This window comes from Kogia breviceps, chromosome X, assembly GCF_026419965.1.
Source record: "Kogia breviceps isolate mKogBre1 chromosome X, mKogBre1 haplotype 1, whole genome shotgun sequence".
Lineage (NCBI taxonomy): Eukaryota > Metazoa > Chordata > Mammalia > Artiodactyla > Physeteridae > Kogia > Kogia breviceps.
In genome coordinates this window covers 55,092,875-56,246,307 of record NC_081330.1, presented here as the reverse complement: position 1 = coordinate 56,246,307, position 1,153,433 = coordinate 55,092,875, and the positions used below count along the sequence as shown (strand labels likewise).

The following is a 1,153,433-nucleotide window of genomic DNA, read 5'->3' as shown; positions in this document are numbered from 1 at the left end:
CCTCAGATCACGTTTTTCCTTATTACTTTATCTGTTTAAGAGTTTATATATTAATCATTTATTCAACAAATATTTATTGAGAATCTATTATGTACCAGATTATTTGCCAGAATTTTGTACTTATTTGTCTTTGGCAAATAAGATGAAGACAGATTAGACAGGGTCTTTGCTCTCAGACAGTTTGTACTCTAAGCTAGCCTCTGCCTTTAACATCTCTATCAGACTCCTATCATATACTTTAAATTGTCCATTGGATATTTCTCTTTGAGTCTATATTATTAAATTCAATTTGACAAAATGACAAAAAGTGAAGTAGTTATCTTTCATTCAAAAACTAGTTCCCTCCTGTCTCACCTAACTTAATCAATGTTAATATAATTTTCTGAAGTTCAAGGCTCATAAATTACAGGTGTATCTGACTTTTCTTCTTCTTTCCCCCTATCTTCCACACATATATAATAAATCATCAAAGTCTGCTCTTAATACTTCAAAAAGTTTATTTTTAATCTCTCCCATTGAAGTTCTATTGCTACAACTGCAGTTCATACATAATGTCTACATATCTACAATGGTGTCCAACATGATACATTTCTCTCCTTGTTAAACTTTTTGTTTGAGATGATATCTGTAGGCGATAAGTTTGTCAGTGAGAAGGGGAATGATTTTATATTGAATAGTTTCTATTCTATTTGGATATTTTTAAAACTTCTCTGTTGTGCTCTCTGTGTCTGCCTTCTAAAATACTGGTTTTATTTAACAGACTCATAAAACCTTATAGCTATAAGGGACCTTAGAATGTACGTAGTCTAACATCCTGTGTTTTACAGATAAGAGGTCTAGAAAGATTAATTGACCGTTGTGAAATCTTTCAGCTTGGGCATAATTGTCTAAATTATGTCTAATTGCTTTTCCTTTCCATAGAGTTCTTGCAGTTTGGCCTCATTTGAAATCTATTTGGAATGTGTGTGTATTTATGTGCATGCGTGTGTGTATATGTCTTCATATTCTGGTTTTTCATACACCTCAAAACTACTAATTATGACATCATAAAATCATTGGTTCTGAATCAAATTTATGCCTTATATTACAATTGTCATTTTGTTCATTCTTTGTGCTTGTCTCTGAATTAACCTTCCTAGATAAGATAGATTTTTATAACTTCTCCTTAATATCCCAAGCTTAACTCAAACATAATTTGTGAATATATGAAACTTTGCTAGAAAACTCATGATTTTCTAATGTTTTGAAAAATTAATTATCATGCTTTCCTAAAAGAATTAAACTTAGAAATTTGTAATTTCTAGACTTTGAACTTATCCAATTTTCCTTTTCTGATATTCATGTATCTCTCCAACTCATCCACAGGTTGTTAGAACCAGTAAATAGTTACCCTACAATGACCTCACTCACTTTCAGCACCCTAGGTAGCAAGTTATTAGATCTTATAGATTTGAATACATCAAGAATATTCAAATTATCTTTTACTAGGTCTTCTCATAGACTGCTGTACCAGTACATTTTATAAATCAGATTAAATAACTGGCCACAGTAGCTAAAAATTGTAGGAGAAGAAATACAATAATTCTTTATTAATTTTTTCTTCATCTCTTAACTTACTGTCTTGGCATTATTATTTTTAATTTTTTCTGCATATAGTCTTCCCTTTTTCATGAAAGACTATATATTAATAGTGGAAAATCTGTATTCCTTTAATTAAAGAAACCATTCTCTCTTTTTACATCTACCTTTATTAAATGCTATTCAGGAGTATTTTACTAGCCTCTTCTTAAAATTTTTCCTGGACTTCCCTGGTGGCGCAGTGCTTGAGAGCCTGCCTGCCGATGCAGGGGACACTGGTTCATACCCCGATTCAGGAGGATCCCATGTGCCACTGAGTGGCTGGGTCCTTGAGCCATGGCCGCTGGGCCTGCGCATCCAGAGCCTGTGCTCCTCAATGGGAGAGGCCACAGCAGTGAGAGCACCGTGTACCACACAGAAAAATAAAATAAAATAAAAATAATAATTTTCCTTAAAAAGGCATAAAAGATCATCAAGAAAGATTAAGAGTAAGAAAAAAAATACAGTTTCCCTGTAATGTTTATTGAAAGATGTGAGTGGGTTTTCATGGTTTGAATTTTTATTAGTGAAGGGTAAAAAGGGAGTAGCATAATAAATGTATCACTATTGGTCATTGATATTTCGTAGGCCATCATTTGATAATCAAAAACTACTTTATCTTTTACTTTTTGGGTACCTGATTCTCCCATTTCCATTAAATAGCTTAAGTTTTTTGTTTTTTTTAAATAGCACCTTCAACTAGAAAAAAATAACTATTTTTTGCTTCAAAGTGGTACATTAAAAATTAATAATATCAATTTCAATATTACTTCACCATATTTTAATATTTGTGGTGTGTATTTATATATACTTTATATAGTTTATTAATCTTTACTTCTCAATGGTTCACAATTATTTTTCATTTTATCAAAGATTTTAGTAAGCACAGAAGTTTACTTTATCCAGTTGTCACTTATGAACTATGATTCCATATTGATATGTTACATACTGAATTTGGCATAGAATGTAACTTTATTTGTTGTGATTTATTTATTTGGTCACTTGGTACATTGAGAGGTTGATTCTGTCCTTTCTGATATTTACTGAAGTCCACATTTCCAAATTCCTGATAGCAAATATACTAAATTGATTTTACTGAAAGCATTCTTGGACCCAATGTTATTGCAGAATGCACAGGAAATTTGGTATTTTCTGCTTACATTACTCTTCAATCTCCCACTTTTTTATATAGGAAAATGCATGACATTTTATCTTTTAATAAAACAAAAGGAACTAAAGCCAAACTAGAGAAGAAGTTTTTAATATGTCCGATTAAGACCACAGATAGGGAATGGCCTAAATTGATTGCTGCTATCACTTTTATTTTAGTAAGCAATGAGTTTCTCCTAAAACTAATAGAAGGATTGACATATTAAAAATAAGAAGATAGTTGTAAATATTTATTGAATTACAACCCAAGTAAGGAGAAAACCAGCTCTTCCAGAAAGCAAGAAAATATGTAATAGAATAAGTTTATGGAAATTGATGTTAACTAAAACAAGAAAGGATGCATTGTTGAGAGAATGTGCTGCATTTATATTCTTAGGGAAAAATAATAACATACAACTGAAAAAGGAAAAGCTAAATCAGTATGCAAAAGCTAGGTGTGTAATTGCATTTTACATTTTACTTAGTATTAAAAGTTATGTTTCACATAATCTTTAAAAGCAAGAAACTGACATATAGAGACTTATCCTGCAGAGACTAAATTCTTTTGCATTACAAGGTTTTTATAGCAGTGTCACAACCTTGCCTTGAACATCTGAAGAATGCATTATAATATACAATATCCAATCATATAGGAGAATGTGAGTAATAAAACCTGGGGCTCATAAACTCTCTCAAACTATGTACCTGTACTACATTTTAGTATGATCTCTCTCCACTTTCTGTATCATTAAGTCTGACACACCAAATTTTATTCTCTTTAGCCATCTTGTTAGGATGACTGCCCTCTAAATATGAACTTTAAGTGAAGATGACTTCACCTTGGTACTCTACTTTCTTTGCTTCAATTAACTTTAGTGATTACCTTGTTTCAATTAATTGTGTAACATCAGTTAGTTAAGTCCTATTATTAATGTAGGACAATTTTCTAAGGTAGGAAAACATATTTTTGAAATATGTAGTGTAAAGAATATATATTGCCATACTCTGATATTACAGGTAGATGGGGAGAGCAAAAATTGGAGGGTATAATAAACTATTCTAATGGTAGAAATCACTGTTAGTTGTCTTCCCAATATTCACCACCACTGTTTCCCTACTTCCTTACTATCTGAAACCAGATTTTTCATGTAACAACATTTTAGCAGTCTTCAGTAATGGATCATAACGTATTTAACCCAATCAGCATAATATGTTACCCAATTTCATAGCCTACATTACAAATATTATGGGCCATTTGACCCAGTTCTGGATAATAAGGCACAAGAGGAAGTCTGCCAGAATCACCCTTGGAAAAACTTTTAATTTTTCAATTAAAAAGAAAAAAATATGTTATCCATTTGTTTTCTCATATTCTTCTGTATTGAAGGCTGATGTCATATCTGAAATTATAGCAGCCATCTTCAGACCAATGACAGGAACCACAGAGACACCAAGAAATATTTTAAGCCACAGTAATAATGTAAAAATATAATGAATATTAGCAGGAACCTTTTACTGTCTTGGCTCTCCTTGTCTGTGACAAAAGTAAAATTACATTGACTGTTGAAACAATAATAAATGTTTACATTATTATGATTAATATTTATAACATAAAGGTATTCCAAATTGACACATCAAATATATGTTTTCTAAGCATTACAGATTAGCCAGATTTTGTCAAAGTAATGAGTAACCTATGAAACTAAAGACTACAAAATTATTTCTCATTTCTGAGTCTTCAGTTTAGCTAAGATTCACTTAGCTCCTCTCATCTTCACTTGTCATGGACTCAGGCTAAATATAGATCTAAGGCTTGAATGATGTGATTTCCCACTTGGGGACTCAGAATGAATTACTATCCATCATATAGGACATTTTACTCTTGAGGCAGCTGTCAGAAGCTGATGAAAAATGGCAGTAATTAGCATTTATTGGACATTTGTACATCACATCTGTTCACATGCCATTGATCAAATAAGTCACACACCCTAGATCAATATCAATGGAGCAGGGAAATATATTCTTCTCACAGTAAGGGAGAAGAAGGGAGAGTGAACATATTCTGAACAATTACACAGTTTACAACAAATACTTTGGGCTATGGAATTATTATATTATGTAATTATTTATTTATCTTTATTTTTATAACTACCATATCTAATATTCCTAAATAGCATCATATATTTTACAGAAAATCTTAGTGAATTTAATGCTATAACAAGAAATAATTTTAATCAACACATAAATAATTGATGTCTAAATTTGAGGATTAGACAGTTAATCAACAAGTATCACTATGCATATGTTTAGGTGTGTATAGGTGTGGTTGTGTATTTCCAAAGAGGTGGAAGAGATTTAAGTTTCCAGTTTAAATATTCAATTTGGAAACAAAACCAAAATGTCCCTATTTCTTATTTTCAAAATTATAGATAGCTTACATCAGGAAAATTTGGCCCATCTGTAGAATTTTGAGACACACAGAGCTATTTTATATCACTGATGCAGCTGTTTATTATCAAATAAGTAGGGTTACTATAAATCCCTAGACAAGTGGAAGTTTATTATAAATAATTAAAATCTTGCCAAATAGTGCTTACTCACTCTCTGTTTATTTCTCTCTTTCTCCAGATAGATAGATAAGGAGGTATAAATATAGATATACACTTATATAAACAACAAAAATAATTCAAATATGCTAATATTTGATCACTAGTTTTACTTATACTTATTAACATGTGCAAAAACTGTGGAGACAGTTGATTATTTCCCAAAATGTTTTAGAAAACAGAGAGCATTAAGATATTCAAATATTCAATAATCAGTAATGTGTGGACACTGACCAATCCAAAAACACCTAAACCAGTAAGGGGATAATTAATAGTATAATTTACCATTGAATACTAGATGAATGTCAGCCCTTATTATTATTATAGCACATATTTTCTCATAATTCATTATCATATACTAAGTGACACAGATACATCAGAAATGTGAATAGTTTGAAATATGTTCTAATTTTATATTTATATCAAAGATTTTAAGAATAATAATTAGGGTAGGTAGTAAAAATGAGTTATAGAGAGTACTTTGTTTTTATTTAATTGTTGAAATTATTCCATAATCAAATATTAAAAATAAAGCTTTAGTGATAAAATTTTGTTAGTTTTTGAATCATTCATTTCAGTATTTTGTAATGTTGGAATTAAGGTGAGTTGGTGAGTAGTAGAAAAGTATTTTATCTTCAAATAAGTAAAGATGAAGATCAAATCATATAGGTAGTGCAAGAACATAATAATTAAGAATATCATAAATTTAGCTGACAAAAATATTTCCCACACACTGTAAAAAGTGGAATTAAGGCTCATATACAATCCTAATGTAGTCTCAGTTTATTTGACTTAAAACATGAGAATCTAGAATATTATCCTGACAGGTCACCTTAAGCCATGCTGAGGCCACAGAGAAGCAGCAGTAAGGAAAAATAAACAAAGAACAAATAGAGCTGAGGGTGGTCATGTGGGACAGATCTTGTTATGGGGAGGCTAGCCTTCACTATGACAGATAGTAAGGAAAATCACAGTAGCCAGGAATTATGGTAATCTGAGTATATAATTGTGAGGTGGATGGTGTCCTTAGAGTTTTAGGAGATAACAATCTAAATTAAAGCATATCTTTTTCCAATAGCTCTAGCACACTGATTTGAGGATGCAACATCCAGAGAGAAGATTATGGTGAGGAAGTGGTAAATAGATAAAGGCCTTCAGATCTAAGGCACATCTCTAGCTCCAGCAGAGAATACTGAATACCATACAGAAAAACACAGTAGGAATGGACACATCTAGGGAAAGTTTGTAGGGGAAGAATATAGTTTGTTGGGCATGCATGGACAAAAATCACACTAGGCAGCAAACTTAGAGTAGTGCAATAATAATAAATTATCACACTCAATAATAGGGATTGACTACTTAATATATGGCTAGTTTTGGTCAAGCTTTTATTTTGCTGAGATTAGCAGACAAGTAGAAGTTGTCTAGTATCTGTGGCTGAGCAAAATTAAGGTAGACAGGAACTTACTGTGAGAGGGTTCAGAGTTCATATGTTGAAAATTATTCCATATTTAAGAGAAGGGGTAATGCAAGTTAAAAATTATTTTTCTAATAAAAGATTTATAATAAGATAATCATGTGTCAGGTCACAATCTAGGTGTTTATTAGTTCCTACTAACAAGAAGCTCATAAGTATAAATGGATAGATAAGAAATGGAGTGTAAAAGTGATATGAAATAAATAAGCAGAAAAAAAGAGTCACATAACTAACCTATCAAAAATTTTTTTAAAAACGTATAGGAGGTTACTACATCAAAATAGAAGAATAGAAAGAAGAAGCAGAAGAGAAATGCGTTAGGAGGAAAGTCAGAGAGATTGTAAATGTGACAAATGTTTGATGTTCTGCTGCTGACTATGAGACATAGGGACCCTGAGTGAGGCCTCTAGGAGCTAAGGGCAGTAGCCAGCTTTCAGCCAGCCAGGAAACCCAACCTCAGTCCTTCCACTCCAAAGAACTTTATTCCGCCAACAACCTGAATGAACTTGGAAGCAGATTCTTCCCAGAGCCTCCCAATTATAGTCCAAGCCAGCTGAAACTTTGGTTCTGGCCTAGTACCTACAGGAGAGAAACCAGTCAAGCTAATCTGAACTCTTCACCTACAGAACGTCTAAGGGAATTGACCAAGATGTCAGAGTAGAAAAACCCTGAGCTCACCTCCTCTCACAAGCACACCAAAATCACAACTATTTGCAGAACAATCATCAATGAAAAAGACTGGAGCATGCCAGAAGAGGTCTTCTACAGCTAAAGACATAAAGAAGGAACCACAATGAGACAAGTAGGAGGTTCAGACTTGCTATTTAATCAAGTTCCATACCCCTGGGTGGACAATCAAGAAACTATAGAATAATTATATTATAGAGGTTCTCCCACAGGAGTGAGAGTTCTGAACCCCATGTCAGGCTACCCAACCTGTGGGTCATGTACCAGAAAGCATTTGACTTTTAAGGTCAGTAGGGCTTATTCTTATGAGTTCCAAAGGATTGGTGGAAATAGAGACTTCACTCTTAAAGGGAGCACACAAAACCTCATGTGCACTGGGGCCCAAGGCAAAAGCAGTAATTTTATAGGAGCCTGGGACAGACCTACCTGCTGGTCTTGAGGAATCTCCCAGAGAGGCAGGTGGTGGCCATGGTTCAACCCCTAGGGCTGACATAGCATTGGCAACAGTCATTCTTGGGAGCTCCTTCTACCACCAAAAAAGAAAATTATAGGCCTATATCACTGATGAATATAGATGCAAAAATTCTCAACAATATACTATCATACCAAATCCAACAACACATTAAAAGGATCATACACCATAATCAAGTGGAATTTATTCCACAGATGCAAGGACTTTTAAATATCATAAATAAATCAATGTGAAACACCACATTAGCAAAGTGAAGAATAAAAACCATATGATCATTTCAATAGATGCAGAAAAACTTTTGACAAAACTCAACATTCATTTATGTTAAAAATTTGTTGCCCTGGGTGATAAAAAGTCTCCAGAAAGTGAGCATAGAAGCAACATACTTCAACATAATAAAGGTCATATATAACAAACCTACAACTTACATCATACTCAGTGGTGAAAATTTGATAGCATTTCCTCTAAAATCAGGAGCTATACAAGGATGCCCACTCATACCACTTTTATTCAACATAGTATTGGAAGTCCTAGCCACAGAAATCAGACAAGAAAAAGAAATAAAGAGAATCCAAATTGTAAAGGAAGAATTAAAACTTTCACTGTTTGCACATGACATGATACTATACATAGAAAATCCTAAAGACAACTCCAGAAGACTACTAGAGCTCATCAATGAATTCAGTAAAGTTGCAATATACAAAATTAATATGCAGAAATCTGTTGCATTACTATACACTAACAATGAAAGATCAGAAAGAGAAATCAAGAAAACAATCCCATTTGCCATTTCATCAAAAAGAATAAAATACCTAGGAATAAGCCTATATAAGGAGGTAAAAGACCTGTACTCAGAAAACTATAAGACACTGATGAAAGAAATTGAAGTTGATACAAACAGATGGAAAGATATACTATGTTTTTGCATTGGAAGAATTAATATGGTAGAAATGACCGTACTACCCAAGGCAATCTATAGATTCAATGCAATCCCTATCAAAATAGAAATGGCATATTTCACAGAACTAGAACAGATAATTTTAATATTTGTAAGAGACACAAAACACCCCAAATAACCAAAACAATCTTGAGAAAGAAGAACAGAGCTGGAGAAATCACATTCTCTGACTTCAGACTACACTAAAAAGTTACAGTAATCAAAACAGTATAGTACTGACACAAAAACATACACATAGACCAGTGGAACAGAAGAGAGAGCCCAAAGATAAACTCACTTAATTATGGTCAATTAATCTAGGACAAAGGAGGCAAGGATATACAATGGAGAAAAGGCAGTCTTTTCAATATCTGGTGCTGGGGAAAGTGGAGAGCTACATGTAAAAGAAAGAAAATAGAACATTCTTCAACACCATGTACAAAAATAAACTCAAAATGGATTAAGGACCTAAATGTAAGAATGGATTCTATAAAACTCTTAGAGGAAACCATGCGCAGAACACTATCTGACATAAATCGTAACAATATTATTTCGGATCTGTCTCCTAAAGCAAAGGAAATAAAAGCAGAAATAAACAAATGTGACCTAATTAAACTTAAAAGCTTTTGCACAGCTAAGGAAACCATAAACAAAAAAGACATCCTAATAAATAGGAGAAGATATTTGCAAATTATATGACCAATAAGGTGTCTGTATCCAAAATATATAAAATGTTCAAACAACTCCACATAAAAAAAAAAAAAACCTGTTTACAAAATGGACAGAAGACCTGAATAGACATTTTTCCAAAGAGGATATGCAGATGGCCAACAGGCACATGAAAAGATGCTCAACATCACTAATTATCAGGGAAATGTAAATCAAAACCACAATAAGAAACCGTCTCATCCCTGTCAGAATGGGTATCATCAAAAACAAAACAAACAAACAAACAAAACCCACAAATACAAACATTGGGGAGGTTGTGGATAAACGGGAATTCTCATTCACTGTTTTTGGGAATGTAAACTGGTGCAGCTACTGTGGAAAACAGCTGGAAGTTTTATCAAAATAACTAAAGGTAGAACTACCATATCATCCAGCAATTCCACTCCTTGGTATATATCAGAAAAAAAAATTCTAAAAGATATGTGCACCTCACAGTTCATAGCAACATCTTTTACAATTACCAAGCTATAGAAGAAATGTAGTGTCCATTAATGGATGAATGGATAAAGAAGACATTATATATATAATATATGTATATACACATACATATACATATTTATACAACAGAATACATCTCAGCCATAAAAAGAATGAAATTTTGCCATTCGCAACAACAGGGATGAACTTCCACTCCTAATGAATTAGGCTTTTGGAGGTTGAAGACCAAACAATCTGAATTTTAAACAACACTCTCTAAGAAATTCTTATGTACATTAAGTTGAGAACAATGGGTGTGAGCAATAGCAACCTACTTAGTTTTATGTAAGATATTTAAATTATCATATTTCTGCTTTAGAAAAATCACTCAAATATTGGTGTAGGGAAAAAATTGGAGATGAGCAAGACTGGGCACTGGGAGATCAGTTAGGAGAACTTAGCAATATTTTAAGCATGAGATAATGATGAATTGAATTTAATAAAGAAGACATAAAGCAGTGAAAGATTTAGAAAATGTCCTAGAACTAGCCTGTAGAGAATTAGATGCTTAGTTAAATATTGGAGGCAAGAGAAATGGAGAAGCCCAATTTCCAGTTTGGGTTACTACATGGATAATTGTAACATTTACCAAAATACTGAATATAAGAGGAAGAACATATGTGGTTGAAAGATGACTAATTTAACCTAGTATTTGTTAAATCTGAAGTCTCTATAGAATACTCAGCTTGAACTATCTAAGAAGGTGGTGAATTATGGGTTAGAAAAGAGATCACAGCTGGAGATAGAGATTTGGGGATTACCAGCATTTGAAGCAATGGTGGCCCATAGGACTATTTAGAGAATGTGTATAGAATAAGAACACATCGTATATCAAAACATACCTTAAAAGATTACCAATATTGAATGTGGAGGTAGAGAAAATGGAGTAAATGAAGAAAGAAAAACAGGAATGTTCATAGATGTAGAAGAGAATCATGAAAGAATGATGCCCCTGAACCCAAGTTTGGAAAGAATTTCAAAAAGGAGTATCAACAATATTAAATGCCATAAAAAGGTAAGGTAAGGAAAGGAACAGGATGTTGCTATTAGAAAATCGTTTATAATTGGAGATAAAAAGAGAATAAGATATATTTGAGATACATTCTGCCATTTCACCACCAAAATCAGGACACTATTCAGTAAATAGTGGGGTTGTGTAAAATAATTTGTCTTAAACGAAATTCCAAGGGCTCCTTTAGTTTGACCAAAATTCCCTGATAGTAATTATGGTCTTGACTGACAATGCTAGAGTACTATCTGGTTATGGATACCTGATTTAACTCTGCATTTGTCTAAAAGGACAGAAAGATGATTCACATTGTACATGGTTAAGATTTATGTAGAATACTACAAATGTTAACATTATTCAAACTCTGGCTTCTCACTCTACATCTTAGCTTACTTTCCAACCTTAAATGTAATAGCTTGTACTATGGTGGGATTTTGATTTATTTCTTCTTGGAAGTCTCAGAATAAATGTTCTCAATTTAAATGTAACCCATTTCATGTAAGATATAATTTTCTGCCTTGGATTGACATTATATGAGATAGAAATGTGAAAGAAAGGCACTGGGTTTCAAATACTTAATTAAGTGTCTTTATATTGTACAGAAATATTTTTATATTTCTGGACCCTTGATATCAAAATATTACATATTTCTGGATGTCCTACATAATTTTTATATATTTTAATTAGTTAAGACTACTTAGGAAAACATGAATAGAAAGTAAACATAGTCATTAAAATCACCATCTTGGGAACCTGAAGATTTTTTTCTACTTGACAGTTTTCCCACTTTACTTAATATTTCACTATTAGTGAAGATGTATTAAATGTATATTGCATGAAATCTGGGAAGAATATTAATAAGATGAAATTGAATAACAATGTAAAACAATGTGTGTAGTTTAAAATAATCTAAGTAAGGATGTTGGCGATATATTGTTCATTACAGCACATATAAATATATCTATGATTTCATTGAACATTATACTTAATAGGAATAAAAATTGATAACATATTTTTGAAAATTGTGATCTTGAGCTTCATATCATCCAAGAGTATGTAAACTGAGGTGTCACTGCACTTTATTCAGTTTTGTGAAAACTACAACTAAAGTATATTTATTTGTTCATACTATGAGTTTAGAGCAAACGTTAGAACATTTTCACATGACACACATATATCAGAAAAATCTGAAATGTCATAGAATGTGTGCCATGACTTTATTTCATAGAGATATAATAGTAAATTTAGCATGGAAGGCTTTTAAAGTAGCCAGTAGAGTCAGATAATGTTGGGAGCTATTACTCTGTGTAACTTTGTGCAACCACCTCAAACTCAGGGGTTACAATACCTCAGCCCCAAATTATTTCTCCTAATAAAGCTAATCTCCCTGGTTACTCTTTCCTAAGGTCTCCTATAATTTGATTTCACACTGACATCTCTAAGATCTTATCATATTTCTCATTATCAAATTCTGCTATAGCTATGGAGGAAAAGGATAAGAAAAATCTTCCAAGAGGACATAACCAGTGGCTATGGAAGGCAATAGAAGAAAGAATCTTTTAGAAAATACAGGAAAAGACTCCACTCTTCAAGAAGCTATTCATCATTATTCTTGTCCAGTAAAATATGTGCCATGGACCAGTGATTACCTTGTGTTTCCCTTCCTCCACTTTCCAGAATGACAGCTTCATTAGTAGTTAAACTGTAGCATATTGACAATTGTATGTACTAGATTATTAGGAGAAGATAATTTGTATTTTGGCTACAGTACCGCAGGTCAAAAATATCAATACCTGGATCTTTGTGAAGGACCTTTATATTACACAGAAATCCTGAATATTGAGCTGAATGCATCAATCCACTCTGACCTTGGGTTAGGAAAGTGGATGAGAGTGTATATATATATATATATATATATATATATATATATATATATACACTGGCATATACATATATACCAATTGGAGAAGTGTATGTATAGTAAAAGTAATGTGTTTAAATATTGAGTATCAAAATGGTAGAATGTGGCAGATACTGTTACCAACACACTTTTCATTTGCTTCTTCTTTGTAAAACCGTATTCCAATTTATTTTTCAATTGGCATTGGTCCATCTCAAAATTCGAAGTGTGATTGCTCTAAAAAAAAATTATATAAGAATTTAATAAACAATGAATGTGGCTTTCCAATAAAAGGAATTAGTCAATATATTCTGCTAGGGCGATTGAAAGATGAGATTATGTCTGGTTCATCAAATAATAATGAAAATACGAAATAATGAAATAAAATATGTAGTTTAAGAAAGGTGCATTTAAATTGCAGTTCTCCTACCTACAATTTTGTTTTCTTGTGACTTTTTGGGACCTTAGTTTATTCATGTATAAAAGTTGGATAATAGTATCACCTACAACATGAGTTGACATGTGAATTAAATAGAAAAGATAAAAATTCAACACATTACCTGGCATATAGACTATGCTCAATATATATTGGATACAGAATTGAGGTGTCCATGCAGCGCTTCTGCATGCAGTTCACTAAGCTCAAATGTTGGGAGCAATGATTTTACACTGAGAACGCTAATCTGATGTGGTCGATGCCAGGCCTCCATACACAGCACCATACAGGCATTAGAAGTAGAGAAGAGTGATAGCTTCAAGAGTGCAGAGGATTAAGACATGGAGATCACCACAAATACATCAAAAGTACATCTACATGAGGAACAGCACCTACAGAACACCTACTGAATGCTGGCAGAAGACCTCAGACTTCCAAAAAGGAAAGAAACACCCCCACGTACCTGGGTAGGGCAAAAGAAAAAAGAAAAAAAACAGAGACAAAAGAATAGAGATTGGACTTGCACCTCTGGGAGGGAGCTGTGAAGAAGGAAAAGTTTCCACACACTAAGAAGCCACTTCACTGGTGGTGATGAGGGATGGGCGAGGGAGAAGCTTCAGAGCCACAGAGGAGAGCACAGCAACAGGAGTGCAGAGGGCAAAACAGAGATTCCCACACAGAGTATTGCTGCTGATCAGCACTCACCAGCCTGAGAGGCTTGTCTACTCACCAAATGGGGTGGGTGGGGATTGGGAGATAAGACTCTGGCTTCAGAGTTCAGATCCCAGGGAGAGGACTGGGCTTGGCTTCCTGAACACAGACTGAAGGGAGCTAGTGCACAACAGCTAGCCAGAAGGGAGTCCAGGAAAAAGTCTGGACCTGCCTAACAGGCAAGAGACCATTGTTTGGGGGTGTGCGAGGAGAGGGGATCCAGAGAACTGCCTAAATGAGTTCCTGAGATGGGCACAAGCTGTGGCTATCAGCACGGACACCAGAGAGGGGCATGAAATGCTAAAGCTGCTGCAGCCATCAAGAAATCTGTGTGCAAGCACAGTTCACTATCCATAGCTCCCCTTCTGGGAGGCTGTGCAGCCAGCCACTGCCAGGGTCCCGTGATCCAGGGACAACTTCCCTGGGAGAACATCGTGCCTCAGGCTGGTGCAATGTCACACCAGCCTCTGTCACCACAGGCTTGCCATGAATTCTGTACCCCTCCCTCCTCACTGCCTGAGTGAGCCAGAGCCCCCTAATCAGCTGCTACTTTAACCCCATCCTGTCTGTGCCGGGAACAGACACTCTCAGGCGACTTGCATGCAGAGGCGAAGCCAAATCCAAAACTGAACACCAGGAGCTGTGTGAACAAAGAAGAGAATGGGAAATCTTTCATGCAGCCTCAGGTGCAGTGAGTTAAATGTTTGCAATCAACTAGATGTACCATGCATCTCAGGAATACTTGAATAGACAACGAACATCCCAATTTGAGGCACTGGACTTTGGGAGAAAGTGTAGACATGGAGTTTGCTTTCTACATCTAATTTGTTTCTGGTTTTATGTTTTTCTTAGTTTAGTATTTATAATAATTATTTTATTTTTTATTTTAATAACTTTATTTTACTTTATCTTTCTTTATTTCTTATTTTTTCTCACTTTTCTTCTGAGCTGTGTGACTGCCAAGGTCTTTGTGCTCCAGCAGGTGTCAAGACTGAGCCTCTGAGATGGGAGAGCCGAGTGCAGGACATTGGTCCACCAGAGAACTCCCAGCCCCACAGAATATCAAACCGAGAAAGTTCTCTCAGTGATCTCCATTTCAACGTGAAGACTAAGCTCCACTTAATGGCCAGCAAGCTACAGTGCTGAACACCCTATGCCAAACAACTAGCAAGACAGGAACAACCCCCCCCCCCCATTAGCAGAGAAGCTGCTGAATATCATAATAATTTCACAGACACTCAAAATAGCACCACTGGGCATGGTCCTGTCCACCAGAAAGAGCATCCAGCCTCAAAGAGCAGAACACAAGAACCAGCCCGCTCCACCAGGAAGCCTACACAACCCACTGAACTAAACTTACCCACTGGGAGCCGATTCCAGAAACAATGGAAACTACAAACCTGTAGCTTCCCAAAAGGAGACCCCAAAACACAGTAAATTAAGCAAAATGAGAACACAGAGAAATACACAGCAGATGAAGGAGCAAGGTAAAAACAAACCAGACCAAACAAATTAAGAGAAAAAGGCAGTCTGCCTGAAAAACAATTCAGAGTAATGATAGCAAAGATGATCCAAAATCTTGGAAATAGAAAGGAGAAAATAACTGAAAACTTTAACAAAGACTTAGAAGAACTAAAAAGCAAACAAACAATGATGAACAACACAATAAATGAAATTTAAAATTCTCTAGAAGGAATCAATAACAGAATAACTGAGGCAAAGGACAGATAAGTGACCAGGAAGATAAAATATGGAAAAAACTACCACAGAGAAGAATAAAGAAAAAAGAATTGGAAGAATTGAGGACAGTCTCAGAGACCACTGGGAAAACATTAAACACACCAACATTTGAATTATAGGATTCTCGGAAGAAGAAGAGAAAAAGAAAGGGACTGAGAAAATATTTGAAGTGATTATAGTTGAAAACTTCCCTAATATGGGAAAGGATAGTCAATCAAGTCCAGGAAGCACAGAGAGTGTCATACAAGATAAATCCAAGGAAAAACATGTCAAGACACATATTAATTAAACTATCAAAAATTAAATACAAAGAAAACATATTAAAAGCAGCAAGGGAAAAGCAACAAATAATATACAAGGGACTCCCCATAAGGTTAAGAGCTGAACTTTCAGCAGAAACTCAGCAAGCCAGAAGAGAGTGGCAGGTATAGTTAAAGTGCTGAAAGTAAAAAACCTACAACCATGATTACTCTACCCAGCAAGGGTCTAAGTCTCATTTGACAGAGAAATTAAAACCTTTACAGACAAGCAAAAGCTAACAGAATTCAACACCAGCACACTGGCTTTACAACTACTGCTAAAGCAACTTCTCTAGGCAGGAAACACTAAAGAAAGAAAAGACTTGCAGTAACAACCCCAAAACAATTAAGATAATGGTAATAGGAACACACATATCTATAACTACCTTAAATGTAAACAGATTAAATGCTCCAACCAAAAACATACACTGGATCAATGGATACAACAACAAGATCTGGGGCTTCCTTGGTGGTGCAGTGGTTGAGAGTCCACCTGCCGATGCAGGGCACACAGGTTCGTGCCCCAGTCCAGGAAGATCCCACATGCCACAGAGCAACTGGGCCCGTGAGCCATGGCCACTGAGCCTGTGCGTCCGGAGCCTGTGCTCCACAATGGGAGAGTCCACAACAGTGAGAGGCCCGCATACTGCAAAAAAGAAACAACAAAAAAAACGCAAGATCTGTATATATGCTGTCTACAAGAGACCAACTTCAGACCAGGGGACACATACAGACTGAAAGTGGGGAGATAGAAAAAGATATTCCATGCAAATGGAAAGCAAAAGAAAGCTGGAGAAGAAATTCACATATCAGACAAAATAGGATTTAAAGTAAAGACTATCAGAAGACAAAAGAAGGACACTACATAATGATCAAGGGATCAATCCAGGAAGAAGATATAACAATTGTAAATATTTATGCACCCAACATAGGAGAACCTCAATACATAAGGCAAATGCTAACAGCCATGAAAGGGGAAATTGACAGGAACACAATCATACTACGGGAGTTTAACATACCCTTTCACCAATGAACAGATCATCCAAAATAAAAATAAATAAGGAAACACAAGCTTTAAATGATACATTAAAAAAGATTGACTTACTTGATGTCTATAGGACATTCCATCCCCAAACAGTGGAATACACTTTCTTCTCAAGTGTCATGGAACATTCTCCAGGATAGATCATAATTTGGGTCACAAATTTAGCCTTGGTAAATTTAAGAATATTGAAATTGTATCAGGTATCTTTTCTGACCACAATGTTATGAGACTAGATATCAATTACAGGAAAATATCTGTACAAAATACAAACACATGGAGGCTAAACAATATACTACTAAATAACCAAGAGATCACTGAAGAAATCAAAGAGGAAATTTTTAAAAACCTAGAAAAAAATGACAATGAAAACACATTGACCCAAAACCTATGGGATGAAGCAGAGGCAGTTCTAAGAGGGAAGTTTATAGCAAAACAATCCTACCTGAAGAAACAAGAAACATCTCAAATAAACAACCTAACCTCACACCTAAAGCAAATAGAGAAAGAAGAACCAAAAAACCCCAAAGTTAGCAAAGGAAAGAAGTCATAAGGTTAAGATCAGAAATTAATTTTTAAAAATGAAGGAAACAATAGCTAAGATAAATAAAACTAAAAGCTGTTTCTTTCAGAATATAAAGCAAATTGATCAACCTTTACACAGACAATCAAGAAAAAAAGGGAGAAGACACAAATCGATATAACTAGAAATGAAAAAGGAGAAGTAACAAATGACACTGTAGAAAAACAAAAGATCATGAAAGATTACTGCAAGCAACTATACGCCAATAAAATGGACAACCTGGAAGAAATGGACAAATTCTTAGAAAAACACAACCTCCCGAGATTGAACCAGGACGAAATAGAAAATATAAATAGACCAATCACAAACACTGAAATTGAAACCGTGATTAAAAACTTCCAACAAACAAAAGCCCAGGACCTGATGGCTTCACAGGCAAATTCTGTCAAACATTTAGAGAAGAGCTAACACCTATCCTTCTCAAACTCTTTCAAAATATAGCAGATAGATGAACATTCCCAAACTCATTCTATGAGGCCACCATCACCCTGAAACCAAAACCAGACAAAGATGTCTGAAAAAGAGAATACTACAGACTAATATCACTGACCAACATCAATGTAAAAATCCTCAACAAAGTACTACAAAACAGAATCCAACAGCACATTAAAAGGATCATACAACAGGATCAAGAGAGGTTTATCTCGGGAATGCAAGGATTCTTCAATACACATAAATCAATCAATGTGATAAACCACATTAACAAATTGAAGGAGGAAAAACCATATGATCCTCCCAATAGATGCAGAAAAAGCTTTTGAAAAAAATTCAACACCCATTTATGATAAAAACCTTGCAGAAAGTAGGCATAGAGGGAACTTACCTCAACATAATAATGGCCATGTATGACAAACCCACAGCTAACATTGTTCTCAAGTGTGAAACACTGAAAACTTTTCCACTAAGATCAAGAACAAAACAAGGTTGCCCACTCTCATCACTATTATTCAGTATATCTTTGCAAGTTTTAGCCACAGCAATCAGAGGAGAAAAAGAAATAAAAGGAATCCAAATCTGAAAAGAAGAAATAAAACTGTCACTCTCTGCAGATGACATGATACTATACATAGAGAATCCCAAAGATGCTACCAGAATATTACTAGAGCTAATCAATGAATTTGGTAAAGTAGCAGGATATAAAATTAATGCTCAGAAATCTCTTGCATTCTTATACACTAATAGTGAAAAATCTGAAAGAGAAATTAAGGAAACACTCCCATTTACCATTGCAACAAAAAGTACCAAGAATAAACCTACCTAAGCAGACAAAATACCTGTACACAGAAAAGTATAAGACACTGATGACCGATGAAATATATTAAAGATCATACAAACAGATGGAAAGATATACCATGTTCTTGGATTAGAAGAGTCAACATTGTAAAAATGACTATACTACACAAAGCTATCTACAGATTCAATGCAATCTCTATCAAACTACCAATGTCATTTTTCACAGAATTAGAACAAAAAGTTCAAAAATTTGTATAGAAAAACATGAGACCCCTAATCACCAAAGCAATCTTAAGAAAGAAAAACGGAGCTGGAGGAGTCAGGCTCCCAGACTTCAGATTATATTACAAACTGCAGTAATCAAGACAGTATGGTACTGGCACAATAACAGAAATATAGATCACTGGAAAAGGAGAGAAAATGCAGAGATAAATCCAGACACATATGGTCACCTTATCTTTGATAAAGGAGGCAAGAATATAAAATGGAGGAAAGACCTCTTCAATAAACGGTGCTGGGAAAAATGGACAGCTACATGTAAAACAATGAAATTAGAACATTGCCTAACATCATGCACAAGAATAAACTCAAAATGGATTAAAGACCTAAATGTAGGCCCAGACACTATAAAACTCTTAGAGGAAAGCATAGGAAGAACACTCTGTGACATATGTCACAGCAAGATCCTTTCTGACCCACCTCTTAGAGAAATGGAAATTAAGAAAAAATAAACAAATGGGACCTAATGAAACTTAAAAGCTTTTGCACAGCAAAGGCAACCATAAACAAGATGAAAAGGCAACCCCTCAGAATGGGGGGAAATATTTGCAAATAAAGCAACTGAGAAAGTTTTAATCTCCAACATATACAAGCAGCACATGAAGCTGAATATCATAAAACATTCCAATCCAAAAATCGGCAGAATACCTAAATAGACATTTATCCAAAGAAGATATACTGATTGCCAACACACACATGAAAGGATGCTCAACATCACTAATCATTAGAGAAATGCAAATCAAAACTACAGTGAGGTATCACCTCACACCAGTCAGAATGGCCATCATCAAATAATCTACAAACAATAAATGCTGGAGATCATGTGGAGGAAAGGGAACCCTCTTGCAATGCTTTTGGGAAGGTAAATTGATAAAGCAAATATGGAGAACAGTATGGAGCTGCCTTAAAATCTAAAAATAGAGCTACCATATGACCCAGCAACCCCACTACCTGGCATATACCCTTAGAAAACCATAATTCAAATAGAGTCATGTACCACAATATTCAGTGCAACTCTATTTACAATAGCCAGTACATGGAAGCAACCTAAGTGTCCATCGACAGATGATTGGATAATGAAGAAATGACACATATATACAATGGAATATTACTCAGCCTTAAAAAGAAATGAAATTAATTTATTTGTAGTGAGGTGGATTGACCTAAAGACTGTCATACAGAGTGAAGTAATTCTGAAAGAGAAAAACGAATACCATATGCTAACACACATATATATGGAATCTAAGAAAAAAGGTTCTGGAGAACCTAGGGGAAGCACAGGAATAAAGTTTCAGACGTAGAGAATGGACTTGAGGACTCAGGGAAAGTAAAGGGGAAGCTGGGACGAAGTGAGAGAGTGGTATGTACGTATATACACTGCGCAGTGTAAAATACATTGCTAGTGGGAAGCAGCCACATAGCACAGGGAGATCAGCTCGATTCTTTGTGTCCACCTAGAGGGATGGATTAGGGATAGTGGGAGGGAGATGAAAGAGGGATCAGATATGGGGATATATGTTTATGTATAGCTGATTCAGTTTGTTATACAGCAGAAATTTACACACCATTGTAAAGCAATTATACTCTAATTAAGATGTTTTATATATATATGTATATATATATATATATATATATATATATATATATATATATATATATCTATTAGATCCTTCCCCCTTTAATCAGTAGTTTTGAATACAGAAGTGACTTGATGTAAGTCACTTGATCTAAAAAAAATTTCTCCTTTTTCTCTAATGAGAAATGACTGAAGTGGGACAAGGGTAGAAATAAGGGATGAAAACTGATACCAATGTATTCTCTTATCCTTGTGCTTAAAAATCCGGAGAGGAAGTTTATATTGATTTTTCTTGTTAAACAATACAGAATTGCGCTAAATGTGTTAGCTACTTTCTCCAGGAAATACTTACTACTTGGAGATCAATCTGTGGTCTAAGAAAGCAGCTTATGTAACAGCATACTCAGTAATATTCACTGCAAGTTCCTCTCTTTGCTGGCCCCACTAATAAAATGCTTATAAGTCATAAACTTTGGCCAATACCAATCAATTCTCCACCTAGGAAGGCCTACCTTAATGTCACTAAGCCTAGGCTCTGAAACTGAATTAGTATCATCCCAGACTTCCCTATTCTGAGACACATTCTCAAAACTGTCAATGTGGTGTTCTCTCATTGTGATAAATCTAATAAACATATTGTGTTTGATAAATAGGTTTTTCTGTAGTCTTTTTGGGGAATTAACAGCTGATAGGAAACTAGTTAAGAGGTTATTGCATTAATAAAAGTAAGAGATAAAACATTGATTTTTGTGATAATGTTAGATGTGAAGGCTCTGCAAAGTGTTTAGATTCTAAAACTATTTTTTTTAATAATAGCTAAGAGGATTTGCAGACAGATTGGATGAGGAATGGGAGGACAAGATAGGAGCCAAGGATAGTTTCAAAGTTTCTGGACTAAGTAGCAGGAAATAATAGTTCCATTTATTACATTTAAAGCCATGGAACTCAATGAGATATCCAAGGGAGTGAGTGTGGACAGAACAGAGAGCTGTACAAGAATAAATTCCAGGTTACACCATTACTTTCCCTCCTTGTCTACATACTACTTACTTATTTTACCTAACTTCTAGTATCTTTCCAGACTCAGCTAAGACATCACTTCCTCTGAAGAGCTGTCTTTGATGTTTGGTCTTCTTATGCACAGAACCATGAATATACTTCTGTTATTGTATTTATAGCATGCAATTTTAATAACACAAATAGATAGACATAAATACTTCTTTCTTCTTCCATCAGATAATGAATTCCTTCAAGTCAGAGATCATATATTTATCTTTACATCAACAAGCACCTACCATAAAACCTAAGACATGGTGTTCAGTAAATTAGTGATGGTTGCTATAGGAAGTGAATGCATCTGAATTTTATAATCCCAAGAGTTGTGGGACTTAGAACAAGAAAGAACACTTGGCCTCTCACCACTTCTAAACATTTTTATATAGGTGATATATGATTGAAAGAAATTTATAAAAGAGTAAATTGAAGTTTATAGTGTGTACAGAAATACAGGCATGCTTTGGCAGTGAGTAATTAAATAGCTTAAAGGTATGGACATGAGTTTTGAACCTTTCTGAACTTCTACTAGTGAGATAATCTACCCTTACATACATTGGTCATTTCACAGTTCAATTACCTGTATTGAATGGCAGCAAAATTTGTGAGAACCTTGAGGATAGCTGCCAGAATACACTACCCTTCAACATATTCTAAAACTTGTTATTTTTTCTCATTATATCTATCACCTATGCATTTTTAATGTGTGAGAAAACAAGTACTTGTTCTGATTATGAAGTCCTAAAATCTCTAATAGGAACAAGTTTTAGATCACACAGTTTCAAGTCAAACAAAAGGGTTTGCATATGAGAAGACTGATTAGTAAAGGAAAGGAAAGGAAAAGGTAGCAAAGATTGTTTGATTATTTCAGTGTGTTCATTTTTCTATGGTGAAATATTCCAGGTGGCTCCCTTCCTTAATCTACTTCCTTAATCCTTACAGAAGACTAGAATCCTCTGTCAGAAACCAGAAAGAAATGTTGGTTACGAGGCAGAGAAGCAGACTTTTGCTAACAAGTCATGAGGATACACAATAATAAGATTGAATTGCTAAATAAGTGTTTCAGAAGTGTTTTAGGTTTGATACAAAGGAACAAATACTTTTATACTTTATTATATAGTCTCCTGATATTTCTTTCCCAGAATGATCATGTACATGAACAGGCTTAAACTGTTTAGTGTCTTAAATGTAGTGATATTTGTGCATTACCTTGAACTAAATACACGTGTTTCATGAACATAGTGAAAACTATACTGAATATTTATATATTATATTATATTATATTATATTATATTATATTATATTATATTATATTATATTATATTATATTATATTATATTTGGTTAGGTTAAGTCTTCAGTAGTAATCTTAGCAACATATTAGTTTTCCTCATCGTAACTGATAATAGTTTTGATTTGTGTGTCTCAGGCTCTGTGAAAGTAAGTTAAAGTTCCCATCTCCCAAGAAGTCTTACACAGTGAAAATTTATCAAGTGGGAATTTAGTGGGTTTACTTGCAAAATATAGACCCTATAGTAGTGCATATGTATTAAACTCTTACTTTGTACTAGAATCCCTTTTAATCTACTTGTACATTTTATTTCAATTAATTTTTACAAAAACACTATTTTTATACACATTTGTTAAATGAGGAGCTTAAAAATCATCTTTGTTATTAACCTAAAAACTGTTCACCTGCGATTTTTAGTTTAATTTTGAAAAGTTTTGGCAGCTCGGTTAAGATTTAACTCACATACCATATAGCCATTCACTCATATAAACTGTGAAATTAAGTGGTTTTTAGCAAATTTGGAGAGTTGTGCACAATCAATTTTAGAATATTTTCATCACTACAAAAGAAACCCATACCCATTAACAATCACTCTCCATCCTCTCTCCCTCCTTCATAGCCCCAGAATATCACTAATCTACTTTCTGTTCCATGGATTTGTCTGTATTGACATTTCACATAAATGTCATTGTTATAAAGATGAAGAATGCAATTTTGCCCTGTCTCTGTTCCTTTTAGTTCAAGTTGGTAGTGTTTCTGCTTATATAGTATTCTCACAATCATTCATAGTTCTTCCAGGTGATGACATGGTGTTCTTGCCATAAGAGGAGAAGGTCTTTCAGAGAACTTTCCAGGTTAATTCCATATCTATTCCTGACTTCTGCCAAGATGGTTGATTGGATCCATGTTTAACACACTTAATCTATTCAGCAAAAGGTTTCTTGTAACACCCTTGGCCTTCTCTCCTAAACATGATTTTACAACAGTGAGTTTCCTAATTTTGCCATCTTTTTCAATCTGGATAGACTAAAAGTCTTCCATTTCATTAATTTTGGTTCCTTGTAACTTAACAGTTCTTTCCTCAATTTATCTCTTTCTCCCACATTTTACTAGAAGCATCAAGAAGAAACCAGGCTGCACCTTCAAATCTAAGCTTGGAAAATCTCTTCAGCTGAATATTCATATTTATTGTTTACAAGTTCTATCTTCCACTGAAGAGCAGAAAACAGTTCAAATAATTTTCTACCACTTTATAACAAGAATTGCCTTCCTGCACTTTCCAGTAACATTTACGTCCTTCCCAGCTCTCATCAGAAATACTTTTAATGTTCATATTTCTGTTAGATTTTGTGATATGACTTTCTCTACTAGGCTCCTGTTTTCTTATGAGCCCTCACCAGCAGTGCTTTTAATATCCGTATTTTTACCAACAGTTTCCTCAAGGCAATATATTCTTCTTCTACCATACTTCTGAAAACTCTTCCAGATCTACCCATTATCCAATTCCCAAGACACTTCAATGTTTTTAGGTATTTGTTACAGCAGCAACTCTTTTCCAAGTATCAAAATCTCTGTTAATTTCCTAGGTCTACTGTAATAAATTACCACAAACTGGGTGGCTTAAAATAACAGAGATATTTTCTCCAAAATTTATGGAAGACATAAGTCTGAAATCAAGGTATTGGCAGGGTATGTCCCTCCAAAGTCCTTAGAGAATATTTCATTGCCTCTTCCAGCTTCTGATGGCTCCAGGCATTCCTCAGCTTGTGGCTGTGTAACTCCAATTTCTATTTCCATCCTCACATGGCTTTCTCATATTTTTCTGGTGTGTCTCTCTGTGTGTCACTTTTTTTTTCTTTCTCTGGGTGTCTCTTATAATGATTCTTGTCATAGATTTTATGACCTACCCTTAAAATCCAAGTTGATCTCATCTCATGGTCCTTAATTTAATCAGATTTGCAAAGACCCTTTTCCTAAATAATGTAACATTCATATATTCCAATGGCTAGCAAGTAGAGATATCTTTGGGGGAGCATCATACATGGTACTACACCAGCTATTCTACCTGAAGTCTTCTTACAAGTGTCCTACTCTATCTACGCAAGGGGCACATATGTTTGCCTCTTCACTTTTCCAGCAGGTAGTATCTTTTATTAGATGTAAGCCCAATTGTCTAATCTGTAACCGCAAATAGATAGTGTGTTTTTCAAAAAGCTTGAATTTGAAGCTATTCTGACTAGTTTTTATTATAAAGGATGAAGCCATACCTTCTCTGGATCTCTATATTCCATCCCAGAAGCCAAAAGCTTGATAAGTAATTTTAATAATAATGTGTAGCTTCATGGAATTTTATTTAATGATGAGTTACCACAGTTACTTAATTTCTGTAGAATGGAATTGCCTTATGTATAGAAAAATATGAGATACTTAGGTAGGAGTTGCATAAGAATTTGGAAGTAGCTTTGATCATACTGACGTCCTATAGAACACATTTGCACAACTTAACGTATTGTTAATGATCCCAGTGTAATTCAATTTGGAATTTACCAGATTAACAAAATGACCTTTGACTCAAGTCATGGAGCAAAACATTGTCTTAATCTTCTCTCTTGCTACTCATTTTGATTTGCATTTATATCAGTTTAAAATTTGAGTTATTTTTGTACAGCAGTTATCATAACTGGGGATGATTATCACTCATGGTAATTCATAAATAAATACATGATTTTATTTGATGATTAGAATGTGGTATTGTGGGTAAATAAATGAATATATGTGGTCAGAATATAGCTTAATCATGATTTAAGCTTATGTACATTACATGGAAAAAATAATCTCAATCTCAATATGATTACTATTAATAGAATTTTGGGGACTCAAATTATCTTTTGATCTTCTTGGTAATGGCCACATACCAGTTGTAGAGGCAATTCTTATATATAAGTGCATGAAACAAAATAATGCACAACTTAAACTGCAATCTATTTATTCCCAGTAGAGCTTGTAGTCAAAGATAAGTCACTTAACCAGCTTATGTTTTAGTTATAGTAATTTTTATTACATTTCAGTGAGTTTTATTAAATTAATTTATTAATTCTTGAGAGCTGGGCTCTTGGATTTTGTTTTTCTGAATTTAGTGTTTTCATTAAAAAGCAAAACAAAATTTACTCCTCACATACAAGGCTTATATAAAGCATTTTTGTATTGCAAATATATTAAAATTTTGTTATGGCATGTAAACAACAATTGCTGGAACAATCTTGTATTTTTCTCTATTGACAACACCCAAAGAAATGGAATGGATCACAGATACACACTATTAATTATCCTGCTTCTAAAAGGAAAGACTCTAAACTGGTTCTTATGATTAGACACTAAAATTGTAATCTTTCAGTCCATGGATTTCTCTTAAAATATGCAGTTAGTGAGGTTACCAATGACCCAGATATTTTTTCCTGGTAAAATCTTTGCTCTTCCTTTTTTAAAATCTAACAAATTTTCTCTTGGGAATTATATTCCATCATATGTACATTAAAAGAAGTTATCTTTCCTTTTTTTTTTTAACATCTTTATTGAGGTGTAACTGTTTTACAATGGTGTGTTAGTTTCTGCTTTACAACAAAGTGAATCAGTTATACCTATACATATGTTCCCATATCTCTTCCCTCTTGCATCTCCCTCCCTCCCACCCTCCCTATCCCGCCGCTCTACGTGGTCACAAAGCACAGAGGTGATCTCCCTGTGCTATGCGGCTGCTTCCCACTAGCTATCTATTTTACATTTGGTAGTGTATATATGTTCCTGCCACTCTCTCACTTCGTCACATCTTACCCTTCCCCTCCCCATATCCTCAATTCCATGCTCTAGTAGGTCTGTGTTTTATTCCTGTCCTATCACTAATCTCTTCATGACATTTTTTTTCTTTGATTCCATATATATGTGTTAGCATACAGTATTTGTTTTTCTCCTTCTGACTTACTTCACTCTGTATGACAGACTCCAGTTCTATACACCTCATTACAAATAACTGTTTCATTTCTTTTTATGGCTGAGTAATATTCCATTGTATATATGTGCCACATCTTCTTTATCCATTCATCTGTTGATGGACACTTAGGTTGCTCCCATGTCCTGGCTATCGTAAATAGAGCTGCAATGAATATTTTGGTACAGGACTCTTTTTTTTTTTTTTGGTACGTGGGCTTCTCAACTGTTGTGGCCTCTCCCGTTGCAGAGCACAGGCTCCGGACGTGCAGGCTCAGCGGCCATGGCTCACGGGCCCAGCCACTCCGCGGCATGTGGGATCCTTCCAGACCGGGGCATGAACCCGTGTCCCCTGCATCGGCATGCGGACTCTCAACCACTGCGCCACCAGGGAAGCCCCCAGGACTCTTTTTGAATTACGGTTTTCTCAGGGTATATGCCCAGTAGTGGGATTGCAGGGTCATATGCTAGTTCTATTTGTAGTTTTTTAAGGAACCTCCATATTGTTCTCCATAGTGGCTGTATCAATTTACATTCCCACCAGCACTGCAAGAGTGTTCCCTTTTCTCCACAGCCTCTCCAGCATTTATTGTTTCTAGTGTTTTTGATGATGGCCATTCTGACCAGTGCGACATGATATCTCATTGTAGTTTTGATTTGCATTTCACTAATGATTAATGATATTGAACATTCTTTCATGTGTTTGTTGGCAGTCTGTATATCTGCTTTGGAGAAATGTCTATTTAGTTCTTCTGCCCATTTTTGGATTGGGTTGTTTGTTGTTTTGTTATTGAGCTGCATGAGTTGCTTATAAATTTTGGATATTAATCCTTTGTCATTTGCTTCATTTGCAAATATTTTCTCCCATCCTGAGGGTTGTCTTTTGGTCTTGTTTATGGTATCCTTTACTGTGCAAAAGCTCTTAAGTTTCATTAGGTCCCATTATCTTTCAAACATGACATGCTTCCTTTGCATCTAAAATGAAACATCTCCTTCTGTGTTAACTGTATTCTTTCAGTAAGTGGGTGGACAGCTCATGAGCTATGTAGCAAAGGGACATCATAATGGACAAATCATACATATTTCCTTTCAGTACTCAAATAGATCAGAAATACAGTTAATGAGCTCTACATCTAAATAGCTCCCTACTCATCTCAGGAAAGTTGTTCCATAATATAGGCATCATTGGCTTTAGTTTTAATAAGTTTTGATCAAAAATTTTCAAAACTATCCAATGGCCCAGCCAATAAACTTAGGATGAACAATTACTTTTTTTCTTTTTCTTTTCTTTTTTTTTTTTTTTTTTTCGGTACACGGGCCTCTCACTGTTGTGCCTTCTCCCATTGTGGAGCACAGGCTCAGCAGCCATGGCTCATGGGCCTAACCGCTTCACGGCATGTGGGATCTTCCCAGATGGGGACACAAACCCGTGTCCCCTGAATTGCTTTGGCAAGTGGACTCTCAACCACTGCGCCACCAAGGAAACCCTGATTTCTTTTTTAATGCCTTATTTCATATAGAATGAAACCTTGCACAGCATACACCTCCACTTACTGTAAACACTTGACAGACAAAAATTATTTTATTATTCAGCGAAGTCTTTACCCACCCCACCCTCATGCTAATAATTAATAATTGTGTAAATTTTTTCTCAAATACAGAGCAATTTCAAGTCCCCCATAAAGTCAAAGCTGAGTTAGAGTTGTTTTGCTAATTTACAATTTCCACTGGATTGATATAAGTGAGGAAATATCAAGTAAGAAAATTCAACCAATTGTTTAAAATATTTTTAAAAATATCATCACTTACATATTTCATAACTCATAGCCATTCAAAATCATGACAACATGTCCTGGTAACTGTGCACATCACCAAATTTATATAAACTTTAGACTTAAAAAAAGTAATATGTAATTTCATTTAATGTTGTGAAAATGCTAAAATGGGGGCCATTATTATCTTCATTTTACGGTTGAACAAATTGAGTCTTAGATTGGTGGGAAAACCTGCCACATTCACATGGTGCTACATGTTTTTTAGAATTGTGATTGGACTCCTAAGATTCCTGATAATACGTATTCTGCATTCTCTGAACTTAGGATTCATCAAATTCTTACTTCAGTCTTGTGCGGGAAGCATTTTTCTTCTCTTTGCTCTTGATGCCTTACAGAAAAACTGAGGTTCAAAGAGCTTTCATTGTGTGCCTAAGTGTCATGGCTCCAATAACTGGAAAAACTGAGACTAGAATGCAGGTTGGTCTGACCCCAAGGTCTTTGTTGAGTAAATGAATGAATGAATGATTGCTTTACTCATTAAGAATGACAATAGTTGTTTAGAAACAAACATGATTCTAACTGATACTCTAAGGAATATCTTCACAAAATCAATGCAATCGATTAAAAAATGTAAAACATTTATGTCCATCTAGTTCTTGTTCAACTTTACATTACCAACTAATAATATATTTGACAAACCTTTTCTCCAATAATAGACTACCTAAATTAAGTGCATTTTATATCATTTCAACATAGCCTAAATGTAGTTTTTTTTTAAATTAGCCAATCTATACATTTTACATATTGTGTGTAAGCTGGTATCTTCAATCATCATTCATTATGTACAGATGATAATTTTCTTATTTTGAAAATTTAGGTTCCACTTTAGGAGAATATTCATTCAAAAGACTAACTCCATTTTTATATCTCTAAGGTTTTTAAGAAGATAATTTCATTCACACAGGTAGATCAATGTATTATTGTAAAATGCTAAGCCATATTTTTTTTTGGTATACGGGCCTCTCACTGTTTTGGCCTCTCTCATTGCAGAGTACAGGCTCCAGACGCACAGGCTCAGTGGTCATGGCTCATGGACCCAGCCGCTCCACGGCATGTGGGATCTTCCTGGACCGGGGCACGAACCCGTGTTCCCTGCATCGGCAGGCAGATTCTCAACCACTGCACCACTAGGGAAGCCCAAGCCATCATTTTTAATCGTGTAATCTGATCTTTTATAGTTACATAGAATTTTCAGTTTACCAAAGAGTTTTTAAAGTATATGTAAACACTTATAGAAGGAGAGGAGTTTGTGGCCTACTTAACACAGAATTATGTTAAACTCTCCTTATCCTTTAAGGTTATATGCACATATATCTAGTTCAAATACTATGATGACCAGGTGGAAAATCAGTCAAAATAAATTTGTATTTGAATATTTTTCCAATATAAATTCTGGAACAGTTAAATATTTTAAAGGTAATTTTAAAAATGTATCATTATTCTGTAAATATGTGTTTGTGAATTCCTAGTTTCATGTTCCCATATCTCAATCCTGTATTTATACACTAAGGTTATATCCCCTTATGGTACAGTTTATATCTGTAACATCAACATTAAGCACTGAATGATACCTTCAGGGTATGATCCCACTCTCTTTTCATTTGTTACATGATCAGATATTTAAATAGTGCTTTCTCTACTCTCCTACATGCCCGTAACAATCTCCCTCCATCTTCTTCTGCTGTAGACACTAAGCCTCTTCATCAAACTCCATTCCTGATAAACTATCACCATCTATTTTTGCTCAATGATGCGTAACTCTGCTACAGAAAACCTTATACCTGAGCAGATTTGTAACACTAAATTTCATGTTCTAACTTAGAATCCCAACTATGTTTTCTCCATTGACTTAATTTGTTAGCTTTCCCAAACCATTTCTCATCCCCTAATCAATTAGTTCTCCACTAAGAAGAATGTTTCTTTAGTTACACACACCATATATACAAAAATAAACTCACTCACAATATGTGATATCAAAACTTTATAAAGCTCAGAATTATTCAGCAAGAGTTCTTCTCTTCAGAATATACCTATCTCCATATCTATTGTTCTATCATTCTAGATTTAGGGGAAGGTGTGTCCTTTCTAAAGTAGTTCTTCCCAACACATCTATGTAAATCTCCCTTGAGACAACCGTATAATCCTCCTGCCTTTTTTTATGCACTGAACCTTGAAAAACTCTTAAGGATGGGGGTAAACAAAATAATATTCCCCCAAAGATGTCCATATCTTAACCCCCAAACCTGTGCATGTAGTTCTTTAAATGGCAAAGGGTCTTTGCAGATGCAATTAAGTTAAGGATCTTGAAATGGGAATATTATTCTAGAGTACCTGAATGAGCCCAACATAATCACAGCATCCTTATAAATGAAATATGAAGATAAAATGAGCTATTAATAAATAGACAGAGGAAGTGTAATTGTTTCCTAATAAAACAAGTTTGAATGGTCATTCTAGCCTAAGGATAAGGAAATGGAGTGCCCTTAGATAGGAGCAAAACTATATATTTCATTTTAACAAGAGGGAAGGTTTAGTAAAGTTGACACTTGAACGATGCAGGGATTAGGTATGCCGACCCCCATACAGTCAAAAATCTGTGTATAGCTTGAAAGTCGGACCTACATATCCAGAGTTCTGCATCCAAAGATTCAATCAACCATGGAGTATGTAATATTATAGTATGTATTCATTGTTAAAAATATGTGTATAAGTGGACCCACTCAGTTCAAACTCATGTTGTTTACGGGTCAGTTGTAATTGTAAAGAAATATAGTACATTGGTGGATACAATGGTGAGATATATCAGTGCACATCTGATTACTTCAATTTTTTCTCAATGAATAATGAGGTGAAATCATAAACTAAAGTTTGAGTAGAAAAGAGAAAATAAGGAGTCATCATCTTTCAGACTAAGAATAAACACATTTGATAATTTTATTAATGAATGTGAAGTGAAACTTGTCAGCATCAGAGTGATTTTTCTTCAGCAAAAATCAGCTGGTCAGAATTTAGTAATAAGGAGTAAATTGACCCTACCTTCAGGCCCTAAACAAAGTAGAGAGAGAAAGGAGAAAAAGCCCCCACTTGAGAAGTCTGCTGAGGGAGAGAGGAGTTTCTTCAAGTAAGAGTACTCAACTAGATCGGAAAAGGAAGAAGAACATTTAAAGATGAGATTTTAGGTTAATAAGGGAGATGTTGATCAAAAAGTGTTTCAGAGGGCATAGTATAAAAGCCCAGAAGGATGTGAGTTTGAGTCAATTTAGGGGATACACAGAGAGAGCATTATGGGCATAGTTTGGGAGCAGTACAGCAAGTATGTGGTTCTGATTGTGACTGAGACAAAAAGGATATGTGACATGATAGGATCAGTCCTTGTATGTCTTAAGGAAGATGAGTAAACAGTTCAATTATGACCCACACTTTTTTCACTGGAAGAAATGGGACCACTGGAAAACTATTCATTTTATAGTTGCAGGTGCCATGGTAGCCTAGGATATATGAAATGCTTCATTGAGTGATGAGTATCTTTAGAAACTGGCCAATCAATGACAATCAAGAGAAAGGATTATCAAAGAGCAAGCAGAAAGTGCGAAGACTTTTTGGGCTTCAACCTACTCTAGCATGAGTTATTTGTGAAATCTTCAAGGTCAGTTGGTTTCTTCTATGGGAGAAGCACTATCTCACTTAAATATTGTCTTTATGAATGTATTCTTTTGTGTGAGGGACTTATTTTTTAAATTAAGATGAAATTTGAGAGATCGAAAAGTATACCAAATAATTATCCATAGCTAAATATAGATTTAGTTATGAGAAACAAAAGGTTCTAGAAGAATTTTTTCCTGGTACAATGAGAATGAAAGTCACTACATAGTGGGATACTTTTTATTATTTTATTTTTTAAATTATTATATAGTAAATTTTTTTCTGATGGTGTACAGTCCTATGAATTTTAACAAATACATAGATTTGTATACCACCACCATAATCAGTGTAGACAGTTCCATCACCCAAAAAACTATCTCATCCTATCCTTTTATAATGACACCATCCTTTGTATTACTAATCCCTGGTAACCACTAATCTGCTCTCCATCACCATAATTTTGTTGTTTTGAGAATGTCATTTAATAGAATCATACAATATGCAACCTTTTGGGACTGGCTTCTTTCACTCAGCGTATGGCCTTTGAGATTTATCCACTTTGTTTCATGTATCTGTTGTTCATTACTTCATATTGCTATATAGTATTTTATTGTATGGATGTACCAGTTTACCCATTCACCCACTGAATGACATTTTGGTTGTTTACAGTTTTTGGCAACCATAAAAGAGCTGCTGTAGGCATTCATATGTGGGTTTTTGCGTGAACATAAGTTTTCATTTCAGTAGAGTATATAGAAAGGATGGGGTTACTGGATAACATGGCAAGTATACACTTAATTAAATAAGAAACTGCCAAATTTTCTCCTGCACGGCTGTACCATTTGGTATTACTACTAGCGATTAATGAGTTTTCCTGTTGTTCAGCATCCTCAACAGTTTATGGTTTTATCAGTTTTGTTTTTGACATTCTAATAGGTATAGAGTGGTGTCTCATTAAAGTTTTGTGTTTCCTCAATGACTAATAATGTTTAACATATTTTCATGTACTTCAGAGTGGGGATTTGATGAGATAATTTTCAAATATAAAATGGAAGTTATGGGTGATGTACAACAATGAGTATTTCTGTATGGCAAGTATAACATTAGCCAGTGACCAGGGTTTAAATGAGTGTGGTTCTAGGAACTTGATGACAGATCAGAGTGAAGACAGTGAAGGAAATTATTTAGAGTAGTTATATGTGGATTAGTCTATAACTCTCACTTATTGCCAAGGGATAAAATTTAGTAAATTTATGACTGTCCTTTTACATTTTCTTTTCTTTCTTCTGAATTTACTATTTCTATTATTTCCAAGTCTTATACTGCTGGTTGGTAGAAATAATATCATGATTTACATAATGTTTTACTACCATTAATAGAAAGAGTGTGTTATCTTTTAAATCTATGACTTCTAGGACAAAAAAAGAGAAGTTCCAACAGAAATTGAGACCAACTTAAAAATGAAGAGTTATTCATACAATGAGTACAACTTTTAGCTAGAAACATTGTCAAATGTTTCTCTGACAGTATATGTAATCCTCTCTTTATTAAAAATATATTTTTGACATTGTAGAAAAATGAACTTTAGTACTAGAAATCAGATACAAAGAATGAATCTAATGTTTTCCAGGGTTTTAGAATTATCATAGAATTTCAATAACCAAGATTTTACTGAAGTATTGTCCTTTGAATACAAAGACAATGAGGACACATTATCAGGACAGAATGTTTTTAATAACAGAATTGGAGTTTTGTTGATTTATCCATGATCTTTATTGCTGGTATCTAGAGTGTCACATAATTAGCAGTATCCATCTGTAATGCAACTTTACTGAAGCTTGCAGAGTGTTATGTAGCTAGGGGATCATGCACACCTAACTGAATCATACAGAAATTAAACTAAACCAAAACATTATAAGGGCTAATTTTAATTAAGCAAGCACTATGTGTTAGAGAAAGTTCTAAGTGGAATCAGACAACTCATTTAATTTTTGCAAAAACCCTATATTTCTATTATTTTCGTCACCCCATTTTACAAATAAAAAAGAAAGAAAGATAAGGCTAACAAGTAACCCGAGTTGACTCATTTGGTAAATGGTATCGTCAGATTTTAAATCCAGATGAGCTTCTACCAGTTTGAGCTCTTAAAACACTATGCTATTCGGCTTTCTGCATAATTCATTATGTAATGACAGAAAACTCAAAAATATTGTCAAGTTGCAAAACCAAGTGTTTGCAAGTCTTCCTGTTTGCTTCAATCTACTAATTAACATTTCTTTCCATTTATTTTTCTCCTAGATTAGAGAAAATGAATAAAGTATGTAAAGTATTAAAGCAGTCAATATATGTTAGCTATTATTATATTTTATTAAGGAATATGTAGACTTAATAAGAAAATATGATTAAGCAGCAAGAAAAAAGCATAAGAACACAGATAAAATTAAAGTAGAAAAATGTGTAAAAGCATTCTTTTCCTGAATTTGTAGTAATAATAAACCTCCAAACTTCTTGATTTCTTTTTTTTTTTTTTTCTGTCTACATCAAAGTAAATAAGTGCTTTGGGAAACATTGGACTAAAACTTTAGGGAAATGATTTACAAATGGGATTCCACTTCAAAGTATACTCCTGATCATCTCTGCTTGGGTTTTTCTCATTGCAGGGGTAAGAAAACTGCTGTGGTAACTGGGAACACAGCTCAGATCCACTTGGGTAAATTCTTATTTGTTTCCAATTCTCTGAGCCAATATTACTCCTCATTTATACATTGACTCAAGAGATGACCAGATGTCAGTTTTACATTTTGTCTTCTGAGATTTGGACATGGAAATTGTCACTGAAGACTGCAAACAGGTGTAAACTATGTTCAAATAGTGGTTACAGAGACATGACAATAGAAATTATAGGAAAAAGCTCCAGTTTATTTGTTTTTCCTGTTGGTGAGTTTACTGCTTAATTTCCTGTCTAGGTCTGATGGCTATAAACATCCTGTAGAACAAATATACATTTTCTTCTAACACCTTCAATTATATATCAAAGTCAGGTTCAAAGTGGAGAGCTTCTTAAGGGACTCTTCTACCGTTTCTTAAAAATAGGTCAATAAAAATTAATTGAGGGAAGTTTACTGAAAAATATCCAATTACATGTGTCTTAACATTAGGTGCAATCATTAAAAACGATTTTATTTAAGACATTATGGTTATTAAGATATGTTGTTTAAAAATATCTGACCTTTTTTTCCCCAAAATAATAGTGTGAATATGGGGGTCTGTCCAAGTTTGTCTTCAAATGGGGTCATACAATTTTATTTTTATTTTTATTTTATTTTTTTGTTTTTTGGCGGTACACGGGCCTCTCACTGTTGTGGCCTCTCTCGTTGCGGAGCACAGGCTGTGGACGCGCAGGCTCAGCGGCCATGGCTCACGGGCCCAGCCGCTCCGCAGCACGTGGGATCTTCCCGGACTGGGGCACGAACCCATGTTTCCTGCGTCGGCAGGCGGACTCTCAACCACTGCGCCACCAGGGAAGCCCAGGGTCATATAATTTTAAAGAGGTAGTTTTAATTTAGAAACAGAGTTCCAGTGTTCTGAATGAAGTAATTATTTTGACTATACTAATATAGAGGTACTTTCCCATCTATAGACTTTCTCAATAAAGGGTGTTTAATAAAAACTTGTTTTCAGGCATAGCAGAAATTCTAGGATAAGATTTAATGGTGAAGAATTTAGAAGGAATATAAAATAGAGCTATATGTTCTCATGGAACCATAGAAAATATGACATGTTTCAATCAAAGTAAAGAAAAAATACCCTCTTGTAGCACAACACAGAATTCACAACCAACAAAAAATAATGTGATTTTCATGTACATTAGGAGAAGAGTAACTCTTCCCATATTTCAATCTAGCAAAGGCCAAAAGCTTTGGCAGAAGCTTTGAGACATGCTATCCTTTCTTCTACTTCCTTTTAGAGGGCTCTTGTAATTTCTCAAAACTTTCAAATCATGGCATGCTATAACCTTTTGCTGGTCACCTAAGAGACTAATAGGACACTATTTAATGTACTATACTTCTAATAAATATTAAAACAAGCTGTTTTTTCTGATATATGGCAGAAAAATATTTTCTGCTAGAAAACATTACTAGCTAATATAGCTTGTTTCGCTGAGGAGTCTCCACTCAACAGGATACAAAAGAAGAACTTTTAAAATTCCTAAATCACTACTTTTAATCAAGAACTGATAAAACTCCATTTACCACTCTTAATGATGCTTGGGCAAATTTCATAATTTCACCAAGGAATCATTGGTTGTTTCTGTGGAAATAAATGAGGAATAAATAATAAATAAATAAATTAATAAATAATAAATAATAATAATACATGTGGAAATAAATGAGGACCACCCAATTGATATGCTTCATATCAAAATCTTGCTATAGTAAGGGAGTTAGATACCATAACTTACATTTAGCATAGACACAAAAGCAGGCAGAAGAATGTGAAAGCACTATAGTACTATAGTGGTAAAAAAAGAAAAAAAAAAAGAAAGCTCCAGTTATGCCCTAATTGGATTCTGTTGGCATGAGAACATTTTAGGTGGGGCTAAGAGAAAGCAGGGCATTCTATGTGACTGTTTAGAGGAGTTTTTTGATTGGAAATGAGGACAAATATTAGGAAAGCTGTTAGTTATTAATCAAGTAAGTCCTGGAGATTTTGGTCTGATTGCAACAGAGGTTTTTGTTTGACTTCCTGGAATGGTTGCTAAAGATAGTGTCTTGAATTCCTAGAGTGGTTGATAAAAATAGGGTGGGTTGTTCTTATCGAATTATCCTTGCAGATTCTGGGTAAGAGCTCTATTTTCAATATGATCTGGCACTTGTCCATTTGTATACTAAATCACTTATTTTTAATTTTTATTTTATATTGGAGTATAGTTGATTTACAATATTGTGTTAGTTTCAGGTGTATGGCAAAGTGATTTATATATATGCATATATGTATACATATATATACATATGTATGTGTATATATACATATATATGTGTATATATATGTATATATACATATATATGTGTATATATATGTATATATATACATACATATGTATATTATGTTCTTTTTCAGATTATTTTTCCATATAGGTTATTATAGAGTATTGAGTAGAGTTCACATGCTATACCTATACACCTATATAGTAGGTCTTTGTTGATTACCTATTTTATATATAGTACTGTGTATATGTTAAACCCAAACTCCTAATTTATCCCTCCTGCCCAAATTTCCCCTTGGGAAACTGTAAGTTTGTTTTCTAAGTCTGTGAATCTGCTTCTGTTTTGTAAATAAATTTATTTGTATCATTTTTTTATATTTCAAAAATAAGTAATATCATATGATATTTGTCTTTCTCTGTCTGAGCTACTTCACTTAGTATGATAATCTCTTGATTCATCCATGGTGCTGCAAATGTCATTATTTCATTTTGTTTTATGGCTGAGTAGTATTCCATTGTATATATGTACCACATTTCTTTGTCCATTAATCTGTTGATAGACATTTAGATTGCTTCAAAGTCTTTTCTATTGCAAATAGTTTTGCAATGAATATTGGGGAGAATGTATCATTTAGAAATATCGTTTTCTCCAAATATATACCCAAGAGTGGGATTGCAGGATCATATGGTAGCTGTATTTTTAGTTTTTTTAAGGAACCTCCATACTGTGCTCCATAGTGGCTGAACCAATTTACATATGCACCAACAGTGTAGGAGGATTCCTTTTTCTCCACACCCTCTCCAGCATTTATTGTTTGTAGGTTTTTAATGATGGCCAGCTGGACAGGTGTGAGGTGAGGTGATACCTCATTGTAGTTTTGATTTGCATTTCTCTAATATTTAGTGATATTGACATTTTTCATGTGCTTTTGGGTCATCTGTGTGTCTTCTTTGGAGAAAAGTCTATTTAGATCTTCTGACAATTTGTTGATTGGGTTGTTTGCTTTTATGATATTCAGCTGCATGAGCTGTTTGTATATTTTGGAAATTAATCCCTTATCAGTTACCACTTGTGTAAATATTCTCTCTCATTCTGTGGGTTGTCTTTTCAGTTTTATTAAGGTCTTGTTTGCTGCACAAAAGCTTTTACATTTAATTAAAACCTTTTTGATTATTTTTGGTTTTATTTTCATTATTCTAGAATGTGGATTCAAAGAGATATTGCTGCGATTTATGTCAAAGTGTGTTCTGTCTACGTTTTCCTCTAAGAGTATTAGAGTATCTGGTCTTACATTTAGGTCTTTAATACATTTTGAGTTTATTTTTTGTAAGTTATTAGAGAATGTTCTAATTGCATTCCTTTACACATAGCTGTCCACTTTCCCCAGCACCACTTATTGAAGAGACTATCTTTTCTCCAAGGAGGTATATTTTTGCCTCCTTTGTCATAGATTATTTAACCATAGGTGCACGGGTTTGTTTCTGGGCTTCTATCCTTTCCCTTTGATCTGTATGTCTGTTTTTTTGCCAGTACTATACTGCCTTGATTACTGTAGCTTTGTAGTACAATCTGAAGTCAGGAAGCCTGATTCCTCCAGCTCCCTTTTGCATTCTCAGGAAGTTTTGGCTATTCCAGGTTTTAGTGTTTCCTAAAAATTTTAAGATTTTTTTTGTTCCATATCTGCAAAAGATGCCATTGGTAATTTGATAGGAATTTTGTTGAATCTGTAGATTACCTTGGGTAGTGTAATCACTTGGACAAGATTGATTCTTCCAATCCAAGAACATGGTATATCTTTTGAACTATTTGTGTGATCCTCTTTCTGATTTCTTATATCAATGTCATATTTTTCTTAATATAGGTATTTTGCCCCCTTAAATAGGTTTATTCACAGGTATTTTAGTCTTTTTCATGCAATAGTAAATGGATTGTTTCCTTAATTTCTCTTTCTGATCTTTTGTTGTTAGTGTATAGAAATGCAACAGATTTCTGTGTGTTAATTTTGTATCCTGCAACTTTACCAAATTTGTTGATGAGCTCTAGTAATTTTCTGGTAGCATCTTCAGGATTTTCTACATAGAGTATCATGTTGTCTGCAAACAGTGACAATTTTTCCAATTTGGATTCTTTTTATTCCTTTTCTTCTCTGATGGTCATGGCTTTTATTCAATTTTATTGAATAAAAGTTTTGATAGTGGACATCCTTGTCTTGTTCCTGATCTTAGAGGAAATGCTTTCAGCTTTTCACAGTTGAGTATGATATTAGTTGTGCATCTTTCATGTATGGCCTTTATTATGTTGTGGTATTTTTCTTCTATGCCCACATTCTGGAGAGTTTTTATCATAAATCAGTGATGAATTTCATCAAAAAATTTGTCTGCATCTATTGAGATGATCATATGTTTTTTTATTCTTAAATTGGTTAATATGGTGTATCACACTGATTGATTTCTGGATACTGAAATATCCTTGCATCCTTGTAATAAATCCCACTTGATCTTGGTGTATGATCCTTTTAATATATTGCTGGATTCAGTTTGCTAGTATTTTCTTGAAGATTTTTGTGTCTATGTTCATCAGGGATATTGACCTATAATTTTCAATTTTGTGATAATTTGTCTGGTTTTTGTATCAGGGTGAGATGGCCAAATAGAATGAGTTTGGGAGTGTTCCTTCCTCTGCAATTTTTTGAAATAATTTTAGGTTAGGTGCTAACTCTCCTCCAAATTTTTGAAAGAATTCACCTGTGAAGCCATCTGGTCCTGACTTTTGTTTGTTGGGAGGTTCTAAATCACAATTTCAACTTAACTACCTGTGATTGGTCTGTTCATATTTTCTATTTCTTCCTGGTTCAGTCTTGGGAGATTGTACCTTTCTAACAATTTGTCCATTTCTTCTAGATTCTCCATTTCATTGGCATATATATATAGCTTCTTGTAGATGTCTCTTATGATCTTTTGTATTTCTCTGTTGATCATTGTAACTTCTTCTTTTACATTTCTAATTTTATTGGTTTGAGTCCTTTGCCTTCTTTTCTTTATGAGTCACGCTAAATGTTTATCAGTTTTGTTTATCTTTTTAAAGAACTAGGTTTTAGTTCTCTTGATTTTTTTCTATTATTTTCTTCATATCTACTTCATTTATTTCTGCTCTGATTTTTATGATTTCTTCTTTACATTTAGGTTTTTAATCCATTTTGAATTTATTTTTGTGTATGGTGTTGGGGTGTGTTCTAATTTCTTTCTTTTACATGTAGGTGTCCAGTTTTCCCAGTACCACTTATTAAGAGACTGTCTTTTCTCCATTGTATATTCTTGCCTCCTTTGTCATATATTAGGTGATCATAGGTGCATGGGTTTATCTCTGAGCTTTCTATCCTGTTCCACTGATCAATATTTCTGTTTCTGTGCCAGTACCATACTGTCTTCATTACTGTAGCATTGTAGTATAGTCTGAAGTCAAGGAACCTGATTCCTCTATCTCCCTTTTTTCTTTCTCAATATTGCTTTGGATACAAAAGTCATATATATATATATATATATATATATATATATATATATATATATATATACACACACACATAACACAACATTGCTGCTTTTCTTAGGTCCATTGCTTTGTATAAAACTCATGCATTTATTTTATATTAATCTATGACAAAGGAGCTAAGACAGTACAATGGAAAAATGAAATTCTCTTCAACAAATGGTGAGGGGAAAACTGGACAGCTGCTTGTAAAAAAAAAAAAGAAGTTAGAACATTCTTTAACACCATACTCAAAATAGATTAAAGATCTAAATGTAAGACCAGATACTATAAAACTCTTAGAGGAAAACATAGACAGAACACTTTTTGACATAAATCCCAGCAATATCTTTTATGATCTGTCTCCTAGACTAATTGAAATAAAAAACAAAAATAAACAAATGGGACCTAATTAAACTCAAAAGCTTTTGCACAGCAAAGGAAACCATAAACAAAATGAAAACACAACCCACAGAATGGGAGAAAATACTTGCAAACAATGAGACCAACAAGGGATTAATCTCCAAAATATACAAACAGCTCATGCAGCTTAATATCCAAAAAACAAAGAACCCAATCAAAAAGTGGGCAGAACACCTAAATAGACATTTCTCCAAAAAAGATATACAGATGGCCAAGAGGCATATGAAAAGCTGCTCAACATGACTAATATTTAGAAAAATTCAGATCAAGACTACAATGAGATATCATTTCATACTAGTTAAAATTGTCATCATCAAGAAATGCCATAGGTTTTGGGTCTTTGTGCTTTCATTTTCATTTGTCTCTAAGTATTTTTTTAAATTTCCTCTTTGATTTCTTCAGTTATCCATTGGTTGTTTAGTAACATATTGTTTAGCCTCCATGTGTTTGTGTTTTTCTCATTTTTTTCCTGTAATTGATTTCTAATCTCATAGTGTTGTCATCAGAAAAGATGCTTGATATGATTTCAATTTTCTTAAGATTACCAAGGCTTGATTGGTGACCCAACATATGGTCTATCCTGGAGAAAGTTCCATGTGTGATTGAGAAGAAAGTCTATTCTGCGGCTTTTGGATGAAATGTGCTGTAGATATCATTTAAGTCAACCTGGGAAAGTGTCATTTAAGAATTTGGTTTCCTCATTAATTTTCTTTTCGGATGATCTTTCCATTGTTGTAATTAGGGAGTTAATGTCCCCTACTATTATTGAGTTAATGTCAATTTCCCCTTTTATGGTACTTAGCATTTGCCTTATATATTCAGGCGATCCTATGTTGGGCATATATATTTTTACAGTTGTTATATATTCTACTTGGATAAACCCTTGATCATTATGTAGTGTCTTTCCTTCTCTCTCGTAACAGTCTTTATTTTAAAGTATTTTTTGTCTGATATGAGTATTACTATTCCAGCTTTCTTTTGACTTCTGTTTGCATAGAGTATCTCTTTCCATCCCCTCACTTTTTGGATGTATGTGTCCCTAGGTCTGAAGTGGTTCTCTAGTAGATAGCGTATATAAGGTTGTTGCTTTTTTATCCATTCAGCCAGTCTATGTATTTTGGTTAGAGCATTTAATCCATGTACATTTAAGGTTATTATCAATATGTATGTGTGTATTGCCATTTTCTTAGATGTTTTGGGTTTGTTTCTATAGGTCCTTTTTCCTCACTTCCTCTTTTGCTCTCTTCTCTTTTTTTTAACATCTTTATTGGAGTATAATTGCTTTACAATGGTGTGTTAGTTTTTGCTTTATAAAAAAGTGAAGCAGGAAGAGGCAAGAAGATGGTAGAAGAGTAAGACGTGGAGATCTCCTTCCTCCTCACAGATACATCAGAAATACATCTACACGTGGAACTTCTCCTATACAACACCCACCGAATGCAGGCAGAACACCTCACACCTCCCCAAAGCCAAGAAACTCCCCCACGTACCTGGGTAAGGCAAAAGAAATAAGAATAAACAGAGACAAAGAATAAGGACGGGACCTACACCAGTGGAAGGGAGCCATGAAGGAAGAAAGATTCCCACACATTAGAAGCCCCTTCGCGAGTGGAGACCAACAGGTGGCGGAGTGGGAAGCTCCGGAGCCATGGAGGAGAGCTCAGCAACAGGGTGTGGAGGGCAAAGTGGAGAGATTCCCGCACAGAGGATCAGTGCCGAATGGCACTCACCAGCCCGAGAGACTTGTCGGCTCACCCGCCGGGGCGGGGGGGGTCTGGGAGCTGAGCCTCGGGCTTCAGTCGGATCCCAGGAAAAGGTCTGGAGTTGGCAGAGTGAAAACAGCCTGAAGGGCTTAGTGCACCACAGCTAGCCGGGAGGGAGTCCTGTTGAAGTCTGGAGCTGCCGAAGAGGCAAGAGACCTTTTCTTCCCTTCTTGCTTCCTGGTGCGTGAGGAGAGGGGTTTAAGCGCACCACTTAAAGGAGCTCCAGAAACGGGTGTGGAGCTACCAAAGAGACAAGAGACTTTTTCTTGTCTCTTTGTCTCCTGGTGGGAGAGGAGAGGGGATTAAGCGCACTGCATAAAGGAGCTCCAGAAACGGGTGTGGAGCTGCCGAAGAGACAGAAGACTTTTTCTTGCCTCTTTGCTTGCTGGGGTGTGAGGAGATGGGATTAAGGGCACCTCATAATGGAGCTTCAGAAACGGGTGCAAGACCCGGCTGTCCGCACAGACACCAGAGACGGGTGTGGGATGCTATGGTTGCTGCTGCCTCAACCAAGAGGCCTGTGTGCGAGCACAGGTCACTCTCCACACCGCCCCTGCCAGGAGCCCGTGTAGCCCATCACTTCCGGGGTCCTGGGATCCAGGGACAGCTTAACTGGGAGAACGTGCGGCGTACCATGGACCACTGCAGTGTCACTCTGGCCTCTGCCGCCATGGGTTTGCCCCGTCTCCATACCCCTCCCAACCCTAGCCTGTGCCAGAGCCCCCGAATCAACTGCTCCTTTAACCCCGTCCTGTCTGAGCGAAGGGCAGACGCCCTCGGATGACCTACATGCAGAGGCGGGGCAAAGTCCAAAGCTGAACCCTAGGAGCTGTGCAAACAAAGAGGAGAGGGGGAGATCTCTCCCAGCAGCCTCAGAAGCAGCAGATTAAAGCTCCACAATCAACTTGAAGTGCCCTGCATCTGTGGAAAACCTGAATAGACAGCAAAATATCCCAAGTTGAAGAGGTGGACTTTGGGAGAAAGATATACTATTATTTTCCCCTTTTTCCTTTTTGTGAGTGTGTATGTATGTGCTGCTTTGTGAGATTTTGTCTGTATAGCTTTGCTTGCACAATTTGTGCTAGGGTTAGACTGACCTTATTTTTTTTAATAGAAATTTTTCTTCTTAATAATTATTTTTTATTTTAATAACTATATTTTATTCTACTTTATTTTGTCTTCCCCCTTTCTTTCTTCATTTCTTCCTTCTTTTCTTCCCTCCTTCTTTCCTTTCCTCCTTCCTTCCATCCTCCCTTCTTTCCTTCCTTCATTTCTTCTTCCCTTCCTTCCTCCCTTTCATCCTCCCCTCCTACCTCTCTTCCTTCCTCCCTTTCTTCCTCTCCTCCTTCCATCCTTCCTTTCTTGCTTTCCTCATTTCTTCCTTCCTTTCTTCCTTCCTTCCTACCTTCCTTTCTTCCTTCCTCCCTTTCTTTCTTTCTTCCTTCCTTCCATCCCTCCCTCCTTCCTTCCTTCCTTTCTTTCCTTTCTATTTTTTCTCCCTTTTATTTTGAGCCGTGTGGATTAAAGGCTTTTGGCACTCAAGCCGGGCTTCAGGGCTGTGTCACTGAGGTGAGTGAACCAACCTCAGGACACTGGTCCACAAGAGACCTCCCAGCTACACGCAATATCAAATGGCAAAAATCTCCCAGAGATCTCGATATCAACATCAAAACCCAGCTTCACTTCAGGACCAGCAATGAACAGTTCTGGACACCCTATGCCCAACAACGAGCAAGACAGGTCTACAGCCCCATCCATTAGCAGAGAGGCTTCCTAAAATCATAATAAGGTTACCAACCTCCCCAAACACACCAACAGACGTGGACCTGCCCATCAGAAAGAAAAGATCGAGCCTCATTCACCAGAAAAGAGGCACTAGTTCCCCCAACCAGGAAACCTACCCAACCCACTGAACCAAACTTAGCCGCTGGGGACAGACACCAAACACAACAAGAACTACGAACCTGCAGCCTGAAAAAGGAGACCCAAACACAGTAAGATAAGCAAAATGGGAAGACAGAAGAACACACAGCATATGAAGGAGCAAGATAAAAACACATCAGACCTAACAAATGAAGAGGAAATAAGCAGTCTACCTGAAAAAGAATTCAGAATAATGAAAGTAATGATGATTCAACATCTTGGAAATACAATAGACAAATTGCAAGAAACAGTTCACAAGGACCTAGAAGAAATAAAGAGGAAGCAAGCAACGATGAGCAACACAATAAATGAAATGAAAAATACTCTAGATGGGATCAATAGCAGAATAACTGAGGTAGAAGGACGGATAAGTGACCTGGAAGATAAGAGTGGAAATAGCTACTGCAGAGCAAAATAAAGAAAAAAGAATGAAAAGAACTAAGGACAGTCTCAGAGACCTCTGGGACAACATTAAATGCACCAGTATTCAAATTATAGGGGTCCCAGAAGAAGAAGAGAAAAAGAAGGGGACTGAGAAAATATTTGAAGACATTATAGTTGAAAACTTCACTAACATAGGAAAGGAAATAGTCAATCAAGTCCAGGAAGCACAGAGAGTCCCATACAGAATAAACCCAAGGATAAACACGCCATGACACATAGTAATCAAACTGTCAAAAATTAAATACAAAGAAAACGTATTTAAAGCAGCAAGGGAAAAACAACAAATAACACACAAGGGAATCCCCATAAGGTTAACATCTGAAATTTCAGCAGAAACTCTGCAAGCCAGAAGGGAGTGGCAGGACATATTTAAAGTGATGAAGGAAAAAAACCTACAACCAAGATTATTCTACCCAGCAGGTATCTCAATCAAATTTGATGGAGAAATTAAAACCTTTACAGATAAGCAAAAGCTGAGAGAGTTCAGCACCACCAAGCCAGCTTTACAACATATGCTAAAGGAACTTCTCTAGGCAGGAAACCTAAGAGAAGGAAAAGACCTACAAGAACAACCCAAAACAATTAAGTAAATGATAATAGGAACATACATATCAATAATTACCTTAAATATAAATGGATTAAATGCTCCCAGCAGAAAACACAGACTGGCTGAATGGATACAAAAACAAGATCCATATATATACTGTCTACAAGAGACTCACTTAAGACCTAGGGACACATACAGACTGAAAGTGAGGGGATGGAAAAAGATATTCCATGCAAATGGAAATCAGAAGAAAGCTGGAGTAGGAATTCTCATATAAGACAAAATAGGCTTTAAAATAAAATCCATTACAAGAGACAAGGACGGACACTACATAATGATCAAGGGATCGATCCATGAAGAAGATATAACAATTGTAAATATTTATGCACCCAGCATAGCAGCACCTCAATACACAAGGCAAATACTAACAGCCATAAAAGGGGAATCGACAGTAACACAATCATAGTAGGGGATTTGAACACCTCAATTTCACCAATGGACAGATCATCCAAACTGAAAATAAATAAGGAAACACAAGCTTTAAATGGTATATTACACAAGATGGATTTAATTGAAATTTATAGGACATTCCATCCAAAAAAAAGAGAATATACATTTTGCTCAAGTTCTCATGGAATATTCTCCAGGATAGATCATATATTGGGTCACAAATCTAGCCTTGGCAAATTTAAGAAAATTGAAATCGTATCAAGTATCTTTTCCAACCACAACGCTATGAGACTAGATATCAATTACAGGAAAAAGACCTGTAAAAAATAAAAACACATGGAGGCTAAAAAATACACTACTTAATAACGAAGTGATCACTGAAGAAATCAAAGAGGAAATCAAAAAATACTTAGAAACAAATGACAATGGAGATACAACGACCCAAACCCTATGGGATACGGCAAAAGCAGTTCTAAGAGGGAAGTTTGTAGCAACACAATCATACGTTAAGAAACAGGAAACAACTTGAATAAACAACCTAACTTTGCACCTAAAGAAATTAGGGAAAGAAGAACAAAAACCCTCCAAATTTAGTAGAAAGAAAGAAATCATAAAGATAAGATCAGAAATAAATGAAAAAGAAATGAAGGAAAAAATAGCAAAGATCAATATAACTAAAAGTTGGTTCTTTGAGAAGATAAATAAAATTGATAAACCATTAGTCAGACTCATTAAGAAAAAAAGGGAGAAGACTCAAATCAATAGAATTAGAAATGAAAAAGGAGAGTGAACAACTGACACTGCAGAAATTCAAAAGATTATTAGAGATTACTACAAGCAACTCTATGCCAATAAATTGGACAACCTGGAAGAAATGGACAAATGCTTAGAAATGCACAAGCTGCTGAGTCTGAACCAGGAAGAAATAGAAAATATGAACAGACCAATCATAAGCACTGAAATTGAAACTGTGATAAAAAAATCTTCCAACAAACAAAAGCCCAAGACCAGATGGCTTCATAGGTGAATTCTATCAAATATTTAGAGAAGAGCTAACACCCAACCTTCTCAAACTCTTCCAAAATATAGCAGAGGGAGGAACACTCCCAAACTCATTCTATGAGGCTACCATCACCCCGATACCAAAACCAGACAAATATGTCACAAAGATAAAAAACTACAGGCTAATATCACTGATGAATATAGATGCAAAAATCCTCAACAAAATACTAGCAAACAGAATCCAACAGCACATTAAAAGGATCATACACCATGATCAAGTGGGGTTTTTTCCAGGAATGCAAGGATTCTTCAATATATGCAAATCAATCAACGTGATGCACCATATCAACAAACTGAAGGAGAAAAACCATATGATCATCTCAATAGATGCAAAGAAAGCATCTGACAAAATTCAACATCCTTTTATGATAAAACCCCTGCAGAAAGTAGGCATAGAGGGAACTTTCCTCAACATAATAAAGGCCATATATGACAAAACCACAGCCAGCATTGTTCTCATTGGTGAAAAACTGAAACCATTTCCACTAAGATCAGGAAAAAGACAAGGTTGCACATTCTCACTGCTCTTATTCAACATAGTTTTGGAAGTTCTAGCCATAGCAATCAGAGAAAAAAAAAAGAAATAAAAGGAATCCAAATAGGAAAAGAAGAAATAAAGCTGTCACTGTTGGTAGATGACATGGTACTATACATAGAGAATCCTAAGGATGTTACCAAAAAACTACTAGAGCTAATCAATGAATTTGGTAAAGTAGCAGGATACAAAATTAATGCACAGAAATCTCTGACATTCTTATACACTAATGATGAAAAAGCTGAGAGTGAAATTAAGAAAACACTCCCATTTACCATTGCAACAAAAAGAATAAAATATCTAGGCATAAACCTACCTAAGGAGACAAATGACTTGCATGCAGAAAACTATAAGACACTGATGAAAGAAATTAAAGATGATACAAATAGGTGGAGAAATATACCATGTTCTTGGATTGGAAGAATCAACATTGTGAAAATGACTATACTACCCAAAGCAATCTACAGATTCAATGCAATCCCTATCAAATTACCACTGTCAGTTTTTACAGAACTAGAACAAAAAATTTCACAATTTGTATGGAAACACAAAAGAACCCGAATAGCCAAAGCAATCTTGAGAAAGAAAAATGGAGCTGGAAGAATCAGGCGCCCTGACTTCAGACGGTACTACAAGGTTACAGTAATCCAGACAGTATGGTACTGACACAAAAACAGAAATATAGATCATTGGAGCAGCATAGAAAGCCCAGAGATAAACCCACACACATATGGTCACCTTATCTTTGATAAAGGAGGGAAGGATATACAGTGGAGAAAAGACAGCCTCTTCAGTAAGTGATGCTGGGAAAACTGGACAGCTACATAAAAAAGTATGAAATTAGAACACTCCCTAACACCACACACAGAGATAAACTCAAAATGGGTTAAAGACCTAAATGTAAGGCCAGACACTATCAAACTCTTAGAGGAAAACATAGGCAGAACACTCTATGACATAAATCACAGCAAGATCCTTTTTGACCCACCTCCTAGAGAAATGGAAATAAAACCAAGAATAAACAAATGTGACCTAATGAAACTTCAAAGCTTTTGCACAGCAAAGGATACCATAAACAAGACCAAAACACAACCCTCAGAATGGGAGAAAATATTTCCAAGTGAAGCAACTGACAAAGGATTAATATCCAAAATTTATAAGCTACACATGCAGCTCAATAACAAAACAAACAACCCAATGCAAAAATGGGCAGAAGACCTATATAGACATTTCTGCAAAGAAGATATACAGATTGCCAACAAACACATGAAAGAATGCTCAACATCATTAATCATTAGAGAAATGCAAATCAAAACTACAATGAGATATCATGTTGCACTGGTCAGATTGGCCATCATCAAAAACTCTAGAAACAATAAATGTTGGAGAAGGTGTGGTGAAAAGGGAACACTCTTTCACTGCTGGTGGGAATGTAAATTGATACAGTCACTTTGGAGAACAGTATGGATATTCCTTAAAAAACTACAAATAGAACTACCATACGACCCTGCAATCCCACTACTAGGCATATACTCTGAGAAAACCATAATTCAAAAAGAGTCATGTACCAAAATGTTCATTGCAGCTCTATTTACAATAGCCAGGACATGGGAGCAACCTAAGTGTCCATCAACAGATGAATGGATAAAGAAGATGTGGCACATATATACAATGGAATATTACTCAGCCATAAAAAGAAATGAAACAGTTATTTGTAATGAGGTGTATAGAACTGGAGTCTGTCATACAGAGTGAAGTAAGTCAGAAGGAGAAAAACAAATACTGTACGCTAACACATATATATGGAATCAAAGAAAAAAATGTCATGAAGAGACTAGTGATAGGACAGGAATAAAACACAGACCTACTAGAGCATGGAGTTGAGGATATGGGGAGGGGAAGTGTAAGATGTGACGAAGTGAGAGAGTGGCAGGAACATATATACACGACCAAATGTAAATTAGATAGCTAGTGGGAAGCTGTCGCATAGCACAGGGAGATCACCTCTGTGCTTTGTGACCACCTAGAGCGGATGGATAGGGTGGGTGAGAGGGAGGGTCATGCAAGAGGGAAGAGATATGGGAACATATGTATATGTATAACTGATTCACTTTGTTGTAATGGAGAAACTAACACACTATTGTAAAACAGTTATACTCTAATAAAGATGTTAAAAAAAAACTGAATCAGTTATACATATACATATGTTCCCATATCTCTTCCCACTTGTGTCTCCCTCTGTCCCACCCTCCTTATCCCACGCCTCTAGGTGGTCACAAAGCACTGAGATGATCTCCCTGTGCTATGTGGCTACTTCCCACTAAGTATCTATTTTACATTTGGTAGTATATATATGTCCATGGCTCTCTCTCACTTTGTCACAGCTTACCCTTCACCCTCCCCATATCCTCAAGTGCATTCTATAGTAGGTCTGTGTCTTTATTCTCATCTTGCCCCTAGGTTATTCATGACCTTTTTTTTTTTTTAAGCTTCCATATATTTGTGTTAGCATATGTTATTTCTTTTTCTCTTTCTGACTTACTTTACTCTGCATGACAGACTCTAGGTCCATCCACCTCATTACAAATAACTCAATTTCGTTTATTTTTATAGTTGAGTAATATTCCATTGTATATATGTGCCACATCTTCTTTACCCATTCATCCAATGATGGACACTTAGGTTGCTTCTGTCCCCTGGCTATTGTAAATAGAGCTGCAATGAACATTTTGGTAAATGACTCTTTTTGAATTATGGTTTTCTCAGGGTATATGCCCAGTAGTGGGATTGCTGGGTGGTATGGTAGTTCTATTTGTAGGTTTTAAGGAACCTCCCTACTGTTCTCCATAGTGGCTGTACCTATTCACATTCCCACCAGCAGTGCAAGAGTGCTCCCCTTTCTCCACACCCTCTCCAGCATTTATTGTTTCTAGATTTTTTGATGATGGCCATTCTGACTGGTATGAAATGATATCTCATTATAGTTTTGATTTGCATTTCTCTAATGATTAATGATGTTGAGCATTCTTTCATGTGTCTGTTGGCAATCTGTATATCTTCTTTGCAGAAATGTCTATTTAGGTCTTCTGCCCATTTTTGCATTGGGTTGTTTGGTTTTTTTGTTATTGAGCTGTATGAGCTGCTTGTAAATTTTGGAGATTAATCCTTTGTCAGTTGCTTCATTTGCAAATGTTTTCTCCCATTCTGAGGTTTGTCTTTTGGTATTGTTTATTGCATCCTTTGCTGTGCAAAAGCTTTTAAGTTTCATTAGGTCCCATTTGTTTAGTTTTGTTTTTATTTCCATTTCTCTAGGAGGTGGGTCAAAAAGGATCTTGCTGTGATATATGCCGTAGAGTGTTCTGCCTATGGTTTCCTCTAAGAGTTTGTTAGTTTCTTGCCTTACATTTAGGTCTTTAATCTATGTTGAGCTTATTTTTGTGTATGGTGTTAGGGAGTGTTCTAATCTCATACTTTTACATGTACCTGTCCAATTTTCCCAGCACCACTTATTGAAGAGGCTGTCCTTTCTCCACTGTACATTCCTGCCTTGTTTATCAAAGATAAGGTGACCATATGTGCGTGGATTTATCTCTGGGCTTTCTATGCTGTTCCATTGATTTATATTTCTGTTTTTGTGCCAGTACCATACTGTCTTGATTACTGTAGCTTTGTTCTCTTCTCTTGAGTTATGATGACAACGTTTTTTGTTGTGTTTGGGTTTCTTTTCATTTTTTTGTGTGTATCCATTGTGGTTTTCGGGTTTGCTGTTATCATGAGGTTCTGATATAGCACTCTCTATATATATAAGATTGTTTTATGCTACTCATCTCATTCTTGGGATGAGAAAGTTCCTTTAGTGTTTGTTATAAAGCTGGTTTGGTGGTATTGCATTCTCTCAACTTCTGTTTATCTGTAAAGCTTTTGATTTCTCTGTTGAATCTCTTTGAGAGCCTTACTGGTCAGAGTATACTTCATTGTAGGTTTGTCCCTTACATCACTTGAAATATATCATGGCAGAGCCATTCTGGCCAGAAGATTTTCTGCTGAAAAATCAGCTGATAACTGTATGAGGATTCCCTTGTGTGTTATTTGTTGCTTTTCCCCTGCTCTTTTTAATTTTAATTTTTATTTTATCATCTATATGGGAGTTTGTTTACAATGGTGTGTTTGTTTCTGCCTTATAACAAAGTGAATCAGCTATATATGTGTATATATATATATATATATATATATATATATATATATATATATCCTTATATCTCCTCCATCTTGTGTCTCCATCCCACCCTCTCTATCTCACCCCTCTAGGTGGTCAAAAAGCACTGAGATGATCTTCCTGTGCTATGTGGCTACTTCCCGCTAGTTATTTTACATTTGGTAGCATATATGTGTACATGCCACTCTCTCACGTCATCCCAGCTTACACTTGCTCCTCCCCGTGTCCTCAAGTCCATTCTATACATCTGCACCTTTATTCCTGTCCTGCCCCTAGGTATGTCAAAACCATTAAAAAAAAACACTACATACATATGTGTTAGCATACAGTATTTTTTTTTTGCTTTCTGACTTACTTCACTCTGTATGGCAAACTCTAGGCCCCTCCACCTCACTACAAATAACTCAGTTTCGTTTTCTGTATGGCTGAGTATTATTCCATTGTGTATATGTTCCACAACTTCTTTGTACATTCATCTGTCAATGGACACTTAAGTTGCCTCAATATCCTGGCTATTGTAAATAGAGCTGCAATGAACATTGTGGTACATGACTGTTTTTGAGTTGTAGTTTCTAAGGGTATATGCCCAGTAGTGGGATTGCTGGGTCGTATGTAGTGCTATTTTTCAGTGTATTAAGGAATCTCCATACTATTCTCCATAGTGGCTGTATCAATTTACATTCTCACCAACAGTACAAGAGGGTCCCCTTTTCTCCAAACACTCTCCAGCATTTATGGTTTGTAGATTTTTTGATAATGGCCATTCTAAAAGCTGCGAGGTGATAACTAATTGTAGTTTTGATTTGCATTTCTCTAATGATTAGTGTTGTTGAACATCCTTTCATGTGTTTGTTGGCAATCAGTATATCTTCTTTGGATAAATGTCTATTTTGGTCTTTGCCCATTTTTGTATTGGGTTGTTTGTTTAATTGTACTGAGCTGCATAAGCTGCTTGTGTATCTTGGAGATTAATCTTTTTTCACTTGCTTCATTTGCAAATATTCCTTCACATTCTGAGGGTTGTCTTCTGGTCTTGTTTATGGTTTCATTTGTTGTGCAAAAGCTTTTAAGTTTCATTAGGTCCCATTTGTTTAGTTTTGTTTTTATTTCTATTACTCTCAGAGGTGGGTCAAAAAGGATCTTGTTGTGATTTATGTCATAGAGTGTTCTGCCTATGTTTTCCTCTAAGAGATTTATAGTGTCTGGACTTTAATTTAGGTCTTTAATCCATTTTGAGTTTATTTTTGTGTATGGTGTTAGGGAGTTTTCTAAATTCTTTCTTTTACATGTAGCTGTCCAGTTTTCCCATCACCAATTATTGAAGAGGCTGTCTTTTATTCATTGTATGTTCTTGCCTCCTTTATCAAAAATAAGGTGACCATATGTTCCTGGGTTTATCTCTGGGCTTTCTATCCTGTTTCCTTGAACTCTGTTTCTGTATTTGTGCCAGTACCATACAGCATCAATTACTGTAGGTTTGTAGTATAGTCTGAATTCCAGGAGCCTGATTCCTCCAGCACTGTGTTTCTTTCTCAAGATTGGTTTGGCTATTCTGGTTCTTTTCTGTTTCCATACAAATTGTAAAGTCTTTGCTCTACTTCTGTGAAAAATGTCATTGGTATTTTGATAAGGATTGCACTGAATCTGTACATTGCTTTGGGTAGTATAGTCATTTTCACAATGCTGATTCTTCCCATCCAAGAACATGGTAGATCTCTCCAACTGTTTGCATCATCTTTAATTGCTTTCATCAATGTCTTATAGTTTTCTGTGTACAGGTCATTTGTCTCCTTAAGTAGGTTTATTCATAGGTGTTTTATTCTTTTTGTTGCAATGATAAATGGGAGTCTTTCCTTAATTTCTCTTTCAGATTTTTCACTATTAGTGTATAGGAATGCAAGAGATTTCTGTGCTTTAATTTTGTATCCTTCTACTTTACGAAACTCATTGATTAGCTCTAGTAGTTTTCTGGTAGCATCTTTAGGATTCTCTATTTATAGTATCATGTCATCTACAAATAGTGAGAGCTTTATTTCTTCTTTTCCAATTTGGATCCATTTAATATCTATTTCTTCTCTGATTGCTGTGGCTAATACTTCCAAAACTTTGTTGAATAATAGTGGTGAGAGTGGACAACCTTGTCTTTTTCCTGATCTTAGAGGAAATAGTTTCAGTTTTTCACTCTTCAGAATGATGTTGGCTGTGCATTTGTTAAATAAGACCTTTATTATGTTGAGGTAAGTTCTCTCTATGCTTCATTTCTGTAGGGTTTTTATCATAAATAGGTGTTGGATTTTGTTGAAAGCTTTTTCTACATCTATTGAAATTATCATATGGTTTTTATGCTTCAGTGTTGTAATATGGTGTATAACATTGATTGATTTGTTATATTGAAGAATTGCAATCCTGGGATAAACCCAACTTGATCATGGTGTATGATTTTTTAAACATCTTTATTGCAGTATAATTGCTTTACACTATTGTGTTAGTTTGTGCTGTACACAATCAGCTATACTTATACATATCCCCATATCCACTCCCTCTTGCATCTCCCCACCCTCCATACCCCACCCCTCTAGGTGGTCAGAATGCACAGAGCATTCCTAGGATAAGCCCCACTAGATCATGTTGTATGATTCTTTTAATGTGCAGTTGGATTCTGTTTGTTAGTATTTTGTTTAGGATTTTTGTATCTAAGTTCATCAGTGATATTGGCCTGTAGTTTTCTTTTTTTGTGACATCATTTCCTGATTTTGTTACTAGGGTGATGGTGGCCTCATATAGAGTTTGGTAGTGTTCCTCCCTCTACTATATTTTGGAAGAGTTGGAGAAGGATAGCTGTTAGCTCTTCTCTAAATGTTTGGTAGAATTCACCTGTGAAGCCATCTGGTCCTGGGCTTTTGTTTGTTGGAAGATTTTTAATCACAGTCTCAATTTCAGTGCTGGTAATTGCTCTGTTTATATTTTCTATTTCTTCTGGTTCAGTCTTGAAAGGTTGTACTTTTCTAAGAATTTGTCCATTTCATCCAGGTTGTCCACTTTCTTGGCATAGATTTGCTTGTATTAATCTCTCATGATCCTTTGTATTTCTGCAGTGTCAGTTGTTACTTCTTCTTTTTCATTTCAAACTCTATTGATTTGAGTTTTCTCCCCCTTTTTTTGATGAGTCTGCTTAATGGTTCATCAATTTTGTTTATGTTCTCAAAGAACCAGCTTTTAGTTTATTGATCTTTGCTATTGTTTTCTTCATTTCTTTTTCATTTATTTCTGATGTGATCTTTATGATATCTTTCTTTCTTCTCACTGTGGAGTTCTTCTATTCTTCTTTCTCTAATTTCTTTACATTTAAGGTGATGTTGTTTATATGAGATGTTACATGTTTCTTGAGGTAGGTTTGTATTGCTATAAACTTCACTCTTCGAACAGTTTTACTGCATCCTATAGGGTTTGGGTTGTCGTGTTTTCAGTGTCTTTTGTTTCTTGTTATTTTTTTAAAATCCCTCTTTCATTTCTTCAGTGATCTCTTCCTTACTTATTAGTGAATTGTTTAGCGTCCATGTGTTTGTATTTTTTACATATTATTTTCCTGTAATTGATATCTATTCTCATAGCACTGTGGTCAGAAAAGATGCTTGATACTATTTCACTTTTCTTAAATTTACCAATGCTTGATTTGTGATTCAAGGTATGATTTATCCTGTAGAATGTTCCATAAGCACTTGAGAAGAAATTTTATTCTGCTGTTTTTGGTTGGAATGTCCTTTAAATATCAATTATTCCATATAGTTTAATGTATCTTTTAAAGTTTGTGTTTCCTTATTCATTTTCATTTTGCATGATCTGTCCATTGGTGTATGTGGGGTTTTAAAGTCCCCTACATTGATTGTGTTACTGTGGATTTCCCCTTTTATGACTGTTAGCATTTGCCTTATGTATTGAGGTTCTCCTATGTTGGGTGCATAAACATTTACAATTATTATATCTTATTCTTGAATCGATCCTTTGATCATTGTGTAATGTCCTTCTTTGTCTCTTCTAATAGCCTTTACTTTAAATCCTATTTTGTCTGATCTGGTAATTGCTACTCCAGCTATCTTTTGATTTCCATTTGCATGGAATACTTTTTTCCATCCCCTCACTTTCAGTCTGTATGTGTTCCTAGTTATGAAATGGGTCTCTTGTAGGCAGCATATATATAGGTCTTTTTTTGTATACATTCAGCCAGTCTATGTTTTTGGTTAGAGGTTTAACCCACTTACATTTAATGTATTTATTGATATGTATGTTCCTTTTACCATTTTATTACCTGCTTTTGGTTTTTTATTTTAGAACTTTTCCTTCTCTTGTGTACCCTGCCTAGAGAAATTCCTTTAACATGTGTTGTAAAGCTGGTTTGGTGATGCTGAATTTTCTTAGCTTTTGCTTGTTTTTAAAATTTTAATTTCTCCATCAAATCTGAATGAGATCCTTGCTGGGTAGTGTAATCTTGGTGGTAACATTTTGCCTTTTATCACATTAAATATGTCCTGCCATACCCTTCTGGCAGGCAGAGTTTCTACTGAAAGATCAACTCTTAACCATATGGGGATTCCCTTGTATGATATTTGTTGTTTTTCCCTTGCTGCTTTTAATAATTTTTTGTATTTAATTTTTGATAGTTTGATTAATATTTTTCCTGACATGTTTCTTCTTTGGATTTATCCTGTATGGGACTCTCTGTGCTTCCTGTACTTGATTGACTGTTTCCATTCCCATATTAGGGAAGTTTTCAAATATAATCACTTCATATATTTTCTCAATCCCTTTCTTTTTCTCTTCTTCTTCTGGAGCCTGATAATTCGCATGTTGGTGGATTTAATGTTGTCCCAGATGTCACTGAGACTGTCTGCATTCTTTTCATTCCTTTTACTTTATTCTGCTCTGTGGTAGTCATTTCCACCCTTTTAACATCCAAGTCACATATCTATTCTTCTGCCTCAGTTATTCAGCTTTAATTCCTTCTAGAGAATTTTTAACTTCATTTATTGTGTTGTTCATCATTGTTTGTTTGCTCTTTAGTTCTTCTAAAGAGAGAGAGAAAGAAAGAGAGAAAGGAAGAATGAAAGAAAGAAAGAGAGAAAGGAAGAAATAAATAAAAGTAATAAAGTAAAATAAAATAATTTAAATAAAAAACAAAGAAATTATTAAAATTAAAAAAAATTTTAAGTAATAAAAGAAGAAAAAAAAAAAGAAAGAAGAGAGCAACCAAACCAAAAATATCCAACAGTGATAACAAGTGCTAAAGCTATACAAACAAACAAACAGAAAAAAAACAAAGAAAAATCCAGACAGACCGAACCCTAGGACAAATGGTAAAAAACAAAGCTTTTCGGACAAAATCACAGAAAGAAGCATACACATACACACTCACAAAAAGAGAAAAAGGAAAATATATATATATATATATATATATATATATATAAATCTATCTATCTATCTATAATAAAGGAATAGAACAACCAAATCAATAAAGAAATCTACCAATGATAATAAACTCTAAATACTGAACTAAGATAAGCATAAAACCCAAAACATATTAGTTGCAGAAAGCAAACCCCAAGTCTACAGTTTCTCCCAAAGTCCACTGCCTCAATTTTGGGATGATACATTGTCTATTCAAGTATTACTAGGATGAAGGATACATCAAGTGGATTGTGGAGATTTAATCCACTGCTCCTGAGGCTGCTGGGAGAAATTTCCCTTTCTCTTCTTTTTCCCACAAATGCTGGGGTTCAGCTTTGGATTTGGCCTCATCTCTGCCTGTAGTTTGCCTGAGCATGTCTGTTCTTCGCTCAGACAGGATGGGGTTAAATATCAGCTGATTAGGGGGCTCTGGCTCACTCAGGCCGGGGGGAAGGAGGGATATGGAATGCAGGGTGAGCCTGCAGGGGCAGAGGCTGGCATGACATTGCAACAGCCTGAGGCATGCCTTGTGTTCTCTCGTGGAAGCTGTCCCTGTATCACAGGACCCTAGCAGTGATGGGCTGAACAGTTTCCTGGGAGGAGAAGTGTGGATAGTGACCTGTGCTTGCACACAGGCTTCTTGGTGCCTGCAACAGCAGCCTTAGTCTTTCATGCCCATCTTTGTTGTCCATGCTTATAGCCGAGGCTCATGCCTGTCTCTGGAGCTTGTTTAGGCAGTGCTCTGAATCCCCTCTCCTCATGCACCAGAAACCAATGGTCTCTTGCCTCTTGGGCAGTTCAATAATTTTTCCAGGACTCCTTCCCAGCTATCTGTGGTGCACTAGAACCCTTCAGGCTGTGTTCCTGCAGCCAACCCTAGTCCTCTCCTTGGGATCTGAACTCCAAAGCTGGAGCATCATTTCCCAGCCCCCACTCACCCCGGCAGGTGAGCAGATAGGCCTCTCAGGCTGGTGAGTGCTGGTTGGCACCTATCTCTGTGCAGGAATCTCTCCACTTTGCCCTCTGCACCCTTATTGCTGTGCTCTCCTCCGTGTCTCCGAAGCTTCCCCCTACCACGCACTGTCTCCGTGCGAAAGGGCTTCCTAATTTATGGAAAATTTTCATCCTTCACAGCTCCCTCCAGAGGTGCAGGTCCTGTCCCTATTCTTTTGTCTCTGATGTTTCTTTGGCCCTACCCAAGTACATGAGGAGTTTCTTGCCTTTTGGGAAGTCTGAGGTCTTCTGCCAGTGTTTAGTAGGTGTTCTGTAGGAGGTGTTCCACATGTAGAAGTATTTCTTATGTATTTGTGGGGAGGAAGGTGATCTTCACCTCTTACTCCTCCTTCATCTTGAAAGTCTCTCTCCCTTTTGTTTTTAATATTTTTTCTTTGTTTTTAATTCTTATCAGTTTGATTAATATGTTTCTTGGCATGCTCCTCCTTGGATTCATCCTGTATGGAAGTCTCTGTGCTTCCTGAACTTGATTGAGTTTTCCTTTGTCATATTAGGGAGGTTTCCAGCTATTATCTCTTCAAATATTTTCTCAGGCCCTTTCTCTTTCTCTTCTCCTTCTGGGACCCCATAATGTGAATATTGGTGCATTTAATATTTTCCCAGAAATCTGAGACTGTCTCCATTTCTTTGCATTCTTGTTACTTTATTCTGTGGCAGTGATTTCCACCATTCTGTCTTCAAGCTCACTTATTCATTCTTCTGCCTCAGTTATTCTGCTATTGATTCCTTCTACTATATTTTTAAATTTCAGTTATTGTATTGTTCATCACTGTTGGTTTGTTCTTCAGTTTTTCTAGGTCCGTGTTAAATATATCTTGTGTCTTCTCAATCTGTGACTCCATTCCTTTTCTGAGATTTTGAAAAATCTTTCCTATATTTACTCTGAATTCTTTTTCAGGTAGATTGACTGTCTCCTCTTCTTTTAGTTGTACTTGTGGGTTTTTATCTTGCTCCTTCATCTGCAACATTTTTCTCTGTCATTTCATTTTGTCGAACTTATTGTGTGGTCTCTTTTCAACAGCCTGCAGTATCATAGTTCCTCTTGCTCCTAGTGTCTGCCCCCTGGTGCATGAGGTTTTTCAGGATCTTGTACAGGCTTCCTGCTGAGAGGGACTGGTGCCTGCCCTCTCATGGTTGGAGCTGGTTCCTTTCCCTCTGAAGGTCAGGGCCGTGTCAAGTGGTGGGTTTTGATGTGTCTGTGACCTTAGTGTGACTTTAGGCAGTCTGTCTTCTGATGAATGGGACTGTGTTCCTATCTTGGTGGTTGTCTGGTCTGAGGCTTTTCACCACTGGAGCCTACAGGTTGTTGGGTGGGACCTGGTTTTGGTGCTGAAATGTGGACCTCTGTGAGAGAAAACTCTGATATTCCCTGGATCTTCCACTACCTGTGTCCTCACCTTCACAGTGAGCTATAGTCAACACTTGCCTCCCCAGGAGATGCTCCAAGACCCCTAGGTAGTAGTAGTCCAGGTTCCTAGAGGTACTGCTTTGTGCTGGGTCCAAGTGTGTGTGAGACCTTGTGTGTGCCCTCCAAGAGTATAGTGTCTGTTTCCCTCAAGCCTGTGGAGCTCCCGCACTCAAGCCCTGCTGGCCTTCAAGGCTAAATGCCTTGGGGGTTCTTCTGTCTGATGCCAGACCCTCAGATTTTCTTGGAGGGCAATTTTATGCAGGAGCTTCCCTATGTAGCCTGTGGGGTTTTAATACTTTTTGGTGTGAGGATTGTTTTTGGTATTGATGTCTACCACCTCTTTTCTCAGTGATGCTGACTATTATCCCCTTTATAGGAGGTGTGACTGATGTTGTGGTGAACATAGCCTGCACTGGATATTGAGCAGGGCCTCCCCTTTACTCTGTGGTTGTCACTGCCCTGTCAGAGTTGTGGTCTTCTCCCTAGATGTTGCAGTAGAGGCTCCCAGATCTGTTTCTTAGCTGTGTTTCTGATCTGTGTTGCAAGGTGGGTGTGATTGGAGCATTCCCACTTGGAGTGAAGCCACTGAGTATTCTTGCTCTGGAGCTGTTCACCTCTAGGTGTGCTCTGTTGTGTCACCTTTCTCCCGTTGTGCATGCTCTCAGATTACACTGTTGTTGGCACTGCTCTCGGCCCCACCTTAACCATGTGTATGCTTATAATTGGCCCTGGTGTCTCTCAGATGTTGTTTTCACCAGATCACCAGTGTAGATCCACAGATATCAGGTCCCAGGATTGTGTAATCATGGATCTGAACTTGCTGTGTTCCCTATGGGGACATCTCAGACTCTGGACTGGCCAACCCCCATGTGTATATGCCCACAGAATCTACAACTGCTAAACCTAGACCTGTTTGGCTGTGGGAACACTCGTTGTCTGTTCAGATGTTCTGTAGGTGCTGAGTTTACAAAGCCAGTTCCGAGGCTGTCAATTTGCAGTTTATGCAGCTGTGAGGAGAGAGTTCAGCTTTTCTTCCTTAGTTCCATGACCTGGGCCACTTCTGTGTGTGAGCCACCCACAGCGTTCTGATCCTGAGGTAGCCCTGGAACACACAAGTCCACACTGGTGAGGAGGTGGCATGGAAGAGTTGGTGGCTGTGGTCGCAGGAATCCTGGTGGGGATGGGTGCACAGGAGAGCTGTCAGCTGCCAATGAGAGGGAGCTGCCCCTTTCTGCAATGGGGCATGTGGAGTTGCCAGTTGCCATGGGTGCAATAGAACCTGCATTGGCAGGGGCCCTTCCTAGCACCCAACTGCAGTCACCAGAAAGCTGATCCTGATGGAGTCTCTTCCTATTGTCCAGGGAGGCAGGAGCCATTGCACGTGGAGAGAGGCTGCATTGGTGCCCCGCTCCTTGCACATCACTCAACAGTGGCATTTCATTTCTATGGCAGTTTGGGTTTCCTCCACAAGCATTCCCTGTTGTGGATTTTCTCTCTCCCATCCCCTCAGGCTGTCTCCTTGCAGCTAACAGCAGTCCTCTCCGTGTTTGCTCTCCAAACCACTCATTCCAGCACTCATCCCATTCACACTGGCGGACACATATCTCAGGCTGGGGCACTCAGGGCTGTGGCACAGACCATCTGTGTAGGTTTCACTCTCTCCTGCCTGCCACAGACAGGTTGCTGCACTATCTTCCAATAGTCCTAAAAACTCCCTCTCTGTCCCAACTGCCCTCCCTCTTTGTGAGGTGGCTTCCCTGGATGCAGGAACCTCTACTCTCCTTCAGCTACCCCTCAGGTATGCAGGTCCCATACAGCTTCCTCTGCTCTTCCTTTTCCCTTCTTCTTTCTTTCATCTTACCCAGTTATGAAGGGATGTTTCTTATCATTTTAGGTGTCTGAGGTCCTCTGCTACTGTTCAGCCAGGGCTCTGTGAGAACTGCTCTATTTGTAGATATATTCTTGATGCATTTATGGTGAGAGATGAACTCATGTCCCCTTACTCCTCCACCATCTTGACTCCCCTCTGCCATCTCATTGTGTCTAACTTTCTGTGTTTCAGGCCCCACAGGATGCAGGATTGCAGTTCCTCTTGCTTCTGGTGTCTGCTCCCTGGTGGGTAAGGCTGGTCTAAGAGGCTTGTGTAAGTTTCCTGGTGAGAGGGACTGGTACCTGTCAACTGGTGGGTGGAGCTGCATCTTATCCCTTTGGTGGTCAGGCCCATGTCCAAGGGCATGTTTAGAGGTGGCTGTGGGCTGAGGAAATCTTTAGGCAGCCTGTCTGCTGATGGAGGGGAATGTGTTCCTGCCCTGTTTGTCATTTGGCCTGAGGCCTCCCAGCACTGGTGCCTTCAGGCTATTGCATGAGGCCAGGACTTAGGGTCAAAATTGCAGCCTCTGGGACAGCTCATGCCAATGAGTACTCTCCAGTACTTCTGCTACCATTGTCCTTTTCCCTGCAGTGAGCCACAGCTGCCCTCCACCTTGCCAGGAGATCCTCCAATACAAGCAGGTCGGTCTGACACAGACTCCTATGAAGCCACTGCCTTTCCCCTGGGTCCTGGTGTGCACAAAGACTTGTGTGCACCCTCCAAGAGTGTTTTTCTTATTTTCCTTCCAGTCCTGTTGAGTTCCTGAGATCAAGCCCCACTGGCCTTCAAAGCCAAATACTCTGGGGGCTCCTCCTCTCAATGACAGATCTCCAGAATGGGGAGCCTGACATGGGGCTAAGAACTCTCACTCCTGTGGGGGAACCTCTGCAATATACTTATTTTCCAGTTTTTCATAGGTTATGGGACTTGATTGTATCACATATATGCCCACCCCCCGCACCATCTCATTGTGGTTTCTTCTTTGTCTTTGGAAGTAGAATATCTTTTTGGTAGGTTTCAGTCTTTTTTGACGATGGTTGTTTAACAGTGATTTTGGTGTTTTCATGTGAGGAGAGCAGGTTTTTCTACTCTGCCATCTTGTTAGGAAACCCATAAAAAAACTCTCCAGAAAATTTTTGTGAGGGGGCTTTGATGTAGGCCCTGGACATCTTGCAGTTCTTGGTCTCACTAGGTTAAAATCAAGGTGTTGGCAAAGCTTCATACCTTCTGTAGGCTCTGGGGAAAAATCCATTTCCTTGTATTTCCTAGCTTCTAAAAGCAGCTCTTATTCCTTTTCTTGTTCTTAATCACTTTTTATGTGCAAGCCTTATGATAGGGGCTGGGGGAAAATATAAATGATAATCCTGAACTCAAGAAATTTTAAACTGAGCTTGATGTAGTTTCAAGTATGTCATTGAGGTAACAAAGAGAAGTAGATGAGTAATTAAAACTTGGAGAGTGAGGAAGACTTCATGGGAAAAGTGACATTTGAATTTGAATCTTGAAAGTTGAGAGAGGTAACAATATGAGAAAAAATAGCACAGACAAAAAATACTGTGTTTGTATCAGAGGGAACAGTGATAGAGATGAAACTCTGAGTGTGTAGATGGGGTCCAGAGCAGAGAACAGATCAAACAATAAAATAGTAGATAATGAGATGGGGGGAGACAGCAACATGGCCAAATAAAATATCCCTCGCTCATATCCCACTCAGCAACAACAATTTGCCATCCATCCATCCACAGACAGAAATATTATTGTGGGAGTTGTCAGATACAACACCATATACCAAAAGACCCAGAAGGAATCTCACTAACCCATGCAACAGTAATAAACATACAGGCACTGGATCTCATTATGAACTCTGCAGTGGCCTTTGACCCAGCTCTAGCATTACTTGACCATGGTTCAAGAGACCCTGGAGAACACTGTACTAGATAATCACACATGGATGAGAAAATCTTTGTGGAAATCCAGGTTTCCAGTGAAGAAGTTCCAGCATATCATGGAACAAATATATATATATATATATATATATATATATATATGTGTGTGTGTGTGTGTGTGTGTGTGTGTGTGTGTGTGTGTGTGTGTATGCATTGGAGTGAGTAAAAAGAATAATTTAACTACCAATGTCACCCCTTTCTCAACACAGCAGAGTTCAGTGCCGAGACTTTCTTGGTCCATGATTTCTCCCACTGGGGAAAGTGAGAATATGTGAGTAAGTGCCTGGCTTCCAGAGCTGTGCAGGACACTGACAAAGAGGTCTATTTCTTTCTTGCCCCATTCACAGTACTAAGTTGTGACCTTCACAACTGGGAAGCAGTGAGCAGCTGAGAGAAAATAAGCCAGGTTTGGGGATGGAACATATCAATGGGAAATAGATTCTAACTGTTTTGTAGGCTCCATCAAGAAGCCTGCTCATAATTCACTAGAAACACCTCATCTGCAGATCCCCCCAATAGACCCATGGGCAGCCCCAGTACTCTGAATTCCTTATCCACACATCAACCCCACCCTGTGGCTGGCTCCCTGTGTTCACTCCCAATGACAGTGAGAGTGAGCTTGGAAGATAGCTAGTGAGCATGCACAGAAAATTGACCAGAATCTGAGGAGCAGGATGAAACCACAATCTTGAGTTTTAGCTCCACCTTTGGGAGAGTAAAAGGGAAGCTGTGAGCACCTGGCCTATTTCATTGCAAGATAAAGAGAAGACATAGAAACTTAAGAATTCTATAGCACGAGGGAGCAAAAGTATTGAACAGGTATATCCATGGAAGGTCTGAGAAAGCCACAGAATACGACAGGGCTGACAGAAGGTATTTCTCTCCCAAAGACAGTACAAAAAGACTAGAGGAAGTGACTTCTAATTCAAAGGTAAAGACAGCAATACAAGATTTCAAGGAACATGAAAAATCAAGGAAGCATGACCTCCTCCCAAATGATCACAACAATCTTCCAGTAAGCAAGAAATGGAGATTTGTAATGTATTCAATAAAGATTTTGAAATAGCTGCTTAAAGAAAGATCAGTGAGCTACAAGAAAACACAGAAAGACAATTCAACCAAATTGGAAAAATGGTAAACAAAGTGAGAAATTTAACAAAGGGAAAAAATCATTTAAAAAAATTCTAGAGCTTAAGAACACAGTAAATTAAATGAAAAAAGTGCAATAGAGAGCAACAAAAATAGAAAGGATCAAGCAAAATAAGGGGTCTTTGAATCAGAATACAGAAGCTTGGAAACTGTAGAGTCACAGAAGAACAAGATAAAAGTATTTTAAAAAATGAAGAAAGCCTATATTAAGTATGGAATACCACCAAAAGAAATAATCTATGAACTATTGAAGCCCCAGAAGGAGGAGAGAGAGTGAAGCAATCAGAAAGCTTATTTAAAGAAATGATGGCTGAAAACTTCCCAAACCTGAGGAGAGATTTGGATATTCCATCACATGAAATTCACAGACCACAAAATAAACTCAAAAAGATATTCTCCAAGACACATTATATTAAGACTACCAAAAATCAAAACAGAGAAATTGTAAAAGGAACAAGAGAAAAGATGCTGCTAACTCACAAAGGAATCCCCATAAGGTTATCAGCAGATTTCTCAGAGAAACCTTACAAGCCATGAGAGAGTGGGATGGCATGTTCAATGTTATAAAATTAAGAAGAAAAACAAACAAACAAAAAAATCTGACAACAAACAATACTCTATCCAGCCTCAAAGTTGTCCTTCAGAAATAAAAGAGAGATAAAGACTTTCTTAAACAAGCAGAAACTGAGGGAATTCATCACCACTAGACCTGCCTTACAAGAAGATGCTAAAGAAGAGTTATCCAAGCTTAAATGAAAGGATGCTAACTGTTGACATGAAAACATATAAAAATATATACACATTGGTAAAAGCTATTATGTAGAAAAAATTCAGAATACACTAACAGTGTAAAATGGTAGTGTTTTAAATACTCAACCCTAATACATGTATTAAATTTTAAAAGTATTAAAATTACTCTAGCTACAATAACTTGTTAATGGGTAAACAATACAAGGCATGGTAATTGTGACATGGAAAACACAAAAGGGGGGAGTTAAAGGATAGGGTTATTGCATGTGATTGAAGTTAATTTGTTATCAGTGTAATATATATATATAAACATACATATATATATATATATATATACACACAAAATGTTTTATGTAAGCTGCATGACAAATACAAAGAAAAAACCAGCAGTTCATACACAAAAAAGAGAAAGGAATTAAACATACAGCTCCCCCAAAATATAATCAATTCACAAGGAAGTCAGCTAGACAGGAAGAAAGGAACAACAAAACTAAAAAAGAGCTCCAATATAAATGAAAATATGATATTAGTAAGTACCTGTGAATAATAACTATCAATGTAAATTGATTAAATTCTCCAGTCAAAAGGTTAGGGTGGCTGGATAGACAAAAAAGCAAGAACCAACTGTATGCTGCCTACAAGAGATTCGCTTTAGTTTTAAGAATGCACAGAACCTCAAAATAAAAGGATTCAAAAATATTCCATGAAGATGGAAACCAGCAGAGAACAGGGGTGGTTATACTTACATCAGACAAAATAGAATTTAAGCCAAAATATGTCATAACAATAAAGGAAACTCTTTATATAATGATAAAGGTAAACTCATCAAAAGGATATACTAATCAAAAATATATATACAACCAACATCAGAGCAAGTAAATATATTAAACAGATACTAAGAGTACTAACAGGAGAAATACACAATAATACAATAATAGTAGGAAACTTCAATACTCCACTTTCAACAAGGGATAGACCATCCAGCTAGAAAATCAATAAAGAGGTGTTAGACGTGACTATAATTTACACCAAATTGACCTAACAAACATATACAGAATATTCCATGCAATAGCACCAGTGTGTATATGTGTGTGTGTGTGTGTGTGTGTGTGCATGTGTATATATGTGTATATATATATGTATATATATATATACATATATATATGTGTATATATACACATGTATATATATATATATATATATATACATATATATATATATATATACACATTCTTCTCAAATTCACAAAGAACATTCTCCAGAATAGATCATATTGTAGGTCACAAAATAAGTCTTAGTAAACTTAAGAAGACTGAAATCATAAGAAGTATATTTCAGACCACAATGGTAAAAAAATAAATAAACTAGAAATCAACAACAGGAAAACAAACTAGAAATCTTACAAATATGTGTAAATTAAACAACATACTCTTGAATAACCAAAGAGTCAAAGAATAAATCAAAAGGGAAATTTTAAAAGTATCTTAAGAAAAACTGAAATAAAAGCAAAAATTTCAAAATTATGGTATTGTAAGAAGTAATTTAAGCAAGAATTGTATAGCAATAAGCATCTACAGTAAGAAAATTAAATTCTCAAATAACTTAACTTTATACCTCAAGGAACTAGAAAGAAAGAACCCTAAGCCCAAAGTTAGAAGGAAATAAATAACAAAGATCAGTACAGAAATAAACAGCATAGAGACAAGAGAAACAATAGAACAGATTATCAAAACTACCAACTATCATTTTAAAAGATAAACAAAACTGACAATATGTTTAGCTAGACTAAGAACAAAAGAAAGAAGACAAAAATAAAATAATAAATGAGAGATGAGGCATTAAAACTGATACAGCAAAAATACAAGATCATTAGAGAGCTACAAACAATTACACACAAACAAATTAGACAACTCAGAAGATGTGTATAAATTCCTGGAAACATACTACCTACTGAGAGTGAATCATAAGGTAATAGGAAATCTGAATAGACCAATTACAAGTAAGAAGATTGAATCAGTAATCAAAAACTTCCCAACACAGAAAAACTCAGGACCAAATGCTTTTACTGCTGAATTCAACTAAATATTTAAAGAAGAATTAACTCAAATACTTTTATAACTCTTTCAAAAACATGAAAAGGAAAGAAAGCTTTCAAACGCATTTTATGAGGCCAGCAATACCCTGATAACAAAACCAGATAGGGCACTAAAGGAGGAAAAAAAAAAAAAAAAAAAAAACAAGAAAAACTACCTCCCAATATCTCTAATTAATATAGATGCAAACATTTACAGTAAAATATTAGCAAACTGAATTCAACAGCACAGTAAAAGGAACATACAGTATGGTAAAGTGAGGTTTATCTCTGGGAAGAAAGTGTGGTTCCACATACACAAATTAAATTATGGTACATCACATTAAAACAATGAAATATAAAAATCATATAATTATCTCAATAGATCCAGAAAAAAAGCATTAATAAAATTCAACATGATTTCGTGATAAAAAGTTCAAATTTTTTTAGAACAAATGTGATTCAACATAATAAATGCAAACATGACAAGCTCACAGCTAACATCATACTAAATGGTGAAAATTTGTAAAGTAAAAATTTTTTTTTCCCTTCTATCCTTCCTTGCCACTATTATCCTCTCCATATTCTTACTTAATTACCCCGAGTAATTTCCATAACAACAACCACACCAACAAACAATGACCAACCCGTAATAATCACCAACCAAACTCCATAACTATACAACGTGGCAACCCCCATGGTCTCCCCACTAGAAACCCCAGAATCCCCTATATCATAACCCACCCAATCCCCCAACCCATCAAACCCGAACACGACCTCCACCTCTTCACTCTCCAATACATAAAACATTACCAAAAATTCTACTACTAGCCCTAAAAAAAACGCCCCTAGCACAACCTTACTAGAAACCCAAACTTCGGGATACTGATCAGCAGCCATAGCTTTAGTGTAGCTGAACACAACCAATATTCCCCCCAAATAAATCAAGAATACCATCAAACCTAAAAATTAACCACCAAAACTTAAAACAATCCCACATCCCATGCCACCCCCCACAATTAACCCAAAACCCCCATAAATAGGCAAAGGCTTTGAAGAAACCCCTACAAAGCTAATTACACATATAATGCTCAAAACAAAAACAATGTACGCTATCATCATTCTCACATGGACTCAAACCATGACCAATGACATGAAAAATCATCGTTGTTATTCAACTACAAGAACACTAATGACCAACATTCGAAAAACTCACCCATTAATAAAAATCATCAACAACGCATTTATCGACCTCCCCACTCCATCAAACATCTCCTCATGATGAAACTTTGGCTCTCTCCTCGGCTTGTGTCTAATCACACAAATTCTAACAAGCCTATTCCTAGCAATACACTACACGCCAGACACATCAACTGCTTTCTCATCAATCACACACATCTGCCGAGATGTTAACTACAGCTGAGTGATCCGATATCTACACTCAAATGGAGCCTCCATATTCTTCATCTTCCTTTATGCCTACGTGGTACGTGGCCTGTACTATGGCTCTTACGCCTTCCAAGAGACATGAAACATTGGAGTAATCCTACTATTTACAGTAATAGCCACCGCATTTGTAGGCTATGTCCTACCCTGAGAACAAATATCGTTCTGAGGAGCAACCGTCATCACCAACCTTACATCTGCAATCCCCTACATCGGCACCACCCTAGTAGAATGGGTCTGAGGTGGATTTTCTGTAGATAAAGCAACACTAACACGCTTTGTTGCTTTCCACTTTATTCTCCCTTTCATCATCCTGGCACTGGCAATAGTCCATCTTCTATTTCTTCAAGAAACAGGATCCAACAACCCCATAGGAATCCCCTCTGTCATAGACAAAATCCCATTCCACTCCTACTACACAATCAAAGATATCCTAGGTGTTCTATTGCTAATCCTGGTCTTACTCACATTAACCCTGTTTGCACCAGACCTACTAGGAGACCCCAACAACTACACCCCAGAAAATCCACTAAGCACCCCAGTGCACATCAAACCAGAATGATACTTCCTATTCACATATGCTATCCTACGATCCATCCCTAACAAACTAGGAGGCGTCCTAGCCCTACTCCTCTCCATCCTAATCCTAATACTTATCCCAATACTCCACAAATCTAAACAACGAAGCATGATATTTCGACCATTCAGCCAATTCCTGTTCTGAACACTAATCGCAGATCTACTAACCCTAACATGAATTGGAGGCCAACCCGTAGAACACCCATATGTAACCCTGGGCCAACTAGCATCCATTCTATATTTTCTCTTAATCCTAGTCCTAATACCACTGACTAGTCTTATTGAGAACAAGCTTTTAAAATGAAGAGCCTTTGTAGTATAATAAATACCCCGGCCTTGTAAGCCAGAAAAGGAGAAAATCACACCTCCCCAAGACTCAAGGAAGAGACATTTACACCTCACCATCAGCACCCAAAGCTGAAATTCTACATAAACTATTCTTTGAAAAAGGCTTTATTGTAGATAACCATGAACCCACAGTACTATGTCAGTATTAAAAACAACTTATTTAATTACATTTTCATGCTGTAAACCATGCAAGTATATGCCTCATGCTAATAAATAGCATTCTCCTCATAGATGTATACATGTACATACTATGTATAATAGTGCATTTAATTATTTGCCACATGGGAAGTTAAAGCTTGTATTAAATTTCATTAATTTTACATATTACATAAATGTTATTGGTCATACATAAGACATGGTTTTAAATCAATTCTAGTCAGTTAACATTATGGTCGCTCCATTAGATCATGAGCTTAATCACCATGCCGCGTGAAACCAGCAACCCGCTTGGCAGGGATCCCTCTTCTCACACCGGGCCCATTAATTGTGGGGGTAGCTATTTAATGATCTTTATAAGACATCTGGTTCTTACTTCAGGGCCATGGGCACTTAAAATCGCCCACTCGTTCCTCTTAAATAAGACATCTCTATGGATTAGTTACTAGTGGTCTCTTAATCTGGTCACGGGTGGTTTTTCATGCCTTTGGTATCTTTTTTTTGGGGGGACGATTTGCATCGACTCCCCTATGGCCGACGGGGCGGCCCTACCGCAGTCAGGGTTGGTCGTAGCTGGACTTGTGTGTATTTTTGATTGGGCAACTCTCCTAGTCCCTACTTAAATTAATGACTGTAAGACATAATTAATTAATGGTCACAGGACATAGTACTCCGCTATACCCCCCCAGAGTAGAAAAACTGTATCCCGTAAGAGTCCTTTTTTCCCCCTACCCAATACTAATCGCCTTCTTAGATAGTTACCACCCCCCTAGACAGGTTGCCCCCTAGATTTACAAGACATTTTTTTCATAAATCAATACTAAATCCGACACAAGCCCCATAACATAATCATACGAACGTCCTTTGTGTATCAACAGTTGGCGTAGCTTAAACTTTTCATAAAGCAAGACACTGAAAATGTCTAGATGGACTTGCTAGTCCCGCTAACATAAAGGTTTGGTCCCAGCCTTCTCATTAGCTCTTAACAGATTTACACATGCAAGTATCTACACCCCAGTGAAAATGCCCTCCAAATCCTAAAGATCAAAAGGAGCAGGTATCAAGCACGCTATGCCAGCAGCTCATAACACCTTGCTTAGCCACACCCACACGGGACACAGCAGTGATAAAAATTAAGCCATGAACGAAAGTTCAACTAAGCTATGCTAATTAGGGTTGGTAAATTTCGTGCCAGCCACTGCGGTCATACGATTGACCCAAGCTAATAAGCATATGGTGTAAAGAGTTTCTAGGAATCACACAAAATAAAGTCAAGCCTTGACTAAGCTGTAAAAAGCCATAGTTAAAACCAAGCTAAACCACGAAAGTGACTTTAATACAATCTAACCACACGACAGCTAAGGCCCAAACTGGGATTAGATACCCCACTATGCTTAGCAGTAAACCTAAATAGACATAAAACAAGACTATTCGCCAGAGTACTACTAGCAACAGCCTGAAACTCAAAGGACTTGGCGGTGCTTCATACCCCTCTAGAGTAGCCTGTTCTGTAACCAATAAACCCCGATCAACCTCACCAACCCTTGCTACTCCAGTCTATATACCACCATCTTCAGCAAACCCTAAAAAGGAATGAAAGTAAGCATAATTACCCTATGTAAAAATGTTAGGTCAAGGTGTAACTCATGGGGTGGGAAGAAATGGGCTACATTTTCTATATCAAAAACACCCTTTATATTCACATGAAAGTTTTTATGAAATCTAAAAACTAAAGGAGGATTTAGTAGTAAATTAAGAGTAGAGTGCTTAATTGAATAAGGCCATGAAGCATGCACACACCGCCCGTCACCCTCCTCAAGTACCACAGCAAAGCCTCAATTAATCAACCCAGGCTAAGCAATCACACAAGAGGAGACAAGTCGTAACAAGGTAAGCATACTGGAAAGTGTGCTTGGATAAAACAAGATATAGCTTAAATAAAGCATCTAGTTTACACCTAGAAGATTCCACAACTTGTGTGTATCATCTTGAACTAAATCTAGCTCATGCCTCTCAACCTTTACCATCACAAACCAACCAAGTAAAACATTCACCACACGTTCAAAGTATAGGAGATAGAAATCTAAATATCAGTGACGCTATAGAGAAAGTATCGTAAGGGAAAGATGAAAGATACATTAAAGGTAAAAAAAAGCAAAGTTTACCCCTTGTACCTTTTGCATAATGACTTAACTAGCAACAACTTAACAAAGAGACCTTAAGCTAAGCCACCCGAAACCAGACGAGCTACTTACGAGCAGTACCTAGAATGAACTCATCTATGTGTCAAAATAGTGAGAAGACTTATAAGTAGAGGTGAAAAGCCTAAAGAGCCTGGTGATAGCTGGTTGTCCAAGAAAAGAATTTCAGTTCAACATTAAACAATACCAAAAACCACACCAAGTTCCAATGTATGTTTAATTGTTAGTCTAAAAAGGTACAGCTTTTTAGAAATGGATACAACCTTAACTAGAGAGTAAAATAAGCACACACATACCATAGTTGGCCTAAAAGCAGCCATCAGTTAAGAAAGCGTTCAAGCTCAACAACAAAACCGTGCTATAATCCCAACAATAAATAAATCAACTCCTAGCCTGATTATTGGACCAATCTATACAACCATAGAAGCAATACTGTTAATATGAGTAAAAAGAAATTTTTCTCCTTGCATGAGCTTACATCAGTAACTGATAATACACTGATAATTAACAGCCAATAAATAGAACCCACCACTAAATTATTTATTAAATACACTGTTAACCCAACACAGGGGTGCATTAAAGAAAGATTAAAAAAAGAAATAGGAACTCGGCAAACACAAACCTCACCTGTTTACCAAAAACATCACCTCTAGCATAACCAGTATTAGAGGCACTGCCTGCCCAGTGACTAACTGTTAAACAGCTGTGGTATCCTGACCGTGCAAAGGTAACATAATCACGTGTTCTCTAAATAAGGACTTGTATGAATGGCCACACGAGGATTTTACTGTCTCTTACTTTTAATCAGTGAAATTGACCTTCCCGTGAAGAGGCGGGAATAACAAAACAAGACGAGAAGACCCTATGGAGCTTCAATTAATCAGCCCAAAAATCACAATTTCAAACCTTCCTTTCTATCCTTTTTTTTTTTTTTTTTTTTTTTTTTGCCACTCTCACCTATCCTATTCAACATAGTACTGGAAAAGCAGAGCAATGAGGCAAGAAAGATTTTAAAAAAGCATCCAATTAGGAAAATAAGATATAAAATTGTCTCTGCAGATGATATATACAGAAAATCCTAGACACTCCACCAAGAACTTGTAAGAACAAATCAATGAATACAGTAAAGTTGCAGGTTACAAAACCAACACACAGAAATTAATTGTTTCAATACACTAACAATCTCTCTGAAAAAAATCTCATTTACATTAACATCAAAAACAATAAAATATTTAGGAATATATTTAACCAAGAAGGTGAATGATATATTCACTAAAACTATAACACTTTGATGAAAAATTGTAGAGAACAGAAATAAATGGAAAGATATCCCATGTTCAGAAACTGGAAGACTTAACATTGTTAATGTGCTTGTAGTACCCAAAACCAACTATAGATTTAATAAAATCCCTATAAAAATTCCAATGTAATTTTTCAAAGAAATGGGAAAAAATAATCCTAAAATTCATATGGACAACAAAAGACCCAAATAGCCAAAGAAATCATGAGATGGAAGAACAAAACTATAAGCATAACTCTTCTTGATTTCAAACTGTGTTACAAAGCTATAGATATTAAAATAGAATAGTTCTGCATAAGAAAATAGACACAAAAACAAATATAACAGAATCAAAATGCCAGAAATAAACCCAGGTATATAAGGCCAATTAATATTAGACAAAGTGGCCAAGAATATTCAATGGAAAGGTATATTTTCTTTAACAATGGTGCTGGGGAAAAAAACCACATGCAGAAGAATGAACTTGAACCCCTATCAATCACAAAAATTAACCTGAAATGGATTACAGATTTAAGTGTAAGATCTAAAAACAGAAAAACTTATAGAAGGAAACATAATTGAAAAACCTTCTTGACATTGGTCTGGTAATGATTTTCTTTGTTTTTTTATACTCAAAGCATAAGTAACAAATGCAAAAATAAACAAGCAACACTATACAAACTAAAAAGCTTCTGCACAGCAAAAGAAACTGTCAACAAAATGAAAAGACAATCTACCAAATGAAAGAAAATATTTGCATATATCTGTAAAGATGTTAATACCAAAAAATATATAGGGACTTCCCTGGTGGTGCAGTGGTTGAGAATACCCCTGTCAATGAAGGGGACACAGGTTCGATCCCTGGTCCAGGAAGATCTCACATGCCACAGAACAAATAAGCCCATGTGCCACAACTACGGAGCCTGCACTCTAGACCTCACAAGCCACAACTATGGAGCCCTCATGCCATGACTACTGAAGGCTGTGCACCTAGAGCTCACACTCTGCAACAAGAGAATCCACTGCAATGAAAATCCCACACACTGCAAAAAAGAGCAGCCCTCACTTCCCACAACTAGAGAAAGCCCATGTACAGTGATGAAGACTCAACACAGCCAAAAATGAATAAATTAAGTAAATAAATTTATTTAAAAAAATATAAATCTCATACAACTCAGTAGCAAAAAACTATGTGATTACAAAATGAGCAAAAAGGAACTGAATAGATAGACATTAAAAAAAGAAAAAAGACATAGGAATTGCCAACAGGTACATGAATAGGTGTTTGTCATCACTAGTAATCAGGACAATGCAAATCAAAACCACAATGAGATATCACCTCACACATGTGAGAATGGCTGTTATCAAAAAGACAAGAGATAAATGGCAAGTGTTGGTGAGGATGTGGGGTAAAGGAAACATTCTACACTGTTAGTGAGAACATAATTTGGCACAACCATTATGGAAAACACTATGGATGTTTCTCAAAAATTAAAAATAGAACTACTATATGATCCAGGAATCCCTCGCACTTTTGGACATATATCCAAAAATTTAAGTCAAGATCTCAAAGAGATATCTATACTCCCATGTTGATTGCACTATTATTCACAATAGAGAAGATATGGAAACAACCTCAGTATGGATAAAGTTGATGTAGTATATATATATTCATATTCAATGGAATATTAGTCATGAGAAAGAAGGAAATCCTGTCACATGGATAAACCTTGATAGCATTATGTTAAATAAAATAAATCAGACAGAGGGAGACAAATACTGCATAATATATCATAGGTGGAATCTTACAAGGCCTAACTCCTAGAAACAGAAAGTAGAACGGTAATTGCCAGGGGCTGCAGGGGTGGTGGTTGGGGAAATGGGGATGTGTAGGTCAAGGTGTAAAAAATTCCAGTTATAAGATTAATGAGCATGGGGATCTAGAACAAAACATGGTGACTATATTTAAAGTTGCTAAAAAGATTGATCTTAAATGTTCTCACCACACACACACACACACAAAGCTAATTATGTGAGTTGATGGAGGTGATAACTAGCTTTACTGTGGTAAACATTTTGCCATATAAAAGTGTTACAGTAGATACCACTTTGTACCCCTTAAACTTATACATTGTTATATGTCAATTATATCTCAATAAAGCTGTAATAAATACTTATAATTTTAAAAAGTGGAGATTAAAATATGGCTTTACCTGAGTTGCCCCACAAATCACAGAGTAAGAAAAAGTCTTTCACACAGGTATTTATCCTGAGAAGTAAATCCCAGGAATGAGGAGAATCAGACTAGTTAGAGAATAACAGTGAAGGGGAGAAAGCCAATTTAAGGATCATTTCAAAATGGTCTTTCCTGTCCTGGACTGAGGCTCCAGTCTATCAGAATCTTCTATGGAGACATGCACAATTGTTCTCCCAAAGTACATGTCATGCACAAATGTCCTTCCAAAGGACAGGGAATGAGAACATTTTTCTACCAATTTCTGGTCATCAGAGGATGTCCCTTGCACTTCTAAGTTTCTTGCATGTCCATGTGTGTTGATGGTTAGGTTTTATAGTTCTGCTTCTTAGAGGTATCAGTAAAGTGTGTAGACAGAGAGCAAGAGATACTTTATTTAGCTGAAGCAATGTGGTGTCAGATTACACCTACAGTAAGCTAAGGGCCAAAGCAATAGCTGTAGCAAAAGGTAAACTGAGAAGATGGGAAGGAGCACAAAAGATATACAGTGAAGAGGTTAGGGAAGAGACACTGAAGAAGCCTTAGAAGGAACAATTTAAGAAGTAAATAAACCAAGATATTGCAGTGTCGTCAACCAAGGATAGTGTTCCAATAGAAGAGATAATAGTTAAATAAAATGCTGTAGAGAGATTAAGGTAAGGCATGAGAAAATACTATGGAAATAATAATTTAAAAGTCAATTGTTATCTTGAAAGGACAGGTTTTAAAAACATGAATAAAGGTAGAGTGCAGGAAATTGAGGAGTGAGTTAATAGTAAGGAAGCAGAAGCAGTGAGAATAGAATGCTCTTGCACAAAGTTTGGCATTAGGAGAAGAACATAGGTGAAGGAGCATGAGAAGGAGGTGGGGTTGGAGGAAGTAAGATTTGGAAATAAAGTGATATGTGGGTATATATTTTTAGTACAAGGAAAAGAAGCAGATGATTATTGACAGAATGAAAATAGAAAAAAAAGGAGAAAGAATAATTAAAAGGTAGAATAAGAGCACAAATGATGTTATATTTGGAAAAGTGTTAGGATATTTTTTCTTCTGAAACAGGAAATTAAAAGATTGATAAATGTAGATATGGAGAAAACATAAAAGAAAGTGTAGGGAAGTTGAAGACATTTTTATCTGAATTTATTCATTCATACTAGGGTGTAGGTAAAGCTTAGCACTTGTCCAGGCCATTTGGTTTGTAATAAAAAAGCTTTTTTAGCATAGATAAATTATAATTGGTATAATATATGATGGAACTAGAGTAAAGTGATTTATCAGTTGGATTAAATTCAGGTACATATAACAGAAAATCTAGAATAAGATGGAAGAGTAAGAGGATGTGGAGTTCACATCTCCTCACAAGTAGGGCACCTACTAGGCACTGGTGGGGGAACTCAGACTCTTAAGGGTATGGGAGGAATCCCCACACAATCAGGTAGAATGTGAAAGGGAAGGAGGGAGGAAGAAAAGTGGTAGCAATATGGGACTGGTACCTGTGAGGCAGGGCTGGAGGAGAGGATGGGTTCCCATGCTAGGAGGGGCCCACTCATAGCAAGGGAATCAGCAGGGATGGATTGGGAATTTGGGGAGATCAGATGGGAACAGGGCCAGTGTCTCCCCTGCTCACTTGAGTCCTGGCAAACCTTTTGGGATCTCAGGCCTGAAAAGACATGAGGGCCTCTTCCAGATGAGCAGGTCCTACGCCTAAGCTCCCTTCTACCCACCCCAACCACCACTAAGACCTCTTCTAGCCATGCAGGTCACAGGCCTGAGCCCCACCCCAGCCAAGGTCTCCTCTGGCAGCGGGATTCCTGACTGAACAGAGTACCATCCCCCACAAAGCCTCTGCAGGCTGCATGGGTCACATGCTACCCCAACAAAACCTCTTCGGGCCGAGAGAGACCTGGACCTGAGGCCTGTCCCACCAAAGTCTCCTCTGGCTGCACAGGTCCTGGGCCTGAACCTCACCACACCAAAGTCTCTGAGGGTCCTGCAGGTCCAGGTGGGCTGAATGCTGCCCTCCCCAAGGCCTTCTCCAGATGCACCTGCCCCTGTGTACATGCCTATGGATACCTGCACTCCAGCTGGCCTGTGTGGGCATGTGTGTTCTGGGCCAGCTTCAGGAATAGATGCTGTTGAGAAGAACACACACAGAGGTGGGACTGACACAGCCGGTCCAGAGGCCTACCTGGAGGACTTGCAGACCTACTGGGGAGATAGAGGTTGGCTGTAGCTCACCGTGAAGGCAAGGACACTGATAAAGGAAGCACCAGGAAATTTTTTTCATTTACTTATTCCTTTTACTCTTAATCTTTTATTTTTATTTTTGTCTTATTTTAATTTTTCTTTTTCTTTTATTATTTTTATACTAATCATTTCATTTTATTTTTTATTTAACTTTATTTTTAAATTTCTATATATTGTTATTATCTTGCTATTGTTGTACTGTTTTGTTTTGTTGTATAATTTTTATTGTTTTTTTTCTAATATTATTGATATTTCTAATTTTATTTTATTTTTATTATTTGTCACTGTTCTACTCTTTTCTGTTTGTTGCTTTTTTTTTCTTTTTGCCACACCACATGGTTTGTGGGGTCTTGGTTACCAGCATAGGGGTCAGCCTGAGCTCCTGTGGAGGGAGAGCCAAGTCCAAGCTTCTGTACTAAAAGAGAGCTTCAGGTACTACAGAATATTAATCAGTGTGAGGTCTCCCAGAGGTCCTCAGAACCAAGACTTGGCTCAACACAAATGCCCACAAACTCCATGGCTGGACATTTCAGGCCAAACAACGAACAAGACAAGAACACAGCCCAATCCATTATATAAATGAAACAACAAAGAAATATCTTACAGATGAAAGAGCAATGTAGAAACCTACAAATCAAATAAATGAAGAGGAAATAGGCGACCTACTTGAAAAAGAATTCAGAGTAATGAGAGTAAAGATGATGCAAAATCACAGAAATAGAATGGAAGCACTGATTAAGAAAATACAAGAAATGTTTAACAAGGACCTAGAAGAATTAACGAATAAACAGTGATGAACAACACAATAAATGAAATGAAAAATACACTAGAAGGAATCAATAGCAGAATAACTGAGACAGAAAAATGAATAAGTGAGCTGGAAGATAGAATGGTAGAAATAATTCCTGAGCAGCAGAATAAAGAAAAAAGGAATTAAAAAATTTAGGGCAGTCTCAGAGAACTCTGGGACAACATTAAATGCAGCAACATTTGAATTACATGGGTCCCAGAAGAAGAAGAGAAATAGAAAGGGACTGAGAAAATATTTAAAGAGATTAGAGTTGAAAACCTCCTAATATGGGAAAGGAAATAGAATCAAGTCCAGGAAGTGCAGAAAGTCCCATAAATGATAAACTCAAGGAGAAACATAACAAGACACAGATTAATCAAACTAACAAAAATTAAATTCAAAGAAAAATATTAAAAGAAGAAAGGGAAAAGCAAAAAATAACATAAAAGGGAATCCCCATAAGGTAATCAGCTAATTTTTTCTGCAGAAACTTGGCAGGTCACAGGGGAATGGCAGGATATATTTAAAGTGATGAAGAGGAAAAATCTACAATGAAGATTACACTACCCAGCAAAAATTTCATTCAGATTCGATGAAAAAATCAAAAGCTTTACATACAAGGAAAAACTAAGAGAATTCAGTATCACCAACACAGCTTTACAACAAATGCTAAATGAACTTCTCCAGGAAAGAAACACAAAAGAGGAAAAAGACCCAGAAAAACAAACCCAAGACAATTAAGAAAATGTCAAGAGGAGCATACATATCAATAATTACGTTAAATGAAAATGGATTAAAAGCTCCATCCAAAAGACACAGACTGGCTGAATGGATACAAAAACAAGACCCATATATATGCTGTCTACAAGAGACCCACTTCAGACCTAGGGACACACAGAGACTGAAAGTCAGGGGATGGAAAAAAAAATCTGATGCAAAAGGAAATCAAAAGAAAGCTGGAAGAGGAACACTTGTATCAGACAAAATAGGCTTTAAAATAAAGATTTTTATAAGAGACAAGGAAGCACACTACATAATGATCAAGGGATCAATCCATGAAGAAGATATAACAATTGTAAATATTTCTGTAATAAACAAAGGAACATCTCAATACACAACACAAATTCTAACCACCATGAAAGGAGAAATTGACAGTAACACAATAATAGTGGGGGAATTCAACAGCCCACTTACACCAATGGACAGATCATGCAGACAAAAAGTAAATAAGGAAACACAAGCCTTAAATGACACATCAGACAAGATGGACTTAATTGATATATATAGGGTATTCCATAGGACAGCATTAGAATACACTTTCTTTACAAATGCACATGGAATATTCTCCAGGACTGATCACATCTTGGATCAAAAAAATCAAGCCTTGGTAAATATAAGAAAATACAAATCATATCAAACATCTTTTCTGACCACAATGCTATGAGATTCAAAATCAATTACAGGGAAAAAAGACTGTAATATGAATGCTAAACCATACTCTACTAAATAACCAAGAGATCACTGAAGAAATCAAAGATGAAATCAAAAAAATACCTAGAAAATATGAGGACTCAAAACCTATGGGATGTAAGAAAAGCAGTTCTAAGAGTGAAGTTTATAGCAATACAATCCTATCTCAAGAATCAAACAAAAAAATCTCAAATGAAAAAAATTAACCTTACACATAAAGCAACTAGAGAAAGAACAAACAAATCCCAAAGTAAATAGAAGTAAATAAATAATAAATATCAAAGCAGAAATAAATGAAATAGAAATAAAGAAAGCAATAGCAAAAATCAATGAAACTAAAAGCAGGGTCTTTAAGAAGATAAACAAAATAGATAATCCTTTAGCCAGACACATCAAAAAATAATGGAGAGGAGTCAAATCAATAAAATTAGAAATGATAAAGGAGAAATTACAAATGACACTGCAGAAACACAAAGGATCATAAGAGACTACTACAAGCAAATATATGCCACTAAAATGGAAAACCTGGAAGAAATGGACAAATTATTAGAAAGGTACAACTTCCCAAGACAGAACAAGATGAAATAGAAAATATAAACAAACCAGTCACTAGTAAGGAAATTGAAACTATAATTAAAAATCTTTCAAGATACAGAAGTCCAGAACCAGATGGCTTCACAGGTGAATTCTTTCAAACATTTAGAGAAGAGCTAACACCCATTCTTCTCAAACTCTTCCAAAAAATTGGAGGGGAAGGAAGACCTCCAACTTCATTCTACTAGACCACCATTACCCTGATACCAAAACCAAAGATATTACAAAAAAAAAGTTGTATATATATACACCAATATCACTGATGAAAAGAGACACAAAAATCCTCAATAAAATAATAGCAAGCAGAATCCAACAACACTATAAAAGGGTCATACAGCATGATCACATGGGATTTATCCCAGGGATGTACAGATTCTTCAACTTATGCAAATCAAACCATGTCATACACCATATTAACAAATTAAAGAATAACATATGCATCTCAATAGATGCAGAAAAAGCTTTTGACAAAATTCAACACCGATTTGTGATTAAAAAGTCTCCAGAAAGTGGGCACAGAGGGAACCTATCTCAATAAAATAAAGGCCATATATATGACAAACCCACAGCAAACGTAATTCTCAATGTTGAAAAACTGAAAGCATTTCCTCTAATATCAGCAACAAGACAAGAAAGCCCACTCTAACCACTATTATTCAACATAGTTTTGGAAGTCCTAGCCAAGGTAATGAGAGAAGGAAAATAAATGAAAGGAATCCAAATTGGAAAAGAAGTAAAAATGTCACTGCTTACAGATGACATGATACTATACATAGAAAATCCTAAAGATGCCACCAGAAAACTACTAGAGCTAATCCATGAATTTGGTAAAGTTGCAGGGTACAAAATTAATGCACATAAATCTCTTGCATTCCTATACATTAACAATGACATTTCAGAAATGGAAATTAAGGAAAAAATCCCATTTACTATTGCAGCAAAAATAATAAAATACCTAGGAATAAACTTACCTAAAGAGGCAAAGGACCTATATTCAGCAAACTATAAGGTACTGATGAAACAAATAAAAGACAACACAACTGGAGTGATATACCATGTTCTTGGATCAGAATAATCAATATTGTGAAAATGACTATACTACACAAAGCCATCTACAGATTCAATGCAATTGCTATCAAATTACCAATGACTTTTTTATAGAATTAGATCAAAATATTTTACAATTTGTATGGAAACAAAAAGACCCTGAATAGCCAAAACAATCTTGAGAAAGAAAAAAGGAGCTGGAGGAATCTGGCTACATGACTTCAGAATATATTATAAAGCTACAGTAATCAAGACAGTATGGTGCTAGCACAAAAACAAAAATATAGATCAATGGAACAGAATAGAAAGCCCAGATAAACCCACACACCTACAGTCACTTAATCTATGACAAAGGAGGCAAGAATATACAATGGAGAAAAGAGAGTCTCTTCAATAAGTGGTGTTGAGAAAACTGGACAGCTGCATTTAAAAGAATGAAATTAGAACACTCCTTAACACCATGTACAAAAATAAACTCAAAATGGATTAAAGACCTAAATGTAAAGCTGGACACTATAAAACTCTTAGAAGAAAACCTAGGAGTAACACTCTTTGACTTAAATCATAGCATGATCTTTTTTGGCCCACCTCCTGGACTAATGAAAATAAAAACAAAAATAATCAAATGGGACCTAATTAAACTTAAAAGCTTTTGCACAGCAAAGAAAACCATAAACAAGGCAAGAAGATAACTCTCTGAATCAGAGAAAATGTTTGCAAATGAAGCAACTGACAAGGGAGTAATTTCCAAAATACAGAAACAGAACAAGCAGTTCAATATCAAAAAAGCATGCAACCGAATCAAAAAATGGGTGGAAGACCTAAGTATACTTTTCTCCAAAGAAGACATACAGCTGACCAAGAGGCACATGAAAAGATGTTCAACATCACTAATGTTTAGAAAAAATGCAAGTCAAAACGTCAATGAGGTATCACCTCACACTGGTCAGAATGGCCATCACCAAAAAATCTACAAAGAATAAATGCTGGGTGGGTGTGGCGTAAAGGGAACCCTCCTACACTTTTGGTAGGAATATAAATTGATATAGCCATAATGGAGAACAATATGGAGGTTCCTTAAAAAAATAAAAATAGAACTACCATATGACCAAAAATCCCACTACCATATAACCAGAGAAAACCATAATTCTGAAAGATACATGCACCCTAATATTCATTGCAGCACTATTTACAATAGCTAGGAGATGGAAGCAACCTAAATGTCCATTGACAGATGAATTGATATATAAGATGTGGTACATATATGCAATGGAATATTACTCAGTCATAAAAAGGAAGAAAATTGGGTCATCTGTAGAGACATGAATGGACCTAGAGTCTGTCATACAGAGTGACGTGAGTTAGAATATGAAAAACAGATATCATATGTTAAGGCATATATGTGGAATAGAAAAATATGGTTTAGATGAACCTATTTGCAGGGCAGGAATAGAGATGCAGACGTAGAGAATGGATGTGTGGACACAGCAGGGGAAGAAGGGGTGGGATGAATTGGGAGTTTGGGATTGACATATATACAATGCCATGTGTAAAATATATAGCTAGTGGGAACATGCTGTATAGTACAGGGAGCTCATCTTGGTACTCTGCGGTGACCTTGATGGGTGGGATGGGGGGCAGTGAGTGGGAGGTCCAAGAATGAGGGGTTATATGTATACATATAGCTGATTCACTTTGATGTACAGCAGAAACTAACACAACTTTGTAAAGCAACTATACCTCAATTTTTAAAAATCTAGCATAAAACTTCAAGTGTTATTCTCCCACATAAAATAAGTATGAATGCAAATAGTCTACATAAAATAAGTCTAAATGAGGACAATTGAGTTGTGCAAATCCTCAGCGAGCCAAACTCCTTTCGTCTTTCTTCTCCACTATTCTCATGGAGTGGCTGCCATCACTGAATCCATGTATGGTCCAAGGTGGCTTCTCAAGTTTCAGTCTTACAGAAAATAATAACTAAAAACTGGAAAGCACAAAAGAGTCCTCCTCTTGCCTGAGTCAGCTTCATTTAATTAGCCTTCCCAGTAGTCAAACAAAATGGACTGCATGACCAGGTGTGTGTAAAGCAGACAAGAAATATGTTCTATTTGGGCACATTACCTCCCTGTATAGTACTTGGTTTTTGTCTCTAAGGAAGAAGGGGAAAATAGATATCAATTGGAAAATAGCAATCACCACACAAACCACAACTTACCATCCACATGATCCCTGAAAACTAGGAAAGTAATATGAGTGCTTCTTGAGGTGAGGAGGCGATCAGTTGTTAAAAGTAATTAAGATGTGGAGACAGTGATCATGATGGTGGAGGAGTAGGAAGCAGAGCTCACCTCTCTCCACAGAAACATTGAAAATGCATCTATAATTGGAACGATTCACACAGAACAGCTACTGATCACCAACAGAAGACCTCAGCCTTCTAAAAAGGCAAGAAAACCTCCATGTAACCCAGTAGGACAAAAGGAAAAATAAAAAGAAGGAATCAGGACAGGACCTGTGCCACAGGGTGTGAAATGTGAAGGAGGAAATGCTCCCACACCTTGGGAAGGTTCCTCACCAGCAGGGGAATTTGACTGGATGGAGAGGAGAGAAGCCACCACTTTGTGGAAGGCAAAACTGAGAGTAACTTGCACAGACGGTCAGCACCACAACCTTGCACTCCCCAAACTGAGATAATCCTTTGTCAGTGAGGGTGGAGCTGGGTGCTGAAGCTGAGACTCTGAAGCTCAGTTCCAGGGAAAGGACCAGGATTAGGTAGGAAAACAGCCTGAAGAGTTCCAGCCATGGCAACTGAGGGTGTACTAGGAAAAAGACTGGGCCCTCCAGAGAGGCAAGACACAATTATTGGCAGGTGCACAAGGAGATGGGCAGGACCACTGTAGAAGCTACTTTCCCTCTGAGTGCTCTCAGGCAACAGGACACCACATACAGGAGCTCCGGGGGTGGGTGTGAGTCACTGCTGCCATCGTGGGCTCCAGAGGCAGACACTGACCGACTCTTTCAGGCCAGTGGGCAGACAACAGGCCCCACCTCTGCTGATGCAGAAGGGTGCAGATAGCTCCCCAAACTAGAAATTTCACCAGTGGGCCCCAGGACCTGCCCATGCTGTCCTGGGAGTGCACATATGACTTCCATGACTGGGAAATCTGTCAGTGGGTGCAGGAACCTGCCCTGCTGTTCTGAAAGGGTACACATAACTTCCCCCACTAGGAAATGCATCAGCAGATGTCAGGAGCTGCTCCACCAGTCACACAGAAAACCAGCACACAGAAAACTCTCTCTACTAGGAAGGCTGCCAAGGGGTACCAGGATCCACCCCACTGGCTCAGGAGGGCACAGATAACTCCTCCCACTAGGAAATTTGCTCAAAGGAAGGGCTGAAACCACAGATGAGGCCCAGGGGCTATGTGACTAAGGAAGAAGAGATGAAATCTCTCCTTGCATCTGCATGAACTGCAGTAACACCTCTGCTGATGGCTTCCTAAATTCAGCACCTGGGAAACATCTGAGAGGAAAACAAGTGCTCTTGAAGCTAGGATGGGTCTGGCTTTAGCAGCTGTGGGCTCTGTGGGCATGTACACATGGTGACGGCCCAGACAGGAGTTCAAGCTGCCTCTATAGCTCCAATAGTGGGTCCAGGTGCACAACTCCTGGACCTAACTCTAGTGAACTTGCACTACTGGGCAGCTGAAGACAATTCCTGAGAGTTGCCATGGCAAATTACCAGCATACACACAGTTAAGGTGGGACTGAGAGCAGTGCCAACAACAGTATACATTGTGTTCCCACACAACAGGCAAAAGGGGACACAACAGAGCACATTTACAAGTGAACACCTCTAAAGGAGGAAAACTCAGTGGCTTCTCTCCCAATGGAAGTGCTCCAGTCCCACTTACCTGGCACTGAAGGTCAGAATCACAGCTAAGAAACAGATATAGGGGCCTGTACTCCAGCAACTAGGGAGCAGACCCAACCCCTGACAGGGCAGTGACAACCACAGAGTAAATGGGAGGCCCCTCTCAATATCCAGAGCAGACTCTGATCACCATAACACCAACCAAACACCCTATCAAGGGGACAACTGCACAAGCTTCTGGACCAAACTCACCCACCAGAGGGTAGACACCAGAAGTAACAGAAACTGTGGTCTGGCAACCTATGGAAAGGAGACCACAAACACAGTAAGTCTGACAAAATGATATTACAAAGAAATATTTTACAGACGAAGGAGCAAGAAAAACACTTATAAGAACAACTAAATGAAGAGGAGATAGGTAATCTATCTGAAAAAGAATTCAGAATGATAATAGTAAAGATGATCCAAGATCTAGGAAACAGAATGGAAGCACAGATCAAGAGATACAAGAAAAGATTTTTAAAGACCTAGAAGAACTAAAGACAAACAGAGATAAACATGATAATAACTGAAATGAAAAATAGACTAGAAGGAATCAATAGCAGAATAACTGAGGCAGAAGAATGGATAGGTGAGCTGGAAGAGAAATGGTGTAAATCTCAGTCACAGAAGAGAACAAAGAAAAAAGAATGAAAAGAAATGAAGACAGTCTCAGAGTCCTCTGAGACAATATTAAATGCACCAATATTTGAATTATAGGACTCCCAGAACAAGAAGAAAAAGGCAAAGCGTCTAAGAAAATATTTGAAGAGATCATAGTCAAAAACTTCCCTAACATGGGAAAATAATTAGTCACCTAAGTCCAGGTAGTGCAGAGAGTCCCATACAGGATAAAGTGAAGAAGGAACATCCCAAGACACATATTAATTGAATTAAAAAAGATTAAATACAAAGAAAAAATATTAAAAGTAACAAGAGAAAGGCAACAAATAATATTAAAGGGAATCCACATAAGGTTATCTGCTGATTTTTCAGCAGAAATTCTGCAGGCCAAAAGTGAATGGCAAGATATATTTAAAGTGATGAAGGGGAAAAATCTACAACCAAGACTACACTACCTAGCAAGGATCTCATTGAGATTCCATGGAGAAATCAAAAGCTTTACAGACAAGCAAAAGCTAAGAGAATTCAGCACCACCATACCAGCTTTACAACAAAGACTAAAAGAATTTCTCTAGGCAAAAAATATAAGAGAACAAAAGAGGAAGGGACAAAAATAACTTACAAAAACAAATGCAAAACAATTAAGAAAATGGAAATAGGAACATACATATCAATAATTACCTTAAATGAAAATAGATTAAATGCTCGAACCAAAAGACATAGACTGGCAGAATGGGTACAAACAAAAGAGCTGTAAATATGCTGTTTATGAGAGACCCAAGTCAGAGCTAGGGACACATACAGCCTAAAAGTGAGGGGATGGAAAAAGATATTCCATGCAAATGGAAATAAAAAGAAAGCTGGAATAGCAATACTAATATCAGAAAAAATAGATTTAAAAATAGACTGTTAAAAGATACAAGGAAGCCCACTACATAATGATCAAGGGATCAATCCAAAAGAAGATATAAAAAATGACAATATTTATGCACCCAAAATATGAGCACCTCAATACATAAGGTAAATGCTTACAGCCATAAAAGGGGAAATTGACAGTAACACAATAATAGTGTGGGACATTAACACCTCACTTACACCAATGGACAGGACTTCCAGAAAGAAAATAAATAAGGAAACACAAGCCTTAAATGTTACTTAAGACCAGATAGACTTAATTGATATTTATAGGACATTCCATCAAAGAGCAGAAATACACTTTCTCCTCAAGTGCACAAGGAACATTCTCTAGGATAGACCTCATCTTATGTCACAAATCAAGCATCGCTAAATTTAAGAAAATTGAAATTATATCAAGCATCTTTTCCAAATACAATGCTATGAGATTAGAAATCAATTACAGGAAAAAAATGTAAAACACACAAACAAGGGCTTCCCTGGTGGCGCAGTGGTTGAGAGTCCACCTGCTGATGCAGGGGACACAGGTTCATGCCCTGGTCCAGGAAGATCCCAACATGCTGCGGAGCAGCTGGGCCCATGAGCCATGGCCGTTGAGCCTGCACATCCGGAGCCTGTGGTCCACACGGGAGAGGCCACAACAGTGAGAGACCCACATACTGCAAAAAAAAGAAAAAAAAAAAAAAAAGTGGAGGCTAAACTCTGCACTACTAAATAAGCAACAGATCACTGAAGAAATCAAAGTGGAAATCAAAAAAAAAAAAAAAAAGAAACAAATGAAAATAAAAACACGATGACCCAAAACCTATGGCATGCAGCAAAAGCAGTTCTCAGTGGGAAGTTTATAGTAATACAATCTTACCTCAAGAAACAAGAATAATCTCAAATAAACAACCTAAATGTACACCTAAAGCAACTGGAGAAAGAAGAACAAACAAAATCTTGATTTTAGTAAACAAAAACATGATCCTAGTAAATCATTAAGATCAGTGCAGAAATAAATTAAATAGAAACAAAGAAAACAATAGAAAAGATCAATGAAACTAAAAGCTGGATATTAAAGAAGATAAACAAAATTGATAAAACTTTAGCCAGACTCATCAATAAAAAAGGGAGAGGACTGAAATCAATAAAATTAGAAATGAAAAATAAGTTACAACTGACAGTGCAGAAATACAAATGGTCAAAGAGATTACTACAAGCAACTATATGCCATTAAAATGGACACACTGGAGGAAATGGAAAAATTCTTAGCAAGGTACAACCTTCCAAGACTGAACCAGGAAGAAATAAAAAATATAAACAGACCAAAGAAAAGTTATGAAACTGTGATTAAAAATCTTCCAACAAACTAAAGTCCAGGACCAGATGGCTTCAGAGGTGAATTCTATCAAACATTTAGAGAAGAGCTAACACCTATCCTCCTCAAACTCTTCCAAAAATAACAGAATAAGGAACACTCCCAAGCTTATGCTATGAGGCTAACATCACCTTGAAACCAAAACCAGACAAAAATATCATAAACAAAGAAAATTAAACACCACTATCACTGATAAATATATACACAAAAATCCTCAACAAAACACTATCAAACTGTATCCAACAACATGTTAAAAGGATCCTAAACCATGATCAAGTGGGATTTATCCCAGGGATGCAAGGATTCTTCAATATATACAAATCAATCAATGTGATACTCCATATTAACAAATTGAAGTATAAAAACCATATAAAGTATAAAAAACGTTTAATCATCTCAATAGATGCAGAAAAAGCCTTGGAAAAATTCATCATCTATTTATGAAAAAACTCTCCAGAAATTGGACATAGAGGGAATCTACTGCAACATAATAAAGGCCATGTATGATAAACCCACATCAAACATCATTATCATTGGTGAAAAGGTGAAAGCCTTTCCTCTAAGAACAGGAAGAAGGCAAGGATGTCCAATCTCATGACTATTATTCAACATACTTTTGATCAGGAAAAAGACAAGGTTGCCCACTCTCACCACTCTTATTCAACATAGTTTTGGAATTTCTAGCCACAGTAATCAGAGAAGAAAAATAAATGAAAAGAATCCAAATTGGAAAAGAAGAAGCAAAAATGTCACTGTTTTCAGGTGACATGATACTATTCATAGAAAATCCTAAACATGCTATCAGAGAACTACTAGAGCTCATCAATGGATTTGGTAAAGTTGCAGGATACAAAATTAATACCCGGAAATCTCTTGCATTCCTATACACTAAAAATGAAAGATCAGAAAGAAAAATTAAGGAAACAATCCCATTTACCATTGCAAGAAAAAAGTATAAAATACCTAGGAATAAACCTACCTAAGGAGGCAAAAGACCTGTACTAAGAAAACTATCAGGTACCGATAAAAGAAATCAAAGATGAAACAAATAGATGAAGAGATATATCATGTTCTTCAATTGGAAGTATCAATATTGTCAAAGTGATTATATTACCCAAGGTAATACACAGATTCAACAGAATCCCTATCATATTCCCAGTTGTGGGCTTCTCTGGTGGCACAGTGGTTGGGAATCTGACTACGAAGGCAGGGGACGTGGGTTAGAGCCCTGGTCTGGGAAGATCCTACATGCCATGGAACAACTAAGCCCATGCACCACAACTGCTGAGCCTGCGCTCCAGAGCCCGCAAGCCACAAATGCTGGGCCCATGTGCCACAACTACTGAAACCCAAGTGCCACAATAAAGAGTGGCCCCCGCTTGCCACAACTAAAGAAAGCCTGTACACAGCAATGAAGACCCAACACAGCCAAAAGTAAATAAATAAATTTATTAAAAAAAAAATTCCCAGTGGCATTTTTTGCAGATCTGGAAAAAAGTCTTAAAATTGTTATGGAAATACAAAAGACATGGGATAGTGAAAGTATTCTTGAGAAAGAAAAAAAAAAAAAAAAAAGAGCTGGAGGAATCAGGCTCCCTGGCTTCAGACTATACTACAAAGCCACAGTAATCCAACAGTATCATACTGGCACAAAAATAGAAATATAGTTCAGTAGAAGAGGATAGGAAGCCTAGAGATAACCTCATGCACCTATGGTCAATTAATCTATGACAAAGGAGGCAAGAATATACAATGGAGAAAAGACAGTTTCTTCAATAAGAGATGATGGGGAAACTGGGCAGCTGCATATAAAAGAATGAAATTAGACCACCCCTTAACACCACACACAAAAATAAACTCAAAATGTATTAAAAACCTACATGTAATGCTGGAAACTATAAAACTCTTAGAGGAAAACATAGGCAGAACACACTTTGACATAAATCACAGCATGATCTTTTTTGATCCACCTCCAAGAGAAATGGACATAAAAACAAAAATAAACAAATGAGATCTAATTAAACTTAAAAGCTTTTGCGCAACAAAGGAAACCATAAAAAAACCAACAACCCTCTGCATGGGAGGAAATATTTGCAAATGAAGGAAATGACAGGGGAATAATCTCCAAAATATACAAACAGCTCGTGCAGCTTAATATCAAAGAAACCCCAAATAACCCAATCAAAACTTGGGCAGAAGACCTAAATAGACATTTCTCCAAAGAAGTCAAACAGATGGCCAAAAGGAACATGAAAAGATGCTCAACATGACTAATTATTAGAGAATTGCAAATCAAAACTACAATGAGGTATAACCTCACACCGGTCAGAATGGCCATCATTAAAAATTCTACAAGCAATAAATGCTGGGTATGGTGTGGAGAAAAGGGGACCTTCCTACACTGTTGTTGGGAATGTAAATTAGTATACACAACCACTATGGAGAACAGTATGGAGCTTCCTTAAAAACTTAAAATAGAGCTACTATATTACCCAGCAATCCTACTCCTAGGCATATATCTGGAGAAAACCATAATTTGTAAGGATGCTTGCTCCCCAATGTTCATTGCAGCACTGTTTACAGTTGCAAAGACATGGAAACAACCTAAATGTCCATTAACAAGGAATGGCTAAATGAGATGTGGTACATATATACAATGGAATATTATTCATCTATAAAAAGGATCAAAATAATACCATTTGCAGAGATGTGGACAGACATAGAGATTGTCCTGCAGTTTGATGTAAGTCAGAAAGAGAAAAACTAATATGGTATAATATTGTGTATACGTGGAATCTAGAAAAATGGTACAGATGAACTTATTTGCAAAGAAGAAATAGTCACAGATGTAGAGAACAAAGTTATGATTACCAAGGTGGGGGGTTGGGACAAATGAGGAGATTGGGATTGACATATATGCACTACTATGTATAAAAGAGATAACTAATGAGAACTTACAGTTTAGCACAGGGAACTCTCCTCAATGATCTATGTGACCTAAATGGGAAGGAAATCTAAAAAAGGGTGGATATATGCATATGTATAACTGATCCAGTTTATTGTACAGCAGAAACTAACACAACATTGTAGTGCAAGTCTACTCCAATAAATATTAATAAAAAACTGTCCCCCCTCAAAGAGTAATGAAGTTGTCCAAGTTCTCAGTAAATATAGAGTAATTATCTAGAGACAGGGCAATTTCTCCCTGTTTTTGTTTTCAAGAATATATTTAATTTAATTTTCCAAGGAGAGATTTTTAGCATCCTTCTTTGTCAACCTCTGCTTATTCTTAATCAGTACTATAGACATATCACTGAAGTGAAGTTCTCTTAATTATGGTTTACCTCACATCCCGTGATGCATTTTTTTTTTTTGGTCGGGCACTGGGGTATATTTGGTTGTAAAGAAAAGTGCCAATACATAGGTTTCATTATACATGCATTTTTTAATGGAACTTCTGCTATCAACTTTAAGTATCAACTCTGCTGCAAATGAAACAAAAATTAAACTTTACATTACATATTTCAAATGGTAAATCAATAATATCAATAATATATAATTGTAACATTTTAACATGTGGAAGATAACAAAACATACATACTGGTTATATTTTACTGAATCAAATTGAGATTTAAATTGATATTTGTTCATAACATAGTAAGTAAATAAATACTGATTCCCTAGCTTAAATGACTTATTTAATACACCTTTTCATATTTCATATTTTTGATGCAAAATGTGGAAGACTGGAACAAATAATATTTTGATGATTCATCAGAATTTGAATAAAGCATGACATTTATTTTGTAAGGCAGTGTTTCTGAATTTATGATGTCCAGAATCCCACTGTTCTATGAGTATGCCTCATGGCCTGCTGGTTTGAGATTGAGAGGACAAAGCTCCAGGATACATTGCCTGTTGCCAAACAGATAAGCCACTTTTTCCAGATATGTTTGAATATATGCAACAAACTGCCACAAAATGTGAATATGTTTGTCAAATTTGAACACCTGTACTGAAGAGAGTAAATGAAACAGGTAACATAAGATAGCTTATTGTCAATAGATTAGCAATATAGTCTTACCCAGGAAACAGAATATTTCTCCCCCAAGCATGTAGTATAGTGGTTCCAGACTTGAACTTATACATCAGAAGAATCACACATGCGTTGTACAAGTGGTTGGTTTTAGTGATAATATTTTTGGTTATAGAGTAAAAGAAAGATAAGCAAAGAGAGGATACAAATCACAATTTTCAAACTGTTAGTATTCTGCACTAACCTGTTCTATTCCAAACTTGCCAGCTCATAAGAACCACTTGGTAAGCTTATTAAACATGTGGATGTCCAGGCAGCTCCCCTAGAGATTCTGATTTAGTAGGTTTGTGGTGGTTTCCAGATTCTTATCATCAGAGTAGTTTAGGAAATCCAGCTGTAACCATTACTGCTATCAGTGGTTTTCAAATCAGACTGTGTCCTTAAGCTCTGAGCTATGGGAAATTTGAACAGGTTAGGAAACTAAGTGGCAAGTCTTCATATTACTTTGGTTTCTGACATAACCTTTTGTTTTCTTCCACTGGTGACCTGAAGAGTTGTAGGAAGATGGCATTGACATGGTTATTTTGATAGATCATTGGCACTTCTTCAGACTGAAGCATCAAAACATATTTAGAGCAAATTTGACTTCAAAAAACATTAAAAATAAAAGAAAAGTAAGAAAACAATGTAAATCAGGCAGGGAATATGCTCTGAGAATATACAGAATATTTTTTATATACTTTGGACAACAGATAGTCTTACAAGTATCTAAAACAAAACAACAAGCTACTCTAAGAGCACTTCTTTTCTTGATGGTTTTAATCAACAAAACAATAATAAAACAAAAACAAAATAAAACATAACACAAAAGCAAAACATCATTTTTTTAAATTTTCAGACAAAATATTCATTACTTTGGATGTAATAAATTTTAATTTTTTGTTTTTTAATACAACGTTAAATTGGCAGTAGAAAATACACTTTAATAAAACACATATTTTTGTTACACATATTTTGGCATCAGCCCAAGTACCACCTGAGATATACTACTGGTCTATGTACTACAAGATGAGAAGCCCTGCTTTCTAACACTAAGAATATAGTGGCACCCACTGCTTCTGCCTGCTGTTGGTCTTGTAGCCAATCCATCCACAAACACATGTTTTAATTCCCATGAGGGGCTTAGCACTTATGTTATTGATTCATGGGATATTAAAAGAAGTAAGAGTTACATAACTTGAATAACATCTTTTTCATTACTTATAAAAATATGTTTCTTTTGAAAATTAAAAATATGATTGTGCTGTTTCTTCTAATTAGAAGATTTAAAGTTTTTCTTTCTATTTATTTTACTGTATATCAACCATTTCTGTGCTCTTATCTAGGTATTTGAAATAGAATATCTAGATTTTAATATTTGATGGAATGTATATTATTCTTCCATCATTATTATGAATATAGTAATTGTGTACATACTTTATCATGCGTTCATTGTTATATTGGGGTTTTTACAGATTAGTAAGAATAAGAAACATTTTTATTGCATTTGATGACATGTAACCTATGAATACAAAGCTTTTTTTCCCTGCAGAATGATTTTTAAACCCTTTATCAGTTCTAAGACTTTGGCATCAATACCTCAGATCACATATTATGGAAACAATTGAATGAGGTAAAAAATAAGACATAGTGATTAGTTAGAACTTTATAGAAGTGGTAGCATCAAAGAGAGTATTGATGGAATCATTGAATAGTAACCTCATTGTCTTTTCAACTACAATAACATTTATTAAGGAAAAACAAAACATTTATACCTCCTTGAACATATGCTTTGACTTTTTGAGTGTGACAGAAGTCCTGTTCTTTTAAGATGATATTGAAGTCTTGGTACTTTCCTGGTTCCAGTGGTTAAAACTCTGTGTTTCCACTGCAGGGAGCACGGGTTCAATCCCTGGTCGGAGAACAAAGTATCCCCCATGATGTGTGGCAGTGGGAAAAAAAAAAAAAAGATGATTTTGAAGTCTTCATATATGCTAGAATCCCAGTTTATCTGATGGCACTGGTATAGAATTTTTCCCCATAATGATTGATAGTTTGGACACTGCCTAAAGCAAATTTAGTTTATGTTACAGTTTTGCCACTTACTTGCTATGCGATGCTGACCAAAAATTTTAACCTATGTAATCTTTGTTGTCCTTATTATTTATCTGCATCCATAGTATCCTGTGCATATTTCAATTCCAGCTCTTATTATACAGTATTTAAGTCATTGATTTCCTTACCTCTTTCAAAATACTGTGAGCTTATTGATAGCAGGAAACTATTTTCTTTTTCCATTTTAAGTCCTTAGCAGTTTATCCAATGTTTGAAAAATAGTAGGCATTTAATGTATATTTTTTGATTAAATAAATGAATGTATAAAGTGAGACAGTGATGAACCTATTTCATATGAATTTATCTATGGAAATGTCATAAGGACCTGCTTATGACACAATTTCACCTCCTTAATTCAACTCCTTGTCTTTGGGAATACAAAGATTTAAAGATATGACTCTTGATCTCTAAGAACACATGACTTATAGGGGAAACAAGCCTATAAGTAAATCAGTCTAAACAGTAAAGTAAATCCAATAATGAATGTGTTGTCAACTACAATGGTAGTAAAAAGAGAGTACAATCAGGGCAGTCTTCACAAGCATCCTTAACTTGGCTTTGAGGGAGAATCATAAAGAGTGCTTGGTAGATGTGGAGGAAGACACTTCAGGCAGAAGAAACAAAGCATGAGGAGATCCAGTGGTGAGGAAGAGCATAAGAACATTACCATTAACTTGACACCTTGGACAGCATTTAGAATTCTGCTGTAGTTCAGTTGAGAAATGATGAGGGACTACAATGGAGAAGTGTCAGTGAAGATAGGTGTATTAGTTTTCTAGGACTGACATAACAAAATAGCAGAGACTGGGTGGCTTAAACAAGGAGTAATTATTTTCTCACAGTTGTAGAGGCTGGGAAGTCTGAGATCACAGTGTAATTAGGGTTGGATCCTTCTGTTCCTTCTGTTTCAAGCCTTCCTGCTTGGCCTGTAGATGTCCATCTTCTCCCTGTGTCTTCACAGCATCTTCTCTCTGTACATGTCCATGTCCAATTTTTTTCCTCTTATACGGACACTAATCATGTTGGATTATAGGCCACTCTACTGACCTTACTTTAACTTAATTACCTCTTTAAAAGTCCTATCTGCAAATATAGTCACATTCTGAGGTACTGAGGAATAAGACTTCATAACCTAAAACTGGGGAGACACAACTCATCCAGTAACACTCCACTTTCTGGTCCCCCAAATTCATGACCTTGTTACATGAAAAATGTATTCACACTAGCCCAACTGACCCATGAGTCTTAACCCATTCCAGCATCAATGTTTAGTCTAAAATATTATCTAAATCCATATGTGTATGATGTGAGGTATGATTCAGCCTGAGGCAAATTTCTCTCCAGCTGTGAACAGATTCACTTTGCTGTACAACAGAAATAAATATATCATTGTAAAGCAACTATACTCCAATCACTTTTTAAAAAATATTTATTCAGCCTATTAAGTAATTTTAACAAGTTCAAAGGCAACAATGTCAATATACATAATTCAATAATATTTTTACATATTATCAAGAACAATTGAACATTTGAATAAAATACCATGTATACTTTGTTTAAGAACATGAAATACCTGGGAGTAAAAATAGAAAATTTATGCAAATATGTATTCATAAAAATGAAAAATAAACATACAAAAAGGGTTTCCCTGGTGGCGCAGTGATCAAGAGTCCACCTGCTGATGCAGGGGACATGGGTTCGTGCCCTGGTCCAGGAAGATCCCACATGCTGCAGAGCAGCTAGGCCCATGAGCCATGGCCACTGAGCCTGCGTGTCCAGAGCCTGTGCTTCACGATGGGAGAGGCCACAACAGTGAGAGGCCTGCATACTGCAAAAAAAACCCAAACAAACAAAAACATACAAAAAGATGCTGCACATCATATGTCATCCAGGAAATGCAAATTAAAAACAACAGTAATATATCACTACACACATATTAGAATGGCCAAAATTCAAAACTTCGACAACACCAAATGGTGGTGAGAATGTGGAACAACAGGAATACTTATTCACTGCTGGTGGGAATGCAGAATGGTACTGCTACATTGATTGAAAGACAGTTTGGCAGTTTCATACAAAGCTAAAAATGCTTTTAACATATGATCTAGCAATCATGCTCTTTAATATTTATAGAAGCTAGAAATTTATGGTCACACAAGAACCTTCACACAAATATTTATAGCAGCTTTATTCAAAATTGTCAAAACTTCGAAGCAACCATGATGTTCTGCAGTAGGTAGGTAAATAATTGACCTCTGTTCCACCCAAACAATGGAATATAATTAAGCATTAAAAATAAATGAGCTATCAAGCCATTAAAAGACATGGAGTAATCTTAAATGCATATTGCTAAGTGAAAGAAACCAATCTGAGAAGGCTAAATATTGTGTGAGTCCAACTTCTTGAAAAGGCAAAATTATGGAGACAATAAAAAGATTGATGACTTTCTGGAGTGGGCAGTGGGGGAGACATGAATAGTCAGATCATATAGGGGTTTTAGGGCAGTGAAAATACACTGTATGACATTAAAATGGTGGGTATATGTAATTATACATTTGTCCAAACAAATGTACAACATCAAGAGTGAACCCTAATTTAAACTATGGATTTTGTGTTATTATGATATGTCAATGTGGGTTTATCCTTGGTAAAAAAATTTACCAGTTTGGTGAGTGATTTTTTTCTACTTTAGTGAGATAAAAATGTCAGTGTGCAAATTTAAGGTGTATGAGCTTTTGATTTGATACATGTATATATTGCAAAATGATTATCACCATAGTGTTAACTAACACCTCCATCACTTCACATTATTACTATTTCTTTTTGTGTTGAAAACATTTAAGAACTACTCTCTTCATAACTTTCAAGTATATAATACAATATAATTAACTATAATTACGAAGTTTTATATTAGATTACCGAGAACTTATTCATCTTATAAATGGAAGTTTGTACCCTTTAACCAACATCTCTGCATTTCCCCCACCATCCAGCCCTTAATAATCACCACTCTATTCTGTTTTTATCTGTTTAGCTTTTTTAGATTCCACATATAAGCAATATTACATAATATCTACCATTGTCTTTCTGACATTTCACTTAGCATAATGCCCTCAAGTCCGATCCATGGTGTATAAAAGGCAGAACTACATTCTTTCATACTTTCTCACAGCTGAATAATACACTATTTTATACGTATGTGTGTGTGTGTGTGTGTGTGTGTGTGTGTGTATATATATATATATATATATATATATATATATATATATATAAACATACCACATCTTCTTTATCCATTCATGTGCTGATGAACACTTAGGTTGTTTTCATGTCCTGAATATTTTGAATAATGCTGCAATTAACATGGGAATGCATATATATCTTAAATATCTTGTTTTCAGTTTTTTGGATATTACCTAGAAGTGGGATTGCTGGATAATGTGATAATTCTATTTTTGATTATTTGAGAAAAATTCACTGTGTTTTTCATAATGGTTGAACCAATATACATTCCTATCAACACTGCACAAGGATTATCTTTTCTCCACATCCTCACCAACATTTATTTTCTCTTGTCTTTTTGATAATAGCCATTCTAACATGTGTGAGGTCATAGCCCATTGTGGTTTTGATTTACCTTGCCCTCATGATGAGTGATGTTGAGCAGCTTTCATTTACGTTTTGGTTATTTCTCTGCCTTTTTTTGGGAAAATGTCTATTCATTTCCACTGCCCATTTTTAAATCAGATGCTTTGGGTTTTTGTTATTGAGTTTCATGTGTTTATATATTTTGCATATTAACCCCTTATCAGATATATAATTTGCAAATATTTTCTCCCATTCTGTAAGTTGCCTTCTCATTTTTTTGATTATGTCTTTTGCTCTGAAGAAGATTTTTAATTTTACGTAGTCCCATTTATTTTTTGCCTTTGTTGCTTGTGCTTTTTATGTCATCCTAAAATTGATGCCATGATCAGTTTTAAAGAGTATTCTTCCTTGTGTTTTCTTCTACAGCTTTTATGGTTTCTATTCTTATGTTTAGTCTTTAGCCCATTTTGAGTTAATTTTGTGAGTGGTGTAAGAGAATGGTCCAATTTATTCTTCTGCATATGGTTATCCAGTTTTCCAAATACCATTTTTTTTTTTTTTTTTTTTTTTTGTGGTATGCGGGCCTCTCACTGCTGTGGCCTCTCCCGTTGCGGGGCACAGGCTCCGGATGCGCAGGTTCAGCGGCCATGGCTCACGGGCCCAGCCGCTCCGCGGCATGTGGGATCTTCCCGGACCGGGGCACGAACCCGTATCCCCTACATCGGCAGGCGGATTCTCAACCACTGCGCCACCAGGGAAGCCCCCAAATACCATTTTTGAAGAGACTATCCTTTCCACATTGAAAGATTTTGGATACCTTGGGAAATATTAGTTGACCTTATGCATATGCATTTATTTCTGGACTCCTTATTCTGTTTCATTGGTCTACAGGTCTATATTTATGTTACTACTATACTGTCTTGATTACTATAAGCTTTTAGTATAGTTTGAAATCATGATGTTTCATGACTCCAGGTTTGTTCTTCTTTCTCAGGATTCCTTTGATTGCTCTGTGTCTTTGGTCGTTCCATACAAATGTTAAGATTTTTTTTTCTGTGAAAATTGCCATTGGAATTTTGATATGGATTGCATTGAATCTATAGTTGTCTTTGAGTAGCATGGGTATTTTAAAACTAATAATTTTCCTAATCCATGAGCATGAGATATGTTCCCATTTGTTTGTGTCTTCTTCATTTTTTATAAGTGTGTTTTAATTTTCAGTGTTCAAATCTTCATTTTCTTGGTTAAATTTATTCCTAAGTATTTTATTGTTTTTGATGCTATCTTGCATGAGATTGTTTTCTTTATTTCTTTTTCAGATTTTTTTTGTTAGTGTATAGAAATAAAACTGATTTATGTATGTTAACTTTGTATAGTGCAAATTTACTGAATTCATTGGTTAGTTCTAATTTTTTGGTTGGTATTTTGGGATTTTCTATATATAAGATTATATCCTTTGCAAACAAAGACAATTTTACCTTTTCATTTCATGTTTAGACTTTTCAATTGCTCAGGCTAGAAATATCAGTATTATGAGAATAAGAGTGTTAAGAGTGGGCACTCTTGTCTTGTTCCTGATTTTAGAGAATGACATTTCTATCATTCACTATTGAGTATGTTGTTAGCTCTGGCCTTTTCATATATGGCCTTTATTATGTTGAGATATATTCCTTCTATACCAAACTTATGGTGAGTTATAGTAATGAAATTATGTTGAATGCTGTCAAATATTTTTCTTCATCTATTGAGATTACCATATGATTTTATACTTCATGTCATTAATTTGGTGAATCACATGTTTATTACTTTGCATATGATGAACCATTCTCACATTGCATGGATAAATGCCACTTGATCATGGGCTATGATTATTTAATAAGCTGTTGAATTCAATTTACTAACATTTTGTTGAGGATTTTGGTATCAGGAATACTGGTCTGTAGTTTTCTTTTCTTTTAGTCCCTTACCTGGCTTTGTTATCAGAGTAATGCTAACCTCATAAAATGAGTTTTGAGTTTTCACACACCTTCTTTTTTTTTGGTAGAGTTTAAGAAGGTTTGGCATTAGTTCTTTAATGTTTTACAGAATTCATCAGTGAAGCCCTCTGGTCCTTAACTTTTCTTTATCTTTCCTCTGCTAACTTTGTTCTCAGTTTTTTCTTTTTATTTAGTTCCTTGAAGTGTAAAGTTAGCTTCTTTATCTGAAATACTTCATGTTTCTGAATATAGGTGTTTATCTCTATATGCTTCCTTCATGGGATTGCTTTTGCAGTGTCCCATACATTTTGATACGCAGTGATTGCAGTTTTGTTTTCTTTAAAATATTTCTTGATTTTCTTTTTGATATCTTCTTTTACTCATTGGTTGTCAGGGGTGTGCTCTTTAATATCAACATATTGGTGATTTTTCCAGTTCTCTTATACCACTTTGATTAGAAAAGATACTTAGTATGCTTTCAGTCTTCTTAAATTTGCCAGTACTTGTTTGGTGACCTACAGATAATCTATCCTAGAGGATGTTTCATGTGCTCTTGAGATGAATGTGTGCTATGCTGTTGTTTGAGGAACTGTCCACATATTTCTCTTAGGTACATTTCAACTAAAGCATCATTGAAATCTAAATTCTACCTGTTGATTTTCTATCTAGATGATTTTTCCATTGTTAAAAGTGGCCTGTGAAGTCACTGCTAACATTGTATTGTTATTCACTTCAATCTTCAGATCTGTTTGTATCTGCTTACTATATTTAGTTGCTCTAAACTTGAGTCCATATATATTTACAATTGTTATATCTTCCTGATAAATTGACATTGTTGTGATTATATTATGAACTTCTTTATCTCTCTTTTTTTGTTTTTAGCTTAAAGTCTATTTTGTTTAATATAAGTATAGCTATCCCTGCTCTATTTTAGTTTCCACGTACATCGAATATCTTTTTTCTTTCTTTCAATTTGAACTTACATGTGTCCTTAAGACTAAAGTGTGTCTGTGGTAGGCAATATATAGTTGGGTATTGTTTTTTTAATACATCTATCCACTCTATGTCTTCTCTTTCCTTTTTTTTTTTTATTGAATAGTTTCCATATAATGTTATACTAGTTCCAAATGTATAAAATAGTTTTTGACATTTATATACATTTTGAATTGACCATTATGATGTCTACTAAACATCTCTCACAATACAAAGTTTTTAAAAAATTATTACCTATATTCTCCATATTATACATTACACGATGGTGACTTGTTTATTTTATAACTGGAAGTTTAACTTATTTTGCCCAACCATACACAACCCATCCGCTCTGGTGACCACCAGTTTGTTTTCTATATCTATGAGTCTGTTTCTGTTTTGTTTATTTTGTATTTCAGATTCCACCTATTAGTGAGATCATATGGTATTTGTCTTTCTCTGTCTGACCTATTTCACTTAGCATAGCACACTCTACATCCATCTATGTTGTTGCAAATGGTATTATTGTATTCTTTCTTATGACTAATATTTCATTGTATAGATATACACCCCTTCTTCATATTCATTCATATATTAATGGACACTTAGGTTGCTTCCATATCTTGGCTATTGTAAATAATGCTACAATGAACATAGAGGTGCATATATTTTTTGTATTAGTGTTTTTGTTTTCTTTGAATAAATATCAAGAAGTGGAATTGCAGGATCACATGGTAGTTCTATTTTTAATTTTTTGAGGAACCCTATACTGTTTCCATAATGGCTGCACCAATTTACATTCCTATCAACAATGCACAAGGATTAGCTTTTCTGCACATCACCCCAACATTTCTTTTCTCTTGTCTTTTTTATAGTAGCCATCCTAAAAGGTGTGAGGTGATAGCTCACTGTGGTTTGATTTGCATATTCCTGACAATTAGTGATGTTGATTGACTTTTCATGTGTCTGTTACCCATCTGTTTCTTCCTTAGAAATAAAATGTCTATTCAGGGTCTGTGCCTATTTTTTAATTGGATTATTGATTGATTGATTGATTTTTATGTTGAGTGTGTGTTATTTATACATTTTGGATATCAACTCCTTATCAGATATACTGTTTGCAAATATCTCCTCTTATTCAGTATGTTTCCTTTTCATTTTGTTGATGGTTTCCTTCACTATGCAAACGTTTTTTTTTAGCTTTATGTAGTGCTATTTGTTCATTTTTGCTTTTGTTGCCATTGTCTGAGGAGACTGATCAAAACAGTTTTTAATAAGACCAATGTCTAAGAGCATACTGCCTAAATTTTCTTCTAGGAATTTCATGGTTTCTGAACTTGCATTTAGATCTTTATTCCCTTTTGAGTTTGTGTATATGGTGTGAGAAACTAGTCCAGTCTTGTTCTTTTGGATGTAGCTGTCCAGTTTGTCCAACACTATTTATTGCCTTCCCTATTGTATATTCTTAGCTCCTTTGTCATAAATTAATGACCATGTAAGCATGGGTTTCTTTCTCGGCTTTCAATTCATTTCCATTGATCTATGTGTCTGTTTGTATGCCAGTAACATATAGTTTTGATGACTATAGCTTTGTAGTGTGGATTAAAATCAGGAATCATAACACCTCTAGGTTTGTTCTTCTTATGAGGGCTTTGCCTATTCAGGGTATTTTGTACTTTTATACAAATGTTAGTATTACTTGTTTTAGCTCAGTAAAAAATGCTATTGGGACTTTGATAGGGATTGCATTGAATCTGCAGATTCCTTTGCTAGTATGAACATTGTAACAATATTAATTCTTTCACTCATTCAGTATGAAATATCTTCTTGTGTCATCTTTAATTTCTTTCATCATTGTCTTATAATTTTTGGAGTACAGATATTTCACCTTCTTGGTTAAATTTATTCCTAGGTAATTTATCCTTTTTGATGAAATTGTAAAAGGGATTATTTTCTTAATTTAACTTTCTGATAGTTACTTATTAGTGACTAGAAATGTAGCATATTACTGAATATTGATTTGTATACTGCAGCACTGAATCCATGTTTTAGTTCTAATAATTTTTGGTGCAGTCTTTAGGGATTTCTATTCATATCATCATGTCATCTGCAAATAGTGACAACTTTAATTCTTCCTTTTCAATTTTTTTGCCTTTTATCTTTTTTTCTTGTCTGATTACTGTGTCTAGGACTTCCAATTCTACATTGAATAAAATTGGCAAGAGTAGATATCCTTGTCTTGTTTCTCATCTTAGATGGAAAGTTTTCAGCTTTTTGCCATTGAGTATGATGTTAGCTGTGGGTTTGTCATATATGACTTTTATTATTTTGAGATATATTCCCTCTATACACACTTTGTTGAAAGTCCTTATCATAAATGGATGTTGAATATTGTCAAAAGCTTTTTCTGCATCTATTGAGATGATCACATAAATTTTTTTCTTTGTTTTGTTAATGTGGCAAATCATGTTGATTGATTTGTGGATATTGAGTCATCCTTGCATCCCTAGAATGAATTCTATTTGATCATGGTGTATGATCCTTTTAATATATTTTAAAATTCAGTTTTCTAATTTTTTTTGAGAATTTTTACATTTATTTTCTCAGGAATATTGGCCTATACTTTTCTCTTTTTGTGATGTCCTTGTCTGGTTTTGTTATGAGGTCGATGCTGGCTTCATAGATGAGTTGGGAAATTTTCCTTGCTCTTCAATTTTTTTTTTGAATAGTTTGAGAAAGGTAGTCATTAACCCCTTTTAAATGTTTGATAGAATTAACCTGTGAAGATGTTTGAACCTTGACCTTGTTTGTTGAGAGTGTTTTTGATTTCTGATTTGATTTCAGTATTAGTGATTCATCCATTTGGATTTTCTATTACTTTCTTATTCAGTCTTGGGTGATTGTAGGAATTTATTTCTTCTAGGTTGTATAATTTATTTTTGTGAAGTCAGGTGTAACTTTTAATATTTTATTACTGATTTTATTTTGAGGGTGTTGTCTATTTTTTCTTGATTAGTCTGGCTAAAGGTTTATCATTTTTTTCCTATATTTTCAAGGAACCAGCTCTTAGTTTCACTGATCTTTCCTATTGTTTTTTAGTCTCTATTTAATTTATTTCCAGTCTGATTTTTATTATTTTCTTCCTTCTACTAACTTTGGGGTTTATTTTTTTCTTATTTTTCTACTTCCTTTATTAGATTAGTAAAATTAGATTGTTTATCTGAGATTTTCCTTGCCTCAGTTAGGTCTGTATTACTCTAAACTTCCCTTTTCAAATTGCTTTGCTGTATCCCATAGATTTTGAAATGTTGTGTTTCCATTCTCATTTTTCTTGAGGTATATTTTTATCTCCTCTTTGATTTCTTCATTGGCCCATTAGTAGTTTAGAAGCATGTTGTTTATCTCCACGTTTGTGTTTTTACAGTTTTCCTCTTATAAATGATTTCCAGTTTCATACAGTTGTTGTCAAAAGAGATGTTTGATATGATATCAACCTTCTTAAATTTATTGAGACTGGTTTTGAGGCTGAACATGTGATCTCTCCTATAGAATGTTCCATGTGCACTTGAAAAGAAGGTGTATTCTCTTGTTTTTTAAGACATTTTTTGTATATATTGAGGGCATCTGATCTCACATATCATTTAAGAACATTTTTTCCTTAATGATTTGTGTCTGGATGACCTATGCTTTGATATAAATGGGGTATTCAAGTTCCTTCTACTATTTTTACATTGTTGTCTACTTGTCCCTTTATTTCTGTTAATATTTGCTTTATATATTTTAGTTCTTCTATGTTCAGTGCATAATTGTTAACAAATATATCCTCTTGTTGGACTGACCCCTTTAACTTTATGTAATACCCTTCTCTATCTCTCATTATAATATTTATTTTAAAGTCAGTTTTGTGTGATATAAATACTGCTAACCCAGCTTTTTAAAATTCCATTTGCATAGAATATATTTGTCAACCTTTCCACTTTCAGGCTGTGAGTTACCTTAGATCTGAAGTGAGTCTCTTATAGGCAGTATATATATGGGTCTTGTTTTCTTATCTATTCAACAGTCCTATGTCTTGGAGGACTTAGACCATTTACATTTACAAAAATTATTGAAACCAGGTACTTATTGTCATTTTTTAATTGATTTCCAGTTCTTTCTGTTGCTTTATTCTTCTGTTCTCTTCTCTTGTGATTTGATGACTTTCTTTAGTGTTATATTTCTATTTATTTCTCTTTTTTGTGTGTATCTGTTATAAGTGTTTGGGTCTGTTTAGCATAAGGTTCATATATAACAACATATGTACATAGCAGTCTATTTTAAATAGATTCACATTTTAAGTTTGAGCACTATTTTAAGTTTGAGCACATTCTATAAACACTACATTTTTATCCTCCCTTAAGTTTTATGTTTTTGACATCATATTTTACATCTCTTTATTTTGTGTATAGTTAACTATTTTAGATATGGATACTTTTATAACTTTTATATAATCTTTATGCCAGCTTTATAGGTGGCTGACCCAGTACCTTTACTATATGTTTGCCTTTACCAGTGAGAATTTTTTCTTCCATAATTTTCTTGTTTCAAGTTATAGTATTTTCTTTGCCATTCAAAGAAGTCCTTTTAACATTTCTTGTGAGGCCAGTGTAGTGGTGATGAATTCCTTTAGTTTTTGCTTGTCTGGGAAAATATATCTGCTTCAATCCTGAAAAACAACCTTGCCAAGTAGAGTTATTGATTGTGATTTTTTTTTTCTCCTTTAAGCACTTTGAATGTATCATGCTAGCCCCTTCTGAACTGTAAGACTTTTGCTAAACAATCAACGGATAATCTTATGGGGGTTCCCTTGTATGTAACTAGCTCTCTTTCTCTTGCTGCTTTAAGATTATTTCTTTACCTTTAACTTTTTTACATTTTAATTATAATGTGTCTTAGTGTGGATGTCTTTAGATTCATCTTCTTTGGGACTTTCTGTGTTTCCTGGGCTAGGATATCTGTTTCTTTGCCATGTTAGGGAAGTTTTTAGCCATTATGGGTTTTCTGTCCCTTTCCTTCTCTCTTTACATTTTGGGACCCCTGCAATGCAAATATTAGGATGCTTGATGTTTTCCCACAGGTCCTTTAAACTATCCTCATATTTTAGATTATATTTTTCTTTTTGCTCATTTTATTGGGTGATTTCCACCACCTTGTATTCCAGATCACTGATCTGTTCTGTATCTTCTCATCTGCCATTTATTCTGTCTTGTGTGTTTTTCCTCTCAGTTATTTAATTATTCAGTTCTGATGGTCCTTTTTAAAATTTTCTGTATCTTTTTTTAATTAAAATAAATTTGGTTTACAATATTATATTAGTTTCAGGTGTACAGCATAGTGACTCAGAATTTTTATAGATTATACTCTATTTAAAGTTACTACAAAGTAATGGCTAAAATTCCCTGTGCCTTACAATATAAACAAGTTGCTTATCTATTTTATACAGAGTAGGTTTTATCTCTTAATCCCATACCTCTATCTTGCCCCTCCCTTCTTCCTTTTTGCCACTGGTTTCCACCAGTTTGTTTTCTATATCCATGAGTCTGTTCCTGTTTAGCTATATATATTCATTTGTTTTATTTTTAAGATTCCACATATAAGTGATAACGTACAGTATTTGTCTTTCTCTGTCTGACTTATTTCACTAAGCATAATACTCTCTAGGTCCATCATTTTCTTGGAAATGGCAGAATTTCATTCTTTTTTATAGCAAAGTAATGTTCCATTGTATATAGGTGCCACTAGAGCAGTCTTCAATCCTCCTACTCTGCCCTGCCTCAGGGGCAAGCCAGTGCACCTTTGCTCCTCGTGAGCAGAGTCCAAGCTTCACATAGCCTTCCTCTTGATCTCAGTGGCCCTCCACACAGCCAAGGGAGCTCATCTTCCTTATGTAGGACCCTAGGGTTCAGGTGCCCAGTATGTGGTTTGATCCACTCACTCCTCAGGGAAGATTTCCACCCATGTATTATCCATTTATCTGAGTCCCCTTCAAGGGACACATGTTCAAATCTGATTGCTTCTCATCCTTTCCTACCAAATTCCATGTGTATCTTTTTTACAACCTTGGTTGTACAGGAGTCTTTCTGACAGTTTCCAGTTAGTTTTCAGTGAGGATTGTTCCACTTGTAGATGTATTTTTGATGTGTTCCTGGGGGATGTGAGTTCCCTGTCCTCCTACTCTGCCATCTTGATCAATCTCTTATTTTCTATCTCTTTTCTGAAGTTATCACTGAGTTCTTTTATTCTCATTCCAAATTCAGAGAACACTTTTTATGACTATTACTTTGAATTATTTTTCTGTTAAACTGATTATCACTATTTTGTTTAGTTCTTTTTCTGGGGTTTATGTCTTATCCTTTGTTTAGGAGGTTTTCTTTGTCTTCTTTATTTTGCCTAACACTCTGTGTTTGTTTCTATGTATTAGGCATATACAAGATCTCACAGTCTTGAAAGAATGGCTTTATGTAGAAATTGTATTCTGGAGCCCTGTGGTGAAATACTCCCTGGTCACCAGAGCCAGGTGCTCTAAGAGTATACCCAGTGTAAGCTGCATGCACCTTCCTGTTATGGTTGGGCCATGATTGCTACAGGTGCACTAATGAGCACTGTTGACCTCCAGTTCAGCTGGCTGTGAGGTCTGGCCACTACAGCTCTGGGCATACTGGTGGGCAGGGCTGGTCCCTAGCTCAGCTGACTGTGACTGCTGCAGGTACACTGATGTGTGCTGCTGCCTCTCAATGTGACTGGCTACGAGGCCTGGATGCAACTGTTATGGGAACACTGGTGTGTGTGGCTGGCCCTCCAGAACAGGAGCCAATTTGAAGGGGCATAAGTGTACCAGCCGAAGCCAACCACTGGCTGGGGTAGGGCTGAACCTTAGATTGGAAGTTGCTTTGGTAGGATACTGGTGTTGGCTGGGGCAGCTTGCTAACTGGGGTAGGGGAGAGGCCAATTTGGATGAGCACTGCTGCTTGGTGGGACTCCTTACTGTGTGGAATAGGGTGAGAGCCACTTTGGAGGAGATAGATGAGGCAAGTGGGTTGGATGGGACAGGTCATCAAGGGAACAACAGGGTGGGAAAAACATCATTATGTTGGTTTGTGGGGAGTGACAGAAATGGTACCCACTAGGACTGGGTCAGCTAGATAGAAAGATAGTTTAAAAAAAATGGTTCCCACCAGGCTTCTGTATTTTGAAAGTTTCCCACCACATTCCTGCCCCTTCAACATATCACTTAAAATTAGTTAATAAACCTACTTGTTGTATGAGCCAGGTGCTTTTCAAGCTGCTACCTCTGTTCTGGCACTTGGAGCAAGTGAGTTTGTGTGTGAATCTTTCAAGATTATAGTCTCAGTTTCCCACAGCATTTTGGCTCTCCTGAACATAGGGCCCACTGGTCTACAAAGGCATAAATTATGGGAACAAGTGACTCTATTGCATGTCTCCCAGGCTGTGGATCCTGATGTGGGGCTTGGATTCCTCACTTCTCAGTAGGGATCTGCTCAGATCTTTCTGCTCTGTCTTTTTTTTAATTGGAGTATAATTGCTTTACAATGTTGTGTTAGTTTCTGCTGTACAATGAAGTGAATCAGCTATACGTATACTTATATCCCCTCCCTCTTGCATGTCTGTCCCCAAACCCTATCCATCTGTGTCATCACAGAGCACTGAGCTGAGCTTCCTGTGCTTTAGAGTGTCTTCCTGCTAGATATCTATTTTATTCATGGTAGTGTATATATGTCAATCCTAATCTCCCAATTTGTGCCACCCTCCCCTTCCCTGCCTGTGTCCACATATCCATTCTCTAAGTCTACATCTCTATTCCTGCCCTGAAAATAGGTTCATCTGTACCATTTCTCTAGATACCAAATATATGTGTTAATATACGATATTTGTTTTTCTCTTTCTGGCTTACTTCACTGAGTATGACACACTCTAGGTTCATCCACATCTCTACAAATGACCCCATTTCATTCATTTTTATGACTGAGTAATATTCCATTGTATATATGTACCACATTTTCTTTATCCATTCATCTGTCATTGGATATTTAGGTTGTTTCCATGTCCTGGCTGTTGTAAATAGTGCTGCAATGAACATTGGGGTACATGTGTCCTTTTGAATTATGGATTTCTCAGGACATATGCCCAGTAATGAGATTGCTGGGTCATATGGTAGTTCTATTTTTAGATTTTAAAAACCTCCATACTGTTCTCCACAGAAGCTGTATCAATTTATATCCCCACCAATGGGGCAAAAATGTTCCATTTTCTCCATACCCTCTCAAGCGTTTATTGTTTGTACATTTTTTGATGATGGCCATTCTGAACAGTGTGAGGTGATATCTGATTTTAGTTTTGATTTCCAGTGCTCTAAAAATTAGTTATGTTGAGCATCTTTTCATGTACCTTTTGGCCATCTGTATGTCTTTTTGGTAAAATATTTATTTAGGTCTTCCAACCATTTTTAATTGGGCTTTTTTTTTGGGATATAGAGTTCCATTAACTCTTTGTATATTTTGGAGATTAATCCTTTGTCTGCTGCTTCACTTGCAAATATTTTCTCCCACCCTGAGGGTTGTCTTTTTGTCTTGTTTATAGCTTCATTTGTTGTGCAAAAGCTTTTCAGTTTCATTAGGTTCCACTTGTTTATTTTTCTCTTTATTTCCATTTCTCTAGGAGGTGGGTCTAAAAGGATCTTTCTGGGCTTCCCTGGTGGTGCAGTGATTGAGAGTCTGCCTGCGGATACAGGGTACATGGGTTTGTGCCAGTCCAGGAAGATTCCACATGCTGCGGAGCAGCTAGGCCTGTGAGCCATGGTCGATGAGCCTGCGTGTCCGGAGTCTGTGCTCTGCAATGGGAGAGGCCACAACAGTGAGAGGCCCGTGTACCTCAAAAAAAAAAACAAAACAAAAAAATCTTTCTGTGATTTATGTCATAGAGTGTTCTGACTATGTTTTCCTCTAAGAGTTTGATAGCGTCTGACCTTACATTAAGGTCGTTAATCCATTTTGAGTTTATTTTTGTATACAGCATTTGGGAGTGTTTTAATTTAATCCTTTTACATGTAGCTGTCCACTTTTCCCAGCACCACTTATTGAAGAGGCTGTCTTTTCTCCATTATGTATTCTTGCCTCCTTTATCAAAGATAAGGTGGCCATATGTGTGTGGGTTTATTTCTGGGCTTTCTATCCTGTTCCATTGATCTATATTTCTATTTTTGTGCCAGGACCATACTGTCTCGATTACTGTAGTTTTGTAGTACAGTCTGAAGTCAGGAAGTGTGATTCCTCCAGCTCTGTTTTTTTTCTCAAGATTGCTTTGACTATTTGGAGTCTTTTGTGTTTCCATACAAATTGTGAAATTTTTTTGTTCTATTTCTGTGAAAAATGCCATTGGTTGTTTTATAGTGATTGTATTCAATTTGTAGATTGTTTTGGGTAGTAGAATCATTTTTACAATGTTGATTCTTCTAATCCAGGAATATGGTATATCTCTCCATCTGTTTGTATTGTGTTCAATTTCTTTCATCTGTGTCTTATAGTTTTCTGCATACAGGTCTTTTGTCTCCTTAGGTAGGTCTATTCCTAGGTATGTTTTTCTTTTTGTTGCAATGGTGAATGGGAGAGTTTCCTTAATTTCCCTTTCAGATTTTCATCACTGTTGTATATGAATGCAAGAGATTTCTGTGTATTGATTTTGTATCCTGCCACCTTACCAAATTCATTGATTAGTTCTAGTAGTTTTCTTGTGGCATCTCCAGAGTTTTCTATGTATAATATCATTTCATCTGTGAACAGTGACAGTTTTACTCCTTTTCTAATTTGTATTCAGTTTATTTCTTTTTCTTCTCTGATTGCCCTGGCTAGGAATTCCAAAGTTATGTTGAATAAGGGTTGCGAGAGTGGACATCCTTGTCTTCTTCCTGATCTTAGTGGAGACGTTTTCAGTTTTCACAATTGAGAATGATGTTTGTTGTGGTTTTGTCATATATGTCCTTTATTATGTCAGGGTAGGTTCCCTCCATGCCCATTTTCTGGAGAGTTTTTATCATACATCGGTGTTGAATTTTATCAAAAGCTTTTTTGGCATCTATTGAGATGATCATATGGTTTTTATTCCTTAATTTGTTAATATGGTGTGTCACACTGGTTGATTTGCATATATTGAAGAATCCTTGCATTCCTTGAGTAAATCCCAGTTGATCATGGGTGTATGATCCTTTCAATGTGTTGTTGGATTATGTTTGCTAGTATTTTGTTGAGGACTTTTGCATGTATGTTCATCAGTAATATTGGTCTGCAATTTTCTTTTTTTGTGATATGTTTGTCTGGATTTGGTATCAGGGTGATGGTGGCCTTGTAGAACAAATTTGGGTGTGTTCCTCCCTCTGCAATTTTTTGGAAGAGTTTGAGAATGGTAGATGTCAGCTCTTCTCTAAATGTTTGGTAGAATTCACCTGTGAAGCCATGTGGTCCTGTAATTTTCTTTGTTGAAATATTTTTATTTACAGTTACAATTTCATTACTTGTGACAGGTCTGTTTATATTTCCTAATTCTTCCTGGTTTAGTCTTGGAAAATTGTAGTTTTCCAAAAATTTGTCAATTTATTCAAGTTTTTCCATTTTATTGACATATAGTTGTTTGTAGTAGTCTCTTATAATCCTTTTACTTCTATGGTGTCAGATGTGATTTCTCCTTTTTCATTTATTTTTTTATTTTTTTTTTTTTTTGCGGTACACAAGCCTCTCACTGTTGTGGCCTCTCCTGTTGTGGAGCACAGGCTTCAGACGCACAGGCTCAGCAGCTGTGGCTCTTGGTCATAGCTTTTCTGTGGCATGTGTGATCTACCCAGACTGGGGCATGAACCCATGTCCCCTGCATTGGCAGGAGGACTCTCAACCACAGTGCCACCAGGGAAGCCCTTCATTTCTAATTTTATTGATTTGTATCCACTCTTTTTTTCTTGATGAGTCTAGCTAAAATTTTATCAGTTTTGTTTATCTTCTCAAATAACCAAGTTATAGTTTTATTGATCTTTGCTATTTTTTCTTCTTTTTTTATTTCATTTATTTCTACTCTGATCTTTGTGATTTCTTTCCTTCTACTGACTTTTGGTTTTCTCTGTTCTTCTTTCTCTTATTGATTTAGGTGTAAGGTTAGATTGTTTATTTGAAAGTTTTCCTCTTTCTTGAGTTGAGGTTGAATTGAAATAAACTTCCCTCTTAGAACTGCTTTTGCTGCATCCCATAGGTTTGGGTTGTCTTTTTTTCATTGTCAATTGTTTCTAGGTATTTTTTAAAATTTTCTCTTTGATTTCTTCAGTAATCACTTGGTTTTTTTTCACTGCAGTGTTTAGACCCCATGTATCTGTGTAATCTCATAGTGTTGTGGTCAGAAAAGATGCTTGATATTATTTCAGTGTTCTTTAATTTTCTGAGGCTTGATTTGTGACCCAAGATGTGACCTATCCTGGAGAATGTTCTGTGTGCACTAGAGAAGAAAGTGTACTCTGCCACTTTTAAGTGGAATTTTCTATAAATATCAATTAAATCTATCTGGTCTATTGTGTCATTTAAAGCTTGTGTTTCCTTATTTATCTTCTGTTTGCATGATCTGTCCATTAGTGCAAGTTGGGTATTAAAGTCCCATACTATTATTCTGTACTGTTAATTTCCCCTTTTATGGTTGTTAACATTTTTCTTATATATTGAGGTGCTCTACGTTGGGTGCATGAATATTTTAATTGTTATATGTTCTTCTTGGATTGATCTCTTGATCATTATGTAGTTTCCTTCCTTATTTCTTTTAAGAGTATTTATTTTAAAGTCTATTTTATCTGACATGAGTACTGCTACTGCAGCTTTCTTTAGATTTCCATTTGCATGGAATATCTTTTTCCATCCCTTCACTTGCCATCTGTATGTGTCCCTAGTCTGAAGCAGGTCTCTTATAGACATCATATATATAGGTCTTGTTTTTTTATCCATTCAGCTAGTCTGTGTCTTTTGGTTGGAGCATTTAATCCATTTATACTCAAGGTTACTATTGATATGTATATTCCTAGTTCCATTTTCTTAACTGATTTGGGTTTGTTTTTGTGTGTCTTTTTCTTCTCTTGTGTTTCCTGCCTAGAGAAGTTCCTTTACCATTTGTTGTAAAGCTGGTTTAGTGGTGCTCAATTCTCTGAGCTTTTGCTTGTCCATAAAATTTTTGATTTCTCTGTCAAATCTCAGTGAAATCCTTGCTGGGTAGAGTAATTTTTGTTGTAGGTTTTTCTCTTTCATCACTTTAAATATATACTGCCACTCCCTTCTGGCCTTGAGAGTTTCTGCTGTAAAATCAGCTGATAACATTAAGGGGTTCCCATTGGTTATTCATTTGGTTATCTATTTGGTATGTTATTTTTTGCTTTTCCCTTGCTGCTTTTAATATTTTTTCCTTGAAATTAATTTTTGTTAGTTTGATTAATATGTGTCTTATTGTGTTTCTCCAAGGGTTTACCCTGTTTGGGACTCTCTGTGTTTCCTGTATTTTGGTGACTATTTATTTTCCCATGTTAGGGAATTTTTCAACTATAATCTCTTCTAATATTTTCTCAGATCCTTTGTTTTTCTCTTTTTCTTCTGTGACCCATATAATTCAAATATTAGTGTGTTTTGTGTTGTCCCAGAGGTCTCTGAGATTGTCTTCAATTCTTTTCATTGTTTTTTCTCTATTCTGCTCCTTGGCAGTTATTTCCACCATTTTGTCTTCTAGCTCACTTATTCATTCTTCTGCCTCTTTTATTCTGTTATTGATTCTTTCTAGTGTATTTTTCATTTCAGTTCTTGTGTTGTTCATCTCTGTTTTTTTGTTTATAATTCTTCTAGATATTTATTAAAACTTTCTTGTATTTTCTTTATCCATGCCTCCACTCTATTTCTGAGGTTCTGGATCATCTTTACTATCATTACTCTGTATTCTTTTTTGGGTAGGTTGCCTACTTCCTCTTCATTTATTTGATCTTGTAGTTTTTACCATGCTCTTTCATCTCTGACATATTTTTTGTCATCTAATTTATTTTTCATTGGTGCGTTTGTGTTCCTGTCTTACTGGTTGTCCTGAGGCTCCAGCACTGGAGTTTGTAGGCTGTTGTGTAGTTCTGGGTCTTGGTGTCCAGATGAGGACCTCCAGGAGACCTCACTCCACCAAATATTACATGGGTATGATGTTCTCTGTTAGTCCAGTGGGTCAGACTCTGAGCTCCCACCACTGGGGATCAGGCCCGATCCCTGGCTTCTGAATTGAGATCCCACAAGCCATGTGGGGTGGCAACAAATAAAAAATAGAAAAACAGGGGTAAAACAATAACAAAGAGTAAAATATAAAATAAGATTAGAAATCTAACAGATATGTTAGAAAAACTAAAAAAAAAAATATGTATAGATGAAGCAACAACTGGAAGGTAAAACAGAACCACAGAAGCCAAAAAGAGGAGGGAAAATAAAGGGCAGAAAATGCTTTGGTTGTGGGGGTTGGGGCTTTGGAAGAGGTGGGGTTTAGGCAGGGGGCGGGACCTATGCTTAGGCCCCACAGGGCTGGAAAATGTCCTGTGGGTTGGGGGGTGGGGGGTTGCACTTAGGCTCAGCAGAACAGGAGGGGCCCAGGTGTGGAGGCCTTGGAGGTGGAGGATCTGGTCCAGGACCCCAAGTTCCCTGGGCCTGAGTGGGTAGCAGAAACACTAGGTGCCTTTCCCCTGATCTTCTGATCCTGGAGGGTCCCTCCCTTTTGGGCTCTCTTCTTCTTCCCCACCTCCCTCCCTCCTATACCTCTAGGCTGAACATGGCTGCTAGGGGGCTCTGGAAGGCAGGGGACCAGTCCCAAAAGCCCAAAAGTCTTCCAAGTGCCCGAGTGGGTGGTGCAAATGCCTGCAGCTCCTTCCCCAATCTTCTACTCCTGGAGGGTCCCCTGTCCTCCTCTCCTCTTCTCCCCCCACTCAGTACCAACACAGCCAGAGGGGGCCCCAGAAGGTGGAACAACAGGCCCAGGAGCCCGACAGACTTCCCAGGGCCCGATTGGGTGGGAGAAATGCCCGCTGCACCTCCCCTCATCCTCTGATCCCAGAAGGACCCCCTTCTGCCACTCCTCCTCTTCCCCTTCCTCTGTCTCTCCTACACCCCCAAGACCCGGACGGCCGAAGTGGGTCTCCTAGGGCGGAGGTCAAGGCCCAGGAGCCCAACAGGCTTCCCAGGGCCTGATTGGGCAGGGGAAACACTAGACACTCTCCCCCCTGATAATCTGAGCCACAGAGGGCCCCTCCAGGCATGGGAACCCCTCCTCTCTCCCACCACATTGCCAGGGCTCCAGTTCTGTCCAGCCTCAACTTCTACTTCCCACTCACTCTCCCCCATGTCCTACCCAGTGGCTCAGGTGTTCCCCCCTTCTCCTTGGGCATTGAGGTCCCTAACCATCATCCAGCAGTGGCTTAGTTGTGGGGAAATGCAAACTCTGTGTCCTCCCACGCTGCCATCTTGACCTCTGCTCTGTCATCTTGATCAGGACCTCACTCTATCTCTTTTGATTGGAGAAGTTAATACGTAACCTTTAGAGCAATTATTATATAGGTAAGGACTAACTATGTCATCTTACTATTTGTTCTCTATTTTGTAGTGCTCTTGTTTCTTCTTTTCTCTCCACCTTCTTTTTGAAATGATAATTTTCCATAGTTTTAATAATTATCTTCTCTTTACCTTTTGGATTTACTGTAGATTTTTGCTTTGTGGTTATTGCTGGGCTTACATAAAACATCTTACAGATATAGCAGTCTATTTTACACTGACAACAATTCAAATTCAATTACATAAAATATTCTATTATTTTACTCCCCTCCCTTTTATGTGTTAGATAACAAAATTTATATAATTTTATATTGTCTATCCAGTAACAAATAACTATAGATATAGCTAATTTTAATACTTTGCCTTTTAATGTTTATACTAGAGGTAAGAGGTCATCACACCACCATATTATAGTATTACAGTGCTCTAAATCTGTCTTTATTTACCAGTCTGCTTACCTTTACCAGTGGGTTTTATACTTTCATATCTTTTTATGTTTTTAATTTTTCTCCTTTTTTTTTATCTTAGAGAACTCCTTTCAGCAATTCTTATAAGACAAAGCCAATTGGTGATTAACTCCCTCAGGATTTTTTTGTTGGTAAAACTCTTTATCTTACCTTTATTTATGAAAAACAACTTTGCTTAGTAATAAGTTATTGTTTGGTTGTTTCTTTCTTTAAGGGTTTTGAATATATCATCTTATTCTCTCCTGGCCTTCAAGCTCTCTGTTGATTAATCTGCTGGTAGCCTTATGGGGATTCACTTGTATGAGAGATTGCTTTTTCTCTTACTGCTTCTAAAACTCTTTCTTTGGTTTTTGACAGTTATATTGTAATATATCCTGGTGAAGAAAATTTTGGATTGATATTTTGGGTGGCCTATTATCTTCATGAATTTGAATGTCTAAATCTCTTCCCAGGTTTGGAAAGTTATGATCCATTATTTATTTACATAAGCTTTCTATGCTTTTCTCCCTCTCCTCTACTTCTGGAAATTCAGTGATACACACATTATTTTTCTTAATGGTGCCCTTTAAGTCCCATACGATTTCTTTATTCCTTTTGCTTCCTTTTTATTTTTGTTCCACTGATTGTATAATTTCAATTGATCTTTCTTCTAATACACTGATTCTTTTGCTTGGTAAAGTTTGCTGTTGTAGCTCTTTAACAAATTATTCAGTACTATCATATTCTTTAGCTCCAAAATTTCTGCTTTGTTCTTTTTGTTTTCTTTCTTTTGGGTGAACTTTTCATTTTATTCTTGTATCACTTTCCTGCTATTGTTACAATGTTTTTCTGTGTTCTTTTGTAGCTCTCTGAGCATCTTTAAAACAATTATTTTGAATTCTTTGTCACACAGTTTTTGGATCTCCATTTCTTTCGGGACAGTTACTGGATATTTACTGCATTCCTTGACTGAAGTGATGTTTTCCTGTTCTTCATGACCCTATAGCCTTGTGTAGGTGACTGTGCATTTGAAGAACCAGTCACCTGTTTCAGACTTTATGATTTTGGTAAGGAAAGACTTTCATCTGTATGTGGAGGCATGCTGAAAGCATGCTGTTACCATGGGTCTAGTGGAGCAGGCCATCAAGTGTGGGGGGTTGTGGCTGCACAGCTGCAAGGCCTTTGCTTGTTGCTGTTGTAGTTCCTTGTTCCAGTAGGGCTTGGAAGGAGGGATGAGGGAGGGACTCAGGTATCTGCAAATGCAAATACTTGTGGGGCAAAAGCTGGTGAAATACGCAAGGTGTCCATGGTGGCTAAGCCAGCTGTTAGTTTCTTTAGATGTGAAGTCTGCTCTGTCTGTATGCAAAAAAGTTCATTTTGAATGATGATCACTCCCACTGCATGACTGTTATTGATAGTTCTTTATTTTCTTCTTTGTTGCTAGTTGTCTCTATATGTCTCAGCTTTGTCAGTCTGGGTGGGGTGAAACCAAAGTGAGACCTTCTTACAGTGCCCAGAAAGACTATTGAAACTGATTACTCAGCATGCTTTTATTTTTCCTGGCAAGAAATATCTTTCTAGCTGGAAAGTTCCTCTTTCTGCTGTGCAATGATGGTCTGGGGAATGAGATAAAGTAGCAAAACAAAGTTGCCTTCCTTCTTCCCTTGTGCTGCTATTGTCAATTTTTTTTTTTTTTAAGTTTGCACCACTTTGTTGTTAAAGTTTCTTAAGTGAACCCCAGAGCTTTCCCAGAGTTATTTTAGTTTGTGGACAGCTGTCTAGTTGTTTATCTTTGTGGGGTAACAGAAGTTGAGTTCACATATGTCAACATCTTGGAGATGTCACTCTGAAGGGTATTGTTGATAATGGGGGAAGTTATAAATGTGTGCATGCAGGGATTATATGGGAAATCTCTGTGCATCCTTCTCAGTTTTTTAATAAAGTTAAAACTGTTATACAAATATAGAGTAATAAAAAGTACTGAAAAATATTGATGAGAAAAATTAAAGAAGATCTAATTAAGATATATTACTTATTCATGCATTAGAAAACTCACTATTGTTAAGATATAAAATATATTTAAACTGATTTTTTTTTTTTTTTTTTTTTTTTTTTTTTTTTTTTTTTTTTGCGGTATGCGGGCCTCTCACTGTTGTGGCCTCTCCCGTTGCGGAGCACAGGCTCCGGACACGCAGGCCTAGCGGCCATGGCTCACGGGCTTAGTTGCTCCACGGCATGTGGGATCTTCCCGGACCAGGGCACGAACCCGTGTCTCCTGCATCGGCAGGCGGATTCTCAACCACTGCGCCACCAGGGAAGCCCTAAACTGATTTTTATACTCAATAAAATCATACTCAAAATTTCATTTAGTATTTTTATAAATATTAGCAAGTTTATTTTTAAATGTGTATTAAAAATAAAGGAGTAGATTTCTGAGGCAATATAAATAAAAGCAAAAACAAATAGTCCTAATCAAACTGATAAGCTTTTGCACAGTAAAGAAAACCATAAACAAAATGGAAAACAACCTACAGAATGGGAGAAAATATTTTCAAATAATGCGGTCAACAAGGGCTTAATTTCCAAAATATACAAACAGCTCATGCAATTCAATAAAAAAAAAAAAAAGAAACCAATCAAAAAATGGGCAGACACATAACTAGACATTTTTCCAAAGAAGACATATAGATGGCCAAGAGGCACATGAAATGATGCTCAATGTCACCAATTATCAGAGAAATGCAAATCAGAACTACAATGATAAACCACCTCACACTGGTCAGAATGGCCATCATTTAAAAGTCTACAAATAACAAAAGTTGGAGAATATGAAGAATAGGGAACCATCCTACATTTCTGGTGGGAATATAAATTGGTGCAGCCACTATGGAAAACCGTATGGAGGGGTCTTAAAAAATCTAAAAATAGAGTTACTATATGGTCCAGCAATCTCATTCCTAGGCATATATCCAGTGAAAACTCTAATTCCAAAAGATACTTCAACCTCAATATTCACAGCAGCACTATTTATAATAGTCAAAACATGGGAGGAATTTAAATGCCTATCAAGTGATGAGTGGATAAAGAAGATGTGAGATATATATATATATATATATATATATATATATATACACCTCTCAGCCATAAAAAGAATAAAATAATGCCATTTGCAGCAACATGGATGTACCTAGAGATCATCATACTAAGTGAAGTAAGTCAAACAGAGAAAGACAAATATCATATGATAGCACTTACATGTGGAACCTAATATATGATACAAATGAACTTAGTCACAAAACAGAAACAAACTCACAGATATAAAAAATAAACTTATGTTTACCAAAAGGAAAAGAGGAGAGGAGGGATACATTAGGAGTTTGAGATTAGCATATAAAAACTACTACATATAAAATGGATAAACAACAAGGTTCTACTTTATAGCACAAGGAACCATGTTTAATATCTTGTAATAACCTATAATGGAAAAGAATATGAACAAGAATGTATATACATATTATATAATTGAATCACTGCTGTACACCAGAAACTAACACAATATTTTAAACCAACTATATTTATTTCAATTTTTAAAAAGGACTAGAATAAATCACCTTTAAATATATCTCTTTCTACTAATGAAAAAAAAATAATTAGGAAGGGAGGAAGAAATGGATAGAGGGAGGAAAGGAGGGAGGGAGGGAGGGAAAGAAACAGCTCACAGTTGTAGATTATTTCAGTGAAAGTATGCTACTGAGGTTATTGATCTTTTTCATAATTCTTAGAAAGTGGATAAGAAGAGATAAATTTAATTATAGGCTGCACTGTCAGGTGTGGACTAAGAACAAGTCACATAACTGTGTGTTCACAATGCCAAGCTAAATGCTACAAATCATGGTCAGTGAAATTGTAGCAGAAAAAAAAAATGTTTATTATATGTTTGTAAAAGACATTAAGGATCCTAGTGCTCTCTAATTTAGTTTCCTCCAATAAGCTATCATCAATAAGTCTGTTTGGAAAGAAACAAACTGTAAACATTTTCTCTAGGAATTATAACAGATATTAATGATACTGTCTCCAGAGACAGTCACAGTCAAGTATATAACCCTGGTTAAATTATTAGAATCAAGCTTGAGAAAAGACTGAAAGAAAACAAAATGAGAAGATGAGAAAATAACCAGGGTCTCCTATGAGACATATAATTTTTTTTGAGATATAGAATTTTGATTAAAGATAAGCCAAACTAAAATATGGTTTAAAAGATACTTAAAGACCACTTGTGAGGACAAAGGATAATTTTTTTTTTTTTTTCTGCATGCTATCTTCCAATTCTGTGATCTTTGCACAATGATTTTTGCCACATCGTGAGAAGAATAATTCTAAAATATATACTGGATCCAATATATGGCTTAAGATAGCAGAAGAATTGAAATAAAATATGAAATGTATTGTTGTTGCAATTAATAAAAAAATATTGCAAATAGGGACACCCTACCTGGAGACCATTTGAAACAGTTAGTCTATATATTTAGTATACACAAAATTCTTGCCTTTGAAATGTAATACTTGAAAAATTGACTGTGAATGATTACTTGATCTGCTATGAACAAGATTTTCCCACTGAAAACAAAGAAATTACATAGTTCCACAGGTGTGATGGAAGTAATACTTCTCAGTATGTGGATTTCTTAGTATAAGTCACTTACATCTAGGTAAGTGCTCTGAGACTGTCAACTGCATGGAATATTCAAGTTATGTGGAATAAAAATGTTCCTTTTGCCATCTCCAGGGAATTTACTGAGAAGTTTCAACTGCTACATGCTGATCGCACTGAGGATCACGCTGATCGCAATGAGGAATTCTCTCTCTTTTTTTTTTTTTTGTTTGAGTGGGAACACTGACTTTACATTGATAACTTCTCTGAGGTTACTAAGGGAACTGAATATCTGCATATTTCTTCTCAATAAGTAGACAAAATAAAATACACTAAATGAAGAAAAACTGGTTTTCTAACCCTAAAGCTTGCATTTACTCTGATAGGAATAAGTTTTAATTTTAATAAGTTTTAATTTTATAGTTAAATGTGATGTCAGGAGTTGTAAAAGACTAAGTCTTAATGTGGAATTTGAAATAGTCTGTTAAGTGAAAAAAGCAGCTAACTGGTTGAAAATAATTCCTCATCTAATAATATAAAAGGTGAGAATAATGTTTTCATTTAAAATGCAAGATAAAAAAGAATAGCAGGCTCACCAGTACAATTTGTTGCTAACAGGAGAGCCCATTGAAAAAGTTGTCTTCACACCCTTAAGCCTAGAGAGGCACCCTGTGTGAAATGATTGTTAGTGTAGGGAAATCACACTTTCAAAAAACCAAAAATGTTCTATAGAGGGAAATGTAATGGACTTCTCTGAGACTGGACCCTCAGGAGTTTAAGAAATAAATGGCTAGAAAATGGAACAAATTTCTGCTTTAAAGCTGCCAGCAATTTTTTAAAAATTTATCTTTGGAGAGATACTATTCTTTGTCCTGAGGAAAAGGGTTTAAATGATCTACTGCTAATTTAAATATAAGATAAAATATTCTATTTTAGAAATGAAAGAATGAGTTCCACATTTCTGTCAAAACCAGGGCAGAGAATTTGCTATGTCCCCACAATATTCAATGGGGATTATCATTCTGAGGCAATCAGAGCTAGAGTGAATCTGAGAGTGTCAGACTAGTAGGAATTTACAGAAACTCCAAGTAGAGCACTGGGATTTCCACTGAGATTATAATAATATTTGAGTAATTACATCTAGAACTTCAGAGAAATGGTGAACTAAAGTGAAACAGCCTATACAAACAAACAAATAAACAAAAACTAACTGTGTGTGTGTGTATTTATCTATCTTCTTGAGTGTTATAAGAACATAAGTTAAGAAAAAATAATTCTTATTGTAATGGAGATATTGTGTTGTTTGTTAGCTTTAATTACTGTCTCAGTTCTGAATGCAAATCTCCCCTTTCAGTTCATTAAATTAGTGTCCCAATACCAGGACAAATTAATGTTATCATGGAGTTTTTAGAGTTGAATGTCAGCAGATGAAACTGCAATGCTATATCTGTTACTTTGAAATGTCCACTCTAATAATTACATGAGTATGCAGCTGAAATTGTACATTTCATTACAAAATCCATTTGAATTCACATGATCTGTAATTTATATAAGTAGATTTTCCTTAAAATATGGTGTTTCGATTTGTTTAAAGGAGAAAGACCAGAAATAAATCTATGCACCTATGGTCAATTTCTATCTTGTTCCATCGTTCTAAATTTATGTTTCTGTGTCAGTACCATTCTGTTTTTTAACCGTAGCTTTGCACTATAGTCTGAAGCCAGGGAACCTGATTCCTCTAGCTCCGTTTTTATTTCTCAAGATTGCTTTGGATACAAAAGTCTTATATATATATATATATATATATATATATATATATATATATATATATATATACACACATGTACATAACACAATATCACATCTTCTCCTGGGTCCATTACTTTTTTTAAAACTCATGCACTTATGGTAATTTATGACAAAGGATCCATGATACATAATGAAGAAAAGACAGACCCTTCAAGAAATGCTGTGGGGAAAACTGAACAGCTACATGTAAAAAATGTGAAATTAGAACATTCTTTAACATCATATACAAAAATAAACTCAAAATGGATTAAAGACCTAAATGTAAGACCAGACATTATAAAACTCTTCAAGGAAACCATAGGAAGAACACTCTTTGAAATAAACTGCAGCAATATATTTTATGATCTGCCTCCTAGACTAATGGAAATTTTAATAAATAAATAAATAAATAAATGGGACCTAATTAAACTCAAAATCTTTTGCACCACAAAGGAAACCATAAACAAAATGAAAAGACAACCCATAGAATGAGAGAAAATATTTGCAAACAATGAGACTGACAAAGGATTAAACTACAAAATATACCAACAACTTGTGTGTCTCAATATCAAAAATAGAAAGAATCCAATCAAAAAATGGGCAGATCTAAATAGACATTTTTCCAAAGAAGACATACAGATGGAAAAAAGCACATGAAAAGATGCTCAACCTCACTAATTATTAGAGAAATGCAAATCAAGACTACAATGAGATATCACCTTATACTAGTCAGACTGGCCATCATCAAAATGTCTACAAACAATAAATGCTGGAGAGGGAGTGGAGAAAAGGGAACCCCACTACACTGGTGTTGGGTATGTAAACTGCTACAGCCACTATGGAGAACAGTATGTCAGTTCCTTAAAAAACTAAAAGTAGAACTACCGTATGACAGAGCAATCCCATTCCTGGGCATACATCCAGAGAAAACCATGGTTTGAAAGGAAACATGTGAGGCAGGAGGTACATAGTTCCCCCGTCCCACCCCCCAGTGTAAGAAACTGGAGATTCATTCCCTGTGGACTGATACTCCAAGATGAGAATAGCAGGACAATTGAGAGAGGATGCTGGGCCCTGCCCAGATAGAAGATAAGAGACCACATATTTCTCATTCTCAAAGTCAAGGAGACCTTCCCAACTAGAAATCTCCTTACAGGTCAAAAGGGCAGTGATGTCAATTCTACCCATAGGTCTCTTTGGTAGAATCCATCTTGTCTGTGAGATGTGCCTGCACATATGAGAGGATCCTGAGATATACCAAATATGAACTCTGAACCAGGCAAATCAAAATGATTGGCCAAAGGAAACCTGGAAGAAATTCCCCATATAAGTGATTTAAACTACTATGAGGGCATGCCTCTCTCTCTGAGTCCGCACGTTTGTCTATCCACAGATACTGTACTCTTTTTTCTCCTAATTAACACTTTACTTGTTGCACTACTTTCCATCTTTGTGGGAATTCTTTTCTGGAAAGCCATATGGGCCAGGGCCTTGTCATTGACCACTGGTCTAGTGGCTAGGATTCGATGCTCTAACTTCCTCGACCCAACCTCAATCTCTGGCTGGGAACTGAAGCACTGCTTCAAGCTGCTGCAGGCTTAGGTCACCCAAGATCACATGCACCCCAATATTCATTGCAGTGCTGTTTACAATAGCCAAGACTTGGAAGCAACCTAAATGTCCATTAAGACATGAATGGATAAAGAAGATGTGGTACATATGGGATATTACTCAGCCATAAAAAAGAATGAAATAATGCCATTTGCTGCAACATGGATGCACCTAGAGTTTATCATACTAAGTGAAGTAAGTCAGAGAAAGACAAATATCATATGATATCACTTATGTGGAATCTAAAAAGATGATAGAAATGAACTTATTTACAGAACAGAAACAGACTTAGAAAACAAACTTGTGCTTACAAAAGGGGAAAGGTAGAAGGGAGGGATAAATTAGGAGTTTGAGATTAACACATACACACTACTGTATATAAAAATGATAATTATCAAGAACCTATTGTATGGCACAGGGAGCCCTACTACCCATGTAATCATCTACATGGGAAAATAATCTGAAAAATAATGCATTTGTGTATATGTATAACTGAATCACTTTGTTGTGCACCTGAAACTAACACAACATTGTAAATCAACTATGTTCCAAAAAATTAAATTAAAAAAGAAAATGTGGTACATATATACAATGGAATATTAAACAACCCTATAAAGGTAGAAAATCCTGCCATTTGCAACAAACTATGTGGACCTGAAAGACATATTAAATGAAATAAGTCAGAGTCAGAAACACAAATACTGTATATATTCACTTATAAGTGAAAGCTAAAATAGTCGAACTCATAGAAGCAGAGAGTAGAATGCTTGTTACCGGAGACTAGGGGGAGGAATATATGGGGAGATTTTGGTCAAGGGTTTTCAGTTATGGAAGAGGAATAAGTTCTGGTGACTTGCTGTATAGTATGGTGACTGTAGATAATACTATGCTATATACGTGAAATTTGTTAAATGGTTATATCCTAAGTGTTTTTACCACGCACACACACACACACACACACACACACAGACAAACACATACACACACACAAAGATAACTTTGTGAGGTAATGAATATGTTAATTAATGGTTATCTTACAATATTTCTATATAAAATCATCAATTTGTACATCTTAAAATCTGTACAGTAAAAAAGTTTCCTTGAAATATTTATTGCTGAAATCACCTTAGCAAAATTAATAATGGAATTTATAGCAAAAATTACATGGGATGACATAATTTTATGAAGTTCTATTAAATTAGTGAACCTGAAATATAAAGCAAAATATGTCTGCATTAAAATAAATTCCTTTCTGAAATATATATAAAGCCTGTGGAAATCAGTAGAAAAGATGTATAGTGTTATTATTCAGTCTTCTGATCAACATTTTATATATCACCTAGGAAATGAGAAAATAGAAGAACAAAGACAAATGAAGGCTGTTAAGGTAGGCACAGGGAATATACCTAAATATTATGATAATCATTTATTCCCTCATTTTAGAGTAAATTTAACAGGAGAGGACAGTTATATAAGTAAAAGTAATATGTGTATTTTATTTTCACCATAAAATACATTGTACACTGCATGAACAAAATAATTTGTTAAATCTATAAATGTCACATTTGCTTTTGCACACATAAGCAAAATGAAATGAAAGGCTGAACAACCCAAAGTTCATTCAGGCTCTGTAGATGAACAATGTTGAATAATCAGTCAACCAAATGTTAATTTCTTCCATAAGAGAGGTTTTTTTTTAATTTTTTTAATACAAATTACCTATATTGTTACTTCAACCCTCTGCTTTTCTTTACCTGTGAAGGCATAGCCTTAATATATTTTATATCAAATCACATCTATGACTTGTAAAGACTCACTGTCAAGTTTAATATGCTCAGTTTACTATGCTTAGATTCTGAAAATTGTATCTGCCATAAATAGCAGCTTTTACATCCTTTACATCTCATCTATATCAGCCATGTGTCAGGATAAACGACATGCCATAAAAGAGCAGAAGGCACAGTTAAGATAGAATCATTATGCAAGTAGGTTATGGCATGCTTTATATGAGAACAGCTTCCCTAAAAAGACCAAATGGGATGACTGACCTATAAAGCATTTAATTTGTTGTTAGCATTTCATTTAATTGTCTAGTAGTTCCTCCAGGAATAAAACTTTTAATTATAAAAACTTCTAAATGACTCTATGGTTAATTATTTTCCTGTAACTAACAGATTCCCTCAGTGTAGAACACAAAATTGTATACTATCATTTCATAGCTGTTTCTCTGGTATGGTTCCTAAACTCTGAGATAATGAGAGAATCAAGAGTAGTTAAATAGATTATTTCTTAACTTGTAAGAGCTTGTATTAGGAAACAATTGCCTTACTGATATGTACACAATTCTGTAATTACAAAAGAAAGAAAAATAAGAATGTAGAGAGGGCATGATTTTTCATTAAAAATAAAATAACATTTTCACTTTAGTACAGAAAGCCTTCTGTAGTATGGAATATATATTCTAACATTTGACAATAAATAACATAGTAAATATATTAGAGGTTAATAATGTTAAGATATTTCTGGCTGTTAATATAATTTTTAGAAGAGTGTTAACCTTTTCCACACACCTTTTTATATATATTTGGAAATATTTACTTATACACACTACTATATATAAAATAGATAACTAATAAGAACGTACTGTATAGCACAGGGAACTCTACTCAAGAGACTGTGATGACCTATATGGGAAAAAAATTGAAAAAGAGTGGATATATGTATATGCGTAACTGTCCACTTTGCTGTACAGCAAAAACTAACACAACATTGTAAATCAACTATACTTCAATAAAAATTAATTTATAAATAAATAAATAATTGTCCTAAAAATTTAAAAAGTATTTTAGGATGTAACTTGGTGGTTTTCAAATTTATTTGCACACTGGAGTCATCTGGGGACCTTCAAAAAATATTGATCATTATGTCACACCCCAAGAGAATGAAAAATAATTCATCTGTGATTTTTCCTGCTGTTAGAAATTTTTGAAAGATACCCATGTGATTCAATTGTGTAGACAAGATTGGGTAAAACTGATGTAAGTTAGAAGTAATTATGGAAGCCTGGGTTCACTGTTACAGTTTCAAAATTAGGAAACAAAGCAGTAACTAAATACTTGCTGATTAAGTTCACCTACTAGGCATAGCTACTATTTTTTTTTTTTTTTTTGTGGTACGCGGGCTTCTCACTGTTGTGGCCTCTCCCGTTGCGGAGCACAGGCTCCGGGCGCACAGGCTCAGCGGCCGTGGCTCACGGGCCCAGCCGCTCCATGGCATGTGGGATCCTCCCGGACCGGGGCACGAACCCACGTCCCCTGCATCGGCAGGCGGACTCCCAACCACTGCGCCACCAAGGAAGCCCTACTATTTTTTTAATACTAATGAAATACACGCACACACATTCTGAAAAATATTTTGACAACAGAGAAAACCTCCTCATTTTGCTAAACCACATGAATATAGTGGCATAGCTAATGTAATAGCTAATAAAGCCTCAAGAATCATTTGCTGCTTTAAGAGCTATATGAGACTTCACTCTTTTAATAAAATATTAAATAAATAATCACATTAAGAAATGCTGGGTTATAAGCAAGAATAGTTTAAAGCTATAAAATACAAACTCAAGGAGTTCACCTATTGGCAACAGACGTAGACATACTGCCAACAGTACATGTGCTTTGACAGTCCCTGAACAAACAACCAACCTTGAACAGATTCAGAAGACAGTAGTAGCCGACAATAGGTTTTTTAGTATGGTATCAGAGATACACCTCTAACTCTTTTCTCTGTAAATATACTTAAAACTTTTGCTTGGATTAAGTGAGTTGAAATAAGCAGATATGGTGACAGAGTTGTCATCATGGCCCATGGGGTAATAATATAAAAATGTTTCACGATTAGCCAAAGTCTAGCAACCATCAATGTGTCAAGACACGCAAGAGCTAAGATCATATGAAAATCATGAATATATTCAGGCTTAGGATTAAAAACTCACAGAGTTACCTCAAATATGATTTATTTAGTCACATTTAAGTTGAACAATTAAAATGGTTTGCTTGAGACTTAAGACTTCACCAAGAGGAATAATTTTCAGTATTAAAACTGGAATATTCTTGGGGAAAGAAAGAAGATTAGTCAATCTAACACATTTCATTTTCTGGAATTTCCTAAGAGCTGCCTTAATGTTTCAAAGTACATACTTTAAATAAAATTTTTTAAATGGTTTCGGTGCACAGAAATGTTGCAAGGACAGTACAGAGAGTTCCTTTATACCCTACACCCACTTTCCCCTATTGCTAACACCTTACATTCGTATAATACCTTTGTCACAACTAATTAACCAATACTGATGCATGATTATTAACTAAAGTCTAGACGTCATTAGATTTCCTTAGCGTTTACCTCGTTTTTTTTTTTTTTTTTTTTTCCTGTTCTAGGATACCAACTTGCATAATCATCCATGTGTAATCTTTTGTGTGGACATAAGTTTTCAGATCTTTTGGGTAAATACAAAGGAGCATAAATACTGGATCATATGGTAAGAGTATGTTTAACTTTGTAATAAAGCACCAAACTATCTTCTAAAGTGGCTGTACCATTTTGCATTCCCACCAGTCATGAATGAGAGTTCCTGTTGCCACATATTCTTGGCAGCATTAAGGGTTCTCAGTGTTCTGAATTTTGGCCATTTTAATAGTTATGTAGTAGTATCTAATTAGTATTTTAATTTGAATTCCCCTGATGACATAGATATAGAGCTTATTTTCATATCCTTATTTTCTATCCGTATATCTTTGGGATGGGAAACAAAGTTATAATTCATGAAAGAAATAATTGGAAAGATGGATTCATTAAAATTAAAAACTTCTGCTCTATGAAAGGCAATCTCAAGAGAATGTGAAGACAGGTTATATAGACTTGGAGAAAATATTTACAAAAGGCACATCTGTTAAAGTACTCATTCAAAATACAAAGAACTCTTAAGATAAGCAATAAGAAAGCAAACAACTCATTTTAAAATGGGCCAAATACCTTAACAAAATCTCACCAATTTGTCCTCCATCTTCAAGCTTTTGGGACAGAGCTTAAGGAGATATGATGACTAAACGTAATGTCACTCATGGTGCTCTACATTCTATGATATGTTGTATAATATTTTGTATATTATATTGAAAAAATATAACATGTATGCCTCATTATGGTATCATACAGAGTATTTTCACTGCCCTAAAAATCCTCTGTTCTCTGCCTGTTTGTCTCTTATCCCCAGCCCCACCAAGCCCTGGCAACCACTGAAGTATTTATCTTTTAATCTCTATCACCAATTTTACTTATTCTCCCATCCCTCCCCACTCTAGAAACCACCTGTATGTTCACTGTATCTATGAGTCTGTTTCTGTTTTGTTATTGTTGTCAATTTGTTTTGTTTTTTAGATCCCACATATAAATGATATAGTATTTCTCTTTCTCTGAGCATAATGTCCTCTAGGCCTTACCATGTTGTTGCAAATAGCAAGATGTCATTATTTTTATGACTAATATGTATATATGTATGTATGTATATATACATACCACATCTTCTTTATCCATTCATGTATCAATTGACACTTGTTTCCATATCTTGGCTAGTGTGAATAATGCTGCAGTGAACACAGGAGTGTATATATCTTTCCAATTAGTATTTTCATTTTTTTCAGATAGATACTCAGGAGTGGAATTGCTGGATCTTATGTAGTTCTATTTTTAATTTTGAAGACCTCCATACTGTATTCCATAGTAGCTGAACAAATTTACATTCCAATCAACAGTACATGAAGGTTGCTTTTATCCACATCTAGTCCAATACTTGTTATTTTCTGGGTTTTGGATGAAAGCTATTCTGACAGGTATGAGGTGATATCTCATTGGTTTTGATGTGCATTTCCCTCATGATTAGTGATGATGAGCATATTTTCACATGCCTGTTGACCACATCTGTATGTCTTCTTTGAAAAAATTTATTCAGTTTCTGTGTCCAATTTTTTTGTGTGTGTGGTATGCGTGCCTCTCACTGCTGCGGCCTCTCCCGCTGCGGAGCACAGGCTCTGGATGTGCAGGCCCAGCGGCCATGGCCTACGGGCCCAGCCACCCCACGGCACGTGGGATCCTCCCAGACCGGGGCATGAACCCACGTCCCCTGCATCGGCAGGCGGACCCTCAACCACTGTGCCACCAGGGAAGCCCTGTGTCCATTTTTTAATTTTTTTTTTTTTTCTGATGTTGAGTTGCATGAGTATTTGTATATTTTGCATATTAACCCCTTATGACATATACTGTTTGCAGACATCTTCTCCCATTCAGTAGGAAGTCTTTCTGATTGTTAGTAGTTTCCATTACTCTGCAAAATCGTTTCAATTTGATGTAGTCCTATCTGTTTACTCTTCCTTTTGTTTTCCTTTCCTGAGGCGACACATACCAAAAAGTATTGCTAAGACCAATGTCAAAGAGCACACTGCCTTGTAGGAGTTTTAAGGTTTTAGGTATTACATTTAAGTCTTTAATCTTAATATTTTTAAATTTATTTTTGTGTATGGTATGAGAAAGTAGTCCAGTTTTATTCTTTTGCACATAGCTGTCCAGTTTTCACAACAACATTTATTGAAGAGGCTGTCTTTTCCCACATTGTATATACTTGCTTCTTTGTTGTGGATTAATTTACCATATTAGTGTGGGTTTATTTAGGGGTTTTCTATGCTGTTCCATTGAACTATGTGTTTGTTTCTGTGCCAGTATCACACTGTTTTAATTACTGTAATTTTGTAGCATAATCTGAAACCAAGAAGTGTGATACCTCCAATGTTTTTCTTCTTCCTCAAAATTGTTTTGGATATTTGAGGTCTTTTTTATTTCCATACAAATTTAAAGTTACTTTTTCAGTTTGGTAAAATAGGCCATTGATATATTGGTAGGGATAGCATTAAATCTGTAGATTTAATACCTTGGGTAGTGTGCTCATTTAAAAAATATTAATTCTTCCAATCCATGAGCATGGTATATCTCTCAGTTAGTTTGTGTCACATTCAATTGCTTTCATTAGCATTTCATACTTTCTGAGGACAGGTTCTCTTTCTCATTAGTTAGATGTATTCCTAGGTATTTCATTATTTTTAAAATTATTTATTTATTTTTAGTATTTTAAAATTATTTTCTGCTTTAGGTTATTACAGAATACTGAGCAGAGTTCCCTGTGCTATACAGTAGGCCCTTGTTGGTTACCTATTTTAAATATAGCAGTATGTGCATGTCTATCCCAAATTCCCAAATTATTCCTCCCCTACACCCTTCACCCTAGTAACCACCAGTTCATTCTCCAAATCTGTGAGTCTGTTTCTGTTTGTAAATAAGTTTACTTGCATTATTTTTTTTTAGATTCTGCATATAAATGATATCATATGATATTTGTCTTTGTCTGGCTTACTTCACTTAGTATGATAATCTCCAGGTACATCCATGTTTCTGGAAATGGCTTTATTTTACTCTTTCTATGCTCTGAGTAATGTTCCATTGTATATATGTACAACACTTTATTTATCCATTTGTCTCTTGTTGGACATTTAGGTTGCTTCCATGTCTTGACTATTGTAAACAGCACTGCAATGAATATTAGGGTGCATGTATCTTTTCAAACCATGGTTTTCTCCAGATATATGTCCAGGAGTGGGATTGCTGGGTCATATGGTAGCTCTATTTTTAGTTTTTTAAAGAACCTGTATACTGTGCTCCATAGAAGCTGTACCAGTTTATATTTCCACCAAGAGTGTTGATTCCCTTTTCTCCACACACTCTCCAGCATTTATTGTTTGTAGATTTTTTGATGATGGCCATTCTGACTGGTGTAAGGGGATACTTCATTGTAGCTTTGATTTGCATTTCTCTAATAATTAGTGATGTTGAGCATCTTTTCATGTGCCTCTTGGCCATCTATATGTCTTTTTGGTAAAATGTCTATTTAGGTCTTCCAACCATTTTTTAACTGTTTTTTTTTTTTTTTTTTTTTTTTTTTTTTTTTTGATATTGAGACCCATGACCTGTTTGTAAATTTGGAGATTAATCCCTTGTCATTTGCAAATATTTTCTCCCATTCTGTGGGTTATCTTTTCATTTTTTTTTATGGCTTCCTTTGCTGTGAAAAAGCTTTTGAGTTTAATTAGGTCCCTTTTGTTTATTTTTGTTCTTATTTCCTTCGGTCTTGGAGATGGATTGAAAAAGATCTTGCTGCAATTTATATGAAAGAGTGTTCTGCCTATGCTTTCCTCTAAGAGTTTTGTAGTAACTGGTCTTACATTTAGGTCATTAATACATTTTGAATTTATTTTTGTGTATGGTGTTAAAGAATATTCTAATTTCATTTTTTACATGTAGCTGTCCAGTTTTCCAGAACCATTTCTCAGCATCATTGAAGAGACCGTGTTTTCTGCATTGTATAGTCTTGCCTTCTTTGTCATAGATTAATTGACCATAGGTGGCTGGGTTTATTTCTGGGCTATCTATCCTGTTCCATTGATCTATACGTCTGTTTTTGTGCCAGTGCATACTGTTTTGATGACTGTAGATTTGTAGTATAAAGTCAGGAAGTCTGATTCCTCCAGCTCTGTTTTCTTTCTCAAGATTGCTTTGGCTATTCATGGTCTTTTGCGTCTCCATACAAATTTTAAGATTTTTTTAAATCTAGTTCTGTGAAAAATGTCATTGGCAATTTGATAGGGATTGCATTCAATCTGCAGAGTGCCTTGGGTACTATAGTCACTTTAACAATATTGATTCTTCCAATCCAAGAACATGGTATATCTTTCAATCTCTTTTTGTCATCTTCAGTTTCTTTCATCAGTGTCTTTTACTTATACAGGTTTTTGCCTCCTTAGATTTATTCCTAGGTATTTTATTCTTTTTGATATGATAGTAAATGTGATTGTTCCTTTAATTCCTCTTACAGATCTTTTGTTGTTAGTGTATAGAAATGCAACAGATTTCTGTGTATTTATTTTATATCCTGCAAGTTTACTGAATTCACTGATGAGTTCTAGTAGTGATAGTATCCTGTCAGCTGAAAAGAATGACAGATTTATTTCTTCTTTTCCAATTTGGATTCCTTTTATTTCTTTTTCTTCTATGATTGCTGTGGACAGAACTTCCAAAACTGTGTTGAATAAAAGTGGCAAATGTGTACATCCTCGTCTTTTCCTTGTCTTAGAGGAAATGCTTTCATCTGTTCACCACTGACTATGATGTTAGCCATAGGTTTGTAATATATGGCCTTTACTATGTTGAGGTATGTTCCCTCTATGTCCACTTTCTGGAGAGTTTTTATCATAAATGAGAGTTGAATTTTGTCAAACGCTTTTTTTATATCTATTGAGATGATCATATTGATTTGTAAAGACTGAAAAATCCTTGCATCCCTGGGATAAATCTCAATGATGATGGTGAATAACCCTTTTAACGTTTTGTTGGATTTGGTTTGCTAGTATTTTGTTGAGGATTTTTGTGCCTATGTTCATCAGTGGTATTGGTCTGTAATTTTATTTTTTTTGTAGTACCTTTGTCTGGTTTTGATATCAGCATGATGGTGGCCTCATTGAATGGCTTTGGGAGTGTTTCTTCCTCTATAATTTTTTTTTGAATTGTCTCAGAAGGATAGTTCTTAACTATTCTGCAAATGTTTGGTTGAATACAGCTAAGAAGCCATTTAAGCTTGGACTTTAGTTTGTTGGGAGTTTTTAATTTCAGTACTTGTAATTGGTCTGTTTTTATTCCTTCCTGATCCAGTCTTGGGATATTGTACCTTTATAAGAATTTGTCCATTTATTCTATGTTGCTCATTTTATTGGCATATAGTTGCTTGTAGTAGTCTCTTATGATCCTTTATATTTCTGTGGTGTCCACTGTAACTTCTTTTTTATCATTTCTAATTTTACGGATTTGTGTGCTTTCTCTTTTTTATTGATGAGTCTGGCTAAAGGTTTATCAATTTTGTTTAGCTTTTCAAGGAACCAGCTTTTACTTTCATTGATCTTTTATATTGTTTTCTTCATATCTACTTTATTTCTGCTCTGGTCTTTATTATTTCTTTCCTTTTGCTAACATTAGGTTTTGTTTATTCTTCTTTCTCTAGTTGCTTTTTAGGTGTAAGGTTAGGTTGTTTATTTGAGATTTTTCTTGATACTTGAAGTAAGATTGTATTGCTGTAAACTTCTCTCTTAAAACTGCTTTTGCTGCATCCCATAGCTTTTGGAGTTACTCTTTCCTGCAGTCCTGTGGAATCCTGTGATCAAACACTGCTGGCTTTCAATGTCAGATTATCTGGGGACTCTTCCTCCCATTGTCAGATCCCCAGGCTGGGGAGCCTGACTTTAGGTTCAGAACTTTCACTTCTCTGGGAGAACTTCTGTGGTATTTTGATATTCCAGTTTGTGCGTCACCCATCTGACATGTATGGGATTTATTTTATCATGATTTCACTCCTCTTACCATCTAATTGTGGCTTCTTTGTCTTTGGATGTCAGGTATCTTTTTTTGGTAGGTTCCAGCATTTGTCAATCGTTCAACAGTTAGTTGGGATTTGGTTGTTTCCATAAGAAAAGGTGAGTTTACATCCTTCTACTCCACATCTTATCTCTGGACCAGTATTTCATTACTTTGGATGCAATATTAATTGTGGTTGCTTTCTCAACTTTTCTTTCTGATTAAATTATCTCTTTCATTGTTGGTATATAAAAACACAATAGATTTCCATATATTAATTTTGTATCTTACATCATTTTTGAATTCCTTTATTAGTTCTAATAGTTTTCGGTGCAGACTCTAGGGTTTCCTATATGTAGTGTCATGTCATCTACAAAGAGTGAGAGCTTTACTTCAGTTTTTTTTTTATGTTGAATTCCTTTTATTTATTTTTCTTGTCTGATTTTTGTGGCTAAGACTTCTAATACTATGATGAAAAAGAGTGATTGAATGAGCATCCTTGTCTTATTTCTGATACTTGGAGAAAATATTTTCATCTTTTCACCACTGAGTATGATGTTAGCTGTGGGGTTGTCCTATATAGCCTTTGTTAGGTTGAGGTATATTCCTTCTATACACACTTTATTGAGAATTTTTATCATAAATGAATGCTGAATTTTGTGAAATCTTTTTCTGCATCTATTGAGATACCATATGATATTCTTCAAATTGTTAATGTACTTTATCACAATGATTTTCAGATATTGAAAATTCTTGCATCCCTGAAACAAATTCCACTTGATTGTACTGTTTGATTATTTTAAGGTATTGTTGAATTCAATTTGCTAATATTTTGTAGAGGATTTTTGCATAAAAGTTCATCAGTGATATTTATTGGTAATACTTTTGTGTTGTCTTTGGTTTTGATATGAGGGTAAAGTTGACATCATAGAATAAAGTTGGAAGCATTTTTACTCTTAAAATTTTTGGAACAGATTGAAAAGGATAAATGTTAAGTCTTCTTTAAATGTTTGGTAGGATTCTCCTATAAAGCTGGTTGGTCCTGGACTTTTGTTTGTTGGGAGTTCTTATACTACAAATTACTGGTAATTGGTCTGCTCATATTTTCTACTTCTTCCTGATTCTGTCTTGGGAGATTATACTTTTTTGGAATTTCTCCATTTCTTTTAGGTTATCTATATTATTGTTGTATAATTGTTCATATTAATCTCTTATGATCCTGTGTGTTTCTGTTGTTTTTTTTGTATTTTCTCCTTTTTAAATTTTTGATTTTATGTGGGCCTTCTTCTTTTCCATGGTGAATCTGTCTAAAGGTTTAGCAATTTTGTTTTTTTTTTCAAAAAACAGCTTTTATCTTCATTGATTTTTTTCTAATATTTGTCTAGTCTCTATCTGATTTATTTCTACTCTGATCTTTATTATTTGTTTCCTTTTATTAACTTTGGGTTTTGTTTCTTCTTTTTTATACTTCTTTCAGGTGTAAGGTAGGTTGTTTATTAGATAATTTTTTCTTCTTTCTTGAGGTAGCCTTATATTGCTGTAAACCCCTCTCTTAGTACTGCTTTTGTTTTATCCCATAGATTTGGGATCATTGTGTTTTTAATTTCACTTGTCTCCCTAGAATTATTTTACTTCCTCTTTAATTTCTCAGTAACCCATTTGGTATTTAGTTCCATATCATTTAGACTCCACTTGTTTCTGTTTTTGTAGTTTTTTTTTTCTTGTAGCTGATCTCTAGTCTCATTGTGTAGTAGTCAAAAATGATTCTTAATATGATTTTAAAGAATTTTAAATATATCTTTACCAAACAGAATGCTAATATTGCCTTGCTGGTTTTCATACAAAATATAAATTAAGTAAGGAACAGTTTTCTTTTTAAAAAGAGTCATTAAAATGTAAACTTGGACAGAGTATTTCAACTTTAAATGTATGTGATTTTTGTATCGTGAGAAATTTACTACAATATCCCAGAACACATTGATCATAATATTTATGTATACTTTTTCACTGTGTTTCTTGCAAAAACAGCTCTAGAAACTCTGGGAAACCTAATGTGTTGAATTCAATGAGTAAAATTAAAATTCTGGTATAAAATTCCATTATCAAGATTTGGATATCCAAATTTCTAGAGTAAATCTGATTAGCTCAGGATGAACACTGTTTAATTCAGGCATTCAACAGATATTCATTAAAATTCATTAAAAGTACCAGCTACTATAGTAGTTAATTAATACAGAGAAAAAAAGAACAGACAAAACTTATATCCTTGAGGATGTTAATTTCTGCTATACACATATAACATTTACTATATGCTATTCACTCTTTCACCTGCTTTATCAAAATTATATCATTCTTATATAACAAAATATATATATAACAAAATCCCATGAGGTAAGGATTATTAATATTACCCTTTTGGGGTTATAAAATTAAACAAATTGTATTAAGTAATTTTTTTCAAGGTCGCATAGCTAGTAAGTAGTGAACCCAAAATTTGAACCCAAGCATTCTGAGTCCAGAATCTATGATCTTAACCTCTATAATATATGGACACAAAATACCAAGTTAAAACAGTCAGTAGATTTTTTTCCTCTTTTAGTAAAACTAATATATAGTTGTAGAAAATTTAGAAAGAAATAGAATAAATTTTGTACATATTTAGTAATTCTATTACTTGTAATGGTAACATATGTTTACAATGGTAGCATATGTTTACAATCTTTCTAACCTGTTTCCTGTTTAAAAAAGTATACCTAATGTTTTAACAGAATGGAATTTAAAAGACAAAGACCAAGGCTGGGTCAACATTTAAGAGGCTTTCAAAGTATCCTAATTGATGAATGATGTTTGGACCATTGTAATAGCAGTAGAGGTGGTAAAATGTGCTTATTTCAGGAAATAGCTTGAAAGTTTGGTCAATATGATAGGCTGATTGATTAAATGTGGGTTTTGATAGAAAGCAGTTAAGATAATTTCAAGCTGTTTGCACACCAGAAGATATAGATGGGGAATTGACATATGAATTGTTCAATTTTGTACATGCTAACCTTGATAGCTATCTAATAGATGTCCAAGTAGAGATATTAAGCTGACAGCAGGATCTATATGTCTAGAGATTAAGAGAGAGGTCTGTGCAATATATATACACTTTTGAATCATCAATGTATGTACTAAAAGTCATGAAATAAGATGATATAACTTAGGAAGTTATGATAATTGGAAAGATCAGCCATAATTTTCCACTCTTTATACCCACAACTTTTTAAATTTTTTTTTTTTTTTTTTTGCAGTATGCAGGCCTCTCACTGTTGTGGCGTCTCCCATTGTGGAGCATAGGCTCTGGGTGTGCAGGCTCAGTGGCCATGGCTCACAGGCCCAGACACTCCATGGCATGTGGAATCTTCTCAGACTGGGGCATGAACCCGTGTCCCCTGCATCGGCAGGTGGACTCTCAACCACTGAGCCACCAGGGAAGCCCTTAAATGTAATCTTATAGCTTCTCCTGGCAAAAAGTTCATGTAAAGTTGAATTTATATAAGGTTGTGAATTAACCAAATATGACAAAGTATCAGAAGGACAAGGAAGTTTAAGATATAAGGAAGGAAATGATTATGGTTCATCACTGAATTTAAGAAGAATAAGTAAGGAAGTGAAAATATGAAATTAGATTTGAGTTTTAAAAATTGGTAGATTCAGTTTTAGAGTAGTACCATGCCTGTGAGTGGCTGACAATTTTCCTATCTTTCATCTCCCAACCAGTACTATGCAAACATGCTGTTCTGAATTTGATGCTAATGCATGATAATTATCTTCAGTATTATAAACATCAAAATAAAATCTAACTCTATGCATTAATTTGTCTCCTTTCCATGAGTACATTAACAAGTTTTCTTTCCCTTAGTTTTGTTACTAGAATATACTATAATAAAATTAATAATTTACTTAGTTTCACACACACACACACACACACACACACACACACACACACATGCACATGGAAATACACACACATACAACACAGCGAATTTACCCCAGAAATGTTTGCTGTTGGAAACCATTGCAATGCTTGTTTTAGAATTAAAAAAATCTAAATGTTATCAATTTGTGGGAAGAATAGCAATAATTTTAAGCTCATCACAGAGATTTGGGCTTTGATTTCAGTTTCATTTTTACCCACATTACTTTTATTATTTTATATGTTATAATATGAAGGAGGTCAGGAAGCAATTATACAAAAGTTTTTTCATGGAATATATTTTTTCTTCTAGTTGTCATTGGCTACAAAGCAGCAAATTGCCTGAAGTTCCACAGCTATTCGTTGAAAATATTAACTCTATATTACTTATTAGTTTCTTTTTCTTTGTCCCAGGTTTTTTCCTGAAAACTGATTTTGAACAGAATTAAGCATAAATTTATTAATCAAAGAATGACATAGAGAAATAATAAGACCCTCCCGATGTGATTAGAAGCTTTGAGATAACAGTGGTCTAGTAACTACAATACACAATTCTTTAAGGACTTCAGTCCCTATATATTACCACCATGTAAAAGGCCTACAGAATAAATCGTTAGGAAGTCTGTATGAAATAAAATTGAAAGTGTGTCCCCAAATATACACAGATCCTGCTCATTCTAAATTTAAACAGTATACAAAACTATTACTTCTGATATTTGAGAAAGTTAATTGGGAAAGAGGACATTTGAAATTATGAAGAGAATTGAAGGACTATATTAGATGATGCTAAAAATGAATAGGACTATTTCCTAATATTATAATGGCTGAAAAACCTATGACCAAGCAGCATAAACTGAGAAAAATATGTATTCATATACTGTAGCAATGAATTTCAAAATACTAAGACAAGGAAGTAATTCTTTAGAAATGAAGAATTACATTCAAATAAGATAGAGTAGAATTACTTCATACTGACCTTTCTAGTCTTGAATAATGTTACCTCAAAAAGCATAAAGTATAAATACATGTAAAGATGTTACTGAAAAATAACAAATATGAAGTTACTTGAGAAACTAGTTATAAGCACACTTTTATGAAATTTTAAGGTTGTTGCCCAAACCATCATTTGCTATAAATGACAGAAAGAATAATATCTTTCCTGAAATAAATAAAGAACCAAGAGTCTGTGAGAATGTTATTTTTTTATTTTTTTTGGAAAAGATGGTGGAGTTGAATGATACATCTGAGTTCAGCTACAGATCAGAGAAAAAAATTCCAGTTATTTTAAGCAGATTTAACATATGGATTGTGGAAGCAGGTTCTAGGCTAGATCTCCATAAGTGATTTCCAGAATACCACCATAGGCTAACTCAGCAGGAGTGCTGCACACTTCTGCCCCATTCAAGAGCTAAGAATTTATAAGGCAGCCAGTGCAAACATTGGCTACCTGGGCTTTGATTCCATTACCTGAATGTTGTTACCAGAACTGCTGGCTTAAAAGTTAGAGCAGTAAAGGTACTAGGTTTGCAGCAGCAAAAATAAGTATGTGTTCCTTGCTCTATACACCTTCACGAAATTTGTGACATGATGCTGATCTCTGCTGATGTTTCTGAAGAAAAATCCAATACCTGCATGATGTTAACTGTCAAAAGTAACAGAAGCAGCAACAGATGCATAGCTTCAACAAAATTTTCACCTTTCAGTTCTTATGTGATAACCGCTGGTGGAGCCTGAAACACCTACAGAACATTAGTTCCAGGCAAGTTTGAGAAATGTAGTTTTTTAACTTGTGCAGTAAAAGAAGGCATAATAGTGGGGTGGCAAGGGGGATGTTAGGAATCAGCTAATTTACCCAAGTTACCAGTTCATTGTGGACTACAGAGTCAAAACTGACAATTTTTACCCCACCTTTTGTCTTCTCACCCTTGATTATGACAAACCTGCATGAGCCTCTTTAACTTCAACAGTTTCTTCCTCTCTCAATGAGAGGGGTTGTCCAATTCCTCACTGTAATTAAATAATACAAACAGCTTTTATTCCTAGGAGCTATTATAAAATAAAAAGCATATCTATATCTCTATGTATCTATCTATGTGTGTATATATATATATATATATATATATATATATATATATATATATATATATATTCCTGTATATGTTGGGGGAAAAATATTTTGGACCTTTTTATTAAATTATTAGCAGACTATCCTGAGTTAATATAGTAAATCAAAATATTACATATCTTGAATTATTTTCAAAATTCTACATAGGTTTATTCATTTTTATTTTTTATGAATTCAAAGCACAGTGACCCTTCTGCTCATGCACTAGCCCCTGCCTCCACAGGCACAAGGGTTGCCTGCTGGAACCAGCTTGTGGGCACCTACCATCACCTCCTCTGCCCCCTCCCCCCAGCCTGGGTGACTTGCTTGCCTCTATCGTTTGCCTGATGGGCTTGTGCATTCAATTGCTACCCTGGCACTCTCCCACCTGGATGGACTGCTCACCCCAATCATGATCTCAGCTCCTTCCTACCTGATGGGCTTGTGTAATCTAGCAACCTCTGGAGCAGACTCCAGTGGGAGGAACACATGCAGAGGTGGGGCTGAAACCACACCTGAGCATCAAGGGTCGTGTGACTAAGGAAGAAGAGTTGAAATCTCACCTCGTGTTTGTGCAAACCACTAAGTTACACTATCTCTGACAGCTTCTTAAATTCAGATCTTGCAAAACATCTGAAAGGACAAGTGAACTTGTAGCTGAGATTGGTCTGGCTTTAGTAGCTGTGGGCTTAGTGGGAATACACACCCAGAGTGTGGGCCAGGCCAGTGTCTCAGCAGCCACCATAGCTCCCACAGTGGGTGCAGGTGCATGACTACTACAGGCCTTGGACCTGAACTCAGTGCATCTATGCCAGTGGCCTGGTGAAAACAATGCCTCAGAGTCACCAGGTCCAATTGCCATCATACCCACAATCAAGGTGGGACCAAAACTGGTGTCAACAGAAGTGTATGTTGTGAACTTGCACAATGAGCTCCAGAAGAGTAGTACTCAGTGGCTTCTCTCCCAGTGGGAGTGCTCCAATACTGCCTACCTCACACCACAGATCAGAAACACAGCTAAGAAACAGATCTGGAGACCTCTACTCCAACAACTAGGGAGTAGACCTCACCCCCGAAAATGCAGTGACAATCACAGAGCAAGGGGAGACCCCACTCAATATTGAGGGCAGGTTCTGTTCACCAAAACACCAAACCCCCTATCAAGTGGATAACAGCACAAGCCTCTGGACCAATCCCACCCACCAGGGTGTGGACACCAGAAGCAAGAGGAATTATGATTATCCTGAAGCCTGCAGAAAGGAAACCACAAACACAGCAAGTTAGAAAAATGAGACAACAAAGAAATATGTTGCAGACGAAGGAGCAAGATAAAAACCTACAAGAACAAATAAATGAAAGGAGACAGGCAATCTACCTGAAAAGAATTCAGAGTAATGATGGTAAAGATGATCCAAGATCCTTGAAAAAGAATGGAGGCACAGATTAAGATATAAGAAATGTTTAACAAAGAAATAGAAAAATTAAGAACAAACAACACAGCTGAACAATAAAATAACTGAAGTGAAAAACACACTAGAAGGAATCGATAGCAGAATAACTGAGGCAGAAGAATGGATAAGTGAACTGGAAGATAGAATGTTGGAAATCTGTAATGGAACAATATAAAGAAAAAAAAAAATGAAATGAAATGAGCACAGTCTCAGAAACGTCTGGGACAGTATTAAACACACCAGCATTCAAAATATAGGGGTCCCAGAAGAAAAGAAAAAGAGAAACTACCTGAGAAAATATTTGAAGTTATTATAGGTTAAAACTTCCCTAACATAGGAAAGGAAACAGTCACAGAATGTTAGGAAGCACAGAGAGACCCATACAGGATAAACCCAAGGAGGAACATTCTGAGACATATTAATCAAACTAACAAAAATTAAATACAAAGAAAAAATATTAAAAGCAACAAGAGAAAAGCAACAAATAACATACAAGTGAATCCCCATAAGGTTTTCAGCTGATTTTTCAGCAGAGACTCTACCAGCCAGAAGGAAGTGCACGACACTTTTAAAGTAATACAAGGGAAACACCTACAACCAAGAGAAGTCTACCCAGCAGGTGCCTCATTCACTTATTTCCTTTTTTTTTTTTTTTTTTTTTTTTTTTTTGTGGTACACGGGACTCTCACCGCTGTGGCCTCTCCCATTGCAGAGCACAGGCTATGGACGCGCAGGCTCAGCAGCCATGGCTCACAGGACAAGCCTCTCCGCAGCATGTGGCATCTTCCAAGACCAGGATATGAACCCGTGTCCCCTGCATCACCAGGCAGACTCCCAATAACTGTGCCACCAGGGAAGCCCCTCATTCACTTTTTTTTTTTTAACATTTTTATTGGAGTATAACTGTTTTACAATAGTGTGCTAGTTTTTCCTTTACAACAAAGTGAATCAGTTATACATATACATATGTTCCCATATCTCTTCCCTCTTGAGTCACCCTGTCTCCCACCCTCCCTATCCCACACCTCTAGGTGGTCACAAAGCACAGAGGTGATCTCCCTGTGCTATGCAGCAGCTTCCCACTAGCTATATAATTTACATTTGGTAGTGTATATATGTCCCTGCCACTCTCTCATTTCGTCACAGCTAACCTTCCCCCCTCCCCATATCCTTAAGTCCATGCTCTAGTAGGTCTGCATTTTATTCCCATCCTACCACTGATCTCTTCATGAAATTCTTTTTTTTCTTAGAGTCCATATATATGTGCTAGCATATGGTATTTGTTTTTCTCCTTCTAACTTACTTCACTCTGTATGACAAACTCCAGGTCTATCCACCTCATTATAAATAACTCAGTTTCATTTCTTTTTATGGCTGAGTAATATTCCATTGTATATATGTGCCATATCTTCTTTATCTATTCATCTGTTGATGGACACTTAGGTTGCTTCCATGTCCTGGCTATCATAAATAGAGCTGCAATGAAAATTTTGGTACATGACTCTTTTTGAATTATGGTTTTCTCACGGTATATGCCCACTAGTGGGATTGCTGGGTTATATGGTAGTTCTATTTTTACTTTTTTAAGGAAAACCATACTGTTCTCCATAGTAGCTGTATCAATTTACATTCCCACCAGCAGTGCAAGAGTGTTTCCTTTTCTGTACACCCTCTCCAGCATTTATTGTTTCTAGAGTTTTTGATGATGGCCAATCTGACCGGTGTGAGATGATATCACATTGTAGTTTTGATTTGCATTTCTCTAATGATTAATGATGTTGAGCATTCTTTCATGTGTTTGTTGGCAATCTGTATATCTTCTTTGGAGAAATGTCTATTTAGTTCTGTCCATTTTTGGATTGAGTTGTTTGTATTTTTGTTATTGAGCTGCATGAGTAATTTATAAATTTTGGATATTAATCTTTTGTCAGTTGCTTCATTTGCAAATATTTTCTCCCATTCTGAGGGTTGTCTTTTGGTCTTGTTTATGGTATCCTTTGCTGTGCAAAAGCTTTGAAGTTTCATTAGGTCCCATTTGTTTATTTTTGTTTTTATTTCCATTTCTCTAGGAGATGGGTCAAAAAGGATCTTGCTGTGATTGATGTCATACAGTGTTCTGCCTATGTTTTCCTCTAAGAGTTTGATAGTGTCTGGCCTTACATTTAGGTCTTTAACCCATTTTGAGTTTATTTTTGTGTGTGGTGTTAGGGAGTGTTCTAATTTCATACTTTTACATGTAACTGTCCAGCTTTCCCAGCACCACTTATTGAAGAGGCTGTCTTTTCTCCACTGTATATCCTTCCCTCCTATATCAAAGATAAGGTGACCATATGTGTGTGGGTTTCTCTCTGGGCTTTCTATCCTGTTCCATTGATCTATATTTCTGTTTTTGTGTCAGTACCATACTTTCTTGATTACTGTAGCCTTGTAGTAGAGTCTGAAGTCAGGGAGCCTGATTCCTCCAGCTCCATTTTTCATTCTCAAGATTGCTTTGGCTATTCGGGGTCTTTTGTGTTTCCATACAAACTGTGAAATTTTTTTGTTCTAGTTCTGTAAAAAATGACAGTGGTAATTTGATAGGGATTGCATTGAATCTGTAGATTGCTTTGGGTAATAGAGTCATTTTCACAATGTTGATTCTTCCAATCCAAGAACATGGTATATTTCTCCACCTATTTGTATCATCTTTAATTTCTTTCATCAGTGTCTTCTAGTTTTCTGCATGCAAGTCATTTGTCTCCTTAGGTAGGTTTATTCCTAGATATTTTATTCTTTTTGTTGCAGTGGTAAATGGGAGTGTTTTCTTAATTTCACTCTCAGACTTTTCATCATTACTGTATAAGAATTCCAGAGATTTCTGTGCATTAATTTTGTATCCTGCTACTTTACCAAATTCATTGATTAGCTCTACTAGTTTTCTGGTAGAATCCTTAGTATTCTCTATGTATAGTATCATGTCATCTGCAAACAGTGACAGCTTTACTTCTCCTTTTCCTATTTGGATTCCTTTTATTTCTCTGATTGCTGTGGCTATAACTTCCAAAACTATGTTGAATAGGAGTGGTGAGAGTGGGCAACCTTGTCTTGTTCCTGATCTTGGTGGAAATGGTTTCAGTTTTTCACCGTTGAGAATGATGCTGGCTGTAGTTTTGTCATATATGGCCTTTATTATGTTGAGGAAAGTTCCCTGTATGCCTACTTTCTACAGTGTTTTTATCATAAATGGGTGTTGAATCTTGTCAAAAGCTTTCTCTGCATCTATTGAGACAATCATATGGTTTTTCTCCTTCAGTTTGTTTATATGGTGTATCACGTTGATTGATTTGCATACACTGAAGAATCTTTGCATTCCTGGAATAAACTCCATTTGATCATGTTGTATGATTCTTTTAATGTGCTGCTGGATTCTGTTTGCTAGTATTTTGTTGAGGATTTTTGCATCTATGTTCATCAGTGATATTAGCCTGTAGTTTTCTTTCTTTGTGACGTCTTTGCCTAGTTTTGGCATCAGGGTGATGGTGGCCTCATAGAATGAGTTTGGGAGTGTTCCTCACTCTGCTATCTTTTGGAAGAGTTTGAGAAGGATAGGTGTTAGCTCTTCTCTAAATGTTTGATAGAATTCACCTGTGAAGCCATCTGGTCCTGGGCTTTTGTTTGTTGGAAGATTTTTAATCACAGTTTCAATTTCAGTGCTTGTGATTGGTCTGCTCATATTTTCTATTTCTTCCTGGTTCAGTCTTGGCAGCTTGTGCATTTCTAATAATTTGTCCACTTCTTCCAGGTTGTCCATTTTATTGGCATACAGTTGCTTGTAGTAATCTCTAATAATCTTTTGTATTTCGGCAGTGTCAGTTGTTACATCTCCTTTTTCATTTCTAATTCTATTGATTTGAGCCTTCTCCCTTTTATTCTTGATGAGTCTGGCTGATGGTTTTTCAATTTTATTTATCTTCTCAAAGAACCAGCTTTTAGTTTTATTGATCTTTGCTATTGTTTCCTTCAATTCTTTTTCACTTATTTCTGATCTGATCTTTATGATTTCTTTCCTTCTGCTAAATTTGGGGATTTTTGTTGTTGATATCTAGATATCAATTACAGGAAAAGATCAGTAAAAAATAGAAACACATGGAAGCTAAACAATACACTACTTAATAACGAAGTGATCACTGAAGAAATCAAAGAGGAAACGAAAAAATACCTAGAAACAAATGACAATGGAGACACGACAACCCCAAACCTATGGCAAACAACAAAAGCAGTTTTAAGAGGGAAGTTTATAGCAATACAATCATACCTTAAGAAACAGGAAACATCTCAAATAAACAACCTAACTTTGCACCTAAAGCAATTAGAGAAGGAAGAACAAAAAAAACCTAAATTTAGCAGAATGAAATAAATCATAAAGATAAGATCAGAAATAAATGAAAAAGAAATGAAGGAAACAATAGCAAAGATCAATAAAAGTAAAAGCTGGTTCTTTGAGAAGATAAATAAAATTGATAAACCATTAGCCAGACTCATCAAGAATAAAAGGGAGAAGGCTCAAATCAATAGAATTAGAAATGAAAAAGGAGATGTAACAACTGACACTGCCGAAATACAAAGATTATTAGAGATTACTACAAGCAACTGTATGCCAATAAAATGGACAACCTGGAAGAAGTGGACAAATTATTAGAAATGCACAAGCTGCCGAGACGGAGCCAGGAAGAAATAGAAAATATGAGCAGACCAATCACAAACACTGAAATTGAAACTGTGATTAAAAATCTTCCAACAAACAAAAGCCCAGAACCAGATGGCTTCACAGGCGAATTCTATCAAACATTTAGAGAAGAGCTAACACCTATCCTTCTCAAACTCTTCCAAAAGATAGCAGAGTGAGGAACACTCCCAAACTCATTCTATGAGGCCACCATCACCCTGATACCAAAACCAGACAAAGACGTCACAAAGAAAGAAAACTACAGGCCAATATCACTGATGAACATAGATGCAAAAATCCTCAACAAAATATTAGCAAACAGAATCCAACAGCACATTAAAAGGATCATACACCATGATCAAGTGGGGTTTATTCCAGGAATGCAAGGATTCTTCAATATACACAAATCAATCAACGTGATACACCGTATCAACAAACTGAAGGAGAAAAACCATATGATCATCTCAATAGATGCAGAGAAAGCTTTTGACAAAATTCCACACTGATTTATGATAAAAACCCTGTAGAAAGTAGGCATACAGGGAACTTTCCTCAACATAATAAAGGCCATAAATGACAAACCCACAGCCAGCATTGTTCTCATTGGTGAAAAACTGAAACCATTTCCACTAAGATCAGGAACAAGACAAGGAACAAGAATGTTCCAGTGGCTAAGGTTGGTTCAGTGGGTTGGGTAGGTTTCCTCGTTGGGGGAACTAGTGCCTCTTTTCTGGTGAATGAGGCTGGATCTTGTCTTTCTTGTGGGCAGGTCCACGTCTGTTGGTGTGTTTGGGGATGTTGTTAGACTTATTATGATTTTAGGCAGCCTCTCTGCTAATGGATGGGGCTGTAGACCTGTCTTGCTCTTTGTTGGGGATAGGGTGTCCAGCACTGTTCGTTGCTGGTCCTTGAGTGAATCTGGGTCTTGGTGTTGAGATGGAGATCTCTGCGAGATTTTCGCCGTTTGATATTACGTGGTGCTGAGAGGTCTCTTGTGGACCAGCGTCCTGAGGTTAGTTCTCCCACCTCAGAGACACAGCCGTGGTGCCTGGCTGAAGCGCCAAGAGCCTTTAATCCACACGGTTCAAAATAAAAGGGAGAAAAAATAGAAAGGAAAGGAAAGGAAGGTAGGAAGGAAGGAAGGAAGGAGGGGGAGAGGGAAGGAAGGAAGGGAGGAAGGAATAAAGGAAGGGAGGAAGGAAGGAAGAAAGGAAGGAAGGAAGGAGGAGAGGAAGGAAGGGAGGAAAGAAGGGAGGAAGGAAGGAAGAAAGCAGGGAAGCAGGGAAGAAAGGAAGGAAGAAAGGAAGAAAGAAAGGGAGAAGACAAAATAAAATAGAATAAAGTATAGTTGAAAATAAAAAATAATTATTAAGAAGAAAAATTTCTATTTAAAAAAAAAACAAAGAAAAATGGGTCGGTCTAACCCTAGGACAAATGGTGAAAGCAAAGCTATACAGACAAAATCTCACACAGCAGCACACACATACACACTCACAACAAGAAAAAAGGGGAAAATAATAGTATATCTTGCTCCCAAAGTCCACCTCCTCCACTTGGGATGATTCGTTGTCTATTCAGGTTTTCCACAGGTGCAGGGCACTTCAAATTGATTGTGGAGCTTTAATCCGCTGCTTTTGAGGCTGCTGGGGATTCTGGCACTGGCCGGGGGGGAGGGAGGGGCACGGATGCGGGACGAGCCTGCGGCGGCAGAGGCCCGCATGACGCTGCACCCGCCCGAGGCGCGCCACGCGTTCTCCCGGGGAAGTTGTCCCTGGATCCCGGGACCCAGGCAGTGATGGGCTGCACGGGCTCCCGGAAGCGGCAGTGTGGAGAGTGACCTGTGCTCGCACACAGGCCTCTTGGTGGCAGCAGCAGCAACCGTAGCGTCCCACACCCGTCTCTACTGTCCGTGCTGACAGCCACGGCTCGCGCCCGTTTCTGGAGCTCCTTTAAGCGGTGCGCTTAATCCCCTCTCCTCACTCCCCAGGAAGCAAAGAGGGAAGAAAAGGTCTCTTGCCTCTTCGGGAGCTCCAGACTTCAACCGGACTCCCTCCTGGCTAGCTGTGGCGCACTAGCCCCCTTCAGGCTGTGTTCATGCCTCCAACCCCAGTCCTCTCTCTGGGATCCGACCGAAGCCTGAGCCCTAGCTTCCGGCCCCTGCCCACCCCGGCGGGTGAGCAGACAAGCCTCTCAGGCTGGTGAGTGCTGGTCGGCACCGATCCTTTGTGCGGGAATCTCTCCTCTTTGCCCTCCGCACCCTGTGGGTGTGCTCTCCTCCGCGGCCCCGAAGCTTCCACCCAGCCACCCACAGTCTCCGTCCGCGAAGGGGCTTCTAGTGTGTGGGAACCTTTCCTCCTTCACGGCTCCCTCCCACTGGTACAGGTCCCATCCCTATTCTTTGTCTCTGTTTTTTCTTTTTTCTTTTGCCCTACCCAGGTACGTGGGGGAGTTTCTTGCCTTTTGAGAGGTCTGAGGTCTTCTGCCAGCGTTCAGTCGGTGTTCTATAGGAGAAGTTCCACGTGTAGATGTATTTCTGATGTCTCTTTGAGGAGGAAGGAGATCTCCGCGTCTTACTCTTCCGCCATCTTGAAGCTCCTCTCCTCTTTCTGTGGACTTGCAAAGCCACTAATCTTGATGAAATCCAACTCTGTCTACTCCATGTTTACCCTGGGGCAGCTCGCTCTTTTCTCCATCCCTATGGTAGGCTCCAGTTCCCTGAAGTTCTGCCTGGCATTGGGACGCCAAAACCCCCAAGCTTTTTATTGGAAGCTGGTCCTGGAAGTATCTTCTCCCTAACACATATAAAAATTCCAGTCTCTCAGAAGAAAAACAAGTGTTCACTGTAAACCACATTGTTTATACAACAATTAGGCACAATGAGCCTCTCTTATCAGTTCTGGTAATGATGAAAACCTTCTCAAATCCAAGTTCCCACATGCCTATGAAAGGCCAAACTTGCAAGAAGGTCTTTCTAAAGATAATAGTCTGGGGCTTGCTATGTTAATTATTTTCTATACAATAGTCTAACTGGAAAACCCCAAAGAATCAATGATAAGACTAAATTAAGAAACAAACAGCAACAAAAAAGAATCCAGTGAGTAGCAGGATACTAAATTAATGTACAATAATCAATAGACTTCATATACATAAATAATAAAGAGTTAGAGTACATAATGGTAAAAAGAAACATTCAAATTACAATAACAATAAAGAAGTTTAAGTATTTAGGAAGAAGTTTAACAAGGAATGTGCAAAACCTATATTCTAAAAATTTTAAAACCTTCCTGAGCAACACTTAAGAAGACTTGAAACAGAAAATATCCCTTAATCTTAGATGGCACAAATCAAGTATTAGCAGGAGGTCAATTATCCTTAAGTTAATTTATAAATTCAATGCAATTCCAATAAAAATATTTTAAAGAACAATTTTATGCAGTCAGATGCATTAATACTGAAGTTCCCCTAATCAAAAAAAAAATATGAAAGAATAGTTAGGAAAATACTGAAAAAGATAAACTATAAGGGATAACTAGCTTTACCAGTCATTGAAACATACTTTAGAGTCTCTGTAATTAGAACAGTATAGTACAGTACATGAGTAGAAAAAATAGACCAGTGGAATAGAATTTAATGTCTGGAATTACATACAAAAACATATGGACATTTAGTGTATGACAAAGTTGGTATCTCAACTCACAGTGTAAAAATGGACTTTTTAATAAATTTTTTTTTTTTTTTTTTTTTTGTGGTACGCGGGCCTCTCACTGTTGTGGCCTCTCCCGTTGCGGAGCGCAGGCTCCGGACACGCAGGCTCAGTGGCCATGGCTCACGGGCCCAGCCGCTCTGCGGCATGTGCCATCTTCCCGGACCGGGGCACGAACCCATGTCCCCTGCATCGGCAGGCGGATTCTCAACCACTGCGCCACCAGGGAAGCCCTTTAATAAATTTTAATTGGACAATTGTTTAACCATTTGGAGAAAAGATAAATCTCATGTCTCACACTGTACCAAACTATAAACTTCAAATGAATTAGGGATCTAAATGTACAATATGAACCTTTAAAGTACCAGAATAAAAATTAATAAAAATCTAATTTTATGGCTCTTTAAATTGAGATATAATTGACATATAACATTATATTAGTGTTAGCTCTACAACATAATGATTTCATATTTGTATACATTGTAAAATAGTCATCATAAGAAGTCTAGTTATCATTTGTCACTCTACAGTTACAGAATTTTTTCTTTTTTTTTCATATGGTAAAGACTTTGAAGACTTACCTTCTTAGCAACCTTCAAATATTCAATACAATATTATTAAGTGTAGTCACTATTCTGTATATTATAGGTAAATTTGTCTTTAATCTTAGTACAGTGAAAGATTTTCTCTGACTTAAAATCCAGAGACAATAAAAATGATTGATAAATTTAACTTTTTAAAAAAAAGTTTGTATGACAAAAGTTACCATAAGGAAAGCCAAAAGGCCATTGACAGAGAAAATATTTGCAGTATATACTATAGACAAAGAGTTGTTTTCTCTAATATATAGGTAACTATTAAATATTTAGGGACAAAAGGCCAAAAACTCAGTGGAAAAAATGAGAATGATACACAAAAAGATAATTAACCAAAAATGTAAAAATGACGTTCAAAAATATTTAAAAAATTCTCAATCATAGAGAAATGTAAATTTTAAAAAAAAGCCACCATTCCTTACCTATCAGACTGACAAAAAATGAAAACAACAACAGATTCTGTTGGGAAGGCTGTGGGAAAACAGGTACTCTCAACTCAATTTCAGTTGTTCAGGCAGGACATCTTGCCAACATGATTTTAAATTAAATTTATTTTTGAGGTAGTTGTAGACATATATGTAGTTATAAGAAATAACACAGAGATTCCAAGTACCCTTTACCCAGTTCCCTCCAATAGCAATATCTTAAAACTACAGTACAATATCACAATCAGAATGGTGACACTGTTCAACTCAACCATGTTAATCAGATTTCCCCAGTTTTATTTATATTAATGTGTATGTATGTGTGTGTATTTGTGTGTGTGTGAATGTGCCAGTATTTAGTTCTATAAAATATAACATGTGTAAGTTCATGTAAGCAACCACCATCTGAGTCAAGAAACAGTGCCCTTATCACAAGAGTCCCCGATTTTTGGCAACATACTTGAAATCTCAATTTTTCTCACATCCCATGACCTATTCACTAGAAAATCCAAAGTGGTCCATTTAAAACATAAGTGAAATCATGACATTCTTCAGGGACTCACAGACGTTTATAATTGCCTACTGTCATAGGTGATTTGGCCTCTGTGTACCTCTCTGGCCTTATATTTTACCACCCTCCCTGGGACTCACTCTGCCTAGGGCACACTGGCCTCCTTGCAGTTTCACAGTCACACTCAGTATGCTTCTGTTTCTGAGTCTTTCAATTCATTGTTCTTTCTGCCTTGAATGCTTTTACCTCAGAAATGTACATGTCTTCCTCACTTTAAAAATCTCTGTTCTAATGTCATTGATTTAGAGGAAACTTTCCTAACTACCTCATATAAATAGCACCCTCTAGCCTGACACTACTTATTCTTCACATCTTGCTTTATTTTTCTCCAGAGCACCTATTAATATCTGACATCTTGTATATATATATATATATATATACTCATACGTGTTTACATTGTCTATATCCTTTTACTACAAAGCAAGTTTCATGAAATTTACGTGCCAGTCCTATATTCCTATATTGGGTAGTGCTGGAGCATGTAGTAAGATAATAATATTTGCTAAATAAATGAATGAAAAGAAATAGAACACAAATAAGCCATGTCTGGTAGTGGCAGTGATGGGAGATACTATCTGTTAAGCAAATGCATCTAGATAAGAGATTAATAAAAATAAAGAACTGAACATTTATAAATATGTGAAATTTGACCTATTATTAGTTGTTCTGTCAGTCTGCTGACCTACCTCTCTATTTATAAAAAGACACACATACTCAGGTTTGTGTAAGCACAGAAAACATGTCTGTAAGGATACGCCCCGAAGTGCTAACTGTATGTACCTAATACTGTTGGTGCCACATCTAAATCCATGTGTCACCTCAGCTTCTGCAAATTTTGTGCTAAAGATTTCGACCAACAAACTTGAGAGCTTGACCTTAGCTACTGGATCTACTTCCCTCTACAGGGATATCTGGAGGTTTACTCCCCTGCCCCTTAACCACTGGTAGCCAAATACTGAGAAAAGTAGGAATACAAGGACTTCAGCATCTTTTTCCAGGTACAGGAAAAAAAAATTCTGAGGCTGGGCTGACTACATAATTTATAGGGCCCAGTGCAAAATAAAAATGGGAGGATCCTTGTTCAAAAATTAAGAGGAGCCCTTCCAAGTGGGAGGGGACACTGTGCAGTTAGGCCTCATGTCCAAGAAGCTGACCCTGTTTTGAAGTATATTTTATGCTTCAGAGGTATAGAATCTCTGATTTCACCTGAAATTGCATCCTTTTTGGATCCTTCTTTTTCCTGCCACTTGCCTTTTATAATTTTCCTAGGAGTACTCCCTTAATAAATCACTTGCTCCTGAATCCTTATTTAAACATCATCATTATGAGTAGTAAAAGTCTTCACAATGTAACTGTGAAGTCAATAAAATGCTATATAATATATAGTATGCTGCATTTTATATCCAATTAGGGAGAGTATACCAAATAATCAGCAAAAGTTTACCCACCCATAAATACTATATCCTGTCACCTTTCTAACACTTATAATTTTGGTAATATTGTAACAAAAATATGATTTAAATAAACAAATAAACATACAAAAATCCTAACCACAATATGTTCTCTTCATCCATAGTAAAATGAGAAACAGGCAGGCAAACTTTGCTCAAAGTGTTTGCTTTTTCTGAGTACTTCAAAGTTAAAAAAAAAAAAAGTAGTCATGAAAGTTTCCATATCCTCATAAATGCTCTAAAGCAGTTTGAGAGATGTTTGTAGAGAATGTTTTCACTCTCAAAATAACCATGGAGAGCTTTAAAGGAACTGTGAAGTGGCATGAGCTGTGAAGTGGTATGATAAGAGTGGTGAGGCATATTTAGCACATATAAAATGTGAGCCTCTTTTGAGCTATTGAATTGGATTGTCACTCTTTTTACTGCAATGAATTCAATCTCCTTATTCTCTCCACTTCAAACGATTCATTTCAATAAGTATAGGGAGCATATCTGGAAACTCCAACGACTGGACTCTTTCTGTGAACAGACAAATAACAGACCCAACTAGGGGAAGGGTTTAGTCATCAAAGGAAAATTCAGTCAATTCTCCAATCCCAAACTGCCTTTCAATACTTATTAATATGGAGCTGATGTGTCCGGGTTATACTAGGCTAGTGAACAAAAATATATATTGCAGGCTTAAATATTTCTGTAACACATGAGTTTCCTATGAGGTTTCTGCTGGAGTTATGGACCAGACATATTTACCACCCTATCATTTAAGAATTATTGGACAATAAAATACTTTGTGCATGTGAGAACTTTCTAATTTTCCCTGATAACAGTGAATGTCTACTGACTTTAGTAGTTCTCTTATATGCACCCCTCAGTATAATAATAGTGAATTTTCTTGGTAGTGGCTGCTTAATAGCTTAAAATATTAGAATTCAAAGTAACAGAATAACAACAAAACAAAATGAACTGAAAATTGGTAATGGATCAGAGACAGAAGACAGGAGAGACTCTATGTGTGTGAAGTTTTACCAATGATTGACTAAAGTATGGTAACTTGTCAGAATCAAGTGTGGGACACAATGTGGAACAGACATCTACAGTGGGGAACAAGCAAATTATTTGTATCATAGTAAGTTTTATATGGTGTAGGACATATTTTTAATATTTATCTTAATTTTAGTTTCACTAGTAAGCACATAAAATTACTCTAATGGCTCGTAAAGTATAAACTTGAACATAAAATGAGGGGTTAATGACAGAGAGTTAGCAGGAATGACTAGATTTCTCTTGTACCCATTCTTGTATGTACATGGAGAGGTAGATAAATCATGTCATTTTACATATCCTGGAGGTATTCAGATAAAAGATAAGAAAAATTTGTTTCTCAGAAAGCCTAATTGTCATTATTTTTAAATGTAAAATGGGAATTGAAAAAAATGTACTTACTGAGGTGGCATAGACAAATGTTCATTGATTCTCAGAACCTTCAGTTAAACTGATTTTTATCTCAGGTTCCAACTTCCTTATAAACTCTCATTTACTGATCCTCTTCAAAGGAACAATTGATTAGGTTTTTCAAACATCTTTAAGTGTGCTTCTGCAGCCCTCTCTATCTCCAGAATATCCTAATTAGTTTCAACCCATTTTTTAGCTATCCCAACAGTAATACAGAAAAACTTCATGTTCTAGCCACCCAGGAAGAATGGGGTCACTATACAAAGTTATTTTGGACTAGATTAACAATTCAGAATTTATCCTTCTAATCACTTGGAAAGTTTTTCTCAGATGTTGGTCAGTAATACATTGTGGAGATCAAACAAATTATCCCATGGTGGTTAATTTCTGAATGAAACTCCACATGTACCACATGTCAGAATGTAGGAGAAAGTAGGCAGCAGACACTTAACAGGAATATGTATATTTAGTGCATATTGTATGATACCTGTAAAGCACTCATTAACTGTATGATTCAAGGTAATAAGTGTGTTATCAAGCATTACCTTGGCTCAGCCATATGCAATTGAGAATTTATTTCTTTATAGACTTAATACCATTTAAAAGAATCATTTTGTTAATTTTTTTCTCATACATTATATAGTTGGAGGCATTCTTTGTCATCTGTTTAAAACACTCTTTGCCTTATACGGTGCCAAAAGCCTTAAGCATAATGGACCCAAGCAGCCTCCATGGAGAGATTATTTGACTTTTGTACATCAATAAGAATCAGTCACATGCCCCTTGCTTAGCCTCCTGTTAAATACTCATATCTAACTTCAAATGGGTCTCCAGAAAGCTATTTTGATTATAAATTCATTGAAAAATCCATAAACATTTTTCTTCCTAACTTGACCCTTGAGAGGAAAAAGTACCTCATACAGAACATTTATTGTTATCACTGAAAGCACTTCCACATACTAGCCCCTCCCTTCCTGGGACCTCTCAACCTTATATGAGACAAAATATGTTTTAAGATTATAAATTTGCTTTTCCTTTAGATATACTTCCTTAAGGGTGCCTTCTGATTTCTCCTTATGTTGGCACTTAATTTCCTTTTTTTTTCGCAGCAATAGGGGCATGATATTTTTTAACCATGAAGTAATTTTAAAAGTCATAGAATATATTTACCACCTTTCTTTAGAATAAATGCATGTATACCACTGAATGCCTTTTCTGTACTGAATGCAAAAACATTAGTGTGTTTGTCTTTGCTATAAATAATTGACCTGGGTAACACAGGAGCTCAATGGCTCCCTTGATCCTGAAGAGAATACACACAGAGGAGGCTAGAGTGAGAAATATTATCTTTATAATTTCTCACTCTATTTTATAGAAAGAAACAAATACATTTTGAATGAAGCAATTTGTAAATGGAATTTAATATTTAGTAATATGTTTCTATGAAATCTGATTCTATACCATATACAGAGGATTTTCAGTTTTGAAAATGCAATCTGTGCAAATTATTTTAGTTGCTTTTAACAAAGGCAGGAAATTTTATTTTGCTTCTTTTAAGTTGTGAATTTCATTTAATATATAAAGTCAGTTCCGTATACTGATATAATTCTACTCAGGGACTAAATTAATGCAAATCTAAGATGTACTGGATGTTCCAAAATAAATAAATAAATAAAGCTCTTCTACTGACCTGTATCTTTTTGCTGTACCTTCCCATATTTTTTTCCTCTCTCTGTCTCTGAGCTCTGAATTTGACCAGCCAGATTCCTTAGGTGATTAAAAAGCAGTGAAAGTAGATATTATAATTTGGCTAAGATAACTTTTTTTTTTTCTCTTACAAAATAAACTTTTATTTGGAAGGACAGAATAATTTAGGGTGCAGGCTCTGGTATAATTTTGGTACTTGCAAACATATCTGTATAAGACGACATGACTCTTTTTCTTTTTTTTTTGGCTGTGACACGCAGCTTGCAGAATCATAGTTCCCCAACCAGGGATTGAACCATCATTGTCAGGGAATTTCCCTCATTCCAGTCTTAAACAGCCCCTGTTTCCATACCTTAGCACAGTCTTATTTTCCAGGCACATGCTAATTGCATGAAGGCATAGAAATTGACCAGCTGATTAGTGAATTTAAAAGTTTAAAAAATTAGGGGACTCTTTTTGATAGTCTCGTTTTTTTCATATTTCTTTGCTTCATTTTATTTTTAAATTTTAATTGGAATATAGTTGATTTACAATGTTGTGTTAGTATCTGCTGAACAGCAAAGTTAATCAGTTATACATACACTTATATCCACTCCTTTTTAAATTCTTTTCCCATATAGGTCATTACAGAATATTTAGTAGAGTTCCCTGTGCTATACAGTAAGTCCTTATTATTTATCTATTTTATATATAGTAGTGTGTATATGTCAATTCCAGAACTATCCCTCTATCCCCCTTTCCCCCTAGTAACCATAAGTTTCTTTTTTTACATTTGTGACTCTATTTCTGTTTTGTAGAGAAATACAATCTAAACTATGGTACTTTCTATCCTGTTCCATTGATCTATATTTCTGCTTTGGTGCCAGTACCATACTGTCTTCATTACTGTAGTTTGTCATATAGTCTGAAGTCAGGGAGTGTGATTCCTCAAGCTCATTTTTTCTGTCTCAAGATTGCTTTGGCTATTCAGGGTATTTTTTGTTTCCATACAAATTGTGAAATTTTTTGTTCTAGTTCTGTGAAAAATGCCATTAGTTGTTTAATAGGGATTGCATTGAATCTGTAGATTGCTTTGTGTAGGATAACAATTTTCACAATGTTGATTCTTCCAATCAAAGAATATGGTATATCTCTCCAACTGTTTGTATCATCTTTAATTTCTTTCATCAGTGTCTTATAATTTTCTGCATACAGGTTTTTTTTTTTCCTTAGGTAGGTTTGTTCCTAGGTATTTTATTCTTTTTTTGCAATGGTAAATGAGAATGTTTCCTTAATTTCTCTTTCAGATTTTTCATCATTAGTGTATAAGTGTGACAGAGATTTCTGTGCATTAATTTTGTATCCTGCAACTTTACCAAATTCATTGATTTGTTCTAGTAGTTTTCTGGTAACATCTTTAGGATTCTCTATGTATATTATCATGTCATCTGCAAACAGTGACTGTTTTATTTCTTCTTTTCCCATTAGTGTTCCTTTTATTTCTTTTTCTTCTGTGATTGCTATGGCTAAAACTTCCAAAACTATATTGAATAATAGTGGTGAGAGTGGGCAACCTTGTCTTGTTCCTGAACTTAGTGGAAATGGTTTCAGTTTTCACCATTGAGAACAATGTTGGCTGTGGGTTTGTCACATATGGCCTTTATTATGTTGAGGTAAGTTCCCTCTATGCCTCCTTTCTGGAGGGTTTTTATCATAAATGGGTGTTGAATTTTGTCAAAACTTTTCTCTGCATCTATTGAGATGATCATATGGTTTTCCTCCTTCAGTTTGTTAATATGGTGTATCACATTGACATATTTGTGTATACTGAAGAATCCTTGCATTCCTGGGATAAACCCCACTTGATCATGGTGTATGCTCCTTTTAATGTGCTGTTGAATTCTGTTTGCTAGTATTTTGTTGAGAATTTTTGCATCAGTGTTCATCAGTGATATTGGCGTGTAGTTTTCTTTTTCTTGTGACATCTTTCTCTGGTTTTGGTATCAGGGTAATGGTGATGCCATATAATGTTTGGGAGTGTTCCTTCCTCTGCTATCTTTTGGAAGAGTTTGAGAAGTATAGGTGTTAGCTCTTCTCTGTTTGATAGAATTTGCCTGTGAAGCCATCTGATCCTGGGCTTTTGTTTGTTGTAAGATTTTAAATCACAATTTCACTTTCAGTGCTTATGACTGGTCTCTATATTTTCTATTACTTCCTGGTTCAGTCTTGGAAGGTTGTGCTTTTCTAAGAATTTTTCCATTTCTTCCATTTTATTGGCATATAGTTTCTTGAAGTAAAATCTCATGATCCTTTGTATTTCTGCAGTGTCAGTTGTTACTTCTCCTTTTTCATTCTAATTCTATTGATTTGACTCTTCTACATTTTTTCCTTGATGAGTCTGGCTAATGCTTTATCTGTTGTGTTTATCTTCTCAAGCAACCAGCTTTAATTTTATTGATCTATGTTATTGTTTCCATCTTTTCTTTTCAATTTATTTCTGATCTGATATTTATGAATTATTTCCTTCTGCTAACTTTGGTGTTGCTTTGTTCTTCTTTCTCTAATTGCTTTAGGTGTAAGTTTAGGTTGTTTATTTGAGATGTTTCTTGTTTCTTGAGGTAGGATTGTATTGCTATAAACTTCCCTCTTAGAACTGCTTTTGCTGCATCCCATAGGTTTTGGGTCATCATGTTTTAATTGTCATTTGCTTCTAGATATTTTTTTGATTTCCACTTTGATTTCTTCAGTGACCTTTGGTTATTTAGTAGTGTATTATTTAGGCTCCATGTGTTTTTATTTTTTACAGATTATTTTCCTGTAATTGATAGCTAGTCTCTTAGCATTGTGGTCAGAAAAAATACATGATACAATTTCAATTTTCTTAAATTTACCAAGGCTTGATTTGTGACCCAGGATATGATCTCTCCTTGAGAATGTTCCATGAGCACTTGAGAAAAAAGTGTATTCTGTTGTGTTTGGATGAAATGTCCTATAAATATCAATTAAGTCCATCTTGTTTAATGTATCATTTAATGCTTGTGTTTCCTTATTTATTTTCATTTTGGATGATCTGTCCATTGGTGAAAATGATATGTTAAAGTACCCTACTATGCTTGTGTTACTGTTGATTTCCCCTTTTATGGCTGTTAGCATTTGCCTTTGTATTGAAGTTCTCCTATATTGGGTGTATAAATATTTTCAATTGTTATATCTTCTTCTTTGATTGATCCCTTGATCATTATGTAGAGTCCTTCTTTGTCTCTTGTAACAGTCTTTATTTTAATTCTATTTTGTCTGATATAAGAATTGCTACTCCAACTTTCTTTTGATTTCCGTTTGCATGGAATATCTTTTTCCATCCCCTCACTTTCTGTGTGTATGTGTCTCTGGGTCTGAAGTCAGTCTCTTGTAGACAGCATATATATGGGTCTTGTTTTTGTATTCATTCAGCCAGTCTATGTTTTTTGATTGGAGCATTTAATCCATTTATATTTAAAGTAATTTTCAATATGTATATTCCTATTACCATTTTCTCAATTGTTTTGGGTTAATTGTTGTATGTCTTTTCCTTTTCTATTTTTCCTGCCTAGAGAAGCTCCTTTAATATTTGTTGTAAAGCTGGTTTGGTGGTGCTGAATTCTCTTAACTTTTGCTTGTCTGTAAAGGTTTTAATTTCTCCTTCAAATCTGAATGAGATTCTTGCTGGCTAGAGTAATTTAGTTGTAGGTTTTTCCCATTCATCATTTTAAGTGTATCCTTTCACTTCCTTATGGCTTGCACATTTTCTGCTGAGAAATCAGCTGTTAACCTCATGGGGATTACCTTGTATGTTACTTTTTGCTTTTCCCTTGCTGCTTTTAATATTTTTTTCCTTTGCCTAATCCCAAATGTTTGGTATTTGGATTTGGGGTCTTTCAGACATGATTAGGTCATGAAGTTGGAGACCTCATGAGTGAAATTGGTGCCCTGTTGAAGGAGACCCCAGAGAGATTTATCTCCCCTTATGCTTTGTGAGAACATACAGAAAAGTCAGCTGCCTATGAACTGGGAAATAAACTCAACATATACTGCATCTGACTGGAAATTGGACTTCTCAGCATCCAGAACTTGAGAAATAATTTTTTATTGTTTATAAGATTATCATATTTTTGTTATAGCATCCAAACTGACTAAGACATCAAGGTATATGTGAATGTGTCCTTATTTGAAAATAAGGTCTTCTTTTCAGATGTCACCAACTGAAGATGAAATTATGTTGTATTACAGTGAGCCCTAAAGCTGATATGATTTATGTCTCTATAAGAAGAAGAGAGGACATAGAGAGAGAGAAATGCACAGGTAAGAAGGCCATATGATGATGAAGGCAGATTTAGAGTGATGCAGCTGCAAGCCAAGGACACCAAGAATTTCCAGCAACCACCAGAAGCTAGGAAAAAAGCATAGAACAGCCTCCCTCAGAACCTCTGGAAAGAACCAACACCACTGACATTTTAATTTCAAACTTTTGACCTCTAGAACTGTGAGAAAATTAGTTCTTTTGTTTTAAGCCACCAAATGTGTGGTGACTTGTTATTGTAGGCTTAGGAAACTAACACAGATTTTGATATTGAAATTGGAGTACTGTTGTAACAAATACCTGAAATTATAGAAGTTACTTTGGAATTGGATAATAGGAAGAGGCTGAAAAATTTTGATGTGCATAATAGAAAATAAAACCTAGATTGACTTGAAGAGGCTGTTTGTAGAAATATGGACATTAAGCAAAATTATGTACAGGGCTCAGAAAGAAGACAGGAGAGCTTTAAAATTCTACTGTTTTAGAGGTTGCATATGTCATGTACAGAATGTTGTTACAAATATAAATGTTAAAGGTGCTTCTAGTAAGGTATCAGACCAAAATTAATAACATGATATTGGACACTAGAGAAAAGGGTGATCCATTTTAAAAAGTAGGAGAAAATCTGGCTGAATTATATTCTACTGTGTAACAGAAAGTAGAATTTATAAGCTAAGGAGATTTCCAAGCAAAGTATTAAAGATGCAGCCTGATATCTCCTTGTTGCTTATAGTAAACTGTGAGAGGGTACAGATGAATTGAGGAAGGAACTGTTAAACAAACAGGAACCAGAACTTGATGATTTGGAAAATTCTCAGTCTATTCATATTGCAAAAAATAAGAAAGTGTGCTTTAGAGAGAACACAGTGTGGCCAGACGAGCTTGCTGGAGAGGTGAGCTGATTGACTTATAGATCCAATCAAACATTTCAGGAGAAATACTGCCAGCTTGGATTGAAGGAGGGAAAGAAGGACACCTGTCAGACTTCTGGGATTCTACAAGCAGGAAACAGGCTGCCCAGTGGGCAGGACTACTGCTAAGAGCTAAATGGTGCGGCTTTTGGACCCTTTAGTGCCACAGAGACCAGGTCCAACAGGTCCTCTGAAGGTCTAGTGGTTGGGGTTTCTTGAGCCTCCATGGGTCCAGAGGGTGGATCAAACCACAGAGAATCACTCATTTCATTAAAACCTAATGGAATTTTCCCTGTTGGTCTTCATACTTGCTTAGAACATATGACCCCTTTTTTCCTTTTTACCTTTTCTCTTTTAGAATGGAATATCTATCTACACCTGTCCCACCATTGTATTTGGAGGCAAGTAACTTGTTCCCTTGCTTCACATGTCCACAGATGAAGGGATATTTTTCTTCACAGTGAATCTTTCCTGGAATCTCACTCATAACTGACTTAGATAATTTTGAAGATGAGGTATGAAATCTTATATTTGTATAAGATTTTTGTCTTGATGTTAATGCTGGCATGATTTAAGACTTTGGGGAATTTAGGAAAGGTGAATGTATTTTGCAAATGGGAAGAACATAAATTTGAATGAGGAAGAGGACAGTGTTGTGGGTTGAATTGTGCTCCCCCAAAAGCAATGTCAAAGTCTTAACCCCAGGTACCTGTGAACATTACCTCATTTGAAAATAGGGTCTCTGCAGATATAATCAAATTAAGATGAGGTCATATTGGATTGTGGATTCCCATAGTTTGATGCCTTCTATTCATAAAACTGAGGGAAATTTGGATACAGAGACACACAGAGCAAACTCCATGTGATGACAGAAGCAGAGATTGAAGTAATGCTTCTACATGCTAAGGAATGCCAAGGATTGTTGATAACCACCAGAAAGTATGAGAAAGGCATGGACAGATTCTTCCTCAGAGCTTCTGGAAGTAACCAATCTTGCCAATGTGTCAATTTTAGACTGCCTCCAGAACTGTAAGATAATAAATTTCTGTTGTTTTAAGCAAACTAGTTTGTGGTAATTTGTTACAGCAGCATTATAAAAATAGGACTATCAGGAAACGCTAGATTAGAAGTGAAAATGGCAAGAAAGTTACATTAAAATCAGAAAAACAAAGTCCTACATGGAAGAGAGTTGTTATAGCAGTATCTATAAGGATTCTTTTTTAAAAAAAAATTATCTGCCATGGTCCACTTCTATTCAAGGATATTAAAAATCCATTTTTCTTGCAACTAAAATATAGATACAGAGAGAGAAAAAATCAGATTTTTATAATATTGAGCAAATAATTTATATCATAATGATCCATTTAGGAAACAGAAGCCACACTCCAATTTGAGTAAGGAACTTTTAACATAAAAATAAACATTAACTAGTAACAAGGAAGTAAATACTAAAGGATAAAAAGAATTCAAAATTATGTAAGTACAGCAGATATAGGTAGGAGCCATTACTTCGAGGGTGAGGAAGAGCATCCAAAGAAGGAAATAGTTTGGAAGATTTGCACCACCACCACCATCACCCGCCTAAAACAGAGTCAGACATCTTTGGGATGCGTTTGGCTGTGGATTCCTGGGTGGTAGGGAAGCTCACTGATGTGCTTTAGGTTGAGGCTGGGAATCATGAAACCACCCACTGAGATAACAACAAAACTAGACTGCTTGCAAGACTCTCTGGGAAGCTACTCTTGGGAATGCTACTGAAAATAGCTTGGAAGGTGAGTGTCACTAAAGATCCAAAAGCTGCAAACTACATACCCCAGAAATAAACAGTGAAGGGACAATTAGAACCAGAAAAAGAAAACTCTTCTTTCTTTATTGAAAAAGTTTAACATCATGGCAAGTGGAAAAGTAGAAATATTTATAGAGTATACTTCCAATATCACAAAGCAGGGCAAAGAAAGATAGATTTGCAACTGGGAGGCAGTAAATTGACAACTGGCATGGGTGAAATTCCTTTTAAACTTGAGATGCGATATTTCTCATTTCCAGAAACAATGAGTTTGCAGTCTGTAAGCGCTGCACACTTAAGAAAATACCAATAAAGACTCAGATTTTCCCTTGACAAATCTATGATTCAAAAAGTGTATTAAGTTATAAACAAGAATTAGTATTAAAAAAAAAATAGAGATAACGAATCATCCCTGTGGCATGCATGAGGCAGTGGCTGGGCACCGCCATTTTGGCTGGTGGCCGTAAGAACACGTTGTGTGGCTGAGAAGTGAAAGCAAGAACTGATTTGGCCTCTGCATTCCCCTCCGCAAGGGGAATCTGTTTCTCCAGAGGAACTAGATATTCTTACTTCCTTAGAATTATGGCAGATAAGTTAACAAGAATTGCTATTGTCAACCATGACAAATGTAAACCTAAGAAGTGTCGGCAGGAATGCAAAAAGTTGCCCTGTGGTTCAAATGGGAAAATTATGCATAGAGGTTGTCTCCCAGAGCAAAATAGCATGGATTTCTGAAACTCTTTGTATTGGTTGTGGTATTTGTATTAAAATAATATATTTTAGAGAGGAGATTTCCCAAAATATGGATACCACCTGTTATTTTTTCTAATAAGTATTGCCCCTTTGGTGCCTTATCAATTGTCAATTTACCAAGCAACTTGGAAAAAGAAACAACACATCGATATTGTGCCAACACCTTCAAGCTTCACAGGTTGCCTATTCCTCGTCTGGGTGAAGTTTTGGGATTAATTGGAACTAATGGTATTGGAAAGTCAACTGCTTTAAAAATTTTAGCAGGAAAGCAAAAGCCAAACCTTGGAAAATATGTTGACCCACCTGATTGGCAAGAAATTTTGACTTACTCCCATGGATCTGAATTGCAAAATTATTTTACCAAGATTCTTGAAGATGACCTAAAAGCCATTATCAAACATTAGTATGTAGACCAGATTCCCAAGGCTGCAAAGGGGACAGTGGGGTCTATTTTCGACTGAAAAGATGAAACAAAGACACAAGCAATTGTATATCAGCAGCTCGATTTAACCCATCTAAAAGAACGCAATGTTGAAGATCTTTCAAGAGGAGAGTTGCAGAGATTTGCCTGTGCTGTCGTTTGTATAAAGCTGATATTTTCATGTTTGATGAACCTTCTAGTTACCTAGATGTCAAGCAGTGTTTAAAGGCTGCTATTACTATATGATCTCTAATAAATCCAGAAAGATATATCTTTGTGGTGGAGCATGATCTAAGTGTATTAGACTACCTCTCTGACTTCATCTGCTGTTTATATGGCGTACCAAGTGCTTATGGTGTTGTCATTATGTCTTTTAGTGTAAGAGAAGGCATAAACATGTTTTTGGATGACTACGTTCCAACAGAAAACTTAAGATTCAGAGATGCATCACTTCTTTTTAAAGTAGCTGAGACAGCAAATGAAGAAGAAGTTAAAAAGATGTGTATGTATAAATCTCCTGGAATGAAGAAAAAGATGGGAGAGTTTGAGCTAGCAATTGTAGCTGGTGAGTTTACAGATTCTGAAATAATGGTGATGTTGGGGGAAAATGGTACTGGTAAAAAGATATTTATCAGAATGCTTGCTGGGAGACTTAAACCTGATGAAGGAAGGGAAGTACTAGTTTTAAATGTCAGTTATAAGCCACAGAAAATCAGTCCCAAATCAACCGGAAGTGTTCGCCAGCTACCACATGAAAAGATCAGAGATGCTTACACTCATCCACAATTTGTGACTGATGTAATGAAGCCTCTGCAAATTGAAAACATCATTGATCAAGAGGTGCAGACATTATCTGATGGTGAACTGCCCCGAGTAACTTTAGCTCTTTGTTTGGGCAAATCCTGCTGATGTCTATTTAATTGATGAACCATCTGCATATTTGGATTCTGAGCAAAACTTGACGGCTGCTCGAGTTGTCAAACGTTTCATACTCCATGCTAAGAAGACAGCCTTTGTTGCGGAATATGACTTCATCCTGGCCACCTATTTAGCAGATCGAGTCATTGTTTTTGATGGTGTTCCATCTAAGAACACAGTTGCAAACAGTCCTCAAACCCTTTTGGCTGGCATGAATAAATTTTTGTCTCAGCTTGAAATTACATTCAGAAGAGATCCAAACAACTATAGGCCAAGAATAAACAAACTCAATTCAATTAAGAATGTAGAACAAAAGAAGAGTGGAAAATACTTTTTCTTGGATGATTAGAGTGAATCTGAGAATATCGATAAGCCATTTATTAAAAGAAACATTTACTGGGATTTTTGTCATATAAAACTTAGATCAGGTTTGTTTTTTGTTTTTTGGTTTTTTTTTTTTTGGCAGTACACGGGCCTCTCACTATTGTGGCCTCTCCCGTTGCGGAGCGCAGGCTCCCGACGTGCAGGCTCAGCGGCCACGGCTCACGGGCACAGCCGCTCCGCGGCATGTGGGATCTTCCCGGACTGAGGCATGAACCCGTGTCCCCTGCATCGGCAGGCGGATTCTCAACCACTGCGCCACCAGGGAAGCCCTAGATCAGGTTTTATGCCCCACATGCTCTGGAGATTGAAGTATAATTTACTTACTGTAACATAAAGCCAATTGTGTTTTAAATTGTAGTCTGAATACAGCAAATACCACTTTTCTGTTCTTGATGATAAGGCCCTTTTTGTGCATAACATTCTAAAATGAAGACATTTCAGGCTATACAAATTACCTCCAAGTTTTCATGATGTATGGGAAGATATTCAGTAGGTGTATTATATATCTAGGTACCAAATGCTGAGCAGTGTTGCCCCCTTTTAAAAATCTTGAAAAAGTTTTCTGTACTTATATGGTTTGCCAAGTATGCCACTATAATGAAACTGTCCTTATTTTAAAAGCCGGTCGATGATGCCATGATGAAATTTGATAAACATCAGGATTATATATATTTGTTTTCAGTCTTTGCATTAAATTGTCAATGTGTTTAGACTTTCAAAGGAAGATTATCTACTACAGAACACCACTACTGGGAAAAGACTATTACAAACTTAATATTATTGACAATGTTTTTGGTGCTTTTGAATATCTTTAGCAAAAAAATCATTTCAACACCCCCTCCCAAAAAAATCCTAACTTTACTCTGAATTAGATGTAGCATTTCATAAGATTCTATATTCTGTAATTATTCTCAAGGTAATGTCATTCTATGAACATACCTTTATGTAGGGCCTCCCTGGTGGCGCAGTGGTTGAGAGTCCGCCTGCCGATGCAGGGGACACAGGTTCGTGCCCTGGTGCGGGAAGATCCCACATGCCGCGGAGCGGCTGGGCCCGTGAACCATGGCTGCTGAACCTGCACGTCTGGAGCCTGTGCTCCGCAACAGGAGAGGCCACAACTGTGAGAGGCCCGCGTACTGCAAAAAACAAACAAATAAACAAAAAAACCAAACACCTTTATGTAATCACTGATCAAGATTTTGGAAAAAGCATTTTAAAGAATATTTGTTTCCCTTAAAAATACAGTACAGGTTCAAAATCTTTAGGGTTGGTCCTTAAGCATCTGTGTATTTTTAAACTTCCACAGATTTCTGATGGGCAGCCAAGGACTGTGAGCCACTTACCTAAAGGCAACATTAACGCAAAGCAGTCCCCAGATAGCAATACAGAGTATCCCTTTGTACCAAATATATTCATTTCCAGGTTTGGATATAAAGGATATTATCTATTTGACTTTTTTTCTCAGTTTTGGATAGTGTGTAGCAGCAGTTCTAAAGACTTACCCAAATTTCTTGAACAGTGGGATACCTGTAGTGTGAAACCACTTTCGATTATACTTCTGCCTAATGTGCTGAGCTGGAACTAACTTAAACTACAAGTGAGGAAAAGAGTTTAGGAAAATTAGAAATTATTGAACAAACTTTTAGAGCTTCTCAAAACAATAAAAGTTTTAATTAATATGCAAACAGTGGATAGAAAGTATAGTTTAACTAAGCCCCATTAGGCCTTTAAAAGTTATTGCTTTATCTGAGTAATCCATAAATACATGTTTATTGTGAAATTTTCAAATATTACAGAAATATATGGAAGAGTTATGATTTCTCTTTATTTTATCCTCCCAAATGTTACCAGTGTTTATGTTTAATAATATATATCCTTTCATGCTTTTTTTCTGTGCATTTAACTGTGAATATGTAAAGGGTTTGTTTTGTACTTAAATGGGGTTATACTAAAATAATTATTGCTATTTTTAAAGATAGGTTAAATTTGTGAACCATTATTTCAAATGAATTGAATAAAGTAAGACAAAAGCTGTTTAAAAAAAAATAGAGTAACAAATCAAGTAGATCTCCATTCACTGTTAACTATAGATTCTGCATATTTATGTAATGCTCAACTGTCAGAGGAAATGATAAAAAATTACTTCTGAGCTATATACTCCTCACTAGAGTTAAGAAAATATAGTATTCTCAAAGTAAACAATTAGAATATCCTCTTTAATAACTGAGTATTTTTATTTCATTGTTTAGAATTTTGGCCACACTGGGTTTTTTTTTTCCTGTAAATGTCTTCAAAGATGATGGCACAGGTTTAGTAAACAACGAATTCTTCATTAAGTTTATCATTTTCCTTAATTAAATATGACATTGCAAAGACTGAGATTCTGCTTAGAGTATTCAGGGTGGTTCACTTAAAAAAATATATAGAAATTTGATTACAGTATAGTTAAGGGAATATTTATGAAGCATTATTTTCCTTGTTATAAAAGCTTATTTGATGTTAGATACAGCATTTAAAAAATCACTGTAATCAATAAATCATTCAAGCAACATTTATACATTTTAAGAGTACTCAGTTTTCTTGAGAAAAAATTAACTAAGAATGCAGATATTATCACCAAATCCCCAAACATTAAAATGAGAATTTGTGTTTTGAAGAAAAGGAATACTAGATTTTGCACAGTTTAACATTGTACAACAATACTAAATATACAGAACTCATTACATGAAATATTTAAAGGCTGAAAATATAAAGTTCAATAAGAAAATAAGTATATATCTGGAATGTGAATTCTAAACAAAAGATAATGTTAAGTAGACATATTTTGAGATGTGTTTGGATCTTTTGAAAATGACCCCTATAAAAATTGACTTGGTAACATTGTCAATATACATTTCTGAGCTCTTTTAAATGTCTGATTCATGTAATATAAAGCATGAAAGAAAAACTTAATTATGAGTATAACACTTTGAAGCCAAATATTAACTCTTACTGGTTACAGGAATGTATTAATTTTGTGTATTATAATGAAAATAAAACAAAATATATACAGCAAACTGTTAATGTTACTTATTCAAATAATAATGAAAGAAATAGCTCAAAATTCCATTGCTGCCTGTCATAGTTTGTCTAGAATATATAGTTATATAGAATATATAGTTTTCTCAAAACTTTTTTTTCTGATACAGAGAGCATCATGGTTCTCTGAAAAGAAATAGGGCCATAAACAAAAATGTCAAAGAGGAATCTGACAGATGCCTATTTGAAATGTATTCTACTTATGTAGTTAGCTGCTTCACTTCTCATTTATCAGAAACTTCATCAAAGCTTCTTTAGGTTTCAGTGATTCCTCAAATCAAAAACTATGTTTTTTTACTCAAGACACAGATGAAAACATATCTTTGTTCTAAGACCACAGGACTCAAAATGCAGTCTCAATAAACTGACAACATATTCAAATATTTATTCTAGTTCCATATCATCCTCAGTATTCTTGATGTCCAATATTCCATATTAAATAAACACTTATATACAAATAATGTGTTCATACTAATATAAAAAATGTCTTTTTTCCTGGAATCTTTTACCCAGCACAGAATAGGCGTACATCTGTGCAACTGTGACAGGTAGCTGGTGAGCCTGAGACCTTAAAAGACATTTAAATGCCTTCTGAATCATCAAAAATTAAATTACTTTCAGTATAATTTAGTTTTATGTGAGTTTTGTCTTTTAAGTCTCTGGAAATTGATATTTCTTGTGTAGACTATATGGTAAATCTCTGCTAACTCAATATATGATTTGCTAGAAAGCAATGTTTGTGACCATACTTGCTAAAAGAGAACTTATTGTGACTTTGATCCATATTAGCACTTACAATTACTGGTTAAACTTGGAGATAACTTCATAATTTCCTAATTATCTCATCTTGAAGCAGGTATCAGGCAACTATGTTATACACTGTTCATGGCCATTCTAAAAGAGACACAAATCATCAGATACATTAAAACTACTGTGTCTCTTCCTGATTAAAGAGAGATATGGACACATTTTGCCTGTCTTAATTTCTTTGTATTGCCAATATTTAATAGGCTTAATACTTTGTGTTGCTTTACATAATAACAGTTGGATTTTTAGAAGTCTTTTTCTTAAATTCATGCATTGCTTTCCCATTTAGATTGAGCTTGGATATCTCTGGTGTGTAAATATAGGCATCTCAATGGACATGTCTTTATCACATAGAAGTATTATTTATGAAGATATCTCTTTTTATCAATTGCTTAATCAACTCAAAATATAAAATATGAATTTAAATATGTCCTATAATATTGTTTTTTGGGTTATTGTGTCTTTTTAATATATATTTAAACTACTCACTTCATGCAATGTCTTATACATATCAGACACTAAATAAATATTTTGTAAAGTATTGCAATGCAATCTCTATCATATTACCAATGGCATTTTTCACAGAACTAGAGCAAGAAATTTTACAATTTGTATGGAAACACAAAAGACCCAGAATAACCAAAGCAATCTTGAGAAAGAAAACTGGAGAAAGAGGAATCAGACTCCATGACATCAGACTATACTACAAAGCTACAGTAATCAAGACAGTATGGTACTGGAACAAAACAGAAATATAGATCAATGGAACAGGACAGAAAACCAAGAGATAAACCCCCACACACATGGTCACCTTATTTTTGATAAAGGAGGCAAAAATATAAAATAGAGAAAAGACAGCCTCTTCAATAAGTGGTGCTGGGAAAACTGGACAGCTACATGTAAAAAATGAAATTAGAACACTTCCTAACACCATATACAAAGATAAACTCAAAGTAGATTAAAGACCTAAATGTACGCTGAACACTATAAAAGTCTTAGAGGAAAACATAGGCAGAACAGCCTTAGATATTAATTGCAGCAAGATCTTTTTGATCCACCTCCTAGAGTAATGAAAATTAAAACAGAAACAAACAAATGAGACCTAATGAAACTTAAAAGCTTTTGAACAGCAAAGGAAACCATAAACAAAATAAAAAGACAACCCTCAGAATTGGAGACAATATTTTCAAATGAAGTAGCTGATAGGGATTAATCTCAAAAATATACAAACAGCTTGTGTAGCTCAATATCAAAACAAACAAACAAATGACACAATCAGAAAATGGGCAGAAGACTTAAATAGACATTTTTCCAAAAAAGACATACAGATGGCCAAGAGGCACATGAAAAGATGCTCAACATCACTAATTATTAGAGAAATGCAAATCAAAACCACAATGAAGTATCACCTCACACTGGTCAGAATGGCCATCATCAAAAAATCTACAAACCATAAATGCTGGAGAGGGTGTGGATAAAAGGAGACCCTCTTACACTGTTGGTGGGAATGTAAACTGATTCAGCCATTATGGAGAACAGTATGCAGGTTCCTCTAAAACTAAATATAGAACGACCCTATGACCCAGCAGTCCCACTCCTGGGCATATACCTGGAGAAAAGATAATTTTAAAAAAAATACATGTACCTCAATGTTCATTTCAGCACTGTTTACAATAGCCAGGACATGGAAGAAACCTAAACATCCATCAAGAGAGGAATAGATAGGGGCTTCCCTGGTGGCGCAGTGGTTGAGAGTCCGCCTGCCAATGCAGGGGACATGGGTTCATGTCCTGGTCTGGGAAGATCCCACATGCTGTGGAGTGGCTGGGCCCGTGAGCCATGGCCGCTGAGCCTGCATGTCTGGCGCCTGTGCTCCACAATGGGAGAGGCCACAACAGTGAGAGGCCCGCGTACTGCAAAAAAAAAGAAAAAGAAAAAAGAGAGGAATGGATAAAGAAGATATAGTACATAAATACAATGGAATATTACTCAGCCATAAAAAGGAATGAAATTGTGCCTTTTGCAGAGATGTGGATAGTCTTAGAAACTGTCATACAGAGTGAATTAAGTCAGAAAGAGAAAAACAAATATTGCATAATATCGCTTCTATGTGGAATCTAGAAAAAATATATGGCTGAACTTATTTGCGAAGGCTAAATAGAGACACAGATGTAGAGAACAAACTTATGGATGCCAAGGGGGGAAAAGGGGTGGGATGAACTGGGCTATTGGTATTGACAGATATATGCTACTATGTATAAAATAGGTAACTATTAAGGACCTACTGTATAGCACAGGAAACTCTACTCAGTGCTCTCTGGTGACCTAAATGGGAAGGAAATCTGAAAAAGAGGGGATATATGTGTATGTAGAACGGATCCACTTTGTTGTACAGCAGAAACTAACATGACATTGTAAAGCAAGTATATTCCAATAAAAATAATACATCATCCAAAATGCACACATGCACATACACACACACACAGAGACACACTAACACAGGTAAAGTCTAATGAAATGAACCCTGCAAGACTCTTCAGGGGGAGATACTTTTGTAGCTGAAATTGTATATAAGTTTTAAGTCTGTAAGTCTTAAATGCATGACAGATCCAAGTGACAACTGACCAAAGGCTTGGATGAAAGAAAACTGTTTTTGCTTTCTGGATTGACTCAAAGCAGCTGAGTTTGTTTAATTCCCCATCATGCAGTCATTATTTAGTTAGTGAAATTATTAATCTTATTGATATTTGCTTTTTTCTTTTGTTATTATCCTTCTGTAAGCATTATGGATTCAATTTTGAATGTGTTGTTTATTGCTTTACCTAACTAGCATATACCATATTCAAAAGATTACATATGTTATATATGGTATATCTATATATTATATACACACATATATTTCTAATGGATAATATTTTTGAAATTAATACTGATTTACTTTTTATTAAATATATATATATATATATATATATATATATATATATATTTGTCCGCTAATACCCCATCATTTGAATCAACATTGTTCATTAAAAAATAGAAAAAAAAGCCATGGAATTTTTCATCTTGGAATTCAAACTAGATTTTTAAAATTCATAATAGACAATAACCTCAGAGACCATGCTTTTTTAAGGAGCATTTATCTAAGTTCTGAGATCATTCTTTGCTTATCAGGAATCAAAACTGACCTAATCAGATCATATAAATTTATAAACCAGTATATACCTTTAAGGAAAAGAATATGGGAAATTATAATAAAAAGAAAATATCAATTAAAAATGGGCAAATATTTGAGTAGATATTCTCCAATGTGTATGTGTGTATAATATAAAATTTTAAAAAGAACACTAAAATATGTGTCTTGCCTTAGGGAATGCAAATCAAAACCACAGAGAGATACCACTTTACATCTATGATCAAAAATACAAACAATAAATAGTATTGGTGAAGATAGGCTAAATTGAAATCCTCATACATTATACATTACTGGTGGCAGTACAAAATGGTGCATCCAATTTGGAAAGCAGTTGGGCAGTTCCTCACATACTTAAAAATAAAGTTATCACATGACACAGTTCCTAGATATATATCCAAATAAAAAAGAAAACATTTGTTCACTAAAATACTTATAGATGAATGTTCATAGCAGCATCATTCATGGCAGCAAAAAAAAAAAAAAAAAAAAAAAGAAAAGAAAAAGCCTAAATATCCATCAACTAATGGGTGAATTACTTCTTCGTAATATATTCATACAATGGAATATAGTTCAAAATTAAAAATGAGTACAGTACTGTTAATGTCTTAAGGTGGATGAACATTTAAAATGTTATGCTAAGTAAAAAAAGCGAAACACAAAAGACCTCATACTTTTTGATTCCATTGATATGAAGTGTCCAGAATATGTAAATACATAGGTATAAAAAGTAGATTAGTGCTTGTCAAGGACTGTGGGGAGAAAAAAATGGAGAGTGACTGCTAATGGATAGGGAAGGGTGTGTGCTATTTTGAGATTAATGAAAAATCCTAATATTAAATTGGTTTTGTCATTGTACAATTTTATACATACAAAAAATCACTGAATTATACAATTTAAAATGATTATCTTATGGCACATATATTTCAATGAAACTGTTATTTTAAAAATAAATATATGATATTGATATAAGCAAAGATACCACTAGACATAAAATGGGAGGAAAAGCCTGGATACCGTGATGAGGTGAAAGGATATAAGGACATCATCATCATCATCTTCATCATTAATTTTATATATATATATATATATATATATATATATATATATATATATATATATATATATATCAGATATCAGTGAAAGAGCACTTTTTATGTGCAAGGTACATTCTGAGGGCTTTTTATGTATTACCTTCTTTAATACAATAATCCCAAGAGGAATGTACTATCATTGTTCTCATTTTAATAATGAAGAAACTGAAGCAAAGAAAGGTTAGGCAGCACACCAGATATCATATAGCTGATACAAGACAAATGTCACAGAGTTAAAAAACCAGGCTTTGGATCCAGACAATCCAGCTTCAGAGTCTATGCTATTAAAACTACTAAACTGACTCAAATAGTCAAAATATACAATTAAATTGCTATGGCATCCCTTTTGAACTCAAAACTCAGGAGTAAGAGATAGACAAAAGTATTGGAGAAAGAGTCACAATGTTTAGAAGATCCCCATTAGGGATGAGAGGAAGGGACTCCTTGTTTCTCAAGGCACAGTCTGTAAAAATTGTAAGCACCATAATAATAATAACATAGCCAATATGTCATTAGAGAAGAAGAATGGCAATGGTTGAAGGCATTAATTAAAAGTAGCTTCACAGTGTCCTGAATATTGTGGTATAAGGGGTATAACACAGCTGAATTTTCCCTGAACATTTGGCATAGTTGAGAAGCATAGACATGCTGAAAAGAGTGTTAGAAGAAACCTGAGCTTGTGACAAGGAGACCCCACATTTCAGATTACTTACAATCAGAGGCTTATAAATACTATAGATTTCTGAAATGGGTATCAATAAATGGTCTCAGATGGAACCAGACATATTTTGGTAGACACCACTACAGAATGTCCTATAATTGTATCAGACTAGTTTTACAGTATCAGAGACCATTAAAGTTTCTTTATCTATAACCTCTTGTATGCCATTCCAAATATCTAGGTTCCACCTTTTACTTCAGCCACTACCTGGTGATATGTTTTGTTCAGGTTTCCACCGGTTTTACACAGGTGCAACTTAACAGTACATTTTCTAGGGCCCACACTGTTGACTTCTCATTTCTTGCTTTGTATTTTCTATGACACTCATGGGAAACCTCTCTGAATTCACCTTATGCAACCTCAAAATGTGTGTATATTAATCCTTAGCCAATTATAACAATCTAATTTGTATTGGCTTTTCCTCCATCCTTGTTTTATTCCTCCGATCTTGTGTTCTTGTATCCTGGAATCACATTATCAAATACACTATTTACACATAAACTTTGTTTCTCAGATTAGGCTTTTACCAGGAGTCCAAGTTAAAACAGACCAGAGGAGAACCTACAGATTCAATTATCCACGCTAAATGACACAGACAGATGATATCCAGAGAAGGAAGGGATGGGGGTGAATATTGAGGGTAAATACAGCCCTATTAGATTTAGAAGACTATGCATTTTAAAGATGGATACAAAAATATCTCCATCTTACATGTTTTTCCATAATTTGTAATTGACGCTCTCCAATTGAAAAATGGTATTTACGTCCCTTCTGTTTGAACCTGAGTAGGAATTTGGCTTCATTGTAACTAATAGAAAGAAATAGAAATGATACTGTGCAACTCCTGTAGCTAGGTTATAAAAGGTCATGTAGTTGAAAGACATTGTCCACTCGGTTTTGGAGCCCTGAGTGGACATGTAAGAAACCTGACTACCCTGAGACAACTATGCTTTGATAAAGTTTGGGTTACATGGGGAAGACGCATCTAAGTGCTGCCTTTGAGAGGCCCAGCTTTGGCACCAGAAATGTGAGTCAATAAGTCTTCAAATGATTCTAGCCCATAGCTGTCAAACCACTTGGAGCCTCTAAGTCTTACCAGCTGAGGTCCTAGTTATTGTAGAGATGCCCATACTATGACTTTTTTCAAATTTTTGACCCACAGAATCTGTGAGCTTAATAAAATGGTTGTTTTAGCCACTAATTTTGTGGTGGATTGTTATACAGCCATAGCAAGTAGAACAAGAAGAAATTTAAAATTTGCACTGACTTATTTTCTGAAGGAGATAATTTTAAACTCTGTAACAATGCTACCTTTAGCAATGTTGTCACTTTTCCATTACTATTATGATGAATGGCAATTTGAAAGTAAGATAAGATTATTTGAAATGTACAAATCTTGAATTTGCTACATTTCTGTATATTATATATTCAAATAGAGAAAATGTATATTAAAAAAATTTAACCACAATACACTTTTGTGGTCTATAGTAGTGCATACCCCTCAAGCTACATGTTTGAGAACAAATCCTCAGAGAATGTAAATAACTTCTGATTATATCAACACTTAAAAGAAAAACTAACAATAAAATTCATGTGTTTATGTATTTATTTATTTATTAGTTTTAGTGTCTCTTCCATTATAACTCATATTTTAGTGAATTTTCTATGTAAGCAAATTTTTGTTAGAAAAATAAAATAAAATTTAAAAATTGTTTAAAATTAAAAAAAAAAACACAAGAACAACAACAAAAACATCTACTATTAATTCCATTTAAATTATTAATTGTGGGAGTGTTCAGAGGTTATTTTCCATATTCTCATGAGCTGATGGCCACACTTCCACTTCTATTATTCACTGCTGGACATTGCCAGCTAAGATATGATACAACTGCCATATTCGCTGGAACAATGGAAGTATTAGGTAGACTTTTTCTTAAGCCTAGTGCTGCATTTATAGTGGTATATTATTTCTTCCAACAACAATACCATCTCTTTAGGGACACTACAATAAGTTGTGTTGCCCACAAAGTAGACACTGAGATAATGTTAAGAGTGAAAAATATTCTTGGGGCATAAAATTTTTGAAAGTAAAGTGAGGAAGCAGGATTATGTAGGTAAAGCCACAAAAAGGCAATCCAGTCCTGACAAAAATATCTACCAGTCCAACGTGGAGCTCCACAGCAAAGATTCTCAATACATACAGTCTTTACCATTTAGACAGCAATGGCTAAGCCTTTGTACCAGTCATTGCTTGGCAGAGCCTGAAGGAGTTAACAGCTAGAAGTTGTGAGCTAATCACACTCCGCATAACTGGGCAATAAGTTGTGACTTGAATGGAGAACTGTGCAGCACACCTCCAAGTTACCAGAGTTACTTCAGTCTCCCATCAAGCACCACAGTCTCACTCCAGTCTTTATTTCTTTCCCTTTCCCGTTCCCTTTCCCTTTCTCTCTCTCACTCTCTCTCTCTCTCTCTCTCTCTCTCTCTCTCTCTCTCTCTCTCTCTCTCTCTCTCTCTCTTCTCTCTCCTTCTCCTTTAGCCATGAAGCTTATATCTCACTCAGAGACACTTTTACTCTTTAAACTTACTTGCCAGACAGACTTTCCTCCATCTCATGAACAAAGATGTGCCAAGTTGACTACACCACTCATATGTCATTTGTCATATGGTGCACAAATTTCTTTGTATCCCAGATTGTGTATATACTAATATTCTTGATACACTTAGATACTGTTAGCAATGTAGTCATCTTTCATGAAGCTTGATCTATAAAGAATTATCTGAGCAACCATATAGATATTAAATGTGCATGAGTCTTTTCAAAATGCATATACACATCAATGATAGAAAGAACACAATGTATACCATATCTAGTATATAATTTTTATATTCTAAAACCTATTTTGTTATTATGTCTCTTTAGGGATTATGTAAAAAATTATGAATTTTCTTATCAATAACCTTGACACGTGTAATAAGTTTCCATGAAAAACATCTGCAATTAAAAGTCATATTATTGGTTCCTTATTTTTTAATAACATCATTGATAGCTATATCTCTAGTTTTATAGATTCTGTATCTTTAAATGTTTGATTTTACTTACTGTATTTAACTTCAGGTAGAATCTCCTAAATAAATCATCATTGTGTTTTATGGTGTACTGATAACTTTAGCACTTAATGCAGCAAGAAAGTTCTGACAGCATATAACATTATTATTCTCTAGTTGATGTGCTGCTTTAAATGATACAACAATCCTGGATGCTGCTACCTTATCTTTGGGCATTCATTGAGACTAGAGTGGGAAGAAACATTCTTGAGGTCTAGTAAATAACTAAATGCCACTATCAAAAATGACCTTATATAAGTACCTCTGTAGCCTTGAGGCCTGAAAAATTGTTAGACAAACACACTAACAAGCTATAACAGTTAAAACATAGTTACAATTGACAAGTCATTGCGGATTTTAAAAAAGAAAATTATTCACTGTACTTCTCCATCATATAAATTTATGTTAAAATGTTAGCAATTATAGACAATACAAATGACATTATTTAGAAGTGCGGGAGAAACAGAGCAGACACCTAGCTATATGAAAGGCCACAATATATATTCATGTAAATTAAACATGAAGTTTAATTAAGAAAGGATAAATCACAGATTTTAACACTGTACTAGCCTCTTGATATCGTAAAAGGAAAAACACTCACAGCTCTGTGAGATGTAAGTTTCTTTTATTGAAACAATGTCGCTCTACCTTCATGAAAAATGTTTTGAAATCCATTTGAAATTACAGAGGGTTTGCTTACTTATAAACCTTTATTAGCTACAACTATCTTTCAAGATTTCAGAATATAGAATCAAACTCAAGGTGAAACATTGTTACCTTTAGCAGAGTAACATATTTGTTTAAAATCCGTCAACTTTTAAAAGTCACTGTGGAACAAACAGATAAATGTGAAATGCTTGACCTCACTTTGTTCAATCAATTATTACTGATACTCCTGTACTGCTCATAATGCAACTTAAGAAAATCCAACCTCACACAGATTCTTCCATAAGGCACATAATAACATTAAAGAAAGAGAAAACTTTGTGTTATGTATTCAAATATAATTTAGTATGCTGGGCAAGTGAATGTCACACAGTGAAAATACAATGCAGTAAAAGCTCTCAAAGGAGATAAATTTTGCTTTCAGAATGTTCCTATTACAGGAGCTGTTCATATTGATTTGGTCAGATCATTGCAATGGTATTTTTCATATGCTCCCCACTATTTCAATTTCTTAATTGAAAATATGAACACATACCCCATTCAAAATATTAAAAAACAAAAATATACAAAAACATCTAGTGATAGATAGGAATTTGGTTATAGAATTATGAAAAGGTTTGTTAATTCTCTCCCAAGAAAACAAATGTAAGATGGGAAAAATTAAAAATCAGTTCATAAGTGTGCTAAAAGTAAATAATAAATTGAGAAATATTTATTCATGGAAACTTCCTGGACATTCAAGTAAGAAAAGTGGGAGTGGGAAAGACCTATAATCTTACCAGAGCAGAGCTGGCTGCGAAAAAGAGTAGCTTTGATACTGGAGAGAACAAACTTGATTTCAGGTACAAAGCAAAAACTTATGTAAGTGTGTTTGTCAGTAAAATACTAAACCTGGTAGGAAACAATTGGAGAAAACCAGCAGTTTGTCTACTCTGATGTTTCATTCACAACTGAGGGAAGATCCTAGCCAGAAATTTAACTGGAAGTGAGAGAGCCATGGAAATAGCTAAAAAATTTACCACATAGCCCTACTTTACTGGGAAACTATGCTGATGCACAGGGGAAACCGGAGAAAGTCCATCATAAAATGAAAGCTATGGTAGATTTGAGTACAGTCTGAACTTTGAAAGTTTTCCCAACTAACAAAATAACTATAGGCAGAGGGTAGAAGTTTATGAGCTTGAATAATTAACATCACCCTTTAAAAATCACTGTCTGAATGTTAACTAATACAGACTCTGGAACAACTCTCAAGAAGCCAGGATTTAAATATGTGTGTGTGTGTGTGTGTGTGTGTGTGTGTGTGTGTGTGTGTGTGTGTGTGTGTGTTACTAAACACATTATTGAATCGATTCATTTTTCAGTAACAACAGCAATACTTACATGAACATGCAAAGGAAGAAGCAAGTGGGACATATACAAGGAGAAGAAAAATTAATAGAGATTGACACTGAATGGCCAGATATTGGGATTAGCAGAGAAATATACTTCAAAGCAGCTACCAAGGGACCTGAAAGACTAGAAAACAAAGCAGAAGTTCTTAACAGGCTCCCAAGTATGCATTCTGGCTATCTCCTAAATTTCAGCCCAGAGGGAGCAGTCAGAAATGCCCATCTCCCAGTCTTTCCCTGAAAGATGGCTATTTACATAATTCAAAAACTGTTGCCTGAGGGTCAGATATATTTAGCATACATCTTGGGGCTGGCTGTGATACTTCCAGAAGACCAGGGAAGCAAGGGAGCATCAACTCCACATTCTCCCTCTGGTCCACTCCAGCTTTCTAGGGTCTCCCTGGAAGGACATTGTGCTTATGTCTGGTGCCCTGGCTTTTGCAACTGCCACCCAGGAAATTTAACTCTTAATCTCTTGGCTCTGGTGATCCATGGGGCTTCAATTTCCTAGTCCCATGGGATGGTAGGAAACAAAGAAACAGTTCTTAATTGGCTATGCCCCTGGAGCTAAGCACAGAGAGAGTAGACAGAAACACCTATCTTCCAGTCTTTCCCTGAAAGAGGTCTAGTTTTAAACTTTAAAAGCTGCCCAAGGGTCCAGCCTCCAATTAGCCTGCATCTAGATGCTGAGTAAGATTATTCCCTTTGTGACACTGACAGGCCCTCGCACACCCTCAAGGACTGGAAGACACAAAAATGAAGACAACTTGGATAATCATATAGGTTTGAGAGACATCCAGAGATTCAGCTACACTGAAAGATGAGGTTCATCTCCTATACAAGACCACTCCATAAAGACTGGAAGAAGTTCCTGTTTTATCAAAGGTGCAGAGAAAAACACAGAGGGTCAAGAAAAATGAAGAAACAGAGGGATATATTCTAAACAAAAGAACAAGATAAAACTCCAGAAACAGATATTAATTAAGTGGAAATAGTGATTTACCTCTTAAAGAGCTCAAAATAATGGTTATGAAGATGTTCCCCAATGTCAGGAGAACAATACTTGAACAAAATGAGAATTTCAATAAAGAGACAAAAATATAAGAAAGTACTAAACAGAAATCACAGAGCTGAAGAATACAATAACTGAACTAAAAAAATTCAATAAAAGGATTCAACAGAAGACTAGATGGTGCAGAAGAAAGTGTCAGTGGACTCAAACACAGGGCAATAGAATGTATCCAATGAGAAGAGCAAAAAGACTGAAAGAGTGAAGATAGCTCAAGTGGCTTATGGGACACCATCAAGCCAACGAATAATTACCTTATAAGGTTCTCAGAAGGGGAATATAGAGTGAAAGAGGCAGAAAGTTTATTCAAAGAAATGATGGCTGAAATTTTCCCTAACTTGGAGAAAGAAACAGACAACCATATGCATGAAGTCCAGAGAATTCCAAAAGACATGAACACAGAGACCCACACTAAGACACAATGAAATTGAAAAAGTTAAAGATAAGTAAAGAATTTTAAAGCAGCAAGAGAAAAACAACATTTCATGTACAAGGGAACCCACCCCCAAGACTTTATATACATTTTTCAGGAGAAACTAGGCAGGCAAGAAGGGAATGACATAATATATTCAAAATGCTGAAAGAAAAAAAAAAAGCCAAACAATAATACACTACCCAGCAAAACTGTCCTGCAGAATTGAAGGAGAGATAGAGTTTTCCAGACAACCAAAAGCTGAAGAATTGCATTACCAATAGAACAACTTATGAGAAATGTTAAAGGGAATTTTTCAAGCCAAAACAAAAATAAATTATTTAATAACAAGTAATAACATGAAAGTGTGGATCTCAATGATAGAGGTAAATAGGTAGTTAAATTCAGAATATTGTAGTGGTGTAATGTTGGTGGGTAGAACACTTATAAATCTAGTATGGAGGTTAAAAGACAAGTATTAAAAATAACTATAAATACAGTAATTTGTTAATGGATATTCAAGGTAAAAAGATGTAAATTGTGATTTCAAAAACAAATCTAGGGGGAGTAAAAAGGTAGAGCTTTACTATGCATTTGAAGTTAAGATATTATCAGCTTAAAATAGACTGTTATAAGTATATTTTATATAAGTTTCATCAAAACCACAAAGCAAAAACCTATAATACAGTCTCAAGAGATAAAGAGAAAGGAATCTAAGAATACCATTTCATAAAATTATATTAAAAGGAAGAGAGCAGAAAAAGCAGAAAGGAAAAAGGAGATTAAAAAACAGGGAGAAAACTCTTTAAAAAATGGCAACAGTAAATGCCTAACTTTCAATAATTACTTTGAATGTAAATAGACTAAATTCTCCAATCAAAAGACATAGAATGATTGAATGGATAAAAGTGTAAGACTAGACCATATGCCGCAAGAGACTTAATTCAGTTTTAAGGACACACACAGACTGAAAGTGAAGGGATAAAAAGATATTCCATGCAAATGAAAACCAAAATAATGCAGCAGTAACTATACTTATATCAGACAAAATAGACTTTCAAATATTGTAGTAAGAGACAAAAGATCATTATATGATGATAAAAGGGTCAATCCAACAAGAGGATATAACATTTGTAAATATATTTTATTTCTGAATTTCTGAATTTTATTTTATTTTTTCTTTGTAGTTATCTATTTTATACATATTAAGGTATATATGTCAATACCAATCTCCCAATTCATCTGACCACCACCCACCCCCACCCCTTTCTGCCCTTGGTGTCCATAGGTTTACATTTATGCACTAAACTTGGGAGCACATAAATATATATTTTTTAAAACAGCAGAATGAAGAGGTACCCTACAGAATGGCAGAAAGTATTTGAAAATTGTATATATATATATGACATATATAAAATAATATAGAATATGAAAAATAATATATAGAATATGAAAGGGAGTATATATATGTATAACTGAATCACTTTGCTGTACACCAGAAACTAATGCAAAATATATAAAGATCTCACACAACTCAATATTTAAAAAAATCGAATTGAAAATGGTGCAGAGAAGCTGAATAGCCATGTTTCCAAAGAAGATATACAAATGTTAAACAGGTACATGAAAGGATGTTTGACATCTTTAATCATCAGTGTAATGCAAATCAAAACCAAAATGAGATATAATTTTACATCTGTTAGAATGAGTATCATCCAAAAGACAAGAAATGAATGCCAGTAAGGATGTGGAGAAAAGGGAACCCTTGTGAAATATTTATGGAAATGTAAGGGGTGCAGCCATTATAGAAACAGTATGATGTTTCCTCAAAAATTATAAAGTATAACTGCCATATGATCCAGGAACTCCAATTTCTGGATATACAGTTGACCCTTGCACAACATGGGGATAAACTGCCCAGATCTACTTATATGTGGATATTTTTCACTAGTAAATACTACAGTACCACAGGGCCCATGGTTGTTTAAACCCACAAAAGGAGAGGACACAGAGGGCTGAGTATAAGTTATATTCAGATTAACTTCTGTGCTGTTTAAGGGTCAACTGTATATCTGAAGGAAATAAAATAACCATCTCAAACAGATATATGCACCCCAAATTTATTGAAGCATTACTTACAACAGCCGAGACATGAGAAAATAAATTGTGTCCATCAATCAATGAAAGGGTAAATAAATTGTGAGATACACAGCACACAAACACACACAAAACAGAATATTATTCACCACAAAAGGAAGGAAATTCTGCCATTTGCAACAACATGGATCTTGAGGACTTTATGCTAAGTGAAATAAGTCAGACAGAGAAAACAATACTGTACGATCTTGGTTATATGTGAGATCTATAAAAAGTTTGAACTCATAAAAACAGAGAACAGATTTGTGGCTGACAGAGGCAAGGGATGAGGGTTAACAGAAATGGTTGAAGGTGATCAAAAGGTACAAACTTCCTGTTAAATTGTAAGTCCTGGGGATGTAATATACAGCATGGTAACTATAATTAATAATACTGTATTTTATATTTGAAAGGTGCTAAGAGAGTAAATCTAAAAAGTTCTCATTAAAAGACGAAACTTGTAACTATTTGTGGTGATGGCTGTTAACTATTGTGATAATCATTTCTCAATATATGCATACATCAATTCATTTAGTTATACACCTTAGATTCATATAACATTTTATTTCAATTATATCTCAATAAAACTGGGGAAAAGCTAATAGAGTATTTAAAAAAAGAATGCTATACTCAGCAAAATTATTCTTCATAAAAAAGGTGAAATAATGAATTTCAGGATAAACAAAAAGTTAAATATTTCATTAGTTAAATAACTGCCTTCAAGAAATATGAAAATAAGGTATTTAGGTGAGAGTAAATGACACTAATGGTAACTTGAATCAACAGGAAGAGTTTAAAAGCAAATGGATTTGTGTGAACATATTTTTCTCTTAATTTCCTTATAAACATAAAATTTTATAAAGCAATATCTGTAATACTGTATTGTCAGATTTGTAACATAAGATGTAATATATATGGTAAAAATAGCTAAAAGGAGAGGTAAAGTAGAACCATGTAGCAACAAAATTCAGTATATTTACCTTTACTAGATTGGAATAAATTTAGATGCATATTTTAATATTTACAGGAAGCATTAAAAAAGTGAAAACACAGTTAAAAAATCAATAGAATGAGGAAAAAATCTGTAAAAAACACAAACACATGGAGGCTAAACAATACACTACTAAATAACCAAGAGATCACTGAAAAAATCAAGGAGGAAAGCAAAAAATACCTAGAAACAAATGACAATGAAAACAGGATGACCCAAAACCTATGGGATTCAACAAAAGCAGTTCTAAGATGGAAGATTATAGCAATACAAACCTACCACAGAAGCAAGAAACATCTCAAATAAACAACCTAACATTACAATTAAAGCAATTAGAGAAAGAAAAGGAATAAACCCCAAATTTAGCAGAAGGAAAGAAATCATAAAGATCAGATCAGAAATAAATGAAAAAGAAATGAAGAAAAGAATAGAAAAGATCAATAAAACTAAAAGCTGGTTCATTGAGACGATAAAATTGATAAACCATTAGCTAGACCCATCAAAAAAAAAAAGGGAGAATACTCAAATCAATAGAATTAGATATGAAAAAGGAGAAGTAACTGACATTGCAGAAATACAAAGGATCGTGAGAGATTGCTACAAGCAACAATATGCCAATAAATGGGACAACCTGGAAGAAATGGAAAAATTCTTAGAAAAGCACAACCTATTTAGACTGAACCAGGAAGAAATAGAAAATATAAACAGACAAATCACAAGCACTGAAACTGAGACTGTGATTAAGAATCTTCCAACAAACAAAAGCCCAGGACCAGATGACTTCATAGGCAAATTCTATCAAACATTTACAGAAGAGCTAACACCTATCCTTCTCAAACTCTTCCAAAATATAACAGAGGGAGGAACACTCCCAAACTCATTCTATGAGGCTACCATCACCCTGATACCAAAACCAGACAAAGATATCACAAAGAGAGAAAACTACAGGCCAATATCACTGATAAACACAAACCCCAAATCCTCGACAAAATACTAGCAAACACAATCCAACAGCACATGAACAGGATCATACACCATGAACAATTGGGGTTTATCCCAGAAATGCAAGGATTCTTCCATATATGCAAATCAATCAATGTTATAAACCATATTAACAAATTGAAGGATAAAAGCAATATGATCATCTCGACAGATTCAGTAAAAGCTTTCAAAAAAATTCAACACTGATTTATGATAAAAAAAACCCTCCAGAAAGTAGGCATAGAAGGAACTTACCTCAAAATAATAAAGGCCATATATGACAAAGACACAGCCAACATCATTCTCAATGTGAAACACTAAAACCATTTCCTCTAAGATCAGGAACAAGACAAGGTTGTGCACATTCACCAATATTATTCAACATAGTTTTGGACGTTTTAGCCACAGCAATTAGAAGAAAATGAAATAAAAGGAATCTAAATCAGAAGAGAAAAATAAGCTGTCACTGTTTGCAGATTACATGATATTATAAATAGAGAATCCTAAAGATGCTACCAGAAAACTACTAGAGCTAATCAATGAATTTGGTAAAGTAGCAGTATACAAAATTAATGCACAAAAATCCCTTGCATTCCTATACACTAATGATGAAAAATATGAAAGAGAAATTAAGGAAACACTCCCATTTACCATTGCAACCAAAAGAATAAAATATCTAGGAATAAACCTACCTAGGGAGACAAAAGGCCTGTATGCAAAAAATATAAGACACTGATGAAAGAAATTAAAGATAACACAATGAGAGAGATATACCATGTTATTCGATTGGAAGAATCAACCTTGTGAAAATGACTCTACTACCCAAAGCAATCTACAGATTCAGTGCAATCCCTATCAAAATAAGATTGGCATTTTTCACAGAACTAGAACAAAAAATTTCACAATTCGTATGGAAACACAAAAGAACAAAATCACCAAAGCAATCTTGAGAAAGAGAAACAGAGCTGGAGGAATCAGGCTCCCTGACTTCAGACTATATTACAAAGTGACACTTATCAAGACACTATGGTACTGGCAAAAGACAGAAATATTGATCAATGGAACAGGATAGAAAGCCCAGAGATAAACCCACGCACATATGGTCACCTTATTCTTGATAAAGGAGGCAAGAATATACAATGGAGAAAAGACAGCCTCTTCAATAAGTGGTGCTGGGAAAACTGGACATCTATGTGGAAAAGAATGAAATTAGAACACTCCTTAACACCATACACAAAAATAAACTCAAAATGGATTAAAGACCTAAATGTAAGCCTGGACAATATAAAACTCTTAGAGGAAAACATAGGCAGAAAACTCTATGACATAAATCACAGCAAGATCCTTTTTGACCCACCTCCTAGAGAAATGGAAATAAAAATAACCAAATGGGACCTAATGAAACATAAAAGATTTTACACAGCAAAGGAAACCATGAACAAGACAAAAAGACATTGAAAACCCTCAGAATGGGAGAAAGTATTTGCAAATGAAGCACCTGACAAAAGATTAATCTCCAAAATTCACAAACAGCTCATGCAGCTCAATATCAACAAAACAAACCACCCAATCCAAAAATGGGCAGAAGACCTAAATAAACATTTCTCCAAAGAAGATATACAGACTGCCAACAAACACATGAAAGGATGCTCAACATCGCCAATCATTAAAGAAATGCAAATCCAAACTGCATTGAGGTATCACCTCAAATCAGTCAGAATGGCCATCATCAAAAATCTACCAACAATAAATGCTGGAAAGAGTGTGGAGAAGAGGGAACCCTCTTGCACTTTGGTGTGAATGTAAATTGATGCAGCCACTATGGAGAACAGTATGGAGGTTTCTTAAAAACTAAAAATAGAGCTAACATTTACCCAGCAATCCCAATCCTGGGCATACAAAACCATAATTCAAAAAGAAATATGTACCACAGTGTTCATTTTAAACACAGTGTTCATTTAAATAGTGTTCATTTAAATAGTGTTCACTATTTACAATAGCCAGGACATGGAAGCAACCTAAATATCCATCAACAGATGAATGGATAAAGAAGATGTGGCACATATATGCAATGGAATGTTACTCAGCCATAGAAAAGAATTAAATTGAGTTATTTGTCATGAGGTGGATGGACATACAATCTGTCACACAGAGTGAAATAAGTCAGAAAGAGAAAAACAAAAACTGTATGCTAATGCATATATATGAAAACTATAAAAGCAGTATTGATGAACCTAAGTGCATGATAGGAATAAAACTGCAGACTTAGAGAACAGACTTGAGGACACTGTGGGGAAAGGGGAAGCTGGGATGAAGTGAGAGATTAACATTGACATATATACAGTACCAAATGTAAAATGGATGGCTAGTGGGAAGCTACTGCATAGAACAGGGAGATCAACTTGATGCTTTGTGACTACCTAGAACGATGAGCTAGGGATAGTGGGAGGGAGGCTTAAGGGGGAGGGGATTGGGGGATATATGTATACATATTGCTGATTCACTGTATTGTACAGCAGAAAAAGACACAACATTGTGAAGCAGTTATATTCCAATTAATATGTAAAAAAGAAAGAAAGAAAGAAAGAAAGAAAGCTTAGCTTGCTACAGCCCATAAGTCATTTAAATTATTTTGGGCAGTTTTCAAATTTAAGGAACTAGGCTTTTGATCTTTTGATTCATTATCATAGCCTTTTATAAGTGACGAATCCCTAAGAGATACGTTATGAAACTTGCAAGAAAACACAAGGTTTTAAATTGCTTCAGTCTTTGTGTCATTTTAAATGAATTTGTACAATTTTTAGACTATATTGCATGTTGTATTGAAATGGTACCTGGGATGTTTTTCTAAGAAGAAAAAGTGAAATCTAGAAAATTAAATCAAATGATAAAATTTAGAATAGCTCAATGTCATTGGATAACATGCTTCAAGTTTTAAGGTCAGAAAGAAAATTTAAAAGTCCCCTGTCTCTCCTCATAAATCTTTCAAAATTACTGATCTTATGTAACTAGTCATAGAAGATTAAATAAATTAACCTTTGGCTATGATTCTTTAAAAAATAAAGAATAATATAATGAGAAAACCTGAAGAAAAAATAAAAATAAATAAATATTTAAAGTCAAGCAATTGAATTACAAATAAATCTCAATGGATATGTTAAATAATAAACTAGAAACACATGAAGACATAAATAGTGAAATAAAAACTATATTCATAAAATCTTACAGAATGAAGTTCAGAGGTTTAAATAGAATAATGTGTAAATTAAGGTTGAAACAGAAAAAGAGAATGGTAACATCTATCATTCTTCTAATAGAAATTTTTATAAAGTTATACAAGAGAAAAAATACTGGAGTGTTCAAATTAAAAATTAGAATTACTGGGCTTCCCTGGTGGCGCAGTGGTTGAGAATCCACCTGCCGATGCAGGGGACACGGGTTCGTGCCCTGGTCTGGGAAGATCCCACATGCCGCGGAGCGACTGGGCCTGTGAGCCATGGCCACTGAGCCTGTGTGTCCGGACCTTGTGCTCCACAATGGGAGTGGCCACAACAGTGAGAGGCCCACGTGACACACACACACACACAAAAAAAAATTAGAATTACTGATAATTTGTCATAAATAAACATTTTATTATTTGTCATGTAAATTGAAAAAACCTCCACTGAAAAGGTATAAAACAAACAAACAAGAAACCTAAACAACCAAAACAAATTGCAGAGCATCATAGATTATAGTATATCCTGAAAGTTATAAGAACAAAAAGTAAATTTATTTACAAAGGAATTACTACAAATAAATCCAATCATGTGTCTTCATCAGGAATAACACATATGCTAGGGCCTAGGGTGTGTAGATGGTTGTGAATAGTTATCAATTTTTGCTTTTCCTGGAAGATCTTTAAAAGCCAAAAGGAAAATGAAAAAAAGAAACAGGAAAAACATCTTGGGTAAAATTAAGACAAGTACATTTCCCAGAGTTAAAGTTGTACTTAAGTACCTCAGATGTGCCTCAGATGACCTAGAAAGTCCAAAGAGTAAGTGTAGATTAAAAGTCACAGAGACATAATGCAAATGTGAGAGAAGCTCGTGACTATTTATAAGAAGGTTACGATAAAACTATACTTTCTAATGGTGAGAGACACATACAGATTGCTAAAGCAGTATTCCTGGTTTGCTACAATAGGTACAGAAATGAAGATGTAATGTCTCAATTGTAGGTGACAGAGTAATCTCTGAATCTAGATTACTACAGAGAAGCTGCAGTTGGCATGGCTACATATATATTCACATAATAGCTACAATTGTGAAAAACAGGGTTATCTTTGTGGCAGAAAACATTAATAAAGTTTCTGTGCTGTGTAAACTAACATAGAACACTAGTTCAACAGCTTCTTCATTATTTACAAGAGTTTCTTGGAAGAACCTCTTTCAAATAGCTGGTTCAGAAAAACCTAATTCATTCAAAAACTATTAATGAAAAAGTAAAGACTAGAGCATTAAAATATTATAAGAAAAAATAGAGAAAATGAACAGGATCAGAAAAAGGTTGTTATTAGGCCAATAAAAAAATCTGAGTATAAATTCTATCATAAATAAATGTAAAGTAAGCTATAGCTCCTAGAAAGGAAGAGCACAAAAATAAATGCAGCAACTCAGGGAACAGACAATTAGACACCAAAATGAGATTAAACCTTAGCTGACAATCAAAATAAAAGTAGAAGAGAAAACAAAACAAACAAACCAAGACAGAATTCACACATGAATATGAATAAAATTGAAAATACAGTTTAGAAGTGGTACTCCAGAAAAGAAACTTAGAAGACAGAACTGTGAAAAGTGAGCAAAATTAAATTAAAAATAAAGAAAAAAACATTTAAGATTGGTGAGAAAATGAAAGAGAAGAAAGGCAAGATTCTTTTACTTGCATAATAATAATCCCTGCTGTGAGATAATAGAAAATATACATTGCTCTCTGCCCCCAGTTCCTGTCAGAGAGCTCCTAAAACCCTTGTAATTTCCTAAGTGATAAGAACACTAGGAGCACATCGTGTTTTAATATTTGATCTTTGACCCTATCCCTGACACAGGGCTCCTAATATTTTGTAAATTCCTAAGTAATAAGAGCACTAAAAGCAACTTCTGTTCTAATGAGGTGACTCTGAGTGGGCTCCTAGATGGCTCCTGGATGGAAGCTGGTCACCAGAAAGACCATGTCATTAATTAGGAGCTTGGAATTTTCAGTCCCATCCCTTACCCTCCAGAGAGGAGGGAGGAGCTTGAAATGAAGTTAATAATTGATCATATCTATGTGAAGATTACATACAAATCCCAATAGCACAGAGGCTTGGAAAATTTCCAGACTGGTGAACATATATATACTAGAGGTTGATGCACCCCTAACTCCACAGGGACAGAACCTTCTGCACTCCGGACACTTCCAGACCTAGTCTTTTTTTTTTTTTTTTTTTGAATGCCATCACTTAGTTTTTTTTTTTTTTTTTTTTTTTTTTTTTTTAATCTTTATTTGAGTATAACTGTTTTACAATAGTGTGTTAGTTTCTCCTTTACAACAAAGTGAATCAGTTATACATATACATATGTTCCCATAACTCTTTCCTCTTTAGTCACCCTCCCTCACACCCTCCCTATCCCACCCCTCCAGGTGGTCACAAAGCACAGAGGTGAACTCCCTGTGCTATGCGGCAGCTTCCCACTAGCTATCTAATTTACATTTGGTAGTGTGTATATGTCCCTGCCACTCTCTCACATCATCACAGCTTACCCTTCCCCCTCCCCATATCCTCAAGTCCATGCTCTAGTAGGTCTGTGTTTTATTCCCATCCTACCACTAATCTCTTCATGACATTTTTTTTTTTTTTTAGATTCCATATATATGTGTTAGCATACGGTATTTGTTTTTATCCTTCTGACTTACTTCACTCTGTATGACAGACTCCAGGTCTATCCACCTCATTACAAATAACTCAGTTTCATTTCTTTTTACGGCGGAGCAATATTCCATTGTATATATGTGCCACATCTTCCTTATCCATTCATCTGTTGATGGACACTTAGGTTGCTTCCATGTCCTGGCTATTGTAAATAGAGCTGCAATGAACATTTTGGTACATGACTCTTTTTGAATTATGGTTTTCTCAGGGTATATGCCCAGTAGTGGGATTGCTGGGTAATATGGTAGTTCTATTTGTAGTTTTTTAAGGAACCTCCATACTGTTATCCATAGTGGCTGTATCATTTTACATTCCCACCAACAATGCAAGAGTGTTCCCTTTTCTCCAGACCCTCTCCAGCATTTATTGTTTCTAGAGTTTTTGATGATGGCCAATATGACCGGTGTGAGATGATATCTCATTGTAGTTTTGATTTGCATTTCTCTAATGATTAATGATGTTGAGCATTCTTTCATGTGTTTGTTGGCAATCTGTATATCTTCTTTGGAGAAATGTCTATTTAGTTCTTCTGCCCATTTTTGCATTGGGTTGTTTGTTTTTTTGTTATTGAGCTGCCTGAGTTGCTTATAAATTTTGGATATTAATTCTTTGTCAGTTGCTTCATTTGCAAATATTTTCTCCCATTCTGAGGGTTGTCTTTTGGTCTTGTTTATGGTATCCTTTGCTGTGCAAAAGCTTTTAAGTTTAATTAGGTCCCATTTGTTTATTTTTCTTTTTATTTCCATTTCTTTAGGAGATGGGTCAAAAAGGATCTTGCTGTGATTGATATCATAGAGTGTTCTGCCTATGTTTTCCTCTAAGAGTTTGATAGTGTCTGGCCTTACATTTAGGTCTTTAACCCATTTTGAGTTTATTTTTGTGTATGGTGTTAGGGAGTGTTCTAATTTCATACTTCTACAGGTAGCTGTCCAGTTTTCCCAGCACCACTTACTGAAGAGGCTGTCTTTTCTCCACTGTGTTTCCTTCCCTCCTTTATCAAAGATAAGGTGACCATATGTGTGTGGGTTTATCTTTGGGCTTTCTATCCTCTTCCATTGATCTATATTTCTGTTTTTGTGCCAGTACCATACTGTCTTGATTACTGTGGCCTTGTAGTATAGTCTGAAGTCAGAGAGCCTGATTCCTCCAGCTCCATATTTCGTTCTCAAGATTGCTTTGGGTATTCGGGGTCTTTTGTGTTTCCATACAAATTGTGAAATTCTTTGTTCTAGTTCTGTAAAAATTGCCACTGGTAATTTAATAGGGATTGCATTGAATCTGTAGATTGCTTTGGGTAATAGAGTCATTTTCACTATGTTGATTCTTCCAATCCATGAACATGGTATATTTCTCCACCTATTTGTATCATCTTTAATTTCTTTCATCAATGTCTTATAATTTTCTGCATACAAGTCTTTTGTCTCCTTAGGTAGGTTTATTCCTAGATAATTTATTCTTTTTGTTTCAGTAGTAAATGGGAGTGTTTTCTTAATTTCATTCTCAGATTTCTCATCATTAGTGTATAAGAATGCCAGAGATTTCTGTGCATTAATTTTGTATCCTGGGGCTTCCCTGGTGGCGCAGTGGTTGAGAATCCGCCTGCTGATGCAGGGGACACGGGTTCCTGCCCCGCTCCGGGAAGATCCCACATGCCGCGGAGCGGCTGGGCCCGTGAGCCATGGCCGCTGATCCTGCACGTCCGGAGACTGTGCTCTGCAGCGGGAGAGGCCACAACAGTGAGAGGCCCGCGTATAACAAAAAATAAATAAATAAATAAATTTTGTATCCTGCTACTTTACCAAATTCATTGATTAGTTCTAGTAGTTTTCTGGTAGCATCCTTAGTATTCTCTATGTATAGTATCATGTCATCTGCAAACAGTGACAGCTTTACTTCTTCTTTTCCTATTTGGATTCCTTTTATTTCTTTACTTTCTTTAATTGCTGTGGTTAGAACTTCCAAAACTAGGTTGAATACGAGTGGTGAGAGTGGGCAACCTTGTCTTGTTCCTGATCTTAGTGGAAATGGTTTCAGTTTTTCACCATGGAGAACAATGCAGGCTGTGGGTTTGTCATATATTGCCTTTATTATATTGAGGAAAGTTCCCTCTATGCCTACTTTCTGCAGGGTTTTTATCATTAATGGGTGTTGAATTTTGTCAAAAGTTTTCTCTGCATCTATTGAGATGATCATATGGTTTTTCTCCTTCAGTTTGTTGATACGGTGTATCACGTTGATTGATTTGTGTATATTGAAGAATCCTTGCATTCCTGGAATAAACCCCACTTGATCATGGTGTACGATCCTTTTAATGTGCTGTTGGATTCTGTTTGCTAGTATTTTGTTGAGGATTTTTGCATCTATGTTCATCAGTGATATTGGCCTATAGTTTTCTTTCTTTGTGACGTCTTTGTCTGGTTTTGGTATCAGGGTGTTGGTGGCCTCATAGAATGAGTTTGGGAGTGTTCCTCCCTCTGCTATCTTTTGGAAGACTTTGAGATGGATAGGTGTTAGCTCTTGTCTAAAGGTTTGATAGAATTCGCCTGTGAGGCCATCTGGCTTTTGTTTGTTGGAAGATTTTTAATCACAGTTTCAATTTCAGTGCTTGTAATTGGTCTGTTCATATTTTCTATTTCTTCCTGGTTCAGTCTTGGCAGGTTGTGCATTTCTAAGAATTTGTCCATTTCCTCCAGGTTGTCCATTTTATTGGCATAGAGTTGCTTGTAGTAATCTCTAATAATCTTTTGTATTTCTGCAGGGTCAGTCATTACATCTCCTTTTTCATTTCTAATTCTATTGATTTGAGTCTTCTCCCTTTTTTTCTTGATGAGTCTGGCTAATGGTTTATCAATTTTATTTATCTTCTCAAAGAACCAGCTTTTACTTTTATTGATCTTTCCTATTGTTTCCTTCGTTTCTTTTTCATTTATTTCTGATCTGATCTTTATGATTTCTTTCCTTCTGCTAAATTTGGGGGTTTTTTGTTCTTCCTTCTCTAATTGCTTTAGGTGCAAAGTTAAGTTGTTTATTCGAGATGCTTCCTGTTTCTTAAGGTATGATTGTATTGCTATAAACTTCCCTCTTAGAACTGCTTTTGCTGTATCCCATAGGTTTTGGGTCGTCGTGTCTCCATTGTCATTTGTTTCTAAGTACTTTTTGTTTTCCTCTTTGATTTCTTCAGTGATCACTTCGTTATTAAGTAGTGTGTTGTTTAGCCTCCATGTGTTTGTATTTTTTACAGATCTTTTCCTGTAGTTGATATCTAGTCTCATAGCATTGTGGTCAGAAAAGATACTTGATACGATTTCAATTTTGTTAAATTTGCCAAGGCTAGATTTGTGACCCAAGATATGATCTATCCTGAAGAATGTTCCATGGGCACTTGAGAAAAATGTGTATTCTGTTGTTTTTGGATGGAATGTCCTATAAATATCAAGTAAATCCATCTTGTATAATGTATCATTTAAAGCTTGTGTTTCCTTATTTATTTTCATTTTGGATGATCTGTCCATTGGTGAGAGTGGGGTGTTAAAGTCCCCTACTATGATTGTGTTACTGTCGATTTCACCTTTTATGGCTGTTAGTATTTGCCTTATGTATTGAGGTGCGCCTATGTTGGGTGCATAAATATTTACAATTGTTATATTTTCTTCATGGATCGATCCCTTGATCATTATGCAGTGCCCTTCTTTGTCTCTTGTAATAGTTTTTATTTTAAAGTCTATTTTGTCTGATATGAGAATTGCTACTCCAGCTTTCTTCTGATTTCCATTTGCATGGAATATCTTTTTCCATCCCCTCACTTTCAGCCTGTAAGTGTCCCTTGGTCTGAAGTGGATCTCTTGTAGACAGCATATATATGGGTCCTGTTTTTGTATCCATTCAGCCAGTCTGTGTCTTTTGGTGGGAGCATTTAATCCATTAACATTTAAGGTAATTATTGATATGTGCATTCCTATTACCATTTAGTTCATTGTTTCGGGTTGTTCTTGTAGGTCTTTTCCTTCTCTCGTGTTTCTTGCTTAGAGAAGTTCCTTTAGCATTTGTTGTAAAGCTGGTTTGGTGGTGCTGAACTCTCTCAGCTTTTGCTTGTCTGTAAAGGTATTAATTTCTCCATCAAATCTGAATGAGATCCTTGCTGGGTAGAGTAATCTTGGTTGTAGGTTTTTTTCCTTCATCACTTTAAATATGTCCTGCCACTCCCTTCTGGCTTGTAGAATTTCTGCTGAAAGATCAGATGTTAGCCTTATGGGGATTCCCTTTTGTGTTTTTTTTTTTGTATTTCCCTTGCTGCTTTTAATATGTTTTCTTTGTATTTAATTTTTGACAGTTTGATTATTATGTGTCTCGGTGTGTTTATCCTTGGGTTTATCCTGTATGGGACTCTCTGTGCTTCCTGGACTTGGTTGACTATTTCCTTTCCTATATTAGGGAAGTTTTCAACTATAATCTCTTCAAATATTTTCTCAGTCCCTTTCTTTTTCTCTTCTTCTTCTGGGACCCCTATGATTCGAATGTTGGTGCGTTTAATGTTGTCCCAGAGATCTCTGAGACTGTCCTCAGTTCTTTTCATTTTTTTTTCTTTCTTCTGCTCTGCAGTAGTTATTTCCACTATTTTATCTTCCAGGTCACTTATCTGTCCTTCTGCCTCAGTTATTCTGCTACTGATCCCGTCTAGAGTATTTTTCATTTCATTTATTGTGTTGCTCATCGTTACTTGCTTCCTCTTTATTTCGTCTAGGTCCTTGTTAACTGTTTCTTGCAATTTGTCTATTCTTTTTCCAAGATTTTGCATCATCTTCACCATCATTATTCTAAATTCTCTTTCAGGTAGATTGGCTATTACCTCTTCATTTGTTAGGTCTGGTGTGTTTTTATCTTGTTCCTTCATCTGCTGTGTGTTTTTCTGTCTTCTCATTTTGCTTATCTTACTGTGTTTGGGGTCTCCCTTTTGCAGGCTGCAGGTTCATAGTTCTATCTATTTTTAGTGGCTGTCCCCAGTGGCTGAGGTTGGTTCAGTGGGTTGAGCAGGTTTCCTGGTTGGGGGGACCAGTGCCCCTGTTCTGGTGGATGAGGCTGGATCCCGTCTCCCTTGCAGGCAGGTCCACGTCTGGTTGCGTGTATGGGGATGTCGGTAGCCTTACTGTGATTCTAGGCAGCCTCTCTGCTAATGGATGTGGCTGTAGACCTGTCTCGCTCTTTGTTGGGTATAGGGTGTCCAGCACTGTTCGTTGCTGGTCCTTGAGTGAATCTGGGTCTTGGTGTTGAGATGGAGATCTCTGGCCGTTTGATATTACATGGAGCTGAGAGGTCTCTTGTGGACCAGTGTCCTGAGGTTAGTTCTCCCACCTCAGAGACACAGCCTTGACACCTGGCTGGAGTGCCAAGAGCCTTTAATCCACACGGCTCAAAACAAAAGGGAGAAAAAAATAGAAAGTCAAGAAAGGAAGGAAGAAAGGATGAAGGGAGGGAAGGATGGATGAAAGGAAGGGAGGGAGGAAGAAAGGAAGGGAGAGAGGAAGAAAGGAAGGGAGGAACGAAGGAGGGAATAAAGAAAGGAAGGGAGGGAGGAAGAAAGGAAGGGAGGAAGGAAGGGGGGAATAAAGAAAGGAAGGGTGGGAGGAAGGAAGGAAGGGAGGAAGGAAGGAGGGAATAAAGAAAGGAAGGGAGGGAGGAAGAAAGGAAGGGAGGAAGGAAGGAGGGAATAAAGAAAGGAAGGGAGGGAGGAAGAAAGGAAGGGAGGAAGGAAGGAGGGAATAAAGGAAAGAAGGGAGGAAGGAAGGAAGGAGGGAAATAGGAAAGAAAGTAGGGAAGAAAGGAAGAAAGAAAGGGGAGAAGACAAAATAAAGTAGGGTAAAATACAGTTATTAAAATAACAAAATAATTATTAAGAAGAAAAATTTCTATTAAAGGAAAAAAAAAAAAAAAAGGTCGGTCAAACTCCAGGACAAATGGTGAAAACAAAGCTACACAGACAAAATCTCACACAGCAGCACCCACATACACACTCACAAAAAGAAAAAAGGGGAAAATAATAGTATATCTTGCTCCCAAAGTCCACTTCCTCAACCTGGGATATTTCGCTGTCTATTCAGGTTTTCCGTAGATGCAGGGCACTTCAAGCTGACTGTGGAGCTTTAAACCCGCTGTTTCTGAGGCTGCTGGGAGGGACCTCTCCCTCACTTTGTTCGCACAGCTCCTGGAGCTCAGCCCTGGACCTGGCCCCGCCTCTGCGCACACGTCTTCAGAGGGTGTCTGCCCTTTGCTCAGAGAGGGCGGGGTCAAAGGAGCAGCGTTAAAGGAGCAGCTGATTTGTGGTCTCTGGCTCACTCAGGCGGGGGCTGGGGGGCACGGATGTGGGGCGAGTCCGCGACGGCAGAGGCCAGCGTGACGCTGAACCGGCCCGAGGCGCGCCGCGCGTTTTCCCGGGGAAGCAGTCCCAGGATCCCGGGACCCCGGCACTGGCAGGCTGCACAGGCTCCCGGGAAGGGCGGTGTGGAGAGTGACCTGTGCTCTCACACAGGCCTCTTGGTGGCGGCAGTAGCAACCCTAGCGTCCCACACCCGTCTCTGCTGTCTGTGCCGATAGCCGCAGCTCGCGCCCATTTCTGGAGCTCCTTTATGTGGTGCCCTTAATTCCCTTTCCTCGCGCCCCAGGAAGTGAAGAGGCAAGAAAAAGTCTCTTGTCTCTTCGGCAGCTCCGTGCCCATTTCTGGAGCTCCTTTATGTGGCGCGCTTAAACCCCTCTCCTCGCGCAGCAGGAGGTAAAGAGGGAAGAAAAGGTCTCTTGCCTCTTCCAGAGCTCCAGACTTCTCCCGAACTCCCTCCCAGCCAGCCGTGGTGCGCTAACCCCTTCAGGCTGTTTTCACTCTGCCCACTCCAGACCTTTCCCTGGGATCCGCCGGAGGCTCAGTTCCCAGCCCCGCCCGCCGCGGCGGGTGAGCAGACAAGCCTCTTGGGCTGGTGAGTGCTGATCCGCACCGATCCTCTGTGCGGGAATCTCTCCGCTTTGCCCTCCGCACCCTGTGGCTGCTCTCTCCTCTGCGGCTCTGAAGCTTCCCCCTCCGCCACCCGCAGTCTCCGCCCGCGAAGGGGCTTCTAGTGTGTGGGAACCTTTCCTCCTTTACGGCTCCCTCCCACTGGTGCAGGTCCCGTCCCTATCCTTTTGTCTCTGTTTATTCTTTTTTTTCTTTTGCCCTACCCTGGTACGTGGGGAGTTTCTTGCCTTTTTGGAGGTCTGAGGGCTTCTGCCAGCGTTTGGTGGGTGTTCTATAGGAGAAGTTCCACGTGTAGATGTATTTCTGATGTCTCTGTGAGGAGGAAGGTGATCCCTGCGTCTTACTCTTCCGCCATCTTCTTGCTCCCTCCAGACCTAGTCTTATATAACATTTTATTGTACTGTTCATCTGTATTTTTTATTATATACTTTAATAAACTGGTAAATGTAAATAAGTGTTTCCATGAGTTCTGTGAGCCATTCTAGCAAATTAATCAAACCCAAGGAGGGGGCTGTTGAAACCTCCAATGTATAGAGAGTTGGTTAGAAGTACAGCTAATAACTTGAATTTGAGACTGGTATTTGAAGTGAGGCAGGGATAGGGAGTCTTATAAGACTGAGTCTTATAAGTCTTATAAAGCTGAGTCTTATAATACTGAGCCTTTAATCTGTGGAATCTGCTGCTATTTAGTAGATAGCATCAGGATTTAGAAGGATTGTAGGACACCCAGCTGGAGTCACAGAAAATTGCTTGGTGGAGAAAAACCTCCATACATCTGGTGACCAGAAGTAAAGTATTGTGAGTGTGGTAATAGTGTGAAAGTAAAGGAGACACAGAAGAGGGAAGAAGAAGAGTTTTTCCTGTATTCACCCCCCAAAAAGAATATAGAGGTAATTGGATAGGAAAAATGTTTAAATATAATTCCAGATATCTATCCAGACAAAAAGAAGCATTGAATCCACATAAGACATTGCACACAATGTGTCAGAACAAAATAACCCTGAACAGCCAATAATGGCATATGTCCTTTAAAAAAAGGAATGAAAAATGAAAAACATAAATCTTTGGGAAGCTATGAAAATTATCATGTCACTTATAAAAGAGGAAAAATCTGGACAGCTTCAAACTGATCCATAGAACCTTTTTTTTTTTTTTTTTTTTTTTTTGTGGTACATGGGCCTCTCATTGTCGTGCCCTCTCCCATTGCGGAGCACAGCCTCTGGACATGCAGGCGCAGTGGCCATGGCTCACAGGCCCAGCTGCTCTGTGGCATGTGGGATCCTCCTGGACCAGGGCACGAACCCTTATTCCCTGAATCAGCAGGCGGACTCTCAACCACTGCACCACCAGGGAAGCCCAAATTAGATAGATATTTTTATTTTTTTTGCCACACCGAGTGGCATGTGGCATCTTAGTTCCCTGACCAGGGATTGAACCTGTGCTCCCTGGAGTGGAAGCACAGAGTCCTAACCACTGGACCACCAGGGAATTCCCCATAGAAGCATTTAAACACCAAATAATAGAGCAACAAACTCTTAAAAATCCTCAAGGAGGAAAGTTTCCATAGTGTTGCTTAAAATTTAAACCTGAATCTCTGCATACATCCTCCAAAAGACGCATACAGTTCAAGAGAGGGAGCAAATAAAACCACATATTACCAAGTCCTTAAGAATAACTGGGATATCAAACTACCTTCTAGCCATTTTAGTTATAGAGCTCTTACCTGTGCAGATAAATAGGAACACAGAGAGCTTTAGAATGATGGAAAAGAGACACAATTACCCCAGCAAGAGCAGGCTCTGGGTTGAGTGCAAAGATACTGAAAATATATATATATGAGAACATATAGATCAGAATATGGGCTACAAAAAAAATCTAAAGGAAGTTATTTACAGTATGCAGAAAGCAAGAAGACAGTTACAGGAAAACACCACTTCTGTTAGACAAAAAGGTAATTCCTGTTTGAAATTTGGCAATGAAGGGAAATAACAATATTGTAAGTGTTCTACAAAATGAAAGGACATCAGAAAATCAGAAAAGACACTAAACTCTCCCTACCAAAAAAAAAAAAGGACCAATTTTGACTAAATTAACTGTACATTGTTATACTAACATAAAAGATCATTAAAATGAAGAAACATACTTAGCCACTCCAAACCCTCATTCCTATTGTCATACAAATGTTAGTGCTAATACAGCTTTTAAAAAAGTTTATAATCTAAGAAAGCTCCTGTAAGAAGAAAAGAGAATATCAAAATTAAATGTTTCAGCTGATAAAAACCTACCTCCAAATAAACAGAAAGTAAAGTATAATGTAATAATTCAACACAAATTAAACACCCATAAACAAATATATGCAGATATAAATATTTTTGAATCAGAAATTCAAAATACTTTAAGGAAAAATGAATGTAACCCAAGGATTTTATAACATCAAAAGGACCCATAAAAGCACCAAAGCTACAAACAGCTTTGAACATGTAAAAATTAAAGGAATATTCTTCTGAGTCTTCTTAAGGAAAGTTCAAAAGTTTGAATTTCAGCCAATGACCAGGGAATTCCATCAAAAAAAGACTGTTGGTATTCAATGAATGTATTTATTTAACTATAGAATAAAAATTTAAGTGAGGTTAGTTGTTAGGGTGACAGAACATAATGAAATGCAGTTGCATTAACAATGTAAAATATTATAACTTGTAAAATGTGGACGCTGACTAGGAAAGAAGGTAAGAAGTAGATTATTTACACTGACTGGTGTGTATTAGCTGAAAGTAATAGACTACTATTTAAAGGTGACAAAACAAAATATAGATGTATAAACATATTGACAGTGCTGGTGTAAACAGAAAGAAAATATTCTTTAATAAATCTTCGTTATGGAAGAGATAAAAATGAGAGAGAAGGAAAAGTATATATGCTATGATTTTTATCACTTATCAATAGGACAATAGTTCCCAAATTTTGAGTTTCAGTACACTTTCACACTATTAAAATTATGAAAAAGCACACATAACTTTTATGCATATAGATTCTATCAATACCTATTATATTAAAATTTAAAACTGATAAATTACTGTTATTAATTTGCTTAAAATAACCATGAAATATCCATTGCATATTAACATAAATAATGTAAACTTCGGAAAAATACAATGTCTAAAAAAGCAAAGCAATCAGTGAGGAGTGGTATTGTTCTACATTTTGCAAATCCCTAAATAACTGACTTAAAAAGAAGAGAGTTGGATGCTCATATCTCCTTCTGCATCTACATTGTTTCTTCATCACTCAGTTTGTAGACTTTGGAAAACTACACACAACATGCGTGATAGAATGAGAGTAAAAAAGTAAACAACATATTAGAGTTTTTATAAATATAGTTTTAAAAAAATTTTATTGGAGTATAGTTGCTTTACAATGTTGTGTTAGTTTCTACTGTACAGCAAAGTGAATCAGCTATATGTATACATATATATCCCCTCTGTTTTAGGATTTCCATCACATTTAGGTCACCACAGAGCATTGAGTACAGTTCCCTGTGCTATACAGTAGGTTCTCATTAGTTATCTATATTATACATAGTACCAACAGTGCATATATGTCAATCACTATCTCCCAAATCATCCCACCACCCTCTCCTCTTGGTATCCATATGTTTGTTCTCTACATCTGTTCCTCTATTTCTGCTTTGCAAATAATATCATTAATATCATTTTTTTAGATTCTACATATATGTGTTAATATATGATATTTGCTTTTCTCTTCCTGATTTCACTCTGTAAGACAGTCTCTAGGTCCATCCATGTCTCTACAAATGACCCAATTTCAATCCTTTCTATGGCTGAGTAATATTCCATTGTATATATGTACCACATCTTCTTTATCCATTCCTCTGCTGATTGGACATTTAGGTTGCTTCCATGTCCTGGCTACTATAAATAGTGCTGCATTGAACACTGGGGTGCATGTGTCTTTTTGAATTATGGTTTTCTCTGAGTATATGCCCAAGAGTGGGATTGCTAAGTCATATGGTAGTTCTATTTTCAGTTTTATAAGAAATCTCCATACTGTTCTCCATAGAGGCTGTATGAATTTACATTCACCAACAGTGCAAGAGGGTTCCCTTTTCTCCACACACTCTGCAGCATTTACCATTTGTAAACTTTTTTGATAATGGGCATTCTGACCAGTGTGAAGTGATACCTCATTGAAGTTTTGCTTTGCATTTCTCAAATATTTGGTGATGCTGAGCATCTTTACATGTGTCTCTTGGCCATCTGCATGTCTTCTTTGGAGAAATGTCTATTTAGACCCCCCCCCCCCATTTTTTATTGTATTATTTGGTTTTGGATATTGAGCTGCATGAGCTGTTTGTATATGTTGGAGTAATCCCTTGTCAGTTGCTTCATTTGCAAACTTTTTCTCCCATTCTAAATGTTGTCTTTTTGTTTTGTGTATGGTATCTTTGATGTGCAAAAGCTTTTAAGTTTAATTAGGTCCCATTTGTTTATTTTTATTTCATTACTCTAGGAGGTGGATCAAAAAAGTTCTTGCTGCAATTTATGTCAAAGAGTGTTCTGCCTATGTTTTCCTCTAAGAGTTTTATAGTTTTGGGCTTTACATTTAGGTCTTTGATCCATTTTTAGTTTATTTTTGTGTATGGTGTTAGGGAGTGTTCTAATTTCATTCCTTTACATGTAACCATCCATTTATCCCAGCACCACTTATTGAAGACACTGTCTTTGCTCCACTGTATATTCTTGCCTCTGTCATAGATTAGATGAACATAGGGGTATGGATTAATCTCTGGGCTTTCTATCCCATTCCATTGATCTATATTTCTGTTTTTTGTGCCAGTATCATACTGTTTTGATTACTGTAACTTTGTAGTATAGTCTGAAGTCAGGGATCCTGATTCCTCCAGCTCCGTTTTTATTTCTCAAGATTGCTTTAGCTATTTGGGATCTTTTGTGTTTCCATACTAATTGGAAAATGTTTCCTTCTAGTTCTGTGAAAAATGTTGTTCGTGATTTTAATGGGATTTCATTGAATCTCTAGATTGCTTGGGTAGTATAGTCTTTTTCACAATATTGATTCTTCCAATCCAAGAACATGGTATATCTCTCCATCTCGTTGTGTCATCTTTGATTTCTTTCATCAGTGTCTTATAGTTTTCTGCATACAGGGCTTTTGCCTCCTTACGTAGATTATTTCCTAGGTATTTTATTCTTTTTGTTGCAGTGGTGAATGGGATTGTTTCCTTAATTTCTCTTTCTGATCTTTTGTTATAAGTGTATAGGAATGCAAAATATTTCTCTGTATCCTGAAACTTTACTAAATTTATTGATTAGCTCTAGTAGTTTTTTTGTGGCATCTTTAGGATTTTCTATGTATAGTTCCTGTCATTTGCAAACAATGACAGTTTTACTTCTTCTTTTCCATTTTGGATTCCTTTTATTTCTTTTTCCTCTCTGACAGCCCTGACTAGGGATTTCAAATAGTTTTAACAAAACAAACCCTTCAAGAGTTTCTTGGGATTCTAAAGAGTGTCAGGAACATGTTTTTAAAATTGAATATATTTGATTTACAATATTACATTTATTTTCAGTTGTACAGTATAGAGATTCAGTATATTTAGATATTATACTTCATTAAAAGTTACTACAAAATAAAGGCTGTAATTCCCTGTGCTATACAATATATCCCTGTTGCTTATCTATTTTACCCATAGTAGTCTGTATCTTTTAATCTCATGAACCTAACATGACCCTCCCCTCTCTGCTACCCCTTCTGGTATCCACTGGTGTGTTTTCTATATCTATGAGTCTGCTTCTGTTTTACTGTAAGATTATTTTGTACTTTTTTTACATTCCACATATAAATGATATCATACAGTGTTTGTCTTTCTCTGTCTGACTTCTTCACTAAGCATAGTATTCTCTAGGTTGAGCCATGTTCCTGCAAATGGCAGAATTTCATCACCATTGGGACTTCATCAGTAGTCCCAAGAACATAGTTTGAGAATGCAAATATAGGAAATAAGCAGCATTTGTCAAAAATAAAGAGGCTAAATAATATTATATAGAGTTATCATTATTAAGATAATTACAAAAATTATACAAAAATCTTTCTGAGTATAAGTAAAAATAAAGAAACAAAAGACAAACAGATCAGAGAGTGTAAAACTTTGAAAAATATGTCAGTTATAAACTGAAACAAAATTAAGATAATATCTAACATTTTATCATATCTGTTGTTAAATTAATTAAACTAGGCAATTATTAGACTGAGGTGGATCTAATGCCATGGCGAGCTATATAAGCAAACCAAAATCTAAGGCTGTAAATGACTCAAGTTTATCAAGTCAAAACCTGAAGACAACAAATCACAAACAACTAGGCTTTAAACTACAGCCAATCAATAATTTCTTTACTTTGCTTTCACTTTTTCTATATAAAGTCTGTCCCCAGCTCCTGTTGGTGGAGTCCTCCAAACTACTCGTTTGGTGCTGCTTGAGTACAATTGATTTTTGCTTAAAAAACACTAATTTTTAAAAATATATCTGTTTATTTTTAACAATGTGAAAATAAATGAGACTCATTCATCAATTGTAAGACAAAAATAAAATTGGAGCACAATTCAAAGCTCAACTTTATAATATACACAGGGCACTTCTGAAGCAACTTAATGTAAAAAGATTAAAAATAGAAGTGTGAGAAAAGTTGTACTAGTCAAATGCAAACATAAACAAATGTGGGGTCACAAACTAAGGGAAGATAAGATATCCCTAAATCATTAAACAATTTGAAGTACAACTATGAATGCTTAAAAATATAATTCAAAATGAAGATAAAACATTATGAATACACGTGAAACCTACATGATATTGTAAATCAACTATATTTCAATAATTTTTTAAAAGAAAAAAAAAAAACACATGAATAGCTATCCATAAAAGAACATAGTGTCAACAGTCATAAAGCAAATCCTACAGGATATGCAAGGAGAAATAGAGATAAACACACAAATATTAGTATACTTCCATTCCAATTTTCTGAGTCTCACAGATCAAATATGAAAAATGAAGTATAGTTACAGGAAATTGAAAAATATATAATTGCAAAGTTTATGCTGTTATATATTTCTATCTCTGTATTTTGAAAATAGACAATACGCATTCTTATCACATGTCCATGGAACTTTCATACTGACCAAATTTTTGAAAAAATATTTTAAAATAACCCTTTCTGAAATTAAATAATAATTCTCTCTTAATGACCTTTTACATCAAAGTGGAAATAAGGCAGAAACTGAATATATCTCACAAATAATGAGAATGAGAAACTATAAAAGAGCTAGACAGTGTTAAGAAGAAAGTACTTAACATCAAATAAATATATTCATTCACAATAAAATCAAAATCATAATGTATGCAATATTATAAATTTGAAATGGAATAAAACATATTGAAGGGAAAAAAATTATGAAATTATTACATATAAATTACATAAATAAATTGGGAAGAAAATTGTATATCTAGTAAGTAAATACAAAACACATTCTGTGAAAAATCCAATAATTTATATAACATTAAAAAAGAAAGCATGAATATATCAAATATGAAGTAAGAGGGAAATAACCACAGCAATACAGAAACCAAATACACACAAAAATAACTTACATAAATCTACTTTCTTTAGGAGAACATATTTACTCAATCTTTCTCCAGAAGTGATGAAACTCCTAAAGAAATTAATTTCTGTAGAATAAGAATATTGAAAATTTTATCCTTTGCCAAAACAATCCAACAGGCTCAAATTATATCATAGAGAATTTAAACCAAAGCTTTAAGCAGCTGTTTATCTCAGTGATATTTAAGATGTTTCAGAGTTAAATAAAGAAAGATTGTTTTTAATTCTTTCTTTGAAGCAAGCTTCTCATTATTAGTGAAAGACCGCAAAGACTAAAGAAAAATTGAAAATTATAGACCAACATTCATTATGAATATTAACACAAAACTCTTAGTAAAACACTGGAAATATAACAATATATTAAAGAATTACACAACATTGCCAATAAAGCTTACTCCAGAAACCCAATAATGAACATTAGAAAATATATTAATATTATTTATTATGTGTGTAATAAAATTTTATTATTTCTGTAGTGAAGCCTTTGCAAACCATTCTTTTTTTTTTTTTTTTTTTTTTGCGGTACACGGGACTCTCACCACTGTGGCCTCTCCTGTTGTGGAGCACAGGCTCCAGACACGCAGGCTCAGCGGCCATGGCTCAGGGGCCCAGCCACTCCATGGCATGTGGGATCTTCCCGGACTGGGGCACAAACATGTGTACCCTGCATCAGCAGGTGGACTCTCAACCACTGCACCACCAGGGAAGCCCCAAACCATTCTTATTTTAATCATAACTTAAATAAAATAAGATAAATGAATACTTTATTAACACAAAAATATTCAAATTTAAGTTAGATACAAGTGTGTCCATCATTACCTGAATTATTTATCACTGTGTTTAATTATTAGTCAGCATGTTAAACAAGAGAAATCCATTATATATTAAATTAACAGAATTGCAAAGAAGAACAGATCCATTGCTATTTTCAGATAATATTATTTTATAACTGGTACATGTAGAAGAAATTAACAAGTAGACTACAAGAATAAATGTAAGAGTTCAGCAGGGTAACGGAGTATAAATTTAACATGTAGAAGTCAATAACACTTATATATAACACTAGCATTCATTTAGAAAATATAACATAAGAAAATACTTTATTTACAAGAGCAATAAATATAAAATACCTAGTAATAGAATAAGAATAAATGTTCAAATCTTTATGAAAAATATTTTAAAATAATTAGATTTTAAAGATTCATCATCAGAGGAGGAGTCAAGATGGCAGAATAAGAGGACACAGAATTTGTCGCTCCACACAAGTTCATCAAAAACACATTTACAAATGGAACAGTTCCCATAGAGCATTTGCTAAACATTAACGGTAGACTTCAGACACATAAAAGAACTAAAGAAAGAAGATAAAAGAAAAGAGGAATAGAAAAGAAACCAGGAACCCCTGAGGGAAGCTGAAGATAAGGAGAGATCCCCACATTAATAAAGACTCCGTCACAGAGGGGAAATCAGCTGGGACAGAAAAAGAACTTCAGGGGATCAAAGGAGAATGTAGCATACGGTCTGTGGAAGGCAAGAAAAGTAAGAACTGCATGCATTATCCACGCTACAGCTCTGCACATTCCAGCATGAATCATGAGTCTCCTGTTGCGAAGGGGAGCTGGGTGTTGGAAGGAGGGGTTTGGAGTACAGACCCAGGGAGAGAAGAGCTCTTGTCTGTGAAAAGACAGCCTGAAGGGACAGGAACAAGGGGCGTCACAAATGGGAAAGTCTATGGAAAAAGCCTGAGACACGATAGCAAGGCATCATAGTCCGGCATCATAGTCCAGCATCTTGCAAGGGATATAGCTACCATTATAAACCCCTTCCTCATCTGCCAGCTTCTTCAGCTTCTGTGGGCATTGGGAGGGGCTCCCATCTGAGTGGGCCCACCAGCCCCTTGGGACGGGGTCATCTCCACCAGTGTAGGCTCCAGGGGCCTGATCACCACCCAACCCAAAACCTCCTTGGGAATCAGCCCTGGGTGCCCCTGCCTGAGATGAGAGTCCACCAAAGATGGCAGGGTTGGAAGGGTAAAGTGTGATGTTGGAAGAACACACCTGCGGAGAGAAACAATTGGCTGTGTGGATCCAAAGAAGGGACAAGGGGAGTGAAGGGACACATGGCAGGGAATGCCCTTAGAGGAACCACGGTCTTCCTAGAAAGCAAGGTGCCATTGTTGAGAGGCAAGTGTGAGGCGGGACCGATAATGCTACCATAGGCCAGATCCTGCCACTGCAGGTACTGGGTGTACCCAGGTGTATTCCAAGCAGCCACTGATTTTGCTCCCTGTCATGTAGGCAAGGATCAGATGCCTGAGGGTGGCACACACTCTGAGGTGGTATTAAAAGCAAAACTGAGCCCAAGGGGCATTGAAACTAGGGAAGAGAAATGCAAATCTTTCCATGCAGCAGCACATGAATTAAATACCAAATATTGGCCTGGTAAATCCTGTGTTTGTGGAATACCTGAATAAACAACGAGTGCTTCAACATCTGAGACCAGTCTAGCCTTTGCAGCACTGGACTTTGTGAGCAAATACACATGGGAATTGTGTCAGATCAGAGTCTGAGCTGACCACACACTGTCCATAGCAGGTCCAGAGACCTACCTAGATGTACTGAAAAGCCTCTTGAGGAGGCAGCCCCAGGAAAATATTCTTATTACAATTATACTTTGTTGGTTTGTTTCATTTTGTTCAGTTGGTGCTGTTGCTTTTATTATTTTTATCTTTTATTTTTTTTATTTTCTAGTTTTTTATTGTTATTTTCTTAATATATATAAAGTTTTTATATTTATATTTTTCCTTTACTTTTTTGTGGCTTTGTGGCTTTTGTCTTGTTTTTGTTCTTCATTTTATATTTCACTTTCTTTTTTCTTTTTTTTAGATTATTTTTAGGTGTATATTCTATGTTCTGTTAGCATTTATGTTATTGCTGTTGATGTTCTTTCTTGCCACTTTTTCTGCTTAATATGTCATTCTTTGTTTTCATTATTATAATCCCTATCAACTGTTCTCATATAAAATTCTCTTGTTTGGTTGTCTATTCCCTTGTTTTCTTTTTCCTTTCTCTGTGTGTTTGTGTGTGTGTGTGTGTGTGTGTGTGTGTGTGTGTGTGTGTAACAGTGTGCTGTGTTGCTGCTATTTGTTTACTGCTGTTCTTGCTATTTGCTCTGAATTTGTTTGGCTGTTTTTTTGTTTGTTTTGTTTTCCTTTGTTTTGCTTTCTTTTATGCTTCTTCCTTTTCTTCTCTCCATTTTTTATTGGGTTACACTGTGCAGCTTGCAGGCTCTTGGTTCCCTGACCAAGGGGCAGGCCTGGGTCTCCGGGATGGGAACATAGTCCAGGATGCTGGAACCCCAGAGATTTCCCAGGCCCAGGGCATACTAATCAGGATGTGCATCCCGAAGGTATCCATATCAACACCAAGACCCAGCCTCACACAACTGCCTGTTGGTTCCAGTGCTAAACACCTCACACCAAATAACCAGCAAAACAGGACCACAGCCTCACCCATCTGTATACAGGCTGCCTAAAGTCATACTAATCTCACAGATACCCCAAAACTCACCACCTTATTAAGCCCTGCCCATCAGAGGGAAAATATTCAAATCCACCAAACAGAATGCAGGCACCACGTCCTCTCACCAGGAAGCCTGCACAAGGCCCTGGACCAAACTCACTCAGCAGGGGGCAGTCAACAAAAACAACAGTAACTACGAGCCTGGAAAAACCATAAACACAGTAGGTTCGAAAAATTAAATGACAGAGAAATATGTTGTAGGCAAGGGAGCAAGGTAAAATCCCACAAGACAAAATAAAAGAAGAAGAAATAGGTAAGCTATCTGAAACAGAATTCAGAGTAATGATAATGAAGATGATCCAAGATCTAGGAAATAGAATGGAGAAAATACAAGAAACATTTTAAAAAAACCTAGAAGAATTAAAGAACAAACAATCAGTAATGAACAACACAATAACTGAAATGAAAAATACATAAGAAGGAATCAACAGCAGAATAACTGAAGCAGAAGAATGAATAAGTGAGCTAGAGGGTAGAATGGTGGAAATAACTGCTGAGGAACAGAATAAAGAAAAAAGAATGAAGAGAATTGAAGACAATATCAGAGATAACTGGGACAACATCAAATGCACTGACATTCGATTTATAGGGGTCCCAGAAGAAGAGAAAGGGAAAGGGCCTGAGAAAATATTTGAAGAGATTATAGTCAAAAACTTCCCTAACATGGGAAAAGAAATAGTCAATCAAGACAAAGAAATGCAGAGAGTTCAATACAGGATACAGCCAAGGAGAAACACAGCAAGACACAAATTAATCAAACTAACAAAAATTAAATGCAAAGAAAAAAATATTAAAAGCAGCAAGGGAAAAGCAAAAAAAATAAAATAAAATAACATACAAGGGAATCCCCATAAGGTTATCAGCTGATTTTTCAGCAGAAACTTTGCAGACGAGAAGGTAATGACAGGATATATTTAAAGTGATGAAAGGGAAAAGCTACTACCAAGGTTACTCTACCCAGAGAGAATCTCATTCAGAACCTAAGGAGAAATAAAAAGCTTTACAGATAAGCAAAAGCTAAGACAATTCAGCATGACCAAACCAGCATTACAACAAATACTAAAGAAATTTCTGAGGGTGGGAAGCACAAGAAAAGAAAAAGACTTACAAGAGCAAACCCGCACAAAATAAGAAAATGGTAATAGGAACATATATGTCTATAATTACCTTAAATGTAAATGGATTAAATGCCCCAATGAAAAGACACAGACTAGCTAAATGAATACAAAAACAAGGTCTGTATATATCCTATCTACAAGAGTCCCACTTCAGACTTAGGGACATATGCAGACTGAAATTGAGAGGATGGAAAAAGATATTCCATGCAAATGGGAAACAAAGGAAGCTAGAATAGTGATATTTATATCAGACACGATAGAATTTAAAATAAAGACTATTACAAGAGACCAGGAAGGACACTACATAATGATCAAAGGGACAATCTAAGAAGAAGATTTAAGAATTGTAAGTATTTATGCACTCAACAAAGGAACACCTCAATATATAAGGCAAATGCTAATAGCCATAAAAGGAGAAAATGACAGTAACACAATAATAGTGGGGAACTTTAACTCCCCACTCACACCAATGGACAGATCATCCAAACAGAAAATAAAAAAGGAAACACAAGCTTTAAATGACACAATAGACCAAAACACTTAAATGATGCTTATAGGGCATTCCACCAAAAAGTGGCAGAACAGACATTCTTCTCAAGAGCACACAGAACATTTTCCAGGATAAATCACATCTTGGATCATAAATCAAGCCTCAGTAAATTAAAGAAGAATGAAATTATAACAAGCATCTTTTCTGACCAAAATGCTATGAGATTAGAAATAAATTACAGGAAAAAAAAAACTTTAAAAAACACAAATACATGCTACTAAATGACAAAGAGATCACAGAAGAAATCAAAGAGGAAATCAAAAAATAACTAGAAACAAATGACAATAAAAACTCAATGATCCAAAATCTATGGGATGCAGCAAAATCAGTTCTAAGAGCGAAGTTTATAGCAATACAATCCTACCTCAAGAAACATGAAAAATCTGAAATAAACAACCTAACCTTACACCTAAAGCAATTAGAGAAAAGAATAAACAAAACCTAAAGTTAGTAGACGGAAAGGAATCATAAAGATCAGAGCAGAAATAAATGAAACAGAAAAAAAAAGAAAACAATAGCAAAGATCAATAAAACTAAAAGCTGGTTCTTTGAGAAGATAAACAATATTGATAAACCGTTAACCAGACTCATCAAGAAAAAAATGGAGAGGACTGAAATCAGTAAAATTAGAAATGGAAAAGAAGTTACAACTGACACAATAGAAAGACAGAGGACCATAAGAGAGTACCAAAAGCAACTATATGCCAATAAAATAGACAACTTGGATGAAATAGACAAATTATTAGAAAAGTACAAACTTCTAAGACTGAACCAGGAAGAAATAGAAAATATGAACTGACCAATAACAAGTAATGAAATTGAAACTGTGATTAAAAATTTCCAACAAATAAAAGTGCAGGACCAGAAGTCTTCACAGGTGAATTCTATCAAACATTTAGAGAAGAGGTTAACACCTATGCTTCTCAAACTCTTCCAAAAAATTGCAGATGGTGGAATACACCAAAACACATTCTATGAGGCTACCATCACCCTGATACCAAAACCAGACAAAGATGTTACAAAAAAAGAAAATTACAGGCCAATATGACTGATGAACATAGACACAAAAATCTTAAACAAAATAGTAGCAACAGAATCCAACAATACATTAAAAGGATCATACACCATGCTCAAGTGGGATTTATTCCAGGGATGTAAGGATTCTTCAATATACACAAATCAATCCATGTGATATACCATATTAATAAATTAAAGAATAAAAACCACATGATTATCTCAATAGATGCAGAGAAAGCTTTTGACAAAATTCAACACACATTTGTGATAAAAAGTCTGCAGAAAGTGGGCCTAGGGGGAACATATCTCAACATAATAAAGGCCATATATGACAAACCCACAGCAAACATCATTCTCAATGGTGAAAAACTGAAAGCATTTCCTTTAAGATCAGGAACAAGGCAAGGGTGTCCACTGTCACCACTATTATTCAACACAGTTTTTGGAAGTTCTAGCCATGGCATTCAGAGAAGAAAAATAAATAAAATGAATCCAACTTGGCAAAGAAGAAGGAAAACTGTCACTATTTGCAGATTACATGATATTATACCTAGAAAATCCTAAAGATGCCACCAGAAAATTAGTAGAGCTAATCAAGGATTTTGGTAATGTTGCAGGATACAAAATTAATACACAGAAATCCCTTGCATTTGTATGCACTAACAAAAAGGCAGAAAGAGAAATTAAAGGAACAATCCTATTTACAAATGCAACAAAAAGAATAAAATACCTAGGAATAAACCTACCTAAGGAGGCAAAAGACCTGTATTCAGAAAACTGTAAGACACTCTTGAAAAGAATCAAAGATGACACAAACAGATGGAGAGATATACCATGTTCATGGATTGGAATAATCAATATGGTGAAAATGTCTATACTGCCCAAAGCAATCTACAGATTCAATGCAATCCCTATCAAATTACCACTGACAGTATTCACAGAACCAGAACAAAAAACATTGCAATTTGTATAGAAACACAAAACACCTCGAATATCTAAAGAAATCTTGAGAAAGAAAAACAGAGCTGAAGGAATCAGGCTCTCTGCCTTCAGACTATACTACAAAGCTATAGTAATGAAGAAAGTATAGTACTGGCAGCAAAACAGATGTATAGATCAATGGAACAGGATAGAAAGCCCAGAGATAAACCAATGCACCTATAGTCACCTAATCTCTGCCAAAGGGGGGAAAAATATACAATGGCAAATAAGCAGACTCTTCAATAAGTGGTGCTGGGAAAACTGGACAGCTACATATAAAAGTATGAAAGTGGAACACTCTCTAACATCATACATAAAAATAAACTCAAAATGGAATAAAGACCTAAATGTAAGGCCAGACACTATAAAACTCTCAGAGGAAAACATAGGCAGAACACTCTTTGACATAAATTGCAACAAGATGCTTTTTATCCACCTCCTAGAGTAATGAAAATTAAACAAAAATAAACAAATGAGATCTAATTAAACTTAAAAGCTTTTGCACAGCAAAGGATAAACAAGGCAAAAAGAAAACCCTCAGAATGGGTGAAAATATTTGCAAATGAAGCAACTGACAAAGGATTAATCTCCAAAATATAGAAGCAGCTAATGGAGCTCAATATCAAACAAACAAACAAACAAACAAACCAATCCAAAAATGAGCAGAAAACCAAACTAGACATTTCTCCAAAGAAGATATACATATTGCCAATAAACACATGAAAGGATGCTCAACATCACTAATCACTAGAGCAATGCAAATCAAAACTGCAGCGAGGTATCACTTCACACAAGTCAGAATGGCTATCATCAAATAATCTACAAAAAATTATGCTGGGGAGGGTGTGCAGAAAAGGGAACCCTCCTACATTGTTGGTGGGAATGTAAATTGAATTAGCCACTATGGAAAACCATATGGAGGTTCTTTCAAAAACTAAAAATAGAACTATCATATGACTCAACAATCCCACTACTGGGCATATAACCAGAGAAAACCATAATTCAAGAAACGCATGCACCTCAGTGTTCATAGCAGCACTATTTACAATAGCCAGAACATGGAAGCAACTTAATGTCCATCAACACAGGAAGGGGTGAAAAAGATATAGTATATATATATACAATGGAATATTACTCAGCCATAAAAAGGAATGAAATTGGGTCATTTGTAGAGATGTGGATGGACCTGGAAATTGTCATACAGAGTGAAGTAAGTCAGAAAGAGAAAAGCAAAAATAGTATAATAACTCATATATGTGCAATCTAGAAAAATGCTATAGATTATCTTATTTGCAAAGCAGAAATAGCAACACATAGAGATCAAATGTATGGATACCAAGGGGGAAAGGGGTTGGGTGGGAGGAATTGGGAGACTGAGTTTGACACATAGACACAATACACATTTATACTGTGTATAAAAGAGACAACCAGTGGGAACATACTGTATAGCATGGGGAACTCCACCTAATGTATTATCATAACCTAAATTGGAGGGAAGTCCAAAAGGGAAGGGATACCTGTATGTGTATGGCTGATTCATTTGTTGTGTAGTGGAAGCTAACATAACATTGTAAATCAGCCATACTCCAATAAAGTTTAATTAATAAAAATCAAGATTCAAAATCAAAAAGATATAAAATGTGTATAACTTAATAAATTTTGTACAATATAAATAAATGCAACAATATGGTTTTGATGTTATATTTGGAGATCTAGACATAGAAATATTAAAATTATGTGGAAAAATAAATAAGAATCACCAAGAAGTCTCATAATAATAACAGATGGGACTAACTCTAAACAAAATTAAAGTTTTAATGATTAAGACATGCAGTAGTGGGCTTCCCTGATAGCACAGTGTCTAAGAATCCGCCTGCCAATGTAGGGGACATGGGTCCAATACCTGGCCTGGAAGATCCCATATGCTGCAGAGCAACTAAGCCCATGTGCCACAACTACTGAGCCTGCATGCCTAGAGCCTGTGCTCCATGACAAGAGAAGCCACCACAATGAGAAGCCCATGCACCACAATGAAGAGTAGCCCCTAAGTAGAGAAAGCTCACCCTAACTAGAGAAAGCCCATACACAGCAATGAAGACCCAACACAGCCAAAAATAAAAATCAATCAATCAATCAATCACATACAGTAGTGGGAGATAAATAGAAAAAACAACAGAATGAAATAAAATATTCATAAATTGGCCCAAATATATATGGAAAGTGAGTATGACTCAATTTCTTCATGACTGCTATGATAGAATTCATTAATTCTCTCAGTCCTTCAGATAGCCAGACTAAAGTCATTGATGCTTCTATGACAATATGTTTAGGTAGTGCACAACCTCTTCCTGAAATCCTTACAAGTATACTTAATTGGACTGGGTCTTAATTTCATGTTTCACAATTTGTTTTCTTTTAGAAAGTTAAAAAAGAAAAATAACATATAGGTCTAACTTTTTTATCATGATAGGCTTAGCACAATAAAAACGTGCTCCACTGCCACATTGACATTGGTTTTATAAAACAGCTTTTAAAGTGCAGCACTTTCAAAAAAAGGTCTGTGCAGCTATTTGAAGATTCTGCATTCTAAGTGAAAAAGTAGTTTGGCAATGGACATATGTGTTTAGGAAAGAATTGAACAATTATTTAAAAAGGATTGTGATGAAAAGTCAGTCAGGAACTCATTAAGTGATGATTGAAGAAATGCTCAAAATATTTGTCTGACATTCACTGAATCCTTGTATGGACATAAAACCTAGCTATAGAATATTTGCTAAAAATTAAATATAGTAACAACAACAACAAAAAGCTGAGTAAACTAAATATCAATCACTCTTCTTAGATGCACTAAAGAATTGCAGTCATAGGGCAAATTGATGCCACAAATATTAGAGAGACAGAAAGGCAGATATAGAGAATCACATCTTACCAGAACAGAAGACTCAAAAGCAGAAATCACCATTGTAGTGCTGGAATAACAATGCTTCAATAATCAGCAAACTGCTGGAGACTCAGTGTGGACAAGCTTGAGAATTAAAAACTCCAGGAGGAACAATTACCTCAGTTATTTTATTCAGTACATCATGTCTAGCATCCAACAAAAACTTTATAAGGCACACTAAATGGAAGAAATACAGTTTGTTTTCTTATTTTAAGAAATTCCCATTAAAAACTCCAAAATTCAGCAACCACCATCCTGATCAGTCAGCAGCCACCAACATCAAGGCAAGACCTTCCATGAATAAAAATATTATGACTTGCTGAAGGCTCAGATGTTAGTTAGCATTTTTCAGCAATAAAGTATTTTTTAAATTAAGGTATATACATCTTTAGACATAATGCCATTGCACACTCAATAGAATACAGTATAGTATAAACACAACCTTCATATGCACTGGGAAACCAGGAATTTGTGTGACACACTTTATTGCAACATTCATTTATTGAGGTGGTTTGAAACCAAACCCACAATATCTCTGAGGCATGCCTATACCTTGTGAAATAGTTACCACAATTAGGTTTTTAACACATCCATCACCTCACATAGTTTTCATTTTGTGTGTGTGATATGAACATTTTAGAGCTACTCTCTTAGCAAATTTCAAGTGTACAATACATTAACTAGAGGCACAATGCTATGCAATAGATTCCCAGAATTTATTCATCTTTTGACTGAAATTTTTTACTCTTTAACCAACACCTCCCCTTTTCATCCACCCCCAATACCCTAACAATCACCATTCTAGTCTGATTTTCTGAGTTCAAACGTTTAGATTTAACATATAATTGAGGTCCTGTGGTACTAGTCTTTCTGTGTCTGGCTCATATCACTTAGCATAATGCCTTTCATGTTCAACCATGTTGCCACAAATATCAGAATGTTCTTCTTTTTATAGTCTAATAATATTCTATAGTACATGTACATAATAAATCACATATATCACATTTTGATTATTAATTCATCCATTGATGGGCACCTAGGTTGTTTCCATATCTTAGCTTTTGTATATAATGCTACTATGAACATCAAAGTGCAGATATCTCATGGAGATCCTGATTTTATTTCCTTTGCATATATATCCAGAAGAGTGATTGTTGGATATTATGGCTATTATGTTTTTAATTTGGGGGGGAATCTCCATATTGTTTTCTTAATGACTATAAGAATTCACATTCCCACCAATGGCCTACAAGAGTGTTCTTGTCTCCACATCTTCATCAACACTTATTATCTCTTGTCTTTTTTCATATCTTAACAGGTATGAGGTGCTATCCCATTGTGGTTTTTATTTTCATTTCCCTTATGATTTGAGCACCTTTTTATACATCTATTGGTCATTTGTACATGTTCATTGGAAAAAATATCTATTCAGGTCTTGCCCATTTAAAAATAATTTTCCATTGAGTTCTATGATTTTTTTAAAAACATATTTTGGATATTAACTCAGAATGGATATATGGTTTGCAAGTATTTTCTCCCATTTTGTAAGTTGACTTTTCATTTTGTTGTTTGTTTCTGTGGCTGGGCAAAAGCTCTTTATTTTGATGTACTACTACTTCATTTTTTCTTTTGTTGCTTGTGATTTTGGTGTCATATCCAGAAAAATCATTGCCAATACCAATGCCAAAAATATTTTTCCCAATATGCTTTTCTACAAACTTTACAGGTTCAAGTTTTAACTTAATCCTTTAATCAATTTCAAGGTAATTTTTGTGTATGGTGTAAGATATGTGTCCAATTTATTTCTTTTGCATATGGATACACATTTTATCCAACACCATTTATTAAAGAGACCATCCTTTCCCCTTTGTGTATTCTTATTGCCCTTATCAAAGATTCGAGGACTGTAAATATGTAGATTTAACATTGGACTTTCTTTTCTGTTATCTGTGTTTGTTTTTAGGACACTACCATGGTGTTTTGATTACCATAGCTCTATAAAATAGGTTGAAATCAGTCGATGTGATGCCTCCATCTTTGTTCTGCTTATTTAAGATTGCTTTGGGGGGGGAGCAAGAAGATGGCAGAAGAGTAAGACATGGGGATCACCTTCCTCCTCACAGATACATCAGAAATACATCTACAAGTGGAACTTCTCCTATAGAACACCCACCGAACGCTGGCAGAAGACCTCAGACCTCCCAAAAGGCAAGAAACTCCCCACGTACGTGGGTAGGGCAAAAGAAAAATGAATAAACAGAGACAAAAGAATAGGGATGGGACCTGCACCAGTGGGAGGGAGCTGTGAAGGAGGAAAGGTTTCCACACACTAGAAGCCCCTTCACGGGTGGAGACTGCTGGTGGCGGAGGGGGAACCTTTGGAGCCGCGGAGGAGAACACAGCAACAGGGTGTGGAGGGCAAAGTGGAGAGATTCCGCAGAGGATCAGTGCCGACCAGCACTCACCAGCCCAAGAGGCTCATCTGCTCACCCACTGGGGCAGGGGGGCTGGGAGCTGAGCCTCGGGCTTCAGTCGGATCCCAGGGAAAGGTCTGGAGTTGGCAGAGGGAAAACAACCTGAAGGGGTTAGTGCACCACGGGTAGCCTGGAGGGAGTCCAGTTGAAGTCTGGAGCTGCTGAAGAGGCAAGAGACCTTTTCTTCCCTCTTTGCCTCCTGGTGCGTGAGGAGAGGGGTTTAAGCGTGCTGCTTAAAGGAGCTCCAGAAATGGGCACGGAGCTACCAAAGAGACAAGAGACATTTTCTTGGCTCTTTGCTTCCTAGGGCGTGAGGAGAGGGGATTAAGGGCACTGTATAAAGGAGCTCCAGAAACGAGGTTGAGACAACCACGGACAACAGAGACGGGTGTGGGATGCTAGGGTTGCTACTGCCGCCACCAAGAGGCCTGTGTGAGAGCACAGGTCACTCTCCACACCTTACCTCCCAGGAGCCTGTGCAGCCTGCCACTGCCATTGCCCCGTGACCCAGGGACAGCTTCCCCGGGAAAACGCACGGTGTGCCTCAGGACAGTGCAGAGTCACACCGGCCTCTGACATCACAGGCTCGACCCGTATCTGTACCCCTCCCTAACCCAGGCCTGTGCCAGAACCCCCAAATCAGCTGCTCCTTTAACCCTGTCGTGTCTGAGCGAAGGGCAGATGCCCTCGGATGACCTACACACAGAGGCGGGGCCAAGTCCAAAGCTGAACCCCAGGGGCTGTGCGAACAAAGAGGAGAGGGGGACGTCTATCCCAGCAGCTTCAAAAGCAGCGGATTAAAGCTCCACAGTCAACTTGAAGTGCCCTGCATCTGTGGAAAACCTGAATAGACAGCAAAATATCCCAAGTTGAGGAGGTGGAATTTGGGAGCAAGATATCCTATTATTTCCCCCTTTTTTCTTTTTGTGAGTGTATATCTGTGTGCTGCTGTGTGAGATTTTGTCTGTATAGCTTTGTTTTCACCATATGTCCTAGGGTTAGACCGACCCATTTTTTTGTTTGTTTTTTGTTTAATAGAAATTTTCTTCTTAATAATTACTTTTTTATTTTAATAACTATATTTTATCCTACTTTATTTTGTCTTCTCCCTTTCTTTCTTCCCTCCTTTCTTTCCTGCTTCCCTCCTTCCTTCCTTCCTCTCTTCCTTCCTCCCTTCCTTCCTTCCTTTCTTCCTTCCATCCTTTCTTACTTCCTCCCTTCCTATCTTCCTCCCTCCCTTCCTTTCTTCCTTCCTTCCCTCCCTCCCTCCTTGCCTCCTTCCTTTCTTTCCTTTCTATTGTTTTCTCCCTTTTATTTTGAGCCGTGTGGATTAAAGGCTCTTGGCACTCCAGCCAGGTGTCAAGGCTGTGTTTCTGAGGTGGGAGAACCAAACTCAGGACACTGGTCCACAAGAGACCTCCCAGCTCCATGTAATATCAAACGGCAAAAATCTCCCAAAGATCTCCATCTCAACACAAAGACCCAGCTTCACTCAAGGACCATCAACGAACAGTTCTAGACACCAACAAAGAGCAAGACAGGTCTACAGCCCCATCCATTAGCAGAGAGGCAGCCTAAAATCATAAGGCTACCAACATCCCCAAACACACCACCAGACGTGGACCTGCCCACCAGAAAGACAAGATCCAGCCACATCCACCAGAAGAGAGGCACTAGGCCCCCAACCAGGAAACCTACTCAACCCACTGAACCAACCTCAGCCACTGGGGACAGACACCAAAAACAGAGGGAACTACAAACCTGCAGCCTGCAAAAAGGAGATCCCAAACACAGTAAGATAAGCAAAATGAGAAGACAGAAAAACACACAGCAGATGAAGGAACAAGATAAAAACACACCAGACCTAACAAATGAAGAGATAATAGCCAGTCTACCTGAAAAAGAATTCAGAATAATGATAGTAAACATGATTCAAAATCTTGGAAATACAATAGACAAATTGCAAGAAACAGTTCACAAGGACCTAGAAGAAATATAGAGGAAGAAAGCAACGATGAGTAATACAATAAATGAAATGAAAAATACTCTAGATGGGATCAATAGCAGAATAACTGAGGCAGAAGGACGGATAAGTGACCTGGAAGATAAAATAGTGGAAATAACTACTGCAGAGCAGAAGAAAGAAAAAAGAATGAAAAGAACTGAGGACAGTCTCAGAGACCTCTGGGACAACATTAAACGCACCAACATTCGAATTATAGGGGTCCCAGAAGAAGAAGAGAAAAAGAAAGGGACTGAGAAAATATTTGAAGAGATTATAGTTGAAAACTTCCCTAATATAGGAAAGGAAATAATCAATCAAGTGCAGGAAGCACAGAGAGTTCCATACAGGATAAACCCAAAGAGAAACACGTCAAGACACATAATAATCAAACTGTCAAAAATTAAGTACAAAGAAAACATATTAAAAGCAACAAGGGAAAAACAACAAATAACACAAAAGGAAATCCCCATAAGGTTAACATCTGATCTTTCAGCAGAAACTCTACAAGCCAGAAGGGAGTGGCAGGACATATTTAAAGTGATGAAGGAAAAAAACCTACAACCAAGATGACTCTACCCAGCAAGGATCTCATTCAGATTTCATGGAGAAATTAAAACCTTTACAGACAAGCAAAAGCTGAGAGAGAGAGCTCAGCACCACCAAACCAGCTTTACAACAAATGCTAAAGGAACTTCTCTAAGCAAGAAACACAAGAGAAGGAAAAGACCTACAAGAACAACCTGAAACAATTAAGTAAATGGTAATAGGAACACACATATAAATAATTACCTTAAATGTAAATGGATTAAATGCTCCCACCAAAAGACACAGATTGGCTGAATGGATACAAAAACAAGACCCATATATATGCTGTCTACAAGAGACCCACATCAGACCTAGGGACACATACAGACTGAAAGTGAGGGAATGGAAAAAGATATTCCATGCAAATGGAAGTCAGAAGAAAGCTGGAGTAGGAATTCTCATATCAGACAAAATAGACCTTAACATAAAATCTATTACAAGGGACAAAGAAGGACACTACATAATGATCAAGGGATCGATCCATGAAGAAGATATAACAATTGTAAATATTTATGCACCCAACATAGGAGCACCTCAATACATAAGGCAAATACTAACAGCCATAAAAGGGGAAATCAACAGTAACACAATCATAGTAGGGGACTTTAACACCCCACTGTCACCAATGGACAGATCATCCAAAATGAAAATAAAAAAGGAAACACAAGCTTTAAATGATACATTACAAAAGATGGATTTACTTGATATTTATAGGACATTCCAACCAAAAAAAGAAAGAATATACATTTTTCTCAAGTGCCCATGGAACATTCTCCAGGATAGATCATATCTTGGGTCACAAATCTAGCCTTGGCAAATTTAAGAAAATTGAAATCGTATCAAGTATCTTTTCTGACCACACTGCTATGAGACTAGATATCAACTACAGGAAAAGATCTGTAAAAAATACAAACACATGGAGGCTAAACAATACACTACTTAATAACGAAGTGATAACTGAAGAAATCAACGAGGAAATCAAAACTACTTAGAAACAAATGACAATGGAGACACGACGACCCAAAACCTATGGGATACAGCAAAAGCAGTTCTAAGAGGGAAGTTTATAGCAATACAATCATACCTTAAGAAACAGGAAGCATCTCGAATACACAACCTAATTTTGCACCTAAAGCAATTAGAGAAAGAAGAACAAAAAACCCCCAAATTTACCAGAAGGAAAGAAATCATAAAGATCAGATCAGAAATAAATGAAAAAGAAATGAAGGAAACAATAGCAAAGATCAATAAAAGTAAAAGCTGGTTCTTTGAGAAGATAAATAAAATGGATAAACCATTAGCCAGATTCATCAAGAATAAAAGAGAGAAGACTCAAATCAATAGAATTAGAAATGAAAAAGGAGATGTAACAACTGACACTGCAGAAATACAAAAGATTATTAGAGATTACTACAAGCAACTCTATGCCAAAAAATTGGGCAACCTCGAAGAAATAGACAAATTCTTAGAAATGCACAAGCTGCAAAGACTGAACCAGGAAGAAATAGAAAATATGAACAGACCAATCACAAGCACTGAAATTGAAACTGTGATTAAAAATCTTCCAACAAACAAAAGCCCAGGACTGGAAGGCTTCACAGGCAAATTCTATCAAACATTTAAAGAAGAGCTAACACCTATACTTCTCAAACTTTTCCAAAATATAGCAGAGGGAAGAACACTCCCAAACTCGTTCTCTGAGGCCACCATCACCCTGGTACCAAAACCAGACAATATGTCACAAAGGAAGAAATCTATAGGCCAATCTCACTTATGAACATAGATGCAAAAATCCTCAAGAAATTACTAGCAAACAGAATCCAACAGCACATTAAAAGGATCATACACCATGATCAAGTGGGGTTTATCCCAGGAATGCAAGGATTCCTCAATATATGCAAATCAATCAACGTGATACACCATATCAACAAACTAAAGGAGAAAAACCATATGATCATCTCAATAGATGCAGAGAAAGCTTTTGACAAAATTCAACACCCATTTATGATAAAAACCCTGCAGAACGTAGGCATAGAGGGAACTTTCCTCAACCTAATAAAGGCCATATATGACAACCCCACAGCCAGCATTGTTCCTAATGGGGAAAAGCTGAAACCATTTCCACCAAGATCAGGAACAAGATAAGGTTGCCCACTCTCACCACTCTTATTCAACCTAGTTTTGGAAGTTATAGCAACAGCAATCAGAGAAAAATAAGAAATAAAAGGAATCCAAATAGGAAAAGAAGAAGTAAAGCTGTTACTGTTTGCAGATGACATGATACTATACATAGAGAATCCTAAGGATGCTACCAGAAAACTACTCGAGGTAATCAATGAATTTGGTAAAGTAGCAGGATACAAAATTAATGCACAGAAATCTCCTGCATTCTTATACACTAATGATGAAAAATCTGAGAATGAAATTAAGAAAACACTCCCATTTACCATTGCAACAAAAAGAATAAAATATCTAGGAATAAACCTACCTAAGGAGACAAAAGACTTGTATGCAGAAAACTATAAGATACTGATGAAAGAAATTAAAGATGATACAAATAGGTAGAGAAATATACCATGTTCTTGGATTGGAAGAATCAACATTGTGAAAATGACTGTATTACCCAAAGCAATATACAGATTCAATGCAATCCCTATCAAATTACCACTGGCATTTTTTATAGAACTAGAACAAAAAATGTCATACTTTGTATTGAAACACAAAAGACTCCAAATAGCCAAAGCAATCTTGAGAATGAAAAATGGATCTAGAGGAATCAGGCTCCCTGACTTCAGACTATACTACAAGGCTACAGTAATCTAGACATTACACTATGGTACTGACACAAAAACAGAAATATAGATCAATGGAACAGGACAGAAAGCCCAGAGATAAACCCACACACATATGGTCACCTTATCTTCGATATAGGAGGGAAGGATATACAGTGGAGAAAACAGAGCATCTTCAATAAGTCGTGCTGGGGAAACTGGACAGCTACATGTAAAAGTATGAAATTAGAACACTCCCTAACACCACAAAGAGAAATAAACTCAAAATGGGTTAAAGACCTAAATGTACGTCCAGACACTATCAAACTCTTAGAGAAAAACATAGGCAGAACACTGTATGACTTAAATCACAGCAAGATCCTTTTTGACCCATCTCCTAGAGAAATGGAAATAAAAACAAAAATAAACAAATGGGACCTAATGAAACTTAAAAGGTTTTGCACAGCAAAGGATACCATAAACAAGACCAAAAGACAACCCTCAGAATGGGAGAAAATATTTGCAAATGAAGCAACTGACAAAGGATTAATATCCAAAATTTATAAGCAACTCATGCAGCTCAATAACAAAAAACCAAACAACCCAATCCAAAAATGGGCAGAAAAATTAAATAGACATTTCTCCAAAGAAGATATACAGATTGCCAACAAACACATGAAAGAATGTTCAACATCATTAATCATTAGAGAAATGCAAATCAAAACTACATTGAGATATCATCTCACACCAGTCAGATTGGCCATCATCAAAAACTCTAGAAACAATAAATGCTGGAGAGGGTGTGGAGAAAAGGGAACCCTCTTGCACTGCTGGTGGGAATGTAAATTGATACAGCCACTATGGAGAACAGTATGGAGCTTCCTTAAAAAACTACAAATAGAACTACCATACGACCCTGCAATCTCACTACCAGGCATATACCCTGAGAAAACCATAATTCAAAAAGAGTCATGTACCAAAATGCTTATTGCAGCTCTATTTACGATAGCCAGGACATGGAACCAACCTAAGTGTCCATCAACACATGAATGGATAAAGAAGATGTGGCACATATATACAATGGAATATTACTCAGCCATAAAACGAAATGAACCTGAGTTATTTGTAATGAGGTGGATAGACCTGGAGTCTGTCATACAGAGTGAAGTAATTCAGAAGGATAAAAACAAATACTGTATGCTAACACATATATATGGAATCTAAGAAAAAAAAATGTCATGAAGAGATTAGTGGTAGGACGGGAATAAAACTCAGACCTACTGGAGCATGGACTTGAGGATATGGGGAGGGGGAAGGGTAAGCTGTAACGAAGTGAAAGAGTGGCAGGGACATATACACACTACCAAATGTAAATTAGATAACTAGTGGGAAGCTGCCGCATAGCAAAGGGAATTCACCTCTGTGCTTTGTGACCACCTAGAGCAGCGGGATAGGGAGGGTGGGAGGGAGGGTGATGTAAGAGGGAAGAGATAGGGGAACATATGTATATGTATAACTGATTCACTTTGCTGTAAAGGAGAAACTAACACACCATTGTAAAAGAGTTATACTTAAATAAAAATGTTAAAAAAAACATAAAAAAAGATTGCTTTGCCTATTTGGAAGCTTTATTGACTATAACTACATTTTAGAAATGTGTTTTTATTTCTGAAAAATGCCATTGGAATTTTGATATAGATTACATTAAATCTGTACATAGCTTTGAGTAATAGAGACTTTGTAGCAGTATTATTTTATTCAACCCATGAACAATAGTTATTGTTCCATTTATTTGTGTCTGATTCTATTTCTTTCATCAATATCTGATAGTTTTCATTGTATAGATCTATCATTTCCTTGGTATAATTTATACCAAAAATTTTTGGCTGCTATTGTAAATGAGATTGTTTCCTTAGTTCTTTTTCAGATAATTCATTATTAATGTATAGAAATGAAACTGATTTTTGTATGCTGACTTTATGTGCTGAAATATGCTGAATTTGTTTATTAGTTCTACCAGTTTTTTGGTGTAGTTTAGGGTTTTCTATATATAAGATCATATCATCTGCCAACAGAGATAATTTTACTTTAGGCTTTCTCATTTGGATCACTTTAGTTTATTTTCCTTGTCCAATTGCTCTGTCTACAACTATAGGTACTTTGTGGAATACAAGTAGTCTCGAGAATGGGCACCCTGGTCTTCTTCCTGATGAGAGAAAAATGTTTCAGATTTTTACTGTTGAGTATGTTGTTAGCTGTGGACTTGTCATACATGACCTTTATTATATTGAGGCACATTCTATGTATACCTGGTTTTTTGAGCACTTTATCATGAAAGGATGTTGAACTTTGCCAAGTGCTTTTCCTACATCTACTAAGATGATCATATGATTTTTATCCTTCATTTTTAACATGGTGTATCACATTTATTGATTTGTATATGTTTATTCATTCTTACACCCAATGATAAATCCTGCTAGATTATAGTGTATGATTCTCTTAATGTGTTATTGAATTTGGTTTGCTAGTATTTTTTCATCTATGTTCATTTTGTTTTCTTTTCTTATTATTTGGCTTTGGTATGAGGGTAATGTAATGCTGGTCTCATAAAATGAGTATGGAAGTGTTTCCTCCTAATCAATTTCTGGAAGAGTTTAAGAAGGATTGACATTCATCTTTAAATGTTTGGTAGATTTCACCAGTGAAGCCATGTAACCCTTAGAATTTTATTGTTGGAAGGTTTTTAAATTACTATTTCAATCTCCTTACTCATTATTTGTCACTTTAAAAAATATTCTTCTTGATTCAGACTTGGTAAGTTTTACATCTCTAAGAATTTATCCATTTCTTTTGGGTTATCCAATGTGCTGACACATGATTGTTCATAGTAGTCTCTAATGATCCTTGGTATTTCATGGGTTCAATTATATCTCCTCTTTCATTTATAATTGTGTTTATTGGGTTTCTCTTTTATGTTTGTCTGATTCTTCGTCATCTGTATCTGTGTGCTTGAAGGAGAAAACACTTCTAATTTAACAGATACTTTTTGACATCTAGAGTACTTCTCCTGTCAGGTAACTGGACTAATAGTATTGCATCCAAGATCATAGTCAAGTGGAGTTGATGCTGGATCATGTGGCTGCTGTTGAGTCCTCGGTTGAGTCCACTGTTGGCTTGCCTATTACCAGAGGCTCTGATGAATATGGATTTTACCTGGTCCTTGGGTGCATAAGACTGCCTCCAGGACCTTGTTTTAGTAGGGCTGGTGCTGGAACAAGTGTCTACTTCAGTGCCTACATTTGGGTTTTCATATGGCAGGCCTGTTACCAGGTGTATGTAAAGGAGTGGCTCCTTTTGATCCCCTGGAAAGGCTCCCACCAGGTCATTGGCTGCATCTCTGGGCTTGCAGGACTAGTCTCAGAACATGCCTGAGAAGGGATGCAACCAAATTACAGGAGCAATTCAGGATTTGTAGTTGGGCTAAGGTTGCTAGGCCTGCCTCTGTGGCCTCAGATGGATATGTTTTCCTCTGGGTCTCTTCACAGGAGGTACAGCTCTCAGACTATGGCTGAGAGGGCCTGAAACTGGGTTACAGTTATATTTGATGATCTGCAGTCAGACTGAGTTAAGTGGGCCTGCCTCTAATTAGCACTGGGTCCCTGGGTAGGCAGAACTCTCCTGGACTGCATCTTTGAGGAACCAGAGTTAGGCTAAAACACTTGTTTTTAGGTCTTCTATAGTCCTGCCTCCAGAAACACAGGTAGGAATGTCTCCAACCAAATCTTTGGGTGGACAGGACTCCTCCTGGATTACAAATTGGAGCAGCTAAAGCCAAGTTCAGGGCCACTTCAATATCTGCAATCAGACTAGGTCCCACAGGTATGTCTCTGGAGACAAGGATGAATATGGCATAAAATTAGTCCCTGGGCAGGAAGGACTGCTTTCAGACTGTGGCTGAGGGGTTGGAGCTGAGTTACAGGGTTGTTTGAGGAATTGTCTGAACCACTTTTTACTGTTCTATCTTCTGGGTCACTGGAAGATATGTCTCTTGGTGAGTCTCTTAGCAGACAGGACTTGCTTCCAAACCATGCATGGCTGAGAAGTTTTGGAGTCAAATCATGGGCTATTTTAGGGTCCACAGCTAGAATATAGTTTTGAAAACCAGTTACTTTGGGCACAGGCAAGCATGACTCTTCTTAGGTCCTTTGGTGGATGGTGCTGGTGGCAAACCTAGGTCAAACAGGGCTGTAACCCAGTCCACATGGGGATGGGGCTATTTCCAGGCCTGTACCTGGGATCAAGCTGGCAAACCTGATACCTTCTCAAAAGAGTCCTTCTCAGTCTTGGGCTTCACTGGGATTTTACAACCTTCTACCTTGATTCCAAAGCCCCCACAACTGCACTTTTGTCCTTTGATAGCTGTAAAATTATTGTTGCCATGGTAAGATATGAGCAGGGGACCTCTTACTCCACCATCTTGCTGACATCAGATTTTCTAATTATTACCGTATTTCATATTTTTTCATGTCTACCACAGCTAGAATGTAAGCTCAGCATGGACACAGACTTCATTTTATTCATTTATGTATCTCAAATACATAGAAGAGCATTTGATGAGTTTTAGGTTCTTCATAATTCTTTATTTGAAAAAAAAAGTAGAAAAATAGTCTAAGGGTAGGAGAAGGAATCAAATTTCCTCTGAACAAATTACCTGGTTAATTTGACAGTTTGTATTATGGAAAATCCCACACAATAATCAGAAAATATATTTAATATCAGACATTGTTACAAAAACTCTTTTAATGGTAAAGTTAATAGATTAAATGCTCAAGAGAAGAGATAGTAGCAATGTAATCTAGTCATAAAATTAGCACGTTCATTCCCAATAGGTTTCACTACATGTTGTGCTTTAGTCTGAAAGAACCAGGTAGGTAGTTCAAATTTTGTGGCAGTCAATTTGTAGTTAGCTTTTGCATGCCTCTTACAGGTACTGTGGATATAAGGTTAATGGAATTTTAATACAGTAAAATGAACTTCCAAATACTTTTCTTCAATCAACATCAAAATATTCCAAAATTAAGAATTAAGGCAGCTGATAGAGGCTGAACAAGAAATAAAGACGACAGACCATGATGGCGGAGTAGGAAGACCCTGAGCTCACATAATCTCATAGGCGCACCAAAATTACAATTATTTACAGAGAAACTATTGATAAGAAAGACTGGAATCTAACAGAAAAGATCTACAACTAAAGATAAAAAGAAAGAACCACAATGAAGTGGGTAGGAGGGGCAGTCGTGGTATAGTCAAGACCCCAAACCTGAGTGGATAACCCACAAATGGGAGAATAATTACAATTGCAGAGGTTCTCTCCAAGGAGCGAGGCTTCTGAGCCTCACATTGTTTCCCCCTCCCACCACCCAGGGGTCCTGGACTGGGAAGAAAAGCTCCCAGAACATTTGGCTTTGAAGGCCAGTGGAGCTTATTTTTGGGGAGACCCAGAGGACTGAGGGAAATGGAGACTCCGCTCTTAAAGGGCACACACAAAATATCAGATTCTCTAGGATCTAGGGTAGAGCAGTGATTTGAAGGGAGCCTGTGTCAGACTCACCTGCTGATCTTGGAGAATCCTTGAAGAGGCAGGAGGCAACTGAAGCTCATCTTAAGGACATAGACACTGGCAGCAGCCATCCTACTCATCCTACCAGATTAACACTGTTGCTGGCAAGCACTATTTTGGAATCTTCCCTCTAGCTTATTAACCTTGTGACCCAGCCCTGCCCCCACTGACCAGCCTGTGGGCACTGGTACTGGGACACTTCAAACCAAGTAACCAGCTGGGTGGGGACACAGACGCACCAACCAACAGGAAGGCTACCTAAGATCCTCTGAACCTACAGCCACTCCAGACCCAGCCCTGTCCCCCAGAGGACCCAGCAACACACCTTGCATCCCAGTGTACTGGTACTAGGACCCGGACCACAAAGGACCTTCAGCCAGAGACCCTGGGACCCACCTCTGCACACAACTTGATAGGCACCAGCTCCAGGACACCCTGGTCCTTGGCATCACCCAAGCATGAGCAGTCACTAAACTTGGGACCACTCTCACACACTAGTGGGCAGGCACCAGTCCCAGAAACACCTGAGCCTTGGCCCTGCTCACTAGGAGGAAAACACTATGATATAAAATAGAGCAATATATATATTTTTTGATCTGTCTCCTAAGATAAAAGAAATAAAAGCAAAAATAAACAAATGTGAAATAATTAAACTTAAAAGCTTTTGTACACCAAAGGAAATCATCTACAATATGAAAAGATAACCTACTGAGTGGGAAAAATATTGCAAATGATATTACTGATAAAGAGTTAATATCCAAAATATATAAACAGCTCATACAACTCAATAGTAAAGAACAAAACAAAACAAAAAACAACTCGATTAAGTGAGAAGACTTGAATAGATATCCAAATTAGATATACAGAGGAGATGACTACTTCATTATTTATATTTTTTGATACTTTGAGATATAAGTATAATACAAGTTACCATTTTAAATAATAATCCAAATTTTTTTAGGAAATTTATGTAATTATGCAACCATCACCATAATACAGATTTAGAGTACATTCTTCACCCTCCCAAAAATTTATCATGCTTGTTTACAGTCAATCCTCAATTCCATCCCATCCACAGGCTGGGATATCTAGATTTTTCATCAGGAATAGATGTTTGATTATGTTAAATGCTTTTTCTGAGTCTGAGACTACTCGGTAGTTTTTATTCTTTATTGTATTAATATTATGTACTACAGTGTTTTCTGTTATTAAACAATACTTGCATTCCTGAGATAAATCCCACTTGGTCATGGTATAGAATCCTTTTTATATGATGCTGAATTTAGTTTGCTAGTATTTTGTTGAGAATTATTTTTCCATCTATATTTCTAAAGGCTATTATTTTGGTCTGCAGCTTTCTTTTCTTTTGATGTCTTTGCTTTGACATCAAGGTAACCCTGGTCTCATAGAAAGGGTCAGGAAGTGTCCCTTTGCTTGGATTTTTTGTAAGTGTTTATATAGGATTGGTGTTAATTATTCTGTTAACTTTTGGTAGAATTCACAAATGAAGCCATAAGGGTCTGGACTTTTTTGTGTAGAAAATTTAATTATATGACTTTTCTTCTTATAAGCCTACTCAAGCTTTCTATTCCTTCTTGAGTTGGGTTCAGTAGTTTGTCTCTTAGAAGTCTGTAAATTTTATCTAGGTTATCTAATTTGTTAGCATACAATTGTTCATAATATGTCTTTATAATTATTTTTATTCTTGAAATATCAATAGTAACATCTTCTATTTCGTAGTTTGTCTTCTTTATTTCCAGGTGAGTCTACTTAAAACATTGACAATTAGAACTGTTGATATTTTCAAAGAACAGAGCATACATTTTTGGTTTCTTTTGTTGTTGTTGCTTTCTATCTTATTATTTCTGCTCTAATCTTCATTTTCTTGTTAACACTTTGGTTTCCTTTTGTTCTATTTTCTTAAAATGAAATCTGAGGCTATTGCATTGCGACTTTTACAATTTTCTCATATGTGCATTAACAACTCTATATTTCCCTCTAACCACTGCTTTAGTTGCATCTCATAAATTTAACATGTTTTTGGGAGGGGGACTTTTTAAAAAATATTTTCATATTTTTAAACATGGATTTCTGAGTATGTTTTCCTGAAAATTGGGATGTGGGAGAAAATTCAAGCCTAGATACTAAATTATGAATGATTAGATATTGAGATACCATCCAAAGATTTTATTCCCCTTGAGGTATGTGCATACATCTTGAAGGGTGATGAGACCTAGGACCATGAAGACATTCCCTGGGTTTAAAAACTGGAGACATTAAGGGCTTCCCTGGTGGCGCAGTGGCTGAGAATCCGCCTGCCGATGCAGGGGACACGGGTTCGTGTCCCGGTCCGGGAAGATCCCACATGCCGCGGAGCGGCTGGGCCCGTGAGCCATGGCCACTGAGCCTGCGCGTCCGGAGCCTGTGCTCCGCAACGGGAGAGGCCACAACAGTGAGAGGCCCGCATATCACAAAAAAAAAAAAAAAAAAAAAAACTGGAGACATTAGTCTCATGACCCCTGCTGGAAAGATTTCTTTACATTCCAAATAATGAGAGTAAGGTTCCAGGATCTGTCCTAAGGAGCAAGAGGTTTCTCCCCCTCTTTTGGGGAGTGACAAGGAGACAGCTGTTCTTTTCCTATTTAAACACTCAGATGCATTATTTTCAGGTTTTCTCACTTATAATACATCTAGTACCTACAGAATAACATCTGGTTTTCATTGTGTCACCCAGGGGTAAGAATTAGAATAAAAGTAGACTGGCCTGGTTTTTATTATGTAAGTATTAATAATCTGCTCTGACCCAGAATCCTTATGCTTGTGTTCAGGGAAACATTAATAAATGTAGATATTAAAAATTAACACTTGTGTTATTTGAAGTTAAAAAATTTCTAATTTCTCATGATTATTCTTGACTCCTGGGTTATTTAGATGGCTTTTGTTTAATTTCCAAATATATGGGGTATTTCCAGATTTTAAGTCTCTTCTTGATTTCTAATTTAATTCCTTTAGAGTTACAGAACATACATACACAGTATGATTTCAATTATTTTATGTGTTGAGACTTATTTTATGACCTAACACATGATCTATCTTGGATAATCTTCCATAATCACTTGAAAATAATGTGTATTCTGCACTCATCAGTAGACTGGTTTATGTATGTCTGTTAGGTTGAGTCTGTTGATGCTTGTTCAAATGTTATATATATTTTCTGATATTCTGTATAGTTCTTCCATCAGTCATTACTGTTTAATAGTGTATTTACCTTTGCAATTCTGTCAGTTTATGCTTCAGGTAGTTTGTACTCCACTGTTAGTTTATGTGTATAGTTGTTATATCTCCCTGATAAACTTGACCTTTTATCATTAAGAAGTGGAGATTTTTTTTTTCTTTTTTGGCCTTTAATAACTTGTTTTGTTTTAAAATCTATTTTGCATGATATTAATATATGTACTCTGGTCTACTTCTGCTAACAATTTTCATGGTGTATCTTTTTCGTTTTTAATTTCAACCCATTTTTGGCTTTGATACTAAACTATGTCTCTTATGGACTGCATAGATTTAGATCTTTTATATATTTATTTATTTTTTTAAAATTTATTTTGCAGTACACGGGCCTCTCACTGTTGTGGCTTCTCCCATTGCGGAGCACAGGCTCCGGACACACATGCTTAGTGGCCATGGCTCACGGGCCTAACTGCTCCATGACATGTGGGATCTTCCTGGATCGGGGCACAAACCCATGTCCCCTGCATAGGCAGGCGGACTCTCAACCACTGCACCACCAGGGAAGCCCTAGATCTTTTATTTTTAAAATCCAATCTTCCAATCTCTTCCTTTTGTTTGAAGTGTTTAATCCATTTCGTTCTAGTGTAGTTATTGTTACTTTTTTAAATTCATAAGTTAAACTAAGCCACTGAAGCAGTGTAAGCAATAGATGAAGAGTAATCCCTAATATGACTTATGAATCCATGAATGCTTTAACTCCTTACTAGCTTATTCTTGCATTTTTTTTAAAAAAATTATTTATTTTATGTATTTATTTTTGGCTGCATTGGGTCTATGTTGCTGTGCATGGGCTTTCTCTAGTTGTGGCAAGCAGGGGTTACTCTTCATTGCAGTGCACAGGCTCCTCATTGCAGTGTCTTCTCTTGTTACTGAGCATGGGCTCTAGGCACGTGGGCTTCAGTAGTTGTGGCTCGTGGGCTCTAGAGCACAGGCTCAATAGCTGTGGCGCATGGGCATAGTTGCTCTGCGGAATGTGGGATCTTCCCGGACCAGGGATTGAACCCGTGTCCCCTGCATTAGCAGGTGGATTCTTAACCAATTTGTCATCAGGGGAGTCCCTCTTGCATTTTTTAAACGCATCAAGTTATTTCCCACTTGGGGACATTGATAACTGTTGTTTTCTCTGGAGTGTTCTTTCTCCATCCTACACCTGACTATTTTCTACTTTTCCTTCATCTCTCAGTGAAACAGTCACTTCTTCCGGAAACCCTTTTATGACTCCTTCAACAAAGTTATACTTAATGATTTTTTCAAATATTTTATTATAAGAAAAAAATACAAAATAATCAAATACAAAATATCTACCACATAGATTCTAGCATTGAAATTTTACTTTTCATTCTTTAGTGTATATTTAAACATTTATTCATTCATATGCCCATTCATAATTTTATCTTATTTTTTGTTATTTTTCAAATAAGTTGGAGTCTATTATTAGTATACTTTACCTTTAAGCACTTCAGTAGACTTAACATTATCAATTCAAGTTCTATGTTATTTTAGTTATATGTTTTGTCAAAGGTAAAATTTACATACGAATCTTTGGTTTATCCTTTAAAACTTTTTGATAAGTGCATACACTTGGATAACCCAAAACCCTGTTGAAATATTGAATATTATATCATCTCAAAAACTTCTGTTTCCTCCCAGTCAATACCCTCCCCACAAACAAGGATAATCTTATTTTCTCCACCATTGATTAGTTTATCCTGTTGTTCAACTTTATGTAAATATACCTACTTGTCAATATAATTACATTACCCTAAGCATTTTCCATTTGTCATTAATCATGTGTTCCAAATTATAAAACATACCACAGTTGATATTTTTAAATGAATTATAAATAATAACCATACTTTTCAAAATTACTTTTTTTTTTTTTTTTTTTTTTTGCGGTATGCGGGCCTCTCACTGTTGTGGCCTCTCCCGTTGCGGAGCACAGGCTCCGGACGCGCAGGCCTAGCGGCCATGGCTCACGGGCTTAGTTGCTCCGCGGCATGTGGGATCTTCCCGGACCAGGGCACGAACCCGTGTCTCCTGCATCGGCAGGCGGATTCTCAACCACTGCGCCACCAGGGAAGCCCTCAAAATTACTTTTTAAGAAATATGATTAAGTATATATAATTGAACAATTGGATAGTTGAGTGATTTCACAGTCTAAATCTGACACATACTTCATTTCTAAAAATTTACCAATGATATCCAACAGTAATCAAAATCAACAACTTTTCAATATTTTTAAATGGAATCTGTAAAATTATGATGTTATTTTGCCAATGTAAAAATATTTCTCCCTTTGACCAACTCATATAAGCATTCAGAAAGTAGTTTGCAGAATTATACCATTTTATTTTATTCAACATTTCTGCCCAGATTTTATGTTAATAATTATATAAAAAAGATAACGTATTTTGATTAGTATTAAAATAAAAATTTTTCATTAAAATTATATAAAGAAAAAGGTAAGAAAATATTTTTTACATCTTTAAAACAGCTTAATATCAATACAGGCTAGTCATAAATACATCTAAATTTTCTGGAAGAAAATACAATTAAAGATACATATTTATAGGTAAAATATTAACATTGTTAAATGAATGGCATCATTCAAATAAATTAAATTCATATAAGCTCTTGTTGCACGAATTCTGAGACAACATTGAATTAGAGTACATTTTTTAAAAGTAAATAAAGGGAGATTTTCTTGCCATCAATATTTTTTTTCTTCCCAGCAATATATTGACAAGGAAATTAAGCAACAAAAGTTAGTTTTAAGTTTGAGTTAATAGCTGCAGGTTACTACTCAGTGTTTCCTATCTTCATATACATAAAAGCACAAAAACAATAATCTTGTTGATTTCCTATTTTCTCACATTTCTTAAATGAAAGTAGTTTAGTAGTATTTTCTTACATTTATAGGTGACATATGAAAGTCCAGGAAAAATTGTGGACTTTAATAACAGTCTTATGTCTAAACACATTGGGCTATTACTCATAAAGTACACTTCAGCCTCTTTCAAATTTTTATTGGTTACCAATGGCATTTGAATTTAAATCAATATATTGACCTTGGACAAAGAAGTACTTTTTTGTTTTGTTTCTGATTTGATGAACTTATGTGGACACTTTCTTAATACTGAGCATTTAGTACAAATTTCTGACCTGATAGGTTTGGTTCTCTATGCACCTCACAGCAGTTATAAACAACTTTGAGTTTCTAGTGAAAAATTGCCAATTTATTTTCACATAACTTGAAATAGGCTACTTTAATTTTTTAAATGGTATTAAGATTTTATTTTCCAGAATATTTACTATATTCTATTTGCTTAATCTTTCCCTGAGAATTTTTTTCTAATATTAGTTCATTTAGGAAAGAGGTTAGTGAAGATAGATATTTTCAGAATTGGGATATCATAATTAAGAATTCTTGTAGGATTTTTTCATTTTAATTATTAAAAATAGTACAAATAGCAGACCATCTTACACTCACAAGAAATATACAAAATTACATAATATATATATGATTATTCAAAATTCATTTTGAATACAAGGCTCAGTTCATTGCCAAATTTATTTTTTTTGTAGTTTATACTCTATCTTTTATTGACTTAATTTAGGTAATTATGTTAGTTTATTCTCTGCCATATTTTATTCAAATATAAGGTTAACTATTGAATGAAAAAAATCAGGATAAAAATAAAATATTTATTTCTTGGTTCACTGGGACTGTAATAATAACTTATTGAACCATATGACAATGTACATTTGTTATATTCCAATCTGTAATCCCCATATTTTTGTTGTTAACTGACAACCCAATGTTCTAAAAATGGAATCTGTGTTCCTCCACGAAATTTATTTTTTTTGAGTTAATTTTGACTTAATTTTCAAAATCGGATGAAGAATTTCTGTGTGATTTAAAAATGATAAATATCAATTTACCACAAATTATTTTATTTTTATTTCAAAAAGAGAGAAAGTTAGTGAAATATTACATTGGTGTTTTTATCTGATTTAATTTTTTTCAACAAACTTTTACTAAAAACTCTGCTCAGAATATGGATTTTTAAATTTGTATATTGAATACTTTGTTTATGCAATACACATATCAATTCATAGAATGAATGAGATTAATGAGAGTGCGTATTAGTCTTTGGCTATTCATACCCAAACATTCTTAAGAGGTTCATAACGATTGCATCAGGGAATGTTTTAAGCTTAGCTGGAGATGGCTGCAGTATAACTCAAAGGGTCCTAATAAGATCAACTGCCTATAAGGTTTTTCTTTCAATTATTGCTAATATTTTCTATTACCATTGTAACTATAGACTTTATTCTTTGGGATAAAGGGTCCATTGGAAAAGTTTTCCCCAGCCAGCGGGATAGCAGCTTAGGTCAGGCATTAGCTATAATTTCTATATATCAATAATCTGACAGATAAGATCTGCCCAACAACTTCTCATATCTTTATTCAGTATGGATTTGACAGAGGCAAGAGAAAGGTGAGAAGTAAGTGTCACAATTTTGTGTAGGTGATATGATTGCAGGTAACTTAAGATAGTACTCTGTATCTCAAATCTATGTCAATCAATTCACAGATGTTTGAAATTTCATGAGGCATATGTTATTGGATGCCTAGTGAAAAGCTTTATACTACCTAGGAGATATATATTATAAACATATAATATAATATATATATATATATAATATATCTGTTATATATCTGTTACAGCAAACACACTGTCAATACCTACTAGAGGTAATGTTTGTAGACTGGGTCTTCTGTCATAGTTGCAATCATCATGAAGTGTGCGTACACCAGTAAATTATAGCCAAGAAACTGCGATCAGAGGCTGATGCTATGCTAGGGAGGTGTTACTGTGGAGAGAAGCTATAGAACTCATATCAATATTGATTTATAAAACATATTTTATAATCTGGGCATTTGAGATTCAGCAAGAGTCCTTAAATTTTATATTTTTTAGCCTAATTAAGAAAAAATAGACAGCTCTTTAAACTGGGTGCTAGTGTGAGAATGTGAGCTCTTTCAGTTTACATACTTTCAGTGAGGACTTTTACACTTAGTAGTAAACATAGGAAAGGGATCATCTTAGGTATTTTATCTCCTAGCTCTTAAGTCCATTTTTTTTGGTAGTTTACTTTTATTTCAGCTATAGTTATCTGTGATTGTGCATTTTTTAAAGATTATATATTAAGATGGTATTTAGGAATGCCTAAATCTTGTTCTTTAATAGTGTATTCAACACTAGCCACAACATAAATGAAAGGAATATGTGAATGGAGATCAATGACTAGCAAAAATACAAATTCTATTATTTGTAAACACTGACCTCAATCCCCAGTGTTGAGCCCTAATGACCTAGGGTAGAACTCAATGAATACTTTTTTTTTCATAGGTTAGATGCATCACAGTGTCTACTACCAAATATGAATTATATAATTGTGACTAAATCTTGAACCAAATTTACAGTTTACAATTCCATTAACAAGGAAAAACTTATCCAGGATAATACATAAGTGAGCAAGGAAAAAGGAATAAGAATACCAAAGTCAGAAAATTCTTTGCATAATTCTGATTTTATTACATTGTACAAAGCTATTAAATATTAGAACATAAATATAATAATAAATTGTAAGACAATAAATAATGTAATACTACAGAAATATATTCATCTCTCTTGCCAAGAATGGAATATCCAGCCAACAGCAAATTCTAGTCTATTTCTGCTGCCTTTATAATGGTCTCTCTCTCTCAAAGAATTAATAATTTTATGACTTTTATAGTCAAGATGTGTTTGGCTGAGGAACTAGTTTACAACCTGTAGTGAAAGTTGCAAATACTTCTCTTTTTGATGTAAAGACTGGTCTAAATAGTATAATTTCTTTACTTGATGACATATCTATATCACTCATTGATTCAAGTATTTATTATTTTCAACGTTCTTGATAATCAAGTATAAGATAAAGGATTTAATAGCAAACTTTTAATGGACTTCAGTTACTAAGTGCTCACACTGAACATTTGTAGAAATCCAGTATATAATCCAGTGCCTGACCTGCAGCTAGTGATTAGTGAAAAAGAGATAATGATCAGTGGCATATATTTGGAATATGGTTCTTGTCCATTTTATACAGCATCTTATTGCCCATCTATAAATAGCCACATGTATACTTTCTTGACTTTGTAGGGTACACAGACATTTCTGAGACACTTTTATTTTTCATAGAGTCTAGGTTATGCATATAATAGCATGAGAAACATAACACGACCTGTCCTGGAGCTATTCTTATGTGCATCTAAATAGGACCTTTTAATGATATTACCTTTATTCTGCAAGCTTTATACCATATCATGTGATACATATTAAACACATTTGTATCCTCCATTATGTATAATTCAACTCTACAAGTGAGCTGAGATGCAGGCTAAAGCATTACATTTCTTTTTTTGACTCATTTCTGTCAGTACATCTTTTTAAAACATCTTTATTAGAGTATAATTGCATTACAATGCTGTGTTACTTTCTTCTTTATAACAAAGTGAATCAGTTATATATATACATATGTCCCCATATCTCTTTGACCTTGAAACTCCCTCGCTCCCACCCTCCCCATACCACCCTGCTAGGTGGTCACAAAGCACCGAGCTGATCTCCTTGTGCTATGAAGCTGCTTTCCACTAGCTATCTATTTTATGTTTGGTAGGGTATATATGTCCATGCCACTCTCTCACTTTGCCTCAGCTTACCCCTCCCCATCCCCATATCCTCAAGTCCATTCTCTAGTAGGTCTGTGTCTTTACTCCCATTGCCCCTAGGTTCTTTAAGACTTTTTTTTTTTTAGATTCCATATATATGTGTTAGCATACGGTATTAGTTTTTTCTCTTTCTAACTTACTTCACTCTGTATGACAGAATCTAGGTCTATCCACCTAACTACAAATAACTCAATTTCATTTGTTTTTATGGCTGAGTAATTTTCCATTGTATGTATGTACCACATCTTCCTTATCCATTCATCTGTCATTGGACACATAGGTTACTTCCATGTCCTGGCTATTGTAAATAGAGCTGCAATGAACATTTTGGTACCTGATTCTTTTGGAATTATGGTTTTCTCAGGGTATATGCTCAGGAGTAGGATTGCTGTGTCACTTGGCAGTTCTATTTTTAGTTTTATAAGGAACCTCCATATTGTTCTTCATAGTGGCTGTATCAATTTACATTCCCACCAACAGTGCAAGAGGGTTCTCTTTTCTCCACACCCTCTTCAGCATTTATTATTTGTAGATATTCTGATGGTGGCCATTCTGACCACTGTAAGGTGATATCTCATTGTAGTTTTGATTTGCATTTCTCCAATGATTAATGATGTTGAGCATTCTTTCATGTGTTTGTTGGCAAACTGTATATCTTCTTTGAAGAAATGTCTATGTAGGTTTTCTGCCCATTTTTGGATTGGGTTGTTTGTTTTTTTGATATTGAGCTGCACGAGCTGCTTGTAAATTTTGGAGATTAATCCATTGTCAGTTTCTTCACTTGCAAATATTTTCTCCCATTCTGAGGGTTGCCTTTTCATTTTGTTTATGGTTTTCTTTGCTATGCAAAAGCTTTTAAGTTTCATTAGGTCCCAGTTGTTTATTTTTGTTTTTATTTCCATTTCTCTAGGAGGTGGGTCAAAAAGGATCTTGCTGTGATTTATGTCATAGAGTGTTCTGCCTATGTTTTCCTCTAAGAGTTTGATAGTGTCTGGCCTTACATTTAGGTCTTTAACCAATTTTGAGTTTATTTTTGTGTATGGTGTTAGGGAGTGTTCTAATTTCATTCTTGACATGTAGCTGTCCAGTTTTCTCATCACCACTTATTGAAGAGGCTGTCTTTTCTCAACTGTATATTCTGTCCTCCTTTATCAAAGGTAAGGTGACCATATGTGTGTGTGTTTAACTCGGCTTTCTATCCTCTTCCATTGATCTATATTTCTGTTTCTGTGCCAGTACCATACTGTCCTGATTACTGTAGCTTTGTCCTATAGTCTGAACTCAGGGAGCATGAATCCTCCAGCTCCATTTTTCTTTCTCAGGATTTCTTTGGCTATTCGGGGTCTTTTGTGTTTCTATACAAATTTTGAATGTTTTTTTTTCTAGTTCTGTGAAAAATGCCATTGGTAGTTTGATAGGGATTGCACTGAATCTGTACATTGCTTTGGGTAGTAGAGTTATTTTCAAAATGTTGATTCTTCCAATCCAAGAACATGGTATATCTCTCCACCTATTTGTATCATCTTTAATTTCTTCCATCAGTGTCTTATAATTTTCTGCATACAGGTCTTTTGTCTCCTTAGGTAGGTTTTTTGTTGGTATTTTATTATTTTTTGTTGCAGTGGTAAATGGGAGTGTTTTCTCAATTTCACTTTCAGAGTTTTCAACATTAGTGTGTAGGAATGCAAGAGATTTCTCTGCATTAATTTTGTATCCTGCTACTTTACCAAACTCATTGATTAGCTCTAGTAGCTTTCTGGTAGCCTCTTTAGGATTCTCTATGTATAGTATCATGTCATCTACAAACTGTGACAGATTTACTTCTTTTCCAATTTAGATTCCTTTTATTTCTTTTTCTTCTCTGATTAGTACAGCTAAAGCTTCCAAAACTATGTTGAATAACAGTGGTGAGAGTGGGCAGCATTGTCTTATTCCTGATCTTAGTGGAAATGCTTTCAATTTTTAACCATTGTGATTGAAGTTGGCTGTGGGTTTGTCATATATGGCCTTTATTATGTTGAGGAAAGTTCCCTCTATGCATACTTTCTGCAGGGTTTTTATCATAAATGGGTGTTGAATTTTGTCAAAAACTTTCTCTGCATCTATTTAGATGTTCATATCTTTTTTCTCCTTCAATTTGTTATTATGGTGTATCGCGTTGATTGATCTACGTATATTGAAGAATCCTTGCATTCCTGGGATAAACCCCAGTTGATCATGGTCTATGATCCTTTTCATGTGCTGTTGCATTCTGTTTGCGAGTATTTCATTGAGGATTTTGCATCTATGTTCATCAGTGATATTGGCATGTAGTTTTCTTTCTTTGTGACATCTTTGTCTGCTTTTGGTATCAGGGTGATGGTGGCCTCATAGAGTGAGTTTGGGAGTGTTCCTCCCTCTGCTATATTTTGGAAGAGTTTGAGAAGGATAGGTGTCATCTCTTCTCTAAATGTTTGATAGAATTCAAAAAGGACACTACATAATGATCAAGGGATCAATCCAAAAGAAGATATAACAATTGTAAGTATTTATGCACCCAATATAGGAGCACCTCAATGCATAAGGAAAATACTAGCACCCATAAAACGGGAAATCGACATTAACACAATCATTGTTGAGGACTTTAACACCACACTTTCACTAATGGACAGATCATCCATAATGAAAATAAATAAGGAAACACGAGCTTTCAATTATACATTAAAAAAGATGGACTTAATTGATATTTATAGGACATTCCATCAAAAATAACAGAGTACACATTCTTCTCAAGTTCGCATGGAACATTCTCCAGGATAGATCATATCTTGGTCTCAAATCAAGCATTGGTAAATTTAAGAAAATTGAAATTGTACCAAGTATCTTTTCTGACCACAATGCTGTAAGCCTAGATATCAATTACAGGAAAATATCTGTAAAAAATACAAACACATGGAGGCTAAACAATATACTTCTAATAACCAAGAAATCACTGAATAAATTAAAAAGGAAATCATAAAATACCTAGAAACAAATGACCAGGAACACACGACAACCCAAATCCTCTGGGATGCAGCCAAAGCAGTTCTAAGAGGGAAGTTTATAGCAATAAAATCCTATCTTAAAAAACAAGAAACATCTCAAATAAATGACATAATCCTACAACTAAAGCAATTAGAGAAAGAAAAACAAAAGCCCACAAAGTTAGCAGAAGGAAAGAAATCATAAAGATCCGATCAGAAATAAATGAAAAAAAAAAGAAGGAAATGATAACAAAGATCAATAAAACTAAAAGCTGGTTCTTTGAGAAGATAAACAAAATTGATAAACCATTACCCAGACTCATTAAGAAAAAAAGGGAGAGGATTCAAATCAATAGAAATAAAAATGAAAAAGGAGAAGGAACAACTGACACTGCAGAAATACAGAGGATCATGAGACATTACTACAAGCAACTCTATGCCAATAAAATGAACAACCTGGAAGAAATGGACAAATTCTTAGAAATGCACAGCCTGCCAAGCCTGAACCAGGAAGAAATAAAAAATATGAACAGAGGAATCACAAGCACTGAAATTGAAACTGTGATTAAAAATCTTCCAACAAACTAAAGCATTCCATTTTATAGACTTCTATTTAAATAGAGCTTTAATATTTTAAATTTTACATTATTGTATTTTATAGCTAAAAATTAATTTTGAGTCTTAACATTTTTACTTCTTAACATTTTATAGAGAACCATGCACAGTGTCTAAATTCCTGATAGGTAAAAAGGGTCTTGAACATTTTAAAGGTAATTTTCATAAATATTGTGGAAATGTATGTCTCCATGTATATGAAAATATTAGTTCAAGTAGTACATCAGTGATGGATTCATGGGGCAACTGTGTATTTTTGAAATTACATTCATCTAGTCAATTTTAAGTCTCAAACTACCAGAGAACTGAAACCATTAAACACAGTAATCTAAACAAAATGGAATAAAAATATAATCGTATAATAATGATTTCATCATCTATGTCTTGATTAAATACACTTTCTAATAAGGAAGCAATGGCAATCGTATCAAAATAAGTACAATATTTTAGAGAAAACTTTCAAAGTCAGATGGTATTTCAGGTAATTTAAATATATAGTATATTGTGATGTTTAAACTCAATTTAAGGTTTTTCAATTCAATATTTACTTTTTTTTTGGTGATTAAGTAAATTTCATGGATTACTTTAATCAGCACTAAATAACTCCTGAAGCAGAGAAATACTCTAATATTGCAGTACTCTTTCTAGTGCTCCAATTTTGTGATGCATTATTTTTTTTAAATGTTCAGACCTGGAAATAATTTGGGGTTTCAAAATGGAATAATGTATTACATAAGTATAATATATACCTTATCTTCACAGTCTGAAACTCTTAACTGATTGGTGATGTTTAATGCTAATGTGCTAATGTAGTCTTTTAAAAATAAAAGTACAAATTCTAATTTACCCTGTGTAAAGAAAAATAAATTATGTTAAGATATGAAATAGGCAGTGTTTCACAACAAAATAGAAAATAAATATATGTTTTGTATGACAGATTATATTTTCAGTCAAGCAATAAAAACCTACATTAACACAGGTGACATAATAACCTATAAGAAAATAACATTACTTGTTGAAATTAGAATGCTAGATTCAATATATTGCCAACTGTCAGAGTACTATGTTGTTATAAATACAACATAGAATTGACTCTTTAGGGACACGATGTTTAATCTTGTAAATTTCATTACACTAAAGTTATATATTTTATAAAAATGTTAGTCTTATGAAGGAGTCATCATCTTGAAAATATTGAGATATAGCCAGAATATGGAAGAAGAAAAAAAACTCCAAAAATTTGGGGGTTGGTAGTAAATTATGTGGCATTTCAGTTGGTGGGTAAAATTGTGTTAAATGAAATAAATAAGTATCATATTAATTTATTTGGGAAAATGTTCAGACTATCATTCAAAGCTTAATGATAGACAATGATTGGAATATCAAAAAGAATAACATTAGTGGAAAACCAATGTATACTAAATAGGTCTAAGGCAGTGACATTAATAATATCATCAGTAGTTCAATTATTAACTTTTAAGAAGAAATGTTGATTTAGCAAAATATCTTGTAGCTTCTTTGCAATATATTTTACACTCTGAATGCAAATTCAATAGAATTCATATTTCATTTCATGCTTCACTATAGTATAATAATTTTATTTATCATGCTTTCTGTGATTAACTGATTAATTGATTAATTCATTGTCTTATTTTAAAAGTTGAGCCAAAAGTTATACCAAATTTATTGGATATAATGTATAGTTAACAAAAGATAATAGGAAATTAATGACATAAGCAAAAGAAAAGATATTTAAAAAGGCTTCCAGTTTCCAGTACTGCATGAAAAGAGCTTTGTAGTCACCACCTCAACCTAACAAGTAAAAGACTGAGCAACCTGAAAAATCATCAATTTTCTTGGATGCATAAGTTAAGTGAGGACATGACTAATACAGAAAATTATAATAGATTACTTTAAAAGTAAATAACTTTCAGGGCTTCCCTGGTGGCGCAGTGGTTGAGAGTCCGCCTGCCAATGCAGGTGACACGGGTTCATGCCCCGGTCCAGGGAGATCCCACATGCCGCGGAGCGGCTAGGCCCGTGAGCCATGGCCGCTGAGCCTGCGGGTCCGGAGCCTGTGCTCCGCAGCGGGAGAGGCCACAACAGTGAGAGGCCCGTGCGTACCGGAAAAAAAAAAAAAAAAAAAGTAAATAACTTTCAATCTGTTATCAAAAGCAGGTCAATATTCCAAGAAAAGTTTCTTCTGTTAACACAGTGAGAATTCTAGCTTTCTACCAGCTTACTTTTAATATTAAAAATTATTTACCCAATTAAAAGTTAATTTTAGCTAGTCCTGACCATGCATAAATCTCTTTCTCAGCGTTCCTTTCCCACAAACTTTCTTTAATATTATTTTTTACTTTTAGTTTTTTTCCTATATTTTTATTTTTTCTTTCTCTCCAGGAAAAAAATATTTTTTTCCCTTTAACAAAATGTATTTCCATTCCTTATACATTTTTCCTCTATACAAAGATATTTCCTTATTAATTTTAGTTGTTTTAATTATGTATATTAATTAGAATTCTTATCTTTTAAAAAACTTAATTTCCAGTGAAAACTAAGAAGTTGTTAGACCTGAACTGTCTCTGAGGGATCCCAGCTCGCCCAAGAACCGCCAAGAGTCGAGAGTCGCTGCAACACGCAAGAGGTTTATTAGGAGCCGGTGCACCGGGGTTCCTTGGTCCTCACGCAGGAGGCCGAAGAGGAACCCCCCCAAGCGGAATCACATACATTTTATAGCTTTCATTTTTCATTATGCAAAGTGTGGATATATCAAGGGTTTTTTTCTCATTGGTTTGTTTGTTCCTGGACCGGAGTGGGGACTTGGCTCTACTTCCTTGATTGGTTGGCTGTCGGATGCCTACTTTACATTTACCGGAGTGGGGTCTTGGCTCTAGTTCCTTGATTGGTTAGCTGTCGGATGCCTACTTTACATTTTCGTGTTTTTGTGGTGGGGGGTTGAGTCACATGAGTTATGGTTGGCTAGGGCGACCTTTAAACTCTGGCTTAATCATTCTTATCACCCGCCATACTGGTTTGCTCGAGGTTTCATCCCCCGCCATACCTGTTTGCTCGGAACGGTTTCTGCCCGGGGGGGGGGGGGGGGGACATTCCAGTATCTTATTGCCAGCCGAAAAAGCTTAAAGCTCAAAAGTATCGATAGGGAAGTGGGGGTGTAAGTATAGTTAAGGCCCTACAAAGTAAGCAATTATAAACTATCTTTTATATTAGCATTCTGTAGATTGGCAAAATTATAAATGCTGTTTATAACTTCTAAAAAACGTTATTTTTTTATAGAAAGTTTTCCATTGTGACTCCAAACACTTTTATTAATAGACCTAAATATCTAGTTTTCTCTGCAAAAGGAAGCCTATGTTTATTAATTAATGTTTCAGTACCTTATCTTACTTGGGAATGAGCTAGATATTTAATATTCCATCATTTAACTTAGTAAAACACCAAAGTTTCAAGTTACCAAAAATCTGGAGAAAGTAATTTAAGTAGACATACCATAAGACATAATTATTTTTTAAAGAGTTCACCTGAAAACTTTTACCGCATTTATATATATTGAATTACAGTTATGTTTAGATTGCCCATGAGACGTTAGACCAAGTCAGCCATAATCCCAGGCTATTTTTCTTGTTGATAAATTTTATAACAGAGATAATATGACGTAATTTGACTTTTAGTAAACCTAGGTGCAATAAAAGTAAGACATATCTGTATTAATTAAACCAACAAACTTAAATTTTAATGCTGAATATTAATTAAATATTGAATGTTTTCCAGATCACACAAACTTGAAATTTATTTGGGTTAGTTTCTATTTAAAAATATTTAATACATCAGCACTTACTTTTAAGTTAATTTAATTTTGATAATACTATCTGGAGGGAATACATATCATATATACATACAGACATGAAAACAGACATAACTAGAGATTTCATAGCTTCATTTCAAAACTTAGGCATTAACCAGTTTACACTATAAACTTACTAGTTTATTGAGGGAGAGTTTCCAGCATTTTGACTTTAAAGAAGGTCTTTTTTTGGTTTCTGGTTCTACCAGATTGAGCTAACTAGGCTCAGTTTCAGGTCATTGTGGGCTGTATTTACATTTCTGATTTGTAGAGATTTGCAAGACAAAGACAGTTGCTCTTAATTCACCAAAGAACTGGTCTGCAGACTAAAGATATTGAAAAATTGATTTGTCCAAATACATTTTCTTTATTTTATTTTATTTATTTTTAAAATATCAGTGAGATGATTTCCAACTAAACTGGAAATCAAGAGCTCTGTGTTCTAAAACTCTAGGGTTCAATTTATCATGCCTGTAAAAGTTTATACAAGGCATTCAACAAAGACCCTCTCTCTGAGTGCACAAGTTGAACGGCAGAACAATTTACCCTAGGGGCAAAACAAAATCTCCATTGTTCTTTAAAATTAGCTGTTGAATATCAGATCCCAGTTTTTATTTCTTATTGTGTGGTCTCAGTTAACCCTATTGGTTTCTCTTTAAATGTTTAATTAATATTGCCTGAAGGACAGAGCTATATACCATGTCTTATACCAGGCAGTGGAAACATTTTCCAGTGAGACATAATGTGTGTCCTATATTATAATTAGACAAAAGAGATGTAACTGTCTTATATATTGATAAAACCCATTCAAATACACCAATTTTTATAAACTTTCATCTTTATTCTATCAACTCTTTTACCTTTAACTTTATCTTCTATTAGGACACATCAACAAGCTTTGGTCTTCTAAGGAGTCCCAGAAAGTTTTCTTTTTATCTCCCATCCACTTTATTTATTTTTGTATAAAACACTTTGGGTTCCCAGTGAGGGGTTGAGCTAAGGGACTCAGGCCCTTTTGTCAATCTTTAACTTGATTAATTGATCTAAAAGTTGTCCCAAGCAATTTTTGGTCAAACACCTCTGTAATTTTCTTCCAGCCCTTTAAATGCATATATTTAAAAGGCTGTAAGGATATGTAAGAATCAGATTTATTTAGAGAGAAACACACTCCACAGACAGAGTTTGGGCCATCTTGGAAGACAAGAAGCAATAGGCCTCGAAATATGGCATGTTTAGTTTTATGGGTTGGGTAATTTCATAGGCTATTGAGTGGGAGGATTATTCCAATTATTTTGGAGGAGTGGGGATTTCCAGGAATTGGGCCACCACAAACTTTTTGACCTTTTATGGTCAAAAAGAACTCTCATGGCTCTGGTAGGTGTGTCATTTAGCATGCTGATGTATTACAATGAGCATATAATAAAGCTTAAGGTCTACTGGAAGTCGAATATTCCGCCATCTTGGACCTAGTTGGTTTTCACCAGTTTTCGTCATGTCTTATGGCTATGTCATTCATTTAAAGGTTGTGCCCTGCCCCCTTCCCTCCTGTTTCAGATAGACAGATCAATCTCTCTCTCTCTCTCTCTCTCTCTCTCTCTCTCTCTCTCTCTCTCTCTCTATATATATATATATATATATATATATATATATATACACACATACATACACTTATACACATATATATGTCTGTGTGTGTGTGTATATATATATATATATATATTTAAACTAGGGTATATAGAGCAGACTTGTTTGGGGCCCCTTGATGTTGGGGGAACAGTAGGAGGTCCCTTTGCCCATCCAACCATATTTAGCATTTGTTAAAATCTTTGTTTTAATCCCATTCATGTCCTTTTTATTTATCCCATTTCTTAATAACCATCTAAAAATTTCCATCCTGTTGGGATGAGTTCTTTTAAAATTTTCACCTTATGGGGAAAAAGTCTCTTGACTTCTCCCTCATGGTCTTCTTATTCCACTGTTAATAAACCTAATTAATGTTAATAAATCTAATGTTTCTATTAGCATCTATAAGCCCCATTGAGGGGAAACAGAGACCCCAAATAAGGCTTCCCAAACTGTTTTGTTGATGTTGTTGTTTGTTTTAAGCTAAGGGAGTTCTTAAGGTTAGTTTTTATATTTTTTCCATCCACCTTCTAATTTGGGCTTTCCATAGATACCAATAAAATAACTGTTTATAATGAGAGCACTCTAAAAATTTACCAATTTAGAAATTTCTCAAGTTTAAATGATCCACATCTGGCCATCAATGAGTAGTATCTTAATAATGACTCAAACCAATAGGGTGTCAGAGACATCCCCCACAAGAGTGAAGTGATGTAGATCTTGTATTAACAAGATCTAGAAAGTTTACTACCAAAAAATTGTCTAAGAAAGTAAAGGCTTTCATTGTACTGGCAGACACAATAAAGGTTTAGATGACAAAGACTCTTATGGACTTGGACCACTTATGATAAATTTATCTGAGAGTCAGCACAGCCAGACAGAAAGACTGTTCAGAATCCCAGTCTATTTGACTGGCTCACAAATGTTAACTGTACAAGTCCCTTCCAGATGGCAGATACCAAACTCTCAAAACACAGAAACAAAAAAAACAAACAAAACACCTAAGAAGATCAGGTAGAACATTTACATCTCAAAGATACAGGGAAAGAAATGTAAGTTCCTCTTAGAAGGGCTTTTATTTCTTTAAGGACAGAATTTCTGAAAATATGTTTTATCAAGCTGGCTTTTCCTAGCTGCACAAGTAAAGAAAATAAATATTTTTGGAATGTCAAAAGAAGCCCAGTTTGGTCATTTTAGGGCTAGATTTCCTTTAATTCCCAATTTTTGGCAAAAATTTATCAATTTATCCTGACTGGGCAGACATTGAATTTACTGATCCTCTCTATTATATGTTTCCTATTTAATTAAGTTTGCTAATAATTTTCATGTTTTCCTAAATGATTTTTAAAATTTATTCTGTTTTTGACCTCATTGATTTCAGTCTGCCTTCTAATATAAACACCTAAGTAGTTTTAGGTACCATTAGAATTGCATCAGACATATTTTTAAATGTAGCATTTCTGTTTTCTTCCAGCTTTAAATATTTTATTATTTACATTATTATTTCTTCTACCACAATAAATTACTTATAAGTATGTCTCTTAGCTTCATATACATGGGAATAGTTAACGTTATCTCAATTTTTGGTTTTCTAACTTAATTACATTATGATCAGAGTACGTGGGCTTTTTGATTCTATTCCTTTGATATTTATTGGAACTCAGTCCCTGGTTTGGTATGTGGTTACTTTTCATAAATGTATACATGTGCCTTAAAATTTCTTGTATTTTACAATTATTTGTTACAGTGTTTTGATTATATCTATTAGATTAAGCTTGTTGTGTTATTCAGGTCTTCTATATCCTTATTGATGTTCCATATCTTTGAACCATTAATTATAGGAAGTGTTAGAATCTCCTACTATGATAGCATATTTGTGCACTTTTTTTCCTCACAGTTGTGTGTTTCTGCTTTATGTAGTTTTAGATACATACAAATCAGTGGTGTGCTGGTAAATGTTAGCAAACCAGCTTTCTGCAAAGAAAATGATGCCTTCACTTGTAGTATTTTCCAATTTCTATAGCTCAAATGATTCCATCAAGCTATCAAGCTAAGGTCACTAAGTGCTGAGCTGAGAAAAGATTAGCTCTTGATTAAATGAATGCATGTTTGCATGTGTGTGCACACGTGTGTGTGTTGGCATGTTATTTACTAGCTCTAACCCAGCTTTCTTTTGTTAGTATTTACCTGGTATGCCTTTTTCTATTATCTCATGTTCTACTTTTATATTTAAATATGTTTCCTGTAAATAGCATATGGTTGGATTTTATTTTGTATCTATGTTTACAGTCTTTACATTTAAATGATTTAAATTACTTCAACATTTTAATTGATTTTAATTACTTAATTTTGTGTTTTAATTCCTTGCCTTTTATATCTTTTTTTTCTCTCTTCTCCTTATTTTTTTTTCTCATATCATTTATTTGCTCTCTGCTAGTTTGGAAGTTATAATTCTTTTTATTCCTTTAATGGTTACTCTTGATATTTTAACTGCATATGTAATCAAAATTAGAAACTTCCTTACAAAAAAATTACAAGTTTCTAAGAACATTTTAACTTTGATAACTACCCTCTTGACAAAGTAATTTTTGTCTCCATGTGCTAAATGTTTTCTACTTTTATCTTAGTAGGGTTATTAGTGTTTCAAATGGTGAGTATTTGTTTACACATAATTATATATTTACCATTTTCTTACATTCATTATTCCTTCTTGTATCTCAGAATAAAATTACTGACATTGAATATCAGTTGTATCCAAATTAATTTTACTACTTCAACATCAGGAAACATGTCAGCTTCTCATAAGTTTGATCCAACATATTATTTCAATTGTACTTTTTTCTGGAAAGTACAAATATGCTCTCTGTTTTAGGCTACTGATTTTTCTTCATAGTGAAATTGTGGTAAAACCACAACTAAGCATTTAAGAAGATATTGTTAAAATCATTCAAATCACATTGATTTTTGTAGCCAATGTTTTATTCTTTTCACTTTTATTGGTAGGTCCTTAGGAACACAATCAAATAAAGGTTTTTACTATATATACTCATATGATATATTTTTTAAAAATTTGCAACAAATGAATATAAGAGAAAATTTAAATAATAAATAAGCATGTCTGCTGATTCTCCTTTTCACATGATCTCATTACAAAAGCTATATAATATTCATAATACATTAAAAATTCTAATCTGGATGCTTAGTAGAATATAAGTCTGGTTCTAAATTATATCATCATCACATGATTATTGTGATGCTCTCTATCCTAAAACAAAATACTCTGCATTTTGAAAAATATATGTTTAATCTCCCCACAAAACCCAAACAAAAATAAAAGCTGACTTTAAAAAGGATTTCTAACATATAAAATGACTAATATGGTTTGCAGTAGGTTTTTATTTTTAACAATTGAGGTTTAAAGAGGTAAACATTTCTTGCTATATTGATGTACAAAGAATCAACTTAGAAATTATTTCCTTGGTCACTATCATTGGGTTAGGTTAATAAAGTTACTTCTTACATGATCTGTTAACAAAACAATCTTCTGAATTTATATCAAGCTGGGGGATCTTGGCATCAAAGATGTATATGATCTAATATCTTCTATTTCTAGTTCAGTTACCTTTTAAAGCCTGTGGAAAATATCTATTTTATCTTCAGCATCAGCAAATTTGTAAAGATTGGTGGAGAAAAAGAAAAAAAAAGGATCGATATTTCCATATAAGCCTCAATTTGAAAGTTCTACAACATTGCCTGATAGCTTCAATCAGATAATCTTATCTGTCTTTGTTATATGTCAAACAATTCACCACTGTAAACATAAGGAACTGATAATAAATAGCACCAATTTGAAGTAGTTATTATGACTTTAAGAGTCATATATCCTTTTATATCCTTAAAGAGTGTGAGCCTGCATAATTTTTAACCAGAAGCAATTTTAAGTGGGAGATATAACATCAGCTTTTAAAACTAGCAGGTGAATTAGAACCAATATAAGCTTTAATCTATTTTCGATGCCAGTTCCATGCTTATAAATTTTGTTGGCAGCTTGTGAAATTAAAAGAACTACAATGGTATACATTCTCATCAAACATATATCACAGTAACAGATGAATTGGTCTATGTATGAAATTGAATGAATTATATTTTATATGGCAAAATATTGAGCATATGGAAAATAAATATTTGGTTGTGATTGTGAAACAACACATTTACTTTCTACAGCATAATTTAGTCAGCTCACAAAGATTTAGTGTTGTTAACTAGACATATCCTTTTCTCTGATTAGCCTTTGTAAAAGTGATCTTTATTTTTCTTTCTTTCTTTCTTTCTTTCCTTCTTTCTTTTTTCTTTTCTTCCTTCCTTTCTTCCTTCCTTTCTTTCTTTCTTTCTTTCTTTCTTTCTTTCTTTCTTTCTTTCTTTCTTTCTTTCTTTCTTTCTTTCTTTCTTTCTTTCTTTTCTTTTCTTTTCTTTTCTTTTCTTTTCTTTTTCCTTCTTTCTTTTCTTTCCAGGGAGTTGCTGTGGCAAAATGAATTAGGATGAAAAATTACCAGTGGAGAATTCATAACCTATAATTCTGCAGTGACATTTTATTCTTCTGGTTCTTACAGAAAGAAACTAGACATAAAACTTATGGCTCAGCCCTTAATTCTTTGTCCCTTAATTGTTCCCTTTATCCCTGGAAGGTTCTCTTTATTCTTTTCCATCCATCTTAGATCTACTCCTCTACAAATATTAATGTTACATATTAATATTTATATATTAGTGTTAAATACTATTACTAACACTAATGTTAATATTTCTCTAAATAATCCAGTTCATTCCAATCTAATATCTTTAGAAGAGTTTAATTTTTTCTTAGATATCAATTTGATTTTTTTTTCTAAGTGTTCTGAATGTAGGGAATTTCTCATAACAATATTGTAAGCTTCTGAAGGGCAAAATACAAGAGTAAGTTTTAATTTTTTATCTTATCTAACCTCTAAGCACTTGACATATTTGATCTGTCACTACGTTTTAACATTTTTCTTCCCTTGCCTTCTAAAGCATCATCCTCTTATTTCCCTCTTACATCATTAACTATTCCATCTTAACCCTTTTGTTAATTAATGTTCATCTTCCCAAACAAAAAACCCTCTTTTCTTCTCTGTGCATACTTTCACCATAGGTAGTTTCATCATTTGAATGGTTTCAAATGCCATGTGTATTTTGATGACTTCCAAATGTGTATCTACAGCCTCTTTCTCTCTCTTAAACTCTAGAATTCTCTACTTGAATATTTAATGGAAATTTCAGACTTATCAGGTCCAAAAAGGAAATCTTGCTTTGTCCATCAAAATTTGTACATATTCCAGTGTTTCACGTCTAGTATAAATGCTATCATTACACAGAAAGTTGCTCAGGCTACAAACTTAGGAGTCCTTGCCTCCTCTCTCTGTCTCACACCTTATATCCAATTCATTAGTAAGAATTGGAATTAATTCTTAAAAAAATACAGTAATACTATCCTTGCCCAAGCCATCATCACATCTAACTTGTACTATTGCAATAGCTTTATATTAAATCACACACTTTTTTTCTGGCCTCATTACCTATACAGAAATTCATTTGATTCTCCACAGAGGAGTCATAATGATCTTTAAAAAAAAAAATTAGTTCCATGAAATTCAGAAAAACATCCTCCAAACATACTTTGTCTTATAAGGTTCTACTTAAAATTGATCCAGGCTACTTTCTGACCATACTCCCTACCACTCCCATTAATTCCTACCTTTCAGCCACACTATCTTTCTGTTTTCCTTGAAGCATTATCAAGTATGCTCTCACCTCAGTAACTCTGCATGTGTTGTTTCTTCTGCTACAAACCCCCTTTCCTAGAGGTTCACATGGTTCCTTTCATCATTTTATAATCAGATATCTACTCAACATTTACCTAACCAGTGACCTCCATTACCACCCTGAATAAAATATCCACTATCTAGCAACATTCTTGAGCTTCATACCCTGTAATTTTGTTTTCTTTGTGCTTATTATCTAAAACTGTATTATATATATATATATATTGGCATGGTTATTCTTTCTGTTTTCCCCACTAGAACACAAATTCCCAATGTAACTGAGTTTGTAGAATGAGCCTATAGGAAGGTAATTAAGATCAAATGAGTTCAGAAGTGTGTGTGAAGTCCTGATCCCATAGGATTAGTGGGTTTATAAGAAGAGACAAAAAAGAGCTTGCTCTTTCTCCATGAGTTCACAAAAGAAGAGGTGGTGGGAGCATATAGTGAGAAGACAGCCATCTATAAGCCAGGAAGAAAGCTTCACCAGAAAGCTGACACCTTGATCTTGGACTTCCCAGCCTCTGGAACTATGAGTAAATAAACTTATTTTGATTAAGCCATTTATTCTATGGTGTTTTATAAAGGAAATCTTATCTGACTAAGATAACTCATCCATGAGCTTCTGACCCAAATGAACAACTGCATGGATATCCCACAGACATTCAAATTGAACATGTGAGACTGGACAAAAATTACCCTCCCACCTCAATCAATTTGTTTCCAAGTATACCTTATTGTATAGCCACACTTTACATCAAGTGATGTAGAACAGAAATCTGAGAATTATCCTTGATTTCACCCTCTCCCTCACATCTGATTAATGACAAAATCCAAAGTTCCTATTTTATCATTACTTATGAGTATTTTACTTTCTCCATGTTTCTACAATGATAACCCAGGTCCAAGGGCCACACTCATCTATTTATTAATTTATTTTAATCTCTCTTCTGCCTGATTTTCCCTTTCAAAGTTACTTTTCACAGTGGAGCTAGAGTGAATTTTTAAATATACATTATATTCTTTAGGGAGTTTTAGATTCACTGCAAAATTGAGCAGAAAGTACTGAGATTTTTCATATATTCTCTCCACACACACATGCTCATCCTCCCCTACCATCAACATCTTGAACATAAGGGGTATGTTTTTTAAAATCCATGCACTGACATGGACACATCATTATCACCAAAATATGTAGTTTATTTTAGAGGTAACTCTTGGTGTACATTTCATGGATTTTGACAAATATATAATTAAATATATTCAATATTGTAGTTTCATACAGATTAGTTTCACTGCTCTAAAAATCATTTTCAGAATGTTGTATGTTTGAAATCATACAGTATGTAACCTTTTCAGATTGGCTTTACTTACTTAGTAATAAACACTTAAGGTTTCTCCATGTCTTCCTGTGGCTTGATAGCTTATGTATTTTTAGCACTGAAAAATATTCTATTGTATGGATGTACACTATTTATCCATTCACCTATTGTAGATAATGTTGGTTGTTTCAAGTTTTGGCAATAATGGATAAAACTGCTATAAACATACACATGCAAATTTGTGTGTGTGTGTGGACATGAGTTTTCAACTCATTATGGTAAATAAAAAGGAGTGCAAATGGTGGATTTTATAGTAAGAATATGTTTACGTTTATAAGAAACTGCCTTTCACACTTTTCACAGATTTCTTATCTTTGCTCCTCTAGAGATAATTTTTTCGCCCCTTGGTCCCTTCAGGATTCTTTATTTACCTTTGCTTTTCCATAATTTGAAGACGATATGCCTAGTTGTAGTGTTTTGGTCATTTATCCTGCTTGGTATCCTCTAAGCTATCTGAATCTGTGGTTTGGTGCCTGACATTAATTTGGGAGATATTCTCAGTCATTATTGCTTCAAATATTTCTTCTGCCCCTTTCTTCTCTTTCTTCATTACATGTACCTTACAAGTTTTTTTTTAATGAGATATAATTGACATATATTATATTTGTTTCAAGTGTACAACATGATTTGATATTTTATATATTGCAAATGATCACCAAACATCAATCACCACACATAGTTAAAGGTTTTTATTCTAATGATGAAAACTTTTAAGATTAGCTCTATTAGCTACTTTCAAATATATAATACAGTATTAACTATAGTCACCATGCTGTACATTACATTCCCATGACTTATTTATTTTATTTAGGTATGTTACATCTTTGAAGTTGTCCCACATGCCTTGGATGTTCTGTCTTTTTGCTTTTCAGTTTTAGAGGTTTTTATTGAAATATCCTCAGGTTCCAAGATTTTTTCTTCAGCCATGTCCAGTTTACTAATAAGCCCATCAAAGATATTCATTTCTGTTCCAGTGTTTTTGATCTCTAGCATTTCTTTTTTGTTCTTTATTAGGATTTCCATCTCTGCTTACACTGCCCATCTGTTCTTGCATGCTATCTGCTTTACCCATTAAAGACTTTATCATATTAATTATACTTGTTTTAAATTCCCAGTGTAATAACTCCAACTTCTCTCCCAGGTCTGTTTCTGATGTTTGCTCTGTCTTTTCAATTTTTTTTTTTTTAAGTTTATGTTATGCCTTGCAAATTTTTTTTTTTTTTTTTGATATTAGAACATGATGTATTGGATAAAAGGAACTTCTGTAAATAGACCTTTAGTAATGTGGTGGTGAGCTATGAGGGAGAGGATGAATTATACAGTCCTGTGATTAGGTGCATGTCTTTTAGGGAGTCTATGCTTCTTGACTGTGAACTTCACAAGTATTTCGTAGGTTTTTTTTTTCTTCATCCTTTAGATGGGACAATTTCTAGAGTGAGCTGGATTTGGGCATTTCAGTTCCCCCAGGTCAGTTAGCTTATCTCAATAGATTAGGTGGTAACTAGTTTCTCCTGAGGGCAGGCCTTGTTAAGAAGAATAGAGTGCTCTGGTGTATTTCAAAATAGTTTATTTCCCCTCCCCTGACCAGAAGCTCAATAGAATCTTTCTCTAAGGGGCTTCCCTGATGGTGCAGAGGTTGAGAATCTGCTTGCCAATGCAGGGGACACGGGTTCAAGCCCTGGTCTGGGAAGATCCCACATGCCGCAGAGCAACTAAGCCCATGTGCCACAATTACTGAGCCTACACTCTAGAGCATGCGAGCCACAACTACTGAAGCCCACACACCTAGAGCCCATGCTCAACAACAAGAGAAGCCACCGCAATGAGAAGGCCATGCACCACAATAAAGAGTAGCCCCAGATCCCCACAACTAGAGAAAAGCCCACACGCAGCAACAAAGACCCAATGCAGCCAAATAATAATAATAATAATCCTGCTAGAATTTTTCTCTGATTTTTACTGCAACAACTAAGTCAAATGCTTGGAGGTAAAACTCACAAAAGTGTGCCAGCCCATGACTGGGTCCCCGTACATTTTTAGTTATGAGAATTCTCCTCTCTGAGCCTCCAGCAATTCATCCCTTGCAGTTCAAGTTTTCCTACCCAGGAGTGATTCCTGTGGCATTTTCTGCTCATGTGTCTGCTCAGGTAAGCTATCATTCCTGATATTTGTCTATCTCTCAGATCCTGGGGGAAGCAGTTACTCTGTGTCCTCATCTCTCCTATAAGTCCAAGAGAGTTTATTTTTTAGTCTGTTCAGCTTTATACCTGTTGTTAGAGTGGAGTGGTGTCTTCCAAGCTCCTTACTTGTGGAACTGGAAACAGGAAGTTGCCATTCTGTTTTTAATATCAAATTGCAATCTTCGTTGCTTGTATATAGGAAAGCAACTGACTTCTCTATATTAACCTTGTATCCTACAACCATGATCTTGTCATTTATTAGTTCTGAAAGGTTTTGTTTTGTCTAGTGTTTTACATTTTCTACATAGACAATTATGTTATCTGTGCATAAAGACAGCTTTGTTTCTTCCTTTTCAATATTTATTTATTTTTTTTTTTGTCTTATTGCATTAGATAGATCTTCCAGTATGATGTTGAAAAGAGATTGTGAGAAGGGACTTCCTTGCCTTCTTCCTGATTTTAGTGAAAAGCTTCTAGTTTTTCATCATTAAGTAAAATTTTAGTAATAGATATTTGTGTAGATAATCTTTATGAGGTTGAGGAAGTTCCCTCTATTTCTAATTTGCTGATATCAAATTATGGAAAATGATAGTAATATTTTAAGTGTCTTTGTGGTTTTAATGTGAAAGAGATTTATTTTTGGAAATGAAATATTCATGGTTTAACCATGAATGGATGTTGCATTTTGTCAAATGACTTTTCTGCTTTCACACTGATGTGATCATCTGAATTTTCTCCTTTTGACTGTTGATGTGATAGATTAAATTAACTGATTTTCAGATGTTGAACCAGCCTTATATATTTGAGAAAAAATTCATTGCTCCTGATATATATATATATATATATATATATATATATATATATATATATATATATATATATATGTTTCACTTACTTCTAAAATTATTTATAATACTAAAGTTATTATTCTAACATACAGAAACAATACTTCAGGAGAAGGGCCTTGCTGGATTCTATTCCTACTCTTTCGAATATAATATGCCTTATGTGTTTATGTGTGTGTTTTGGGGAAGTAAGGAGGCATGAAAAGCTGAAAACAATAATGTTATACCCTTGTCTGGTATTTCAGTTATGCTACACCCGTGGCTAGAGAAACCCAAATCATTTTGAAGAGTTTTTCTGATGATGCCCATTCTAACTGGTGTGAGGTGATAACTCACTTTAGTTTTGATTTGTATTTCTCTAATAATTAGTGATGTTGAGCAGCTTTTCATGTGCTTTTTGGGGTCATCTGTATGTCTTTTTTGGAGAAATGTCTACTTAGGTCTTCTGCCCATTTTTTGATTGGAATCATTCCATTTCACCTCTATACTTGAATGGCATACTTTTTGCAAAGTATTATCTAATAGCAGCTCTCCCACCTCTATCCCCTAATCAGTGAGTAGAAATCATTTGTCACATTGTATCAAAGCCATCTCTATATAACTTGGGTTGAGAAAGGTATATCAAAGGTAGAAATTTTGATAGGAAAAATATATTGTGAAATAGGTTTTAGGTTTCAAATTAATTGTTTCCTTATAGCTACTTTCTTTGGAATCATTTTTGCAAAAAACTTTAAGTCCTACATAGGGAACTTGAACAGCTGATTGTAGTAATTGGCATTTGTGAAGTCAAATTATGGAAAATGGTAGTAATATTTTAAGTGTTTTTGTGGTTTTAATGTGAAACAGATTTATTTTTGGAAATGAAATATTCTCCCTTGAGCTTCTATGAGTCCCAATCATCAAAAGCAAGTCCACACTTTTTAACATGGTTTAAAAATCCTTGCAAGATCTAATTCCTTCTTACATTTCTAGCATACTCTCTTTCTTTCTCTCCTCTTATTCCAACTTTTATATACCCTAAACTCAATCCATTTTGAATTTATGTCTATTCCCTGATCTTGCCACAATCTCTTCTGTATATGATCTTTCTGTAAATGGCACTTCACCTCCTTACACCTGGATTAAAGGCTACTCAGCTTAAGTATCATTTTCCCTAAGAAGCCTTACCTGATTTCTTTTTATCTGCTGGTTAGTATTTATTTAATTACCTGCTACTTATCTCTATCTCTAATGTTTAAGCTCTATGAGAGAAAGGATACTATAAGTTGTTCACTATTCTATCTTTAGGCTTTTGAATAAGGATTGGCATGGGATAAGTATCTCAATGAATATTGGATAATTTAATATACATGAATGTACAGGTCATTAAAATCTAGTTAAAGAAGTGAGTGAATAAGATACTCATCTTGATTTTCACTTTTAAGTTGTTGTTAAAGAATATATATTCCTTGAATTCTGAGAAAGAAATATCTTTCTTTAACTTTCTCATATTGCTTTCCATTGGGCTTCTATTGGAATACATAACTAAGACTGCTTTTCATAAACTCTACATATAGACAGTTAATCCTCTGAAAAATGGGAATGGACTGCATTTTTAAACCAAACTGTTCTTTAGATGTGTGCATGCTATTAAGGGTAGGAAATGTTATAAGAATATTCGCATTGCTTTTATTTAGCAAGAAAGCTTACATTCTAACCCCAAAAGATTTTTCGATTAGATGTCCCAATATATCTTATCTTTCTAGTCTTTTCTTTAAGATGATTACATTTTACTTCCACAGGTTTGTTTGTGGCATTCCTCCTATTCATCACTGTTATTGAACTTCTACCAGTATTTCATCATTCTGTTTGAATGTCCATGTTTTATTCTTGATCATCTCAGGAAAAATATATTAGTATGTAAAAAACACAATATAGTACTTGTTCACAATAAGTGGTCAAGATATATTAATTCCTTCTTTCTGTAGTGCTGTAATGAAAAGCATTATACTCTGCCTTGAAATGTAGATATTATTTAACTCCCTCACTAAGTTTTACATTCTCTGAGGACAAGACTTGCTTGAATCTCCTATTTCTTTCCATAGTGTTGAACATTATTTTTACATTGGCATATGCATTTATCAAAATTAATTGAACAGTATCCTTAAAATCCATGCTTTTCACTGCATGTAAATTTTACCATAATAAATGTTTGTAATATTCTGCAAAATTCCCAACAAAATCACATGCATATTTTGCCTATGTGTTATTTTATGTATTAATGTATATTTCCTAGAATGTTCCTTATAATTTTAATCTGGAGAGGTATTGAACAAAACACTAGATATTAAACATTTTCCCAGTTAGCAAATAAGAAGAAATTTTTAGAGAATAATTTTCTCAGCAAACATTCTTTACCAAAGAAGTTCTTGAATGAATGTAAATATATCCATGTGAATATAATTTCAGAATTTTTTATAAAATTACTATTATTAAGAAAGCTTATTCTGCCACATTGTGTTCAAACTCTTATCTGACCTTTAAGGTCTTCTACCTTACTTTACCCATCTTGCTTTTCATGATAAACAGTACCTTGCAGTCAGGATTTTAATTTTCCCACATGTTCTTTTTCACTTGTTCCACAACTAGGCCTTCCCATTATTCAATTAATTCTCCTCATTTCTTTGCTTCTCTAAATTCTTTCCAAACTTCAAGGTCAAGTTATCTACTCCCTTCCAGAAAATCTTATTTGAGTGCTTACATCCTTATCAGGCCTTTTCTTTTCTGGCTTCATATTGTATGAATTTGTATTTTCATCACTACAAAACTCTTATTCTTCAAGAATACATATTTTAAAGTTGTGTTATTCAAGATTTGTCACAAATATCTTCTCAGAGATGATGTCATTATCAACACAAACCAGAGTTGTCCCCAGTGTCAATCAACCTAGCCTTTTATTGTCTTGTATTTTCCTTATACTATTTATCACTCTATAAAATTATTTTTATTTACACATGTATTGTTTCAAGCCCTCTATTGTTTGCAAGTCTCCTGAAGGCAAAATTTCTGTCTGCTATTTACAGCTGTTTACTCAGCACCAAAAACATTGCTGAGAATATACTATATGCTTAGACAATATACATTTTTATAATTGAATATATGTCTCTACTATAATTAATATAATTCAATCAACCTAGTAATTCTTCAATATTAAGTTGCTTGTGATTTTCCACTTTATAAATATCCATTCCTTTAGAGAAACCTAGCTCACACTTCCCATTACATACTTCAGATAAAGTCTAAGAATTCAAATTATGGAGTCAAATATTAAGAAATTTTGTTTTATAATTTTTTATTGTACTATAATTGACATGCAGTGAAATGCATGGATTTTAAGTGTATTGGTCAATTAATTTTGACAAATGCATACACCTATGTAACACGCACATGCTTATTAACATTTGCATCATCCTAAAGTTTCCTTATATCAACAACGTATCAAAATAAAATGATCTCATTTCTATCTCTGTCTCATTTCTGTCTGTACTCAGCATAATATACCTGATATTAATCCATGTTGTTTCATGTATCATTGGTTTTAATTATTTAACATTCAACTGTATTAATATTCTACAGTATTTTTTCAAATTAATTTCCCATTCATAGACACTGAGATTATTTCCACTTTTTGGTTATTAGGAATAAGGTGCTCTGAACATTTACAAAAAGTCTTTTTCTAAACATATGATTTTTTTCCTCTTGGGTGAACACGTAGAAGTGGAATGATTGGCTCATAAAGCTTATGCATGTTTAATTTTCAAAAAATGTCAAATTATTTTCTAAGATGTTAGTTCCATTTCACATTCCCACCAGCACTATACAATAGTTCCATTTTTTTCATAGTCTCATCATTTAATGTTGTCAAAATTTTTCATTTTAATGATTCTATGTACGTAATATTTTTAGTATGCATTTCCTAGTGACTAATGATTCTAAAACTTTTTATGTTTTATTGATTATATGAAATTGTGCAAGTTTTTTTCAAGTTTTATCTCACAGTTTTAAACTGATTTATCAGACTTCATATTGAATTGTAAGACTTATTTATATATCTGTATCCAAGTACTTTGTCAGATATGTGTTGCAAAACATGTTTCTAGTCTATGTTTTGCATATTTATGTCCTTAGTACAGTCTTTTGATGAGCGTTTTGAAAGTTAATGAAATTGACTTGGGGTGAGCGAGAAGATGGCAGAAGAGTAAGACGCAGGGATCACATTCCTCCTCACAGATACATCAGAAATACATCTACATGTGGAACTTCTCCTATAGAACACCCACCGAACGCTGGCAGAAGACCTCAGACCTCCCAAAAGGCAAGAAACTCCCCACGTACGTAGGTAGGGCAAAAGAAAAAAGAATAAACAGAGACAAAAGAATAGGGACGGGACCTGCACCAGTGGGAGGGAGCCGTGAAGGAGGAAAGGTTCCCACACACTAGAAGCTCCTTCGTGGGCGGAGACTGCGGGTGGCGGAGGGGGAAGCTTCAGAGCCGCGGAGGAGAACGCAGCAACAGGGTGCGGAGGGCAAAGCGGAGAGATTCCACAGAGGATCGGTGCCGGTCAGCACTCACCAGCCCGAGAGGCTTGTCTGCTCACCCGCCGCGGCGGGCGGGGCTGGGAACTGAGCCTCCGGTGGATCCCAGGGAAAGGTCTGGAGTTGGCAGAGTGAAAACAGCCTGAAGGGGTTAGCGCACCACGGCTGGCCGGGAGGGAGTTCGGGAGAAGTCTGGAGCTCTGGAAGAGGCAAGAGACCTTTTCTTCCCTCTTTACCTCCTGCTGCGCGAGGAGAGGGGTTTAAGCACGCCACTTAAAGGAGCTCCAGAAACGGGGCGAGGAGCTGCCGAAGAGACAAGAGACTTTTTCTTGCCTCTTCTCTTCCTGGGGCGCGAGGAAAGGGAATTAAGGGCACCACATAAAGGAGCTCCAGAAACGGGCGCGAGCTGCGGCTGTCCGCACGGACAACAGAGACGGGTGTGGGACGCTAGGGTTGCTACTGCCGCCACCAAGAGGCCTGTGTGAGAGCACAGGTCACTCTCCACACCGGCCCTCCCGGGAGCCTGTGCAGCTCGCCACCGCAAGGGTCCCGGGATCCAGGGACTGCTTCCACGGGAAAATGCGTGGTGCGCCTCGGGCGGGTGCAGCGTCACGCCGGCCTCTGCCGCCGCAGACTCGCCCCACATCTGTGCCCCCCCCCACCTCACCTGAGTAAGCCAGAGACCACGAATCAGCTGCTCCGTTAACGCTGCTCCTTTGACCCCGCCCTCTGAGTGAAGGGCAGACGCCCTCGGACGACCTGCGGGAAGAGGCAGGGCCAGGACCAGGGCTAAGCCCCAGGAGCTGTGCAAACAAAGAGAGGGGGAGGTCCCTCCCAGCAGCCTCAGAAACAGCGGGTTAAAGCTCCACAGTCAGTTTGAAGTGCCCTGCATCTGTGGAAAACCTGAATAGACAGCAAAATATCCCAGGTTGAGGAGGTGGACTTTGGGAGCAAGATATATTATTATTTTCCCCTTTTTTCTTTTTGTGAGTGTGCATGTGGGTGCTGCTGTGTGAGATTTTGGCTGTGTAGCTTTGTTTTCACCATTTGTCCTGGGGTTAGACCGACTCCCCCTTTTTTTTTCTTTAATAGAAATTTTTCTTCTTAATAATTATTTTTTAATTTTAATAACTGTATTTTACCCTACTTTATTTTGTCTTCTCCTCTTTCTTTCTTCCTTTCTTCCCTCCTTTCTTTCCTATCTCCCTCCTTTCTTCCTCCCTCCCTTCCTTTCTTTATTCCCTCCTTCCTTCCTCCCTTCCTTTTTTCCTCCCTCCTTTCCTTTCTTCCTTCCTTCCCTCCCTTCCTCCTTCCTTCCTTCCTTTCTTGCCTTTCTTGCCTTTTTTTCTCCCTTTTGTTTTGAGCCGTATGGATTAAAGGCTCTTGGCACTCCAGCCAGGTGTCAAGGCTGTGTCTCTGAGGTGGGAGAACTAACCTCAGGACACTGGTCCACAAGATACCTCCCAGCTCCACGTAATATCAAATGGCGAAAATCTTCCAGAGATCTCCATCTCAACACCAAGACCCAGCTTCACTCAAGGACCAGCAACAAAAAGGGCTGGACACCCTATACCCAACAAAGAGCGAGACAGGTCTAGAGCCCCATCCATTAGCAGAGAGGCTGCCTAGAATCATAGTACGGCTACAAACATCCCCATACACGCCACCAGACGTGGACCTGCCCACCAGGGAGACGGGATACAGCCTCATCCACCAGAACAGTGGTACTGGTCCCCCTAACCAGGAAACCTGCTCAACCCACTGAACCAACCTCAGCCACTGGGGACAGCCACCAAAAATAGATAGAACTACGAACCTGCAGCCTGCAAAAGGGAGACCCCAAACACAGTAAGATAAGCAAAATGAGAAGACAGAAAAACACACAGCAGATGAAGGAGCAAGATAAAAACACACCAGACCTAACAAATGAAGACATAATAGCCAGTCTACCTGAAAGAGAATACAGAATAATGATGATGAAGATGATTCAAAATCTTGGAAAAAGAATAGACAAATTGCAAGAAACAGTTAACAAGGACCTAGAAGAAATAAAGAGGAAGCAAGTAATGATGAGCAACACAATAAATGAAATGAAAAATACTCTAGATGGGATCAATAGCAGAATAACTGAGGCAGAAGGACGGATAAGTGACCTGGAAGATAAAATAGTGGAAATAACTACTGCAGAGGAGAAGAAAGAACAAAGAATGAAAAGAACTGAGGACAGTCTCAGAGATCTCTGGGACAACATTAAACGCACCAACATTCGAATCATAGGGGTCCCAGAAGAAGAAGAGAAAAAGAAAGGGACTGAGAAAATCTTTGAAGAGATTATAGTTGAAAACTTCCGTAATATAGGAAAGGAAATAGTCAACCAAGTCCAGGAAGCACAGAGTCCCATACAGGATAAACCCAAGGATAAACACGCCGAGACACATAATAATCAAACTGTCAAAAATTAAATACAAAGAAAACATATTAAAAGCAGCAAGGGAAAAACAACAAATAACACACAAGGGAATCCCCATAAGGCTAACATCTGATCTTTCAGCAGAAACTCTACAAGCCAGAAGGGAGTGGCAGGACATATTTAAAGTGATGAAGGAAAATAACCTACAACCAAGATGACTCTACCCAGCAAGGATCTCATTCACATTTGATGCAGAAATTAAAACCTTTACAGACAAGTGAAAGCTGAGAGAGTTCAGCACCACCAAACCAGCTTTACAGCAAATGCTAAAGGAACTTCTCTAAGCAAGAAACATAAGAGAAGGAAAAGACCTACAAGAACAACCCGAAACAATGAACTAAATGGTAATAGGAATGCACATATCAATAATTACCTTAAATGTTAATGGATTAAATGCTCCCACCAAAACACACAGACTGGCTGAATGGAAACAAAAACAGGACCCACATATATGCTGTCTACAAGAGACCCACTCCAGACCTAGGGACACTTACAGGCTGAAAGTGAGGGGATGGAAAAAGATATTCCATGCAAATGGAAATCAGAAGAAAGCTGGAGTAGCAATTCTCATATCAGACAAAATAGGCTTTAAAATAAAAACTATTACAAGAGACAAAGAAGGACACTACATAATGATCAAGGGATTGATCCATGAAGAAAATATAACAATTGTAAATATTTATGCACCCAACATAGGCGCACCTCAATACATAAGGCAAATACTAACAGCCATAAAAGGTGAAATCGACAGTAACACAATCATAGTAGGGGACTTTAACACCCCACTCTCACCAATGGACAGATCATCCAAAATGAAAATAAATAAGGAAACACAAGCTTTAAATGATACATTATACAAGATGGATTTACTTGATATTTATAGGACATTCCATCCAAAAACAACAGAATACACATTTTTCTCAAGTGCCCATGGAACATTCTCCAGGATAGATCATATCTTGGGTCACAAATCTAGCCTCGGCAAATTTAAGAAAATTGAAATCGTATCAAGTATCTTTTCTGACCACACTGCTATGAGACTAGATATCAACTACAGGAAAAGATCTGCAAAAAATACAAACACATGGAGGCTAAACAATACACTACTTAATAACGAAGTGATCACTGAAGAAATCAAAGAGGAAATCAAAAAGTACTTAGAAAAAAATGACAATGGAGACACGACGACCCAAACCCTATGGGATACAGCAAAAGCAGTTCTAGGAGGGAAGTTTATAGCAATACAATCATACCTTAAGAAACAGGAAGCATCTCGAATAAACAACCTAACTTTGCACCTAAAGCAATTAGAGAAGGAAGAACAAAAAAAACCCAAATTTAGCAGAAGGAAAGAAATAATAAAGATCAGATCAGAAATAAATGAAAAAGAAATGAAGGAAACAATAGCAAAGATCAATAAAAATAAAAGCTGGTTCTTTGAGAAGATAAATAAAATTGATAAACCATTAGCCAGACTCATCAAGAAAAAAAGGGAGAAGACTCAAATCAATAGAATTAGAAATGAAAAAGGAGATTTAACAAATGACTGCAGAAATACAAAAGATTATTAGAGATTACTACAAGCAACTGTATGCCAATAAAATGGACAACTTGGAAGAAATGGACAAATTCTTAGAGATGCACAACCTGCCAAGACTGAACCAGGAAGAAATAGAAAATATGAACAGACCAATCACAAGCACTGAAATTGAAACTGTGATTAAAAATCTTCCAACAAACAAAAGCCCAGGACCAGATGGCTTCACAGGTGAATTCTATCAAACATTTAGAGAAGAGCTAACACCTGTCCTTCTCAAACTCTTCCAAAAGATAGCAGAGGGAGGAACACTCCCAGACTCATTCTATGAGGCCACCATCACCCTGGTACCAAAACCAGACAATATGTCACAAAGGAAGAAAACTATAGGCCAATATCACTGATGAACATAGATGAAAAACTCCTCAACAAAATACTAGCAAACAGAATCCAACAACACATTAAAAGGATCATACACCATGATCAAGTGAGGTTTATTCCAGGAGTGCAAGGATTCTTCAATATATGCAAATCAATCAACATGATACACCATATCAACAAACTGAAGGAGAAAAAGCATATGATCATCTCAATAGATGCAGAGAAAGCTTTTGACAAAATTCCACACTGATTTATGATAAAAACCCTGTAGAAAGTAGGCATACAGGAAACTTTCCTCAATATAATAAAGGCCATATATGACAAACCCACAGCCAGCATTGTTCTCAAAGGTGAAAAACTGAAACCATTTCCACTAAGATCAGGAAAAAGACAAGATTGCCCACTCTCATCAGTCTTATTCAACATAGTTTTGGAAGATATAGCCATAGCAATCAGAGAAAATAAAGAAATAAAGGAATCCAAATAGTGAAAGAAGAAGTAAAGCTGTCACTGTTTGCAGGTGACATAATATAAATAGAGAATATTAAGGATGCTACCAGAAAACTACTAGAACTAATCAATGAATTTGGTAAAGTAGCAGGATATAAAATTAATGCACAGAAATCTCTGGCATTCTTATACACTAATGATGAAAAATCTGAGAGGGAAATTAAGAAAACACTCCCATTTACTATTGCAACAAAAAGAATAAAATATCTAGGAATAAACCTACCTAAGGAGAAAAAAGACTTGTATGCAGAAAACTATAAGACACTGATGAAAGAAATTAAAGATGATACAAATAAGTGGAGAAATATACCATGTTCTTGGATTGGAAGAATCAACATTGTGAAAATGACTGTATTACCCAAAGCAATCTACAGATTCAATGCAATCCCTATCAAAATACCGCTGGCATATTTTACAGAACTAGAACAAAAAACTTCACAGTTTGTATGGAAACATAAAAGACCCCGAATAGCCAAAGCAATCTTGAGAACGAAAAATGGAGCTGGAGGAATCAGGCTCCCTGACTTCAGACTATGCTACAAGGCCACAGTAATCAAGACAGTATGGTACTGGCACAAAAACAGAAATATAGATCAATGGAAGAGGATAGAAAGCCCAGAGATAAACCCACACACATATGGTCACCTTATCTTTGATAAAGGAGGGAAGGATATACAGTGGAGAAAAGACAGCCTCTTCAATAAGTGGTGCTGGGAAAACTGGACAGCTACCTGTAGAAGTATGAAATTAGAACACTCCCTAACACCATACACAAAAATAAAGTCAAAATGGGTTAAAGACCTAAATGTAAGGCCAGACACTATCAAACTCTTAGAGGAAAACATAGGCAGAACACTCTATGACATCAATCACAGGAAGATCCTTTTTGACCCATCTCCTAGAGAAATGGAAATAAAAAGAAAAATAAACAAATGGGACCTCATTAAACTTAAAAGCTTTTGCACAGCAAAGGATACCTTAAACAAGACCAAAATACAACGGAGAAAATATTTGCAAATGAAGCAACTGACAAAGGATTAATATCCAAAATTTATAAGCAACTCAGGCAGCTCAATAACAAAAAACCAAAAAACCCAATGCAAAAATGGGCAGAAGAACTAAATAGACATTTCTCCAAAGAAGATATACAGATAGCCAACAAACACATGAAAGAATGCTCAACATCATTAATCATTAGAGAAATGCAAATCAAAATTACAATGAGATATCATCTCACACCGGTCAGATTGGCCATCATCAAAAACTCTAGAAACAATAAATGCTGGAGAGGGTGTGGAGAAAAGGGAACACTCTTTAACTGTTGGTGGGAATGTAAAATGATACAGCCACTATGGAGAACAGTATGGAGGTTCCTTAAAAAACTACAAATAGAAGTACCATATGACCCAGCAATCCCACTACTGGGCATATACCCTGAGAAAACCATACTTCAAAAAGAGTCATGTACCAAAATGTTTATTGCAGCTCTATTTACGATAGCCAGGACATGGAAGCAACCTAAGTGTCCATCAACAGATGAATGGATAAGGACGATGTGGCCCATATATACAATGGAATATTACTCAGCCATTAAAAAGAAATGAACCTGAGTTATTTGTAATGAGGTGGATAGACCTGGAGTCTGTCATACAGAGTGAAGTAAGTCAGAAGGATAAAAACAAATACCGTATGCTAACACATATATGTGGAATCTAAAAAAAAAAAAATGTCATGAAGAGATTAGTGGTAGGATGGGAATAAAACACAGACCTACTAGAGCATGGACTTGAGGATATGGGGAGCGGGAAGTGTAAGCTGTGATGATGTGAGAGAGTGTCAGGGACATATACACACTACCAAATGTAAATTAGATAGCTAGTGGGAAGCTGCAGCATAGCACAGGGAGTTCACCTCTGTGCTTTGTGACCACCTAGAGGGGTGGGATAGGGAGCGTGGGAGGGAGGGTGACACAAGAGGGAAGAGTTATGGGAACATATGTATATGTATAACTGATTCACTTTGTTGTAAAGGAGAAACTAACACACTATTGTAAAACAGTTATACTCAAATAAAGATGTTAAAAAATAAATAAATAAATTGACTTATCTTTTTTCTTATGTGGTCAATGCTTTATTTGTTTGCACTAAGAAATCTTTCTTAACCCAAGGTTTAAAAATATTCTTTACTTTCTCCTAGTTTTAACATTTATGTTTGGATCTATGATTCTTCTTTGATAAATTTTAAGGGTGTGATCAGTGTTTGAATTTTCTTTTTTTCTTTATAGATATTCAGTTATTTCAGCACAATTTCTTAGGAAATAATTTCCATTTTCCACTGAGTTCTGTTCACACCTATGTTAAACATCTCTTAAATCTATAAATGGGGGTCTATTTCTATATTTCCTAAATTTTTCCATTGATGTATTTGTCCATCAATGATTTTTTCTAAGTTTCGATGTCAGATAGACTGAGTCCTCAAACTTTGTTTTACTTTGTAAAGATTCTTGTGGTTGCTATTTGTCCTTTGAATTTTCATGTAAAATTTCTAAAATTGATAATATGTAAATTTCCTTTAAAACATGCTGAAACTTTAATTAGGTATTTAATTATAGATCATTTTAGGGAAATAAACATCTTAACAATATTGAGTCTTTCAATCAATAAACATAGCATACCTTTTCATTTATTGAAGACTTCTGTTATATTTCTCAGTGATCTTCCAGAGTTTTTGGTTTAGAAGTTGGTGTAGCTAATTGGGGTTGGAATTTCTTACATGGTATTTTTCAATATTTATTGGTAATGTATAGACATGTAATTGATTTTTATTAACTTGTATTATGTGACATTCCTAAATTCATGTGTTATGTCTGGTATATTTTTGTAGATTCTTGAAGATTTTCTTGGTACACAATCTAGTCATCTATGAATAAGTACAACTTTTATTTTTAGCTAACCTGTATGATTTGTCATTTTTCCCCTCTTGCTTAACTGCTATAACTAGAACCATCAACACAATATGAAACAGTTGTTGATGTCATTGTCTTGTTCTTGATCTAAATGGTATACATTCAGTATTTTACTGATACTTATGATGGTAATGGTAGGATTTTTGTGGATACATTTTACTAGGTTAAATGAAATACCTGTGATTCCCATCTAATTGAAAGTTTTTAACATAAGTGGATGTTGAATTTTTTAAATGCTTTCACTTCATCTATTGAGATAATCACGTTTTCCTCCTTTTTTTCCTGTTATATGTTGAATTACATTGACATTGTATAATAGCAATATTATATCTTTTCTGAATATTTGATAGAACTCAACAGTGAATCCATCTGGGTCTGAATTTACCCTTGAATTTTTAAAATTTAAAATCATGTTATTTAATATGCAAAAAGCTATTTTAATTTTATCTTTCTTGTGTTAGCATTGATAAGCTTATCAAGGGATTTTTTTCATGTCACCTAAGTTTTTGAATTTACTGATAAAAGTTATTCATAAACGTCTTCTCAGAGCTTGGGGGCGGGGCAGGTGGGAGAAGACGGAGCCTCCAGAGCTGCAGCCTTCGCGGAGTTGGTTTTTCGGTTGCTGGTCGTTGTGACCGAGAGGTCTGAGGTCGGGCTGAGACGTGGGGAGCAATGGCGACCTTTGTGAGCGAGCTGGAGGCGGCCAAAAAGAACTTGAGTGAGGCCCTGGGGATAACGTGAAACAATACTGGGCTAACTTAAAGTTGTGGTTCAAGCAGAAGATCAGCAAAGAAGAGTTTGACCTTGAAGTTCATAGACTTCTCACACAGGATAATGTCCATTCTCACAACGATTTCCTCCTGGCTATTCTCACGCGTTGTCAGATTTTGGTGTCTACACCAGAGGGTGCTGGATCTTTACCCTGGACAGGGAGTTCTGCAGCCAAACCTGGAAAACCAAAGGGAAAGAAAAAGCTTTCTTCTGTTCGTCAGAAATTTGATCATAGATTCCAGCGTCAAAATCCTCTCTCTGGAGCCCAGCAGTTTGTGGCCAAGGATCCCCAAGATGATGATGACTTGAAACTTTGTTCCCACACAACGATGCTTCCCACTCGGGGTCAGCTTGAAGGGAGAATGATAGTGACTGCTTACAACCATGGGCTGGACAACGTCACCAAGCAGGCTCTCTCAGCTGTGGTCTATGCGGTGGAGAATCACCTTAAAGATATATTGACATCAGTTGTGTCAAGAAGGAAAGCTTATCGATTACGTGATGGTCATTTTAAATATGCCTTTGGTAGTAATGTGACCCCACAGCCATACCTGAAGAATAGTGTAGTAGCTTACAACAACTTAATAGAAAGCCCTCCAGCCTTTTATGCTCCTTGTTCTGGCCAGAACCCAGCGTCTCACCTGCCCCCTGACGAAGCTGAGCAGCAAGCTGCGCTACTGCTGGCGTGCTCGGGGGGCACGCTACCCACATCTTTGCCCCCAGTGAGCATGTACGACCGTTTTGAAGCTTTGCAAGTACACAGGGAAGTCATTCCTACACACACTGTGTATGCTCTCAACATTGAAAGGATCATTATGAAACTCTGGCATCCAAATCATGAAGAGCTGCAGCAAGACAAAGTCCACTGCTAGCGCTTGGCAGACAAGGAGGGGCTTTTGCTCTGCTGAATTAGGATTTGAGGGGGTGTGGGACCCTCAGCAAATTCATTGATTATTGGGAATTGAATGTTTTTGGGGTCTACATTTCAAGACTGAAGTGTGTAGAGTAAATATAACATTTCCTATGGAAATGTGATAGTACATTTTGTGTTGCTACTGTGAAGCCATTAATAAATCTGATTTTAATAATGACCCATATCTCTGTATGTATGTGTGTGTGTGTGTGTTCCCAGTTATGGGAATAGGCACTGAGAAAGTTTTGTGCCTGGAATGGTGCTGTTTAGGCATCTGAGGCCTAGTATCCTGTGGTCTGCATGTGAGGTAGGTGACATTCTAAAACAAAGAACCTGTTATAACTTAGTCCCCACCATCAGCAGGACATCTGTGTGTTTAGAGACGTCACGTATTCTGTATCTGGCAAATCTAAAATTTCTGCTTTCCTCCTGAAGTAAGAACTGTGCTTTTAACACAGTGTAAAAAATTGGTTATCATTTTTAGTGACCAGTTTTATATATATATATATATATATATATATATATATATATATATATATATATATATATATAGTGACCAGTTTAATTTTTAACAGGTATAGGTAGTTGCCTAAAGATTCATTACAACTCCATAGAAAAATAAGACTTAGAAATGCTGTGCTATTAGACAAAATAAAGTCCTTTCTTTAAATTAAAAACCAAATCAAAACAATCTCTTAGAATGTAATTAACCTTAAAAAATATCTTCTTATAACTCAAGTTTCTTTTATAGAGTTGTTATGCCCAAAGACTTTGATTGGCAGGTTCATCTATTAATTATTCATATAGACTGTTTTAAGAAGTCCATGTAAACATATTGGATTTATACTTGGTAATTCTCCTATTCCTATGAAATATCTTTTTCTATACTTTCAAATGGCAGTGTTACTAATAACTGTTTGTTTCTTTAGAGGTATGTTGCTTTTTATTCAAGAGATGTTATTGGTGGATACATTAGAATGTACAGATGGGTTTAAGTAGTTCTGAATAATATACGTATAGATATGTATATATGGTTCAATATCTGGATCTGTGTATTTGGTTTTGTACTTTAAATGCAACAAATAAACCTTTTGGGAGAAAAAAAAGTTATTCATAATATTCTATCATCATTCTTTTTAAAGACTCTTTGAGGTACAACTTGCATATGGTGAAATTCATGGATTTTATGTGTATATACAGTTCAATCAGTTTTGGTAAATGCATACACCTGTGAAATCCACACACCTATCAAGAAAAAAAAAAAAATTTTTTTCACCATGCCAGAAAGTTCACAAGTGCTTCTCTCCAGTCAATCAATTCCCAGTCCCTTCAAAGCAACCGTTGAACTAACTTTTTTAAACATACATGAATCTTGCCTGTTCTTAAACTTTATGTAAAAGGAATCATAAAATTTACTTTTTGGTATCTGTCTTATTTCACTCAGCATAATATTTTGAAATGTATCTGATTTTTTTTTCAGATCTATAGTTGTACATTTTTTAAATTAATGAGTAGTATCCCACTGTATAAATACAGCAAAGTATATTCATCATTAACCTGTTGATGAACACCTATTTGTTTCCAAGTCTTGGAAAATAAAAATAAATATGTTATGAATTTTCTATTAAAACTTTTGTGGATACAATTTGCTATTTCTTTGACATTTAATAAAGAATAGCTTGCTAGATCACAGAACATATTTATGTTTTAACATTTTAAGCAATAGCCAAATGGTTTTCCAAAGTAGTTATACCCATTTCTACTCCCAACAGCAATTTATGTGTTCTACTTTCACCAGATTCTCAGAAAAATTTGTTCTTGTCAATCCTGTTTTCATTTTGGCCATTCCAATGGGTTTATTATAGAATCTTATGTGGTTTTAATTTGCATTGATGACTAATAAAAGTGGGTACTTTTATGCAGTGATAATTTTTACTGTTAGTAATTTTTTTTTTCTGAAGTATATGTTCAAGTTTTTTTTTCTTTTTGGTTATTATGTTTGTTTGTTTGGGTCCATATCATTTTGCTGCTTTGATGGTCTTTTTATTATTGAGATTCAATAGGTTTCTTTTTGTTTGTTTGTTTTTTTAATGTATTATAGGTAAAAGTCTGTTGCCAGATATATGCGTTGCTAAAAGTTTCCAGTTTCTAGCTTGATTATTTTCAGAATGTTGTCTTTGTATCTACAGAAATATTTAATTTGATGAAATCCAGTTCAGCCACCTTTCCTCATTGTTATTTCTGTGCCCTTTCTAAGAAATCTTTGTTTATTGCAAAGTCTAAAGACATTCTATGTTTTATCAGGTAAATTTTCTAATTTTATCAACTACATTTGTATCTATGACCCATATTGAGCTATTTTTAATGTTGAGATGTTAAGAGTCAAGGTTCATTTACTGCATATGACTATAAAATTTTTCTAACACTTTTTGTTAAAAAGACTAAATTTTCCCTATTGGATGGCCTTGATACCTTCCTTTGTTGATGATCTATTATCTCTATCTCTCTATCTATCTATCTACCTATCTATCTATCTATCTACCTATATCTATCTGTCTACCTACCTACCTATCTAAATATGTTCTTTATAAAATCTCATTCATGTCCATTGATCTATATGTCCATCTTTATGCCTATTTTAAAATATAGGTTTTGTTATTATTTATTATTCAGATATGGCAAGTTCAACATATTAGGAGATGGCCGCCATTGAAAAGATAGTTTTTACAATTACAGGTCCCAAGAGATAGGGTCACACCAGGCAGGTGGTGGAGCTACATAAGGAAGCACAGAGATATTTCAGAAGGCAGGGAGAATAGGAGCAAATGTGGACAAAATACTTTATTGTGGTTTCTTCAGGAACAAAAAGGCAAGAAAAGGTAAATAAGCTTAGGTTTGGCTAGTTTGAATAGTTTCAGTATTTGCTGAAATACCAGCTATTTGCCTGGTACCTTTTTGCTTTAGGCTTTTAGCCTCCTGAAGCCACAGTTTTTAGGGGATTTTTTGTTTGTTTTTTTGTTTTTTTTTTTCTGGGTGGTAACTAACTCACAGTGTGGGTGTTTTAGGCATTTACAGAAAAATTGGAGAGAGACAGGGGGCCAATGACCTGTCTCTTCAGAGATAATTTTTGATTCAAAGCTTCCCAATCCATCTTCCAGAGGTTGATGTTTACACTTAGCTATAATTTCCTTGGGATAGCACAGATAACCCACTTGTCTGAAGTATCAGTCCCTTTAGATTGTCTTTTTTTTTTTCAAAAATTTTATCCTGTTTTTCCTTGGCTGTTTTTATCCTTTAGGAATTTACTGAATGAACTCCTGGTGGTCCCAAGTGGCCCTATCCATGGGCAGTGACCTCCCTCTTCAAAGTGTCCTTACTGATGTTTTAGGGCCTTGTGAAGTGAGGTTATTACTTCTAAGAAAACAACACATACCTTATCAGTATTTTTGAGACTCAGTACTTCTGAGCATAAGTACTTGATATTTTGGTAAGCAGTAGTGCTTAATAAGGCCTATGTACATTGTGTTGGCATTTTACATTTTTGAATCAATTGTGTAACCTCAGAAATCTTAAGCAGGAAGGGAAAAAGTGTTCTCTCCACTGTTAACTTTCTTTATGTGTTGTGACACTGGTCTCCAATAATCCACTGGGTTGAGGGATGAATTGCAAGAGCAGCAGTGTAAAAACATAAGAATTTACACCTGGAAAAGCACCTTTTGTGGGGTGCCATACTGTGTCCCTGTGGTGGATGTGCTCACAGGGACTCCATGTGTGTGTGCCTCACAATTCAAGAACATCTCCAAAGAGCACTCTCCTTTTATTCAACTCTGCAGGTTGAAATGTATGAGAAAAACAACCCAGTTTTCTCTACTACATATCAGTGTACCTGATTGATCAGCAGGTTTCACAGCACTTGAGGGAAGCCACATTTCCTTCCTTTTGGAGGAGACTTTCATAACCTTAGCTAGTGAATTAAAAAAAAAAAAAAAGAAGGATTACCCCCAGGAGTTCATCTCAAATCTATTCAAGTAACTCAGCTCAGACCAGAACTCTGGAAGAACTGAGCTTTTGAATTCTGAATTAAGGGAAGGTATGCACAGTAACACCCAGCAAATGCAACAAACAGAAGTTGTGGCCCCAGTGCAGGAGCAGACCAGCAGGTATAGGTATTTTCCCAGGCTGCTGCTGCCATTTGTAGAATCAGTTAGTAAGCAAGAGCAGTCTAATGACATATCATTCCAGTTGAATGCCAAACCACTCTGCTCATTGCACCAATTATTCTGTTATTATTCAGGTATGATGAAGCACACCAAGCAGGATATAACTTCTATTGAAAAGATCCCAAGAGAAGGAGGGATGCTGTGCCAAGTGGGGCCACATGAGTAAGCACTGGGGTCAATTGGGAGGCAGAGAGAGTAGGAGACAATGTGAACTAGAATCTTTATTATGATTTACACAGTAAGGAAATGGCAAGAAACCTTAGTTTTGGCTGGTTTGAATTATTTGGTATTTCAGGGCACAGAGGCTTCCCCTAGTTGTCTGGTAGCTGACCTGGTGTGATTAGGGTAAGTGAATAGTGGCCCTGAGTGTGAGAGCCCCAAAGAGAAAGTGTTTGAGGGTGTGTGGTGTAGATTGTTTGATTTACATTTGAAAGTCATGCTCCTGAGTGAGTTGTTTAGTCTCTCATAATTGGCTAGCACTGAATGGGGAAGTTCCTCAAAAGTCAAAAAGGCCCCAGATGTCAAAGCACCAAAATAAATAAAAATCCATCATTAATAGAATGCAAACAACACATTCTCTTGATTACTTTAGTTTTATATTAAATCTTGAAATCAGTTAGTGTAAATCCTTCTACTTTGTTCTACATTTTGGAAGTCGTATTGACTCTTCTACATTCTTTGAATTTTCAAATAAATTTAGAATCAGCTTGACAATATCTAAAAAACACCCATTGATATTTATTGTAACATTCGTAAAATATGTAGTGATGCCTCTTGTTTCCTTTATGGTCGATATTGGTAGTTTGCATCTTCTCTCATTTTTTTGAATTGATCAGTCTTACTGAAGATATATCAATTATATTATGATTTTAAAGAACCAATCTCGGAATTGTTGATTTTTCTATTCTTTAAATGTTTATATTTTATTCATTTGTACTTGGGTTTTTATTATTTTCTTTCTTCCACTTACTTTGCTTTGAATTGGCTTTTTAAATTCCATTTTTAGAAATGTAAATATAGATCAATATTTCTCCATCTCATTTTCTAAAATGGGCCTTGACATTTATAAGCATCCCTTTAGAGACTACCTTAGTTGCATTCAACAAATTTTTATTTATTTTCATTATCTTCTGTTTTAAAAAATATATAAATATGTTTATATGTATATTTATATATGTAAGTTCTCTTTTATTCTTTGATGCATGGGCTGTTGAGAAGAATTTTTTTTTTATTCTACAAATATTTTGAGGGTTTTTAGATAGTCTATTTTAAAATTCTACTTCAATAACATTTTATCAGAAAAATACTCTGAAGGACTGGAAATCTTTTAAATTTACTGATACTGATATTGATATTGATGTTTGTGGCCTAGAATAGGGTCTCTCTTGTGTACTCATCCAGATAAACTTGAGAAGAATGTGCATTCTGTAGCCGTTGAGTGTAATGGTTTCTGTTATCTCAAAATGGTTGATAGAGTCTTTCAAATCTTTTATGTACTTACTATATTTTGTCTATTTCTATTAAATACTGAGTGTAAGATATTTAAATCTCCAAATATAATTTTTAATCATGTATTTCTCTCTTTAGTTCTGAAAATTTGTGCTACATATATTAGAAAGTTCTGATATTAAGCAGGTATATATTTAAATGGTTTTGTCTTCCTGATGTATTAACATTTTTATCATTATGAAATATCTCTCTGGTAATAATTTGTAACTCTACATTTTATAACGATATAGCCACTTCAGATTTCTTATGATTAGTGCATCTGTGGTGTATCATTTTGCTATTCTTAAACTTTTAGACTGTCTGCTTTTCGATCTTTAAAATGTGCTCTTTTTTTCTTTTTTTCAAATACCCGTACCGCCCATGTATCCATCACCCAGCTTCAATACCTGTAACCATTAGGCCAACTCTGTTTGTTACCTGCCTTTCCCATCATTTTATTTTATTTATTTTTCTGTTTTTGTTTTGTTTTTAGCATCTTCAATTGAGTATAATTGTTTTAAAATTTTGTGTTAGTACCTGCTGTATAACAAAGTGAATCAGCTGTATATATACATATATTCCCATATCTCCTCCCTCTTACGTCTCCCTCCCACACTCCCTATCCCACCCCTCTAGGTGGACACAAAAAAAGAGCTGATCTCCCTGTGTGATGTGGCTGCTTTGCACTAGCTATCTATTTTACATTTGGTAGTGTATATATGTCCATGTCACTGTCACTTCATCCAGCTTACCCTTCCCCCTCCCCATGACCTCAAGTCCATTTGATACGTCTGTGCCTAATTCCTGTCCCGCCTTTACATTCTGCAGAACTTTTTTTTTTTTTTAGATTCCATATATATGTGTTAACATATGGTATATGTTTTTCCCTTTCTGACTTACTTCTCTCTGTATGACAGTCTCTAGGTCCATCCACCTCATTAAAAAAAAAGTCAATTTCGTTTCTTTTTATGGTTGAATAATGTTCCATTGTATATATGTGCCATATCTTCTTTATAGATTCATCTGTCAATGGACACTTAGGTTGCTTCCATGTCCTGTTTATTGTAAATAGAGCTGCAATGAACATGGGGGTACATGACTCTTTTTGAATTATGGTTTCCTCAGGGCATAGGCCCAATAGTGGGATTGCTGGTCATATGGTAGTTCTATATTTAGTTTTTTAAGGAACCTCCATACTGTTCTCCATAGTGTCTATATCAATTTACATTCCCACCAGTAGTGCAAGAGGGTTCCTTTTTCTCCAGATCCTCTTCAGAATTTATTATTTGTAGATTTTTTGATGATGGCCATTCAAAAAGGTGTGAGGTGATACATCATTGTTGCTTTGATTTGCATTTCTCTAACGATTAGTGATGTTGAGCATCCTTTCTAGTGTTTGTTGGCAATTTGTATATCTTCTTTGGGAAAATGTCTATTTAGGTCTTCTGCCCATTTATGGATTGGGTTGTGTGCTTTCTGATATTGAGGTGCATGAGCTGCTTGTATATTTTGGAGATTAATCCATTGTCAGTTGCTTCATTTGCAAATATTTTCTCCCATTCTGAGGGCTGTCTTTTCGTTTTGTTTATGGTTTCCTTTGCTGTGCAAAAGTTTTAAGTTTCACTAGGTCCCATTTGTTTATTTTTGTTTTTATTTCCATTTCTCTAGGAGGTTGATCAAAAAGGATCTTGCTGTGATTTATGTCACAGAGTCCTCTGCCTATGTTTTCCTCTAAGAGTTTTATAGTATCTGGGCTTACATTTGAGTCTTTAATGCATTATGAGTTTATTTTTCTGTATCATGTTAGGGAGTGTTCTAATTTCATTCTTTGACATATAGCTGTCCACTTTTCCCAGCACCACTTATTGAAGAGGCTATCTTTTCTCCATTGTATATTCTTGCCTCCTTTATCAAAGATTAGGTGACCATATGTGTGTGGTTTTATCTCTGGGCTTTCTATCCTGTTCCATTGGTCCCTATTACTGTTTTTGTGCCAGTACCATACTGTCTTGATTACTGGAGCTTTGTAGTATAGACTGAAGTCAGGGAGCCAGATTCTTCCAGCTCCATTTTTCTTCCTCAATATTTCTTTGGCTATTCAGAGTCTTTTGTGTTTCCATACAAATTGTGTAATTTTTTGTTCTAGTTCTGTGAAAAATGCCATTGGTAGTTTGACAGTGATTTCACTGAATCTGTAGATTGCTTTGGGTAGTACAGTCTTTTTCACAATGTTGATTCTTCCAATCAAAGAAGATGATATATCTTTCCATATGTTTGTATCATCTTTAATTTCTTTCATCAGTGTCTTACAGTTTTCTTCATACAGGTTTTTGTCTCCTTAGGTAGGTTTATTCCTAGGTATTTTCTTCTTTTTGTTGCAATAGAAAATGGGAGTGTTTCCTTAATTTCACTTTCATAATTATCATCATTAGTGTATAGGATTGCAAGAGATTTCTGTGCATTAACTTTGTATCCTGATACTATGCCCAATTCATTGATTAGCTCTATTAGTTTTCTGATACCAACTTTAGGATTCTCTATGTATCATATCATGTCATCTGCAACAGTGACAGCTTTATTTCTTCTTTTCTATTTTGGATTACTTTTATTTATTTTTCTTCTCTGATTGCTGTGCTTAAAAATTCCAAAACTATGTTGAATAACAGTTGTGAGAGTGGGCAACCTTGCTTTGTTCCTGATCTGAGTGGAAATTGTTTCAGTTTGTCACCATTGAGAACAATGTTGGCTGTGGGTTTGTCATATGTGGCATTTATTATGTTGAGGTAAGTTCCCTCTATGCCTACTTTCTGGAGGATTTTTATGATAAATAGATGTTGAATTTTATCAAAAAAATTTTCTGCATCTAGTGAGATGATCATATGGTTTTTCTCATTCAATTGGTTAATATGGTTTATCACATTGATTGATTTGCATATATTGAAGAATCCTTCCATTCCTGGGATAAACCCCACTTGATCATGGTGTATGGTCCTTTTCATGTACTGTTGGATTCTGTTTTCTAGTATTTTATTGATGAATTTTGCATCTACGTTCATCAGTGATATTGGCCCATAATTTTATTTTCTTGTGACATCTTTGTCTGTCTTTGATATCAGGGTGATGTTGACCTTGTAGAATGAGTTTGGGTGTGTTCTGCCCTCTGCTATATTTTGGAATACTTTGAGAAGGATAGGGGTGAGCTCTTGTGTAAATATTTGATAGAATTCGCCTGTGAAGCCATCTGGTCCTGGGCTTTTGTTTCTTTGAAGATTTTTAATCACAGTTTCAATTTCAGTGCTTGTGAGTGGTCTGTTTAAATTTTCTATTTCTTCCTGAATCAGTCTTGGAAGTGTGTGGTTTTCTAAGAATTTTTCCATTTCTTCCAGGTGTCTACCGTATTGGCATATAGTTGCTTGTAGTATTCTCTCATGATCCTTTGTATTACTGCATAGTCAGTTGTTCCTTCTCCTTTTTCATTTCTAATTCTATTGATCTGAATCTTCTCCCTTTTTTTCTTGATGAGTCTAGTTAATGGTTTATCAATTTTCTTTATCTTCTTAAAGAAACAGGTTTCGTTTTGTTGATCTTTGTTATTGTTTCTTTCATTTCTTTTTCATTTATTTCTGATCTGATTTTTACGATTTTTTACCTTCTGCTAAATTTAGATTTCTTTTGTACTTGTTTCTCTAATTGTTTTAGGTGTAAGGTTAGGTTGTTTATTTGAGTTGTTTCTTGATGTAGGATTGTATTGCTATAAATCTCCCTCTTAAAACTGCTTTTACTGTATCCAATAGGTTTTAGTTTGTCATGTTTTCATTGTAATTTGTTTCTAGGTATTTTGTGATTTCCTCTTTGATTTCTTCAGTGATCTCTTGGTTATTTAGTAATGTATTGTTCAGCCTCCATGTGCTTGTAATTGTTACAGATTGTTTCCTGTAATTGATATCTAGTCTCACAGCATTGTGGTCAGAAAAGATACTTGATATGATTTCAATTTTCTTATATTTACCAAGGCTTGATTTGTGGCCCAAGATATGATCTATCAAGGAATATATCATGAGCACTTGAGAAGAACGTTTATTCTGTTGTTTTTGGATGGAATATCCTATAAATATTAAGTCCATCTTGTTTTTTGTATCATGTAAAGGTTGTGCATCCTTATTTATTTTCATTTTGGATGATCTGTCCATTGGTAAAAGTGAGGTGTTAAAGTCCCCTAGTATTATTGTGTTACTGTTGAACACAATGATCATTATATAGTGTTCTTCTTTGTCCCTTGTAATAGTCTTTATTTTAAAGTCTCTTTTGTCTGATATGAGAATTCCTATTCCAGCTTTGTTTTGATTTCCATTGACATGGAATATCATTTTCCAACCCCTCACTTTCAGTGTGTTTGTGTCCCTAGGTCTGAAGTGGGTGTCCTGTAGACAGCACATATTCGGGTTTTGTTTTTGTATCCATTCAACCAGTCTATATCTTTTGGTTGGAGCATTTAATCCATTCACATTTAAGGTAATTATCAATATGTATGTTCCTATTACAATTTTATTGTTTGGGGTTTGTTATTGTAGGTCTTTTCCTTCTCTTGTGTTTCCTGCCTAGGGAAGCTCCTTTAGCATTTTGTTGTAAAGCTGGTTTTGTGGTGCTGAATTCTCTTAGTTTTTGCTTGACTGTAAAATCTTTAATTTCTCCATCGAATCTGAATGAGATCCTTGTTGGGTAGAGTAATGTTGGTTGTAGGTTTTTCCCTTTCATCACTTTAAATATGTCCATCCACTCCCTTCATGCTTGCAGAGTTTTTGCAGAAAGATCATCTGTTAACGTTATGGGGATTCCCTTGTATGTTATTTGCTGCTTTTCCCTTACTGCCTTTAATATTTTTTCTTTTTATTTAATTTTTGCTAGTTTGATTAATAAGTGTTTTAGTGTGTTTCTCCTTTGATTTATCTTGTATGGGACACTGTGCTTCCTGGACTTGACTGACTATATCCTTTCCCATATTAAGGAAGTTTTCAACTATGATCTCCTCAAATATTTTCTCAGTCACTTTTTTTTTTTTCATTTCTTCTGGGACCCCTATATTTTGAATGTTGGTGTTTTTTATGTTGTCCCAGAGGTCTCTGAGTCTGTCCTCCATTCTTTCATTCTTTTCCTTTAGTCTGCTCTATGGTAGTTATGTCTACTCTTTTATCTTCCTGGTCACTTATCCATTCTTCTGCCTCAATTATTCTGCTATTGATTCCTTCTAGAGAATTTTTAAATTTAATTTATTGTGTTGTTCATAATTTTTCATTTGCTCTTTTGTTCTTCTAGGTCCTTGTTAAACTTTTCTTGTATGTTTTCCATTCCATTTCCAAAATTTTGGATCATGTTTACTATCACTACTATGAATTCTTTTTCAGGGAGTCTGCCTATTTCTTCTTCACTTGTTTGGTCTGTTGAGTTTTTACCTTGCTGCTTCATAAGCTGAGTTTTTCTCTGTCTTCTCAGTTTGCTTAACTTTCTGTGGTTTGGTTCTGCTTTTCACAGGCTGCAGATTCACAGCTCCCATTGTTTTTGGTGTCTGCCTCCAGTGGATAAGTTTGCTTCAGTTGGTTGTGTAGGCTTCCTGGTTGAGGTGACTGTTGCCTGTGTTCTGGTGGGTAGGGCCAGATCTTGTCTTTTTGGTGGTCAGGACCATGTCAGGTGGTGTGTTTTTCTGGTGTGTCTGTGAAGTAATTATGATTTCAAGCAGCCTCTGTTCTAATAGGTGGGGTTGTGTTCCTGTCTTGCTAGTTGTTTGGCACAGAGTTTCCAACACTTTAGCTTGTTGGTCGTTGAGTGGAGCTCGTTCTTAGCCTTGAGGTGGAGATCTCTGGCAGAGCTTTCGCTGTTTGATGTTACTTGGTTCTGGGAGGTCTGTGGTGGATCAATACTTTGAACTCGGCTCTCCTATCTCAGAAGCTCAAGCCTGACACCCAGCTGGAGCACCAAGACCCTGTCAGCCACACGTTTCAGAAGAAAGGGAGAAAAAAAAGAAAGAAAGAAATTAAGTTTTTAAAATAAAAAATTAAAAAGTCATTAAAGAAGAAAAAAGTAATTTAAAAAAAAAAAATAGAAAGAGAGCAACCAAACCAGAAAACAAATCCATCAATGATAACAATCACTAAAAACTATATTTTTTTAAAAATGACAGGCAGAACCCTAGGAAAAATGGCAAAAGCAAAGCCATCCAGACAAATTCACCAAAATAGGCAAACACATACATACTCACAAAAAGTGAAAAGGAAAAAAAAAAGAATATATATATATATATGTATATGGAAGAAAGCAACCAAATCAATAAACAGATCTACCAATGATAATAAGCTCTATATACTAAACTAAAATAAACATAAAACTAGAAACAAATTAGATGCAGAAAGCAAACCTCAAGTCTACAGTTGCTTCCAAAGTCCTTTGCCTCAATTTTGGGATGATTCATTGTCTATTCAGGTATTCCACAGATGCAGGGTACATCAAGTTGATTGTGGATATTTTATCTGCTGTTCCTGAGGCAGCTGGGAGAATTTTCCCTTTCTCTTCCTTGTTTGCACAGCTCCTCTGCTTCAGCTTTTGATTTGGCTCTGGCTCTGTGTGTAGGTCACCTGAGGGCATCTGTTCCCACCCACACAGGACAGCATTAAACCAGTCGCTGATTTGTAGGTTCTGGTTACTCAGACCTGGTGGAGGGAGGGGTACGGAATGTGGGGCAAGCCTGTGGAGACAGAGGCCGGCATGACCTTGCAACAGCCTGAGGCACACCGTATCTTCTCCTGGGGAAGTTGTCCCTGGATCATGGGACCCTGGCAGTGGCATGCTGCACAGTCTCCCAGGAGGGGAGGTGTGGATAGTGACCTGTGCTTGCACACAAGCTTCTTTGTGGATGCAGCAGCAGCCTTAGCATTTCATGCCCATCTCTGGGGTCCATGCTGATAGCCGTGGCTCACACCTATCTCTGGAGCTCGTTTAGATGGTGCTCTGAATTGCTTCTCCTCGTGCACCCCAAAATAGTCATCTATTGCCTCTTAGGCACTTCCAAACTTTTTTCCTGGACTCCCTCCCAGCTAGCTGTGCTGCACTAGCCCCCTTCAGGCTGTGTTCACACAGCCATCCCCATCCTCTCCTTGGGATCTGACTTCCAAAGCCCAAGCCTCTGCCCCTAGCCCCCATCCACCCCTGTGGGTGAACAGACAATCCTCTCAAGCTGGTGAGTGATGCTTGGCACTGATCCTCTGTGTGGGAATCTCTCTGCTTTGTCCTCTACACCCCTGTTGCTGTGCTCTCCTCCATGGCTCAGAAGCTTCCCAACTGCCCAACCTCAACTCCACCAGTGAAGGGGCTTCCTAATGTGTGGAAACTTTTCCTTCTTTACAGCTCCCTCCCAGAGGTGCAGGTCCCATCCCTATTTTTTTGTCTCTCTTTTTCCATTTTCCTTTTGCCCTACCCAGGTACGTGGGGAGTTTCTTGGCTTTGGGGAAGTCTGAGGTCTTCTGCCGGTGTTCAGTAGGTGTTCTGTAGGAGTTGTTCCACATGTAGATGTATTTTTTATGTATTTTTGGGGAGGAAGGTGATCTCCACGTCTTACTCCTCCACCATCTTGAAGGTTCCCCCCAAATGTGCTCCTTATAATCATATAATCCAAAAATTGAACCTTGCTTTCTTTTTATTTAGCCTGACAATTTCTGATATTTAATTGTGGGCATTTACCTAACATATATTAAATATAATTGTTGATATATTTAAGTTTAAATCTAAAATATTGGTGTTTGATTTGTCTCATTTAACACTTGTACCTCTTTCTACCCTTTGTAGCTCTTGCTTGGTAAATTTGGATTTTTTTAGTGTTTCATCGTACCTCTTCCATTGGGTTTTTAGTTATGTTTTTGTTATTTTTAAGTGGTCACTCTAGATTTGCATTATATATCTATCTTATTACAGTCTACTTTTAGAAAAATCTTTTACTATTTCATAATCAATATAGAATCTTACAAATATATATTTCTAATTACCTTTTTTCTTCTCTTTTTGTTCTTTAGTCATGTATTTTACTTTAAATATCCTATAAATTTCGTATTACATAGATATTACTTTTATATCCACCAATAGTTTTTAAAGACATTTAATTATATATGTATGCATATAGATATCTATGTGGATCTTTTTAAAAGTTTCTTTATGTTTACTGATGTATTTATCCTTCTGATACTCTTAACTTTTTCCTGGAGCCCTGAAATTCTATCTAGTATTGTTTACCTTCATTCTAAATAGCTTACTTTATCAATTCTTTCAGCACAGGTCTGCTGAAGAGAAATTCTTTCCTCTTTTTCTCTCTGCAAATAACTTCTTCATCTTTATTTTTTGAAGTCCATTTTCGAATTCTAGGTTGACAGATTTTTCTGGTCAGCATTTTAAAGTTGTTTTATTTTACCCCTTAAAAATTGCTTATTTTCTTTTTCTTCCATAGTTTCTATTGAGAAACATGCCATTATTCGTAGCAGTGTTCCCCTTACATAATGTATTTGATTTTTTTCCTCTGGCTCACTTTATGATTTTATTTTTATCTTTTGTTTCCAGAAATTTGAGTATGATTTCTCTAGTTGTAGTTTCCTTTTTATTTACCTTGCTTAGTTTTTTTGTTGTTTGTTTTGTTTTTGTTTTGTTTTTTTGAGCTTCACAGTTCTATGTACTGCTATCTTTGATTTTGGAAAATTATCATCCATTATCTCTTCAAATATTTATTTTGCTCCATTCTCTCACTTTTCCTTCTTAGACTCCAATTACTCAGATGTTAGAATTTTTAGTGTTATCCAACAGATCTCAAATGCTTTATTTTATTTTTTACCTCTTTTTATTTTATTTAGTGTTTCATTTTGGAAACCCCTATTGATCTCTTCACTGCTTCTTTTGTCTGCTCTGTCCACTGCTTATTATCTTGTTGAAAGACTTTTAAACAGACATGGTATCCAAAAGAACAATAGAGTTTAAATAATGTTTATGCCCAGGAGAAGGTATACCTCTTCTTCTTTCAAGGCATTAGTGTGGGAGATTGAGACACTCAGCTGTGTAGTTGATCTGAGACTACTGCTTGTTCTTTATTTAGATTCACTTTACCACAGGCTTCAACTGATTTGAGGGTATTAAAAGAACTTTCCCTCCACCAGTACTAGGATTTGAGTGCTATGAAGTTTTCTCTCAGTTTTGCCACACTGTCCTTTTACAGAACTCATGGACATGTGCTTCACTGGTGGGATTCCCATAGCATCCTTTCTACAGGTTGGACAATACCACTATCTTGTACTTAGTTAAGGCTCAGAATGTACATGGTGTTACAGTTCTTCTTCCCTGTCTTTACATTTCAGCAGGGCCTATGCATCTGTGATATGGTGTAATGGATTTATCTCAGCACTCCTGATATTCCCCAGTAGTCATTGGACTCTTCCTAGTACTCAGTGGAAATCCCAGAATGACTGCATGGTTTATCTGAATTCTCCTGCTTTGACCTCTGACTTCAGATAACTCTAAGCACCTGCATGTTCTCTCTCAGATCTCTTGCCTTCCCTACAATCTTTCTTATGAGCACTTGGTGAAAGCCTTTAGAAAAAAGTTGATGGTAGTTGAAGACTCCCTATCCTTAATTCTGGTGCTTGCAGAGATAATGACCGTCATGTTAGTTAATAACCAACCTTTTAAAATCTGTTGAAACTTTATCTATTATAATATTGAATTATGCATGCTGAAATGTTTGGAGAGAAGGGTACCTATGCCTACAACTTACTCTGAAATACATTTAAAAATCTGTTTGATGGATGGATAGAGGGATTCACATATGGCTAGATATATAATAATGCAAATATAATGGGGTGCTAATGATAGAATCTATGTTACCTATGTGGGTTTTAACTGTAAAATTCTTTTAATTTGGCTGTATATTTGAAACTTTTCATAATGAAGTGCTGGATAAAGTTTTACTCTATCAATGATGGTATATTTCTTCTCCCACTCTTATGCTAAAATTGAAAGCTACTATGGAGTCCCCTCTCTCCCAGAGGAGCTGATCAACATTTGTGATTTTAATTCATTGGGTATCTTTGCAACAGCAGGTCTCTGAGAGGGTTAAATGTATGCTGCTGAAGGTGGTATGACTTCTTCTTAATGAGGTATGAACAACAAACCTTCTCTTGTTGCTTTCTAAATTGAGGCATGTCTTCATATGTCTTACTATGAACCTTTTAGCTTTCTCAATATACATTTCCAAACATCTTTATGGAAATACTATACCAAATAATAGTTCCACCATATTTTTAAAGGAGTTACACTTTAATACACCTCTATTATTTTGTTCTTCCTATTGTTTCAGTAAAAATTATTTTGGTTTATTTGCATTTCTTCCACTATTGGGAAGAACTGAACTTGTATTTACATGTTCATGCAGCAACATATTTTGGTTCTGATATCAATGGACATGTTAAGGAAAACTATTGTTAATTATGTTTATATCAATCTTGAATGGTAAAGACATCACCACCAAAACATTCCACTTAATGCTATTACTATTAATAATAATGTGATAGTTATCATTTATTGAAAATTGAACTAAGAGTTTATATGCAGTACAATAGCACCAAGAGCTAAATATAAATATTTCCATTTCATAGATAAGCAAAATGAGAATTAGGTTTGGTAGTTTGCTCAAGGTCTCATAGATAAGAAGAAGTAATAGGTCACTTATTGAGACTTAGTTATCTCTTATGACAAAGTCATATGGAACACTACATTCATATTTAATTCTCATAGAGTCAATTTACAAATCAAAGCAATACACTGTGAACATGCATTGTCTATTTTTGAAATATTTTGTGCTTCTATCTTGTGTATCTACTCTGTTGAAAAGTTCCACTTGTTTACTATGATGTACAGTATAATACTTGTGCTTACCTCAACTGTACTATTTAATCTTTTAAGGAAGATGAAATATTTATATGAATGTTCCAGGATTGAGGAAACAAATCTTTTACCACTTCTATATTATTCCTGATTTTCTAAGCACCAATTCATAGAATAATTATAGACTCCAAACGTCTTTAGGGAATTACAAATGTTTGAAGAAGCAATAATTACTGATAGTCTTTTATCGTAATACCTCTGATATTTTATAATAACCTCTAATTAATGTCAAATTTTAGGAGTTATTATCTTACATTAATGTGGTCATTTTTGGTAAAATTCCAATATATTTTACTCATCTTATATAGAAAGCTTTTAAAAATTCAGAACATATTCTGATTACTAGGGTTAAGATCCAAAGAATATTTTTATGGGCCCTTAGGGCAGAAAGGAACTAGGTTACTGAGAATTAATAGCCTATTCACAACCGTACCTAATACATACTTGATTTAGAACTTATTTGAAGACAATGTAATATGTGCTTTTTTTCTTTAGTCATTTTGTTATATATTATAAATATATTTCATAGAAGATTTCAGAAAGTTGAAGGCTTTTAGCTATACAAATCTGTATTTAGAAACAATGAATTGTTCATGGATCACAAACTTTGTTATAAATTCCTTAAAGTGTTTCATCTTTTTAATACAAATATTGAACAATATCCATTCACTCTGTTTTATTATACAATTCAGACAAATGGGTATATATTCTGGTTATATTCTTAAATAAGATTTCATGATCTCTTGGTCAAAACAAAAAATATCTGAATTGACTTTTAATGCTGCCTAAGTAGTCCAGAAAGCTATTATTTAGGGAGAATTCTCAAAACCTTTTGCCACTATAAATCTTTCCAATAGCACCAAGTTACTGTGATACTTTTAGAATTTGTGTCATTTATTTATTTTTTCATGAGCTGTCTGTATGTTGTTTTTTCACTAGCTGTTTTAAGACAAATAAATATAACTCACTAGATTTTCTCTTCCCCCAGGTAAATCTGTGTCATTGGTATTCAGTGCAATGAATTTAACAGAGGTCAAATATGAATAAATTGAATTTTTAGAACAAGGAGTTTGGTAATATTTACACCTAGGAAGATAATTCTTAGAAGTTGTCAAAAGCAATGACATGGAAAAATATTCAATAGAATAATCTGTAAGGTATTGCCCACCAAAGTAAATAAGCAAATTTTATTCTTCTGCATTGGCAGGGGCAGGGGTAAAAAACTATACATGTGTTTTGACATAAAATTGATTTTGCTTTGTTGGTAAGCAAAATCAGTGTTGACAATGGACCCATAATTTCTTTGTTGGAGATACAAAGATAGAATCAGACAATGGTTATGTGGAATAATGGATAAGAAAGAATACTTTCCATGAACCTTTACCAAACAGGGAAAATTATGGGCAATGTGAATATTTTTCTTCTTCATTATTACTAATGAGAAAATGTCTTCTACTGTTTCTATTTTAAATCATGTTAAATAAAGTATTTTGTCAAACCTAAATATTGATGGAAGATAATATAATTTTAAAAATTAAAAATAAATGCCTCCAGAGGAAAATTGTACAGTTTTAGTAATATTTTTAAAACAATGTTATTTTAAAAAGCCATGGATATCTACTGCTTATATTTACATTTTTAAGTTTTTCTACAATAAGTTGTTTGTGATATGAATCATAAGAATTTTGGGACCAGAAAATTGGGTTTTTCACTAAGTTAAGAAGAAATGTTGGGTAAATAATACAAGTAATTTTACCTAATCAGACAATATAAATATCTGAAAATGATGACTTAGATGGAGTTAGCATTTAGCACTTGTCCATATAACAAACCAAAGACAATATTCCAATAATAGTTTTCCTTCATAATAACGTGTGTATCCATTAAACAAAAATACATTCTTATTAATGACCATTTATGACCAAATTTAGCACCATTTAATTCCAGGTAATTAGGCTAAGATTACTAGACATGAAAAAATTGGTGATTGCTACACACAAAAGTTCAGGAGAAAACAAAGAAACTAATATGCTTGGAATTAAGTTTTAGCCATAAATTGTATTTCTATAGCACTTTATATTTGTTATGCTAGGTGTTTTATGAACCACAGTGCTCTAAATAAAAATATCTTAGATTTGTCTACAGAAGAACATTTGTTTACTTCTCCAAAAACACTTCACAATATTATTATGCCTAGAGAAATTGCCAATTTTCATCATAGTGATGTTTATGAGTTAAATCAATATTCTCATATCATTCAGCTCTGAGGTTACAAATGGATCATAATCTAACTTTTAGTCATATGATGTACATGACTTTATAATGACCTACCTATAGGCAACTGCCTGGTTGTAAACTAAACTGACACATTTTATCTTCTGGGTATTGTGAATGATTTGCTAAAGAAAGTTCCATTCTGGTTCTATGGGCTGTATCAAGTTTTCTTTTTGGATTTTTTTTTTTAAGGAAACATGCAAAATACTTATATCAGTTTCTACTCAAGATCCAAATGTGTATATGCTATAAAATTAAAGTGAATCTTAAAATATTTGGTTCACTATGGTACTTTCTTCATATAAGTGAGTTTTCTTTTTGATTATTTACCAACAAAACTTCAGGGTACCACCAAATTAGCAAGTGTTACTTGAAAAATGTTGAGTATACAGTAGGCATTATAGAGATGGGATCAAGCATACTTGTCTTTGAGAAATCTGTCATTTACTTGGGGGAAATAAGACTAGGACATACAAAGCAAGTTAATAAAAAATCCTGTGGAATTTAGAAAACAAGTGACTTTATTTTAAACTAGACAACTAAGGGGAGTTTCCAGGAGGAACATAAAGTACATAGATTTCCCATAAACTCCCTCTCAACTTCCAAGCCAGTTTTCCCTATTATTAACATTTTGCACTGGTGTTGTATATTGGTTATTAAATCCATAGTTTACATTAGGTATCACTCTTTATGTTGTACAGGTCTATGGATTTTGCATAACATTATATATCCACAAATATAATATACAAAATAATTTTACTGCTCTAAAAAGCCCTCTACTCTACATATTCATTCCTCCCCTGCCCCAAACCCATAGTCTTTCTACTGTGTCCATGAATTTGCTTTCTTCCAGAATGCCATATCCTTGTGATTATGACATATGTAGATTTTTCAGTTAGCTTCTTTGATTCAACAATACATATTTAAGTTTCCTCCATATCATTTTATAGTTTGATAATACCTTAATTTTTATCACTGAATAGTATTTTATCAGATGGATATACTGCACTTATTTACTCCTATTACTTATCATGTGCTTCCAAGTTTTAGAAGTTATTAATAAAACTGCTATGTACATTTTGTGCAGGTTTCTTATGCACACAAGATTTTTATTTATTTGAATAAACACCCAGGAACTCAACTGTTAGGTGGTATACTAAGAGTATGTTTAGCTTTGTAAGAAACTGCCAAAATGTCTTCCAATGTGCATAGAGTTAACGAAGGAAACTTCAACTAAAATTAGAGTCAAGAATGGCCTGTGGAGTGAGCTTTCATGCATTTTCACTCACCATAATTTGCATGCATTGACCATCATTTGCATGTGCTACAGGAAGAAGTATACTTTGCACTCTCAAACAGGAAGTGCAACTACTTTACTATTCGGAAGGAAGAATTTCTCCTTACCCAGCAACAGCTCAGCTAATGAAATTTATGACAGCTCAGTCAGTAAGAAACCATCACCACCCTGAACTTCTAATTTCCTTCAGTGAACTTTCATTTACAACAGCCCCTTGCAACCCCCTCCTTTCCCTATAAAACAGGCTCCCTTCCTTTATTCTCTGGAGTTGCCTATGATTTACAATAGATTGCAATTCTTTGCTGTACCCTAATTAACCCATTTTTCTAGGAAAATATCTGGTTGTTTTATTGTTTTAGGTCAACATGGCTCTATCATTTTACATTATCATTAGCAATAAATGAGAGTTTCTATTGCTTCACTTCCTGGCTTTTGGTTCTTTCAAAGTTTTGAATTTTAGCCATTCTAGTAGGTATATAGTAGTATCTTGTTTTGATATTCCATTCCCTAATGAAATATTCTATTGAGCATCGTTTCATATGTTTATTTCCTATCTCTTTATCTTCTTTAGTGGGATGTCTCTTAAGATCTTTTGCCAATTTTTTAATTGAGTTCTATATTTTCTTATTATTGAATTTTAAGTGTTCTTTATATAATTTGGAATACATATATTTTATAAGGTATTTGGTTTAAAAATATTTCTCCCAGTCTGTCGCTTTTTATCTTACTTTTTTTTTTTTTTTTTTTTTGCGTTACGTGGGCCTCTCACTGCTGTGGCCCCTCCCGCAGCGGAGCACAGGCTCCGGACGCGCAGGCTCAACGGCCATGGCTCACGGGCCCAGCCGCTCCGCGACACGTGGGATCCCCCCGGACCGGGGCACGAACCCGCGTCCCCCGCTCCGGCAGGCGGACCCTCAACCACTGCGCCACCAGGGAAGCCCCTTATCTTACTTTTAAATTGTGTTTTGTGGGTTTTTTTTTTTTTTTTGGTGTGTTAGTTTCTGCTTTATAGCAAAGTTAATCAGTTATACATATACATATATCCCCATATCTTTTACTTCTTCGGTCTCCCTCCCTCCCACTCTCCCTATCCCACCACTCTAGGTGGTCAAATCCACCAAGCTGATTTCCCTGTGCTATGTGGCTACTTCCCACTAGCTATCTATATTATATTTGGCAGTATATATATGTCCATACCACTCTCTCACTTTGTCCTATTTACCCTTCCCCCTCACCCTATCCTCAAGTCCATTCTCTAGTAGGTCTAGGTCTTTATTCCCGTCTTGCCCCTAGGTTCTTCATGACCATTTTTCTTTGTTTGTTTTTGAGATTCCATATATACGTGTTAGCATATGGTATTTGTTTTTTTCTTTCTGACTTACTTCACTCTCTTTGACAGACTCTAGGTCCATCCACCTCACTACAAAAAACTCAATTTCATTTTATGGCTGAGTAATATTCCATTGTATATAAGTGCCATATCTTCTTATCCATTCATCTGTTAATGGACACTTAGGTTGCTTCCGTGTCCTGGCTGTTGTAAATAGAGCTGCACTGAACACTGTAGTACATGACTCTTTTTGAATTATGGTTTTCTCAGGGTATATGCCCAGTAGTGGGATTGCAGGGTTGTATGGTATTTCCATTTTTAGTTTTTTAAGGAACCTCCATACAGTTCTCCATAGTGTCTGTATCAATTTACATACCCAGCAAAAGTGCACGAGGGTTCCCTTTTCTCCACACCCTCTTCAGGATTTATTGTTTGTAGATTTTTTGATGATGACAATTCTGAAATGTGTGAGGTGATACATCATTGTCACTTTGATTTGCATTTCTCTAATGATTAATGATGTTGAGCATTCCTTCATGTGTTTGTTGGCAATCTGTATATCTTATCTGGAGAAATATCTATTTAGGTCTTCTGCCCATTTTTGGATTGGGTTGTTTGATTTTTTGATATTGAGCTGCATGAGACGTTTGTAAATTTTGGAGATTAATCCTTTGTCAGTTGCTTCATGTGCAAATATTTTCTCCCATTCCGAGGGTTGTCTTTTTGTTTTGGTTATGGTTTCCTTTGCTGTGCAAAAGCTTTTAAGTTTCATTAGGTTCCATCTGTTTATTTTTGTTTTTAATTTCCATTTTTCTAGGAGTTTGATCAAAAAGGACCTTCCTGTGATTTATGACATAGTGTTATGCCTATGTTTTCCTCTAACAGTTTGATAGTGTCTGGCCTTATATTTATGTCTTTAATACTTTTGACTTTATTTTTGGGTATGGTGTTAGGGAGTGTTCTAATTTCATTCTTTGACAGGTAGCTGTCCAGTTTTCCCAGCACCACTTATTGAAGAGGCTATCTTTTCTTCATTGTATATTCTCGCTTCCTTTATAAAAAATAAGGTTACCTATGTTCATGGGTTTATCTCTGGGCTTTCTATCCTGTTCCATAGATTTATATTTCTTTTTTTCTGCCAGTACCATACTGTCTTGATTAATGTAGCTTTGTAATATAGTCTGAAGTCCTGGAGCCTGATTTTTCCAACATCCTTTTTCTTTCTCAAGATTACTTCAGCTATTTGGGGTCTTTTGTGTTTCCATACAAATTGTGAAACTTTTTGTTCTATTTATGTTAAAAATGCCATTGGTAGTTTCATAGGGATTACATTGAATACATAGATTGCTTTGGGTAGAATAGTCGTTTTCACAATGTTGATTCTTCCAATCCAAGAACATGGTATATCTCTCCATTTGCTTGTGTCATGTTTAATTTCTTTCATCATTGTCTTATAATTTTTTGTATACAGGTCTTTTTTTCTCCTTAGGTGAGTTTATTCCTAGGTATTTTATTCTTTTTGTTGCAATGGTAAATGGGAGTGTTTCTTGATTTCTCTTTCAGTTTTTTCAGCATTAGTGTATAGGAATGCCAGAGATTTCTGTTCATTAATTTTGTATCCTGCTACATTACCAAATTCATTGATTAGCTCTAGTAGTTTTCTGGTAGCATCTTTAGGATTCTCTATTTATACTATCATGTCATCTGCAAACAGTGACAGTTTTACTTCTTCTTTTCCGATTTGGATTCCTTTTATTTCCTTTTCTTCTTTGATTGCTGTGTCTAGAACTTCCAAAACTGTTGAATAAGAGTGGTGAGAGTGGGCAAGCTTGTCTTGTTCCTGATCTTAGTGGAAAATATTTCAGTTTTTAACCATTGAGGACAATGTTGGCTGTGGGTTTGTCATATATGTCCTTTATTATGTTGAGGTAAGTTCTCTCTATGCTTACTTTCTGGAGGACTTTTATCCTAAATTGGTGTTGAGGCATGTCAAAAGCTTTTTCTGCATCTATTGAGGTGATCATAAGTTTTTTCTCCTTCAATTATTTAATATGGTTTATCAGATTTATTGATTTGTGTATATTGAAGAATCCTTTCCTTCCTTGGATAACCCCCACTTGATCATGGTGTATGATCCTTTTAATGTGCTGTTGGATTATGTTTGCTGCTATTTTGTTAAGGATTTTTGCATCTCTGTTCATCAGTCATATTGGCCTGTAGTTTTCTTTTTCTGTGACATCTTTGTCTGATTTTGGTATCAGAGAGATGGTGGAATTGTAGAATGAATTTGGGAGTGTTCCTCCCTCTGCTATATTTTGGAAGACTTTGAGAAGGATAGTTGTTAGCTGTTCTCTAAATGTTTGGCAGAATTCACCTCTGAAGCCCTCTGGTCCTGGACTTTTGTGTGTTGGAAGATTCTTAATCACAGTCTCAATTTCAGTGCCTGTGATTTGTCTGTTTATATTTTATAATTCTTCCTGGTTCAGACTCAGAAAACTGTGCTTTTCTAAGAATTTGTCAATTTCTTCCAAGTTGTCCATTTTATTGGCATATAGTTGCTTGTAGTAATCTCTCATGATCCTTTGTATTTCTGCAGTATTAGTTGTTACTTCTTCTTTTACATTTCTAATTATATTGCTTTGAGTCTTCTCCCTTTTTTTCCTGATGAGTCTGGCTAATGGTTTAATCACTATTGTTTATCTCTTCCAAGAAACAGCTTTTAGTTTTTTGGTCTTTGATCTTGTTTCCTTCATTTCCTTTTTATTTATTTCTTATGTGATCTTTGTGATTTCTTTCATTCTGCTAACTTCGGAGTTTTTTTTGTTCTTCTTTCTCTAATTGCTTTAGGTGTAAGTTTAGGTTGTTTCTTTGAGATATTTCTTCTTTCTTTCTTTTTTTTTTTTTTTCAATATTTTCTTTATAAATTTTGTCTCTTGCAGGTGACATATGGTATTTCTTCTTTCTTGAGATAGGATTGTATTACTATACAATTCCATCTTAGAAATGCTTTTGCTGCATCCCATAAGCTTTGGGTCGTCATGTTTTCATTGTCATTTTTTCTAGGTATTCATTGATTTCCTCTTTGATTTCTTCAGTGATCTCTTGGTTATTTAGTAGTATATATACATTGTTTAGTCTCCATGTGTTTGTAGTTTTTACTAATTTTTTCCTGTAATTGACATCTAGTCTCATAGCAGTGTGGTCAGAAAAGATACTTGATATGATTTCAATTTTCTTAAATTTACACAGGCTTGATTTGTGACCCAAAATATGATCTCTCCTTGAGAATGTTCCACGAACACTTGAGAAGAAAGTGTATTCTGTTTTTTTTAGATGGAATGTCCTATAAATATAAATTAAGTCATCTTATTTAACGTATCATTTAAAGCTTGTCCTTCCTTATTTATTTTCCATTTTGATGATCTGTCCATTGGTGAAGATGTGGTGTTTTTTTTTTTTTTTTTTTTTTTTTTTTTTTTTTTTTTTTGCGGTATGCGGGCCTCTCACTGTTGTGGCCTCTCCCATTGCAGAGCACAGGCTCCAGACGTACAGGCTCAGCGGCCATGGCTCACGGGCTTAGTTGCTCTGCGGCATGTGGGATCTTCCCGGACCAGGGCACGAACCCGTGTTTCCTGCATCGGCAGGCGGATTCTCAACCACTGCACCACCAGGGAAGCCCAAAGATGTGGTGTTAAACTCCCCTACTATGATTGTGTTACTGTTGATTTCCCCTTTTATGGCTGTTAGCATTTGCCTTATGTATTGAGGTGCTCCTATTTTGGTTGCATAAATATTTACAATTGTTATATCTTCTTCTTGGATTGGTGCCTTAATCATTATGTAGTATCCTTCTTTGTCTCTTGTAACAGTCTTTATTTTAAAGTCTATTTTGTCTGGTGCAAAAATTGCTATTCCAGCTTTCTTTTGATTTCCATTTGCATGGAATATCTTTTTCCTTCCCCTCACTTTCCCTCTGTGTGTGTCCCTAGGTCTGTAGACAGCATATATATGGGTCTTGTTTTTGTATCCATTTAGCCAGTCTATGTCTTTTGGCTGGAGTATTTAATCCATTTACATTTAAGGTAATTATTGAGATGTATGTTCCTATTACCATTTTCTTAATTGTTTTGGGTTTGTTATTGTAAGTCTTTTCCTTCTCTTATGTTTCCTGCTTAGAGAAGTTCCTTTAGCATATGTTGTAAAGCTGGTTTGGTGGTGCTTTATCCTCTTTGCTTTTGCTTGTCTGTTAAGGTTTTAATTTCTCCATCGAAACTGAATGAGATCCTTGCTGTTAAAGTAATCTTGCTTGTAGTGTTTTTTTTTTCCATTTCACCAGTTTAAATATGTTCTTCTGCTCCCTTCTGGCTTGTGGAATTTCTGCTGAAGGATCAACTGTTAACGTTATGGGGATTCACTTGTATGTTATTTTTTGTTTTTCCCTTGATGCTTTTAATATATTTTCTTTTTATTTATTTTTTGATAGTTTGATTAATATGTGTCTTGGCACATTTCCTCTTGGATTTATCCTGTATGGGACTCTCTGCACTTCCTGGGCTTGATTAACTATTTCTGTTCCCATATTAAGGAAATTTTCATCTATAATATCTTGAAATATTTTCAAAGTTCCGTTATTTTTCTCTTCTTCTGCTGAGACCGCTATAATTAACATGTTGGTGTGTTTAATGTTGTCCCAGAGGTCTCTAAGTCTGTCCTCAATTCTTTTCAGTCTTTTTTCTTCATTCTGCTCTGTGGTAGTTATTTGCATTATTTTATCTTCCAGGTCACTTATCTGTTCTTCTGCCTCAGTTATTCTGCTATTGATTCCTTCTAGAGAATTTTAAATTTCATTTATTGTGTTGTTCATTATTGTTTGTTTGCCCTTAAGTTCTTCTAGGCCCTTGTTAAACGTTTTGTATATTTTCTCCATTTCCTTTTGGATGATCTGTCCATTGGTGAAAGTCAGGTGTTTGTTAAAGTTCAAGATTTTGGATCACTTTTACTATAATTACTCTGAATTATTTCTCAGGTAGACTACTTATTTCCTCCTCATTTGTTTGGTCTGGTCGGTTTTTCCCTTGCTGCTTCATGTGCTGTGTGTTTCTTTGTCTTCTCATGTTGCTTAACTTACTGTGTTTGGGGTCTCCTTTTTGCAGGGTACAGGTTTATAGTTCCCATTGTTTTTGGTGTCTTCCCCCAGTGGCTAAGATTGGATCAGTGGGTTTTGTAGGCTTCCTGGTGGAAGGGACTGGTGCCTGTGTTCAGATGGATGAGGCTGGATCTTGTCTTTCTGGTGGGTGGGTCTGTGTCCGGTTGTGTGTTTTGGTGTGTTTGTGACCATATGATTTTAGTCAGTCTCACTGCTAATGGGTGACATTGTGCTTCTGTCTTGCTAGTTGTTTCGCATAGGGTGTCCATCACTGTAGGTTGCTGGTCATTGAGTGGAGCTGGGCCTTAACCTTGAGATGGAGATCTGGGAGAGCTTTTGCCATTTGATATTACATGAATCTGGGAGGTCTCTGGTGGACCAATGTCCTGAGCTCAGGTCTCCCACCACAGAGGCACATGCCTGACACACAACTGGAGCACCATGACCCTGTCAGCCACACGGCTCATAAGAAAAGAGAGAAAAGAAAATAGGACAAAAGGAAAATAAAATAAATAAATTTATTAAAATAAAAAAGTTATTAAAATTAAATAATTTAAAAGTAATAAATAAAGAAAAAAAGAGAGCAACCAAACCAAAAAGACAAATCCCCCAATGAAAACTAGTACTAAATACTATACAAAAAAATAAAACAAGCAAGCAAAAAAAAATGGACAGGATTTTTTCCATATGTAGATGTATTCCTGAGGTATTTGTGGGGAGGAAGGTGATCTCCAGGTCTTACTCCTCCACAATCTTGAAGGTCTCTCTTTAATTATATTTTGAAAATATTAAATATAATGACATCTAAATTTTTTATTTGTTTGTGCACATTCAATCTAAATGTCCATAAGTGAAACTTTTCTTAAACACTATAAAATCCAATGAAACACAAATTATTAATTTCTTGTAAAAGTTGCTATACTTCTCAAAAATTAAGGACATATTTCCAATAGGGTAAGTCTGTTTTCTCTTTTTCTTTCTCACTCATATTGTTACAAGATCTGGAGAAAGATTAAATAAACACAGAAAGTTAGTGGTTAGGACAAAATTTCCTAAATCTCTGTGATTTTCCTAAAGTCTTAGCTTTAAAAGAAAGACAAATCTTGAAACAGTGTATTATTTCAATTTTTAATACATTTTTTTTGATTTCCAATTTCACCACTTGATTTCAAATTTTCAGTCATATTTATTCAAAACCTCAGCAAATAACCATTATTTTAAAGTATGTGGGGCTTCCCTGGTGGTGCAGTGGTTGAGAGTCCGCCTGCCAATGCAGAGGACACGGGTTCGTGCCCCGGTCTGGGAAGATCCCACATGTTGCGGAGTGGCTGGACCCACGTCCGGAGCTTGTGCTCCACAACAGGAGAGGCCACAGCAGTGAGAGGCCCGTGTACAGCAAAAAAAAATTTAAAAAAAATAAAAAAATAAAAAAATAGAGTATGTGTACAGTTTACTTGTTGTATCATGTAATTCAGTCATTTCTAAAAATACTACTTCTTTAACATGTTATTCCTATATGTTGTCTTCTGACATCTTGTTTCCACTTGTTGCTTAACTTCTTCGACTATGAAGGGTGGTTTCTTTGATTATATTTTGATGGGAGTGGGTAACAATTTGTTTTTATCCACTCTTTTAGACCTGTACAAGCATATGTGTTTAAAATTAGTCAAGAGGTCCCTCATGTACTTCACATCTCTGACTCACTAATTAGTTCTTTCAAACACCCTTGTACTCTTCACATTTCCCTCTTCCCAAGATTTCTTCTTGTTCCTGTGTGTAAAATCTGAAATCAAAGCAGCAGAGTAACCAAGAAAAACAAAGTGATTGACATAGTACAGCAATGGAGTTGGAGACTCAATCATGGCAATGCAGACAAGCAAAAAGCCACCAAGTGTCTTAGGTGTGGGAAAGGATTCAACTAATTCCTTGGCAAAGGAATCCATTTATGACATGGTAGCCCAACTGTATAATAAAATTTTAAATTATATATAGGTTCAATTCTCTAGAAAAAAAATAGCATGTTCTTCTATGTGATTCCCTGGGAAATTAAGATTTTCTGTTTTAAGATATTGTGTTTGAAAGAACATTTCAGGTGCAGCAAACAAAGTCCTGGGTGGGGTAACTATATTTATTCATTATAACTTTCTAAGATCTAAGGATTTAGTAATTTTTCTTTATGCTATCACAGGTAAATGATTAGCATCTCCACTTCTCAAACACGGCCAACAATACCATCTTTCTAATATCAAAATCTGATCAGGTGACACCAATTCATTATGGCCTCACTCAATCCCTTTTGACCACAAAATAAACTCAAATATTCTTAGTATGGAGCATAACTCCATCACAATCTAATTCCAATTGCCTTATCAACTAGCCTTCTATGACTATCCCCATAATACTACCATAAGACACTTTTGGTTTAGAAGACATACATGTCCTTTCACTTTCATGAATTGTTTTGCTTTTTTCATAACAACTTTTTTATGTCACATATTCAACTCTGCCTGATGATACTTCTCTCACTTTACCCCTTCTGAGAATAAACACTTAACTATCTTTCAAAACTGGTTTAGATGTTGCTTCATTTGAGAAGACTTTATCACCATTAATGATTGCCCCAAGCAGAGTTAGTTGATATCTCACCTGTTTTTTAACATCACCATTCTTATGCTTCTTTTAGCACTTGCTGCATTTTGTTAAAATATTTTGTACACCATATCCTTGCTAAAACATGTGTTTAGTGAAGACCAGGATTGCGCTTTATTAATCACTGTATTCAGATACAGGCATAGTGTGTAAGACAAATTGCAAGCTCCATTAATGATTGTTGAGTGTAGGAATCATTTATGGCATGCATGTTAGCATTGCAAAGGCTGTACTTGCACAAGGCCCATGTTGAATTAATCAATTATGGAATGTTCATTATCATTATGCTGGTTGTCCTCTCACAAAATAGCTGTAGTTTGAATTACAGTAAAAAAAAATCCATTAGAAGCTCTTTTCTCTCTTTCTGTTATCTATTCCTTTATCTGATATGACATTCAATGCCTTATTTCTGTCTTTAGCTATGGCTCAAGAAGTTTGCTGTAATATACAATTTTTGGAGTCTTATCTGTCTGTGTTTAAGTTTTTTCTCCACTATTTAGGCAATAAATGATTTCGGAAAATGCAATTAATCTCTCTGGGACTCAGTTTCCTCCACTAACTTAGAGGTAGCTGTAAAAATCAAATAGTGTTAGTGAAAGATAAATATTGGCAAGAAGAAGAGGTTTTTTAAATGTCAGATCCCTTTCTAGCCTCCCAAGAATCTCATTGACTTATGAGTACCCACAAAGTGCTCTCTACGTTACAGTTTTTTCTATTTACCCATCTATAATGCTTACCCATATAATATTCCATTCTTGTAATAAATATGTTTTTTAAGATATCAATGGGTGGTGGTGGCTTCAATTAGCTAATATTTCCTAATGGTTTAACTAAATAACTGGTTTATCCTACCACATAATATAATGCCTGAGCCATGTCTAATGGCGAATGTATGGTGGGAGACAAGATTCCCTCTAAAAAATTCTTACTGTTAAAATTTAATAAAGTAAATTTGGGGCAATAGAATTCTTGTTTTACCTTAAATTATAATTAATACTTAATTGTTTAGTATATCCTTTCTTAATAAGACCATATATGAAAATCCCTATCACCCTTTTACTCTACACAATTTATTCTCAGTTTTCAACTATCCCTCAAATCATCCATTCCTAATCCTAACAAATTTGCTTCTGAGAAAGCATTATTTTGGTAGATTATGTGGTAGAAAATGTTACTTACTTGTTCAATGTCCATTGTCCTTTTTTTTTTTTTTTTTCCTTAGTAAAAGAATCCAGGATCTCTTGTACCAAAATGTAGATATACAACTAAGTTGTAACCAATGTGATGTAAGGAAAATTATTTATGGGACTTTGAGAATTCCAAAGGGAGTTGACTCTGCTAAAAGGTACATCCATCTTGACATTCATCTTTTTCTTCTTGCCCGTGAATCATCTGTCTTAGATGTGGTAGCCTTGAGGACAGAAGGCAATGCCAGCAGGCAGAAGGAAAAATATATATATATATATAAATATGCAAGTTTTGTGATAATTGTGGAAATCCCATACTAGCCCTATACTGGCAAGAGTTCTATTATATGAAAGAGAAATAAACTTATGTTTACAGCTACTGTTATTTTGAATTTTCTGTTAAATACTGCTGAAAGTAGTCCTACTGGATTTCAAATAAGGCACACAATGCAGTTCATGTAGAAGATGTAAGCATTTCTATTGTTTTTTGTCCTGTTATTCACTACATCTCTCGCACTAGAGAAAACTTCTTCAAGTAGTTTCAAAATGTTTATTTTTCTGTGCAAACATTCAAGTGACATGATTCCTTCAAAGCCAATCCTAGAAAACGAGATTTGATTTTAAAAATGAGACAAAATAAGCAAAAGTCAATCAAAAACCTGTCATCCATAAGCCCAAATTAAGGAGAGAGCTACAGACATTCAAACACAGGAAAAGTGCTTACTAGTTGTTGTTGTTGTTGTTTTTACATAAGTGGAAATAATCTATCCATTATCCATTCTTCCTTCAATTTTCTTCTTCCTTTCCCACTATTAAAATCTATGGCTCTGGCTTTTCTGCTGTCCTGCTTAGTTTTAGAATTCTATGTCATAAATCTTCTTTTGTTGATACTTTATGTACAATTGTGTTCCAATTTTCAAACTGCCTGCTGTAGTGTGAACAGAAAACTTTTACTGCTTCATTTACCTGTCCCAAAGAAAATTTATCTCCTACTTCAATAAATGACTTTCCATTTCTATTGTGAATTGTAAAATAAGTATGCGTTTCTTTTAGGCTCTTCAGAGCAGCTTTTGTTTTGGCCTCTTTCTGTTCAACGTTTATAGTGATTTATTTGGGGGCCATTCCTTTCTCTCTTTGTTGAATACCATACTTATTTTTCTTTTCCAAAGTAATCTTCTGAAATTTTAAACCATGTTTCTATATTTTTTCTATAATCATCTTACCATAGGATATTTACTTGAATAGTTTATCTTCAAAAATAATATATTTTTGAGTAGCAGCATTTGAAAATATCATGTATGTTTAATTTTTGTCATCTATTTCATTTCAGCTCATTTCAACTTGCACTACATTTCCAAAAATGTATGTGATCAGGCTTGTCAATGTACTGAGAGTAACACAAGAGTATTAGAGCTATGGTTACAGCCCTCTAGGAACCTAGAATTTGGCTAAAGGCATAGACATAAGCATGTGAAGTAAACGAATAATATATGGCTTATGGGTAAATGTCAAAATGAATAGCATAAGCACTAAGGGTTAATGGGATTTTAGGATTTTAACAACATCTTATAGTTGCTCATATCCAAATGTGTTAAGATGACAGGAATCTGTATAATTATTGCCCTATTGTGACCTATTCTGTCTACAAACATTTCCAGTGAGAGTGTACCAATGCTTCTCTGTGCAATCTATTTCATCTTTGCACAATGTCAAGTGTTTGAAAGTACCATGCTAAGCCAAAATTCATTGTCTTCAAGCTTCTGCCTATTAATTTAAGGCCAGACTCTTTTCCTAACATTTATGATATCTGGAACAAGAATATAAAATGGAAGTTTATTTATCATATGTTTATATATTCTAAAAGTATAAATCAAGCTAACCAAACTTTGAATAGAAATATTCTTTTATATTAATAAAGATATGGGGTAGAAAGAAATAGAGAAAAGACAATTTCTTGAGAAACTTAAGAAATCATTTTTAAGATTTATTGACTACTACAATTCTAATGAAAATATTATTCTAAATAGATTTTTAAATGGAACCTAAATTATCTAACAGCAGTTAGATTGTTTATTTTTATCCCCAATATTTTCTCTGTTGAGTTTGTAACAGTAATTTACTTTTGTGGCTATTTTCTGGTAATGGATTGGGACCTAATTAACAAAGAATATTAATATGATTCATTTTATTCCATCTAGCAAAAACATATAAATTATAAATAAAATATTTTATTAGTATAAAATGCTTTTGAATTTTTTTATTTAATTGAGTACTGAATAACTTTTATTTTTTGAATATTTTATTATTTTTCACTTTCACTGAAATATTCACTAACAGTCCTGAGTAGTTTTAAATTTTTATATTTTTAATTAACTTGGTCTGAACATTTTAAAGACACTGCATATTTTTTCATTTATGTAATAGATAACAAAATAATCCAATTTCCTGGTCTCCTACAAATTATCCCTTCAAAGAATGTATGCTTGCTGCCCACGTTTTAAATAAGCATTATCCTTAGCCTAGATAGCATTGTCAATTATTAATCTTTATTATTGCCTCTGGGGAAAGATTAAAGGAAAAGCAGAAACATAGCTGACAGTTTGGTTTTCACATCTGGAATAAATGAAAAGTATGGCCTGAATCCATCAGGAAAGATTAGGTAAATGCGAGAAAATTACTGATGTCCTTTCACACATATAAATTCAACCTAGTTCTAAACTAAGGTATCAAACTTTGGTCAGAGAACACATATTGCTTGGTTAATACTTAACTATACAAAATAAGAACTGGGAGAAGTAATATTATGTCAGCCATGAAGCTACTCTACAAGTGATTAGAAAAGTAAGAAAATATCAATGTACAGACTGTGTTAATTGGTGTCAAATATTTTACATCAAACTACGTTCTGGGTATTGGGGTCAGTGTGATACAAGGGCAGTCATTGTTGTGAAATAAAACCCCAGTAATTTCAACCAAGTATATTATTCCACAGAAACAAAATTAGTGTTCACTTCATTCCAGGCATTGGTTAGTCAATTTCATAGGCTTTGATCGAACTATTAGTCTGTAGGAACCACGATGAGCTGGATATTTTGTTCATTTTACATATTATTTAACTAAGATTCAGAGTTGTTTATGGATACAGAATTTGAACACAAGTCTTTTGATTGTTCCATATGATACAGAATTAATAATGTGAAGTTCAACTTCTATAAGTTATTTTATATATTTATCTATGTACATATATGTATATATTGTCATAATTTTACACACATATATAAAATTTGGATAAACTAAGTAGTTTTGTATGACACAATGAAGATAAACTAAGTTTATACTTAGCTTCTTGTTTATTTTTTTATTAAAAATTTTTTTGAATTTTATTTTATTTATTTTTTATACAGCAGGTTCTTATTATCTATTTTTTTACATTTTAGTGCTTAGTCTCTTGCTATTATTAGATTGATTAGAAATAAAACGTTATGTTTTCTTTTATTACTAAAGGAAATACAGTTATAATATATAGTCTACCTCTACTTACTCACTGCAGGTATACTAATGGAGGTTTACCTATTTCTGATGTATGGAAAGCACAGGCATTCAAGGTGTTTACAAATGGTTTCTCCACAAGCTTTTCTATTTAAATAGAATCTGCTACAGGTGTGAAAGGAGTGCTTTCAATTTGCACCCTTCAGTTCCTAGAAATAGGTGTTTTGGTTATGGTAAAAACAGAACCTTGCATTTAGCTCTAGTCAGTCATATACAAAATCCTAAAGAACAGGACCCCATTTTTCCAAGCTGCCTACAACAATCATTTTCTATATATTACTAGATATCTAGTATCTAGATATTGCTTGTCTTCTCCCTCCAACAGCTCTCTGAGTTAGCAGAATGTATGGGCAAAGGTGTGTATGCTTACAAAAATGATATTACCAGTTTGTACTTTTTAGTCAAGTTATGGACTTTTTTCAGATTTAATTCATTTTGCCCTGATAATGTACTTAAAAAAATAATTCTACTATCCCATCCAAGTTACAACTTTGCAATTAATAAGAGTGTCTTTTGGACTCCTCCAATCTGTCACATGTCACAGTTTCTCATTCTTTGCTTGTGATACATGATCTTGATACTTTTAAAAGGAGTATTGGTTAGGTATTTTGTGGAATGAACTTCAATTTCAGTTTGTCTGATGATATCCCATGATTAGAATGAAGCCATAGATTTTGAGAAAGAATACCACTTGTGGTGGTATATCATTATCCATCCATTATATCAAGGAGTATGTGATGTCTATATATCTTATTACTAGGTATGTTAACACTCATCACTTGGTAAGGTGATGTCTATTCCGTTTCTTCACTGCAAGGTTACTATTTTTTCCTTTGTAATTAAGAAGTATTTAGGGGGATATTTTGAGGTTATGCAAATATTCTGTTTCTCCTTAAATACCTGGTTACTAATTTTAGCATTCATTAATGGATCTTGCCTGTAGCAATTACTACTGTATTGTTCTAATTATAATTTTCTATTTCTTTTGTCACGTCTACATTTATTGATTGAAATTATTCTATAAGGACAACTTGGCTTTCCATCACATTTATTCATTTAAAAAATATTGTGTGTCCAATGGCTATTTACATTATTCTCAAAGTTATAATCCCAAACTTTCTATATTTATTTCATTTCTCAAATTGTTACAGTTTAGGTCATCAGGAGCTCTTTTAGGTTGTCTCCTCTGTTCTTTTCACATGCTCCAAGCATTTTTATTATTTTTAATTATTTTCTTACTGTATTGTACCACAATATACTTTAGCCTCATATTGTATTTTCTTACCTCATCTTTGAAATAAACCACTTCTTCAAAGATTAATGGTTCTTTTCATTAGAGAATGTTACTTAAACACCATAATCTGGGAGCTAAGTTGGCTGATTGGTAATGGGATGTCACTGCTTCTGGGCCTTCTCAGTGAACAGAAACAGAAAACACCTAACAGTTTTTGACTTCAAAAATTCTCTTATGCTGTCTCCTTGTACTCAACTCCTTCCCTAATTGAAAACTTTAGAAATAACTTATCTGTTTTCCATCCCTGTGTCTTTTCCACAATGCCCCATGTGTGTATGTAGATTTTTGGTTCTAGCTCAGAAAAATGTGCTTAAAATTCACCCATGTTATTGTTTGAATCTATAGTGTCTTCTTTCTCTATTGCTGAGTAGTAACCTACTGTGTGGATACATCATAGTTTGGTTATTCATTCTCTTGTCTAAGAACATCTGAATTGTTTTCAGTATTTAGTAATCATAAATAAAGTTGCTGTAAAAATCCACACACAGGTTTTGGGGAAAACATACATTTTCATTTCACTTAGAAAAAAACCTAGGAGTGGGCATATAACAAGTGTATGTTTAATTTATGAGAAACAGCTCTTTTTCTCCATATTAACTGTAAATTTTCCTCCCCAAAAGCAATATATGAGAGTGCCAGTTACTTTACATCCTCATTAATGTATGGTATTATTAGGTTTTTTTGTTCTGTTTTGGTTTGATTTTTATTTTGTCATTCTAATGAGTTTTAATGAACTAACATGATTTTAATTTTCATTTCTAGAGTGACTAATGGTGTCAACCACTTTTTCATATGCTTATTTTCCAACCATGTATCTTCTTTGCCTGTTCCAATATTTTGTCTGCAGGAGGGGAATGGTGAGGGTCAGAGGATGAGCTTCTTACACTCAATTTTTAAGTTATTTATAAATCCTGGATAGAATTCCTATATAGTATGTATTTAGACCATTTACATTTAATATGATTTTTAATATGGTTGAATTTAAATCCACCAAACTGCTAGTTGTTTTCTATTTGTCCCACATGGCCTCCCTTAACTTTGACACCCTGTATAGCTATAGTACAATTTAAAACCCATGAAAATGATTATATTGCTACATCATTACCCATAAGACTACAGACCTTATTTGCAGATAGACTGTTATAAGTCTCTCTCTCTCTCTCTCTCTCTCTCTCCTGCTCTCCCTCTCTCATTCCATATATCTGAGATCAACTACTAAAAACTTAAAAGTATAACCAATAAATATCCAATAATTAAGATAAAATTGAATCACAAAAAATTAAATTAATCCAAGGAAAGAAGAAAATGGAAAAAAGAACCAAAACATGTGAACAAAGAGTTATTTCAGCACCAATTTTTAAAATGTATTTTCTGTCCCCATTTGATGGTTTTGTTGCCTTTGTTGAAAATCAAATTACTCTACAAGTGTTGGTTTATTTCTGGACTATATTTTTTTCTACTGATTTATTTTTATAATCCCATGAGAGGTTAATTCTTTCTTGATTAGTCTTGCTTCCTAATATATATATATATATATATATATATATATATATATATATATATATATATTTTTTTTTTTTTTTTTTTTTTTTGTATGTGTGTGTGTGGTACACGGGCCTCTCACTGTTGTGGCCTCTCCTGTTGTGGAGCACAGGCTCCAGACATGCAGGCTCAGTGGCCATGGCTCATGGGCCCAGTTGCTCCACAGCATGTGGGATCTTCCCGGACTGGGGCACGAACCCGTGTCCCCTGAATCAACAGGCGGATTCTCAAACACTGTGCCACCAGGGAAGCCCCCTAATATATTTTAAAGTCAGGTAGTATAAGGCCCTGTTTTGCTGTTTTCAAGATCACTTTGCATATACAATGACCTTTGCATTAATATATTAATTACAGAATCAGCTTGTTAATATTTGCCCTCCAAATGGTGGCTTTATAATTGGAATTCTGTTGAATTTATAGGTTAAATATTGTAAAACGGATTTATCAAAAATAAGGAGTCTTTCAAAATAGACTTTATAACAAAGACTGTAACAAAATACAAGGAATGGCATTACATAATGATAAAGAGGTCAATCCAACAAGAGGATAAGGATATAGCATTTGTAAATATTTTTGCATCCAATGTAGGAATAGCTAAATATATATAGCAAATATTAATAGAAATATGGGGAGAAATATATAGCAATATAATAATAGTAGTGGACTTAATACACCAAATGTATCAATGAATAGATCATCCTGACAGAAAATCAATAAGGAAATACTGAATATAAATTATATAAATGACATATTAGACCAGGTGGACCCTCTCTCTCTTTCTCTCTCTCTCTCTCTCTCTCTCTCTATATATATATATATATATATGTATATATATATATATACATATATATATATATATATATACACCTATGTATGGAGATATATATATATAAAGTTGCAACTAAAAACATTGGAATACACATTCTTTCCAAGTGCACATGGAACATTCTCCAGGATAAACCACATTTTAGGTCACAAAATATGTCTCAATAAATTTAAGAACATTCAAATCATACCAAACATTTTAAATGAGCACAATAGTATAAAACTAAAAATCAATTGTAAGAAGAAACCTGGAAAAATGTAGCACATGGAAACTAAACAACATGCTACTAAATCAATCAATGGGCCAATGAAAGACATCAGAGAGAAAATTTTAAAAACCTTGAGACAAATGAAAATCAAAACACAGCTTTCCAAAGTCTACAGGACTCAGCAAAAGCAGTTCTGAGAGGGAAGTTAATAGCAATAAAGGTCTACATCAAGAAACAAGAAAAATCTCAAACAATCTAAATGTATATGTAAAAAAACCAGAAAAAGAAGAGCAAAGCCCAAAATTAGTAAAGGAATGAAATAATAAAGAACAGAGCAGAAAAAAATGAAATAGAGACTAAAAGAAAACAGAAAAGATGAATGAAATCATTAGTTTTTTAAAAAGATAAACCAAGTTGAAAAAGTTAGCCAGATTCACCAAGAAAAAAAGAGAGAAAGCTAAAATAAATAAAATCAGAAATGAGAAAGAAGACATTACACCAAGAACCACAGAAATACCAAAGATTATTAGAGATTACTATGAACAATTATATGCCAAAAAATTAGATAATTTAGAAGACATGGATAAATCCATAGAAACATAGAATCTTCCAAGACTGAATCATGGAGAAATAGAAAACTGAATATAGACCAATTGCTCATAATGAAATTGAATCAGTAATCAAAAAACTTCCAAAAGGGAAGGAGATAAAGATGGCAGAGGAGGAGGACATGGAGCTCACCTGCCCCCATAGATACATCAAAAATATATCTACGTGTGGAAAATTCTCACAGAAAACCAACTAGAAACTGGCAGAAGATCACTTATACAACAAAAGCTGCAAGAAAGATACTCACAAACTGGGCAGGGTGGGGAAAAAAAAATCAGGATGGGACTGGCTTTCATGTGAGGGATCTGTAAAGGAGGAAGCATCCACAAGGACAGTCCCTTGCCCAGGGAGAGCACCCTGCCTACAGGGAGGTCTGCCAGGACAGATGGGTTGGAGGACCCTGGACTCTGCTCATGAGGAGTGTGCACATGCTGGCTTGCTAGCAATCAGGGTGGAAAGAGACCAGTGCTGATAGTTGTCACCTCACCACTCTTCCAAGCTCAAAATGTATGCTGGGTGAAGCTGTTAGTACATGCAGAAGCTAAGCACTGAAAGTTGGATGGACAGACCCTGGGAGAAGACTTGGTCTAGCTGTGGGAGGACAGCCCAGAGGGCCTGCGATATGGTCCAAGCTGAACCTGGTAGCCTATTGTCAGCATGTCCGTGGTGGAGTATGGGGTCAGGGTCAGGTCTGGCAGTGGTGGACATTGTTGGCATGAGCACTGGGTGGTGTGTGGCATTGCAGAATCACACATCTCTCTTGGACAGCCTGTGGGGAGGAGTACACAGTTGTTCTTTCTTGATGGGAATGCTCTGGTTCTGCCACCTTACACCACAGCTTGGAGACAGAACTGGGGTGGACAGGTCCTTGGAGTGCCCAGCCACAAAGGCATCAAAGTCTCAGATGGTGGAACACCTCTCTCAATTCCTGCAGCCATAATGCCCTGACTCCCAGCACCAGCTTAACACTAGGTCTAGGACAAACACAACAGAGAAAGTGACACAACATTCTGCTGTTTCTGAGCAGAACTGTGGATGTCTGCATGGGTGGTTCATAAGTATGTTGTGATGACCACACGAGCCTCACTTACCTCAGTGCTCACCTCCTTTGGGACAGAACATGCACTTAAAGGCAGTGGAGCCTTATCAAACCTGACCCTCAAGGTTTCTACTCCAATGACTGCAGAACAGACCCTGCCCCCAACAGGGCTGTGACAGCCATTGAGCAAAGAGGTGGCCCCACCTGACATCCAGTGCAGGTTCTGGACACTAAAACACCAATAACACCCCCTATCAAGGGGATATGGGCAGTGCACTCTGAGGAAAGATGTGGCTGGCGACCATATCAAAAACAGAACTTACACCAAAAATATTAGGCTCACACAGTCTACATAGGGATGGTCCCACAAAATAAACAGCACTTCAAGACCACAAAAGATAGCTGTTTCTCCTTAATTCATAGAGAAAGAAAAGGTTAAGTAAAATGAAAAAGCAGAGGAACTACTCCCAATAAAAGAACAAAAGAAATACCATGAAAGAACAAATAATGAAACAAATGTCACCAGTCTACTAAACCCCAAGTTCAAAAAGGAGGTAATGAAAATGCTAAAAGAATTAAGAAAGATGATCAATAGAAATGCAGGTCACTGTAACAAGGAACTAGAAACTATAAAGTGGAACCAATCAAAATTAGATAACTCAATTGCTGAGATAAAAACCATCAATAAGCACTGAATAACAGACTAAACAACACAGAAGAATGAATAGGTGATCTAGAAGATAGAATAATGGAAATCACCCAATCAGAACATCAGACAGAATGAAAAATGAAAAAAAAAAATGAAAGCAACATACTGAATCTATGGGATAATACAAAGTGTGCCAATCTATATATTATAGGGTTTCCAGAAGTAGAAGAGAGAGAAGGGGATTGAAAATATATTTGAAGAAATTATGGCTGAAAACTTCCCAAACATAAAGAAGGAAACAGATATCCACGCATAGGCAGCAGAGCTGTCCAAACAAGATGAACTCAAACAGACCCACACCAAGACACATCATAATTAAAATGGCAAATGTTAGAGGATTATGAAGGCAGCAAGAAAAAATAAGTCAGTTACAAGGTTAACCCTATAAGACTATCAGCTAATTACAAAGTCAGCATGTAATTAGATTCACCATCTTATGTATTTTAGTGCCTGAGGCTATATGCAAATTTGGTTTGTTGGTCAATTGTATGTTCATCCTTGTTTGAATTGGCATGCATTGGTAATTGAGTTTTTTGCTAATTGCCAGTAATAAATACTATTGATATGTTTCCATAGGTGTGGGATAAGTTTTACAGGTCCCTTTGGTGGTTTGATAAAAAGTTTAGTTTAGTCATTCACCAAATTAAATAATAAACAGGGGACATTCCCATATGGAATCCTCAAAGGTGGGCCAAGTTATTGGAAAAATATACATTAATTGTGTAGTACATTTAACTGATTTTTGTAGCTATGTTTTGCAATATGGCTTTATTTCAGTGTGGGACCACCTACTGTATCATCTCCATTCTAGGTGATATATTTCTACAGCAGTCACTTGTAAAACTTTAATAGTCTCAGATTAACTTTGGGGATTTTGTGTGTTTTTTCTTCTATCTCTACTAATGTAAGATGAGACTTGTTTTTGAGGATTTAGCAAAGGAGTCCCCAAAAATGTACATTGAAGGAAAATCTCCCACAAATATTTCCCAAACCCTTACTAATGGTGGTTTTAGTAAGACTAGCAAATTTTATAATAGTTTATAAGAAAGTAGTTGTCAATTTAGGTAGAGAAACTCTCGAAATACAGAAAGGCCATATTTCTCTGTGGGAACAAGCATGTTTTTGGTAAGAATTGTCTTTGTTGTAATACCCAAAGCTATGATTATTTACTGTGGACAGCCAGCAGTGTAATTGCTATAGAGCCTGCTTACATTTGGTATTATGTAAAATTTGCAGTTTATATTGTAAGAAGGTTAGATTGGGGAAGAATTCCCAAGTGGTGTGCTCCCTGATTTTTTAGATGTGTCTTGGCCCAGGTAATATTATGTTGTATACATGGGCCTTCTTGTATATGTTTATTAACCACCAGGGAGGAGGTTCATGCTAATGTGCCCTTGGCTACTTGGTTAGTGCAATTTATTTCAACCTCAGTAAATGTACTGGGTATGTGGAGAGATCATCATAATTAACAAGAAAAGCAGCTAACAGTTGTAAGAGTGAATATTGTTGGCAGAGATCACATTTATTCTTTTCCCATGGGTTAGTAAGTATCAATATTTTAGTCCTGTATTCATGTAGATTCTCTTGGTATTGGATTTGGATTATAGTGTCTTTAATTTAATTGCACCATTCATGAGCATCCTGGTTGTAATATTGCGTGCATACTATTTTAGGTCAGTTTTTAAATGAGACAATGAGTAGTGACATCCCATTGATTTGTTTTAGGGCATTAGTTAATAGTAGTAGATTTAATCTGATTTGAAGTAAAAGTCAGCCCAAGGACTTAGAAGGCATCTATGAGTCAGAGTGGTCTCATAGAAACTAGCTTAGCTAGAAGAGGTGTTGCTAGCAGTAGTAGAGATAGGTGGAGAAGTACGAGTCTCAGTATTGATATCTGTGGTCATGTTAGTAGGATTGGCCAATGCAAGTATCCAACAGCATGATTCCCATTGTCCCCACTCTGACTCATATTATATGCCACTCTGTTGTATGCATGTGGCATATTACTTCCAGACACACACCTTATAAGCAGTAAGGTGTAGACAACCAGGGCTTAGGTAATCTATCAATGGACGTGTGGTTGAAACTGTTTAGAGTAGGGACTTCTCAGGTAGGAAAAGACACAGCAATAGAGTAGGGTTTAAAGTCAGATGTCATCTGATTGTCCCCTGGATATTGCCCAAACAGTGTTACCATATCTGGGGATGATTAGATCCACCTCCTGGCTGTCAAGAGCAAGTCTGAGTTTATTCTACAGTTCTTTTAGTAGAGCAAAGTATGTTGGGCAACAGTTGAGGATGTATTTCTCGCTAAATAGTGCTGGATGGTTTACTTGGCTTAAACTAGCTGATGAACTAACACAGGCTAAAGATGGTCTCAGAGTCAGTGGTCCATGTCAAGGTCCTCATCAAGATCAAGAGGGAAGTAGCTAGGCCCTGGAAATATGAAAGTCTCAGATGAGGGTTTCTTTGCTAAAGGCAGCAAAGTAATAACATCCATGTCTATGGAACCTTAAAACTGTGTTGTTGTGTCTGGTGTAGGTGTACACATAAGCAGATATCACAGCATCTCTATTGATGGTTTCCTCATTTGTTTTGAATTAAAATATGGTGCATTTATGCCAATAGGGCATACATTTAGTGCAATAAATATCGATTAGAATTGGGGACCATTATCCTCCAAGTTCTCTCAACAGTCCTTGTTTTATTTTGTTTTGTTTTTCTTTTAACATCTTTATTGGAGTATAACTACTCCACAATGGTGTGTCAGCTTCCACTCTACAACAAAGTGAATCAGCTCTACATACACGTATGTTTCCATATCTCTTCCCTTTTGCATCTCCCTCCCTCTCTCCCACCCTCCCCATTCCAGCCCTCTAGGCAGTTCCAAACCACTGAGCTAATCTCCCTGTGCTATGTGGCTGCTTTCCACTAGCTATCCATTTTACATTTGGTAGTGTATATTGTCCATGCCACTCTCTCACTTTGTCAAAGTTTACCCTTCCCCCTCCCCATATCCTCAAGTCCATGCTCTAGTAGGTCTCTGTCTTTATTCCAGTCTTACCCCTAGGTTCTTCATGACCCATTTTTTCCCCTTAGATTCCATATATATGTGTTAGCATACAGTATTTGTTTTTCACTATCTGACTTACTGCACTCTGTATGACAGACTCTAGGTCCATCCACCTCACTACAAATAACTCAATTGTTTCTTTTTATGACTGATTAACATTCTATTGTATATATGTCCCACATCTTCTTTATCCATTCATCCAGTGATGGACACTTAGGTTGCTTCCATGTCCTGGCGATTGTAAATAGAGCTGCAATGAACAATTTGGTACATGACTCTTTTTGAATTATGGTTTTCTCAGGGTATATGCCCAGTAGTGGGATTGCTGGGTCGTATGGTAGTTCTATTTCCAGTTTTTTAAGGAACTTCCATACTGTTCTCCATAGTGGCTGTATCAATTTACATTCCCACCAGCAGTGCAAGAGGGTTCCCTTTTCTCCACACCCTCTCCAGCATTTATTGTTTCTAGAGTTTTTGATGATGGCCATTCTGACCAGTGTGAGATGATATCTCATTGTAGTTTGATTTGCATTTCTCTAATGATTAATGATGTTGAGCATTCTTTCATGTGTTTGTTGGCAATCTGTATATCTTCTTTGGAGAAATGTCTATTTAGGTCTTCTTCCCGTTTTTGGATTGGGTTGTTTGTTCTTTTGTTTTTGAGCTACATGAGCTGCTTGTAAATTTTGGAGATCAATCCTTTGTCAGTTGCTTCATTTACAAATATTTTCTCCCATTCTGAGGGTTGTCTTTTTGTCTTGTTTATGGTTTCCTTTGCTGTGCAAAAGCTTTTAAGTTTAAATCAAAGCTACAATGAGGTGTCACCTTACACCATTCATCATGGCCATCATCAAGAAATCTATAAACAATAAATGCTGGAGAGGGTGTTCAGAAAAGGGAACACTCTTGCACTGTTGGTGGGAATGAAAATTGATACAGCCACTATGGACATTCCTTAAAAAAACTTAAAATAGAGCTACCATATGACAAAGCAATCCCACTATTGGGCATATACCCAGAGAAAACCATAATTTAAAAAGACACATACATCCCAATGTTCATTGCAGCACTATTTACAATAGCCAGGACATGGAAGTAACCTAAATGTCCATCAACAGAGGAATGGATAAAGAAGATGTGGTACATGTATACAATGGAATATTACTCAGCCATAAAAAGGAAAGAAATTGGTTCATTTGTAGAGACATGGATGGACCTAGAGACTGTCATACAGAGTGAATACGTCAGATAAAGAAAAAACTAATATTGTATATTAATGTATATGTGTGAAATCTGAAAAAAAAATGGTATAGCTGATCTTATTTACAAAGCAGAAATAGAGACACAGACATAGAGTACAAACATATGGATACCAAGGGGGAAAGGGAGGTAGGATGAATTGGGAGACTGCGATTGACATATATACACTATTGATCCTATGTATAAAATAGATAACTAATGAGAACCTACTGTATAGCACAGGGAACTCTACTCAATATTCTGTGGTGACCTAAATGAGAAGGAAATCCAAAAAAGAGAGGATATATGAATACGTATAGCTGATTCACTTTGCTGTACAGTATAAACTAACATAATATTGTAAAGCAGCTATACTCCAATTAAAAGACAAAAACAACAACAACTAAAAGAATTATGCAAGTAAAAATAAAAAGTCATCAAGTGTGTGGTATTTTGCTAAGGGAGCCCAAATGGACTAAGACTCCACTTTCCTTTATTAAATATTTCTGTATCAAATATTTCTTATCTTCCTTATTTTCTCATGTCTCCTGTTGCTATGCCTTTTATTTGTAAGTGAGATAGAAGCATAATCTCTAAGGATTCATATTTTTCATGTTATTCCCAAAGATATTCCTAGAAATCTGGTGAGGAATTTCTTCAAGTGGTTTCTTTTGTGAAGCACTAAAGAGATCCATGAGAAACAACTTACCTCAAAGACAGAGTCAAAGCACCTAGGCCTAGAAAAACAGCTAATAGTTAAGCAATTATTTTGAATATACTATAATATACATGTATATTTTTATATCTATCTGTTTATCCATCTAAGTATCTTTGTTTTGACATAGACCTCCTAGGGACATGTGTTGGAAACTTAAGAAACAAAAAATAAATAAAAGGTGATCTACGCCAATATGTTACAAATAAGAGCATTCATAGAGGACATAGCTATTGGATAGAGAAGAAATTCTCCAGAAAAATGGTAAGGGACTTGAACCAATTCTAGGTGTGTTATACCTTTGTGTCTAACCAAAACTGGATTCAGGGTGGCACAGCCAGGATCATGATCAACTCTTAGAAATAATCCTCTCTAGAAGTGCTAAGGTTGTTTTGAAAGCAATTGAAAGATTAATTTCAAAGTGACTCGTAGCTTGCTAGTGCAACCAAGCCTTTTTCTCAGATGATTTCAGTGATTTCTTTGCATCCTTCTGCTTTTCTTTTCATCCAGTTCCACAGCAGTTACTTGGAACAAATACATTGTTTATAAAGATAGAGACATCAGCTTGAGGGTAAAACCATCAATTATGCAAATAACGTTAGAAAGATGCAAAGCTGTTGTCCTTATCTAAAGTGGTTATACCCATCTATGGTAGAACATAATCTTTGATGGATACAAGTTTCACTTGGCCACATAGTACACAAGAAACAAATGAGTTTGCATACAGGTCCATAGATCAAATAGAATCTTCTAGTAAGTCAAAATATATTAATGATAGATATATGATAACTCTAAAATCAAATTATTCATACTTTTGTGTTTCTGTTTGTTACAATAAATCGCTCATACTGTATTTTGTTGTTGCTGTTGTTGGTTCTTGTTGTTGTTGTTATATGCGGGCCTCTCACTGTTGTGGCCTCTCCCATTTTGGAGCACAGGCTCCAGACACACAGGCTCAGTGGCCATGGCTCATGCGCCCAGCTGCTCTGCGGCATGTGGGATCTTCCTGGACTGGGGCATGAACCAGTGTCCCCTGTATTGGCAGGCAGACTCTCAACCACTGCACCACCAGGGAAGCCCTGTATTTTTTTAAAATGTTACTTTTTAAGGTTGGTACAATTTAGTTTCAAAACTACTATATGAGTAAGATTATAATCATGCTGAAGTCCAACTACATTACATTCAAAACAAAAGTTGTGTACATAATAAACTCAATCAGATCTGCTGAATGGGTCAAAAGAGAATTTGGACATTCATGAGTATAAATTATGTATGTGTATTTGTAGATAAAAGCTAGTAATCTACTCTGTGATACATAAAATATTTATCCATTTAAAAAATATAATAGATGGGCCTAGACAGAAGAAACTAGAATTAGTTTCTATGCAGTAAAAGGGAATGAGAGGAAGTCAGCACTGCATTTTGTGGCTGGTTTATTAGCCAAATGTTGAAGTGGATATATTGTTGTTATGAAATAAACTCTTAAGAAATCCTGAAGTAGTTGTTGAGTAGAACCTGTAGGTATTTGGGTAATGGCATTCCAAACACAGCATTTTTCCCCATAATTTTGTAGAGTATGTAAAGTATGCTGACTTTCTCTTCATTGGACACACTTGCTTGTCATGTTGTAAATAACTCCTGTTATGTCAGTATATAAGTAGCAAAAAACATAAAATAAAAAAGGATGATAGAATCTGCAGTGTAGAGGAAATTGCAAACAAGGTTAGAGGATTTGCTCAAGCTCTGAGTCCTCCTTTGGAAATCATTGATAACTTTGTTCTGTTTTTTCCACAGCCCAAAGAAAGACACCTGACTGAAATATCACCTCCCACCTTGTTTTCTATTGCAAACGTACATTTTGACATTCTTTATTTTTTTGATGTTTTATCAGTGATTTTCATGCTGATTTATACAAAGATAACAGGTATTTTCCTGGGAAATTAGAGTAGGACCAGGGTAAATAAATTCAATCTAAGTATCATCTACATAGAGTTAAATCCAAAAACTGCTCTGAATTATAGAATATTTTTAAAATTCATGTACCCTCTAAATTTTAAAAATATATTTATATATATAAAGAATATATATATATTCATATATTCTCTACTGGAACTGCTTAATAGTTTCCTTATGTAATCACTAATGTCTCCACAAATTTACTACTATATATATTTTTTTCAACAAGAAATCTGACATGACATTGTGAAATGTACAATAAGTTTAGAAATCTAACATTTCTATTACTACTTTAATATTGATGGCTGTCCTCACAGTGTGTTTATGACGTATTTAGGTAAAATATTTCCCCAAGAAGTCAGAATAAACTAGATCAATAAGATTGGCACAAGTTTAAGATGACAGCATGGGAAGATCCTGAACTCAACTCTTCCCATGAACACAAAATATCTACAGCTACATACATAATAATTCCTTCAGAAAGGGACCTGAAAAATGGATTGAGTCTCCACAACAAAGGGTAAAAGGACAACAATGAGCTGAATAGGAGAAAGAATGATATAGTCACACCAAATAAAACCCCCACACTCCAGCTATGACAATCCACAATTCAGAAGGATCACAGAGATACAGTTGGTCTCCCTGAGGAGTGAGGGGTTTGATCTCCACATCAGGCACCCCAACCCTTAGATCCTGCTCAGGAGAGATTTGCACCCAAAGCACTTAATTTTGAAAACCAACAGGGAATACGTCTAGGAAAACTATAGAACTGCAGGGAAAGTAAATCCCACTCATAAAGGGCTCACACCCAGACTCACTCAACCCAAAAACTAGAGCAAAATACCAGATTAAAAAGAGTATGAATCATAGGTAAAAGTGACCCACTTACTAATTTTGAACCATATTCTGGAGAAAAGAACTGGGGTAAACATGGTTCTTGGGAGGGTGTACCCACTTACACTAACAGGTTATAGGAAGATTTCCAAATGGCACCCAACAGTGTCAGTATTAGCAAGACAGCATGAGATTGAAAAAATTGCTCCTGTCAGCATCTCAGTCCCCAGAGAGCAACTTATATCTGCACCTTGGTCTGGTCTCATAACAAGTCAGGCAATAAGATTGACCAGCAGCACCTGGCAGCCACCACAGCTGGGCTCCACAGTTGTTTCATGGGCCAGCCCCAACCTCTAGCGCCTGGCAGTCATTGCAGATGGGTCCCATACCTGTTTCAGGAACCAGCCATGTCCTTCAGCACCTGGCAATCACTGAGGCTGGATCCTGCAATCATTCTGTTTGCTAACTCCACCCACCAGGGCACTGCAGCAGAAGCTACAACCCTACTACAACAGGGAGATGAATGTAGCCCTCATGGGAACACCACTTAAGGGCCTGGCTCTAGTGGCCAGGTAGGATTGTTCTGGGCCATACAAGGCAGCTCCTACATAAGGCCACTGTTCAATACTGGGAGAGGTAGCTGATTTACCTAATACATAGAAACAAAAACAGAAAATTAAGCAAAATGAGAAGATAAATGAATATATTCCAATTAATATTACAATCCAAGCAAGACAAAAACCTCAGTAAAATGATTTAATAAAATGGAGATAAGCAATCTACCTGATATGATAAAGAGTTACATGTAATGATCATAAAGATGATTACCAAACTTTGGATAAGAATGGATGAACAGAGTGAGTACATCAACAGAGATAGAAAATTTAAGTACCAAGCAGAAGTTATAGCTGAACTGAAAAATGAACTAGAGAGGTTCAACTGCAGACTGGAAGAGGTAGAAGAATGAATCAGTGAGTTGAAAGACAAAACAATGGAATTCGTCCAAGAAGCAAAATGAAAAAAAGAATTTAAAAAATTGAAGATATCTTAAGGGACTTTTGGGATCATCTAAAGTGAAAAAAATTTGCAACTTAGGGGTCCCAGAAGAGAAGAGAGAAAGGGAAAGAAATAAAAAATACAGCCTGAAAAATTTTCTAATCTGGGGAAGGAAAGACAATTAAGTTTAGGAAGCCCAGAGAGTTCCCAATAAAATGGACCCAAAGATACACACACCAAGACTCATTATAATTAAAATGGTAAAAATTAAGGATAAAGAGAAAATCATCAGCAGATTATTCAGCAGAATTCTTACAGGCCAGGCAGAAGTGGCATGACATACTCAAAATGCTGAAAGGAAAAAAAAAATTCCACCCAAGAAATTTCTACCCAGCAAGTTTATCATTCAGAATTAAAGGAGAGTTCAAGAGTTTACCAGATAAGCAAAAGCTAAAGAGTTTATCATGACTAAACTGACACTACAAGAAATATTAAAGGGACTTCTTTAAACTGAAAGGAAATGGTACAAAAAATAAGAAAATATACAGGAACTTAACCAATATGGCGGAGTAGAAAGACGTGCTCTCACTCCCACTAGTGAGAACACCAGAATCAGAATTAGATGCTGGACAATCATTGACAGGAAGACACTGGAACTCACCATAAAAGATACCCCACATACAAAGATAAAGGAGAAACCACAATGAGATGATAGGAGGAGTGCAATCACAGTAAAATAAAATCCCATAACTGCTGGGTGGGTGACTCAAAGACTGAAGAACACTTATAACACAGAAGTCTACACACTGGAGTGAAGGTTCTGAGCTCCACTTCAGACTTCCCAACCTGGGGGTCTGGGAGCGGGAGGAGGAATTCCTAGAGAATCAGACTTTGAAGTCTAGTGGGATTTGATTGCAGGGCTTTGACAGGACTGGGCGAACCAGAAACTCCACTCTTGGAGGGCACACACAATATAGTGTGAGCATTGGGACACAGGGGAAGGAGCAGTGACCCAAGGGGAGACTGAACCAGACCTACCTTCTAGTGTTGGAGGGTATCCTGCAGAGGTTGGGGGTGGCTGTGGCAAGGACACTGGCAACCAAAGTTCTGGGAAGTACTCCTTGGTGTGAGCCCTCCCAGAGCCTGCCATTAGCCCCACCAAAGAGCACAGGTAGGCTCCAGTGTTGGGTTGCCTCAGGCCAAACAAACAAAAGGAAGGGAACAGAGCCCCACCCATCAGCAGTCAAGCAGATTAATGTTTTACTGAGCTCTGCCCACCAGAGAAACAGTCAGCTCTACCCAACACCAGTCCCTCCCATCAGGAAACTAGCACAAGCCTCTTAGATAGCCTCATCCACCAGAGGAAAAAGATCAGAAGCAAGAAGAACTACAATCCTGCAGCCTGTCGAACAAAAAACACATTCACAGAAAGATAGACAAGATGAAAAGGCAGAGGGCTATGTATCAGATGAAGGAACAAAATAAAACCACAGAAAAACAGCTAAATGAAGTGGAGATAGGAAAACTTCCAGAAAAACAATTCAGAATTACGATAGCAAAGATGATCAAGGACCTTGGAAAAAGAATGGAGGCAAAGATCGAGAAGATGCAAGAAATGTTTAACAAAGACTTAGAAGAATTAAAAAACAAACAAACAGAGATGAACAATACAATAACTGAAATGAAACCTACACTAGAAGGAGTCAATAGCAAACTAACTGAGGCAGAAGAACAGATAAGTGACCTGGACGACAGAATGGTGGAATTCACTGCTATGGAACAGAATAAAGAAAAAAAGAATGAAAAGAAATGAAGAAAGCCACAGAGACCTCTGGGACAACATTAAACACAACAACATTCACACTATAAGGGTCCAATACAGGATAAACACAAGGAGAAACACACCAAGACACATAGTAATCAAATTGGCAAAAATTACAGACAAAGAAAAATTATTGAAGGTAGCAAGGGAAAAATAAAATTAAAAAAATAATAATAACAAACAAGGGAACTCCCATAAGGTTAACAGTTGATTTCTCAGCAGAAACTCTACAAGCCAGAAGGGAGTGCCATGATATACTTAAAGTGATGAAAGGGAAGAACCTACAACCAAGATTACTCTACCCAGCAAGGATCTCATTCAGATTCAATGGAGAAATTAAAACCTTTACAGACAAGTAAAAGCTGAGAGTATTCAGCATCACCAAACCAGCTCTACAACAAATGCTAAAGGAACTTCTCTAAATGGGAAACACAAGAGAAGAAAAGAACCTACTAAAACAAACCCAAAACAATTAAGAAAATGGGAATAGGAACATACATAATTACCTTAAATGTGAATAGATTAAATGCTCCAATCAAAAGACACAAGATTGCTGAATGGATACAAAAACAAGACCCATGTATATGCTGTCTATAAGAGTCCCACTTCAGACTTAGGGACACATACAGACTGAAAGTGAGGGGATGGAAAAAGATATTCCATGCAAATGGAAATCAAAAGAAAGCGGGTGCTAGCAACACACATATCAGATAAAAGACTTTAAAATAAATAATGTTAGAAGAGACAAGGAAGGAGACTACATAATGATGAAGGGATCAAGCCAAGAAGAAGATATAACAATTATAAATATATATGCACCTAACATAGGAGCACCACAATACATAAGGCAACTGCTAACAGCTATAAAAGAGGAAATCTACAGTAACACAATAATACTGGGCACTTTAACATCTCACTTACACTAATGGACAGATCATCTGAAATGAAAATAAATAAGGAAATAGAAGCTTTAAATAACACAATAGACCAGTTAGATTTAATTGATATTTATAGGACATTCCATCGAAAACCAGCAGATTACACTTTCTTCTCAAGTGCACACAGAAAATTCTCCAGGATAGATCACATCTTGGGTCACAAATCAAGCCTCAGTAAATTTAAGAATATTGAAATCATATCAGACATCTTTTCTGACCACAACACTTTAAGATTAGAAATGAATTACAGGGGAAAAAAGGTAAAAAACACAAACACATGAAGGCCAAACAGTACATTACTAAATAACCAAGAGTTCACTGAAGAAATCAAAGAGGAAATCAAAAAATACCTAGAGACAAATGACAATGAAAACTCGACAATCCAAAACCTATGGGATGCAGCAAACGCAGTTCTAAGAGGGAAATTTAGAGGTATAAAAACTTACCTCAAGAAATAAGAAAAATCTCAAAAAAGCAATTTAACCTTACACCTAGAGGAACCAAAGAAAGAAGAACAAACAAAACCCAAAGTTAGCAGAAGGAAAGAAATCATAAAGATCAGAGCAGAAAAAGAAATCAAATAGAAACAAAGAAAACAATAGCAAAGATCAGTAAAACTAAAAGTTGGTTCTTTGAGAAGATAAACAAAATTGATAAACTATTAGCCATCAAGAAAGAGAGAGAGAGAGGACTAAAATCAATAAAATTAGAAATGAAAAAGGATAAGTTACAAAAGACATGGCAGAAATACAAAGCATCCTATGAGACTTCTACAAGCAACTCTATATGAATAAAATGGACAACCTGAAGAAACGGACAAATTCTTAGAAAGTTATAACCTTCCAAGACTGAACCAGGAAGAAATAGAAAATATGAACAGACCAATCACAAGTAAGGAAATTGAAACTGTGATTAAAAATCTTCCAGCAAACAAAAGTCCAGGACCAGATGGTTTCACAGATGAATTCTATGAAACATTTAGGAAAGAAATAACACCCATCCTTCTCAAACTCTTCAAAAAAATTACAAAGGAAGGAACACTCCCAAACTCATTCTATGAGGCCAACATCACCCTTATACCAAAACCAGACAAAGATAATACAAAAAAGAAAATTACAGACAAATATCACTGGGGAATATAGATGCAAAAGTCCCTCAACAAATTACTAGCAAACAGAATCCAACAACACATTAAAAGGATCATACACCATGATCAAGTTTGATTTAACACAGGGATGCAAGGATTCTTCAATATATGCAAATCAATCAATGTGATACACCATATTAACAAAATGAAGAATAAAATCATATGATCATCTCAATAGATGCAGAAAAAGCTTTTGACAAATTTCAACACCCATTTATTATAGAAACTCTCCAGAAAGTGGGCACAGACAGAACCTACCTCAACATAATAAAGGCCATATATGACAAACCCACAGCAAACATCATTCTCAATGATGAAAAACTGAAAGCATTTCCTCTGAGATCAGGAACAAGACAAGGATGTCCACTCTCACCACTATTATTCAACATAGTTTTGGAAATCCTAGCCATGGCAATCAGAGAAGAAAAGGTAATACAAATTGGAAAAGAAAAAGTAAAACTTTCACTGTTTGCAGATGACATACTATATATAGAGAATCCTAAATATGCCACCAGAAAACTACTAGAGTTAATGAATGAATTTGGTAAAGTTGCAGATTACAAAATTAAGGCACAGAAATCTCTTGCATTCCTATGCAATAATGATGAAAAATCTGAAAGAGAAATTAAGGACACACTCCCATTTACCATTGTAACAAAAATAATAAAATACCTAGGAATAAACCTATCTATGGAGACAAAAGACCTGTATGAGAAAACTATAAGACACTGATGAAAGAAATTAAAGATGATACCAACAGATGGAGAGATATACCATGTTCTTGGATTGGAAGAATCAATATTGTGGAAATGTGTATACTACCCAAAGCAATCTACAGTTTCAATGCAATACCTATCAAATTACCAATGGCATTTTTTATGGAACTGGAACAAAAAATCTTAAAATTTGTATGGAGACAAAAAAGACCCTGAATAGTCAAAGTAGCCTTGAGGGAAAAAAAAAAACGGAGCTGGAAGAATCAGACTACCTGTCTTCAGACTACACTACAAAGCTACAGTAATCAAGACTATATGGTACTGGCACAAAAACAGAAACATAGATCAATGGAGCAAGATAGAAAGCCCAGAGATATACCCATGCACCTATGGTCAACTAATCTATGACAAAGGAGGCAAGGATATACAATGGAGAAAAGACAGTCTCTTCAATAAGTTGTGCTGGGAAAACTGAACAGGTACAAGTAGAAGAATGAAAGTAGAACACTCCCTAACACCATGCACAAAAATAAACTCAAAATCGATTAGAGATCTAAATGTAAGACAAGACACTATAAAACTGTTAGAAGAAAACATAGGAAGAACACTCTTTGACATAAATCACAGAAAGATCTTTTTTGATCCACCTCCTAGAATAATGGAAATAAAACCAAAAATAAACAAATGGGACCTAATGAAACTTCAAAACTTTTGCATAGCAAAGGAAACCATAAACAAGATGAAAAGACAACTCTCAGAATTGGAGAAAATATTTGCAAATGAATCCCCAGATAAATGATTAATCTCCAAAATATATAAAGAGCTCATGCAACTCAATATTAAAAAAACAAACATCCCAATCCAAAAATGGGCAGAGGACCTAAATAGACATTTCTCCAAAGAAGACATATAGATGGCCAGGCAGCACATGAAAAGCTGCCTAAAATCACTAATTATTAGAGAAATGCAAATCAAAACTACAATGAGGTATCACCTCACACCAGTTAGAATGGGCATCATCTTAAAATCCACAAACAACAAATGCTGGAGGGGATGTGTAGAGAAGGGAACCCTCTTGTACTATTGGTGGGAATATAAATTGATATAGCCACTATGGAGAACAGTATGGAGGTTCCTTAAAAAACTGAAAATAGAATTACCATATGATCCAGCAATCCCACTACTGGGGATATACCCAGAGAAAACCATAATTCAAAAAGACACATGCACCCCAATGTTCATTGCAACACTATTTACAATAGCCAGGTCATGGAATCCACCTAAATGCCCATCTGCAGATGAATGGATAAAGTTTTGGTACATATATACAATGGAGTATTACTCAGCCATAAAAGGAATGAAGTTGGGTCATTTGTTGAAATGTGGATTGATCTAGAGTGTCATACAGAGTGAAGTAAGTAAGAAAGAGAAAAATAAATATCATATTAACATATATATGTGGAACCTAGAAAAATGGTACAGATGAACTGGTTTGCAGGACAGAAATTGAGATACAGATGTAGAGAACAAACATATGGACACCAAAGTGGTAAAGCCGCAGGGGGGTGAGTGTGGTGGTGTGACGAATTGGGCAATTGGGATTGACATGTATACACTGATGTGTGTAAAATTGATGACTAATAAGAACCTGCTGTACAAAAAAAAAAAAAAAGAAAATATACAAAAGTAAAAATCTCACTGGAAAGGGTAAATATCCAGTAAATTTGGTGAATCAGTCACTTTCAGAGCATTCATGAAGGTTAAAAGACAGAAGAAATCCAATTAATCTTTCAAATCCATTAATTCTTTCAGGACCAGAAACTTGTGGTATCAAAATTATATAAGCAATAAATCTTAATTTATTCTAGTTTTTCTACAGAAATTGATGTCCAGATCTTAATCTACCTAGTTGATTTTCATTGCTTTATGTAATTCATGAGTTTGGGATTTTACAGTCATTTAGATATGTAGATTACTATTTATTTTGGTAATTAGTTCTTATACCACTAGAGAAAGAACAATGTTTAATATCCATTCACAGGTGAACATTCCCTATTCCCTTCCTCTAAAGAAAGCAATGACATGATATCCTTTGTTCAAGATAATAAAACCTATTTTCTCTTATGGGTATTTAGCTTTGGTGGGAGATCAGAAAGATTTAGAACAAACAGTAACAGGGATCAATCTAGGGAAGACAAAGTATTATTGGATGTTGTTTGAATGGAAGTTTATGAACAATGATTTGTTCCATCTTTTCAGAAAAGGTATACAAATATATTACTTATAAATATAGATTAATACAGGGCACTGCTTTACCATCCTGGCCTTCTTTACATTTCTTTTCTTTTCCCCAGAAAGAACAAAAATAATCAGTGCTATTTATACTTTTAAAAAATTGTTTATTGAAGTACAATTGATTTACAATATTATATTAGTTTCAGGCATACAACATCGTGATTCAGTATTTTACAGATTTTACTCCAAAAAAGTTATTACCAGATAATACTAATTTTAAATACAAAAATTATATAATAATACAAGAAAACACTAATTTTCAAATTTTCATTTTTTTCCAGGTATAACCCAGGAGTAGAATTGCTGGATCATATGATATTTCTATTTTCTGGTTTTTGACACACCTCCATACAGTTTTTCATAGTGGCTGCACCAATTTAGATAACCACCAACAGTGTACAAGTATTCCCTTTTCTCCACATCCTCTCCAACATTTGTTATTTGTAGTCTTTTTGATGATAGCCATTCTGACATGTGATATCTCATTGTTATTTTGTTTTGCATTTCTCTAATAATTAGCGATTGTGAGCATCTTTTCATGTGCCTGATAGCCATCTGTATGTAGTCTTTGCAAAAGTGTCTGTTTACATCTCCTGCCCATTTTTTGATTGAGTTGTTTGTTTTTTTGATATTGAGTTGTATAAGCTGCTTATATATTTTGAATATTAACCCCTTGTAAGCCATATCATTTGCAAATATTTTCTCTCAATCTGTAGGTTGTCTTTTCATTTTGTCAATGGTTTCCTTTGCTGTGTAAAAGCTTTTAAGTTTAATTTGGTTCCATTTGTTTATTTCTGCTTTTATTTCTTTTGCCTTAGGAGAGAGATCCAAAAGAATATTGCTAGGATTTATGTCAAAGAGTGTTCTATTTTCTCTTACAGAAGGTTTATGGTTTCAGGTCTTATATTTAGTCTTTATTCCATTTTGAGTTTATTGTTGTATACTTCGTGAGGAAATGTTCTAAGCTCATTGTTTTACATGTAGCTGTCCAGTTTTCCCAGAACCACTTGTTGAAGAGACTGTCTTTTCTCCATTGTATATCCTTGCCTCCTTTATCATAGATACATTGACCATACATGTGTGACTTATTTCTGCACTCTGAATTCTGTTCCATTGATCTAGGTGTCTGATTTTGTGTCACTACCATGCTGTTTTGATTACTGCAGCTTTGTAATATAGTCTAAAGTATGAGAGGGTAATATCTCCACTTCATTCTTTTTTTATCAAGATTGCTTTTGCAATTTGGGTTCTTTTGTGGTTCCATATGAATTTTATGATGATTTTTTCTAGTTTTGTGAAAAAATGTCATGGGTATTTTGATAGTGATTGTATTAAATCTGAAGATTGTTTTGGGTAGTATGACTATTTTAACACTAGTAATTCTTCCAATCCAAGATCATGGAATATCTTCCCATTTATTTGTATCATCTTCAAATTTCTTCATTAATGTTTTATATTTTTCAGAGTATAGGTCTTTCACTTTCTTGTTTAAATTTATTCCTAGGTATTTTATTCTTTTTAATGTGATTTTCAAAAGGATATATATATATATATATATATATATATATATATATATATATATATATATATTTACTGTTTTTTCTGATACTTCATTTTTAGTGTATAGAAACATAACAGATTTTGGTATATTAATTTTGTATCCTGCAACTTTGTTGAATTCATTCATTAGTTCTCATAGTTTTGAAGTGGACCCTTTAGGGTTTTCTAAATATATTATTATGTCATCTACAAATAGTGAAAGTTTTACCTCTTCACTTCCAATTTGGATACCTTTGATTTCTTTTATCTTGTCTGTTTGCTGTAGTGTTTAATTTTATTGTCAACCTGACTGTGCTAAGGGATGTGCAGATCACTGTTAAAACATTATTCTTGGGTGTGTCTGTGAGGGTTTCTCTAAAATAGATCAACAGTTGAATCAGTAGACTAGCAATGAAAATGCTTCTCACCAATGTGCCTGGCATAATTCAATCCCTTCATTGTCTGGGGAGAACAAAAAACAGGAAGGGCAAATTTGTTTTATGCTTGAGTTGGAACATACATCTTCTCCTGCCCTCAGAATTGGTGCTCCTGGTTCTCAGGAATTCAGGTTTGGTTTGGAATTATACCACTAGTTGTTCTGAGCCTCCAGCTTGCAGACAACATATCATGGGCCTCCTACACCTTCATAATTATGTGAACCAATTTTTCATAATAAATCTATTTCTATGTATTTATATATCTATCTATATCTATATCTATCCTATATTTTCCGTTTCCCTGTAAAACTCTAGTAGACTGTGGTACCAATAATGTTCTAGAGAAACAGAATTTTAAGGATGAGTATTCTGAATTGTTTCTGAGGATTTTGGAATTGGCTTTCTATTCAGGTTAGATTTAAAATGCTAATGACTCTATTTCTGGTAGAGAAGAGAGCACTGATAGTCCATGGCATACACTTTTTATAAGGGTAAGCAGAATATTTGCATTGGATACTCCTAATCAACCACTTATAAGAAGGAAGGAACTAAGTGACTGTACATACTTTGAAACATTTTGGGAAAACGAATGAATATAATGATGTTGGTTGGTTGCTCCTGGTGTCCATGGACCAAGCAGTAAATTATTAACACAAGGGTTCAAATTCACAGTTAAAGTGTCATGTAAATGACCCAAGAGCTTTTTTTGTGTGCTCTGAAAGAGTCCTGTATCTCCTGTAGCTGCAGAGCTAAAATGTATAAAAATCAAGTGCAGAACTTTATTCTGTGACAGTCTAAATCACAACACAAACTGAACTGACCTCACACGGTATCTACTGTTAAAGTGAGGGCATTGATTTGGAAAAAATGAGATATTATGAGTGGAGATGGGGACATGTGAGTAGACCCTGGTGAAGCTGGGGACATGAACCCAGCAGAATTAAATTCCCCACCCCTAGCAGAAGTGGCTTTCTCAACCAGTGGAACTGACCCCCACTCCAACCCCTATGATATTGGCCTATCCACCCACAGTATTTTTGGCCTTTCCACCTCCCTCTGAGGGGATTCATTGTCTGAAAAAAATGACAATGGCCTCACCTGAGGCAGTAGATATGCAAGATGATGCTGATTCTCCTTAGGACCAACCCCCACCACTTTCTTTGTTTCTACATCTATAACTAAACTCAAGTCTCAGCAGGGCCTTAAAGATGAGGTGCAAAGTATGACTCATGGGAAGGTGTGCTACACTCCAAAAGAACTGGTTAAGTGTTCTAGTTTATACAGACAGAAATCCAGGGAACATGTGTGAATATGGTTGCTAAGGATGTGGGATAATGATGGAAGGAACATAAAGTTGGAGCAGTTTGTAATTATTGATATAGGCCCACATAAGCAGAGATGTTGCAGTTCACAGAAGTTAGAAAGGGTTCTAACAGTTTGGTTAGTTCATTGGCTGAAACATGAAACTTGGCCCAGTACACGTGAACCGGAAATGTTAGACATGTCTTGGTTTAATGTAGAGGAAGGAATTCAGAGGCTTAGGGAGATTGGAATGTTAGAATGGATGTTAGGATATATTTGTCATTTAAAGCCTACTCACTGAGAGGGTCCAGAAGAACTATCTTTCATGAATATTGTGGGAAATAAATTTGTGTGGGGAACTTTAGAATCCTTGAAGAGCTCTTTGATTGCTCTTCTCTGGAGGTCAGGGCTCACGGTTAGAACTGCAGTCACTGAACTGAGAAAACTAAATGCAATGAGAGTAATTGGATCTTGAGGTGGCACAGGCCAAATGGTGACATGCAACTACCAAAGACAATGTAGTCATAATTATCATAATGGACATCAGAGTCAAATTATAAATCAGAATAATCTGACTTATGCAGATGTATCGTGTTGGGTAGTTAATAATGGTCTTCCTAGAAGTGAAATAGAAAGGAAGTCTACTAAATTCTTACTTGATCTATTTAACCAGAAATGTTTTAGGTCAAGTGGATAAAAGTCTAACTCAAATCGTAAGAACAGAGTCATGGTGCCTCAATCAATTCTCAGACTTGAGTTAATTTACAGACCCAGAACCTTCTGAATGGGTCCCCTTGAAGAGAGATCCTGGCAACAATTGAAATTTTATACTTTTATTCTTTTACCCAATCTTCCACAAATGAACCTATGGTTTTTTACTAGGGTAATTGGACATTGGGAAAATAAAATAATTAAAAGTTTTGGGGATTACTGGACACTGACTCTGAACTGATACTAATTTCAAGATACTTAAAATGTTACCAAGGTAGACCAGTCAATGTAGGACATCATGGAGGTAAGGTCAATGAAGTGTTAGCTCCACAGTAATGGCTCCCATAATTTTGCAGTCTGAGCAGTCCTATGGCCTGCCATCTGCCATCTTGAGGTTCATGAAAGCCAATGAGGTAGATACAGTACAAACAAGAAGGCTTGAGAACCAAGGCAGCTATTGGTGTCAGTTTTGGTTAATAAAGCCCCTGGCAACTTAGGATTCCTCATGTCTCAGAATCAACAAAGAGGAGAGTTACTGTGTTGGGGTTACTGACCCTGACTACTACTTGAGGAAGTAGGAAAATTGGACTACTACACAAAGGAAAATTGGACCACTAATACACAATGAAGATATGGAAGGGTATGTCTAGAATAGAGGAGATCTCTTAGGGCCTGTCTTAGTTTTACAATACCATGTGATTAAGATCAATGGAAAACTATAGCAATCCAATCCAAGCAGGACTACAAATGATCTAGACCTTTCTGGAATGAAAGTTTGGGTCACTCCACCAGGTAAAGAAACAGAAGCAGCTGAGGATCTTGCTGAAGGCAAGGGAATACAGATTGGATAGTAAAAGAAGGTAGGTGTAAATACCAGTTACAAACGTGTCACAAGATACAGAAACAAATACTGTAATTGTCATGAATGTATTCTACTTATTTTATTATGAATATATTTGTGTGTACATATACATATATTACATATTTTTTGTTTTCTTTCTTCTGTTATTTCCTTATCAGATAACATAAGATATATTGACTTCATATTTGTGTTGGAGTATTGTTAATATTACATCATAGTACTTAAGTTATAGAATATCTGCAGAAGACTGAACATCATTCAAGGTCTTTGCCTCCTCTTTGGGGAAAGACTAGTGCATTTTTAGTTGTATGCAGGATAGTTGGATGATGTTAGGCAGAATTACAACTTTGTTATTGTCATTATTTGGAGATTAAGTAGAGTTTAGAGAGATGAATATGTGTGTCATTGTGACAAGGGGTGAATTTAGGATGGTTAATTTTATGTGTCACCTTGACTGGACTAAGGTATGCCCAGATAGATGATAAAGCATTATTTCTGTGGGTGTATATGAGGGTTTTGTTTGTTTTTTTTATTTGTTTTTTTTGCAGTATGCAGGACTCTCACTGTTGTGACCTCTCCCATTGTGGAGCACAGGCTCCGATGCACAGGCTCAGTGGCCATGGCTCATGGGCCTAGTTGTTCCGCTGCATGTGGGATCTTCCCAGACTGGGGCATGAACCCGTGTACCCTGCATTGGCAGGTGGACACTCAACCACTGCACCACCAGGGAAGGCCTATGTGAGGGTTTTTCGGTTTTGTTTTGTTTTGTTTATCTGGAAGAGATTAGCATTTGAATTTGTAGACTGAGTAAAGAAGATTGCCTTCACCAATGCAGGTGAGTATCATCCAAACCCTTGCCTGGATAGTACAAAAAGGCAGAAGAAGGACAAATTTGCTCTCTCTTTGAGCTGAGACATCCATCTTCTCCTGCCCTTATTCATCTGAGCTTCTGATTCTTGGACCTTCAGACTTGACTGGGACTTATACCATTGACTCCTCTAATTCTCAGACTTTTGGGATTGGACTGGAACTATATCACAGGCTTTCCTGGGCCTTTACCTCTCAAATGGCAGAGTGGAAATTCTTAGTCTTCATAATCACATATCCAACCTCTTATAATATATATATAATAATATTTATAATAATATAAATAATAAATATCCACAGTTGACCCTTGAAGACCATGTTGCTTAAGGGCACCAACTCCCTTCACAGCTGGAAATCACATATAACTTTTGACTTCCCAGAACTTAAATAGTAGTAGCCTACTGTTCACTGGAAGCTTTATCAATAACATAAATAGAAAATTAACACAGATTTTATGAGTTATATACATATCTACATATACTTTATACATTTATAACATACCTAACTTTTTCTTAATTTTTAAAAATATTTCTAGGCTACAAGGTTCATCCATGATTTTTTTCAAATTGTAACAAATCTCCAAAAAAAATTTAATATATTTGTTGAAAAGCATCCACTTGTAAGTGGACTGTGCAGTTCAACCTGTGTTGTTCAAGTGAAGACTGTATAAATATATTCTATTGGTTCTGTTCTTCTAGAGAACCCTAATACACTTGCTTTTCATTTGTTGCTGTACGAGTCCTTTTTTTCTGGACTAGTGGTTCACTTTTGATGTCACAATTTAACTTCTAGTCTCTACTCAGGAGCTATAGTAATGCTTTGGTTTTAAGATTTCTCGTCATTCATGTTCTCTGCTGCTTTTAGGATAGACTTTACCTTAGATGAGAGACACTCAACTCTCATATTCCCTCTGAGCCTCATGAGGTCACATGTACCAGGAAATTTCTCATCTTGACCAAAAGCAACAGTAGATAAAAATTAGAAGTCTTCTGGAGATCCAATAAAAATAAAAGTACATTGATAAGAGTCAAAAATATGTTCAAAGAATATAGGTCTCCCTATTGTTTGATTGTTGAAAGCTAACAAAGTTAAGAGAAATCAGGTAGTGAAAATAAAGTTGAGCCTTGAACAAAATGAGTTTGAACTGCATGGGCCCACTTATAAGTGGATTATTTTCAATAGTAAAAACTACAGTACTACATGATACATGGTTGGTTGAATCCACAGATGGGGAACTGTGGATATGGAGGGTCAACTGTAAGTTATACATGGATTTTCAACTGTCCTAACCCCTGCATTGTTCAAGGGTCACCCGTAAAATATTCACCTAAAGTAGCAAAAAGGAAGATGAGGCAAATCATGTAAAGACAATTAAAAGTTTGTAAACCAACATAATAAAATGTAACAGTCATATTATCTCCATGTAAGATTGCCATACTTAGTAAGCAGAATGACCAGTAAAATTTGAATTTCTGATAAACAATAATATTTTTGGTACAAATATGTCCCGAAACATATTTGACTGCATTTGAAACATACTTATACTAAAGAAGTATTCATTGGTTATTAGAAATTCAAATTTTACTGAATGTCCTTTATGTTATCTAACAATTCTATTGTCATGATGTTCTGATTTGGGGAAAAGCATATAGTTAGGATTTTATCTGTGATAAGGCAAATATACGTTTATAGATCTTTCCAACATTTACTCTCTCCCTGCTATGTAAAACCAGTCCAAGGTTTGACATTTCACTTATTCTCTCCTCCTGCCCTCTGCAGAGGTTTCTCTTCAGTTTCTAGGTTGCCAAGTCTTGTGGATATTGTGATGCAGAGTCAAAAGAAATGTGAAAAAGTTATAAATGGAGAGGTATAGGACAGGAGAGGGGGAACACAGGCTGCGCCTAGTAAAGCACATCTTTTGGAGGGATTTGTACTACTGAGAATGGAGGTAAAGTGTAAGTTGAAAGTGAGAAGGAAAATATGAGATCTTAATAAATGTTTGTATCCTTTTTTAGTGTTTTAAAATTATTCTGAAATTAGCTGTTTTTCCTTGATTTATTATTCTATGATAGATATTCTACTCTGAGACTTGCTTCTTTAGGTGAGGGCTTCAATACGTTTAAATATGATTCCGTGAATATACCTCAAATGGAGAAAAGTACTTCATTTTATTTGTCGCTAAAATGTTGGAGTGACAAAAACATTTTAAAAGTAAAATTAACAAATTTAGAAGGTACAAGAGATATTAAGTTCCTTCAAATAAAAGAGTTGGTGCATAATGAGGAGTTTCCTGCCACTCATAGGTACTTGGGGCTCAGAGGCATATGCTAATTGAGGAACTTTCATCTGAGATAATGTGAAGTGCACCTTGGAGAGTTTGTCAGAAGGAAAACGTGAGACATTTAATTCATGTAAAGATGTTTTTACTTAGCTGATGAATCATTAAGGCAATTTGGTTTACATTTAAAAAAATTTTAGTAGAAGGAACAAATGTTATTCTCAGAGTATATGGGCATTAGAGGACACAGGTTGACAAGAATAAAAACTTCCATTAATTTAGGGCTAATTGTATCTGATTTTAAAAGGCTCAGAATAGCCAGATTTATTTCAAACTCTATATATGTATATTTTAAACTTCAATAGGCCTTGTATATAAAAATCTGAATCAGAAGAGAATATTTAAAAACACCAATCCTGGTATTTAGTTATAGCTTTTGAATTAGCCATTATAAAAATATAACTATAATATTGTACTTCCTCAAGAACCCAATGACAAACTCAAAATGTGTTTTTTAAGAATGTTAAACATTATAATTTTAAAAGCTATTAGGCACATTTATCTGTGGACTGTAACAATTTTGCTTTTCTGTCTTATATAAAATGTTGCTCTCAGTAAATATACATATATATGTTTATATATAATTAAAGAAATACTCTAGTTGAAGGAACGTCAAATATAAAGAAAGGAGAACAGGAAGAGATTAGAAGAATGTATTGCTTAAATAAACACATACATATTTGACTGAGTTATTAGAAATTTAGGAAGAAAACATGTGACTCTTAGCTATTTCCAAACATAAATCCAGGCATTAAAAGATAAAGAATAGTATGTAGAATAGAATACCCTATGTGATTCTTGTTCAATTTCAATGAATACTTATATTTTAAATAAATAATAATGGTCCTAAGTACATAGATTTCTAATGTGACTTCTATACAGGAAAAAAAAAAAAAAGCCTTCAGATATAACTTATACTCTACTGGCACATCCATCTTAATATATTCTAATAGCATACATATCTGTGATCAATATGAGTATATGCATTGGATATATCATATAAAAAAGCCAATGCTGAATGTAGAAGGGAAAAATAAATCTCATAGCTACCCTGAGATGTGGAAGTGGAAGAACCTACTAATAGGCAAAACAGAATAGGTACTTTACTTGGAGGTAGAAGGTCCAAGAGCTGATTAGTCTCCATTTGTTTTATGAAAATATCTTGATTTATTTTCAGGGTACATCTGACAAGATATAAATTACCACCAGGAACTTCAGTTCCCACCAAATTTCTTGATCTCAACATTACTGAGAGGCAGCCAATCTTTTATTCTCAAACTTAGTGAGTTCAATTTGTTTTTGTTTTTGTTTTTTAGGCATCCTCTAAAACATGGACTCTGTTTATTGTTTTACCTTGATTATCTCTGTGCTGATTGCTGATATATCTTGGTAAAGAGTTGCTTTAATTGACAATCTTGAACAGATCAAACTCGTTAAACTAAGCAAGGACTCACTCCTTGAAATTTGGGGAGTGTATAAATAAACTGAAGAAGGGAGTAAAAAAAAAAAAAACACTAGAGAATCAAGAAATAAATCTTGAGGAATGCTTACACTTAAATGTTAGAAAAAAAAGTAAAATTTACCTGTTGCCCTCCCACATAATTCATAATTGTTGCTCTTTGCATACATATTGCTTTAAAAGAACAGATAAAATAAAAAAACATTTTTTTTTAATTCCAAGGGAAAAATAGCTAGTTCTCCATACAAATTCAATCATTTCATTTTCACATAGGTCTTGATTCTCTCTTAAACATATATACTCATTTAAAAAAGACAAAACAAAACAAAAACTGTCTTCTACTTTATCCTCATTTAAAAATCCCAGGTCAGTAATTTGGATATATTTTATTAAATAAAAATTTTATTGAATTTACCATCCAAAAGGGAATAATTAAACTTCCTACTGGAAACTATATGCACTGTGGTGCAGAGAGTACATTCCTATATTAACTAGATGAAAGTTTATGTTATTCTAAATTTATACAAGTTCCAAGACTAAGTAATGAGACCACCTATTTAATAGGAGTTATATTTGCCCTCAGGTTTCATTTTTCCTTATTTTATTTTGTGAGTCTGTGACTCTGATGTTAAAAATGTGAGAAATAAATATATATTTAAAGGTGTGTGAAAGCTCAGGAATAACACATCCACATATTTTTGCCAGGATTAAACTGGTTTCTTATGAAGTAGAGCATTCCTCAATTTAACATATCTTTGTCTTCTTTTTTCATAAATAGAACTCGGGATGAATTTTCCTACTAAAGAAGGAAGTAATCCAGCTGACAATGCTCTGAAAAATTTAGAAAATGAGGCTCCAAATGACTGTAGTGCAGATATAGTGCCTTCATTTGCTGATTCTAATATGATTTCTCATGTGGAAAGCAACCCAGTGAACAGGGCGCTAGATGCATCAGCTTCCCAGGATCACGCTTTTCCTCAAGCAGCAGAAAATACTGAGCTTGAATTAGAAGAAACCCAAAAAGATTCTCAAAAAGAAGATTTTAAAGAAGATGAGTCCTTTCTAATTCAGGTTCCCATTCCTAGAAAACGGGTTTTGCTCATGTCAGGATTAGGGAGAATTACCTGAGTATCCCACTAGTAAAAATTGATAAAAACAGTCCCTTAGGGCTTCCCTGGTGGCACAGTGGTTGAGAGTCCACCTGCTGATGCAGGGGACGCAGGTGCATGCTCCGGTCCCAGAAGATCCCACATGCCCCAGGATGGCTGGGCCCATGAGCCATGGCCGCTAAGCCTGCACGTCCGGAGTCTGTGCTCCGCGATGGGAGAGGCCACAATGGTGAGAAGCCCGTGTACCACAAAAAAAAAAAAAAAAAAAAAAGCAAAAACAAAAAAACAGTCCCTTAACTGACAAAGCAAGATTCTACTCAGGAAAAGTGGAGATGAAAACAAGTGATTTCTGTCATAACACCATAAATTACAAAATTTCTCTCCAACTCTCAATTTCATGGAGAAGATTCCCATTTATTAACAATCATGAGAAGAATGATTCTCCATCTGCTCTGTGGTAGACATTTCTCTCAGGCTACAGGTCGTCAAAATACCATGTGCGTGAAGCAAAAGTATATATCATGTCTTCCTCGTCCAAATGTCCTCACTCACGGTGAGAGAACCATAATATTTGGAAGACCTTTGAGGGTGTACTATTACCATCCCCTCATTGAGAGAATGACAGAATGAAAATTTTACAAATCAACTGATACTAAAGGAAAGGATGGATTCCACATTTTTGTGAGGCCTGTGCTCTATATCTCACAAGCCCAAATTCAAAACACATTTAATTGAAAAGCTTTGGAGGATCATTTGAGATCTCACCACAACATGAGAGTTGTGATTATAAGAACCAATAATGGTTGGAAATAACTATGCCCTGTCTGTGGAAGTAGTTTCAACAATTTGGTTTAATTTAGACAACATTCCTGCAGCTGTCTTGAGAATTAACTTCAATTGAGACAAATTAATTTAAAAATTTAACTTCTAAAAAGTTTATAATTTGACTACCAAATTGAGGCAAAATTGTATGAACAAAAATTTTAATAGTGTTAGATGGAACTGTAGAAAGGAACACAAAATAAGATATATCAAAAAGAATCACCATTGAGAGGAGAGGAACAACTCATAAGGAAACCTCTGTTTAAACTCTGCTATTACAAACAGATCATCAAAATATCAGTCCTTGGATCTGTATATAGTCAGCAATTGAACTAGGAAAATATATGCACTTTCTTAACATCCACTTTTGCTGAAAGACAGTATTGTTAATATTATCAGATTCCAAGTTCACAGAATTCTGACAACAATAGCAAACATATATTGGAGGGCTAGACAAAGTCCTACCAGGTGTTTCTAGAGACTCTCCTAAATTGGATACCTGAAACATTCTTCACAAATTCAATAAAAATAATTTTAAAGGCATAGAAAGTTGCATTGTATGCTTACAACTAGATAAAAATTTCTGTGGCTAGAAAAATGTTTCAAGCATTAAAAATGTGCTGTGTGGGCTTCCCTGGTGGCGCAGTGGTTTAGAATCCGCCTGCTGATGCAGGGGACACGGGTTTGTGCCCCGGTCTGGGAAGATCCCACGTGCCGTGGAGCAGCTGGGCCCATGAGCCATGGCCACTGAGCCTGCGTGTCCGGAGCCTATGCTCCTCAATGGGAGAGGCCACAACAGTGAGAGGCCCGTGTACCACAAAAAAAAAAAAAAAAAAAAAAAAAGTGCTGTGTTTAGATAATAATGTTGATGATTCAAAATAAAAATTAAACTCATTAAAAGAAAATAATGTGGTAGAAGTGAAATTATTTGAGACAGAAGTGAACAAATATTAAACTGGTAGCATAAGATAGTAATCATTTTTCCATGGATAGCTTCAACATTGCCTATGATCACCACTCACATTTTATGTTCCACCCATACATATACAGGTATACCTTGGAGAAATTGCAGGTTCAGTTTCAGACCACTGCAAAAAGTGAATATCACAGTAAAGTGAGTCACACAATTTTTTTGGTTTTCCAGTGCATATAAAAGTTATGTCTGCACTATACCATAGTCTATTAAGTATGCAATAACATATCTAAAAAATCAATTTACATACTTAATTTGAAAAATACTTTATTGCTGAAAAATGCTAGCCTTTATCTGAACCTTTAGCATGTCAATCCTTTTGATGGTGGAGAGTCTTGCCTTGATGTTGACGGCTGCTGACTGATCAAGACAGTAGTTACTAAGGGTTGGGGTGGCTATAGCAATTTCTTAAAATAAGACAACAATGAAATTTGCCACATTGACAGACTCTCTTCCATCAATGATTTCTCTGTAACATGTAATGCCATTTGATAACTTTTTACCCACAGTAGAGCTTCATTCAAAATTGAAGTCAATCCTCTCAAAGTCTGCCACTGCTTTATCAACTAAGTTTATGTAATATTCTAAACCCCTTAGTTGTGTTTTCAACAATCTTCACGGCATCTTCCCCAGGAGTAGATTCCATCTCAAGAAACCTTTTTTTTTTTTTTTTTTATCATCCATAAGAAGCAATTCCTCATTCATTGAATTTTATCATGATATTGTAACAATTCATTCACATCTTCAGGTTCCACTTCTAATTATAATTCTCTTGCTTATTCCACCTCATCCGTAGTGACTTTATCCACTGAAGTCTTGAACCCTTCAATGTTACCTATGAAGTTTGGAATCAACTTCTTCCAAACTCCTGTTAATATTGATATATTGACCTCATCCCATGAATCACAAATGTTCTTTTTGTTTTGTTTTGTTTTGTTTTGTTTTGTTTTTGTGGTACGCGGGCCTCTCACTGCCGTGGCCTCTCCCGCTGCAGAGCACAGGCTCCGGACGCGCAGGCTCAGCGGCCATGGCCCACAGGCCCAGCCGCTCCACGGCACGTGGGATCCTCCCGGACCAGGGCATGAACCCGTGTCCCCCGCATCGGCAGGCGGACTCCCAACCACTGCTTCACCAGGGAAGCCCCACAAATCTTCTTAACATCATCTAAAATGGTGAATCCTTTCCAGAAAGTTTTCAGTTTACTTTGCCAAAATCCATCAGAGAAATTACTATTTATGGCAGCTATAGCTTTACAAATGTACTTATTAAATAACAAGACTTGAAAGTTGAAATTACATCTTGATCCAAGGGTGCAGAATGGGTATTATGTTAGCAGGCATGAAAACAAAAATAATCTCATTTTCCATCTCCATCAGAGCTCAAAGGTGACCAAGTGCATTGTCAATGAGGACTAATATTTTGAAACATTTTCATTGAACAGCTGGTCTCAACATGGGCTTAAAATATCAGTATGCCATGTTGCAAAGAGATGTGCTGTCCTGTAGGCTTTATTATTCCACTTATATAGCACAGGTATAGTAGATGTAGCATAGTTCTTAAGGGCCCTAGGATTTTCAGAATGGTAAATGAGCATTGGCTTCAACTTAGTCACCAGTTGCATTATCCCCAGACAAGAGAAGCATCCTGTCCTTTGAAACTTTGAAACCATGCATTGACTTATCCTCTCTAGCTATGAAAGTTCTAGATGGTATTTTCTTTCAGTATAAGGCTGTTTTGTCTACAATGAAAAACTGTTGTTTAATGTAGCCATCTTCATTAACTATCTTCACTAAGTCTTCTGGATACCTTGCTGCAGCTTCTACATTACCACTTGTTGCTTCTCCTTGTACTTTGATATGGAGACAGCTTCTTTCTTTAAACCTCATGAGCCAATCCTTGTTAGTTTCAAACATTTTTTCTGCAGCTTCCTCACTTCTCTCAGCCTTCATAGACTTGTAGAGAGATAAGGCCTTGCTCTGGATTAGATTTTGGCTTCAGGGAATATTATAGTTGGCTTTATCTATTCAGACCATTAAAACTTTCTCCATATTAGCAATAGCCTCTCACTGTGTGGCCTCTCCTGTTGCAGAGCACAGGCTCTGGACGCACAGGTCCAGCGGCCATAGCTCATGGGCCCAGCCACTCTGTGGCATGTGGGATCCTCCTGCACCAGGGCACGAACCCATGTCCCCTGCATTGGCAGGCGCACTCTCAACCACTGAGCCACCAGGGAAGCCCTGCTTTCTTTTTATTCATGTGTTAACTGGAGTAGTGCTTTTAATTTCCTTCAAGAACTTTTTCTTTGCCTTCACAATTGGCTAACTGTTCAGCACAAGAAACCTGGCTTTCAGCCTTTTTTGACTTTTGATATACCTCCTCAATAAGCTTAATAATTTCTAGCTTTTTTTTCAGTACTTTCAAATTTATTGAGGCTTGTTTTATGGGCTAACATCTAATCTACCCTGGAGAATGTTGTATGTGCATTTGAGAAGAATGTGTATTTTGCTCTTGTTGAGGTTGGAATATTCTATTAGATGTCTGTTAGTTCTAGTTAGTCTATGGTGTTGTTCAAGACTATTTCCTGCTTGGCCTTTTGTCTAGTTGTTTTATCCATTATTGAAAGTGGGATATTGGAGACTCCAATTATTGTTTTTGTTTATTTCTCCCTTCAATTCTCAGTTTTTTCTTTATGTGTTTTGGCGCACTGTTGTTAGGCTTCTCTGTTAATGATTTTTATATATTCTTGTTAGAATGAGCCTTTTATCATTAGAAAATGTCCTTTTTTGTCTCTAGTAACAATTTTTGTTTTAAAATCTATTTTGCCCAATATTACTGTCTACTGAAAAAAATGCACAACTAAAAGTTGAGAGTTATGTTTTATTTGCCCCAGGACAAAACTGAAGACTTAATCCCAGGACACATCATCTCAGATAACTCTGAGAGACTAACTCCAAAGAGGCAAGGGGGGAGCCAGGATATACAGGAGTTTTTTTCAACAAAGACCAGGTAGTCTGAACATCAAAAGATTACTTTTAATTAGAAAACCAGGTATCTCAAGTTAAGGAATTTAGCACTTTTCTATATATGGGAAAATGCAAGAGTCTGGGCAAACTGAAATCATCCCTTTGATATTCACCTCAGCTATCTGGGACCAGTATCCCGTGTTTTCTCATCCTGAGTTTCCTCAGAGTGCACTCTTGAGGGTGGCTGCAGTGTCTTGATGATTTGATGGCAGGCATTATGTCTCCATCCTGAGTCCCCTCAGGACTAAGTTGTAGTGGCTGATGGCTATAATATACTTATATGGCAGGTGGCATTTTTAGTTCACATTACTATGAGTTCTCCAGCTCACATTTGGTTACTCTGAACAGGCTATATATTTTTCCAACTTTTTGCCTTCAATCTGTTTGTGTCTTTGAGTCTAAAGTGTGCCATTTATAGACTGCATATAGTAAGATCATGTTTTTTTTTTACTCTTTCTGCCTATACATACATTTTAATTGGAATATTTAACTCATTTATATTCAACATAATTACTGTTAAGGTAGGATTTATGCCTGTCTTTATGCCTTTGTTTTCTACATGTCTTTTTTGTTCCTCTACTCCTACATTATTTTCTTTTTATATGTTATTAGATATTTTCTGGTGTACAATTTTAATTCCCTTCCATTTATCATATATATATATATATATATATATATATATATATATATTTTTTTTTTTTTTTTTTTTTTTTTTTTTTTTTTCTTTTCTGTATGCGGGCCTCTCACTGTTGTGGCCTCTCCCGTTGCGGAGCACAGGCTCCGGACGCGCAGGCCTAGCAGCCATGGCTCACGGGCTTAGTTGCTCCGCGGCATGTGGGATCTTCCCGGACCAGGGCACGAACCCGTGTCCCCTGCATCGGCAGGCGGATTCTCAACCACTGCGCCACCAGGGAAGCCCTATCATATATTTTTAAAAGTTATTTTCTTAGTGGTTGCCCTGAACATTACAGAACATCTCAGCCTATAGCAGTCTAGTTTGAATTAATACTACCTTAATTTCAATAGTATATAAAAATTTTGTTTCTATCTATTTCCATTGTGTCCCCCTACTTTTTGCTGTTATTGCTATATAAATTACATCTTTATACATTGTATTTCCACCACCATGGGTTTATAATTATCACTTTATGAGGTAGTCTTTTATATCAAATAAGAGAAAAAGGAGTTATAAACAATGCTATTGACAGAATGTATGTGTTCCGTCAAAATACATATATTGAAACCCACATGTGGTGGTATTTGGAGGTGGAGACTTTAGAGACATGTGACTTTTCCTTTCACTTGAACAATTAGAGGCCATTGTAAGGTAATTAATTTGCCTAGTTTCAATATTGTTGTGTCTCAGGGAATATGGAGGCCCAAGGAGAGGGAGCAAGATGGGGAATGGCCACTCAGGGCAGCAATCAGAAAATACAAATTTATTGATTAAGTTTGCCATCTTATATGGGTAGAGTTGGTGGCACCACAATACAATTACAATAGTAACATCAAAGATCACTGATCACAGATCACCATAACAAATATAATAATAAAAGTATTTGAAATATTGCAAGGAGTACCAAATGTGTCACAGAAACTTGAAGTGAGCAAATGCTGTTGGAAAAATTGCACTGATAGATAGACGTGCTTGAGGCAGGGTTGCCACAAACCTTCAATTTGTAAAAAATGCAATATCTGAGAAGTGCAATAAAATGAAGCACAATAAAATGAGATATGCCTATATGTACAAATGTCCACACATATTTAAGGAACTCCCTATCTTGGTACTTGCAGCTCAAATTTCTGTACCTTTTTATTGCCTTTGATCTGCATATTTATAATGAGTAAAGATAAACTCCATAACTACACCTTCAAGTAAACTCATATTTATTAGTCACTCCTTATGTGTAAAGCACTATGCTAGGATCATTCCATGTGTTAGTCTTAACAATAATCTTACCTGTATATATTTTTATGGTAAGTTTAAATGCATAGAAATAGTTTCCATTAAACTAAGTGACTCTCCACATCACACATTTAGTAGGTGCATGCTGTTGTTATCATATAATAACATAATATAGCTGGGATTTACTTTAATGGGAGGCTTGTTGCATATTATGTCTTATTAAATAAATATGTATGTATAATATAATATAATGAATTTATTTAATACACAGATATACTCTATTACAGAAATTCTAAACTGTCATGAAGTAGAGGATACTTAGGCTATATTTAAAACAGGTCAAATTTGTTTATCTGTAGGTAGGTTTGCTACTTCCAGATACAATTATTTAGTGTCAGCAATAAAACAGAGTAAAAAACTAAACTGATATGACAATTCAGACAACTAGATCAAATGTTTCTTAATTTAAAAAATATGCTATTTGAATTTTCATCTCATTAATTCAAATGAGATATAAATTACAGTTTACATAAATATAAGCCATCAGGTAGATATCAATAAAAATAAAATAGAAAAAATATTTTGTTTTTGTTCTTCATTTTTCCTAACTGAAGATATAATAAAAATAGCAATTAGATTTAAAAAGTAGGTTTTATCACTGTCATATTACCATCCATAGAATCCATACTTTAGCTGGCAAACCTCCACAAAATTTGAAAACATGATGTAAACACAGGACAAAGCAGCTAAACTAGATATTATTTATATTTTTCTCATGAATACAAAGATATCTACTGAACTAAAATTTAAAAAATGAGAAATCAAAATCAGAAGAGTGAAATCAGAAAATTCTAAAATAAAGAATTATAGGGGCTTCCCTGGTGGCGCAGTGGTTGAGAATCCGCCTGCTGATGCAGGGGACACGGGTTCGTGCCCCGGTCCGGGAAGATCCCACATGCCGCAGAGCGGCTGGGCCCGTGATCCATGGCCGCTGAGCCTGTGCGTCCGGAGCCTGCGCTCCGCAATGGGAGAGGCCACAACAGTGAGAGGCCCGCGTACCACAAAAAAAAAAAAAAAAAAAAAAAAAAAAAAAAAGAATTATATATACATCCTCTCCAGCAGTGCACTTGAAAGATTCTCAGCTTCTGTAGAGAAGGAAGGCAAACTTTCACCCAGAAAAAAGGCAGATGAGTGATGTAGTTCTACGTTTAAAAAATGAGTTTTTAAATCTTTAAAAGTTTGCTAGCTTACTCAACACCTCACAGGTGTACTTTTTTTTCCCCAAAGATATAGGAACAAGCATGTATTGTATTTCTTCGTGATTGCGTTAGTAATTTTCAGATTTCCCTCACAGAACATTATGTTTTGTAATACAGGTAAATGATAATACCATTACTCCACATATATACAATATTTAGCATCTATAATAGATTACATTAACATCACAAAGATCAGAAAATTATATACTGAACACAGTGAACAATACATTTTGAGAATATTTAACCTTTGAGTTTAGAGAACCCTGAAGATGGCAGCCTTTTCCCATTTTAATGTTCTCAAATTTTGACTAGTTAGAATTTAAGAATGCATTCTTATATTTTGTTTCAAAAGTGTATCATGACAAAGTTTTCTATTTTCCTCATGTTATTTATCTGTCATCAGTGCATTAGATATTTGTTTGTAAGTTATATTTTAGACATATTTAATCAGAACAATTTCAGATTTTTGAAAGAATCAAACTACATCACATGTGTGGTAATAATTTTATTCTAATTTATGCGAGACACTTTAAAAGTTAAATTGGAAGCATGAAAAATATTTCAGGGAATCTTCTAAAATTACAACAAAAGTGAATTCTCAAATAATATTCAATTCTATTCATACTTTCAAAGGGAATATTTAGTGTGTAATACCATTTGTTATACATAGAAACAATCTGAAATGACTCGTTTTAATCAATAGAAATAAAAGGGCTGATAGTATAGGTGTTTCTACCATCTGATTTTGAATTTGTCCTTGCATCAGTTCTTGGAGATGAAAGCCCTAAGAAATGTGCATTTATACTCACAGTGGAGTCCCTCCTTAGTAATTACAAGAGCGCTGCCTCTCCCAAGGTTACAACCCCTCCACGGTGCCAGCTCACATATAATTACTGGCCAATGAAAGAAACAAAAGTTTGGCTCACTTGCCTCATTTCAGGACATCTCTGAAGTGCTAGCTCAGCCCAAGAGCTCACTTGAAATTGTCTAAATTCTTTCTTATAACTACTTCACATTTGAACTCTGCCTCCAGTCCTGTTTTCCTCATTTTCTTACAGGTTGCCAGTGGTATCCCATCCTGCCTCTGCTGTAAGAAACAACAAAACAAAACACTCTCCTAAACATATATCTCCATCTCAGAGTCTTTTTTCTAGTGAACCTGCTTTAAGATAGTTTGAAACAAAGAAAGATTGCAAGAACAATCAAAAGAAACAGAAAGATAATATGACCTAGTGTCAAAATCATTAACTTGAATTTGATTTGATTCAAAGGCATAGACAGGTATTTTAATACAAGTAAACCATCTGAGAAATCTGTGAAGCATGAAGCAGGAGAGGAAATTAATAATCACTAGCTTTAAAAGTCATAGCTACAAGGCAAAAATAAAAATTATGATTATAAGAGACTGTTTTAGATATCATTAAAGGTTATGGCAAACAGAGCATTTGTTCTTATTTGTATGTTTGAGATTACTTTCTGTACAGTTAGAGCACATTTAAAAATTATAGATTACATATTGAAATAAATATAAGCAACAGCACAGCTTTTCCATGTGTACTACATTAGAACAAATTGAATATTAAAGAATATATATCGGATTCATTTTTCTTCACTTGAAAGATAAAACCACAAAAAAATTTCCCTCACATAATCCCCTTTCCACAAATTTCCATTCTTTACACTTCTCACCCATATCATTTTTTAAATTTCCAGTAAAAATTCATCTAGCAATTCAAAATTCACAAGTAATACTTCTCATTTGTTCTCTTCACATTTATATTCCTTTCTTAATGTTGTATCTCTTCTTTCCTGAAAAGGGATACAATAAAAAAGCACCCTGACAATTCTTCAACTTTGTTGGAAAGAGGACTATAAATTGAGGATTCAATATCCTAATTATTTCCACATCATCTTAATGTGTTTAATTATCAAACAAAGGAATTCCCTAGTGGTCCAGTGGTTAGAACTCTGTGCTTCAACTGCAGGGGACATGGTTTTGATCCCTGGATGGGGAATCAAGATCCTGCAAGCCACATGGTCAAAAAAAAAAAAAATTCTCTTAATTATTAAACAAAATCTAGAAGAAAAACTGATTGACTTTACTGAGCCACTGTTATGTACATAACACTGTGTTAGGCACATTAAGAACAATGCTTTGCCAAATTTCAGTTCATTTTATTAACCCCCTAAAGTGTTCATCATATTCAAATAACACTTTATTTAAATTGACTCATTGTTTTGCTTAAATTAATTGACAATGGAGTCATAAAGCGTGAAGTAAGTCAGAAAAACAAATCATATATTAATGCATATATGTGGAATCTAGAGAAATGGTACAGATGAACATATTTGCAAAGCAGAAATAGAGACATGGATGTAGAGAACAAACTTATGGTTACCGAGGGGGGAAAGGGAGGTGGGATGAATTGGGAGATCAGGATTGATATGCTATGTATGGAATAGATAACTAGTGAGAGCCTGCTGTATAGCCTGTGGAACTCTACTCGATGCTCTGTAGTGACCTAGATGGGAGGGAAATCCAGAAAGGATGGGATATGTGTATGCATATGGCTGATTCACCTTGCTGTACAGCAGAAACTAGCACAGCATTATGAAGCAACTATACTCTAATAAAGAAAAAAAATCAACCCCCCCGCCCAAAAAAGCTGCACACAAGGTTGTAGATCAGTAACTAGCAACTTCAGAGTTGGCAAGAAAATTAGGTTTTGACTTGCTGATCTAAGTTTGCAGGGACTAAGACCAACAGTGGAAAGAAAAAAGATTAAAATGTTGAAGCTTAGCTAGACTTATAATATCATGCACACTCTAGGGGGTAAAAAGGGACTCAAGACTGAAGATAAATTTTGACCAAGGAAATATTCAGAAATAAACAGAAAGTAGGGGACTGAGTATCAGCAACTAATAGATTCATATGTGTATTACAGAGAGAGGTTGCAATTAAGATCAGGCTAAATCTAAATAAATGTTAGGAGCTCTGTAAAATGGGAGATGCTAAGGAAGAGATGTATGAGTTGGGATTGAAAGATGGAGAGCCTGTGAAAAGTATAGGTCTGTAGATTAAGATAAAAGCCACTTTACAAAGAAGTTTGGGTTGAGGGAGGAATGCAGTATGAGAATTGAGGCCTAGAATGAAGTATGGAGAGGGTTACAAGAAAGGAAGTTTAAAAGGCTATAACAATATGAGAATTGAGGGATATATTGGAGTTTTTAAAATGGCATGCAAGAAATGATAGGAGTTGAAAAAGGGAAATTGAAAATAGAGGTTCTTAAACTTGGAAGATGAGGAAGATAGGAACTAGGAGGGGCTACTGAGAATTGAGATGGGTGATGCCAAAATGGGTGACAGACAGAAAAGTGGAGAAACAATCTTAGGAGAAGCAGACAGTGGGATAGAAACAATCTCAGGTCAATCGTCTCCTTATCAGGCTTCATAGATGGTCTTACTGAAAATAAACAGTGAATACAGCAGTGCTGGTCAGCCTTCAGTAAGTAGGTAGACTTTATGTGTCTGTGCACAACCTCAGTATTCTGGTGTTCTAACAGAGGTCTTGGTACCACTTGCAGGGCAACAACATCTGTGGACTGAGACTGGTAGTCGATGGGCACAATGAGTTTACAAGGTAGTTGGGAAGATAAAACTTGCATATATGAAATAGAGAACACTTAAGTGCTAAAATATGTTTCAAGATTAATTCAGAAAAATGAGAAATAAAAATGAACAAAGTAAGTAAATATAAGTTTATAAACACAATAGGAATAAACATTAAAATATAAACAGGTTAGAGATATGAGGAGACTGGCAGAATGTTTAGGTAACATGAGGAGTGAAGTAAGTATAAAACATTAAGAGCAAAACTGACATACCCCATATGTCCACCTTTTTGAGAAAACTAGCTCACATTAGATGGCAGGTAGGCAGTAAATATCTTTATGGTAGACAATATCTATGAATCCTTCTTGTAGTACTAATATTCAATAAAAATAACTTTAGCTAGATGATATAAAACAAATTATGGAAAGTCCTAGAAGCCACACCTAAGTTGTAGGACTTCATATGGTAGACAAAAATAGCGCTTGTTGAGTGCTACTGTGATATGGCAGAAGCACTGTCAGTAGATGCTAGTGTCTACAGTATAAACTGTGGAATGGAAGAGAATAGAGGATATATGAGGATAATATATGAGGATAATGACTTACTAACAGGCTGTTGCAGTTATATAGATATGGGATAGAATGGTAGAATCAACAATAGAAAAGTACAGATAATCCAGTAAACATAGGTAAAAAAGAAAAGCAGGCATTGGTGAGTGGTATTGGAAAATTCTGGCATAAAAAGTAGTTATAGTCAAATATTATACCTATGTATCTTCCTTTGGGAACCATAATAAAAGTGTCTCAGCAGAATAAAATAAAGTTAATGGAAATGGGTGTCAGGTTGTTAGATGATTCTGGACATATTGGCTGAGATCACAATTGATTATTAAACTGAAGATGATATGGCCATAGTTAAAAATAAGTGTAATATGTCAAGTAAATATGTAATTATACATAGTTCTGAAGATTCAGTTTTGGAATACATGTGCTCTTAAAGAGTGTGAAGAAAAATAAAAACCAGAGAAAAAGAGAAGAGCAACTGGAATGGTAAAAGTGGAACCAAGGAAATCCAGTGTCCTATAACCTAATACAAGAAAGTATTTAATTATTGAGATATCAAATGGGACAAAAATTAATGCAGCTAAAGGGACTACTTTCAGAATGTTGGCAAAAAGAGCTTTGTTGGTCCTATCTCCAGGATAACGATCATAACTAGTGAAATTATTAAAAAATAAACACAATTTAAGATATCTTAAAATTATCTTAAGGTTACATAGGAAATGAAAAAAAAAAACATTTATTCAGTAAAATCTACTAAATATCAGTAAGAACAGGAAGAATCTGTAACACTTGAGCCATGATCCACTCTCTCACTACCCTTTCTCAAATTCATCAGAAACCCCACTCCAGATAGGTGTGGTTAAAATTTGGAGGTCTCTCTATCCCTACTCCTAGTTTTAACCTACTATTTCTGCCATGAGAGGGCAGGACATTAATCTTTCTCATATTTCCCACTTCCATGTTGCCAAGTCTAAATTCCTTGCAAGTTCAGTTTAATTATAGTGGGCTCCCTTCTTTCACCCATCTCCTGCTCTAAAGACAGATGATCTACAACAGGTGCAACAGGTCAAGAATACTGAAGCCTTTATGCCCCTTGCCCTAGCTTATTCATAAGGAAAGTGTTCAAGGATTAGAGAAAAAAAATAAGAAGATGAGAGGCTGCTTCCCAATCCCAGCACCTTGCTTGTAAAGCAGGAGGATCAACAGGAGATGAGTTGTTCATGGTACTCACCTCCAGTTCTGGAGCAGTAGCATAGAAGTGTTCCCCAGGGGAAAGAGAGAGTGGTCATAAGAAAAATGAGGTCAGAAAACTTCTCAAAGGGAACTGACTTTACTTGGAACAAACTATGGAGAATTTCAAAACTAAAAGTGCTCTAGAAAATAATGGAGTTTTTGACGGTAAGTGATTAAGAAGAGACCAGTAGCTCTATGAGAAAAACAAGCTGAAACAGCCTGCCTAGTATATCGGCAATTACCGGAGAAAGAGATAGTTAAGAAGAACACACCTGAAGTTAGGACAAACTTTAAAGACTGACCTAAAAATCTGCCATAGAAAGTGGCATGGACTTAATATGATGAGCCTTTAGTGCAACTTGTGCCCCAGGGCACTGATAAAAACAATAGAGTGATTAGCCTGAAATTAGCAGAGCTTATTAGCTAGGTGTGAAATATCAATAAAATGAGACAGATGGTTTAACACAGAGATCAGGAAAAGAGGCAATCCAAAAAAGCCCTACTGAAACCACTGTCATCCTAGGATGAATGTGCACATGTCCAAGTTTGAGTCCATGGAGAAAAGATATCAAAGTCTGTAAGATGAAGGGGAAGCAGACTTCACTAAAGTTTTCCAAGACACTAAAAGTGTCCAAGTCACTAAACAAATAAATAACAATAAAAAGAGCAGAAGGGAAGATCACTATACAGACCTGCTTTAATACATTAATTAATGTCCAATTTTCATTTAAAAAATCAAAAGACTTTCACATAAAGGCAAAAAAATAAAAAATAAAACACCCATGAGAAATATTAAAGGCCTATATTAAAAAGTTTCCAAAGTAGCCATCAAAAATATGTTTAAAGAACTACAGGAAAGCATGCTTAAAGAAGAAATATAGGAGGTTGGGCAGGAAGATGGCAGAAGAGTAAGATACGGAGATCCCCTTCCTCCACACAGATACATCAGAAATACATCTACACGTGGAACTGCTCCTATAGAATACCCACTGAACGCTGGCAGAATACCTCAGACGTCCCAAAAGGCAAGAAACTCCCCACATACCTGGGTAGGGCAAAAGAAAAAAGAAAAAAACAGAGACAAAAGAATAGGGACAGGACCTGCACCAGTGGGAGGGAGCTGTGAAGGAGGAAAGGTTTCCACACACTAGGAAGCCCGTTCATGGGTGAAGACTGTGGGTGCCAGAGGGGGGAAGCTTCAGAGCCAAGGAGGAGAGTGCAGCAACAGGGGTGTGGAGGGCAAAGTGGAGATATTCCAGGACAGAGGATCTGTGCCGACCAGCAATCACCAGCCCGATAGGTTTGTCTGCTCACCCGCTGGGGTGGGTGGGGGCTGGGAGCTGAGGCTTGGGCTTCAGTCAGATCGCAGGAAGATGAGTGGTGTGGGCAGCGTGAACAGCCCCTGAAGGGGTTAGTGCACCACAGCTAGCTGGGAAGGAGTCAGGGAAAAAGTCTGGACCTGCCAACGAGGCAAGCGACTTTTTCTTCCCTCTTTGTTTTCTGGTGGGCAAAGAGAGTGGATTAAGAGGGACACTTAAAGGAGCTCCAGAGATGGGCGTGAGCCCCAGTAAGAGCACGGGCCACAGAGACGGCCACATTTCCCCTCCTAGGAGCCAGTTCAGCCCATCACTGCCAGGGTCCCGTGATCCAGGAACAACTTGCCCAGGAGAATGAGTGGCACACCACAGGCTGGTGCAATGTCACACTTGCCTCTGCCACTGCAGGCTTGCCCCACATCCTTACTCCTCCCTTCCCCCTACCTGAGTGAGCCAGAGCCCCCAAATCAGCTGCTCCTTTAACCCCATCCTGTCTGAGCATAGAACAGACGCCATCAGGAGACATAAAGTCAGAGGCAGGGCCAAATCCAAAGCTGAACTGCAGGAGCTGTGCAAACAAAGAAGAGAAAGGGAAAACCCTCCCAGGAGACTCAGGAGCAGCATATTAAATCTCCACAACAACTTGATATATGCTGCATCTGTGGAATACCTGAATAGACAATGAATCATTCCAAATTGAGAAGGTGGACTTGAGAGCAAGATATATTATTTTCTCCCCCTTTGCTCTTTTTGTGAGTCTGTATGTGTAGGCTTCTGTGTGAGATTTTGTCTGTATAGCTCTGCTTTCACCATTTGTCCTAGGGTTATGTCCGTCCATTTTTTTTGTTTGTTTGTTTCTTTTTTATTTTTTTTTTACTTTTTAAAAAACTTTTTTCTTAATAATTATTTTCTATTTTTATAAATTTATTTTATTTTATCTTACTTTATTTTATTTTGTCCTCATTCATTCTTTCTTTCTTTGTTTCTACTTTTTCTCCCTTTTATTCTTAGTCATGTGGAGAAAAGGCTCTTGGAACTCCAACCAGGAGTCAGTGCTGTGCCTCTGAGGTGGGAGAGTCAACTTCAGGACACTGGTCCACAAGAGACCTCCCAGCTCCACTTAATATCAAATGATGAAAATCTCCCAGAGATCTCCATCTCAACACCAAGACCCAGTTCCACTCAACAACCAGCAAGCTACAGTGTTTCACACCCTATGCCAAATAACGAGCAAGACAGGAAGACAACACCACCCATTAGCAGAGAGGCTGCCTAAAATCATAATAAGGCCACAAACACCCTAAAACTCACCACCAGACATGGGCCTGCCCACCAGAAAGACAAGATCCAGCCTCATCCACCAGAACACAGGCACTAGTCCCCTCCACCAGGAAGCTTACACAACACACTGAACCAACTTTAGACACTGGGGACAGACACCAAAAACAACAGGAACTACGAACCAGCAGCCTGCAAAAAGGAGACCCCAAACACAGTAAGATAAGCAAAATGAAAAGACAGAACAACACACAGAAGATGAAGGAGAAAGGTAATAAACCACCAGACGTAACAAATGAAGAGGAAATAGGCAGTCTACCTGGAAAAGAATTCATAATAATGATAGTAAATATGATGCAAAATCTTGGAAATAGAATAGAGAAAATGCAAGAAACATTTAACAAGGATCTAGAAGAACTAAAGAAGAAACAAGCAATGAAGAACAACACAATAAATGAAATTTAAAATACTCTAAAGGGGATCAATAGCAGAATAACTGAGGCAGAAGAACGGATAAGTGACCAAGAAGATAAAACAGTAGAATAAATACTGCAGAGAATAATAAAGAAAATAAGGAATGAAAAAAACTGAGGACAGTCTCAGAGATGTCTGGGACAACATTAAATGCACCAACATTAGAATTATAGGTGTCACAGAAGAAGAAGAGAAAAAGAAAGGGACTGAGAAAATATTTGAAGAGATTATAGTTGAAAATTTCCATAATATGGGAAAGGAAATAGTTAATCAAGTCAATGAAGCACAGAGAGTCCCAAACAGGACAAATCCAAGGAAAAACACACCAAGACACATAGTAATCAAACTATCAAAAATTAAATACAAAGAAAATGTATTAAAAGCAGCAAGGGAAAACAACTAGCAACACACAAGGGAATCCCCATAAGTTTAACAGCTGATCTTTCAGCAGAAACTCTACAAGCCAGAAGGGAGTGGCAGGACATATTTAAAGTGATGAAGGAGAAAAACCTACAAACAAGATTCTCTACCCAGAAAGAATCTCACTCAGATTTGATGGATAAATTAAAACCTTTACAGACAAGCAAAAGCTGACAGAGTTCAGCACCACAAAACCAGCATTAACACAAATGTTAAAGGAACTTCTCTAGACAAGAATCACAAGAGAAGGAAAAGACCCACAATAGCAAACCCAAAACAATTAAGAAAATGGGAATAGGAACATACATATCGATGATTACCTTAAACGAAAATGGATTAAATGCTCCCACCAAAAGACACAGACTGGCTGAATGGATACAAAAACAGGACCCATATATATGCTGTCTACAAGAGACCCACTTCAGACCTAGGGACACTTACAGGCTGAAAGTGAGGGGATGGAAAAAGATATTCCATGCAAATGGAAATCAGAAGAAAGCGGGAGTAGCAATTCTCATATCAGACAAGATAGACTTTAAAATAAAAACCATTACAAGAGACAAAGAAGGACACTACATAATGATCAAGGGATCGATCCATGAAGAAGATATAACAATTGTAAATATTTATGCACCCAACATAGGAGCACCTCAATATATAAGGCAAATACTAACAGCCATAAAGGGGGAAATCAACAGTAACACAATCATAGTAGGGGACTTTAACACCCCACTTTCACCAAATGACACATCATACAAAATGAAAATAAAGAAACACAAGCTTTAAATGATACATTACACAAGATGGACTTAATTGATATTTATAGGACATTACATCCTAAAACAACAGAATTCCCACTTTTCTCAAGTGTTCATGGAACATTCTCCAGTATAGATCATATATTGGGTCACAAGTCAAGTCTTGGCAAATTTAAGAAAATTGAAATCATATCAAGTATCTTTTCTGACCACAACTCTATGATATGATATCAATTACAGGAAAAGATCTGTAAAAAATACAAACACATGGAGGCTAAACAATACACTACTTAATAATGAAGTGATCACTGAAGAAATCAAAGAGGAAATCAAGACAAATGACAATGGAGACAAGATGACCCAAAACCTATGGGATGAAGCAAAAGTAGTTCTAAGAGGGAAGCTTATAGCAATAAAATCCTAACTTAAGAAACAGAAAATATCTCAAATAAACAACCTAACCTTGCACCTAAAGCAATCAGAGAAAGAAGAACAAAAGTTACCCAAAGTTAGCAGAAGAAAAGAAATCATAATGATCAGATGAGTAATAAAAGAAAAAGAAATGAAGGAAATGATAGCAAAGATCAAAAAAATTAAAAGCTACTTCTTTGAGAAGATAAACAAAATTGAAAAACCATTAGCCACACTCATCAAGAAAAAAAAGAAGACTCAAGTCAATAGAATTAGAAATGAAAAAGGAGAAATAACAACTGACACTGCAGAAATACAAAGGATCATGAAAGATTACTACAAAGAACTCTATTCCAATAAAATGGACAACCTGGAAGAAAAGGACAAATTCTTAGCAATGCACAACCTGCTGAGACTGAACCAGGAAGAAATAGAAAATATGAACAAACCAATCACAAGCACTGAAATTGAAACGGTGATTAAATATCTTCCAACAGGGCTTCCCTGGTGGCGCAGTGGTTGAGAATCCGCCTGCCGATGCAGGAGACACGGGTTCGTGCCCGGTCCAGGAAGATCCCACATGCCGCGGAGCAACTAAGCCCGTGAGCCATGGCCGCTGAGCCTGTGCGTCCGGAGCCTGTGCTCCGCAACGGGAGAGGCCACAACAGTGAGAGGCCCGCATACCACAAAAAAAAAAAAAAAAAAAAAAAAAAAAAAAAAAATCTTCCAACAAACAAAAGCCCAGGACCAGATGGATTCACAGGCGAATTCTATCAGTTAGAGAAGAGCAAACACCTATCCTTCTCAAACTCTTCCAAAATATAGCAGAGGGAGGAACACTCTGAAACTCATTCTTTGAGGCCACCATCACCCTGATACCAGAACCAGTCAAAGATGTCTCAAAGAATAAAAAATACAAGGCAATATGACTGATGAACATAGATTCAAAATTCTTCAACAAAATACTAGCAAACAGGGGGCTTCCCTGGTGGTGCAGTGGTTGAGAATCCGCCTGCCAATGCAGGGGACACAGGTTCGTGCCCCAGTCTGGGAAGATCCCACATGCCACGGAGCAGCTGGGCCTGTGAGCCATGGCCGCTGAGCCTGTGTTTCCGGAGCCTGTGCTCTGCAATGGGAGAGGCCACAACAGTGTGAGGCCCGCATACCGAAAAAAAAAAAAAAAAATACTAGCAAACAGGATCCAACAGCACATTAAAAGGATCATACATCATGATCAAGGGCGTTTATTCTAGGAATGCAATGATTCTTCAATATATGCAAATCAATCAATGTGATACACCATATTAACAAATTGAAGGAGAAAAACCATATGATCATCTGAAAAAATGCAGAGAAAGATTTCACAAAAATCAACAACCATTTATTATAAAAAAATACCCTGCAGAAAGTAGGCATAGAGGGAACTTTCCTCAACATAATAAAGGCCATATATGACAAACCCATAGCCAAGATCACCCTCAATGGTGAAAAACTTAATCCATTTCCACGAATATCAGGAAGAAGTCAAGGTTTCCAACTCTCACCACTATTATTCAACATAGATTTGGAATTCTTAGGCACAGCAATCAGAGAAGAAAAAGAAATAAAAAAATCCAAATCAGAAAGAAGAAGTAAAGCTGTCACTGTTTGCAGATGACATGATACTCTACATAAAGAATCCTAAAGATGTTACCAGAAAACGACTAGAGCTAATCAATGAATTTGGTAAAGAAGCAGGATACAAGATTAATGCACAGAAGTCTCTGGCATTCCTATACACTAATGATGAAAAATCTGAAAGTGAAATTAAGAAAACACAGCCATTTACCATTGAAAGCAAAAGACTAAAATATCTAGGAATAAACCTACCTAAGGAGGCAAAAGACCTGTGTGTAGAAAATGATAAGACACTGATGAAAGATATTAAAATGATACAAATACATAGAGAGATATACCATGTTCTTGGATTGGAAGAATCAACATTTGTGAAAATGACTCAACTACACAAAGCAATCTACAGATTCAATGCAATACCTGTCAAACTACCCCTGGCATTTTTCACAGAAGTAGAACAAAAAGATTCATAATTTGAATGGAAACACAAGGCACCCCGAATAGACAAAACAACCTTGAGAGGGAAAAAATGGAACTGGAGGAATCAGGCTCCCTGACTTTGGACTATACTACAAAGCTACAGTAATCAAGACAGTATGGTACTGCAACAAAAACAGAAATATAGATCAATGGAACAGGATAGACAGCCCAGAGATACACCCATGCACATATAGTCACCTTATTTTGATAAAAGAAGCAACAATATACAGTGGAGAAAAGACAGCCTCTTCAATAAGTGGTGAAGTGAAAACTGGACAGGTACATGTAAAAGTATGAGATTAGAACGCTCCCTAACACCATACACAAAAATAAACTCAAAATGGATTGAAGACCTAAATGTATGGCCAGACAGTATCAAAGTCTTACAGGAAAACAGGCAGAACACTCTATGACATAAATCACAGCAAGATCCTTTTTGACCCACCTGCTACACAAATGGAAATAAAAACAAAGATAAACAAATGGGACCTAATGAAACTTAAAATCATTTGCACAACAAAGAACACCATAAACAAGACCAAAAGACAACCCTCAGAATGGGAGAAAATATTTGCAAATGAAGCAACTGACAAAGGATTAATCTCCAAGATTTCCAAGCAGCTCATGCAGCTCAATAACAAAAAAACAAACAACCCAATCCAAAAATGGGCAGATGATCTAAACAGACATTTCTCAAAAGAAGATATACAGATTACCAACAAACACATGAAAGAATGCTCAACATCATTAATCATTAGAGAAATGCAAATCAAAACTACAATGAGATATCATTTCACACCAGTCAGAATGGCCATCATCAAAAAATCTACAAAGAGTAAATGCTTTAGGGGGTGTGGAGAAAAGGGAACACTCTTGCACTGTTGGTGGGAATGTCAATTGATACAGCCACTATGGAGAACAGTATGGAAGTTCCTTAAAAAACTACAAATAGAAGTACCTTACAACCCAGCAATCCCACTACTGGCCATATACCCTGAGAAAACCATAATTCAAAAAGAGTCATGTACCAAAATGTTCATTGCAGCTCTATTTAAAATAGCCAGGACATGGAGGAAACCTAAGTGTCCATCATCAGGTGAATGGGTAAAGAAGATGTGGCACATATATACAGTGGAATATTACTCAGCCATAAAAAGAAATGATATTGATATATTTGTACTGAGGTGGGTGTACCTAGAGTCTGTCATATAGAGTGAAGTAAGTCAGAAAAAGAAAAACAACTACTGTATGCTAACACATATATATGGAATCTAAGAAAAAAAAAAAAAGAAGGACATGGAGAACCTAGCGGGAAGATGGGAGTAAAAATATAGACCTACTAGAGAATGGATTTGAGGCTATGGGGAGGGGGAAGGGTAAGCTGTGACAAAGTTAGAGAGTGGCATGGACATATATACACTACCAAACATAAAATAGAGGGCTAGTGGGAAGCAGCTGCATAGAACAGGGAGATCAGCTCCGTGGTTTGTGACTGCCTAGAGGCGTGGGATATGGAGGCTGGGAGGGCAGGAGATGCAAGAGGGAAGAGATATGGGAACATATGTATATGTATGTATATGTATATAACTGATTCACTTTTTTATAAAACAGAAACTAACACTCCATTGTAAAGCAATTATACTCCAATAAAGATGTTAAAAATAAATAAATAAATAAATTTATAGGTATTTGAAAAAAAAATTTAATCAACTCTCCTTAGAATCATGAGGTTATTCATATTATCCAGGTAGGCCCAGTATAGTAAAGAAGTCCTCAAAAGTGAAAGAAAGGGGCAGAAATATAATAGTCAGAGAATTAGATACAATAACGGAAGCAGAGTCAGAAACATTGTGCATTGCTGTGGGAAGGGTGTCACAAGGCAAAGAAAGCTGGTGGCTTCTAGAAGCTAGAAAAGGCAAGCAAACTGTTTTTCCTCTAGAGTCCAGAAAGAAATGTAGCCTTGCTAATATATTGATTTTTGCTCTGTGAGACCTATGTCAGATTTCTAGCATACAGAAGTACAAGGTAATAAATTTATATTACTTTCAGTCACTTGTCTATGATAATTTGTTATAGCAACAAAAGAAAACTAGTACAAATATCATCATCTGTGACTAATGACAGTTTTTTTATTCTTTTGTAAGTGAAGAAAATCCACCCTTAAAAATGTGGACACATGTCATCCTATCTGTTGAAGTCCTGAATAAGAAAAAAAGGTAGAGGAAGGGTGAATTTTCTCTCTTTCTTCTTGAGATGGAACATTCATATTCTCCTGCCCCTGGACATTGGTGTTCCTGGTTATTGGACCTTTAGAGTGCTCCTATACTGATCAATACATTCCTTACTCCTACAAAATTTGCTTCATGAAGCCTTCTAAACTAACCCACCTTGTGTTTTAAGATTCATGGAATTTAAGAGTCTGGAAGAGCCTTGAAGAGAAACTGAATCCATTATACTTTTATGGTGTTTATTGCCTTTTTCCAACTTAAATAGCCTTTCTGCCAGTCTTTCTTCCTTCCTTCCTTCCTTCCTTCCTTCCTTCCTTCCTTCCTTCCTATCTTCCTTCCTTCCTTCCTTCCTTCCTTCCTTCCTTCCTTCCTTCCTTCCTTCCCTCCCTCTTTCCTTCTTTCTCTCTCTCTTTCCTTCTCTCATCTCTCTCCTTCTTTATATTCTTTATAAGCTCTTCAAGGACAGAATCTTTTTTTTTTTTTTTTTTTAATTTGAACACACCATGATTTTTTTAAAAAATTTGGAAACTGCTTAACCTTATGGGTTGACAATCCTGCTACTTTGTATTTCTTCATATTACTGCCCTTCAGCACTTCCTAGGTTTTTCTCCTGTCTCTCTTAACATTTACACCCTCCTGTACTCCCAATTCTTCCCATTTCCATTGGCTGCCCAACTTCCTTTATTCTTTTTTGTTACCCACAAACTACTGCATAATACTCTTTTCACATCTTCCTTTTTTCTTTTTTTGTATCCAATTTTTTCTTCTTTCTGCATGCTTTTTTGATATGCAGTTACAAGAGATGAGGTTTGCCTAGGTGAAATCAAAAGATGGAAAACAAAGAACTCTAAAATTATAAACTGTGGGAGAAGTCAAAGATCAACCCTATACAATATGAGTTGTCATAGTTGTTCAACCACATATTATCTACTATGTAACATATGTGAGGATTTCTGGATGATTTTCTGATTTTATAGATAACATAAGTGGAATACTAAATTCTAAATTATTTGGGTTTTTTTACTAAAACTCAATAAACTTTTTGTTGTGATTATTTTATTAAAAATGAGTTTAATTATTGTTTTAATTTAACTCTGGATTTGTTTATCAGGCTATTGTGAGTGAAACTTTAAAATTTTTTATTCCAATATTTTGCAGCTAATATATAAAATTACCATTTGTTTTTGCATATTGAACTTCTATACTGTGATCTTGCTAAGTTAACTTACACGGTCTATAGTTATTTTATAAATGATTTTAATTTTTCTATATAAACAATCATGAGATTAGTGAATAGAGGCAGTTTTACTTCTTGCTTGACATTGTTTGTCTTTTATTCTTTAACTCGCCTTGTTGCAATGAATAGGGACTCTACTACAATGGAGAGTAGAGATGGAATAAATAACCTTGCCTTATGCTAGATATATGGGGAATAGTGCTCAAAACTGCATCATTAAGAATGATATTAGCCATGGTGGCTGGGTTCTTTTGTTTTGTTTTGGGTTTTTTTTATTTTTTGGTTTCTTTTTGTTTGTTTGTTTGTCAATGCCCTTAAACAGACTGACAAAATTCTGTCTCTTATTAATTTCCTGACAGATTTTTATGATGATTTATTAGAGTTTTCTCCAATGATTCTCATACATTTATAGAAATGATCATGTATATTTTTCTCCTCATTTTCATTTTGGGTGAACTACATTGATAATATTCAAATAATAACAAGGTTAGAATTCTTAGAATAAATCCCATACTGGTCAGGGTGGACTAGAGTTTTTATATTTAGCTGGATGTAATTTATTAATATTTTAAAGGATATTTGTATCCATGTTCAAAAAGAATATTTGTATATATATATATATATATTTAACATCTTTATTGAAGTACAATTGCTTTACAATGGTGTGTTAGTTTCTGCTTTATAACAAAGCGAATCAGCTATACATATACATATATCCCCATATCTCTTCCCTCTTGTGTCTCCCTCCCTCCAACCCTCCCTATCCCACCCCTGTAGGTGGTCACAAAGCACAGAACTGATCTCCCTGTGCTATGTGGCTGCTTCCCACTAGCTATCTCTTTTATGTTTGGTAGTGTATACATGTCCATGCCACTCTCTCACTTTGTCCCAGCTTACCCTTACCCCTCCCTGTATCCTCAAGTCCATTCTCTAGTAGCTCTGCATCTTTATTCCCATCTTTACTCTAGGTTCTTCATGACCATTTTACATTGAGGTATAGTTGATGTACAATATTATGTAAGTTTCAGGTGTACAACATAGTGATTCACACTTTTAAAGTTATGTTCCATTTATAGTTATTTTATTGGCTACATTCCCTGTGTTGTACAATATATCCTGGTAGATTATTTATTTTATACACAGTAGTTTGTACCTCTTAAACCTTTACCCCTATATTGCTCCTCCCCCCTTCACTTTCCTCACTGGTAACCACTAGTTTATTCTCTATATCTGTAAGTCTGTTTCTTTTTTGTTATATTTATGACTTTGTTTTATTTTTTAGATTATATATATAAGTGATAATATATAGTATTTGTCTTTCTCTGATTGCCTTATTTCACTTAGCATAATAACCTCCAAGTCCATCCATGTTGTTGTAAATGACAAAATTTCATTCTTTTTTATGATTGAGTAATCTTCCATTGCATATATTTATTCCATATCTTCCTTATCCTTTCATCTGTTGATGGACACTTAGGTTACTTCCATATCTTGGAAACTGCAAATAATGCTTCTATGAACAATGAGGTGCATGTATCTTTTTGAGTTAGTGTTTTTGTTTTGAATGGTCTATAATTATTTTTGGCAATGCCTTTGTCATGTTTTGCTATTAGCTTTATACTACCCTAATAAAATGAGTTGCAAAGAGTTAACTAGGTCTCTAGTGTCTGAAAGATTTTATTAAATATTTTATTTCTCCCTTAAATAATTGATATAATTCAGCAATAAAATTATTTAGACCTGAATCTCTCTTTGAATAAATGTTTAATAACAATTTCTTTTTTTTTTTTTCGCGGTACGTGGACCTCTCACTATTGTGGCCTTTGCCGTTGTGGAGCACAGCCTTCGGACGTGCAGGGTCAGTGGCCATGGCTCATGGGCCCAGCTGCTCCACGGCATGTGGGATCTTCTCGGACTGGGGCACGAACCTGTGTCCCCTGCATCGGCAGGCAGACTCTCAAACACTGCGCCACCAGGGAAGCCCACAATTTCAAGTTTTAAAGTAAATATATATTATTTGTATTTTTCTACATTAATTTGTGTCAGTTTTTGTTTCATTTTTCAAGGAACTTGTTCACTTCATTTAAATTGAGAAAATTATTAGCCAAAAGTTATTCATTATATTCTTTTAGCATATTTAAGTATATAATATCTCCCCAATCTTTCCCACAATTGATAAATTATGCTTTCTTTCTTAATCAATCTAGTGAATACTTTATCAATTTTGTTGACATTTTCAATAAACAAATTTTTGATTTTGTAAACATTAGCTATTATTTACCTTTCTTAGTATTTATTGATTTATAATCTATATTGGTTTTTTTTCCTCATCCTTACTTTGGTTTTACTCCCCTGTTTCTTTTCTAGCATCTTAAAATGGAACTTTAAGTCACTGATTTTATTCCACCTTTATTTTCTAATATAAGCTTTTAAGTATATACGTTTCAATATATTCACAGTTTTGGCTGCATTCTACTAATCTACAGATGTATCTACAAATTAATTAAAATATCTTACAATTTCTTACAATTTTGTGTTTGACTAGTATTATTTATAAATGTCTTGTTTTATTTTCAAATATTTGCAGTTTACTGCATATCACAATTTTAATATTTGTAATATAATTATATTGCCATCAAAGAATATGCTCTATTTGATTTCAATTAATTTAAATATATTGAGACTTATTTTATGACCTGTCACATAGTTCATCATGATCAACGTTGCACAGGTCATTTAAAACCCTTTGTAGATTTTGACTTCCACCTAGGATGTAGAAACCTGGAAAGAGTGATCCTCTTATTCTAAAAACAATAAAATGCCCAATGCACTGCAAAATAATACCTTATATCAAACACATCAGATAATTGAAATACAGCTGTGTAACCTAGATTCCAAGGAAAAATGGGACTCCTTCAAGGAGTGATGGGATGTGAGTACTGGCTCATTGATGGCAAAACATGGTAGGAAGATATTCTGGGTACCATATAATCAGGTTATAGATATACAGTGAAAAATTGTGTAAAACAAATAACCTCTGGGTGCCCCAGACCTTAGACACAAGTGGAATATTTACTTACTCAAAGACTCTCCTCCATAGACCTTCACAGTGTGAAGCAAGAGCAATAAACAGGTGCAAATTTTGGGAGTCCCCAGCACCACTTTCACTTCTAACACCAACTATAAGTTCCAGGGATCTCATGACCATCCTAATTTCTGACACTAATTAAAAATTGGGGAACCTCATGACCACCATCATTTCTGACACTAAGTGAAAATTGGGGAACCTCATGACCACCCTCATGTTCAAAAACTTGCTGGAAATACTAAAAATACTCACAGATTGTTACTGTACAGTTAAGGTTAATTACAGTAAAATAACACAGAATAAATAAGGCAAGGTAAGAGGCACAAGGGGCAGAGTCCAGGAGAGTTTAAAGTACAAGCTTTCATTAGTTCTCTCCCAGTAGAACTGTAGAAAGCACTAACTTCTTCCAGCAGTAATACATGACAAAGCATACAGAGTATTGCCAACCAAAGGAGCTCACTCAGGCTTTGATGTCCACAGTTTTTATTGGGGCTCATTCATACAGTTATGATTGACTGCTTGAGCTGATACCCCATGGACCAAAGCCCCCTCCTTAAATTGCATTGATAGTATAGACTTTTTGGTGTGGTCCAAGTCCCTGGGAAAACCAAGATACTGTCATTAAGCAAAACATTTGAAGGCCTTGAAGATTACCTCCTAGAAGCCAAGGGGAAAAAGCTAGACTTCTCTTGGGTGAGGTGAATCCTTTACTGTACAAGAGCAGTGATTTTCAGGCATAACTCTTTTATAACTTAGCCTCTGGTTCCAAAGATATGATTTATTGCATTCTATCAAATGCCACACACAAAAAACAAGAGGAAAAAAATAAATTTCAATATTAAAAACAACTAAACATATCCAAACTCAGAATTAGCCCAGATGTTGGAACTATCAAAGAAAACTTGAAATAACTATGATTCACATGTTGAGACACCCACATGTATCTATCAATGGATGAATGGATAAACAAAATGTGGTATACACACAATGGAATATTTTTCAGCCTGCTTTAAAGAGAAGGAAATTTTTTCATACTTTACCAAATGAAATAATATTAAAGCCATTATCCTAAATGAAATAAGCCAGCACAAAAGTACAATCATTGTATGTTTCCACTTACTTGAGGTACATACTATAGTCAGATTCATAGAGGCAGATAATATAATGGTAGTTGCCTGGAACTGGGCTGGAGGAAGATTAGGTATGTATTGTTTGATGCACAAACTGAGTTGTGGTTTGTGAAGATGAGATAGTTCTGGATATGGATGGTGGTGATAACTGCACAGCACTGTTCATGTATTTAAGGCTGCTGAATTATACACTTAAAATGGTAAATAATGGTAAATTTTATGTTATATAGATTTTCTCATGACAAAACAAAATAATCACCAAACCCAAGGGCGTGTAGAATTTCTCCATTGTTTTCTTCAAGACGTTTTATACTTTTGCATTTTATGTTAAGATTTATGATGCATTTTGAGTTAATATTGCTGTAAGATGTAAGACCCATGTCTAGGTTAATTTTTCATATGATATTATTTTGTTACAACGCCATTTTTTGAAAGACTCTCCTTTCTCCATTGAATTATTTGTGTTCTTTTATCAAAACTTGGTTGACTATATTTTCATGTTCATGTTTCTGGGTTGGCTATTCTGTTTTATTACCTATATAAGTATATTTTTCATCAGGATTTCACTTTATTTATTACTGTAGCCTTATTGAAAATCTTAAAATTATGTAGCATGAGTCCTCCAACTCTTTTCTTCTTCTTCAGTATTGTGTTGGTTATGCTACTTCCTTTGCATTTCCATATAAAATTTAGAATCAGTTTGCTATTTTGATTTGGAATACATTGAATTTGTAGCTGAAGTTGGGAAAAACTGGTATCTTAACAATTGTTTTAATATATTACTATTCAATATTCACCATTTATTTAGAGTTTCTTTAACTTTTTCATCTGTGTTTTTTAGTCACCTAAATATAGGTCCTGTGAATATTAAGTTAGAATTAACCTAAGTATTTTATTTTTCTGATTGTTATTATGTCATTTTTTTTCAAATTTCAAATTCCAGACATTCATTGGTATATATATAGAAAAGTAAAAAGGCTTTTGTATATCAACTTTTATCCTGCAACCTTGCTACACATGTTTATTAGGTCCAGGACTTTTTGTTGTTGATGCTTTTCAATTTCTAACATATGCAATCATGTCACCTAGGAAAAAAATACAACTTTATTTCTTCTTTTTAATAGGCATATTCTAATTCTTGTTTATTTTCTTAATGCAATTGATGACACTTCCAGTACAATGTTGAATATGAGTGGTCAGAGAGAACATCCTTACTGTGTTCCCCACCTCAGAGGGAAAGTCACCAGTTTGTCAACAGGTTATCATCTAACTCTTCAGCAGAAACTCTGCAGGACAGATGGGAGTGGCATCATCTATTTAAAATGATGAAAGGGAAAAGCCTACAACAAATAATACTTAACCCACCAAGGTCCTCATTTAGATTTGACAGAGAAAACAAAAGTTTTACAGACAAGCTAAGAGAATTCAGCACCACCAAACCACCTTTACCACAAATACTAAAGAAATTTCTCTAGGCAAGAAATACAAGAGAAGAGAATGAAAGAAGAAGGGAAGAAAAAAGACCAAAAAAGCTAACCTAAAACAATTAAGAAAATGGCAAGAGGAACATACATATCAAAAATTACCTTAAATGTAAATAGATAAAATGCTCCAACCAAAAGACATAGATTGGCTGAATGGATACAAAAACAAGACCTTTATATATGCTGTCTACAAAAGACCAATTCAGACCTAGGGACACATACAAACTGAAAGTGAGGGGATGGAAAAAGATATTACATGCAAATTGAAATCAAAAGAAAGCTGGAGTAGCAATACTCATATCAGACAACATAGACTTTTAAAAAAGACTGTTACAGGAGACAAGGAAGGACATTACACAATCATCCAGGGATCAATCCAAGAAGAAGATATAATAATTGTAAATATTTATGAATCCAACATAGGAACACCTCAATACATAAGGCAAACGCTAACAGCCATAAAAGGGGAAATTGACAATAACACAATAATAGTGGGGCACTTTAACACCCCTCTTACACAAATGGACAGGTCATCCAGAGAGGAAATTAATAAGGAAACACAAACCTTAAATGACACATTAGACCAGATAGATTTAATTGATATTTATAGGACATTCCATCTGAAAGCAGCAGAATACACTTTCTTCTCAAGTGTACATAGAACATTCTCCAGGATAGATCACATCTTGGGTCACAAATGAAGCCTCAGTAAATTTAAGAAAATTGAAATCATATCAAGCATCTTTTTCAACCACATACTATGAGATTAGAAATCAATTACAGGAAAAAAAAACCTGTAAAAAAACACAAACACATGGAGACTAAACATTATATTACTAAATAACCAATGGATCACTGAAGAAATCAAAGAAGAAATTTTAAAAATACCTACAGACAAATGAGAACAAAAATAAGACAATCCAAAACCTATGGGATGCAGCAAAAGCAGTTCTAAGAGGGAAGTTTATAGCAATACAATCTTACGTCAAGAAACAAGAAAAATCTCAAATAAACAACCTAAACTTACACCTAAAGCAACTAGAGAAAGAAGAACAAACAAAACCCAAAGTTGTAGAAGGAAAGAAATCATAAAGATCAGAGCAAAAATAAATGAAATGGAAACAAACAAACAAAAGAAGAGCAAAGATCAATGAAACTGAAAGCTCTTTCTTTGAGAAGATAAAATTGATAAACATTTAGCCAGACTCATTAAATATGATGTTAAGCTGTAGGTTTGTGTAGATACAGTTTATTAAGTTGAGGAGGTACTTGCTAAGACTTTTTATCATGAATGAGTGTTGGATTTTGTCATATGATTTTTCTACATCAGTTGATGTGATCATATGAACCAGTCTTTCATATCTACAATAAATTCCAGTTGGTTGTTGTGTACAATTGTTTTTATACATTGTCAGATTAGATTTGTTAGGATTTTCTTGAGCATTTTTGCAACTATATTAATGATACATACTGGTCTTTAGCTTTCCTTTCTTGTGATGTGTTCATCTGCTTTTGGTATTAGATTATGCTGACCATACAGAATGAGTTAGGAAATGTGTTTGTTTCCTAAGGTTTCAATAACTAAGTGCCACGACCTGGATGGCTTTAAAAGAACAGATGTGTATTCTCCCATAGTTCTACAGAATAGAAATCTAGAATCAAGGTTTTGGCATAGTCATGCTCCTTCAAAAGCTTCTTGGTGAAAATACACTTTTGCCTTTTCCAGCTTCTGATACTTTCAAGCATTCACTGGATTGTGGCATCATAACTTCAATCTTTGCCTTCCCTGTCACACAGCATACCTGTGTGACTCTGCCTTCTTCTCTTCTTAGGGCACCAGGCATATTGTGTTAGGGTCCATTCTAATAACCTCATTTTAACTTCTTTATTTCTGCAAATACTTTATTGCCAAATATGGACACATTCACATATACTTGGGTTATGTCTTCAACTTATCTTTTTGGGTGACAGAATTTATACCATAACAGGAAGCATCCTGTCTGCTTCTTTTTCTTGAAAAGACTGGGGAATTGGTGTCATTCATCCTTAAATATTTCTTATAATTCACCAGTGAAGCCATCTGAATCAAGGGTTTCATTTTTTGAAAAGTTTTTTTTTTTTTTTTTTTTTTTTTTTTGTAGTACACGGGCCTCTCACTGTTGTGGCCTCTCCCGTTGTGGAGCACAGGATCCGGACATGCAGGCTCAGTGGCCATGGCTCACAGACCCAGCCGCTCCGCAGCACGTGGGATCCTCCCAGACCGGGGCACGAACCCGTGTCCCCTGCATCGGCAGGCAGATTCTCAACCACTGCACCACCAGGGAAGCCCTTTTGAAAAGTTTTGAATTACTGATTCAACTTTTATAATATATGTAGGCCTATCCACTATATCTATTTTTCACTTTGTAAATCTGGATAGTTTTTATATTTGAAGAAATTTATCCATTTCTCCTAAGTCATCAAATTTGTGATCATAGACACATCCGTACACTTTCTTTATTGTCTCTTTAATACCCATGCATTCAGTGGTGATGAAACCTCTTTTATTTTTTATATTGGTACCTTGTATCTTCTCTTTTATTATTATTATCTCTTTTATTATCTTTCTTATTCTATTTATAGCCAGGTTAGCTTGGCTAGAGGTTTTCCAGTTTTATTGACCTTCTGATTTTGTTTATATACTCTATTATTTTTTTATTTGAATTTCATTGATTTCTGTGATTTCTGCTCTGTTTTTTTTGTTTGTTTGTTTGTTTTTCTTCTGCTTGCTTTGGGATGATTTGCTCTTTATTTCTCAGGTTTCCTAAGATAGAAGCTTACTTTGTTTATTAATTTTAGATACTTTTTAACATATGTTTTCAATACAATACTTCCTGCTAAACACATTTGTGACTATGTCCACAAATTTTGTTGCTATGTTTTTATTTTCATATAGTTCAAAACATTTTAAAATTTCTCTTGACTTTTTCTTTGATACATATGTTATTAAGCATGTGTAGTTTAATCTCTATACATTTTAATATTTCAAGATAACTTTCTGTAATTTATTTCTATTTTAATTCCATTATGGTCTGAGAACATACTTTGCAGAATTTGTATTATTTAAATCTGTTCAGATGTGTTTTGTAACCTAGAATGTGGTCTATATTGGTTAATAATCCATGTGCTCTTGAAAAATAGATACATTGTGAAGCTTTTGAGTGAAGTATTCTTTTTTTTTAAGGGGGGGTGAAGTATTTTATAAATGCCACTTAGAAGTGCTGTTTGGGTCAATTTATATTTTTACTGATTTTCTTTCTCTTTGAACTATCAATTACTGAAAAAGGAGTGTTGAATTTTCCAGGTATAATAGTGAATTTGTATGTTTTTCTTGCAGTTTTGTCAGTTTTTCTCACGTATTTTGACGTAATATTTTTAGATAGATACACATTAAAAATTATTATGTCTTTTTAAAGAGTCAACCTTTTTATTATCATGCAGTTTTGCTCTTTATTTCTGATAATTTCACATTTCTGAAGCAAGCCTTGTTTGAGATTAATTCTAATTAACTTTATTTTGATCAGTTACCACTGTATACTATTTTCATTGTTTTTCAAACTTTTAGAGTCTGTACATTTAAAATGAATATCTTGTAGACTAATAATTGCGTTTTGAAGGTTTCTTATCCATTTTGACAATCTTTGTAATTTCACTTGCAAATTCAGGTCATTCACATTTAAAATAATTATTGATATACTTGGATTAATATCAACCATTTAAATAATTATTTTATATTTGTTGTATTGGGAAACTTAATATTGTTAAGATGGTAATATTCCCCAAGTTGATCTATAGGTCCAATAAAATCCCTGTCAAAGTTACAGATGTCATTTTGAAAAAAATTATAACCTGATACTACAATAGGGAAATGCAAATGCCCCAGAATGGCCAAAATAATCTTGAAAAAAAGGTTGAAAGACTGATACTTTTTAATATAAAAAATTGCTACAAAGCCACAATAATTAAAACAGTGTGGCACTAGCATAAGACTATACATAAGGAAGAATGGAGTAGAATTTAAAGTCCAGAAATAAACTCTTGAAATTATGGTCAATTGTTTTTAACTAGGGTGTCAAGACAATTCAGTGGGCAATAAGTAGTCTTTTCAACAAATGGTGCTGGAACAACTAGATATCCATATGTAAAAGTTGAGATTTGGATCCCTTTCTTAATATAAATATATATATTTTCATTGATTTACAATGTTGTGTTAGTTTCCAGGGTGCAGCAAAGTGAATCAGTTATACATATACACATATACACTTTTGTAGATTTTTTTCCCTTATGGGCCATTACAGAGTACTGAGTAGAGTTCCCTGTGCTATACAGTAGGTCATTATTAGTTATATATTTTATATATAGCAGTATATATGTATTAATCCTAATATCCCAATTAATCCCTCCCCCTTTTCCAGCCCTGGTAACCATAAGTTGGTTTTCTACATCTGTGACTCTACTTCTGTTTTATAAATAAGTTCATTTGTACTTTTCTATTTTTTAGATTCAACATATAAGTGATATCATATGATATATTTCTTTCTCTGTCTGACTTACTTCACTCAGTATGACAATCTCTAGGTCCATCCATGTTGCTGCAAATGTCATTATTTTGTTCCTTTTTTATGGCTGAGCAATATTTCAATGTATATAGGTACAGCTTCTTTATCCAGTCCTCTGTTGATGGACATTTATTTTGCTTCCATGTCCTGGCTATTTTAAATAGTACTATAATGAATATTGGGGTGCATGTATTTTTTCAAATTATGGGTTTCTTCAGATATATGGCCAGGAGTGGGATTGCTGGGTCATATGGTAGCTCTATTTTTAGTTTTTTAAAGAACCTCCATACTGTTCTCTATAATGGCTGTACCAATTTAAATTCCCACCAACAGTGTAGGAGGGTTCCCTTTGCTCAACATCCTCTCCAGCATTTATTGTTTTTAGACTTTTTGGTGATGGCCATTCTGATCTGCATGATGTGATACCTTATTGTAATTTTGAGGTGCACTTCTCTAATAATTAATGACATTGAGCAATTTCATGTGCTTTTTGGCCATCTGCATGTCTTTGGAACAATATCTATTTAGGTCTTCTGACCAATTGCTGTTTGAGTTGCTTGTTATTTTTGATATGGAGCTGCATGAGCTGTTTGTATATTTTGGAGACTATTCTCTTGTCGGTTGCTTCATTTGCAAATACTTTCTCCCATTCTGTGGGTTGTCTTTTCATTTTGTTTATGGTTTCCTTTGCTGTGCAAAAGATTTTAAGCTTAATTAGGGCCCGTTTTTAATTTTTTTTTTTGCGGTATGCGGGCCTCTCACTGTTGTGGCCTCTCCCGTTGCGGGGCACAGGCTCCGGACGCACAGGCCTAGCGGCCATGGCTCACAGGCTTAGTTGCTCCGCGGCATGTGGGATCTTCCCGGACCAGGGCACGAACCCGTGTCTCCTGCATCGGCAGGCGGATTCTCAACCACTGCGCCACCAGGGAAGCCCTTTAATTTTTTTTTTGTTTTTACTTTTCATTATTCTAGGAGGTAGATCAAAAAAGATCTTGCTGTTATTTATATCAGAGTGTGTTCTGCTTATGTTTTCCTCTAAAAGTTTTATAGTATACAGCCTTAAATTTAGGTCTTTAACCCATTTTGAGTTTATTTTTGTTTATGGTGTTAGGGATTGTTCTAATTTGATTTTTTTACATGTAGCTGTCCAGTTTTCCCAGCACTATTTATTGAAGAGGCTGTCTTTTCTCCATTGTATATTCTTGCTTCCTTTGTCACAGTTGACCATATGTGTGTGGGTTTATCTCTGGGCTTTCTATCCTGTTCCATTGATCTATATTTCTGTTTTTGTGCCAGTACCATGCTGTCTTGATTACTGTAGCTTTGTAGTATAGTCTGAAGTCAGGGATCCTGATTCCTCCAGCTCTGGTTTTCTTTCTCAAGATTGCTCTTGCTATTCAGGGTCTTTTGTATTTCCATACAAATTGTAAAGCTTTTTGTTCTAATTCTATGTAAAATTCCATTGGTAATTTAATAGAGATTGAATTGAATCTGCAGATTGCTTTGGGTACTACAATAGGTCCCCTACATAGGAACAAGTTGTATTCTGAGAGCACATTCTTAAGTCCAGCTTATTTGTAAGTTCAGTTTGTTTGTAAGTCCAACAAAGTTAGCCTAGGTACCCAACTAACACAATCAGTTCTATAATACTGAACTGGAATAAATTTATAATACTTTTCACACAAATAATACATGAAAAATAAACAAAATCCAAAAATAAAACATTTTTAATCTTACAGCACAGTATCTTGAAAAGTACAATAGTAACAGCTACATCACTTCTGCCTCTATGCTTGCTTCTGGGCATCCTGGGCTTGAAATAAAGATAATGTGCTACTGTACTCTATACAGTACTGTATAGTGAAGTACACAAAAGAACAACCACTTGTAGAGGATGACAATGTATGCCAGATATATGAAATAAATTACTTTATAGGAGATGCAAATGCATGTTTGCATCTTTGACAGTTTGCAACTTGAAGGTTCATAAGTAAGGTACATACTGTATAGACATTTTGACAATATTGATTATTCCAATCCAATAATATGGTATATAACTTCAACTGCTTATGTCATCTATGATTTCTTTTATCAGTGTCTTATAGTTTTCTGAATAAAGGTCTTTTGCCTCCTTAGGTAAGTATATTCTAGGTATTTTATTCTTTTTGATGAGAAGGTAAATGGGATGGTTTCCTTAATTTCTCTTTCTTATCTTTCATTGTCAGTGTATAGGAATGGAATAGATTTCTGTGTATTAATTTTGTGTCCTGCAAGTTTACCAAATCAAATCATGAGCTCTAGTAGTTTTCTGGAACCTTCTTTAGGACTCTATGTATAGTATCATGTCATTTGCAAACACTGACAGTTTTACTTCTTCTTTTCCAAATAGTATTTTTATTTCTTTTTCTTCACTGCTTGCTGTGGTTAGGACTTTCAAAAATATGTTGAAAAAAAGTGGAGACAGTGGATATCTTTTTCTTGTTCCCAATCTTAGAGGTAATGCTTTCAGTTTTTCACCATTGAGAATGATGTTTTCTGTGGGTTTGTCTGTCATATATGGCCTTTATTATGTTGAGGTAGGTTCCCTCTATGCCCACTTTCTGGAGAGTTTTTTCATAAATATGTGTTGAATTTTGTCAGAAGTTTTTTTCTGTATCTATTGAGATGATCGTATGGTTTTTATTCTTCAATTTGTTAATATGGTGTATCACATTAATTGATTTACATTGAAAAATCCTTGCATCCCTGAGACAAATCCCACTTGATCATATTGTAGGATCCTTTTAATGTGTTGTTGCATTGGGTTTGATAGTATTTTGTTGAGGATCTTTGTCTATGTTCATCAGGGTAATTGGCCTGTAATTTTCTTTTTTAGTGATATCATTTTCTGATTTTGGTATCAAGGTGATGGTGACCTCATAGAATTCGCTTGGGAGTGTTCCTTTCTCTATGATATTTTGGGACAGTTTCAGAAGGGTAGGTCTTAACTCTTCTCCAAAATTTGATAAAATTTGCCTGTGAAGACATCTGGTCCTCCACCTTTGTTCATTGGGAATTTTTAAATCACTGTTTCAACTTCAATACTTGTGATTGGTTTGTTTATATATTCTATTACTTCCTGGTTCAGTTTTGGAAGGTTGTACCTTTCTACGAAATTGTCCAGTTCTCTTGCATTGTCCATTTTATTGGCATGTAGTTGCTTTTATTAATCTCTTATGATTCTTTGATCTCTGTGGCATCAGTTGTAACTTTTCCTTTATCACTTTTAATTTTATTGATGCGAGTCCTCTTCCTCTTTTTCTTGATGAGTCTGGCTAAAGGCTTTGTCAAATATTTTGTCTAATATCAATTTTTTTTTTTATCTTCTCAAAGAACAAACTTTTAGTTTCATTGATCTTGGCTATTGTTTTATTTGTCTCTATTTCTTTTATTTCTGCTCTGGTCTTTATGATTTCTTTCCTTCTACTAACTTTGAGTTTTGTTTGTTCTTCTTTCTCTAGTTGCTTTAGGTGTGAATTCAGGTTGTTTATTTGAGATTTTTCTTGTTTTTGAGGTAAGATTGTATAGCTATAAACTTCCCTTTTGAACGGCTTTTGTTGTGCCCAATAAGTTTTGGATTGTCATGTTTTCATTGCCATTTTTTTCTAGGTATTCTTTGATTAATTCAGTGATCCATTTGTTGTTTACTAACATATTGTTTAGCCTCCATGTGTTTGTGTTTTTTACAGTTTTCTTCCTGTAATTTATTTCTAAGCTCTTAGCTTTGTGGTCAAAAGAGATTCTTGATATGATTTCAATTTTCTTAAATTTTTTGAGACTTGATTTATGACCCAAGTTGTGATCTATCCTGGAGAATGTTCTATGTGCTCTTGAGAAGAAAGTGTATTATCCTGCTTTCAGATGGAATGTCCTATAAATATCTATTAAATCTATCTGGCCTAATATGTCATTTATGGCTTGTGTTTCCTTATTAATTTTCTGTCTGTATGACCTGTCCATTTGTGTAAGAGGGGTGTTAAAGTCCCCCACTATTATAGTGTTACTCTTAATTTCCCCTTTATGGCTGTTAGCATTTGCCTTATGTACTGAGGTGCTCCTATGTTGGGTGCACATATAGTTACAATTTTTATATCTTCCTATTGGATAGATCCCTTGATTATTATGCAGTGTCCTTCCTTCTCTTTAGTAGCAGTCTTTATTTTTTCTGATATGAGTATTGCTACTCTAGCTTTCTTTTGATTTCCATTTGCATGGAGTATCTTTTCCATCCACTCACTTACACTATATGTTAATTAGTATAATTAATTCAAAAAGATCAAAGACTTAAATGTAACAACTAAAATTACAAAACTCATAGAAAAAATTTGTGTAAACCTTTTTGACATAGTAGAAATTGCTTTCATAAATATAAGTTCAAAAATACAAGAAACAAAAAATAAATAAAATGGAGTTCATCATATTGAAAACTTTTCTGCCTCAAAGTACATTATCAAAAAGTGGAAAGACAGGGCTTCCCTGGTGGCGCAGTGGTTGAGAGTCCGCCTGCCGATGCAGGGGTCACAGGTTCGTGCCCTGGTCCGGGAAGATCCCACATGCCGCGGAGCAACTAAGCCCGTGAGCCATGGCCGCTAGGGAGAGCCTGTGCTCCGCAACGGGAGAGGCCACAGCAGTGAGAGGCCCGCATACCGAAAAAAAAAAAAAAAAAAAAAAAAAAAAAAAAAAAAAAAAAAAAAAAAAGTGGAAAGACAATCTACAGAATAGTAAAATCTATTTCCAAATCATATATATATGACAAGGAATTTTTATCTAAAATATATAAAAACTTTTACAACTCAATAATAAACAGACATATCAATGAAAAATGGGCAAAAATATTGAATAGCTGTTTTCCAAGAAGACTGCAAAAAGCAAACAATTACCTATAAAGATACTCAGCACCATTGATTACTAGGGAAATGAAAATAAAAAACACAATGAGATACTGCTTCACACCCTCTGGAGGGGGTGAAGCTGAAATGAAAAAGATTAACAATAACAACTGTTGCTGGAGATGTGGAGAAATTGGAACTCTCGTTCATTGCTTGTGAGAATATAAAATGGTACAGCAGCTATGAAAACCAGTTTAGCATTTCCTCAAAAATCTAAACATAATGTAACCATGTGATCCAGCAATTCCTCCCCTAGTTATATATCCAAAAGTCTTGACTACACAGTCCACAGAAAACTTTGTAAATGTATATAAATAGAAGAATTATTCATAATAGTCCAAAAAAGTTGAAAAAGGAAACAAATTTTCATCTATTGATAAATGGATAAGTAAAATGTGATATATCCACAATGGAATATTATTAAGGATTAAAAATAAATGAAGTAGTGATACACATACAACATGAATGAATAGTTAAAACATTTTGCTCAATGAAAGAAGTTAGACACAGAAGGTCAAATATTGTATGATTTGTTTTAATGAAATATCCATAACTGATACATTTATGGAGACAAAAAAGTAGATCAGTTGTTACCAGAGAATGTGTATTAATTTGCTAGGGCTGCCATAATAATATACCACAGACTGGTTGGCTTAAATAACAAGTTAATTTTATCACAGTTTCTAGATGCTAGAAGTCTAAGATCAAGGTATTGGCAGATTTTATTTCTTCTGAGGCCTCTCTCCTTGGATTGCTGATGGTCACCTTCTTGCTGTATTCTCACTCAGTCACCCTTGTTCTCTGTTTCTGTTTCCTAATCTCTTCTTATAAAGACACAAGTCATATTTGATTAAGGCTTGCCCTAATGACCTTATTTAACCTTAATTACTTCTGTAAATACCATACCTTCAAATACAAATACGTTTTTAGATATTTGGGATAAGGACTTCAACATATGTATTTTGGGATGACACAATTCAACTCATAACATGTTGAGAGGAAGCAGGAATGAGGAAGGATTGCTAGTGGTACAGGCTTCCTTCTTCAGTGATGAAAATGTTCTTAAATTAGATACTAGAGATGGTTGTACAAATTGTGAATAGCACTGAATCGTATTGTATAAATAAACTAGAAAGGAGTGAAAAAATAGGATAAAATCTTTGTGACATTGAGTCAGGTAAATAATTTTTAAACATGACACCAAATTATATGATCCATTGAAAAATCTGTAAATTAAAGTTCATCAAAATGTAACAGTTTTGCTCTGCAAAAGTACCTATTGAGAGGATGGAAAAACAAGCCACAGATTTGGAGTAAATATTTCCAAATCACATATCTGATGGAATACTCACATATAAGATAGACTAGACAGATAACTCAATAAGTTACTAATTTTAGTATATGTGCTGCCGAAGCGAGCACTATAAGTTACTAATTTTAAATTTATTAATTTATAATATTTAATAATAACAATAAATTATTAATTTTTAAGCCAAGAATGCTATTAGAAATTGAGGAAAATGTTCAGGCAGTCACTTCATAAAAATTATATATATGGATGGCAAATAGTTACACAAAACAATGTTTGGCTTCATTAGTTATTAAGCAAATGCAAACTAAAATCACAAGATACCACTATATGCATATTTTAATTGTTAACGTTAAAAAAAACCTGATAATGACAAAAGCTAGAAAGGATTTAGAACAATAGGATCTCATATATTGCTGATGGAAATGTAAAATGGTACAACCATTAAAGACACATTTTGACAATTTTAAATATATATATATATATATATATATATTTATAAAATTCCCACTTTTGAGTATTAACCCTAAAGGAATGAAAATTCACATTCACACAAAACTCTGTCCAGTAATATTCTTTGAAGATTTATTTGACATAGCCAGATAATGGAAACAGCACAAATATCCTTCAATTGTCAAATAATCATACAATGAAATACTATTCTGCAATATAAAAAACAGATTGTTGATATGTGATGAATCTCAAGAACTTTATGATAAATGAAAAAAAGCCAATATCAAGTAATTATATACCATAAGATTCCATTTATATAACCTTCTTGAAGTGATTACATTTTAGTCATAAAGAACATATCTGTGGCTTCCAGGGATTAGGTGACAATGTATGGGATGAGTGTCTTTTAAGGACTACAATGAGAGTGTTTCTTTGTAGCAATGGAATATTTGTGAACCCTAATTGTCGTGATGGTCATCCAGATTTGCACATTTGATACAATTTAATAAGACTACAATACACAGTCACACAAGTGTATGTAAAAACTGGTAAAATCCAACTGAATAGTATTTTACCAAAGTCAATTTCCTGGTTATGATAATTTACTATGGTGAAGTAAGACATTGTTAAGCACAATGAAGGGTAAGAAGGAACACACTGAACCATTTTTGCAACTTCCTGTGAATCTGATACTATTTCAAAGGTAAAATTTACTTAAAAAACAAAAAAAAATGGCATTTTTAAAAGCCTAAGAAAATTAATCACTAGTAAACTTATACTAAGGCAATACTGAACAGTTTTATTCATGCAGAATGGAAATGAATCCCAATGAATGCTTAGCATATGGAGAAGCAATTAAAAATAATTTTAAAAATTTTAATATGATTCTTTTATGGATTCTTGGTCATAAAATCTCACCACTCAATAGCTTATCAACTACATTATCACTACATTAATAGAAGATTTCATAAAATGGAGATAAGTTTCCATTCTCAGTTTACTTGAGCAGAGTGAATTAAGAATATTGGTTACATATTAATTATGCAAAGTTTATTCATTCAATTTAATGTAGAAATAACTAATTATTTAAATGGCATGTGAATTGATTTGACATTTTGAAATGATTGTGCTTAATATTTCTAGTAACCATAATTGTTTTCTTTCTGTTTTATTGATATATAATTAACATACAGCAAGTATAAGTTTAAGGTGTTCAGTATAATGATTTGATCTAGAAATGTCACTAGATGATTATCACAGTAAGTTTAGTGGAAATCCACCACCATATATAAAAATTAAAGGTATAGAAAAGGAATTTTTTGTGTGATGTGAACTCAGAATTTACTCTTAACAACTTTCATATATAACATACAATGGTGTTAATATCATGTTTATCAAGTTGTACATTACATCCCTAGTACTTACTGAATTAAAAACTGGAAGTTTGTAATACCTTTTGACTGCCTTCAACTGCTTCCCCCTCAACCCACTCCCCACCTCTGGTAACCACAAATCTGATCTCTTTTTCTATGAGTTTGTTTGTATTTGAAATATAATTGACCTACAACTCTATGTTAGTTCCTATTATACAACATAGGGATTTTTTCTATACATTTCAAAATGATTGCAATAATAAGTTTCATTATATGTTACCAAACAAAGGCACTATTTAGTTATTGACTATATCCTAGACCCTGTACTTTTCATACGTGTGATTCATTTATTTTGCATTTGGGAGTTTGTACCTCTTAATCTCCCTCACCTATTTCTTTTCTTTTTCCCACCCACTTCTTCTCTGGCAATTACCTGTTTGTTCTTTGTTTCTATAATTCTTTCGGTTTTGTTATGTTTGTCCTTTTGTTTGTGTCTCTTTTAGATTCCATATATAAGTGAAATCATACTGTCTTTGTCTTTCTCTGTCAGACATTTCACTTAGCATAATACCATCTAGGTTCATCCAAGTTGTCACAGATGGCAAAATTTTATACTCCTTTATAGCTGAGTTATGTTCTACTGTATAGATAGAGAGATAGGTACAAAATCAATGATATAGATAAAATTTGGTGTGTGATGAGAACTCTTAGGATTTACTCTTAACAACAATGTGGTGTGTATACGTGTGCTTCCATATCTTGGCTATAGTAAATAATACTGCATTCACTAGAGGAGTGCATACATATTTTCTAATTAGTGCTTTTGGTGGGGTTTTTTTGGATAAATACCCAGGGGTATAATTGCTGAATTGTATGGTGGTTCTAGTTTTTATTTTTTGAGGAATTTCTATACTACTTTCCATAATGGCTGTACTCATTTACATTCCCACCAACAGTGCAAAAGTGCTCTCTTTTGGTCACACCCTTGCCAACACTTGCCTTTTTAAAAATTTATTGTCTTTTTTATAACTACCATACTGACAGGTGTGAGGTAATATCTCATTGTGGTTTAAAATTGCATTTCCCTGATGATTAGTGATATTGAATCATGTGACTTTTGGTTTTGTGTATGTCTTCTTTGGAAAAATATCTATTCATATGTACTTCCCTTTTTTTAATCAAGTTGTTTGGTTTCTTTAATGTTGAATTGTGTAAGTTCTTTGTACATTTTGTATATTAACCTCTTATCAGCTATATGATTTGCAAATAACTTCTCCCATTAAGTAGGTGACATTTTTATCTTGTCGATTGTTTCCTTCACTGTGAAAAAGTTTTCTTTCTTATTTAAAAAATTTTTTTATTGGAGTATAGTTGATTTACAATGTGTTAGTTTCAGGTGTACAGCAAAGCAATTCAGTTACACATATTTTTATATCTATTGTTTTTCAGAGTCTTTTCCCTTATGTGTTATTACAAAATATTGAGTCAAGTTCCCTGTGCTATACGGCAGGTTCTAATTTATTATTTATTTTATATACAGTAGTGTGTATATGTCAATCCCAATCTCCCAATTTATCCCTCCCCGCCCTTATCCCCTGGTAACCATAAGTTTGTTTTCTACATCTGTGAGTCTACTTCTGTTCTGTAAATAAGTTCATTCATGCCCTTTTTAAGCAAAAGGTTTTAGTTTGATGTTGTACCATTTGTTTACTTTGGATTTAGTTTCCTTTGCCTGAGAAAACATATCCAAAAAAATATATTGCAAAAAGCAATATCAAAGAGTGTATTGCCTATGTTTTCTTCTAGAAGCTGTATGGTTTCAGGTCTTACAATTAAGTCTTTAACCCATTTTGAATTTATTTTGTGCATGGTGTAAGAGAGTAGTCCAGTTTGATTCTTTTGTAGGTAGCTGTCCAGTTTTCCCAACACCTTTTATTGAAGAGGCTGCCTTTTCCCCATTTTATATTTTTGCCTACTTGTTGAGGGATTACTTACCCATATAAGTGTGGATTCATTTCTGGGCTCTCCATTTTGTTCCATTGATCTATGTGTCTGTTTTTGTGCCAGTACCATACTGATTTGATGACTCTAACTTTGTAGTATAGATACAGGAAGTATAATACATTCAGCTTTGTTCTTGTTCCAGATTGCTTGGACTATTCTGGGTCTTTTGTGTTTCTATACAAATTGCATAATTATTAGTTCTAGTTCTGTGAAAAATTGCCTTTGGTATTTTGACAGTGATTGCATTGAATCTACAGATTGCATTGGGTGATATGGTCATTTTAACAATATTATTTCTTTGAATCCATGAACACAGTACCTGTTTCCACCTGTTCGTGTCATCTTTAATTTCTGTCACTACTGTTTTATAGTTTTCTGACTACAGTTCTTTTATATCCTTGTTAGATTTATGCCTAAGTATTTTATTCTTTTTGATGAAATTGGGAATGGGTTTATTTTCTTAATTTCTCTTTCAGATAGTTCATTTTTATTGTATAGAAGTGCAACAGATTTATGTATATTAAATTTGTATCCTGCAAGTTAACCAAATTAATTGGTGAGATTTTGGTGGCATCTTCAGGATTTTCTATGTATAGTATCATGTCATCTTCAAAGAGTGACAGTTGTACTTCTTCATTTCCAATTTGGATTTCTTTTATTTATTTTTCTTGTATGATTGAAGTGGCTAGGACTTCCAATACTATGTTAAATAAAAGTGGTGAGAGTGGGCATCCTTGTCTTATTCTTGATCTTAGAGGAAATGATTTCAGCTTTTCACTGTTGAGTATGATATTAGCTGTGGGTTTATCATATATAGCCTTTATTATCTTGAGATAGGCTCTATTAGTAACCACTTCGTTGAGTATTTATTATAAATTGATGTTGAATTTTGTCAAACTTTTTCTGCAACTATTGAGATGATCATATGATTTTTTTATTCTTGGATTTATTAATGTGGTGCTCCTAGACATATATCTGGAAAACACAATAATTGAAAAAGATACAGGATCCTCAATGTTCATAGTAAAACTATTTACAATAACCAAGACATGGAAGCAATCTAAATGTCCACTGACAGAGGAATGGTTAAAGAAGATGTGGCATATATATACAATGAATATTACTCAGCCATAAAAAAATGAAATAATGCCATTTGCAGCAACATGAGTGGACATAGAGATTATCATACTAAATGTAGCAAGTCAGAAAGAGAAAGCCAAATATTATATGATATTGCTTACATGTGGAATCTAAAAAGATGATACAAATGAACTTATTTACAAAACAGAAACAAACTCACAAACTTAAAAAATGAACTTATGGTTACCAAAGGGAAAACGTGATGGGGAGGGATAAATTAGGAGTTTGGAATTAACATATACACACTACTACATATAAAATAGATAATCAACAGGGACGTACTCTATAGTCTAGGGAACTCTACTCAATATTTTGTAATCACCTATATAAGAAAAAAGTCTGAAAAATAATGGATATGACTATGTATAATTGAACCACTTTGCTGTACACCTAACACAACATTGTAAATCAACTATATTCCTGGCATTGACATTTACACACTACTATGTGTAAAATACAGAGCTAGTGGGAAGCAGCTGTATAGCACAATGAGATCAGTTCCGTGTTATATGATGATTTAGAGAGGTGGGATGGGGAGGGTCGTAAGGAGAGGGAAGCTCAAGAGGGAGGGGATATATATGTAAACATATAGCCAATTCACTTTGTTGTACAGCAGAAACTAACACAACATTGTTAAGCAATTATAATTCAATAAAGAGGTAAATAAATAAATAAATAAATAAATAAATTGTATTTTCTTTTTAATGTGGTGTACCACACTGATTGATTTGTGGACATAGTACTGGTTTTGGTATTAGGGCAATGCTAGCTTCCTGGAATGACTTCACAAGCATTCCTTCCTCTGTGATTTTTTGGAGTAGTTTGAAAAGGGCAGGTGTTAATTCTTTTCGAAATGTTTGGCAAAAATCACGTGTGAAACCATCTGGTCCAGAAATTTTGTTTGGTGGGTGTTGTTTCAATTATTGTTTCAGTTTCATTACATGTAACTGATCAGTTCATATTTTCTATTTATTCTTGGTTCAACATTGGAGATTGTAGATTTCCAGGAATTTGTCCATTTCTTCTAGGTTTTCTATTTTATTTATGTACACTTACTTGCAGTAATATCTTATGATCTTTGTATTTCTGTGGTGTCAGCTGCAACATCACTTCCTTACTGATTTTATTAACTTGGGCCCTCTCACTTTTTTTTCTGAGACTGAAACAGGAATAAACAAAAAGTATGAACTGACCAGTCACAAGTAATGAAATTGAAACTGTGATTAAAAATCTTCCAACAAACAAAAGTCCAGGATCACTTGGCTTCACAGACAAATTCTATCAAATATTGAGAGAAGAGCTAACACCTATCCTTCTCAAAGTTTTCCAAAAATTTGCAGAGGGAGGAGCACTCCCAAGTTAAATTTATGAGGCAACCATCTACCTGATATCAAAATCAGAAAAATATATCAGAAAAAAAGAATATTACAGGCCAATATCACTGATGAACCTAGACACAAAAATCCTCAACAAAATACTAGCAAAACGAATCCAAAAACATATTAAAAGGATCATACACCATGATCAAGTGAGATTTATACCATGGATGCAAGGATTCTTCAATATACATAAATCAATCAATGTGATACTCCACATTAACAAATTAAAGAATGAAAACCATATGATCATCTCAATAGATGCAGAAAAAACTTTTGACAAATTCAACACACATTTATGATAAAAACTCTGCAGAAAGTGGGCATAGAGAGAACCAACCTCAACATAATAAAAGTCATACATGACAAACCCACAGGAAGCATTATTCCCAATGTTGAAAAACAGAAAGCATTTCCTCTAAGATCAGGAACAAGAAAAGCATGCCCACTCTCACCACAATTATTCAACATAGTTTTGGAAGTCCTAGCCATGGCAATCAGAGGAAAACAAAGAAATAAAAGGAATCCAAATTGGAGAAGAAGAGGTAAAACTGTCACTGCTTGCAGATGACATGATACTGTGCATAGAAAAATCCTAAAGATGCCACCAGAAAACTACTAGAACTAATCAATGAATTTAGTAAATTTTTAGGATACAAAATTAATATGCAGAAATCTTTTGCATTCCTATACACTAGCAACAAAAAGTCAGAAAGAGAAATTAAGGAAACTCCCATTTACCATTTCAATAAAATAAAATACTTAAGAATAAACTTACCTAAGGAGGCAAAAGACCTGTACACAGAAAAATATGAGAGGCTATTGTAAGAAATCAAAGATGACATAAACATATGGGTAGACATACCATGTTCTTGGACTGGAAGAATAAAAATTGTGAACATGACTATACTACCCAAAGCAATCTACAGATTCAGTGAATTCTCTAACAAATTACCAATGGCATTTTTCACAGAATTAAAATTAAAAAAAATAAATTTACATGGAAACACAATAGACCCTTAATAGACAAAACAATCTTGAGAAAGAAAAATGGAGCCGAAGGAGTCAGCTTCCCTGACTTCAGCCTATTCTACAAAGCTACAGTAATCAAGACAGTATGGTACTGGCACAAAAACAGAAATATAGATCAATGGAACAGGATAGAAAGCCCAGAGATAAACCCATGCACATATGATCACCTTTTCTTTGATAAAGGAGGCAAGAATACACAGTAGAGAAAAGACAGCCTCTTAAATAAGTGGTGCTGGGAAAACTGGACGCATACATGTAAAAGCATGAAATTAGAACACTCCTTAACACCATACACAAAAATAAACTCAAAATGGATTAAAGACCTAAGTGTATGGCCAGAAAATATCAAACTCTTAGAGGAAAACATAGGCAGAACACTCTACGACATAAATCACAGAAAGATCCTTTTTGACCCACCTCCTAGAGAAATAGAAATAAAAACAAAAATAAACAACTTGGACCTAATGAAACTTAAAAGTTTTTGAACAGCAAAGGTAACCATAAACAAGACCAAATGACAACCCTCAGAATGACAGAAAATATTTGCTAGTGAAGCAAATGTCAAAGGATTAATCCCCTAAATTTACAAGCAGCTCATGCAGCTCATAACTAACAAACAAAAACCCAATCCAAAAATGGGCAGAAGACCTAAGTAGACATTTCTCCAAAGAAGATATACAGATTGCCAACAAACACATGAAAGAATTCTCAACATCATTAATCATTAAAGAAATGCAAATCAGAACTACAATGAGATACCATCTCACACCGATTAGAATGGCCATCATATAAAAATCTAGAAACAATAAATTCTGGAGAAGGTGTGGTGAAAATTGAAACCTCTTGCACTGCTGGTGGGAATGTAAATTGATACGGCCACTATGGAGAACAGTATGGAGGGTCCTTTAAAAAGTACAAATAGAACTACCATACGACCCAGCAATCCCACTACTGGGCATATACCCTGAGAAAAACCATAATTCAAAAAGAGTCATGTACCAAAATATTCATTGCAGCTCTATTTACAGTAGCCAGGAGATGGAAGCAACCTAAGTGTCCATCAACAGATGAATGGATAAAGAAGATGTGGCACATATATACAATGGAATATTACTCTGCTATAAAAAAGTGAGATTGAATTATTTGTAGTGAGGTGGATGAACCTACACTCTGTCATACAGCATGAATTAAATCAGAAATAGAAAAACAAATACCGTATGCTAACACATATATATGGAATCTAAGAAAAAAAAAATGGTCATGAAGAACCTAGGGGTAAGACAGGAATAAAGACACAGAGCTACTAGAGAATCAACTTGAGGATATGGGGAGGGGGAAGGGTAAGCTGTGAGAAAGACAGAGAGTGGCATGGACATATATACACTACCAAACTTAAAATAGATAGTTAGTGGAAAGCAGCTGCATAGCACAGGGAGATCCGCTCGGTGGTTTGTGACCACCTAGAGGGGTGGGATAGTGAGAGTTGGAGGGAGGGAGATGCAAGAGGGAAGATATATGGGAACATATGTATATGTATAACTGATTCACTTTGTTATAAAGCAGAAACTAACACACTATTGTAAAACAATTATACTCCAATAAAGATGTTAAAAAAAAGAAAATGTGGTACATATATACAACGGAATTTTAATTAGCCATAAAAATAAACAAAATTAGGTCATTTGTAGAGACATGGATGCATCTAGAGACTGTCATACAGAGTGAAGTAAATCAGAAAGAGAAAAACAAATATCGTACATTAACCCATATATGTGGAGTGTAGAAAAATGGTACAGAAGAATCTATTTGCAGATCAAAAATTGGGACACAGAAGTAGAGAAAAATACGTATGGACGCCAAAGTGGGAATGCAGCTGGAGGTGGGGTTTGTGGTGTGATGGATTGGGAGATTGGGATTGACATGTATACATTGATGTGTATAAAATGAATGACTAATAAGAAAATAAATAAATAAATAAATAATAAAATTCATAAGAATGACATCAAGTTATAATCAAATAAAATAAATAAATATACAATACAGGAAATCTATATAGTCAAATAAATAGGAACTTCAAAGAAATGGAAAATCCAATATCCAATGACTTTATGAAAATACGATTAACTTTACTTATTAGAGAATTGCCTATCAAAACCACAATGAGACACTAATTCACACATGAATCTCTCTAATTGTTTTCCTTCTTAATTTTCTTGGCTAATATTGTGATTTCCTCTTCAGAATATATTTTTGAATTAGCTTATTAAGGTTTATTCAAAAACATGGCAGAATCAAGAATTGACACATTGACTAGGATTAAACTCTCAATCTAGAAAAATTATTTCCAGTTAGTTGTGTTCTTTTATATAGTTCAAAAAAGTTTGATAGTTCACCTTATATAGATTTTGTACATATTTTATCAGTTTTATTCCTAAATAAATGGAATTATTCCGTTAGGAAATTTAGAACAAGCATTGTGATAATTGGCCTTCCATGAATACTAAAAAAACAAACAAACAAAAAAACCCTTCAATATTCTGACATTTATAAATTTTTTAGTTCTCAATCTACTCATCCAAGAAGACTTTATAAAAGAGAAGAACAAGTTGCTTTAAAAAGTAACAATCAGGGAATTAAAAGTGGCTGTCAGAAATCAAAAATATGTTTTTAATAAGAATTAAGACATTAGAGTGGAAGATAATATAAAAGTCTCTGAAAGCAGGAGATTGTAATGTTTTGCAAATAATTTACCTACTTACCTCTATTCACAGCCCCTTTGGAGCAAGCAGAAGCTAATAACAGGTTCTGGCAAAAGGAACACATTTATAAATTAACTGTCAGTAACAGGCTGAAGCATAGAAGGGTTATTTATGCCTGCTATAGTAATAACAGGAAACCTCATACTTGGATAATAAAGCTACAAGATCATGGCTTCCTGAAATGCTCTGTGACATTTTTAGGTACATTTTCAACAGCACCATTTTGTTCTCTCAGATAGTATAATACAATGCAAAGGGAAGCATTACACATAAACTATTTTATCAGTGGATATTTTGTGATTATTAAGTCTCTATATCTCTATGACTATTGATTTTTTTTTTTTGAAAGAAAATTTAGCCTAGACAATTTAAGAGGAAAAAGTTCAGAAAGTACTGGCTAAACTATCTGTATAGTTGGAAATTTAAGCCTGTCCACATATAGTCATGAATGGAACAACCCGTTTTAGCATGGTAAACATATTGTAATTCAGGTTTACTCTTAGAAGCTATAAATTAGAATAAATAATACATTATTTAATGATAGACCAAAGATTAAAATATGACTATTAAAGATCAACATATCTACATTATTTTAATGCAGTAAGAAGCAAGTTCATAAAATATGATTATTTCCTTTTCACACAGACAATTTTTAAAACAGAGATTGACACATCTACTGGAAGGTCCAATGAGGTTTTCTTGTCCAAACAACTTCAACCTTTAATTCTATTCTCTCAAATGAGAAAATCTACTCTTTTCAATCAATAGTATGTACATTAATTCAAACCATGTCTTGCTCTCTCTTAGGAACTACATGAATCTCTAACTTCTTGTGATCACCTTTGAGCTTTTGCCCCCCTGCTGAATAACTGAAGCATGCCAAGAAACAGTACGTTTTTGTGTACTTTTTATTTTTTTAAACACTAACATGAGCCAAAAGGAATTTGCTAAATACAGGGTGTTTCATAACTCTTCAAAAAGTTATAGCATGGGTTCTTAGTGCAACATAACATATTAGTCAATATAAAACCTTTGAAATACAAGTTAGAAAAATAAAATGTATCCTTAAAAATGAAAATGAAGGAGATTATGGAATCAAGAAAACATCATGGTGATTAAGAAAAGTTAGATAATGATGTACACACACAAAACAAATGTAAAAGATCACCTTATTTGGGAGTAAATTTTTACAAGTAGTACATTCTTAAAAGGCAACAGCTTACACACATGCCTTTATAAATGTTCAGTTATTATAAAACAAGGAAAAAACTTTAGTAATTATGTTCATTAATATATCAAATAAAAGGATTTTAAATAGTGTGGGTTTTAGTTTTTAAGAGGAGGGTATGTATTTTTAAATGTAAAATAATCCATTCCAAAAGGACAATATCATGATTTCAATAGGCAGTTTATTTTTAATTGGTATTTAGATCCTTCTAAGTTATTAATTATTTGAATTAGGTTTAATGAGGTATAATTTATATGCAATAAACATTATTTTAAACATATAATTCAATAAGTATGAAAAATGTATGAGTTCAAAATTACTAAAATCAAGACAAAGAACCTTTTCTTCCTCCACATCGCTGGTACAAAGCAATGATTAATATTTCTGCTGTTATTGTTTTGCCTTTACTAGAACTTCATATAATGGAATCATACAATTATTAGACTCATTTTTCAAGATTTTTGCACTTAGCATAATGCTTTTGAAATAATTCTATAAAGTTATATGATCAATAATCATTTCTTTTTTTAATTGAACACTTTATTGAGATAACTATAGATTTGCATGCAGTTGTAAGAAATAACATAGAGAGATCCTGTGTTTGCTCTACCCAGTTCCCCACAGTGGTAACATCTTGAAAAACTATAGCACCACATCACAACTAGGGAATTCACATTCATACAATATACCTATCTTATTTAGATGCTTTTGTTTTATTTGTATTTGCATATGTCTGTGTGTAAATTTAATTCTACACAATTATTACATGAGTATGTAGGTTTATATATCCATCACCGCAGTCAAAAGAGTTCCATCAACATAAGGCTCCTTCATGATCCCTTTTATAAACACCCATACCTCCTACCTGTTCAGCCCCAATTGCAAAACTTTGGCAACCACTAATCTGTCCTACATTCCTAAAAATTTGGCATCTTAAAATTGTTTTTTAAGTGGAATCGGGCAATAGGTAACCTTTGAGATCGGTACTTTTTTCACTTAGTATAATTTACTGGAGATTCATCCAAGTTGTTTGATGTAACAATATTTATTCATTTTATTGCTGAGGAATACTGCATGATACATCAGTTTGCTAGGGCTGCCATAACAAAGAGTCACAAACACTGTGGCTTATAAAATAGAAATTCATTGTCTCACAGTTCTGGAAACTAGAAGTCTAAAATCAAGATGTCAGTGATGGGGCTTCCCTGGTGGTGCAGTGTTTGAGAGTCTGCCTGCCGATGCAGGGGACACAGGTTCGTGCCCCGGTCCAGGAAGATCCCACATGCCATGGAGCGGCTGGGCCCGTGAGCCATGGCACTAAGCCTGCGCGTCCAGAGCCTGTGCTGCTCCGCAACGGGAGAGGCCACAACAGTGAGAGGCCCGCGTACCACCAAAAAAAAAAAAAAAAAAAAAAAAAAGATGTCAGTGATGTTGGTTCCTTCTAAGGGCTGTGAGAGAAGGATCTCTTCTGGGCCTTTCTCCTTAGATTGTAGATGGCTGTCTTCTCCCTACATGTTCACATTGCCTTTCCTCTGTATGTGCCTCTGTGTTCAAATTTCCCCTTTTAGTAAAGATGCCAGGTGTATTTGATTAAGGCCTCATATTAAAATGATCTCATTTTAACTTGATTACTTCTGTAAAGATTTTATCTCCAAAAATAATGTCATATTATGAGGCACTGAGAGTTAGGACTTTAATATATAATTTGGGGGGTACAAAATTCAACCTATAACAATTCACCTACTCACCCTGCAAAATTCATATCTTTCTGACATGTAAAATATATTTGCCCTATCTCAACATCCCCCAAATATTTAACTCATTCCTGCATTAATTCTAAATCCAAAATTTCATCAGAATGTCATCTATTTCATGTATAAAGGAGACTCAAGGTATAAGTCATCTGCAGGCAAAATTCATCTCCAACTATATCCTGTGAAACCAGAAAATTAGTTGTCTGCTTCCAAACTACAATGACAGGACAGGTATTGGGTAGATATTTCTATTCCAAAAAGAAGAAATTAGAAGAAAGAAAGGGATCACAAGTCAGGTCCCAAACAACTCCAAAACATAGCAAGGCAAATGCCATTTTCAAGACAATTCTTTTAGAGCACTTTTAGGTTCAAGCAAAATTGAAAAAGTACAGAAATTTCCCAGATACACCCTGCTCCCACACATGCATTGCCATCACCATTATCAACATTCCTCAAGAGAGTGGTACATTTGTCACAATTGATGGACACCTCATTTTCACCTAAAATCTGTAGTTTACATTACAGTTCATTCTTCATGTTGAACATTCTACATGCTTAGACAAGTGTAAGGTAACATGTATCTATCCTTATGGTGTCATATAGAATATTTTCACTGCTCTAAAATTCCTCTGTAATGTACATGACGACTATAGTTAACTTTTCTGTATGATATAGAAGAAAGTTGTTAAGACAGGAGATCCTAAGTGTTCTCATTACAAAGAGATTTTTTTTAAATTTTCTTTTTATTTTATCTATATGAGATGATGGATGTTAACTGAACTTACTGTGGTAATCATTTTACAACATATGTAAATTAAACTACCATGCTGTATATCTTAAACTTACACAGTGATTTATGTGTATTATATAGCATATGTTTAGTACCCTAAGTATCCTCTGTGCTCTGCCTATCCATCCTCCCACCCACAACCCCTAGCAACAACTGATCTTTTTATTGTCTCCATAGTTTTACCATTTCCAGAATCATAGAGTTGAAATCATACAGTTTATAGCCTTTACAGATTGCCTTCTTTTACTTAGTAATATGCATTTAAGTTTCCTTTACATCATCATGGTTTGATAGCTCATTTCTTTTTAGCATTGAATAATATTCAGCTGTCAAGATTGCCAATTTATCCATTCACTTACTGAAAGACATCTTGGTTGTTTCCAAGTTTTGCAATTATAAATAAAGCTTCCATAAACATCTGTATACATGTTTCTATGTGGACAAGTTTTCCACTCCTCTGAGTAAATAAATTGTGCAATTGCTGGATTATATAGTAAAAATATGTACCATTTTACATTTCCATCAGCTACTTATGTCCACATCCTTCACTTGCTGTTGTCAGTGTTTTGGCCATTCTAATAGGTGTGCAGTGGTTTCTCATTGTTTTAATTTGCTTTTCCCTGATAGTACATGATGTAGAGAATCTTTTTACATAAAAAATAAAAATTTCATTAGATGCAAATTATATTAGTCCATAAGAGTCAAGAATAATCATTTTTGGCTTGGTACTCAGCTTTCCAGGTCCACTGGATAAGACATACTGGAACAGAAGTCCTTCTGGACCTACCAGGGTAATGGTCCCACCTTCCTGATCCACTGGGGTGGAATCTGGACCACAGCTTTGCCAGGCAGAAGTTGTGGCCCCAAGGCTCTGAGAAGCCCTGTCCTCAAAGCTTGTGGTGGCCCCACCGTCAAGGTAACCCTCTGCCTCAGCACAAACATTATTAGCCATCAATCATAAACTTGCAGTGATTAAGCCAATGTGTTATTATCCCACACTGTGGCAGACAATCCAATAGAATTTAATAAGAAGCACAGAAACAGACTCATGAATATATAAAATCTTGCTATGTGACAGAAGTGGCATACAGCTTAGTGAGAAAAAATTAAATATTTACTAAATTATAATGGGTTAACTGATTATGCATTTGGGGTAAACAAAAGTTTGTCCATATATTATACATAAAATCTAACAGCAGGGACATAAATATATCCCTAGCTGTGTTCTTTGACATGGCTCCTAGCAAAGATATAAAAATATCCATTTACAAGGGAATGGTTAAATAATTTGTGGTACATTCATTTAAAAGTTTTATGTACATATAGTTGTGAAAATATAAAATCTATAATTTTATTCATAAAATATAAAAGAATCTCAGGAAAATTATGGAGACAGTATGTAATATTATTTATATAAATCTCCAAAATATATAAATCTTAATAATATATTTTAGAAATATACATTTATATGTACATATAAAACTAAAATGAAAAAGCAATTTTATTTTTTAAAGAGCAATGATAAGCAAGAAATTCACCAGGGTTTATCTTTTGGTATAAAGAAAAGATTTACCTATGAAAAGAGAAATCATAGGGAATTTCAAAAGCAGTATTAATATTCAATTTCTTAAACTGACTGATGAATACCAGCCTAGGTGTTTTATTATCCTTATACTCCATGTATTTTTATTCTTTATAAGCAGGAAATAGTTTAAAATAAAACTTAGTTTTTAAAAATGCTATACAGTTGGTTACATGAAGTGTGCAAGACAACAAGCAGAGAGACCGGTAAAGATACTAGTTTAGTAATATAGGTTTCATGTGAGGATATGAATTTTGACATTAATATTAGTGATGGATATGGATAGAAGAAATACTTAAAAGATAAGATCAATGGAATTGTAGTGTCAAGCATATCAGTTAGAATTCAGTGCAGAAAATAGAAAATAATCAAAGTTTTTAAACAGAAAGAAAAAAAGATTTACTAAAAACAGGAGAAGATTAAATGCTCATTTTCTAGACTGGCTTTTGTAGTGACTCAAAGAACAACATAGAACTGATCTATTAAAGGAAATTATATCTTTGAGAACAAACTAGAGCTGTATGCAGGGAGTAATCACTGCTTCAACCATCACTCCCCAAAACTAGATGATAGGCACCAAAAGCTGTTGCCCAATAATTAGGAAACAAGGTCAATAATGGTGTATTTAACCATATTTTTTATACCCATTGCACTAGAGAAAGTACTCTGGAACAATGCTACAGGAAAGCATCACAATTCCAAATTTTATTTGTGAAAAGGAACTCCTCAGGGTCACATAAATTTGTCCAATACCTCATTTTCCTTCAAAATCTCAGAAGATTGAATCTAATTAGTGAACTTAATTCATAATAAAAAGACCTACTTTCATGGAAGACTTAGAAATGTGTTTTTGAGCTTTCCACCCTCTCACAAAAAAAAAAAAGCAATAAAAATTGGTAAAGCCTATTCAAAGGAAGTACAACAGAAATTTTAAAGTAGGGAGGAACTTAGAGTGTGTCTTGTTTCTGACTTTTGCTGCTGTGTAGATGGTACTGCAATTCAGTAAGATAATCAATACAGGTTTTATTTTTTCAGTGGAGAAGTATAAGATACTATAACTTGGGAGAGTAATTTGATCTGGGGATACAGTATATAGATGGTAACTAAAACGATGAAGCAGATGTAATTATCAGGAAACATGTGTAAGGTGAGAAGAAAACAGGTTCTATGACTTGGAAAATATCAGCGTTTACAGAGCAAGCAAAAGACTGTTAGTTATGTAGCAAAGTCAACATTTGAATAAGTACTTATCTCACTCTTTGAAGTCCATAATTTTATTGTTAATAATCTATTGCTTTTCACTTACATGGTTACATTTTTATTTAGAAAGATAATTATGCTATCGGTTTGGATAGTAGGTCATCTGTCAAAACAATTCATTTGTAGCAGTGTCAATGATTTTTTTCAAATAAACATATTAATTCTGGAAACTGAATATTTCATAATAACCACAGTGTTGAAAGGTAAGAATTAAAAACTTTAAATATTGTCTCAGGGAACATGAGGTGATTCTCAGTTTCAGGTTTTTTTTATCAATCTGAGAGTTGATAAAAATACATCCCAGTGTTAAGATTTTAAGAAAAAATGAGTGTAAGTAATAATGAAGAAACTGGATTGGTAGACCTTCCACGTAAACAATGTAAAGTTGAAATAACACTTCACCAGAGACCAAATAGCCTGAGTCATGTTCTCAACTACGGCTCTTTACCGTCCTTATATGCTTCTCTATTTCATCTCTCAGTCCTTTGACATTCTCAACTATCTACATTGAGTTTGCATGATATTCTTAATGACTGAAAGAAGAAATGACAGCATATATGAGGGTTAATTTGAATTCTTTCAGATCTTTCACTTATATATTTTAATAGTCATCTTTTTGCTATTTCAAGCCTCATGCATTTGTATATAGTTTCTCTGTTATGAATCATACTCCTTCACCAAAACTTGTTTAATTAATGAAAACTCTCTCCACCCCCTCTTTTCTTTCTTTCTACATTTTCTGTTTCCCTTGACTTCCCAAACAGTACTTTATCTGTGATAACTACTCTCCCATCATTTTAATAAGTTTCTGTCTCCTCAGATGTGTTGAATGAGGGACTAGAAGTATAAATTCTATAAACTTTGTCAGCAGAAATCACATTATAAGCTACATTTTTGTTTATATAGCTGCCTCCATACTACATTGCAAATTCCCTTAATCTGTCTTTGCTGTCTTATTCATCTTTATATCTTTAGCTTTTAGCTCAATAACTGGCATATAGTTGGAATCTAGAAATACTTTTTGACAAGATGATTAATTTGATTCATTATATAAACACAAAACAAGAAGATGTATAATAAATAATATGAAATTATTGAGAAGAGGACCAAATTCTTTCTCAACCACTGACAGAATTAGTGAGCATAGGAGACCATACAGTGACACAAGGCAGGAGAGAAAGATAATTGGAAGAAGAAAGGGTATAAAATCAAATCCAAAGAGTACAACTGAATATTACCTTCTCATAAGTTTGAGTTTTAGTACTCAAAAGACAGCCTATTATTTGTAGGTCACAAGGGAACTAGTGACACAGAACATGTGTGCAATACTAAAAATTATCTATTTGACATGGAGTTGGGAATTCTACTCTTTGGGAAATTTGATGTATGTGAGAAACACCAGTAGTGCTCACAAAACCCAAATGCATACTCAGCACTACCCAGTAATTCTACTTGCTTTCTCTAATATCTTGGATATTCCTTTTACCAGAACAACTATTTCACACCTTCTAGTCTCTCCTCAAACCACCATTGTTAGTTTATTTTCAGTCTGATATGATGGTTCTATTTCTTATTTCAAGAAACAGATAGAAATGATCTGATGACTCTCTTATCTTTCCACTTACAAATTTAGATGCATCTGTAACCAAATATTCTGCCCTTAATTTCTATCAATATAAATGGAGTGTTCATGCTTCAATAGCAGGCCACAACATTTTTGTTTGGTTTTAAATCCAATTTATTCTCACATTCTCAATTAATTCACTCTTATGAATGTCTCCTATTCTGTATCATCAACTGTTTTCCCTATTAGATAATTCCTATCACCATAAATCATGTTGAGATTCATTAATTTAGTGAAATTCATTCATTCATTAATTTAGTGAGTTAACAAACATTTATTACTCTCTATTTATTATATTTTTTTTAGTTCCAAGTATATAGTAGTAAACAAATAAAATAAACATATCTGCTTTAATGGAGGAGGTAAAATAAACAACAAACATGATATGTAACTGAACAAAATATACACTATCCGAAGTATATTTTATGTATAAAATATAGTGTATAAATGCATAATATAACATATAAAAAGTTAGAGGATGATAATTGCTAAGGAAAAAATAGAACATGGTAAGAGTATTTGAAAATGTTGGAGAAACGGTTCAAGTTTCAAGTGGGTTGTCAGTACAGGCCTCATTGAGAAGAAAGTATTTGAGAAAATATTTGGAAGAAGAAAATAGGCTATGGAAATATCTGGAGTAAGAGACAAAGTTATAGTGTCCATCATGAAATGAACTACTTTTGACCCAACATTAACTTTCAGCTGCCATCCATTTCTCTATCCTCTCAAAGTCACACTCTTGAAAGAGATGTTTATAGTATTAATCTCCAGATACTCAAATTATGTCCTTTCTCCTATCTATTATAATTGTTATTCCATACTCCCTCAGTAGCACTTGAGGCAGTTGTTGTAACATTCTTGTGGAAACACTTTCCTTTCTTGGCTACTTAAATACCAAACTCTCCTGGTTTTATTTCAACCTCACAAGCAGCACTTTATCAGTTGTTTGTTTTGCTTGTTTGTTTGTTTTGATTAATTCTCCTCTCATGATTGACTTCTAAATGTTGGAGTTTCTAAGGGCTACATTCAAGGGTTTCTTCTTTTCTGTATCTCCACCTTCTTCACATAATCTCTTCCTATCCCAGGGCTTTAATTACCATTCATAATCTTGTGATTCCCAACCTTTTATACTAAATCTGGCTTCTCTCTTAAACTCTAGACTCATTTATCTAATCGTCTACTTGACATCTCCTGTGGATATCTAATAAGAATTTAAATCTTAACATGTCAAAAACAGGATTTCTCCTCACCCCACCTACGCTATCCAAGATCTGCCCATCTCATCAAGTGTTACCACCATCCAACCGGGGTCTTGAGAGAAGGGAAAAGAGAAAACATCCTTTAGTTATTCCTTTCTCTCACAACCCCACATACAATAAACCACAAATATTATAGATTTTGCCTCCACAATATATCCCCAATTTTTTCCACTTATATCTACTTCTAGACCTAGCCTTCTAATCTAAGTTAGTATTTCTACTTCTAGGCCTAGCCTTCTAATCTAAGTTAGTATTATTTGTCACGTAGACTATGATTCCTAACTGGTCTCACAGTTTCCATTTGTGATATCCTATACTGCTTTCTCCACACAATTACCTATGGGATCTTTTTTTTAAAATAAATGAGTTCTCACATTCATTGAAATCCATTAATTTCCATATAGATAGCTGCAGAGCATGTGAGATCAGGACAGGCAATGGATGACTCTGTGTCTTGCTAAGAAAAAATAACTAAACAGAGTCAATAAAGATTCTAATAAGCTTAGAGACAAAAAGTAATCATATGCATTCCTACTGAAAACTTGCCTGGAAGAGAACAAGAAGCATCAGTGTTTTCTAAGAAATGCTTACAAAGGTAGAAGACATATCTATTGAAATAAGGAAAATTTGAAAATATGGCAAAGGCAGACAAGGCCCATTATGAAAGGGAAATGAAAAACCTCTATTCCTCTTAAAGAAGAAGAAAAAAACAGTACAAGGATCCCAGTGCACCCAACGGGCTTCTGCTGACCTTACTCTTGTTTTGTTCTGAGTGTTACCCCAAAATCAAAGGAGAACACCCTGCCCTGTTTATTGGTGATGTTGCAAAGAAAATGAGAAATGTAGAATAACATTGTTTCGGATGACAGGCAGACTTATGAAAAGAGGGTTGCTAAGGTAAAAGAAAAATAGGAACAGGATATTACTGCATACCAAGCTAAAAGAAAGCCTGATGTAGTCTAAAAAAATAAAAAGGTAGAGTCTTCAAGACTGAAAATAAGCAGGAAAAAGAAGAAGATAAGGAGGAGGAAGATGAAGATGATAATGAAGAAAATGTTGATGAATGTTAGCTCTAAAACTTTTTTTTTCTTATCTAGAAATGTTTTGACCTCCCTGTACACAAATCACCCCTTTTAAATTAAAAAAAATAAAACAAAATAAAACTGAAATGTAAACCTGTTTAAGATTTGTTTTCAAAATGTGCAGTGTCTTTCTTGTACAGTTAACATGCTACTAAAAGTGTCTATAAATATAACTGTCCTAGTGGTATTTTTAATAGCCACTAATCTTGCTTGGTACTGTGTGGAGTTATAAATTGACATGGAAAGCAGGTTCTTGTTGGTTTACAGCAAAAATTAGTTATATATGGAGATGGTAGTTTTTTTAATCTTCACTTACCTCTGATGCAGCATGTAGGAAATAATTGTTGTTCTGTTAACTGAATATAACTGTAATTGAAAAAGAATGCAACAGTTTTGATGACATTCTGAATGGTTCAAAGTAAATACTTTTTAATTTTTTAATTTTAATTTTTATTTATTTATTTTTTGCGGTACGCAGGCTTCTCACTGCTGTGGCCTCTCCCGTTGCGGAGCACAGGCTCCAGATGTGCAGGCCCAGTGGCCATGGCTCATGGGCCCAGCCGCTCCGTGGCATGTGGGATCTTCCTGGACCAGGGTACGAACCCGTGTCCCCTGCATAGGCAGGCGGACTCTCAACCACTGCGCCACAAGTGAAGCCCGTAAATACTTTAAAAAAATGTATTATTGTCACTTTCATAGGTCTATAACTTTTCTTCTTGAAGTGTAGTTTTTTTTTTTCTTTTGCACATGTTTGATCACATAGACTATTACAATGTTTATCTTTTCATATAGCTAGCTGATTAAAAATAACATTTTGTCTACGTACCCTGCATACTTACAATGGGAATCATAAAAGTTGAGATGAGAATGTTTTTCATTCACATATGAATTTCAAGTCAAAATAATCAAATTTCATATAGCCCAGTGACTACAAAGTGAAGAGTAATCAATTACTCACAGTATGGGAATATGAGAATCAAACATTTTAAAAGTGTGTCTTTGAAAGACTAGTAGAAAAGTATGTTCTTATCTTTACATGAGTATTCTACATTCTTTAATTCCCATTACTATGTAATAGCAGTTATATTTGTAGTTTTCACTTTAAAAGAGAACTAACAATGTATCCAGAAAAGTTTGGGCCTAAATTCAAGACTGCCATATTAAAATTTTTGTTGATATCACTCCCAAGGAAGGTTCTATGAAAGTATTTGCTGTATATATCTTTTTCCATTTATGTAAATATGCACTGCTTTGGAAAATTGAGATTATCCATTATAGTTAAGTAGTTATTTTAATTAATTAGGTTATCTTTTAAGATTATAATGTCACACTTAAAATAGTGTATATTTTCCTATATTGTGATTTACCCCTTTACAAATCAAATAGACATGAGAAAAGCAGAAGCTTAAATTTTACACCTCAGTACCAATTATCTAAGTTGTTCAATTTTTAATTATAAAACCCAAACTGTCATTTATTAGGATTATATGTTTTTCTGCTTAACAATTTAGGGAGTATTTTGGCAATTTTCTGTGTTTTGAGATTGTCATTATTGTTATCTTCAAATGCCAAATATTTTAAAATATCCTTCTTGTAATTTTACATGCTTTTGTGATGTAGTGCTGTTTTGTTATATAAATTTTGAGATGGTTTCTATCCTTTTACATTTGTTTATGTATAATTTCAGGAGGAATACTGAACATCTGGGTCCTGGATGATACTAATAAACATAATTTTAGATGTTTATAAAGAGAAAGAGGTCATGTGTCAATTTATTATTTAAACCTGTCAATGGCTTCCCATTACAACTGGGGAGGGGTGAAACAACACTTTTCCATACCCTACAACATCTTTCATAAGATCTGTCCAGTACTTTTCTAAACTTACATACTACCACCGTCCATCTCAATACAATATTCTACATTAAAATTTTTATGTTCCTCAATCACAACAGGTAGTTTTGTATACGACCTTTAAATTAGCTATAACTCTGCCTGAAAAATGACATTTCCTAATCTGTTTATTTTGGCCATTTAGGTCTCATTTTAAAAGGCACAGCAAAGCATTCTCTTACTATCTAATCCAAAGTATTACTCCAAGGAATCTTTATGCAATTACCTAGTTTTATGATTGTAGTAACACATAACTGTTAGTTTTCTTTTTAAGTGACATTTAAATGTGATTGACATACTATAAACTGTATATATTTAAATGCACAATTTGATTAGTTTTGACATATGTGTACACCCTTATAGCCATCATCAAAATTAAGGTAGTGGGCATATCCATTACTCCCACAGATTTTTTTTATACCTGTTAAAAAAAGAAACAATAGGCTCAAAATGGAGTCACTTGTGCTAAGCCCCCATCAGTAAACCAAGATTTAATACCTAACCAAATTGCAATTTCAGCCTCTCCTGGAAGTGTGCTCTTTAACCAGTCAATCTGGAAGTACCTGGTCAGCACTAGTGAGTTAATCTGCCTGATAGACCACCATCTTTTCCCAAAAGAAGGTGACTCTATCTGAAACATTTAACTCTTTCCTAGAATAACTTCCTTGCCCTGCCTCCTTCTGCCTATAAAATCTTCCATATTATACAGCTTCTCAGAGCTTCTTTTTATCTGCTAAAATAAGATGCTGCCTCATTTAGTGTCATTAAATAAAGCCAATTAGATTGTAAATTTATTCAGTTGAATATTGTTTTTTTTAACAGCTTTGGTGGGAGCAGCAGGACTGAAGGAGACTTCTGACAGCTTGGGGGTCAAACAGAAACCCAGGCACTGATACCTGAACACTTTGTATTACTTGTCTTTCTTGCAATTTCCAAAAGCTGTGAGGAAATTTCTCTTCTGAGCTCTACTCACTTTGCTTCAAGTTCTCGATCTAATTGACTTTCCACTATAGGAAAGCCTGAACTAGCAGATGGTTCCAGGCAAAATGCAAGCCCCTAGCCCTTGGTTCAGCCCACACCTCCCCCATTTGAGTGGAAAACCCCAGCTCTTGGTTCTGTCCCAGATTCCATGCTGGGAACTGCTGTCAGCTTCGTCTATAATTCTCCAGTTGCTTGGAATCCTTTCCCAAATTCAATGCTAGGAACTGCATGTAGCATCTGAAGTTTCCCATTTGTTTGGAATCAGTCCACAGTATCCATCTTTGGGGTCTGATGGTTCACTCTTTTCCCCAGTTGCAGGTTCTATGTTGGGAACTGATGGTGTGTACCGGGCCTTCTTTAGGCCAGGCCACAGTAACATCTCTTGATTACTGCTGGTGTGTTATGGTGCATATGTTTGTTTACCTTGTTTAGGGTACATAAAACCTATTACTAATGAAAATCTCGGAAGCCAAAAAGTCACAAAAATGGTGGACATTTGTCAAACTCTTTAAAGCTATTAAAGCACTTATCACCTAACTCTAAGACTCCTGTGTTAAGATAAGTCAGTCACAGAATGGGTTCAATTTACTTTAGGTCAAGAAACTTTTCATGCAGTGAGGTACAGTGTCTAACACTACACAACCTTCAAAACAGTGGAATATCACCCTTGGTATCAATTTGGCTCCAAGAGACCCAAGGCTTGGGACCCTTATGCTCCAAAGAGACAAGTGCACCACCTTCTGACACACTTGCCTGTTTTGTTTCTAAGAACTATGGTTCCAGAAGCTATATCTACAAAAATAGCAAAAGCTAAACACACAGAAGGTATCAAGAACAACACCTAAGCCTCCCCTATTATACCCTCCTAGGGGGTCCATCATCAAAACACTGGCCCAGGAATTTATATCTCAGTTGTAATCAACTGAAACAGTGGAAAGATTTTCCTCAAAGGCCCTGTGCAGTTTCTTCAACATTAACTTGAATTCCCTTGTATCTACCTCCAAAGAGAGCTCCCATATGGGCTCCTACTAGAGATGATAATAGTCAGCAATTTCCTGGTAAACTGGTAAACTTTATTCCCTTAAACAGCCAAGAGGAAAAGAAACAAAAACAAAAACAAACAAACAAACAAAAAAACAACTTGCCAAATTCTGGTAGATACCAGGACCTGCAGAGGAGATGCAGGAAAAATTGGCAGGATCCAGAAAATGTTGAGAATTCTTATCAAAGTCAGGTCTCCTGAATTTCTTTCTGTAGTGCCCCGTTGGGAGAGGAAAATAAAATTTCATGTTCCTTTCCAAATCCAGACCTGGTTATTGATCTTTTCTCTCCCAAGAATAGCTATTGCCTTTTTGCTTGTCTCATTTCAGGTCCTAAGAACTTGGCTTAGCTTTCTGCCTGCCTGGGACATGCAAGTTGTCTGTTCTTTCTTTTGTCTAACTTTGTGAGTGCCTCTGGATTTGGGGAAGGTAGTATCCCTTGCACCCTCTTTGGAGACCTCTCTTACATCCAAGGAGGATTGTTCATTAGTGATTGAAAACTTACAATGAAAATTAAATTTTCATTGGAAAATTTAATATGAGGAAAATATATTTCGTGTTTTTACAAAATAATTTCCTGTGCTTTGTGTTATCTTTATCATCGCATCTTTGATTACTTAAGATAACAGTCTTTTCACTATCAAGAGCTAAGTTTTGCTCACAACTATGTAACCTTCTGTATTTGCCTTTGAAATATTTTATTGTCACTTTGATCAAATAGATAATTAAGTATAGTTTTATAACGATCTATGATCCTGTTCAGTCAGTTTTCAAAATGTTTAATATTTTTGACAAACTTCACAAAATCAAATTCTAAATGAAACCTTCTTGATCCTGAACTAATTTGGGGATTTTCCAGAGGTCCCCTGGAACATCTCAAAAGAATTATTTTCTCTCCATATAAAAAGAGAGATGCTAAACTAACTAGGCTTAATTGATGTGTTAAATTACCTAAGAAGCATTGTCAAATAAGAAGTAATAATTATGATAGAGTTGTACAGTTATATGTGTTCCAGAAAGTGTATGAAATTCCTGGAAATCTGATATGTCCTGGTGTAGTATTATCAGTCATCATTCTAGTTATCATCTTAGAATGTTGTATGACACAGAAATCATCAAATTTTTGTCACTTCCGTTATAATAAATACTCCTTTAATTTTTAACAATGCGAATTTTGTCTTTGTCATTTACAACATTACTGTTTAATTCATATGCTTTTGCAAAAATGTTCCTACAAAAGGGCTTCATCTTCAAGGAGATTCACAAAGAGGATTTTGACAAGTACAGGTCTCTGATAATTTTAAGATCATAAAACTGAAGTGGGTAAGAATTTCTAGAACTAATAGAAAAACTGGATTCAAACAGAACAAGTATTAATTATTACATAGGACTGAATTAACTGAGAAGGATGATTATAACTTCATGATTTTTGTCTGAAACGTTTCTGGTTTCTTGATGTTTTGTTTTTCCAGATTTAAGGAAAATTTTTCTCTTAAGCTATTTGTGACGTATAGCAATTTGGTAAAGTTTACCTTTGTAAACAAAGATGAAACATTTACTTTTTTCCCTACCTGATTCTTCCAGAATTTGGAAACCCTCGTGTATTCTTTTTATGTTAGTTATTAGCAAAAATTTAATAAAAAACCGTTCTCCTTATAATAGGATACAATCGGAAACATTGGCTATGTTACCAAGGTTTTAACTGGAATGCCATATTTGAGAGAGATCTACATAGACTACATAGACTCAGATATAACAAGATAGCTTTAAAGGAACTCAGATTGACTTTATGGAGCTACAAAAGATTCTTGTAAAAATTGGCATAGTACCTTGCTTAGAGTGTGTGCAACAGCCTTACTAGGTAAAGTCCCTGGCTTGGCTTCCTGGGTCTCAGAGGATTTTTAAGAGTTCAATATTAAAAAGAGCAGTTATGGTGAATAGTTATTCTTGCTGCACTTATGTAAATAACCAGGCCAACTTTGATACAAACTAGTTTTTCTGTGATTGTCTTGGAAAAAATTGGAGGTGATTATAGAGAGAAAAATTATGTTTGTTCCTTTGTAGATTCTAATTCTGTTAATTTTCTTTGAGGTTTTTGTTATATACCTGCAAACTGGACTAGAGCCTGAATTCTAGTTTTCTCAAATATCTAGCTATGATACTCCCAACTAACACTTCAAATTTTCACCCACCCTTCTGGTTTGGAATTGCTAAGAACAAAGACTTCCCTTGAATCTCCTTGAAAGGAACTATACTGGGTCTGCCTCACTACCCAGATGGCAGCCAAACTTCAGGGGTTTGAACATTGGGTATACAACTCACAGCTGCAGAAAGCTTCACCTGAAATCTCACCCTGTGCAAAAGGTGAAGACATCAAAATCAAACTGACCAGGAAAAGAAGTAACTGACATTGAGGTAGACCACTTCCACCCAAGATCCTGGATCAAGACTTCATACTTTAACTAAACATGAAAGCTTTTATTCTTTTCTTTCTTTCCTTTACTATGACATTAGCCTGGAAAGACAATACCATCATTTTTATCTCCCAGGCCTTTGCTAATGGCAGTAACCTTTCAGACTTATAGATTTATCATCTAAAACTCTGATCTGTCCATTAACAGTGTCACTTTAGTTGGAGTGGTTTGTGCCCCAAAAGGATTTATCTTTATCTGTGGTGGCTATCATTCTTGAGCCTATGACTGCCTTAAGTGTCTGTCACATAATTTTGCAATGTCTCTTTTGTTATCTAACTGTGCCTTTAACTGTTCACAAATGAACTGAGATACCTCATTGATCAACTCCCCTGAATTTACATCATTGAGTTAGAAAGGGCTTACAAGAAGACATGTATAATTCAGGATTTGCTTCCTTTGGTAAAGCCTTGCTTCCCTGGTTTGGAGTGAGTACAAATCATTTATCTCTCCTTAATTCTTGAAGATATTGCAAAATCCACCACTAGAGCAATAGCTGTTAAAAAGAAATTCTTAGATTCTCTGATCAAAGTTGTTCTTAATAATAGGATAGCCCTTGATTATCTTTTGGCTGAAAAAGGAAGTATATGTGTTATGATTAACACCATTTTCTGCACCTGGTTTACACACTCCTGGGGAAGTTGAAACTCAGCTATGTAAAATTACTGAACCAGCCACTTGGCTTAAGAAAGTAATTCTTTCAATGGGGTCTTTCTTTGACTTACTTGATTTTGATTGGTTTGGTTCTTAAGGACCATGGCTCCAAAGCACACTCTAGACATTGGGGATTATCTTGCTTAGAATAATCATAGCAGTATCCCTGGTGCACTGTATTTTCTCGAAAGCTTTAAATGCATGTTCACAGCTGCTAACCATCAAGCCAATGATCTACTTAAGACTAGAATATAGAAAAAGGAACAGAGAGAATGACAAACTCAAAAAATATGAACCTGAAGTCATGACCTGTGAATACCATATTAGTATCAGCAAAAGCTATGAGAACTTCAACGCGGTAGTTGGAGGTGGGGCTAATGCCTTAAATTTTTTATCACATCTTTCAGTTAAGCTGAGAGTTTGATCAGAAGGAGGGAATTGTTAACCAAAAAAAAAAAAAAAAAAAAGAAAGAAAGAACAGGCCCAAAATGGAGTCACTTGTGCTAAGCCTTACATCAGCAATCCAAGACTTAATACCTAACCTAACTGAAGTTTCAGCCTCTCTCAGAAATGTGACCTTTAACCAGTCCATCTGGAATTAGCTGGTTAGTACTAGTGAGGAAATATGCCTGATAGACCATAGTCTTTTCCCAAAAGAAGGCAACCTTTTCTGAAACAATATGAGTCTTCCATTTTTCAGAGTTCCTCGGAGGTCTTTTCTATCTAATAAATTAGGACGCTGTCCAATTCGTGAATAATGAAATGAAGCCAATTAAATCTTTAAATTTACTCAGTTTAATTTTGTTTTTAACACACCATTGAAATTCTTCCTTATCATCCCTCCTTGACCCCTCCTCTCATTTGTAGGTCAGCACTGATATGCTTTTTGTCATTTTATTGATAAATTAGAGTTAATTTTCTAGAATTTCATATAAGTGGAATATAGGGTACATACACTTTTATAACTGGCTTCTTTTACTCAACATAATTGTTTTGAGGTTCATCAATGTTGTTGTATATATCAATAGTTCACTCTTTTGTACAAAAGTATCACATTGTATGGATATATGACAGTTTATCAGTTTGTTGGTGTATTCGTTTTCTAGGGCTGCTGTAACAAGGTACCACAGACTGGGTGGCTTAAACAACAGAAATTTACTTTCTCATAATTCTAGAGGCTAGAAGTCTGAGATCAAGGTGTCTTCAGGGTTTTTTTCTTCTGTAGCCTCTCTCCTTTGCTTGTAAACTGCTGCCTTCTATGTTCTCACATGGTTACCCATGAGTATATGTGTGTCTGTGCCCTTATCTCCTCTTCTTAAAAGGACAGCAGACATAATTGGATTTGAACCCATCCTAATGACCTCCTTTAAACTTAGTTACATTGTGTAAAGGCCCTATCTCCCAATACAGTAATTCTGAGACACTGGGGGTAAGAATTCAACATATGAATTGGGAGGGAACACAATTCAGCTCATAACACCTGCTGATGAGTATTTGTGTTATTTTCAGTTTTAGGCTATCAAAATTAAATGAATACAGACACTATGAACATTTGGATAAAACTCTTTAAACAGTTTTTGATGTAATAGAAAAATTATATATATATAGTTTCTGCCCTTGATTCTTGGCACTGAGCTCTTGAAACTTCTAAATTCCTATGTGATAAGTAATCTGGTATAAAATGATCAAGTTTTGTTTATCTTTCCTGCCATTGGAGAAGTTGTGACTTTAAAAAGGAATATTACAATACAAATGGAAACATTATATCAAGAAAAAAACTACATGTGTGAAATAATAGAACATACATTTATTTCTGGCCCCAGTTCTTGGCATAGAGCTCCCAACACCTTTGTAATTTCTTAAGTAATAGAGCATTAGAAATAACTTTCATTTTAATATCTGGTCTTTGACCCTGGTCCTGACACATGGCTCCTAAATCCCTTGGAATTTTCTAAATGATAGGAGTGTGTTTTGTTCTAATGTAGTGAATCTGGGGGAGTTCTTGGATGGCTTTGGATGGGGGCTGCTGATTACCAGAAAGACCAAAACATGATCAGGAGCTTAGAATTTTCAACCCCACTCTCCTTTTCCAGAGAGGGCATAGAGCTGGAAATGGAGTTTATAATTGATTATGTGAGGAAGCCTTATAAAATCCCAACACTAAAAGATTCACGGAGCTTCCAGGTAGGTGAACACATCCACATACTGGGAGGGTGACAAACCTCAACTCCACAGAGACAGAATCTCCTGCATTCAAGACCCTCGCAGTCTTCACCCTATTATTTTTTCATCCATAGCCTTTATCATAGCTTTTAATAAACTAGTAAACATAAGTTCTTCCCAGAGTTCTGTAAACTCTTCTAGCAAATAATTGAATCCAAAAGGGAAGAGGTCATGGGAGCCTCTGATTTGCCACCAAGCCAGACAGAATTTGTGTGTAACTTGGGGACCTACTATTTGCAATTGACATCTGAAGTGGGGGACAGTCTCATGGGACTGATCCCTTAACCTGTGGGATCTGATGTTATCTCCAGGGAGATAGTGTCAGAAATGAGTTAAATCATAGGAAATTAAGCTGGTGTCAAAAGAGTTGCTTGAAGTGGAAAAAAGTCTCACACATTTGGTGACCAGAAGAGTCAGAAGTATACTGAGGGTGGTTGTAGTTTGAGTGTACAGAACAAATGCAGGAGGAAGGACTGAGGTTTTTGGGTTTTATTTTTTCTTTACATTTGGCATCACAAAAAGAGATTTGCTAGATCATCCCTGTCTCAAAGAAACATGTGGCTTAGAAAAAGAAAATATAAAAGTGTGGAAGTTGAAGAACCTTTGTTTCCTAAGTGGCTCCATGATCATCCATGGTATGGGGCAGCAACTGTGCTGTGATCAGTTACTAAAGGTAAAATGTACCATTGAAACAAAGCCCCCCTAGAACTGAGTTCCCTTTCTGAGTTTATGAATATCTCTCTATCCAAAACTTTATTCCCTTGTTTGTCTTCTCTGACCGCAATCCCTTCCTGTTTTCTCTGAACACAATCCTGTGTTAATTAAACACTAATCAGCTAGAGTCAGATGACTAAGATTGCTGTTATTGATAACATGGTTACTGTACTAAAATGGCTGTTGCTGATATCATTGTTAATGTACAAACTTGGGTTGTTTCTCCAGGCAACATGATCTCACAAATCCCTAAGCCATGGGCCATCTGGCCAGAGAATTGTAAGCCAGAGACATTCTGACCCCCGAAACCATGATTAAGAAATATCACAGGAATGTCACATGACAATGATTAATCCCAGTTCCTTTGTTCTTCCCCTTTAAAATATCCCTAACTGAAAGACCCAGAGTACATGGATCTGAGATTTGTCTCCCACTGCCTTCCTTGGCACCATGAAAATTAATCCTTATTTGCTGTAAACACTTGCTGTCAGAATTTGGCTTTCTGCAAAATGGGTACATGATCCCTTGTGCATTTGCACCAATGGAATTTAGAGATCAATCCAAATCCCTGGGAATTGGTTCACTGGATGCATAAGAAAACACAAACTAGAGAGAAAAAGGCAATCCCTTGGTTATTGTTATTTGTAATAAGCAAAATTAAATTAAAAGAATGTAGGTCAAACCTTGATGCTAGACCAAGCTCAAATTTTGGTCAGTTTGAGTTGCTTCCACTAGCCTCAAAGCTGCTTTCCAAGGGAAAAAGTATTCAGGGACAGCAGAAAACACCTCTAAGACCTTGGGTCACCAAGAAGGTAGCCAGTAGGGGTGGCGGGAGGGCAAAATCAAGAAACTATTGAAACTAGGAGGGTATAGTATGAAGGATTTTTTTTTTTTTTTTTTTTGTAAATTGGTATCATCTGCTTCCTGGATAACTTTTACTCAAATGGTTTGTGAGAGTAACTTATTTGGGGGCTGTGTCTTTAGTTTTGAATACTGCAGAGTGAAGAGAATGTTTAGGTTGATACAGGACCCTCAGCTCACTATGGAACAATCGCAGATGGCTATATGTGATCCAGCCACACAGGACATTATTCTTAAGGAAACAGCCAGCTTGGTGGACTCAGTAAAAGTCACTGTTAGGTCTGTTTACCCTGAAAAGGGGAACTGCCCAAGTCCCCCGGTAATTGTCAAGTGGAACAGTCTGGGTGAAGCAGCTGATAAGCTTCATACGCAAGCCATGTGGGACTGGCTTTATGATGTCCAGGATATTTACCTGTTAAATATGCCCATTAGATATCCAGATCATGGTAAATGCTGTGATTAAGGGGGACCTTTTCACCTGGGCACCCCATATAACTTTATTGATACTAAAACAAAGGACAATTTGGGAAGCCTTATCAATTATGCTGTATAAACATTCCCTCATTGGTTTACAGATGCTAACGAAAATATTAGGTTAATTAATAGGAGAAGGGAAAAGGCAGAGTAGAGAATCAAGAGACAGATCTTAGCTGGGTGGAATTTTTTTTTTTTGTACGTGGGCCTCTCACTGTTGTGGCCTCTCCCGTTGCGGAGCACAGGCTCTGGATGCACAGGCTCAGTGGCCATGGCTCACGGGCCCAGCCGCTCCGCGGCATGTGTGATTTTCCCGGACTGAGGCATGAACCCGTGTCCCCTGCATCGGCAGGCGGATTCTCAACCACTGCGCCACCAGGGAAGCCCCTGGGTGGAATTTTTTAAATGTTTATTATGAAATAAGCTGAATAAAGCAAATATTGATGATAATGGAACAAAGAGGAAAAAGAAAGAATAGTGTCATGGGACCCATACCAGCAGGGTATAAATCTTTAGATAATTATTAATAAATGGGATAAATTACATGCAAATGTATGGGATTAAAAAAAGTTTTAATATAGCACTACCAAAGATTGGGCGGGCCAAAGGGACCACTTTCAGGTTCCCCAACACTAAAGGAACCCAAACAAGCCTGCTCTATTTATACATTTAGGAAAATTTAAAAATATGGAAGGGAGAGATTACAATGAGAAACCTGACAAATGATAGTTTGTGGCATTGGTTAAGCAGATCAATCAAGTTAAAGATGGATGGAAGGACAATCCCTTGGGTCCCTTGGCTTGACCCCTCACTGAAGACCCAAAGTGTTTTGCACAAGACTGGGTAAAACAGCCAGGGGGTAAAGAAGCTTCCAGGATCCCTCGATTCAGGAGCCACATGCACTGAGGTACCAAAACCCATTGGTGAAGCCGTGACTTGGGCTACAATTAGACTGAGAGAACATAAAAATATAAGAGCCAATACGAGCATAAAATATGGAAGATTTTTTTACAGGCTTTATGTAAAGAAGGTGTGTCTCCTTGACCTGAATCTGTTACAGGAATGGATATTATGTCATACAGTGGAACATTTCCCCTGCGTAGTATTGTAAAACAGAGGCATGTAAATCCACCCTTCAAGAATATTAATCAGAAATGCTAAATGGGAAGCAGTAAGCTTGCCTGGGCCTACACATTGTGAAATAAAAGCTGGTAGGGAAAAATTCTCTGTGTGATAGCATTATTTGGAACATAGACTGGAGCTTATGGCAAAAGTCTGTGAGCACCTCTGAGCAATAACTAATGGGATTCTGAACTAGAGAATTTCCACTTGAGGGCTATTTACTACCTTGTTATCAGACATTGATTGAAGCTTCACTTTTGACTGAAGGACATGAAATGATCTTAAAATCTGAACTACCCACAATACCTAAGATGATATAAGAAACTAGTAGTTTTCTGGTGGCATTTTTAGGATTTTCTATGTATACTATCACATCATATTCAAACAATGACAGTTTTACTTCTTCTTTTCCAATTTGGATTCCTTTTATTTCTTTTTCTTCTCTGATTGCCATGGCTAAAACTTCCAAAACTATGTTGAATAATAGTGGTAAGAGTGGGCACTCTTGTCGTGTTCCTGATCTTAGAGGAAATACTTTCAGTTTTTCACCTTTGAGAATGATGTTGGCTGTGGGTTTGTCATATATGGCTTTTATTATGTTGAGATAGATTCTCCCTATGTCCACTTTCTGGAGAGCTTTTTTTCATAAATGTGTGTTGAATTTTGTCAAAAGCTTTTTCAGAATCTATTGAGATGATCATATGGTTTTTACCCTTCAGTTTGTTAATATGGTGTATCACATTGATTGATTTGTTTATATTGAATAATCCTTGCATTCTTGGGATAAACCCCTCTTGATCATGGTGTATGAACCTTTAAATGTGCTGTTGGATTTTGTTTGCTAGTATTTTCTTGAGGATTTTTACATCTATGTTCATCAGTGATATTGGCCTGTAGTTTTCTTTCTTTGTGACATCTTTGTCTGGTTTTGGTATCAGGGTGATGGTGGCCTCGTAGAATGAATTTGGGAGTGTTCCTCCCTCTGCTATACTTTGGAAGAGTTTGAGAAGGGTAGGTGTTAGCTATTCTCTAAATATTTAATAAAGTTCACCTGTGAAGCCACCTGGTACTGGGCTTTTGTTTGTTGGGAGATTTTTAATCACAGTTTCAATTTCAGTGCATGTGATTGGTCTGTTTGTATTTTCTATTTCTTCCTGGTTCAGTCTTAGAAGGTTATACTTTTCTAAGAACTTATTGATTTCTTCCAGGTTGTCCATTTTATTGGCATATAGTTACTTGTAGTAGTCTCTCATGATCCTTTTTATTTCTGCAGCGTCAGATGTTACTTCTCCTTTTTCATTTCTAATTCTGCTGATTTGAGTCTTTTCCCTTTTTTCCCTGGTAAGTCTGACTAATGGTTTATTAATATTTTTATCTTCTCAAAGAACCAGCTTTTAGGCTTATTGATCTTTTCTATTGTTTTCTTCATTTCTTTTTCATTTATTTCTGTTCTGATCTTTATGATTCCTTTCCTTCTTCTAACTTTCAGGGTTTTTTTGTTCTTCTTTCTCTAATTGCTTTAGGTGTAAGGTTAGGTTGTTTATTTTTGATTTTTCTTGTTTCTTGAGGTAGGATTGTATTGCTATAAACTTCCCTCTTAGAACTCCTTTTGTTGTTTCCCATAGGTTTTGGGTTGTCATGTCTCCATTGTCATTTGTTTCTAGGTATTTTTTGATTTCCTCTTTGATTTCTTCATTGACCTCTTGGTTGTTTATTAGCATATTGGTTAACCTCTATGTGTGTGTATTTTTTACAGATTTTTTTTCCTGTAATTGATATCTAGTCTCATAGTGCTGTGGTCATAAAAGATACTTGATATGATTTCAATTTTCTTAAATTTACCGAGGCTTTTTTTGTGACCCAAGGCATGATCTACCCTGGAGAATGCTCTGAGTGCACTTGAGAAGAAAGTGTATTCTGTTGTTGTTGAATGCGATGTCCTTTGAATATTGATTAAGTCCTTCTGGTCTAATGTGTCATTTAAAGCATGTGTTCCCTCATTTATTTTCTGTTTGGATGACCTGTCCATGTGTGTTAGTGGGTTGTTAAAATCCTCTACTATTATTGTGCCACTGTTTATTTCCCCTTTTATTGCTGTTAGCATTTGCCTTATGTATTGAGTTGCTCCTATGTTAGGTGCATAGATATTTTCAATTGTTATATCTTCTTTTTATATTGATGCCTTGATCATTATGTAGTGTCCTTCTTTATCTCTTGTAATAGTTTTTATTTTAAAGTCTATTTTGTCTGGTATGAGAATTGCTATTCCAGCTTTCTTTTGATTTCCATTCACATGGAATATCTTTTTGCATCTCCTCACTTTCAGTACATATATGTCTCTAGGTCAGAGGTGGGTCTCTTTTAGATGGCATATATACAGGTCTTATTTTTGTATGCATTCAGCCAGTCTGTGTTTTTTGGTTCCAGCATTTAACCCATTTACCTTTAAGGTAATTATTGATATTTATGCTCCTATTACCATTTTCATTTTTTGTTTTTTGTTTGTTTTTGTAGGTAATTTCCTTCTCTTGTGTTTCCTGCCTAGAGAAGTTCCTTTAGCATTTGTTGTAAAGCTGGTTTGGTGGTGATGAATCCTCTTAACTTTTGCTTGTCTGTAAAGCTTTTCATTTCTCCATTGAATCTGAATGAGATCCATGCTGGGTAGAGTAATCTTGGTTGTAGCTTTTTCCCTTTCATCACTTTAAATGTATCCTGTCACTCCCTTCTGTCCTGCAGACTTTCTGCTGAAAGATCAGCTGTTAACCTTATAGGGATCCCCTTTTATATTACTTTTTGCTTTTCCCTTGCTGCTTTTAATATTTTTTGTGTGTGTGTTTAAGTTTTATTAGTTTGATTAATATGTCTCGGCATGTTTCTCCTTGGTTTTGTCCTGTATGGGGCTCTCTGCACTTCCTGGACTTGAATGAATATTTCCTTTTCCATGTTAGGGAAGTTTTCAACTATAATCTCTTCAAATATTTTCTCAGACCCATTCTTTTTTCTTCTTCTTCTGGGACACCTATAATTCAATTGTTGGTACACTTAATGTTCTTCCAGAGGTCTCTGAGACTGTCTTCAATTGTTTTCATTCTTTTTTCTTTATGCTTCTCTGCAGCAGTTATTTCCCCCATTCTATGTTCCAGCTCACTTCTCTGTTCTTCTTTCTCAGTTATTCTGATCTTGATTCCTTCTAGAGTGTTTTTAACTTCAGTTATTATGTTGTTCATGACTGTTTGTTTGCTCTTTATTTCTCCTAGGTCCTTGTTAAACGTTTCTTGTATTTTCTCTATTCTATTTCTGTGATTTTTGATCTTCTTTATTATCATTAGTCTGAATTCTTTTTCATGTAGTTTGCATATTTCCTCTTCATTTATTTGGTCTTGTGGGTTTTTATCTTGCTCCTTTTCCTGAAAGGTATTTCTCTGTCTTTTCATTGTGTCTAATTAAAGTATTTGAGGTCTCTTTCCTTAGGTTACAGGTTTGTAGTTCATTTTGCTTCTATTCTCTTCCCCCGGTGGTAGTGTTCATCCAGTGTCTTGTGTAGGCTTCCTAATCAAGGGACTGGTGCCTGCTTTCTGGTGGCTGGAGCTGTGTCTTTTCTTTCTGATGAGCAGGGCTGTCTTGGGTGGTGTGTTTTGGGTTGTCTATGAGCTTAGTAAGACTTCAGGTAGTCTGTGTGTTGATTGGTGGGTTTGTGCTCCTGTCTTATTTGTTGTTTGGTGTGAAGCATCCAGCACTGGGAGCTGCAGGCGGTTGGGTGGAGCCAGGTCTTGGATTCAGATAGAGGCCTCCATGAGACCTCTCAGCAATTAATCTTCCCTGGGGCTGGGAATTCTCTAGTAGTCCAGCATCCTGGAATCTGTGCTCCCACCCCAGAGCCTCAGGCCTAACTTCCGATTGAGGGAACAACACCCCGCAAGTTGCTCATCTCAACAATAAAGGAAATTGAAAAAAAAAAAAAGACTAAAAACACCCAGACAAATTGTCAAAAGTAAAATCAAACAAACAGAAAGAAGGAAACACACACTCAAAAAAAGAAAAACACAACCAAATAAAACAAAAAGCAAGAGAACACCAGACAATCAGAAGAACCCAAAAATGAAATCAAACAATTAGTATCAGAACTAAGAAAAACACAAAACTTAAATACAAAACCAAAGCTGTGTGCCAACTGAAGAATAAAGCAAGGAAACAGAGCTATCTGATTTAAATGATTAAAAAAGTAAAATAATATAAAAAGGGAAAATAACACAACAACTGAAAAGCAAATTAGAAATGGAAATATTTTATATATATATATATATATATATATATATATATAAGAAAAAGAAGAAAGAAAAAAATAAGGGAAAAGAACACAGAACAACAGCAAAGCAAAGTAAAAATAGAAATATTTTTTAAATAAAATAAATAAATAAAAATATCTTATAAAACACGAAGATCCCAAAAAACTAAATGAAAAAAAAACCTAAAACAACAACAAAAACAAAACAAAAGCCAGAAGCAACAACAGAATGAATCAAAACATAATAAAATTAATAATAATTATTATGTTTCCTTGGGGTCTCACATGTGTTCTTGCACATGCTGTGAGCCACAGTCCACCTTCACCTCCCTAAGAGGCCCTCCTCTTCCTCTGGGTTGATTTCTGGACATGCTGAGGGCCCTGTGAGCACCACTCAGACTCTGATCTGACCCACTTCCTGTGTGTGCTTACCCCCAAAGTCCACAGCTGACAGAGCTAGACTGTTTTCATTTGTGGGACCACTCATCATTGACTCAGATATTCCATTGACACAGGGTCTACCTAGCTGATCGTGGGGATTTAATCTGCAGCTTGTTAAGCTGATGGAAATATTTCTGATCCTCTCCTTAGTTGCCCCATCCCTGGGGTTCAGCTTTGGTTTTATCCCCACCTCTGCATGTTGTCCATCCACAGGAGTCTGGTCCTGAGGCTGCCTTGGAGCTCTTGGGTCTGTCCCACTGAGGACAGGGTGCAGAGGTGGTATGACTGCTTGCATTGTGAGAGCCCAGTGGTGCCAAATGAGCAGGGAAGCTGGCAGCCATGGGTGCAATAAACATGGCCCTAGTGAAGGCCTTTACTGGCATCTGGTGTGAGATGCATAAGGGCCAGCCCTGGCCAGGCTTTTTCTGGTGCCTGGTAGCTGGCATGTGAGGGTGAGCCCTGAGAGGCTTATTTTTTTTTATTGCCCTGCAACTGGTTCATGAGTTCCAGCCCTGAGGTTTTTCTTATTGCTCAGTGACTGGCATGTGAGAGCCAGCCCTGAGAGGGCTTCCTTTATTGTTTGTCAGCAGGTGCCAGTGTGCGGGGAGACAGAGGCTACAATAGTGGCTCCTCCCCTGGGTGTGTCTCAGCAGTAGTGCTCTGCTTCCATGGCAGTCTAGTCTTCTTCTGTAGGCATTCCCTGATGTGGATTTCATAACCCGCCCATCCCCTCAGTCCGTCTCCCCACAGACAAAAGAACTTCTTACTCCACATCTGTTCTCCAGTCTCCATGCTCCAGCTCCCAGCTCTTTTGCACACCTGTGAACACACACCCCAGTCTGGGTCATGTAGGGCTGCAGTATGGACCATCTATGTATTTCTCACTCTGTCCCAACTGCCAGAGATTGGCCACTTCACTCTCTTCCAACAACCTCAAATGCTTCCCTTTTGTCCCAATCAATTTCCCCATCAGAGAGGAAGTTTCCCCATCAGAGAGGGGTTTCCCTGAATTCGGGAATCTCTCCTCTGCTTCAGCTCCCCTGCCCCAAGGTGCAGGTCCTGTCCTGCTTCCTCTCCTCCTCCTTTTCACTTCTTTTTTTCATCCTACCCAGTTATGCAGCGATCTTTATAGTCCTTTCCAGTGTCCAAGGTCTTCTGCTAGATTTTAGCCAGTGTTTTGTGAGAATTGTTGCATCTATAGATGCAATTCTTGATGCATCTGTGGAGGGAGATGAACTCCACCTCCTCCTACTCCTCCACCATCTTCTGTAAGTTGCTATTGGTAATTTGATAGGGATTGCATTGAATCTCTAGGTTGCCTTGGGTAGTATGGTCATTTTAACAGTATCGATTCTTCCAATCCAAAAACAAAGTATATCTTTCCATCTGTTCATGTCATGTTTTTAATCATTATCTCAGCATTTCTAAGGGCCTGATGGGTCAGAATGTGCCTTTACCCCATTTGGCAAAATTGAGATTAACCATGAATTCATCTATACTCCTTGGTGGTAAAAATAACACAGAAGTTCTATGCTTATATATTCTTATATTGTCTGAATAGAAATGGACTGAGGGGAAGGGCTTGCTACCTGCAATCTAGATCAGCACAGTGCCAAAACTAATGTCCCTTCAAAGGACAAAAATGTTTGTGTATAAATAGAGAGAAGGAAAAATAGTAGCTTTGGGTAAAATAAATAATACACGAGTTACATATTAAGGAAAACCCAATATTACATTGACACCTCAAAAGAGACTCAGAGCAAGAGATGACAATGTCTCTTAGCTTGATGATAGCAGATGCCTAAAAGTGTGAAGCCATATATTCCTGACACTATTTCAGATTTTGGAACCTGACAAGACTCAATGGAAGTGTAGGGGCATAATTTTTTTTCTTCTTCCCTTCTATATTCTTTAGCTTGTCTAATAATTAAATTGACATATGACAGATTAATAGGAGAAAACCAAATTCATACGTATAGGAGTCCCAGAGACATCAAACCCAAAGATATTCAGGCAATTGAGGCTTATATGCCATCCTGAGGTAAGGAGAAGGGGGTAGGGGGCTTCAAAAGGAAAGCAGACAATTCACAGAAAGAGGAGAAGAACAAGTGTTTGGTAAACAAATATTTGCCATGCCATGCAGGTAAGTATTTCTGATTAAAAAATTATTTTTGATACTAACTTTCTCCTGGCACAGGCACCCTATCTAAATTCTTTTAGGCAGTTAAGGGAAGCTAAACAGCTCTTCCTCTGTTGGGTCTTGACTGTCTACAGCTCAAAATAATCTACATGCCAAAGTGGCCTATTTGGGGTTCACATATTCTGCTCCCTTTCAAAAGCCTGCAAACTTGTAGCCTTGCCTTGAGAAATATTTTCATACAGTGATGGACTGGATATTTATTAATGATTGAATGGGATTCTAGTAAAGTACCAGTATCTTTTTATCATTATGATTATTTTGCTATAAGAGATCTGTGTTCAAAGAGCAGGGGGTAGATTGTGATATTGTGATTCATAATAAGAAATATATGTTTGGTCTTCCTTCCCAGTCCTAGTATAGTGTTCCTAAAACCCTTGGAATTTCATAAACATTGAGAGCAAACAAGTGCTCTTTTGTTAGGTTAATGAGGTGACTTTGGAAAGTCCCTAGGTAACCTAAGGGTGGGAACTAGTTGCCAGTGGAGCCTCCCATGAGATTAGAGGGTTAGAACTTTCAGTCCCAATCCACAGACCTCCAGGGAGTGGAGAGGGACTGGAGACTGAGTTCAATCACCAATGGGCAATTATTTAATCAACGATGCCAATATAATTAAGCCTTCATAAAAACCCCAAAGGGTGGGGTTTGGAGAGTTTCCTGGTTGGTGAACATGTGAAGATTTGAGAAAAGTGTGCTCTCAGAGAGCATAGAATCTCCATGTCCTTTTCCCAAACCTTGCCCTTTACATCTCTTTCATCTGGCTATTACTGACTTATATCCCTTTATAAGAAAACCTAGTAAGTAAAATGTTTCTCTGAGTTCTGTGACCTGATCTAATAAATTAATCTAATCCAAGGAAGAGGTTGTTGGAAACCTCTCATCTATAACTGGTGGGTCAGAAGCACAGGAAACAACCTGGGACTTGGAATTAACATCTGAGATGGAGGTGGGGTGGAGATTGTTGGCATGAGGAAAAACCCACACATTGGAATTATCAGAATTTTGCAGGCAGACATGCTTTTTTCCTCATAGATAAATATCCAGGAGTACACAAGTCAGATAATATTGTATATGTATGTTTAACTTTTAGGAAAGTGTCAAACTATTTTTCAAGGTGATTATACAATGTTAATTTCCATGAGCAGTGCATGAAAGTCCCAATCCCTCAACATCTTTGATATTTAGTATGATAAGTCTTTAAATTATAGCCATTTATGTAATGTATTTTGCTATCTCATTGTGAGTTTTAATTTGCAGTTCCCTACATTCTAATGAGGTTAAGCATCTTTTTCTGTACTTGTTTCCCATCTGTAAATTTTCTTTGGTGAAGTTTCTGTTCAAATATTTTGTCCATTTTTGTTGCTGTTGTTGTTGCTGTTGCTTTATTTTCTTATTATTTAAGTGTGAGACTTTTATTTATATTGAATGCAAATTTTTTATCAGATATATGCTGTGCAAATAATTTTCCCCAGTCTATGCTTTGATTTTAAAAACAAACCCACAACTTAGTTTTTAGAAAAGTGACTTGACTTTTTATTCCTTTAACAGTTTTTATTGAAAGCAGAAAGCTTTAATGTTAGTGAAGATCAATTTTCTTTGCTTTTATAGACTATGCTTTTGGTGTTCTATCTAAGAAATATTTGCCTAGGACAAGACCAAAATATTTTCTCCTGTTTCTTTTTCCTTCTACAAGTTTTATAGTTTTAGGTTTTAAATTCAAATCTGTCATCCATTTTGTATTAAGTTTTGCATGTATTATGCCAGGTACCTATTGAAGGTTTTCTTTGTTTTTTAGTTTTTTTTTGTTTTCTGGAGTTTTGGGCGGTTTCTTTCTTTGCTTTTTTTTTGTTTTTCTTCCTTAAGTATACCCAATTGCTCCAGCACCATTTGTTGTAAATACTATTCTTTCTCCACTGAATTGCTTCTGCACATTCACCAAAAATCACATGTTAATATATGTGTGGGGGGCTTCCCCGGTGGCGCAGTGGTTGAGAGTCCGCCTGCCGATGCAGGGGACGCGGGTTCGTGCCCGGGTCTGGGAGGATCCCGCGTGCCGCGGAGCGGCTGGGCCCGTGAGCCGTGAGCCGTGGCCACTGAGCCTGCGCGTCCGGAGCCTGTGCTCCGCAACGGGAGAGGCCACAGCAGTGAGAGGCCCGCGTACCACAAAAAAAAACAACAAAAAAAAAACAAAACAAAACAAACAAAAAAAAATATATATATATATATATATATGTGTGTGTGGGTATATTCCTGAACTTTCTATTATTATCCATTGATTTGTTTGTCTATTAGGTTATGTTAGTACTCCAAATTTGTTCTTCTTTTATCAAAGCTGTTTTAATTATTAAACATCTTTGCATTTCCATATGGATTTTAAAACCAACTTAACAATTTCTCCAAAAAGTCTGCTGACATTTTGACTGGGATTTTGATGAACCCATAGATCACATTGGGGAGAATTGACATCTTAAAAATTTTAGGTCTTGATGAAGAACATGGTAAATATCTCCATTGGTTTATGTCTCAGGTCTCCTTTAATTTTATTCAACAATATTTTATTGTTTTCAGTATACTGATCTTGTGCATCCATTGTCAGATTTAACCCTAATTATTACATATTTTTGATGCTATTGAAAGGGTACTTTTTAGTTTAACTTCCAAATGTTTGCTGCTTGTATAGAGAAATATAATTTTATATTGATTTTATATACTGAAACCTTGTTATATTCAGTTATTAGTTCTAATAAATATTTTTTAAGATTCTATCAGATTTTCTAAATAAACTAACATTTATTAGTCATGATGTTTTATCAGCCCCCATTAGAATATAAGCCCATAAGAACTGAGTGAGATTTTATTGTTCTTATTCATGATAAAGTGAGAGATGAAGGATGACAGTAATGAGGCCATTAAATGGTCAGGGACCACTTCATAGAGGATCTGATATGGCATGCTATCTAAAAACTAACAAAAAACTGAAAATAAACATTGCTCCACAGAGTTGGTAACATTTTCAGTAGAAAAGTGCTACTTTTCTAAAATTTTAATTTTTTCTAATCTAAATTTATAAATATAATATAGATATTATAAATTTCTATATTTATAATATCAGTACTATTTTTTACCCTATGCTTAATAGTTTGGATTATAGTATGACTGCATGCTGAGTCACAAGTGTTATAAGAACACGATCATCATTAAGTTTTAGATAGATTCATCAGGCAATAATATGGAGGGTATATTTGTTAAAATATTAAAATTAAAATTGTTAACAGGAGAATTAATAGAGGTGTTTTTTAAATGTTTTAGACAAACATGATGGTGACTTGACCTAAGGAATGAGTTGTAATAATAGATTAAGGAAAATATTTGAGAATATTTAGGAATTAAAGTCAGGATACATCTGTGATTGAATATATAGGTTTGGGGGTATTGGTGAAGATTGGCTTGCTGAAGACTATGCTCAGGTAAATTTATGAGCAACTTACTGTGTAGCAGTATCAAAACTGATATAGAGAAATAGACAGAATGAATCATAATGAAGTTGAAGGGTTTATTTTTGACATTATATGTTATAGCCACCTGTATGATATCCAAGGTTAGATATCTATCAGTAAATTACATATACATATTTGAAGTTAAACAGTAAGTTAGATAAAGATATAGATTTTCATTTTCAGTATATAAGTATTAAAAAATAAATAGGAACTATATTGCTTATATAGAATCTGTACAATGAAACAATAAAAGAACTTAGGGCTGAAATCTATGGAACATAAAATGACAGGCAAAGGGAAGAAAATGGGGCTGATGAGAATCAAAAGTGTTGTACTATAGGAGTTAATAAATCATTAATTTTTAAAAAAGTGGTAGTGACCAAAATATTCCAATTCTTCAGGGTAAGCATTTTAATATCAAGAATACTTTATAAAGTTCTCTGGCATATTGGAGGTGACTGGTGACTTCAGCTAGAGATGTTGTTCATAATCACTTTAGAAAAGTACCAAACCAAAGTTTTCTTCATTCCATATTTGTTGAGCTACTAGAATAAGAAAGATTGTGTGAGTTATGAAATACTTGATTTACTTGTACCAGTTTCAAAAATTCCAGCAGAAATAAAAACTGATTAATATGTTTTTCAAAAATTTCTGGAGCTCACAGGTCACAAAGCTCAAAACATCCATCATATCATCACTAATGTTATGTTTTATAAAAAATCATTCTTAACCTCGGTTTTAATGGAAGGGAGATGGCACAAAGTACAAAGGCAATTGATCAAGGGTGGGTGAATTTTTATCAGACCAGTATTTCCTATCACATAGCACTCTGTGGAGGTCAACCATCCATGCTCTTAATTTAAACCTTAATTTACCTTAACAAGACAAATTACATCCAATTGATTTGTTATTATCAGTATCCTTAAGTGACATTGTAAGTAAAAATAATAGCAACTTTATAGAAAAAAAGAAAGTATACAGGAAAATGTTTCTATTAAATTTTAGTATAATTTATACATTATATTTGAAATATGAAAATATCTTAGTCATGAATGTCTTTTTAAAAACCCTCAAACAATATCCCTTTCTCAGAGATAAGCACCGTTTTTCTTTTTAACTAATTTAAGTAGACTTGAAATCTTTACTGCACTGAAATTTTCATCCAAAGATCATGAGGTTTATCCATTTCTTCAAGAAATTTTACTTTCACCAATCAGTCAATTTTTATGATATCATACCTAAAATTCTTGCATATTTCTTATGTTTCCTTCCTAATAATTTAAAAAGTTTTAGCTGTTTAAAAAGTCTACTTTTTAATTTTTTATAGGAATGCTACTGATTTTTCATGCTGTTTTTAATAAAATTTTACTGCTGTATTTATTATTCTCAATATTTGTCAATTGAGTCTTCATTTATGAAGATATCTCTTATTTTCCAAATCCATCATTTTTCCCTTGTCTTACTGAGTTGCTTAGGGCTATAGGTAAAAGTTTAAATAATAGTGGTAATAATAGACATTGTGATCATATTTCTCTCTTTAATGGGAGATTTCCAACATATTATTACTAAGTAAAATTTTGTTAGATCTCCTTTATTAGCTAAGAAAATGTCCTGTTCCAAGTTTTCTTACCTTTTTTATAAAAATTGTGATTGCATTAATTTGTACTGAATTTTATCAAATACACCTTGGAGGAAGACATTTATTGATATAATTTAATGATTTTTATTCAACAATTTTTTGTAGCCAAATGCATAGATCATTTTCGAAGTTTAAACCTATTTTATATTCTTTAGATAAAATCGCATTTTGGTTATGATGTATTCTTTTAGTATATTGCTTGCCTTGATTAATATATCATTTTTAATTTTTGTATTCAAGTTTGTAAGTTACTAAGATAATAGTTTCTTTTTCTTACTATTTTTCACTTTTTAAAAATTGAGGTGAAATTCATATAACATAAAATTAACCATTTTAAAGTGTACAAATCAGAGGGATTTAAAACATTCACAGGGACTTCCCTGGTCGTATAGTGGGTAAGACTCTGTGTTCCCAGTGAAGGGGGCCTGGGTTCAGTCTCTGGTCCGGGAAGTAGATCCCTCATGCATGCCACAACTAAGAAGTCCACAGGCTGCAAATAAAGATCCTGCATTCCCCAATGAAGATCCCGTGTGCCTCAACTAAGAACAGGCACAGCCTAAATAAATAAGTAAATATTTTAAATAAATAAAAATAAAGCACTCACAATGTTGTGCAACCACCAACTCTATAAATTACCAAAACATTTTTATCACCCAAAGTAAAATTATATGCCAACTATGCAGTCACTCCCCACGTACTCTTCCAGTTAGTCCCTGGAAACCACTAACCTGCTTTCTTACACTATGGATTTATCTGTTCTACTATTTTATATAGGTATAAACATATAGTATGTTACATTTTGTGTATGTCACATTTTGTTCATATATACATCTGTTAAAGGACTTTTTGATTGTTTCCTCATTTTGGCTACTGTAAATAGTACTGTTCTGAACATTTGTGCAGAAGCATTTGAATATTTGTTTTCTATCTTTCTGGATATATGCCTAGTAGTAGGATTGTTGTGTCATATGGTAGTTTATGTTCAAATTTTTGAGAAACAACCAAAATGTTTACCAAAAAGGTTGCACAAATTTACATTTCTAACAACTATGTACAACAGTTCCAATTGCTACGCATCCTTCTCAGCAATCCAGCACATGTTGGTTTCCTTTTTTTTTTTTTTAAGGTAGCCATCCTACTGAGTATAACGTGGTAATTCATTGTGGTTTTCATTTGCATTTTTTAATGACAACTGATTTTGAGTGTCTTTTCTTATATTTTATAATTTTTTAATTTTTATTTTTTAATTTTTATTTTATGTTTAAAACATCTTTATTAGAGTATAATTGCTTTACAATGGTGTGTTAGTTTCTGCTTTATAAAAAAGTGAATCAGTTATACAGATACTTATGTCCCCATATCTCTTCCCTCTTGCAACTCCCTCCTTATCCCACCATGCTAAGTGGTCAAAAAGCACTGAGCTCCCATTGCAATGCCATTGCTTCCCACTAGCTATCTATTTTACATTTGGTAGCATATATATGTCCATACCACTCTCTCACTTTGTCTCACCTTACCCTTCCCTGCCTGTATCCTCAAGTCCATTCTCTACTCGGTCTGCATGTTTATTCCCGTCTTGACCCTAGGTTCTTCTGACCACTTTTTTTTTCTTTTTTTTTTTAGATTCCATATATATGTGTTAGCATATGGTATTTGTTTTTCTCTTTCTAACTTACTTCACTCTGTATGACAGTCTTTAGGTCTATCCACCTCACTACAAAAAACTCAGTTTCATTCCTTTTTATGTCTGAGTACTATTCAATTGTTTATATGTGCCACATCTTCTTTATCCATTTATCTGTTGATGGACACTTACGTTGCTTCCATGTCCTGGCTATCATAAATAGAACTGCACTGAACATTTTGGTACATGACTCTTTTTGGATTATGGTTTCTCAGGGTATATGTCCAGTAGTGGGAATGCTGGGTTGTATGGTAGTTCTATTTTTAGTTTTTTTAAGGAACCTCCATACTGTTCTCGATAGTGGCTGTATGAATTTACATTCCCACCAACAGTGCAAAAGGGATCCCTTTTCTCCACACCCTCTCCAGAATTTATTGTTTGTAGATTTTTTGATGATGGCCATTCTGACCAGTATGAGATGATATTCAATTGTAGTTTTGATTTTGTAAGCCTCTAATGATTAATGATGTTGAGCATTCTTTCATGTGTTTGTTGGCAATTTGTATATCTTCTTTGGAGAAATGTCTATTTAGTTCTTCTGCCCATTTTAGGAATGGATTGTTTGTTTTTTTGATATGGAGCTGCATGAGTTGCTTGTATGTTTTGGAGATTAACCCTTTGTCCATTTCTTCATTTGCAAATATTTCTCCAATTCTGTGGGTTATCCTTTTGTCTTGTGTATGGCTTCCTTTGCTGTGCAAGAGCTTTTAAGTTTCATTAGTTCCCATTTGTTTATTTTTGTTTTTATTTCCATTTCTCTAGGAGGTGGGTCAAAAAGGATCCTGGTGTGATTTATGTCACAGAGTGTTCTGCCTATGTTTTCCTCTAAGAGTTTGATGGTGTCTGGACTTACATTTAGGTCTCTAATCCATTTTGAGTTTATTTTTATGTATGATGATAGGGAGTGTTCTAATTTCATTCTTTTACATGTAGCTGTCTAGTTTTCCAAGCACCACTTATTGAAGAGGTTATCTTTACTCCACTGCATATTCTTGCCTCCTTTATCAAAGATAAGATGACCATATGTGCATGGGATTATCTGTGGGCTTTCTATCCTGTTCCATTGATCTATATTTCTCTTTTTGTGCCAGTACCATACTGTTTTGATTACTATAGCTTTGTAGTATTGTCTGAAGTCAGGGAGCCTGATTCCTCCAGCTGCATATTTCTTTCTCCAGATTGCTTTGGCTATTCGGGACCTTTTGTGTTTCCATACAAATTGTGAAATTTTTGATCTAGTTCTGTGAAAAATGCCAGTGGTAGTTTGGTAGGGATTGCATTGAATCTGTAGATTGCTTTGGGTAGTAGAGTCATTTTCACAATGTTGATTCTTCCAATCCAAGAATATGGTATATCTCTCCATCTATGTGTATCATCTTTAATTTCTTTCATCGGTGTCTTATAATTTTCTGCATACAGGTCTTTTGTCTCCTTAGTTAGTTTTATTCCTAGATATTTTATTATTTTTGTTGCAATGTTAAATGGGAGTGTTTATTAATTTCACTTTCAGATTGTTCATCATTAGTATATAGGAATGCAAGAGATTTCTGTGCATTAATTTTGTATTCTGTTACTTTAACCAATTCATTGATTAGCTCTAGTAGTTTTCTGGTAGCATCTTTAGGATTCTGCATGTATGGTATCATGTCATCTGCAAATAGTGACAGATTTACTTCTTCTTTTCCGATTTGGATTCCTTTTATTTCTTTTTCTTCTCTGATTGCTGTGGCTAAAACTTCCAAAACTATGTTGAATAAGAGTGGTGAGAGCGGGCAATCTTGTCTTGTTCCTGATTTTAGGGGAAATGCTTTCAGTTTTTCACCATTGAGGACGATGTTGGCTGTGAGTTTGTCATATATGGTCTTTATTATGTTGAGGAAAGTTCCCTTTATGCCTACATTCTAGAGGGTTTTTTTTTTTTTTTCATAAATGGGTGTTTGAATTTTGTCGAAAGCTTTCTTGGCATCTATTTAGATGGTCATTTGCTTTTTCTCCTTCAATTTGTTAATATAGTGTATCACATTGATTGATTTGCATATATTGAAGAATCCTTGCATTCCTGGAATAAACCCCATTTGATCATGGTGTATGATCCTTTTAATGTGCTGTTGGATTCTGTTTGCTAGTATGGTGTTGAGGACTTTTGCATCTGTGTTCATCAGAGACATTGCCCTGTAGTTTTCTTTCTTTGTGACATCTCTGTCTGGTTTTGGTATCAGGGTGATGTTGGCCTCGAAGAATGAGTTTGGGAGTGCTCCACGCTCTACTATATTTTGGACAATTTTGAGAAGGATAGGAGTTAGCGCTTCTCTAAATGTTTGATAGAATTCACCTGTGAAGCCATCTAGCCCTGGGCTTTTGGTTGTCTGAAGATTTTTTAATCACAGTTTCAATTTCAGTGCTTGTGATTGGTGTGTTTGTATTGTCTATTTCTTCCTGGTTCAGTCTCGGAACGTTGTGCATTTCCAAGAACTTGTCCACTTCTTCCACCTTGTCCATTTTATTGGCAAATAGTTACTTGTAGTAATCTGTCATGATCCTTTGTATTTCTGCAGTGTCAGTTGTTGCTTCTCCTTTTTCATTTATAATTCTCTTGATTTGAGTCTTCTCCCTTTTTTTCTTGATAAGTCTGGCTAACAGTTTATCTATTTTATCATCTCAAATAACCAGCTTTTAGTTTTACTGAAATTTGCTATCATTTCCTTCATTTCTTTTTCATTTATTTCTGATCTGATGTTTATGATTTTTTTCCTTCTGATAAGTTTGGGGTTTTTTGTTCTTCTTTCTCTAATTTCTTCAGGTGTAAGGTTAGGTGGTTTATTTGAGATGAGTCTTGTTTCTTAAGGTAGGATCATATTCCTATAAATTTCCCTATTAGAATGGTTTTTGATGCATCCCATAGGTATTGGGTCATTGTGTTTTCATTGTCATTTGTTTCTAGATATTTTTTTTATTTCATCTTTGATTTCTTCAGTGATCTCTTGGTTATTAAGTAGTGTGTTGTTTAGCCTCCATCTTTCTGTATTTCTTACAGATTGTTTCTGTTATTGATATCTAGTCTCATAGCATTGTGGTCAGAAAAGATACTTGATATGATTTCAATTTTCTTAAATTTAACAAGGCTTGATTTGTGACCCAAGTTATGATCTATCCTGGAGAATGTTCCATGAGCACTTGAGAAGAATGTGTATCTTGTTGTTTTTGTTTGGAATGTCCTGTACATATCAATTAAGTCCATCTTTCTTAATGTATCATTTAAAACTTGTGTTTCCTTATTTAATTTCATTTTGGATGATCTGTCCAATGGTGAAATTGGGGTATTAAAGTCCCCTGCTATGATTCTGTTACTGTTGATTTACCCTTTTATGGCTGTTAGTATTTTCCTTATCTATTGAGGTGCTCCCATGTTGGGTGCATAAATATTTACAATTGTTATATCTTCCTCTTTGATTGATCCCTTGATCATTATGTAGTGTCCTTCTTTTTCTCTTGTAACAGTCTTTGTTTTAAAGTCTATTTTGCTGATATGAGAATTGCTACTCTAGCTTTCTTTTGATTTCCATTGCATGGAATTTGTTTTTCCATCCCCTCACTTTGAGTTTGTATGTGTCCCTATGTCTGAAGCGGGTCTTTTGTAGACAGCATGTATATGGGTCTTGTTTTTGTATCCATTAAGGCAGTCTATGTCTTTTGGTTGGAGCATTTAATCCCTTTACATTTAAGGTAATTATCGATATGTATGTTCCTATTACCATTTTCTTAATTGTTTTGGGTTTATTATTGTAGGTATTTTCCTTCTCTTGTGTTTCCTGCCTAGAAAAGGTCCTTTAGCATTTGTTGTAAAGCCACTCTGGTGGTGGTGATTTGTTTTAACTTTTTCTTTTCTGTATATCTTTTAATTTCTTTGTCAAATCTGAATGATATCCTTGCTGGGTAGAGTAATCTTGGTTGTAGTTTTTTCTACTTCATCACTTTAGACATGTCCTGCCACTCCTTTCTGCCTTGCAGAGTTTCTGCTGAAAGATCAACTGTTAACATTATGGGGATTCCCTTATATGTTATTTGTTATGTTTCCCTTGCTGCTTTTAATACTTGTTATCTGCATTTATTTATTTATTTTTGCAGTATGCCGGCCTCTCACTGTTGTGGCCTCTCCCATTGCAGAACACAGGCTCCAGACGCACAGGCTTAGCGGCTGTTGCTCATGGTCCCAGCTGCTCTGAAGCATGTGGGATCTTCCCAGACTGGGGCATGAACCCACATCCCCTGCATCGGCAGATGGACTCTCAACGAATGTGCCACCAGGGAAGCTCTGTATTTAATTTTTGATAGTGTGATTATTATGTGTCTTGGCATGTTTTCTTTGGATTTATCCTATATAGGACTCTCTGTGTTTCCTGGACTTGATTAATTATTTCCATTCCCATATTTGGGAAGTTTTCAACTATAATCTCTTCAAATATTTTCTCAGACCTTTTCTTTTTCTCTTCTTCTTCTGGGACCCCTATAATTAGAATGTTGGTGCATTTAATGTTTTCTCAGAAGTCTGTAAGACTGTCCTCAGTTCTTTTCATTCTTTTTTCTTTATTGTGCTCTGCAGTAGTATTTCCACTATTTTATCTTCCAGGTCACTTATCCATTCTTCCACCTCAGTTATTCTGCTATTGATCCCTTCTAAAGAATTTTAAATTTCATTTATTGTGTTGTTCATCATGGTTTGTTTGCTCTTTAGTTCTTCTTGGTCCTTGTTAAAAGTTTCTTGTATATTCTCCATTCTATTTCCAAGATTTTGGATCACCTTTACTATCATTATTCTGAATTCTTTTTCAGGTAGACTGCTTATTTCCTCTTCATTTGTTACACCTTGTGGGTTTTTGCCTTGATCCTTCATCTGCTGTGTGTTTCTCTGTCTTCTCATTTTGCTTAACTTACTATGTTTTGGGTTTCCTTTTCGCAGGCTGCAGGGTTCATAGTTTCCATTGTTTTTGGTGTCTGTCCCCACTGTCTAAAGTTGGTTCAGTGGGTTGTGTAGGCTTCCTGGTGGAGGGGATTAGTTCCTGTGTTCTGATGGATGAGGCAGAATCTTGACTTTCTGGTGGGTATGTCCACGTCTGATGGTATGTTTTGGGGTGTCTATGGCCTTATGATTTTAGGCAGCCTCTCTGCTAATGGGTGGGATTGTGTTCCTGTCTTGCTCATTTTTTGGCATAGGGTGTCCTGCACTGTAGCTTGCTGGTCCTTGAGTTTAGCTGGGTCTTCGCATTGAGATGGAGATCTCTGTGAGATTTTTGCCATTTGATATTACATGGGCCTGGGTGGTCTCTTGTGGACCAGTTTCCTGAACTTTGCTATCCCACCTAAGTGGCACAGCCCTGATGCCTGGTTGGAGCAACAAGAGCCTGTCCTCCACATGGTAGACCACCAGTTGATTATAAAAGAATGTAAGTCTGGGACAGGTAGATGGAAGAGATGTAGAGGACAGGTATGGGGAAAGGGTGTTGACCTTCCATGCCCTCTCCAGGAGCCACTCTCCTGGCACCTCCACGTGTTCACCAGCCTGAAATCTCTTGAATGTCTCTTCAAGTGCATATTTGTCATTTGTATAACTTCTTAAGAAAAATGCCTATCTGAGTGCTTTGCTCATTTTTCAAATTGAGTTTCTTGTCTTTTTGTTGTTGAATTGTAGGAGTTCTTTATATATTCTGGATACTAGACCCTTATCAGATATATGATTTCCAAACATTTTCTCTCATTCCCTAAGTTGTTGTCTTTTCACATTTTTGATAATGTCCTTTGATACACAAATTTTTTAACCCAATTTTTCTAATTTTTTTTTTCTGTTTCTGCTTGTGCATTTCATGTCATGTCTAAGAATATATTACTACATCCAAAGTCATGAAGATTTATTCCTCTCTTTTCTTCTAAGTGTTTTATAGTTTTCTCTTTTATTTAATTTATATTTTCATCTTAAGTTAATTTTTGTATATGATGTGAGTTATTGGTCCAACTTTTTTCTTTTTTGTGTCACTATCTGCTCACTTGTAGCATCATTTGTTGAAGAGACTATTCTTTCCTCCACTGAATGGTTTTGACATCTTGTTGAAAATCTTTTAATCATAACTGTGAAAATTCCTGGACTCTCAATTCTATTCCACTGGTCTATATGTCTATCTTCATACTAACACCACACTCTTTTGATCACTGTAGCTTTGTAGTAAGTTTTGAAATTGGCAAGAGTAACTCCTTCAAATTAAAAAAAAAAAAAATTTAGTGACTCTGGGCCTCTTGCAATTCTATATGAATTTGAGTACCATCTCTGTGAAAAAAAAAGCTCTTGGGATTTTTATAGAGATTGTATTGAATCTTTAGATTGCTTTGAGTAATATTGCCATTTTAGCAATATTGTCTTTCAATCCATGAACATGGCATTGACAAAAATTTCAGAAACAAAGACCTGATTGAAATAAAAAGACATTTCTTTGACATTTATTTGACTGCAGCCCAGGAAGCACAAATTCAAGAAACACTTGAATTGTGTTCCTCCAGACTACAAAATGGAGGAAGCTTATCAAGCCAAGAATAGCAAGGCCACAGTTAGTTACATAAGTTGTTTTACAAGAAGTATGATTAGAGCTGGTAAGAAGTAATTGTGCTTGTTAAGCAGTATTGTTTGCGGTCCAAAATGGTTACATAGTTGCAAAGGGAAACCTTGAGACCACAAGGTTGCAGAGAGTTGTTGATGAAGGAAATTGAATAAGAGACAAATAAGTAGAAAATTAATCTATGCTCATGGATTGGAAGAATTAATATTGTTAAAATGTCCATACTGCCCAAAGTCATCTACAGATTCAATGCAATCCCTATCAAAATTCCAAAGGCATTTTTCTCAGAAATAGAATAAACAAACCTAAAATTTTATAGAATGAGAAAAGACTCCTAATAACCTAGACAATCTTGAGAAAAAAGAACAAAACTGGAGACGTTACACTTCCTAATTTCAAACCACATTACTAAATGATAGTAATCAAAACAGTATGTTATAAACACAGACACATAGACTAATGGAACAGAATAGAGACCCAGAAATAAACCTTTAAATATATGGTCAATTAATTTACAACAAAGAGTCAAAAATATACAATTGGGAAAGGACAATCTCTTCAATAAATGGTGTTGGGAAAACTGGACAGCTACATTCAAAAGAATGAAACTGGACTCTATCTTCCACCATACACAAAGTCAATTCAAAATGGATTAATGACTTAAACTTAAGACCTGAACACATAAAATTACTAGAAGAAAACATAAGTGGTAAGCTCCTTGACATTGTTCTTGGTGATGACTTTTTGTATTTAACATCAAAAGCAATGGCAACAAAAACAAAAATATACAGGGACTACATAAAACTAAAATACTTCAGCACAGCAAAGGAAAGCATCCACAGAATGAAAAGACAAGTTATGGAAATGGAGAACATATTTGCATATCATATATCTGATAAAGGGATAATATCCAAAATATATGATATTCACACAACTAAATACCAAAAAAAAAACAAAACAAAACAAAAACAAACAAAACAAAAGCAATCCAATTTTTAAAAGGGCATAGGAACTGAATATATGTTTTTCTGAAGAAGACATACAAATAGTCAACAGGAACATGAAAATATGTTCAACATCACTAGTCATCGGAGAAACGTAAGTTAAAGCCATAATGAGGTATCATCTCACACCTGTTCGAGTGGCTGCCATCAAAACACAGGAGATAATAAGTGTTGTAGAAGATGTGGAGAAAAAGGAACACTTGTGCACTTTTGGAGGGAATGTAAATTGGTATATTCACTATAAAAAACAGTATGGAGACTTCACCTCAAAATTTAAAATAGAACTACTATATGATCCATCAATTCCACTTCTGGCTATATTTCCAAAGGAAATAAAATAAAAATTTTGAAGAAATATCTGCATTGCCATGATGCTTGCATCATTATTCACAATAGGCAAGATATGGAAAAAATCTAAGTGTCTGTCAACAGATATATAGATAAGGAAGAAAGAATATATGGTGCACATAGGTATAGATATATTATATATACTATATTATATATAATGCAATATTATTCAGCCATGAGAAAGATGAAATTCTGCCATTTGCAGCAACATGGATGGACCTTGAAGGCATTATGCTAAGTGAAATGATTCAGACAGAGAAAGACAAATACTCCATGGTGTCATTTATATGTAGAATCTAAATAAAAAGTCAAACTCATAAAACCAGAGGGTAGAAAAGTTATTTCCATGTGTTAGGGGTAAGGAAATAGAAAGAGGTTGGTAAAAAAGTAAAAACTTTCAGCTATAAGATGAATAATCAGATCTAAAAATCTAATGTATAACATGATATGTATAGTTGATAACATTCTACTATATAATTAAAATTTTGTAAGTGAATAGAACTTAAATGTTCTCACCAAAATAGATGTATGATAGGTAGATAGATACTTTTAGATGGATAGATAGAGTGAGGTAATAGTTGTGTTATTATCTAGCTGGGAGGAATACATTTACAATATATCCTATATCAAATAATCACGAAGTACAATTTATTTGTCAATTATACCTCAATAAAACTGAACAAAATGATAGAAAAAAGTAAAGGCCATTATACAGAAATAGACAAGTTTAGACTGTAGGACATTCTATAAGATACTTGGCTTATTCTTACATAAAGGTCAATATCATGAAAAAATTGAGACATTCTAAATTAAAGGAGATTGAAGAGATATAATGATCAAATTCAATGTGTTTCCTTAGATTCTAATTCAAATGCTATAAAATATATTTCTGAAGTACTATCATCTAGCTATTAGATAATATAATTGTTGAGCTGCACCCCACAGGCCTACAAGTCCTGTGCTTGCCCAGCTTTAAGACTCTGAGTCAGCAACAGAGACTTCAGTGGTTTAATTGAAGGGGGAGCTTACACATCTGAAGCAAGGTCCTGAAGCAGCACATGGTGGGCAGGACATGATGGTTGTCTTTGCCTGGGGTGGAGAGGGGAGATTACCAGTTATAGGGTAATTGATGTCAGGTGGGGTCTTATTTACCAAGGAATCAGTAGAGTCACACTCCCCTTTGATAAGAGCAATCACTATCTGGGGCCCTGGAAAAGTACACAAGAAGGTCAGTCATGTGAGTAGGGATAGGTAAAGCAGGCACTGGTCTAGCAGGGGATGTATGGAGAACAAACAAGCAACCATCTTGAATGGCATGACTAGACAATAATATATAAGGGAATTAATTATTTATAATCATGTTATATGTGTTACAGTGGTTATATAAGAAAATAATCTTACTTTATCAAGAAGTATGCAAAAGTATTTAGAAAGAAAGAGTTATTAAGGATATAACTTTAATAGTTTTGTCAATATCTTTGTGAATATTATCAATTTTTAATTTAAGTGATAGGTATATGAGAGTTAATTTTATTATTATCTTTTTTTATGTTTGAAAGCTTTAATTATAAAACATTAAGTACAAAATAAGAGGTTAGTGATTCTTCTCTCCCTCTCTATCTTGCTGCCTAAAATGTAAACAGAATGGTTGGAGCTCTTGGAAGCAATCATGGAGTAGGAGAAAAATGACTGTACGTTAAGAATGGCAGGACAATAATCTACAAATTGCTTGGGTCCCTGATGATCTCTTGAAGGAGACCTACTGCACCTGCTTTTGTTTCCCTGGCTGTGGACTTGTTTTACCTAATAATGAGATAAACACTGTTGTGTTGAGGCCACAGTTATTTAGCTTTTTCTTTCACATTCATTTAAACCTAATCCTATTTGATAAACATAGATAAAAATATGGAAGGATAGATGGTAAATTATTAACATAAGTTATCTGCAGGAAATTGGAAGTTGACCTAATGTGGATGAGGAGAGTAGAAGAATCACAGTTATCCATTTATATAAAATTATGGAAGCATATTTTATAAGAAATTGAATATTTATAAAAGATAGAAAAGGAAATAACATTTAAAAATATAAGAAATGGAAAATAGGTGAGGATTTTTGTTGTTCTTAGAACACTTTGCTCACTATTACCACTTCTTTTGGTTCTGGTTACCAGTTAATTCCTTACTACTAGAAGTTAAAAGGGTAATTCCCAGAAACCTTTTTAGATTTAGTGAAGGAGAAGCAAAAATGACACCTTTTAAATTTGGAGTTAGAGATACTATAAAAAAGCATAAAAGTCCACTTTCATTATAATCTCAAACAAGAAAATTACCTGAATGTTAGACAGAAATACCCAGTTCTTTCTTTTTATGTTATTAGTAGGCCAGTGACAGGCTCTGTACAACTTTTAAATGGTATTTCATTTACCGCAATAGCTGTAAAAGAAACCACAACTTTCTTAGCCATGAAGAACAATTCCCAAGTTATATTTCTTGTCTAAAATAATGTGACCACCATCAAAGATACCCAAACAGGTAAGAAATCTATCAGGAAACAACTTTTATTTCAAACAGCCATAATTATTTCATTTTTATTGTATCTTACAAAGTGTGGGCACCTCAAGTAGCTCATAAAGTAAGTGTTCCTCAAAAAGTGGCCAGTGATGGTTCAATATTTATTTGTTGCTGTACTGCAAAATAAAATTACAGAAATCTGAGGTAAATTGTAGATACTTTTACAATAACTGACATTGTCACAACATTCAAGCAAACAATTAGTGGACTTGCCTCCTTGAACAGGTTATAGATCATTTTGAGTGGTGTCTGACTCATGTGTAAAGTGCATGAGGCATGAGTGTCTACTAGTTAGGGACAATAGGACCATAAAAAATAATAGCTTAGGGTTAGTTTATCAAATCCACCCAAAAGTATATAAAAATCTAAAAATATATAAGGATTTGTTTATTTTTATAAATTGCTATTTTTGTGATTGCTAAAATTTTTATAAAGCCCTTAAATTTTTAAATATTTTAACATTATTGGCCAAATTAGGAAAGTAAAATGTATTATTTACATTTGAATATAGTATACTGATGATAAAACAAACTTCATTATTTTTTTTTAATAAAAGGCACTTTTTTCCTGAATGCGGCTACTGCTGTAAACTAAATTTTGATGATGAAAGTGATCTTGGGGAGAAAAAATGAAGACCAGTATAATTTGTACTAGTTTTACTTCAACATGTGCTCCTTCAAATATTGATTTTCATATTTTAGCCCTGATTGATGGTGAAGTGCTAAAACCATAATTCATAGTTTCTAATATACTGTCTAACAGAGCAATAAAATCAACACAATTTAGGTGGCATTTATATTAAAAACATAAAGATAATTTCAGAACAAAACTAATTATTTTAAAGGAAAAATACTGTATTAAAAATTAATAGATGCAGATGTTCAAAATTTTACACATAAATATTAGTTCTTTGAGGCATTCTTATAATGCAGAACTTAAGATGGCTAAAACCAAAAAGTGTACATCTGCTGACATATTCTTAGAAGATTGCATCAATGATGGTTATTTCAAAATTTTGGGAGAACACATAGCCAAAAGAAAGGGAAACTCAAATAACACTTTCCAATAACACCATAGCTCAAAATACTCAGGAACTAGAAAACCACATAGAAGAATAACTCATAGAATACATACACCTAGCCAAGTATTTTACATGGAATTTGACAAAGGCACATGGAAATGCTTTGTGAAGATGTACAATTTGAACATGATGAGGATATGAAGGAAGAATTATTTTATTCAATTTCTTTGATGACAAACACAGCTACTCTAAACTGTAATAAAATAGGAAAAAAACAAATCATCAATTAACATGATTTGGAGTTTAAGTTTTGTCTAAGAGCAATCTCTTATGGGACAACTAGAATGGCAGAAATGTCCTGAATATAAACTTGCTTCCATTGCTGAGAACATCTTACTATGAAAAAAAGTCAGGTGAACCAAATATGCCAAACACATTGACGTAGTAAAAAAAAAAAGTGAATTACATGAGTTAATGTGATAAATTCAAAATTATTTTCTTTGTGTGATAATTTAGAAGCTAATCACATACAAACTTATTGCATGCTGAAATACTGTTAATGAACATAATCAATATTTCTGCAAGATAAGAAACTAGTTTGGTTCAAAATAGTTGAAGATGTTAATTGAACAGTCAAACTTGCTTATTTATCTGATATATTTGGTATACTTAATCCTTACAATAATTCCATGGAAGGAAAGAAACATGTTTTTTGATGATAGAAAAAGAAAAAATCCTGAAAGAGTTGTGTCTAATGATGACAAATATGGACTTATATAAGGAGAAACTTCATTCAAAGAGAGTATTACAATAAATAGAACATCTCAATTTCAGAATCCTGCAAGTGTCTCAAAATCAAGCAGATTGTTTTTTAACAGTAAGGGATAAGTAGTAAATATGGGGAAGTTGGAAAACGGAGAGGGAGTGAGTGAACACATGGTATGTGAGGTTTGACAGGTAATGTGTCTCACTGATTTCAACCATTCTCCATAAGCTGATAAGGGGAGCACATTTTAGTGCTTACTCACGTTTGGGAGCAAGCCAAAATTTAAGAGACTTTGTGGGGAAGAGAGAAAGCTGACTAAAGTTTGCTCAAGACAAAGCAGAGGGTAAGAAATAGACAATTATGAACACAGTCAAAAATTTGTACACATTATTATGATATGCTCCATAATTGAACAATTATCAATAAGTAGATAATAATCTTGATATTGTATATTTGTGAAAAGTTACCACCAAATACACTACAAATTTGATAAAATGTACTGGGTGTACTGAATTTTATTTTTCTTCAGAAGAAAATTCACACAAAGAAAATTTATGAATTTGGATTTCTTATGTTGAAAGATACTTTAAACTTATCAAAACTACATAATTGCTGGAACTGACTACTGATAAAAGTTTGAAGAGCATTGTCAAAATAAGGTCTTATTTGCTTTTTTATGGATAAAACTTAAAAATTGGTATTCTGAGTTTGCTGAGATTACTTTAAAATTTCTTCTCTCTCTCTCATCAAATACTTCTAGGAGACTTGTTTCTCTATCATGAATACTATAAAAATAAAGTACAGACATAATGTAGATATAAATTATTCCTTATGAATAGTGTTGTCAATCCAAACTAGATTAGTTAAATAATAAGTCAACTAATGTTTCATGTTCAAATATTTTAAAATTGTTATGCATGCTTTTCCTTTGAAATGTGCAATAGACATTTAATACAGGGAATTGCTATTTTAATTATAGTTTTTTTATTTAGGTATGATTATGGAATGATAAAAAGTTATAAGTGTAATAGAGGGTCTTTATATTAATTTATCATATGCACATTTTCAGTGAACAATGTAGGCTTTTGTGATTCCTTATGCTATATATATTCTAATAATATTTATCAAAATATAATTTTATTTAATATTATAAATTTTTGAGCTTATACTTTGTAAGACTTGCATTTTATATTTTGTATTTTATTTTTCAAAAATTAAAAATTCAAATAATTTTTTTTGGTATTTTACAAAACATTAATCATCAAGGAGTTAAGACTAAAAAAAAGCTAGGCCTTCAGCACCCATGGTTTAAGAAGCAGTAAAAACGTGCTTAAAGTGGCATCTATACATGAGTTAGGAGGAATTGCCTTTTCTGACCCAGTGCAGCCCATTACCAGAGCAAAAGGTTTAACAAGTGGAATGAGAACTGGATTTCATCCCCCTCCACTGGGCATCCGTTTGAAAGACGTAGCCTGTACAATTGTGCTCAGCCCTTCGCAATGTGTATGTTTTGTGAGAAACAATAATTACAATAATAAGGGATGCATTTTTTCTGTAGTTATTGTTTTCTTACTCATATTTCCTTTGACCACAGAGCCTAACCCTGTCAAAAAGTGTGGCTAAAACACTAGAAATGCACCTTATAGTCCCATCATTATGGTGTTGCCTATGTGTCTATTGTCTAGTTGAAAGATAATAATAAAAGTTGATGTCCGCCTTTTTTATTGCACTGCACCAGTAGCACTGGAATCTGAAATGAACTGGGATCAAAGGGGCAAATTCTAGAAAAGAATTATTAAAAACATAGCCTGAGCACTTAAAAATTTTATGTCTAAGCCATGTTTAGTGTTTGTGCTTCTGAGGCACTGAATCAAGTCTGCTTGAAAATTAACTGCTTAAAAATTAATGAAGAAGGATTATTTTATAACCTTCACAAACAGCAACATGGAGTGTAACTTAGTGAAAGCAATTCACAGTCTATATATTGCATAATTAAAATCTCTCTTTCCCATTCTCTCTCTCTCTCTCTCTCACATACACATACACCTATTTGTTCAGAAAGCACAAAACAAGCAATGGATGAAAACTTGAGGCTTCAGTTTTAATTTTCTCATGAAAATAAAGATATTTTCCAATTCTACCTTATCTATCTGGATAAGACGTGGATGTGAAAAATCTTTAAAACTTTGAGAGAAAGTGACAAAGGGAGAAACTTTGTAAGAACAGAGCATGTGAAAGAAAAAACAGATGTAACGGGTTTTTCATTTTGGTTTTGTTTTTTGAGCAATTGACTACTTTGTAGATTGTTAAGCTTAGGAACTGCATTTAAAACTTTTCATCTGTGAGTCAATTCTCATAGATACTCAGAAATTTATTCCAATAGCATAGAATCAAATAAAAACTTACACACATGTCAAACTAAGAAGATTTATTTCAACCCCTCAAGAAAAAATGAGTATTTAAAACTATAACTACTAAACTATAAAACTATCACTACCTTCTAGATCAATGTTTCTAAAAAAAATGCGATAAGGTGGAAGCTTGAAGCATGGGGATTTTGGGTGGTGAGTGACAGAAACTCCTAGATGGTAAGGAAATAATTTTGAGTGGTATGTCTACTTTTAAAAGTCCTCCTAAATTATTATGTCATCCCCACCCTGGGGGTGAGAATATATTCCCCTCACATAATAATTACAATGATTATTAAAATAATGTTTCCTGATTCCTTACACATTTTATAATTTCTAAATATTTATCATTTGGTTAAAATCAGTGATCCTTAAAGCAGCATCTCAATCCATATTTTAAAAATACAGACTCTAAATTTAGTAGGCAGTTACTAAAATATTAACTAAATGATAAGGAGATGGTAGAGTTATTACAGTTAAATAAAGATCATATATTATTCAATAATAGGTTATATCTCCAGCATCAATACATCACACATATGGGGATTACCAAAAAGTGTGTTTAGGATAAAGATCCTGTGTTTCAAAAGAATGAGTAATTCAGTGGGGTGGCAAAATTAGTATATAGAGGAGCTAAGGAGTTAGAGAACAATTAAATGTTAAACTGTGTTGGACAGCTCCATGAAGGCAAAGAGAACTAAAAGTAACAAACATCTGTTTTGTGAGATGCTTGTTGTTTATTATTTACTTTTTCCTCACACAACAACCTTAAAAATGATCTATTATTCCTTTTTTATTGATTGACTCTAGGTGCCAAAACCCAGAGTGTGTTAGTGTGTGTGTGTGTGTGTGTATGCAATTAGTATTCAGTTTACAGTTCCAGTCAGTAAATCACCTCTGCCTCAGTCCTACAGGAAAATGCCACCCAACACCTAGGGATCTGGCACTCCTCCTTGCAAACTACACACACCTCTTCATAATTCAATGACCATAGGATAAAGATAGTAGGAACCCTCAAGACTACGTTCAAGTGTTGGAACTGGCATCTGTTTCCATGTGTGATAGTCAGCTTCCAAAATGCCCCCAATGATTTTTGTCTTCTGATATTCATGGGCTTAATTTTCCCCCACTTTAAAACTGCATTGGTCTGTGTGGACAATAAAATACTTAGAGATGACAATGTGCAACTTCTGAGGCTAAACCATAAAAGGCATTTCAGCTTCTAGATCTCTTGCTCTGGGGAAAGAGAGTTATTATGAGATAAGGAAAATTCAAGTATCTCTGTTTATATGTGCACATGGAAAGGTTACTAAGGCTTCCAACCAGTAGCCAGTACCAACTCGTCAGCCGTGTGAGTTAGCTACTTTGAGAGCAAATTCTCCAGCTCCAGCCATGTTTTTGTAACTTAGCAGGACCCTATGGGGACTTCCCTATGCAGGCTTTTTCCCTATATCTTCTGCTTTAGCTCCTCTCTGAACTACCTAGATAACAGTATCCGATGCATATTTCCTGAATTGTTTTACAGATGTGAAAACCCCCCACCAAATGGAAAATGTTAACTACTTGATGACCATGAGCACATAAACTCCAGGCCTCCTGGAGCCTAAGGATTGATAATGTTAACCTCCATGACATCATCCTGTTACCTCACCATCAACCAACTAGAGAATTGTGAATGAGCTGATTACATACCCTGCAAACACTTCTTCACATGGCCTTTAAAAATACTTTGCTGAAACATTTCAGGGAGTTTGGGGTTTGGGGCATAAGCCACCCATCTCCTTGCATGGTCCTGCAATAAACCTTTCTCTGCTCTAAAATCCAAATTTCGGTTTGTTTGGCCTAACTGTATTTTGGGCTCAAGAACCTGCATTTGGTTACATTTTCAGTTGACAGCTGCCCTGATTGACATCTGACTGAAATTTTATTAAACTTATGAGAAATGTGCTGCCAAACCATTCTCAAATTTCTCACCTACAGAAATTGTGAGATATGATACATGTTTGTGTTTCAAGCCAAAAAGTTTGAGATAATTTGTTACACAGCAATACATAACGATTAAAAATTTTTGTACCTAAAAGTATAGTGCTGCCAGAGTTAGGCAATTCTCTATGGAGGTTTCTCATTCTCTACACAGTTATGAATTAACTTCCTAAGGCTTGCTCTTAGGCCAGGATCCCAAGTTTTTAACAAAATTTATTTTAGAATGCCCCAACTCTGCAGAAACACAAAAAAATGTTTCCATTTCACCATTCCACCTCATGTTTTTTTCATTGTTAGCTTCTGGCTAATTTGTACATAATATACCATCCGTTGATCACTTTGTTTTAATCTAACCAAAAGGTGTCATGATGATATCCATTTAGTTTGTCTTAGCATTTATCCAGCTATAACCAGCAGGACTCCAAGGATAGGATGAAGAAAATCAGCAGTATTTGTCTCAGGCACTCCTTCCAAATGACTTTGGTTTAGTCAGTTAAATAAATCTTAGATTTATTAACCATATGAGTCTATCTTAGAAAGGTGGCCTCCTCCTTAAGTTTCTGTACTAATTTTATCAAACTAACCAGAGCGTACCTGGATACAAAAAGATATATTAATAATTTGCACTGTAGAGGAGAAAAAAATATATTTTCCTTCCTTTCTTCTAGGTTCCTGGCTGGAGTTCCCAGAACAAAAAGTGTAACAGAGAAAAATATACAAATTTATTTAATGCACGTTTTTAACTGACATGGGGGCCTTCATAAGAAACAGAAGACACAAAGAAACAGACCCCAAAATGTGGTTAGATCTGAGTTTTTTTATGCTAGGATTGACGAAGAGTGAAAAGTTGTGGGAAAATGTAATAGGACAAAAGGTATGAGCTAAGGGTAATAAACTGGGGGAAACTTAGCAAGTCTTGCTGTTCCCATTTTTCTCAGGCAGTTGCCCCTCCCTCATTGAAGATTAGGATGTTCCTTTTCTCTGGGTATAAGGAAGGCATCTCTCACAGGAGATTTTATCATCTGCTTCAAGGAAAAGTTGGAGAGTCCTCCCAGCACTTGCCATTTTTCAAATTCCTGCAGTTTAAAATATTCAGTATGCCAAGGTACCTTATTTTGGGGTAGTATATCTTTAACCCTATCAGCCCATACTTCACTTTGGCCTACAAGGGAGAAAACAATGGTAAATTATGTTATCTTTATAACTTGAGTAAGTGATGTGAAGCCTGACTTGAATGCCTTCCAGAATCAGACAGGGTCATGAGTCACTTGAGCTAAAGTCCAAGATAAATTCCATACCACATTTCTAATAGAATAAGTCCTATTGTAGGTGGACATTCCACAAAATACTTAGCTCTGCAGGATTCCTGATATCTCAGAGATGTTTGCTTGAATACTTGAATGTTTCTGCTAAGTATCACTAAGAGAGATTGAGAGAGAGAAAAGTTCATGTCTGCCTTTCACACATAGGACACAAGAAGTGCAATCCCACAGGGCACACATTGAGACAGGAGGGAAAGGGGCAGGACACAAACATTAGATAATTGAAGAAGGGGTGCAGCTGTGGGATGTGATAAAACTGGCTGGAACTTGCTGAAACCAAGGTGGCTTTGAGGATAGACCAGTCATTGACCTTTAGCTCATTATACCTTCATTGTAATAACAAAAATCACTCTCCTTTATGCCATGAAAGTTCTGAGGCAGAACATAAAAGGACAGAAAGTGGGCAGTGGCCAAATTCCTGGAAAATCCCCCCCCCCCTTACACAAATTAGCAAAAATATTCCTCCTACTTGTTAGCATATGAAATTACTTAGCCCATAAAAACCAACAACTCCATGCCCTGGGGCTGCTCTTGCCTTCTAAGAGAGAAAGCATTCTGACTATGGAATGTGTATCTCTCTAAGTAAACTCACTTTCTCTTTATTATGACTTGCTCTTGGATTCTTTCCTGCACAAAACCAAGTGTCCTCACTCAGTGGTTCTGTTTTCAGAGAGACAGCAGTGAGCTGTCCTGAAGCAGGATCTTAGTTCCCTGCCCAGGAATTGAACCTGGGGAGCCTGGATGAAAACCAGGAATCCTAGCCGCTAGTCCACCAGGGGCTAGAGGCTAGAAGCAAAGTTGCCTTGGCTCTTGCCCCATTTTAAAGCAAGAATATTTCAAGGAGGCAAAAACTGTAAAACAGGTACAAAGTTTATTATCAGAAGCACAGCACAACATGTGGGAGAGCACACAGAGAAGGAGTTTATTTATTTAAGACAGAAGCAAGGCAGAAATACACACTTGGAGCAAAAGGGTATGGGCGTCCTCCTTAATGAGGAGGAGTTCAGTAAGTTTCTTCCATGAAACTTGTCTCTGGTGCCAGAAAGGTTGGGGATCACTGGTATAGAAAATTTAATGACATTAGGGAAAAATATAGTAATTAAATTCACTATTGATGCCAAAAACTCGGCCTCCCTCCGTGCACTGAATATCTTGATGAGCTTCTCTAATTCCTTTAATCTGGCCTCAGGTGGTCTTTTTTGGAATGTTGAATGTTAACTTCATTTGTTGGGGGTTTTGGTTCTGTAAAGAGCTCAAAGATATTGTTATGTATATCCCTTGAGGCAGGACCAGGACCTTGCACCAAGGCTGCACTATTGTTCCTTGACAATATTGTTCCTCCCTTGTCTCTGCATCCCCCCACTTTCCCTGATGTGCAACTGTTTGAATCTGCCCTTTGAGACTCAGGGAAGGTCATGGAGGCTGGAGTCTGTATGGTACAAACAAGAAACGGGGGTGGGCAAGAAAAACTTCTCTACCCAGGGACCCCACAGTGTCCTGCTTGGCTTCAGTATTAATGTGGTTAAAATAACAACTGCCAAGAGAAGCAATATCTCCAGCTCCAGGCATGGGAATGCAAATGTGAAGAGGAATGCAGATGTGATATAACCTTTTAAACTGCGTCCTTTTTATTTTCTTCTACATCTTGCCTGTGCTGGAAGGTTTCAGGATCGTTTTATCTGCCTTCTCAGAGGCCCTTGCAGTTTAACGCTACATGCCAATCATTCACCCTACTTCCTGTGTCCCTTCCCCTATGTGGGCACATGTGTGCCTGTTAAAGGGAGCAGATTTGGTTAGACCAAAGTATGTTTCTTTTGCATAAGTATTACTTTGGGTTAAAGAAAATCAAACCCCAGAATATTCCAGAAAAGCTCTTTACCTCCCCCTCTACTGACTAAATTTACATTGTAAAAAGGGCTGTACCAGGGAAAAGAGCTATTAGTAGAGATATCTTTTTGTACTTAAGAAACTTATCTGCATAACAGAGCAAGCTTTGTTTTCTAAACATCTCCTCTCCCCTTTCTGTGAATTGTCTTTCTCCCCTTTGTATTCCCAGAACCCTATCCCTTTCCTTAGCAAAGAATGTTACAGAAGTTTCAATTACCTGGCTGCCTATTGATTCGCATATCTTTGGGGCTTTTGTACATAGGAACTTATTTCTTTTTCTCTTGTTAATCTGTCTTATAATAGTTTAATTATTAGGCCAGTCAAAGACCTTAGAAGGGAAAAAGAGAAAAATTTCTGCCCCTACTGTAGTGTCTAATGGAGCTGTCAATATTAAAATTCCCTCATCTCCTCCATTTTTCCACAGCATAAATAAACAATTGTGGGGACACCTCTAATCCTTACAAGGATGAAGTCAGAATAGAAAGAAGATGAAGAGTCAGAAAGGATCAGAGAATGTGTTCTGCAATAGTAAGCCAGACGCCCTTCCCTGTACTTTTCAGCTATAATTTCAGGGCACCTTAGTGCTGATGTTTAGATGACCACATCCTGGACTTGACTTGCTATAATGGAATGAGACTTGGGGGTCTTAGGGGGAGTAGGGGAGGTATAGACTGAAAGAATAGTGCACAATGTAAGAGTTATTAGTTTCAGTTTTATTTAGGGAACTTACTGAGGATTATAGCCCAGGAAATAGCCTCTCAGTAGCCCTGAGAGGACTGCTCCTTGGAGGCAGAGGAGAAACCAGTGTATATATGTATGATTTGTGGCAAGAGGATACACACAGTCAAGCATACATCTTGGTAAAAAGTTACTGCTAGTCACAAGGAACAGATATCTCAGTTAATGATTTCAGTGATTTTTCTATGTATGGGAAGATGCAAAAATCTGAGTTCATTAAAATTCTTCCTGAGATATATAAATATAACTATCTAAGGGGCCTGTTTCTCCAAAGCACAGAGAGCCTTGTTCTGGTTTTTATCCTGAATTCCTCTCAGGGTGCACTGTCAGTCAGTGACTGAAGTGGCTAATGACTTAATACTTGTAGAACTGAAGGGTAAACAAGATTCTTTCTTTTACAAAAGACTTTACTCTCTTAGGTTTGATAGCTGAATCTATGAAATAAACTGACAACAGAGAGCTTACAGAAGAAAAAGTACACAAATTTATAAATTTTTAGTATTATGTGCATGGAAGTATCACAGGAAAAAAAGTGAATACCCCAAAATTCATGAGATTTGAGACCTTATATGCTGTCTTAATAGGGGAAGGTGAGGGGGAATGTGGGCCACTTAGGTAAGAACAAATGATTTTAAGAAAGATTAATGGGCCTGTTAAAGTAACCAGGTTGGGTTCAAGACAGATTCACTCATGTTAAGCCCCATGTCAGCAAACCAAAACTTAACTAAATTTCCATGCTTAGCTCTCCCAGAAAATGAGGGCTTTGGTCAAGCAATCAGTGCTTGCCTGCTCAGCACAAGTTACCTGGCACAGTTTCAAGATTTCCCTCTGCTCGATATCAGGAAGGTAACCCTGCTTTAACCTATCAGCAAATGCCCAGTATAACCTTCTTGTTCCTGCTCACTTTGGCCTATAAAAATATTTTGTCTTATACAGCTCTTTGGAGCGCCTTTCTGTCTGCTAGGTTGGATGCTGGCTGATTAGTAAATCACTGAAAAAAGTCAAGAAGGTCTTTGAAATTTATTCAGTTGAATTTTGTTATTTAACAGTACCTTAGAATAAAAAATGGGAGGTATGGTAGTTTGTGATAAAGTTTGTCTGGGTGCAGTGTTGATTTCTAATCTTCTCTCCTGTAGTGAGCCAATTTTCCCATAAAAATCCCAAGGAGCAGATTTATGACATCTGAGTTCTTTTTGGAGAATCTGTCTATAAGGGGAATTCAGACAGAACATCTCCCTGCATTTGCTGTTTTGCAAGGGATTTCATTTGAAAGTAATCAATATACCAAAGCAGCATATTTTGAGTTAACATTTCCTGAATCCCCTCACCAGCCTACATGCCTGAAGATACACAAGTGACATTGTGGTGAGCCCTATATGGAGAGAAACTGAGGTCTTCTGCCAAAATCAGCTCATGTGATTAAGTGATCTTGGAAGTGGATCACTTTAACCCCAGACAAGCCTTCGGTTGACTGCAGCTTTGGCCAACATGTGCCTGAAAATTTATGAGAGACCTGAAGACAGAACTGCTCTGCCAAGCCACTCCTGAATTCTTGACTCACAAAAATGATAAGAAATATAAATAGCTTTTTGCTGAATTTAGTCACTAAGTTTTAGAATCATGCAGCAATAGCTTTTTATGCAGCAATAGATAACTGATATACCATGCAATACCTATTTTTAAAACTTTAAAATATTATCCCTGTGTATAAAAGTATAGTTATGTGTGTAGGGTATGAGTGAGAAATTGGGGGAATATGAATAGGAGGAGTGTGCTTTACCAGAAACAGGACTTGTTGTAGGGTCAAAGAAATCTGGATTATGACCCTATCTCTGCTAGGGACTAGTTGTATGGCTTTGATCAAGTAATTTATCCTCCTTAGGCCTCAGTTTCATCTATAACTGAAAACCAGCTCCTACCCAACCCCATAGGCTTATTGGGGAAGTCTCAAGTTACTATGACTGCATAACAAATCATCCTAAAATTTAGTAGCTTATATTATACATATAACATATATGATATATAACAATATATTATTCCCCAGAGTTACTGTGGGTCAGATATTTAGGGGCAGCTTGGTTGGAAAGTGTCTCATAAGCTTGCAGTCAAGGACTGGGGTCATCTCAAAGGCTTACTCACTTACTTGTTTGACACCTAGGCTGAAATACACAAACAGTTGGAGGATGAAACAACTGGGGCACCTCTAGAATTTTTTTTAAATCTCTGGGGTCCTTCCATATGGTCTCTTCACTATGGTGGATTTAGAGTAGCCAGGCATTTTATATGGCAGCTGAAGTTTCCAAAGGAGTCCTGAAAAAAAGCCCTGGTAAAAACTGTATTGCTTTTTTTTTTGTTGTTGTTGTTGTTTTGGTGTGCGGGCCTCTCACTGTTGTGGCCTCTCCCGTTGCGGAGCACAGGCTCCGGACGCACAGGCCTGGCGGCCATGGCTCACGGGCTTAGTTGCTCCGCGGCATGTGGGATCTTCCCGGACCAGGGCACGAACCCGTGTCTCCTGCATCGGCAGGCGGATTCTCAACCACTGCGCCACCAGGGAAGCCCCCTGTATTGCTTTTTATGACCTCATCTCAAAAGTCACATATTCTTGTTTTTGTTGTAGTCACAGGCCCACACAGGTTTGAGAAAAGGGAATATAGATCTCACTCTTGAAGGAAGACATCATCCTCACATCATAAGAAGACAATGTAGAATGGTGTATATATACTGCCGTATTTGAGAAATATAATTGGTCAGAGAGATGAGAAAATACATGTAAATATAAATAAATATAGTATCCAAATAACTGCTTAAACATAGTAGCAGTTACTTTAGTGTGAGGAAAGATAATGGAGGACATTGAAAACCAAGTAAGAAAAATTTAAAAGTATCACACTTATGATTTCCCCCGAAATATTAATTATTAGAGACAAAAATACTACATTTTCAGCCTAACAGTTGTTTCTGCATAATAGCTAACTTTTCAAAGCAGGTAACATCTTTTTTGGCTTCTACACTGCAAGACCCAATGTAAGCTTCACATACTCATTTTTTTTTTTCTTTTTCAAAATCAATCAACACACTAAAGTTTCAGAATACTATTAGAGTTTATTGTAAATGGCTAGCAGATAAGTTAGAATTGTCTCATCTGGTTCTCACTCCACACAGTTGTTAGCAATTCTAATGCATGTATACTAATTATCAATAAAAGTGGATGGAATTATAAGCAAATAAAATGACTGGTTTTCCTACTTCTCAAATAGATATATAATTTACATAACCTGAACTAAGTGCACATGTTTTTTTGTTGTTTTTGTTGTTTTTCCAATTTTACTTTACCCAGGTTCTTAACATAAGACACATTTTGATTTTCAGTAACATAATCAAGTTATTATTTATATCCAATTTCATCAGAGTATTTGATGGAACTCCAAATATTTGTAACACTGTGATTAATGCTTCTTTATTTAGGAACTATTTAGGCAATTCTCAGATTAGTCAGTCCTCATGTTGATTCAACTCTTCCTGCTGCTTTGTTTGCCGGCTCAATTTTTATGACCATCTTCTCAACAGGGTGGATAGGGTGACTCAATGAAGTAAAAATCAAGTAATTTGGCTGTGTGTACTGCCTTAAAAATATGGTAGATATGGAGGTTGTGTTCTTTGCTGTACTTACTTTAGAAAACTGAGATTCTCAGGGGAAAAAACAAATCATTGTGAAGATAAGATCACCTGCAAAAATGTGTAAAGTGACAGCTCCCAGAGGCAACAAAATATAACTTAAAGGATTCTATACCACTTCAGCTTTCCCCCTGATATAAATGCTTGCCATATAATGAGTCCTTAGTCATTTCCAAATCAGGCACAAAATATACCTATTGCACATTTATTATTGCAATCTTCTCATCCTTGAACACAATTATTGCATGCTATGGTGTAAAATGCAGCTATGATTAGGTAGATATATTGGGGAGCCTTGATAGGAGCAAAAAGACTCTTTAGAATCTTTATTCTAAGCCTTGTTAACTTATTTGCTTTATAAGATTTGCTGCAGGATAGAGTCTCATATTAAATGTAAAAAAAAAAGAAATTTTTTTCTTCAGCTTTAAAAAGTTAAATGTGCTGTTTTCCTCATGTTCCCTGAAAAGCCTAAAGACTGTTATTTCCAAAAGAAATCCTTAACTAATACTGAATTTAGCTTTTGAATGCTAATTAAAAATCTGTTAATCTTCATTGCTCTATAATAAACAAAACAGAGTTTTAATGTTTTCACTAAATTAATTTTATTGACAAAAGCTTGGCATCATGAAATGTCAAGCTTCAGATTTAGTGAAAATCTTACAGTGTTTTGATAAATTTTGAAATGTGTCCAAACAATTTTGCAAAGCATCTGTTAAAGACCAACTCCTGGAATGTGAAATATTTCTGTATGTGATCCACTTGGCTTGGTAATAAGTTCACTTTACTATATGCAACACTTTTTCAACATGACACTTTGCAAAGCCAGATTCCCAAGAAGACATTGCAGCAAATGAAATCATGTCACATTGCATTATTTTTACTTTTCTCTAAACCTGAATGTAATTTTTGCTAGTTAAATTAAATATCGCTGAGAACTGAGGTACAATTTAACAAATTTGCATTTAAATTTTTAATAAAGTAATTTCTACTTATAAATTTAAAATACTTATTTAAACCTTTCTGTAAGGAAAAACAGACAAAAAGGGAAATTTTTCTTCATTATACTGAATAAAACAAATACACATTTAGGATTATAAATATTTGGTTAGTATTTTTATTTCATTACTTTCTATGGGTAAAATATACTTTATCTTCCTTTCAAAACAATTCCTACAAATACACAGAACAATTACAATTGACCCTTCAGCAACATGCATTTGAACTGCATAGGTCCACTTATATATTGGGATTTTTTTCAATAAATATGTACTACAGTACTATACAATCCACAATTGGTTGAATGCATGGATGAGGAAACATGGGTACAGAAGGGGGACTGTAATGTTATATGGGAATTTTTGACTGTGCAGAGGGTCAGTGTCCCTAACCCCTTCGTTGTTCAAAGGTCAACTTGTACTACCCTGAATCCATTCCTTTTAAGAGTATGCAACAAAATTTCCTCTACAACCAGTTCATTTCTCAGGAAGTAGAAATTAAGAACATTTTGAAGCATCTCTTTAATTTCCATCAGGTTCCAAAAAGATGAAATATGCAAAGTTGATGGGGAATTCAGGATATCTTCTGACCCAGCATAGTCAAGGACCAGTGCTTGATTTTATATGCATAAAATTTATCCAAACTCCATGTTTCCTTCAGTCATCAGTTTTAGAGCTTTATATATTGAGTGTTAAGATATGATATCCCCTACTTTCATCTTGTTCACTATTTTTCCTTTTTAAAAAGTATCTGAGGACACTAATGATAACTTGTCATAATTATTCTCATCAAAATAAATATTAACTTGAAAAGTAATTGCATTTAAACATCAACATCTACTGGCACAAAAAGAGACATCTTATTTGTAATTTTATATGTAAATAAACACTATCTTCCTGATGATAAATTATTCTATAAATAGCCATTGTGTTTGCAAACAGATCCACATTTAAACTAACCACAAATATATAGAAATCTCCAAATGCATTACAACACTTAGTTATTCTAATTTATGACTATCTTAAAAACAAAAAAAAATCTGCCTCATTAATATTCTAAAAATTATTTATTAATTAGAAACTCTGCATTCCATAGTTTCTAAACATTCTGAAGGAGAGAAAAGGGATATCAATTACATATGAGAAAGGAAAATTTTGCAATGTCAATTTGTATACATACCCTCAGTAGATGACTATAAACACATTTCAATTGATTTTTGGATAACCCACATGTTGTCAATGTAGATAATATATTGATGTTAAGAATATAACAAGTAAAGATAAATATATAGATACAGATGCAGGTACAGATAAAGATGAAAATACAGATACAGATATATATTTCTCACTACTTTAAACCTTCAATGAAGTATAATACCAATGCTGGGACTTTCTTTTATGGTAATCTTGGTATCAACTGCCTCTCTATTCTCCTCAGGAAGTGCTTACCAGTGTTTTGGCCCACCATAAGGGGGTTTACACATGGCTTAGTTTCAATGAAATGTTGAAAATAATCTACATCTGGAGAGATTCCAGGGCTTCATATGTGGTTGTACTGCATAGCTCTATGCGATGGCAATTTACATTGTAATCTATGTGAATTAAACAAACTAAACTAAACTGGACCTTAAGGTCACTATTAACGGAAGATACATATAAAGAGCAGAGAAAATAAAATCCAAAAGATTGAAAGCTAATAAAGATATTCCTCTAGCAGTGTGTGTGTGGGGGTGCGTGTGTGTGTGTATTCAGAAATAGGTTGAGTTTTTTGGTCGTTTGGGGGTATTTTGGCCAGATCCTCCTCTATTATCTGCAGGCATTATCATGGCATCCAATCATTGAGCATGGCATCCATGCTCCTTCAGAGTTCTAAAGCATAGGAAATAAAATTACTTGGAAGTTCTCCCAGTGGTAATCACTGTTTCTCTGCTTTTAGCTTTTTGGTCTAGTTAATTTTTTTTCCAACCCCCTAAATTCTCCCTTGATCCTCCCAATCTTCTAGTCCATTTGACTTATTGCTAATCTCCCAGAGCCCCTAAATGGTGTCTGATTTCTCCATACTTTTCACAAGTTTATTGATGTGGTGTAAATATAGTGCATTTGTTTCCTGGTCTTTTCCTTTGAATTTCAAAAACCTTGATTATAATAACAAATAAATAATAAATATCATAATATCATTTCATTCATAAAACACCTACTTCGATTTTAATTTATGTGGATACCTTTTTTTTTGGCTGCGCTGAGTCTTCATTGCTGCACGTGGGTTTCTCTAGTTGTGGTGATCAGGGACTACACTTTATTGCAGTACACGGGCTTCTCATTGTGGAGCATGGACTCTAGGGTGCAGACTCAGTAGTTGTGATGCCCGGGCTTAGTTGCTGCATGGCATGTAGTATCATTTTTTGTCTGTCTCCTAGAGTAATGAAAATAAAAACAAAAAAAATAAACATGTGGGCCCTAATTAAACTTAAAAGTTTCTGCTCAGCAAAAGAAGCCAAAAATAAAATGAAAAGACAACCCATAGAATGGGAGAAAATATTTGCAAACAATGCAATTTACAAGGCATTAATCTCCAAAATATGCAAACAACTCATGCAGCTCAATATCAGGAAAGCATACAACCCAATCAAAAAATGGGCAGACTACCTAAATAGACATTTCTCCAAAGAAAACATACAGATTGTCAAGAGGCACATGAAAATATGCTCAACATCGCTAATTACCAGAGAAATGCAAATCAAAACTACAATGAGATATCACCTCACACTGGCTTCAGAGCTATCGTGGTGCTGGTGGGTATGTCATTTGACATGTTAATGTATTAAAATGAATGTATAATGAGTCTCAATGTCCACTGGAAGTTGAATCTTCCACAATCTTGAACCTAGTTGATTCTAACCAGTTTTTGTCATGTCCTATGGTATGTCATTTTTTTAAAGGTTGTGCCCTGCTCCCTTCCCTCCTGTTTCAAAACCTCCTAGTTTCCAAATGTGCTACAAAACTGCAGTAATCTAGACAATGTGGTACTAGTATAAGGATACACATATACACCAGGAATGTAATTGATACTCCAGAAATATACCCATACATTTATGTTGAATTCCTTTTTGACAAGGGTGCATAGTACATCCAATGGAACCAACCTTTTCAACACATGGTGGCTGGAACAATAGGATATTGAATGTAAAAGAAAGAAATTTTATCCCTAACCATACAATAGATTAAAATTAACTCAAAAAGTATCAAAGATGTAAATGTAAGCTAAAACTATAAAACTCTTAGAAGGAAACATAGGTGAAAATATGTGTGACCTTTTATTAGGCAAAGTTTTCTTAGACATGACACCAAAATCATAAGCAACAACAATTAAAAGATAAATTGGATCTCATCAAAATTGAAAATTTTTCTGCATCAAATGACACTAGAAAGAAAGTGAAAATAAAGTCCACAGAATAGTAGAAAATGTTGGTGAATCATATATCTGATAAGGGTCTGGTACCAATACTGTATAAATTATTCTTACAACTCAACAAATAAATGACAAGTGACCCAGTTAACTGAGCAAAGCAAACATAAATGGTTAATAAGCAAATAAAAAGATACTTGACATCATTAGTCTTTAGGGACATGCAAATCAAAATCAGAGATATTACTTCACAACCATTATTATTGCTATAACAATTTTTAAAAGGGCATGTGCATATTCATGAAGATGTGGAGAAATTTGAATGTTCATGCATTGCTGATGAGAATGTAAAATGGTGCAGTCACTGTGGAAAACAGATTGGCAGTACTTCAAAGAGTTAATTAATTACCTTATGACCCAGCAACTCCACTCCTACATATACACCCAAGATAGTTGAAAACATATGTTCAAAATAACTTGTACAAAACTGTTAATAGCAGCATTATTCATAATAGACAAAAATTAGAATGGATCAAAATATTCATTAGCTTATGAATATTAAAACTATAGTATATCTATACAATGTTATATTAATTAGCCATAAAAAAGAGTGAATTACTGCTACATGCTACAACACTGATGAACTGCAAAATAATATGCTGAATGAAAGAAACAACACATAAATGGCATATATTATACAATTTCATTTAAATTAAATATCACAAATAGACAAATAGAAACAGAAAGTAGATTAGTGATTGTTAGGGAATGGGGTGGAGGAGAACTGGTACTAACTGCTAGTGGGTATAAGTTTTGTTTTGGGGCTGAAGGAAATGTTCTGAAAATAAATAATGGTGATGGTTATACAACATAGCAAAAACCAAATTAAGTGTATAATTGAAAGTCATGAAGTTTTTGGTGTGCCAAAGATATCTCAAAAAACATACACCATGACCAAGTGAGATTTATCTCTGGAATACATGTTTAATTTGGCATCTAATTTTTAAAAAAAATTTATATTGGAGTATAGCTGATTAACAATGTTGTATTAATTTCAGTTATACAGCAAAGTTTTAACTTATACATATACATGTATCTATTTTTTTCCAAATTCTTTTCCAATTTAGGTTATTACAGATTATTGAGTAGAGTTCCCTCTGAGATACAGTAGGTCTTTGTTGGTTACCAATTTTAAATACAGCAGTGTGTTCATGTCAGTCCCAAACTCCCAATATATACCTCCCCCCAAACCTTCCCACCTGGTAAACATAAATTCTCTTTCTAAGCCTGTGAGTCTGAAAATAAGTTCCTTTGTACCATTTTTTTTTGATGCTGCATATAAGTGATATCATATGATATTTGTCTTTCCCTGTCTGACTTACTTCACTCAGTATGACAATCTCTAGGTCCATCCATGTTGCTACAAAAGGCATTGCTTCATTATTTTTTATGGCTGAGTAATATTCCATTGTATATACATACCACATCTTCTTTATCCATTCATCCATCAATGGAAATTTAGGTTGCTTCCATGTCTTGGCTAATGTAAATAGTGCTGCTATGAATATTGGCGTGCATGTACCATTTTGAACCATAGTTTTCTCTGGATATATGCCCTGGAGTGGAATTGCTGGATCATATGGTAGCTCTATTTTTAGTTTCTTAAGGAATCTCCATACTGTTCCCCATAGTGGCTGTACCAATTTACATTCCCACCAACAGTGTAGAAGGGTTCCCTTTTCTACACACCCTCTTCAGCATTTATTGTTTATAGGCTTGTTGATGAAGGCCATTCTGACCAGTGTGAGGTGATATCTCATTGTAGTTTTGATTTGCATTCCTCTGGTAATTAGTGATGTTGAGCGTATTTTCATGTGCCTCTTGACAATCTGTATGTCTTCTTTGGAGAAATGTCTATTTAGATAGTCTGCCCATTTTTTGATGGGGTTGTATGTTTTCCTGATATTGAGCTGCACGAGCTGTTTCTATATTTTGGAGATTAATGCCTTGTAAGTTGCATTGTTTGCAAATATTTTCTCCCATTCTGTGGGTGGTCTTTTCATTTTGTTTTTGGTTTCTTTTGCTGAGCAGAAACTTTTAAGTTTAATTAGGGCCCACATGTTTATTTTTTTTGTTTTTATTTTTATTACTCTAGGAGACAGACCAAAAATGATACCAATGTGATTTATGTCAGAGAGTGTTCTGCCTGAGTTTTCCTCAAAGAGTTTTATAGTATCTAGTCATAAATTTAAGCCATTAATTCATTTTGAGTTTATTTTTGTGTATGGTGTTAGACAATGTTCTAATTTCACTCTTTTACATGTATCTGTCCAGTTTTCCCCACACTACTTATTGAAGAGACTGTCTTTTATCCATTGTATATTCTTGCCTCCTTTGTCATGGATTCATGGGTTTATTTATGGACTTTCTATCCTGCCCCACTAATCTAAAATCTGTCTTTGTGCCAGTACCATACTGTTTTGAGGACTGTATCTGTATAGTATAGTCTGAAATCAGAGAGCCTTCTTCCTCCTGCTCCATTTTTCTTTTTCACGTTCTTTTTGGGTATTCAGCATCTTTCATGTTCCATACAACTTGTAAAATGTTTTGATATAATTCTGTGAAAAATGCTATGGGTAATTTGATAGGGATTGCATTAAATCTGTAGATTACTTTCGGTAGTATAGTCATTTTGAAAACATTGATTCTTCCAATCCAAGAACATGGTATATCTCTCCATCTGTTTGTGTCATCTTTGGTTTCTTTCATCAGTATCTTATAGTTTTCTGTGTACTGGTCTTTTGCCTGCTTAGATAGGTTTATTCCTAGGTATTTTATTCTTTTTGATACAATGGTAAATGGTATTATTTCCTTAACTTCTCTTTTTGATCTTTCATTGTTAGTGGATAGGAATGCAAGTGATTTCTGTGCATTAATTTTGTATCCTGAAACTTTGCCAAATTCATTGATTAGCTCTAGTAGTTTTCTGGTAGCATCTTTAGGATTTGTATGTATAGTATCATGTCATCTGCAAAGAGTGAAAGTTTTACTTATTTTTGTCCAATTTGTATTTCTTTTCTTTCTTTTTCTTCTCTGATTGCCATGGCTAGAACTTCCAAAACTATGTTGAATAATAGTGGTGAGGGTGGACACACTTGTCTTTTTCCTGATCTTAGAGGAAATGCTTTCAGTTTTTCATCGTTAAGAATGATGTTTGCTATGGGTTTGTCACATATGGACCTTTTTATGTTCAGGAAGTTTCCCTCTGTGCCCACTTTCTGGAGAGTATTTATTATAAATGGGTGTTGAATCTTGTCAAAAGATTTTCCTGCATCTATTAAGAAGAATATATGGTTTTTATTCTTCAGTTTGTTAATGTGGTCTATCACATTGATTGATTTGCATATATTGAAGAATCCTTTCATCACTGGTATAAATCCCACTTGATCATGGTGTATGATCCTTTATGTTTGTTTATTTTTGTTTGTTTGTTGCTTTTGTTTTCGACTTTTTGGTCTATGATCCTTTTAATGTGTTATTGGATTTGGTTTGCTAGTATTTTGTTGAGGATTTTTGTGGCTGTGTTCATCAGTGATATTGGCCTGTAATTTCATTTTTTTTGTGGTTTCCTTGTCTGCTGTTGGTATCAGGGTGATGGTGGCCTCCTAGAATGAGTTTGGGAATGTTCCTTTCTCTGCAAATTTTTGGAAGAGTTTCATAAATATAGGTGTTTTCTCTTCTCTAAATATTTGATAGAATTTGCCTGTGAAGCCATTTGGTCCTGGACCTTTGTTTGCTGGAAGTTTTTAAATCATGGTTTCAATTTCTGTACTTGTGATTGGTCTGCTCATATATTCTATTTCTTCCTGGTTCTGACTTTTAAGGTTGTACCTTTCTAAGAATTCATCCATTTCTTCTCAGTTGTCCATTCCATTGATGTATAGTTGCATGTAGTAGTCTCTCATGATCTTTGTATTCTTGTGTTGTCAGTTATAACTTCTTTTTCATTTCTAATTTTGTTGATTTAAGCCCTCTCCCTTTTTTCTTGATGAGTCTGGCTAAAGGTTTGTCAATTTTATTTATCTTTTCAAAGAACCAGCTTTTAGTTTCATTCATCTTTTTTATTGTTTTCTTCATCTCTCATTTATTTCTGCTCTGATCATTATGATTTTTTTATCCTTCTACTAACTTTGGGATTTGTTTTTTCTTCTTTCTCTATTTACTTTAGTTGTAAGGTTAGGTTGTTTATTTGAGATTTTTCTTGTTTCCTGAGGTAGGATTATATTGCTATAAACTTCCCTCTTAGAACTGCTTTTGCTGTGTCCCATAGGTTTTGGATTGTAGTGTTTTCATTGTCATTTGTATCAGTATTTTTGATTTCATCTTTGATTTCTTTGGTGATCCATTGATTGTTTAGTAATAAATTGTTTAGCCTCCACATGTTTGTGTTTTTACAGTATTTTTCCTGTAATTTATTTCTAATCTCATAGTGTAGTGGCTGGAAAAGATGTTTGATATGGTTTCAATTTTCTTAAATTTACCAAGGCTTGATTTGTGGCCCAATATATGATCTACACTGGAGGATGTTCCATGTGCAATTGAGAAAAAAATTGTATTCTGCTGCATTCAAATGGAATACCCTATAAATACAAATTAATTATATAGTCTATCTGGTCTAATTTTTCATTTAATGCCTGTGTTTCTTTATTGGTTTTCTGTCTGGATGATCAATTTATTGATAAAAGTGGGATGTTACAGTCCCCCACTCTTATTAAGTTACTGTCAATTTCTCCTTTTATGACTGTTATTATTTGCCTTATATATTGAGTTGCTCCTATGTTGTGTACCTATATATTTACAATTGTTATATCTTCTTCATGTACTGATTCCTTGATTATTGTGTAGTGTCATTCTCCTTGGATTGACCATTATGTAGTGTCCTTCTTTGTCTCTTGTAACAGTCTTTATTTTAAAGTCTATTTTGTCTGATGTGAGTATTGTTACTCCAGCTTTCTTTTGATTTCCATTTGCATGAAATAGTATTTCCATCCTTTCACTTTCAGTCTGTATGTATCCCTAGATCTGAGGTGGGTCTCTTGTAGATAGCATATATACTGGTCTTGGTTTTGTATCCATTCAGCCAGTCTATGTCTTTTTGTTGGAGCATTTAACCTGTTTATTTTTAAGATAATTATCGATATATATTTTCTTATTTCTATTTTGTTAATTGTTTTGGATGTGTTTTTGTAGTTGTTTCTTCCTCTCTTCCTCATTTTTTCTCTTCTCTTTTAATTTGACAACTAACTTTAGTCTTGTGTTTGGATTCCTTTTTATTTTTTCTGTGTGTATTTATTGTAGATTTTCAGTTTGTTATTACCATAAGGTTTTGAAATAGCAGTCTATATATTAAAAAGATGGTTTAAGTTGCTGGTCTTTTAATTTCAAATGCATTTCCAATATCCTACATTTGTGCTCTACTCTTCTCACACTTGATGGTTTTGACAATATATTTGTGTGCAGATGGTTTCCTACCTCTACTGTATATTTGCCTTTACTAGACAGCTTTCCATTCTTAATTTTCTTATTTCTAGTTGTGGCCTTTTCTTTTCTGCCTACAGAAGTTCATTTAGCATTTGTGGCAAAGCTGGCCTGGTGGTGCTGAATTCTCTCAGCTTTTGCTTGTCTGTAAAGATTTTGATTTCTCTGTTGAATCTGAATGAGAGCCTTGCTGGTTACAGTATGCTTGATTGTAGATTTTTCCCTTTTAGCACTTTAAATTCATGCCACTCCCTTCTGCCCCACAGAATTGTTGCTGATAAATCAGCTGATAACCTTATGGAAATTCCTTTGTACATTATTTGTTGCTGTTCCCTTGTTACTTTTAATAATTTTTCTTTGTCTTTAATTTTTGTCAGTTGGATTACTATATGTCTTGATGTGTTCCTCCTTGGGTTTATCCTGCCTGGGACTCACTGCCTTTCCTGGACTTGGGTGACCATTTCCTTTCCCATATTAGGGAGGTTTTCAGCTATTATCTCTTCAAATATTTTCTCAGGTCCTTTGTCTCTCTCTTCTCCTTCTGGGACCCCTATAATGCAAATTTTGGTGCATTTAATGTTGTCCCAGATGTCTCTTATACTATCCTCATTTCTTTTCATTTAAAAAAAAAAAAAATCTGTTCTGTAGCTGTGATTTCCACCATTCTGTCTTCCAGATAGCTCACTTATTCATTCTTCTGCATCAGTTATTCTGCTACTTATTCCTTTTAGTCTATTTTTCACTTAGTTATTGTATTGTTCATCTCTGTTTGTTCTTTAGTTCTACTAGGTCTTTGTTAAACATTTCTTTTAACTTCTTGATTTGTGCCTCCATTCTTTTTCCAAGATCTTGGATCATCTTTAGTATCATTACTTTGAATTATTTTTGGGGTAGATTGCTATATCCACTTCACTTAGTTGTTCTTCTGGGATTTTATCTTGTACCTTCATCTGGGACTTATTCCTCTGTTGTCTCATTTTGTTTTGCTTTATGTGATTGCAGTTTCCATTCTGCAAGCTGCATGGCTGTAATTCTTCTTGCTTCTGTTGTCTGCTCCCTGGTGGATGAGTCTGTCTTAGAGTCTTGTGCAGGTTTCCTGGTGGGATGGACTGGTACCTGCCCACTTGTGAGTGGAGCTGTATCTTGTCCCTCTTGTGGCCAGGACCTTGTCAGTGTGGTGTGTTTTTCAAACAGCTGTTTATTCAGGAAGACTTTAAGCAGCCTGTCTTTTGATGTCTGGGGCTGAGTTACCACCCTGTTCATTGTTTGGTTTTAGGCATTCCAGCACTGGCGCCTACAGGCTGTTGGGTGGATCCAGGTCTTGGTATGAAAATGGTGGCCTCCAAGACGGCTCATGCCAATGAATACAACCCAGACTATTGCCACCAGTGTCCTTGTCCCTGGAGTGAACCACAGCTGCCCCCCCACCTCTGCAGGAGAATCTCCAATATTAGCAGGTTAGTCTGGCCCAGTCTCTTATGAGGTCACCACTTTTGTCCCTGAGTCCTGGTGTACACAAGACCTAGTATGTGTCCTCCAGAAGTGGAATTTCTATTTCTCCCAGTCCTGTGGAATTCTTGCAATCAAACCCCACTGGCCTTCAATGCCAGATTCTCTTGGGGCTTCTTTTCCTGTTGCCAGACCCCCAGGCTGGGGAACCTGTCATGATGGTTCAGAACTTTCACTCCTGTGGGAGAAGTTCTGTGCTATAATCATTTTCCAGTTTGTGGGTCACCCACCCATCATATATGGGATTTGATTTTATCATTGTTGCATCCCTCCTATCATCTCGTGGCTTCTTCTTTGTCTTTGGATGTAGGTTTTTTTTTTTTTTTTTTTTTTGTAAGTTCCAGCATTATTTTTTTGGTGGTGGTTTTTCAGAAGCTAGTTGTGATTTTGGTGTTTCTATAAGAAGAGGTGAGCTCATGTCCTTCTCTGCTATCTTGTCTCTACTCTTGGCATTTGAAATTTAAACACTGTAATATATCATTTTAATAGAATAAAGGCCCAAATCCCTATGATCATTTTTTAGATACCAAAAAAGCATTTGAAAAAATACAACATATATTCATGGTAAAAACTTTTATAAAACTAGGAATAGAAGGGCACTTCCATATCCTGATAAAGGGCATCTATGGAAAATGCACACTTAACAATATTTAATGGTGAAAGACTGAAACCTTTCACCTAAGATTAGGAACAAGAAAGGATTGTCTACTGTCAGCATTTGTATTCAACAGCATCCTGGAAGTTCTGGCCAGGGCAATTAAGGGAAAAAACACAAATAAATATTTCAAGATTAGAAGGAAACAAGTAAAGTTATCTCTTTTTATAGATAAGATTAGATTGAATATAAAAAATCCTAAGGAATACACAAATAAAGTTTATTAGAACTAGTAGATGAATTTAGAAAGTTTGCATAATATAAGATAAATATACAAAAGTCAGCTATATTTCTGTACAATAGTAAAAAGTACTATAAAATGGAATTAAGAACACAATTCATTTATAATAATACAAAAAATTATAAAATACTTTGGAATAAAATTTTTAAAAAGGGCAAGACTAATAGTCTGAAAACAAGTTACTATTATCAAAAGAAATTAAAGTTGACATAATTAATGAAATAGTCTCCTTTGTTCATGGGTTAGAAAACTTAATATTGTTAAGTTAGGAGCACTCCCTAATATCTACAGATTCAGTGCAATTGTTGTCCAAATAAGAGCAGGTTTTGTGGGGTTTTTTGCAGAAATTTAAATTTGATTCTGAAACTTATATGGATAATCAAGTGTCCAAAATATCATAATAATCTTGGCAAATGAGAACCACGTTGTACGACTCACTTTCTTAGATTTCTAAACTTGCTGTAAGTTACTGTAATCAAGATAGTACAGTACTGATATGAAGATAGACATATAGATAAAAGGAATAGATTGAGAGTTCAGAAATAAATCTTCACATTTATTATCAGTTGGTATTTGACAAGGGTGCCAAGATAATTCAATAGAGAAAGAATAGTCTTTTTAACAAAGGATGTTGTGATAACTAGATATCCACATACACAATTGGACACATTTCACTTTATATTAAAAAGTAAACCCAAATCAGTCATATACCTATATAGGAAAACTAAAATATAAAATGCTTAGAATAGAATATAGGAGTAAATCTTTATGATCTTGCATTAGGCAATGATTTCTTAGATATGACATCAAAAACATAAGTAACAAAAGAAAAAAATAGATAAACTGGACTTCATCAAATTAAAAATTTTCCTACTTCAAAAAACAATATCAATAAAATGATAAAACAACCCACAGAATGGCAGAAAATGTTTGTGAATTATATAACTTATAAGGGACATGTATGTAGAATATATATACAGCTCAGCAATAGAAAGACAAAGCAATTAAAAACTGGGCAAATAATTTCAATAGACATTTCTGTTAAGAAGGTATACAACTGACCACAAAACATAAAAAAATGTTCCAAATTATTAGTTCTTGGGGAACGAAAGTCAAATCCACAATGACATGTCTCTTCACCTTCACTAAGATGGTGAAATGAAAAAGACAGACAAAAATAAGTGTTGGAAAATATTTAGAAAATTAGTACATACCTTCACACATTGCTGGTAGGATTGTGAAATTGTGCAGCTGAAACCGAAGAGAACCATTTGGGGCTCCTAGGCATGGAAACCTTTCTGTGTCTCCCATTTCTCGTTTGTAGGAAATGGTTTCAGCCTCCATGACCTCCCCTGAGTTCCAAAAGGCAGATTTGAAAAGTTGCTAACCAGGGAAAGGAGGGGAATCAAAGACAAGGGAGGAGCAGTTAAGAAACAATAGTGCAGCCTTGGGACAGGATCATGGTTCCACCTCAATGGATACACATAACAATATCTTTCCAGAACTAAAACCCTGAACAAACGGAAGATGCTAACTACTTGATTAAGTGTTCTTCATTCCAGAGAGAAAGTCACAACCTCAAGAACCACAGAAGCTCCTCTGGAGACTACTTGAGGCCAGATTAAAAGAATGCAGGTCCTGCACACACCTTTATCCTTATCAGCAACTGCACCCTTGATCCATTGCTGTAAAACTCCTCACCAAATCCCCCTGGGTTGGGACACAGTTTTGATGGCATGAGCCTGCTATGTCCCCCTTTGCCTGGCAAAGCATTAAAGCTATTCTTTTCTACTTCAACCAAAACTCTGTCTCTAAGATTCAGTTAGACACTGATGTACAGAGGTCAAGTTTCAGCATCACAGCCACTTAGAAAAACAGTTTTACAGTTTTTCAGGATGTTAAATTGAGTTACCGTATGTTGTGGGTAGAATGGTATCCCATCTAAAGATATGTAGAAATCATCATTCCCAGTATTTGTTAAAATGATGTTATTTGGATAAAGGTTTTTTGCATATATAATCAAGTTAAGATGAGATTATTAATGTATAATGTAATGCAGTATAACTGTCCTTATAAGAAGATTAAATGTCATGTGAAGACAGAGATGCACCGGGAGATCACCATGTGACAACAGAGGTAAAGATTTAAGTAATATAGCAAGAAACCAAGAAATGCCAAGGATCAACAGCCACCACCAAAAACTAGGACAAGGCAAGGAAGGATTTTACTCAGTCTCAGAGAAAGCATGGTCTTGCTGATAACTTCATTTTGGACTCTACCTTCCAGAACAACCATAAGAGAATAAATTTCTGTTGGTTTACGCCACCCAGGTTATATAACTTAATACACACTATGATCCAGCAATTTCACTCCTATATACCCAAGAGAATTGAAAATATATGTCTAGACAAAAGCTTATACATGAATGTTCATAGAAGCATTATTCATGATAGTCAAATAGTGAAAACAAACCATATGTCCATTAAATAATGAAAGGATAATCAAAACATGGTATAAGTGTAAAATGAATAGTATTTTGTAATAAAAAGAAATGAAATACTGATATATGTCCTATCATGGATAAATCTTTAAAACATATGCTAATTGAAAAGTCAGTCACAAAAGGTCACCTATTATATGATCCAATTTATATGAAATATTCAGATTAAGCAAATCTATACAAGCAGAATGTAGATTCATGTTTGCTTAGTATTGGTGTGTATGTGGGGGGTGTAATGGGGGATGAGGGCAACTGCTAAAAGGTATGGAGTTTCTTCTGTGGGTGAGGAAATGGTCTCAGATTGATTGTGGTCATAGTTGCACAACTTTGTGACTATACTAAAAACACTGAATAATAAACTTTGATGAATTTTGTGGTATGTTAATTATATCTCAATAAAGTTGTTAAAATATTAAAATATGACCAAAAATGGAGAAGTGTTCACTTTGAAACAAAATAAAGGCAATAAGCTTGTTCTAATTATGTCTTCAGGTAAAAGCAATACTACTATCAAATAGTCCCCATCTGGTCTCATATTTCATTTATTAATCTCTATCATATCTTGATCTCCTCCATTGTGGCATATTCATATACTCTCTGGGCCCCTTGATGCCTTTTAGAGCATCATCCCTATGCCTCATTGGGATTTTTTTTTTTTTTTTTTTTTTTTTTTTTTTTTTTTGCGGTATGCGGGCCTCTCACTGTTGTGGCCTCTCCCTTTGCGGAGCACAGGCTCCGGACGCGCAGGCCTAGCGGCCATGGCTCACGGACTTAGTTGCTCCGCGGCATGTGGGATCTTCCCGGACCGGGGCACGAACCCGTGTCTCCTGCATCGGCAGGCGGATTCTCAACCACTGCGCCACCAGGGAAGCCCGCCTCATTGGGATTGATTTGGACTGTTTGTAAAGCTAGAAATCCTAGATAGATTTACATACCACTTCCTGTCAGTTGAAGTTAACTGTTTCATATGGTCCAAGATTTCGTAGTGAGGGCTGGGAAAGAAGATTTGGGCTTTTGAGGCAAAAATTTTCAGATTCTGTGGTTTTTATTGAGGTGCTAAGTTCTGCCTCTTGTACAAGTATTTTCTTTTCCAAGTCATGACACCCGTCTAAACTATAATAAATAAAGCAAATTTGTCCTGACACTTGAAGAGGTGAGACTGGAATCAGCAGTTTTTCTCTTACTAAGATATTGTGCTTTATAATAAGAAATATATATTTGCTAGTCTTCCAGTTTCTGGCACCAAAAAACAAGGGTTTTTTTGTTTTTGTTTTGCGGTACGCGGGCCTCTCACTGTTGTGGCCTCTCCCGTTGCGGAGCACAGGCTCCGGACCCGCAGGCTCAGCGGCCATGGCTCACGGGCCCAGCCACTCCACGGCATGTGGTATCTTCCCAGACCGGGGCACGAACCCGTATCCGCTGCATCAGCAGGCGGACTCTCAACCACTGCGCCACCAGGGAAGCCCAAAACTAGGGCTTTAAACTCTTGGAATTCCCTAAGTGATGAAAGCCATTAAAGTGCCTTTTGTTATGTTTATGAGGTGACATTTGGGCCACCTAGGGATGGGGTTTCCGATTGCCAGGGGAACAGGTCTTGTGATTAGAAGGTTGTAACTTTCACCCTTTCATCTGCAGGGAGGGGAGAGGAACTGGAGATTGAATTGACAACCAATGGCCAATGATTAAATCAATCATACCTACGAGTGGTTATTTCTAGAATTCCTATCCCCAAAAAAAGCCTTTGCCGGTATTTTTATATGAAGCTTAATGGATAGTTTAAGGAGACTGTAAACATTTGCATAACTGAAGTTACCTGAAAATTCAAAGACCATTGATAAGTAACATATCTCAAAATGAACTTTTGTATTAAAGGTCTTAAAATAGTAAAAAAAAAAAAAAATCATACCTATGTAATAAGGCCTCCATAAACCCCCCAAAAGACTGTGTTCAAAGAACTTCTCAGTTGGTGAACATGTGGAGATTCAGGGATACTAGCCCACATGTAGAGAGCATACACTCTCTGAGCCCTTTCCCCATACCTTGCCCTAGGCATCTTTTCCATCTGACTTTTCCTCAATCATATCCTTTTTTTTGATAAACAATAATCTACTAAGTAAAATGTTTATCTGACTTCTGTGTGCCACTCTAGCAAATTAATTGAATCCAAGGAGAATGTTGGAAGCTCAAATCTATAGCCAGTTAGTCAGAAACACAGTTGATAACTTGGGGTTTGGATTGACAACTGAATTCAGTTGGGGGAGGGAGCAATCTTATAGGACTGAACCCTTAACCTGTGGAATCTGATGCTGTCTCTGAGTAGATAGTGTCAGAATTGAGTTGAATTGTAGGACACCCAACTGGTGTCCAGAAAATTGCTTATTGGTGGTATGGCAACCCCATTCCCCCATGATGAAATTGGAATGTAGAACCTATTTACCCACCCTTTTTGAATTTTGATTATATGCTATCAACTTCTTTGAGGAAATTCCATCATTATTTTTATCTGCTTTCCTGTTCTTCAAGCAACTTCACCCTTTATCAATTCCTAGCCCTATTTTTAAAAATTGCTTTCCTTCTTGCTCTCTATTTTTTCCATTATGAAGCCCCAAATGCTAACTGTACCTGAAGGCAAGTTACTGCTTACTGAATATTCTCTTGGTCTTGCAAAAATAAGTTTACATAAGATGACCAAAAGTAAGTTTACATACTATGTCCAAGAACAGGAAACTCCATTAACACAGCATCCATTAAAATCTTCATAAATTATGTTTTCAAGTATGTCTCTCTGGTCTTAGTCAAGTTAGTCTAGGATCATTTGCATTATATTATTCTTCCTGGGTTTTTAAGGAGTATTCAATATGTGGATTTGAGAACAGGAGGGATAATTACTTTTCTTAGGGGACGTCTGACTAACCTTCACCTCTCCACTGCAGCAAGTAATTTTCAGCATCTGTTCACAAACTGCAACTACATGAGAATTTGTCTTCAAGCTAAACAATTCCTTCCACTCAGCAGCATATAGAATTAGCAATATGCCTGACTGGTTATTAATTTTAAAATGCAAGCCAAAATTGATTCAGCAGCCTTTTACTGGTATTTCTCTGTAAACTCCCTACCTCAACAGAACATCTCCAGGATTCCATAGTCAAATTGTAATAGTCTCCAGCCACGCGTTTTTGTTTTTGTTTTTGTTTTTGTTTTTCAAGTAACCATTGGTTTCAACTGAGTTACTTTAATGGAGTTAATACAGCATCTGTTTCTTCAGATAGACACAGAAACATGAGAAGGCTTTCCAGTGACAGGAAAAAAAAAGCTTACTATTTTTAATCCAACCATTATTATCTCTTTTTTAAAAGACTATATATATTTAGCTTATATTAGATCTACCCACAAGAGGCAGGGCATAGAATTTTGCTTAATTTTCCTTCCATCTGGCACTCCCTGTCTAATTACTTAGTCATTTCCCCCAGGTCTAAATCTATTATCTCCAATTTTTTTTGATAAGATTTATGCTGCATAAAGTGTCACTTCATAACAAAGATGGGTAGGTAGACATTTTGACATCAAGTTCTCATTATGTTTTTCCATCTTCTCCTTTCTAGTCTTTATGATATATAAGTCTGAATGGCACTTCTGCTTGATGACACCAATCCAAGATAACACAAAAGATTGGATTATCAAATTAAATTTATCAGGATTAAATATTATACCCACTATCTAGTTTTACTAATAATTAAATTATCACAGGTATTAGTTATGCAAAAGTGAAGTAGAAAAAAAATCCAGGATTAATCATGCAGTTCTCTTAGTCCTTTCTCATTTTACATGGACATGCTCCAGCTCAGATTAAAATGTGAGGTCCCCAAGTGACGTTGAAAACAAGCAGGACTCTGTGGGGTTCCTGGGTATGGAAGCCTTTCTGTGTCCCCCATTCCTTGTTTGTAGGGAACAGAATCCAGCCTCCATGACCTTCCCTGAGTTCCAGAGGGCAAGTTCAAACAGTTGCTAATCAGGGAAAGGAGGGGATGTGGAGACAAGGGAGGAGCAGTCAAGATAAAATTGTGCAGCCTTGGGGCAAGGTCCTGTCCGCCTATAGGGATGTACATAACAATATTTTGGAGCTCTTCACAGAATTGGAAAACCACAACAAATGAAGGGTGTTAGAATTCTTCATCTGAGATTAAAGGAACCAGAAAAGTTCATCAAGATTAGGAGACCACCTGAGGCCAGATTAAGGGAGTGCAGACCCTGCACACACCTTAAACTTATCAGCAACCCCACCCTTGAACTATTGCTATAAAACTCCTCACAGAAACCTCCTGATTTGGGACACATATTTCGTAAGGGGCATGAACCCACTGTGTCCCCCTTTGCCTGGCAAAGCAATAAAGCTATTCTTTTTGACTTCACCCAAAACACTCTCTCCAAGATTTGATTTGGCACCAGTGCACAGAAGCAAAATTTTCGGCATCAATGTGTGGAATTATATGAATTACACAGAAGGGAGCTCTTTCTCTCATGAAATAGCTCCGTTTTATATTATGATACTGCATAGAATGGATTCTAGCTTTCTTTTTTACTCTAAGGAATCTGGGGCAGAGAAGGCACCTTCTGCTAAATGAATTTCTTAAATAAGGACTTTCCCACTAGCAAATATCAATAGCCTGTTTGCTAGGAAATCTGTCATTAGCATTTATCCTGGTCCTCTTATGAATTGCTTCTGTATTTTCTGAGGAATTCCACATAGTAAAGGGAGAGAGTGGATTCCTGGCCTGCTGCAAACCATTTCCTTTAAACACAAGACACACATCAAAATTCAGAACCTTATTTAATTGTGAAATACTAGAGATAATCCTAATAATAAAACTTGGATAGTCACAATCTCTACTATTAATATTAAATTGTATCTATTAGTCAATAAAATTTTAGACAAGAAAAAGTAACTGGAAATATAAGAAAATGTAAACATATCTCTCTTAGCATATATTAAGGCTATATATCTGGAAAATCCAAGAGAAACAATAGAAAAACTAAAAAAACTACTATAAGAAGATAATTTAATAAAGTAGCAGAATATAAATTTAACATAAAAAATATATAGCCACTGGAAAAGTAAATGAAAAATAAAAATGCTTTCCTATAGAATATTGGAAGGAAAAGATTGGAGGGGAAAAATAGATGAGAGATTTCTATGAATATATATCTTTTGCATAGTATTGACTTTGGAAACAAATAAATGTTATGCATATTCAAAGTAAAATTAACAAAAAATGTATTTTCTAAAAATAAAAAATGTACCACAGCAAATGTACATACTGTGTATATAAATTTAATGGCAAACCTCACAGTGAAATAATTACTTCAAGTTGATGGAGTTCAGGACTCACAACCCAAAAATATGGCACCTTGGCATATTAAAAATGTTAAGCTGAAAGAGTATGAGAAAATATGCCATATTTTTTGGTACTGTGTCCTGAACTTTGCCAGAATGAACCAGAGCTGTTTGAAAGAATAACTGATTCAGGTTTGGAGCAAGAAATATGTAAGATGTAACTATCTGAGCAACAAAAATGTTAATAAATACAACTGATAGATACATATTTAATATATAAATCCTATAATCCCTTTTGAGTAATCACTAAATTCTTATTAAATGATTAGAGGTAGTCCCATTCTACTTATATATCACACCAATCTTGAGGCTTCTCCTCTTCTCCAATTTGGTACTTTTAGTAAGTGTATTAACTAGCCAAAAAATTCAGGCTTGCTTTCAACAGTAGGTTTTCCACATGTTTTCTCTGTAGGTTTATATTTTAAACGTTAGACTAGAGATTGGATCTTCTGGAAGGATCAAAGAACAGTTTCAGGGATTCAATGTAAAGAACTATATTAGGAATTCTTAGCTTCTCAGCTATAGTACTTGAGGGAATGCTCATGGTTATACACTTCCTTAGAGAGATATTGCCAGCATGAGCAGGCATCTGTTCTTGAGGAATTAAGATTTAGGATTTCCAGGTCTATTTTATCTTGGAAATAGATAATTTTATAAAGGTATATTGCAGATCCAATAATGGTATTTATTTGAAATATTTTTTGGTTTTTTAAGAAAATATTCCATTGTTTAATAGGCTTATGATGAAGCTTCCTTTTTCCCTTCTTATTCTTTCACTGTGAATTTAATAAGCTATTGTAGGGAAGCCAAATTTGCCATCTCAAATTGTCTCTTTGACAGGAGTATTACTTTAAGCTGATTAAATATCAGCTTAAAAAAACAGAAGCTTAAGAAACAGAAGACTCAGGAAATCTTTTTTTTTTTTTTTACCTCCTTCTTAGCTGTCTAAAGAATTTAGATACAGGGCCAGTTCCCAGAAAAGACGTATCAGAAAAGACATCTGCAAAGAATATGGACTAGGTGTGGTGGGGGAAACTTGGCAGGGCCTAGAGATCAGAGTTCACTTGCATCCCATTGTCTCTGCCTAGCCCAACAAACATTTGTTTATCAAACATTTGCTTTTCCATCTTCATGTAAATTACCTTTCTCCCCTTTGAAGTCCCAAACCACTACCTTCAACATTCTCTTTTGTCTTTAGTTGAAGATGGTGTTTAAAGTGATGGCTACAGGCATGTTGGTGAGTTATTCAGTTTTCCTGGGTCTTGCGGATGTATATATATATATATATATATATATATATATATATATATATATATACACATATATATATACATATATATATAATTAAACTTTTGTGGATTTTCTCCTGTTAATCTGCCTCATGTTAATTTAATTCTTAGACCATCCAGAAGAATCTAGAAGGGTAGAGGAAAATTTCTTCCTTTCTGACACTATAACTGCTGTCACCAGGTTGACGTGCGTTGTAACAAAATAGCTTCAGCCGAGGAGGTCAACAGAAGACACAGACCAGCAATCTCTGTCCGCGATAGTAAGCAAACTACCACGTTAAGCTTAAGCACAAAGCAAGAGAGAGAGAGAGAGAGAGAGAGAGAGAGAGAGAGAGAGAGAGCGAGAGAGAGCGAGAGAGAGCGCGAGCAGGCTGTTTCTGCAAGTTGAAAGCAGTATTCCTGTACAGGCTTAAGGGCGCTTTTAAGGAGGATTTTGCAGGAAGGCAGGGGTGAGTGACAGGGGATCATTATTTGATTGACAGTCCCGACCTATGTAACAAGTTTACTGCTGTGCATGCTCTCACCCTTGAATCACTAAGAAACGCCCACTCGGTGAGGGTGGGGGCAAAACCACATGAAAATTAATTTTTCACTTGTAGATTTTATTATAATTATGGTATAATGAGTTTGGGTTTACTATAGGTTATATGCCTGTCTGCTCTGGGCATTCGCAGCCCTGGGAAGTTCCCTCATGTTACTGTGTCTCTCTTTATCAGGATAAGCTGCCCACCACACGACCATAGGTTCGCCCATTCTGGGTGGGGTCCGGAGAGAGTCCCCAGATGGTTGGGTGTGACTTGATTGCTTCTTCTTGTCTTTCTCACCACTGTCACCTCCTTGCTGCTAATGTCTGACTAACTACCTAACAATGACAGTTGGAAAACAAAAATATTTTATAATCATGTTTAAAGACCTTATTTACCTAAAACTGACTTTTAAAAAATTCTGAGGACAAAACTGCTGCCGGCCATTCCAGAAAACAACAAATGTTGCCTACTATTAAGCCATCAGCCACTACAGCTGCCCACCCCCACCCCACCACCATGCACTCTGAGGGGAATTCAGGATAGAGGCCCTAGAGAGTTAAGATGTATATCTAAGGAAAAATTTCAATGACACCTGACTCTTCATCTTCCTATACATAGAAAAGCACTAAAATTGTTAAGATGTCTGTTTTTGTGATTAGCAGTAATCTTTTGATGTTCCACTACTTTTTATTTTCAGCAAAAATTCCTATATATTCTGTCTCCTCCCTTACCTCTTCAGAACAGTTCCTCAGAAATATCTGAGAGTCTGTCTCCTGGCATAATCAAGCAGGACTCTGTGGGGCCCTCCTGGGCACAAAAGCCTTTCCATGTCCCCCATTTCCTACTTGCAAGATAAAGGCTTCAGCCTCCTAGACTTCCCAGAGTTCTAAAGAGCAGATTCAAACAGTTGCTAATCAGGGAAGTAAGGGAATGCAGAAACCAAGGAGGAACAATCAAGAAACTATAGTGCAGGGATTAAAGCAGGATCCTGGTTCCTCCTTAAGGAATATACGTAACAATATTTCTGAGTTCTTCTGTAGGAACTAAGGTCCCCAACCAGAAGAAGGACAGTAACCTTAGGCTAAGCCCAAGATCCCTGGAAGATTGGTTATCTCACCACCAACCAATCAGAAGAAAGTCACACACCCTGCAGCCCTCACCCCAAATTTTGCCTATAAAAACTCCCCCAAAACCATCAGGTAGTTTGGGGAGGTTTGAGTAAAAACCACCCGTTCTCTTTGCTTGGCCCTGAAATAAACATTTCTCTGCTCCAAACCCTGACGTTTCAGTTTGTTTGGTCTCACTGTACATCAGGCAGATGAAATTTCCTTTGGTAACACCAGGCTATAGCCCTCAGTAAGATCTCCAAATAAAATATAACTTGCAACTTTTAGATTGTGTGGTTTTTCTTCAGTCAAAACTTCATTGATTATTATATTGTTCGTGATGGTCTCTCAAATTCTTCAAAACACTTTTCCACTTGGACAGACTATCAGAATTCAGCAACACAATATTTCTATCATTAAAGGGAAACATTCTCTAGGAAACAATAACAGGGAGAAAAAACTACAAGCTAATGACTCCTCATGGGGATTTAAACATAATGTCTCTATTAATTGAAACTAAGAGTAGTTTTTTGTTTTGATTTGGTTTTTACATGGTTTAGGCTTAGTAGAATTGTTGCCACACACAACTTGGGTATACACACACACACATATGTGTATGTATGTACATATATATATATATATATATATATATATATATATATATTGAGAGAGAGAGAGAGAATGCACTTTAGCATAAAACTACTCAGGTTACCAGTTAGATATTATACAAATTGCCTTTATTGATCCCTTTATTTTTTTTTTTTTATATCATTGCAGTTAACTTCATAGGCTGAATAAGAAACATTTTTTTTTCTACCTGGATATAATAAGAGAAACCAAATTTGTTACTTTGGCTTTGGCAGAGGATACACTTACTGATATATTTTATTAAATTATAACTGTACTTAATATGTGGAAACTGCACTATAAATACTTTTCATGAAATTTATCTAGTAGTTTCCCTGTAAATTATAATCTCAGTCTTACAGGTAAAAATGTATGTCACTTCCTGGAAGGCTGAGAACATTATCAGACACTAAAGAATTTGGAGGAAGATATTTATGGATATTTCATTTGAAACTCAGAAAAGAGCCATGTTTTGTTCATGGCTTCAAGCAGAGGAAATGATAGTGACAGAATATATAAATAACTAAATGAGCATATCTTGCAATATAGAAATAAACTGAGCATGTCACCCTGGATCTTTTAAATAAAATATCTAGAACATATTTAATCTTTGACGTAGACCATAGTAGTCTTTCAAAAGTTATGTAAGTGCCTAAGTTCGTTGACTGTAAACAAGAAGATTTATGTGGTTGTATTAACCCTATGTAAATAAAATAGCCAAATATAAAAAAACATCACAATGAAAAGGCACAGACCATAAAAAACATGCAGTAGGTATCACTAGAGAGATTTGATTGAAAATTCTTCCCTAACATAGGAAACTGATTTAAAGAAATAAAATCATTAAGTACGTAATATTGCTGGCAACTGTGAATATAAATACATTGTATAAATTAAGTCAATGTTCAAGTTTCGATAATATGCAAGAAATTTAAAACATGATTAAGTTATTAATTAATGATATTAGCATGAAACACAAGGAAATAAATCATTAATTTGTTAAGGCAAAACTGAAATTATTATCTTGTTCAAAAGGAGAGATGCAGAAAGACAATTGCCCCAACCTTGAGCTGGGACAGAGGTTTGATTCTAATGTGATTAGCTTCTTCTAGGAAGAAATTAATATTCCAGATAAAATGCTTGTAAATTTTAATAAGCTTAAGACCCCCTTCTGGGACTTCTACAGATTTGAAAATCAGTCTCTGGTGGAGCCCAATGACTTTAACCAGTTTCACAAAGAATCTAATGCTCTGGAACTGGCTTGCTTTTTAATTTTAAAATTTTATTTTAACTGTTTTTTTTCCCCTATACAAATTTCCTACTAGACAAAATCTTCGAATGTACCTGTTTTGAAATTTCTTTCCTTGTAGCAAATTTAACACAAACTTTGACACATGCTTATACTCTATTTGGTAGAAAAAAACTCATATATGTACATGTAAGCAGTATTATACCTGCAACACTAGTGAGGACTATGTATACCCTAAATTTTAAAGATGAGCAAATAATAGAAATATTAAATGTGTGCATTAACTTAAGCTCTGCATTTAATCTCCAACATCACAATTTCCCCCACAGATGATAAGATACATCCATCATATCAATTTTTTTAAATTAAAATTGTTTTAACATCTTTATTGGAGTATAATTGCTTTACAATGGTGTGTTAGTTTCTGCTTTATAACAAAGTGAAACAGTTATACATATAGATATATTGCCATAACTCTTCCCTCTTGCAACTCTCTCCCAAACACCCTCCCTATTCCACCCCAATAGGTGGTCACAAACCACCGAGCAGATCTGCCTGTGCTATGCGGCTGCTTCCCACTAGCTATCTATTTTACATTTAGTAGTGTATATATGCCCATGCCACTCTCTCAGTTTCTCACAGCTTACCCTTCCCCCTCTCCATATCCTCAAGTCCATGCTCCATTAGGTCTGTGTCTCCATTCCCGTCTTAACCCTAGGTACTTCATGACCTTTATTTTTTTTTTCTTTTTCTTAGATTCCATATATATGTGTTAGCATACAGGATTTGTTTTTATCTTTCTGACTTACTTCACTCTGTATGACAGACTCTAGGTCCATACACCTCACTACAAATAACTCAATTTCGCTTCTTTTTATGGCTGAGTAATAATCCATTGGATATATGTGCCACAACTTCTTTATCCATTCATCTGTTGATGGACTTTTAGGTTGCTTCCAAGTCCCAGCTATTGTAAATAGAGCTGCAATGAATATTTTGGTACATGACTCTTTTTGAATTATGTTTTTCTCAGGGTATATGCCCAATAGTGGGATTGTGGGGTAGTATGGTAGTTCTATTTGTAGTTTTTTAAGGAACCTCCCTACTGTTCTCTATAGTGGATGTATCACTTTACACGTCCACCAACAGTGCAAGAGGATTCCCTTTTCTCCACACCCTCTCCAGCATTTATTGTTTCTAGATTTTTTGATGATGGCCATTCTGACCGGTGTGAGATAATATCTCATTGTAGTTTTGATTTGCATTTCTCTAATGATTAATGATGTTGAGCATTCTTTCATGTGTTTGTTGCCAATCTGAATATCTTCTTTGGAGAAATGTCTATTTAGGTCTTCCGCCCATTTTTGGATTGGGTTGTTTGTTTTTTTGATATTGAGCTGCATGAGCTGCTTGTAAATTTTGGAGATTAATCCTTTGTCAGTTGCTTCATTTGCAAATATTTTCTCCCATTCTGAGGGTTGTCTTTTGGTCTTGTTTATGGTTTACTTTGCTGTGCAAAAGCCTTTAAGTTTCATTAGGTCCCATTTGTTTATTTTTGTTTTTATTTCCATTTCTCTAGGAGGTGGGTGAAAAAGGATTGGCTGTGATTTGTGTGATAGAGTGTTCTGCCTATGTTTTTCTCTAAATGTTTGATAGTGTCTGGCCTTATATTTATGTCTTTAATCCACTTTGAGTTTATTTTTGTGTATGGTGTTAAGGAGTGTTCTAATTTCATACTTTTACTTGTACCTCTCCAGTTTTCTCAGCACCACTTATGGAAGAGGCTGTCATTTCTCCACTGTATATGCTTGCCTCCTTTATCAAAGATAAGGTGACCATATGTGCATGGGTTTATCTCTGGGCTTTCTATCCTGTTCGACTGATCTATATTTCTGTTTCTGTGCCAGTACAATACTGTCTTGATTACGGTAGCTTTGTAGTATAGTCTGAAGTCAGAGAGCCTGTTTCTTCCAGCTCCAATTTTGGTTCTCAAGATTGCTTTGGCCATTCGGGGTCTTTTGTGTTTCCATACAAATTGTTAAAATTTTTGTTTTAGTTCTGTAAAAAATCCTTGTGGTAGTTTGATAAGGATTGCATTGAATCTGTAGATTGCTTTGGGTAGTAGAGTCAGTTTCACAATATTGATTCTTCCAATCCAAGAACATGGTATATCTCTCCATCTATTTGTATCATCTTTATTTTCTTTCATCAGTTTCTTATAATTTTCTGCATACAGGTCTTTTGTCTGCTTAGGTAGGTTTATTCCTACATATTTTATTCTTTTTGTTGCAATGGTAAATGGGAGTGTTTTCTTAATTTCTCTCTCAGATTTTCATCATTAGTGTATAAGAATACCAGAGATTTCTGTGCATTACTTTTGTATCCTGTTACTTTACCAAATTCATTGATTATATCTAGTAGTTTTCTGGTAGCATCCTTAGGATTCTCTATGTATAATATCATGTCATCTGCAAACAGTGACAACTTTACTTCTTCTTTTACGATTTGGATTCCTTTTATTTCTTTTTCTTCTCTGATTGCTGTGGCTAGAACTTCCAAAATTATGTTGAAAAAGAGTGGTGAGAGTGGGAAACCTTGTCTTGTTCCTGATCTTAGTGGAAATGGTTTCCGTTTTTCACCATTCATAGCGATGCTGGCTGTGGGTTTACCATATATGGCCTTTATTTTGTTGAGGAAAGTTCCCTCTATGTTTACTTTCTGCAGGGTGTTTATCATAAATCGGTGTTGAATTATGTCAAAAGCTTTCTCTGCATCTACTGAGATGATTATATGGTTTTTCTTCTTCAGTTTGTTGATATGGTGTATTACATTGATTGATTTGCATATATTGAAGAATCCTTGCATTCCTGGGATAAACCCCACTTGATCATGGTGTATGATCCTTTGAATGTGCTGTTGGATTCTGTTTGCTAATATTTTGTTGAGGATTTTTGCATCTCTGTTCATCAGTGATATTGGCCTGTAGTTGTTTTTCTTTGTGATGTCTTTCTCTGTTTTTTTTTTTTTTTTTTTTTTTTTTTTTTTTTTTTGCGGTATGCGGGCCTCTCACTGTTGTGGCCTCTCCCATTGCGGAGCACAGGCTCCAGACGCACAGGCTCAGCGGCCATGGCTCACGGGCTCAGTTGCTCCGCGGCATGTGGGATCTTCCCGGACCAGGGCACGAACCCGTGTCTCCTGCATCGGCAGGCAGATTCTCAACCACTGCGCCACCAGGGAAGCCCTCTTTCTCTGGTTTTGGTATCAGGGTTATGGTGGCCTCATAGAATGAGTTTGGGAGTGTTCCTCCCTCTGCTATCTTTTGGAAGAATTTGAGAAAGATAGGTGTTAGCTCTTCTGTAAATGTTTTATAGAATTTGCCTGTGAAGCCATCTGGTGCTGGGCTTTTGTTTGTTGGAAGATTTTTAATCACAGTTTCAATTTTAGTGCTTGTGATTGGTCTGTTCATATTTTCTATTTCCTCCTGGTTCAGTCTCGGCAGCTTGTGCATTTCTAAGAATTTACCCATTTGTTCTAGGTTGTCCACTTTATTGGCATACAGTTGCTTGTAGTAATCTCTCATAATCTTTTGTACTTCTGCAGTGTCAGTTGTTACTCCTCCTTTTTTATTTATAATTCTATTGATTTGAGTCTTCTCCCTTTTTTTCTTCATGAGTCTGGCTAATGGTTTATCAATTTTGTTTATCTTCTCAAAGAACCAGCTTTTAGTTTTATTGATCTTTGCTATTGTTTCCTTAATTTATTTTTCATTTATTTCTGATCTGATCTTTATGATTTCTTTCCTTCTGCTAAATTTTTGTTGTTGTTGTTCTTTCTCTAATTGCTTTAGGTGCAAAGTTAGGTTGTTTATTCTAGATGTTTCCTGTTTCTAAAGGTAGGATTGTACTGCTGTAATCTTCACTCTTAGTAGTGCTTTTGCTGTAACCCATAAGATTTGGGTCTTCGTGTCTCCATTGTCATTTGTTCCTAAGTATTTTTTGATTTCCTCTTTGATTTCTTCAGTGATCACTTCGATATTAAGTAGTGTATTGTTTAGCTTCCATGTGTTTGAATTTTTTACAGATCTTTTCCTGTAATTGGTATCTAGCCTCATAGCATCGTGATCGGAAAAGATACTTGATATGATTTCAATTTTCTTAAATTTACCAAGGCTAGATTTGTGACCCAAGATGTGATTTATCCTGGAGACTGTTCCATGAACACTTGAGAAAAATGTGTATTCTGTTGTTTTTGAATGGAATGTTCTATACATATCAATTAAATCCATCTTCTGTAATGTATCATTTAAAGCTTGTGTTTCCTTATTTATTTTCATTTTGGATGATCTGTCCATTGTTGAAAGTGGGGTGTTGAAGTCCCCTACTAAGATTGTGTTACTGTCGATTTCCCCTTTTATGGCTGTTAGTATTTGCCTTATGTATTGAGTTGCTCCTATGTTAGGTGCATAAATATTTACAATTGTTAAATCTTCTTCATGGATCGATCCCTTGATTATTATGTAGTGTCCTTCTTTGTCTCTTGTAATAGATTTTATTTTAAAGTCTCTTTTGTCTTATATGAGAATTGCTACTCCAGCTCTCGTTTGATTTCCATTTGTATGGAATATCTTTTTCCATCCCCTCCCTTTCAGTCTATCTGTGTCCCTAGATCTGAAGTGGGTCTCTTGCATATATTTCGGTCTTGTTTTTGTATCCATTCAGCCAGTCTGTGTCTTTTGGTGGTAGCATTTAATCCATTTACATTTACGGTAATTATTGATATGTATGTACCTATTCTCATTTTCTAATTGTTTTGGGTTTGTTATTGTAGGTCTTTTCCTTCTCTCGTTTTTCTTGCCCAGAGAAGTTCCTTTAGCAATTGTTGTAAAGCTGGTTTGGTGGGGCTGAACTCTCTCACCTTTTTCTTGTCTGTAAATGTTTTAATTTCTCCATCAAATCTGAATGATATCCTTGCTGAGTAGAGTAATCTTGGTCATAGGTGTTTCTCGTTCATCACTTTAAATATGTCCTACTGCTCCCTTCTGGCTTGCAGAGTTTCTGCTGAAAGATCAGCTGTTAACCTTATAGTGATTCCCTTGTGTGTTATTGTTTTTCTCTTGCTGCTTTTAATATGCTTTCTTTGTATTTTATTTTTGATAGTTTGATGAATATGTGTCTTGGCATGTTTCTCCTTATATTTATCCTGTATGGGACTCTCTATGCTTCCTGGACATGATTAACTATTTCCTTTCCCATATTAGGGAAGTTTTCAAGTTTAATCTCTTCAAATATTTTCTCAGTCCCTTTCATTTTCTCTTCTTCTTCTGGACCCTTATAATTAGAATGTTGGTTCATTTGTTGTTGTCCCAGAGGTCTCTGAGACTGTCCTCAGTTCTTTTCATTATTTTTTCTTTATTCTACTGTGCAGTAGTTATTTCCATTATTTTATATTCCAGGTCACTTATCCGTTCTTCTGCCTCAATTATTCTGCTATTTAATCCCTTCTAGCATATTTTAAATTTCATTTATTGTATTGTTCATCATTGTTTGTTTCCTCTTTCTTTCTTCTAGGTCCTTGTTAAATGTTTCTTGAATTTTCTCTATTCTCTTTCTAAAATTTTGGCTCATCTTTACTATCATTATTCTGAATTCTTTTTCCGGTAGACTTCCTATTTCCTCTTCATTTGTTAGGTCTGGTGGGTTTTTACCTTGCTCCTTCATCTGCTGTGTGTTTTTCTGTCTTCTCATTTTTCTTAACTTACTGTCTTTGGTGGCCCCTTTTTGCAGGCAGCAGGTTCATAGTTCCTGTTGTTTTTGGTGTCTGTCCCCAGTTGCTAAAGCTGGTTCAGTGGGTTTTGTAGGCTTACTGGTTGAGGGCACTAGTGCTCGTGTTCTGGTGGATGAGGCTGAATCTTGCCTTTCTGGAGGTCAGGGCCACGTCTGGTGGTGTGTTTTGGAATATCTTTGGCATTATTATGATTTTAGGCAGCCTCTCTGCTAATTGGTGAAGTAGTGTTCTTGTCTTGCTGGTTGTTTGGCATAGGGATCCAGCACTGTAGCTTGCCGGTCGTTGAGTGAAACTGTGTGTTGGTGTTGAGTTGGAGATCTTTGGGAGATTTTCGCCATTTGATATTACGTGGAGCTGGGAGTTCTCTTGTGAACCAGTGTCCGGAAGTTGGCTCTCCCATCCCAGAGGCTCAGTACTGACTCCTGGCTGGAGCACCAAGAGACTTTCATCCACATGGTTCAGAATAAAAGGGAGAAAATGTAGAAAGAAAAAAGAAAGAGGATAAAATAAAATAAGATATAATAAATAAAGTTATTAAAATAAAAAATAAGTATTAAGAAAAAAAGGTTTTTTTAAGTAAAAAAAAAAAAAAAAAAAAAGGATGGTCAGAACCCCAGGACAAATGGTGAAAGCAAAGCTATACAGCCAAAATCTCACACAGAAGCATATACATACACACTCAGAAAAAGAGGAAAAGGGGAAAAATAATATATCTTGTTCTCAAAGTCCATCTCCTCAATTTGGAATGAATCGTTGTCTATTCAGGTATTCCATAGATTAAGGGTACATCAAGTTGATTGTGGATATTTAATCTGCTGTTCCTGAGGTTGCTGGGAGAGATTTCCCTTTCTCTTCTTTGTTCACACAGCTCCCCAGTTCAGCTTTGGATTTGGACCCTCCTCTGCATGTAGGACGCCTGCTGGCATCTATTCTTTGCTCACACAATACAGGGTTAAAGGAGTAGCTGATTTGGGGACTCTGGATCATTCAGGCCGAGGGGAGGGTGGGGTATGGATGCAGGGTGAGCTTGGGGCGGCAGAGGCTGGTGTGATGTTGCACCAGCCTGAGGTACACATGCGTTCTCCTGGGGAAGTTGTCCCTGGGTCATGGGACCCTGTCAGTGACGGGCTGCACAGGCTGCCAGAAGGGGAGGTGTGGATAGTAACCTGTGCTTGTACACAGGATTCTTGGTGGTGGCTGCAGCAGCCTTAGTGTCTCATTCCCATCTCTGGTGTCCGCGCTGTTAGCCACAGCTTGTGCCCATCTTTGGAGCTCCTTTAAGCAGTGCTCTTAATCCCCTCTTCTCATGCACCAGGAAACAAAGAGGGAGGAAAAATTATCTTCCCTCTTCGGCAGCTCCAGACTGTTTTCCCAGACTCCTTCCTGGCTAGCAGTGGCACAGTAATCCTTTCAGTCTGTGTCCTTGCCGCCAACCCCAGTCCTCTCCCTGCAACCCTACTGAAGCCCAAGCCTCAGCTCCCAGCCCCCGCCCGCCCCAGTGGGTGAGCAGACAAGCCTCTCGGGTTGATGAGTGCTGGTTGGCACCAATCCTCTGTGAGATAATCTCTCCACTTTGCCCTCTGCACCCCTGTTGCTGTGCTCTCCTCCATGGCACCGAAGCTTCCCCCCTCTGTCACCCACAGTCTCTGCCCACTAAGGGGCTTCCTAATGTGTGGAAACCTTTCCTCCTTCACAGCTCCCTCCCACTGGTACCAGTCCTGTCCCTATTCTTTTGTCTCTGTTTATTCTTTTTTCTTTTGCCCTACCCAGGTATGTGGGTAGTTTCTTGCCTTTTGGCAGATCTCAGGTCTTTTGCCAGCATTCAGTGGGTGTTCTTTAGGAGTTGTTCCATATGTAGAGGTATTTCTGATGTATCTGTGGGGAGGAAGGTTATCTCCACGTCTGACTCTTCTACCATCTTCCTCAACTCCTCCCATCATATCAATTTTAACCTTTCCATACAGCTCATAATCATATTAAAATCTATTGATCTATCTATCTATAATCATCATCTATCATTTCTTAATATTAAAACAGAAAGAGATCACACACACCACAAACAACAGAAATAATAATAATTCACCCACATTATGTTGATGCTAGCCTTAGGCAAAATGTTTGAAAGTCCAGAAAAGAGATGGGTACAAGGAATATGATATAAGGGTATGGCAGGGCAAGAAGGTTAAGACAACCTAACTTCTATTATCTAATTAATTTTCATGCACTTTGTTTGAGAGGAGCATTATTATTCAGTGTAAATTTCACTCTGCCCCACTTCTTTGAATTAGTTAACCACTTCTAACCATAGAAATGAGATTCAATAGTGTGAAAGCCAGCCAATAAATTCTTTAAATGATTCTTTAAAGAAAAACTTTAAAAAAATATTCAAATAATATTTGAACAGATACTTTAACTTGGCTTTAGGTTATATATTAAAGAAAAGTGTGTTCTATTTAAAATTTTGACAGATTATCTACTTGAGCAAATTCTAGTCAGGCTTCTCTGAACTATCTTAGCATCTAGGCCTTGATTTTTGGGTTTCTGTACTTGTATCTTCATTGCTCAATTTTAGCAACAATTCTACTAATTCAGTTTAGTCAGAATTTCCCACTCCCAATATCTGGTCACCCTCAATATCTGATTGGGTTCCTCATATAACAATATTTTTCAGGTGATGTCTGACCACCCTAGCCTACCTTAAGCAAGAATTTTGTCAGGTCAGTTTAGCCAGAATCCTCCCTCTACCCCTTATTTTCACTCTTAATAACTTTCCCTCCACTGACCCTCCCACCCTGCTCCTTGACTATAAAATTCTTACTTTTCTTTGTTTAACTCAGAGTTGAGCCCACTCTTTCTCCTCTATTGCAAAACTCCATTATAGTATCACAGTAGTCTCCCTGAATAAATTCTGCCTTATCATTCTTTAGCAAGTGTTATGAATAACTTTTGCTTTAACAATATTTTTAGACACATAAAGAAAAAAAGTACAATAATTTAATTAATTGTTGCAAAATTAAACAATGTAATTAAGGAAAAATAGTAACAACATGGGGAGGTGGTTTTGCAAATCCAAATCTGAAGGAATAATTAAGTTTAATCTTTAGAACCCCAACCATGAGCCTGACATCTTTGTAAAGTATAAGCTTCCTGCTAAAAAAAATTATATAAAAAACCTCACTGAGTCCCATCTGGGTCATTACTAAGAATAAAGTCCTGCATTCCAGTTAGATACCTCTAATCAATATGCTACCTCAGTGAAATGGAATAAGAACCCCAAACCACATGGAACAATAAAATTGCTTTTCTGTTTGTTTCCAAGTTTCTAACCCTGGGGTAAATTTCAAATAAAAAATATGTATATAGAATTAATATTTATGTATTTATTTTGGTCTTAAGTTTAGAAATAGTGTACACTTAGTCTATTTGCTAAATAAATGCAAATTAAAGCTGTACAATTACTCTAGATTTGTATTTTTGAGCTCAAAGCTATGAGAATATTATTAAATTTGTGTACAAGAATATTTGAGAGAACTTTATATTCACCATATGTATGTTTATCACATTTATTTGTTTAAATTAAATAGCTAAGAATGTTTTTGAATTAGATATTTCAAGCACATAAAGACAAGTTATCTTCATGAGGGTAATTATTTCTTGACAAAACTCCACACAGGACAAATTCTTTAAACTCAAAATTCATTTTGGAATAAAGGAAAATTTTATATATATATATATATATATATATATATATATATATATATATATATATATATACATGCATTTCTGAGAAACCAAACTAAAATCCATTTATGTTAAAACAACTCTGCTTCCCATTAAATACACATGATTACTTATATAGTTAACATCAGTTATAAAAACTCAACCAAAAATAGGAATTTATTTTTTATTAATTACTCTTTAATATGTAAATTTACCTGCTCTCTTGTAGCTACTATAAATTATATAACTAAGACTAAAATTACAAGTAAAACATACATAATAAAATATTTAATCCTTATATAATTCATTATCTAATTAAAATTGAATACCACAATAAAAAGGCAAGAAAAAAAAAAGAATAAAATACTAGGTAAAAGATCATAAAATTTTATAATCTAGGAAAATGCTAATACTCTGGGAGGAGAACTCCAAGCAATGTATACTGACCAACTGAATGCAAAAATGATTCAGCCATATGATTTTCCAATCTTGAGGTATTCAGGTGCACTTAAAGCCCAGACATTTAATTGCTCATGGAAAATATCAAGAAAACCTCATAAGCTGAAATTAAGCTATTAAATAAAACTCTGCCAAAAATTTACTTTGTTTTTTTTCTTTATTTGACTTCAAATGTTTTTATTTGAAAGCATTTTGTATTTGATTTGTGTTACAAACACCCTAAGTAATTTTCTGATGTAAAGACAAGTTTGAAAATGTACATTATTACATAGGAAAGGAGTTTTTAAAAGATATGGACCAATCTAAAGCAAGATTACATGTAATAGTTATTTGACACTATATAGATTAGCACTCTGTCCATCTTATACACATATATTATTTATATGGTGCCCAAAATAGAAGGATTAAAATTAGGTTAGAGATTATTTATTTTAATGTTTTGCATTTATTTAATTAAAAAGTAGCTACATTAGATGTCTTTTTATGTGTTTAGATACATTTGCACATCTGCATGTGTCTGGAACTATTATATGTATATATACATATATAAAATTCCTGCCACAAACCTGAATTTTAGGTGTCAACTTTCTACTTTTTAAATAGGAAGAACCCGAGGCATGGAGAGAATATGGTGTCACAGAATGACAATTCCAATCTGTGGGAATCCAGAGTCTACTAAACCACACCACTTTCTTCTGCCATGCTTGGGGGTCACATCCATTCAATGTGGTCAAACACTGTACAGTTCTTTTAGATTTAATTAAAAGGCAGATGTGGAAATAGGTAGAATGGGGATCTAAATGGTGAATAGGGAGATCCCACTTCTGAGCTCACATCCAGCCAGTGGCTGTGAATCAAGTATGGCCTCTCCTGACCTAGAGGATAGAATTGAGGGGACATCCCACTGCAGCCCCCAGGGGATTTGGCTGCTCTGCCTGAAGCAGAAACCAGCAAATCTGGGGCCTGCAAGTCAGCTCTCTGCAAGGAGCCTCTGGGTTTGTGCTTCTGGCATGAGTCTTGGGCATCTTACTTTGGGGGAAATCCAGCCTCGGTTTTCCCTGAAGAAACACCTCCTCTCTGGGTAGGTGAGTTAGCAAAAGAGGGCGTCCACATTCGCACATTTACTCCAGTTGCTTCTGGAATCTCAGACTAGGTATACCCTCCACCAACTGAGCTCTCCTTTCCTTTCCTTCAGCCTGGACTTGTCTTCTTTTATATTCATTTCTTTCTTTTTTTTTTTTTTTTTTTTTACATCTTTATTGGAGTAAAATTGTATTACAATGTTCTGTTAGTTTTTGCTGCATAACAAACTGAATCAGCTATACATATACATATATCTCCATATCTCCTCCCTCTTGAGCCTCCCTCCCACCCTACCTATCCCACACCTCTAGGTGGTCACAATGCACTGAGTGATTTCCCTGTGCGATGCAGCTGCTTCACACAAGCTATCCACTTTACATTTGGTAGTCTATATATGTCAATGCTACTCTTTCACATTGTCCCAGCTAACCACTCCCCCTCCCCGTGTCCTTAAGTCCATTCTCTATGTCTGTGTCTTTATTCCTGTCCTGCTCTTAGGTTTGTAAGAACCTTTTTTTTTTTTTTTTAGATTCCATATATATGTGTTAACATCCAGTATTTGTTTTCCTCTTTCTGACTTACTTCACTCTGTATGACAGACTCTATGTCCATCCACCTCACTACAAATAACTCAATTTTGTTTCTTTTTATGGCTGAGTAATATCCCATTGTATATATGAGCCACATCTTCTTTATCCATTCATCTGTTAATGGACAATTAGGTTGCTTCTATGACCTGGCTATTGTAAATAGTGCTTCAATGAACACTGTGGTACATGACTCCTTTTGAATTATGGTTTTCTCAAGGTATATGACCAGTAGTGGGATTGCTGGGTCATACAGTAGTTCTATTTTTAGTTTTTTAAGGAACCTCCATATTATTCTCCATAGTGGTTGTTTCAATTTACATTCCCACCAACAGTGCAAGAGTGTTCCCTTTTCTCCACACCCTCTCCAGCATTTATTGTTTGTAGATTTTTTTTTTCTTGTGGTACGTGGGCCTCTCACTGTTGTGGCCTCTCCTGTTGTGGAGCACAGGCTCCGGATGTGCAGGCTCAGCAGCCATGGCTCATGGGCCTAGCCGCTCCACAGCATGTGGGATTTTCCTGGACCGGGTCACGAACCAGTGTCCCCTGCATTGGCAGGCGGACTCTCAACCACTGTGCCACCAGGGAAGCCCTGTTTATAGATTTTTTGATGGTGGCCATTCTGACCAGTTTGAGGTGATACCTCATTGTAGTTTTGATTTGCATTTCCCTGATGATTAATGATGTTGAGCATCCTTTCATGTGTTTGTTGGCAAACTGTATATGTACTTTGGAGAAATATCTATTTAGATCTTCTGCCCATTTTTGGATTGGGTTGTTTATTTTTTGGACATTGAGCTTCATGAGCTGTTTTCGTATTTTCGAGATTAATTCTTTGTCAGTTGCTTCTTTTGTAAATATTTTCTCCCATTCTGAGGGTTGTCTTTTGGTCTTGTTTATGGTATCCTTTGCTGTGCAATAGCTTTTAAGTTTCATTAAGTCCCATTTGTTTATTTTTGTTTTTATTTCTATTTCTCTAGGAGGTGGGTCAAAAAGGATATTCCTGTGATTTATGTCATAGAGTGTTCTGCCTATGTTTTCCTCTAAGAGTTTGATAGTGTCTGGCCTTACATTTAGGTCTTTAATCCGTTTTGCGTTTATTTATATATGTGGTGTTAGGGAGTGTTCTAACCTCATCCTTTTACATGTAGCTGTCCAGTTTTCCCAACACCAGATAATGAAGAGGCTGTCTTTTCTCCATTGTATACTCTTGCCTCCTTTATCAAAGATAAGGTGACCATATGTGAGTGGGTTTATGTCTGGGCTTTTTATCCTGTTCCATTGATCTATAGTTCTATTTTTGTGCAAGGACCATACTGTCTAGATTACTGTAGCTTTGTAGTATAAACTGAAGTCAGGGAGTCTGATTCCTCCAGCTCCATTTTTCTTTCTCAAGATTGCTTATGCTATTTGGTGTCTCTTGTATTTCTCTAAAAATTGTAAAATTTTTTGTTCTATTCCTCTGAAAAATGCCATTGGTATTTTGATAGTGATTGCATTGAATCTGTAGATTGCTTTGAGTAGTATAGTCATTTTCACAAGATTGTTTCTTCCAATCCAAGAACATGGTATATCTCTCCATCTGTTTGCATCACCTTTAATTTCTTTCATCAATGTCATAATTTTCTGCATACAGGTCTTTTGTCTCCTTAGGTAGGTTTATTCCTAGGTATCTTATTCTTTTTGTTGCCATGGTAAATGGGAGTGTTTCCTTAATCTCTTTTTCAGATTTATCATCATCAGTGGATAGGAATGCAAGAGATATCTGTGCATTAATTTTGTATATTTCTACTGTACCAAATTCATTGATTAGGTTTACTACTTTTCTGGTAGCATCCTTATGATTCTCTATTTATAGTATTATGCCATTTGCAAACAGTGACAGTTTTACAACTTCTTTTCTGATTTGTATTCCTTTTACTTCTTTTTCTTCTCTGATTTCTGTAGCTAGAACTTCCAAAACTGTGTTGAATAATAATGGCAACCTTGTTTTGTTCCTGATCTTAGAGGAAATGGTTTCAGTTATTCACCATTGAGAATGGTGTTGGCTGTGAGTTTGTCATATATGGTCTTTAATATGTTGAGATAGGTCACCACTATTCCTACTTTGTAGAGAGTTTTTATCATAAATTGGTATTGTATTTGTCGAAATCTCTCTGCATCTACTGAGATTTCATATGGTTTTTATTGTTCAATTTGTTAATATGGTATATCACATTGATTGATTTGCATATATTGAAGAATCCTTGCATTCCTAATATAAAACCCCATTGATCATGGTGTATGATCCTTTTAATGTGCTGTTGGATTCTGTTTGCTATTATTTTGGTGAGGAAATATTCTTCTACGTTCATCAGTGATATTGGCCTGTAGTTTTCTTTTTTTGTGACATCTTTGTCTGGTTTTGGTATCAGGGAATGGTGGCCTTGTAGAATGAGTTTGGGAGTGTTTCTCCCTCTGCTATATTTTGGAAGAGTTTGAGAAGGATAGGTGTTAACTCTTCTCTAAAAGTTTTGATATAATTTCCCTGCAAAGCCATCTGGTAGTGGGCTTTTGTTGTTGGAAAATTTTTAATCGTAGTTTCAATTTCAATGCTTGTGATTGGCCTATTTCTATTTTCTATTTCTTCTTGCCTCAGTCTCAGAAGGTTGTACTTTTCTAAGAATTTGTCTCTTTCTTCCAGGTTGTCCATATTATTGGCATATAGTTGCTTGTAGTAATCTCTCATAATCCTTTGTATTTCTGCAGTGTCATTTGTTACATCTCCTATTTCATTTCAAATTCTGTTGATTTGAGTCTTCTCCCTTTTTTTGTGATGAGTCTGGATAATCGTTTATCAATTTTGTTTATCTTCTCAAAGAACCAGCTTTTAGTTTATTTATCTTTGCTATTGTTTCTTTTGTTTCTATTTCATTTATTTTGCTCTGATCTTTATGATTTCTTGCCTTCTGATAAATGTGGGATTTTTGTTGTTTTTCTTCTTCTTTCTCTAATTGTGTTAGGTGTAAGGTCAAGTTGTTTGTTTGAGATTTTTCTTGTTTCTTGAGGTGGGATTTTATTTCTATAAACTTCCCTCTTAGACCTGCTTTTGCTGCATATCATAGGGTTTCGGCTGTACTGTTTTCATTGTCATTTGTTTCTTCATATTTTTTGATTTCTTCAGTGATCTCTTGGTTATTTGTAGCATATTGTTTAGCCTCCATGTGTTTTTACTGTTTACAGTATATTTTTCCTGTAATTGTTATCTAGTCTCATATCATTGTTGTTGGAACAGATACCTGATAAGATTTCAATTTTCTTAAATTAACCAAGGCTTGATTTGTTATCCAAGACATGATCTATCCTGGATATTGTTCCATGAGCACTTGAGAAGAAAATGTATTCTGTTGTTTTAGGATGGAATGTCCTATAAATATCAATTAACTCCATCTTGTTCAATGTGTCATTTACAGGTTGTGTTTCCTTATTTATTTTCATTTTGGATAATCTGTCCATCGGTGAGCATGGGGTGTTAAAGTCCCCTACTATTATTGTGTTACTATTGATTTCCCCTTTTATGGCTGTTACCATTTGCCTTATGTGTTGAGGTGCTCCTATGTTGGGTGCATAAATATTTACAGTTGCTGTCTTCTTCTTGAATTGATCCCTTCATCATTATGCAGTGTCCTTCTTTGTCTCTTGTAATAGTCTTTATTTTAAAGTCTATTTTGTCTTTTATGAGAATTGCTACTCCTGCTTTCTTTTGATTTCCATTTGCATGCAATATCTTTTTCCATCCCCTCACTTTCAGTCTGTATGTGTCTCTAGGTCTGAAGTGGATCTCTTGTAGACAGCACATATATGGGTCTTGTTTTTGTATCCATTCAGCTAGTCTATGCTTTTTGGGTGGAGCATTTAATCCTTTTACATTTAAGGTAATTATCTATATGTATGTTCCTATTAGCATTTTCTTAATTGTTTTGAGTTTGTTCCTGTAGGTCTTTTCCTTCTCTTGTGTTTCCTGCCTAGAGAAGTTCCTGTAGCATTTCTGTAAAACTGGTTTGATGGTGTTGAATTATCTTAGCTTTTGAAGGTCTGTAAGGTTTTAAATTTTTCCCTCTAATGAGATCCTTGCTGCATAGAGTAATCTTGGTTGTAGGTTTTTCCCTTTCATCACTTTAAATATGCCCTGCCACTCTCTTCTGGCTTGCAGAGTTTCTGCTGAAAGAGCATCTTTTAACCTCATGGGAATTCCCTTTTATGTTATTTGTAGTTTTCCCTTGCTGCTTTTAATATTTTTTCTTTGAATTTAATTTTTGATAGTTTGATTAATATATGTCTTGGCATGTTTCTCCTTGGGTTTATCCTGTTTGGGACTCTGTGTTCTTCCTGGACTTGATTGACTATTTCCTTAACTATGTTAGGGAAGTTTTCAACTATAATATTTTCTCAGTCTCTTTCTTTTTCCCTTCTTTATCTGGGTCCCCTATAACTCAAATGTTGACTTTGAGCACATTTTCATATGTATATTTATTTTTTATGTATCTTCCTTTTTGAACTCTCTGTTCTAGACTCTTGCTCATTTTTCTTTTGATTTGTAACTTCTTTTTTATTTCTAATTTTATTTATTTGAGTCTTCTTCCTCTTTTCCTTGTTGAGTCTGGCTAAAAGTTTATCACTTTCGTTTATCTTTTCAAAAGAAACAGTTTTTAGTTTCATTGATCTTTTTTATTGTTTTCTTCATCTTTATTTCATTTATTTCTGCTCTGATATTTATGATTTCTTTCCTTTCACTAAGTTTGGGTTTTGTTTGTTCTTCTTTCTCTAGTTGCTTTAGGTGTAAGGTTAGGTTGTTTATTTGATTTTTCTTGTTTCCTGAGGTAAGACTGTATTGCTATATACTTCCCTCTTAGAACTACTTTTGCTGCGTTCCATAAGTTTTGGTTCATCGTGTTTTCATTTGTCTCTAGGTTTTTTGTTTTTTGTTTTTTTTTTAATTTTCTCTTTGATTTCTTCAGTGATCCATTGGTTGTTTAATGACATATTGTTTAGGCTCCATGTGTTTGTGTTTTTACAGATTTTTTTTCTTGTAGTTGATTTCTAATCTCACAATTCTGTGGTCAGAAAAGACACTTGATAAGATTTCAATTTTCTTAAATTTAGCAAGGCTTGCTTTATGGCCTAGTGTGTAATCTATCTTGGAGAAAATTCCATGTACACTTGAGAAGGATGTGTATCCTGCTGCTTTAGGATAGAATGCTCTATATTTATCAATTAAGTCCATCTAACCTAATGTGTCATTTAAGGCCTATGTTTCCTTATTAATTTTTTTGTCTGGATTACCTGTCCATTGATGAAAGTGGGGTGTAAATTCCCCCACTATGACTGTGTTACTCAATTTCTCCTTTTACAGCTGTTAGAATTTGGCTTATATATTACAGTGCTCCTATGTTGTGTGCATATTTATTTACAATTATTGTAAATATTATAACGATTGAATTGCTCCCTTGATTATTATGTAGTGCCCTTCTTGGTCTCTTATAATAGTATTTTAAGGACTATTTTGTCTCATATGAGTATTGCTACTCCAGCTTTCTTTTGATTTCCATTTGCATGGAATACCTTTTCCCATCCCCTCACTTTCAGTCTCTATGTGTCCCTAGATATAAAGTAGGTCTCTTTTATATGGCATATATATGGGTCTTGTTTTTGTATCCACTCAGCCATTATATGTATTTTTGTTGGAACATTTAATCCATTTACATTTAAGGTAATTATCAATATGTATGTTCTTATTGCCATTTTGTTAATTGTTTTGGATTTCTTTTCATAAGTTTTTTTTCCTACCCTTCCTTTTTTGTTCTCTTCTATTGTGATTTGATGATTATCTTTAGTGTTGTGTTTGGATTGCTTTTTCGTTTCTGTGTATCTGTTGTAGATTTCTGGTTTGTGGTTAGCATCAGGTTTTATATAGTAGTCTATATATATATGTAAGATTGTTTTAAGTTGCTGGTCTCTTAATTTCCAGTGCATTGACAATATCCAGCATTTGTACTCTCCACTTCTCACATTGGCAGTTTTGATATCATATTTGTGTGTGGATGATTTCCTACATTCACTGTATGTTTGCCTTTACCAGTTAGCTTTCCCATTTGTAATTTTCCTGTTTCTACTTCTGGCCTTTTCCATCTAGAGAAGTTCCTTTAGCATTTGTTGCAAAGCAAGTTTGGTGGTGATGAATTCTTTTAGCTTTGGTTTGCCTGTAAAGGTTTGATTTATCCATCTGATCTGAACAAGAAGACTTGCTGCGCATTCTTGGTTGTAGGTTTTTCCCTTTCATCATTTGAAATATATCATGCCACTCCCTTCTGGCCTGCAGAGTTTCTGCTGAAAAATCAGCTGAAAACCTTATGGGGATTCCCTTGTATGTTATTTGTTGTTTTACTATTGTTGCTTTTAGTATCTCTGTTTGTCTTTAATTTTTGTTAGTATGATTACTATCTGTCTCAGTGTTTCTCCTTGCATTTATCCTGTAAGGAACACTCTTCTCTTCCTGGGCTAGACTGAGTACTTCCTTTCCCATGTTAGGGATGTTTTTGGCTATTATCTCTTTAAATATTTTCTCAAGCCTTTTCTCTCTGTTCTTCTTTTGGGATCCCTGTACTGTGAATTTTGGTGCATTTAATGTTGTCCCATATGTCTCTTAGACTGTCCTCATTTCATTTCACTTTTTCTTTATGCTATTCTGCAGAAGTGATTTCCTCCAATCTGTGTTTCAGCTCACTTATTCCTTCTCCTGCCTCATTTATTCTGCTATTGATTCCTTCTAGTGTAATTTTCCTTTCAGTTATTGTATTGTTCATCTCTGTTAGTTTGTTCTTTAAAACTTCTAGCACTTTTTAAAATATATTTCATGTATCTTCTTGGCCTGTGTATCCATTCATTTTCCAAGATCTTGGATCATCTTTACTATTATTACTCTGAATTCTTTTCAGGAAGATTGTCTATCTCTACTTCATTTAGTTGTTCTTCTGGAGTTTTATCTTGTTTCTTCATCTGGAAAATATTTCTCTGCCATCTCATTTTTTCTAACTTTCTGTGTTTATGGCCTTCATTCCTCAGGCTACAGGATTGTGGATCCTCTTGCTTCTGGTGTCTGCCCCCTGGTCAGGGAGGATGGTCCAGCGGCTTGTGCAGGCTTTCTGGTGGGAGGGACTTGTGCCTTCCTACTGGTGGATGGAGCTCAATTTTTTCCATCTGGTGGGCAAGGTCACGTCAAGGTGTGTATTTAGAGACAGCTCTGGGATCAGAAAGACTTCAAGAAGCCTGTCTGTTGATGGGTGGGGCTGTGTTTCCACCCTGTTGGTTGTTTGGTCTGAGGTGTTCCAGCACTGGAGCCTGCAGTCTGTTGGGTGGGGCCAGGTCTCAGTGCCAAAATGATGACTTCTGGCAGAGCTCACACCAATGAATATTTGCTGGGGCCTCTACCACCAGTGTCCTTGCCCCCAGAGTGAACCACAGCCAACCTCTGCCTCCCCAGAAGGCTCTCCAAGACCCATGACTCAGGTTCCTATGGAGTCACTGCTTTGCCTTTGGTCCCAGTGCACATGAAACCTTGTGCATGCCCTCCAAGAGTGGAGTCTGTTTCCTCCAAGGCCTGTGGGGCTCCTGCACTCAAACCCTACTGATCTTCAATGACAAAAACACTGGGGCTCCTCTTCCCAATGCCAGAAACCCAGACTGGGGAGCCCGACATGGTGTTCAGAACTCTCACCCCTGTGGTAGGACCTCTGCAATATAATTATTTTCTAGTCTGTGCATTGACTACCTGGCAGGTATGGGATTTGATTATTTCATGAAAGCACCCCTCCTACCATCTCATTGTGATTTCTTTGTTGTCTTTGGTTGTAGGATATCTTTTTTTAGGTTTAAGACTTTTTGTCAATCGTTGTTCAGCAGTTAGTTGTGATTTTGTTTTGTTTTTTGTGAGCTCAAGTCTTTCTAATCTGGCATCTGTCTTCACCTCTGACTCATTACTTTTTAGTAAGATGACCATTATTCCCCCATTGCTTTTCAATATCACCTTCCTCATGAATCAAAGGTCTTTTTTACACAAATCTGTTTCTGATCTCTATTATGGTCCATTGTTCTATTAGTTGATTCTTGTGCCAAATTCACACTGTCTTAGTTTCTTTATCACTGTAGTAATTTAATATCTGCTAGGGTATGTGGTCTAGAACTGTTCTTCTTAATTATTGATTCAGCTATACTTATTTCACATATACAGTTGAGAATCAATTTGACAGTTTCCAAGAAAAATATTCTGGCTTACATTTTAGTTGAAATTGTAGTTAAATTCTAGATCAATTTTGGAAAATTTAATATATTTATAATACTATAATTTCCAATTCATGAACATGTTGTAGCTTTCCATTTATTTGCATCTTCCTTAATCTCAGTGCTGTTTCGTTTTCTTTCCAGTTTTATTGAGATATAATTAACAACATTTTATGATATTTAAAGTGTACATAAAAGCATCTTTTCCAACTACAATACTATGAGACTAGAAATCAAATACAAGAAGAATACTGCAAAAAATACAAGCATGAAGGTTAAACAATATGCTAGTAAACAACCAAAGGATCACTGAAATCAAACAGGAAATCAAAAAATGCCTAGAGACAAAGGAAAACACAACAATCCAAAATTTATGAAATGCAGCAAAATCCGTCCTAAGAGGGAAGTTCACAGCAATGCAAGCATATCTAAAGAAACAAGAAAAATCTCAAATAAATAATCTAACTTGATTCCTAAAGCAACTAAAGAAAGAAGAACAAGCAAAACCCAAAGTTAGTCAAAAGATAGAAATAATAAAAATCAGAGAAGAAATAAATAAAGTACAGGCAAAAAGCAAAAAATAATAAAAAAAAACAATATAGAAGATCAATGAAACAAAAATTTCTTTGAAAAGATAAACAAAATTGATAAACCTTTAGCCAGACTCATCAAGACAATAAGGGAGAGGACCCAAATCAATAAAATCAGAAATGAAAAAGGAGACATTACAAACAACACCACAGTAATGGAAAGAATCATAACAGATTACTACAAGGAACTATATGCCAATAAATTGAACAACCTAAAAGAAATGGACAAATTCTTAGAAAGGTACAATGTCCCAAGACTAAACTAGGAAGAAATAAGAAATATGAACAGACCAATTACCAGTACTGAAGTTGAATCTGAGATTTAGAAACCCCCAGCAAACAAAAGTCTAGGACAGGTGAATTCTACCACATATTTAAAGGAGAGTTAACACCCATTCTTCTGAAACTACTCCAAAAATTGCAGAGGAAGGAACACTTCCAAACTCATTCTATGGGACTAACATCACCCTGATACTAAAACCAGACAAAGATATCACAAAAAAGAAAATTGCAGGCCAATATCACTGATGAATTACACACAAAACAAAACTCCTTAACAAAATATTAGATAACTGACCCCAACAATACATTAAAATCAGTGGGATTTATCCCAGGGAAGCAAGGATTTTTCAATATATGCAAATCAATAAATGTGATACACTACATTAACCAATTGAAGAATAAAAACCATATGATCTTTTCAAAGATGCAGAAAAATCTTTTGATAAAATTCAACACCCATTTATGAAAAAAAAAAAAAAAAAACTTTTCCAATAGTGAGCCTGGAGAGAAGCTACCTCAATGTAATAAAGTCCATATATGACAAACCTACAGCTAACATCATACTCATAGTGAAAAGCTGAAACTATTTCCTCTAAGATCAGGAAGAATACAAGGATGCCCACTCTCACCACACTTATTCAACATAGTCTTGGAAGTCCTAGCCACAGCAATTGGAGAAGAAAAGGAAATAAAGGGAATCTAAATTGTAAAAGAAATGTTTGTAGATAACATCATAAATAGAAAATATTAAAAGTGCCACCAGAAAACCACTAGAGCTTATTATTGAATTCAGTAAATTTTCAGGATACAAAATTAATATACAGAAATTTGTAGCATTTCTACACACTAACAATGAAATATCAGAAAGAGAAAATAAGAAAACAATCACACTTACCTTCTCACCGAAAAGATTAAATAGCTAGGAATAAACCTACCTAAGGAGGCAAAAACCCTGTACTCTGAAAACCATAAGACACTGATGAAAGAAATTGAACACTACACAAACAATTGGAAAGATATACTGTGTTCTTCAATTGGAAGAATCAATATTGTTAAAATTACTAGACTACCAAAGGCAATATACAGATTCAATGAAATCACTATTAAATTACAGATGACATTTTTCACAGAAGTAAAACAAAAAAAAAAATTAAAATCTGTGTGGAAACACAAAATAACCCGAATAGCCAAAACAATCCTGAGAAAGAAAAATGGAAGAATTGAGGTCACTAACTTCAGACTGCACTACAAAGCTACACTAGTCAAAACATGAAAGGAACAGGATAGAAAGACCAGAATTAAACCCACACACTGAAGATCAATTAATCTGTGACAAAAGAGGCAAGAATATACAAAAATAAAAGACAGTCTCTTCAACAAGCAGTGCTGGGAAAACTGGACAGCTACATGTAAAAGAATAAAATTAAAATATTCTCTAATTCCATATATGAAAATAAATTCAAAATTCATTGAAGATCTCAATATAAGACTGGATACTATAAAATTCCTAGTGGAAAACATAGGAAGGACACTCTTTGACATAAATAGCAGAAATATATTTTTTGATCTGTCTCCAAGAGTAAGGGAAACAAAAGCGAAAATTTTAAAAATGGACCTACTTAAGCTTAAAAGCTTTTGCACAGCAAAGGAAACCATAAACAAAATGAAAAGACAACCTATGGAATGGGAGAAAATATTTACAAACAACGCTACTAACAAGGAATTAATTTACAAAATACACACAGCTCATACAGCTCAATATCAATCAATCAATCAGTCAATCAATAAACCAATAAATAACCCAATCAAAAAATGGGCAGAAGACCTAAATAGATATTTATCCAAATAAGACATACAGATGGACAACAAGCATGGGAAAAGATGATCAACCTCACTAATCATTAGAGAAATGTAAATCGAAACTACAATGAGGTATGAGAACTCACTGGGCAGAATGGCCATCATCAAAATGTTTACAGATAATAAATGCTGTAGAGGGTATGGAGAAAACAGAACCCACTTACACTGCTGATGGAAATGTAAATTGTTATAGCTACTAGAGAGTACAGTATGGAGGGTCCTTAAAAAACTAAAAATAGGGCTTTCCTGGTGGTGCAGTTGTTGAGAGTACACCTGCTAATGCAGGGGACACAGGTTTGTGTCCCAGTCTGGGAAGATTCCACATGCCACGGAGTGGCTGGGCTCTTGAGCCACGGCCACTGAGCCTGTGCGTCTGGAGCCTGTGCTCCACAATGGGAGAGGCCACAGCAGTGAGAGGCCTGCATATGGCAAAAAAAAAAAAAAAAAAAAAGCTAAAAATAGAGTTACCATGTGATCCAGTGATCCCATTCCTGGGCATACATCTGGAGAAAACTCTAGTTTGAAAGAACACATTCACCCCAATGTTCATAGAAACACTACTTACAATAGCCAGGACATGGAAGCAACCTAAATGTCCATCAACTGAGGAATGGATGAAGATGTGGTACATATATATGATGGAATATTACTCAGCCATAAAAAAGAATGAAATAATGTCAGTTGCAGCAACATGGATGGACATAGAGATTGTCATACTGAATGAAGTAAGTTAGATAGAGGACAAATATCATATAATATCACTGACTTGTGGAATCTAAAAAAATGATACAAATGAACTTATTTACAAAAAAGTAATAGAATCACAGATACAGAAGACAAACTTGTGGTTGCCAAAGGGAAAGAGGGATAAATTTGTCATTTGAGATTAATAGATATTCACTACTATGGATAAGATAGATAAGCAATAAAGACCTACTGTATAGCATGGGGAACTATAATCAGTATCTTGTAATAACCTATAATGGAAAAGAATCTATAAAAGAATATATATACATATATATATATATATATATAGTTATGTATATATAACTGAATCACTTTGTTGTACACCTGAAAAGTAAATCAACTATATTTCAATAAAAAATAAAAAAATAAAGTGTGCATACAACTTGATCATTTGATATATATATACATTGTGAAAGAACTCCTCCCACCAAGTTAGTTTACATATCGATCACCTCATTATAGTTTTCTGTTTAGAAATATTACACAACTTTTGATTTTCTCCCCAATATATTTTATTCTATTTTAAATAGTATTATTTTAAAATTTTATTTTCTAACCTTATGTTCCCAATTTATACAAATGCCACTTTTTGTATGTTGACAATTTCTCCATCATCCTTTGTAAACTCATTTATTTATTTATTTATTTATTTATTTATTTATATATTTTTTTTTTTTGCGGTATGCGGGCCTCTCACTGTTGTGGCCTCTCCCATTGCGGAGCACAGGCTGCGGACGCGCAGGCTCAGTGGCCATGGCTCACGGGCCCAGCTGCTCCGCGGCATGTGGGATCTTCCCGGACCAGGGCACGAACCCGTGTCTCCTGCATCGGCAGGCGGATTCTCAACCACTGCGCCACCAGGGAAGCCCTAAACTCATTTATTGATTTTAATAATTTATCTATAAATTCTTTTCATGTTGTCTGTGAAAATGACAGTTTTATTTCTTCCTTTTCAATTCTTATATAGTGAATTTTTTCCTTACCTTATTTTAGTGGGTAAGATTTCCAGTATAGTGATGAATATATGTGGTGATGGTATTGTTTCTTATCTCAGCGGGAAAGCTCTCAACTTTTCACTTTCATATATGCTATCTGTTGTTGTGATTTGTAGATATAATTCAACAGAATAAGGACATTTCCTTCTATGACATAGTGTTTTACAATATGAAATATATATTTGATCTTAGTTCCCCATCCTGGCTCACAGCTCCCAAAAGCTTTAGAATTTCCTGAAAAAATAAGAGTAATGGGAACAATTTTTGTTATAATATTTTGTCTCTTGTTCTCAGTTACTGAAATTGCTTGAGAGCTACAAAGGTGAAATGCTTATTTGGTTATGAATCAGCCCCTTTCAACCACAGATGAGTTTATGTTAGTGAGATGACTTTTGGAAATCCTCTAAAGATGGGTTGTTGGGGAAACCAACCATAAATAGAGGGTTGTAATTCTGAGGCTCATGCCCAGATTTCCAGAAATAGGAGGGGGTTGGAGGTTAAATCAATCACTAATGGCTAATGATTTAACCAAACATTCTTATGTAATGAAGCCTCCATAAAAACGAAAAAGAAGGGGGTTCAGAGAGCTTCTGAATTGGAGAGCCAGAAGGCTTCCATGTGCCATTGTGCCAGGTCCTAAACTCCATGAAGGAAGACACTCCTTTGTTTAACACCTCCCCCTATATATCTCTTCATCTGGCTGTTGATTTGAATCATCTAGTATTCCTTGTAATAAATCAGTAAACTAGTGAGTAAATTGGTTTCCTGAGTTTTGTGAGCTGCTCTAAAAAATTAATTGAACCCAAGGAGGAGGTTGTGGGAACCACTAATTTTTAGCTAGTCTGTAAGAAGCACAGGTAATAATATTAACTTGCTATTGACATCTGAAGTGTGGGGCAGCCTTGAGAGACTGAGCTCTTAACCTGGGTAATCAGATGCTATCCCTTAGTAGAGATTGTCAGAACTGAGATGAATTGTAGGACATCCACCTGGTATGAGAAAATTGCTTGACGGTGTAACGGAAATAAAACTCTACACATTGTAATTGGGTAACAAGAATCATTAGTTCTATTCCAGGACTGTTAATAGTTTTTATAATAAATGAAAGTTGAATTATATCAAATACCTTTTTTTCTGTGTCAACAGAGGTAATTATTTTTTCTCCCTTTTTCTGTTAAAGTGATGAATTACTTTTATTGGTTTGGAATGTTAACCTAACCTGAATTGCTAGAAAAATGAACTTGGTTGTGACGTGTTGTCATTTTTACCTGTTGGTGGATACAGTTTACGAATATCTTGTGTAGAGGATGTTCTCCCAAGAGGGCAGAAAGCAGAAGCAAAAAGCACTACAATCATGTAGCCTGTGGAACGAAAATCACATTCACAGAAAGATAGACAATATGAAATGGCCGAGGGCTATGTACCAAATAAGGGAACAAGATAAACCTCCCCAAAAAAACTAAATGAAGTGGAGATAGGCAACCCTCCAGAAAAAAGAATTCAGAATACTGATAGTGAAAATGATCCAGGACCTCGGAAAAAGAATGGAGGCAAAAATCAAGAAGATGCAAGAAATGTTTAACAAAGACCTAGAAGAATTACAGAACAAAGAGAGATGAACAATACAATAACTGAAATGAAAAATACACTGGAAGGAATCAATAGAAGAATAACTGAGGCAGAAGAATGGATAAGTAACCTGGAAGAAAGAATTGTGGAATTCACTTCTGTGGAAAAGAATTTAGAAAAAAGAAAAAAAAGAAATTAACACATCCTAAGAGACCTCTGGGACAACAATAAACACAACATTAGTATTATACGGGTCCCAGAAGGAGAAGAGAGAGAGAACAGACCCGAGAAAATATTTGAAGAGATTATAGATAAAAACTTCCCTAAGATGGGAAAGGAAATAGCCATCCAAGTCCAGGAAGCACAGAGAGTTCCACACAGGATAAACCCAAGGAGAAACACACTGAGACACATAGTAATCATATGGGCAAAAATTAAAGGCAAAGAAAAATGATTGAAAGCAGCAAGGGAAAAATGACAAATAACATACAAGGGAACTCCCATATGGTTAATAGCTGATGTCTCAGGAGAAACTCTACAAGCCAGAAGGGAGTGGCATGATATACTTCAAGTGATGAAAGGGAACTTCCTACAACCAAGATTACTCTACCTGGCAAGGATCTCATTCAGATTTGAGGCAGAAATCAAAAGTGTTACAGTCAAGCAAAAGCTAAGAGAATTCAGCACCACCAAACCATCTTTACAACAAATGCTAAAGGAAATTCTCAAAGTGGGAAACACAAGAGAAGAAAAGGACCTACTAAACCAAACCCAAAACAATTAAGAAAATGGTAATAAAAACATGAATATTGATAATTACCTTAAATGTGAATGGAATAAATGCTCCAACCAAAAGACACAGGCTTGCTGAATGGATACAAAAACAAGACCCATATATATGCTGTCTACAAGAGACCTACTTCAGACCTAGGGACAAATACAGACTGAAAGTGAGGAGATGGAAAAAGATATTCCATGCAAATGGAAATCAAAAGAAAGCTGGAGTAGCAATACTCATATAAGATAAAATAGACTTTAAAATAAAGAATGTTACAGGAGACAAAGAAGTACACTACATAATGATCAAGTGATCAAACCAAGAAGAAGATACGACAATTGTAAATATGTATGCACCCAACATAGGAGCACCTCAATACATAAGGCAACTGCTAACAGCTATAAAAAGGAAAATCGACAATAACGCAATAATAGTTGGGGACTTTAACACCTCACTGACACCAATGGACAGATCTTCCAAACAGAATATTTGTAAGGAAACACAAGCTTTAAATGACATAATACACCAGATAGATTTAATTGATATTTATAGGACAATCCATCCAAAGACAGCAGATTACACTTTCTTCTCAAGAGTGCACAGAACATTCTCTAGCACAGATCACATCTTGGGTCAAATATCAAGCCTCAGTAAATTTAAGAAAATTGAAATCATATCAAACATCTTTTCTGACCACAACACTATGAGATTAAAAATCAATTACAGGGCTTCCCTGGTGGTGCAGTGGTTGAGAATCTGCCTGCCGATGCAGGGGACACGGGTTCGTGCCCTGGTCTGGGAAGATCCCACATGCCATGGAGTGGCTGGGCCCATGAGCCATGGCCGCTGAGCCTGTGTGACCAGAGCCTCTGCTCCGCAATGGGAGAGACCACAGCAGTGAGAGGTCCACGTACCACAAAAAAAAAAAAAAAAAAAAAATCAATTACACAGGAAAAACCATTAAAAAACAAAAACACAAGGAGGCTAGACAATACATTACTAAATAATCAAGAGATCACTGAGGAAATCAAAGAGGAAATCAAAAATACCTAGAGGCAAATGACAATGAAAACATGATGATCCAAAACATAGGGGATGAAGCAAAAGCAGTTCTAAGAGGCAAGTTTAGAGCTATAGAAGCCTATCTCAAGAAACAAGAAAAATCTCAAACAAAAAATCCAAACTTACAAGTAAAGGAACTAAAGGAAGAAGAATAAACAAAACCCAAAGTGAGCAGACAGAAAGAAATCATAAAGATAAGAGCAGAAATAAATGAAATAGAAGCAAAGATAAGTAAAACTAAAAGCTGATTCTTTGAGATGATAAACAAAATTGATAAATAATTAGCCAGACTCATGTAGAAAAAGAGGAAGAGGACTCAAACCAATTAAATATGGAAATGAAAAAGGAGAAGTTACAAGAGACACTGCAGAAATACAAAGCATCCTAAGAGAATACTACAAGCAACTCTATGCCAATAAAATAGACAACCTGGAAGAAATGGACAAGTTCTTAGAAAGGTATAACCTTCGAAGACTGAACCAGGAAGAAATAGAAAATATGAACAGACCAAACACAAGTAAGGAAATTGAAACTATGATTAAAAATTTCCAACAAACAGAAGTCCAGGACCAGATGCCTTCACAGGTGAATTCTATCAAACATTAGGAGAAGAGCTAAAACCCATCCTTCTCAAACTCTTCCAAAAAATTGCAGAGAAAGAAACACTTCCAAACTCATTCTATGAGGCCACTGTCACCCTGATAAAAAAAAAAAAAAAAAAAAAAAAAAAAAAAAAAAAAAACAGGCAAAGATAACACAAAAAAAGAAAATTACAGACCAATATCACTGATGAATATAGATGCAAAAATACTCAACAAAATACTAGCAGACAGAATCCAACAACATATTAAAATGATCATACACCATGATCAAGTGGGATTTATCCCAGTGATTCAAGGAATCTTCAATATATGCAAATCAATCAATGTGATATACTATATTAACAAATTGAATATGAAAAACATATGACCATCTCAATAGATGCAGAAAAAGATTTTGACAAAATTCAACATCCATTTTTCATAAAAACTCTCTCAAAAGAGGGCATAGAGGGAACTTACTTCAATATAATAAAGGTCGTATAGGACAAACCCACAGCAAACATCATTCTCAATGGTGAAAAACTGAAAGCATTTCCTCTAAGATCAGGAACAAGACAAGGATGTCCACCCTCACACTATTATTCAACATAGTATTGGAAGTCTTAACCATGGCAATCAGAGAAGAAAAATAAATAAAAGGAATACAAATTGGAAAAGAAGGAGTAAAACTGTCACTGTTTGCAGATGACATGATACTATACTTAGAGAATCCTAAAGATGCTACCAGAAAAGTACTAGAGCTAATCTATGAATTTGGTAAAGTTGCAGGATACAAAATTAATGCACAGAAATCTCTTACATTCCTATACACTAATGATGAAAAATATGAAAGAGAAATTAAAGAAATATCCCATTTACGATTGCAACAAAAAGAATAAAATACCTAGGAATAAACCTACCTAGGGAGATAACAAACCTGGATGAAGAAAACTGTAAGACACTGATGAAATAAATTAATGATGATACCAACAGATGGAGAGATATACCATGTTCCTGGATTGGAAAAATCAATATTGTTAAAATGACTATACAACCCAAAGCAATCTACAGATTCAATACAATCCCTATCAAATTTCCAATGGCATTTTTTACAGAACTAGAAAAAAAATCTTAAAATTTGTATGGAGAAACAAAAGACCCTGAAGAGCCAAGGTAGTCTTGAGGGAAAAAAAGGGAGCTGGAGGAATTAGACTCCCTGATTTCAGACTATACTACAAATCTACAGTAATCAAGACAATATTATAATGACACCAAAACAGAAATATAGATCAGTAGAACAAGATAGAAAGCCCAGAGATAAACCTATGCACCTATGGTCAACTAATCTATGACAAAGGAGGCAAGAATATACAATGGAGAAAAGACTGTCTCTTCAAATAAGTGGTGCTGGGAAAACTGGACAGCTACATGTAAAATAATGAAATTAGAACATTCCCTAACACCATACACAAAAATAAACTCAAAATGGATTCGAGACCTAAATGTAAGACTGGACACTATAAAACTCTTAGAGGGAAACATAGGAAGAACACTTTTTGACATGAATCACAGCAAGATCATTTTTGATCCATCTCCTAAAGTAATGGAAATAAAAACATATATAAACAAATGGGACCTAATGAAACTTAAAAGCTTTTGCACAGCAAAGGAAGCTATAAACAAGATGAAAAGACAACCCTTAAAATGGGAGAAAATATTTGCAAACAAATCAGTGGACAAAGGATTAATCTCCAAAATATATAAACAGCTCATGCAGCTCAATATTAAAAAAACAAAGAAGCCAACACAAAAATGGGCAGAAGACCTAAATAGACATTTCTCCAAAGAAGACAAACAGATGGCCAAGAAGCACATGAAAAGCTGCTCAACATCACTAATTATTAGAGAAGTGCAAATCAAAACTACAATGAGGTGTCACCTCACATAAGTTAGAATGGGCATCATCAGAAAATCTACAAACAACAAATGCTGGAGAGGGTGTGGAGAAAAGGTAACCCTCTTGCTCTGTTGGTGGGAATGTAAATTGATACAGCCACTATGGAGAACAGTATGAAGATTCCTTAAAAAACTAAAAATAGAATTACCCTATGACCCAGCAATCTCACTCCTGGGCATATACCCAAAGAAAACCATAATTCAAAAAGACAAATGCACTCCAATGTTCATTGCAGCACTATTCACAATAGCCAGGTCATGAAAGCAACCTACATGCCCATCGACAGACGAATGCATAAAGAAGATGTGGTACGTATATACAATGGAATATTACTCAGCTATAAAAGGGAACGAAATTGGGTCATTTGTGGAGACGTGGATGGATCTAGAGACTGTCATACAGAATGAAGTAAGTCAGAAAGAGAAAAACAAATATCATATATTAACGCATATATGTGGAACCTAGAATTATGGTACAGATGAACCAGGTTGCACAGCACAAATTGAAACACAGATGTAGGGAACAAACATATGGACACCAAGGGGGGAAAGTGGTGGGAGGTGAGGTTGGTGGTGTGATGAATTGGGAGATTGGGATTGCCATGTATACACTGACATGTATAAAATGGATGAGTAATAAGAATCTGCTGTATAAAAAAATAAATAAAACAAAATTCAAAAAAAGAGAAAATAATTGTAACAGTATGATATTGTTTTATAAAGTTTTTTATTATTTTCATTTTAAAAACAAAAGTATTCCCATGTACAGTATTGTGTGAAATAGTATTCTTCTTTTCCTGTATTGTTTAAGCTTTTTGTGTTCTTTTTAAAGATATATTTATAATCTTTGATATTATGAGCATATTTTTCTTTGTTTTTCTCTATAATTTTGAATTTATATTTTTCACTTAGGGCTTTAACCAAATTGAATTTCATTTTTGTAATATGGTATTAACAAGGATCTAACTTTATATATAACTATATGGTTTCTTTTGAAAATCACACTTAATCAAATAAGGTAAACCTCTTTTCAGACTACTTTAAGTAAGAAAACATGAACTTTTATAATAAAAACTATTGACTGTCTATAATATTTCATGGTTCTTGAAGTTCATCCTTCTGATAATTTGTAGAAATAAGTGGGTCACTTCTGTGAAATTTTAAGAATCTTTTTTTTTTTTTTTTGTAGAAAGTTCTTCAAAATAATTGCCCTATCATCAATATAATCAACTTGTAACAAATCATGTTAATCCTTTTCCATAGAAAGCTTATCAAGTCAGGATGTGTAATCTAAGAAATATGCCCCAAAGCAGCAATTAGAAAGCAAATACAATGAAATCAATTCCAGTCTCTTAAAGATCCAATTTATCAATTGCACAAACTGAAAATGTTGTCAGCTGAAACAATTTTTAATTGGAGGTGAATGAACCAGTGTGCTCTGCTGGTTATTAAGAAGCCTCCCAGTAACTGATCCTACCTTATCTGTTCCCTAATCAGTTGCTGGCCATAGGGTCTGTATCTCATAAAGCACAAGTATAACCTTTCTAAATCTCATTCAGATTAGATGGTTTGAGTTGATGTATTCCAGTCTTATTAAAAATAACCAGAGACAACAACAGTAATAGGAGATTAATGCCTGTCTAAATTTATTCTTTTTACAAATATAGTAATAATACAGTTTTACTTAAATTAAGATAGTTTCATTTTCAACATTGGTCTTCATTTAAATTAGCAGTAGAAGAGGCTGACGTTATTGATGAACTCTCGAATTATGTCCTAGCTTACTTCAAGTTCCGTTACAATGAATAACTTATAATACTCATTTTCACATAAAAGGGAGAATGTTCATATTCTCAATGAACATCAATGCTTATATTTTGACAACTACAACACACACATTTGGGTAAACATGTTCCATTATTGACAATAACTCTGGCAACACCTTTAATGTATATGTGATTTAAGACACATATTAAACATATATGTGCATATTTTTATATACATACACATAAATAAACATACACATATATATTTGTATGTGTGTATGGGCAAGAAGGAGGGTGGGATAGAGAGAGGGAGAAAAAATTGAGGTATGAAGTGAAAGGAAGAAAGAGAAAATTGAGAGAGAGATTGAGACAGAGAATTTCTCAATTTTATTTTTATTTGCCAGATAAATTCATGTTAAGAATCTTTCCAAAGTTTTTTTTTTAACAGGTAAGAATTATATTGAAATATTTGTATGAGAGCACCAGATTTTGGAAACTTCTTAAAAAATAAAGTTTACCACAGTTTATCAGAAACTTATTCATAAAAAATTGAAGGTCATTTGGATCACTCTATTTCTTTTTTTTAACATTTTAATTGGAGTATAATTGCTTTAAAATGTGTGTTAGTTTCTGCTTTATAACAAAGTGAATCAGTTATACATATAAATATATCCCCATACCTCTTCCCTCTTGCATCTCCCTCCCTCCCACCCTCCCTATCCCACCCTTCTAGCTGGTCGCAAAGCACCAAGCTGATCTCTCTGTGCTACGTGATTGCTTCCTACTAGCTATCTATTTATGCTGTGCACTCTTCCATGTGTTTGTTGGCAATCTGTATATCTTCTTTGGATAAATGTCTATTTAGGTCTTCTGACCATTTTTGGATAGAGTTTTTTGTTTTTTGATATTGAGCTGCATGAGCTGCTTGTAAGTTTTGGAGATTAATCCTTTGTCAGTTAGCAAATATTTGCAAATATTTTCTCCCCTTCTGAGGGTTGTGTTTTGGTCTTGTTTATGGTTTCCTTTGCTGTGCAAAAGCTTTTAAGATTCATTAGGTCCCATTTGTTTATTTTTGTTTTTATTTCCATTTCTCTAGGAGGTGGGTAAAAAAGGATCTTGCTATGATTTATGTCATACGGTGTTCTGCCTATGTTTTCCTCTAAGAGTTTGATGGTGTCTGGCCTTATATTTAGGTCTTCAATCTATTTTGAGTTTATTTTTGTGTATGGTATTTGGGAGTGTTCTAATTTCATTCTTTTACATGTAGCTGTTCAGTTTTCCCAGCACCACTTATTGAAGAGGCTGTCTTTTCTCCATTGTATATTCTTGTCTCCTTTATCAAAGATAAGGTGACCATATGTGTGTGAGTTAATCTCTGGGCTTTCTATCCTGTTCCATTGATCTATATTTCTGTTTTTGTGCCAGTACCATACTGTCTTGATTACTGTAGCTTTATAGTATAAGTCTGAAGTCCAGGAGCCTGAGTCCTCCAGCTCTATTCTTCTTTCTCAAAATTGCTTTGGCTATTCAGGGTCTTTTGTGCTTCCATACAAATTGTGATATTTTTGGTTCTGGTTCTGTGAAAAGTGCCATTGGTGGTTTGAAAGGGATTTCTGTAAATATCTTTGTGTAGTATAGGCATTTTCACAATGTTGATTCCTCCAATCCAACAAAGTATGTCTATCCATCTTTTGGTATCATCTTTAATTTCTTTCATCTGTTTCTTATAGTTTTCTGCATACAGTTTTTTTTCTACTTAGGTAAGTTTATTCCTAGGTGTTTTATTCTTTTTGTTACAATGGTAAATGGGAGTGTTTTCTTAATTTCACTTTCAGATTTTTCATCATTAATATATAGGAATGCAAGATATTTCTGTGTATTAGTTTTGCCACCTGCTACATTACCAAACTGAGTGATTAGCTCTAGTAGTTTTCTGGTAGCATCTTTAGGATTCTCTATGTATAGCATCACATCATCTGCAAACAGTGACAGCTTTATTTCTTCTTTTACAATTTGGATTCCTTTTATTTCTTTTTCTTCTCTGATTGCTTTGGCTAAAACTCCCAAAACTATGTTGAATAATAGCAGTGAGAGCGGGCAACCTTGTCTTTTTCCTCATCTTACTGGAAATGCTTACAGTTTTTCACCATTGAGGATGACGTTGGCTGTGGGTTTCTCATATATGGCCTTTATTATGTTGAGGTAGTTTCTCTCAATGCTTACTTTCTGGAGGTTTCTTATCATAAATGGGGGTTGAATTTTGTCAAAAGCTTTCCCTGAATCTATTGAGATGATCATATAGTTTTTAACCTTCAATTTGTTAATATGATGTATCACATTGATTGATTTGCATATATTGAAGAATCTTTGCATTCCTTTTATAAACTCCACTTGATCATGATGTATGATACTGTTAATGTGCTGTTGGATTCTGTTCGTTACTATTTTGTTGAGAATTTTTTCATCTATGCTCATCCGTGATATTTGTCGGTTGTTTTCTTCTTTTGTGACATCTTTGTCTGGTTTTGGTATCAGGGAATGGTGGCCTTGTAGAATGAGTTTGGGAGTGTTTCTCCCTCTGCTATATTTTGGAAGAGTTTGAGAATGATAGGTGTTAGCTCTTCTCTAAATGTTTGACAGAATTTGCTGGTGAAGCCATCTGGTCCTAGGCTTTTGTTTGTTGGAAGACTTTTAATCACAGTTTCAATATCAGTGCTTGTGCTTGATCTGTTCATATTTTCTATTTCTTCCTGGTTCTGTCCGAAGGTTGTTCTTTTCTAAGAATTTGTCCTTTTCTTCCAGGTTGTTCATTTTATTGGCATATAGTTGCTTGTAGTAATCTCTCATGACCCTTTGTATTTCTGAAGTGTCAGTTGTTACTTCCCCTTTTTCATTTCTAATTCTATTGATGTGAGTCTTCTACCTTTCTTTCATGATGAGTCTGCATAATGATTTATCAATTTTGTTTTCCTTCTCAAAGAACCAGCTTTTAGTTTTATTGATCTTTGCTATTGTTTCCTTCTTTTATTTTTCATTTATTTCTAATCTGACCTTTATGATTTCTTTCCTTTTATTAACTTTGGGATTATTTGTTCTTCTTTCTCTAATTGGTTTAGGTGTAAGGTTATGTTGTTTATTTGAGATGTTTCTTGTTTGTTAAGTTAGGATTGTATTGTTATAAACTTCCCTCTTAAAACTGCTCTTTCTGAATCCCATAGATATTAGGACATTGTGTTTTCATTGTCCTTTGTTTCTAGGTATTTTTTAATTTCCTCTTTGATTTCTTCAGTGATTTCTTAGTTATTAAGTAGAGTATTGTTTAGCCTCCACGAATTTGTATTTTTTACAGGATTTTTTCCTTTAATTGATATCTAGTCTAACAGCATTGTGGTCAGAAAAGATACCTCATATGATTTCAATTTTCTTAAATTTACTAAGGCTTGACTTGTGAATGAAGATATGATCTATCCTTGCAAATGTTCCATGAACACTCGAGAAGAAAGTGCATTTTGTTGTTTTTGCTTGGAATGTCCTATAAATATCAATTATGTCCATCTTTTTTAATGTATCATTTAAAGCTTGTGTTTCCTTATTTATTTTCATTTTTGATGATCTGTCCATTGGTGAAAGTGGGGTGTTAAAGTCCCCTACTCTGATTGTGTTACTGTCAATTTCCCCTTTTATGGCTGTTAGTATTTTCCTTATGTATTGAGGTGCTCCTATGTTGGGTGCATACATATTTACAATTGTCGTATCTTCTTCTTGGATTGATCCCTTGATCATTATGTAGTGTCCTACTTTGTCTCTTGTAATAATCTTTGTTTTAAAGTCTATTTTTTCTAATATGTGAATTGCTACTCCAGCTCTCTTTGATTTCCATTTGCATGGAATATCTTTTTGTATCCCATCACTTTCACTCTGTATGTGTCCCTAGGTCTGAAGTGGATCTCTTGTAGATAGCATATATATTGATCTTATTTTTGTATCCATTCAGCCAGTCTATGTCTCTTGGTTGGAACTTTTAATACATTTACATTTAAGGGAATTACCAATATGTATGTTCCTATTACCATTTTCATAATTGTTTGGGGTTTATTATTGTGGGTCTTTTCCTTCTTTTGTGTTTCTTGTCTAGAGAAGTTCCTTTAGTATTTGTTGTAAAGCAGGTTATGTTGTGCTGAATTCTCTTAGCTTTTGCTTCTCTGTAAAGATTTTAATTTCTCCATCAAATCTGAATGAGATCCTTGCTGGATAATGTAATCTTTCTTGTAGCTTTTTCCCTTTCATCAATTTAATTATATACTGCCACTCCCTTCTGGCTTGCAGAGTTTCTGCTGAAATATCAGCTTTTAACCTTATGGGGATTCCTTTGTATGTTATTTATTGTTTTTCCCTTGCTGCTTTTAATACTTTTTCTTTGTAATTAATTTTTGAATAGTTTGATTAATATGTGTCTTGGCATGTTTCTCCTTCAATTTACCCTGTATGAGACTCTCTGTGCTTCCTGGATTTGATTAAGTAATTCCTTACCCATATTATGGAAGTTTTTAACTATAATCTCTTCAAATATTTTCTCAGTTCCTTTCTTTTTCTCTTCTTCTTCTGGAACCCCTATAATTCAAATGTTGGTGCATTTGATATTGTCCCTGAGGTCTCTGAGACTCTCCTCAATTCTCTTCATTCTTTTTTCTTTATTCTGCTATGCAGTAGTTATTTACAATATTTTATCTTCCAGGTCACTTACCCGTTCTTCGGCCTCAGTTATTCTGCTATTGATCCCTTCTAGAGAATTTATAATTTCATTTATTTTGTTGTTCGTGATTGCTTGTTTTATTCTTTAGTTCTTCTAAGTCCTTCTTAAATGTTTCTTGTATTTTCTTCATTCTATTTATAAGATTTTGGATCATCTTTACTATCATTATTCTGAATTCTTTTTCAAATAGATAGCCTATTTCCTCTTCATTTGTTAGGTCTGGTGGGTTTTTACCTTGTTGCTTCATCTTTTGTGTGTTCCTTTATCTTCTCATTTTGCTTATGTTACCATGTTTGGGGTCTCCTTTTAGCAGGCTGCAGGTTTGTAGTTCCCGTTGTTTTTGGTGTCTGTCCCCAGTGGCTAAGGTTGTTTCAGTGGGTTGTGTAGGCTTCCTGGTGGAGGGGACTATTGCCTGTGTTCTAGTTGATGAGGCTGGATCTTGTCTTTGTCATGGGCAAGTACACATCTGATGGTGTATTTTGAGGTGTCTGTGACCTTATTATGATTTTAGGCATCCTCTCTGCTAATGGGTGGGTTTGTGTTCCTGTCTTGCTAGTTGTTTGGTATAGCATGTCCAGCACTGTAGGTTGCTGGTCATTGAGTGGTGCTGGGTATTGACGTTGAGATGGAGATCTCTGGGAGATTTTTGCCGTTTGATATTACATGGAGCTGGGAGGTCTCTTGTGGACCAATGTCCTGTACTTCACTCTCCCACCTCAGAGTCACAGACCTGACTCCTGTCTGGAGCACCAAGAGCCTGTCATCTGCACAACTTAGAAGGAAAGGGGGAAAAAATAGAAGGAAAGAAAGATAAAGATAAAATAAAATAACATTAAAAAGTTATTAGAATAAGAAACAAAATATTTTTTAAAAACAATTTAAAGTAATTTTTTTAAAAAGAAAGAAAACAAGAAGAGAACAACCAAACGAAAAACAAGTCCACCAATGATAACAAGCGCTGAAAACTATACTAAAAAAAAAAAAAAAAAAAAAAAAAAAAAAAAAAAAAGAGGACAGACACAACCCTAGGACAAATTGTAAAAGCAAAACTATACAAAGTCACACACAGAAGCATATGCATACACACTCACAAAAAGAGAAAAATAGAAGAAAAAAAAATATATATATATATATATATATCATTCCTCCCAAAGTCCACCTCCTCAATTTTGGATGATTTGTTGTCTATTCAGGTATTCCACAGATCCAGGGTGTATCACATTGACTGTGGAGATTTAATCTGCTGCTCCTGAGGCTACTGGGAGAGATTTCCCTTTCTCTTCTTTGTTTATACAGCTCCTGGGATTCAGGTTTGGATTTGGCCCTGCCTCTGCCTGTAGGTCACCTGAGGTTGTCTGTTCTTCACTCAGACAGGACGGGGTTGAAGGAGCAGCTGCTTCCGGGGCTCTGACTCACTCAGGCTGGAGAAAGGGAGGGGTACGGAGTGCGGGGCTAGCCTGCAGCGGCAGAGGCTAGCATGACGTTGCAACAGCCTGAGGTGTAACGTGTGTTCTCCTGGTGAAGTTGTCCCTGGATCATGGGAAACTGCCAGTGATGGGTTGCACAGGCTCTCGGGAGTGGAGGTGTGGATAGTGTCCTGTGCTTGCAAACAAGCTTCTTGGTGGCTGCAGCAGTAGCCTTAGCATCTCATGCCTGTCTCTGTGGTCCGCGCTGAAAGCCACCGTTTGCTCCCGTCTCTGAAGCTCCTTTAAGCAGCACTCTTAATCCTCTCTCATTGTGCACCAGGAAACAGAGGCAAGAAAATGTCTCTTGCCTCTTTGGCAGTTCCAGACCTTTTCCTGGACTCCCTCCCGGCTGTCCGTGGAGCACTAACCCCCTTCAGGCTGTGTTCACCAAGTTTGTTTGTTTGTTTGTTTGTTTTAATTGCATGCATGAACAAGATTATCTGAACAATAGATACTCATAAATTTAAGTTTTGGTGTGCATGTAATGTGTGGCAAAGGCAAATGTTAAGCCTTTTTTTACCTAGCCTGATTGCCAAACACCTGTTTTATTTACTTGGGTTGTGTTAATTTTAACTTTGCTGCTCTGTCTTCCAATTCTCAACACACTATGTCATTATCCTCTCTTAAAAGCTTGATTTTCAGAAAATAGTAGCATTTCACCAACCTGGCTATATCCCAGAGGTGTCTAATGCCAAGCTCTTTTAAGACTAGCATTCAATAGAGTTTATGTGACACAAAAATAACTCTGAAAAACAAAAACCACTTGGCATATTTTGGGAGCAGTATGCTCCTTGTAGAATAAGGCATTTGAGTAACTAATGTCACATGTAAAAAAAAATGTTCATCATGATGTGTATAATTTCAAAATTCAAAAGGCCAATTATCTAAATGTGTGTTTGTTTTTGTTTTAACTCAGTATACAGTAACTCCCCTACATATGAACCTTCAAGCTGCGAACTTTTAAAGATGTGAACATGTGTTACCATGTCCAATCTTATAAGTTAGTTCATGGGTCTGGCGTTATCTGTAAAAGTTGGGTACCTAGGCTAACTTTGTTGTACTTATGAACAAATTGGTCTTACAAACACACTCTCAGAATGGAACTCGTTCATATGTAGGGGACTTACTGTATGTTATTGTTGAAGATTTAACCCTTTGAGGTTAAAATAACAAAATATTCTACCTGATAAGGAGTCAGTGATAGTAATTGGGGTGTTCTCTGTTCAGTTACCCACTTTTCTCAATTCCCTACTGGTAGAAAAGGGGTCTTTTATCACAATACATCAAAGTTACTCTATGAGAAGAGCTCAATATTAGCAAGAATGTATTTATTTTCCTGTAGATGCCCTTTTTGTAGGAACTTCCTTGGACAGGAGGAGCATTGGGATGATGGAACAAGAATCATGAGTGGGAGAACAGCAGAGCAGGCAAAGATGGTTAGAGGGAGGCCAAAAGAGGGGCATTTTTGCAATTTCAAGAGAAACTTATTTGTTGTGGGCTGAAAGTCGACCCAAAGAGAATAGTAAAGGAACAATTTATACCTTTCCTTGGACTCCTAGGGTACATTTATGCTTACTTAATATTAAGGTGTTCTTTCTAATGAGTTCTTTCAGGTAAAGGTATACATATACATACAATTACCTTAATATCAGGTACATGTGAATTAGTATATCAAAATATTTCTATCATATGTGTAATTCTTGCTATAGTCAAGTGTGCACCCAAGAAATTAAATCACTAGTTTTAGAATCATTATTATAGCTTTTCTACTAGTATAGCCCCTCTCAGTAATTCTGAATATATCTACTCTACTACATAGCTAATATACTCTCTTCTTGTGTACACATGAGCACATACAGAAACATACATTTTGCAAGCATGTTTACTGAGGTTATAGAAAGATGCTAATAAAAAGATAAGTTACATAACTATTAAATATTCACATTACTGATGAAGGTTAAATATTCCAGAAAATAGCCATTTTTACACAGTATACTTAAGTATTCATTAAAAATTTCATTTTGATTAAAGAAAACCAAGAGGGATGGGGTGGAGGTGTTAAACATAAGGGACTTCAAGATCATCAGCCTGAATTCTAAAGAAGGTATGTTGCTGCATATTAAGCTCCAGGCAATTACAGATACATCCTCCAGTACAATGGAACATGCATACAGAAAAGCTCTACACATATTCCATGATTTTGTTCTTATACACTCCTTGTCAATGACAATCTTTTATTTTCTAACATTCTCTTCTGTCTTCCTTCCAGAAATAATCACTCACTAAATTTCTTGGAGTTATAAATTTAGGTAGTAGGACTTCAAAAAATACTCCTCCACAAATTCCTTTATCACCAATTTTTTTTTTTTTTTTTTTTTTTTTTTTTTTTTTGTGGTATGCAGGCCTCTCACTGTTGTGGCCTCTCCCGTTGCGGAGCATAGGCTCCAGACGCCCAGGCTCAGCGGCCATGGCTCACAAGCCCAGCCTTTCTGTGGCATGTGGGATCTTCCCGGACCGGGGCACGAATCCGTGTCCCCTGCATCGGCAGGCAGATTCTCAACCACTGCGCCACCAGGGAAGCCCATATCACCAATATTTAAACAGAAAAATATCCTGAAAATTTGTTCCACTTAGAATAGAAAATTATTTTTCAATTTTAATCAAATTTATGTTTTTTCCATAAAAATCACATCAGAAATAAAACTATAATAGAGTAATCTTTACATAATTTAATTTTAAAAGAGGTTATCATTTATAATGACAAATTATATTTGTATCAACATTATACTTAAACAAATTTTAACATACATAATCTTTTTTTTTTTTTTTTATTACAAGCTTCTGAGGCTTGGTGCAATTGTGAAAGATATATTGGCAATTACACAGTTGAATAGCTTGGAATTTCAACCATTCAAAATTATACATTTCTTAAGAATTGAATTAATTATTTTTAGAAAAATAATGCTGCTTCTAGGGCATGCTCTTTTATATACACACTTCTAGTCATATATGTATTAAGAAAAATCAAATCTTTCACATAGGAAACAGAACAGACTCAGAAACTGATGTGCATACCATTCAAAGAATGTTCATTCACCTCAACAAATCTAGCACTTACTAAATTGTGACCCTCAGGAGAGAAAATGATTTAGCCATCAAGGTAATAAAATGCTATTCTAAGAAAAAAACACATATATTACTTATTTATCTCTATGTGGGAGAGAGACACAAACATACTTAACTATCTCCACCTATAAACTTGTGAAAATACAACAAAGTATAGATATGGATTAATATTCTATTGTTTCTGTGACAAATGATCACAAACAGTGGTTTATAACAGCACTTAGATAGTATCTTACAGTTCTGGAGGTCAGAAGTCTGAAATAAGTTTTGCAGGACTAAACTAAAATATCAGCAGAGCTGTGTTCCTTCTGGAGGTTCTAGGGGAGAAACTGATCCTTTCCTTTTCCAGTTCTAGAGGCCATCAACATTCTTTGCTTTATGCCTGCATTGCTCAGACTTTTGCTTCTGTTGTCACATCTCTTCTTGAGGCTGACCCTCCTGCTTCTCTCTTATCAGGAACCTATGATTACTGGTGCATCACCTTCCTGGCAGATGGATATGTTCACCAACCTGGATTCTCTCCAAATATTGTTTCTTTGGAATTTTTATGGAGGCTTCATCACATAGCATGATCTATCATTAATTCAATTTCCAGCACTTCTTCTCTTCCTAGAGTAAAGGCGGTGGAGATGAAAGTTCCAAGCTTCTAATCATTCATGGTCTTCCTGGTGACCAACTCCCATCTAGGAGCCACCGATCACTGCCTCATTAGAAAAAAAAGATGCTCCTATCACCCAGGAAATTCTAAGAGATTTAGGAGCTCTGTGTCAGGAACCAGAGTCAAGGGCCAAATATTAGAACAAAAGATATTCTTAGTGCTCTTATCAAGTAGGAATTTACAAGGGTTTTAGAAGTTCTATGCCAGAAACTGGGGGCAGAGAGCAATATATTATTTCACAGTAATTAATTTAATAACATCTGCAAAGTTCTTTTTGTGATATGAGGTAAAATATTCACAGGTATCAGAGGTTAAGAAGTGGACATCTATTTGGAGGGGGAGGGGCATTATTTGGCCCAACGTATGTCTATGTCATTTTGATTCTGAGCATGTTCAAATGTGTATGGTATATAACAGAAACATAACCAAACGAAGTTTGATGCACTGCAGCCCAACATCATAGGTGAATAGGCCAAATGCACTATAAATAAAACATTTCCAAAGTACAGGTGAATTATCCTAGTGAAGCAATTCATTTAATGATGAACTTGGAAACAGTTAATCTCCAAATGCTCAATGATACCTTAATGAATTAATGACCTTGTTCAATGACAATACAGAGCATAATTAATATAAATAAAAATAAAATTGAACAAAATTACCTTTTATATTTTCTATATTTATAGTTTTATTTAAATACCTATTTTTAATAACAAAAACTGTGGATAATTTTGAATGTTAATTAAAATCATATATAATTAAAACCCTCAAAGATATACACTGTTAAATTGTGTTCTTTATATATCTAGTGACTATGTGTAACTCTCTCCGTCCCTCTTTTCCTTCCTGTGTTGTACAAAGTATATGTTTATGTGTTTATTTATGAATCTTTCAAACAAGATGGTAATCATACGGTTTATAAACTGCTTTCTAACAAAATAAAATGAGAGAATGCTCCTATTTCATTAAATATTATTCTAAAACTTTATTTGAATTATTAATAATAATAGAATTTTTTTTAAAAGGTTTTAGTTTTTACTGTGAGTCAGGAGCTAAACTAAGTTCTTTAGAAACTGTTAGGTGATGTTGATTACCATAGTCACATACCTCTTCCCTGTTCTATGCTCTTTCTTACTGGCAATACCCAAATTTTGCTGGTGTGTCCACTCTCCACGTTACTATGTGTTCAGAGAAAGTGTTTCCCTCTCCAGTTCCAGAGAATAAATTAAGTCAAAAATAATGTTAATCTATTTCTCTTGCCAGTTATTAGTTTAACCATGGGTACATAACCCAATTTTGTCTACTGAGACCTAAGGAGGAGTCTTCAGTAGAACCTTTACCAAAGATTTTCCTCACTACTATTGCCCCCTCATTTTTCCTGCTAGAGCTATACTGGCACTCTTACTGTTTATAGAACATGGCACACTACTGTGAAAGTAGTATTCAGGAAAGTTTCCAAAAACAAAATCAACGACTTAGACATAAAAGAGTACATAACACTATGATTTCATTTATATGAAATTCAAGAAAAAACAAAATTAATTAATACAGAAACAGAATAGTGGTTACCATTGGGAGAAATGGACTAAGAAGAGATCCAAAAGAAACTGGGGTGCCAGAAATGTTCTATATCTGGATATGAATGGCATGCAACCAAATATACATATGTAAAACTGTATTAAGTGGTCTATCCACTTAAAATTGTGCACTTTACACACTTTACTACTTGTACTTTAAACTTTATTAAAAACTTAAAAACAGTGAACAAATTATTTATATACAAACAACTGTAAGGGAAAAATAATGGAAATTTTTGATGAATTCCAAATAACAACAAAACTCTAATAAGTGAATTTAACCAAAAATATAGAAGACCTTTCAGAAGAAAACTTCAAAATGAGAAATAAGTTAAATGCTATGAATAAGCAATTAAGCAAAGACGAATCACAGGTGACAAAAATATATATGAACACATCTTCAATATCAGTAATAATAAATGCAAATTAAGATAACACTTTTAATTCAGCATAATGTAAAATTTTTTAAATTACAATTTTTCAAAGGGATGCTAACCAAGAGTTGTAGAGCTCAAGAAGGCATATGCTTGGACCCTGTATAAGTGTTAATATAAGTTGGATCTTCCTTTCTGGATTATGGCTTAACAATATGTACGGAGAAATTTTAAAATATAATGGTGGGATTATACATTTATTCACCATACACTGTTTAAAGTATTTATTTGTTCATCTGCTCCTAGTGTTCCTTATAACACACTCATCCCAACTTCATCTCCACTAGCTAGGAATGTGAATAAAAACTCAAAGTGTTCTGATATGGTATACTCAATTTGATGCAAAATTTCAAATGTCTCTTTAGGTAATTAGACTCTTTGATAACCCAAACATTCAGATTTCTTCTCATTTCTGCTTCTGTTCAAGATGGTGACCAATATAGGAAACTTTATGGGATCTTGTGACATTTTGGTGCAGGGAACATTTAGACTTATGCTAGGTATTTGGTGTGTACCAGTGGTTATTTGTTGCAATGTGGTTTGTCTAGTCCTGTTGTTGGGCATTCTGATGTGATCCAAAACTGGATTCTACTTCTAGTATAACTCATAATCTGTTCTATCTTAACTTAGGCAGAACCCTGTAGTTTTCCCCTTGACTTGACCATACCTTGACTCTGGCAGTTCTGTGAATCTCAAGCAGTTTGGCTGTACCTCCCATTGACTTTGCAGCTCAGAAGATTTTCAGATTACTTCACCCTTGCACCCACAATTATATCTTCTGTCTGGCTCACAAACTGGATGCTGAGCCTTTGGGAATGCAGGAGTTTCTGTGTGTCTCTCCTACTTCACAGACCTAAGGGCAGTTTGAGAACATGAATCCAGACTCTTTCCATCACTTTTTATATTAATGTAGTTACCACTATGAAAGGGCAACTTGTAAAGTGGTGTCTTCACAGTATCCCAAAAAGAGAACAAGGAAAAAGCTTCTCTGATTATTACAGCAATCATCTTAATCTTTTAACAATTCCCATGATGCACTGTACTATAATAGAAAGTGAGGGCTTTTCTCTTGCCTGTGTGACTGAGGCATTCCTTATGTTATCCTTCCTCCTTTCTGATTCCACTCTTAGCCTAAGTGGCAGATCGAATGAAGGGAGCAACCTTTTTTAAGAAGTTGGAGAATGAAAAAATAGGAGTTATTTCAGAATATTATCACTTTTAGAGTATTCATAAACAATGACCTACTGATTCTATTTCTAGTAATTATTTCTAAGGGAAACATTAGATATAATAAAATATTTATTAATGATATCCACCATATTATTTAAAAAACAATCTAAATATCAAACAAGAGTCCATCAGTTAAATAAATTGTGATAATACATACAGTATTGTATTCATCACTAAAGAAAAAAAAGAAAGACTAGAATAAAGGCTGAGAGCATAGAATTTAGAGCATGGAAATCCTGGGTTTGAATCCTGGTTATACAAATTATGAGCTGTTTAACTGAGGCAAGGTAGTATTCCCTCAAATACTAAATGTATTACTGGTACCATGGCATTAATAATTACTTCTCAGCCTGATGCCCGAGGTCCAGATGGAGGGGCTCCTGCACATCTCCCCTCGCAGTCCGCAGGCCAACAAGGGCTGGGAGGTGGTGGCCAAGTAGAGACTGAACGAGCTGGGGCTGCTGCCGTTGTTAACAAAGTGAGCGCCCCTGCGGCCGGCACAGGACTTGTTCAAGGTCCCCTGTGTCCTTTGGGTCAAGCAAATGTCCACGTCCTTCCTGGACTGGAGCAACAAGGTCTCCCTCGGCTTCATGGTTGCTGGGACTTGCCGTGGCAGTTTAGACACTACTCCTGCTTGCCCTCCCGATTCCTGCCCACCTCACCTTCTTTTGAGCACTGCTTCTTTGGTCTGTGGTACCCAGCTCCACAGAGAGCCAGAACCTGCAAACTGCTCCACCTCAGTTTTTCCCTGGAGCCTTTCTTCGGTGGAGAGTGACCTGAACAGTGACTCCCAAGGTCATATTTGCTGTTTTAGAGAAATGATCCTGCCAGGATCCCCACCCGTCCTCCTAGAATGGCTTCCTTCAGCTCACCCCTTGCATCACAGGGACCAGGACAAAGCGTGGGTCATGGCTGCTGAGAGTGAACTTCTGATGCGAGACTGAGGTTGCGTCAGAGAGAGACAATTCAGTGTGGCAGCGTGGGAACGGCCAGAAGACATGGATTTCCATCCCAGCTTTGAGACTTGTGAACTTTATGACTTCGAACAAGTTGCTTGACCTCTCCAAGCCTCAGGATCTTCATTTATAAAATGGGGTCCCTGCCTCATGGGGCTGGTGTGGGGATTAACTGAGATAACCCTAAAAAGTGCCTTGTGTAGTGCCTGGCACGTGGGTGCTCATTACACCTTTTCTAGCTTTCTTGCCCCCACGTTGGGGAGGCACTGCATTGCACTACACAGGAAGCCCCTCTGACCCAAAGACTTGGGTGGGGGTAGGGGTCTGGGCCTCCAGCTGTAGCCTGAGTGACAGGCAGATTCTTGCCCCACCAGAGATGGACTAATGACTTTATGACAAACCCAGCCTGTGATTTTTCCATCCAAGCATTAAAAGCTCCTAAACCCTTAAAAAAAAAACAAACTTCTCAGGGTTTCTGTGAAGGTTCATGTAATAATGTATATGTATATGTCTGATCGAATACTATCAGACAGAAATAAAAGAAGTTCTATGAAAAGTAATGTAAACATTAAGGGATTTATTAGCTCACGTAAGTCAAAAAGCAATTGGCACTAAATTTGGTTGAATTAGCAGCTCAAGAATACTATCAAGAAAGAGACATTTTCCATGTTTATTGCTCTACCATCTTTAGTGTGCTAAAGGTATCTTCCCTTGCAGTTTCATTTAGCTGCAGGAGATCCAGACATCACATGCTAACATGAAGCTCTTTAGCTAAAGAAAGATGTGTCCCCTCTCACAGGAGTTTTGCCCTGTGAAAAATGCTGAACATGCTTTGGTAAACATTTCTATAACTTTTCATTTTAGGCATGATACTAGCTATAAATTTAAATATATAAGTGTCATGTTAATAACTGGCTTTATCATATATATCTATATCAAGATATAGGTTGTTAGGCTATAAGACATTTATAAAACATTTCAAAGATCCTTAACACAATATTATACTATCTGATTATCTTTCTGATTGAATATACAAGGGAAGTTTTTTTTTTTATTGAAATATAGTTGATTTACAATATTATGTTAGTTTCAGATGTAGAGCACAGTGATTCAGTTATACATGCATATATATGTATATATACACACACATATATATATATATACATATATATATATACACATATATTCTTCTTCAGTTTCTCTTCCCTTATAGGTTATTACAAAATATTGAGTATAGTTTCCTGTGCTATTACAAGGGAAGTTTTAAATGCACTGTAATCCTCAGAAATAAATCTTTCCTCTCCGTCATGTCATTTAATACACTACAGGAATTCTATTTCAATATACATGAGTAGTACCTATTCTGATATAAATAAACAATATTTTAATGAGAAAAGCTTTGTATAGTTTGTTAAATTCAATTGTCTTCTATAAAATCTAAGAATATACAACCTATCTTTAAGTTTTTCAATACAAATTGAAAAATCATTTAGAACAGAGGTGAAATAATGTATTTCAGCAGTCAGTGAACCTAAATCATTTCATATTTATCATAAATTTAGATTATCCATATGATGATAAATTAACATCATGTCAATTTCAAAGAATATTTGTGTATCTTGAGAGCAAATACTTGCAGAAGCCTTCGCATCATCTAGTGACATAAATGGAGAAGTCATGAATTTCCAGTGAATTACCCTTGAGTCTTGTTTTTAGACAAATGAGAACTCTCACTGAAATGCATTAATAATATTACATTATCTTCCAATAACTATAAATGAGTTTCTTGTCTGTTGAGAAAACAGTAGATGATTAAAGGCCTTAACCATACAGGAAAACAAATTTGGTCCCAATTCATACTGAGATTAACCTCAAGAAATGATTACTGAGTATGTATGTTTTTTTGTGTGTACATATGTTATTTATCTATTGTCAGATATATAAATAATTTAAGAGTATCTATCTATCTTCTGTAGGAATAAGGACTTGTCTGTACTTCCATGTTGGTATAAAAATTAACATTGGATTTATATATGTATGTGGATGTGGATGTGGATATGTATTCCACCTTCTTCAAGAACAGATATTAGAAAACGTTTGCCATATCACCCTGATGATGAGTCAAAAATAATAATTTAGTGGATTAAGATACCTGTTATCAATCATCAATGTATGGTTTTGTTGCATTAAAAATGTATTATTTTTGTTGTTGTTATCATTCCTGTGCCATTCAGATACACCCTGAATGTGTAAACCTAACTCCCCCGTTGTCTCAAATATATCCTAAGGCAGTGAATCCACAGAAGGTCACAGCCTATACACTCCCCACAAGGGAGTCACAGATTTGCAAATGAGAGAGACATTTCCTATCAATTAAATAAATACCACACACACACACATAAACACACACATTCTTTTGACCCAAATCATAGAAATGCTATAACTGACAATATCATTTTAAAGTTCTATTAAATTCATTGTAACTGTTAAAAAAAGGTTTTGTCATTTCCTTTAATAACAGTTTTGAAAGCACAAACCCTTTGTTCTAAACCGTTCTTGTCCACCTCGGTACACCTGCAGATAAGAATGGTGAAGTTTGCAGGATTGAGGCTAGAGAGGACGAAGCACCAAACAGAGGACTCCAAGGCACCAAAAGCCTAATGCCTCAGCAGTGGCAGAAAATCAGCACTGTACTGCTTCACCCCTATAGGCAAAATGTCCAACCTCTGTCAGTATAAGTGAATAGGAGTGGGTTCTTAATTTGTTGTTGGTCTTCCATAGTAATTGACACCCACAGATAGATACCTACTAGCCTCTTACATATTATTTACAGCCTCTAAGCCCCAACTATAGGTACTTAGCAAGGGATTTCAACTATGGCCTATTTTTTGCCAGCCAATCAACTAAATGAATTTGCCTTAATATAATATAAAAATATTAACATGTCAATATAAATTTGATCCCCTAAAATGAAAAACTTTTCAAGAGTGGTAATGTTGGGTGTTATGGCAGGTTGTTGTAGGAAATAGTCCTGGGGCTTTTAGGGACCCTCAGTAACATTATAATATCAGCCTTCCAACAATTCTAGGATCTGTTTTACAAGTAATGTTTTCTTTTCAATACCTAATCTATACTGTTGTAATTTAAAAATAGCATTCTATCATTATAATTGAGATAGAGAGTAAATAAGAGAGATGATACTAAGCTCATCTTAGCTGAAAGTAGGGTTTGGTTTAGAGCATAGCTCTACCTGAAGACTTGTTCCATGTGATAAATGTATACATATTTGTATTCTGGTTCTGAAGAAATGTTAAAATGCTGTAAAATGTCTCAAAACCATAATTATAGACAAAAGTAAAACAGCTCTAATTTAATATATTGTTCATATATCAAAACATTTCAATTTTAGAAATAGTAACATTCAATTATATTTTAGGGAATAATTACAAACTCCCATATTTGAATCCAAGGGAGCTTTTAAACACTTCACCACTCGTTTTATTTTTGATGTTTTAAAAGTGTTAAGACTTTTTCTCAGCATTAAAAGAATATCATAAAATTAAATGTTGGTCCCTATAAACTTTAAACAGTGAAACTCCAAAGAAAAAAGCAATATAATTATATAACTTGTCCCAGATGTACAAGTAAAGTACAATTATATATTTTTATGTCATAGCATAATATAATATTATTTTCTTTCCTTTCCAAAAATAGATTTTCTAATGGCTAAGCTTTATCCAGCAACCTGCTGTTATATTTCCAAAGCCATCTTCTTTAATATGCTATAATCCAGTTTGTATATAACATTTCAAACACAAAATGGAGACGCTGCAACACCAAAGTTTACAATGACAAAAATAATAGATCAAAGCTAGCATTCCTTTAACTTTCAAACCAACACAGACAACACTAAAATTGACAGGTATTTAGTGATTGAACAATTATGCTGAAAACTATGTTGATATTAAAGATCTGAATTCCTAAATAGAGTTTCAGGATTGATCAGTAATACATTCTTAAAATGAAGCAAGCTTTTCATGTTTCCTAAAAGAGCCTTTTTGGAACACAGTCATGTTTTTTTGATAGTGGTTGCCATTTAAGCAACTACACAATGCAAAGATTTTATCTCCTCTCATGCTTCAGTAATGTTACAAGCAATTACATTCTTAGATGTTCTAGTTGTATTAGAACAAGAATAGCCTGTGAGCAAAGATAGAGTTACAATGGTTGGTTGAGGCCAGTTAGAAAATATGGGATCTGTTATTCACAGAAATAGTCATTTCTCCTTGGGAAAGAAAATTGTCATTTTCTTTCTTGCTGTTGTCCACTGGAAAAAAAAAAAAAGCACAATGTGAGAGTTGTGAGTTTTATTTGGGGCAAAATGAGGACTATAGCCTGGGAGACAGCCTCTCAGATAGCTCTGAGGAACTGCTCTGAATAGGTAGGGGGGAAGGTCGGTATTATATATGATTTTAGTGAAGGGGGATACTGCAGTCAAGCACACATTTTGGCAAGGGCTTATGCTTACTACTAGTCACAAGAAGGTTACTGCTAGTCATAAGGAGCAGATGTCTCCATTAATGAGTGTAGTATAGTGTAGAAAACTAGATATGAGAATATGCAAGAAATTGGGTTCATACAATCTTCTGAAAATATCAAACTATCTGAAGGCCTGTTCTGCCAGTTTTTCCTAGAGCAGAGTGCTTCATTCCTGATCTCCACCCTGAACTCATTTCAGGATGCGCTGAAGGTCAGAAACTTCAGTTGCTACTGGTACTTGTAGAACCAGATGACAAGTGACAATTTTCAGTTGGTACTGTATATATGACTCTACTCATGACAACATGTGTAAGCAATTTTCCAATCATTGACTCCTACTTAACCTTGGAAATAAAAACTACCTCTGGTCAGTTAAGAATACCTGATAATCAATGACTATTTTCAAACTAGAGTTACTGCTATACAATACTATAATTTCAATGCTGGTTGATACTCTAAGCAAAATGGCATAAATTAAAAGTACTGCCATTTATGAGCAAGAATGTCAAAATAACCCAATGTCTTGCTTCCTGTCTTAATCAGAACTTTTCCAAAGTCATTTCTAAAGGTAGATTCCATCTACTTTGACCATGTAAAGGATTTGAAGTGATGTAATTTATCTCATAAATTAAACTCAAAATGATGGTTTCTCATCATTATTTAATCTAATATCCTGGAAGAATAGATAAAATTGACAGGCTGAAATACATTTCACCCAAAGTTTATCCAAACAAAAATGAAACAAACATATACATATGTGTGCATGCATACACACATACACACACACCTGATTTGCACCTTTCACACAAAAGGACATATAGATTTCAAATGTTGGAGTTCTTTTTCAAAAAATTATGTCAGTTTTTTTTTTTTTCCTGAATTCAGGAACTCAGAATGTATATGCTTAAAAACACCTAAGAGTTTAGAATTTGGCAGCTGATTGACATAATGGAAAGAGCACTAAACTGGGATCCATAAAACCTTGTAAGCCTGGACAAGTCTTCCTATACCTTGGTTTCTCATCTTAAAATAAGGAAAATGAACTATATTATCACAGTCTCAAAAGTTTCTTTGTAGATCTATTAACTACAATTTTGGAGTTTTCTGTTTTGTTTTGTTTTTGCTTTTTCTCTGTAGTCAATAACATCATTTTTTAAAAGCCCTTAAGATTCTTATTGGAAATCAACAATACTCCAATAAAAATTAATTTTAAAAAATATAAAAAAATATAACAAGTAGAAAAAAAGACTCATTGGATTTTAAATAATATAACAGTATTATTTTTTAAAATTTGACCATTATAAAAATTGTATATCTGTACAGTATATTACAGCTCAGTAAGGGAGGCAACATTGGCTGTTTTATCTCAAACCTCAAATATTGCTATTCTTCACACCTGAGTCTCTCATTGCTCAATCAAAAAGAGAGGTGGATGGTATTCAGGGGTGCTGCTGTTAATTTTGAAAGCTTAATGGATTTGCTTCACAAAAGTACCTCTTATCTCCCCCAAACCCTGTGCTCCAGCAGCAATGGGAAATTCTGTGTTCCTAATTGGTTTGATTTCCCACCTCTCTCTTTGCTTGTTATTATTCCTTCCAATAAGGTCATCTAGAAGCATGATATATAAACATGGAAAAAAGAAGACAGAATAAATGTGATTAAAATTAGGCTGAGAGTAGAAAGAAGGGAGGGAATGTCCCACTTTCCTCCAGAGAAACTATTAAGATAGCACCAAAGAACCTTACTACTCTGTGGTAGTCTTTGTAGTTTGAAAAGACTGATTGAGTTTTCCATGAAGGTGATTAGATGCAAATAAAGTGTTTTACAAGTCTGTCAAAATACTCTTCATATTAGCATGACTTTATAGCATCACAGGAGCTACGGTGACCCTTACATTTCAGGGGCCTGAAACTTTCAGGGAAAACTTGGGCCACTGCATTCTTACATATGTATAATACATAGTATTACAGCAATAAGGAAACAAGACAAAGTCTTGCAATTTTCATCCTACTTTCTCTTGAGAGGAGGCAATTAAAAGAAAGTAGGAGTGCATAGCTTTCTCTGTTGGCTTAACAAAGAAGGAAAAAACTTAGATTTACATATTTTTTGGTGGAAAGTCAGCAAACATTCTCAAAGTGGAATGTGGGCGTATTTCCTTGACTATTTAAAGAAAGTGTTTGGTATCAGGTAACAGGTGGAATTCTGACATAAATCTAGTAGTAAATTATATTTGATAAGTTATGATATGCATCAATTTAGACACAATGAGGTATTCCTTTGCATCTAATTCATTCAGTGTTTATATTTCCTGAGATGACATTATTACAGTGTTGAATTAAAATGTCACAATCAGTGCAATAAAATATTAACATGAAAGTAGAATTTTAAATGAAAGAAGAAAATAACTGAAAAAACATTAAACCTGTTACAAATTTTCACTCTGGGTGATACACTTGGAAGTGTCAACCTTTAAGTACAAAATTAATTTGTTTTTTAAAATACCATATTCAATGCTGCTTTATTCATTCATACATTAAACTGTCATTGATGTATTTTAGTGAGTAAAAATACTACACCCATCCTTGTTCAGGATGATCTTTATATCTGTACTTGAAATGAAGAAATGTTTTGCTAAGCAAGTTTGAGACAATATCAAGGAAAAATATTAAACTTAGTGAAGATAATTAGTTGTTCTAGGATCTTCATTATTTATAGCAAAAGCTCTACTGGTAATTACAAATGGCTTTGATTCTTACTTAAAGAAAAACTGACAGGGGGGGAGCGAGAAGATGGCGGAAGAGTAAGACGCGGGGATCACTCTTCCTCCTCACAGATACATCAGAAATACATCTACACGTGGAACTTCTCCTATAGAACACCCACCGAACGCTGGCAGAAGACCTCAGACCTCAGACCTCAGGCAAGAAACCCCCCCACGTACCTTGTTAGGGCAAAAGAAAAAAGAATAAACAGAGACAAAAGAATAGGGACGGGACCTGCACCAGTGGGAGGGAGCCGAGAGGGAGGAAAGGTTCCCGCACACTAGAAGCCCCTTCGCGGGCGGAGACTGCGGGTGGCGGAGTGGGAAGCTTCAGAGCCGCGGAGGAGACCACAGCCAACAGGGTGCGTAGGGCAAAGTGGAGAGATTCCCGCACGGAGGATCGGTGCCGATCAGCACTCACCAGCCCGAGAGGCTTGTCTGCTCACCCGCCGCGGCGGGCGGGGCTGGGAACTGAGCCTCGGGCGGATCCCAGGGGAAGGTCTGGAGTTGGCAGAACGAAAACAGCCTGAAGGGGTTAGCGCACCACGGCTGGCCGGGAGGGAGTTCGGGAGGTCTGGAGCTGCCGAAGAGGCAAGAGACCTTTTCTTCCCTCTTTACCTCCTGCTGCGCGAGGAGAGGGCTTTAAGCGCGCCGCTTAAAGGAGCTCCAGAAACGGGCGCGGAGCTGCCGAAGAGACAAGAGACTTTTTCTTGCCTCTTCACTTCCTGGGGCGCGAGGAAACGGAATTAAGGGCACCACATAAAGGAGCTCCAGAAACGGGCGCGAGCTGCGGCTGTCGACGCGGACAACAGAGACGGGTGTGGGGCGCTACGGTTGCTGCTGCCGCCACCAAGAGGCCTATGTGCGAGCGCAGGTCACTCTCCACACCGCCCCTCCCGGGAGCCCGTGCAGCCCGCCAGCGCCGGGGTCCCGGGATCCTGGGACTGCTTCCCCGGGAAAACGCGCGGCGCGCCTCGGGCCGGTGCAGCGTCACGCCGGCCTCTGCCGCCGCGGACTCGCCCCACATCCGTGCCCCCCCACCCACCTCCTGAGTGAGCCAGAGACCACGAATCAGCTGCTCCGTTAACGCTGCTCCTTTGACCCCGCCCTCTCTGAGCGAAGGGCAGAGGCCCTCGGAAGACCTGCGCGCAGAGGCGGGGCCAGGTCCAGCACTGAGCCCCCCAGGAGCTGTGCGAACAAAGAGAGGGGGTGGTCCCTCCCAGCAGCCTCAGAAACAGCAGGTTAAAGCTCCACAGTCAGCTTGAAGTGCCCTGCATCTGTGGAAAACCTGAATAGACAGCGAAATATCCCAGGTTGAGGAAGTGGACTTTGGGAGCAAGATATACTATTATTTTCCCCTTTTTTCTTTTTGTGAGTGTGTATGTGGGTGCTGCTGTGTGAGATTTCGTCTGTGTAGCTTTGTTTTCACCATTTGTCCTGGGGTTAGACCAACCTTTTTTTTTTTTTTTTTTTCTTTAATAGAAATTTTTCTTCTTAATAATTATTTTGTTATTTTAATAACTGTATTTTACCCTACTTTATTTTGTCTTCTCCCCTTTCTTTCTTCCTTTCTTCCCTCCTTTTCCTATTTCCCTCCTTCCTTCCTTCCTCTCTTCCTTCCTTCCTTCCTCCCTTCCTTCCTTTATTCCCTCCTTCCTTCCTCCCTTCCTTTCTTTATTCCCTCCTTCCTTCCTCTCTTCCTTTCTTCCTCCCTCCCTTCCTTTCTTTATTCCCTCCTTCCTTCTTCCCTTCCTTTTTCCTCACTCCCTTCCTTTCTTTATTCCCTCCTTCCTTCCTCCCTTCCTTTCTTCCTCACTCCCTTCCTTTCTTTATTCCCTCCTTCCTTCTTCCCTTCCTTTCTTCCTCCCTCCCTTCCTTCCTTTATTCCCTCCTTCCTTCCTCCCTCCCTTCCTTTCTTCCTCCCTCCCTTCCTTTCTTTATTCCCTCCTTCCTTCCTCCCTCCCTTCCTTTCTTTATTCCCTCCTTCCTCCCTCCCTTCCTTTCTTCCTCCCTCCCTTCCTTTCTTCCTCCCTCCCTTCCTTTCTTCCTCCCTCCCTTCCTTTCTTTATTCCCTCCTTCCTTCCTCCCTTCCTTTCTTCCTCCCTCCCTTCCTTTCTTTATTCCCTCCTTCCTTCCTCCCTTCCTTTCTTCCTCCCTCCCTTCCTTTCTTCCTTCCTTCCCTCCCTTCCTCCTTTCTTCCTTCCTTTCTTGACTTTCTACTTTTTTCTCCCTTTTGTTTTGAGCCGTGTGGATTAAAGGCTCTTGGCACTCCAGCCAGGTGTCAAGGCTGTGTCTCTGAGGTGGGAGAACTAACCTCAGGACACTGGTCCACAAGAGACCTCTCAGCTCCACGTAATATCAAACGGCGAAAATCTCCCAGAGATCTCCATCTCAACACCAAGACCCAGATTCACTCATGGACCAGCAACAAAGAGTGCTGGACACCCTATCCCCAACAAAGAGCGAGACAGGTCTACAGCCCCATCCATTAGCAGAGAGGCGGCCTAGAATCACAGTAAGGCTACCGACATCCCCATACACGCCCCCAGACGTGGACCTACCCACCAGGGAGACGGGATCCAGCCTCATCCACCAGAACAGGGGAACTGGTCCCCCCAACAAGGAAACCTGCTCAACCCACTGAACCAACCTCAGCCACTGGGGACAGCCACCAAAAATAGATAGAAATTCGAACCTGCAGCCTGCAAAAGGGAGACCCCAAACACAGTAAGATAAGCAAAATGAGAAGACAGAAAAACACACAGCAGATGAAGGAACAAGATAAAAACACACCAGACCTAACAAATGAAGAGGTAATAGCCAATCTACCTGAAAGAGAATTTAGAATAATGATGGTGAAGATGATGCAAAATCTTGGAAATAGAATAGACAAATTGCAAGAATCAGTTAACAAGGACCTAGAAGAAATAAAGAGGAAGCAAGTAACGATGAGCAACAAATAAATGAAATGAAAAATACTCTAGACGGGATCAGTAGCAGAATAACTGAGGCAGAAGGACGGATAAGTGACCTGGAAGATAAAATAGTGGAAATAACTACTGCAGAGCAGAAGAAAGAAAAAAGAATGAAAAGAACTGAGGACAGTCTCAGAGATCTCTGGGACAACATTAAACGCACCAACATTCGAATCATAGGGGTCCCAGAAGAAGAAGAGAAAAAGAAAGGGACTGAGAAAATCTTTGAAGAGATTATAGTTGAAAACTTCCGTAATATAGGAAAGGAAATAGTCAACCAAGTCCAGGAAGCACAGAGAGTCCCATACAGGATAAACCCAAGGATAAACACGCCGAGACACATAATAATCAAACTGTCAAAAATTAAATACAAAGAAAACATATTAAAAGCAGCAAGGGAAAAACAACAAATAACACACAAGGGAATCCCCATAAGGCTAACATCTGATCTTTCAGCAGAAACTCAACAAGCCAGAAGGGAGTGGCAGGACATACTTAAAGTGATGAAGGAAAAAAACCTACAACCAAGATTACTCTACCCAGCAAGGATCTCACTCAGATTTGATGGAGAAACTAAAACCTTTACAGACAAGCAAAAGCTGAGAGAGTACAGCACCACCAAACCAGCTTTACAACAAATGCTAAAGGAACTTCTCTAAGCAAGAAACATAAGAGAAGGAAAAGACCTACAAGAACAACCTGAAACAATTAAGTAAATGGTAATAGGAACGCACATATCAATAATTACCTTAAATGTAAAAGGATTAAATGCTCCCACCAAAAGACACAGACTGGCTGAATGGATACAAAAACAGGACCCATATATATGCTGTCTACAAGAGACCCACTTCAGACCTAGGGACACTTACAGGCTGAAAGTGAGGGGATGGAAAAAGATATTCCATGCAAATGGAAATCAGAAGAAAGCTGGAGTAGCAATTCTCATATCAGACAAAATAGACTTTAAAATAAAATCTATTACAAGAGACAAAGAAGGACACTACATAATGATCAAGGGATCGATCCATGAAGAAGATATAACAATTGTAAATATTTATGCACCCAACATAGGCGCACCTCAATACATAAGGCAAATGCTAACAGCCATAAAAGGGGAAATCGACAGTAACACAATCATAGTAGGAGACTTTAACACCCCACTTTCACCAATGGACAGATCATCCAAAATGAAAATAAATAAAGAAACACAAGCTTTAAATGATACATTATACAAGATGGATTTACTTGATATTTATAGGACATTCCATCCAAAAACAACAGAATACACATTTTTCTCAAGTGCCCATGGAACATTCTCCAGGATAGATTATATCTTGGGTCACAAATCCAGCCTTGGCAAATTTAAGAAAATTGAAATCGTGTCAAGTATCTTTTCTGACCACAACGTTATGAGACTAGATATCAATTACAGGAAAAGATCTGTAAAAAATACAAGCACATGGAGACTAAACAATACACTATTTAATAACGAAGTGATCACTGAAGAAATCAAAGAGGAAATCAAAAAGTACTTAGAAACAAATGACAATGGAGACACGACGACCCAAAACCTATGGGATACAGCAAAAGCAGTTCTAAGAGGGAAGTTTATAGCAATAAAATCATACCTTAAGAAACAGGAAGCATCTCGAATAAACAACTTAACTTTACACCTAAAGCAATTAGAGAAGGAAGAAAAAAAAACCCCAAATTTAGCAGAAGGAAAGAAATCATAAAGATCATATCAGAAATTAATGAAAAAGAAATGAAGGAAACAATAGCAAAGATCAATAAAACTAAAAGCTGGTTCTTTGAGAAGATAAATAAAATTGATAAACCATTAGCCAGACTCATCAAGAAAAAAAGGAAGAAGACTCAAATCAATAGAATTAGAAGGGAAAAAGGAGATGTAACAACTGACTCTGCAGAAATACAAAAGATTATTAGAGATTACTACAAGCAACTCTATGGCAATACAATGGACAACCTGGAAGAAATGGACAAATTCTTAGAAATGCACAACCTGCCAAGACTGAACCAGGGAGAAATAGAAAACATGAACAGACCAATCACAAGCACTGAAATTGAAACTGTGATTAAACATCTTCCAACAAACAAAAGCCCAGGACCAGATGGCTTCACAGGCGAATTCTATCAAACATTTAGAGAAGAGCTAACACCTATCCTTCTGAAACTCTTCCAAAAGATAGCAGAGGTAGGAACACTCCCAAACTCATTCTACGAGGCCACCATCACCCTGATACCAAAACCAGACAAAGATGTCACAAAGAAAGAAAACTATAGGCCAATATCACTGATGAACATAGATGCAAAAATCCTCAACAAAATACTAGCAAACAGAATCCAACAGCACATTAAAAGGATCATACACCATGATCAAGTGGGGTTTATTCCAGGAATACAAGGATTCTTCAATATACGCAAATCAATCAATGTGATACACCATATCAACAAACTGAAGGAGAAAAACCATATGATCATCTCAATAGATGCAGAGAAAGCTTTTGACAAAATTCAACACCCATTTATGATAAAAACCCTGCAGAAAGTAGGCATAGAGGGAACTTTCCTCAATATAATAAAGGCAATATATGACAAACCCACAGCCAGCATTGTTCTCAATGGTGAAACACTGAAACCATTTCAACTAAGATCAGGAACAAGACAAGGTTGCCCACTCTCACCACTCTTATTCAACATAGTTTTGGAAGTTCTAGCAACAGCAATTAGAGAAAATAAAGAAATAAAAGGAATCCAAATAGGAAAAGAAGAAGTAAAGCTGTCACTGTTTGCAGACGACATGATACTATATATAGAGAATACTAAGGATGCTACCAGAAAACTACTAGAACTAATCAATGAATTTGGTAAAGTAGCAGGATACAAAGTTAATGCACAGAAATCTCTGGCATTCTTATACACTAATGATGAAAAATCTGAGAATGAAATTAAGAAAACACTCCCATTTACCATTGCAACAAAAAGAATAAAATATCTAGGAATAAACCTACCTAAGGAGACAAAAGACTTGTATGCAGAAAACTATAAGACACTGATGAAAGAAATTAAACATGATACAAATAGGTGGAGAAATATACCATGTTCTTGGATTGGAAGAATCAACATAGTGAAAATGACTGTATTACCCAAAGCAATATACAGATTCAATGCAATCCCTATCAAATTTCCACTGGCATTTTTTACAGAACTAGAAAAAAGAATTTCACAATTTGTATGGAAACACAAAAGACCCCGAATAGCCAAAGCAATCTTGAGAACGAAAAATGGAGCTGGAGGAATCAGGCTCCCTGACTTCAGACTATACTACAAGGCCACAGTAATCAAGACAGTATGGTACTGGCACAAAAACAGAAATATAGATCAATGGAACAGGATACAAAGCCCAGAGATAAACCCATACACATATGGTCACCTTATCTTTGATAAAGGAGGCAAGAATATACATTGGAGAAAAGACAGCCTCTTCAATAAGTGGTGCTGGGAAAACTGGACAGCTACCTGTAGAAGTATGAAATTAGAACACTCCCTAACACCATACACAAAAATAAACTCAAAATGGGTTAAAGACCTAAATGTAAGGCCAGACACTATCAAACTCTTAGAGGAAAACATAGGCAGAACACTCTATGACATCAATCACAGCAAGATCCTTTTTGACCCATCTCCTAGAGAAATGGAAATAAAAACAAAAATAAACAAATGGGACCTAATGAAACTTAAAAGCTTTTGCACAGCAAAGGATACCATAAACAAGACCAAAAGACAACCCTCAGAATGGGAGAAAATATTTGCAAATGAAGCAACTGACAAAGGGTTAATTTCCAAAATTTATAAGCAACTCATGCAGCTCAATAACAAAAAAACAAACAGCCCAATCCAAAAATGGGCAGAAGAACTAAATAGACATTTCTCCAAAGAAGATATACAGATAGCCAACCAACACATGAAAGAATGCTCAACATCATTAATCATTAGAGAAATGCAAATCAAAACTACAATGAGATATCATCTCACACCGGCCAGATTGGCCATCATCAAAAACTCTAGAAACAATAAATGCTGGAGAGGGTGTGGAGAAAAGGGAACACTCTTGCACTGCTGGTGGGAATGTAAAATGATACAGCCACTATGGAGAACAGTATGGAGGTTCCTTCAAAAACTACAAATAGAACTACCATATGACCCAGCAATCCCACTACTGGGCATATACCCTGAAGAAACCATAATTCAAAAAGAGTCATGTACCAAAATGTTTATTGCAGCTCTATTTACGATAGCCAGGACATGGAAGCAACCTAAGTGTCCATCAACAGATGAATGGATAAGGAAGATGTGGCACATATATACAATGGAATATTACTCAGCCATAAAAAGAAATGAAACTGAGTTATTTGTAATGAGGTGGATAGACCTGGAATCTGTCATACAGAGTGAAGTAAGTCAGAAGGACAAAAACAAATACCGTATGCTAACACATATATATGGAATCTAAAAAAAAAAAAAATGTCATGAAGAGATTAGTGGTAGGAGGGAATAAAACACAGACCTACTAGAGCATGGACTTGAGGATATGGGGAGGGGGAAGGGTAAGCTGTGACGATGTGAGAGAGTGGCAGGGACATATACACACTACCAAATGTAAATTAGATAGCTAGTGGGAAGCTACAGCATAGGGCAGGGAGTTCACCTCTGTACTTAGTGACCACCTAGAGGGGTGGGATAGGGAGGGTGGGAGGGAGGGTGACAAAAGAGGGAAGAGTTATGGGAACATATGTATATGTATAACTGATTCACTTTGTTGTAAAAGAGAAACTAACACACTATTGTAAAACAGTTATACTCAAATAAAGATGTTAAAAAAAATAAGTAAATAAAAATAAAATATAAGAAAAAAAAAAAAAGAAAAACTGACAGGATCCATATTTGATTATACTTCAGTTATTTATCATTACTCTCTATACTTCAATGTGATAAAAATACATTTATTTTAAATTATTCTGAAATCCAAATTCACATTTATTTCAAATAGATTTGTTTTTCTTTAGAGAGAATTTTCTGTAATTTTTACTGCAATAACCTAATAGTATTTGCTATGTAATAAAATGAAAACTTGATTCTCTCCAAAACTTTATCAAAGATTTTAATAAAATACAGAAAATATTGTTAAAATATAATTAACCAATCATATATCATTATAAAAATGCATAGGTTGCTATGTACTAGATGCTACAAAGGATCAGGATAAGCTTTGGTTTTCTGCTCTTAGACTTTGGAAATAAGTCAAAGTGCAGCTGCTCTTTGACTCAGTATTTTATCATATTATATCAAATTATTATAATTATTTCAGAGTTTTATATCTTGAGCATTAAAAAATACCATCTAATATTAAATGAGAATTACTACATTGCAGGGACTATTTCAGGTACCATTTTAGACAATTTTATTATTCAATCCACAGGATGACCTGGTGAGGTAAGTACTATTATTACCTCCATTTTATAGATGAGAAAACAAAGGCAAAGATAAGTAACTAGCCTTGGGATGGCTAATATTAGGTAAACTTGACTGGGCCACAAGTGTGCCCAGATATTTTATCAAATATATATTCTCAGTGTTTCTGTGAGAGTGATTTTGGATGAGATTAACATTTAAATAGGAGATTGGTTCAAGACGGCGGAATAGAAGGACATGCTCTCACTCACTCATGCGAGCACACCGGAGTCACAACTAACTACTGAACAGGAAGACACTGGAACTAACCAAAAGAGATACCCCACATCCAAAGACAAAGGAGAAGGCCCAATGAGATGGTAGGAAGGGGGCAATCACGATAAGATCAAATCACATAACTGATGGGTGGGTGACACACAAACTAGAGAATGCTTATACCACAGAAGTCCACCCACTGGAGTGAAGGTTCTGAGGCCCACGTCAGGCTTCCCAACCTGGGGGTCTGGCAATGGGAGGAGGAATTCCTAGAGAATCAGACTTTGAAGGATAGTGGGATTTGATTACAGGACTTTGACAGGACTGGGAGAGACAGAGACTCCACTCTTGGAGGGCACACACAAAGTAGTGTGCACATCGGGACCCAGGGGATGGAGCAGTGACCCCATAGGAGACTGAACCAGACCTATCTGCTAGCATTGGAGGGCCTCCTGCAGAGGTAGGGGGTGACTGTTTCTCACCGTGAGGACAAGGACACTGGCAGCAGAAGTTCTGGGAAGTACTCCTTGGCTGGAACCTTCCCAGAGTCTGCCATTAGGCCAAACAAAGAGCATGGGTAGGCTCCAGTGTTGGGTCACCTCAGGCCAAACAGCCAACATGGAGGTAACCCAGACACACCCATCAGCAGATAAGTGGATTAAAGTTTGACTGAGCTCTGTGCACCAGAGAAACAGCCAACTCTATCAACCACCAGTCGTTCCCATCAGGAAACTTGCACAAGTCTCTTAGAAAGTCTCATCCACCAGAGGGCAGAGAGCAGAAGCAAGAAGAATTAAAATCCTGCAGGCTGTGGAACAAAAATCACATTAACTGAAAGATAGACGAGGTTAAAATGCAGAGGGCTATGTACCAGATGAAGGAAAAAGATAAAACTCCAGAAAAACAACTAAATGAAGTTTAGAGAGGCAAACTTCCTGAAAAAAAAATTCAGAATAATGATGGTGAAGATGATCCAGGACCTTGGAAAAAGAATGTGGGCAAAAGACGGAGAAGATGTAAGAAATGTTTAACAAAGACCTAGAAGAATTAAAGAAGAAACCAACTGAGATGAACAATAAAATAACTAAAATGAAAAATACTCTAGAAGGAATCAGTAGCAGAATAACTGAGGCAGAAAACGGATAAGTGACCTGGAAGACAGAATGGTGAAATTCACTGCTGTGGAAGAGAATAAAGAAAAAAAAATGAAGAGAAATGAAAACAGCCTAAGAGATCTCTGAGACAATATTAAATGCAACAACATTTGCATTAAGCATCCCAGAAGGAGAGGAGAGAGAGAAGGGACCCAAGAAAATATTTGAAGATATTGTAGTTGAAAAATTCCGTAACATGGGAAAGGAAACAGTCACCAAAGTACAGGAAGCACAGAGAGTCCCATACAGGAGAAACTCAAGGAGAACCACACTGAGACACAAAGTAATCAAATTGGCCAAAATTAAAGACATAGAAAAATTATTGAAAGCAGCAAGGGAAAAGCAACAAATAACATACAAGGGGACTCCTATAAGTTTAACAGCTGATTTCCCAGCAGAAACTATACAAGCCAGAAGGGAGTGACATGATATACTTGAAAAGATGAAAGGGAAGATCCTACAACAAAGATTACTCTACCCAGCAAGGATCTCATTCAGATTTGATAGAGAAATCTAAAGCTTTACAGACAAGTGAAAGCTAAGAGAATTTAGCTCCACCAAACCAGCTCTACAACAAATGCTAAAGGAACTTCTCTAAGTGTGAAAAACAAGAGAGAAAAGTACCTACAAAAACAAACACAAAACAATTAAGGAAATGGTAATAGGAACATACATATTGATAATTACCTTCAATGTGAATGGATTAAATGTTCCAACTAAAAGACACAGGCTTGATGGATGGATACAAAAACAAGAACCATATAGATGCAGTCTACAAGAGACCCACTTCAGACCTAGGGACACATACAGATTGAAAGTGAGGGGATGGAAAAAGTTATTCCATGCAAATGGAAATCAAAAGAAACCTGGAGTAGCAATACTCATATCAGAAAAAATGACTTCAAAAGAAAGAATCTTACAAGAAAGAATGTTATAATTATCCCTACATAATGATGAAGGGATCAGTCCAAAAAGAAGACACAACAATTATAAATAGGAGCACCTCAATACATAAGGTGACTGCTAACAGCTATAAAAGAGGAAATTGACAGTAACACAATAATAGTGGTGAACTTTAACACCTCAATTACAATAATGGACAGATCACCCAACCAGAAAATTAATACGGAAACACAAGCTTTAAATGACACAGTAGACCAGATAGATTTAATTGATATTTATAGGACATTCCATCTAAAAAAAGAAGATTACAATTTCTTCTCAAGTGTGCATGGAACATTACCCAGGATAGATCCTATCTTGGGTCACAAATGAACACTCAGCAAATTTAAGAAAATTGAAATCATATCAAGAATCTTTTCTGACCACAAAACTATTAGATTAGAAATCAATTACAGGGGAAAAAAAAACGTAAAAAACACAAACACATGGAGGCTAAACAATACGTTACTAAATAACCAAGAGTTCATTGAGGAAATCAAAGAGGAAATCAAAAAATACCTAGAGACAAATGACAATGAAAACAGGATGATCCAAAACTTATGGGATGCAGCAAAAGCAGTTCTAAGATGGAAGTTTATAGCAATACAAGCCTACATCAAGGAACAAGAAAAGTCTCAAATAAACAATCTAATTTTACACCTAAAGGAACAAGAGAAAGAAGAACAAATACCAAAGTTAGCAGAAAGAAAGAAATCATAAAGATCAGAGCAGAAATAAATGAAATAGAAACAAAGAAAATAACAACAAAGATCAATAAAACTAAAATCTGGTTCTTTGAGAAGATAAACAAAATTGATAAACCATCAGCCAGATGCATCACAAAAAAAAAAGAGGACACAAATCAATAAAATTAGAAATGAAAAAGGATAAGTTACAACAGACACTGCAGAAATACAAAGCATCCTAAGAGAATACTACAAGTGAATCTATGCTAATAAAATGGACAACCTGGAAGAAATGGACAAATTCTTAGAAAAGTATAACCTTCCAATACTGAACCAGGAAGAAATAGAAAATATGATAAGGTGAATCACAAGTAAGGAAATTGAAACTGTGATTAAAAATCTTCCAACAGGGCTTCCCTGGTGTCACATTGGTTGATAGTCTGCCTGCCAATGCGGGGGACACGGGTTTGTGCCCCGGTCCAGGAAGGTCCCACATTCCATGGAGCGGCTGGGCCTGTGAACCATGGCCACTGAGCCTGCACGTCTGGAGCCTGTGCTCTGCAATTGCAAAGGCCACAACAGTGAGAGGCCCGTGTATGGAAAAAAAAAAAAAAAAAAAATCTTCCAACAAACAAAAGTCCCACACCAGATGGCTTCACAGGTGAATTCTATCAAAGATTTAGAGAACAGCTAACACTCATCCTTCTCAAACTCTTCCAAAAATTTGCAGAGGAAGGAACACTCCCAAACTCATTCTATGAGGCCACCATCACACTGATACCAAAACCAGACAAAGATACTACTAAAAAACAAAATTACACACCAATATCACTGATGAATATAGATGCAAAAATCCTCAACAAAATACTAGCAAACAGAATCCAACAACACATTAAAAGGATCATACACCATGATCAAGTCGGATTTAACCCAGGGATGCAAGGATTCTTCCATATATGCAAATCAATCAACGTGATACACCCTATTAACAAACTGAAGAATAAAAACCATATGATCATCTCAATAGATGCAGAAAAAGCTTTTGACAAAATTCAACACCTATTTATGATAAAAACTCTCCAGAAAGTGGGCATAGAGGTAACTTACCACAACAAAATAAAGGCCATACATGACAAACCCACAGCAAACATCATTCTCAATGGTGAAAAAGTGAAAGCATTTCCTCCAAGAACAGGAACAAGACAAGGAAGTCCCTCTCACTAGTATTATTCAACAAAGTGTTGGAAGTCCTAGCCACAGCAATCAGAGAAGAAAAATAAATAAAAGGAATACAAATTGGAAAAGAAGAATTAAAACTGTCACTGTTTGCAGATGACATGCTACTATACATAGAGAATCTTAAACATGCCACCAGAAAGCTACTAGAGCTAATCAATGAATTTGGTAAAGTTGCAGGATACAAAATTAATGCACGGAAATCCCTTGCATTTCTATACACTAATGATGAAAAATCTAAAGTACAAATTAGGGAAACACTCCAATTTACCATTGCAACAAAAAGAATATAATACCTAGGAATAAACCTGCCTAGGGAGACAAAAGACCTGTATGCAGAAAACTATAAGATGCTGATGAAAGAAATTAAAGATGATACAGTTAGAAAGATATACCTTGTTCTTGGATTGGAAGAATCAATATTTTGAAAATGACTATACTACCCAAAGCAATCTACAGATTCAATGCAACACCTATAAAATTACTAATGGCATTTTTTACAGAACTAGACCAAGAAATCTTAAAATTTGTATGGGGACAAAAAAGACCCCAAATAGCCAAAGCAGTATTAAGGGAAAAAATCAGAGCTGGAGGAGTCAGGCTCCCTGACTTCAGACTATACTATAAAGCAACAGTAATCAAGACAATATGATACTGACACAAAAACAGAAATATAGATCAATGGAACAGGATAGAGAGCCCAGAAATAAACCCATGCACCTATGATCAACTGACCTATGACAAAGGAGGTAAGGATATACGATGGGGAAAATACAGTCTCTTCAATAAGTTGTGCTGGGAGAACTGGACAGCTACATGTAAAAGAATGGAATTAGAAGACTCCCTAACATCATACACAAAAATTAACTCAAAATAGATTGAAGACCTAAACGTAAGACCAGACAGTATAAAATTCTGAGAGGAAAACACAGGAAGAACACTCTTTGACGTAAATCACAGCAAGATTTTTTTTGGTCCACCTCCTAGGGTAATGGAAATAAAAACAAAAATACAAAAATGAGACCTAATGAAACTTAAAAGTTTTTGCACAGCAAAGGAAACTACAAACAAGGTGAAAAGACAACCTCAGAATGGGAAAAAATATTTGCAAGTGAATCAACAGACAAAGGATTTATCTCCAAAATATATAAACAGCTCATGCAGCTCAATATTAAAAAAACAAAGAACCCAATCCAAAAATGGGCAGAAGACCTAAATATACTTTTCTCCAAAGAAGACATACAAATGGCCAAGAAGCACGTGAAAAGCTGCTCAACATCACTAATTATAAGGGAAATGCAAATCAAAACTACAATGAAGTATCACCTCACACCAGTTAGAATGGGCATCATCAGAAAATCTACAAACAATAAATGCTGGAGAAGGTGTGGAGAAAAGGGAACCCACTTGCCCTGTTGGTGGGAATGTAAATTGATACAGTCACTATGGAGAACAGTATGGAGGTTCCTTAAGAAACTAAAAATATAATTACCATATGATCCAGCAATCTCACTCCTGGGCACTTACCCAGATAAAACCATAATTCAAAAAGAAACATGGGGCTTCCCTGGTGGCGCAGTGGTTGAGAGTCTGCCTGCCGGTGCAGGGGACGCGGGTTCGTGCCCCGGTCCGGGAAGATCCCACATGCCGCGGAGCGGCTGGGCCCGTGAGCCATGGCCGTTGAGCCTACGCGTCCGGAGCCTGTGCTCCGCAACGGGAGAGGCCACAATGGTGAGAGGCCCGCGTACACCAAAAAAAAAAAAAAAAAAAAAGAAACATGAACCCCAATGCTCATTGCAGCACTATTTACAATAGTCAGGACAGGGAAGCAACCTAAATGCCCATCGACAGATGAATGTTAAAGAAGATATGGTATCTATATACATAGACTATTACTCTGCCATAAAAAGGAATGAAATTGTGTCATTTGTGGAGATGTGGATGGATCTAGAGACTGTCATACAGAGTGATGTCAGTCAGAAAGAGAAAAGCAAATATCGTATATTAACGCATCTATGCGGAACCTAGAAAAATGGTACAGATGAACAGGTTTGCAGGGCAGAAATTGAGACAGATGCAGAGAACAAATGTATGGACAGCAAGGGGGGAAATTGGCCTGGGCGTGTGGTGGTGTGATGAATTTGGAGATTGGGATTGACATATATACACTAATATGTATAAAATGGATAACTAATAAGAACCTACTGTATAAAAATTAATAAAATAAAATTCCCCAAAAAGATAAACTTTTAAATAGATAGACTGAGTAAAGCAGATTGTTCTCCATCATGTTGATGGTCCTCATCCAATAATATGAATGTCTGAAAAGAACAAAAAGATAAATCTCTTCTGGTTAAGAGGAAATTTTTCTGCCTAATGGCCTTCAGATTGAAACATCAGTTCTTCCTGGTTCAATGACAACTTTCAACCTTTAGACCTGAACTAGAGTGCTGGCTTTGCAGATTTTGAACTTGCCAGACTCCTTAATCTCATAAGCCAATTTCTTATAATATATCACTCTTATATATATACATATATATGTAGGTGTGTATATATGTATATATATATGTGAGAAAATGAGAAAACTGATTCACATATCCCAGGTCACACAGTGAGTGAGGGAGCTGAGCTTTGAACTCAAGCTCTCTGTATTCATTTGCCTTTTAAGATCTTATATTTTATTTCATCCTCTGAAATAATGCAGAATAATCATGGACTTCATCTTCATTTGAAGGGCAGTCAAATCCTTACAAATAGTAATTATATCCTCTCAAACCTGTCCTCACCCCAAATACACTGTTCTCTCTGAAAAAAATTCAATTTGTCTTAATTCCTAATTTGACATGTTTTTGAAAACCCATTTTATGCTGCTTCTGACAAACTGCTCCACAATGTCCTTATTAGTTGTAGTGATTTTTTAATTTTTAAAATTTTTTATTCCAGTTTTATTAAGATATAATTGACATACAGCACTGTATATGTTTAAGATACACCATGTAATATGACTTAACATACATCATGAAATGATCATCACAATAAATTTAGTGATCAATCATCATCCCATACAGATACAAAATTAAATAAATTGAAAAAAAATTTTCTTCTGATGAGAAAATAATTGATTTTAAATCTTTAATTTTTATATATTCACTTAAAGGTATAAACCCTTCTAAGCCTTCTATAACTGCACTTCACATGTTTTGATGTCTTATTTAATTTCCTCTCAGTTCAAAATATATTCCAATTACTGTTGTGATTAATTCTTAGACCCATGGATATTTGAACAAGTGTTGCTTAAGTTTCAGACATGATATTTTTTTTTTTTTTTTTTTTTTTTTTTTTGCGCGGTACGCGGGCCTCTCACTGTTGTGGCCTCTCCCGTTGCGGGGCACAGGCTCCGGATGCGCAGGCTCAGCGGCCATGGCTCACGGGCCCAGCGGCTCCGCGGCATGTGGGATCTTCCCGGACCGGGGCACGAACCCGCGTCCCCTGCATCGGCAGGCGGACTCTCAACCACTGCGCCACCAGGGAAGCCCCAGACATGATATTTTTTGTTATCTTGGTATTATTTATTTCTAGGCTTATTTCACTGTGGTTAGGTAACTTAATCTCTATGTTTTCAATACTTTTTGAAACATATTAAAAATAGCTTTAAGCTTTGATTGTGGCATATCATGGTAAATGTCCATGTGTACTTCCAAAAAAAATGTATTTGGTAAATGTTTGTTGTAGTGCTCTTTAAACAGAGTTGCATTAAAAACGCTATTGCTCATAATTTTTTGTTTGTCTATTTTTTCAGTTACCCTGTGTTAAAGTCTACTATAAGCAAAAATTTGCCTGTTTTTCTTCTTAGTGCTGCCAACTTTTGTTTTACACATTTCGAGGTTCTGTTATGAGATGCATACACATTTAGGATTGTTTTGTTATGCTCTTCAATAGACTCTTTCATCATTATGATATATCTTTCTTTATCTGCAGTAATATTTCTGCCTCAAAATCTATGTGGTCCTCACCTAGAGTGGTGGGATAGGGAGGGTGGGAGAGAGGGTGATGCAAGAGGGAAGAGATATGGGAACATATGTATATGCATAACTGATTCAGTTTGTTGTAAAGGAAAAACTAACACACTATTGTAAAACAATTATACTCCAATAAAGATGTTTAAAAAAAAATCTATGTGGTCCAATATTAATATAGCTATACAAAACTTTGTTTGCTCAGTGTTGCATGGTATACTGTTTCCATTCTTCTACTTTAAAGTTTACTGTGTCATTATATTAAAAACATGGTTATTTTAAGCCATATATAGTTGGGTTTTATTTTTTCACCCAGGATGCTTTGTACTTTTAATTAGAGTGATTAGTCCAATTACATAATTAATGTAATTACTGATATGTTTTGATGTAAGTCTACCATTCTATTTCTTTTCTGTTATCCCCATGTGTTTTTGATTCTTCAATTTTGCTTTCTTTTGTATTAATCAAACATTTATATATTCCCACTTTTCTCCTGTATTGTCTTTTAGCCCCATACTAATTTATTATTACTTTAGTGGTGACTTTAAGTATAATAATATATATTTTCTGGTTATTAGAGTTTATCTTAAATTTAAACTTTTACCATGTTCTTCACATGTCAAAACCTGACTACATGTTAACTTAATTTATAGGCTTCCAATCTTTGTGCCCTTGCTGTCATGTATTTCTAGATATGTTTTAAATTTCATATGGTTTCATTGTAGTTTTAAACAGTTAGGATTTATGTATATTTACCCACATGTCTACAATTTCTGCTTTCTTCAGTCTTCCTTCTGTTCTATCTTCCCATGTGGAATTGTTTTCCTTCAGCATAAAGAAACACATTATTTACTCATTTTTGTTTTAGTGTAGATATACTTATGATGAATTCTCTCTGCTTTAATTTTAATCTACGTTTAATTTGCTTCCACATTTGAAAGATGTAGTCATTGGGAAGAAATATCTAGACTAGCAGTATATTTCCCTTCAGCATTTTAAACATGTCACTCCATTGCCTTCCAGCTCATATTATTTCTATTGAAAAGTCAGCTATATAATTGTTGTTTATTAGTAAATAGCAATATATTATTTCTCTGGCAACTATTAAGATTTTCTCTTTTTCTATGTTTCTAAGCAATTTTATTATGATATGCCTGTTTGCAGTTTTCTTTGAAAATAATCTTCTTAAGTTAGATAGAGATTATTAAATCTGTATTTTTATTATACCCTTTACAAGTTTTGAAAAATTATCAGCAAGTATTTCTTCAGATATTGCTTTTGTCCCATTAACTTTTCTCCCTTTGACACTCAAATTACACATATGATAGAGCTTTAATCATGTTCCATTTTTTATTGAAGTATAGTTGATTTTACAATGTTGTGTTAGTTTCTCATGTACAGCCAATTCATATATATATATGTATTTACATATATATACATATACTATTTTTCAGATTCTTTTCCATTATAGGTCATTACAAGATATTGAATATAGTTCCCTGTGCTATACAGTAGATCCTTGTTGTTTCCCATTATTTCTTTAACATTTTTTCTGTGTTTTCCATCACTTATTCACTGTTTTATCAATCTGGATACTTTCTACTGAACTATTTATGCACCAATGCTTTGTTCTACTCTGACTAGTCTGCTATTTAACACATCTATTGATTTATTAAGCTTCTTTGTAGTAGTTTTTAGTTTTCAAATTCCAGTTTAATTCTGAATATATTGATTTGGGTTATGAAACCTACACTACTCATATATGTCTCTCCTTTACTCTCACACTACCATCAGTCACAACAATTCTGACACTGGATACATGGGGAATTACCCCACACCAAGCAATTCTCTGTGACATTAGCTGGGTGTCCTACAATTTTACTCAATCCTAATCATATCTACCTAGGTATAACATCAGACACCACAGGTTAAGGTCTAAGTTCCACAAGACTGCTCCCCACTTCAGATGCCAATCATAAGTAATAGGTCCCCAGGTTTCCAATAACTTCTGCCTGACTTGGCTATAAATAGGAGGTTCCCATGAAATTTTCCACTTTGGATTTGAATATTTGCTAGAACATCTCACAGAACTCAGGGGAACACTTACTTACATTTACTAGTTTATTATATAACAAAGGATATAATAAAGAATACAGATGAATAGCCCCAAGAAGAGATACAAGGGTGAGATCTGGGAGGGTCTCAAGTGCAGGAGTTTCTGTTCTCATGGATTTGGGGTACATCACCTTCCCAGTATGTGGATATGTTCACCAACCTGGAAGCTCTTGAAACCCCATTCTCTTGGGATTTTTATGGAGGCTTCATCACATAGGCATGATCAATCATTAACTCCAATTCCAGCACATCTTCTCTCTATGGAGAATGGGGATGGGATTGAAATTTCTAAACTTCTAACCATGACAGTTTTTCTGGTAACCAGCCCCCATCCAAGAGCTCATCAAGTCACCTCCTTAGAACAAACGATGCTCCTATCACCCAGGAAATTCCAAGAGATTTAGGAACTCTGTGTTAGAGACCAGGGTCAAAGACCAAATATTAGAACAAAAGATGCTCCTAGTGCTTTTATGACTTATGAACTTACAAGGGTTTTTGGAGCTCTGTGTCAAGAAACAGGAACAGATATAGATATAGATTTAGATATATAGATATAGATATAGTATCTATTGTTTCACATGATTCCATATTTGTCATGAAATTATCCATCTTTTCCTCTCTTTTTGAATATATTAATCATAGTTATTTTAAAATTTTCCTCCAATAATCCAAGTAGCTTAATCAACAGATATTCTACTTCTATTGATTGCTTTTTCTCTGCGTTTTCACTCACCTGATTTGGTGTTTTAGCATACACTGTAATTTTTTATTAGATGCCAGACATTATACAAGAAAAATGTAGAGGGTCTGGATAACACTATCTTCTTTATAAGAGAGTTAAATATTTCTTTGATAGGCATATAGTAAACTAACAGATAATCTTCATCTAGTCAAGGATTCATTTTAGCCTTTTTCTGCAGGTGCATAGCCTAAGAGGCTGTCATTTATGAGGGGTGTTTGTAGGCATATTTTTGGTTTAATTTCTATGCAATTTCCTCCTCCTAAGGATTTTGCCTCTCAAGTTCCAGCCACATTGACACCTTTGAACTCTAGACTCTCTTTTCCTTCCTGTAATACTACCACTTTCGAGGTGAATTCTTCCCCTGTGTCATATATTAGAAAAATGCCCTCAATGAAAAACCCACTGTGAATGTGGAGAGTGTCTCATGAGGTTGCTTTTTCTTAAGGAAAATAATACTTTAAATCCTGTCTGCATTGGTGTTCTCCATTAACTTTAAGCAGTTGTTTTATATAAATCCTTTTTTTTTTTTCAGATTTTCTACTTGTCTCCAAAGGAGGATGTTCCAATACAATTTATTCTCTCATAAAGAAACCAGAAGTCAATAGTGTTTTTTTTAATTAAATTCAATCCAAGAATCTGTTTTGTTTCCTAACAGGTAATATTTATCTGTTTAATTAATTAAGAATAATGTGTCTTATTGCCATAGAGTCCTCTTCTTCCTTTACAATTTTTTTCCTTCTCTGAATTATTTTACTCATAAATCATTATAAACATGTTAATTTATGGTCTCTTTCATACTATTCTATTATATCTAATAACTTAAAGGCAAATTCTCCTATTTTTGCTTTCATTGAATTTCCTTTTTTATGATTTATGTCCTCAGGGATTTGTAGCATTATTTGTAAGCTCTTCTTCAATGAAAGCAAACCTCTCCCTGTCCCCTCCACCAATTAAAAACAAAAAAAAAAACAACAAAAAAACTATATACCACAATACTTTTCTTAGAAAAAGTTTTGTTGACCTATAGTAAATAGACTGCCTATTATTTCTCCAGCAAAAATGGGTTTATTCAGGATCAACAAAGAATTGCAGTTTGGGGTCTGCCACCAAGGTGAGTCTCATGGAATTCCTCTGCAAAAATAGAGAGAATTAATCTTTTATAGCGGAAAATTAAAAAGGAAGTTGGAGGGTATGGTAAACAAAGAGTTCATGGCTTTTCATTGGCTGAGTTGTGACACCCTTTTATTGGCTGAGCTCTTTCCAAGAAAGAAAAGGAAATCTTTCTTCTTCCTGTAGGGCTCTGCTACTGTCACAGGGCATGAGAGTTCCTCTTTCCCTTCTGGTCTCCTGACTCTATTTAATTAAGGCTTTTGTTTATTATTTTTTTTCAATTTTTTGTTCTTGTTATGTTTCCAGTGGTTTCACAAATATGAGAACAATTTTTCATTATCCCATTGTTAATTTATATCTCAGAATTTTTTGACTAAATAGGTAGTACAATTTTGGAGCTTGTATCTATGTTTAGGACAGCCTTGTGGTTTCAATTTTTTGTAAGATGCTTCTTTTCTTTCTCTTTTTTCTTTCTTTCTTTCTTTCTTTCTTTCTTTCTTTCTTTCTTTCTTTCTTTCTTTCTTTCTTTCTTTCTTTCTTTCTTTCTTTCTTTCTTTCTTTCTTTCTTTCTTTCTTTCTTTCTTTCTTTCTTTCTTTCTTTCTTTCTTTCTTTCTTCCTCTTTTTTCCTATCTAGAAACCCAAAGGATGCATATAGGCAGAAATTTTCTAGTCCTTTTTGTGAATGAAAAATCACAGGTCTTGATTTTATTCAAGTTCTTATGGCCAGCATTCCACTTAAGGCAAGCCTCAAACCAAGTATCTTCTATCTTTCTGGATATTAAAACTAAAGCCTTCAACCCCAGGTCTAACAGCCACCAGGACGACTGTAACATTTGCCTTAATTTTTTCTTCTGGCTTTGAGTTTCTGCTTTGTTTCTAGAACTTCAGAGTTTCTTTTTCTTCTAAGCTATCATAGCCTACTTGTTTGTTTTTAGCAGGAGAGGAATCTGCATCACCTCATTCATTCATGGGTTAGAAGTAAATTTTTGTACTTTATACAGAAAGAGTATATTTTCCCAAACTGTGTTATAGCTCTTACAAGAGAAACCAACTGTTTCTCACCTAAAACTTAGCTAATGATTAAGAAAATAGGTGTGATGAATATTTGTATCTTAGTCAAATAACACCTCATCTGAAGCTTTTAAATCATGCACCTTTATATCTACATTAATATTTATAAGTACAGAAATGTTCTGTGGAACCTGTCCAAAAATGAAGAAACAGAAAAGCTAATAAAAATAAGATTCCCCAAGAGCAGCATGACCTATTATCAAGTGGAAAAGTATCTGCTTTGCCGCTATTGATAAAAGTGCATTTGCACATGGTGACACACATACCTCAGTATTAAATATTGTTAAATGGTGCATTAATTTAAAATTACAGGAAAGGACACAGTAATCTAATTGAGGTTAATTGTGTATTCTGACAACAAGAATCTGGAGACCTCAGCAGTGGTGCAATGTGAGTGATTTAGTTCTAATAGGCCACATCTTTATTATCAAGTATTAAACACAACACTACATATTTTTTTCTCAAATTTTCATTCCACGTACTTCTTTCAATTTGAATCAGACATCCAAATAAGATCATTGACTTTTAGCTAATCGATATGCAAGAAAGATATATCAACCTATAATTCTGCAGTGCCAAAACAAACTCTTCAATTGAGTACTGTTCAATGGTTCTAATGATCAATTTTATGTCAGGGGAGAAAAACTACTCTGCCAAGCAGATAGCACTTTTAGGCATCTGGTAAGCTAAACAGAAACACTCATGGAATTAACTAGGTTCCATTTGTTTGTCTAATTTTTTTATACTGGTAGAATACTACAGCAGCCTAGGAAAAATTAAGACAACCTTTCATATGTATTTGATTTCTTTATCATTATGTTCAGGAATCTTTTAATCAATTTGTGGTAATGAGCAAAATATGTTCTAAGGGCATTTTCTCCTGTCATATTTGTTGTTTAAAAAAACCTAACTAAACCTACTTGGGCCTCAAGTGACTGAAATTTGCCCCAAAGTTGTCCTCACTAAATTTATATCATGTTCAACTAAAGAAAAATCCACTATTCTCTGGTCTCAAGTTATCTAAAAAACAAATTGACATTTTCCTCAGGATTAAGAAGAAATTGCATGAGATACATGAAATCAACATGCATCTGAAAAGTTAAAATTCTGTTTCATTCTTTTTTTTTTTTTGGTTAACATCTTTACTGGAGTATAATTGCTTTACAATGGTGTGTTAATTTCTACTTATAACAAAGCGAATAAGCTATACATATACATATATCACCATATCTCTTCCCTCTTGTGTCTACCTCCAATTCTCCCTAACCTACCACTCCAGGTGGTCACAAAGCATGGAGCTGATGATCTCCCTGTGCAATGCCACTGCTTCCCACTAGCTATCTAGTTTATATTTCGTAATGTATATATGTCCATGCCACTCTCTCACTTCATACCAGCTTACCCTACCCCTTCCCCTAGTCCTCAAGTCCATTTTCTATGTCTGAATCTTTATTCCTGTCCTGCTCCTAGGTTCTTCATAACCACTTTTTTTTTTTTTTTAGATTCCACGTATATCCGTTAGAATATGGCATTTGGTTTCCTCTTTCTGACTTACTTTACTCTGTATGACAGATTCTAGGTCCATCCACCTCACTACAAATAACTCACTTTCATTTATTTCTATGTCTGAGTAATATTCAACTGTATATATATGTCACATCTTCTTTATCCATTCATCTGTTGATGGACACTTAGGTGGTTTCCATGTCCTGGCTATTGTAAATAGAGCAGCAATGAACATTGTACCACAAGACTCATTTTGAAATATGGCTTTCTCAGGACATATGCCCAATAGAGGGATTGGAGGGTCATATGGTAGCTCTATATTTAGATTTTGAAGAAACCTCCATAAGGTTCTCCATAGTGGCTGTATCAATGTACATTCCCACCAATAGTGCAAGAGGGTTCACTTTTCTCCACACCCTCTCCAGCATTTGTGGTTTGCAGATTTTTTTGATGATGGCCATTCTGACTGGTGTGCGGTGATACCTCATTGTAGTTTTGATTTGAATTTCTCTAATGATTAGTGATGTTGAGCATCCTTTCATGTGTTTGTTGGCAACCTGTATATCTTCTTTGGAGAAATATCTTTTTAGGTTTTCTGCCTATTTCTAGATTGGGTTGTTTTTATGATACTGAGCAGCATGAGCTGCTTGTAAATTTTGGAGATTAATCCTTTGTCCGTTGCTTCATTTACAAATATTTTCCCCCATTCTGAGGGTTGTCTTTTTGTCTTTTTTATTGTTTCCTCTGCTGTGCCAAAGCTTTTAAGTTTCATTAGGTCCTATTTGTTTATTTTTGTTTTTATTTTCATTACTCTAGGAGGTGGAAGACAAGGGAGGAAAAAAAAACAGTAAAATAATATTAAATAAAGTTATTAAAATAATAAATAAAAATACTGTTAATTTTTTTTAATTAAAAGTAATAAGAAAAGAAAAAAATAAAAGAAAGGAAGAAAGAAGAAAGAAGCCAAACTAAAAAACAAATCCACCAATGATAACAAGCACTAAAAACTATACTAAAAAAAGAATAGAAAAAAATCTGACAGACAGAACCCTAGGACAAATGGTAAAAGCAAAGCTATACAGACCCATAAAGAAGCATATACATACAGACTCTCAAAAAGAGAAGAAAGAAAAAATATATATGTATAAAAATGGAAGAGTGCAACCAAATCAATAAACAAATCTACCAATGATAATAAACTCTAATTACTAAACTAAAATAAACATAAAACCAGATACAAATTAGTTGCAGAAAGCGAACACCAAGTCTACATTTGCTCCCAAAAGTCCACCACCTCAATTTTGGGATGATTCATTGTCTATTCAGATACTCCAGTTATGCAGGGTACATCAAGTTGATTGTGGAGATTTAATCCACTCCTTCTGAAGCTGCTGGGAGAAATTTCCCTTTCTCTTCTTGTTCACCCAGCTCCTGGGGTTCAGCTTTGGATTTGGCCCTGCCTCTGCATTTAGGTCACCTGAGGGCATGTGTTCTTTGCTCAGAAAGGATAGGGTTAAGGGAGCAGCTGATAAGGGTGCCTTGCCTCACTCAGGCTAGCATGAGGGAGAGGTATGGAATGCAGGGTGAGCCTGTGGCAGCAGAGGCTGGCATGACTTTGCAACAGGCTGAGGTGAGCCATGTGTTCTCTCGGGGAAGTAGTCTGTGGATCATGGGACCCTGGCAGTGGTGGGTTGCACAACCTCCTGGGTGGGGATGTGTGGATAGTGACCTGTGCTTGCTCACAGGCTTCTTGGTAGCTGCAGCAGCAGCCTTAGCATTTCATGCCCATCTCTGGTTTCTGTGCTGATAGCCACAGGTCACTCCCATCTCTGGAGCTCAGTTAGGCAGTGCTCTGAGTTCCCTCTCCTCTCACACCCCAAAACAATTGTCTCTTGCCTCTTAGGCAGTTCCAAACGTTTTCCTGGACTCCCTCCCTGCTAGCTATGATGAACTAGCCCCCTTCAGGCTGTGTTCTTGCAGCCAACCCCAGTCCTCTCCCTGGGATCTGACCTCTGAAGCCCGAGCCTCAGCTCCCAGCCCCCATCCGTCACAGTGGGTGAGCAGACATGCCTCTCGGGCTGGTGAGTGCTGGTCGGCACCAATCCTCTGTGCAGGAATCTCTCTGTTTTTCCCTCTGCACCCCTATTGCAGTGCTCTCCTCCATGGCTCTGAAGTTTCCCCCCTGCCATCCCCCATCTCTGCCAGTGCAGAGTCTTCTTAGTGTGTGGAAACTCTTCCTCCTTTACAGCTCCCTCCTAGAGGTATAGGTCCTGTCCCTATTCTTTTGTCTGTATTTTTTCTTTTTTCTTTTGCCCTACTCAGGTACATGGAGAGTTTCTTGTCTTTTGGGAAGTCTGAAGTCTTCTGCCAGCATTACATAGGTGTTCTGTAGGAGTTATTCCAAATGCAGATGCATTTCTTTTTTTTTTTTTTTTTTGCGGTACACGGGCCTCTCACTGTTGTGGCCTCTCCCGTTGTGGAGCACAGGCTGCGGACGTGCAGGCTCAGTGGCCATGGCTCACGGGCCCAGACGCTCCGCCGCATGTGGGATCTTCCTGGACCGGGGCACGAACCCATGTTCCCTGCATTGGCAGGCGTACTCTCAACCACTGCACCACCAGGGAAGCCCTGCAGATGCATTTCTGATGTATTTGTGGAGAGAAAGGTGATCTCCACATCTTACTCCTGTACCATCTTTAAGGTCTCCTTGTTTCTTTTTTTTTACAATATTAATATGATGGAAGAGAAAAATTAAAGATTATAAATGCTATAGCCAATCTTTGAATTAATAAAATGGCCTCTTTTCTATTCATGACTATTTTCCCTTTATTTCCTCTCATTGTACTTTATATCATATTTTCATTGTATTAATTTTTTGTTAATTACCCTCAAGTACCTTATCCATGTCTTCTGATCACACTGTATTGCATATCATATGTTACTAGATGATAAAGATTGTGTCTGCCACATCTTTGGATTCTTCATGTACAAGATGCCACACACACACACACACACACACACATATATGTATACATATAACAGACTTTCAGGGTGAGATATATATATCTTAAACACCCTGGAAGCCTGGAAATTGAAGAGATATAGCATATTTTGAGTAACCTTCCATGGTAAAGCTTTTCAACCTTGAATATTTATGAATGTTTAAAAGAGAAGAAAAAAAAAAATTCCTAGAAATAAGATTTGGGTGGCCATTTGACAGCCCAGAAAGAATATATAAAATATATATACAGCAATTGTATTAAATTTTCTTGTTTAGGGTTTTTGTTTGTTTTCTTTTTGTATGAAGCCAGCGATGGAAAAGAACAAAAATGATAATTGAGTAATAAGTAAATGTGGTTTCTATTCATTATTTTGCTATTATTTATCTACATAATATTATGGAAGAGTTTAAGCCCTTTTGACTTCAAATTTATCTCTAAAGTAAGGAGTTTTTAGTAAAGAATTCTAAGATTACTTCTAGCCTTAAAATTATAAATATTTCAAGTTAGAGGTCTGAAAATTTTGCAAATTTATTATGACCCCAACCAGAATTAAAATTCAATGACAGTTTTTCATGAGTAACAACTATAATTATTTTACAAAATAAAAATTAAATGCTTTCTACTATAGTGCATATATAAAGGGAAAATATTCTTATATATTACTCTTTTTGTAACTCAATCCATAATGTGGCAATGTGTAAGTTATATTTTTATAAACAGAGATATAATATAGTGGACATATTTTATTGAAAATACTGGATCTTTAAGAGCTGGATATTTTAGAACTATTTGTAATTACTGTTTAGAACACATGAAAGGTACAATATGCTAAGTATATTTATTTTTAAATGTAAAAATTTGCATAACATATTACAAAGGTTTGATGTAATGTTTCTGAAGCTTTAGTAGGACAAAATAAATAACTATAACATTGATTGGTGTTCTATCATGTTTTTTAAGTCTTCAAAATCAATGACTATAAAATTAGAACTCTTCCTCACACACATGTTTTGTTCATTTTATTAAAAAGTTATTAATAAATTCAGAGTTCTGGAAAGGACACAAACCCTAAAATGAGGAATGAAAACAATACTCTTGGAAAATCTAAATGAAAATTCAATTAAACACACGTCTTTTTAGTATCAATTGTTTTTCTCCTTCTAGTATTTACTTCAATTATTCTAGTCTGTAGTATTCTTTCATGCTGCCTGTTCTGATATCTGTCTGGAAAATGATAGGCTACAGATAGATTTCCCAATTCCCAACAAGAACATTGCTTTAAATTATTTTCAAAAGTTAGCTTTGTAGCCAATTCCTTCTCTTCTCTCACCACGGAGTGGGAAGCTGGAAGTAGTCTGCTATGAAGTCATGAAGTGGTGGCTCTTACTAATCTTAGGCAGAGAGACTTTATGTTAGGTCACTGCCCATATGTAATCCTAAACATACTGGCTCCTAAAGAAAGTCTGTCTGGAGATTAAATTGCCAGCCACTCTGCTACATGCAGAGCAGTTTTTATTCGACTGGCCAAGACATATTTAGTTCCACTAGCTTTGAGTTGGTGTGAAAGAACTCCAGCTGGCATATAAATTAAAATATCAGTGAGAGTTCATTTTCTTTTGGCTCAAGGAACAAATTTGGGAGAAAATGAAAGCAATTTTTTAAACTCTATTTTGGTGTGTACGTTTGAGCATGTATAGTGTGTGTGTGTGTATGTGTGTGGAATCTTCTTTATTTTTGTACCCTATACCTGAAAAAATAATGCCATTGGCTACTTGGTCATAAATATCCAAACTGATTCTTATGTAGGGGAATTACAAATCCCTAAAACTATTTTTTATTAGTTTCCAAATCAAATATTAATCACTTATTAGGTTAAAAATTATTGAGTATACTTAATGTTAAAAAATGACTTAAGGGAGATTACTCTGGATAGCCATCTTTAGACATTAAAGATTCTTAAACTTATTTTGGTCTTTTTCCCTCTGTTGTCATAGCTAAAACTCTTTTTTCCATACATCCTGTAATTTTTTCATTGCATTTTTTTCATATCTTCAGAAAACCAGTTTCTAAGAAGGATTTGTTAATACATCTGGTTTAATATTATTTCACGTATAGAAATACAGGGATCTTATTTTCCCTTATGCAAATATTTTTTAATACATGTATGTCCGTTCTACTACTTCATGTGTTTCTGAGAGGAGCCCTTGGTATCAAGCACTTTTGCAATCCCAGTGTCAAACACAACTTTCAGAATATAACATATATTTTACATCTAAGGAAATAATGATTGAATAAATTAATGCATTAACATTCTAAGAAGTTATATAGAGTTTCTATGTATAAGGCAGAGATGTACCAATCATCACCATGTTTAGCTACTCACTTAAGACACTTACTTCTTGTCTTATTAATTTAAATTAGAAATATTTTCATTGAATGAATGACATGTTTCTAATTACTTAATTTTCTTTAAAGTTTGAATGAAAAATTTTACTCTGCAAATTTAATTTTAAGTGAATTATCATTCTCTGAGGCATTGTTTAGGACATAAGAATAACTGACCATGATATGTAATCTAAAACTCATCATAGTCAAATAAATTGATGTCTTCTCCCAGAAACCATTTTAGTAGTTTATTAACAAAGATAAATGACTAGTTTCAACTTCAAGTCCTTTATTTTTCTGACCTACCATCCAATGAGGAGTGAATGAGTAAAGCAATATTCTTAAGGCTGGCAACTGAAGGACAGCATTAGCCAACTCTTACAATCTGATAATGTCTTGATGAATATTTTTATTTTAGGTCAACTTTTCTCCCTTTTGCTAAGGAGAATGGGAGGTTTTCTGGGGAATAGATTGCAAGTAACTATGACTGAAGGGATCATAAAAGGAGATGCATATTCTGATGAGTAATTTATTGACATTTTCTCCTTCTCCTGAATGCAAATATCAAACATTTAGATATGGAAAGATTAACATTAATATTATTATGTAAAGTGTAAGCATCAATAAATTATCAAATCACTAGCCTGCTTTATCTTAATATAACTTTAGAGAAAATACAGAAAATGTGTACAAGTAAAATGTTTCAAGTGATTTTTTAAGAATTTTAAATAATTTTTGTACAAAAGCAAAAGCCATTTTTAAATGTCTATATAAGAAAAATACAATCAACAAATTTTGGTAACAAATGGAAATTATTAATATTAGTTTATTCCAAATGGATTAGCCATGGATACCTTTGCTAGAGTTGAATTTGATGGACAAGAATTTAAAGTTTTTAAGTATTCATTACTCAGTAATCTATAAATGTTATTGTAAATGGCCTGTAGAGTGTTTGTTCATACCCAATTAGAGAAATCTTAGAAAACATTCAACAGATCATAATTCATAAAAATTTTACTTTGATGGAAATTTTAATACATTTGAAAGTATTAACTTTCAGAAATCTTTTTTTAAACAACATGTATGCATTATTGATATCTAATGAAATTCAGAAGGCATTTTTTTCTCCTTGGTATGGACAAAAATATCTGTATAAGCTCCAATCTGAATTGTGTTAAATTGTCTTATATTCATACATTTTCCAATTATCTACCTGTTAATTAATTAATTTGTTCAGTTAGTATCCTTCTTCTGGGTATCTATATTGTGCCAGGTTATGTGTTGAGCACTAGGGATACAAAGATGAATAATAATATGTCTTTTCACAATCTTACTGAATGGTATGGGAGATGTGGGAATAAATAAAACACAAATTATAAGTGCTATAGAAATTATGTGAAAGCTCAGAAGAAGGGGCATCAAAGAAAGGTCCCATACAAATTGTAACTGAGCTAGTTCTTGAAGGATAAGTAAGGAATTTTCAGGTTAAAAAATAGTGGGTTAACAAAAGCAGGAAGAGTAAAATTTAGGAAAAATAAAGTGTATGTGCACAGGCCCTAGATAGTTAAAGGCAGGAAGTTCAAAGGGCAATTAAAATTTAATTATGTTTGCACTAGAAGGTGACCAGTTTTATTAGCTAATTAAATGTGTGCATTAGGGATGAGAAAAATTCAAATTTGATCCTCCATTATCTAATTTAAAAAACTAAAATGATAATGATTAAACTAATTGTATTAATAATATATAAAGTATTGGGGGAAATAATTACTTCTGTTTTCCACATAATTATTTTGGGAAATTTGGAAACAGCGAAAGGTGATGTCCAGAAAGCCATTGTAAATAGCTTTTGTTTATCACACAAATCAAGTTGTTTGCTTTTGTTTGTTTCTGATCTACAATGGAGAAGTATTGTGTTAGCAACTAGAGTAGGTTTTTTTTAACCTCAGCACTACTGACATTTTGGACCAGGTAATTTTTTCCTCTGGGGGCTGTTCTGAGCATTGTAGGACATATAGCAGCATTTCTGGTCTTTACCTACTAGATGTCAGTAGTACTGAGTCCCAAGTTTTAACAACAAAAAATGCCTCCAGCCATTGTCGAACATCTCCTGGGGGTGTGGGGGTGCATAATCACCCTCACTTGAGAACCACTGATTTAGAGAGATTAACATTCTTAAAGATAAGGGAGATTAGATTAACACATATGACAATGTATACTATAAATTTTTGGCTATTGAAAGGAGATGGAAATACATGGACCTAGGTCAATCATGGACAACTTTCCAAAACAAACAGGATTTGAACTTGATCAAAATACAACAAAAAATACAGCTTAATAAATGGGTGGGTAATGGAAGGGGAAAAAATAAAAGGATATGACAAAAGTAATTAATATATAGATAAATGCCAGTAAAAAGTTATCAAAACTGTATAATTTTTAGGAAGTCCAATGACAACCCATTACAAGTTTGGAATGAGATTCTAGTCTCAAGAAAACTATCATACTAATGAAGAATGAAAGAAAAATTAAATGTTCTAAATATCTTATTCCTTAGAATTTTAAGACATTACTTGGCAAAATTAGCTTTGACATTTTACTAGTTCAAAAAAAGTATATAATATTTTAATTAAATATTTTATTTTGAGAAAACTGTGATATACATGCACTTGTAAGAAATAACGCCAAGATCTCATGTACACTTCACCCAGTATTCCCAAAGATAATATCTTTCAATATTATAATACAATTACAAACAGGAAACTAACATCATATACTCAACATAGAGAACATTTCCATCACCACAAGAATTCCTCCTGTTATCCTTTTATTACCACACCCATCTCCCTTTTCATCTGTCTCTAACTCCTGTCAACTACTAATCCATGTTCCATTTGTAAAATTGTCCTTTCAAAAATGTTATATAGGGTAACAGGGTGTGGAAGGCAAAGCAGAGAGATTCCCACATGGAGGATAGGTGCTGACCAGCACTCACCAGCCCAAGAGGCTTGTCTGCTCACCCAATGGGATGGGCGGGGGCTGGGAGCTGAGGCTCAGGCTTTGGTCAGATCGCAAGGAGAGGTCTGGTGGCATGAATACAGCCTGAAGGGCTTAATGCACCATGGCTAGCCAGGAGGGAGTCCCGGAGAAGTCTGGAGCTGCCCAAGAGACAAGAGATTTTTCTTCCTTCTTTGCTTCCTGGTGCACTAGGAGAGGGGATTAAGCATGCCACTTAAAGGAGCTCCAGAAACGGGCATGGAGCTGCTGAAGAAACAAGAGACTTTTTCTTGCCTCTGTTTCCTGGTGCGTGAGGAGAAGGGATTAAGTGTGCCACTTAAAGGAGCTCCAGAAAAGGGCATGAGTCATGGCTATCAGCGTGGACCACAGAGATGGGCAAGAGATGCTAAGGATGCTGCTGCAGCCACCAAGAAACCTGTGTGCAAGCACAGCTCACTCTCCACAACACCCCTCCAGGGAGCCTGTGCAGCCCGCCACTGCCAGGGTCCCGGGATCCAGGGACAACCTCCTGAGGAGAACGTACGATGCGCCTCAGGCTGGTGCAAAGTCACACCGGCCTCTGCCACTGAAGGCTCACCCTGCATCCATAGCCCTCCCTCCCCCAGGCCTGAGTGAGCCAGAGCCCCTGAATCAGCTGCTCCTTTAAGCCCATCCAGTATGAGCAAAGACCAGACGCCCTCAGGCGACCTATATGCAGGGGCAGGACCAAATCCAAAGCTGAACCCCTGGAGCTGTGTGAACAAAGAAGAGAAAGGGAAATCTCTACTGGCAGCCTCAGAAGCAGCAGATTAAAGCTCCACAATCAACTTGATGTACCCTGAATCTGTGGAATACCTGAATAGACAACCAATCATCTCAAATTGAGGAAGTGGACTTTGGGAGCAAGATATATTATTTTTTCCCTTTTTCTCTTTCTGTGAGTGTGTATGTGTATGCTTCTGTATGAGATTTTGTCTGTATAGATTTGCTTTCACCATTTGTCCTAGGGTTCTGACGGTCATTTCTAAATTTTTTTTTTTTTTTTTTTTACTTTTTAAAATTTTTCTTCTTAATAATTATCTTTATTTTAATAACTTTATTTTATTTTATCCTGGTTTATTTTGTCTTCCTTCCTTCCTTCCTTCTTTCTTTCTTTCTTTCTTTCTTTCTTTCTTTCTTTCTTTCTTTCTTTCTTTCTTTCTTTCTTTCTATTTTTTCTCCCTTTTATTCTGAACTGTGTGGACTCAAGACTCTTGGTGCTCCAGCCAGGCATCAGGGCTGTGTCTCTGAGGTGTGAGAACAAACGTCAGGACACTGGTCCACAAGAGATCTCCCAGGTCCTCGTAATATCAAATGGCAAAAATCTCCAAGAACTACCCATCTCAACAACAAGACTCAGCTTCACTTAAGGAGCAGCAAGCTACAGTGCTGGACACCCTATGCCAAAAAACTAGCAACACAGGAACACAGCCCCATCCATTAGCAGAGAGGTTGCCGAAAATCATAATAGGGCTACAGAGACCTCAAAACACACCCCCAGACGTGGACATGCCCACGAGAAAGACAAGATCCATGCTCATCCACCAGAACACAGGCACTAGTCCCCTCAACCAGGAAACCTACTCAACCAACTGAACCAACCTTAGCCAGTGGGGACAGACACAAAAAACAATGGGAACTACGAACCTGCAGCCTGCAAAAAGGAAAACCCTAATACAGTAAGATAAGCAAAATTAAAAGACAGAAAAACACACAGCAGATGAAAGAGCAAGGTAAAAACCCACCAGATCTAACAAATGAAGAGGAAATAGGCAGTCTGCCAGAAAAAGAATTTAGACTAATGATAGTAAAGATAATCAAAAATCTTGGAAATAAAATAGATAAAATGCAAGAAACATTTAACAAGGACCTAGAAGAACTAAAGAGGAAGCAAGCAACGATGAACAAAACAATAAATGAAATTGAAAATACTCTAGATGGGAACAATAGCAGAATAACTGGGGCAGAAGAATGGATAAGTGACCTGGAAGATAAAATAGTGGAAATAACTACTGCAGAGCAGAAGAAAGAAAAAAGAATGAAAAGAACTGAGGACAGTCTCAGAGACCTCTGGGACAACATTAAATGCACCAACATTCGAATTATAGGGGTCCCAGAAAAACAAGAGAAAAAGAAAGGGACTGAGAAAATATTTGAAGAGATTATAGTTGAAAACTTCCCTAATATGGGAAAGGAAATAGCTAATCAAGTCCAGGAAACACAGAGAGTCCCATACAAGATAAATCTAATGAGAAATACACCAAGACACATATTCATTAAACTATCAAAAATTAAATACAAAGAAAACATATTAAAAGCAGCAAGGAAAAAGCAACAAATAACACAAAAGGGAATCCCCATAAGGTTACAGGCTTATCTTTCAGGAGAAACTCTGCAAACCAAAAGGGAGTGGCAAGACACATTTAAAGTGATGAAGGAGAAAAATGTACAATCAAGATTACTCTACCCAGCAAGGATCTCATTCAGATATGAAGGAGAAATTAATACCTTTACAGACAAGCAAAACCTGACAGAATTCAGCACCACCAAACCAGCTTTACAACAAATGCTAAAGGAACTTCTCTAGGCAAGAAACACAAGAGAAGGAAAAGACCTACAAGAACAAACATGAAACAATTAAGTAAATGGTAATAGGAACATACATATCGATAATTACCTTAAATGTAAATGGATTAAATGCTCCCACCGAAAGACACAGACTGACTGAATGGATACAAAAACAAGACCCATATATGTGCTGTCTACAAGAGACCAACTTTAGACCAGGGACACATACAGACTGAAAGTGAGGATATGGAAAAAGGTATTCCATGCAAATGGAAATCAGAAGAAAGCTGGAGTAGCAATTCTCATATCAGACAAAATAGACTTTAAAATAAATTCTATTAAAAGAGACAAAGAAAGACACTACATAATGATCAAGGGAACGATCCATGACGAAGATATAACAATTGTAAATATTTATGTAACTAACATAGGAGCACCTCAATACATAAGGGAAATACTAACAGCCATTAAAGGGGAGATCGACAGTAACACAATCATAGTAGGGGACTTTAACACTCCACTTTCACCAATGGACAGATCATCCAAAATGAAAATAAATAAGGAAACACAAGCTTCAAATGATATATTAAACAAGATGGACTTAATTAATATTTATAGGACATTCCATCCAAAATCAACACGATACACATTTTTCTCAAGTGCTCATGGAACATTCTCCAGGATAGATCATATCTTGTGCCACAAATCTAGCCTTAGTATTTAAGAAAATTGAAATTATATCAAGTATCTTTTCTGACCACAATGCTCTGAGATTAGATATCAATTACACGAAATGATCTGTAAAGAAATACAAACACATGGAGGCTAAACAATACACTACTTAATAACGAAGTGATAACTGAAGAAACAGAGGAAATCAAAAAATACCTAGAAACAAATGACAGTGGAGACACAATGACTCAAAACCTATGGGATGCATCAAAAGCAGTTCTAAGAGGGAAGTATATAGCAATAAAATCCTGCCTTAAGAAACAGGAAACATCTCGAATAAACAAGCTAAACTTGCACCTAAAGGAATTAGAGAAAAAAGAACCAAAAAAAAACCAAAAAACAAATTTAGCAGAAGGTAATGAATCATAAAGATAAGATCAGAAATAAATGAAAAAGAAATGAAGAAAATGATAGCAAAGATCAATAAAACTAAATGCTGGTTCTTTGAGAAGATAAACAAAATTAATAAACCATTAGCCAGACTCATCAAAAAAAAAAAGGGAGAAGACTCAAATCAATAGAATTAGAAATGAAAAAGGAGGAGTAACAACTGACACTGCAGAAATACAAAAGATTATGAGAGATTACTACCAGCAACTGTATACCAATAAAATGGACAACCTGGAAGAAACGGACAAATTCTTAGAAATGCACAACCTGCCGAGACTGAACCAGGAAGAAATAGAAAATATGAACAGAACAATCACAAGAACTGAAATTGAAACTGTGATTAAAAATCTTCCAACAAACAAAAGCCCATGACCAGATGGATTCACAGGAGAATTCTATCAAACATTTAGAGAAGAGCTAACACCTATCCTTCTCAAACCCTTCCAAAAGATAGCAGAGGGAGGAAAAGTCCCAAACTCATTCTATGAGGCCACCAATACCCTGATACCAAAACCAGACAAAGACGTCACAAAGAAAGACAACTACAGGCCAATATCACTGATGAACATAGATGCAAAAATCCTCAACAAAATACTAAAAAAACAGAATCCAACAGCACATTAAAAGGATCATACACCATGATCAAGTGCGGTTTATTCCAGGAATGCAAGGATTCTTCAATATATGCAAATCAAACAACTTGATACTCCATATCATCTAGCTGAAGGAGAAAACCCATATGATCATCTCAATAGATGCAGAGAAAGCTTTGACAAAATTCAACACACATTTATGATAAAAACCCTGCAGGAAGCAGGCATATTGGGAACTTTCATCAATATAATTAAGGCCATATATGACATACCCACAGCCAACATTGTCTTCAATGGTGACAAACTAAACATTTCCACTAAGATCAGGAACAAGACAAGGTTGCCCACTCGCACTAGTATTATTCAACATAATTTTGGAAGTTGTAGCCACAGCAGTCAGAGAAAAAAAAGAAATAAAAGGAATCCAAATCAGAAAAGAAGAAGTAAAGCTGTCACTGTTTGCAGATGACATGATACTATATATAGAGAATCCTAAAGATGCTACCAGAAAATTACTAGAGCTAATCAATGAATTTGGTAAAGTAGCAGGACACAAAATTAATGCACAGAAATCTCTGGTATTCTTATACACTAATGATGAAAAACCTGAGAGTGAATTTAAGAGAACACTCCCATTTACCATTGCAGCAAAAAGAATAAAATATCTAGCAATAAACCTACTTAAGGAGACTAAAGACCTGTATGCAGAAAATTATAAGATAATGATGAAATAAATTAAAGATGATACAAATAGATGGAGAGATATAACATGTTCTTGGATTGGAAGAATCAACATTGTGAAAATGACTCTACTACCCAAAGGAATCTACAGATTCAATGCAATCCCTATCAAATTACCACTGGCATTTTTTACAGAACTAGAATAAAAAATTTCACAATTTGTATGGAAACACAAAAGACCCCGAATAGCCAAAGCAATCTTGAGAAAGAAAAATGGAGCTGGAGAAATCAGCCTCCCTGACTTCAGACTATACTGCAAAGCTACAGTTATCAAGACAGTATGGTACTGGCACAAAAACAGAAATATAGATCAATGGAACAGGATAGTAGCCCAGAGATAAACCTACACACATATGGTCACCTTATCTTTGATAAAGAATGCAAGAATATACAGTGGAGAAAGACTTAAAAAACTGCAAAAGGGGCTTCCCTGGTGGCGCAGCGGTTGAGAGTCCGCCTGCCGATGCAGGAGACGCGGGTTCATGCCCTGGTCCGGGAAGATCCCACATGCCGCGGAGCAACTGAGCCCGTGAGCCGTGGCCGCTGGGCCTGCGCGTCCGGAGCCTGTGCTCCGCGATGGGGGAGGCCACAACAGTGAGAGGCCCGCATACCGCAAAAAAAAAAAAAAAAAAAAAAAAAACTGCAAAAGAACTACCATATGACCCAGCATTCCCACTACTGGGCATATAACCTGAGAAAACAATAATTCAAAAAGAGTCATGTACCACAATGTTCATTGCAGCTCTATTTACAATAACCAGGACATGGAAGCAACCTAAGTGTCCATCAACTGATGGATGGGTAAAGAAAATGTGGCACATATATACAATGGAATATTACTCAGCCATAAAAAGAAATGAAACTGAGTTATTTGTAGTGAGGTGGATCGATCTGGAGTCTGTCATACAGTGTGAAGTAAGTCAGAAAGAGAAAAACAAATACTATATGCTAACAAATATATATGGAGTCTAAGAAAAAAAAAATGTCATGAAGAGCCTAGGGATAGGGTGGGAATAAAACACAGACCTACTAGAGCATGGCCTTGAGGATATGTGGAGAGGGAAGGGTAAGCTGTAACGAAGTGACAGAGTGGCATGGGCATATATACACTACCAAACATAGGGTGCATAGCTAGTGGGAAGCAGCCGCATGGCACAGGGAGATCAGCTATGTGGTTTGTGAACATGTAGAGGGGTAGGATATGGAGGATGGGAGGGAGGGAGACGCAAGAGGGAAGATATATGGGAAAATATGTATATGTATAACTGATTCACTTTGTTGTAAAGCAGAAATTAACACACCATTGTAAAGCTATTATACTCAAATAAAGATGTTAAAAAATGTTATATAAATCACATTATCCAGCATGTAATATTGGGATTTTTTTTTCTATTTAGCTTAATTTCCTGGAGAGTCATCCAAGTTGTTGCATAGATCATTTGATGGTTAGATTTTATTGTTGAGTGTTATTCCATGGTATTGATGTACCACATTTTTTTTGAGCCAATTTTTAACCAATTTTGACCATTATGAATAAAGTAGCTATGGATATGTATGCATGGGTTTTTGTGTGGAAATAAGTTTTTATTTCTCTCTGATAAATGCCCAGGAGTTAAACTGTTGGGTTGTATAACAGTCACGTGTTTAATTTTATAAGAAATTGCCAAACTCCCTTCTAGAATGACAATGTCTTTTACATTCCCACCAGTAAATGTTTGTTATCCAGTTTCTCCCCATCCTCATGTACATTGGATATTGTCTTTGTATTTTAAGCATTCTGATAGGTGTGTAGTGTATTTCATTGAGTATTTAATTTGCATGTCCCTGATGCCTAACTATGCTGAACATCTTTATACTTACTTCTTTGTCTTCTGTATATCCTCCTCAGTGAAATATCTCTTTATGTCTTTTTCCAGTGTTCTAATTAGATCTTTTAGCTTACTTCTGTGGGCTGTGATTCCATTGGTAGTTTAATTTTTAGAAACTTTGTGGTGTTACTTTGTTCTGTTTGGACGTGTTTGTTGCTGCTGAGTTTCCCACTGGTGTCCTCCAGGAGTCGGGTGTTGGGTATGAGAAGTCTGGTATTTCTAGGTGGGGCAAGATTCTCCAGCTCACATTGTGGAATAGTTCTTCCCAGGCTGGGTGTTGGTTGTTTAGAGATTCCCTCTGCCTGTGTGGTATTGAAATCACATCTGGGCAGGGGCTGCTTACTGAGGCAGGATTTTCTTTGCTAGTCCCAGAATCTGGCCTCTGCCTCCTTATCTCATAGCAGAGGCAGGGAATCTCAGCTATGATTCTGATGACCAGAAATTAGGGTGTTTCCCTGACCACTGTTGTTAGTGAGGTTGCTATTGATCCTCCTTGCAGGTGTTACACACTGGCTTTATATAATTGGCAGGACTCTTGTTTAGTCTAGGGGAGTAATATGCTTACCTAGTCTGGCAACCCTTGTTTGGTTTGGGCTCAGAAAATGCCAGTCCAAGGTGAGTTCTTCTGTTAATTGTGTGTGGGGAAATCATAAGAAGCCCAGCCCCTGTGTCATTCGTTCAGTTCTTGTGTCCCAAACCAGTTGTTTAAAAAGAGACAATATGCCCCAAACAGAGTAACTTTTGTTAGACCCCATGTCAACAAACCAAGACTTAATACCTTACCTAATTACAGTTTCAGTCATCCCCAGGAACATGACCTTTAACTAGCTAACCTGAAATTTCTTGGTCATTACTGGCAGGAAATCCACTGATAGACCCCTTCCATTCATCTTAGGAGTGTGACCTTACCTAAACTAATGCATTTTTGCTAATAATTTCCTTTTTCTGTCCCCTCTCTACAGCTCGGTGGAGCTCCTTTCTATTGCTAGATGGAATTCTGCCTGGTTAATGAATTGTTTAATAAAGCCAATTTGATCTTTAAAATTTATTCAGTTGAATATTTATTTTAAAAAGTTTTCCCTTGGTTGTCTGTTTTTTGGGTTAGCACATTGGAAACAGTGTTTCTATCTTAACTCTGTCAAGGCACAGAGGCAGAGTAGAAAGAGATCTGGATAAGGAGTCAAAAGACCTAGTTTCAGATCCTAGATTTACCATGTGTTAATTGTATGATTTGAGTGTTCAATAAATTTTTGTTGAACTGAATGATGGTGTTATGGGGGTTTTTTTTGGCCTCAATTTCTTTATTGATAAGGTGAGTGTAATGGGGTATTAAAAGGTGCTTAACCTATTGTATTTTGACATGAAAAGGAAGAGTTGGGCTTCCCTGGTGGCGCAGTGGTTGAGAATCCGCCTGCCGATGCAGGAGACACGGGTTCGTGCCCTGGTCCGGGAAGATCCCACATGCCGCGGAGCAACTAAGCCCGTGAGCCATGGCCGCTGAGCCTGTGCGTCCGGAGCCTGTGCTCCGCAACGGGAGAGGCCACAACAGTGAGAGGCCCGCATACCGCAAAAAAAAAAAAAAAAAAAAAAAAAAAAAAAAAAAAAAAAAAAAAAAAAAAAAAAAAAAAAAAAAAAAAAAAAAGAAAAGGAAGAGTTGTCTCTAGAGTATTGAGCATTTATGTCACTTTGATGCAAGAGAAGGAAATATCACGTCCCTGGATGCATACGTGTCCCTGAAACAGGCTGCCAAGTGAGATTCCTTGTCTTCTTGCAGGAAAGAATTCAAAGCTAAAGTAGAGTGAAAGCAGTTTTATTCAGGGAGATGCACACTCCATAGAGACAGAATGTGCTCCATCTCAGAAGGCGAGAGCAGTCCCAGGGTATGGGGTTCTTAGTTTTTACGCGCTGGGTAATTTCATACTCTAACGAGTGGGAGGAATATTCTTGTTAAGGGGTGGGGATTTCTAGGAGTTGGGCCACTGTTCTCTTTTGGGCCTTTTATGGTCAGTCCTAGAACTATCATGGTGCAAATGGGAGTGATTTTTTAGTATTCTAATGAAGGCATAATGAGCTAAAGGTCAATAACTGGACCATGCTTGATTGGACCATGATTGATGCCATCTTGGTTTTAGCTGGTTCCAGCCACTTGCTGTCATATCCTCTTTTTCTCAGTGGCTGTGCCCCCTGCTATATCCTTTTCTTTCTTTCTTTTTTTTTTTTTTTTCTGTACATGGACCTCTCACTGTTTTGGCCTCTTCCATTGTGGAGCACAGGTTCCGGACGCGCAGGCTCAGCGACCATGGCTCACGGGCCCAGCCGCTCCGCAGCATGTGGGATCCTCACAGACCGGGGCACGAACCCACATCCCCTGCATCGGCAGGCAGACTTTCAACAACTGCACGACCAGGAAAGCACCCCCCTCCATATCCTTTTAATAGTTGTGATCTGCCCCCTTCCTTGCTGTCTCAACTTGAGTATAATAAGATTTCTATAACTCCTAAGTCACAGGACGTGTAAGGGTACAAAAGGATAATATATTGTTGATTTGAAAATATAGACTGCCAGATATTTCTCCAGCAAAGATGGGTTCATTTGGGATCAGCATAAATTTGCAATTTGCAATCTACAGCCATGGTGAGCTACTATGCAAGTCCCCAGGCTCCAAGAGAAGAACACCTTTATACAGAGACAAAATAAATTAGGAGGGCTATAGTAAACAAAAAATTCACGGTTTTTCATTGTCTGAGTCCTTGTCCAGGAAAGAAAAGGAGTCTTCTTCCTGTTGGGCTCTGCCATCTTCACAGGGTGTGAGAGCTCCACCTTCTGGTCTCCAAACTCTATTTAATTGAGGTTTCTGTTTATTAATTTTTTACAATGTGTACAAAAAAGTTTATTGCACATGACAAACTGCTGTGCAAATGTAAGAAATCAATTAACATGCTGGAACTGTAGACAATCAAGTAGTTTGAATTGTGATTTCTGAAGTGTTTTAGTAAGACATTTTGTTGAAAAGGGACAATTAAACTTAGATGGATCATTATATGTTAAAACCACCTTGTATTATAAATGAGCAAGAAGGGATGGTTGGAGTGTTACAAAAGACTATGCTTGATTACATTTAGGTTTGTGTTTTATGCCTTTTCCTTTTCTAACAGTTTTTACTCATAGTAATAGTGCCTTTATAGTTAATTTTTCTTTTACCACCCCTGTACATATAACCTTCTGCTCCTATTTTTCTCTGCTCTTTAGGCTGTAAGTTCTCTTCAGCTACTTAGAACTCTTTGCTGGCCACTCAGAGAGTCCACTCAGCCAAGCCAGCCTTATCATCTCCAGGTTCTCCTTTTCATATCTTCCAAAATAACCCAGGCAACTTGTTTCCATCAACTGATTCTCTATGTTGCTTGATAGTTGGTCTGATTCAATAAAGGCATAAATATTTATATGATCTTGTAGCTGAAAGGAATTATAAGTGGTTCAATTTTGCATATAAATGGGCAGGAGAACTAATATTTATCATAAATCTATTTTGTACTATAGGGTAGTAAGATTTGCCATACATTTATGGTGTCTCTTTGGCATGAGGATTAACTTAGGCTGATTATTTTTAAGAAACAAGAGACAGGAAGTCTTTCTTTTTACTTTCCCCTTAGGTACCTAAAGAATTTAGGTATTCTGTTTCCAGAATAGATCTATCACCGGAGATATCCTCAAAGAATATGAGCTAGGTGTGGTGGGGGAAACTCTGGCAGGGCCTAGAGATCGGAGTCTACTCTCTGTCCTGCTGTCTGTGCATCCAGGAAACAATTGCTTTTCTATGTCCATGTGAATTACCTTCCTCTCCTGTGAAGTCCCATACTACTACCCCTGATATCCTCTTTTTTTCTTTAGCTGAAGATAATATTTAAGGTGAGAGTTTTGGCAATTTTGACAATTTACTCAGTTTTCCTGGTTTTTTCCCATGTAACATGTTATTAAACTTTTGTTTGATTTTCTTCTGTTAATCTGTCTCATGTCAGTTTAATTCTGAGATAACCCAGAAGAACCTAGAAGGGTAGAGGAAAATTTCTTCCTCCCCAACACAGCACTTTCTGTGTCTTAATAGCATAGAATAATAGAATTTTCGTTCATGTAATTCTAAACTGGAATCTTTACTCTGCCAATAACTGTATGATTTTAACAAGTTATAGGAACTCTGAAATTTAGTTTTCTTATTGTAAGCTGAAGAAAATATACTTATTTCTCTCTATAGGTGAGTAATTGGTTCTAAAAGTATTATTTATAAGTATTAGAAATTTTATTGTTTATTGTCATTTATGTAATATCTACAAGGTTTTAATTAATTAAAAGGTAAACTCAAGCATTAAGCTCATAATAGTCTGTAATATGCATTCATAATTGGATTGTGTTCAAAACTGTAGTTTTAGTCATCATACCAATAAATAGTATTTATATTTTACAACTTGTTTAGAAGCTGGGTAAATTATCTTAAAGTAGTAGTAATCTTCTAAAATATTTGGGAATCATAGTTGGACATAATAAGATGGACTTGGCTTTAAAAAGAAAAAAAAAACTACTATTTTTTAATGTAAGAACATAGGATGTGAACACCCACTAAGAAGAGATTTAATCAAATGTTTGTTTTGTTACGATTAGGTAGGTTAATATTGCTTAACCATTTACTGTAGTGCACATTTTATAGTTGGTGATCAATAAATATTCTCTTTTATTTGAGGAAACTCAGTGTTCTTAATATGAACAAAATGATGATGTTTCATCATTTAACATGGTACCTGAAATGCCCCCACTAGAGGGAGGGATATTTTCATTTTCAAAAATCTCCTATTAAAATGCCTATCTTCTTAGGAAGTCTAACATCTTAAATAGTTAAAAATTAACATGTTATGATAAGGAATTTGCTGAAAAAATAAGAGAATCATGGAAGGGTACTTTGGGTTTTGTTTGCTTGTTTGTTTGTTTGGGCAGCTAAATGCAGAATGTATTTCAAGGAGAAGGGATTCATAATTTCCTAGACAATGAAAGGAGAAAAACAATGAGTGCTATGCTAACGAATTTGAAAATCACCCTGTAGTGAGTGGGAATTGAATCACTATAATCAGAGGAATGACATAATCAGACTTAGCTTTGGAGGCACTGAGAAGGATATAGAAGAAAAGAAAAAGAAAAAAAGAAATTGAAGACAGAGGATCAGTGATGAGTTCATTGGCATTCAGGTCAGATGTGGAGAAGAACCTTAAATATGGGTCTCTGAAAGGATGAGAGGGTAGATCTCAGAAGCATTTTAGAGTGAGAACTTAGAGAAGTTAATAATGACTTAGTTAAAAGGGTTAGGCTAATTTTTGAATTTCTTCCTTGGGCAAATAAGTGAATGTTATTTGATTTACTAAGTTATAGAATATGGGAAGTAAACCATGTGTGTAGGCTAGGTGAGGAGGGGATGTTGAGTTACTTTCTTTGGCACTTTTAAATTAATGATGAAACTACCCAGAAAATAGATTGAAAATACAAGATGATACCAACACATAAAGGCAGTCTGAAGGGCTTCCCTGGTGGCGCAGTGGTTGAGAGTCCGCCTGCCAATGCAGGAGACACGGGTTCGTGCCCTGGTCCGGGAGGATCCCACATGCCGCGGAGCGGCTAGGCCCGTGAGCCATGGCCGCCAGGCCTGTGCGTCCGGAGCCTGTGCTCCGCAACGGGAGAGGCCGCAACAGTGAGAGGCCCGCGTACCACAAAAAAAAAAAAAAAAAAAAAAAAAAGGCAGTCTGAAGAATAAAGGTAACGACCTGATAAAGAACAGTAGAAGAAAAGCAGGGTATAGGTTACAACAGCCAAACAAGAAGAAAGTTTCACGAACGAAGTATTGGTCAAGAGTGTCATATTCCTGTCAGTGTCAAAGCAGTTTAGATTAGTACAAGAAAATGTCATTAAATTTGACAGGTTGTATTTGTGAACCCAATGAAGAGATGGCCACTCTTTCTTGTTGAGAACCAAATGCAGGTTACAGTGGTTTGAGAATCAACTGAAGAAAGACAAAATAGCAAGAAAGTGTAAAGGGCTTTCATAAATTTGAAGATAAAAGAAAAGTGAAATATTGAATGATGCCTCAAAATTAAGAAATGAATGGAAAAATTTTTCTAAGGCATATTAATTCTGCTGCGAGTAATTAGGTAAGAATTCAAAATCTCTGTGGTTTTTAATAATTTGGAATACCTTGCTCATGTGGTCCAAGCCAAAATTCTAAATCTAATAATGTCATAGTATTTTGACTTTATCACTATTCCTTGAACAATTTTCTTCTTCTGCATACACTTTCAAGTGAATAGCATTGACTTTTATGATATTTCTCTCTCTCTCTCTATATATATATATATATATATATTTTCAGTGTTTCTGTGCTAAATCCATACTCACTAAAAATGAATTATACTATGTCAATACAGTGATAATAATAGTGATTCTGTCAGCTATGCAAAACAGAAGAAAATTACAAATTCTGTCACCACTGAATAATCCCACTTTACATACCTATTGTTTGCCAGAAAGATATCACAGGGTTATTATTCCTCTACAATTTTGTTCATGCTATTCTTACCCTGTATGCCATATCTTTTCTTTTATCCTATTCAAATTTCACCTATTCTTGAAGGTTGATCTCAAGACCCACCTCTTCTGTAAAGCTTCCTATAATTACCACTCCATATTTGGCCCCTTTTCTGACCTCCTGTAGTACTTAAGCATACCATAAAAAAAGACTAATGATTATATGCTATTGTCTATTTTCCTATCTTGATTTATATTTGCATGTCTCTTCTTACCAACTAGATTGTAAGCTCATCATTGGCAGTGAGGTAATCTTCTGTTTCTTTAGTTCTGGGCTCCAACCCCCACTCCACATCTTCCTTCAGTTACTACAAGTATATAGAAAAAGCTTAAGCACAAATAAACCATTAATCAATACATTGTTTAACACCACGAAATAGATAATCAAGTATAGAACCAAAATGTACCTAAATCTGACACATTTCCTTATCAGTGCCTCTAAATTCTGATACATAAATAACTTCAGGGAAGAGAAAGAATTTAAGCATAAACTGAGATTTCCAAGAGGCTACAGGGCTTTTACAAGTTATTTCCAAAATTTTTTCAGCAAGAAGCATATTACATCTCTGGCCATAAATGTGCAATTGAGAATTCTCAAAGTCTCTTTAAATACGTTTGATATTTTTCCTCATAAAGAGAGAAATACGAGACTTCTCTGAACATCTTGGAAAGAACAGATTGAAATGGTATACAAAGCTTAATGCCTAATTTTATTGGCCATTCAGTTGAACTGTTCTATAAAGACAATCTAATCTGATCTTAAACAGGAATGGTAAGCATTTACAAAGGTTAATTTGAATGATTTCATATGGCCCTGAACATAACAGATTATTTTTGTACATTATCTTATTTTCCTTTTCCAACCTCACTTTTGAAGTTATCAGTTTTAAATTATAAATGCACAGAACCAACCAAAACACTTTAAATAGGTAGAAAAATTATCTAGTTTCCAAATGAAAACAAAAAGTAAGTCTACCTGAGGCTGAGTCAACATTTTGTATAAGTACGGTGGACTCCTTCATAATACCTTACACCTTTGAACTAGGCAAATTTTATTTCATTTTTATCCTCATTCAGTGGTTTCAAATCTCATATTTCCTTGGCTTTTTGGTACTACCTACCTTACTACAGATATAATCATATGTGGATATAATGTGATTTCATGATTCCTCTGGTTTGCTATATGAAATAATTGCAAAGTTTCACTGCTTTCCTTCCTTCTGTTCTTCTCCCATCAAAATTTACCTATGACCCACACTCTCAGGGTCCTCGTTGCTAAAAATCAGCAATACAAAATTACCCAAATAAATTAAGTCTGATGCAATGCCATGCCTTAAACCAATAAACATGGAAACACCAGGAGGTCCTTAAGGACTTGGTATAATAGTTAAATTTGCAGCTCTCAGCAGAGGCTTTGGTTAATGCAAGAGTAGTGCATTTTTCCATAGAGGGGGTAGTTGTCATTCCTCAACTTTAGGGCTGCTATAATTAAGAAGCTGTCACAAAGATTCCGTTGACAACTATAGATATAATGAACCAGAGTGATAGACCTCCTAAGTTAAGGAACCATTAAATATGAGACAAAAATTAAACCATAACAAACACAAAAAGAAAAAGGGAATTTTTAAAACCAATGGTTAATATTCAACAGTTGACTATCCTCTGTTATAATGGTTCCTAAACATATGTATACATTCATCATTTGGGCAGCTTGTTAAACAATTTCTGGCTTCCAAACTCTGATATTCTGATTCAGTGTGTCTGATGTATAGACCTGAAATCTGAACTTTTTTCCATAATGCCCTAGAAGATTTTGATATAGGTCATCTGAGGAATGTACTCATACAAACTCTGCTGCATAATTATAAATGTATATAAATCTATTTAGTATTTTTACTGTCATTTCTCATTTCTCTCATCTTTGTCAAATGTAACCTCTTCTCACAATTATCTTTTTTTTTTAACATCTTCATTGGAGTATAATTAATTTACATTGCTGTGTTATTTGCTGTTGTATAACAAAGTGAATCAGCTATACGAATACATATATCCCCATATACCCTCCCTTTTTTTTCTCCCTCCCAAATTCCTTATCCCACCCATCTATGTGGTCACAAAGCACAGAGCTGATTTCCCTGTGTTATTCAGCTGCTTCCCACTAGCTATCTATTTTACATTTAGTAATGTATGTATGTCAATGTCACTCTCTCACTTTATCTCAGCTTAATCTCCACCATCCCCATGTCCTCAAGTACATTTTCTATGTTTGCATCTTTATTCCTGTCCTGCCCCTAGGTTCTTCAGAACATTTTTTTTTAGATTACATATATATGTGTTATCATATGGTATTTATTTTTCTTTTTCTGACTTACTTCACTCTGTATGACAGACTGTATGTCCATCCACCTCACTACAAATAACTCAATTTTGTTTCTTTTTATGGCTGAGTAATATTCCATTGTATATATGTGCCTCATCTTCTTTATCCATTCATCTGTTGATGGACACTTAGGTTGCTTCCATGTCCTGGCTATTGTAAATAGAGCAGCAATGAACATTGTGGTACATGTCCTTTTTGAATTATGGTTTTCTCAGTGTATATGCCCAGTAGTGGGATTGCTGGATCATATGGTAGTTCAATTTTTAGTTTCTTAAGGAACCTTCAGGCTGTTCTCCATAGTGGCTGTATTAATTTACATTCCCACCAACAGTGCAAGAGGGTTCCATTTTCTCCAAACCCACTCAAGCATTAATTGTTTGTAGATTTTTTGATGATGGCCATTCTGACCAGTGTGAGGTGATACCTGATTGGAGCTTTGATTTGCATTTCTCTAATGATTACTGATGTTGATCATCCTTTCATGTGTTTGCTGGCAAACTGTATATCTTCTTGGAAGAAATGTCTATTTAGGTCTTCTGCCCATTTTTGGGTAGGGTTGTCTCTTTTTTTGATATTGATCTGCATGATCTGCTTGTATATTTTGGATAATAATCCTTCGTCAGTTATATTTTTGCAAATATTTTCTCCCATTCTGAGGGTTGTCTTTCATCTTGTTTGTGGTTTCCTTTGCTGTGCAAAAGATTTTAAGGTTCATTAGGTCCCATTTGTTTATTTATTTATTTTTTCCATTTCTCTTGAGGTGGGCCAAAAAGGATCTTGATGTGATTTATGTCAAAGAGTGATCTTCTTATGTTTTCCTCTAAGAGTTTTATCATTTCTGGACTTACATTTAGGTATTTGATCCATTTTGCTTTTATTTTCCTGTATGGTGTTAGGGAGTGTTTTAATTTCATTATTTTACATGTAGCTGTCCAGTTTTCCCAGCACCAATTATTGAAAAGACTGTCTTTTCTCCATTGTATATTCTTACCTCCTTTATCAAAGATAAGGTAATCATATGTGTGTAGGTTTATGTCTGGCCTTTATATCCAGTTCCCTTGATCTACATTTCTGTTTTTGTGCCAGGACCATAATGTCTTGATTATTGTACCTTTGTAGTATAGTCTAAAGTCAGGGAGCCTGATTCTTCCATTTCCATTTTTCTTTCTCAAGACTGCTTTGGGTATTCGGGGTCTTTTGTTTTTCCATGCAAATTGTGAAATTTATTTTTCTAATTCTGTGAAAAATGTCATTGGTAGTTCGATAGGAATTGCACTGAATCTGTAGATTGCTTTGGGCAGTATAGCCATTTTCACAAGGTTGATTCTTCCAATCCAAGAACAAGGGATAGCTCTCCATCTGTTTGCATCATCTTTAATTTCTTACATCAGTGTCTTATAGTTCTCTGCATACAGGTCTTTTGTCTCCTTAGGTAGGTTTATCCCTAAGGTATTTTATTTTTTTGTTGCAGTGGTAAATGGGAGCGCTTCCTTAATTTCTTTTTCAGATTTTTCACCATTAGTGTAGAGGAATGCAAGAGATTTATGTACATTAATTTTGTATTCTGATACTTTAGCAAATTCATTGATTAGCTCTAGTAGTTTTCTGGTAGTATCTTTAGGATTCTCTATGTAGAGTACCATGTAATCTGCAAACAGTGACAGTTTTATTTCTTCTCTTCTGATTTGTATTCCTTTTATTTCTTTTTCTTCTCTGATTGCTGTGACTAAAACTTCCAAAGCTATGTTGAATAATAGTGATGAGAGTGGGCAACCTTGTCTTGTTCCTGATATTAGGGGAAATGATTTCAGTTTTTCACCATTGAGAAAGATGTTGGTTGTGGATTTGTCATATATGGCCTTTATTATGTTGAGCTAAGTTTCCTCTATGCCTACTTTATGGAAAGTTTTTTATCATAAATGATTGTTGAATTTTGTCAAAAGCTCTTTCTGCATGTATCGAGATAATCATACGGTTTTTATCCTTCAGTTTGTTAATGTGGTGTATCTCATTGATTGATTTGTGTATATTGTACAATCCTTGCATTTCTAGGATAAACCACACTTGACCATGGTGTATGATCCTTTTGATGTGCTGCTGGTTTCTGTTTGCTAGTATTTTGTTGAGGATTTTTGCATCTATGTTCATTAGTGATATTGACCTATAGTTTTCTATTTTTATGGCATTTTTGTCTGGTTTTCGTAGCAGGGTGATCGTGGCCTCATAGAATGAGTTTGAAAGTTTTCCTCACTCTGCTTTATTTTGGAAGAGTTTGATAAGGATAGGTGTTAGCTCTTCTCTAAGTGTTTGATAGAATTCGCCTGTGAAGCCATCAGGCCCTGGGCTTCTGTTTGTTGGAAGATTTTTAATCACGGTTTTAATTTCAGTGCTTGTGTTTGGTCTGTTTATATTTTCTGTTTCTTCCTGGTTCAGTCTTGGAAGGTTGTGCTTTTCTAAGAATTTGTCCATTTCTTTCAGGTTTTCCATTTTATTAGCATATAGTTGCTTGTAGTAATCTCTCATTATCCTTTGTATTTCTTCAATGTCTTTTGTTACGTCTCCTTTTGCATTTCCAAATCTGATGATTTGAGTCTTCTCCTTTTTTTTCTTGGTGAGTCTGGCTAGTATTTTATCAATTTTGTTTATTTTCTCAAAGAACCAATTTTAGTTTTATTGATTTTTGCCATCATTTCCTTCATTTCTTTTTCATTTATTTATGATCTAATCTTTATGATTTGATTATTATATTATTATATTATAAATTTTTTATTATTATTAGAATATGCTAACTGTTTTTTTTCATTGTTCTTTCTCTAATTGTTTTAGGTGTAATGTTAGGTTGTTTAATTGTGATTTTTTTTGTGGTAGGACTTTATTGCTATAAACTTCCCTCTTAGAACTGCTTTTGCTGCATCCCATAGGTTTTGGGTCATCGTGTTTTAATTTTCAATTTTTCCTCAGTATTTTTTGATTTCCCCTTTGATTTCTTCAGTGATCACTTAGTTATTTAGTAGCATATTGTTTAGCTACTACCATGTGTTTGTGTTTTTTACAGTTTTTTCTTGTAATTGATATCTTGTCTAATAGCATTGTGGTCGGAAAAGATACTTGATATTATTTCAATTTTTGTAAATTTGCCAAGGTTTGATTTGTGACCCAAATTATGATCTAACCTAGGGAATGTTCCATGAGCACTTGAGAAGAAATTCTGTTCTGTTGTTTTTGGATGGAATGTCCTATAATTATCAATTAAGTCCATCTTGTGTAATGTATCATTTAAACCTTGTGTTTCCTTATTTATTTTCTTTTTCATTGATATGTCCATTGGTGAAAGTGTGGTGTTAAGGTGCTTCTATTTTGGGTGCATAAATATTTACAATTGTTAGATCTTCTTCTTTGATTAATCATTATGTAGTGTCCTTCTTTGTCTTTTTTTATCGTCTTTATTTTAAATTCTATTTTTCTTATATGCGTGTTGTTACTCCAGCTTTCTTTTGATTTCCATTCACATGGAGTATAATTTTCCATCCCCTCACTTTCAGTCTGTATGTTTCCCTAAGTCTGAAGTGGATCTGTTGTAGGCAGCATATATATGGGTCCTATTTTTGTATCCATTCAGCCATTCTATGTCTTTTGGTTTGAGCATTTAATCCATTTACATTTAAGGTAATTATTGATAAGTATGTTCCTATTACCATTTTCTTAATTGTTTTTGGTTTGCTTTTGTAGGTCTCTTCCTTCTCTTGTGTTTACTGCCTGGAGAAGTTCCTTTAACATTTGTTGTAAAGCTGGTTTGTTGGTGCTGAATTCTCCTAACTTTTTCTTTTTTGAAAATGTTTCAATTTCTCCATCAAATCTGAATGAGATCCTTGCTGGTAGATTAATCTTTGTTGTAGGTTTTTTCCTTCATCACTTTAAATGTCCCGCCACTCACTTCTGGCTTGCAGAGTTTCTGCTGAAAGATCAGCTGTTAACCTTATTGGCATTCCTTTGTATGCTATTTGTTGCTTTTCCCTTGCTGCTTTTAATATTTTTTCATTGTATTTAATTTTTGATAGTTTGATTAATATGTGTCTTGGTGTGTTTCTCCTTTGATTTACCCTGTATGGGACTCTCTAAACTTCCTCGACTTGATTGACTATTTTCTTTCCCAAATTAGGGACGTTTTCAAGTATAATCTCTTCAAATATTTTCTCAGTCTCTTTCTTTTTCTCTTCTTCTGGGATCGCTATAATTCAAATGTTGGTGCATTTAATATTGTCCCAGATGTCTCTGAGACTGCCCTAAATTCTTTTCATTCTTTTTTCTTTATTCTGCTCTGTGGTAGTTATTTCCAATATTTTATCCTCCAGGTCACTTACCGTTCTTCCTCAGTTATTCTGCTATTGATTCTTTCTAGAGAATTTTAAATTTCATTTATTGTGTTGTTCATCATTGTTTGTTTGCTCTTTAGTCCCTCTTGTTCTTTGTTAAACCTTTATTGTACTTTCTCCATTCTATTTCCAAGATGTTAGATCATCTTTACTATCATTACCCTGAATTCTTTTTCAGGTAAACTGCCTATTTCCTCTTCATTTGTTTGGTCTGGTTGGTTTTTACCTTGCTCTTTCATTTCTTGCATATTGCTTTGTTTTCTCATTTTGTTTAACTTACTGTGTTTGGTGTCTCCTTTTCACAGGCTGCACATTCGTACTTCCTATTGTTTTTGGTGTCTCCACTCATTAGGTGAGGTTGGTTCAGTGGCTTGTGTAGGTTTCCTGGTGGAGGGGAGTGGTGCCTGTGTTCTGGTGGGTGGGGCTGGATCTTGTTTTTCTGGTGAGCAGGTCCATCTTGTTTTTCTGGTGAGCAGGTCCACATCTGTTGGTATGTTTTGTGGTGTCTGTGAACATAGTATGATTTTAGGCATCCCCTCTGCTAATGGGTGGGTTTGTGTTCTTGTCTTGCTAGTTGTATGCATGGGGTTTCCAGCACTGGAGCTTGCTGGTAGTTGAGTGGAGTTGGGCCTAGTGTTGAGACAGAGATCTCTGTGAGAGCTCTCGCCAATTGATAATACCTGGGACTGGGAAGTCTCTGGTGTTCCAATGTCCTGAACTTGGCTCTCCCTTCTCAGAGACTCAGGCCTGATACCTGGAAGGTGCACCAGGACACTGTCAGCCACAAGGCATGGTACGTGGGGAGTTTCTTGTCTTTTGGAAAGTCTGAGGTCTTCTGCCAACATTCAATAGATGTTCTGTAGGAGTTGTTCCAAATGTAGATATATTTTTGATGTATTTGTGTGGAGGAAGTTTATCTCTATGTCTTACTCCTCCTTCATCTTAAAGGTCCTCTACCCTCACAATTATCTTAACATTTGATTCCATTTAGTTCTAACGAAATCCCCCAAAATGTGTAATTATTTTTTATCAAGGTTCATATATATATATGTATATATATACATATAAATATATACACAGTTATAACATTAAAATAGAATTCTAAAAACTTTACCTCCTTTTGGAAAAGAAAATTAAATGTGTTCATGAATTATTTCTCCAAATAATATGAAGATGGGCTATAGAAAATTAAAGATAATCAAATACATGCTATATGATATATAATTTACTTTCATTTACTTCAGCATTCATAATGTATTATACTTCTATGCATTAACAATCAACAACAATTTTGGGTGATCCAGTTGCCTTATTCAGGAATGTGTTCTCCAGGAGAGGTTAGCTAGCATTTTCATAAATGACCACAGTATAAAAGTATGTACTATAAGTGCTTCCATTATCATTATCGCTGATCAATGCAGAAGGTTTTGTTATTAACGTACTGGATGTTATAAATGAATTTTCACCAGTAAAATTTAAAGTATCTCAGATACCTGGATTAGCTTAGTATATTTGACAGTCAGTATCACTATCTTTCTTTGGTTTCTCACAGAAAGTAGATACTAAGAATTTGTGTTCATGGTGATTACTCTTGGAAATCATCCCAAGGAATTGGAGTGGAAGATAAGAATAGACTAGGGAAAAAGGGATAGCCTAATGCAGGGTGCATTACTGAGCTGATGACTGCTGTGGGACATCAGGGATAAGTCAGGCTGGGGGCCTTTGAGGAGCTGGGAAGATTGTAACTGAGAATCATCCACTTGAGAGATGGAAGAGAGTATTTATCCTCTGGATCCCATCCTCTATAGGGTGTTACTACCCTCTTCCCAATTTGAACATGTGAAAGTACTAAGCTGGCTTCTGTAGGCATTGCTTAACATAGGTTTTGTGAATGCCTGGAACAGAATGTTAGAGATATAAGTTTCAGCCAAAATGTTATGCTGCTGTAGATTTACACCTACATGAAGCTGGTTGCCTAAGTAGTAGGTGGAGTAAAAGTTGAGCTGTGAGGATATGAGCTGGGGAAAAAGCAATGTCTGGATATACCCATCCATGCATTGTTCATGCATTGACTTTGTTAAATACCATAGTGGTTGTTATAAATAGATTTTCATTGGTGAAATTTCTAGAGTTCAAAATATATGCATTTTATAGAGGTATTTTAAGGTCATTATCATACTTTCAATTACAAGGTATAAAAATATAGTGACTTTAGTCACCCACACAGTTAAAGATGACCTCACAAATTTGATTTCTAAGTGGTTCTGAGTCTAGCTATTTTATTTTGAGGACTCTTGGTTATCATGATTTGAATAGACAAAAGTGAATTACTTTATGCAACATAATGTTAAAGCACTCAAAAAACAAAGATCTGAGATTAATTTGTCTTATATTTGAGGTCTGCTTTTCAATAATTATCTGTGCATGTAGTAGAATTTAGCCTAAGTCTTGCTCTCATTTCAATTGTGGGAGAGAAGCTTTTTGTTCTTATAAACTTCTAATTTTTGTAGGTTATTGCCTCCAAAAATAATTGTACATGCATAAATAATAATTGTACCAGTCCAAATTGTCAGTGCACAACAGTATATAAATATCTGATACCTTTAAAATATGTTTGAAGTCATTTACTATGCATTTAAAATTTTCAAATGAATATAGAAGTAAAATAATGCACATAGATTTCAAAAATTGGAAAGATGATGTCCATTGAGAGCTTTGTTCTTCTGACCTTCTTGTATATATACAGTACAAAGTTTTTATAAAATAATTCTCAACTCAGAAAATTAATTATTGTAGCCATGAGGTAAAATACAAGAGTAAAATTAATTTTAGAAATACAAATATGCCCAAGTAGAAACTTTAATAACAACCTTATATTCTGGGATTAAATGTCAAGTATTAGAATTCAAGATGAGGGTTTGAAAATATTTTATTGCTTGGTTAGAATAAAAAAATAGCCCCAAACTTGCCTTCCAATCATTCTTCCTTACAATGAAGCTCCTCCACATAGAGTTCTAAAATGAAGGGAAAAGAGCAAAATTATAATCAAAGTACAGCTTTATTATTAGCTGGTCCTGTGTCCAATATTTTCATTAAAGAGAAAGGGCCTTGCATGGGACATGCTCTTTAATCTTGAGAACTGAATGGTACAATGGCAAAAGCTTGGGATACTGTCACCTTCTAGTAATCTGATGTATCTAAAACCCTAACATAGTCTGGCAAACATTCTTTTTCTGTGAAGCTATGTACATGTAATGCTTAACCATGATTCACTGTGAAGTGCTATATGTACAATATCTCATTTAATTTCTACCAGCAGTTTTATTAACCTGTTATTATTATCCCTTATAATAGATGATGAAACTGGGACATAGATAGGTTAAATGACTTGCTCAAAGTTGTACAGTTAATAAGGTCTGAATGATTCCAAAACATGAGCCCTGTCTACTATGTAATCCAAGTTTCAGGGATTTAGATTTATTTGATCATTAAACACTTTTCTATGTAGCATATATTAATATATTTATGAAAAGATGAGCCCTACACTCTATTTTCAGTTAGAATCAGATCAGCAGCATTGAATGTAAGTAAGGTATTAATGATGAGTTCATCAAAGAAGGCATTCTTTCATTTATTGTCATGCACTTATTTTTTTCATAACTGTTAAAAATTATGTTAGTTGATGGGTGAGAGATATGAATTAGACAGAGTCCCTGTTTTCAAGGAACTCTCAGACCAGTAGCAAACAATGAGAACTGAAATTTTTCTATGGTGGTTAGCTCTTTAGGTTATTTTCATGCAAAGTAATTATATGTCAGGAGGTTGATCTTTGAAGAGTTAATTGGTTAGGTTGTTTTAGTCTAAATTTAGCTAATTACCAAAACATGTGTATTTTCAGTCATGATGCACCTCTTTCTCCTCCCGAATCCCACTCCTAATTCAAGTTGTTAAAACAAACAAACAAACAAACAAAACAGCCAAAAGCAACAATTGCAGCCATGCTTCAAATAAGAATGACTTTGAACCAAAAATGGAAGAGATACACAGATGGACTACAGTTCAAATATAATGAGTGAAATAAAATACTCAATAGAATATTTTCTGTACTGAAGAGAGTAAGTGATTTGATAAACTGATATATAATACTTTACTGAGAAGTTCACCCTGGATACAGTAGATAACTAAAGAGATTTAAAATATAAAAGAGAAGTTAAGAGACGTGGAGAATAGATTGAGAGTCTTCAACCATATTTCAAATAGGATATAAAGAAATAGAACTAGGTGCCTATATTTTGACAAGCTGAGAAGAAGTAATTAAAATTATTTTAGCTGAGACTAAATCTTTCTAAGTGCTTAGCCGATTATTTTCTTAGTTTTCCCCCTTCTGATACAGACTTCAGAAAGTAGAGCCCACCACCTGTTTTATTATGGCTTGTGATCTAAGGATAATTTTTTACTTTTTAAAATGGTTGAAAAATATAATAATATTTTGTAACCCATGAAAATCATATGAAATTCAAATTTTAATGTCCACAAAGGTTTATTATAATAGCCATGTTAATGTGTTTACATATGGTATATGACTCCTTGAGTTGAAACAAAATTGAAAAGTTGTGATGGAGATCGTTTGGCCTACAAAACCAAAAATATTTTTGTACCTGTCCCTTTATAGAAATAATTGCTGATTCCTGTTCTATCAATATTATATAAGCATTTAAGCCAATAGTTTTACTTTATGTACTGCTTTTGCTACATTCCATCTATTTTTATTTATATCCTTGTCATTATTTTCTGCTATATTTTAATTTTTATGAGTTCTTTGATTTATGAGTAATATAGAAATCTGTATTTTATTTCCAAATGTATATTTAAAAAATATTTTTGTTATTGAATTTTTTGCTTAATTGAATTTTGTCCCAATAAAATATTCTATTGCACTCCTTATCTTGCTATGTCATTAAAAATATATTATTTTAATGGTTGCTCTTGAAGTTTTACCATACATTCTTAACAAAGTAAACCTTAACTGCCTGCCTCAAATTCATGCAAAATTCTTAGAAAGCCTATAAAACGATCACCCTCTTCACCACCAACTTTAAAATAAATCACTAAAATTAATATTCTTTTATAAAGAAAAATTTTTTAGATTTACCAACAGGTTTCCCAATTTCCTTGCTCATTTCTCATTTTTATACTTAAGAACTTCTTTTGTTTTTCTATACTTAAGAAAAGGGAAACTACAATTCGCTTCCACCTGAATTACATTATTTAGAATATACTTTAGTGGAGGGTTTGCTAGTGGTAACTTTTCTCTGTTCTTGTTTATATAAAAATACATTTAATTATTAGTCTTGAAAGGTAATTCCCAGGGTACTAGATTGAATTCTAGATTGAAAGCTTTTTCTCCTAACATTTGATGATATTTTTGGATTTTTGTTTCCTTTGACTTACATTGTTATTGTTGAGAACTCTGCAATCAATCAAGTGGCAACAGAAGAGGTAACAAAACTGAATGTTTAGGAGTACCGACTACAATGTCTATACAAAATCTTTAAACTATGCATATAAAATGGACTCTTGAGTTTTCTTTTTGCTTGTTTTATTTTGTTTTTGCCCATGGACAAGAAAATGCTAATAAGTTCTCAAGGGGAAAGATAATCCAAATCTTACTTTTCTTAATAATATTATGTGGTATCCATTTGGCCCCATGTTATGGCTTTGTCAAATGAACATTTGATAAGTGGGACACACGATGCCAGATGATGAGCCATAGTTCAATAACACATCCCAGTAGAAATTGAAATAAGTTTATTACTCACAGGTCCCAGAGGAAGTACACAATATACCTCAAGGGGTCACATGAGGAGGTCAAGGCAGAGTACAGAGAGAGCAATAGAGTCTGGGGCACAAATCTTTATTAGGGTCTTTGGGTGGAGTGCTTTGTGGTTCCGGGGCTAAGGCTAGATTTGTTAATTAAAACTAAATGAGTAAGGTTCTGTAATCTCCACATGGATCTTATCTAAGATGCATGCAAGGGAAAGGCCTTGGGAGGCAGAGGAGACTGTTGATCACCAGGGATGGTGAGGAAATCATATCATAACTTAACATTTGCTTGTGACTTCAAGGGCTGTGTGTGCTTGCCTGAGGGATAGTGTCAGTTTAAGGTCCCTGAATGCCTGTTGGACCAAAAATTGGCTGCTGAGACAGCAACACTATGGAGTAGCTCAGCTAAACTCTCAACACCCCATAATTTTTATGAGTTATGTAAGAGTTATTCATCATTACTAGGTACTCTGGCTGAGCAAAAATATAAACAAATAAATTACAAAACTAGCAATGAACATTTCTCGCTTAGTCTTCCAGTTAATTTCTAAATTAAGCTGCTAACTGCCTAAGACCATCAAGCGCCCACTGCTCTGTAAATTTCCTTCATTATTTCCCTGTCCCTTCCCATTGATACACTCAGAATATCACTGGTTATTAACTCCAAAATGAGCTATATTTCAAACATGTTTCTGTCTTAACAATGCAGAGCATTAAACCTTAGTAGGTAGGAATACTGTAAAAGTAGGTAGCTTTGTTTGTATATTCTCTGCTGGGTATGTTTGTGAAAAATCAAAGTCTTTCCCCCCTGGGTACTTTCATTGGGGTAGTTAATCTAATTTCTTGCTACTTTATACTTTTTTCCTTTCATTTTTTTCCCCCCTGACTGTAATGTTTAGAGGATTTCAAAAATATTTTTGCTGCTGACTATAGACAGATTTATTGAGAAGGTTATGCTAAATTCTCATCTTATCCTTGTTATTCTCCACATCAAAGGATGAGGCAAAGGAATGCTCTTGCTGAAAATCCTCTTTAGTTTATCCAACTGCTAAATTATTTACCACTTTGGTTTCTGTGTAAAATCTCTTAGAAATTAAAGCCTCGGCAATAAATTGTGATTACTTTATATAGCTCCAAATGATCACTGGTCAGAAATGCAGTATGAAGCTGATTTTTTTGTAAATCACCTTTTAAAGAAAAAACATATAGTGTATTAAGAATTATGTTCAACATGGCTTACTATGACATACATCCAAGTATTATGGGTCATAGGACCCCTAACAATTTACTGGACACAGTCAAATATGATAGAATACAGTTAGTTTCTCTCCAACATCAACATTAGAAATAATTCTATGTTACAACTTTTAATCCTGTTTGGCATAAGGCACTTACAAAGTTAAATATGACATTAACTTCTCATCCAGAATCAGAATCTATCTTTACATAATCTATTTATTTTCTTCTGTCTGTGATTTATTAGTTGTTTTCACTATACTGTCAATGAAATTATGGTCACAGAGCTAAAATCAGAGTTTTTGAGACTCAGTTTTTGCTTTTCTTTTTTTTGTTGTTGTTCTTATAGTTATAGCATCATTGACATGATGTATGAGTGACTAGAAGTGCAAGGAAGACATGAAGAACCAGATTTCTAAGTGCAACTCTGCACCAACAAAAGGAAGTTACTTGGTTTTCCTGGGTGTCAATGTCTTTAATTGAATACTGTAGATGTTGAACTACTAGTTTTCTAAGAATTTCTGAATATCGACAATTATCATCATCTGCCATTTAAAAATATAAATGTAAGGTAGAAATAGTTTATATTAAAATAAATATAAGTAAAGATGAATGACAACTAGCTAAAAATATAGAGAACATAGCAAAATGTATGAGCCTGAGCAACTGGGAGGTTGGTGGTACAGTGTTAATGACTTAGAGAACAATGTGGAAGAAATAAATTTGGAGAGAAACAACATATGGTTAATTTAGATATATTAATTTGATATGTATATTAGACATTCAGATAATGATGAAATTAGGCAATTAGATATATGAGTCTGGAGGTAAGGAGAGAAGTCAAGTTTGGAGACATAGTTTTGGGAGTGACCAGTATATTGAAGGTATTTACATGCATGGGACTGGTTGAGATCACAGCAGGGACTTGGTAGATACAGAAAATGGAAAGGGTCCTAAAACTATATATCCCAAGAATAGCTGATGTTTTTGGTGCCCTGCCCATATCCCCTTAGCACTTATTTTTGTGCAAAACAACCCAACTTTCAACGGTGCTTTCAACACCTATGTTTCTTTTTTTTCAGGTTTATCTCTGGACACAAAAGTCCACTCTGTCACTACACATAGAAAACTAATAGTTCTGGGTATTTAGTACCACACACCAAGGAGTAGCTGCTAACCTATGATAAGAGGTGATAGATAAATATGTTCAGTTTCTTCACGCCTTAAGTGGCTCAACTACAAGGTATGTCTTCTACACTGTCTCTCATAGTTCCCCAGTGAAATTAAGCACCTCTACCCCACAATGGAAACATGCTTGATAATTCACTTTATATATTTCTTCTTTCCTTGTTTTATTTCTCCACTACCTTACTGACATTTACTCAGGGTCTGCTCCAAGGGAAAAAGAAAATGAATGGTGACACTGAAATATTTGAATGTTGAGTATATGGGAAAGAATCATCAATGTGACTGAAAATAGTGGTTAGTGAGATAGGAGGAGAATGCTTTATCACCTGTGTTGGACACTGCTGATAGGTTAGGTAAGATGAAGACTGAGAGTGGCTATTATGTTTAACATTATACAAGTCATTGATGAGCCTGGAAAGAGTGGTGGGGGTGAAATTTTTATTGAAATTAGTTCAAGGGAATAAAAGAGAATTAGAAGAAAGCAAGTTATCAACCACTTGTGCAAGGAGTTTGTTATAAGGGGTGAGGGCATAGGTAGAAAAATGTGTAGTAACTTTAGGAAGATGTGAGATCAAAAAGGATTATTTTATTTTATTTTTAGGTCACAGAACTAACATGATGTTTTCATGCTAATGAGAATAATTTAGTAGAGAGGGAAATTTTGATCATTGAGAAAGTAGAGAGATTATTAAAGTGATATACTTGGGTGGTTTAGTATAGAAGAGGTAGAGCACACAGAGTAGTTGGTTTTAGAAAGGAACAAAGAAAAGTCACTCATAGTAATGTAATAAAAGGCAGATTATGTTGAAATAGCTGCAGGTAGGGAATGTGGTGAGACAAGGAGGAATGTCTGCAAATCATCCTTAGAGTACAAGATGTGTGGTCTGGACAATGAAACATTTGGTTCAAGTGATAAATTCTATCTCCCAGCAGGATGGGCTCCATCTGAATTCAGCTTTATAGGTGACTATGGGTTTCTTTCCCATTCTCCAACCAAGCACGAGAGGCTGCATCATTGCTCAGGTCCTCAAAATGCCAGGCAGCTCACTCTCCAAGATAGCTTTTCCAAACTGTTGTCACCTAAGCTCAGACATCCTAACAACCCAGTAGTCTGATTATCCTCACGAGGATAAAGTTTCTTTCATGTATGCTGCTGCATAAAAAACTACCACTAACTAAGCAGCTTAAAAACAACATTTTATTTATTTCCTCACAGTTCTGTATGTTCAAAGTCTGAGTGGGCTCAGACGGGTTCTCTGCTTAGGGTCTTACAAAGCCAAAATCAAGATATCAATTGGACTAGATACTTATCTGTAGGCCCTGGGGAAGAATTCCCTTCCAAGCTTATTCATGTTGTTGGGAGAATTTAGTTACTTTTAGCTATAGGACTTAGATCCTTGTTTCCTTTCTGGCTGTCTACTTGGGGCTGCACTTGGCTTTTAGAGGTTGTTCTCAGATATGCTCCTTGTTATCCTCTCCATCTTCAATGATAGCAATAGAATATCTCTCTTGAGTTGAATGCTTCTCAGGCTGCTTCCAATCTCTCTATACCTCCTCCCCACTTTCACAAATGGCCAGAAAGATATGTGCTTTTAAAGGGTTCATAGGATTAAGTTAGGCCCACCTAGGTACTTTTCCTTTCTTAAAATCAAATAATTAGCAAACTTAATTACATCTGCAAATCCTTTCTGCCATGTAACATAACATAATCATGCGGTTTAAAATCAGGAAAAAAAAGTCTTTCTACCTATCATGGTCTAGAGTCTAGCTCCTATGATTTATGTCTCTTTTACATGCAAAATACATTTGATCTACCCTAAATTACCCAATTTTTATCTCATTATAGTATCAGCTCAATTCCAAAATCTCACCATTTAACTCTAAGTCATTTTCTCATCAGCTCAAGTTGAAATTTTTATCTAGATTATTTTAGCTATGAAAAGTAGCATAATAGGCTACTTTTTTGGAATAGTTTCCAAAATATACCACTTTGGCATGAGGATTATTTTGACCTGAAGACAATTGAGAAGAAGCAGATACAAGAAAATCACCCTGCACTCCCCTATTTACCTTAAAGCAGGACATAAATTTACAAAGATGTCTCTCCTACCCCCTTTACCAGGAAGGACAAAGGTTAATAGCTAGAGATAACTTTAGACCCTTATCAATGGAGAAAACACAGACTTAAGTCTAACAAACTTCATTCTTATTTACCTTGCTTTTCCTGGTAATATCACCATAACTGGCCTCCCACAGCTTTTTTTTTTTTTTTTTTTAGTCTTTTGTCTTTAGCTGAAGTTGGTATTTAAGCTAGAATTCAAAGCCACTTCTTCGAGCTACTTATTTTTTTTTTCTTGGTATCTCTTATATATGCATGAGGTATATGTATTAATAAATTTCTGTTTTTCTCTTGTTAATCTGTCATTTATTAAAGAAGTCTCATACAATAATTCAGGATAGAGGAAAGATTATTTTTCCTCCCCTATAGGTCACAGTTCAAAATATCATCTAATTCAGGCACTCAGGTGGGGATGAATCTCCTGAGTATGAAAATTCCTGGGGCACAGTTCCTCTACATCTGCCTAACTAAACTATCGGTCCCCATTACTCCCAAAATACAATGTAAGCTTCCCCCACTGCTTCCAACATACAATGGTAAAACAAGCATAGGGAAACAGTTATATATTGGGTTGGCCAAAAAGTTCGTTTGGGTTTTTCCATAACGTCTTATGGAAAAACCCAAATGAAGTTTTTGGCCAAGCCAAATACATTATGGTTCAAAAAGGAGAAAAATGGGAGGTAAAAAGGAGTGATGATTCTAAACGTTTTATAAATCTAACCAGTCAAATGTTGAATTATTTTTAGGTTTCAGGGCCTAGAAATAATTTTCCTTAGCTCTTGGTCTTCCTCTCTGGGGCATTTCTTAGACTCTTTGGACTGTTGGTTCTGTTCTCTGGGCTTTGGACTCTGCCTGTCAAATCATCTCCATTTTTTTTTTTAAATGAATGGTAGCATGTTTTTGCATCTGATTAGTTCTATTAACCCATTTCCTGTCAGTAGAACTTTGAGGATCTGACTGAGAGAGCAAAATAACAGACATTTTTTTTTTAAAGAAGATGTTGGGGGTATGAGTTTATTAATTTATTTATATTTATTTTTGCTGTGTTGTGTCTTTGTTTCTGTGTGAGGGCTTTCTCTAGTTGTGGCAAGCAGGGGCCACTCTTCTTTGTGGTATGCGTGCCTCTCACTATCATGGCCTCTCTTGTTGCAGAGCGCTCCAGACGTGCAGGCTCAGTAGTTGTGGCTCATGGGCCTAGTTGCTCCACGACATGTGGGATCTTCCCAGACCAGGGCTCAAACCCTTGTCCCCTGCATTAGCAGGCAGATTCTCAACCACTTCGCCACTAGGGAAGCCCAAAGACTTTTTTTATTTCACACTCTCTATCCCTCTCAGTTTCAGCTTGCAGTGTTTATGCTGATGTAATTTACTCAGATATGCTGTGGGCTTTGCATGAATTGCACTGGCTTTCACTCCATTAGACAAACGGTTTGTTTATATATCTTTCTGAGATAATTCCTTCTCTATTTTTAACTTTTCCTAAAATGCCTGAGGGACAATGCTCTTAAGCTTCCTAGAGACCCACTGGTTTGATTGAGAGAATGTGTGACTCACATCCTTAATCTCTTCTAAGAGCCTTTGTGTGATTGAGTACTTCAATCTTTTAATCTTCCTCAGGTTTTAGTAAAAGGATGCAGAGATACACACTAAGCTTTTCCTCTATACCATAATTTCAGCAGCCTTTTCTTGCATTTAGAATCATGTTATTATAAGTAGCCAGAATAAATCAGGAAGTACCTTGAACACTTTGCTCAAAAATTTTCTTAGCTATATATCCAGGTTCATCACTCACAAATTCTGCTTTTCACATAACTACAGGACACAATTTTGCTAAATATTCTGCCACTACATAACAATTTTCTTCCTTCCTTCAGTTTCCAATAGTATGTTTCTCATTTCCTTTTGAGATTTCATCAGCAGTATCTAATGTCATATTTGTATTAACAGTGTATTTAGGGTAATCTACCCTTCTCTGATGCCCCTGTAAATTTTTCTAGCTTTTCTCCATGTCCCAAGTACAAAACAATGTTCACATTTTTAGGTATTTTTTTAAATGGCAGCAGCCCACTTCCAAATAGCAAAATCTATATTCGTTTTCTGTTGTTGCATTAAAGAATGGCTACCGATTTAGTGGCTTAAATCAATCCTGATGTATTATCTCACAGTTTCCATAAGTCAGAACTAAGAGCATGGCATGGCTAGATTTCCTGATCAGGGCATCTCCAGGATGAAATCAAGCTGTTTGCCAGGATGTGGTTCTCATCTGCAGCTTGGTTTCTTCTTTCAACCTCACTGCTTGTTGAAAGAATTCATTCTCTTGTTGTTGTAGGACTATAAGCTCCATTTTCCTGCTATCTGTTGTTGAGGGCACATTCTCTGCTCCTAGAGGCTTCTGGCAGTTCCTTGCCATGTGGAACCCATAGGTAAAAAAATGGATACTTGCTTTCTTTTAGGCCAGTTAGAGAATGTCTCTCTGACTTCCTCTTCTGTGAACAGCCAGGGAAATCTCTATGCTTCTAAAGGGCTCACTTGGGCTTCCCTGGTGGCGCAGTGGTTGGGAATCTGCCTGCCGATGCAGGAGACACGGGTTCGTGCCCTGGTCCGGGAGGATCCCACATGCCGCGGAGCAACTAAGCCCGTGAGCCATGGCCGCTAGGCCTGTGCGTCCGGAGCCTGTGCTCCGCAGCGGGAGAGGCCACAACAGTGAGAGGCCCGCATACAGCAAAAAAAAAAATAATAATAATAAAAAAATAAAGGGCTCACTTTCTTAGGTAAGGTGTGTATAGGATGATCTCAGTGTATAACTTAAAATAATCACAGGAAGGATGCCTCATCACATTCACAGATTTTATCTATTCTAGAAGAGGAGGGGCTTATATAAGGGTAAGGACCCCAGGGGTCATTATATAATTCTGCTTACCATGCCCTATAAAACTAGAGAGCAACAGTGGAGCAGAGTAACTACACTGGAATATAAATCCACTGCATGTCTAATACATTACATGGGACTCAGCATGCCTCTCCAGGAGGTGATAAAAGGACTAAGCAGGTCATATACTTCTACTAATATTCTTCTTGCTAAATATTACTTTTAAATTTCAGCAATAAAACCTCTTTCTTGACAAGTTTCATGTGATATTGTTGGATTTTAAAAAATTTTAATAACATTTTATTTAAAAGAATAGATCCACAATATTATCATTTCAACATTCAATCAATGGAAGCAATAAGATATTTTATTTTCTGTTCTTACTCTGAAATTCAGTGTATATTTTATACTTGCTGCATATCTCAATTTGAAACTACCATATTTTAAAATATATTCATTTTATAGAGATATAATTGACATATAACATTGTAAAAGTTGAAGATGTACAATGTGACAAATAGATTTACATATATTTTGAAATGATAACCACAGTAAGGTTAGTTAATAACTCCAGTACCTCACATCTGGTTGTTTTTTTGTTTGGTTTTTGGTGGTGAAAAGATTTAAAGTTTACTCGCTTAGCAACTTTCAAGTATATAGTACCATATTGTTAACTATAGTCACCATACAGATAATCAGATCCTCAGAACTTGAATGAATATGAATGAACAATGAATATCTTACAACGGGAAGTTTGTAACCTTTAACCAATATCTCCCCATTTCTCCCAAACACTACCACTCCTGGCAACCATGACTCTAATTTCTGTTTCTGAGAGTCTGACTTCTTTAGATTCTACATTTAAGTAAGATCATAACAGTATTATCTTTCTCTGACCAAATTATTTAACTTACAATAATGCCTGCAAGATCCATCCATGCCATGAAATGGCAGGTTTCCTTCTTTTTAATGCCAGGATAACATTCCATTGTATATTTACCAGATCTTTTTTATCCATTCATCCACTGATGGACATTTAGGTTGTTTTCAGGTCTTGCCTATTCTAAATAATGTTGCACTTAACATGGGGGTGCAAATTTCTCTTCAAGATAGTGATTTCATTTCCTTTGGATATAAACTCAGAAGTGGGGTTGGTGGATCATATGATAGCTCTATTTGTAATTTTTTGAGGAACTTCCATACTACTTTCCTTAGTAGCGGTATTAATTTACATTTTCACCAACAATGCATAAGTATTCTCCTTTCTTTCCATCCTTATCAGCATTTGTTATCTCTTGGGTTTTTGTGAGGTTTTTTGTTGGATAATAGGCACCTGAACAGGTGTGAGGTGATATCTTCTTGTGGTTTGGATTTGCATTTTTATTTTAACTATTGATGTTGAGCACATTTTCATGAACAGTTGGTCATTTCTATGTCTTCTTTGGAAAAATGTCTATTTACATCCTCAACCCAGTTTTTTACTCACATTGTTTGATTCCTTGAATTAAGTTGTATGAGTTCTTTATTTTTTTATTATTAATTTCTTATCAGCTATATTTTTGCAAAATTTTATTTTATTCCATAGGTTGCCTCTACGTTTTGTTGATTGTTCTTTAGCTGTGCAAAAGATTTTGAGTTTGATGTAGCTCTACTTTTTTATTTCTGCTTTTTTGCTTGTGCTTTCATTGTTATATCCAAAAACTTGTTCCAAGACCAACAAGGAGATTTTCCCTATGTTTCCTTTTAGGAGTATTAGAGTTTCAGGTTTTACATGAAGTCTTTAATCCTTTTCAAGTTAATTTTTGTAAGTAGTATATGATAGGGGTCCAATATCATTATTTGCATGTGATTTTTCAATTCTCCCAACACTATTTGCTGAAGAAACTATCATTTCCCTATTGTGTATCCTTGGATCCATTGTCCAATAGTAGTTGACCCTATAAGTAATTTTTTTCTGGGTCTTTGATTCTGTTCCATTGGTGTATGTGTCTATTTTAATGCCAGTATCATACAGTTTTGATTCTATAGTTTTGTAGTATAGTTGAAGTCATAAAGTGTGTTTCCTTTAGCTTTATTCTTCTTTCTCAGGATTGCTTTGGCTATTTGAGGTCTTTTGTGATTCCATAACAATTAACTTTTTTTTTTTTCTATTTTGGTGAAAAATGCCTTTGGAATTTTGATAGGGATTGCATTGAATCTATACATGGTTTAGGGTGATATGAACATTTTAACAATATTAATTCTTCCAATCTATGAACATGAGATATTGCTCCATTTACTTATGTATATTTCAATTTATTTCACCAAACTCTTACAGTTTTCAGTGGACAGATCTTTCACATTCTTGGTTAAATTTATTCATAAGCATTTTATTTTCTTTAATTTTATTGTGAATGGGATAGTTTTCTTTATTTTTATTTTTTCTGTATATTTTGTTGTTAGTGTATAGAAGCACAACTGATTTCTGTATGTTAATTTTTTAGTCACTTTACTGAAATTGTTGATTAGTTCAAAAAGTTTATTGGTGGCATATTTAGGATTTATACATGTAAGATTTAATTATCTGCAAAGAGAGACAGTTTTACTCTTTCTTTCCAACTTGGATGGCTTTTATTTCTTTGTCTTGCCTAATTGCTAAAGCTAGGACTTCCAATACTATGTTGAATAGGAGTGATGAGAGTGGGCACCCTTGTTTTGTACCTGGTTTTAGGGGAAAATTTGTCCACATTTTACAGCAGAATATGATGTTACCTCTGGGCCTGTCATATATAGTATTTATTATGTTGAAGTAATTGCCTTCTATTCCCAATTTGTTAAGGGTATTTATTATGAAAGAATGTTGAATTTTGTCATATACTTTTTCTGCATCTATTGAGATGATTATATAATTTTTATCTTTCACTCTATTAATATGGTGTGTCACAGTTATTGATTTGCATATGTTGAAACATCCTTGCATCACAAAGATAAATACCACTTGATCATGATCTATGATTGTTTCTGATTCTTTTACTGTGCTGTTGGATTTGGTTTGCTAGTATTTTGTTGAAAATTTCTGCTTTTATACTCATCAGGTATATTGGCCTGTATTTTTTGTTTTTGTTTTGTTTGTATGTGTGTGTGTATACTTTACTGGCTTTGGTATTATTTGGTATTAGGGTATTGTTTGCTTTATAAAATGAATTTGGAAATGTTCCCTCCTCTTCAAATTTTGTAAGAATCAGAAGCATTTGTATTAATCCTACTTTAAAAATTTGGTACAATCCACCTCTGAAAACATTTGGTCGAATTCAACTCTGCAAACGTTTGGTCCTGGGCTTTTTTAATTGTTGTTGTTATAGGGATTTTTAAAATTACTGATTCAATCTCCTTAATAAAAATTGGTCTGTTCAGATTTTATGTTTCCTCATGAATCAGTTTTGATAGGTTGTATGTTTCTAGGACTCTATTTCTTCTAGGTTATCCAGTGTGTTGGTGTATAATTGCTCACAGTAGTCTCTTATAATCCCTTGTATTTTGTTCTATCAGTTCTAGTGTTTCCTTTTTTATTTCTGAATTTATTTATTTGAGACTTCATTTTTCTTAGTCTAAAGTTTCTCAATTTTGTTTCTTTTTTAAAATTATTATTATTATTTTTTTGCGGTACACGGGCCTCTCACTGTTGTGGTCTCTCCAATTGCAGAGCACAGGCTCCGGACGTGCAGGCTCAGTGGCCATGGCTCACAGGTCCAGCCGCTCCGCAGAATGTGGGATCTTCCCAGACAGGGGCACGAACCCATGTCCCCTGCATCGGCAGGCAGACTCTCAACCACTGCACCACCAGGGAAGCCCTAAATTAATTTTTAATTTCATTTATATATTCTATTTTTTTGTTCTCTATTTTATTTATTTATGTTGCAATCTTTGTCATTTCCTACCTTTTGCTAATTTTACTTAGTTTGTTCTCCTTAGTCTAGTTCCTGGAATGTAAAGTAAGCTTATTAGTTTGAGATCTTTCTTTTTTTCTTAATGTAGTAATTTATCTTGATCTATAACTTTCCTCTTAGAACTGCTTTTGTAGTTTTGTTATGTTTTTGTCTCCAATTTCATTTGTTTTAACATATTTTTAAAATTTCTCTTTTAATTTCTTATTTGACCCATTAGTTGTTAAGGAGCCTGTTGTTTAATTTCCATATATTTGTAAAATTTAAAATTTTCTTTATGTTATTTATTTCTAGTTTCATACCATTGTGGTTGTAAAAGATACTTGGTATGATTTTAATTTCTCAAATTTGCTAAGGCTTATTTTATGTGCTCTGATATATTTACTCTCAAGAATGTTCTGTGTGTGCTTGAAATGAATGTGTTGGACAACCTAACTGTTTGAAAGAATGTTTTTTCTTTAATGTCTGTTAGGTCCATATGGTCTAAGGTATAGTTCAAGTACAATATTTCCTTACTGATTTTCTATCTGAATGCTCTATCCATTGTTGAAAGTGCATTATTGAAGTCCTATACTATTACTGCATTGTTGTCTATTTCTCTTCAGATCTGTATTTGTTTAATATATTTAATTGTTATAATGTTAGGTGCATATATATTTACCATTGTTATATATTTTGGATGAATTGACCACTATATAATTATATAATATTCTTCTTTTCCTTTATTACAGCTTTTGAGTTAAAGTTTATTTTGTTTGATGTAAGTATAGCTATCCCTGATCTCTTTTACTTTCCATTGGCATGGCAGTTTTTTCTTTCCCTTCACTTTGAACTAATGTGTGTCCTTAATTATAAACTGAGTCTCTTGTAGGCAGCATATAACTGAGTCTTGTGTTGTTGTTGTTATTTTATCTCTTTAGCCAATCTATCTCTTTCGACTGGAGAATTTAATTCAATGATATTTAAAGTAATTATTGATAGGTAGGGACTTACTAATGTTATTTTATTATTATTTTCTGGATCTTTGTCATTCTCTTATTCCTTTCTTCCACTCTTGTTTCTTTTGTGAATTAATAATTTTATGTCATGGTATGCTTGATACCCACTCCTTACTGTGTATTTATCTACTGTAGATTTTTGCTTTGTGAATACCTTGAGGCTTACATAAAACATCTTATAGATATAAAAGTCTATTTATGCTTATAAAATTTTATCAGACAAAAACTCTTCCCTTTTGTTTTCCTTTCCACATTTTATATTTTTGATGTCACAATTTAAATCTCTTTTTCTTGGTCCAAATTATTTTATTTATTTATTTATTTATTTTAACATCTTTATTGGAGTATAATTGATTTACAATGGTGTGTTAGTTTCTGCTTTATAACAAAGTGAATCAATTATACATATACATATGTTCCCATATCTCCTCCATCTTGCATCTCCCTCCCTCCTGCCCTGCCTATCCCACCCCTCTAGGTAGTCACAAACCACCTAGCTTATCTCCCTGTGCTATGCAGCTGCTTCCCACTAGCTATCTATTTTACTTTTGGTAGTGTATATATGTCCATGCCACTGTTTTCATTAACAAATTATTGTGGCTATAGTTATTTTTATACTATGTATATTCACATATCTACTTGAGTTAAATGATTTAAAAACTACCATTTTACTTTATAAGTGTAGTCTGCTTTTGACTATATATATAACTTTTCCAAGGTATTGTATATTTTCATGTTTTAGGTTACTAATTAGTGTCCTTTCATCTCAGCATAAAGATCTCCTTTCAGCATTTCTTCTAAGGCAAATCTAGTTTTGAAGATCTCTTATAGCTTTGTTCTTTTGGAAAATCTTTATCTCTAAAGGATAACTTTTCCAGATAAAGTATTCTTGCTAGGCATTTTTTTTTTTTTTCCTTCAGCACTTTAAATATATTATCCTACTCTCCTGGTGTGCAATATTTTTGCTGAGAAATTCACTAATTTCCTTAAGGAGGTTCCCTTGTATGAGATAATACTTTTTTCTTTTGCTGCTTTTAAAATTCTCTTTGTCTTCGATTTTAGACAGTTATATTATAATGTTTCCTATAGAAGATTATTTTATTTTATTTTATTGCTTTATTGGGCTTTTATTATTATTTTCAAATTATCCTAAAATAACTAATACAAACATATAGTCCTAACAACTGTGGGTGAGAAACCCAGTTTCACCAGATATTTTTCTACATAGGATATTGGCAATTTTCATTTTACCAGTCTAATTTTGCACACACTTTGGTAGCTAGTATGTTTGAACACTTATTCACATGCTTATGGGCAGTTTTATTTCTTTGTTATTCAAATTTTTAAAATTTTCATGCAAATGCCAATTTTATTTCTATATACTTGTAAGGAGCATTTTTTTTGAATTTTATTTTATATATTTTCTATAAAGTTGGTTCATATTAGTTATCCATTTTATATATATTAGTGTATATATGTCAATTCCAATCTCCCAATTCATCACACCACCACCACCACCCCCTCCACTTCCCCCCCTTGGTGTCCATACGTTTGTTCTCTAAATCTGTGTCTCAATTTACGTGCTGCAAATCAGTTCATCTGTACCATTTTTCTAGGTTACACATATATGCGTTAATATATGATATTTGTTTGTCTCTCTCTGACTTACTTCACTGTATGACAGTGTCTAGATCCATCCACATCTCTATAAATGATCAAATTTCATTCCTTTTTATGGCTGAGTAATATTCCATTATATATATATATACCACATCTTCTTTATCAATTCTTCTGTTGATGGGCATTTAGGTTGCTTCCATCACCTGGCTATTGTAAATAAGGCTGCAGTGAACATTGGGGTGCATGTGTCCCTTTGACTTATGATTTTCTCTGAGTATATGCCCAGTAGAGAGATTGCTGGGTAAGGTAATTCTATTTTTAGTTTTTTAAAGAACCTCCATAGTGTCCTCCATAGTATCTCTATTAATTTACATTTCCACCAACAGTTCAAGAGTGTTCTGTTTTCTCCACACCCTCTTCAGCATTTGTTGTTTGTAGATTTTCTGATGATGCCCATTGTAACTGGTGTGAGGTGATACCTCATTGTACTTTTGATATGCATTTCTCTAATAATTAGTGATGTTGAGCAGCTTTTCATTTGCTTCTTGTCCATCTGTATGTCTTCTTTGGACAAATGTCTATTTACATCTTCTGCCCATTTTTGGATTGGATTGTTTGTTTTTTTTAATGTTGAGCTGCATGAGATGTTTATATATCTTGGAGATTAATCCTTTGTCCATTAATTCATTTGGAAATATTTTCTCCATTCTGACTGTTATCTTTTCATCCTGTTTGTAGTTTCCTTTACTGTGCAAAAACTTTTATGTTTCATTAGGTCCCATTTGTTTATATATGTTTGTATTTCCATTACTCTAGGAGGTGGGTCAAAAAGGATCTTGCTGTGATTTATGTAATAGAGGGTTCTGCCTATGTTTTCTTCTAAGAGTTTTATATTGTCTGATATTACATTTAGGCCTCTAATCCATTTGAATTAATATTTGTGTATGGTGTTAGGGAGTGTTCTAATTACATTTTTTCCATGTAGCTGTCCAGTTTTCCCAGCACCACTTATTGAAGAGACTGTGCTTTCTCCATTGTATATCCTTGCCTCCTTTGTCATAGATTAGTTGACCATAGGTGCATGGGTTTATCTCTGGGCTTTCTATCCTGTTCCATAGACCTATATTTCTGTTTTTGTGCCACTGTCATATTTTCTTGATTACTGTAGCTTTGTAATATAGTCTGAAGTCAGGGAGTCTGATTCCTCCAGCTCCGTTTTTTTCCCTCAAAACTGCTTTGGCCATTGGGGGTCTTATTTTTTTTTTTTTTTTTTCTGGTACGCGGACCTCTCACTGTCGTGGCCTCTCCCATTGTGGAGCACAGGCTCCGGATGCGCAGGCTCAGCGGCCATGGCTCATGGGCCCAGCCACTCCATGGCATGTGGGATCTTCCCGGACTGAGGCATGAACCTGCATCTCCCACATCGGCAGGCGGACTGTCAACCACTGCGCCACCAGGGAAGCCCTTTTTGGGGTCTTTTGTGTCTCCTTACAAATTTTTAAATTTTTTTGGTTTAGTTCTCTAAAAAAATGCCATTGGAAACTTGATAGGGATTGCATGGAATCTGTAGATGGCTTTGGGGAGTATAGTCATTTTTACAGTACTGATTCTTCCAATTCAAAAACATTGTATATCTCTCCATCTGTTTCTATCATGCTTAATTTCTTTCATCAGTGTCTTATAGTTTTCTGCATACAGGTCTTTTGTCTCCATAGGTAGGTTTATTCCTACGTATTTTATTATTTTTGTTGCAATAATAAATTGGAGTGTTGTCATAATTTCTCTTTCACATTATTCATCATTAGTGTATAGGAATGCAAGAGATTTCTGTGCATTTATTTTGTATCTTGCAACTTTACCAAATTCATGTATTACCTCTATTATATTTCTGGGAGCATGTTTAGTATTCTCTATGTATAGTATCATGTCATCTGCAAACAGTGACAGTTTTAATTCTTCTTTTCAATTTGTATTCTTTTTATTCTCTGATTGCCATGGCTAGGACTTCCAATACAATGTTGAATAATAGTGTTGAGAGTGGACATCCTTGTCTCATTGCTGATCTTAGAGGAAATGCTTTCAGTTTTACACCATTGAGAATGATGTTTGCTGTGGGTTTGTCGCATATGGCCTTCATAATGTTGAGGTAGGTTCACTTTATGCCCACTTTCTGGAGAGTTTTTATCATAAATAGATGTTGAATTTTGTCAAAAGCTTTTTCTGCATCTATTGAGATGATCATATGCTTTTCATTCTTCAATTTGTTAATATGGTGTATCACATTGATTGATTTGAGTATATTGAAGATTCCTTGCATCCCTGGGATAAATCCCACTTGATCATGGTGTATGATCCTTTTATTGTGTTGTTGTTGAGGATTTTTGCATCTATATTCATCAGTGATATTGGTCTGTAATTTTCTTTTTTTTGTAGTGTCTTTGTCTGGTTTGGGGAACAGGGTGATGGTGGACTCATAGAATGAGTTAGGGAGTGTTCCTTTCTCTGCAAATTTTTGGAAGAGTGAGAATGATGAGTGTTAGGTTTTCTCTAAATATTTGATAAAATTCATCTGTGAAGACATCTGGTCCTGAATTTTTGTTTGTTGGAAGATTTTTAATCACAGTTTCAATTTCATTACTTGTGATTGGTCTGTTCATATTTTCTGTTTCTTCCTGGTTCAGTCTTGGAAGGTTATACCTTTCTAAGAATTTGTTCATTTCTTCCTGGTTGTCCATTTTATTGGCATAGATTCACTTGTAGTATTCTCTTAGGATGCTTTGTATTTCTGCGTTGTCCTTTGTAACTTATCCTTTTTCATTTCTAATTTTATTGATTTGAGTCCTCTCCCTCTTTTTCTTGATGAGTCTGGCTAATGGTTTATCAATTTTGTTTATCTTCTCAAAGAACCAGCTTTTAGTTTTATTGACCTTTGCTATTGTTTTCTTTGTTTCTATATGATTTTTTTCTACTCTGATCTTTATGATTTCTTTCCTTCTGCTAACTTTGGGATTTGTTTGTTCTTCTTTCTCTAGTTCCTTTAGGTATAAGGTTAGATTGTTTATTTGAGATTTTTCTTGTTTCCTGAGGTAGGCTTGTATTGCTTTACACTTCCCCCTTAGAACTGCTTTTATTGCATCCCATAGGTTTTGGATCATCGTGTTTTCATTGTCATTTGTCTCTAGGTATTGTTTGATTTCCTCTTTGATTTCTTCAGTGATGTCTTGCTTATTTAGTAATGTATTGTTTAGCTTTCACATGTTTGTGGGTTTTTTTACTTTTTTTTCCCTGTAATTTGTTTCTAATCTCATAGCATTGTGATCAGAAATGATGCTTGATATGATTTCAATTTTCTTAAATTTGCTGAGGGTTCATTTGTGACCCAAGATGGGATCTATCCTCAAGAATGTTTCATGTGCAATTGTGAAGAAAGTGTAATCTTCTGTTTTTGGATGGAATGTCCTGTAAATATCAATTAAATCTATCTGCTCTATCATGTCATTTAAAGCTTGTGTTTCCTTATTAATTTTCTGTGTGGATGATCTGTCCATTGGTGTAAGTGTGGTGTTATAGTTCCCCACTATTACTGTGTTACTGTAGATTTACTCTTTTATAGCTGTTAGTAGTTGCCTTATGCATTGTGGTGCTCCTATGTTGTGTGAATATATATTTATAATTTTTATATCTTCTTGGATTGATCCCTTTATCATTATGAAGTAATCTTGTTTGTAAGGTCTTCCCTTTCATTACTCTAAATATGTCATTCCACTCCCTTCTGGCTTGTAGAGTTTCTGCTGAGAAATAAGCTGTTAACCTTATGGGAGTTCCCTTGTATATTAATTGTTGTTTTTCCCTTGCTGCTTTCAATATTTTTTCTTTGTCTTTTATTTTTACCAATTTGATGATTATGTCTCTTGTCATGTTTCTCCTTGGGCTTATCATGTATGGGACTTTCTGAACTTCTTGGACTTAGGTGGCTATTTCCTTTCCCATGTTATGGAAGTTTTCAAGTATAATCTCTTCAAATATTTTCTTGGGTCCTTTCTCTCTCTCTTCTCCTTCTCGAACCCTATAATGTGAATGTTGTGGCATTTAATGTTTTCCCAGAGGTCTCTTAGGCTCTCTTCAGTTCTTTGCATTCTTTAATCTCTATTCTGTTTCATGGCAGTGAATTCCACCATTTTGTCTTCCAGGTCACTTATCCATTCTTCTGCCTCAGTTATTCTGCTATTGATTCCTTCTAGTTGATTTTTCATTTCAGTTATTTTATTGTTCATCTCTGTTTGTTTGTTCTTTAATTCTTTTAGGTCTCTGTTAAACATTTCTTGCATCTTCTCAATCTTTGCCTCTATTCTTTTTCCGAGGTCCTGGATCATTTTCACCATCATTATTATGAATTCTTTTTCTCCATGGTTGCCTATCTCCACTTCTTTTAGTTGTTTTTCTGGGTTTTTATCTTGTTCCTTCATCTGGTACGTAGTCCTCTGCCTTTTCATCTTGTCTATCTGTTTGTGAATGTGGTTTTTGTTCCACAGTCTGCAGGATTGTAGTTCTTCTTCCTTCTGCTGTCTGCCATCTGGTGGATGAGGCTATCTAAGAGGCTTGTGGAAATTTACTGATGGGAGGGCCTGGTGGTGGGTAGAGTTGGCTGTTTTCTAGTGCACAGAGCTCAGTAAAACTTTAATCTGTTTGTCTGTTGCTGGGTGAGGCTGGGTTGTCTCCCTGTTGGTTGTTTTCCCTGAGGCAACCCAACACTAGATCCTACCTGTGCTCTTTGTTGGGTTTAATGGTGAACTATGGGGGGACTCACGCCAAGGAGGACCTCCCAGAACTTCTGCTGCCAATGTCCTTATCCTCATGGTGAGATACAGCCACACCGTGCCTCTGCAGTAGACCCTCCAACACTAGCATGTAGGTGTGTTTCTGTCTCCTATGTGGTCACTGCTCCTTTCTCTGGGTCCTGATGTGCACACTAATTTGTGTGTTCCCTCCAAGGCTGGAGTTCCTGGTTCCTCTGGTCCTGTCGAAGTCCTGCAATCAAATATTGCTAGCTTTCAATGTCTGATTCTCTAGGAATTCCTCCTTCCATTGCTGAACCTCCAAGTTGGGAAGCCTGATGTGGGGCTCAGAACCTTCACTCCAGTGGGTGGACTTCTGTGGTATAAGTGTTCTCCAGTTTGTGAGTCACCCACCCAGCAGTTATGGGATTTGATTTTATTGTGATTGGACCCCTCCTACCATCTCATTGTGGCTTCCCCTTTGTCTTTGAATGTGCTGTATCTCTTTTGGTGAGTTCCAGTGTCTTCCTGTCAAAGATTGTTAAGCAGTTAGTTGTGATTCCAGTGCTCTTGCAAGAGGGAATGAGAGCACTAGAAGATTATTTTAGATTGCAATTTTGTGGTGATCTATTAGCTAAATAAACTTGGTTGACCAAACATCTCCTCAAATTTGATATGTTCTCAGCCATTTTTAAAAATAAGTTTTCTGCTTCTTTTTCCCTCTCTTCTCTCTGGGACCACAATAATTGAAGATTGTTTTTTATTAAGTCATGGTTAGCATAGGCTTTCCTCACTTTTTTCTTTCTTATTTTTTGTTTGTTTTTCTCTGACTGGATAACTTCAAAGTCCTATTTTCTACTTCACAGATTCTTCTGCTTTATCTATTCTACTCTTGATGTTCTTTGCTGCATATTTTATTTCATGGATTTTATTTTTCACCTCCAGAATTTGTTTTTTTAAGATTTCTTTCTCTTAACTTCTCACTTTGTTTATGCATTGTTTCCTTCATTTCATTGAATTTTTCTTTTGTGTTTTCTTGTAATTCACTAAACTTTATAAAACAAATATTTTGAATTCTGTATCAGGTAAATCACAGATCTCAATTGGGGGTTTCATGGGCTGGAATATTATTGTGTTAATTTTTTTTTTCTTTTTTTTTTTTTTTTTTGTGGTACGCGGGCCTCTCCCATTGTGGAGCACAGGCTCCAGACGTGCAGGCTCAGCGGCCATGGCTCACGGGCCCAGCCGCTCCGCGGCATGTGGGATCTTCCCGGACCGGGGCACGAACCTGTGTCCCCTGCATCGGCAGATGGACTCTCAACCACTGCGCCACCAGGGAAGCCCTATTGTGTTAATTTGATGTGTCATGTTTCCTTGGTTTCACATTTCTTGAAGTATTGAGTTGCTGTCTACACATTTGAGGTAGGAGTCAACTCCTCTAGATTTTACTAACTCTCTTAAGGAGAGGAATAACTTCTGTCATCCCTGCTATGTGTTCTGAGACTGTCTCAGACCTTTTCCTTGGGCATGCCTACTCCACACTTCTTGCTCTCTGTTGTGGCAGAATTCTTAAACTTCTGTGCCTTCTCTTTGTCCTGCAAATCGAGGCTAGGTGCTGATGGTTTCCCTTTTCCTTTCTCTAGGTTGTGATGAATGCTTCAGTTTGTAGCTTATCTCAGAGCTGCAGGCTTACTTTCTGCACATGCTCATTAGTCATCTGACAAAGTTCTCCTGGCCAAACTTGGGAGCTCACACAGTAAACTGTCCATGGAGTGGCAGTGTGTGTGGTTTGAAGTACACAGAGCACTGGAGATGACTGTGAATCAGTTATGAGGATCTATCTGTGAGGCAATCCCAGCAGCTCATGAATGGGCCACTCAATGGATACTGTAACACATTTAATAGGATTCACATCCCTTTGATATGTTCTATTCTGAGCCCTGGTTACTGTTCTTTTAGCAGATCACTGGCTTTGAGTTATGAATCTCATAACTCAGTATTCTGGATGGTGTGAGAGAAATGGGCCTCATTGTCAGCATCCTTCACAACTGGGAAAGTTGGGCCCTCACTTACATGCCCTTACTTTCTCCCATGGGAAAAATCATGGGCCTAAAAAGCTCTCTTGACATTGAGCTGTGTCACCTTGAGGGAGAGGTAATGCATATAAATTCAAACCATTTCTGTTACCCTCTTTAATGCATCCAATCTCAAATATTTTTTCTCCAGTAGTGAGCTGGACTTCCACTGGAATCCCAGACATCTACACTGGCTCTTTCTTTCAACCAAGGGTGGCTTTCAAAATAAGTATTTTGTGGGGGTAAAAAGGTAGAAAACTCCTATTCTGCCATTTTGATGACATTACTCTCTGATATTGGATTAATTCTGAGTCCGTGAGTGGAAACTGTGAAAAGTTCCAGATTAATTTGGTAGATATGGTGTCAGAGGTTGGAAGTTCTTCTTTTTTTTTTTAATTGAGGTATAATTTACATATTACATTATATTATTTTCAGGTATACAACATAATAAGTTGATATTTGTATATATTGCATACTGATCACCACAATAAGTCTAGTTAACATCCATCACCACACATAGTTACAGTTTTTTCCTTGTGATGAGAACTTTTAAGATTTACTCTCTTCGCAACTTTCAAACATGCAATACAATATTATAAGCTATAGTCACCATACCGAACATTGCATCTGCATATTTGTTTTATAACTGAAGTATGTACTTTTTGACCCCTTTCACCTATTTTACCTGTCCCCCACCCCATGAAAGATCTTTTCTGATTGATTTTAATTTCTGTTGAAGTAAGAGGCAAGAGAGTTAACTGAGAGTGGGAATGAGGTGACGTTTTAAAAATCTGAGGAGAGAAGAAAGTGTAAAATAGTTCTTAGCAAGTAGAAAAGAGTATGGTTCTGGAAAATGTAATATTATTTCCGAGCTGTGCTAAGAGCACACTTGAGGTTGTCAGTGGTTGTGTATTTAAGATGAGTTCAGTCAGCTCAGTATGTCTCACTTCACACTTGCTCAGCCAGGGGAAAATGAGGACAACCTTGATATCTATTCCTTGAATAGATACAAATATGATAATACTTTTTAATAGCTTCCCATGACTTTTAGAATGAGGAAAACAATTTCGTGTTCTAACTCCTGCCCACTGCTCTAGCCTCATTTTTTTACCACCCTCATTTTTGTTCTTATAAGCTAGTCATGTGGAGGTTATTTCTTGTCTTAAAATTTAGTATACTGCATCCTCCTCAGAACATTTACATATGTTTCTACTCCCTGGAATATTCTTAACTCTTCTCTTTGCCTAATAAATACATAGTTATCTTTTAGAACAAAGCTAAAATAGAACTTCCTCTGTAAAGCATTTTCTGACCATTTGCAGGCTAGATAAAATCTTCTTGTTATGTTTTTATGGTATACTATTTTCAGGCAAGCTCAAAGTAGTCAGGGATCCTGACTGCCATATTCCCATACTAAATACTTCATAAATCCTTTTTTAATAAACTCTTTTCCTCAATTCTATTTCACATATAATCTGTTATAAGTGATTATTTTGTGTCATTTTTTAAAATTAAAAATATATTCAATTCTAACCACAAAGTTTGTCAAAAAAATAAAAAAGAAAAGAGAGTTTGCATTTGTAACAAAACTCTACAATCTGGAGTGAGTGGGTGTGGGAAAAGGAAAATATATCCTGAATTTGGGAAACTAAAATTAGTTTAAATAACAAAGTTATTTTTAATCAAACTAAGAACATAAGAAAATCATACTTTGGGTTTTGCAAAATATTGTGATTTATACAGTCATATCTGTATATTCAGAAAATATATCTATTGATGTGAAAATTAGAAAAAATACAAATATTGATCATCATAGCATATATTTATACATTTTTATTTTGCAGAAAATAGAAGTTGAATTTAATTATCTCATAACTTGGATAATTTTTATGACCTTATATGACTGTGTGAAATAAAGTTTAGAAAAATATATACCTTATTGTCATATTAAGTTAACTAGAATTTTGAATTTCTGTCTCCTGGTTTCAGACAAAATCAGTCCTCAATCATAGTGACACATTAGTTCAATATTTTATTTAGGTAAATATATGTTATTAATAAATAATTTTTAGTACCTAAAATATATATTCATACTTTCTGGATCTATACCTTCTTTTATGTCATAATAACTTATATACTAAGAACAAAAGGTGGCTGTCTTAAACTTCATTCTGTCTTAGAGATTAAAGTACATAAAGTACAATGCTCATTCATATTGTTAACTGTAAAATAACTTCAATGGGGTACATAAACAATTATTTACCCTCTCACTATCATTGAAGATTTGGAAACTTGGAAAGGAAATATTTGTTGATGGAAATTAATTTTAAAATAAAGGGGCTGACCAAATTTAAAGGAATAACAGAATCAGTAGTGTTAATGAGTGGATTCTCTGTTATTCATTTGTTCATCTGTCTTTTCTATTAAAAGCTGTGAGTTGCTTAAAGATTTTTCTGCATATGACAGTTTTTGGTATATAGTAGATTCCAAATATTCCTTGTACTGACCTTTCCCAAGTTTCTGTAAAATCAGAAGCATAGATTCTTTCGTTTCCTCACCACTTTTGTCCCTTCTAGATTGAAATTTTTGTGTCCCTTTCCTTGGCTACCAGAAAATTTTCTATACAAAGTCTCTGGAGATGATTAGTGTGCTTTTTAACATTACAATTGTATAAACAAGGTATTTTTTTAAATAAAATTTAAATGTGTTTTATATTAATGGTCTCAATAATATATGCGGGCATTTGCCTTAGTTTTGACTATTTTGGAAATACTTTTACATCATAGTAATATCTGAGCTTCACAATAGCCCTTTGGAAGAAAGGAGAGCATATTTTATCTTTATCCCACAATTATAGATATGAAAACTAAGGCTCATAAAAATTATGCAACATTCCAAACTCTGCATCTTTCCCATCCCCTCTGCATGCCCTAGTAATTAGAAGAGGTAAAACTTGATACCATGTTCTATTCTTAGTTCAGTGTTCTTTCTCTGCACTGATTCATAGTAAGTGATGGAGTTTTTCTCAACATAATTTTTAGATGAAAGAAAATAATTGAAGATTACTTTATGTTGTGACTTCAAAACAATAATCAATCCAAATATTTTATTATGCTGTCTTTGAGGTCATATAAATGTCTCTTCATCCAACTTTTATTTACTGAATATTTACTAAATTATATTGCAGACATTGTTTTAGGTACTGATAATGCACTAATAAATGGGATCATCATGATCTTTTTTAAAAAATGGAATTTAAATTGTTGTGGAAATTATAAGAAATTGTGTAGGCACCTAAAATGAGTTAAAAGTACAATGAGATAGGAAGTACAGTGTGCTATAGGAGCACAGAGGAGGAGCATCTGCCCTAGATACAGTGGATCAAAAATGGATCTTGTGATAAAGTGCTTCAAAACTGAGAACAAAGTTTAAATAGGAGAGGGAAAGCATTTTTGAAGATACTACAAGTTGTCCGTATGCTTTAGAATCATATGCATGGTCCTCAGATTGCACTTACAAATGTCCTATAGTGCCTGTCATTGCAAGCAATGACACCATATTGGTGATACTAGTTTGGAGGCACAGAGAAGTCTGGCAGTCAATTAATTTATATTAATATTGCAATGAGCTGTTCACTAGAGTCAATTTCTTGATTTTATAAGCTCAATTGAAAAAAGACTTCTTTCACTTAGGTCCCTAGGAAGTATTATCCTGTAAAATATTCTCAGTTGTTAAGTTTCCAACCTCATTATTGATCTAAAGAATAGTACGGAAGGGACATTTAGACATCACATTATTTAAAAAAAGAGAGAGAGAGAGAACCCTAGAATAATAAAAGATAACAAAATTAAGAAAACAAATACATACTGTACTACTTTATGCCAATCATTTTACATATGTTACTTAATAATATACAATCCTAACTGTTCTAGAGGTTATATAATAATAGCCTCATTTTAGAGAGAAGAAACTGAGGATAAAGTTAATTAAGATTAGTCTAAGGTGATTTCCAATAAGACATAAAGTCAGGATTAAAACCTGGATTTGTTAGAATTCCATTTTTTTTCACCACACCATGGAGAGATGGAAGGAACTTTCAGGAATCAGAGTCAACAACTATATTTTATTAATATGAAAAATGAGGTACAATTTAATTAACTTGTCTAAAGTCATAAGTCATGGGGAAATCATAAAGACGAAAATGTGAATTTATCAAATTCAGATCCAAGTCTTTTTACTAAAAGCACAGTGGTTTATTTTTACAATGGATCACCTTTCAGATCTGAAGTAAGACTCAGTAAAAAGAAATTTTACCATGAGTCTCTGAACACATGCATTTTGAGGTTAAGGTTTTCCTATATTAAATGATATTTGCCTTTCATATTTCTATATAAAGCATGCTGTGTGTTGACTAAGCATTCACATTTCAAGTTGCAGTAAAGGCTGATATTCGAATTTTGCCTGAGGTAAGTGCAGTGAAAAATAGACAGTAAATAAGCTATGCCCATCAGGACCATTAAGAATAGAAACTTTTGTACTTCTTAATGGAAGTAAGAATTGTAGTGCTGAAAGCAAAAACTAAGGCATTATCTCTGCTTGAAGGGGACAAAAAGAAATTTAAAAAAATAATAATAACTTCAACCTAGACCTTTTGTGTAGTGGGTTTCAGTGATGAAACCAAGCAGGAACTTGTGGGGCTCCTGGGCACAGAAGCCTTTCTGTGTCCCCTATTTCTTCTTTGTAGGGAATAGGCTCCAGCTACTATGACCTTCCCTGAGTTCCAAAGGGCAGGTTCAAACAGTTGCTAATTGGGGAAAGCAGGGGATGCAGAGACAATGGAGGAGCAGTCAAGAAACAACAGTGCAGCCTTGAGACAGGTCCTGGTTCTGCCTCAAAAGATACATATGTTTGAGATCTTCTGCAGAACTAAAACGCCTGACAAATGGAAGACGTTAACTACTTGAAGCATTCTTCATTCCAGACAGAAGGTCACAGTTTGATGATCTCTAGAATCACAGAAGCTCATCAGAACACCACCTGATGCCAGATTAAAAGAATGCAGGCCCTGCATACACCCTGATCCTTATTAGCAACCCCACCCTTGAACCTTTGCTATAAAACTTCGCACCAAATCCCTCTGGGTTGGGACACACAGTTTTAAGGGCACAAGCTCCCCTTGTCCCCATTTGTCTGTCAAAGCAATAAAGCTATTCTTTTCTACTTCACCCAAAACTCTGTCTCTGAGATTTGATTTGGCACCAGTACACAGGGACAAAGTTTTTGGCATCAGTGTTGCAACAGAAATAGTATCAGGAAATATACACCTCCAGGGCCCTAAGGCTCTCTGTCTCACTAATCTTGCCTACTAATCAACATTTGCCTGCAAGTTTTGCAATCATTTGGCTCATGTGATAAATAAGTGTGATGCCATTGTCACACTCCCACATTCTTTTTCAGGCTACCTTATGTCTTTTCTAAACTAGAGCTGGAAAGAGCCTCCACTGCAGTCTCTTTTCCCCTCATGGACTCCTAGTTCACCTCTCTTGAGACCTTATCTTATTACGATAGTTATAAACTAGGATTTAATTTTATTTATTTATTTTATTTCCAAAAAAATAACAATGTGATATCACTCACATGGTTATCTTGGTTTTGTACCCTTTGTTTCCAAATTTTACAATAAAATCTTTGTTATATGTATTAAATATTAAAATGTAAATTATTTGTTACACAAACTACATATATATAAATATGCAAATTGTGAAAGTTCTTATTGTGTAATCCAATTCCAAGTAACGACTACCATTACTAGATTGGTGAATATTGTTGCAGACCATCTCATATTTATAGACACATAAACATACAATGTAAACTGAATCAATGAAAAAGAGTATATAGGAAAGAAGTCACCAAGTGGAATAGGTGGAATTATGCTGATGCAAAGGGAAAGGATGCTGATGTATTTGCTGAAAAACCTTATTTCTCCTCCCACCATTTTACTTTATTATGATACACCCTCTTTATAAACAAGATATTTTTGCCCTTTTATTTCCATTCAGCTCTTCCATTTTCAATGTCTCACTAGTAATCTGTATTTTAAATTTAATAATTCTGTTCTATAATCATAGTCAAATGTTTCTTACTTTATATATAAATTATTTTAGTAGTTCAAAATCAATACAGAATGTTTATAGTACTGTGACCATAAAAATATTTTATGCAATGGAACTATTGTTAATTAGAAGTTATTATTTTTAAAGATATTCTGCAATTGCTGTTTTTTTCTTCTTTTATCATTTTTTGTCATTGCAGGATTATTTATTTAAAAACTGTCAACAATATAAATGTCTAACATAATACAATAATTTTAAAACACCATGTTGCATACATATGATGATTTTTTAAATCATATTTTTTGTAACATCTTTATTGGAGTATAACTGTTTTACAATAGTGTGTTAGTTTCTCCTTTACAACAAAGTGAATCAGTTATACATATACATATGTTCCCATATCTCTTCCCTCTTGCATCACCCTCCCTCCCACCCTCCCTATCCCACCCCTCTAGGTGGTCACAAAGCACAGAGGTGAACTCCCTGTGCTATACGGTAGCTTCTCACTAGCTATCTAATGTACATTTGGTAGTGTATATATATATGTCCATGCTACTCTCTCATTTCGTCCCAGCTTACCCTTCCCCCTCCACATATGCTCAAGTCTGTGCTCTAGTAGGTCTGAGTTTTGTTCCCATCCTACCACTAATCTCTTCATGATATTTTATTTTCTTAGATTCCATATATATGTGTTAGCATACGGTATAGGTTTTTCTCCTTCTGACTTACTTCACTTTGTATGACAGACTCCAGTTCTATCCACCTCATTACAAATAACTCAGTTTCATTTCTTTTTATGGCTGAGTAATATTCCATTGTACATATGTGCCACATCTTTATCCATTCATCGTTGATGGACACTTAGGTTGCTTCCATGTCCTGGCTAACATAAATAGAGCTGCAATGAATATTTTGGTACATGACTCTTTTTGAACTATGGTTTTCTCAGGGTATATGCCCACTAGTGGGATTGCTGGGTCGTATAGTGGTTCTATTTTGAGTTTTTTAAGGAACCTCCATACTGTTCTCCATAGTGGCTCTATCCATTTAAATTCCCACCATCAGTGCAAGAGTGTTACCTTTGCTCAACACCCTCTCCAACATTAATTGTTTCTAGTGTTTTTGATGATGGCCAATCTGACCGGTGCGACATGATATCTCATTGTAGATTTGATTTGCATTTCTCTAATGATTAATGATGTTGAGCATTCTTTCATGTGTTTGTTGGCAATCTGTATATCTTCTTTGGAGAAATGTCTATTTAGTTCTTCTGCCCATTTTTGGATGGGTTGTTCGTTTTTTTGTTATTGAGCTGCATGAGTTGCTTATAAATTTTGGAGATTAATCCTTCATCAGTTGCTTCATTTGCAAATATTTTCTCCCATTCTGAGGGTGTCTTTTGGTCTTATTTATGGTATCCTTTGTTGTGTAAAAGCTTTTAAGTTTCATTAGATACCATTTGTTTATTTTTGTTTTTATTTCCATTTCTCTAGGAGATGGGTCAAAAAGGATCTTGTTGTGATTTATGTCATAGAGTGTTCTGCCTACGTTTTCCTCTAAGAGTTTGATAGTGTCTGGCCTTACATTTAGGTCTTTAACCCATTTTGAGTTTATTTTTGTGTGTGGTGTTAGGGAGTGTTCTAATTTCATACCTTAACATGTAGCAGTCCAGTTTTCCCAGCACCACTTATTGAAGAGGCTGTCTTTTCTCCACTGTACATCCTACACACCTTTATCAAAGATAGGGTGACCATACGTGTGTGGGTTTATCTCTGGGCTTTCTATCCCGTTCCATTGATCTATATTTCTGTTCTTGTGCCAGTACCATACTGTCTTGATTACTGTAGCCTTGTAGTATACTCTGAAGTCAGGTAGCCTGATTCCGCCAGGTCCATTTTTTGTTCTCAAGATTGCTTTGACTATTCGGGGTCTTTTGTGTTCCCATACAAATTGTGAAATTTTTTGTTCTAGTTCTGTAAAAAAATGCCAGTGGTAATTTGATAGGGATTGCATTGAATCTGTACATTGCTTTGGGTAGTAGAGTCATTTTCACAGTGTTGATTTTTCCAATCCAAGAACATGGTATATTTCTCCACCTATTTTTATCATCTTTAATTTCTTTCATCAGTGTCTTATAGTTTCCTGCATACAAGTCTTTTGTCTCCTTAGGTAGGTTTATTCCTACATATTTTATTCTTTTTGTTGCAATGGAAAAAGGGAGTGTTTGCTTAATTTCACTCTCAGATTTTTCATCATTAGTGTATAAGAATGCCAGAGATTTCTGTGCATTAATTTTGTATCCTGCTACTTTACCAAATTCATTGATTAGCTCTAGTAGTTTTCTGCTGGCATCCTTAGTATTCTCTATGTATAGTATCATGTCCTCTGCAAACAGTGACAGATTTATTTCTTCTTTTCCTATTTGGATTCTTTTTATTTCTTTTTTTTTCTCTGATTACTGTGGCTAGAACTTCCAAAACTAGGTTGAATAAGAGTGGTGAGAGTGGGCAACCTTGTCTTGTTCCTGATCTTAGTGGAAATGGTTTCAGTTTTTCACCATTGAGAACAATGCTGGCTGTTGGTTTGTCATATATGGCCTTTATTATGTTGAGGAAAGTTCCCTCTATGCCTACTTTCTGCAGGGTTTTTATCATAAATGGGTGTTGAATTTTGTCAGAAGCTTTCTCTGAAACTATTGAGATGACCATATTGTTTTCCTCCTTCATTTTGTTGATATGGTGTGTCACGTTGATTGATTTGTGAATATTGAAGAATCCTTGCATTCCTGGAATGAACCCCACTTGATCATGGTGTATGATCCTTTTAATGTGCTGTTGCGTTCTGTTTGCTAGTATTTTGTTGCGGATCTGTGCATCTATGTTCATCGGAGATATTTGTCAGTAGATTTCTTTCTTTGTGACATCTTTGTCTGGTTTTTGTATCAGGGTGATGGTGGCCTCATACAATGAGTTTGGGAGGGTTCCTCCCTCTGCTATCTTTTGGAAGAGTTTGAGAAGGATAGGTGTTAACTCTTCTCTAAATGTTTGATAGAATTCGCCTGTGAAGCAATCTGGTCCTGGGCTTTTGTTTGTTGGAAGATTTGTAATCACAGTTTCAATTTCAGTGCTTGTGATTGGTCTGTTCATATTTTCTATTTCTTCCTGGTTCAGTATCGGCAGCTTGTGCATTTCTAAGAATTTGTCCATTTCTTCCATGTTGTCCATTTTATTGGCATAGAGTTACTTGTAGTAATCTTTTGTATTTCTGCAGTGTCAGTTGTTACATCTCCTTTTTCATTTCTAATTCTATTGATTTGAGTCTTCTCCCTTTTATTCTTGATGAGTCTGGCTAATGGTTTATCAATTTTATTTATCTTCTCAAAGAACCAGCTTTTACTTTTATTGATGTTTGCTACTGTTTCCTTCATTTCTTTTTCATTTATTTCTGATCTGATCCTTAATGATTTCTTTCCTTCTGTTAAATTTGGGGTTTTTTGTTCTTCTTTCTCTAATTGCTTTAGGTGCAAAGATATGTTGTTTATTCGAGATGTTTCCTGTTTCTTAAGGTAGGATTGTATTGCTATAAACTTCCCTCTTAAAACTGCTTTTGCTGTATCCCATATGTTTTGGGTCATCGTGTCTCCATTGTCATTTGTTTCTAAGTACTTTTTGATTTCCTCTTTGATTTCTTCAGTGATCACTTCATTATTAAGTAGTGTATTGTTTAGCCTCCATGTGTTTTTATTTTTTACAGATCTTTTCCGGTAATTGATATCTAGTCACATAGCATTGTGGTCAGAAAAGATACTTGACACGATTTCAATTTTCTTAAATTTGGCAAGGCTAGATTTGTGACCGAAGATATGATCCACCCTGGAGCATGTTCCATTGGCACTTGAGAAAAATGTGTATTCTGTTGTTTTTGGATGGAATGTCCTATAAATATCAATTAAGTCCATCTTGTGTAATGTATCATTTAAAGCTTGTGTTTCCTTATTTATTTTCATTTTGGATAATCTGTCCATTGGTGAAAGTGGGGTGTTAAAGTCCCCTACTATGATTGTGTTACTGTCGATTTCCCCTTTTATGGCTATTAGTATTTGCCTTATGTATTGTTGTGCTCCTATATTGGGTGTATAAATATTTACAATTGTTATATCTTCTTCATGGATCGATCCCTTGATCATTATGTAGGGTCCTTCTTTGTCTCTTATAATAGATTTTATTTTAAAGTCTATTTTGTCTTATACGAGAATTGCTACTCCAGCTTTCTTCTGATTTCCATTTGCATGGAATATCTTTTTCCATCCCCTCACTTTCAGCCTGTAAGTTTCCCTAGGTCTGAAGTGGGTCTCTTGTAGACAGCATATATATGGGTCCTGGTTTTGTATCCATTCAGCCAGTCTGTGTCTTTTGGTGGGAGCATTTAATCCATTTACATTTAAGGTAATTATTGATATGTATGTTCTTATTACCATTTACTTAATTGTTTCACGTTGTTCTTGTAGGTCTTTCCCTTCTCGTGTGTTTCTTGCCTAGAGAAGTTCCTTTAGCATTTGTTGTAAAGCTGGTTTGGTGGTGCTGAACTCTCTCAGCTTTTGCTTGTCTGTAAAGGTTTTAATTTCTCCATCAAATCTGAATGAGATCCTTGCTGAATAGAGTAATCTTGGTTGTAGGTTTTTTTCCTTCATCACTTTAAATATGTCGTGCCACTTCCTTCTGGCTTGTAGAGTTTCTGCTGAAAGATCAGATGTTAACCTTATGGGGATTCCCTTGTGTGTTATTTGTTGTTTTTCCCTTGCTGCTTTTAATATGTTTTCTTTGTATTTAATTTTTGACAATTTGATTATTATGTGTCTTGGTGTGTTTATCCTTGGGTTTATCCTGTATGGGACTCTCTGTGCTTCCTGGACTTGGTTGACTATTTCCTTTCCTATATTACGGAAGTTTTCAACTATAATCTCTTCAAATATTTTCTCAGTCTCTTTCTTTTTCTCTTCTTCTTCTGGGACCCCTATAATTTGAATGTTGGTACATTTAATGTTGTCCCAGAGATCTCGGAGACTGTCCTCACTTCTTTTCATTCTTTTTTCTTTCTTCTGCTCTGCAGTAGTTATTTCCACTATTTTATCTTCCAGGTCACTTATCCGTCCTACTGCCTCAGTTATTCTGCTATTGATCTCATATAGAGTATTTTTCATTTCATTTATTGTGTTGCTCATCGTTACCTGCTTCCTCTTTATTTCTTCTAGGTCCTTGTTAACTGTTTCTTGCAATTTGTCTATTCTATTACCAAGATTTTGCATCATCTTTACTATCATTATTCTGAATTCTTTCTCAGGTAGACTGCCTATTTCCTCTTCATTTGTTAGGTCTGGTGTGTTTTTATCTTGCTCCTTCATCTGCTGTATGTTTTTCTGTCTTCTCATTTTGCTTATCTTACCGTGTTTGGGGTTTCCTTTTTGCAGGCTGCAGGTTCGTAGTTCCCGTTGTTTTTGATGTCTTTCCCCAGTGGTTAAAATTGTTTCAGTGGGTTTTGTAGGCTTCCTGGTGGAGGGGACTAGTGCCTGTGTTCTGGTGGCTGAGGCTGGATTTTTTCTTTCTGGTGAGCAAGTCCATGTCTGGTAGTATGTTTTGGGGTGTCTGTGGCCTTATTATGATTTTAGGCAGCCTCTCTGCTAATGGGTGTGGTTGTGTTCCTGTCTTGCTAGTTGTTTGGCATAGGGTGTCCATCACCATAGCTTGTTGGTCATTGAGTGAAGCTGGGTCTTGGTGTTGATATGGCGATCTCTGGGAGATTTTTACCATTTGATATTGCGTGGAGCTGGGAGGTCTCTTGTGGACCAGTGTCCTGAGGTTGGTTCTCCCACCTCAGAGACACAGCCCTGATGCCTGGCTGGAGTGCCAAGAGCCTTTAATCCACATGGCTCAAAATAAAAGGGAGATAAAATAGAAAGGAAAGAAAAGGAAAGAAGGAAGGAAGGATACAAGGAAGGAGGGAGTGAAGGAAGGAAGGAAAGAAGAAAGGAAGGGAGGAAGGAAGAAAGGAAGGAAGGAAGAAATGAAGGAAGGAAGAAAGCAAGAAAGGAAGGAAGGAAGGAGGAGAGCAAGAAAGGGAGGAAGGAAGAGAGGAAGGAAGGGAGGAAGGAAGGGAGGAAAGACGGGAGGAAGGAAGGAAGAAAGGATGGAAGGAGGTTAGAAAGAAATGGTGAAGAAAAAACATAGTAGTATAAAGTATAGTTATTAAAATAAAAAATATTAAGAAGAAAAATTTCTATTAAAAAAAAACAAAAAATCCCACGTTGGTCTAACCCTATGACAAATGGTGACAGCAAAGCTATACAGACAAAATCTCACACAGCAGCACACACATACACACTCACAAAAAGAAAAAAGGGGAAAGTAATAGTATATCTTGCTCCCAAAGTTCACCTCCCCAACTTGGAATATTTTGCTGTCTCTTCAGGTTTTCCACAGATGCAAGGCACTTCAAGTTGATTGAGGAGCTTTAATCTGCTGCTTCTGAGGCTGCTGGGAGAGACTTCCCGCTCTCCTCTTTGTTCGCACAGTTCCTGGGGTTCAGCTTTGGACTTGGTCCCGCCTCTGCATGTAGGTCGTCCGAGGGCGTCTGCCCTTTGTTCAGACAGGATGGGGTTAAAGGAGCAGCTGATTCGGGGGCTCTGGCACAGGCTGGGGGAGGGAGGGGCATGGTTGCAGGGTGAGCCTGTGGTGGCAGAGGCTGGCGTGATGCTTCACTGGCCCGAGGCGTGCCATGTGTTCTCCTGGGGAAGCTGTCCCTGGATCCCGGGACCCCTGCAGTGGCGGGCTGCGTGAACTCCTGGAAGGGGGTGTGTAGAGAGTGACCTGTGGTCGCCTACAGACCTCTTGGTTGTGGCAGCAGCAACTCTAGCTTCCCATACCTGTCTATGCCTCTGTGCCGAGAGCCGTGGCTTGCACCTGTTTCTGGAGCTGCTTTATTAGGTGCCCTTCATCCCCTCTCCTCGTGCCCCAGGAAGCAAAGAGGCAAGAAAAAGTCTCTTGTCTCTTCAGTAGCTCCACACCCGTTTCTGGAGCTCCTTTAAGTGGTGCGCTTAAACACCTTTCCTCACGCACCAGGAGGCAAAGAGGGAAGAAAAGGTCTCTTGCCTCTTCTGGCAGCTCCAGATTTCAACCGGACTCCCTCCGGGCTAGCCATAGTCCACTAACCCCTTCAGGCTGTTTTCACTCTGCCAACTCCAGACCTTTCCCTGGGATCCAACTGAAGCCCGAGGCTCAGCTCCCAGCCCCCGCCTGCCCCGGCAGGTGAGCAGACAAGCCTCTCGGGCTGGTGAGTGCTGGTCAGCACTGATCCTTTGTGCGGGAATCTCTCCTCTTTGCTCTCCACACCCTGTGGGTGTGCTCTCCCCAGTGGCTCTGAAGCTTCCATCCAGCCACCCACAGTCTCCGCCCATGAAGGGGCTTCTAGTGTGTGGGAACCTTTCCTCCTTCACGGCTCCCTCCCACTGGTGCAGGTCCCGTCCCTATTCTTTGTCTCTGTTTTTTTCTTTTTTCTTTTGCCCTACCCAGGTACATGGGGAGTTTCTTGCCTTTTGGGAGGTCTGAGGTCTTCTGCCAGCATTCGGTGGATGTTCTATAGGAGAAATTTCACGTGTAGATATATTTCCAATGTATCTGCGAGGAGTAAGGTGATCTCCGCGTCTTACTCTTCCACCATCTTCTCACCTCCCTGCAATTGCTGTTTTAATTTAGTCTTTGTTCAAAGCCCTTTTCGGGTGAGGAAAGGATTAATATTTTATTTCCACATTTTTTGTTTTTACTTATTTGTTTCACTTTTGCTATTTATTTATAGTTAACATGTTCTTTGATATGTGATTTTTTTTGTAATTCTTTCTACTTGGGAATTTTTGAGATATTAATGACATAACATGTAGTCTCTTATATATCTTCAATAAAGGGATGAAGAGTGGTTGTTGTATTATAGGATTATAGGATATAGAGCTCTAAATATATCTATTACAACAAACATATTAATATGTAATCAAAACCTCTATAGGTATAATTATTATTAGTCTTCTGGATCAGGCAAGAGCTGAGAGTGAGTGGTAGATGTTCATATACTTATTATTGGTTTTAATTTTTTTCTTGAATTTCTACCAAATTAGTTAAAACATTTAAAATATTTAACAAGCAGCCTAAGAATTAACATTCAATAAATGCTAGTGGTTTTTATTATAATTATATATTTGATGCTTCATAACTTTTACCTATAAATTCCTGATTTTATATCACTGGGAATAGTACACGTTATCATTAAAAAGCAACCTACACTCTTTTCATTTTAAAATAGTTTTGTCTGTCAATACACCTTTGATTGATATTAGTCTTCTTTCAGCATCGTTTCAGTGTTTTTTCATTTAAATCTTAAACTTTTAGAAGCACATAGTTTTATGCATGCTTTTTCTAAATATCAAAACCCCTAAATTTTGTTTCTAATGTGATAATGCATATTTTTCTTTTAATAATTGCATTATTTACTTTATAGTGATTGTTATAGTGCTCATTGCCTTATTTTTCTCAACTTATCATATACGTTTTTGAGTTTCCCTTGTTTCTATATTCTGGTATAATTCTCTCCCTTCTCCCCATAATTTTAAAAGTATATAGTCTGTTTTCATTTCTATCAGTAATAGGGTTTACCACTTAAATAAACAGGCTTACACTTACATTTTATTTTACCAACTTCAGGAACAAAATGGTAATTATAGGTTCCTGCTATGAGATACATAGAAATTAATTTACACTAATTTTCTCCTATCTCCACTCACATATCCAATATTTTACCTTTAGTCTCAAGTCATTTTTGTTACTTTGCTATTATTTTTTTATATTATAGCTCTTCATTCATGACTGGTAAAACTTTTTTTTTTAATGGTAATTAACATAGTTACTTAGGCTTATTTTTAATTTTAAGGTATTGATTTCTTTCTGCAAATTATTTTATATAATGTGTTCTTTGTTATTAAACTCCTCATTTTGATTTTTCACTGTTTGGCAATTTCACGTAATTAAGTAGCTTTCTTGCTTTTTCTAGAATGGTGTCAATTCTAACATATATATACAACTTTAATAAAACATTAGTAACTTGTTACCCTGGAGTTTTTAAATGTATGTACATGTTTGCATTTTTTTTCTGGGGAAATTTGTTAGCTTGTGTAAAATTTTCAAATTAATATATTTTAATAGTGTTTTCTAATTTATGGTCCCAGGAAAACTAGGAGGTCCGGAGTTAAGAAAATATATTCAAATCCATTAAAACATATGTATGTTAAAAGTATAAGTATTACCATAAAGAATCTTTAATATTTTGGTGTTGAAGGGAAGTTTTTATATTGGGAAGATTATAATCTGTTTTTTATTTCAGCTTTATTGAGGTAAAATTGACAAATAATGTTGCAATATGTTTAAAATATATAATGTGATAAATTGATATATTGTACATTATGAAAAGATTCTCCCCATCCTTGGGGAGTTAATTAACACATCTCATGCTTTCCTCATATGTTTACTTCGTCTTTTTTTTCTTCTTTATTGAGAACATTGAACTTCTACTCTCCTAGAAAATTTAAATTATGGAATTACTATTTTCATTTTGTTCATGGTTTTCCAGTTGTTTTGATGGATCCTTTGTTCCTACCTCACTCTCTTCCTTTGTGATTTGATGATTTTTCTGTGTTATTGTGCTTTGATACCTTTATCTTTTGGATATCTACTATACTTTTTTTTCTTTGTGTATACCATGAAGCTGACATAAAACATCTTATATTCATAACAGGTTATTTTAACCTAATAACAACTGTACTTCAAGCACATACAAAAACTACATTTTACATTGCCCTCTTACATTTTATATTCTTATGTCACAATTGATGTCTTTTTACATTTTGTATCTACTAACAAATTATTATAGTTATATAATCATTAATACTTATATTTTAATATGTACACTAGAGTTATAAATGATTTAGCAACAATCATAATAATATTATTCTAAATGTAACTGTATATTTCCCTTTACCAGTTAGTTATATACTTTCATATGTTTTTCTGTTACTAATTAGCTCCCTTTTGTTCAGCTTGAAGAACTCTATTTAATATTTATTGTAAAGTGAGACTAGTGGTGATCAACTCGCTTAGCATTTGTTTGTCTGAAAAAAATCTTTATACTCCAATTTTGAAGGACAATCTTGCCAGGTGTTCTTGATTGGCAGTATTTTTCTCTTTCAGCAGTTTGAATATATCATCCCACTCCATTCTGGCCTGCAAAGTTTCTGCTGAAAAATCTGCTGATTGTGTTATGAGTGTTCCCTTGTATGTAACAAGTTTTTCTTCTGTTGTTGATTTTAAGATTCTCTCCTTATATTTAACTTTTTTTTTTTCTTTTTTTGTGGTACGTGGGCCTCTCACTGCTGTGGCTTCTCCTGCTGCAGAGCACAGGTTCCAGACCCACATGCTCAGTGGCCATGGCTCACGGGTCTAGCTGCTCCGCAGCGTGTGGGATCTTCCCGGACTGGGGCACAAACCCATATCCCTTGCATCGGCAGGCAGACCCACAACTACTGTGCCACCAGGGAAGCCCCTTGGCATGTGTTTTTGTATTCATCTTTGGAATTCTCTGGGCTTTCTGGATTCAAATATCTGGTTTTTTTTTCCCTGGGTTAGGGAAGTTTTCAGCCATTATTTCCTTGAGTAAGTATTCTTCTTCTCTCTTTTGCTTCTGGGATTCCTATAATGCATACATTTTTCCCCTTAATGGTATCCTATAAATCCCTTAAGCTAGCTTCACTCTTTTTCATTTTTTTTTCTTTTCTTTCTTTCCTTTGATTGTATGAATCTCACTGCCCTATGAGTTCACTGATCCTTTCCCCCACTTGATCTAGTCTGCTGTGGACCCCTCTATTGAATTTTAAACGCACTTATTTTATTCTTCAGCTTAGTGATTTCTATTTGATAATTTTAGAATATATTTTCTATCTTTTTGTTGAAATTCTCACTTTGTTCTTGCATTGTTTTCCTGACATTGGTGAGTATCTTTATTATCATTATCTCTGTCAGGTAAATCAGTTGTCTCCATTTCATTAAGAACTTCATTTTCCTTGACTCTCTATGTTAGTTTATACATTTTAGATAAAACTGCCACCACTTCCAGCCTTGACAGAGTGGTCTTGTGCAGGAGATAAACTTCATCATCAGCCCAACCTGACCTCCTGGTTCTCTGAAACCTTTGTCATTATCCAAGCCACGAAGTTTTTCTTTAATGGCTCCCAGTCTCTGAGAATGTGCCAAGACCTGTTAGTGTCCCAAAGCAGCAGATCAATCAGCACTTAAGTGCAGGCTGATGAGAAGCTGGATCTTCAGGCAACATCTAGGAAAGTATGTAGTTAAGGCTTCCAGGGAAAACCTGGGAGATGGACATTTTTATCTGCTCCCTCTGTGGTGAGCATAGGTATGTAGCTGCTGGGGTATGCTCCTGTGCCTGTTTAAAAACTGGCTCTTTTTCACTATAGTCCTGTTATACTCATGAACCAAGCCTTGTTGGATATCAGAGCTAGGTGATTTGGAGGCCTGTTCCTTAGCCAGCAGCCATAGAAGCAGCTGGGGTACCAGGTGTGTATACCAGCACCTTCCTACGAGGTACTGGTGACTGGTTTTTATTATTGTGGTGAGTCAGAAGGAGAAGGCAGGGAAAATGTCCACAGTCTTCTTCATTCTCTGGGGAAGGTTGCAGCTAGCCCCTAGACGTGTGCTAAATCAGAAGCTGGACCTTCAGGCAGAAGCTTATAAAGTAAGCAATTAGAACACTTTCAAAGAAAGACTGAGAAATGGGAATTCTTGCCTGCTTCCTCTGTGTTGAGCCCTTGGGAGATAGCTTTAGTGGGTGCTTGTATAATCACACTGTTTAAAAACTGCTTATTTGGTCATTTTAAGGTGGCCTGGGAGTGGTCCAGAGGAACAGGTGACAATCGGAGGATGGAAGGATGGAGCCAGGATCCAGGAGCCATGCCACCCTGAGGTCCCATGGACCCAGCACAGCTGCGGCCACCTCCACCACTGAATGGTGGGGTGGGAGGAGTGGGAGCTGCTACTGTGGTCACTGTCTCCTCCTGTGTGGAGTCCCTTTGCAGTGGACGAAGGCAGCCCAGGACAAGTGTTTCATCACCTTAAATGGTTTTGAACCAATGAAGCTGAATTATCTTTAAAAGACAGACAACCCATTGTGTGAATTATAGAGATAGTGGACAAATTTGTATTGGGTGTGTAATGCCTGCAGACTCCTGAGAGTGTGCCTAAGTTCTTATAGGACTGCTTTGCCTTTTGAATCAGAGATGTGCAAAATTTGATAAAGATTGTGGATAAGCACAAAGTCAAGCGAAAGTGATTGGACAGAACTTGTGAAGGTATCCACCCCCAAATCATGATATGGCCTCTTCAACGCCCCCCCTCCCCCGCCGGTGGCATTGCTCAACTGCAGAGACTGCACCAAGGAGATACTGATCCTGAAAGACCTGGCCACTGAGGCCTTCTGTGATGCACAGTCCACTCAGGAGATCCACAAGAAGGTTTTAAACAAGGCTGTCAGTCCCTTGATGTCACCACACCATCACCTTTACCACAGAGGACCTGGAGAAACTCAAGGCCCTGAGAGTGATCATGCGGATTAGGCAGCACATATGACAAAGTCCACATCAAGGCTGCGTGCAAGCTCAGGATTGCCGTGTGCAACATCCCTTCCATGGTAATGGAAGAGATGGCCAATTCCAACATCTGCCATATCCTCAGTTTGTACTGGTGGAACATGTGACTGTGCCAGGTGCTGCAGGAAGGCACATAGTTACAGAGCATCTAGCAGATTCAGGAGGTTGCCTCTGGAGCAGCCTGCATCCTTAGGGAGATGTTGAGCCTCATCAGCTTTAGTTGTGTGGAGCAAGGGGATGCTGTTTGAGCCAAAACATACGGATTCAGCTTCATATTTTATGATCTCTACCTGCAGGATGGGATAGAGTTGTCCCTGGGTGTGCACAGGGTCTACACACTGCAAGACATACTGTATCAGAGAGACTGCAACTCCTTGAACTGTAATCACTATGAACATAACCATCACCTCATCAATGGCTTTACTATAGAGCAGATGAGTTAAGGTGCATTCTGAGTGAATGTGGTCCGAGGTGGACTGGTGGATGAGAAAGCATTAGCCCAAGCCCTCAAGGAAGGCAAGATACGAGGGGCGGCCCTCGACATTCACGAATCAGAGCCTTTCAGCTTTGCTCAGGGTTCCTTAAAAAATGTACCCTAATCTCATTTGTATGCCCCACATGGCCCAGTATAGTGAGCAAGCCTCACTATAGCTGGGGGAGGTTGCTGCCCTCAAGATCCGCCTGGCAATCACTAGTTGCATCCCAGAAAACTTAATAAACTGTGTGAACAAGGAATTCTTTATCACAACAATTCCCTGGTTAATAATAGATCAGCAAGCAGAAGCAAGAAAAACTACAATCCTGCACGCTGTGGGACAAATACATTCACAGAAAGATAGACAAGATGAAAAGACAGAGGTCTATTTACCAGATGAAGGAACAAGATAAAACCCCAGAAAAACGAGTAAATGAAGTGGAGATAGGTAACATTCTAGAAAAAGAATTCAGAATAATGATAGTGAAGATGATCCAGGACCTCGGAAAAACAATGGAGGCAAACATTGAGAAGATGCAAGAAATGTTTAACAAAGACCTAGAAGAATTAAAGAACAAATAAACAAAGATGAGCAATACAATAACTGAAATGAAAATTACACTAGAAGAAATCAATAGCAGAATAACTGAGACAGAAGAACAGATAAGTGACCTGGAAGACATAATGGTGGAATTCACTGCTGTGGAAGAGAATAAAGAAAAAAGAATGGAAAGAAGTGAAGACAGCCTAAGAGACCTCTGGGACAACATTAAACACAACAACATTCACATTATCGGGGTCCCAGAAGGAGAAGAGAGAAAGGACCAGAGAAAATATTTGAAGAGATTATAGTCAAAAAAATTCCCTAACATGGGAAAGGAAATAGCCACCCAAGTCCAGGAAGCACAGCAAGTCCCATACAGGATAAACCCAAGGAGAAACATGCTGAGAAACATAGTAATCAAACTGACAAAAAGTAAAGAAAAATTATTGAAAGCAGCAAGGGGAAAATGACAAATAACATACAAGGGAACTCCCATAAGGTTAACAGCTGATTTCTCAGCAGAAACTCTACAAGGCAGAAGGGAGTGGGATGATATACTTAAAGTGATGAAAGGGAATAATGTACAACCAAGATTACTCTACTGGGCAAGGATCTCATTCAGATTCAATGGAGAAATCAAAAGGCTTACAGACAAGCAAAAGGTAAGAGAAATCAGCACCACCAAACAGCTCTACAACAAATAATAAAGGAACTTATCTAGTCAGGAAATACAAGATAAGAAAAGGATCTAAAAAAACAAACCCCAAACAATTAAGAAAATGGTCATAGGAACATACATATCGATAATTACCTTAAACGTGAATGGATTAAATGCTCCAACCAAAAGACACAGGCTTGCTGAATGGATACAAAAACAAGACCCATCTGTATGCTGTCTACAAGAGACCCACTTCAGACCTAGGGACACATACAGACTAAAAGTGAGGGGATGGAAAAAGATATTCCATGCAAATGGAAATCAAAAGAAAGCTGGAATAGCTATACTCATATCAGAATAAATAGACTTAAAAAAAGAATGTTACAAGAGACAAGGAAGGACACTACCTAATGATCAAGGGTTCAATCCAAGAAGAAGATACAATTATAAATATATGTGAACCCAACATAGGAGCACCTCAATACATAAGGCTACTGCTAACAGCTATAAAAGAGGAAATCAACAGTAACACAATAATAGTGGGGGACTTTAACACCTCACTTACACCAATGGACAGACCATGAAAATGAAAATAAATAAGGAAGGAGAAGCTTTAAATGACACAATAAACCTGATAGATTTAATTGATCTTTATAGGACATTCCATCCCAAACAGCAGATTACATTTTCTTCTCAAGTGCACATGGAACATTCTCCAGGATAGATCACATTTGGGTCACAAATCAAGCCTCAGTAAATTTTAGAAAATTGAAATCATATCAAGCATCTTTTCTGACCACAATGCTATGAGACTAGATATCATTTACAGGAAAAGATCTGTAAAAAACACAAACACATGGAGCCTAAATGATACATTATTAAATAAGCAAGAGATCACTGAAGAAATCAAAGAGGAAATTAAAAAAAAAACCTAGAGACAAATGACAATGAAAACACGACAATGAAAAACCTATGGGTTGCAGCAAAAGCACTTCTAAGAGGGAAGTTTATAGTCATACAAGCCTACCACAAGAAAAAAGAAAAATCTAAAATAAACAATCTAACCTTATACCTAAAGGAACTAGAGAAAGAAGAACAAACAAAACCTAAACTTGGCAGAAGGAAACAAATCATAAATATCAGAACAGAAAAAAATCATATAGAAACAAAAAAAACAGTAACAAAGATCAATAAAAATAAAAGCTGGTTCTTTGAGAAGATAAACAAAATTGATAAACCATTAGCCAGACTCATCAAGAAAAAGAGGGAGAGGACTCAAATCAATAAAATTAGAAATGAAAAAGGATAAGTTAAAACAGACACCACAGAAATACAAAGCATCCTAAGAGACTACTACAAGCAACTCTATGCCAATAAAATGGACAACCTGGAAGAAATAGACAAATTCTTAAAAAGGTATAACCTTCCAAGACTGAACCAGGAAGAAACAGAAAATATGAACAGATCAATCACAAGTAATGAAATTGAAACTGTGATTAAAAATCTTCCAACAAACAAAAGTCCAGAACCAGATGGCTTCACAGGTGAATTCTAGCAAATATTTAGAGAAGAGCTAACATGCACCATTCTCAAACTCTTCCAAATATTTGCAGAGGAAGGAACACTCCCAAACTCATTCTATGAGGCCACCATCACCCTGATACCAAAACCCAACAAAGACACTACAAAAAAAAGAAAATTACAGACCAATATCACTGATGAATACAGATGCAAAAATCCTCATCGAAATAGTAGCAAACAGAATCCAACAACAAAGTAAAAGGAGCATACACCATGATCAAGTGTGATTTATCCCAGGGATGCAAGGAATTTTCAATATACTCAAATCAATCAATGTGATACACTATATTAACAAATTGAAGAATAAAATCATATGATCATCTCATTCAATGCAGAAAAAGCTTTTGACAAAATTCAACGCCAGTTTATGATAAAAACTCTCCAGAAAGTGGGTATACAGGGAACCTACTTCAACATTATAAAGGCCATATACGACAAACCCACAGCAAATATCATTCTCAATGGTGAAAAACTGAAAGCATTTCCTCTAAGATCATGAAAGAGACAAGGATGTCCACTCTCACTACTATTATCCAACATAGTTTTGGAAGTTCTAGCCATGGCAATCAGAGAACAAAAAGAAATAAAATGAATACAAATTGAAAAGAAGAATTAAAACTGTCACTGTTTGTAGATGACACGATACTATACATAGAAAATCCTAAAAAGGTAACCAGAAAACTACTAGAGCTAATCAATGAATTTGGTAATGTTGCAGGATACAAAATTAATGCACAGAAATCTCTTGCATTCCTATACACTAATGATGAAAAATCTGAAAGAGATATTATGGAAACACTCCCATTTACCATTGCAAGAAAAAGAATAATATACCTAGGAATAAACCTACCTAGGGAAACAAAATACCTGTATGCATAAAACTATAAGACACTGATGAAACAATTTAAAAATGATACCAACAGATGGAGAGATATACCATTTTCTTGGATTGGAAGAATCAATATTGTGAAAATGACTATACTACCTAAAGCAATCTACAGATTCAATGCAACCCTTATCAAATTACCAATGGCATTTTTTACAGAACTAGAACAAATCATCTAAAAATGTGTATGTAGACACAAAAGACCCCGAATAGCCAAAGCACTCTTGAGGGAAAAAAATGGAGCTGGAGGAATCAGACTTCCTGACTTCAGACTATGCTACCAAGCTACTGTAATCAAGACAATATGGTACTGACACAAAAACAGAAATGTAGATCAATGGAACAAAACAGAAACCCCAGAGGTAAACCCACACACCTGTGGTCAACTAATGTATGACAAAGGAGGTAAAGATATACAATGGAGAAAAGATACTCTCTTCAATAAATGGTGCTGGGAAAACTGGACAGATATATGTAAAAGAATGAAATTAGAAGCCTCCCTAACACCATACACAAAAATAAACTCAAAATGGATTTGAGACCTAAATGTAAGACCGGACACTATAAAACTTTTAGAAGAAAACATAGGAAGAACACTCTTTGACATAAATCACAGCAAGATCTTTTTAGATCCACCTCTTATAGTAATGGAAATAAAAACAAAAATAAACTAATGTTACCTAATGAAACTCAAAGCTTCTGCACAGCAAAGGAAACCATAATCAAGACAAAAAGACAACCCTCAGAATGGGAGAAAATATTTGCAAATGAATCAATGGACAAAGGATTAATCTCCAAAATATATAAACATCTCATGCAGATCAATATTAAAGAAACAAAGAACCCAATCCAAAAATGGGCAGAATACCTAAATAGACATTTCTCCAAAGAAGACATACAGATGGCCAAGAAGCACATGAAAAGCTGCTCAGCATCACTAATTATTAGAGAAATGCAAATCAAAACTACAATGAGGTATCACCTCACAACAGTTAGAATGGGCATCATCAGAAAATCTACAAACAACAAATGCTGGAGAGGGTGTGGAGAAAAGTGAACCCTCTTGCACTGTTGGTGGGAATTCAAATTGATACAGCTACTATGGAGAACAGTACGGAGGTTCCTTAAAAAACTAAAAATATAATTACCATATGATCCAGCAATCCCACTACTGGGCGTATATGCAGATAAAAGCATAATTCCAAAAGACACATACACCCCAATGTTCATTGCAGCATTATTTACAATAGCCAGGTCATGGAAGCAACATAACTGCCCATCAACAGACTAATGGATAAAGAATTTGTGGTACATATATACAATGGAATATTACTCAGCCATAAAAATGAATGAAATTGAGTCATTTGTTGAGACGTGGATGGGTCTAGAGACTGTCATACAGAATGAAGCAAGTCAGAAAGAGTAAAACAAATATCATATATTAACGCATGTATATGGAACCTAGAAAAATGGTACAGATGAACCGGTTTGCAGGGCAGAAGTTGAGACACAGATATAGAGATCAAACATACGGACACCATGTGGGGAAAACCACGGTGGGCTGGGGAAGGTGGTATGCTGAATTGGGTGATTGGGATTGACATGTATACACTGATGTGTATATAATTGATGACTAATAAGAACCTGCAGTATAAAAAACAAAAACATAAACAACTAATCCTAAAAAAAATAAAATAAAAAATAATAGATCAGCAAGAAATTCATGCAGAGCTCAATGGTGCCACAAACAGATACCCACCAAGACTCCTGGCCATGGCTCCGTGAGGACTTCCTGCAGCCAAGGAAGGGACCATCCTTGGAGAAATCCCAGTGACACATAACCTCCTCTCACTGGCACATGCTTCCCAAGTTCCTTCCTCCAACCAGCCCACAAAACATGGGGACAATTGAGAATACCCTAATGAGGAAGAGCAGAGGATGATGAAAGGTAATCATTCAGATACACCTGGGACCAAGAGACAGTGAAAAATAGATGAATAGAAAAGGAATTTGACAGTCTTTTTAACTGTTTCTGGATATTTGCATCATGGACGTTGCAGTGTTAAAACTACAAAAGATCTAGAGGACAAGAGGTGGGAAAACTGAATATGTTGTCTGCTTACTGTGGAGCTGAAAAAGACTAGGATCTGATTTATTAATGACCAACTTCTGTTATTGTGTGTTAAGTTTTTTATCTGTGCATCAAATCACAAAGAATAGATTATTTTTCCTTTATCAGTCCCTTTGTCACAGCAGGTCCTGAACACCTGGCTCTAGAATGTTGCATCAAGAGTTCCAAACATCAAAATAAAAAAAAAAAAATTAAGAGGAAATCCCCTACCTATGACTCTAGCCCCTTCGGTCAATGGGGACTGGTTACCTCTTTTGCTAATAGGAAGATTCAATTACTAAAAACTGGGGAGAAAAGTGCCTGTGTTAGACAACCATGAGCATAGGATTAAAGACAAAATAGGCTCCTGTACAGAGAAGTCTCTCCCATTTGAACTGCATCGTGAGCAGGCAAGTTGGTCATGAGTTTATTAATACCCTCTGATGAAAAAAAAATGTTTCACAAGCTGTTTGTACTTCAAATATATTTTCTCAGTTTCAGGTCCTCAGCTATTTTATTGAGTGAAAAATCTTAAACTGAAAATGTTCAAGAAGAATAATGATGCATTTTCTTATGCCTCAGGAAACACTTGTTATGGTAACTTGTCAGATTGTCTATGAACTAACCCACTTTTTAGGACAATGATAAAGTCTTCTTTTCTTCACATGATATATATAAGAACACTTCAGGTATGTTATTAAATGTGACTGATTTTAACAAATCCTATTAGATTTGTATCAACCAGTTACATGTTATATTCATAGTCTTTTATGAATCATCACCTTTTGCTTAAAAGTTGGCCTATTTTGAGCCTTTGTTATAGGTACATTTCTCTTCTTGTGACAGAAACAAACAAACAAACAAAAAACCAAACTTTACAAACTGTAAAAATAATGGCTATCAGAAATATATTTTATTTTACTGTGAGTTACTATTACTGTATTTGTTTATTGTAAAGGTGGACATTCAGCATTCAGTGAGGTTTTCAATAAAAAGTAATAACAAAAAAAAAAGAACTGTTTCTTTGTTTTCTACAGTCCTGTGGGACTTATAAATAGAAGCCCCATTGGCTACCAGAACCAGCTGATCTGGGGACACATCTCGTGACATCTGCAAAAACTGGGGAGAGAGATGTGTGTATAAGCTCCTTCAAGGAAGATGCTGGTGACTTGGTTTTATTGTTATAGAAGACCAGAGGGAGGAGATTGGGAAAGTGTCCATTGGCTTTCTCAGTCGCCAGGGAGATTTACAGCCAACCCCTACATATGTGGTAAATTAGAAGATTGAACCTCAAGCAGCAGTTAGTAAATTATGCAGTTAGAACACTTTCAGGAAAATCCTTGGAGAAGGGTATTTTTGCCTGTCCCTTCTGCATTGATTCCTGGGGGACAGCTGTGTCCTGCCTGTGAAGAACTGCTTTTTTGTTTGTTATAGTCTTGTGGGTCTCATGGGGGTCACTGTTGGCTTTTAGAGAGTTAGGTGATTTGGAGGCCTGTTCCTTGGATGGGAGTCTTAAATGTTGGGGAAATGGATGTGTGGTCCAAACTCTATACTCCTCAGAGAGAAGCTGGGTGTTGAGATTTCCCTCCTGATTCTATGGTGCCATGCCAAGAGTGGGGTTTCTGATGAGATTGAGTTTCAGTGTTTCCTATCTGTTTCAAACTGGGTATTTTCTCATTCAATCAATGTGTAGGAATCACCCAGCTAGTTTCTGGATTTTTTTTTCAGAGAGAATTGCTCCAGGTATAGCAGTATATTTAGTACATCCATGGAAGGAGGGGAATTCAGGAAACTACGATGTTGTCTTATTGGTCTACACTTAATAATCTGTTTTATTAGTGAGCTCCATTGCAAAGCAGACATCTGGACTTCATTTGTTGTTTGAAATGTAATGCATTATATTAAATGCCTATTTTTAAGTAACACATCAATTAAGATACATTATTTACTCAAAATGTATAAAATGAATTGCATAATTTCCCCTTGTAAATCATCTCTATTTCTGGTATCTCTCTACTTTTCCTGTTCCTAAAAATTTCATAATTATCTATCTTATCTTGTGTTCCATCTTTTCTCACACCCCATCAGATATACAATAGGTTACCAAGTCATGCTTTTTGTATTTCCCTCCTCCTTTCTCTTTCTCCACCTTCCTCTCTCCTTTGCTTTCCTTCTTTTATTCTTTTCCTTCCTTTCTTTATTTCTTCTATCCTGCTTGACTATTTGTCTGAAACAGATATCTGAAAGGCCTTGTCCCTAGTGCTGAGACTACTGCTGTGAATAAAACTGGAGCAAGAAATGGACTGATTTGAGGAGACTATGGCAAAGGCACTTATTGAAACACACTCAAATCCTTATGAAATCACAAAGCAATCTAATGTTACAATGTTTCAGAAGATTTTTCAAAAGAAGTGCCATCAAAAGCAAGATTGAAAGCTGAAAAAATAAAAGAAACTGACCAGTTAAGATTTACACACTACAGCAGATAAAGGAACAAATCATCTGTCATTTAAAAAACTTTCAGACAGAAGTAAAACATAGCATTTTGTATCCTCAAAAATAGAGACAAAACTAATACCTAAGCAGGCTATATGTATCCTAGGGATGTAGAACTAATCCAAGAAACCCAAGAGAGCAACGTAGATTAAATGTATTGGAATTTAGGTGAATGAAAGATATTAAGAGAATATTACTAAGGATATATATTTTTTAAAACCACAAATAGCTGTGCTACATACCACCCACTTCATCTAAACAATATGAATTACATACTTAACCAAGGTCATTGTCTCTTGTAGTGGATCAATTATTTTCTTGACTCCATTTCACATAGGAAAAGTATAAAAGCAATTAAAACTAAGCTGGTTTCAAAGCAAGGAAAATAATTCTAATGTCAACTACAATTTTTTTTCTCCATGTGGTTAAATACTATAATCACATTCTGTTTTGCAGAGATGTGGGGAACGAGGAAGAGGAAAAAATAAGAAAATGAGATAAATACAGGGGAAACTTTTCCCCTGGAAAGCTCTTTATTAAGGAATTCCTATTGAAAGATTGGTCTAGTGAACAAGAAGCTCAATTTCTGTTGCTGTTTCAGCTGCAACACCTTAATTTCATGAGATAAAATCAAAGTGATCCCTCTCTTCCCTACCCATCTTCATACTCTTACCTCACTTACATAATGTTTTTCTTAATTTATTAATTTTCTGCTATTGTGTCAATTTATCCCTGACAGAATTTGCATATGCACATTTGTAGTCATCATTATCAATAATAAAAACATAAAACTATGACTCCAATTTCCATATAAGAAAAATATTTCCTAGGAGAAAGAAAATAAAAATAACTTAAAATTTTCAGGTGGATAAACTGCAGATTGCAATCTTTGACCACAATTGCTTCAAATGAGGAGTCCATAAAATTAACAGTTACGTAAGTGCCTAATTTCAAGAAAAATTAAATTATGCCAGATAGTAACATGATAATTTTTCACAGCATAATTTATTTGCTATGGAGTTAAGGAGGATAGCAGGACATTAATAACTCTCTCCATAGGAATCTCCTTTAATAGGAATAGTAAAAATGAGAAAATGAAGAAAGTAAACACATTTTCTCTACTTTGAAACACTGCTAGCTATAGGTCTGGGGCAAGTGGGGCTTGCAGTTTTAGTAAATTGCTTTCTATATAGAATAAATACATAGTTAATACCAAGTTTAGGTCTCATGATATTCGCTGAAGGTTTCCCTCAGCTAGTGGTCAAAAGTGCTTTTCATTGAAATCTGGGAGTCAGTGCAACTCCTTTATTTAAGGAGGGTGCAGCAGCAAACTTTCCAGAGGCAAGCTGCAAAGTGAAATTTCCTTTATCCTATTACTAAATGTTTTTACCCAGCATTATTTTTAATATTGGTCTGTATTTAAGATATTAATCATTTGCTTCAGAAATTATTTCATCCTGATCCCACACACCATTCTTGGAGAGCTTAGCCCTGTGCACACTTCAGAAAATGTGTTTGCAGCTCTTGCTGAGAAGGCAGTGGGAATCAAGGTCCCAATCTCCTGATGTAAGATAGACCAGTCAGATACTGGTAATTGAGAAGTGGAACACAGAACTTCTAGGCAATCTTTGTCAGGTGCTCTGTAGCAAACATATTCTATCAATATACACTGAAAATCAGTGAAACTTAGTGTCTTTACCTGTTAGAACTGCTATAACAAAACACCACAGACTGGATAGCTAATAAACAACAAAAATTTATTTCCCACCGTTCTGGAGGCCAAGTCTGAGATCAGGGTGCCAATATGGTCTGGTAAGGTGACTCTTCCAGGTCATAGACTTGTCACTGTATCCTCACATGGCAGAGAGAAATGGAGAGTTCTGTAGGACCTCGTTTATAAGGTCAGTAATCCTAATCATGTGGACTTTGCCCTCATGATGTAATCAGCTCCAAAGGCCCTCTACTTCCTAATATCTCAGGGATGAAGATTTTAATATATGAATTTCAGGGGAAAACAAACATTCAGACCATAGCCTTATGTCTCTGGCCTCCCGAAATTCATGTCCTTCCCACATGCAAAATACAATCATTCCATCTCAATTGTCTTAATTAGTTCTAGAATCAACTAAAAGTCTAAAGTCCAAAGTCTTATCTAAATATTATCTAAATCAGATAAGAGTAAGACTCAAGGTATGACTCATTCTAAGGTAAATTGCTCTCCAGCTGTGAACTTGTGAAATCAAATATGTTACATGCTTCCAAATTAATATGTGGGACAAGCAAAGGATTTATATTATCATTCCTAAAAAGAGAAATACTGGGTTGGACAAAAAGTTCATTCAGGGTTTTCTGTAACGTCTTATGGAAAACATGAACAAAATTTTGGCCAACCCAATAGAAATGAGAAAAAGGAGTAACAGATACAAAGTTAAGTCTGAAACTTTGCGGGCAAACAAGGCTCAAGAACAATCTTCCTTGATTGGATGTCCCACATTTAAGACCCACTGTGGTGGGGATTGGGCCCTAAGGCTCAGGGAAACCCTGCCTCTGTGGGTCTGCTGGATATATGCATGCTACAGCTCTCAAGGGTTAAAGTTTTGCCTGAAGCTCTCTGGGGATGGAATTGAATGCCCAGTGGCTCTACCAGTCTGGGGTCATAGGGGCAACCCTGTTCCCGTGGCTCTGCTGGGCCTTGCCCTAGTAGGGGCTATCTGCAGTAACCTCACACCTGAAGTCACCCTTTGCCTTTGTTGTGCACTCATATCTCTAGTTGGCTCCATCATACAAAATCTAGGTGGAGGCAGCCACATAACTCCTTGCCTTTCTGGATGCAGCACACACTGCTGCACCCAGTCTGAGGTGGCCAGAGGGGTGTGGTACAAGAATTCAGGGAGTGGAGCTCACATTGTGAGGAGGCACCTACAGCATAGGCCCCTTCTTTGAAATCATTTAGCACTCCAGGACCTCACATATTGGTCCTGTGATGGGAAGGGAAGCCATATCATCCTCAATATACTTTGTGGTCATTCCTCCATTTTCTTGGACAATAGATATTGGTTTCTTATTATATGATTGACTAATCTCCCAATTGTTTTGATGAAAAGTTGCTTCTGCTGATGTGGTCAATTCATACTTATGTCCTTATCATATTTGGCCACCCTCTTTGTGTTTTCTCCTGAACAAGATTTTTATTCTTTTCACAATGTATAGGTTGAGACTTTTCTAAATCTTTAAGTTATACTTCCTCTCTGATTAACAATTGCATATATTTGTTTAATGTTTCAGTGGATTTTTTTTGAAGTATGGTTGACTACAATATTATAGTGGTTTCAAATGTACAACATAGTGATTCAATATTTTTATAGATTATACTTTAAAATTATTATAAAATATTGGATATATTCCCTGTCCTGTACAATATATCTTGTAACTTATTTATTTTACACATAGAAGTTTGTATCTCTTAATGCCCTACCCCTATCTTTCCCTTCCCCATCTTCCCTTTCATTGGTAACCACTAGTTTGTTCTCTATATCTGTAAGTTTGTTTCTATTTTATCATATTCATTTATTTGTTTTAGACTCCACATATAAGTGATAACACAGTATTTGTATTTCTCTATCTGACTTATTTCACTAAGCATAATATCCCCCAAATTCATCTATATTGTTGCAAATATTCATCAATATTCTATTGTATATATATACCACATCTTCTTTATTCAGTCATCTGTTGATGGGCACTTAGATTGTTTCCATATCTTAACAATTGTGAATAATGCTGCTATGAACATTGGAGTTCATATATCTTTCCAAATTTGTGTTCATTTTTTCTGGACATATATCTAGGAGTGGAATTGCTGGATCATATGGTAGTTCTATTTTAATTTTTTTGAGGAACCTCCATAATGTTTTCCATAGTGGCTGCAGCAATATACATTTCTACCAACACTGTACTAGGGTTCCCTTTTCTCCATATCCTCACCAAAATTTGTTATTTTTGGTCTTTTTGATGATAGCCATTCTGACTGGTGTGAGGTAATATCTCACTGTAGTTTTGATCTGCATTTCCCCGAAGATTAGCAAAGTTGAGCATCTTTTCATGTGCCTGTTGACCATCTGTAAGTCTTGTTTGGAAAAATGTCTATTCAGATCTTCTGCCTATTTTTTAAAATAAGATTGTTTGTTCCATATTGAGTTGTATGAGTTATTTATATATTTTGGATATTAACCCCTTATCAGTCATATCACTTGCAAATATTTTCTCCCATTCATTAGGTTGTCTTTTTGTTTTATGAAGGCTTCTTTTTATGTACAAAACCTCTTAAGTTTGACTAGGTCCCAACTGTTTAGTTTTGCTTTTGTTTCCTTTGCTTTAAGAGAGAGATCCAAATAAATATTGCTTATAATTTATGTCAAAGAGTGTTCTACCTATGTTTTTTTTTCTAGGATTTTATGGTTGTTGGTCTTACATTTAGTTATTTAATCCAGTTTGAGTTTATTTTTGTATGTGGTATGAGAAAACATTCTAATTTCATTCTTTTACATGTAGCTGTCCAGTTTTCTAAGCACCATTTATTGAAGAGACTGTCTTGGTGTGGGTGTGTTTGGGTTCATCTCGTTTGACTCCCTGTGATTCCTGTACCTGAATATCTGTTTCCTTCTTCAGTTTTGGGGAAATTTTTAGCCATAATTTCATCATGTACATTTTCTACCCTTTTATGTCTCTCTTCTCCTTCTGGGACTCTGTAATGCAAATGTTACTATGCTTGATGTTGTTCCAGAGGTCCCTTAGACTGTCCTCATTTTTTAAAATTTGTTTTTCTTTTTGCTGTTCTGATTGAGTGGTTTCCATTATTCTACCTTCCTGATCACTTACGTGTTCTTCTGTACCATTTAGTCTGCTGTTAATTCCTTCTAATGGGTTTTTATTTCAGTTATTGTATTCTTCAGCTCTGTTTTTTAAAATAATATGTTCTAGTTCCTTGTAAAAATTCTCACTGTGTTCATCTATTCTTTTCCCAAGTTCAGTTAACATTCTTATTACTAATGCTTTGAACTCCACCTGGTAAATTATATCCTTTATTAGTTATTTTTTCAGGTCTTTCTTCTTGTTCTTTCATTGAAACAAATTCCACTGCCTTCTCTTTTTTTAAACTTTCTCTGTCTCTATAAAATTAGGTGAAACAGTTACATGTCCTGGTCTTGAAGAGGTGTACTTGCGTGACAGTGTCTCTATATAGTCTGTGTTTCTAGTGGATTTTGTGGGAGAGCTGGATCAAAAGTGGGCCTGTGTCATCTCTTCCCCCAGAATCTGCTGGCAGCTATCACCTTGATGATATCACCTTGGAGATGGAGGTGCTATAGCCAGAGCCTGTTGTGAGCCAGGGCTTCTCCTATGCTCAGTGGCCATCACTAGCCTGTTGGGCATGAGGTCAAGTCCCAAGGTGCTGGAGCAGAAGCCCTGAGTGCCAGGGCTGAGTTGGTTTTATTCCCTCCAAGTGTGCATTCTCCCCCATACTAGTAATGGCACCTTTGCCCCAGAGGGGGAGCAGTGTTGAAGCCAGAGGGGCTGAGGCATGCATTCAGTGTGGGCTGGGGCATGTTCTGAGACAGTCTCAGCACATCAGTAAGAGCTCCAGACAGCTCCCAATCTACCTCCTCTGTGAGCACCAGTAATGTTCACTCTTGCCACATTCAGAGGCAGTGCCAGGTCCAACCCAGCTCTGTGTCCCCCAGGTGTGCATCTTCCTTGGCAACAACAGCCTTCTCCCTAGTGGGAAGCTGCATGAGACCAAGAAGGGGCAGGGAGGGAACTGGCAAGGGCCAGAGAATGCACTGGGATGGTTGCAGGAATATGGCCTGAGCCCTAGGCACTTTCAGTTTTCTTCCCCCACCTTGTTCCCAGGAGTAAGCAAGCATGTGTGTGCTCTTTATGAGTGGAGTTTAGGTTTCTTACAGCCTTCCTATAAGTCTGACTGGTTTTCAAACTAGCTAAGGGGACTCATCTTCCTTTTGTCAGACCATAAGGCTGGGGTGCCCAATATGTGGTTTGAATCCCTCAATGCCCAGAGAGTATCTACAAGCTCATGATATCCCCCCTTTTTTTCTGTGGCCACTCCAAAGGGTGCAGGTCCCAACATGATTGCTTCTACCCAACTCCATGGGGATCTTTATTTGCAACCATGGTTGTAGAAGAGTCTTTCTGCCATTCTCCAGTTTGTTATCAGTGAGAATTACTCTACAAGTAAATGTTTTTGTTTTTGGGGTTTTTTTTGCTGTACGTGGGCCTCTCACTCTTGTGGCCTCTCCTGTTGCAGAGCACTGGCTCTGGATGCACAGGCTCAGTGGCCATGGCTTACAGGCCTAGCCACTCTGTGGCATGTGGGATCTTCCCAGACCGGGGCACGAACCCATGTCCCCCCCTGCATCGGCAGGCAGATTCTCAACCACTGTGCCACCAGGGAAGCCCACTTTGCCAGTTTTTAACTAGGTTTACCTTTCCTCCAGTTTCCAATAACATGTTCTTCATTTCTGTCGGAGAGCTCATCAGAATGGTCTTTCCAATTCATATTTCTATCAACATTGTGTTCACAACCACTTAGATATTCTCTAAGAAGATTGATGCTTTCTCTAGAATTCTCTTCTCTTTCTGAGCTCTCACCAGAATTATTTAAATGGTCCATTCAGGGCTTTGTAGGCTTTTTCTAGTGTGCATCTCAAATTTCTTCTACCCTCTACATATTACCCAGTTCCACATCTATTTCCATATTCTTAGTTATTTATTATAGCATTGGTATTTATTATAATTCTTCTTGGCATTAATTTTCTATCTTAGCTGATTTGAATTATATATATAAAACAAACAAACAAAAACAAACCAAAAAACAAACCACTCTCACAGTTCAGGAGGCTGGAAGGCCCTCTTCTGGGTTACAGATTTATAATTGTAGCCTCACATTGCAGAAGAAGCTAGGGAGCTATGTAGGGTCTTATTTATTTATTCATTTATTTATTAGTAGCTGAGCTAGTTGGCATTTTAAATCTTATAATTTTATTTCTCTCTTGGTGAACAAACAACTGCTTGGGGCTCTGGCCATGGACCTATGTCAGACAAGTTCATAGGTGAGAATTGTTTTTTTTTTTGTTTGTTTGTTTGTTTTTTCCAGGAAATCGTATAATCATATGCTCTCAGGTTTAAAAGGATCTTACAAATCTTAAAATCAGCAATCATCCTCTCCTGACATTTAAATCCCCTTTTCACCATACAAAAGATCAAGAGAGATAGGCTCAAGTACAATACTACCAATCTAGAAGTGAAAATATTTAGAGATCATTATTCTTTTTGATGTATGATTAAATTAGTTAGAATTATAATAAAATTAGTTAGAAAAGATTAGTCTATAATTATACAATTCAAATTTGCATCCAAAATTTCTCCACTTTATATTAAATGGAGTAATGTTCTTTTTTAAAAACATATTTATTTGAGTATAATTTCTTTACAATGTTGTGTTAGTTTCTGCTATATAACAAAGGGAATCAGATATATGTATGCATATAGCTGCATATCACTTCCCTCTTGTGTCTCCCTCCCAACCTCCCTATCCCACCCCTCTAGTTGGTCAAAAAGCACAAGCTTGTCACCCTGATCGATGCAGCTGCTTCCCACTAGCTATTTTACATTTAGAAGTGTATATATGACAATGCTACTCTCTCACTTCGTCCCAGCTTACACTTACCCTTCCCCATATCCTCAAGTCCACTCTCTACATCAGTGTCTTTATTCCTGTCCTTCCCCCAGGTTCATCAGAACCATTTTTTTTTCTTAGATTCCATATATATGTGTTAGCATACTGTATTTTCTTTCCTCCTTCTGACTTACTTCAATCTATATGATAGACTCTAGGTCCATCCGCCTTACTACAAATACTGAATTATATTTCATTTCATTTCTTTTTATGGCTGAGTAATATTCCATTATATATATATGTACCACATCTTCTTTATCTATTCATCTGTCAATGGACACTTTGATTGCTTCCATGTCCTGCCTAGTGTAAATAGTGCTGAAGTGAACATTGTGGTACATGTCTCTTTTTGAATTATGGTTTTCTCAGGGTATATACTCATTAGTAGGATTGCTGGGTCATATGGTAGTTCTATTTTTTAAAGGAACCTACATACTATTCTCCATAGTGACTGTATCAATTTACATTCCCACCAATAGTGCAAGATGGATCACATTTCTCAACACCCTCTCCAGCATTTACTGCTTGCAGATATTTTTGATGATGGCCGTTCAGATGGACGTGAGGTGATAAATGAAATCTATTACATTGGAGTTTTGATTTGCATTGCTCTTATGATTAGTGAAATGTTAATCATCTTTTACTATGTTTGTAGGCAATATGTATAACTTCTTGGGAGAAATGTATATTTAGATCTTCTGCTCATTTTTGGATTGGGTTATTTGATTTTTTTTTAACATCTTTATTTGAGTATAACTGTTTTACAATAGTGCATCAGTTTCTCCTTTACAACAAAGTGAATCAGTTATACATATACATATGTTCCCACATCTCTTCCCTCTTGCGTCACCCTCCCTCCCACGCTCCCTATCCCACCCCTCCAGGTGGTCACAAAGCACAGAGGTGAACTCCCTGTGCTATGCTGCAGCTTCCAACTAGCTATCTAATTTACATTTGGTAGTGTGTATATGTCCCGGCCACACTCTCACATCATCACTGCCTACCCTTCCCCCTCCCCATATCCTCAAGTCCATGCTCTAGTGGGTCTGTGTTTTATTCCCATCCTACCACTAATCTATTCATGACATTTTTTTTTCTTAGATTCCATATATATGTGTTAGCATACGGTATTTGTTCTTCTCCTTCTGACTTACTTCACTCTGTATGACAGACTCCAGGTCTACCCACCTCATTATAAATAATTCAGTTTCATTTCTTTTTATGGCTGAGTAATATTCCATTGTATATATGTGCCACATCTTCTTTATCCATTCATCTGTTGATGGACACATAGGTTGCTTCCATGTCCTGGCTATTGTAAATAGAGCTGCATTGAACATATTGGTGAATGACTGTTTTTGAATTATGGTTTTCTCAGGTTATATGCCCAGTAGTGGGATTGTAGGGTCGTATGGTAGTTCTATTTGTAGATTTTTTAAGGAACCTCCATACTGTTCTCCATAGTGGCTGTATCAATTTACATTCTCACCAGCAGTTCAAGAGTGTTCCCTTTTCTCTACACCCTCTCCAGCATTTATTGTTTCTAGAGTTTTTGATGATGGCCAATCTGACCGGTGTGAGATGATATCTCATTGTAGTTTTGACTTGCATTTCTCTAATGATTAATGATGTTGAGCATTCTTTCATGTGTTTGTTGGCAATCTGTATATGTTCTTTGGAGAAATGTCTATTTAGTTCTTCTGCCCATTTTTGGATTGGGTTGTTTGTTTTTTTGTTATTGAGCTGCCTGTGTTGCTTATAAATTTTGGATATTAATCCTATGTCAGTTGCTTCATTTGCAAATATTTTCTCCATTCTGAGGGTTGTCTTTTGGTCTTGTTTATGGTATCCTTTGCTGTGCAAAAGCTTTTAAGTTTCATTAGGTCACATTTGTTTATTTTTGTTTTCATTTCCATTTCTCTAGGAGATGGGTCAAAAAGGATCTTGCTGTGATTTATGTCATAGAGTGTTCTGCCTATGTTTTCTCTAAGAGTTTGATAGTGTCTGACCTTACGTTTAGGTCTTTAACCTATTTTGAGTTTATTTTTGTGTTGGTGTTAGGGAGTGTTATAATTTCATACATTTACAGGTAGCTGTCCAGTTTTCCCAGCACCACTTATTGAAGAGGCTGTCTTTTCTCCACTGTATATCCTTCCCTCCTTTATCAATGATTAGGTGACCATATGTGTGTGGGTATACCTCTGGGCTTTCTATCCTGTTCCATTGATATATATTTCTGTTTTTGTGCCAAAACCATACTGTCTTGATTACTGTGGCCTTGTAGTATAGTCTGAAGTCAGGGAGCCTGATTCCTCAAGCTCCAATTTTCGTTCTCACGATTGCTTTGGCTATTCGGGGTCTTTTGTGTTTCCATACAAATTGTGAAATTTTTTCTTCTAGTTCTGTAAAAAATACCAGTGGTAATTTGATAGGGATTGCATTGGATCTGTAGATTGCTTTGGGTAATAGAGTCATTTTCACAATGTTGATTCTTCCAATCCAAGAACATGGTATATTTCTCCACCTATTTGTATCATCTTTAATTTCTATCATCAGTGTCTTATAGTTTTCTGCATACAAGTCTTTTGTCTCCTTAGGTAGGTTTATTCCTAGGTATTTTATTCTTTTTGTTGCAGTGGTAAATGGGAGTGTTTTCTGAATTTCACTCTCAGATTTTTCATCATTAGTGTATAAGAAGGCCAGAGATTTCTGTGCATTAATTTTTGTATCCTGCTACTTTACCAAATTCATTGATTAGTTCTAGTAGTTTTCTGGTAGCATCCTTAGTATTCTCTATGTATAGTATCATGTCATCTGCAAACAGTGACAGCTTTACTTCTTCTTTTCCTATTTGGATTCCTTTTATTTCTTTTTTTTCTCTAATTGCTGTGGCTAGAACTTCCAAAACTAGGTTGAATAAGAGTGGTGAGAGTGGGCAAACTTGTCTTGTTCCTGATCTTAGTGGAAATGGTTTCAGTTTTTCACCATTGAGAACAATGCTGGCTGTGGGCTTATGGCCTTTATTATGTTAAAGAAAGTTCCCTCTATGCCTACTTTCTGCAGGGTTTTTATCATAAATGGGTGTTGAATTTTGTCAAAAGCTTTCTCTGCATCTATTGAGATGATCATATGGTTTTTCCCCTTAAGTTTGTTGATATGGTGTATCACGTTGATTGATTTGCGTATATTGAAGAATCCTTGCATTCCTGGAATAAACCCCACTTGATCATGGTGTATGATCCTTTTAATGTGCTCTTGGATTCTGTTTGCTAGTACTTTGTTTATGACTTTTGCATCTATGTTCATCAGTGATATTGGCCTATAGTTTTCTTTCTTTGTGACGTCTTTGTCTGGTTTTGGTATCAGGGTGCTGGTGGCCTCATAGAATGAGTTTGGGAGGGTTCCTCCCTCTGCTATCTTTTGGAAGAGTTTGAGATGGATAGTTGTTAGCTCTTCTCTAAATGTTTGATAGAATTCGCCTGTGAAGCCATCTGGTCCTGGGCTTTTGTTTGTTGAAAGATTTTGAATCACAGTTTCAATTTCAGTGCTTGTGATTGGTCTGTTCATATTTTCTATTTCTTCCTGATTCAATCACGGCATGTTGTGCATTTTAAAGAATTTGTCCATTTCTTCCAGGTTGTCCATTTTTTTGGCATAGTGTTGCTTGTCGTAACCTCTAATAATCTTTTGTATTTCTGCATGGTCAGTTGTTACATCTCCTTTTTCATTTCTAATTCTATTGATTTGAGTCTTCTCCCTTTTGTTCTTGATGAGTCTAGCTAATGGTTTATCAATTTTGTTTATCTTCTCAAAGAACCAGCTTTTACTATTATTGATCTTTGCTATTGTTTCCTTCATTTCTTTTTCATTTATTTCTGATCTGATCTTTATGATTTCTTTTCTTCTGCTAAATTTGGGGTATTTTTGTTCTTCCTTCCCTAATTGTTTTGGTGCAAAGTTAGGTTGTTTATTCGAGATGTTTCCTGTTTCTTAAGGTATGATTGTATTGCTATAAACATCCCTCTTAGAACTGCTTTTACTGTATCCCATAGGTTTTGGGTTGTTGTGTCTCCACTGTCATTTTTTTCTAAGTACTTTTTGATTTCCTCTTTGATTTCTTCAGTGAACACTTCATTATTAAGTAGTGTATTGTTTAGCCTCCATGTGTTTTTATTTTTTACAGATCTTTTCCGGTAATTGATATCTAGTCTTTTAGCGTGTGGTCAGAAAAGATACTTGATACGATTTCAATTTTCTTAAATTTGGCAAGACTAGATTTGTGACCCAAGATATGATCTATCCTGGAGAATGTTCCATGAGCACTTGAGAAAAATGTGTATTCTGTTGTTTTTGGATGGAATGTCCTATAAATATCAAGTAAATCCATCTTGTATAATGTATCATTTAAAGCTTGTGTTTCCTTATTTATTTTCATTTTGGATGATCTGTCCATTGGTGACAGTGGGGTGTTAAAGTCCCCTACTATGATTGTGTAACTGTCGATTTCCCCTTTTATGGCTGTTAGTATTTGCCTTATGTATTGAGTTGTTCCTATGTTGGGTGCATAAATATTTACAATTGTTATATCTTCTTCATGGATCGATCCCTTGATCATTATGTAGTTTCCTTCTTTGTCTCTTGTAATGGTTTTTATTTTAAAGTCTATTTTGTCTGATATGAGAATTGCTACTCCAGCTTTCTTCTGATTTCCATTTGCATGGAATATCTTTTTCCATCCCCTCACTTTCAGCCTGTAAGTGTCCCTAGGTCTGAAGTGGGTCTCTTGTATTCCAGCATATATATGCGTCCTGTTTTTGCATCCATTCAGCCAGTCTGTGTCTTTTGGTGGGAGCATTTAATCCATTTACATTTAAGGTAATTATCGATATGTGTGTTCCTATTACCATTTACTTAATTGTTTTGGGTTGTTCTTGTAGGATCTTTTCCTTCTCTTGTGTTTCTTGCCTAGAGAAGTTCCTTTAGCATTTGTTGTAGAGCTGGTTTGGTGGTGCTGAACTCTCTCAGCTTTTACTTGTCTGTAAAGTTTTTAATTTCTCCATCAAATCTGAATGAGATCCTTGCTGGGTAGAGTTATCTTGGTTGTAAGTTTTTTTCCTTCATCACTTTAAATATGTCCTGCCACTCCCTTCTGGCTTGTAGAGTTTCTGCTGAAAGATCTGATGTTAACCTTATGGGGATTCCCTTGTGTGTTATTTGTTGTTTTTCCCTTGCTGCTTTTAATATGTTTTCTTTGTATTTAATTTTTGACAGTTTGATTATTATGTGTCTTGGCATGTTTATCTTTGGTTTTATCCTGTATGGGACTCTCTGTGCTTCCTGGACTTGATTGACTATTTCCTTTCCTATATTAGGGAAGTTTTCAACTATAATCTCTTCAAATATTTTCTCAGTCCCTTTCTTTTTCTCTTCTTCTTCTGGGACCCCTATAATTTAAATGTTGGTGCATTTAATGTTGTCCCAGAGGTCTCTGAGACTGTCCTCAGTTCTTTTCATTCTTCTGCTCTGTAGTGGTTATTGCCACTATTTTATCTTCCAGGTCACTTATCCGTCCTTCTGCCTCAGTTATTCTGCTATTGATCCCATCTAGAGTATATTTCATTTCATTTATTGTGTTGCTCATCGTTACTTGCTTCCTCTTTATTTCTTCTAGGTCCTTGTTAACTGTTACTTGCAATTTGTCTATTCTATTTCCAAGATTTTGCATCATCTTTACTATCATTATTCTGAATTCTTTTTCAGGTAGACTGGCTATTACATCTTCATTTGTTAGGTCTGGTGTGATTTTATCTTCCTCCTTTATCTGCTGTGTGTTTTTCTGTCTTCTCATTTTGCTTATCTTACTGTGTTTGGGGTCTCCTTTTTGCAAGCTTCAGGTTCATAGTTTTATCTGTTTTTTGTGGCTGTCCCCAGTGGCTGAGGTTGGTTCAGTTGGTTGAGCAGGCTTCCTGGTTGGGGGGACTAGTGCCTCTGTTCTGGTGGATGAGGCTGGATCTTGTCTTTCTGTTGGGCAGTTCCACGTCTGGTGGTGTGTATGGGGATGTTGGTTGCCTGATTATGATTTTAGGCAGCGTCTCTGCTAATGGATGGGGCTTAGACCTGTCTTGCTCTTTGTTGCGTATACGGTGTCCAGCACTGTTCGTTGCTGGTCCTTCAGTGAAGCTAGGTCTTGGTGTTGAGATGGAGATCTCTGGGAGATTTTCATCATTTCATATTACGTGGAGCTGAGAGGTCTCTTGTGGACCAGTGTCCTGAGGTTGGTTCTCACACCTCAAAGACACAGCCTTGACACCTGGTTGGAGTGCCAAGAGCCTTTAATCAACACGGCTCAAAATAAAAGGGAGAAAAACTAGAAAGGTAAGAAAGGAAGGAAGGAAGGAATGGATGGAGGAAGAAAGGAAGGGAGGAAGGAAGAAAGGAAGGAGGGAATAAAGGAAGGAAGAGAGGAAGGAAGGAGGGAGGGAAGTAGGAAAGAAAGGAGGGAAGAATGGAAGAAAGAAAGTGAGAAGACAAAATAAAGTAGGATAAAATACAGTTATTAAAATAAAAAATAATTATTAAGAAGAGAAATTTCTGTTAAAGAAAAGTAAAAAAACGGGTTGGTCTAACCCTAGGACAAATGGTGGAAACAAAGCTATACAGACAAAATCTCCCACAGCAGCATGCACATACACACTCACAAAAAGGAAAAAGGGGGAAATAACAGTATATCTTGCTCCCAAAGTCCACCTCCTCAGGTGGACTTGAGGTGAGATATTTCGCTGTCTATTCACGTTTTCCACAGATGCAGGGCATTTCAAGTTGACTGTGGAGCTTTAACCCGCTGCTTATGATCCTGCTGGGAGAGCCCTCCCCCTCTCTTTGTTCACACAGCTCCTGGGGTTCAGCTTTGGACTTGGCCCCGCCTCTGCATGTAGTTCGTCCGAGGGCGTCTGTCCTTCACTCAGACAGGATGGGATTAAAGGAGCAACTGATTCATGGTCTCTGGCTCACTCAGGCGGGGGAGAGTGAGGGGCACAGATGCAGGGAAAGCCTCTGACGTCAGAGGCTGGCTTGACGCTGCACCGGCCTGAGGCGCACTGTGCGTTTTCCCGGGGAAGCTGTCACTGGATCCCGGGACCCAGGCAGTGGCGGGTTGCACAGGCTCCCGGGAGGGGTGGTGTGGAGAGTGACCTGTGCTCACACACAGGCCTCTTGGCGGCGGCAGTAACAACCGTAGCGTCCCACACCTGTCTCTGTTGTCCATGCCGACAGCCGCGGCTCGTGCCCGTTTCTGGAGCTCCTTTACACGGTGCCCTTAATCCCCTCTCCTCGCACCCCAGGAAGCGAAGAGGCAAGAAAAAGTCTCTTGTCTCTTCGGTAGCTCTGCGCCCGTTTCTGGAGCTCCTTTAAGCAGTGCGCTTACATCCCTCTCCTCGCGCACCAGGAGGACAAGAGGGAAGAAAAGGTCTCTTGCCTCTTCAGCAGCTCCAGACTTCAACCGGACTCCCTCTGGGCTAGCTGTGGTGCAGTAACTCCTTCAGGCTGTTTTCACTCTGGCAACTCCAGACCTTTCCCTGGGATCTGACTGAAGCCTGAGGCTCAGCTCCCAGCCCCACCCGCCCCAGTGGGTGAGCAGACAAGCCTCTAGGGCTGGTGAGTGCTGGTCGGCACTGATCCTCTGTGGGAATCTCTCTGCTTTGCCCTCCGTACCCTGTTGCTGCACTATCCTCCGTGGCTCCGAAGCTTCCCCATCCACCCCCCACTGTCTCCGCCTGTGAAGGGGCTCCTAGTGTGTGGGAACCTTTCCTCCTTCACGGCTTCCTCCCACTGGTGCAGGTCCCATCCCTATTCTTTTGTCTCTGTTTATTCTTTTTTCTTTTGCCCTACCCAGGTACGTGGGGAGTTTCTTGCCTTTTGGGAGGTCTGAGGTCTTCTGCCAGCGTTCGGTGGGTGTTCTATAGGAAAAGTTTCACGTGTAGATGTATTTCTGATGTATCTGTGAGGAGGAAGGTGATCCCCGTGTCTTACTCTTCCACCATCTTCTCACTCCCCCCTCCATACAAATTTTAAGATTTTTTTTTTTTCTAGTCCTGTAAAAATTGTCACTGGTTATTTCAGAGTTATTGCATTGAATCTATAGATTGCTTTGGGTAGTAATGTTATTTTCACAATATTGATCCTTCCAATCCAAAAACTTGGTATATTTCCCCATCTGTTTGTGTCATCTTTGATTTCTTTCATCAGTGTCTTATAGTTTTCTGAGTATAGGTCTTTTACCTCCTTAGGTGGGTTTATTCCTAGGTATTTATTTGTTTTGTTGCAATGGTGAATGGGATTGTTTCCTTAATTTCTCTTTCTGATTCTTCATTGTTAGTGTATAGGAATGCAAATGATTCCTGTGCATTAATTTTGTATCCTGCAACATTACCAAATTCATTGATTACCTCTAGTAGTTTTCTGGTGGCATATATTAGGATACTCTATATATAGTATCATGTCATCTGCAAACAGTGACTGTTTTATTTCTTCTTTTCCAATATTGTTTTATTTCTTTTTCTTCTCTTATTGCCGTGTCTAGGATCTCCAAACTTTGTTGAATAACAGTGGCAAGAGTGGACATCTTTGTCTTTTTCCTGATCATAGGGGAAATGCTTTCAATTTTTCACCTTTGAGAATGAAGTTTGCTTTGGGTTTTTCATATATGGCCTTTATTATGTTGAGGTAATTTCTCTCTATGCCCTCTTTCTGGAGTGTTTTTATCATAAACTGGTGTTAAATTTTGTCAAAAGCTTTTTCTGCATCTATTGAGATGATCATACCGTTTTTATTCTTCAATTTGTTAATATGGTGTATCACATTGATTGATTTGCATATATTGAAGAATCCTTGCATTCCTTGGATAAACCCCCTTTAGCATTCTGTACCATCCTTTTAATGTATTGTTGGATTCTGTTTTCTAGTATTTTGCTGAGGAGTTTTGCATCTAGATTCATCAGTGACTTTGGTCTGTAATTTTTTTTTTTATTATCTTTGTTTGTTTTTCATATCAGGGTGATGGTGGCCTCATAGAATGAGTTTGGGAGTGTTCCTTCCTCTGCAATTTTTTGGAAGAATTTGAGAATGATAGGTGTTATCTCTTCACTAAATATTTGATAGAATTCACCTGTGAAGCCTTCTGGGCCTGGACTTTTCTTTGTTGGAAGATTTTAAATCACAGTTTCAATTTCCTTACTTTTGATTGGTCTGTTCATATTTTCTATTTCTTCCTGGTTTAGTCTTTGAAGGTTATATCTTTCTAAGCATTTGTCTATTTCTTCCATTTTATTGGCATCAAGTTGCTTGTAGTAGTCTCTTAGGATGCTTTGTATTTCTGTGGTGTCCATTGCAACTTCTCCTTTTCATTTCTAACTTTATTGATTTGAGTCCTTTCCCTTTTTCTTGATGGTTCTGGCTAAAGCTTTATCATTTATTTTTATCTTCTGAAAGAACCAGCTTTTAGTTTTATTGATCTTGGATATTGTTTTCTTTGTTTCTCTTTCATTTATTTCTTCTCTCATCTTTATGATTTCTTTCCCTCTACTAAGTTTGGGGTTTGTTTGTTTTTCCTTCCAGTTTCTTTAGTTGTAAGGTTAGATTGTTTATTTGAGGTGTTTCTTGAGGTAAGCTTGCATTGCTATATACTTCCATTTTAGAACTGCTTTTGCTGCATCCCATAGGTTTTGAACAGTCATGTTTTCTTTGTAAATTGTCTCTAGGTATTTGTTGATGTCCTCTTTGATTTCTTCAAAGTTCTTTTGGTCATTTAGTAACATTTTGTTTAGCCTCCATGTGAATGTGTTTTTTAAGTTTTTTTTTTTCCCTGAAAATGATTTCTAATCTCATAGTGTTGTGGTCAGAAAAGATGCTTGATATGATTTTAAATTTCTTAAATTTACTGAGGCTTGATCTGTTACCCAAGATGGGATCTATCCTGGAGAATGATCCTTGTGCACTGTAAAAGAAAGTGGAATCTGCTGTTTTTGGATGGAATGTGCTATAAATATCAATTAAGTCTCTCTGGTCTATTGTGTCATTTATAGCTTCTGTTTCCTTATTTATTTTCTGTCTGGATGATCTGACTATTGGTGTAAGTGAGCTGTAAATGTTCCCCACTATTATTGTGTTACTGTCTATTTCCTCTTTTGTAGCTGTCAGCAGTTGCCTTATGTATTGAGGTGCTCCTATGTTGGGTGCATATATATTTATAATTGTTCTTTCTTCTTCTTGGATTGATCCCTTGATCATTATGTAGTGTCCTTCCCTGTCTTTTGTAACATTCTTTATTTTAAAGTGTATTTTATCTGATATGAGTATTGATCTTCCAGCTTTCTTTTGATTTCCATTTACATGGAATATCTTTTTCAATCCCCTCACTTTCAGTCTGTATGTGTCCCTAGATCTGAAGTAGGTCTCTTGTAGACAGCGTCTATATGGATCTGGTTTTTTATCCATTCAGTGAGCCTTTGTCTTTTGGTTGGAGCTTTTAATCTATTCATGTTTAAGATAATTATCAATATGTATGTTTCTATTACCATTCTCTTAATTGCTATTGGTTTGTTTTTGGAGATCCTTTTCTTCTCTTGTGTTTCCCACTCAGAGAAGTTCCTTTAGCATTTGTTGTAGAGCTTGTTTGGTGGTGCTGAATTCTCTTAGCTTTTGCTTGTCTCTAAAACTTTTGATTTCTCTGTTGAATCCGAATAAGATCCTTGCTGGGTACTGTAATCTTGGTTGTAGTTTCTTCCCTTTCATCACTTTAAATATATCACACCATCCCTTCTGGCTTGTAGAGCTTCTCCTGAGATTTCAGCTCTTAAACCTTATGGGAGTTCCCTTGTATGTTATTTGTTTTTTTTCCCTTGTTGCTTTCAATAATTTTTCTTTGTCTTTAATTTTTGCCAATCTGATTACTATGTGTCTCGGCATGTTTCTCCTTGGGTTTATTCTGCCTCGTAGTCTCTGTGCTTCTTGGACTTGTGTGGCAATTTCCTTTCACATATTATGGACTATAATCTCTTCAAATATTTCTCAGGTCCTTTCTCTCTCTCTTCTCCTTCTGGGACCACTATAATTCAAATGTTGTTGCATTTAATGTTGTCCCAGTGTTTTCTTAGGCTGTCTTCATTTCTTTTCATTCTTTTTTCTTTATTCTATTATGTGGCAGTGAATGCCACCATTCTGTCTTCCACATCACTTATCCATTCTTCTGCCTCAGTTATTCTTCACTTGATTCCTTCTACTGTATTTTTCATTTCAATTATTGTATTGTCATCCCTGTTTATTTGTTCCTTAATTCTTCTAGCTCTTTGTTAAACATTTATTTTATCTCCTCGAACTTGCCTCCATTCTTTTTCCCAGGTTCTGGATCATCTTCACTATCATTATTCTAAATTGTTTTTCTGGAAGTTTGCCTATCTCCACTTCATTTAGTTGTTTTTCAGGGGTTTTATCTTGTTCCTTCATTTGGCACAAATTTCTCTGCCTTTTCATTTTGTCTATCTTTCTGTGAATGTGGTTTTCCTTCCACAGGCTTTAGTATTGCAGTTCTTCTTGCTTCTACTGTCTTCCCTCTGTTGGATGAGGCTATCTAAGCGACCTCTGCAAGCCTGCTGTTGGGAGAGACTGGTGGTGGGTAGAGTGGTGTGTTGCTCTGGTGGGCAGAGCTCAGTAAAACTTTAATCCACTTGTCTGCTGATAGGTGGGGATGGTTTCCCCCCCAGTTGGTTGTTTGTCCTGAGGTTACCCAACACTGGAGCCTACCCAGTTCTTTGGTGGGGCTAATGGTGGACACTGGGAGGACTGACACTAGGGAATACTTCCCATAACTTCTGCTGCCAGTGTCCTTGTCCCCATGTTGAGCCACAGCCACCCCCGATTCTGCAGGACACCCTCCAACACTAGCAGATAGTTCTGATTCAGTCTCCTATGGTGTCACTGCTCCTTTCCCTAGTTCCTTATGTGCACACTACTTTGTGTTTACCCTACAAGAGTGGGGTCTCTGTTTTCCCCAGTCCTGTCAAAGTCCTGCAGTCAAATCTCACTAGCCTTCAAAGTCTGATTCTCTAAGAATTCCTCCACCCATTGCTGGAAGCCCAGGTTGGGAAGCCTGGCATGGGACTCAGAACCTTCACTCCAGTGGGTGGATTTCTGTGGTATAAGTTTTCTCCAGTTTGTGAGTCACCCACCCAGCAGTTATGAGATTTGATTTTATTGTGATTTTGCCCCTCCTATTGTCTCTTTGTGGCTTCTCCTTTGTCTTTGGATGTTGGGTATCTTTTTTGGTGAGTTTCAGTGTCTTCCCCTCAATGATTGTTCAGCAGCTAGTTGTGATTCTGGTGCTTTCACAAGAGGGAGTGAGCACACGTCCTTCTACTCCACCATCTTGAATCAATCTAATCTTGAACAGATTTTGTGTTGTCTGAAATTTATGCAATTCAGGTACCCCCTTTTTAAGAAAAATAAATCAATTAAAATTAAAGTTATACATAAATATATGTCATATTAATATATATATATTAATTTTCTAATATATGTTAACATTATTCTGAATATCAACATGAGGTTTATGGTACAACATGATAGAGAGGAGAGGCAGCTCTTACCCACTCCTTTCTGATAAAACCTCCTTGGAAATATAGAGGGAAAAATTCTTAATTCTTACCACTTGGAATGTAAATAAATCTCTTTAGGGAAAATGTAACACCAGTGTCTCCAGCTTTACAACACAGGGATAATTCCATGTCTCATCTTCCCTTTGAAATATAAACACATATATCTATAGAAATAACTCTGGAGTTCTCATTTTATATTCAGTTGTGAATTAACCTCTAATACTTGTCTTTTACCTGTGGCCCCAAATTTCACTAAAATTTGCTGAAAAAGTCATAATTATGCAAAACATAAAAACATTTTCTCTACACTATCATGCACATACATGATTAAAATCGGCTCAATGCAACTGAAGGACTCGAGAGTTTAAGCTTTTTAATCTTCACTGTAAATCTGACTCTAGTCTTAACCCCTGTGGAAAGAATTTGACAGGCTTGAGAAACTGGATTTTCAGGTTGAGAAAGTGAGTTTCCTCTCCATTTTATTTATAGAGTTTACTATTTGATAACCAATTCAGCTAATTAAGATTCCAATTTTTTATCATGCATCTTTTTCTCTTCCTTTTATTTCTTCTCACATTGGTGTCTGGGTGAATACAAAAGCTTAGTGAGTACCCATATCACTGTAGATGAGGGTGTCCACATTCTTGTGCTGATGCCTATGCTGATCTACACTTCAGAGTAGGTATTCTGATTCTTGGTGTGAATGAGGTATTGTTGATCTAGCTCCCTCTCTGGGCAATTAGCTGGCACAGCTGCATTTTCCACTTTTCGTACAATCAGAGCTCTGGAGTAACTCAAGCACCTGTGTTTTGTCTTTCTGATTTGGGTCCATCTGATATTTCACATTTGGATTTTACCCCCCTTCAGTCTTTAACCCAGATATTCATACTACACCATCTTTTCTGGAAAGCTATCTATTCAGTCTCACAAGTAATGTATATATTCCTCTTTTGTATTTAAATTTTAAAAATTCAACCTGCCCCTTCTCTGCCACTGTGTGTCAAATGATACATAAGCTCACTGTCAGAAGAAGATTAAAGCCATTAAAATTTTTATTTCAAATAAATTTTAGGGCTTTCTAGGAGACTTTGGAATGCTAGCACTGGTAAACAGTATTAAAGAGTTTGAAAATTTTCAGATAATTTTCCACCACACATGCAATTCTGTCTTGACCATTTGTTTAACCTATATTGTGGGGTTATTTGTGATTACTCACATGCTGCAATCTAGACAAACTGAGGGTTTAGCTTTAAAACATACTTATACTATAGCCACTATATATTATAATATAAACCAATGCCAATTTTTTTCAAATTATTCATTTTTGAATGAAGGTAATATTTTAATCAGGTAATATTTAATATTTTAACCACTTCAAAGTTTAAGCTATGAACTTTTTGAATATGTATATGGGAGAGTCTTCTCTCCCTCTTCCAAATTTTAGGAGTCCTTGAGGTATTTCTATTTAAAAAACAATAATACATACTGAGCATAGGGGACAATATATTTTGAAAAAGAAAAATTTAAACCCTCAGGTTGGGAGGAAATAATTTAGTAACTCCTATAGCTAATTAGAAAGAGGATTGACAATATTTTAGCCAAGTTTTCCCCAGTCTTCAGCAGTAATGTGGACTTAAGACAACATCTCAAATAACAGCACAAGTAGGGGAAAGTTAAGAATAAGGGAAGGAAAGAAATATTACTGTTTTTAAAGTGCTGCTTACTTTTTTAAGGTGACAATGACAAGCAATCTGTCATTGTAAAATAATTTGGAAATGTCCCAATTGACACCTAGAATTAAGGTGATTATCATTATAACTTTCATAACCTAATTTTATAAACTAGAGGCTGGACAATTTCAATATAATATTGTTTTCAATTAAAATCTTAGGCTTTCCACAATTTCTTAGCAATCTCCCACTCAACAATAAAACAGATGGGGTAAAAATATTAAAAGACTAAAAGGAATAGCCCTACTGAATAAATAAAATTAAAAACAACCTAGACCAACCCCTATTATATGACACTTTTATGTGTCTTCTATGTCTCTCATTATTTGTCACACATGCTGTGTGTGTGTGTGTGTTTATGTGTGTATGTGTGTATGCTGTATCTCCCTTGGTTTACTTTGCTATGAAAATTTTATTGACAGTCACCCATTTTTTTAATAAAGAAGTTTGTATGTTTTTCTGTAAGTTTCTTTCTAGTTTTATGGAGGAAATTTATTCACATTAACATTAAGACAGAGACTAGGTCTCTATTCAGGAATACATTAAATGTTGTCTCAATGTTCCACTTCTTTTGCACTGAACACTCTATATAACTCAAATACAATCATTCAATTTATGGAAATAGATAACAAGTTGTTGTAAACTATGGTGATAGGAAAATTTAGAATACACTTGTTATTTTTAAATTTGATGTCATAACATGATAAAAATAGTATAAACATGATTCAATAAAATTACAGAATTTAATGATAAGGTGTTATGACATTTTGATAGATGTAGCCTGATATAAAACTTCTCAATTTTTTTTGACTTACAGTGAAGTTTATCAAGATTTAATACTTTGTGTTCTTGAATAGCTTTTTGCCTTTAAAAGTACCCAAAGGAATCTGCATCTCATTTTTTCCCATAATTAATAATAATAGGAGCATACATATCAAAAATTACCTTAAATGTGAATGTATTAAATGTTCCAACCAAAAGACACAGGCTTACTGAGTAGATACAAAAACAAGACTCATATATATGCTGGCTACAAGAGACCCACTTCAGACCTAGGGACACATACAGACTGAAAGTGAGGGGATGGAAAAAGATATTGCATGCAAAAGGAAATCAAAAGAAAGTTGGAGTAGCTATACTCATATAAGATTAAATAGACTAAAATAAAGAATGTTACAAGAGACAAGGAAGGACACTACATAATGATCAACAGATCAATGCAAGAAGAAGATATAACAATTATAAATATATATGCATATATATGCACCCAACATAGAAGCACCCCAATACATAAATCAACTGCTAACAGCTATAAAAGAGGAAATCAATAGTGACACAATAATAGTGCAGGATTTTAACATCTCACTTACACCAAAGGAAAGATCAAAACAAACAGAAAATTAATAAGGAAACATAAGCTTTAAATGACACAATAGACCAGACAGATTTAATTGATATTTATCGAACATTCCATCCAAAAACAGCAGATTACACTTTCGTCTGAAGTGCACATGGAACTTTCTCCAGGATAAATACCATCTTGGGTCACAAATCAAGCCTCAGCAAATTTAAGAAAATTGAAATAATATCAAGCATCCTTTCTGACCACAATGCTATGAGATTAGAAATCAATTACAGGGGAAAAAAAGTAAAAATATACAAACACATGAAGGCTACACAATACGTTACTAAATAGCCAGTAATATCACTGAGATATCAAAGAGGAAATAAAAAAATACCTAGTGACAAATGACAATGAAAACATGACAATCCAAAACCTTTGGGATGCAACAAAAGCAGTTCTAAAAGGGAAGTTTTTAACTATAAAAGGCTACCACATGAAACAAGAAAAATATGAAATGAACATTCTAACCTTACACCTAAAGGAACTAGAGAAAGAAGAACAATCAAAATGCAATGTTAACAGAAGGAAAGAAATCAGAGCAGAAATAAATGAAATAGAAACAAAAAAATAGCAAAGATCAATAAAACTAAAAACTGTTATTTGAGAAGACAAACAAAATTGATAAACCATTAGCCAGACTAATCAAAAACAGAGGAGAGGACTCAAATCAATAAAATTATAAATGAAAAAGAAGAAGTTACAACAGACACTGCAGAAATACAAAGCATCCTAAGAGACTACTACAGGGCTTCCCTGGTGGTGCAGTGGTTGAGAATCCACCTGCTGATGCAGGGTATGTGAGTTCGTGCCCCGTCCAGGAAGATCTCACATGCCATGAGCAGCTGGGCTCATGAGCCATGGCCACGGAGCCTGTGCTCTGCAACAGGAGAAGCCACAACAGTGAGAGGCCTGCGTATCAAAAAAAAAAAAAAAAAAAAAAAAAAAAAAGACTACTACAAGCAACTCTATGCCAATAAAATGGACAACCTGGAAGAAATGAACACATTCTTAGAAAGGTATAACCTTCCAAGACTGAACCAGGAAGAAATAGAAAATATGAACAGACCAATCACAAGTAATGAAATTGAAACTGTGATTTAAAATCTTCCAATAAACAAAAGTCCAGGATGAGATGGCTTCACAGGTGAATTCTATCAAATATTTAGAGAAAAGCTAACACCCATCTTTCTCAAACTCTTCCAAAAAATTGCAGAGGAAGGAACACTCCCAAACTCATTCTATGAGACCACCATCATCCTGATATGACAACAAAACAAAGATACTACAAAAAAAGAATATTCCAGACCAATATCACTGATGAATATAGATGCAAAAATCCTCAACAAAATAGTAGCAACAGAATCCAACAACACAATAAAGGGATCATGTACCATGATCAGGTGGGTTTTATCCCAGGGATGCAAGGATTCTTCAATATATGAAAATCAATCAATGTGATACACTATATTAACAAACTGAATAATAATAAGCATATGATCATCTCAATAGATGCAGAAAAAGGTTTCGACAAAATTCAATACCATTTTATGATAAAAACTTCACAGAAAGTGGGCATAGAGGGAACCTACCTTAACATAATAAAGGTCATATACAACAAACCCACAGCAAACATCATTCTCAAAGCTGAAAAACTGAAAGCATTTCCACTAAGATCAGGAACGAGACAAGGATGTGCACTCTCACCACTATTATTCAACATAGTTTGGAAGTCCTAGCCACAGCAATCAGAGAAGTAAAAGAAATAAAATGAATACCAATTGGAACAGAAGAAGTAAAACTGTCACTGCTTGCAGATGACATGGTACTATACAAAGAGAATCCTAAACATGCCATCGGAAAACTACTAGAGCTAAGCAATGAATTTTGTAAAGTTGCAGGATACAAAATTAATGCACAGAAATCTCTTGCATTCCTATACACTAGTGGTGAAATATCTGAAAGAGAAATTAAGGAAACACACCCATTTACCACTGCAACAAAAACAATAAAATACCTCAAAATAAACCTACCTAGGGAGACAAAAGACCTGTATGCAGAATACCATAAGATATTGATGAAAGAAATTAAAGATGATACCAACAAATGGAGAGATATACCATGTTCTTGGATTGGAAGAATCAATATTGTTAAAATGAGTATACTACCCAAAGTAATCTACAGATTCAATGCAATCCCTATCAAATTACCAATGGCATTTTTTATGGAACTAGAACAAAAAATCTTAAAATTTGTATGGAGACACAAAAGACCCCAAATAGCCAGAGCAGTCTTGAGGAGAAAAAACGGAGCGGGAAGAATCAGACTCCCTGACTTCAGACTATGCTACAAAGCTACAATTAGCAAGGCAATATGGTTCTAGCACAAAAACAGAAACATAGTTCAATGGAACAAGATAGAAAGCCCAGAGATAAACCCACGCACCTATGGTCAACTAATCTATGACAAAGGAGGCCAGTATATAAAATGGAGAAAAGAAAGCCTCTTCAATAAGTGGTGCTGGGAAAACTGGACAGCTACATGTAAAAGAATGAAATTAGAACACTCCCTAACACCATACACAAAAATAAACTTAAAATGGATTCGAGACCTAAATGTAAGACTGGGCACTATAAAACTCTTAGAGTGAAACATAGGAAGAACATTCTTTGACATAAATCACAGCAAGATTTTGATCTGCCTCCTTGAGTAATGGAAACAAAAACAAAAATTAGCAAATGGGACCTAATAAAATTTAAAAGCTTTTTCACAGCGAAGGAACCCATAGACAAGGCAAAAAGACAACCTTCGAAATGGGAGAAAATATTTGCAAATGAATCAACAGACAAAGGATTAATCTCCAAAATATATAAACATCTCATGCAGCTCAATATTGAAGAAACAACCCATTCCAAAAATGGGCAGAAGACCTAAATCAACATTTCTCTGAAGAAGACTTACAGATGGCCAAGAAGCACATGAAAAGCTGCTCAACATCACTAATTATTAGAGAAATGCAAGTCAACACTACAATGAGGTATCACCTCACAACAATTAGAATGGGCATCATCAGAAAATCTACAAGCAGCAAAAGCTGGAGAGGGTGTGGAGAAAAGGGAACACTCTTGCACTGTTGGTGGGAATGTAAATTGATACAGCCAGAGAACAGTATGGAGAACAGTATGGAGGTTCCTTAAAAAACTAAAAATAGAATTACCATATCACCCAGCAATCCCACTACTGGGCATATACCCAGAGAAAACCATAATTCAAAAGGACACATGCACCCCAATGTTCATCTCAGAACTATTTACAATAACCAGGTCATTGAAACAATGTAAATGCCCATCGCAGACAAATGGATAAAGAAGATTGGTACATATATACAATGGAATATTACTCAGCCATAAAAAGGAAAAAAATTTGGGTCATTTGTTGAGACGTGAATGGATCTAGAGACTGTCATACAGAGTGAAGTAAGTCAGAAAGGGAAAAACAAATATTGTATATTAACTCATATATGTGGAATGTAGAAAAATGGTACAGATGAACCAGTTTGCAGGACAGAAGTAGAGACATAGATGTAGAGAACAAACATATGGACACCAATGGGGTAAACGACAGGGTATGGAGGTGGTGGTGTGATGAATTGGGAGACTGAGATTGACATGTATACACTGATGTTTGTAAAATGGATAACTAATGAGAACCTGCTGTATAAAAAAATAAAATTTAAATTTTTAAAAATCTACTTGGTATGCAAAGACAGAAAATGTGATATATAATGAAGAGAAAAAAAATGAAAAAAACAAAAAGAAAACCAGTAACATCAGAAATCATAGACAGAAAAAATTTGTGTGTTTGGATGGAAATGGGGGATTAAATTATTATTTATAAATACTGGTGATCTATGTAATTAATATAATTTGGTTTACAAATACTGATGTGCCTTTCAAAATATCTTTAATGATATCTCTTAATGATAACTATGTAGAATACTCATATTTTACCATCTAAAACAAGACAATGAAAAATTAAATTTACAAAATATTTTGATAGACTATAATGCTGTGTTAAAAACAAACAGAAATGCTCTAAAATTTAAATAATAGAATTGTAAATTCTAAGACTTACACACAGATCAGTAATGTCAGAAAATTTTTCAAGATAGTTTGTCAGAAAGAAAGCTATGAATTCTATATTTATCATTTTCTTCAATGAATATATATATTTTTTCCATAACAACAACATGGACTGGTCCAATTTATACAAAATACACTATTAAATAATTTAAAATGAGTTTCTAAGTCTTTAATTTGTATTAATGTACCTTTTTTAATGTTATGGTAGCATCTCATTCATAATGAAATGTTCTGAGGCAGTTATATTTCTCATATTTTTTGAATTATAAGAATTATTTATATATTCAATCTTAATATTATAGCTTCATTGCTCAATAGGAAAAAATCCACTGTATATGAATTATTCTGAGAAAGACAAAATCTTTTCTTCTGTTTTAAACACAAAAAGATGAAAAGATCTCTAGTGATATAAAATCCACATTGCTTCAGGCTCAACTTCCAAATCATAGCTATTGCTGCATAACTCAAAGCTACTGGTTAACTCCAATTCTGCAATGATTCCTTAATGAAATAGATGAGGGATAATGGGTCATAAGAAATGTAAGTTAACTTACTAATTTAAAAAGGTAAAGAAAAATTAATAAAAGTTACAAAGGACATACCTATATTTAAAAGCTATCTGAGAGATATAAACCCAAAAGGGGTTTAGCACCTAGACTTTAGCCTCTAGTCATGTGGTGATAAAACTCCTGACATTACAAATACATTTATTTGACAGTTGTTCTCACTCATAAAGTAATGGGTCCTTCAAAAAGCTCATTACAAATTGCTAATAATCTTTAAAACCCATAAAAATTTATTCTGACATTAATTACCAAATAGTAGCCTGAGGATGTTGATACATACAATCTTCTTGGTGACATTTGGAAATTTTATTCATAATTTATTCAGAGAAATAAAAATTTATAGAGAAATGTTTGGTTAGAAGACACTTGTGGGCAGGGAGGCAAAGATCAATTTGCCTATGGGCAGACTGGAAAACCCTGAAATTTATTTTGCAGGAACATGAAAGGAGGAGAGTAATATCACATTCTTGGAAATTTTCTCCTGTATATCACCCTTTGAACTTCATGGGATATCACCCATTCAACTTCTTTTGAATATTACTCAATTCTTTATAGAGGTAATTTTATTACATTAAAAATATAATTCATTATTATTATTATTATTTTACATTATATGTTTTTAAAGTGCTTGTTCATATTACTTAATTGGCCATTGATATTGTTGGAATTATAGAAATTGATTTTTATTATAGTTGGTTAAATCTCAGTACTATTTCAAAATTATTGTATTGCTAGATGATACTAGTCCAGACTGGTATAGCACTTTCTGATTAGGTTATATTTCCAAACCTTATTATAGTAAAATTCATCACTTATAGATGTAAAAAATAATAAACAGAAACTGCAATTAAATAGAGTTGGGAGACCAGAGGTGGATCTCTCATACCCTGCAACAATAGCAGAGCCAACAGAAAAAAGAAAGACTCTTCTTCTTCTTCCCTGTCAAGGACTCAGCCAATGAAAAGCCATGGACTCTCTGCTTACAATAGCCCTCCCAATTTCCTTTTCTATCTGATAAAATAAAATTATTTTTAAGGCAGGATGAGTATATTTTTAAACATAAAATTATTTTTCTGCCCATTTGAGCTGCTATCCCCTCTACTTTAGTGTGCATTGTGCACCAGCATTATACATAACATTTCTTTCTCAATCCTGTAAGGGTTCACAATAACCCACTACTCACTTTGTTGGACTATGTAAACTGTAAATATATTACTTTGTTATATAACCCTTTGTCTCAAAAAGTTATGTAACTGCACCTTGACTTCTCACAAACAGAACAGTCCTCAGAGCTTTCTGAAAGACTGTCTCCTGGGTTATAATCCTCAGGTTGCTGTAATAAATTTTTTTCATTTATTTCTTAAAATGATTATTAATTAATTTTTTTGTTGACACTCTCTATAAAAATGTTCTCCTTTCCTTGCCTTGTGGAGCCTTGAATGTGGCTCACCATTGTTGGAGACCCCAAATTGCAATCTCTGTTTATCCTGAACAAACTCATCATTGCTGGAGAAATATCTAGCAGTCTATTTATTTTAGGTCAACACACAATGGGATCTTGATAAACAATTTGCAAAGTAGCTCTTTGAGCAAAGTCTAAGTAGGATATTCTTCCTTGAACTCAAAAGATAAAAAGACCCACTCACTCACCCATTCACACACAGAAGGAGATAGAGTTATAAGTAATTCTTTGTAATAATAAGTATTCCACTTAATAAAACACCTAAGCCATGCCCAGAGACTCAAGAGGTGGACACTGCTGTTCCCAAAATGAGTGTTATACACATCAGCAAACTAAAAAAGCAAAATTATATCAATAGATGCAGGAAAATCATTTGACAAAATTCAATACCCATTCATGGTAAAAACTCTCAGCAAACTGGGAAGAGAAGAGAGCTTTCTCAACTTGATAAAGACTATCTACAAAAATCATACAGCTAAAGTCATACTTAGTTGTGAGAAATTTGAAGCTTTCCCACTAAGATGAGGTACAAGGCAAGGATATCCCCTCTCACCACTTCTTTTCAACATGGTACTGGAACTCCTTGCCTATGCAACAAGGCAAGAAATAAAAATGAAATGTATATAGACTTGGAAGGAAGATATAAAGCTTTTGTTTGCAGATGACAAGAACATCTATGTAGAAAAATTGAAAGAGTTGACAAAAGAACTCCTGAACTAATAAGTGATTATAGCAAGGTTGTAAGAAAAAAAGTAAACATACAAAAGTCATTTACCTTCCCATATATGAACAATGAACAAGTGGAACTTGAAATTTAAGACAAAACACCATTTATATTAACACTACCCCAAAGTGAAATACTTAGGTATAAGTCTAACAAAAAAAATATAAGATCTATATGAGGAAAACTACAGAACTCTAATGAATGAAATCAATGGAGAGATATTCCATGCTAATGGATAGAAAGACTCAATATTATTAAGATGTCAGTTCTTCCCAAACTGATCTATAGATTAAATGCAACCCCAAGCAAAATCACAACCAGTTATTTTATTTGGATCAAGAAACTGATTCTAAAGTTTATGTGGAGAGGCAAAAAGCTCAGAATAGCCAACACAATACTGAAAGAGAAAAACTAAGATGGAGCACTGATGATACCTAATTGCAAGATAATTGTAAAACTACAGTAACATTTCATAATGATAAAATAAAAGACAAATTGATCAGTAGAACAGAATAGAGAGCAGAGAAATAGATCTCCATAAATGTAGTCTATTACCTTTGACAAAGGAGCGAAGGTAATACAATGGAGCAAAGATAGTCTCTTCAACTAATGGTGCTAGAACAACTGGACATTCACATGCAAAATAATGAACCTAGACACAGACCTTACACCTTTTACAAAAAGTAAGTCAAAATGAATCATAAACCTAAATGTAAAATGAAAATTATAAAACTCCTAGGCAATAACAGGAGAAAACCTAGATGATGTTGAGTATGGTAATGCCTTTTTAGATACAAAACTAAGGGCACAATCCATGAAAAAATAATTGATAACATGGATTTCATTAAAAGTAAAAGCTTCTGTTCTGTGAATGACAATGTCAAGAGAATTAGAAGATAAGTCACATACTGGGAATAAATATTTGTAAAAGACATATCTGATAAAGGACTATTATCAAAAATATGCAAAGAATTCTTAGATCTCAACAAGAAGAAAACTAACAACCTGATTTAAAATGAGCCAAAGACCTAAACAGACACCAACCCAATGGCATATGCCAATGGCAAATAAGCATATGTTCCACATCATATGTCATCAGGAAAATGTAAATTAAAATAATAATGAGATATTACCACATACCTATTACAATGGCCAAAATCCAGGACACTGACAACACCAAATGCAGGCAAGGATGAGGAGCAAAATAAATTCTCATATATTGCTGATGGGAATGCAAAATGGTATAGCCACTTTGGAAGACTGTGTCACAGTTTCGTACAAGACTAAACATGCTTTTAACATATAATCTAGCAATTTTACTACTTGGTATTTATCCAAAATTGTTGAAAACATGTCCTTACAAAAACCTGTACACAGATGTTTATAGCAGCTTTATTCATAATTGCCTAAAATTGGAAGGAACCAAGATGTCTTTCAGTAAGTAAATGGATAAACAAACTGTGATACATCCAGACAATGGAATATTATTTAGTGCTAAAAGGAAATGAGGGTGGAGACATGGGAAGATGGAGGAAGAGTAAGACGTGGAGATCACCTTCCTCCTCACAGATACACCAGAAATACATCTACACGTGGAACTGATCCTATAGAACCCCCACTGAACGCTGGCAAAAGAACTCAGACCTCCTCCCAAAAGGCAAGAAACACATCACGTACCTGGGTAGGGCAAAAAAAAAAAGAATAAACAGAGACAAAAGAACAGGGATGGAACCTACACCAGTGGGAGGGAGCTGTGAAGGAGGAAAGGTTCCCACACACTAGAAGCCCCTTCACTGGTGGAGACTGCAGGTGGCATAGGGGGGAAGCTTCAGAGCCATGGAGGAGAGTGCAGCAACAGGGTGCAGAGGGCAACGTGGAGAGATTCCCGCACAGAGGACGGGTTCTGACCGGCACTCACCACCCCGAGAGGCTTGTCTGCTCACCCTCTGGGAAGGGCGGGGACTGAGAGCTGAGGCTCGGTTTCATCTTCAGTCAGATCCCAGGGAGATGTCTGGAGTCTGCAGTGTGAAAACAGCCTGAAGGGGTTAGTACACCACAGCTAGCTGGGAGGGAGTCTGGGAGAAGTCTGGAGCTGCCAAAGAGGCAAGAGACTTTTTCTTCCATCTCTGCTTCCTTGAGCGCGAGGAGATGGGTTTAAGCACGCCGCTTAAAGGAGCTCCAGAGATGGGCGCGGAGCTGCCGAAGAGATAGGAGACTTTTTCTTGTCTTTTTGTTTCCTGGTGTGAGAGGAGGGGGGATTAAGTGCACCATGTAAAGGAGCTCCAGAAACGGGCATGAGCCTTGGCTGTTGGCATGGACACCAGAGATGGGCATGGAATGCTAGGGATGCTGCTGCTGCCACCAAGAGGTCTGTGTGTGAGAACAGGTCACTCCCCACACCTCCCCTCCTGGGAGCCTGTGCAGCCCACCACTGCCAGGGTCCCAGGATCCAGGGACAGCTTCCCTGGGAGAACGCACAGCAAACCTCGGGCTGGTGAAACGTCATGCAGGCCTCTGTAGCCGCAGGCTCATTCTCGCCACATCCGTGTGCCTCCCTCCACCCAGCCTGAGCCACAGTCTCCGAATCAGCTGCTCCTTTACCCCGTCTTGTCTGAGCGAAGGGCAGACACCATCGGAGGCCCTACGCGCAGAGGCAGGACCAAGTCCAAAGCTGAACACCTGGAGCAGTGCGAACAAAGAGGAGAGGGGGAAGTATCTCCCAACAGCCTCAGAAGCAGCAGATTATAGCTCTACAATCAACTTGAAGTGCCCTGCATCTGTGGAATACCTGAATAGACAGTGAATAATCCCAAGTTGAGGAGGTGGACTTTGGGAGCAAGATATATTATTATTTTCCCCATTTTTTCTTTTTGTTAGTGTGTATATGTGTGCTGCTCTGTGAGATTTTGTCTGTATAGCTTTGCTTTCACTATTTGTCCTAGGGTTCTGACCGACCCGTTGTTTTAATAAAATGTTTGTTCTTGGGCTTCCCTGGTGGCGCAGTGGTTGAGAATCTACCTGCCGATGCAGGGGACACGGGTTCGTGCCCTGGTCCAGGAAGTTCCCACATGCCATGGAGCAGCTGGGCCTGTGAGCCATGCCGGCTGAGCCTACGCATCTGGAGCCTGTGCTCCACAACGGGAGAGGCCACAACAGTGAGAGGACTGCATACCACAAAAAAAAAAAAAAAAAAAAAAAAAAAAAAAAAAAAAAAAAAAAAAGTTTTTTCTTCATAATTATTTTTCTTTTTAATAACTTAATTTTAACCTACTTTATTTTATCTTCTTCCTTCCTTCCTCCCTTCCTTCCTCCCTTTCTTCCTTCCTTCGTTCATCCCTTTCTTCCTCCCTTCCTTCCTCCCTTTCTTCCTCTCTTCCTTCCTTCTTTCTTTTCTTGCTTTCTTGCTTTCTTCCTTTCTCCCTTCCTTCCTGGCTTTTTTCCTCCCTCCTTTCCTTCCATCCATTCTTTTCTCCTTTCTATTTTTTCTCCTTTTTATTTTGAGCCAAGTGGATAAAGGCTCTTGGCACTCCAGCCAGGTGAAAAGGCTGTGTCTCTGAGGTGGGAGAACCAACTTCAGGACAGTGGTCCACAAGACACCTCCCAGCTCCATGCAATATCAAATGGGAAAAATCTCCCAGAGATCTCCATCTCAACACCAAGACCCAGCATAACTCAATGACCAGCAATGTACAATGCTGGACATCCTATGGCAGACAAATAGCAAGACAGGACTACAGCCCCATCCATTAGCAGAGAAGCTGCCTAAAATCATAATAAGGCTACCAACAGTCCAAAACACACCACCAGATGTGGACCTGCACACCAGAAAGACAAGATCCAGCCTCATCCACCAGAACATAGGCACTAGTACCGCCAACAAGTAAACCTACTCGACCCACTGAACCAACCTTAGCCACTGGGGACAGTCACCAAAAACAATGGTAAATAGAAACCTGCAGTTTGCAAAAAGGAGACCCCAATCACAGTAAGATACGTAAAATGAGAAGACTGAAAAACGCACAGGAGATGAAGGAGCAAGATAAAAACACACCAGACCTAACAAATGAAGAAGAAATAGGCAGTCTACCTGAAAACGAATTCAGAATAATGATAGTAAAGATGATCCAAAATCTTGGAAATAGAATAGACAAATTGTGAGAAACATTTAACTAGGACTTAGAAGAAATAAGGAGGAGGAAAGCAACGATGGGCAACACAATAAATGAAATTAAAAATACTATACATGGGATCAATAGCAGAATAACTGAGGCAGAAGGACGGATAAGTGACCTGGAAGATAAAATACTGGAAATAACTACTGCAGAGCAGAATAAAGACAAAAGAATGGAAAGAACTGAGGACAGTCTCATAGACATCTGGGACAACATTAAACACACCAACATTCAAATTATAGGGGTCCCAGAAGAAGAAGAGAAAAAGAAAGGGACTGAGAAAATATTTGAAGAGATTATAGTTGAAAACTTCCCTAATATAGGAAAGGAAATAGTCAACCAAGTCCAGGAAGTACGGAGAGTCTCATACAGGATAAATCCAAGGAGAAACATGCCAAGACACATATTAATCAAACAATCAAAAATTAAATACAAAGAAAACATATTAAAAGCAGCAAGGAAAAAAAGCAAATAAGACACAAGGGAATCCCCATAAGGTTAACAGCTGATCTTTCAGCAAAAACTCTGCAAGCCAGAAGGGAGTGGCAGGACATATTTAAAGTGATGAAGGAGAAAAACCTACAACCAAGATTACTCTACCCAGCAAGGATCTCATTCAGATTTGATGGAGAAATTAAAACCTTTACAGACAAGCAAAAGCTGAGAGAGTTCAGCACCACCAAACCAGCTTTACAACAAATGCTAAAGGAACTTCTCTAGGCAAGAAACACAAGAGAAGGAAAAGACCTACAAGAACAAACCCAAAACAATTAAGTAAATGGTAATAGGAACATACATATCAATAATTACCTTAAATGTAATTGGATTAAATGCTCCCACCAAAAGACACAGACTGCTTGAATGGATACAAAAACAAGACACATATATATACTGTCTACAAGAGACCCACTTGAGACCTAGGGACACTTACAGACTGAAAGTGAGGCAATGGAAGAAGATATTCCATGCAAATGGAAATCAGAAGAAAGCTGGAGTAGCAATTCTCATATCAGACAAAATAGACTTTAAAATAAAAACTATTACAAGAGACAAAGAAGGAAACTACATAATGATCAAGGGATCAATCCATGAAGAAGACATAACAATTGTAAATATTTATGCACCCCACATAGGAGTACCTCAATACATAAGGCAAATACTAACAACCATAAAAGGGGAAATCAACAGTAACACAAACATAGTACGGAACTTTAACACCCCACTTTCACCATTGGACAGATCATCCAAATTAAAAATAAATAAGGAAACACAAGCTTTAAATAATACATTACACAAGATGGACTTAATTGATATTTATAGGACATTACATCCGAAAACAACAGAATTCCCATTTTTCTCAAGTGTTCATGGAACATTCTCTAGGATAGATCATATATTGGGTCACAAATCTAGCCTTGGTAAATTTAAGAATATTGCAAGCATATCAAGTATCTTTTCCGACCACAACACTATGAGACTAGATACCAATTACAGGGAAATATCTGTAAAAAATAAAAACACATGGAGGCTAAACAATACACTAATTAATAACGAATGATCACTGTAGAAATCATAAGATACTTAGAAACAAATGACAATGTAGACAAGATGACCCAAAAACCTATGGGATGCAGCAAAAGCAGTTCTAAGAGGAAAGTTTATAGCAATACATTCCTACCTTAAGAAACATAAAACATCTTGAATAAACAATGTAACCATGCACCTAAAGCAATTAGAGAAAGAAAAACAAAAAACCCCCAAATTTAGCAGAAGGAAAGAAATCATACAGATCAGAGCAGAAATAAATGAAAAAGAAATGAAGGAAACAATAGCAAACATCAATAAATCTAAAAGCTGGTTCTTTGAGAAGATAAATGAAATTGATAAAGCATTAGTCAGACTCATCAAGAAAAAAAGGGAGAAGACTCAAATCAATAGAATTAGAAATGAAAAAGGAGACTAGCAATGGACAGAGCAGAAATACAAAAGATTATTAGAGATTACTACAAACAACTGTATACCAATAAAATAGGCAACCTAGAAGAAATGGACAAATTCTTAGAAATGCACAACCTGCGGAGACTGAAACAGCAAGAAATAGAAAATATGAACATACCAATCACAAGCACTGAAATTGAAACTGTGATTAAAAATCTTCCAACAAACAAAAGCCCAGGTCTAGATGGCTTCACAGGCGAATTCTATCAAACATTTAGAGAAGAGCTAACACCTATCCTTCTCAAACTCTTCCAAAAGATAGCAGAGGGAGGAACACTCCCAAACTCATTCTATGAGGCCACCATCACCCTGATACCAAAACCAGACAAGGACGTCACAAAGAAAGGAAACTACAGGCCAATATCACTGATGAACATGGATGCAAAAATCCTCACCAAAATACTAAAAAAACAGAATCCAACAGAACATTAAAAGGATCATACACCATGATGAAGTGGGGTTTATCCCAGGAATGCAAGGATTCTTCAATATATGCAAATCAATCAACATGATACACTATTTCAACAAAATGAAGGAGAAAAAACATATGATCATCTCAATAGATGCCAAGAAAGATTTTGAAAAAATTCAATGCCATTTATGATAAAAACCCTGCAGGAAGTAGGCATCGAGGGAACTTTCCTCAACATAATAAAGGCCATATATGACAAACCCAAAGTCAACATTGTTTTCACTGGTAAAAAACTGAAACCATTTCCACTAAGATCAGGAACAAGACAAGGTTGCCCACTCTCACCACTCTTATTCAACATAGTTTTAGAAGTTTTAGCCACAGCAATCAGAGAAAAAAAAGAAATAAAAGGAATCCAAATAGGAAAAGAAGAAGTAAAGCTGTCACTGTTTGCAGATGATATAATACTATACCTAGAGAATACTAAGGATGCTACCAGAAAACTACTAGAACTAATCAATGAATTTGGTAAACTAGCAGGATGAAAAATTAATGCAAAGAAATCTCTGGCATTCTTATACAATAATGATGAAAAATCTGAGAGTGAAATTAAGAAAACACTCGCATTTTCCATTGCAACAAAAAGAATAAAATATCTAGGCATAAACCGACCTAAGGAGAAAAAAGACCTGTATGCAGAAAACTATAAGACACTGATGAAAGACATTAAAGATGATACAAATAGATTGAGAAATATACCATGTTCTTGGATTGGAAGAATCAACATTGTGAAAATGACTCTACTACCCAAAGCAATCTACAGATTCAATGCAATCCCTATCAACCTACCACTGGCATTTTATACAGAAGTAGAACAAAAATTTTCCCATTTTGTATGGAAACACAAAAGACCCCGAATATCCAAAGCAATCTTGAGAACGAAAAATGGAGCTGGAGGAATCAGGCTCTCTGACTTCACACTATACGACAAAGGTACCGTAATCAGGACAGTATGGTACTGGCACAAAAACAGAAATATAGATCAATGGAACAGGATAGAAAACCCAGAGATAATCTCACACACATATGGTCACCTTATCTTTGATAAAGGATGCAAGAGTATACAGTGGAGAAAAGTCAGCCTCTTCAATAAGTGGTACTGGGAAAACTGGACAAGTACACGTAAAAGTATGAAATTAGAACACTCCCTAACATCATACACAAAAATAAACTCCAAATGGATGAAAGACCTAAATGTAAGGCAAGACACTGTCAAACACTTAGAGGAAAACATAGGCTGAACACTCTATGACATAATTCACAGCAAGATCCTTTTTGACCCATCTCCTAGAGAAATGGAAATAAAAACAAAAATAAACAAATGTGACCTAATGAAAATTAAAAGCTTCTGCACAGCAATGGATACCATAAACAAGACCAAAAGACAACCCTCAGAATGGGAGAAAATATTTGCAAATGAAGCAACTGACAAAGGATTAATATCCAAAATTTATAAGCAACTCATGCAGCTCAATAACAAAAAAACAAACAAACCAATCCCAAAATGGGCAGAAGAACTAAGTAGACATTTCTCCAAAGAAGATATACAGATTGCCAACAAAGACATGAAAGAATGCTCAACATCATTAATCATTAGAGAAATGCAAATCAAAACTACAATGAGATATCATCTCACACTGGTCAGATTGGCCATCATCAAAAACTCTAGAAACAATAAATGCTGGAGAGGGTGTAGAGAAAAGGGAACACTCTTGAACTGCTGGTGGGAATGTAAATTGATACAGCCCCTACGGAGAACAGTATGGAGGTTCCTTAAAAAACTACAAATAGAACTACCATACGACCCCACAATCCCACTACTAGGCATATACCCTGAGAAAACCATAATTCAAAAAGAGTCATGTACCAAAATGTTTATTGCAGCTCTATTTATGATAGCCAGGACATGGAAGCAACCCAAGTGTCTATCAATAGATGAATGGATAAAGAAGATGTGGCACATATATACAATGGAATATTACTCAGCCATAAAAAGAAATGAAACTGAGTTATTTGTAATGAGGTGGATAGCCCTGGATTCTGTCATACAGAGTGAAGTAAGTCAGAAGGAGAAAAACAAATACCCTATGCTAACACATATATATGGAATCTCAGAAAACAAAAAGAAGTCATGAAGAGATTAGTTGTAGGACGGGAATAAAACACAGACCTACTAGAGCATGGACTTGAGGATATAGGGATGGGGAAGGGTGGGCTGTGACGAAGTGAGAGTGTGGCAGGAACATATACACACAACCAAATGTAAATTAGATAGCTAGTGGGAAGCTGCTGCATAGCACAGGGAGATCACCTCTGTGCTTTTTTTTTTTTTTTTTTTTTTAGTTCAAGAGCCTCCTAAGATTCCATATCAAATTAAAATCCCTCCCAGAGACATACAAAAAAAAAAGATACCACTGTAGACTGACTGCACAAAACAGAACAAGATGTAAATTAGTCCCATCAGTGATTAAAATAAAATATATATATATATGTTTAAACTTAAAGCCTAGTGGTAAATTTGTAGGTTGTTCCTTCCAAATTTATACTCCATTTACTTTGCTTTATTCTGGTTGCCTTGAATAAGTGAGTGTGCATTGATATGTTTTGGGATGGAGAATGGGCATAATTTCAAAGTGATGCACCACTTATTGCTTGGAAGAGCAGAGCAAGTTTTAATTTGTCTTAATAGATATAAAATATGACTAAAAAGACTGATCTAACATTGGTTTGCCAGATTTAACAAATAAAGACACAAGATGCCCTGTTAAATTTGAACTTCATTTGTTTATCTGAAATGTAACTTTAACAGGTAATCGTGTATTTTATCTGACCATAGTCTAAGGACAATTTTGAATGCCTTCTTTGTTTCCTACCAAACATATGCCTATATTACATTTTACTGTACTTCATTCACCATTAAAAACATACAATTCTGGCAATACTGACATGATTATCCACCTTAATGTGATAATGTAAATGTACATACTTGATATTTATTTTCAGCAGACACAACTCTAAATCCTATGACCTCACTAGTGTGGAATAATTATGTTAATGATATAGTTGGAAATCAGACTATTTTTGAATTCCATTATACTTTCTATTTCAGGAAATTGGGAACATGCTTCTCCTGCATTATAGAAAATATATCATTGATAACATTTATAACAGTCTATAAGTACATTAGCATATTGTTTTATTTTATTTTTATTTTATTGTGGTAAGAACACTAACATGAGCTTTATCTTCTACAGAGATTTTTAAGTAGAATTTTGTTATCTATAGGCACAATATTATACAACAGGTCTCTAGAACTTATTTACCTTGTGTAACATAATTGAAACTTTATAGCCATTGATTAGCAACTAATTTTCCCCTCTACCTAGCACCTGGAAACCACCAATATACTCTCTTCTTCTCTGAGTTTGACTATTTTAGTTATGCCATATAAGTGGAATCATGCAGTATTTGTTCTTCTGTGACTGACATTTCATTTAGCATGATGTCCTCAAATTTCATCCATGTTGTTGCATATTGCAGGATTTCCTTCTTTTTTAGCCTGAATAGTATTTCATTGTATGTACAGATCAGAATTTTTTATCCATTTATTTGTCAAGGGACATTTAGGTTATTTCCACATCTTGCTATTGCAAATAGTGCTGCAATTAACATGGGAGTAATAATAACTCTTTAGGATTTTGATTTCAAATATTTTGTATAAATACCAAGAAGTAGAATTGCTGGATTATATGGTAGTTCTATTTTTAATTTTTTGAGGAACCTTTATACCGTTTACCATTGTGACTGCACCATTTTGCATTTCCATTAACAGTGTACAAGGTTTTCAATTTCTCCACATCCTTAACAACACTTGCCTTTTTAAAAAATTGATAGACATCCTAACAGGTGTGAGGTAATATCTCATTGTGGTTTTGATTTGCATTTTCCAAAATAATTTGAGATTGAGAATATTTTCATATACCTGTTGGCCATTTATTTGTCTTATTTGGAGAGATGTCTATTTGAGTTGTCTGCCCATTTTTAACTGGACATTTAGTGTTTTTTTTTAAATTATTGAGTTGTAGGAGTTTCATATATATTTTGGAGATTGATGCCTTATCAGATATATGGTTTGTGAATATTTTCTCCTATTATGTAGTTTACCTTTTCATTGTATTGATTGTTTCCTTTGATGTGCATAAGTTTTCATCAAATGTTTTGTAAGTTTTCAGTATACAAGTCTTTCACTTTCTTAGTTAAGTTTACTCCTAAATATTTTATTCTTTTTGATGTTACTGTTTTCTTAATTTCCCTTTCTGATTTTTGTATGTTGATTTTGTATCCTGAAACTACTGAACTTATTAGTTCTAACTATTTTTGTAGGTTTTGTACATTTAGGATCATGACAGTTGCAAACAAGGAGAATGCTCTTTCTTTACAATTTGGATTTCTTTTATTTATTTTTCCTTTCTAATTTCTCTGGCTAGCACTTTTACTACTCTGTTGCATTGAATTGGCAAGAGTGGGTGTCCTTGACTTCTTCATGATACTGGAGGGAAAGTTTTCAGTTTTTTTCCCCATTGAGTATAAATATTATTTTAAAGATTATAAGAGAGTCTAATAAGCTATATTATTTTGGTCCTCACCATGATAGTATAATCGCCACTTTAAATTTTAAGAAAACTAGTTCAGATATGTTAAATGACTTATCAAAGTAAAAGGTGAATCCACAACTGAAATCAAAGCTTTCTGTTTGCTATTACAGCCTTCCATCTTCTTAATGACTAGGGGATGACTGGTGACCGAAAACTGAAAGAAATTTAGTATTTTAAACAAATATAATTAAGATAGGGAAAGGAAAATTTGAACTATATTTTTTTCCCTTAGTATCTCTCTTCTGGACAATCCACTATACAGTGTTTCTACCCTTCTACTACGTACATTCGTGATGTCTCCACATTACTGCTCCTTTGACAGTAAGAGTGTTTTGACTGAGGAAGTGATCACAAATAGACTACTATATACCTATCTATATCTATCATACTAAAAAGGAAAAAATGTTGCTGTTCTAGCATGGAACTAGAAAAGAGAGATAAAAAGGAGAAGGTAGAGAACATAAAATATCTTTACAACGTACCTTAATTTTTTGAAAACAGCAGGAAAAAATCTGACATAATGACATATTTCTTTCAGTATTGCATCCTTCATACTCATACATGTAATGCCCTAATGCAAATGTTTCATAATGCATTGAACTAGTTTAAATAGTTCTAAATGTTTTAATCAATACATTCAATACAGGCTTTTTGTAGAAAGAAAATTTAGAAGGAAGAGAGACATTTAACTTAATAAGTAAGCCTTCATTTCCCCTCCAACAACCCTCCCCAGAAGTAACCAATAATAAAGTCTGATTTGTATGCTTCCATATATTTTCAGTGCATAAACAAATAAATAGAAAGATAACTAGATACAAATACATGCATATATTTCTATATATATATATAATATTGGTGTATATATATATGCTTTTCACACAAGTGATATCATACTATATATATTTTTGCAATATTCTTTCATTCAACTATATGTGTTTAAGATATATACAACGTAGTATAGATGTCTACCTCATTTGTTTTAACATCTGCACATTATTTCACTGAATTTGTATAAATATCTATCTGTATATCATATATCTAATGAAATATATTCTTTCATTATAGAAGGAATGCATATAAATGTTAAAATTAACAACAATATAGAAAAGCATAATATGAAAAATAACTCACTTTCCTATCCCAAATTCACTAACAATTCCACTGTGTGGAATTTCACCAGCTGGGTGTCGTACAATTCAATTCTGACACTAGCATATTATCACAGACCCCCACAGGTTAAGTGCTCAGTGCTCCCCCAACCTCATATACCAATAGCACATCCAGGTTATCACATGTACTTTTGACTGATCAGGTATGAATTAGAGACTTCGATAGCCCCCCTCTCAGATTCAATCATTTGCTAGAATGGTTCAAAGAACTCAGGAAAACATTTGTTTTTTACCAGTTTATTATATAACAAATGATATGATAAATGATATACATGAACAGCCAGATGGAGAGATACATATGGTAAGGTGTGGAAGTATCTCAAGTGCAGGATCTTCTGTCCCTTTACAGTTGGAGTATGCCACCCTCCCAGCCCATAGATGTGCACACCAACCAAGAAGCTCTCCAAACTCCATTCTTTGGGGAATTTTATGTAGGCTTCCTTAGGTCAGCATGATCAATAATTAACTCAGTCTCCAGTTCTTCTCCCTTTCCAGGAGAATGGGAGGTGGGCCCGAAAGTTCGAAGCTTCTAATCATAGCTTAGTCCTTCTGGAGACCATCCCTCATCCTGAAGCTATCCAGCAGACTATCAAGTCACCTTGTTAGAAAAAAAGACAGTCCTGTTACTCAGGAAATTCCAAGGAATTTAGGAACTGTGTCAGGAGCCAGAGTCAAAGACCAACTATTAGAACAAAAGATACTCCTAGTGTTTTTATCATTTAGGAAATTACAAGGTATTTGGAAGCTTTGTGTCAGTAACTGGAAGCAAAGACCAACATATCTATGTTCTATTATTTTACACATGTAGCTTTTTTCTTGAGATAATGCTTCTGTTTTTTCTGTAACATTCCATTTTAAAGTCACATGTTCAATGGTAGGAAAAATAAACAAAACTTTACTATCTTACACTAGATTACTATATTTAACAGACTTTTATTTTTTTATCAAGAAGTCTGATGAACTCTCTCTTACTTGAGATAGCATAGGCTAGCAATGATAACAATGAACACTATGAGTTCTGAAGTGATACAATTTGAGATGATGTTTTGAGTTTAGTCCTTATATACTGTGCAATGATGATAAGCATGCTTTCAATGCTTAAGTTTTGTCATCTCTAAAAGAAAGATAATACTAGTTCCAACTTCATGGGTTGTTGGTAATAAATAAATTAATTCACATAGAAAAATTGGAACAGTAAATTACACAGTAAATGTTCAATAAATATTAGCTAGTATTTGAGAAGACAAGAAGATGATGATTTAAATTGAAGGACAGTTAAAGTGAGTTGTGCTGAGATGTTTTGAATGAAGAATATATATATATATATATATATATATATATATATACTGATTCTCATATATATTTTCTCCCTATCATATAAACACACATTTTTTTCTCTCAGAAAGGTTATAGCTTGCAACAGATATAGATCTTGAATCATGCTTAGCTTTATCTGCAAGAGTCTTCATATGTCTTGTCCTGAGGAATGCTAAAGATGTAATCATGATTCTCAGTGTGACCAAAATAGAATTCATTTAATACTATCTAAAAAGGCCAGGGCTAAAATTAGAGCCTCAAACATTTACAGTTCTACTTTTATGGGGTCAGCTTTTCACTGGTTCAGCTTCAAAAAATATTAAATAAGAATCTGGAGCTTATCTCTATTAGCTTAAACCCCTCCTCCATGAAATACATCCTATCACATGATCGCTGTTATTCCTCCTTTCTATAATTGTCCACCATTCTCGCATATACTCTCCTTCACTCACTGTGTCTTTTAACATCCAGCTCACCATCTTCTTTCTCAGCACCACTCCTCATGTCATAATTCTTAGTGATTCTTAGTGATCATTCATAAAAATGATCAATCCAACTTTATGAATTGTAAATTCTTTACTTCCTCCCCTGCAATTACTTTTTCCTCCATCCATTTCAGCCTCATGTATGTATGGTCATAACCTTTTCTTTACCAATAATTACCACCTCCAAAATTTCAAGTTCAAACCTCCCACTCTTGGACATACAACTGCTATATTTTTCAGTTCAACTCCTCTCTATTCTTGCACTTCTATAATTCTCCAACCCTAATTGGACCTCTAATCAATTGACCTTACCAGATCTTCACTATCCCTCATTCCAGTCATATTTTTACATCCCTCTTTATCTAGCCTACTTCCACAGCTCATCAGTCCAGTAACTCTCTTGTCCCTTTCAAACCTCTGGCCCCTTTATCTCTAAAAACATTCCTGAAAAAACAACAACCTTCATGATCCAATATACCACCTACTCACATCTGTACCCAAGCAGGTGAATATGGCTAAGAAATACAAACACATTTGCTAACTTGTCTTACTTTAAATATTTGTCTACAAATGGTAAGTGAGTCTTTAGAATTTCCTGGTAAGTTTGTTAATCCTGCCTGGTCAATTTATGATGTTGATATCTGAAACAATTTCATATGTTCTCCTCTATCTTGGAACTTCCAATTTCCTTCCTTATCCTGTTTCAGCTGATGAAGTTACTGGTTTTTTCACTGAGAAAAGAAAATTATCAGAAGAAAACTTCTTATTTTCTACCATGAAACTACCAACTTATAAACAACTATGAAAATACTCTTTTCTCCCTATTGCTATAAGGGAAAAATTAGTCTTGCTTCTATTTTATTACCTCCCCATTACACATGAGAAATAGATCCCATCTTTTCTCTTATACTCAAGGACTCTTCTTGTGTAATGATTTCTCTCTCTCTTGCATCATTAACTTCTCCACTACGTTGGCTCATTTCCAAATGCAAACTTGCTATAATATATTCATCTAAAATATAAAATCCTCGCACAGCCATAAATCTGCCACTCTCTACCATTCCAATTCTCTGTTCTTCTTTAGAGTAAAAATATATATGCAGATAAATTGCTCAACTTACTGTCATCTTCATATAACAATTTTTTCCTCGGACCATTTCAATTAGACTTTGTTCACTCTTCTGAAATTGAACTTGTTAGTACTTCTCTTGACAGGGATCTCTAATGTTGCCAGATGTATTGGCCAAATCTTACCCTTCATCTTACAACGTGGCACAGAAGCACAGGACTTAAGTTTATCACTCCATGTCTTTTGAAAACCCTTTTTCATCATGATGTTTGCCATTCTTTTATTCTATCTCACTGTCGTTATAACACAAACTGTTTTTTCCTGCTGACTTTACTTATTGTTCTTTTTTTAAAATTATCTTCCCAAAGTCTAATTGTAGGAAGTCTCCAGGGCTTATTCCTGCTAAATCCTTAAGTGGCTGTATCTAGTCTCATGGTTGTAAATATCAATTATATGCTGAAGACTCCAAAACTGCTATCTCCATTTCACATCTCCATTCTGAACTACAGACTCACATATCTAACTCCTTACTTGTTATCTCACTAGGATTTCTAATAGGCATCTCTACCATAATACATGAAAGATTAAATTCCAGATTACCACCATCTCTGAAACTTGCTTCTTTCTAGGCTTCCACAGCCTGATAAATGGCATCAAGTTTCCATGGGAGTCATCTTGATTCCTCTCTTTTCCTTACACTTCAAAATAATCTATCCACAAATTTTGTTAGTCCTGCTTTCAGAATATATACAAAGTATAACCTCTTCTCAAACTTCTGTAGATATGACTATAGGGCAAACCACTCTTACAATTGACTCCTAATGGATCTGTTTGCTTCTAGTCCTGTCTTCCACAGTCTATATGCACATATTGGTCAGAGTACATTTTTATTAAATTATTTATTATTATATAACTATAAATCCACATGCATTTCTAAGAAATTATACAAAGAGATTCCATGGACCCCTTACCTATGTTCCCTCAGTGTTAACATCTTGCATAACTATAATACAATATCATAACCAATATATTGACATTGATGTAGTCATGAAACAGTACAGCTGAACAACCACAAGGATGCCTCCTGTCGCCATTTTTTTATCTACACTAAATTTTCCTTTACCCCTTCAATCCCTGGCAGCCAATAATCTGCTCTACATTTCCATAATTTTGCCACCAAGAGACTGTTTAAAAGATGAAATCACACAGTATGTAAATTTTGGTATTGGCTCTTTTCACTTAGTAAAATTCTTGGATATTTATCATAGTTGTTGTATGTATTGATAGTTTGTTCCTTTTTCTTTCTGAGTAGTATTCCATAACATAGATGTACCACAATTTGTTTAACCATTCACCCGTTGAAGCACTTATGGATTGTTTCCTGGTAATGTCTAACATAAATAAAGTTTTTATAAACATTATGTACTGTTTTTTTGTGTTATATAAGTCTTTATTTTTCTGGGGTAAATGTCCAGGAGTGCAAATATTTTGCCATATGGCTTGTTTTTATCCTCTTTCAGGGCTTTTCACAATTCAAGTTTTTTTTTATTTTGATAAGGTTCAATTTTTCAACTTTTCCTTTTTATGGATCATGATTTTTGGTATAAAGTCTAAAAAAAATATTTTTTTAGCTCTAGATCCCAAAATACTTTCTCCTAGTTTTTTTTTTTTAATTTATTTTTATTGTAGTAGAATATACTTAACATAAAATTCATTACTTTAGCCATCTTTAAGTGTACAGATTAGTGTCATTAAGTACAGTCACATTGTTTGCAACCACCACCACCATTCACCTCCAGAAGTTTTCTTTATCCTTCCAAATGGAAACTCTGTACAATTTAAACAATAACTTTCTGATCTCCCACCTGCCTAAACCCTTCTAACTACCATTGTATTTTTTGTTTCTAAAAATGTGGCTACACTAGGTACCTCATATAAGTGTAATCTACAGTATTTTTCCTTTTGTAACTGATATTTTACTTTGCATAATGTTTTCAAGTTCCATCCACATTGTAGAAGGTATCAGAATTTTTTTAAAGAATGAGAAATATCCCATTGTATGCATATACCATATTTTCTTTATCCACTCATTGTCAATGGACCCTTAGGTTGTTTCTACAATTTGGCTATTGTGAATAATGCTGTATGAACATAAGTATACAAATATCAGTTTGAATCCCTGCTTTCAAATATGTTGGGTTTATAGGCAGAAGTGGAATTGCTGGATCATATAGAAATTCTATTTTCAATTTTTGAGGAACTGCCAGCCTGTTTTTAGCAACTGCACCATTTTAAATTCATACTAACAGTGCACAAGGATTCTGGTTTTTCTACATCCTTACCAACACTTGTTATTTTCTGATTTTTTATATTAGTCATCCTAATGTGTGTGTGATGGTTTCTCATTGCAGTTTTTTTTCTCCTTGTAGTTTTGATTTGCATTTTTAAATTATTAGTAATGTTGACCATCTTTTCATGGGATTATTAACCATTTGTATATTGTCTTTGGAGAGATATTTATTCAAGTCTTGAGCTAATTTTAAAAATTGTTTTTTTTTGTTGTTGTTGCTGTTGTTAAATTGTAGGAATTCCTTATATATTCCGGATATTTAACTTGTAGCAGATATATATTATTTGCAAACATTTTCAACCATTTTATATATTTGCCTTTTAACTCTGTAGAGTGTGTCCTTTGACGCAGAGTTTACAATTTTGATGTAGTCCAATTAATCTATTTTTGCTTTTGTGCTCTATCTGTTTTTTCATGTATTCTCAGACTCTTATTTTTGGTGTCTACATATTTAAAGTTTTTGTCTTTCTGCTGCATTGACCACTTCATCTTTATGTAATACATTTCTTTATTTCTAGAAATTGTCTTTGATCTGAGGACTAATTTTGTGATATTAATATAGCGACTCCTTGTTTGGACCTGTTGAAATACTGGGGCTTGGTTGCAGTTTTTTCTTTGATGTTCGCATAGAGAAGGGTAGGACATGTACTTCCAAAAACAGGTTTTCTATTGTTATTTCACATGGTTGCATGTCCAATGGATGGAGGGCCAGGCTTTTCTTAGAGCTTTTCTTGTCTGAACCTGCTGGTAGTTCTGGGTTGGAGGCTTGTTCAGTGAGTGACCTGTTGGATATATTGTTAACAATAAGAAAACCTTTGGAATCCAACACCATGTCATTCCTGAAGTCCTGAGGTACCTAGGCTGTCCATCTTCTTTCCACATTTCAGTCTTCCTATGCTGGATTATAGTGTAGTTTCTAGAGGTTTCATTGAAATATGGAAGACCAGGGATGAATTGAGCTACTCCATCTTGGCAGAATCTGAATATCTGTTTTAAAACCATAAATAAAAGAAATTTACTTCTTGGCTCAAGCTCAGCCAAGGGATCCCCACAAGATTTAGATGAAAATACAAAATCCTTATAATGGCCTGTAAAGTATACCATTGCCTTCAAGGATCTGTACAATTTTATAATTTTACTGATTTATCTGTCTTCATGGTCTTAATCACTACTTGTCATTATATTATATGTTTAGTATCTTCCCCCTCACTATAATTTCACTTTATGAAGGTAAGGACTTTGTTATGTTCATAGATATACTCACAGAATCTAGAATATAATTGGAAATAATAAATATCTGTAAGTAATGAATAAATCAGCTCATTTATTTTTCTCTGAGAAACTGTCAGAGAAATGGTAGTCTAATTACTATTGGTTCAACTGCTCTATTTTGCTTTGAGAGCTATATTTAGCAATCAAGGCTTTCTTTTGCTCTTTTTAATTAGTACAAAATTATCTTTGATTCCTGGTGTATTGTGGGCCAAACAATGATCACTAACCAAATATTGAACATGGTCAGTAGGAATTTTACCTCACATTTCTCTAATTAGAAAGAATATTAATATTTTCTAGGGAAATTCCCAACACACAGAGAATGCAAAGGAAATATTGTTCTCTCCTTTCCTGATTTTCCAGTTATATAATATAATTTAATTTTTGCATAAATTGTTTTACATGTTTATACACATTAATTCAAACATAGCACCCTATAGCAGTGATACTTTTTTTTCTCCTTTCATTATCATGTCTTTTTTTATACAGGTTTGTCTAATAGCTTCTGAACTCTTCTCTGTGTTTGTTAGATATAAATAAAAATTTATTGAAAGGAAGAGACAAGAGGAACTTCTGTAGGTTAATATTTAATTTTGTGTTGATATCATTCCAAAAATAGTGGTTCACAACAGAAAGGAGAAATATAATCACCAGGGATATACATTTTTTAATTAACTGCAGACTGCATGGCTGATCTTTCAGAGTTATTGTATTGTCACTGTTATTTTTGTAAAATATCTTAAAGTAGGTAATTCCTGTGGTGGTAATTCTTTGGAGAATGTATATAATCAGGTGGTGATAGTAAATGATCTCTTAGAAGTAGTATAGAATACAAGTAGCAATTCTAGGCGAGTATTTATTATTATTAAACAGTATGATAGAACATCACAGCAATTATAATGTTGCTCAATAAATTTGTCATTTTATATCACCAAAATACTTGACCCATATAAAGTCAGAAAAGTCCATATGCAAGCTTTGGTTTTAAGTGAAAAAGGAAAAAATAATCTTAACTACAAAAATGTGTAGCTTTAATTAAGTTTAAAAAATAGAAGTCATGGAGGTGTAAAATGTTTTTGACAAACATTCTTTAGTTGTTTTCATGTAGCTATTATCTCATTACATAGCTGCCTGTCTGTGCATTTTAATGTACTAACAAATTCTCTAATTTATTTTCCATCCAAATTGTTCAGCAGGAAATCACTAAATGTTTATCTTATTATGGATTTAAACAACCATAGAAAAATCTGTATGGAAGATTAGAGTGGATAATATTGCCTCTATTTCTTTAAGTGCCTGAAGTATCATCATGAATTGAAAAGTTACAATTTAGCTACAGATGCTTTGAATTGCAGATACAGAGAACAACTGGAGAACTTGTAGAGTACTTTTAAATCTGCTAAGCTGCTGAAGGTATTCTTGAGTTAAAGATAAATCATACATTTAAGTGCTGTCTAAAACTTCTTTCTAAAAAATAGGCTGAAAGACTAAAGAAATCATACACAAAGGCAATGACAACTGGAATGCCACCATACTAAGGACTTTGGCAAAGCCAATCCTAAGTGTTTAGCATATAAGAAATCTCCAGAAAGGTGGAATAAATTAGAACATATGGAAGAAAATATTCATTTTTTCATTCAAATGGAATTCAGGTATGATTTGCATTAGGGAAATAAGATTATGAATTGCTAAAACAAACAGCAATAAACTTCATGTTGATTCAAATTATATATCCTTTCTTTTTCAGAAGCTTAGGCTGAAACATATAATTCCAAGAGAACCACTTAAATAATGCTTTTATTCTTTATAATGTGGAAAGATATCAGAAAAAAAATCTTCCTTTTTATTAATGATATAAATTTGTAACTTGATCAGACATTGAACCTAAACATATGAAATAGGATCATAGATAAACCATATTTAGAGTTATCATTTCTTGCCTTTAAACATACATTTAACTTTTTCTTTATTTTTTTAATAACACAGTTCAATAATATAGCATATCATAGAGTTTCATGCAAAATATAATGAAACTATTACAAGGCAGTTTTCTGCTATTAAAATTCTAGAAAAAAACTAGAATTATTTACTAAATAGTAAAAGGATAATTCAGTTTCAATTAAAGTTTTATAAAAGTCTACTTAATAAGTATATATATATATATATATATATATATATATATATATACACACACACGCACACACACACAGAACAAAAATACTGAAAAAAAATACATTGAAATAGAAACAATTTGCCTGTAGCAGATTCTGTGATGTGTCACCAGATCTCATCTTGAGGATTAAAGGACTTTTTCCCAGGTTCTGACAGTGCTGTCAAATGATAGCTTTCTTCCAGAAATTGCTCTTGACTTTGAAAACTACCTTCCTCAACAGCATGATCACTTTCCAGGGAAGTCTGCATCCAATGATCAATGAGGAAGTACAAAAAAAACCAGCTTCTTCACCCCAACTTTGAACAACTCTGACAGGCCATCCCAGTTTCAGAGCTCTCTATGACATCACTTAAGACCTTTGTTGTAATTTCATCACAACACAGCTTTTCTCTTTTTCTACTCCTATTTTCTTCCCCTTTCTTCTAAAATACTAAATCAGATAATATTCTCTCATAAATTTCTGCACATTAATCTCAATTTCAAAGTCTGTTCACAAGGAACCCAACCAGCAACAGATACTACCAAGATTGTTCTGAGAAAACAGATGCTGAGATGAGATTCTGGAGTTCGATCATCCACCACCTAGATCAGTGACAAACTTTCTCTTAAAGGCACAGTTAGCAAATATGGCTTTGCAGGCCATATAGTCACTGTAATAAATACTCATCTGCTATAGTAGCTTGAAAGCAGTCATAGACAATACATAAATGAGTTGGAGTGGCTATATTCTAACTAAATTTTTTAAAATTAAAACATGCAATCAGTCCATGAGCTATAATTCGCAGGCCCCTCAGATAAATGGAAATGAGAAACAAATCACTATGGTAAGTGGAGCATGAATAAACACTGATATAGTGTAGCAAAGTGATTGTTACATCTTTCCCCAGGGCTGAAATGGATAATATACTGTTAGAAGGACATATAGCCAAAAAAAAAAAAAATGAATCAGGCATTTGAGAAAGGAGAAAATAAAGAATATAATGGCCATGAAATTGTATGGCTGATACTAGGGGAAATGGTCCTTTTTAAGAGATAATGATAGCAAAAATGGCATGCTAGGAAGATCCAAGTTCTTATTTCTCCCAAGAAAACATTTAAAAACAACCATAAACTGACTGATATAGCCTTATGAGAGCTCTGCAAAACAGTCAAAGTCTACAGCAACCAAATGAACACTTCATCAAGAAAAAGCCACTTTAAAAGTGACATGGAATTTCATGGTGTTTTTACTTGTTCTTGACTCACAGCTTCTCCAGCACAGCTTGATCTTGGTCTGGAGGAGGAGGTAGATCAGTTCTCATTTTACACTCATGAACCAAAAGGAGCAGAAAAGTTCTTATTTGCAACATTCTAATTTTTTTATTGGCTAGCCTGAAAGACTGCTCTTTGTCTTGCTTAAGTCAGAACTCAGTTGGGGAAAAGTGGTAGCCACTGCTTGTGAAAGCTTCAGCTTATGAGACTACTGACCTCCAGACATGTAGGGCAAGATATTATAGGTAGTGATATAGAAGAGACCATCTAATACATTTCTCTGGGTATGAATCAGAGAAATATAGACATTAAAAGCAACTGTATTAAAGCATCAGGAGAATTGATAAAGCCACACATGGACCCAGGCAAGATGCATGTTCAGGAAAGACCTGAGAAGACTTAGATTTTACATCAAGCTAATCCTTAAGCTCAAAAAAAAAAAAAAGAAAAGAAAAATTCCCAGCTAAACAATAAAGGACTACCCCAGTCCAAAGGCAGTCTGCAAAAGCTGGGAGAGATGATTGTTTTTTCAAATGTCCAATTAAAAAAAAAAGTCAAAGGCATGCAAAGAAACAGGAAAACCTGGCCAATACAATGGAACAAAATAAATTGGCAGAAAACATTCCTGAGAAATCACAGACATTAGACATACTAGACAATGATTTTAAAAGAATTATCTTAAATTTGCTCAAAGAGCTAAAAGAAAACACAGACAAAGAGCTAAAGTAAATCAGGATACTAATAAATGAAGAAAATAATGATATAAACAAAGAGATAGAAATTATTAAAGGAACCAAACAGTTTCTGGAGCTAAAAAATATAATAAAAGAACTGGTAAATTCACTAGAGGGGCTCAGCTGCAGACTTGAGCAGGCAAAAGAAAAAAAAAATAAGTGAATTTGAAGACAGACCATTTGAAATTATCGAGTCCAAAGAACAAAAAACAAATAAACAGAACCTTTGGGACTTATGGAACATAATAATGCAGACAAATATATGCATGGTGGGAGTCCCAAGAGAAGAGAGATGGAAGGGGCATAGAGGTTGTTTGAAGAAATAATGACAAAAACTTCCCAAATTTGATAAAAGATATGAATATGAGTTTACATTTGCAAGAAGCTCAACAAACTCCAAGTACAATATACCAAAAGAGACAATTCAACATAGTATTGGAAGCTCTAGCCAGAGAAAGTATGCAAGTAAAAGAAATTAAAGGCACATCTAAAGTACAAAGGAAGAAGTAAAATTATCTCTATTCACATATGACATGATCTTATTTAAACAAACCTTAGATACTCCACAAAATACTGTTAGAGCTATAATACACATTCATCGAATTTGCAGAATACAAAATCAACAAGCAAAAATAATTTGTGTTTGTATACACTAACAATGAATAATCCAAAAAGGAAATTAAGAAAATAATTCCATTTAAAATATCATCAAAAAGAGTAAAACTCCTAGGGATAAACTTAACCAAGGAGGTGAATATCCTGACACTGAAAACAAGATAATGTTGCTAAAAGAAATTAAAGAAGGCACCAACAAATGGAAAGACATCCTGTGTTCACAATGGTGTGTTTATAATAGGAAGAGTTAATATTGAGATGTCAATACTATCTGAAGTGTTCTATTAATTCAATAAACTCCCTATCAAAATCCCAATAATATTTTTCACAGAAATAAAAACAAACATCCTAAGACTCATATTAAACCTCAGGTGATCCTGAATAACTAAAAAAGAGAAGACAAAGTTGCAGGGCTTACACTTCTTGATTTCAAACGTTACTACAACCTATTGCAATCAAAATTGTGTTGTATGCATGTAAAGACAGACATGTAAATCAATAAAATAGAATAGAAACCCAGGAATAAATTTTGCATATATGACCAAATCACCTCCAACTAGGGTGCCAAAACCAGTTAATGGAGAGATGAAAATATTTTTAACAAAGCACTATGGGAATAATGGATATCCATATGCAGAATGAATTTGGACGCTTACCTTACATCAGGTACAAAAAAATAACTCAAAATGGACAAAAGACCTCAACATAAGAGCTAAAACTATAAAAGTTTTAGAAGAAAACATATGGGAAAAGCTTTATGACATTGGATTTGAAAATGGTTTCTTGGATATGACACCAAAAGCATAGGCAATAAAAGAAAAAATAGATAATTGGACATTATCAAAATTAAAAATTTGATACATCAAAGAATACTATCAAGAAAGTGAAAAGGCAACCCACAGAATGGGAGACAATATTTGCAAAGTTTATATCTTATCAGAGGATTAATTTGCAAAATAAAGATATCATTCAATTCAACAACAATTAAAAAAATAACAATTAACAGTGGGCAAAGGACTTGAATAGACCTTTCCACAGAGAAGATATACTAATAGCAAAAAAGCACCTGAAAAAAATATTTAACATCACTAATTATATTACTTAGCTTGGGCTGACATAAAGAAATACCACAGACTGGATATCTTAAACAACAGAAATTTATTTTCTCACAGTTCTGGTTGATGGGAATTTTAAGATCAAGTTACCAGTAGATATATATATATATATTTTGGTGAGAGCTCTCTTCCTAGCTTGTAGACCACCACCTTCTCATTATGTCTTCACATGATGGAGAGAGAACTTTGATGTTTCTTCCTCTTCTTGCAAGGGTATCAGCCGTATTGGATTAGGGCCCTACATTTATGACCTTTTTTTTTTTTTTTTTTTTTTTTCGGTATGCGGGCCTCTCACTGTTGTGGCCTCTCCCGTTGTGGAGCACAGGCTCAGTGGCCATGGCTCACGGGCTTAGTTGCTCCGCGGCATGTGGGATCTTCCCGGACCAGGGCACGAACCCGTGTCTCCTGCATCGGCAGGCGGATTCTCAACCACTGCGCCACCAGGGAAGCCCTATGACCTTATTTTACCTTAATTACTTCTATAAAGGTCCTATCTCTATATACAGCCACATTTCTTGGGGTTAGGACTTAACATACAAATTTTGGAGGAACACAAACATTCAATACATAACACTAATTGTTAGAAAATTTAAATCAAACCAAAATGAGATACTACTCCATACACTTTAAGGTAAATTAAATAAAATGAAAGCATGAAATAAAAAGTGTTGGTGAGGATGTAAAGAAACTCAAACCCTTATGCACTGCTGGTTGGATTCTAAATGGTGCAGCTGCTGTTGAAAACAGTATGGAGGTTCCTCAAAATTTAAACATAAAATTACCATATGATCCAATAATTCCACAGCAAACAGTGGAGTCTATTTCAACTGTTCGTGAATCTGAGATGGTCCTTTAGCCTATTTTGAACAACAGAAATGGCTCTGAATTGACTCTATTTAACTTCCAAGGTATACCTTAAAATTTCTGCAGCTTCTACCACTGCTTCTTGGAACACTCCTTGAAGATGGTGTGCCATGCTGTGAGAAATCCCTAGTAACTACATGGAAAAGACCCACATAGAGGAGAACCAAGATCCTGTGCTGACAGACTTACCTGGCAATTATGTAACTGGCCATTTTGAAATGCCCAACTCTACCGCCACCTCAGATAATACCTCACAAAGCAGAAAAATGCCGTTTTAACCCATAGAATCATTCAAAATCACAAATGAGTTGTTGCTTTAAGCCACTAAGATGTGGGCTGCTTTGCTAGACCAAAATAGATAACTGATGTTGTTATTAAACAACACATTTTTCATTGAAAAACTACAACATGTTCTGACTCCAACAAATACAAAGAAAGACAAGAAGCTGGGTTAATGACAGGGTGGACTGTAACCCTAAACTTCTTAGGAAAGAATAATGGTGGTCCAGATTAGATGATGTTCCTGTAGTTTGGCTGTAATTTCAATTGTCAAAATCAGCAGCAGTGATGCTCAGTAACTGCAAAAGTAAAAGAAAAGTCACCAAAACTCATTCTTTTTTAATATATTTGAAAGTTATGGTAAAAAAAACAGAAAATTGAATCCAAGTATTCACAAGCCAAGTAAAAACCTCTGCAAAAACCTTTTTCAATGTCTTGCCAACAGTTTCAATTGGAAATTTGGAAGGATTAAAAACAGTTCATTCTCTGGTCTCGTATATACCAAGGACACTTCAGCACAGTCTAATAAAGCCAATAAAAGTAGTTTGATGTAGTTTTATATTTCTTAACAGTAAAGATTAACATTAAAGAATCAAATCATTTAATTTATGAGTGTAGAATGAACCCAAGTGAAAAGACATTGCTCATATTTTTACAGACCTGCGATTTGCTTTTCAAAACTTAGTGGTATAACATTCTCTCTAATATGCATACCACAAAGAACCTGGAAAAATGGCAATGAATGCAGATTGTAAGGCTGCAGATTAGGCCTCATTTATTACACCTGTATAAGCTCTAGGATTCCTGAAAGGATAGAAGTGATAATGCTTTGGGGAGCTAAGTAGCAGTCAAAATTCATTTACACTTAAAAAGACCATTTCAGCTGAGGACCTCCATGTTTCTCTTAACACTAGGGGTTGATATCTTAAAAATCTGGTACAGAGCTTCTATATTGGAAATTCAGAAAATAGCAAAAAGAAATATCTTTTATATTGATGAAACTTGTCAGTTCTTTGTACCTGTTCCTTCCTTTAATTCCTACTGCTACTACTTCAGTTTAAGTCATATTGGACTCATTCCTAGTCTATAACAGTAACCTAACTGCTTTCTCTATGTTTCATCTTGCCTCTATCCAATTACTTATGAAAACTACTGCCAGAGTGCTTTTGTAACACTTCTTTTACCATTTTATGCCTGTGCTCATAGACTTGTCATTGCTCCTATACAATATAGTTAAAATGTCCTGGTTTGGTACTCAAGACTCCAATATCTTACTGCAACCTACCTTCTCAAATTTATGTAGCTTTACACATAAAGTGTCTTTTACATTTCTTTATATAAACAGATCTAGCAAACTTAATATAAATTTTCTGCAATAACAATAATTATTTTATCCTGTTAAAACAAATTTCCTTATTTCTCTCTTACCTATAACTTTCTCCCTAGTCTTCTAATAATCAACATTAAACTCAGTATTTTTATGATCCACTCAAATGTAGGTACTTATTCCTCAGAACAATGCAATTTCTCTATTCTCTGAACTTCCCTAATACTTATTGTCACTATTAAACCTATAGCTATTTTTCCATTACTTGCACATTTTGAATATTCCTATTAGGTTTCAAGTATGTAACCTGGGTCTGTTTCCCATTGCCCAACATAATGTTTTACATGCAATAAGAAATTAATAAAATGTGTTGGATGTCCTCTAAAAGTTCTCTTCTCCTTACCATTCCCAACCTAGCCTGATGGTTAGCACATTTTCTAAGGTCTTCTTATCATAGGTTTTAGGACTAAAGAAAGGAATATAGTGTAGATTTGAAAAATGAAATTATGTTGTTTGTTTTTCTTTTCTTTCTACATTAAACTTAAGGTGTAAATTTCTATCTAATGCTTTCTGTAATTCATTCCAATCTTAAATTTTAAAAATTTAAAAATTCGGGGCCTCCCTTTGTTTTGTTTAAGAACATCAGTTACTCACATTTTGAGCATGAATATGAAATTTTCTGGATTCCATCCGGAAAAAAATTCAACAAAATTTTAAGAAAAAGTAATGTAGAAATGTAATATTTGCTTTCATCTTGTCTTTATTGTCAGCTTATAATTTATTTCTGTCCAAAAGATATACTAACAAAAGCTTTCAAAATCAGGCAAAAAGGATTCTCAGACACAAAGATGAGCAAACACTCAAGAATTACCAGACTATTGTGTAAGAGAAGTATCAAACTCAACAAACAGAATAACCAGAATAATTTATATGGAGTCAAGAAACTCAGTAAAAGAAATACAATCAGACATAAGAATAAATGTTATTAATATTCTCAGATGTAAGTTAGTCTTGGTAGAATTTATAATAATACTTATCTTCAGGTAGATGGGTATTGAATAGGAAGGAGCACCGGGAAGAATTCTGGGTTACTGGAAATGCTAAGGTGGAAATCATACCTTAAATTAGGTTGTGATTATTTAACAAGCTGTGCAGTTAAGACGTGTTCTTTTGTACGATTTACTGTACATATGTATTACTTCACTAAAAAGTAAAGAGGAAGAAATTTCCTGCAGATCTTGAAAATAACATGTAATAGTTGAAATAAAGATTTTGGAAGATGGGTTACATAGCATAGTAGATACTGCTGAAAAATAATTAGCTGAAAACCTGAGCCAAGGGATTTTTTTTCTGATTGCAGTTTAAAAGAAAAAAAGAGACATATAAGAAAAGTCAAAAAATATTAAGGTACTCAAACATTATTTTTCCAACATAAATTTATGTTTTCCATTTGAGCAAATTTCTCTCTGGCATCACATTTAAATTTTCTTAATATACCTCCTGTGACTCAGATATAATATTCAGGGGTTATGAAGAATAAAAACAGATCTGTACTTGGAGAAGACTGACAAGTATATAAGTATAATTGTTACAGGTACTATAATAAAGGGACATATATAGGTTTCAGAGTGACATACAGGATAGTTATCAATGCTACCTAGGTGAGTCAAGAAAAGGTTTTATAGAGAGGCTAACCTTTGTTTTTGCTTATACTCTGTCCTCTATTTCAAACGATAACTCTTTTCTATCTAACTCAGGTCCTACCTCCTTCATGAGATCTTTTACATTGGGGTGATTAAATTGGAATACATATAGAGATCATAGAAATATTATAATTTAAGCTAAAAAAATCTTGTTTCTGGAACACTGAAAAAGTATAATCTTGAATCTAGTTTGAACACAAAGATAGACAATAGCATAAATACAGATATTAATTCCATGGAGACTAGTCATTCACCACAGGGAAAACCAATTGCTGGATTCAGTTTGCTAATATTTTTGTGGATTTTTGCCTCTATGTTCACTAGTGATATTGGCCTCTAAATTTTTTTATTTGTGACATTTTTGTCCAGTTTTGGTATCAGGGTTATGATGGCCTCTTAGAATGAGTTCAGAAGTGTTCCTTCCTCTGCAATTTTTTAGCATAGTTTGAGATGCATATTTTATTACATTCAAAAAAGGAAAAAAAAATTAAAGCGGTCTGTGCAAGTTCCCATTTGTTTTCTTGAGGTAGAAGCATGTTTTAGAGTATGGCAAATAAACCTCAGAAGAGTTTAACTGAGGTCTTGGAATACATCTTGGCATCATAAATGGTGGCTATTTTTGTTATTAAAAATGCCTTAATTGCTATAAATACTATGGAATGGAGGAGAACAGTACAAGGTGGGTTTATTTAGGTTAGGTTTCTGCGGAGCATAGTACCAGTAACATTAGATTGAGAGTGGAGTAAAAAGAGGCAGGAGTTAAAAGAGAGAAGTTGAGTAATAATGGTGGAAGACATCAAAGACTAACTTCATCATGTTATAATTATTTTTTTCCCCAAAGACACTGATTATATCATAACTTTAAACAGATAATGTCACATTCCACCTAGGTGCCTCTTCTCTCCACCACTGCCTCCTCATTGTGTGCTCCCAAGATTTTATCATAACCTTTTCCCTTGCTACACTAAACACTCTTTATGTCACAAAACAGCAATGGCATTGTCTTATGGAAATCTCCATATTTCTTAGTGTTTATTTGGCAAAGTCACTGAGAAAGCAATTCTGTTTTAGACAAGGTATTTTGGATCAATGGTTGTCAAAATTGACTACACAGCAGAATCTCCTGGGGAAATTTTTTAAAATAGAGATTTGGGGTTTCTACCCCAGTATCATTAAATCCAAGAATTGAGAATTGAGCCTGGAGATTTGTTTTCAATTATCTTTTTAAGAATTAAAAGTAGCCATTCTACTATAGTCTACACAGTTTAGAACACATAGAAATCATATGAATTTAGAACATATAAACATCAAAAATATTATTTACCAGGATCATTTGTTTTTGCATGCATTTGTAAGATCATTTAGACAGCTAGCTAAGCCTTGAAGGACTGGTCAATTCTATGGTGAACTATAAATGCTGCACTGGTGGAAGAAGGAGAAAGATATGCCATGTCTTAGAGGATGGGGTGCTGCTGTGCAAGTGAGATAACATAGTTAAGGTAGTTGGATAGCAGTATGAGAGCACTGGGTACCTGGGAAAAATGCATAGCTTACAGTAGACTACATAGCAGGATCTCACAGGGAAGGATCTGTTTACTTTGCATCAGCCACCATATACCTTGGAGAAAGTCCACACAGAAATGCCTTGGCAGATTCTGCTAAAGGTTGCTGCTAAAGGTTGAGTGAATATGAAAAGCCCAAATATTTTAGTCATCACATAAACATTACTTGGTGTTTTTAGAACACCATTTTTTTTTTCCAATCTGCTTAAACGCATATGTTCTTACTTAGGTCTCACAATAATCTAGTGAGAAAAACACATCATTAGTATTGTTTCTCAAATAAAGAGCCCCCCAAAAAAGAGCCTTGAAAGCTTTAGTGATCTGTTCAATGTCACAGAACTCAGTCACTAACAGAGGTTGACCTAAGATAGAACCTGGGCATTATAAACTGCATGTCCCATATACTATCTTGAATGCAGTAGGGAAAAGAAATCCCATTGTTCCTGCCACCCTATTTATTTATTTATTATTATTATTTTTTAACATCTTTATTGGAGTATAATTGCTTTACAATGGTGTGTTAGTTTCTGCTTTATAACAAAGGAAATCAGTTATACATATACATATGTTCCCATATCTCTTCCCTCTTGCATCTCCCTCCCTCCCACACTCCCTATCCCACACCTCTAGGTGGTTCAGTGGTAGAATTGTCGCCTGCCACCCTATTTATACTCATACTTTTTTTTTTCTCATGGAATGTCTCTCTATTTGGAAAATGAAAAGATTTTTATCAAATCAGATAACTTTAGAACTAGCGATAAGACAAATTCCTTCATTTGACATGGCTCCTGAATTTTTTAATACATTTTATCATAAAAACAGATGATATCATTATATCTTCACTAGTTGTTTCTATTAACCTTCTCTTAACCTTTCTCTAGTGAAGTAATGCCACTCTGCTATTTTGTTGGCTTTAGATTTTCTATTAAATTTTGCAAGTATTTTTCTGGGTCTATGTATAAACAAATAACCAGAGGAAGTAAAAATTCTATATATGAGGCATTATGATAAGCTATAGGTGAAAGTTTGGGGTACCTATAAACAAAACCATAAATAACAGTGTGTGGCTCTCTCCATTGGCTGACTGGATCTTCAGGTTGATAGAAATTTGGCTTTTCTAAACAGTCTCTGTGTTAGATGAAATACAAGGGGTTCTTTGGCATGGATATGTAGATGAGACATTATCTTTCCCTGGACAACAGGTTAAGCAACACTTCCTCATAAGAGATTGAATTTTTAGGAGAATATGTACTCCTCTATTAAAATATTCATGTAACAATAATTATGCTTTGCATATTGATTTACAAAGGTGCATAGCACAGTGATCACAGTTCCATCCCTAAACAAAACTTATTTTGACTCGATAAAAACAGCTTATGTTTGCCATTGCACAATAAATATAAATGTTCTAAAGAATACCTCTCATTGATATGGTTTTTAAAAAGGGGTTTTTCTCTAATGACACTGTCATGTATCCTTACTAGGTTGCCTGAGCTCACTCTATGCTCTATTACCCACTCATACATAATTACTGTGTATAACATAGTAAAGATGATACTAAAAAGGAATTCAGGAAACTAGAGTTTTGACTAAGATATTGTGACTATGTGTCATCCAAAGTTTACATATTTTCTCTGATGCAGAATCTGTTCAACTGTAGTGTCATGGCATGAAGCTGACAGGAGTTCAGATTTTTCTGAACTTTTTTGTTCAAAGTTTTACAATTTGAGAAACTGTGTTCTAGGATAGCCTTTGCTATAAAGTTTAAATTTGAGAAAAACAAGTCCTTCTTTATTCCATTGAGAACCAATGTGAAATGGCATCAGAAGAGAGTGACCATCACCTACCTGTATGCACTAAGATATGCTTTGGGATGTTTTGTTCTCTGATCCAGGTTATTAAGGAACCAGATTACACTTTGATAGAAATGTTATCAATAGTATTTCTAGCTATAAAGGAGGTTTCCATGTGTAGGTCACCCCTTTTTTCTTACTAAATGCATGTCAAATCTAATGCAAATTGCCTGTTAGCTAAGCCTCAGAAATGTTGCCCTATATACTATTACTTTCCTAAGCTGCTTTTTCACCAAAAAAACCTGTCTAACCCTGGTTCCACTGCTGTCTAACCCTGTCATTTCTCCTCTCTTGGCATTCCACTTGTGTTTTGTTTTCCTTTGATTTTCTGAGGTGCTTTATTTATTTATTTATTTATTTATTTATTTATTTATTTATTGCAGTACGAGGGCCTCTCACTGTTGTGGCCTCTCTTGTTGTGGAGCACAGGCTCCGGATGCACAGGATCAGTGGTCATGGCTCACGGGCCCAGCTGCTCTGCAGCATGTGGGATCTTCCTGGACCAGAGCATGAACCCGTGAATTCTCAACCACCTCACCACCAGGGAAGCCCATGAGGTGCTTTATGTTTTACATGTTTGCATTTCTACTGGGGGCCCCAGAAGGCCAAACAGCATTCCAGGACAATGAAAGATAACATGTTAGCCAAAAAAAAACCCAAAATAAATAAAAATACTAAAAGTAAGAGATAATTATGGACTTTGCAATCTACCAGTAAGTCTGCAAACAATATACAGATTGTTGCCAACTCATAAATAAGATCAATCTCAAATAATCACCACCTATCAAACCACCTGATATTCCATATTTGGAAAATTAATGTCTTTGGATAATAGGTTCTTCATATTTAAACTGTTTTTTATTAAAATAAAATGTTTCTGGGAGTAGAGATATTTTGATTCTTAATTGCCCTATACAGTAGCATGAATTACTAAACTATTCATTTGAAAGCAAAACTCTTTAGAAATAAAATAGGATTAGCACTTAAAGATGAAATAAAGGTTATCACAGAAGAGTGGCTTCTGGGTAGTCCTGCTTTCAAGATCTCATTTCTGTAAAATATTTTAGAAGTTCTTTTATGTCCATAACTCTGATTTAGAGTTTTCCATAACCTGACAGGCAATATTTTATAATCTTTGACAGTAAAACTCAGAAAAGATGTGCATCTACAGAAATGGTCTGAGGTTGTATAACTACGGTGGTGCTGCTTAAATAATGACTCTTGTGCCAATAAATCAGTTGCATGCTATACTTACTTTCTGTTTGGAAATAAGCTTACCCATGATCATATCTGGTAACACAACCTCTTATAACTGCTGTCATTGTAATTCAATTTGCTGAGCTGTACATGTGAGAGGGGATCAACATGCATTCATTCAGTCATTTATTCCACATTGAGAGCTTATGATGTACCTAGATGCTGAGGTAAAAATGATAAACAAATTAGACATGGTCCTGCCTTTTGGAGCTTACAATTTAACAAAGAAAGATATTAAACAATTAGAAAGAAATGTGATCAATGCTATAAGAAATAATTCATCACTCTTTCACTTACACATCCATTTAATAAATATTTACTAAACATCTATATGTATATGCACTATATTTGGTGCTTGGGATACAAATACTAATGAAATGCAGTTCTTTCTGTTAAGGAGTTTATATTCTATTCTCCAGTGGTTTAGACAAGTAGAGACACTATTGTAATACAGTGCATTGTACCTATTGCTACGAAAGCACATGGAGTATCATACATGTAACCCAGACTGAACAGAGTGGGAAGATTGTGAAGTGAAGCTTCATGGAAGAAGCAACATATAAGGTGAGTTAGAAGTGAGAAGTAAATAATGGAAAGAAGTGGGGACAGCTCAACAACCGAACAGGAAGAATTGGGGACAGCTCAACAACCAAACAGGAAGAGGATGAACACTTGCAAGTTAATCCAATGTAATAGGAAAAACAACTTAACTACCATGTTCTAGCTATTGCTAAAAAGTTATAATGAAGAAACAAGTGAGTAAATGACAATCTTTTATAGCTCTAAATCATATGCAATCCGTTAACCTACTATGTATCATTGTAAGAAACACACAAAAACAAATATCAGAACTACAACATGAACAATACAAACAGTATCAAGATTTCATAACAGGCTAATGTGAGAAAGCATTCACATTCTAAACTAGTCTTTTCAGTCATATATGTGCAAATTAAATATCATTAGCCTTAAACTGTACACTTAAAAATAGTTAAGATGGTAAGTTTTATGTTATGAATATTTTATCAGAAAAAGAAAAAAAGAAAAACAGTCAATCCCACTAAGACTTACATCCTGGGTCTAAACTTTGATTTGCTTTGTAACTTCAAACAAGTCCTTTAATCTTTCTAAATATCATATTTTTCTATCTGTAAAATGAAGTTAACTACTATACCTCTCTACCTCACCTAGCTGTGGCTGATATGAAAATGCTTTGTGATTTTTGCAAGAAAGGCACTATGCAAATCCAAGACCATATTATCATCTGAGATATAAAAATCTATCATGCTTAACATTGTATAATACACTTTGGCTTAATGATTATATTTGATCTATTCTTATTTTCACAATGAATTGTTTGCATGCATGTTATAATTTTATACAATCTAAAATAAAAATACAAACCTCTAATACAAAAACAAGCAAAAGATAAAATATCCTAAGCATATGTGAAACTTTATTCAGGTTAAGTTTCTACATTTGAACAGCTGCTTTCTTTTTTATTATCACCTCATCATTAAGTGTACCAATAATTAAGTTGGATTCATTTTTTAAAGCCTCATTATTTAGTAAATATAGATGTTAAAGAACTATTTTATACAATAATAAACCCCAGGATTGCTATCCTTAAGAGTATTTGGTTTATTCCCCTACACTTGACAATTTTTCTAATCTTCCTACATTCATAACACTATCAATTCTATTTCAGTGTGGGAAATTAAATAAAAAGCATGAGTATACAAAATGCATGGTTTATTTATTATGATAATGACCTATTGATATTATATCTGTGTTCATTTTCCCAGGAGAAATCAAAGGCAAGAAGTTAGTTGTTATGATATAATGACCAATGATCATTATGTACTTATAATTAAAAACATAAATCTAAATTTTGCTAACATTTCAATTTTTATGAGTTTTACTTTAAAACAATATATTTAATTGGAAGCAGCTATACATCTTTTTAGGGACTGAGGGTTTCTAGGAATGATTGCCTAAGTCAAGAAATTATGGTGTCTGTGGATCCTAAGTGTGTCAGGATCTTGGCAATGTCAGGAGCTTGAGACCCACTTAATCTATGAAAGATATCTTAAGCACATTTTATAAAGCAACACCAAGGAAAGAAAGCAATAAAAGAAAAATATGAAAACAAGAAAGTCAAAGATACATGGAAAATGTGCAAATCAGAGAATGAAGAGACCAGAAGAAACAAGGAATACTCAAGAGAAATTACAAGGCAAACCTGGAAAACAGGCTGTAATTCAGTGTTTCTAATCAATGTTATTTATTCAAGTAATGATTACCCTCTTCTAATAGAGTCTTTAATTTTAATATAGAAAGACTTGCAAACATGACAACTATAACTATAATGCTGTTAAAAGCAGTATTCAATATCAAGAGATTATATAAATATATCTGGAGCTGTTTTCCAAATATTCCTCAAATTCTGATTATTAGGGTCCATTCGAAGCCTTGAAGGTGTAGACTGATTTCAAATTGATAACATTTTTATATGCCCCTTACATTTTACTAAAAACAATTGATCAAACCTCCTTTAACTGGTTACCAAGTTAATTTGTCAAACCTCACTTTTATTCTCAGTGTTAAGCTGCACACAGAAGGTGCTTCTCATTTTAGCTCTAAAAGTGCACAAATTAGGAATGTGACAATGTGACTTTACTTCATACACATAGGGTGGTCTACCTTTTGTTTTCATCGTCATCTTACTCTGCCAAATCTTTAATTTTGTGTAAGGAAATGAACCAACAAAATATATTGTACATTCACTCAATCACCAGGTTTCTTAGTGCTTGTAAAGAGCTGTTGATATGTGTGTCAGGATTGGCAGATTGATACAGCAGATGGGGATTCTGTTGCTTATTACACTTTTTCCCCTTAGAATTGCCATTACATTAGATTTAGCCCATCCATTTTCCTTTAAAGAAAGTGAACAAGAGAATGCCATTATTAAGAATAAATATTTAGATTCAAAACAACTCATGTAATTATATTGAATGGTTTCACTCCTTCTTAAAGCAGCTATCTTACATTGAGTATTTCTAAAACATTGCCATTTTATTTTTTATATGTTCTTAATATAAAATTTATTCTTTTAAACTTTTTAATTGCACAGTTGAGTGGCATTAAGTACATTTACAATATTATGCAACCATCGCCACAATCCATTTCCAGAAATATTTTCATCTTCCAGACTGAAATTTAATACATAAACAGCAACTCACCATTTCCCCTTCACCCAGTCCCTGGCAACCACAATTCTAATTTCTGTGTCTATGAATTTGACTACTCTACATACCTCATAATAAGTAGAATTATACAAAATTTGCCCTTTTGTGGCTGGCTTATTCACTTCGTGTAATGCTATAAAAATAAATAAAGGAATCCTCATTTAACAAGGAGTTGGGCAGCCCTGAAGGAACTCTCATGCACATATCACTCACTGCAGCTTACAAGCTTTAGCAGGAAGAAAGATTTCCTTCTGACACATCAACAAGCTACGCACCACCTTCAGCCAATGAAAACCCACCACAGACCTCTCCAATTTTCTCCTAAAACTTAATAAATGCTGGTTTTCCCTTTGTCTCTTTGGACTTGCCTATGGTTTGACATAGTTTGCATGCCCCAAATTGCAATTCCTCTGCTATTCCCCAATAAACTCATTTTTCAGGTAAAATAACTGGCTTTTTTTCCTTAAGATCAACAATATTTTCAAAGTTCATCCATGTTGTAACATGTATCAGAACTTCCTTTCTTTTAAGGCTGAGTTATATTCCATTGTATGTGTATCTCACATTTGGTTTATCTGTTCATCGATCCATGGACCCTTGGGTTTCTTCCATCTTTTGGCTCTTTTGAATAATGCTGCTATGAATATGGGTGTATAAATATCCTTTTGTGTCCCTGCTTTCAATTATTTAGGATATGTACTCAGAAGTGGAATTTCTGGATCTTATGGTAATTCTATTTTAAATTTTTTGATGAACCCCTGTACTCTTTTCCATGGCAGCTGAACTGATTTCCATTCTCACCAACAGTGTACAAAAGTTCCAATTTAAAACCTAGCCTTTTATTTAACAGCATGTTTATGAGTATTTATAAGATGCTTAAGATAAACAAATGACCTGTTCTCATGTTTCCTCTAACATTAACTGTTTAAGCTATTTAGTCCATAAACATAAATTTGGATTTTAATAGTGTCCCTAAGCCAGGAAATGTTGATGATCTCTAGGCCAATAATTCAGTACCAAGTCAAGCTAGTCTCTTGCTTCTTCCATGACTTCGTATCCCAGTTCTATTCTCTTGTGTTACTTCAGTTACTTTAGTAACTTTAGTAACTTGTTTTAGTACTTTAGTTCTACATTTTTTCAGCTACTACATTTCTGTCTTCCTTCAATTAATACCAAATGTAGTGCTCCAGTGCTTTAATACTAACATTTATTACTTTGGTCCACCTTACTGTCAGCTAGGTTTAATCTTGTAATACAGACACTGCCATTTATTCCTACCTCAATATAGTCCTAAGACATACAATTGGCTACTAAGAATGTTGACTCTTTATTTTCCTTTGTGGAATGAGTATTCAAATTATCCCTTAAACAGATGGCCTTGACAAGATCCACAATTGTTATTTAATTTCAACTCTCCTTGGCAGCCCTCAATGGAATCAGGCCAAGACCATGTCTAAATATGCTTAAAAAGAGATAGAACATTCTGCTCATGCCTTTCCTTCTCCCCGGAAAGATTGTCTCTAAGACTCAAATAAGCCTTTCAGAGTTACTGACATCAAGAGGACACTCCTGTGGGAACTCCAAGCCTTAACCTACTCAAGTCCCATGGCCTTGTCTTATGGTCTATAAATTGTCAGGAGCGCATAAAGACTTTCCAAGAGGTATACATTCACAAATAGTTGTAAATAGATTAGTTTCCAGAATCATATCTTCAAAATATACTCTTTCCTAATGTTGATCTCCCAGAGCATGCACCTGTAGTGAAGGGGAAATTTCTCCTTCCCCACTTCGTACTTCACAATTGTCTTTCCTCCATTTTACAAAAGAGAATCATCACCCCCATATCTCACCATTATCATATCTTACTATGGTGCATTGTTTTCTCAGTGGAGAAACTTTTAGGAAGACAAACAAGAGATAAATCAAAATATTACATTTTGTGTTGAGGGTGTAAATGACTCTAATAATAGATTAACACAATTTGTAGGTCAGGTTATTTTCAGTTCTTTACTTTCAAAAAAAGTTGTCAGCTTATATATACTTAAAAATTAATTTTGATGACATCTCTATAATGTTTTTGACATATAGGTCAAAAGGTTATCAAATCAAAAACTGACATTGCTATAACAAAATGTTTTAGATAAATGTGTTTTCTGAGTACTTCTATCTATAAAAATGAAAATTATGGATAGACATAATGTTTAATTCACTCATTCTAGCAATAGTAATATTCACTGACAGACACATGAACTGGAAAGTATGTTCATCTATCTCATTAAGAAATGTGTTTTCAATAAAGGTTTACTTAGATATTTAGTATTACTTGTCAAAATATGCAATAGATTTATGTTGGTTTAATAAACTATTATTAATAATAGTAATATTTAATATTGTTACAGGAATTTTTTTTAAAAATATGATTTATACACATATTTTAGTTCCAGAGAGTATGATAGGCATAAAATGTATTATATTAGGATAAAATTTTATAGGGGAAATGAAATGGAAATACAAGTTCAAGGAGAAAGATGAAAAATGTAAAATATCCATTTGTTAAAGACAAAATTGGCTACATACTTTTCAAATGGATAATAAAGTTGTATATCATCTCAGTGTATCTTTATATTACATTTGATACATTGTAAAGAGTACTGTAACATTTTAATTTACAGTATAATATTTACAATCTACTAGCAATTACAGCTTTTGCAACTATTTAAACTAATGATTCAAAATTTTAATTTCTCTTAATTTCACTTTATAAATACACCTGTAGAGTAGTAGGCCTTTTTATCTTAGCATGGAAGCAAATATGGAGTATCAGACCTGACTTGACTATGGATAGAATTCTACAGAAATTGCACTTCTACTAATAAAACATCACATTTTTTTCAGACTTGAAATAATCTTTGTGTGTACATATGTTATCCCCCAAATGTTGGAAAGTCAGTTTTTAGCAAAATCCCTCCGATTAATTTTAACCATAGATAACAGCATGTATTCCATTCTCTGAACAGAAGTCTGAATTAAAAGATATAGTATAATCAAGTAAATTTAATTTTAATTTATTTCTTCAAGTCAATTATAAGAAATAAATATTTCAGTGGTGTTCTGTATTATTTTTGCTCTTGTTTTATTTTCAGTAACAATGCCACCCACTGTATTAAATAGAATGGTGTGAAAAATGAACTGTTTGTTGTACTAATATTTCTTCAGAAGAATAGGACTTTTGGAGATAAAATTCATTCCTGCAAAATACAAGGCAGATATTATTCCAAAAAAAACCCCAAAGTACTATTGAAATATTCTCTGTATTCCATCATTTGTTTTAGCAGGAAGCTTGCTGGAATACCATTTGTTCTGTAATGGAAAATCTACACAATATAGAAACACAATAATGGAAGGCAAATATATTCAAGGGGCTAAATGACAACATCAAGATAAAATGTCTTGTGTCAAGGATAAGTTTCAGCATAGGAGTATAGAAAATTTCAAAGCAATATTATTGATTCTGAAAGCACAGGATTCTTATTCAAGAAGTCATAGTAGCATTATTATTAGCAACAATAATAAAAATCATATTGAAGCCAGTCTTGAATGCAGTGCAGTAAGCAATTTTATTTTCTTCACACTTTACACAAAAACACAGACACCCACATACACAGGTCCCCAAGTGCTGCTTTGAAAATAGTAAGAAATGACACTATCATCATTTAAGTTCTTGTAATTCTTAAAGGTAATAAAAATACAGCTTTCTTATTTTAATAAAAATTATTCCAAAGAATTATTAAATGTATGACAGTAACTACATTGGTGGGTGCTTTGGATTGAATTTTGTGACCCTCAAATTTTTTATGTTGACATCATAACCTCCAGTACTTCAGAATGTGATCTGTGTGGGACTTTACAGAGGTAATCAAGTTTAAATGAGGTTATTAGGATGGGACTTATTCCAATATGCCTGATGTCCTAGCAAAAGAAAAATTTGGAAACCAAGATTTGCATTAGAGGGAAGGCAATGTGAAGGGACACTGAGAGAAGATGGTCATGTATAAGACAAGGAAAGACACCTGACATAGATCTTTCCCTCACAGCCCTCAGAAGGAATCAACCATGCAGACACCTTGATTTTGAATTTGTAGCTTCCAGAATTGTGAGTCAAAACATTTCTGCTGTTTAAGCCACCTAGTCTGTAGCACTTTGTTACAGCAGCCCCACAAGCTGATTAATACAGCAGACAAAGACAATCGCAGTATACATGTGTGTCTGTGTATGTATGTGTGTGTGTGTCTCAGACTACTGACTTAATAGAATGGGGTGATATAGGTCAAAGGGTACAAATTTTTGGTTATAAAAAGAATACACACTACAATATATAAAATAGATAACCAACAAGGGCCTACTGTATAGCACTTGGAACTATATTCAACATTCTGTAAGAACCTATAAGGGAACAGAATCTGAAAAAGTATATATATTTATATATGCATATATATGTATATGTATATACATATGTATATTTAACTGAATCTCTGTGCTGTACACCAGAGACTAGCACAACATTGTAAATCAACTGTACTTCAATCAAAAACATACAGCATAGTGACGATAGCTAATATTACTGTATTTTATGCTTGAAAGATGCTGAGAGTAGAGCTATAAACATTCTCACTATACACACACAAAAAAGTGTTAACTATGTGAGGTGGTGGATGTGTTAATTATCTTGATCGTGGTAATCCACAATTCATGTGTATATCAAATTATCACATTGCATACTTTAAGTATATACAACTATATTTGTCAATTATTCCTCAGTAAAGTTAAAAACATGATTTTTTTTTTTAAAAAGGAAAGTTATGATTCTGTCATCTCTTAATTCATCTAAAACTTTCTTGAACCTAGTTATAGTTCTCCTTGTTCTCCTTTTGTGATAACGAATTGCAGGTTTTTATTATTCTAATTTTAAAACACAAATTTCATTTACACGTTCCACGAGTATATTACATTTCAAAAGAAGTCCCCTTGCTCTGCTATATTGATGAAAACAGAGGTTTTGCCTATCCTACGTCTCTATGACTATAGATTTTGTTCTTCTCTACCTTCAGACTTTCTCTTTTAACCAGTATTTTCAGTTTTTAATATATACAAACATTGAAGCCTCTCCATATATGTGATTATTCTCATTGAATTGTCTTTATCAACTGCGTTTGTTTTTTGTTACATTTTACACTTGGAGGAACACTTATGTTTGGCATTTCATTTGTATTTCACTCATGCTAGGAGTTAAAACATGGATTTATTCCTTTTGCCATCTTGCCGTGTCTAAAAAATATAATAAGATTTTTATTTTCCTCTTGGTTCTACTTACTTCCCTTCTGCTGTAGGGTACCACTCCCCTGTACTTCCTGCATCTTCTCCATACCCAAATTGTAAGTGACAGGAATTTAATGAATGTTTCCTTTTCTTTCACAGGTATCATTACTAAATGAAACATTCCCTTTTTTGCCACTATTAAGACACTTTCTCCTCAGATAATAGATATTTAGAAAACTTCCATGGTGAGTGTTGTCAAAGATAAAAAATACTGGACATTAATTAAAGCAGTCAAAACTGGTTTTATTCAGTAACTAATGACAGACTGAAAAGAGGTGAGCTCCATTCCAATTTGTGCTGAGGTGGCTGAGCATTTAAAGGGAGGTTATGGGGGGAGCGAGAAGATGGTGGAAGAGTAAGATGCGGGGATCACCTTCCTCCTCACAGATACATCAGAAATACATCTACACGTAGAACTTCTCCTATAGAACACCCACCGAACGCTGGCAGAAGACCTCAGACCTCCCCAAAGGCAAGAAACTCCCCACGTACCTGGGTAGGGCAAAAGAAAAAAGAATAAACAGAGACAAAAGAATAGGGACGGGACCTGCACCAGTGGGAGGGAGCCGTGAAGGAGGAAAGGTTCCCACACACTAGGAGCCCCTTCGCGGGCGGAGACCGCAGGTGGCGGAGGGGGAAGCTTCGGAGCCACGGAGGAGAGCACAGCAACAGGGTGCGGAGGGCAAAGCGGAGAGATTCCGCAGAGGATCTGTGCCAACCAGCACTCACCAGTCCGAGAGGCTTGTCTGCTCACCCGCCGGGGCAGGCAGGGCAGGGAACTGAGCCTCTGGCGGATCCCAGGGAAAGGTCTGGAGTTGGCAGAGTGAAAACAGCCTGAAGGGGTTAGTGCACCACGGCTAGCACAGAGGGAGTCCAGTTGAAGTCTGGAGCTGCCGAAGAGGCAAGAGACCTTTTCTTCCCTCTTTGCCTCCCGGTGTGCGAGGAGAAGGGTTTAAGTGCGCCGCTTAAAGGAGCTCCAGAAACGGGCACAGAGCTACTGAAGAGACAAGAGTCTTTTTCTTGCCTCTTCGCTTCCTGGGGCACAAGGAGCGGGGATTAAGGGCACCGCGTAAAGAAGCTCCAGAAATGGGTGCGAGCCGCGGCTCTTGGCATGGACAACAGAGATGGGTGGGGGACACTAGGGTTGCTACTGCCACCACCAAGAGTCCTGTGTGAGAGCACAGGTCACTCTCCACACCACCCCTCCCAGGAGCCTGTGCAGCGCGGCACTGCCAGGGTCCTGGGATCCAGGGACAGCTTCCCCGGGAAAACGCATGGTGCGCCTCGGGCCGGAGCAGCGTCATGCCGGCCTCTGACATTGCAGGCTTGCCCCACATCCGAGCCCCTCCCTCCCCTTGGCCTGAGTGAGCCAGAGTCCCCGAATCAGCTGCACCTTTAACCACGTCCTGTGTGAGCGAAGGGCAGACGTCCTCGGACGACCTACGTGCAGAGGCGGGGCCAAGTCCAAAGCTGAACCCCAGGAGCTGTGTGAACAAAGAGAGGGGGAGGTCTCTGCCAGCAGCCTCAGAAGCAGTGGATTAAAGCTCCACAGTCAACTTGAAGTGCCCTGCATCTGTTGAAAACCTGAATAGACAGCGAAATATCCCAAGTTGAGGAGGTGGACTTTGGGAGCAAGATATACTATTATTTTCCCCTTTTTTCTTTTTGTGAGTGTGTATGTGGGTGCTGCTGTGTGAGATTTTGTCTGTATAGCTTTGTTTTCACTATTTGTCCTAGGGTTAGACCGACCCTTTTTTGTTTTGTTTTGTTTTTCTTTAATAGAAATTTTTCTTCTTAATAATTATTCTTTATTTTAATAACTATATTTTATCCTACTTTATTTTGTCTTCTCCCTTTCTTTCTTCCTTTCTTCCCTCCTTTCTTTCCTACATCCCTCCTTCCTTCCTTCCTTCCTTCCTCCCTTCCTTTCTTTCTTCCTCCCTTCTTTCCTAACATTCCTTCCTTCCTTTCTTCCTCCCTCCCTTCCTTTCTTCCTTCCTTCCTTCCCTCCCTTCCTTCCTTCCTTCCTTTCTTTCCTTTCTATTTTTTATCCCTTTTATTTTGAGCCATGTGAATTAAAGTCTCTAGGCACTCCAGCCAGGCATAAAGGCTGTGTCTCTGAGGTGGGAGAAACAACCTCAGGACACTGGTCCACAAGAGACCTCCCAGCTCCATGTAATATCAAATGGTGAAAATCTCCCAGAGACCTCCATCTGAACACCAAGACTCAGCTTCACTCAAGGACCAGCAATGAACAGTGCTGGACACCCTATGCCCAAAAAAGAACAAGACAGGTCTACAGCCCCATCCATTAGCAGAGAGGCTGCCTAAAATCATAAGGCTACCAACATCCTGATACACACCACCAGACGTGGATCTGCCCACCAGAAAGACAAGATCCAGCCTCATCCACCAGAACAGAGGCACTAGCCGCCCCAACCAGGAAACCTGCTCAACCCACTGAACCAACCTCAGCCACTGGGGACAGCCATAAACAACAGAGGGAACTACGAAACTGCAGCCTGCAAAAAGGAGATCCCAAACACAGTAAGATAAGCAAAATGAGAAGACAGAAAAACACACAGAAGATGAAAGAACAAGATAAAAAAAAAAAAAAAAACAACCTAACAAATGAAGAGGTAATAGCCAGTCTACCTGAAAAAGAATTCAGAATAATGATAGTAAAGATGATCCAAAATCTTGGAAATAGAATAGACAAATTGAAAGAAACAGTTAACAAGGACCTAGAAGAAATAAAGAGGAAGCAAGTAACTATGAGCAACACAATAAATGAAACGAAATATACTCTAGATGGGATCAATAGCAGAATAACTGAGGCAGAAGGATGGATAAGTGACCTGGAAGATAAAAAAGTGGAAATAACTACTGCAGAGCAGAAGAAAGAAAAAAGAATGAAAAGAACTGAGGACAGTCTCCGAGATTTCTGGGACATTAAATGCACCAACATTCGAATTATAGGGGTCCCAGAAGAAGAAGAGAAAAAGAAAGGGACTGAGAAAATATTTGAAGAGATTATAGTTGGAAACGTCCCTAATATAGCAAAGGAAATAGTCAATTAAGTCCAGGAAGCACAGAGAGTCCCATACAGGATAAACCCAAGGGTAAACATGCCAAGACACATAATAATCAAACTGTCAAAAATTAAATACAAAGAAAACATATTAAAAGCAGCAAGGGAAAAACAACAAATAACACACAAGGGAATCCCCATAAGGTTAACATCAGATCTTTCAGCAGAAACTCTACAAGCCAGAAGGGAGTGGCAGGACATATTTAAAGTGATGAAGGAAAAAAACCTACAACCAAGATTACTCTACCCAGCAAGGATCTCATTCAGATTTGATGGAGAAATTAAAACCTTTACAGATAAGCAAAAGCTGAGAGAGTTCAGCACCACAAAACCAGCTTTACAACAAATGCTAAAGGAACTTCTCTATGCAAGAAACACAAGGAAGTAAAAGACCTACAAGAACAACCCCAAACAATTAAGTGAATGTTAATAGGAACATACATATCAATAATTTCCTTAAATGTAAATGGACTAAATGCTCCCACAAAAAGACACAGACTCGCTAAATGGATACAAAACCAGGACCCATATATATGCTGTCTACAAGAGACCCACTTCAGACCTAGGGACACTTACAGACTGAAAGTGAGGGGATGGAAAATGATATTCCATGCAAATGGAAATCAGAAGAAAGCTGGAGTAGCAATTCTCATATCAGACAAAATAGACCTTAACATAAAATCTATTACAAGAGACAAAGAAGGACACTACAAAATGATCAAGGGATCAATCCAAGAAGAAGATATAAAAATTGTAAATATTTATGCACCCAACATAGGAGTACCTCAATACATAAGGCAAATACTAACAGCCATAAAAGGGGAAATCGACAGTTACACAATCATAGTAGGGGACTTTAACACCCCACTGTCACCAATGGACAGATCATCCAAAATGAAAATAAATAAGGAAACACAAGCTTTAAATGATACATTACAAAAGATGGATTTACTTGATATTTAGAGGACATTCCACCCCAAAACAACAGAATACACATTTTTCTCAAGTGCTCATGGAACATTCTCCAGGAAAGATCATATCTTGGGTCACAAATCTAGCCTTGGCAAATTTTAGAAAATTGAAATCGTATCAAGTACCTTTTCTGACCACAACACTATGAGACTAGATATCAATTACAGGAAAAGATCTGTAAAAAATAAAAACACATGGAGGCTAAACAATACACTACTTAATAATGAAGTGATCACTGAAGAAATCAAAGAGGAAATCAAAAAGTACTTAGAAACAAATGACAATGGAGACACGACGACCCATAACCTATGGGATACAGCAAAAGCAGTTCTAAGAGGGAAGTTTATAGCAATACAATCATACCTTAAGAGACAGGAAACATCTCGAATAAACAACCTAACTTTGCACCTAAAGCAATTAGAGAAGGAAGAACAAAAATACCCCAAACTTAGCAGAAAGAAAGAAATCATAAAGATAAGATAAGAAGTAAATGAAAAAGAAATGAAGGAAACAGTAGCAAAGATCAATAAAAGTAAAAGCTGGTTCTTTGAGAAAATAAATAAAATTGATAAACCATTAGCCAGACTCATGAAGAAAAAAAGGGAGAAGACTCAAATCAATAGAATTAGAAATGAAAAAGGAGATGTAACAACTGACCATGCAGAAATACAAAAGATTAATAGAGATTACTACAAGCAACTCTATGCCAATAAAATGGACAACCTGGAAGAAATGGACAAATTCTTAGAAATGCACAAGCTGCTGAGACTGAACCAGGAAGAAATAGAAAATATGAACAGACCAATCACAAGCACTGAAATGAAACTGTGATTAAAAATCTTCCAATAAACAAAAGCCCAGGACCAGATGGCTTCACAGGTGAATTCTATCAAACATTTAGTGAAGAGCTAACACCTATCCTTCTCAAACTCTTCCAAAAGATAGCAGAGGGAGGAACACTCCCAAACTCATTCAATGAGACCACCATCACCCTGATACCAAAACCAGACAAAGACGTCACCAAGAAAGAAAACTACAGGCCAATATCACTGATGAACATAGATGCAAAAATTCTCAACAAAATACTAGCAAACAGAATCCAACAGTACATTAATAAAGACAAAATGCAAGGAATGCAAGTATTCTTCAATATGCGCAAATCAACCAACATGATACACCATAACAACAAACTGAAGGAGATAAACAATATGATCATCTCAATAGATGCAGATAAAGCTTTTGACAAAATTCAACACTGATTTATGATAAAAACCCTGCAGAAAGTAGGCATAGAGGGAACTTTCCTCAATATAATAAAGGCCATATATGACAAACCCACAGCCAGCATTGTTCTCAATGGTGAAAAACTGAAACCATTCCCACTAAGATCAGGAACAAGACAAGGTTGCCCACTCTCACCACTCTTATTCAAAATAGTTTTGGAAGTTCTAGCCACAGTAATCAGAGAAAAAAAAAGAAATAAAAGGAATCCAAATTGGAAAAGAAGAAGTAAAGGTGTCACTGTTTGCAGATGACATGATATTACACATAGAGAATCCTAAGAATGCTACAAGAAAACTACTAGAGCTAATCAATGAATTTGGTAAAGTAGCAGGATACAAAATTAATGCACAGAAATCTCTGGCATTCGTATACACTAATGATGAAAAATCTGAGAGTGAAATTAAGAAAACACTCCCATTTACCATTGCAACAAAAAGAATAAAATATCTAGGAATAAACCTACCTAAGGAGACAAAAGACTTGTATGCAGAAAACTATAAGACACAGATGAAAGAAATTAAAGATGATACAAATAGGTGGAGAGATATACCATGTTCTTGGCTTGGAAGAATCAACATTGTGAAAATGACTCCATTACCCAAATAAATCTACAGATTCAATGAAAACCCTATCAAATTACCACTGGCATTTTTTACAGAACTAGAACAAAAAATTTCACAATTTGTATGGAAACACAAAAGACCTCGAATAGCCAAAGCAATATTGAGAACGAAAAATGGAGCTGGAGGAATCAGGCTCCCTGACTTCAGATTATACTACAAGGCCAGCGTAATCAAGACAGTATGGTACTGGCACAAAAACAGAAATATAGATCAATGGAACAGGATAGAAAGCCCAGAGATAAACCCACACACATGTGGTCACCTTATCTTTGATAAAGGAGGGAAGAATATACAGTGGAGAAAAGACAGCCTCTTCAATAAGTGGTGCTGGGAGAACTGGAGAGCTACATGTAAAAGGATGAAATGAGAACACTCCCTAACACCACACAAAAAAATAAACTCAAAATGGGTTAAAGACTTAAATGTAAGGCCAGACACTATCAAACTCTTAGAGGAAAACATAGGTAGAACACTCTATGACATAAATCACAGCAAGATCCTTTTTGACCCATCTCCTAGAGAAATGGAAATAAAAACAAAAATAAACAAATGGGATCTAATGAAACTTAAAAGCTTTTGCACAGCAAAGGATACCATAAACAAGACCAAAAGACAACCCTCAGAATGGGAGAAAATATTTGCAAATGAAGCAACTGACAAAGGATTAATATCCAAAATTTATAAGCAACTCAGGCAGCTCAAAAACAAAAAAACAAACAACCCAATCAAAAAATGGGCAGAAGATCTAAATAGACATTTCTCCAAAGAAGATATACAGATTGCCAACAAACACATGAAAGAATGCTCAACATCATTAATCATTAGAGAAATGCAAGTCAAAACTACAATGAGATATCATCTCACACTGGTCAGATTGGCCATCATCAAAAACTCTAGAAACAATAAATGCTGGAGAGGGTGTAGAGAAAAGGGATCACTCTTGCACTGCTGGTGGGAATGTAAATTGATACAGCCCCTATGGAGAACAGTATGGAGGTTCCTTAAAATACTACAAATAGAATTACCATATGACCCCGCAATCCTACTACTAGGCATATACCCTGAGAATACCATAATTCAAAAAGAGTCATGTACCAAAATATTTATTGCAGCTCTATTTACGATAGCCAGGACATGGAAGCAACCTAAATGTCTATCAACAGATGAATGGATAAAGAAGATGTGGCACATATATACAATGGAATATTACTCAGCCATAAAAAGAAATGAAACTGAGTTATTTGTAATTTGGGGGATAGACCTGGAGTCTGTCATACAGAGTGAAGTCAGTCAGAAGGAGAAAAACAAATACCGTATGCTAACACATATATATGGAATCTAAGAAAAAAAAATGTCATGAAGAGATTAGTGGTAGGATGGGAATAAAACACAGACCTACTAGAGCATGGACTTCAGGATATGGGGAGGGGGAATTGTAAGCCGTGACGATGTGAGAGAGTGGCCGGGACATATACACACTACCAAATGTAAATTAGATAGCTAGTGGGAAGCTGCCACATAGCACAGGGAGTTCACCTCTGTGCTTTGTGACCACCTAGAGGGGTGGGATAGGGAGGGTGGGAGGGAGGGTGATGCAAGAGGGAAGAGATATGGGAACATATGTATATGTATAACTGATTCACTTTGTTGTAAAGGGGAAACTAACACACTATTGTAAAACAGTTATACTCAAATAAAGATGTTAAAAAAATAAAATAAAATAAAAAAATAAAGGGAGGTTACTTGATTATGCTATACATTTTTGAATTCAGCCTTCTGTTCAGAGAATGGAATAAATGCTGCAATTAATGCTTAAAATTAATTGGAGGATTTTGCTAAAAATTTTGGGAAGACATTTTTTTTCAGGCTTGAAGTTATCTTTGTGTCTGTACATATATCACACCCAAAAATGAGGGAGTAGGGAGGGGATTGGGTGGGGGTTCAAGTGAAAAATTACAAAGGGTTAATTCCTATAAATGTGATTAAACCAGGTCTGTCTTTTAGCTGACAATTATGGAAGTTAGGATTCTATCTTGCCACAGAAACTTGGAGACAAAGGCACTATTATTCCTGATGATTATGTTTCAAAGGTATGGCTTTCAGGTGCTTGAGAAAGACACTCCTGAGTCATAGGAGATAAGTATACATCTCAAGCAACAGAAGAAGCATTCACAATTGTAAACCCTTTAGAGTACAGGCATACTTCATTTTTTTAATTTGTATTTGGCTTTATTGTGCTTCACAGATATTGCATGTTTTACAATTGAAGGTTTCTGGCAAACTTGCATTGAGCAAGTCTATGGGCTCTATATTCCCAACAGTATTTGCTCATTTTGTGTTTCTGTGTCCCATTTTAGTAATTCTCACAATATTTCAAATGTCTTCATTATTATTATATTTGTTATGGTGATATGTGGTCATTGGTCTTTAATGTTACTTTCATAATCATTTTGGAATGCCATAAATCCCACCCATATAATACAGTAAATTTAATCAATAAATGTTATATGTTTTCTGACTGGTCTTTCTCCCATTTCTCTCCTTCTTCTTAGGCTTTCTTATTCCCTGAGATAAAATAATATTAAAAATTAGGTCAATTAACAAGCCAACAATGCCCTCTAAGTGTTCAAATGAAAGGAAGATCATATATCTCTCTTTTTAAAGCAAAAACTAGAAATAATTAAGCTTTTTGAGGAAGACACATTAAAAGCCAAGATAAGCTAAAACTATGGTTCTTGATCCAAACAATTAGCCACACTGTGAATGCAAGGAATAGTTCTTGAAAGAAAGTGAAAATGCTACTCCAGTGAATATACAAAAAGAAAGCAAAACAGCCTTATTGTTGATATGGTGAAATCTTTAGTGGTCTGGATAGAAGATCAAAACAAACTCAATATTCCCTTAAGCCAAAGCCTTATCCAGAGTTAGGCCCTAACTCAATTCCATTCTGTGAAGGCTGAGAGAAGTGAGGAAGATGCAGAAGAAAAGTTTGAAGCTAGAAGAGGTTGGTTCATGAGGTTTAAGGAAAGAAGCTGTCTCCATAACATAAAAGTGCAAAGTGAAGCAGCAAGTGCTGATATAGAAGCTACAGTAAGGTATCAAGAAGATCTAACAAAGACAATTAATGAAGGTGGTTACACTAAACAACAGATATTCAATGTACTGGGTGGGCCAAAAGGTTCATTTGTATTTTTCTGTAAGATGGCTCTGGTAGCACTAGTTGTGTTTAATTTTATTTGAAACAAATTTACTAGATTGTATGTGACAGCTGTCACATCAGTGTGCATTTAAAAAAATACATCAAAATTAGTGAATTTTTGTGTAGTGATTTTAATATTGAAAATGGAAGGAAAGCAATATTTCAGCATATTATGCTTTATTATTTCAAGAAACGTAAAATCGCAACTGAAATACAAAAAAAAAAAAAAAAAAAAAGATTTCTGCAGTGTATGGAGAAGGTGCTGTGACTGATCAAACATGTCAAAAGTGGTTTGGGAAGTTTCATGCTGTAGATTTCTTGTTGGGCGCTGCTCTATGGTCTAGTAGAACAGTTGAAGTTGAGAAAGATCAAATCAAAATAATAATTAAGAACAATCAGCATTATACCATACAGGAGATAGCCAACATACTGAAAATATCCCAGTCAAGTGCTGAAAATCATTTGCACCATCTTGGTTATAGTCATCACTTTGATGTTTGGGTTCCACTTATGTTAAGCAAAAAAAACCTTCTTGACCATATTTCCGCATGCAATTCATTACTAAAACGTAATGAAAACATTCCGTTTTTAAAACAAATTGCGATGGGCAATAAAAAGTGGATATTGTACAAAAATATGGAATGGAAGAGATCATGGGGCAAGTGAAATAAACTGCCACCAACCACGCCAAAGGCCAGTCTTCATCTAAAGAAGGTGATGTTGTGTATATGGTGGGATTGGAAGGGAGTCCTCTATTATGAGCTCCTTCTGGATAACCAAAAGATTAATTCCAACAAGTACTGCTCCCAATTAGAGCAACTGAAAGCAGCACTCGAGGAAAAGCATCCAGAATTAGTCAACAGAAAACGCATAATATCCCATTAGGATAACGCAAGATGGCATGTTTTTTTGATGACCAGGCAAATACTATTACAGCTTGGCTGGGAAGTTCTGATTCATCCACTGTATTCATCAGACATTGTGCATTCAGATTTCCATTTATTTCAGTCTTTACAAAATTCGTTTAATGGAAAAAAATTCATTTCCCTGGAAGACTGTAAAAGGCACATGGAACAGTTCTTTGCTGAGAAAGATAAAAAGGTTTGGAAAGATGGAATTATGAAGTTGCCTGGAAAATGGCAGAAGGTAGTGGAACAAAAGGGTGAATATGTTGTTCCATAAAGTTCTTGGTGAAAATGAAAAAGGTGTTTTTACTTTTACTTAAAAAAACTGAAGGGGTTTTTTGGCCCACCCAGTGCATGAAACAGCCTTATATTGGAAGAACATGCCATCTAGGACTTTCATAGCTAGAGAGGAGAAGTCAATGTATGGCTTCCAAGCTTAAGGCTGACTCTCTCTCTTTTTTTTTTTTTTTTTTTTAACATTTTTATTGCAGTATAATTGCTTTACAATGGTGTGTTAGTTTCTCCTTTATGACAAAGTGAATCAGTTATACATATACATATGTCTCCATATTTCTTCCCTCTTGTGTCTCCCTCCAGCCCACCCTCCCTATCCCACCTCTCTAGGTGGTCACAAAGCACCAAGCTGATCTCCCTATGCTTTGTGGCTGCTTCCCACTAGCTATCTATTTTACATTTGGTACTGTATATATGTCCATGCCACTCTCTCACTTTGTCTCAACATACACTTCCCCCTCCCCATATCCTCAAGTCCATTCTCTAGTAGATCTGTGTCTTTATTCCTATCTTGCCCCTAGGTTCTTCATGATCTTTTTATTTTTATTCCATATATATGTGTTAGCATATGGTATTTGATTTTCTCTTTCTGACTTACTTCACTCTGTATGACAGACTCTAAGTCCATCCACCTCACTACAAATAATATCATTTATTTTTATGGCTGAGCAATATTCCATTTTATACATGTGCCACAACTTCTTTATTCATTCATTTGTGGAAGGGCACTTAGGTTGCTTCCATGTTCTGGCTATTGTAAATAGAGCTGCAATGAACATTTTGGTACATGACTCTTTTTGAATTATGGTTTTCTCAGTAGTGGGATTGCTGGGTCGCATGGTAGTTCTTTTTTAGATTTCAAAGGAACCTCCATACGTTTCTCCATAGTGGCTGTATCAATTTACATTCCCACCAACAGTGCAAGAGTGTTCCCTTTTCTCCACAACCTCTCCAACATTTATTGTTTGTAGATTTTTTGATGATGGCCATTGTGACCGGTGTGAGATGATATCTCATTGTAGTGCTGATTTGCATTTCTCTTATGATTAATGATGTTGAGCATCATTTCATGTGTTTGTTGGTAATCTGTGTATCTTCTTTGAAGAACTGTCTATTTAGTTCTTCTGCTTATTATCGGATTGGGTTGTTTGTTTTTTGTTATTGAGCTGCATGAGCTGCTTGTACATTTGGAAATTAATCCTTTATCAGTTGCTTCATTTACAAATATTTTTTCCCATTCTGAGGGTTGTCTTTTCATCTTGTTTATGGTTTCCTTTGCTGTGCAAAAGCTTTTAAATTTCATTAGGTCCCTTTTGTTTATTTTTGTTTTTATTTCCATTTCTTTAGGAGGTGGTTCAAAAAGGATCTTGCTGCGATTTATGTCATAGAGTGTTCTTCCTATGTTTTCCTCTAAGAGTTTGATAGTGTCTGGCCTTACATTTAGGTCTTTAATCCATTTTGAGTTTATTTGTATAATATATATATATATATATATATATAAATATATATATATATATATATGAGGTTTTATTTTTCCTGTTAATGAACTTTTAATAAATGGGAATAAATTTGCATGCATTCTTCTGTGTCGTGACTTTTCACCTGATAGTATTTTGTAAGATTTATCCATGTTGTTGTGCATAACTGTAGTGCATCCATTTTCATTGCTATATAAGGCTCAACATACCAAAATTTAGAGTGTCAATACAGATGGACATTTATTTTGTTTATAGTTTCTGATAATTACAAATAATGTTTTTCAGAACATATTTGCACATGTAATTTCAAATAAATGTGCATGAGTTTTTGGGGCATATAACTTGGAGTCCTGATTGTTAATAGGATGTGGATATCTAAAACTTTACAGAGCAATGCCAATTTTTCTTAGAGTGGTCATAAAATTGTATGGTCTTACCAGCAGTATATAAGCAGCCATGCTGCTCTGCATCTTCAACAATACTTGGCAGTACTACTTTTATTTATTTTTGTGTTTATTCATTTTTAATATTTTTAATTTTTAGCTAGCTAGCTAATCTTTCAGTTTTGTAGAGCTACATCATTTTTGTTTTAATATGCATTTCCCTGAGTACCAATGGGTTTAAGAACCATTTCATATGTTTATTTTGTTCATCATTTGGATTTCTTCTTTTTAAAATTATCTCAAGTCCTTTGTCCATTTTCTTATTAAGTTCTCTCTCTCTCTCTCTCCCTGTTAGATTTGTCAGTTATTTATGTATTTTCTATTGTAACTTTTTTTTTTTTGGTTATAACTTTTTCAAATATATTCACTCAGTCTGTGGCCTTTCTTTTCACTCTTTTTTGATGTATTTTCATGAACAAATGTTCTTCATTTTACTTCAGACATTTTCAACAATATTTTCCATTATGGTTAATGCTTTTACATGTTTTGTTTAGGAAATCTCCCTACCCTTAATTCATTACAATATTCAGCTATAGTCTTTTATTAAGCTTTACAGCTTTGCATTACACTATTGCCTTTTACTTGAATTGGAATCAATAATTGTATATGATGTGATATTGAGGCATAATTTTATTTTCTTCCATAAGTTTATCCAAATTTCTCAGCACAACTCATTGAAGAGATTATTCTTTTCCCACTACTCTACAATGCCATATTAGTCATAAATCAAGTGTCTCCATATAGGTAGATCTATATTCTCTTCACTTATTTTGTATACCCTTGAAAAAAATAGGTAATCTGCTATTGTTGATTTCAATCTAAGACATCTATTATTTAATAAAGTTTTCTAATTCTTATTTAAATATTCTGTGTCTTTACTACTTGTTCAATCAATTGTTTAGGAAAGTGTGTTAAAATCTCCTACTGTGTGTGTGTTTTTTTAAATATCTGTATTAATTCTTTTATTTTTCTCTATATTTATTTTGAGACTATATTAAGCAAATTCAAACCTAGCATTAATATGTTCCTGGTGAACTGGACATTTAAATGTTATGAAGAGATGCTCTTTAATACTAGCAATGACTTTTGTCTTAAGGACTATTTTGTTTGATATAAATATAGCTAGACTGGCTTTTATGTCACTAGTATTTTCATGGGCTAGTTTTTCAATCATTTTTCTTTCAATTTTTCTGTGCACTTATACTGTAATGTTTAAATCATTTCTGATAATCCTTATCATTTAATTTAAGGATTTGTTTTTTTTTTTCATTTAATGCAATTAATGATATATTTGAAAGTAAAAAATACATTTGTGTTTTTTTTTGCTTTGAATTTGTCTCATACATTAGGTTTCAAAGCCAGGGAATAATCCTCTGTGGTTTACAGCTCCACCCTCTGGGCTCATGACTCTCCCTTCAGAGTCATCCTTTCTATTGTTTGAAAGGTAGCATGGATGTGTTTGTAGCTGAGTGGTTTTATCAGCCTGTTTCTTGTCTGTAGAATTTCACCAAACTTCTCAGAAATTAAATTTTATCCTGGTGGATTAAACTATATTTTTGTTTTACCTTTATCCCTGATAAATTATTGCTATTTATACAATCAATACACATTTTCATTTGTCCACATATTAACCTCTTTGTTTGCTCTTTATTTCTTGTATTTCAATCATTCCTTCTGAGACTACTTTCCTTCTGCCTAAAATACATCATTAAAATTTCTTATTGACCTTCTGCTAATGGAAAATTATCTTGTCTTCCATTTGTCTGAAAATATCTTTAATGCACTCTCAATATGAAAGGTATTTTTTTAGGTCAATTTGGATTCTTAGGATGTCATTTATTTTCTTTCTATGCACTGGGTATATATGATAATCATTGTTATATTTGAAAACTTAGTTGTTGGTGTAAATACTGTTATTTTCAAAGTAATCTTTTTATGTTATTGCTTTTTCCTTGGTCTGGCTGCTTTTAACACTTTCTCTTTGTCTTTGTGGGTATTTTTTTTCTTTTTCTTCTTCCATTTTCAGTAAGATTTTGTATGTGAGGACTTTTTTTTTTTTTTTTCTTGGTATTTTCTAAACATCTTGAGTATGTAGCTTACTTTCTTTATCAGTTCTAAAAAATAGAAAATTCTTAGCTATTATCTCTTCATTTATTACTTCTGCCTCATTATTCTTTTCTCTGATTCTAAAATTCTGTTCAGACATGCCAATAATCTATTTTTGACACAGTTTGTGTTCTTTTTCTGTATTTTTTTCTTTCTCCATACTGCATTCTATAAAATTGCTTCAGATTTACCATTTAGTTCATTAATTTTCTTTTCTGCTGTGTCCAATTTTTAGTCAAATAATTCAAAGTTGCCGAATTGATTTTTTTATTTCCAAAATTTCTGTTTGCTTCTTTTCATGTACACTTTTTTTTTTCATTTCTTAATAGTTTGCTATTCACTGTACATATTATCTCTTTAAACTTGGTAAATGTAGTTTTAAAAATCTTTGTTGATTATGTTATCTGAGGTGTATACATGTCTGCTTATTCTGGTGGTGCTCATTTATACTGTCTTATTGAGTCATGTGCCTGGCTATTTTTACTGGTGGCTGACTTCCTGATATTCTCTAGTTGCAATAAATTCTTTAAGAATTATGAACAAGGTTTTTGCATGAATGTGTGGAGTGTATCATCCAGAGGTGAGGGCCACATCTTTGATATGAGACCAGGGTTTCATCTAAATCTCCAAATACCTGATAACCATTTCCCTTGATCTGACCTGTTTGGAAACTTGAACTTCCCAATTTTTAGTCATTTAGTTTACAAATTCTTTTTGTCCATACATTTTGGCTATGGTTTTTAATCTTCACAATTACTTCATGCAATAGGTATAGTGCACAATTTCTGTAGATAAAGTAAAAGATCAGTATTATGATAACCTCACTAGATCTCATTATAATTGGTAAAGCCAGATTTATCTTATAATGTATCCAGAGTAGGAATAAAACTTAAATTGAATAGTTATCTTTTAAATTGGCATCAACTTATACATTACAGCATTTATATGCATGAAGCCTTTAAGATTACTTTTAGTTTCCTTTTCTTGCTTTACCACAACACTATGGAATAGATAAGTCAACTAGTGTCTCATATTTTTTCAAAGAAAATAAACCAAATTTCAAATATATAAGTGGCATGTCAATGGTTAGAGACAGTTGTTAATGGATTAATCAACAACTGTCTCTAACTTTAGATGGATATATCTAAAGTTAGAATATAGTATAAGAAAACAAGGAAGCTTTAATTCTTAATCTTAAAGATGAATCATTTAGAATATTTTTTCCTTTATTGTTCTAAAAGATCTTTTAATAGCATATCTACACTTTGACACTGAAGCAAAAACTCCATTTAAAATGCCATCAATTAGTGATTTCCTGATTTAATATTCTATTTTAAAATGATGCCAATAATAAAAGTTGATATTTCTTTATAAAAATGACTGCGAGCATACTCATTTGGTTTGGCCCATGCAATGTTGGCCTAGTCAGTATTGTAAATATAAATTAGCTACCACCATTTCAAAAGTGGGATATTGTACATACAAATCTTGAATATCAGAATATCTAGAAATCATGAACTTGCATTATTTCATTACCAAAAATTAACTGGACATGAGGACTGACTGTAATGTTAGGCTTAGCATAGGTTCTCTAGTTTTCTATAGTCTGAGTTTGACCCATTATCTACATACGATTGCAGCCTCTTTGGACTTTCTGAATATGTGACATCCTGTCTTAGAAGTTGGGAATACAAAGACAAAAATGTCATTAACATTTCTATCCTTCTTTTTACTTCCTCATGTAAGAGGAAGTAAGAACAATTCTGTTTTTGTCCCCTTGCTAAAGTCCTAGCAGTTTAGGCTAGAAAGTGTGCAAGCCACTGTCTTTGAAGTGGTTGGACTGAACCCAACAGGGAACTACAATGGATTTGTAAAGAAATTGTCTACTGGGAATGACAGCAATTTATTAAATCCCGTATATCTGCTGAGAACTGTGCTAAATGATGGGAAACCAGAAATGAATGAAACATACGTTTATCTTCATGTTGTTACCAATTGTTGTCTATACAAACTGCTAAGAAACTGTTGTCCATGTTATCTATTATTGAAGCAGTTCATTTAAAAAAGATTCTTGAATTATAGGGATTACAATTGGGGGAAAAAGCCATAAAAAGGAAACAAATGAACTGTTCATACTTTCATTGAGCAAACTTCAGTGAAAATAATTGAAGTCAGATTCTCAGAGTCACTACCTTAAGTAATGCCTAGAATTATCACTGAGAACAAACACATTTATCTAAAAATGATGGCCTATCCACAATTACTAGAGCAATGATTCAAAAATTATAATGGAAAATCTAGTTAAGAAGTTTTATGAGTTATTCCAAGCACCACTGTGCTCTAAAAATACTGCATAAATAGATAAAACATTAATAGGAAAAAAAATTACAAGCATGGAGCCACTCAAAAACTAGATTTTTTTTTTTACATATCAGAGGCCAAACAGAAATATAAAGTAATATATAGCATCCTGAAATCATGAGCCCTCTGTGATTGGGATACAGAGAAATAAGTGAAGTCTGGGAGTATATTTTTATTTGTTAATGAGGGCCAAAAGCATTCTACGGAAAGCACGTGACTAGATCTGTGCTTATTGCCTAAAACTAATGGCTGGTTGGGCCTCCCCAGCTCATGAATTAAGATGGAAAGATAAAGGGTACTAACAACTTCTTCAGATTATAGCTTATTTGGAAATAGTTGCATAAGGGGCAGGAGGATAAAGATGCATCATATAGCCAGGATTGAGTCAAGTCCCTTAATGACTCAGCAACCAGTTATATGAAAATCCAAATATCAATGAACTGCAGGAATTTCATGACAAAATGATCATATCTGACTCTAGCTGACTTGTCTGGGGACAGGTTAGTGCAATCATAAAACTGTTAGGACAGTGAGTGGGGGAAGAATAAAAAAAGAAAAACTATTCCACCCAAGGTGAGCCTATACATGAATACTCTAAAATACATGAAGAAATTTAATATTAGGAGAGGTATACAACAAAATGAATTATAGGAACATGAACTTACCCCAGAAAAAATACAATAATATAATAAAGTGAAGAAAGTTTTAAAATAATATGTTTAGTATATGACCAAAATGAAGCATGAGAACAAAAATTTGTAATATTTAAAAAGGCAGACAGTACTTTACATTGACTCTAATACTCTCACACAACTTCTTGAGGTAGGTATTATTCTCTACATTTTACAGATGAGCAACTGTCAATTAAAGAAGCTCATGCCCCAAATGTACAAAAGCCAGGACTGGATTCCAACTCATCTGATCTCATAGAGATTGTGCACATTTTATTCATTGACTCCTCAGTGTGCAATTCATACAGAAACATAAACAAATACAGAAGCACTTTTATCATCATTTAGCACTTTGCATCTTGGATCAAATAAATCTGCCTTAACTCACTGATGACAAAATTCTTTTGATAGGTCAATGAAACTCTCAACTTATTTTTCCTCTATATTCATAAGCAGAGATACACTTCTGTTTTCAACTGTATTTGATTTTATGTGACTTATTTCATGAGACATAAATAATCCTGAAAAACATCCACTGAGAATACAAAGGCAAATGTAAAAGAAGAACTGATAACTATGAAAAAAAATTCAGGTAACTGAGGCCGTCATTAAGGCATCAGCTGTGAGGAGGTGTTGCGTCCTGCATGAGGGCACATCTGTACCACATGGTGCAGCACAGCAACCAGCTGAGGGCTGACAAGGTATTGATGGAATAGGAGCTGCCACCAATAAATAAAACAGATAGATCCTCCTAGAGCATCTCTGCCCCATGGATGGAACTTGAGAAATTTAAAGCTCCATTAATCTGGTTATCACTGATATAGTTAAAGTCATCATTCTCATCATGATCATCGTGTTAATTTTGCCATCATTTACATCATCTCACTAAGAGCTAATACTTGAGTACTTACACTGTGCCATAAACTGCATTAAGACCTTTACATGGATTATCTAAATTAATTCTACCACAAACCCATGACAGTGAAGTCTTTCAAATTTAGAACTGAGAGCTTAAGGAGTTACTGAAGAAAACTACTGAAGAAGTGATACTATTTAACTTCTGTACTTTCAGCAAAGGAGATTTTTCTTGTGATTTCTGTCAAAATTTATATATACATATAAAGGAGTTCAGCTGAAAAAAATGAATTCTTCCAGTCAGGAAACCCTTAAAAGTTTTGCAATGGATATAGAAAATAATGAAAAAACGAATTTTAGTGGAAGTTGTTGCACATTTGATTCTAGATGAATTCAATGATTTTTTTTTTTTTTTTTTTTTTTTTTTTTTTTTGCGGTATGCGGGCCTCTCACTGTTGTGGCCTCTCCCGTTGTGGAGCACAGGCTCCGGACGCACAGGCCCAGCGGCCATGGCTCACGGGCCTAGCTGCTCCGCGGCATGTGGGATCCTCCCGGACCAGGGCACGAACCCGTGTCTCCTGCATCGGCAGGCGGACTCTCAACCACTGCGCCACCAGGGAAGCCCTGAATTCAATGATTTGACTGACATTTTCTTTTACCTCATGCATGTAGATAATATCTTTCTGGAATTGTCTTGACAACAGGCACAAATGTTAAAGATATCAGTTGATAAGTATTTCTAGAAGAGAACAAAATATATATTAATGGAGGATATATGAATGATCATACTCATGAATTGAATGAATGTATAATGAGTGCAAAACTAATATCTCAAAAATTCTTGCTTAGATTCCTACATAAACAATTTGACTTTTACTTAAATAGCAAAAAATAATTAAAACAGATCCATCTTTCAGAAATCAGATTGAAGACAGTTTAAACTGAAGGAACATGTCCAGATTCATATGTATATAGAAACCTCTCTCTCTGTGGAGATACCAGGAGTTTCTCACCATGTAAACCAATATGGGAAAAGCTAACAGACAGACAGCCAAATGATAATGAAAGGGCAGTTTGAGACTAGGGTCCACTAGCTAAACCTGGCAGCACTGCTTGGAACAAAACCAGAGTGTGGTAAAGAGACAGTTTTAGTTCAATCAGATTCAGGTTTCTCCAGACACCTGATGGAGTATTTCAGGGAGAAAGACTGCTTGTTGTCACACAGGTAAAGATTGTTCAGTGGAAAGTTTTGTTTATTCAAAGATTTTTACTTAGCATAGTTATAGAGCTAATATATTTACCTAGCACCATCTTGGGGAGGGTGTATCATGGAAATTATATTTTCAGAGCCAGGTACCCACAGATAGGAAATACAAAAGAAGATTTACATCTTCGTATAACCTTAACAAGCTTTCATGTAACTGCAAACATCTTTAGAAAATAATCACTTTCAGATAACAGTTTTCAATGTTAAAGTCATTTCAAGTTAAAAAAATATGTATAAACATTTAGAATTTGAAAAGAGCAATAAATTAGAAATGTTTAAAGAGATGAAGTACAATGTTTCTAGGATCCTTTAATGGATATAGAGACGCCTTAACTATAAAGACTTTTAAATGAGTCACTCGGCAAGATTAATTTATCTTACAGACTAAAAACCTTGCTATTCATAAGAAAATAAACCTTGCCTTGCTGTTGCTATTTAGGCAAATGGTGTTTTTCTTTCACCCATACTCAGTGCAGTCTTTTTGTGAACTTATCTCAGTGTTTGATAAGTTGATGCTATTAAAAAATGTACTCAAGCTTCACAAGTCTAATTTTGGATTGGGGTTTGCTAAACAGTTGTTATTTCCTTTGTAAAGCTACCAGCTTTGTAAACTGGTTCTATATGATAACCAGCTACTCACTGGGTAAATATTTCTGCAGGTGCCCTCAAAACTTCCCAGAGATCTAAGGAGAAGTTTACACAGTGTTGCTCTTATGAGACTATGACATAGATATAATTAAAATGTACATAAAGCTCATATTTTCATGGTGATGTGCATTGTTATTTTTGTGTATTTATAATTTCAGTAGTCGGCAGTAAGACTAACAGGAACATTGGAATTTGCAGTCCCTAACTTCTAACCCTCCCTTATTTGGAAGGAGTAAGTTAAGGTAGTTCTATCCTTTCAAAAATATTTTACTCACTTTTATAAGCATGCCCTTTATACACATTTCCATGTACTGAGCTTTGTTTTATAGTGCTTGGTTGCTAGGTTGGTCTTTTTTTTTGTATTTTATGTTTTATTTTATTTTATTTATTTATTTATGTTAACATCTTTATTGGAGTATAATTGCTTAACAGTGGTGTGTTAATTTCTGCTTTATAACAAAGTGAATCAGCTATACATATACATATATCCCCATATTTCTTTCCTCTTGCATCTCCCTCCCTCCCACCCTCCCTATCCCACCTCTCTAGGTGGTCACAAAGCACTTAGCTGATCTCCCTGTGCTATGCAGCTGCTTCCCACTAGCTATCAGCTTCCTACTAGCTATCAACTTGGTAGTGTATACGTGTCCATGCCACTCTCTCACTTTCTCCCAGCTTACCCTTCCACCTCCCTCTGTCCTCAAGTCCATTCTCTAGTAGGTTTGTGTCTTTATTCCCATCCTGCCCCTAGGTTTGTCTTTAATTTTAGGAAAAACGATGTGGAATTTTGTTAAGAAGCATGTGTAATAAAATGCATAAGTTAAGCTTGGATGGGGGAAACAAAAGTCTTCAAAGATCGAATTTAACTATTTTCTAATTTTAATCATAATCTTTTTAGAAGAAAAGAATGAGAAATAACATCATAAAATTGGATGTTAGTTTATTTGAATATTAACATCAATATCAAACTTACACTTGTGTATCTAAACAGAGATTTATTTTGTTGTTTATTGCATGTAAGAATTTCTCACTAGTCAGAAAATAATTGCCCTTATTTATTTACTACATTTTACATTTGATGGAAGAGTATTCTGTTTAATTTCAGTTTTCACTTATTTCTTTATAGCTCTGAATTTTTAAAGCAGTGTATGTAAGATATATAAAACATAGAAGGTACTAAATAAATAGCTGTCAATAGTGACTTGGTGAATAGTTTTTTAAGCAATTATGCAGCCATAAATAAAATCTAAAAGGACAAGATAATTTTGTTATAGGAAGATTCTAAGCTATTGAAAGTAAGATCATTTGTAAAAGTCAAATACATTTTATAAACTCATATGTATAGGTATATTTTATATATATATATATATAATAAAATAATAAGAAAAATGCCTGCTAAATAAAGACATTAAAGATATCAACATATAATTTACACACATTGGGATGATATAATATAATTAATTAAAAGGATACTTTTCCCTAGAAAAATTACCTGCAGTCCTAAAGACTTAAAGCAACTAACATATTTTGATTTATGTAAATTGATCTTTCCAATGTATGCATTTTATTTTCTATGACTTCACTCTTACTGTATATATGTGTTAACACTTCTGAAGTAATTAATCAAAGAGGAAACCAAAATAATCCTTAGGTCTTCTGACCTCAATTCTGCCACCATTACTGCAGTCTTGGCAAGTTATTTTGGTTTTTATTTCCCTGTGATATCTGATATATAAAAGGATGAATACGGACTAGATACTGCCTAAGGCTTTGTCCAATCTGAATGTTTTATGATTTTATAGAAATAAAAGGATACACCTAAAGTTTGTTTCTTTTAAAGTTTTTAAATGGCAAGTCATTAAAAAATATGTGTATATGTATAAACATACATACACTCAAAAGAGGAAATAGGTTATATATTGGAAATTCATAAATAGAATTAGCAAATAGAAATTTACCTTTTAGTAGCTTAACAAGAATGTTGCACAAAAATATGAAACTAGAGGAGCTTCAAGATGGTGGAAGAGTAAGACGTGATCACCTTCCTCCCCACAAATACATCAGAAATACATCTACATGTGGAACAACTGCTACAGAACACCTACTGAACACAGGCAGAACACCTCAGACCTCCCCAAAAGCAAGAAACCCCCACGTACCTGGGTAGAGCAAAAGAAAAAAACAGAGACAAAAGAATATGGAGAGGACCAGCACCACTGGGAAGGATCTGTGAAGGAGGAAATGTTTCCACACACTAGGAAGCCCTTTTGTGGGCAGAGACTGTGGGTGGTGGAGGGGGGAAGCTTCAGAGCCCTGAGGCGAGCATAGCAACAGGGGTGCAGAGGACAAAGAGGAGAGATTCCCGCCCAGAGGATCAGTGCAGAGCAGCACTCACCAGCCTGAGAGGCTTGTCTGCTCACCCTCCGGGATGGGCGGGGGCTGGGAGCTGAGGCTCTGGCTTCAGTCAGATACCACGGAGAGGACTGGGGTTGGCTGCATGAACACAGACTGAAGTGGCTAGTGTGTCACAGCTGGCCGGGAGGGAGTCCGGGAAAATGTCTGGACCTGTCAAAGAAGCAAGAGACTTTTTCTTGCGTCTTTGGTTCCTGGTGTGTGAGTAGAGGGGATAAAGAGCATGACTTAAACAAGCTCCAGAGATGGGCAGGAGCTGTGGTTATCAGGGCAGACCACAGAGATGGGCATGAGATACTAAGGCTGCTGCTGCAGCCACCAAGAAGCCTGTGTGCAAGCACAGGTCACTATCCAAACCTCCCCTCCAGGGAGCCTGTGCAGCCCGTCACTGCCAGGGTCCCAAGATCCAGGGACAAATTCCTCGGGAGAACACACGGTGTGCCTCAGGCTGGTGCAACATCATGCCGGCCTCTGCCGCTGCAGGCTCAACCCGCATCTGCACCCTTCCCTCCCCCCGGCCTGAGGGAGCCAGAGCCCCTGAATCAGCTGCTCCTTTAACCCCGTCCTGTCTGAGTGAAGAACAGATGCCCTCCGGCGACCTACTGGCAGAGGCAGGGCCAAATCCAAAGTGGAATCCCAGGAGCTGTGAGAATAAAGAAGAGAAAGGGAAATCCCTCCCAGCAGCCACAGGAACAGAGGATTAAATGTACACAGTGAACTTGATGTACCCTACATCTGTGGAATACCTGAATAAGACAACGAATCATCCCAAATTAAGGAGGTGGAGGTTGGAAGAAATGATAGACATATTTTTTTCCCCTTTTTCACTTTTTGTGAGTGTGTATGCATATGCTTCTGTGTGTGAGTTTGTCTGTATAGCTTTGCTTTTACCATTTGTCCTAGGGTTATGTCTGTCCATTATTTTTTTATTTTATTTTTTAGTAAAATTTTCAGCACTTGTTATCATTGGTGGTTTTGGTTTTTGGTTTGGTTGTTCTTTCTTTCATTTTTTTTAATTAGTTAAAACAATTTGTAATAATTATTTTTTGTTTTTTATTTTAATAACTTTTTATTTTATTTAATTTTTTAAAATCTCTTTCTTTCTTTCTTTCTTTCTTTCTTTCTTTCTTTCTTTCTTTCTTTCTTTCTTTCTTTCTTTCTTTCTTTCTTTCTTTCTTTCTTTCTTTCTTTCTTTCTTTTCTTTCTTTCTCCCTTTTATTCTGAACTGAATGCATAATGGGCTCTTGGTGCTCCAGCCAGGCATCAGGGCTGTGCCTCTGAGGTGGGAAAGCCCAGTTCAGGACATTGGTCCACTAAAGACCTCCCCGTTCCACATAATATAAAAAGGTGAAAATCTCACACACATCTCCATCTAAATGCCAAGTCCCAGCTCCACTCAATGACCAGAAAGCTACAGGGCTGGACACCCTATGCCAAACAACTAGCAAGTCAAGAACACAACAACACCCATTATCAGAGACACTGCTTAAAATCATAAGGTCACAGACACTCAAAAACACACGACCAGACGTGGAACTGTTCACCAGAAACACACGATCCAGCCTCATCCATCAAAACATAGGCACCAGTCCCCTCCACCAGGAAGCCTACAAAACCCACTGAACCAAACTTAGCCACTGGGGACAGACACCAAAAACAATGGGAACTATGAACATGAAGCCTGCAAAAAGGAGACCCCAAACACAGAAACTTAAGCAAAATGAGAGGACAAAAAACACACAACAGATGAAGCAGCAAGGTAACCCACCAGACCTAACAAATGAAGTGGAAATAGGGAGTCTATCAGAAAAATAATTCAGATTACTGATAGTAAATGTGATCCACAAACTTGGAAATAGAATGGAGAAAATACAAGAAACATTTAACAAGGACCTAGAAGAAGTAAAGAGCAACAAACAATCATGAATGACACAATAAATGAAATGGAAAATTCTCTAGAAGGGATCAGTAGAAGAATAACTGAGGCAGAAGAACGGAAGAGTGACCTGGAAGATAAAATATTGGAAATAACTACTGTAGAGCAGAATAAAGAAAGAAAAAGAAAATAATTGAGGACAGTCTCAGAGATCTCTGGGACAATATTAAACGCACCAACATCCAAATTATAGGGGTCCCTGAAGAAGAAGAAAAAAAGGAAGGGACTGAGAAAATATTTGAAGAGATTAGAGTTGAAAACTTCTCTAATATGGGTAAGGAAATAGTTAATCAAGTCGAAAAGCACAGAGAGTCCCATACAGGATAAATCCAAGGAGAAACATGCCAAGACATATATTAATCAAACTATCAAAAACTAATACAAAGAAAAAATATTAAAAGCAGCAAGAGGAAACAACAAATAACACACAAGGAAATCCCCATTAGGTTAACAGCTGATCTTTCAGCAGAAACTCTGAAAGCCAGAAGGGAGTGGTAGGACACATTTAAAGTGATGAAAGAGAAAACCCTACAGCCAAGATTACTCTATCCAGAAAGGATCTCATTCAGATTTGATGGTGAAATTAAATCCTTTACAAACAAGCAAAATCTAGGAGAATTCAGCACAACAAAACCAGCTTTACAACAAATACTAAAGTAACTTCTCTAGGCAGGAAACAGAAGAGAAACAAAAGACCTACAATAACAAATTCAAAACAATTCAGAAAATGTTAATAAAAACACACATATTGATAATTAACTTAAATGTAAATGATTTAAATGCTCCAACCAAAAGACATAGACTGGCTGAATGGATGCAAAAATAAGACCCCTATATATACTGTCTACAGCAGACAGACTTCAGACGTAGGGAAACATACAGGCTGAAAGTGATGGGATGAAAAAGATATTCCATGCAAACGGAAATCACAAGAAAGCGGCAGTAGCAATTCTCATATCAGACAAAATAGACTTTAAAACAAAACTATTACAAGAGACAAAGAAGGACACTACATAAGATCAAGGGATAAATTCAAGAAGATATAACAATTTTAAATATTTATGCACCCAATATAGGAGCACCTCAATACATAAGGCAAAAACTAACAGCTATAAAAAGGGGAAATCGATGGCAACAAAATCAGACTAAGGGACTTTATCACCCCACTTTCAACAATGGACAGATCATCCAAAATGAAAATAAATAAGGAAACATAAGCATTAAATGATACATTACACAAGATGGACTTAATTGATATTTATAGGACATTCCATCCAAAAACAACAGAATACACTCTCTTCTCAAGTGCTCATGGAACATTCACCAGGAGAGATAATATCTTGGGTCACAAATTAAGCCTTGGTATATTTAAGAAAACTGAAATCATACCAAATATCTTTTCAGACCACAACACTATGAGACTAGATATCAACTAGAAGAAAAAATATCTAAAAAATACAAACACATGCAGTCTAAATAGTACATGATGTAATAAACAAGAGATCACTGAAGAAATCAAAGAAGAAATCAAAAAATACCTAGAAACAAATGACAATTAAAACACGACCACCCAAACCTATGGGATACAGCAAAAGCAGTTCTAAGAGGGAAGTTTATAGTAATGCACTCCTACCTTAAGAAATAAGAAACATCTCAAACAAACAACCTAACCTTACAGCTAAAGCAATTTGAGAAAGAAGAACAACAAAAGCCCAAAGTTAGCACAAGGAAAGAAATAATAAAAATCAGATCAGATATAAATGAAAAGGAAATGAAGGAAATGATAACAAAGATCAATAAAACTAAAAGTTGGTTATTTGAGAAGATGAACAAAATTGATAAACCATTAGGCAGACTCATCAAGAAACAAAGGGAGAATACTCAAATCAATAGAATTAGAAATGAAAAAGGGGAAGTAACACCTGACACTGCAGAAATACAAAGGATCATGAGAGATTACTACAAGCAACTATATGCCAAAAAAATGGACAACCTGGAAGAAATGGACAAATTATTAGAAATGCACAACTTTCCCAGACTGAACGAGGAAGAAACAGAAAATATGAACAGACTAGTCACAAGCGCTGAAATAGAAACTGTGATTAAAAATCTTCCAACAAGCAAAAGCCCAGGACCAGATGGCTTCGCAGGTGAATTCTATCAAACATTTAGAGAAGAGCTAACACCTACCCTTCTCAAACTCTTCCAAAATATAACAGAGGAACAACACTCCCTAACTCATTCTACGAGGCCACCATCACCCTGATACCAAAACCAGTCAAAGAGGTCACAAAAAAAGAACACGACAGAACAATATCACTGATGTACATAGGATGGAAAAATACTCAACAAAGTAATAGCAAACAGAATCCAAAAGCACATTACAAGGAACATACACCATGATCAAGTGGGGTTTATCCCAGGAATGCAAGGATTCTTCAATATATGCTAATCAATCAATGTGATACACCATATTAACAAATTGAAGGAGAAAATCCATATGATAATCTCAATAGAAGCAGAGAAAGCTTTCAACAATATTCAGCAAACATTAATGATAAAAATCCTCCAGAAAGTAGTCATAGAAGGAACTTACTTTAACGTAATAAAGGCCATATATGACAAACACAAAGCTAACATTGTCCTCAATGGTGAAAAACTGAAACCGTTTATGCTATGATCAGGAAAAAGGCAAGATTGCCCACTCTCACCACTATTATTCAACATAGTTTTGGAAGTTATAGCCACACCAGTCAGAGAAGAAAAAGAAATAAAAAGAATCAAAATCGGAAAAGAAGTAAAGCTGTCACTCTTTGCAGATGACATGATACTATACATAGAGAATCCTAAAGATACTACCAGAAAATTACTAGAGCTAATCAATGAATTGGGTAAAGTAGAAGGATACAAAATTAACACACAGAAATCTCTTGCATTCCTATACACTACTGATGAAAAATCTGGTAGTGAAATTAAGAAAACACTCCCACTTACCATTGCAACAAAAATAATAAAATACCTATGAATAAACCTACCTATGGAGACAAAAGACCTGTTTGCAGAAAATTATAAGACATTGATGAAAGGAATCAAAGATGATACAAACAGATGGAGAGATATACCATGTTCTTGGATTGGAAGAATCAACATTGTGAAAATGACTCTATTACCCAAAGCTATCTACAGATTCAGTGCAATCCCTATCAAACTACCACTGCCATTTTTCACAAAACTAGAAAAAAACATTTCACAACTTTTATGGAAACACAAAACACCCCGAATAGCCAAAGCAATCTTGAGAAAGAAAAACGGAGCTGGAGGAGTCAGGCTCCCTGACTTCAGACTATTCTACAAATCTACAGTGATCAATACAGCATGGTACTGGCACAAAAACAGAAATATAGATCAATGGAACAGGATAGAAAGCCCAGAGGTAAACCCACTTACATATGGTCATCTTATCTTTGATAAAGGAGGCAAGAATATACAGTGGAGAAAAGACAGCCTCTTCAATAAGTGGTGCTGGGAAAACTGGACAGCTACATGTAAAAGAATGAAATTACAAACCTCCCTAACCCCATACACAAAAGTAAACTCAAAATGGATTGCAGACCTAAATGTAAGGCCAGACTCTATCAAAATCTTAGAGGAAAACATAGGCAGAACACTCTATGACATAAATCACAGCAAGAAATTTTTTGAGTCACCTCCTAGAGAAATGGAAATCAAAACAGAAATAAAGGGGTTTCCTTGGTGATGCAGTGGTTTAGAGTCCACCTGCCAATGCAGGGGACACGGGTTCGTGCCCCGGTCCAGGAAGATCCCACATGCCGCAGAGTGGCTGGGTCTGTGAGCCATGGCCACTGAGCCTGCGTGTCCGGAGCCTGTGCTCCACAACGGGAGAGGCCACAAAAGTGAGAGGCCTGCATACCGCTAGAAAAAGAAAAAAAAATAAAAATAAGCACGTGGGACCTAATGCAATTTAAAAGCTTTTGCACAGCATAGGAAACCATAAACAGGAGGAAGAGACAACCCTCAGAATGGGAGAAAATATTTGCAAACTGACAAAAGATTAGTCTCCAAAATTTACAAGCAGCTCATACAGCTCAATATCAAAAAAACCAACAACTCAATCCAAAAATGTACAAAAGACCTAAATAGACATTTCTCCAAAGAAGGTATACAAATTGTCAACAAACCCTTGAAAGAATGCTCAACATTATTAATCATTAGAGAATTGCAAATCAAAACTACAATGTGATATCATCTCACACTGGTCAAAAGGGCAATCATCAAAAAATCTACAAACAATAAATGCTGGAGGGTTTCCCTGGTGGTGCAGTGATTAAGAGTCCTCCTGTCATTGCAAGGGACACGAGTTTGTGCCCCGGTCCAGGAAGATGCCACATCCTGCGGAGTGGCTGGGCCCATGAGTCATGGACATTGAGCCTGCACGTCCAGAGCCTGTGCTCCGCAAGAGGAGAGCCCACAACAGTGAGAGGCCGGCGTACTGCAAAACAAAACAAATCAAAACAAAACAAAAAACTAGAGATGGTGTGGAGAAAAGGGAACCCTCATTCACTGTTGTTAGGAATGTAAATTGATACAGCCACTATGAAGAACAGTATGGAGGTTCCTTAAAAAACTGAACATAGAACTACCATATGACCAAGCAATCTCACTATTGGGCATATACCCTGAGAAAACATAATTCAAAAAGGTTCATGTACCAGAATGTTCATTGCAGCTCTATTTACAATAACAAGGACATGGAAGCAACCTAAGTGTCCATTAACAGGTGAATGGATAAAGAAGATGTGGCACATATATACAATGGAATATTAGTCAACCATAAAAAGAAAAGAAATTGAGTTATTTGTAGTGAGGTGCATGGACCTTGGGTCTGTCATACAGAATAAAGTAAGTCAGAAAGAGAAAAACAAATACCATATGCTAATACATATATATGGAATCTAAAAAAAAAAAATTGTCATGAAGAACCTAGGGGCAAGATGGGAATAAAAACGCAGACCTTCTAGATAATGGACTTGAGGGCACGGGGAGGGAGAAGGGTAAGCTGGGACAAAGTGAGAGAGTGATAGTGTATATATGGACATATATACACTACCAAATGTAAAATAGGTAGCTAGTGGGAAGCAGTTGCATAGCACAGGGAGGTCAGCTGAGTGCTTTGTGACCAGCCGGAAGGGTGGGATAGAGAGTGTGGGAGGGAGGGAGACACAAGAGGGAAGAGGTATGGTTATATATGTATATATATTACGGATTCACTTTGTTATAATGCAGAAACTAACACACCATTGTAAAGCAATTATCCTCCAATTAAAAATGTTAAAATAAATAAATAAAAGAGAAAACAATATATGAAACTAAAAAAGAGAAGTTGACAAAGGCAGAGTGATTAGGCGTTTTATCTACTATTAATTCCAGAAGAAGACAACAGAGGGAACATTGAAGGAGCAATGGGCAAAGAGATAATAATTGATAATTTTTATAATAGAAGAAACTTCATAAATCCTTAAATTTAAAGAGCACTCTTGTTACCACGGCTGTTGTCCCAGAATCATACCCCTGACCCTCCCTCTAATGGAAACAAATTACTCTTATCTAAGTTTCAAGAGGAAGCTGCACAGACCAAAAATCAAGAACTAGGTAAAACCAACTAGGCCCAAGATGGCTGAAGATTTGACTTTCAGTAGACCTTGAGCCTCATTACATGCTCAATGTAATACATTAATTTGCTAAATGATATACCCACCCGTGCCATGATAGTTGACAGTTGCCATGACAACAACCAGAAGTGCCCACACAAAGACTGAAAAGGAGTGTTTCATCAGTTTGAGTGCAAACCACACCCCTGTTCTTGGATAACTCATAAATATTCCTCCCACTATTTCCCATTCCCTCCCTTTTACCTGGTCCATCTTATATATTTGATGTTTCTGTCCAAATTGGTTTGAGAAGTTGACTTGCAAACTATGTTCCCACTTCTTCATTCTTTGACCATTTAATAAAGCTTGCAGTGTTCCAGTCTCAGCATTGGTTTCATTATTGGTTGAGTGTGGAGCACGAGAAATAAAAATAGTAAACAAACAAATAAATTTCATACCTAGAAATGTCATCATGAAATTGCAACCTTAATGATAAAGAAAAAAATTTTTTTCACAGTTTCTGCACAAAAAAGACAGCCTACCTGCAAAGGACAATTAATACCAAAAGCAGATTTTTAATCATCCAAAATAGATCCCAGAAGACAGGTGAGAAATATCTTAGAAGTTCTGAAGGTAGATAATTGTCAAGTAAAGATCAATATCTAGCTAGTTTCACTTTAAAAATTAGAGCATATTTGAAAGATTTAATAAAATACAGATTATATGTTTTGCCCGTAATACAAATTTGAATGTTCCAACATGCACAAACACACACTCACATGCATCACATTACTGGGGGCTAAAAATACATTCCAAAATAAAGTGTGCATTAAATCAGCAATTACACAGAAAATTAAAAACTACCTAGAAATGGATGTCAATGAAAGAGCAATATATCAAGCTTGTGGGATATAGCTAAGGTGGTACTTAGAGATAAATTTATAGCTTCAAGTGTATCTATTTTGTAATGGAATGTAAGCACCTTACTGAAAGAGTTAAAAAACCTCATTGGAGTCAAAGGAAGAAAGCAGAAGGAAGTAATCAATTTAAAAAAGAAGACAGATTTTTATGACAACAAAAACAAAACCCAGTTCTTTGAAAAGAAAAATAAATAGAAAATTGTTTTTCAAAAGTGATCAAAATAGATCAGTTTTTGTCCTTATTTGTCTTCTCTTACTCTGCCTTAAATCCAGTCTGATCAGGCATTTGCCCTTAGCACTCCGTCAAAGCTGCCTTAGTCAAGATCAGAAATGATCTCTTCGTTGCAAATTCTAGGGGTTAACTTTTCAGTTGCTTCTGTTTCTCCAAAGAACGCTGTTATAAACTCCACATATTGAAAACAATTTCTGATCTTCCCCTAAAACCTGATCCACAGAAAGCTTTTATCATGTCAATTGATGTCAATTCCATCCTTAAGGTTACTCAAGGGAAAAATTGAGAATCATGTTTGACTCATTTTTTCCCCTCAGAACCCACATCCAATTTGTCAGAAGATCCTTTTGACTCTATTTTTAAAATATATCCACAATCTAACCACTTATCACTACCTTTTCTCTTACCTAAATTACTGCAATAGTCTCCTATTAGTTTCCTCTGTTTCTTCCCTTTCTCCGAAAGTACTACTCTCAACAGAGCAGCCATAGTGTACCTTCAAAAAAACAGAAGTCCAATTATGTTACTTCTCTGCACAAAGCCCTCCAATGCCCCTCAGCTTTACTCAGCACAAAAAATAAATTCTTTATTAAAGTCCGTAAGACTCTATGGAGATGTGCCCCATTATCTTTCTGACATTTTTTTGATTTTTCACCTTTCGTTCTCTTTGCTCCAGCTAATGGTCTCATTACTGTTCTTTCAGCACAGCAGGAACATGCTTCCCATAAAGATATACTCTAGTTATTGCATTATGCCTAGAGTTATTTTCCTCAGTTATTCATTTGCCTCACTATCTAATCTTCAGTCTCTTCTTAAGTCTTATCTTTTCAGTGAGGCCCACCCTAATCATCCCATTTCGTACTGCAAACTGCTCCTCACCTTGGCCTTCTCAAACTCCATTCTCTTGCTCTATTTTTAATTCCATAATACTTATCATACTCTAATGTACTTTATTATTTATATACTTACTTATGTACTGATGTATTTATAGTTATTTATCTGTCTTTCCCCCACCCCAAAGCTGCAACTAGAATGCAAACTCTATAAGGTCTGGAAGGATCATTTCTATTTTATTCTCTGATGTATCCCCAGCACAGAGAGCATTCCCTGGTAGGTAGAAGTCACACAATAAATATTGGTTGAAATAACAAATTAGAGTGATGGGTGTGAAATACAGATTGCAAAAAGTTGGATAGAGAACAAGAGGAAGGGATATAGAGGATTATAAAAGTAGTCTATTTTTGTCTTAAAACTTGGCTATACCTACCTAAGGTAATAGAATAGATGATGGATTCACTGCAAGTTATTTTTTTCTTTTTTGTTTGATTTTTTTTTTCCAGATGGAAGATGCTGAATACTTCAGTAGAGAGGAAGATGTTTTAAATGTAAAACAGAAAATGGATAGTTGATAGAGCCAGGTTCATAAGAATGAGGGAGATGAGCACATTCTGAGAAAATGAAAAGATTAGCCTTAGTCTAGAATACTAATATTTAATGTGCTGAAATATTATGGTAAACATAAGAATGGATTTTTAAAGACATCTTTATTTATGGGAAGCTAATATTTTTAATGAATTTCTACTATTTTCCATCACATCTATGTTCTCTATGTAATGAGACATTCTTGCTGAAATAAAGGATTCAAATGATGGGACACTTATAGCTTTGAAAAAATATACAGGCTTGGAAGAAAGACTATAAAGAGACAACAGAGGACCAAAGCAAAAAAATTATAATCAGGAAATATCAGCTACATACTTTGTTTTTATTACAACTGTTGAATATAAGACATAAAGAAATTGGTTATTCTCTAAATGAGTAACTTAGGCATTCACAAGTAGGATCAAATGTATGATAATCTTTGTGCACATTAAATATTGGGATGCTTAAAAAGAGGGAGACTATTCTATTCTAGCTACAATTATATGGTTGAAAATGGAAAACCTCACTCAAGAAATATGAAAAATAGAAAACTTCATTCAAACTCATCATATTTTAATTGTCATGTAGTAAAAACTGTAAATCTAAGTGGAGTTTTTGGCAGTTTTACAAGTAAAAGGACAAAACTAAATCTTGGATTGTTTGCTCTGGGAGAAACCAGCCACTTTGTCTTGAGGACACTGAAATCACATATGTGGAGAAGAACTAAGGCCTCCTGCCAACAATCAGCACCAACTTGCCAGCAATGGGAGTGAATGGCCTTGGACCTTGGAAATATCCTTTTGCTGCATTCCAGCTTTCAGATCACTGCAACCCCAGCCAACATCCTGCAACCTCATGAGAGACTCCAAACCAGCTAAGCTGTTCACAATTTCCTGACAGACCAAAAATGGGAATAATGATAATAACAATAATAAAAGTCTAAATAAACTTTCTCCTATTATAAAATTAGGCAATACGCTGTGGGTTCACAATTTCTCACTATTATACCCCTTCCTTAAACCATTATTATAACCAACCAGAAAAGTAAACATAGAAGTAAAGGTATAAGCAATGTTACTTGTTTTTATCAGTATTGGAGAAAAAATCCACATAATTTTTATTTTATCTTTCTTTCCCTAAGAAATGAAAGACATTCAATACCAGCTCATGAAAGAGTAAGAAAATAACCATAATATTACATTTCACTCACTAAGGATTCATTCCATCCTCCCCCATGCTTCCTTTTAAATCACTATTGCTTTTTTTGCCTTCAAAATTTGGGTGCTTGGGTGCTTCTTTTAAGCTTATAAATTTTATGATTAGAAATGTAAACAAAGAAATAAGAAAATAGGTGAATCATTTCCTTTTTTAAATTAATCTTCCTTTGATCACTTATTGAATAATTTCTCTGAGAATTATATAAAGTTAAGATTTATTCAGATTATATCTGAGGTTTATTTTAATTGGCTCCTCCTTTAATTCTGCATAAAGTAACTTAAACATGGAACATTTCTATAATCTGAAAATAGGTCTTAATTTGTAAAAAAAAAATTTAAAAACCCCAAAAATCCACAAAAATAAATGTTATATATTGAAAGAACATAAAAATATTTATATATAAAACATAAATATCTGTTAGAAATGTACTATTAAATTTTATAGTGAATATAGAGAAAAATATTTGTTTGAACCAGTATTTTATTTTATTTTATTTTATTTATTTATTTATTTTTTGTGGTACGCGGGCCTCTCACTGTTGTGGCCTTTCCCATTACGGAGCACAGGCTCCGGACGTGCAGGCTCAGTGGCCATGGCTCACGGGCCCAGTTGCTCTGCAGCATGTGGGATCTTCCCGGACCAGGGTACGAACCTGTGACCCCTGAATCGGCAGGTGGACTCTCAACCACTGGGCCACCAGGGAAGCCTGAACCAATATTTTAAATATGACTCACCTGAAGGACAAATCTTTGGTCTTCTGTATGTATTTTTTTTAACTTTAATATCACAAGAAGTTTTTAGTGGATTAATCCATTCTATCACAGTGCTTTAATCTACATTTTGTAAGGGGGCATCAGTAATTGTTTAAAAATTCAGCTTCCTATGCTCACAAGGTTATATTTGCCTATATTTATAATACAGAATGATAATTGGTGTGCAATTTAAGCCATTTTGAGCAGAACCTGTCCCTGTTTGTTAATCTATTTCCACAATTTACTTGCTCCAATATTTTTGCTTAGAAGAAATTATCCAGTTGATTACTGTACTCTTATTACCACATTTCTACAATCATAAAGAATATCCTAAAGTTGTGCTTTAGTATGTCTTAGAAACATTATTTCTGTGCAACTTAGTTATAGCTGTAATTAAAAAGCCATATTGAAAAGAATTGCAGATTCTTCTTCCTGAAAACAAATAATATCAATATAATTCTATGAAGCAGGTTGTGACATTTATTTCCTTTAACTTAGTGGTTACCATGATGTGTCAACATGGAAAAGAGCAAGCTATTAGCAAAAAAGTACTATTTTTGCTTAGCTAACATTTATTGTTAAAAAGGTGCTTTTTGGGGGCATATCTATGTAATGGAATACTTCTCAACAATAAGAATGAATGACTACCTAAACATGTAATAACATGGACAAATCTCAAAAGCATTATTTAAGTCTAAGGAACTAGACACAAAAGGCTACATAGTGTAAAATTCCACTTTTATGAAATCCTAGAAAGAGCAGAATTAAAATGATGGAAGTTATATCAGTGGATGTCAAGGGCCAGCATTAGGAGGAGGGGATTAATGACAAAAGAGCACAGGGGAAATTTTGGAGGATGATGGAAATTTCTATCATTATTGTGGTAGTGACTACAGGACTGCACATTTGTCAAATTTGAATTTGAATTACACACCTAAAATTGGTTATATTTTTATGTTAATTTTATACATCAATAAAACTAATTTTTTAAAATGTGTCTTTGTACAAATACCTCAGTCTCTATAAATAAACTGCAAAGATGTGGACGTAATGTTTAAAAGAGAGTTAAAATATATATAAATATACAGTCAGTATAATTTTATACTGGAATATGAAATTTCCAGTTCTATATATATATCTTTATCCTGGAATATATATATATATATATATATATATATATATATATATGTGTGTGTGTGTGTGTGTGTGTGTGTGTGTAAAGATATATATAAAACTGGAAATTTTATATTCCAGTATAAAATTATACTGACTGTATATTTGATAATGTGAAGGAATTATTGATTTTATTTTAAGGTGTGAAAATAATACTATGGGTATGTTACATTAAAAGAGTCAATTTTTGAATGTACATAATGAAATATTTATGATATTAGGGACTTGCTACAAAATAATGTGGGAAGGAGTGAAGTGGGTAGTGTATGAATAAAGAAGATTAATCATCAGTAGAAAAATTTTGAAGCTGTGTGCTGGATTTATAGGGTTCCATTAGACTATTTTATTTATTTAGGTATATGTTTAAAATTTTCTATAAAAAATTTTAAAACTGACTGCAAGGAGAGCATTTCCTTCCCTTTCCCACATTCCCCCAATCCCAACAAAATTCTAATTTTGAAATGATACATAATTATTGTATTAAAAGTGCACTTTCCTAAAGTGTTTGGAGTTAGAATACTTCTTTAGATGACTGATTGTTAGTATGATTTTGTTTAATTTAAGCATTATGAAACACAGTACTCACACAGAAAATTTTATTAATTTTTGTTAAATAATGTATGTGTAGTTTTATGATTAATTTCATATGGACACCCAGATGAAGAAGTAGAATAAATCCAGCACCTCACTAGCCCACTTTGTGCCTCTCACCAATCACAATCCCATCTTTCCATCACCATTACCCTAATTTTAGGGATGATTTTTTTTGCTCTTCTTTATAGTTTTACCACCTATCTATATATTCCTGAAGAATATGTTTTTAATTTTCCAGTTAGAAATTAAAAGATTGTGCCTTTCCTTTTTCATAAGTATAAACAGTTATATTTTAGTGTTTCTTTTGTCATTTTGATTGAGCCAACATACTGAGGTGTCTAGAATTCATTTTGTGGTTTAGAAAACAGGATGTAAAGCTAGCTTATGTAATTGTTAATAAGTATAAACCAAGATTATCGATTTCACCTTCAAAACAATAGACCAAGGGTCATCAAAGAAGCCATGAATATTAACACTAATTTAAGCAATTCAAGTTAAAAATCACATTTCCAATTTAGAAAATATGAAAAAGAGTAGTGGCCTGTGGCAAACTGCATGTTCTCCATCCACAAGAGGGCAATTTTATAAAGCAACTTAATGACATCATAGAAGAAGAAAAATAGAAAACAATAAAAAACAGAGACTCATAAAAATAAAATATACTTAAAATATTAAGTAACTATTATCAATTATTTTAATAGTCTTTATAGCTATTTATAATTGTATTAAGACTGACAAAGGCCATATATCTATACGTGTGTGTGTGAGAGAGTGTATACACATATATATTTATTTAATCATTTGTTCTTCCCACAACCGGGTTTCCTCAGTTGTAAATATAAAATATTTTCTATCTAGAAGAGAATCTAACCATTTTTCTTCAGATCGCTATAGTCAGTGTTTTGTTTTTCCTTAAAGTAGCCATATCACACTGCCTCATAGAGTATTCTCTCTCCAGAAGCTGAGTATTTATGAGTAAGAATACAGCAAATAGAAGCAATCTATTTTTGAATTTACATCTGCATTTGATTTGAAATGCAGTTTGATTTTGAAAACATTAAAACTGCCTGAATTTTAGTTTCAAATGTAAATGTTTGTTCTTTTTAAAAATAGTTGTAAGCAGTCAGTAAGCTACAAGGAACACAGAAAAGAAGATAATTTCTTCTAAGCACCTGTGACTAATTCTTTGTATTCTTGTATGTTTTGATTTGTTTTAGATGAGTTTTAAAAAAACTTGAGGCTTCCCTGGTGGCGCAGTGGTTGAGAATCCGCCTGCCGATGCAGGGGACACGGGTTCGTGCCCCGGTCTGGGAAGATCCCACATGCCGCGGAGTGGCTGGGCCCGTGAGCCATGGCCACTGATCCTGCGCATCCGGAGCCTGTGCTCTGCAACAGGAGAGGCCACAACAGTGAGAGGCCCGTGTAACACACACACAAAACAAACAAACAAACAAACAAAAAAACCTTGAGAGCTACTCACAGAATTTTTAAATTTTACTTTCCACTTTTTTAAGAACTTTCACAGGTCTTTGGAGCTATCTGTTGGCAAGTGGCATCCTCAAACAACTGGGTTTGCTTATTTCATTATTTTTTCACTCACTCACTCATTATTCAGGTTTATTATCTGAAACACTATGCACTATGTTTATAAATTCAGAAATAAACTAGATATGGTGCTTGACTATGCTTTACCTATACTATGGAGTATAGGTAAGTTAGATCATATGGCATGTATGCAGTCTCATTCAATCATCAATTATTATAATGGGTCAATTTCAAAACTAAAAAGTTTTAAAGGTCTATTTGGCTATGCAGTAAAGATAAGATTCCAAGTACAGAAAGGCATTGAATACCTAATAATAATGTTAGTTACAGTTATTGAACTGTAATTAAATTGCAAGCACTATGCTAAACAGTTTATATATATCTTATTTAAGTCTAAAAACTATATGAGGTAGATATGTTAATTATCTACATTTTACTGATGGGAAAATAGAGGATCAAAAGTAGTAAGTAACTATTCCAAAATTATACAGGTGATAGTAGTGAACCAGGATTCTAATCCGATGTGTTTGTATACAACATCTGTCATAATTCACTTTAATATATTGCCTCAAAAATCTCATTTGGCAAGTTTAATTAGAAAATCATAGAGTGGCAGTTGAAATAGTAAGCTGAATGTTAAAACCTTGTATTATTTTGAAAGTCAAAACTTTATTTAAGGATTAATACAACTCATATTGATTCAAATCCTGGCTTAAACATTTACTGGCCGGGTGACAAATTATTTATCTGAACTTTAGTTTTCCTATATATAAAATTCTTATAATAGCAACCAACTATGGTTTTTGTGAGGATTAAATGATATAGTACATTTAGGGCTAATATTCATTTGGCTTACACTTTAAAAAAAAAAGAAAGAAAGAAAGAGAAAAAAACAAAGAAAAACTTAACAGTTTGTGAATAGTTGCTTTTAAACCCCTCATCTTTACACAAATGTCCCCTTGCCCCTCTACCCTCTACTTCCCTACAATTTAATATCAAATGGATCAATGTCTGCTAGAGCAGAGAGCCCCCAGGACACTGAAATAGCACTGCAGTCAGACCCAACCTTGATTAATTTTTGCCCATCTCCTCTGATAAATACTTTGAATGTCAAGCTGGATATATAAATATACAAAGAATCCAATGAAGAACCAGGAACATAGTGAATACTTAATAAATCTTGGTTACTATGGCATTATTATGATGTATTAATCTCTAAATTTTACAGATGAGGAAAATAAATCTCAGAAATATTAATCAGCTTTCCCAAAGTGACATAGCTTATGAATGGCAGAGCTAATTAAGATTTGAACCCAGGAATGTCTGATACCAAAGGCTATTATTTTCTACCGCATGACAATGACTCGACTTTTTTTAATAAGAACTTCACATAGAGAATAAAAGAAAACAAACTGTGCTTTCTAAATCCTCCCAATGATCTCACATTTTAACTATTCCTGTGGGTTTGTCAACTAAAACAATCAAATTTTATATATATATATATATGCAGCATATTGAAAGATAGCCATAGAGAGCAATTAGCACATGTTGTCATATATTTATAAGTTTTTTTTTTTTTTTTTTTTTTTCCCGTATCGGTTGTCTTCATTTGGAATTGGCAAGAAAATTGGAGCAGGTGTGAAAATTGTTCAGAAATAAACAAATATCATTTGGTGATTCTAATAGATCCCTGAAAAGATTTTATAAGTCCCTTCATTCTCTTGTTCCTTTATAATGAAAAATAAATTTTTGAAATCTATAAAAATTGTTAAATATTTGAATAATGTTTCATTCTAAAGACCTGACATTATAAGATCATTTGTGCTCTGCTTGCAGAATGTCTATGAAAAAATTAGTACATTTTATATGGCTTATATGCATTAAAATGTGAAATAATTTTAATATTCCTCTCTAATTATTGCTAAAATCTATGTTGTCACTCACTTGGCTTTTTTCCCCAACTGTTTTCAACAATTTTTCCTCCCTTTGTGATTTCCCTCACACTCAACCACACAAATGGCACTAGATTTACCAAGTAAAGGAGATCCAGAAATAGATGAAACCATCAAGTTTAAGTTACCATTGAAGATTTTTTAAACAAGTCATATTATTATTATTATTAACAGTTTTTTGAAATATAATTTGCTTACCATAAAAATCACCCTTTTAATGTATACAAGTCACTTTTTGTTTTTAGTATATTCACAAAGGTGAGCAACTGTCACCACTAATTTCCCAATATTTTCATCACTGCAAAAGATGATTCACTTTGTTATAGAGCAGAAACTAACACACCATTGTAAAGCAATTATACTCCAATAAAGATGTTAAAAAAATAATTAATTAATTAATTAATTAATTAAGAAAGTTTATACTTATTAGCAGTCACTCTGCATTCCCTCCTTCCCCAATCCCCTGGAAAATATTAATCAACTTTCTGTCTCTATGGATTTACCTATTCTGAAAATTTAATATAAATGGAAACATATATTATGTGGCAGTTTGTAATTGCTTCTTTTACCTAGCATAATGTCTTCAATGTTCATTCATCTTGACTCATGCATTAGTATTTCATTATTTTTCATGGTTGAATAATATTCCACTGTATGGATGTACCATACTTTGCTTAACCATTTAACAGTTGGTGGACATTTACGTTGTTTCTATTTTTTTTGGCTATTAGAAATAATGCTGCTCTGAACATTCCTGTACAAATTTTTGTGTGGACTAAGTTTTTATTTCTTTTTAGTACATGACTAGAAGTATAATTATCTGGTCACATGAGAATCCCATGTTTAACACTTTTAGAAACCACCAAACTGTTTTCTAAAATAGCTGCAACATCTTACATTTCCAACAGCAATGTATGAAGGTTCCAATTCCTCCACATTCTCACTAACACTTCTTATTTTCTGTCTTTTTATTATAGAGTCCCTACTGGTTGTGAAGTGATATCTCATTGTTGTTTTGTGTTATATTTTTCTAATGATTAATAACCTTGAGCATCTTTTAATTCTTTAGACATGGTTTCCTTTAGTATTTCCAACATATTTATAATGGAAGATTTAAAGTCTTTGTCTAGTAAGTCCAGCATATAGATTTCCTAAAAGACAGTTCCTATTAACTTTTTTTTTTTTTCTTTTTGGTCTTGTGTATGAGCCACACTTCCCTGTTTCCCTGTGTCTCTTGTAATTTTTGTTTTTGAAAACTCAGCATTTTATATAACAAAATGTGATAAATCTGGAAATCAGATTCTCCTCATCTCTAGTGTTTGTTGTTGTTTCTGTTTGTACTGTTGACTCTTGAACACCATGGGTTTGAACTGCATAGTTTCACTTACACAAATTTTTTTCAGTAGTAAATACTACAGTACTACATGATCCACAGATGAAGAACCACAAACAGAGAGACTGCACATGTGGAAGAACAACACATATGGAGGGCCAACCATAAGTTATATGTGGATTTCCAGCTACATGGAGGGTCAGTGCCCCTGACACTTTCAAGAGTCAGTTGTATAGACACTTTCCTGGACTATTTCTGTAAAGTCTGTATTATGTATTAGGTATGGCCACTGAAATCTCTGTTCAGTTATCTTAGTGGTCAGCTAATGATTGGGCAGAGATTTGCTGAAATGGCATGAACTAATACAACTCCCACCTTCTGCCAAGGGGCTCTGTATATGTGTTGGAGCACACCTTTAGTGCTCAAGTTAGTTTATAGCTCTACCTTAACAGTCACTTCGTGGTTGCATGAGAGATATTTAAAGTCCCCCATGGACATATCATTCTTTAGATCTTTTTAAAATTTTTGGCCAGACTCTTCAAATGACATCACCACCTTAGGCAGCTGAAAATTAAAGTGCCACTGATTATTTTCTGATGAAAATAATCAGAGTGAGCTTGGAGTTAGGTTAAATACAATGATCTCTGTGAATGGAACTCTTTCAGAAAGCTTGCAAACAAATTAAATAGGGACAATTCTTTGAGGATGAAGCTTTCTGATGACCTCCAAACCTGTTCTACCCCCTCAACTGGCTGTTAGTCTGCTGTTCCCCCAGCTACTGCAGTAACAAGGATGCTGGTGTTCTAGGCTGCTGTAGAACTGGGGAAAAGGACAAAAGAATAGTAAAAGTTACATTGCAAGAAAGCTTGTTGTTTACTACAAGATTTACTCATTTTTTTTTTTGATTATACAATCTTCCTTTATTTTTTTTAACATCTTTATTGGAGTATAATTGCCTTACAATGTTGTGTTAGTTCCTGCTTTACAACAAAGTGAATCTGTTATACATATACATATGTTCCCATATCTCTTCCCTCTTGCATCTCCCTCCCTCACACCCTCCCTATTCCACCCCTCTAGGTGGCCACAAACCACCTAGCTAATCTCCCTGTGCCATGCGCCTACTTCCCACTAGCTATGCACCCTACGTTTGACAGTGTATATATGTCCATGCCACTCTCTCACTTCGACACAGCTTACATTTCACCCTCCCCATATTCTCAAGGCCATGCTCTAGTAGGTCTGTGTTTTATTCCCGTCCAACCACTAGCCTCTTCATGACATTTTTTTTGATTCCATATATATGTGTTAGCATTCACTCATTTTTCTTTTTTATTTTATTTTATTTAATTTATTTATTTATTTATCTTTAACATCTTTATTTGAGTATAACTGTTTTACAATAGTGTTAGTTTCTCCTTTACAACAAAGTGAATCAGTTGTACATATACATATGTTTCCATATCTATTCCCATTTGCATCAACCTCCCTCCCACTCTCCCTATCCCACCCCTCTAGGTGGTCACAAAGCACAGAGGTGATCTACCTGTGCTATGTGGCATCTTCCCACTAGCTATCTAATTCACATTTGGTAGTGTGTATATGTCCCTGCCACTCTCTCACTTCGTCACAGCCCACCCTTCTCCCTCCACATATCCTCAAGTCCATGCTCTAGTAGGTCTGTGTTTTATTCCCATCCTACCACAAATCTCTTCATGACATTTTTTTTCTTAGATTCCATATATATGTGTTAGCATACAGTATTTGTTTTTCTCCCTCTGACTTACTTCACTCTGTATGACAGACTCCAGGTCTATCCAACTCATTAAAAATAACTCAGTTTCATTTCTTTTTATGGCTGAGTAATATTCCATTGTATATATGTGCCACATCTTCTTTATCCATTCATTTATTGATGGACACTTAGGTTGCTTCCATGTCCTGGCTATCATAAATAGAGCTGAAATAAATATTTTGCAACATGACTCTTTTTGAATTATGCTTTTCTCAGTGTATATGCCTAGTAGTGGGATTGCGGGGTCGTATGGAAGTTCTATTTGTACATTTTTAAGGAACCTCCATACTGTTCTCCATAGGGGCTGTATCAATTTACATTTCCACCATCAGTGCAAGAGTGTTCCCTTTTCTCTACACCCTCTCCAGCATTTATTGTTTCTAGAGTTTTTGATGATGGCCAATCTGACCACAGTGAGATGATATCCCATTGTACTTTTGATTTGCATTTCTCTAATGATTAATGACGTTGAGCATTCTTTCATGTGTTTGTTGGCTATCTGTATATCTTCTTTGGAGAAATGTCTATTTAGTTCTTCTGCCCATTTTTGGATTGGGTTGTTTGTTTTTTTGTTCTTGAACTGCCTGAGTTGCTTATAAATTTTGGATATTAATCCTTTGTCAGTTGCTTCATTTGCAATTATTTTCTCCCATTCTGAGGGTTGTCTTTTGGTCTTGTTTATGGTATCCTTTGCTGTGCAAAAGCTTTTAAGTTTCATTAGATTCCATTTGTTTATTTTTGTTTTTATTTCTATTTCTCTAGGAGATGGGTCAAAAAGGATCTTGCTGTGATTTATGTCATAGAGTGTTCTGCCTAAGTTTTCCTCTAAAAGTTTGATAGTGTCTGGCCTTACATTCAGGTCTTTAACCCATTTTGAGTTTATTTTTGTGTACAGTGTTTGGGAGTGTTCTAATGTCATACTTTTACATGTAGCTGTCCAGTTTTCCCAGCACCACTTATTGAAGAGGCTGTCTTTTCTCCACTGAACATCATTCCCACCTTTATCAAAGATAAGGTGACCATATGTGTCTGGGTTTATCTCTGGGCTTTCTATCCTGTTCCATTGATCTATATTTCTGTTTTTGTGCCCGTACCATACTGTCTTGATTACTATGGCCTTGTAGTATAGTCTGAAGTGAGGGAGCCTGATTCCTCCAGCTCCATTTTTCGTTCTCAAGATTGCTTTGGCTATTCGGTGTCTTTTGTGTTTCCATACAAATTGTGAAATTTTTTGTTCTAGTTCTGTAAAAAATACCAGTGGTAATTTGATAGAGATTGCATTGAATCTGTAGATTGCTTGGGGTAGTAGAATCATTTTCACATTGTTGATTCTTCCAATCCAAGAACATGGTATATTTCTCCACCTATTTGTATCATCTTTAATTTCTTTCATCTTTGTCTTATAGTTTTCTGCATACAAGTCTTTTGTCTCCTTAGGTAGGTTTATTCCTAGATATTTTATTCTTTTTGTTGCAATGGTAAATGGGAGTGTTTTCTTAATTTCACTCTCAGATTTATCATCTTTACGGTATACGAATGCCAGAGATTTCTGTGCATTAATTTTTTATCCTGTTACTTTACAAGATTCATTGAGTAGCTCTAGTAGATTTCTGGTAGCATCTTTAGGATTCTCTATGTATAGTATCATGTCATCTGCAAACAGTGACAGTTTACTTCTTTTCCTATTTGGATTCCTTTTATTTCTTTTTTTTTCGCTGATTGCTGTGGCTAGAACTTCCAAAACTAGGTTGAAGAAGAGTGGTGAGAGTGGGCAACCTTGTCTTGTTCCTGATCTTAGTGGAAATGTTTTCAGTTTTTCACCATTGAGAACGATGCTGCCTGTGGGTTTGTCATATATGGCCTTTATTATGTTGAGGAAAATTCCCTCTATGCCTACTTTCTGCGGGGTTTTATCATAAATGGGTTTTGAATTTTGTCAAAAGCTTTGTCTGCATCTATTGAGATGATCATATGGTTTTTCTCGTTCAGTTTGCTGATATGGTGTATCACGTTGATTGATTTGCATATATTGAAAAATCCTTGAATTCCTGGGATAAACCCCACTTGATCATGGTGTATGATCCTTTTAATATGCTGTTGGATTCTGTTTGCTAGTATTTTGTTGAGGATTTTTGCAACTATGTTCATCAGTGATATTTGCCTGTAGTTGTCTTTCTTTGTGACGTCTTTGTCTGGTTTTGGTATCAGGGTGATGGTGGCCTCATAGAATGAGTTTGGGAGTGTTCCTCCCTCTGCTATCTTTTGGAAGACTTTGAGATGGATAGGTGTTAGCTCTTCTCTAAAGGTTTGATAGAATTTGCCTGTGAAGCCATCTGGTCCTGGGCTTTTGTTTGTTGGAAGATTTTTAATCACAGTTTCAATTTCAGTGCTTCTGATTAGTCTGTTCATATTTTCTATTTCTTCCTGGTTCAGTCTCGGCAGCTTGTGAATTGCTAAGAACTTGTCCATTTCTTTCAGGTTGTCCACTTTATTGGCATACAGTTGCTTGTAGTAATCTCTAATAATCTTCTGTATTTCTGCAGTGTCTGTTTTTACTTTTCCTCTTTCATTTCTAGTGCTATTGATTTGACTCTTCTCCCTTTTATTCTTGATGAGTCTGGCTAATGGTTTATCAATTTTATTTATCTTCTTAAAGAACCAGCTTGTACTTTTATTGATCTTTGCTATTGTTTCCTTCATTTATTTTTCATTTATTTCTGATCTGATCTTTATGATTTTTGTCCTTCTGCCAAATATGGGGTTTTTTTGTTCTTCTTTCTCTAATTGCTTTAGGTGCAAGGTTAGATTGTTTATTTGAGATGTTTCCTCTTTCTTAAGGTAGGATTTTATTGCTATAAACTTCCTTCTTAGAACTGCTTTTGCTGTATCCCATAGGTTTTGGGTCCTCGTGTCTCCATTGTCATTTGTTTCTAACTATGTTTTTATTTCGTCTTTGATTTCTTCAGTGATCACTTCATTATTCGGTAGTGTATTGTTCAGCCTCCATGTTTTTTTATTTTTTACAGATCTTTTCCTGTAATTGATATCTAGTCTCATAGCGTTGTGGTCGGAAAAGATACTTGATATATTTTCAAATTTCTTAAATTTGGCAAGGCTAGATTTGTGACCCAAGATATGATCTATCCTGTAGAATGTTCCAAGAGCACTTGAAAAAAATGTGTATTCTGTTGTTTTTGGATTGAATGTCCTATAAATATCAATTAAATCCATCTTGTGTAATGTATCATTTAAAGCTTGTGGTTCCTTATTTATTTTCATTCTGGATGATCTGTCCATTGGTGATAGTGGGGTGTTAAAGTCCCCTACTATGATTGTGTTACTGTCAATTTGCCCTTTTTTGGCTGTTAGTATTTGCCTTATGTATTGAGGTGGTCCTATTTTAGGTGCATAAATATTTACAAATGTTATATGTTCTTCATGGTTTGATCCCTAGATCATTATGTCGTGTCCTTCTTTTTTTATTGTAAGAGTCTTTATTTTACATTCTGTTTTGTCTGATATGAGAATTGCTACTCCAGCTTTCTTCTGATTTCCATTTCCAAGGAATATCTTTTCCCATCCCCTCACTTTCAGTCTGTAAGTGTCCCTAGGTCTGAAGTGGGTCTCTTGTAGACAGCGTACATATGGGTCCTGTTTTTGTTTCCATTCAGCCAGTCTGTGTGTTTTGGTGGGAGCATTTAATCCCTTTACATTTAAGGTAATTATCGATATGTGTGTTGCTATTACCATTTACTTAATTGTTTCAGGTTATTCTTGTCGGTCTTTTCCTTCTCTTGTGTTTCTTGCCTAGAGATGTTCCTTTAGAATTTGTTGTAAAGCTGGTTTTGTGGTGCTGAACTCTCTCAAATTTTGCTTATCTGTAAAGGTTTTAATTTCTCCATCAAATCTGATTGAGATCCTTGCTGGGTAGAGTACTCTTGGTTGTCTGTTTATTTCCTTCATCACTTTAAATATGTCCTGCCACTCCCTTCTGGCTTGTAGAGATTCTGCTGAAAGATCTGATGTTAACCTTATGGGGATTCCTTTGTGCGTTATGTGCTGTTTTTCCCTTGCTGCTTTTCATATGTTTTCTTTGTATTTAATTTTTGACAGTTTGATTATTGTGTGTCTTGGCATGTTTATCCTTGGCTTTATCCTGCATGGGACTCTCTGTGTTTCCTGGACTTGATTGACTATTTCCTTTCCTTTATTAGGGACGTTTTCAACTATAATCTCTTCAAATATTTTCTCATTCTCTTTCTTTTTCTCTTCTTCTTCTGGGACCCCTATAATTCGAATGTTGGTGCATTTAATGTTGTCCCAGAAATCTCGGAGACTTTCCTCAGTTCTTTTCATTGTTTTTTTCTTTATTCTGCTCTGCAGTAGCTTTTTCCACTTTTTTATCTTCCAGGTCACTTATCCGTCCTTCTGCCTCAGTTATTTTGCTATTGATCCCATTTAACGTATTTTTCATTTCATTTGTTGTTTTGCTCATCATTGCTTGCTTCCTCTTTATTTCTTCTGAGTCCTTCTTAACTGTTTCTTGCAATTTGTCTATTCTCTTTCCAAGATTTTGAATCATCTTTACTATCATTATTCTGAATTCTTTTTCAGGTAGACTGGCTATTACCTCTTCATTTGTTAGGTCTCGTGTGTTTTTATCTTGCTCCTGTATCTGCTCTGTGTTTTTCTGTCTTCTCATTTTGCTTATCTTACTGTGTTTGGGATCTCCTTTTTGCAGGATGCTGGTTCGTAGTTCCCACTGTTTTTGGTGGCTGTCCCCAGTGGCTGAGGTTGGTTCAGTGGGTTGAGCAGGTTTCCTGGTTGGGGGGGCTAGTGCCTCTGTTCTGGTGGATGAGGCTGGATCTTGTCTTTCTGGTGGGCAGTTCCACGTCTGGTGGTGTGTTTGGGGAGGTTGGTAGCCTTATTATGATTTTAGGCAGCCTCTCTGCTAAAGGATGGGCCTGTACACCTTTCTTGCTCTTTGTTGGGCATAGGGTGTCCAGCACTGTTCGTTGCTGGTCCTTGAGTGAAGCTGGGTCTTGGTGTTGAGATGGAGATCTCTGGGAGATTTTCACCATTTGATATTGCAGGTAGCTGGGGTGTCTCTTGTGGACCAGTGTCCTGAGGTTGGTTTTCCCACCTTAGAGACACACTGACACCTGGCTGGCGTGCCAAGAGCCTTTCATCCACACTGCTCAAAATAAAAGGGAGAAAAAATAGAAAGGAAAGAAAGGAAGGAAGGAAGGAGGGAGGGGGGAAGGAAGGAAGGAAGAAAGGAAGGGAGGGATGAAGAAAGGAAGGGAGGAAGTAAAGAAGAAAGGAAGGGACGAAGGAAGGAGGAGAGGAAGGAAGGGAGGAAGAAAGGGCCGAAGGAAGGTTAGGAAAGAAGGGAGGAGGGAAGGATGGAAGAAAGGAGGGAAGAAAGGAAGAAAGAAAAGGAGAAGACAAAATAAAGTAGGATAAAATATAGTTATTAAAATAAAAAAATAATTATTAAGAAGAAAATTTTCTATTAAAAAAAAAAGTGGGTTGGTCTAACCCTAGGACAAATGGTGAAAACAAAGCTATATAGGCAAAATCTCACACAGCAGCACACTCTTATACACTCACAAAAAGAAAAAGGGGAAAATAATAGTATATCTTGCTCCCAAAGTCCACCTCCTCAACTTGGGATATTTCACTGTGTATTCAGGTTTTCCACAGATGCAGGGCACTTCAAGTTGACTGTGGAGTTTTAATCCACTGCTTTTGAGGCTGCTGTGAGAAACCTCCCCCTCTCTTTGTTCGCACAGCTCCTGAGGTTCAACTTTGGACCTGGCCCCGCCTCTGCGCATAGGTCGTCTGAGGGCGTCTGCCCTTCCCTCAGACAGAACGGGGTTAAAGGAGCAGCTGATTAGGTGCCTGTGGCACAGGCTCGGGGGGAGGGAGGGGCACTTATGCAGGGTGAGCCTCTGAAGGCAGAGGCCTGCGCTGCACCGGTCCAAGGCGCAACGGGTGTTTTCCCAGGGAAGCTGTCCCTGGATCACGGGACCCTGGCAGTGGTGGGCTGCACGGGCTCCCGGGAGGGGTGGTGTGGAGAGTGACCTGTGCTCGCACACAGGCCTCTTGGTGGCGGCAGCAAGAACCCTAGCATCCCACACCTGTCTCATCTCTGTTGTCCGTGCCGACAGCCGCAGTTCACGCCCGTTTCTGGAGCTCCTTTAAGCCGCGCGCTTAAACCCCTCTCCTCGCGCACCAGGAAGCAAAGAGGGAAGAAAAGGTCTCTTGCCTCTTAGGCAGCTCCAGACTTCTCCCGGACTCCCCCCTGGCTAGCCGTGGTGCACTATCCCCTTCAGGCTGTTTTCACTCTGCCAACTCCAGACCTTTCCCTGGGATCTGACTGAAGCCCGAGGCTTAGCTTCTAGCCCCGCCCGCCCTGGCAGGTGAGCAGACAAGCCTCTTGAGCTGGGGAGTGCTGGTCGACACCGATCCTCTGCGGAATCTCTCTGCTTTGCCCTCTTCACCCTGTTGCTGTGCTCTCCTCCATGGCTCCGAAGCTTCCCCCCTCCGTCACCCGCAGTCTCCGCCCGCGAAGGGGCTTCTAAGTGTTTGGAAACCTTTCCTCCTTCACAGCTCCCTCCCACTGGTGCAGGTCCCGTCCCTATTCTTTGTCTCTGTTTATTCTTTTTTCTTTTTCCCTACCCAGGTTCGTAGGGAGTTTCTTGCCTTTGGGGAGGTCTGAGGTCTTCTGCCAGCATTCAGTGGGTGTTCTATAGGAGAAGTTCCACGTGTAGATGTATTTCTGATGTATCTGTGGGGAGGAAGGTGATCCCCGCGTCTTACTCTTCTGCCATCTTCTCGTCTCTCCACTCATTTTTCTTGAATAAATGATTCTCGATAGTTGCAAGCTTTTGGCTAATTTACAGAATTCAATACAAGTTGATTTTGACAATTTTAGCCAGTGTTTTTACTGCTTTATAGAGGAGTGGATTTTCAGGGCTCCCAAATCCACCATTCTAGAAATCCGAACCCCACAGCATATTATTTTGTGACAATAAACAATAGACAATTAACCTTCAATATTCAAGCATTTGAATGTTACTTTTATTTGTAAACTAAATACATTCTAATATTTATTTTCAACTGTCGCTTTTTGAGTTTTAACATAATTTTGAAAATAATGGTCCTTTCCTGACTAGACTTTGGCTTATAATTTAATAGCACTCTATTAAATATAATTCATCAAGCTTTCTGATTTCACATTTGTTCCCATTTCAAAATTATCCTTTCAGGTGACATTTAGCTTCTTAGAAATTAGTGTATGTCAAATTTATTAAGAACATGTTTTGATTTCCACAATAAACATTAAAATTTATGTCTATATTGTTGGCATGTGTGTAAAATAATTTTAACATACTTTAATATTTGTGTAGACTTATTATTTTACAGTGTTATTTAGAAGTGAATCTCACTTTACTATTTTATGTTTAATTGTATTCAAAATAGCTTACAGCTTTCATATCATTTGTCTCAAATAATTGTTGCCAAATACTGAAAGAATCTTTTAGGGAAAAGTTATATGTGTGAGTTTGATGTTATATGTGCTCACTTTATTCATATAAGAAAATATTTTGTATTGAAGAGAGCAAGATGAATCATTGATGGAGTGAAAGCAATATCTCTTTTATTTTTCCCTTTTGAGATGTACCTAAATCTTATGTTTGACCAATTTTCTTCAGCATCCATTGTATTGAGCATTCTTTGTGGTGTTTCTCCATGTTATCCTCCTATAAGTATAAGAAAATTCTTTAAGGCTAAAAACATAGTCTGTTATAATATAAGTTATACTTAAATAATTCATAGAAACACTTAAAAGAGTCTTCAATATTTGGACAGTAGAGAGGAAGACTGAAAAATGGAAACTAATTGAACTACAAAATGAGAAAGTATACATTTTGGCTTTCTGTGAAGTTAGTTATCTAATTATAACTTTTAGCTATAAATGATCAGAAAAGAAAGACAATCAGAAACTTTGAAAAGTTTTTCTGATATAGCCATATAAATTTTAAATAAATCTCTGTTAGCATCTATTTTTTTCTAGGCATCACATATCTGCCTATCTTCATGCTTATCAGAGATCACACAGTCCTTTATCTGCTGTGAAACAAGTGCCCTCAAGAGTACAATATTTATAGCATGTTTTACATTTTTATCTTTTTCTTACAATTGCTATGAATTATTATATTACTTTGTTTTATCGTGGCATATTAATTTTCACATTCTAGGATCATTCAGTTCACACTGTTTTACACGTCTATTTAGGCTATTATAAAACATCAATTATTCTACCTTTTCAACACTTTTTATAGAGGGCTGTAGCCATGATTAATAAGTTCATGTGTGTATAGTATTGGGAGAGTTCCTTTTGAACAGCAAAGAAAACCATTGACAAAATGAAAAGACAATCTATGAAATGGGAGAAAATATTTGCAAATTATGTGACCAACAAGGGGTTAATATCAAAAATATATAAACAACTAATACACCTCAATATAAAAACAACAACCAAATCAAAAAACAAAGGGCAGAAGACCTGTTTAAACATTTTTCTATAGAAGACATACAAATGATTAACAGACACATGAAAAGGTATTCAACATCACTAATTATTAGGAAAATGCAAATCAAAACACCAATGAGATACCACCTCACACATGTCAGGATGGCTATCACCAAAAAAGTCTACAAATAATAAATGTTGGAGAGAAGATGGAGAAAAGAAAACCCTTGTACACTGTTGATGGGAATATAAATTTTTGCAGCCACTGTGGAAAACAGTATGGAGATTCCTCAAAAAACAAAAAATAGAACTACCATATGATCCAGCATTTCCACTTCTGGGAATATATCAAGAAAAAATGAAAACACTAATTCAAAAAAATATATGCACTCCAATGTTCATACCAGCACTATTTACAATAGCCAAGACAAGGAAGCAAACCAAGTGCCCATCAACAAACGAATGGATAAAGATGTGGTGTATATATATATATATATATATATATATATATATATATATATATATATATATATATATACAATGGAATATTACTCAGCCATAAAAAAGAATTAAATTTTGTCATTTTCAGCAATGTGGATGGACCTGGAGAATATTATGCTTAGTGAAATATGTCAGACAGAGAAAGACAAATACTGTATGACATCACTTATATATAGAATCTAAAAAAAGAATACAAATGAATGTATATGCAAAACAAAAACAGACTCACAGATATAGGAAACAATTTTGTGGTAATCAAAGGAGAGGGGGAGGAGAGACAAATTAGGGGTATGGGTTTAACAGTTACAAACTACTATGTATAAAATAGATAAGCAACAAGGATATATTGTATAACATAGAGAATTATAGCCATTATCTTATAATAACTTATAATGGAGTATAACTTGGAAAAATACTGAATCACTATGTTGTACACCTGAAACTAATATAATATTGTAAATCAACTATACTTTAATAAAAAAAGAAAAGTATCTTATAGTAATTGCTATAATAACAATAGCAACAATAATAATAATCATTTCCCAGGTGTTTGCTTGGTTTCCTAGACATTTAAACAAACATATGTAGCTTTAGGACATTTATTTTTATTCAGAAAAAGGAAACCAATCCAAGATGCAATACACAGAATACTGAAGTGTGTAAACATTTTAAATCATCTGATATATTATCCCAAATAAGTTGTTTCTTCTTCTCCTAGCCGGTAACTTCTCTGTTACAACCCAAGCTTGAAGAGAGTCGAAAGTCTTTGGTTACAGAAACAACATATGTTATCACCCCCTGTCACACATGACAGCACTACTGTCAGACATAAATAATTCAACCAGAAACCTCAACTATCTCCTACTCAGGGTGAGTTTTACTTCAGGACACTGAACTCAGTTAGGGATAAGTTTTCTTCTGTATTTATTTAGAAGTGTCAAATACAGTGTTCTAGCCTGTCAGTCCTTCTGACTTTGAGAGTCCTTTTTGCTTTCTAAAGTGAATGGGAATGAGATATGGTTTGTTTTTAAAGTTGGCTCATTTATATTGTTTCTAAACTTTGCTTAAAAATAGAATTGTTCTTTTTTTTACCTTATATGTTTCTATGCATACGTTACCCTCAGCTAAGAGAAGCCAGTTAACACTTCCCACATTCTGCCTGAAGTTTTTTTAGCCAACATTGCCAATTCATTAGGGATACTTTAGAATTCCATGTAAACACAAGCAACATAGCTGCGAAATTTTCTGCCAGTAAATAATAGGGGTTGTCTTTTAACTAGCATTGAATAACAATTTTATAATAATAATCATATTCTTTATGCTTTTATTAACAGTCTCCTTGAAGTTTTTCCTGTTTTTACTAAGAGTGTCTTAAAGTTCTTTCTTGTTCCCTCCCAACATCTGGTCTCAAAACTAATGACACATGTTTTAGAATTTGTTATGAAAACACCTGATTTCCACTTTAAGCTCTGGTTTATCAATTGTTGAGAAAAAACAAAACAAAACAAAACTCCAAATTGGTTTAAAACAACAATAATAATTTGTTTTGCTAATTAATGTTATATTGTGGTATAGGTTGGAGGGGATAGTTTGTCTCATATTGGCATCATTGAGGCTGGCTTGACTAGGTCTAGAGGATTTACTTCAAGGTGGTTCACTCACATAGGTGCCATGTTGAAGCTGACTGCTGATTGAGAACTCAATTGGGGCAGTTGACTGGGGTCTGTTTTCTGTGGGAGGGCTTGCATTATACTCTGTTTACAAAAAACATAAGAAAATGAGGTGGCAAGTGAAACATCAGAATTGCTCATAAGCTCAGGAGTGACTATTTCCTATAGCAGGGTCTAGTATGTGGACCCATGGGCAAGATGCAGCCCATGGTCTCATGGTCTCTGCTTTTGTAAATAAAATTTTATTTGAACATAGCCATTTCCATTTGTTTGTTTATATTTTCTACAGCTACTTCTGCACTATAAAGTCAGTGTTGAGCAGCTGCCATAGAGACCATATAGCTCTCAAGGACAGAAATATTTACCAAAAGTGGCCTTTACTGAAAAAAATTTCTTTTTTAAACATCTTTATTGGAGTATAATTGCTTTACAATGGTGTGCTACTTTCTGCTTTATAACAAAGTGAATCAGTTATACACATACATATATACCCATATCTCTTCCCTTTTTTGTCTCCCTCCCTCCCTATCTCACCCCTCTAGGTGGTAACAAAGCACCAAGCTGATCTCCCTGTGCTATGTGGCTGCTTCCTACAAGCTATCTATTTTATATTTTGTAGTGTACATATGTCCATGTCACTCTCTCACTTGCTCTCAGCTTACTGTTCCCCCTCCCCATATCCTCAAGTCCATTCTCTAGTAGGTCTGTGTCTTTATTCCCATCTTGCCCCTAGACTCCTCATGAACTTTTTTTTCTTGGATTCTATATATATTTGTTAGCATACGGTATTTGTTTTTCTCTTTCTGACTTACTTCACTCTATATGACAGACTCTAGGTCCATCTACCTCACTACAAATAACTTAATTTCGTTTCTACTTATGGCTGAGTAATATTCCATTGTATATATGTGCCACATCTCCTTTGTCCATTCATCTGTTGATAGATACTTATGTTGATTCCATGTCCTGGCTATTGTAAATAGTGCTGCAATGAACATTGGGGTGCATGTGTCTTTTTGAATTATGGTTTTCTCTGGGTATATGCCCAGTAGTTGCATTACTGGGTGATATGGTAATTCTATTTGTAGTTTTTAAGGAACCTCCATAGTAGCTGTATCAATTTACATTCCTGCCAACAGAGCAAGAAGGTTCCCTTTTCTCCACACCCTCTCCAGCATTTATTTGTAGATTTTCTGATGATGCCCATTCTAACTGGTGTGAGGTGATACCTCATTGTAGTTTTCATTTGCATTTCTCTATTAACTAATGATGTTGAGTAGCTTTTCATGTGCTTCTTGGCCATCTGTATGTCTTCTTTGGAGAAATGTCTATTTTTTTTTTTTTTTTTTTTTAGGTCTTCTGTCCATTTTTGGATTGGGTTGTTTGTTTCTTTAATATTGAGCTCCATAAGCTGTTTTATATTTTGGAAATTAATCCTTTGTCCATTAATTCATTTGCAAGTATTTTCTCCCTTTTTGAGGGTTGTCATTTTATCTGGTTTATGGTTTCCTTTGCTGTGCAAAAGCTTTGAAGTTTCATTAGGTCCCATTTCTTTACTTTTGTTTTTATTTCCATTACTATAGGAAGTGGAACAAAAAAATCTTGCTGTGATTTATGTCAAAGAGTGTTCTTCCTAAGTTTTCCTCTATGAGTTTTATAGTGTCTGATCTTACATTTAGGTTTCTAATCCATTTTGAGTTTATTTTTGTGTATGGTGTTAGGGAGTGTTCTAATTTAATTATTTTACATGTAGCTATCCAGTTTTCCCAACACCACTTATTGAAGAGACTGTCTTTTCTCCATTGTATATCCTTTCCTCCTTTGTCATCTATTAGTTGACCATAGGTGTGTGGGTTTATCTCTGGGCTTTCTACCTTGTTCCATTGATTTATATTTCTGTTTTTGTGCCAGTACCATATTTTCTTGATTACTGTAGCTTTGTAGTATAGTCTGAAGTCAAGGAGTCTGATTCCGCCAGCTCTGTTTTTTTCCCTCAAGACTGCTTTGGCTATTCGGGGTCTTTCATGTCTCCATACAAACTTTAAGATGATTTGTTCTAGTTCTGTAAAAAATACCATTGGTAATTTGATAGGGATTGCATTGAGTCAGTAGATTGCTTTGGGTATTATAGTCATTTTCACAATATTGATTCTTCCAATCCAAGAACATGGTATATTTCTCCATCTATTGGTATCATCTTTATTTTCTTTCATCAGTGTCTTATAGCAATCTGCATACAGTTCTTTTGTCTCCCTAGGTAGGTTTATTCCTAGGTATTTTATTCTTTTTGTTGCAGTGGTAAATGGGAGTGTTTCCTTAATTTCTATTTCAGATTTTTCATCATTATTATAGAAAGAGAAAGATAAAGAGATTGTGGAATTTCGAATAAATTATGAGTAAATTATAAGTGAGAGCTATAATTCAAAAAAGTTTGAGAACACACTGTCTATTTAACAGTAAACATCAGAATCAATTAAAATGTTTTTTAGTGAATTGACCACATTTTAATATATACTGGCACATTGTTAAATCAATCACAGGAATATGAATGTAGAAATTTTAAAAAATATTTCTTTCACCCAGTATATTTTTCATTATTATTTTTAAAATAGTGAGTTCAAATATTATGGATTTTTATTTAAAATAAAGCATTTTACTAATTTATTAAATATGGCCAAATACAAAAACAATACACAAAAATCTGTTGCATTTCTATACACTAATAAGAAACTATCAGAAAGAGATCTTTTTTTATTCCATTTAAAATTTCATTAAAATTAATAAAATCCTCAGGAATAAACTTAACCAAGAATGTAAAGACCTCTGCACTGAAAACTATAAGACACTGATGAAAGGATTTGAAAAAGAAACAAATAAATGGAAAGATATTCCATGCTTATGAATTGAAAGAATTAATATTGTTCAAATGTCCATATTACTGAAAGCCACCTACTGATTCAATGCAATCCCTACCAAAATTTCCATAGCAATTTTTATAGAAATAGGACAATCCTAAAGTTTGTATGGAACCACAGAGATGAAAAATAGACAAAGCAATCTTGAAAATAAACAAAGCCAAAGGCATTATGCTCCTTGATTTCAAGCTATATTACAAAGCTATAGTAATTGAAACAGTATAATACTGGCACAAAACAGACACATATATTAATGAAACAGAAAAGAGAGCCCAGAATTAAATCTCAGCATATAGGATCAGCAAATATTCAATAAGTGTGCCAATAATACTCAATGGGGAAAGGATAGTCTCTTCAACAAATGGTGCAGGGAAAACCAGAGAAACACATGCAAAACAATAAAATTGGATGCCTTTATCACATCACACAGAAAAATTAATTTAAAAGGTATCAAAAACTTAAACATAAGTCCTGATACCATAAAACTCCTAAAAGAAAACTTAAGAAAGAAACTCCTTGATATTGATCTTGGCAATGAATTTCTTGGACATGACACCAAAAAAAACAACCAAAGAAAAAATCAACAAAAACCAAGGTTATAGAAACAGAGTGTTCTCTGTTTGGTGGTTGCCAGATGCGGGGGATGTGCAAAATGGGTGAAGGCGGTCAAAAGGTAAGATCTTCCAGTTATAAAATAAATGTCATGGTGATGTGATGTACAGCATGGTGACTATAGTTAATAATACTGTATTGCATATTTGAAAGTTGCTAAGAGAGTAAGTCTTAAATGTAATAAAAAGGAAACCTTTATTAATTTATTGAATAGTGTTTTCCCTATGTATGATAGAGTTGAAATATTTTTTATTCCTTTGAATAAATACTATCTATATTACCACACCTTCCCTTCACTATACACTAAGAGTTTCATTTAGTCTTTTCCAAAACTGGCAAGTAGTTAAATTATAAGATTCTAAATATTAATAACTGTCTTGATTAAGAATAGGAGACTTGACCTCTCCTTTCCTATTTCACCATGTCTGACCTCTTCTTCTAGAAGATGGTGTGGTGGGTACAAAAGAGCAAGAGTAAAATGTTTTTACATTGAATCTATTAGTTAAAGATTGATTAATGTCTGATGGAACTGCAATACCTGCTTTGTTTTTGTTTACTCCAAATAAAAGTGCTTAAATGCCTGAAATGCATATCTGAGTTTTTAATTTTCTCTCACAGATTAGATTTACCTTTTGAGATGATTTTTTTAATTAGTTTTTGTCTTACTTTGCAACCTACAGATTGTTACAGTATTCTCTTCCTCAATTCACTGGTTTTTCCTTAGGATGCCTCCAATATTAATATCCTATGCAAACTTGTTTAGAACCATTGTTTTATTCCATCACATCAATCATAAATTTTTAAAAATTAAAGAAAATTGACCTAAGTGAACTCTGTGATGTTCCACTGAACATTTCTGTCACTTCTACTTCATCTCATTTTACACACTGACTTTCAAGTATCCCATTAACATATATACCAAAAGTACTTATATAACAAAAGTTGTATTTCTATTTGCCACATTCCTTCCTTTTTTTTTTTTTTTTACTTTATCAGAGAGAAAAAGTAAGAAGATATAAATGATGTCTATAAAATGATGAAATATAGATTTTTGATCGCCTGATCCCCAATTCTTAAAATGAGAGCTGTATAAGATGGGGCATATGTATACAATAGAATACTACTCAGTCATAAAAAGGAATGAAATTATGTTATTTGCAGTGAGTTGTATGGACCTAGTGTCTGTCATACAGAGTGAAGTAAGTCAGAAAAAGAAAAACAATGTATGCTAAAGAATACGTACTGATGAACCTAGTGGTATGCCAGGAATAAAAATGCAGACGTTGAGAATGGACTTGAGGACACAGTGGGGAAGTGTAGTGAGAGAGTAACATTGACATAATACACTACCAAATTGAAAATGGATTTCTGGTGGGAAGCTGGTTCATAGCACTAGGAGATCAGCTTGGTGCTTTGTGAACATGTAGAGGGTTGGGATAGAGAGGGTGGGAGGGAGGCTCAATAGGGAGAGGTATGGGGTTATTTTGTTCATATAGCTGATTCACTTTGTCGTACAGCAGAAAGTAACACAACATTGTGAAGCAATTATACTCCAGTAAAGATGTATAAAAAATAAATAAAATATGGGAAGTATAAACGTTAAAGGAGTAGTATTAGGAAAAAGTAAAAGATCATATGCTATTCAACAAAGAGCAGTAAGGATGTGCTTGACTGTTCCCTAAAGAGTTATGGGGGGAAAAGGATAATGGAGTATAAATTAGATAATTTAATTTCGGGGAATAATTTGGAAAAAATGGAGAGAAAATTGCATACTCTTGCACATACTGATCCTTGATGTCAATTTCACCATTAGTCTATAGAACCTTTAGACACATTTTTCGAAGGTACTTGGACAAATCAATTATATTATGGCTGGCTCACATTCTAACTTTTAGAGTTAAGCTACATCTACATAACTTGTAACCGACATTCCTTCACTAACAATATCCAGAAAACTGGGGTAATATTGAATTTTTAAAGTTTATGCTATTTAGATATAATGGAATGCCTGAAGTAGAACTTCCACATTGTTTTTGTCCTTTATTTAAAGCAACAAAACAACATTTTGAAAGTTTCATTCTTGTGTTTTTTCCTCGATTAGGGCAAAGACTTAAAATTATCTTTAGGGTCAAACTGCTCCTTTATTTTGGAAAAAAAAGTATTTAAATTTGTCTGTTCATTGCCTGTAAGATAAGTCATAATTTTTCTTGAATAAGTCCTAAGAAGAAGTAGCCCAAATACATTTGAATCATAATTATATGTCCTGTTGCATTTTATATTGTAAATTAAAAGAACTGTTAGAAAAATATCTCACTTTAGATTTATCTAAATCTTCCCTCTCCCAATAAGAATAACTTATTTAGATACCTATATAGATTACCCTATGCCTAATATTTATATTTTACTTTTGGGAGATATGTTCACCAAAGTATGAGATCAGAAAGCAACCTAGATCAAACAATGATGAGAATTGTGTGCAAATCTTCTCTTCACCTGGAACTGGAGGAGTTCTAAACAGACACTGGATTGAGTTTGCTACAGTACAGCTTGTATTGTGTTGCTAGCTACAAGTACTGTGCACTATTGCAACTTTTGTCAGGACTGTGGAGCCAGGTATGGTTTACTAAGCCTAAAGCTGGAATATCTTGGAAATTTCTTGGAAAGAAATGCATTTTTCTACTCTCAACCAGTCAATATAAGAGGTTAATAAGAAAATAAGAAAGACCTTGGTATAGAAGAAAAAAGGATCTTCTCTCTATATATGAATAGGTAGAAGCATTTGCTTCTTAAACAAGAAGATACTAAGAGCACTTTCAGTTAGGGGACAGCGTTCTGATTTCTTCTTCCTATGCCAAAAAAGAAATCTGAGGTTGTGTCTGTAAGCTTTAAAATAGTCATATATCGTGATAGCTGTAGTTACATTCTTTTAATTTATTTATTGGAGGGGAACAACTTGGATCCCCAGAGTTGACATAAAGATTTTTAAAGTAAAAACATTTGAGCTAAACACGATGAAGAATGAAATCTTGTCTTAATTTCCCTTATCTGACTAAAGCAGAGACTCAAAAATATAGTTGCCTTAATCCCCCACCGAAGGAGATTTCATGAAGTCAGCCGCCACAGGGACTGCTCATTCCCATTAGTATTAAAAATAATCCCGGTAGAACCTTCCATATTGTCCCTCTGAAGCCTTAATATCACCCCACCTCATTTTATTAAATTTAGTTTATAAGCCTTTATCTCTGGCTATTTTACTGAGTTACTCATCACAGAGTAGTCCCCATGTATGCACATGCATGTGCAGATAGACCTTGTCTTTTCTCCTGTAAAGCTATCTATTGTCAATTATCCACAGGTCCCCAACAATTCAGACTTACACTGGTAGTGAAAAATTTTTTCTTCCAACAATTTTGGTGAAAAGGAGGGTTGATTGGGACTCCCTGCTCCCACCAGAGGCTGAAACTGAGATTTTGGTACCTATGAAAAAGCTGGCAAAGGGAAACTTCCTTACTAATTAGGCACCCAGATCTCTACTTGAAGTCCAGTTGAGTGAGGTTGGTAAGACACCCTCATTGTATTTTTTTTCCAAGATTTAAATTAGCAGGAGAAAACACTTGCAGTATCTAGCTTTTTGGTATTGTGAGCCTTAGTTTATGTATTCTTGGTTTAGATCTCTTCCCTCACAGAGATAGCTATTGTGCCCTGTCTTTCTTGTTTTCTTCCCTGAGAGCATGGCTTGGATGCAGTGAAAGTATTCTCTCTCTGACTTTCTACCTGCTGAGGACAGAGACTGCTGGGCCTGCACTCAGGGGTGGCCAAACGTGAGGTTGGGGGTCTGGGAATTTGTAGTTGGCTATGCAGAAATGTGGGTAGACATGGTTTTCTCAGGGTATATGCCCAGTACTGAGATTGTGGGGTCATATGGTAGTTCTATTTGTAGTTTTAAGGAACTTCCACACTGTTCTCCATAGTGGCTGTATCAATTTACATTCCCAGCAGCAATGCAAGAGTGTTCCTTTTTCTCCACACCGTTTCCAGCATTTATTTTTTCTAGATTTTTTGATGATGGCCATTCTAATTGATGTGAGATGATATCTCATTGTAGTTTTGATTTGCATCTCTCTAACGATTAATGATGTTGAGCATTATTTCATGTGTTTGTTGGCAATCTGTATAGCATCTTTGGTGAAATGTCTATTTAGGTATTCTGCCCATTTTTGGATTGGGTTGTTTGTTTTGTTATTGAGCTGCATAAGTTGCTATAAATTTTGGAGATTAATCCTTTGTCAGTTGCTTCATTTGCAAATATTTTCTCTCATTCTGATGGTGGTCTTTCCATCTTGTTTATGGTTTCCTTTGTTGTGCAAAAGCTTTTAAGTTTCATTAGGTCCCATTTGTTTATTTTTGTTTTTATTTCCATTTCTCTAGGAAGTGGGTCAAAAAGGATCTTGCTGTAATTTATATCATAGAGTGTTCTGCATATGTTTTCCTCTAAGAGTTTGATAGTGTCTGGCCTTACGTTTAGGTCTTTAATCTATTTTGAGTTTATTTTTGTGTATGGTGTTAGGAAGTGTTCTAATTTCATTCTTTTACAAGTAGCTGTCCAGTTTTCTCAGCACCACTTATTGAAGAGGCTGTATTTTCTCTTTTGTATATTCTTGCCTCCTTTATCAAAGATAAGGTGACCATATGTGCATGGGTTTATCTCTGTTACCAGTACTTTTTAAAAGTGCTTCACAAAGTCAGTCCTCATTTAAAATTATGTCTTAAATGATAGTTAAAAAATAAATTTCTCAAATCAAATTATTTATAGTTTAAAAATATTTGTGATATCAAATCAAAATTTATATGACTATTACACACATTTTAAACTAACCTTGATATATCTAAATTTATGTAGGAATCTGAATCTACCCACCATAACACTTTGAAAATACAACTATATTTTTAAGCCAAATAGAACTTAAATTTATTTCAGTCACATTTTTCTAGGAAATCAAAATCAAATATAGGTCTCATTTTCAAAGGTTGCCTTTATAGACAACTAGTAGTAAACAAAATTGCATTTCGGCTATATAGATAGACACAGAGTTAAAGCATGAAAAAACTTCTCAAGGATGCAGGACAAGTTTCTGTAGTATATATAGCAAACCAATATTTTTTCCAAGTAGTTTATTACAGACTTTATTGAATCAAATTGCAGATTTGAAGTTTCGATCTAAAGTGGAGGTCCTGGTTTGTGTGTATGTGTGTGTAGTTTAGTATTTTAGAATAGATTTTCTCCCATGAAATTTGTAAATGCCTTGACCTTATTTTTAAAACTGAAATATCATGACTTGGGTAAATTTCACTTTCTTTCCCCCTTACATGGATCAATTGCTAATCATTTTTATAGTTTCATGTGATGCTTTCTGGAGAAAAAAAATAATTAAGATCATATTCCCATTAAAAGTACTGCCCTTTCTTTTAATAGAGAAATTGGGCTTAGATTTTAAAGAGGTGAATTGATACAAAAGCTACTTGTTCGGTAGATTTTAAAAGTTAATTTGATATTTTATAAAATTTAAAGCTTAAATGTGTTATGAATCTTATTATGAAAATTATTTACCTTCTGAGGACAGATATAAATTAGAAAGAAATTGTTTTTAAAAATCATATAAATCATTTCATCTCCTCTCTTTGATGATATTAAAAAGGATGAAATAATAAATGCAGAAAGTCAAAATGGCTTTGAAACGTGGTCTAATCCTACATACTGTAGGAGAAAGTCGTTAATACAACCTATACAAAAATACTTTTCTGTTGTAAAAGGTCCACATTTTTACCATTTCCCTCAGTAATCCATTCAGATATTTAACAATCCCTATTATAATAAGCAATGAGAGATCTAGTTTGAAAGTAAAATTTACCTCACATGTGAAAAAGTAGGGAAAATAATGTTAGAATGTCAAAGAGGAGGTAAGAGTCTTAGTCACATTTTGGTCATACCATTATCATGTTATCTCTGGCAATTCAGTTTATACTCAGTTAAACTGAGTTTAGACTGTATCTTTCTCATCGAAACTTGAAGAGATTCCATGGACTCTTTCATCCTTGAATTAAACAGTTTCATAAACTCAGTGTGACTTTTATCATGCCTTAAAGATAATGGATAGGAATATGAAAACAAAGAGACACACGTGCTCACACACACACACACACACACACACACACACACACAATTCATATAGGGAGAAGGTGATAATTCCCTGAGAAGATCATTAAAATAATGTCTGCTTTGCCTGTGAATAAATAAATGCATTTTTTAAATTGTAATTTTTTAATCCCATAATAAACAGTTGAGTTTTGGTAGGATTTGGTAAATACAAAATGAGGTAAGTTTTAATTAACACAAAAGGAGGACATGAGGAAGAGATGAATTCGTATGCTGGATGAATTAAAGCTGTGGAGGTCAAAAGTCACCATCAAGGCTGATGTGTGTGTGTGTGTGTGTGTGTGTGTATATATTTCATTAAGTCACTAAATTGTGCTTCATATTTTGCTTACATTTTTTAGTTCTTATTCATGTCCCACTTAGGGATATGTAAAGCTGACTTTTCTATCCTCTGTAGTGTACAACCGTTGTCCTTCCCCTGCCCTTTGTATAGATAACTTGTGAATATTTTGGTGCAAGTAAAGTCTTTGTTTACATGTGACCTTCCGCCGTTTCTGAAAATCAGGGTTGGATTTGTATGAATCTCTGTAACTCCCATAGGACCTTGTGTACAGTAAGCCCTTAAGATATATTTGTTGAATGGTAAATGGTATTTCTAAACCAAAGTTTATTTTGAGTCATTACCTTTTATGGATAGCTCTTTACATTTTTCATTTCACTTAGAATGACATTCACAATCTTCTGTATCCATGGGCTGATATCCTGCAATCTTAAACAGATTATGCCTATTTTTATTCATTATTTCATATCTCTGAAATATTATCACAATGATACAGACTCACTATATAACTTTAGAGGTCTAGGCTTTTTTAATTCTAATAGAAACTTTCTTTTACTCTTAGACAGTATTTTCCCTGGGACAGGTATTTTATTATTTCTTTGGAAATATTTAAATCATATATATTTTTTACTATGCAAATATTAATAAAGTCTCATCAGAGTGTTTTTGTCTGAATTGAATAAGTGAATATTAATATAATAACTGATATTTATAAAATAATTAGAAAAAGTTTGATGCAATTGTGCAGTCTGGAAACACCAAATAAGATTACACTCCAGTTACTATACTGTCAGTTCCTGATTCCAGACGGGGCACATAAAAATCACACCCCTGTTGTCAATGCTTTGGGGAACCAAAGGATTTAACATTTGGTGAACATTTCTTACAGCTTGTGTGTTCTAAATTACTGCACTTATTTCCAAAAAGAACTAAGATACTAGAACTGAATCTTGACCTTGCTTTTATTATTAGTCAACAGTAAAATGACATTTAATGGAAAGAGTGCTATTACTAATAGGTTATATAGCTACTGTAGCTTCAGTGTGGAGATCTTAGGTAAATCTCCTATCAGGTACTGGTAAAATATCTATACCTGGGCAGTGAACTTTAGAGCTCATTTTATCTAACCTCTTACTAATTTACCATCCTTGTCAAGAATCTCCCAGACCTCACACACCATGATCTATGAGCTTAGATAGTGAATCTGGTTTTAGGATGTGTGTCCTTTCAGTTTCAGGACTCTCAAGTATTAAAAAGGATATCTAGAAAATGATACCTCTGTGTTTAAGGAATAGCATGGAAAAACTGGCAGACTGAAAACATAAGAGCATTATGGGGCCATTGTCATCTAATCAGGTGTTTATAACAAAAATACTCATTGTTGAAAATGTAGAAAATATAGATTAGGAAGAAAAAAAATCAAAATTAGCCATTTAATGTTTCAGATATTGCCATATTCATTTAAAGATCTAATGGAAGACTCAAAGATATATAAATGGAAAGGATGAGAATAACAAACAGTTCAATCTTGGGTTGCATATACATAATGCCAACCCAATATATGGCAAAATCAGAGGCCAGAGGAGGATAAAAATAGTTAAAGATTTAGAGTTGGCATTTGGCAACATGATGGTTACTCATTTTTCTTTCCTTTACTCTGATGAACTACTATTCTGATCTGTTCAGACATGGCCTGAGATTTAGTTCAATGATGAGTGAGTAAAGGGAAATGGAAAAAGTGAGAATGATATGGGAGAAATAGTGAAAAGTTACATTAGCAGAAATAATAAAATCAGTCGCAGCAGAGGCATATACAGAAAATGTGGCAGGCTCACTGTAAGCAAGCTTTACAGGTCATGTTGTTATATATTTGTGTTTATTTATTTATTATCTTATTTAATATAACAAGAACCAAAATGTGGAAGCAATAGGGAGGTAAATGTAACTTTAATGTGTATTAATTAAGAATAATTTAGTGGTTGGTAACAAAGGCCAAAATATAAGTTATTCTTTTTGTTAAAGACTTTTGGAAATAAGCAGCCCAGGGCTACTAGTATGGAGGCTACATAAAATCATTAGGGACCCAGTTTCTTTCTGTTCCAACACAATTAACACATAGTTTTAATCCTTTGATTTAGAGGAAGTTGTGACCCTTCATAGGTGTGAGACCAGGTCAGTTCCACAGAGCCATGAACTCAGACGAACCCTGTGCTTGAGATTTAAGGCTCCAAAGTTGCCGGCTTAAAATCTTAATATTTTTTATATTTAAATTTATGTTTTATAAGTGAAGTCTGATGGGACAATGGAGCATGCGCTTGGGGATTGGAGCGCGCTGACTCACAAGCTGTCACGCCTCTTGCCTCCTCCCTGGCTTCTGAAGACGGTTTTTCGGGCTCCCTCTCTGTCCCTGCCTCTCCACTGCTGCTGTTCCCCGCACTAAGTGCTGTAGGGGAAGTGCTGGTGGGGGGAAGGTCCGTGTTCCACCACTGCCCTCCATTCCAAGTAGGGTCTCTGTAAGAGTGTTGGGAAAGTTAGGGTTGAATGTTCAGCCCAAGGCATCTCAGGGCCCTGTGAAGCAGTGAACATCTGGACCCTAGCGTGAGAGCTCAACGCACAGCCAGGTAGGAGTCTTTTGCCCACCCCCAACCCAGGTTTCAAGCGCATCCGCAACTGTAGGGAGGTTGCAGTCTTGGGATTTGCCTCATATGTAATGAGTTGGAACCAGGGGCCCAAGAGAAAGGAAGATTGACTTCCTATCCTCAGTCAAGGCTCTGAGTTTTCATTTTGCAGCCGGGCCCTACAAATTATGCAGCTGTCCTTGATTTAGGCATTATGTTAATAAAGAAGAAGCAAACAAATACGTATTATCCAATTAGCAGTCTTTGTGCTGCAACATGAAAAAGACCTGCCTAAAAATTACAGCTCTCTGAAAAGTGGTGAGATTCCTGGGGAAGTAATAGTGAGTTCTGTGCTACTAGACATGTGCAAACAGAGGGTCTGTGGCTTGTATGGTTGTTAAAGAGACAAGACAGGCATTGATGGGAAGTTATGTTTGAGTTTTAATACCTCATTTATTCCTGTGTTTCTATGATTTTAGGTGGAAGATATAAGGTTGGCAGATCTAATTTTATTTCAGTTTGTCTTTTATGTATTAAAGTTGGGTGTTATAAACATTTGTATATTACCTTTATGGTCTGTTCAATAGTGACACATATATCAGTATAATATTAATCTCTAATTCCAAGAAACTTGCTTTAATGAGATGACTCCTGCTGGTTTTCACATGTGAGCAAATATATACAGATTTGCATTTCTAATACAAAAGTTAGGAACTAATTGTTATAAACTATTGAGAGGTATTAGACAAGTTATATATATCATGTATGTAAACCATGTTATCATATACATATCATATATATAATAAATATGAAGAATATTTGCAATATATAATGATATCTATTGCAACACATATATTACAAACATTCATTACATTTATGATATGATTGCAAACATTCATCATATTTAACATGATATAGATCCATATAATTGGAATGACTCACATCTCTCACATCCTTCCAATACGGTTAATTCAGTTGCCTTCAAAGTAAGTAAATTTTGTATGATTCTCACATGTGACTTGCCTATTAGTAGAATCTAAATTCTGTTTAAATATACAAAGTAAAATAGTGTGTTACAAAACAATTAATTTTCAAGTCTACAGTCTTAAGGGTGAAGAGAGGTTGAATGCTTGGGGTTTCTCAACAGTATTCTCTCATTAAATTTCTCAGGTGTCAAAATAAAGTAAAAAGAGATATAAAACTACTAATTATGCATCAAGTGGAATCCAATTATACACTGGGCAGTGTCTTTCTCTGGGCTAAAATTGTTAACACCATCTGCTCCCTGCTTGTTGATGAATTCTTTGTCAGAATCAGAGAATAGTGTTTTTTGGGTTTTGGGTTTTTTTGTAATAACAGAAATCTCCCTGTATTGGTCTTTGCAAACTGTAATCAACATAAAATAGTTATAAAAATATGACTCAACTTCCAAGCTTCCATATAAATAATTTTTAGGAGCATGTATCTTAGCAGAGCATAAAGACTTCCATGCTCTGCTAATTTCACCTATGACATAGCTAGATGTGATGGAAGTGTGCAGAAATGTGGTTAAAATTCTGCATAGCCTTAGTGTTGTTTTTGCTGCTACACGAAACATTGAATTTAACAGACCAGTCCCACACAACAGTGATTGACTGAAAAATTGCCCTAGTGAGAGCATAACTTGAGATCCATGGACAGTTTCAGGCTATTTCAATAATAGCCTAATGATAGCTATAATATAATTGAAAGGTAGATTTACAAGATAGTCATACAAATGTTCATGACCTCATAATGACAATTCTAACTATATTTTTGATATCTTCATCACCTGTTCTTTGTTTTCTCTGATCATTTCTGTGAACTTTCTTGTTCTTAAATTTTTTAAGTGAAACATACATTCAGAAAAATACATGTGATGAACATACAGCTAAATGAATGTTTATAAAGTAAATACACCTATGAAACCACCATTCATAAGAAGATATATGTAACACCCCAAAAGTCTCCCTTCTATCCCGTTCTAATCACCTCTTACTCCCACACAAAGTTAAGCACTATTCTGCCTTCAATAAATGTCATTTAACATTTTTTCAATTTTTAAACTTTAAATACAAAATCATATGGTTATATAATTTTTTTAGTTTTGGTTTATTTAATTCAAAACTATGTTGCTGAGATTCATCCATCTGTTGCAAGTAGCAGCAGTTAATTTAATTTCATTATTGCATACTATGCCAATGTATGCCATATTATTATTTATATATCCACTCTTCGTTGATGAAAATTAGGATTGTTTCCGATTTTTGCCAACTATGAATTGTGTTGATGTAAACATTCTAGGATGTGACCTTTAGTACACATACACACCTATGCATATCTATTAAGTTTAAACTTAGGAGTGGGTTTGTTGAACCATAAGATATGAATGTGCTCAACTTTAATAAATGCAGCAAAGAGTTTTCCAATATGGTTGTGTCACTTTTACTTCAAGCCAACATTGTATGAATGGTTCAATTACTTCATATCTCTATCAAAACTTGGTATCATCTGTCTTTTTCATTTAAGTCATTATGGTGATTGTGCAATAGAATCTCACTGTGATTTTAACTTGAATTTTCCTGATGAGGTTCATCATCCTTACATGTGTTTGATGGCCATTTGGAAATTTTCTTCTGTGAAATGTCATAATTTTGTACTTGCTTGTTTTTTTTTTTTTTTTGAAAATTATGTTGCTTGTCATTTTCTTATTGATTTTTAGGAATTTTTTATATATTTTGGATATGAATCCTTTGTCATATATATGTATTGTAAATGTATACTCCACTCTGTAATTTGTTGCTACTTTTTGATGTTTTTGGTTAACAGAGATTCTTAAGAAGAATTGTAAGTCACCTCTATGTGTTGCAAAATAATATAATGTCATCCACAGAAAATAATTGTTCAGAATTAGCTTTCTCTCACTGGAAACCTTTCATCCATCAAAGTTTTTGTTTTTAGTAATTTCTGGTTTTAATTTATCACACACACACATTATTACTTCTTCCCTAGGGAGGATAAATTTTAAAGAATAGTATGTGGTAAAAATATCAAGATAAGCATTTTAAAATCATTTTGGATTAAATATAAATTTCTCTGAGTCTTCTAATTGTTTACTGATAAAATGAATCTTGTTGGTAGATGGAAATAGTCCTTCTCCCTTGTTCACTGACAATAGATGCTCATACTGTATTTATGCAACAGCAATTGACCAAAAATATTCTAAGTTTTGTCTTCTGATAATATATTTTAGATGCTAAGATGAGGTATGTTTACCCTGGAGACAGTTTTTTAAAAAGAAAAGTGTTTGAAAAGGTCAGCATAATAGGTATCTTCCAGTAAAATTATTCATACCATTCATTAAAATACACATAAAAAATAAATGGAAGTTGGGCTTCTAGTTTCAATGTAATCACTGACCCCTTGACTCTAATAAATCCTCACTCCACAAAAACTAGCCCACAAAAGAAGTTTAAACATGAACAATACAGTCCAACAGTCAGGTTTATTTGTATCTACATTTGACCTATTTGACTAATTTATCTCACTAAGCTAAAAAAAATCAATTATTTAACTGTCATATAGAGATAATCTAAAAGAACATTAAAAAATCTAGGCAGTATAACATGACTAAAGACAGCAATACAATTAATTATGATGGTAGGTGATATAATGAATATGTCAAGACCTAGGTCCTGGACCAATTGTCTGATCTTGACCTAGAAGAGAAAAGAACTCCAGAGGTTGAGCCGTCCAGTGCAAAGTTTCAGGAAACCCTCCAGAATGGCATGCCAGACTGCCCAAAGACATAAAAATCCCTACAGAAGGACAAGTCAGGCTCTCTCAAACACAGAAATAAAAATTGTCACACAATGGGCTTCCCTGGTGGCGCAGTGGTTGAGAATCCGCCTGCCGATGCAGGAAACACGGGTTCGTGCCCTGGTCCGGGAAGATCCCACATGCCGCGGAGCAACTAAGCCTGTGAGCCATGGCCGCTAGGCCTGCGCGTCCGGAGCCTGTGCTCCGCAACGGGAGAGGCCACAACAGTGAGAGGCCCGCATAACGCAAAAAAAAAAAAAAAAAAAAAAAAAAAAAAAAAAAAAAATTGTCACACAAATCTCTTTTCTCACAAAAAGTAGTTCCCTTACTCAACATAGTATTACCTTTTTGATTCTGAATGCAAGCAAAAACATCACACATCCCTCAAAATTAAGCATAACACAAATGGAAAATATGTTAACATTTTGGCAGTGGATGCCAAACAAAACATTCTATAGTATAAACACCATTTGTTGGGAGAGAAATGCATTAGAAGTTTTTATTTTTTAATAATTTAGAGTGATACAATAAATCACTATTATGAAACATACCACATGTGGCTCACTCAGATACAGCAAACATAAAAGTAGTAATTGCACAATTACCCAGCAAATGTGATCAATATGTACAGCCACATCTTATAATTCAAACTGAAAATGAAAAATAAGCCTTGTAAATAGAATCTTCCCTTAATGTTATTACTGTATAAAAACAGCCAGTGTCTTTATGGAAATGTGCAGAAAATATTCAGTCCTTTTGGTAATTCTTCAATCTGCAATTGGGAACAAAGATAATAAAGTTTGGTCAGTTTTTGCTTTTTCAGGTTGGCAGTATAGAGTGACCAAAGTGTTCACATAAATGCCTAACTCTCAGTTAGGAGTACCTGCTACTATTTGAAGGCAAAGAGGTGTTTCATCAGTGATAAAAACATCCATAATGCTTGTAGGTTTGGGTTGTCAGAAAAAATATGACTTCCAGTTAACTTTGAATTTCAACAAAATTTATTTTAGTGTAAATATTTCCTGTGCAATATATGGGACATAATTATACTTAAAAATAGTATTTAGGGCTTCCCTGGTGGCGCAGTGGTTGGGAGTCCGCCTGCCGATACAAGGGATGCGGGTTCGTGCCCCGGGCCGGGAGGATCCCACGTGCCGCGGAGCGGCTGGGCCTGTGAGCCATGGCCGCTGAGCCTGCGCGTCCGGAGCCTGTGCCCCGCAACGGGAGAGGCCGCAACAGTGAGAGGCCCGCGTACCACAAAAAAAAAAAAAAAAAAAAAAATAGTATTTATCTGAAATGTAAATTTAACTAAGTGTCCTGTGTGTTTATTTGCTAAATCTGGCAACCCTATTGTAAATGGCACTTTCTATTAGCCTATTGATGGGGATGGCATGTTGTGATGATGAATGACAGCAAAGTATGGGCAGGCAAAAACATAAAACCAGTGTAACCAAGCAGGACCCCATGCGGGCTTTCCTGGGACAGGCCTACCTCCATATCCTCTGCTTTGGCTTCTCTCTGAAGTACCTAGAAAATAGCATTTGATGCACATTTCCTGAGTTGTCTTGCGGATGTAAAAAAACCCCTCTCCAACAAATGGAAGATGTTAACTACTTGAAGAACATGAGCACATAGCCCCAGGTCTCCTGGACCCTAAGGACTGATAATGTTAACCCCGGTGACACCAGCCTGCGATCTCACCATTAGCCAATCAGAAAATTGTGCAGAAGTTGATCAAATACCCTGTGATGCCCCCTCCCTCACCTGGCTTTTAAAAGTGCTTTGTTGAAACCCTTCTGGGAGCTTGAGGTATTTTAGGGCATGAGCCACCTCATCTCCTTGCATGGCCTTGTAATAAACCTTTCTCTCCTCCAAACTCTGACCTTTCAGTTAGTTTGGCCTCACTGTGCTTCAGGCACACAAACTTGGGTTAACCATTTTGGCCAGCTAGCCAGGAGTCCGTGCCCGTGGCAGGTTGACCCCAGCCTGGGGCAATCCCTTCCCTCAGCCCCAAGGAGTTGCCAGAGCCCATTTTGCTGCAGGGATCTCAGAGGGACTGTCCCCGAGGGTGCCGGCCACCCATGGCATGAGGTTGTTTGGAGCTGAGAAATGTCTGGAGCTGTGGTCCACATTCCGTGTCATTGGGTGAATCACTCCAGCTTGCACAGGCTGGGAATTCTCTCCACTCCATTTGGGCTGCTTCCCTTGTGGGAAGTGAACCACTTGAGGGTAAGTTGCTCCAGTGTGTACAACCACGAACAGTTTCCCCCCTCAATTTGGGCTTTCCTTCTATGGGAAAAGCCAACTTGTTTTGCATTTGATTGGGATACCCTGTTAGAGAGGGGAATTGTTGTTGGACTCTACCTAATTTGGGAACCGGTTCATTTGCTTTTTGAGAGCTGGGCCAATTTTTTGGAGGCTTCCTTTGGGAGTGGAAGTGGAATTTTAGACTACACCTCCTCTGGTTTTCTCCCTGTGTGACTGTAGCTTAGTTATTGTTTGTGTTTCTGTGTGTATCATTTTGGGGTAAGCCATCCGTGTTCCATTCTTTTTCAGGAGACAGTCCATTCTGGAGCTTCCATCTGGAAATGGAGGTGGACTTGCTGAGATACGCCTTATCTAATTCTTTGTTTGTGGGATCATGTGTTTGTTGTTTGTGTGTGTGTTAATACTTGCATTGGCCAGAGACGTCTTTGGTGAATAATGGGACTCCTGTGTGATGACACCAGTGTATCCTTCCCTATTGTGTTGGTTTCACCTGCGGCAGAGTGTTGCTTGGCATTTTCTTCCTTTTTGGGGGCTAGGGAACTGTGACCCTGAGATACCGATTTGAATTGCTGTTTGTTTGATATTTGATAACACCAGCCATGAATAATTAAGTATGGATGATCAGAGCTCTATTCCATTTTACAGTCCCCCTGTGGTACTTTTGTAAAAGCAAGAGATCTTTAGGTATGCTCCCTAAATGAAAGAAAATGCCTCAGTACTCCCTGAGATCTGGAAGGCAAAGTCCCTAATGGCTCAGCTATTATAGGAAAGTGGGCCTTTTGCAATTGCTTTTATCTTTGGGGTGTATGTATGTGTATGAAAATGAGTGTCTTGGTACCTGAATCCAAATCCCTTTTTTTCTTCCTGGTTTTGCTGAAAGACAGGCATACGAATGTGAGCAGATGATATGTATTATTTATTGTATTTATTTATTACTGTTATTTGTTTGTTTAAACTGAGGTGGATATCTGGGAACTGGAGAAAAGAAAGTGCCCTGAAAATAGCCCAAGATGGCTGGGTTTTGTATAAGTAGAAGAGGAATTTGCATTTCTCTTCCTGTGCCTTTTAGATGTAAATTATCTACCTGGGCTCTCTGGAGCTTATCTAATCAATCTGTGTTGCTTGTAACTGAAGAAAAAATGGATGCAGAAATAATATTAAAAAACAACAACAACAAAAATACCCTCTAAACTACTGGGAATGTTCCCTCAGCCAGACTTTAATTCATAAGCTTCATAAGGGTATGAGGAAACTTATAGCAAAATCTGTTAATTATAAAAAGGTGAAAGATATCCAACAGGGACAGGATGAAAATTCAGCAGTCTTCTAAGGGAGACTAGTGGAGGCTTTTAGGGAGTATACAAACATGAATCCCTCCTCCCCCATGGGACAGGCCCTTTTGGCCATGCATTTCATAGCCCAGTCTGCCCCAGACATCATGCACAAAATTCAGGAAACAACTACTGCTCCTCAGACTCTGATGAACGATTTGTTCCAATTGGTTTATTCGGTTTTCACTAATAGGGATGTAGCCCAAAAGGCTGAACACACCCAGAGAAATATGCAAAAGGTCCAAATGATAGACTCTGCTGCAACCTTTTCATTCTTAACCCAAAAGAATGTAAACCCTAGCAACCATAAAGAGTATGTAATGGGGATGTCAGGGAAAATGCAGGGGCACACTTTCTTGGAACCCCTTCTGTGCAAGATCAATGGCCAGCTGTTTTTACATTCCTTTCTGTTTGTGCCTGATTGTCCCGTCCCTTTAATGGGAAGAGATTTATTAACTAAGTTAGGGGTCACTCTGTTTCTCAGGGGGCAAGGGAACCACCCTCATCACCAAATGGTTCTAACGGAAAGCAAAAAGGAACAGATAAAATCTGAAGCTAAAATAGAAGGCTGAGTAGATACTGGAATGTGGAATATCAAGGTTCTGGGCTTGGATGAAGGTATCTAGACAATGATTATCAAATAAAAAGCATTGTAGAGTCTAAATATAAGACACAAATTTCTAAAACCTAGGGAAGATCCCCAAAAGTGTTTGTAAATAGATTACCAAAATGGGAGGCCACTGCTTTAACTAAACTAACCATAGCTGATATTCAGAGCCAGATAGGAATTTTGGGGGAATGGCCTTCTCCCCTAAGCTAAATGAGGAAAAGTAAAACATTCCAGCATAGGTAAATGAGTATGTCAGTCCTTCAATATCATTGAGGTAACCAATAAATTCTTTGAAAAAAGGGAAAAAAAAACCAAAAAACTATCCTTGTTTTACAAATCTAATCTTGACAGGACCAGAAGTGTGGCTCCAAAAATAATCCAAAGCCCACCAATTCTTTTACCACTCCCCAAACCTTCCCTATTTATTTTAAAAGGCTTGTAAGTATTAAACAAAAGGGAAACAAGGTCATCCTAGGAGAAATTGCCTTTATCTTTGAGATACAAATGACCTATCCCTTCTTCTCAGGAATCCTTATCTCTGTCATCAATTTAAAACGCAAATATTGAAAAGAGGGTAAAGTAATTTAGAAATTGACTTTTTTTCAGTTATTTCTGAGATATACATTTTAAAGTAATAACTAGAATTATGACATAACTTTATACCAGAACATATAAGAATCCTAGAAATTTAATGTAAGGTCTGAAACAATTATATTAACATATTTCCAAACAAATAACCCAAAGGAAGTTTAGAATTAGTTGTTTTTTCTTTGTTTGTTTGTTTTTAAATACTGCAGGTTCTTATTAGTCATCAATTTTATACACATGAGTGTATACATGTCAATCCCAATTGCCCAATTCAGCACACCACCATCCCCACCCCACCATGGTTTTCCACCCTTGGTCTCTATATGTTTGTTCTCTACATCTTTGTCTCAACTTTTGGCTTGCAAACTGGTTCATCTGTACCATTTTTCTAGGATCCACATACATGCATTAATATATGATATTTGTTTTTCTATTTCTGACTGACTTCACTCTGTATGACAGTCTCTAGATCCATCCACGTTTCAATAAATGACTAAATTTCATTCCTTTTTATGGCTGACTAATATTTCATTGTATATATGTACCACATCTTCTTTATCCATTCATCTGTCGATGGGTATTTAGGTTGCTTCCATGACCTGGCTATTGTAAATAGTGCTGCAATGAACATTGGGGTGCATGTGTCTTTTTGAATTATAGTTTTCTCTGGGTATATGCCCAGTAGTGGGATTGCTGGATCATATGGTAATTCTATTTTTAGTTTTTTAAGGAACCTCCATACTGTTCTCCATAGTGGCTGTATCAATTTACATTCCCAGCAACAGTGCAAGAGGGTTCCCTATTCTCCACACCCTCTCCAGCATTTGTTCTTTGTAGATTTTCTGATGATGCCCATTCTAACTGTTGTGAGGTGATACCTCATTGTAGATTTGATTTGCATTTCTCTAATAAATAGTGATGTTGAGCAGCTTTTCATTTGCTTCTTGGCCATCTGGATGTCTTCTTTGGAGAAATGTCTATTTAGGTCTTCTGCCCATTTTTGGATTGGGTTGTTTGTTTCTTTAAGATTGACCTGCATGAGCTGTTTATATATTTTGGAGATTAATCCTTTGTCTGTTGATTTGTTTGTGAATATTTGCTCCCATTCTGAGGGTTGTGTTTTCATCTTGTTTATGGTTTCCTTTGCTATGCAAAAGTTTTTAAGTTTCATTAGGTCCCATTTGTTTATTTTTGGTTTTATTTCCATTACTCTAGGAGGTGGATCAAAAAAGATCTTGCTGTGATTTATGTCAAAGAGTATTCCTTCTATGTTTTCCTCTAACAGTTTTAGAGTGTGCGGTCTTACATTTAGGTCTCGAATCCATTTTGAGTTTATTTTTGTGTATAGTGTTAGGGAGTGTTCTAATTTCATTCTTTTACATGTAGCTGTCCATTTTTCCCAGCACCACTTATTGAAGAAGCTGTCTTTTCTCCACTGTATATCCTTGCCTCCTTTGTCATAGATTAGTTGACAGTAGGTGTGTGGGTTTATCTCTAGGCTTTCTGTCTTGTTCCATTGATGTATGTTTCTGGTTTTGTGCCAGTACCATATTGTCTTGACTACTGTAGTTTTGTAGTACAGTCTGAATCTGATTCCTCCAGCCCCATTTTTATTCCCTCGAGACTGATTTGGCTATTCGGGGTCTTTTGAGTTTCCATACAAATTTTAAGATGATTTGTTCTACTTCCGTAAAAAATGCCTTTGGTAATTTGATAGAGATTGCATTGAATCTGTAGATTGCTTTGGGTAGTATAGTCATTTTCACAATATTGATTTTTCCAATCCAAGAACATGGTATATCTCTCCATCTATTTGTCTTATCTTTAATTTCTTTCATCAGTGTCTTAGAGTTTTCTGCACACAGGTTTTTGTCTCCTTAGATAGGTTTATTCCTAGGTATTTTATTATTTTTGTTGCAATGGTAAATGGGAGTATTTTCTTAATTTCACTCTAAGATTTTTCATCATTACTGTATAGGAATGCAAGAGATTTCTGTGCATTAATTTTGTATCCTGTTACTGTACCAAATTCATTGATTAGATCTAGTAGTTTTCTGGTAGTATCCTTAGGATTGCCTGTATAGTATCATGTCATTTGCAAACAGTGACAGCTTTACTTATTCTTTTTCAATTTGATTTCATTTTATTTCTTTTTCTTATCTGATTGCTGTGGCTAGAACTTCCAAAACTAGGTTGAATAAGAGTGGTGAGAGTGGGCAACCTTGTCTTGTTCCTGATCTTAGTGGAAATGATTTGAGTTTTTCACTGTTGAGAATGATGCTGGCTGTGGGTTTGTCATATATGGCCTTTATTATGTTGAGGAAAATTCCCTCTATGCCTACTTTCTGCAGGGTTTTTATCATAAATGGGTGTTGAATTTTGTCAAAAGATTTCTCTGCATCTATTGAGATGATCATATGGTTTTTCTCCTTCAGTTTGTTGATATCGTTTATCATGTTGATTGAATTGTGTATATTGAAGAATCCTTGCATTTCTGGAATAAACCCCACTTGACCATGGTGTATGATCCTTTCAATATACTATTGGATATGGTTTGGTAGTATTTTGTTGAGAATTTTGCATCTATGTTCATCAGTGATATTGGCCTGTAGTTTTCTTTCTTTGTGACGTCTTTGTCAGGTTTTGGTCTCAGGGTGATGGTGCCCTAATAAAATGAGTTTGGGATTGTCCCTCCCTCTGCTATCTTTTGGAAGAGTTTGAGAAGGATAGGTGTTAGCTCTTAGCTAAATGTTTGATAGAATTCGCCTGTGAAGCCATCTGGTCCTAGTCTTTTGTTTGTTGGAAGATTTTTAATCACAGTTTCAATTTCAGTGCTTGTGATTGGTGTGTTCATATATTCTATTTCTTCCTGGTTCAGTCTCAGCAGGTTGTGCATTTCTAAGAATTTGTTCATTTCTTCCACGTTGTCGATTTTAGTGGCGTAAATTTGCTTGTAGTAATCTCTAATAATCTTTTGTATTTCTACAGTGTCCGTTGTTACATCTCCTTTTTCATTTCTATTTCTATTGATTTGAGTCTCCTCCCTTTTTTCTTCATGAGTACAGCTAATGTTTTATCAATTTTGTTTAATCTTCTCAAAGAACCAGCTTTCAGTTTAATTGATCTTTGCTATCGTTTCCTTCATTTCTTTTCATTTATTTCTGATCTTATCTTTATGATTTCTTTCCTTCTGCTAAATTTAGAGGTTTGTTGTTCTTCTTTCTCTAATTGCTTTAGGTGCAAAGTTAGGTTGTTTATTTGAGATGTTTCCTGTTTCTTAATGTAGGACTCTATTGCTATAAACTTCCTTCTTAGAACTGTTTTTCTGCATCCCATAGGTTTTAGGTCATCATGTCTCCATTGTCTTTTGTTTCCAAGTATTTTTCTATTTCCTCTTTGATTTCTTCAGTGATTACTCTGTTATTAAGTAGTGTATTGTTTAGCCTCCATGTGTTTGTATTTCTTACAGATCTTTTCCTGTAATTGATATCTAGTCTCATAGCATTGTGGTCAGAAAATATACTTGATATGATTTCAATTTTCTTAAATTTGCCAAGGCTAGATTTGTGACCCAAGATATGATCTATCCTGTAGAATGTTCCAAGAGCACTTGAGAAAAATGTGTATTCTGTTGTTTTTGAATGGAATGTCCTATAAATATCAGTTAAGTCCATCTTGTGTAATGTATCATTTAAAACTTGTGTTTCCTTATTTATTTTCATTTTGGATGATCTGTCCTTTGGTGAAAGTAGGATGTTAAAGTCCCCTACTATGATTGTGTTACTGTCGATTTCCCCTTTTATGGCTGTTGGTATTTGCCTTATGTATTGAGGTGGTTCTATTTTAGGTGCATAAATATTTACAATTGTTATATCTTCTTCATGGATCGATCCCTTGATCATTATGTAGTGTCCTTCTTTGTCTCTTGTAATAGTTTTTATTTTAAAGTCTATTTTGTCTGATATGAGAATTGCTACTCCAGGTTTCTTCTGATTTCCATTTGCATGGAATATCTTTTTCCATCCCCTCACTTTCAGCCTGTAAGTGTCCCTAGGTCTGAAGTGGGTCTCTTGTAGACAGCATATATATGGGTCCTGTTTTTGTATCCATTCAGCCAGTCTGTGTCTTTTGGTGGGAGCATTTAATCCATTTACATTTAAGGTAATTATTGATATGTGCATTCCTATTACCATTTACTTAATTGTTGCAGGTTGTTCTTGTAGGTCTTTTCCTTCTCTTATGTTTCTTTCTTAGAGAAGTTCCTTTAGCATTTGCTGTAAAGCTGGTTTGGTGGTGCTGAACTCTCTCAGCTTTTGCTTGTCTGTAAAGGTTTTAATTTCTCCATCAAATCTGAATGAGATCCTTGCTGGGTAGAGTAATCTTGGTTGTAGGTTTTTTTCCTTCATCACTTTAAATATGTCCTGCCACTCCCTTCTGGCTTGTAGATATTCTGCTGGAAGATCAGCTGTTAACCTTAAGGGGATTCCCTTGTGTGTTACTCATTTTTTTACCCCTCCTGCTTTTAATATGTTTTCTTTGTATTTAATTTTTGATAGTTTGATTACTATGTTTCTTGGCGTGTTTATCCTTGCATTTATCCTGTATGGGACTCTCTGTGCTTCCTGTACTTGATTGACTATTTCCTTTCCCATATTAGGGTAGTTTTTGACTATAATCTCTTCAAATATTTTCTCAGTGCCTTTCTTTTTCTCTTCTTCTTTTGGGACCCCTATAATTCGAATGTTGGTGTGTTTAATGTTGTCCTAGAAGTCTCTGAGACTGTCCGCAGTTCTTTTCATTCTTTTTTTCTTTATTCTGCTCTGCAGTAGTTATTTCCAGTATTTTATCTTGCAGATCACTTATCCGTTCTTCTGCCTCAGTAATTCTGCTATTGATCCCATCTAGAGTATTTTTATTTCATTTATTGTGTTGCTCATCATTGCTTGCTTCCTCTTTATTTCTTCTAGGTCCTTGTTAAATGTTTCTTGCATTTTGTCCATAGCATTTCCATGCTTTGGATCATCTTTACTATCATTATTCTGAACTCTTTTTCAGGTAGACTGCCTATTTCCTCTTCATTTGTTAGGTCTTGTGGGTTTTTATCTTGCTCCTTCATCTGCTGTGTGTTTTTCTGTCTTTTCATTTTGCTTACTGTGTTTGGGGTCTCCTTTTTGCAGGCTGCAGGTTCCTAGTTCCCATTGTTTTTGGTGTCTGTCCCCAGTGGCTAAGGATGGTTCAGTGGGTTGTGTAGGCTTCCTGGTGGAGGGGACTAGTGCTTGTGTTCTCATGGATGAGCCTGGATCGTGTCTTTCTTGTGGGCAGGTCCACGTCTCCTGGTGTGTTTTGGAGTGTCTGTAGTCTTATTATGACTTTAAGCAGCCTCTCTGCTAATAGATGTGGCTGTTGTCCTGTCTTGCTAGTTGTTGGGCATAGGGTGTCCACCACTTTAGCTTGCTGGTCGTTGAGTGAAGCTGGGTCTTGGTGTTGAGATGGAGATCTCTGGGAGATTTTTGCCATTTGGTATCATTTGGATCTGGGAGGTCTGTTCTGGGCCAGTGTCCTGAAATTTGTTCTCCCACCTCAGAGACACAGTCCTTATACCTGGCTGGAACAACAATAGCCCTTCAACCACACGGCTCAAAATAAAAGGGAGAAAAAATAGAAAGGAAGGAAAGAAAGGAAGGTTGGAAGGAAGGGAGGAAGGAAGGGAGGAAGGAAGGGAGGAAGGAAGAGAGGAAGGAAAGGAGGAAGAAAGGGAGGATGAAAGGAAGGAAGAAAGGAAGGGAGAAATGACGAAGGAAGGAAAGAAGATAAAATAAAGTTATTAAAATAAAAAATAATTACTAAGAAGAAAACTTTTAAAAATAAAAAAAAAAAAAAGTGGGTTGGTCATAACCCAAGGACAAATGGTGAAAGCAAAGCTATACAGACAAAATCTCACACAGCAGCACACGCATACACACTCAAAATAAGAGAAAAAGGGGAAAACAATAATATAGCTTGCTCCCAAAGTCCACCTCCTCAACTTGGGATGATTAGTTGACTATTCATGTATTCCAGAGATGCAGGGCAGTTTAACCTGATTGTGGAGCTTTAATCTGCTGCTTCTGAGGCTGCTGGGAGAGACCTCTCCCTCTCCTCTTTGTTAGCACAGCTCCTGGTGTTCAGCTTTGGACTTGGCCCCGCCTTGGCACATTGGTCACCCAAGGACGTCTGCTCTTTGCTCAGACAGGACGGGGTTAAAGGAGCAGCTGATTCAGGGGTTCTGGCTCACTCAGGCATGGGGGAGGGAGGGGTACGGATGTGGGGCGAGCATGCAGTGGCAGAGGCTGACGTGACATTGCACCAGCTGGAGGTGCACAGTGCATTCTCCGAGGGAAATTGTCCCTCGATACTGGCACCTTGGTAGAGGTGGTCTGCACAGGCTCCTAGGATGGAAGGTGTGGAGAGTGACCTGTGCTTGCACACAGGCTTCTTGGTGGCAGCAACAGCAGCCTTAGAGTCTCATGCCCATCTCTGGTGTCCACGCTGATAGCCGCAGCTCGCACCAGTTTCTGGAGCTACTTTACTTGGTGTGCTTAATCCCCTCTCCTCGCACCCCAGGAAGCAAAGAGGGAAGAAAATGTCTCTTGCCTCTTTGGCTACTCCAGGCTTCTCCCAGGCTCCCTCCCAGCTAGCTGTGTTGCACTAGCCCCCTTCAGGCTGTGTTCATGCAGCCAACCCCAGTCCTCTCCCTGGGATCTGACCGAAGCCTGAGCCTCAGCTCCCAGCCCCCCCACATCCTGGGTAAGCAGACAAGCCTCTCAGGCTGGTGAGTGAAGCTCGGCACCAATCCTTTGTGGGAGTCTCTCTGCTTTGTCCTCCCCACCCTGTTACTGTGCTCTCTTCTATGCCTCTGAAGCTTCCCCCTGTGCCACCTGCAGTCTCTGCCTGTGAAGGGGCTTCTAGTGTGTGGGAACCTTTCCTCCTTCACATCTCCCTCCCACTGGTGCAGTTCCCATCCCTATTCTTTTGTCTCTGTTTATTCTTTTTCTTTTGCCCTACCCAGGTACGTGGGGAGTTTATTGCCTTTTGGAAGGTCTGAGGTCTTCTGCCAGAATTCAGTGGGTGTTCTATAGGTGCAGTTCTACGTGTAAATGTTTTTCTGATGTATCTGTGAGGAAGAAGGTGATATCCACGTCTTACTCTTCCGGCATCTTGAAGCTCCTCTGATCATATGGTTTTTATTCTTCAATTTGTTAATATGGTGTATCACATTGATTGATCTGCATATATTGAAGAATCCTTGCATCTCTGGGATATATCCCACTTGATCATGGTGTATGATCCTTTTAATATGTTGTTGGATTATATTTGCTAGTATTTTGTTGGCTAGTATTTTGTTGAGGATTTTTGTGTCTATAGTCATCAGTGATACTGGTCTGTAATTTTATTTTTTTGTAGTATCTTTGTCTGGTTTTGGTCTCAGCGTAATGATGGTCTCCTGGAATGAGTTTGGGAATGTTCCTTCCTCTGCATTTTTTTGCAAGAGCTTGAGAAGGATGGGTGTTAGCTCTTCTCTAAAGGTTTGATAGAATTCAATAGTGGAGCCATCTGATCCTGGACTTTTGTTTGTTGGAAGATTTTTAATCACAGTTTCAATTTCATTGCTTGTGATTGGTCTGTTCATATTTTCTGTTTCTTCCTGGTTCAGTCTTGGAAGTTTATACCTTTCTAAGAATTTGTTCATTTCTTCCAGGTTATCCATTTTATTGGCATAGAGTTGCTTGTAGTCGTCTCTTAGGATGCTTTGTATTTCTGTGGTGTCTGTTGTAACTTCTCCTTTTTCATTTTAATTTTATTGATTTGAGTCCTCTCCCTCTTTTTCTTGATGAATCTGGTTAATGGTTTATCAATTTTGTTTATCTTCTCAAAGAATCAGCTTTTAGTTTTATTGATCTTTGCTATTGTTTTCTTTGTTTCTATTTCATTTATTTCTTCTCTGATCTTTATGATTTCTTTCCTTCTGCTAATGTGGGTTTTGTTTGTTCTTCTTTCTCTAGTTCCTTTAGGTGTAAGGTTAGATTGTTTACTTGAGATTTTTCTTGTTTTTGAGGTAGGCTTGTATAGTTATAAATTTCCCTCTTAGAACTGCTTTTGCTGTATCCCATAGGTTTTGGATCCTCGTATTTTCATTGTTATTTGTCTGTAAGTATTTTTTTATTTCCTCTTTGATTTCTTCAGTGATCTGTTTGCTATTTAGTAATGTATTGTTCAGCCTCCATGTGTTTGTGTTTTTTACATTTTTCCATGTAATTGATTTCTAATTTATAGTGTTGTGGTCAGAAAAGATGCTTGATATGATTTCAATTTTCTTAAATTTACTGAGGCTTCATTTGTGACCCTATATGTGATCTATCCTGGAGAATGTTGAGTGCACACTTGAGAAGAAAGTGTAATCTGCTGTTTTTGGATGATATGTCCTATAAATATCAATTAAATCTATGTGGCCTATTGTTTCATGTAAAGCTTCTGTTTCCTTATTTATTTTCATTTTGGATGATCTGTCCATTGGTGTAAGTGAGGTGTTAAAGTCCCCCACTATTATTGTGTTACTGTCAATTTCCTCTTTTATAGCTGTTAGCAGCAGCCTTATGTATTGAGGTGCTCCTATGTTTGGTTCATATATAATTATCTTCTTCTTCTGCATATCTTCTTCTTGGATTGATCCCTTGATCATTACGTAGTGTCCTTCCTTGTCTCTTGTAACCTTATTTATTTTAAACTCTATTTTATCTGATATGAGTATAGCTGCTCCAGCTTTCTTTTGATTTCCATTTTCATGAAATATCTTTCCATCTCCTCACTTTCAGTCTGTATGTCTCCCTAGGTCTGAAGTGGGTCTCTTCTAGGCAGCCTATATATGGGTCTTGTTTTTGTAGCCATTCAGCAAGCCTGTGTCTTTTTGTTGGAACATTTAATCCATTCACGTTTAAGGTAACTATGGATATGTATGTTCTTATGACCATTTTCTTAATTGTTTTTGGTTTGTTTTTGTAGATTGTTTTCTTCTCTTATGTTTCCCACTTAGAGAAGTTCCTTTAGCATTTGTTGTAGAGCTGGTTTGGTGGTCCTGAATTCCTTTAGCTTGGCTTGTCTGTTAAGCTTTTGATTTCTCCATCAAATCTGAATGAGATACTTGCCAGATAGAGTAATCTTGATTGTACATTCTTCCTTTTCATCACTTTAAGTATATCATGCCACTCCCTTCTGGCTTGTAGAGTTTCTGCAGAGAAATTAGCTGTTAACCTTGTGGGAGTTACCTTGTATGTTATTTGTCTTTTTTCCCTTACTGCTTTCAGTAAATTTTCTTTTTCTTTAATTTGTGCCAATTTGATTACTATGTGTCTTGGCATGTTTCTCCTTGTGTTTTTCCTGTATGGGACTCTCTGCACTTCTTGGACTTGGGTGGCTATTTCATTTCCCATGTTAGGGAAGTTTTTGTATATTATCTCTTCAGATATTTTCTCTGGTCCTTTCTCTCTCTTCTCCTTCTGGGACCCCTATAATGTGAATGTTGTTGCATTTAATACTGTCCCAGAGGTCTCTTAGGCTGTCTTCATTTCTTTTCATGCTTTTTTCTTTATTCTATTCCACAGCAGTGAATTCCACCATTCTGTCTTCCAGGTCACTTATCCATTCTTCTGCCTCAATTATTCTGCTATTGATTCCTTCTAGTGTAGTTTTCATTTCAGTTATTGTATTGTTCATCTCTGTTTGTTTGTTCTTTAATTCTTCTAGTTCTTTGTTAAACATTTCTTGCATTTTCTCCATCTTTGCGTCCATTGTTTTTCTGAGGTCCTCCATCATCTTAACTATCATTATTCTGAATTCTGGAAGGTTACCTATCTCCACTTCATTTGGTTGTTTTTCTCTGTTTTTATCTTGTTCCTTCATCTTGTACATAGCCCTCTGCTTTTTCACCTCGTCTATCTTTCTGTGAATGTGTTTTTTATTCCACAGGCTGCAGGATTGTTGTTCTTCTTGCTTCTGCTGTCTGCCCTCTGGTGGATGAGGCTATCTAAGAGGCTTGATGGGAGGGACTGGTGGTGGTTAGAGCTGACTGTTGCTCTGGTGGGCAGAGCTCAGTAATACTTTAATCCACTTGACTGTTAATGGGTGGGGCTGGGTTCCCTCCCTGTTAGTTGTTTGGCATGAGGCAACCCAACACTGGAGCCTACCCAGGCTCTTTGGTGGGGTTAATGGCAGACTCTGGGAGGGCTCACACCAAGGAGTCCTTCCCAGAACTTCTGCTGTCAGTATCCTTGTCCTCAGAGTGACATACAGCCACCCCCTGCTTCTGCAGGAGACCCTCCAACACTAGCAGGTAGTTCTGGTTCAGTCTCCTATGGGGTCACTGCTCCTTTCCTTGGGTCCTGATGAGCACACCACTTTGTGTGTGCCCTCCAAGAGTGGAGTCTCTGTTTCCCCCAGTCCTGTCAAAGTCCTGCAATCAATTCCCACTAGGCTTCAAAGTCTGATTCTTTAGGAATTCCTCCTCCCATTGCCAGAGCCCCAGGTTGGGAAGCCTGATGTGGAGCTCAGAACCTTCACTCCAGTGGGTGGACTTCTGTGGTATAAGTGTTCTGTAGTCTCTGAATCACCCACACAGCAGTCATGGAATTTGATTTTACTGTGATTACACCCCTCCTACCGTCTCACTGTGGCTTGTCCTTTGTCTTTGGATGTGGGGTATCTTTTTTGGTGAGTTCCAGTGTCTTCCTATCAATGATTGTCCATCAGCTTGTATTCTGGTGTTCTCGCAAGAGGGAGTGAAAGCACGTCCTTCTACTCTGCCATCTTCGTTCCTCCTAGAAATTTACTTGTTAAGGATAAAAAGAAATCCTATGGGCTTTTTCTGTATATATTAGTAAAAAGATTTAACCATCTGTGCAAGTGAACTTGATTTGTTCAATGTGACAGAAACCCAAGTTTAATCCAACCTCTTTTGTAAACTGATAGGTATTACATTTCTGTACCTGACTCAGGGCTGAAATTTTGGAATGGGAACTTTGAGGACTCTGTGTCTGTGTGTTCCTATATATCTATATGTGTGCTGTAGATGTATGGTATTGCCAAAAATTAATTTGTAAAGAGGTCTATTTAATTGAATTAAAGGAAATTAAGTGCTTATACAGATACTCAGAAATAGGAAATTATCTGGCCAGAAAGAATTTCAGGTTCATGTCATCTGGAAAATATTCAGTACTAAACTGATATCTGGTACTGAAGGTGGCTTAAGCTTGTTGTTTTGATTAATATAGACCTGTCTTTAGAGTCATCAACATTAAGTATAATACTTTCACTGCACCTAGGTTTAATAGAAGCTAAATGAGGGATTTCCCTGTTGGTCCAGTAGTTAAAAATCTGCCTTCCAATGCAGGGGATGTGAATTCAGTCCCTGGTTGGGGAATTAAGATCCCACATGCCACAGGGCAACTAAGCACACATGCCACAAATAGAGAGCCTGTGTGCTGCCATTATAGAGCCCACACACTCTGGAGCCCATGTGCCACAGCTAGAGAGAAGTCCTCATGCCACAACTAGAGAGAAGCCTGCAGGCTACAATGAAGGATCCCGCATGCAGCAACTAAGACCTGATGCAGCCATAAATAAATAAATAAATATTATAAATAAATAAAAATAAAAACAGCCACCCTGTGCTTAAAAAAAAAAAATAGAAGCTAAATTAAATTTTGTTATCTCTGTTGCAAATTTGTCAGCAAGAAAAATAATTTGGTATGATGACATCTTTATGAGTAAATTAAATGCAAATGAGATAAGAGCTTTTAGGTAAATTCTATATAGGAATAATTACATTATGAAAATTATCTAAAATAGTCTCTCCAGATTTTAGTAACTATTACTTGCCTCTTGGTTTTCACTAGAAATTAAGGTTTTTCAGAGTTGGGGATTCTAATTTAAATATGCAACTAAAGCTGCTAAAAATAAAACATTTCACTATACAGTAGGAAAGTGGGATATATGCTTTGAGTAAAAAGGAGCTTTATGCATGGTCAGGCTGAGATCAGATTAAACTTAATTCGGTAAACGCATTTTGTTATTAAAAGTAGACTGGTGCAGGACCATACTTTGTTCCTCTTTGCTAAGAGAACAAGGTTATTTAGAATGCTGCTTTTGATAACAGATTGTGCGAACAATTTTTCCTGTAACTGATCTGTATTTGTTCTTAAATATTCTATCTGACCAAATGTTTAAAAAACAATTTAAATATTTTTGATGAGTTTCCTATCAAATTAGAATTAAAGTTCTTTTGACTTCAGCTAGCTTTGGGATGCTTCAGAGGGCCACTGAGATACCTCAGGGGAAAAAAAAAAAAAAATATATATATATATATATATATTAAAGTGACTAGAATTTAGTATGCTAAATTACAGTGAAACCATTGTCAAATGAGTGATAAGCCTCCTCAGATTATATAGTATGAATAAATGTTATTAATATAGACATTCTAGAAATTATATAAAGTTTCTGAAATGTGTATATGTACTGGTATAATATTATAGTCTGAGTTGTTTTCTTAAAATGTTGCATGTCACAACAACTTGGATAAGCTTCTTTGTGAAGAATTGTAATCAGATCTTTAACCTTGCCTTTTTAAGACCTTTATCATTCATAGGCAGCTAAGCTGATCCTTTGCAAAACTGCCACATCTTCAAGAAGAGTCATAGAAAGGATGTTTTGACAAAAACAGGTTTCTGATAACTTTTAAATCATATTGCTAAACTAGGGAAGATATTTTAAAAAGTGTAATGGAAACGTTGACTTCATAAAACTATTAGTAAAAAGGATTAATTATATAGGACTGAGTAAACTGATGAATATGGTTGTCACTTTTGATTTTTGCCTGAAATATTACCAGCTTTTAATCTGTGTTTATCCAGATGCAAGAAAATCTTTCTCCCTAAGTATAGTTATGACAGTCAGAAAGTTAAAATTTATAGATAGGTCCAGTTACAAATTAGATAACAACAGGCTAAGGGGTTTAATATTCCCTGCCCAAAGTTTCTCAGTTCCATTACACAATCTCCCTTCATCGCCCCCATACAGCATGAAGTAGCCAAGAGCTGTCATCACCCCTTTCCCCACAAGATTGTGGAATGGACACTGACTGTCGGGAATTGTAATAGGGAAGAAGAAATCTGACTCCCTATTAGACCTGTTTCTTTTACCTTAACCTTTGTATCTTATTGCTTTTGCTACAAGTTAATCACTAAAGAGATGTTGCCTATAGCTTAAAGTATACATAATTGCCCATCCAAGGGAACCCTGTGCCCATGCTTGAATGTTAAATTAGAATACATTTGTTCATCTCACAGGGAACCTCCTGACCCAGTCCACCTGTGAATGGCTGCAGGAAAGAAGAAATTAACACATCCCCTCCTGAGTCTGGCCGAAACCAGGAGATATTTGCAACAACTTATAACCTATATGCGTTTTTGTTGTTTATTGCATTAAGAAATATGTGACTGAGCCTCTGATAAAATTATAATATATAGTTCCATATGAGATCAATGATTGTAATATTGTAACTCTAGATATGGGAAGAAGCAACAAGAGGAAATATTTTCCTGGACAATAAGAGACTAATAAGATAGGTGGTGCAGAGATTTTTGCACTGTTAATAAGGCCTAGTCCAGTGATAGCACATTGAGTGACCTATTGATGAAAACTGTGCCAGACCCGGGAATGAGCATTCCTAGCATCCTGGGATGAAATTGTGATGAAATGTTCCCAAAACCTTGGTCAAATGTATGACCATGAAGGGGCCCCTCCATCTGAAAATTGGCATTTGCTATCTACCTTCCCACTGCAGCTGCTGACTTTCAACAGCCCCTGAAAGGAGTTCATGGTGGAGATCAGGAAAGAGGCATTCTGTGCTCTGGAAAAAACTGGCAGAACAGGTCTTCAGGTAGTTAGACATTTTCAGAAGATTTTATGAGCCCCAATTCTTGCATCTTCTCATATCTAGAAAAGCATTAAAATCACTAATGGTGACATTTGCTTTGGTCACTGAGGAGAGAAAGGAATTTGGAAGTAAAAATGGAGTAACTGTGTCAGACTCAGATGCCACCAGCCATTCTCAAAATGGTGTTGGCTGAAATGTGGGTACCTCTGTCAAGTTTATGATTAACCTCCTTATCTGAACCTTTATTCCTTTTCTTGTTCAAAACTTGCTCTCCTCAAGACTGAGGAGTATCAAAGAAAAAGGGAGAATTGTATTCTTCAATCTGCAATTGGGAGCAAAGATAATAAAGTTTGCTCAGTTTTTGCTTTTTCAGGTTGGCAGTATAGAGTGACTAAAGAGTTCACATAAATGCCTAACTCTCATTTAGGAGTACCTGCTACTATTTGAAATCAAAGAGGTATTTGATCAGGAATAAAAACATCCATAATTGTTGTAGGTTTGGGTTGTCAGAAAAAAATGACTTCCAGTTAACTTTGAATTTCAACAAAATTTATTTTAGTGTAAATATTTCCTGTACAATATATGGGACATAATTATACTAAAAAAAATATTTATCTGAAATGTAAATTTAACTAAATGTCCTGTGTGTTTATTTGCTAAATCTGGCAACCTTATTGTAAGTGGCACTTTCTATTAGCCTATTGATGGGGATGGCATGTTGTGATGATGAATGACAGCAAAGTATGGGCAGGCAAAAACATAAAACAAGTGTAACCAAGCAGGACCCAATGGGGGCCTTCCTGAGACAGGCTTTCCCCCATATCCTCTGCTTTGGCTCCTCTCTGAAGTACCTAGATAATAGTATTTGATACACATTTCCTGAATTGTCTTGCAGATGTTAAAAAAAACCTCTCCAACAAATAGAAGGTGTTAACTACTTGAAGACCATGAGCACATAGCCCCAAGCCTCCTGGACCCTAAGGACTGATAATGTTAGCCCCTGAGACACTACCCAACTACCTCACCATCAGCCAATCAGAAAACTGCACAAGCTGACCACATACCCTGTGATGCCCCCTCCCTCTCCTGGCTTTTAAAATGCTTTGCTGAAACCCTTCTGGGAGCTCGAGGCTTTTTAGGGCATGGCCTTGCAATAAACCTTTCTCTGCTCCAAACTCCAATGTTTCAGTTTGTTTGGTCTCACTGTGCATTGGGCATATGAACTTGTGTTAACACCAGGATTTCAACAGACATGAGTTTGTATCCAGTCTCCATAACTGTGGTATTAAGCAAATTATCTACCCTCCCAAACCTCAGCTCCTAATACATAAAAAATTAGATTAATAATCCTTGCAATACCTAATCTGTGTTTTTTTTTCTGTGGAGGGCAAATAAGATAATGTATGAGAAAGTTTCATTGAAAACAAAACTGTAAAAAAGCACCATATAAATGTAAGGTACTACTGTTTCATTTCATATTACTCTTTGTTCAGCTATAATGGGATGTTTAGGTATTTACAAAGTTGGAGTGGACATACTTCATTCTATTTTTTTGCAGGGATTTTAAAGTTTTTATTTTTATAGCTTAATTATATAGATATAAATCCTCAATATATCCACTGACCAAATCTAATATTTGCTTACATCTTGTTTTTTGCCAAATACAATGTCTTTTCTATCTCTTTTACCACCAGCACTATCATTAATATGACATCTTATTCTCATCACTTTATCATACAATGTTTTATTCCACCTAAATAAAATCTCTACGATGATTTTGACCTATATACATATAAATTTATATACACAAACATTTTGGGGTGGCAAGTTTTGCTCCCTTCCTCATGTATATATCATATACACACATTTGTATATTATATATACAAATATATATAATATATACAATTATATTCAAATATATATATAATATACAAATGTGTGTATATGATATATACATGAGGAAGAGAGCAAAACTTGCCCCCCCAAAATGTTTCTTTGGCATGCTGATTACTTCAAGTGGAAAACAACCAAGGCCCAAAAAACACAGGAAGAAACTTTGACCTTCCATCTAAAAATTGCCTAAGAAAATTTAGGTAGAGAGCCTATTCCAGGAATAGAGCTATCAACAGAGATATCTGCAAAGAATATGGGCTATGTGCTATGGGGAAAACTCTGCAGGGCCTAGAGATGAGAGTCCACTCTGTCCCATGTTCTCTGCATGGTTCAGCAAACATTTATTTATGGAACATTTGTTTTTCCATCTCCATGTCAATCACCTTCTTCCTCTGTGAAGTACCATACAATTACTCACAACATCTTCTTTTGTCTTCAGCTGAAGTTGGTATTTAATGTGAGGGTTTCTGACATTTTGGTGAGTTCCTCAGTTTTCCTAGGTCACTCTTGTGCATACAGGTTATTAAATTTTGTTTGATTTTCCCCTCTTAATCTGTCTCATGTCAATTTAATTATTAGACCAGCCAGAAGAACCTAGAAGTGTGGAGGAAAATTTCTTCCTTCCAGATGTGTACATTTCATATTTTTAATACATTTACACATATATACATACATATATATACCTATGTGTGTGTTTGCCCTTGTTTCTAGGGATGGATCCTCAAGCATTGCCACTAAAAATACTGGTCAGCTGTATTTAATGTTTATTTTGACAAGTCTAATTAGAGAAATATCTGTACACACTTGGGTGAAGAGTAACTTTAAAGATAATCTTTTCATGCTAGTCCCTCAACCAAATTACAGTTAGATTGAGACTTTTAGCTTTCCACCACCAAAATTAATTTCTACCCTAGACTGCTGTAGTTTAATTGGGTACATGGCTTCCTTTTTAGATATTGAATTTCTCTGCTCCCCTTGTAGTTTGATATGGTCACGTGACTATGTCATTTCTAGTGGAAGAATTGGTATCTGTCATGCTGGACTAGTACCTTAAGAAAAAACATGAAACTGAGCATGATCCTACAGGGCTCTCCTGGGTATAAAAGCCTTTCTGTGTCCCCTGTTTCTTGTTTGTAGGCCTTTCTTGAATTCCAAAGGGCAGATTCAAATGGTTACTAATTAGAGAAGTGAGGGAATGCAGAAACAAAGGAAAAGCAGGCAAGAAACAATAGTGTATCAATAAAGAAGTGTCCTAGTTCCTCCCCAATGGAAATACAGAACAATCCGATACATATCTTTGAGTTCTTCTATAGGAACTAAGGCCCTCATCAAGGTGGAGGGTATCTTCAAGCTCAGTGCATGATTCTTGGAACATGACCCTATTACCTCACTACCAATCAATCAGAAGAAATGAGGCAGGAGATAGATGGACCCTAGGCTGAACAGTTTCTCCCTTGTGTACAGAAAGTCCGTAATAGCAGAAACTCCATAAAAGCTGGATGATGGAGGAGGCTGGGCCCTGCCCAAATAAGAGATAGAAGATCACTTATTCCTCATTCTGGAAGTCAAGGAGACCTCCCCAACTACACATGTGCAGAAAGGTTCCCTGGAGGTCAAAAAGGGAGGGGACGCCACCCCATATTAAGTGATGTCAACTACCCATAGGTCTCTTCACTAGCCTCCATCTTGGCTAACAGATGCACACACTCCATCTCTCCCTCTGCTCCTCCCATTTATCCTTTTCTATCAGAATTGCCTGGCACAGATGCTATCTTTTTCTCTTCCTACTCTTCCCCCTCCTCAGGGGAGGACCCTGAGATAAATCAAATATGGACTCAGAGCCAGGCAAACAAGATAAGTGGCTGAGGAAACCCAGAAGAAATTCCCCATACAAGTGATTCAAATCACCACGAGAGCACAACTATCTCTCTAAGCCCACCTGTGTGACTATCTATATGTACTGTACTCTTTTTCCTCCTAATAAACACTTTACTTGCTTCACTACTTTCCATCTCTATGTGGAAATTCATTTCTACACAGCTGACTGGCCATGACCTTGCCACTGGTCACTGATCCCTGGTGGTCTAGTGGCTAGGATTCAGTGTTCTCACTGTCTTGGCCCAACTTCAATCTCTGGCTGGGAACCGAAAACCTGCTTCAAGCTGCTGCAGGCCAAAGCCTCCCAAAATCAGAAAGGCACATGCCCTGCAACACTCACCCCAAATTTTGCCAAAAACTCTTCCATGAAAACCATGGGTGGGTTTAGATCTTTTGAGCAGAAGCCATCTGTACTCCTTGCATGGCCCTGCAGTAAACCTTTATCTGCTCCAAACTCTGACATTTTGGTTTATTTTGCCTCACTGTGCATTTGGCACACAAACTTGGGTTAGACAAAAAACATATCTCTTCCATATTTTCCTTCCCTCTCTGCATAGCCAGAATAACAATAGCTAGAAATTCTTGGGAAGCCTGTATAAAAGATGTGAGAAGGCTGACTTTAGTTGGGGTCCTGAATGGCTGAGTTAAGCAGAGTGGCCTTTTATCCTGAATACTCATCTTTGATTGCTATGTAAGACATAAATAGACTTCTCATGCCAGAGTTACTAAATCATTGGTGTGTGTTTGTTACAATAGCTTAGTCTACCCAAATAATAAACTATATATAGTGTGCTTTATTCTGCTATTTCTTGATTTATCAATTTTAAGCATTGTTTATTTGATTTCCTGCTGTAAGAGATAAAAAAAAATTTGGCACAGTGTGTGGAGGCATTTTTCTTTCAAGGTTGTTTCTGTTTTATCTATTTCCTGTCATATCAATAAACAAATGATGTCACAGTCATCAAGGATTGCAACCCTCCCATGTGAGCTGGTGAGCCCTGAGGAAACTTAGGGCTGAAAAGAATACCTGCCATCTAGCAGCCATCAGACTGCAGCTACTCCCTGCGGTGAGCCCTGAGGAAACTCAGGATGTAAAAATACAGGATACTGGCCCCAGATAACTGAGGTGCATATCAAAGGAATGATTTCAGTGAGCTCAGAGTCTTGCCTCTCTTGTATATCAAAGGAATGATTTCAGAGAGCCCAGACTCTTGCATAGAAAAGCGCTAAATTCCTTAACTCGAGATATCTGGTTTTCTTTAATTAACAATAATCTTTTGACGTTCTGGAGTACCTGCCTTTTTGTTGCAAAACTCCTATATATCCTGGCTCTCCCCATCACCTTCTTGGAGCAGTTTATCAGAGTTATCTGAAGTGCTGTCTCCCAGGCTGCAGTCCTCATTTTGCCCCAAATAAAACTTAACTCGCATCTCTCACGTTGTGCATTTTTTAAGTCAACAGTTATGGCGACCACGAATAAGGAACCCAGAGTGGACTTCTCTCCTTTGCCTGAACTCTACAAGGAACTGGAGCCTTGGTACCAGCAGAGGCCCCTTGCACACATCTGCATACTTGGAGAGTCCAGACGAATTTGGTTAAATCTCTCCTGGTTCTCTGATCTTCTGTGTTGGTTGATGATCCTGAGTTTTATTTGGTGGTACATATCAGGTACCTGCCCCACTCAGTTGAAAGATACTGTGGTGGGGGGCAGGGGGGTGTCTGGTTGAAAGATACCAGGGAAATACCCACCCAGGTGCAAGATACTGGCTGGGTGGTGTTGGTTGAAAGATACCAACCAAGTGAGCAGAGTTTGCTCACTTGTAGGAGACTGAGTCGTCTTGGCTGAGTGTTTAGGTAAGAGGCTGATCTGACGCTTTTCTTCAACTCATCAGCCTTAATAAAATTTGTCGGGATAAAAATGAAGACTTTACATGAGAGCTTTGCTCTGAAGAAAAGGGACAAGACCCCTCCCAGCTGGTTACTGCTTTCTCAGGTGACTGAGAACTTTACGGGAGTGGTGGAGGCAGAGTCCCCATACCGTGCAGGGGTCCCATAGGGAAACCTACTCATTAATTAAAACACTTGCTCGTCCAGGGGTCATGGATAAGAATTGGCCACTCAGCATTCCCAGCACCCACGGTGGTCTTGGAACACCAAAGGGAGAAACTGAGACATATAAGAGGGATGAAACAACTCTAGGGTGATGCCTAGAGGAGTTCAGCTCACAAGCTTAACTGGCCCACCACGCAATTTCACTAGAAAATTTTACCCCTGACAAATTCAATGTAAAATGGGAAAGAGAATCTATCAAACACTGAAACAAGGGGCATCAGAAAACCAAACTCTTACACCCCAACCAGATTCATGTGCAGCACGTACAAAGCTCTTACTTGCAAGCACCTAGTTAAGTGGGGAAATTATACTAAATGGCCAAATTGGGGTTCTTCTGATGTTCCAAAAATTGCTATTTTTGCATGCACAGTTAAAAAAAATCTGGCCGTAAGATCAAACAGACTGAATGGAATGCTTATTTTGATTCGTATCTAGAAGCTTCTAAAAGAGGAAATGATCGAGTAACTTTATGAAACTATGTCAGAACTAAAAAAAGGGCTGCTAGCATTCTGTCTCTGACTCCATCTCTCCCTCTGCTCCTCCCATTTATCCTTTTCTATCAGAATTGCCTGGCACAGACGCTATCTTTTTCTCTTCCTACTCTTCCCCCTCCTGCTGCTCCCTCTTCCCCAGCAAAGGAGAATTAAAAAAAAAAAAAAAAATCAGAAGTGATTATAGCTCCCTTTAAGGAGAAACCTGTTACAAGGAGTGGTGGACCCTTCTCGGTGCTTATATACACTACCTGGACCCGAGCAGAACTTAGAGCCTTAGCTAATTTCCCAGTCTGAGTCAGGATCCATCGAGATTTGCTAAGGAATTTGAATTAACCATCCAGACCTACGAGCCTCTATATCAATTAGTAATTACTTAATTGGAAATTAAAGGAAATCTCACCCTAACAATGAGGAGACTTTTATTGCGTACACAGTCAAATTAAGGTTAAAAAAAAAAAACTGTTTTGAAAACTGGACCTCTGTCATACTATGTTTGAGAATAAACTTAGGTTACATCCTTCCCGTCTTTTATGGGGAAGCCTCTTGCATCTTAATGGTTTGAATCACTATAAATATATGTACTTTAATAATGGCCAAATGATGGATCCTTTTAAAATTGGAGAAACTAACAAATTGGTGAATCTAGAGGACTCTCATTATAAACAGCTGTTTTATTGGTACTGTTAGACCTAAACGGTCTCCGAAGAATCCCAGCTCGCCCAAGAACCGCCAAGAGTCGAGAGTCGCTGCAACACGCAAGAGGTTTATTAGGAGCCGGTGCACCGGGGTTCCTTGGTCCTCACGCAGGAGGCCGAAGAGGAACCCCCCCAAGCGGAATCACATACATTTTATAGTTTTCATTTTTCATTATGCAAAGTGTGGATATATCAAGGGTTTTTTTCTCATTGGTTTGTTTGTTCCTGGACCGGAGTGGGGACTTGGCTCTAGTTCCTTGATTGGTTAGCTGTCGGATGCCTACTTTACATTTACCGGAGTGGGGTCTTGGCTCTAGTTCCTTGATTGGTTAGCTGTTGGATGCCTACTTTACATTTTCGTGTTTTTGTGGTGGGGGGTTGAGTCACATGAGTTATGGTTGGCTAGGGCGACCTTTAAACTCTGGCTTAATCATTCTTATCACCCGCCATACTGGTTTGCTCGAGGTTTCATCCCCCGCCATACTTGTTTGCTCGAAACGGTTTCTGCCCAGGGGGGACATTCCAGTATCTTACTGCCAGCCGAAAAAGCTTAAAGCTCAAAAGTATCGATAGGGAAGTAGGGGTGTAAGTATAGTTAAGGCCCTACATTCCCCCCTTTTCTTTTTGCAATTAATTTCAATCATGGAATTTCAGCTTCTCTCTGCAAGCTTTGATATTGTTGTCTTAGCATTAACACTTGTACTGCGCTGACACGTTGCCTGATAAAGGCTATCAAGCTATTTAAAATGCATGGTCCAAAAGTTAAGAGCAGCAACAAAATAATGAGGGGTCCTAACAAGGTGGAAATTAAAGTAGTAAGCCAGGGTGATTTGTCAAACCATGATTGGAACCATCCTTTTTGATTTTCCCTTTCTTGTTGCCTTTTGTCCAGGCGCTCCCTAAGCCTGTCCATAGTTTCGGTGATAGCCCCAGAATGATCAATATAAAAACAGCACTCTTCTTTTAGTGCGGCACATAGTCCACCTTCCTTAAGAAACAGCAGGTCTAGTCCCCTCCTGTTCTGCATTACTACCTCTGAGAGCGAGGTGAGTGATTCTTTTAACTGAGTTATGGAACTTTCTAACGCTCGGAGATCGACATCTACAGCCTGTCTTAAGTTAGCATAGTAGTGAGGTTGTTGGATGAGGGCTGTTGCACCTGTTCCTACCCCGACTGCCGTTCCTAGTCCTAGGAGTACAGCCAGGGTGAGGGCTATGGGCTCTCTCTTAAGTCTCCTTTTGCCTTCATATTCGTCTAGAAAAGATGAATCTGAATGATAGATGAGTCTGGGGACCAGCTGGACTAACACACAAAAGTCGGCCGAAGCATTGAGGACCTCTAGAGAAATGCAAGGGGTCAATCCCGTGTTACATGCCCACCATCCATCCTGAGGAGGGAGGAGATATCCTGAGCCCTGTGGGAGGCTTGAATTGGTACAGAGATGTCGATGGGACCGGGGGGGCGTTCCTACACATGTACCGTTTCCTGATACTGAAGACAAGGTCAATTTACTATTTCCTTCTTGTTTCCATCGACATTGATCTGAAGAGTTGACATTACTAAAATTAGAACTATATCCTATAGCATCATAATAAGGGGGAGGAGCAGCATAGCAAAGCCAACATGATTTGGTAGCCTCTGGATTTGTGGCATTTAGGACCCCAAAAGCCGCCTGGACCAATGAGAGCATTCGGTCTCGGGGGGCTCTGGGTTTGATTGTTATTTCTTTTAGTCCAGAAGTCTGGTTTCTTATCCCTGGTAGTATTGTGGGTAGGGCCAAGGGTAGCAGAGGGTGCCCAATCTCAGGATTGGGGCCCATAGGGACGGGAGTAGGGGTCTCGATCTTTAATTTGATGGTCATTAGGAGCCCATCATCATATTCTGCTTTGTAAAACCTTATACCCCATGAATGGCCACCTATCCAATTTTTGTTTTTCTTCCCAGGTTCACTAAAAGAAATTTTAAGGGGATGGCACCACGTTGAACATTCGGGCACATTGTCGTGATGAGTGTAGTTGGCCATTACCTTGATAAAATCCCAGCTAGAGGTGGGTTTCCAGTAGGTGTCCCCAGTGGTTTCACATCCCCAGCTCTTGCAATAGAAATGTTCTCTTCCCCCGCACCGATAATTCAAAGACCGGTGACGATGGAATCCAGGGCATACATAAAAGGAGAGGGCCCTGAGCATGCTTCTCCGATTCTTGGTCGAACAACCTCCCCCCCCAGGGACTAATCCCCAGTCCCCGGGCGCTGTCCCCGGCCGCTGATTCGGGGCAGTTTGTTGATCGTGATATCCCCCTACATCCCAGTTAGGGGGGGCTCCCAGGGCCAACTTACAAACATCGGGGAAGAGGTCTGGCCACCAGGTCCAAGGGGCAGCGGTATGGCTAACAGACCATATTACATCTCCAGTTTGGGAAATTACCTGCCAGGTTAAACGCTGGGGCAGGTGAGGACTAAAGTTACTCACAGCCAGTAGGGGTAACAAAGTCAGAGTTATGAGTCTGGTGAGCGCAGGAGCTTGAGCTTGAGCGGGTTGCTGGTCTTTTGGGCCCGCCATTCCGATGATGATGCAGACGCTGGCGCAGCTTTTACGTGTGAGGCGTGAATCCAAGCAGCGATGCCGTCTACCTTTATAGCCGTGGGGGTGGTGAGCAGGACGATGTATGGTCCTTTCCACCGAGGCTCTAGTGTCTGGGTTCGGTGTCGACGGACGTACACGGAATCTCCGACTTGGAAAGGATGAGCCTCTGCTGGTGTTCCGGGTCGGTAAGCCTCTGCCAGCTGGGACCACACCTCCTTTTGGACCAACTGGAGTCCCAATAGCCTAGCATATAAGTCAGTGTTATTCTGGCAGTCAGGACTTATTCCTTCCCCGAGCGTGAGAAGAGGAGGTGGGGCCCCGTATAGAATTTCAAATGGAGTGAGATGATAGCGGGAGGGGGTATTTCTAGCCCGAAACAGGGCTAAGGGAAGGAGCACCGTCCAATCTGTACCGCCAGTCTCTATGGACAATTTAGTTAGGGTCTCTTTTAGAGTTCTATTCATTCTTTCTACCTGTCCTGAACTCTGGGGTCTATAGGCACAATGTAATTTCCAATCAGTCCCCAGGTATTTGGCCACACCCTGACTTACCTGGGCGACGAAGGCGGGACCATTATCGGATCCTATTACCTTTGGTGCCCCGAACCGGGGGAAAATTTCTTCTAAGATCTTCTTGGTCACCACAGTAGCTGTCTCCTTTTTCGTTGGGAAAGCTTCTATCCATCCTGAGAAGGTATCTATGAAAACTAGGAGATACCTGTTACCATACCTTCCAGGGCGTATTTCAGTGAAGTCAACCTCCCAATAGGCTCCTGGGCGGTCTCCTCTGAGCCTTTTCCCGCTCTCAAGCTTTCCTTTATGGGAGTTTACCTGTTGGCATGGAATGCACTCCCGGGCAATCTGTTCAGCTAATTTGGTTAGTCCAGGAGTATCATAACCTGCCTTGTGTAGTAGGGATACCATTTTTTTGGTTCCCAAGTGTGTCCATCTATGAATCTGTTGTAGCATGGGTTTTGCTTGTTGAGGAGACAATGTTTCTTTGGTTATGGCTGGGGTGGTTATTCCCCTGTCATTTGGTTCCCCGGGACTCTTGTCCGATAGTTCTAGTATAATTTCCCCTAGCGCCACTTCTCGTGCCACCCTATCTGCCATGTTGTTGCCCCGTGTCACCGGGGTATTGTCCTTCTGGTGCCCGGGGCAATGAATGATGCTGACTTTAGTGGGGAGCATGACGGCAGCCAGCAGGGCCACTATTTCTTCCTTGTTTTTAATTTCTTTGCCCGCTGAGGTGAGCAGCCCTCTTTGTTGGTAGATGGCCCCGTGGACGTGGGCGGTAGCAAATGCGTACCTACTGTCCGTAGAGATGTTTACCTTTTTGTTTTCTGCTAGTTCCAATGCCCTGGTCATGGCAATTAGTTCAGCCCGTTGGGCCGATGTCCCTTGCGGTAATGCGGCTGCCCAGATGACCTCTTTCCCATCTACCACAGCTGCTCCCGCCCGACGCTTACCTTCTTCTAGGAAACTGCTTCCATCAGTAAACCAGGTAAAGTTGGCATCGGGGAGAGGCTGATCCATCAAGTCTGGCCTGCTACCGTGTGCTGCAGCCAATACTTCCTGACAATCATGGATGATGGTGGTGCCTTCTAGGTCGGGGTCAGGCAGCAAGGTGGCCGGGTTAAGTCCTGTGGCTGATGTAAACTTAATACGGTCTGAATTTAACAGCAGGGTTTGGTAATGAGTCATTCTGGCATTTGTTAGCCACCTGTCGGGTGGCTGACGAATCACACTTTCTAATGCATGGGGGGCTGTTATCGTTAAGTTCTGTCCCAAAGTCAATTTGTCAGCATCTTTGACCAAAGCGGCCACAGCGGCGATTATTTTTAAGCAGGCGGGCCATCCTGTTGCCACAGGATCCAATTTCTTTGATAGGTACGCAACCGGGCGATTCCAGGGGCCCAGTTTCTGAGTTAGTACTCCCTTTGCGATACCTTTATTCTCGGCCACGTACAGATGGAAAGGCTTAGTTACATCTGGTAGCCCCAAAGCCGGGGCTGATAGTAGGGCTCGTTTAATTTGGTCAAAAGCCCGTTGTTCTTTATCACCCCAAGCGAAAGGGATGCCGTTCTTGGTCAGGGGATACAAAGGGGCTGCTAATTCAGCAAACCCCGGAATCCATAGCCTACAGAATCCGGCCGTCCCCAAAAATGCCCTAACCTGTTTAGGACTCTTGGGGGTCGGTATGTGGGCAACGGTGTTTTTCCTACTTTCTGAGAGCCATCTCTGTCCTTCTTTTAGCAAGTACCCCAGGTAACTGACCTGTCGTTGACATATTTGTGCTTTCTTTGCTGAAGCCCGATATCCCAGTGTCTCAAGTTCCGTTAATAGCCTTTCAGTCCCCCTGACGCAGTCTTCTTGGGTCTCTGCCGCTAAAAGAAGATCATCAACATATTGAAGGAGAGTTACCTGTGGGTTGGACTCTCTATAGGATGCCAAATCCTGGTGTAGGGCCTCGTCGAAAATGGTGGGGGAGTTCTTGAATCCTTGGGGTAGGCGAGTCCAGGTCAGCTGGCCTGACATCCCCGACGCTGGATCCTTCCATTCGAATGCAAAGTAAGGCTGGCTGAGAGAGGAGAGTCTCAGGCAGAAGAAAGCATCTTTAAGATCCAAAACAGTGTACCAAGTGTGCTGAGGTGGAAGAGTACTTAAGAGATTGTAGGGGTTGGGCACCGTGGGGTGGAGGTCCACTATTTGCTTATTCACCTCACGTAGGTCTTGTACCGGCCGGTAATCATTAGTTCCTGGCTTTTTAACTGGTAAAAGAGGGGTATTCCATGCAGATTGGCACCTTACCAGGATCCCTAATTCCAGCAACCTTTGTATGTGAGGACGAATGCCATCCCGGGCTTCCTTGCTCATAGGGTACTGGCGGACTGTCACCGGGGTGGCAGTTGCTTTGAGTTCTACCACCACGGGGGGGCGATATTTTGCCATTCCCATACCGGCAGTTTCTGCCCAAGCCTGTGGAAACCTGGTCACCCAATCTTGCATATCAACTTGTGGAGGCGAGGGCACTTCATATAACCTATGTTCATCTTCCAACTTCATAGTCAAAATTTGGAGTAATCTCCCTTTGTGGTCAGTTATGGTGGGTCCTTCTGGTTGGAAGTGGATCTGGGCCCCCACCTTAGAGAGTATGTCTCTGCCTAGCAGAGGGTATGGGCACTCAGGTATGACCAAGAATGAGTGGGTTACTTGTCCCATCCCAAGGTCTACTGTCCTTCGTGTGGTCCATGAGTACTGCTTATTTCCTGTAGCCCCCTGGACCCATGACCTTTTAGTTGAGAGGGGGCCTTTTGGGTGGAGGAGGACTGAGTGCTGAGCGCCGGTGTCTACCAAGAACTGGACGGGTTCCCCCTCCACTTTAAGAGTTACCCTGGGCTCGGGGAGAGGGTCCGAGCCCTGACTTCCCTAATCTTCTTCTTCCAGGGGTAAAATTTCGTCTCTGGTTGGTTTTCCCCCATTCTTCTTTTTAGGGCATTCTCTTACCCAGTGACCTTTTTCTTTACAGTAAGCACATTGATCCTTGTCTAATGGTCGCCTTCCTGTCCGCCCTTCCTGTCTATTCCTGTCTCTAATATTTCCTCCTCTGACTACAGTGGCCAGTATCTTACTCAAATTCCTCTCTTGCCGCTTGTCCCGCCTTAATTCACGGGCCTCTTGCTCCTTCTGCTTCCTCTCTTCCCTTTCCTCTTCTGTTTCCCTCTTATTATATACTTTATCTGCCTCTTTTACTAAGTCCTGAATTGAGAAACCTTGTAGGCCATCCAGCCTTTGTAACTTCTTTCTAATGTCAGGGGCCGCCTGGTCAATAAAGGCCATTGCTATGGTGGCCTTATGTTCCTCAGAAGTTGGATCATAAGGAGTGAACCGTCTAAAAGCCTCCATTAAGCGTTCTAGGAACACGGTTGGTGACTCCTGGGGCCCCTGAGTTACCTCTCTTACCTTGGCCAAATTCGTGGGGCGCCTGGCCGCTCCATGGAGACCTGCCACCAGAGCCTGGCGATACATCTTCAGGTGCTCCTTACCTTCTGGGGTATTGAAGTCCCAAATCGGCCTGACGAGTGGAAAACCGGCATCAATCTCGTTAGGCAACTGGGTAGGTTGCCCATTGGCGCCTAACACATTCTTTCTAGCCTCCAAGAGAACCCGTTGCCTTTCCTCAGTTGTGAGGAGAGTCTGGAGGAGCTGTTGACAATCGTCCCAGGTGGGTTGGTGGGAGAAGACAAGAGACTCTATTAAAGCAGTGAGAACCTGTGGATTTTCAGAGAAAGTAGGGTTATGCATCTTCCAGTTATAAAGATCTGCAGAGGAAAAGGGCCAGTATTGGAGGAGCCTATTCCCGTGGTTATCGGGGGGGCCATATTCTCTAAGGGGTAGAGCGGTAGAATCCGGGGAAATAGCCCTCCGGCTTCTGGTGCCCGCCGAGGGACCCCCCCCCTCTGCCACAACAGGTGGCCCTAATGGTGCGGAGGGTTGTGGAGCTGGGGAATCGGGAGGCGGTATGGGGTCTAGGGCTGGAGGGTAAGGTGGTGGTGGGGGATCGAGGAGAAGCAGATCGGACTGCAAGTCTGGATATATCGCCTTCCGTGAGTCCGGGGCTTCAGATGACTTCTCGGCGTCCGGGGCCTTTTTCAGGGCCAGTACTTCCGACCGTGCTGGTGCGCATGCAGACATGCCTGTTGAGGGAACAAAGGGCCGGACCCACGGAGGCGGGGAGAGAACTAGATCTTCCCAGACCAGGATATATGGTGTCTGGTCTGGGTGTCCGTGGGGTCCTGTGTTAAAGACCCTAGACTTGACTAGCCTGATCTGATCTAACATAAAGGATCCCTCGGGTGGCCACCCTGTCTGAAATGTAGGCCACTCAGAGGTACACAGCGTTTGCCATCTCCCTTTCCTTACTTCTACCGAAAGGTTGTGGGCCCTAGACTTAACTTCGGTCCAGTGACTTAGAGTGAGAGAGAGAGGCGTCGTCATAGTTTGTCCCATTATCGTCCGTCAGGAGAAAGATAGAGCACAGGAGAACAATAAAATTTCAGAAGACACACCTTAATATTGCCGCCGCGAGCTCGTTTTAAAACTGCAACCAACTCAGATTCAGATGGCAGTTTGTATATCCTGCCAGGACCGGTGAAGGGGAGACAAAATTTGTCTCTCCTTCCAGATGGACCACCAGGGCGTCCCCCAGGGTCCGTGGACACCAGCTATTGGCACGTCTGCCTAGCCAGGAGTCCAATACAGATTTCACAGCGAGCCGGTTCGCACGGCTTCTTTCTGATGGCGGCTTACAGAGGACAGAAGACGAACAGACAGACAATTAGGCCTACCTGATACCTCCAACTCCCGAGGTTCCTGCGACCCGGGGCGAGTGGGGATCCCGGACGAGCCCCCAATCTGTTAGACCTAAACGGTCTCCGAAGAATCCCAGCTCGCCCAAGAACCGCCAAGAGTCGAGAGTCGCTGCAACACGCAAGAGGTTTATTAGGAGCCGGTGCACCGGGGTTCCTTGGTCCTCACGCAGGAGGCCGAAGAGGAACCCCCCCAAGCGGAATCACATACATTTTATAGTTTTCATTTTTCATTATGCAAAGTGTGGATATATCAAGGGTTTTTTTTCTCATTGGTTTGTTTGTTCCTGGACCGGAGTGGGGACTTGGCTCTAGTTCCTTGATTGGTTAGCTGTTGGATGCCTACTTTACATTTTCGTGTTTTTGTGGTGGGGGGTTGAGTCACATGAGTTATGGTTGGCTAGGGCGACCTTTAAACTCTGGCTTAATCATTCTTATCACCCGCCATACTGGTTTGCTCGAGGTTTCATCCCCCGCCATACTTGTTTGCTCGAAACGGTTTCTGCCCAGGGGGGACATTCCAGTATCTTATTGCCAGCCGAAAAAGCTTAAAGCTCAAAAGTATCGATAGGGAAGTAGGGGTGTAAGTATAGTTAAGGCCCTACATTACCTATAAAAACAAAAATCAAATTAAAGGTGGAAAAAAAAGAAATATATCTAATGACTACCTAAGAACTTCTTTAGTTTAAGACAAGTAAGAAAACTGGTTTGGGAAGCTTCATTTGTGGTCATTGCCTTCCCTCAGTGGGTCTTACAGATGCTAATAAAAGCAGTAGAATAATTAACGTTAACAAGAAAAATCCTGTAAGGAAAGTCTGGATACTATTTCCATTGAGGTAGAAATTTTAAGGGAATTATCTCAAATGAATAAAGAAATCTTTAGATGGTTATTTAAAATGCGATAAATAAAATGGACATTTATGTGATTTAACCTCAAGGTTTTGATATTACACTATCTAAGGTTAAATGGACCAAAAGGGAACCCGTATTGGTCACCATCATTAAACACCAAACAAGTCTGTTCTATTTACCCCAGTTTTAAATATATTTAACGGGCTAGGAAAAAAAAAAAAAAATTCACTTGAGATACCCGAGCAGCAATTATTTGGGACAACAGGCCAACAGGTCTGAGTTCCTTGGCTCAATCCCACTCTGGGTATCCCAGAACATTTTATATAAAAATAGATAAAAATGGACAGGGAACAAAAAGAAGAAAAACATTTAGAACTCCTCCTCTAAGATTAAAGCTTGTTGATTGGATCCTAATGAAAGCTAAAGTTAAAGGTATAAAAGTTGACAGAAGTGAGATAAAAATATATAAAATTGGTGTATTTAAATGGGCTTTATATGAGACGGTTACACCCCTTTTGTTTAATTATACTGTGGGATAGGCATGTTTCAGTGGGAAATGATTCCCCTGTTTGGTATTATAAGACAAAGCATATAGATTGTCCCTGGGAGAATGTTAAGCATACTAAAGGAAACCAATAGGGTTACCTGATCCATACAAATAAGTAAAAACTGGGAACTAACATTCAAGGGCTAATAAAAATAAAAATAGTGATTTTCCTCTGAGCTTGTAAACTCAAAATGAAGGTCCTTGCTGAATGCCTTATACAAACCTTTGAAGTCATTATAAATTAAACTCTAAAGTTGTAGAACATAGAACTTGTAAAATAAATTTCAGTTTAGTAAGCGATCTTATGACTGATAAAATCTTTTAGTATCATTTAGGTGACAGACCTGTTCTTTAGGGAACTAAAAGCAACTGTCTTTCTCTTACAAATCTCTACACACCAGAAATGTAAATACCACAATGTAATGTGGTAAATTGCCACAAGCACATGAGACTGAGCCTAATTAGCTCAATCAGGCGAGACCTGAAACCAAAGGAAAAAAAAAGTGGCTATTTTTAAATTCAAACTGCTGGGAATGCTTCCTCAGCCAGACTTTACAAGTAATAAACCCTTAGTCATCTAAGCAAGCAACTTTAATGTATTCCAACTGTTCTTTGTAAACTAGTAAGTTTATATTGTGATACCTGATTCATAACTAAGTTTTTAACTGAAGCCATGATATCTTTAATTCTGCTGGTTTATATTATATGTCTGTGTACACATCATACATATGAGATATCTCTACCTCTGGAAAGTATTATCAAAAATGAATTAATAAAGAGCTCTACTTATTTTAAAAGAAAGTGCTTACAAATAAATAACCTGAACAAAATGACTTTCAGGTTCATGTGAACAGAGAAATATTCATTATTAAGTTGATACCTGGTATTAAAGCTTGTTTATATTAATATAGACATGTCGCTAGAATCATCAACATGAAGTATAATACTTTATTGTACCTAGGTTTAATAGAAGTCAAATAAGACCTTATTATATCTGTTACAAGGAAAATAACTTGATATTTTAAATTTAAATGAGGCAAGAACTTTTCGGTAAACTCTTTAAAAATAATTATATTTTAGAAATGTCTATTTAAAATGATCTTTTCAGATATTTGGTGACTTAAAGATCTAGAGTTGTGCTAATTTTAAGTGATGAAAGGTTTTTTAAATAGCTAGATAATTTCCAAAAACCAATAAGATACTGAGACATCGATTACTAAATAGAGAAACTAAAGACATTTAGGACTATTAGTGAAAATGTTTGTGGCTGCCCTGATATGTTCTCTATAAGAAAACAAATGTTTTTAGAAATTATCACTGATATTTATGTTCGCCAGTCTACAGAATGCTAATGTAAAAGACAGTTCATAATTGCTTACTTCTTAACTTTCACTAGAAATTAAGGTTTCTAAGATTTGAGGATTCTAATTTAAACATGTAATTTAAACTAATAGGGATAATACAGAAACATTTCAGTGTACAGTAGGAAAGTAGAATGTGTGTTTTCAGTAAAGAAGGTATGAGGAATGGAATTACATTTTATTGAGGGGAAAGGAATAAAGTATGTCTTAGAACTGGTTGGTTTATTTGGATGACAAAAAGAAGGGACCGGAGCTAAAATTAACTTGTAAGGAAACAAGTCAGTTTTGTTAGCTAGACTAGGAGGATATTTCATCATTTTTGTGATTGTGTAATTCTCTTTTGATCCTGTGTGATGACTTGATCACAGAGTGCTCTTTCTTGTGCCTTACTCCATCACACCCAGTGGTCTTGTCTGATGACAGTGTTGTTTAAAATGGTTTCTGTCTAGGGAAGTCCCCCTGAAGTGTATTTTAAAATATGTAACTACTGGGATGTTAGATAGTTTTATTTGTTTCTAATTATTATGTTCCAGTCTACAATTTGGATCTTCCTGCAAGCTCCAACATGTCCACCCACAGCATTAATTTTATACTTTCTTGGTTGATGATCTTCTCTGACATTCTCTCTTTTCTCCAGTTCTTACCATATTTGTGCTGGGTCTAATTTGTGTAGTGAACATCTTCTTATAATATATCTAGTGGCCCTGTATTCCTGACTATCCTGAAAGTTATAATTGTGATGTCAGAAAACACATAGGACTTTATTTCTTGATGGCATTGCTGAGTGGTTGCAATTACCCTGTACCTTTTGTTGCTAGACAATTCCACATGAGAAATAGGCACCATGCAAATATGTGAAGCAGATTGTATGAGTTTCTGTGCCCTTAAGTGATCCATATTTGTTGTTTTCTTTTAATCTTTTTGTAACTTTGTTTAAATGAATAAGTATCATTTCACAGTGATCTATGATCCTGTTCTGTTTTGAAACTTTTTTGATATTTTTAACAAATTTCCCAAATATCAAAAATCTAACTAAAGAAAACTCTTTTAGACTCCAGCTGACTCTGGGATGCTTTGAAGAAACATAAATATTCAAATGAGGTAAATATTAAACCAACTAAGTGCATTTAGTATATTTAATTACTTCAGAAACATTGTCAAGTGATTGGAGGTGAAACTTAGGTTATAGTGTATGGATAAATGTTATAAGCATTCCAAAATTTATATGGAATCCCTAACATTTGATATGTCCTAATATAAAGTTATCAGTCATAGTTCTAGTTATTTTAAAATATTGTATGTCACAGAAATATCCAAGTTTCCTGTTAATTGCATTGTACTCAAATCTTTAACCATGCTATTTTAAGTTTTGTCCTGATGCTTTTATAAAATGAAGATTTTTCAAGAAGACCAAAAAGAACATAAAAATATAAGTTTCTGATAGCCTTTAGATAATACGACTGAACTATATAACAAATGCCAAAACTCTAATGGAAAATCTGATTACTTCATCCAGATCAACAGGAATCAATTACCTGGGACTAAACAAACTGATGAATGTGATTTATAACTTTATGACTTTGGGAAATATACTAGTCTTAATCTTTGTTTTCCAGAAAAAACTTTTCTCATGATATGACCTACAACAAGTTGATAAGGTATATCTTTGTAAACAAAGATAAAACATTTATCTTTTTCTCCCTATCTGATCCTGCCAGAATATGGCTTCTCCAGCTGGCTCTCCTGTGGACTTAATGGTTTATTGCAACTGGATTACAACTGTTATACTAATCATTGTTTTTTAATTTGTTGTTTCCAAATTGTTTATGATTTGTATCTCTCTGCTACAGTATGTCTCTGTCGGTGTTACCAGCTACATTACTTATATCCTGTCTATTTTATAAGACTGTTGTCTCTTACAGTACCCAGTGTGTGACCAATCCTCCAACAAAACTGATGATGGCTAAGCATCCTGAGGAAATAGATCATATTTATGACTCATAAAATAATTGTAATAGTATAATTCTAGGTATGGGAAGAAGCAACAAATGAAAACATTTCCTGGACCATAGTAGGCTAGTAAGACAGAGGATCTAGAGCATCTTTAATTATCAACAGGGCCTAATCTGAAAATTAACACCTGGAGTGGCATATCAACAAGAATTTTCACCTAATCTGGGATGATCCTCCCAGCACCTTGAGACAAAAGTTGATCATGAAATATCTCCCAAACATTGGTTGAATTTCTGACCAAGAGGAAGGACTGATAAATGGAATATTTATAAATATAATATTTCCTGCCATATCAATAAACAAATGATGTCACAGTCATCAACAATTGCAACCCTCCGACATGAGCTGGTGAGCCCTGAGGAAACTCAGGGCTGGAAAGAATACCTGCCATCTAGCAGCCATCAGACTGTAGCCACTCCCTGTGGTGAGCCCTGAGGAAACTCAGGATTTGAAAATACAGGATACTGGCCCCAGATAGCTGAGGTGCATATCAAAGGAATGATTTCAATGATCTCAGACTCTTGCATCTTCCCATACATAGAAAAGTGCAAAATTCCTGAACTTGAGATATCTGGGTTTTTTAAATCAACAATAATTTTTTGATGTCCCCAACTCCTTGCCCTTTTGTTGCAAAACTCCTATATATCCTGGTTGCTCTCACCTCAGAGCAGTTTCTCAGAGTTATCTGAAACGCTGTCTCCCGGGCTGCAGTCCTCATTTTGCCCCAAATGAAACTTAACTTGCAACTCTCATGTTGTGCATTTTTTTTAAGTCAACAATCCTAAAATGTTATATAAGCCCAAATTCTAACTACCTTTTAGTTACTTGTCACTGGGTGCTCCTATGTTTGTGTGTGATGCACAAGTTAATAAGCTTCTGTTTGTTTTTCTCTTGTTGATCTGCCTTTTGTCAGTACAATTTGCAGGGCCTAGCTGGAAAACCTAAAATGGATAGATAATGTTTTTTCCCCTCACTGCAAATGCTTTTTAAAATAGCTGCACTTAAAAATTAAACCAAATAGTAAATATTTTTATAGAGCACTTGTTTAAAGACTACTATTTAGATAGAGCTTGCATCTATTACTTTTATCAACTCCAATTTATTCTAATGTTGATCTTATAGCCAGTCTAGATTATTCAATTTGTATAATTATTAGACTAGTGTAAACTATTTGAGGTAATTCATTGGATGACCATAGTTACCCTTCTAGCATTGTAATTAAATTACTTGTTTATGTGTAGGTTGATGGAAGAGGTAGTTTGGAGAAAGAGAAGGAAGGAATGATAGAAAGTGAGAAAATAAAAAGCCTCCAAAACAAACAAACAAAATTACTCTTTTAATGTGTCAAACACAAATAATTCATGACTGTGTCTCTAATCTGAGTGGAGCCATTCCTCATTCTCCTTGATTTCCTTTTCTTTCCTACTTGTATCATTAGTTGGCAACTCTTCTAAATGGTTCTTGAAATTTAAATATAACAATACTTTTATTAGCAGTGGAAATTACCCCTGGAACTAGCTACTCTTTGCAAACTGCCTTCTTAGAAGTTATCAACACTTTCATTTTCAAATAATGCTATTTTAAAATAAGCTTAAATAGAAAATCTAACAAGGTCTTTAAAAATGATTTAAAGAGGCTCATCTATCACAAAGGCTTGTGATTGCTTTACTTTATTCTTTGTAGGGGCTCTCCATATAGGTGTGAGAAAGATGAATTATACCTCTGTACACATGGGACATACCTTGATCCACTAAATCCATAATTAGGGAACCATTTTATAATAGGGTTTCACTGGACTGGTTTTCTATTATCATTAGTACATTGTAATCATCCTAAAGTGTCTCTGGCCTTCTCCATGTGATATTTCTTAATCTAACATCAAAGTACACTTCCTCTTCTTCCTATTATTTGAAAAGAAAATAAACAAACAATTGTTTATCAATTAATCTGACCAATGATGTAAAACACTTCATTTGTTTTTCAATCTATGTAGAAATCCATCCACTGCATCTTTTGCTTTTATATGCTTCCAGATGCTATTTTTATAATAAAGTCTCCCTAGAGGCTTTAGATGGATCAAGTTTATATTCAACTAGTTTTTTAATGCATTTTATGGCTCCCTATAGATGAATTAAAAGATTTGGGAAGAAACATTGAATTTATATGCTGTCTATAGGAAGTCTCAAGATCAGGTGACAGAAAGAAAAAGAAAGCATGCAAACCTAAATGATCACCAGAATCATGAGAGAAATGTTTTGAAAATATAGAATTCTAGAATCCAGTGCAGACTTACTAAGTCAGTCTCTCCTAGGTGAGACAAGAAGGGGGCAGGGAACAACCTTTAAAAGAATGACAGCCATTGAGGACATGACATAAACTGATTAGAACCAACTAGGCCCAATGTGGTGAAAGATCGACTTCTACTAGACCTTGAGCCTCAGTATACACTCACTGTAATACAACAGCTAAATGACAACCCTTAGGCACCATGACAGTTCCGAGGCTGACCATAAAAGGCCAAAAAGTGGGTGTTGGCCCAAATACTGGAAATCCTCACCACTCCCCCAAAATAGTTGGAATAATCCCCCCACTCATTAGCCTATGAAATTACCCACCCTTACAAAAACCGACAGCCCCATACCCTGACAGATTTACTTTCTAAGATGGCCCACACTCTGTCTATGTAGTGTGTACCTCCCTGAATAAACCTTCTTTCACTTTACTATGGCTTGCTCTTGAATTCTTTCTGCTGTGAAACCAAGAACCCACACTTGGTGGCCTGTCCCAGGGACTTGCCTGAGACCTGGGACGTGATCATGTCTTGTGCCCCACTTTCTTTCCTGCAACATAGGTATGGGAAATAGGAATCTATTTTTTCCCAAGGTCTTGAATGATTCTGAATTAAATGGTTTTAGTCCTTAAAGTTGGAAACCAGTGTCCTAGATGAGTGTTGGTCAAAATGTGGTCTCCAGATCAGCATCATCAACATCACAGAGGAAATTGTTAGAAATGCAAAATCTTGGGTGCCACCCCAATCTTATAAAGTCAGAAACTCTGAGGGCGGGGCCCTGATAATTCTGATTCATGCTAAAGACTGGGAACTACGTTCCAAAATATAACATAAAGGATGATCATCTTCTGGTTAGTAAAATGTTCCTTACAGATTTGCAACTTTGTTTATAATTTTAATGTTCACAAATATTTAATACTTATAAAAAGTTACTCTTTATCCTTCCTTTCTAAAGTTTAGCTATCTTTTATCTGTTCTATAAAGTCTGTGCATATGTATATTTTTCAAGAGAATTTTGCTTTATGGAGTATAGGTAAAATAATAAGCCTACTAATTTATTCTTAAGAAAAATAAATCCTGCAGAACCCTAATTAGAATCTAGCAGACCCATCTCGCAAGGAAAGCATGTAATTTTGGTCATGGAACTAAAGCTACAACTGAATAAATTTTATATTTATTGAATGATTATTATATGATAAATAAATACCATGTTGATGAAATCTTTTATTTATATAACCCATGGTTCATGAAATTGCATCAGTTATCAAAATGCATTTCTATTGATATTTAGAGAAATCACTTTGTGGTACCTCTATTTAATTAGTTACAAAGGTGATTTCAACTCTACAGATAATGAGCTTTTATAATGGAGTAGCATATTTTTTGTGTGTTTGATACTCACACTTACTATAACTTTCTTGGTCTTATTATTTTACAACTTTGTAAAACATGTTTTAATTCTGTTGTATTTGTTTATAAATTCTCACTACAGCTAAAATTCTGTAACAGTTTTAAGACTTAGAAGGAACTGTAGGGGAGGAAAGACTTTTCCTCTATCCTCTTCGGTTCTGTGACTAGGCCTGAGAATTCAACAAAAAACAGATTAACAGGAGAAAAGCATATATTTTTTAAAAAATTTAATATTTGAGGCTTCATAGAAACTAAGTCAAGACCCATAAAAGCAGATAGCTTTGACAGCTTTATACCATTTCAACAAATAATCATAAATTATGGAGTTGTGACAAGACAAAGGAAAAAGAGGTTTGGGCTAGGGGTGTTAAATTGTGAGAAAGTAACTAAGAAATATATGAGGAACTCTAATGGTATACATGGGTTATTTTAGTAGATTTATTTGTACAGATTTATTTTGCTGTCAACTCCTTATCTACAGTGATAAAATTGTTCTCTGCCTTCTGGCACAAGGAAGGTACCTTTGTCATGGGAAAATTTATGTCTTGTTTTTAGGTAGAAAAGGGGAGTCCAGAGAATCCTTCTTGTATCTGGTCTTTCTCAAGTAGCTTCAGCTCAGAATAATGAATATACCAAAGTGGCATTTTTTAGAATGTCATGTACTCACCCTTCAATATCATAAGGATCATCTAGTCCAACCCTTATTTTATAGATGAAGAATAAAATCTAGGCATAGATAAAGTCCATCACTGCATGTAATTCAGCATCATAAAAATGCTATATTAAAAATAATCTGAGGACAATAGTGAGGTAAAGAAAAAAGACAAGTCCACTGTCCTCTGTAAAGTGACTGAGGATAATTTTAGTAAAATCTTCTCTTTGTATTCAGATATAACAAAATAGTTTTTTTTTTTTTTTTTTTTTTTTTTTTTTTTGCAGTATGCGGGCCTCTCACTGTTGTGGCCTCTCCTGTTGCGGAGCACAGGCTCCGGACGCGCAGGCTCAGGGGCCATGGCTCACCGGCCCAGCTGCTCCGCAGCATGTGGGATCTTCCCGGACCAGGGCAAGAACCCGTATCCCCTGCATCGGCAGGTGGACTCTCAACCACTGCGCCACCAGCGAAGCCCAACAAAATAGTTTTCCTTCATATCATATTACTATACCCACATTAATAGAGGGCAAAATAAATTCTTAGAAACGCAAATCTAAAATCATAAACTATGTTAAGCTGCTTGGTAAATGTAACTCTTTATAACTGAATGCTTCTCCCATCATTCCAATTTAATTTAATGCATTTTGTGCTTAGGAAATAAATATTAGAAAATCTCAGACAGAAACCTTCCTGAGATCAATCTTTTCTTTTTGCTCTAATATCAAATAAAAGCGATTTTCAGCTCAAAGTTTCTACTTGCTGCTTTCCTTTGTTTTCTGCCCTTTAGACACTTCTCAATGTAATAGTTAATTTCCCTTCCATTTCATGATTCCATACCCTTGACATTAACCTCTGATGTGTGAATCTGATAAATGCTTTTGAAAATCATATAATATCACTTTAAAATGTGTCTTCCATTGTGATAGTGTTTTCAAATATATTCAATGTGTTTCAGGTGTGATGTTCACTTGTGAAAACATTTTGACTGTTGATAACGCTATGCTTTTTTCCCTAAAGGGTTCCTCAATTGATTTTTTTTTTTCAGGCCTGAGAATTTTCATTAGTAATGTTATGCTGATTGAGCTGTGACCAAAATGATGAGGCCTTTTTGGAATAGGCAAAATAAATGTTTGTGGCTTAACTCCAAAATATAATACATATATTAAAAAAATTCATTGTACCATTTAGAGTAATAAAAGCATATATTCATAAATAATTAGGTATTCATAAGTGTTCTTATTTATATACATTTGAGAAATTATACACTTAAATTTTCCTATATACCTCACAACTACATTCAGTTCTTTTTTAAATTTCAATCCCCTATAATATGAAAATAAATGATCAGTAATTTGAAAACTATTAAGTGACAGAAAGTCTGCTTTAAATTTTACTGGTATATATGAGTTTACATACGAAACTTATTTTAGTGCATAAATACCAACAATCTTCCTGTACTTGAACTATTCCATGAGTGTAAATTAGATTTTAAATGGCACATCTAGAAGATGCAGTAGTTATTTTGTGATCACATTAAAGCAGAGATTTTTCAAACTTGATCCCACAGAGCTATATTATTCTACTAGAGGCCATTACAGTTTCATAGGCTAGAAGTAGCATATACATTTTAATTTTGAAATTTGAATAAAAACCAAATTATTTCATTTCTTCCCTTGTTGTATACTACCATAGGTAAAATAAACAAATAAAAAGCAGAAAAATAAATAAGCTTACCTCTGCAGGTTTATATCTGCACAATTTCTCAGTTAATTAGAGCAAGTCTTGGTAACATATTAAGATTTCTTGATGTAAGAATCTGAATGAGATCATGGTCGCAATCACATGGCATCAGAAGTCATAACTTAAACAGCTGTCTGTGCACCATCTTCTCCTTAACCTCCTCTGGGTACATCATGTTTAAGTGAATCAGCTTTTGCCTCAGTTCCTGCTTCCTAGTTCCCCAAATTGCTAGTTCTCTCTCAGTAAGCATTGACCTCTTTTCCCTATAACTGGGGTCTTTTTATTATAACATCTGTGACAGGTCTTCTCAGAAATAAGTCTGACATTTTTGTATACCTGACACAGAAGAACCAAAACAACTAAGAGAAGCCTAGAGTCTTTCTGTCCTATCCTTCAAACCCTTATTACCATCACATCCTTTGTTACTTCTCACACACTCTTTTTGGTCCCTTCGTATATTGATATTAAAATGAAGAGAAGTTTGTTTTCTATATCCTCTGGAGATTGAAATTTGCATTGCTGGCCACTCCCCGTGGGAATACAGTTCTATGTTAGTAATAGTTCTAACCTCAGTCAAAAAGATCTTTGCTTACTCTTTTTTTCAAAGACCCATTGGTATATACAATGCCCAAGTTCCAAACAGAAGGAACTTGGCCACGATGCCTAGCTCTTTACATACATTATGTCAATTAATTGCACAATAATGCTATGTAGGAAGGGGTGTTTGTCTGTTACATTCTTTTTTTTTTTTTTTTTTTTCTTCGGTACACGGGCCTCTCTTTGTTGTGGCCTCTCCCGTTGCAGACCACAGGCTCCGGATGTGCAGGCTCAGCGGCCATGGCTCACGGGCCCAACCACTCTATGGCATGTGGGACCTTCCTGGACCAGGTCACGAACCCGTGTCCCCTGAATCGGCAGGTGGACTCTCAACCACTGCGTCACCAGGGAAGCCCTGTCTGTTACATTCTTGAGATGAGAAAACCAAGACCCAGAGAAATGGTGTAACTTTGCAAAGTCTATAGACAATAAGTGGAAGATACTGTATTTGCATTCTTATATTTTGGGGTCCTACAATACCCAGCCTCATGTGTTGTATAACCAGCTGCATACAGAAAATATAAAATGATCAGAAATTTTTATACTCCTCCTACTCAATCTGTTCAGTATTACTGATTATACTAATACTTATTTGGAACTATTAATATTGTTACTGCTGCCATTGTTTGAGGGGAGAGAAAGGGAGATTGTATTCAGTTCTTTTGGAAATTTAGTATTATACCAAGAGAGCCAAACCTGAGGACAGAAGGTAAAGAAAGAAAACATATACAAATGATCTGGAAAGAGCAAGCATAATATTACTTGCTATTATCACATGTGCAATTACATAAGCTTTACCTCTTGGTCTCTTGGTTTTGCTAAGGAATCTGTTGATGCTATTAACTCTTTCTGGGACCTAAATTTTGATTTCTCAATCTCTTTGAGCTTGGGATTCTACCACTGCAAACATTTCTCTCTCTTATGGGTGCTAGGCTTTATTTTTAATTTTGTTATTGAAACTGAGTAGGAAGGACCCGGTGGGGCTCCTGGGCACAAAATCCTTTCTGTGTCCCCTGTTCCTTTTTTGCAGGAAATAGGCTTTATTCAGCCTTTATGACCTTCCCTGAATTCCAAAGGTCAGGCTCAAACAGTTGCTAATCAGGGAAGGGAGGGGACACAGAGACAAGAGAGGAGCAGTCAAGAAACAATAATGCAGTCTTGGGGCAGGATCCTAGTTGTCCTTCAAGGGATATACATAACTGTATCTTTGAGCTGTTCTGCAGGTACTGAAACCCCCATGAGGTGAAAGAAGTTAACCATATGCTACCCACAAGCACATAGACCCCAGACTAGTTGGAACCAGAAGGTTGATGTTGCTGAGCCCCAGTAGCCTCACCACCAACCAATCAGAAGAATGTCCATAAGCTGATCATGCCCTCCTCTTTGAACCATTACTATAGAACTGTTCACTCACCTTCCACGTTGGAACACACAGTTTTGAGGGCATTTGCATCCTTTGTCTGGCAAAGCAATAAAGCTATTCTTTTCTACTTCACCCAAAACTCTGTCTCTGAGATTCAGTTTGGTACTGGGGTACAGTGGCTGAATTTTGGCTACATTAGTAGCTAAGCACATTGTTTACACAGAATTAATAACTCATCATCTCAAAGATTCAGGTGTATGAAAGAAGTATAATATTCTGTCCAATAGTGCAATTAGTCTATAGCTTCAGGCATATTGACTTGATCATTTTAAATTACTATTAGCTCAAATTCAGCTGGTTGTATTTAAACTGGTTTGTGAGTGTATACAGTTTTTTAAAATAGTTAATATTGAATTTGCCAAAAATAATAGTTATACTTGTATAGATGCAATGTTAAAGAAAAATAATATCAACTATTACAGAATAAGATTGAGTGCTGAATTAAAAAGTTTTACTCTCAAGCAGGGGACCCAGTACAACATAGAGTCCAGATAAACCTTGGAGCTATAAGATAAAATTATCAGAAGAGGAATGGGACAGATATTTATTTATTTATTTGTTTGTTTGTTTGTTTGCTTTGTTTTTGTTTTTTTGGGGTACGCAGGTCTCTCACTGCTGTGGCCTCTCCCACCATGGAACACAGGCTCCGGTCGCGCAGGCCCAGCAGCCATGGCTCATGGGCCCAGCCACTCCGTGGCATGTGGGATCTTCCCAGACCGGGGCACGAACCCACGTCCCCTGCATCAGCAGGCAGACTCTCAACCACTGCGTCACCAGGGAAGCCCGGGACAGATATTTAAAAGGTAAAAGACCCTCTCTGCCTTTTTTACTGAATAAACCATTTTTGAGAAACATTAAGTGAGTCCAAGTAAGATTGAATTTGTAAAATTTTGAGAGTGGGAGGAGAGTCATGGTGACCTGACAGAGAGTGTTGGAGCATTAGAATGGCCCAGCATGGGGTATCAGTGCCCAGGTAGGCATGCACTGGGAAGTTGGGTTGGAGGGCAAGGGATAGAGGATTGGAAGCAGTGTTAATAGACTGTTTACATAGAAGGTGGATTAAGCCAATAATTAATTATATTTAGGATAACAGGTGTCAGATTTCTCACTGTTAGAAAAGCGAGTTACAAGTATGAAAAGGCAGAACATTAGAATGAATGCTGTGTTTTTGTGTAGGAATTAAAGTTATTGGTGTGAATTTATGGTTTTCTCTATATAGTGATAAATTAAAAATGGATGTAAATTTAGATGTGTTTGTGTGTGCAGGGGGTGAGGGGGAACACACACACCTTTCCTAGTTCTGTATAAGAATAGTGCTACATGATATCAATAAGCATAATTGCACTGAGATCTTGGTTTCTAAATATCATTGTCCACTAAAAGTAACTAGAGTTCCTTATAAAACTTCCTGATTCCAAAAGGGGGACAGAGTAAAAACAAGAAGGGTCTTGAATATTTATTTGTGACCAAAAGCAAGGAACTGCTCAAAGAATGATGGGAATATGATAGGAGGAGCCAGTTTGAAAGGGCTCCATTGGACAAATTAGAAAAAAAAAAAAAGATCCTCAAAATAAATAATAATCTGAATTATAAGTCATTGAATAAAATTGAACTCCATGAGCCCATACAGATGTAAAGTAATTAATAAGTTAAGAAGAAAAATTTTATTACTATAGTAGCAGACGAACTAGTAAATATGTAGAAGGAATATTGGAAGTGAAAATCACCTTTCCACAGCCATTATAGTAATAATTATTTCAGCCAAAAGTTTCTAAAACTAAAAGGGAAAATTTTGATAAGGAATAAAATATTTTCATAGTTTCATTGTGTCTCCTGCAAAATAAATGTTAAAAAGGGGAAAATCTAGCTTTGCAATGGAGAAACCTGGCAGACATCATTTCAATCAGGTAAGCAACGTGAACATCATTAGAGTGGGACAAATAAAAATCCAGTGTGCTTAGGATAAACTGAAGAGAATAAGGAAAATATGACTTCAATAATTTCCTAGCCAACAGTGCATAACCTGAATCATATAAACCCAAATTGAGGGACTATATTTGTTTCGTAGGACTGCCATCACAATTTACCACAAACTTGTTGGCTTAAAATAACAGAAATTTATTCTCTTATAGTTCTAGATGTCAGAAGCCTGAAATCAAGGTGTCTCCATGGCCATGTCCCTGAAGCCTCTTCTCACTAGCTATCGATTTTAGGTTTTTAGTGTATATATGACAATGCACTCTCTCACTTTGTCCCAGGTTATCCTTCCCCTTCCCCAAATCCTCAAGTCCATTCTCGAGTAGGTCTGCATTCTTATTCCTGTCTTTTTTTTTTTTTTTTTGATTCCAAATACATGTGTGAGCATACGATATTTATTTTTCTCTTTCTGAGTTACTTCGATCTGTATTACAGTCTCTAGGTCCATCACATCTCTAATAACTCAGTTTCATTCCCTTTTATGGCTGAGTAATATTCCATTATATATATGTGCCACATCTGTATTATAGTCTCTAGGTCCATCACGTCTCTAATAACTCAGTTTCATTCCCTTTTATGGCTGAGTAATATTCCATTATATATATGTGCCACATCTTCTTTATCCATTCATCTGTTTATGGACACTTAGGTTGCTTCCATGTCCTAGCTATTGTAAATAGAGCTGCAATGAACATTTTGGTACATGACAATTTTTGAACTGTGGTTTTCTCAGGGTATATGCTCAGTAGTGGGATTGCTGTATCATATGGTAGTTCTATTTGTAGTTTTTTAAGGAACCTCCATACTGTTCTCCATAGTGGCTGTATCAATTTACATTCCCACCAACAGTGCAAGAGGGTTCCTTTTTCTCCACACCCTCTCCAGCATTTATTGTTTGGAGATTTTTTGATGATAACCATTCTGATCAGTGTGAGATGATATCTCATTGTAGTTTTGATTTGCATTTCTCTAATGATTATTGATGTTGAGCATTCTTCATGTGATTGTTAGCAATCTGTATATCTTCTTGGGAGAAATGTCTATTTAGGTCTTCTGCCCATTTTTGGATTGGATTGTTTGTTTTTTTGATATTGAGCTGCATGAGTTGTGTGTATGTTTTGGAGAATAATCGTTTGTCAGTTGCTTCATTTGCAACTGTTTTCTCCCATTCTGAGGGTTGCCTTTTTGTCTTATTTATGGTTTTCTTTGCTATGCAGAAGCTTTTAAGTTTCATTAGTGTCATTTGTTTATTTTTTTAATATTTCCATTTCTCTACGAGGTGGGACAAAAATGATCTTGCTGTGATTGATGTCATAGAGTGTTCTGCCTATGTTTTCCTCTAACTGTTTGATAGTTTCTGGCCTTACATTTAGGTCTTTAACCCATTTTGAGTTGATTTTTGTGTATGGTGTTAGGGAGTGTTCTAATTTCATTCTCTTATATGTAGCTGTCCTGTTTCCCAGCATCACTTATTGAAGAGGCTGTCTTTTCTCCACTGCATATTCTTGCCTCTTTTATCAAAGACAAGGTGACCATATGTGCATGGGTTTATCTCTGGGCTTTCTATCCTGTTCCATTGATCTATATTTCTGTTCTTGTGCCACTACCATACTGTCTTGATTACTGTAGCTTTGTAGTATAGTCTGAAGTCAGGGAGCCTGATTCCTCCAGCTCCGTTTTTCGTTCTCAAGATTGCTTTGGCTCTTTGGGGTAATTTGTGTTTCCATACAAATTGTGAATTTTTTTTCCTAAATCTGTGAAAAATACCAGTGGTAGTTTGAAAGCTATTGCATTGAATCTGTACATTACTTTGGGTAATAGAGTCATTTTCACAATGTTAATTCTTCCAATCCAAGAACATGGTATATCTCTCCATCTATCTGTATCATCTTTAATTTCTTTCATCAGTGTCATAATTTTATGCATACAGGTCTTTTGTCTCCTTAGGTAGGTTTATTCCTAGATATTTTATTCTTTTTGTTGCAATGGTAAATGGGAGTGATTTCTTAATTTCACTTTCAGGTTTTTCATCATTAGTGTATAGGAATGCAAGAGATTTCTTTGCATTAATTCCTGCTACTTTCCCAAATTCATTGATTAGCTCTAGTAGTTTTCTGGTAGTTTTCAAACTCTTAGAGGAAAACATAGGCTGAACACTCTATGACATAAATCACAGGAAGATTCTTTTTGACCCACCTCCTAGAGAAATGGAAATAAAAACAAAAATAAACAAATGGGACCTAATGAAACTTAAAAGCTTTTGCACAGCAAAGTATACCATAAACAATACCAAAAGACAGCCCTCAGAATGGAGAAAAGAGTTGCAAAAAAGCAACTGAAAAAGGATTAATCTCCAAAATTTTTAAGCAAATCATGCAGCTCAATACCGAAAATCAAACAGCCCAGTCCAAAACTGGGCAGAAGACCTAAATAGATATTTCTCCAAAGAAGATATACAGATTGCCAGCAAACACATGAAAGAATGCTTAACATCATTAATCATGAGAGAAATGCAAATCAAAACTACAATGAGATATCATCTCACACCAGTTAGAATGGCCATCCTCAAAAAATCTAGAAACTATAAATGTTGGAGAGGTTGTGGAGAAAAGGGAACACTCTTGCACTGCTGGTGGGAATGTAAATTGATACAGCCACTATGGAGAACAGTATGGAGGTTCCTTATAGAACTACAAATAGAAATACCATATCACCCAGCAATCCCACTACTGGGCATATACACTGAGAAAAGCATAATCCAAAAAGAGTCATGTACCAAAATGTTCATTGCAGCTCTATTTACAATAGCCAGGACATGGAAGCAACCTAAGTGTCCATCAACAGATGAATGGATAAAGAAGATGTGACACATATATACAATGGAATATTACTCAGCCATAAAAAAAAATGAAACTGAGTTATTTGTAATGAGTTGGATAGACCTGGAGTCTGTCATAGAGAGTGAAGTAAATCAGAAGGAGAAAAACAAATACCATATGCTAACACATATATATGGACTCTAAGAAAAAAAATGTCATGAAGTGACTAGTGGTAGGATGGGAGTAAAACACAGACCTACTAAAGCATGGACTTGAGGATATGGGGAAGGGGAAGGGTAGGCTGTGATGAAGTGGGAGAGTGGCATGGACATATATACACTACCAAACTTGGGGTGGATTGCTAGTGGGAAGCAGCCACGTGGCACAGGAGATCAGCTCGGTTTTTTGTGACCACCTAGAGGGGCGTGATAGGGAGGGTTGGAGGGAAGAAGATGCAAGAGGGATGAGATATGGGAACATATGTGTATGTATAACTGATTCACTTTATTGTTTAACAGAAGCTATCACACCATTGTAAAACAGTTATACTCCAATAAAGATGTTAAAAAAAGTCATAAAATTTTTTTATTATTATAATCCAATATTACTTTATTTTCTTGCTCCAATTTTTCCATATTTAGCCATTTAGAGTTCTTTCAGTTGGCTTCTGTTTCACCTTGACATAACTACAGTAATTTCTTTTTTTTTTTTTTGGTTTTTGATTTCCCAATTTTCTGCCATAAGTTGCTCCAGGCTCATATATTTCCTGACCAAAACCTGGTGTCAGCCATTTCTCAAAGTAACCCTGGATCCTTTTAATAGACAATGGTACAAGAAACGCAGATCTGGTCCGTAGTTTTGCTCATTCCTACTATGATGTCATTTCTATTAGGTCCTCAGCTGAAAGAGCAAAGAAATATTTGTATGTATGTAAACTCATGTATATATACACACATCTATAAATATGTCTCTCTTTAACCATCTATATCAATGTTAAATTAAACATGAGCTCTTGCTGATATCTCCAGCTCTTATTACCATACAGATTATTTTAGCCCCTTCTCCTTGCTTTTCTTTGACCTTTTGCTACAACAGTGAGAAAACTTACTACCACCTTCTGCTATCAATTTACTGAATTGTTCAATTTCAGTATACATGTATAGCAGTATCAGAATTGTTAACCAGTACTCCAGTGGGAAATAACAGTATTAATAAGAGTACAGTATTTGTGGGCAGTCCTTTTTGCCTTAAGCCTTACAGACACTATTTATTTCCTAAGTTACTTAGGTCAGCACCTAATCCCCCCATCCACTTCAGTGAAGTTGTTTCAGACATATGTAATACTGCTAGACTTTTATGTTATAGTCTGCATCCTTTCTGGGATCTCCTGACCTCAGAAAATAGATTTTTTAAAATTTACATACATTTAAAGTTTATTCTATATGCTTTAAACTTCTATGAGTCTGACTAGGTCATAATGTAATATATCTGCTATTATAATATCATAGAAATTATTTTCACTGCCCTAAAAATCTCTTGTTTTTCATATATGCATTATTTTATCCTTCTCCTGTTATATCTTCTCCTTTGATTTTTACAATATGTCATAGAATTAGAATCATAAAGTATGTAGCCTTTCAGATTGGCTTCTCTAAACTTACACAATGCATATAACATTTCTCCAAGTCTTTTGTCACTTTATAGCTCATGTCTTTTTTTTTAACCACCAAATAATATTCCACTGTATGAATGTACTACAGTCTGTTTATTAACTCAACTATCAAAGGACATCTTGGTCGCTTCCAGTGTTTGGCAATTATAAATGAACCTGCTCTAAACATTCGTTTGTAGGGTTTTGTATGGATATAAGTTTTCAAACCAATTATGTAAATACTCAAAAGCACAAGAGCTGGATCATATGGTAGGGCTACTTTTAGCTTAAGGAGAAACTGACAAATAATCTTCAAACTAGCTGTGACGTTTTGCATTTCCACCATCAATGCTTCAGAAATTTCTGTTCCACATCCTTTTTAAGAATTTTTATTGTCAGTTTTACAATTTTAGCAATTCATATAGCTAAATTGGTGTATATTTCTATCTTATTTTTTAAAATTTTCAGTTCTCTAATTACATATGATTTGAACATCTTTCTATATGTTTCTTGGCAAATTTTTCATGACATAACTTTTCCTATCTTTTGCATATTTTTTTTAATTTTTGGGTTATAATTTAATTTATGATAAAGATAAGACTTCAATTAAATAATAATAGTATGAAGCATTTCATAAAGGGTGCCAGAATAATTAGCTCTCTACTTGGGGAGAAAAAACTAAAAATAAGCTACATGGTAGAACCTATCTACTGGTCTTATCTTTCTAGCATCCTTTCTCACTTCTTTTTCTCCTCATATTAATTACCAACCACTTTACTATTATTATTATCATTATTATTTTTGTTGTAGTATAGATGATTTACAATATTACATTTACTTTGTTTCTTTTTTGTTTTTGTTTTTGTTTTTTTGGCAATGTCATGCAGCTTGCAGGGTTTCAGTTCCCTGACCAGGGACTGAACCCATGTCCCTGCAGTGGAAGCACAGAGTACTAATAACTGGACGGCCAGGGAAATCCCCAATATTATATTAATTTTTTTAAAACATCTTTATTGGAGTATGATTGCTTTACACTGTTGGGTTGCTGCTGTATAAAAAGTGAAACACTTATATGTGTACATATATCCCCATATGCATTCCCTCTTGCATCTCCCCCCCACCATCCCTATAAGACCTTTTTAGGTGGTCACCAAGCACTGAACTGATCACCTTTGCTATGCGGCTGCTTCCCACTAGCTACCTATTTTACATTTGGTAGTGTATATAGTTAAATGCCACTCTCTCACTTAATCTCAGCTTACATTTCCCACTCCCCATGTCCTCAAGACCACTCTCTACATCAGTGTCTTTATTCCTGTCCTGCCCTTAGGTTCTTCAGAACCATATATATATATATATATATATATATATATATATAATTTAATTACATATATATGTGTGTTTGCATACGATATTTCTTTTTCTCTTTCTACTTACTTCACTGTGTATGACAGATTCTAGGTCCATCCACCTCATTACAAATAACTCAATTTCATTTCTTTTATCGCTGAGTAATATCCCATTGCATATATGTGCCACATCTTCTTTATAAATTCATCTGTCAATGGGCACTTAGGTTGCTTCCATGTCCTGGCTATTGTAAATAGTGGTGAAATGAACATTGTGGTACATGACTCTTTTTGAATTATAGATTTCTCAAGGTATATGCCCAGTAGGGGAATTTCTAGGTCATATGGTATTTCTATTTTTACTTTTTCAAGGAACCTTACACTATTCTCCATAGTGGCTACATCAATTTACATTTCCATCAACAGTGCAAGAGGGTTCCCTTTTCTCCACACCCCCTCCAGCATTTATTGTTTGTAGAATTTTTGATGATAGCCATTCTGACCCGTGTGAGGTGATACCTCACTGCCATTTTGGTTTACCTTTCACTAATGATTAATGATGATGAGCATCCTTTCATGTGTTTGTTGTCAGTCTGTATATCTCCTTTGGAGAAATGTCTATTTACATCTTCAGCCTAGTTTGGGATTGGGCTGTTTTATTGTTTTTTTGATGTTGAACTGCATGAGCGGCTTGTATATTTTTGAAATTAATCCTTTGTCAGTTTCTTCCTTTGCAAATATATTCTCCCTTTCTGAGTGTTGTATTTTCAACTTGTTTATGGTTTCCTTTGCTGTACAAAAGTTTTAAAGTTTCATTAGGTCCCATTTGTTTATTTTTGTTTTCATTTCTGTTTCTCTAGGAGGTGGGTTAAAAAGGATCTTGCTATGATTTATGTCATAGAGTGTTCAGCCTATCTTTTCTTCTGAGATTTTTATTGTATCTGGCCTTACACTTAGGTCTTTAATCCATTTTGAGTTTATTTTTGTGTATGGGGTTAGGCAGTGTTCTAATTTCATTCTTTCACATGTAGCAGTCCAGTTTTCCCAGCACCACTTATAGAAGAGGCTGTCTTGTCTCCATTGTATATTCTTGCCTCCTTCAACAAAGGTAAGGTGACCATATGTGCATAGGTTTATCTCTGGGCTTTCAATCCTATTCCTTTGATCTATATTTTTGTTTTTCTGTCAGCACCATACTGTCTTGATTACTGTAGCTTTGTATTATAGTCTGAAGACAGGGAGCCTAATTCCTCCAGCTCCATTTTTCTTTCTAAAAATTGTTTTGGCCATTTCGGGTCTTTTGGGTTTCCATACAAACTGTGAAGCTTTTTGTTCTAGTTCTGTGAAAAATGCCATTGGTGGTTTTTTTTTTTTTTAAACATCTTTATTGGAGTATAACAGTTTTACAATAGTGTGTTAGTTTCTCCTTTACATCAAAGTGAATCAGTTATACATATACATATGTTCCCATGTCTCTTGCATCACCCTCTCGCCCACCCTCCCTATCCCACTCCTCTAGGTGGGCACAAAGCATAGAGGTGATCTCCCTGTGCTATGCACCAGCTTCCAACTAGCTAAATAATTTACATTTGGTAGTGTATATATGTCCCTGCCCCTCACTCACTTCATCAGTTTACCCTTCCACCTCCCCATATCCTCAAGTCCATGCTCTAGTAGGTCTGTGTTTTATTCCCGTCATACCACTAATCTCTTCATGACATTTTTTTTCTTAGAGTACATATATATGTGTTAGCATATGGTATTTGTTTTTCTCCTTCTGACTTACTTCACTGTATATGACAGACACCAGGTCTATCCACCTCATTACAAATAACTCAGTTTCATTTCTTTTTATGGCTGAGTAATATTCCATTGTATATATGTGCCACATTTTCTTTATCTATTCATCTGTTGATGGACACTTAGGTTGCTTCCATGTCCTGGCTATCATAAATAGAGCTGCAATGAACATTTTGGCACGTGACTCTTTTTGAATTATGGTTTTCTCAGGGTATATGCCCAGTAGTGGGATTGCTGGGTCGTATGGTAATTCTATTTGTAGTTTTTGAAGGAACCTCCATACTGTTCTCCATAGCGGCTGTATCAATTGATATTCCCACCAGCAGTGCAAGAGGGTTCCCTTTTCTCCACACCCTCTCCAGCATTTATTGTTTCTAGACCTTTTGATGATGGCAAATCTGACTGGTATGAGATGATATCTCATTGCAGTTTTGATTTTTATTTCTCTAATGATTAATGAGGTTGAGCATTCTTTCATGAGTTTGTTGGCAATCTGTATATCTTCTTTGGAGAAATGTCTATTTAGTTCTTCTGCCCATTTTTGGATTGGGTTGTTTTTTTTTTTAATTGAGCTGCATGAGTTGCTTATAAATTTTGGATATTAATCCTTTGTCAGTTGCTTCATTTGCAAATATTTTCTCCCATTCTGAGGGTTGTTTTTTGGTCTTGTTTATGGTATCCTTTGCTGTGCAAAAGCTTTTAAGTTTCATTAGATCCCATTTGTTTCTTTTTGTTTTTATTTCCATTTCCCTAGGAGATGGCTCAAAAAGGATCTTGCTGTAATTTATATCATAGAGTGTTCTGCATATGTTTTCCTCTAAGAGTTTGATAGTGTCTGGCCTTACATTTAGGTCTTTAACCCATTTTGAGTTTATTTTTGTGTATGGTGTTAGGGAGTGTTCTAATTTCATACTTTTATATGTAGCTGTCCAGTTTTCCCAGCACCACTTATTGAAGAGCCTGTCTTTTCTCCACTGTATATCCTTGCATCCTTTGTCATAGATTAGTTGACAGTAGGTGCATGGGTTTATCTCTGGGCTTTCTATCCTGTTCCATTGATCTATTTTTCTGTTTTTGTGCCAGTACCATACAGTCTTGATTACTGTAGCCTAGTAGTATAGTCTGAAGTCAGGGAGCCTGATTCCTCCAGCTCCATTTGTTGTTCTCAAGATTGCTTTGGCTATTCGGGGTCTTTTGTGTTTCCATACAAATTGTGAAATTTTTTGTTCTAGTTCTGTAAAAAATGCCAGTGGTAATGTGATAGGGATTGCATTGAATCTGTAGATTGCTTTGGGTAATAGAGTCATTTTCACAATGTTGATTCTTCCAATCCAGAACATGGTATATCTCTCCACCTATTTGTATCATCTTTAACTTCTTTCATCAGTGTCTTACAGTTTTCTGCATACAAGTCTTTTGTCTCCTTAGGTAGGTTTATTCCTAGATATTTTATGCTTTTTTTTTGCAATGATAAATGGGAGTATTTTCTTAATTTCACTCTCAGGTTTTTCATCATTAGTGTATAAGAATGCCAGAGATTTCTGTGCATTAATTTTTGTATCCTGCTACTTTACCAAATTCATTGATTAGCTCTAGTAGTTTTCTTGTAGCATTCTTAGGATTCTCTATGTGTAATATCATGTCGTCTGCAAACAGTGACAGCTTTACTTCTTCTTTTCCGATTTGGATTCCTTTTATTTCTTTTTTTTCTCTGATTGTTGTGGCTAGAACATCCAAAATTATGTTGAATAACAGTGGTGAGAGTGGGCAACCTTGTCTTGTTCCTGATCTTAGTGGAAATGGTTTCAATTTTTCACCTTTGAAAACGATGCTGGTTGTGGGTTTGTCATATATGGCCTTTATTGTGTTGAGGAAAGTTCCCTCTATGCCTACTTTCTGCAGGGTTTTTATCATAAATGGCTTTTGAATTTTGTCAAAAGCTTTCTCTGCATCTATTGAGATGATCATATGGTTTTTCTCCTTCAGTTTGTTGATATGGTGTATCACGTTGATTGATTTGCGTATATTGAAGAATCCTTGCATTCCTGGAATAAACCCCACTTGATCATGGTTTATGATCCTTTTAATGTGCTGTTGGATTCTGTTTTTTAATATTTTGTTGAAGATTTTTGCATCTATGTTCATCAGTGATATTGGCCTGTAATTTTCTTTCTTTGTGACATCTTTGTCTGGTTTTGGTATCAGGGTGATTGTGGCCTCATAGAATGAGTTTGGGAGTGTTCCTCCCTCTGCTATATTTTGGAAGGTTTGAGAAGGATAAGTGTTAGCTCTTCTCTAAATGTTTGATAGAATTTGCCTGTGAAGCCATCTGGTCCTGGGCTTTTGTTTGTTGGAAGATTTGTAATCACTGTTTCAATTTCAGTGTTTGTGATTGGTCTGTTCATATTTTCTATTTCTTCCTGGTTCAGTCTCGGCAGGTTGTGCATTGCTAAAAATTTGTCCATTTCTTCCAGGTTGTCCACTTTATTGGCATAGAGTTGCTTGCAGTAATCTCTAATAATCTTTTGTATTTCTCCAGTGTCAGTTGTTACATCTCCTTTAACATTTCTAATTCTATTGATTTGAGTCTTCTCCCTTTTATTCTTGATGAGTCTGGCTAATGGCTTCTCAATTTTATTTATCTTCTCAAAGAACCAGCTTTTAGTTTTATTGATCTTTGCTATTGTTTCCTTCATTTCTTTTTCATTTTTTTCTGATCTGATCTTTATGATTCCTTTCCTTCTGCTAAATTTGGGGGATTGTTGTTCTTTCTCTAATTGCTTTAGGTGCAAAGTTAGATTGTTTATTTGAGATGTTTCCTGTTTCTTAAGGTAGGATTGTATTGCTATAAACTTCCCTCTTAGAACTGCTTTTGCTGTATCCCATAGGTTTTGGGTCATTGGGTCTCCATTGTCATTTGCTTCTAAGTATTTTTTTAATTTCCTCTTTGATTTCTTCAGTGATCACTTTGTTATTAAGTAGTGTATTGTTTAGCCTCCATGTGTTTGTATTTTTTACAGATCTTTTCCTATTATTGATATCTAGTCTTATAGTGTTGTGGTCGGTAAAGATACTTGATATGATTTCAATTTTCTTAAATTTGCCAAGGCTAGATTTGTGACCCAATATATGTTCTATCCTGGAGAATGTTCCATGAGCACTTGAGAAAAATGTGTATTCTGTTGTTTTTGGATGGAATGTCCTATAAATATCAATTAAGTCCATCTTGTGTAATGTATCATTTAAAGCTTGTGTTTCCTTATTTATTTTCATTTTGGATGATCTGTCCATTGGTGAAAGTGGGATGTTAAAGTCCCCTACTATGATTGTGTTACTGTCGATTTCCCCTTTTATGGCTGTTAGTATTTTCCTTATGTATTGAGTTGCTCCTATGTTGGGTGCATAAATATTTACAATTGTTATATCTTCTTCATGGATCGATCCCTTGATCATTATGTAGTGTCCTTCTTTGTCTCTTGTAATAGTTTTTATTTTAAAGTCTATTTTGTCTGATATGAGAATTGCTACTCCAGGTTTCTTCTGATTTCCATTTGCATGGAATACCTTTTTCCATCCCCTCACTTTCAGTCTGTATGTGTCCCTAGGTTTGAAGTGGGTCTCTTGTAGACAGCATATATATGGGTCTTGTTTTTGTTTCCATTCAGCCAGTCTGTGTGTTTTGGTGGGAGCATTTAAATCATTTACATTTAAGGTAATTATCAATATGTATGTTCCTATTACCATTTACTTAATTGTTTTTGGTTTTTCTTGTAGGTCTTTTCCTTCTCTTGTGTTTCTTGCCTAGAGAAGTTCCTTTAGCATTTGTTGTAGAGCTTGTTTGGTGGTGCTGAACTGTGTCAGCTTTTGCTTGTTTGTAAAGGTTTTAATTTCTCCACCAAATCTGAATGAGATCCTTGCTGGTTAGAGTAATCTTGGTTGTAGGTTTTTTTCCTTAATCACTTTAAATATGTCCTGCCTCTCCCTTTTGGCTTGTAGAGTTTCTGCTGAAAGATCAGATGTTAACCTTATGGAGATTCCCTTTTGTGTTATTTGTTGTTTTTCCCTTGCTGCTTTTATCATGTCATCTCAAACAGTGGCAATTTTACTTCTTTTCTGATTTTGGATTCATTTTATTTCTTTTTGGTCTCTGACAGCTGTGGCTACAATTTCAAAACTATGTTGAATACTAGTGTTGAGAGTGAGCATCATTGTCTTGTTCGTGATCTTAGTGGAAATGGTTTCAATTTTTCACCAGTTAGAATGATGTAGGCTGTGGGCTTGTCATATATTGCCTTTATTATGTTGCGGTTAGTTCCCTCTATGCATACTTTCTGGAGAGTTTTTATCCTAAATGGGTGTTGAATTTTGTTGAAAGCTTTTTCTGCATCTCTTGAGATTGTCATATGGTTTTTACCCTTCAATTTGTTAATATGGTGTATCACATTGACTGATTAGCATATATTGAAGAATCCTTGCATTCCTGGGATAAACCCCACTTGATCATGGTGTATGGTCTTTTTAATGTGTTGTTGGATTTTCTTTGCTCATCTTTTGTTGAGGATTTTTGAATCTATGTTCATCAGTGATATTGGCCTGTCGTTTTCTTATTTTGTAACATCTTTGTCTGGCTTGGGTATCAGGATGATTTTGGCCTTGTAGAAGGAGTTTGGGAGTGTTTCTCTCTCTGCTATATTTTGGAAGAGTTTGAGAAAGATAGGTGTTAGCTCTTTTCTAAATGTTTGATAGAATTTTCCTGTGAAGCTATTTGGTCCTGGATTTTGTTTGTTTGAAGATTTTTAATCACTGTTTCAATTTTAGTGCTTGTGATTTGTCTGTTTATATTTTCTATTTCTTCCTGGTTCACTCTCAGAAAGTTGTGCTTTTCTAAAAATTTGTCTATTTCTTCAAGATTGTCCATTATATTGGCATATTGTTACTTGTAGTAATCTCTCATGATCCTTTGTATTTTTACAGGGTTAGTTGTTATTTCTCCTTTTTCATTACTAATTCTGTTGATGGGAGATTTGTCCCTTTTTTTTTAGTGATGAGCCTGGCTAATGGTTTATCAACTATATTTATCTTCTCAAAGAACCAGCTTTTAGTTTATTGATCTTTTCTATCATTTCCTTCATTTCTTTCTGATCTGATCTTTATGATTTCATTCCTTCTGCTAACCAGTGTTTTTTGTTCTTCTTTCTCTGACTGCTTTTGGTGTAATATTAGGTTGTTTATTTGAGATTTTTTCTTTTTCTTGAGGTAGGATTGTATAGCTCTAAACTTCCCTCTGAGAACCACTTTTGCTGTGTCTCATAGGTTTTGGATTGTTGTCTTTCCTTTGTCATTTGTCTCTAGGTATTTTATTTTTATTTCCTCTTTGATTTCTTCAGTGATCTCTTGGTTATTTAGTAACTTACTGTTTAGCTTCCATGAGTTTGTATTCTTAACACTTTTTTTTCTATAATTGATATGTAATCTCATAGCATTGTGGTCAGAAAATTTACTTGATATGATTTCAATTTTCTTAAATTTACCAAGGTTTGATTTGTGACCGAAGATGTGCTCTATCCAGGAATGTACCATGAGCACTTGAGAAGAAATTGTATTCTGTTGCTTTTGGATAGAATGTCTTATAAATATCAATTAAGTCCATATTTTTAAATGTGTCCTTCAAGGCTTGTGTTTCCTATTTATTTAGTTATTTTCATTTTGGATGATCTATCCATTGGTGAAAGAGAGGTGTTAAAGTCCCCCACTATTATTGTGTTATTGTCAATTTCCCCTTTATGGCTATTAGAATTTGCCTTATGTATTGAGGCGCTCTTATTTTGGGGGCATAAATATTTACAATTGTTATACCTTCTTCTTGGTTTGATCCCATGACTATTATGTAGTGTCCTTTTTGTCTCTTGTTATTGTCTTCATTTTAAAGTCTATACTGTCTGATATGAGAATTGGTACTCTAGCATTCTTTTCATTTCCATTTGCATGGAATATCTTTTTCCATCCCCTCAGTTTCAGTCTGTATGTGTCCCTAGGTCTGAAGTGATTCTCTTGTAGACAGCATATATATTGGTTTTTTCTTCTGTATCCTTTCACTCATTCTATGTCTTTTGTCTTGGGCTTGAGCATTTAATTCATTTACATTTAATGTAATCATTGATATGTATGTTCCTATTAGCATTTTCTTAATTGTTTGGGTTTGTTTTTGTAGTTGTTTACCTTCTTTTGTGTTTCCTGCCTAGAAAAGTTCCTGCAGCATTTTTTTGTAAAGCTGGTTTTGTTCTGCTGAATTCTCTTAGCTTTTGCTTCTCCATAAAATTTTAATTTCTCCATCAAATATGAATGAGATCCTACCTGGTTAGAGTAATATTGGTTGTAGTTTTTTCCCTTTCATCACATTAAATATGTCCTGCCTCTCCTTTCTGGCTTGTAGAGTTTCTGCTGAAAGATCAGCTGTTAAGCTTACGTGGATTCCCTTGTATTTTGTTTGTTGTTTTTCCCTTGCTGCTTTTAATATTTGTGCTTTGTATTACATTTTTGATTGTTTGATTAATTTGTGTCTTGACGTGTTTCTCCTTGGATTTATCCTGTATGGGACTCTCTGTGCTTCCTGGACTTGATTGATTATGTCCTTTCCCATATTAGGGAAGTTTTCAACTATAATCTCTTCAAATATTTTCTCAGTCCCTTTCTTTTCCTCTTCTTCTTTTGGGACCCCTATAATTCGAATGTTGGTGCATTTAATGTTGTCCCAGAGGTCTCTGAGATTGTCCTCAATTCCTTTCATTTTTTTTTTTTTTTTTTTTAACATCTTTATTGGAGTATAATTGTTTTACAATAGTGTGTTAGTTTTCCCTCTACAACAAACTAAATCAGTTATACATACACACATGCTCCCACATCTCCTCCCTCTTGCATCACCCTCTCTCCCACCCTCCCTATCCCACCCCCCCAGGCGGTCACAAAGCACAGAGGTGATCTCCCTGTGCTATGCAGCAGCTTCCCACCAGCTATCTAATTTACATTTGATAGTGTATATATGTCCCTGCCACTCCCCCACTTCGTCACAGCCCACCCCTCCCCCTCCCCATATCCTCAAGTCCATGCTCGAGTAAGTCTGTGTTTTATTCCCGTCCTACCACTAACCTCTTCATGACATTTTTTTCCCTTAGAGTCCATATATATGTGTTAGCATACGGTATTTGTTTTTCTCCTTCTGACTTACTTCACTCTGTATGACAGACTCCAGGTCCATCCACCTCATTATAAATAACTCAGTTTCATTTCTTTTTATGGCTGAGTAATATTCCATTGTATATATGTGCCACATCTTCTTTATCCATTCATCTGTTGATGGACACTTAGGTTGCTTCCATGTCCTGGCTATTGTAAATAGAGCTGCAATGAACATTTTGGTACATGAGTCTTTCTGAATTATAGTTTTCTCAGGGTATATTCCCAGTAGTGGGATTGCTGGGTCGTATGGTAGTTCTATTTGTAGTTTTTTAAGGAACCTCCATACTGTTCTCCATAGCGGCTGTATCAATTTACATTCCCACCAGCAGTGCAAGAGGGTTCCCTTTTCTCCACACCCTCTCCAGCATTTATTGTTTCTAGAGTTTTTGATGATGGCCAATCTGACCGGTGTGAGATGATATCTCATTGTAGTTTTGATTTGCATTTCTCTAATGATTAATGAGGTTGAGCATTCTTTCATGTGTTTGTTAGCAATCTGTATATCTTCTTTGGAGAAATGTCTATTTAGTTCTTCTGCCCATTTTTGGATTGGGTTGTTTGTTTTTTTGTTATTGAGCTGCATGAGTTGCTTATAAATTTTGGAAATTAATCCTTTGTCAGTTGCTTCATTTGCAAATATTTTCTCCCATTCTGAGGGTTGTCTTTTGGTCTTGTTTATGGTATCCTTTGCTGTGCAATTCCTTTCATTTTTTTTTCTTTATTCTGCTCTGCAGTAGTTATTTCCACTTTTTTAACTTACAGGTCACTTATCTGTTCTTCTGCCTCAGTTATTCTGCTATTGAACTCTTCTAGAGAATATTTTTATTTCATTCATTGTGTTGTTCATCGTTGTTTATTTGCTCTTTAGTTCTTCTAGGTCCTTGTTAAGCATTTCTTGTATTTTCTCCATTATTTCCAAGATTTTGGATACCTTTACTATCATTAACGTGAATCCTTTTTCAGGTAGACTGCCTATTTCCTCTTCATTTGTTTGGTCTGGTCCGTTTTTACCTTGCTCCTTCATCTTCTGTGTATTTCTGTGTCTTCTTGTTTTGCTTAACTTACTGTGTTTGTGCACTCCTTTTGGCAGGCTGCAGGTTCGTATTTCCCATTGTTTTCAGTGTCTGCTCCCAGTGGGTAATGTTGGTTCACTTGGGTGTGTAGGCCTCCTGGTGGAGGGAACTGGTGCCTGTGTTCTGGTGGATGAGGCTGGTCTTGTCTTTCTGGTGGGCAGGACCGCATCTGGTGGTATGTTTTCAAGGATCTGTGAAGTTAATATGATTTTAGGCAGCCTCTCTGCCTAAATGGTTTGGGTTGTGTTCCTCTCTTGCTAGTTGTTTGGCATGGTGTGTCCAGCACTGGAGCTTGTTGGTCATTGAGTGGGGCTTGGTCTTAGCATTGAGATGGAAATCTCTGGGATCACTCCTGCCATTTGATATTACGTGGGACCAGGAGATCTCTTATGGTCCAGTTTCCTGAACTCGGCTCTCCCACCTCACCTGCTCAGGCTTAAAACCCTTCCAGAGCACTGAAACTCTGTCAGCCCTATGGCTGTTGGAGGAAAGCCACCTTGAATAAGCTTGATCAGACTTATTCTGCTGCTGATAATGTCTTATTTTCGGATTTGTGTGCTGGTTACATGGCTATACCTATTCCACACTCAGAAATCTTGTGTCACATTCTTTGCCTTTGGTTAGATTTATTCTGTACGTTTTAAAGCACAGCAATATGACTTCATATGTGTCCACTGCTAGCTGGCTGGGAGCTCAGCTCTTGCATCCTCATTCCAGGATCCAGGCTGTTGAAACTGCCACAAAACGGAACTTTACCTGAGTTGCCTCACAACAGAAGGTCGCAATAAAGAATGTGGTGCTGCCACCGAAAAATAACTGTTAGAATTCCCAGTGCTCTATTAGTTTTAATTGCACAGAATAGTGATTCAGTATTTTTACAGATTATACTCCATTAAAAGTTACTACAAGATAATGGCTATAATTCCCTGTGCTGCTTATCTATTTAATACATACTAGTTTGCACCTGTTAATTCCATACACCTAACTTGCTCCTCCCCCATTCTATCTCTACTTTGGAAACCATTAGTGTGTTTTCTATATCTGTGATTCTGTTTCTGTTTTGCTGTATACATGTTTGTTTTATCTTAGATTCCACATATAAAGGATAACATACAGTATTTCTCTTTCTCTGTCTCATGTATTTCACTAAGCATAATATTCTTTATGTCATCAACATTGCTGCAAACAGCAGAATTTCATTATTTTTTAATGATGAATAATATTGTATTGTATACATATATATCACATCTTCTTTATCCATTTGTCCATTGTTGGACACTTGAGTTGATTCCATATCTTGGCTAGTGTGAATTATGCTGCTATGAACATTAGGAGGTACATATCTTTTTGATAGTGTTTTTGTTTTGTCCTGATATATACTCAAAAGTGGAATTATTTGATCATATGGTAGTTCTAGTTTTAGTTTTTTGAGGAAACTCAATACTGTTTTCCATAGTGGTGGCACAAATTTTCATTCACACCAACAGTGTAAAAGTGTTTCCTTTTCTCCACTTCCTCTCCAAATTTGTTACTTGTAGATTTTTTTGATTATAGCCGTTCTGAGAGGTGTGAGGTGATATATCATTGTTGTTTTGATTTGTTTTCTCTAATAATTTACAGTATTGAGCCTCTTTTCACTTGCCTGTTGGTCATCTGTATTCATATTTATATACATAGAGTTGTGTACATATCAGAAGCTTACAGCACAGTGTAATTTTACAAGTAAACACATCTGAAAGTATAACCCCAGTCAAGAAAGAGAACTTACCAATATCCCAGAAGTCCTGCTCATACTCTTTTATCATTGCTATCCCACAATATCCTGATAGCAATTACTATCTTAAATTCTAAACTAAAACTTGTTTTTTACATTTTTTTAAACTGGATATACATTGGATTATACTTTATACTCTCTTTTGGTTTATGGTTTATTTTGCTTAATGTTATATTTGTCAGAATGATCTACACATAGTTGTAGATCATTCATTCTTGTTATATTTTGTGTGTATTCTTTTGTGTGAATATAACATTATTTATTTATCTGAAATACTGCTGATAGATATTTGGGTAGTTTTTCATTTGGAACTATTTTAAATAAAGCTATTATAAAAATTGTTTCATATGTTTGTTTTGGTGAACATATGTATATATACATATATATGTATATATAGATGTGTGTGTGTGTATATATATATATATATATATACACAAACATACATATGTTCAGTTTTAGTAGCTAATAACAAAAAGGTGTCCAAAGTGGCTATAGCAGTTCAGCCTTTCACCAGAGTGTATGGAATTTCTAATTGCCCCAGTTTCTCTCCAACACTTCATCTTTTCTGGATTTTATATTTTAGCCTTTCTCATGTAGTATATAGTATGATATAGTAGATTTAATTTGCTTTTCCCTGAAGATTAATACAGTTTAACATTTTTTCAAATGTTTACTGTCAGTGTAAATGTCCTTTTTGCCTATTTTTCCATTGAATCACTTGCCTTTTAAAAAATAAATTCGGAAGTGTCTTTTATATATTCTGGATATTAGTCATTTGCAGTATGTATATTGTGAAGATATTTTCTCACTGCATTAGTTGCTTTTTCACTTCTTTAAAGTATTTTTGAATAAAAAGTTATTTTAGGGCTTCCCTGGTGGCACAGTGGTTGGGGGTCCGCCTGCCGATGCAGGGAACATGGGTTCGTGCCCCGGTCCGGGAAGATCCCACATGCCGTGCAGCGGCTGGGCCCGTGAGCCATGGCCGCTGAGCCTGCACTCTGCAATGGGAGAGGCCACAACAGTGAGAGGCCCGCATACCGCAAAAAAAAAAAAAAAAAAAAAAGTTATTTTAAATTAAATACAGTTAAATTTATCTATGTTGAGGTAAGATCCATAGGTGGTGAAAGGCCAATACTCTTGTTGCAGCTATTGGAGGAATCAGAAAAAAAATAAAATTTATATTTTTAAAAATATTGAGCTTTCCTCTAGACCCTCTCAACCACAGACAAGGACCTGTCTTGTTCACCAGTGAGCCATCCAGTAACCAGACAGCAGTTCTCTTAGGGAACTGAAAGGAGCCACACCCACCACACAACTGGTAATAGGCTCAGTATCTAGGACCCAACTGTGGATCCTGAAGAGGACACTTATCCCAGTACTACCCTACTGAAGAAGGTACTGGGGGCAGTGCCATCAACTCAGGCATCAGACAAGATCCATGCCCACCTAAGCCCTTAGTAACAAACCCACTAGCTGCAGACCCATTGACAGTCTCATAACTGGCTTCAGTGCAGCACAACTGGGGCATCAACAGACTTGATCATCCAGAAGAAAAAAGTGACTGATCTCAAAGACAAATCATTTTAAATTAGCCAGTTAGAGTAACTCAAAGAAAAACTAATTTTAAAAAAGGGAAGAATTCCTACATTAATTGTAAGACACCAAGAAGAGTATAAACATTTTCATCATTGTAGCCATAGGAGACTAGAGAGAAAGATTATTTAAAGAAATAACAGCTGAAAAATTCCCCAGATTTGGGGAATATCTGGACAATCATGTACAGAGAGCTCAAAGGATCTCGGGTAAGATCAACCCAAAGAAGATTATCTCATGATATATTATAATCAAAATATTAGGACTTCCCTGGTGGTGAAGTGATTAAGAATCTGCCTGGAAATGCAGGGGACATGGGTTCAATCCCTGGTCCAGGAGGATCCTACATGCCATGGAGCAACTAAGCCCGTACATCACAACTACTGAGCCTGAGCTATACAGCCCACATGCCACAACTACTGAGCCTATGTGCCACAACTACTGAAACCCACATGCCTAGAGCCCCTGCTCTGCAACAAGAGAAGTCACCACCATGAGAAGCCTGTGCACTGTCACAAAGAGTAGCCCCCACTCACCACAACTACAGAAAATCTGCACACAGCAATGAAGATCCAATGCAGCCAAGGAGAGAATTTTGAAAACAAGAGAAAAACAACTCATCAAATACAATGGAATCCCCGTAAGGGTGTTAGGAAATTTCTCTACAGACATCTTGCAGGCGAGGAGGGAGTGGGATAATACATTCACATTGCTGAAAGAGAAGAATAAAGAAAACAATTTACAACAAAGAATACCATATGCAACAAAACTGTTCCACATAAATGTAAGAGGAATAAAGATATTCCCAGACAAACAAAAGCTAAGGGAGTTCATCACCACTAGAACTGCCTAAGAAAAAATGATAAAGGAGTTTTTCAAGTTGAAATGAAATGATGCTAAGTAACAACAGAAAAACATATGAAAGTATAAAACCCACTAGTAAAGGGAAATATCTAGCCAAATTCAGAATACCCTATTAATGTAATGTTAGTGTGTAATCATTTTTATCTAGTATCAAGGTTAAAAGTCAATAATATTAAAAACACCTATAGCTACAGTAACTTGTTAACAGATATACAGTATAAAAAAGATGTAAAGTATGTCATCAGTAGCATAAAATGTGGGGAGAAAAGAAGTAAACTTGTAGTTTTTGTATGTGATTGAAAGTAAGTTGTTGTAAGCTTAAACTAGATTGTTATATGTACAAGGTGTTTTATGTAAACTTCATGGTAACTATAAAGAAAAACATATATAATAGTTACACAAAAGATGAAAAGAAAGAAATTAAAGTTCACTACTACAAAAAATAAATCATGAAGGAAGACAGTAAGAGAGGAAGAAAGGTAGTAAAAACAAAAGAACAAGAAAACAAAATGGCAATAGTAAGTCCTTACTTGTCAATAATTAATTTAAATATAAATAGATCAAATTCTCCAATCAAAAAACACAAAGTAGTTGAATGGATTAAAAAATAAATAAATAAAAACAAGATCCAATCATATGCTGCCTAAACAGAATCACTTTAGGTTTAAGGAGACAAATAAGCTATAATAAAGGAATGGAAAAAGATATTCCATGCAAACTGTAACCAACAGAGACCAGTACTGGCTACACTTATGCCACATAAAATAAGCTTTCAGTTAATACTGGTCACGAGACAAAAATCACTATATAGTGATAAAGGGATCAATCAATAGAATAATTGCATATATATATGTATATATATACACATATATACACACAGATACATATACAATAATTGTGTGTGTGTGTGTATATATATATATATATATATATATATATATATATATATATATACACCCTAAATATGTCTCCAAAATCAGAGCACTTAAATATTTAAAGCAAATATTAACAGAAATGAAGGGAGAAATACAAGCAACACAATAAGAGTAGAGAACAACAAGCAATGCTCGGGACATCAGGTGGGTGTACCACAGTGTGTTATTTCTGACACTATCTATCTGGAGATAGCATCACATTTCAAATATAAAGGGCATAATTCCGTAAGACTGCCTGTTACTTCAGATGCAGTTAACAAGCCTATGTTGCTACCTGTGCTTCTGACCAACCAGCTAAAATTTTGAGGTCACAACAACCCCCTCCATCTCAGGATGCCAGTAGCAAACCAGGTTGTTACCTGTACTTCTGATTGACTGGCTGTAAATCAGAGGTTTCCACTACCTTCTCTTTGGGTTTGATTAGTTTTCTAGAATGTCTCACAGAATTGAAGAAGCCCATTTTCTCACTAGATTACTGATTTATCATAAATAATATTAAAAGATACAGATCAACAGTCAGCTAAAGAGATACATATCATGAGGTGATATAAACAAAGGAACTTCTGTCCTTATGGAGCTTGGAGCTCAGCATGGTAGCACAAGGAAGTGTTCTGGTTCCCCAATCTTGAAGCTCTCCTAACCTCCTCTTTTTGTGGTTTTATAGAGACTTTATTACATAAGCATGTTTGGTTAACTTATTGGCCACTGGTGATTGATTCAAACTTTAGTCCCTCTCCCCTCTCTGAAAATCAGAGGAATGGGACTGAAAGTTCCAACCCTCTATTCATGATTGGTTTCCTTGTCAACAGCCCCCATCCTTAGGTGGTTTGTATAAGTCACCTTTATTAACATAAACCTAGTTGTTTTTCAAAGGGGCTTGTTATGAATAACATGACACTTATCTCACCTTTATAGCTCTAAAGTGTTTTCAGGAACTGAGAATAAGAGATCAAATATTATAACAAGAGATGCTCTCCTTGCTCTTATTTTTCAGGAAACTCCAAAAGTTTGCAAGTAGTGAGCCAGGAACTGTGGGTGAAGAGCAAATTTATATGAGAAATATATTTTAGTCATCTGAAGAACCAAATATATATCTTTATTAAGATATAAAATGAGGCAAGCTCAAATTACCAGAAATTCAGTTTTCTCAGGAACAGCAAGGGAATTGTAATTCAGGATAATTCAAGCTGTATCAAGCTACAGGAAATCCATTGAAGATTTGGAGTGGTCTGTATTTTGGACAAGGAATGTAAAGAGATGGGGGGGTCCAGCTAGAGTCCAACCAGTAAGTTTATTGGCTTGAAGATAGGGAGAGATTCTTGGTAGATGTTCATTGGTCAAGAGATAAGCTTTGGTTTTCTGTATATCAGGTATTTATGGAAATCCAGTCTTTTGGTTTTTAAGTTTTGTTTTCCTGAGGGTGCATGTATGAGATTCTCCATTTCATATCATCTGGTTCCATTTTAGAGTGAAAGCCTTTTACACTTGTAAATTATAATATCATAACCCCATTTTAAACATTAGTTCAGATGTAATATTAAAAAGGAAAAAACAGATCTGAGTAACATTATAAATCAAATGAACCTAACAGAGATATACAGAGCATTCTACTCAATAGCACTAGATTACACAAGTGCACATGGAGAACTAGGCCATAAAGAAATCCTTAACAAAGTTAAGATGATTGAAATTATATCTAGTTTCTTTTCTTACCACAGCAGAATGAAACTAGAAATCAGTAAGAGGAGGAAAACAAAATTTCACTAACAAATGGAAATAATACAAAGCACTCATGAACAATCAATGTATCAAAGAAGAAATTAAAAGGGGAATCAGAAAGTATATTGAGAGAAATTAAATAAAAAATACAATATATCCACACTGATGGGATGCAACAAAAGCAGTTCTAAGAAGGAAACTTTCAGTGATAAATGTCTACATTAATAAAAAAGAAAGATCTCAAATAAACAACCAAACTTTACATCTCAAGGAATTAGAAAAATAAAAGATGAAAATAAGACCAAAGTTATCATAAAGAAAGAAATAGTAAAGATTAGAGCAGAAATAAATGATATAAAGACTAGAAATACAATAGAAAAAAATAAAACTAAGAGGTGGTTTTTTGAAAGGTTAAACAAAATTAACAACTTTTAGCTAGAGTAGTGGAGAAAAAAAAGGGGGAGGACTCAAATAAACAAAATTATAAATGAAAGAAGCAACATAATTGAAACTACATAAATAGAAAGGATCATAAGACACTACTATGAACCATTAGATACCAACAAATTAAATAACCTCAAAGAACTAAGTTCCTAGAAACATATAATATACCAGTACTGAATTATGAAGAAATATTACCCAAAGCCATTTATAGATTCAATGCAGTCCCTATCAAATTTTCAAGGATAATTTTCACAGAAATAGATTTAAAACATCTCAAAATTTGTATAGATCCTGAATAAAAGACCCAGAATATTCAAAACAATCTTGACAGAAAAGAACAAAGTTGGAAGAATCATGCATTCTGATTTCAGATTATACCACAAATCTGTAGTAATCAAAACAGTACAGTACTGGAATAAAAACAGACACATAGATCAAAGGAATGGAATAGGGATCCCAGAAAAAAATCCATGCATATAGGGTCAACTAATGTTTGACAAGAGTCAAGAATACTCAATGGGGAAGGATAGTGTCTTTAACAAATAATGTTGTGATAACTGGATGGTTATGCACAGAAGAATGAAATTCTACCCCTGTCTTACACCATTCCAAAAATTAACTCAAAATGCATTAAGTACTTTTAAACATAAGAGATGAAACTGTAATATTCCTAAAAGAAAATAGGGAAAAAACTTCTCATTGGTCTTGGCAATGATTTTTGGGGTTCAACGATAAAAGCACAAGCAACAAAAGCAAAAACTAATAATTAGGACTACATCAAACTGAAAAGCCTATGCACAGGAAAAACAAAACAAACAAACAAATTACACAACATAGAAAGACAAACTACAGACTATAAATGGGAAAAAATATTTGCAAGCCATATATTGATAAGAAGTTAATATCCAAAATATATAAGAAAATCATAAAACTCAATAGCAAAAACCCAAAAAACAATCTGATTAAAAAATGGCAGAGGACCTGAATAGACATTTCTCCAAAGAAGACATACAAATGGCCAATAGGTACATGAAAAGATGCTCAACATCACTAATGTTCAGGGAAATGTAGCTCAAAACCAAAATGAGATATCAGGTCACACAAGTTAAGATATCTATTATCATAAAGGCAACAGATACAAAATATTGGTGAGCTTTGGGGAAAATGGAAACCTAGTGTAGTGTTTATGTAAATGTAAATTGATACTGAGGCAAGAGATAGATAGGCCTCAGGCTGAACAGCTGGAGTTTGTCCCCCGTGGACAGATACTCCAAGATTAAGAGGAGGAGGAGTTAAACCTTGCCCAGATAAAAGATAGAGACCACATATTTCTCATAATCAAGGTCAAGGATACATACCCAACTATACATGTGCAGAGAGGCTCCTTGGAGTCAAAAGGGAATGATGTCAACCTACCCATAGGCCTCTTCAACAGAATCCATCTTGAGTAAGAGATGCACGCCCACACATGGGAGGACAGTGAGATACACCAAATACGGACTCAGAACCAGGAAAAGCAAGATGATTGGCCAAAAGAAACTTAGAGGAAAAGCTGCATATAAGTGATTCAAACTACCACCTGGCTGTGACTCTCTGAGCCCACCCATGTGTGCCTATTCACATGTATTCTTTTTCTAATAAACACTTTACTTGTTTCACTACTTTCTGTTTTTTTGTGGAAATTCATTTTCTGAAAAGACGTATGGGCCAGGGACTTGTCACTGACCACTGGTCTAGAGGCTAGAATTCAGTGCTCTCACTGCTGTGGCCTGACTTCAATATCTGGCTGGGAACTGAAATCCTGCTTCAAGTCACTGCTGGCCGAGGCCACCCAAGATCAGTACAGCCACTATGGAAGTTCCTCAGAAAACTAAAAATAGAGCTAGCAAGTGATCCAGAATTACACTTCTGGGTATTTTTCTGAAGAAAATAATATTACTTTTGCAAAGAGATATCTGTATCCATGTTCATTGCAGCATTTTTAAAAAAATAGCCAGGACATTGAAACAACCTAAGTGTCCATGGACAGATGAATGCATAAAGAAGATGTAGTGTATATGCATGATGGAATATCATTCAGCCATAAAAAGAAGGGAGTTCTGCTATTTGTGACAACATGGTCTGATCCTGAAGGCATTATGGAAAGTAAAATAAGTCAAGCAGAGAAAGATAAATACTTCCAACAATATTTTGAGAAAATATATACTAAATTGTTTTAGATCCACAAAACCTATTTTATCCACTTCTAAATTGCCTATTCCCTTTGAGAACCATAAATTTATTTTATTTTCCCTACAGTGTTGATTTTAAACAGTTTTTGATTACCTACAAAAAGAAAAACTCCAGTAAGAAAAAAGGAAAAGAAATAGTGGAGAGCAACAGTCAGCTCTATGCACCAGCAGTCCCTCCCATCAAGCCTCTTAGATAGCCTCATCCACCAGAGGGCAGACGGCAGAAGCAAGAAGAACTATAATCCTGCAGCCTGTGGAACAAAAAACACATTCAGAGAAAGATAGATGAGATGAAAAGGCAGAGGGCTATGTACCAGATGAAGGAAGAAGATAAAACCCTGGAAAACAACTAAATGAAGTGGAGAGAGGCAACCTTCCAAAAAAGAATTAAGAATAATGATAGTGAAGACGATCAGGACCTCAGAAAAAGAATGGAGGCAAAGATGGAGAAGATGCAAGAAATGTTTAACAAAGACCTAGAAGAATTAAAGAACAAAGACCTAGAAGAATTAAAGAACAAACAAACAGAGATGAACAATACAATAACTGAAATAAAAACTACAGTAGAAGGAATCAATAGCAGAATAATTGAGGCAGAAGAACGGATAAGTGACCTGGAAGACAGAATGACAGAATTCACTGCTGCAGAACAGAATAAAGATAAAAGAATGAAAAGAAATGAAGACAGCCTAAGAGACTTGTGGGACAACATTAAACACAACATTCACACTCTAGGGTTCCCAGAAGGAGAAGAGAGAGAGAAAGGACCAGAGAAAATATTGGAAGAGATTACAGTAAAAAATTTCCCAAACACGGGAAAGGAAAGAGCCACCGAAGTCCAGGAAGCACAGAGTCCCATACAGGATAAATCCAAGGAGAAACACACAAAGACACATAATAATCAAATTGGCAAAAATTAAAGACAGAGAAAAATTATTGAAAGCATCAAGGGAAAAATGAAAAATAACATAGAAGGGAACTCCTATAAGGTTAACAGCTGATCTCTCAGCAGAAACCGTAAAAGACAGAAGGGACTGGCATGATATACATAAAGTGATGAAAGGGAAGAACGTACAGCCAAGATTACTCTACCCAGCAAGGATCTCATTCAGATTCAATGGAGAAATAAAAACTTCTACAGACAAGCAAAAGCTAAGAGAATTCACCACCACCAAACCAGCTCTACAGCAAATGCTAAAGAAACTTCTCTAAGTGGGAAACACAAGAGAAGAGAAGTCCCTACAAAAACAAATCCAAAACAATTAAGAAAATGGTCATAGGAACATACATATCGATAATTACCTTACATGTGAATGGATTAAATGCTCCCACCAAAAGACACAGGCTCGCTGAATGGAAACAAAAAGAAGACCCATATATACGTTGTCTAGAAGAGACCCACTTCAGACCTAGGGACACATACAGACTGAAAGGGAGGGGATGGAAAAAGATATTCCATGCAAGTGGAAATCAAAAGAAAGCTGGAATAGCAATACTCATGTCAGATAAAATAGATTTTAAAATAAAGAATGTTACAATAGACAAGGAAGGACTCTACATAATGGTCAAGGGATAAATCCAAGAAAAAGATATAACAGTTATAAATATATATGCAGCCAATATAGGAACACATCAATATATAGGGCAACTGCTAACAGCTAAAAAGCAGGAAATTGATAGTAACACAGTAAAAGTGGGAGACATAAACACCTCACTTTCACCAATGGACACATCATCCAAAGAGAAAATTAATATGGAAACACAAGCTTTAAATGACATGATAGAACAGATAGATTTAGCTATTTATAGGACATGCCATCCCAAAACAGCAGATTACAGTTTCTTCTCAAGTGTGCATAGAACATTCTACAGGATAAATCACATTTTGGGTCACAAATCAAGCCTCAGTAAATTTAAGAAAATTGAAATCATATCAACCATCTTTTCTGACCACAATGCTATGAGATTAGAAATCAATTACAGGGAAAAAAACATAAAAATGAGAAACATATGGAGCCTAAACAATAGGTTACTAAATAACCAGAGATTACTGAAGAAATCAAAGAGGAAATCAAAAGATACCTGGAGACAAATGACAAGGAAAACATGATGATCCAAACCTATGGGATGTGGCAAAAGAAGTTCTAAGAGGGAAGTTTATAGCTATACAAGCCTACTTCAAGAAACAAGAAAATTCTCAAATAAACAATCTAACCTTACACCTAAAGGAACTAGAGAAAGGAGAAAAAACAAAACCCAGAGTTAGCAGAAGAAAAAAAAAAAATCATAAAGATCAGATTAGAAATAAATGAAATATAAACAAAGAAAACAATAGCAAGGATCAATAACACTAACAGCTTGTTCTTAGAGAAGATAAACAAAATTGATAAACCATTAGCCAGACTCATCAAGAAAAAGAGGGAAAGGACTCAAATCAATAAAATTAGAAAAGAAAAAGAGGAAGTTACAACAGACACCACAAAAATACAAAGCATCCTATGAGACTACTACAAGTGACTTGATGCCAATAAAATGGAAAACCTGGAAGAAATTGATCAATTCTTAGAAAGTTATAACCTGCTAAGATTGAAGCAGGAAGTAACAGAAAATATGAACAGACCAATCACAAGTAATGAAATTGAAACTGTGATGAAAAATCTTCCAACAAACAAAAGTCCAGGACCAGGTGGCTTCAGAGGTGAATTCTATCAAACTTTTACAGAAGAGTTAATGTCCATCCTTCTCAAACTCTTCCAAAAAATTGCAGAGGAAGGAACACACCCAAACTCGTTGTATGAGGCCACCATCACCCTGACACCAAAACCAAACAAAGATTACAAAGAAAGAAAAGTTAGAGACCAGTATCACTGATGAATATAGATGCAAAAATCCTCAACAAAACACTAGCAAACAGAATCCAACAACACATTCAAAGTATCATATACCATGATCAAGTGGGATTTATCCCAGGAGTGCAAGGATTCTTCAATATACACAAATTATTCAATGTTATATACCATATTAAAAAATTGAAAAATAAAAACCATATGATCATCTCAATAGATGAAGAAAAAGTTTTTGACAAATTTCAACACCCATTTATGATAAAAACTCTCCAGAAAGTGGGCATAGAGGCAACCTACCTGAACATATTAAAGGCCATATACAACAGACCCACGGCAAACATCATTCTCATTGGTGAAAAACTGAAAGCCTTTCCTCTAAGATAAGGAACAAGACAAGGATGTCCACTCTCACCACAGTTATTCAACATAAACATAATTTTGTAAGTCTTAGCCATGGCAGTCAGAGAAGAAAAAGAAATAAAATGAATACAAATTGGAAAAGAAGAAGTAAACCTATCACTGTATGCAGATGACATTATACTATGCATAGAGAATCATAAAGATGCCACCAGAAAACTACTAGAGCTAATCTATGAACTTGGTAAAGTTGCAAGATATAAAATGAATGCGCAGAAATCTCTTGCATTCCTAGACAGTAATGATGAAAAATCTGAAAGCAAAATTAAGGAAACATTCCCATTTATCATTGCAACAAAGAATAAAATACCTAGGAATAAACCTACTGAGGGAGAAAAAAGACCTGTATGCAGATAACTATAAGACACTGATGTGAGAAATTAAAGATGATACAAACAGATGGAGAGATATACCATGTTCTTGGATTGGAAGAATCAATATTGTGAAAATGAATATACTACCCAAAGCAATCTACAGATTCAATGCAATCCCTATCAAATTACCAATGGAAGTTTTTATGGAACTAGAACAAATCATCTTAACATTTGTATGGAGACACAAAAGACCCTGAAAAGCCAAAGCAGTCTTGAGGGAAAAAAATGGAGCTGGAGGAATCGGACTTGCTGACTTCAGACTATACTATAAAGCTATAGTAATGAAGACAATATGGTACTGACACATAAACAGAAATATAGGTCAATGGAACATGATAGAAAGCCCAGATTTAAACCCACACACCTATGGTTAACTTATCTATGACAAAGGAGGCAAAGTTATACAGTGGAGAAAAGACAGTCTTTTCAATAAGTGGTGCTGGGAAAACTGGACAGCTACATGTAAAAGAATGAAATTAGAACACTCCCTAACACTATACACAAAAATAAACTCAAAATGGATCGAGACCTAAATGTAAGACCGGATACTATAATACTCTTAGAGGAAAACATAGGAGGAACACTGAGATAAATCATAGCAAGATCTTTTTTGATCCACCTCATAGAGTAATGGAAATAAAAACGAAAATAAACAACAAAAAAAAAGAAATTGTGTATTTAGCTCTGATGAAAACTTCTAAAGAGTGTGTGTGTTTGTGGGTTTTCTGTGTGTGTGTGTATGTGTGTGTGTGTGTGTGTTTCTGAAGCTGGATGTTTTCTCATAGATTCCAAAGGTTTTCAATAGTCTTTTCTGTGACTGATCATAATGTTAAAGTAGGGGATTTTGTTTAAATATGTCACTTCATTTTCTTAAAACCTGTGAAAAGTCATAGTTGCAAGTTGCTTAATTTTTGAGTACATTTATGGAAATAATTGCTGTGCATCTGAAAAATATAAATGTTAATGAGGAACTGAATCTATAATTTGGCTACTTTAGATTATTTCATCCATATTCACCAGAAAACAATTGTGAAACTAGTTTTATGTTTGGTTTGAAGGCCTCCAATTTTAAGATGCACAATCATTAGTGTTTTGTAAGGTATATTTTAAAAGTTAATAAGATTGAAAAAAAAAAGTTAACTTCTTAGAGGCCACACAGAAGATTCAGTGTTCTGACCGATAAAGCTTTGTTCATATTTGTTAGGCAAAACTTTTGGAAATGGTTTGTATTGGTCTTTCAATCCAGATTTACACAATTAAATATAGAATTATGAGTTTTCCCTTATCTTTAATATAAAATATAAATATTTCTGGATGTAAAATTTACAAATGAAGCACATTTAACTCCAAAAGTCCAGTTCACTATAGCAGTTCTCACACCTATAGGTATTAGGATATCATAAATTTAACATGGTTTGACTCTATAAAACCCCAAAGTATTGCAATTAAAGAGAAAAGTGCAATGTATTTGAACCCAATGTTTTATACTTTATTGCAAACTCTCTTTCCCTATTATTTATTAAACCTGTTGTAAGACATTGAGAAAATATTAATTTATTTCAGTGGGGAATACCATAAAATGAATTTTCACATTTATTGGATTGCTTCTTAGCTGATGTGGTCATTCTTACTTAAGTGTGTTTTGTATAGTACTAACTAGCAATAATGACTGTAGTAATACAGTTTTTAATGGCAGCTTGCATTAGGACAGTGTCCAAATTATGTAGCTCCAGTAGTGCTATATTTTTACTGGATTTTATTATCCATTTTAAATTTTGAAATAATGTCATATAGCTCATTGTTGAATTCTCTGCTCTTTGTGTCTTTTCATAACTGTACTGAAACACCTAAAAAATATCTATACGGAAGATACAACATTAGGGTTTTAATTTAGACATATTGCAAATTATAGACCATGATTTGTTAACAAATTACTCATAATTTGGCTAATTACCAAACTATTTAACACTCATTAGCTTATTGACAGTATACAATCTTTATATATTTACATACATCAATGTAAAGCCATAAAATGAGGAAAAATATTATGGAAAATAATTGAAATTGGCTTAGATCTTGGCTAAAAAAATCCCCTTCTGTTCAAACTCATAAACTTATTTACATTTAATATATCTCAACCCAATATATATTTTTAAAATATTGCATGCTTTGATACTTTAAGAAGTGATTAGTTTTTCTAATATGTAGATAAGTGAATATTAATTTAGATCATTTGAGGTGGTTTGTCCTAAAGAGTGACATGTATAAATTATATAATTCATATAAAATATTATATTTTTATAAGTTATATTAGAGTTATAAATATGTTCTAAGGACTTTTATAAACACTTTTGCATGCATTATATCATTTAAACTTCAGAAAAACACTAAAAGTTGGACATTGTTATTGTTTATGCTTTATAAATGAAGGAATTTAGACTCAGAGGAAATTGATAACTTGTTCAAGGTCTTTTTTGTTACAAAGGTAGGCAGTAATTCCACATTTTTTAATACATCTTTCTTTTCTCTCAATCAGTCAATATATTTTGAATCCTTACTACATGTCTAGTGTCAAAACTGTAGCTGAGAACAAAAGAAAGAAAATCCTGGCTTTTAGACAATGTATATTCTTATTTTGTTTTCTTTTCACACACACACACACACACACACACACACACACACACACACACACACACACAGCATTTTATTTTTACAAGAGATAAATAACCTGACACCAAGCATTTTAAATGGATGGCCACAACAAAAGCAACAATGATTGAAATTACCAAACATGAAACACACTCATACTATGTCATAATATTGACATTCAGTCCAGTAATCCTCCACTGTAACAGCTCCTTTATTCTGCAGTGAAATTGATTTGTATATTTTTTGCCTCTGAGTCCTTGTGGGATTTCTTTTTTTTTAAATTCAAACAGAAAGTCACAAAAATTATAATCATCCTCATCAGTTCACTCAGTCCCATGTAATTATTTCTTTTTTATCTTGATCTTTTGTTAGCACTTTTATGAATTCATCAGTTTTACATTAGAATTCTGAAAATGCTTATTCATTCAGTTCAGCAGTATAGTCAGTTACCAGAAACCTGTACTTGTCAGTCTTTTCCATGAATTCCTTGAAGATGAAATGTTGTTATAGGAACATTTTTGCAAAAGCATCAAAGTACACCCAGAACTGTCTGTAAATGACAAAAGACTTTAAAAAGACCATGGTTAAAGATTTGATGAAAATTCATAATAATGTAATTGACAAGGAAATTTAGTTATTTCTGAGATATACATTTTAAAGTAATAACTAGAATTATGACTTATAACATTATACCAGAATATATAAGATTTTTAGAAATTCCATGTAATGTCTGAAACATTTATATCAACATATTTCCATACAAATAACCCAAAGAAAGTTTAGTATTAGTTTTTTTTGTTTGTTTATACTGCAGTTTCTTATGAGTCATCAATTTTATACATGTATACATGTCAATCCCAATCACGTAATTCAGCACACCACCATCCCCACCCCACCGCGGTTTTCCCCCCTTGGTGTCCATATGTTTATTCTCTACATCTGTGTCTCAACTTCTTCCCTGCAAACTGGTTCATCTGTACCATTTTTCTAGGTTCCACATACAAGCGTTAATATACGATATTTGTTTTTCTCTTTCTGACTTACTTCACTCTGTATGACAGTCTCTAGATCCGTCCACTTCTCAACAAATGACTCAATTTCATGCCGTTTTATGGCTGAGTAATATTCCATTGTATATATGTACCACACCTTCTTTATCCATTCATCTGTTGATGGGTATTTAGGTTGATTCCATGACCTGGCTATTGTAAATAGTGCTGTAATGATCATTGGGGTACATGTGTCTTTTTGAATTATGGTTTTCACTGGGTATATGCCCAGTAGTGGGATTGCTGGATCATATGGTAATTCTTTTTTTCATTTTTTAAGGAACCTCCATACTGTTCTCCATAGTGGCTGTATCAATTTACTTTCCCAGCAACAGTGCAAGAGGGTTCCCTTTTCTCCACACCCTCTCCAGCATTTGTTGTTTGTAGATTTTCTGATGATGCCAATTCTAACTGGTGTGAGAGGATACATTATTGTAGACAATATATATTCTAGAGAAGAAAAATAGACATGAAATAAATCAATAAAGTAACTTCAGTGACTAAATTCTATGATGAAAATAAAATAACATAATATAGCAGAGATTGACTGCATAACATAGCCAATACATTTTTAATGGGGTTCATTTCAGGAAAAATATTTCTGAAGAGTTGACATTTGCATTTAGACTAGAATGATGAAAAGGAATCAACTGTGTAAAGTTTGAGCAGACAAAAATTCTAAGCAACAGGATTAGAAAGTTGTAAAACCCTGTAATAGGTACCTAAAGAAACCCATTGAGTCTGGACTTTAGGGAAGCAAGGAAAGAAAGTAGATCTGGTAGAAAGGTTAGCAGATATTTGGTCCTATCAAAAATGTCCATTAGACATTTGGTCCATGAAAAAAGGTGCTTGAAATTTGATACTATCCAAAATGTCAATGAGCATATTTGGTCCATGCCAAATGGTTTTGAACAGGAGCAAATATCAAAGACTTTTGGCATAGACCAAATATCTTATGGATGCTTTGGACAGGACCAAATGTCCTGCGAGGAATAGAAGATGTACGCAGAGGCAAGATCATGTAGTGATGTGCAGACCATTGTATGGACATTAGGTTTTATTCTGAATCCAATGATAATCCATTGTAGAGTGTTAAGCAGGGAAAGAGAATAATTTCAGTCTTGTAAAGATAAATCTGTTATGTGGGAATTTCTTTTAGGAATACAAGTGTAGATGGAGAGAAAATATGAGATAAACAATATTTTAATGTCCAGATTTGAGAGTGAAATTATATTTCTGTTTTAATACTGTTGAATTTAAGATGCTTATTAGACATTCAAGTGGAGATCTTGGGTAAGTAGTTGCATATAAGATCGAGAGTAGAGAAATAGGTCAGCAAACAAACTTTATTTGAAGCTATGGGACTGGATAATCCAGGAAAAATGTGTTAAAGAAAAAGTGAATTAAGCTGAAAACAATAATTTCTAGGGTCTTGTTAGACTATCCTGTACTTTTTAATAAAATGAATAAACTCGTTTCCTCTAGACTTGTGCCTAGCTTGGTAATCAGAAATAAATAAATAAAAATGTAGTCCAACTTTAGGAGAAGACAGTCCTGAGGAAATAGTATTTGGCTAGCAGAATTCTATTTCTCCAAACAGGAGTAGCTGAAGGAGGGTCTGGATTCAAGTTAGCAGTAGTAGCAGTGGTGGTGGTGGTGAGTTTAAAACAAACAATATGGAGACATTAATATATGCTGATAGAACTGATTTAGTAGACAGAGAAATTGATAATAAAAAAGTGAAATATGTATAAATAAAGTATGAGATCACTGAGAAGATAAGAAGATGTAGAATTTAGGAACAAGTGGAAGAGATAATTTAGATAGGAAAATAAACATTTGTTCTATTATGTTAAAAGGAAAGGCAGAGTATATGGGCATAGATGTAGGAAGGCTAATGGAGTAGATAATATTAAAAGCAAAGATGATAACCTGATGGCATCAATTATATTTCTATGAAGTTTATGTCAAGGTAATTAGCTGAAGTAGGTTGTTATGACTAGGAATTTGAAGGGAAAAAAGGATTAAAATATCTGACTTTGAGAGAGAAAAAGTAAATTTTTAAGAAAATCTAGTACAATTTTTGCCAGTGTTAAATACCCACTTGAGAAATAATTTCATAAGTTGGCAGTGGATCCAATCAGCATTGTTGTGTGATTTTTATTTATTTCTTTATTTATTTTTGTGGTACTCGGGCCTCTCTGTGTCGTGGTCTCTCCCGTTGCAGAGCAAAGGCTCCAGACACGCAGGCTCAGCGGCCATGGCTCACAGGCCTATCTGCTCCAGGGAATGTGAGATCTTCCCGGACCAGGGCACGAACCCTTGTCCTCTGCATCGTCAGGCAGATTCTCAACCACTGAGCCACCAGGGAAGCCCTGTTGTGTGATTTTTATCCAACATTTTGCAGATATTTGGTGTAACCATGGAGTTAGCAGTTATCTGTAAGGGTCTCAAAAGTTTGAATGCCAATAGTCTAGGATAAGACCATGATATTTTGTAGCTGATGTGTGATAGAAGACATGATCATTGGATATGATATGATTGAACTGGGGACTCTACTAGAAAGTGCTGCATAAAAAGCTGTATTTTTAGGGGTGAAATAAAGTTCAAAGAGTATTAAAGGTAGAGTTGTAATACGTAGGATTGCTCTCTGATGATTACTTTGGGGTTACAGAAAGAAAAGTGGAACATTTTGTAAAGTGTGTGTGTGTGTGTGTGTGTCTGTGTCTGTGTGTGTGTGTGTGTGTGTGTGTGTGTGTGTGTGTGTCGGTGTAGAATGTGGGACAGAGGGGGATGAGGTCAGATTTGATGATTTATAGACCAGTATAGAATTGAGTGTCAATAGAATGATGGTGACTGAGTGAGGTATAGTGAACTTTGATATAGCAGTAGGAACTAGCAGGACATGAAAATACTGGTCACAGATGGAAGCATTCAAAGTTTGACTTATTTTCCATCAAGTTTTACTGTTTCCAAATAGGCTGAGTATGATTTTCTGGGCTTTTAAAGCTGGTCTATGGAGCAAAAAATTCTGGAGATAATGCTCTAGTGAAGAATTTTTATTTTCAAATACTCCTCAGATAACTCAGATATTCAGTAATGTTTGAGAAAGACTGGTTAAATATAAATCTATAGGAGACTTGCCACAAGAAAAATGTTGGATATGACATTTTATTTTCAAGTTACATATATTATATATATATATATATATAATTTGCAACAATAATGTAAATCGTATATAAATAAGGTGTTTTGTACAATTGTTAAGGGTATCTGAACAATGTATTCTTGAGTGTTTCAAACATTGGTCTTACAATTTTATTAATTCAATTAATGTGCATAACTTTTGAAGAAAATTTTGCTCACCAAAGGCATACCAGAAATCAGCTTCTACTCAACTTTCATAAATGCTTCATTAGAAGAGTTCAAGTTAATTGCATTGAACTGCAGAACAACATGGTAGAGTAGGAAATCCTGGGCTTGCTTCCTCCCATGGACACACCAAAATTACAACTACATATAGAGAAACTATCTCTGAGAACAAACTGAATACTAGCAGAAAATATTTTCTACAACTAAAGGTAAAAGAAAAATCCACATTGAGATGAGAAAGAGGGGTGGAGACGAGGTGTGAGTGGTACCCACAACCACGGCACTGCAACCCAAAGACAGGAGGGATATTATTGACTTGGAAGTCCTCCCTGAGGAATCAGGGCTTGGAAACCCACATTGGGCTCCCCAGCCTGGGGGACCTGCACTGATAAGATGAGTCCCCACATCTGGCTTTGAAAACCAACAAGATTTATATCCAGGAGAACCAGAGTGCTATAGAAAATCAAGAAACTACTCTTAAAGGATGTGAGCAAAAACTCACTTGGTCCAAGTCCCAGAACAGATGGAGCAGTCTGAAAAGTGTGTGGGTGGGTCTTGCCAGAAGGTGATTCATTAACTATTTTTAAGGCATGTCTCCAAGGGTCAGAGATATGTTAGAACTTACTCGGGGTATAGAGGAGCTGGTGGATGCCAGCTTTTCTTTTTCGTTTTCTTCAAATTCTTTACCTACCTGTCTTGATGCTGGCATGTGTCTTTTCTGACTCTTCCCACCTAGCTTGCTTGCTCTGCCCTGGGTTCACCTACAGACCCAACACAGCCAGTGCTACTACAAAGCACACCTCTACTCTGTCCCAACAGCAGTCCTTGGTCATCACCAGCATTGTCCCACAAAAGCTTCCACTCAGGGGTCAGCTCCACACACCAGAGTGCCCACAATGGTTGTGGCCAGGCTTTATAGACAGCTGCACCTGGGGCCAGCCCTGCACACTAACATGCATGCTATGATTATGGCCCAGTCACAACAGGAGGGTACATGCAGTCCATATAAGACACAATTCTGGAGCACCTGGCTCTGGTGACTGGGGGGACTGTGTTACTGGGCCCCATGGGACACCTTGTACACAAAGCCACCCATTCAAGACTGGGAGACATAGCTGATCTACATAATACAGAGAACCATACACAAAGAGTTAGGCAAAATGAGGAAACAAAGGGAAAGAACTAAAGGACTTTTACAGACAAAGACTTAAAACTGATGGTCATAAAGATGCTCACCAAACTCAGGAAAACAGTGGAGAAACACAGTGAGAACTTCAACAAAGAGGTAGAAAATATATAAAAGAATGAATCAGAGCTCAAGAATACAATAACTGAAATGAAAAATACACTAAAGGGAAGCAATAATGGATTACATGATGCAGAAGAATGGATCAGCAATCTGGAAGACTGGCTAGTGGACAACACCCAGTTATAACAGCAAAAAGAAAAAAAAGAAAGAAATTGCCCCCAAATGAGTATAGATTAAGGGATCTCTGGTACAACATCAGGCATACTAGCATTCACATTATTGGGGGTCCCAGATGGAGAAGAGAAGGAGAAATAGACATAAAACCTAACTGAAGAAATAACGGCTGAAAACGTCCTTAATTAGGCAAAGGAAACAGATATCCAAATCCAGGAAGCACACAAAGTCCTAAACAAGATGAATATAAAGAGACATGCACCAAGACATTATAATTAAAAACATCAAAATTTAAAGACAGAATCTTGAAAGCAGAAAGAGAATAACAACTAGTTACATATAAGACAATCAGATAAGTTTTTATCAGAAACTTTACCAGCTAGAAGGGAGTGATAAAACACATTCAAAATCCTGCAAGAAAAAAAAAAAAAAATATATATATATATATATATATATATATATCTAGGAAGTTTATCATTGAGAACTGAAGGAGAGTTTCCCAGATATGCAAAAGCTAAAGGAGATAATCACCACTAAACCAAAATTACAAGATATGCTAAAGAGACTGTTGAAATGAAAAAAAAAAAAAAACATACTCAGAAATATAAAAATTATAAAAGAAAAAAATATAATCAGTAAAGACAAACATCATAAAAGGAGAGTATCAATCTCTACAGTGATAACACAAAGGTTAAAAGACAAAACTGGTAAAATCATATATATTTACAATAATTATTTATGATATACATAAAATTTAAAAATGTAAAATATGATGTAAAAATCATAAAACATGGGGAGAGTAAGTAAAATGTAGTGATATTAGAATGCACTAAAACTTAAGTAACCATCAATTTAAAATAGATTGCTATATACATATGTTGTTAGACAAGAACCATGTGGTAACCACAAACCAAAAACAGATAATACTTACAGAAAAGACAAAAAAGGAAGGAATACAACATAAAACTAAAGAAAGTCATCAAATTACAAGGGAAGTGAACAAGCTAAGGAGAAAGGAAGAGAAGAACTCAAAAATAACCAGAAAACAATGAACAGATTGGCAATAAGTACATACCTATCAATAATTACCTTAAATAAAATGGACCAAACACTGCAATAAAAAGACATAGTGTGGCTGAATGGCTGAAAAAACAAGTGAATCTCTTTTAGGAAGAGTCTTGCTTCCTAAAAGAGACTCACTTCAGATCTAAGGATACATAGAGACAGAAAGGGAGAGGATGGAAAAGATATTCCATGCAAACAGAAATGAAAAGAAAGCTGAAGTAGCAATACTTATATTGGACAAAAGAGACTTTAGAAGCTTTAAAAAAAGACTGCTACAAGAGATGAAAAAGGGCATTACATAATGATAAGTCAATCCAACAAGAAGATGTAATATTTGTAAATTAAATATATGCACTGAACATGGGAGAACCTAAATATATAAAGCAAATATTAACATACATATGGGGAGAAATTTTAAATAAATAAATAATAGTAGGGGACTTACATCAATGAATAGATCATCCAAACAGAAAATCAACAAGAAAACATTGGCCATAAGGATACATTATACCAGATCTACTTTATATATATATATATATATATATATATATATATATATATATATATATGGACATTTCATCACAAAACAACAAAAAACATTCTTTTCAAGTGCACATGTTATGCCACAAAACAAATCTCAATAAATTTAAGAAGAGTGAAAACATATCAAGCAACATTTCCAACCACAATACTTTGAGACTAGAAATCAACTACAAGAAAAAAACTGGAAAAAAAAAGTCATGTCTAAATAAAATGCTTTTAAAAAACAAATGGTCATTGAGGAAATAGAATATGAAAATAAAAAAATACCTGGAGGCAAATGAAAATGAAAGAACAACATTTAAAGCCTATGGGAGAGAGGGCAGAGAGCAGAAGCAAGAAGAACTACAATCCTGCAGCCTGTGGAACAAAACCCACATTCACAGAAAGATAGACAAGATGAAAAGGTAGAGGGGTATCTACCAGATGAAGGAACAACATAAAACCTCAGATAAACAACTAAATGAAGTGGAAATAGGCAATCTTCCAGAAAATAATTCAAAATAATGATAATGAAGATGAACCAGGACCTTGGAAAAAGAATGGAGGCAAAGATGCAAGAAATGTTTAACAAAGACCTAGAAGAAATAAAGAACAAACAAACAGAGATGAACAATACAATAACTGAAATGAAAACTACACTAGAAGGAATCAATAGCAGAATAACTGAGGCAGAAGAACAAATAAGTGACCTGGAAGACAGAATGACAGAATTCACTGCTGCAGAACAGAATAAAGAAAAAAGAATGAAAAGCAATGAAGACAGCCTAAGAAACTTCTGGGACAACATTAAACATAACAACACTCGCACTATAGGGGTCCCAGAAGGAGAAGAGAGAGAGAAAGGACCAGAGAAAATAATGGAAAAGATTATAATAGAAAATTTCCCAAACATGGGAAAGGAAATAGCCACCCAAGTTCAGGAAGTGCAGAGAGTCCCATACAGGATAAAACCAAGGAAAAACACACCAAGATACATAGCAATCAAATTGGCAAAAATTAAAGACAAAGAAAAATTATGGAAAGCAGCAAGGGAAAAATGAAAAATAGCATACAAGGGAACCCCCTTAAGGTTAACAGCTGATTTCTAGTACTGTCTAGTACTACCGCACAGCAGAATAAATAAAAAAGAATGAAAAGAACTGAGGACAGCCTCAGAGAATTCTGGGACAACATTAAATACACCAACATTTGAATTAAAGGGGTACCAGAAGAGGAAGAGTAGAAGAAAGGGACTGAGAAAATGATTGAAGATATTATAGTTGTGAACTTCCCTAATATGGGAAAGGAAACAGTTACTCAAGTCCAGGAAGCACAGAGAGTCCCATACAGGATAAATCCAAGGAGCAACATGCTGAGACACATATTCATCAAACTACCAAAAATTAAATACAAAGAAAAAATATTAACAATAGCAAGGAAAAAACAACAAATAACACACAAGGGAATCCCCATAAGGTTAACAGCTGATCTCTCAGCAGAAACTCTGCAACCCAGAAGAAGGTGGCAGGACATATTTAAAGTGATGAAAGAGAAAAACCTACAATCAAGATTACTCTATCCAGCAAGGATCTCAGTCAGAATTGATGGAGAAATTAAAACCTTTACAGACAAGCAAAAGCTGAGAGAGTTCAGCACCACCAAACCAGCTTTATAACAAATGCTAAAGGAACTTCTCTTGGCAGGAACCACAAGAGAAGGAAAAGACCTACAATAACAATCCCAAAACAATTAAGAAAATGGGAATAGGAACATACATATTGATAATTACCTTAAATGTAAATGGATTAAATGCTCCCACCAAAAGACACAGACTGGTTGAATGGATACAAAAACAAGACCGTATACATGCTGTCTACAAGAGGCCCACTTCAGATGTAGGGACACTTACAGGCTGAAAGTGAGGGGATGGAAAAAGATATTCCATGCAAATGGAAATCAAAAGAAATCTGGAGTAGCAATTCTCATATCAGACAAAATAGACTTTAAAATAAAGACTATTACAGGAGACAAAGAAGGACACTGCATAATGATCAAGGGATCGATCCAAGAAGAAGATATAACAATTGTAAATATTTATGCACCCAGCATAGGAGCACCTCAATACATAAGGCATAAATTAACAGCCATAAATGGGGAAATCAGCATAACACATTCATAGTAGGGGACTTTAACACCCCACTTTCACCAATGGACAGATCATCCAAAATGAAAATAAATAAGGAAACACAAGCTTTAAATGATAAATTAGACACGATGGACTTGATATTTATAAGATATTCCATACAAAAAAACCACAATATACTCTCTTTTCAACTGCTCTTGGATCATTCTCCAGGATAGATCATATCTTGGGTCATAAATCAAGCCTTGGTAAATTAAAGAAAATTGAATTTTTATCAAGTATTTTTTCCTACCACAAAGCTATGAGGCTGGATATCACTTAAAGGAAAAATTTGTAAAAATACAAGCACATGGAAACTAAAAAATACACTACTTAATAACCAACAGGTAACTGAAGAAATCAAAGAGGAAATAAAAAATACCTAGAAACAAATGACAAAGAAGACACAACAACCCAAAACATCTGGGATGCAGCAAAAGCAGTTCTATGAGGGAAGTTCATAGCAATACAATCCTACCTTAAGAAGCAGGAAACATCTCGAATAAACAACCTAAACTTGCAGCTAAAGCAATTAGAGACAGAAGAACCAAAAAACCCCAAAAGTTCACAGAAGCAAAGAAATCATAAAGATCAGATCAAAAATAAATGAAGAAGAAATGAAGGAAACAATAGCAAAGATTAATAAAACTAAAAGCTGGTTCTTTAAGGAAATAAACTAAATTGATAAACCATTAGCCAGACTCATAAAGAAAAAAAGGGAGATGACTCAAATCAATAGAATTAGAAATGAAAAAGGAGAAGTAACAACTGACAGTGCAGAAACACAACGGATTATGAGAGATTACTACAAGCAACTACATGACAATAAAATGAACAAGCTGGAAGAAACGGATAAATTCTTAGAAATACATAACCTTCTGTGACTGAACCAGGAAGAAACAGAAAATATGAACACATTAATCACAACCACTGAAATTGAAACTGTGATTAAAAATCTTCCAGCAAACAAAAGCCTAGGATGAGATGGCTTCACAGGCGAATTCTATCAGACATTTACAGAAGAGCTAACACCTACCCTTCTCACAGTCTTTCAAAATATAGCAGAGGGAGGAAAACTCCCAAACTCATTCTACGGGGCCACCATCACCCTGATACCAAAACCAGACAAAGATGTCACAAAGAAAGAAAATTACAGGCCAATATCACGGATGAACATAGATGCAAAAAATCTTAACTAAATATTGCAAGCAGAATCCAACAGCACATTAACAGGATCATACACCATGATCGAGTGTGGTTTATCCCAGGAAAGCAAGGATACTTCAATATACACAAATCAATAAATGTAATACACCACATTAACAAATTTAAGGAGAAAATACCACATGATCCTCTCAATAGATGCAGAGAAAGCTTTCAACAAAATTCAACACACATTGATGATAAAATCCCTGCAGAAAGTAGGCATTGAAGGAACTTTCCTCAACATAATAAAGTTTGAGTACGACAAACCAACAGCCAACATCGACCTCAATGACAAAAATTGAAACCATTTTCACTAAGATTAGGAACAAGACAAGATTGCTCACTCTCACCACTATTATTCTACATAGTTTAGGAAGTTTTAGTCACAGCAATCAGGGAAGAAATTGAAATAAAAGGAATCCAAATAGGAAAAGAAGTAAAGCTGTCACTTTTTTCAGAGGACATGATACAATACATAGAGAATCTTAAACATGGCACCAGAAAACTACCAGAGATAGTTAAAGAATTTGCTAAAATAGCAGTATACAAAATTAATGCACAGAAATCTCTAGCATACCTATGCACTAATGATGAAAAGTCTGAAAGTGAAATTAAGAAAACACTCCCATTTACCATTGAAACAAAAATAAAATATGTAGGAATAAACTTCTTCTAAGGAGAGAAATGAGACATATGCAGAAAATTATATGACACTGATGAAAGAAATTAGAGATGATACAAATAGTTGGAGAGATATACCATGTTCTTGGATTGGAGGAATCAACACTGTGAAAATGACTATACTACCAAAAACAACCTACAGATTCAATGCAATCCCTATCAAACTACTTATGGCATTTTTCACAGAATTAGAATAAAATTTTTCACAATTTGTACTGAAATGCAATGGACCCCGAATAGCCAAAGCAATCTTGAGAAAGAAAAGTGGAGCTGGGGAATCAGGCTCCCTGACTTCAGACTATACTACAAAGTTACAGTAATGAAGACAGTATGGTAGTGTCACAAAAACAGAAATATAGATCAGTGGAACAGGATAGAAAATCCAGAGAAAAACCCACGCACATATCATCACCTTATCTTTGATAAAGGAGGAAGGAAGATACACTGGAGAAAAGACAGCCTCCTCAATTATTGGTGCTGGAAAAACTGGACAGGTACATGTAAAAGTATGAAAGTAGAACACTCCTTAACTCCATACAGAAAAAAAAAAGTCAAAATGGATTAAAGGCCTAAATGTAAGGCCAGACACTATCAAACTCTTAGAGGAAAACATAGGCAGAACATTTCATGACATAAATCACAGCAAGATCTTTTTTGACCCACCTCCTAGAGAAATGGAAATAAAAGCAAAAATAAACAAATGGGACCTAATGAAACTTAAAAGCTTTTGCACAGCCAATGAATCATAAAAAAGACCAAAAGAAAACCCTCAGAATGGGAGAAAATAGTTGCAAATGAAGCAACCGAAAAAGGATTAATCTCCAAACTTTACCAGCAGCTCATGCAGCTCAATATCAAAAAAACAAACAACCCAACCCAAAAATGGGCAGAAGACCTAAATAGACATTTCTGCAAAGAAGATATACAGATTGCCAACAAACACATGAAAGAATGCTCAACATCATTAATCATTAGAGAAATGCAAATCAAAACTACAATGAGATATCATCTCACACCAGTCAGAATGGCCATCATCAAAAACTCTAGAAACAATAAATACTGGAGAGGGTGTGGAGAAAAGGGAACACTCTTGCACTGCTGGTGGGAATGTAAATTGATACAGCCACTATGGAGAACAGTATGGAGGTTCCTTAAAAAACTACAAATAGAACTACCATATGACCCCGCAATCCCACTACTAGGCAAATACCCTGAGAAAACCATAATTCAAAAAGAGTCATGTACCAAAATGTTCATTGCAGCTCTATTTATGATAGCCAGGACATGGAAGCAACCTAAGTGTCCATCAACAGATGAATGGATAAAGAAGATGTGGCACATATATACAATGGAATATTACTCAGCCATAAAGATAAATGAAACTGAGTTTTTTGTAATGAGGTGGATAGACCTGGAGTCTGTCATACAGAGTGAAGTGAGTCAGAAGGAGAAAAACAAATACCATATGCTAACACATATATATGGAATCTAAGAAAAAAAATGTCATGAAGAGATTAGTGGTAGGACGGGAATAAAACACAGACCTACTAGAGCATGGACTTGAGGATATGGGGAGGGGGAAGGGTAAGCTGTGATGAAGTGAGAGAGTGGCATGGACATATATACACTACCAAATGTAAAATAGACAGCTAGTCGGAAGCAGCCACATATCACAGGGAGGTAAGCTGGATGCTTTGTGACCACCTAGAGTGGTGTGATAGGGAAGGTGGGAGGGAGGGAGATGCAAGAGGGAAGAGATATAGAAAACAAAATGCTGCTACTAAAACTGATGTCATCCCATGAATGTGGATATCACTAGAGGGGTTATTTGCTGAAATACTGCTGCAAAAGCAGATAGAGTATAATTTTGTCTAAAGAATAAACTTGTTTAGGGTACTTGCAATGGGAAATTTTTGGCAAGCTCCCTCTAGATTATGCTATAACATTCTGTTAAATAATTATCAGGACTTTAATTGCAGAATACCAAAAGGAGATAGCTGTGGATAAGAAACACACTGAGTTTGCACTCAAATGATCTGCATTCAAGTTTCAGCTCGGATCCTCAGTTTCCTTTTTTATTTGTAACATGGGCATAACATTGTTGTGAGCACAATGCTGAGTGTTGAAGACCAAAATGCAGTTCTGTGATGCCCAGGGGGAATTTTGCCTTTTTATAACAAATCCTTAAGAAATAATGATTTCTACTTAGTGTTCTGGAATAATTTCTTTAATAATTTCTAAATGTTGAATTTTCTGAATATAGTTAATTTAAGCATGTATGTTTCAAATTATGTTGTATTTTCTTTACTTCAGTATTAAAGGTTGGCCATTTCTGGCAAATGCAAATAAAATAAAATAAAATAAACTTCATTTGTTTGTTTGAAATTTAGAAGGCATTTTGGCACAGAAACAGTTTTTTACATGGTGGTAAGTTCCCAGGATCACTGCAAAGCCATATTTAATCAAGAGAAAAGCTGACTTATGCTAAGTTTTAATGACCTATATGGAAGAAAGAGTAGCCATGCAGATGCATCTTAAGTGAAATAGCTTTTTTGTGGTTGAGTTGTTATTTGAATTACCAAGTATATATATTTTTCCTATTTAAATGCCATTATATAGCATACTGAGAGAATAAGAAATTCCAGGACGTTTTGCTCTACAATGCACCATTCACTGTTCACAGTCACTGAGGGGATCAAGTACTTGGGGCAATAAAAGGCAATGAAAAGTATAAATAAAATAAGAACTAATGGGAAAATGGAGGGATGAAATGACTTTGGGTGATTTGGGACTCAGATATTGAGATGCCTCCATATGTTCATATGTGAAGGTAGGCAATAAAAGTTTCTGAAATTAAATTTTACCTTATTTTATTTTACTTTATTTTGTTTTGTAAAACACAATAATTATCCTGCTGAGCTATGATGTTTTGAAAGGAAAATTTAGAACACAGAGAACTGAAAAATATACAACAAAAATACACATTTCATAAGAGTACATACAAACAAAAAGTTCCATATAAAACACATAGGAAGCCATATGAGGGGTAGGCACTGGAAATATAGAATGGAAATACAAGTGATTAAAAGAACAAATGAATGCTTGAAAAAATAAAAGCGTCTTGCAGAAAACTCCTGGAAGTAATGTGTCAGTAACCTGAGGCATATGGTAAATTCAGCCCTTTACATATTTAGTTAAAAATCAAACAAAAAACAACTGTGACTTTAGAATATTAAAAGTCTTAAAGATAATTGGGTTACAATTGTAATATTCCAAAAATGAATTAGAAACACTTTCAATAGACTTCTCAATACATGATGTTAAACTATTTGTGGTTTTGTAGTTCTATATTGAAGGATGTATAGTTCATCTCATTGTATTATCCACAAAATTATACTTTTTTAATTGTTTTTAAAAATTATATTGTTTCCTATGTATTTTACTCACCTTGAACTCCAAAAGGGGATTTCTTTTTCTGTATATCATAACTAATTTTTGATCAGTAACAGGTGACCATTTCTGTTTTAGCATATTAGCTTCAACAGTTCTCTAAGTCACTAGCTACTGTCAATATCTCAATAACCCATTCTGTTAGACATAAAATGGAAAAAATACCAGATGGGAATGGTTGGGGAATAGATTATTAGTTCTTATTCAAGTTGATTGCCTTATTTTATTTAAACTGATTCAGAGTGAAGGCAATCTGATTTCTTTTTTTAGTTTTAGCAAAGTGATTTTTCTTCTGTTGAATGGTTATTGAAGATCTCCCATATATTCTAAAAGGGGTTAGTGAGTCCATATTTCTTATGAATTACTTAAAATATTTTTAAAGTATTTACTAAGATGACTAGGTCACTAATACAATATGACAAAAGTGTTAGACTCACAATCTTTTCAGTTATACTTCTTTGTTCTATGCTCTAATAAAAGTAAATTCTCAAAATTAGTGTCACAATTTCTTCAGTAATTTCTCACATCATTCATTGTAAAACCACAGTTAGTCTTATTATTTGAAGTAAAGTGCCTAAAGGAAATATATGAAGAATGACACACACTCACAAATTTAATATTTATTCAAGTGTTCTTCCTGTAAAAGGAAGAAAAGTATGTTTATTTTTCATAACCCACTTAAAAGCACATAGCAGGGACTTTCCTGGTGGTCCAGTCACCAAGACTCCACACTCCCAATGCAGGGGACCCAGGTTCCATCCCTGGTCAGGAAACTAGATCCCACATGCTGCAGCTAGGAGTTTGCATGATGCAACTAAAAGATCCTGCATGCCGCAACTAAGATCTGATGAAGCCGAATAAATAAATATAAAAGTACATGGCAATAATTGCTGTCCCTCTCTTGTGTGTGTGTGTGTGTGTGTGTGTGTATGTATATATACATAAAGATGATATATATAAATAAAGGGAGAGGGAGAGGGAGAGAGAGATGTCATTTTGCTATTTCTATACAAACATTATGTTCAGTACAGTATATGCACTGTAACTTAATGCACACACACACACACACAAATTATTATAATTTAAATTTCACAGATGAAGGAATTGAGTTTAAAAAGTTAATTAATTTGCCTGACACCACACAGTTTATAAGTGGAGGATTTGAGATTCAAATATAGGCCACCTGACTTCACAGCATACAAAAATTGATGTAGCATTTCTGGATACATAAGAATGGGGCTGTTTACAACCCCAGGCATTTTCTCTTTGATAAGGGATGTTTCCTAAAAATGTGAGTCTATAGTTTTGCTGTGGTACCACAAAGGTTGTGACTAAAGGTTCTTGATCCGTATGTAGTATGGAGACATAATTTTACCAATTACTTATGAGACTTTATCAGAAATCTTAGAATGAATTGAAAATGAATATATGTGAAGTGAGATATGGGGAATTATAAAAAAAGGACTATATATTTAAGGGGATGCAATACCCAAAAATGAAAAATAAAGAAGAAATGTTATATTTTACCTATAATCAAATAGATATATCAGTTTGTTCGTGCAAAAATATCACTGATTTGGTATAAATACTTTTGTCATTTAATTTTTACAAATATTTATAGTTAAGAGAGATAGTTGAGATGAAGAAACTTTTTTAGACTACCTTAAAAATGACTGTTATGGACTGAATGTTTGTGCCCCCCAAATTCATATGTTGAAATCCTAACCCCCAATGTGATAGATTTGGAGATGAGGCCTTTGGAGGTAATCAGGGTGAGATGACATCAATAGAGCAGGGCCCTCATGATGGATTAGTGGCCTTAAAAGAAGAGAGAGTGATCTCTCTCTCTCTCTCCCCCCACATGCATACCCTGAGGGAAGTCCATGTGAGGACACAAGGAGAATGTGGCCATCTCCAAGCCAAGAAGAGAGCACTCACTAGGAACCAAATCAGACAGCACTTTGATCTTGTGCCTTCCAACTTCCAGAACTGTGAGAAATAAATTTCTGTTGTTTAAGCCACCCAGTCTATGATATTTTGTTATGACAGCCCAAAATGACATAATGGCAATGCCATTTCAGAAGGATTATTTATCTCAAAGTGACAGATTATAAATTATTTGCACTGTATTTTTTCTTACATTTTAAACATTAGATACATATTACCAACCAAAAAGAAAATGCCTTAAAACTTATAGGGAAGAGGTTTATTTACTTTAAAGGTACTTGGGAAATGATTCCCCACCTCCAACCTTTCAGGATCTTTTGGTGTTAGTTATTTTTCCCAATAGAATAATACTGAACAGAAGTCATTTCTATGTAAGTTTGTAAAATAAAAACACACAGGAAAATCAGATTGTAAAAGCTCCCCTCATTCTAACATTCAAGTTCACATCAATGTACCTAGGACATTTCAAATATCAAATCCATAATTTTAAACCATATCATCCCAGGTGTTTTGGTCATAAAAACTTGGAGGATGATATAATGAATTTTTTCAGTTTATTAAATTAAGATTTTCCAATTTTGATAGAAATAGACGTGGACACTAGGTCTGTACTACTTTTCATACTGCCCTGGGAAAATGCTCCTTATCATCATTAGAGAAGCTAGTTAATATGGTTGGTCATCACTCCTTATACTGTCCCTTAATTCAACTGTTTTCTGGATTATTTCATACGTTAATCCTTGTCTTCAAGTCTATTTCTATCAGAATTGGAAAATCTTAATTTATTAAACATTTTATCACAAATAATAACATGTATTCATAGGTATTGCTGAAGCATTTGGCTCTCATTAAAAATTATTTTAAATTAGTCTAGTACATCATTTAAGCTCCTTGCTGTAAAATTACTATATTGGCCTCTTTGTAGCTGCAGTGAAGGATACTAGAAATCTTCTTCTTACCTGAGTTTTAAATTTGACAATGTCATTTTCTCAGATTGTAATGTGGGTCTAGGATGTTTTGGTTTAATGATTTGGAGCATCCTGTTACCTTGATTTAAGGCCAAAAGCAAAATTTAGTAAAAAATGATCCATGAAAACTCATACTTATTCAGGCTTATAGGTACAGGTTTCTTTTTTAAAAAAAGTAATTTATTTAATTAATTTATTTTTGGCTGTGTTGGGTCTTCGTTGCTGCACGCGGGCTTTCTCTAGTTGTGTTGAGCAGGGCTGCTGTTTGTTCCGGTGAGCGGGCTTCTCACTGCGGTGGCTTCTCCTGTTGCCGAGCATGGGCTCTAGTTCTGCGGGCTTCAGTAGTTGTGGATCACAGGCTTAGTTGCTCCACAGCATGTGGGATCTTCCCGGACCAGGGCTCGAACCCGTGTCCCCTGCATTGGCAGATGGATTATTTATCACTGTGCCACCAGGGAAGTCCCCCCCCCCCTTTTTTTAAATGATAAAATAAATTTATTTCAATTGGGCACTGGGGAAAAAAATGGTATTATTCTAAAGCAGGACTTTCTTTATGTTCCTAGCGGCTTCATGGTTGACTAAAATGGTTAGAAGTTACAAATGAGTAATCCAAGGCAAAATCTGTCCCTAAGCCAAGAGAACCACCTTTTACCTCTAATAAAACAAGGCAAATGATTCTCTGATACTTCTCTACTTTATTAAGGTTAACCAACATGGTATTTTTATATCTAAACATTTACTGCAAATTTTCAGTGATGTTTATATTCTGAATTATCTTTCCATAATTAAGTTAAATTTAGGCACATTGGTTTTGTATTTTATAGAAAACATTTATCTTTAGGTCACAAATAGGAATGAGCTATAATTTGCAAATATTACAAAGGTGATTCCAAACCTGGTGTTCAGGTTTCTTAACGGGACTCTTGGTTATGGTATTTGGCTGTAGATCTAGTCTTTTGGAATCCATTTTGAGAATGTATTACTATTCCTTCTTATTAACAGCCTTTTGGAATCACTTTGTTTAAACAGATTTTTGATACTTTCTAAGCAATAGTGAGACTGAGGAATACACTAATGTTTATCTCCCTTTGATTCTCTAAAATATTCTGACACTCATTCGAGTTTTAAGGTTTTTCTTAGCTATAACACACCCAGGAAAAATTAATCCAATATTGCAGCTCTAGTCTATTTTCACCTGGCACAAAATATTTGGTCTATGACCAATAGAAATCTGTTGAGCTGGATGTTGTAAACAATCTTTAAATTAGACGTATTTCACAACTGCAATTATACAGCTTCCTAGTAATTGGGGTCATCCATAGGAGCTTCTTCAACTCAGCTTTGCATTAAGTCATAAACATATGAAAGATTTTCAATTCTTTACATCATTTTTGCAAATTCCTTTCCATGTTTTTTTGTTTACCTAGAAAAATAGGTACTGTAAGCAACCTCCCTTCCCACCATGATCTTTCCCTATTGATATTAAATGTAAATGTTGAAATTAAAATTTCATTGCATTTAAAATCTAGTGAAAGTTTAGCACTTAATAGATAACATTTAATGTATATTAATGTGGATTTAAATATATAAAAACTGTACTTACTTTCTTAATATACTACCTTGTTTATTCCTAAGAAGAAACAAAAGTAAAGCCTACAGGAATCTCCATATGTCAACCATATTCTTTTCAAATTCCCTGTCTCTTATTTTTCACATACTGATTAAAATTAAATGAAAAAAATTCTCATATGGAATTATTAAGAAAGCGAGTTGGAAAATAAATTGTATGACATTTCTTATAATCAATCTGCACTAGTCCCTTTACTCCTCTGACCAAGGCTGAGCTGGAAACTGTGGCTAAGGATGGAGACAATTATCTATACGTTACTACAAATTCAAAACTTGGAAATATGCTGATTCTCTTTTCTTTTTTCCTGCTATTTCCCCAGTGATGTTAACTGGGAAATGACAGACCCAGGAGAAGAGGGAATTGTGTACTGGCTTAAGTATATGAAAGAGAAATAATTTATTTATAGATATAGAATATATCTATAAATATATAGATATAAACATACACAAAAACAAATATACTTTATTTGAACATTTCATTTAATCTGTATACAACATCATTTAACAACTCTTACAAATTAAGTTACAGAATGCCATTCCAGGTTGCATAATACTAAGGAATTTTTCTGAATTGGTGCTTAGTTATGCTCTCCCACAAAACAATTATTTTTCTTTCAGAAGTTCTCTTTTTTTTATTGTTTACTTGCCAAGTTCAATGCAAATTTTTTAAAAAATATTTGACATGGAGATACGGATGTTCTCTTGCAGGCTACAGGCAATATATAATATTACACACTTCAGTGTTTCAGATCCTGTTTAATAGAGTAGCGAAAGGACTACAACACTAACACTGAACACCTGAACATACCAAAGAGTCAAATGTAGTTTCAGATCACTAATGGAGTGATGGATTCAGATCCACCTCAAATTTTACATTACTAGTCAGAATATTAGACAAGACACACTAAACTTTGCATTTCCTTTTTGGGACTATGTATATTTCTTAAATCTCATGAAATTTTAATATTTAGATTTATCATGATTTACCATTATGTAACTATTAAAAATTCAGGTTTGCTATCTCATAATTATGTTTTTAAGGAGAGAATCCTCAACTACACATGCTGGTTTATAGTTTGCAGATTCATACTCTAAGACATAGCATAAGAATATAATGTGAATGAACTAAAAATCTGGATCGATTGAAGATAGATGTACAAGATCACATACACGCAAAAGTTGCATTTATTTTGCCATGATTTACAAATGAATAAAAACTGAAAATCCTGTCATCTCAATGATGGAAAATTTTACTTTATTATTGAATATTCATTAGCATATAAATTATAAGTTCATCTTCTCATTCCCCCCTTACTGAATTAGTATGCATTTTAAAAATTTACAGTTAATAAAATTCACTTTTTAATATATATGTCTATGAATTTTAATATATGCATAGTTATTTATAACCACTATCATGATCAGGATGTAGACTGGTTCCATCACCCCAAAAAGACTTCCCTCTCTGAAAAGCAGGAACGAGATAAGTGTCCTTATATAGGTGAGTGGATATACTCTTCAAATTTAAGATTTACTTTAAACTAAGTTGCTCTTTCACCAACATCTTCATATTTCTTGCTACCTTCTTGTTTATACTCACCATCTTACAAAACTCTAGCCCTAGATCAACTCAAACATCTGCCTCTCCTGCAGTGTAATTCTGAAGAAAAATTCAACAGCTAAGTATATTGGTGATGCTACAGTTAAATACCTTCAATTTTAACTGGTAAGTACCTCTTAAATGTGTTCCCTTATTTCCTTTCCTACTGTTACTCTCATATTTGGACTATGATTACATATCACCTTGGATACTGCAATAGGCTGCAAACGTATGGTTTTCTCTTTAGTTTTGCTCAGACCACCCATTCCTCCTCACTCCACATCACCCCAACTGTATTCCTCAACAGAATAACTTTTATAAAATGCAAAGTTGGCATTTTCACCCTGGTGCTTATCTTTCAATATCTTTTCAGAATCTATGAGGTAATATAATTCATGCTACTTAGTATGGTCCACCAGACCCTTTATGCTAATGCCTGAAATCTTCTTTATGCCCCCTCCTTCACTGCATTCAATATTCCAAAAATAATGAATTACCTGAATTAATTACTTGACAGCACGATACCACCTTGAAATTCCTGGTGTTTTGTTCATGTCTTCCTCTTTGACCAGAAGTCACTCCAGCCTTTCTTTGGTAACACTTTACTTGTCCTCCAAAACTCAGCTCAGCTGTGGCTTCCTGTAGCTTTCCACATGCCTTCTACCTTAATTAAATGCACATTTTGTACCCCGTAGCTCCTTTACATTCATGATTATTGTTTTTACAATAGCAATGAATACTGATTTGGGGGTTATTTATTTATTTATCTCAATAAAGTAATTTTTTTATTGCAGGGAATTTGCCTTACATTTCTATGTCTCATTGTATCTAGCAAAGTATTTAAAGTTGATATTTGTTGACTACATGTGTACATTACAGAATTTTAAGTAAATAACAAATTCAAACATTTAGTCAAGCACCATTTATGAAAATCAGTATTGCATATTTGAATGTATAATTTCCCTAGATTTTACTTAAAATGAGAGCTACACAATCTATTAAGACCTTATTATAAAAATATATTTATTTGAAAGCATTGACTAACTTTTTCCTAAAGATCTTATATACTAGATAATACAATTTCTAAATACTTAAATTCAAAACATTATTAGTGAGATTACTTTTGCCTTTAAAAATGAAATAATTATTTAGTAATTCTGTTTTCTTGAATTTGTTAATCAGATCTTGCAGCAAGATAGGTCCTGCATGTTACTTGAAAAATCTGATGTATGTGACAACTATTTGGAATGATTTAGATTAAGGCCTAATAAATTCTGAAAAAAATATCTAGTGGAGTTTACTTTCTTTTCCTTGATTTACAGATTCACATTTTTTAAAAATTTGATATTCTATTATATATGGTTTATTGGTGAAAATAGACATTTTACACTATACTCTTTTCTTCAAGTTAATAGCACATATAGCAAAGAAGTTCTTTTTCTTAACCATATGTGTATATAATAAAGATAGTCTTTAACAATCCCATTTACTCAATAATGATACTAATGCAGTGCTATGAACATTCAAAGGCAGCCAGAGTGCCTGATAAAATTTGATCAAACCACAGGTCTTACAGACAGTTCTCCCACTGTACACAACTATGTTGAAGCTTATTAGCTTATTTTAATTTTCTTTTCTTTTCCTTTTTTTTGCATCAACAGCTTAATACAACATCAATTTTCCAGAGTTCACTTTTCAAGGTATACTAGTAGCCAAGTTGTATCTACAACCAACTTTCAATTTTCTGCCAGCAGATTTTCTGCTTTATAGCTCATGTTGAACAATCTTACTTTAGCTTCCTAGAGACATTATCACCTCCACTGCTTATTCTGTTGTTGTATTTTATTTTCAGCTACATGTGGCCCACATCCCAGAAGACACTGGAAGAAGGGAAGTTATGCTATCCTTAATTATTCTCAGTCCACACATTCTTAAGCTTAACAAGCACAAAATGTTTAGGGATCAAAACATGTAATTGCCTTTATCTGTTCTCAGGTTAAATGTGATCAATCTAGGAGATAATATTTAAAGACCGAACAGAATTCAAAGGACTATTCTTTTGAAAAGGATAACACACATCAGTTTGAAAAATTGTGTTTTTCCACAGTATTATTTGAGAAATAGGCAAATTTGAAGATAATAAATAAAAGAAAGATGAATACTTGCTGGATCATTCTGAATTTGAGTTTTCTACCAAATGCAATTTACATTATCTTTTGTTAAACAAATATTGCTTTTTTTTTTCAACCAGAGGAATATTGACAGATTCACTTAAAGGACAAGGCAAATTTGTTCATTGGCAGACTTGATTCAACCAATACTTTCTGAGTTACAGTGTCACGTATATTACCACTCCAGAATATTTATTTACTTTTGATTAAAGCAAATCCAGTCCTGTCTTCTCATTTTATTTTTTTTAAAGATTAGATTGAAAAATTGTCCAAAGAGGCAATCCTTGATTTTACCATATTTCTATTCATAAACTTTTAAATAATTAGAATTATTGTGAGGTTGAAGTCTCCTCAAGGTTAATGGTGGAGAATTAGAAGAAAAATAAGTAAAAACCTTCCCCGTAGATTCAAGTGTTCATGAAGTAACAAAATAGGGACACTTTAGGGTAATATTGGCTAAGTACCATATCTTCAAGAGATGGCAAGGTCAATTATAGCAAATCTCAGATGCTATGGGTTTTAGGTTATTGCTAATATGGGACACAGTAGGGGACTATGTCAACCTTCTCTGGGACAGGGATTAAGGATCCTTGTACAAGTTTCTTAGAATCCCAGGAAGTAATAGGTTGGAATTTCCCTTACCCCATACAGTACATTAGTGTATGAACTTCAAGGTCAACAAGGATCAAGCGAGCACAATTCATGTTGTATGTATAGGCTTTTGCCAGAAAATAGTTTTGGTGTTTTCTGTGGAACTAATGAAGACTCATAGGCATGGTTCTGATAACCAAGACATTTAACATGGATCACTTGGAAATTTAAGTGATTTATAATTGACAAAGATCATCTAAGACCAAGTTTAATGAGGTCACAGAAAACAGAAATTACTTTCTGTGTTCAGTGAAGAGGTTGAGAAATTTGACTCAATTGGAGAGGGTTTACCTTGGGTTTAAGTTCTACAGTACAACCTATTTCCATTCATTTTCCTTGAAAATTATCTAGCAGTGGGTTCCAAATAGGTAGGTTCTTATATTTCTAATTACAGTCTGATGGTTTTCTCTTTAGTTATCTGAAGAGGATATTTCTTTTTCTCAAATGCTGTTTTCCCTACATCCCCATGGTTGAGAGCATTTCAACTGAAGATAAAGATTTCCTTTCACAGAGGTCTCTCTGAAAAACAATCTCTTTACCACTTCATATTTGGAAACATGTTACCAGTACATTTCTTATCTTTACTTAAATATATATCCTAACCTTTACCTTCAAAATGGTATTTATCTATAAAAATCTCCATATTGTATATTTAATGTCTGCAGGATTTCTCTTCTTTAATTCCTCATATCAGGAACTTGTGCTATATGAATTTTTTCCCTAGATAATCTAGCTAGAGTTTACGAGTGCTACTAATTATTATTAAAAAAGTATTTTTAATTGAGTTTTAAAATTTGTTTATTTTCTATTTTATTATTCCTGCTCTTATCTTTATTATTTACTTGGGTTTGATTTGCCCTATTTCTCATTTTTTGAGGTGCAAATACTATACTGATCGTTGTTTGTACATCTTTCATTTTTTGCTTATACAAGCATTTAATCCTAAGAATTTCTCTCTAAGCAATGTTTTAGCTGTATTCTAAATTTTTGGTATGTTGTATTTTTGTTATCATAAATAGGATAAAATAAAATGCAATGACTGATTTTTAAAAATTTGTTGGGATATTTTTATGGACATTGTATGATCTATCCTGATGAACACAATATGTTTGCTTGAAAGAGACATGTATGCTTCTTTCAGTGACTGTAATGTTCTATAAATATCAATTATGCCATTAGTTAATACTGTTTTTCAGATATTTGTCTTTGCTGAGATTTTTTTCTAATTGTTCTACCAAGTGCTGAGTAAAGAGCATTATATTGGTAAACTGTGATTATGGAAATAGGGACCTCTTTCTCCCTATATTTCAGTCAATGTTTGTTTCATGTATTTTGATGTTCTGTTATTAATGGATCACCTGTTTTCCTAATAAACTGACATGTTTATTTTTATAAAATATACTCTTTATCTCGTGCCCCCTGTATTTCTTTGTTCCTATATACCTTTGTTAATGCCCTATTGGATTATTTGAACATGTTATAAAATGTTATAGAACGCCATTTTCATTTTACTGTTTTTCTATATTTATCTGTTTTAATGTGTCTGTGATTGCTCTAGAGACTATACTAAGTATTTATAATATTTCACAGTCTAATTATTTTCAATATTGTTCTACTTCATATAAAATGTAGAAAAATTTTAACAATACAGGTTCAAATACTTTCCCCACATCATCTATTATAGTATATATCTCTTTATGTCATAAACCCACAACTCACTTTTAGAATTCTTAAATTTAATAAGCATATGCAATAAAAAGAAATTAAGAAAAAAGGCCTCAAAATTATTCTTTTTAATTTACTCCAATATTAAACATTTCCAATATTCTTGATTGCTGTACAAATCCAAGTGTCAATATGGTATATATTTTCTAAGCCAGGGAACTTTCATTTACAATTTCTTATTCTGAGATTTGCTGAAAATAGACTCTCTTCATTTTATTTTATCTGAAAATGTCATTTCATTTTCATTCATGAATATTTTTTTCAGTATTTTAAAGGAGTTATTCTACTCTTTATGGTTATCTGTAGATTCTTGTGAGAAAGCAGCCATTAATCAAATCAAATATTTATTTCTTTATATATATATATATACTGTAATTTCTTATTTCCTTTCTTTTTTTCATTTTTACTTTTGGTTTAATTTTCATTTTAATTTAAAATTTTCTGCTTTAAACAGATTGACTACTATGTACTTAGGTATGGATTTCTTGGTTTTTTTTTTAACATCTTTATTGGAGTATAATTGCTTTACAAAGGTGTGTTAGTTTCTGTTTTAAAACAAAGTGAATCAGTTATACATATACATATGTTCCCATATCTGTTCCCTCTTGCATCTCCCTCCATCCCACCTTCCCTATCCCACCACTCTAGGTGGTCACAAAGCACCAATCTAATCTCCCAGTGCCATATGGCTGCTTCCCACTAGCTATCAACCCTATGTTGGGTAGTGTATATATGTCCATGCCATTTTCTCACTTTGTCACAACTTACCCTTCCCCCTCCACATATCCGCAAGTCCATTCTCTAGAAGGTCTGTGTTTTATTCCCGTCCTACCCCTAGGCTCTTCATGAATTTTTTTTCTAAGATTCCATATATATGTGTAAGCATACGGTATTTGATTTTTCCTTATGACTTGCTTCACTCTGTATGACAGACTCCAGGTCTATCCACCTCACTACAAATAACTCAGTTTCATTTCTTTTTATGGCTGAGTAATATTGCATTGTTTATATGTGCCATATCGTCTTTATCCATTCATCTGTTGATGGACACTTAGGTTGCTTCCATGTCCTGGCTATTGTAAATAGAGCTGCAATGAACATATTGGTGAATGACTGTTTTTGAATTATGGTTTTCTCAGGGTATATGTCCAGTAGTGGGATTGCTGGGTCGTTTGGCAGTTCTATTAGTAGTTTTTTAAGGAACCTACATACTGCTCTCCATAGTGGCTGTATCAATTCACATTCTCAACAGCAGTGCAAGAGTGTTCCCTTTTCTCCACACACACCCTCTCCAGCATTTATTGTTTCTAGATTTCTTGATGATGGCCATCCTAAATGGTGTGAGATGATATCTCATTGTAATTTTGATTTGCATTTCTCTAATGATTTATGATGTTGAGCATTCTTTCATGTGTTGCTTGGCAATCTGTATATCTTCTTTGGAGAAATCTCTATTTAGGTCTTCTGCCCATTTTTGGATTGGGTTGTTTGATTTTTGGTATTGAGCTGCATGATTTGCTTATAAATTTTGGAGATTAATCCTTTTTCAGTTGCTTTTATACAACTATTTTCTCCATTCTGAGTGTTGTCTTTTGGTCTTGTTTATGATATCCTTTGCTGGGCAGAAAATTTTAAGTTTCATTAGGTCCTATTTGTTTATTTCTGTTTTTATTTCCATTTCTCTAGGAAGTGGGTCAAAAAGAATCTTCTTGTGATTTATGTAATAGAGTGTTCTGCCTATGTTTTCCTCTAAGAGTTTGATAGTGTCTGGCTTTACATTTAGGTCATTAACCCATTTTGAGTTTATTTTTGTGTATGGGGTTAGGGACTGTTCTAATTTCATACTTTTACATGTACCTGTCCAGCTTTCCCAGCAACAATTATTGAAGAGGCTGTCATTTCTCCACTCTATATTCTTGCCTCCTTATCAAAGATAAGGTGACCATATGTGTGTAGGTTTATCTATGGGCTTTCTATCCGATTCCATTGATCTATATTTCTGTTTCTGTGCAAGTAACATACTGTCTTGATTACTGTAGCATTGTAGTATAGTCTGAAGTCATGAAGCCTGATTCCTCCAGCTCCCTTTTTCTTTCTCAATGTTGCTTTGGCTATTCGGGGTCTTTTGTGTTTCCATGCAAATAGTGAAATGTTTTGTTCTAGTTCTGTAAAAAATGCCAGTGGTAGTTTGATAGGCATTGTATTAAATCTGTAGATTGCTTTGGGCAGTAGAGTCATTTTCACAATGTTGATTCTTCCAGTCCAAGAACATGATATATCTCTCCATATATTTGTATCATATTTAATTTCTTTGATTAATGTCATAATTTTCTGCATATAGGTCTTTTGTCTCCTTAGGTAGGTTTATTCCTAGATATTTTATTCTTTTTGTTGCAATGGTAAATGGGAGTTTTTTCTTAATTGCAATCTCAGATTTTCATCATTAGTGTGTAAGAATGCCAGAGACTTCTGTGCATAAATTTTGGATCTTGCTGCTTTACCAAATTCATTGATTACCTCCAGTAGTTTTCTGGTAGCATCTTTAGGATTCTCTATGTATAGTATCATATCACCTGCAAACAGTGACTGCTTTACTTCTGCTTTTCTGATTTAGATTTCTTTTATTTCTTTTTCTTCTCTGATTGCTGTGGCTAGAACTTCCAAAACTAGGTTGAATAAGAGTGGTGAGAGTAGGCAATCTTGTCTTTTTCCTGATCTTAGTGGAAATGGTTTCAGGTTTTCACCATTGAGGACGATGTTGGCTGTGGGTTTGTCATATATGGCCTTTATTATGTTGAGGAAAGTTCCCTCTATGCCTACTTTCTGCAGGGTTTTAATCATAAATGGGTTTTGAATTTTGTCAAAAGATTTCTCTGGGGCTTCCCTGGTGGCGCAGTGGTTGAGAATCCACCTGCCGATGCAGGGGACACGGGTTCATGTCCCGGTCTGGGAAGATCCCACATGCCGCGGAGCGGCTGGGCCCGTGAGCCATGGCCGCTGAGCCTGCGCGTCCGGAGCCTGTGCTCCACAACGGGACAGGCCACAACAGTGAGAGGCCCACGTACCACAAAAAAAAAAAAAAAAAAAAAAAAAAAAAAAAGATTTCTCTGCATCTATTGAGATGATCATATGGGTTTTCTCCTTCAGTTTTTTGATATGGTGTATCATGTTGATTGATTTGCATATATTAGAGAATCCTTGCATTCCTGGAATTAACCCCACTTAATCATGGTGTATGATACTTTTGATGTGCTGTTCGATTCTGTTTGCTAGAATTTTGTTAAGGATTTTTGCATCTATGTTCATCAGTGATATTGTCCTGTAGTTTTCTTGCTTTCTGACATCTTTGTCTGGTTTTGGTATCAGGGTGATGGTGGCCACATAGAATGAGTTTGTGAGTGTTCCTCCTTCTGTTATCTTTTGGAAGAGATTGAGAAGGATAGGTGTTAATTCCTCTCTAAATTTTGGTAGAATTCTCCTCTGAAGCCATCTGGTCCTGGGCTTTTATTTGTTGGAAGATTTTTTAATCACAGTTTCAATTTGAGTGCTTGTGATTAGTCTGTTCATATTTTCTATTTCTTCCTGGTTCAGTCTTGGCAGGTTGTGCATTTCTAAGAATTTGTCCATTTCTTCCAGGTTGTCCACTTTATTGGCATACAGTTGCTTGTACTAATCTATAATAATCTTTTGTATTTCTGCAGTGTCAGTTGTTACTTCTCCTTTTTCATTTCTAATTATATTGATTTGAGTCTTCTCCCTTTTTTTCATGATGAGTCTGTCTAATGGTTTTTCAATTTTATTTATCTTTTCAAAGAACCACTTTTAGTTTTATTGATCTTTGGTATCATTTCCTTCATTTCTTTTTTATTTATTTCTGATTTGATTTTATGATTCTTTCCTTCTGCTAAATTTGAGGTTTTTTTGATTTTCTTTCTCTAATTGCTTTAGGTGCAAGGTTAGGTTGTTTCTACTATATGTTTCCTGTTTCTTAAGGTAAGATTGCATTGCTATAAACTTCCTTCTTAGGATTGCTTTTGCTGCATAGCATAGGTTTTGGGTCATCCTGTTTCCATTGTCATTTGTTTCTAAGTATTTTCTGATTTCCTCTTTGATTTCTTCAGTGATCACTTCGTTATTAAATAGTGTTTTGTTTAGCCTCCTTGTGTTTGTATTTTTTACAGATTTTTTCCTGTAATTCATATCTAGTCTCATAGTATTGTGTTCATAAAAGATACTTGATACGATTTCAATTTTCTTAAATTTACCAATGCTAGATTTGTAAACCAAGATATGATCTATCTTGGAGAATGTTATATGAGCACTTGAGAAAAATGTGCATTCTATTGTTTTTGGATGGAATGTCCTATAAATATCAATTAAGTCAATCTTGATCAATGTAACATTTAATACTTGTGTTTCCTTATTTATTTTCATTTTGGATGATCAGTCCATTGGTGAAAGTGGGGTGTTAAAGTCCCCTACTCTGATTATGTTGCTGTCAATTTCCCCTTTTATGGCTGTTAGTCTTTGCCTTATGTATTGAGGTGCTCCTATGTTGGGTGCATAAATATTTACAATTGTTATATATTCTTCATGGTTCGATCTCTTGATCATTATGTAATATCCTTCTTTGTTTCTTGTAATAGTCTTTATTTTAATGTCTATTTTGTCGGATATGAGAATTGCTACTCCAGCTTTCTTCTGATTTCCATTTGCATGGAATATCTTTTTCCATCCCCTCACTTTGTTTGAGTCCCTAGTTCTGAAGTGGGTCTCTTGTAGACAGCATGTATATGGGTATTGTTTTTGTATCCATTCAGCCAGTCTGAGTCTTTTGGTGGAAACATTTAATCCATTTACATTAATTATCGATATGTATGTTCCTATTACCATTTACTTAATTGTTTTGAGTTTGCTTTGTAGGTCTTTTCCTTCTCTTGTGTTTCTTGCCTAGAGAAGTTTCTTTAACATTTGTTGTGAATCTGGTTTGGTGGTGCTGAACTGTCTCAGCTTTTGCTTGTCTGTAAAGTTTTAAATATCTCCATCAAATCTGAATGGGAGGGCTTCCCTGGTGGCGCAGTGGTTGAGAATCCGCCTGCCGATGCAGGGGTCACGGGTTCGTGCCCTGGTCCGGGAAGATCCCACGTGCCGCGGAGCAACTAAGCCCGTGAGCCCTGGCCGCTAGGCCTGCGCGTCCAGAGCCTGTGCTCCGCAACGGGAGAGGCCACAGCAGTGAGAGGCCCGCATACCACAAAAAAAAAAAAAAAAAAAAAAAAAAAAAAAAAAAAAATCTGAATGGGATCCTTGTTGGGTAGAGTAATCTTCGTTGTAGGTTTTTCTCCTTCATCACTTTAAATATGTCCTGCAACTTCCTTCTGGCTTGCAGAGTTTCTACTGAAAGGTCAGCTGTAAACCTTATGGGGATTCCCTTGTGTGTTATTTGTTGTTTGTCCCTTGCTGCTTTTAATATGTTTTCTTTGTACTTAATTTTTGATAGTTTCATTAATATGTGTCTTGGCGTATTTCTCCTTGGACTTATCTTGTATGAGACTCTGTGCTTCCTGGACATGATTAACTATTTCCTTTCCCATATTAGGGAAGTTTTCAAATATAATCTGTTCAAATATTTTCTCAGTCCTTTTCTTTTTCTCTTCCTCTTCTGGAACCCCTATAATTCGAATGTTGGTGCATTTAATTTTGTCCCAAAGGTCTCTGAGACTGTCCTAAATTGTTTTCATACTTTTTTTCTTAATCTGCACTGCAGTAGTTATTTCCACTATTTTATCTTCCAGGTCACTTATCTGTTCTTCTGCTTCAGTTATTCTGCTATTGATCCCATCTAGAGTATTTTAAATATCATTTATTGTGCTGTTCATCATTGCTTGCTTCATTTTATTCTTCTACATCCTTTTTAACTGTTTCTTGCAATTTGTCTATTCTATTTCCAAGATTTTGGATCATGTTTACTATCATTATTCTGAGTTCTTTTTCAGGTAGACTGTCTATTTCCTCTTTGTTTGTTAAGTCTGGTGCATTTTTACCTTGCTACTTCAACTGCTGTGTGTTTTTCTGTCTTTTCATTTTGCTTATCTTACTGTGTTTGGGGTCTCCTTTTTGCAAGCTGCAGGTTTGTAGTTCTTGTGGGTTTTGGTGTCTGTCCCCAGTGGCTAAGTTTCGTTCATTGGGTTGAGTAGGTTTCCTGGTTGAGGGAACTAGGGCCTGTTTTCTGGTGGATTAGGCTGGATCTTGTCTTTCTGCTGGGTCAGTCCACGTCTGTTGGTGTGTTTTGGAGTGTCTGTAGCCTTATTATGATTTTAAGCAGCGTCTCTGCTAATGGATGGGGCTGTGGTCCTGTCTTGCTAGTTGTTGGACATAGGTTGTCCAGCACTGTAGCTTTTTGGTCGTTGAGTGAAGTTGGGTCTTCGTGCTGAGATGGAGATCTCTGGGAGATTTTCGCCATTTGATATTATGTGGACCGGGGAAGTCTCTTGTGGACCAGTGTCCTGAATTTGGTTCTCCCACCTCAGAGACACAGCCCTGACGCCTGGCTGGAGCAACAAGAGTCTTTAATCCACATGGCTCAGAATAAAATGGAGGAAAATATAGAATGGAAAGACAGAAAAGAAGGATGGAAGGAAGGAAAGAAGGAAGAAAGGAAGAAGGATGGAAGGAGGGAAGGAAGAGAGTAAGGAAGCGAGGAAGGAAGGGAGGAAGAAAGGGAGAAAAAAGGGAGGAAGAAAGGGAGGAAGGAAGGATGAAGAGAAGAAAGAATGAAAGAAAGGAGGGAAGAATGGAAGGAAGAAAGAAAGGAAGAAAGAAAGAAAGAAGATAAAATAAAGTAGGATAAAATAAAGTTATTAAAATAAAATATAATTATTAAGAAGAAAAATTTTAAAAAGTGATAAAACAAATGGGACAGTCAGAACCCTAGGACAAATGGTGAAAGCAAAGCTATACAGAGAAAATCACACACTGTAGCACACACAAACACACTCCAAAAAAGCGAAACAGGGGAAAATAATATATACTGTTCCCAAAGTCCACCTCCTCAACTTGGGATGATTCGCTGTCTATTCAGGAATTCCACAGATGCAGGACACTTCAAGTTGATTGTGGAGCTTTAATCCACTGCTTCTGCAGCTGCTGGGAGAGATCTCCCCCTCTCCTCTTTGTTCGCACAGCTCCTGGGGTTCAGCTTTGGACTTGGTCCCGCCTCTGCATGTAGGTCCCCTGCTCTTTGCTCAGACAGGACGGGGTTAAAGGAGCAGCTGATTTGGGGGCTCTGGCTCACTCAGTCTGGGTGTAGGGAGGGTTAAGGATTCGTGGCTAGCCTGCGGCAGCAGAGGCAGCGTGACATTGCACCAGACTGAGGTGCACCATGCATTCTTCTGCGGAAGTTGTCCCTGGATCCTGGGACCCTTGCAGTGGCGGGCTTCACAGGCTCCCGGGAGGTGAGGTGTGGAGAGTGACCTGTGCTCGCACACAGGCTTCTTGGTGGTGTCACCAGCAGCATTAGCGTGTCATGCCCGTCTCTGGTGTCCTCACTGATAGCCGTGGTTTGCGCCCGTCTCTGGAGCTCTTTTACACAGTGCGCTTAATCCCCTCTCCTCTCGCACCAGGAAACATAGAGGCAAGAAGAAGTCTCTTGTCTCTTCGGCAGCTCTGCACCCATCTCTGGAGCTCCTTTAAACAGTACACTTAATCCCTCCTCCTAGTGCCCCAGGAAGCAAAGAGGGAAGAAAAGTCTCTTGCCTCTTCAGCAGCTCCAGACTTTTCCCGCCCTCCTTCCCGGCTAGGTGTGGTGCTCTAACCCCTCAGGCTGTGTTCACACCACCAACCCCAGTCCTCTATCGGTGATCTGACTGAAGCCCGAGCCTCAGCTCCCAGCCCCCACCCATCCCGGTGGGTGACCAGACAAGCCTCTCTGGCTGGTGAGAGCTGGTTGACACCTATTCTCTGTGAGGGAAACTCTCTGCTTTGCCCTCTGCACCCTGTTACTGTGCTTTCTTCCGTGGCTCTGAAGCTTCACCTTCTGCCACCTGCAGTCTCTGCCTGTGAGGGGCCTCTAGTGTGTGGGAACCTTTCCTCCTTCACAGCTCCCTCCCACTGTTGCAGGTCTCATCCCTATTCTTTTTTCCCTGTTTATTATTTTCTCTTTTGCCCTTCCCAGGTACGTGGGGAGTTTCATGCCTTTTGGAAGGTCTGAGGTCTTCTGCCAGCATTCAGTACGTGTTCTATAGGAGCAGTTCCACGTGTAGAAATATTTCTGATGTATCTGTGGAGGGGAAGGTGATCTCTGCATCTTACTCTTCCACCATCTTCTCTCTTCTCCAAACAAAAAATCTTAAAGTTTGTATGGGACACAAAAGACCCTGAATAGCCAAAGCAGTCCTGAGGGGAAAAAAAAAATGGAGCTCGAGGAATCAGGCTCCCTGACTTTGGACTATGTTACAAAACTACAGCAATGAAGACAATATGGTATTGGCACAAGAACGGAAATATAGATAAATGGAACAGGATAGAAAGCACAGAGATAAACCCACACACCTATGGTCAACTAATCTATGACAAAGAAGGCAAGGATATACAATAGAGAAAAGACAGTCTTCAATAATTGGTGCTGAGATAACTGGACAGTTACATGTAAAAGAATGAAATTAGAAGACTCCCTTACACCATATACAAAAATAAATTCAAAATGTATTAAAGACTTAAATGTAAGACCAGACAGTATAAAACTCATAGAAGAAAGCATAGGAATAACACTCTTTGACATAAATCACAGCAAGATCTTTTTTGATTCACCTCCTAGAGTAATGGAAATAAAAACAAAAATAAACAAATGGGCCCTAATGAAACTTAAAAGCTTTTGCCCAGCAAAGGAAACCATAAAGAAGACAAAAAGACAATCCACAGAATGAGAGAAAATATTTGCAAATGAGTCAACAGATGAAGGATTAATCTCCAAAATATATAAACAGCTCATGCCATTCAATATTAGAAAAAAAAATAACCACAAACATCCTGATCCAAAGATGGGCAGAAGACCTCAATAGACATTTCTCCAAAGAAGACATACAATTGGCCAAGAAGCACATGAAAAGCTTCTCAGCATCACTAATTATTAGAGAAATGCAAATCAAAACTACAGTGAGCTATCACCTCACACCAGTTACAGTGGGAATCATCAGAAAATCTACAAACAACAAATGCTGGAGAGGGTGTGGAGGAAAGGGAACACTCTTGCACTGTTGATGGGAATGCAAATTGATATAGCTACTATGGAGAACAGTATGGAGGTTCCTTAAAGTCTAAAAATAGAATTACTATATGACCCGGCAATCCCACTACTGGGCATATACCCAGAGAAAACCATAATTCAGAAAGACACATGCACCCCAATTTTCATTGCATTACTATTTACAATAGCCAGGTCATGGAAGCAACCTAAATGCCCATTGACAGATAAATGGGTAAAGAAGATGTGGTACATATATACAATGGAATATTACTGAGCCATATAAAAAACAGCAAAATTGGGTCATTTGTTGAGACGTGGATGAATCTGGAGACTGTCATACAGAGTGAAGTAAGTCAAGAAGGGAAAAACAAGTATCATATATTAACGCATATATGTGGAACCTAGAAAAGTGGTACAGATGAACCAGTTTGCAGGGCAGAAATTGAGACACAGATGTAGAGAACAAACGTATGGACACCAAGGGGGAAAAGCGGTTGGGAGGTTGTGTGATGAATTGGGAGATTGGGATTGACATGTATACATTAATATGTATAAAATGGGTAACTAATAAGAACATGCTTAATAAAATAAAATAGCATATTGTAGAAAGTTCTTGTTAAAATCTTGTGTTCATTATAAATATTCTAATTAAAATGAGGAATACAAGTCAAATGTAAATGGCTATTTCATGTATTCTAAATTCCACTTCCTAAAGAAAATATTTGCTAATATTTTTTGTGTATAATGTTATGAAATTTTTTGATATAAAAATCATACTTGTTTTGTAAAAGAAAATCATTCCCTTTGTACTCTTTTGTAATTAGCTATCATTAATTCAATATTTACCTGGCCGATGTCAATATCAGTTTGTTCCTTTTAATTGTGGCATAAATTCCTTTCTAAAAATATTTGGTTGTTTCTATTTTTGTCTTGCTTAATATGATTCTTAGTGACTATCTTTGTAAATGTATCTTTGCATAATTATGCACCTCTGTACAAATACTACAAAAAGTATGAATGTACTGAAGATTTTGATAGATATTACCAGTTAGTCTCCAAAAGTTCTAGCAATTCTTCCCCACAAACTGTGCATGTCAAGGTCATTTACTCAATCTTTTGGCAATGCAAGCTAATTACCAGCTTACTTAAAAATTCCCAAGTTTTAGGTTCAAGTTTATATTTAATTGTTATTTTGAGTGTTTTTGAGCACTATAAATATTATAAATATTTTATGTCTATTTATATTCATATTTCTTAAATGAATTGCCTGTTCATACATCTTTCCCTATTTTGAAACTTTTCCATTTTGTTATTAATTCTGATAGCTTTATGTAAGCTAAGGATGTTAGCCATGTTTCTGTTATTCACAGACTATTATCTGTCTTGTGATTTTACATTGTCATATTTTGATTTACTTTCCATAGTCAACTTTAGAGTCAACTTAAACTTTTACAGTCATCCAGTATCAATATTTTTTAAAAGTTTTCTGAGTGCTGTATCATACTAATAATGATCTTCCCAAGTCTAATATTATGAAAATAAAATCTACCATATTTTATGCTTCTATTTTTATGATTTCAGTTCAATATTTATATTCTTATTTGATTATGGTTGGTAGGTGTGGTAAGCAGAATGGTTCCCCCTAAAATATGTGTACCCTAGTCCCTGGAATCTATGATTATGTTACATTACATGGCAAAAGAGACTTTAGAGATGTAATTAAGTTTACAAACCTTAGACTAGGAAGATATTTGGATTATTTAATAGACTTAATCCACTGAATAATCCAGATACTTACAAGATCATTTAAAAGAAGGAAACCTTCTCTACCTAGAATAAAAGAGATGTGGCAGAAGGGAAAGTTAGAGGGATTCCAAGTAGGAGAAGGATTTGATGTGATATTTTTGACTGTGACTGTAGGAATCTACATTCAAGGAGTGAAAAGAAGTCTCTAGGAGTTAAGGACATTCCCACCTGACAGTCAACTAAGAAAAGGTATGAGGAATTAGCTTTTGCCACTTACGTGAATGAGCTTGGAAGCAGATTGTTCCAGAGACGCCCAATAAAAGTCTTGTAAGACCCAGAGCAGTTAACCCTGTTAAGCCTGCCAGACTTCTGAGTACATAAATGTGAGGTAATATGTAGATATTGTTTTAAGCCATTAAATCTGTTGTAATTTGTTATGGCAGAAATAGAAAATTAAGGTAATATTTCTTTTTCTTCTCCACATAGTGAAACAATTACCAGTGCATTAATTTGAGATTCTGTCTTTTATTCTAAATTTGATGTACTACACTTTTCTGATGGAAAAGGAAACTTCAGCCAAGACCATATTGAAGCCAAATATGACAAGTCTAAGTTTAGAACCTACATACTCAGTTTAATTACAAAATTATATTAAAGAAATCGTGACTGAAAAGTAATGTCTATATACTATTCCTACTCCTTTTATGTTCTTTTGTTATAAGTGCATACAAAATCTTTCACACCTGGTCTCACAGACACTTGTGGGCAAGCCATGCTCGAACACGAAAACAAGGCAACAAAAAACAGAGGAGCTAACACAAATCAGGAGGTGAAGTTTAGAGTAAAAGCAGTTCTGTTATTAACAACAGTGGTGGCTCTATATACATGAATTGGAAGTTTTGTAAAACTGGGGACAAAATATTTTGACAAACATTCTGAGGAAGATATATTTACAGACACTATGAAAATCATCATGCCATTTATTTTTTAATTTTTTAAAAAATTAATTAATTTTTGGTTGCATTGGGTCTTCGTTGCTGCATGCAGGTTTTCTCTAGTTGCGGCAATTGGGGATACACTTTTTTTTTTGCGGTACGCGGGCCTCTCACTGTTGTGGTCTCTCCCATTGCAGAGCACAGGTTCCAGACACACAGGTCCGGTGGCCATGGCTCACGGGCCCAGGCGCTTCGCGGCATGTGGAATCTTCCCAGACCGGGGCACGAACCTGTGTTCCCTGCATCGGCAGGCGGACTCTCAACCACTGCGCCACCAGGGAAGCCCGGGGATACTCTTCATTGTAGTTCGCAGGCTTCTCATTGAAGTGGCTTCTCTTGTTGCACAGCACAGGCTCTAGGTGCATGGGCTTCAGTAGTTGTGGGATGCAGTCTCAGTAGTTGTGGCTCACAGACTCTAGAGCTCAGGCTCTAGTGGTGCACAGGCTTAGTTGCTCCACGGCATGTGGGATCTTTCCAGACCAGGGCTCGAACCCATGTCTCCTGAATTGATTCTTAATCACTGTGCCACCAGGGAAGTCTCCATCATGCAACTTTTAGATCATAAAATTTATGTGAGTAGCTTAACCTTGTTAATCTTTTGTATAAGGCAGAATAATCTAAATAAAAATCACTTGTACTCAAATAGAAACATTAAAGGTAGCATTAAAATAGCTATAAGTTATGGATTAAAAATCAGATCTTTGAATCTTAAAGGATACATGTTATATTTTATTGAGAAATATTTTCCTTTAATCCTTAGAACTATTGAAAACTTAGTATCTTTTTTTTTTTTTTTTTTTTTTTTTTTTTTTTTTTTTTTTTTTTTTTTTTTTGCGGTATGCGGGCCTCTCACTGTTGTGGCCTCTCCCATTGCGGAGCACAGGCTCCGGACGCACAGGCTCAGCGGCCATGGCTCACGGGCTTAGTTGCTCCGCGGCATGTGGGATCTTCCCGGACCAGGGCACGAACCCGTGTCTCCTGCATCGGCAGGCGGATTCTCAACCACTGCGCCACCAGGGAAGCCCGAAAACTTAGTATCTTGATAGGCAAACCTTAAAGATGTTCAATAGGTTTGGGGAATAAGATATAAAAATCAGAAATTAAATAGATATGTGTGAAATGAGTGACTCTTCCATGAGACTTGATCTTTTTAAGCCAAAAATTAGAAATAATAACATGATTATACTGGTAGAATTTGAACCAAGTTTTTTATTAATTTATGTTTATCTCATAAACCCTCTCCAATTTAAAGCATGTGTCCTATTAATTCAGGTATATTAACTGTTCAGTGTCCAAATTGACTCTTGTTGAATAAATACATATTGTAAAGGAAACTTTTCAAGCCATCTATATAGTGTCATAAGGGCAGAACTGGTTATTTGACATCATTTGCCCTTGTTAATTGATTGTATTTAATAAAAGTTATGAACCAAACTTATTTGTTTCTTTATTTGTTTGACAATATCATTGTAGCTTATAGCATCTTGCTTCTGTCCTCCACAATTAAGATGTGAACATTCTCCCAACTTCAGTTTAAAGGATTCATACTAACCTGATTTCAAAAGATCTTTTTCATTCAGATTTGAACAAAGTTTATTTCATTCCTAAAAATAAAAAAAGAATTCTCAATGATGCCAAATCCTTTTCTGTATTCAGGCTTGTGCAGAGAGGATGACATTGGTTCTGGGAAATAAATTCCCAGCTTTCATACATGACAGCTAGTTTAATGCATAGTAAAACAACTACCCTGACTACTCATTTTGTTCCAAAGTATAACTGTAAAAATGTTCTGTGACAGCATCATATCAGAGAAATACACCATTTTATTGATAGATATTCCAAAGAGTAATAAACAGATATGTGCATGTATTTCTCACTTAAAATAAGGTTTAAGAAAACTTATCTACTTTGTTTGCTCTGTATTGCTTTATATTAATAAACTCATTAATAACTCGGATACTTTTTATGCTTGAAAAATTCATTTAATTTTGTTAAAAGTTATTGTTAAAAGGCTATCATATTTTCAGACACATCTGCTACCATCATGGGAGCAATGTGTTGTACGATATGTAAATTACTGAAGGCATGTAATAAACAGCATAGAAAGAGATGTTTAAAACCATATTTTCCCATTAGTGTTATAGACAGAAGATCTAATTTGCCTTCTCCTGTGCTAAATTGATTTTTAAACTATATTCCTCCATGAAATTATCTTTATTTAAAACAGTTTTCCTGCAATTTCTTTCTTAATAGTCTACAAACACTTTATTATTTGCTGTAAATATTGCTCTATGAAGCACTAAAGAATATTGCAAATGGAGATGTTTCAAAAGCCTGAGGCTCACAACTATATTGTATTACATGAGCTTTAACTGGTTCTCATATTAGAAAGCAGAAACAAAATTACAATATACATGTTATTAACAGATAAATATTTCAAAAATTATTATGTTTTTAAAAGTTACATAAACTGAAAACTGAGGATTCTTGTAAGTGAACACCTTGAGAACCACTTAAAATTACCTTTCAGAGCATAGGTTTGAATATTTTATTCTGCTGCTGATTAATGTTGAATGATATCACAGTTATGGCCATCAGTGACAAAAGAGTTATTTTAATGGGTTCTACAGTCTGGAAAATGCTTGTAGGCTGGAAATATGCAGCTGAGCCTTCATGGTTTAGAGAGTATTATACTGTGTTTGCAACAAAATTAATCTTTACTTCTTAATGTATATATCTCTGTTGTTTAGATTAAATTGATGAATTTGGTTTACATGCAGAGCCTAAAAATGTAATTATGTATTTTCTGTCCCTAGCATCTCAGTGGAATAATACTGACTGTCAAGATGAGTTTAGATTTTTTTTTGCTGCTACAGTATTGCATGTTCACCCTTAATCTTAAATGATAGCCTGAGCAGAAATTGAGAAAAAAAGAGAAAGCTTTGTCAGTTTGTATAGAAGTGTTGTATTTCATGAGACATCAAGGTTTCATAATTTATATTTCACTGTAAGTTAGTAATTTGAAAATTTTTCTCCTCATATTATAAATCAAGGTCGGAATAAAAACAGATTCACAGGAAAGAGTAAATTCTAAGTATCAAGAATATAACCTAGCAATGTTGGGACCTTATTGTTAATTAAATGAAGCATATGATTGTTATAAGAAATGTGTTAAACTTGCTATGTGCATACTTAGATCTTTAACAAGTTCTCCTTATCTTATACTGCACTTATCTTGTATTCCCTCTTGGAGTTTGATGACTGAAAAAAAGATTCATTAATATACATATTAACAATAATGGACAGCTAACACAGTCATTAATGTCATAGCTCAGGTGTTTGGAGAATTCAAGTGTATTATCATATCATGTCAACCAAATTAAAAGTAGAACAAAGCTATTTCAATACCAATTCTGAATATTTGGTTATTTTTTGAAAGGCACATAAAATGGTAAACCAACATTTTCATCAAAATCAAGCTGTCAAGGATGGCATGTTGTTTTGTAGGTTATTTTTTCTTGGTTTGATGTTTAGACAATGCTATAAAAGGTACAGTTTTTTTTTTTTAATTGTGTTTTACATAGAGTATCCGCCTGTCATTTCTTGAAGAGATTGGCATGCCCTAATTTTACAAAGAAAGCTGTTTCATCTGTAGTTTAAAAAACATTTAAAATATAACAATTAAATTAGAAATAATTAGACTATGGGTTACATAACTCTGACAAAAATATCTACATCAATATTAAGTATGTAGATCTTGTCAAGAGGAAGAAGGCTTAGAGATAACATTCTAGATTGGTGCTTGGTTTTGACTTTTTTGAAATTCTTATAAGCTGACATGAAATTATCATCTGATAATCTTCTACAGCAAATATAAATTTTAAATTTTCACAAATTTGAACTTATTATAAGGAATGCAAGGCTACTCTGAATTTCTATAAAACAAGATACCTATATATGTATATGTAGGTATATAAAATATTTTATATACATATATTTATTTTATTTGTAAATAAATAAAATTTATTTCAACAATAAATTGGGGGTATTAATAAGTACCTAGTGTAAGCCTGGCTCTTTTCTGATGCAGAGGACATATTGGGATCAGAAGACATAAATTCCTCAGACTCTTGGAGCTTACATTTTAGTAGCAGAGTAAGATAATAACCAAATTAATATGTAATATCGTGTCTGGTAATAGTAAGTGGTATGCAATAAATATAAGCTGAGTAAATAAAGAATTAAACTGGTTATATTGTAGATAAGAAAACAATGAAAAGCCTCTATGGGGAGATAATATTTATACAGAGACCTGAGTAAAGTGAAGGAGTGATATAGAAAATAAACAATAAATCAAGCTGCCACAGGATCAGCATGTATAAGTCACTTTAATCTGTTTTGTATACCATGGTTTATATGGATGTAAGTGAGGTAAAATATTTAAAATATTTTATTCCCTTAAGAGTTTTAAAAATTGTCTCTGCAATCTTGTTTGCATACTCAATTTGTTGTAACTTCTGTTTCATAGCTAACAGGAGATCAAAAAAATTGTATTTACATATTGCATTTCCATTGAAATGTTTTCTATTTCTCCTATGATCACATATTATGGAATTTGAAAGAGACTTTTTGTACCTTAGAGATAATCTAGTCCACTGCCCTCCTTCCACAGAAGGGTGCTCAGATAAATATATGTGATGAGGTAGTGTGTGTGTGTGTGTGTGTGCCCTCGTACTCTTGCTTGACAAGAATACTGCTTATCCTGGTCAAACTCTTTTTTTCATACTGTGTATCACTAACTTTGACTTAGTATACAGAATTGTTCTCGAACATAATTCAGTTTCTGTTTGTGATTTTGCCAGTTTTCTCACTGACTATCTCTTTTAGCAGAAACCCAAACTTCCCTACTGTGGTAGGGGCTTAGTAAAAGCAGCAGGTGAGCTTTGGCTTAGGAAAATGAATTCTGTTGCAATGCAGTGTCCAAACAGTGGATCTTCATATTATATCATTTGAAGTTGGACCTCAGAGGGATATTATGTTTCTTTCCATCTTTTTGCAAATGCATTCTTTCTTGAGATATAGGTCTAAGTTTTCCTAGTTCATAAAGAGTTCTTTTGTAAATGGTTCCTATAAAATTTCCATGTGCCTTCATATGCTTAGCAGAATTTCCAAAATGACCTGCCTAGGAAGTCCTAGCTTAATCCTCAGAAACTGTGAATATGATATCACTCCCATAATTATGTTATATTATATGACTTAGTTGCCCTTAAATTAAGGAAATTATCCTGGATAATCTGTGTGGGCCCAATATAATCACATGAGCTCTTAAAAGAAGAGAGTTTTATCAGGCTGGTGGTGAAGGAAAAGAAACCAGAAACATTTAAAATATTAGTGAGATTCAACAACCCATTTCTGGTTTAAAGATGGAGGGGGCTCTGTAAGAAGAAATGTGAACAGCATTAAAGACCTGAGTGAGGTCCCTGGCTGGCAATGAGCAAGAAAGAGGTATATATTTCCTATAACTTCAAGGAACTGAATTCTGCCAAATCAGAATGAGCTTGGAAGTGGATTTTCCTCCACGGCCCCCATATAAGAAGCCAGCCTGACCAACAGATTGATTTTAACACTGTAATACCTTAAGCCAAAGCCAACTATACTGTAGTAGACTTAATGACTTAGAGAATTGTGGGCTAATAAATGAGTGTTGTTCTAAGCTTTTTAAGTTTGTGGCAATTTGCTACACAGCAATAGAAAACTAATATATTTCTCAAAATATGGTACTTTGTGCTAAAATCAGTATATATTCTGGAAGACTTGAAAAATGATATTTGTTAGCAAGCACTGTATACTATATGATATCAAGCAAAGACTTCAAATTTAATTAACACAGCCACTTTATTTCTGTTTAAGTTTGTTCAGACAGGGAGCAGCATTATTAGTGGCTGTGTGTGGTATCTGATAAGAATGTATTAGTGATACAGTTAGAAGGACTATTTAAATGCTTTTCATTTGAAATGTGCTCTTGTCACTTTGGTGATACTTCTGCTTTTTAAATGTTAGCTATTGATTTGTTTGGTTTTGTTACTGTTAACCATTTACAATTGCTTCTGGGTTAATTATTTTTCTTTCTTGTAAAACAGAGAGGATTTTAATTCTTTATAAACTTGGAAGATATTTCTGGGCATACCTGTTTTGTCCTTGGACAACATATAGCCATTGATATAAACTGCCTAACATATAGCCATTGATATAAATTTCCTTTAATAAATACTGCATTTCTCCTTCTCACTGGCCAATCCTTTTTTTTTTTTTTTTAACTTAATCACTAGCATTATAAGAATAAGACAGATCACTTGATAGTACAACGTAAGATTCTGTTATCTTGCTGCAATAGATTGAATGCTTGTGTCATACAAAAATTTATATGTTGAAGTCCTAATCCCCAATGTGATAGTATAAAGAGGTGGGGTCTCTGAGCGGTGATTATGTACTGAGGACAAAGTTCTCTCGACTGAGATTTGGTGCCATCATAAAAGAGACCCCAAAGATCTCCCTTGCCCCTTCCACCATGTGAGGAGGCAGTGGGAAAATGGCCAGCTATGAACAAGGAACCAGGTTCTCAGTAGACAATGAATTAGCCAACACCTTGATCTTGGGCTTCTGAGCCCCTAAAACAGTGAGAAATAAATTTATTTAGTTTATAAGCCACCAGTTTATGGTATTTTGTTATAGTAGCTGGAATGGAGTAAAACATTTGCAAATAAATTATGCCTTATTAACAATCTCAAGAGATATTTACTCAAAAAATACAAATGCAGATAAATATTTGAGACATGTCTCTTTTGTACAGTCAGAAGAGTTTCATTGGAAGGTTTCATTTATTCTGCTTTAATGACTCCTCAAAATACTTTAGTATTGGTAATTTCAGTTTGAATTGATGGAAAACTTGCTTCTAGTGTTTTAACCAGTTTTTGTTAAATTTCAGTTGACACAGTGTGAAACTCTTAACTAAATTGCTTGAGGACCCTTGAAGTTTAAGTGATCTAATTTACACGTCTAATTCTGACTGAGTTATATATTATCATCAAATCCATTTGGAATTAAGCTGATGACACTTTTATTATTTGTCTGTGTAAAATGTGTATAATAGTCTCATCTTTCATTTAAATGTTTTGTATTGTCTTTATTCTGAATTAAGTATACATAATACAAAACTTATCGGTACATACGTATAATATATTAAGAAATACCTGATCAACCACAGCAAGTCAGCAAATATTCTACTGAAATTTTATATTCTAAACTTTGCTTACTGTAGTGAATAATGAATGATATTAGTGTAGCAGTTTATTCCATCATTAATTATCTAAAAACAAATCTATTAGACATTAAAAAAAATGTGCTTCTCCAAAATTATAATTGAAAAACAATCACAATTTAAGGACAAGACACATTGGATTAAATTTTCCCACAATGCAACCTGTTTTATTTATTAAAAAATTCTACCTATATGTATTTATCCCATTCCAACTTGAAATTTTCTCCCATGCACTTTTTAAAAAACATTTTCTTGGGAAAACTCTCACCATAAAGATGCCAATTTACTTTTGTCACTCTGAAATTCAAATTTTAATCTACTAAACACCTTAATGAGAGGACGGGTATCAATTTTCCTTAGAACAATCAGGAGACTATATTCTCTCACTTTCAGCCTTCATCTGTTGGTGACCTCAAAATACTGCATGCATAATACATATATTTTTTGTGTTTTTACAAAAATATTGGGAAGTGAGGTATCTGGGCTTTAAAAAAATTATTGATATATAATTGACTTATAACTTTCTGTACGTTAAGGTGTACAATGTGTAGATTTGATACATTTATATATTGCAATAAGAATTACAACTTAGCTAACACCTCTGTCACATCACATAATTATCATTTCTTCATTATGGTGGAAACAATTAAGTTCTACTCTCCTTGCACCTTTGAAATTTATAGTATAGTTTGTTGTTTATAATCCCTATGCTGTGTATGAAATCTCCAGCACTTATTTATCTACTGGTTGCAAGTTTACACCCTTAAAAATATTTCCCCAACACCCAGCAGTGGTAATCATTACTGTACTTTCCATTTTCATGATTTTGAATTTTTTTAGATTCCACATTTAAGTAATATCCTACAGTACTTGTCTTTCTCTGTCTGAAATATCTAGCTTAGCATAATGCTCTCAAGGTCCATCCATGTTGTTATAAATGTCAGGATTTCCTTCTTTCTCAAGGCTGAGATATCCTTTGTGTGTATATCCTTTGTGTGTGTGTGTGTGTGTGTGTATATATATATATATATATATATGGCACATCTTCTTTATCCATTCATCTATTGATGGACACATAGTAGTTTCCATATTTTGACTCTTGGAATAATGCTGCAATAAACATGCGAGTACAAATATCTCTTTGATTTCCTATTTTCATTGCTTTTGTATATATATCCAGAAGTAGAAATGGTGGATGATATAGTAGCTCTACTTTTAATTTATTGAGGAACCTCAATACTCTTTTCCATAGTGACTGAAACAATTTTCATTTTCACCAACAGTGTACAACGATTCCCTTTCTTCTGCATACTTACCAATGATTGTAATCTCTTGCCTTCTTCATTGAAGCCATTCTAACAGGTGTGAGGTAATGTCTCATTGTGATTTTTGACTTGCATTTCCCTGATGATGTTGTGCATCTTTTTATGTACCTATTGGCCATTTGGATATCTTCTTTGGAAAAATGTCTATTTAATTCCTCTGACCATTTTTAAATTAGATTATTTTTTGTAATTGAACTGTATGAGTTTATATTTTTTGGATATTAACCTCTTATCTGATATATGGTTACAAATTTTTTTCTCCCATTCTGTACATTCTTTTCATTTTTTAGATTGTTTCTTTTGCTGTACAAAAGCTTTTCAGTTTGATGTAGTCCACTTATTTATTTTTGCTTTTGTTACTTGGCTTTCGGTGTCCTATCCATAAATGTAATTGCCAAGACCAATATCAAAGAGCTTAACACCTATGTTTTCTTCCAGGAGTTTCATGGTATTAAGTCTTATGTTTAAGTCTTTAATCCCTTTTGAGTTCATTTTTGTGACTGGTGTAAGATAGCTGTCCAAATTATGTGGTTATGCAGTATTCCTAACAGTATTTGTTGAAGAGACTTTCTGTTCCCCATTGAGTGTGTTAGGCTCCCTTGTCAAATATTAGTTGACTGTAAATGCATGTATTTATTTCTGAGCTCTCTATTCTGTTCCTTTGGTCTGTATGTCTATTTTCATGCCAATACCATACTGTTTTAATAATAGCATTGTAGTATAGTTTGAAATCAGAAACTGTGATGTCTCTGACTTTGTCCTTCTTTCCCGTGATTGTTTTTGCTATTCAGGGTCTTTTGTGCTTCCAGACAAATTTTAGGATTTTTTTTCTATTTCTGTGAAAAATTGGAATTTTGATAGGGATTGAATTAAATCTATACATGGCTTTGGGTAGTATAAATATTTTAACCATATCAATTTTTTTCTGATTCATTACATGGAATATTGTTCCATTTTTGGGGTATTCTTTGATTTCTTTCACCCAAGTCATGTAATTTTTATTGTACAGAACTTTCACTTGGTTAACTTTATTTCTTATTCTAGTTTTTTGATGCTATTGTGGATGGGATAGTTTTCTTTAATATTTTTTCAGATGTTCCATTGTTACAATACAAATGTATTGTATACAAATGCAGTTGATTTCTATGGGTTGATTTTATTTCCTGCAATTTTACGGAATTTGTTGATCAGTTCCAACAGGTTTTTGTGGAGTCTTTAGGGTTTTCTATATATACTGCCATATCATCTGCAAACAATTACAATTTTACTTCATTTCTGATTTGGATGCTTTTTATTTCTTTGTATTGCCTAATTGTTTTAGCTAGAACTTAAAGTAATATGTTGAATAGGATTGGTGAGAGTAGACACTCTTGTCTTGTGTTTTGATCTTAGAGGAGAAGCTTTCAGCTTTTCACCATTGAGTATAATGTTAACTGTGGGGTTTCCAGATGTGGACTTATTATGTTGAAATATGTTCTGTCTATACCCAATTTGTTGAGTGATTTTATCATGCAACATTGTTGTATTTTGTCAAATGCTTTTTTGTGTGTTTATTGAGCTGATCATTTAATTTTTATTGTTTATTCTATTAATGTGGTGTATCAATTTTATTGATTCACATATGTTGAACAATTTATGCCTCCCAGGGATAAAACCCCACTTGGTCATGGGGTATAATCTTTTTAATGTGTTCTTGAATTCAATTTGCTAATATTTTGTTGAGAATTTTGTATTTATATTCATCGGGGATATTGGTCTATAGTTTTCAATTCCTGTAGTATCTTTATCTGACTTTGGTATCAGAGTAATGCTAGCCTTGTAAAATGAGCTTGGAAGTGCTTGCTCTTCTTCAATTGTTTGGAAGAGTTGGAGAAATGTTGGCATTGATTCTTCTTTAAATATGTAATAGGATTTACCTGTGAAGCTATTTGGTCTTGGGCTTTTCTGTGTTTGAGTTTTTTGATTAAGGGCTCAATCTCCTTACTCATTATTGGTCTCTTTAGATTTTCTGTTTCTTCCTGATTCAGTCTTGGTAAGTTGTATGTTTCTAGGAATTTATCAATTTCTTTTGGTTATTAAATTTTTTACATATATTAATTGTTAATAGTAATCTCTTATGATCCTTCTTATTTCTGTAGTTGTAATGTCCCCTTTTTCATTTCTGATTTTATTTATTTGCATCTTCTCTCTCTTTTTCTTAATTACTCTAGCCAATGTTTGTGAATTGTATTTATCTTTTTGAAAAAACAGATCTTAGTTTTTCATTTTTTTCTATTTTATTTCTGGTCTCTATTTTATTTATTTCTGCTGTAATCTTTGTTATTCCTTCCTTCTGCTAACTTGGACTTAATTTGTTCTTCTGAATTGTAAAGTTAAATTGTTTATTTGAGGTTTTTTTAATATATGCATTTATGATTGTAAACTTCCTTCTCAGAACTGACTTTGCAGCATCTTATAAGTTTTAGTATGTTTTTCCATTTTAATTTGTTCAAAGATTTCTTAAATTTACCTTTTGACTTCTACCTTGACTCATTGGTTTTTCAGGATGGTATTGTTTAATTTGCAAATATTTGTATATTTTCCAGCTTTCCTCTTGTTGATTTCTGGTTTCATACCATTGTGGTTGGAAGAGTACTTGATATAATTTCAATCTTCTTCAATTTTCTAAGACTCTTTTTACCCCAATTTATGTTCTGTTCTGAAGAATGTTCTGTAATCACTTGAGAAGAATGTGTATTCTGCTTCTGTAAGATGGAATGTTCTATAAATGTCTGTTAGGTCTATTTGGTCTAATGTATGCTCCAAGTCTAATGTTTCCTTTTTGATTTTCCACCTGGATGATCTATCCATTACTGAATGTGGGGTAATGAAGTTCCCTACTGTTAATGTATTATTGTCTGTTGCTCCCTTCAGACTGGTTAGTGTTTGCTTAATATATTTAGGTGCTCCTATGTTGGATGCATTTATAATTATGATTGTTATATCTTCTTGATGATTTGACACATTTGTCATTATATACTGACCTTCTTTGTCTCTGGTTACTGTTTTTGGCTAAAAGTCTCCTTTTTCCTGAAATAAGTATAGCTATCTCTGCTTTCTAAAAGGTTTTCACTTGCATGGGATATGTTTTTCAACACCTTAACTTTAAGCCTATGGGTGTCCTTAAACCTGATGTAAGTCTCTAATAGGTAGCATATAGTTGGATGGTGTGTTTTTTTTAATCCAGCCGGCCACTCTGTACTATTTCATTGGTGAATTCAATCCACTTTTATTTAGAGGTATCATTAATATATAAGCATTTACTAATGCAATCTTATTAATTGTGTCTGGTTGTTTTGTATTTCCATTGTTTCTTTTTCCCTCCGTTTCTACCTACCTTTGTAAATTGGCGATTTTCCATAGTAGTATGCTTTTTTCTTATCCTTTGTGCACATATTTTAGGTTTTTGCTTTGTAGTTACCATGAGGCTTACATAAAGACATACCATAGATAATATAGTCCATTTTAAGCTGGTAGAAACTTTTTAAAAATTTTATTTATTTTTTATAATGCAGGTTCTTATTAGTTATCTATTGTATACATATTAGTGTATATATGTCAATCCTAATCTCCCAATTCATCAGACCAGCCTCCCCCACACCACTTTACCCCCTTGGTGTCCATACTTTTGTTCTCTACATGTGTGTCTCTACTTCTGCTTGCAAACTGGTTCATCTGTACCATTTTTCTAGATTCCACATATATGCATTAATATATGATATTTGCTTTTCTCTTTCTGACTTGCTTCACTCTGTATGACACTCTCTAGGTCCATCCAAGTTTCTACAAATGACCCAATTTCATTCCTTTTTATGGCTGAATAATATTCCATTATATATATGTATCACATCTTCTTTATCCATTTGTCTGTTGATAGGCATTTAGGTTGCTTCCATGACCTGGATAGTGTAAATAGCACTGCAATGAACATCAGGGTGCATGTGTCTTTTTGAATTATGGTTTTCTCTGGGTATATACCCAGTAGTGGGATTGTTGAGTCATATGGTAATTTTATTTTTAGTTTTTTAAGGAACCTCCATATTATTCTCAATAGTGGCTGTATCAATTTACATTCCCACCAAAAGTGCAAGAGGATTTCCTCTTCTACACATCCTCTCCAGCTTTTGTTGTTTGTAGATTTTCTGATGATGCCCATTCTAACTGGTGTGAGGTGATACCTTAAGGTAGATTTGATTTGCATTTCTCTAATAATTAGTGATGTTCAGCAGCTTTTCATGTGTTTGTTGGTTATCTATAACTCTTCTTTAGACAAATGTCTATTTAGGTCTTCTGTTCTTTTTTTTTATTGTGATGTTTGTTTTTTAAATATTGAGCTGCATGAGCTGTATATATATTTTGGAGATTAATCGTTTGTCCATCGATTTTTTTGCAAATATTTTCTCCCATTCTGAGGGTTTTCTTTCCATCTTGTTCATGGTTTCCTTTGCTGTACAAAAGCTTTTAAGTTTCATTAGGTCTCATTTGTTTACTTTTGTTTTTATTTCCATTTCTTGAGGAGGTGGGTCAAAAAGGATCTTGCTGTGATTTATGTCATAGAGTGTTCTGCCTATATTTTACTCTAAGAGTTTGATAGTTTCTGGTCTTACATTTAGGTCTTTAATCCATTTTGAGTTTATTTTTGTGTATGGTGTTAGAGAGTCTTCTAATTTCATTCTTTTACATGTAGCTGTACAGTTTTCCCAGCACCACTTATGAAGAGACTGTCTTTTCTCCATTGTATATCTTTGTCTCTTTTGTCATAGACTAGTTGACCATAGGTGGATGGGTTTATCTCTGTGCTTTCGATACTGTTCCATTGATTTATATTTCTGTTTTTGTGCTAGTATCATATTGTTTTGACTTTTGTAGCTTTGTAGTATAGTCTAATATCAGGGAGTCTGATTCCTCCAGCTCCATTTTTTTCCTTCAAGATTTCTTTGGCTATTTGAGGTCTTTTGTGTCTCCATATAAATTTTGAGATTTTTTGTTCTAGTTCTGTAAAAAATGTTGTTGGTAATTTGATAGGGATTGTATTGAATCTGTAGATTGCTTTGGGTAGTGTAGTCATTTTCACATTATTGATTCTTCCAATCGAAGAACACAGTGTATCTCTCCATCTCTTTGTGTCATCTTTGATTTATTTCATCAGTGTCTTATAGTTTTCTGTATACAGATCTTTTACCTCCTTAGGTAGGCTTATTCCTAGGTATTTTATTCTTTTTGTTGCAGTGGTGAATGGAATTGTTTCCTTAATTTATCTTTCTGAACTTTCATTGTTAGTGTATAGGAATGCAAGTGATTTCTGTGCATTCAGTTTGTATCCTGCAACTTTACCAAATTTATTGATTAGCTCTAGAAGTTTTCTGTTGGCATCTTTAGTATTATCTATGTATAGTACCATGTCATCTGCTAACAGTGACAGTTTTACTTCTTTTCCAATTTGTAGTCCTTTTATTTATTTTTCTTCTCTGATTGCTGTGGCTAGGACTTCCAAATCTATGTTGAATAATAGTAGTGAGAATGGACAAAACTGATAGAAACTTACTTTGATTATTTACAAAAGCTTCCCTCCTTTTTTATTTTTACCTCTTTTTATTGTGTACTCATTAACAAATTATAGTAGCTATAATTGTCTTTAATATTCTTTTCCTTTGATATTTATACAATAGTAAAGTGGGTAACACACCATCCTATTACATAATTAGAGCTTTCTAATTCTGACTGTGTATTTACCTTTACCAGTATATTGTATAATTTTGTATGTTTTCATGTCATTGTTAACATATTTTCATTTCAGCCTGAAGAATTCCTTTTAGCACTTCTTGCAAGGACAGTCTAGTGGTGATAAACTCTATTAACTTTTGTTTGTCTAGAAAAGTCATTATTTTCCCTTGTTAGGCTGTGCCCCACTGTCTTGGAATGCTTTCAATTGTCCAGCCACTATACCCAAGAAGGAATCTGGAGTCAGTTTTAGAGACATCAGTGATTTATCAGAAAGGGAATCTTACAAGTCAGAGGTAAAGGTCCTGGAGCAACATTCCACTGTATATGGCTGATGTCATGCAGGACAGAGCAGCAATCTATGCTACACAGGGGAACTAAGCTATCAGTTATAGGCGGCATGCCATCATGTTCCTTGATTGTCAGAGTGACTGCTGAAGACATCCCCCTTCAGATCTTTGGGTTAGCAACTGTTGCGAGGGTCACTGTTTCCTGTTGATGACCTGTTGATGGAGCCATTCTGGTCCAAGTGCTAGAAGAAACTGGGGGTCAGGCTGATCACACAAATATAGTTACTGATTAAATTTTCAACTTAGGTATGGTAGTCAAACATGTACATAATGTAAGGGTGAGGCAGGCCAGGTGGGGCAAGAATGCAAGAGAGCAGCCATCTTATGAGGCCTGATCATACTCTTCTTCAATCTGAAAGATAATTTTGAAGGATAGAGTATTACTGAGAAGCATTTTTTTTTCTTTTAACACTTTAAATATGTCATTCCACTCTTTTCTGCCCTATAGGGTTTCTGCTGAGAAATCTGCTGATAGCCTAATGAGGGTTCCCTTGTAGGTTACAATGTTTTGTTTTGTTTTGTTTTGTTTTTTCTCTCTCTCTCTTCTTTTAAAAATTCTTTCTTTATATTTGATTTTTGAGTGTTTCATTATAATGTGTCTTGGAGAAAGTCTTTTAACATTAAGATAATAAGGCGATCTATTAGCTTTATAAACTTGGATGTCCAAGTCTCTCCCCTTGTTTGGGAAGTTCTCAGCTATTATTTATTTAAATAAACTCTTTGCATCCTTCTTTTACTCTTGTAATTCTGGACTATTAATTGATCTAATATTTGTTCTTTTGGTGTATTCCTATAGGTCATGTAAGTTTTCTTTACTCTTTTCATTTTTTTCTTCATTCTACTGTAATTGGTTTATTTCAAAATTCATATCCTCTAACTCATTTATTCTATTTTCACTTGCTCTACTCTACTACAGATGCTCTCTGCTACATTTTTGTTTTAATTTCACTAATTTGTTCTACAGCTTCAGAGTGCCTGCTTGGTTCTTTGTTATGACTTTTATTTCTTTGCTAAATATCTCATTTGAAGCCTTATTTTTGTTTTCATAATTTTGTTAAATTGTCTTTCTGAGTTTTCTTTAGCTCATTGAGTTTCTTGAAAACAGCTATTTTAAATTATCAGATCACAAAATTTTGTGCCTCTGAGATTGGTTTTTGGAGACATCTTTTTGTGATGACATGTTTTTTGACTTTTCATGTTCCTTGTAATTTTGTGTTGCTGCTTTGATATTTGAAGTAGCAGATGCTTTTTAAAATTAACTGAAATAATGTAAGTACTTAGCAGATTACCTGGCATGTAGTGGTACTTCAATAAATATTGGTAATAATAGTTAAAATTATTATTAGATATACTTATTATTAAATTACACATAAAAATTACACATTTTGTTGGTAGGATCACAGAATGTAAAAAAGGGAGATGTAAGGATATTGTTAAACATCTTTGGGCTGTTGCCCAAGAAATATGAAATACCCAAGTCTTCCTGAGAAACATTCAACAGTCAAGGATAGAATAAAAGTGAAGATCAAGACACGAGCAATAGTTGCATCTCCTTTGATAATTTGGTCTTTCTTTCTTTTCTTCTATCATTGCAATTATAACATGATGGGAAAAAAAAAAAAAACTCATGTGTTGGGGTTTCTTGTTCTGGGGTTCATTTGTGTATGGGCGTATCTCAGAAACTAAGAGTAGCCAGGCAGTGTGGAGGAACCTTCTGCAAGGAAACTAAGCCTACAAGAAAAATTATGAGACTGTTTGCTACAACAGCATAACCTGGCAAACCAGTAAAGCCTGCATGAGAGTAAAATATTTGTGAGTTGTAATGTAAGCTTTCCTCAGAGTATTCCTAAAAATACTGGGTAATAGGTATTCTTCTAGATTGCAATATCTGGAGGAGCTTCAAGATGGCAGAAGAGTAAGAAGTGGAGATCAACTCACTCCCCACAAATACATCAGAAATGCATCTACATGTGGAACAATTCCTACAGAACACTGACTGAATGCTGGCAGAAGACCTCAGACCTCCCCAAAGGCAATAAACTCCCCAAGTACCTGAGTATGGCAAAAGAAAAAAGGAAAAACAGAAAAAAAAGAATAGGGACGGTACCTGAACCAGTGGGAGGGAGCTGTGAAGGAGGAAAGGTTTCCACACACTAGAAATCCCCTTTGTGGGTGGAGACTGCAGGAGACACAGGGGGGAAGCTTCAGAGCCACAGAGGAGAGCACAGCAACAGGGGTGCAGAGGGAAAAGTGGAGAGATTCCCACACAGAGGACCAGTGCAAACTGGCATTCACCAGGCCAAGAGGCTTGTCTCATCACCTGCTGGAATGGGTGGGGGCTGGGAGCTGAGGCTCAGGCATCACAGGTCAGACCCCAGTGAGAGGACTGGGGCTGGCTGCATGAACACAGCCTGAAGGGGGTTAGTGCACCACGGATAGCCAGGAGGGAGTTCGAGAAAAGGTCTGGAATTGCCTAAGAGGCAAAATACCTTTTCTTGCCTCTTAGTTTCCTGGTGAGTGAGGAGAGGGGATTAAAGGACTTGCTTTAAGAGGGCTGCTTAAAGGACCCCCAGAGATGGGTTCAAGCCGTGGCTCTCAGCATGGACCCCAGAGACAGGAGTGAGATGCTAAGGCTGCTGCTGCAGCCACGGAGAAGCCTGTGTGCAAGCAAAGGTCACTATCCACACATCCCCTCCTGGGAGCCCATGCAGCCCACCACTGCCAGGGTCCTGTGATCCAGGGACAACTTCTCTGGGAGAACACATGGTATGCCTCAGGCTGGTACAAGGTCATGCCTGCCTCTGTCACTGTAACCTCACTCTGCACCCCAGACCACTCCCTCCCCTGGGCCTGAGGGAGACAGAGCCCCCAAATCAGCTACTCCTTTAATCCTGTTCTGTCTGAGAAAAGAACCGATGCCCTCAAGCAACCTACAAGCAGACACAGGGTCAAATCCAAAGCTGAAAAACAGGAGCTGTGCGAACAAAGAAGAGAAAGGGAAATTTCTCCCAGCAGCCGCAGGAACAACAGATTAAACCTCCACAATCAACTTGAAGTAACCTGCATATGTGGAATACCTGAATAGAAAATGAATCATCCCAAATTGAGAAGGTGGACTTTCTGAGCAACTATATATATATAAATTTTGTTTGTTAGGTTGTTTGTTTCCATTTTTCTGTTTTGCCAGGTAGATGACAGGCTCTTGGTGCTCCAGCCAGGTGTCAAGGCTGTGCCTCTGAGGTGGGATAGCCAAGTGCAGGACACAGGTCCACAAGAGACATTCCAGCTCCACGTAATTTCAAATGGTGAAAATCTCCCAGAGATCTCCATCTCAATGCCAAGACTCATCTCTAGTGAACAACCAGCAAGCTACAATGTTGGACACCCTATGCCAAACAATTAGCAAGACAGGAACACGACCCCATCCATTAGTAGAGAGGCTGCCTAAAATCATAATAAGGCCACAGACACCCCAAAACACACCACCAAACATGAACCTGTCCACCAGAAAGAAAAGATCCAGCCTCATCCACCAGAACACAGGCACTAGTACCCTCCACCAGGAAGCCTATGCAATCCACTGAACCAAACGTAGCCACTGGGGACAGACACCAAAAACAACAGGAAATATGAACCTGCAGCCTGCAAAAAGAAGCCCTCAACACAGTAAGATAAGCAAAATGAGAAGACAGAGAAACAAACAGGAGATGAAGGAGCAAGGCAAAAATCCACCAGACCAAACAAATGAAGAGGAAATAGACAGCGTACCTGAAAAACAATTCAGAATAATGACAGTAAAGTTGATCCAAAATCTTAGAAAGAGAAAGGAGAAAATATAAGAAACAATTAACAAGGTCTTAGAAGAACTAAAGAACAAACAGATTGTGATGAAAAACACAATACATGAAATTAAAAATTCTCTAGAAGGGATCAATAGCAGAATAACTGAGGCAAAATAACTGATAAGTGACCTGGAAGATAATAGAGTGGAAAAAACTACTGCAGATCAGAATAAAGACAAAAGAATGAAAAGAAAAGAGGACAGTCAGAGACCTCTGGGACAACATTAAATGCACCAACATTCGAATTACAGGGATCCCAGAAGAAGAAGAGAAACAGAAAGCAAATGAGAAAATATTTGAAGTGATTAAAGTTGAAAAGGAAATATGGGAAAGGAAAGAGTTAATCAAATCCAGGAAAACAGAGAGTCCCATACAGGATAAATAGAAGGAAAAACACACCAAGACACATATTATTCAAACTATGAATAATTAAATACAAAGAAAATATGTTAACAGCAGCAAAGGAAAAACAACAAATAACACAGAAGGGAGTCCCCATAAGATTAACCGCTGATCTTTCAGCAGAAACTCTGTAAGCCAGAAGGAGTGGCAGGACATATTTGAAGTGATAAAGGAGAAAAAATACAACGACATTATTGTACTGAGCAAGGATATCATTCAGATTTGATGGAGAAATGAAAACCTTTAAAGACAAGCAAAAGCTAGGAGAATTCAGCACCACCAAACCAGCTTTACAACAAATGCTAAAGGAACTTCTCTAGGCAGGACACACAAGAGTAGGAAAAGACCCACAATAAAAAACCCAAAACAATTAAGAAACTGGCAATACGAACATATATATCAATAATTACTTCAAATGCAAATGGTGTAGATGCTCCAAACGAAAGACATAGACTGGCTGAATGGATACAAAAACAAGATCCATATATATGCTGTGTACAACAGACCCACTTCAGACCTAGGGAGACATACAGACTGAAAGTGAGGGGTTTGAAAAAGATATTCCATGCAAATGGAAATCAAAAGAAAGCTAAACTAGAAATTCTCCTATCAGACAAAAGAGACTTTAAAGCACAGACTATTACAAGACACAAAGTAAGGCACTATATAATGATCAAGGGATCAATCCAAGAAGAAGATATAAAAAGTTTAAATATTTATGAACCCAACATAGGAACACCTCAATACATAAGGCATTACTAACAGTCATAAAAGGGGAAATTGACAGTGACACAATCATAGTATGAGACTTTAACACCCCACTTTCACCAATGGACAGATCATCAAAAAGGAAAGTAAAAAAGGAAACACAAGCTTTAAATGATACATTAAACAAGATGGACTTAATTGATATTTATAGGACATTCCATCCAAAAACAACAGAATACACATTCTTCTCAAGTGCTCATGGAATATTCTCCAGGATAGATCATATCTTGGGTCACAAATCAAGCCCTGGTAAATTTAAGAAAATTGAAATCGTATCTAGTACCTTTTCCGACCACAACACTATGAGACTAGATATTAATTAGATGAAAAAATATGTATAAAATACAAACACATGGAGGCTAAACAATGCACTACTTAATAACCAAGAGATCACTGAAGAAATCAAAGTGGAAATCAAAACATATCTCAAAACAAATGACAATTAAGAAATGATGACCCAAAACCTATGGGATAGAGCAAAAGCTGTTTTAAGAGGTAAGTTTATAGCAATACAATCTTACCTCATGAAAAAAGAAACATCTCAAATAAACAACCCAAACTTACATCTAAAGCAATTAGAGAAAGAAGAACTAAAAAACACAAAGGTAGCAGGAGGAAAGAAATCATAAAGATCAGATCAGAAAAAAATGAAAAAGAAATGAAGGAAATGATAACAAAGATCAATAAACTAAAAGCTTGTTCTTTGAGAAGATAAACAAAATTGGTCAACCATTGGCCAGGGAAAAAGGGAGAAGACTGAAATCAATAGAATTAGAAATGAAAAAGGAGAAGTAACACTGACACTGCAGAAATACAAAGAATTATGAGAGATTACTACAAGCAACTATATGCCAATAAAATGGACAACCTGGAAGCAATGAACAAACTCTTTAGAAATGTACCATCTTCTGAGACTGAAAGAGGAAGAAATAGAAAATATGAAAAGGCCAATCAAAAGCACTGAAATTGAAAGCGTGATTAAAAATCTTCCAACAAACAAAATCCCAGGACCATATGATTTCACAGGAGAATTCTATCAAACATTTAGAGAACAGCTAACACCTATCCTTCTTAAAATCTAACAAAATATAGCAGTGGGAGGAATACTCCCAAACTCATTCTACAAGGCCACCATCACCCTGATACCAAAACCAGACAAAGATGTCAGAAAGCAAGAAACCTACAGGCCAATATCACTGATGAACATAGATGCAAAAATCCTCAACAAAATACGAGCAAACAGAATCCAACAGCACATTAAAAGGATCATACAACATGATCAAGTGGGGTTTATCCTAGGAATGGAAGCATTCTTCAATATACACAAATGAATCAATGTTGAACAAAGGAATGCTTAATTTTTTATAATGTATTAGTTTTTTTTTTTCCATGTAACAATGTACCCCAATGCTGTGTGGCTTGAAGCAACTATTTTAATTAATTTTTGTGCAGGTGAGCAATTTGAGCAGCTCTCAGTTGGGTGGTTCCCCATGGGCTCACCCTTGTATTGTGTCCTGCTGTTGGATTTCCCAGGACTAGCTGGTCTAGGAAACCCTGAGCTGGAGAGTGTCTCTATTCTATGTGGTCCTTCATCCTCCAGCAACTTAATCCCCAGGCTTATTCACATGGCAATTGGGCAAGGTTCCAATGAACAAATGAAAGCATAATAAAATTACAACTTAAGCTCCTAACTGGGAAACAGTCCCTTAAACTGCATTCTATTGGCCAAAGCAAGTTACACTGCAGAGTCAGATTCAAAAGAAGGAAGAATAACTTCTATCTCTTAGTGGGAGAAACTACAAAATAGGATTGCATGAGGTATGAATACAGATGGGAATGAAGGATTGTGGACATGTTGCCCTTTATCACAGGACCTAACAATTTTGGTTACTTTACTAGTGCAATAAACTTTACAATTTTTTGTTGACAAAATATTTCATTCATTAAAAGACAGATAAACAAACTAGCAAAACAAGTATTTGTATTTTTAAATTATAGGTATAGCTGGCTATCATTGTTAATAAAATCTAAATATGCCATCTGTTAGTATACTATATATTTCATATTTAAGTCTGACTTTCTAAATACACAATATTAAAATATTAATATTAAATAGAGATCAGTTTTGATGATTAATTTTATTACTGCTATTACTTGGTTCATAGTAATCATATAAAATTTAAAAAAGCTTCAAATGCGAGGGACTATTCTAAGATATAAGAGTAATTAAAACTGATTTTTAAGCAGGAATGTCTAATACAAGCATTTTGGTGATTATTATATGATGACAAACAGAATACTTCATTAACCATCTTTTATTTCCCAAAGAAGTTTTTTCTTGTTTGGTTCTTTTTTAATTCCAAATTTTTGTCTGAATAACTGTAGATCTGACATTTTAGTCTATAAAAATCAACAGCAGACATACCCCTCTCTATTAAAAGATTGATTTCCAGAAACTTGGGACTATACTAAAAAAATGAAGTTTAGTGAGAAAAAAGACCCATATCTCTGGCATACATTGTTTGTCAGAAAACCAATGACATTTTACTTCGATGTTGAAAAGAAAGCAGGTTAACCTTATTTTTAACCTGGAAACAAAAGCAAAGTCATATCATACACTCCTGGGGGTACCCTGAATGAGTTAAGCAGGTAGGGTCCATGGTGAATTACTATAAAACACCAAAAAGAAATCTTTTGTGGCTTGAAGTTGAGCTGGTTGATTTTGTCCCTCAATATACAGCAAGCAGAGAACCACTACTTTTTCTTCTATAAATCTTTTATAGACAACCAGACATTTGCAGAATAAGCACTTCAAAACACTGGTAGACAAAACTGTTCAGAGTCAAGGATTTGTGACTTATGATTTATTTGAAGATAAAATAAGTTATCAAAGTCACTGAGATAATTTGCTTTTCTAAATACAAATTTGAACATCAGAGGAAAAAAATTCTCTACGTTTAGCAAGAGACCATATATACAATGAGAATGTTTTCAGTCAGAGAAAATTGGAATCAAACATGGGCATTCCAAGCTGTTTATATATTCTTCATTGTTTACCATGCATATTTAAGAACTAAGCATTATTTCAAAAATATACTTGAAGCAGAATATTTCTGGATTGAAATTTAATGTGTTACTTTTTCTTGCATCTATCATTGGCTATTTCAGTTTATGAGGACATGGTATTGGTGGTAAACTATTGTCAGAATTATTGACATTCTTATGAAAACTTAAGTGTGGTTAGCCATTTTGCAGAGAGATTGCAGAAATGAAGCAAGTATGACTTGATCAGTGTAAATAAATATCCACTACTAAAAAACAACTTAAAAGTCATAACCTAATGACAGATTTTGGGTGGAATCAGCTGATTTTAATCTAGATAGCATAGCTCTCACTTGAAAGGCTATTTAAAAAAAAAATTAGCCATGGATGTACTCATGTGAAGACTCTATCTGGATCACTGTTAGTGTTAAAACCTACCATTTGGTGTTATCTGGGATTATGCATTTCAATATGTTTTGAAAATTAGAAAAAAAAAATTTTAATGCAGAATAGTATCATAATAGATTGAATGTGAAAAATATATATTTATTTGGTGAAACCACAAACTGTCATTTATAAAGCTGCATTTTATGTATTGTTTTCTCCTAAGGTAGAATGGTGCACTAGGAAATGTACAAATGGAAGTTCATAATCTTTTAAAACCCAAACCTGCTACCTGTTATTGAAAAGTGGTAATAACAGGACAGGATCATAAAGGAGATCAATGTTTAAGCAATCAGGTTTTTTGAGTCAATAATAGAAGAACAAACCTAAAAGTAAATATTAATCCATATGTTAATTTTTGCTCCCTGCCTAAAGGATATTCAAGATACTGGCACAAAAACAGACACAGATCTCTGTAACAGAAGAGAGAGCCCAGAAATAAACCCACACACCTATGGTAAATTAATTTATGATAAAGGACACAAGAATATACAATGGAGAAAAGACAATCTTTTCAATAAGTGGTACTGGGAAAACTGGACAGCCACATGTAAAACAATGATATTAGAACATTTCCTCACACTGTATACAGATATAAACTCAAAATCAAGTAAATACCTAAGTGTAAGATCTAAAACTATAAAACTCCTAGAAGAGAACATGGATGGAACACTACATAAGTTACAGCAATATATGTTTAGATTTGTCTCCAAAGCAAAAGAAATAAAAGCAAAAATAAACAAATGGGACTTAGTTAATATTTGCAAATAATATGACAGACAAAGTGTTGATATACAAAATATATAAACAGCTCTTACAATACAATATCAAAAAAAATCAAAAAAATTGGCAGAACACCTGAATAAACATTTTTCCAAAGAAGGCATACAGATGGCTAACAGGCACGTGAAAGAAGCTCAATATTGCTAATTGTTAGAGAAATGCAAGTCAAAACAACAATGAGATAGAAACACATACCTATCAGAATGGCTATCGTGAAAAAGTCTACAAGTAACAAATTTTGGAGAGGATATAGAAAAAAGGAAATCCTAGTCCACTGTTGGTGGGAGTGTAAATTGGTGCAGTTACTATGGAAAACAGTATGGAGATTCCTCATAAAATTAAAAAATAGAACTACCATATGGTCAAGTAATTCCCTACCAGGGTATATATCCAGAAAAAATGAAAACACTAATTCAAAAAGAGAATGTTTAATTTTGTAAGAAACCAGCAAACTGTCTTTCAAAGTGTCTATATATTTTTCATTTCCACCAGCAATGAATGGTAGTTCCTGTTGCTCCATATCCTGGCCAACACTTGGTATTATCAGTATTTTGGGTTTTGCCACTCCAATAGGTGTGTGGTACTATCTTATTGTTTTTCTAATTTGCCATTCCTTTATGACATATGATATTGAGCACTTTTTATATATTTATTTTCCATCTCTATATCTTTGTTGGTGAGGTGTTTGGCACATTTTTTAAAATTAATTTTTATTGGAGTACAGTTGCTTTACACTGTTGTGTTAGTTTCTACTATACAGCAAAATGAATCAGCTATACATATACATATATGCCCTGATTTTTTGATTTCCTTCCCATTTAGATCACCACAGTGCATTAAGTAGAGTTCCCTTTGCTATAAAGTATGTTCTCCTTTTTAATTAGGTTATTTCCTTATTGTTGAATTTTAAGAGTACTTTGTGTATTTTGGATAATAGTCTTTTATCAGATAAATCTTTTTTTTTTTTTTTTTAAATATTATACCCCAGTTTGTGGCTTGTCTTCTTATTTTCCTGATAGTGTTTTTCAAAGAACAGAAGTTTTTCATTATAATGAAGTTGAGTTTATCAATTCTATCCTTCATGGACTGTGCCTTTCATGTTGTATTTAGAGTCATTTTTTTAACATCTTTATTGGATTATAATTGCTTTACAATGTTGTGTTAGTTTCTGTTGCACAAAAAAGTGAATCAGCTATATGTATACCTATATCCTCTCCCTCATGAGCCTCCCTCCCTCCCTCCCTCCACATCCTACCCCTCTAGGTCATCAAAAAGCACTGAGCTGATCTCCCTGTGCTATACAGCAACTTCCCACTAGCTATCTATTTTACACATGGTAGTGTATATATGTCAGTTCTACTCTTTCAATTCGTCCCACCCTCCCCTTCCCCCCACCCAGTGTCCACAAGTCCATTCTCTACATCTGCATCTCTATTCCTACCCTGCCACTAGGTTCATAGGTGCCATTTCTCTAGATTCCATATATATGTGTTAATATATGGTGTTTGTTTTCCTCTTTCTGACTTATTTCACTCTGTATGACAGACTCTAGTTCCATCCACATCACTACAAATGACTCAATTTTGTTCCTTTTTATGACTGAGTAATATTCCATTGTATATATGTGCCACATCTTCTTTATCCATTCATCTGTTGATAGACATTTAGGTGGCTTCCATGTACTGGCTATAGTAAATAGTGCTGCAATGAATACTGGGTTACATGTATTTTTTGAATTATGGTTTTATCAGGGTATATGCCAAGTAATGGGATTGCTGGGTCATATGGTAGTTTTGCTTTTAGTTTCTTAAGTAACCTACATACTGTTCTCCATATCGGCTGTATCAATTTACATTCCCACAATCTGTGCAGGAGGATTCCCTTTTCTCCATACCCTCTCCAGCATTTATTGTTTGTATATTTTTGATGATGACCATTCTGACCAGTGTGAGGTGATACCTCATTGTGGTTTTGATTTGCATTTCAAATCAAATGATGATTAGTGATGATTAGTGATGTTGAGCACCTTTTCATGTCTTTGTTAGCAATCTGTATGTCTTCTTTGGAGAAATGTCTATTTAGGTCTTCTGCCCATTTTTGGAATGGGTTTTTCAGTTTTTTGATATTGAGCTGCATGAGCTGCTTGTAAATTTTGGAGAATAATCTTTTGTCAGTTGCTTCATTAGCAAATATTTTCTCCCATTCTGAGCACTGTCTTTCCATCTTGTTTATAGTTTCCTTTGCTGGGCAAAAGCTTTTAAGTTTCATTAGGTCCCATTTGTTTATTTTTGCTTTTATCTTCATTACTCTAGGAAGTGGGTCAAAAGGGATCTTGCTGTGATTTATGTCATGGAGCTTTCTGCCTATGTTTTCCTCTAAGATTTTTATAGTGTCTGACCTTACATGTAGGTCTTCAATCCATTTTGAATTTTTTTGTGTGTATGGTGTTAGGGAGTGTTCTAATTTCATTATTTTACATGTAGCTGTACAGTTTTCCCAACACCACTTATTGAAGAGGCTGTTTTTCTCCATTCTATATTCTTTCTGCCTTTTTCAAATATAAGTTGACCATAGAAGCGTGGGTTTATCTCTGGGCTTTCTATCCTCTTCCACTGCTTTATATTTCTGTTTTTGTGCTAGTACCACACTCTCTTGATTACTGTAGGTTTGTACTATAGTCTGAAGTCAAGGAGCCTGATTCCTCCCAGTCCGTTTTTCTTCTCAAGATTGCTTTGGTTATTCTGGATCTTTAGTGTTTTCATACAAATTGTAAAATTTCTTGTTTTAATTCTGTGAAAATTGCTATTGGTAATTTGATAGGGAATGTGTTGTATCTGTACATTGCTTTGGGTAGTATATTTTCATAATATTGATTCTTCCAATCCATGAACATGGTATATCTCTCCATCTGTTTATATCATCTTTGATTTGTTTCATCAGTGTCTTATAGTTTTCTGTATGCATTTCTTTTGTCTCTGAAGTAGGTTTATTCTTAGGTATTTTATTCTTTTTGTTGCAGTGTTAAATGGGAGTGTTTCCTTAATTTCTCTTTCAGATTTTTCATTGTTAGTGTATAGGAATGAAGATATTTCTGCGTATTAATTTTGTATCCTGTGACTTTACTAAATTCATTGATTAGCTCTAGTAGTTTTCTGGTGGCATCTTTAGGATTTTCTATGTATAGTATCATGTCATCCACAGAGTCAGTTTTTATATAAGGTGTAATGTGGAAGTCTAGGTTCATATTCTTGCATATGGAAGTCCAATTGTTATAACACTATTTGTTGAAAAGATTTTAATCTCATAATCAATATGTAAAATATTTTATTTTACTTATTTTTTATTGAAGTATATTTGGCTTACAATTTTTTTCACAATGAAAATGTTTTATTGATTTTTCTGATTACATAAATGATACACTCATTATAAACACATTCAAACAGTACCAAAAATTATTGAGCAAAGATCATCTGAAATCCCACCATCCTGAGAAAACTGATAGGAGAATTTTAGTTGGCTTACAATTTTGTATTTTTTCCTGTGTACAACATAGTGGTTTGATATTTTTACTCATTATACACCATACAAAGTTATTACAATATTATTGATTATTTTCCCTATGTTATACATTACATCTCTTTTTCTTATGAATTCTATAACTGATATTCTATAACTATCTATAGATATTCTATAACTGTACCTCTTAATCCCCTTTTCTTATTTTGGCCATCCCCATACCACCCCCCCCACCGGCTACCACTACTTTGTCCTCTGTACCTATAAGTCTGTTTCTGTTTGTTATATTTGTTTTATTTTCTTAGAGTCCACATGTAAATAAAGACATACAGTATTTGTCTTTGACTTATTTCACTTAATTTAATGTCATCTAGATCCATCTATGTTGTTACAAATGTCAGAATTTTATACTTTTCTATGGCTAAATCATAGTGCATTGTAAATATGTACCACATCTTTTTTGCCCATTCCTATCAATAGACTTTTGTGTTGCCTCCATATATTTATTCTTGTGTATAATGCTTCAATGAACATTGGAGTGTATATATCTTTTTGATTTAGTGTTTTTATTTCCTTTGGATAAATTCCCCAAAGTATAAATGCTATATTGTATGGTAGTTCTATTTTTAATTTTTTGAGGACCTTTTATACTGTTTTCCATAGTGGATGTAATATTTTACCTTCCTTTTTTTCCACATCCTTAGCAACAATGGTTATTTTTTGTTGTTTTGATAATAGCCATTCTCACTCTTTATCATAATTGTTTTGGGTACTCTACTCCATTAGCTTTTCCATATAAATTTTAGAAAAAGCTTGACAAGTTTCTAAAAAATATGCTAAAATATTGATTGGAATTGTGTTGAATCTTTATGTCTATTTAGCGAGAATTGATATGTTAGCAATAAAGAGTCTTCCAACCCACAATATATATACATATTTTTCTCAACATTTCTTTCATATAGATTTTTAAAAGTTTCTTTCATAAGTGATATATAATTTTTAGTATACAAGACCTGTACATAGTTTGTTAGATTTACATGTAAATATGTCATGTTATTTTTCAAAGAATCTGAATGGTATTGTATTTTAAATTTTGGTGTCCAGCTATTGGTTATTAGTATATACAATTGATTTTTATTTTTATTATTATTATTATTATTTTTGTGGTATGCGGGCCTCTCACTGTTGTGGCCTTTCCCATTGTGGAGCACAGACTCTGGACGCGCAGGCTCAGCGGCCATGGCTCATGGGCCCAGCCACTCCACAGCATGTGGGATCTTCCCAGAACGGGGCACGAACCTGTGTCCCCTGCATCGGCAGGCAGACTCTCAACCACTGTGCCACCAGGGAAGCCTGATTTTTATTTTTTATTTTTGTATCTGGAGATATGCTTAACTCACTTATTAGTTCTAGAAGTATTTTTGAAGGTGTCTTGGGATTTTTATTTTAATGTGGAAATTATTCATCTGTGAAAGAGACAGTTTTATTTTTTCCTTCCGATTGTATATGCCTTATATATATATTTGCCTGATTGCACTGACGAGAACCCAGTAATATGTTTAATGAATGGTGAGTTCAAACATACTTGCCTCGTTCTTGAATATTAGAAGAAAATCATTCAGTGTTTCACCATTCAGCACAATGTTAGCTGTAGACTTCTTGTACATGCTCATTTTATCAAGTTTAGGAAATTCTCCTCTATTCCTATTATTCCCAGGTTTTTTCTTTTTGATATGAATGGGTTTTGAATTTCATCAAATGCTTTTCTGCATGAACTGATATGATCATATGATGTTTCTTCAGTTTGTTAACATGGTGTGCTATATTGATTACTCTTCAAATTTTGAAACTGCCTTGCATCCTTGGATGAACTCATTTAATCATTGTGTATAATTCTTCTTAGGCATTGCTGCCCTATATTTGCTAATGTTTTGTTAAGAATTTTTAATCTATATTTATGAGAAATATCTCCCCATAGTTTTCTTTTTCTGTGCTTTGTTTGGTTTTCATATGAGGGTAATACTTGCTTCATAAAATGAACTGGAAAATGTTCTGTCTTCTTCCATTTTCTAGAATAGACAGTGGAGAGTTTGTGTTAATTCTTTGAACTCTTAGAATTCTCTAGTGAAATCATCTGGGACAGGTGATTTCTATTACAGAAGTTGGTTTTTAATTACAAATTCAATTTATTTAATATTGATGGAGCTATTTAAATTATCTATTTCACACTGAATGAGTTGTAGTTTTGGTTTCTGAGATTTGGTCCATTTAGTATAAGTTGTCAAATTTGTGTATATAGAATTGTTAATAGTATTATTTTACTATCCTTTAAAGATGTGTAAAATGTATAGTGATATTCCCTTTCGAGATATTGTTAATTTATGTCTTATCTTATTTTCTAAGTCAAAGGTGTTAATATGTTAGTAAAAAAAATCTAAACTTGATATTGATAATGATAAGAATGATGTACCTCATCGATTGCATGCTTATAGTGTTATAGGCAATTCAAAGGCAATATTTCACTTAATTCTAAAATGCAAACTTGAGTTTGGCTTTATTATCTATTTTCATATTTCCATGATCCCACCAGCAGTAAATGGCAAAGTCTTGTTTTAATCACAGATAAGGCAGATTCAAAAGATCTAGCTTTAATATCCATTACAAAAAATTTATTCGGATACGCTTGGGACAACTTATAACTTTGTTTCTAAGGAAAATATATAATTTCATGAGTTTCAAATTTTAATTTAAAAATGTTTTTTTAGTATTATTTTATCTTTATAAGTTGGGTTATGAATTCATGTGTGTGGGATCAAGTAATCAACAAGATTACTTTTTTTTTTTTTCTTTTCTTTTTTTTTTAAACATCTTTACTGGAGTATAATTGCTTTACAATGGTGTGTTAGTTTCTGCTTTACAACAAAGTGAATCAGTTATACATATACATATGTTCCCATAGCTCTTCCCTCTTGCATCTCACTCCCTCACACACTCCCTATTGCACCCCTCTAGGTGGTCACAAACCACCTATCTGATCTAACTGTGCCATGTGGCTGCTTCCCACTAGCTATCCACCCTACGTTTGGTAGTGTATATATGTCCACGCCACTCACTTCATCAAATGTTACCCTTCAGTCTTCTCATATCCTCAAGTCCATGCCCTAGTAGTTCTGTGTTTTATTCCCATCCTAACTCTAGTCTCTTCATGACATTTTTTTCTTAGATTCCACATATATGTGTTAGCATATGGTATTTGTTTTTCTCCGTCTGACTTACTTCACTCTGTATGACAGACTCCAGGTCCATCCAACTCACTACAAGTAACTCAGTTTCATTCCTTTTTATGGCTGAGTAATATTCCATTGTATGTATGTGGCAAATCTTCTTTATCCATTCATCTTTCGATGGACACTTTGGTTGCTTCCATGTACTGGCTATTGTAAATAGAGCTTTAATGAACATTTTGGCACATGACTCATTTTGAATTATGGATTTCTCAGGGTATATGCCCAGTAGTGGGTTTGCTGGGTTGTACGTTACTTCTATTTTTAGTTTTTTAAGGAACCTCCATACTGTTCTCCATAGTGGCTGTATCAATTCACATTCCCACCAGCAGTGCAAGAGTGTTCCCTTTTACCCTTTTCTCCACACCCTCTCCAGCATTTATTGTTTCTAGATTTTCTGATGATGGCCATTCTGAGCAGTGTGAGATGATATCTCATTGTAGTTTTGACTTGCATTTCTCTAATGATTAATGATATTGAGCAATCTTTCATGTATTGGTTGGCAATCTGTATATCTTCTTTGGAGAATGTCTATTTACGTCTTCTGCCCATTTTTGGATTGGCTTGTTTGTTTTTTTGTTATTGAGTTGCATGAGTTGCTTACAAATTTTGGAGATTAATCCTTTGTCAGTTGCTTCATTTGCAACTATTTTCTCCCATTCTGAGGGTTGTCTTTTGGTATTATTTATGGTATCCTTTGTAGTGCAAAAGCTTTTAAGTTTCATTAGGTCCCATTTGTTTATTTTTGTTTTTCTTTCCATTTCTCTAGAAGGTGGGTCAAAAAGGATCTTGCTGTGATCTATGTCATAGAGTGTTCTGCCTATGTTTTCCTCCAACGTTTGATAGTGTCTGGCCTTACATTTAGGTCTTTAACCCATTTTGAGTTTATTTTTGTGTATGGGGTTAGGGACTGTTCTAATTTCATAAATTTCCAGTTTTCTCAGCACCACTTATTGAAGAGGCTGTCTTTTCTCTGCTGTATAGTTTTGCCTCCTTTATCAAAGATAAGGTGAACAAATGTGTGTGGGTTTATCTCTTGTATTTCTAGCCTGTTCCATTGATCTATATTTCAGTTTTTGTGCGAGTACCATACAGTCTTGTTTACTGTAGCTTTGTAGTATAATCGGATGTCAGGGAGCCTGATTCCTCCAGCTCCATCTTTCATTCTCAAGATTGTTTTGGCTATTCGGGGTCATTTGTGTTTCCATGCAAATTGTGAAATGTTTTGTTCTAGTTCTGTAAAAAATGGCAGTGGTAGTTTGGCAAGGATTGAATTTAATCTCTAAATTGCTTTGAGTTGTAGAGTCATTTTCACAATGTTGATTCTTCCAGTCCAAGAACAAGGTATATCTCTCCATCTATTTGTATAATCTTTAATTTCTTTCATTAGTGTCTTATAATTTTCTGCATGCTGGTCTTTTGTCTCCTTAGGTAGGTTTGTTCCTAGATATTTTATTCTTTTTGTTGCAATGGTAAATGGGAGTGTTTTCTTAATTGCAATCTCAGATTTTTCATCATTAGTGTATAAGAATGCCAGATATTTCTGTGCATTAATTTTGTATCCTGCTACTTAACCAAATTCATTGATTATCTCTAGTAGTTTTCTGGTAGCATCCTTAGGATTCTCTATGTATAGAATCATGTCATCTGCAAACAGTGACAGCTTTACTTCTTCTTTTCCGATTTGGATTCTTTTATTTCTTTTTCTTCTCTGATTGCTGTGGCTAGAACTTCCAAAACTATGTTGAATAAGAGTGGTGAGAGTGGCCAACCTTGTCTTGTTCCTGATCTTAGTGGAAATGGTTTCAGTTTTTCACCATTTAGGATGATGTTTGCTGTGGTTTTGTCATATATGGCCTTTATTATGCTGAGGAAAGTTCCCTCTATGCCTACTTTCTGCAGGGTTTTTATCATAAATGGGTGTTGAATTTTGTCAAAAGCTTTCTCTGCATCTATTGAGATGATCATATGGTTTTTCTCTCTCAGTTTGTTGATATGGTATATAACACTGATTTATTTGCGTATATTGAAGAATCTTTGCATTCCTGGAATATACCCCACTAGATCATGGTGTATGATCCTTTTAATGTGCTGTTGGATTCTGTTTGCTAATATTTCGTTGAGGATTTTTGCACCTATGTTCATCAGTGATATTGGCCTGTAGTTTTCTTTCCTTGTGAAGTCTTTATCTGGTTTTGGTATCAGAGTGATGGTGGCCTCATAGAATGAATTTGGGAGTGTTCCTCCCTCTGCTATATTTTGGAAGGTTTGAGAAGGATAAGTGTTAGCTCTTCTCTAAATGTTTGATAGAATTTGCCTGTGAAGCCATCTAGACCTGGGCTTTTGTTTGTCAGAAGATTTTTAATCACAGTTTCAATTTCAGTGCTTGTGATTGGTCTGTTCATATTTTCTATTTCTTCCTGGTTTAGTCTCGGCACATTGTGCATTTCTAAAAATTTGTCCATTTCTTTCAGGTTGTCCACTTTATTGGCATACAGTTGCTTGTAGTAATATCTAATAATCTTTTGTATTTCTGCAGTGTCCGTAATTACTTTTCCTCTTTCATTTCTAGTACTATTGATTTGAGTCTTCTCCCTTTTTTTCTTGATGAATCTAATGGTCTATCAATTTTATTTGTCTTCTCAAAGAACCAGCTTTTTGTTTAATTGATCTTTGCTATAGTTTCCTTCATTTCTTTTTCTTTTACTTCTGATCTGATTTTTACGATTTCTTTCCTTCTGCTCAATTTGGGTTTTTTTTTTGTTCTTCTTTCTCTAATTTCTTTAGGTGCAAGATTAGTTTGTTTATTCGAGATGTTTCCTGTTTCTTAATATAGGATTGTATTGCTATAAACTTCCCTCTTAGAACTGCTTTGGCTACATCCCATAGGCTTTGGGTCATCATGTCTGCATTGTCATATGTTTCTAGGTTTTTTTTTTTATTTCCTCTTTGATTTCTTCAATGATTCCTTCATTATTAAGTAATGTATTGTTTAGTGTCCATGTGTTTGTATTTTTTACAGATCTTTTCCTCTAATTGATATCTATGTTTTCATAGCGTTGTGGTTGGAAAAGATAATTGATACAATTTCAATTTTCCTAAATTTACCAAGGCTATAATTGTGACCCAAGATATCATCTATTGTGGAGAAGGTTCCATGAGCACTCGAGAAAAATGTGTATTCTGTTGTTTTGGGGTAGAATGTCCTATACGTATTAATTAAGTCCATCTTCATTAATGTATCATTTAAAACTAATGTTTCCTTATTTATTTTCATTTTGGATGATCTGTCCATTGGTGAAAGTGGGGTGTTAATTTACCCAACTATGATTGTTTTACTGTCAATTTCCCCATTTATGGCTGCTAGTCTTTGCCTTATGTTTTGAGGTGCTCGTATGTTGGGTGCATAAATATTTACAATCGTTATATCTTCTTCATAGATCGATCCCTTAATCAGTAAGTAATGTCTTTCTTTGTCTCTTGTAATAGTCTTTATTTAAAAACTATTTTGTTTGACATGAGAATTTCTACTCAAGCTTTCTTCTGATTTTCATTTCCATGGAATATCTTTTTCCACCCCCTCACTTTCAGTCTGTATGTGTCCCTAGGTCTGAAGTGGGTCTCTTGTAGACAGCATATATATGGGTTTTGTTTTTGTATCCATTCAGCCAGTCTGTGTCTTTTGGTGGGAGCATTTAATCCATTTACTTTTAAGGTAATTATAAATATGTATATTCCTATTACGATTTACTTAATTCTTTCGAGTTTGTTCTTGTAGGTCTTTCCTTCTCTTGTGTTTCTGGCCTAGAGAAGTTCCTTTAGCATTTGTTGTACAGCTGGATTGGTGGTGCTGAACTCTCTCAGCTTTTGCTTGTCTGTAAATGTTTTAATTTCTCCATCAAATCTGAATGAGATCCTTGCTGTGTAGAGTAATCATGCTTGTAAGTTTTTCTCCTTCATCACTTTAAATATGTCCTGCAACTCCCTTCTGGCTTGCAGAGTTTCTGCTGAAAGTTCAGCTCTTAACCTTATGGGGATTCCCTTGTGTGTTATTTGTTGTTTTTCCCTTGCTGCTTTTAATATGTTTTCTTTGTATTTAATTTTTGATAGTTTGATTAATGTATGTCTTGGTGTTTCTCCTTGGATTTACCCTGTATGGGACTCTCTGTGCTTCCTGGACTTGATTAACTATTTCCTTTCCCATATTAGGGAAATTTTCAACTATAATCTCTTCAAATATTTTCTCAGTCCCTTTCTTTTTCTCTTCTTCTTCTGGGACCCCTATAATTCGAATTTTGTTGCATTTAATGTAGTCCCAGTGTTCTCTGAGAGTGTCCTCAATTCTTTTCATTCTTTTTTTCTTTATTTTGCTCTGCAGTATTTATTTCCACTATTTTACCTCCCAGGTCACTTATCCATTCTTCTGCCTCAGTTATTCTGCTATTGATCCCATCTAGAGTATTTTTTATTTTCATTTATTGTGTTGCTCATCGTTGCTTGCTTCCTCTTTATTTCTTCTAGGTCCTTGTTAACTGTTTCTTGCATTTTGTCTATTTTATTTCCAAGATTTTGGATCATCTTTACTATCATTATTCTGAATTCTTTTTCAAGTAGACTGCCTACTTCCTCTTTATTTGTTACGTCTGGTGGGTTTTTCCTTGCTCCTTCATCCACTGTGTGTTTTTCTGTCTTTTCATTTTGGTTATCTTACTGTGTTTGTGGTCTCCATTTTGCAGCCTGCTGGTTTGTAGTTCCCGTTGTTTTTGGTGTCTGTACCCAGTGGCTATGTTTGTTTCAGTGGGTTGTGTAGGTTTCCTTGTTGAGGGGATTTGTGCCTGTGTTCTGGTGGATGAAGCTGGATCTTGTCTTTCCCTTGGGCAGGTCCATGTCTGGTGGTGTATTTTTGGGTGCCTGTAGCCTTATTATGATTTTATGCAGCCTTTCTGCTATTGGATGAGTCTGTAGTCCTGTGTTGTTAGTTGTTGGGCATAGGGTGTCCAGTACTGTAGCTTGCTCATCATTGAGTGAAGTTGGGTCTTGGGGTTGAGATGGATATATCTAGGAGATTTTCTCCATTTGATATTGCGTGGAGATGGGAGGTCTCTTGTGGACCAGTGTCCTGAATTTGGTTCTCCCACCTCAGTGGCATATCTCTGACAGCTGGCTGGAGCACCACCAAGAAACTTTAATCCACATGGCTCAGAACAAAAGGGAGAAAAAATAGAAAGAAAAGAGAGGAAGAAAGGAAGGAAGGAAGGAAGGAAAGAAAAAGGAAGGAAAGAAGGAATGAAAGGAGGAAGGAAGGAAAAAGGAAGCAAGGAAGGCAGGAAGGTAGGGAGGAAGAAAGGGATGAAGAAAGGAAGGAAGAAAGGAAGAAAGAAAGGAAGATAAAACAGAAAAAAGATGGAAAGGAAGAAGATAAAATAAGGTAGTATAAAATAAAGTTTTTAAGAGAAAAAGTAATTATTAAGAAGAAAAAATTTAAAATGTAAAACAAACAAACAAACAAACAAGAAAAATGGGATGGTCAGAACCCTAGGAGAAATGGTGAAAACAAAGCTATACAGACAATATCTCACACAGTAGCACACATATACACACTCAAAAAAAGAGAAAAGGGGGGAAAATAATATATATTGCTCCCAAAGTCCACCTCCTTAACTTGGGATGATTCACTGTCTATACAGGTATTCCACAGATGCCGGGCACTTCATGTTGATTATGGAGCTTTAATCTGCTGCTTCTATGGCTGCTGGGGGAGACCTCCCTCTCTCCTCTTTGTTCGCACAGCTCCTGTGGTTCAGCTTTGGACTTGGCCTCACCTCTGCACGTAGGTCCCCCAAGGGCATCTGCTCTTTGCTCAGACAGGACTGGCTTAAAGAAGCAGCTGATACGGGTGCTTTGGCTAAGGCAGGGGGGAGGGAGGGGCATGGATGCAGGACGAGCCTGCAGTGGCAGAGGCCGGCGTGACATTGCACCAGCCTTAAGTGCCCTGTGAGTTCTCCCAGGGAAGTTGTCACTGGATCCTGGGACCCTGGCAGTGGCGGGCTACACAGGCTCCTGGGAGGGGAGATGTGGAGAGTGACCTGTGCTCACACACAGGCCTCTTGGTGGAGGCAGCAGCAGCCCTAGGGTCTCATTCCCGTCTCTGGTGTCCGTGCTGATAGCCGCAGCTCGCCCCCGTTTCTGGAGCTCCTTTACATGGAGGGCTTAATCCCCTCTCCTCCTGCACCATGAAACAAAGGCAAGAAAACTCTTGTCTCTTTGGCAGCTCCGTGCCTGTCTCTGGAGCCCCTTTAAGTGGTGTGCTTAAACCCCTCTCCTTGTGCACCAGAAAACAAAGAGGCAAGAAAATTTCTGTTCAGGAGCTCCGCACCCATCTCTGGAGCTCCTTTAAGTGGTACACTTTATTCCCTCTACTCCGCCCCAGGAAGTAAAGAGGGAAGCAAAGGTCTCTTGTCTCTTTGGCAGTTCGAGACTTCTCCCGGCCTCACTCCCGGCTAGCCGTGGTGCACTAACCCTTTCAGACTGTGTTCATACAGCCAACCCCAGTCCTCTCCCTGCTTCTGACTGAAGCCTGAGCCTCAGCTCCCAGCCCCTGCCCATCCTGGCAGGTGAGCAGACAAGCCTCTCAGGCTGGTGTGTGCTGGTCGGCACCGTTCCTCTGTGGGAATCTCTCTGCTTTTCCCTCTGCACCCTGTTACTGTGCTCTATTCTGTGGCTCTAAATCTTCCCCCTCTGCCACCTGCAGTCTCTGCCCGTGAAGGGGCTTCTAGTGAGTGGGAACATTTCCTCCTTCATAGCTCCCTCCCACTGGTGCAGGTCCTGTCCCTATTTTTTTGTCTCTGTTTATTCTTTTTTCTTTTTCCCTACCCAGGTATGTGTGGGAGTTTCTTGCCTTTTGGAAGGTCTGAGGTCTTCTGCCAGTATTCAGTGGGTGTTCTATAGGAGCAGTTCCACGTGTAGATGTATTTCTAATGTATCTGTGAGGAGGAAGGTGATCTCCGCTTCTTACTCTTCCGCCATCTTCTCTCGCCCCTAACAAGGTTACTTGTTGATTTATAGTCAATGATAATCTAATTAGACCAATTAACAAAAGGTGCCAATAATTATGAAGTTTTCCATAATAATCTTAAACTAAATAAACTATTAAAAAGCCTTGCAAACTGATAAACTAAATATTAACATTTAGTAGAAGCTAGAAGATTCAATAAAAAAATGTTTTTTATATTTTTTGTTTTCATTCACAAAAATATACTTTTATATTGACTATTACAATCTATTCAAATTTTCCTCTACTTCAAATAGTGTGATAACAACTTACATGGTTTTCTCCTTTTATTTCAAATTTTTATGTTTTTTTAAACATTATAAAAAGTAAAGCTCAATATTTTATTTAAAGTTTTAAAATTAAATCTTTGTAAACAATTTGATTAAAGGATACAGTTTTACATTAATTTGTATTTTAAAATAAACCATTAACAGTAAGAGAGCACCAGTTTTTCATGTTTCTCTGTAGCAATATGAAGTAAAATGCCACCATTGTCTTCTAAATTTTTTTTATATTTTAATTTTAATTTATTAGATTTTATATAGGAGAAAATTTTTCTACACATGTTTTTTGAGTTTTAGTTGCTTTTTTCAGGCAACATACTTATATTTTCACATTTAAATACTTATATTTTAAACTAGACCCACATTCAGCATGACAAAATGTCAGTGACAATTTTGTGTCTAATTACATTAAAACACAATACATAAAATTATTGTTTGCTGAATAATAAATGCCAATTAATGTATTTTGTTATAGTGTTTATATATATATTTATAACATATAAATGGAAACATGCTATGGATGAAATTTATCCTACCCTTTTCCTTATATTATTCCTGATAAATGTTTATGTTTCAGATTTTTTATAACTATGACTGTAATTGGCCACCTGGTATTTTATCGAATCCATGCCTTATTACATATGTATTTTATCTATTTTTGACACATTTTTCCAATTTTGATTATCATAAACAATTTTATGATAAAAATGTGTATGTGTACATATATGTGTATATGTGTATGTGTATGACCTTTTTAAACAATTTTCAAAGAATGGATTTTTACAAATGCAATTATTATGTTAGAAATTAAAAACAATTTTAAATCTCTTGTCTTCTTCAAAATGTATGTGTTTAATTTAAAAGAGAAATAAACTCTTTTAATTTGGAAATCTTGAATAACATTATCCACTGCTGAATTTCAGAGTTTGATTGATAAAAATTAAAATAGAAGGATATATCTAAAATCCTTTGTAATTAATTTAGTCATATTAATAATGGTAAAATTAATTTTTTAAGAAAACTTTTGATTACATTTTACCACAAGCATTAATTCTCTTCATATACTTTACAGCTATGTTAAAATGTCTGTAAAATAATTATTTCAAGAAAAGGAAATTGAAAATATCTAAGCCAATAGATACACAAGCATGTATTATCCTATCATATTCTTTGCATTAGTGTATTCCCTTAAAAATTATGGTGTTTTGATGTTAATAGTAAAACTCTTTTTATTGTACCAGGTTGGGCTTATATGTCTAATTTATATCATTACAGTTTCACTTTTTTAAGTCTTTGACATGTTATATATTTGGTAGTAATCATAACTATTATGAGAATAAAAGAAATGGTCCATAAGGTGACAACTCATGGTTTAAATCTTCTCATTAATCTACCTTATTTTTTGTGATTTACACGTGCTCTACCCAGGAAGGTTTAATAGTCCTGTTCTTACCATCATCCATATGCAGGCCTATAGATCAATGAAAGTCATTACTTAATAAACATGTAATGAAAGATAGACTCAAAGAGAAGTGAACAAACAAATCACTCAATACAGTTTTGATTATAAGGTACCAGAGTTTCCTACAGTTTGGTTTTACCAACATCTTCAGCAGTAATCAACTTGAGCAGTTGTTTGAGAGTGATAGGAATCCTGAATAAAGTTTGAATTCTTATCTGCATTAGTGCTTTCAAGTACACAGATAAGAGAATCATTTCAAGTATTCTGTTAGAGAGTAGTAGAACACAAGTTTCAAAATCTGGGAGGACAGGATTCATACTTTTTCTCCAGAGGTTCTTAGGTGAGTAATCTTGGGCTAAGGTATAAACTTCTCTAAAGTTAATTTTCTTTATTTGAAAGGGTAAATTTTTCTAAATTATAAGTTTGTGGTAAGAATTAAACAATCTAATATCAAGTGCCTAGTAAAAGGTAACTGTTTTTAGTATTAATAATTAAAGGAAACTTCAGTCATTACCACCTGCACTTCTGTTTTATATCAACCTCCTAAAATCTATGTTTTTCTCCATTTCATATTCTCTACAATTCTGTTTTGTTTATGTGTTTGTGTCTATGTGTAAACACACACAGAATTCAACATATTAGGACTTCTAATTTTTAAACAGCTAATACTACCACTCTAAATTCATGCTAAAATTAGTTTATCACATTAAAATGTATTTTGATGTTGTTTTATTGGACTTTTTAGTGTCATATGCTTATACTACATTATTTCCTTAATGTTAGACTCAATGAAACTTAAGTGGAAAAATTCTGGGTAAAGGTGATTTTAAGACATTGTATATTTGGGACTGAGTTATCTGTCTTTAAGAAAATAAATAATATGAAATAAAATTCTATACAGGCTGGCATATTTCAACCAGCTGTTTTGGCCAACTGAATATTTTGACATTAAAAGTCAATTTTAATTCTACTTTCAGGAATTTGGAATATCCTACTGTTCATTGTGCAAGTAGATAATAATGGGCAAGAATCACCTACCCTCTTTAGCCACTTGCAGCTATCTGACAGAAAGATAAAAGAGTGGAACAAGGAATATATAGCTGTTCTCCTGGTGTACAAATAAAGGTCATTTAGGGGATAATGTAGTTTTAAGTGGTGGTTAAAATGTTTTCTAGTCATAATAATATTAAAGATTTAGTCCTAGGAAACATGGCTTTTCAAAATTTAAAATCAATACCAAATAATATAGCATAAAGTATACCACTAGCAGGCATTGCATAGACAGAGAAGCATCAAAATACCAAGTGTAAAATTTATGGTTCCTGTAAAATTAAGTTCATTGGCTTCTGAATAAAGGTTTACATAAATCATTAAAATTTTCACATGCTTCATATCATCGTATGATGATATGAATAAATAGCAAAGAGCACTTTCAATGAAGACTGATTATATGAACTTGCCTTACTATCATAAGATTCATTTTTAAATAATGATATTACTAGCTAATTATAACTGAATTTTATGAATTGAGACACTATTTTTTCCTTGGCATAAGGAATCTTGCCATACTATTACATCTAGACATCTGACTACACCTTAATATATTTTTCTCCACCCTATGCATTTTCATGATCATTTCTTAAAAGTGTCTAGCAGATAGTCCTAAGCTATGAAATAACTTGAGTCTCTACTCCTCATCTGTCTCTTAAACTGAAATTATTCCCAGACCGAATTATCATTATATAAGAAGAAATGACATAGTTAATAAATCTTTGTTAATTTTCACATTCCTGACATTTATATATTTATTATAATCAATTTCTTTTTAATGGAAGCTCTCTGTTTTCCTGTCTAATCTGCCATATCTTCTATTTGTAGTTCTTAATTGTAAATGTATTCTAATTGAAGAAATTACAAAGAATTTTCACAGTATATCCTGCAATTGGCTGCCTGGCTGCAGAGCTTTTTCTGAACTGGTGAGACTTCAAGCCTGAACTGAGGTATCCTTGATGCCTCATTGTCCTGTTTAGCTAAAATGTACAAGAAACTTGCAGAACTCAAAACTTTAGTCTCAAAATCTTCCCAGGAGAGTGGCCAAGATAGCAAAGTAGAAGGACCCTAAGCTCACATCCCCTCAGGTGCACACCAAAATCACAAATAACTGCAGAACAATCATTGATGAAAAAGACTGGAACCTACCAGAAATGTTCTTCTGCAACTAAAGACATAAAGGAGCAACGACAATGAAATGGGTAGTGGGGTGAAGTTGTGATATAATCAAATCCCATACCACCTGACCCACAAACTGGAGAATAAATATATTACAGAGTTTCTCCCACAGGAGTGAGAGGTCTGAGCCCCATGGAAGACCCCCACATCCCAGGAGTCTGAGCCCCACAGTGTGCTCCCTTGCCCTGGGGTCCTGTACTGGAAAGTGGGGCCCCCAGAGCATTTGGATTTGAGGGCCAGTGGAGCTTGATTGAAGGAGCTTCACAGGATTGGGAGAAATAGAGCCTTCACTCATAAAGGGTACACCCAAAACCTCACATGCTCCAGGACCAAGGGCAAAAACAGTAGTTTCATAAAAGCCTGGGCCAGATCTACCTGCTGACAACTTGACACCAAGCCTGGGCCCCACTCAACAGACTGTAGGCTCCCTTGCTGGGACTCCTCAAGGCAAACAACAAAACAGGCTTGGATATAGCCCCACCCATCAGTAGACAAGTTGCCTAAAGTCTTCCTGAGCCTACAGCCATCTCTAGACATGCCCCTAGACATGGCCCTGCTCATCAGAGAGCCGAGACACAGCTCCACTCACTGGAGCTGGGCAGTAACTGGCCCCTACCACCAGGAAGCCTGCATAAGCCTCTAGACCAGCCTCACCCACCAAGGGGCAGACACCAGAAACAAGAAAATTACAGTCCTTCAGCCTGAAGGCTGAGTCCACAAACACAGGCCAGATATTGCCCTTGGATCAGCTAGCCCCTGGCCCTTGGGTGACAAGAGGGGAGTGCACTGCTGGGATGTATAAGATGTCTCCTACAAAGGGCCACTTACCCAAGGTTGAGAAATGTAACTAACCTAACACATACATAAAAATACAAATAGCAATGTAGCCAAAATGAGGCAAGAGGGGAATATGTTTCTGATAAAAGTAAAAGATAAAATCCCAGAAGAAGTACTAAGTGACAGGTGATCTATCCAAGAAAGAATTCAGAGTAATGATTGTAAAGATGATCAAAGAACTCTGTAAGAGAATGGAGACACAGAGTGAGAAATTAGAAGTTTTTAACAATAAACTAGAAAATACAAGGAACCACCAAACATAATTGAAGAATACAGTAACTGAAATGAAAACTATACTAGAAGGAATCACTAGTAGACTAAATGAGGCAGAAGAACGGATCAGTGATCTGAAAGATAGAATAGTGGAAATCACTACCACAGAACAGAAAAAAAGAATGAAAAGAAATGTGGATAGTGTAAGAGACCTCTGAGGCAACATCAAGCACACAAATATTCACATTATAGAGGGCCCAGAAGGAGAAGAAAGAGAGAACATGCTTGACAAAATAGTTGAAGAGATAATAGTTGAAAACTTCCCTAACCTGCAAAAGGAAACAGTCACCCAAGTCCAGGGTGCACAGAGAATTCCAGACAGGATGAACCCACAGAGAAATGCACCAAGACACATTGTAATCAAAATGGTAACAATTAAAGATAGAGAGAGAATATTTAAAAGTAATGAGGGGAAAAACAACAAATAACATACAAGGGAACTCCCATAAAGCTATAAGCTACTTTTTCAACAGAAAGTCTGCATGCCACAAGGGAGTGGCACAATATACTTAAAGTGATGAAAGAGAAACACCTACAACAAAGAACACTCTACCCAGCAAGGCTGTCACTCTTATTTGATGGAGAAATCAAAAGATTTACAGACAAGTAAAAGCTAAAAGCACCACCAATCCAGCTTTACAACAAATGCCAAAGGTACTTCTCTAGGGGGTAAAGAAAAGGCCACAACTAAAAACAAGAAAGTTACAAAATGCAAAAGCTCACTGGTAAAGACAAACATACAATAAAGGTAGGAAATCATCCACATGCAAAGCTAGTAGGGAGGTTAAAATACAAAAGTAGTAAAATCATTTGTATCCACAATAAACAGTTAAGGGATACCTAAAACAATTAGATGTAAAACATAATATCAAAAACAGTAAATGTGAGGAGAGGAGAGTACAAATGCATGGTGTGTAAATGGCACTTGAAATTAAGAGATCAGCAACTTAAAATAAGCACTATGTATATAGACTGCAATACAAAAACCTCATGATAATGGCAAAACAAAGTTCTATACTAGATATACACACAACAAAAGAAAAAGGAATCCAAACATAACACTAAAGATAGTCATCAAATCACAAGAGAAGAGAGCAAAGAAGAAAAGGGAAAAAAGGAGCTACAGAAACAAATTCAAAACAATTAACAAAATGGCAATAGGAACATACATATCAATAACTGCCTTAAATGTAATTGTAGTAAATGCTCCAACCAAATGACATAGACTGGCTGAACGGATACAAAAACAGAAACAGAACCAAAATATATGTGGCCTACAAGAGACTCACTTCAGATCTACAGATTGAAAGTGATGGGACAGAAAATGGTATTCCACACAAATGGAAATCAAAAGAAAGCTGGAGAAGCAATACTTATATCAGACAAAATAAACTTTAAAATAGATTATTAAAAGAGACAAAGAAGGACACTACATAATGATCAAAGGATGAGTCCAAGAAGAAGATATAACAATTGTAAATATACATGCACTGAATATAATAGTACCTCAATATATAAGGCAAATTTAAGGAGAAATTGACCATAACACAATAATAGTGGGGGACTTAAATACTCATTTATGTCAATGGACTGGTCATCCACAAAAGAATCAGTAAGGAAACAAAGGCTTTAAATGACACATAAGGGCTTCCCGTGTGGCGCAGTGGTTGAGAATCTGCCTGCCGATGCAGGGGACATGGGTTCATGCCCCAGTCCGGGAAGATCCCACATGCCGCGGAGTGGCTGGGCCAATAAGCCATGGCCCGTGAGCCTGTGTGTCCAGGAGCCTGTGCTCCACAACGGGAGAGGCCACAACAGTGAGAGGCCCGTGTACCACAAAAAAAAAAAAAAAAATGACACATAAGAGCTGATGAACTTAATTGATATGTATAGAGCACTAGGAAAGCTCATATGATCCTGCAATCCCACTCCTAGTCATATATATAAAAAATATGAAAACTCTAATTTGAAAAGGTACATGTACCCCAATGTTCATAGCAGAAATATTTACAATAACCAAGACATGAAATCAACCCAAATGTCCATTGACAGATGAATGGATAAAGAAGATGTGGTATATATGTATACAATGGACTATTACTCAGCTATTGAAAAGAATGAAATAATGCCATGTGCAGTAACATGGATGGACTTAGATATTATCATATTAAGTAAACTAAGGCAGACAGAGAAAGACAAATACAATATTATAACATATATATGTGTAATATAAAAAAAGATACAAATTAACTTTTTTATAAAACAGAACTAGACTCACACATGTAGAAAACAAACTTATGGTTACCAAAGGGAATGGAGGGGAAGAGATAAATTAGGAGTTTGTGATTAACATATACACACTGCTATACATAAAATAGATAAAAAACAAGGACCTACTGTACAGCACAGGGAATTATATTCAAAATCTTGTACTAATTTATAATGGAAAATAATCTGAAAACAATATATATATATGTATCTGAATCTCTTTTCTGTACACCTGAAGTTCACACTACATTGTAAATTAGCTATACCTCAATTAAAAAAAGGTTATAAAAACATATTCTAATTGATACTTCTTCTTGACCCTTTCCCTAGAGGTCCAGTTCGTATTTCATTTTCTTCACCTTGTACCTGACTCTGAGCATGGATGAATCTATATAATTAATATTTTTTTTTAAATCAAGAAGAAATCTTCTTTTGTGCTGAAAAACTAGAGTTTCTCTCTACAAAATATTTTCTACAATTATGAACTTTAGGGTTCTTGTTTTTGGTGAAATACAGATAAAAATTATGAGCAGGAATGTGTCCTAATATCAGGGTTAATATATTCTGTTGAGTCAAATACACATGCTCACCTCTAAAAATATTTCATATTTTGCAAGGGTTATTTGAAAGTTGTTCATATATATAAATAAGCAAATAACATTTATGTATACATATATATTCACACACAAGGGAAATTAGAAGCTTTTGCCTTAACAGAAGTGGAAAACATTATTTTCAACTTCTAAAAGTTTAGAAGTGAAACCATAAAACACTACTAAATAAATGTAATAAATTATTTAAATTTCATATGTTATGATGGCTTAACTGAACAAAGAAGGATAAACAAACAAAAAAAAAGAAAGAAAGAAAATCAGCAAAATCTGTATTTTATTGGGGTTCAAATACAGCCAGCTTGGGCTGTGATAGCTGGAGGAAATTTGAGTATTGCAAGCCTGGAAGTGCCATAGCAGCCTTTTCTTTTGAAGTCCTTTTTACTCTATTTTAGGAAAGTTACTTCTTCTTATGAAACAGTAGAGGTGAGTAAGCAGCTTCTATTTATGTAGCTATCCATACCACAGAGGGAACAGTTGGAGAAGAAATGGAAGCATGAATCAAATATAGAAAAAATACATTCTTGTGTACTAAGGAACAGTGAATAGGTATTTGGCCCAATATAGTGAAGGAAAATAGGACTCTATATACAATTGTTGAGACCTGTTTCAACTTTGAGGAATTGCTAATGGATACCATATTCTCTAAAACTTTGTGTAAGGGCATAAGAGCAGAATTTTGTAGCATAAGTGCAACTTGAAAATCTTACAAAATCTAGTTGATTAAAATATAATTTGTACCTTACCTGATGAGATAATTCCCTTAGCTAGATTAGAGTATGCATTCCACCAATTTATAGTGAGGAGGAATTAACAATTTAAAATTAATACTTTGGTATTTATTAATAATTTATTGGATATTATAATATTACACTTAATTGTAAACTATTGCTTTTTCTTATATTTTTTCTCTCCCTCTCTTGTCACATACATGCAAGTATTTCTATATTTATATACAAAGAACAAAGAGTCACAAACAAATATCAGTCATGAAGCAATTAAGCAAAAAAGTGATGACAAAAGACTTCCCAGAGAGATAATCTTGCCTCTAACACTTACTACTGAGTAACCATGAGCAACGTATTAATATTTTTCTTAAATTTCCTTTTTAAAAAAATCTGTGAAACAAGAATGGCAATAACTACCTCATAAGATTGTTCTGAAGATTAAATGTAGCAATTCCAGGAAACCCTGAGATCTATGTCTGCCTCATAGTGGGCATTTAAAAATGATGTAAGTTACTATTGTTCCATAGATTTTATTCTATTTTTTAATCCAGCTCTTCTGATGTCTATTTAAAATACTGAGCTAAAAAAAGTGTTATGTATTGAAATAAGAAAGTCAGGGTGAAGGAGAGAGAAAGGGATACAGAAAATGAGAGAAAGAAGGGGAGATAGGAGAGGAACAGGAGAAACTGGGTACTTCTTAAAAAAAAATTAATGAAATAAGTTTCCACTTCTGGAAAATAGAGTAGATTTACTTTAGCCTATTTCTTCAGCTAAGTACAACTGAAAACACTGGGGTGGGGGTGGTGGAATATATATATATATATGAAGACTCTGAAAGGTGAAGAGGAAAGACTGACTGGCTAGCTAAGGACCTTGGGTCTTAAGAAATGACCAAGTAGTAATTTCCTGGGATTTTATTTTACTTCATATATCTCATGCATGTAGCTGAATAAACCAGCAATCCAGAAATGCCAATGAGAACACTAATCCCAACAAGTCCTGCTTTCTATAGCCAAAAGGCCAGAAAAAAAGCAGCCTAGCAAGACAGAAAATCTTCAGACAATAACTGCTTTACCCCACCCAAATGCCACAGACACACACATTCTGTGGCCCCATCACAACCCACAACCAGCAAAGATTGAATGGGGAGTTATGATTTCCACTATCCCACTCCAAGACCCTCCTGGGGTGCTGTTAGAGAACTGGGGATTTTATTCCTGCTAGGTGTTAATGACTGTCTCCCAGCAAAAGTATCCACTTGGGGAGACCACACTGTGAATCTGGACCTCCACTCTCATCCAGAAATAATGGGCTGTTTTGCCCTTCTCACTGGGGTGGTGCCAGAAGAGGGCTAATGGAAAATTACAATTTTCCATCACTCTCTAATGGTAAGAAGGCTACTCATCAACCCCTGCGTTATTACTGGAGGCCAAAGGGTGAAAAAAATGTGGTACTCTTACTCCTCCCAGCCAGGGAGATATAAGTAGAGATATAGCAAGAGCCAGAGCAATGAGTCTCCCACTTTGTGTGTCAATGGTGACCAAGCAGAGAAACTGGAATTCAATTCCCAACTGGAATTATAAGGAAAAAAAAATTCCTCCTTCCATGACTAGATTGGTGTCCGATGAAGTAGGTAAAATGCAAGATTTAAAGAATATCCAGTCTTTCATAATACCCAAAATGCACAGGTTTCACTCAAGAACCACTTATAATAGAAAGAAATGGAAATATATCAAAATGTATAAAAAGAAAATAGACAATACCAAGATGCTGGCTATGTTAGCATTATCTGACAGAGATTTTAAAGCAGCTATGATAAAAATGCTTCAATAAGCAATTACTTAAGTGCTTTAAACACAAAAATACAAATATTCAGCAAATAAATATATTTTCAGCAGACAAATAGAAGATATAAAAAGGAAGCAAACATAATGAAAAATAAAGTAAAGGAAAAAGTTTTGAAAGGAGCAAGAGTGAAAAGACACCTGACCTATAGGGAGAAAATTCTAAGGACAGCAGATTTCCTATCAGAAATCATGGATGGCAAAAGGAAGTCATACAGATTTTTCAAGTGCAGAAATAAAAAGCAACATCAACTCTAAAACTATCCTCAGATAAAATATTTCAGGAATTTAAAGGGAAATCAAGACCTTCTCAGATAAAAGAAAACATAGATAATTTGTAGCCAACAGACCTACTCTAAAAGAATAGCTAAAGAAAGTTCTCTATGCAGAAAGGAAATGAAAAATTAAAAATGAATATTTGTATACCTAGAAAGAACAAGGAACACAGTAAGCAAAGCTATGGTTAGATACAGTAAACTATCTTTCTCCTCTTAAGTTTTAAAAGTTATGTTTGTTGAAGCAAAAATTATAATGTCTAATGTGGTTCTAAATGTATGTAGATAGAATATATGACATTATATTATAAATGAAAGAGTAAAGAGACATAAAAATGCAAAGTCTATAATTCACTGGTAAAATGGCAATAACAGGAGACTGTGATAAGTTAGTATATACAATGTATTACCAGAGCACCCACTAAAAGCTATACCAAAAGATACACTCAAAAACATTATAGATGAATCAAAGTGGAATTCCACAGATCTTTCCTGGATAACTGAATCTCTATTCCTGGATTCTGCTGAGATGGTTGATTGGATCCATGACTCACACCCATAATCTTTGTAGCAAATATGATTATACCCTTGTTGTTCTCTCCAGAATATGCTTTGTCACTTTTTTGTGATATCAATAAGCTGACATTTTTCAAAATTGAGCTCTGATTCATTTGTGCTTAACAATTGCTTATTTAATTAATCTCTTTTCTCTTGCATTTTACTATAATCAGAAAAGAGAAACCAGACCACACCTTCAATACATTGTTTAGAAATCTCCTCAACTAAACATCCAAGTTCATCACTTACAAGTTCTATTTTACACACAATTTGGCCAAACTGTTTTCCATTATAACAAGGATATCCCCTTTACTTTAGTTTCCTATAACATGGTTCTCAATTCTGTCTGTGACATCACTGGAAACATGTTTATTGTTTTATTTCTATCTATAGCATTCTGTTCATGATGATATATGCATTGTCTAAGATGATAAAAGCTACAGCAATCTACCTGATAAAGTGTTCAAGGTAATCATCATAAAGGTGCTCAACAAAGTTGAAAGAAGAATGAATAAGCACAGTGAGAAGATTAAAAAAGAGTTAGGTAATACAAAGAACCAAATCAAAATCTCAAATTAAAAATTAGGATGCTTCAAGAGACTTCTGGGACAACACCAAAGGTATGGAAATTCACATTATAAGGGTCCCAGAAGAAGAAGAGAAAGACAAATATCAGATAACTATTTTAAGAAATTATAGATGAAAACTTTCCTAATCTGGGAATGAAATAAATATCCAGTTCCAGGAAGCACAGAATATCCCAAAACCAAAGAAGTTCACATGAAGACATGTTATAATTAAAATGGCAAATGTTAAAGATAAAGTCTTAAAAGCAGCAAGAGAAAAGTAACTAGTTATGTACAGGGAACTTCCAAAAGACTCTCACTGGACTTTTCAGCAGAAAATTTGCAGATCAGACAGGAGTGGCACAATTTATTCGAAGTGATAAAAGGAAAACAATCTATAAACAAGATTACCTGGCCAGGCTATCACTCACATATAAAGGAGTGATAAAGAGTTTTAAAAACAAGCAAAAGCTAAAAGAGCTTAGCACCACTAAACTAGCTTAAAAAGAAAGGTTAAAGTGACTTCTCTAAGCAGAAAAGACCACTACTGGAAATATAACAATTATGAAAGGAAAAATCTCACTGATAAAGGTATATATATATATATATATATATATATATATATATATATATATATATATATATATAGTAAAGGTAATGTTACAACCACTTATAAAGCTAGTCAGAAGTTTAAAAGACAGAAATAGTAAAATCAACTATATATGTGATAACTAGTTAAGGAATACACAAAACATAAAGATATAAAATATGATATCAAACACATTAAACTTGTGGGGGAATAAAAAGGCAAGATTGTTAAAAGGCATTCAAATATAAAAATCAGCAACTTAAATTCATCATGAATAAGATAGGTTTTTATATATAAACTTCATGGTAACCACAAATCAAAAAAATATATATATATAAATATATACACAAAAAAGAGAAAAGAATCCAAACATAACACTAAAGATAGTCATCACGTCACAAGGGAAGAGAGCAAAAGCAGCAGAAAGGAAAACAAAGAACTACAAAAGTAACCAGAAAACAATTAACAAAATAACAATAAATACATACATATTAATAATTTAAATGTAAATGTACTAAATGCTCCAGTCAAATGACAGTGTAGTTGAATGGATAAAATAAGACTCATATATATGCTGCCTTCAAGAGTCTGACTTCAGATCTAAAGACACACACAGATTGCAAATGAGGGGATGGAAAATGGTATTCCATGCAAATGGAAACAAAAAGAAACCTGGAGTAGCAATACTTATGTCAGTCAAAATGGACTTTAAAACAAAGAATGTTAACAAGAGAAAAATGATATTACATCACAATAAAGGGATTGGTCCAACAAGAAGATATAACATTGTAAATATAAATGCATCCAACACAGGAGAACATAAATACATAAAGTGAATATTAACAAACATAAAGGGAGAAAGTGACAGTAACGTGATAATAATAGGGGACTTAAACACCTCACTTATGTCAATGGACAGATCATGTAAATGGAAAATCAGTGAAGAAACACTGGCTTTAAAGAACACCTTAGAATAGATGAACTTTATATATATATATATATATAACATTCCATCCAATAGCAGCAAAATACACAACATTCCATCCAATAGCAGCAAAATACACATTCTTTTCAAGTGCACATGGAAAATTCTCCAAGATAGAGCACATGCTAGACCACAAAACAAGTCTCAATAAATTTAAGAAGACCAAAATCATATCAAGCATCATTTCTTACTCCAATGGTATGATACTAGAAATCAGTTAGCAGAAAAAATAACCCACAAAACTTGAAGAAACATAAACACATGTAGACTGAACAGTATGTTACTAAGAAGACAATGGGGCAATGAAGAAATAAAATGGGAAATCAGAAAACACATTGACACAAACAAAAATGAAAACACAACTCTCCAAAATATCTGGGAAGCAGCAAAAGCAGTTCTAAGACCAAATTTTATAGTAATAGAAGCCTACCTCAGGAGAAAAAAATATCAAATAAATAACCTAATCCTAAACCTAAAATAACAAAAAGAATAAGAAAAACAAAACCCAATGTTAGTAGGAGGAAACAAATTTAAAAGATCAAAGAAAAATGAATGAAATATAGACTTAAAAATAGAAAAGATCAATGAAACTAAGAGCTGGTTCTACAAAAGGGAAACGAAAATTGGTAAAACTTTAGCTGGACTCATCAAGAAAACAGAGAGAGGGCCCAAATAAATGAAATGAGAAACAAAACGGTAGTTACAATAACCACCACAGAGCTACAACAAATCATAAGAGGTTACTCTGAACAGGTATACCACAATTAAATGGAAAACTTAGAATCTAAGGAATTAATTACTAGAAATGTACAATCCCCCAAGACTGAAGAAGGAAGAAATAGAGAATATGAAAATACCGATTACCACTAACAAAATTGCATCAGTAATCAAAAACCTCCCAACAAACAAAACTCCAGGACCGGGTAGCTTCATAAGTGAATTCCACAAAACATATAAAGGAGAGCTAACACCCATCTTTCTCAAACTATTCAAAAATTTGCATGGTAAGAACACTTCAGAATTAATTCCCTGAGACCAGCATCACCCCGATACCAAAGCCAGACAAAGGCACCACACACACAAGAAAAGAAAAATTATCAGCCCATATTCCTGATGGACATAAATGTAAAAATCCTTAACAAAATATCAGCAAATCAAATTCAATAGTACATTAAATGGATGATACACCATGATCAATGGAATTTATTACAGGGATGCAAGAATTAAATATACTCAAATCAGTCAATGTGAAACATCACATTAACAAATTTAACAATAAAAGTCATATAATAATCTCGATCAATAGATGCATAAAAAGCTTTGAGAAAATTCAACATCCATTAAAAAATAAATTCTAACAAAAGTGAATATAGTGGGTATAGAGGGAACAAAAGTCACCATACTAAATGCCATATATGACAAGCCCATACTAATCATCATATTCAATGGTGAAAAGCTGTAAACATTTTCTCTAAGATCAAGAAGACAAAGATGCCTACTCTCACCACTTTTTATAGCATAGTATTGATAGTCCTACCCACAGCAATCAAAAAAGAAAAAAAATAAATAAAAGTAAACAAAATTCTTAGGAAGAAGTAAAACTGTCACTGTTTACAGATGACATAATACTATATATAGAAAATCCTAAAGATGACACCCAACTTTTTAAAAACTAATGAATAAATTCAGTAAAGTTTCAGGATAAAAAATTAATATACAGAAGTCTGCTGTGTTTCTATACACTAAAAATGAACTCTTAGAAACAGAAATTTAGAAAAACAATCCCTTTGAAAATTGAATCAAAAGAATAAAATGCCTAGGAATAATTCTAACCAGGGAGGTAAAAGACATGTACTCAAAAACTTATAAGACATTTATGAAAAAAACAGAAGATGACACAAAAATGGAAAGATATAATGTGTTAAAAGATAGGAAGAATCAACATTGTTAAAATGACCATACTACACAAGGAAATTTACAAACTCAATGGAATCCTTACCAAAATACCAATGGCATTTTTCACAGAACTGGAACAAATAAATCTAAAATTTGTATGGAAACAACAGAGTCCTAATAGCCAAAAGAAAATGAGAAAGAAAAACAAAGCTGTGTGTATGTCACTTCCTAGTTTCAAAATATATGACAAAGCAAAATTAATCAAAAGAGTTTGGTACTGACACAAGAACAGACACATAGATCAATGAAACAGAATAGAGAGTCCAGAAATGAACCCACATTTATATGGTCAATTAATATATGACCAAAGAGACAAGGATATAAAATGGGAAAAGACAGTCTCTTCAATAAATGGTGCTGGAAAAACTGGACAGCTACATGCAGAATACTCAAGGTAGACTACTTTCTCACATTATATACAAAAATAAACCCAAAATGGATTAAGTATTTAAATTTAAGACCTGAAAATATAAAACTCCTAGAAGAAAAAATGTAGCATATTCTTTGACCTTGGTCTTAGAAATATTTTAAAAATACTTCTCCTCAGGCAAAGGCAACAAAAGGAAAAATAAACCAATGGTTTTCATCCAACTAAAAAGCTTTTGCACAGCAAAGGAAACTATCAGCAAAATAAAAAGGCTACCTACTGAATTAGAGACGATATTTATATTTTTTAACATTTTTATTGGAATATAATTGCTTTACACTGGTGTGTTAGTTTCTGCTGTATAACAAAATGAATCAGCTATACATATACATACATCCCCATATCTCCTCCCTCTCCCATCTGCCTCCCACCCTCCCTATCCCACCAATCTAGGTGGACAAAAAGCACTGAGCTTATCTCCCTGTGCTATGCAGCTGCTTCCCACTAGCGATTTGACATTTGGTAGTATATATATATCCATGCAATTCTCGCACTTCATCTCAGCTTACCTTTCCCCCTCCCTGTGTCCTCAAGTCCATTCTCTATGTCTGCATCTTTAATCCTCTCCTGCCTCTAGGTTCTTCAGAACCTTTTTTTTTTTTTTTTTTTTTTGTTAGATTCCATATATATGTGTTACATATGGTGTTTTTCTCTTTCTGACTTACTTCACTCTGTATGACAGTCTCTAGGCCCATCCACCTCATGACAAATAACTCAATTTTGTTTCTTTTCATGCCTGAGTAATATTCCATTGTGTATATGTGCACATCTTCTTTATCCATTCATCTGATGATGGACACTTGGATTTCTTCCATGTCCTGGCTATTGGAAATAGCACTGCAATTAATATTGTGGTACATGACTCCTTTTGAATTATGGTTTTCTCAGGGTATATGTCCAGTAGTGGGATTACTGTGTTGTATAGTAGTTCTATTTTTAGCTTTTTGAGGAAACTCCATACAGTTCTCCATAGTGGCTGTATGAATTTGCATCCCCACCAACAGTGCAAGAAGTTTTGCTTTTCTCCACACCCTCTCCAGCATTCACTGTTTGTAGATTTTTTTTTTTTTTTTTTTTTTTTTTTGTGTGTGTGTGGTACGCGGGCCTCTTACTGTCGTGGCCTCTCCCGTTGCGGAGCACAGGCTCCAGACGCGCAGGCTCAGCGGCCATGGCTCACGGACCCAGCCACTCCGCGGCACGTGGGATCTTCCCGGACCGGGGCATGAACCCGCGTCCCCTGCATCGGCAGGCGGATTCTCAACCACTGCGCCACCAGGGAAGCCCTGTTTGTAGATTTTTTGATGAGGGCCATTCTGACTTGTGTGAGGTGATACCTCATTGTAGTTTTGATTTGAATTTCCCTAGTGATTAATGATGCTGAGCATCCTTTCATGTGTTTGTTGGAAATCAGTATATCCTCTTTGGAGAAATGTTTATTTAGGTATTCTGCCCATTTTTGGATTAGGTTGGGTTTCTTTTTTCTTTTTTTTTTTTTTTTTTTTTTTTTTTTTTGTTATTGAGCTGCATGAACTGCTTGTATATTTTGGAGATTAATCCTTTGTTAGTTGCTTAGTTTGCAAATATTTACTCCCAATCTGATGTCTGTCTTTTCATCTTGTTTATAGTTTCCATTGCTGTGCAAAAGCTTTTAAGTTTCATTAGGTCCAATTTGTTTAGTTTTTTTAAATTTCCATTTCTCTAAGAGGTGGTTCAAAAAGGATCTTGCTGTGATTTATGTCATAGAATGTTCTGCCTATGTTTGCCGCTAAGAGTTTTATAGTGTCCATTCTTATATTTAGATCTCTAATCCATTTTGAGTTTAGTTTTGTGTATGGTGTTAGGGAGTGTTCTAATTTCATTTTTTTTTACATGTAGCTGTCCAGTTTTCCCAGCACCACTTATTGAAGAGGTTGTCTTTTCTCCATTCTATATTCTTGCCTCCTGTATCAATGATAAGGTGACCATATGTGTGTGGGTTTATCTCTGGGCTTTCTATCCTGTTCGATGGATCTATATTTCTGTTTTTGTTCCAGTACCATACTGTCTTGGTTACTGTAGCTTTCTAGTATAGTCTGAAGTCTTGGAGCCTGATTCCTCCAGCTGCATTTTTCGTTCTCAAGATTGCTTTGGCTATTCGGGGTCTTTTGTGTTTCCATAAAAATTGTGAAATTCTTTGTTCTAGTTCTCTAAAATATGCCAGTGGTAATTTGATAGGGATTACATTGAATCTGTAGTTTGCTTTGGGTAATAGAGTCATTTTCACAATGTTGATTCTTCCAATCCAAAACATGGTATATCTCTCCATCTGTTTGCATCATCTTTAATTACTTTCATCAGTGTCTTATTGTTTTCTGAATACAGGTCTTTTGTCTCCTTAGGTAGGTTTATTCTTAGGCATTTTACTATCTTTGTTACAATGGTAAATTGGAGTTTTTCCTTAATTTTTCTTTCAGATTTTTCAGCATTAGTGTATAGGAATGCAAGAGATTTCTCTGCATTAATTTTTTATTCTGCTACTTTACCAAATTCATTGACTAGTTTTAATAGTTTTCTGGTAGCATCTCTAGGATTCTCAATGTATAGTATCATGTCATCTGCAAACAGTTACACTTTTACTTCTAGAGAAGATATTTTTAAAAGATAGTTCCAATAAGTGGTTAATATCTAAAATACACAATGATTTCATATAACTCAACATAAAAAAATCCCAAATAAATAGATTACTAAATGTAAAGAGGACCTGAATGGATATTTTTCCAAAGAAGACATACAGTCAACAGACACTTAAAAGATGCTCACATTACTAATCATCAGGGAAATGCAAATCAAAACCACAATATAATATCACCTCACACCTGTCAGAGTGCATATTACTTAAAAAACAACAAGTAACAAATGTTGAGGATGTGGAGAAATGGGAATCCTCTTGCACTGCTGGTTGGACTGTTAATTTGTGTGGCCACCATGGAAAACATTATGGAAGTTTCTCTAACAATTAAAAATAGACCCACTATATGATTCATCAATTCCTCTTTGTGGAATTTTTCTCATGATAATTAAAACACTTTCAAAATGATATATGCAGTCCTATGTTCAGTGCAGCATTATTTACAATTGCTAAAGTATGGATGCAACCTAAGTGCCCAATGATACCTGAATGGATTATCATATTATATATATATATATATATATATATATATATATATATATATATATACACACACACACACACAATGAAATATAACCCAGTGATAAAATGTATAAAATCTTGTCTTTTGCAACAACATATATGGGACTATATTGTATTATGCTAAGGGAAATAACAGAGAAAGACAAATACCATATTATCTCACTTTACATGGAATCTAAAAAAAAATAAGAAAGCAAAAAAAAAAAAAAAAAAACCCACCAAAATCAAATGAACAAAAAACAAAACAGAAACAGCCTCATAGATACTGAAGACAAACTGGTGGTTGACAGAGGGGAGGTGTTTGAAGGAATGAGTGAAATAGGTGAGGGAGGTTAAGAAATAATACTTCAAGTTATAAAATAAATGATGCAGGGGTTGGTAAAGTATTCTTACAGTTTAGGGAATATAGTCAATATTATTGTAATAAATCTGGAGACAGATGGTAACAGACTTATTGCAGTGATCATTTTGTAATGTGTAAAAATACTGAATTAATATGTTCTACCTTTGAAACTAATATAATATTGTAAGTCAACTACAGCTGAATAACAAAGAATAAAATAACTGAAAAGGGAAATCAAAAATATATCAGAACAATAAAAATTGGAAACACAATAAATCAGAACTTAAAGGATGCTGCAAAAGCAGTTCTAAGAATAAAGATTATAGTAATAATGCCTACATTTTAAAAGTAAGATCTCATGTAAATAACCTACATTTATACCTCAGGAACCTAGAAAAATAATAATTTCAAAGTTATGAGAAAGAAGAAAATGACAAAGATCAAACTAGAAACAAATAAAATAGAGACCAGAAAAAAATATTTGAAAAGGTGAATGAAGAATAGAACTGTTTTTCTTTGAAAAGATAAACAATATTGGCAAAATTTTTACAAGACTAAATATATAAAAAAGAGATGACTCAGATACATGAAATCATAATTGAAAGAGAAGACATTGGAGATGATTTCATAGAAATACAAGGGTTTGTAAGAGACAACTATGAATATATGTCCACAAATTGTTTAACACGAAAGAAATAAATATATTCCTAGAAATATAAAACCTACGAAAACTGAATCAGGAAGAAACAGAAAATCTGAATAGACTAGTAATGGGTAAGAATATTGAATCAGTAATTAAAAACTTCCTAACACAGAAAAGCCCAGGAACAGAAGGTTTTCCTGGTGAATTCTATCAAACATTCAAATAAGAATTAACACCAGTCCTTATCAAACTTTTCCAGAAATTGAAGAAGAGGGAACACTTCTAAACTCATTTTAAGAATCCAGCATTACCTTGATACCAAAGCCAGATAAGGTGACTACAAGAAATTAAAACAATAGGCTAATGTCCTTGATGAATATAGATGCAAATATTCTCAAAGAATACTAGCAAACAGAATTCAACAGAACTTATACACCATAATAAAGTGGAATTTATCCCTGAGATGCAAGAATGGTTCAACATACAGATGAACTGGTTTGCAAGGCAGAAATAGAGACACAGATGTAGAGAACAAAAGTGTGGGCAGCATAGGGGGAATGTGGCAGGGGGCTGGTGGTGGTGGGATGAATTGGGAGATTGGAATTGACAAATATACACAAATATGTATAAAATAAATAACTAATAAGAACCTGCTGTATAAAAATAATTAAATTAAAAACAAAGAATGATTCAACATACACAAATTAATAAATTGATATATCACTTTAATAGAATCTAGGAAATAATAATATAATTATCTCAGTAGATGCATATCTTAAATGTTCTCAACACAAAAACCAAATGGTAGTTATATGATGTGATGGAGGTGTTAACTAACACTAGGTTGGTAATCATTTTGTGATATAAATACATCAAAATAACACATTGTACACATTAAACATATACAATGTTATATGTCAATGATATAGTGAAAAGATGAAAAAATAGAGTCTGTTGTAGGCAGCATGTAGTTTGATCCTGTTTTTAAATAATACTCTGTCAATATATGTCTTTTGATTTGGCAGCTTCATCTATCTGCCTTTAAGGGAAACATTTATCAGGGAAAACCTAATGTTGCTGTTTTGTCATGAGCTTTCTGCATGGCTTATTGCTTTTTTTGTCCCTCATTCTCTCCTTTACTGCCTTCTTTTGTTTTTAGTTGATGATTTTGTGGTGACATGTAATGGATTCACTTCTAATTTCTCTTTATATGTCCTATATATTTTTCCTTCTGTTGCCATGTGACCTATGTAAAACACCCTACAATTATAACAGTATATTTTAAATTAGTAACATCTTAACTTCTATTCTATACCAAAACCCTACTGCAATGTGAGTACAGTTAATACTGTATCAAATATTTGAATGTTGATAAGAGTGTAGATCTTAAAATTTCTCATAACAAGAAAAAAAATTCTAACATGTATAGTGATCAATATTAGCTACACTTATTGTGGTGATCAATTTGCAATATATAAAAAATATCAGATTATTTTATTGTACACTGGAAACTAATGAAATCTTTTATGTCAGTTATACATTAATTTTTAGAAAATAGAAAATAACTTATTCTTTTACAGCTTTGTCTCCTCCCATTTTATGTTACTGATGTTAAATATACTTCTTTATATATTATATACTAATTAACATAGATATATAATTATCTTTTAGGTGTTTGCCTTTTAAATCCTATAAAAGAAAAAAGTGGAGTTATGAACCAAAATTATAATAATAAAAGATTTTACACTTGTGCATAGATTGATCTTTACCAGAAAACTTTTTATTTTTGAAAACTTTTGAGTTACTGTCTTGTGTCTAGTTATTTCAACTTGAAAAACTTTGTATAGCATTTTTTTGTATGAGAGGTCCAGTTTTATTTTGTTGTTGGCTTGGTTAATCAGCACTTTAAAGATATCATTTCACTGTTTTCTGGCCTGTCATGTTTCTAATAAGAAATAGACGGATAATCTTATTAAGGGACTGTTGTATGTGGCAAGTCACTTTAGTCTTTCTACTTTGAAGATTCTATCTTTGTCTTTTTTTTTTTTAACATCTTTATTGGAGTATAATTGCTTTACAATTGTGTGTTAGTTTGGGCTTTATAACAAAGAGAATCAGTTGTGCATATACTTATGTTCCCATATCTCTTCCCTCTTGCATCTCCCTCCCTCCCACTCTCTTATATCACCCCTCTAGGTGGTCACAAACCACCTAGCTGTTCTCCCTGTGCTACGCGGCTGCTTCACACTAGCTATCTATTTTATGTTTGGTAGTGTATATAAGTCCATGTCACTCTCTCACTTTGTCACAGCTTACCCTTCCACTTCCCCATATCCTCAAGTCCGTGCTATAGTAGGTCTGTGTCTTTATTCCTGTCTTGGCCCTGGGTACTTCATGAATTTATTTTTTCTTAGACTCCATATATATGTGCTAGCTCATTGTATTTGTTTTTCTCATTCTGACGTACTTCACTCCGTATGACAGACTCTAGGTCCATCCACCTCACTACAAATAACTTAATTTCCTTTCTTTTTATGGCTGAGTAATATTCCATTGAATACATGTGTCACATCTTCTTTATCCATTCATCTGATCATGGACACTTAGGTTGCTTCCATGACTGGCTATTGTAAATAGAGCTGCAACAAATGCTTTGGTACATGACTCTTTTTTTCATTATGGTTTTCTCAGGGTATATGCCCAGTAGTGGGATTGCTGGGTCGTTTGGTAGTTTTATTTGTAGTTTTTTAAGGAACCTCCATACTGTTCTCCATAGTAGCTGTATCAATGTAAATTCCCATCAACAGTGCCAGCTTATTCCATTTTCTCCACACACTCTCCAGCATTTATTGCTTCTAGCGTTTTTGATGATGGCCATTCTGACCGGTGTGAGATGATATCTCATTGTAGTTTTGATTTGCATTTCTCTAATGATTAATGATGTTGAGCATTCTTGCATGTGTTTGTTGGCAATCTGTATACCTTCTTTGGAGAAATGTCTATTTAGGTCTTCTGCCCAGATTTGGATTGGATTGTTTGTTTTTTTGATATTGAACTGCATGAGCTGCTTGTAAATTTTGGATACTAATCCTTTGTCAGTTGCTTCATTTGCAACTATTTTCTCCCATTCTGAGGGTTGTCTTTTGGTCTTCTTTATGGTTTCCTTTGCTGTGTAAAAGCTTTTAAATTTCATTATGTTCCATTTTTAAATTTTTGTTGTTATTTCCATTTCTCTCAGAGGGGGATCAAAAATGATCTTGCTCTGATTTATGTCATAGAGTGTTCTGCCTGTTTTCCTCTAAGAATTTGATAGTTTCTGGTCTTACATTTAGGTCATTAATCCATTTTTAGCTTTTTTTTTTTTTTTTTTTTTTTTTTTTTTGGTATGCAGGTCTCTCACTGCTGTGGCCTCTCCCATTGCAGAGCCTGAGCTCCAGACATGCAGGCAGAGCAGCCATGGCCCACGGACCTAGCCACTCCACCGCATTGTGTGATCTTCCCGGACCATGTCACGAAGCAGTGTCCCATGCATCGGTAGTTGGACTCTCAACCACTGCTCCACCAGGGAAGCCCTTGAGCTTATTTTTGTGTATGGTGTTATTAAGTGTTCTAATCTCATATTTTTCCATGTAACTGTCTGGTTTTCCCAGCACCACTAATAGAAGAGGCTGTCTTGCTCCACTGTATATTCTTGCCTCCTTTATCAAAGATAAAGTGACCAAATGTGCGTGGGTTTATCTCTGGGCTTTCTATCCTATTCCATTGATCTATATTTGTTTTTGTGCCAGTACCATACTACTTGACTACTGTAGCTTTGTAATATAGTCTGAAGTCAGGTAGCCAGATTCCTCCAGATCCAATTTTCATTCTCAAGATTGGTTTGACAGTTCGGGGTCTTTTGTGTTTCCATATAAATTGTGAAAGTTTTTGTTCTACTTCTGTGAAAAATGCCAGTGATAGTTTCATAGGGATTACATTGAATCTGTAGATTGATTTGTGTAGTAGAGTCATTTTTACAATGTTGGTTCTTCCAATCCATGAACATGGTATATCTCTCCATCTATTTGTATGATCTTTAATTTCTTTCATCAATATCATATAATTTTCTGTATACAGGTCTTTTGTCTCCTTAAGTAGGTTTATTCATTGATAGTTTATTCTTTTTGTTACAATTGTAAACTGGAGTGTTTTCTTAATTATACTTTCACATTTTTCATCATTAATGTACAAGAATGCCAGAGGTTTTTGTGCATTAATTTTGTATCCTGCTACTTTACCAAATTCATTGATTAGCTATAGTAGTTTTGTGGTAGCATGTTTAGGATTCTTTATGTATAATGTCATTTCATCTGCAAACAGTGATAACTTTACTTCTTTTCTGATTTGGATTTTTTTTTCATCTCAAATTGCTGTGGCTAGAACTTCCAAATCTATCTTGAATGAGACTGGTGAGTGTGGGCAACCTTGTCTTTTTCCTGATCGTAGTGGATATCTTTTCCATTTTCAACATGGATTAGAATGTTGGCTGTGGGTTTGTCATATATGGCCTTTATTATGCTGAGGAAAGTTCCCTCTATGCCTACTTTCTGTAGGGTTTTTATCATAAATGGGTGTTGAATTTTGTCAAAAGTTTCCCTGCATCTCTTGAGATGATCATATGGTTTTTCTCCTTCAATTTGTTAATATGGTGTATCACGTTGATTGATTTGCATATATTGAAGAACCCTTGCATTCCTGGAATAAACCCCACTTGATCATGTTGTATGATCCCTTTAATGTGCTGTTGGATTCTGTTAGCTAGTATTTCATTGAGGATTTTTACATCTATGTTCATCGGTGATATTGCCCTGTAGTTTTCTTTCTTTGTGTCATCTTTGTATGGTTTTGGTATCCAGGTGATGGTGTCTCCGTATAACAAGTTTGGGAGTGTTCCTCCCTCTGCTATCTTTTGGAAGAGTTTGAGAAGGATAGGTGTTACCTATTCTCTAAATGTTTGATAGAATTCACCTGTGAAGCCATCTGGTACTGGGCTTCTGTTTGTTGGAAGATTTTTAATCAGAGTTTTGATTTCAGTGCTTGTGATATGTCGGACCATATTTTCTATTTTTATCCTGGTTCAGCCTTGGCAGTTTGTGCATTTCTACGAATTTATCTGTTTCTCCCAGGTTGTCCATTTTATTGGCATAGAATTGCTTGTAGTAATCTCTCATAATCCTTTGTATTTCTGGAGTGTTGGTTGTTATTTCTCCTTTTTCATTTATAATTCAATAGATTTGAGTCTTCTCCATGTTTTTCTTGATGAGTGTGGCCAATTGTTTATCTATTTTGTATATCTTCACAAAAACCAGCTTTCAGTTTTATTGATATTTACTATCATTTCCTTCATTTATTTTTCATTTATTTCTGATCTGATCTTTATGATTTCTTTCCTTCTGCTAACCTTGAGGTTATTTTTGTTCATCTTTCTCTAATTGCTTTAGGTGCAAGGTTAGGTTCTACATTTGAGATGTTTCCTGTTTCTTAAAGTAGGATTGTATTGCTATATACTTCCCTCTTAGTACTGCTTTGGCTGCATCTCATAGGTTTTGTGTCATCTTGTCTCCACTGTCATTTGTTTCTAGGTATTTTTTGATTTCCTGTTTGATTTGTTCAGTGATCACTTCATAATTATGTAGTGTTTTGTTTAGCCTCCATGTGTTTGTATTTTTTACAGAAATTTTCCAGTAATTGATATCTAGTTTCAAAGCTTTGTTGCCAGATAAGGTACTTGATATGATTTTCTTAAATATATCGAGGCTTGATTTTTGACCCAAGGTATGATCTATCTTCTAGAATGTTCCATGAGCACTTGAGAAAAATGTGTATTCTGTTGTTTTTGGATGGAATGTCCTATAAATATCAATTAAGTCCATCTTGTTTAATGTATCATTTAATGCTTGTGTTTCCTTATGTATTTTCATTTTGTATGATGATCTGTCCATTGGTGAATGTGGGGTGATAGAGTCTGTACTCTGATTGTGTTAGTGTCAATTTCCCCTTTTCTGGCAGTTCATATTTTCCTTATTTATTGAGATGCTCCTATGTTGGATGCATACGTATTTATAATTGATATTTCTTCTTCTTGGATTGAACTCTTGATCATTATGCAGTGTCCTTCTTTGTCTTTTGTAATAGTCTTTATTGTAGTCTATTTTGTGTGCTATGAGAATTGCTTCTCCAGCTTTCTTTTGATTTCCATTTGCATGGAATATCTTTTTCCATCCTCTCACTTTCAGTCTGTATGTGCCCCTAGGTCTGAAGTGGGTCTCTTGTAGACAGCATATATATGGGTCTTGTTTTTGTATCCATTCAGCCAGTCTGTGTCTTTTGGTGGGAGCATTTTGTCCATTTACATTTAAGGTAATTATCTATATGTATGTTCCTATTCTCATTTTCTTAATTGTTTTGTGTTTGTTCTTGTAGGTCTTTTCCTTCTCTTCTGTTTCTTGACTAGAGAAGTTCTTTTAGCATTTGTTTAAAGCTTGTTTTGTGGTGCTGAACTGTCTCAGCTTTTGCTTGTCTGTAAAGGTTTTAATTCCTCCATCAAATCTGAATGAGATCATTGCTGGGTAATCTTGGTTGTAGGTTTTTTTTTCCTTCATCACTTTAAATATGTCCTGCCACTCCCTTCTGGCTTGTAGAGTTTCTGCTGAGAGATCAGCTGTTAACCTTATGGGGATTCCCTTGTGTGTTATTTGTTGTTTTTCCCCTGCTGCTTTTAATATGTTTTCTTTGTATTTAAATTTTGATAGTTTGATTCATATGTGACTTGGCATGTTTCTTCTTGGATTTGTCCTGTATGGGACTCTCTGTGCTTCCTGGACTATTAATTATTTCCTTTCCCATATTAGGGAAGTTTTCAACTATAATCCCTTCAATTAATTTCTCTGTTCCTTTCTTTATCTCTTCTTTTTCTGGGACCCCTATAATTCGAATGTTGGTTCATTTAATGTTGTCCCAGTTGTCTCTGAGACTGTCCTCAGTTCTTTTCATTCTTTTTTTCTTTATTCTGCTCTGCAGAACTTATTTCCACTATTTTATCTTCCAGTTCACTTATTTGTTCTTCTGCATCAGTTATTCTGCTACTGATCTCTTCTAGAGTATTTTAAATTTCATTTATTGTGTTGTTCATCACTTCTTTTTCCTCTTTAGTTTTTCTAGGTTCTTATTAAATGTTTCTTGCATTTTCTCTATTCTATTTCCAAGATTTTGGATCATCTTTTCTATCATTATTCTGAATTCTTTTTCAAGTAGACTCTCTATTTCCTCTTCATTTGTTAGATCTGTTGGGTTTTTATCTTGTTCCTTCATCTGCTGTGTGTTTTTCTGTCTTCTCATGTTGCTTATCTTACTCTGTTTGTGGTCTCCTTTTTTCAGGCTGCAGGTTTGTGGCTCCCATTTTTTTTCTTGTCTGTCCCTAGTGGCTAAAATTGGTTAGTGGGTTGTGTAGGTTTCCTCATGGTGGGTACTAGTTCCAGTGTTCTGGTGGATGAGTCTGGATCTTGTCTTTGTGGTGGCAGGTCCACGTCTGATCGTGTGTTTTGGGGTTTCTGTAGCCCTATTATGATTTTAGGCATCCTCTCTCCTAATGGGCCGTGTTGTGTTCCTGTCTTGCTAGTTGTTTGGCATATGGTGTCTAGCAATGTAGCTTGCTGGTCATTGAGTTAAACTGGGTCTTGTTGTTGAGATGGAGATCTCTGGGAGATTTTCTTCATTTGATATTGCTTGGAACTGGGAGGTCTCTTGTGTACCAGTGTCCTGAAGTTGGCTCTTTCACCTCAGAGGAACAGCACTGACTCCTGGCTGGAGCACTAAGAGCCTTTCAACCACATGGCTGAGAATAAAAGGGAGAAAAAATAGAAAGAAAGAAAGAATGAAACAAAGAAAGAACAAAAGAAAGAAAGAAAGGAAGGAAGGAAGAAGAAAGAAAGAAAGATAGATAGAAAGAAAGAAAGAGGGTAAAATAAAATACAGTAAAGTAAGAAAATAAAATAAAGTTATTAAAATAAAAATTAAAAATTAAGTATTAAGAAAAAATTTTTTTTGCAAAGTAAAAACAAAAAAAACGACTGACAGAACCCTTGGACAAATGGTGAAAGCAAATCTTTACAGACAAAATCTCACAGAGAAGCATACATATACACACTCACAAAAAGAGGAAAAGGGGAAAAATTAATATATCTTGCTCTCAAAGTCAACCTCCTCAATGTGGGATGATTTGTTGTCTATTCAGTTATTCCACAGATGCAGGGTGCATCAAGTTGATTGTGGAGATTTAATCTGCTGCTCCTGAGGCTGCTGGGAGAAATTTCCCTTTCTCTTCTTTTTTTGCACAGTTTCCGAGGTTAAGCTTTGGATTTGGCCCCACCTCTCCATGTAGGTTGCCTGAGGTCATCTCTTCTTCACACAGACAGGACGGGGTTAAAGGAATAGCTGATTTGGGGGCTCTGGCTCACTCAGGTTGGGGTGAGGGAAGGGTACAGATGCAGGGCAAGACTGCAGTGGCAGAGGCCAGCAGGACTTTGCACCAGCCTGAGGTGCGCTGGGCTTTCTCCAGGGGAAGTTGTCCCTGGATCACAGGATCCTGGCAGTGGCGGGTTGCACAGCCTCCCGGGAGGGAAGGTGTGGCTAGTGACCTGTGTTCACACACAGGCTTCTTAGTGGTTGCAGCAGCAGCCTTAGCATCTCATGCCCATCTCTGGGGTCTGTGCTGTTAGCCATGGTTTAAGCCCATCTCTGGAGCTCCTTTAAGCAGTGCTCTTAATCCCCTCTCCTCGGTCACCAGGAAACAGATGGAATAAAGTCTCTTGCCTCTTCGGCAGGTTGAGCCTTTTTCCCAGACTCCCTCTAGGCTAGCCCTGGTGCACTAACCCCGTCAGGATGTGTTGACATGTTAGTCCTCTCCTTGCAATCTGACCGAAGCCCAAGCCTCAGCTCCCAGTACCCGCCCGACCCCTGGGTGAGCAGACATGCCTCTTGGGCTGGTGAGTGCTGGTCAGCAGCCATCCTCTGTGCAGGAATCTCTCAGCTTTGCCCTCTGCACCCCTGTTGCTGCACTCTCCTCCATGGCTCTGAAGCTTCCCCATCCCCAACCCACAGTCTCTGCCCACGAAGGGGCTTCTAGTGTGTGGAAACCTTTCCTCCTTCACAGGTCCCTCCGACTGGTGCAGGTCCTGTCCCTATTCTTTTGTCTCTTTTTTTTTTTTTTTCTTTTTTCTTTTTCCCTACCAAGGTATGTGGGAGAGTCTTGGCTTTGGGGAGTTCTGAGGTCTTCTGCCAACGTTCTGTGTGTGTTCTATAGGAGCAGTTCCACGTGTAGATGTATTTCTTATGTATCTGTGGAGAGGAAGGTGATCTCCAGGTCTTACTCTTTCACCATCTTCCTCAGATCCTCTCTCTTTGTCTTTTAGTAGCTTTGTTATATATAGTGTGTCTCCATGTGTGACTTCTGGGTTTTTTCTAATTTGAATTAATTGAGCTTCTTGCAGTTTGTACATTCCAGTCTTTTCTCAAATTTGAGTTGTTTTTGGTCACTATTTCTTCAAATAATCTATCTGTCCCTACCTCTCTTTTGGGTCCCCAATAATGCATATGTATATTGATTGGTTTAATGGTGTTTTATAAGCCTTTCAGGATCTGTTTACTAGTCTTTATTGTTTTTCTTTTTGCCCCTCACACCCAGTACTTTAAATGACCTGTCTTCAAGTTTGATGATTTATTTTTCTGCCCCTTTGAGCTTGTTTTTGAACACCTATAATAAATTCTTCAACTCAGTTATTCTGTTTTTCATCTCCAGAATTTCTGTATGGTTCTTTTTAATAATTTCTATCTCATTGATTTTCTCATTTTGTTTATATATTATTTTCCTGATTTTGTTTAGCTGTCCATATCTGTTCTCATTTAGCTCAATAAGTATATTTAAGATGCTTGTTTTAAAATATTTTTCAAGTAAGTCTGAGATCTGTGTTTCTTTATGGGTGGTTACTGAAGATTTATCTTCTTTCTTTGAATGGATCATGTTTTCCTTTTTTTTAATACCTTCTGATCTTTTGCTGAAAATTGGGCATTTAAAAAGACACCCACCTTTCAACGTCTGTGGATTGGCTTCATGTAGAATACATTCAATAATCAGACTGGTGTAAAGGTTCAAGGTTCTCTTTGACCTTTCTATGACATACATCATCCCTGGGACTGTGCATGTGCTTTTATCCCCTTAATTCTTCCATAAACATGACTGTTTTTAAGTGTCTTATTTTCTCCTAAGTGTTTCATTCCTGCTCATTCTTGAAAACTTATACATTCTTTTGTATTCTCTGCTCATAAATTCTTATTCCCTCATATTTTCAAGTCTGCAGTTCTCTTGCACCTCTTTTACATTATGATACCCACTACTGTGTTTAGTGGCCTCAATCTAATAACCGAAGTATGACATCATTTCCACCTGCTTTCCTCATCAGTTGAGACAGAAACACATCCCTTGCGAAGCCCCAAGAGAAATCAGAAGTTTGCAAACAAATTCTCTTTCCCTTCCATCCCAAGGGAGGAAACAGGAATTGGTTGACTTTTTCTCTATTGTGATGCACTCTTCCAAGGAGGCAGTAGGGCAAGGGTAGGTAAAAGCACAGTGATAATTTCTAACATTTTGAGTGTGGCTTCTTTTTGGTTAGGTGTTAACTTGGTTGTTGCATATTCTTAACTAGTTTCTAGAGTTCCCACAGAGCCAGTTTGCTCTGCATGTTGTTTATTTTGTGTTTTCATGAGGAAATGTGGTCTTGGAGTTTCCTAGTCTGATATCTTGCTGACGTTGTTCTCTGTGGGTTTTTTAATAGATGTTTTTTGAAATTGAGAAAGCTTCCCTTTACAATTAATTTGCTAAAAGTTTTTATCATAAGTGGTTTGGACTTTGTCAATTACTTTTTCTTCATCTATTTATATGATCATAAAATTTTCCTTCACTAGCCTATTGATGAGATGGATTACATAAACTCCTTTTTTGAATGTTAAACCAGTGTGTATACTTGCAACAAATCCTACCTGGTTATGCAGAATGGCTATTTTTATATGTTTTAGAATTCAAATTGCTAGTACTTTGTTGAGGATTTTTGGATAATTTTTCATGACAGATATCAGTATGTAGTTTTCCTTTCGTGTAATGTTTGCCTGGTTTTGATATTAGTGTAATGCTTCCCTCATAGAATGAGATAGGAAGTATGCCCTCTGCTTCTTTTATTGTTCAAGAGATTGTAGAGAATTGATTTAATTCATTCCCTAGGAACTTGGTATAATTCATCAATGAAGCCATCTGGCCCTGGTTTCCTCTGTTTTGGAAAGTTATTAATTATGGATTCATTTATTTAATAATTATAGGCATATTCATATTATCTAGTTCTCCTGTGTGAGTTTTGGTAGATTGTGTGTTTCAAGGAGTTCATTTGTTTTATCTAGTTGTCAAATTTGTAGGCATAAAATTGTTTTTAATATTCCATTATTATCCATATACTGTCCACGGGATCAGTAGTGATTTTCCCTCTTTATACTTTACTATTAATAGTTTGTGCCTGCTTTCTTTTTTTATTTGTTATCCTGGCTAGAGGTTGATTATTTTTAATACATTTTCAAATTACCAGGTCTTTCTTGTTGTTGATTTCCCCTTATTGATTATCCTGTTTTCAATTATATTGTTTTCTTCTAAAAAATTTATTTTTAAAATTTCTTTGGCTTATTTTGGATTTAATTTTCTCTTCTCTTTCTAGTTTCCTAAGGTAGAAACTTAGATTATTGATTTTACATCTTTCTTCACTTCTAGTATATGTATTCAATGCTATATATTTCTCTCTAAGCACTACTTTCATTGCATTCAACAAATTTTGATAAGTTGTATTTTAATTTTTATTTACTTTAAAATATGTTTTCATCTCTTTTGAGACTTCTTTCACCTATATTTTGTTTTGAAACATATGGTTTAATCTCAAATATTTTAGTGTATATGAGCTGTCTTTATTTTATTGATTTATAGTTGAATTCCATTCTAGTATGAGGGCATAATTTATATGATATCTATTCTTTTACATTTGGAGTATACTTCATATGATTTCTATTTTTTTCCCTTTGTTTACATCCCAAAATGTGGCCTATTATGGTAAGTATAAAAGGTGAGCTTGAAAATAATACGTATCCTACTCTTTCTAGGTTAAATATTCTACAGCTGTGAAATAGATCCTCTTGATTGATGGTGTTCTTCAGTTTGACTATGTCCTTACTAATTTTAGAGTTGCTGGACTTGTCAGTTACAGATAGAGGAGTGTTGAAGTCTTCATTTATAACAGTAAATTAATCTCTTTCTTGTTGAATTTCTATCAGTTTTTGTCCCATGTATTCTGACACTCTGACATTCTTTTACCAGATACAAACAAAGTAACTATTGCTATCATTTTTTCGGAGAATTTATCATCACCATCATCATCATCAACATCATTATTATTATTTATATTAATTCCCTATTTATTCCTGATAAGTTTTCTTGCTCTGAAGTCTATTTTGTCTGAAATTAATATAACTATGCTTTCTTTTTTAGATTGGTGTTAGCATGTTATATCTCTCTTCATCCCTTTACTTTTAATCTGTCTTTATATTTAAAGGGGATTTCCTATAAACACCATATAATTGAGTCTTGTTTTTTGTTATTCACTCTGACAGTCTCTGTCTTTAGTTGCTGAGTTTAGACCACTGACATTTAATTTTTTTAAAATTCAAGTATAGTTGATTTACATTATATTAGTTTCAGGTGTGTACAGTATCATGATTCTGTATTTTAATAAATTATACTCCATTAAAAGTTATTACAAGGAAATGACTATAATTCCTTGTGCTATATAATATATCATGTTGCTTATCTATTTTATACATAATAGTTTCTATCTCTTACTCTCATACCCCTAATTTGCCCCTCCACCCTTCCCTGTCCCCTTAGGTAACCACTAGTTTTTATTCTATATTTGTGAGTACATTTCTGTTTTGCATATACATTCATTTGTATTATTCTTTTCACTTAAGGTGATACAGTACAGTATTTTTCTTTCTCTGTTGACATTTCACTAAGCATAACATTCTCTAGGTCCATTCACATTGCTGAAAATGACAGAAATGCATTCATTTTATGGCTGAGTAATATTCCATTGTGCATGCATATATATATATATATATATATATGTATATACATATATATATATACATATATATATATATACATATATATATATGCCACATCTTCCTGATCCATTCATGTGTTGATGACCATTTAGGTTCCATCCATATCTTGGCTATTGAAATTACTGCTGCTATGAATATTGTGGTGTATGTATCTCTGAATTTTTGTTTTGTATTTTATTTATTTATTTATTTATTGAAGTCTAGTTGATTTACAATGTTGTGCTAGTTTCAGGGGTACAGCAAAGTGATTCAGTTATACACATATATGCACATATATATTCTTTTTCAGATTCTTTTCCCATATAGGTTATTACAAAATATTGTGTATAGTTCCCTCTACTATACAGTAGGTCCTTGTTGGTTATCTATATATAGTAGTGTGTATATGTTACTCCCAAATTGCTAATTTATTTTCCTCCCACACTTTTCCCCTTTGGTAACCATAAGTTTGTTTTCTATGACTGTGAGTCTGTTTCTGTTTTTTAAATAAATTCATTTGTATCATTTTTTTTAGATTCCACATATAAGTGATATAATATTTGTCTTTTACTGTCTGACTTACTTCACTTACTATGATAACCTCTAGATCCATCCATGTTGCTGCAAATGGCATTATTTCATTCTTTTTTATGGCTGAGTAATATTCTATTATATATATATATATACACCAGGTCTTCTTTACCCATTAATCTGTCGATGGACTTTGGGTTGCATCCATGTCTTGGCTATTGTAAATAGTGCTGCAGTGAACATTGGGGTACATGTATCTTTTTGAATTATGGCTTTCTCCAGACATACATCCAGGAGTGTGATTGCAGGATCATATGGTAGCTCTATTTTCAGTTTTTTAAGGAACCTCCATATTGTTCTTTATAGTGGCTGTACCAATTTACATTCCCACAAAGAGTGTAAGAGTGTTCCCTTTTCTCCACACCCTCTTCAACATTTATTATTTGTAGACTTTTTTTTTTTTTTTTTTTTTTTTTTTTTTTTTTTTTTTTTTTTTTTTTGCGGTATGCGGGCCTCTCACTGTTGTGGCCTCTCCCGTTGCGGAGCACAGGCTCCGGACGCGCAGGCTCAGCGGCCATGGCTCACGGGCTTAGTTGCTCCGCGGCATGTGGGATCTTCCCGGACCAGGGCACGAACCCGCGTCTCCTGCATCGGCAGGCGGATTCTCAACCACTGCGCCACCAGGGAAGCCCTGTAGACTTTTTAATGATGGCCATTCTGACTGGTGTGAGGTAAAAACTCATTGTAGTTTTGACTTGTCTTTCTCTCATAATTAACAATGTTGAGCATCTTTCCATAGGCCTTTTGGCTATCTGAATGTCTTTTTTGGAGAAATATCTATTTAGATCTTCTGCTCAATTTTTGATTGTTTGTTTTTTTTTTTTTTTTTTGATATTGGGGTGTATGAGCTCTTTGTATATTTTGGAGATTAATCTCTTCTTGGTTGCATCACCTGAAAACATTTTCTCTCATTCAATATGTTGCCTTTTAAATTTTGCCAATGGTTCATTTGCTGTGCAAAAAAATTTAAGTTTGATTATGTCTCATTTATTTATTTTTGCTTTTAGTTCTTTAGTCTTAGAAGAAGGGTTCAGAAAAATATTGCTAGGATTTATATCATAAAGTGTTTTGCCTATGTTCTCTTCTAGGATTTTTATGGTTTCTGATCATACATGTAACTACTTAATCCATTTTGAGTTTATTTTTATATAATGTGAGGTAATTTTTTATCTCACTGTTTTACATGTTGTTGTCCAGTGTTCCCAGCACCACTTGTTGAAGAGACTGTCTTTCTCCATTGTATATTCTTGCTTCCTTTATCAGAGATTAATTGATTGTAGGTTAGAGGCTTCTTTCTGGGGTCTCTCTGCTATTCCACTGATCTATATGTTTGGTTTTGTGCCAGTACCATGCTTTTTTGATTACTGTAACTTTCTAGTGTAGTCTGAAGTCTGGAAGGATGATAACTCCAGGTTGTTGTTTTTTTTTTTAAGATTGTTTTGGCAAAATTCAGGGGGTCTTTCATTATCCCATATGAAGTTTAGGATTATTTATTCTAGTTCTGTAAAAATGTCATAGGCATTTTTTAATAGGTATTGCATTAAATCTGTAGATTGCTTTTGGACTTTTGTCCATTTTAACAATATTAATTCTTCTAATTCAAGAGCATTGGATATATTTCCATTACTTTGTTTCATCTTCAATGTCCTTAATTAATGTTTTAGTTTTTGGAGTATAGGTATTTCACCTCCTAGATTAAGTTTATTCTTAGATATTTAAATTTTTGATGCAATTTTAAACAGATTTTTTTTTACTTACTCTTTCTAATAGTAAATTATAATGTATAGAAACTAAAAAAAAATCTGTACACTAATCTCGTATACTGCAACTTTGTTAAATTTATTTATTAGTTCTAATATCATTTGAGTGGAGATGTTAGGGTTTTTTGTATAAAGTACCATGCCATCTACAAATAGTGACAATTTTACCTCTTCCCTTCCAATTTGGGTGCTTTTGTTTCTTTTTCTTGTCTAAGAATGAGCAATGGCAAGTGAAGTTAGGACCTCAGTATTCTTGGTTTGCTATATCAAAGGTAGAGTGTCTGTCCCATATAGGAGTTGGGCATAGGTATGAAACACCTACATCTTTAGCTTCTTCCAGTTGGAGTTGTTGGGTTAAGAAATGTTGATGGCCTGACCCCCAAGGTGAGATACAGTGACCTCTGATTTGGAGATACCTGTCAAGTTGAGCTGGGAGTTGGTGAAGGAAAGTTTCTCAAATACTGTGGACTATCTCTTTTTAAGTTTTAGTAGATTTTCTTGAATAAACATTTCTTATAATTAGTACAATTTCCAAAGATATTAAATGGTTGGATTTTCTATTTTTTTTCTCTTTAATGAGTGAGCTCTGCTTGTTTCACTGGGAAATGTATCTGTGGTGCTCTTTATGCTGTCTTCCTATAAATGAACTACTATAGCTAATTTGCTGCAGTAAAAATTTGTGCAAGTTTCTGAAAGAAGAAGCATTATGAGTAGCTTTAATTGCATTCATGAGAGTGATTTTCATTTTTTTGTTTTTGCTTTTGTTTTCAGTCTTATATAACTAATGAGAATGATTATTTGAGTTCTTAGTAAGCAAAGAAAAAATATCCAACCATACATGGTGTGGGAAAATCTTCCCTTTGAATAACTTCTGAGTTAAAGAGTAAATTGAAATCAGTACTTAATGGTATGCAGAAACCATTAACATATGTGAGATAAACAAAGTAGGTAAATTAAGCCTTCAAACAGATTCCTTACTAAACAATGTAAGATAAAAATTTTAATTCCGCTCAGGTTAAAAAAAGTAACAAAATGCACCTAAATAAAATTGAAAAAAAATATGTGTAAAACAGCAAAAATTAATGGACAAATTCCCTTTGTGAGAAATCCAGAAACAAATTGAAAGGCCTGTACCTCCAGTGAACACAAAAGTAAACTATTATAAAGTATAATACTGCACTTGAAATAGTAAACTAGTAAACTTAGTAAATTATTCTAAGTGAGATTTTTGATAAAGTAATAAAATTTATGAATCATCAGCTAATATGTTCCAGAATAAAGAAGAGAAAAACACACAATAACAATGAAAAACAAAAGGTAATAAGAAAATACTCCAAAAACAGAAGAAATAAAAGTAAATTATTCTGTGATATTAATACAAATTTAAATAAAATAATTAAATTAATAATTACAAAAAAAAGACTCAAGAAGCAAGAGAAAATCTAAGCCCATGACTATTAAGTAGGAAATATTCAAAGGGTTATAACATAAACAATATCTGGTTCAGAGAATTTTGCAGGCCAGTTTTGAAAAATATTGAAGGAGCTAATTTAATTCTGGATCTATTTAAACTATTTCTAACTATTGACATAAAAGGTAAATGAACAATTAATTTCAAAAATCAATATTAATTGAAATTTGTGTAAAGAGTTTAACACATTGCTGGTACACAATAAAAGTTTAAGACTACTTGTTATGACTTTTAAGTTAACATTTATTAAGTGGAGCACAGCTTGCCAGATGATGAGCCAAGGTTTAAAAGATCACAAGATAAATCAAAAGAGAAGTTTATTACTCATAGGTCTTAGAGGAAATGCAAGGCATACCTTGAGGGGCCACACAGAGAGGTCAAGGCAGGGTGCAGAAAGAGTGATAGAACATGGACACATGCTTTCATTAGGGTCTGTGGGTGGAGTGTTTTGTGCTGCAACTAAGATCTGGCACAGCCTAAAGAAATAAATTAAATAAATAAATAAATACATAAATAAATTTTAAAAAATTATCAAAAGTCAAAGTCAGAAAATTTGAAGGCATTTGGAGAAAAGTAACTTGTTGCACACAAGGGAAAGCCCATAATTTTTTAGCAGACTTTTCCAGAGAAATCTTGCAGGCCAGAAAGAAATGGGATAATGCTGAAATTAACAACAACCCCCCCCCCCCCGCTAACCAATTATTCTTTACCCAGCAAAGCTGTCCTTCAAAATGGAAGGAGAGCTAAACACTTTCACAGACAAAAGCTGAGGGACTTTAACATCAATAGATTTATCTTACAAGAAATGTTAAGTGAGTTCAAGTTGAAATGATAGTACGCTAAACAGAAACATATTAGCTTAAGAAATTATTAAACCTATTGGTAAAGGTAAATATATAGACAATTACAGAATACTGTATAACTGTAATGGTGGTGGATATATCACTTTTAACACCAGAATAAAAGTTAAAAAGCAAAAGTAATAAAGCTAAGTGTAACATAAATATACACAATATATACAATATAAATAGATGTAAATTGTAACAACAGTAACATAAAAGTGGAGGGGGTAGTTAAAGTTTAGTATTTTTGAATGCAATTAACTGAATGTATTATCAGCTTAAAATAGACTACTGTAATTATATGATACTTTATGCAAGTCCCAAGGTTACCACACAAAAGAATATAGAAGCTGCACAAAAGAGATAAAGGTATCAAAGTGATTTTTGTATCAATACAAAAATCATCCAAGCACAAAGAAATAGGAAGAGAAAAAAGACAGACAAGATAACTACAAGATAAACAAAAAACAATTAACAAAATGTCAATAGTACATCCTTCCCTATCAATAATTACTTTGAATGTAAATAAATTAAACTCTCCAATTAAAAAATGAAGAATGGCTTAATGATATAAAAAATGAGCTGTCTTTAAGGAATTCATTTTAGATTTAAATACACACATAGGCTAAAAATGAAGGCATGGAAAAAGATATTTCATACAAGTGGTGAACAAAAGGGAGGAGGTGTGGCTATACTTATATCAGACAAAATAGACTTTTAGTCAAAAATTGTCATAAGGCACAAAGAAGGACATTATATAATCATAAAAGAATCAATACACCAGTAAGATGAAACAATTATAACTACATATGTTATATGTACCAAACATCAAAGTACCTAAATCCATAAGGCAAACATTGACATAATTGAAGGCAGAAATGGACAACAATACAATAATAGTTGGAAACTTCAATCCTCAACTTTCATTAATGGATAGAACAACAATAAGGAAACAGAAGTTTAACAAATGTATAGACCTAACAGACATATATAGGACATCCCACTCAACAGGGACAGAATGTAGATTTTTCTCAAGTGCACATGGAGCTTTCTCTGGGATATATCAGAAAACAAATCAACAAACTTAAGGAAGATTGGAAGTATACCAAGTATCTTTTCTGAACACAATGGCATGAAACTAGAAGTCAATAGGAGAAGGAAAAGGGGAAAATTCACAAATATGTGGAACTAGATGACACACTCTTGAACAATTCCTATATCAAAGAAGAAGTAAAAAACACAACATATCAGAACTTTTGGTATGCTGCAAAATAGTACTGAATAGGGAACTTTAGTGTAATAAATGCTTACATTAAAAAAAGAAAGTTTTCACACTTCAATATCACAAAAACAAACAACCCAATCAAAAAATGGGCAGAAGATCTGAATTGATATTTTTCCAAAGAAGGCTTATAGATGGCTTACAGACAAATTAAAAATGCTCAACTTTTCTAATGTGGTATATATACAACAGAATACTACTTAGCTATAAAAAAGAATGAAATTCTGCCATTTGCAGCAATGTGGCTGAACCTAAAGAATGTTATGCTTAGTGAAATAAGTCTGAAAGAGAAAGACAAATGCTGTATGTTATAACTTATGTGAGGAATCTAAAAAATAACACAAATGTTTGTATACAAAAGCCAGAAACAGACTCATAGATATAGAAAACAAACCATCAGTTGCCAAAGGGGAGAGGGAAAGGAAGAGGGGCAAATTAGGAGCATAGAATTAAGAAATACAAACAATTATGTGTAAAATAGATAAGTAACAAAGATATGTTGTATAGCACAGGGAATTATATTCCATTATCTTATAATAACTTCTAATGGAGTAAAATCTGTAAAAATACAGAATCACCATGCTGTACACCTGAAACTAATATAATATTGTAAATCAACTATACTTAAATTTAAATAAAAGAAGAAAGCTTTTACACAAAAAGCCTACTTTCACATTTTTAATTTTTTCATGGAGCTAAAAAATGCAGAAAAAAAACTAAGCTCAGCATTAGAAGAAGGAAGGAAATAACAAACATTACAGTGTAAATAAATAAAGTATAAAAACAATACAATTAAACTAAGTGATTTTTTTACAAAATGATGAACAAAATTGACAAACCCTTAGATATACTAAGAGAAAAGGAACAAAGACTCAAGTAAAATCAAAATTGAAAGAGGAGATTTTACAAGTGATGACACAAAAGTAAAAAGGATCATATGAGACCATCATGAATAATTATATGCCAACAAACTGGACATCTTAGAAGAAATTAATAAATTCCTAGAAATATACAAATTACCAAGACAGAAACATTAAGAAATATTAAGCCTAAACAGGTATATAACTAGAATGAAGATTAAATCTTCATTTAAGATTGAGACTATGCTTTCCCTATTGGCATGGTTGTAAAAAATAATTGACCATATGTATGTGAATTTATTTATGCACCCTCTATTCTATTTCACTGGTTTATATATCTATCACTATGCTTGTTCTATACTGTTTTGATTACTGTGTCTTTGTAGTGAATTGTGAAATCAGGAAGTATGATGACTCAAGCTTTGTTTTTCTTTCTGAAGATTGACTTGGCTATTCATGACATTTTGTGGATTCATATAAAATTTAGAATTGTTTGTTTCTATTTCTACAAAAAATGTGATTGGGATTTTGATACAGATTATACTGAATCTGTAGATCATTTTGGGTAGTATAGACATTTTAACAATTTTAAGTGTTCCAATCCATTAATGTGGGATATCTTTCCATTTGTTTGAGTTTTTTAAAATTTCTTTCATTAGTGTTTTGTAGTTTTCAGTATACAAGTCTTTCACCTTCTTAAATTTATTCCTAAGTATTTTTATATTTTTGGCACTAATGTAAGTTCTATGTATCTGATGAACAACATTTTACCTATAGTCACAATAGAGCATTGTAGACTTAAAAATGTGTTGAGTGTAAATTTCATGTTGTGTTCTAACTACCATAAAATAAATATTTTGAAAAGTAGTATTCTGAGGAGGGATTCATATATTTTTACTGACAAAGGTGTTTATGGCACAAAAAAGGAGACTTCTATTTGGCAGCCTCTTTTCCATGGCTCCAGCTCTGTTTCAGTATTACCATTTCTTTTTTGCCCCTTCAGAAATCATGATGGTAATTCCTTCCTTTTATTGCTAGTTGCCAGGCTCCTCACTCTGCCTTGTTGATTCTCTCAGTTCTGCCACAAAACGGTGAATAGCCCTTCATTAACTTCTCTTCAAATTCCCAGCTAAATGAGTTTTCTGTTTCCTGTGAAGAGTAGTAGCAAATATATTATTCTTCCATTTAGGTTCAGGATTTCTTCTGAGACATAGTAGGCAGGGGAGGTAGCCTTATATGGTTTGATATAAGTTGCATCAATACAGAGCACTTTTGCTAAGTATATTTTACTTGTATTATGAAATACTAAGATTACATAGTAATGCCTTTTAGATAAACGAACACACTTTTCAAATGTTCTTCACTTTAAAACTCAAGTGTTCCATGAATGTCTAACATACTCAGTTACTTAAAGATCAGTATGATTTTTTTTTATTAGCCAGATGCATTGATTTTTAACAATTAAATCCTGAGTACTGAAATATGTTCAAATATTACAAAAAGGAGATGTAATTCCAAAAGGTAAATTTCCTCTTCTCTCTACTTTTCTATTTTGTCAAGGGCCATCTATGCCATCATTTATCAAAGTAATATAGGAAGCTGTATTTCTTCACCTTTGAGTTTTAGTGAACAAATTACAAACTTCACACAGTATAATTATAAGCATATATTAAATTGTACACCTCTATTCTGGTTTCTACTTGGGCTTGGATGCCTGAAGAATATCAAGACTTGGGAAGAGTGTGTGCACTGTCCTCTGGAACATTATTGATCTCTGCTAGTGCTAGTGTCTCACCACACTTAGTTTGTGGTGCCACCCTTTACCCCCACCTTTTTTATTTTGTTGCAACTGATCCGGCCTGAGTTTTGTTTAGGTGCTAACATTGACTGTTGATATCTCTGGACACTGCTGTGGACTCTATTCTTAAGGATCACAGAACCCTCTTTGTCTTAACACCAGACATATTTGGGTCATGTACTCTCTCAATATTTTTACAATTTTAGAGCATGCAGAAATACTTTTACATTTTTAAACCATGCAGAAACTTCTGGTTCTCTTCCACAGCCTACCAGAACACTGTGAAATAGAGAAAATAATCATCTCAGATAGTCTTTTAACCTAAACAACATGCAAACCCTCCATTAGAATGTGAGAACCATGGTCTCTAGCCATTTCATGTTGACATGTTACACACTGTAATGTTTTCTCCCAGAGTTCTAAATAAAAAAATAATGTAAAAACACATTCTGCTTTTTACTTGAACTCATAATTTCATAATTCTATCTTTCCATATGACCAATGACCAAGGGGCTTAATCTTGTCTGCTTTGAATATTTATATCTTCTTCCTATGCCCATGTAGTTATTTTCTTGCTTCCTCCATGGTAGACATTGCCTTTTTATCAGATATAATGTCTCTTTCTAATTTATGGTGAACTTTCATAAATTCTTTAATCTAATTTTTCAACCTTAATCATTGACATTTTAAACCATAATATTTGGACAATTCTGAGAAAATAATTTTCTCTTTGAAATGTCCAGCTTTTGAAATTAAAAGCCAGGATTTTCATACAAATTTCTTCATTTTTTAATTAAAATTAGTCTATTTTGGAATCCAAAATGAGTAATTAAAAAATGTATCTTTATATCCTTTCTAAAACAATTTTCATATTTCTTGAGGCAGTGGGTGCCTCTGGACTAATGGGAGAAAGGGGAGAATTATATATGAGAAAAAATTTTAAGAATTCTAATATATTTCACATCAGTTATTTTGCTACATGTTCCATGCATGTGAGTCTCCTTGTCTCACTCAATTACAAATAGAATGTAATGTAGAGAGACCTTCAAGATGGCAGAGGAATAAGAAGTGGAGATCACCTTCCTCCCCATATACATCAAAATTATATCTACATTTGGAACAACTTCTACAGAACACCTAGTTAACACTGGCAGAAGACCTCAGACTTCCAAAAAGGCAAGAAAATCCCCATGTACCTGGGTAGGACAAAAGAAAAAACAAAACAAAAAACAGAGACAAAAGAATAGAGATGGAACCCACACCTCTGGGAGGTATCTGTGAAGGAGGAAAAGTTTCCACACACTAGGATGCCCCTTCACTAGTGGGGATGGGAGGTGGGCAGGGAGGAAGCTTTGGAGCTATGAAGGAGAGCACAGGATCAGTGGTGTAGAGTACAAAGTGGAGAGATTCCTGCACAGAGGATCAGAGCTGACCAGCACTCCAGGCTGAGAGGCTTGTCTGCTCACCTGCTGGGATGGGTGGGGGTTGGGAGATGAGGCTCTGACTATGGAGCTCAGATCCCAGGGTGAGGACAGGGTTCGGCTCCATGAAGACAGCCTGAAGGGGGCTAGTGCACCAGAGCTAGCAGGGAGGGATTCTGAGAAAAAGTCTGGACCTGCTGGAGAGGCAAGAGACCTTTGTTTTTAGGTGCACAAGGAGAGAGGATTCCTTCCCAGTGTGCCCACAGAAGGCAGAACATTGCCTCAGTGAGCTCCAGAGATGGGTATGAGGCATGGTTATCAGCTCAGACAACAGAGATGGGCATGAAATGCTGACTGCTGCAGCTGCCACCAATAATCTTGTGTGCAAGCACAGGTCACTATCCACAGCCCCCGGGAGGCTATGCAGCACGTTACTGCCAGGGTCCTGAGATCCTGGGACAACTTCCCCAGGAGAATAGACGGTTTGCCTCAGGCTGTTGCAATGTCACGTCAGCCTTTGCTGCTTCAGGCTCAATGCACAATCCAATTTTGACTACCATATCCCTCCCTCCCCTCAGCCTGAGTGATCAACACAGACCTAATCAGCTGCTGCATTTAACTCCCTCCTGTCTGGGCAGGGAACTGATGTCTGAGGGCAACCTACATGCACAGTCAATGCCAAAACAAAAGCTGAACCCCAGGAGCTGAGCGAACAAAGAAAAGAAAGGGAAATTTCTCTGTGCAGCACCAGGAGTAGCAGAATAAATCCACACAATCAACTTGATAAACCATGCACCTGAAGAATACCTGAAGAGACAAAGGAATGTTCCCAAAATTGAGGCAGTGGACTTTGGGAGCAACTGTAGACTTAGGGTTTGCCTTCTGCTTATAATTTGTTTCTGGTTTTATGTTTATCTTAGTATAGTATTTAGTGCTTATTATCATTGGTGGATTTTTTTTTTATTGGTTTGGTTGCTCTCCTCATTTTTAAAAATATATAAATATATATTTTTCCCTATTTCTCTTTTTGTGAGTGTGTATGTGTATGCTTCTTTGTGTGATTCTCTCTTTATAGGTTTGCTTTTAAAATTTGTCCTATGGTTCTATCTGTTCATTTTTTTGGTTTTGTTTTCTAGCTTGTGTTTTGGTTTCTCTTTTCCTTTTCTTCTGAGCTGTGTGGCTGGCAGGGTCTTGGTGCTCCAGCAGGGTGTTGGGCCTGGGACTCAAAGATGGGAGGGCTGAATCAAGGATATTCAATTACCAGAAACCTCTCAGCTCCATGTAATATCAATCAATGAGAGATCACGAAGAGATCTTTGTCTCAACAGTAAGACCCACCTCAACCCAATGGCCAGTAAGTCCAGTGCTGGATGTCCCAAGCCAAACAACAAGCAAGACAGGAACACAAACCCACCCATCAGCAGAGAGCTTGTCTAAAGTCATACTAAATTCACAGACACTCCAAAACACATAATTGGATGTGGCCCTGCATGCCAGAAGGACAAGATACAGCCTCATCAACCAGAACACAGGCACCAGTCCCCACCACCACGAAACCTACACAAGCCACTGAACCAACATCACCCACTGGGGAAAGACACTAAAAACAATGTGAACTATGAACCTGCAGCCTGTGAAAAGGAGACCTCAAACAGAGTAACTTAAACAAAATGAGAAGAAAGAGAAATATGCAGCACATGAAGAAGCAATGTAAAAACCCACCAGACCAAACAAATGAAGAGGAAATAGGCAGTCTACCTGAAAAAGAATTCAGAGTAATGATAGTAAAGGTGATGAAAAATCTCGAAAATAGAATGGAGAAAGTAGAAGAAACATTTAACAAGGACATAGAAGAACTAAAAAGCAAACAAACAATGATGAAAAACACAATAAATGAAATTAAGAACACTCTAGAAAGAATCAGTAGCAGGACAACTGAGACAGAAGAACAGATAAGTAACCTGGAAAATAAAATAGTAGAAATAACTGCTGCAGAGCACAATAGAGAAAAAGGAGTGAAAGGAATTGAGGAAAGTCTCAGAAACTTCTGAGACAACATTAAAAGCAGCAACACTTGAATTAAGGGGTCCAAGAAGAAGAAGAGAAAAAGAAAGGGTGTGGGAAAATATTTGCAGAGATCACAATTGAAAACATCCCTAACATGGGAAAGGAAATAGCAATAAAGTCCAGGAAGTGCAGAGAGTCCCATACAGGATAAATCCAAGGATGAACACGCCAAAACATATATTAGTCAAACTATCAAAAATTAAATTAAAAAAATACTAAAAAGCAGCAAGGAAAAAGCAACAAATAACATACAAGGGAATCCCCATAAAGTTTAGTGCTGATATTTCAGCCCAAACTGTGCAAATATGAAGGGAATGGCAGGGCATATTTAAAGTGATGAAAGGGAAAAACCTTTAATGAAGATGATTCTACACAGCAAGGGTCTCATTCAGATTCAACAGAGAAATTCAACCCTTATAGACAAGCAAAAGATAAGAGAATCCTGCATCACTAAATTAGCTTTGCAACAAATGCTAAAGGAAGTTCTCTAGGTAGAAAACACAAAAGAAGGAAAAAACCTACAATAACAAACCCAAAACAATTAAGAAAATGGTAATAGGAAAATATATATTGATAGTTACCTTAAAGGTAAATGGATAAAAAGCTCCAACCAAAAGACACAGACTGGCTGAATGGATTAAAAATGAGACCCATATATATGCTTTCAACAAGAGACCCACTTCACACCTAGGGACTCATACAGATTGAAAGTGAGGGCATGGAAAAGTATATGTCATGCAAATGGAAATCAAAAGTAAGTTGGAGTAGCAATTCTCATATCAAACATAATAGACTTTAAAATAAAGACTTTCACCAGAGACAAAGAAGGACACTACATAATGATCAAGGGATCATTCTAAGATGATGATATAACAATTGTAACTATTTATGCACCCAACATAGTAGCATCTCATAACATAAGGCAAATGCTAAGAGCCATAAAAGGGGAAATTGACAGTAACACAATAATAGTATGGAACTTTAACACCCCACTTTCACTAATGGACAGTTCATCAAAAATGAGACTAAATAAGGAAACTTAAGCTTTAAAAGACACATCAGACCAGATAAACTTAATTGATATTTATAGGACATTCCATCAAAAGCAACAGAATATATTTTCTTCTCAAGTGCTCATGGAACATTCTCCAGGATAGATCATATCTTGGGTCAAGAATCAAGCCTCAGTAAATTTAGGAAAATTCAAATCATATCAAATATCTTTTCTGATCACTATGCTATGAGACTAGATATCAATTACCTGAAAAAATCTGTAAAAAATACAAACACATGGAGGCTAAACAATACACTACTTAATAACGAAGTGATCACTGAAGAAATCAAAGAGGAAATCAAAAAATACGTAAAAATACATCACAATGAAAACAGGAAAACCCAAAACCTATGGGATGCAGCAAAAGCAGTTCTAAAAGGGAAGTTTATAGCAATACAGTCCTACCTGAAGAAACAAGAAAAATCTCAAATAAACAATCTAACCTCACACCTAATGCAATTAGAGACAGAAGAAGAAGAACAACATCAAAAAAAGCCCCAAAGTTAGCAGAAAGAAAGAAATCATAAAGATCAGATCAGAAATAAATGAAAAATAAATGAAGGAAACAATAGCAAAGATCAATAAAACTGAAAGTTGGTTCTTTGAGAAGATAAGCAAAATTAAAAAAAAAAAAAAAAAAAAAAAAAAAAACCTTTAGCCAGACTCATCAAGAAAAAGAAGACTCAAATCAACAGGATTAGAAATGAAAAAGGAGAAGTATCAACTGACACTGCAGAAATACAAAGGATCATGAGAGACTATTACAAGAAACTGTATGCCAATAAAATAGACAACGTGGAAGAAATTGACAAATTCTTAAATAAGTACAAACTTCCAAGGCTGAACCAGTAAGAAATAGAAAATATGAACATCCCAATCACAAGCACTGAAATTGAAACTGTGACTAAAAATCTTCCAACAAATGAAAGCCTAGGACCAGATGGTGTGACAGGTGAGTTCTATCAAGCATTTACAGAAGAGCTAACACCTATCATTCTCACAATCTTCCAAAATATAGCAGAGGGAGGAACACTCCCAAACACATTCTAAGAGGCCACCATCACACTGATATGAAAACCAGGCAAAAATGTCACAAAAAAAGAAAAACACACCCCAATATCACTGATGAACATAGATGCAAAAGTCCTCAACAAAATACTAGCAAACAGAATCCAACAAAATATTAAAAGGATCATCCACCATGATCAAGTGGGATTTATCCCAGGAAGGCAAGGGTTCTTTACTATACACAAAAGAATCAATGTGATATAACATGTTAACAAATTGAAGTGTAAAAACCATATGACACATTCAATAGATGCAGAAAATGATTTCAACAACATTCAACACCCATTTACAAAAAATATCTCCAGAAACTGGGCCTAGATTGAACTAACTGCATAATACTAAAGGCCATATATGACAAACCCACAGTCAACATTGTTCTCAAAGGTGAAAATCTGAAACCACTTCCAGTAAGATCAGGAAAAAGACAAGGTTGCCCACTCTCACCACCATTATTCAACCTAGTTTTGGAAGGTTTAGCCTCAGCAATCAGAAAAACTAAATAGATAAATGGAATTCAACTGGAGAAGAAGAAGTAAAACTGTCACTGTTTGCAGATGACCTGACACTATATATATAGAATTCTAAAGATGGTATCAAAAACTACTAGAGCTAGTCAACGAATTTAGTAAAGTAGAAGGATCCAAAATTAATGCACAGAAATCTCTTGCATTCCTACACACAAAAAGCAATAATTCTGAAAAAGAAATTAAGGAAACACTCCCATTTACCACTGCAACAAAAAGAATAAAATATCTAAGTATAAACCTTCCAAAGGAGACAAGAGACCTATATGCAGAAAACGATAAGACACTGATGAAAGAAATTAAAGATGGTACAAGCAGATGGAGACATATACCATGTTCTTGGATTGGAAGAATAACATTGTGAAAATGACTATACTACCCAAAGCAATCTACAGGTTCAGTGCAATCCCTATCAAGATACCAATGGCATTTTTCACAAAACTAGAACAAAAAATTATACTGTTTGTATGGAAACACAAAAGGCACCCAATAGCTAAAGCAATCTTGAGAAAGAAAAACAGAGCTGGAGGAATAAGGCTCTCTGGCTTCAGAATATATGACAAAGCTACAGTAATCAAGACTGTATGGTACTGACACAAAAACAAAAATATAGATCAGTGGAACAGGATAGAAAGCCGAGAGATAAACCCATGCACTTGTGGTCACCTTATCTTTTGCAAAGAGGCAAGCATATACAATGGAGAAAAGTCATCCTCTTCAATAAGTTGGGTAGGGAAAACTGGACAGCTACATGTAAAAGAATGAAATTAGAACACTTCCTAACAACATACTCCAAAATAAATACAAAACGGTTTAAAGACCTAAACGTAAAGCCACACTATAAAACTCTTAGAGGAAAACATAGGCAGAACAGTCTATGACATAAATCACAGCAAGATCCTTTTTGAACCAGCACCTAGAGAAATGGAAACAAAAAGAAAAATAAACAAATGGGACCTAATGAAACTTAAAAGCTTTTGCAAAACATTAAAGAAGACAGAAAGACAACCCTCAGCATGGGAGAAAATGTTTGAAAATGAAGCAACTGACAAAGGATTAATCTCCAAAATATACAGACAGCTTTTGCAGTGCAATATCAAAAAAACAAGCAACCCAATCCAAAAATGGGCAGAAGACCTAAATAGACATTTCTCCAAAGAAGATATACAGAATGACAACAAACACATGAAACAATGCTCAACATATCAATCATTAGAGAAATGCAAATCAAAACCACAATGATGTATCACCTCACACTGGTCAGAATGGCCATCATCAAAAAATCTACAAACAATAAATGCTGGAGAGGGTGTGGAGAAAAGAGAACCCTCTTGCATTGTTGGTGGGAAGGTAAGTTGATAAAGCCACTATGGAGAACAGTATGGAGGTTCCTTAAAAAATTACAAATAGAACTACCATACGACCCAGCAATCCCACAACTGGGCATATATCCTGCGAAAACCATAATTCAAAAAGTGTCATGTACCAAAATATTCATTGAAGCTCTATTTACAATAGCCAGGATATGGAAGCAACCAAAGTGTCCATAGACAGATGAATAAATAAAGAAGATGTGGCACATATATACAATGGAATATTACTCAGCCATAAAAAGGAATGAAACTGAGTTATTTGTAGTGATGTGGATGGACCTAGAGTCTGTCATACAGAGTGAAGTATGTCAGAAAGAGAAAAACAAATACCGTATGCTAACACATATATATGAAATCTTAAAAAAAAAAAAAAAAAGGTTCTGAAGAACCTAGGGGAAGGACAGGAATAAAGACACAAACGTAGAGAATGGACTTGAGGACATGGGGAGGGGGAAGGTTAAGCTGGGATGAAGAGAGAGAGTAGCATTGACATATATACACTTCCAAATGTAAAATGGATAGCTAGTGAGAAGAAGCGGCAGGGCACAGGGAGATAAACTTGGTGCTTTTTAACTACCTAGAGGGGTGACTTACGGAAAGTGGCAGGGAGACGCATGAGTCAGGGATTATGGGGATATATGTATACATATAACTGATTCAGTTTTTTATCCTGCAGAATAACACAATGTTGTAAAGCAATTATTCTCCAATAAATATGTTAAAAAATGTAAATTATATTAAAGCATGCAAGTAAAACCCCTTACTCTTTCTAATTATGTTATTTGATTGAAAGTTCAGAAACTTAGAGCTGTTGATGTAATGTTGTTAAAATAAATAATTGTTTTGAGAATTCAATTAGGTGACATGTCAATCTAGAAATTGAGAAAATGTATTTTTTTCTAAAAATATAAAGGGTTTAAGTCTGAATTATATTAAAATTATATAAAATTATATTTAAATACCTATGGTTCTCATATTCTAAATGGGTAGGGAACAATAAACTTAAGTTAAAGTAAACAATATAGAATATTAGAAGATGGTAGGTGGTATGGGGAAAATGACAGGGCATAATAGGGCAAGAGGCATCAGAAATGTGGGGGCTTACAATGTTCAATGTTCAATAGTGTGTTCAGTGGCTTGAAAGAGGTGAATAAGTTTGGCTTGTGGAGATTTGGGGGAAGGGCTAGAGAGGGGGTAGAGGGTAGGGGTAATAATAACAACAAAAGCTTTTGAAAAGGCTATATGGGGAAAAGATAGAAAAGTAGAAAAAGGAAGAGAGAGATAGCCAGAGAACCAGCACAAATAATTTATGAGGAGAGGTAAAAGTTAGGTATAAATAGAGGGAAAGTAGAGGTGGTACAGGTTAAGTATAAGGGAAAAGCCAGTGTAAAGACAGGAATGTTCCTGTTTTGTTAGAGAAATAGCAAGAAGGCAGGTCATGGTAGAATATAGTTTTTAAGTGAGAGAAATAGTAGGAGCTGAAGGTATTGGGTCTGACAACATTGCCTTTTAAATGATTGCAGGAACTTTTAATTTTACCTTGAGCGAGATAGAAACTCACTGGAAAATGTTAAGCAGAAGAGAGGTATGACAAGACTCTTTTGGAACGACCAATATGGCTTCAGTGCAGAGAATAAAGTATAGCAGGGGTGGTGGCCAAGATAAAGACTAAATTAGAGGCTATTTGCATAACATAGATGTGATATAATGGCTTAGAACAAAACAGTAGCAGTTGAAGTGGTGAAAAGTGGTCCAGTTTTGGATGCTATCTTTTTTTATGGAAAAGATGACAAGGTTTTCTTATGGACTGGAAATACAGCATAATTGAAAGGCATTAAAGATTAAAAAGAAGAGACTGCGAGTTTCTTATCATTTCTCCCTTCTTCCTTGATAATAAAATTTCCTTATGGAATGTGTCAGTGTTCTTAAGTTAAAAGTAGAATGAGGAGGGGTGAAGTGGAGGAAGAGTAGGAATTAAATTTCCCAGCTTCTCTTTTGAATCGAGGTGGCAACAGAAATACAAGATTAAAATTTTGGGGTGTATCTTCAGATAAAAGACTTTATAGTATGTATAACTAAGCAAAATATATATTGTATATCATGGGGAATTATAGCCACTATCTTGTAATAAATTTTAGTGGAGTATAATCTGTAAAAAATACTGAATCACAATGTTGTATAACTGAAACTAATATAGTATTATAACTCAATTATACTTCAACTTAAAAAAAAAATCACCTTAAAAGGAATTGGCTCAGTTAAGATGTTTATCTTATTGCCCTTGTCATTTTCTTCTCTTTGCTACCTGGAATGTGGACAAAAATACCAAGGTGATTGTAAAAAACATACCTTAAACCCTTAAACAGATAATAGCAACTGTCCATATCTAAACAGAACATTTGTTACATTGGAAAAATAACCCTTATATGTCTGCCCATGTAATTAGGTCTCTGTTTCTTGTATCTTAGCTCAATTTCTAACTAATGCACATGAATTCAAGTTTTTTTCCTGAGCAGCTAAAATAATGGAATTGCTATTTACAGAGAAGGGATAAACAAGAGAGAGGAGCCGATTTAGAAGGAAAGCCAGGAGCTCACTTTTGCATGTATTAAGTTTGAGATGTCCATTAGATATCCAAGGGAACATTTTCACTAAATAAACTGACAGAGGAGTCTGGATATCATGGATAATGCTTAGAGATCAATTATGGCAAGTGCACAGATATATGTGAGCTCTGTCTAAGGCCAGGACAAACCCCATAATTTCTAAATGTTATTGATTTATTTAAAATAAAATTTACTTCATATCATTATCTTTATTTCATTTTATGTACAATTAGGTAAATATTAGTTAACAAACATTTTATAAAAATGGATGAATATTCTTTCTGCCTTTGTTTCTTTTATCATAGTGTCATCACAATGGAAATTAAATTTGATAAAATTTTCAGTTAACAACTTAACATTTTTTTTAATGTTCTAGGTATCTATTTATTTAAATCATCTTTTTTGTTGCTTTGTTTGTTTGTTTAACATCTTTATTGGAGTATAATTGCTCTACAATGGTGTGTTAGTTTCTGCTTTACAACAAAGTGAATCAGTTATACATACACATATGTTCCCATATCTCTTCCCACTTGTGTCACCCTCCCTCCCACCTTCCCTATCCCACCCCTCTAGGTGGGAACAAACCACATAGCTGATCTCCCTGTGTCATGCGACTACTTCCTACTAGCTATCCACCCTACGTTTGGTAGTGTATATATGTCCATTCCACTCTCACTTCGTCACAGCTTACCCTACCCCCTCCCCATATCCTCAAGTCCTTGCTCTAGTAGGTCTGTGTTTTATTCCCGTCCTACCCCTAGTCACTTCATGACATTTTTTTTCTTAGATTCCATATATATGTGTTAGCATAAAGTATTTGTTTTTCTCCTTCTGACTTACTTCACTCTGTATGGCAGACTCTAGGTCCATCCACCTCACTACAAATAACTCAGTTTCATTTCTTTTTATGGCAGAGTAATAGTGCATTGTATATATGTGCCACATCTTATTTATACATTCATCTGTTGATGGACACTTAGGTTGCTTCCATGTCCTGGCTATTGTAAATAGAGCTGCAATGAACAATTTGGTACATTACTCTTCTTGAATTATGGTTTTCTCAGGGTATATGCCCAGTAGTGGGTTTGCTGGGTTGTATGGTAGTTCTATTTGTAATTTTTTAAGGAACCTCCATACTGTTCTCCATAGTGGCTGTATCAATTTACATTCCCACCAACAGTGCAAGAGTGTTCCCTTTTCTCCACACCCTCTGCAGCATTTATTGTTTCTAGATTTTTTTATGATGACCATTCTGAATGGTGTGAGATGATATCTCATTGTAGTTTTGATTTGCATTTCTCTAATGATTAATGATGTTGAGCATTCTTTCATGTGTTTGTTGGCAATCTATATATCTTCTTTGGAGAAATATCTATTTAGGTCCTCTGCCCATTTTTGGATTGTGTTGTTTGTTTCATTGTAATTGAGCTGCATGTGTTGCTTATAAATTTTGGTTATTAATCCTTTGTCAGTTGCTTCATTTGCAAATATTTTCTCCCATTCTGAGGGTTGTCTTTTGGTCTTGTTTATGGTATGCTTAGCTGTGTAAAAGCTTTTACTTTTCATTAGGTCCCATTTGTTTATTTTTGTTTTAATTTCCATTTCTCTAGGAGATGGGTCAGAAAGGATGTTACTGTGATTGATGTCATAGAGTGTTTTGTCTATGTTTTCCTCTAAGAGTTTGATAGTGTCTGGCCTTATATTTAGGTCTTTAACCCATTTTGAGTTTATTTTTGTATATGGTGTTAGGGAGTGTTCTATTTTCATACTTTTATATGTACCTGTCCAATTTTCCCAGCACCACTTATTGAAGAGGCTGTATTTTCTCCACTGTATATGCTTGCCTCCTTTATCAAAGATAAGTTGACCATATGTGTGTGGGTTTATCTCTGGGTTTTCTATCCTGTTCCATTGATCTATATTTCTGTTTTTGTATCAGTACCATACTGTCTTGATTACTGTAGCTTTGTAGTATAGTCTGAAGTCAGGGAGCCCGATTCCTCCAGCTGCATTTTTCGTTCTCAAGATTGCTTTGGCTATTCGGGGTCTTTTGTGTTTCCATACAAATTGTGAAATTCTTTGTTCTAGTTCTCTAAAATATGCCAGTGGTAGTTTGATAGGGATTGCATTGAATCTGTAGATTGCTTTGTGTAGTAAAGTCACTTTCACACTGTTGATTCTTCCAACACAAGAACATGGTATATCTCTCCATCTATTTGTATCATCTTTAATTTCTTTCATCAGTGTTTTATACTTTTCTGCATACAGGTTTTTTGTCTCCTTAGGCAGGTTTATTCCTAGATATTTTATTCTTTTTGTTGCAATGGTAAATGGAAGTGTTTTCTTAATTTCAATCTCAGATTTTTCATCATTAGTGTATAAGAAGGCCAGAGATTTCTGTGCATTAATTTTGTATCCTGCTACTTTACCAAATTCATTGATTAGCTCTAGTATTTTTCTGGTAGCATCTTTAGGATTCTCTATGTATAGTATCATGTCATCTGCAAACAATGACAACTTTACTTCTTTTCTGATTTGGATTCCTTTTATTTCTTTTACTTCTTTGATTTCTGTAAAAAGTAAAATAAAATTTACTTCATATCGTTATCTTTATTTCCTTTTATTTACAATTAGGTAAATATTAGTTTATAAATAATTTATAGAAATCGATGAATATTCTGTCTGCCTTTGTTTCTTTTTTCCTAGTGGTGTCACAATGGAAATTAAATTTAGTAAAGTTTTTAGTTAACATCTTAAAATTTTTGTAATGTTCTAAGTGTCTAATTAAATCATCTTGGACAGAAACTATTTGTAGTATAATAAATTACTTAATTAAAATTTATTTGTGATGCTGTTCATTTGTAGCAAAGAATCATGTATACATATATGCTTTTGTATTTTAAAATATATATATAGGGCTTCCCTGGTGGCACAGTGGTTGGGAATCCTCCCGCTGATGCGGGGAACACGGGTTCGTGCCCCTATCTGGGAAAATCCCATATGCCATGGAGTGGCTAGGCCCATGAGACATGGCCACTGAGCCTGCATGTCTGGAGTCTGTGCTCTGCAATGGGAGAGGCCACAGCAGTGAGCAGCCCACATACTGCAAAAAATACATAAATACATACATACATACATACATACATATATATATATATAAATATGGTGGACAAAAATGTTAATGGTTCTGTCACAGCACATAAAGAAAATATCCCCATATTTATGGCTGTTGATTAATATAACCAGGCAATAGATCTACATGAAGTTTAGGAATATATCAAAAAGTAAAATAGAAATGAAATTAGCTTTGAATTTACATTACCCATTGAACACCATTCAACTTAAGCAGCAATCTTAGTATTGCTGATGTAGCACTGTTACAGAGGTATGGGTGCTTATATTTTCAAAGATTTTCTTTATAAAAATCTTGCTCTGCACAAGCAGAATGTCAAAATTTCCATTCAGATTTTAACACTATAGCTACATGTTTCTTTGCTCTCACTGTAATTACCTAGAGGAAAATTAGTACCATAAAGTTACATATTTATCATCTTATGGTGTTCTTCCAATTTTGGATTCTGCATTTCTGAGCTTGCATTCAGCCAGGAGTTTATTATTATCCATTTATAAGCAGCCAACAAAATAGTGAATTATGTATTTGAAATCCCTGCTGGCTGACATTTTTTAAAGTTCACTGGACATTTTTTTTTTCTCTAGTAGGAATGTGCTGCAAGTACTCAAGGTCTGAAATCTGATTCCCTTTTAGATGTTGTCAAGAGGTAAGTGCAATGAGTTCTTATTAATATTTCATGGCCTAAGTGTGCCATACTTTGACACTGCTATCTTGTAGTCTTTAGTCTTACATCTAAAGAGCAACTTGTAATCAGTTATGTGTAATGTGATAGGTGCATTAAGATTTATTATGTCTCACTTTGACTTTGCAAAGATAATTTTAAGTGATGCATTATTTAATCTGCAAGTATGTCTGTTTACTCTGTATCTAATGTCATGAACAGCATTAGGCATATGACAATTTGCCATTAGGCCTAAAAATTAATGTTACGTTTTTCCAATAATTATGAAACACTTTCAAGATACTGGAAATCTGTGACATATGTTTTTACATTCATGAGAATCCAGGATATTATGCTTTAAAGTGATTTTTTTTTTTTTTTTTTTTAGAAATGCTTCATTAGCTTTCTCATTGTTCTCAGATGTAGAGATGTACAAAACTTTTATTCCCTTGTCTGTTTTGAGAAACCTTTAGAATTCACTGAAAGAATTAAAGCATTAAGAGTGTGTTCATGGTAGAAAAATTCAAAACATTTTATTCTACCTGTGATAAGTTGTCCTGACAAAATCATAACTACAGAGGGAAAAGAAAAAACAAAATTGGGTCAGTCTATTGTTATGCTCTCTCACTCAGAATCTGACTAATTGCATCATTGGATTTGTTTTTGAGTCTTTGCTTTAGAAAAAAGTTGGAAAGAATTTTGTAGGAACAATCCTATTTATTTGTCCTACTTGCTTCTTGTTACTCAAGAGAAGATTTAAAGAACTAATACTTTTTAGCAAATTTTAAATACAGCTTTCTTTGGTAGAGTTAAGCAAAGTATTTATTTGCTCATTTGTTTGCTTTATTTTGGTTTGGTGGAGAAATAGTAGGTTTTTTTTTAATTTACTTATAGCTTTTTATTTTATAGGTTGTCTAGGATATTAGTTGGGAACACAGTTATGAAAGCAGTATAGGTGCTTATGTTGAAGACTCCTTGATTGACTACTCTTAGGTTTTTGGAACAAACATATCTGACAAAATGTATTTTCTCTCCTCAACCAGACTGTACTCAGGCTACTCTGAACTCTTTTTCAACTAGGCCTCAAGTTTTGGATTTTTGGATTCCATGTTCATCCATGCATTATCCAATTTTAGCAAAAATTCTATTAAATTAGTTTAGCCAGAATCCCCCATCCTCCATATTTGATCAGCTTCAATATCTAATCAGTTTCCTTTTCCTCTATCATCCCCCAGGTGATGTCTAATCACACTGGCCTGCCTTCAGTAAGAAGCTTGTTAGGTTGGTTTAGCCAGAATCTACCCTTACCCCTAATGTTTACTATTAGTTATTTATGATTCACCAACTCCCACCCTGTTCATTAACTATAAATTCCCATTTGTTGAATACTGTATTTGGAATTGAGCCTGGTTCTATTCTGAGGTCCCTTTTCCCCTATTGCAATAGTCATGAAAAATATCTGGTTTTACCATTTTAACTACTGTCCAGCTCTACATTTGCTTTGAGACATCTCTACCATATTAATCTCATATTTCATCTTCAAATGATATTATAGAACTCAAGTAGACAGATATTACTTTATCACCTAGCCTCCTACCCCCAACCTTACTTTAAGGGGAGCAAACCTTTTTTCTGGGAACTGTCCATCTTCCCACCTCAATCCTTACAGTTTTTTGTTGAGCTGCAACCTTATTAACTGTTGCTCCATTTGGTGTGAGCAACTTGCCTAACTGGGTCAGTTTTTCCTTCAATTAGCACATTTTTGTTGTTGACTTACTGAAGAAAGATTGAGGGATTTCCATCCAATTAAGAGATTTTTAATGATGGTGCTGACAGCTCGTTTAATAAGCTAATATAAAGTTATAGGTTAGACAATCATAGGAATAGTTATCCTTTTTTAACAATCTTTCTTGAATGAACACATCTGAAAATATTTTAATTATGGTGCCATCTAAGGTTTTCTGTTCTATTTCCAAGAACTATGATTGCAAGTGACAGAAAACAAAATTAGGCACAAAGGGAACTTTATTGGAAGCATCACAGGAACCTTACAAAGCAATCAAAATTTAAGATGAAAAGGAACAAAGAATGACTAGAACTCTATCAATATTTGTATTAGTACACTTTATCACTTTTCCCTCTCACTTCAGAATGACTTTCTATACAGAAAAGAAAAGATATTTAAACCTCACACTAAAAAAACAAAAAACAAACAAACAAAAAAACAAAACCTCACACTATGTCTTACCACTGCAAAAGCAGACAGAGATGCTGCTGACTTGGCTCATATCCAACTTTAAGAATACTAAGGAAAAACTGAAAGAAAGATTGACCACCAGTCATGAGTGTGACCTTTCAGAATTAAAATATTGACAATCAAAACCTTGGCAAACTTTTAATGAGAACTAGAAATAGCTTTGATGATATAAAAAATAAACAAAGGCAAGTTACATAACATTGAGAATGATTTAAGAAGAAAATATATTGTCTCAGATATGGATTAATGTTAATTGTGTGCCAATACAAAAAACCTGTCTCCTCTGTACAAATTCAATTTATATTGGTTTCCCTTAGAAAAAAAAGGAGCTAATAATTTCCATAGTGACTATTACTTTTGCAAAATGCAGCTGACTAAAAAAAATTAGGAGATCTATAGGCAAATAAAATAAAAACTTTTTAAAAATAAGGATATTTTACAAATTATATCTTGCCTTCAGATTTAAAGTAATATTATTATAAGGCATATATTAATCTCAATTTTAGTATTTTTTTCTTTTTATCTCCCATGTAGTTTTGGTCATTAATCCATACAAAATATTTCTATCATTTTGAGTTGCAATATTTTACAACTGACATTGTAAACAGCAACTTGATGTGTTACCACTGCTGCTTTTTGCTATATATTAGAGCAGGTAGGATGAATTTAGAAATTGGTTTAATTTTAGTTATTCTTTGGAATTATGTACAAGTCCTTTTTTAAAGTTATATTAAGATTTCTTTTGGGTTTTTAGAAAGGCACAAAAGGCATATTATATCAATTTGATACCTTGAAATTGGTACTACTAAGCAAATTTGTTGATTATATATGGTCTCATTCAATGAGGAAAAAAGGTGATATAATCATTTTCTTTAGTTCTTATTCTGAATTTACAATTGAAAATTAACATAACCTAACTTGTCTGTTGTCAACTATTAATATCCATTATAACAATTATTTCTAATATCTTACAAATAAGCAATATAACCACAAAAGGGCAATTGGATATATTATTTCTAATAATTTCAAGGGGAATTAAAATATTAATTTTAAAATAAATTGCTCTCATCTTTTACAGTTGTCATTGGAAACTTGTGTTCAAAAATAATAATTCAAGTTTTCTTTTTCTTACTTATTTTAAAACTTTAGGTGAAGCTATAGATATAAATGTTGTACTGAGTACAAATATTAATTGGAACATTTTTCAATTTTCATACAAAGTAGAACAGGGTGTGATACCAAGTTATAAATGCTGACTTCTGACTTCTCATATCTGTCCTTGATAACATCTATTTGATTTGATTTGATTCAGATATTTGAGTTTTGTTTTACTTGACACATAGCTAAATTTAAAATATAACTTAATTTCCTTGAAAACTTAATGAAGTTTAATTAGTGAGTTTATAAGACAAAAAATCCCTAAATAGACATGAGAATTATTTCAAGAGATTTAATACAATACCTTAAAAAAGTATTGGAAGAGAAAGAAATATAATTTTTACAATTTCTTGTGTTCTCTGAGGATTAACTATTTTATGGTATTTTAGTAAATGCTTTTGAAAATTGAAACTGAATATTATAATGGGAAAATCATGTTTCAAAACAGTATATTTCTACCAATATTTCATTTACTCTATACTCACAATTATCTTCTGTATGGAAGGATTCAAGCTACAGCTACCAGATAAAAATAAAACTGGTTGTTTTAATAAATTAATTTAAACAACTAGTAAAAGCTGTCAGAGAGGAAGTAATTTTGCTCTACCCTTCTAGGTTCTTGTGGCTGGTCTAACAATTAAATTGACATGGGACAGATTAATGGAAGAAAATCAAACTAAAATTTAGTAACATGTATACATGAGAGGGACCCAGGAAAATGAAATAACTCACCAAAATGGGTGAAACTTCACAATAAATACCATCTTTAGCTGAGGACAAAAGAGGATGCTGGGGAAGTAGTTTGGAACTTCAAAGTTAAAGAAGGCAATTCACAAGAAGATGGAAATGAAAATGTTTAGTAATCAAATGTTTCTTGACTCATGAAGAGACAATGGGACACAGGAATTTTAACAAACAGACTTTACTGGGTTCCTTCCTGTCTACACAATTAGCACATACTAACTACCGCTATCTATGGTGATAGTCCCCATCCTGGAACACGTCCTCTATCTACATTATTTTAGGCAATTAAGGGGAAGGTCAAAATTTCTTCCTGAATCTTTATAGCCTTGATTGTTTTCAGCTCGAAATAATCCAAATTCCAAAGAAACATTTTAGGGTAGAAAATTTTGCTCCCCCATAGTGCAAAGAACGTAATTACTATGGAAATCCTCTATGTACTTTGAAAACCATAACTTGCTATATAATTATGAGATGCTGCTCTTATGGATCAATACAATATTAAGAAGTGCAGTATTTGTTTTTATTCAGTCTAATTTGGAAGTTCAGTTCATATACTAACTTTTAATATTATTAATGTTTTATTATAACAAGATCATCTCTTAACTAGAATTGTTGCCAGTGAATTTAAGGTTCTTTCTTTGTCACAAAAGAATTCAGAGAAAAGTGATAGGTATGAAGTAGATTTATTTAGAGAGAACACACTCCACGGACAGAGTGTGGGCCATCTCAGAGGGCAAGAGGCCTTGAGAGAAACACACTCCACAGACAGAGTGTGGGTCATCTTGGAAGGCAAGAAGCAAGAGGCCTCAAAATATGGCGTGGTTAGTTTTCAGGGGTTGGATAATTTCATAGGCTAATAAGTAAGAGGATTATTCCAACTATTTTGGGGAAGGGGGGAATTTCCAGGAATTGGGTGACTGCCGACTTTTTGATCTTATATGATTGACCTCAAAACTGTCATGGTGCTGGTGGCTGTGTCATTTAGCTTATGCTAATGTATTACAATGAGCGTGTGATGAGGCTCAAGATCTATTAGAAGTTGAATCTTCTGCCATCTTGGACTTGGTTGGTTCTTACTAGTTTTCATCATGTACTGTGGCTATGCCATTCTTTTAAAGGTTGTGCCCTGCCCCCTCCCCTCTTGTTTAAGAATGATATAAAGACTTTGGTCCAAATTATATTCATAGTACCATGGTACTTTAAAGTAAAATTTAAAATCTAGTTCAGTGGCTAATAACCATATGCCATTTATGGCTAAAAACATATCTATCAATTTCTGATGTTCAATATCATAGGAGGCTACTTATTATAACTTTTAGTTTTACATTTTTAGTTGTAAGGCAAAAAGTAATGATTAACTTAACCTGATGCATACCACTTTTACAATTAGAAAACACGATGACTCAAAGTGGTATAGAATTTCAGAAAAGTTTAAGCCCAATTTGGTTTTTTTAACATGCTAATCCACAAATCAAAATCATTTGGGGGAGATCTGTTTATTAAATGTGTCTCCTTTAGTAGTCTGTGACCTTTAAAATTCATGCAAATGGGATAACTAGTCCCAGGAATGATTTATCATTGCTATGAACCCTCAGACTGACCTTGTGGAGAATGTTTAATGCATATGTAATATAAGTACTATATTTTTCTTAGTGTCAGAAACGTAATATTTGCATGAGATAATATGGTCTTAAATACATGTTCAAGGGGGATAATGGAGAATTTTTTATTAGACTTACCAATTAATATTAAAAGCAAAACTGTTTTATATTGTTGCTGAATAATTGTAATAAAGAAGGAATATAATTTAAGAAAATTTATACTTTATCTGAGGGAAAAAGTGGATAAAACTAGTTGTTATTCATTTTCTTATATACCTCCATGTGTTCACCTATAAGTAGGGTTTTCCAAACCCTATTGTTTAGTATGTTTATGAAGTTTACATTATGTTAGCATGATTGATTATATCATTGGCCACTGGCAGTTAACTCTATCTCTAGCCCCTTTCCTCCCGCTAGGACTTAGGAGGTGGCTCTGAAAGTTCCAACCCTAGAATCAACAAAGTTGGTTCCTTTGGCAATCAGCTCCCATCCTGAATCTATCTAGGAGCCCACCTAGAGTTACTTAATTATCATACAAAAAGACACTTACCACTCCAGATTTTCCAAGGGTCTAGAAGCTCTTCTGTCAGGAACCAGGAACTAAAACCACATATCATATTAAAATATATTCCTATCACTCCAGTCACTCAGGAAATTGTGAGTTTTAGAAGCTTTTGTGCCAGGAATTAGGAATGAAGAGCAAACATATTTCTAATTATATCACAATATCATAGGTATCTAACTAAGCTCTGTTATTCTAACTGAAGTTCACAAAACTTTTCTATGTTTCCTTCTAGATGTTTCATAGTACTAGGCTTTACATTTAGGTCAATCCATATTGATTTCATTTCATACAACAGTTATTTTATACTTTGTCTTTTCATCTGGAAGAATCATGACTCATATGTTTCTTTAAGAAGTTGTGAAAGGATTTCAATTTAAAAGGAAACTGGAGGATGTGAAATGGAGAATCTTGGGTAATCACCCTCAGGAGAACAAAACTGAAAAACTGAGAGATGGATTTCCACGAAATGACTGATTTACAGAAGACTGAAACTTATCTCCTGACCAATGAACACCCACCAGGAATCTCTCCCTATCCTCAAACCAATAAACTGACTGGACTCTGGTTGTACTTCTCCAGTTTTGCACTCCTTGCCCATAAACACAGCCCACCCCAAACCTTCAACAGACTTGCCTGTAGCTTGCTACATTTGGTGTTTCCTGAATTGCAATTTCTCTTCTATTTCTGAATAAACTCATTTTCTGACAATTCAAGCTTTCCTCAGTTTACCTCTTTATTTAGGTTGACAAAGTCAAAGTGGTATCTCTGTCCCTCAGTAATTTGATTATATATATGTATATATATACATATAATAGCAATAATTTATATGTGGAGTTACTAAGAGACATAGCACTATTTAACATATATATATATTCTGCTATTTACCTCACCTTACATCAGTTGTTTCCAACTGTAGTGATTTCAACCTTCTTTCCCCAGAGGACAAGTGTTAAATGTGTGTGGTGATGTTACTTGCGTGTAGTGGATACAGGCCATGGATGCTGCTAAAGATCCTGAAGCTCCTACACTGCACAGGACATCCTCCCAAAATAAAAAATCATCTGGCTCAAAAGATAAATAATGTTCAGGTTGATAGGCCCTATCCTTCCTAGTGAATACTCATATTGCACCATGTTTTAAAATCGGGAGCTATGTGACAGAATTATTTTGGTACTTCCTTTCCGCACAGAATGTTGAACTTAAACATGTTTTGCTTACTATTTATGGCCAATTTCTCCACAGATACAACTTGCATCTGCTCCCACTTGTTTTTCAGCATCAAACCAAATATAGGAATTTGAGCAACCCATGATTCTTCCAAATAAATGTACTTAAAACATGATTTAGACTGTGCCTTCAGATTTAAAATAACAGAATTTCAAAAAAAAATTAAATAATAAAATTTCTTCCCAAAATAACCATAGTATACATGTACATATACTTTAGGTATCTTTGGGTAAAAGTTTCAAGGGGTAATTTTTTCTAGAAAGTTTTCTTTTTATGTGTGTGTGTGTGTGTGTGTGTGTGTGTGTGTGTGTGTGTGTGACACATAAAATCCTATGTGTTTTCTGTACAGTTTAAAAATTATTATAAAGCCAATGATCATTAAACTACTATATTAATTTAAAAATTTGATGATTATTAATAGCTTTGAAGCCCTATGTTTTCCCTCATGCATTTCACTTTTCTCAGTATTCCTGAATAGAACAACTATCCTAAAATAAGCATGTATAAAACCCTTATTTTCTTTATTGGTATTATATATCCATCAACCATACTTTAATTTTCCATGTTTTCAATATTCAATATAACTGGAAAAATGCTATATTTAATTTTTCATAACTTGATTTTTTGTTCAACAATGTCTATAAAATACATTCATGCAAGTTCTTGATATATTTATATTTAATTTATTTTCACTTCTCTATGGTTTTCTACTATATGAAAATTCCACCATGAATCTATTAATTGCCTAACATACTCAGCTTGTTTCCATATTTATTTCTAATGCAAGCAATAATGCTATGAACATTGTGTGCACAATTTTAGTGGACACGTGCTTCTTTCTAGAGCAGCGATCTTTAAACATTTTTTTCTTGAATACTCCTAAAATAATTGTGGAATCTATGCCTTCTTAACATATGTTTCAATTAGCATTGCAATATTGTGATTTAGAAGAAATATATATTTTGTCCTTCAGATAATGAAAGTATATTTCTCATATATATTTTGGTCTCCATCCAGGGTTCCTGGATCACAGCTTGGCATCACAAACCCTTGGCATTTCCTGAGTGATAAGAGCAATGGGAACATATTTTTAAAATAATATATGGTCTCTTATCCTCAGTTTCTAAAATTGCTTCAGAGCCATATAGGCTAAACAGGTTTCTTGTTATTTATAACAAACCCCTTTCCACCCTAACTAGGTTTTTGTTAATGAAGTGATTTTTGAAAAACGCGTAGGAATGAGAGCTGGTTGCCAGGAAACCATCTATAAAAGTGGGAACTTTCAATCCCACTCACTGATTTCTGGGGAGGGAAAAGGAGCTAGAGGTTTAATCAATCACCAGCGACCAAAGGAGAGGTTTGGAGAGCTTCCAGGTTGGTTAACCAGAATGCTTCCATGTGCCAAAGTGTGGGAACCCAAACTCCAAAGGAACGGAAGCTCCTTTGCTTAGGACCTCGCCATACGTATCTCTTCATCTGGTTGTTGATTTGTATCCTTTAATATCCTTTGTAATAACCCAGTAATCTAGTAAGTAAATGGGTTTCCTGAGTTCTTTGAGTTGCTCTAGTAAATTAATCAAACTCAAAGAGGGGGTTGTGGGAAAATGATTTATAGTCATTTATCAGAAGCACACATGATAACTGAGGCTTGTGATTTGGTCTGTAGTAAGGCAGGAGGCAGAGGCATTTATATAGGACTGAAGCTTTACCCAATGGAATCTAATAATATATCAGGACAGATATTGTCAGAATTGAGTTGAATTTTAAGAAACCCAACTGGTGTCAGAGATCTCCATGTTGATGAGGGACGCCCTCACACATATCCATTGGAATTTGGAGTAGAAACCTTTTTATGCGTTCAAATATTTTTACTCAATATAAAGGGTTGCAAAAGTATGTAATTTCCAACATATTATAAAAGTGCCTTATTCAAGCATATTATAAAAGTACTTTAAATATATTTTCATCAAACCTTGGATCTAATTACAGCTTTTAGATCATAGAAATTGCAAAAAAAATCTTCTATATAGCCTAATTGGCAAAAGCAATCCTCACTGTAAGCAATCAGCCAAATCAGACTCTATTGTCAGTAAAAGTGTGATTTCATTTTTTAATTCGAATAAATCTTAAGATTCATCATTAATCATTTTGCTTTTAAAGATTGGTAGGTAGTTGTGTAGATAAATAAATGACTGATACAGTGATTGATTGGTTTATTTATTGAGACAAAGATCTTTGACTTTTTTTTCCTCCATGAAATAAGATCAAGATTCCTTACAGATCCTTTTAGTTTGCTTTCACAATAATCTTTCTCAGAAACTCTGCATGTTCAAATTATTCCCTTGTTTGATGCCCCACAGTTTTAGAGACTACTGTAGTATAATAACATTCTGGATAGCAGAGATAGCTGCCTGTTTGCTAAGTTGGAGATTGGTGGTTGTGAATAGGGAGCTGGGGAAAGAGAAATAACAACTTCTCAGTCAGGTCAATACTTGGAAAAAATATATATGGTGATTGAAAATCTGCCTTAGTTTTTCCCTAAGGTGCATTATTATATACTTCAGTTTGAATATTTCTTCTTTAAATTTGCTTGTAAATGTATCATTACACCATGGCTTTAACTTCTTGATTACTAATCAGATGTTCTTTATATGCTATTGTTACTCAGATTTTATTTTCTATGAAATTCCTTTTCACAAATGTTTGTACCCTTTGCCTACTTTTCAGTCTGGTTGTTCGACATTTTCTTGTTTATATGTATGGACTTCTTAATATATTATGAACACTAATCTTTTATGGTTTCTTTTGTTACAAACATCCACTTCCTGAGTGAAAACTCTATGATGTCTTTTGATGATCAAAAGTCCACAAATTCAGCAAGGATGAATTACTAGTTTGTTTTGCCCCATAAGTGTATAATTTTTTGAATGTGTATTTTAAATAAAGATCAGAATGACATCTCCATTTACATCTTCTGAATTTTTTAAAAAATTGTCTTTCATATTTAAATCTTCACTATATTGGAAGTTCAATTTTGTATATGGTGCATATCATGTATTTTGCTCGTTTTTGGCCTCTGAGTAAACAACTGTTCCATGACAACTGGCTGATTTCTAATGACACCACTGTAAAATATCTTGCATTCATATTTGTACAGATTTGTTTATTAACTCCCTAATGTTTTATTAGTGTTCTATCCTTATAACCATACCACACAGTCTTAATTCCAATTATTTTGCAATAAATCATAATTTCTAGTATGGAAAATTTTCTGCTTTTAATTCTTTAGGGGTATTTGGTTATACTTGGCTCTTTGACCTTTGATTTATAATTTTAGAAGATACAGCGTTTTTTTAACATTTCTGTAGGAATTTTTGAAATTTAAATTTTAATGCTATAAACATCTCACTTTTTATGCTTTAAATGTATCACATAAGTATTGATATGTAATTATTTTTTGTTTTTCCTCAATTCTAAATAGTTTCTATTCTCTATTGGGATTTCATTTTTGATCCATGAATCATGTAGAAATGTGTTTCTTCAATAAATGCTGGAGAGGGTGTGGAGAAAAGGGAACACGCTTGCACTGCTGGTGGGAATGTAAATTGATACAGTCACTATGGAGAATAGTATGGAGGTTCCTAAAAAAACTACAAATAGAACTACCATACGACCCCGTAATCCCACTACTGTGCATATATCCGGAGAAAACCATAATTCAAAAAGAGTCATGTACCAAAATATTCATTGCAGCTCTATTTACAATAGCCAGGACATGGAAGCAAGCTAAGTGTCCATCAACAGATGAATGGATAAAGAAGATGTGGCACATATATACAATGGAATATTATTCAGCCATAAAAAGAAATGAAACTGAGTTATTTGTAATGAGGTGGATAGATCTGGAGTCTGTCATACAGAGTAAAGTAAGTCAGAAGGAGAAAAACAAATACCGTATGCTAACACATATATATGGAATATAAGAAAAAAAATGTCATGAAGAGATTAGGGGTAGGATGGGAGTAAAACACAGACCTACTAGAGTATGGACTTGAGGATATGGGGAGGGGGAAGGGTAAGCTGTGACAAAGTGAGAGAGTGGCATGGACATATATACACTACCAAATGTAAAATAGATAGCTAGTGGGAAGCAGCTGCACAGTGCAGGGAGATCAGCTGGCTGCTTTGTGACCACCTAGAGGCATGGTATAGGGAAGGTGGAAGGGAGGGAGGGAGGGAGATATAAGAGGGAAGAGATATGGGAACATATGTATATGTATAACTGATTCACTTTGCTGTAAAGCAGAAACTAACACAACATTTTAAAACAGTTATACTCCAATAAAGATGTTAAAAAAATAAATGTGTTTCTTTTAATTTTCAATTTATGATTTTTGTTACTAGCCTTTTATGTTTTTATTATTATTACTATTATTATTTTGCAGTATGCGGGCCTCTAACTGTTGTGGCTTCTCCCATTCTGGAGCGCAGGCTCCAGACGCACAGGATCAGCGGCCATGTCTCACGGGCCTAGCTGCTCTGTGGCAGGTGGGATCTTCCTTGATTGGGGCATGAACCCATGTCCCCTGCATCGGCAGGTGGACTCTCAACCACTGCGCCACCAGGGAAGCCCATAGTAGCCTTTAGTTATTTTAAAATGAATGACATTGCACTGAGAGATTATTATCTGTATGAAAAGAATAATTTAAAACTGTTAAGACCTGATTTATTTTATATTGTTGATTTTCATAAATGTTGTCTGTTTACTTGTAAAGAATGCATAATCTTTAATTGTTTGGTACAGTGTTCTATGTATGTATTTGTTCATTCCTGCTATATGTTACTCAAATATTCTGTATCATTTTTTTTTTCTTATTTCTTTTTTTTTTTTTTTTTTTTTGTGGTACACAGGCCTCTCACTCTTGTGGCCTCTCCCTTTGTGGAGTGCAGGCTCCGGATGCACAGGCTCAGCGGCCATGGCTTACGGGCCCAGCCACTCCGCGGTATGTGGGATCTTCCCAGACTGGGGCACGAACCCATGTCCCCTGCATCGGCAGGCAGATTCTCAACCACTGCGCCACCAGGGAAGCCCTTGCTTATTTCTTTAAACAATTAGTGAAAGCTGTGTATTGAAACCCTCACTGCTATGGTAATTTACCCACCATATTTCTTTATATTTCTGGCAAAATTTACATACGCACACACACACACACACACACACACACCTCAAAGTGATGTGATAATTATTTCCTTGCTTTTCTTTAGAATTTTATCACCTGTAAATACCTTAAAATGATATAGTTTAGTTTTACCTCTTTCTGAATTTTATATAAATAGAATAATACAATATCATTATTCTGTTTCTTACTTGCTTGCTCAGTTGTTTGGGGGATTCATCCATGTCATTGTATCACTGCCAGTAGCTCCAGTTTTTTGGTCTGCCTTTAAATACACACACATGCACACACACACATAAAGTACAATGAATTACTATACTATTTTTTATTCTTTTTACTTTTGATAGATTTGATAGACACTTTATGTTGTTTCTAGGTTGTTATATTAGAAGTCCATGTCATCCCTGAATAGGAATAATTTTACCTTTTCCTTTCCAATTCTGATGCCTTTAATTTCTTTTCCTTTCCTAATCTCTCTATCTAAGATTTCCAGTAATATTTTGAGTAGAGGTGGTGAGAGTGGGCATCCTAACCTTGATCTTGATCTTAGATTTTTTTCACTGATGGGTATGATGTTAACTGTGGGTTTGTTATATATGGCCTTTATTACATTGAAATAATTTTCTTCTATTCCTGGTTTTTTCTGTTTTTATCATGAAAGGGTGTTGAATTTTGTCACATTATTTTTCTACATAGATTGAAGTGATCATGTGATTTTATTCTTTATTCTTTTGGTATGGCATAGCACATTGATTTTTCCTCATATATTGACCCAACCTTTCATCACATACATAAATCCCATTTGATCATGGAGTAAAATTCTTTCAATGTACTGTTTGATTTGGCTTGCTAGTATTTAGTTTAATGTTTTTGCTTCTATATTCATCAGGGATACTGGCTTAGTTTTCTTTTCTTTCTTTTTTCTTTTTTTTGTAGTGTTTTGGCCTGGCTTTGGTATCAGGGTAATGCTGGACAGATAAAATGAGTTTAGAAGTGTACTCTTCTCTTCAATGTTTTGGAAGAGTTTGAGAAGGATTGGCATTAATTCTTCCTTAAATGTTTGATTGCATTTACAAGTGGATCAATCTGATCTTCAGATTTTATTTGTTGGAATGATTTTGATTATTGATTTAATCACCTTATTAGTCATAGGTCTGTTCAGATTTTCTATTTCTTCATGATTCAGTGTTAGTAGGTTGTATGATTCTAGGAATGTATCCATTTTTTTCTAGGTTATCTAATTTGTTGGCATATAATTTTTCATAGCACTGTCACGATCCTATGTATTTCTGTAGCATTATTTCTTATATTTTCTCTTTCATTTTTGATTTTATTTATTTGCATTTTATCTCTTTTTCTTAGTCTAGCTAAGGATTTGTCAATTTCATTGATTTTTTTTTTAATTCAGTTTTGTTTTGTTTTGTTTTGTTGTATTTTGATTTTTATCTCATTTATTTCCTTCCTTCTACCTACTTTGGCCTTAGTTTCTTCTTTTTCTAGCTATTTGAGAGTAAGTGAGGTTGTAAATTTGAGATCTTGTTTCTTTTTTAACCTTGGCATTTATCACTATAAAATTGCCTCTTAGTACTGTTTTTGTTGCATTGTATAAGTTTTGGTATGCTGTGTTTTTGCATGTCCCAATATATTTTCTAATTACTTCCTTGATTTCTGTATTGATATATTTCTTGTCAAGGTTGTGTTGTTTAATTTGCCCATATTTGTGATTTTTTCAATGTTTTTTCTGTTATTGAATTTTAGTTGCATTCCACTGTCATTGGAAAAGACATTTGGTGTAATTTCAACTTAAATTTGTTAAAACTTGTTTTGTAGTCTAACATGATATATATCTTAGAAATTTTCCCTTTGTGCTCAAGAAGAATTTTTATTTTGCTTCTATTGGATAGAATGTTCTATATGCCTGTTAGGTCCATATTATATATGGGGTTGTTCAGTTCCTTTATATACTGACTGATCTTCTGTCTGGTTGTTTTATTCATAATTTAAAGTGAAATGTCCTACAATTATTGCATTGCTTTCTGTTTCTCCCTTCAGTTATGTTTGCTTCATGTATTGGGTGCTCTGATACATGGAGCTCTGATATTAGTTACATTTAAATTTATAATTATTATGTTTTCCTGGAAAATTGACTATTCATTATTATATGCCTTTCTCTCTTATGACAGCTTTTGACATATAGTTTGCTGGGTATAAATATTCCCATCCCTGCTCTCTTTTGGGAACCATATTCTCAGAATATCTTTTTTCATCACTTTACTTTCAGCCTATGTGTGTTCTTAGGTCTAAAGTGAATCTCTTGTGGACAGCATTTAATTGGTTCTTGTTTTTCTTTGTTTCTTTATTTTGTTTATCCATTCAGTCACTCCATATATTTTGACTGGAGATTTTAGTCCATTTACATTTCAAGTAGTTACTGACAGGAAATGCTATTTTCCCAATTGTTTTCTGCTTGTCTTGTAGCATTTTTGTCCCTATTTTTCTCTCTTACTGTATGAATTTATGTTTCATTGATTATTTATTGTAACATGATAGACTAATTTCTTATTTTATTTTGTATACTTTTATTAGGTACTTTATTTATGGTTACCTTGGGACTTATATTAAACATTTTATAGTATAGTGATATAGTCTCAGCTTATAATGAACTAATTATAATCACATACAGAAACTCTACTCTTTACTTCTCTGATCCCTCTTTATGTTACTGATGTAAAAATTATATATTTTATATTGTTTATCCATTAACATATTTTATACTTATTTTCATTTTTATCTTTTTGTCTTTTAAACTCTATACTAGAATTTAAAGTTAGATCTCCACCACCATTACACCATTACCATATTCTCTATTTGTGTATATATTTATCTTTACTGCCAACTTTTATACTTTCATATGCATTTGTTTCACTATCTAGCATTCTTTTTGACTTGAAGGACTTTAACATGTCTTGTAAGGCCAGTATAGTGGTGATGAACTTTCTCAGTGTTCACTTTTCTGGGAAAAGTTTTTATTACTTTTTTATTTTTGAAGGGCAGTTTTACATGAGGCAATATTCTTGGCTTTTTTTTTTTTTTCAGCATTTTGATATATCTTACCACACCTCTTTGGCCTGCAATGTTTCTGCTTATTAATTTACAGATAGTCTAATGGGGGTTCTCTAGTATATGATGAAGAGTTTTGCTCTTTACCAAAATTCTCTCATTGATTTTTTTATATCTGAGAGTTACAATATAATATTTTTCAGTGTAGGTACAGTTATTTATGTTTATTCTATTTGGAAGCTGCTGGATTTCTTCAATCCAAATGTCTGTTTCCTTCCCCTGATTTAGGATAGTTTTGACCTTATTTCTTCAAATAAACCTTCTGCCTCTTTCTCTCTCTTCTCCTTCTGGGAATTCCATAATACATCCACTTGATGTTAACGTACAAGTCCCTTAAGCTTTCTTCACTCTTCATTCTTTTTTTCTTTTTGCTTCTCTGACTATATGATTTGAAATAAATTGTTTTGCTGATTCTTCTTCTTAGTCAAGTCTGCTGCCAAATCCCTCTAGAAAAATTTTCTATTCACTCTTTGTATTCTTCAGCTCTAGAATTTCAGTTTGTGTATTTGATACATATTATATTTCTTTGTTGAAATTCCTGGTTTTTAATGCATTTTTTCTTCAGAATGTTGAGCATATTCATGATACTTATTTTGAATTATTTGTCAATTAGATTGTAGACTAAAATTTCTTTAGGGTTAGTTCTGGAGATTTATTTTGTTCATTTGATTGGGCTGTTTTCCTGTTTATTTAAGTTTCTTGTAGCTTTGCATTGGTAATTGTGCATTTGAAGATACACCCACTGCTCCCAGTCTTTATTGCCTGGCTTTATAGTGAGAAATACCTTCAATGATCAGCCTGGCTAGAAATTCTACAAGCCACACACACTTTTTTCTGTGGATGTGTCTTCTCTGGACATGTGTGTGTATATTTTTAGTTATAGAGATGTTTTTCTTGCCATTTTTTTAGGAGATCATGATCTCTTGTTTCCTTTGGTGTTATTTGTAATACTGTAGTTTGTGTGGTGCAGTTGCAGGCCACAAGAAACCATCCACCTCTTTTTTGTTCTTAGAGGTCTATAGCCAGTAAAGTGTGCTGGGTACCATCAGCACTCTCAGACAAGCAAGACAGAGACTAGTCCCTTGGGAAATCCTTAGAAAATGTGGAAAGTTAAGCACATATTCTAGCTCTTTCACTCCCTCAGGATAAGCCAGGAGCTGAGGGTTTCTCCTGATTATTCTGCATTGTGATAGAGTTGAGGGATTCTGGAAGTTGCATGCTTCCTTGTCCAAACTGTTGCCTTTGTTCTTAGCAGCCCCCAGCTTGGAACTTTTTTCCTGTTATGTCTTAGATTTGGACCAGATTAAACCAGTCCCTAAGCAGATACCTCAAACCTAGAATGTTAGATGCATGCTCCTACTCTTTTTCTTCCCAACTCAAGAGAGAAACCTCCAAGTTGTATCAACCTCTGTTGTACCCTGGGTCCCCTAGACCAGCAGCAAGCTGAAAGCAAGCCTGTCTCCTTATTTTGTTCTCAGTAATCCTTAGGCATCTAGAGTATGCCAGTTTCAACATCTTTCTCAGACAGGCAAAACAAAAACAATACCTTGGACAGCCCCTTGAGGGTCTAGAATGTTGGATGTATGGTTCAGCATTTATTTTCCCACCTAAGGAAGAAGCTGAGAGTTAAAAGTTTGTCCCCAAACACACTATGCTGTGCTGAGGAGGGCTCTGGAGAGTAGGTGCCTCACATTTTTCTATCAGCTTTGATATGGCTGGTTTCTTTCTTACCTGGGGTGCAAGAGCTTCTTAAATGGTTATTGAACTTCTCAGAAAGGGAGTTAGGCCATGTATTGTTGTTAATTCAGTATCTCATTAAGGAAGGAGACAGAGGGAATTCCTCTCCCACCATCTTGCTGACATCAACCCTCATATGAAATTTTTAAAAGAGCCAGACTATAATGATAGAAACAGGTCAGTGTTCTCATGGAGTCAGTGGTTGAGTTTATACTGCTAGTCAGGTTTAGGTCTTCTTTAGGTCTACTTGACTTTTCTCTGACTTTTGGACCCATGCTAAAAATGTACTCCCTGCCATAGAAAAACTATTTGGGTTGTTCAGAATCTGAGACCAATTCAGAGGGTCTTCAAGAACATGGAGCTCAATCAGATGACTCCAATAGGTCAAGCAGCATTGAAAAGAGTTTCTCTATTTTTAAAAATATGTAGTATTTTGCCTGGTCAATTTATTATGTTTCTCAATGACAGAAACCAGGCCTCACACATTTACCCTTCCCCCCAATTCCATATATGTTACATATCTCAAATATATAATATATAATAAGATATCTATCTATCGATCTATATCTCAGATCTCTCCATATTCGTATTAGAAAGAAAGAGATTTTAAGAAATTGTCTTATATATCTCAATATATAGGCTGAAAATACAATCAGAATTTCTATGTTAGTACTGAAGAAGAATTCTTCTCCTTCAGAAAACATGTCTTCCCTCTTAAGGCCTTCAACTGATTGAATGAGGCCCACTTATATTGTGGAGTGTAATCTACTTTACTCAGATTTTATAGATTTAAATGTGAATCATATCTAAAAAATACTTCCACAACATTTATACTTGTATTTTGCCAAACACCTGAACACCATGGACTAGTCAAGTTGACACAAATTATCAACCACATACTCCTAAATTATTTGATATTTTTGTTTTAGACAGAGTTTACAGTAAATCCAAATAGTACAGTACAAACCCATAGACTTTGAATAGTAATTGTTCATTCTAGTCTAGCCTATCTCCAAAACATTCTCACTTAGCTGATGGAGTCACCTGATGCTTATATTTGGCTTTTAAGTTCACTTTTGGAGGGGCAGGTAGGGAAGTAAAATAATTTTCTTCAAGTTTAGAGGGGCTAAAAATAACCACTTTAAAAATAGATACAGTTTTGTGGTAGTCAAGCCAATTACTTTCACAGATCAAAAAAAGGCCAAATGTATAAAGTGAAAAAAATATTACTTTCATGCTCATAGAATTTTAAATATTTTTTCTTATGCCTTCCAACATACACAAGATTTATCCTCCTGTGTAACCTAGACCTAAATATGGTAGATTTTATTTGTCATACCCAAAATTACATATCTGGTTAGTGGCAGACTAAGAAACAGAATAAAAATCCCCTGATAATTTCCCGTGAAATCTTATATCTACACTATCAAAACCATCAAAGTTAAATGAGATGGTAGACTTTTTTTTTTTTTTTTTTTTTTTTTTTTTTTTTTTTTTTTTACATTACACAGGCCTCTCACTGTTGTGGCCTCTCCCATTGTGGATCACAGGCTCCGGACACACAGTCTCAGTGGCCATGACTCACAGGCCCAGCCTCTCCGCGGCATGTGGGATCCTCCCAGACCAGGGCACAAACCCATGTGCCCTGCATTGGCAGGCGGATTCTCAACCACTGTGCCACCAGGGAAGCCCGGTAGAAGACTTTTAAATGACTTTTTGATTTTAATTGAGGTATAGTTGATTTATGATTTATTATGTTGTTTTCAGGTATACAGCAGAGTGGTTCACTATTTTTGCAGATTATATACCTTTATAGGTTATTAAAAGATAATGGGTATAATTACCTGTGTTATTAAGTAAATCCTTGTTGCTTATCTATTTTATACATAGTAGTTTGTATCTGTTAATACTATACTCCTAATTCGTCCCTCTCTGCTTTCCTCTCCCCTTTAGTTTGTTTTCTATATCTGTGAGTCTGTTTCTGTTTTGCATATACATTCATTTGTGTTATTTTTTAGATTCTACATATAAGTTATATCATATAGTATTTGTCTTTCTCTCACTTATTTCACTACACATAATATTCTTTAGGTCTATCCACATGGGTGCAAATGGCAATATTTCATTTTTAAGGCTGAATAATATTCCTTTGTATATATATCCACCACACCTTCTTAATTCAATTGTCTGTTGATGGGTACTTGTGTTGCTTCTATGTCTTGTTTATTGTAAATAGTGCTGCTATGAATATTGGTGCATGTATCTTTTTAAATTTGTGTTTTCATTTTTTCTGTATATATACTCAAGAGTAGAATTGCTGGGTCATATGGTACTTCTATTTTTAGATTTTTGTGAAACCTCCATATTGTTTTTCTTAGTTGCTGCACCAATTTATATTCCCAACAACAGTGTACAATTGTCCCCTTTTTTCCACATTCTCTCCAACATTTGTTATTTGTAGAATTTGTGATAAAAGCCATTATGTCAGGTGTGAGGTGATATTTCACTGTTGTTTTCATTTGCATTTCTCTAAAAATTAGCAATGTTAAGCATCTTTCCATGTGCCTGCTAGCCATCTGTATGTCTTCTTTGAAAAAAATTTCTATTCAGATCTTCTGCTTATTTTTTTATTGGGTGGTTTGTTTTTTTTGATGTTGAGTTGCATGAGCTGTTTGTATATTTTAATAGCTTCTTAATATCTCAGATGTGTTAGGTTAAGAGATTACTATGTACTATACAATTCTATAAAATAGACCATGTCAGAGCAGATACCAGTGGAAGGTCAACATATTTTTAGAGAAAATGTATATCTGTTTTATTCAAAATGAAAATAACTTTATTAAGTCCTATATGGTAGGAAATATACAACTGAAATTATCTTTTATAACAACAGAAGAATGTGAAGTTGAAAATCACTACTTGTTTTTCTTTGTTCAGAAATATATTAATAATTTTGAATGTTTGAATATGACTATAAATGTACAATTTTATTCTTATAATATTTTATTCTCTATATTTTATAGTACTTTATAGTTTACATACATTACCACAATTTGGTTTTAAAAATAGTGTCTGGCAAGTGAAATGTTTATATCTCCCTACAATAGGAGAAACAAGATTTGGGCAAGTTATATGACTTAGTTTCTCAAAGCACATTTACAATAGGGTTAGTTATAAAATCATTCACTTTGTTTCATTAAAGTTTTTGAATTTACATTATGTGACAGACTGTGGTTAGTAATAGGAATAAAATGATGAATTATAAGTTTATTAATTGATTCAGGAGATTTTTGAATTATTTCACTGTTCTTTCTGTCCATATCTCCAGGAACATATCCAACACATACATGTAAATTTAGAAATTATATTACCAGTTGTAATAAGAACTCTAAAATCTAAATGGCTTAACCCATTGAATTTATTTCTTACTCATATACAGTTCAAATAAAATTTCCTCCTCTGCAGGTGACTTTTCTTCATACTATGATTCAGAGGTTAGACTCCTTCCATCCTGTGTCTCCAGCCTATTCAATAGGGGACTTTCAATAGTGCTGTGCTTTGTTGCAGGAAATCTCAGAAAGGGAAAGAGCTGCAAGGTTCACACTTGAGAGGCTTCCATGGGCCAGGTCTGACAGTGAAATACAATCCTCTCGCCCTCATTAGTACATTTTCATTAGAAATCACTTACACAGTAATGCATAATTGCAGGAGAGCCTAGAAAATAGTTTATCTGAGTGCTAAGAAAGAATAGTCTCAGTCAAACTCCAACCTTTGATCACAAAATATTCTTTACATACTTCTTCTCTCACATGGAGCACACTACTTTGAAGGGAAAAAAACAAAGTTCCAACCATTCACTAAATCTCAGCATAAAATGTTGAATGTACAGTTGATGTACAATTATTTCTAACAGATTTGGGTATGGCTGTTTACAAACCAGGTATATATGAAATGAAATAATAATCTACTCTCCCTCTTCACAATATAAAATGGTGAGGGTAGGATAGAATAATAATTAAAAAATCTTCCATTCAGAATAAAGGAAATGGGATACCCACAGCATTCAATGGTCGATACCAAATATATAATGCTGCAAGGAAGGCATTGTCAAAGTTCTCTATCTTAGCAGTGGGCAATTTCTTTGCTTAGACTCTGATTCTTCTCTTTGAGAAAAAATACCTTGTGCATTGTTCACTACAATCCCAGCTCTATCTTCTGCACATATTTTTTCTTGTCCATTACCCTCCATGGCCTTACCACTGGGAAAATATACATATATTAAGATTTTTCATTGAATAATCCTAGATGTGAAAAAGTTATAATTATAACTGGGTATAGTTATATTAAGATAAGAATACAAAGAAGTGAATGAATAACTTCTTCCAAAGAGTCATGCATTTTAAAAATGCATATTTTAAATTTGAGTATAATTAAGTGCTCCAGTGGAAGAAAACCAAAATCCTTTTTTACCATGAACTTCAAATGACCCTTGAGAATAAAGTGAAGTTTTGCACATACATTACACTATGAAATCTTGGTCACATTATCATTTCATAAACTCTGTAATATTAAGATTGGAGTTCATCTCTTAAAATTAGTTTAATTATATTTTCTCTCTGAAGAAAAGTAGGGATGCTAGCTTCTCTCATTAGTCATTATCAAAATTTGCCCAGAATGCCCTTAACTGTCATAATTGGATTGGATAGTTTTCCTAAATCATTAAAAGTGAGATGCAAAATTTCCTTTTATTCTAATGCCAGTCTTTTCTATTTTTTATGTGTTAGCTAAAAAGTACAATAGTACTTTTTATTCCTTAATAATATTTGAAAATAATAATAAGATAGATAAATATCTAGATAAAATATCCAGATAACTGGATAATTCAGTAAAAACTTATATTTATTTTTACTATATTCTAGGCTGTTGAATTTTATTGCATTGCAACTTGGACTGTGTAGATATGTGCTACTCAAATGTATTAGAGCTACTAAAATGTAGCTCTAACATCACATCATGTTTTTCATTCCTTTTTACATTAAAAAAAAACTAAATGCAATTTTCATTCAGTGTTTTATGGAAGCCCAGCTGGTAGACAACATGACATAATGGAAACAGATGGCACTGGGAGGAAGCACTTAGGAACCAGATCAGTTTTCCTGTAGACAAATTTTGCCAGGTTTAAAGAAAGACACATATACCTCAGGTTAACAATTTAAACAAACCCGTTTATTTCAAATTCAAAGTGCTGAGTATGCCTTTGGTACCTTATTTATTACATTTTTGTCTAACCCTAAAAAGAGGTTAGTGTTACTATGACAAAGCTTGCTTTCTACTAATCCAGATAATGTTGGTCTTCCTAGATTTTTTGCTATCATCGATTCCTCACTTCTCAAGGTATTCTTTCAATTTTTCACAAAGTTCCACATGTTTTATTAAATATTATTTGAAAGTTACTCCCCAAAATTAATGCAATAGATGTGAAAAAAATGAAAAAAACAACAAAATGAGTATTATTTAGCCCCTTAGTCATTTTAAGAATGAGAATATTACCAACACTGCTTCATTTACCTGTATGCTACTTTCCTACCTATTCTCCCTGCCTCTTTTTTTTAACCCACAATGAAATTTTAAAAAAATGATTTGTGATAGAAGCAATTTGCAGCCAATATGTGCCTTGTTAAGCCAATATCCACTGAATGCTACATGCAGACAATTTCTATAACCATAAATACATAGTGATGAGCTTAGCAGAAATGATAGATTTACATATTTTTGCTCTGAGATTAGAAAGTACAAACAGAAATGTCAACTAGACCAGTTCTACATCTTTCACATTTTATTTCTAAATATCCTATCAAATAATCAGGATCCCAAATAATTACTAATGGAATGAATAATTTATTCAAGGGCATCTACATTTATCATCAATCTATTGTCATATCAATATTTATGGGAAGTTTGAACATCTAAATTCATTCCTTCTTATGGATCTGGCAAAGATCCATAGCTTCACTTGCCAAAATAAAAGAATCAGGTGTAAAATACAATTTATTTTTGATCATACTTGCAAAATACATTATTTTTTTCTATTGAGATATAATTGACATAAAAAGTATATTAGTTTCAGTTGTCCAACATAATAATTCAATATATGTATAAATATTGAAATTATCACTACAATAAGTCTAGTTAACACACTTAATATAAAGAAATTTGAAAATAATGTTATAGTTTATTTCCCAAATCTATTTTTTTACACTTCTCCTTTAGTTCTTTATTTAAATTGACATATAACATTTTGTAAGTTTAAAGTGTTAAAGTGTTGATTTGATACATTTTTAGACTACAATTTGATTACCATTGTAGCATTAGCTAACACATCTGTCACATCACATAATTACCATTTCTTTTTGTACTGAGAACAATTAAAGTCTAGTCTCTTAGCAACTTTGAAGTTTATTTTTGAATAGAATAACTATGCTGTGAATTAGATCTTCAGAATTTAGCTACTTGTTACAAGTTTGTACCCTTTAACAATATAACCCTAATTCTACCAAGCCCCAGCCCCATGTACCACCATTCTACTCCCTTTTTTCATGAGAGTACCTCTTGTTCTAGAGATAACCACTATCTTAAATTTTGTATTTATCCTTACCCTATAGATATATCTGTAGACAATGTATTTGAAAATGTTACTTGTTCTTATTATTTGAAAGAACTGTGTAATATCTCATGACTTGCTTCTTTTCATGGGATGTGTTCCTGATATTTATATAGGTTGATGCAAGAAGGTATAATTTTTTATTTTTATCATTATAAAATAATCCATTGTGTATATATACTATAATGTATTTATGCTATTCTCCTATTAATCATCATTTGGGTTGTTTTCAAGGTTAGGTTATTATGAAAAAATGTTTTTCTGATCATCCATTTATGTCTCCTGTATACATACACAAATGTTTCAAGATATATACTTGGAGTTAATTTGCTTAGTCCTAGGGTATGTGAATGTTAAAATTTACCAGATAATACCAATTTGTTTTCTAAATTGCACAAGTTTCAGTTCCATAACTAATGTATAACAATTCTTTTTTGATCCACACATGTGAATACATGTACATGGCACTTTGAAATTTTTTTTTTTGGCCGATATTGTGGACATGCTAATATACTTCACTGTGGTTTTAATTTACATTTCTCCAATCAGTAATGAGTTTGATCACTATTTCAGATACAATTTGGCAACTTTTTTTTTTTTTTTTTGCGGTATGCGGGCCTCTCATTGTTGTGGCCTCTCCCATTGCAGAGCACAGGCTCCGCGGCCATGGCTCATGGGACCAGCTGCTCCACGGCATGTGGGATCTTCCCAGACCGGGGCACGAACCTGTGTCCCCTGCCTCGGCAGGCGGACTTTCAACCACTGCGCCACCAGGGAAGCCCCAATTTGGCAACTTTTATATCTCTTTTATGAAATTCTTGTTCCAAGTTTTGGTTTTGCTCCCCCAAATTATGTATATTGTTACTTTCATTTTGATTTTCAATCTATATAATTTATGAAGACTAATCTTTTTTCAGTAATAAATACTGCAAGTACACTTTGTGTACTGTCATTTCTCCCTCCTTCTCTCTCTTTCTTTATATCTCTCTCTTTATCAGTTGTCTTTGATTAAAGGATTTCTTTAATTTAATACAGTCAGATGTACCAACATTTTAATATTTTTGCTTCAAGAAATCCATCTTTACCGCAAGGGAATAAAGATACTCCTACGTAGTAGAATCGTCACAAGAGAAGGGCACATGCGACACATATAGGAGTCACCTTTAAAGAATATAGCTCTGGTGATGGGCGAGGATCAGGCTTCTGGGCCTTACAGAATGTCTCTTAGTGGAGGCCACTTTTCAAAGATTGAAAAATATAAATAACCTATGAAACACATAGACATAAACACAGAAAACTAAGCAAAATAAGGAGATAGAGGAGCATGTTCCAAATAAAGGAATAAAACATAATGGCTGAAAAAGAACAAAACAAATCAGAGATAAGTAACCTACTGATAAAGAGTTCAAAGTAATGATCATAAAGCTGCTCAGAAAACGTGGAAGAAGAATGGATGAACACAGAGAGAATTTAAACAAAGAGTTAGAAAATATAAAGAAGAACCAAACATGGATGAAGAATACAACAACTGAAATAAAAATATACACAAGAAGAAATCAAGAGCAGATTAGATGATACAGAAGAATGAATCAGTGAACTGGAAGATAGTAGTTGAAATTACCCAAGCTGAACATAAAAAAAGAAAATAATAATAATTTTTTTTTTAAATGAGGATAGTTTAAGAGACCTCTGGGATAACATAAAGTGTATTAACATTTCCATTATAGGAGTTACAGAAGAGGGAGAAAGGGACATCTAACTTATTTTAAGAAATAAAAGATGAGCACTTACATAACCTGGGAGAGGAAACAATCATCCAGGTCCAGGAGGCACAGAGAGTCCTGAACATGATGAACCCAAAGCAGTCCACACTAAGACACATTATAGTTAAATGGGAAAATTGAAGATAAATAGAGAATCTTTAAAAACAGCAAGAGAAACGCAACTAGTTATGTACTAGGGGACCCCCATAATATTATCAGTTGACTTTTCATGAGAAACTTTGCAGGTTAAAAGATAGTGGCACTATATATTCAAAATTATGAAAGAAAGAAAAAAAAAACCTAAACCAATGGTACTCTATATGACAAAGTATCATTCAAATCTGAAGGAGACAGAACAAGTTTTAAGAGTTAAATGAGTTCAGCACCACTAAACTGTCTTTAAAAGAACTGTTAAAGGGACTTCTCTAAGTGGAAAAGAAAAGACCACAATTAGAAATTTTAAAATTTAGAAAAATACCTCACTGGTAAAGGCAAACATATAATAAAGGTAGTAGAGCAATCTCTGACAAACAAGTAGGAATGTTAAAAGACAGAAGTGAAATCATCTATATCCATAATAAGTAGTTAAGAGATACATAAGAAAAATGATGTAAAATATAACAGTAAATGTATTAAATGTGGGGGTTGGAGTGAATATGTATGGTGAGTAAAATGTGTTTGAACTTAAGAGATCATCAAATTAAAATAATCACACACACACACACACACACACACATATATATATATATATATATATATACATATATATACACAAACACATATATATATATACATGTTGTTATATATGAACCTCATGGGAAGCACAAACAAAAAACATAATAAATACACATACAAAAAAAGAAAAGAATCAAACATAGCACTAAAGCTAGACATCAGATCACAAGGGAAGTCTTCAAAATAAGAAGAAACAAAAAAAGTACTACAAAACAATCAAAAAACAATTAACAAAATGGCAATAAGTACCTATCTATCAATAATTAATTTAAATGTAAATGGACTACATGCTCCAAACAAGACATAGTGGCTGGCAGAAGAATGGATAAGTGAACTGGAAAATATCACAGTGGAAATAAAAGGCACAGAGCAGAAAAAAAAAAAAAGAAAGAAAGAAAATAATTGAAGACAGCCTCAGAGACTTCAGGGACAACATTATATGCACCAACATATGAATTATAAGGGTCCAAGAGGAAGAAGAGAAAAAGAAATGGTCTGAGAAAAACGTTTGAAGAGATTATAGTCGAAAACTTCCCTAACATGGGAAAGGAAATAGTCAAGTTCAGGAAGAACAGAGAGTCCCAAAGAGGTTAAATCCAAGGAGAAACACAACAAAACCTATATTAATCAAACTATCAAAAATTAAATACAAAGAAAAAAAATTAAAAGAAATAAGGGAAAAGCAACAAATAACACACAAATGTTTCCCATAAGGTTAACAGCTGATCTTTCAGCAGAAATTCTGTAAGCCAGAGGGGAATGGTAGGACATATTTAAAGTGATGGCAGGGAAAAACCTACAACCAAGATTATGCTACCCAGCAAGGATCTCAGTCAGATTCAACAGAGAAATTAAAACCTTGGCAGACAAGCAAAAGTTAAGAGAATTCAACACCACCAAACCAGCTTTACAACAAATGCTAAAGGAACTTTTCTAGTCAGGAAACATGGAGAAGGAAAAGACCTACAATAACAAACCCAAAACAATTAAGAAAATGGTAATAGGAACATACATATTGATAATTACCTTAAACGTAAATGGATTAAATGCTTCAACCAAAAGATACAGACTGGCATAATGGATACAAAAACAAGACCCATATATATGCTGTCTACAAGAGACCTACTTCAGATCTAGGGACACATACAGAGTGAAAATGAGGGGATGGAAAAATATATCCCATGCAAATTGAAATCAAAAGAAAGCTAGAGTAGCAGCAATACTCATATCACAAAAAATAGACTTTAAAATAAAGAATATTACTAGAGACAAGGAAGCGCACTACATAATGATCAAGGTATCAATCCAAGAAGATATAACAATTGTAAGTATTTATGCACCCTACATAGGATCACCTCAATACATAAGGAAAATGCTAACAGCCATAAAAGAGGAAATCAACAGTAACACAATAGTAGGGGACATTAACACTCCACTTTCACAAATGGACAGATCATCCAAAAAGAAATTCAATAAGGAAAGACTAACTTTAAATGACACATTAGACCATATAGAATTAATTGATTTTTATAGGACAGTCCCTACAAAAACAACAGAATACACTTTCTTCTCAAGTGCTCATGGAACATTCTCCAGGATAGATCATATCTTGGGTCACAAATCAAGCCCCAGTAAATTTAGGAAAATTGAAATTTTATCAAGTATCTTTTCTGACCACAAAACTATGAGACTAGATATCAATTACAGGAAAAAACTGTAAAAAAATACAAACACATGGAGGCTAAACAATACTAGATAGCCAAGAGATCACTGAAGAAATCAAAAAAGAAATAAAAAAAAAATGCAGAAACAAATAACAATGAAAACAAGACAACCCAAACATATGGAATTCAGCAAAAGCAGTTCAAAGAGGGAAGCTTATAGCAATACTATCTTAGCTCAAGAAACAGGAAAAATCTCAAATAGACAACCTAACCTTACACATAAAGCAACTAGAGAAAAATAACAAAAAAATCCCCAATAATATCAGAAGGAAAGAAATCATAAAGATCAGATCAGAAATACATGAAAAAAAATGAAGGAAAAAATAGCAAGGATCAAAAAAACGAAAAGCTGGTTCTTTGAGCAGATAAAGAAAATTGATAAACCATTAGCCAGACTCAACAAGAAAAAAAGGAAGAAGACTCATATCAACATAATTAGAAATGAAAAAGGAGAAGTAACAACAGACACTGCAGAAATACAAAAGATCATAAGAGACTACTACAAGCAACTATATGCCAATAAAATGGTGAACCTCAAAGAAATGCACAAATTCTTAGAAAAGTACAAACTTCCAAGGGTGAAACAGGAAGAAATAGAAAATCTAAACAGAACAATCAGAAGCACTGAAATTAGAAACAGTGATTAAAAACCTTCCAACCAGAAAAAGCCTAGGACCTGAAAATTTTATCAAACATTTAGAGAAGAGCTAACACCTATCCTTCTCAAACTCTTCCAAAATATAGCAGAGGGAGGAACACCCCCCAAACTCATTATTTGACGCCTCCATCACCCTGATACCAAAACCAGACAAAGAGGTTCACAAAAAAAGAAAACTAGATACCAATATAACTGATGAAAATAGATGCAAAAATCCTTAACAAAATACTAACAAACAGAATCCAACAGCACATTAAAAGGATCATACACCATGATCAAGTGGGATTTATCCCAGGAATGTAAGTGTTCTTCAACATACAAAAAAACAATCAATGTGATACACCATATTCACAATGATGGATAAATAATATATGATAATCTCAATAGATGCAGATAAAGCTTTCAACAAAATTCAACACCAACTGATGATAAAAATTCTCCAGAATGTGACCATAGAGAGGGAACCTACAGCAGCATAATGAAGGCCATATATGACAAACCACTGATGACATTGTTCACAATGGTGAATACTGAAACAATTTCCTCTAAGATCAGGAGCAAGACAAGGATGCCCAGTCTCAACACTATAATTCAGCATAGTTTTGGAAGTTTTAGCCATGACAATCAGGGAAGAAAAAGAAATAAAAGGAATCCAAATCTGAAAAGAAGTAAAACTGTCACAGTTTGCAGATGACATAATATCATACATAGAGCATTCTAAGGATGCTACCAGAAAACTGCTAGAGCTCTGCAATGAATTTGTTAAAGTAGTAGGATATAAAGTTAATGCACAGAAATCTCTTACATTACTACACACTAATGGTGAATAATCTGAAAGATAAATTAATGAAACACTCCCAATTACCATTGCAACAAAAAGAATAAAATACCTAGGCGTAAACTTACTTAAGAAAGAAACCTACCTACAAAAGACCTGTATGCAGAAAACAATAAGACATTGCTGAAAGAAATTAAAGATGATACAAACAGATGGAGAGATATATCTTGGATTGGAAAAATCAACATTGTGAAATATGACTATACAACCCAGGGCAATCTACAGATTCAATGCAATCAAACTACCAATGGCAGTTTTCACAGAACTAGAACAAAAAAATTTACAATTTGTATGGAAACACAAAAGACCAGTAATAGCCAAAGCAATCTTGAGAAGGAGAAACGGAGCTGGAAGGATCAGGCTTCCTGATTTCAGACTATACTACAAAGCTAGAGTAATCAAGACAGTATGGGACTGGCACAGAAACAGAAATATAGATTAATAGAAAGGAGAGAATGCCCAGAGATATTCCCACACACATATGGTCACCATATCTTTGAAAAAGGAGGCAAGAATATATGATGAAGGAAAGACTCTTCAATAAGTGGTTCTGGGAATACTGTATAGCTACATGTAAAAGAATGAAATTAGAATGTTTCCTAACACCATACATAGAAATAAACTCAAAATGGATTAAAGACCTAAATGTAAGGCCAGACACTATAAAACTCTTAGAGGAAAACATAGGCAGAACCCTCTATGATATAAATCACAGCAAGATCCTTTTTGACCCACCTCCTAGAGAAATGGAAATAAAAACAAATATAAACAAATTGGACCTAATGAAACTTAAAAGCTTTTGCACAGCAAAGGAAACCATAAACAAGATGAAAAGACAACCATCAGAATGAGGGAAAATATTTGCAAAGAGAGCAACTGACAAAGGATTAATCTCCAAAATATACAAGCATCTCATGCAGGTCAATAACAAAAAATGAAACAACACAATCCAAAAATAGGCAGAAGACCTAAACAGACATTTCTCCAAAGAATACCTACAGATTGCCAACAAACACATGAAAGTGAAAGGATGGTCAACATCACTTATCATTAGAAAAATGCAAATCAGAACCACAGTGAGGTATCAGAATGTTGATCATTAAAATATCTACAAACAGTAAATGATGGAGAGGGTGTGGAGAAATGGGGAAACCTCTTGAACTGTTGGTGGGAATGTAAATTGATACAGCCACTATGGAGGTTCCTTAAAAAGCTAACAATAGAACTACCATATGACCCAGAAATTCCACTACTGATCATAATTCAAAAATAAAAATGTATTGAAATGTTAATTGCAACACTATTTACAATAGCCAGGACATGGAAGCAACCTAAGTGTCCGTTGACAGATGAATGGATAAAGAAGATATGTCACATATATACAATGGAATATTACTCAACTATAAAAAGGAAGAAAATTGAGTTATTTATAGTGAGGTGGATGGACCTAAAGTTTGTCATACAGAGTGAAGTAAGTCAAAAGAGAAAAACAAATACTGTATGCTAAAACATATATATGAAATAGAAAAAGTTTCTGATGAACCTAGGTGCAGGACAGGAATAAAGATGCAGACATAGAGAGTGGCCTTAAGGACCCGAGGATGGTGAAGCGTATCTGGGATGAAGTGAAGAGTAGTATTGACATATATACACTACCAAATGTAAAATGGATATCTAGTGGGAAGCAGCTGCAGAGCACAGTGTGATCAGCTTGGTGCTTTTTGACCACCTAGATGGGTGGGATAGGGAGGGTGAGAGGGGGACTCAAGAGGGAGGGGATATGGGGATATATGTATACATCTAGCTGATTCACTTTATTATACAGCCAAAAGTAACAGATCATTGTAAAGCAATTATGCTCCAGTAAAGATGTAAAAAAAATCATAGTGGCTAAATGGATAAAAATGAAAGATTATATATATATATATATATATATATATATATATATATCCTAAAAGAGAGTCACTTCAGATCTAAAGATACACAACAGACTGAAAGAGCAAGGTTGAAAATGGTATACTATAAAAATTAAAACAAAAAGAAATTTGGTGTAACATTATTTATATCAGTGAAAATAGACATTCAAAAAAAGACTGAAACAAATGATAAAGAAGGACACTACACAATGATAAAGGCATTGACCCATCCAAAATATATAACAATTGTAAATATACAAGCAAACAAAATTGGAACATGGAAATACATATAACAATTATTAACAAATGTAAAAGGAAAAATTGACAGCAATACAATAATGGTAGGGGACTTTACCACCTCACTTACATAAATGGAAGAGATCATCCAGGCAGAAATCAATGAAAAAACAGTGGCTTAAATGACACATTAGAGCAGAAGGAATTTATATATATATATATATATATATATATATATAGAGAGAGAGAGAGAGAGAGAGAGAGAGAACATTTTATGCAAAAAAAAAAAAAAGAAAAGAATACTGAGTCTTTTCAAGTGCACATGGAATGTTCTCAAGGATAGATCACATGTCAGGTCATGAAAAAGTTTCAATAAATTTAAGAAGACTGAAATCATACTAAGAATCTTTTCCAACCACAGGTGTATGAGACTAGAAATAAACTACAAGAAAGAAAACTGAAAAAAACCCATAAACTCAGAGAGTCTAACAACACACTACTAAACAACCTATATATCATTGAAAAATAATTTTTAATAATTTTTTTTTTCTGTGGTACGCAGGCCTCTTACTGTTGTGGCCTCTCCCGTTGCGGAGCACAGGCTCCGGACATGCAGGCTCAGTGGCCATAGCTCACGGGCCCAGCCACTCCGCGGCATGTGGGATCTCCCCAAACCGGGGCACAAACCCGCGTCTCCTGCATCGGCAGGCGGATTCTCAACCACTGCACCACCAGGGAAGCCCTGAAAAATAATTTTTAAAAAAGGAAATTAAAGACACCTGGAGACAAATGAAAACAAAAACACAGCAATCCAAAATCTATGGGATACAGCAAAAGCTGTTCTAAGAGGGAATTTTATAGCAATACAAGCCTACTTCAGGAAACAAGAAAAATCTCCATAGAGGAATCTAACCTTACACCCAAAAGTACTAGAAAAGGAAGATCAAACAAAATTCAAAGTTAATACAAAGAAATTATAAAAATCAGAGCAGTAATGAATGAAAAGGAGACAAAAAGACAATGGAAAAGATCAGTGAAGCTAGACTTGTATTTTTTGTAAAAATAAACAAAATTGATAAACAGACACATATGTCAATGGAACAGAATAGAGAGCCCAGAAATTGACCTACACTTACATGGTCAATTAATCTATGATAAAGGAAGAAGACTCTACAATGAAAAAACGATAGTTTTTTCAATAAATGGTGTTGGGAACACTAGACAGCTACATGCAAAAAAATCTAACTGGACAACTTTCCTCACATCATATACAAAAGTAAAATCAATATTGATTAAAGACAAAATGTAAGACTTGAAATTATAAAATTTCTGGAAGAAAACAGGGAGTACACTCTTTGACATTGTTCCTAGCAATATTGTTTTTTGGATATGTGTCTTCAGGCAAGGAAAACAAAGGCAAAAATAAACAAATTTAACTACATCTAACCTTGGCACAGGAAAAGAAACTATTAACAAAATGAAAAGACAGGATGTTGAATGGAAGAATATATTAGCAAACAATAGAGCTGATTAATGAGTAATATCTAAAATGTACAAAGGACTCATACAAGTCAACATCAAAAAGACAAACAACTCAAATAAAAAATGGGAAGATGAACTGAATAAACATTTTTCCAAAGAAGATATACAGATGTACAAAAGACAGGTGAAATGTATGCTCAACATCACTAATCATTGGAGGAGGGGGATACAATTTAAAATCACAATGAAATATCTCCTACACATGTTAGAATGGGTGTAATCAAAAAGACAACAAATAACTAGTGCTAGTGATGATGAGGAAGAAAGGGGAATGCTCCTGCACTATTGATGAGGTTGTATATTGATGCAGCTGCTATTGAAACAGAACAGGTTTTCTTCACAAAAATCAAAAATAGAACTGCCATATGATCTAGCAATTTCAGTTTTTAGGATATACTTGAAGAAAACATAAACACTAATTCAAAATGATACATGCACCCCAATACTCATTGCAGTGTTGTTTACAATAATGAAGATATGGAAGCAACCTAAGTGTCCATCACTAGAATAGATGAATGGATAATGTAGATGGATAATATAATGGAATATTATTCAGCCACAAAAATATGGAAATATGTTATTTTTGAAAACATGAATGGAAGGTATTATGCTAAGTGAAACTTCCAACAGAGAAATAAAAATATCATATGATCTCACTTATATGTGGAATCTAACAAACAGAACAAACAAACAAAAAAAGAGCACCAAAAACAGATTCATAGACAAGTACTAAAAATGAATGGTTAAAAAAGGGAGAGGAGATGGGGGATTTAAAACGTGAAAGGGATTAAGAGGCACAAACCTCCAATTAGAAAATAAATAAGCCATAAGTATGTGATACATAACATAAGGAATATGGTCAATATTGTAGTAACTTTGCATGGGGACAGATGGTTACTAGACTTAGTGTGGTGATTAGTCATAATTTATGCAAATGTCAAATCACTATTTAGTACACCTGAATCTAACATAATTATGTACATGTACTAAATTTCAATAACAAACAAAAACCATAAAAGAAAACAAAACCAAAAAAAACAGAGCACTTCATATTCTAACTCTGGAAGTTACCTCTCTTAAGCTTATGAGGGCTGTACTCTCTTGGAAGTGCCTTTTGCATCCATGGTTAATCCATAAAGAAGCTTATGGTTAGAATTGCTATTATGCTTCTACTAGTCAATGGCCAGACAATGGATTCTTTAAATTGGAAAAGCTTCTAAATTGGTAAGTTTTTGACAGTTCTCACCATAAATAGCTGTTTTATTGGTATCTATGGAAAGATGAAGTTAAAAATTGCATACAAAGAAATATAATGGCTAGCCTTAAAAAATCCCATATTATTAATAAAAAATGATTCAGGAAGGCTTATCAAATTTGTGGTTTCAGCTTCCCCTCATGGAACTTATAGATGCTAATGAAAACATTAGGCTAATGAGGGAGATCAAGATGGCAGAGTAAGAAGACATGGAACTCACCTTTCCTGTGAACACATCAAAAATACATCTACATGTGGAACAATTCTTCCTGAAAACTAACTGGAAATGACAGAAGGATTCCTGTACCACCAAGGCAGTAAGAAAGATACACATGTAATATTGTAGGAAGGGGAGAAAAGTTATCAGATTGAGATCTGGACCCCTGGGAGGGGACTCAGAGGAAAATGAAAATTGCATGAGTGGGCACAAATCCTGTGGAGTTAGAAGATTGATACACAGATGGGTTGGCCCAGTCCTGGGGTCCTGGCTGGTTGGAGGACCACTGAATCAGATAGAAAGGCTGGAGAAGCTTGGACTCTGCTAATGAACTCTGTGCACACACTGGCTTTACCATGAGGCCAGGCAAAGAGAGGTCTGCCCTTGCAGCTGTTGGATTTACTCTACCTGCTACACCTCAGGCCCCAGCCCTAGCGGAGTGAACACTCCAGCTGCACTTACTACACACCACAGCTCAGCACAGGATTTGGAGATACCAGGACTAGGAAAAGAATTGTCCATGAGACATAGAAGCAACTAGTCCTGGGGCAGGGCCCAGGTGGGGCAGTGGCAACAGTTGTTGGTACATATTCCAGCAACACCCTAGAAGCAGCCCATTTTCTGACCACAGCCACTCCATCACAGCTCACACCCTGCCACACATAGAGAAAATACACACAGGTCCTGCCTCCTTTGCTAAGCAGTTCCAAAATAGATCAGGAGCTGTGGAGGCTTGGGACAGTGATCAGCTGTGAGAAACAAAGCAGTCTTGTCCCCAAGGCAGAGTAGAGAGAGGTCCACTCTAGGGGCTGCTGGGTTTACTGTGACCACCTCGTTTTGCACCACAGCCCAACCTGAGCAAACACTCTGGCCCCATTCATTCCTCACCACAGCATGGCACTGGATCTGGGGCATCAGAGAAAACAGGGAAAACATTCAAACATGGGCTGCATCTGAGCAGAGCTGCAGACGCCTACAAGGCAGCACATGGAACTGCTGTATGTGCACGAGTCCCTCTTGCTTCAGCATTCCCCTCTGCTGCAAAGGTTCTAGTGCAGGGGGGGTGAAAAACACAATATTTTTCCGATGCTGAAATAATTGTCAATTATGAATTCTATACTCAATGAAATTATCCTATGGGAAATAATGGGGGAATAAAATATTCTCAGATGAAGGGAAACTAAAAAATGTGTTGCTGGCAGACATACTCTTAAAGATGACTAAAGAAAGTTCTACAGACAGGCAAGAAATGCTAAATGGAGGAATGTTGGGGCAAGAAGGAAAAAAGGCAGAAATATGAGAACTTAAAATAGATCTTATTTTCTAATCAGTTTTCCAAATCATATATCATAATAAAAGCAAAAATCTAACACCCTCTGATAACCAAGACAATGATATTTAAAACTGAGGAAGAGGGCTTCCCTGGTGGTGCAGTGGTTGAGAGTCTGCCTGCCGATGCAAGGGACACGGGTTCATGCCCCAGTCCAGGAAGGTCCCAAATGCCACGAAGAGGCTAGGCCCATGAGCCGTGGCTACTGAGCCTGCACGTCTGGAGCCTGTGCTCCGCAATGGGAGAAGCCACAGCAGTGAGAGGCCCACGTACTGCAAAAAAAATTTTTTTAAAAACCAAAAAACAAAATACTGAGGACGTTAAAGAGATCTTCCTAATGAATTGAACATTTCATTATTAATAATGGTCCCTCTTTATCTGTTGTAGTATTTTTTTAAATTTAAAGTCTATTTTGCCTGATATAAATATATTCAGTTCAGCTCTTTTTGGTGTCTTCTTATATGATATATATTTTCTATCATTTTACTCTCAAGTTATTTGTAACTTTGAATCTAAAGTGAGTGTCCTTTAGAAAACATTCAGTTAAATCTTGTTTGTTTGTTTTTTAAATCAGGTCTGACAATCTTTGTCCTTATATTGTATTTTATATTCATTCACATTTAATGTTATTATTGATATAGTTGGGTTTACATCTATCATTTTTTGGTTTTTCAGTATGTCTCGAGTTTTTTTTTTTTTTTTCTCTTTTACTCCATTACTTCTTTCTTTTGTATTAAATAGTATTTAATATTGTAACATTTTAAATCCTTTAATGATTTCAGGATACTTTTATGTTATTTTCTTAAGGTTTGCCCTAAGGCTTAACATATGTCTCTAATTTTTCAGAATCTCCTTCTGATTTATACTAAATTAATTCTAGTGAGACTTAGCACCATTACTCATATAGCTTTATTTTTTCTTCTCCTTTTCTGTGCTATTATTGCAGTGGTAGGACTGACATCCCTGTTCCCTTGTTATCTATCAGGGGTTATTCTCAGCATGTAGAGGCCATCCACATTCCCTGACACTCCCTCTTCATCTTCAAAATCAGCAATGATGGTTTGAGATCTTCCTATACTTCAAATTTCTCTGAACTCCTTTTATGCCTTCTTTTCTGTCACATTCCTCTTCTAGTTCCAACCCAAGAAGTTTCTATACTTTTAAGAACTCATGTGACTATACTGAGTCAACCTGGGTAATCCAGAATAATCTCCCTATCTTAATTACATGTGTAAAGTCCCCTTTACAATGTCATTTAACATGTTCATGTGCTCTAGGGATTAGGATGTGAACATCTTTGGGGTCCATTATTCTGCCTGCTACATAAAGTGACATTACCTCTCACTAACAGTGTTTTCTCAGAAATTCTAATATTTCTGATATTAAAGTAATTGCCTCCACTTTCTTTTGGTTATATAATATTGGATATGTTTTATAAATATATAAATTTTATTTATATAAAAATTTAACAAATTCCTTTTCAATCTTCATATTTCATCCATAATGTTTGATGTATATTCCTATTTGATATAGCTTATAGGTATATTTAAATCTAATTATTTCAGCCTCATAGTTATATTTAAATATGATTATTTTTTTAATTTTTTAAAATTTTTTCTAATAAAAATAAAACCTTATTTTTATTCTTTTATACTGAAAAATTTTCTTAAAATTCTCTGAAAGTCCTTTTTTTTATCACTATCTTTTTTCAAAGATTTTTTTTAGGTGAGTTTTCCTTCTTCTTACAATACAACCATTTGAAAATATTTTACAGCAGGTCAATTGGAGATAAAATCATTTTTTTTATTTTCATATTTTCTTGGGTATGCCATGAGGCATGTGGGATCTTTGTTCCCTCGACCAGGGATTGAACCTGTGTCCTCTGCACTGGAAGCGTGAAGTCTTAACCACTGGACAGCCAGGGAAGTCCTAAAATCAGTTTTAAATTTGTTTGAAAATTTATTTATTTAGTCCTTATTCGTGAATAATATTTTTGTTGAGGACACAATTTTAATCTTATATTTATTTTCTCTCTACACTTTTTAACAGTGTCTTCTGATTGACATTATTTGGTGGAGTGTCTGTTGTCAGTGTAATTATTATTGCTTTCTAAGCTTCAATCCTCAGTGTTTGACAACTTTTATAATCTTTTTTCCTTAATATTTTGCAGTTTCATTACAATATGTCTAGTTACATAATTAATATCCTTTACCATCTTAGTATACATTGTGTTTCCCTATCTGTGAATTTATGTTTGAATCAGTTCAACAAAAGTCTTAGGCAATTTCTAGATGAATATTGCATCTCATCAATCTATCTCTTTTCTTCTGGGACTTTATACCAACAGTATTCCTTCCCATCCTATCATTCACATTTCTTAAATTTTTATATTTCACATCTATTTGTCTCTCAATGTTGCATTTGGGTTAATTTCTTCAGGAATCATTCAGGCCCTTAATTTTCTTTATACTTTTCTAGTTTTATTGAGATATAATTGACTTGCATCACTGTATAAGTTTAAGTGGTACAGTATAATGGTTTGACTTACATATATTGTGAAATGATTACTGTAATAAATTGAATTAGTATACATCATCTTATATAGATACAATAACAAAAAAGCAAAAAAAATCCTTGTGATGAGTGCACTCAGGATTTACTCACTTAACAACTTTCATAGATATTATATAGCAGTGTTAACTACAGTCATCGTTTTGTATGTTATATCTCTAGTACTTATTTATCTTATAACTAGAAGTTTGTGACTTTTAACCACTTTCCTTCAATCCCCCCATCTCCTAATCTCTACCTCTGGTAACCACAAATATGATCTCTTCTTCTATGAGTTTTTTTCTTTTGTTTTGTTTTTAGATTCCAAATATAAGTGAAATCCCACAGTATTTGTCTTTCTCTAGCTGACTTATTTCATTTAGCATAATGCCCTCAAGGTCCATCCATGTTATTGAAAGTCTTTAGTTTTTTTTTTGTTTGTTTGTTTTATTTGTTTGTTTGTTTATATGACTAATAACTAGCTTAACCCAGCCTGTGATTTTTTTAAATTTAATTTTATATTTTTGTAAGTTTACCCTTGTTTCTTTTTTCAAACATGCCTTTTCTATTTACATAATGTCTTATTGCTCACTTATTTGTTACAGAATTTATTTTAAAGTTTCATGAATATTTATTTATATTTTATATTTGCCACAGTCTGTAATCTTTGATATCTCTAAATCTCTTCTTTGTTGTTTGACTCTCACTCATAATGACTTGCTTGTTTTTAAATTTTTGATTAATAATACTTAATCAAAGGAAAAGATGGTGCTTTTCTCTAGAGAGAATAGGGTTTAGCTTCTGTTGGGTCCAGACCACGGACTATCCCGCCACCCTTCCAAGTTCCCAGCCCTAAACTGAAAATCTCAAGCTCAGCTTGTCCACCTTCATGAGGCCAGAGGTCTTGTCTCCTTAAAAGAGTGTGGATGATAAACTTATTTTTGTATATACTCACTCTTCATACTGAGGTTTCAGCTTGTACTTTTTGTTCCCCCTATGTTTCTTTTATACATTGGAGATCTTTATTTTTTTGGAGCCCATAAGTACATCAAAACCTATCTTTTAAACAACACATATTAGGTTTGCTGTGGGGCTGGGGAGAAGGTGGGAAGAGGCAGAGTATTGGTCCACCAAACTAACATTCTTATACGTTTTTATCATGTTTTCTAGCGTTTTGCCTCTAAAAGTTTATCTATTCTAATGAGATAATTGATACTAAATTTTCAGTTGGTGCAGGCGGTTTATATAAAGTCCACCAAAGTATATTCAGGAATTAGTTATCCAGTGAAATTCTCTGAATAAAATGTTTCCTGGTTCAGGTTATTTATGCTACTCTTGCACTTTTACAATGCACATTAGAATATAAAAGTTCTTATTAAGTAGTCCATTAAAGAAACGTGTTTATGCCTATTTAACCAAGCATTTCCCAAATACATAAGAAACAAAGCCATTTCTCAGATAATATTTATTAACTTTCCAAGTTCATTGGAATTTACTTTAGGACATGCTAGTTAAAATATATTAGCTTTGATGGATAATATCATAGCATAACTATTAAGTAATACTTTTTTTTTTTTTTTTTTTTTGTGGTACGCGGGCCTCTCACTGTTGTGGCCTCTCCCATTGCGGAGTGCAGGCTCCGGACGCACAGGCTCAGCGGCCACGGCTCACGGGCCCAACCGCTCCGCGGTATGTGGGATCTTCCCGGACCGGGGCACGAACCCGTGTCCCCTGCATTGGCAGGCGGATTCTCAACCACTTCACCACCAGGGAAGCCCTTAAGTAATACTTTTAAATTGAGAAAAAACATTTTCTCCTTCAACATCTTATATCAATGAATGATGAATGAATAATAAATAAATAAGAACAGTTTTGTTCAATGCATATTCTTTCCAGGTATAATGAATACATACTCCTTCTCCCTACACACACACTTTTAAAGAATCTTCCAACTTCTTACATACTAGTCATAAGTAAATTTGCATAGAGTAAATCAACTGACCAGGAGGAAATAAATAGATATTCAGATACCTTCTTTTTTGAAGATCAATATTATAGAATATTTCTGTTGGGTTGAGGTGCTCCAAATCCAGATTGGCTGATAGAAAAGACATTAAAGATCCTAAATGTAAACAAAACATGAAAAGGAAAATTTGACCTGGTTACCCAGGCTCCATACTAGAACACTGTTTTTCAGGAAAAGCTGATTCCTGAATAGTGTATGTTTAAAGCCAATAGCTTCATCAGACCCAACCACCGTCATGTTATCCTAATTTGGGAATCTTTGCAGGTTATATGAGGCTAAGTTGTAAAGTTTGTAACCAACACAATCAAATTATTTGACCTATGCATACATCTCAGCTAGCAAACATGTCTCCATATCTGTGTGTGATGACACATTAGATCATAAATTACATATTTTTTAACAACAACCCTGTTGTTACTTTAATAAAAGCAACAGAAATTGGAAATCATTTCTTCTCCTACAATGTTACAATGCTGGGAATCTAATATCTTTCTCTTTTGGAGGTAGGATTTGACCATCCTGGAACCCATAAGAATTAGATAACTTTGGGCAATTTTAAGGGAATAAAACCTCAGAAAGGAGTCATTGGACTTTCTGTTAGTATGTGTGGGTGAGTTCTTAAGTGATTAATTAGAGAAAGAAAAAAAATATGGCTGCATTTACATTGTGTGCTAATGAAGAAAGACACCCTGGTTACAAAAGTATAAAAATTCAATGTGATTTATACTTCAATTAACTTTTTATTGGGGTTTTACAAGTGGAAGGTTACTGCTACTTTATAGATCTTACTCTATTTTTTATTAGGCTAACTGTAATAGATAGTAAATTGAAAGCTTAAGTTTTGGGGATCTGAGATCTACACACCTATTTTCCAAGAATTTGAGGAATCAATAAAATTGCTTCAGGCATGACAGTTTAAGAAAATATATCCTACCCAATACCTAGAGATGGAACTAACTCAGAGGGAAGAGTTAGTGTTAAGAATGATCAGAGGCTTATACATGTTAATCAGCCCATAAATCACTCTCTTCTGTCACTAAACTGATGAAAATTTATTTCTATATGTTTTATATCTACCTATTTATTAGCTCTTGAAATTTATTTTACATGATTTTGCTTGTATAAAATAGAGTGTAGCAGATTGTGGGATGGGAAGGGTGTAGAAATCAAACAATAGGATATATTCCAGTCCTTACATATCTTTAGGGCTGACTTTGACCAGAAATCTGTTTTTGAGGGGCCACCAAGAGAAAATCTGACCATAAGGCATGGTTGTCTTCCAAATTTTAATTTACAAATGAAAACATGAACAAAATTGTATTTTTCATGATATACATTTATTTATAAACATTGTTACAAATAACTTTTATTTTTAGTATTGTTTGAGCTATTCAAAACCTCTATAAAGTTCTCATTTATTTCTAAAGCTGAATTATAATGTGGATATTTGTTGGTTATGACACCAATTTGACTCTCCATTACTTCAACTATTTTTATAATGTAAAAGAGCTCTAAGTATCAAACACTTAATTACATTTCATAGCTAAGGGTGTCCTTGAGAATGTAACCTGGTTCCAGGTCATAGAGTCATATTAATAATTAAACAAGACCATGATTTGCATAATGAGAGCAGAAAAATATAATAGGAATCAGCCTTATCTGTTGGAGGGACAGACTATGCCATAAATTTTGCGGGATGCTAGAATGTCTTTCTGACCAAATAAATCTTACAACTACATTGACCATGACATTTTTATGGTGGTTGTTTCATTTACTTAAAGCAGTAAATAGCCCTGTTAAAAACCAATGTTATCAGTAAGAACTGAAACATTGAAATAAGACTGTTCTTTATCAACTTGTTGTGTGTTAATTTATATATGATCTTTATTTTTCCAAGTTGAATGAGAGCCTGGGTTGTTACATACAAGAATAATGAATCAAATGTCTGGAAAATGGAGCTATTACTGCATGGAGGGCTGGCAGCATAGGCTCAGAAAGTTCCATAGTTGAGGGATTTGACCTGTTGAGGAGCAGCATAAAGGGACTATGTACCTCAGAAGGGAACACTAAACATGGAGAAGAAAGGTTCAAAAAATAACTAAATATGTGCTGAATAGTAACTTTTAAATTTAATAAGTACCAACACTGTATACAGAATATTTAAACAGAATATTCATAAGGTATATTTTTTTAGATACATTGTCAACTTATAACCTTATCATCATTTGAAAACAGAAATGGTCTCTATTATTTACTTAAATTACCTAGGTTATTTGTCTTCCTCTGTCATAATTAGATTAAATGGACAACCATGAAAAGTACATTGTATCTGATCTTGGGTGGCCTCGGCCTGCAGCGGCTTGAAGCAGGGTTTCAGTTTCCAGACAGAGACTGAGGTCAGGTCGTGGCAGTGAGAGCACCAAATCCTAGACACTAGACCAGTGGTCAGTGACAAGGCCCTAGCTCTTCGGTTTTGCAGAAATGAATTCCTAAACAGATGGAAAGTAGTGAAACAAGTAAAGTGTTTATTAGGAGGAAAAGAGTACAGTACATTTGGATAGACACATGGGTGGACTCAAAATGAGAGTTGCACAGTTTGGTAGTTTAAATCATTTATATGGGGCATTTCTTCTGGAATTCCTTTGACCAATAATTTTGATTTTCCTGGTTCTGAGTCTGTATTTGGTTTATCTCAGTATCTGCCCATGTGTGTGCATGCATCTCAGCCAAGATGGATTCTAGCAAAGAAACCTATGGGTAGCTTGCCATCACTCTCCTTTTGACCTCTAAGGAGCTTTCTAGTCGGGAAGATCTCCTTGACTTTGAGAATGAGAAATATGTGGTCTCATATTTTATCTGGGCAGGGCCAAGGCTCCTCTCTCGATTGTTCTGCTATTGATAGTTTGGAGTTTCTGTCCACAGGAAATGAACTTCAATTGCTTATCCTGGCAGGGGACCCATCTACTTCCTGCCTCATCTCTGCTCAAGATGTTAATGCATTTATGTTGTCTTTATTGCTCTGGGAAACAGTAACATTTCATGTTATCATTTTTATTTTCTCCATACCTCTTTAGCACTAATCGTTTATTTCATAATAAATTACAGCAATAAAAAGAAAGTCAAGTGACCACCAGCTTTAAATCCACAGCAACTTCTACTTTGAAACTAAATAACATATTGTCATAAATGAATACATATAATTGTTTTTCAAAAGCAGCCACCTCTCCAGTTATTCAGGCCTTGATAATACATGTCATGGGCTATTTAGACTTGTTTGCTGCTTTTTAGCATCACTCTAGAGTTTGGCCTCAGGCATAGAGAAGAGGAAAATACCTTGACAACCAATTTTACTACCAGTAAACAGTTCTTGCCTGATACTATAGAGTGGAGATTGTAGTGATTTGATGAGATAGGGATTGTGATTATTACCAGATTTTATCAATCCATACTAAGGATTTCTTTCATTAGAACCAAGAAATGAAACAAAGTTGAAATTTTATATAATTATAAACATATATTCTACCTATATTTCATATATATTATATGCATTTATATACATAATGTGTGTATATATATATATAGTAAATCTTCACAATGGTATGATAAAAAGTGTAGTTGCCTTCTTTCCATAATTTTTCTTTTTACACTTAAGATACAAAGTTATTTTACTTGTTCAAACTCAACTTGCAACACAGCACGCTCATATACCTATATGTAACATAAACAACAGTTTCATGAAGCAATATTTAAATATCCATTATTGGGTATATTTTGATGTTTCTATCCTAGTCTATGTATATTTTATATTTTTAAATGCTTATTAAGTCCAACTGAATTGACATAATGACCTATTAATAAATCTCAACTCATAGGTTGAAAGAAACTTGTTTGACTTGAAAAGCTATTTTGACATTGCATACTTCTGGTTAACTGGAAACTGTGCAGATCACATTTCATATCCCTGGCAGTAGCACCTAGATTGTTTTCATTGGTTTTTAAAAGCAGATGCACTAATTTTTATTTTATTAATAATATGTTATTTTTAATAAATTAAAAAAAATACTAGAGCATGTATTATGTTAGTCTCCAAGCCACCCACTTGTTGAGAGTAAGATTTCTTGAATTCATTTTAAAATTCAAAATCTCTTCTACCAAAATTTTGGTACCCAAGGCTTTCTTTGGACCTGAACTCTAGTGAATCAATTCTAGCTAAAGGTAATATGGAAGGCTTTCCTAGATTTCATAGAGTAATTTAAGTTGTTTTCCAAGGATTTATGAAAACTGACACTGAACAGAAAGGAATTAAAGAAGAATCATGAGTAGGGAGAGAAGAGACAGAAGCAATCCAATGAAACTTTAGTTCTTCAAATAATTTTATTGCTTTATTCACTATATTCCTTTATTTTTAATGGGTGGTATATTGACTAGTTGGGTGGTGAAAAAGGAAATGGGATTTGAATGAAATCACAATGAAAACAAATAGAACAGAATAAAAAGGGCCTTATCAATTTATCATTGAAATGGATTTGAATTTAAGATAAATGCTGGCTTGAAAACTCTTGGGTTCGGACACCATGCCTGTTTAATTCACCTTTATAATTGTAGTCTTGACCATGGAGTCTGGTAGCATAGAAATCTTCTTTAAATATTCATTGCATGAGTGCATGAATTGATGTATAATTTTGGTACATTTGTGAGTATTGAATATTTGGCAGTGCTTCCTTCTGCATACACCATGCACCTAATAAATATTTTAAAATTATGATCTTTTTGCCTACTTTACTGAGCTTTCACAGTGCAATAACGTTCACTAGAATATTCAATGACTTAAAACGTAAAATTTCATTGCTTTGGTGACCATGCATACAAGAAAATTTCATATTAGTCTTGATTTCATATATTTTTCTCTGTTTTCAAATGTTGTGCTTCCAAATTTATTTTTGAATATATATAATAAGATTGTGGTTAAGGCTTAGTCTTTTCTCACATGTTTAAAATGGTAAAAGTAAATACAATCTCACTACAGTCATCATATAATCCCCAAGATAAATTCCCATTGTTTAGAGTCTTTTAAAGATCTAAATCTACTTCTAAAAAATTATGTTTGTCCCCTACAAAGGAGATTTTTTGAAGCAGTTATCCAGAGGCTGCTCTTAAATTCGAGATGTATTTCACCTTCACATCATAATATAAGGTCATTATTTCCTCCTCAGTGCAGGTTGATGAAAAATGAATACATTCAACTATCTTTGTCTGCATAAAGTAGGAAGTGACCATAATGAAAAGATTTGAAGTGATTCCAAATATCTATTAACTAGTAAATTATTTCTCACATCAAACAATATATGTTGAATAAAATTCAAACCAATCAAGCTATTCTTTGGTTAGTGTTAGAAAGTAACACTAGTTGAAAAACAGTTATGTGTCAGGGCCTTCCAGATATTTTAAAAATCATCTTTATTAAGTTAAATACTTTTTTTGTATGAACTTATATTTTAAGCATGTGGGTTGATAAGTTTTGACAAATGTGTACACCTGTGTAACTATATAGTAATCAAGATTCAGAACATTTTTATCACCCCAAAACCTTCCTTCATGGCTCTGTACAGTCAATCTCTGTACTTCCACTATAAACAAGCACTGATGTGATTTCCATCTCTATAAATTAGCTTTGCTTTTTCTAAAACTTCATATAAATGGAACGTGGACTGGTAATTATCCTTTTACTTTTTTGTTGAGTAGTATTACATTGTTTGAATATACCATAAATGTTTCATTTATGTTTCATAAATGTCCTGTTGATAGACATATAGATCGTTTCAGTTGTGGATTTTTTTTTACATCTGCTATTATAATTTTTGTTCAAGCGACAAGTGTTTTTGTGGACATATTTTTATTTCTTTTTATTAAATACTAAAGGGTTAAATTCCTGGATCATACGGTATGCTAATATCAAATTTATAAGAAAATGTCAAAGGTTCTTTTTTTCCAAATTGGTTATAGCATTACTACCCACTCCCAGCTGTATATGAGGGTACCATTTACTACATATATTCATGTTGATATTTGGTATTGTCAAATTTTTTAAAAATTATTCAAATGGTTTGTGAAATATTATGTTACATTCCCATAGTGGTTTAAATTACAGTTTCTCTACTATTAATAATATTGAGTACATGCTCATGTCCCTAATGTCCTTGAACATATCTCTTCAAAAGTGTCTATTCAAATTTTAGGCATTTTCTTCAATGTACTTTTTTAACAACTTTATTATGATACAGTTCGCATACAATACAACTCATCCATTTTAAGTGGATAAGTGGATACTTCGATGGGTTTTAGTACATCACAAAGTATTGCAACCATAAAAACAATCACTTTAGAACATTTTCATTACCTCTTTCCCTCAAAAAGCATATCCATTAGCAGTCAATGCCCATTCCCCCAATTCCCTTAGCTTAAGGAAACTACTAATCTACTATTTCTCTCTATATAAGATTTGCTTATTCTGGAATCATAAAATATTTGATCCTTTGTGACTGGCTTCTTTCACTTAACAAAATAGTTTGGAGGTTCATCCACATTGTACCATGTATCAGTACTCGATTTCTTTTTATGGCTGAATTATTACCCTTTTGTATGCATACACCACATTTTGTTTATTCATTCATCAGTCAATGGACATTTGAGTTGTTGTGACTGTGGCTAGTATGAAAAACATGGCTATGAATATTTGTGTATAAGATTCTATTTTAACATGTTTTAATTCTCTTCATTGTATACATAGAATTTCTGCATAGAATTTAGAATTTCTCTATATTTAACTTTTGAGAAAATGTCAAACTTTCTCTTAAATCAATTGCACCATATTATACTCTGACCAGAAGTGTATGAGGGTTCCAACATATTCACTTCCTTGTCAACATTTGTTATAGACTGTCTTTTTAATTTTCACCATCCCAGTGAATGTGAAGTGTTATTTCATTGTGGTTTTGATTTGCATTTCCGTGATGGCTAATGTAGAATATGTTTATTTTTTTATTGGTCATTTCTATGTCTTCTTTGGAGAATTGTCTACTCAGAGACTTTGATCATCTTTTAATTGGGTTATTTGCCTTTCTATTATTGAGTTCCAACCATTATTTATATATTATGAATATAAGTCCCTTATCAGACATACAATTTGCAAATATTTCTGCCATTTCATGAGTTGTATTTTTATTTTCTTGATGGTATCCTTTGTAGCAATAATTGTTTTTGTTTAATTTTCATGAAGTTCAATTTTCAATGTATATTTTAAAAATTCAACTTTATTGAGGCAATAATTTACATAAAATGAGTTACAAATATTTTAAATATATACTAGTGTGAATTTTGACACTTGATATATCTCTTTCTACTACGCCCAAACCAGTTAGCCACTAATATGATTTCTATCAATATAAATCATTTGTATCAATTCTAGAAAAGATATTGCTTTGTAACTGACTTCTTTGAACATAACGTTTTTAAATTCATTCGTTATTATATGTATCAATATTTGTTCATTTTTATTGTGTAGTAGTCATGGCTACACCATTTTTTTTTTAATCCAGGCACCATTTAATGGGCATTTAGATAGTTTCCAGTGTTTTGTTAGTATGAGTAATGTAACTATAAACATATATGCATGAGTCTTTTGTAGGGGTTTACCCAATTTTCATTGTGTGGAGTATGAGGTTTTTTACATGTTTCATATAAAATGTCTTTGACTTACATTTTTTTTTCATAAGTATTTACCTATATAAGGCAGTTGTAACCTTGAAAAACATTGTCAAACTGCTCCTGTGGAAGATAAGAGTTAGTATAGAAATAATTTATAGCAAGGAAAACCCCAAGGGAGCATGACATTTTCTACGTGGTGGAAGTAGACCCTGAGGGGGGTTGCTTAGTACTGACAGGAAAAGGGAAACTGGGAGGAATAAAGATGCCAGAATAAAATAGAGAATAAACTTTAAAACCTCTTACTATTTTGACATTCTGCTTGAGTTTTTTTTTTCCACCAAAATAAGTCAATACACATTTTTCTGAATAAAAGTACTATTTAACTCATCTTCTATAATACCACTCCCTTTTGACTCCTTTTACACAATACAACAAACTGGTAAGTGCTTCTCCCACCACAAAGAAAACAACATGTATTTATGACAAAACTCTTGCCTGTGAGAGAAGATGGCAGCATATTATAGAGTCAAAGACATGGACTTTAAACTCAGAGATACTGCAATTTTAACTCTAGCTCTGCAACATCTTAGACGTGTGATTTTCTACAAGGTATTCAATATCTTCAAACATCTATGATTTCATATGCTGTATGAGAAAATGACCATAATGGTAATATATCAAGCAGGGTATTTTGAGGATTTAAGAATATATATTTATGATTTGCTTAACTATTTGGATCCATAATAATTGTTAGTCTTTCTTTCCTTGTTTATGAGGGTTATTTCACAATAAGTGATATAACTATATGCATGTAATTAAACCACAAGCTGAAAGGGTTGAATATACCTGAGAGATTGCCTCTGACCCTATACTCCTTGCAAGGCCTCTAGTATATCATCATCTTCAACTTGAAAAACTAAAGAACTAGATGATATATTGAATTTGGTTTTTTTGTTACTATTCTCTTAATTAGGTTTGTCAATTTTCTCACACTTTGAAGCTCCTTGAGAAATAGGACTTACCTCTATAGCAATATAATCAAGTTTATCATCAGTAATAGTAAGCAAGGCAGGCATTTCACTCATGATTTGTTCTCTTAGAATATGAGACTCAATAGATTACCTTGTTTCATTTTTATTTATTTATTTATTTAAACATTTAAAGTATTTAAAAATACTCTTTAATGGAGTATAATTGCTTTACAATAGTGTGTTAGTTTCTGTTTATAACAAAGTGAATCAGCTATACATACACATATATCTCCATATCTCCTCCCTCTCGCATCTCCCTCCCACTCTCCCTATCCCACCCCTCTAGGTGGTCGCAAAGCACTGAGCTGGTCTGCCTGTGCTATGTGGCTGCTTCCCACTAGCTATCTATTTTACCTTTGGTAGTGTATATATGCCACTCCCTCACTTCGTCCCAGCTTACCCTTCCCCCACCCCATATCCTCAAGTACATTCTGTACATCTACATCTTTATTCCTGTCCTGGCCCTACGTTCTTCATAACTTTTTTTTTTTTTTGATTCCATATATATGTGTTAGCATACGGTATTTGTTTTTATCTTTCTGACTTACTTCATTCTGTATGACAGACTCAAGGTCCACCCACCTCACTACAAATAACTCAATTTCATTTCCTTTTGTGGCAGAGTAATATTCCACTGTATATATGTGCCACAACTCCTTTATCCATTCATCTGTCAATGGACACTTAGTTTGCTTCCATATCCTAGCTATTGTAAATAGAGCTACAATGAACATTGTGGTACAGGACTCTTTTTGAATTATGGTTTTCTCAGGATATATGACCAGTAGTGGGATTGCTGGGTCATATGGTAGTTCTATTTTTAGTTTTTTAAGGAACCTCCATACGGTTCTCCATAATGGTTGTATCAATTTACATTCACACCAACACTGCAAGAGGGTTCTCTTTTCTCCACACCCTCTCCAGCATTTATTGTTTGTAGATATTTTGATGATGGCCATTCTGACTGATTTGAGGTGATACCTCATTGTAGTTTTGATTTGCATTTCTCTAGTGATTGATTAGTGATTTGTGAATTCTTTCATGTGTTTGTTGGCTATCTGTATATCTTCTTTGGAGAAATGTCTATTTAGGTCTTCTGCCAATTTCTGGATTGGGTTGTTTGTTTTTTGATATGGAGCTACATGAGCTGCTTGTAAATTTTGGAGATTAATCCTTTGTCAATTGTTTCATTTGCAAATATTTTTTTCCCATTTGGAGGGTTGTCTTTTCCTCTTGTTTATGGTTTCCTTTTCTGTGTAAAAGCTTTTAAGTTTCATTAGGTCCTATTTGTTTACTTTTGTTTTTTTTTTTTCTCATTTCTGTAGGAGGTGGCTCAGAATGAATATTGCTGTGATTTATGTCATAGAGTGTTCTTCCTATGTTTTCCTCTAAGAGTTTTATAGAGTCTGGTCTTACATTTAGGTCTTTAATCCATTTTGAGTTTATTTTTGTGTGTGGTGTTAGGGAGTTTTCTAATTTCATTCTTTTACATGTAGCTGTACAGTTTTCCCATCACCACTTATTGAAGAGTCTTTTCTCCATTGTATATTCTTGCCTCCCATATCAAAAATGAGGTTACCATTTGTGCATGGGCTTATCTCTGGGCTTTCTATCCTGTTCCATTTATCTATATTTCTGTTTTGTGACAGTACCATGCTATCTTGATTACTGTAACTTTGTAGTATAATCAGAAGTCAGGGAACCTGATTCCTCCAACTGCATTTTTCTTTCTCAAGATTGCTTTGGCTATTTGGGGTCTTTTGTGTTTCCATACATATTTTGGAATTTTTTATTCTAGGTCTGTGAAAAGTGCATTTGTTAGTTTGATAGGGATTTCATTGAATCTGTAGATTGCTTTGGGTAGTAGAGTCATTTTCACAATGTTGATTCTTCCAATCCAAGAACATGGTATATCTCTCCAACTGTTTGTATCCTCTTTAATTTATTTCCTCAGTGTCTTATTGTTTTCTGCATACAGTTCTTTTGTCTCCTTAGGTAAATCTATTGCTAAGTATTTTATTCTATTTCTTGCAATGGTAAATGGGATATTATTAAACTATATATTTTGCTCCTGCATTTATTCTCCATCTTTTACCACTGGAATATAATATCCATATGGCCAGGATCATGTGTATTATTGTATTATCCTTTTCCTACCCAGCATTAAGACAGTGTCTGGTGCATAGTATCAGCTTAATAGATCTTTCATATAAGAATAAATGAGTTAGTGCTATGGCCCAGAGTTCCTGATAGAAAAGTTTATTGGGTAGTGTTTTCAATGTTTTATGAATTTAAGAAATAAGAAAAAAAATCCAATGGAGTTTAAAATATGTCTGTATATCTTGCACCACCTATTGTTTCGTTTTTAAAACACTCTTTTGCAAACTTGCTTCTCATGGAAATCAGAAAAGTCACAGTAAGGAAGGTCTTTTTTAAAATCCTTCCACCTGTCCTCAATAAATATTCAATAACAGGAAACAGTTTTATTATTTCTCAATCAGTTCTTTTCAGTTAAATTAATACTGAGTTTTTCCTTTCCTCAGGAGGAAACAAAAATAATAAAAGTACAAATTTATATCCATATTTCAGTGAGTCTTTGTGAGATAAAAACTGTCTAAATTTCCAAAGTGTTGGAGGAGAGGCAGTGAGTGGTGGTATTTATAAAAATGTTACCTAGGTATAAGAACGGAGGAATTAGGCTAAATTTCACAACTGTTTTAGAACAAAAAGTCTTCTAGATATGCAGCTTGAAAATCAGCTATTATTTTATCTGTGATGTGGAAGCTTCTATTTTCTGTGACCTTGAGTATTTTATTCATCTAAACCATAATTATTTGTATTAGAGACTCTCAAAATGAATGAGAAAACAAGTCTTGTTTTAGTAAATATGCTCAGCATAATACAGAGTATTATCTGCCATTTAAAGCATTGATTTGGCTTACTGAAAATCTTAACAAACCTTCTGTGCCCAAATTGAGATTTGTGTTTTGATTCATCATGTATATCTAAACCTGTTTGTTGTTAGCAGCTGGTCTACATTTTTGTCTCACTCCTCAGTCTCTCATGACTTTTTTTTTTCTCTTTTGAATTTAATTTAATTTATTTTTTTACGCAGCAGGTTCTTATTAGTCATCCATTTTATACACAACAGTGTATACATGTCAATCCTAATATCCCAATTCATCACACACCCCCAGCACCCCCCACTGCTTTCCCCCTTGGTTTCCATACATTTGTTCTCTACATCTGGGTCTCTATTTCTGCCCTGAAAACTGGTTCATCTGTACCATTTTTCTAGGTTCAACATATATGCATCAATATACAATATTTGTTCATCTCTTTCTGACTTACTTCACTCAGTATGACAGCCTCTAGATTCATCCAGGTCTCTACAAATGACCCAATTTCATTCCTTTTTATGGCTGAGTAATATTCCATTGTGTATATGTACCACATCTTTACCTAATCTTCTGTTGATGAGCATTCAGGTTGCTTCCATGACCTGGCTAATGTAAATAGTGCAGAAATGAACTTTGGGGTGCATGTGCCTTTTTGAATTATGGTTGCCCCTGGGTATATGCCCAGTTTGGGGATTGCTCTATAATATGGTAATTCCATTTTTAGGTTTAAAGGAACCTCCATACTGTTCTCCATAGTGGCTGTATCAATTTACATTTCCACCAAAAGAGCAAGAGTATTCCCTTTCCTCCATGCCCTCTCCAGCATTTGTTGTTTGTAGATTTTCTGATGATGGACATTCTAATTGGTGTGAGGTGATACCTCATTGTAGTTTTGATTTGCATTCCTCTAATAATTAGTGATGTTGAGCAGCTTTTCAAGTACTTCTAGGTCATCTGTATGTTTTCTTTGGAGAAATGTCTGTTTAGATCTTCTGCCCATTTTTGGATTGGGGTGTTTGTATTTTTTAATATTGAGCTGCATGAGCTGTTTATATATTTTGGAGATTAATCCTTTGTCCATTAAATCATTTGCAAATAGTTTCTCCCACTCTAAGGGTTGTCTTTTCATTCTGTTTGTAGTTTTTTTTTCCTTTGCAAAAGCTTTTAAGTTTCATTAGGTCCCATTTTTTAATTTTTGTTTTTATTTCCATGACTCTAGGAGGTGGATCAAAAACGATCTCGCTGTGGTTTATGTCACAGAGTGTTCTTCCTATGTTTTCCTCTAAGAGTTTGGGAATGTCTGGCCTTGCATTTAGGTCTTTAATCAATTTTGAGTTTACTTTGTTGTGTGGTGTTAGGGAGTGTTCTAATCTCATTCTTTAACATGTAGCTGTCCAGTTTTCCCTGCCTCACTTATTGAAGAGGCTGTTTTTTCTCCATTGTATATTCTTGCCATCTTTATCAAAGATAAGGTGGCCAAATGTGCATGAGTTTAACTCCGGGCTTTCTATCCTGTTCCATTGATCTATATTTCTGTTTTTGTGCCAGTACCATGTTATCTTGATTACTGTAGCTTTTTAGTATAGTCTGAAGTCCAGGAGATTGATTCCTCCAGCTCTGTTTTTCTTTCTCAAGATTGCTTTGGCTATTTGGGGTGTTTTGTGTTTCCATACAAATTGTGAAATTTTTTATACTAGTTCTGTGAAAAATGCCATTGGTAGTTTAATAGGGATTGCATTGAATCAGTAGATTGCTTTGGGTAGTATAGTCATTCTCACAATATTAATTCTTACAATCCAAGAACATGGTATATCTCTCCATCTGTTTGTATCATCTTCAATTACTTTCATCAGTGTCTTAAAGTTAACTGCATACAGGTCTTTTGTCCTGTTAGGTAGGTTTATTCCTAGGTATTTTGTTCTTTTTGTTGCAATGGTAAATGGGAGTGTTTCCTTAATTGTGCTTTCAGATTTTTCATCATAAGTGTACAGGAATGCAAGAGATTTCTGTGCATTAATTTTGTATACTGCTACTTAACCAAATTCATTGATTAGCTCTAGTACTTTTCTGGTAGCATCTTTAGGATTCTCTAAGCTTAGTATCATGTCATCTACAAACAAGGACAGCTTTATTTCTTCTTTTCCTATTTTGATTCCTTTTAATTCTAATTTACTCTGATTGTTGTGGCTAAAACTTCCAAAACTATGTTGAATAATAGTGGTGAAAGTGGAGAACCTTGTCTTCTTCCTGATCTTAGAGGAAATGTTTTCAGTTTTTCACCATTGTGAACGATATTGGCTGTGGGTTAGTCATATATGGCTTTTATTACTTTGAGGTAAGTTCCCTCTAGGCCTACTTTCTGGAGGGTTTTTAACATAAATAAGTGTTGAATTTTGTCAAAAGCTTTCTCTGCATCTATTGAGATAATCATATGATTTTTTCCTTCATTTTGTTACTATGTTTTATCACATTGATTTATTTACATATATTGAAGAATCCTTATATTCATGGAGTAAACCCACTGATCATGTTGTATGATCCTTTTAATGTGCTCTTGGATTCTGTTTGCTAGTATTTTGTTGAGGACTTTTGCATCTATGTTCATCAGTGATATTGACCTGTAGTTTTCTTTCTTTGTGACATCTTTGTCTTGTTTTGGTACCAGGGTGATATTGGCCTCGTAGAATGAGTTTGGGAGTGCTGCTCTCTCTGCTCTATTTTGGAAGAGGTTGAGAAGAATAGTTGTTAGCTCTTCACTGAATGTTTGTTAGAATTCGCCTGTGAAGCCATCTGGTCCTGTGATTTTGTTTGTTGGAAGATCTTTAATCACAGTATCAATTTCAGTGCTTGTATTGATCTGTTTATAGTTTCTATTTCTTCCTGGTTCAGTCTCTGAAGGTTGTGCTTTTCTAAGAATTTGTCCATTTCTTCCAGGTTGTCCATTTTATTGGCATATAGTTGCTTGTAGTAATCTCTCATTATCCTTTGTATTTTTGCAATGTCAGTTGTTACTTCTTTTTTATTTCTAATTCTATTGATTTGAATCTTCTCCCTTTTTTTCGTGTTGAATCTGGATAATCTATCAATTTTGTTCATCTTCTCAAAGAACCAGCTTTTGGTTTTATTGATCTTTGCTATTATTTCCTTCATTACTTTTTCATTTATTTCTGATCTGATCTTTATGATTTCTTTCCTTCTGCAAACTTTGGGGTTTTTTTGTTTGTTTGTTTGTTCTTCTTTCTCTATTTGCTTTAGGTGCAAGGTTAGGTTGTTTATTTGAGATGTTTCCTGTTTCTTGAGGTAGAATTGTATTACTATAAACTTCCCTCCTAGAACTGCTTTGGCTGCATCCCATAGGTTTTGGGTCATCGTGTTTTCATTGTCATTTGTTTCTAGGTATTTTTTGATTTCTTCTTTAATTTCTTCAGTGATCTCTTGGCTAGTTTGTAGTGTATTTTTTAGCCTCTGTTTGTTTTCATTTTTTACAGATTTTTTACTGTAATTGATATCTAATCTTACAACATTGTGCTCAGAAAAAGTACTTGATACGATTTCAATTTAAACTCAAAATAGCTTAAAGACTTAAACATAAGACATGCAGTTGCTTTTTAAATCGGTTAAAAGAGAAAATATGCAATTCTACTGTTTTTATAATTAATTACATGATTACCAATACTTTTAGTTAGGAATTAATTCTTTCAGTTTTTGCTTATTAGAGATTAGCTTCATTCTGTCTTCAATTTTGGAATATAGTTTTGTTTGATATAAGATTCTTTGTTGATTGACATTCTTTTCTTTTCTTTTCTTTTTTTCACTTTCAGTACATTGAATATGTTATCCCACAGCCCTTTGGATTCTGTTATTTCTGAAGAGAAATCAGATGTTTTTCTTACCTTGTAGCTGATAGTTTATTTTTCTTTTTCTGTTTTGAAGATTTTCTCTTTTGGTCTTTCAAAATTTTTACTATAGTGTCTGGGTGTGGATCTCTTTGTGTTTATCATATTTGGAATTTTTGATCATCTTTGTTGTCTAAATTAAGTGTTTTGCATCAAAATTTGGGAAAGTTGTAAACCATTATTTCTTTAAATATCTTTTCTATCTACTTCTTTCTCTTCATGCCCTCTGGTACATCCTATATACTTATATCTGTATGTTTAATTGTGTCACATATTTTTCTGACATTCATTTTTCCTTACTCTTCTTTCTTCCTGTCCTTCAGATTACATGATCTCTACTGATCTATCTTCTGGTTTATTGATTGTTGTTTCTGCTAGCTCAAATCTACTCTTGAGCTCAAATCTACTGTTTTAAAGGTTTATTTATTTTACTTTTCATCTCCAGTATTTCAATTTAGTTCTTTTATATAAATTCTATATTTTTTGATAGTTTCTAATTGATGAAATATTGTCATCATACATTTTATCAGTATTTTTAGCATTGTTTTTCTTTAGGTTGTTGAATATATTTATAATAGTTACTTTGAATATTTTGTCTGTTAAACTGTATTATCGGTATCCCTTAAGTGCTTTCTATTCCTGGATTTTACCCTGTGTATGAGTCTTACTTACTTGTATCTTTGAATATCTTATATATATTTTTATATTATCTAAAATGACAAGTTTCAACCAAATATTATGAGATATTACAAAATACAGGAAAGGGTGTGCTGTAATTTTCTTTTTTAAAATTAATTTGCTCGATGATGTGGCTGAATAAATTTTGCAAATTTTATTTCCTCAACAGTGAGTAGTCTGTTTCTGATATTCTTAATGATGCTTTCCTCATTTTTAACTTTTAGCCTGGCTACCTAGTGTCATCCCTCAGTCAGTTTATATCACTTATTTGTCAAAGGTTGTGCTGAAGCTCGCTTAGGCTATTATGAGTTTATCTTTTACCTTTAGATACTTGTGAAGCTTTAAAGTTATTACCACAATTCAGAGAGTTTATTATGGTTCCCCATATTCAGGCAGGGACTAGTAGCTTCTAATTTCTCTTTCTGATAGCTCCTTGGAGGATACTTACTCAGGCAGGAATGACTATGGTATTGCTTTGAAATTTGGCATCCTAGAAATTTTCCCTGGGTCAAAGTAACTTATTAGTCTTAAACCCCTTGTTTTTTATATCTTTAATTTTTTCTTGTTTAAGATTGTTTTTAAGCTCCATTTGCCCATGTGCCTTTCTCCAAATGTAAATACATCTCTGTGTCAAATGAGGAATAATTTCAATTTTGCATCTCTTTTTGTTCTGACTGCTCTTCAGTGGGTACAGTTTACTGCTTGTTTACAGCCTTTCCAACACACATAACTGACTCTGATCCAAGGATGGATTTGTTAGCTATATTTTCATCTGGTTCTTTTCATTAAGCTTCTGTTTGCTCTGCTAGTTTTTGTTCTACCATAAAGCTATCATCCTCCTCTTAAACACTCTCCACTAAGATCTTTATTATATACAACCATGCCCTATGCAGTGTAGCTCTCCACTGTATATTCCAAATAAAATCAGTATCCTCAGGCAGGTCTTCTGAGCTATTAGCCCACACGCCTTACTTTTCAACACAGGCAGAACCCCTGCAATAGTTAATTTGGGGTAGAGACTTGCTTCATCTGAAGTTACATCCACACTGTACAACTGAGCACTTTGTGAGAGGAATCTCCTTGTCTTCTTGGATTGGCCCTCCTGATGTGGCACTCCACTCTATAAAAAAGTTTTAGTTAGGGTAGATTTAGCCCCAGGATTCTTGATTGTCTTTCCCAGGGTAGAACTTCTGTCTTATAAGAATGGGCTGGGTGGAATAGGGAGACCAATCTCCTATGACATACCTGCCCAGAATACAGATTCTGCAACACAGAGTTGGGGGTTATGGAAAATGCCAGCAGTATGTCCCTTCCAGGGTGAAAACTTAGGCCCAGACTGGGAACTGGGGGAAGAAGAAAGCCCTATTTTCTTGTTTGTGTACTTTTAGTGTAGAACTTCCTTAGAGGGTGGCAAGGTAATGAAGCAACTCATGGCTCAAATGCCACAGCCTCATGCTGTTTTTTCTGAGATTTAGAATTCTTGAATGAATGTTTATCCACTTGCTGTAAGTCCTTAGGTCAATTTACAGATATTTAGAATGTTTATTTGTTTAAAAATAATTTGTACTCTTTATATTCTTGTTTTGCTGAGGAGAGTGATTGCAGAGCTCCTTATTCTGCCATTCTTGAAGTTAAAACTTGTAATTATTCTTGAAATGTTATCAAGAGTTCTAAGCATCAAAGCAGGGGTACAAAGTTGTTTTAATTCTGAAAATTAACCCATGTTATATGCCACACTAACATAATGAAAGATAAAAAATAATTTGTCTCAATAGATGCAGAAAAAGAACTTGCCAAATTCAATATCCTTTCATGATAAAAACTCTTAGTAAACTGGGTTATACAGAACGTGTCTCAATATAATAAAGGTCATGTATTACAACTCCACAGCTAACATCATATTCTACAGTGAAAAGCAGAAAACTTTTCCTCCAATATCAGGAACAAAACAATGATGCCCCCTTTCATCTCTCTTTTTCAACATAGTACTGGAGGTCTTGGGCAGAACAGCCTTTCTGAGTGAAAGGCCACAGAGATGTTCAGATGAATAGATATGCAAAAAAAAAAAAAATGCTAATCTCTTGTCAAAGTAGAGTCTCATATCAAGGAATTAAACTCTCTTCATTTAAAACAAAGTGGAGATAGAGAATGATTCTGTTTATTTTGACTGCAAATACGACTCATAAAAATGGAAAACAAAACTATAAAGTTGACTAAAACTAGAAAGATAACAAGCTATGACTATCTTAAATTTATTATTGCAGAATAAGTAGGGTCTGGATAGATAGATAGATGATAGATAGATAGATAGATAGATAGATAGATAGATAGATAAGGAAACCATGGACAATTGTTGGTTTGCCTTAATCATAGAATTGTTTAATCTCTCCCTCATTTTGTTTTACTACAAAAATAAAACATGATAATTTGTCTATGCCTGCCTTGCTATTCTGTCCTTTAGAATTAATAAGGATTTCTAAAATGTGATGTAGTTATTAAACTGATTTGGCAAATTTAAATGTGAATAAGTGCTTAGGAAGTCTTAAGAATTGGAAAGAAGTGTAAGGAAAAATTGTCCATGGAATTGAGGGAACTAGGCATAGATACTCCTGTAAGGAAAGAAAACAATTTGGAGACATTTTGTGTTTTTAGTCAGCAGTTTGCTAATGTTGAGGTTTAAATCACTAGAGTCACCCTTGGGAAATATGTGTTTCAGTAATACAAAGTGCCAAACTTTGATAGTGCTGCAATAGCAGAGGTTGAATATATCAAGAACACAAGAGCAAACTGTTTTCAATATGCTAAAAAAAATAAATGGAAACCAGTCTTAAGAAATGGGAGGTGATCAAATGTTGTGTGGTGTTTCTTTTCATACTGAGGCAAGAAATTGGATAAAGTCTGTGATTGTCCTGCTGTAAAATGCCGTTTTAGCTAGCAATTTGCTCAGTGTAGGTACATGTACATCCTTTCTCCATTATTAGTAACCTAAGGAAGTATTTAAAAGTTAAGGGTTTCTCATTCATTTTAGAGTTAAAAAAAATCCACATGTTCCTTGAGAAAGGTTTAAGAATAAATACATTCAGGAAAATACAACTAGCTATACAAGAAATGTTCCAAGTTAATGTTACTATCCTGATGAAGAAATAAAATGTAAAGCACAAATTCATATTAAGGGGGGAACCTTCAAGATGGCAGAGGTGTAAGAGGTGGAGATCAACTTCCTCCCCACAAATACATCAAAAATACATCCACATGTGGAATAACTCCTATAGAGCACATACTGAATGCGGTCAGAAGACCTCAGACTTCCCAAAAGGCAAGAAACTCCCCATGACACTGGGTAGGGCGAAAGAAAAAAGAAAAAAAAAAAAAAAAACAGATACAAAAGAATAGGGATGGGACCTGCACCTCAGGGATGGAGCTGTGAAGGAGGAAAAGTTTCCACACACTATGAAGCCCCTTCACTGGTGGAGGTGGGGGATGGGTAGGTGGAAGCTTTGCAGCCATGGAGGAGAGCACAGCAACAGAGTTGTGGAGGGCAAAGCGGAGAGATTCCTTCACAGAGGATGAGTGCTGACCAGCACTCACCAGCCTGAGAGGCTTGTCTGCTCACCTGTCAAGGCAAGAGTGGGCTGGGAGCTGAGGCACAGGCTTCTGAGGTCAGATCCTTAGGAGAGGACAGGGTTGGCTGCGTGAACACAGCCTGAAGGGGGCTAGTGATCCACAGGTAGCTGGGAAGGAGTCCGGGAAAAACTCTGGACCTGCTTAAGAGGCAAGAGACCATTGTTTCAGGGTGCATAAGGAGAGGAGATTCCTTCCCTTTCTGCCCATAGAAGACAGAACACTGCCTAAAAGAGCTCCAAAGACAGTTGTGAGCCATGGCTATCAGCTCGGATGCCAGAGATGGACATGAAATGCTAACACTGCTGTTGCAGGCACCAAGAGTCCTATGTGCAAGCACAGGTCACTATCCACATGCCCACCCGCACCCAACCCAAGAGCCTGTGCAGCCCACACGGACGGGGTCCTGTGATCCAGGGACAACTTCCCTGGGAGAACACACAGTGTGCCTCAGGCTCTTGCAATGTTATGATGGCCTCTGCCATGCAGGCTCACCCTGCACTCCAATTATAGGTACCTTACCTTTCCCTCCACCTGGCATTAGTGAGCCTGAGACCCGTAATCAGCTGCTGCTTTAATCATGTCCTGTCTGGGCCAGAAGACAAACCTGAGAGCAATGCACATGCAGAGGTGGGGCCAAAACCAACGCTGAACCCCATGAGATCTACAAACAAAGAAGAGAAAGGGAAGTTTCTCCATCCAAACTCAGGAGCAGCGGACTGAATCTCCACAGTCAACTTAAGGTACCCTGCATCAATGGCATAGACAGGTATTGCCCCAAATTGAGGCAGTGTAGTTTTGGAGAAACTGTAGACTGGGGTCTTGAAACTGTCTTGTTTCTGATTTTTATGTTTACCTTAGTGTAGTTTTTAGCCTTTGTTATCATTGATGGATTTGTTTATTGATTTGGTTGATCTCTTATTTTTTTTGATTTTTAAATTTTAATAATTTGTACATTTTTAAATTTAATTTTATTTATTTTTAATATCTTTTATAATTTTCTTTCTTTTTTTCTCATGTTTCTTCTGAGTCATGTGGCTGGAAGGGTTTTGGTGCTCCTGCCTGGTGTCAGGCCTGAGCCTCTGAGATGGGACACCCTATTTCAGGACATTGGACCCACAGAGAGCTCCCAACACCATGTAATATTAAATGGTGAAAGACCTCCATCTCTATATTAAGACTCAGATCCACCTAATGGCCAGAAGTTTCCAGTGATGGAAGCCCCATGCAAAACAGATAGGAAGACAGGAACAGAACCCACCCATTAGCAGAGATGCTGCCTAAAATCACACTAAGTTCAGAGACACACCAAAACACAGAAGCAGATGCAGCACAGCCAACCAGAAAGTCAACATCCAGCCCCACCCACCAGAACACAAGCACCAGTCCTTTACACCAGGAAGCCTACACCAGCCACTGAACCAACCTTACCCACTGGGGAAAGACAGCAAAAACAATGGGAACTACAAACCTTCAGCCTGTGAAAAAGAGACCCCCAAACCACTAAGTTAAGCAAAATGAGAAGAGAAACACACAGCAGATGAAGGAACAAGGTAAAAACAAACCAGAACAAGCAAATGAAGATGAAATAGGCAGTCTACCTGAAAAATAATTCAGAACAATGATAATGAAGTTGATACAAAATCTTGGAAGTAGAATGGAGAAAATACAAGAAACGTTTAACAAGGACCTAGAAGAACTAAAGACTAAACAAACAATGATTAACAACAAAATAAATGAAATATAAAATTCTCTAGGAGGAAACAAGAGCAGAAGAACTGAGGCAGAAGAATCGATGAGTGACCTGGAAGGTAAAAGAGTGGAAATACCTACCACAGAGCAGAATAAAGAAAAAAGAATGAAAATAATTGAGGACAGTATCAGTGACTTCTGGGGCAATATTTAATGTACCAACATTAAAATTATATGGATCCCAGAAGAAAAAGAGAAAAGAAATTATCTGAGAAAATATTTGAAGAGATTATAGTTGAAAATTTCCCTAACATGGGGAAGCAAATAGTCAATCAAGTCCAGGAAGCAAAGAAAGTTCCATACAGGATAAATCCAAGGAGAAACACTCCATGACACAACATAATCAAACTATCAAAAATTAAACACAAAGAAAACAAAATAAAAGCAGCAAGGGAAAAGCAACAAATAATATACAAGGGAATCCCTTTAAGGTTAACAGCTGATCTTTCAGTAGAAACTTTTCAAGTCAGAAGCAAGTGGCAGGATATATTTAAAGTGATGAAAGGGAGAAACCTACAACCAAGATAACTCTACCCAGCAAGGACTTCTTCAGATTTGATGGGGAAATTAAAAGCTTTACAGACAAGCAAAAGCTAAAAGAATCCAGTACCACCAAACCAGCTTTACAACAAATGTTAAAGGAACTTGTCTAGGCAAGAAAAACAAGAGAAAGAAAAAACCTATGGAAACAAACACAAAGCAATCAAGAAAATGGTAATAGGAAGGTACATATCGATAATTATCTTAAATTTAAATGGATTAAATTCTCCAACAAAAAGACACACTGGCTGAATGGATACAAAAAGACACATATATATGCTGTCTACAAGAGACCCATTTCAGACCTAGGGACACATACAGAATGAAAGTGAGGGGATGGAAAAAGATATTCCATGCAAATAGAAATCAAAAGAGAGCTGGGCAGTGGGAGAGATGGAGAGGTAAGAAGGAAGAGATATGGGGATATATTTATATGTATAGCTGATCCACTTTGTTATAAAGCAGAAACTAACACACCACTGGAAAACAATTATATTCCAATAAAGTTGTTAAAGTAAATAAATAAATAAAAGAAAGCTGGAGTAGCAATTCTCATATAGGACAAAATAGACTTTAAAACAAAGACTATTACAAGAGACAAAGAAGGGCACTACATAATGATGAAGAGATCAATCCACAAAGAAGATATAAAAATTGTAAATAATTACACATCCAACATAGGAGAACCTCAATTCATAAGACAAATGCTAGCTGCCATAAAATGGGAAATTGACATTAACACAATCATAGCCAGGCAATTTAACACCCCACTTTCACCACTGGACAGACCATCCTAAATGGAAACAAATAAGGAAACACAAGCTTTAAATGACACATTATACAAGATGGACTTAGTTGCTATTTATAGGACATTCCATCCAAAAACAACAGAACACATTTTCTTCTCAAGTGCTCATGGAACATTCTCCAGGGAAGATTATATCTTGGGTCACAAAGCAAGCCTTGGTAAATTTAAGAAAACTGAAATGATATCAAGTATCTTTTCAGACCACAATGCTATGGGACTACATATCAATTACAGGAAAAAAAAACTGTAAAAAATAAAAAAAACACATGGAACCTAAAAACTTCAGTACCAAATTAGCAAGAGAGCACTGAAGAAATCAAAGAGGAAATCAAATATACCTAGAAACAAATGACAATGAAAACATGACCACCCAAACCTATGGGATGCAGCAAAAGGAGTTCTAAGAGGGAAGTTTAGAGCAATACAATCCTACATCAAGAAACAAGAAAATCTAGAACAACTTAACCTTACACCTAAAGCAAATATAGAAAGAAGAACAAAAGAAAAAAATAATACTGCAGAAGGAAGGAAATCATAAAGATCAGATTAGAAATAAATGAAAAAGAAATGTAGGAAACAATAGCAAAGATCAATAAAACTAAAAGGTAGTTCTTTGAGAAGATAAACAAAATTGATAAACCACTAGCCAGACTCCTCAAGAAAAAAATGGAGAAGACTCAAATCAACAGAATTAGAAACGAAAAAGGAGAATAACTGACACTTCAGAAATAAAAAGAATCATGAAGGATTACTTCAAGCAACTATATGCCAATATAATGGACATGGACAAATTCTTAGAAAAGCACTACCTTCTGAGACTAAACCAGGAAGAAAGAGAAAATATAAACAGACCAATCACAAGCACTGAAATTGAAACTGTGATTACAAATCTTCCAACAGACCAAAGCCCAGGATGAATTGGCTTCACAGGCAAATTCTATCAAACATTTACAGAAGAGCTAACACTTATCCTTCTCAAAGTATTCAAAAATATAGCAGAAAGAGGAACACTCCCAAACTATTTCTAGGAGGCCACCATTACCCTGATACCAAAATGAGAAAATGATGTCACAAACAAAGAAAACTACAGGCCAATATCACTGGTGAACATAGATGCAAAAATCCTCAACAAAATACTAGCAAACAGAATCCAACAGCACATTAAAAGGATCATACACCATGATCAAGTGGGGTTTATCCCAGGAATGCAGGGATTCTTCAATATATGCAAATCAGTCAATGTGATACACCATATTAACAAACTGAAGGATAAAATCCAAACAATCTCAAGAAATGAAGAAAAAGCTTTGGACAAAGTTCAAAACCCATTTATGATAAAAACTCTCAAGAATGCAGGCCTAGAAGGAACTTACCTCAACATAATAAAGGCCAAATATGACAAACCCACAGCCAACATCGATGTCAGTGGTGAAAAACTGAAAACATTTCCTCTAAAATCAGGAATAAGACAAGGATGCTCACTCTCACTACTAATATTCAACATAGTTTTGGAAGTTTTAGATATAGCAATCAGAGAAGAAAAATAAATAAATGGAATCCAAATCGGGAAAGAGGAAGTAAAAGTGTCACTCTTTGCAGATGATATGATACTATACATAGAGAAACCTAAAGATGCTACCATAAAACTACTAGAGGTATCAATGAATTTGGTAAAGTAGAAAGATACAAAAGTTATGCAGAAAAATGTCTTGTATTCCTATACAATAATGTTGAAAATTCTGAAAGAGAAATTAAGAAAACAGTCCCATTTACCATTGTAACAAAAAGAATAAAATAACTAGGAATAAACCTACCTAAGCAGACAAAAGATATATAGACAGAATAGCATAAGACACTGATGAAAGAAATTAGAGATGATACAAATAGATGGAGTGATATACCCTGTTCTTGGATTGGAAGTATCTACACTGTGAAGATGTCTATACTACCCAAAGTTATTTACAGATTCAGTGCAATCCTTATCAAACTACCAATGGCATTTTCTGCAGATCTAGAACCAGAAATTTCACAATTTGTATGGAAACACAAAAGACCCCGAATAACCAAAGCAATCTCGAGAAAGAAAAATGGAGCTGGAGGAATCAAATTCCCTGACTTCAGACTATACTACAAAGCTACACTAAGCAAGACAGTATGGTACTTGCACAGAAACAGAAATACAGATCAATGAAACAGGATAGAAAGCCCAAAGATAAACCCATGCACATGTGGACACCTTATCTTTGATAAAGGAGGCAAGAATATACAATGGAGGAAAAGCCTCTTTGATAAGTGGTACTTGGAAACTGGAATGTTACATGTAAAATAATAAGATTAGAACACTCTCTAATGTCATACACAAAAATAAACTCAAAATGGATTAAAGACCTAAATGTAAGTCCAGACACTATAAAACTCTTAGAGGAAAACCTAGTCAGAAAGCTCTATGACATAAATCACAGCAAGATCCCTTTTGACCCACCTCCTAGAGAAATGGAAATAAAAATAAAGAAATAGGATGTAATGAAACTTAAATGTTTTTGCATAGCAAAAGAAACCATAAACAAGATGAAAAGACAACCCTCAGAATGGGAGAAAATACTTCCAAATGAAGCAACTGACAAAGGATTAATCCCCAAAATATATAAGCAGCTCATGCAGCTCAATATCAGAAATACAAACAACCCAATCTAAAAATGGGCAGAAGACCTAAATAGACATTTCTCCAAAAAGATATTCAGTTTGCCGTCAAACACGTGAAAGAATGCTCAACATCACTAATCATTAGAAAAATGTAAGTTGAAGCTACGATGAGGTATCATCTCACACTGGTCAGAATGGCCATCATGAAAAGTTCTACAAACAATAAATGCTGGAGAGGGTGTGGAGAAAAAGGAACCTTCTTGGACTGTTTGTGGGAATTTAAATTCATACAGCTACTATGGAGAACAGTCTGGAGGTTCCTTAAAAAACTACAAATAGAACTACCATATGACCCAGCAATCCCACTACTGGGCATGTGCCCTGAGAAAACCGTAATTCAAAAAGAGTCACGTACCACAATGTTCACTGCTGCACTATTTACAATAACCCAGACATGGAAACAATCCAAGTGTCCATTGACAGATGAATAGATAAAGAAGATGTGCCACCAATATACAATGGAATATTACTCAGCCATAAAAAGAAATGAAATTTAGTTATTTGTAGTAAAGTGGATGGACCTAGATTCCATCATACAGAGTGAAGTATGTCAGAAAGAGAAAATCAAATACCATATGCTAACATATATATATATATATATATATATATATATATATATATATATATATATGGAATCTAAGAAAAATTTTAAAAATGGTTCTGAAGAATCTAGGTTCAGGACATGAATAAAGACACTGACTTGGAGAATGTACTTGAGGACAAGGAAGGGGGAATGGTATGCCTGGACAAATTGAGAGAGTAACATTGATATATACACACTATCAAATGTAAAATAGATAGCTAGTGGGAAGCAGCTGCATTGCACCATGAGATCAGCTCAGTGCTTTGTGACCACTTAGATGGGTGTGATAGGGAGTGTTGGAGGGAGATGCAAGAGGGATGTGATATGAGATATATGTATACATATAGCTGATTCACTTTTTTATACAACAATAACTAACACAACATTGTAAAGCAATTATATTCCAAAAATGATGTTAAATAAAAAAGAACAAATTCAGTTTACCATTAACACCCTACACCTAAAGTACCTAGAAAATTGTTTTCTAGTTGTCTTGATCCTCATTCTTCTCTTAATATACTTTTTTGTCTCCCAGTTCCATATATTTGCATTCTCTTTTGCTTTTACCTGACAAATATCATTCTTCAACATCATTGTGTATTTACTTCTTTATATATTCTGACATTTGTTTCCAAGATATTTATTTTTCATCTTGCATAGACTGGAATTTGTGTAAAATCCTCTGGCTATAGAATGTAGCTCTGAAAATCTTACCTTTTTTTTTTTGTAAAATCTGTTGAAACTCCATTTCCTTCATGAAATCTCTGAAATTCACTTTACAAGAATTAATGTCATAGCACTATGTTTTCTTAATTACAGTGATTGGATAAGGAATGTGCAAAGAAACTAAGCCTAATCAAAGTCCTCTCTGGGAGTTTTGTTGTAGCGTATTAGAGAAAGATACTCCTTGGCTCCACGGGTTGATAATCTAGTAGAATAAAAATAGTGGGAAATCACATGTAGTGAAAATCTCCCTGAAAATTATGGCAACACAGAGGAGAGCAAGACCAAGAGATGGAAAGAGATAGATTACTGACAACTATTTGTGATCTTGGATCCAGTTATGCACTCTGTGTAGGAGAGCTTTAATTTTCCCCTTTAGATTTACACCAATTCTTTTCCCCCTCTACTTTGTGCCCTGGTAGGGTGACCAGTAGGTAGCGCATTGAAGTGCTTCCTTTCCATCATGCTTCCCTTTGAAGCAAAATGTTATTTCTTGAACTGTCTGTATAAAGTAAGATAAAGTATCTTACTAGTCAAACAAAAAGAGCAGGCATTCACCAAGGAAAAACTGATAAATATTTATGTGTATTAAGCCAACAGTTTGTTCCTTATCTAAATAAGAAAGGAAAAACTTTGGGCTAGATTTAGGTAGCCAAGCCACTGACGGATGTAATAAAAGTCTTACATTCCCAGTCATCCTAGGCATGAGCTTAGTTCAGGGTTAGTAGCCTGAAATCTGTTACCTTGACTTCCATGCCAAAAAAGTAATAAACAAAAAAACTAGACTTAATATTTTGAAAAGTACTGGAAATACTTGTCAGTGCTCCAAGAAATGCTATGTGTGCTAGTGGAAGCACTTTCCCTTCAGGGCAACTAGGCTTGCCATTGAAATCAAATCAATTTTCACAAGATTTGTAAACTCTCATAACTTTTGGCAAATATGCTAAGAATTGCCTGCTATTTTCTTGTCAATGAGAAGGGAAAGAAGATTTATTAACCATCTACTGGGAAAGTCTAAGACTGTAAAATTAACTGTACTACAGTTTAAATGTTTTCTCCCATATTTTTCATCTTCTATAAATTAATATAAAGATTATTCTTATTGATTTATTTTGTATACAAAGGGTTTAAAAAATTTCATAGAATATTAATCTTAAAAATATTTTTTCAGACATTAATTAGAAATATTTATTTTTAAGATATTACTCATGAATCCAAAAGACTATGAGGCATTTAGGTACCAGGTTATTAATAGAACTATTTAGATACTTGCAATATTTTTATATTTGTCCTGCAGATACTATTAATCCTCCCCAAAATTTTGTAGGCATTTCAACACCAATACTCTGTTAAGGGCTAATGTATTATAAAAAGACTGATGATTAATAGGTAAAATAACATTTCTGTCACATTTTTTTAAAGTCCTGAAAAATATTACATTCATTTACTATTTTGTGTGTACTAGTTTTGTTTCCTTTATTTTAATTTTTATTATTACATAATATACAATATATTGACATTATAATAAATTATATAGTTTACTGATTTATCTCGTCAATACCTTGCAAGGAAAAAAAAGTTAAAAAATAAAATAAAACTTTGCAAATACTGAGAAGTCTAGTTTGCGTTCTTTCATAATCTCTATGCTCCCTTCTACCAGAAAAGTAGCTTCGTATGGAACTTATAACCTGCTTTTTATGGTGAATATATCCTTATCTTTATTCTTTTAACCATTAAGCATCTGTTTCTCAACATATGATTTACTTTTTTTCTGATTTTAAACTTTATACAAATAGAATCATATGGTATATATTTAACATCTCATTTCTATTTCTCAATATTTGATATGTGAGCTCTGTTCACATATCAAATATCTGTTTGTAAGTGTAGTAATTATTTGTATGAACATACCACAATATATTTGTTTTTGGATATTTGGTGTTTTCAAATTTGGCACTATTATTAATATCTGCTAAGTATATATCTCTTTCTGCAAATTGAAATTGCTAGACCATATTTCATAGATCTCTTCAGTGTTATTAGATGGTGCCAAACTATTTCCCAACATAGTTGCACCAAGTTAAACTCTCACGACAGTATGTGAGAGTCCTCTTGGCTCCATATTTTCAATACTTCTCATGGATAATGGAGAGAATCATACAGAAAATAAATTTCTCTTATTGTACCCTACAAATTCAATTAGTTTGATAAAATAATAATGTTTATTTGGTTGAGGTAAGAACATAATGCTTTAGATAATCTTTTCCAGGTCATAAAATATAATTTTATTGTTAAATAATTAAATAAAATAAGCAATGTCTGTTACCATATCCTTGCCAGATAATCAAAGAACTAATTATTAGTTTCCTTTTCCATGTCTGAGAAAAATTTACATCCTCTTACTTGAAATCCTTTGCAATTCTGACTCAATAGTCTCTATGTCCTTGTTCTTGATTATTTGAAGTCACTTGGCAACAAAATTTTTAAAACACTATTTATGGAGAGGTGATGTTTTATGTGGCTCTATAATGTGCATAAATCCACAATACATAAACAACTTACCTTCTACCCCTAAGGGGCCAACAATTGAACTGAAGAAATTGAACAGGCATCCATGATACTTAAGTTGCTGACAAAAAAAAAAAAAAAAACAGAGACATCTTGTAAAGACATATTACATTATGTAACTGTGTTTGAAATATACAGGTAAAAGAATCAGAGTGGAGAAGATCTTGTCAAGGCTCAGCATGGTGAGGTGCTTTGTGAGTTAAGTTTGGAAATAAATACTGTGCACAGTGTCCTTCTGAAACTGTATTATATTTTCATCACTATCATTTATTGGACACTAGCTGTGAATCAGGAATTGAATTGTATACTATTTTATATATTATTTAATTTAATATTTGCATCAACCCTATAAGATAGCAAAATATTCTCAATTTTTCATAATAAGTAACTGAAGTTCAGAACTATTGAAAATAAATTGTTCAAGTTCACTCAGCTAGTAAATCATAGAATCCGTTTTCAAACCCAAGCACTCTTTTAAGCAAGCTTTTAAGCCCTACATTAATATTTCTTCTTAATACAGCTCAAGAAAGACAATTTTTGTGGACTAGGCATGCTGCTATAAAGTCAAAGGAGGAATTGCATGAAGTCTGGTTGGTGGTGCCATGGGTGGCTTTATTTTTCTAATTTGTTTACACATATGTGCACACATATATTTTTCCAGCTTTTCAAATTATCTATATGACATATTACCAAAAGTTTCAATATCAAGCATGTTGTGTTCCAATTCTCAAGGAATGAAGGAACCTGATGTTATGGCTATGCCTAATATAGATTTACATATTGTCACACATTAGCTTGAAATATCATGGGGTAAACATAGTATGAGTGTTTCACTTTAAAAATTCACATTTTCCAAGAACACATATTAGTCATGAAAACTGCATTAGCATAGTCATTCAAGTATTGGAAAGTAACTGGAAGAAGCTTCAGGGATTTTGGTCTCTCCCTTTCCTCCACCTTATATTCCTCTCCTCCACTTAAATTATTTAAGAAACATGTTTGAGAATGAAAATTTATATTTCCTTATATCTCTTTAACTGTGGCCCATGTGTAGCTTGGTGTCTTCTGCCTGATTTTCTCAATATTATTGTGATTTTTTTTAAAAATTTAAGATTGCTATAACATATTGCAATTTGGAAATTGACTAAGTAATCAAAACTAATGTGAACAGCAAAAGTATAAGCAGATCTCAAAGTAAATTTGTATGGGTAATTTATTTGTATCAAGAATATGAGGTTACTTTAAAAATAAAAACAGACATTATATATGTATACAGAGATTGTATATTGTATGATGATGCATAAAGATCATTTTTAAAGTACAATATATATAAATATATATACATATACATGCACACATACATACAAAGACACTGTATGCTCTTTACTGCCTTAGCTTTAAATTGTGTAAACATTCATATGTCTGTAATAGATACGTCAGTACCTATTACAAAAAGGAAACTTCAAGTTTGTATTAAAGAGACAACACAAATCTTGTAGGTGACTCTTCTTTCACGATAGCTGAAGCCAGTGCAGAGGCATATATTTCACTGAATGCAAACTGTAACTTCATGGAGAAAGTATTGGCAGGTACAACCAAATCAGACTGTGTGTATGGAAAGCACAGAGATCTATATGACTGTACAATTACCACTTTGTGCCTTTTAAATTTTGCATAACATAGACCTATTGAATTTTAGGGTTTTTTTTAATCGAATGTGAAAATTCCCTCTACATTTCAATGTTATCTATAACTATTTCAACATATATCTTTATAAAATAATCCTCTATGGAGAAGCCCTATATATTGACTCACCATGAATAGTTGAGTTTTCAGGTCATCTGAGAGCTGAACACTTAAAGACTTCTGATATTTTTCATTTTAAATATTTTGATTAGAAATCTTTCTTAAATATGAATTTACATACTTACCCAAAATATGTCATTATACTCCATATGATGCATACTGACTATTTAAAAGTGAAACTTTACAGTTTTGACTGTGTTTAATGGCAGTTCCTCCTGATCTGTGGTCCCGAAATAAATGTCCAAGAACTTCCCATTCTCAAATTTGTACGAATTTCAGCTTATATATACCCACAACCGCTCCTTATACGCTGATGAAATCTCTAAAGTCTTACTAGAATATAAAGAACTAAACTTGATTTTACTTGTCCTACTTGTTGAGGCTGAAGCTTAGGTGAACATCTTTTGAGACTGAAAAAAAAAAAAAAAAAAACCTCATAATTTTGATCACAAATTAGTTGCTTTTAAATTGATCACGGTGCTTTCAGACCAGGGGAAGAAAAGAATTCTAGTTGTTGAGTGATTTTGGAAGGACTCTCCAAATACACTCTTCCAAAAACTCCAGAAGTATATAAATGTTGAAAAAGCATCATTTCTACCAAAGAAGTGATATCATAGAAGTTTTTAGAGTGGCATGCCTGTTCTTACTACCTACTATTACTACTATTATACATTAGATGTTCAATTTTGCCCTGGCCATAGAGAATTTTTTTCCCTCATAGAGTTATCACAAAGAGACTGCTTGCTTAGACCCAAGAGTAAACAATGACTAAGGTTCTTTAATTTACATTTGCATGTATTGCATTTTTTTTCCAATGCATATCTCAACACTCACTGTGCTTGTGATTATGCCAGTTCCTGAATATTCCAACGATGGTAATACATTCCCTGGAATTGAGAGTACGTCACCAAGGCAAATTCCCTTTTCTTTCTTGAAGAGTTCTTCTTTGTGAGATTTCTTTTCTTGTCATTCCTCACCATCAAACCTCATGTCTGACCATTTAATTACATCAAGGTACTTCTAAATAAACACATAGTTAACCTTGACACCATTCGTACTCTCATACAGGATTTCAAATCCATGAAGGCATTTTTTTGGCTTTACCTTCAAAATATATCCAGAATCTGGCTTTTTATCACCACTTTCACTCTTATTTCTGACCAATTTGGCATCAAATTTTCACCTAGATTATTGTAATAAGCACCTAATTGTTTTACCTTCCTTTACTCTTGACCACTTACTGTTCATTGTCAACATAGAAGATGAAGTAACTTAAAATCTAAGTCAAATAAATTTATTATTTTTTACATAGAGCTGTCCAGTGTCTTCCCATCTTGGTGAGAGGAAAAGCAATAGCCTACAAGTCCCTACTCATTCTGACCCCTGGCTAATTCTCTGACCATAACTTCTACTAGTCTCTCTGCCTTTTATTCTTCTAAACACACACTGGCCTCTTTAAAATTTCTCAAATGAGTCGAGCACATTCCCACTTCAGGACCTTTACATTAGGAATTTCTTCCATTAAGAACGCACTCTTTGATATTTAAATGGCTCATATCATCACCTTTTTCAATTTTTCTGCACCAATGTCACTTTTTAAAAGAGGTATACCTCATGATCCTACTAAAATTCACCCCTCTTTCACACTTTCAGTTCACCACCACATCTTTATATATTCTATAACCTTTATCACCTTTTCTAAATTTGTTTCTATCTATATATCTATATCTATATCTATCTATCATCTACCTATTATCTACTTATCATCTATCTGTGTTTAAATTTTACTTACTCTTTTCTCTATTGTATTTCTCACCTTACTATAATAAAAACTGTATGACAGCAGAGATTGTTTTCTGATTTTCATTGATGTATTTAAGTATCTATCATATGGCAGATCCTCAATAAATAATTTGATAAATAAATGATCTTTAAAAGGGAAGGAGGGCTTCCGTGGTAACGAAGTGGTTGAGAGTCCGCCTGCCGATGCAGAGGATATGGGTTTGTGCCCCGGTCCGGGAAGATCCCACATGTCAAATAGTGGCTAGGCCCGTGAGCCATGGCCACTGAGCCTGCGCGTTCGGAGCCTGTGCTCCGCAACAGGAGAGTCCACAACAGTGAGAGGCCCGCATACCGCAAAAAAATAAAAATAACAAATAAAGTGAAGGAACTAACATATCAATGTTTGTTTTATCTGTGAAAAAGACCTTTGGCCTCCTTGTGAATTTTTCTGTTCTCTCTGGAGCACATACAGAGGCAAATTAAGAAGAGTAGATTTTGTAAACTTTCACACGCACGCAAACACACTTACCTCGGTAGTGCAATCACTGCTGATTTATTGAACATTTAGTTAACTCAGAACCAATAATTTTCCCTGAAAAATAATATGACTCTGTTTCTACCTCTAAAGTTAAACAAATTGGTAACTTTTAAATGACAAATTATCTTAACAAACAAAAACGAATGTGTGAAAATTCAAATTTACCAGGTAACCTATTAAAAAAACTAAACATTTTAAAGCAATTAATTAAATTGTAATGTCACCTTTCTGCTATTACATTAAATGTCCTCAAATGGAAATGCCCTCAAATTCCTGGACTTTCTTTGTTTTTACCTTTCCTTCTGATAATATCTCTGGTCTTTTCTGATGTCAGCCAATTGTATTTCAGTTTTTATTGCTGTTAGTGCACTATATGGAGTACTTGTGTTTCTTTCTTTTAATCTGTAAATTTGCTATTTTTAACTTTTCATTATAGAAATTTTCCAATATTCACAAAATTAGAGAAAACTGTACAGTGAATCCTCATGGACATATCCTCCAGCTTCAATAATTATTAATATATCACTATTCTTGTTCTATCTATCATACCTCCACCATTTTTTTTTTTTTCTGGCTGGACAATTTTAAAGCAAATCTAAGGTAATCACAGAATATATCATTTCAACCATAAATTTTTAGTATATTTCTAATACATAATGATTAAAATATTACATACCAAGCTCCACAACATTGAGAATAATGTTCAACATTATCTCAGACCTGAATAATATTCAATTTCCTCTATTGTTACAAATTGTCTTATATAGTCAAGATTCAAGTAAGTTCCACAAATTGCAAACAAATTTGTAAATTATCAAAATGGTCTTGAATAAAACCAGGCTCTTTAAAGAAACCCTCTTCTTTAAACAAAATGCATGAGTTTTAGACTTTCCAACATAATTTATTGCTGTCCAAAGAAGTATTTTATTTTGCTCATTTCCTGTTTTTGAATTTTTATTTTTGTTCCAGTTATGTACCTTTGCTAAATATCTGAGTTGTGGGTAGTTGAAATAGTACTTAACTAGATAAAACACTATTCTAAATACTTGAGTAGCAATGTTACATTAAGCAGCATATATAGCATACACACCACATACACAGGTGTGTGTGTGTGTGTGTGTGCATGTGTGTGTCTGTATAATTTTAGAGAACTGTAACTTCCTTCTGTTTTTCCTCAATATAATTGAAAGCTCTGTTAGGAAAAGAAACTGAAAATTTTGTTCTGTAACTACCACTACAAAAGCTCATAAGCAGTGCTTATAAATACTTGTAGATATCTGATACACATATTCTTAGTCATCTATAAAAATCCGTACAGCCTTATGTATCCCCAAACTTTGGAACCAGACACTTTCTTCTAATATATCAAATCCAGCAAGGTGGCTTAAGATATTCATTTGCCTAGCAAAGTGAGTGGAAAAGTCTATCTCATATGAAGAGGTTAGAACTTATAGGTCTCTTTCTATATATGGGTTCTTAGAGCCCATAGAGGGAATTTTCTTCTTCATAAAACTATAAACTATTTGGGCTTCCCTGGTGGTGCAGTGGTTGAGAATCCGCCTGCCGATGCAGGGGACACGGGTTCGTGCCCCGGTCCGGCAAGATCCTACATGCCGCGGTGCGGCTGGGCCCGTGAGCCATGGCCGCTGAGCCTGCGCGTCCGGAGCCTGTGCACCACAACGGGAGAGGCCACAGCAGTGAGAGGCCCACGTACCACAAAAAAAAAAAAAAAAAAAAAAAAAAAAAAAAAAAAAAAAAAAAAAAAAAAAAAAAAAAAAAACTATAAACTATTATATTCTATTGAACTAGAGATTTAAATAATTAATGTCTTAGTAAATTATAATGCATTGTGTAGCATACAGTAGTTTGAACACTTTACCTTGAATGCAATTTGTAGAATTTTTGTATGTACATAATCATTGGCATGAAGTTAAATTTGAAAGTCAGATTGTTTAAAGGAGGGTTACCATGTTGTAAAAACAAACTCTGACTTGAGGTTTACACTCTTATTTATAACCATATCTTTGACTGAGTTTATGATTCGTTTTTATAGTAGTAAGGTTTCCTTTGAAAGAATTGAAATGAAGACAGCATCTCAAGTGAAGTCTATATAGGATAGAATGTATAACAGAAGCTATAAAAAAAAACAAACAAATAAAAAGCAGGATGCCTGGATGAAACATGCTGTGGTTTTATTAAAACACTTTATCTCCACAGTCCCTGTTTCATAACATGAATGATTGAAAACTTAAAAAAATAGTATTTGGAGGTCATATGTCTAGACTTTATTAATATCTTGACAATAGTCAGAATGCATGAAAGGTAATAAATTAATTTTATATGGAGAGAAAAGGATGTATATACCTTTCAAACACAACTGATGCAAACCTGAATAATGCCCTATACACACACAGCCTCCCACACAAAATTATCCTAGATATTAATCCCATATGATGAAGACAAGAATATTGAATATTTTGTTATAAACTGTTTTAGTATAATAAATGATATGAAATATGTGATGAAATTTAGGATTTTTCACCATACACAAGATCAGAAACTCAACAAAATATTGATAAGACCTCTATTGTTTTAATGGTGATATAAAAATATTTTTCAACCAGCTGTGTGTTTTTAGCTCAATAGATATCTTGGGGCAGAACTGTAGGTTTCAATATTTCTGATCTTTAGCATAATTATAATTTTATTTGGTATCAAACTGCAATTTTGCCCAATTATCTCTCATAATGTGTATGTGTGTGTGTTTCTATTGATTTTATTTTTATCTTCATACTGTTGTACATAACAAGTAGAAATAACCCATTTCTTTTGTTGTTGTAAATTATATCTTTTATGTGAATGAGCAATAAAAATTTACAAACTGAACAAGTTAAAATGGGATCATTTGAATTACATCTATTTTGAGAGATTATACATTTGTAGTTTTCTTAGAAAATAGAAATATTAACACACTCTAACAAAATACTTGTTGAAAGATATTTTAACATTTTATAAAGAGGAAGAAATTATTAATTTATAGAAAATTATATTTTCATACTCTTCAAGATTGATTGTTAACTGACAAAGTCTCATGTCTACTAAAATACTTTATATTAATCATTTTCTTAGAAAATAGTTTTATGAAAGAGATAGTTATTACTTTGACAGTTTCATGCCATATTTTAAATGAGAAGATCAAAAGTATGATGACAATAATTAATGATACTGTACTGTATATTTGAAAGTTACTAAGAGAGTAGATATTGAAAGTTTGCACCACAAGGGAAAAAATATGTAACTATGTGAGATGATGGATGTTAAGGAAATGTATTGTGGTAATCATTTGACAATGTATACATACATCAAATCATTATGTTGTACACTTTAAACTTATACAATGCACTATGTCAATAAAACTGGAAAAAAGTAAGAAATCATGTTAGAGAAAATGTTTAAAGTTTTAAAGTCATTCTATTATCATTAGGTATTACAATGAATGAAATACATCTTTCAACAATATTTATTTTAAAAATTCGGGATCACTATTATTTGAGAATTTTGTATGGCATAATTACGTTTTTCTTGTTTTAATTGATTCATTCACAGTACATATAGTCTAATAAGAGCCTTAGTTGTGATTAATAATTTGAAGCTTGTTTGTTACATTTTTAGGGTAGTAGGCAGTTGAAATGTTACGTGCTCTCTTGAAGAAATTCCTTAATCCAGTGAGGCATAGGACCTGTGAATCTATATCTACATCTGGTTTCCTGTTTAAAATAAAATTCATCTTATTATATATACTAGTAAAAATATAGGGATTAAATCAAAGGACATTAAATCTGCTAACAATATACTGATACATTAAATTGCACCTTAAAAATGTTTTAGAGACGTCTGAAGTGGTAACATAAAAAGGGATGTCACTTTGACCAGAGTCCATTATCCAAATTCAATTAAAATTAAAAATAATTCTGGGGCTTCCCTGGTGGTGCAGTGGTTGAGAATCCGCCTGCCGATGCAGGAGACACGGGTTCGTGCCCTGGTCCGGGAAGATCCCACATGCCGCGGAGCTACTAAGCCCGTGAGCCATGGCCGCTAGGCCTGCGCGTCCGGACCCTGTGCTCCGCAACGGGAGAGGCCACAACAGTGAGAGGCCCGCATACCGCAAAAAAAAAAAAAAAAAAAATATGTTACTGAAATTTTGTAGTTCCATCTGACAAAGAGAATTTTTTTTTAACATCTTTATGGGAGTATAATTGCTTTACAATGGTGTGTTAGTTTCTGCTTTATAACAAAGTGAATCAGCTATACATATACATATGTTCCCATATCTCTTCCCTTTTGAGTCTCCCTCCATCCCACCCTCCCTATCCAATCCCTGTAGGTGGTCACAAACCACCTAGCTGATCTCCCTGTGCTATGCGGCTGTTTCCCACTAGCTATCCATTTTACATTTGGTAGTGTATATATGTCCATGCCACTCTCTCACTTTGTCACAACTTACCCTTACCCCTCCTCATATCCTCAATTCCATTCTCTAGTAGGTCTGTGTCTTTATTCCCGTCTTACCCCTAGGTTCTTCATGACCTTTTTTTCCCCTTAGATTCCATATATACATGTTAGCAGACTGTATTTGTTTTTCTCTTTCTGACTTACTTCACTCTGTATGACAGACTCTAGGTCCATCCACCTCACTACACATATCTGAATTTCGTTTCTTTTTTGACTGAGTAATAATCCATTGTATATCTGTGCCATATTGTCCTTATCCATTCATCCAATGATGGACACCTAGGTTGCTTCCATCTCCTGGCTATTGTAAATAGAGCTGCAATGAACATTTTGGTACATGACTTTTTTGGAATGATGGTTTTCTCAGGGTATATGCCCAGTAGTGGGATTGCTGGGTCATATGGTAGTTCTATTTGTAGTTTTTAAGGAACCTCCATATTGTTCTCCATAGTGACTGTATTAATTTACCTTCCAACCAACAGTGCAAGAGTGTTCCCTTTTCTCCACACCCTCTGCAGCATTTATTGTTTCTAGACATTTTGATGATGGCCATTCTGACCGGTGTGAGATGATATCTCATTGTAGTGCCGATTTGCATTTCTCTAATGATTAATGATGTTGAGCATTCTTTCATGTGTTTGATGGCTATCTGTATATCTTCTTTGGACAAATGTCTATTTAGGGCTTCTGCCCATTTTTGGATTAAGTTGTTTGTTTTTTTGTTACTGAGCTGTGGGAGTTGCTTGTAAATTATGGAGATTAATCCTTTGTCAGTTGTTTCATTTGCAAATATTTTCTCCCATTCTGAGGGTTGTCTTTTTGTCTTGTTTATGGATTCCTTTGCTCTACAAAAGCTTTTAAGTTTCATTAGGTCCCATTTGTTTATTTTTCTTTTTATTTCCATTTCTCTAGGAGGTGGATCAAAAATGATCTTGTTGTGATTGATGTCATAGAGTGTTAAGCCTATGTTTTCCTCTAAAAGTTTGATAGTGTCTGGACTTACATTTAGTTCTTTGATCAATTTTGAGTTTATTTTTGTGTTAGAGAGTGTTCTAATTTCATATTTTTACATGTACCTGTCCAGTTTTCGCAGCACCATTTATTGAAGAGGCTTTCTTTTCTCCACTGTATATTCTTGCCTCCTTTATCAAAGATAAGGTGACCATATGTGCATGAGTTAATCTCTGGGGTTTATATCCTGCTCCATTGATCTATATTTCTGTTTTTGTGCCAGTACCATACTGTCTTGATTACTGTAGCTTTGTAGTATAGTCTGAAGTCAGAGAGCCTTATTCCTCCAGCTCCATTTTTCATTTTCAAGATTGCTTTAGCTATTCGGGGTCTTTTGTGTTTCCATACAAATTGTGAAATTTTTTGTTCTAGTTCTGTGAAAAAGGCCAGTGGTAGTTTGATAGGAATTGCATTGAATATGTAGATTGCTTTGGGTAGTATAGTCATTCTCACAATATTAATTCTTACAATCCAAGAACATGGTATATTTCTCCATCTATTTGTATCATCTTTAATTTCTTTCAACAGTGTCTTATAATTTTCTGTGTAAACATCCTTTGTCTCCTTAGCTAGGTTTTTTCCTAGATATTTTATTCTTTTTGTTGCAGTGGTAAATGGGGGTGTTTTCTTAATTTCACTCTCAGATTTTTCATCATTACCGTGTAAGAATGCCAGAGATTTCTGTGCATTAATTTTGTATCCTGTTACTTTACCAAATTCATTGATTAATTCTAGTAGTTTTCTGGTAGCATCTTTAGAATTCTATATGTATAATATCATGCCATCTGCAAACAATGACAGCTGTACTTCTTTTCCAATTTGGATTACTTTTATTTCATTTTCTTCTCTGATTGCTGTGGCTGAAACATCCAAAACTATGTTGAATAATTGTGGTGAGAGTGGGCCACCTTGTCTTGCTCCTGATCTTCATGGAAATGATTTCACTTTTCACCATTGAGGATGATGTTGGCTGTGGGTTTGTCATATATGGCCTTTATTATGTTGAGGAAACTTCCCTCTAGGCCTATTTTCTGCATGGTTTTTATCATAAATGGCTGTTGAATTTTGTCAAAAGCTTTCTCTGCATCTATTGAGATGATCATTTTTTTTCCCCTTCAATTTGTTAATATGGTGTATCATGTTGTTCTATTTGTGTATATTGAAGAATCCTTGCATTCCTGGAATAAACCACACTTGATCATGATGTATGATCCCTTTAATGTGCTCTTGGGTTCTGTTTGCTAGTATCTTTTTGAGGATTTTTGCATGTATGTTCATCAGTGATATCGGCCTGTATTTTTTTTTCTTTGTGATGTCTTTGTCTGGTTTTGGTATCAGGGTGATGATGGCCTCATAGAATGAGTTTGGGAGTGTTCCTCCCTCTGCTGTCTTTTGGAAGAGTTTGAGAAGGATAAGTGTTAGCTCTTCGCTAAATGTTTGATAGAATTCACCTGTGAAGCCAATTGGTCCTGGGCTTTTGTTTGTTAGAAAATTTTTAATCACAAATTCAATTTCAGTGCTTCTGATTGGTCTGCTCATAGTTTCTATTTCTTCCTGGTTCAGTCTAGGTAGGTTGTTCATTTCTAAAAATTTGTCAATTTCTTCCAGACTGTCCATTTTATTGGCATAGCATTGTTTGTAGTAATTTCTCATGATCCTTTGTATTTCTGTAGTGTCAGTTGATACTTCTCCTTTTTTCATTTCTAATACTATTGAATTGAGTCTTCTCCCTTTTTTCCTTGCTGAGTCTGGCTAATGGTTTATCAACTTATTTTATCTTCTCAAGGGACCAGCCTTTAGTTTTATTTATCTTTGCTACCATTTCCTTCATTTCTTTTTCAGTTGCTTCTGATCTGATCTTATGATTTCTTTTCTTCTGCTAACTTTGGGGTTTTTTTGGTTCTTCTTTCTGTAATTGCTTTAGGTGCAAGTTTAGGTTGTACTTTTGAGAAGTTTCCTCTTTCTTAAGGTAGGATTGTATTGCTATAAACTTCCCTCTTAGAACTGCTTTTGCTGCATTCCATAGGTTTTAGGTTTTCATGTATCCATTGTCATTTGTTTCTAGGTATTCTTTGATTTCCCCTTGATTTATTTAGTGATCACTTGGTTATTAAGTAGTGTATTGATTAGCCTCAATGTATTTGTATTTTTTACAAATCTTTTCCTTTAATTGATACCTAGTCTCATAGAGTTGTTGTTGGGAAAGATACTTGATATGGTTTCAATTTTCATAAATTTACCAAGGCTTGACTTGTAACTCAATATATGATGTATCCTGGAGAATGTGCCATGAGCACTTAAGCAAAATGTGTCTCCTGTTGTTTTGGGGTGGAATGTCCTATAAGTATCAATTAAGTCCATCTTGTTTAATGTATCATTTAAAGCTTATTTTTCTCTTAATTTTTTTCATTTTGGATGATGTGTCCATTGGTGAAGGTGGGGTGTTAAAGTCCCCTACTATGATTGTGTTAGTGTCAATTTCCCCTTTTATGGCTGCTAGTATTTGCCTTATGTACTTAGCTGCTCCTATTTTGGGTGCATAAATATTTACAATTGTTATATCTTTTTCTTGGTATGATCCTTTGATCATTATGTAGTGTCCTTCCTTATCTCTTGTAATAGCCTTTATTTTAAAGTTTGTTTTGTCTGACATGAGAATTGCTACTCCAGCTTTCTTTTGATTTTCATTTGCATTGAATACCTTTTTTCATTATCTCACTTTCATTCTGTGTGTTTCCCTAGGTCTGAAGTGGGTCTCTTGTAGACAGCATATATATGGGTGTTGTTTTTGTATCCATTTCGCCAGTCTGTGTCTTTTGGTGGGAGCATTTAATCCATTTACATAAAAGATAATTATCAATATGTATGTTCCTATTCCCATTTTCTTAAATGTTTTGGGTTTGTTATTGTAGGTGTTTTCCATCTCTTGTGCTTCTTGCCTAGAGAAATTCCTTTAGCATTTGTTGTAAAGCTGGTTTTGTGGTGCTGAACTCTCTCAGCTTTTGCTTGTCTGTAAAGGTTGTAATATCTCCATCAAAGCTGAGTGATATCCTTGCTGAGTAGAGTAATTTTGGTTGTAGTTTTTTCTCCTTCATCACTTTAAATATGTCCTGCCACTCCCTTCTGGCTTGCAACGTTTCTGCTGAACGATCAGCTGTTAACCTATGGCATTTCCCTGCTGTGTTATTTGTTTTTCTCTTGCTGCTTTTAATATATTTTCTTTATATTTAATTTTTCATAGTTTCATTAATATGTGTTTTGGTGTGATTCTTCTTGGATTTATCCTGTATGAGACTCTCTGTGCTTCCAGGTCTTGACTAACTATTTCCTTTCCCATATTAGTGAAGTTTTCAAGTATAATCTCTTCAAGTGTTTTCTCAGTCCCTTTCTTTTTCTCTCCTTCTTCTGGGACCCCTATGATTCTAATGTTGTTGCATTTAATGTTGTCCCAGAGGTCTCTGAGACTGTCCTCAGTTCTTTTCATTCTTTTTTCTTTATTCTGCTCTGCAATAGTTATTTCCACTATTTTATCTTCTGGGTCACTTATCCGTTCTTCTGCCTCAGTTATTCTGCTATTGATCCCTTCTAGAGTATTTTTTATTTCATTTATTGTGTTGTTCATCCCTGCTTGTTTCCTCTTCAGTTCTTCTAGGTCCTTGTTAAATGTTACTTGCATTTTCTCTATTCTATTTCCAGGATTTTGTATCATCTTCCCTTTCCTTATTCTCAACGCTTTTTCAGGTAGCCTGCCTATTCCATCTTCATTTCAAAGTTCTGGTGCATTTTTACCTTGCTCCTTCATCTGCTGTGTGTTTTTCTGTCTTCTCATTTTGCTTATCTTTCTGTATTTGGGGTCTCCTTTTCACGGGCTACAAGTTCGTAGTTCCCATTTTTTTGGGTGCCTGTCCCCAGTGGCTAAGTTTGGTTCAGTGGGTTGTGTAGGTTTCCTCATGGAGGGGACTAGTGCCTGTGTTCTGGTGGATGAGGCTGGCTTTTGTCTTTCTGGTGGGAAATTCCACCCTGGTGCTGTTTTGGGGTTTCTGTGGCCTTATTGTGATTTTAGGCAGCCTCTCTTCTAATGGATGGGGCTGTGTTCCTGTCTTGCGAGTTGTTTGGCATAGGGTGTCCAGCACTGTAGCTTGCTGGTCATTGAGTGAAGCTGGGTCTTTGTGTTGAGATGGAGATCTGTTGGAGATATTCACCATTTGGTATTACATGGAGCTGAGAGGTCTCTTGTAGGCCGGTTTCCTGAAGTTGGCTCACCCACCTCAGTGACACAACCCTGATTCCTGGCTGGAGCACCAAGAGCCTTTCATCCACATGGCTCAAAATAAAAGGGAGAAAAAATAGAAAGAAAGAAAGAAAGAAAGACAGACAGACAGACAGACAGAAAGAAAGAGGATCAAATAAAATAAAATAAAGTAAGATAAAATAAAGTTAATAAAATAAAAAATAGTTATTAAGAAAAAAATTTTTAAATAGTAAAAATTGAAAAAAAAACACAATAAAATGACAGACAGCACCCTAGGACAAATGGTGAAAGCAAAGCTATACAGACAAAATCTCACACAGAAGCATATGCATACACACTCATAAAAAGAGGAAAAGGGGAAAAAATAATATATCTTGTTCCCAAAGTCCACCTCCTCAATTTGGGATGATTCATTGTCTATTCAGGTATTCCACAGATGCAGGGTACATCAAGTTGGTTGTGGAGCTTTAATGCACTGCTTCTGAGGCTGCTGGGAGAAACTTCCGTTTCTCTTTGTTAGCACAGCTCCCAGTGTTTGGCTTTGGATTTCGACCCGCCTCTGCGTGTAGGTTGCCTGGGGGCATCTGTTCTTTTCTCAGACAGTACAGGGTTAAAGGAGCAGCTGATTTGGGGGCTCTGGCTCACTCAGTCCACAGGGAAGTAAGGGTATGGATGTGGGGTGAACCTTTGGCCACAGAGGCCAGCGTGACTGTGCACCAGCCTGAGGGGTGTCATGCATTCTCCTGGGGAAGTTGTCCCTGGAACACGGGACCCGGGCAGTGGTGGGCTGCACAGGCTTCCGGGAGGGGAGGTGTGGATAATGACCTGTGCTCGCACACAGGCTTTTTGTTGGGTGCAGCAGCAGTCTTAGCATCTCATGCTAGTCTCTGGTGTCTGTGCTGTTAGACACAACTTGCGCCTGTCTCTGGAGCTCTTTAAGCAGTGCTCTTTTTATTTATTATTTTTTTTGTGGTACGCGGGCCTCTCACTGCTGTGGCCTCTCGCATTGTGGAGCACAGGCTCCAGACGCACAGGCCCAGCAGCCATGGCTCACGGGCCCAGCCGCTCCGCGGCACGCGGGACCCCCCCGGACCGGGGCATGAACCCGTGTCCACTGCATCGGCAGGCGGGCCCTCAACCACTGCGCCACCAGGGAAGCCCTAAGCAGTGCTCTTAATCCCCTCTCCTCGTGCACCAGGAAGCAAAGAGGGATGAAAAATTCCCTTGCCTCTTTGGCAGCTCCTGACTTTTTCCCAGTCTCCCTCCTGACTAGCTGTGGTGCACTAGCCCCCTTCAGGCTGTGTTCACACTGCCAACCCCAGTCCTCTCCCTGGGATCTGACCTCCGAAGCCCAAGCCTCAGCTTCCATCCCCTCCCCGTCCTGGCGGGTGAACAGACAAGCCTCTCAGGTTGGTGAGTACTGGTTGGCACTGATCCTCTGTGTTGGAATCTCTCTGCTTTGCCCTCCACACCCCTGTTACTGCTCTGTCCTCTGTGGATCTGATGCTTCCCCCTCTGCCACCTGCAGAAGCCCCCATGAAGGGGCTTCTAGTGTGTGGAAACCTTTCCTCCTTCACAGCTTCCTCCCTCTGGTGTAGGTCCCATCCCTATTCTTTTGTCTCTGTTTTTCCTTTTTTCTTTTGCCCTACCCAGGTACGTGGGGAGTTTCTTCCCTTTTGGGAGGTCTGAGGTCTTCTGCCAACATTCAGTGGGTGTTCTATAGAGCAGTTCCATGTGTAGATGTATTTCTGATGTATCTGTGGGGAGAAAAGTGATCTCCACATTTTAGTCTTCTGCCATCTTCCTCCCTTCTCCCCCATTTTTAATATATTCACTTAACTACTCTCATGTTACAGTAAGAGTAGCAGACATATCTAAAGTAGTCATCTACACAATTTCTACATACTTCTACCTCATCTACATATTTTAGCAAATTGATCAGTAAACTACCTAATTGGCACAGTAATAAACATTAGAACATTTTATGAAAAAAATGTAAAAGTTAGAAAATATAAGAAAGTTTCTAGTTTTTTTTTTTTTTAAACTGGTCTATAATATGTCTTACAATAATAAAAATAATAATAGCATATATATAGTATATTACTTATTACATGCTAGAAATCACGTTACTTATCTCACATAATCCTCAACATCATGTCACTGGAATAATAAATGTCATGTTTTAGAACTAAAGAAACAGACTTTAAATTGTTAAATAATTTTCTCAAGATTATAAATTATTAAGTGATGATTCAAAGAGTCAAATCTAGTGATATTTTGATGTTTAATCTCTGGAAACTCCCCTTCAATATGATAGAAAAATATTTAAAGCAGTCTATAAAAGCATAACAGTTCTTGACAGCCAGAAAGAAATGTCCTCTGTGGATCAAAATTTGGAGGGAGTATGAGAAGTTACATGGGAGATAGCATTGAATATATTGAGAAAAATGGAGAGAAAATAACCCCAAATATTAGAGGTAATAAGGATTGTTTGCAAATGAACACCAAAGAAGCTACATTCTTAGCATAAACAAATAAAAGATTGAGATTAAGAAAAGGAGCAATTATCAAAATAATTGAAAAACTGTTTTAGAACAGTTGCTCACATTGAGTTCATCTCCTCTCCTATGTATGGCTGTCAGCCACTGCTTCAGTGACCACATAAGTCCCCCAAAACTGCTCTTCAAAGAAACTGGATGATGTCAGGGAAAATAAAATCACAGTGTGAGTGTTGAGGTCTGAAAAAGAAGCAAGTTTGAGAGTGAAATATGATCAGATCTCCACAAAAATTACTAAGGAAAGATAAACAAGTGTATTCTACTCTAAGAGGAAAATATGTTGATCTGCCACCTTATCTCCTATCTTAGACTCTTTGTTCATTTTTGTTTGCAGCAAGGTACAGAGCAATTAAATCAGCAGACTTGCACAACTCTAAATAGCCCAATTAATTTTATGATAAAAATTTCATAATAGTTATCAAGGGAATGAGCTCAACTATTCTTCAGAGCCTTCAAATATGTAGAATAGGGCTTCCCTGGTGGCGCGGTGGTTGGGAGTCCGCCTGCCGATGCGGGGGGCGCGGGTTCGTGCCCCGGTCCAGGAGGATCCCGCGTGCCACGGAGCGGCTGGGCCCGTGGGCCGTGGCCGCTGGGCCTGTGCGTCCGGAGCCTGTGCTCCGCGGCGGGAGAGGCCACGACGGTGAGAGGCCCGCATACCACAAAAAATTTAAAAAAAAAAAAAATATGTAGAATAATAGGTGAGGCAATATGAATTAATGGAAATCATGGTTTATTTCCATGACTGTAATGATACCAATAGGTAAAATAGACAGGTATGATTCCAAAGAGATTCCTAAACTCCAAAGTTTAGTGTATGTTCTTTAATTTAGAAATCATATTATCTTACTCTTAGTTTTCTATTCAAAGTCCACCCAGAGGAGAAATCAAGGTGGTGGAGTAGGAGGATGCAGAGCTGACCTCTGCCCACAAACACATCAAAGATACATATATATGTGGAGCAATCATAGCTGAAAATTACCTGGAGAGTGGAAGAATTATTCTTGTACAACCAAGACTATAAGAAAGATCCAGAGAGAAACAGGTAGAAAGGGAAGAGAAGCAATCAGGTCAGGATCTGTGACCCTGGAAGGGGACACAGGAGAAGAGGGGGGTTATACAGATGGGGATACACCCTGAGGAGTGAACAATTCTAGCCATATATTGGGTGCGCCAGGTTTGGGTTCTGACACCAGAAAGACAAGTTCACTACGTTGTTTATAAAAACAGTAAGACTAATAGGAGGGTTATAAGAAACAGACTCTGTTCATGAAGAGTATGCAGACAATTGATTACTCCTGAAATGAGATGTTTCAATCAATGAGAAGTAGATTGAAACTGTCCAGGACTTTGTCCAGTTTCCCACAACTATCCTGGAATGCACACCAGCCTGAGCCAAGTACCTGCTCCAACCCCACTTGCTTTGTGAGACAGCTCCACATTATACTCCCCACAGTATTCAGTTGTGAGGGATGGAACCTGTTCAGGCCCAGAAAGGAATTTGAACATGGTGGAGACAGACATTACTGGTACTTACAGAGGCAGCACATAGGATGTGGTTTGGGACTCTAAGGCCAGGGCCATCACAGCCTGTGCCCTGACACATGCTGAATGTCAACTCTAGCCCCGCTTGCTTGAGTACAGCTCCACTCTGGTGTGTAGGAGCCAATGCTGGGAGTGGGGAAAGCACATACTAAAAGGAATAGAGTCAGCTTGGACCCGAACCGCAGGTGTCCAGCTCCAGCAATGTAGGACCAAAATTTACCATAAATAGGGTGATGTTGGCTAATGAGCAGAGAAGCCCCAGCTCACACCTGGATCTAGCTCTAGCCTCTCCATCTCTAGCCACATTTCCTACAAAGGTGACAGCTGCCAGCACACACTGAAGAAAGACTTGACATATGATCACATGAGATCCACCTCTCCCACCAAAGTTACTGGACACATGCAAATGGTATAGGGACATTCTCACAAAAAGACACACTTTTGAGAATGAAATAGGTAACTGTTTCACCTAATTACATAGACACAGAGAAAATAGAGCATAATAAGAAGACAGAGGTGTTTGTTTCACTTGAAAGAATAAGAGAAAATCCTGAAAAAAAAAAACAGAAATAAATAATTTATCAGACAAAGAGTTCAAAGCAATAGTAATAAGAATACTAACTGAATTAGGGAAAATAATGGATGAACATGGTGAGAATTTTAACGAGGAAGGAGAAAATATAAGAAAGACCCAGTCATATATAGTAGTGTGTATATGTGAATCCCAATCTTTCAATTTATCCCTCCTCCCTTTCCCCCTGGTAATCATAAGATTTTTTTCTACATCTGTAACTCCATTTCTCTTTTGTAGATAAATTCATTTGTACCATATTTTTTAGATACCACATATAAGTGATATCATACAATATGTGCCCTTCTCTGTCAGACTTACATTACTCAGTATGACAGTCTCTAAGTTCATCCACATTGCTGCAAATGGCATTATTTCATTCTTTTTTATGACTGAGTATAAGAACTTACTGCATAGCATGAGGAACTCTACTCAATACTGTGTAATGACCCATATGGGAAAATGATCTTAAAAAGAGTTTATTATATGTATAATATATACATATTATATGCATAATATATACAAATATTGTATGTATAATATATACATATATTAATATATGTATATGTATAACTGATTCTTTTTGCTGTACAGCAGAAAGTAACACAATATTGTAAATCAACTATACTCCAATAAAATTTTTTTTAAAACATTAAAAAAAAAGAAAATTACAGACCAATAACTCTCATGAATACAGAAGCAAAAATCCTCAACTAAATATTAGCAAACCAAATTCAACAATGTATTTGTTTTGCCAAAAAGTTCATTCTGGTTCTTCCATAAGATGTTATGGGAAACCCAAATGAACTTTTTGGCCAGCCCAATATAAAAAAGATTATACTCCATGATCAATTCCATGGATGCACGACTGGTTCAATATCCTTAACTCAATCAATGGTATATACCATATTAACAAAAGAAAAAATAAAAATCATATGATCATCTCAAAAGATTCAGAAAAAGTATTTGATAAAAACTCAACATCCATTCATGATAAAAACTCTCATTAAAGTGGGTATGGAGGGAATGTGTCTCAACAATATAAAGACCATTTATTATAAGTCCACAGCTAACATCATACTCAACAATGAAAAGTGAAAGCCTTTCCTCTAAAATCAGGAACAAGATAAGGATGTCCACTTTTGCCACTTCTATTTAACGTAGTACTGGCAGTGCTATCCAAAGCAATCAGACAAGAAAAATAAAAATGCATCAAAATTGGAAGGAAAGAAGTAAAACTGCCACTATTTACAGACCACATGATACTATATATAGAAAACCCCAAAATCTCCACGAAAAAAACATTAGAACTAATCAATGAATTCAGTAAAGGTGTAGAATACAAGGTTAGTATACAGAAATCTGATGCTTTTCTACACTCTGATAATGAATTATCAGAAAGAGAAAGAATGAAAAACATCCCACTTAAATTTGCCTCAAAGGAAATAAAATACTTAGGAATAAACTTAACCAGGGAGGTGAAATCTGTACATTAAAACTGTAAAACACTGATGAAGGAAATTGAAGATGATACAAAGAAATGGAAATATATCCTGTGTCAATGGATTGGAAGAATTACTATTTTTCAAATGTCCATACTACCCAAAGCAATCTATGGATTTAATGCAATCCCTATCAAAATATCCATGACATTTTTAATAAACTAGAACAAATAATCCTAAAATGTATATGGAACCACAGAAGATGCTGAATAGCTAAAACAATCTTGAGGAAAAAGAACAAAGCCAGAGGCATCACACTTCCAGACTTCAATATATACTACAAAGCTACAGTAATCAAAACAGCAAGGAACTCACAAAACAAACAAACAAATAAAATTTGTTTCATCAATAGATCAGAAATGAGATCCTAGAAATAAACCCACACCCTTATGAGCTATTAATATAAGACAAAGGAGGCAAGAATATACACTGGAGAAAAAACAGTCTTTTCAAAAAGTGGTGTTGGGGAAACTGGACAGCTACATGTAAAAGAATAAAATTAAAACATTTTTCTAACACCATATACAAAAAGGATCAAAATGGATTAAAGACCTAAATGTAAGACCTGAAACCCTAAAATTCCTAGAAGAGAACATAGGCAGAGCACTCTGACATAAATTGTAGCAATATTTTTTAGATCTTTCTCGTAAGGCAAAAGAAACTAAAGCAAAATAAAACAAATTAGACCTACTTAAACTTAAGTTTTGCATACCAAAGGATACCATCAACAAAATGAAAAGCCAAACTAATGTGACCAATAAGGGGTTAATATCCAAAATATATAAACAGGTCATATAACTCAATATCTAAAAAATAAAAAACACAATTTAAAAATGGGCAGAAAACCTGAATAGATATTTTTCCAAAGCAGATATAGAGATGGCCAAGAGGCACATGAAAAGATGCTCAACATAACTAATTATTAGAGGAATGCAAATCAAAACCACAATGAAATATCAACTCACACTTGTCAGAATGGCTATAATCAAAATGTCTACAAATAACATGTTGGAGAGGATGTGGAGAAAAGGGATCACTATTACATTATTGGTGAGAATGTAAATTGGTGCAGCCACTATGTAAAACAATATAGAGGTTCCTCAAAAAACTAAAAATAGAACTACCATATGATCAAGCAATTCTACTCATGTGTATATGTCCAAAGAAAACAAAAACATTAATTTGAAAAGTTATGTGCACCCTAATATTCATAGCAACATTACTTATGATGCTAAGATATGGAAGTAACATAAGTGATAATTAACAGGTGAATGGTTAAAGAAGTTGTGATATATATATATATATATATTTATATTTATATATATTACTTAGCCAAAAAAAAGTGAAATTCTGCCATTTACAACAACATGGATGGACATAGAGACATTATGCTTAATGAAATAAGTCAGAAAGAGAAAGACAAATACTGTAGGTTATCACTTACATAAGGAACCTAAAAATATATATATAACAAAAAATAAAAAACTCACAGATATAGAGAAAAAAGTAGTGGTTAGAATTGGGAGATGGAATGGGGGAGCAGCAAGATAGGGTTAGCAGATTAATAGATGCAAACTATGTATAAAATAGATAAGCAACAAGGATATATTGTATAGCACAGGGAAATATACCCATTATTTTAAAATAATTTTAAATGGAATACTTCTATAAATATATTGAATGACTATGATTTACACCTGAAACATATAACATTGTAAATCAACTATTCTTTAATAAATAAATGAAATAAAAGTTCTTACATAACAAACACAAATAAACCCTACCAGGCCAAGTGTTACAAAATGCAGCATGTGGCAAACCAACTATATTTCAAGAGAATAAATTAGGTACCATAAGAAACTACTTCATTTATCTTAAGTCATCATGATAAAATTGCCAAATAAAATCATGTTCAGCTTTTTATTCAAAAATAAACAAAACCAAAATAATGTCCATCTAAACGTTATCTGTTCCCCCCACACCCAATGTGAAACTAAGAAGTCCACATATAGTCTACCTCTGCTTAATACATTCTTGATTTCTACACAGTATATTTATTTTAACACCATGAATATAAGGAGGAGTTCTCATATTTGTGACAAATAGTAATCACATTTATACTGTCTATTCTTTATCAAGATATTATTTAAATTCCATCTCTCAGTGGTTCAACACACTTTTATGATTAGAGGGATGTAGAATCTTCTGAGCTTTCTGATATTATCTAACTTATAGCATCTCCATATATTGGACACCCATTCCCTTGTCCAGTTCATGCAGTATTGTAGCTTAAGTTGTTGTGTATGTGTTAACAGATCCTATGTTAAAGACTGTTAGCTGTCCACCAGAGTCTATTCTCTCCTTATTTTATGATAATAGATTGCTACTGGGTACATGATTGTCCAACATTCTTTGCAGTTAAGCTTGGCCATCACTTGCTGCATAAGGTCATACCATGGCAATTATCCAACTTTGGCCATGTGGACGATGCCAGTACTGAAGATGTAACGAACCTGAGTTCCTCAAAGTCTTTGAAGAGAAGAGCTGACATGCTAAGAGGGTTCACATTATGCCTCTGCTCAAAACTCTTCATTGGATCCCAATATTAGAGTAAAAACCAAAATCTTTTTAATAATATATGCAGCAATACACTTCTACAGATCAACATAGCTCATTTCTTCACTTCTTTCAGATCTTAATTCAAAAGTCACTTTCTTATTGGAGCTCTCTCTAGCTACTATCATTAAAATTGTGCCCCTATCACATTTCTTAGCCTTTGCCCCACTTTTTTTCTTTATACTTAACATTATCTGAAAATTTTAATATTTTATCTAGTTTTCTTATTTCTCTCTTACCCATAAGAATGCAAGTGCCAAGAGGTTATATGTATATATATATATATATATATATATATATACATACATGTGTGTATATATATATACATACACACATATATATATATATACTTAGACATGGTACAGGTTACTTGGATTCAAGAAAGCAAAACCAGAAATTGCCAGGATTTCTATAAGGGTTAGACCTAAATTGGGCACAGCATCATTTGGACCACATTATGTTGGTCAAACAAGTGTAATGTAATAGTCATTTAAAAAATATATAGACTGTAATGTCATTATAAAAATATTCATATAGCACACAAATGTATATATGTATACATTTTATCTTCCAATCCCGTTTTCACTTTTTATAACCATTATTTTGAGCCCAAAGTGGCTGTTTGATATATTTCTTCTTAGTTACTTTTTCTATATATACAAATATAAAACTATAATTTTTAGAAATGCAAGCAATATCATACTATAAATATGATACTATAATACATATTTTAGTTCATATTGGACTTTATTACTCTTAAAATCAGATTTATTGGTTCAAAAGTTATATATAGTAAAAATAACCATTTTGAGTAGTGCAGTTCTCTAAATTTTGCCAAAAATATATGATTATGTAACTATTGTCATGATGAACTAAGAAAATATTTCCATCATAAAGATAATTATGAGACAAAACTATAAACCTAGGAAATAATTGAAAGACTGCACACTTAAATCCAAAGGAAACAGGTTACACGGTAAAACTTTTAAAAACAAAATATTATAAACACTGTAAATGAACATATTTCTGATTTCCATAACAATAGATTAGTTTGTAGTAGACCAAACCTCCTGCTGAGACTAACCAGAAAACTGGGCATAATAAAAATATAATTTATTTCAATGAATTGAAGAGATGCCATGCACACAAAAATTGAAAGGACAAGATGCCTAAGGAAATGGAAGACCAAAATAATGCCTGATACTCATCAGTTAGTTCTCCTCCCAAGGCCTATGTTGATTCACAAGTGAGAAGCAGAAAAGCCAAATAGACCACTGGAAGTCTTATGAAGCTAGCAGAACAAAAACTGCATTTAGGGTTTAGCAAGTAGGGGAAGCATTAATAAACATCTCACACTTTCTGTTAGGGCATCCCAGGTCACACCCTAGATGTAGGAATAAAATAGAAACAGAATAACTTTTAAGAAGACTTAAGTCCAACTTTGAACAATTTCAAATTCTGATTAGATTAGTAATCTATTTAACCCTGCCTATCTGCCAGAAACAAAAGTATACCACCTATGGAGAAAAATAAAACTGTACAGACTCTCTAATTATCACCAAAATTCATTCATACTCAGAAAAAAAAAACTGAAAAACAAAAGAAAACCCATATGAGATTGAAATATTCATGTTATCAGAGCATATAAGTTATCTATTGCTGCATAACAAATTGTTACAAAGTCTAAGCTCATACTCCGCACCACACAACAGGCCAATAAGTTGAGAGAGAAGGTGTTGGGGCAAGAAATATTGACTTTATTCAGAAAACAAGAAAACCAATAAGATGGCAGGCTAATATCCTAAAGAACTATCTTAACTCAGAGTAGGTTTCTTTTATGTTAAAGGAAAAGAGGAAGTAGGAGGGCTCAAGATTAAAGTGTAAAGGCAGATTGCAGACTACTTGGAGCCACCTGACCTTCAAGGGAAGTATAACATTTCTTTGTTCTTCTGATTGCTCATGTAGGCTGGATCACAGGCTCATGGAGAACTTCAAGTTGTTAGCAGTTATTTTTACTTTACCTTTTTTTTTTTTTTTTTTTTTTTTTTTTTTTTTTTTCTGTACACGGGTCTCTCACTGTTGTGGCCTCTCCCATTGCAAAGCACAGGCTCCGGACGCGCAGGCTCAGTGGCCTTGGCTCACAGGCCTAGCCGCTCCACGGCATGTGGGATCTTCGTGGACCGGGACACAAACTCGTATCCTCTGCATCGGCAGGAGGACTCTCAACCACTGCACCACCCGGGAAGCCCTACCATTTTCATCTCTGCTTATTCACAAGCTTTCTAGGCTGAAAGTGAAATTATCTACAAGTAATATCCATAGCTAACCCAGGACTGAGGGATGGAAACTTTTTCAGGGAACTTAATGAGCTATTTGAGTGGAAGCAGCATTTCTCTAATGTTTAAATCTTGAAGTAATAGAACACATAGGCTAAAGAATGAGGGAGGAAGTTTCAACATGTTGTTAATTCTGTTCTTCCTCTGATACAAAATCACCCCTAAAATGTAGCAGATTTTTATTATTTTTTTATTTTTTACTTTTTTATTTTTTTTTAACATCTTTATTTGAGTATAACTGTTTTACAATAGTGTGTTAGTTTCTCCTTTACAACAAAGTGAATCAGTTATACATATACATATGTTCCCATAAGTCTTCCCTCTTGTGTCACCCTCCCTATCCCACCCCTCTAGGTGGTCACACAGCACAGAGGTGAACTCCCTGTGCTATGCTGCAGCTTCCCACTAGCTATCAAGTTTACATTTGGTAGTGTGTATATGTCCCTGCCACTCTCTCACATCGTCACTGCTTACCCTTCCCCCTCCCCATATCCTCAAGTCCATGCTCTAGTAGGTCTGTGTTTTATTCCCATCCTACCACTAATCTCTTCATGACATTTTTTTTTTTTTTTTAGATTCCATATATATGTGTTAGCATACGGTATTTGTTTTTGTCCTTCTGACTTATTTCACTCTGTATGACAGATTCCAGGTCTATCCACCTCATTAAAAATAACTCAGTTTCATTTCTTTTTATGGCTGAGTAACATTCAATTGTATATATGTGCCACATCTTCCTTATCCATTCATCTGTTGATGGACACTTAGGTTGCTTCCATGTCCTGGCTATTGTAAATAGAGTTGCAATAAACATTTTGGTACATAACTCTTTTTGAATTATGGTTTTCTCAGGGTATATGCCCAGTAGTGGGATTGCTGGGTCATATGGTAGTTCTATTTGTAGTTTTTTAAGGAACCTCCATACTGTTCTCCATAGTGGCTGTACCATTTTACATTCCCACCAACAGTGCAAGAGTGTTCCCTTTTGTCCACACCCTCTCCAGCATTTATTGTTTCTAGAGTTTTTGATGATGGCCAATCTGGCCGGTGTGAGATGATATCTCATTGTAGTTTTGATTTGCATTTCTATAATGATTAATGATGTTGAGCATTCATTCATGTGTTTGTTGGCTATCTGTATATCTTCTTTGGAGAAATGTCTATTTAGTTCTTCTGCCCATTTTTGGATTGGGTTGTTTGTTTTTTTGTTATTGAGCTGCATGAGTGGCTTATAAATTTTGGATATTAATCCTTTGTCAGTGGCAAATATTTTCTCGCATTCTGAGGGTTGTCTTTTGGTCTTGTTTATGGTATCCTTTGCTGTGCAAAAGCTTTTTAGGTTTCATTAGATCCCATTTGTTTATTTTTGTTTTTATTTCCATTTCTCTAGGAGATGGGTAAAAAAGGATTTTGCTGTGATTGATGTCATTGAGTGTTCTGCCTATGTTCTCCTCTAAGAGTTTGATAGTGTCTGGCCTTACATTTAGGTCTTTAACCCATTTTTAGTTTATTTTCGTGTGTGGTGTTAGGGAGTGTTCTAATTTCATACTTCTACAGGTAGCTGTCCAGTTTTCCCAGCACCACTTATTGAAGAGGCTGTCTTTTCTCCACTGTGTTTCCTTCCCTCCTTTATCAAAGATAAGGTGACCATATGTGTGTGGGTTTATCTTTGGGCTTTCTATCCTGTTCCATTGATCTATATTTCTGTTTTTGTGCCAGTACCATACTGTTTTGATTACTGTGGCCTTGTAGTATAGTCTGAAGTCAGGGAGCCTGATTCCTCCAGCTCCATTTGTTGTTCTCAAGATTGCTTTGGCTCTTCGGGGTCTTTTGTGTTTCCATACAAATTGTGAAATTCTTTGTTCTAGTTCTGTAAAAAATGCCAGTGGTAATTTGATAGGGATTGCATTGACTCTGTAGATTGCTTTGGGTAGTAGAGTCATTTTCACAATGTTGATTCTTCCAATCCAAGAACATGGTATATTTCTCCACCTATTTGTATCATCTTTAATTTCTTTCATCAGTGTCTTATAGTTTTCTGCATACAAGTCTTTTGTCTCCTTAGGTAGGTTTATTCCTAGATATTTTATTCTTTTTGTTGCAATGGTAAATGGAAGTGTTTTCTTAATTTTATTCTCAGATTTTCATCATTAGTGTATAAGAATGCCAGAGATTTCTGTGCATTAATTTTGTATCCTGCTACTTTACCAAATTCATTGATTAGTTCTAGTAGTTTTCTGGTAGCATCCTTAGTATTCTCTATGTATAGTATCATGTCATCTGCAAACAGTGACAGCTTTACTTCTTCTTTTCCTATTTGGATTCCTTTATTTCTTTATTTTCTCTAATTGCTGTGGCTAGAACTTCCAAAACTAGGTTGAATAAGAGTGGTGAGAGTGGGCAACCTTGTCTTGTTCCTGATCTTAGTGGAAATGGTTTCAGTTTTTCACCATTGAGAACAATGCTGGCTGTGGGTTTGTCATATATTGCCTTTATTATATTGAGGAAAGTTCCCTCTATGCCTACTTTCTGCAGGGTTTTTATCATAAATGGGTGTTGAATTTTGTCAAAAGCTTTCTCTGCATCTATTGAGATGATCATATGGTTTTTCTCCTTCAGTTTGTTGATATGGTGTATCACGTTGATTGATTTGCGTATATTGAAGAATCCTTGCATTCCTGGAATAAACCCCACTTGATCATGGTGTATGATCCTTTTAATGTGCTTTTGGATTCTGTTTGCTAATATTTTGTTGAGGATTTTTGCATCTATGTTCATCAGTGATATTGGCCTATAGTTTTCTTTCTTTATGACGTCTTTGTCTGGTTTTGGTATCAGGGTGATGGTGGCCTCATAGAATGAGTTTGGGAGTGTTCCTCCCTCTGCTATCTTTTGGAAGAGTTTGAGAAGGATAGGTGTTAGCTGTTCTCTAAATGTTTGATAGAATTCGCCTGTGAAGCCATCTGGTCCTGGGCTTTTGTTTGTTGGAAGATTTTTAATCACAGTTTCAATTTCAGTGCTTGTGATTGGTCTGTTCATATTTTCTATTTCTTCCTGGTTCAGTCTTGGCAGGTTTTGCATTTCTAAGTATTTGTCCATTTCTTCCAGGTTGTCCTTTTTATTGGCATAGAGTTGCTTGTAGTAATCTCTAATAATCATTTGTATTTCTGCAGAGTCAGTTGTTACATCTCCTTTTTCATTTCTAATTCTATTGATTTGAGTCTTCTCCCTTTTTTTCTTGATGAGTCTGGCTAATGGCTTATCAATTTTTTTTATCTTCTCAAAGAACCAGGTTTTACTTTTGTTGATCTTTGCTATTGTTTCCTTCATTTCTTTTTAATTTATTTCTGATCTGATCTTTATGATTTCTTTCCTTCTGCTAAATTTGGGGTTTTTTTGTTCTTCCTTCTCTAATTGCTTTAGGTGCAAAGTTAATTTTTTTATTCGGGATGCTTCTTGTTTCTTAAGGTATGATTTTATTGCTATAAAGTTCCCTCTTAGAACTGCTTTTGCTGTATCCCATAGGTTTTGGGTCGTCGTGTCTCCATTGTCATTTGTTTCTAAGTACTTTTTGATTTCCTCTTTGATTTCTTCAGTGATCACTTCGTTATTAAATAGTTTATTGTTTAGTCTCCATGTGTTTGTATTTTTTACAGATCTTTTCCGGTAATTGATATATAGTCTCATAGCATTGTGGTCAGAAAAGATACTTGATACGATTTCAATTTTCTTAAATTTGCCAAGGCTAGTTTTGTGACCCAATATATAATCCACCCTGGAGCATGTTCCATGAGCACTTGAGAAAAATGTGTATTCTGTTGTTTTTGGATGGAATGTCCTATAAATATCAATTAAGTCCATCTTATGTAATGTATCATTTAAAGCTTGTGTTTCCTTATTTATTTTCATTTTGGATAATCTGTCCATTGGTGAAAGTGGGGTGTTAAAGTCCCCTACTATGATTGTGTTACTGTCGATTTCCCCTTTTATGGCTATTAGTATTTGCCTTATGTATTGTTGTGCTCCTATGTTGGGTGTATAAATATTTACAATTGTTATATCTTCTTCATGGATTGATCCCTTGATCATTATGTAGGGTCCTTCTTTGTCTCTTGTAATAGATTTTATTTTAAAGTCTATTTTTTCTGATATGAGAATTGCTACTCCAGCTTTCTTCTGATTTCCATTTGCATGGAATATCTTTTTCCATCCCCTCACTTTCAGTCTGTATGTGTCCCTAGGTCTGAAGTGGGTCTCTTGTAGTCAGGATATATATGGGTCCTGGTTTTGTATTCATTCAGTGAGTCTGTGTCTTTTGTTGGGAGCATTTAATCCATTTATATTTAAGGTAATTATTGATATGTATGTTCTTATTACCATTTACTTAATTGTTTCACGTTGTTCTTGTATGTCTTTACCTTCTCTTGTGTTTCTTGCCTAGAGAAGTTCCTTTAGCATTTGTTGTAAAGCTGGTTTGGTGGTGCTGAACTCTCTCAGCTTTTGCTTGTCTGTAAAGGTTTTAATTTCTCCATCAAATCTGAATGTGATCCTTGCTGAGTAGAGTAATCTTGGTTGTAGGTGTTTTTCCTTCATCACTTTAAATATGTCCTGCCACTCCCTTCTGGCTTGTAGAGTTTCTGCTGAAAGATCAGATGTTAGCCTTATGGGGATTCCCTTGTATCTTATTTGTTGTTTTTCCCTTGCTGCTTTTAATATGTTTTCTTTGTATTTAATTTTTGACAGTTTGATTATTATGTGTCTCGGCATGTTTATCCTTGGGTTTATCCTGTATGGGACTCTCTGTGTTTCCTGGAGTTGACTGACTATTTTCTTTCCTATATTAGGGAAGTTTTCCACTATAATCTCTTCAAATATTTTCTCAGTCCCTTTCTTTTTCTCTTCTTCTTCCTTGACCCCTATAATTCGAATATTGGTGCGTTTAATGTTGTCCCAGAGATCTCTGAGACTGTCCTCAGCTCCTTTCATTCTTTTTTCTTTCTTCTGCTCTGCAGTAGTTATTTCCACTATTTTATCTTCCAGGTCATTTATCCATCCTTCTGCCTCAGTTATTCTGCTACTGATTCCGTCTAGAGTATTTTTCATTTCATTTATTGTGTTGCTCATCGTTACTTGCTTCCTCTTTATTTCTTCTAGGTCCTTGTTAACTGTTTCCTTCAATTTGTCTATTCTATTTCCAAGATTTTGCATCATCTTCACCATCATTATTCTAAATTCTCTTTCAGGTAGATTGGCTATTACCTCTTCATTTGTTAGGTCTGGTGTGTTTTTATCTTGTTCCTTCATCTGCTGTGTGTTTTTCTGTCTTCTCATTTTGCTTATCTTACTGTTTGGGGTCTCCCTTTTGCAGGCTGCAGGTTCGTTGTTCTATCTATTTTTGGTGGCTGTCCCCAGTGGCTGAGGTTGGTTCAGTGGGTTGAGCAGGTTTCCTGTTTGGGGGGACCAGTGCCCCTGTTCTGGTGGATGAGGCTGGGTCCCATCTCCCTGGTGGGCAGGTCCACATCTGGGGGCATGTATGGGGATGTCGGTAACCTTATTATGATTTTAGGCAGCCTCTCTGCTATGGATGGGGCTGTAGACCTGTCTCGCTCTTTTTGGGGTATAGGGTGTCCAGCACTGTTTGTTGCTGGTCCTTGAGTGAAGCTGGGTCTTGGTGTTGAGAAGGAGATCTCCTGGAGATTTTCGCCGTTTGATATTACATGGAGCTGAGAGGTCTCTTGTGGACCAGTGTCCTGAGGTTAGTTGTCCCACCTCAGAGACACAGCCTTGACACCTGGCTGGAGTGCCAAGAGCCTTTAATCCAGATGGCCAGGTACATGGGGAGTTTCTTGCCTTTTGGGAGGTCTGAGGTCTTCTGCCAGCGTTCGGTGGGTGTTCTATGGAGAAGTTCCACGTGTAGATGTATTTCTGATGTATCTGTGAGGAGGAAGGTGATCCCCGTGTCTTACTCTTCCACCATCATCTCGCTCCCCCCCTGTAGCAGATTTTTTAAAAGCATTTATTATATCACACAATTTTGGTTGGACAGAAATCTGTGAATGGGTTAGTTGGCAGGTTCTTGCTCAAGGTCTCTCATGAGTTACAGTCAAGTTTTCAACCAGGCCTGCAGCTATCTTAAGATATGACTGGGAGTGTGGATCTGTTTTCAAGGTGACTCACTCACATGCTTGCTAGTTAGGGCTGGTTATTAGCAGGGGACCTCAGTTCTTCACCACATAAATCTCTCCATAAGACTATGTGAGTCTTTATAACATGGTAGCTACATTTACATTAGATGAGTGATATGAAGTAGAGTAAGGCAGAAAGTGCAAAGATTTTAAAATTTACCATTAGAGGTCAAACATGATGATTTCCAAAATACACTATTGGTTACAATTATCAGCCCTTATCTATGTGGGAGGGAACTACTAAAAGGTGTAAATGCCAGGAAACAAGTATCATTGTGAGTCATTTTGAAAACTAGCTAAAAAAGTTAATGTGATTAATTAAAAAAAATAATTAAAAAAATTATACAAAGGAATCAAATGGGAATATATAAGGCTGAAAACACAATAATTGAAATTAAGAACTCAATAGACATTTCCACTTTTGGACCAGATGGCGTAACAGGGACCAGATTTATCCTCCATCCTAAATGAAACAACAAAAGTAGGTGAAATATGTGAAAATAATGGTTTTCAAGATGTACGATAAAGAAGACTGAAAACAAACAGGGTGAAATCTACAACTGTCCCAGCTTACTACTCAGAGAGTTTTTATCTCTAGAAAATTTCTGGATGTAAAAAAATGTTTAAAATGAAAAGTAAAATGGATGGGATTCATGATATATTAGACATTGCAGACATAAATATTAGTGGACTTCTAGACATATTAATAAAGTAAAACACAGAGAACAAAAATAATCAAAATCAAATGAAAAGAACACAAGTGAGGTATGAGACAGCTTCAAAAAGCCTGAAATATGTGTGTAGTCAGAGTGCTGAAAAGAACAAAGAGACAGAATATATATTTGAAGAAATAATTGTTGACAAGTATCCAAATTTGATGACAGCTATTAAACCACAACTCCAAAAAATTCAATGAATCACAAGCACCAGAAACACGAATAGACCTGTGTGAAGTTACATCATAATCTCTAAGATGGTCACATTCTGATAGAATCTTCAACATATTAAATTTGATGGAGACACAATTCAGTCCATATTATCTGCCCTCTGGACCCCCAAAATTCATGTCCTTCTAATATGCATCACTAATTGCATCATTACCCACATCACTAACACCTATAATTTTTAACCCATTCTGAGTTCCAAATCTCATCTAAATACAATCTAAATAAAGTGTGGTGATTCAACCTGAGGCCAAATTCTCTCCAGCTATGAACGTGTGAAACCATACAAGTTTTCTCTGCCGAAAATACAATGATGAGATGAGCATAGGATAGGTATTCCCATTACAAAAGGAATAAATTAGAAAAAATAAAGGAATCACAGGTCCCAAGCAAATCCAAAACTTAGCAGGGCAAATTCTTATGAATTTTAAGGCTTAAGAATCATCATCTTTATTTAAATCCACTGTCCTTTTGTCCCACCAATATAGGCCCTTCAGCCCTGGGTGGTGATCCTGCCCCCACGGTCCTAGATAGCAGCATTGCTACCTCAGCCATAGGGGGCATCTAAACCTCCACGACCTTGGATGGTAACCCCATTCCCACAGTCTATGTCCCACCTCTGCCTCTGAGGCCCTAGGCTGCAACAGCCTGGCCTGCTGAAAATAAGGAAATGGTCCTGCCTTCTGAAACTAAGACAGAGACAACCTTGCACTCCCTGGGGCTGGTTCCTTTTGAACTATGGTGGCAGTGGTAAAGCTACTTATTTCTGAATCAGGTTTGGGGGTCATCCTTCCTTTTTCTTGAAGAATAATACATGCTTACAGGAGGATAGTTCTATTATCCTTTCCCATACAATCCTAGAAGTCCAACAGACTTCCTTCATTTTGTTCTGTCTGTCTCCTTTAGTCCAAGCTGACACTGTTTCTTTTATATAACTTCATTTCTATTACTGGCTCCTACTGAGATGGCTACTTAAATCCGTGAGTCACAACCATAACCTCTTTATCATATGATTTTCTATCCATACCCTTGATGTTCTTTCCAAAATATGCTTTCATGTTTTTTGCAATATGGCTAAGTTAAGATTTTTCTAAATCTTCAAGTTCCGGTTCTTTTTTTACTTAACAATTTCTTCCATTTATCTTCCTCCTTTAACACTTTACTATAGGCAGCAAGGAGAAACCAGTCCAGGCCGTCAAGTCTTTCCTTAGAAATCTCAACTAAATATCCAATTGTGTCACTTACAATTTCTATTTTCTACAAAATACTAGAATACAATTTGGACAAGTACTTTGACCCTTTATAAAAATTATTACCTTTCCTCCAGTATCCAATAATATGTTCCTCATTTCCTTCTGAGACCAAACCTAAACCACCTTTAATATTCATATTTTTACCAACAGTCTCATCAAAGCAATCTAAACTTTTTGTAAAATGCACCAGAAAAACTCTTCATGCCTCTACTTTAGGTTTCTTTCACTACTGTTCTTCACCCTTATCCATTCCCACACATGTTCCTTGGACTTCTGTCTATATAAATTAGAAATCAATGTAGTTATTTTGGAGTGTAGCATGCCTCTTCATGGGTTACACTTTGTATCTCAGATTGGTGGGTCAACTGTAATGTGAGTATAGTAATAGGTTTGTAAGCACATAGGGCTTGTTGAGAAGGGCTTTGTGTAGAATTAGCATTGTCTTGTAAGCCAACTACTTCAGTGGAGGCCCTTATAGTTTCCTCAGACAATGAAGGATTCATCCTCTTTTTTTTTAAGATTTTTTTTTTTTTTTTATGTAGACCATTTTTAAAGTCTTTATTGAATTTGCTTCAACATTGCTTCTGTTTCACACCTTGGCCTCCTGGCTGTGAGGCATGAGGGATCCCAGCTCCCTGACCAGGGACTGAACCTGCACCCCCCACATAAGAAGGCAAAGTCTCAACCACTGGACTGTCAGGGAAGTCCCCAGGATTCATCCTCTTGGATGGGGCTGGAAAGGCTGCTTCCACTGAGGGCGGAGAGTTAGCTTCCACTGGCAAAGAAGACTCATCAAAATGTAGGATCTTCCCACACATCTCCATTTCAACTTTCAGGATTCCATTTCTTCCTAATCAATTCCCTTACTTCAAGACACACTGAGAGGCTGGGAGTTCAACATGCATTGACAAGATTTGGGGTTTGATTTTTAGTAATATCGGCCCTGTGGCTACATGACATAACAGTCTTCTTCAGGGCACACATAGAAACCTTCAGGTCATCTATGTGGCACTTCAACTGTAAACTCAAAACCCTGAGCACATCCTTTTCTTTCCCCACTTTTCCCAGTGACATTATGGGCAAAGAGCCAGACTAGCCTGTTAGATTTTACAAAAATATTCAAAATTATTATATACAGTTACTCAGATCCTTGCTTCTTATAAGTGGTTGATTCAGAGTATCCAATGGTGACATTTTGCATATATCTGTTGTCAGATCACACCATGAACTATCAGTATTCTATTTACCACTGGAAAGAGTCATTAGTGTCTTTAAACCTAATCTGATTGGAGAGCCATTTCTAAAAATACTAGATCCGATTCAGAAAACTCATTCTTAGAACAATTATTCAATTTCTCTGGAATCACTCTCCAGAGAAACAGAGCCAATGTGTGTGTGTGCACGTGTGTGTGTAGATAGATAAAGAGAGTGAGAGAGAGAGAGAGAGAGAGAGAGAGAGAGAGAGAGAGAGAGAGATTTATTATTACAAATTGGTTTACATGATTAAGGATACTAAGTTCCGAGATCTGCAGGCTGTATCAACAAGCTGGAGACCCACCCAGGAAAGTATACAGTTTACTTCTAGTGTGAGTCTAAAGGTGTGAGAACCTGGAGCACCAATGGTGTAGTTCTTGTCTAAAGTCTGACAGGCTTGTGACCTAGGAAGAACCAAAGTTTCAGCTTGAGTCCAAAAGCAGAAAAAAAAGCTGATGTCTTAGTTTGAAGAAAGTCAGGCAGAAAAGAAGTCTATTTTACTTGAAGGAGGGTCAGAATTTTTGTTATATTAAGGCCTTCATTTGATTAGATGAGGCCAACCCATATGAAGGTGAGCAATATGATTCTTTCAGTCTAGGGAACTAAATGTTAATCTCTTCCAAATATATCCTCACAGAAACACACAGAATAATGATTGACCAATTATCTGGTCACCTTGTGGGGCATTCAAGTTGATACATAAAATTAACCTTCAAAACTTGTTACATGATTTACTGTAAATGAGCTTGTGCCTAATTGGTGTTACTAATTACCACAGGACACATGAGGCAGAAGCTGTTAAGTGAAATCAAAGTATTTCTTTTTCCATAGAATTAGAGTTCTTCCTGGAACAGCTTATCTTGCTAGAGACAGCAATTGCCAGGCCCCCTAACACCTAGGTTTGGTCAAGTAATTAGTCTCTTGTCAATGAAATGTGAGAAAAATAATTATGGTAACTTATTCACTTGCTTCAATTGTATAAGAAGGAATTTATGGCCTTGCACTGTACTTGTGATTTTCCTGTTCTTTCTCCCCTTTCCTGACCCTTGCCTGGAATAGTGCTGCTCAGTGCAAACTGAGCATGGAGAAGGTAAATGCAGAGCTATTGTCCATGAAGGATTACATGGTGGAAAGCTGCCCACCACAGTAGAACAACTGTCATGGAATGTTATGCGGCAAATAAATTTGTTGTACTTGAACATTGCATTTTAAACATTTCTTTGTTAAACCTATGTAATATTTTATACAAATATGCCACAAATGATGATGATGATGATAATGGTGATAATTATTATTAAAAAGCTTACTTTACTAATCACTAAGAACAAGGTACCAGGTAGTCTTTCATGTTTAAGGTGTATTAAATTATTTAAGCCTCACAACCAACATATAAAACAGGTATTATTTATTATCTCCATTTTATCAATAGGAAAATATGACAGAAATACATTGACATTTTATAAACTGTCCAGTATCACATAGTTATTAAATGGTGGAAGTGACATTTCAGCCTAACTGTTGGCACCAAAGTGCCTGTTCTTAACTAGAATGCTTAGGCTGAAAGTTATCAATAGCTATAATTTTCAGATACGAATTAGACACAGAAAGGGTGATCAGAAAAATGTGCATGTGTGTGTGTGTGAATTGAAAGACAAATATTAGACACAGTTTCTCAATTTAGAAGCTAATATCTAAGAGGAAACTAAGGATTTAATAAACTATTACTTAATACCTTTGTCAGAGGCAAAACCATGAAAGATGCATGGCCCAAGAGGGGTGAGTCAGTAGTCATTTTTAGTTTGACATTTCATTTAATTCAACAGACTATAATATCTACTGTGCTAACAGATAGCTGTAAGATCATTGATTTAAAAATCTTTTCTCAAATACAAATACAGCTTGATTTACAGCACAGAATGTCACCCATTAACATATGCCTTATTTTATTATTTCTTAAATTGCCATTTATGTATCTGTATTCCTGTATAGTTATTTATTTTCTAATGAGAAGGAAGTATCTATGAGTCCAGAACCTAAACATTTTATTGAGAATCAGTGGTGCACTTTAAGCAGGTTGGTGTATAATTATTGCTTTATTCTCCCTCAACAATTCTTAACAAGTGTACAAATTTGAAACTTTCACTCTTGAAATTATTTCTTCCCTTTAAAAAACAGGTGATATCATTTGACATTTGACTACTTAAAATCTATTTCACAACACTCTTCTGCAGGGATTCAGTAGTTGCCTGTGGCATATCTTGTTGCTGTGATGATCCAGTTGTGATTCCTAGGATGCTTTGCCATCTGTCTGTGCCAAATCCATTTGTCCCCACACCATGCAAAATGACCTCCTCAGCTCTGGGTAAATTGAACTAAGTCAATGACACATCTTCTCTGAACTGGGAAGGATTATAGCAGTGGCTGGCAGCACCCCATTGCTGAGTGACCTCCCAAGTGAGGTTAAGTATGTTGATTTAAAAAAAGAACACTCTGAATAACCTGAATATCAGGCTTACAGAGATGACTCCAGTGTATACAACTTATAATTAGAAATTCCTTGGCAGTAGATGTAAGTTTGGTGTTCAGGATCTGATGCTGAAAGAGATTTGCCAATTTCTAAGTACTCCCAGTAAACCAGAAATACTTGAGTACCATGGCCTTTTACCCCTTCATTTATTTATATCTTCTGGAAAGTCGATAGTAGCAAGTTCAGTGGAACTTGATACTCTGCACTTATCAATAAATTAATAGCTCGCTGTTATTCCTGTTTGAAATATCATTATTTTCTTCCCCCTTTTGGATGACTTTAGAGCTATAATTCAATTATGGTTTTGGCTTTATCTCAAATGCTTTTTCAAATTAAACTACAATTTAAAAATCTGATTTACTTATAAAAAATTCTTGAGAGAAATATTATATTTTCTTTGTGAACTATCCTAACATCTATGTCTATCTCTGCTTAAAAAATATTTAATCAAATCTAAATTAAATATTTTTGCTAGACTTCATTATTGGGTCTTTATCTTCAGGCAAATGTATGAACAAGTAGCATGTCTTTTCCTAAACCTGTTCTAATTTCCATCCTCCCCTATATCACTCCTGCAGATTATGAAATTTCAAATTCATTAGTTAATTATTCTAACAGTATAATAAATATTATTCACTTTTGTCTTGGAACTTAATCTAGCTTTCCTGTATTTTTGTTAAAATTTAATTTTACTAGATACACTGCTCAGACAATATCCTACAATGCCATCATATTTGAGAGAGAGAAAAAGTCTAAGTCCTTATGATGGCCTACAAGACCTTCTGTGACTTTTCTTCCCCACTTCTCCCCTATCCCTTACTATTCTTTCTCCAGCAAACTCTGCTCCATTAGCCTTCCTGCACTGACTCTTACATGTCAAAAATTCTTCTGCCCAGGAATTTAAATTAGCAGCTCTCCTGTCCTGTCACTCTTTCCCCACCTATCTATATTCACTCTAAATCTTTGTTCACATATCTCCTTCTCAGTGAGGGCTCCTCAGATCTCTCAACTGCAGCCCATACACTCTCCATCTCCTTTATCTTGCTATCTCTTTTCTCCTTAGTATTTATCATATATCACATATTTTATAATTGACATATTACTTATTTTTTATTGTTTTCTGCTTGCATTTCCATTATTAAATATGAACTTCATGAGGGTAGATATCTTCTTTGATTCTGTACTGGGCACATAGCAAGCACTCAATAAATATATCTTTTTTAAAAAAAGAATAAACAAATTCATGAATAAATGCTCTTAGCAAAATTTTTAAAGAGCGGTAAGGTGGGGAATTACTCCCCAGGAATTAGTATTTGTTAACACAATTTTATTTTCTTGATAACCAAAATCCTACCTTTTAAAATTGTTGTTGGAGTATATTTGTTGTATCTAAATGCTTTAATATAATGAAATATCACCTTCTTTCCCTACCACTTTATTAGTATGATTTCTTCTTTTTGTTTGAAAGTTTAATTGCTTAAATTTCTTAAAAACTATTACTTCAAATTGGTTAGGGTAGAAAAATATAAGAGGTCTTGGTATGTTAATACTGCTTAGTTTCAAGGAAATAATCTGGAAAAATGATGATAATTTTAAAAATAACTACCGTTTATTAAGCATAGATATTGAATGTTGTTAAATTATTTACATATCTTTTGTCTCATGTTAGTCCACAATGTTTCTATCAGGTACGTACTCTTATTTTCATGTTGTAGGTGAAGTTGATACTCAAAGAAAATTGATGAACCCTTGTCTGAATCTATACATCTAAATATATGGTAACACTGGGCTTGACATTGTGCCTTTCTGACTACAAAACCAATACTTATATAAAGAAGTGAGCTGGACTTCTCAACTCCAAGAGAGGGATATGAAACTTTGAAAAAATTACTAAATTTGCACTAGGGTACACAGCATATACCTTACAAATGAGATATATATTAGGATGATTACATTCTGACTGAGAAAATAGATTTTCCTCTTTAGGTGCAATTGGACAAATATTGGCTGAGCATTTTCTGCTTGTTAAGTCTTGTGATAGATGCTGGAAGGAGAGGGATGAGACAAGTTATGAGGATGAATTAGGCATTATTGTGCTCAAGTACTTTTACTTTTACTAAATAGAGAATGAGAGATCTGAAGTGTAGACATCTTATCCTTGCCTTCTGTATCTCTGTTAATTGTTGTCCCCTTTTTCCAATTCTCCTTGGGCACAAGAAATAAAACATTTGGGTAAGAGGTAGTAAGAAATAATATAAAATATACAAAGAATACACAGAAATAATAAACGTAGAAGTTCATTAACTGAAAATAATAAAGAACTCAAGAACTTAGTGTTATCCAAAAGTTATTTAAAAGTACATATACTCAAATATGGTTATGAAAGTGGAGGAATATCATTTTAACGTTCCATTGTTACTCATGTGACAAGGCTATTCTCTTTTGTCTTCATTCTCTTCATAGCATATTTAAACACATTTTATTTAATAGTTCATTCAGTTTACATTAGAATATGAATTCCATATTCATGGAATTTGAATTTCATGCTATGTGTCCAAACTAACTTCAAACTAATGAAGTAATATTCAACTCCAACAATGTTTTCAGCTATCTTTCTTTTGAATGAGTTATTTCACAGTTGAAAATGAAGAATTTGGGGGAGTCATGTTAAATCTTCAGAGATGTCCCTAATGCAATAGTAGGTCAAATTTTTATGCCTTACTGGCATTATGAAGTGTCATTTGGGCTTGTTACAAATGTAAGATAGTAACGTGATTGTAAATAAACACACACATACACAAACCTTTAAATAAAATATACTTTATATCTTTAAAACACTTGCAGTTTGTGTTGAACCCTTTCTTCTTCATTATGTTTATTCAAGTTTATTTTAGCTCATTAACATTTTTTTGAGGAAGCACAGTAATATATATATATATATATATATATATATATATATATATATATATATATTATGAAGAGAAAATTGAAAAATATAAACTTTCTGCATATTAAAAATAACTGATACAGTTATGGCTTGACGTCATAATTTTAAAATTCTAAATTCTTAGATCCAAATGTTTAGTTGTTCCAAAATTGTCTTTTCCTCTATTTCCTTCCAAAACAGTCTATATTTCCTTATATCATATAGTAGGGCTATTTCCAGACGGGAGCGAGTCCTGTGGCAACTAACGTAGGGCAGCTGCCCAAGATAATCACACTATAAAAAAATCTATATTGGAATCTTTCATAAGATTCCTGTTATATAATTAAAGACTGAAACTTCAAAATTAAATTTTAATTATGTTAAGAAATGAGAAATAACTTTCAATTTCGCTTGGTCTACTCCCCAGTTTCCACAAGCAGAGGATATAAGAAAGCCATTTTAGCTGTCATGTCCAAGGAACAAACTTGGCATATTGTTTCTTAATAATATAGCTATCATTTTAATCTGGTTGGGAAATGTGGTAATTAAAACATTTAGCTGAAACTTTGGTAAAATTAATAAACAGAAACCTCAATTAAATAGAGCTGGGAGACCAGAAGAGGGAGCTCCCATGCTCTGTGACAATAGCAGAGTCCAACAAGAAGAAAAAATAATCCTCTTCTTTTTTGGCAAGGACTCAGCCAATAAAAAGCCATGAATTATTTGTTTACTAGTAGCCTCTCAATTTCCCTTTCCTCTCTATGCCATGTGAGAACTTACACATGGTTTGCCATGGTTGCAGACCTCAAATTGCAAATCTGCTAATCTTGAATAAACCAAACTTTGCTGAAGAAATATCTAGCAGTCCATTTATTTCAGGTCAACATTTTGGTAGCTCATAAGGGGACCAGAGAAGACCCATGATGGCTCTAGGACTGGTGAGGAAACAGGTGTGGTATCCACAATTTAACCCATTGTCACTTCTTTCTCACTGACCTTGGGGTTGTTTGAAGGTACATCTGTCTCCTGAATTTGAGCTCATGACCTCTTTGCTTTTGAAGCTTTCCAGGTTTGATTTGGGATCTATTTTAAGGATTTGTCTTTCTCATTAAGGCCTTATTCTGTATATAAATACTCATTTGGCACTTCATTCTGATTTTGAGATCAGACTTTTAAACAAAACTGGCAGAAAATGCCTCCGGCTCATTCCTTCAAAAACAGGGGTTGTTACTCTGAAACTGTGCCAGGTTTAAAACCTTCAGTCTATTCCTCTGGAAGAGGCAATTCTCCGTAGACTGGCTAAAATAGCCTTTGGCCTGGCTCCTCTGAGACCAAGCTGTCTCCTTAGACCTGGGTGGGATTAGCTTTCAAGTGTTTGAATTGACTGGTTTATGCTGTAAGCTATTTGAATTGTTTGAAAATTGATTTTTACTCTAGAGAAAAACCTCTGAGATCCCAGTTATCTAAATATTTTGAGGGTACCCCTTCCCTATAGTAACTCTAGCCAATTTTTTAGTTTAAAAACTGGTCCTTCTTCATGCACATTTCTAACTAAATGGACCAACCTGACCAAAGACAATTTAGAATATTAATGGTCATTATAGGTAACTTTTAAAGTCCCCAAACTTAATTTCCTTAAAACGGAATTGGACTACAATAGCCCCAAAATTCTCATAATTCTCTAACTAAATGGACCAACAATTTGGTTGGTTGTGAAACACTCAGTGTTTCACTGAGTGAAACACTTATTTCAATTGGTATTTTGAGGCTTCCCAACATTATCAGGAGTCTAAAATTGTCTCTGAAAAAATAAAATTTTAAGATAAACTGAGACAGACAAGGAAGTAAAGAAAGATAAAATGAGCCCTGAAGCCTTAGCATATTCTTCCTTATCTTCTTTGTCTCAGGCTCCACCTCCAGTGCCAGCTTATCTCTCTCCCTTGGCTCCTCTTGGCCAGCCTCTGCCCCAGGCACTGTCTTCTCCCTTTCCTTCTACACCACCTATACCTCCACTATACCCTCAAATCCCCTCTACTAATTCTCTCACCAAACTTTCCTTTTTTATTTTTCTGAAACTCTCCCCACTCCCCTTTCCTCTGATTTTGTCAGAACCTGTACCTTTAAAATTAATTTTTGTGCAATCCAGAAGCTAAACCCTTAATTTCTTATACTCCCTGGACTAATGCTAAACTGTCAGCCATAGTTAGAGTTTTCAAAGTAACTGAAGATCCTTTCTGATTTGCTGAGGAATTTAATATAGTCATTCAAACTTATTAACCTGGTTTCTCTGACTTATATCAGCTGGTTCATATACTTGTCAGTGAAGGCCAAGTCTGACATTAGATGAAAAACATTAATTGGAAGAATTTTGAATGGTCTCTAGAATGACAACTGGGATACCAGCCCACTGTCTTATTATATGATCAGTCTCAAGCTATTGCTAGGCAACTTCATCAGGCTCAAACTATTGCTAAGCAACTCCTAGGGCCTCTCCAAAGCCTCTTGATTGGATCAAATATCAGGCTTGCATACAAAAATATGATGAACCTATTCATGACTATTACAATCAACTTCTGATTTTTTAAGGAAAATTTTGATCTTCCTTCAGATGTTTTCACTGGATAGCTTTTAACTCTATGTTTATTAATGGACTGAACCAGAACATTTCCCTTCTAGTAAAAGGATCAAGAAGGAATGGGAAACTATGTCCACTCCATATTTAATTAATTTGGCAAAGCAGCTTTCTCCCAGTCTACGTTAGTCACCTCTAAGAAAAACCACTAAAATTCTTTACCTTTAATTCCATAAAATGAAGGCTCCTAAAAGAAAATAAAACCCCTCTAATTTATGCTATTATTGCAAACAGATAGGACATTGGGGAAAGCATTGTTACAATTTGAAGTGACTTAGGCACTTTCAGCCCTCTAACCAGCCTTTCCAATATCTTCCCAATTCTCAATGATGTGGCTCTGAGGAACTACAGGGGTTCTTCCCAATCTCTCCTTTTAATTGTCCTGGTAAAGTATGTCTCCAGATTGGGGGCAAATCTCTTTGAGTTCTAAATGACATCGGAGCCACACTCTCAGTGTTCAACCCCACTACTAGAAAGCAGCTCTTCCTTCAGATTACTAAAACAGTTTCAATAATGTAAATCTCTCATGAACCCAAAGAGATCCCTGTTTCTGACCATAATCTATTTTATTTAGGCCATTTGAGGGATATCCATCCTTTTCTCCTTAGTTTCTTTTCTCCTACACATTTATTAGGCTGAGAATTCTTAAAGAAGTATCATGCCAGAATTTCCTTCTCCTCAAAGGGGGAAATAATTATATAAATTGATAGTAGTCACCAAAGTAACCAACCAGGTGAATTAAATGACCCTTTAATATTTGCCTCATCTCAGAGGGTACTAGAGCAAATTCTAGAAACATTGATTATTTTTTCTTGTTGAATAAGCTACCACCTTCCTAATGGGCAAAATCTCCAACAGATGTTGGCAAAACTTACAGTGAACTCCCCATCAAGATTCAAATAGGTCCCTCAAAACCTGTTCCCAGAATTAAACAATACCCTTTATGTAAAAAGGCCCTCAAGATATAAAGCCCATAATAGATGATTACAAGCTTCAAGGCCTCATTATACCTTGTACTAGCAACTGTACCACTCCCATTTTATTGGTTAGAAAACCTGAGTGTTAAGGCTGGAGGTTTGTCCAGAACCTCCAAGCAATAAAACACATTGATATCCCTTGACACCCTGTTCCCAACCCTCATATGTTACTAACATCCATTCCCACTGCTAGTATTTTTTTAACTTCAATTGATTCATGCAGTGAATTCTTTAGTATTCAAGTTGATGAAGCTAGCCAATACCTTTTTGCCTTCACTAGGGGAGAAAAAAAAATTCACCTGAACAGTAGTACCTCAGCGTTTTTCTTAGAAACTTTCTTATTTCTCCCAAATGCTGAAGGCTGATCTGGATGATATAAATATTCCTAGTTTCTACTCTGCTGGAATATGTGGATGATTTGCTTTTTTGCTCTCTGTCTCAGGCCTCCTCAGAGGAAGACAGCATCCACTTGCTAAATATTCTAGCCTTAAAAAGACCTAAGATTGCCAAGAAAAATTGCAGTTTACATAAAACCAGTTTCAATGTTTAAGGCATCTGATATCAGAAAAAAGGGCTACACATAAATCCAGATAGACTTCATGGTGTCCCGTTTCCCAAATCAAAAATTAAATGCCAACTGCAAGGTTTTCCAGGCTAGTTGTTTATTGCCAATATTTCTGTCTTATGGCTAAACCACTATATTTTTTACACAACAATAACAACCCCAACCCAATTTTCCAAAAAGAACAAGATGACATAGACTTCAAGACCTTAAAAGAGAGTTTGAGGTCACCTGCCCTTTGGCATCCCAATTTTCAGATTCTCTTTTTCCTTTTTGTATACAAAAAAGGAAAGAAATGCCCTTGGGGTACTCACTCAAAAACACAGGGATCACCAGTGACAAATAGGATATTATAGCCAGCAACAGGACCCTGTGGCATGGGGATAATCCCCTTGCTTTAAAGCCATTACCGCCATTGCCCTTTTGGTTAAGGACACTGAGAAAACAGTTGTGGGATCTCCTTGACCAATTTTTGTACCTCATGCAGTAGAAGCTCTCCTGAATTCTCAGCACACTTAACATTTCTCAATTATCCACCTCACCTCCTATGCAATCCTTTTGTTAACTGCAGCTCACTATCTCTTTGTATTGTAATAACCTTAACCCTGCTATTCTTCTCCCCTCCATCACTGACAAAGTTTCTCATGACTGCTTAGTGCTGATGGATCACCTCCTTACTCCTCATGATGATCTATAGGAAATTCCATTGGGTAAAATTGATTTCTCATGGTTCACTGATGGTTCTTATTTAAAAGATGACATTGGCAAATATGTGCTGGGTGTGCTATTGATGTTGTTCAGGTAGCATCTTTATCTATGGCTACTTCAGGCCAACAGAATGAATTATAGGTTCTTTCATGGGCTTGTACCTTAATCAAGGACAAAGCTGCAATATTTATACTGATAGTATATATGTTTTTGTAGTAACTCATTGTTTTGGAATGTTGTGGAAGCAATGAGACTTCCTTACTTCTGGTGGAAATAAAATTACAATGACCCCTAAGTTTAGGAATAATGCAATACTTTTACCTGCCACTCTAGCTATTATTAAGATTCTAGGGCATTCTAAACTTGATCCTCTGGAAGCTAAGGAAAATCACCTTGATGATATTTCTGCAAGGAATACTGCCTATAAAGGACCAACAGCAGCCGAACCTCTTTCATAGCCCAAAGGTATATTTCCTCAAATAATAATTTAGAAAAACTGGAAGCCCAACAGTTGGCCTCAGAAAAGGAAAAATGAGATTGGAAATTCAACAATTCTTGGTTTGATAAAAAGAGAAAGCTCTCCTTTAGACCAAATTAGAACCTAGTCCTACCTACTAAAAAAAATTCTCACTCCTTACCACTGTACCTGTATTAAACCATTTGTCTACTGACAAAATGGTAACTTTAATAAATTATTATTGGTGGGGAAACATTAACAAGGCTACACAAAGTACCTACCTCACTTGTCCAAAGTACAAAACATGGGAGCCTGTTTGTACTGCTCTTAGACATTTTAAACTATCTCATAAACCATTTGAGGTCTGGCAAATGGATTTCATACAATTTACTCTATCTAATGTATGGATGTAAATATGTTTTAGTCATGGTCTGTATGTTTTCACACTGGACTGAATCCTTCCTTTGCCCTTTCTGTTAAAGTCCTTTTGCAAAATATTTTCCCCACCTGGGGAGCTGCCCTGGAACTTCATAGTTATTGAGGAACCCATTTTCTTGGCCAATAAGTCTAAACTGTTTGGCTGGTTATACAACATTTTCACTGCACTTACCACCCTCAATCCTCTGGTTTAGTCCAATGCATTAACAGCATTATTAAGACTCAACTGGCACATTTTGTAGAGGCCCTCGAAATACCTTGACCAAAAGCATTGCCGTTGGTCCTTCTACATCTCAGATCCACTCCTTTTGGAATTCATAAACTGTCACTCTTCCAGATAGGCACAGGATGCCTAATGCACTTGGCTCCTGGCATTTCTTTTTTGGCCTACAACTGATAAAAGGAGAGGTATTTCAATATTGCAATGACCTAATTGTTTCTATTAAAAATAACTATGCTTTGGTAGAGTAATCTTTTCATAATGCATCCTCAGGAGACAAAGGTCTTACACATCACACCTTGAAATATGGAGATTTTGCCTATTGAAAAAGATATCTCCAAAAGAACTTTCTGTAGCCTTCTGGAGAGGCCCTTATCAAATACTGCTAACCAAACCTTGTGCTACCAAACTCCAAAGAATAGATTCTTGGATTCACATGACACTTCTAAAAAAGTCACTGAACTCTGACTGGACTTGCACATCATCTGGTGAACTGAAAGTAAAGATTTCCTGGCATTGAAGCAAACAATATCTGATGAAACATTTTCCCTGATATCCAGAGCAGGCCTGTTGGAAGTTTGTCACCAAACCATTAATGATGACATAATGCTTCAGATGATCTCCAATGTCTATGATCTTGGTAACACATGGACTTTAGACCAGAAGTGTCTAAGAGTTCTCCCTCCTACCCCTTCTTGTTACTTGAATGTGACTTAACAGGTTTCCAATCTGTGCATGAGACAGGACACCCAGTAAATGTCCTTTCTAATATTGAAAGATAAAAACTTCAGAAACTCAAAAACTTGACTCTAGATTAGTGAGGCTTTTAGAAAAAGATCTTAATCAAAAGCAGTTAATGTAAAGAAATTAATAAACAGAAACTTCAATTGTGACCAGAAGGAGGAGCTCTCTTGTTCTGCAAAGATAACAGCAGAGCCTAACAGGAAGAAGGATTCCTCCATTTTACTGGCATGAACTCAACCAATAAAAATATATGGACTGTTTGTTTACTTTAGCCTTTCCAAAGCCCTTCTCCTCTTTATAAAAATGTTCTCCTTCCTTTGCTGTGAGGGGACTTGAATGATGATCAACTCTGATGATCCTGAAAAAACCCATCTTTGCTGGAGGAATATCTAGCAGTCTAATTTTTTCAGGTCCAGAGTGTAGACTATGGAACTGTCTTTGTTGGAATTAAGGCTCCATTAGCAAGCTGTGTCTGCATTTCATTATTTTACAATGGAGATAAAATTAGTACTTAACATATACTTTCCTTTAGAGACTAAATGATAAAATACATCTTAATTAGAGTGTCCTACACATGGCAAGCACTCAGTAAATATCTATCAACTGGTATCTATCTATCTATCTATCTATTATGTATCTATCTCTCTATCACCTATTTATCTATATTCCTATCATCATCACCATCAGGTTCATCACTGTATGATTGCAGTTTAATAAAAATTATAAAATAAAAATTCTTGCAACAGAAACCTGCATAACCCTCATTGAAAAATATCCCTCTCCCCCAGACATGATGTCTATCTTTAGGAACCATTCTCTTGCTTTTATTTTGAATTTTACCATCCACATATTTATGTCTGAAAAATATATTGTTAGGTTTTCTGTGTTTTTGAACTTTGTAAAAATTTAGTCATTTTTTAAGTGCATTATTCTATGACTGGCTTCTTTTGCTCAAAATCATGTTTGTAAAGGACATCCATGTCAACGGGTGTAATAGTACCACTTATTCCTTTTTACTGCTATAAAATATTCCATTGACTATAACAAAATTATGTATTTCAGACATTTCTCTTCCCTATAAACCTAGCAGTAAAATCGTTGGGTAATAGGTTAGGAAGATGTTTGAATTTATTAAGCAATATCAACACTATATATATATATATATATATATATATATATACATTCCATTTATGTTTTACTGATTTAATCTTCTCCTAGCAGTGGAAGAGCTTCACATTCCAGCCATCCTTAAGTAATGTCATTGGTTTTGTCAAATAGTAGTTATGTACTATTTCCTGATTGTAGGTTAGGGTAGACTGATCCTCATTACTAATGAGATTATCTTCTTGTATGTAATTGGCTATTTAGATTTGCTCTTTATAAAGAGCCTGTTTAAACTTTTGTTTGTTTTCCTTTTGGATTATTTATTTTTTTCTTATTGAGTTGTATAAATTTTTTATTTATTATGAAAACTATTTCTTTTTTTTTTTTTTTTTTTTTTTTTTTTTTTTGCGGTATGCGGGCCTCTCACTGTTGTGGCCTCTCCCGTTGCGGAGCACAGGCTCCGGACGCACAGGCTCAGCGGCCATGGCTCACGGGCTTAGTTGCTCCGCGGCATGTGGGATCTTCCCGGACCAGGGCACGAACCCGTGTCTCCTGCATCGGCAGGCGGATTCTCAACCACTGCGCCACCAGGGAAGCCCTATTTCTTTGTGAACTAATTTTATAGGTAATTGGTCAGTATTTCTAATATGTTTGAAAACCAGTTTTTTTGAAGTTTTGAATTTTATTTTATTTAATTTTTATACAACAGTTTCTTTTTAGTTACCCATTTTATACATATTAGTGTATATATGTCAATCCCAAACTCCCAATTCATCACACACTCTCCCAACCACTTTCCCTCCTTGGTGTCCATACGTTTGACCTCTACATCTGTGTCTCTATTTCTGGCTGCAAACCCGTTCATCTGTACCATTTTTCTAGGTTCCACATATATGCTTTAATATACGAGATTTGTTTTTCTCTTTCTGACTTACTTCACTCTGTATGACAGTCTCTAGATCCATCCACGTCTCTACAAATGACCCAATTTCATTCCTTTTTATGGCTAAGTAATATTCTATTTTATGTATGTACCACATATCCTTTATCCATTCGTCAGTTGACTGGCATTTATGTTGCTTCTGTGACCTGGCTATTGTAAATAGTGCTGCAATGAACCTTGGGGTGCATGTGTCTTTTTGAATTATGTTTTTTTCTGGATATATGCCCAGTAGTGGGATTGCTGGGTCATATGGTAATTGTATTTTTAGGTTTTTAAGGAACGTCCAAACTATTCTTCATAGTGGCTGTATCAATTTACATTCCCATCAACAGTGCAAGACGGTTCCCCTTTATCTACACCCTCTCCTGCAACTGTTGTTTGTAGATTTTCTGACGATGCCAGTTATAAATGCTGTGAGGTGATACCACATTGTAGTTTTGATTTGCATTTCTCTAATAATTAGTGATGTTGAGCAGCTTTTCATGTGTCTCTTGGCCATCTGTATATCTCCTTTGGAGAGATGTCTATTTAGGTCTTCTGCCCATTTTCCCATTGTTTTTTTTTTTTTTTTTTTTTTTTTTTTTTTTTTTTTTTTTTTTTTAGCTACATGAGCTGTTTATATGTTTTGGAGATTAATCCTTTGTCCATTGACTCGTTTGCAAATATTTTCTCCTATTGTGGGGGTTGTCTTTTCATTTTGTTTATGGTTTCCTTTGCTGTGAAAAAGCTTTTAAGTTTCATTAGGTCCCATTTGTTTATTTTTGTTTTTATTTCCATTTCTCTAGGAGATGGATCAAAAAGGATCTTGCTGTGATTTATGTCATAGAGTGTTCAGCCTATGTTTTCCTCTAAGAGTTTGATGGTATCTGGCCTTACATTTAGGTCTTTAATCCATTTAGAGTTTATTTTTGTGTATGGTGTTAGTGAGTGTTCTAATTTCATTGTTTTACATGTAGCTGTTCAGTTTTCCCAGCACCAGTTATTGAAGAGGCTGTCTTTTCTCCATTGTATATCCTTGCCTCCTTTGTCATAGATTAGTTGACAGTAGGTGCATGGGTTTATCTCAGGGCTTTCTATCTTGTTCCATTCATCTATATTTCTGTTTTTGTGCCACTACCTATTGTCTTGATTACTCCAGCTTTGTAGAATAGTCTGAAATAAGGGAGTCTGATTCCTCCAGCTCTGTTTTTTTTTTTTTCCCCCTCAAGATTGTTTCAGTTATTTGGGGTCTTTTGTGTCTCCATACAGATTTTAAGATTTTTTTTTTTATTCTATTTCTTTGAAAAAGGTCATTGGTTATTTGATACGGATTGCATTGAATCTGTAGATTGCTTTGGGTAGTATAGTCATTTTTATAGTATTGATTCTTCCAATCCAAGAACACGGTATATCTCTTCAACTTTTTGTGTCATCATTGATTTCTTTCATCAGTTTCTTAAAATATTCTGACTACAGGTTGTTTACCTCCTTAGGTAGGCTAATTCCTAGGTAATTTATTCTTTTTTTGCAATGGTGAATGAGATTGTTTCCTTAATTTCTCTTTCTGATCTTTCTTTGTTAGTGTATAGGAGTGCAAGAGGTTTCTGTGAATTAATTTTTATCCTGAAACTTTACCAAATTCATTGATTAGCTCTAGTAGTATCCTGGTGGCATCTTTAGGATTCTCTATGTATAGTATCATGTCGTCTGCAAACAGTGACAGTTTTACTTATTTTCCAATTTGTATTTCTTTTATTTCTTTTTCTTCAGTGATTGTGTGGCTAGGACTTCCAAAACTATGTTGAATAATAGTAGTGAGAGTGGACAGCCTTGTCTTCTTCCTGATCTTAGAGGAAATGCTTTCAATTTTTCACCATTGAGAATGATGTTTGCTCTGGGTTTGTCATATATGGCCTTTATTATGATGATGTAAGTTCCCTCTATGCCTACTTTCTGGAGGAATTTTATCAAAAATTGGTGTTGAATTTTCTTATAACATTTTTCTGCATCTATTGAGATGATCATATGGTTTTTCTCATCAATTCGGTAATATGGTTTATCACATTCATTGATTTGCATATATTGCATAATCCTTGAATTGTTGGGATAACCCCACTTGATCATGGTGTATGATCCTTTTTTTTTTTTTTTTTTTTTTTTTTTTTTGCGGTATGCGGGCCTCTCACTGTTGTGGCCTCTCCCGTTGCGGAGCACAGGCTCCGGACGCACAGGCCCAGCGGCCATGGCCCACGGGCTCAGCCGCTCCGCGGCATGTGGGATCCTCCCGGACCAGGGCACGAACCCGTGTCTCCTGCATCGGCAGGCGGACTCTCAACCACTGCGCCACCAGGGAAGCCCTGTATGATCCTTTTATTGTGCTGTGGGATTCTGTTTGCTAGTATTTTGTTGAGGATTTTTGCATGTATGATCATCAGTGCTATTGGCTTGTAGGTTTCTTTCTTTGTGACATCTTTGGTTTTGGTATCAGTGTGATGGTGGCCTCATAGAATGACTTTGAGATTGTTCCTCCCTCTGCTATATGTTGGAAGAGTTTGAGAAGGATAGGTGTTATCCCTTCTCTAAGTGTTTGATAGAATGCCTCTGTGAAGTCATCTGGTCCTGGGGTTTTGTTTGTTGCAATACTTTTAATCACAGTTGCAATTTCAGTGCTTGTGATTGGTCTGTTTATATTATCTATTTCTTCCTGGTTCAGTCTTGGAAGGTTGTGCTTTTCTAAGCATTTGTCCATTTTTCCAGGTGGCCCATTTTTTGGACATATAGTTGCTTGTAGTAATCTCTCATTGTCCTTTGTATTCCTGCAGTGTCAGTTGTTACTTCTCCTTTTTCATTTCTAATTCTGTTGATTTGAGTATTCTCCCTTATTTTCTTCATGAATCTGCTTAAAGGTTTATCAACTTTATTTATTTTCTCAAAGAACCAGCTTTTAGTTTTATTGGTCTTTGCTATTGTTTCTATTTATTCCTGCTCTGATTTTTATGATTTCTTTCCTTCTGCTAAATTTGTTTTTTTTTTTTTTTTTCTTCTTTCTCTAGTTCTTTAGGTGTAAGGATAGGTTGTTTACTTGACATTTTTCTTGTTTCTTGAGTTAGGCTTGTATTGTTATAAACTTCCCTCTTAGAACTGCTTTTGGACAGAGGGTGAGAAGATGGCGGAAGAGTAAGATGCAGAGATCACCTTCCTCCTCACAGATACATCAGAAATACATCTACATGTGGAACTTCTCCTATAGAACACCCACCGAATGCTGGCAAAAGACCTCAGACCTCCCAAAAGGCAAGAAACCCCCCACATACCTGGGTAGGGCAAAAGAAAAAAGAATAAACAGAGAAAAAGAATAGGGACAGGACCTGCACCAGTGAGAGGGAGCTGTGAAGGAGGAAAGATTCCCACACACTAGAAGCCCCTTCGCGGGCAGAGACTGGAGGTGGTAGAGTGGGGAAGCTTCAGAGCCGTGGAGGAGAGTGCAGCAACAGGATGCAGAGGGCAAAGCAGAGAGATTCCCGCACAGAGGATCAGTGCCGACCTGCCCTCACCAGCCCGAGAGGCTCGTCTGCTCACCCGCCAGGGCAGGCGGGGGCTGGGAACTGAGGCTCAGGCTTCAGTCGGATCCAAGGGAAAGGTCTGAAGTTGGCAGAGTGAAAACAGCCTGAAGGGGTTAGTGCACCACCGCTAGCCAGGAGGGAGTCCGGTTGAAGTCTGGAGCTGCCGAAGAGGCAAGAGACCTTTCTTCCCTCTTTGCTTCCTGGTGCACGAGGAGAGGGGTTTAAGTGCTCCGCTTAAAGAGCTCCAGAAATGGGTGCGGAGCTACTGAAGAGACAGGAGACTTTTTCTTGCCTCTTTGCTTCCTGGGGCGCAAGGAGAGGGGATTAAGGGCACCGTGTAAAGGAGCTCCAGAAATGTGCACGAGCCATGGCTGTCGGCATGGACAGCAGAGATGGGTGTGGGATGCTAGGGCTGCTGCTGCTGCCACCAAGAGGCTTGTGAGAGAGCACAGGTCACTCTCCGCACCACCCCTCCCGGGAGCTCCTGCAGCCCACCACTGCCGGGGTCCTGGGATCCAGGGAGAGCTTCCCAAGGAGAACGCGTGGCATGCCTTAGGCTGGTGCAGCGTCACGCCGGCCACTGCCACCGTGGACTCGCCCCACATCCGTGCCCCTCCCTTCCCCTGGCCTGTGGCAGAGCTCCTGAATCAGCTACTTCTTTAGCCCCGTCCTGTCTGAGCGAAGGGCAGATGTCCTCGGATGACTTACACGCAAAGGCGGGGCCAAGTCCAAAGATGAACCCCAGGAGCTGTGCGAACAAAGAGGAGAGGGGGATTTCTCTCCCAGCAGCCTCAGAAGCAGTGGATTAAAGCTCCACAATCAACTTGAAGTGCCCTGCATCTGTGGAAAACCTGAATACACAGCGAAATAGCCAAAGTTGAGGGGGTGGACTTTGGGAGCAAGATATACTATTATTTTCCCCTTTTTTCTTTTTGTGAGTGTGCATGTGTGTGCTGCTGTGTGAGATTTTGTCTGTATAGCTTTGCTTTCACCATTGGTCCTATGGTTAGACCGACCAGTTTTTCTTTGTTTGCTTTTAATAGAAATTTTTCTTCTTAATAATTATTTTTTATTTTAATAACTATACTTTATCCTACTTTATTTTGTCTTCTCCCTTTCTTTCTTCCTTTCTTCCTTCCTTTCTTCCCTCCTTCCCTCCTTTCTTCCTTCCTTCCTCCTTTCTTTCCTCCCTTCCGTCCTCCCTTCCTCCCTTTCTTCCTCTCCTCCTTCCTTCCTTACATTCTTGCTTTCACTTCTAAATTCCATCATTTCTTCCTTCCTTCCTTCCTTTTTTCATTCCTCCCTCCCTTCGTTCCTTCCCTCCCTCCCTACTTCCTTCCTTCCTTCCTTCATTTGATCGTTCATTCACTCGTTCGTTCCTTCCTTCCTTCCTTTACTTTTCTTTCTATTTTTTCTCCCTTTTATTTTGAGCCGTGTGGATTAAAGGTTCTTTGCACTCCAGCCAGGCATCAGGGCAGTGTCTCTGAGGTGGGAGAACCAACCACAAGACACTGGACCACAAGAGAGCTCCCAGCACCACGCACTATCAAATGGCGAAAATCATCCAGAGATCTCCAACTCAATACCAAGACCCAGCTTCACTCAAGGACCAGCAATGAACAGTGCTGGACACCCTATGCCCAACAAAGAGCAAGACAGGTCTACAGCCCCATACATTAGCAGAGAGGCTTCTAAAGAGCATAATAAGGCTACCAACATCCCCAAACACACCACCAGACGTGGACCTGCCCACCAGAAAGACAAGATCCAGCCTCATTCACGAGAAAATAGGCAGTAGTCCCCATAAACAGGAAACCTACTCAACCCACTGAACCAACCTTAGCCAATGGGGACAGCCACCAAAAAAAAAGGGGAACTAGGAACCTGTAGCCTGCAAAAAGGAGACCCCAAACACAGTAAGATAAGCAAAATGAAAAGACAGAAAAACACACAGCAGATGAAGGAGCAAGATAAAACACACCAGACCTAACAAATGAAGAGGTAATAGCCAGACTACCTGAAAAAGATTTCAGAATAATGATAGTAAAGATGATTCAAAATCTTGGAAATAGAATAGACAAATTGCAAGAAACAGTTAACAAGGACCTAGAAGAAATAAAGAAGAAGAAAGCAATGATGAGCAACACAATAAATGAAATGAAAAATACTCTAGATGGGATCAATAGCAGAATAACTGAGGCAGAAGGATGGATAAATGACCTGGAAGATAAAATAGTGGAAATAACGACTGCAGAGCAGAAGAAAGAAAAAAGAATGAAAAGAACTGAGGACAGTCTCAGAGACCTCTGGGACAACACTAAATGCACCAACATTCTAATTATAGGGGTCAAGGAAGAAGAAGAGAAAAAGAAAGGGACTGAGAAAATATTTGAAGAGATTATAGTGGAAAACTTCCCTAATATAGGAAAGGAAATAGTCAGTCAACTCCAGGAATCACAGAGAGTCCCATACAGGATAAACCCAAGGATAAACACGCCAAAACACATAATAATCAAACTGTCAAACATTAAATACAAAGAAAACATATTAAAAGCAGCAAGGGAAAAGCAACAAATAACACACAACGGAATCCCCATAAGGCTAACATCTGATCTTTCAGCAGAAACTCTACAAGCCAGAAGGGAGTGGCAGGACATATTTAAAGTGATGAAGGAAAAAAAACTACAACCAAGATTACTCTACACAGCAAGGATCTCATTCAGATTTGATGGAGAAATTAAAACCTTTACAGACAAGCAAAAGCTGAGAGAGTTCAGCACCACCAAACCAGCTCTACAACAAATACTAAAGGAACTTCTCTAGGCAAGAAACACAAGAGAAGGAAAAGACCTACAAGAACATCATGAAACAATTAAGGAAATGGTAATAGGAACATACATATCAATAATTACTTTAATGTAAATGGATTAAATGCTCCCACCAAAACACACAGACTTGCTTAATGGATACAAAAACAACACCCATATATATGCTGTCTGCAAGAGACCTACTTCAAACTTAGGGACACATACAGACTGAAAGTAAGAGGATGGAAAAAGATATTCCATGCAAATGGAAAACAGAAGAAAGCTGGAGTAGCAATTGTCATATCAGAAAAAATAGACTTTAAAATAAAAACTATTACAAGAGACAAAGAAGGACACTACATAATGATCAAGCGATCGATCAATGAAGAAGATACAACAATTGTAAATTTTTACGCACCCAACCTAGGAGTACCTCAATACATAAGGCAAATACTAACAGCCATAAAAGGGGAAATCGACAGTAACACAATCATAGTAGGGGACATTAACACCCCACTATCACCAATGGACAGATCATCCAAAATCAAAATAAATAAGGAAACACAAGCTTTAAATGATACATTACACATGATGGACTTAATTGATATTTATAGGACATTCCATCCAAAAACAAGAGAATACACATTTTTCTCAAATGCTTATGGAACACTCTCCAGGATAGATCATATATTGGGTCACAAATCTAGCCTTGGCAAATTTACGAAAATTGAAATCATATGAAGTATCTTTTCCGAACACAACGTTATGAGAATAGATATCAATTACAGGAAAAGATCTGTAAAAAATACAAACACATGGAAGCTAAACAATACACTACTTAATAACGAAGTAATCCCTGAAGAAATCAAAGAGGAAATCAAAAAGTACTTAGAAACAAATGACAATGGAGACACCATGATCCAAAACCTATGGGACACAGCAAAAGCAGTTCTAAGAGGGAAGTTTATAGCAATACAATCCAACCTTAAGAAACAGGAAACATCTCGAATAAACAACCTTACTTTGCACCTAAAACAATTAGAGAAAGAAGAACAAAACCCCCACAAATTTAGCAGTAGGAAAGAAATCATAAAGATCAGATCAGAGATAAATGAAAAAGAAATGAAGGAAACAATAGCAAATATCAATAAAAGTAAAAGCTGGTTCTTTGAGAAGATAAATAAAATTGATAAATCATGAGGCAGACTCATCAAGAATAAAAGGGAGAAGTCTCAAATCAGTAGAATTAGAAATGTAAAAGTAGAAGTAACAATTGACACTGCAGAAATACAAAAGATTATTAGAGATTACTACAAGCAACTGTATGCCAATAAAATGGACATCCTTGAAGAAATGGACAAATTCTTAGAAATGCACAACATGCCAAGACTGAACTAGGAAGAAATAGAAAATATGAACAGACCAATCACAAGCACTGAAATTGAAATTGTGATTAAAAATCTTCCAACAAACGAAAGCCAAGGACCAGATGGCTTCACAGGCGAATTCTATCAAACATTTAGTGAAGAACTAACACCTATCCTTCTCAAACTCTTCCAAAAGATAGCAGAGGGAGGAACACTCCCAAACTCATTCTATGAGGCCACCATTACCCTGATACCAAAACCAGACAAAGACGTCACAAAGAAAGAAAACTACAGGCCAATATCACTGATGAACATACATGCAAAAATCCTCAACAAAATATTAGCAAACAGAATATAACAGCACATTAAAACGATGATGCAACATGAACAAGTGGGGGTTATTCCAGGAGTTCAAGGATTCTTCAATATACGCAAATCAAACAATGTGATACACCATATCAACAAACTGAAGGAGAAAAACCATATGATCATCTCAATAGATGCAGAGAAAACTTTTGACAAAATTCAACACCCATTTATGATAAAAACCCTGCAGAAAGTAGGCATAGAGGGAACATTCCTCAATATAATAAAGGCCATATAAGACAAACCCACAGCCTGCATCATTCTCAATGGTGAAAAACTGAAACCATTTCCACTAAGATCAGCAACAAGAAAAGGATGCCCACTCTCACCACTCTTATTCAACCTAGTTTTGGAAGTTCTAGCCACAGCAATCAGAGAAAAAAAAAGAAATAGAAGGAATCCAAATAGGAAAAGAAGAAGTAAAACTGTCAGTGTTTGCAGATGACATGATACTATACATAGAGAATCCTAAGGATGCTACAAGAAAACTACTAGAGCTAATCAATGAATTTGGTAAAGTAGGAGGATATAAAATTAATGCACAGAAATCTCTGGCATTCTTATACACTAATGATGAAAAATCTGGCAGTGAAATTAAGAAAACTCTCCCATACCATTGCAACAAAAAGAATAAAATATCTAGGAAAAAACCTACCTAAGGAGACAAAAGACTTGTATGCAGAAGACTATAAGACACTGATGAAAGAAATTAAAGATGATACAAATAGGTGGAGAAATATACCATGTGCTTGGACTGGAAGAATCAACATTGTGAAAATGACTCTACTACCCAAAGCAATCTACAGATGCAATGCGATCCCTATCAAATTACCATTGGCATTTTTACAGAACTAGAACAAAAAAATTCACCATCTGTATGGAAACACAAAAGACCCCAAAGAGCCAAAGCAATCTTGAGAACGACAAATGGAGCTGGAGGAATCAGGCTCCCTGACTTCAGATTATACTACAAGGCCACAGTAATCAAGACTGTATGGGACTGGCACAAAAACAGAAATATAGATCAATGGAACAGGATAGAAAGCCCAGAGATAAACCCACACACATACGGTCACCTAATCTTTGATAAAGGAGGGAAGGATATACAGTGGAGAAAAGACAGCCTCTTCAATAGGTGGTGCTGGGAAAACTGGACAACTACATGTAAAAGTATGAAATTAGAACACTAACTAATACCACACACAGAAAAATGTGAAATGGGTTAAAGACCTAATTGTAAGGCCAGACACTATCAAACCCTTAGAGGAAAACATAGGCAGAACACCCTATGACATAAATCACAGCGAGATCCTTTTTGACACATCTCTTAGGGAAATGGAAATAAAAACAAAAATAAACAAATGGGACCTAATGAAACTTAAATCTTCTGCACAGCAAAGGATGCCATAAAGAAGACCAAAAGACAACCCTCAGAATGGGAGAAAATATTTGCAAATGAAGCAACTGACAAAGGATTAATATCCAAAATTTATAAGCAACTCATGCAGCTCAATTACAATAAAACAAACAACCCAATCCAAAAATGGGCAGAAGAACTAAACAGACATTTCTCCAAAGAAGATATACAGATTGCCAACAAACACATGAAAGAATGCTCAACATCATTAATCATGAGAGAAATGCAAATCAAAACTACAATGAGATATCATCTCACACCGGTCAGATTGGCCATGTTCAAAGACTCTAGAAACGAAAAATGCTGGAGGGAGAGGGTGTGGAGAAAAGGGAAACCTCTTGCACTGCTGGTGGGAATGTAAATTGATACAGCCACTATGGAGAACAGTAAGGAGGTTCCTTAAAATCTACAAATAGAACTACCATACGACCCAGCAATCCCACTACTGGGCATATACCCTGAGAAAACCATAATTCAAAAAGAGTCATGTGCCAAAATGTTCATTGCAGCTCTATTTACGATAGCCAAGACATGGAATCAACCTAAGTGTCCATCAACAGATGAATGGATAAAGAAGATGTGGCACATATATACAATGGAATATTACTCAGCCATAAAAAGAAATGACTCTGAGTTATTTGTAATGAGGTGGATAGACCTGGAGTCTGTCATACAGAGTGAAGTAAGTCAGAAGGATTAAAAACAAATACCGTATGCTAACACATATATATGGAATCTAAAAAAAAAAAAAGTCATGAAGAGATTAGTGGTAGGATGGGAATAAAACACAGACCTACTAGTGCATGGACTTGAGGATATGGGGAGGGGGAAGGGTAAGCAGTGATGATGTGAGAGAGTGGCAGGGACATATACACACTACCAAATGTAAACTTGATAGCTAGTGGGAAGCTGCAGCATAGCACAGGGAGTTCACCTCTGTGCTTTGTGACCACCTAGAGGGGTGGGATAGGGAGGGTGACACAAGAGGGAAGAGATATGGGAACATATGTATATGTATAACTGATTCACTTTGTTGTAAAGGAGAAACTAACACACTATTGTAAAACAGTTATACTCAAATAAAGATGTTTAAAAAAATGTTCTTGAGAAAAAAAAAAAAAAAGAAATGAAACTGATTATTTGTAATGAGGTGGATAGACCTGGAATCTGTCATACAGAGTGAAGTAAGTCAGAAGGAGAAAAACAAATACCGTATTCTAACACATATATATGGACTCTAAGAAAAAAAAAAAATGTCATGAAGAGATTAGTGGTAGGAGGGGAATAAAACACATACCTAGTAGAGCATGGACTTGAGGATATGGGGAGGGGGAAGGGTAAACTATGATGAAGTGGCAGGGACATATATACACTACCAAATTTAAATTAGATAGCTAGTGGGAGGCTGCCACATAGCACAGGGAGATCACCTCTGTGCTTTGTGACCACCTAGAGCGGTGGGATAAGGAGGGTGGGAGAGAGGGTGATGCAAGAGGGAAGAGATATGGGAACATATGTATATGTATAACTGATTCACTTTGGTGTAAAGGAGAAACTAACACACTATTGTAAAACAGTTATACTCCAATAAAGATGTTAAAAAAAAAAAGAACTGCTTTTGCTGCATCCCATATGTTTGGGATCATTGCAGTATCATTGTCATTTGTCTCTAGGTATTTTTTGATATCCTCTTTGATTTCTTCAGTGATCTCTTGGTTATTTAGTAACGTTTTGTTCAGCTTCCTTGTGTTTGTATTTTTTACATTGTTTCCTGAATAATTGATTTCTAATCTTATAGTGTTGTGGTCAGAAAAGATGCTTGATATGATTTCAATTTTCTTAAATTTACTGAGACTTTATTTGTGACCCAAGATGTGATCTATCCTGGGTAATGTTCCATGTGCACTTGAGAAGAAAGTGTAATATGCTGTGTTTGGATGCAATATCCTATAAATATCAGTTAAATTTATCTGGTCTATTGTGTCATTTAAATCTTGTGTTTCCTTATTAATTTTCTTTTTGGATGATCTGTCCATTGGTGTAAGTGAGGTGTTAAAGTCCCCCACTATTATTGTGTTGCTGTCGATTTCCTATTTTATAGCTGTTAGCAGATTGTTCCCCTCCTACTATCTCATTGTGGCTTATCCTTTGTCTTTGGATGTGGGGTATGTTTTTTGGTGAGTTCCAGTGTCTTCCTGTCAGTGATTGTTCAAAAGTTGGTTGTGATTTCAGTGCTCTTGCAATAGGGAGTGGGTGTGTGTTCTTCTACTCTGCCATCTTGAACCAATCTCCCAGACAGTTTTAATTTTAATGTAAATGTATCTGTCCCTTTCTTTAAGAGGAATGTTTGTGTGTACATCTTATTTATCAAGTCTTTCCCAATTCTGAAATCACAGAATATTTTCCATTACTCTCTAAAAGAATCATAATTTATTTTGTTTCTCTTTAAGTTAATTTTGGTATGTGAGGTGAGAAAAGGACCAAATTTCCTCCCCTCTATCCCTCTATGAATAATAGATTGTTCACACATGATTTTGCATAAAGATTGTCCTCTTGCTCATTGATTTTTATTCCTACAATTATTATACCAATAATTCATATAAAATCAAGTCTGCTCTTTCATCTTTAAATTCTATTACTTTAGTCTATTATTATACCCCTGAATCACCATCATATTCTCTTAATAATTATAATTTAATAACTATAGCTCCAATTATTTTAGTCATATTTAAAAATTTGCCACTAATGTTTGGTAATTTGCTGTATAAGAGTATTGTATGAATTTTGTTAGATTTGTCTGAAAGTATTTCATAACTTTATTATATTATTTTATGTGTTAAGCTTTCTATAAAATGTAAACTAATTTTTAAATTGAGGTATAATTGACTTACCATATTATATTAGCATCAGGTGTACAAATGTAGTGATTTGATGGTTTTATACATTACAAAATGACCACTACAATAAGTCTAGTTATGCACAACATTACATCACCATGACTTAATTATTTTTTAAATGGATGTCTGTATCTCTTTATCACTTTACCTATTTCTTCCTCCTCCTCATTCCATTCTGGCAAAAACCAGTTTGTTCTTTGTATCTATGAGTCTCTTTATGTCTTGTTATGTTCATTCATTTGTTTTTTAGATTCCACATAAAAGTGAAATAATATTGTATTTTTCTTTCTCTGACTTATTTCACTTATCATAATACCCTCTAGGACCATCCATGTTGTCACAAATAGCAATATTTTTTCTTTATTTTATAGTAAATAATATTATATATATTTATATATATATAATATATATATATATATATGCATTTTTCTTGTCCATTCATCTACTAATGAACTCTTAGGTTGCTTCCATATCTTGGCTACTATGAATAATGCTGGAATAAACACTGATACATAGCTTTTCAAATTAGTGTTTTCATTTTCTTTGGATAAGTACCCAGACATGGAATTGCTGAATCGTATGGTAGTTCTATTTTTAATTTTTTGAGGAAAATCTATATTGTTTTCCATAGTGGTTGTACCAATTTTCCTTTCCACCAACAGTGCATGAGGGTTCCAAAGGGAATGTGGAACCCTTCCAACATCCTTGTCAGTACATGTTATTTCTTCTCTTTTTGATAATAGTCATTTTTACAGCAGTGAGGTTATAACTTATTTTGGTTTTGATTTGTATTTCCCTGATGATTAGTGATGTTGAGCATCTTTTCATGTGCTGTTGGCCATTTATATGTCTTTAAAAAATATCTATTCAAGTACATTTTAAAATGCATTATTTGCTTTTTTTAAACATTGAGTTGTATCAGTTCTTCATATATTTAGGATATTAGCACCTAGTCAGATATATAATTTGCAAATATTTACTTTCATTTTGTATGTTGCTTATTCATTTGTTAATTGTTTCTTTGGCAGGGCAGAAACTTTTTAGTTTGTTGTAGTCACAGTTATTAATTTTTGGTTTTATTACTTGTGCTTTTGGTGTCTTATACAAAAAAAAAAAAAAAAAAAAAAAAAAAAAAACTGCCAAGATTAATGTCAAAGAGATTTTCCCCATTGTATTCCTCTGGGAGTTTTAAGGTTTCAGGTCTTATGCTTAAGACTTTAATTCACTTCAATTTAACTTTTGTGAGTGGTGTAAAGTAGGGATACAATTTCATTCTTCTGTATGACGTTATTCAGTTTTCCCAGAACCATATTGAAGAGACTATACGTTCCCCCATTAAATGCTTTTGTCAGCTTGGTTAAATATTATTTGACCATATATATATAAGGGTTTATTTCTTGGCTCTTGAATTTGTCCTGTTGACCTATGTGTTTATTTTTATAACAGTATCATAATACTTTGATTGTTGTAACTTTGTAGTACAGTTTAAAATCTGGAAGTGTGATACTTTAGGGTTTCTTCTTTTTCAGGAATGTTTTGGATATTTTAGGGCATTTATGGTTCCATAAAAATTTTAGGATTTTTTTTTCTATATTTGTGAAAATAGTCATTGAAATTTTGGTAAGGATTTCATTGAATCTATATATGGCTTTCGGTAGTATGGACAATTTAATATTATTATTTTTTTCTGATTAATAAACATGGGGTAGCTTTCATTTGTTTGTGTCTTCAATTTCATTCATCAAAGTCTTTTGTTTTTAAGTGTACATATATTTCACCTACAAGGTTAAATTTATTCATGTGTATTTTATATCTTTTGATGATATTGTGAATGAGCTTGTTTTATTCCTTTTTCAGTTTGTTGTTAGTATATAGAAATGCAACTGAATTCTATATGTGGATTATGTATCCTGAAAATTTACTTAATTTGTTTTTTTGTTCTAAGACCTTTGTTGGCGGAGTCTTTAGCATTTTCTCTATTTAAGATTATAATACTTGCAAACAAAGACAATTTCACTTCTTTATTTTTATTTGAATAATTATTTTTTCTTGCATGAGACAGCTCTGGCTACTACTTCCAGGATTATGTTTAATAGGAATGTTGAGAATGGACACCCTTTTATTGTTCTTGATTTTAGAAGAGAAGATTTCAACCTTTTACTTTTGAGTAAGATGTTAGCTATGCACTTGACATATATGGTCTTTATCATGTTAAGGAATGTTCCTCCTATACCTAATTTGTTGAGAACTTTTACCATAAAAAGTTATTGTAATTTTCACTGTTTTCATGCATCTAGTGAGATAATCATATGATTCTGATCTTTCATTCTAACAATACGTATATCACATTTATTGATTTGCATATGTTGAACCCATCCTTGCTTCCCAAGGATAATGCTCACTCAATCATGATGTATGATCCTTTAGAAGTGCTGCTGAATTCAGTTGGCTAATATTTTGTTGAGAATTTTTCTATCTATAATCATCAGGGATAGTGATGTAGTTTTCTTGAGTATCATTATCTGGCATTTGTATCAGGGTAATGCTGGCTTTGTAAAATGGGTTGCGGTGTTTCCATCCTCTTCAGGTTTTTGGAAGAGTTATTAACTGTTATTAACCCTCTTTAAATGTTTGATGGAATTTACCAGGGACACCATCTGGTCTTTTTTTTTTTTAACATCTTTATTGGAGTATAAATGTTTTACAATAGTGTGTCAGTTTTTCTTTTACAATAAAGTGAATCAGTTATACATATGCACCCATATCTCTTCCCTCTTGCGTCACCCTCTCTCCCACCCTCCCTATCCTACCCCTCTAGGTGACACAAAGCACAGAGGTGATTACCCTGTGCTATGTGGCAGCTTCCCAATAGCTATCTAATTTACACTTGGTAGTGTATATATGTCTCTGCCACTCTCTCACTTCATCACAGCTTACCCTTCCCCCTCCCCATATCCTCAAGTCCATGCTCTAGTAGGTCTGTGTATTATTCCTGTCCTACCACTAATCTCTTCATGACATTTTTTTTTATTAGAGTCCATATACATGTGTTAGCATATGGTATTTGTTTTTATCCTTCTGACTTACTTCACTCTGTATGACAGACCCCAGGTCTATCCACCTCATTACAAATAACCCAGTTTCATTTCTTTTTATGGCTGAGTAATATTCAATTGTATATATGTGCCACATCTTCTTTATCCATTCATCTGTTGATGGACACTTAGGTTGATTCCATGTCCTGGCTATCGTAAATAGAGCTGCAATGAACATTTTGGCACATGACTCTTTTTGAATTATGGTTTTCTCAGGGTATATGCCCAGTAGTGGGATTGCTGGGTCGTATGGTAGTTCTATTTGTAGTTTTTAAAGGAACCCTCATACTGTTCTCATTGTGGCTGTATCAATTTACATTCCCACCAGCAGTGCAAGAGGGTTTCCTTTTCTCCACACCCTCGCCAGCATTTATTGTTTCTAGAGTTTTTGATGATGGCCAATCTGACCGGTGTGAGATGATATCTCATTGTAGTTTTGATTTGCATTTCTCTCATGATTAATGATGTTGAGCATTCTTTCATGTGTTTGTTGGCAATCTGTATATCTTCTTTGGAGAAATGTCTGTTTAGTTCTTCTGCCCATTTTTGGATTGGGTCGTTTGTTTCATTGTAATTGAGCTGCATGTGTTGCTTATAAATTTTGGATATTAATCCTTTATCAGTTGCTTCATTTGCAAATATTTTCTCCCATTCTGAGGGTTGTCTTTTGGTCTTGTTTATGGTATCCTTTGCTGTGCAAAAGCTTTTCAGTTTCATTAGGTCCCATTTGTTTATTTTTGTTTTTATTTCCATTTCCCTAAGAGATGTGTCAAAAAGTGTCTCGCTGTGATTTATGTCATAGAGTGTTCTGCCTATATTTTCCTCTAAGAGTTTGATAGTGTCTGGCCTTACATTTAGGTCTTTAACCCATTTCACATTTCTCTGTGTGTAGTATTAGTTAGTGTTCTAATTTCATACTTTTACATGTAGTTGTCCAGTTTTCCCAGCACCACCTATTGAAGAGGCTTTCTTTTCTCCACTGTATATCCTTCCTTCCTTTATCAAAGATAAGGTGACCATATGTGTGTGGGTTTATCTTTGGGCTTTCTATCCTGTTCCATTGATCTATATTTCTGTTTTTGAGCCAGTCCCATACTGTCTTGATTACTGTGGCCTTGTAGTATAGTCTGAAGTCAGGGAGTCTGATTCCTCCAGCTCCACTTTTTGTTCTCAAGATTGCTTTGGCTATTCGGGGTCTTTTGTGTTTCCATACAAATTGTGAAATTTTTTGTTCTAGTTCTGTAAAAATGCCAGTGGTAATTTGATAGGGATTGCATTGACTCTGTAGATTGCTTTGGGTAGTAGAGTCATTTTCACAATGTTGATTCTTCCAATCCAAGAACATGGTATATTTCTCCACCTATTTGTATCATCTTTAATTTCTTTCATCAGTGTCTTATAGTCTTCTGCATACAAGTCTTTTGTTTCCTTAGGTTGGTTTATTCCTAGATATTTTATTCTTTTTGTTGCAGTGGTAACTGGGAGTGTTTTCTTAATTTCCCTCTCAGATTTTTCATCATTAGTGTATAAGAATGCCAGAGATTTCTGTGCATTAATTTTGTATCCTGCTACTTTACCAAATTCATTGATTAGCTCTAGTAGTTTTCTGGTAGCATCCTTAGGATTCTCTATGTATAGTATCATGTCATCTGCAAACACTGACAGTTTTACTTCTTCTTTTCCTATTTGGATTCCTTCTATTTCTTTTCCTTCACTGATTGCTGTGGCTAGAACTTCCAAAACTATGCTGAATAAGAGTGGTGAGAGTGGGCATCCTTTTCTTGTTGCTGATCTTAGTGGAAATGGTTTCAGTTTTTCACCATTGAGAATGATGCAGGCTGTGGGTTTGTCTTATATGGCCTTTATTATATTGAGGAATGTTCCCTCTATGCCTACTTTCTGCAGGGTTTTTATCATAAATGGGTGTTGAATTTTGTCAAAAGTTTTCTCTGCATCTATTGAGATGATCATATGGTTTTTCTCCTTCAGTTTGTTGATATGGTGTATCACATTGTTTGATTTGCATATATTGAAGAATCCTTGAACTCCTGGAATAACCCCCACTTGTTCATGTTGCATCATCGTTTTAATGTGCTGTTATATTCTGTTTGCTAATATTTTGTTGAGGATTTTTGCATGTATGTTCATCAGTGATATTGGCCTGTAGTTTTCTTTCTTTGTGACGTCTTTGTCTGGTTTTGGTATCAGGGTAATGGTGGCCTCATAGAATGAGTTTGGGAGTGTTCCTCCCTCTGCTATCTTTTGGAAGAGTTTGAGAAGGATAGGTGTTAGCTCTTCACTAAATGTTTGATAGAATTCGCCTGTGAAGCCATCTGGTCCTTGGCTTTCGTTTGTTGGAAGATTTTTAATCACAATTTCAATTTCAGTGCTTGTGATTGGTCTGTTCATATTTTCTATTTCTTCCTAGTTCAGTCTTGGCATGTTGTGCATTTCTAAGAATTTGTCCATTTCTTCAAGGATGTCCATTTTATTGGCATACAGTTGCTTGTAGTAATCTCTAATAATCTTTTGTATTTCTGCAGTGTCAATTGTTACTTCTACTTTTACATTTCTAATTCTACTGATTTGAGACTTCTCCCTTTTATTCTTGATGAGTCTGCCTCATGATTTATCAATTTTATTTATCTTCTCAAAGAACCAGCTTTTACTTTTATTGATATTTGCTATTGTTTTCTTCATTTCTTTTTCATTTATCTCTGATCTGATCTTTATGATTTCTTTCCTACTGCTAAATTTGTGGGGGTTTTGTTCTTCTTTCTCTAATTGTTTTAGGTGCAAAGTAAGGTTGTTTATTCGAGATGTTTCCTGTTTCTTAAGGTTGGATTGTATTGCTATAAACTTCCCTCTTAGAACTGCTTTTGCTGTGTCCCATAGGTTTTGGATCATGGTGTCTCCATTGTCATTTGTTTCTAAGTACTTTTTGATTTCCTCTTTGATTTCTTCAGGGATTACTTCGTTATTAAGTAGTGTATGGTTTAGCTTCCATGTGCATGTATTTTTTACAGATCTTTTCCTGTAATTGATATCTAGTCTCATAGCATTGTGGTCGAAAAAGATACTTGATACGAATTCAATTTTCTTAAATTGAGAAGGCTAGATTTGTGACCCAAGGTATGATCGATCCTGGAGAATATTTCATGAGCACTTGAGAAAAAGGTGTATTCTGTTGTTTTTGGATGGAATGTCCTATATATGTCAATTAAGTCCATCTTGTGTAGTGTATCATTTAAAGCTTGCGTTTCCTTATTTATTTTCATTTTGGATGATCTGTCCATTGGTGATAGTGGGGTGTTAATGTCCCCTACTATGATTGTTTTACTGTCGATTTCCCCTTTTATGGCTGTTAGTATTTGCTTTATGTATTGAGGTACTCCTATGTTGGGTGCATAAACATTTACAATTGTTATATCTTCTTCATGGATTGATCGCTTGATCATTATGTAGTGTCCTTCTTTGTCTCTTGTAATAGTTTTTATTTTAAAGTCTATTTTTCTGATATGATAATGGCCACTCCAGGTTTATTCTGATTTCCATTTGCATGGAATATATTTTTCCATCCCCTTACTTTCAGTCTGTATGTGTCCCTAGGTCTGAAGTGGGTCTCTTGTAGACTGCATATATATGGGTCCTGGTTGTGTTTCCATTCAGCCAGTCTGTGTGTTTTGGTGGGAGCATTTAATCCATTTACATTTAAGGTAATTATCAATATGTATGTTCCTATTACCATTTACTTAATTGTTTCGGGTTGCTCTTCTAGGTCTTTTCCTTCTCTTGTGTTTCTTGCCTAGAGAAGTTCCTTTAGTATTTGTTGTAAAGCTGGTTTGGTGGTGCTGAACTCTCTCAGCTTTTGCTTGTCTGTAAAGGTTTTAATTTCTCCATCAAATCTGAATGAGATTCTTGCTGGGTAGAGTAATCTTGGTTGTAGATTTTTTTCCTTCATCACTTTAAATATGTTCTGCCACTCCCTTCTGGCTGGTAGAATTTCTGCTGAAGGATCAGATGTTAACCTTATGAGGATTCCATTGTGTGTTATTTGTTGTTTTTCCCTTGCTGCTTTTAATATGTTTTCTTTGTATTTAATGTTTGACAGTTTGATTATTATGTGTTTTGGCGTGTTTATCCTTGGGTTTATCCTGTATGGGACTCTCTGTGCTTCCTGGAGTTGACTGACTATTTCCTTTCCTATATTAGGGAAGTTTTCCACTATAATCTCTTCAAATATTTTCTCAGTCCCTTTCTTTTTCTCTTCTTCTTCCTTGACCCCTATAATTAGAACGTTGGTGCATTTAGTGTTGTCCCAGAGGTCTCTGAGACTGTCCTCAGTTCTTTTCATTCTTTTTTCTTTGTTCTGCTCTGCAGTAGTTATTTCCACTATTTTATCTTCCAGGTCACTTATCCATCCTTCTGCCTCAGTTATTCTGTTTTTGATCCCATCTTGAGTATTTTTCATTTCATTTATTGTGTTGCTCATCGTTACTTGCTTCCTCTTTATTTCTTCTAGGTCCTTGTTAACTGTTTCTTGCAATTTGTCTATTCTATTTCCAAGATTTTGAATCATCTTTACTATCATTATTCTGAAATCTTTTTCAGGTAGTCTGGCTATTACCTCTTCATTTGTTAGGTCTGGTGTGTTTTTATCTTGCTCCTTCATCTGCTGTGTGTTTTTCTGTCTTCTCATTTTGCTTATCTTACTGTGTTTGGGGTCTCCTTTTTGCAGGCTGCAGGTTCCTAGTTCCACTTTGTTTTTGGTGGCTGTCCCCAGTGGCTAAGTTTGGTTCAGTGGGTTGAGTAGGTTTCCTGGTTGTGGAGACTAGTGCCTCTGTTCTGGTGGATGAGGCTGGATCTTGTCTTTCTGATGAGCAGGTCCACGTCTGGTGGTGTGTTTGGGGATGTTGGTAGCCTTATTATGCTCTTTAGAAGCCTCTCTGCTAATGGATGGGGCTGTATACCTGGCTTGCTCTTTGTTGGGGGTAGGATGTCCAACACTGTTCATTCCTGGTCCTTGAGTGAAGCTGGGTCTTGGTGTTGAGATGGAGATCTCTGGGAGATTTTCGCCATTTGATATTGCATGTAGCTGGGAGGTCTCCTGTGGACCAGTGTCCTGAGTTTGTTTCTCCCGCCTCAGAGACACAGCCCTAGTGCCTGGCTGGGGCGCATGAGCGTTTAATCCCCATGGATCAAAATAAAAGTGATAAAAAATAGAAAGGAATAAAAGGAAGGAAGGAAGGATGGAAGGAGGGAGGGAGGGAGGGAGGGAAGGAAGGGAAGAAGGAAGAAAAGAAGGGAGGAAGGAAGGAAGAAAGGAAGGAAGCAATGAAGGAAGGAAGAAAGCAGGAAAGGAAGGAGGAGAGGAAGAAAGGGAGGAAGGAAGAGAGGAAAGAAGGGAGGAAGGAAGGAAGGAGGGAAAGAGGGAAGAAAGGAAGGAAGAAAGGAAGAAAGAAAGGGAGAAGACAAAATAAAGTAGGATAAATTATAGTTATTAAAATAAAATAATTATTAAGTAGAAAAATTTCTATTAATAAAAAAACAAAGAAAAACAGGTTGGTCTAACCCTAGGACAAATGGTGAAAGCAAAGCTATACAGACAAAATCTCACACAGCGGCACACACATACACACTCACATAAAGAAGAAAGGGGAAAATAATAGTATATCTTGCTCCCAAGTTCCACCTCCTCAACTTGGGATGATTCGTTGTCTATTCAGGTTTTCCACAGATGCAGGGCACTTCAAGTTGATTGTGGAGCTTTAATCCACTGCTTCTGAGGCTGCTGGGAGAGACCTTCCCCTCTCCTCTTTGTTCGCACAGCTCCTGGGGTTCAGCTTTGGACTTGGCCCCGCCTCTTTGAGTAGGTCGTCTGAGGGCCTCTGCCCTTCGCTCAGACAGGACGGGGTTAAAGGAGCAGCTGATGTGGGGGCTCTGGCACAGGCCAGCGGGGAAGGAGGGGCACAGATGTGGGGCGAGCCTGCGATGTCAGAGGGCGGCGTGTCGCTGCACTGGTCCGAGGCACACCGCGCGTTCTCCCGGGGAAGATGTCCCTGGATCCCGGGACCCCGGCAGTGGTGGGCTGCACAGTCTCCCAGAAGGGGCGGTGTGGAGAGTGACCTGTGCTTGCACACAGGCCTCTTGGTGGCAGCAGTAGCAACCCTAGCGTCCCACACCCATCTCTGTTGTCTGTGCTGACAGCCGTGGCTTGTGCCCATTTCTGGAGCTCCTTTACACGGTGCCCTTAATCCCCTCTCCTCGCGCTCCAGGAAGCAAAAAGGCAAGAAAAAGTCTCTTGTCTCTACAGTAGCTCCACGCCCGTTTCTAGAGCTCCTTTAAGCAGCGCACTTAAACCCCTCTCCTCGCGCACCAGGAGGCAAAGAGGGAAGAAAAGGTCTCTTGCCTCTTTGGCAGCTCCAGACTTCAACTGGACTCCCTCCTGGTTAGCCGTGGTGCATTAACCCCTTCAGGCTGTTATCACTCTGCCAACTCCAGACCTTTCCCTGGGATCCGACTGAAGCCCGAGTCTCAGCTTCCAGCCCCGCCCGCCCCGGTGGATAAGCAGACAAGCCTCTCGGGCTGGTGAGTGCTGGTTGGCACCGATCCTCTGCGGGAATCTCTCCGCTTTGCCCTCCGTACCCTGTTGCTGCACTCTCCTCCATGGTTCCGATGCTTCCCCCCTCCACCACCCACAGTCTCTGCCCGTGAAGGGGCTTCTAGTGTGTGGGAACCTTTCCTCCTTCACAGCTCCCTCCCACTGGTGCAGGTCCCATCCCTATTCTTTTGTCTCTGTTTATTCTTTTTTCTTTTGCCCTACCCAGGTACGTGGGAAGTTATCTTGCCTTTTGGGAGGTCTGAGGTCTTCTGCCAGCGTTCGATGGGTGTTCTATAGGAGAAGTTCCACGTGTAGATGTATTTCTGATGTATCTCTGAGGAGGAAGGTGATTCCCGCATCTTACTCTTCCCTCATGTTCTCGCTCCCCTTCTGTATATCTTCTTTGGTGAAATGTCTACTCAATTATTTTACCTATTTTTTTAATTGGGTTATTTGTTTTATTGATGTTGAGTTGTAGTTATTTTTATACTCTCGATATTAACCTTTAACCATGTATATAATTTTAAAATATTTAATCATTCTATAATATTGCCTTTTAATTCTGGGGTTTATGTCCTTTGATGTACAGAAGGTTTTAATTATGATGCAGTTCAATTTATATTTCGTGTTTTTTGTTGCCTCTGCTCTTGGTGTCATATCCAAGAAGGATAATGCCAAATCCAGTGTCATGAAGTCTTTATACTTCATTCTAAGAGTTTTATTATTTTAGGAATTACATTTAGGTCTTTGATCCCTTCTGAGTTAATTTTTGTGTATGGTGTAAGGGAAGGGTACACCTTCATTATTTTGCATGGGTTTATCTGGTTTCTCCAAGTCAGTTTGTTGTAAAGATTGTCCTTTCCCCATTGAGTAGTCTTCAAACCCTTGTAAAAATTTTTTGACCATATATGCATGGCTTATTTTTGTGCTTTCTATTCTATTCCATTTATATATATGTTTGTCTTTATGCCAATACCAAACTCTTTTGATTACTCTAGTACTGTAGTAAGTTTTAAAATCAGGAAATATGGGATCTCTAACTTTCTCTTCTCTTTTCAAGACTGTTTTAGCTATTCAGGATCCTTTGAGATTCCACCAAAAAATTTAAGTTGGATTTTTCCATTTCTGCAAAAAATTAGAAAAGATAGAATGGTATATTGATAGGAATTGCATTGAATTTTTAAATCACTTAGTGTGGTATTAACAACTTAACAATATTAAGTCTTTCAGTCCATGAAAACAGGTTGATTTTCCATTTAATGATGTCTTCTTAAATTTCTTTCAGCAACATTTTGTACTTTTCAGTATACAAGTCTTTTCACCCATTTGGTTAAATGCATTTTTAAGTATTTTATTCTTTTTTATGCTATTATAAATTGAATTTTTAAAAATTCCTTTTTCAGATTTTTCACTATTAGTATGTGGAAATACAACTGAGTTTTGCATGATGATTTTTTATCTTGTAATTTTCCTGAACTGTGTGTGTATGTGTAATTTTTAGTATTTTCTACATATAAGATAATGTCATCAGCAAGTGCTAATAATTTTAATGTTTTCTTTTCAATTTGGATGCCTTTAATTTATCTTCCCTAATAACACTATCTAGTGCTTGCAGTACTATGTTAAACAGAAATGGTGAAAGCACACATTCTTGTCTTAGTTTGAAATCAGGAAGTATGTTGCCTCCAGCTTTGTTCTTCTTTCTCAAGATTGGCTATTTGAGGTTTTTGTGGCTCCATACAAATTTTAAGATTATCAGTTATATTTCTGTAACAAAAAAGTCATTGGAAGTTTGATAGGAATTGCACTGAATCTGTAGATTGCTTTAGATAGTATGGATAGTTTAACAATATTCTTCCAATTCAAGAGTATGGAATATCTTTCCATTTATTTGTATCCTCTTCATTTTCTCTTATTAATGCCTTACCATTTCAGTATACAGGTCTTTCATTTCCTTGCTTAAAATTATTCCTAGGTGTTTTATTATTTGTGATGCAATTGTAAATGAGATTTTAAAAAATTTCTCTTTTTTATAGTTTATTATTAGTATGTAGAAATGCAACTGCTTTTTGTATGTTGATTTTATAGTTTGCAACTTTACCCAATTTTTTAGTAGTTCTGATTTTTTTATTGGTGGTGTCTTTATGGTTTTCTATATATAATATGCCATCTGCACATAGAGTTTTACTTCTCTCTTTCCAATTTGGGTGCCTTTTATTTCTTTGTCTTGTCTAATTGCTCTGGCTAGAATTTCCAATACCATATCCCTAGCTTCTTTATTTCTTCCTCCACTATCTGCCACAGCAACTTAAATATTTTGACATCATTGAAATCTGGCTGTCATTTTTCCAGACTTTAAAGAGCCACCTGTGCAATAAGCATTCTCTGAGATCTTTTCTAGGTTGTCAAATCCCATGTTGTGAGAGTTCCATGTCAATCAATTCTTGCTTATGTAGTTTTACATTCTACTCTTCTTGATCATGCACTCTTAAAATCTAGTCCCAGGAGGATTCCCCTGGATCCTTCCAGTATATGCTGATTAGTTTTAGCAATTCTTTAGTTGAATTGCCTCTTTATTCTATTAACAGGTTTAGCATATCCACAGCCAGATTATATTGGAGTTTTACATAAGTTACCTGCCCATATATGAGTTGGGACCTCTTATTGCTTTCTGTGATAGTGATTCCTGTAGCATCAACCAGTACAGTTGAAATACTAGCTCTAAGTATTAACCTCTTCTGCAAGCCTAGTAAAATGAAGGAGGGGGTTGTTGTAGAGTCAACATTCTCATGGGTTAAAAATAAATAAATAAATAAATAAAGGAAACATGTCCTTGATCACAGATTTTCCCCACCAGGGACCTGACATTCACATAAAAGACTCTACAGAGGTATAATGAAAAATGAAAGGTTAAGAGCTAAGGAATTAATTTAATGGCTTAGTATGAGAGTGGGAGAGCCTTGGTGTTAGCATTCAAATATCTCTTGAGTTCTGAAACTCTCAAAATTATGTCTTCAGACTGCTGTTCAATTATGTCTGCCCTTCCATTACAGGTGATGAAGATTATTTGTAAGCTAAGTTTATTTGTAAATGTTAATTGTAAAGGACTTTGCACTTAGGCATTAACTCCTTCTTACAAGCCCATCATCTCTCATTATCCTTCTGTAGAGACCAACATATCTTAGTATTAACCAGCCAAATCTACCTCTGTAGACACTGATCTCTCCCCTATATATTTCAAGTGCTTTCCTGCATTGTTGCACATGCCACAAAATTATTCTCCACTGAGAATTTTCCTGGGCCATCACCTGTGGAATTTTCACAATTGAGGCACTACTGTGTGGTAGGGACTATCAGTACCCCACATCCTACAAGATAACATCCCCTTTACCTATTGGTAAAGAGGTAAGACACTCTCAAATCCCCTTCTTATCATGTTTTTTCAGACCACACATTGTAGCACATGTGATAGTCTGGTTTCTGATACAGATACCAAGAAGAGATTAAATAAAATGAAACCTTGTAGCCATTAGCAGTCATACTCCATTCACCTTCACCACACCCCCAACTTCTGAGAACCACTAGTATACTTTCTGTCTTTATGGATTAATTTATTTTAGATACATGATGTAAAAGGATTTATACAATATGTGATCTTTGATGACTGACACTTAGCCTACTGTTTTCAAGGTTCATCCATGTACCAGGTATCAGTAGTTTATCTTTATGGTTGAATAATATTCCATTGAGGACTCAGTGCTCTGTTGTGACCTAAATAGGAAGGAAATCCAAAAAAAGGGGATATATGTATACATAACTGATTCACATTGTTGTGAAGCAGAAAATAACACAACATTGTAAAACAAATTTACTCTAAAAAAATTCCATTGTATGGATATACTACATATGTTTATTAATTCACCTATTTATAGACATTTGACTTGTTTCTAATTTTTAGTTATTATTAATAGAGCTACTATGAATATTAATGTAGAAGTTTTTGTGTATAGGTATATTTTTAGTTCTCTTGGGCATATATCTAGGAGTGGACCTGCCAGGTAATATGGTAACTCTATGCTTAATATTTGAGAAACTGTCAGACTATTTTCCAAAGTGGCTATGCATTTTTTACATTCCCACCAGCAGTGTACACGGTTCCAATGTCTCCACATCCTTGTCAACAATTGTTATTATTTGTATTTTTATTATAGCCATCCTAGTGTGTGTGAAGTGGCATCTCATTGTGGTTTTGATTTGCATTTCCATGATGACTAAAGCAGTCTTTTATTTTAAATTGAAGTATACAGTAAGTCCCCTACATACAAATGAGTTCCTCTCTGAGAGCACTTTTGTAAGTCCAATTTGTTCATAAGTCCAACAAACTTAGCCTAGGAACCCAATTAACACACTTGGCTATATAGTACTGTACTGTAATAGCTTTGTAATACTTTTCACTCAAATAATACATAAAAAACAAACACAAAAAAACATTTTTAATCTTACAGTACAGTACCTTTAAAAGTACAGTAGTACAGTACAACAGCTGGCATACAGAGGCTGGCATCGAGTGAACAGGTAAGAAGAGTTACTGACTGGAGGAGGAAGAGGAGGTTGGAGACGGTAGAGCTGAAGGATCATCAGCAATAGGAGATGGAGAGAAAGCTGCAATTTCACTCACATCTGATGTTGATGGCACAGGTTCTGGTTCCTTGCTGGATAAAATTCTATCTACCCTCTTGAAAAAATGATCCAGTGATGTTTGGGTAGTATTTCTTTGTTTCTCATCATAGGTAACACAGTAGCACTGGATTACATTCTGAACGGCTGCTGCAACCTTCGTGTACTCTTCTATGTTAGGGTCCTATGCCTCACAAACTAACAGTGCCTTCTCAGATAAAGAAAGTCTCCTTGCCATTTCATGCATTGCGAATCTCTTTGTTTCTTCAGTTATTTTTTCTTCCTCTTGTCTCTCTTTGTCCTCTATCTGGTCCTCCAATTCTATCAGATCTTTATTAGTAAGCCCTTCATGTTGTACAGCAAGGAGTTCAGTGAAGTTGTCCTCTTGCAGATCTAGCTCCAGCTTCTTGCTGAGGGTCACTAAGTTGCCAAATAACTTTTTGGACTCCTCAACTACCTTCTCAAATCCATGAAAATTGTGAACAAATTGCAGGCAAAGGTTCTTCCAATCCCCATTCATGGTGATGACTATAACTTCACACCAAGCAAAATCAATGTTTTTTATGGCCTTGTAGATGTTATAGTCCTTTTGAAATTTTCACAAGGCTGTTTATGATTCGTCACTCATCTTTACTACCTGACAAAAAGTGTGATGTAAGTAATATTTCTTGAAAGTCGCTAAAACTCCCTTGTCCATAGGTTGTATGAGCAATGTAGTATTTGTTGGCAGATGCACTACTTTGACAGTGAGATGAAAGTCATCCATGAATGGGGGATGGCCCAGAACATTGTCAAGCAGCAGAAGAATGTATAATGGGACATCCTGCTCCAAGAAATATTTCTCTACCTCTGGGATAAAGTGGTAGAAAAACCAGTCCTGGAAAATGACCTGTGTAACCCAGGCTTTAGAGTTACCCTTCCACACAACAGGAAGAGAGCACTTGGCTATGTTTTTAAGGGCTCTTGGGTTCTGTGAATGATAAAATAAGAAAGGCTTCAGCTTCATATCACCAGAAGCATTGCCACCAAACAACAGAATTAACCTATCTTTTGCTGCTTTATAGCCTGGCATCAATTTTCCTCTTTACTGATGTAACTTTGGTCTGGCATCCTCTTCCTGTATAGTCCTGTCTCATCCACACTGAAAACCTGTTGGGGTAAATACATGCCTTCATCAGTAATTTCTCGAAGGGTTTCCGGAAATTCCTGGGCAGCTACCATATTCACACTTGCTGCCTCACCATTTACTTTTACGTTGTGAAGTTTGGCTCTAGCCTTGAACTGATGAAACCATCCATGGCTGGCATTGAAAGGTGAGCCCTCTGATTCTTCAACATGTTTCTTCTTCAAGTTTTCATAAAGGCTTTCAGCTTTCTCTTGAATCAGAATTAAGCTGAGTGGGACTCAACACTGATCCTGCATCCACACATTGAGAAGTTTCTCCATCTCTTCCATCACTTTTCCACGCTTCTTTGATATTATTGTTGACATCATCAGCACAGCAGACTTCACGTTCCATGATCTTGTCCTTGTTTTTTAGAATTGTGCCCATGGTTGAATGATTCATGTTATAAGAACATACAACATCTACTATCTTTTTGCCTTGCCACATTCTCTCAATTATTTTCACTCTTGTTTCCATTGTTATCGCTTGGCACTTCTTAGCAGTACCAACTATATAACCACTGCTTCTATGCTTGTTTCCAGACATCTTGGGCTTGAAATAAAGATAGTGTACTACAGTACTCTACATAGTACTGTACAGTAAAGTACACAAAAGCACAACCACTTGTACAAAATGCACACGCATGACAGTGTACGCCAGACACGTTAACTAACTTACATGATTGGACAGGTGAACACATATTTGAATCTTTGAAAGTTTGCAATTTGAAGGTTCATATGTAGGGGGTGTACTGTAGTTGATTTACAATGTTATGCCAATCTCTACCATACAGCAAAGTGACTCAGTTATACACATATATACATTCTTTTCTTAATATTATATTCCATTATGGTTTATCACATTATGTATCCCTATGCTATACATTAGGACCTTGTTGTTTATCCTTTCTAAATGTAATATTTTTTTAATCTACCAATCCCAAACTCCCAGTCTGTCCCTCTCCCTCCACCGCCCCTTGGCAACCACAAGTCTGTTTTCTATGTCTATGAGTCTGAAGCAGTAAAATATTTAATTATGAGGATGGGTAATTTATTATTTTTCTTGATGTTTGTGCTTTTGGTGCCATAGATAAGAAAATATTGCCTAGTCCAAGGCCACAAACATTCATGTCTATGTTATAGTCTAAGAGTTGTATAGTTTTAGCTTGTACATTTAGATTTTTGACCCATTCTGGGTTAATTTTTGTAAATGATGTGAGGTATGTGTACAACTTTACTCTTTTGCATGTAGATAGCCAGTTGTACTAGTACACTTTTTTGAAAAGACTGTTGTATCCCTCATTAAATAAACTTGGCCATGTATCAAAAACTAATTCACTATAAATGTAATAGTTAATTTGTGAATTATTGGAGAGACTATCAAATAATCAAAGACATTCTTTTTTCTATTATAGTGATTTTTTTTTACATCTAATATTTCCTTTTAATTCTTGCTTAGAGTTTCCATCACTCTGCTTAAATTACCCATGGATTTTTACATGTTTTCACCCTTTCCATTAGAGCCCTTAGCATGTTAATTATGATTGTTTTAAATTCTCAATTTGATTATTTCTATATCTCTGCCATATCTGAGTCTGAGACTTGATACTTGCTGTATTTCTTCAAGCTGTCATTTATCTTTAATATGCTTTATAATTTTTGTTGAAAGTTGATCAGAATGTACTGGGAAATAAAAACTGAAGTAAACAGTTTTTTAGACTTTTTAACTGTCTAGATGTTAGTATACTGTATGCAGTAGCTGTACACTTTGGGGAAAAATTTTCTCTGGTGTCCTTTTTTTATACTCTGTGTTGTTGTGTTTTTCTAGAAACTTCTAATAGACATGCAATTCTTTCGGTTACATCTTCTTATTATATACAGGACAAATTTATGTGGTGGTAAGTTGTGATGAGAAGTGTTCTATAGTCCTATGATTTGTGTCAGTCTTCTAGTGAGACTGTGTTCTTGGCAGTGGCCTTTTGAGGTGATCCTCAGTTTTGTTCTGTTTTGTTTTTTTTCCCAATCAATGAGACAGGAAGAATAGAGGGGGCAGAAAAAATGCACTTCCCTTCTCCCACATGGAAAGCTAGAGAGGGCTGGAAGATATTTCCTTTTTTGGGGGTCAGTTAGAACCTGGTAAAGCTCTAGTCGTTCTTTTATAAATAGTTTCTCCTGAGGGCACATCTTATTATGAAAAGAATGTTCCAAGCAAACTTTAAAATGGCTACTTTTTAATTGCAGAAGAAGGAAAACACCGAAACTCATTCTATGAGGCCACCATCACCCTGATACCAAAACCAGATAAAGACACCACACACACACACACACACACACACACACACACAAACACACAATACAAGCCAATATCACTGATAAACATAGGTGCAAAAATCCTCAACAAAATACTAGCAATCTAAATCCAACAATACATTAAAAGAATCAGGGACCATGATCAAGTGGGATTTATCCCAGAGATGCAAAGATTTTTCAGTATCCACAAATCAGTCAATGTGATACACCACATCTGAAAACTAAAAATCATATGATCCTCTCAATAGATGCAGAAAAAACTTTTGACAAAATTCAACACATATTTATGATAAAAACTCTCCAGAAAGTGGGCATACAGGGAACATACCTCAACATAATAAAGACCATATATGACAAACCTACAGCTAATATCACACTCAACAGTGAAAAGCTAAAAGCATTTCCTCTAAGATCAGGAACAACACAAGGATGTCCACTCTGACCACTTTTATTTGACATAATTTTGGAAAGCCTAGCTATGGCAATCAGAGAAGAAAAAGAAATAAAAGGAATACAAATTGGAAAAAAAGAAATTAAAATGTCACTGTATGCAGATGACATGATACTATACATAGAATATCCTAAAGACACTACCTGAAAAGTACTAGAGCTCATAAATTCATTTGGTAAACTTGCAGGTTACAAAATAAACACACAGATATCTGTTGCATTTCTATACCCTAACAACAAAAGATCAGAAAGAGAAGTTCAAGAAACAATCCCATTTATCACTGCATCAAAAAAAAAAAAAAAATACCTAGCAATAAACCTACCTAAGGCCACAAAAGAACTGTACTCCAAAAACTATAAGACACTGATGAAATAAATCGAAAACAACACAAACAGATGGAAAGATATACCATGTTCTTGGATTGGAAGAATGAATATTGCCAAAATGACTGTACTACACAAGGTTATCTACAGATTCAATGCAATCCCTATCAAATTACCAATGTCATTCTTCACAGAACTAGAACAAAAAATCTTAAAAATTTGTATGGAGACAGAAAAGACCCCAAATAGCCATAGCAAATGAGAAAGAAAAATAGAGCTGGAGGAATCAGGCTCCCTGACTTCAGAATATACTACAAAGTCATAGTCATCAAAACAGTATGCTTCTGGCACAAAAAATATAAATATAGATCAATGGAATAAGATAGAAAGCCCAGAAATAAATCCTCACACCTATGGTCAATTAATCTATGACAAAGACTATACAATGGTGGAAAGACAGTCCCTTCAATAAATGGTGCTGGGAAAACTGTGCAGCTACATGTAAAGTAATGAAATTAGAACACTCCCTAACACCATATACAAAAATAAACTCAAAATGGATAAAGGTCTAAATATGAGAAAGAACACTATAAAACTCTTAGAGGAAAACATAGGCAGAACACTCTCTGACATAAATCGCAGCAATATCTTTTTCAATCCATCTCCTAGGGTAAAGAAAATAAAAACAAATGGGACCTAAATAAACTCAAAAAGCTTTTGAATAGCAAAGGAAACCATAAACAGAATGAAAAGACAACCCACAGAATGGGAGAAGATATTTGCAAATGATGTGACCGACAAGGGATTAGTCTCCAAAATTTACAAATATCTCATCCAGCTTAATATTATCATAAAAAACAACCCAATCAAAAAATGGGTAGAAGACCTAAATAGACATTTCTCCAGAGAAGATATACAGGTGTCCAATTATCATTTTTAAATGATAGAGTGGCTATCATTAAAATAATCTACAAACAATAAACGCTGGAGAGGATGTGGAGGGAAGGGAATGCTCTTACACTGTTGGTGGGAATGTAAATTGGTGTAGCCACTATGGAGGACAGTATGGACGATCATTAAGAAACTAAAAATAGAGCTACCATATGATCCTGCAAGCACACTCCTGGGCATATATCCAGAGAAAAACATGGTCTGAAAGGATACAAGCACCCTGATGTTCATTGCAGTGCTGTTTACAATAGCCAAGACATGGAAGCAACCTAAATGTTAATTTTCAGAAAAATGAATAAAGAAGATGTGGTACATATATACAAGGGAATATTACTCAGCCATTAAAAAGAATGAAATAATGCCATTTGCAGCAACATGGATGGACCTAGAGATTGTCATACTGAGTGAACTAAGTCAGACAGACAAATATCGTATGATATTAATTATATGCAAGGATCTTGGAAAAATGATACAAATGAACTTATTTGCAAAACAGAAACAGACTCACAGGTCTAGAGAAAGAACTTATGCTGAGCAGGGGTGAAGGGATAGTTAGGGAGTTTGAGATTGACATGTGCACACTACTATATTTTAAATGGATAACCAATAAGAACCTACTGTAGAGCACAGGGTACTCTGCTCAATATTATGCAACAACCTAAATGGGAAAAGCATCTGAAAAAGAATAGATACATACATATTTATAACTGAATTACTTTTCTGTACACCTGAAACTAACACAACATTGTTCATCAACTGTACTCCAATATAAAATAAAAAGTTTTTTTTTTTTTTTTTAAAGCTGATAGTAAAGGAGACCTTTACTAAAATTAGAGAGAATAAGCTAATATCAAATTGTGGAAGCATGGACTCTAGGGACACATTTCCCCTACGGGCATTTTCCAATCCCAAAATAAGTGACTGAAAAGCTAACCAATGTTTGACAATTTTGTTTGGCCCAGAGGAAAAAAAAAATTGAAGACCTGAGCCTCTCAAATGTAGAAATAGGTCTAATAAACTCTATACTATTTAATGTGGGGGAAAAAAGACTATTGTTTTCCTTTTCCTGCGAGAAGAACAGGGGGATATTTCTCCAGTCTTCACCGTGAGAACCTGATAGGGCTCTTGGTGATAAATTCACAAAACAGTGGGGGACCCCTAAAACTGAACCCACAGCAATTCATCAATTACATTTTAGGTTTTCTTACCCTGTTACTGCTTTCCATAGAGTTTTCTATTCCTCAGCTTCTTCTCTATGTTGTAATTCTCTGTATCCACCCATCTGTCTTTCACTTCTGGGGGCAGCAATATGCCCCATGACATGAATATTCTGATGGATAAAAGAGGAGTTTTGATTTTCATTTTGCCCAGATTTTTCTCCTGTGAGGATGGGAGTGCTGACTTCCAAGCACCTTATATGCCATATTGAAACCAGAATTTCTCTTTAATTGTTTTTATATCTTTTACTTATCTGTATGTTTTCGTTATTGCCACCTACCTATGTCTCAAATCACTTCTTACTCAGTAATTTCTTTCTGGTTGAAACTTTTATTGAGATAATTATATATTCACACATAATTGCATAGTGTAAGAATTAATGGAGAAAACATGTACATTTTACCCACAAATGATTACATTTTGCAAAATAATACTATAGTATCACAACCAGAATGACACTGAATAATCCACCAATCTTATTCATATTTTCTCAATGTTACTTGTACATATTTGCACATGTAAGTTTGTTAATTCTATAAAATTTTCTCACATATGTCTGTATCAACACAATCAAGAACAGTTTTTTTTTAACATCTTTATTGGAGTATAACAGTTTTACAATGGGGTGTCATTTTCTGTTTACAACAAAGTGAATCAGTTATACATATACATATGTTCCCTTATCTCTTTCCTCCTGTGTCTCCCTCCCTTCCACCCTCCCTATCCCACCACTCTAGGTGGTCACAAAGCACACAGCTGATCTCCCACGGCTATGCAGCAGCTTCCCACTAGCTATCTATTTTACATTTGGTAGTGTATATATGTCCATGCCATTCTCTCACTTCATCACAGCTTACCATTCCCCCTCGCCATATCTTCAGGTCCATGCTCTAGTAGGTCTCTGTTTTATTCCTGTCCTACCACTAATCTCTTCATGACATTTTTTTTCTTAGATTCCATATATATGTGTTAAAATACGATATTTGTTTTTCTCCTTCTGACTTACTTCACTCTGTATGACAGATTCCAGGTCTATCCACCTCATTACAAATAACTCAGTTTCATTTCTTTTTATGGCTGAGTAATATTCCATTGTATATATGTGCCACATCTTCTTTATCCATTCATCTGTTGATGGACACTTAGGTTGCTTTCATGTCCTGGTTATTGTAAATAGAGCTGCAATGAACATTTTGGTACATGACTCTTTTTGAATTATGGTTTTCTCAGGGTATGTACCCAGTAGTGGGATTGTGGGGTTGTATGGTAGTTCTATTTGTAGTTGAGATGTTAATTCTTCTCCATAGTGGCTATATCAGTTTACATTCCCACCAGCAGTGCAAGAGTAGTCCCTTTTCTCCACACCCTCTCCAGCATTTATTGTTTCTAGAGTTTTTGATGATGGCCATTCTGACCGGTGTGAGATGATATCTCATTGTAGTTTTGATTTGCATTTTTCTCATGATTAATGATGTTCAGCATTCTTTCATGTGTTTCTTGGCAATTTGTATATCTTCTTTGGAGAAATGTTTGTTTAGTTCTTCTGCCCATTTTTGGATTGGGTTATTAGTTTTTTTTGTTATTGAGCTGCATGAGTTGCTTATAACTTGTGGATATTAATCCTTTGTCAGTTGCTTCATTTGCAAATATTTTCTCCCATTCTGAGGATAGTCTTTTGGCCTTCTTTATGGTATCCTTTGCTATGGAAAACCTTTTACGTTTCAACAGGTCCCATTTGTTTATTTTTGTTTTTATTTCCATTTCTCTAGGAGGTGGGTCAAAAAGGATCTTGCTGTGATTTATGTCATAGAGTGTTCTGCCTATGTTTTGCTCTAAGAATTTGATAGTGTCTGGCCTTGCATTTAGGTCCTTAACCCATTTTGAGTTTATTTTTGTGTGTGGTGTTAGTTAGTGTTCTAATTTCATCCTTTTACATGTAGCTGTCAGGTTTTCCCAGCACCACCTATTGAAGAGGCTGTCTTTTCACCACTGTATATCCTTGCCTCCTTTGTCATAGATTAGTTGACAGTAGGTGCATGGGTTTATCTCTGGGCTTTCTATCCTGTTCCATTGATCTATATTTCTGTTTTTGTGCCAGTACCATACTGTCTTGATTACTGTAGCTTTGTAGTATAGTTTGAAATCATGGAGCCTGATTCCTCCAGCTCCATTTATCATTCTCAAGATTGCTTTGGCTATTTGGGGTCTTTTGTGTTTCCAAACAAATTGTGAATTTTTTTGTTCTAGTTCTGTAAAACATGCCAGTGATAGTTTGATAGGGATTGTAATGAATCTGTAGATTGCTTTTTGTAGTAGAGTCATTTTCACAATGTTAATTCTACTAATCCAAGAACATGATATATTTCTCCACCTATTTGTATCATCTTTAATTTCCTTCATCAGTGTCTTATAGATTTCTGCTCATAGGTCTTTTGCCTCCTTAGGTAGGTTTATTCCTAGATATTTTATTATTTTTGTTGAAACGTTAAATGAGAGTGTTTTCTTATTTCATTCTCCGGTTTTTCAACATTAGTGTATAAGAATGCCAGAGATTTCTGTGCATTAATTTTGTATCCTGCTACTTTACCAAATTCATTGAATAGCTCTAGTAGTTTTCTGGTAGCATCCTTAGGATTGTGTATGTATAGTATCATGTCATCTGCAAACAGTGACAGCTTTACTTCTTCTTTTCCTATTTGGATTCCTTCTATTTCTTTTTTTTTTTTTTTTCCTCTGATTGCTGTGGCTAGAACTTCCAAAACTATGTTGAATAAGAGTGGTGGGAGTGGGCAACCTTGTCTTGTTCCTGATCTTAGTGGAAATGGTTTCAGTTTTTCACCATTGAGAACAATGCTGGCTGTGGGTTTGTCATATATGGCCTTTATTATGTTGAGGAAAGTTCTCTCTATGCCTACTTTCTGCAGGGTTTTTATCATAAATGGGTGTTGAGTTTTGTCAAAAGCTTTCTCTGCATCTATTGAGATGATCATATGGTTTTTCTCCTTCAGTTTGTTGATATGGTGTATCACGTTGATTGATTTGTGTATATTGAAGAATCCTTGCATTCCTAGAATAAACCCCACTTGATCATGTTGTATGATCCTTTTAATATGCTGTTGGATTTTGTTTGCTAGTATTTTGTTGAGGATTTTTGCATCTATGTTCATGAGTGATATTGGCCTGTAGTTTTCTTTCTTTGTGACGTCTTTGTCTGGTTTTGGTATCAGGGTGATGGTGGCCTCATAGAATGAGTTTGGGAGTGCTCCTCCCTCGGCTATGTTTTGGAAGAGTTTGAGAAGGATAGGTGTTAGCTCTTCTCTAAATGTTTGATAGAATTCGCCTGTGAAGCCATCTGGTCCTTGGCTTTCGTTTGTTGGAAGATTTTTAATCACAATTTCAATTTCAGTGCTTGTGATTGGTCTGTTCATATTTTCTATTTCTTCCTAGTTCAGTCTCGGCAGGTTGTGCATTTCTAAGAATTTGTCCATTTCTTCCAGGTTGTGCATTTTACTGGCATAGAGTTGCTTGTAGTAATCTCTAATAATCTTTTGTATTTCTTCAGTGTCATTTGTTACATCTCCTTTTTCATTTCTAATTCTATTGATTTGAGTCTTCTCCCTTTTTTTTCTTAATGAGTCTGGCTAATGGTTTACCAATTTTATTTATCTTCTCTAAGAAGCATCTTTTACTTTTATTGATCTTTGCTATTGTCTCCTTCATTTCTTTTTCATTTATTTCTGATCTGATCTTAATGATTTCTTTTCTTCTGCTAAATTTGGGTTTTTTTTGTTCTTCTTTCTCTAATGGCTTTAGGTGCAAAGTTAAGTTGTTTATTGGAGATGTTTCCTGTTTCTTAAAGTATGATTGTATTGCTATAAACTTCCCTCTTAGAACTGCTTTTCCTGTATCCCATAGGTTTTGGGTCGTCATGTCTCCATTGTCATTTTTTTCTAAGTACTTTTTGATTTCCTCTTCGATTTCTTCAGTGATCACTTCATTATTAAGTAGTGTATTGTTTAGCCTCCATGTGTTTGTATTTTTTACAGATATTCTCCTGTAATTGATATCTAGTCTCATAGCGTTGTGGTCAGAAAAGATACTTGATATGATTTCAATTTTCTTAAATTTGCCATGGCTAGATTTGTGACTCAAGATATGATCTATCCTGGAGAATGTTCCATAAGCACTTGAGAAAAATGTGTATTCTGTTGTTTTTGGATGGAATGTCCTATAAATATTAAGTAAATCCATCTTGTATAATGTATCATTTAAAGCTTGTGTTTCCTTATTTATATTCATTTTGGATAATCTGTCCATTGGTGACAGTGGGGTGTTAAAGTCCCCTACTATGATTGTGCTACTGTCGATTTCCCCTTTTATGGCTGTTATTATTTGGCTTATGTATTGAGGTGCTCCTATGTTGGGTGCATGAATATTTACAATTTTTATATCTTCTTCATGGATCGATCCCTTGATCATTATGTAGTGTCCTTCTGTGTCTCTTGTAATAGATTTTACTTTAAAGTCTATTTTGTCTGATATGAGAGTTGCTACTCCAGCTTTCTTCTGATTTCTATTTGCATGGAATATCTTTTTCCATCCCGTCACTTTCAGTCTGTATGTGTCCCTAGATATGAAGTGGGTCTCTTGTAGACAGCATATATATGGGTCTTGTTTTTGTATCCATTCAGCCAGTCTGTGTCTTTTGGTGGGAGCATTTAATCCATTTACAATTAAGGTTATTATCAAAATGTATGTTCCTATTACCATTTACTTAATTGTTTTGGGTTGCTCTTCTAGGTCTTTTCCTTCTCTTGTGTTTCTTGCTGGAGAAGTTTCTTTAGCATTTGTTGTAAAGCTGGTTTGGTGGTGCTGAACTCTCTCAGCTTTTGCTTGTCTGTAAAGGTTTTAATTTCTCCATCAAATCTGAATGAGATCCTTGCTGGGTAGAGTAATCTTGGTTGTAGTTTTTTTTTCCTTCATCACTTTAAATATGTCCTGCCACTCCCTTCTGGCTTGTAGAGTTTCTGCTGAAAGATCATATGTTAACCTAATGGAGCTTCCCTTGTGTGCTATTTGTTATTTTTCCCTTGCTGCTTTTAATATGTTTTCTTTGTATTTAGTTTTTGACAGTTTGATTATAATATGTCTTGGCATGTTTATCCTTGGGATTATCCTGTATGGGACTCTCTGTGCTTCCTGGATTTGATTGACTATTTCCTTTCCTACATTAGGGAAGTTTTCAACTATAATCTCTTCAAATATTTTCTCAGTCCCTTTCTTTTTCTCTTCTTCTTCTGGGACCCCTATAATTCAAATGTTGGTGCATTTAATGTTGTCCCAGAGGTCTCTGAGACTGTCCTCAGTTCTTTTCATTCTTTTTTCTTTGTTCTGCTCTGCAGTAGTTATTTCCACTATTTTATCTTCCAGGTCACTTATCCGTCCTTCTGCCTCAGTTATTCTGCTATTGATCCCATCTAGAGTATTTTTCATTTCATTTATTGTGTTGCTCATCGTTACTTGCTTCTTTATTTCTTCTAGGTCCTTGTTAACTGTTTCTTGCAATTTGTCTATTCTATTTCCAAGATTTTGAATCATCTTTACTATCATTATTCTGAAATGTTTTTCAGGTAGACTGCCTATTTCCTCTTCATTTGTTAGGTCTGTTTTTTTTTTTTTTTTTTTTTTTTTTTTTTTTTTATCTTGTTCTTTCATCTGCTGTGTGTTTTTCTGTCTTCTCATTTTGCTTATCTTACTGTGTTTGGGGTCTCCTTTTTGCAGGCTGCATGTTCGTAGTTCCCATTGTTTTTGGTTGTTGTCCCCAATAGATAAGTTTGGTTCAGTGGTTTGAGTAGATTTCCTGATTGGTGGGACTAATGCCTCTGTTCTGGTGTATCAGGCTGGATCTTGTCTTTCTGGTGGGCAGGTCCACGTCTGGTGGCATATATGGTGATATCAGTAGCCTTTCTGTGATTCTAGGCAGCCTCTCTACTAATGGATGGGGCTGTAGACCTGTCTTGCTCTTTTTTGGGGATAGGGTTTCCAGTAGTGTTCATTGTTTGTCCTTGAGTGAAGCTGGGTCTTGGTGTTGAGATGGAGATCTCTGGAAGGTTTTCACCATTTGATAGTGCATGGAACTGGGATGTCTCTTTTGGACCAGTGTCCTGGGTTTGGTTCTCCCACCTCAGAGACACAGCCCTGATGCCTGGCTGGAGCGCCAAAGCCTTTAATCCACACGGCTCCAAATAAAAGCGAGAAAAAATAGAAAGGAAAGGAAGGAAGGAAGGAAGGAAGGAGGGCAGGCAGGAAGAAAGGAAGGGAGGAAGGAAGAAAGGAAGAAATGAAGGAAGGAAGGAGGAGAGGAAGAAAGGGAGGATGTTAGAGAGGAAGGAAGGGAAGAAGAAAGGGAGGAAGGAAGGGAGGAAGAAAGGGAGGAAGAAAGGGAGAAAGGAATGGAGGAAAAAAGGGAGGAAGGAAGGAAGGAAGGAAGAAAGGGAGAAGACAAAATAAAGTAGGATAAAATATAGTTATTTATATAAGAAATAATTATTAAGAAGAAAAATTTCTATTAAAAACAAACAAACAAAAATGTCGGGTCAGTCTAACCCTAGGAGAAATGGTGAAAGCAAAGCTATACAGACAAAATCTCACACAGCAGCACATACATACACTCACAAAAAGAAAAAAGGGGAAAATAATAGTATATCTTGCTCCCAAAGTCCACCTCCTCAACTTGGGATATTTTGCTGTCTATTCAAGTTTTCCACAGATGCAGGGCACTTCATGTTGACTGTGGAGCTTTAATCCACTGCTTCTGTGGCTGCTGGGAGAGAAATCCCCCTCTCCTCTTTGTTCGCACAGCTCCTGGGGTTCAGCTTTGGACTTGGCACTGCCTCTGCATGTAGGTCGTCCGAGGGCATCTGCCCTTTGCTCAGACAGGACGGGGTTAAAGGAGCAGCTGATTCGGGTCTCTGGCACAGGCCAGGGGGAGAGAGGGGCACGGATGTGGGGTGAGCCTGCAGCAACAGAGGCCGGCGTGATGCTGCACTGGCCAGAGGCACGCCCCGTGTTCTCCTGAGGAAGCTGTCCTTGGATCCTGGGACCCCGGCAGTGGCGGGCTGCACGGGCTCCTGGTATGGGCGGTTCAGAGAGTGACCTGTGCTCTCACACAGGCCTCTTGGTGGAGGCAGCAGCAACCCTAACATCCCACACCCGTCTCTGCTGTCCGCCTGTACAGCTGCGGCTCGTGCCCATTTCTGGAGCTCCTTTACATGGTGCACTTAATCCCCTCTCCTCTGGCACCAGGAGACAAAGAGGCAAGAAAAAATCTCTTGTCTCTTCAGTAGCTCCATGCCCGTTTCTGGAGGTCCTTTAAGCGTTGCACTTAAACCCCTCTCCTCACGTACCAGGAAGCAAAGAGGGAAGAAAAGTTCGCTTTCCTCTTTGGCAGCTCCAGACTTCTAGCAGACTCCATACCAGCTGGCCATGGTGCACTAACCCCTTCAGACTATTTTCACTCTGCCAACTCCAGACCTTTCCCTTAGATCCGACTGAATCCCGAGCCTCAGCTCCCAGCCCCCACACAACCCAGTGGGTGAGCAGACAAGCCTCTCAGGCTGGTGAGTGCCAGTCGGCACCAATCCTCTGTTCGGGAAACTCTCCGCTTTGCCTTCCGCAACCTGTTGCTGCGCTGTCCTCCGCAGCTCTGGAAATTCCCCCTCCACCACCCACAGACTCCACCCACAGAGGGGCTTCTAGTGTGTGGGAACCTTTCTTCCTTCACGGCTCCCTCCCACTGGTGCAGGTGTCGTCCCTATTCTTTGTCTCTGTTTATTCTTTTTTCTTTTGCCCTACCCAGGTACGTGGGAAGTTTCTTGCCTTTTGGGAGGTCTGAGGTCTTCTGCCAGTGTTTGGTGGGTGTTCTATAGGAGAAGTTCCACGTGTAGATGTATTTCTGATGTATCTGTGAGGGGGAAGGTGATCTCCACATCTTACTCTTCTGCCATCTTCTCGCCGATACTGTTCATTAGTTTTAGTAGATTATCTTGTAGATTCCTTAGGAATTCTATATATAGAATCACAGCATGTGTAAATGGTGATACTTTTACTACTTTCAATCTGTA

At 35.4% G+C, this 1,153,433-nt stretch overlaps 1 protein-coding gene and 4 pseudogenes across 1 annotated transcript; all 5 read left to right on the top strand.

The window, feature by feature from the left end:
- The first annotated feature begins 165,453 nt into the window (after nucleotides 1–165,453).
- LOC131747911 (ATP-binding cassette sub-family E member 1-like) lies at nucleotides 165,454–167,833 on the top strand (annotated as a pseudogene).
- Nucleotides 167,834–273,842: 106,009 nt separating this feature from the next.
- Nucleotides 273,843–274,916, top strand: LOC131747907 (transcriptional adapter 1 pseudogene; annotated as a pseudogene).
- A 66,368-nt stretch (nucleotides 274,917–341,284) lies between these two features.
- On the top strand, nucleotides 341,285–342,342 carry CPXCR1 (CPX chromosome region candidate 1). Its single transcript, XM_059049984.1, is given in 3 exon segments — nucleotides 341,285–341,601; nucleotides 341,897–342,034; nucleotides 342,036–342,342. Coding segments are annotated over 3 exon segments (762 nt in total).
- Nucleotides 342,343–400,633: 58,291 nt separating this feature from the next.
- On the top strand, nucleotides 400,634–402,456 carry LOC131748097 (high mobility group protein B1-like; annotated as a pseudogene).
- A 225,649-nt stretch (nucleotides 402,457–628,105) lies between these two features.
- On the top strand, nucleotides 628,106–629,762 carry LOC131748096 (C-terminal-binding protein 2 pseudogene; annotated as a pseudogene).
- The last annotated feature ends 523,671 nt before the right edge of the window (nucleotides 629,763–1,153,433 follow it).